Source organism: Cavia porcellus, unplaced genomic scaffold, assembly GCF_034190915.1.
Source record: "Cavia porcellus strain 051 isolate PalLab524CR breed Dunkin Hartley unplaced genomic scaffold, mCavPor4.1 scaffold_6, whole genome shotgun sequence".
Lineage (NCBI taxonomy): Eukaryota > Metazoa > Chordata > Mammalia > Rodentia > Caviidae > Cavia > Cavia porcellus.
The window spans coordinates 61,406,589-62,560,021 of NW_026947489.1; the positions used below are offsets into that span (position 1 = coordinate 61,406,589).

General features: G+C 45.4%; 5 protein-coding genes, 3 long non-coding RNA genes and 5 pseudogenes across 26 annotated transcripts; 7 read left to right on the forward strand and 6 right to left on the reverse strand.

The window, feature by feature from the left end:
- Positions 1 to 4,991: 4,991 nt before the first annotated feature.
- On the reverse strand, positions 4,992 to 547,076 carry Ptprn2 (protein tyrosine phosphatase receptor type N2). Of its 6 annotated transcripts, none has more exons than XM_063250847.1 (23): positions 546,812 to 547,073; positions 482,645 to 482,695; positions 400,301 to 400,414; positions 352,272 to 352,374; positions 345,961 to 346,123; positions 333,254 to 333,614; positions 317,702 to 317,916; positions 316,615 to 316,650; positions 314,277 to 314,656; positions 307,220 to 307,306; positions 298,144 to 298,223; positions 199,864 to 199,928; positions 91,213 to 91,419; positions 76,334 to 76,528; positions 54,723 to 54,870; positions 46,361 to 46,434; positions 41,003 to 41,080; positions 32,446 to 32,565; positions 31,419 to 31,585; positions 26,712 to 26,765; positions 24,577 to 24,641; positions 13,720 to 13,793; positions 4,992 to 6,420 (listed from the first exon to the last, which is right to left on the reverse strand). In XM_063250847.1, the coding sequence occupies exons 1-23, from the start codon at positions 546,918 to 546,920 to the stop codon at positions 6,349 to 6,351; spliced, it is 3,018 nt and encodes a 1,005-aa protein (XP_063106917.1). In that variant the 5' UTR covers positions 546,921 to 547,073; the 3' UTR covers positions 4,992 to 6,348. The 6 variants fall into 6 exon arrangements, with proteins under 6 accessions (XP_063106917.1, XP_063106919.1, XP_063106921.1 ...); XM_063250849.1 differs by lacking the exon at positions 546,812 to 547,073 and adding an exon at positions 489,074 to 489,125; XM_063250851.1 differs by lacking the exon at positions 76,334 to 76,528 and having other exon boundaries at positions 546,812 to 547,076.
- On the forward strand, positions 98,530 to 108,978 carry LOC106027656 (uncharacterized). Of its 4 annotated transcripts, none has more exons than XR_002791160.2 (9): positions 98,556 to 99,278; positions 100,084 to 100,247; positions 100,412 to 100,561; positions 101,123 to 101,314; positions 101,641 to 101,765; positions 104,077 to 104,183; positions 104,277 to 104,590; positions 107,146 to 107,270; positions 107,535 to 108,978. It is a non-coding gene; the product is annotated as an uncharacterized LOC106027656 (long non-coding RNA). The 4 variants fall into 4 exon arrangements; XR_010048145.1 differs by lacking the exon at positions 104,277 to 104,590 and having other exon boundaries at positions 98,569 to 99,278; positions 107,535 to 107,775; positions 108,523 to 108,978; XR_010048144.1 differs by having other exon boundaries at positions 98,530 to 99,278; positions 104,277 to 107,270.
- LOC100716364 (histone-binding protein RBBP4-like) lies at positions 489,466 to 491,598 on the reverse strand (annotated as a pseudogene).
- Positions 494,197 to 497,741, forward strand: LOC106027626 (high mobility group protein B2-like; annotated as a pseudogene).
- Positions 547,077 to 555,031: 7,955 nt separating the features above from the next.
- Positions 555,032 to 616,175, reverse strand: Ncapg2 (non-SMC condensin II complex subunit G2). Of its 4 annotated transcripts, none has more exons than XM_013152315.3 (29): positions 616,036 to 616,175; positions 614,463 to 614,629; positions 614,075 to 614,189; positions 610,435 to 610,623; positions 609,924 to 610,038; positions 607,205 to 607,359; positions 605,529 to 605,663; positions 603,747 to 603,841; positions 602,251 to 602,320; positions 599,076 to 599,162; positions 597,230 to 597,325; positions 596,111 to 596,236; positions 594,043 to 594,222; positions 591,312 to 591,464; positions 587,937 to 588,159; positions 587,413 to 587,516; positions 584,594 to 584,767; positions 582,619 to 582,689; positions 581,539 to 581,692; positions 581,264 to 581,419; positions 579,498 to 579,614; positions 579,273 to 579,413; positions 578,834 to 578,933; positions 574,650 to 574,837; positions 572,434 to 572,574; positions 564,726 to 564,829; positions 563,649 to 563,749; positions 562,624 to 562,723; positions 555,032 to 555,408 (listed from the first exon to the last, which is right to left on the reverse strand). In XM_013152315.3, exons 3-29 carry the CDS (start codon positions 614,150 to 614,152, stop codon positions 555,357 to 555,359), a joined length of 3,405 nt encoding a protein of 1,134 aa, XP_013007769.1. In that variant the 5' UTR covers positions 614,153 to 614,189; positions 614,463 to 614,629; positions 616,036 to 616,175; the 3' UTR covers positions 555,032 to 555,356. The 4 variants fall into 4 exon arrangements, 3 of the variants coding, with proteins under 3 accessions (XP_013007769.1, XP_063106924.1, XP_063106923.1); XM_063250854.1 differs by lacking the exon at positions 616,036 to 616,175 and adding an exon at positions 615,764 to 616,012; XM_063250853.1 differs by lacking the exon at positions 616,036 to 616,175 and adding an exon at positions 615,758 to 616,012.
- Positions 616,176 to 629,698: 13,523 nt separating this feature from the next.
- Esyt2 (extended synaptotagmin 2) lies at positions 629,699 to 708,555 on the reverse strand. 4 transcript variants are annotated; one of them, XM_063250861.1, is made up of 24 exons: positions 708,144 to 708,282; positions 703,422 to 703,503; positions 681,945 to 681,986; positions 680,938 to 681,072; positions 679,612 to 679,688; positions 675,538 to 675,610; positions 675,249 to 675,338; positions 669,401 to 669,456; positions 664,675 to 664,795; positions 661,695 to 661,871; positions 659,665 to 659,747; positions 658,368 to 658,416; positions 657,167 to 657,256; positions 656,279 to 656,374; positions 654,281 to 654,382; positions 647,512 to 647,586; positions 646,105 to 646,191; positions 639,971 to 640,120; positions 638,509 to 638,882; positions 636,742 to 636,840; positions 634,199 to 634,330; positions 633,327 to 633,432; positions 632,493 to 632,542; positions 629,699 to 632,387 (listed from the first exon to the last, which is right to left on the reverse strand). In XM_063250861.1, exons 4-24 carry the CDS (start codon positions 681,058 to 681,060, stop codon positions 632,342 to 632,344), a joined length of 2,256 nt encoding a protein of 751 aa, XP_063106931.1. In that variant the 5' UTR covers positions 681,061 to 681,072; positions 681,945 to 681,986; positions 703,422 to 703,503; positions 708,144 to 708,282; the 3' UTR covers positions 629,699 to 632,341. The 4 variants fall into 4 exon arrangements, with proteins under 4 accessions (XP_063106931.1, XP_063106929.1, XP_063106928.1 ...); XM_063250859.1 differs by lacking the exons at positions 654,281 to 654,382; positions 703,422 to 703,503 and adding an exon at positions 651,329 to 651,391 and having other exon boundaries at positions 708,144 to 708,555; XM_063250858.1 differs by lacking the exon at positions 703,422 to 703,503 and having other exon boundaries at positions 708,144 to 708,555.
- A 4,620-nt stretch (positions 708,556 to 713,175) lies between these two features.
- Positions 713,176 to 770,492, forward strand: Dync2i1 (dynein 2 intermediate chain 1). Of its 5 annotated transcripts, none has more exons than XM_003469442.4 (24): positions 713,176 to 713,519; positions 718,770 to 718,823; positions 719,491 to 719,875; positions 722,069 to 722,160; positions 724,060 to 724,344; positions 730,395 to 730,450; positions 732,460 to 732,511; positions 741,105 to 741,182; positions 741,779 to 741,998; positions 745,997 to 746,099; positions 748,663 to 748,792; positions 751,100 to 751,211; positions 752,843 to 752,931; positions 755,447 to 755,576; positions 757,580 to 757,752; positions 758,673 to 758,835; positions 761,473 to 761,586; positions 761,684 to 761,745; positions 762,238 to 762,289; positions 764,081 to 764,141; positions 766,018 to 766,117; positions 766,390 to 766,521; positions 767,525 to 767,748; positions 769,973 to 770,492. In XM_003469442.4, the coding sequence occupies exons 1-24, from the start codon at positions 713,505 to 713,507 to the stop codon at positions 770,157 to 770,159; spliced, it is 3,069 nt and encodes a 1,022-aa protein (XP_003469490.2). In that variant the 5' UTR covers positions 713,176 to 713,504; the 3' UTR covers positions 770,160 to 770,492. The 5 variants fall into 5 exon arrangements, with proteins under 5 accessions (XP_003469490.2, XP_005003558.1, XP_063106925.1 ...); XM_063250855.1 differs by lacking the exon at positions 713,176 to 713,519 and adding an exon at positions 713,554 to 713,718; XM_005003501.3 differs by lacking the exons at positions 730,395 to 730,450; positions 732,460 to 732,511 and having other exon boundaries at positions 713,178 to 713,519.
- Positions 770,493 to 812,785: 42,293 nt separating this feature from the next.
- Positions 812,786 to 821,018, forward strand: LOC134476464 (uncharacterized). Its single transcript, XR_010048148.1, has 2 exons — positions 812,786 to 813,152; positions 818,457 to 821,018. It is a non-coding gene; the product is annotated as an uncharacterized LOC134476464 (long non-coding RNA).
- An 8,521-nt stretch (positions 821,019 to 829,539) lies between these two features.
- On the reverse strand, positions 829,540 to 881,656 carry Vipr2 (vasoactive intestinal peptide receptor 2; the record flags this gene model as incomplete). Its single annotated transcript, NM_001173121.1, is given in 12 exon segments — positions 829,540 to 829,713; positions 830,391 to 830,432; positions 830,498 to 830,627; positions 832,810 to 832,901; positions 833,213 to 833,282; positions 834,350 to 834,410; positions 835,429 to 835,579; positions 838,390 to 838,531; positions 847,693 to 847,790; positions 868,376 to 868,473; positions 870,719 to 870,826; positions 881,564 to 881,656. Coding segments are annotated over 12 exon segments (1,259 nt in total), but the record flags the coding sequence as incomplete, so codon positions are not given.
- LOC134476463 (uncharacterized) lies at positions 840,553 to 843,808 on the forward strand. Its single transcript, XR_010048147.1, has 2 exons — positions 840,553 to 841,089; positions 842,499 to 843,808. It is a non-coding gene; the product is annotated as an uncharacterized LOC134476463 (long non-coding RNA).
- Positions 881,657 to 1,031,531: 149,875 nt separating the features above from the next.
- Positions 1,031,532 to 1,033,493, reverse strand: LOC100725385 (lysine--tRNA ligase-like; annotated as a pseudogene).
- An 81,116-nt stretch (positions 1,033,494 to 1,114,609) lies between these two features.
- On the forward strand, positions 1,114,610 to 1,115,541 carry LOC100725921 (olfactory receptor 8U1-like; annotated as a pseudogene).
- Positions 1,115,542 to 1,124,024: 8,483 nt separating this feature from the next.
- LOC134476314 (olfactory receptor 5T7-like) lies at positions 1,124,025 to 1,127,843 on the forward strand (annotated as a pseudogene).
- Positions 1,127,844 to 1,153,433: the final 25,590 nt, after the last annotated feature.

Sequence of the window (1,153,433 nt, forward strand, 5' to 3'; positions counted from 1 at the left end):
ATAGCAGTATGTGGCTCTCCTGATCCCTCATGGGTGCTACCTTTCGGAGACCTCCCTGATCCACCCACAATGGCTGCAAGTGAGCAGGGGGCTCTCAAGCAACCAGACCACAGGATTTCACTGGAAGTGGCTTCCTTTGAAGCCACCCAGGGGATGGGTAGGGTGTGGTGGGGGGAGAGAGGGAGCAGAGGGAGGCTGTTGTGTACAAGGTCTCCCTTTAAAATAGAAGCAGGACAAGTGGGAGAATGAGGTAACAGTCTGTGACTGTGACTGTCACATCAGGCAGATGTGTGGCAGCAGCTGTCTGCTGTCTCTGGATCCTGAGGCTGTATCTTGCTCTGCCCGTGTATCCCCTGAGGCCCCTCCACCTCCAGCTTCCAGTGCTGGTGCTGTGAGTCCTGGGAGCCACCAAGTCCCCTGAGCCACCACCAGCCACTACTATCCTACACCAGCAGCTGTGACAGCACAGGAGAGGACAGGAAGGGTTATGTCCCCACACAGACTTGAAGGACACATGAAGTCAGGCTATGCCACAGCCACATATTCCACAACTATCCCAAGACCCCTACTTACCCTGGAGAGCAGAGCGCGGAACTTCTTGTCCAGAAAACTCCCATGAGATCTATCAACTGCATACAATCAAGAAAAGCAGGTATCTGATTTGTCTAATAAGCGGAGCAACATGAATGGCTGAGACCAGTTTCTAAATGAATACCCAGATGCAGTAAAAAGTGGCTATTGTTCAGGAACAGAGGTATAATCAAATTCTTAATTTTCTATTTCAATAAACATCTTTGAATTAATGCCTATTCCACTAATTATGAAGGTTTTTATTAGTGTTCTACTTGATTGATAAAGCACAAACACAGATTACACATAATAATGTCGTCATTTCCCTGCGGGTGAGCACCTGGGTGGCTCCGTGCATGCCCTGAAACCCGGAAGGGAGAGAAGGGAAGAGGCAAGGAAGCCAGCAGTGGGTGCAGAGGAGGGTAAAGCCCGGCATGTGGCAGGCAGAGCGGTGCTTGGTGCAGTGTCTCGGTCGGCACAGCCCAGGAGATACTTGAACAGGAACAGCTTCAACTCGCCCTCGACAGGGCAGCCCTGAGCCCAGAGCCCTGGCGTGGCCTCAGGAGGCTTTGGAAGGAGCAGCTGCCCCACAGCCTCACTGCAGGTCTCTTGGGCAGACCACCCACCACCCAGTCTCTGGAGGACACACAGGGCACCACACAGGAGGCTGCACTCTCGGGCCTGAGGCGTTGTTTTGGGCCTTCAGGAAGGCTGGAAACTGTGAGCCTGAGTGGAGGGGAGGGGATGGGCTGGGGAGGGGCCATCATCGCAGAGCTGGGCCAGGGACTGTTGATAGCCAGCACTCACATGAGGCTTAGAACCTGCAGGATGGTGGCACCTTTGGGTGTGTGTGGGCACAAGTGGACATGTCACAGGAAGTCTAGTCCATCCCACCCCAACCCCTGAGATTTGTGGGTCTCACTGTTATTTTCTCCTGAAATTGGGATTAAATCTAAGGCTTTTGGGGTGAGCTTCAGCTCCAGCCCTTTAATTATTATTATTTTTTTAATTTTGAGTCTGGCTCTTGGCTACTCCTTGTTACCCAGGCTGGGTTTGTACTGGGTCCTCCTGCCTCAGCCCCCTGGAGGGCTGGAATGAGAGGCACATACTGCTATGTGAGGCAGCAGGTCTCCTGGCACATTCTCCTTTTATTGTTGGGTAAGATCACATCCTTTCCCCACAGTCTTAAACAACATTCCACAGAAGACATCGCTGATTGCTGGGATTAGCCTCGTGGTGTTGGAATGGTGAGCACTTGGAAACCAGGCAGGAGGTCCTGGGCTTCTCACCAGGCACAGGCTGAGCCAGAGCGCTGTGCTCAGGGCTCCCCTTCAGGGATGGTAGGGTGGGTTAGGCAGGTCCACATCTCCACCTTGTTCACTGTGACCTTGGGAAAATTCAGGTCTCAGGGAGTTCACCTGGTCTTTTCCAAGAACCGTGTCTTGCTGTCCTCTGCAGGCTGTCCCAAGTGGAGGGAGCAAAACCCACTTTGGCCAGGGTCTTGACCCCTGGCACATGTCACCGTTTTCTGTCATTCTAACGGTGCCCAAGGGCAGTGCTTATACAGAACCGACTTCTTGAGCCCAGGCTGTGGGCACTTGGCCTGATGGGGCTCTGACAATGTCCTCATAAGGGGAGCACACAGTGAGGGCTGGGCTGGTTCTCAGACACATTCAGGGTCCCACAGGGCCTCGGGCACCATACCTGACATGCCACAGCACCTCCCAGGCAGGAGTGGTTGTCCCTGGCTGCCTGAGCTGGGACCCCAGTGGGATGGGGCTGAGGCGGGGCTTCCTTTTCCCTTACAGAGCCGCTGTGCTCCCCTCCTGCCTCTCCCCTCATGGTTGCCTTCCCTGCGGGGCTGTCTCAGTGCAGCCTCTCCATTTCCCCTTGGAGTTCTCAGGGGGCCCATCTTCTGTTCAGCCTCATGCTTTGTTTCAGCTCCTGCCGTGTCACCTGGACCTGTGATCCTTGAATTTCATGTCTTTGCTCTCTTGGGTGTATGTCCAGAGGACCTGTCCAGCTCTCTTCCTGGGCTGAACATTCTCACAGCATCTATGGGCATCGAGGGATCACTGCCTGTCTGCATCCTGGTGTGTGCCGTGCTGGCTTTTAGGCTTGGGGACTCTCATGGAGTCCCCAGGGTCCACCACGGCAGTTTTACCTTCTCCAGCCGATCTTGGGAACCCATGGGGCTCACTGAGCTGAGTTGGTGTGGATCTCTTGCCCTGCAGTGGGACCAACTCCACACCACATCTTCCTGTAAGATGGGCTTTCTCTTTTCTTTTCTCTCTGTTTCTCACTCTCCTTGTTTTTTCTTTTTTCTTTTGTCTTTTTTAGACAGAGTTTCACTATGTAGTTTAGGCTGGCCTCAAACTCATAGCAATCCTCTTCTCTCTGTGCTGGGATTGCAGGCATGTGCCTGTGGGTTACAGGCATGCACCGCCACACCTGGTCTCTTTTCTTCTTTTTGTTTTCTTTAGGTGCTGGGGGTTGAAACCTAGGCTTTGCACTGAGCTACCTCCCCAGCCCTTCTTTATTTTTCATTTAGAGGCAGGGTCTTCCTAAGTTGCCCAACTTGGGCTAGAATTTGCGATCCTGATCTTCCTGCCTCAGTCTCCCAGAGTACTGGAGTCACAGGCATGTGCCCCCACCCCTGGCTGGGGCTCCTCCTTCTGCAAACTCCTTCCTTTGAGGTCACAAGGCATCTGTTCCCCACAGCCTTCTTCAGATGTGCACACTACTGTTTGGAGGAATTTCACAGGTGGTTGTTTGATATAACCATTAAAATTAAAGGCTATTAACTTACAGCTTACATGAGACAGTAAATACTCAAATATTATGGAGCAAGGGCTTGCTGTTCCCCCAGCCCCCAGGGAAAGCAGCAGCAACCAGTTTTTGCAAGACAAAAAGCTTTACTGTGTGGGCAGTACCACCAGCCAGGATGAAGAGCTCAGGTAGGGGTTTTCTGGGAGGGAAGGGGATTGATTGGGGGTTCCTAGGCTGGAAAGCAGCTGCCAAACTTTGACAGAGGTTAGGGAAAGGCCTGGGCTTCCGGGGGACAACTTCAGCTCTTGGATACTGAGGGACTGGTGTCCAGCCTTGGCTCATGTCACTGCATGGTCCTTTCCTAATCAATCTGACTGTGTTTTTTCACCTCTGGTCACTTGTACTTCCTTTACCCACTGCTTCCCTTCCAAATTCTGCCTCAGTACTGTCATGTGGGCACTGTTCACCACCGGGGTGTCAGCACACAGGGCACCCTGCTTGTGTCTTCGGTTAGTTGTGTAGATGTCACACGTACAGTGAAGACAGGATGGTGTTTAAATTCTCAGGGGTCTAGGGCTTCCCGTCAAGAATGCATATGGAAGTTGAGGACACAGCCCTCCAGAATTGGAAATCGTCCCTCATTATGTCACTGTGGAGTAGGTGACATTCTGGTCTCTGTCTCAGGGCCACTGTCAAGTGTGTTCATGTGGGATACCTGTTCCCCAGTCACCACTGTAGGCTGGCCCCGGCCCAGGATGCAGAGCTCTGGATGACTAGGACGCATGTCCTGTGAGCATGCTCAGGACTGCAGCTGAGGGTGGGGACACCTGTGTCCCTCTGTTTTCCTGCCCCTTGAGGGCAGCATCTTGGATTTTCTCAGGGCTGGGGTTAAGCATTCCCAGTGTGCCCAGCCTGGCATTCAGACTGAGCTCTGCCCTCTCTGCTGGTTCAGCGCTGTACTGAGGCTGACCACTCTCTGTCCAGCCTGGCTAGATGTCAGCATAGCCCTGGCTCTGACACAGTAACCATGCTGTGCGCTGACTGGAAGCCTGGTGACAGTGAAACAGAAACATGACATGATAAGGGAAGTGGGCTCTCAGAGACACTGGCAGGATGTATTGAAAGAGGAGGTTCCCAGGGGGTCAAGCTGACAAGGACATGCTGGGAGCCCCCATGCCTGGTTCTGGGAAACATATACTGACACACTAGTATCACTCAGAAGTGACCTGGTGTATGACAGCCTGACCACCCTGGCCATTGCTTCTCACTGTTGCCAGATGGAAGAGCCATAGAGGAGAAGTTGGAAAGTGACACTGCAAGGGTGCTGTCCCTTCCCCATGGCCCAAGACATCCCAAGTGCATTTCCCATGAGGTGAGACGTGCTACACTTGGGTTGACACAGTCCCCAGGTCAGACCTTGGGTGACACATGCTGTGAGGCTCACTGCAGGCACAGCATAGTCCAGGCCCTCACCACCTTTCTGGGGCCACCCTGGGACACCCAGTATACAGCTGCCATGTCTTGGGCCTGGTCATGATCTGATTGAGCCACTGACACTCAAGAGCTTCAGGAAACAAACAGACATGAAACAGACATGAAAATAAAGTCTGTCATATGCAAAATCATCTCCTCTCCAAATAAAGACCAGCAAATGTGAAATCAGAAGTTTAATATGACACCATTAAATAGATTTATGTATCTCACACGGGAGGATTTTTTTTAAAACATAAGAAGTTAGAAATTACAAGTAGGTCTATGCTTCCTATATTCAGATAAATTCATTTCTATTAATTATTATTTAAATTCCAGGTAGGGAAACAATCTGGGGAGAGAAGGACAGATACCCAGTTGGGCCCACCATGTCATTTCTGACAGAGCATTCAGCACCCTCTCTGCACTCCTGCCCCTTCCCATCACGCCTGGCCACAGCCGTCACATGAAGGCAGAAGGGATGGCGTGGTACTGGGCAGGACAGGTCTTCTCCATGCTCAGCCCTGCAGGGGTGTCTGTGGCTCTCAGTGATCCCACTGTGCCACCCAGGATGTTGTCCCTGCATCAATGGAAGGGGCTTTTCCTATTGGAGTGAGGCAGTAAACCCAATGTTCCAATGTGATCTTGGCAACTGAATCCCACAGACCCAGGAGGCAGGAGGACCCGATTCTCTCCTGGGCTGGGGTGTAGGTAACAGCAGAGTCAAGGTGTCTATACCCCTCTCCTCCCAGGACTGGATCTCCAAGTATCCCCTGGGTCACTTGGGGCTTGCTGACCCCCCACACCTGGTCTGATTTGGTCACCTCACAGGAGAGTGTGTTGGGGCATCTGGTTCTGTTGTGCAGACATCGGTGTTCTCACATTAATAGTTAATAACCTCACGTGAGGTCCTGACCTTGGAAACAGTGGTGGGGAGGGGTCCACCCCAGGAAATCCCTCTTTCTGTCCTGGGGGATCTGTGTGGCTGACCCCACCCTGCAGTGCTCGGGGGAGCATTTAGGAGCTGGCAGCTACACCCCAGAGAGGGTGTTCCTTCCCTGCACAAGCTGTGTGTGCTGACAGTCCTGCCTGAGCCTTCCCCTGTGATGACAGCCTCATGGCCGATGCCACAGTCATTCCCACACCTGGTGGCCCTCATTCAGGGCTCTCTGGCTTTCTGGATTCCTCCCTGCCCTACTCACCCTCTTTGACAAGCTACATCCACAGCTCAGGCCTTCTGGGACCACACTGAAGGTGCTAACTACCATGCCACCAGCCTAACAGGATTTGCAGTGAAGAATGCAAACATGTGCTTCAGGAAAAATAATCGCCTCCAGAATGTGAAAACGGATGAGCTGATCCTCCCCCACCTTCCAGCCAGATGTTGCTGCAAGCGCCTTTCTTTCAGTGAAACAAAAGTACACATTTTCAGGGGTGAATGGTGCTGACTACGGCAGCCTAAGGACCCTATCACTATGCGGTCACGATGGGAGACACACGGGCAGAGTCACGGCCTGGTCCTGGAGGCTGTGGTGGCGTCTACTGGGGCAGGGCCCTCAGGATGGCGTTGACCTCCTCAGCCACAGCTGTCAGTGCAAACTCAAACTGCTCCTGCCAGGGACACAAAGGGAGGAGACATGGGTGAGGCTTTAGCTTGCTCTGCAGAGAAGCTGGGAAGGAAGGGGAGCCAGGGCTTCCTTTTTGGCCCGGATTGGCTGGGCATGGAGGGCACGGACTTCTGGGTAGGACATGTTGTACCCATAGCTGGGCGGGGAGCAGTGGGTCCAGGACTACCAGAACAACCTCCCCCCCCCCCGCCCATGCCCTTACCCCAGATCCCTTCCTGGGATGGAAGGTGAGTTGGAGCAGACAGTGGGAGGTGTGCTCATTAAAACTGTCACCATTCTCGCTACACTGGGCCTGTTCTACACAAGTGTGTAGACTTACGGTGTTGTCAGAGTTTGGAAAGTCACTTGCCCCTGTGGCCTTCCTCAGTGATGACGTGTGGCAGCCACACCTGCTTGGGGAAATGCACGGGCACTCGCATGTGACCTGTTCAGCACAGGGCAAGCCTGGTCATGCTGGCATCAGGACTGCGGGCTTCTTGAAAGGACAAGTGCTAAGTAGGCACCCTCTCCTCACAAAATTGAGATGGATGTCACCACTCCTGGCTCCAGTCTCCACCTGGGCACCTCCGGGCTGTGGCACAGAATTCCAGGGAGATACCAGGCACTTGCTTGGAGGAGTCACAGGCCCCAGGGCCTTGTACGCCATTGCTTGGTCAGCCGACATGGACATCCCCATCAGTGGCCTGAACTGTTTCTCTGTCATCTCAATGGGCTGGTGCCAGCCTCTGCCACACTATGTCATTGTAGTGACCTTTAGGGTCCGTGGCCATGTTTGGAGTACTGTCCTTTGAGCTTGTCACCTGGATGGGCCCCTAGGAACTGGGGAGAGGGTGCAGTGTTCGAGTGGGAAGCATGCTTGTGAGAGGATTCGTGCCCAGGGAAACATGAAAATGACGGCAGGAGTGGCACCTGAGGAACTGGCCCCTGCTGTGGTGGGTGACAGAGGCCCTGGTGTCCACGGGGACTGGGCCTCAGAACCTGCACTGCCAGGTCTCATGACTTGAGGACTCCTGGTGACAGGTGCTGCCTCAGTGAGGCGGTGGTCAGAAGCAGCACGGAGATTGCTGGGCCAGGAGGCCCAGTGGGTGGATGTCCAGCTGCTACCCATGTCTACACTGGGCAGGGAGCAAACCATTAATGGACACGCATGTGGACCCAGCCACCAGGGAGCAGCCACAGAGCTCACCAGGGAGTGAGCCACACTCACCCACATGCACACATGTACTCACATGCACGCTCACACTCATTTTCTACCCGGGCCAATGCGGCATCCTTCCTCCCTCATGGGAGCGAGCTAGCTCTTGGTATTACTTCCAGAGTGACAAGTGTCCTGGAGGAGTGGTGGGTACAGTGAGTGTACCCATGCCTTCCCAGCAGTGGCTTCATGGTGACAGCTCCTGGGGCATCTGGTCTCTGGCTGTGGCACTGCCCTCAATCTTCCAGGTCCAGCTCACTGTTAGAGGTGACTGGGTCTTACACTGTCAGGGGACATCTGTTAGATGTTCACAGCTCTGAGACCTATCCTACTAATGCAGTGTCACACCAAGAGGTGGTGTAGCCCACGATTCATGGTCACACGCTCCCTGCATCAAGAGGTGTTGGCTCCTGGGCAGACCAAGACTCTGGGATGCTAGGCTGCTGTATTGTCTACTGTCTGTCCCCAGGATTAGGTTGACCTGCAGTTCTGCAGCTTCATGGTGGCGCTGGCATGGTGGTCACCAGTGAAGAGTGGCAGTGACTCAGGTCCTAGGAGTCCATGCCCAGGATGACAGTAGGTGGGCGAGGCTCCTTTCCCCTTGATATGTCCCACAACACTTCACTCGGTGGGGCCAGAGCATGTGCGGCCCCTGTGGTTATGTGCACTGAGGCTGGTCTGAGGGGTGCTGCCCTTGCAGGGGTCAGGAAGCTTTTTGTTAGTAGCTGGTTCTTGCCTGGAGTGAGGTGCATGCCCACACTAAGTGCAGAGGTGCAGGCAGGCAGAGGTGCCACTGGCTTCAATTTCCTACAGTCACCATGGAGTAGGGGCCAGTGCATACCCGGCCTCATGGACATCAGAGCTCACCACTTCCTCCTGAGTGTAAAGTGTCTCTGTCCACTGATGTCACTGGCCTCTGCTGCCTATCCCAGTTACCTGAAGCTCAGGGCCACAGACAAACAGGATGATCCATGGCCTGACCTCTTGTGGCAGGATGGATCTTCCACGGGGTATTCCATGGGGTGTGGAGCCCAAGGGTCATCTGAAAAGGCACTGTGGTGCTGCACCCCTACAGGGTGGCTTGGCTGGTCTCTCTCGTGTGATGCTGGATTGCTAGAGGGAGGGGTTGTTACTCCACGTCTGCACACAAGTGCTAGGAGGCCAGGTGAATGCCAGGCTGAGATGTGCTGTCTGCTCCCTGCCTTGGCATCTGTGGCAGGCACCAGTTCTGTGCCCAAGTTTATGCGGCCCGGCTCACCCTGAGTGTACACATGGTGTTGACAGTGTTTAACTTTCATTCTAAAATCTGCACAGCGGGCGGGGGGGGGGGGACATCTCCCAGAGGGAGCAACTTGGCCTGGATGTCCAGCCAAGGACTCCAGGGCGTGGCTCCAGGAACCAAGGCCAGATCTGAGATGTGTTGGTGAGCTTGGCTCTAGGGGCAGCTTGGCTCCAGGGCAGCTGGGCAGTGAGGGATTTTGTTATGATGCAGGGATTGATCCCAGGGCCTCGCAAGTGCTCAGCATCTGCTGAACCACTGGATGTGTCCTCAGCTTCTGAAAGGCTTTTGCAACTTTAAAGCCTTCTTAAGGTACGGGGTATTTTGCAAGGGTGTCATATAGCAGTCTCACATCTGTACACACTAACAGCATCCAGTGTACTCGGACCTGACTGCCGGCAGGGAACAGCCACATTTGCGACTTCAGGAGCATGTCAGTCTCAGGCTGCCCAAGTTCATGAGATCAGTCACAGCCCATTGTTACATCCTGACATCCCTGCCTGAGCCTGGGGACATTGCTGACTCGCCAGGACACAATACACTTGTCCCACTTACTAGGTCACAGCGCCCCATTGTGATCGCCACAAACTCAGCCATTCCAGTCCTCCTAGTCTCACACCCTTCTTTACCTCATTCCTCCTAAGCCTGTCCTACTGACCCTCTGTCATCCACAAAAGATGCAGTTCAATAAGCTGGACTCAGACTCCCCTTTGGAGTAACTCCAGGAGGTCCCCCTTGGAGCCCCACAGTCAGGCTGGCTGTGTTTCTTACTGGGTCAACCTCAGTTACCTAACATCTGGTGTTGAAACCCAGGAGGTGGCACCTATAGCAATGTGGCTCCCCCACCTTACCCTCGGGGCAGTAAGAACCGGTGGCCTCCAGCTCACCAGAGACCTCTCCTCAGCATCGTCTGCCTCAATCCCTCTGCTCAAGACTGGGGTGAGCCTTTCTGGAGAACATTCAAAGGTATTCACCCCCCAGTCAGTCTTTCTGGTCCTAATTAGGCCTTACCTTTGGATGTGGCCCGGACACAACGGACCTACTTGATGTGAGTTGCCGTTTATCCTTTGTTCTAGCTTTTGGTCTTTGTCTGGGGGATGTTCCTTTCGATCTCATTTGGCCTTTTCCTGTTGGACATGCTCATCCCGGATCATGGAGGAACTGCCCTTGTCCCTCCTAAAGATACCACCCTGTGGTGTCTCCTCCATAGCCCATCTCAACTCAGCCTCCAGGTTTATCTCAAGCCAAGATACCCCATCTCTTTCTGCAATATGGCTGGGCCACATTACAAGGCTCTCTTTGCCCATAATGTGGTTTGTCAGTTTTCCTTTTTTCTTTCTTTTCTTCCTTCCTCCCTCCCTTCCTTCCTTCCTTCCTTCCTTCCTTCCTTCCTCTCTCTCTCTCTCCCTTTTTCTTTTTTCTTTTTGGTTTTTTGTGAGACAGGGTTTCACTGGTTCACTCTGGCCTTGAACTCACTTTGTAGCCCAGCCTGACCTTGAACTTGCAGTGATCCTCTTGCCTCCGTCTCCCGAGTGCTGGGATTATAGGCATGTGCCACTACGCCCTGTTGGTTTGTCAATTTTCAGTTCCTCTCTGCCTGGACTGCTTTCTCCAGTGCAGACGAGGGGGGTGAGGGCCCCATGATCAGGCTCTGCTCTCGGCTCTCCCTACGCTTTCTGCTCTACCTCCCAGCAGATAATAACTCATCCCCTCCCCAAGGCCAGCCTTCACCCCAGTCTGCCTCAGGAAAAAACTTGCATTCCACAAACCTCTCCCTCTGCACCGTAACTACACCCCTTTCTCACTGCCCACTCCCTCTGAGTTTGGAGAGGGCTTTTATCTGTGACCCAGCCCCGCGGAGTTCACTGTGCCCCTCTGCTCTTTGCACCTTAGTTAGTTCCCCCGACACGGTGGAACTCACTCTTCTCCCTGCTATATTCATATCATTCTCACCACCACTCTCCTCTCTGACAGGGACAATGAGTTTGGACAGCAGGTGCCCATGTACCCAAAATAATCACCAAGACCCTGGGCAGTTGCTATTCCTTGACAAGACCCTCGGTAGAGCCTGAGGTGCTGTGCAGAGATTGGGGAAGGTGCCAGTACATCCTCACCAGCCGAAACAGGACCCCCATGGAGTCCACTGACTTCAACAAAATCCGAAAAAATCTATCAAGAGCCCACCCAATGCTGGATCACTTTACAGCCCTATTCATGTAGACACTAAAAGCCAAGTCTGATTTTTCTTAAGATGACTTCATTTCCCAGGCAGCCCCTGACATCAGGACAAAGCTCAAAAAGTTTAAGGATGGTCCTCAGATCCTGTGACTGACCTCAGGATTGCTGCTTTGAAACTGAGAACTTGACAGACAGAGATCCAGAAAAGACACCAAGAAATCCGCTCTCAGCTTCTCGTTTCAACACTCTGGCCAGGACAACTACCTAAGCAAAACCTAGACCTCTGGACCTCACTTTAGATGGGGCAAAGCAGGGCACTTGGCAAAGCATTGCCCAAATCCACAGCCCCCCACCTGGAAAACCCTGTCCCCTGTGCAGCTTAGCAGGCCATCAGAAGCTGCTCCCCAGTACCTCTCCAACACAGGTACTGGGCCGTCCACTCTCTCTCCTGTCGCCCGGGTGACTGATGGGGCTTGTATCTCTTACACCCTAGCTACAAACTCAAGAGACAAGCGTGACTCTTCTGGTCCATCCCTCAGGCAGCCAATACCTGGTTCACAGATAAAAGCCTCTCCAAATGCCCACACTAGGCAACATGTGCTATGGTCTCCGACTCTGACATTTAAACAAGACCCACCGACTCCCCCAAACCACCTCCCAGCAATCTAACCCAACACTTATCCTGGCTTCGCCAGCTTTCTCCCTCTCCCTGAAAAGACTCCAAAAGGACCTGATTTACTTCTTTCCTTGTTGTCAGATCACAGCCATTAAATCCCACTGTCCCCGGTCAGAATTCCTGCCCCTGGAGCCCTCCATATGTGAGCTCTGCCAAAACAACCCCCAGCCCTGAATCCTTCTGAGCCTGTGGGCAGTCACCCCTTTCATTGGTCCCCACACCCCTACTCCCAGTCCACTCAGGCCCTCGAACCCTTATTCCTAGGAGGCTTCCCCAGCTCCAAGCTCACTATTCGCCTCCCTCTCCCGGCCAGCAGGCCCTGCTCCAAACCCGAAGACACCGCATGATCCTCGGGTGCCTCATTTCTGCCACCCCGCCTCGATATCTTGAAACCCAGGAACACCAGGCTGTTCCGCTCGCTCCCTCCTCCTCCCCGCAGGCTTCTCCCTGAAAGCCACCTGTCATCCTCAGGACTCCTGCTCCCTGACCTTGATTGCGTTATCTCTACCTCGTACAAAATTTCTTTCCTTCAGCCCCAACTTTGCTCCAACAATAATCACTGACCTCTGGCTCTGGAGAACCATCCTTGAGCGCACTCCAGCCCACGTCAGCTTCTTAGTAACTGCCTCCACTTCTTTCCTAATCAGCCCTCATGCGACCTGTTCAGTTAATTCCCCTTCTGGCAGGAGCTCCACGGAGAACAAATCCGGACTAAACTGCCCTGTGCTCCACCTTTCCTCTATGCTCTCCAAACAGGTACAGCAGATCTCTAATAAACTCATTGGCATGCAAGATCATATGGACTCACAGGCTGCTACTGAGTTCCAAAACCATCACCGTGGCAGGTGTGTGTGTGTGTGTGTATGTATATATGTGTGTGTGTGCATGCCTTTCTCCTGGAGACCTGCTCTTTCTTCACGAAGTCTGGACTTGCATAAGATGGCATCAAAGAGCAGTGCAATCAAGCCTCCACCCTGCCAAATCGGGCCTGGTCCTGGCTCCTTCCGGACTGGCTGACTACTTCCTGGAGCTCCTGGCTCGTGCCCCTCCTTGGGCCCATTGTCTCGATCCTCTTCCTGGTCACATTTGCCCTGGCTCTTTCAGCCCCTGTTCAGTTTTTGTCAGCATGCAGATGTCTCAATTTGTCCCTGAAGTGCTCCCCAGTCAGCCCTCCGAGCCCCACAACTCCCCCATCTCACATCTCCTCTTCACGTTACCCGACCTAAGCCCACCCTACTATCCCCTACCCTATCTGTGAAAGACCCAGCTCAGCAAACTGGACTTGGATTTCCTTTGGAGTTTCTCAAGGGGTCCTGCTAAGAACCCCAAATTCACGCTGGTTGTGCTCTTTACTGAGTTGTCACTGTTTACATAACAGTGGACCTCTGAGAGCGCTGGCGTTCTCCCTGAGTAATGCTCAGGGAAGAGGGAATTGGAGTGACCTCCATTCTAAGTCTGGTTAAGCAGAAAGCTTTGTGCTTGCTCCTACTGTTGCAATCTGGCTTTTAGTGAGCTGACCTACTCTGGGGGCACCAGGAATCCCTATATCCTGTGGAAAACCTGATGCCTTCACCTCAAAGGCTAGTATGTGGCACAGGTTGGACTGGAGGGCAAGAGACAGAGGGCGTCAGGCATATGTTTGGTGAGCTGCGGACACCCCCTGGGACTCTGGCTTTGCCTTTTCCTTCTTTCTTTGAGAATCCAGTTTTCTTCCCCCAGCTCCAAAGGGAAACTTCCCGTTAACTGAGTTTCCTACTTGAGCTCTGCCTGCATCTGCATAGACTGGTAGTTCACAGTCTTGGGAAGGCCTGGGAGGCCCTGACTGCAGAGGATGGGGTGGACAGCAGCAGGCGGCCTGTGTCTGATCAGCCTGATCCCTGCTCTGCTCTTAGGAAGCAGCTGCAGATATACACCTCTAATACACTGGAAGTCCCACAGGACTGATTGACAGTACCTTTGTCTGGACCATGCCTGGTCTCTGGTCCCTCAAGTGCTCCAGGGTCGCTGCGATATCAATCTCTTTAGCACCTGCAACAAACCACAAATTGGGCTGAGTTCAGCGCACAAGATAATCCATGCTGCATCTGTCAATCTTGTGCTATCGGGCTCCCTCTGGGCAAAGAGGCCAATTGAAAATTATTACACTCGTCCCTCAGCAGGCTTGGCAGGCAGCTGCAATTTCAGTGTTCATATAGAAAATAAGGCAAGGGCAGCTTTCATTAGCATTAATTCGAGGAAGCCGGGCTGAGAAGTAGTCCTGAGATGCCTGTGAAGATACTGCACTCAGTGCCAGCAGCTGCTGCCATTAGAAATGAAAGCTGATTGGGTTGTTCTTGGTGGCATCTTCTCTGGTTTAGGTCAGAGGAAGCAGTGTATGTTTTCATTTTGATTGCATAGAATTATTTCTTATTTTATGAAAGGAAGGTTAGAGAAATCTCTTGCACTTAATGCTGGCTTTTGAATGTAGAGTTCTCTGGTTTCTACAGCTGAGCACTGCAGATATGAAGAAAGGGCACTGCTGGGATGAGGAAATGAGACTCGGCCAAGGCCATGCACAGGGGACCAAACCAGATGTTGCCAGGCACAGCAGGGCAAGTGCGGAGGGCCCAGGAGAGCGGCTGCAGGGGGACAATGGTGCTGTGTGGTGTCCTCCCTACTATGCTGCTGTGGGGCCTTGACATGTCCATGTCCAGCCCTGTGCTGCTATGGCCTTGTGAGTGGCTGAGCAATCACAGCCAGTATTGCCTTGGGAGCCCACGTGCTGTGACCTGCAGGACCAGAGGTGGAGGAGCCAAGGGAGCTGAGGAGAGGCAGCAGGGTAGGTGGCACCGGAGGGGACACACTGGAACCAAATATCACATCTGCATACAGGAAAACAGCGAGAAGCAGAGGAAATCTGCAGGAAGACTACCTAGAGCTCAGCATTGACCACCCCAGCCTGGGGTCCACAGGGTACTGGGGCCTCCAGCCCCTCTGAGTGCAGGTGAAGTGCTTGCCATCACCTTAAGAGCCCATCCATGGTCTCCCTGGCTTCTGACCATGGGCAACACCCAACCATAGGTCTAGGACACCAATGCCTATTGCCTCTGCCCTGAGCACCCCACTCCAAGAGCTGGACAAGAGGTGCACTCGAGCTGAGGACAAGGTCAGGTCTTGCTCTGCTGAGGTACTGCTCTTCAGGGCTTCAGATACTAAGGATGCCCATCTCATTTTAAAGAGAATGCATGAATTTTAAACAGTGTGGAACAGAAGGGTGAGTTTTAGTGGGTTAGGAAGAAAGGAAGTGGTAGCTAGTCAGGCCCCCCTTGGGGACCATCAATCCCTGGCAATGGAGCCCACACTGCTGAGTGACAGTGACAGCCATGCTGAGAACCTGGCTTCTCTCAGAACAGACTGGGAATGAGAGGTGGCTCTAGAACACAACCCTCATGGTAGCTGTGATTGGCCCTCTGGCAGGGCTGCATCTGCTGGCCACGCAGCACATTCTGGGGCAAGTGAATTTCAAGTGTGTAGAGTGCTACCCTGCAGACAGCATGGTGCCTGAGATGCCCAGCACACTGTTCTCTCCCTGCATCCCAAACCCAGTGAGGTCTCCCAGGGACATGGACCTCAGGCTGGGCCTGACCTCACCCAGAGAATGCCAAACCTTGCAATGTTTGACAACAGTGGCTGAAAAATAGCTTCATGATGAAATCTGGCAGCCACAAATACCCTAAAATTCCATGGAAGTACTTCTAGTCCCAAGAGAGTAGTGTGCCAGTGCCCCTGCCCTCTCACTGAGGGGGGCGGCTTCTGCAGCACTAGTGATGACTTCATCTGGGGATGTGTGTGTGGCCTTAGGACGTCTCAGGAGCATCCTAATGATCCAGTCAGAAGCTTTGAGGACTGTGTCACATGGCGTGTGCTGTGCTTGGATGCAGAAACCAAGGATGGAAGTCCTGGCCTTGGGTTTGTGGTCACCATGCAGTGTACTTGGGTTGAGGGTCTTTGGCGGTATTCTGGGACTGGGGAGGGGTTCATCAGGACTGGCCTAGGGTATTAAACATATGTCCATTGGTTTTAAAGGAAATTTTCTGAAACAGAAAAAGAGCAGTTCCAAGTAGAAATGCTGAGCTGGAACCTGACATGGTTTACTGGGCTCTGCAGAATGAGTATGGCTCTGCCCTGGGGTCCAGGTGCTGCTGTGGTTGTGGGCCTGGGCTATCACTCTGTCCTGCAGCAGGGGCTGCATCAGGGCCCTGGGAGATGAGGCCGATGACTCTGTGGCCTTCAGGGTACAGTGAAGCTCACCCTGGTGACACTCTGGACAGATGCAGCTCTGTTTGGACTGCTTAGTCCTCCAAACCTGGGCCTCCATGGACTCACAGAGGACAGTTTTAGTCCTGCAAGGCTGTAAGGGTCCATCTGGGACCCTCACACACTCAAAGCTTACAGCCACGATTTAACCCCAAGGGCTGTCTGTGCCACAAGTCTGGATGTATTGTCAGCACCAGGAGCTGCTGGCTGTAGACTGTGTCCTAGAACTCCACCAGGGACAGCAGAGCTGGGGCCAGTGTGGCTAGAAAAGCAGCCCCATGTGGGCAGCGACCTGGACAGTTTTTGCTGAGCACAGAATCCAGGGCTGGGCAGCGCTGTGCCGATGTGAAACATCACAACTGAAACCTTCTGCTTCTTGGCTCTGGGATGCACTTTCACGTGACTGCTCTCAAAAGAAAGTGGGACAAGGAAGCAGAGTGCCCTGAGGCTGCCTCAATGGGGCACAGACTAGAGAGAAATGTCGGGGAGATGCTCATATTTTGCCTGGCTGACACCAGACTGAAGAGCAGAGGAAATTAAATTAACACTGAAAAAAACTGAGAGCACTACAGTTAGGTAAGTAATGGATTTGTTAAGTAAAATCAATTGTCTAAGGTGGATGGCTAATACCTTCCTGCACGCTAGAATTAAGAATAATTAGTTATTTGAAGTGTGTGTGGAGACAGCTCTAACAGAGCTCACTGCACAATCCCTTCCGAGGGACAGAAAGGCAAGGCAAGCAGCTCCGTGTAGCCTGTACTCTCTTTGTCATCCCAGCACCAGGTGACTCTTTGCGGGAGAGGCAGTGGACTGAGGGGTGAGCACTGTCCCCTCCATGTGTGGATGGGTCATTGAGCTGTTGGGTGAGTCTGAGCCCTGGTCCAGAAGCTCCTCTGGCATCTGTGGTAGTTTCCCCAAGAATGTGATGCCATTGCTGACAGACGTCACATTCCAGGGGCCAGTCATGCTCAAGTCAAATAGCTGTGGACAGCCAAGAGATCTGATCACATGTAAGAATTCAGGTGGAGGAGATGGGATGTAGGGCCACTGTGGGAGGCCTGGTGCTCTGTCCAGCTCGATAGTGGCATGGGACTGCAGAGCTCACCTGGCTCCTGGAAAGTCTACCGTGAGGCTGTGTGTGTCCTCCTGAGTGCCACAGCACCAGCTTGTCATGCGCATCTTGCCCTCAGGGCTACCCCAGAGCCATCCAGTGTGGCTCAGTGACTCTGACTATGTCATTCCACCTCATGTCTCAGTGGCTTAGGAGTCTACATATTGGAAAATACGTTTTCAAGACAGCGGAGGCTTTTTGAATGCTTTAGATAAGAAGTATTATCCAATAAACATTTAAAGAACATTAGCATTAAAGTATTAAAACTATTTTTTACAATGAAAGAATCAATTTGAAGCTGAAGAAAACCAGGCAAAGGAGCCCCTGGCGTCTCTTTATGACGTTTGCTTTGATTTCTCTGGGAGTTGATTCCTGGCTGCTTGGTGCTAATGTCATTACCTTTCTCCTTCAGGTGGACAGGGCCCTAGAGGGCTCATTTGGGGGACCTGCATTGCAAGCTGCCCAGCTTCCTACACTGCTCAGGAGTGAAAGTTTAATAAGCACAAGGGAGGTTCCTCACCCAGGGGGTTCTCGGGCTGCAGGAACACAGCATGTGCTATATTGAAGCAAAAGATGGTGTGTATCAAATGTCCAGGAGTGAAAGGCGTCCTGCACTGAGAATTTTTAAATTTTACCCTCTGGAAGGTCCATCTCCTCCAGGGCGGAAGCTGCCATTTGCACCAAGCTTGGGGATGCCTTGGTTTGAGCCTTTCGTTAGGAAGGGATTGTTGTGAAGGCCGAGGTTGCCCCATCCCCTGGCCCTTCATGGGCATGGAGCTGGGTGCAGAGGGCACAGCCTGAACTCTGCACATTCAACAAGAGCGGACCTGGCTTAAGAGTGTAGGGCTGCCTGGGTGCTAGAGCTGAGCACATCTGCCTGCACCACAGCTGGGCACCTGCTGCCTGTTGGCACTGACCATTATTGCATGCATGCAGGCACACACATGTATGTGCCCACACCACACACCTTACACATACACACACTGCCCTGCCACATCACTGCATGCATACACAAAAATCATACAGGCAAAACACCTCGCCACACACACACACACACACACACACACACACACACACACACACGAGACATCATACATCCACAGTGGTCCATCACACAATCACAGGAGACATTATACATGCAGAACAGCCCACTTCACACCCGCGTGTGCACACACACCCCTCTGTGGGTCTTTTGCACTGAATTTTTACTTCATACTCTAATGTGTGAACATAAAGACTTAAAAAAATTGAGCCGGGGGCAGTGGCATACCCTTGTAATCCCAGCAGTCAGGAGGCTGAGGCATGGGGACTGCTGAGTCTGAGGCCAGCCTGGACTATGCAGTGATATTAGGATAGCCTAAATGATATAGTGAGACTCTGTCTTACCCTCCACCCCAAAAAGTCAGAAAAATTATAATCAGGAAGTTGTTTTGCTGACCTAAACCACAAGCTCCTTTTTCAACATTTCAGTGGGATTAAAGGAGAGAAATCTGCACCATATTCTTTGGAAAGTGAGAGTCTCACAGTCAAGACAAACTAGGCATTATGTTTCTCTTTTGAACAGATTTGAAATCGTTTGTGTGAAGAAACTGAAGTGTCTCCAAATCTTCAGAGAAGAAAACTGAACAGAACGTAGGGCTCCTAAGTGCGAGCTGTTTGTCTCACAGTCTTTTCCTCTACTGCTCCTAGAAAACTGGGAGCTACGCAGAACACCTGCCAGCTCCCACCAACCTCCCAATGGCAGCCAACACTGCACAGCTGTGGGCTGTGTTACCCCCTCACAGGTGACCCTGTCTGACTGCCTTCACGAGAACATGGGGGATCTTAATTCAGGGTGGCAGAGGTGTCCCCAACTGTGGCCTCAGCATTCTACTGAGCAGTGTGCTGCCTGCCATACCCCAGTGACCTGGGTGCTGTGCACAGGACCTCCTGACACAGGGACATGCTAGCCAGGAGATACCCATTTCAGGCTGGGAAGAAGGTTCTGGGCAGGAGGGGGGTGAGGCTCTGGCAGCTGCCCAGGTACAGGGCACCTGGCAGATGGAGAAATCCTCCAGGCTCTGCATAGGGGCCCTGGAGTCATGGAGAGACAGCACTGGGCCAGGGAGGCCATCCTTGCAGGGGCTGGTCAAGCAGGAGGAGAGAGGAGAGAAGCGATCAGAGAGACCAAACAAGCAGTTCCTTTCCTGTAAGCTGGATTACAGGACTAGGTACAGACACAGGCTGAGTGCCACAGGCCGGGAAGGCCCGGGACATGGTGTCTTGGGATGGTGCCTATCCACCCAAGCCTGCTCCTCCTGTGTATGCACAGTCCATCTGATTCTGAGTCCTGATGTGGCTTGGAAGTTAGATATATGAATTCAAGACCGTGCTCACAACTCTGGACAGCAACATCCTTTGCCAGGACCATGCTGTTTCTCCCATGATGTTCCCAGGTTCCGCTGAGGCAAACTCCCTGAGAGCTCTGCTCTCCATGGCTTCTACTCTCCTGTGGCTCCATTTCTGGGTGCCAAAGTTGGTGGGGCTGGGGTGGAAGGAGGTGGGGAGCCTAGGCAGTGTGGTTCTGCAGGGTACAGGCAGCTGCTTCTGTGCTTGCGGCTTGGGGATGGCAGCTGTGGGTGCAGTGGAGGCTGCAGAGGCCCAGAGGGCTCGTGCTCATTGTGGTTTCCAAAGCCTAGGCATCACCAGGTCCCAGGTCCCCATCTGTGTCTGTAAGTCTAGCACCTGGTGCACCCTGCAGTGCACCTGCTCCCAGCCATATCTGTCTTACATAGTGAGAGCTACATCTGTCCCTTATGCAATGCCTGCTGCCATCCAGCCTGGGGACACGCCCGGTTCCACGTACCCATGTGCCTGTCACCACTACTGGGCACCTGACACTCAGGGGCAGGAAACACAAGGAGAACATGCAGATGTGGGAGGTGTCCATGGAAAGCCAGGGATGCTTCCTCCAAGGACAGGCACCCAAAACTGCTTGCTCCCTCGGCTGAGCATGCAGTGGGCTGTGCAGAGTCTGGACACTCCTGCCAGTGCCTTCCGCCACCTTACAAGTCATCAACACAGCAGACTCCAGCAGGCTGTACCCTGTCTTCCTGTCTCTCCCTTGTGCCTGGGAGCTTTCCTGGTCAACAGTAGTTGCTGAACCATCGGATGGCCTATGTGAGGCTATGCCTGTCCCTGTGGCCCCAAGTGGCACCTTCATAGTGGAGCTCATGTTTCTGAAAGAATGGTGACCATGACGATGATCACGAACCACAGGAGAGGCCTGGGAGGCCCTGCATTCCATTGTCCTGCTGCAGGAGTGTGGCTGAGAGAGAGGCAGTGACAGTGGCAACCAGTCTCAGGTCCTGGAGACATGTCATGAGATTGGAAGGGGTGGATATAGGTCACCTCCACGGCAGGCAGAAGGTGCCATCTTGAGTCACTGCGGAGGACTCTCTGTCCCGATGGATGGCTTTCTTGCTGCTCTGCCCACCATGGTGAGTGTCCCCAGTCCCCCTGAGGATGGGTCCTTTTGGATTTTATTCAGTCTTAATTAAAGCAGCCACACCTGTGTGTTGAACAATGCAGATATGAAGGGCACTGGTCTGAAGGAGTTGTAAACATTGAGAAAGATCCTCCAACTCCCTGTGCAATGGCGCCCCAAGCCAGGCACCCTGTGCAGTAGAGCCTTGCTGGTCTCAACCTTCGTTTCCTTTCCAGCTGCCTCCCACGTTCCCCTCTTGTGAGGAGCGGGGTCTGAGGCCTCAGATGCAGCATAAACAGTGAAAGACGTGAGTCTAGGAAAGTCTGTAGGTGGCAGCCTGGGTGCTGCCTGGTGCTTTCCTGCTGCAGAGGCCATGTTGGACACTGCGCCTGCCAAGGGGCCACATGCAGAGCAAGGGGGGGACTCTGCAGTAAGGCCATGATCCGTGCAGAGGGCAGGGATGAACCCACACCATCCTACAGCAGCCAGGGGAACGGCCACAAGCACACAGGACGATGCTTGGCATCATGTATGATACAGGCTGAGGCCGTTTAGGACGCTGCCTCACACCCTCAATACAGCAGCACTGAAAAGACCAGGGCTGGCCAGGAGAGACCAGGGGAGAAGCCAGAACTCCTGAGCTTTGTGGGAACTATGAGTAAAACAGACTTGCTTCTTGATCTAACAGTTCCACTCCTAGGAATTCACCCCAAGAACTCAAGGCTAGGATTCAAGCAGGTGCTGGAACAGCCAGGTTTGTAGTATCACCGATCACAATAGCTAAAGGGGAACACCACTGATGTCCATCAACACTAGGCTCTACCAGATGGGGGAGTATTATTCAGTCATGAAAAGGAAGAATCCTGACCCATGTGGTCAGCCCTGGGGAGCCATGCTCAGGTTCACTAGCTGGTCACCGAAGGACAAATACTGCCTCATTCGACTTATATGGGAGGCTGAATCTAGGTTCCTGAACAGAAGAAACAAAACAGCAGGGAGGTCCCTGTCCCCTACTCAAGCATACGGTGTGTAGAGGAAAACAGCAACATGAACCACACGTGGCCAGGGTCACAGGTCCCACTGTCTGCTCACAGGTGTGTGCTCAGCTGGCTCAGAAGAGTGCCCCCAACAGGCTGGGCGTTCATAGGAGTTTGGCACCTGTGGTCCGGCAGGGCTTACACTCTGCATGACAGCAATGTGAGAGACTGGGCCATGCCATCCACAGCAGGGCTCCTCAATTATCTGGTGGGTATGTTCTGGGGTACAGACATGAGGCCAGGCACCAGGTTCTGCACCACCCTAGCTGTGCCGCCTGCCACGCCTCACCTCTGCTGGGCCGTAGTGGGCCTGCCAGCTAAAACGTGAGGAGACAGGAAAACTCTGGGCTTGGAGGGGTGAGGACACACAGAGGGCAACCTGGCTGGAATCAGCTTCTGCTGAGAGTGAGCTGAGCCCCCCAGCAGGAGGGGGCCGAGCTGCCTGGACCCCATTTGTCCCAAAAGCAGCAACATTGGCAGGCTCCACTTCCCGCAGCCACGTACTCCCAGAGTGTGAGCCGTCTGCTTTGGTTTCCAAGTGTGTCTTTGTCTGCTTGCTAATAAACTCAACAGTGGAGAGAGTGCTGAAATGATTCTGTGGTTGTTCTTCAAGCCTCACGCTCACCCTGGCCTTAATCCCTGAAAGGCTGAGTGAGCCCTGCCCGACGCCGCACAGCTGGGCCCTGGACGTGCCCAGCCCGAGCAGAGCCTCGGATGCTGGTGGGGCCTGCGAAGGAGCGCTTTGCAAAGCATTCTTTGGGGGCTCACACAATTCATTCCTTTCAAGAAAGGGAAACAGGAAGAAAGGCTTCGTGTCCAGGGCTTTGGGCCTTTGATCATTTGATGAACGCTGGGCTGCAACGTGGGCCTCCAGCTTCTCAGGCCAGACAAAGACAGGCCCGGCAACACTGGACAAAACCCCAGCAGCCTTTCGGGGGCGGCCTGGGAAAGGCCGCTCGCCCTTTGATCTCTCCCGAGACCACGGGGCCAGGTCAGGGGATTTCATACCGGGAAGGTCAGGAGCAGAGAGAGGGCGAGCAGTCTCAGAGAAAGCCGCAGCCAGCCCTCGGCCTGCTCCACACGGTTAGGCTTGCCCTGCGGGATGCCGAGCCCACACTTTGAATAGAATCTGATGCTGCATGGTTGCATGGTGTGGTGAGCCAGCACACCGGACAATAGCAGGCCTTCTGGGTCAGCCAGAAAGCATCTCCCTGTGCTTGCTCCTGTGGGAGGGAACCTATACCCCAGAAACTCCACCTGGCATCACAGAGGGGCTCCCTGCAGGGCCCTGAGTCGGTAGAACCTACTTGGTGCCCTTCCCTGCAGAGGAGCAAGTATCCCTTCTCATAGGTTGTATGTGTTGTTAGTGACACCACCTCGATATGCCTATCAAGGCAATGCATGGGTGAAACGGTCCACATTATTCTGGGGTATTTTGAGCAATAGAAGGAAAATATATTTGAGAGAGACAGAGGGTGGGTGATAAAGGAAGAACTGGTAAACTGTCCATACCTCTGAGCTCCAATTTGCAAAAGAAAGGGTGTTAAAGGAAGAGACAGCAGTACTAACAAAGACAAAATTACTTTGAATCAGAAGTTGGGATCTTGTTATATTCTGAAACCAAAAGCTACCGAGAACGGCAATCACAGAGCACTGTATCTGTCTGGGCTTGGCCTGTGCCCATCTTTAACATTTAGCTAATTCAGGTTAGCACAGAAACCAGCTTCCCATGTCCAGGCTGTAGCAGAGAAGGGTGGTGCGACCTGGCCCTAGCCACCAGGAACCTCACGTGACTCAGCCCAGCCGCAGGACTGTGTAAGTCACGGGCTTCTGTTACCCATTCCCACACCTGCACCATCAGCTAAAGAAGGGCTCTGGATTTTATTGTTGTTACCAGAAGAAAATGGAACAAGAAAGATGCCTACTGTGCACCTGTGTACAGTGTGAGGAAACCCATGTCCACACCCCAGGCCTGTGGAGGGAGTGTGACCCGCCCAGAGGGGTGATGTCTCCAGGGCCTGTGTGTTCAGAACCAGGGGAGACTGCAACACAAAGCACCACCTATCTCTGTGTTTCCCATGACCCTGGATTCCAGCATGTACTATGGGAAAGGCCTGGGTGGGGAAGCCAGGTGTACTCACGGCAACTCAATGCCTGGGACCGGAGGGCAGGTCCTCAGGAACCTTGCTCCAGACACCACCTGTAGTTCCGGCTCTTGTCCCATTTTCCTGGGGATACTGGAAGCCCTGCCCCTCACTTCCTTGCAGGGTCCTTGGCCCTGGGCTGAACACCTTCCAGAGGGGGCAGAAGTGGCTGCAGTGCGTGCTGAGCCACTGCCATGGCCCTGCACTCCCTAACATCCCTGATGCAGAATGCCTCGCTCCCCGAACACTCTATTCTGAGAGGAGGAATTTGGGGTCTTGGTAGAGGGCTTGAGTAGCATGCACAAGACCCTAGGTTCCACCCCAGCACTGCAGTTAAGAACATTCCTTTGAGACAAGGGAGTTTATGCTGGATGACAGGAGCACCAGAGATTTTTTAGGAAACCAAGTTCAGTCAGCAAACACAGCTTTAACAGCAGCGAAGACAGTAAGGATGTCTGAGCCTGCTGAGGTCTGTTAAGATTCAAGCTATGCTCTCCTGGGCTCTGATGGAATCTCAGAGTGAATGTGGTGCATTCTTATCAAGGCCCTACTATGTTCCCAGCATACGCAGGCTGCTAACAAAGGCCCAACTGGAAACATAAACGTGCTTGCTGTAAACAGCCTTCAAATGATTCAGAAAAGGGACAACAATCCGCAGATTTTCTCTAAGGACTCCAGTGAGTATCGTGCCCTGCGTTGCCGTGGCAACACTTCCCATTTCTGAGCCACAGCAAAGCAGCCAGTTGTGCGTTCTCACCTTTGGCCATCTTATTGAGAACCATGTCGATCAGGATGTAGGTTCCACTCCTGCCGGCGCCGTCGCTGTCAACAGAAGGAGAGACAGTGTGAATACATCCCACAGGCCAGCAGCAGTGGAGCCTTTGTGGGGATGGCGAGGGAGAGGGGAGGGCACAAGGGCCTTGGGGACTGGCCATTGTGTGTGGTGTATTTGTTTTCTTTTCCTCCACCCTCTGGCCAAAGATGGGCTAAATCTTGTCAGGAAACAAAGGAAATAAAGAAACATATGGCTGGGTCGGAAGTGATGGCGTCAGATTACAAATGCCTACGACTGCACTGTCCTGCACCCAGAGGGTACCTGGCCCTGGTGGATGCCGTCCCTCCACTCAGTGGTACAAACGGATTGTTCCTGAGCTGCGGTCCTGCAAGGAGCCCTCACTGTCTCCTTCATTCTACCAGCCAGAACAGGGATATTATTTACCATTTGGGTTGGTTTTCAATTGTCATAACAGCTAACTGAAGGGCTCGCGTGGACCACTCCTTCTCTGTGGTACTGAGATAGGCACAAGACCAAGCGCGGTCTGACCATGTGCTCATGGCAGTGTTGATTGGCATGTGGAGGCCATCCAGACTGCACTGTTGTTCCTACCAGAACCAAGGTGACTTTGAGGAAAGCAAGAATGTTCCCATTTCAAGACTTTAAGAAGTTGGCAGGGCACAGTGGCACACGCCTGTAACCTCACTTGGGAGGCTGAGGCAAGAGGGCGACTGTGAATTGAAGGCCATTTTAGGCTACAGAATGAGTTCAAGGCCAGTCTGAGCTACATAGTGAGACCTTGTCTCAAAAAACAAATAAAATGAAACAAAACAAATAAGACGTACATAACTGGGGCCAGGTGTGGTGGTGGAGTTCTAGAGTCTGAGGCTGAGGAAAAATTAAAGGGGTGGGATCGGAATCTTCCCAAACTGAGGCCCAGCCTGGGCAACTTGTGATTTGCAAGATTCTGCCTTAAAATAAAAATTAAACAAAGACTGAGGGTGTAGCTCAGTGCAAAGATCCTGTGTCCCATCCTCAGGGACATCTTAAAAAAAGAAGCACACGACTGGCAAACAGCTGTGCCCTCAGTTTCTGGTCAGCATGCTGGCTGGGGTGCCCTGGGAGTCGGGGTGAGCCCCCAGCTAGTCTTTCACAGTGACAAGCCCCTGAGTTTGGCTTTCACACTGAGAAGCTGCTGCTGGAAAGAGAAATAACTCACACTTTGTGCTTCTGTCCACAGCCATCTCGCTACGTGGTCATGGAAGACACACTCACCCTCCCTCACTGTGTGACCCAACACTTGTCCTAAGAGGTCACATCATATGCATGTGCCAGTACCATGTGCCACATGACTGTTGCGAGATGCTGCGCGAGCTTCTAGAGAAGGCCCTAGCTTGGTGTCTATGGGCAAAGGAGGCACAGCCACTTGGGAGTGCAGGGGACAGAGGTATAAGCGCACAAATGTGTATTCCTACAGAGATCTGGGCCTTGACCGCTGGAGACAGGCTTCCTTTTTATTCCAGGCAGAAAGCTTCATTCCGTGACGCATTCTGTAAAGTGGAGTCTCACACCAGGAACAGCTGAGCGCTGAGTCTGGTGGACGCATGCAAAGTCCTCTTTTCCTGGTGTGTGTGACAGGCGTTGGTCTCTGGAGTTCCCCCCGCGGGCCCAGATCCTGCACTCAGATCTACAGGTGGGTGTGTCTCCTTGGTGACAGATGCTGTCCCTCTTTGAAGCTAGCCTGGCCAGCCTTGCCGTTTACCCAGCCCCACACCTCGCTGAGCCACCTCCGGGGCTGATTGGACTAGTCTCTCAGCTTTGTGGTACCAAGAGGGCTCAAGAGAAAGTAAGAGGAGGGGATAGAGATCTTTGAAAATAGATGGTGAAACAGGACATGGTGCTGGCAGAAAGAAAACACCAGTCCAGGGATGGCAAGGGGGGCGAGCAGCTCTGTTTAGCTGGGTGGCAGAGCTGATTGTGTCTACACCTTTGGTTCCCCATGGAGATGCCAGGGAGACTGTTCCCTAAGCAGTAAGGAAGTCCAGCTTTTATGTTAACTATACCGGTCACTTCAGACATCACGGAAACTACTTAATACACATTAAAGTTGTACTTGCCTGCAGTGAACGATTATTGGACAAGAACGGCCCCTGTAGCACTTGTTTACTTTTCTGAAATAAAAAGAGATAAAAATTACAGAGATGCACTAAGACTCTATTCTCCCCACTCCTATGCCACTGCAGCAGTTATGTGCCCCCAAATCAATTTGCAACCAACTTGTTTGCACGGAGAATAACAGTTACACATATAAATTCAGAGACTCTTTCTTTTCAATATTATTCAACAGAGCTTTAAAAACAGTTCTCACGCTTGCACAGAATATTTTCCCCCTCTGCAAGTACGAATTCTGGGGTTCTAGCGTTGACCCTGGGGACCCAGAGCCCCACACTTGTGCCTGTCCTTACCACGCCTCATCCTGCCCCTCTGGCTTTGAGGTGTCTCCATGCTTCCCTGAACTTCCAGGTTAGGCAACGTGTGCTGAGGACTCTGTGTGTCCCGTGCATCACGCTGGGAGAGGATATTACTACGTCATCTAGAGACACCATCCCAGAACCCTGTGCCTCCCGTCGGTCTCGGGGAAGGAAATTCAAGTTACAGAGAAAAGCCACGAAGTCCAAGATGCTTTTCCATCTTTATAAATCCACATCTTTAACAACAGGCCCCTCATGCAGCTTTCAGTGCAGAGGTTGTGAAAGTTAACAATAAAAATACACTGATGACTTCACTAACCAGCACCTACCCAAATAAGTGGGCTGCCTTTACATTTGCTGTACAAGCTTCAAGTGGTTTTTCTAACAAATTTAGTGAGAGAATAAAACACATTTACAAAGCACATCAAAGTTCTCAGTGAAATGTTTCTTAATAAACAAAACTGAAGGCAGAATCTCAGTTTATGGACAATGAGAATGGGTGACAAGCATTGTCTAGAGGTGCTGCAGGAGTTCCTCCAACCAGAGACTCAAATTTAAAAAGATGATGCTATAGAAAAAATCCTTTACCCCTCGAACTACAAACAATAGTCATTATATTTCCTTGCACAGCTTTGCTACTCAACACTGTGACCATCAGGTGACAGTCACCAGAGGTGTCTGGTGCAGGCACAAGTGGAGAGAGGGTGGGCATCCCTCACCCTCAGTGGGAGCAGGTTCTTTTCTCACGCAGGCCTGCGTCAGAGGGGCTTGTTCCCTTTCCCCTCATCCTCTGTGGAGTTAGCCGCACAAGGCACTTCTGAGGGGATTCTGAGCCCTCAGCTGGGCCACGCGCGGAGGAGGGTGGCCGCAGAGTAGATGAGACGCGCCCACCTGCAGACAGGTTGCGTTCAAAGCCGCACTTGATGTGTGCGACAGGCGGCATCTTATGAGCTTCTGGACTACCCAGCAATGCTTTCAAAGGGTACACGGGTAAAACAAGCCCGTCTCACCCGAGCCCATCCTGGCTCTCAGCACGCACTGTGTGAGGAACGGGGAAGACGGCTCCACTGCTGCGTACTGTTAAACTCCCCCATTCCTGACTCTGTGGTACCAAATATTTAGACCCTGTGGTACCAAACATTTAGTTCCTGGAGCAGGAAAGGGCAAAGCCCTTCACTGGCTAAAGACCACACAGGGTGGCGGTGCTGCTCAGTGGTAAGCGCCTACACAGGGTGTGCAAGGTCCAGGCTCCAGCCCCAGCACCACCGAAAAGAAAAAAAGCAAATAAAAGGACCGAGTGTGTGTACAGAACAGGGGCTCTGGCGGTAGACCTCATCTTCTTTCAAAGAGAAATTCTCACCATTGGGCTGTGCTATCGTGGATGACCTTGGGGACTTCCTGGGTGTCTCATGCCAAGTCCCCCTGTCTGTAAAGATGGCATGTTCCCATGCCTGCCCAGCACTGGGACCAAGCAGAAAGGAAGGCACAGGAAAAACCATTAGCCCAACAACCAGATGCCTTCTGAACCGCACAAGTCATGAAGACAGTGTCTGAGATGGCAAGGCTGTGCCTATTTGTGTTGCTCAGTGTCACCCTGGGTGGGGAAAGTTGATAAAAGCAAGACTGCTGGTTGTGATGGCTGCACCCTTGGGTCCCTGCTCTGGCCCTGTCTCCACCCACATAGTGTCTAGGATGTCACCGTCTTCAGGCCCTGCGAGGCCCTCTCAGCATGCCAGCCCCCACCCCATACCAGTCTTACTTACAAAGAATGAATGAGCAGTCAAGGGCACCGTGGGAATGGGCCGCAGGGATGTTTGAGAACTTTATTTATATAGAATCATGCACTTCGATCATCACACCAAGAGACATTGCAGATAGAAAAGCGAAACCATCGCACAGGGAGCCAAGCTGCTCATCGAGGCTGCAGGTTATTCATGGAGGTGAGCGGCTTGAAGCGTCCCAGGACTCTCAGACGCTCGCCAGCGAGCCAGGTGGCTCCAGCGCCGAGAGCAGGCGGTACAGGAGGAATCACCGGAAGGACCAGCCCTCGGTCCCCGAGTGAGGAGGGCCAGCCATGCACCACAGCAAGCAAAGGTGAGGTCGTTAGCAGTTCGGGGTCCCCCACATGTCCCTGCAGCAGTCACAGTTTCCAATGATCACTTTTGTGACTATGCAACTGGGCTCATATTACTAGCTGCAACATCACAAAAATGACACTGGCCACCGCTAATTAGCTGGCAAAGTAAGGGTTTGTCCAGTTTTACAGTGAGCAGCATTAGTGGATGCTGTGGCACACAGTAAGAGGTGAGAGAGAGGTGGAGATGGGTAGATGTGGGTGGAGGGGAGAGAAAGAGATGAGAGAGAGAGAGAGAGAGAGACAGAGAGAGAGAGAGAGAGAGAGAGAGAAAGAGAGAGAGAGAGAGAGAGGTGGAGAGAGGGAAAGAGGTTTCTGAAGCAAAGCCCTCACATGTGATGCTAATTATCTCTTAGCAGTTTCTCTTTACAGTGTAAATGTGCTCCCTCCAGGCTCCAGAAACATTTAATTACACCTTGTGGGCGCGGAGCACACCCAGGGCAGTGCCTGTGTTCAGAAGGAGGAACCCTGGCATCTGTCAGTGCAGAGTCTCCGGCGGGGCCTCACCTCACTGCTGCAATGTGGGTCCTGAGGGTGCCATGTGTGGGGGAGCGTGTGGCCAATGCCCAGGTTCCTAGCTGAGACTGATAGGGGTCATAGTAGGAAACTGCTGGGTCTGATGAATGTAATAAGAGGCCAGAAAAGCTCCGTGCCCCGCCCCACAGCCCATCCAGCTAGGCCTGGGAGTTTTCTCTTTCATAGAAACCGGAAACCTCCATACACATCTCACACCCTGGAGCACGGGCCTTTGGGGATCCCCGCCTTGCTTCCTGACGCCTGAACCTGAGTCTGGCATGGCTCTGCCCCGCCCGTACATGGATGCAGACAGAAGCCTGCATGCATAGATGCTCAAAGAGGCAAAGAGAGGTTTCTGAGTGGTGCCAGTCTTTGTCACTGCACCCATCTTGCCAGTAATGACTATTTTTAGTTTGTTTTTTTTTTTAATCGGTTCCAGGGATTGAACTCATGACTATGTGCTTGCAAGGCAGGCGCTTATGCCGCTGAGCTAAATCCCCAGCCCCAGTAATTACTATTTTTGAAGACTACTTCCAGAAATGATGTAAGACTGTCACATCTTTAGAAATAAATCTGCATGGAGGAAACATCTCGAGTGGCCAGGGCCCTGGGATGAGCAGGCCAGGTGTGTGTGGCTGTCGTGTCCCATGCTTGAGCATTCTAGGGAGTGGGACGGGCATGACAAATGACACCATACTCTTGTCTGTCCTTGGGCTCTGTCATATGCTATCTGCTCCATAGAACAATTCAGATAAAAATTTTTGTTTTTCAAAGTGGACTAGAAGGCAAAAGAAATATTATCATGAAAAGCTTAGGAATCTGTTAGACACAATCAAGAAACCCAGAGCTGAGCCCAAAGCCCATCTTCACAGCACCCTTTTGTCCCCACTGCTCTCGGGGATTGGGGCTCACTCGCAGCTGGGTGAGTGCCAGGTGTCATGGGGACATTGCAGGCTGGGGCACCTTGGTTCTTTGTGCCCTTGCTAGGTGGTACAAGCAGCCTGGTCACTGTGCCCCTGGGCAAAGGTGCCTACTTCCAGGTTTTTGTTACCCCGCCCCCCAGGAGGCTAGTGCTGCCCTCGCCGGCCACCACAGAGTGACTGGCAGACAAAGCTTCTGTCCCATGTCTGCTGTGGTTTTGCACTGTTCACATCCTTCTACAGGACAGAGTCCAGCTCACAACCATTCGGTAAACACACTTTAAAGTGAGAAAATGTGTTGTTGACTGGCTGACTAGAGCCACAAAGGGAAAAGAAGGCATCTTTAAAAACTGTCAGTCTTGAAATCACACCGGAATCCCTACAGTCCCAGGCTGACTGTGAGGGCTTCCCTGAGGTAGACTCCAGCCCTCCCCTGACTAAATCCCTTCCTATACAACCAGATGAGTGGCCAAACTAAAATCTCAGGTCTGTCCACCAGTGTCCTGCAAAATATGAACTTCAGGACTCTCCATCAGCTGAAGGATCTTATCAAAAACAACGGCCATATTTCCACAGTTCTAAGATGCCTCCCCTCGGGCATCACTGCCACCACAGCTGTGCCCACTCCCACCCCCACTGTCCCTTCCTCCCTCCTTGTCGCTCCTCACACTGGAGTGACCCCATGCGGGAGGTCGCATCTTAGAAGCAGGAAGCCTAGTCTCCAACCCCTTCCTCCTGGCCTCCAGCTCTAGCTGTACCCCTTAGGGTGGTTCCGGGTTTTACCTGCGGAAATCCAGAAGCGACCTTGTGGAGGAAGGGACGCCCTGGTCATACCAGCTCAGGAAGTGGAACTGGGTCACCGTGCGAGTCTCATGGGTCTGAAGGTTCTTCAGGTAGAAGCTTCGCACCAGAAAGTCCTCACACCAGATGTGCTCGGAGACCAGGTTGACCTGGGTGGGGTGGGTTGGGACAGGCACAGGAGGGCGTCATGAGTCCAGGGTGTGCTAAGCACTGCTCTTAAGATGAGAAGGGGAAACGCGTGTGTCTTGTCTGTCACCAGGAAGCTGGCCCGAGGCCTCCCCATTGTTTTCCAGGGTTACACAGGACAGGTTCTGTGTGTGTGTGTGTGTGTGTGTGTGTGTGTGCACGTGCGCGCGTGCAATACCATTTATCAGCTTGAAAGTTTTAGGAAGATGTTCTAATGCAGAATCCAGGAAGCTGGCGAGACAGCACCCTGGGGCAGACTGTGTGGTGCCAGTTGCAGTCTCTCCAAGGCCAGAGAGGGTGAAGTGTGAGGACTGCCAGTCACAGGGGTGTGACCGTGGGTTCTGGTGAGCTCAGAGCGCACTGCCACTGTGTACCCCTTGCTTTCTAACTTCAGGGCACAGCAGGACCAAAGGGTGCTCACAGGCAATGGTGGCCTAGATGAGTGAGTTCATGCTTGATATGGGCAGAGAAAACAACCTCTTGGAGCAGGTTCTCTTAGGCAAAAGGCCCAGTGCCAGGGCACCCACTGCTGACAGAGCCATGGGGAAGCTTCTGCAGTGGGATGTGCCAGACACAAGCCTGGGCTGCTAGGTCACCAGGATGGCCCAGTCACACACATTGGGTTCTCTTGGCTGGGTGGCACTGGGATCCCTCCATGGTGGGATGTGCTGATCCCCCCACCCCCTGCGCAGAGCTGTCCTAGGCTTGTGGGGAGCATGGTCAGGGCTAGTGGCCTTGCCCATATCTGCTGAGGACAAGGATGCCAGCTCCTCGCTCAGGGACAGCAGGCCCAGTGCCCAGTGGGCAGGTCCCTCTCCAGTACCTCATAGATGTGGTAGAGGTTGGAGCCCTCATCAGGCCAGTAGTGGTGGCACTGCCGGATGCCATTTTCTGTGAGTGGGGTCAGCATGACGATCACAGCGCAGCCACTCTCCCACACCATCTGCAGACAGAAGCAGGTATGGCCATCGAATCAGTGTCCCTGTCCCCTCACCATGTGACACTGATAATTACCACACAGAGACTGAATCCCAATTTGTGCCACCTCTAGGAAATGTATTTTACACTCACTGGCCATGTTTACCCTGCAGCTGCTTCACATCTCCCAGTATGCTTGCCTCAGATTTTGCCATGAAATATTAAAAAGAAAAAGACCAGGGCGTCTTTCCCCATCACCCAGCACCTCCGTCCAATCCAGGCTCTGCTATCCAACTCAACTTCTGGGGACAAAGGGAAGTTCAGATAGTGTAACACGGACAGCACGCGGGCAGGCCGTGGGAACTCTCAATCCCCTGGATGCAGTGGAAGTCAGTCACCACATCCCGGCTCTGACCCAGGGAAACCACTCCGTGGCTGCCCAAGAGGCGCCACACAAAGTGAGCATTTGAGCTTCCATGGAAACACCTCCCCGTATTTAAAGTAAATCCAAAACCAACTTAATAAGTCACAGCTATCATGCAACAGCAGGTCACAAGAAACACGAGAACATTTAGCACGCAGAGAGGACACAAGCGAAATCGCTCAACTCACCCTCAATCTAAGCACAACAGGCCACTCTGGGCAGGGACCCCGCATGCTCAGCAGGGCATTTTGTGTACTACACAGAAATATTTATAAGCAGACTCATTCAGATGTTAGTTTGGTGTGAGAAAGAACTTCTGTTTACAGGTGTAACATCGAATTATGGTCCTGTTATTCTAAAACTTCTCATATCTCACATATAAAACACTTTCTTATCGGAGTTTATGTTATTGAATTTTCCCACTAAATTACATTTTCTTTTTTTTTTTTTGGTACCGGGGATCGAACTCATGACCTTGTGCTTGTCAGGCAGTCGCATATGCCACTGAGCTAAATCCCCCTAAATTACATTTTCAAAATTAAATTTGAGGGCAGTATTTTCCTCCTTTACTATGGATTTATCTTCCCGCAGGGGTATATAGCCAATACCCTTTGGGTACCATGCTGTGTACTGTGTGTACCAGAATTCAACGCAACCTCCTGGGGTATTCATAAAAAAGCCCGAGAATAAATATGAACTGTGCTCAGACCTGCACACGCTCCCCCACCCCCAGCTTGGTGCCGGTCCAGCGGGAAGAGAATCCAGCATCTGCTTCTCACAGTAAGACCTCAAACCTGCTCTGCCAAATTGGTGCTGGTCGCATCATGATTTAATGGCCTCCAGAAAGTAGAGGAGCACGTTGAAGCCATTATGAAAATGTGGAGAAATGCAGATTTTATGAGCGCAATAAAAATACAATGATCTAGATCATAAACCAATCATCGAGCACTCTGCTGGGGCCATCTGAGTGTGACACTGTGGAGCCTCTGTCTGAGGAGGGGTCCTCCAGTGTGGTGAGCTCTCATTGGCTTCCACATACAGTGCCTCGACCGGGGGAGCCTGCTGGCCTCTGAGGGTTTGGTTAACATGAAATCCAAATAAAACTTAGTTTAAACAAACAATCCAAAGGCACCCCGAGGGGAACGTTTCTCTTTAGGTCACTGGTATGAAAGCATGGAGGGTGTTTCCAAACATCATGACTCAGAAAGGCATGGAGTTTACTAAATGGTAGCTTAACTGGGTACCACCTGCATGAGCTGCTTGGTGATCCGGCCGTACATCCTGTGTCTCCACAAGGAGGGAGAACAGGGGCCTTCCTGTGTCCTCCTCTCCCTGTGACATTGTGCAGTGGAACTCCAGAATATATTGCAAAAGTCAAATTGAGACTTTGGTAGGAGCACAGATGACCACTATGGCTTAGCCTGCTAAGTGTCCAGGTCTGCAGGTCTCAGATGTTTTTCTTCTGGGCTTGGTCACCCAGGTGGAGCACAGTGCTGCAAACGAGGACTCATCCTGAGACAGGGTCTCTGAGCTCCTATGTGGAAGGTTCTGACCCCCTACCTCTTACAGGAAGAGGAAGCACAGGGTGGGCCGACACGGAAGAGTGGAGACCACATGCCGACAGGCAGGACTGAGCAAGGCTGCCAAAACCAAAGGGTGGTAGGCCAGCAGTGCCTGGAGTGGCAGGTCCTCCCCTGGAGCTCTGGATGGCAGAAGTCTTGCTGCCCCTGAGTCAGGATTTCTGGCTGCCAGGATGGAGGCTACATTTCAGTTGTCCTGAGTCAACCAGCTGGTGGCACTGTCACAGCGGCAGTGACACACGACTATGCTCCTGGGCATGTCGCCCATCCTGCAAATCACTGCAGCTGTTGAAAAATTCTAATTTCATCTAAGTTCTATGTCCAAGTTAATTAAACAGGTAAAAAGAAGCATCAGTTCTTCTCATTTGAAGACCTTCTTGAGTATTAAGGATTTAACCAAATGTAACCCATCTAAAAGCCAGGCAAAGGACCTGACAACATTTTCCCAAAGGAGGCAAATGACCAGCAGGGTATGCGAACATGCTCTACACTGCTGAGCTGGTACTAAGGAAGTGCAAACTGAGATCACAGAGACGTGTCCTCCCTCCAGTCGGGTGACCCTTGCTAGAAAGATGAGAGGATGCAATGTTAGCGACGATGTGCAGAAGGGGGCCTCGCACATGGCTAGAGGGATGTGAACTGGCAGAGCCAGAATGGGAAGAATGAAACTCGGACAGGACTCTGTAATCCCGGTTCTGCATGTGTAGCCAAGGAACTGAAATCTGTGTCGAACAGATGTCTGCACTCCCAGGACACTGCAGCACCTGTCGGAATGAACAAGACCTGGAAGCCAGGCAAGTGAGTGCCAGTGCACAAGCAGACGGAGCTCATGGTGTCTGCCTTTGCCAGAACACTACTCAGTCCCAAAGAGGAGAAAGCCTCTTGTTTTTGATACCCCATGAGCCTGCAGGAGGTTACACCACGTGCAGTCAGCCCCTCACTTGTGCATGGGGCAGGGTAAAGGTGGTATAGGCAGAGGGTGCCAAGACCACCACAAGCATGGACCTTTGTCCTGTGGACTTCGGGCCCAGCACAGTGGCTGTGGTGACTGGCGCTACATCATGTCCTCCATGGTCGCTGAGCAGATTTCTGGGTTCTCTGTAAGGGGAGGGTGTGTTCTTCTGCTCGAGATGATGGCAGTGCTCATGACCCCGTGCTGCACCCCTTGGATGTTCATAGTTTAATAAGCCCAGCTTCCGGAGGCCACATCAGACCTCATACAGGCTTCACCCAGGTCCTCATGTCTTCCTTCTGCCATGTCCCCACTGCCTCAAGACGAGATCCTGGCTGGTTACTGTTTCTATTCTCAGAGGCATTGAGCAGAGTGAATTATTTTGTTGATTTGAATATTTATGTAAAAAGAGAGAACTCAAAGACACCCCTAACAGAGGCCTCTTAAATGCACAGAAGAGTGTTTCTGAAAAGCAAGCATAAAGTCTGCACACAAGTAGAAACCTCTGGGGCCTTCAGGAAAGGTGGCATCACCGTAACCCTGGTCTTCTTCTGTGTGACTCAGTTTCCAGGGGGAGCTGAGGTAAGCAGAAGTTTGGAGGTGAAGCTTCTGTTTGAATGCTGGCATCAGGTCCAGCTGGGCCTTGTATGTTACTCCTGTGAGCTTCCGGGAGCTGTGATGTCATTGTCTAAAATAATTGGAAGAAAACTGGCTCTCTTTGCTGGAGGAAAAAACCCTGCTCTTGTTGCCAAAGGACAGCTGTGCCTCTTAGCTGAGCCTCGATGTGCTGGTCACTGATGGAGCTGCTGACCGAGGGTGACTATGGCGCTGTCCTGTCTCCCACACAGAGCTTGGGATGCACCCACACTATCTCTTAAAAGTCAACAAATCTGTGGGTGTGGGACTCACTTGGATAGAGCACAAGAGGGAACACAGGTCAGAGGAGGGGTGCTGCACTGATGACAGGGTGCTGATCTGAGGTAGGTGCCCAGGGTGATTGGGGTGGAGTTGCCTGGTAGCTGTTAGCGTGCACACCTGTGCCCACTGTGCACCTCTGCTCTGACTTGCCCACGTGGGGGTGGGAAAGTGTCTCCTAACAGGCTCCTCCAGGTCCTGGGTGGAGCAGCGGCAGTGGGACGTCCCATGTGTAGTTCGTGGCTGGCTTCCTCCATCCAGCCTGTGCAGTCATGCTGGGCGCCCTGTTACTAGCTGTCCCCACCTGGCCTGAGGACACGAGTGAGCCACATGGAATCTGGAGTCTTAGCCCCTCTACTGCAGGGCCTGAGGTAAATATGTCCAACCTGGCAGCGAAGAGGAGGAGGAGGATGACAAGGAGACTAAATTTCTGCATAAAGGCAGGGCGGCCGGCTTGTTTTCATCTGTGGCTCATAAAAATCACCTTGAGGCAGTCTCTTCATATCTGGCCTAACTCGAATACCCTCTGGGTCATTTATTCCTGCAGTGGCTCCAGCAGGATCACAGAGACAGCTCTCTGTCTTCAAACCTCAGGTCCTGAAGAGTCACATGGCAAGAGTAACTGTTCACTTGTAAAGATTTGTGAGTTTAGGCACAGAAAGTCCAACAAGGCTTCATCTCTGAATAAGGTATCCCGGAACACCTACGTTGAAGCACATGTGAGCCAGCATTTCCCGTAAGCCAACTGAGCAGTGTGCTCTTAGCCACTGGCTTGTGCCATGCCCTGATTCCCCACACACAGGCCAGGAGATACAGAGCTTCTGCTGGCACCCACGGCTGAGCAGACAGGGTTGAGGAACTAACTAATAGAAAGCTGGGCTTGTGGTAGGCCAGCAGCCTGGCCTCGTGCTGGATGCTGGACACTGATCTGTCCGGGCAGCTTGAGGATGCCGGGGCTGCCGCAGACAGGGACCCACGAGGCCTTGGACCAGCTCTGGCCAGCTGGGCACAGTACTCTGGGGTTGGAACATGTTTGTAACTGGGAGGTGCTGGGGCCTCTGTCCACCGAGGCAGGCAGTCTCTCTGGAGGCCCCAAGGGGTTCCTGGAGATGTTGTTGGTTGTGGGATCCTGTCGCCTCATCCTGCCTCAGGGCTCTCAGCACCTCCACCTTACGTCCTCCTCCATGGTCTGCATATGGATGGAAAGTTGTGACCTTGCTGGATGTCCTGGTGCTGCTCATGCTGAAGGCTGGTGTCAGACTACCTGAGAGTTACTCAGAAGTCTTGAATAAGACAATAAACCCTCACAAGGCCACACAAATGCTCCAGACTGAAATTTCCTATATGCTTGGGGTGGTGGCACAGACCAGAAATCTCAGCACTCTGAGAAGCTGAAGCAGGAGGATCTCAGGTTCAAGATCTTGTCTAGATACCTTTTGACTCAGTGAGACACTGTCTCATAATAAAAAGGGCTGGGGTGGGGGGTAGCTCACTAGGAAGGTGCTGGGATCAGTCCCCAGTAGCAAGTGTACACATGCACTACACAGTTCCTCCTTGGGGCCCAGGGAGTGCAGAGCCTGACAGCTCCGGCAGGCTGTGATGCCACCATCTGGGAGAGGCCACCAAGCCAGGTGGACCCCCACTGAAGATCACTCTGCTCGCCCAGCTGTCCCCAGGAACTCTGGTTGGCCTGTGTGTGATCACCACAAGTCGCAGTGGGTTTGAAGCCATTATGGCAGAACGGAGCAGCACCTTCCAAATGTGGACCGAGCCACCTCGAGGACAAGGATGAGGTCCAGATGGAAGTTTCAAGTGGTGCAGCCCAGGACAGCGTTATACTGTAGAAAAAGTGCTCATGTGACAAAATGACCCCACCGCCCCAAACTAGGTATTTTTCCTTTAAAACAGGGATGATTTCTAAGTTTGGTCCTCTCTGCAAAAGCTGACCTCTGAACCCTCCACCCTGGAAGGTCATCCATGGCTGGGGGCAGCAGAGGGGGAGGGACTTGGTGTCCTTGTGGGTGAGACGGTTGAAGTTTTCCTTCCCTAAGTACGAGTGAGGCCTCTGCACCCATGTGCTCCATGGTCACGGATTCAATTCACATGGATTGAAAATATTTCAAGAAAACTATTGGCACAGAACATGCACAAAATCTTCCTTCCTATCATTTCCAACCAACATGACTAGCAATATGTGCACACACGCACTCATGGACTCTGTGTTATAACCAGAGCCACTTGGACACACAGGAGGACAAGCATGGCCACGTGACTGGCACATTATCTTCCACCAGCACCAGAGCAGCTTGGTCAGGTATCTGTATGTGGGGTGGTCCTGGAGCCAATCCTCTTCTGTATGGGGACAACTGTATACTTAGCTTTGACATTTTAAAATATAAATCAGGTTTTTGGAAATAAAAATCTTAAGAAGCATGCAGTATTTGTCAGGGCAGAGTTCTATCGCTAGGGATGAATTATTCTGTTAGGAGGACAGGACTGTCCTGGCTTTGCTCTGGCTGTGCCCAGCAGGCCAGCGGCTGGTGCAGGGATCCCAGTCCCTGAGCTCAGAGGGCATGCAGCCAGGAACTGCAAGGGTGGAGATGCCTTGAGGTCTGGGAGTGCAAAGCCTTGGAGTCACATGTGGCTCTTTCCCATTCTCACTGTCTTTGTCACAGTCATGCTGTCCTGCTGAAGAACCGTGACACCTGGCTCTTCTTCCCCAGCCTTCTTCCTGCTCTCTCTCTGGACAGTACAATGGCGTCAGGATGCTGTGGTGGGACCCAGCGAGCTGCTCAGTAAGAGCTTGCTACTTGTGACATGGTGTGAGGAGGAATGGTGTCCCCATCTGTGCCTAGTCAGCATGTAGGGACGTGGCCACTGCACTGGGAGGAACAGCATCCCTGTCAACCTCCAGTCTGAACCTGACCTCATGGTCACTGTATTGGTAAGGATGGTGTTCCTCCCACATCCATCAGAATCTGAGCACATGGTCCTTATACTGCGTAGAAATAGTGTCTCTGGCACATCCAGCTATGTCAGGGTGGTCACTGTAAGGGGGAGGACAATGATACCCCCACTCATGTCTAGTAACAATTTGGGGGCATGACTTTACTCAGGAAAACCATCTTTGCTGATGTTGCCAGGGCAGATGAGGTTGCAGCAGTTAAGAGGAGGACCCTATGACTAGTGACCTGTGTATTTAAGGGGAGAAATCTTGATACAGAAGCAGACACTGGGGAGGAGGCCATGTGATCACAATGGTGGCAGAGACCAGAGAGACGCAGAGAGACTCAGCCTAGGACACTGGGGACCATGACATCACTGGAGCTGGGCAGATTGGGCAGGTTTTCTTTCCAGCATCCCGGGGAACCTGCTGTCCACCCTCGCTGAGGATTACTGGCCACCCAGCCTCCTGAGCTGAGTGAGCACAAATCCTGTTGCTCAAGTCACCTGCTGTGTCACTGTTATAGTCTTGGCCTTTCTCTACCAGCCCTGCATTATAGTTGCCCTAAGGCAATTTCACTCTTTGCTGACAAAGCACACCTGTTTGCTGCACGAGCAGGGTGCTCAGATCAACATCTCAAAGTTGGGAGCTGCGCAGGTCATTTCTGCGATGCATCTCAAGGTCTGTGGTCAAAGTTGGTTAAAGGCCACAAATCCCGAGCTTCAGCTTCCTCCCCAGCCAGGGGATCTGCTGGGTCTCATCTGGGAAATCCTGGCCCTTCCTGACTCCCAGAAAGCTCAGCATGATGGGCCTCCAGAGAGACCGACAACTGCCCTTCTAGGAGGGGCAGAGGAAGGCAGACTGGAGGGAAATACACTCCATCGAACTGATCAACCTTTACAGTCTATTTACTGTCATGAATTTCTAAACGGGAAGATGGGACACCTCTAGGATCTACACTGCCCAGCCACAGTGTGACCTCGGCCCTCAGCCACAGCCCCTCCACCCACTACACCCAGGGTGTCTTCCCTGGGCCGCAGCATGCCTGGAGCAAGGCAGAGGTCACACCCACCACAGAGAAAGCACACGCACTGCTGAGGATACACAATCACGCCAGGAAGCTGCCCCTGTTTAGCTTTGTCAGGAGGTTGCTAGGGAGAAATGCAGAGTTTGGCTCCAATTTAAGCAATGTTGACTTTCACTCAGTGTCCATGACTGCATCTGGGGACCCAGACTGTGCTGGTTGGGAGACTTGTCAGAGGACGAGAAGCTACTTTAGCACCATCTTAACCTGCCTAAGACTGAAGTGACAGGCGAGAGGCACATTCGAATAAAACACAACCATGTAAACACAAGTTAACTTCATATCCTTTCACCATGTAAAATGAAATTGTAAACTGGATGAAAAGCAAAGATCTCTAAAGCATTAAACATCTCAAAGGGAGTTTTTCATATTTAAACTTGAAAACAGAAAGAAGAAAGATCAACAGTGAAAATCTTAATGGACATCTAAGTTCTGGAATCCTGTAACATTTGATGTGTACCTGTAAACAAGTTTGAACTGGCTTAATGGAATTCAAGGAGCAATTCTGGCCAAATTATTAAGATTTTACATTTAGAAAAAAGTAGTAATTAAAGAAGACTCACCTGCCAGAAGTCGGCCACAGTGGCAGGCAGCGGTCCTTGGGTGGTGATGTACGCAGGATTCCTCGGGTCATGGTCCATCTGCAGAGATAAGACAGCCGTGATGGAGTCAGCTGTGCAGCTGGGAACACCAGAGAGAAGCCCAGCTGAGGAGGACAGGGGAGCAGGGCACCATGGTCACATGCAGGAACCCAGTGTAGACACCATGCCCATATGCTAGGCTCTGAGCCGGGACCACAGGCAGGATGCTTCCCAAGGCCTGACACTGAGGCTCTAACAGGGCATCAGCAGAAACAGAGCCACCAGGACTCCTGGGTATGTTGCAGGCTGGTGGCCCTGGTCATACAGCAGCACTGTCAAGGGGGCCAGGGCTCAGTGCAGCACAGCCCTGGTGGCCTAGGCTTTGGGCCCATCCATTAAAGTGGGCACCCTCAAAGAGGTTCCACAGATGGTGTGGGTACCTGGTGCCCAGGGAGAAGCTTGTCTTGTCTGAAGAGCTCAGTAGGGTATCCTGCCCGGGCCATACTTGGGGTGGGAGCTCATGCTGTCCATGGGCCAGCCTCTGTCCAGCCCTGCCCAGAGACCCAGGATTGGGAATAAGCAGAGGCCCTGGAACCTTTCCAGTAGCTGATGTGCCCCACGTGCCCTGCTAGCTCCAGTGGGGACTCAGGGCTGGAAGACCTCATTTGCAATGTGATAGTCAAAGATTGATGACACAGGGACAAAACACAAAGAACACAAAGACAAATCCTTGAGAGGCCAGTGGGACGGAAGCCACTGCAGAGAGCGGTCATGCCTGGAGCTGCCTGGCCACCCTGCAAAGGACAGGGCACCTTTCTCTCTGACCCGGCGTCAGCCACAGGGAAGCTGTGTTCCCTCCAGCACAGGCCCTGTGGCACGCTGCAGAGCAGGGGTCTGGGGCAACCTGGCTGGGGCAGATGGCACCTGCTTAGACCTCTACCCTCCACAGCCAGGGCTGAGCACACCAGGATAACGAGGGACACGGGAAGCTCTGAGGCTAAAGATTTTCCAGTGGTGAGGAACGAGAGCATTTTACACCTATGTAAAATCCCTTGTGCCTTTAAAACACTTGGCTGCCCTCAACCTGGAGGCTGTCGGTATGCCCACAGTGAGGCATGCCCTGATGAGGTATGGGTGCAGGTGTAGTGATCCCTGCTGAACACGGCATGTGTGAGCAGGGGCAGCTGGAAAGCTTTGTGCACCCAATTTAGGAGTATGTGATTAAAACTGGAAATTCACCTTCACGCACACAATAGGGGTAAAATTATATTCCCTTGAAAGCTCCAATTAAAATACTGCAGTAGACAAATACTTGGCAGGAATAAGGAGTTTGTTTGGAACATGCACTTGCTGGGGGACAGCTATTTTGGGGGACCCTGTCTCCTCCCTGCAGATGGATGCACTAAGAAGTGGGTATACCCTCCTGCAGGTGCTCTGCTGCCCTAAGCAACATGATTAGAAACTTGTGTTCACTCTGGCAGGTTGAGTGCCTTCCAAATGAGAAATAAGTGATTCGGAATGAGAAATGAGAATTGGGACAGGGTTTCTGGAGGCAAATATGCCAGCTTCCGGGCGGGGTCTCAGTTGCTGAGATGTCCCCCACATCCTAACACCCCAGAGACAAGCAAAAGAAGCAAGGTCTCAGGAGGGACAGTGGGCAGGGGACTTGGGCAGCATTCGGCTCCCCACGCCCTCCTCCTACTCCTCAGACGCCCTCTCTGTGCATGGCATCCATCTCTGTCACACTCTTTGGACAGCAGGAGATGTCTTGCACTGACAGAGGGCTCCTAGCAGTCAGATGTCCTGCAAGATCACAGTGCAGAGGACATGGCCAGTCCATAGCACTGCCATCGCCAGGGCGGTCTCCAGCAGGCTCTCAATCGCAGGCCTGGCTCCACTGTCTTCCTGTGCCTCTGAGGACCCTGACCTTCCTGCTTCACCTTCCTGTTCCTCTGCTGCCTTCCATCTCTCTGTGTTGGGCTTTCCAGCTGGGTGATGCTGTGGGCCTGGATCCCTGTAAAACAGGAACGTCAGGGAGGGACGTCACCTCTGGGTGCCTGGCAGTTCTGGGCTCGTGTCTCCACATTCCTGTGTGCTTGCAGTAGAATCCTCGGACTCTGTGCTCCTGGGCACCAGGCCTGTGTGCTGAGCCTGTCTCTCCCTGTGAACCGCTGTGCAGCAAAGGACCAGCCCCAGGACCAGTCCTTATTAAGCGCTTGCTCCCCAGCAGGGGCTTGTGCATGGATGGTCCAGGATGACTTAAGATACACTAGGAACAGCTTCAACCGGCAGTAAAATTTTGCTTGGACAATTTTTTTTGAAAAAGAAAATCATTTTCCTGTGCTGACTTAATGTTTCTGGTGGGCCGACCACACAAAGGGTTCATTCTGAATGCAGGGCTGACTCTGTAGTCCTCTGTGAGGTGACAGTCATTACATGAGGTGATTGACTGTTCAGCCTATGTGACAGGCCCCAGTACCAGTGTCTCCAGTCTTCCAAACCTAGAAACAGCATCCAACCTTTCCAGACCACAGATCTTGTCCCAAAGCCCAGGGCTTATGGGAACTGAGGCCCCCACTTGTGGCCCCTGGAGGTACCCTGGAGGGGTATGCGTTTCCACACCTGCAAATTGCACCAAAGCTTTCTTCAAAACAGCCTCGAGCTGGGTTAACAGATCAGGTGCCAACAGTGGCATCTGCTGGGGTATTAGCTCCAGAAGCCAGTGGGAGAGATAGATCCACAAGCAAGAGTCATTTCATAGTTGTTCTTGTGTTGAGGTTTTGTGAGTACAGTGCTGAAAGTAAACCATCATTGTGCACGCAGATGCTTGGCTGCAAATATTCCCGAGAACCAAGGGTTGGCCTTTGCATTGGCAGGATCTCAGGGGCCTCAGGCCACCTTGCTGTCATCTTTTGCAAAGGAAGGAGCTCTCTGTCCCTGCTCAGCTCAGGAATGCGCATTTGAATGGAAACTGCGAGAAATCTCTAGCTTCAGTAAGCTGAGGGGAAGAAGTAAGCTTGTTTTCAGGGCCATTAGGACCCTCTGGCCTGGGCCTGTTCATCAGCTCTTGTGCTACTGATGCCTCTATGGGTGGGTGACGACCCTGGCTGAGCGACCTCCTCAGGAACAGCTCAGCTGCGTCCTGAGAGAAGCCGATGGGTTTCTCTTTGGGACGCCTCAGCAAAGGAGCAGAAGTCCCATCTGCTTTCATGACCTCTGATTTAAAAGCAAAGATTGCACATTATTTACTACTGGGTGGCTTCCCTGAAATTTAATGAGGACTAAGTACAAATATGACAGATGTAATTATCATAGCTTCATTCCGCACAGCCAGGGCCTCGGACTGTAATTGCAAGCTTTCCATTCTGCAGCGGCTGGAAGGTCGTTATCACTTGGCCTCCAGTCATTTCAGGGGAAAGAGGCACTGTGGGTTTTTTAATTCATTCCTACAGCTCAAATTTGACAACAACAGCAGCAGCAGCAGCAACAACAACACAGTATTGTGGTATGAAGTAAAGGAGAAACAGAAAAAGCACCGTAAATGACTCATCTCTCTTGTACTGGCCTCTCCGCTCCAAGTCTGGGCAGGGAGGCTGCTCTGGACATGCACCAGGGGAGGAGATTGCTGCACAGACACCAGGCAGGGATTCGTCTCCCCGTGCCCACCCAGCACTGAGGGTGCAGCGCTGCACCCAGTGTGTGCCTTGGAGCCTGTGTGGCAGGGGCACCTCAGCAACTGCAGCCTGGGACCCACACGCTGGGGAGTGGGGCTCAGTGTGCCTGCCACTTGGACTCGAAGCTGACAGCTTGCTTCTCACTCTGGCCTTAGCGCCCGGCGCTTTCCAGGAAAAGGGACAGCTGCTGTAGGAAGAAAATGGCTTTTCTTTTCCTTCAGTTTTGTCATTCCTTTGGTGTTGGCAGTTGAACCTGAGGCTTTGTTTATGCTAGAAACGTGCTCTCCCACTGAGATACAACCCAGCCCCTTCAGACAGTGCCGAGTGGCCCTTATAGTCACCTGCCAGTCAGAGACAAGTCCAAGGACTTATAGGCCTTGTTCCCAAGGAACGGTGCTGTTTGTGAATTGTGAGCCGGGTCAGTGCACGAGCGCCAGAGGCATTTCCAAATCAGTCTTGTGGAGGAGGACTGGTGACCAGCGGCCAGGTGAGACTGTTCAGGGCAGAGGGACTCTGCATGGGCGCCTCTGTGGGGTGAGGAAATTATCCCCATGACCCAGGTTGGGAGCAGGTAGTCTAGACAGAGTGCTCCCCATTCTGAGTTTGCTTTCCTAGGTGTGTGTGCTCCCTATGCCGGCTGTGACTCTTCAGGGGGCAGCACTGGGACCTCCATGAAAATATGATGGTGCTTAAGTGGGGGTTGAAGCCCAGTTCTCACCAACAGCAGCTGACCCAAAGGCAAGAGGGCTGGGGATCCCAAGGGCGTGTTGCGGCCCCAGAGATGAGCTGAGTGCTCTCAACCTCTGTGGTACAGCACATCATGTGGCCAGAATTCCAGGGATCTCCCTGATGCCCACTGCGGGCTGAGTCAGAGGAGCTGGGAAACACTGCAGCCCAGTCACACACCCACACCGAATCATGACTCTCCTGGCTGGTCTCACCAACAGCTGCCTTGGCTCTGGACACCCCAATTCCTCTCTTCCCACCTGCCCTTGCTCTAGCTCACCTGGGAGAACAGCCTGGTGTCTGCCAAGGAGACCCCACACATCGACTCCTCCGCCAAGGAGACTGAATCCCTGCCCCTCTCTGCTTACCCTAGTGGCCCCGATGTTTCCTCCTCAGCTGCCTGCTGTCCCTGAGCTCAGGACAGGGCAAGCACTTAGGTGGTTCCCACAATCACAGGTTCCCTGAGGGTCAGTGAGGGAAACTGGACACCAGGGATGACTGAATTGGGGAAGCCATGTTGCCACTGTCTCCAGAGGTAGCACTGCTTCACCCACATGTGTGGTCCTTGAAGCCACCGCCAAACACTGGCTCATGTTCTATTGAAGAGTTGTGGAGCAGGAGACCTTGCAGCTTTGAGGTCATGAAACTCACGGGGGTGGGTTTGGGGCTGGGTTTTTATATCCTTGGAACACAAGAATAAGTAAGGAGCTCCAGGGTAAGGCCTGCCACCCAGCATGAATGTCCGCTGGCCAGGAGTTCCTCACCATCATGGACACTCAGGCCTGGATCTTCTGTCCACTCTGAGCACCAGGTCCACTCAGCCCATGCAGCCTGTCTGACAGAGGGTAGGAAGCCTGGGATACCACAACTATCTTCTGCAGAAATCTCCTAATGACCGCTGCTCCCGAAGGAGAGCAGGCTGGGACTTGGTGGTACTCACGATGGGGCTGGCATTGATGTAGTCCGAGTTGCCATGGCTGTTCTCAGCCTTCAGCAGGATCCGTGAGTGGTCATCTGTAAGCAACACAAGAGCAGGTCACTGGGGCTCGGGCAGCTCTACACCCATAGAGAGGGTGTGCAAGCCTCAGGCTCAGGCCCAGCCCTGTCCTGTGTCCTGTCTAATGATGTCTTTTCCAACCTTCAACTCAAGAGGCACACTTAGGGCTTGAAGGGTGTGGCCCAGAGGCTGAGAGGTCCTAGCATCTCTCTCTTACAAAGCTCAAACACCAAGGCTGTGGTGTGGTACTCTGTATGCTGCTGCCTTTACATCACAGACACACTTGTCAACATACAACAGACACAAATGTGAACAGTGATCAATAGACCCTATTTGAAAGACAGACATGGTTACATTCCTAAGGTTACTGTAAGGTCTAGAGAGACTGCAGATCAAAAGGGAGCCAGGAGGTAGACCCAGAGGAGACTCAGGAGCACGAGAGCTTGAACTGGGAGACACCATAGTGAGTATTGACATGAGACCCCTGTGGCACTGAGCCCAATGCATGGGCTCCCAGCTTGGCGTGGAACGAGCCTTCTGCTTGCTGTGACCCTGTCTTCCACCCAGGACCCTGCAGGTGGCTTTGGCAGGAAGCCAGGAGGGGTGGGGTGAGAGGGTGTGATGCCACCCCATGAATGTTATGTGGAACTTGGCACTGCTCCTCCCCAGAGATGACGATGCCTGTACTGGGCCTTTGGAGACCAGTGTGGAAACCTTTCTCTAACTCACCTGACCCCCATTTCCCACACGCCTGGCCACATGTGGCAGAAAGGGCCCCGGCCACCAGAGTGGCTTGGTAGTGAAGGCTTGGAAACAGGGCTTTGACTTGGACTCTCATTTCTTTTGGGAGTTTCACTTTTTTTTTTTTTTTTTAAAGATATTCTTGGGAAATGGTGAGTCTTATAACATGTGAGGTGTAGAAAGTTCATTTGTGGGTGACATGATGGGACCAGAGGTCATCCTGGGAGCTCTCCCTGCAGAGACAATGTTGGGCAAGACACAACAATTGATCCCTGGTGTGTGTATGGGGGGGGTTCATCTTAGAGGTGGTTGAGGGGCTTCCAAGTCACCATCACATCTTTTATTGCCCTGTTACTTGGGCCCAGGGCCTCATGTGAGCTGGAGAAGTGCTCACTCACACCCGAGCCCACAGGCTTTCAGCAATGGCATGAATAAAAATCCCAAAGTCCCAGGGGCTCAAGAGCTTCTTCCTGCATGCATTTATTCCTAAGAGAGTACGCCAAAGCAGCAGTGAGAGGAAATTGAAATAAAATTTACAGGAAAAAATTTGGTCGACTCTAACTTTCCAGCATGCTACTCATACTGGCCCCAAAATGAGAGCCCAGAGGCACCATTTCTTAGGCTGCACACCAATCCTGAAAAGGAGACGCCTCTGTGTGCAGAGGTAGTCTATGGGTCTCAGATCACAGCTGCCCTGAAATCTGGAACGAAGAACTGGATGCCAGCTGGGCCCTGAGGGCTGAAGTATTTCCAAAATGGGCAGTTTTAGATACTCGTGCTATGGCAACTGGGGAAACTGTGACACAAAGCAAGTTGGTTGTAAATAGGGTCAGGGAAAGAAAAGCTGCAGCCAGTGAGATGCAGCAAGTGTACCCTAGAAAGGCCACGTTCAGCGGGGGTGGCCACAGCAGAACCAGCCTCTCACAGGGGATGGTGTTACCCAGCTCCCCCCGGACTCTGTGCCACAGCTGGCTATACTGTCTCACTGGGAAGCTGGGAGGGTCCTAAGCTCTGTGAGACACAGATGGGGTGTCCTAGGCTCCCACCTGCACTAGGGCTGGAGGGACAGTCTGCTGGAGCCCGTGGTGTCCTGGTGTGGTGACAGCCACACCACAGAGCTGCCGCAGCATGTGGTTTAGACTGGGCATGGGGGCCAGGAAAGTGTTAGAGCCCTGCTCCGTCAGAAGGCATCTGTGGTTCTGCATCAACGCATCTCTTTTAAAATTAAACATGATGCATTGGGTAATCCTGAGGCCCCGGTAGAAACACATTGAGCCATCCTGGAAGGACCAACTGTGGTGGACGGTGCTAAGCACACCTCTGGAATACTCTGTGGTTCATTTTTCTTTCTTTTTTTTTTTTTTAATCAGTACTGGGGATCGAACTCACGACCGCCTGCTTGCAAGGCAAGTGCTTATGCCTCTGAGCTAAATCCCCAGCATGTCATTCATTTTTCTAAAAGCAATGCCTGCCTCCAGTGGCCCAGATGGGAGCCACTGGTGTTTACTGGGACCCGCACCATGCTGGGACCTGGAGCCCTGGGAAACAAAGCAACCTTCCCCTCCTCCCTGTTTTGTTTTGTTGAACTTCAAAATACATGAAAGTATGGACAACTATTTTCAAGAGAACAAGAGACTCTACAACAGCCATTGGTGACTTCCCTGTTGTCTGGTTTTGAAGACCTAAAACGCCTTCCTCAATCAGTTCGGATCAGTTTTATATTATGTTGTTTTGTATGAATTCTCTGTATTCAAAGACATGGACAACTATTTGGAAGAAAACAAGAGACAATATGATAGACAGTGAAGATCTCAGGTCGTCTAGCTTTGAAATTTATATCTCTTACATTGCTTTCTTATGTCCTATTTTGTTCTGTCTTATTGTGTTTAATTTTACCCCCTTTAAAAAAAAAGCGATGCCTGCACCAAGCTGAGTTTCCTGAGGACAGGCTCTGGCACTTCCAGGGTTGATAAGCTTGCCCGTGTCTGTTAGGATGCGGGACTGGGAGGATGGTGACCTAGTGGGAACTGGGTGCTCTCCCAGGGCCCAGTGCAAGCTGCAGAAGCAAGCTGGGAGGCTGCTCTCCAAACACCTGACTTCCTGGGCCCCTGCTCCCAGAGCACGTACCCCAACCCCTACCTCACTGTGGTCACAGTGATTTCAGAGAGGTCTCTTTAGAAACTCAAGAGCCAGGGCAATAGGAAGTTCATCCAGCTCCTTCTTCTTCCCCTAACAAGACCCACAGGTCTAAGCCTTCCCAGGAAGAGAGGAAGAAGCCAGTGTGGAGAGAATGCCTGTTGAATGAGCTCCTTCCTGAGGGCCTGAAATACTTGTTGGCATCGGCCCCTGATCACAGACACTGCAGGTTTCTCTGATGCTTTGCATTTTCACATTTGTCACCTCTGACCCACTGGAACTGAGTCGTGGATCAGGTAGACAGAGAATTTGTCCATTTAGTTGGGGAAAATGAGGCCTGGGAGGGTTGGCAGGGTCCTTGGCAGCAGCAGACATGGCTCAAGTCCCAGCCCCATCACGCACTCTCCAGATGATGCTGAGGTAGATGACTCGTGTGTCACACATCAGATTCCTCTTCCAGAACATAGTCGTGGTGCTGAGTCACAGGCTGCGGAGACAACAGTGTCTGAGATAGGCATTGAGGAGCTCAGGAGAAAGCTCCAGGCCACAGAGGACACATCTCTGGGAGCACAGGCCTTTGAGAGGGTACCACATACCAGGGCACACAGTCTCTGCAGTAAATGCATGATGATCTTCTTGAGCAGCTAAGAGAAGCAAGTGCCCGATGTATCCAGTGGACAGTGGCCATGCTGGAGCCCTGCATCCCTCCACACCATGGGTCAGTGGATTCAGGACTGGAGGTACCTGGAGGCTTCCTGTGACTAGTGTCCCCTGCAGTGTGGCTCTCTAAAGATTTTTCCCAGCTCTGCTCTTCCTCTCACCCAAGGGAGCCCATGAGTGCTTCCCTAGGTACTTCAGTCAGAGCATTGGAGTAGTGGTCCCTATGTGTTGGCTCCATGGTGTTCAAAATGGAGCCGCCCCATTCAGGCAGGACTGCATCAGCCAGCTCTCCTGTCCCCGAACAAACACGGGCACCCAAAAAGAGGAGGCACAGGACCGTGACCCATGTAGACATATCCAAGACTGTCTCTCACTCTGATCAAATCAGCATCAGGATTGATGGCTGAAGGGCCTCCAGCTGTCTGCATTTTCTGTCGAGATTTAGATGCAATCATTTATGCTGTGGGCACCATGTTTTTGCCTCAGTGGTGTGGCTGATGGTGATGTGGACACTTTTGGCAATGGTGGCAGTTTGCCCTGGAGGATCAGGGCTGTGCAATTTCAGTCCACAAGGGGATTTGTGGCCTGGGATGGCATCAGTGACCACAGCTCCTCTCTGTTTTCATGGATCCACTTGGGATGTGACATACTGTGAGGTCTCCACCTGAGGTCACCCACCACTGTCCTACACTGGCCATGGATGCTGGCCTTGCCTCTCTAGCCACTGCACACAAATGACTATGATCTGACTTGTCACAATCAAGACAAAGAAACACATCATCTGAGCTGCTAAACAGATGAGTCTCTCTATAGATCTGAAGACAATGGCAGAGTGCCTCTGGGACACCATGTGTGGGGTGCATCCTCTGTGGATGCAGGCTCCTCCTCACTTTTTATGCTCCCTGCAGTGATGCCTGTGACCCCGGCTAGGAGACTAGGTCAGTGTGCACAGAAGAAGGCCATGGAGTGCTATTCATAGCCTCTGTGGACAGTGACATGACCTTTCATCTGGGAAGAGAGGGATGGCTATAGTGTCCCATCAGAAAACCCTTCTGCCTCCTACAAGAATGCCCTGTGCTGGGCCTCCCCAGCCTGAGTCTACCAGCCGAGCTCCAGTGTGCTGGTCGTGACTTAAGGGGGAAGCCTCGCTTTGAGTTCCTGGCTGCATGCCAGGAAAGCAAGGGCTGTATCCAAACCCCCCTACGACCTAAGCTGAATGCCTCCAAAATGACATATGTGCCCAGAAACAATCTCCACACAGAGGTCAAGTTAGACCAGTCACTGGGGTGGTGTCTTTAGCAAGGGCGATTTGCACACAGATGGGAGACACTGTCTGGGCTGAGGAAGGAGCTCAGGCTGCACTAGTCCAGCCCTCACAGGACATCAGCGCAGACCCACAAAGAATGGACCTCTGGTGCTGGATCATTCACTCGCTATTAGGGTGGGCAGCGTAAGGAAGGGGATATGACTAGATACAGAGCGATGCAGGGAGCTACTGCAGCCTTCCTTAGTCATAATGATGGCTGCAGGTGTGTAGGAGAAGGGCCTTTTCTGCAGGAGATGTGGGCTGGGGTGCTTTGATGTCTGCTGCCTGAAACTTACTCTGAAATAGTGCAGCCAAGAATAAACAAAGCCCACACACACGTTACACAGATGCAGCATGACACGTGGAAGCAGTGGCATGTAGGTGGCAGGTGACCACTGACTTGCTGTCCAATCCAGCAGGGGGCCAGGCCAAATCACAGAACGGGGGGGCCCTTGGGGAGTAGTGTGTGAGATGCACCTGGCCAACGGGTGAGTGGTCAATGCAGGGTGGAGGCTGGACACTGTTTGGGGACATCAGCTGTGAGCACCTCACTAGCTGGCCCAGCCCTGGCTCCTGTGCTTGCACAGGGGAGATGCACTGAGGACTGCAAAGGCATTGGGAGGACACTGCGGGACATGTGACTGGTACTGGATTCACGAGCTCACAGCTGGGAGGCTTTGAGGGCTGTAGGAAATGTGGGGGTACTGCAGGCCCAGACTCCACTGGGGATCTGGCTCACAGGTGCTGAGCAGTGTGGCGAGGCTGGGTGTGAGATGCTTTTCCTGCACTCTGTTCTGTCACGACGTGGAGACAGGAGGAAAGTTTACAGAATGAGAGTTGGCAGCACAGGTGGGACCCAGGGCAATCAGGTCCCTGGATCCCCATGGCCTTGGACAGGGTTCTACCCCAGAGACAACCCAAGATCCAGGTCTTTGTCACACACACAGGCTGTGGAAGGGTACGTGGTAGCTAGGGCATCCCAGCTCAGCAATAGTCCTCATGGGAAAGACCTGCGTTTCTGAGTGTGACAGACACTGACTGTCAACATAGCCAAGGGCACCTGTGGAAATGCTGACTCCACTGTCCTGGTGGAGCACCAGATGGAGGACTCTGGACCCTTGGGGGCTCCTATCCTCGCTCTATTTGGAAACCTAGGACTGAGAGAGAAGGCTATGTGGCCCAGTTAACCTGCCTCTGGGGCTGTGAGCTGGCTGGCACTGCCCTGTCTGACCATGATTGCTTTCAGGATATGAGACCAGAACCTTCCCATCTGTCCTGTGTCCTTAATCTATAGCTCTCCATCCTTTCTCAAAATACTCCCATCACAGTTTGTGTCTGCAGCTTTCTCTATTCATTTTAATACACAACCAAAGTTTTTTTTTTCTGTTTAAGACACTGCACCAAAATAGCTTCAGAGTCCTGTTCTTGATTTGAGAGGCAGACAACAAACTGTTCTTTAACCACGTAAAACACTGGCCAAACATGAGCACATTCAGTGCCTTGAACTTTGGAGGTAACAGAATGAAGATCTACTGGTGCTGGCCAGCACCTCATGAATGTCAACAGCCTTCCCTCTCAAGAGCGCTCCATGGAGCAGATCTCCAGGATGGAGGGACCCAGAATCCCCAGTAACTCACTGTGGGTGTCCTGCAGCCTCAGCCCCAGGAGATGCATGCAGACAGGACTGCATGGGCTGAGGCATGGAGGTGGGGAGGATGGGCAGGGGCTCCCCAGGGGGAGTGGAAGAACACACTCAGTGGCCACACTGAGCTGGATGGGGCAGGGATGAGGTGTGGCTTTGCTCCTGGGGATAGGTGACAGGAACCTGCTGCACTTGACCAGTGGGAGGCAGCGGCATCAATAGGGAATGAGCAGCTGGAGGGTGCACAAGGAAGACCTTTCTAGGGGAACTGTGGGAACCAAGAATGTTATGCACTGGACCAGGTCACAGGAGCAAATGCAGAGCCCAGGTCCTCCTGGAGACACCAAGATACCACTGTTGGGAACACATAGCCTGCGGGGGACCCACATCTACTGCCTAACTACGTCAACCCCAACACTCCTAGGCCTTACACTGACCACATCCCTGGCCATTTTTAAACTTTGAGACTAGGTTTGGCTAAGTTGTCCAGGATGGGCTCAAATATGCAGTCCTCCTGCCTCAGCCTCCCAGAGTGCTAGGATTACAGGCATGTGTGACTATGCCAAACACATCTCACCACACCGAGCCAAGGTGAGCTGAAAGCCTCTTCTGACCCTGCTTCCCCTCTCACCATCCCTCTGCCCTTTCCTGCCTCGCCCAAGGTCCTCCTTGGGGACACAGTAGCCTGGCATGGCTCATTAGACATCCAAAGTCATATGTGGCTGCTGACACATAATAGGTGCTCAACAAGCATCAGTTAGTCCATCAGTTAGAGCACGACCCTTCCCTTTAGTTGACTTCTGAATGTAAACCCCATGAACAATCACTGCTAGTTAGTGCTGTCCAGTGAAGACCCCAGGCCCACGGCTCCAGGGCTTCCATGGCTCACACACTTGTGTGACAGCTTCTGAAGCTTATAGCTCTTTGGGGGCAGCTTCTGTGTTCAGGGGTGACTGGAGCCCTTTCCAGGCCAGCTGGCAGGGTTGTGAGGCCCTGGGCCAAGTGGTGCCTATGATAGCCACAGAGGCTGGGGCAGGGGCAGTGGCCATGATAGGGCCTCTCAGCACCACTGTGATGTGCTGGAGCTGTGGGTCGATTGTGGTCTCAGAAGTGTGACAGGAAGTTCCTCTCATCACATGGGCACCATACAGGGCACCTTGCCCACAGCTGCTAAGGCTGTGGCCAAGGGACTTTCACACAACCACTTGTCTCTCCTGAGGTGACCATAGCGAGGGTCCACAGAGAGCATTTGGGGGTCCCCCCATAGATAAAAATCCTGGTGGACATATGGGGCCAGAGTGGAAGAGGGTACTGGGCACAAGAAGGATGCACCCAGTCTCCTGACCCTGGCTCTGCACCCTGGCATGACCTAGCACATCCTGGTCTTGTGTGTGTGGGGGTTTACTATTTTAGAGCAATATCTGGCTAGAGTGGGTCCTTACAGTGTTTGTAGAGACTGTCATAAAATTAGGATATGCTGTAGTGGCCGCCACCACCTTCACATACCCAAGATGAAGGTGTAAGGCTGGGTACTGGATCTGCTCACATGTGGTCCAGGTCAGCAGTACACGCTGGACCACGTGGAGACTAGCGGGAGCCTGGCGCTTGCCTCTGCTGCATCTCATGGAGCCCAGTCATGGCTGCAGGTCTCAGCTGCTGGCCAGAGGGGCACTGGTTGGAATGCTAGCCAGACGGGATGTGGCCTTCCCTCGGGGGGGGGGGGGGGAGTCTGCCACAGGGCAGAAGGGTCTCCATCGGCCAAGACTGGGTGCCCACCCCTGCTTCCACCACCACCCATGTAGCTACTCGCAGGTACATACAGGTCAGCACGGCTGGGCAGCGGTTCTTGGCCAAGTTCTCTTCCCTCTGGGCAGCAAGTGAGCTGCTGGGCTCTGCTTGGTAGGCGCACAAAGCCTCCCACTCCTTCTCCAGCCGGTTCTTGTTCTGCAGGTGGTCCTCCATGTAGGCCTGCAAGGGAGCGGCAGTGAGGAGGGTGCACAGGGCACGGAGCATGGCATTCCTGATCCTGTGGTTCTCTCTGGACTGTGAATCCTGGCACATCCAGTTTAGAGCACACAGCTGAGCCAGACAAAGCTGGAACAGAAAATGCACAAGGCTGAGAGAGAGTGGCTCTGGGCTGGAGTAGATGGGGAGGGCGCTGGCACAGGATGATGGTCAGGCCAGGGTGCTGCACCAGGGGATGTGGGGACAGTGCATGGGGAAGTGGCATTGAGCCAGGGCTGCAAGGGCAGTGGCGCTGGTGCCTGGAAACATCCTGTGGACACTGCTGCCCACATGAGCAGGCACGGTCCACGGAGAGGAATGGCCCTGGATGGACTGAAATGCGTGTGTGAAGCTCCACAAGGTGAGATCTCCCAGTGAACTGAGTTCACTAATGGACGTCTCACGCTCTAGTCACTTGATTTTTCCTCTTTCTGAACATGAGCTGCAAACAGACGTGACCTGGTAGGAATCCCTCCAAATTTTCTATTTGACAGACAGGAAGTACAGCACTGGCCAGCAGTTGGGAGTTGCACTAGAGCCTGGGGTGGGGACTCAGTCTCTAGGATGCCTGTGGCCCAGAGAAGGTGGTGGTGATACACTGGGCACAGCCACAAGGCTCCTGCACTCCAGATGACCAGTGTGGCCATGTCCTGAAGTTTCCCAGGACACCCATTTCATAAGAAGCCATCTCTCAGGGAAAGTGCCCACATACATCCTGTGCATGCCGAGACGGGCCAGCGTGCGAGACGCCTGCATGCACACACACTGTCTGTGTGAGAGCACAGGGATAAGACAGGGGTTTGGGAACTGGTTTACCTCAGAGACAGCGAGAGTCACCAACCATTGAATGTGGCGCATCCCTCATTTGCCCCTTGTCCTATTGGTATCTACACCAGCATGCTTTCTTGAAAATGGGCATGCTTCTCTGACCCTGCCGGGCATGCTGCTCCTAAGGCCCCTCGTACATAGAGCTGTGCCTGTGTTAAGAGGTTGTAGCACCAAGAGACAGAGATTCAACCCTCGCTGTTCTGATCCTAACTGTCCTGGCTCTTGCTGCAAACCTTGAGTGCTAAAAGCATGTAGGACACTGAGGCTCTAAACTCCCCACCACGGACTTCATGTAGCCAGCATGATAGCTCATTCCTTAATGAGCCGTTTGGTCGATACTCAGTTGGGACTCAGGAAGCTTCTCAAAGACCATGCCACTCTGGTATCTGCATGGGAACAGCCTGTCTCTCCATGCTCTTGGGGTTTTGGGTGTGCCCCCACAGGACAGGAAAACACAGGTGCATGTGTGTGCCTGCATGGGTATGTACAGGCAGCACCCAGAGGCCACCTGGAGTCTACACCTCCTCCCCTGTTGCCTCCCCATCCCCTGACATCCCCACTGTCCAGGGAACCAGATAGATCCTTGAAGCCTCTCTGCCCCTGGTGCCCAGAGCAGGAAGACTGAGCAGCTGTGTTGGGACAGGACAGAAAGGGTCCTCATTCAGACCTCACCCACCCCCCTTAGCAAGCATCCTCTCCCCTCTGGTCTACAGTGCCAGTTCCTGGCAGGTATGGCCCAGGAATCAGACTACAGATGGCATATGGAGCCCTTGCTTGGGAGAGTTTTGGAGCTTTGGTGAGACACATGGCAGGACAAATTTGGGACACTGAGGCGTCTGCTTGAAGGCTTGGCTGTCACCACCTGTGGCCCTGCATGAGCCACTCTCCACATCCACTGCTCCTGCATCCCGCTGTGCTCCAGTACGCCCAGGGTGGAGCAGGCTCCCATGGAGATGGTCTATGTGGAGAAATCAAGCAAAATTCAAGGCAAAATTCTAGTGGCCCCATCTAGAGAATGGAGGTCACATACTGTTTTCACCCAAGCCAATCATTATGGAATATCAAATGCTCCTTCTCGTGTCTTCACATAGGAAGTCCTATGGCTGGCTGCACTGTCTAAATTCTGCGACAACAACAACCAGCTCAAACCTGAAGCTGTGTAGCTCCTGAGGCTTTGGAGTTCCTGAGGTGGCGCAGTCCAGGCAGGTGTGCAGCCACTTTCCTCGGCCTGTGGTGGAAGATCCTGTCCTGCTGTGCTTTGGAAATTGCTCTTTTCACCAAAGTCACATTCATACCTGAGTCTCCCAGCAAACTCCAGGGATCAGCAGGTCTGGGTCCTCCCAGCTGTCACCTGCAGGGGGGCCAGGGGCATCTAAGTGTCTCTGCACTGTGCTGCTTAAATGCCCACATTTATCTTCCCTAGGAAAAGTGCAATCATGCACATTTGTATGAATTTCGAAAATCATGGCAAGAAATCTAAAGTGAGCATCGGGTCAGAAAGCTCAGCAATGGGAAGGAAGCCATGGATGTTGATATTATTCTTCCTGAGAAGTCAGGCATCCACAGGTGAATTTGATTATATTAAACAGAGCCAAGATCTTCACTCATACTCACTGCTCTGCCAGACTGCTGGCACTGCTCCGTATGCCCCAATTCACTATGTTCTGTGTTTTTCTATTAACAGTCTTAGAAACCATCATTCATTATAAGAAACTGCTATGATTGCGCAAGCCACATCCGAATCCCCCCCCCCCTTCTGTGGTTTGTGGGTAAGACGCCTCTCATCTGCCAATCTGTGGTGAAGCTGGCCTTTGTGGTGAAATAACACATTTTAATCAATAAAGCAAAACTAGAAAATGCCACAGTCACTCAGCGTTCTTCCAGGATGCAAGCAGCCAGAGCCAGCATGGAGTCAGCCTTGCTGGCCGGGCATCAGTGGGACGTCAGTGACGTGCAGCCCCTGCACGTGAGCATCAGCTGGAGGTGCTGGGATGCAGACACCCAAATGCTTTTACTTCATGGAGGACTATGCGTGGTGGGGGCACGGGGCAGGAGAGCTTACCTTCTAAAAGCCTGCAACGTCTTTGTCATATAAATAGGACATGTGGCAGAGAATAGAAAACCAAGACAAGAATGAAAACAGAAGCCTCCAATAACGTGAGCACCCAGAGCAGTCTCCTGGGCTTTCAGGCCCAGCCCTTCTGTGTGCTTGGCCTGGCTTGCTTTCTGTTCAGAGCTGAATACTAACCATTGTTGATGGTTGGGGTATCCTCAGTATTACAGATTTCTCTTATTTGAGATGAAAATATGTGGATAAGAGGCTGACAGTTTACGCACGGAGGAATCAGAGAAAGCAAATAGTTGATCCTTGGCCCTTGCAGCAGTGGTAACTGTGGCTTGAGCCTGGATTCAGAACACACAGAAGGCTTTGCCCTGGCTGGGCTCCTGATGTCATGTCAGCCTCTCATTTCCTGCATCACAGAGCAGCAGGTTAGCACGGCGGCTTCTCTGTGCAGAGCACAGGGTACCTGCACCAGGGGCAGCGCTGAGCTCAGAACACATGAGTTCTCGCACACAGTACCTGCAGCAAGTATGACTGGGGTCAAGCAGAGGGACAGAGCAATGACAGCCCCTGCAGCCCTGGCTGCCCCTTCCCCTGTTAAGCCAAGAGCTTTTGTCTTTCCAATTTACAGCAAATCCTCTCTAGCTTCTGCTCTGCACACACAGGTGACCAGCATTTGTGACCCTTGTGCTTTGGAGCCATCACTAAGTGAAGGTTCCCAAACACCAGCCCACAACACCACGCATTCAACCTGAAAACTGCAGCGGGTGGCGCGTACTGTGTGGAGATACTAGAACGAGGCACAGTCCTGCCCTGGGCAGGACGGGTGGGAAGGCTGGAGAGTCTACCCTGCTCCTCAGAGTGGCTGCGATTTGAAACTCAGAAACTGATTTCTGGAGTTTTCCAGATATTTTCAGATCATAGTTGACCATAGGTGGTTGGAATCTCAGAAAGTGAGGCTGGGAGTGAGGGGAGATGCCGTGTTCCTGTGAAAAGTATGACTTTTGACAACCAGCAAGGGCCAGGTGTGGTGTGTACGCCAGGTAACCTCAGCCACCCTGGAGGCTGAGATGCGATGATAAAGGTTCAAGCCCAGTTTGGGCAACTTAGTGTGACCCTGTCTCAGAAAAAAGTAACAAACAAAAAAGCCTGGGTATATTGCTTAGAGGTAGAGCATCCCTGGGCTCCTGTACCCCTGCAGGAAAACACACAACACACAGACAGAAAACCCCAAGCCAACCCATCATGCGTGCACACGCTAGCACTGTGCTCTGTCCAGACTATTCACTGACTTGCTGCTTTGTGTCCCAGCGCGGCCCGTCCCCACTGCCTGCTCCCTCACCCTCAGCTCTGGCCTTGCTCCTGGTGATGCTGCCACCTCGAATCCTCCCTGAATTCCAGCCCACTCTTCAGCCCTGCCCCATGGCATACCTTCTTAACAACTGCCTCTCCCACTCCGTCACCATAGCCTCAAGCTCTTTGACGTTCATTGTTTTCTAGGGTGTGGACTGCATTTCAGTCCTTCGCCCGGCTTCCGGGTGGCCTGTGAGTAACCTGCACTGCAGATTAATGTCTCATATTGGTGATGGGTACCAAGAAACAAGGACTCCAAGTCCTCTGAAACTCCAAGTCCTAAAACCAATACCTCAGGAATGTTGATGTCTTATGACACAATTCCTGCGGTGTTCTTCCTTCCTGGGTTATTCAGAGCCATCTTTAAACCCACGCAAAGGGTGGCTCCCACCCTGGGCCCCAGTCATAGCCTCAAAGTCCATCCAGGCCCAGTTGGGGCCGTGTCCTTTAAGGCTTGCCCTCCTGTGCACATGGCAGGACCCTCCTTTGGCTGGGGTGGAGCGGCCCTGTGTGGAAGGGCTAAGATGAAGAATGTGAGGTTGCCAGGCCTGGGTGAGCAGCCAGGATGCCCCACCAGGACTGACGTGCCTGGGACTAGAAATGAAGAACTGGAGCTCGAACTCAGGTCTGCAAGAAGCACTAGGGGCTGTGTGGTGGTACACCTTGATCTCAGAGTGCCACGACCCACTGGCGCTTGTGAGTTCTGAAGGGCTCTGGCACTCTTAAATGGGATGCTGCAACTGCTCTGCCCTCTGGCTGCACCTCAGGGGACAGGGCCTGCCTCTCTCTTGACCTCTGCTGCTTCGTGAGGCTGATATTTCACTTGCCTATGTGACACACCAGTCCAAGGGAAAACTGTGGGGGAAGCAGAACAGGGGAGCACACAGCCCCCAGGGTGGCAGCTGACTCTAGGCCATGAGAGAGGCTGTGGCATCTTCAGTGGCTGAATAGGAACTTGCATTTCCTGCCATTCTTTTCCTTCAAGGACGGCATTGTCAGCTTTCCAAAGAATATTTCACAAGAGCCCTGGAGACTCAATCTGTGGTGCTTCAATTTAACTTTTCCTTCTCACCCCAATACCCCAGCTGCCCGCCTCAGATCTTCTATAAATGGCACTCTCAGGCCATTAATAGAAGACTCAGGGCAGGTTCAGGTGGTGAGGACCATGGGCTACTAGATGTCCGGGACAGGAAGCTATGTCAGACAGACCGCTAGCACCCACATTTAATGGGAGCATTTTATACAGAACTTCAAACTGTGTATAACTAAAGGGTTACAGCAGCGCAAGGCGGAGGATGGGTGCATGGGAGTCAACAGAGCCCATGTGTATCCCGTACCACTTTTTGGCCAATCAGCCAGCACCAGGAGGGCAGAGGAGAGAGTCTGGGGCCTCAAAGCTGTGATGCTCTGCCACACTGCAGGCTGTGGAAGCTTTGACCTCAGGTGAGCGCACCTGTCATGCATGGCCCTTGCTGACACGGAGGAGTTTTGACTGCACGGAGGGGGCTCTGGGAAAGTGGGGAGGTGCTGGCTTGGGCAGATGTGGTATAGAAAGAGCTGTTCTTCTGCTGTCCACCTGTGGGCAGCTCCCTGACTTTATGGATCCTTAATTTGCTCCTACAGAAAACAGGAATCCTGGTGCACAGAGTGGGGATTGAGCACATATTTCTAAAGGTGGTTTTGAAGGTCAACGAAATGGACATTCGTCCTGCGTTCTGTGGGTGTGGAGTGCACACTTGTGAGAACATGGAGTGGCCTCAGTTTCCCATCAGAGTCACGGAGTCGGGCGCTCTCTGAGGCTCTTTCCTGCCATGACTGACTGGTCCTGGGGGGCTTGGACATAGGATATGTGAGTGCCGGCAAGTATCAGCCACCGGCAACATGTTCAGAAACAGTGGTCATGCTGTCCTGGGCCAGGCTGTCAGTGAGGTCGGGACTCCACTGATAGGACACATAACCAGCAGAGTTTCTGTGTTTTACGAGGTGAGCAGGGACAGTGGTGCTTCTGACAATCTGCCGTCTCCTCAACGCTGTTCATCAGGACTCTGAGCAAAGCCTCTTGCCATGGCTCATGTTCTTCACCAGGAGAGCAGTGCCCAAAGGACAGCGACTCTGGGATGCCTCCCCACCCTGCGAGGTGGCCCTCTCCTGTGTGGTGCTGAGAGGAAGGTCCTCCCTGGGATCTTGAGAGGAGGCAGCACCAGGAGATGCTTGGTTCAGCGATAACTGCTCAGCAAGGAAATCCCAGTGGAGTGGTGGGACGCTGCCTGGGCTGGGCCAGCATGAGTTTGGGTCCACGCAAGGTCACAAAGATCGTGTTGCTGTACCATCTTTTAGCCTTCAGCAGGACAGGTGCAAAAAATTTCATTATTAGTATCAAAGAGAATGGTGAAAATGAACTCCTCCAGGCAGTACTAACACTCAGGGGGAGGGACAGCTGTTTACAAAGAAGCAGAGCCCACTGGCACATCAGCAGTGTTTCAGTCCAGTCAAATGTGCCAAGACCACCGAGGTCAGCAGGAAGTCCTCAGGGATCATTAGAGACCCCGTTACTCCATGGTCTGTAGATGCGGAAGATGCAGACGTGGTTACAAGGAAATGTCATTCCTGTGATGGTGAGTTTACCGTCACAGAAAAGAACATTTAGCCAAGCATTGGGGATTGACTGTATGTCACTTTGGGAGGCTGAGGCAGGAGGACTTTCAGTTAAAACCCAGCCTGGCAACTCAGCAAGACCTTGTCTCAAAATGAAAAATAAAAAAGGAGCTTGTCTGTAGCTCTGTTTGGAGGCTCTAGATTCAGTCCCCAGTATCTCTTCAAAAGAAAAGATACACATCTGTCCACTGCAGAGAGGTTATTATATAAAGCAGAGTTTTGTGGACATAGTTAATAATAGGATAGCCCTGATTCTCTTTCTTCCTTACCCTGGTGCTTACTGTAGCACAAGTCTCTTTAATTTCGTGATGGTAAATCAAACCCTCTGCTAAAGTGAAGAACACCACCCATGTCAAGGCCACTTTAGGACCTGTGTTTAAATCTCTGCTTTCTCTGAAATAAGCAGGAAGTAAGCTGCTCTAAGGCTCTCTGGGAGAAAGGATAACTTGTTTATCTTTAAAAATAAACCACTTACCTTCATGGATGCATTAAGGGAAATGGTTATGCTAAATGCTTGAGTTCTAAAGTGAGGCATCTGAATTTCTAGCAAAAATAGGAAGAGGTGAGAGGAGGCCGGGCTGGTGCCACCTGTCACACACAGGATACCCCAGAGCAGAGCACGGCCTGCTGCTTGCTGGGAGGGCACTTTGGCTGTCCACAGGTTGCTGCATCAGGCACATTTTAAACATTACTTATTAACGTCATGCATTGGGCATGTTAAAATGTGTGAAATTAGAAATCCAAAGTAGTGTTGCAAACTCAAAGGTCAGAGGTAGTTAAGTGACTGGGGAGAGCCCCACAGTTCCCAGCCTGGGGAAGACCCACAGAAACAGAAACTGCAAACCCAAGGATTGCCCGAGTCCCCTTCTCACCTCCCAACTGGTACACAACGCGGTGTGCAAGCACCTTTGTCCTGAGCTCGGCTGCCACCTGCTCCACTCTTGCCCTGGGACAGGGTCGGTGAGCCCCGCTAGATACTGCAACATGGACTGCGTGGGCTCCTCAGCCTCGATGTCAGGCACACAGCAGGCATCCATGTGTCATGACAGACCAGCACCCAGCTGCCATGTGAGGCAGCTCAGATGCCCATGTGGAGTGGGTCTGGGAAGAGCAAATCATGCACCAGGAGCCACCCCTGGGCTCTCTCTGTCAAGCCTGAGAAGAAGGGACAGGGCCAGAGGAACCAGAGGAACCAAGGCCACTCATGGGGTCATTTAGGTATTGCATTTAAAAAATTGCTTTTGCGGACTTTTTTGAAGGATGAGGAGCTCCTGGTGAGGAAGGGGTCCCTCATCCAGTTATCTGGAGGTGCAGAGGCAGGTGTGACTGGCAGGCAGTGAGGCTAGATGCACCGGTGCACATGGCTGGAGTAACTGCTCCATCCAGGGCCACTGTGGGCACCCACTGCTCTGCTCTCAGGACCCTGCCGGCCTTTAGCCCCTGAAACATATCAAGGAGGCCATTTCTGTGTGACTAAGAAAGGACTCCCCCTCCTGACACTGTAGTCAGTCTAATGGAGAGAGGGTAGAAGGTTCTAAACTATTTGAGTAGAGGAGAAAAACCAAATTCTTTCAAATGGGAAGCATTCAGGGAAGTCCCCGAGGGCACGCAAGTCCAGGGAGAAGAGGGTCAGCGAGCAACAGTGACAAACAGTCTTAAGGAGGCCCAAAGGCAAGATGCCCTGGGATTGGGGCCCAGAACACTACCGAGTTACCCAATTTGTTTAAAACCCTTTTCACAAATGAAAAACAAAACACATGCAAGAACTAAAGAGCGCCTTTCCCTCACACACAGCTTGTGATGGCGGTACGCAGATTTTGGAGAACCACGAGGGGGATGAGGGAGGACAAGACCGAGACATCATCACCAGGTTCTCCTGTGCTTCTGGAAGACTGAAGATGAAGAAGGTGATTAAGTCTTTGCAAAGCAATGAGCTAGGAGGACACAGAGACTGGTTAAAGCCCATTGTGCAGGACTCAATTACCTGGAAGCTTAATTAATGTATTGGGATGACTATAATTTTAGCTTTTGGTAGCCTTGATCTAGAAATCTAGAATCCCAGTGGTCCAGCACTGGGCCGTCACGTCAGTTCGGGGGAGTTCTGAATGCTCCATGGCTGCAGGATGTCCCCGGGGGTCATGAGGATGGGCCTATCTCTGGGACTCCAAGTTTCTGTTTTGTGTTTTAAGGAGCAGAGGTTCATGAGTGCTGGGCTGCTGCCCCAGAAGCCTGTGGGGTCACCTTGGGAGGGCACTGCTCATGGTTCTCTAAAGGAAGAGTGACCGTGAGAAGTGGTGACTCCCTCTAACCTTAATGTTATAGATTTATAGAGAAAGAAAATTACAGTTTTACAGATACGCAGTGGGCGCCTGGTGAAAATGTTAATGAACACATTCTGTGCCAGAAATGTTCCAATAAACCTTAAACCTTAAAAAATCAGCTCCTTTGTCCTGCCACCTGCACGCGGTGGGGGCGGGGGCACCCTCCTTTCTCCATAGGATGTATTGTCTCACGTTAGTGTCTTCCAGCGTCGTGTGGCACTGGTGTGTGTGTGTGTGTGTGTGTGTGTGTGTGTGCACGCGTATGTGTATGTGTGCGCGCGCGTGCGTGTGTGTGTATGTGTGTGTGTGTGTGTGTGTGTGTGTGTGTGTGTCTGTGTGTCTGTGTGTGTGAGAGAGAGAGAGTGACAGAGGTCTCCTGTGGGAAAGAGAGGAGCTGAGCAGCCCTGGTGATGGTGACAGTGACACCCCTGCATGCTCAGGCTGTCACTCTTCAAGGAGCTCAAAGAATTTCAAATGAACAATTTTATGAATCTTATTATCTTATTTAAACATCTTAAAAATTAAGGTTACCTGAGCATTGGTAAAACACGAAGGATACTGCTTGTAAGAAATGGAAAATAATTAAGGGAATCACACCACCTTGCCTATGAAAGAATAACTACATTTAAGTCTAGAGTGAACCTGAATGCTGTGTCTAGTTAAGAGAGAGAAAGTGGAGAGCAGAGCTATTTTTTTTTTTTTTTGTCTTTTTGAGACAAGGTCTTCCTACGTAGTTCAAGCTGGCCTTGGGCTCACATTGTAGCCCAGGCTGGTCTCGAACTTGTAATAATCTTCCTGCCTCAGCCTCCCGAGCGCTAGGATTACAGGTGTGTGCCACGACCTCCAATTGAGAGAAGAGCTATTCTTTAAGCCAGAATTTTGCCCACCTGTAGGCTGGTCAGTCATGGGCTTAAATGGTTTTACTCAGTACCTCCTCAGTCTAGGCTGTCTCTGTGGGTTGATCTCCTTAGCTGGAGGAGTGTCCAGGACACATCATACCTGACAGAATTAACATAATAGCTTCAGATGACAGGACAAGGCACAGATACACAACCCTGGAGAGACAGAGGCCTGGGCTGGGAGACCCCAGACCTGTGTTGCGGGAGTGACTATGAATCCCTTCCTGAAAAACAGGAGGAGCCTGATCTGTCGGGACCTGGTGGGCTGTCAAAGAGGGGCAGGAGGGTTGGGGTCAGGGTGGCCGCAGACCTGGAGCCCCCCAGGAAGAGGGTAGGGCAGGGTAGGTGGAGGAAAGGGAGGGGGAGGCATAGGGAAGCTCCGGCCCAAGCCTGTGGTGTGTGGGTGGGGTAGGACCAAGAGTTACCTAACAGAAAGGGCAAGAGGCAGGGGCCAGCGATGAAGCTGGGCAGCACAGCAGAATTCCCAGTGCAAAAAACAAAGCAAACAAACAAAAACAACATCGACAACAACAGAAAGAGTAAGGGGAAGGTGCTGAGGAGCTTGGAGCAAAGTAAGTGCCCTGGGCCCTGATTAAGCAGCTTGTTTCCACTGCGGGTTATGAAGATGGGGCAGAGCTGTGAGGATTCACCCAGGAGCAAATGAGACGTTAGACTATTTCATCACCAGCTGTTCTTTCCTTACACTCCTAAAATCTCTGTGACCTTTGCTTTCTTGAAATATTTTGTAATTAGCTTAGACTCTATCTGTCATATAATCACAGCAAGAAATGACATCTGTGACTCAACCTGAGAAAGCAGACCTTGGTTTACTGGACAGAAACCTGAACAGAAGTCAGAATGACCCTGGTATTTCTAATGACCTCTATGCTTGGGTTACAGGGAGGAAACATTCAGACCCTTGATGGCACCAGTTGGCTTCCACGTGACCTGCTGTACGCAGCCTCAGGTTGCACACTGAGCAGTATGGCAAATGAACAGCCCGTGGCTCAACTTAAGATCTTCACCGTAAAAGGTTGAACAACTAGAGTGACCCACAATGTCCTGATACTCTTTTCTACAGATAGGGCAATTTTCGAAATGCAGACAAGGGTGCTTGAGGGCTTGTCCCAAGCCCACACATGGTTCTGTCACAGATGTGTGATGACCAACCCCCCTGGCAGGTGGGGAACACTGCACCACTTTTTGATAGACTGGGCTCCAGGACTCCTGCAACCTCGAGCTGATTGCCTGATGAGCCGAAGACCTACGGTGGACTTCTGAGTCAGAGGAGATCGATGAGGCTCTGGTCCTTCCAGACACATTTGGATGGAAACCAAGAAGCAACTGGATTTTGAGTAAAGAATTTATCTCTGCACAGCACACGGTCACCTTTGCACAACTTCTCGGGAAAGGGCTCAGAACTTCCTGAAGCACTCACTGGAACTCTGGCGCTGACATGCTTACCCTCAAGGAGTCTGTAGCAAGGTGTCCATGCTGAGACACCAAGAGTGTCCACTGTAGACTCCAGGAGCTGTGGCAGCCTGGCTTCCTGAGCTCCTCATGTGAGAATGGTGTCTCTCTTTTACCCATTGCTGTCTGAGCAGCTCCATAAACTTAGCATTTTAGTCAGTGTCACAGTTCAGGGGAAAAATCAGAAGCACAGATTCATGGAGCGCGTGTACTAGGCCCTCCCATAAGCTAACCTTGCACCTGTGTGCTGGGATAGTGTGTTGCACACTGTGGCACACAGCCTGGTGTGGTAAACACTGCAGAGTGGGTGAAGGATCCAGACACAGCTGGGTCTGGGGATGCAGAAGAGACCCCCAGATTCTGCCCAACCCCATTGTGGTCAATGGATGATCTCATGTGATGGGAACATGGACACGAGGTCTTGTCACATGCACTCTGAAGAGGCTGGTGGTGATGCAAGCCCAGTGGAGCTGCCCACTGTACAGTTCTGGGCCATTGGGCAGCACTGTTCTGTTAGGTAACTTTCTCTGAGCACACCTATCTCCATTACCTACACTGAGGAGTTGTGAGAGGGGAAGAGGCAGATGCCCATGGCATTAAAGAGTCAAGGAAGTTTTCATTCTTGCAGGACATTCTCCTGTCTTTTCCCTTTCCAGCTCTGGCTCAGGTCCTGGCTGTCTAAACCAGTCCCTGGCCAGGTATGGGGGGACAATGATAGCAATTCCCCGGGTACACAATCAGTTCCAGACCCCATAAAATATTCATTCACTTTAAAAAATACTTTCATCCTGCTGTCAGATGTAGACAAATGCACATGAAGTGTCAGAAAATGGCTATTTCAATGGCAGATGCTTTCCACGAGCCTCCCTTCCCAATAAAACATTTTCTTTAAAATTATTTTCATAAGAAAGATTAACAATTTCAACATTAACTGCTAATCCCTTTTCATTTAAAACTCTGCTGATAAAATTCTTTGCTTGTCATTCAAAGAGTAAGTAATAATTATAGATTGGAGGCTTCCATCTCGGGCTTCATTAATGGCAAATTGTATGGAAGTGTGGCGCGTAAGTCAGCTTTGATATATCACAAAATGCAATTTCCATGCCTTCCCTTGGCTGTGTGCAATTAATTACACAGTTAATAAGGGAAATATGTTAATGAAAGGAACATTATTTATCCAGACCACCTGCCTTTACCAAATATCTTTTGTGTGTTTCTTTTATTGTAATTTTGGTCTGCAGACATTAAAAAAAACTGACAATGTGCTTTTAAATACCAGTCTGCAACTACTCCAATTCAAACAAGCCTAAAGAAAATCTAAGTCCATTTTATAATATTATTACTGATATCTGCTTTTTAAAAATTTAAAAAACATCTACCCATGGAATCCTGAATTCCCAAAATAGCCCTCTATCAAATACTTACAAATAACGTATCTTATTTCAATTGATGATTCTATTTATCTTCATAGATAAATAGAAAACACTGAAAATCTCAGAAGAGACTATGCAGAAGACCAAAAGATAAATCTCAGTCACTCTAAATAGATTAGGGTTTCCTAATCCTTTTCTCATCCTTTTAAATCTTTCTGCTTAGCAATAATTAAATCCCCTCTTTTCATTTGGATAATCAAAGTTTGAATGTGGCTAGTTTAACATGGAAACCAACGTTGGCCTTTACAAAGAAAGTTAGTGCCTTCTAAGGTTTCAGGGAGGAATGGAAATCAGAGTTGTGGCACTACAAAAGGGCAGTTTTTGTAATTTACTTGGACAGTATGACAAGATCTATTTGCAAATATTTGGTTTACAACAAATCTTTACTAATGTCAATCACTACACATTTTTTATCAAGTAGAAAAATAAGGATTTGAGTCCCAGCTCAATCACGTCCCTTTGACATCAGAAATGTACTCCTCATTGTGAGTTACTTAGAAATCTCCCTTATGTATAAAATGCACTAGGAAGCCAGCTTTGGGTTCCAAAGAGTTAATGGAAAGCCAGGGGATAAGAGATAAAGGGCGCTCATGAAAATGCAATTCTAAGATGACCCAGGATGGAGAGATCCTCTAGCAGATAACAAGGGAGGAAAGCAGCCTCCAGGAGAGATTGCGTCCCCTGTGGGGGCTGTGGCAGCAGGACCACGGTGCTTGTGGGTATGTTCATGCTGGCATTAGGGGATGCAGGCAGCACTGGTGCCTTTTGAGGCCTCTTTCCAAGCTGCTGTGCGGTCTCTGTGTGCCACGGCACAGCAGAGTTGCTCGTTTCAATGGCCGTCCACCTACCTTCCCTGACTTAACTGTCATCTATAAAATCTAGGTGACCAAAGTCCAGCCACCATTACAGGACATGATCCTCTCAGAGACCAGCACCTCTGTGTCACCCACCTGCAGGAGGAGGGCTGCAGGAGACATTTTTACTCTTCAGATGACGACAGTGGTTATAACAGGGAAGCCTGGGGGGGGGGGCAGAGGAAGGTGGTTGCCTAGCAACACAGGCAGCGCCATCGGTCACAGAGCAGCAGGTCTTTTCTTAGCAGCAGCCTTTTATGTTCTGTACCAGTGATGCACTCGTTACGATTTTCTGATGAAGTTTTTTGGAAGAATAAAGAATTCCAGTGAGTGCAGTCCAGACAGTGACACAGGCAGATTTGTTTCTCCCATAATTAGATGAGAAACACTGGATTCTATAACACATTATTAGAAAATATTTGTGGAAATTCTAAAAGTAGTCATTAAAAGTAGAATGCTTTGATTTTACCTTCCTGAAACAAGCTCTGTGCTCATGAGGAGTAGCAGGAATGAAGAGACACGAATAGGCCTGAGAACCCAAGTCCAGCTCTCCGAGATGGCTCAGCTCCTACCCAACCGGACCTGCCCAGATGGATGCAGCTCAAGCCACCATCCCTTCTCCTCCTCAGCTTTGAGGAGAGCAGAACGGCCAGCCCGGGTGGAGCAGAAGCAGGGCCAGATCAGGGTCAAGCCCTGTAGCCAGGAGCTGGCAAGGTCAGGCCTTGCACAGGAGTATGAGGAAGAGCAAAGACAGAGAACATCAAGAGCACTGTCCCATCGTGGGGTGATGTCAGAGCGAATATCACGGCACAGATTCATCTTCGCTCAGCTCGATGCCAACCCCACCGCGGACTGCTCAGACCACAGCCCCCTGTGCCTGCACCACAGCGGCCGTGGTGAAAGACAGTGCGCTGTCAGGTGTCATTGCTCTCTGGAGAGAGCCTACCCCTGCCAGCAGCTGCCTTTACTACTGCAAGTGCATCCTGCTATCAGGGGCCCACAGGGCATACCCAGACCACTATGTGGGCTCACTGTAAGTCAGGTGAGAAGGGTGAGTCTGGGAGCCAGGCCACCCACAGGGCTCTGTGAGTTACAGAGGACATAGGTTAGCTCTTGGATGCCACTGCCCACTGCTGAGAGATTAAAGGCAGCACAGCCTCTGCACTGCTGCTCCTTTGTTTAATGCACAACCCGTTTCCCAGTGAGAGAAGGCAATGCCACGGGCAGCCTTTCCCAGAGGCTGGGGAAGTCACTGGAGAGTGACACGAGAAATACGGTAGGGATGGGTGGCAAAGTGCCTGAGCAGGGCAAGGTGGTTTCTGGGACTTAAAACAGAGTTCCGTGCTCTGCTGGACTTGCACCAGGGCCCTCCAACCACCAGGCTCTTGGGGTGAGAGTATGCTGGGCCACAGGAGGCTCATCCATCTCCACTGGGCTCCAAAGGGGAGACAAGAATATTGTCCTCAGCAAGGATGGAGGCTCCAATCAACCTCATGTGAGTGACCCAAGCTGTAGCAAAGGAGCTGGGGAGAAGGGGTCTGTTGTAATGATGCTCAAGTGTCTAGCTCTCCAGAAGTACTTTCCAAAGCTCCTAAGTCAATGTGCCTAGAACAGGGCTACAGGAGAAGCAGACCTCTGGAGCCCATGGATGAGGCAGTCCGGCTGGAATACAAGCAGACCCACATTACTAGGAACAAGTCAGCTCAAGAGCAAAGATCAGGATGAGCTCAGCACACCACAGATACAGGGGGTAGAAACCTCTGATAGATCTGTAATGAGCGCAGGGAGTAAGGTGGAAACCAACGACACAGCAGAACAATCCAGCAGGCTGGCTTGATACCTACAGTGAGGTACTGTCAATGCCACACAGGCAGTGAATGACAATAGTTACCAAAACAAACCATGAGGTCATCTTCTAGAAGACAGATTTGTCTGTCCTCACATAGTATTGTCTGAAGGGCAAGATTCTGAAAATTGCTGGAACTATCCTTAGTGGGAGACACTGAGCTGCTGTACCTGGAGCAACGGGCAATGTGGCCACTGGGACAGGGAGGTGTGCAGGGCATTGTGCTTGCTGCTATCCAAAATCTTCCTCTTGCACAGGAGGCCTCACCCTGGTGCCTTAGGTGTCCCTGTGTCTCCAGCACAGGAGCATCATACAGGTGGCCTTCGGATGGGGCTCCAGGTCTAGGCCAGAAAGCCAGGCAGCCACTGAATTTGTGTGTCTGGCTCTGAACTGCTCCTGAGGGTCCCAGTGCAGAAGAAACATCAGGACCCTCGGGGTTCCAGAGGTGGTGGCTCTCCTGGTTGGACGGTCTCTTTCTCCCTCTGCCTTCAGCCAGGGTGGGATAGTTAACATGGTTGCAGGATGTATAACCTGGGGACATGTAACACTGGGAAAGACCCCAACAAGAGTCTTCCCTGGGATGGGTGATACCCTCATCTTGTGAATGCCACTGGCTACAACTGGCCTGGGAAACTGTTGTTCCTAATGTGCACTGCGAAAGATGGTGCTGTGGAGCCTGAGGCAGCGAACTGCTCATGGAGATCAAAGGAAGGCGAGGGAGGAAGATATCTCAGCCCAGCTGAGAGCAGTGGAGAGAGCGTGAGCAGTTGCCAAAGCAGCCTTGCTGCAGAGATGATCCCACCAGCACTGCATCCACAACCCACCAGTGATGGGGACAGGCCACCCCAGGGCTGCTTGGACAGAGGAAGACTGAGGTGGGAGCCTGCTAAGGCCCAGGGCCAGTGGCTCCTCCTGCTTCACAAGGGGTCTGAAAGTTTCCAGACACCTTCTTGTGAGAGACAAGCAGGTGCTGCCATGCACAGCCAGTGGGTGCTGCAGGATTGGGGACGAAGAACTGGGCTTTCGGGAGACTTGATGCTCGGGAGGGGCATGTAACTGCCCTGGGCTCTGTCTCCATGTGGATGCGTCGCACACATCCCCTGTACCTGTCATGAGGTTCTCCGTGGTGAAGCTCAGTGCCACGAGAGCCCCACACTGGTTACCAGGTCACCTACTGCCTTGTGTCATCTATGACATGGACTCCTTAGGCTACAATGGTGGAACTTCTCATTTCTTTGGGGTTTACACCTCTGCCCCGTGTCCTGCGGGTGTCTGGGCACAGCTTCTGTGGTGTGGCTTCTGGGGACAGCATCTTCTCTGTGACATCACCATGCCACATGCTGGGAGTGAAGGCAAGTAAAGACCACCCACTCGACACTGAGGCAGACGTCTTCCTGAAAAGTTCATTCAGTGCCATTTTTCTGAATTCAGTTCTGTAAGTCTAGTGGAGGTTTTTAAACAAACTTTGTTTTTCTAACTAGTGGTGCTGGGGGTTGAATCTGGGGCTTCCACATGCTGCATCCCAACCCTTTTTTATAATTTTGAGACAGGGTCTCACTGAGTAGCCCAAGTCAAGCTTGTGATCCTCCTGCCTCAGCCTCCCAAGTACAGGCATGCACCATCTCCAGCCCAGCTTGCCTTCCACATTTCTTTCCCCAGGAGCTTCCTGCTAATGCTGGCTGTGAGGGACACGCATGCGACATGCTGATGACTAACATGCAATTAGAAATCAGGACAGTCATAGTTCCTGTCACCCTCACATGGAGCCCAATGTACAGAAGCTTCATGCCCTAAGAGCACATGTGATACAGGAATAGGACTCTTAAACAATACACCCCTTACAAAAGATGCCAGAATATCTTAGGAAGGTATATCCCTTGCTTCTTTACAACCCGGTGACAGATTTTATAGCAGTTTGAAAGTTGACATTATTGAATCACTTGCTTCCCAGAGCGCCGGACTGGATCAAGGAACCAGCACTGCACTGCCTTGAAACAGCCCCAGACAGGAGCCAGTGTCCTGGTGCGAGGGTCTGCCCTGGTTGCCCTCCCCTGGGGCCCCACCCACTGCAAATGCCTTCTGTAAGATGGCACTAGGTGCCAGACCCTCCTATTGGCAGGCTGGTGACACTGCAGTGATGGTTTCCTGTAGATAACGCCCCTCTCCTGAGTTCCACACAGGACAGCTGGGCTTTTTAAAAGATGCTTTCACCGGCGAGAAGGAGCACTGAGTGTGCGGACATCTGTCCCCGGCTCATTTCACTCCACATGGTGTTCTCCATCCCTCCACAGCAACAACAGGGGTCAGTCTTCCTCGTGACTAACACTGCACCGTGTAAACACACACGCGCACACGCGTATACATCCATGCACACATACGGGCTTTCCTTATTCTCTCATCTGCTTGGGGACACCTAGGCTGGTTCCATTTTGCCCCAAATGCAGAACAGCAAATCCTGGAGGCTGGGGCCGAGGGAAGCAGATTTGATCAGTGCAAACTCAACACGTGTTGGGACATTACACTGAGCTTCACTGACATGTACAACGAATCCAGGAGAATCAAACATCATATATTTAAAAAGCACTGTCTGAGCAAAGGAAAACAAATGTGACAAAAACCAGAATCAAGGTCAGAATCAGAATGGGTGCAGCTTATAGGACCCAGCCCTGAGCTAAGGGTTCCATGGGGAGCAACTGGAGCCCCCACCTGTCTGGCCAGGTTCACAGGATCGAGCAGCAGATCTGCCCAGGGATGCTGCACCGCTAGCTCGTTGGATCCTGGAACCTGGTCCAGTTCCTGTATGTGAGCATACAGCACCCAGGCTGGGGAGCACGCTAATTACATGCCACCCTGTCCACTCACAGCCTGCTGGCCCTGCCCATGAACGTCCACGCGCCCTGTACCTCCCCAGCCCTCATTCTGTGTGGCCAGTTCCACCACAGAGATGCCTTGACTAGGGGGACAGGTGCTTGATGTGCCAGGGATGTGCCTTGTCCTGGAGAGCTGGGTCCCCAGCAGCTCCACAGTCTGTGTGGTTGGTTTCGTTGTGTCACCAATGAGATCCTGCCTCCTCCACAAGCAGCCCCCCACCCTAGCTCCTTCAGCACCACTGTCTTTGGGAGGACGTGCACCCTGAGTTGTTTGCATGATTTCCAGTACAGAAGTCAGCATGCGGCAGAACATGGCCATCCACAGAGCAGAAGTCTTCCCGTGGGCTGAGGCCCGACCAGCCTGGAGGGCCCAGTGTCCCAGGAAGGACTCAGCCCAGCACTCCTGGGGGGCTGGAGAACAGTGCTCCTAAAGACTTGGCACTCCTCCTAGTACTGGGGTGCACCTTCTCCCTGCGCCACACTGAATATAAATAACCCTGCTCCTTATTCTTCAGATCTGCATTAAAATGCCACATACTGCAACTGCTCCAGTGGAGTGCTGAGTGTAGCCAAGTATCTAGAACTCTCACCTGGACTCTGTATAATCTACCTGACAGCCCTGAGCCCATGCCATACAGCAGGGACAACCAGCCTGTGTGCTGTCTGACAAAAGTGAGCCATCCTTACCAAGGGCCAGGCCAAATGACCTTCATGGAATTCTTGGTGATGGAATTCTTCTTGTAGCTTTAGTGAGCCCCAATGTCAGTTTCTCCAGTACGTTACAGGCAGGTTTTCCCTGTGGGTCACATGGGTACCACTTCTGGTAGCTCTCAACCCCACCCTGAGAATGGCTGGGCACCCCAGAGCTAAAGAGTGAGCCAGGTTGCCTTGCCTGCTGAGGGAATGAGCTAAGTTTAGGAGACGTGCAGATGAGGGTTCTCCATGCAGGAAGTGCCCAGATGACAGCACATGCGGCCCGAGTCTGGTGGAAGTGAAGCTGGGGGAAAGCCAGGACTTCTTTCTCGAAAGGATAAGGATCCCAGGTACTACCCAGCTCTCCTGGGCTGCAGTGTGACCATATTCCTTGCCTTTCTCCATGTCAGCCTGTGTCTTGCAGTTGGGGAAATGCACCTGATTGTTTCCCTTTCACACACAGCACTGGTGGCATGGAAGCCTTGGCCTCCTTGAGTTTACAAGCTCCACGTACAGAGTCCCCAGGGCTGATGGAGCTCATGGGTCGATGCTGAAGTTGAACAGATGCTTGTGACAGGGTCTTGTAGCACTAACCGAGCTCCCAGAGGACCTTATTTTAGGTCAGATGAGACAAGGTCACCCTCATGGCTTAGGTATTACAGTTGAACATTAACCATGTGCTGTGCTCAGATTCACCATCACACATACCACCATCAAAGCTATTCTCCTGCAAAACACATGGGATTCTCATGCTCCCTGTGCTCCCAAGATATCACCAGGTCCTGCTTGGTGCCTGAGATTTGAGGAACCCCACAGCACTGGCAGCAAGGGCTTGCTGGCGGGTTCAGCCGCAGTGCCAATTCCCGCCGGGTCCCAGTTTCTAGCTTTTCTCTTGAAAGTAACAAACCCTGAAATCTCTGAAAGTCCCACCCAAGTGATGTGATCACTATTCCTGAAGAGAAGCAGTTCTGTTGACAGCAGCCACCTCAGGCACAGAGCAGGAGTGTGGTGCTGGTTTGATACATGGACAAGGAGCTGTTTTCAACGCCTGGATTCAGTGTCTCCACCAGTTACGGGAGCCACTGCAGGGTCTGATGGAGGGGTGATGGCCACAGGCTAAGGACAGGCCATTGTCTGCTCACTGACCAGGAAGTCAGACTTCTCCTTCGCTTTGTCTTGTATTATCTTGAAGCCAGCCGTGATGTGCCTGTTTCCTTGACTGTCCCATCCACACAACTCCAGACTTGAACATCCAGGGACTACTTGACCAGTAAAGCCTGGGCTCACTGGCAGCCTCTAGGTTTCACCTCCAGGCTCTGTCTCAAGTTTTAGTTAAAACACGCACTTTTCTGGCTTTTCCAGGTCCAATTTCAGCAGTCCAAATTATTGTTAGGTAATTCAGTGAGGACAGTTCTCCAAAGCCTGTGCTGCGTGCCAACACCTCCAGGTGGCCCTGGCCTCATTTTACAGCTGTGAGCACTTCCACACCCCAAACACAGCAGCTGCTGCAGCTGGGAGAGAAAGTGAGCTCGGCTTTGCCTACAGAGAGTACAACTCCAGTGAGAAAGTCACCGCACCAGCTTGGCACTCTGCTTTCATGGTGCCTACAAGGGAAAGCGCGGGTGGTGTGAGATCGGGAGAGAGCACGTGAGGAAGGGCAGAACTGTGAGCGTCTCTAAAGCAAACCTGCGCATTCGTTAGCAGCAAACACCACTGCGCTGCCATCCTGCGTGTGGTCACTATGGACAGCTGGAGTGGGCTGTGTCTCCATGCAAGAGGCTCCCCCTGGCTCACCTTAATGACAATGCATGGTGGGGGCACTTATTTACCCAGTGGTGTCAGTGGCCTGGGGACTGAGGGTGAAGGAGGCGACCGCTACTCCTCTGCTAGGGATCACAGGAGCGGTGCACGCAGTGGGCGCTCTTCAATGTCTGCCCCACTGTTGAGAGTGAGCCTGTGGCAAACACCTGACATAGCCCATGTGCACCAGGCATAAACGCCTTTGCCTGGAACGCAAGGGCAGCGGTGGGGACAGTGGCTGCAGGATCTCGAGAGGGATGTCGTTGCCCAGGGAAGCAGGACAGCAGAGGACAGGAATCAGTTTGTGACAGGGTTGTTCTGCCTGCCACAAGTATGGCCTTACCAGGATCATGTGGCCGGTGGAGATGTCCATGTTGGACTGCACAGGCTCCTCAGACCAGGATGAGGTGCTGCTACGTGCTGAGGGGCTGGGCATGGGGCCATCACTGAACTGGGAGGAGACGCTGCTGATTCGGGAGGTGTGTGGGCCCTCAGGCCGATCGGGTGGGCGCACGGCCATGCGCTGGCGGCACAGCTCCTGCAAGACAGTGAGAGGCATCAAGGGCAGGTGGCCTCAGGGTTCTGGTGCTAAGACCTGGGCCCTCTGCACCCCACTAAGAACCACACAGTTCACACAGACCAAAGGTCACTGAATGGCCTGGGGTCATCTTGACATAGCAGTTCCCGGGCACCATGTCACTGGTGTTCCCAAACTCACACAGGGATGAGGCAGACTCACAGGGCTGGCTGGCTCTGAGCACAAATGTCTGTGTGCATGTGCACACACACAGGTGTGGAACACACTTGTGCACACACTTGCAGACTCACAAGGGCCTCAGCCTCCTGCATGGGGTGGGCAGACTGAGTTCATGACCCTCCTGCTCAGGAGATCAGCAGCCATGGAGTGAGGAGGTTCCCATATGGGGGAACACAGAACCTTGCTCTCCAACTGAGGGCAGCCTTTCGGGGGCCCAGGGCCTGGCAGCACCACACCAGCTGCCCCTGACCATGTCCTTGGTGTCTGGCTGGCAGCTGCTGCCCCTCTGGCCAAGGAAGCAACACTGGAAGGTTGCAGGATGACCCACCACAGAGAGCAGGCTCAGCTCACCATGGTGAGACAGGCCAGTCTTCAGCCCTGGGGCCATAAAAGGCACTGCCCTACCCCAGCCCAGCCCTGGCACCAGTGGTGAAGATCATTACAGGTGCTGAGGAGACAAGGACAGTGACCTTAAAAGAAAGGGCTGCTGTGAGGACAAAGGGAACCGAGAGAAAACAGCAAGCCATGGTTGCATCTCTGCTTGTTCCCTGCCGTGGATTTTCCAGTGCTTGTTGGGCTATAAGAACCTTTCAACAAGGAATCTATTTTAAAAACCTCTATTCTAGTGCTAATGCCCAAATGCAAAACAAAAGAAAGGCCATCAGAAAATTGTGGAAGGGAAGCAATGCCCATACCCAGCCTGGGGGAATGCAGTCTCACCTGCTTCCCACCTGCACCGTGGAGTGACCAGAGAGGGTCAGGATATGGGGACATGGGGACATGGGGCTGCCCCACCTCTGTGGGTGCATGCACTGCACCTAAACCAGCAAGTCCAGCTGAGGTACAGAGCCAGCCACTGCCCACATGAGGAGGCTGAAGGAGTCTTCCTGGAAGCAGGCTGAGGGAGGAGGTGAAAAGTTTGGGTGAAAGTGGGAGCAGTGGGGCTGTAGGCGTGTCCACCTGTGATCACAACACAGCCCAGCACTGTGAGACCATGTGGGGAGGAAGCTCTGGCCTAGGGTCTCCACCTTTTCACCTTGGAGATAGGTATCAGTATAGCTATGAAGACAGGAAGCTCACTTTAATATGCTTGCCACTGTGCCTGTCACAATAGGAACTCCGGACTTTGGCCAGTGACCCCGTGTGGGATCAGTGCAACGAAAACCAACAGAATGAAGATGAAGCAGGATGAAACTTTTTGGGCTGGACAAGCTCAAAGCCATCTAGAAAGCATCGGGATGCAAGTGCTGGGACTTCTGGGGTTGGGTTCTTACCCCTGCCTTGCATGGGACTGTGGTCACGTGGGTGACACAGCATCAAGTGGCCCTGGACCCCTGGTGGGGACAGCTGGCACTGCTCTGTGAGGACTGACTGGTTTCTCCAGCAGCCTTTATGTTCTGCATGATTTTTAGAGCACACATTGGCTGTGCAGACAAGGGGCTTCATTTGGACAGAATTGTCCCTGTGCATAGCATAATTTAGCCACCAACCATTGAGTTTTTATTGATTTTAAAAGGGAAAGGGAAAGCTGAGGGGAGCCCCCAGGAAAGCACCCATAGGAGCAGGGAGCCCCACACAGTGCTGTGCAGCCTCCCAGCTGAGGACTCTGAGGAGGGGACCCTGCCCCTGCGGGTTCAGGCACAGCTGCTGAAGGGCAAGTCCTAGACTGACTGTGCCAGGTCTTAGTCCTGGCGTGACAGACCGAGGAAAGTAGGGTTGGGGCTGTGCTGATGGATCCCTCAGGTCCTGCTTTCCACTCTACAGGCTCAGCAGCCTTGAATGGCAGACAAGATGGTCACACACCATGGCCTCTGGGAGGACGGCATCTTCACACAGCTGCCCGAGACTGAGTGCCTAGGTCATCCATGATGACAAGCAGCCTGGAGCCTCATGCCTGCCTCTGCACCCTTGGCATTGGCAGTGCTGGCTGCGTGACCTGGGCAAGCTGCCCACCCTCTCTGTCTGTCTCTTCACCTGTGGAAAGATGGTACCAAGCGAAGCAGAGTGCGACAGTAGCCTCAGAGGGCTCCGGTCATGAGTCCACACTGACTCCAGCAGCAGCTGATGTGAGAGGCAAACTCAGCTGCCAATCACTGCCAAACACTTGGGTGTGGGCACAACCAGGCTCCTGCCAGCCGTGTTTTCCCTTGAGATCCTCACAGGCTTGAGGCTCCACAGCAGAACTTGGCAGCTCCTACAGTGGGCCAGGTGGACAGCTCAGCTCAAGGATGGGTGTGGGAGTGGGGCCCTTCTCCTGCTCCCTACACACTCGGCTCACAGAGGGGTCACTGCAGGGGAGCTAATCTCATCTGTGCTTTCTGCGCATCCCAGTGCCTGCTTCTCGGTGACAGGGGAGAGGCCAATCTGAGTGAAAACAACAGTTCCAGATGGCGAGGGTTGTGCTCTTCAGTCTGTATCTTGCTGCCTGGAACCTGGACCTTGAAGAGGCCCACTTGACCTGCAGTATCTGGCTCTGGCCTGTTGACTGTGTGGCCTCTCTCATGTGTTGGGAGGAAAACAGATGCAAATCATGTCACGCTCCCAGAGAGGACAGAGTACAATACGGAAGGGGGCATGCAGGTAGTCACCATAGCCACTGGCATCTTAAAAATTCACCCCTAACAGACAATGAAATCCACTGTTGGGAAAGGTCAGGCCCAGGACAGATCCAGGACATGCACAAGGCAGTCAGGGAGGACTCTCTGACCACATCATCCCTTCTGAACCCCAGCTCTGCCACTCACAGCAGGGATGTTGGAAAGGCCCCTAGCTTGATGATTTAGTTTTATGAAGTAGTTGATGTGCATGGATCCTGGGAGACCTGCCCCTTCCCCACACTGCCCAGCCAGGTCTCAAGCCCCTCATAGCTTCCCACTGCCAGATGGGAATCATGACTTTAGATGTTCTCCTTCCAGACACTGTCACCACCAGGTCAGACCTGTGCAGGTCCCAAGACCATAGCACACCCGGTGTTACACCCAACCACTCACCAAGGAGATGCCCTCTTCATTCCCAGGCACTCAGAGTGACTGGGGCTTTGAGAAGATGAGAGCAAGCTTTCCAACAGTGCCCCCATGTAAATGCTCTGTTACCAAACAAACACAGGAAGCCTGGGCCACACTGTGCAAAACATCCTCAGAGCATATCGTCTGCCAAGCAAGGCAAGACAAAGCAGACCTGACCCAGGGGTCAAACTCTCCACCAGGAACACAGGAGAGGCCAATCTCTGATGGCCTGGTGCAGCCTCCAGGGCCAGCATCCAGGGTGTGTGGAACCAGAGCCATTGAGCACCCCCCCCCCCGCCCCACCTCCAGGACCGGAGCAGAGGCCTCACACCAAAGCACAGGGTGGCTTGAACTGGGAAGCCATACACCTTCCACACAAATCCTCAGGGCACAGGCATGAGAATTAAACAAACAGAGGTGCGTGCATGTTGGGTGCCACAGTCATCACTTTCTGCATGACCGCCTGCCTCTGCTGCATGCTGAGCCGAGCCCTGGGAGGCTTCTGCAGTGCCCTTTAAGTATTTTAGGCTGCTTTATAGCACAATTTGCAAAATAAGTTGAATAGGATTCTGGGGGCAGAAATTCATCCATACACACAATAATGCAAATGTCTCATTTCTCAACTCTGCATCTGATGGGGGAAAATTACAGAGAACAGGATCACTCCGAGAGAAAAGACCTGTCATTCTCCAATTCTGCTAAAAGAAAGACCAAGACTACAAAGGCTCAAGAAAAGCTCTCCGCACCTTTTGAGGAACAATTGGAACAAAGCTGCACGTTGCCTAAGTATGCACACAAAGGAGGCCTGGAATTTTTAGGGTTATTTGTGGAGCATAATTAGGAGTAACAGGACAAAACTAAGGAACAGACACACAAAGCCACAGAGTAAAAACGGTTCATTAGGATGTGCTGGGCGGGATAAAGGCCAATTACTTCCAGGCTGGATGAAACACAGAGGAACACGTTGCCCCACCCCGGGGATCGGCTCCATGGCACAGTGCACTCGCCCTGCAAATGGCTGCAGGAGGGTCCTTTTGGGCTGTGGGGCATGTGACTGCAGGGATGTCTGCATCACAAAAAGTCAGACTGTAAGAGCAAGCAAGGGCGAGTGGGCAGGACCCTGGCACGGCAGGAGCCAGTTACTCATGGAGCACTTGATTGCGGAATTAAGGCTGGTTTTTATTTTGCTTTTGGGGGCAGCTATGACTTCTGTAATAAGAAAACAAAACAAAACAAGGTCCATATAAAAATTCAGTCCGACATTCAGTGTCATTAGTACAGAGTGCAGTGTTTGGAAGAGTGGACGGGGAGGACAGGGTAGGGGTGTCTGTGCCATGACAGGAGAGGCTCCTTGCATAACTGCTGTCCCATTCATACAGTTCCATTCAAGTGGCTTCACGTCACCGCAAGCCACACGTAATAGGGACAATGCCACTTTGTGATCCAGCCAGCAAGGCTGCTGGGTACACAGCCATGGCCGTGACGGCTTCTGCTTTCTGTGTGTGACCCCGCTGTAAACATCTGTGAGTGGCTAGGGTCATGCCACTGGGGGCACACCAAGAGAGGCGTCAGGACACTGGGCCATGCTCCTCCCTGCAGGGCATGTGGCCAGGCCAGAACAGCACATGGGCCATTGCAGGCTGCTACTCCATGGGGACCCCTTTACACTATCTCTGTGGGGCTTCTCCATGGTGCCTGGACAGTTGGGACATGTGGACCAAGGGGCACATACAGGTACACACCCCATGCCCATGTGCACAGATATACCACACACCTGGGGCAATGCTGCTTGGAGGCACTCTGGGTCAGCTGCAGAGACTGAAGGCATGGCCCTACCTGCTGTCCCCTTATCCTGCTGCCCTTTCCCTACCATGCTGACCCTCTTCACCCCACAGTTCCCTCCCCCAGACCCTAAGGACCCAGTGAGTGGCACCCATCCACCAGAACACGCAGCTGCTTTATTGGAACAACTGACTCCACCTCAGCAAACCAACCAAAACAGCTCCAGGATAAACAGTGTTTACCAAGCATCACTGAGTAATTTTTCTCATCTTGCAAGATGCTCTCTCAAAATAAAATTTAAAGGCACAGACATGTCCTGAGCCATATGAGGAGCCTGAGCACCCTGATTACTAGCCTGTCCCAGAGCAGCTTGCCCTTGGAGGGAGGAATGCAACCCTCCTCCCCACAGCCCTCCTCCTGTGCGCCTCTTTCCACACATCCCTGTCCCTCCACAGCTTCTCTCAGGGGGCACAACTGGGCACCGAATACACATGCGCCCCTGAAATGTGCTGTGACACCAGTCGCTTATCGGCATGCCTGATACGTGTCTGTGAGTCTTTTGTTGCCCCCTGGCTGGTGGCAGAAAGAGGTGACATGCACAGATCTGGGGACTCCATGCTCTGCAGCTTGCCTGCTGCCCATGATGAAGCCTGGGCTGCGGGTGACTCGAATGTGTGGACATGGCTGGGTGTCCACTGGGCCCATCTGTCTCCCCGTGACTTCCACCTTCACTCTGTTTGGTGAGCATCCAACAGCATCCAGTAAGAGTTGTGAAAATAGAACAGGGGAAACACAGCTCCAGGCAGCCTCTTCATGCTCACCTAACCTGTGCGGTAATCTTAAATGCTCTAACTGGAGGCTGAAGTTTTAGGTGTTGGAGAGCATGTCCAATGAAGGACATTGGTCACACTTCTGGTTGTGACAGGGACCTGACCACTCCTTAACAGGCAGCTAAAGCAATCCACATCTTGACTGCAGCTTAGGCAGGTGACAATTCACTCCCCGTGTGGGGGTTCAGGGCTCCCCAAAAACCCAACAATGGCTTCCACATGAACAGAGCCACATTCAGACACTGGGAACAGCCAGGCCAGGGAGGGAGAAACACCACCTTCTTGCAGCCTGGCCAGCACAGCCTGTCCAAGGGCAGCTGTTTTCGTGAAGAAACTTCTGCCATTTTCCTGATACACTTTTTGATCAAAAGTAGAGAATGACGGTTGTTTGCCACCCTTATCTCTGGTCCCTGGCAAGATCTATAGCTCAGAGCATCTAGGGACAGCTTCATGAGCACCGGTGCTGGTCTGATGCTGGGAGTTTTAGGCTGGCTTTCCAGAGAGTTCTAAGTGCGCCCCCCAGTACCTCGTATGTCAATATCTCCGTTCAATCCAGTGATCAGTGTTATTGAGCACTGAAGGTCCTTGCTAGGGGCTGTGAGTTACAGGATGTGACGTGAAGAAAGCAAGGCAGAGAGGGAGCAAGTGGCTGTAGACATCCAGGAATGATAGAGGGTCACTAAGAACATGCAGGGGACACTGGGTAAAGTGATGGGTGTTGGTGTTTAGGACATAGCCTGGTCATCTCGCCGGGCGCAGGTCCCACACTAGGGGCTAACAGATGGCAGTGGTCAGGATGTGGGAGAGTGGAACAAAGCCTCAAAGCAGGCAGCATGGGACATTGCTGGAAGGAGTGGCCAGGATACAAAGGGTATTCAGGGCTTTCTCCTGTACACTCTTCATTAAGCCAAAGGGCAGGGCTGGGAGTGAGTAGGGGGAGCAGCTGCGCAGTCTATGTTCCCCAAGGCTGCCCATCATTCTGGGCCCAATTATCCCACTCCACACCATTTGGAGGGGTGACCTGACTTATGGGCCGGGAGCAGCCCCGGCCAGGACTGGGGACCATAGGTAAGTGTCTCTAATGTCCAGCCGTGGGTTCCAAGCTCCATAGACTATTTGTTTCCAAATGTGTCCTCTGCCCCTCAGGCGCAGGTCATTCATACTGGGGGTGGGGGTGATGCCAGGGTGCTGCAGGGCCACTTCTCCAACATGGCCTCACTTCTGCATGAACATTTGTGGCTGGCCAGGGACAAGACAATAGGGTTGTCAGGGACACCCTGGCCATGGTCCAAGGGAGACACTGTGGAAACAAATGACAACCTTTCCCCTCAAATTTCAGTTTCACATTTGAGGGCCCCTTTACTCTTGGTGGTTTCATTCTTGCATCTGGCAGAGAAGATCCCGAAGCAGGTAGAAATAATGCCCAAACCTCTAAATCCTGGTGTAACTTCCACAGCAATTAATTATTTTGTTTTACAAGTAAATCTGTATTTTATTTCCTCCCACTCATACATATCTTTTTTTTTCTTTTGGTGTTGGCATTGAACCCAGGGCCTTGTGATCCCAGACAAATGTCTACTACTGACTGCGCCCCAAGCTCCAGCAGCCTAGTTCTGGTTTAAGCGTGTTTTAGGGACCAACAAAAGATGTGATTCTGCTCCTCCCTGCAGGATTATTCTTCTGCATGTTACCTTTTCAGAAAAAAAAAGTGGCGGGGGATGATGTGATGCTGTGAAGGAAACCAGATTTAAGCAGAGGACTTGAGTTGGTTACACGCTGGTGTCAATGTCACCTGCCATGCTTGTCACCTCCAAACACTTCTAACTGGCTGGTCAGCAAGCATCACAGGGTCAACCCAAGTTGAGGTCCATGATTTGGGCCCGTGTCCCTCAAATACCACACACAGTATGCAGTATCTAGTAGCCGGCCTTGCTTGCTAATGTGGTCACAATGATCACAAAGAGGCACACACCTGGACACTGAATGTGCCGGTTCCCTTACCTTCTAGGTTAACAGATCTTCAAAGGGTACTCACTCACTCCTACTCCTGTCCTGCAGGGTTCTTTTGTACACTTGTGACTGAAAAATAAGCATCCACGCTTTACTCCTGACCACTGCGTCCTCCAGAGTAGACACTCAGGTGAGGATATCACATTTAGAGCAGACCAGTCTAAGGAGAGGGGACTGATGGCCTGGACAGACCCTGTCTCAGGGCCCCTGCAGGGACATGCAGTGTGATTTCCAGATGCTAGAATCTGTGTTGTGTCACACTCTGCCCACTGACCTGTCTGGGGAAGAATCCTGACCAGGCCCAGGAAGATGTCTTTCTCTGATGTCCCGCTTGCCCTGGGCTCTCTGTGCCATCAGTCAATCTCACGGTGCTACAGGTCTCACTGGGCTGCCCTCTGGGCTTTTATCAATGTGGTTAGGTCCTGCTCACACACAGAACCAAGTTCAACAAGTTCCTGTTGGTTCAGAAAATGTGGAGTCCCCAGGCGCCCCAGGCTCTCACATGGGTGACACCCATGGGAGAGGCCCAGAACAGAAACCAGCAACCTGCAGTGCCAGCTAGGGGTGGACAGGGAGGAGAGCTCACCCGGGTATGTTCCCCTGGACCCAGAGAGGTCCATCTGCATGTGGGCTAAGAGGTAAGCAGGGCCTCGGTAGGGAGGCGCAGGACAGGAACCCAAGCAAGTCACAGCTGGCACCTTCAGGTGCCATAGCCACTTTCTTCTGAGAGTTTAAATAACAGGAAAGGAATTTACAAAATAAAAGCACAGCAAGAGAGAAACAAGACAGAATAGAGCAGGAAAACAGAAAGAATGTGGGACTCCTCCCTCCCCTGGTGTGGGCTGGGGTAGGGAACATAGCCTCCCTTGGGGAATGGTGGGCATGGCATCTTCACCGCAGGTCTAGGCTATTCAAGTAAGTTTCTTTCTATAAGCCCTGATGGACCCCCACTCCTGCCTCCAGGCTGAATGCTAGCCTGTCCCAGGGACCCCTGCTCAGCAGCCCTCAGTGTCCTGCTGCTGTCATCCACCATGGGGTTGCTTAGGGCCCTGCTCTATGCCCATCTGGTAGCCTCTACCCACCCCAATCTATGGATGCAGCCTTTTGGGAGGCACCTCACTCCACAGCTGGCTCACGCTCCTCTGTCACCTAATGTCATACAGGTCCCTCCTGTCAGTCACCATGATTGGTCTGGCCACGGGCTAATGACTCACTGGGTCATGGACACCCACATCTCTAAGAAACTGCACACTGGAGACATGGAAGTATGCTCCTGAGCCCCACAGGGCCCTGCTCCACAGGAAGCTTCGAAGCAGCAGCTCCCATGTGGGTGCAGATGAGAGTTTGTCTCATGCGTGCTCTGTGGGGAGACTGCAGCCCAAGCTCTGACCCAGTGGGTAGGGTGAGGTTGCTTGCCAATTTGTGTGCTGTGAAGTGATAACTCAGGGACCTTACGGGCACTGCTGGAAAGGCACCCCTGGCAGCCTAGGACAGGTGCCTGGGGACAGGCTCCGAGCAGCATCCTGGGATCTCAACCACAAAATGGTCTCACACTCCCTGAAGACACCCCACATCACCCTCTTACTGCTGAGCTTCTTCCCCTGCTGGCCTGGAGACCCTTCTGCCTCTGGGCCAGAGAGCAAAATCAGGTGGTCCAGAACACTGTCCAGCATGAAGCAGAGGCCAAGTCAGTAGGCCTTCTGCCTTTCCTCTCCTTGTCCTCATTCCTGGGAACAGTGGTTCCGGAAGTCTCCAGGCTTGCTGATTAACCAACAAGATTAGAGCAACAAAAGGAGCCGCTGAACTCAGGGCGCAGGACGCTCAGCGTTTAACATCCAGTCTCCTGTTTCCACACGTCTTGCCGAGTGCTCTGCTATTTTTAATCATGCTGATCTAATTACTCCTGTCTGACCAGAGCGGCAAGTAGGTTTACTTTATTCTCAGCTGTTCGCTGCGCATGGGCCATGCTGCAGAACAGGCCTCGACACACTGATCGGAAAGCACATACCTGAAAGTTTGGAGTGTTTGAGAACAGGTGCTGGCCTTCTGGAAGAACAGTTTGACCTTCAGTGAGAAGGCAGCGAGCAGATTCACCCAATTTACAAAAGCATGTTGGTCACCTGAAAGTATTGGGGATGAAGCAGGCTCCTTTACCCTCAGCAGGGAAAATTTTTGCAAGTTTTCCTTAGATGGTCATATTTCTGCCTCAGAAACCAAGGAATCTAGCACCAACTGAACTACCCTGGCTTTATTTGCAACTATGCCCTGGAGCATTCCGGGGCATGTTGGGTCCAAGAAGAGCCGGAGGCCTCCCTTCCAGCCCCCGGAGCCACTGGGGAAGGTGGAACGCAGGCCTGTGAACCACACCAGTACTGAGAAGGCAGGCAGTTTTTACCTACAGGCTGCTAGTTCCCCTTGCAAAGGGAAAATTAGAAAACTTGCAATTCTTGAGTTTGACCATCTTGTAATAAGAGGATGCTCTTTAATAACACATTTGCAGGGACACTCCCAGTTCTGAAGCAGGATATTGCTTCTTGAATATCTGTTTAAAAAAAAAACTGTAATTTCAACCTGAAAGCTTAAATATAAGGACAGAACAGTTATCATAAGATACACGGCTGATTGAGTAGAGAGGCCTTTTAAAAAGTTGTGGTAGAGTCAAGTAAAGCTTGGGAAAACTCGGTTTCCTGACTTAATTGGAAACATCCTATCCTTTCTCCATCTCCCTGACTAGTGATTACACTAATTACAGAATATTAAACTCACCTAGAAAAAGTGGGATCCCTTAATGCAAAAGAGAAGGAGCCAGCAGGTGACAACCTGCACCTCACTTAAGAGCTGGCTTTCTCTGGCAGAGGTGAAAAGTCAGGGCTCTTCTGAGCCGGCAGAGCTATCAGTCCAAGTCTGCTGAGCACCCCGAATAGAAGCAGCCACATGCATGCTGCCATTCCATGATAATCACTTGCTAATGGGCGCCACAGCAGCCTGGGTGTGCACTTAGCGGCTCTGCTTATGGGGCCTGTGCAGCCCCATATATGCCTTCCTCTGAGTTTGGCTCCAAAGGCCTCAAGTACACAAGAAAACCTGCTGGGTATTGTGAAACATCCATCAAAAGAGAACTTGCTGAAAATTCTGCAGGAGTCTTTGCCTTGCTGTTGGGGTGGGGGAGTGGGCAGGCAGAATACTAAACTTGCTGTTCCGAGATGATCAAAGCCTCAAAGAAATGGATGCAACATTCAAAGAGACTCGGAGAGAAAAAGGGGAGAATGTCTCTAATCATCTAACAACTTATTTTTTGCACAGTTTTATCCAACCATCTTCCTTAGAAATGGGACATCCACATGAGATAATGCATAAGATATCCGGATAACAAACATGACGATTCTCACCCTCAGTGTGGGTGTGTCCCACAAGAATACACAGGGACCCATATGACATACATATATATGACATGCTGTCCTCATTTGAAAGAAAGAATAGAAATAAGCAAATCTGTTTTCAGATAATGAAGTACAAACATAATATTACTTTGTATGTACTTTGACAAAAAATTTCACTGAAACATTAAGGGGAAAGTTTAGTGGTAACATCCTATTGAAAATGACATTTAAAAATATACTTCAGTTAATTCAGAAAGCTAGTCTATCCAGTTTTTAAAATGTGAGCAAATTAAACTTTGCTGGATTATCATATGGGACTGATATCATGGAAAAGTATCAAAGGTAAGTCCGTCAAAAAAGATATGGTTTTATCAATAAATAAAGCAAAAACAAATACTACACACACCCCCTCACATAACTCAGAAAGTGATGAATCCTAATGGTCTTGGGACCAGGCTTCCTGCAGGAAGGAGATATAGATGTTAACACTAGAGTCTCATCATCTGAGGCTGCAGGGAGCGATCTTGAGGGAACCTGCTAGGACCCACAGCCTGAGTTCTGTGGTCGCGGGCATCAGGGCTGCAAGGCTGTCCTCACCATGTTCAGCAGAGGGCTGCCAGGCACCACTGAGGGCCTGCTTGGCTCCCGCTATAAGTGTTCTCAATGATACTAACACCAGTGCTAAGTGGGGACACAGGGATTCTCCATTTGGAACATCAACCAGCCATCCTAGAACCTCTACGCCCCTTGAATGCCCCTGAAGGCACTCAGTGCCTTCCTTCCCTGTGTATGAACACCCAGCTCTCTCCTTGCCAGACCTTTGAGATCTGACATTAACAGAACTTTGTATATTGTTACCAATTGTCCTGTTGTCCCCAGGCTACTTATACAGAATCTTTATGGTTTGCAAAAACTTCAAAATAACGTAGGGAGTCTGTACACCATGCCTCATGAGATGAAGTATAGTACTGAATTGTTCAACTTTCCCTGTAACCCAGCAATGGAAATTAAGGTGAGGCTGCCTATAGCCTTATATTTACTACAGGAGTTCAATGATTTAAAGGTAAGTACACTGAGGCAACTAGCTAGGTGCCTTCCCTGAAATGCACAGTTTTATGCTTGCAATATTTTGAAAAACTTTTTATAAGGTTTTTAAACTTGAAGGGTATCTCAATGCCAGCTACAGAAAAATGGAGGAGCTACGGATACAGTCATGAGTTAACATCTGCTTCATTCACCAGGGTGCCCGCTTGGTAACCTAAGTGGTTTCAGTTCTTAGTACATCAACCAGCTAAATGCAAAGCCAAAGCCATGAGGTCTCTGTCTTATGGAAGGCATCCTGCCCTGTGGTGCTCAGAGTCTCTCCAGAGGGGTGAGAGCACACCCTGTTAACCCAGCTGGTTCCCCAAGGGTGTCTGGTAGTGATTTCAGAACTAAGCTCAACAGAAACTCTTCACTCTCATTTCCAAATTTCTAGATCATATTTTTTTAAAAAAAAGTTTTCTTCCTTCTGTCTTTTCTCCTTTTTATTAATCTGGATTGAAGAAAAGCACACATTTCATTTATTGTCTGGATTACAGATTCTTATTAAACAAACCAGAGCTCATTATAAAATCAATATCAACTTACCCACCATGTCCCCAGGAGGAACACAAAAGGTCACTCTAAGAAATTCAAACAATTTTCCTGCTGGAAGGGCATGATTTTAATTACAGATACTATTAATTAGAGCTGTCACAGGGAAGACTTTTTTTCTGTTAATTATCACAAACTCAGTTCTAAGTATGCAATTTCAACCTGCGTTTTTGTAAAAATTAGTCATTTTGGCATGCAAGTCTAACCTTTCCATTCTATCAATATTTTATATTTGAATTTCAAAGTATATCAAAGGATGCCATGCTTTCTAGAAATCTACGCCTGTATGATCTCCTGTCTCTCACACTTGGAACAGAATGAGGTGATAATTTATTTATGTTTCGACACAAGGTTGGCCCTGAAGACCTGGCATCCTATATTGATGGCCCTGCTCAATAGAACTTCTGGGTAAATTCTTACTAGTTTATGTGGCATTTTTTTTCAGGCTGCTTCTTCAAACGTGGTTTTTCTTTTGCTTTGAAGCAAAGCTACGCACTATGCCTGAAATGCCATCTCCTACCCATTTGAAGTTGCCATTTCTTTATAAGAAAAGGATCATCCTGACCGGGCTTGTGACCCCTCCAGGAGACTAGAGGTTTTCACCATTCAGTGACAATACTAACCATTTTGAAATTGGAGGAGAAGCTATGGGGTGTTCTCTCTCTCTCTCTCTCTCTCTCTCTCTCTCTCTCTCTCTCTCTGTCTCTCTCTCTCTCTCCCTGTTCTCTTTTAAGCCCAGAAATTTTATGAATTTGTCTCAACTTCTGCCATGGGGAAGGGATAGGGTGGCCTATGGGGCTAAATCTAGCCAGCTCCATGCCAGCTGGGGCAGCAGGCATCTCCTAGAAGGAGCTGGAAAGTCTACCTTGGTAATGCAGATGACAGAACAACGGTACTGACGTCTGTTGTGAAACATATCAATTATTTACACACTGTTACATACCATGGTCACATGACCACAGAAGACAAAGATCCAGTCCAATGGGAGAAAACCTTGACAATGCATATTGCTTAAACTTTTAAAATGGCAATTAAGTAAATTATTTTACCTTCCCAATTAGGGATACTGGATATACATGAAATTAACTTATATTTTATATTGCAGAAACCAAACACCCTGACTTGTAGATAGCCCAGCTTGCACTGTTGTGTGAAGTCTTATTTTATTACATAATGTTATTAAGTATGAAATACTACAGAATGTCCCAGAAGCCTGAGGCTTTGTGTCTACCATCAGCTCTGGTCGCCTTTTTTCTCCAGGTGCATCTGCTGGCACTCAACACATCCCCACACAGCGCTCACCACCTACTGCAGGCATCTGGGTTCATCTCCCATTTATCAGCATTAGATTCACTTGATCTGAGTCCCAGCACAGGGTAGCAACAGATCAGGTCAAAGGGGCTTTTCCTCTAGGACCCTCAGGAAGTTGGTGATTGAAGAGCTATCGCCAAACAGCTACACAACCAGTTCATCCTGAAATTCTGGCAGTTCATAAATAGTGGCCAAACTAAGAAAGATAACAGATAATACATAATTCATGTATTGTACCCTTTCCATATCTCTAATTAGCAACCCACTTTCACAGCTAACATGAAACTATCCAAGAACACTGTAAGATTAATACAGAGCCATAAAGCTGTGGTTGCAAGGTATTTACATGAATGCTAATGAGAAACTTCAAATTGTCATCATAAAAGAACCCAAACTATGAATAAACGAACAAGTGCTGGTGGTGGGGGAGGGACCAGGAACAAGTAAAAGAGAAAAAAGATCTGGCCAGTGCGTGAGGCCAGCCAAGTACTTCAAAAGCAGTCTTTTCTTACCTGGTAGGCAGCAGTGGCGTCTGCACTGGTGTCACCCCCCAGGCCCGACAGCTTCTTCTTTAGCTTGTGGTGGGAGCTGTGGCGGAGGCAGTAGATCAGGCTGGAAGCCAGAAGGACCCCCACGATGCAAGCCAGGGACAGGAACGTGAGCACGATGAACTTTGTGGAGTCCTCTTGCTCTCTCCCATGAGGCAGGAGCTTGCTGCTCTGCAGGACAAAGAGAGAGCCCACGTTAGCACTTTGGGAATCACCACTTCCCAGAAAGCCCATTTCTGCTGCAACCTCAATACTGGTGACATGGGACAAGCCAGGGTGCAGCACCCACAAACAGTGCTGGAGCCCCTCAAAGGGAGCCAACATAACAGCACCAGGGACGATGCACCCTGATGACAAGGGGTCTGTGTCTCTCTCCTCACCAGTGGATATTTTTCACACTGAACAATGTAAAGTGCCCAGCAGGTAATTTGTTGCCCCAGGTAATACTAAGTGTGTGCCCCTTCCACAGCACACAAGGTGAGTGTCTTCAGGAGAGGCGGACTCATGCACAGGGTAAAGCCCGCGGACCCAGGTCCCCGCGCCCCACAATCTGGGACGCTCCAGGGGCGTTACAAAGTTGGCAGTTCTGCAGGGAAGGTGTCACCTCTTTGCTGCCCCCGTATCATTCCTAATGTTTGGGGAATTTGCTATCCTGGAAAGGCCCACCTGCTTTGGGGAGCACCCAGCATCTGGCTATACCTGATACCTTGGTGTGGCCCAGAATCAGCTGGGGTGGGGATGGGAGTGAGTAGCCCAGAAGTGCACCCCTCATCCCTGAGTTGAGGCCCCCAAGGCCTCAGCCTGCCTGCATCCTCGTGGGGTGGGGACAAAACACAAGAATACCTTTTGGTGCCAGTCACTGGTCTCCAGGGCGAGGAGCCCTGGTGCCCCTCATTAGCTTCATTAGGAGGTGTATTAGCGACAATTAAAAGCGCCACAAGAGAATGGATGGCTGCGGGCGCATCGCCCACAGCTCCCGGCCAGCGAGCCCCCACAATTACCCGGGAAATGAATGGGAAAGCACGCTCTGCCTCAGTCCTGGTTGCTACAAGATGAGAACAATTAGCAAACTCCTTTCCACCACCTAATTTCGCGTGGTAACAAAATGGATTTTTCCCCATGAATGCCTGGCCGGCCTATTCATTATCTCTCTTCTATTAGTAATTTTCTGCTCCGCATTCAGCCTCCCAACTCTTCATTTCCTCCTGCCTCCGAGTGTACACAGTGCCTCTTATGTCAGGCCGGGCCCATTTTTATCTTGTAATCATAAAGGCCACCAAAGCAATTATCGCCGGTCTTGACTGGAAAAGCTGGTCATTAATTAGCCTCCTTTTGCCTTCCGCGCGCGGATTAACGGGCGCCTGGACCGAGTTAATGGAAACGCGGGTTAAATGAGAAGGGACGCCCGGATTTTCCTGCCTGGATGCGCGCTCGCTCGAGAAGACTGCGAGGTTCGGGGTGCTGAGCTGCCGGCGAGAGGAAAGGAGGGGGCGCTGAGCAAGCGGAGAGGACGGGGACCAGGTCGGGCCGAGGACAAGAGGGGTGGCGCAGAGCCAGCCGAGTGGGCGTAGCGCAGCCGCCTCTGGTGGAGAGGGCGGCGGAGACCCCTCCCTTTTGCCTCCTCCCCTCCCCCTTCTCCGGGCCTGGCCCACGCAACCACTTCCAGGAAGAATTCCCTGGGAACCACGGCGACCCAGAGCCACGCGGAGCAGCGCGAGCGCAGTTCGCCCGCCGACCCCGGTCCCCGCGCCGCGCGATCTGGGACGCTCCAGGAGCCGCAACTGGGGTCCGGCTCACGGGGTCACCTGGGGCCCGGGCTGGTCCTGCAGAGAGAGGCCCCACTGACCCCGCGTGGGAGCGTTTCCTGAGTGGCCCGTGCCACCCTGGGTCGCTCCCTAGCCGGGCACACAGCTGGGCGACAAAGGCGAGGGCCGGCGCGCCACGTGGCCGACTGCGCCCGGGAACCGAGACTTCGCAAACCCATCAGAGCAAAGCAGGTGGCGGGGGCTCGCCTTTACTAGCCAGGCGCGCGCGGGCAGGGACAACCCGGGAAGGGTTTGCCCCAAGCATCGCGCCGGGCTCTTCCGGCAGCTGCTGCCAGCCCACGAAATTCACAGTTGATGTGGTCTCGTGTGGACTCATGGGGCCCCAGCAGGAAGCGGGACGGGCGCGGGGCGCCTGGAATTTACTCAAAGGTCAAAGACAAATGTCAAGGAGAGATGGTGAAGGTCTAGGGTTCCTCTCCCTAAGGCTCCGCTGGATCTCAGCCTTGGGCAGAGGAGGGGATCCCACCTCCCTGAGTCACGCATCTCCTCCTTCCCCTCTTCCCGGGTCTGCGCTGCGCCTGGGAAGGGGTGATTGCGTCCCCGGGCTGGTACCACCGACTCCTCCTGGAGGCTCTTCCTGCAGCCCGCGGAGAGGGCCGTGGTCACCAGAGGGGCCGCTGCGGTTCGGTGTGTGACCTAGAGGGTTTGACCCTAGGGGCCACTGGGGGTGGAACCCCAAAAGTCGCTCCTCCTTCCCTCCTGCCCCCCACAGCAGCCCACACACCCCACCTAGCGTTGGGCTGCGGGTGGATGGCCACGGAAACTGGGGTGCAGGTCTTGCTTTAAGAATCCCGGGCTAAACGAAAATTAAAGAAAATTTAAAAGGCAGCGCAAATGCCCTTTCTGGGTACCGAGTTTGAGTTTAAATAACTTTACAATTACTTTACCTCATCGCTTTTTGTGGAGTTAAAAACAAACTTAAAGCCCTGATAACTAGGAAACTTTGAGAAAGGCGGTTCGAGGGGAGTTTGTGTTCCAGGATGCACCTGAGCCCGGTGTGGCCCTAGCGCTAAGAGCCAAGAGAGGAAGGAAGCCCCTCTTCCCCCTGCTCCGGCTCCCCAGACTGAGGGGCTGGTGGGGATCAGGTGCTTTCCTGGGGCTGGGCCGGAAGACAGCCCAGACTAATTAGAAGAATCTTATCAGTCTTGACTTGAAATGGAAAGAAAACGATGTTTAAATATTTATGACTTTGACATTTACAGTCAGCCGTCTTTTAAAAGCAGACACCTCCTTCTGTACTCTGCAGTGCTCTTTCTGAAGTTTGGAGCAGGAGAGCGTGGAGAAGCAGCAACCCTCAGAAGCAGGTCACAAGGCTGGGTGATGAGCATCCCGTGTAAGAGGCACACTCACCAGCACTTTGGCACAGAGGTGTTGGGGTGGGAACGCTACAATGGTTTTTAAGTAGTTGGAATGAATAATCAAACTGACTACATCCGTTTAGATGCATCTTGAGAGGTGAGGTGAAGTACAACGTTGCAGATTTCCTCTCCTGTCTCCACCTGCAACTCCTCAAAGGTGGAATCTATAGCACTGCAAAAGTTGTGATTCAAAATAAGTGTGTTGGCTTAGCGGCATTTGTGGAACTGCTCTTAGAAGCCAGTGTCTGCAGGCATGGCCCCGATTGCTTGCGCATTCTGATCTGTGCTGACAGGCCAAGGTGCCTGACTCAGGAGAGGGCTGAGAGCCCTTTCTGGCCAGTGCCCTTAGAACTATCCCCTGTCTGAGCGGAAGGTTAAAAGAAAAGAAAAAGAAAAAAAGAAATATTCTATACCCAGACTTGATTGTGAGACCTGAGACAGCCACAATGCAGAACTTTATGGTAAATATTTGTTGACATGTAGCAAATCTAGCATTGTTTTTTGCAAGGTTGTATAATGTAACCAGTTTACAAGGCCATCATTATCTGAGTCACAGAGTTGCAATTTTAAAAGATGCTTGTTCTAAAAGCAGGTAGGAACATGGACATTCAATTTTACCAATATTAAACTTCTAGTATTTTTGTTGCATTTGTTTGTGTCATTTTTATGGAATTTGATTTGCAACCAGTGCAAGCCTATGCTTTGTCTGAATGTTTTTTAAGGGTAGCAGAGCCCTTCACTAAAAATGAGAGGAGGGAGGCACCCCTTCTCCTCTTTGGTGAGGGTCATGACCTGTGAGGATGGGTATTACTCTAATTACAAAGACCTTTTCCCCTGTAAAATTCAGAAATTAGTTTTAGAGACGATAATGAGTTATTACAAGTTTGTCTTTGGTTCTGTATGTCAGCATCCTAGAAGTATTTGGAAATTTAATTCTAAAAGTATTAAAATATGTTTACTAAAATATAGTAACTACTACTTTGTTTACTAAAATATAGTAACTATTACTTTAAAGCTGGTCACAATTTTTCACAGTTTTCAGGCCAGGACAAGTGACCATATTTAAAAATCTGGAGGAGGGGTGTCTTACAATATTTTAAAAGTATTTTTTAAAGCTGTTAAGTGAACTATTTTTAATTTGGAATTTGCCACAGAATTCTAATAAATGAGAGAAGTCAGGCAGAAATAATCATGTATTAATTCTCTGCATTACAAAATCTTTTCAGAAGCTATTATCAGAGCAAGAGGCATTGCGGTCTGAATTCAGGGTGGGAGAAGTCCTTTGTGCTACTGAAAGCTATTGTTCCTCTGTGCAGATGAAATTGTACTTGCAAATCTGCCATTCAAGTAGCCAAAAAAAGGGGAGGGAGAGATGGGCAAAAGAAAAGAATTTTCAAGAAATAATTATTCTTAAATGCAAACTTTAATGAAAATAAGTTGGAATGTGCTGTTTTAAAATGGGCTATTTGTCAAGGCTTTTCAGGCATATGCAAAGAAGTGGCCAAAGAAAAGATAAATTGTTTATTTGCCATTTTTAAACACTCCTAAAAATATTAGTTTTAGAAAAATACTGTTTTAAGACATTGGGGAAGATTTACGATACTGACGATAAAGGGAGGAAAACACTAGTATGTACTGATTTTTAGCAGGGCTTCCTAGCCACAGATTGTCCAGCGTTGAGGAGAGAGGACCAGCCAGTGAAAACAGGCCGGAATGGAGCGGCCCCTGGAGGAAGCCTATTCCCTCCCGCCTTTCGGAGTCTCTAACAACAGTATTTTTACTACTTCAGAGCTCAAGCTCGCTGAGCTCATCAGAGGCCTGGTGTGTCCTCCAGTGCCTTGGTGGACGATGTTGCCTAGGGTAACGTCTCCATGTGGATGAAGAACACCCATCCCGTTCCACTCCAGCAAGGACGAAACCCACTTCAGGCCCGGAACTTCATGCTCTGCCTGCCATATGCAGGCCAGGAAGCCTGTGCTAGCACCGCAGGCCTGGTCAGTTGTGGTCCAGGGAAGCCATGGTGGGCTTCCAGCCCCCTCCCCCACCCAGGGAGGCGGACCTCAGCAGGCCTGCGACTTTTTCACCCCTTCCCCCCTCAATTCAGGAGATCCCTACAGAGGTTGGAAAGATCAGACCATAGCACAGGACACAAAGGGTTGAGAGCTCCTGGGAGCTGGGGTATTCACAGCCTGAGAGAGTCCCCTTCCCAGCAGGGACAATGCCTTGGCCCAGCCTTCCAGGCCACAAAGCATAGTATGCTGGGGGGAATTCACATCCCCAACAGCGTCTGTGCCCATCCAGGAATCTCGGAGCTTCACAGTTCTGCTACTGCATACTTTGACCACTGTGCTCTGGGCTGAGCCGGGTGCACCTGCTGGGTGGGTGGGCATTTCTTCACGTGTGGGTGGGAAGGGAAGCGCTTCCATCTCCCTCTTCTGCACAAACCTCCACTTCTTCCCATATTTGCCTGGCCCTGTAGCAGGGGATTTCGGCCAGTTTAGAGGAACTCTCAGACACTCCACAGCCAGGAGACTCCCACAACCCAGCAGGAACCAGTGAACTTAGGTTGGCAAAGGATGCCTGTGGGGGTTGAGGGGTTGGGGATGTGACCGAAGGACAGCAGAACCATGTGCAACTCAGCCTTCTCCGGGAGCCTTCAGGTTGTCCTTTGCGGGATGTGCTGGACACAACCACCCCGACAGCAACCCATCTTGCTTGCCCCGAGGCCAGCCTGGAGCACTATAAGCTTATTGCAGAGGACCCAGAAAGTTGGGAATCTTAGGCTCCAGGTCAATGCTGTCCAGATTTTCACCCCTAAATCTGGGGTTTGAAGGCTACCTAGGGAGCCAAGAAGCAGAGCAGTGTTCCAACTACATCACACTGTAGGCACGGAAAAATGAAGCCTTCCTCCAAACTGCCCGACTCAGAAGTTTCTCTGGTTCCACTGGTCAGGCACACCTCGTGGGGGGCGGACACAGGGTCCCTCAGTGGGAGGGGACCCGATTGCTCCCAGGTGCTCCCCCACGCTGGAAGTTCGGAGCCCCCCCTTACTTCCTCAAAGCCCACTCATTCTCTAACTCCCTGCCCGAGATTCCTGGATGGGGGAGGTGCTCCCGGACCCTGCTAAGAGAGTGAAGAGCGCCCCAAAATGCATGGGAAGGAAAATGCCCCATGCTGCTCCTCTCCACGCAGGCTGCTCCTCCATCCTTGGTGTCCACCTCCTTTCCCACGCCTCTCCCCATATCCCTGCCGAACCACCACTGGCCCATCACCCTTTTATCTCTGGTCCAAACTGCTCCAGTGGCCAGCAAAGCGGGACATAGGCTGGGAGCGGCGCGCGGAGAAGCGGGCAGGCCGCGGTCCAGCCTCCTCGGACTGGAGGGCAAGAGGTCTTGCCGCGCAGGCGGGGGCCACCCCCTCCCACTCTGTGTGCAGAAGGGCTGCCTCTGCGGGCTCAGCCTCGACACTTATCCCAGCCCCACTTGAAGAAGCCTGTGGACTCGGATCTTCCGTTCACCGAGCCTTTGACAGGTGTTCCTCGCGAGTCAGTTTACCCCTGAACCGGGTGCGATGCTCGCCCGGGTCGCCCATCTGAGCCGCCACGCACAATCTCCACCCTCTTTCCAGTTCCACGCCCTTCCATCTCGTGCCCGGTGATCCTGGGGGGTCCCCCTCCTGCTTCCTCCAGCTCCCATCCCCGCCCTAGAGCCTCTCCCCTCTCCGAGGGCTCACGGGCCGCTCCACCCAGTGTCCATGGGGGTGGGCACCCCTGGTTACCTGCAGCTCGGTGGGAGCCGGGAGACCCAGCGGGAGGAAGTGGGGGCGAGTGCCCGAGCGAACGGCCTCGGGGCGCAGTGGCCGCTGGCCACAGCGGCGCCATCATCACAGCTAGCCGCTTCCCTGTGCTGGAGCCACCGATGAGCCAGCCCATCCTGCTTCTGACCACAAACTTCTCGGAGGCCGGTGGAGACAAAGGTGCCGTGAGTCGCAGCTCTAGCGGCGGCGGCACCGCTCGGAGCCCGCGGGCGCACGCAGCTCTGGCGCGGCCTCTCCGCGCGGCTCTGCGTGCTCCGCCTCAGCCCGGCCCCCCGGCTAGGCGCGTGGGACCGGACGCGGCGGGCGCGAGAGGGCGCAGGCCGGGCGCGGGACAGTCCCCTTAGGGCTGCCGGTCGCGCGCAGTTCCAACCTGCGCGGCCGGCGCGCCCCGCCTTATATCCGGCCCGGCGCGCACCCGGCCGGCGGTGGCGCGGCTCGCAGCCCAGCCACCGGTTGCTATAGCGATGTCCCCCCCCCCCACATGTTGCTGACAGCAATTGGCTAAGGGGCTGCGGCTCTCCGAATACCCTCTCCCGCCCGAGACTATGAATGGACATCGGTGTTGTCAGTCACGGGTACCGCGCCGCATCCAGGTCCTTGCAGGGCTTTCTTTCTACTTTCATTCTTGATTCCTACTTCATCCTGGGCAAGTTCAGGGTAACATCTGGGAGCCATGGAGGAGGGCTCTGGCAAGAAAAGTCAGCTAGAATGGCCCTACTGTGACCTTCGGTTATGTGAGGGGTAGGTGGGGGTGTTGAAAGTTGCAGGAGAAAAATTCGCGGCCAATCTTTCAAGCCGTTTTAATTTTGCGGTGGGAGTCTTTATGCTCCCTTTCCAAATTGAAGCAGGTCAGTTCCTCGGGGAACCCCTCCCCTGGTTGCAGGCCTCGGATGTGCATAGAAAGTGCATGGAGTCCGGGAACTGAGGCTTTGCAGACGGTCTGCGAGCTGCCAACTCAAAAGCTGGAAGTAGTCGGTGGCGAAAACCTAGGAATCCGAGCCATGTCCTTACTCTGTTCTCCTCAGCCCAGGTAATAACCCGGGCCTGAACCACTGCTCTCGTGGGACGGGCAGAAAGCGTCACAAGACCTCTTTTCTAGTCGCTCTAGCCTCCAGCGGCGCCTTGGCGCGGGTCACACAGCACCCTGTAACAGGGCTTCTCAGGTCTTCTCCAGGGAGCCGCGCTCCCCTGCCCTCCCCATCTCCCTCCTCAAGCCCCTGGTCACAGCTACAGGTTGCTGCACCCCCGCGCGCGGAACCCCCGCGGACCCCCGTGGTGCGGCCCAAGCCAGGAGTTGGAACCCAACATCTGTGCGCACAATGCGCTCTCCAAGGCCCACAGCTGCAGGAACAAGGGGAAGAAAGGAAGGAGCGGGGGAGCAGATCCTGTCACATGCAGATGACAGTTTGTGGAGGGCTCTTTAGTGACTCCTTTTCTGGAAGCCCTGGCGCCCTCCTCCCAGTCCCCTCTCTTGCCGCCTCCCCTTTGTTCCTCGCGTTCGGGACAGCTGGAGACGATGGCCGAACCACCCCTCGGTCTCCTGGTCGCGCCCCTCCCGCACTTGCCGGCCGTCCCCTCGGGCAACACGCTGCCCCCACCGGGCTGTTCCGGGAGGGGCTGCACTGCCTGGTCCTCCACTCCAGCTCCGCCCAGGACCTGCCTGCGCCAAAGCCTGGGCTTCGAGCCCCTCTCCTGGAAACCGCATCCACCCAGCGGAGCCGGCGAGCATGGCCCGGGCAGGGTTGCAGGCACGGACCAGTCTTGCCGAGCCCGCCTCTCGGCAGCGCAGCGCATTCCGGGGACTCCACTTTCACTTTTATTTCTCTTATTTATAGGGCTGGGAGTGCAGTCTCATAGTCCAAGGGCACGCGGTGGTGCACGGGCCACGGTCCGCAGAGGTAGGAGGAGAAGGCCTAAGGTGCCAACCTCAGACCTACTGGGGCTGGAAGAGGCCAAGGGGAGAAGGAAGCCTTGCCCTTACATCTAGAGGCCCGTAGAGGTAAGTCACCTAGGCCTTGTAGTCCTCCCAAGGACAGGCCCTGCAGATCCGCGGCGAGGCAACCCAGGTGGACAGAGGGACGCAGATGTGCCCACACGCCCTTGCGCTCTGAGCATCCCGGCTGGCAGAGTCTAGCGGCAGCGGTCCCTGTCCCTTCCTGCCAGGATCCTCATCACGGCTGTGGCCAACCAGTGCTCTGAGCCTTGGAGACCCCCCGCCAGCCTCTCGCTGCAGGCCCGGCCCAGGACAGAGGACAGGGAGGGGAGAGGAGGTGGCGTGCAAGGGGAGCCCGGGCAGGAGGAGAGGCAGATTGGGTAAGTACTGGGCGGGGAGCTAGGCCTGCAGGAGCAGACCTGCGCCCTCAGCCTGGCTGGCAACGGGCCCTCCATAGCAACGGCTTGCGTGTGCCAGTGTGCGCGTGTTTGTGTGTGCGCCAGAGAATGCGTGTGGTGAGGAACCTGACCCTTCCTGTCTCCTGGGGTGTAGAGGCTGAAAAGGTTCGCACAATCCTTGGTTTGTGAGGCTGAAAAGGATCGCATAGTCCTGAGACCGAGGATTCTCCTCCAGCATGGGAGCCTCAGCTTTCCAGGCCAGCGGATGGCGCCCTAGGGTCCGGGATCCCTTGTTGACCTGGGGTGGGGACTTGCCCAGCTCAAGCTTAGTTTCAGGGTTCCTGGCCTCTCTCCAGGCCCTCTTGCTGCATCTGTGGATCTGGGGCACGTGGAGTGGTGTGGCCTGAGAGCTTGAGGTCAGGCCAGGAATGTGCATAGCCTGGAGGCTCCCCAGGCCGTAGAGTGGCTGAGCTGAAACAGCCTGGAGGAGGTCCCCAGAGGAGGGTGGCTGCAGGTCGCTTAGTCTGTTCCCTCCTCCTCCAGTGGAAGAGACCTTCATAACGACATGGGATGACCTGTGTCCTGCCCTTCAGTCTCAGAGGACCCTCTCTGGGAATACCTGGCTGTCATCTCTAGAGTCCTAGAGCCACTGAACACAGGCTGAAGTCCAGAGTAGAGCCTGCAGCTCCAGGCCAGATGGCCAGCTTTGTCTTCTTTACAGACGTGATGTGACAAGTAAGGAAAGAATTATTTCAGGTAGTTTTCCGTAATCCCAAGGTACCCTGCTTCCAATGCCAAAGCTCCACATGCCAGATTGGCTCTGAACTGAAAACCCCAGTCTTTCCAACAGGTGGAGGAAGGATGGGTGTGGAGATGGCTCAGTGTAAGCTGGATTTTAGTCACTTTCAAAAAAATGAGATGGCTTTAAAGGCACCATATAGGCATTCATAGAAAAGTACATTTTCCCCCATGGACACTCTGGCATTCCCTGTGATGGGCAGTGACCTCTCTTGGACAGCCCTGATCCAAAACCCCCAATTTTCCATGGACTCCACCTCCAGGATTCTGCTTGACCCACCCCATGCTGGTCAGTTCCCAAGGCAAAAGATATGCTTCAAGGAATTCAGGAAAAGAAGCATTTGTACATTTCAGTGTGGATCCTTTTAGCCTGCTGCTCCAGACACAGGTAAGCTAAGCCACCAGATTCTCATTCTGTTTAACTTTAAATTCCTTTCTCATTTTTGGGACAGGAAAAATATTTCTTTTAATTCAAGAAAAATACTCTGGAAAAGTTTCTTGGCCATCATGATTTAGCTATCTTGAAGAATTTTTAAATGTTTTGGCCAGGAGGCCCTAGACTTCATTTAATAATAAATATGAATCTACAACATTTTGATAACATTTCTGAAAAATTTCAACATGATACAAAAGATTTCTGAAGCATGTTGATTGAAATCATTTATATATGACAAACAAGCACATAATTCATGCAGAAGTTAGGGTTGCTTGGCTGATGAATAAAAAAAATCTGGTATTTGTAGAATTTCCCAAGACTCATAAAATGCCTAAACAATGTAAGTAGTTTAAAATGATTTGCTGATTCCTGCTAATTCTTCTTTTAAAGTGTATTTCACATTTGTCATGTGTAAAAACTAATGTGCTGTGATAAGAATCTCATTTTCAATTTAGGGAACAATGGACTGGTTGGTAGAGATTACACATTTCAGTGATTAAAATAAATCTCCAGTGTTCTCAATTATCAAAGAAAACCTATTTTTAAGCAAAATAGAGATCAGCTGTCATGGGAAATATGATTATTATAAAGCAAAATACTTTCAGGAACTTAAAATGATATGGCAAGGTAGCAAATAGTTTTAAAAATCTTTGAAAATGCTTGATTTGATGAAATCCTAAGCCAGTTTTGTTTTTAAAATAACAGTAATGTATATAACTACAGTTCACCAACTGTATTTCAAATACTTTGGATTTAGAAATCCATTTATAAAATGATGTAAAATTACAATTTAAAAATAGAACTAGATCTTTGTAAACATTATAGCATTCTTCAAATTTCTACTAAGCAGAATAACAGTTGGTAGTAACGAGGAGCGAGTGTTGGAAAGCAAGGTGTTCCAATCGGTCACCCTTCTAGGGACATCAGTAATTGGCGCTGAGAATACTTAAGAAGATATTGGCATAGTTATTTCGGAGGACTCTAAACTGAAATTCATCAGCTGTCAGTAAATAGCTATTTCTTACGGCCTCTTCCCGGGTGAATATGAGGTGGCTGTGAGAAGCCAGCCCCCCGCAGTTGGACTGAAGGAGAGGATGCATGTCTTGTGGAGCCTTGCGGCCACCCTGCAGGCCCTGACCCAAGTTTGTCCCTTGTGCACTTGGCTTGCAGCCAGGGCAGAGTCCCAGCATAAAGATTTCTGCAGCCAGAACATACTGCTATTAAATCAAGGTCTTAGTATTAAAGTTCACTGGAATTGAAAAATACTGAATTTATTTGCTCAAATATTTTTCTTCATTAAAAATGTGAATTCTTCATCCAAAACAAAAATGCAAGCCCCCTTTTTTTGTTTTGAGAAGAATGATAAGTGTAACCCAGCTTTTGTCATTAGCACGCAAGTTGGCTCATATTCTGAAAGATCTAAAGTTTTTTTTTTAAATCCAAAAATAGAAACTCTATTATGAGATATAGTTGCTGTTCCCCCAGTGACTTAACGTGATTACGTGAAACCACATCCTTAAAAACCAAAAATCTGCTTTAGCATTTTTACCAACATTTTTATGCATGATTTATGCTTGATAGGTTGGTTAACAAACATTCTGGACTTTTTTAGACTTTCTTTTTTTAAACTTCAACCGTGTAATTCAAAGGACAAGAGAAGTCTCGATGTCTTGTTATTACTAGCTTTGTCCATTCACCGTAGTATTCTAAAAAACAAAACAAAACAAAACAAAATTCTCCGGGAGGCTGAGGCAGGAGAACTGCAAGTTCTAGCCCATCTTGGGCAACTTAGAGACTCTGAGATCTTGTCCCAAAATAAAAATAAACAAACAAATAAAAATGGGCTGGGGATGCAGCTTAGTGCAAAGGCCCTGGGTTCAATCACCAGCACCACAAAACTATACAAAGCAACAACAGAAAACTAGGCTTTTCTAAGCAGAACTGTTTTCCTGGAGTTCATCTATCTTTCAGTCTACCTCTTTGTAAAGATCTAGCCTGTATTATTCACAAACAGTGCTCTAAAGCATGTGCTTCAGAGTCGGTGTTCAGGTTAGTGTATATGTTTTGTGTTCATGACCAGACTGTATCCCTTACAAAGTTTAGCTAAGACTCCTTGATTGAACATTGGCAGAAAGACTCTCCTTGCTGGGGCAGGAAGCTGACTTTTTTGAAAGTGGTTAAGTGATGCCATTGTGTTTCAGTGAAGGGAAACAAGATGCGGCGTGAAATAGTATTTCCACTTATCTCTGTTTTTTGGTTAAAGGCTCTTTGGATGCATCTTGTCACTTACAAGCTACTGGCCTACTATAATTGTCTGAAAACAGTCTTTCCCCTGAATTGCACTGGAATTAACAGTAGAGCGACAAGCAGGTAAATGTTTGTTTCATGATTACATTGCTTGGCGATGCGCTGTTCCCATCGCCCCTCAGGTAGGGCTGATGTACATTTTAATGCACGAAATAGGCTCTGAATGAAAGGACAGCGGCTGCCCCCAGAGCTCAACTCGGTACTAGGCTCCGAGCGAAGGTGTCACAGGAAGTGCTGCTCCTGCCCGTGTTGTGAGTGATTGTGTAAGCGTTTAGGGGGATGTGAACGAAGACTCAGGGGCAGTCGGTTGGCCTGTGTGCAGAGGACAGATTTGCCATAGCTCTACACAGTCAATCACGGTTATTCAGAGTACCACACAAATTCACACACAATGCGACAGCAGCCAGATGGAAACAGCAGCTTTTCGTCCTCGGAAGCAGCCTGATGTGTGCTGGTGTCTACAAGGGAAGGTGGGTGTGGCCATAGCCTGACCTGGGCGCCTCTGTGTCCTGGGCCCTCCGGACACCTGGTGGGTCATCTCATTGGGGCACATACCCTGCAGCTTTGCCCCAGCATTTCTGAGATGCCCACTTGGAATTATCTTCACAGGGACTCAAACTATACTCTATTCTTTTGCTTCTGATTCCTCCAAACTGGATAATTTAATCAGCCATTGATTTCTCTTTTTCCCAGTGATTTAAAAAAAAAAAACAAACCTCTGGTTGAGAATATGTTTTTAAAGGGCCATTTTAACAGCCCGAGGCTGGTGTGTTGTGTAGTGTGGCAGTAGGGTATGCCCTTTTGGGGTACGTGCAGGATGCCAACACCTGTAGTCTACCATCATCAGAATGGAATCGTGACTTCCTCCACTGGGTTCCCAGTTTCCATGGTTACAGTCTCTCTGTCTTCTGTGTCTCTGGGGTGAGGCTTGAGACTTTCCTGTCCTTTGTCCTCTCTCCTACTAGATCCTGCCACTTTCTCAGGGTGCCACTGTCCTCATTCCGAGCCCTGCCAGTGTTGAGGCATTGGCCAGGTGGCCCCGGTGTCTCCTTCCACATCCATTTGACCAGCATCCTCCCTCCTTGAGATTTTGGCACCTCTCTCCAGACCCTTAGAGTGTCCCCACTCCTGGTCCCCTTTCCCTCAGCCTGGGGAAGGCTATGTAACTTTCCCTCCCTGTCACTTGCAGAGCTGGTCACTGAGCTTCCTGCTAGTGTTATTGTCCTAGAGGGACCCATGAGAATCTGACTGCTAACGACATGTTGTTTCCCCTGTATGCAATGAAGTTTTCATCCATACTTGCTTTCTGCCCTCAATCTCCCTGATCAACTGCTCCACAGATATCAAATATAAAATGCTAGCAATAAACAGTCACAAGTCTTCAGTTATGCACTTGCCTGCTACCGAGCCCTGTCCTGCCCTGGGTGGGAATCATGCCTGGTCCACACAGGCGGGATGTCTACATTGTGTGCCCATGGGTCACTCTGAGCTGTCTCTTAACAGATCAGCTGCTGCAGAGCCTTAGGGCTTGTACTTTGTGACAGCCCCCAACACACAAGGGCAGCAATTCAGGAAAGCTTCTCTTCAATGCAATACGATTGGTTATAAGATCTATGTTTCTGAAAATGTTTGATGTACTTCACTTATCAATAATTAGAGATGTTTTCAAATCCCCTATCATGATAAATATTTTGACTTCCTGTAATCTTATCAATTTTTACTTTATACACTTTAAAGTTATGTTAGAAGAGGGGGGAAGGAAGGAGAGGTGGGAAGGGGAAGTAAGAGGAACTGAGATGCATCACACACACGCACCACCTCTTCACAGTGACTGTGATCATTCATTACGGTCTGCAAAGGCGGACTGATGAAAAAAAACTTTAAAGTTCAAAACAGCAGCAACAACAAAAGCCAAAGAGAAGCCATACAGTGTGTTCTCCAGGTGAAAAGGCGGAGGTGCTCAAGTATGGGCGAGGAAAAAATCATACAAGGTCACCACGATCCCTGGTAAGCACGACACAGGAGGATGTTCAGTTGAGGCAGCGCCCTTGGCAGGTGAGGGGGCCACTGTGCAGGACCCCTGCCCACACATGTGCAGAACCCACACGCCTGTGTCCCCGCACTGCGCACACCTCCTTGGCATGGAGGAGTTGGACTGGAACATGCATCCCTGTACTTTTTTTGTTTCTGTCTCTCAAAGGCCAGGGATCTGTGTACTGAGAAACTGAAAAGAAAACGAAATCTTTTTTTTTGTCTTTTTCTTTTTTATCGGTACCGGGGATTGAACTCATGACTGCCTGCTTTCAAGGCAGGCGCTTATGCCGCTGAGCTAAACTTCCAGCCCCATGAAAACAAAATCTTTCAAGCTGGTCAGTGCTGGAGCCACAGCAACCACACACACAGATACCTGTGCAAACACATGCATGACACACACATTTCTTACTGGCAAGGACTCTGCTTTCAGCCGCAGGTTCAGGCCAGCACAGGGTGGTGTGGGCTCCCTGGTGTCCAGTGGGTCCTCCAGGCAATCTCAGAACTGGCATTATTATTTCAGTGATAATTCAGTGTAGTAACTGACTTTGAGCAAGGTGAGGGCTTTGATCCTTGGTCTTCTATGTGATGTGTCCTGGGTGTCTCTCCTTTCCCTTGCTCAGCTGCTGGCCCTTCCTGTGCAGATCCTGGAGTCACACAGTACAGACCTGTCTCACACCCTGGCCTCCCCATAGGAGCACGGGATCTCCAGGACAGCACAAGCTCTGCCTGGCTGGGTGGCACTGGAAAGTTCCCAGCTGTTCCCTTCAGCGTGTTCTGCGTGATAACGACAGAGCAAAGCCACACTGCTCTCAGCCCCATCTCACCTTTTTATCAGCTCCTGTATTTATCCCAAGGCACCCTGGCCTCTGCCTCTTGCTGGCCTACAGGAGCCCAGACAGTGGCTTCTGCCCCACCTGACCCTCAGCTGTGGGTGGGTGCTGGTGTCTGCCTTGCAAATAGCTTTCCCTTCCTCTGTAATCTCCATCCACAGTGCAGCAAGTACTCTAAAGCATCACTACGGTGGGGCACAAGTGCCTCTGAAGGTCCCTTCTGTCTGCATTGGGCACGATGGCCTCTGTTGCTCCCATCACTGTCAGCCCTGGGCTAGTGTGGCTGGTGAGTTCTTCTGTCTTCTTTCTGTTGCCACTCATATACTAGGGTACCCAGGCAGCCCCTTGTGGAGTTTGCAGAAGGTTCAGCTCTTGTCTGTCCTTTGTCAACTGTGGGCCTGTGCCTCAGTTTCTTTATCTGCAAAAGGGGCTTGTTGTGAACAGGAAGTGGCAGGTAGAATGTCCAGAAGAGCATGTGGCTGTGGTCAAACCAGAGTATGGCTGCTACTAATGGCTATGGTCACCTGCATCTGCTGCATCTCACGTTTAGGATCAACGCTGAAGCTCTGATGATGATGGCACCAGTCGACAAAGAGCAGAAGTCACCAGAGCAGAAGATGGTCCCAGCGGGGATGTCCACTAGCCTGGGGTGGCTGGAGCCAGGTCTCCTGTGTTCCCCTTAGGCATGCCTCGTCTCCTCAGGGCCTGAGGGAGGAGCTCCAGTTCCCTTGAGAAAGGGCAGGACAGCTGGAGACAGACTCCAGCTCATGAGTTTGTTGTGGTCGACAGAGGTGATTCCACTGCTTGCCTGAACATGTGTTTCTTCTCAGCACTGACATGTGCTAAACTCTTGCATGTCCTCTCTGTGTGTGTGTGTGTGTGTGTGTGTGTGTGTGTGTGTGTGTGTGCATGTGTGCAGTTGAGAACAACTTTCACATCAGAAGCCCTCTTGCAATGATTTGGCCCTGATCACATAATCTGTGTAGAGTGCTGGGCTCCACATTTATCTGTATGCATGGGGATCTCCCCAAATCCATGTGAGCCCAAGAGGATTGAGGTGTTGGGGAACCTGCTGGAGGCTGTGCAGGCCGCAGTACAGGTGCTCCCTGGGATCACTCTGACCAGTGTTTTCCACTGAAGAGAACTGTGTCAACCCAAAACCACCGTGGCTCCTGCTATGGGACCTGAGCTCTGTTAGGTCAGCCCCAGCATGCATCGTTGTCCTACACACACATGTGCACACACACACACACACACACATCCTGTGCCACACTCAGAGACTGGACCGTCACTGTACTGATTCCACTGAGGAATGCTGCAGAGCACTCTTAATGTGTGCTCACCAAGCACTGTCCACAGTGGAATCACCAACTATCCTGCACCAGGACGGCCTGGAGAGGCAAACTCCTTGTGGGTCTTGTCTGATAGTGGCAGATGTCCCCCCAGAGGTGGTGACCTATGTGGCAGAGCAGGGACACCACAAGAAGAAAGACTGCATGCGGGGCTGGTGGCAAAAGCCTTGCCTCTCATCCTCTTAGCACAAGGCCTGGCCCCTGAAGCTGAGCTTCCAGCTGCAGAGCAAGTGGCCAGCGCATCCAGAATGCTAGAGACAGAGCCGGATGAGCAGCCACCCAGCACCCTGGCCGAGAGCGGGAGTAATAACAACTCCTGTATTCCCACTGGAGTCACCGTGGCTGGCCCAGCTTCACGTGCCTGAACTTCTACAGAATCATGTAAGATCGTTGGAAGCGATCTCTTCCTTTCTGTGTTTTAAGGCAGTTTAGTGTTCCACGTGTAAGGCCCAGCACTGACGGCGCCTGTGATTGATAATTCTCTCCGTGGGACTTATAGGTTCATAAAGCAAAGAATGTAATCTAATCACCCATAGGTACATGATTTCTTTATCCCTCCTATCAGACGTAATATGGGTCATAGTCACAATTTAATAACAGCCCAAGTAGGGCTCAATAAAATTTACCATTAAGAGCTGAAAATGTTCTCCCATTTATTTCCCTGCCAGAGCCTGGCTGCCACACAGGGTTTGGATGGAGATTAATGTCACCTGAGAACTGACGCGCTGCCAGGGTGACAGGAGCCACGTGGGCTCAATGCTGGGATCTGGATGTACAAACAGAGGAGGGTGTTGGGGGCTGTGCTCTCCATCTAGGGGTGCAGCTGGCTGGGATAGGCTACCCATAACTGAGGCTGCTTGGCTGTCATCATGTCTGCTGGGGGCAGCGGTGCTCCCTAGCCTCCAGCAGGAGAGGACATGTGTGTCACGGCTAACTATGATCCTTCTTGCAACCTGTGTGCAGCAACCCCTACGGGCTGTACTGTTTGAGATGAATTGTCTAATTTTATTTCCAAGGAGGTCACAAAGGTGATTTGACCTCTCACAGCCCTTTAGCCCCTCTTTTGTGGAAATCACCAAGAGCAGCACAAGTTGCACAAAGTGACCATCCTTGTGCACATCTACAGCTGGTGACTGGAGATACAGACAGCACAGGACAAAAGAGGGGCTCCCTCACCTCCAGGGGGGTCTGAGAGACTCCAGCCTGGAGATGGCACTATGCCAACACTCCTCAGGTGAGGAGAGCCAGGCTTTTTAGATGTGGCCCCTGGTGGTGCAGGCCCAGGGGTTGCAGAGGATAAGACGCATGTGTGGAAATAGCCGGGCAAGACACATGAGGGCGATGAGCTAAGACTGCAACCCATGGAGACACAGGGAGCACAGGAGGAAAGGAACACGCATGAAAACAGGATTCGGCAGGACCCGGGGTTCTACCTCAGTCAGCACTGTGGAGGGAAAACTCGTGTGAGACAGGAATGCCTGCAAAGCATGGTGCTGGAGGACGAAGGAGTGCAAAGTGTGATGCTTGAGAGGAGTGTGTGTAAAGAGTGATTTGGGGGCTGGGGATTTAGCTCAGCGGCATAAGCGCCTGCCTTGCAAGCAGGCAGTCGTGAGTTCGATCCCCGGTACCAATAAAAAGGAAAAACTCAAAAAAAAAAAAAAAAAAAAGTGATTCAGGGAGGGGTGTGTGCGAAGCATGATTCTGGGGGAGGAGTGTGTGTGAAGTGTGATGTAATGCTGGGAGTTGAGCTGTGCGAAGTGTGATGCTGGGGCAGCAGAGTGTGCAAAGTGTGATGCTGGGGGAGCAGAGTGTGCAAAGCCTGATGTTGGAGACAGGAAGAGCATCCTGGCCCCAGACAGCTCTGGTGTAAGGGTGAAGGTGCACAGGTGTCTGTCAAAATGGTGCTCATTGGTGCATGTGGACTCTGTGGCCTGTGTCACCCTCCCAGCACTGAGAGTCTAGCACATTGGCCATGTGATGCTGTTCTATGGTGGCTGCACTCAAGCCTCTGTGGACCTTGGCTTGGAGGAGGCGGCTATGTCTGAGATGAGGCCACTCTGGGATGTCAGAGGGAACAGGACATGAGAAGGGAGTGAGACTACTGTCAAGACAGAGGACTTGGGCCCCACCCTGAGGTCATTTCAGCAGTATCCACAGGCCAGGGACCCTAGGGCTGCAGGACGCAGTCTGAGGATGACCTTCCCCACTTGCCCACCCAGTCTACACCTGCTTGCTGGAACCTTCTGGACAAATGTGCCATAGCTCTCATGTGGGAACAGTGTCTCAAGCTTACTGAAGTCTCTCCTCACAGCCCACAGGGTCATGCTGGTGCAGACTGCAGCTATCAGCCCAGCATTCCTGTCTTTCTGTCAGGGCTTGGACTTCGTCTCTATCTCCCAGCTCGCTGCAGCAGCCGGAGCTTCCTACTGGAACCCAGGCTGGGCCCTAAGTAGTGCGGGAACTTGAGTGCAGGGCTCGAGCAGTGGCCTTGGGGAGATGAAACGTGCTGATGAGAGGAGTCTGGATGCAAAGCCTGGTGCCACACCCTAGCCTGTAGGGATGAGGGGACATCCCTAGACCCTGAGGCGGTCAGTTTGGTGGCGGAGCACTCTGTCCAGAGGGCAGGGCCCTCTGGGAGCTGGACAGTGGCTTCAAGGGGACCTTTTCACCCTAAAGGACATCAGGCACTTCAGAAATAGTGAGCTGCTGCCTTATCCGAGAGCATTTCTACCTCACTTGACTTCTCATCACTTTGGCGGGCCTCTTGCCTATGTTTTTTTCTCAGGTAAGGAAAATATCCAGTGTGTCCAGCAAGTCCACAGTGACAGCTTACATGCATTTCTTTGGCTGCCGCAGTGCACTAAGGGGACACAGGTCCTGTGCACATGAAGCCAGGCCTGACTGAGAGGTGGCTGTATGGAAAGCGTGGCATGAGGTGTGTGTGGGGTGTGTGATGTGCGAGTCATGTGTGTGGATGTAAGCCTGAGGTGTGCATGGAATTCATCGTGTGTGATGTGTGCATGTGGACACGTACCTTGGAATGTGGGTGTGAGGTATGTGTAATATGTGTGTAATATGAGGGGTGTGAGGTGTATGTGTGGTGTATTTGTGGTGTGTGTACCGCATGGTGTGGTGTACATGGAACATGCAGTACATGGCATGTGTGTGTAATACGTGGTATGTTTGGTATGGAGCTTGAGTTTTGTGTTTTAAAGAAGTCAGATGTGTGGGTTACTCATGGAAGTCCCTCAAGTCTGAGAACACCCATGGAGCTTTTGGATGGAACTGCGTCTGCTCATGGTGCTGTGATAGGCCTCTCCCCCAGGTCTGCAGATGGTGACCCTCTTTGGGGACAGGGCCTTCAAGAAGTGATCTAGCACTTGTGTGCTAGATCCTATGTGACCATGTCATTGTGAGAAGGGAACACAGTGGTCCTAGCCCCATGTGCGACTGTTTGCTACTCTGTTCTAATTTCTGTCCCTACCCATGGTCTCAGTCCAAGCTCAATAGTGGCCATGAAGTGTCACACCAGGAGTGCTCAAGAGCAGAGCACATGGTGGGACTGAGTTTTGACCTCCCAGCATAATGGGCTGCACACAGCTGCTCTCCGGACTGTGACTGCCATTCATGGCCCTAGCCCTGCACACCAGCCCATGGAGAAGACACAAGACCAAAGCCACCACGTTCAGTCATTGCTGTGACCGGGTGTCCTCATGCTGCCTGCTGGCAGTTGCATCTTGGACGAAGAGATGAAGGAAGGGGCTTCACACTCTATGACTTACAGCTGTCACTGATTCCTGTCCCCTCCTTTCTGCTCTGATGGTTTTGAGGTGACAAATGTTGTTGTGTGAGCTCAGCCCGCTGTGCACCTCCAGCCCTGCCAAACCAAACTGTGCTATGGAAATCAGAACCCATGGGTGCTTCTCAATGAGGTGGCTGCAGTGCCATGGCTGCCTGCCTCATTTAAGTGAGTCTGTGGTATGGGGCGAGGGTGGGGGCTGCAAGAGTGGTGACTCCAGTAAACTCAGAAGCTGCTCCATATAACTTCCATGGAGCAAATCATTCCAGCGGTTTTCTCCCTTGGAAGATCCATACCCTAACCCTTCCTGAGGTCAGGGCCTGCAGGCAGGGTGGGCACACAGCCTCGTCAGGACCCAGCCATGGTGAGACTGCCCAGGACACAGCATTCCCACAGTCCATCTGGGCTCCCACCTGTCCCCTTTGCTTTGAGCAGATGAAGGTCTGCTGTGTCAGATGACCTTTCCCTAAGAGCATGCACCTGAAGGCTGGGAGAGAAATGTGAGGGGGCAGGGTAGGTCACCCTGGAACATGTGATGCCTAGGCAGGCCACTCCATGTGACTCAAGGACACCAGGATGTTGGCCTTCCTCCTGTGGTGATCCTGTGAGTGCTATGAAAGGAGGGTGCAGAGACAGGCAGCTGCTGTGCTCCTAGCAGGGGGACAAGGCTGTGTTAGCCTTGTGCATACCCAAGTGCTGCCAAAAGGCTGGTCTGACCTTAACTGCCAGGTGATCAGCATTGCCTAGGGCAAGATCACAATGTTCCTGTCATCGCTGTCAACAACCCTCCAGAAGCAGATGACAGGGATTCTAGGATACCTCACCTACGCTAGACCCAGCAGGAGGAAATACCCTGCAATCTATGTGGAGTCAGAGGCCCAGTGTCCTCCACCAGAGGTGCCTATGTGTTCACATACTCCTCCGAGACAAAGAGCAGAGGCCATCTGTCCTAGGAGGCACCAGATGCTTGGGGTGGTGACAACTGACAGGTTATGTCTTTCAGGGGTGTTATTAGTGCTATGATCTAACTTAGCTCTTTCTCCTTTTCCCCCAACTCAGCCCTTGTTTGCGATACCCACTGTATCTAAACTGGAAGTGAAAACCAAGACTTCTGGGATCCTAAAGGAGTCATGGGACTTGAAACTCTGGCTGTCCTTTTAGGTGATGCCCATAGGATAAGGAGAGATGCTAGCACCCTGAGAGAACCTCTGTCTGGCAGGATATCTCTGGGTGTCCACTTATGGATGAGACATGGATGAAGACACAGACAGGAAGTGATCATCTACACATATCCCTCACTTCCACCAGAGGATGCATATTGGCGGCCGTACCTGGCTGCTTGATAGGCACCTGCATTCAGTCCTGAGCCCCAAGGCGGAAGCAGGGTTGCCAGGGAGTAAGCAAGTGATAGCCCAGCCCCTAGGGTTGGTGCCCCAGCACTACCAATATCCTTCTGCAGGAGAGGTGAGCCTAGAAGGGCTGGGGACACATTGGAGGTCCTAAGCATGATGTCTTTGAGCTGACCCTGGCTTGGCCCTCTCTCTGACTGCCATGCTGTCTTCTAAACCCAGGCCTTTTCCTGCAGCTGGTACCTCCTCATGGGTCATCTGCCATCGACACACAGCTGTGCATCACTTTACCCCAGTGAACCCCAGCCTGACTTCTCCAGTGGAATGGCAGCCAGGTGGCTGGAAAGTTGAGCAGCCCACATCTTGCAGGTATCTGCCCACCTTCCCTCTGCAGCTCAGGAGCACTGCTGTCAGGAGCAAGGGCCTGGGCTACTGAACGAAGACAGTGCCTGCCCTCATGCCACCCTGAGGTGCTGGTGTGGAGCCGTATGCAGTGTCCTTCCGGCAGCGGTGGTGCACGTGGCCACCTGCTTACATCCCTGCTCTGTGGGCCGTAGGCCCCAAGCTGCCTCCCCCAACTCCACAGCTCAGATCTGAGGAGGGAAGGCTTTGTCCTTAGAATTTCTGTGGGTGGCCTTGCCATGGTGATGGCTTTTTTTTACCCTATTATAAATGACTTTTTGCAATTTTGCATAAGCCATTAGACAGGGGGGAGGAGGCTACAGGCAATAAATAAATACGCAATAAATGTTGGATTTGCAAAGATGATAAAATCTGACTAATTTGGATGAATGTGGCAAATGCATGTAGAGTTTCTCAACTACCAGCTAATTCTACAAATAATCGCTCGTAGGAGAGGCTATTTTTAAAACAATTCATTTTCTCCTCTTTCATGTCAATGAAATAAAACAAGGGATTAATGAATGCATCCTTTAAGCACAAACTTCTCTGGGACACATGGCAGGAACAGACTGGGCTGGATTCGGTGATTATTGCAAGGTGGCTCTGAAGGGCTCAGGTGGCAAATGCCCTGCCCTGTGCCTCCCAGCTTCTCTGGGCTACTTGTTCCAAGCAGGAACAAGGCTGCCCTGCATGAATGCTGGGCTGCTCTGTGACGTGCAGAGTGCTAAGGTCACAGACACTCGTCCCGGGCCACAGCTGCTCCCGCTGGCCTCTACTGTGTGGTAGGTGCAGACCCTGATAACCATAGACCCCAGGTCTGCTCGATCCCGTGAGTGCCCTCCTGTTGCAGGGCACCCCTTGTCTCTGCTCAGGCCTTGCCCTGTAGGGTCTTGGAAAAGGGTCACATCAGTGCCTCTGCTGGACCGGCGGTTCAGTTCTGCAGCCTGAGCCAGATCTGTGCTCCGTGGCATGAGATTGTTCTCCCTGAGCTGGACATACCTTTGATCCCCCCTGGTAGCTTTGAGTCCTGGGGTCCCTTGTGGCTTGGGGTCACAAGTGCCCACTTGCTACCTGTTGGTCAAGTTGCCAGTGCCTCAGTCCTTCCAGGCTACTATGCCAGGTGTCTGCGGGTGTGATGGCCTTAGTCTCCAGCCCATCAACAGGGACCAGAATTGGGGACAGCAGGTGCCCTGGAGCCCCCCTCTTCAGGCCTCAGAAATGCCACAGGCCTCTGCTCTGGAACCCCAAGAAATGGTACTCCCTGCTTTCCCCATATAAGCCTTCCTCCACACTGGAGGTGGGCTCAGGCAAGGCTGGTTGGGGGTGCACCACCCCTTTCTTAGAAGTGTAGAAGCCCCTTCCAGCTGCTCTTGGGCGTCAGCATTTAGGAGCTTTTGCTACTACAAAAGCTGAAATGACATCATCCTGTAGTCCTCAGGAGCAGCCAGAGTGAGCCTTTCCCAGAGAGAGAGAGGGTCTGATCCAAAAGAGCTACTTCAGGAGGAGCAGGCAGGGCCAGAAGAAGAGGGAAGGCCTTCAAAATCTCTCTCCAAGATACCTTCAGTCCTTTACCTCCTGAGAGTACTCTATTTGCCTCCTTCTTTCCCTAAAGGCTGCAGGAGTTTACACCTAACTGGACCAAGAGAGTGTGACCAGAAAGGCTACACATCAGCTAATGAAGTCATCAAACTCCTTTTGGGTCCTTACTATTTACATGGCCCTGTGATCACTACAGTAGGGACCATAAACCCACTTGTGGTGGAATCTATGACCCTAGCACTCGGGAGGCTGAGGCAGGGGATCATTGATTTCTAGGCCAGGCTGGACTGTATGATGAGCTCAAGACCAGCCTGAGTAAGGACTTCACCCAAAAAACAGACAAACAGAAAGGTGAGTGAAAATGGCCCACTGTCAGGATCTCCTTGTCATAATTCCAGGCAGCCTCGTCACAACTCCAGGGGTGAGACAGGGAGTAGACGCTGTGAGAGAGAAGTGTAGCTGAGTCCTGCCTGGAAGTCCCCTCAGTCTGCTTGCAGCCACAGCACAGGCACCACCCATGTCCCAAGCCAACCTCCACCGCGTCCTCTGTGCCTCTTATCTTAGCCCATCCGGTCCCTTGTATCTCTTTATGTTGGTACCGGAAACCAAACGCAGGACCCTGAGCTTGCCACTCAGGCACTTGGGCTGCTGAGCTACCTCCTGATTTATCCTTATGCATCTCCCTCCTCAGCAGCTCACTGGCTCCCCACGGAGGAGGCTGCCAGCCCCCTGGAAATTCCACGTTTTATAGATACCGATCTAAGGTTACCTGGCACAGGGCACACAGTAACCGGTCCTCAGAGGGGGCTCTGACTAAAGGCGAGATGCGAAGAAGCTGCAGGCGCAAAAGGGCTTGAGAGACTGAGTTCCTGGTTACGGATGCAGCAAATGTCCTCCACTCAGTCACAGACTTCAGAGCTTTGCTCAAGCTGAAAATCTTCAGGATGGATGTATCCAGACTGGCTATAGTTTACTAAGACCAGGCTGCCCACACCCGCACTGTACTTACAGCGCTCAGTCATACATGGCCTGAAAACCTTCACTTTATCTTGTTATCGATAAGTGAGACATGGCAATTATAGGGTATTTTAAGAAATCTGAAGGGTGGGAATATTAACCATCAGGGTGGAGCATCTTCTGACTACTGTTGGAGCCAGAGCCCTTGGTTCCATTTCTGTTTCCAAACTAAATATGGTATATTACAGATGAATTTACCTTTCGTGAGTGATGACTTTTTTTATACATAATTATTTTATAGTAAATTAAAAGGTATGCTTTGCATGCTAAAACAAACAGTTGATATTTGGTTTTATTCGCTATAAATATTTCAAAGATCATATTAAATAAATTTTGTAATGTTTAAAAATGTACAAATCTGAAGTAAAACTCCCTTTTATTAAACATGACCTGCTTGTTTTCCATATACTATAAAAAATTAGCTGACTTTAAAAATATCTGTTCAGAAAAGACAAAGTGAAGACTCCATGCAGAACGGTGCAGGAGAGGGTGGGCATCTGCCTGCAGGGCTGCAAGGCTGGCCAGCATGCAGGAGACAGCGCAGACTCTCGGAAGCACACATAGGGAAGAGCTTCCTAGCCCTGGGGTCTGGTGACGATGTAGAAATGCACTCAAAGCACAGGCACCGCAAGAAACAAGCAGATAAACCTGGTTTTGTCAAACTGCATCCAAGGACACGAGGAAAGAGTCAAAAGGCAAAAGTCTCCCAGGACAGGAGAAGTTACTTTCAAATCACACATCTGACAAGGAGTGAACATCCACGACTTACACAGAATTCCTAAAACTCCAAAGGCACAACATTCGACCCCACCCAAAGTGGGGCAAGGGTGTGAATCAACATTTCTTCAAAAATAGACACAGCTGGCCACTAAACATGTGCAAAGATGCTCAGATCACTTCTTGTAAGGGAAACGTACATCAATTAGAGTGAGCCCTGCCTCACACCCATGAGGACAGGATCCACGGAAATACGGAACGTAGCCAAGTGCTTGAGAGGCTGTGGGAAGCTGGAAGCGTTGGGCACTATTGCTGGGAGGTGCAGTGGTACAGACACCATGGAAAACAGCGAGACTTTCTCAAAAGCACTGACCATGGGATTACCATGGGCCCTAGCAATTGCACCTCTATACATCTCCACAAGCATTGAAAGCAGGGACCCCAACAGATTCCTGCACACTGAGTTCACAGCAGCACAACTCCCAACAGTCAAGAGGTGGAAGTCATTCAACTGCTCCCGTGTAGATGAACAGAGAAATGAGGTGTGGCCCATCTGCACTGTGGAAGTCCATTTGGCCCCCAAAAGGAAGCACGCTCTGATACCAGCCACAACACAGTGCTTAGTAAGATTCGCTGGCCATAAATAGCTGCCAAATTCAAAGCAGCAGGAGGCAGCACAGGGGTTGACAGGCGCCAGGGTGGAAGTAGGGTATTGGTATTTCATGGGGAAAGAGCTCTAGTTCAGGAAGATGATGAAATTTTGGTGATTGGTAGTGGCAATGGCTGAACAGCATGTGAATCTGCTTATGCCACCAAACTATACACTGAAAAGTGGCCAGGCTGGTTCAGCTTATTTTGTGCAGTTCACTGTCATTAACCAAGGGGATGCAGGGCACTGGGTGGCACTTAGAAAAGGACTCGACGGCCGCAAATGTTGTGAGACTGGGAAGTAAGGGAGCAGTGAGTCCAGAGCAGTGACTCCCATGGCCAGGTTTGGCCTGGGACTGCAGCAAGTGGGGTCTGCCCTGGCCTAGGCCCAGAAGCTCCCCTGTTTCTCCTTACTGCATCCTCAGCCTGTGGAGCTCTGGCAGGGTTCTGATTCCTCTGTCTGCACCTGGAGATCCCACATGCTTGGAGGGCCTGGGCGCTCTGCATGGAGGCTGGGGAGGGACAGAAGGTGCCCATCTGCCAGTGTGATGAACAATCATAACACCACCCCTGTGACAGCATTTAGAGACCTTCCTGGTAGAGTCACCTGGCCTCTTGCCCTGGGGAGCAGGTCTGCCACACAGCCAGAGGACCCCTGTGGTCAGTGGGGACAGGGGCTGTGGGAGCCTTTGTTGGAAAGCAACCAGCTCTACAACTAGGAATGCAAGGACACTTCCCTGGTGTGAGGGTTGGGAACCAGAGAAGCCTATAGTCCCCACTATGGGGTCACGTGGTGCCTTTTAGTTCGGCAGACAAAACAGCTTTAAAGTTCAAGGCTCATTCAAATTGGATTTCAGAAACACAAAGTCTTAAACATTTGTACCCAACTAAGGGATTATACTCTTATCTGTCCGCAGAAAGGCTTTTGAAGAGGTGGGGAAAAAAGGTAGCTCAAATTTTAAATTGGGTCCTCAAAACTTGCTTGTCTGTGGCTCTTTCCTAGGGCTGGCTGCCTATTATCAAAAGGTAAAATGTCTCAGACTATTGAAAAAGGGATTTGCATAAATTGCTTTCACCTGCTTCTTATATGAGGTTAATGAAATTGGAACAGAAAGGAGTGGATTCCAAGCCAGAGCAGCCTCAGTCCCCCAGAAGGCACCGTTGTGAGCCACAGGCTCTGTTAGGAGGCCCCTCCTTTAGGGGGCAGAGGCCACACCCCAAATCCTCTCCTGGGCCCAGGATCTACGTGGTTACTGGTCCCTATCCTCTGGTCCCCTTGCCACAACTAAGCCCCAACATGAAGAGGCCTTGAAGATACAGGACTCTAGGTGTCACCTGGACTCTGACTCTGGGCAGAAAGAACAGAGTCAATGACTACCTTGATGCACGAACTTTTTTGGACAGAGCCTTATTAAATACAGTAGAGTATGTAATGTATCCATGGGTCCTCTTAGAATTTTCACATGTTTAAAGGAAGAAGAAATGTAAAACATACTCACTTTGCTGTGTATCTGGGAGGTGCCCAGAGCCCTGCTGGGCCTTATAAAACCCACAAGTGGGTTTGTTGGGTGCAGCTCTGGCTCTGATGCTTTGGGTTTCTTGGGGAAAAATTCTCTGATGTCAAACTGGGGTGAGAGGGCTGAGGGTATCTTCACACCTCCCTTCCACACATGGATGGAGCACTGGAAGGCAGCCTGGGCTTTGCAGGTCCAGAGTCCAGTCTAACTCCCAAGATGCAAGCGCAGCTGCAGCTCACTGTCCTGTGGCCCTTGGCTCGCATGCCACCTCGCTGTTCTGCCTCTCCCAGCTTCTCTATCCCTACCTCCCCTGTCTTTGACCTGTGCCCTGCTCAAAGAGAAGATGGTCCATGGGGCTCTGGGCTGCTCCAGCCCTGGTGAGGTCTGATGTCTACCTGGCCTGCCCCACCCCCAACACTGGCAGTGCCCTCTGCTGTTCTCCACCCCTGTGTTCCCACATCCTGTGTTCCTTAGCTCTGTTCTGCTTGGTGGCCCACAGCAGGCAAACTCACTGGGTTATGTGCGATGCCACGTAACACACGCAGCACCCAAGAGCAAACCTATATAAACTTCTTCATTCTCTTGAAAATATCCAAAGACAGTGACCTATATGCTGGAGGCCGAGGCAGAAAGATCAAGATTTCAAGCCCAGCTGGAAGAGCTTGTTTCAAACTAAAAACTCAAACATAAAAAGGGCCAGCAATGCAGCTCAGTGCTAAGACCCTGGGTTCAATCCCCAGAGCAGTGTAGAATCAATATGAGACTCATCTGTAAACTTTGATCACCTCCTATTTTGCAGGGGAGAACGTCCAAAACCCAGCAGGGGTCTGAAGCCATAGGTAGCACCAAAACCCTGCATACATCATGTTTTGTCCTATTCATGCATTCCTACAACAAAGTTTAGTCGATAAATCAGGCATTGAAAGAGAGTCACAGTAAAACAATACAGAACAGGCATGATGCACTGTCTTGTGATGGTTCGTCTTGACTGTCACTTCCTGGGCTTGTGAGGCACCATGCAGGTTAGTAAAGTGCTGTTCTGGGTAGGTATGGACAGTTGTAGGGTGGAACCTTGGGGACTATGTCGAGTCTCCAGTGGTCCTTTCCCCTCTAACCTTTTCTTTTCCTGATTCCTGTTTGCCATGAGGAGAAGAGCTGTTTTTCCCCACGCCCTTCCGCCATGTTGTCCTTCTGCCATTTTGCCCTTCTGCCTTGATTCTTGGCCTGGCCATAGGCCTAAAGCAATGGACTGAAACTATGACCAGAATAAGCTTTTCCTTCTTTAAGTTGTTTATGTCAAGTATTTGGTCACAATAGCAAAAGTTGACTAAAGCAGTCACAAAGGTCCTCGAAGTTTAAGGAGCATATTTCTGGAATTTTCCATTTAATTCTGGTCCATGGTTGACCAAAGTAACTGGAGCCTGAGAATGCAAATGGCAGGCAGGCGAGGTCACTGCTCTGACAGCTGCCAGTGGGCCTTGCTGTGTCTCTAGATGACACCCACTGTGGGAAGGTCACTCCTCCCCTTGGTGGGCTCTCAGCTGGATGCTCCCAGGCCTGGCTCACTGGTATCATTCACTCTGGCTATGAATGATCTACCTCCTGTGTTCCTCTCCACTTTGCTTTCTGTCCTGTCAGGCAGATAACACTCGCCTCCAGGCTGGTCCTGCCATCTCCCCATGCATGTGCATTCCTCTCAGTGAATGTCAGCCACACACCTTCCCCCAGATGGGCTGCCCACGCACACACACATGCGTCATACACCACACACTGCCACCACTGTTCCCACTCTCGGGTTAATCCCATGACTCCTGTCTTGCCAGCTGGTCTCAGCCTTCCCTATTCCTGCCAGGTTATTGTGTGAAGCAATGCCCTCAGGGGAGACAAGTTTTCTTAGGACAGCATTGTCAAGTGAGGCTGGTCTGAGAATCCCTCTGCCACTTCTGGGGGGCCCTGTGTCCCTGTCACAGGGACCCCTGGAGTCGCCAGCCCCTTACCACACCGTGCATGTCTGTGACTGCACTGCTGCAATGGCTTCGTTTGCATCTCCCCATCTTAGACAGCGCTGGCCGACCTTGCCTACTGTCAGAGCACCCTGCCCTCATGTCACTGCCTCTGCCAAACCTGCTCTGAGCTCTCCAGAGAGGAATGGCCTGCCTCTTTAGCACCTGTGACAGTGTGACCGTATTGCATCACAGCTACCTGCTTGCAGTGGGGACTGTGCAGCTGCTGGAGCAGCACCTGGGGTCACAGACACGCAGTAAAGAGTCCCTGAAAGGATGATAAATGAGCTAAGGATCCTCCTCCAGGACAGGGACCACCTTCCCACAAGTGGAACCCCTAACCCATGCTCACACCAGTCACACAATGGGCAAGTAGTCAACACCCCATAAACACTGGCTCCATGAGAATGCAATCTGGTCTTTTTTTGAAAAAGATTCACACACCACTTCAGTGCCATGCACACTTCCCTAAGTGTGCTAAAACACTGTGGTGAATCTCAGCTTTTTGCTTTTGTACAAGACAGAAAGGGGAAGGCAAACTTTCAACATCTCCCCTTCCCAGAGATGTACAAATATTTTAACAACATCCAGTGACTAACCAGTGATTCAGCCAAGATTCCCAGAATAAACAAAATTCTATTCTTAACTCTGCTCTGATCTTACTCAAGTGTTACCAAGCTATGCTTACATCTGGCACGAAGCTGTGTTGCCTGGGCTTTGCAACGATGATGACCCAGAGCCCATGCCAGAGATCACAGTTCAGTCCCTCAGCTGCAGACAAAGCACCCAGGGCAGCAAGGCAGCTAGATAGAGGCCACTCGAGCTAAGGCTGGGCAGTAGACTTGGAAATCAGTCTTCTCTGTGCTCTGGCCTCTTTCAGGGTGAATGTTAGCAAGGGGGTCAGCTGAGCAGCTGCTTGGGAATGGACATGTCTGAGGTTTGTCAAGCAGCTCCTACTCCTGACATTAGGAAAAGGGTCACCACCTGACAGAAACTGTAGTCATGGCACCGAAGCACAGTTCAAGTTGGTGCCTTGGATTCACAGGGTTGGGGTTGGTGGAGTTTGGGCAGAGCCTGTTTGGCTGTGGCACCGAGGTGACCTGGGCCCTGCTCTTGCAGATGGGTCACTTTCAGTGGTTCCAGCAGGCTGGGCCCTGACTCTCCCTTACCAATGCCCCTCCCAGTGACCACCTTGTCTTGACTGGGTCATGACCATGTCTACACTGGCCATCTCTGCCAAAGAGGTGATCTGTGATGGAATTTGGCCAGGAAATCCATGACACTGGTTCTTACTGTACTAAACAATGGATCATTTCGAGAAAAGCAATCCCCTTTACACTGCATGTGGATGTACGTGGGTGGCAGCACAGCCTTGCCTGGCAGTGGTACGATCAGGGCCCAGGCAACAGCAAGGTGTGGTAGTGGGGAGTGCAATTTCCCCAGCCTTCAGTGCCTTACTGGGGGCTCAGGCTTTCTCTGAAGCCCAGGAGCTTAAGATCTGGCTGTGTGTGAGCTGGGTCTGAACATGAGGTTTAAGTCTGCGCTTGGAAATCACCAGGTTTCTCTGAGCTCAGTGAGCGTTTTTACAAAGCATTTGGGACCAGCCTACATGGGAGTCACATTTTAAAGTGTGAGAGTGTTGAAGGGCCTTGAAACTCTTGAAACTGCAGGACTTGACCCAGCTCCTGGACTTGGCTGCAAACCAAGGGCTGGGTATGTATCTGTCCTACATGTAGCACATGCTCCATGGAAGACTGATAGCAGGACGGGGTGGAACACACTCCTCTGTCCACTGGCTGCCCAACACACAGCTGCTCGCTATCTTCTTGGAAACTATGGATCACAGAGACTCAGGGAGACATGAGTTGGCAGTTCCTGGTCACCTGGGATGACTTGGGACAGTGGGTTGTGGTCATTTGGGATGACTTGGGGTGGTGGGTCAATCTAGGTCAATTTGGGACAGCAGGTTATCGTATGGGATGGAGTGGGATGGTGGATTACGGTCATCTGTGATAGTCTGAGATGGCCCTGCAGGGCTGGCCACATAGCTCAAGATGGCCAGCCTGATCGCACCTCAGTGGCTGTTGAGAACAAAGCCTGCCATCAGTCCCCAACACATCATGGTGCTCTGTGACACTCTGGATGCCCTGCATGGCTGCGGGGGTAGAGGCAGCTCTGGGACTCTGGTGTGCACATGCTTGAGGAAGAAGCCCTGGTCCGTGGCCCGGCACACCACCACCCCAGTCCCTGGCTTGTGCACGGAGTGCCCTGTTTGCCTTGCACATAGTCCCATCCATTTTCAGAGCACAGAAAAGGAAACAGTTCTGCGGGTGGCATGGGAGCACCCTGGTGTCGGCTCAGGGGCAGCACTTCCCTTCGTGGCCAGAAACCCCTCTGTTCTGTGTATGGGATGACATTTTAAAAGGGTAGAATAAATTTGCTCCTTAGCAGTGCCCTTTGTAGAGGCTTCGTGGCACTCCTGGGAGATGTGGCTTCTTAGCAGGAATCAACTCTGGTGGGGACCCCAAAGGGTACCCTGTACAAACAAGGGAGCAGAGCCACAGTTCAGCTGTATTTATTTCACTTGTTCTTTCAGGCGATTTTATGCATGTTTTTGGGAGCCTTAGCCTGTGTACCGCCTTGCCCACCCATTTTATCTTGTATGTCCATTCACCAAGATGCCTTTTTGTGGACAGCTAAGACCCTGGGCTGTCCTGAGATGTGGCCAGATGTGCATGTGACCCCAGGGCATCTTAGCCTGAATGATTCAGAGGCTGTGTTTTCTGTGCCTTGGACCTTCTCCAGTGCGGTCCTGGAGCCATGGTATCTTTAGACATGGCCACTGTGTGTGTGAGCTGTATGCAACCTGTGGTGGGGTATACCGGGATGGGCTGCCTTTCTTCCTGGTGGAGCTGAGCTGTCTGCCCTGGCAATGACTTCAGGGGAGGGCTTCCCATGCCAGAGACCAAGTACCTTTGCTTTTTTTCCATGTGTTCAGCTACACTGGGGCATTGCTGTGTCCTGGGAAGAGCTGAGGTCACCATTCCCAGGGCACAAACACATGTTGAGTCCTTGCAGCCTGGGATGTCTGGACAGAGCTGACTGAACCAAGGACATTGAGCCTCAGCTGAGACATACCTGCACTGTGTGGGTGATGCAGGTACCTGCAGTTTGGGGCACGGGCTTGGGTGGATATAGAGAACACAAGTACCTTTGCTTTTTTTCCATGTGTTCAGCTACACTGGGGCATTGCTGTCTCCTGGGAAGAGCTGAGGTCACTGTTCCCAGGGCACAAACACATGTTGAGTCCTTGCAGCCTAGGATGTCTGGACAGAGCTGACTGAACCAAGGACATTGAGCCTCAGCTGAGACGTACCTGCACTGTGTGGGTGATGTAGGTACCTGCAGTTTGGGGCACGGGCTTGGGTGGATATAGAGAACACAAGTACCTTTGCTTTTTTTCCATGTGTTCAGCTACACTGGGGCATTGCTGTCTCCTGGGAAGAGCTGAGGTCACCGTTCCCAGGGCACAAACACATGTTGAGTCCTTGCAGCCTAGGATGTCTGGACAGAGCTGACTGAACCAAGGACATTGAGCCTCAGCTGAGACATACCTGCACTGTGTGGGTGATGCAGGTACCTGCAGTTTGGGGCATGGGCTTGGGTGGATATAGAGAACACAAGTACCTTTGCTTTTTTTCCATGTGTTCAGCTACACTGGGGCATTGCTGTGTCCTGGGAAGAGCTGAGGTCACCGTTCCCAGGGCACAAACACATGTTGAGTCCTTGCAGCCTGGGATGTCTGGACAGAGCTGACTGAACCAAGGACATTGAGCCTCAGCTGAGACATACCTGCACTGTGTGGGTGATGTAGGTACCTGCAGTTTGGGGCACGGGCTTGGGTGGATATAGAGAACACAAGTACCTTTGCTTTTTTTCCATGTGTTCAGCTACACTGGGGCATTGCTGTGTCCTGGGAAGAGCTGAGGTCACCGTTCCCAGGGCACAAACACATGTTGAGTCCTTGCAGCCTGGGATGTCTGGACAGAGCTGACTGAACCAAGGACATTGAGCCTCAGCTGAGACATACCTGCACTGTGTGGGTGATGTAGGTACCTGCAGTTTGGGGCACGGGCTTGGGTGGATATAGAGAACACAAGTACCTTTGCTTTTTTTCCATGTGTTCAGCTACACTGGGGCATTGCTGTGTCCTGGGAAGAGCTGAGGTCACCGTTCCCAGGGCACAAACACATGTTGAGTCCTTGCAGCCTGGGATGTCTGGACAGAGCTGACTGAACAAAGGACATTGAGCCTCAGCTGAGACATACCTGCACTGTGTGGGTGATGCAGGTACCTGCAGTTTGGGGCACGGGCTTGGGTGGATATAGAGAACACAAGTACCTTTGCTTTTTTTCCATGTGTTCAGCTACACTGGGGCATTGCTGTGTCCTGGGAAGAGCTGAGGTCACTGTTCCCAGGGCACAAACACATGTTGAGTCCTTGCAGCCTAGGATGTCTGGACAGAGCTGACTGAACCAAGGACATTGAGCCTCAGCTGAGACGTACCTGCACTGTGTGGGTGATGCAGGTACCTGCAGTTTGGGGCACGGGCTTGGGTGGATATAGAGAACACAAGTACCTTTGCTTTTTTTCCATGTGTTCAGCTACACTGGGGCATTGCTGTGTCCTGGGAAGAGCTGAGGTCACCGTTCCCAGGGCACAAACACATGTTGAGTCCTTGCAGCCTAGGATGTCTGGACAGAGCTGACTGAACCAAGGACATTGAGCCTCAGCTGAGACATACCTGCACTGTGTGGGTGATGCAGGTACCTGCAGTTTGGGGCACGGGCTTGGGTGGATATAGAGAACACAAGTACCTTTGCTTTTTTTCCATGTGTTCAGCTACACTGGGGCATTGCTGTGTCCTGGGAAGAGCTGAGGTCACTGTTCCCAGGGCACAAACACATGTTGAGTCCTTGCAGCCTAGGATGTCTGGACAGAGCTGACTGAACCAAGGACATTGAGCCTCAGCTGAGACGTACCTGCACTGTGTGGGTGATGCAGGTACCTGCAGTTTGGGGCACGGGCTTGGGTGGATATAGAGAACACAAGTACCTTTGCTTTTTTTCCATGTGTTCAGCTACACTGGGGCATTGCTGTGTCCTGGGAAGAGCTGAGGTCACCGTTCCCAGGGCACAAACACATGTTGAGTCCTTGCAGCCTAGGATGTCTGGACAGAGCTGACTGAACCAAGGACATTGAGCCTCAGCTGAGACGTACCTGCACTGTGTGGGTGATGTAGGTACCTGCAGTTTGGGGCACGGGCTCTATAGAGAACACAAGATGTGGTGCCTCTGAGTTCTCTAAAGAGCATCACCATTTCAGTGAGTGCTGTTAAAGAAATTTTATTTTACCATGAAAGCTTCTATTTTTAAAGATTATGAAATCCTCTTGGTGTCATATTTCTTTTAAAAAATCTATTAGGATAGAATGTCACAGTGTACTAATGGATCAATAAGATGCTGGGTGTGTCCAGGGGGCTACTCTGACACTTCAGAACTGTTGTCTTCCAACACTACACTCTTCCAGCATCAGGAGGGAACCACTGGAGCAGAGGGGGTTCCAGAGGGGGAAGGAGTCGACCTTGGTGGAATGTGTGTCAGCAGGACACAACGGCAGGAGAACAGATCTCAGACTAGGGATCCACAGATGCTACATGTGACTTCCTGGTTCATGATGAAACCCACAAGGACAGAAGAGCAGGAGGGAGGAATGGAAGGCTACGGTTCTGTCGTCAGTTGACTCTAGGTTTTCAGCACTGGTCACTTGTGAGCAGACTAAGTTTGTACCTAGGACACCCACTTTGCCAGACTTCATGCATACCCTGCTGACTGCTGATTTCTCATGGATCACAGTTCTCACAGTGTCTTGTCGTGGGAACAAGCAGAATTTTGTAGATATGTTTTATCTTGTGTCCGTTCCTGCCATGGTGTGCAGGCCTGGTGTGTTCTTAGGACATAGGTCAGGCTGTGGGCTGTCCCAATTCCCTGGACATGTCAGGGAGGGAAGAGGAACCAGGTGAGCAGGCAAAGGGTGTGCTCCAGAGATAGCTATTTCAAGACATAATTTTCATGCACTTATTTCTCATAGGCCTTCCAACTTAGCATCTTTTCCTCCAGAAGCTCAGAATACTTTCTGCATATCCTTGTATTTGTTGTCCCCAGATCTGCATGAAGCAGGACCATGCTGCACAGACAGACTCTTCTCAAGATGAACAGCTGGAGCAGGGGGCAGGTGGCTTGCTAGAAGTCACAGGGCTAATCCAGACTTTTTAAGATCAGGGTTACTTTAGTTCTTCTGTGGGTGGGAGGTCCACTCACCAGGGTCCCATGGGATGGCTCCACACAGAACCCTTTCCTCTGTGCCATCACCCCACCCAAGGCCCGAATTGCCTTTGCAGCAATCTCCCAGTAACCTCTGTGTGCTGGTGCAGGGATTCCCTGGCATGTTCTGAGCGATGAAATGGATCAGGTTCCAGGTAGTGATCAAAGCCTTCTCCTCACTGTCACCAGTGTGACTGAGGCACCAAAACATCATCTGAAAACACATGCATCGTCTTGTTCTCTCTCTGTGGGAGGCTGAAGCAATATTCACTTTGTCAGAGAAGAAAGATACCAAATTAACTCACCATTTCAGAAATCGCTGAAGAGCCACCACAAAGATGACAGAGAAAATGGCACCTAACATTGGCAGCTGCTGACAAATGAGCAATGGAAAGTAGACTCAGATAATTCTCTTCCTACTCTCTCTCCAGACCACAGTCTCCAAGCTTTCATCTTGCTTGGGCTACACTGAGCAAAGAGCAATTGAGGTGGAAAAATCAAAAGCTTCCCAGCTGAATTTTATGAAATGGGAGCAGCAGAAGTAAAAAAGCAGATGAATAAGTCCCCAGACAAAACAAAACAGAAATAATCACACAGATAATGGAACAGATGATCGTAATGAAGGAAATGTTTGTGAATCGAGAATAGATACAGATAAAAAACAAAGGAGTTTAGGGAAACCCTGAATACCCAACATATGAAAGAACTGGATGTCATAAAGCAGATATTAAAAATTCTACTACAAGCATAGGCAGCAGAATCAACCAATATGAAATAGATTATCAGATCTAGAGGACAGGATTGTGATTCGTTGTCATCAGATGAAAGACTTCTTAAAAACAGCAAGGGACCATGAAAAATCAATCCAATGCCTGCTAGACAATGTGAAGAAGAATAATATAAGACTAATTGGAATCAATGAAAAAAATCAGAAGACAACACAAAGGACATTAAAAAAAACCTGTTCACGAAAGTAATAGCAGAGACCTTCACAAGCATGGAAAAAATATTTGACATACAGATAACTGACTCAAACAGATCCCCAATTAGCCATGATTAGAAAAAATCCATACCAAGGCATATAATATTCAAGGTCCCTGAAGTTCAACGTAAGAGAAGAATATTAAAAGCTGTTAAGGAAAAGAAACAAATCATCTCCAGAGCAAAATCCATCAGAATCACAGAAGATTTCTCAATTTAAACTGTTAAGTCGGGGCTGGGGATTTAGCTCAGCAGCTTAAGAACTTGCCTTGCAAGCAGGCAATTGTGAGTTCAATTCCCAGTATTGATAAAAAGAGAGAGAGAGAAAAAAAATAAACTGTTAAGTCAAGGAGAGCTTACAGTGAAGCAGTTCAAGCCCTAGAAGGAAACAACCTCCAACTCAGATGTTGTATCTTGCAAAATTATCTTCCAAAATTGATGGAGAAATAAGATATTTTTATTAAGGAACACCTGAAGAAATTCATCACCACCAAACCAGCACTCCAAAAAGTTCTGAAGATATTCTAGAAAGAGACAGTGAAGACACCAATTCCAACAATCCCAATAGAATGAATACAGCCGGTAAGGCAAACAATTAAATAGAAGGGAAAGAAAGGGAACCAGCAACAGGGAAATAACACAATGACAAGGATAAGTCAACACCTACCAGTCACATTCATCAATTGTTAGTGGTCTCAATTCATATGTTGCATATGAGAAGCACATTTAACTCAAAAAGAAATTTATACACTGAAAGTCAGAGGATAGAAAACAACACTCTATGCAACAGAATCTGGAAAAAATCCGGAGCTACTCTACTTAACAATAAATTTAAAATCACAACCGATCAGAAGACACAAAGAAGGTCACTGTGTACTTAATCCAAGAGGAAGAGACAAGAACCATAATACTGGTACACTCAGCTACATAAAACAAATGCTAATGTATATGCAAAACCAGATAAACACTAATACAATTATAATGGGGGACCTCAACACCTCACTGTTACAAATAGATTTACTAGACCAAAAAAAAAAAAAAAATCAAAGCAGAAATATCAGAGCTGAACCTAACCTTTGAACAAATGGATTTAGTAGATATCTACAGAGTGTTCCACTCCACAATAACAGAATACACATTTTTCTCAACTGCACATGGAATATGTTCCAATATTTAGACCACATACTAGCTCATAGAACATACTTAAGTAAATGCAGAAGAACTGAAATTATCTCATGCATATTATCAGATCATAGTGCAATAAAATTGGGAATAAATGTCAAAAGAAACAACAAAGACTATATAAACTCATGGAAATGAAACAGTACCCTGCCAACAAATGGTTCACAGAAGGAAGGAAGGAATTATACAGTTTTTAAAAATTAAATGATAATGCCAATGCCATATACTGGGACTTATGGAATGCTGTGAACTGTCCTAAGAGGGAAGTTTATAGTGGTGAATTCTCACATCAAAAACCAAGCCAGATGTTTGAACCTCAAACTTGTAGGAAAAGAACTTAAGCCTAAAGCTTGTATGAGGAAGGAAATTATAAAGATCAGAGCAGAAATTAATGCAACTGAGACTAAGAAAACAATGTGAAGAATCAGTGAATCACAGAGTTGGTTCTTGGAAAGATTATATGAAATAAAAAGACATTAGCCAAACTTATCAAAGAAAGAAATAAAAGACCCAAACCCATGCAATTAGAAAAGGTAGAGAGATCACAAGAGACCCTGTAGAAATCCAGAAGATCATCAGTACTTACTTCGAAAACCTGTACCCAAATAAGATGGAAAATTCAGAAGAAGTGAGTAGATTCTTAGATACATGAATTACCAAAGCTGAATTAAGCAAATATAAAAATTCTAATCAATTCAACATCAGTCAATGAAAAAGAAGAAGTAATTAAAAAACTAACAACAACAACAAAAAGCCCAGGCAAGGAAGAATTCACTGCTGAATTCTACAAAAAACTTAGAGAAGATCTAATGCCACTCCTCAAACTTCTTAATGAAATTGAAAGGGAAGCAATACACTCTAACTCATTCTTGGAAGTAAGAATTACACTGATACCAAAACCAGAAAAGGATCCAACCAAAAAAGAGAACTCTAGGCCAATCTCCTTAATGAACATAGATGCAAAAATCTCCAGTAAGATGCTGGCAAACAGTATGGAGCAAATTATCAAGCAGATTAAACAGCATGAACAAGTAGGATTCGCCCCAGTGATGCAGGGATGGTTCAACATAATACACCTCATTAATATGATTGTCTCATCAGATGCAGAAAAAATATTTTACAAAGTATAACACCCATTTATGACAACACCGCCAGAGAAAATTGGGGTAGAAAGTCTTTATCTCAGCCTGATAAAAGTCATCTATGGTGAACCAGCAGCCAACGTCATACTAAATGTTCAAAAGTTGGAAAGTTCAGGAACAAAACAAGGATGCCTACTGTCATCACTGCTATAGTTCTAGAAATATTACCCAGAACAATTAGATAAGAGAAATAAAAGAATAAGGATAGGAAAGGAAGAAGTTAAATGATCATTACTTGAAGATCCCAGAAACTCCACCAAAAGACTCCTAGGTTTAATAATCTAATTCAGTAGTTTAGCAGGATACCAAATCAACACGTAAAAGCGAGTAACATTCCTGTACACAAATAAACTCACTGAGAGAAAAATTCAGGAAACAATACCTTTTATAATAGCATTACAAAAGAAATACTTAGGAATCAATCTAACAAAGGAAGTAAAAGACCTTTACATAGAAAACTACAATATTCCAAAAAGGAGATTGAAGAATGTATCAGTAAATGGAAAGGTATCCCTCATTCATGGGGGAGGAGGAATCAGTATAGTGGCAATGGCCCTACTCCCAAAACAGTTATACAGATTTAATGCAATCCTGATCAAAATACCAACAGCATACTTCACAGAACTAGAGAAAACAATCCTAAACTTCATTTGGAACCAGAAGAGACCCAGAAGATCAAAAGCTATTCTGAGCAACAAAGGCAAGGCAGGGGGCATCACAATTCCTGACTTGAAATTATACTACAAGTTAACATGAGAAGACAGCACGGTACTGGCAAAAAACAGACCTGAGGATCAATGGGACAGAAAAGAAGATGCAGACACAGTTACCAATACATTCAGCCACCTTAACTTTGACTAAGAAGCCAAACACCTTCGCTGGAAGATAGCCTCTTTAATAAATGATGCTGGAAAACTGGCTTTCCACATGCTAGAGAGTAGACCTAGACTCACATTTCTCACCATGCACTAAACTAAAATCAAAACGGAAGTCAAAGAGCTAAGCATTAAAACAGAAACAATCTTCTGGAAGATAGAATAAGTAAAACTCTTCAAGGCATAGGTATAGGCAAAGACTTTATGAACAAAACTCTGATTGCACAGAAATTATTAAGAATCAACAATTGGGATCGTATCATATTAGAAAGCTTCTTCACAACAAAAGAAACCACCAACAGCGTGAAGAGACATGTCACAGAATGGAAAAAACATTTTTACCAGCTATTCCTCAAAGGATAAATATCTAAAATATAGAAAGCTGAAAAAAATTAGACCACTTCCACAAATTTAAAGACCATATAAAATGAGCATCTGAAATGAATATATGTTTCTCAGATGAAGTATAAACAGCAAACAAATATATGCAGAAATGTTCAATATCATTTGAGAAATGCAAATTAAAACAACACTGAGATTCCACCTTACTCCAGAAAAAATGCCTATCATCAAGAAATCAACCAATGACGAATGCTTGGGCGGCTGTGGGGAAAAAGGAACTCTTCCACACTGTTGGTGGGATTGTAGACTGGTACAACCACAGGTGAAATTAGTATGGAAATTCCTCCAAAACCAAACCTAGAAGTTCAATTTGACCCAGCTATTCCCTTTCTAGGTATCTTCTTTAAAGAGTTAAAAGCACAATACCACAGTGATATATTGTAGAAGCACAATCTATAATAGCTAAATCTTGGAAACATCCATCAATGGATGAATGGATTCAGAAAAGGTGGTTTTTTAAGTACAAGGGAGTACTACCTTGCCATAAAGAAGGATACACTTGAAACATTTTTAAGTAAATGGATGCATCTTGAGAACACAATTTTAAGCAAAATAAACCAGACACATTTAAACATCACATTGTTTCTCTTGTGTGAGAAATCCAAAGAGTAAATAAGGACAAAAATGGAGGATCAATATTGGAAGTAGGAAGAAATTGTTCAACTAGGAAGGGAAACAAGGAAGGGAGGAGGGGAAAGGGAAGGAGAGGAGGATGGATAAAAAATTTAAAAAGAATGGAAGGCAAACAATTAAACAAAATTTTGTAAATGAAGGGGGACAGAAGGGTTGAAGGGAAGAGAGAAAAAAAATTAAGGTATACTATGTGCCTGTACAATTTCCCTGTGATGAATACAACAATTATGTACCAATGAAATTAATTTTAAAATTTAATTTAAATGGAATATGCAATGTAGTTAATGCACAGAAGTAAAAACATTTTTAACAAATATCTTAACTTCTTTAAAAAATGAAATTTTTAAATTAATTTTCTTTAAAAAGAAAATTAATTTCTTTAAAAAAATAACACAACAAACCTAAATTTGATAAATGAGCTTACATGTCTGTTTCTAACAGGAAGCACCTGTCTTCACAGACACACATAGGAATAGGTGACAATCCCTGAATTTTATGCACCAAGTCGCACAAGTGTGTGTCACACCTAATCCATGCAGGTTGAAACTTCACCAACACTGTGTGGCCAGCACAGGAAACTGAGGCAGTGCTCCACTGCCCCCTATGCAGTCCACACGTGAGCCCCGTGCCTTCAGACTGTGGACACATTGTTAGAGATCACATGACGGTGTTAAAAGCGCACGCTGTAGTACAGTCATATCCCTTTGCTGTCTAGGACCACCGGGCACAGGCTGGATATGTGCACTCCAGGCATTTGAGACTCCTTGTAGGGAAGGGCAGGGATGTCTGCATGACTGGAGCAGAGAGATGGGGTCTCCTCTCTGCAGTAGCAGCTCCATTAGTGTCTCGGAGAGCTGAGGTGGGAACACAGCTGAGCTTTGAGCCATCTCTCTGGGTGGACCCTGGTGCCCTGGTCCGAGGAGTAAGGACACTGCCCACAGTCCTGTGCCCTGCATGTCCTGAGCTCCCCAGGGCTTCCTCAGTGGTTCACAGCTACCAGCCCTTCACTCCTCCCACCTTTCGGTCACCCACCTGCTTCTCCTTCCTGGTGCACTGGGCTCCTCAGGCCAGAGTCTGTGTCTGATGGCCTCTGGTTTGTTCTTTACCAGGTCCTAGATCTTGAGTAGACAATAGCTCAGCCATCTGCATGGCTGGATGTGGGCAGGCCAAATCCCTGTAGGCTCATTCTGCACGATTACTGCAGCCCAGTGTCATAGAACATGAAGACCATGCAGTGTGTTCCCCCAGACAGCTTTCCCGAGCAAGCTGACCGCCCTGCTTGCTTGGAGGTAAGGTTTTGCCCTCATGGGTAGCACCTGGAATCACTCAGGTGGTAAGCATTGTTGCTTTTGCCTATGTTGATGGAAACCATGGATTCGGGGTCCTGGCCACATGCTGCTCTTGCCTTGTGAAGAGGAGGAATACAGCTTCTTGGTTTGGAAATCTCAAGGATCCTGCTCATCTGGCAGCTGCAGAGGTGCAGAAAGGGGACCCCTACTCTCTCCAGAGGTGGGCTTCTAGTGTGCTGACTGATGGGGTCACTGACCACCCAGGAGCCAGGGCAGATGGGGAGCTTTGGCAGCCTAAGGCAGCAATGTGGGGGCTGGGGACACTCACAAGCCTGAGCACACCCCAAGCTCACCCTGATCCTGGGCAAAGGGCTGTGGACCTGCACCATGGCGCCAGCTGTTCTTGAAGTGTGGGCTGCTTTTCCTGCCATTTGGAGTCTGCACCTCTTACTACCCCAGAGATGCCCAAACATTGTCATCTCTGATAGCTACTTTGATCATTACCTGCAACAGCCACCTGACAACCTGACCAGACACGAGACCATGCTAGTGTGGACCTGGATTCTTCCTAAGAGCTTCTGCTCGCAGTTCCTGGATCCTAATGCTCCCATCTCAGAAGGGGCCAAGGAAAGGATGCTGCTGCTCCTCCATTAAACTTGCCTTAACCAGGCTTCGGGGTGGCACTGGGCTTGATTCACCTGGCTGGTTGCCCCACACTGCAGTGGATTCAACATCTGATGAGAGGGAACTTAAGGACCTGATCACTGGTCCCCTTGAGCTGTGCCTCTGGCTTTGGGGGAGTATCTGAGAGGTGCTGCCTTGATAACCACATCTCTAACAGTTCTTGCCCATGCAGAGTCCCTGTGGCCTGTCACCTCTATAGGTCCTCCATGTACCTTACTGTAGGATGTGAGGACTAAATTCCCAGTCCATGTCTACTTTTGGGGACCATGTTCAACCCAGCTGCCTCCCAGACAGTGTTGTTGCTTGCCCGAGCCAGGCCTCCAGGTGCCAGTAACTATGGCCCCTGAGAGTCCACCCTGTTCCCAGCACACCACCCGCTTCTGTGCTTGCATGAGATAAGCTTTCCCGCTTGGGATACATGCATGTCCCTGGGACACTGAGCTGAGAGCTGCTCCACTTGTCTTCCCACAGCACTGAAGTGAAAACTGATTGGCTCCTGTCATGCTGCGGGTCTCCGTGGAAACTGGGAGCCAGTGATAGCATATTGGACCCTTCCTCTGCAGACTGCCCTCTGCAACACCATCCAGACAAAGCTCCATCACGTCCGTGCCGGATGTCACCTGCCCATTCTAAGCTTTGGTCTTTATGTAAAGTCCCAGATTCAGTGAGTGTTTACTGAATAGCTGTGGCGTGTTCAGGTGACAGGGATGTCCTAGTCCAATGGGTCATAGAAACATAACAACAGAGCAGGCATGGGCAGAGGGGACAGGCTGTCTAGGTAAAGTAGACAGAATTGTCTCCTGGACTCTGAATCTGTTTCAGAGTTTGTAATTCAAATACACAGCAGACCCTGGGATTCCCCAACTGTGCCAGGGACAGGCAGGATCCTCTGGTGCCAGTGTGGTAGTCTGTTGAGGACAAGTGGACCCACTCTAGAAATAACGCATGGCTTTTTGTGAACACACACAGGCTTTCATTTTAATAATGAAAAATTAAAAGTAATTCTACTTAAGAACATAGTTATGATACAGTGGCCTTGATTTGAGGTGAGAGTTGGGCCTGCTTTGAGGCTGAGAGAAAATAAGGAGAACCCATGGTTTTCAAACATAAATGTGTGCAGCACTGGCGCTGTCCAAATACACCTATCATAGGAAGGGCAGGCTGCTGGGGGCACTGAGACACTGTGTTCACGCATTCCCTGGATATAGCCAAGCTGATACTCAGGAAGGGAAACTTGGCCACCAGAATCCCCAGCCCCACCCTCTGTCCAGGCGCCAGACTCATGGTCCTGCTCCCCACCTTTATCCATGCTGAGGTTCCCCTTTGTCCTTCCCTGAAACTGTGCATCTGGACATCAGGCCCTGCCTGGTCAGGGAGAAGTAATTAAGGCTTAGAGGTTGTGTTGGCATCTTAAGGGACCTAGCCCCAGGCGCTGGAAGAAGTGAGTCTGGGGGAGGTGGACCCTTTACCACCAGGTCAGTCTTCGTGCCAGCAGCAGACCCTGGTTCCTGGCCTCAGCTGCCTCCTACACAGCTGTCTGGCTCAGTCTGTCCCTTGCTCTGTGGGGTATCTGCCCAGTGGGTGTCACATAGTCTAGTGTCCAAACCTCAGCACAGTTGAGTCCCAGGAGCTGGTACCATGGAGCCCTTTGGGGAGAGGTACCCCCAGCAATGGGAAGTGTGGCAGAGGCCTCTTCTTGCCTAGGGCAGCCCAAAAGCCTTACCACTGTGGCCCTGCTGGCACCTGGTGATGGGTTCGTCACACCAGATCAGGGCAGGGATATTGCTGGCTTCTTTTGAAGGCAGGTTTGGTAGCTAGAATCAAATTGCGAAATCTCACTCTCCTCTGGTCCTCAGTTTTTCTCCCTTTCCTGGGTCCACTATGGCCAGGCAACCCCCTTGTCCATTTCTGTTGCTCTCACAGAACACCTGAGGCTGGACAGCCTATTTGTAAAGAGGTCCACTCCACTTACAATTCTAGTTGCTGGAGGTCCACAGAGCACAGTGCTGACCTCCTGCTTGGAGAAGAACTGAAAGGGGAATCAGCCTTTCTGAATGAGGTGAGAGATCAGGGAGGGGCCAGGCTGGCTCTTCCTGAGCAATCAGCCCTGTGGAACTAGTCCTTGCCCAACAGCTCCAACCTGTCCCACGACCCATGACCTCCCTCCAGACCCTGCTTTCAAAGACTCCTTCATTGCTACTCAGGAACACTATGGTCCTCTGGGCCCACATCCAACTGCAGCATGTGCCCAGTGACCTAGTCAGGGAGACTGGAAATGTCCTGGGCCCTGAGATCCTTGGTTCTTTTGCAAGTTGCGCTGCCAGCCTCTGAGAAGCCTGCACCAAGCAGTGGGCAGCTTCCCTGGGTCCAGTAGCTGCCACTTTGGAGCAAGGTGGTTTGGGGAACCTCCCGCCAGGCTGTCCTGTATCTGTAAGAAAAGACACTAGACTGCAGGCTCCCAGGAGCACCCCCACCCCGCAGGTGTGCTTTACTAACTGTGGTGAGCCTTGGTGTCTGAGTGCATATTAATGGACTGTGGTTTTCACTGGCCACAGTACTAAGGAATTGATTTCTTTCTCAGTTACAAATTGCAAATAGAGGCATCCTGACGTGCTAAGGGAAGCCCAGGGATTGGGGTGCATGGAGCAATATCCAGACTAAAGAGATGGGCTAAATTCTAGCTCATGAGAGTTGGAAAGGTGAGGATGGGTCAGGGAGGGAGGGGGCAATGTGAAGAAAATCCATACAGTGAATACCCCGATGGCGGTGGTGGGTTTACTTTTGAATGAGAGCGCCATGCATTTAAATTAAACGTCAGATGCAATTTAGCATCCAGGCATCAGGAAGCGGAGGGTGTGCAGAGGGATCCAACAGTCCTCAGGGTGGTTAATTGCAGCCCCTCCAGTACCCTGCAGAAGGGTCCCTTTCGGGAGGTGAGCTGCACCTGCATCTATGAGGGCTTCGCCAAGGTGATAAGCAGAAGCGGCAGCTGGAACGCTGAGGTTGTCGCCTGAAATACAGCTGGGCCCCAGCCGGGGCCCCAGTGACTCTTAATTGAGGTTGCTCCCTGACTGGTAGGTACAGTGGAAGCCCGACCTCACTCCGAGAACTTAATCAAGGCTGATGGTGGAGCCTCGCGTTCCCTATGGCCCCTGTCCTTTGTTTCCAACATTAAACAAGGCAGAGGGATGCTTTCCCAAGGAAGGGGAGGCATGGTGAAGGCATTCCTCCAAAAGACAGGAAAAGAGGGAGGAAGGAGGAAGAGGGAGAAGGAGAGCAGGAGGGAGGATGGAGAAGAGCCAGAAGATGCCCTGCTCTGACATGGAGGGACGCCTTGAGACACAGATTCTGCAGCTTGAGTGTGGCTCACAGCAAGCCATCAAACCTGGCTTTGTGTGACTCCCAATCCCAAAGAGCCCCTATGTGCTTAGACACACCTCCTCCTGCAGCAGAGGGTGAGATCTGTGTCTCGCTGCCCTGGTTCAAGGGTCCTTGGTCCTCTCCCTCCAGTTTTTGCCAGGCAAGCTGGGCTGTTTGCAGGGCAGAAGACACAGCCACAGAGGCTGGCCGTTCCAGCGGGGGCACACCCAGGTGGGCCGCACCCAGGACCCCTCAAATCTGATAGCACGGGGAGGATTGCACACAGGGCCGGCCCACCCCTCCAAGGACCTCCTCCAGTGGGTCTGAAGTCTCTGTCCTTCTGTCCACAGTGGGCGTGGCAGCACCAGGCAACCTTCCTCCCTGTTGCTCTGGTCAGGGCTGCCCCTGCTGCAGACCCAGGTCCCATACTTTCCTCCCTGTGCTTCCACGCACTCTCAATCTGGACTCTCCGGATCCTGCCTCACCCTGTCCAGCCCTGCCTGCTCTACCTGGTCCTCATCTCCTCTCCCTGGTCTTCATCTTTCATTTTCTCTTCCTCCCCACCATCAGCAAGAGACAGATCCACCTCATTGGAGACTAAGACTGGCACTCACAGGTGTCCAGACACTGACACTGGAAACCACGCTCAGACAGGGTATCCACATAAGAAGGCTGGCTGGGGGAGACACTGCAGCAGTGGGGTGGCCCTGGCCACCAGCCACCACTTGACACAGTGGCACCTCAATGCCCATCTGTGACAAGCCCGTCATTGCCCCTCTCCATCACTGAGACCACACAGCTGAGTCTCAGGTTTTTTGCTATGGGCACTGGGGCTGGCAAGAGAGATGACCACTGTGTGGCCTGCCTGCTCGGAGTGGCTCTGCCTCTGCAGGAGATGTGGACATGTGCAGATGCACCTCTGTCCTCTGTTTCAGCCCAGGGTGGGGACACAAAGCCATGCTTAGGGATCCGCAGCTCACTAATCAACACCCACTTTTGCCTGGCCAAGGCCATGCCTACCAACACAGCATCCCCTCTGCTGCTGCATGCAGCACACACATCTTCCTCCCTGGGGGCGCAGCTGCTGCCCTGTGAACTCCTGTGCTAGATGGGCCAGCCACTTTTAAAAGAAATATTAACAACTTGTAAGTATAGAGTCAAGTCCGATGCATTATTTGTCTGCAATCAGACTCTTCCTGGTGCCATCAGAACAGAGCCTGCAATTAAAACAATCACTATAGAAATGATCAGTTCCCTGATCCTACTTGAGCTCTGGCTCTACCACCTCATCTGTCACCAATCCTGCAGCGATCCCTTGGGGCGCTCAGCTGGAAGCGGGACACTTCCTCCAGTCTCCATTTCTGAAGTGCCTCCACCTCTGAGTCTCACACACACTTGCTGTCTGCTGTGTGGGACCCGCACTGTCTGAGCCTGGCCCTGGTGCCCTCTGAGCCTCTCCCAGGCCCTTGGCTAGGTGTCACTGCTCACATCTTTTCTTGGCAGCTTCCTGTGACACTAGAATTGAATTTTCTTGGAGACCATCACCTCTGGGTCCTGGCTGGGCTCACACTGCCTGCCTAGGCCAGGGTTAGCCAAGATGGCTTCATCCTCCCTGAGTGACCCCTGAGAGAGAGGCTCATTCTGTGGCCCCTCCCATGGTGGGCTCCAGGGACCTGGGAAGGAGGCCTGCAGTCTGAGGAAGCAGGTAATGGAAGTTTACTGTCTCTAGGTCACACCAATAGGCATGTGAAGAACAGAGCCCCGATGACTGTGGAGCCTGTGCTGTAGTACCAGGTCCTGGATGTGGGTGACCTGGGAACATGCACTCCCTTCCTAAGGACCCTAGGGTCACCCAGGTGCCTAATGCCTTCTTCTACCTGCACCTGTTTAAGTGACTCTGTCTTCACCTGAGGACATGGGCAAGGGTGGCCACAAGCGCACATCAAAGTGTAAGCCTCAGAGAGAGAGAAGAGAGAGAGAGAGAGAGAGAGAGAGAGAGAGAGAGAGAGAGAGAGAGAGGATCTGGGGAAGCAGAGCAGAGGGGTCAGGGAACACTGGCCCAGCCATAGGAGGAGTAGTAGCAGTTCTCTACTAGTGCAACCGCCCCACCCTGCAGCCCAGGGACAGGTGTCGTCATTGTCCCTGAGGAAGCCTGGGCCTGGATGGACTGTAACCACCCATCTCAGGCCCTTCCCAGAGGACTCTCTGTGCCACATGAGAGGGTGATGTCCTGATGAACAGTGAGCAGTTTTTTCCATGGCATTATGGGGTGGCACGTGAAGTTGGGGTTTCAGGTCCCATTAGAGAATTGTGCACGGTGCAAAGACTCAGCATTGTGGGGCGACATCTGTAACTTGCTGCCCAGATGGAGTGAGGTAGAAATAAGGTTTTATTTTTAAAATCTTTATGAAACATACAAATACTGGGATGTTAGATTGGGATGCTGGCAAAGGAACAGGAGCCTCGTGTGCTGCCATGTGAGGATGGCAGGCGTGGCCCAGATGGTGTTTGCCAGGTTAAGAGGCTTTCCAGGAAGAGGGTGCACACTCGGGTGCTTTCCTGAGTGTGACAGACTGTGGCCTCGTGACAGAGCTCCTTCCTTGAGTGTGACAGAGCACCTTCCTTAAGTGTCACGCATTCTCTTACCAAATGGGACCTGGTGCCTCCCCAGATTAGCTTATTCCCGGAGCTGCACACCCCTGCCTGTCTTCACGGATGTGCTGTGACTGTCCATCTCTGGCCCTGGGAATTATCTTCTGGAACAGGAACAACTTTATCAGACATCTTAGTTTTCCTGGAATCCTTGCTGTATTCCAGGGAAAACCCAAGGCCTGTGGGCTAGGAGGGCTGAGTTCCACCCACGTCAAACATAGAACCAGGATTTGGGATTTGCTGGTTTGACAGCTTTCACGCAGGAATTGTGTCACCATAGGTGTGAAGATGATACGAAATGGCATTGACAATACCAGAACCAAATGTCTTGTGTCTTTACGTGGCTTTTCTAGTAAAGGGTTTCCCCCAGCAACTATGGCCTTGGAAATGGATGTCCCCAGTCCTGGCTCTCGTTCACCTTAACTAGGGCGGTTCCTCCATTTCACCATGATGTGGCTGTAACTCTTCGCAGGACGAGCACAGTGTGCTGTGGAGACCAGACAGGGCGAGTGGGAGAGCAATCAACGCCGAGGCCCGATGGACACTAGCTTTGTGCTGTCCTTTTCAGGAACTGAGGCACAGCCATGTGGAGATAAGAGTGTCACCAGGAGGAGACCAAAATAAGTCAGATCCCACGCTCCTGCGGGTGAGGAGCGTTCAGGAGGAACCGATTTTCTGCTCTATTACTCCTGGGCTGGTGCCTGAGGCTTGGAAATGATGTTCCATACCTTGCCAAAGGAGAGAATGTCTGCAGACACAGCGGCACTCTGGGGATGGTCACGTGCAGGCTGCACTGTGGCTCTGAGTTCGGGAGGCACGGGGCCCTGGCACGAAGGGTCTGGCAGGATGCACAGACCTTTGCCAGCAAAGCAAGCTTCAACAACAAGAGAGCAAGTGTGTCCCCAAGCAATAGGGAGATGAAATTCCACTGTCCAGGCAGGACTGCCAGGCACCACTGCCACCAGCACACCAGAAGGGAAGCAGAGTGACCGCTGCAAGGAGGGGATTTCACCATGGCCAGTGCAGGAATCCAGGCCAGAGGCAGAGGTCAGAGCACTGGCATCCAACACGAGCCCATGGGACAAGGTGGGATCTCTAGACAGTGCTGGAAACATGAGATGGAGCCTTGGGACACAGGAGGACCTGAGAGCTATGCACACTGGTTATGGTGTTAGCAAGTTATGCTGGTTAGCAGTTTATGGATTATTAGCTTGCTAGAAGTGGTTAGCAGGTTATGGAGATCAGTGAGTTGTGGAAGTCAGTGGGTTGTGAGTTGTTAGCTGGTGAAGGGGATTAGCTGGTTATGGAGGGTTTAGGTGACTTGGAGGTGGGCTGGTTATGGGTAGTTGGTAGGTTATGCATAGTTAGTTGGATATGGGTAGTCAGTGGGTTATGGAGATCAGTGAGCTACAAGTGGTTGTTCATTATGGTAGTTGGCTGGTTATGAGGACACTTTGATCTCTGAGCCTTACCTTTCCCACTTTGCACCTGGCCATCTAGATAGGCCACAGAAGTATACACTGAGAACTTTGCTCAACTGGTAGAAAAGATGTTTGAAAGAAAACACCTCTTACCCTGAAAACAAAGTGCCTCATTAAGATACACAGTATAAAAGTCTATGCTTGCAAACGGAGTTCTCAGTGAGCAAGAGAAATAATTGCCCAGGCCCCTGGCTGTCCAGGCAGGTCATTGAGGTCTTTGAGGAGTGTGCCGTGCATGGGACATCACAGAGTGCTCTGTCCTGGCCACTGGGACACTGGGAACAGGGAGGCAGCATGGGTTTCCCCAGTGGGCCCCATGTTCTTTGCAATTCATTTAAAGTTTGGCTTGGATTGAGGGTCAGTCGGCCAGTCAAGACCTGGGCTATGCAGAAAGCCAGGCTGTAGAACCTCACACTTGGAGGGCAGGAGGCAGCAGTCGGCAGTAGGAAGCCCAGGGCTCTGGGGGCCAAGAATAGGGGAGGTGGTAGGACACAGAGATCCAGACAGAACGAGCCATCCACAAAGCCTGCTTCTTGCAGAGACCGAGAAACAGAAACAGAATTGCTACCACAAATCTCAAACTCCGTAAGGTGTCTCACGTGCCAGCAGATCCTGTTCTTCTGAAAACAAAAACAAAACCCAACAAAATTCAGGCGAAACAGGACTCCTCCTTGAATCTGAGCACTGCTTATACTTCTTTGTTTAGCAAAACCAGTGACCGAAAGATTGGTTGGCACCACTGCAACCTGTGTCTGTGATCCCCCATGCTTCCCCAAAATTTCTGGAACTTCAAAGCAGTTGTAGGAGATGGATGCAGAGAGAACAGCCCACTTAGGAATCACACTGAATCCTTAAAATTCAAAAAGCCCTCTCATTCACTGCGACCTCATTCGCTCTGCAGGAGGTGTGGCTTGCGCTCTCCTGGCAGTCTCTCTCTCCAGAGAACGATGACAAATGCCTGGCGATGCGTTGGCACCACCTCCTGCTGCCACCCATGAGGAGAGCTCAGGGAGGAAAGCGCTCAGCCAGGCGGGTTCATGACGCCTCTGAGTCACCCATCTCCTCAGCATCTCTGCCCCATTTATCAACACACAATTACTGTCACCACTGTGTGTGCTGCTGGGTGTGAGGTTACGTGTGCCAGTCAGCATAAAAAAATGGCTGTAATGTTGGCATAATTTTTCATTATCGTCTTCATTAACCACAGTGAGTAGGAGGAAGAGCTTGCCCATGCCCTGCCATCACCATGACAACACTTCTAAAGCCCGCCTGCCCAGTGTCCACCAGAGAGGAGTGGCTCAATGTCCCTATTATTCTGTCCCTTGCCCGCCTTGCCAGTGCCAAGGGAGGGACGGCCGCATGGGTGGGTGATTTATCCCGCATTCTCCCTGACAGCCTGGCATGGTGTTGGGGCATAAGGTGCTGCTCTGATTTCACAGTTTAATTACTGCTAATCTGAGGGGGGCAGAGCTAATGAGCCGCCAGTTGCTCAGCAGAGCACCATGGAGCGCCCTGTTGGAGTCCCTGCCACCCACGCCTCCAGCAGCGCCCCCTCCCTGGCCCTGGCCATTGCGGCCTGCATCGAGGCTCGGGCTGGTTTTCAGGTGTAACAGATGATAGGCAAACACAGAAGCGCAATGGCTGAAAAACCATGACTCTTAATAATTGAAATACAGCACTGTGGGTGTCCGGAAGTTTTGCCACCCTGAGCCCAGCATGGCTGAGCTGCAGCACTAGCTCCCCCAGATCCAGGTCTCCAGGAGGCAGTGGGTGAAGGGAGATCTGAGACTCATCCCGGCTCCCTCAATGTGTGCACAGCCTCTCCCCATCTGAGCCTCACTAGGCTCTTGTTGGCACCCAGCCTGGGTCTGTCCCTGTGGTTTTGGGTTCTGCTGAGCCTTCCTGTTGGGGCGCCTGCCCTGTCTTTCCCAGTGCCCCTCTGCTTCCGCAGCTTGCTCTATACACTCCCCTTCCAGCCACCTTTTCCTCCCCGACCCAAGGGGGACCAGAGAACTCCATGCAGGGTGGGGTACGATTCCTACAGGAGACGGGAGACTGCCTGGTGCTGCCAGGTGAGGAGAGCAGGAGAGCACTTGACTCTGCTGGCCACCATCATTGAGCTCAGGTAAAACATTAAAAACTATGTACACCTGCTTTCTCCAGAAATGCCCACTTTCAGAACCTCCTTATCCATTCGTTTGTACATTATCTCTCCTCTTTTTACCCATGGAAGCTTACAAGATTATATCCACTAAGATGGAAAAGCATTTAAAAAACAGGCAAAGGGAAAACAATAATAAAATATGCACGAAAAGGCTCTCATTAATGAAATATGCAAGAAAAAGCTCTTAGTGGATGATAACTGTGCCACAGGGCACTGGGCAGCTGCTGCAACAGCCAAGGGCTTGACCCTGTGCTTGGGGCATCAAGTAGAACAGAAAAGCAGGCCCAGGTTCAGACCAGCCATGAGAAGAGTGCTAATGTTCACTCTGATTTAGTGGATTCATTGGACATGGAGTCAACTGTGGTCTCACACCAGGCCACATGGCTGTCTTCTGGAAGGTTCCTCCAAATCAGCCTGGGGCACAGCGGAGGCTCTGCTTAAGACCTTGCCCTGACACTGTTTTGCATAGGGACCAAGGGACCCAGGCTCATGACACATAAGTCCCTAGCAATCCAAAGTTTGCACTACTGCCCTCATGACACTTACTGCATGACACTTAAGTGTGAAAATCCATTTGTTTAATTCAGTGAATTTCATTTCAGAAACATACTGGCTGGGTGTGGTGGCCCAGTCTGTAATCTCAGCATTTTGGGAGGATGAGACAATTTAGCAAGATCTTACCTCAAAATAAAAAATAAAAAGAGTCGCCGTTAATTATAGCAGTCACAGAACGGTTAGTACTGAGCAATAAACTAACTGAGTTTCTCAACAACCCAGCAGGTTTCAGTGTTCAACTTCTAGGCAGCTTCACTCAGCGGTCCTCTGTTTTCATCAGCCCTGGGTCTGCACCCCAGCTGCAACTCATGGACAGGGAAGAGGGCCAGTGACAGAGCAGAGGCCAGCCCTGCCCATCTGGAGGTCCTTACCTATTTCTTGCCTATTACAGAGTTGGCCTTGGGTTCCAGTGAAAATATTTCCTTGAAGGTGATGTAAGCTGAGAACAAAACCCAAGGACATTGGCTCAGCTGGGCACAGGCAGGTGGACACCAGTAGCCAAGGGAGGACCCAGGCAGGACCTTCCAGTTCAGCATAGTGGGGAGCTGTCATGGGATCTCTCTCCTCCACTTCCACCAGCACAGGTCCCTGCTGATGGAGCCCCTCAGAGATGAGGTTGGGTCCCAGCAGAAGGCTAGGCATCTTTGGCACTGACAGAGAGGGGAAGGGCTGCAGCCAGCTGCCAGAGCTGAGAGCTTACTCCCAACACAGTGAGCAAAGAGCACAGGCCACTGACCTAGAGGGCGAGGACAGAGCTGGAAACGGGCTGGCACTGCTGTCATAGCCTTGTCACGGTATGGGGTACGTCAAGCCCCATTGCTGTCCCAGGCCCTGGCAGCTCTCCATCTCCAAATGGTGTTCTGTTCTCTGAAAAAACCTGGTATGTGGAAACTGTGCTTTTTGCACTGAGCAGTTTCCATTTATAATGGGTACAACGTAGCTGCCACCTTTTGTGATGCTAAAGGGACAGTTGGTGAGGTAACCACGGTCAAACTGTGCAGACCAAACACCAAGGGTTATATGGGCAGAGACGCTGAGGGACAGTGACACCGACAGGCTCCAGTCCCCCCTCAGTCCTGTGTCTGCCTTGCTGGAGGCCGTGGAGCAGTGGGGCTCTCAGCCAGTTTCTTGAGGCCAGAGGCCCTGTCCCTTGGGAGAAGGGAGAGAGCCCAGGCAGAAGCCACCAGTCCCACCGCAGGCCTGGAGGAGGCAGAGCTGCTGGTCCTTTATGGGGGCGGCTTCTCTGACTGCTGGGTGTGGGAGTCCTGGGAGCAGTGCCCTATGTCCTTCTTCCCCTCCAGGTCCTCTGGCTGTAGAGGCAAACCCTTCAGGGTACCCCAGGCGGCAGCCATGGGTCTCATCCAGTCCTGGCCACTCTGAGAAGTCTGTGGTGATGGATCACTCTCTAAACAAGAGTGTGGTGATGTCTTTGTGACAGGAACAAGGTTTCCTCTGGCCTGAAGCTGGCCCTCCTCACACCTTCCTTACATTGCTTACTTGTGGCCACATGCCCCTCCCAGCTGATGCTAAGTGCTTTCTTACTGCAATTCCACCCTTAGAGACCTTGTCCTTTGCAAGTTCCCCTCATGCACAGCTTCCTGGGGAGTCTAACACATGTGCCTTGAGCTTTCGGCCTGTGACAGGAATGACCTCTTAGTACTCACAGCATTCCTTGCAAAAATGGAGAGGAAGGCACATTCTGGAAGTAGGGCAAGTGGGTTAGAGAGAGGCCTGGTTTGAAAGCCCAAGACCTGCCTTTGTGCCACAAGTCAACTGCTGGCTGGTTCTCTGGGGGTTTCTCTGTAACTGTGTCAGGTGTCTGCTCTGCTGCTGTCACCACAGCGCCTAGAGCAGGGCTCCCCTTCTCTAGTTGCACGCACAGGGAAGCATGGTGTGGGGCTGACCCAAGACTTCCACTGCTTCCGGGGTGCAGCACACAGCTCAGTCTGCAGTCTGCACACAGCTCAGCTGCCTGGGGCCTTAACTTCCATGACCAAAGGAACTTTTCTGTTTGGGTCACCGGGGATGCATGGACAGTGCTCTGCCTCAACCACTGCCCCACACTCAGCCCCAGGCCTGCAGCTCCCTACACAGCTCTCCAGGACCCACTCACACTTTTGCACTGCGTCCACCCATCTAGGGTACTCAGCTCCCAGCTGACCTCTGTTCCCTAGGTCACAACCCATGGGAAGAGATGGACTAGGACTAGAAGGAGCTGTGGTGTGGGAGGTGTGGGGCCTGGGTGGGTGTGGAGAGGTTCCCAGGGTCCCACGGAGGCTGTAAGCAATGCAGTGGGCAGCAGTGGCCCTATGACCAAGCAGCTCGGGGTGTGACACTCTGTCTTATGGATGTCTCCCACCAAAAAGCCTGATGTGGGCTGGAGCCTTCCATGTGTGCAGGGGAGGCTGGGCTGTGGGTACCACCAGGGAAGGGGCTAAGGGTGAGGCATGAGCCATGTGGGGTTTAGAGTAAAGCTGTATGCCTTTTGGCCCAGCCCATCACCTACTCCAGCAAAGTACCGAGGTTCTGTACCACACTGCTCAACTATACAGACCCCACCAAAACCGCTCCCCCTATGAGTGTCCTGGTCAGTGAAGCCCCTCATCCCTGCCATTTCCTCTGTCATCAAAGGGACCTGTGACACCACAGAACTCACAATGCAGCATGTGGGCTTTGTGCTTGGCGTGGGCACTCCTTATGCATCATGACACTTCTCACAGGAGGGACACTGAGATGACATCCCTGGCACCAGAGGAAGGATAGGTTGCAGGCTCACACAAAGGCCAGGGAGAAAGATGATGGAGGGTTGTGAGGCGAGAAGGAGTCCAGGGCACAGGTAGTGTGAGTGACGGGGCACTGGAGAAGGACGCTGGCATGGTACTCCTGCCACTGCTGCCATAGCAGGCCAGTAGGGACCATGGATGCCACAGGCTATGACTGGCCTCCAGGGGCCCCAGGTAGGATGTCCACCCAAGCCTGTCCTTCTATCCTGGGTCGCAGAATGTGGGCTCAGATGGCCATGGCTGTGTGCCCAGCAGGTGCAACAGCTCCAGGCACTCAGGGTCACCAGAGAAAAGGGTCTGGGGAAAGGCTCAGACTGACAGTAGGATACAACAGAGCCCTGCTGCCACCTGTGGTGCTCCTGGGTATCTCTGTAGCCCATGATAGGAACCTTTCAGGGCTTTCAGTGATAGCAAATAGCCACAGGGTTAGCACCGCTGCTCTAGCTCTTTCCTCTTTCCCTGTGTCTTTCTCTCATGCCCACATTCTTCCTCTCCAGGACGCACTTGCACCCATTTACAAGAAACATCCATGCCTATAATGAAGGCTGCCTGTGAGCTCCTCAGTGCTGCCCCCAGCTCCGAGTCTGCCATATCATGCTAGAGTCCCAACATGTTGGGGTGTTTCTCAAACTCAAAACCACAAGTTACCTGTTCGATCTACCAGATAGACAGATCATGTTGGCATCCATGGTCTGGTGTTCAGAGGCACGAGTTAATTGCTCATGGCCCTGGTTGCATGGGTCTGTGGGTTCCAGACTGCAGGTCATGTCCCAGATTCATGAATGAGGACACAGAGTGGCTCAGGACACAGAGGACACAGAGTGGCATCTTCCAGGGCCAGGCACCACCCATGGGGGTAGGTATCACCCTCTGTGCACAGATGAGTCTGGTATGGTCTGTGTTGTGATTTAGACCTAATTGTGGCCCACAAAACCTCATGCACTTGTAGGTGGAACTTTGGGAGGTGATTGGATCCCAGGGGGATGACACTCATCAATGGATTAGTCAATGGATGAACTCTTAGCCAAATGCTATTTGGGGAGGCGAGGCCTGGTGGGAGGAGGTGGTTACTGGAGCATGGTCCAGGAAGCTCTGACTCCTTCCTCTTCCCTTGCTCTCTCTCTGCTTCCTGCTGCCTTGCCATGCTGCCTGCTTTGAAGCCTGCTGGATAGGGCCTGAAACCTCTACAAACTGTGAGCCAAAATAAACCTCTCTTCCTTACTGTTGTGGGTGTCCCAGAGATGAGAAAGTAACAAGGACAGCCTTGCTCAAGGCCCCTAGAGTAGCTGATGGATCTTGAGAAGCACAAGCTTCACCATGACCCAGAAGGACCCCCTGATGATCTGCCATATGCCATGGTTAATGCCAGGCCCTGACATGGGAGAGGGTGTTTGGCTGGTTTTTGCTTCTGCTCTGTAAGTTGAAGATCTCACAGAATAAGCTGCCCACCTGCAAGGTCATCTGTCTCAGCCACTCAGGAAACCCCAGCCCCCTTCAAGGACAGTGAAACATGACTGACTTGGAGAACATTTTCCAACAAATCTTTGCACTACAGCAGAGGAAAATCAGTCCAGGCCAGAGCGACAAAAGACACTAGGAGTCACAGAGCCAGAGTTTGAAGGCCGCATGAAGATGGAGTGCTGTCCCTGCAGTCCTCAGCACAGGCAGAGAAGTTGGCACTGCCATGGCACCACACTGCATGTGGTGAAGATCACACATCTGGACATACATGTCAAATCCCCAACATGAAGCTACAACTCTGCATCCTTGTGACACAGCTGTCCCCAGTGTGGCCACAGTGTATCCTTCCCTGGAGTGTGCAAATGATCACATCCTCAACCGAAACAAGACAGAGACGGGGTCCCTTGACCCCCTTTGAGGGCATGTTGAAGTGCTCTCAGGACCTCCTAGCAGCCCCACTCTGAAAGTTCCATAGCCTCTGGTGCCACCAGCTCCATTCATCTCTGGTCCAGGACACTGACCTGCTGGCCAACACACACCCCTTGGGCAACATGGTCCCACAAAACCCTGGCTCTGCCATCTCTTCTGATGTCTGGGTTACCTGTCACCTTTTATAAGCACCAGTTCATCATATGATCAAGGTAGACTAACAGTGCCATTACTGCACAGACCTGCCTGGACTTGAAACATTCTGAATGACAGACGATTCACCTTGCCATACTGAGGCTGTTGAGGTCAAGTCTCTGAGGAAGTCCTTGTCCCAGAGAGCATAACAGATGCTACCTGGACAGGTGACACTTGGCATCATAGCTAATTCTGCTGCTGCAGGAGGTTGGAGGCACTGGTGTGCAGGGATCTGCCAAGCCCCCGTGCCCTCTTGAACCCTACCACTCAGAGGAGTCAGGACCCAGGCCGCAAACAGGGGCCCCAGGTGGACCAGGATAGGGGACTTGCTGTTGACTCAGCTTTCTCCTGGATTTTTTCCTACCCTTGATTAAGTCACACTTTCCATTGTGTTTATCAACTCATGTGACTTTGCAGCATCCAGGTCTTTCAACCTCGGGTTCACCTGCCAGCCACAGCCTCCTGGCTAGCTCTAACCACATGTGTACATACTCCCTGGAAAAATCACCCTGGCTTTCTGGATGACAAGGACAGACCTAATCCTCACATGCTCCTGTGACTCCAGCAGCTCTGACGTTTTCAGCCATATCTTTTCTCCTAGGCTGGTCACAGGTGGTACTGGTTTCTGCTGCAGAAGAGACACAGCCTTGGCTGTGCTGGGTTCACTCAGCTGCACCCCACTCAGCCCACAAAGGACCAGGTGCACATTGACGAACAGTCATGGAGGAAGCCAGGCTGGAGCCCTGGAAACAATCTCTGGGCCTTGTGCAGGGCAATTGCCAAGCTATATGGATGTGGACGCAGCAGCCAGGAACTGGCAATGCAGGGTTGGAGTGTGTGTGGTGGCAGTAGAATCACCCAGTGGGGAGCTGGGACCAGCACTTGAAAGGGGTCAGTACCAAGAGGATGGGGCCACAGTCTCCATCTCCTTGAATGGGTGCCGCCTCTTACTGATCACCCACGCATGGAAGTGCCCTGAGGTCAACCTGGGAAATCAAACAGCCAGCTTTGCTATCTTTCATCTTAGCAGCAATAATCGGAGAGGGAGAGAGAAGTCATCTAGAAACTCATCCATGTGTAATGCGTGGCCGCTCTCCCAGGTGTCCCTCGCAGGGGTGCTAGGAGAGATCATTTGGAAAATGACTGCCCAAGTGATGGCCACATGCTCATCAGCATTCGGCTCTGCTTCCAGCATGAGTGACCATGCAGAGGGCGTTAGCGGGGAGCAGACGCTGAATAGGGAGGCCTGTTTCCTCAGCTTAGATGCTAGACTATGTTCTTCAGTGTGCAACACAGTGCTTCCTGTGGTGCTCTGCTGGGATGTGTGCCACCGCTGCTGCTAGTCAGGTGCCCCAGGTGCTCAGAGGCCTCACACAGAGACTAGGTCACCCATCCCCAGTGCCACGATGGGTCCAGCTGACTTTGAGCTCTGGGGTGGGCAAAGATGAGCTGATAGCCACAGCCCAGGATATCACACTGTGTTTTTGTAATGCAGTAAGGGTGATTTCTTAATGAGTCTCCATCCTCTTAGACCTGGAACACAGCAGACTCCAGCCACAGCTGACCAATCTGCCTCTAACTGCACAGAAACACCAGAGTCATAAATGAGATTCTGGAAGCCAAGGTCAAAGACTGAGAGGATCCCCTCTGAGGATGCCTTTTCCAGCTGTGACATAGGATAGCTTTGTGCACTGTGTCAGGATGGGGTCCCATATTTGTGTGTTCATATCACAGGATGGCTTCGCGCACTTGTGTGTGACACGGGCTGGCCTCATGCACTTATGTGTCTGTGACTTAGCCCCTGCTCCCCTCCGCCCAACTCTGAAAGGGAGACCTTTTCTCGCCTGGACTGCTGGATGACCAGGGATGGTCCTGCTTTGGAATGGCCTCCTTCTGAGGCTGTACACATCTCATCCTCACTGTGGGGCCACTGCCCTATGTTGTTCAGGGGACGTGACCTCAAGAGCCCCCATGATTTCCTGAGGGCCAGCCCTCAGGCCTGCCACATGGCAGGACAGGTCTGACCTCTGGTTGCTATCTGTGGAGGGGAGGCCATGAGCCCAGAGTGGGCACATGTCAGGGTCCCAGGTGGCTGGACCAGGGAGCAGGTGGGAAATTCACAACACTGAGCAGAGGAAACAGTGGACACATCTCAGAGGAGATGCTTCCACCTCCCCAGAATTAGCAGATGAAGGGTGAGGGGAGGACAGAGCAGAGGCTGCTCCAGCCTGGGTGCTTCTGTCTCCAAGGTTATAACGGCAATTATAATAGTTACTTCATACTGTCATTGTATGAATTAAATAGAATTATACTCGCGTGTATGTATAATCTTGACACAGTGCCAGGTACTGTTGATTAAACATTTAAAAAGTGGCAATCGCAGGCATCTTGCCAAATGGGGGCCTGGCACGAGTGGAAACAAGAGGTTTATTAAGTTAAACTGAACGAGCGTTTGAGGAAATTCTCCAAACCCTACTTGATTACCCTGTGCATCCACAACCATTCTTATACAGACCTGCATCCCTGTGGGCACCGGGATGCAGCTGAACCCAAGCCCCATGTGGGCTGCCAGGGCAGGTGAGCAGCTCCAGAGCCCCAGGAGCAGGTCTAGGGTAGCGGCTGGGACGTGGTGGGTACAGTCCTCACCAGCTCCCGTCTCAGGAAATTCCCAGTTTGTCATGGGACAAGCACAGCTTGGATCTGGGGCACTGGGGCTGTAGACACCGGCCCTGTCTCTGTGGGAGGTGGACCAGGAGGACAGAGGGATTTAGCAGCCCTTCTGAGGGAGTCAGAGGAAGGCACTGCTTTAGAGATGGGTGGAAGTGGCTGAGAATGAAGGGAGTAGAATGCATTTTTGTTTTTGCAGAGCTAGGGTTTGCACCCAGGGCACTGAGCTACATCTTCTGCCCACTCCCTACTTAGGTCACTCAGTTGCCCAGTGCTCCTGCCTCAGCCTCCCAGAGTACTCTGATCACAGGTGCGTGCCATCACGCCTGGCTAAGAATGGGCTTCTTTTCAGATGGTTGGGCCGAGAGGCGGGAGCCCTGCTGCAGTCCGTCTTGCCTCCTGTTCAGAGGTTGGTTCTCCTGAGTTATAGGAATTGCCTTTTGAGAATTTGCCAGGTTTGTCTGGCATGGTGAGTACTGGTGGGGAAGGCACAGGGTGAGGCCCCGAGGCCTTCTATGCTTCAGGGTGCCTCAGGGCCAGGCCAGTCCTGTGCAGAGCCACCTCCCCAAGACTCACAACACCCATCAATGCTAGTGCCCATGCTGACAACCCAAGTCCAAACCTGGCTTCCCTTGTTTCAGGCTTGTCTCACTGATTTAAATAGCCCAACGCTATTTAAACCTACAGGTTTCTGAAAAGCCATCCAAGTGCCCAACCTGAAAAGTCTAAGTAAGTGGTGATCAGAGGGCAGCATCTCTGAGGCAGTGGCCATCCATTTGCATGGCGTGTGAGGTGCTAAGGGATCAAGAGTGCAGATGGTGGCTCAGTGTCTTGACTGCAGAGATAGCCCTGCATGGAGCCGCAGAGAGCCCATGGAGCGCTGGCCTCAGGACCTCATCCTGCACTGGAGTAAAGCCTGGGGAAGCGCTGGGCTTGTGCCTGGAAACGTCCCCTGCTGCATGGCCCTGCCTGGCCGTAGGTCGTGGCCCTTTCAGGCTTTATCTGTCCTTTGGTTGCTGCATCTCTCCCGATCATCTGCAGTGTCAGTGAGGGTGTCACTGAGGGTAGTCACCCTGGTGCCAGTGCACCACATCCAGCGTCACCTTGGGAGACTGTGGATGTTCAGGGTCATGGTTTTTGATGGTGGAGTTGGCTACAGGGTCACCTGGAGATGTGACACCAGACATGGGCCAGGGAAGCTGCCCAGCTGAGACCTGATGCCAGCCACCTTCCCACTGCCAAGCAAGCAGGCATGGGGTGTCCGGACTGGACTCCTCCCAGAGCAGGGGCTCCTTCTGTGGTCCCCACTGCATCCCACCAGCCCAAATCACGGGGAGAGCCACCATTCAAGGTTGCCAGGAAACATTCCCAGCTCAAACATCAAAGTACGGCTTCTCTAAACACAGGTCCATAATGCCATGGTGATGTGGAAGAATCACCCCTGCGTGGGACTGTCAAGTCTGCAAAGACCAGCAAGCTACTGTCACTCTTGTCCTAGGGATCTTAGCTGCCACGATAATGACTGTGTCCAGGGTCTCACTCCATACTGGACGGCGACAACAACGCAGCAAGGTCATACCAGGGGCCCAAGCAGGGCAACTACAGGGAGGAAGGAGCTCACACCTCTGCCTCAGGGTGGCATCTGTCTCCTCCATCTCCTGGGAGCTCTGGTCAGGGCCCTGCTCAGCCAGTCATTAAGGAGTGTGGGCGACACCATGGTTATTAACTCGAAACATACTTCGCTCCCCTTGTCCCTCTCCAAGCTAGAAGACACCAGGATCTGCTGGGATGTCCAGTTCCGGCCCCTGAAGCAATGCCTGAAGTCTCTAGTTGTCATCCTACACCAGTAGTTACCTCAACTACAAGAAGAACAGGGCCTCGCAGACCACCCCATGGTACAGTCACCCCTCGAGTGGGGCAATCTCTGTGATGGGGAATGACCCCGCAGCTCTCATCTCATGATGGCACTACCTCACCCCTCAAGTGAAAAAAGCTTCAGGACCAGTGCTGAGATGAGGATCAATCAGATCATACTTGACCAGGACTCCCGACCCCGCCAGCTACACTGGCCCCACCTTGTGCCTTTGTCCCTCACAGCTCCAGAGCTTCCACTGTCCTGCGAAGACAGACCCTGGCCCACCTGACCATGATGGTGGAGCGCCTCTCCTGCCTTTCCCCACAGCCCTGCTCTTCCATCAGCTTCGGGGGCAGGTGGTCAAGTTTGGTCTGTTGGGACTCTGCGGCTGCAGCTTTTGGCCTAAAACCTTAGCAACAAAACAGCTGGAAAAGGGGGTGCCCGGGAGCCAAGCTTTCCTTTTGTCAGTTCTGTTCAGATAAAAAGTGAAATGGACACAGCCACGTCACAAGGGTAACAGTGCACACAGATGTCCGGGAATTGGTTTAACTAGAGAAGTGGGTGCCTCTGAAGAAAATGATGCCCTTGCTGAAAGGAAAAGAGTTCTCAGTAAATGGAGGGATTAGTTACACTTTGGAACTGAAAGACTTTCAATTGCGAAGGCCAGGCCATTATAAAGTAATATACAGTGTTAATACATTTCTAATGGGAGCCCTGATGAGGCCCTCTGTGTGTGCGTGTGTGCGCGTGTGTGCATGTAGTGGTGTGTGTCCAGTTGTGCTGGCTCTGGAGACCATATGGATGCAAGTCTTGGACAGACAAGAACCTTGGGAGAGTGGGGGAGGTGAGAGGTGGGAATGGCTGCTCCCTGAGCAGAAGCTCAGCAGGTGGCATCCAGATGGCACCACCTGGGAGAGCAGACAGCCCTGAGGGTTGAGAGCCCAGAGATGGCACCAGACACACCTGGGAGCTTAGCATGTGCTAGCAGGGACATCCCATACCTGTGGGGAAGAGTATAATAAGTAAATACCACTGGGAAATGACTGTCGACGGTGAAAGGAATTTGAGATAGAACCTGGATTACATCCGCCCAGACACAGAGCATCCTTTTGGGGGCTTCTGGGAATGACTGCCTCTCCTTCTGCAGGGAAGATTGGCAAGACCTTAAAAGTTTGATAACCCTTATTTCTTCATATACTGCTCCCGCACATTTAAATTGGTAAAGCCCTCTCAGAGGGTAATTTGGCAATAAAAATGCACATACTCTATGAGTGAAAAATTCCATTTCTTGTAATCTAATTTGCAAAAATTATAGCATAAGTGCATATGTTTGTGCAAGAAGAAAAACTACAGCACTTCCTGCCACAGCAAATAAATAGGCAGAAAGCAAGCTGTCAGTGAGACATGTCAGTACTTCTTGCGGCCAGCAGTACGAGGTAAATCTGTATGATGCACTAACAGGCTTCACTTTCTGCTGTTGGGCATTTTCAGCAAAATGTGGACAATGTCTAACCCAGGTGGGTCAGAATTCAGCCGGAGATGATGACCCAAAGGCCCGTGTTGGAGCATGGGCTGCATTTCGTGCTGGAGGAGTGGAGGTGCCTGTACCTTTGCATGTGCCCTTGGGGCTACAGTGGGGCTGAGTTGGCTGGATGACACCCTACTGCTTTACACCATTTTCAGTGTGAGACAGTGAGGTTGTGGGATGTGTGGATTTGCTCTTATGTTTGTGCTCTTCCAAATTTTTCCAGTGAACAAAAATCCTACAGAAGGCAGAGGTGGCTCGGCTGGGACCATGCAGAGGCCAGAGGGTACTGGTTGCAGTCTTGTGAGGGGCTTGGTGCCAGGACCTATGTGGACAGAGGCCATCTGTGCCCCTTGTACTGACACCTCAGGGTGACAAGATGAGCAATATCCTAGGGAGTTAGGGGTCCCCTGCCCAAACAGGCTTTCTCCCATCCATGCATAGCTTGTTGACAATAGTATTTAGATGGAATCTGAACCTTAGCATGGCTTGTGCTGTTGAGTGCCTTTCAGAGGACTTGCTCCTGTGATACAGATCCCCCAAAGACTGTATCAGGGGACCTCAGGTCCCGTGTCCTGACTGCCAGGTAGCCACAGCACTAATAGGGAAAGTGAGGACCTGAGAAGGGAAGGATTGCAGGGCTTGAAGCCACAGTGTGACCCTACCCCATGTCATCACACTGTGTGTACTGAGGTGCACAGTTGAGGATCAGAGCAGGTGTGCTTCCAAGTGTCCCTTTCCCTGCTCAGTCACTCTTCCCCTGCACTGCCCTGCTGGTCACCATGCTGTGTTCACCTGAGCTAGGCAGAGTGGCAGCTTTCCCTCTCCACTGAGCCAGGTATCGGCTCCTTCCAGACACACGAGGTCTTGCATCTCCACATGCCCTCACAGGCTGGTGCAGGGGTACTATTGGTCATGCATGTGGGCAGCAGCCTTTGGTACCCACTTGCTGTGAGGAGGTTGCATGGGCCAGGAGCAGAGCTCTGCCCTGGGGGCCTGGCAGGGCACATGCTCAGGGCCCCTTCCTCAAAAACGCTCACTCGCAGGTGCACTGTCTGTGCACTGCCAGTGTATGACCTCAGGGACCCCCTGCCCAAGCAACAGCCTTCAGGCTGGAGTCAGCCCAGGTGCTCTGGGCCTCTGCCCACTTCGGCTCTTGTATCTGTGCATGGTTGGGGCTCCAGACCTGGTGTTTTGGGCTTGGCACATCTTATTCATGGGCTCATATTTTAAAGCCCAGCTGACGATCTCACAGGAGCAATCGATGAATGCTGTGTTTTAACTTCAAAGCATGAAGGGCCTGATTGATCTCTCTGTCATGCTCTCGCAGCCACAGGCAGGCACAGGTTTAAATCCTATCTTTTTTCCCCAAAGTCAAGGCTGGGACCTTGGTCTAGGGTTAATCAGCAGTGATGGGTTTAAATGAATGAGATGAATTTTCTATATATTGCCTGGGTTTCCCCAACATACATGGGGCCCCTTTACAAGGTGTGTGTGTGGGGGTGTGTGGTACAATCTCCTTGCTTGAGGCTGCTGCTCAGAGAAGTTTCTAGAACAGAGCTGTAATGGCTCAGGCTCCACCACTGCCAGCCCTTGCAACCACGTTTTGCAGCAAGGGTATGTACAGGTGAGACATGCCAAGATGAGTAGAGAGGCAAAGACCTGGGTGTCAGGAGACCTGTATAGGTCCCTGTCAATACTGCAGGCAAGAGTCCAGGCTGGCCTTGGGTGCTCCCACTGCCCCATCCACAGGTGCTTGTGAATCTAGCATGGCCAGACTCTGGAACTGCTCAAGTCATAAATGAGCAATGGGTCTGTGGGGCCAGGAGATAATCTGGCCCCATACCTTCATGCAGGGCTTCCTGTGCCTCAGCTGTCCTGTCAACATGAGTACTGTGTGGATCCTGTCACGCTCGGAAACAGACACATGGAGCCCCAGAGGGCCATTGGCCATCTCAAGCAGCCCTATACCAGCAGGCTGAATGCAGCTGGGTGTGAGTTAGATGGGCTGCTAGGAGTCCCTGGGACCCTGTCCTGGAAGCACAGAAGCAGCTAGTGCAGGCTGGGCCCCAGCACACACCAGGTCTTCTTGCAGAGCAGTGTGGGGACTCCAAGTTGCCTCACTGGTCCCGGTCCCCATCCCTGTGCCACAGTGGCCTCAGCCTCGGGTTCACTTGTTACTCTCAGCTTCTGGAGCCCAGCTCTGAGCTGGGCCTCACAAGGCTTCAGGAGACAAAAGAAGTACGTAGCTACCGCTCTGTGTCCTGGCCTTAGCTGGGCCACTGGGCACCAGGGACAGTATAGTGGACATGGCCTGAACTCCAGGGCTGGACTGAGGGGGGATAAAAGAAATAAAGGTAGGTAGAAAGGAGATAAAGGAAATTAGAATTTTAAAATTTCACTTTTCAGAAGAACTGCAGCTTCAGGGCACAAAAGTTATACTAGCCCTGTTTAAATTTTTTTGTCTCTTCTCCTACAGCAGCAAGCCCAGGCAATTCACCTCCACCTGCAAACAGACTACACCGGCCACCATTGAACTGACTCTAGCTATCCTTGAAGAAGCGGTTCTGTGGGGCAGTGAACCTCAGCTTCAGACCCCTGCAACGGCTGCATCTGACACAGCCCAGACGGCCACTCGACAGGAGGAACCCACATCCTGGACACCTGTCTTGCAGTGCATGAGAGCAGCTCCCATAAGAGGTCAGGGAAGCTTTTGCTCTTCTTGCCCTCCATTCCCAATGACTGAGGGTACGTGTCTCTCTTTCACCTGTGCCCAAAGAAGCCAGAGCCCAGGGATGGGTATGCAGGGCCAGGGATGGAGTGTGGCCAGGGATAGGCTCCCTGGGGCCCTTCAGACAGCTGGACTGAACCCAGCATTTTGGAGCTGGGTTGTGTGCCTGGGCGCCTCCAGAGTGGAGGGTCTCCTCTATTGCAGTGCACAACCTGCAGCAATACACACACACACACACACACACACACATACACACATGCACACACACACGCATGCACACACATACACATGGATATACACAGTGACACACACACATACACATGAATATATACAGTGACACACACACATACACATGGATATACACAGTGACACACACATGCACGCATGCACACACACATACACATGGATATACACAGTGACACACACATGCACGCATGCACACACACATACACATGGATATACAGTGACACACACACAGCAGTACACATATACACATGGATACACACACAGTGACATACACACAGATACACATACCCACACAGTACACACACAGATATATATGGAAATACACAGAGAGACACACAGATATACACACAGATACACATAGACATAGAGACACAGAGAAATGTAGACATACACAGATACACAGAGAAATATAGAGACACAGACACATACAGCAATACACACAAATATACACACAGATACACAAAGACTTAGACACTTGGGTACATATAGAAATATAGATATACATACAGACACACAAATATATACACAGTTGCACAGAGACATATATATGGATACACACAGAAATAGAGCTATACATACCAATGCGCGCACACACACACACAAATATACACAGATAGAGACACAGATACACAAAGACACACACAGATGCAGAGATACATAGATACATATAGTCACACATAGACATAGACACTGATGTAGACACAAATATATACACCCAGATATATACAAGAGATGTGCAGATACAGACAGACACGGGCGCACAGGCACACATCACGCCCTCTGAGGATGTCTTTCCATTCTGTACAGTCTTACCCAGATGTCCCCACAGCCCTCATGCACTCCTTGGGCAGTGACTGGGCCGAGATACTCAGGGGTAGATTAGTGCTCTGATAGTCTGAGAGTGAGGCCTGGCTGGAAACCAGTCATGGGGCGTGGCCTGGAAGGTGCTATCTCCCTCCTCCCCCTTGAACTCTGCCGGCTTCCCCGCCCCTCTCCAGGAGCAGTTTCCCCACTGCTGAGCTGCCCTGCCTTGGAGGCACTCTAAACTTTGAGCCCAAATCAACCTTTCTCCCTTTAGTTTGCAAGTGTTGGCTACTGAACCAAGAAAGTGACCAAGACGCATTCCCTCAAATGGGTCATTTCTTTCTAATCATAAACCAAGCTTCCTCATTATGGTCCTGTAATTGGAGCTTTGTTTTATTATTCTCCTTTCCGCTCTTGATATGAGACTGATCAAGGCCAAGGGTATCACAGACTCTCCTGGGCCTGGGCTTTCGAGACCAGACCTCCTGCCTCCTGCCACATCCCACGATGTCCTCTTGGCCCCATTGGTTATCTCACAGACACATTTTCCTAACACCTCTTAGGAAGTGGCCTCAGGACAGGACCTCACATGTCTGCAAAGCTGCCTGCACAGTGAGAGTGTCTCCTTGTGCTCTTTCCTCCGAGTTCCAGGTTTGGTCTGAGGAAGTGAACTAACAAGCCCCAGCCTCCTGTCCCATCCTGGTCAGCACAAGCTTCCACCACGCCGGGGCTCCCCACAAGAAACACCTCAGTCCTGAGCCCCTGGAGGCCCTTTTCAGCTGCTCACTTGCAGGCCCCATGCATCTAGTCTTCCCAACAGTCCTGGCCTCACAGAGCCTGGCTCTGTGCTCTAGTACATCTGTCCTCTTCAGTGGGACATCCAGGGTTGGCTCAGAGCCCTACTAAGTTTGTGCAGCCAGAGAGCCTGTATCTGATCACACCTGTACCTCATCTCCTTTGCATCTGATCACCCCTGCCCAGTCACCCACATAGTTGATCTCCTCATATCTGATTGCCCCTGTATCTCACCTTCCCCATACCCATATCTGATCAGGACTGTCCTGCACTGTGCTCAGCAATGCCAGTCACCCTGGTCCATCCTCAGCAGGACCTGCTAGGGCAGTCTGTGCAGAAACCTTCACCACAGAGCCCCTCTTAGCAGCTGTCCTCCTGAACCTTGCTCCTAGCTGCAGACCTCTGCAGTGCCTGCTGGGCTGTGACCAAGCCCCACAGCTCCTGCTGAATGGCCCCAGCCCCACCAGACATCCTGAATGAGCCTTAACCCTGCGCTTTCACTAGCATCACCGGGCCATTGTTCTCTAACACCACTGTGCCACAGCTGCCAGGGGAGGCAGGCAGGTCCATCCTCGGCGTCCCTGTGGCTCCGTCCTTTCCTCATTCCTTGCGTTCCATTTCCACTCGATTTTGTCCACACCCCAAAGCCTTTGGCTCCATCCACGTGGCAGAAAGGAGACTGGTTCCTGACCCCTGCTTGCGTGCCTCGGTGGAGGGTGGATCCTATCCCGGCCTCAGTTCCAGCCCCAAGGAGACTCATTTTCAAGACCAGCAATGGCCCCAGGGCTTGGGCCATGCTGTCATCCTGAGTGTGGAGTTGTCCCTTTCTGGTCATTCCCTTTTATATGGTTCATAGAGAACAGCATTGCCAAACATCTGCAGCTACCTGTCACATCACACTGCCACATCTCAGGCACAGACTGGCAGACTTCACTCCTGGAACTTCTGCGACATGCCCTCCAGGTGACAGCTGTCACTCAATTTTGCATGGGAGGAAGCTGTTGGCAGAAAGTATGTAGAGATGACCAGAGAGCTGACTAAACATCTCCTTGGTCTCTGTCACCTGAACTCAGGGGTGTGGGCGTCCATATTGTGCCATTCCTCACAGCCACGCCCACCTCCAGCTGGTGCCTGGATGGCCTCTTCATCCTGGATATGCACAGGTGCTGACACCCAGCAAGGCACAGAGAACCCAATGCCTGCCCCCTGGCTTCAGCTGCCCTACTGTGAGCCCAGGACATAGGCACAGGACAGCACCGTGGTGGCCATGTGCTGAGAGGAGGTTGGAGTGTGCATGTGTGGTGTGCATATGCATGTCTGACCCCTGAGCCTGGACACAAGGGAAAGGAGCACATGGTCTGCAGGAGGGGCGCCTCTGTGCTGGGCTCTTGTTCTCAGATTCCCTTCCATCAGAACAGTGCATCTGGGCAATGGGCTGGCCAGGGGCCTGCAGGGTCAGTCAGGGTCCAGCTGCTCATAGACAAGTTCGAAAGACAATGGGGTTGGTCCTGAGGGTCAAGAGCAGGGAGCTCGGGACAACAGGAAGCTGGATGTGGCTCGGGCCTCAGTGTCTGGGAGCAGCCAGGTGCTCTCATTTGAGGTGCTGACCTCTGATACCCCAAAGCCCTCAAAAAGAGAAGCAGTAGGGAAGTGGCCCTGGGTTCACCTAAGGCTCGAGGTGGAATCAGCGAGGTCACAGGGTGGCAATGCTCTGAGGCAAGGAGGCTGAGTCCAGGTGGGAGGGAAGGGCCCAACCCTGTGGCCATGACACAGTATAGATGGGCCCTCACTTTCAGGCCTCAGGCCGAGTCCAGCTGCCAGCCGTACTGGATTCAAACCACTCCCAGACGCCCACCTTGATGCCTTTGCTGGGGGTCTACCCCATCTCTAGCTGCAAACCTCGACAGCTTCAGAGTTACAGGAGAACCCATCCTGGGATCCTCTCCAAGCCCTTCTTGCTTCTGCCCTGCTCTGAGGCCATCCAGTACCATGACACTGGTCACTCCACACGCCCTGTGGCCACTTGCCACTCCCTTATCTACAAGGGCCCTGTCCCGTGTCTCATTTCTTGATCCTGTGGCCCCTGCTCTGGACACCTGGACCTGGGAGAGCTTGCCCTGGACCAGGGTCATCTGGATTGTTCTTTCCTGGCTTCCGACCTGCAGAGCATCCTAAGTCCTCCTCATCCTGGACTGCTGACTCCTGGTGGTCTGGTCACTGCTGACCTAGGCTGTCCCACCAGGGCCTCTGAGTCTTCCTCACACATCTTCTCAGGGTGGGATCCTCATCCCCGGTCACCTCTGCCCTTCAGCTCAGTGTTTGTTCACTCACTGGCCCTATGTCTGCCGGGTCACTTGGCACTGCACTTGCTGACCGACCCTCCCAGGTTGGGCACTCTGCAACACTGTGGCCTCTGATACAAGGCCTTCCTTGCAAGTAGGATGGCTTGGGTTGCTGCTGACCCCAGAGCCAGCGTGCCCTTGGCCAGGTGCCTGGTGGAGATGCTCGATGGAAGTGGATTTGTTTTCTCACCTCTTATACCTGGTTCATTAAAAGGTAAGCAGGGTCTCACTAGAGAGATATGCTTTCTGTTCTTTTTTAACTTTTCAAGTGTGAACACCTGACGCACAGTTTGCTTCACTGTGAGATTTGCACTTGTGATCCAAAGGCAACACAGAGCTAAGTCACCCAATGTGTGCATTGAAACAAGGCCAGGGCAGAGCTGCCCACTGCCCTGAAGGCCAGTCTGCAGGACGGTCTGCAGTGGCAGTGGTCAAGCCCCTGCCCTGTGGACTGGGAAGCCTTCTGGGCTCTGTGGTGATGCCCACAGGCTCGGTGTCCACAGTTGGTCACCAGAGCTCCCTGTTAGCCCATGTCAAGGAGATGTGATTCTCCCTGGTAGGGACAACCACACAGGTTTCATTAAAAAGCTGAACTCCACATAACAACAGCACAAATCACCATTTCTGCCCCACTGGGTTGGGAAATCTGAGGGTGACAGGGTACAGTAAAAACACATCTTTTTAGCCTGCATGAAAACAAACATTATCTTGGAAGAAGGAAAAGGCAAATGTTTTAGAGGAATAAAAACAATTATTTACGCTAGGGGAATGTGAGGGACATGACATGATTTATTGCCAAATAGTATTTAAATGCAATTCACAGGAGGGATTGCTGGGACCTTTACTGTCTGGTCTGTGGGGGACGCTGCTTGAGTCAGGCATGGCCTCTCGAGGAGGGCTGGGTTCCCAGGCTTCACCTGCTCCCTCCACAACAAAGGTAGCTTAGTGCAAGCCTACAAGATTGTTTTGATCTGGCTTGGGGCTTTTTAGTGGCTGAAAAAATACAAACAGCCTCTCGTAATGGTTTTGGAGGCCAGAAGCTCTAAAGGGTTTTCCTGAGCTGAGGTAGAGGCGCCCAGAGTCCCATGGTCTCCTGTGCCACCCACGGCCACACAGCGCTTCCCACCTTCCCGCCTTGTCGTGTCCTCTTCATGGTGGGGACGCTCAGCCACAAACTGCCGGGTGTGTGGCACATGCTTGCAGAAGGCAGGTAAGGTGCACAGCAGTCCCTGGGCAGGGTCTAAGCGAAGCTCCAGAGAGGCTGCCAGTTGTCTCGTTCATCCTGGGAATTGCAATTTCGTGACCACCACCTGCCCACTTGGTCCAAGCCTGGCCTTTAAGCCACCGCCTGCTGTCTGCCTCCACGGGTTCCATACGTGAGGAGGTGTGGGTCAGCTCACTGCCCGACTTATTCCATACAAATGGCAGCATCGCCAGTCCCATGCACATCCTTGGCAGGATTTCCCTGTTTTGTGAAGCTGAACAGATCCGCAGAGTCTCCTGGTCTCATCAGGGTGGGGAACAGTGCTGCACCGAACACGGGTGGGATGGGGTGTCTCTGAACACACTGACTTACTTCCTCTGGTTGTGCACCAATAGTACAGTTGCTGGGTTCTAGGGCGGCTTGGGGGCCTTCCGCACTGTTTTCCGTGACGGTGGGTGCCAGCTTATATTCCCATTTCCTCTACTAATTTGCCAACATTTGCCTCTTGTAATTTTGCTAACGAACGTCCCAGCAATGTGAGGTGGTTCGGTTTATGTCTCACGATGATGAGACACCTTTTCACATAGTTTTTGCCCTCTCCTTTGGAAACAGTCATCTGGCTCTGTCCATTTTTCTGGCTATTTATTTATTTTTTGTTTTTGTTTTCCTTTGTCTGTTGCTGTTTAGGTGTGGGATGCCTGGGGTACCTTAGGTGTTAAACCCAACCTCAAAGCTATGGTTTGCAAATATTTTAGCCCCATGGGTGCCTGTGAATGTGCTGCTGGTCTTCTTTGCCAATCAGCTTTGTAGCTTGCTGTGATTCCACTCATTTGCTTTTGCTTTTATGTCATAGCCAAGAAATCCTTCCCTAGACTAATGTCATGAGGGTTTCCTCTGCTTCCTTCATATAATTTTGTGATTTTAGGCCTTAAAGTTTCAGCGCTTGGTCCATTCTGAGTAGCTATGTGTAAGAAAAGGGTCCACATCCATTCTTGGGCACACAGCTCTCTAGCTTCCCTGCGTTGCTGACTGAACGCACTGTCCCTTCCCCTACGTGTTTCTGGCTCTCTTATCAGAGACCAGTCAACCATGTATGTGGGGCTTTATTTTGGGGATTTTTATTCTGCTCCTTTGGTCTGTATGTCTATTTTTTATAACAATATCATACTGTTTTAATAACTGTAGCATTGTAACATATTTTGAAGTAATATTGAATAAAGTTTAAATTGCAATTCTGGGATAGTTTTTCATGACAAAAAAAGAATGTCAGTTTAGAGGGGGTATAATTTCTTTATTTGCAACTAACATTTTCCCTAGACAATGAAGTGAAAGCATTTTCTAAAGTCCCCGATAGAAACTATTGGAGTTATTTAGGAGGAGCATGGGAAAGAGTGGATGATATTGGTGCATCTTTATTGTGCTTAGGAGGTTAGAATGAAGAAGTTGCTCTTGGGACTTTAGGGATTGTACTGCCAGGGCTACTAAAGAAGCTGCCGCAGCTCCTCCTGCCACACCCCTGAGGTGTCTCCTGGCGAGGGATTGTTTGGCATGGTAGCCCAGCAGCACCTGGCTGTCAGCAATGTTTAACTCTCAGTATCAGAGGAGACTGGGTTCTAATTCAGGTGACAGTGTGGCAGGTTGGAAAACTTCCTGTCGGCTTTGTGTGAGCACCCATCTTTCCCCTCTCTCCTTCCCTCCTTCTCCACGCATGGCGTCACTCACTAAGTGCCTGCCCAGTGTTCGGGTGCTGTCTGAGAGGTACTGGGTGCAGGGTGACCCCAGGGGGAGGAGGTGTGGTTGCTGTGCTCAGTCAGAGCTCAGCGCTGGGCTCGTGTCCTGAGACCCCCAGGTAGAAGCTTTCAGTTCTCATTTGAAATGGCTGTGGATAAGGCTGTGCTATGCTGCTCACATGCTGGTGGTATACACATGTGACTCCTTCTGACCCTTCCTCCATGTCAGGTAGCTACTCTCTGGTGATGTGGAGACCAAGGACCATCACTCAGTATGAACCTGAGCTGCAGTTAGATGGCTCTACAGACACCAGGTCCCCGCCCCTCTACACTGCCTGCTCCACCAGCTCTGGGACTTACTCATTCAGGGGTGAGGACCTGGTGCTGCCAACACCCCCTGGGGCGTCCTGAGGCATCACTGGGAGGCAACTGCAAGCGCAGGCTCTGCCGCACTGCCCAGGTGCCTTTGCCTGTGCATTTTCCCACAAACCCGGAGGACGCAAGTCCCGTGGGGAGGAGGGGCTCCACCCCCTCTGCTGTCAGTCTTTTCCCCATGGTCCTTTGCCCATTTTGCTATTCAGAAGGTCTGTTAAGTCCCTGTTGTTTCTTTAAGAAGCAATGAAAAAATACACATCTCAGCAAGTGAAGATTTAAATGAAGGAAGAGGATGTCAGCTTATTGAGAGTGAAGGAGGCGCGTTCTCCAGATCCTCGTTAAAAGTTCAAAGCACATTTTTCTTATAAATTAGGCAGAAGCAAAATTCAGAGAGACAGGAAGGAAAGAAAAATAAGGTTTTAAAACATGCAAAGCATCTAAATGAGCATCAGGGAGAAAAATCAGATGCATGGAACATGCAACAGACACAAAACCCCAGGCACTTAACGTATGCTTAAGTGTTAGTGTCAGCCACTGTTTGCCAAAGCTGCAGCCTCCGGGTAAGGGGCACAGGGCAGGGGTGGTTCATATTTCAGAGTGGGCTCTCTGCTAACTAGCTCAGTGGCACATGGGTGTACATGTGCATGTGCACATGCATGTGTACATGGATGGGTGCATCTGTGCATGTGCGTACATGTAGATGGGTATGCATATTGTGTGTGCATAGTATGGGTATAGGTACACATAGATGCGTATATACATGTACACGTATGTGTGGGATGTAAGTTATACAGTGCCTGCATGTTGATGTGCAGGTGTGCATGTGAATGTGTGCACATGTGGATGGGTATGGATGTGGGTATATGTATTGTGCAATGGGTTAGTGTATATGTTGTTGTGTGCATTTACATTTGTGCATGTGTACACATATGTAATGCATGTCGACCAAGAAGCTGGCGGTTGTCCCAACCTGACCCTCAGCTCTCTGCTGGCTTGGAGGTGAACTGGGAGGAGTAGCAGAATACAGCCCCTGATGTTCCTGGGCACAGCCCTAGGTGGATAGTGTATGCCCCCAGGAGCCAGAGAGCACCATCTATGGTGACCAGGTCCCTGGAATGTGAACCCCTGGGTGAGCCCTGGGGGCCCCAAGATCCAACTTCCTTATCTGCACAGTGAGGTTAGAACCTGATTTACTCCTCGCTGGACACTGATGCTGACTTTAGTGATACATGCATACATCACATGCATTCTCTTGATTAGCTCATGCATCCTCCGTGTGCTGAGGCACTTGTGCCCATGTCACAATCTACACTGCACAGCAGGACTACCCTGCTTCCTCGGGCACCTGCCATGTCCCATGCCCCTCTGGGAGCCTGTGTGGCCTTGAGCTTGTCAGGAACCTGCACCTTGTCCCACCCCACCAGGGGATGGGTGTGGGGGAGGGCAGGTGACCTTGTGGGTGCCTGGCCTCTGGGACCTCTCCTGGTCCTCAGAGCAGCAGCTATGGGTGCTAGGGTGGCATGCAGCCCCCGAGGGGTGGGGTGGGCCACCTGTCCTGAGTGCTGCTGCTCTGACACGGCCCCCAACGAGTGCTTCATTAGCATCAGCCTGACAGGCTGTGGAGCCAGGGGAGGATTTGGGTTAATAAGGGAGGTTTTTACTGGCTCCAGCTTTGCCTCTAAGAGCCTCGTCCATCAGGCAGCTCAATTAGGACACTGGCTGGTCCCTCTCACAGCTGCTTGGAATTCGCATGGAATCTGTTGGAGGGAGAGCCAGGAGGAGGCCCCTGCGGCGCTCTCTGAGGACAGATGCACACTCTTCCCACACGTCATGGTGGGGTGAGCACGTCATGGGGTCTGCCAGCCAGGCAGGGAGGGATACAGCCAGGGCTCCCCATTGCCGGTTCCTGGACAGATGGGTTCCCCTTTGCACACGTTCCCATGCACATCATGTAGCACACATGCACACACACACACTCTGAGCTGGGGCCATGCTGCAACAAAGGAAAAGGATGTGGGATATGGTCTGGCAGGAGGGTGGTGGGGTACTTGAGACTGTGATGCCACAGAAGATGAAGCACAGAGGAACAGATCAGCAACTGGCAGCAGGGAATGGTGTCAGCCTGGGGTCCCCTGAGAGAACCAGTGTTGGCTGAGCAGCAGCAGGGTTTGCCTCTGCGATCCCCAGGAGCACCACCAATTGCAGTAGGTGGAAAAGACCAGTGGGGACACTGGGAGGCTCACCAGGCCACGCAAGGTGCTGGCACTGCAGCCTTAGGCCCCGCAGCCTGACAGACACCCTTGCACCTTGCTCTCTGGCTAAGTAGAAAGGCCAGGGTGACAGAATGGAGCACAGGGCTGTCCTTGTTGGGAAGAACCAAGGCCCCAGCAAGTGTGCAGCAAGTGCCAGGAGCTCAGTGTGCACCCCAAGAGGCAACGAGGCCCTGAGTGGAGAGGAAACCTGCAGTCCAGGAAGAGCTCTGATCAGAGCTACAAAACAACCTATGGTGGCACCGAATTATAGGAACAAACAGGACCAGGAAGGGGACAGTCCTTGGGCAAAAGGAGGCCTGCAATACTAAGAGGACGTGTGGTGTTGATGTTACTGTGGCCTGAGGCGCTGCAGGTGAAGGAGCCCAGGACAGCATCTTGGGAAGAGACAGCGCATCCTCTCTCAAATGCCCTGGAGAGGCCACTGTCGATGAGATGGAAAACGTGGTCGGGCTTCGGCGCCCTGATGGTCACAGGTGGTGTGGTAATGGTAGTGCTGATCCCAAGGCGGGCTGAAGGTGCACTTTTGGGCAGAGCACAGAGGCAACAAGCTGAGGGACAGAGGACTGAGGGAAACAAGAGAACCAGGAGAGGCCAGGGAGCCAGATGGCTGCTGGTCACAGAGAACAACAGGAGTTGTGACGGCAGTTGTGAGAGACATAACTAAGGGGCCGGGATCTGAGAGAAACCCATGCATCCTCTCATTCACCCTTCCAACACCCCTCATCCATCTACCATCCAATCACCCACTCATGCATCATCTACCCATCCTTCCATTATCCATCCATCCACTCATCTATTATCGATAGCCACCTGTGCATCTACCAACACATCCAACACCACCACCATCATCCATCTATCCATCTATCCATCCAACCATTCATCCATCCCTCTATCTACCCATCCACCTACTATCTGTTATTTACCTACTAGCCATCATCCATCTACCTATTTATGCATGTATGCACTCATTATCAGTTCCTTTATTCATCTGCCCATTCACCATCCATCCATTTATTCATCTACTGTTCTTTTACACACTATCCATCCATTTGTCCTTGATTCATCCACTCATCTATCTATTCCTTATTCATGTTATTTATCCATCCGTCACCCTATCCATTATCCATCCATTCGTCTACTATGCATCATCCATGCATCCCTCCCTCCCTCCATCCCTCCATCCATCCATGCATCTCTCCCTCCCTGCATCTTCCTTCTATCCATCCATCCTCCATCCATCCATCCATCCATCCATCCATCCATGCAGCCCTCCATCCTTCCATCCCTCTATGCACCTGCCACTGAATCACCTTCCGCCTATCCATGTGTCCATCTGTGCATTCACATACTCTCTACTCCAACAATGGTGAACCTTGCCTGTGTTGCTGCCACAGTAGGTGTTGGTGGAAAGGATATCACTCCTCACACAGTAATCAGACAAAACTGCCAACAAGAGGATGCGCGGAGACTCAGACCCTCCATTCTGGTCAGCTTCCATGTCCACTAACAGGACAGTCCTCTTTCCCGGGTCATTTTCATGTAACTTTAAATGTTGTATTGGGGTTTCAGTGAGACTTAGGTGGGGTCCATTCCCCTCCACTCTGCCCCACACACGACGACTCTGAAAAGCTCCCCCTAAAGAAACCCCAAATTAGCCTTAAAAATACACACAACTCTATGGGGGCAGGGAGCTGCCCATCTCGAGGGATAATTACTGAGCGAGGGAGGGGCAGTGGCCTTTGTGCACTGCACTGACAGCCTCGCCTCATGCATTATTCAGGAACATGGGGACAATACAGGAAGCGGAATTGAAAAGGGGAGAAAGGGTGGTGCAAAGCAAAGCCAGGAATAAATACAGATGGCTCTGGGAACCCTACTATTTTTCTTTAGCTTATAAAAAATGGCCACTTTTAGGGTGCTGGGGTGGTGTTCTCGCCAGGCCATCTCAGGGACACCCTGGTTGGTTTTGCACTGTCCCCTGCTGCTCCCAGCCTGCAGGGCCACAGGACGGCATATGGTTCCAAGTGACATTCTCTCTCCTTTCCCCTCCTCTCCCTTTCTCTGCACCATAATGCACAGCTTTGTCAAGCTAATACTTCAAGGATCAACATCAGAATTGGAACTTTCTCTTTCTATAGCCACATCCAATTAAAAGTATCTTAGACCTCCCAGCGGCGTCCCCATCGGGGCAGCCTGGCTGTCAGGGTGCTGGAGCTACACATCCATTTCAAATCAAGCTCTGGCTGCAGCCACACAGGGCACTGTAAGCAGCATTATCTGCAGCCCCTTTGTGTGTAGGGCTGCGCTGTGGGGCCGCGGGAAACCCTGCCGCCTACACGTCTCTGCACGGGGTCACTGCAGTGACCCCATCCCACATTGTGTCGCCTGACCCTCTGCTGATCACACACCCATTCACTTCTGCTTTTCCTGGAGGAAAAGGGGAATTTGGAGCTTGAGAAGTGCAGCCAGGGCTTGCAGGCCATTTCTGAGTGGTCCGGAGCTCAATGTTTACCTTCTTGTTCAAGCTCCCAAGAGCATTAAACAGCCCCGAGGCACCATGCTCTGTAATGCCTGTGCCTCCGTCCCTGCCGCTGTTGGACCTGGGGCTGGCAGGTCTGCATCGAGTGGGAAGACCACACTGAGCACGTGTAAATGAAAGGCATTAACGAGCCAGAGGAGAGAGTGACGAGAGATGTGTGGCTGGGACGCAGAGTTGCCGGACGTGGTCTTCGTGCCGCTCTCAAATCACGCTCTGTGAACATTGCTATGACAATGAAAAACAAGATTTTCCCCCTGCAAAATGAAATGTCACTTCTGATAGCATAAAATCTGAAACATCATCTTCCCAGGTCACACCAATACTTTGCGCAGAAGATTAAACTCTCTGTTTATTGAGTGGATAATGTAGCCTTCCAATGTGCAAGGACCCCTGCTAAGTGAGAAATTAAAAACGCTGACTGTAAAGTCTAATGGTATGTATGAAATAAAGAACGGTAACTTAATTGGTAATCAGAAGAAATCATAAAACTAATCATGCAATTAATGCGTTTGACAGCAAGCGTGTGAGGTGTGTGTAATTACAAGGAGACAATGTGACAGTGGCCTCCGGTGTGACAGGGTCAGGGCTAGGAGGGCTTGCCTGCCTGGACCACGGCCAGCCGGCTTTGGATGGGAGCACACAATGTGGTGTCCCCACGGTCCTCCACGGAGCTCTCTGCTCAGGAAGGGCTGCTCTGAGTTCTGTGTGCAAGAGGGGCTGGCCCTTTTCCACACCTCCCTCCTCCCTGCAGATGTGCAGTGTTGGGGAAGGGAGTTGGGGATCCCCTGGCAAAACTTGGAAGGCTGACAGCTCCCCGAGGGCAGGTGCTGGAGTCTTCTTTGGAGCTGATTATGCCCGGATGCAGCAAACGTGAGATATTAATTTGTTGATAAAAGGAAAGGGAGGCCGGGTCTGCATCCGATGTCCCTGTGTCCCTTCTGCAGCTCCCTGTGAGTTTTCCCTGGACAGGCTGTGGCAGGAAGGTAGCTGGGCCCTTCTTGCTGCAGTAAAGACAGTCTCCCTCCAAGGACATAGCCTGAAGGAGGCTCCATGGCCAGCGGCTGCAGCCACACTCCTCTGAGGAGGACACAAGCCCGCCTCCTCACACAGACTGGCATGACGTCCCCCCGCCCCCCCGCCCAACTCTAGCTTGTCACTGTCTGCCAAGGCATCTGACCTGCAGGGGAACAGAGGATCCCAAGCTGAATTCCAGGGGGAGACAAGATGTGGGCAAAAGCCCAGGAAGTGCAGGACACAGGGTACTGGGCATGCGGGGACTCTTGGAACCCGACACAGTGTTTCTCACTCCATTGGACAGAGGGTAAGGCAGGCTTTTGGAAATGAATAACACTATTAATTTCATTTTCTAAGCAGTTGAGAGAGGGCCTTTGCCTCTTGGTTGAGCTGTGTTCTGACACTGAGTGACAGCTCCTGTGAGTTCTACTCTGTAGGGGTACGGAGGACAGAATTGGGGGACCCCAGGGCACAGGTGGGCACACTGTTCATCTGATGGCTCCTGTGAGGGGAGGGGACTCGTGTCTGTCACCTGGAAGCCCTTTGCTTTCTCAGGTTGGCAGCCATTCTTAGCAGTGCTGTGGGCACTCACTGCGCCTGGCTGAGTAGACCGGGAGACGCAGGTCTCGAGACTCCCAGGATGGCAGCATCTTAAGGTCCAGCTGGTGATGCCCACTTTCCCTTTAGGGTTTGCATTTGTCAAAAACAGAGACAAATGACTGAGACACAAGGACGAGACACAAACACTCCATCCTGACCTCCTTGTCTAAGAATGGCAAGAAGGACACAGGCTTTTTTTTTTTTTTTTTGCTACTTGTCAAATGAACTATTTTATATCTGTAAAAAGGTGCACAAATCAACAGATACAGTGGTGAGAGAACATACAGGACGGGTACGCGGTGGCCCTGGGCCATCAAGTCCAGACAGACCTTCTCTAGTCCCCATGTCAATGGGAGGTGACGAGAGAACGGAGTCCCCTGGCTCCTTCCGGTTACTCTCCCTGCCCCTAGGGTTTCTTATGCTGCTGTCTGCATCCTTGATGTGCTATGCCCCATGCTGGGGCCCTCCTAATGTGAAGGTCACCATACAGCCAGGGGATACCATGGTGTCACAGGCCGGACAGAGCCTCCAGAGGAGGACAGGAGGACTCAGGTCTCACGGGAAGAGGAAGGCCCATGTCATTTGGGTCCACCCAGGCAGAAAGAAGGTAAACATGGACCTTGGCTTCCTGAGATAGGGCAGATGGAAACACAAGTGCAACTAAGTTATAAATATTTCAAGGAAAAATCTCTCTGAACTCAGGGTAGCAAAGTATGTCCTCAATTCCTCCCTCAGAAAACACTAACTACAGAGAAGAGGTAGACAGGTGGGGCTTTGCTGCCAGACCAGGCCCCAGGATCCTCCTGACTTTGATACCAGCTCAGGACAAACCTAGGCTGTCCCAGCCAGTACAAGCCCCTCTGGTCCTTGGCCTTGCAGGGCGGGGCCTGTCTGGCCCGGCTGCCTACAGGACTGCACTCCAGGGACACCTTCAGGAGCTGAATGTCCCGAGTCTGTCTGGCGTCAGTTTACACCACTTTCTCTGAGGATGCTCTCATCTAAAGAGACTTCCAGGTTCAGGCTGCTTGAGGCCACTCCCTGGGCAAGCAGGGAGCTGTACTGTTCTCTCCACCTAGATCAGGCATGTGGGGTTAGGCTTCCAGGAGGTTTCAGAGATGCAGCCATGTCTGCCCTTTCCCACAGGGCGCGTCAGTCTATCTACAGGCCCCATGGCCAGGGCTGGTGTATGGACAACGCACCACACCTGCTGCTGCTCACTGTCTCCCACAGCATGCAGACCAGATGATCCCTTCGCAGCCTAGAGTCCCCAACTCCGAGATTCCCTGTCACTAGAGCCTCCAGTGGACCCACGGTGCATGTGCCTAGCTTGGGGGAAATGGACTAGGGAGCACTGGACCCTTCTCTGTCCAAGAAGAGTTGAGGGGAGACGGAGCCCATACACTCCCTGCAGTGTACACGCTGATTTCTATGGTCAGGGAAGCGAGCGGGAACCTGTGTCTGTGCCGCAGGAGCATGTTCACTGCTCCTAGAGATGGTGCTGGAAGGAGGATTCAAGCAAAGGGAAGTGGCTGGGGCAAGGTGGGGCAGGTGGCCACCAGGCCAGGCTGGCTTCTGGGGCTTCCTGCCGTACACCACTGTGTTTCCAGCTCACCTCTGCACCCGCCCTCTCCTGGCCTTCTGGCCTAAAAGGATTCTGTGGTAATCAGTGGCCTGGGAAGGGATCACCAGGGGGGGTGCTTCATCTTTCCCTAATGAGGTGTTTTGGGTGCCCGCCTCCTGGAGGGTGGCAGTTAATGCTTAATAAGCATATGCACTATTTAAATAATAGAATATCAGCGAGAATCTAAATTATCCCTTAACTTCTCAAAGTAATCATAACAAGCATTTGAAAATTTGCAGGAATATGTCTCATGAATAGAAATGTACTTTTGATTTTTTGATACAAATATGTATAACAGGAAGCTGGATGCCCAGAATATCCTGAGTTCCTGGCTATTGTCAGCAAGCAGCTGTCCAGCAGGTCCTCAGGAATGGGACCTGGGTGTCCCTGTCTGGTCAGATCCCCTAACCACCAGGTCTTCTGGGCAGGAGAAGGATGGGAATGTGGTCTGTGCTGGGGTGCTTGTTGGGTGGTGCCTGTGCCATCTCTGCCCATCACCACAGGTGTCGATCACCCTGAGGGGCTCTGGTCATGTGCCTCCAGGATCTTCTCTTTCCATCTGTGCCCCAACCCTGACCAAGTCCAGCAAACTATGCAGGAGTATGGACCAGGAGCTGCTCTTAAGATTCCCGAAAAATGCTCACTTCCTTTCGGAGCCTCAGTGTAACTGAGCAAAATCTGTCCTAAGGTTCCCAGGGAGAATCCTACGTGCCCAGCTACGGGTCCCCAAAGCCAGAGAGGTGGAATCTATCAATGTGCAGTAGAGGAAGATCAGGAATATTTCATCTCAAGCTTTCTGAACAAGCCTCTTCTTTTACCAAATGATCATTTTAAATTTTAAGTAAGTTGACCTTAGAAACAAATTCAGTGGGAAAGGTGGTATTACAGGGGACAGTTCCTATTTCTCAATGTTTTCCTCCTGGCATTGAGGGTGTCTTTCAGAGACTAAAGAGCTGTTCCAAACAAGCCCCTGACAGTGTGGACGCAGAGCAGCTCCTATGAATGAAATTTCCAAGTGCAAATGCCATCCCTGCCTGTCTCCTTTTTCTCTGGAAGACAGTGACTTGGGCAGCTCGGGTCTGTCACAGGGGCCTCAGAGCCCATCCCCAGATGAGGGGCTCTGTCTGTGGTGGTGAGCGGCAAACACCTCAAAGTCACCTCTAATGAGTTACTGGGGCGTGGGGAGCCACTCTGCTCCTCGCCATTCCAAGAGTGATTTATTCACAAGCAACAACAAGATGGACTCAAATTAGTGTGATGATGAGCAGCGGGCACGCCCGAGCCCTCCTACGCCGTTGTCGAGGTAGCCTAGGAACTGTGGGAGGCAGGAATCTGCTTAGGGTACAAAGCCCCCAGCTAATACAAGCCTGCGGAGCACACTTTTCTTGGCTTCCTCTCCATCCCCAAATCCCTCAATTCAAAATGTTCTTCGTGTTTGACCTTTGTTTAAATGCAGAAGTAGGAGATCCTTGCAATCAACAACCTAACCGCTTCCCAGCCGGATAGGCCGTGTGCCCCTCATTCTCTATCAGAATCACCGAAATGCTGTTCCTTCTGGGATGGGGTGACATCTTGAGGCCCTGAGAGCCACAGGCCCTGGAGTGGGGGTGGAGCTGTCAACTCCCAACTGGGCTGTAAAGGAGGAGAGGGGCAGGAGATAGCCCACAAGGACTCCATTTCCCTAATGGGGGCGTGCCAGGGCTCCAGGTCCCACTGTTGCCCAGATGTCTGAGATCCGGTCAGAGCACTGGAAAGAAGGAAGTGACAGGCGATGCCTGAGATATGAAGTTGAATGAGAAAAAATGCTGGCCCGAAAAAACTGCATATCGTCTATCTTCATGTAAAAATGTCCCTTATCACTTGGACCTACTGACTTATCAATACCGTATCCATGTGTGTCAAAGTGGTGTATACACAATAGAACCTTTAAAAGATAAGAAAAAGGTGAACTAAACATTTAGGAACTATGTAATTTACAGCATGAGAGAATTTTGCTCTCTCTAGAAAATAATTGTGTTAGCAACAGGCATGATTGTGAGCACTTGGTTATTTTTGCGGAGTCCAGCGCTGTCATCATGCGTGTCACACAGATCTTGCAGCTGGGGTGCTGCGGTGCGAGGTGTGTTGGTTCACGTGGAAACAGCCAGGTGTGCTCGGCAGATCCCAGTGCTCATCTCGGTTCCCCCAGCAGATGTGTGAAGGTGTCTTCATCCTTGCCTGGTGCTCTTTTCTTAAAAAGCAATCCAATTTTATATTTTGTTATAGTTTTAATTTCTATTCAGTGGCTGGAAGTATTTTTATTTGGAAAGATGCTGCGAAATTTAGACAGTTTCAAGCTTTTGTGAAACAGAGCTACACCTGATCTTACAGGAGACGCAAACTCTCATTCCTCATGTTGCAAAGGGACAGAAACATTTCCCAGTATGCATTTTCAATCTGTCCTGCTTTTAAAGTAGACTCTTTCTTGCACATTGCCCAGCTGTCTCTTTTGCCCTGAAGGTTTACTCTATTTTGAAGTATTTCCAGGACACGTCCACTCACACTGCAGGCCTGCACTTTTGAGGCACTGGCCCTGGATGCCTCCTCTGCACACTCCTCCCAGATACCCACAAACCTCTCTACCGCACACGGGGTTTGGGTTTCTTCCTGTGGTATTTAAAATTTTCTTACGAGGTATAATGAACAGTTCAAATTTTATAAAATTTATAAAATGTAAAGCATGCTCAAGACATAAGACTACTAGGCTGGACCATGAGCACAAGGTTCTCGCCAGGTGCCTGCAGGGATGGAGGGGGCTGGTGCTGTGGGCTCCTGGAATCTTTTCAGGTGTCCTAGTCAGGATAGACACTTCCTCCCGGGTGATCCTGTGAAGTGCTGCTTTTATCACAGAAGTCGTTCATTGTTTCGGACACACCTTGTTCTTCACATCTTCCCTTTAATGGTTTGCAACCAAGAACTTCAGGAAAAATTGTTGACACAGGTTCAGCAGCTGTCACAGAAGGTGGAAGGTTTGAAATAGGAGCTGTTCACTCACCCACTCTGCAGCAAACCTCCTTGGATCACAGTGCACCCTTTGCCTATCTTCCCAGCAAGTGCCGGCTGGCTGTGCTGCTCAAGCTGCTAGCTGGTGGTGCTACCTATCAGCAGTGGGGAGGAGACCCTGCTGCCTTTGGCTCAGCCCACCCAGCCCAGTGCCGGGAAGAGTATGGAATGGAGGAGGAGGAGGGATCCCTCAGCCTGCTCAAGCCCTCTGTGGTGGTGATACTGAGTTCACTGCCCTCTCCCCATGCCGGCCCAGTCATCCAGGGAGGAAAGAGCAGGAGCCACTACCCCTTTCAGTACAAATGGTCATGCGTCTTTGTGTCCTCTTCCCCTCCTGCTTGTCAGGGTCTCTGCCATGCAGCTCTGTGCCAATGTGTCTTCTCTATCTGACGGAGTCTCTCCCTCTGTTAGTTGGCTGGACAATACCAGAGCTGTCCCTGAGGTCTGAGTCAGAGGACCAAAGGCATGGACACAGCCTACTATCAGACGGTTGTTATCCTTCAGATCCACCAACGAATGTCTCAGGGTCTCTGTGGTGCCAGACCACTGTGGGTGATGAAGCTATGTGCGGGAGTAGGCAGGCTGTGGCCGCCTGTTGGGAGTGTTCGGGACATGGCTGGAAGTGAAAGTGTCCCCTGTAACACATGGGTGCCTACAACAGGCTGGCTCCCACAGGCTCCAGGCACCAGAGTGGGTGGCCAGCCAGAGGTGGAGAGAAAGGGACACTTGTCAGGGTGGGGCTTTCTCTGAGGGCTGGAGGCAAACAGTTTTTCCCAGGTCTCAGTATTCACATCATCAGCCACCAAACATGAGAGGCGTCGCTGATATCCCATAGGTAGAGCCTTCAAAGTCCCAGACACTGGACTATGGTCTTCCCCAAAGATCATGCTGGCCCACAGTGCACACATCCTGCCAAGTGACCCCGTGGTGAGGACAAGCATGAGAAGCAATCAGCCGGAGTCTCTGTCTGGTTGCAGCCCAGCCAGGTCCTGGGAGAGCCAGGGTCGAGGACAGTGTCCTTTCAGAAGAGACCTCCACAAGCTGGTCACAGCTCCTAGAGGAGTGCAACAGAGCTCATGCCTGCTGACCTTCCAGTGCTTTCCGGGGACCCCCCCCCCCCACCGGCTGCATTTTTCAATGGCAGAGCTTATGTTTCAGACACAATATTGAGGGCTCATCTTTGTTCTATGTGGATGCTTTGGAGTCAGATCTGCAGGGTAACTGTGCACCCCACGAATGTATTTCCTCTTTGGAATTGGATGCGATTCTATGCAAATTCCATTTTTGTTCTCTAACGATGTCTTTTAATATCTAATCTTCTGCTTTAATATCGTGCTCACTAAACGTGTTGAGATAATTAGGTGATAGAGCTAGACAATTACTCCACAGGAAGAGAGCAGACGAGTTCCTATATTTATATAAATAGGCATGGTTTAAGTAAAACACACACTGACTACAGTTGCAGCCCATGGGAACCAGACAGCATGAAAGCCCATGTGATGGCATTGCCTGGCTCTCTCCAGCAGTGGCTGGCTGGATGGGCTTTTTTGTGGAACTGGCCAATAGTGGACTAGAGTCTGAATGGGCTGGCTCAGTTTGAAGGTCACTGCTAACCAAGAGGAGGATGAGGGAATGTGGCAGAATGTGCTTTTTCCTCAGAGGCTGCAGCAAGGGACAGGAAGTGCTGTGGAGGGAGCGTGTCAGTGCGGACACTGGATGGAGAATTCAGTGCACCTATGTGTGGAAGCAGGCGGTGGCTGGAGAAGCCCCTTGTATGTGGCTCACAGCAATGCACAAATTCTTAGTTCTCATGGGTTTTAAATAAGAGAAATCTATGAAATCTCATCTCAAGGACTCTGGATAGCAAGAGGTCTGGAAGATGCAGGAAGCAAGTCCAGCTGGCCAGATGGCTGGCTAGGCCCAATTGTTTGATGTGGTCACTAGTTGCCACTGACCACACTGCTTGTGGATGCAGGCCCAGTGCATCTTTGGGTTCAGTGTGTGTTGATCTGAGGCCCCTAGAAAGCTGATTTCTCACCGTGCCCATGCCCCTAAGCCACCAGCCGCATTCTTCTGGGCAATCTGACATCTTACAGGGCTGAGGGTCCCACTGTGCTAGGTCTCCTGGCCCTGCAACACAGCCCACAGATTGTGGCTCAAGACAGTAGACATCACAGGACGGGGGGGGGGGGGGCGGGAATTATCACGCTGTGAGTGTCCTGTGCAGTGTTCTTGCCTGTGTTGTTGCCGTCCCCAGTGGGCACAGTCTTGCTTCCAACTCTGTCCCATCACCATGTGGCAGCATCTTCCCGGCACCTCTGTATCCTGTCCTTTTCATGGTGACCTGGCTCTAACTTAGGAATGATATCTGCTATGGTCCCATCTCCAAATGTGGTTGGTTAAGGCTTTTATGCAGGTCTCAGGGGTGCAAGAGGCTGGCAAGGGACCTTGGCCAGGGAATGTCCTCCTATCCTAGAGCCCACTGCAGTGCATCCTCTTCCAGAATCAAATTTCATGTTTATTTCAAGTTAATTTGTCTTAAACCCCCAATTAACTTAATTTTAATGTATTTTTTGAGTTTTCCTATTAGGGTGCTAAGTAATTGAGGGCAGGACCCATGACCTTTTCACTTTGTATTTGTCTTGTTTTAAGAGCAGAAAACATGTCACATGATGGTCAATAAACACCAGTGGCCTTGCTCTGGACTGCTGGAGGAAGAAATGCTGGTGAGTGTTCTGCTGGCAAGAGTTGCATCACGGTCATGACACCCAGAGCCAGCACCATTTCAGGATGAGGAAGCACTTTTGGGTGAACAAGAATTTAGTACTCATACACTAGCAACCAATCAATCAATCAGTCAGTCAGCTGATAAACAAGGGAGCCTCTCAGGACCTCTTATCCAGTATGAAACATCATTTTTCATTACTGGGGCTCAAACAACAGGCTTCTCACTGAGCTCCCTTCCTACCCCTTTTAAAACTTGGGACAGGGTGTTGCTAAGTGACTATGTTGCTCAGGCTGGGATTGAATTTATACTCTTCCTGCCTTGGCTTCCTACCTGCTGGAATTCCAGGCGTGGAGGTAGGAACCACATAGCACTCTTGGCAGCTGGCTGCAGAGGCACAGCCCCTGGTGGGCCTGGGGCTGAGCGCAGTTTGGCAGCACCAGGATGTTCAGGGAGCCTGGTGGGTAGAGGATCACCCATGGCAGCTCCTCCCTCTCATCTCTGCCTCTGGGTGTCATCCGCACAGCTCTAGCCCCTGGTGCCATCATAGCCCGTCTTCTCTGCTGGTGACAGCCAGCATCTGCACATAACTCCAGACTATGCCTCCAGCAGCTACCGTGGGTCTCCATTCCTTGCAGCTTGGGCGGGGTCTTGGCTGCAGACACCTGTGCCTAGTCAGCATCCTGCTCTTCAGAGTCACAAGACACAGTGAACCTGGGCATCCTGGCCAGCAGGTGTCCATGCCTATGCCCATGTGGGTGCCAGTGTGTGGGGAACCAGCAAGGTGAGCAGCCATGCCTCTACCCAGCCTCCAAGGCTCCTCTCACTGCCCAGCAGCTATGCTGCAAGGTGTGATTCTTGGCTAGAGGCCCCAGCTAGACAGAGTGTCCCAAATGTCTAGGTTGGGACCTGCTAGGTACTCACTCTTGCCTACATTACTGGGGACGAGGAACTGACTGCTGGGACATAGCCTGTGTTTGAGGCCACATAGGAAAACCACCCTTTTCCCAGGAGCCTGAAGATTACAGGGCCTCAGAGTTATCACTGGAAGAAGGGACAACTCTGGGTCCAGCTGGCTCTAGGACAGCTGGCCAGAGGCACCATGCTGCTCAGATGACTGGACGGCTGCAGAGACCCCAGTAGAGGCCTGGGAGTGTCTGACCTCCCAGTCTGGCTGCTTTTCTGGTGGATGAGATGAATTTATGCAGCTTGATCCGCATCTGCCAGCAGCCCCCACGGTAGACAGGCCACGGGTTCCAGCCGCATTGTCTGGGAGCCAGAGCTGGTGAGCTGACCAGCTGGGGCTGCGACCCCAGCTGATGTCACCAATGCCAGGCTGGCCATGGTGTGGCCTGGAGGATCCTTTGTGGGGGAAGACGGTTAACATAACAAAGGCCTCCCCCAGCAGAGGAGCTGCACTCCCTTCCTGTACCCCTCCCCTGTTGCCCTGACAGATGCTCCTCCTGGGCTGCCTCCCTCCTTACCTCCTGCACCTCACCATGCAGTTCCCCCTCTGCATGAATACACTCGCAGCAGATGCTAGTAAGTGGGTGTCCAGGCACCTTTTTATCATCTCTCCTCCTTTCATAGGAACATCACATGCGCAACATGAGGTTATGACTACAGGGGAAGTGTCAATCATGTGTAGCCTGGTGGTGAGCTGGGCTGGAGCCTCCACAGGCCCTGTGCCCTTTGGCCTTGGTAAATTACGAACCAATAAATAGAAAGTGCTGTTGTAGTACATGTGTGCACACATGCACATATACATGCACACACGTGTCCTCATGCATACCCATACACACAGAACACACATACACACGCACACATGTGCAGCACATGCAGTGTTCCCACCACACTGCTTTAGACACTGCATGCCTCTCGATCAAATTCAATGCTTAGGTTCATGTGGACCTCATGAGGAAATTTGATTAGAATCTTGTCCAACTTAGTTTGCAATTAGAATTGTGGAAAGAATGCTTGTCTATACTATTATAAGCTCGATTCGTGTAAACCAGTTTAGATAAGCCTCAGCATGTGAAACAGATGGGAAGACCATGGCCTGGGCCTCTGCACTCAGGCAGGAAGACTGTGGCCTGTCCAAGATCCCTGCAGCCCACACTGCACATGTGAGCAAAGAGGCATGGGGGTGTATTGACGTCAGAGTGTCTGGCCCTGAGGAAGGCCCACGAAGTTCACAGAGCAGGAAGAGCACGGTACCTCTGGCACCTGGCTGGTTACTGAACAGTGGTACAGATTTGTGACAGAGCTCAGGGATACAAGTTCACTCCATGGTCCCCTGGGAAGGGCGGCCAGGCACGTGCATCCTGTGTGGACACCGCAGGAGGCAGGCACTGTGCCTAGGAAGCAGGGTCTGCACTGCTGAACTTTGCAAGCTTGTCTGCCAACTCAGCTGTGGGCAGCCTGGTGTTTGTACAAGGGGCCCTGTCCTGAGGGCCCCAGGATGCTGCATCTGTAGGCACTCATATCCACGGTGAAGGATGGCACAGGACAGGTTACAGCCAGCCAAAGCTTGCTCCTGACAGCTCCTGGGGGGTGTGGGAAGCTATGACACTGGGTCGTTGCAGGGTGATGTCTATAGACCTGGGCTCTGAGAGGAAACCTCTGCTGCAGGATCAAGGTGTGCCTGGAGGAAACCAGCCTGTGAACCTCAGTGCTGCCTGGCCCATCCTCTGTCTCCTCCCTGGTTCAACACAACGAAGCCGCCAGCTTCAGGAACTTGTTACATTTGCAAAGGGAGAAAATGTGTGGTGTGTGAAGAACCACTTCATTCACACAGGACTGTCAGAAAGAGTTCTGAGACCTAGACATGAACTGTGAACTTATCCACTCAACCATCAGCCATCCATTTACGTCCATCCACTCCTCTGTGGTCCTCCGACCACCCATCTGCTCATCACCCCTCCGTTCATCTATCGCTCAAGCATCACCTGATCGATCTACTCAGCATTCCCATCTGTTCATCCACTCATGCATCTGTCCACATATCCATCCACTCATCTACTTATTTATTCATCTATACAACCAATACAGATTCCATTCCATCATCATCCACCCATCATCCACCCACCTGACAGAGGATGACTGAGGCTGGATTCAGAGCATATTCTGACCTGGCTGTTCCAGGTAGATGTTCTAGGTAGCTCTGTAACTGACCTGGCCAAGTTTGCAAGGCTGTCACCCACATTTGCTGTCTCAGATTTGAAGAAACTGAGGCCAGCAGAAGTCACATGACTAGTTCAGCATCACCAGGGCATGTACAACACAGCCAGGCCTCCCCCATCCTCACTTCCACATTGGTATTTTCCTGTGAGGCTCACACAGTACTACAGGAAGTTATGAGATGAAAACCGTAGGACTCTCCACACCCAGCAACACTTTGCCTCAATTTCTCCTTATCCAAGACTTCATTTCTTGGTTTCAGTCACCCGCAGACCATCATGGTCCAGAAATATTAAATGGAAAATTCCAGAAATGAAGTCATGAATTCAAAAGTGTGCATTGCTTAGAGCAGCATGATGAAATTGTGCACCATCCAGCCCTGGGCCCACTGGGCCATGAGTCATCCCAGTCCAGTGTATCTGCACTGTCCTCACTATCTGCCCTCCCATAACCCAGAAGCAGTCTCGGTTGTCAGACTGACCATTGCAGTACTGCAGGGCTTGTGTTCCAGTGACCCTTACTGTACTTAATGATGTCCTCAAAGCACAAGAGTGGTGCCAGCGGCAGTGCAGATGGACAAAGAGAAGCCTTAAAGTGCTTCCTTCACAAGAAAAGGCTTAAAGGAGAAAGCAGAATGCTGTACGTGGAGGTTGCTAAGGTTCGCGGTAAGAAGGGGTCTGCTGTCCATGAAATAATGAAGAAGGAGAAAGAAACCGGCGCTAGTTTTGCTGTCACACCTCAAACTGCAAAATTATGGCCACTGTGTGTGGTAAGTACTCTGTTAAGACGGAAACGATGTTAAATTATAGGCTTCAGGGCTCTCGGAGGTTTCAGGCGTCTCCTGGGGCTCTGGGAACAGACTCCCTGCAGGTAAAGGGGAGCAACTATAATTCCCAATGTTAAGTACCAAGTTTTCAAACAAGTGTGAAAAGGCAAAGATTTCATATTTCTTTCAGTGCCAAGATAGTTTTCATTTAAAACATCAGGATCTTTCTACCAACCTCTCATGGTGCTAGTCCTCTACTGAGCCAAGGCCTGCGCTCACTAGACCTCCCAGCCTGGGCCTGCAGTGGCACAGACCTGGAGTGAAGGGCTGGAGCCTAGGCCAGGATGCTGGCCTGGGTCTGCAGACTGCATATCTCCTTTGCCCAGGCTCTCAGGGGCAGCACACCTCATTTAAGGGAATGCAGCGCTGCCTAGCACTGTGCCCGAGAGAAGGAAACGTATGAGTTAGGAGACAACATCCTCATGAGGCCCAAGGCCGCTCCACGGGTTGGACAACCTCAAAAAGGCATCTAGAGTGAGGGGACAGCTCTTAAGAGTGAGGGCCACAGCCAGCAGCTACCTCCCTCCTGTACTAACCCTGCAGAGGTGCAGCCCAGGCGGAGCTGAGAGCCTTACAGACTGTGCAGATGGATGGATGCATCCTTGGTTGGGTCCAGATGGACAGGATGGCCAGGCTCCCACACAGGGAGATTCTTGTGGAGACTGCTGCATGCCGAAACTAAGCTCCCTTTGGGGGAGTCAATGCTGGGGATCTTGTGTCCCAAGGATGCTGTGCGGGAAACCTAGGGGAGGGGTAGGCATGGAGCCTGCACCATGACTCGGCCTGTTGGGCACTGACTTGTGCTGCAGCCTCTCCTTGAAGACGCTGGAAGTGGACTGGACAGTGCGGTCAGGGAGCCCAGGCTGGTTTTTAAAACAAAACAAAACAAACAAAACAAAACCAGTCAATCTTCAGTGGGGACTGAGGTGCTATAGTGGATTTCTCCATTGAAGTTCAGTGCTCATGGCAGCAAGCAGAATTGTGTGCCAGTGATGCTAATGACCTTGCTCAAGGTCATGCATTGTCTTTCTGATGTGGTGGCAACAGAGAATTGCAATTCAAATGCCAGTTGTGGGGGAAAATAGTCTGTTTCTCCCAGGGTCTTTTATTGCATGGTCTCAGCAGTCTTAATTCTGGAAGGCAGAGTGACTTCAAATAGATCTTTCAGAGCCTTCCAATTTGTCTATTTTTACAACTATTCTTCACATCTTTTTTTCCTACCTTATCCTTTAAGTCCCGGTAAATTCCTGGCAACCTTAGAGGATTAAGTCATCCTAATTTTGGGATCCCATTAGTGCGGGAGAAGAGGTGTGTAAGTGCGGCCCCTAGTGGCGATGTAGGATGCAGCAGCGCAGGCACCAGGGGCTGTCCAGAGACGTGAAGTCCCGCCCCATCCCCAGGCTCCTCCCTGGGCTGGCAGGTGGCTGGTTCTTGCCTGTGGAGCCAGTGAAACTCACCGGAGGGAATTCTCTGGTCGTTTTCCTTTCTGGCCATCCTCCGACAGCACTTCGAAAGAGAACTGGGATGATGGTCTCATTCTTAACTCTTTCGTCCACTTTCACCCCATACTGACTCGGCCACCCCGGGGCCTCCTTTATTTATGGTAGCATCTCCTAAAGAAGCTTGTGTGTATCCTCAGGAAGTCTGTGTTGGTCTCCACTGTGGTGATCAGCTATCTTCTGCAGCAGACTCGGATGGCACATAGGCTGACATGGATGCTGTGTGTCTAAATCCTGCACTGTTTATTCCCCCTTTCTTGAATAAGGGAAGTTGGGCATTCACGACACTATCCATAGCCCCAGTTGTTTAAAGTTCCTGTGGTGGACAGAGGACCCACGGGACATTTCTCCAGAGAGGACATGATGGCCAGCAGGCATGAGAGGGGTTCCATACTGTCAGCAAACCGAGACTCTGCTCTTGAGAATGCAGACTTCCTCCCCTCTCCAGAGAATAGGCTTTCCCAGAGGACAAGGCCAGGCCTGGACATGTGTGGTGGCCACATGCCTGGGGAGGGCTGAGATTGGCATGGATTTGGCTAGGGGCAGTCTGGGAGCCTGGGAGGGGCAGTGGCTGGGCAGGGGCACTAGGGATGCACATCAACTTCTGTCTGGGAGGATAGGGCTCTGAGGAGCAGAGATGCCCATGTAGTCTCTTAACTCCTTACCTCCATGCTTGGGAGATGCTGAGGATGCAGATGTCCTAGGAAAAGCTGTGGCCTGTGTGTGTGTGCAGCAGTGACGAGGGGCCCTTTGTCTCTTGTTGGATGTGTCCTTTGTCTGAAGGGAGCAGCATCCCTGTGATCTCAGTTGGCCAGGTGCTAAGTGGGAAGCCATAGTCCTCAACAAGGACTGCCTGTCCTCTGAGCCAGCATTGCTGCCCAGCCCAGCAGAGCTGGGAGAGAAGAACTCTGTCCAGAAACTGCAGTTCTACGCTGTCCCCAAGACAGTCAGGACCACTGCCTGGCTCAGGGTGGATGGAATGGTGCTCTGACATGCACATTAATATAAACATTTTGCTCTAGCATATTTAATAGTGGTGACCTGTTTTGTTCCTATAAACAGATCACTTTATATAAACTGTGACCCATGACAGAGGCTACTTCAAGGGTTCCAAAATTTATCCAGCAAATGTGAACTGGCTTCCAGCTGCAGTGGAAACAAGCTAGTCCCCAAGTAACATGTAAATGTGAGCTACAACAGCTGTCACCCTAGGGACTGTCCCTGGGGGCCTGAACAGATCTCTGAGCACGGGAGACTCAGAATTGGGAGGCAGGATCCTGGAGGATGCACATGACCGGCGCGTACCTGTGCCTCCTACTGACGCGGAGCACCAGCTCTAATCCCTGTCAATGTGCAGGGAAAGCACTGGCCCAAGCAGACAGCGGGGACCCACACCCCTGCACGCACATACGTCAGCACACAAGCCTATGCGCATGCGTACAGTCACATCCGGCAGTTAGGTTCTTTTTTTTTTTTTTTTTCAATCATACATATTTTATTAAGCTTCGTGCAGTGTCTTCTGATTTGTGGTAGTTGTCAACAAAAGCAAAAACAGACGATTTTAACTTTATAGTCACTAGGAAGTAACTGGAATGAAATTATGGTTTTCTTTCTTTTAATATAAAAGAGCGGTCCTACAGTCTCTGCAGCCCATGCGGAGGGAGGGGCCTTGTTCACGGCCCCTGGCCCCGCCTGCTAACCCAGGGCCCGCCCTGTATGATCCTGCAGCCACGGCCTGGAGGACTCCAAGTGAAACTCATTTCCATATCAAACCCAATTCAGATGAAACGTCTTGGTTTAAAAAAAAAAAAAAAAAACAAAGCATCAATAGCCCCCTGATTAGATTTTCATCTCCTGAACAGATAAATATGAATATTTATTACCATGAATGCAGATTTTTCTCTTTGCATTGCTCTGATCTTGAATATTATCCATTGCTAATTTTTATGAAAATTTGGGCAACATGATGTTTTCACATAAACTGACAGTTCTTGAGATAATCCTGTTATTGTCTGGTTGAAAATGACAGCTTCCGCTCATTCATGTGTTAAGGAGGGATTAAATATTGTTTTTCATTCCCATAATCTAAGATGGACTGGAAATTAAAAACTGAACGTTGTGTATTAGCAGGGCTTTGAGGACCAGAATTTGTTTGCCTTCACTTAGAGAAGGTCTGTAAATTAGCAGCCGTACAACTAGTCCCTTGATGTTGTGGAAAGCAGTGTCGTGAAATACCAGGGGCATTCCTCAATAAGCTTGTCACCATATCTGCTCCCCTCCAGCCCAGGGATCAAACAAATAATCCTTTGCCAAAAGAGTGAAGCACAATTCCCATCTGGTCACAGTCAGATCTTTTCCAGGCTCTCCTGCAGGGTGCAGCGCCGGCTCCAGGGAGCTGGCACGAGTCTGCAGTCTGACACCTCTGCTGATGCTGCCCAGGACGGGACTTGTGGTGCTGTGGGCCCAGCTGTGGATTTGATGGGATTTTAGATAAAACTTTCCCATCATGCTTCTAAAGTCACAATAGATTTCCTTTACCAGTTTGTTCATCCCTTCACCTATTCGTCCACTCTTCCTGATTGCCTAGGTAGAAGCTGTGTTTTTTAATGTCTTATTGACAAGGTACAGGAGAACAACACAGACCCAATTCTGGGAAGGCGGCTTGCCCAAACACTGTGTTTTGGAATGAATGAGTAAAAGAAGTCCAAAGTCCTATGAGACACTAATGGGTTAGATTCAACTCTGGGCCAGTAGGATGGCTAATTGAGACCCTCCAGAATTACCCAGGGAGTCCCTGCCCCGGGGCTTCAGAGGGTGCCTGCCTGGGAAAGAAGCTCTTTCCAGAGGAAATCCCTTAAAGTACATTGAGGTCACTGGGGGCTCAGTGACACACAGGGACAGTCATGTGAGGACACAGGGAGAAGGGGCATCTGTAAGCCAAGGGCAGAGGCCTTGGGGGAGCCAGCCTGCCACACCTGGGCCTGGAAGGCCGCCGTGTGGTGGTCCTGGACATTGCTTCGATTCGGACACCTGTGCACGCACACGGTGATACACTAGTACCTCTCCACTCCCTTGTCCCTTGCCCATCCGCCACTTGCTATAGGATCTGTCCAACCTAAGATCCCCAATGGGCAGAGGGGAGATTCTTTGCCCTCCCCTCCATTGGTAATTCAGGCCACCTACTCCGATGAGAGGGAACTCATTGTATAAGATGTGTGATGGTGACCACTGGGGGGCGGGGAGAGGTAGTCTTGGTGCTGAAACAGTGAGATCTGTCCCCACGAGGTCCTGTGGGAGCAAGACTGTCATCTATACTTCTGTCCCTCACTCAAGTGCTGCAATCAAAGCATCACCCCAGTGCCCTCGCAGGGAAGGGCAGGGAGCGCTCCCATGCGGACACCTGTGTGAGCCCCAGCTACCCCTCAGGGCTGGGCCCTTGAGTGACATTAGGGATGGGAAAATTAGGGGTTTCCACTTATCTCATGAACATTGCCAGATCAAAATTTTATACCACTGAGTTTTAAAAATACTTTATATTCATGGAATATACCAGATACCTGAGGCACCTAGAGAGGGAAGTAGAAGGTTTAAGTGTTTAGGAATCTTAATGAGGAAAGTTAACTTGAGAACCGGTAACCCCAGGACTCTGAAACTCTAAGGCAGGAGGATCACAAGTTCCAACCTCACCTGGGCAATTTAGCAACTCAGCAAGATCCTATCTGTAAATAATAAATCAAAATGGCTGAGAATGCAGCTCAGTGTAGAAGCCCTGAGTTCAATCCCCTGTGTCACAAAAGACTTATTTATTTTTCACATTTACTTGAGACTAGAAAACTGTCAAGGAGTCAGGAAGCCTCTCTCCTCACTGCTGCTTTACAGGGAGCGGTCAGCAATCACTGGGCCTCTGCATTTTCAGTGGCTTTGCTCCCCACCAGTCCAACAGGCGATGGGGCTGCCAGAGGGTGTGTGAGTGAGGGCAGGAGATACAACCTGGCTTTGGAGTAGGTGCACACCTATAATCTCAGCACTCAGGAGGCTGAGGCAGGAGGATTGCTGAGAGTTCAAGGTCAGTCTGAACTACATAGTGAGGCCCTGTCATTCACAAACAAACAAAAAATACAAATAAAATCCCCCAAATCATTCTTAATTATTATGGGAAAATAGCTGTGGCTGAGAGGGTGCTGATGCAACATCTAGGGGGGCCTGTGTTCCCAGAAGGAGAGATGTACTGTCTTAGGGCAGTCTGTCACTGATACCATCATCCAGAGGGAGTGGGGCACACCTGTGGGCCACTCGGGTCTCTCCACCTGTGGTGGCAGACCCCTCTGTAAATGGGTTGTTTCCAATATAATCAGGTGACAATGTGGTCATGGGGACAGGGCTGTGTGCTTAGAAGAAGACAGCATGGGACAACGGGAACACTGCTCAGGCCAAGGAGCACAGGATCATAAGTGGCACCAAAGCTGGGGCAGCTGGAAAGACCTGGAGCCTACAGAGGCACTGAGGGCCCTTGGCACAGGCCATCTAGCTTCAGAACCGCACAAAACTCTGTGGCAGGCAGCACCTCGCTGTAGTATCTCCAGTGCGCTGCTGCCCAGGGCCTCAGCAGTTGCGGGGCGCTGGGGACACATTGGGTGCAGTCCTGTTTAAATACCAGGAGCCAGTCTAATATCCAATTCTGCAGAAGGGACAGGAGAGCTGCTGGGGCCACCTGACTTTCCCAGGGTCACTGGTAAGGTCTTGGGCTCCAGAGGGGCCTGGTGAGGACCCTCTGTGGCATAAGGACAGGGTCAAGAGTCTGGGGGTTGAAGTGGGTGGTGACTCTGTGCCCCAGGGTGTCCAAGATGGGAAAAATAGAAGGGATTTTGTGTTCCCACAGGCTGACAGGGAAGAGCCTAAGGGCTGTCATTTTGTCCAGCTGTGCCACCTGCAGGCTCTTCCGTGTTGGCGCTGCTAGGCTCTGGGGCTCCGCGATGCCTCAGGCTACGTTTGAGGACATTTCTGTATATAGCTTCCTTCTCTCACACAGGAGATGTGTTCACAAGAAAGCACATCAAAGTTACAGCTGTACCTGCTGCCTCTGCTGTGTTATATGTGTTTCCATGACATAAACTTAAATTTAGCATTAGGTTACATTTTGTGTTACGAGGACGACTACTTATTTCAGGAGAGTTAGAGCAGCCTGGCATCCTCATGCCTGTGGCATCGGGCACAGGGTGGGCTCTGTGTCAGGGACCTTGGTGATAAGAAGCCACAGCTGTCTCCAGCTGCTGCTGTCAAAGAAGGTCCGGTGTCAGAGACAAGGCAGGAACTGTGGCTGGGCATAAATGAGGGGAGAGGAGCCCCATCTTTCATGGGACCGCAGGCCCTGGAAAGGCAGTCTGCATATCTGCCAGCACTGCAGGAGACAGTGAATGCCACCAAGGGTGTCCACCTGCAGGCAGTGTCACAGCCCCACCCACTCAGACTCCCTAGTTCTTGACAGGCGTTGGCACTGTGATGTACACCAGAGGCACACAGGGATCACCACGTACGGTGCCTGAACTGATGGGTTCCCAGGGAGATGGACATGACATCACATGGGCAGCAGGCACTGTGAAGAGAGCTCTGCAGGAGGTGCGCAGGATGACCAGGCAGGTTCTGCAAGGCATCCACTCTGTCATGCCTGCCCCAACATGGGCCCAGGTAGAACAGGCAACATGTGCTGGGCCAGGTTCAGAGTGTCACCGCACCTGCCCCAGTATAGCCACCATACAGACCCTGCTCTGGGGTGGTTGGGATGGGAGGTGCTCTGATGCAGAGGTCTCGGTTATTCTTAGACCTAGGGCATCCCTGACCACCAGCCGCTGTGGGGTGCTAGGTGGATGCTGCCCCATGGGCCCAGGCAGACCCTCCAGGTATGCTTTTTCAGCTGACAGACAACATAAGGTCGCTTCACCCAAAGGCAGAATTGAAGCCCTTCCTGCCATCAGAGCTATTGAGGTATAGCTTAAGGGGCAGGAGGTAGGCTCTGAACTGGACTGCTTGGGATTGATCCTGGCTGCTGCTTCTGCTGTTACTTGCCTGTGCCTCAGTTTCTCCATCTGTACTACATGTCACATGGTGTTTGGAACAGACCCTGGCAAGGAAGAGGTGTCAAGCAGCGGTGAGCAGCTACTGGGCCATCATCCCTCAAGAGGACGGGGTTGGCACCCTGAGGGTTCTCTTTAACCTCCCCTGAAGGTGGTTTAGAGCTCCCCTGCCATGGTTTAGAGCTAGCTACATGGCCTCCAAAGGGCCCTGTGTCTGGAAGGGTGGGCACCATGGCTGAGTGCTATAAGAGGTGGGCCCTGGTGAGAGGCAGCCACTTGGGCGTGGCCTGGAAGGGTGCGTCTTCTTCCAGGCTCCTTTCTTCTCCCTCTGCTTCCTGCCCACCCAGCTCCCCACTCCCTGCCCCCAGTCCTTCCACTGTGCTTTTGCCTGGAGCAGGCTATGGACGGAAATCTCCAAAAACTGTGAGCCAAGATAAATCTTTCCTCCTCAAGGTGGAGGGTATTTGGTGTTTTGTTCCAGTGAGGAAGACCAAGCCTTATAGGGAAGATCAAAAAGGGTCCCTGAACACTACCTGTTGTTGCTTCTGGGACTCTCCAGGGCTCAGGTTTTCAATGAACACAGACTCCAATGCCGCACTCACCAGGCTACGGGAGCATCTGTGCCCATGGGCCTGTGTTTCCCAAGGAGATTCGAAGGACATCACCTCAGTCCAGCCTTGGACAGTGTGCATGTCCTGGCAGCTGGAATCTCCCTGATAGGCATTTTTTAAACAGAAATTAGCTGCAATGCTAGAGAGGGGCAAGGAAGCGTCAGGGGCAGGGTAGGAAGTGGAGCTGCTGGTGCCCTCCACGGGCACAATGGATCCCACGCTATGTGACTGTTTACTTGGATTGTGAGGTTGTCACTACAGCAACTGCCACTTCAGGAGACACTTCCTGTCTGCTATAAGTCATGGGAATGAACTGCAAAGGGCCTGGAGAGTCGAGGGGACACTGGTTTTCAGAAAAGGGGTGCTTCACACGAGACCCTGCTTGCCAATGCAGCAAGTCTGGTTAATTACATCAGATGCACCTTCCGTCACTTTCTCTCCTGGGGGAAACAGGAAGAGCACAAGGAGCAATGGGAGCCGATGTGGGGACAACATGGGCCTCCTAGGCCTACTGTCACAGGGGCTGAGCCCAGGCAGGGCACCAGGGCCCTTGCCCATCCAGTGCCTGCTCACTTGGTGACCTGGGTCCACCCGACCCACGTGGGCACCCAGGGTTGAATATAGAGCTGTGGTTGATGCTGTCACAGTTAACACAATGCTACGCAGGTGTTCTTCTCAGACACAGGCAGGAGCATGTGCCACCAGCAGGCTTTCCTTGGACCGATGCACTTTTGCATTTAAGAGAAAAATTCTGTCCTCTGTCAGGAAATGTAGATTAGCTGGACAGGAGGGAGGTGAGAGGCATGGGGCAACAAGGTGTACAGTGGGGCTGACTGGAACACAGCCTCCTGCAGGGAGCTTGGGGGGCGCTGGGGACGCTCAGGGTCCATGCACAAACACAGGTGTGGAGTCTCACACGCTCTGTGCTGTGTTGCTTTGGGTGTATGGAGGGTGCGACCTGGGCCCTCTGACAGCTGGCGGAGCAAGCTGGTGCTTAGTTGGGCAAGAACGGGACTTGTTGTGGGCTGAGATGGAACGTGGGGTGGTCTACCCAAGCAACCTGGCCTCAGCTCTCTGTGCCTAGGCCATCACATCGTCACCCAACTTGATGCCCAGTATCCCTGTCCTGCCAGCATGACCGCAGAGCCTGCCCTCCTGTGAGGCACAGTGTTCCCTCCCTCACGTTCTCCAGCAGGTGGCGTCTTCTGTCCCAAGGCCAAGGCAGGAGCAGGCGGAGAGTGGACAGAGGGTTTACAGAGCTCAGGAGGCTGCACCCTGGGCAAACATAGATTTCACGCCCGAAACAATGCCCAAAGAATCAGGGTTTGTAGACGGAAAATGAAAGGACAAGAAAGTGGGCACCGTCAATCACTATCATGACTGTACCAAGGGCTCGAGCCTGTCACCTGTCCCAGGTGGGAACTGCAGTCCCTCGGCAGAATAGGCATCTCTGAGTGGCTTGTCACCAACTGGCATAATCACTGATTGGCATCATTCCTGTGTCTGTAATTCCAGCACTCAAAAGGCTGAGGCAGGAGGATTGCCATGAACTCAAGGCTACTCTAGTCCTAGTGAGACCATGGTTCAAGAAACCAAATACACAGAACAATACAGTTTTTTTAAAAAAGCACATGGTGACTGTGGTTGTCATGGATGGGCTCAGTGGCCTTCCCGGCCCCACCAAGCACACCCACACTGCTGGTGTTTCCTCCCTGGCTTTGTATGCACATCCACGTGAGTGTGCCCTCGCTCGCAATGCCGTGTTCTTTACTGTTTTTCTTTATTTTTCAGTGGTGTGGGGATGGCACCGGAGCCTGTGCAGTCTGAGTACGTGATCTGACAGGGATCTGCACCCCAGCCTGCATGCTCCTTGTGCGAGTGCAGAGCAGAGCAGAGGGAGGAACCGCTTAGAGCTGCACATGGCAGCCATGGCAAGGCCCCAGCTTTGCCAATGTCCTGTCAGTGTGCAGACCTGACCATGGGACCTCATCAGGCGACAAGGGTAAGGGGCCACCCTGTCCAGCTTGGTGGCATCCTGCAAGTCTATCATGATTTAAAGGAGGAAGGCAAAAGATGGTTTGAGAGAAAAGTTTGCAGAAAGGGGGACACCACACCCGTGACCCCCTCTGTGCATGCACCTGTGCTGTGCCAGGTTCTTCCCACATATGGTGCCCCCACCACCATGCTGGAGGGCAGACTGCCTGCGGCAACTTCTACAGAAGCCGTGGCTTTGAGTATGCAGCACAGTGATTCCTTCCTGTGATCTTACATTGTAAGTCAATTTTATTTTTGTCGCAAGTTTAAAAAAAATTTTATGTGCTGAATGGCCTCCTTAACATAGGTTTCTGAGTGTTTGACTCCTGATCTAAAGGCAAGGTTCTGTTTTTTAGCAATCTCCCTACTTTCCTCCCTCCTTCCCTCTCTTCTTTTATCTTTAGTTTTTGCAATACGGGGAACTGAACCCAGAACCTTTGCACTGAACTACATCCCCAGACTTTTTAATTTTTATTTCGGGTCAAGGTTTTGCTAAATTGTCTGGGCTAGACTCAATTTGTGATTCTGCTGCCTTGGTCTCCCAGAATGCTGGGGTTATGGTATGCAGCTCTGTGCTCAGCTCATACTGTTTTTTAAAAGTTAAACTGGCTTATGTCACCTCCAGCTGAGTAGGTATATGCATGTTTTAGCATATTTGGTCTTTATTTAAAAGCAAAACTATCCGTAAACAACCTATGACTTTGTTGAGATAAGCCTCAGTGGCACTCATGTGTCGCCACCTCCCTGGCACTGTGGGCAATGGGCTCCCTGTGTGTCTCACTGCCAGCAGCAGTCCTCTTACCTGTCTGTATCCTGACACGTGCTGACCCAAAGCCTCCCCACCAGCCTGTCTCTCATGAGCCCCCTGGACACAACAAAGTACCTGGCAAGAAGAGCGGAGCTGCTTGTCACCCTGTCAACAGCTGCAGCCTTCTCTTTCTGGGATGCTCATTGTGGGAAGAAGTCCCTCTGTACTGACCGTTTCTGGTCTAACCTGACCTATCACTCTGGCATGTGCAGTGGGCAGGTGTGTACTCTCCCAGGTCTCCTGTGATGCAGGTGCCTGGTCTGCTGGACCATCATTTTCCTGCCCATTCATTTGGCCTAAATCTGCATTCAGTATCCAAGTTTCTCCCAGAAATCCCTGAGCAACCAAAGTAGAATTTTGAGGAAGTTATTTAAAGTAGCAGTATCTCTTTCATCAGCTAGGAAGGGACTGAACAGTGTTCAGGGGAAGAGAATGAAGCTGTTTCCCCTCACCTCCATTGTGCAGTCTCACCCCAGCCATGTCTGCAGAGGCTACCAGGTACCCACACCTACTCCAGTTAGCGTGCTCCATGCTCAAGGAGCCCAGCCATGCTCATCAGACAGGACGCTGGTCACAGGCTCATGGGCTAAGGGCTTGGACATGGTCATCCTCTTTGTCTTTGAACAAAATTGTACCTGGAACCAGGAAGTAGCAGAAGCGGCAAAGGCACAGAGCTGGTGGATATGGTGGTGAGGATGGTAAGATGTCAGACTGGTACCCACCCACGATGGTTGCTGAGCAGAGCTTTCTAAGGTCCAGAGGTTCCGGAGAAACACTTAGAAACTATGCCTGCTCCCAGTGGGGAGAGCTCCCCCATGGCCAGTCTGCTCAGGACAGGGATCCAGGACTAGCCTCTCTGGAGTGCTTCTCGCTGAGGCCTGGGTGGCCTCATCTCCGATTTGGAGGCCAGCAGGGAAGCCCAGCAGCACTGTTGTAAGGGTGGGCCAAATTTGCTTGTTCAGCCACACTTCCAGTAACTGGGCCCCAGAAGTGCCCTGGAAACCTCATTGAGATTGGTTTTCTTCCTAATTTTTGAGCTTTTCTTTGGGATAATAATAATTTTCCCTTGCAAGAGATGTGACTACTAACTTGGATAAAGTATGAAAACTTCTCAAGACACCAGATTAGATTTGAAACATATCAAAATGCCACCCATCTATTAGGATGTGTATATGCACCATAATCTGTTTTGTTTCCTTTAAATGTTGTTTTGAGAGATTTCTACTTTCTTTAAGAGGTTTTAATTCCACTATCTGTCATCACATGTGTGAGTCACAGTGCTGCGAGGAGAGTCTATAAATGCTGTTAGATTTCTAGTAATCAAACTCCACTTTACATTCTAGAGTCAGGAATTAGAAGAATGTGAAATACATTTAAAAAATCAGAATCATCAAGATCAGGCTTCTGAATGAGGAAGTTAAAATTGGGGAAAAATATCACTAGTTTCTTGAAAATTTCTCAACTCTACTCTTCTTTCCTGTTTTTTCTACTTTAAATTTGCTCCGAATACATAAACTTCCCTTCTTCAGGTCAAGAACAGCTTCCCAACCGGGATTTCTGGGTGCTGGGCTCCTGCCTCCTCCTACACCAGTAACTGGGAGCCACGGACCCATGGAGAACCACTTAGGAGAAAGTGGACAGAGGGACATTCCTTTTAGCTTACACAATCTGCTTCACAGATAATCAGTGATTCACACTTCCATGAATCAGATCAACTCAGTCCCTCCAGAGCTTCATAACTATTTGTGATGAGAGGAGAACACTGTGGGCCAGAAACACGTGTGGGCAGCAAAGTCCTCTTGCTTTGTCCTAACTTGGAGTGTGAGCCACCCCTACATGTCCAAGCAGGGAACATGATGGTTAGGTGTGAGACACCTGAACAGACATCTGGGAGAAGTCTAGGATACTGGGGACTGGGTACATTTGTGGCTTAACACCTGAGACTGATGCTGGGGGACATCACAAGAAAGAAAGATAGTGTAACAACCCCTGGCCTGGGTGAGACGCTAGGGCAGACAGCACGCAGAGGTACGGGAAGGCACAGTGTCTTGGATTTTCAGAAGGATGGCAGTGGACAAAGGTGGAGCAAGCCATGAAAGGACTGCAATGACATTCATGCAACTAGTGTTCCAAGATGGGTGAGAGAAGCTGCTGCTGAGACGCACGAGAAGCAAAGTCCAGCTGTGCAGCTCTGAGGCTCAGGCCACCCTGGCAGTGGACAGTGCCACTGCTCATGGGAGCAGATCCTGACAGGAACATGTGGGGAAGGGAGGATTCCGGGGACACAGACTCATTCTGGATAAGCTTTGCTAGGAAGGACACAGAGAAGCTGAGGTGGGGTTTCTGTCAGGAGCCTGGTATCAAGGGCGGCTTAGATAATTTTCATCAGATGGGAACATGACAGAATATGTGTCTTCTGACAGCAATAATTCAGTGAGGAAGGCGTCCAACCATGACAGAAGGGGGTGGCTGACTGGTGCCCCATTCACTGCTGAGGAGGAGGAGGAGGGGGAGGAGGGGAGGGAGTGTGTTCTTCCTGTGTAGCTGGTGGAGGTAGCAAACAGGTTTTTCCTGCCATAAAATGCCACCAAGGTCACAGGCTAGGAGGGAGGCAGGTGAAGACACATGTCTGCAATAAAGCACAGTGGTTCCTGAGAGCGCTGAGTCGGCTCGGTGCTCACTGACAAAGGATAAAAGGTAGCAATTGGAAGGAGAGGTTGTACAGAGTGCACAGACAAGTGGTCATGGTCAGGGCTTCAAGACAGAAGATGAGACCCAAGAGACGTGGGTCTCAAAGACCGGAGAGAAAGTCCACACAGGTAGGGACCCACAAGATGTCAAGTGGGCTCAAAGCAGGTTCACGGGGGTGGACACTCCCTGAGTTCAGGAGTCTGCTCCGTTGCTCTCAGTTGTGGCTTTAATATTTCACAGCTGCCACAGTGAGGATTGACGGAATGAAACAATGAATGGGGTGGTAAACTGATGAGAGTGGGACCCCCTCTCAAACTGTGTGGAGACAAAGGAGGAAACACAGTGCATCTCCAAGAGCACAGGCCCAGCTGAAGAGAGATGGAGAGTGAGGACCTGGGGCTCGGGTCCCTGGATGCACATGTGGACGGTGCCTATAGTTGTGGGGGTGGAGGGGGGAGTTGACACCGAGACCCCACATTAAGCCTCGGACCTTACAAGCTGCCTCACTGCTTCACCTGAAAATGGGGACTGGGACTAAAGCCCTTGCCTGTGCGGAGGGCAGAGGAGATGAACCAGACCTGCAGCTCATGCTAGGTTGTGCAGAAACTTCAAGGTGGGAAGCTAATGCAGGGGTGGGTGCTGAGACATGGGGAGAAAATACAAAGCTTCTTACTTGTTAACTCAGGACCACACCTCCCTACAGAAGACATCAGGACTAAAAAGAAACCACGAGTCTAGTCCCTCCTAGAGAGCACACTTCCTGAGAGGTCCTGATGCACCCATGGTTTTGGCCTTTCCCAAACAGGGTGACACTGATAAAATCAGCCCATTTTCACCTGAGTTTGCCCCCAATCTTGGGGTACACTACTCTTGAACCCAGAAGTTTTTCTGCTGGGCCAGCAAGCAAAGGGGGAAATGGGCAAAAATCCTGTCCACGATGATGGCAACGGAACCGGCCCTTCCCCTGTTGACCAGCTGCAAGGTGGCCCTTGCTGCCATCAGTCACCACCCTTCCTATGGATAAGGATGATACTCTTGACCCCTAAGATGCTTAGACCCTCCCTCTCCCCGTGCTAGTGCTGAAGACAGCAAGCTAACAGGCACACCAGGACGCACAGCGGTGAAACGTTCCATTAACCTGGGCTGGCGCTATGGATTCTGGCATCTCTCAGACTCTCAGGAGTCTTTGCAAAGTTCTCACCAGTCACTGGTGCTGTCCTCATCCCGTCAGTCTCAACGCGCATCCTCTCCAGCTGCTGCTCTCAACGAGTGCACCCAACATGCACGCTCATTTGAGTACAGTGACTGATTTAGCAAGTTCTCCTCTCAAGCTCTAAAGACCAGAACTGAGGGAAGGAGACAGCCCCAAAGCAGCGGTTCATCTTTAAGTGGCTCAGCAAGAACATTGCTGCCACACAGAGAGGCGCCCACATAATAAGCCTTCCTCAATAGCTAATTATCTTGAATGGTGTGTACAGTGAAATTTCAAGCACGGTGGCACATTGCTTTGGTCCATGCTGACTTACAAGTGACCACATGCTTCTTCCAAGAGGAGTCATCTCAGTTCTAAGGACAGGTCATTCAGTTATCACACAACTGGGGGTATGGTCTCAATGGCGGCTGCAGCTGTGTACTGGTGGCCTCGATGGTGGTAGCGTGTGGTCAAGAACACGTGGACATGACCGGGCTGAGGACGGGCAACTGCATCATGGGGGCACTGTTTCTTTTCTACCTTTGTCTGCCCTCTCCCACCCAGGAGAAAGGGAGCATTTCCCTGGACCTCTCCCATCAACTCAGCACCTGCAAAACAGCTGACTGAGTAGCGTGTGTCTTCCAAACACATCTCTACACTGCTTCGTTGCTATTCATCTTTCAAGGGGAGACACCAGATCCGAATCTCAAAGACCACCTAAAGCATCAAATCTGCAGCACCCTTAGCCAGAATCCACAGCAACAGGAGTATGCACCACATCAACCACTGCTCCTGAAGTCAGCCGCGAGCCACCTGACACTGAGATGCCACCTGAATAGGACGCCGTCATGGACACACACGTGAGGCCTCCCTCACACTACTCACCGGCCCGGTCCCGCTCTGAAGGATCCTCAGTCCAGAAGCCTCCTCCAGTTGGTTCCTGTGGTCAGCTGTTGGGAAAATGAAGAAGCAAGGGTCATTGTGGGGAGGGTGTGGATCTCCAGGCACAAGTGCACAAGCACCCCAAACAGGAAGTCATTGCCCACATGGCTGCTTCAGCAAGGCCATCCTGGTGACAAGAGCCTGGTGTCCTGCCTAGCCCCGTCCTGTGCGCCAGTGGTCTCAGTCACAGCATGACGCCACACCAGGGCTGCTGAGGAAGTATAGGCGACTGCGCTTTGAAAACCGTGAATGATGTAGTGATGGTCATTACCCAGTCCCTGGGAAGCAGCGGCTGATTAATTAACATTCCATGTTGACGAAGGATGCCCCTGGAGGCAGAGCTGGAATTCTGCTATCAGCGCTGGAGTTTTGATTCCCCTTCCTCCTGCCCCTTCAGGAAGCAGCCTCACTCACTCTGGTAAAAGCCTCATTCCAGTTTTCTACCAACGTCGAATGAAGAAGACTCCAGAAGATGACTTGCGAGAGTGAGCCTTACAAATGATGGGTGGTGTCAGTGACACTGCAGGGTCCTGTGTGGAGCGACTTCATAGACAGGAGTGTGTCACCAGGCAACTGACTCTAGCTTATAATTCTGTGGGAATATCCTTTTGGATAAATTCCATATTGGATAAAGCCACTTTGGAAATGAAAACCAGGAAAAATAGAATTGTATTGCAAACCCCATGAAGAGTGCATTGTGATTGTGATTAATGTGGAAGGAAAAAGCGAGAAAGCAGCAATCACTTCAGCTCTTACTGTCTTACTCCTACATTAATCCCTGGTAATGAAATATCTTTCAGAGAGACACACATGAGCCCCCGACCCAGGCTGGCATCCCACCTTCCAGACTTTCCATTATCTCCTGGAAGTTTCCCCTTTGAACTACAGGCGTTATTTTTACACAAGGAAGTAAGGCTTCTCCGAAAGTGAGGCAACCGAAAGTCGAGCCGGCTGCAGCGAAGGGCTGGAGACGCCTCGAGAGGGCAGGGAGAGTGGCCCAGGCGCAGACTGTGGTGAAGACACAGAACATAAAGCAATCCTTTCAGTGGTCTCCTGTAAACTTTACTGAGTGGCAAGCTGCCTGGGGCTGGGAGAACAGTGAACCTGTTCGAGCAGGTTGAGGAACACGTGCATAAAAATGGAATTAAAACTGTGGCAGTCTTTGTAACCGAGCAGTGAGATTTCAGGGTCAGGAATAGTAAAAAACCTTCCAATTGATAACCAAGTAGACCAGCCCAGCTTAGGGGCCAGCAATCTTTTCTAGAAAGGGTCAGACAGTGAGTGGCTCAGGTGTGGCAGTCCCTGCTCCCTGGCTCCTCTGCCTTGTCCCATAGGTGGTCCAAGGCACACACTGAACAGCGTGGCACACCCGGGGGATGCATTTTATGTTCTGTAAAACTATTCCCAGAAGGAGACTGCATCTTCCAACAAGGCCATGGAGGCTGGCCAGCTCTGGAAGGTGCCCTGGCCACTGGACACAGCTGCTGGGAGCTGATCTTGTAGACTAGTGATGAGGACTATAAGGAACACCATTTTGTCACCGCTGTGCTCCAGGGACCTGTTGTAGGAAATGCGTTGGCATGGTGCTCCGGAGCAGTGAGGAGAGAGCTCTGAATGCGAGTGTGTGCTAGGAATCCGTTCACCTGCTATTTTAGTTCCTTTCCTCTGGTCCCTGAGACAGAACACCCAACACCCAAAGTTAGAGGAGGAAAGAAAGGTTTATTTAGATCACAGTTTGTTTTAGTCCATAATTGGCTGGCTTCAAGGCAGGGTGACTTTGCAGAGAACAATTCATGGTACCCACAAGATAGCAAAAGCAACTAGGGAGAGACAAGACTCTTTGTGTCCCGTGTATTGCATGGAGGCTATGCACCCTAGCGGGGGTATAGTGCGTACATCCTTAATCGTGGCCAGAACTATGCCAAATCAATCAGTGGACTGATTTACTAACTATACACCCCTAACCCCAGTGTCACACACTCTAGATCTTGCCACCTCTGAAAAAGCAGTAAGACTGCATGAAGCTTTGAGGGGACAGCTAGACACAAGCCATAGCACCTGTTTATTCCCAAAGTGTCTTGACATGCCCGAAGAGTGATCTGTGTTGAGTCTGAGAGAGCTTAACCCAGGCAACACATGTTATCCCAAGCAACCACAAAGCAAGTGCCCTGGAGTGAATGGCAGGATGCACCTGTCTCCATGCCATGGCTCCTCGGAACCTGGAGACAGGGCTGCCCCTGGTAAGGTCCTGCCGTGCATGTCCCAGGCTGGCCAGGAAGTGCCCGGTCACTTCCCTTCTGTTTGTCAATCCAGGACAATATCACCGGTGCTAGGTCTCTGCTGACACACACTTAGAAGTAGAAAAAGAAAAATCTTGTCCAGTAAATGTTCAAATTTCAGTTCCAAGTTATTTTTTAGGCAAGTTCTGGACGTTAGGTTAGAGTATGAGTAGAGACCAGCAGCCCAGGCTGGGACAGCAGGACACTGCTTCAAGGAAGGCAGAGAACAATGTGGGAAGCCCATTGTTACTTTCCCGGGAGACAAAAAGGCCTCTAAACACAAAAAAGAAGTCTTTTAAAATTAAATTCACTAGATGAAGGATATGCAAATTACCTGAAGAAGCGGAACCCTGTAATGTTCTCAAAATTCTGCAATAGCCTATTTAATTAGTATTTTAATTTATCAGAATAATTCTTTGCACTTGACAATTTATGCAGCATTCCATATAATTAAGCACGCAGCTCAGTGGAATGGTTTTGCCTCCCCTCTCTGGCCCTACTATTCTAACCTGAAGGAGTGTGCAGAGGTCTCCTCTGTGACCTAAATGACAATGGAACAACTTAATGGCTTTGCTGCTTCGGAGTTGCAGTGTGCAGGGAGGGCCCGAGGCTGGCCCTGTCGCCTGGTGGGCCCCTGCTCAGTTGGTCACCCCATGCACCCTGCGCATCTCCATACCAAGTCTGGCCAGCAGAGTCAGTCATTACTTGGGTGAGGTGGGTATCAGCATGGCCCCTGCCCTGTGCCTTGACTTGACCTTGCAGGAGGTGGCTCGGGTCAATCTCCTTTTTCCTTGGTGTGCAGAGGGTGCCCGTAGCCTGGAAAGGCAGCCTTGCTAAGGGGAGAGGGACCAAGGTGGAGGCTAACTCATCACCTAGGGCCCCAGTCTCTTTCCACTCTTCCTTTTCTTTTTGCTTGCTTTCATTTTTTGAGATAGGGTCTTACTATGCAGTTCAGGCTGGCCTTGAACTCACCATGGAGCCCAGGATGGCCTCAAATTCTTGGTGATCCTCCCAAAAGGCTCTCTATCATCACATCTGGTCCCGCTCTTCCTTTTCTACATTAGGACACAAGGTGGTCACAGAGAGGTGACCAGGAGAGGCAGCATACCTAGGGCCTAGGTAAGCACACCTACCTGCAGGAGGAGACCTATGTGGCTCCTGAGACCCCAGTGCCTTTGGGTCCTCCCTTTTGCAGCCGTTCATCACACCTTCCTCTTGAGCCCCAGGGACCGACCACATCTGGTGGTGGCCACATTTCCCCAGGATCTGCCCCAGTTTCTCACTTTGATGGCCAGAATTGAATCTAAAACTCACTTTAGAACCTGGCACTTAGAACACATTGTGGAATGAGGTACGATGGGGTGGTTCTGGAAGTTTCACGTGTGAGCCGGTGAGCCTCTGGCGCCTGTGACCCCCTGGCATGGGGGTGCAGGCCCAGACACCAGACTGATCCCAGAAACTGCTGGTAGTGTTGGGCACCGTGCACTGTGTGTTGTCCCTTCATGCATGCACCTATAAAGAGGTTCCACTATAAATGGACACAGTAAGAGATGGACAACGATGACCACAATGAAACAGCAGTTACAGCAAACATTACCGTGGAACCTCTGTACTCACTGGTATTTATTCCAGGAAGCACGACAAGCACCTAACATAGCAAGGACCACATGAGCTGTTTATGACATCAGGCCATTGATAATGAGTTCTAGTTTGAGCATCAAGTAGCAAAGAAGCTATGAGTATCAAGACAAAACTTTTGTGTCAAGTGCCAAATTCAATGCGTTTCAAAGCAGTTGAGTACCAGGCTCTGAGTATATAGCAAAAGCTACAGAGCTCAATGTCTCTCTTTGCTGTATTGCAGATGCCAGCAACTTGAGTGCCTGATGCTCTCCTCAGTGAGTGGGGAAGTTGATTTCACTTAAAGAAAGCACTTTATGGCTCATCTGAGTTGCTGGGTCACGGCGCCATGCCCAAAAGCCAAGGATACTGTGACAGTCCACACCCACCAGACTGGATTCACAGGACAGAGCCTTCCCCTGGCTGAAGTCCTAGCTGCAGCTGCAAAAAGCTCCTTAGGATCTGGACCCTAATGCCATCTAATGTCACCATCACTGCCCTCTTTCAGGCCTCCAGTCCAGTTCCTTCCACTGGAGCCCTAGGCATGCTCCTGCCCCAGAGCCTTTGCTCTGCCCCTGCCCAGCACTCACAGGATCATTGTTTCCTGCCTGGTATGAAGTATGGCTCACCCTGTTAGCTGTCCATCTCTCCTCCTGCCTGATTTTGTTGAGAGATGTTAAAGATCTAAACAAATGCACAGGTACACAGGTTCTGAGAACAATGCCAATTCTTCCAAACCTGAAACAAAAGTTTAGCAACAATCCCAGGAAAGAGATAGACAGACAGATAGATAGACTGAGGGAGGAAGGAGAAAAGATAGACAACAGGTAGGTGGGTGGATGGATGTCTTGATCATCTTCTGTCAGGACATGTGCTGTGATGAATTTAGCAGAGGCAGGATTTGCACTGCTTCTTGGGATACTCTTGGTGATTTCTAGAGGAGGGACAGCTCAGTCCCCTGGTGGCACTATTGAACCATAACCATTACACCATCGCCACTGGCCTGCACCCTTCACAGGAAGGTGGGCACACGTTGCCTTCCTTAGGTACAGTCTAGCCCTGTGCTAGCTGACGAAGCTTGTCAATCTATCTGTCCATCTGTCTTCTTGTCTATTAGCTGTCTGTCTGTCTCTCTCCCTCTCTGTGTCCCTCAGTCTGCTCCCGCAACTAACCATCCATCCTTCTATCCACCTATCTACTATCTCTTCATCCCTCATTCAGTCTATCTATACCTGTCTGTTTGCCTCTTTCCTTTTGCTGAGGTTTGGAAGAATTAACAATATTATTCTCAGAATTTGTGTATCTGTGCATTTATTTAGATCTTTAACATCTCTTGATAAAGCTATGTGATTTTTTCCCATAAAAGTTTTGCATATTTAAAACATATATGTGCCTGGCACTTCGTCTTTCTTGTAAATGGTCATTTTGTTTTTATTTTTTAGTTTTTGTGAGGGGGCCTGGGAATCAGACTAAGGATTTCATGCTTGCCAGGCAGGCGCTGTGCTACTGAGTTAAATCCCTGGCTCATAATTGATTATTTTTAAACTGCATTTTCTAAGCTTTTTCCTAAATATAGAAACACAACCGATTTTTGCATGTGGTGTCACATACAGCCTCCTCAACCATCTACTTTTGCTGATTTATCCTGTGGGTGGCTTTCAACATTCTCACAGGCTCATTTGCTGGAAGCTTGTTCCCAGTGTGGGGGCAATGCTGGTGGGGCTTTTCTTAGCAGAACATCACTGGACACACTGGTGTCCTGAGAGGTGCATATGACTGTTCTGGGACCTGGTTGGTTCCCCAGAAAAGATTGTTTCACATGTGGGAGCCCTACTCAGAATTGCTCTCTGTTCCTGCTTTGCATGTGATCTCTGTCTCCCTCAGTGCCCCACAGTGGTGCCATCTGCCCTGAGGTCCCCCAGAGCCTGCACAGTGCTGTTTAGTCTTTCAGTCTCTGATGCCTCTTTTTCTGAGGTTACCCAGCCTTTGGTACTTTATAACAGCAATGGAAAACAGGCAGATACAATGCTCCCAGAGATTCCCTTGTGTTTGCAGAATAAATGACCAAATTTCCTTTACATGGACACAGGACTGCTTCTTCCTTTCTCCTCATGTGCTGGGAGCCTTAAGAGTGTGTGCCACCCCCAGGGAACCCTGGTTAGCAACCACCACAGTGAGTGGCATGGAGAGGCCAAGGCAGTCCCACTGCCTCCTCCGCACCCCTAACCACTGCCCTGAAGAATGTACACTTTGCTGCTATCTACCGGAGCCAAACAGGTGGGGGCCATGGACTTTCAGCTGCCAAACCTATCAGCACAATGAACCTCTTTTCTTTACAAATCCCCCAAGTTTGTGCACTCTGCTACAGTAACAAGAAACAAACACCGTATCCAGGTCTAGGTGAATGACTGTCACCCTCAGAAACACCCTGACCTCATCCTGTCTTCCAGCTTCATTTTGGCTGCCAGGAAGTCAGGCAGGAGTCGCACCATCCATGTCTTCTGGTGTCTGTTGTCCCTCCGTCCCTAGCCCCCAGCCATAGGATCCTCTGGGATGCAAATGATGTCTCTGTGGGACACAGAATCAGTGTCACCCCAACCCCAACTGCTGCCTCTAAGAGCTGAGGTCCATATCAGTGATGGAGAGTTTTCAGCCTATCTTCAAACCTTACCTTCACTTTCCTCCTGGAGCTCCTATTAAAGGAACTGAAGACGCTTCTATTCTGTCCTCTAGGATTCTTAGCCTGTTTTAGTATTTTATATGTGTTCATCTGTCTGTGGGTTGCATCCTGGAAAATTCCCTTCTCTACTTCATTAATTTCAACTATATCCAGGCCTCTATCCCCACCCCCCATTGCTTTTTCCAGGGGCTTTACACTAAGCTACATCCCAGATCTTCTTTAATTTTTTAATCTTTGTGAAAGGGCCTCACTAAGTGGCTAAGTTGTCCAGACAGGATTCAAATCAGTCTCCCAGAGTATTGCAAAATCATTTTTTGAGTAAAACCTTACTATTACTTCATGTATATTATCTGTCTGATAGTTATGGCTCCTGAGATTCTGATTGTTCCTTCTTTTGATTGGCTTTTGATAAAGACTTATTCAAAGGACATTTTTGCCTTATTTTACTTTAATTTTTTTGTCCTTTTTTTTTTTTTTTTGAGACAGGGTCTCTACACAGTTCAGGATGGTCTTCAGTTCACTTTATAGCCCAGGCTGGTCTCAATCTCCCAGCAATCCTTTTGCCTCAGCCTCCTGAGTGCTGGGATTACAGGAGTATGTTAACATGCTTGCATATTTTATTGTGGACTCAAATTTCTTGGAATTTTACATCTGGGAATCCTCAAGGTCAGAGGAGAATCCTTTAGAGAGGTTGGCACCAAGGCCCTGCCGATTGGGAACATTTTGCCCCAAATTCTGTGGCTGAGGTTTTGTGGGTACAGTGGTGTGGCTGGGCTTCCTCTTCCTGAGGCTGACTGGGGCAGCTCCCCTTTGGGTCAGATGGGACCTGAGGAGTCTGCCATCCATCCACATCACTCTGAGGCCCAGCCCTTGGACACAGGCCTCAGAGCACAGGCCCTGTTGTCTTGGCCATGTTGTGGTCACCCTCACTCTGGGATCCTGCTCCATATCAGCTACCAGGTCTTGGATGTTGGGGTTCAAGTTTGCCCGGTGCTGGGAAATATCACAGGTAAAGGTCAACATGACTAGTCCTCTTATGTCCATGGACTCTGCTTTTCCTTGGCTTAGGGTCACCTAGATTTACATTTGCATTTGCAATCATGTCTCTCTGTCCTCACACTCAGCATTCTGGGCTGTGCAGAAGGAGTCGCCTAGCAGCCACTTCCTTCCATGCACAGATGGAGACAGAATCTCCAGCCTGCACATCACTGCGCTGCTCAGGGCTGGAGAGAAAGAGCGGTGAGTTCTGGTTGGAAAGAGCCTTGGGGGTGAAGCCAGACATGTGGCTACATGGCCACACTATGGATTGATGTGTGTGGGAGTCCCGCTTGTTAATGCTCCTGTGTGAACTGCAGCTGGGAAGGGCAGCAGGGCCCTCCCTGCATTGGGTTCCTGACCTCATGACTGCATGTCCCTTCTAGAGCAGGGCTCACCTGGTGCCACTCTGAATTGGTGCCATTCTGGAAAGGGCTCAGTCCCAGACCTGTGGGCCACTTCCACAGTGCCATCCATCCTAACACTGCAGTTGGGGTATCCGGCTGGCTCTTCCCAGCCTTGGCTTGGTAATAGGTGATGAGGAAGAGGTGTTTTCAGGTGACAGATGGCTGTCCTTCTGTTACTTCTGTTCATAGCACACGTCACACATAAGGTGATGTCGTGTAGCAGGAGGCCCCTCAGCGATGCCACACATAAGCTAAGAGGTCCAAGTACTGTTTGCAGAGCCCTGGATCCTGCTCTGAAGCCCCAGTGGGGATTTCTGCAGGGACATCACAGGCACCTGTGGGACTCTGGAGCCTTTCATTCTCATGCACTCTACCTTCATTCAACCCTGCAACAGCGAGCCACTGGCCAAGGGGATGCTGCAGCTGCTAGACTGAGCCCTCTCCAGAACAGGACAAGCCTGAATGGTTGGTTTTAACAGTCCTATGCGAGAACACGCTCTGGCATCCACCGTAAATGTGCACATTGCCACAGAGACATGGCGGCCTTTCTCTTTGGAAACTGAAAGGTCAACCTGCTAGCCTGTGCCTCAGTCCCTAGGAAGGCTCCTCGGCCCTGCTCTGCAGCCATTATCGGTAAATAAATGAGGCTGTGCAAGGGTCCCCTGTGACTCCTGAGGGTGCCCAGTGTTGGTGAGCAGGGCTGGGTGGTGATAATGGTGACAGGCTGGGAAGAGCCGATGTCAGCTTCAATTTCCAAGTCATTTTTCAAATTATTTTAATTAGATATTGTTTCAATCTCACTTATATTAATTTAATATCTGATATCAACATTTCAGTTTTCAATTTGTTCAAATGATTTTTTTCCAGTCTGCTTGGTTGCCTGGATTAATTTAAAATACAATGTTTATCTTCAGCAATTTTCAGTTCCTAAGTCCGGGGCAAACTGCTACGTTCAATAAAAGTGATGGAAGGGAGGCCCAAGGTCCTGCGTGGTGCTTAGGAAAATGGAAATTTGTCTCCTTATCATTTATCTCTAGACATTAAAGTAAGCAGGTGGTGCAAGGGCTGCAGCTCATAATAATAAGATTTTCCACCAATTTCTCTATGTAATTGGCTTCTCCCATGCAAATTCCAGTGGAATTTGATGAGGGTTTTGTGTATTAAGGGGCATCTGGATGAGCAGGCACAGTCCCTCAATGTGTTTTTTGACAGTTTTCGTGTACAAGCCCTGGAACCTGCACCCCAGCATCCTTCCTGGCCACTGGAGGAGCTGTAGGTGTGGAGCTTCCTTGCGCTTTGTCTCTCCTCCAGGTGTTAGCACAGAGCCTGGGAAAATGGGAACAGGAAGCTACAGCAGGTGCCAGGAAGTGGGTTCCTGACTGCTCTACTAGGACACAGGACAGGAAGTAGGAACATGCAGATTCTGACTGGCTATGAAGCCTAGAGAGCGTAACACAGTAGGTAGATGCTACCAACTCCAGCAGAGCATGTGACTGCAAAGCAGAGTATAATCGCCAGGGCAAAAGCCAATCTATGGGAAGGGAGCATAAATCAAGAGGATAAATGAAAAACATAGATCAATGACCATAAATATAAACAGGTTAAATTGTCCTGCTAGACCAACTTCCTCCCTTTGATCGGCTGATGCAGAATCTACAAGCAACGTCTAAAATAAAGAAGTTCAGAAAGTTTAAAAGTTGAAAAAAACCCACCAGGTATATAAACAGGAATAAAGGAAGGGTCATGATATTAAGATGATGAACAATTTTTTAAAAATTTAATCAAGTGGAATAAATAGGGTCATATTATATTAATCTTTAAAGTTCAAAATGAAGGCATAGTATTCACCAGCTGGTGTGTCCTCAGAAATAGACAGCAGCCCAGGACAGGAGACATTGCACTTCCCTTGCCTGGGTCCCCACTGCTGTCCTCTGCCTGACAGGGTGCACCCCAAACCAGAGCCCACACAGATGCCTTAAGCTGCTCTGCTGCGCTACCCAGAAAGCATGGCTTAGAGGTTAGGTGACTGCCTGGAGGACCAGACTGGTCAAGACACCCACAGCAGAACACATCCTGCCCCCTACAGGCAACACAGAGAGGGCTGAGGACTTCAGTGCTGAAGTTGATTCACAGTGGCTGGCCAGACTGACACCATGGTTTAGATGCAAAACGGTAACAGACAGGTGTCGGGCCTTGGAGGAGGCAGTCATGGTGTCCTGTAGCAGAAACTGTCCAAGGCATGTTCTCTAACCACCATCTAGTGAAATTAGAAATTAGTAACAAAACTCCCCAATTAGTGGGGCACTGACAATATGTCCTTCAACAATTCTTACCTTAAAAAAAGGAAACAGAAATCTTAATTGCAGAATATTTAGAAGACATAGTACTAAGGATTGTGTAAGTCCAAACTGTGGGTAGAACTTGGGGCTCAGCAGGTGGTGAGAACCCCTGAGTGTTTTCTTAGGAAAGATGCAGACGGGCAGACTACTAGCAGATCAGTTCTAGGAGCCCCAGCAAAGCAGATCAGAAAAAGAAAAAAAACTTGAGCAGGGGGATCAGAAACTAAGCAATGAGCATGCAAATGAATAAATGAATAAATAATAAAAGGGAAACAGGATTGGAGAAATCCAGGACCGAGGTCAGGGAAAAAGACAGAAGCGCAGAGTACAAATTGGATAATCAGGATAGGAGGTCATTCCACACCCTAAGGTTCCCAAGCACTGAGGAGGGAAAGAAGACACAACCACAGAGCCAACGGAGCTGAGAGTTGAGCCAGAGCACTACCGATGCATCCAGTTATGAGAAGCAGGAGCGCTGAGGTAAATGGAAACTACCAGCCAGCCATGGGTGGAGGAAGGAGTTGAAGCAGACAACTGTGAGGAAACAGAAGGTTCCTACGGAAACCTCCCTCAGGAGAGGTAGCCAGAACGTGCTGTAGTGAGATACAGAACCACACTGCACCTGGGAGGTCAGCTGCTCGTCACACAGTGCCAGTCCAGGAGCTGCCAGGGTCTGCTATGTAGTGACCTGGAACCCACTTATGTAGCCTAGGCCAGCCTTGGAATTTTGGGGATCTTCCTGCCTCAATCTTTGGAGTGCTGGGATTTGGGGCACTCCCCACCAAACCTGGCCTGAGGTTGTTACTTTGAGACAGGGTCTCATTAAATTGCCCAGGCTGGGTTTGAATTTGTGATCTTCTTGCCCCAGCTTCCCAGAAGACTGGGGTTACAGACACATGCCATGTGCCCAGCTTCAATCAGTGCAATCTGACAGCACAGGGTGGGACCTGAACCTGGCACCAACGCCCTGGTTGGGCTGATCTTCCTGTCCTGCTGATTCCCTCTTAAGGATGTTCAGTTCAGATATTGAGGTGTCTGAAGCCACCTGAACTTTGGAGCTGAAGAAGTTTTGTCCTTACATTTTTAGGTTAAAAATTCAGAGGCAGCCACAAAGACAGCCTGGGTCTGGGCACAGGAGCAAAGATTCACTCAGGGCATGGTTTCACACATTGCATGAGTCTGCACACATGGTGTACTCTGCACAATGCTAGCTCCTAGCAGAGCCAAGCAAGAAATGCAAACTACAACCTCAGGAGACCCATGCAGAAAGCCCAGGTGATGCTGGGCCTGGCGACAACCATTTAGACCACCAAAAGCACAGTCCACAAAGGATATTTGTGCACTGAGCCTTGGTCAGGTGAAAACTTCAGACTAGTGAAAGGCACAGTTAAGAGAACAACAGGACAAGTCACAGCTTGGGAGGAAACACCTAAAGATTAATATCTAAATAATAATAATAATAAAATAATAATACTTTATCCAAAATGCACACAGCACTCTTACAACTCAGAAATAAGAAACAATTAGTCCAATTAAAATAGGCAAGAGGTGAATAGAGACATTGTCAAAAACATGACAAACAAGCAGGTTCTCAGTGTCATCAGGGAATGCAGATTAAAACATCCGAGCCATTAGTGCATGCTTGCCAAGATGACTGAGACCAGAAGTGACCCTGAACTTTGAAGAGGATGTGGGCTATAGGATGCATCTTTTGCAGGTTGGGCCACAGGCTGGTCCTGCATCCTGGGAGTTTGGAGGCTCCTAAAAAGCCAGACATGCTCTTGTCAAACAATCCAGCAGCACAGCCAGGGGAGCTGAGGACCAGGCCAAGGACAGCCCTGCTCATAGTGTAAGCAGCAGCAGCCGCAGCCACTCTTGCCAACATCCAAGAGTCCTCTAAGGGGCAGGGATTCACTGTGGGCGCATGGCGGGACATGCTCAGGCTTGCAGCAATGAGCTGCTGAGCTCAGAAAAGATGGGGAAACCAGAGTGCCTGTCACTGAGGGGCAGGAGCCAGTCTGAGATGGACAAGGCCACCTTGAGAAGGAGAAGGATCAGCGGCACCCAGGCAGAGGGCAGAACAGAAGACAAAGCAGAGCCCAGAAGATCTGGGGGTCAGTGGAGCAACTCTGTGGGAGGACGTGTATCATTTCTGTAATGGGGGACATGTGTTGTGGTGGGCCTGTCCACTCCCTAGCAAGTACATTTCCAGGAGGGAGCACGGTGTGCACTGTGGGCTGCATGAGGACACTGTAACAAATGCAACCACACTTAACAGAGAGGTTCACAGCAGGAGAAGCCTGGCAAGGGTTTGTGGAACACTGCCATTTCTGCTCAATTTTTCTGTCAACTTTAAACTGTTCTAAAAATAGAATCTATTAAATCCAAATAAAACATAAAGGTTAAGAGTCACTTGTTTTTATTTGAAGTGAGAGGTCCCTGGGCAGATGTTCAAACACCTTACAGACTTCGGGTAAAGGGCACGCAGATTATTACTGCCACAGAATGGTCAGGAGGGTTCCGAAGAGAGATTATTATTTCCCAGCTCAACCGCCTGTGGTTCTGAGTTCAACATCTCAGCATGAGATTCTTAATTTTTAAAACCTGGGGGCTAGGGACAAAGAAGGAGAGGTGAGAGCCGGCAGGGCACAGCTCTGGCTCCTTCGTGCTGTGCTTTGGGGCCTGGCACTGCCTCTTGGGTGGAACAGAGTTGGGGAGAGAAGGTGGAAAGCTGGGCCTTTGTGCCTCAGGTCCGTGCTTTACCAACACTGCAAATCTGGGGTCACACTGAAAATTCAAGGTGGGACACAAAGGGGACCAAGTATCGTGGTGAGCACCAGTTCAAACAATGGAAACATCACTCCCTGTAGTTGGACGCAGACTGGCAAGTGGGACTTGCTTCCCTGAGCTCTGTCATGTCTACTCCGGAGGCAGCACAGGCTGCATCTGACCTCGAGGGGGCATCCTGTCGCTCACAGAGCCTCATCAGAAACGCTTTCCATATTTCCACTGACTGCTTCACTAAGTTGCAAATAACACAGCTAATCCTTAAGGTCAGTCGCTTACAAAAATCTATTTGCTCTGCTTCAGAGCAAAATGAAAACATATTACAAATGATACCACCAGGAACAGGCGGCACTGGGCCCAGCCACCCCACTGTTCCCTCTCAGCAGTTAAAACAATTCTTCCCTTGCCTTGAAGCCATTTTAACAGTGACTCCAGGGATTGCTCACTCAGGGGAATGTGCTATGTAACCAGTGTTTAAAGTAAGATGTGGCCTAAACTGTGTGTGTTTCAGTGAAGGTCTATAAATAAAACATGGTGCAGAGGTTTCCAGCCTCAGCCTAGCACCCTGATCCATCTACATGGGGCTGCAGCTGCATGGAGCATTTTTCAATTCTGTCCTCATGCCTGGTGAATGTGCCCCTGCCAGTGTTAGGATGGGTAGGGTGGGACATCAAGGAGCCCGAATGCCACTGTGCAGATGAAAAAGCTGAGGCCCGAGAGACCTTCTGAAGGCTGTGAGGTGAATGCGGTCCCCTCCTCCAGCTCCAGGTTTCCCTGCAGCCACTGGACCAGTGTCCGCGAGCTGGTGACACCTGCCGAGCTCACATTGAAGGGCCAGGGTCCCTTCCCAGCCCCACAGCTGCTCTGCTCCAGCTCATCGCCCAGAACCCCAGGTCTCTCCTGCTTTTCCAGCTGTCTCAGTGACCCAGTGCTTCAGGTGGAAACCACGGATGGCAGCCAGGAGGCCCTGAGTCTCCTGAGCACAAGGGTCTCAGATGGTCATAGTGAGGGCATCTGGCAGAGCAGAAGGCCGGGCTGGGCCAGGCATGGCAGACACTGGCATTGGGGCTTTCTCTCCCCACACTGGCCCTTCCAGTCGCATCTTGCCAGGGGGAGGCCACCCTGGTTGACAAAACCCCCACCTTCTGCTGTCCTGGAAGCCTGCTCAGAGCGTGTTCTCCAAGACCTCATCAGTCCTGCAGGGCTGCCCCTCACAGGAAGTGGGGTGGCCAGTGCCCAGAGTGTTCCCATCACCCTGCCCCAGAGCAGACAGAGCATGTGTTCTTATGTGGGCCCCAATGGCCAAGCCTACTGGACTCATGATGGGGTGAGAGCTCTCTCTAGCTGAATCTATGTGAGGGCTCATTTTGACTGGTACATGCGTAGACTGACAGATACTCAGAGGATAGTAGGGAATGCACTTGGGTCTGTCTGTGGGGTGTCTCCAGGAAGATGGGCACATGGGACAATGGAACAGCACAGGGACCAGGAAGTCCCACCTTGAGTGTGGAGGCACCAACCAACAGCAACCCAGTGAGATGACGGCTGGAGAACCGGAAGCCAGCCAGTGCAGTGCACTGGCTTCTGCAGCAGGTGGACGGGGTCACCTGTGAACACTGGGCTCCTCATTGCCAGCCTAAGACAGAGACTCACAGCAATGATAGTCCAGGGGCTTCCAGGCCTTCAGTATCCACCTGTGGCCATGTGGGGTCCCTCAGCTTCATGGACTGACTGGACACTGGATCCCATGGCCATTGTAGATTCTCCTATCAGCCAATCTAAAAAGCCTCTGTTACAATCATATATATATGTTTTATTGCTTGTGTTTCTTGATGGAACTCTGACCAGCGTCTCACCCCAGGACTGCATCTATGTTGGCCTCCAGCTATTTCTCTGGACCTTCCTGCAGAGAAATCCTGAGGCCACTGGGGCATGGGGCAGATCCAGCCCAGAGTTCAAACCTTCTTGCAAGTCAGAAGTCCTATTTTTCACTGGTCAGGTCCCCCAACCCCATTCTGAAATGTTAACAGCACACAACACAGTAAACAATAGCAACCAACATACAGCCTGCTCTGTCAGTATCTGGCAAGGTGCCACAAGCTGAGATATCCTGTGGCTCCCTGGCCCCGAGCTCCATGGTTGGTGGCTTCTCTGGTGGGTCCCTCTGCTGCCACCACTCCTCTGGGGTTCACTTCTTTCCAGTCTCTATGTGGGTGGGGTCTGGCACCATAACCAACTGAAGTGTTCTTCATTTCACCTCCTGCAGTCATGGTGATGCCTTCCTTGTGAATCTAGAGGTATCTGCAGGTGCTCTTTGCTGCTCTGCAGTGACTCATGTGGTACTGAAACATCTGGCAGCACTGTCCTTTAGTTGGGGTTCCTGAGTGCAGCTGGAGGGAGGGCAAGTGGACCAGGGCCAATGTTGGTGCAGTGGCCAGCACACCCTGGAGATGTAGCAAATTGGACAACATTGCATCCATCTCCATGGCTCTTCATAGGCTAAGATTATTTTTATGGGTATGTTAAGAATTCTTTTGGCTGCCCGAAATACCTGAGTTGCCTTCCTATGTTTGGAGATTTATTTTTCCTGTGGGGCAGAATGGACTTCCCACTACCCTAGCCGAGATGCCAGCCAAGATCCAGCCTTTTCCCTTTTCAGACAGCAAAGCTGCAGACCTGCGACGGTGAATGTCCTGCCTGGGTCCTGCACTTGGTCAAAGGGGAAGCAGATGTAGAGAAGCTTTCATAGCAGCCATGGGGCTGTCAGAGTCAGGTCCCAGAGGTCCTAGGCCCGTCAGTAGCATGGGCAGTGGCGGCCGGCTCTGAGCGGGTGTAGTACTGGTCTGAGGCCTGGGCTAAGGTCTTTTGGGCTACTTGAGCTGCCTGGGATGTTTTCTGTGCTATGAGCCAGCTGGGTTTCTTTTCAGCACATCTGCCATTCACACACGGGTAATCAGTGACACTTCTTCCTATGGTGTCCAGTCTTTGCCCAATTTCCTGGACTGAAAAGAGAAGCCAGGCTGCTGAGGCCCATGCTGGGCATCCAGGTGTGGGGGCAAGACCTGGAGTTCCTTCCTGCTGGGGGCTCGAGGGGCAAAATAAAAATGTTTTTTTTATTTTTATGGTTAATTTACAAACACTCATTTTTATGCCTGGCACAGCACTTTTAGCAAGTTACTGAGACTATTAAAAGCATGTCTTTGCCAAGCCACATTTAGTAGCGGCCACAGCTCCCTGGAGACAGAGTCCTTGCTCCATAGCATCCACTCTGCTGTGGGCTCCATGACGCCATCCCATGGCCATGCTGGGCTCCTCTTCTGGTCTTCTGCTGCTATTCTGAATTATTTTTCCCTTTTATTTTTAAAAGTAATTTTGATATTTATAAAAAAAGTTTTAAGAGTGTCATGCCAGAATCTCCTACACGCCTCCCTGTTCTTCAAACACCAATGCCTCAGTGCTCCTTAATCTGTTTCTCAAATGCTCTCTGAATTTATTTTTAAACACATTTTTATTATGCTGAGCCACGTGAGACAAAGTTGCAGTGATGATATCCTGTAATCCTAGATACTTCAGTGTTGACTTCATTCAACAGCGAAAAAAGACTTTCTCCTATGAATCACAGGCAAATAACAAAATTGGGAGATAAACACTGACATAGCACTGATATTAAATCAATAGAATTTATGCAATTCTTTTCATTGTTCCAATAACATTTTTATAACAAAGCAAAGAAAGTTCGTGGCATGATGGGTACGTTTGGTTGTCATTTTTCAGGTTAGAAGAATTTCTCAGCCTTCTTTGGTCCTTCACAGCCCTGGTCTCTTTAGGGCATCCTGGTCAGTTTCCTACACATGTGCCTCTGCTGGGCTTGCATGGTGCTGTCCATGATGAGCTTCAGCTTTTGTTTTGGTGAGGCCAACAAAGCTGCCCACTCTGCAGGAGATGTTAACTTTGGTCACCTAAAGGGGCGTGTCTCATGTCCCCCTGAGGGCATGCTGCTTCCCTATTGAAATTACTAGGTGTTTGGAGGAGAGGCCTCCATAATTGGTCCTCAGAATTTCATACCTTCACTGTGGGATACCACTCCTTTTTCGAGTCCAGTATCCTTAAGATTTGATCTTGGTACAAGGACCATCAACAGTGAGATTTTGTCTCGGCAGCTTTGCATGGCAAACATGAGTAATTGATCTCCTGGTCTTACTTCAAAGACAGATGTGGGATAAGAGGGAGAGGGATTCGGACAGACAGGTCAGTGGCACAGCAGTTGACTGGACATCACTTTAACGTAACAGGCTGAGAAGCTGGGCATGTGGAACTTTTCCTCACATAAGCAGACTTTGTTTTCATTTTCACTCTCTTTAGAAGCAGAAACTGAGCTCCATGCCCCTCTCCCACCTGCCCTTTCCCTTTGGGAGCTCCCTCCCTGAAGACCCATCAGCCCTGTATCTTTGCTTGGTGGTTGGGCTTCATGCCTCGCTGATCTACGGGACTCTTGTGCCCTCTTGGGTCCCATCCAGAATGTCCTCTACTCGCCACACCATGTGGGCCCTTTGTAGGCTCTCTGTCCTTGGAAGGTGGGGGTCCAGCTGCTTGTCTCTTGTCAGGAAAGTGTCTTCTGGAGTCTGTGTGGAGCAGATTCTCTTGCGATGGGCTGATATAAAAATGGGTTTTTCCACTCTTATCTTGAAGATCTTTTTTCTAACACTGAGGATTGAAGCCAGGGCCTTTGCAAGGATCTACAGCCTCATCATTGTTTTATTTTGAGCCAAGATCTCTTTAAATCGCTTAATTGCCCAGGCAGGGCTTGAAGTTGTGACTTTTTCTACCTCAGCTTCTCAGAGCATTTGGAAGCATATCTTTGATAGATGTGTATGACCTTTTACTTCTTAGAGAACTTTAAAATGCTGTTAAAGTGACCAGGGGAGAAGGAGCCTTGTGCCCCTACACAGCTTACCAGGCCCTTAGAGAGGCTTTGGTGGGGAGAACTAAGAGAGAGCCAGACTCCACCTCCGGAGAATCACACCAGTGGGGAGAATCACACCAGCATCCTCAGAGGATGCTGATGCTTGATGAGCAGTGACCAGTCAGTGAGTTATTGGCTCAGCCTGAGAGGTGGACATCAGTGGGCCCTTCCTGGACCTGTGGCTGCGGGTCAGGAATGCAGCCCCACAGAGAGGCAAGGATGTCAGCAGGGCCTGGCTGGTCCCCAAGGATCTGCTTCCACTTGCATCTCCCAGCCCGAGCACCTTCTGAGGCTGAGGCCATGGAGGGAAGATTTTTACATGGCTCCTGACAACCTGGGCAAACTCCCAGCTTCTCACCACTCTCCCTGCCCAGCCCATCCTGAGAGGCAAAAGCAGCTGAGGAGACATTCCTGGAGAAGATAAATATGCAAGACCTCCATTTTCTTTCTGCTCAGACCTTTGGGCTGATTGTGGTCTCCCTGTGTACAAGGGCCCTTCTGCCTCTGCAGACTCCGGCAGGAAGAGGCCTTACTCAGAGGCATCCGTTGTCCCACATTGCAGCACTTTTGCCCTTGGGTTCCCAGATGGGTTCTGGTGAGGAGTGGGTACTGAGCCCTCTGGGCAAGGACTGAGGCTGAGCGAGTGTCCAGCAGAGAGAGCAACTGCCTGGATGGACAAGGCTGGGAATGAGCAGCAGTGCTCTTGCAGAGCCATCACTACTTGAGGTCACACTGCTGCAAATGTTAAACCTGCACCTCCTCAGGCTACTCCCCAGTGCATGAGGGCACAGCACTGACCCTCATGCCAGATAGGCCAGAGCATTCGGCTCCCTGAACCCAGGCCACGATGTGAACAGGAAACACTCGAAGCATCTTACTGCAAATGAGTTGCCTCACGAGGTGCCACTGCCTCCCTTGCAGGCCCTTGTTGCTCCTGGGATCCTTGCTGGCAGCAACAGCCTGCTCTCCTGCCCATGAAAAGCCAGAGCCCAGCTCTCCAGCAGGGCCAGTGGCCGGGTTGGTGGACAGCAGGAGAGGATGAGGGAAAGGTTCTTATCCTCCAAGAAGCCACCACAGGCAGCTGTTCCCAGCTTCCAGTACACTTTATGGGTGTGGAGGAAAAAAACCAACTTTTTTCCTCTTGTGAAATAACCAAAGCAACTATCTGAAGTCCCCTTAGCGGGCTTACGTCTCTGAGAGCTCTTGCCGATCTTGTTTGAGAAGTCTACACACACACACACACACACACAACCTTGGAGGGAGTGGCTTCTTTGTCCTTGCAGCCCAGCAGGGGATGCATTGCTGTGTACTGAATGAAGTCACTGAGACAAGAATACGCAAGCTACTTCTTCACAGTATTTCACTCAATCACTTTTTCCCAGAGGCAAGGATTCTGCATTTCACCATCTACGTACCTGTACCAGCCTTTAATTACTATCTCGTGACCTGACATGAAAGCCTATGGCAGGAGCCAAGGCATTAACTCCAGAAGGCCCTGATGACAGCCCTCCAAGATGCCCAGGCCACTCTGTGTCATTTGGCTGATAAGTGACCCTAGATGGCCACCCAGCAGGATTAGGGATAGGGACAGGGACCAGGTATTTTTAAGAATGAATGCAGAGGTTACTTTAGTTTGGGATTCCACAAAACAGCCCTCGGAATGAGCCTGTGGTTTACTTGTCCTATTCCAGTGTGGGTCCTGAGCCAGTGCCCAGCCTGCAGGATCCTCTGCAGAATGTATGGAATGGGTCTCAGGTCAACTGGGGACCAAGAGGCAGAGAACACCATCTCACATTCTCCAGGGACCTCTCTGAAGAGGGTGACCCCATGTAGCCCTGGCCTGGCCTGGCAGAGGTGGACACACCACAAAGCTCAGGCAGAGACTTGGGGTTTTGGGGCTGAGGCTGTGGGCTGTGAAGAGTTGTCCTACAGAATGGACCCACAGAGGGGAGGCCCTGAAACTTGTGCTTCCGTGAAAGAAACCACAGCTTGCAATTCCTGTAAGGATCAGCTTCTTCAGATCTCTACAATCTCATTTTAAAAGTATCTTGCTGCATCCAGGGGTGTGGCTGCTGAACTGTGGTGAGACAGTATTTTAGGGTTCCTTTTCTTGGTCACACATTATCCCCACTCCCAGATCCCTGAAGCCTAAGGGTGGTTGCCCACATTCCTGGAGATTCACAGAACCAGGGGCTTCCAGTGATATCACCTGCTGGGGCCTGTCTAGCTCTCTGCAGGACTGGTGCCAACAGTATCCTTGAGTGGCCCCTGTCAGGCTGGATCAGAGTCCAGGAGGCATCTGCTGAAATCACTTCTCACTCATACTGACCAGCTGTGCCTTCAACTGACCAGCACATGAATGTGATGGTGAGATGCTCAGCTTCTCCGCATAGCATGAATTTGGGGCCCATCTAAACACCATATCAATAAAGCCAAAAGTAAGACTCACATGATCATTTCTATAGATGCAGAAAAAGCTTTCAATAAGGCCCAACATTCATTCATGATAAGAACTTTACAGAAAATTGGAATAGATTGTCTTTACCTCAATATGATAAAGGTCATCTATGACAAATTGACAGCCAGCATCATATTAAATGGCCAAAAGCTGAAGGCCTTTACCTTAAAATCAGGCACAAGACAAGGATGTCCCTTATCACTACTCCTATTCAACATAGTACTGGAAATACTAGCCAGAGCAATTAGACAAGAGAGAGAAATAAAAGGGGTAAAGATAGGAAAAGGGGAAGTTAAATTATTATTATTTGCAAATGACATGATACTCAACATAGAAAACCCTCAAAGCTCCATTGAAAGACTCCTAGATATAATAAATAAATTCAGCAATGTAGCTGGATACAAAGTCAATACTCAAAAATCAATAGCATTCCTATACACTAACAACAAAATACTGAGAGAGAAATAAGAGAAGCCACACCCTTCACACTAGCAACCAAAAAAAAAAGTAATATGTAGGAATTAATATCACGAAATATGTAAAAGACATACAAGGAAAATTATAATACCTTGAAAAAGAAATCAAAGAGGATCTCAGAAAATAGAAATACAGGCCTTGTTCATGGATAGGAAGAATAAATATTGTGAAAATGGCCATTCCCCCAAAACTGTTATACAAATTCAATGCAATCCCAGTGAAAAAACCATCAACATACTTCCTAAATCTAGAGAAATCACTCCTAAAATTCATCTGGAATGAGAAGAGACCTAGAATAGCAAAGGCAATTCTAAGCAGCAAAGGTAAGGCAGGAGGCATCATAATCCCTGACTTGAAGTTATACTACAAAGCTACTGTAATAAAATCAGCATGGTACTGGAATCAAAATATAGCCGAAGATCAATGGAATAGATTAGAAGATATAACCACAACTACAAACACACTCAACCATCTTATCTTTGATAAAGTGGCCAAACATGTTCACTGGAAGAACAACAGTCTCTTTAATAAACGGTGTAGGAAAAACTGGCTCTCCATATGCTGAAAACTAAAACTAGACCCATGCCTATCACCATGTACTAAACTAAAATCTAAATGTATCAAAGATCTGAATATTAAAACAGAAACATTAAATCTGTTGGAAGACAAATTAGGTAAACATCTTGAAGACATAGAGGTAGGTAAAGAATTAATGAACAGGGATCAAACTGCACGGGAAATACTTCCCAGAATCAATAACTGGGATCACATCATATTAAGAAGTTTCTGCATGTCAAAAGAAATCTCCAGCATAGTGAAAAGAAAACCTGCAAACTGGGAAAAAATCTTAGTGAACTGTTTCTCAGACAAATGACTTCTGTCTAAAAAATATAAAGAATTAAAAAAAATCAAACCCCTTAAATTCAAAGACCCAATCCAAAAATGGGCATCTCAGATGAATACATGCTTCTCAGATGAAGAAATACAAATGGCAAATAAATACATGAAAAAATGTTCATCATCACTACTTATTAGAGAAAGGCAAATTAAAACCACACTGAGATTCCATCTCACTCCAGAAAGAATGGCCAGGATCAAGAAAACTACCAACAACAAATGCTGGAGAGGCTGTTGGGAAAAAGGAACTCTCCTGCATTGTTGGTGGGAGTGTAGACTGGTGCAACCACTGTGGAGGTCAGTCTGGAGATTTCTCAAAAGGCTGGGATTGGAAGTCCCATTTGATCCAGCTATTCCACTTCTAGGTATATTCCTACAAGAACTGAAAACATCATACTATAGTGATATATGTGCACCCATATTTATAGCACCACAATTTATAATAGCCAGATCTTGGAAGCAACCCAAGTGTTCAACAAATGAGGAATGGATAAAAAAGTTGTGGTATTTTTATACAATGGAGTACTACTCAGCTATAAAGAACGATCACCTTGAGGTGTGAGATATTTATAAATAAATGGATGTAACTTGAGACCATACTCATAAGCGAAATAAATCAAACTCACATGTATAAATAGACTACCTAGTGTAAGAAATAGCAAGAGTACATAAAAGTCTATGGTAATCATGATTCTCCATTACATTGCTTTGAAGCCTTATAATGTTTCCATTCATTAGTTGGAATGGTTTTTATCCTGGGTTGTTTGATTTTATTATCTGTGATGGTATGAACAGGTATTTTGAAGAAAACAAGACATTATGATAGCCAGTGCTGATTTAATATCATCTTGTTTGAAGTCCTACCATACTTTTGTTCTTCTGTTTCCATAGATTCTACCATGTTGTATCTTATTGGATTTTACCATGTGTGGTAGTATAAACAAATTTTTTATAGACAAGGATATAATATAGTAACCATTGTTTGTTTTCTGTTATTTGGTTCTGAATGCCCTGAAATACTTTCATTCTGTTTAATGGTTTTATATTATTTTGTTATGTTTGATACTATTGTGTATGAAGGTATACTCAACTATTTCAAGGAAAGAGACATTATGGTAGCTACTGATATATTGGGTTGTCTTGTAGGAAATACTGTGTTGCTTACATTGTTCTGTTCTGCTTTGTTATGTCCTTTTTTATCTTAATCTCTTTAAAATAAAAAATTTTAAAAAATAAACACATCATCAAACTCCAGAGCAAGGAAAGAGTGCTCTGAAAGCACTGAGAGGAAAGTTACTTGTCACATCTAAGGGACCTCAGAAGATCATCTGCCCTCTCCTCTGAAGCCTGAAGCCCCAAGGGTGATGGAAGGATATATCTGATGTCCCAAAAGGAAAATCACTGTCACCCAGTCTATATCTGGCAGAAATCTCTCTCAAAATGCAATCTAAAGTAAGATGATCATAGGTAACTAAAAAATGAAGGAGTTTGTCACTGGTTGGTTTAAAACATACATGCGGGGCTGGGGAGTTAGCTCAGTGGCATAAGTGCCTGCCTTGCAAGCGCACAGTCATGAGTTTGATTCCTAGTACTGATAAAAAATAAAATAAAAATAAAAACACACATGAAAGAATGCTAAACTGTTCTGATGTCATGGAGAAGAGGAGGAAGAAGAGCCCTTCACCGAAGATAACCACACAGGAAAACATAAAAGCAGTATTATTGTATTTTTTATATCTCCTCTTTGTTTCTCCTATGATTTAAAATACAGGTGAATAAATAACAAAAATATACCTGTGTTAACGGGCACAAAGGAATGAAAAGCAATTTGAGAAAGTAACAGCATGAAACTGGGGGCAGAGCTATGCAGGAAGGGTGTATGTGCTTCTGAAGCTAAACAGATACTGATTCAAAACAGATTGTTAGAAGTGTGGGATGTTAATGGAAGTCCCCAGAGTAACCACTAAGAAAATTACTAAAAAGATGCAGACAAGGAAGTGAGGAGATTGGAATATTACTTTAAAAAAACCAAGCAAAACCAAGAGAAGGTAATATTGGTTGAATTGAGGGGAAAACAGGCCTAAGACATACAGATGTGAAAAGCAAGGTGGCAGCAGGAAGTCCTTCCTCATTAGAAATTACTTTAAATGTAAAGGGACTAGACTTACCAAAGAGAGGACAGAGACTCTTGGCACAATAGATTTTAAAACTCAAAATTTAACCAGTGAGTCTATCAGAGACTCACTTTAGATTCTGGACACAGAAGGCTGGAAGCAGAAGGATGTTCGTGGGGTGACTAGAGCGTGTGCACAGGGCAGTGCCTGTGCCTGCACTACCCATATGGAACCCTTCCGTTCTCAGCATCTCCTGCTGCGTAAACTTCTGTCATCTTCTTTACCAAGGCTGTACCCATGCAGCTCTGCTGTGTTGGTCAGTTCTCAGTTTCTGCACCTCTGCTTTGCAGGTATTTGGGAGCAGAGAGAGGCCCTTCTTCCTCTTCCCATGGTTCTTCCCAGGGCAGTAACCAGGCATGGCAAGTATGAGCTATTAGTCACACAGAATACACACCTGAGTGACACGGCATTTACAGGACAGCCGTGCACTGGAGCAAGCTCTCCAGTCTTTTTCGAGGAGGCTCAGTCCAGCCCAGCCACATTGTTTTTCTTCCCTTCCTCTCTCTCCTTCTCCAGGGATGATATGGGTTTCTGATTCTGAGGGCAGCACAGGAACACCATCCCAGGAGACGAGGGTGGTCCTCTGGACAGATATACAGGTAGATCCAAAGATCAACTTCACCTCTGGCAATTCAGTTTCGCTGAGGCCCAGAACTGGCTTCAGGTTCTTCCCAAATCTTCCCAAAGACCAACTACTGTGTGTGCACCACCCATAACTTCCCCTGAGGCAGAACATTTGAAGATGATATCTGTGCTGTAATGTTCACCCTCTGTGCTGGAAATGGGGACCCACCTGAAGAAATCACAATCTGGCCTCCAGAGGACAACACTTTGTTCCCTGCAGCCACACAAGACTCACTCAGAGGCTGCAGAGCCAGCATTTCCTCAGGACCTGGACACTGGCTCTGACTTGTTCCATTTACCTTGGGCATCAAGCTCCATAAATGTCCCCTACCTGACTCACTGATGAGAATGCCACTTTCTGTAAGAGCTCTGGGAACAAACTTCTCCATTCTAGAAAGTCACTCAGCCATGGATGCTCCATGTGACCACACAAACCAGGGCTGTCTCTACCCTAGGCTGAAGGTGGCCGTGTGTACTCAGAACAATATCAACTAGCAGAGTGCACCCTCTCTCATCTGTTCCCCCTGTCCACATTCCTCTTTCCTGTGGCTTCCCTTCCTGGATTCTGAGCCACTCACCACTGCCTCCTGTCTCTGTCAGCATGGTGTCCCACTGATCAGATGGATGCTTGTGCTCTGGGGAGAGTAAGTGTCATCAATCCAGGCAGCAAGGAGGTATTTGCATTTTAAGCCTTTTATTTTTTGCAGAAGTAAGAGAGCCTATTCTGTGCTAAAAAGATTTCTTCAAGAAGACTGAGGAATCATCTTTGTTGGTGCTGTGGGAGACTTTCCACCCTCCTGAAAGTTCCCGTGTCCTCTGCCAGCCCTGGAGTGTGCAGACAAGGTGAGACATCTGGTCCTCTGGGCCCCTGGTGGGACCTGGACTGCTGAGGAGTCTCCTTCCTGGATGTCACCTCCTAGTGACCCAGGATGCTGACCTGGCACATCCCTGGGGACTCCTTTGCATTTCCCCGTCTGACCAGCCCAGGTGTCCATCTGTCTGTCCAAGATTTCCTTCTCTACACCTGCTGTCTGACCTGAGCTGACTTCCTTACAGACCTTTGAACCATTCTTGCTGACAGATCCAGAAAGAGAGTCCCCTACTCTTTAAACCATCAAGAAAAATTGATTAGAATCAACAACCAAATGACTGGGACCAATCTGAGAGGGGTCAGGCAGGCTTATTCTGGGAAGGCAGTTGATGCTCCCAGCATGACCAATGATATCATCACGGCCCACTTTGGGTCCCTCTGCCCCACTTCTAGCACTACAAAGTAAAGCAGATGCCCTGACATTTCAACTCAGGACAAAATCCATGGCTTCACTCTCTGACTCTTGTTTAGCCTGCATCATCATTGGTCTCTTCTCTGACTTATGCCTCAAGTTAGCAGGTCCAGTGACTTCTCAGGTCATGAGAACTTTGTACCCACTGTCCTGCTTGATCAGGATGACTGTGGTGCCTGCCTTCTGTGGTCACCCTCTGCATGTCACCTGCACTGTCTTGAATCCCTAAACCCTGTCCAATCTGCACATCTGCCTTCCAATGCAGTTGGATCCAGTCCAGCTAGGGATGCTATAAGTGGCCCTGAGCACACAATATGTGTGAGAGGACAGGAGAGTGAGACCTGGTGGCCCTTCCTGGGAACCTACCAGCATGGGAAGAATGGCTAGAGAAACCATGCTAGTAGAACAGTGCCCTGGACTGGGTAGAACAGGACAACAGAACTCTGTCCCTGAGGAGCTTTTCCTTAGGGCAGCCTGGTCCTGCAGCTATAACTCTGCACTGAGCAGAGGGTCACCCCACCAGTTGTCATCAGGGATTGTGAGGATAATTTCAATCGGGGCACAGAATTTATATTATTTTATGATGGTAATCCAGAGTTAAACACAAGAATAGTACAGGGAATCTGTCCAAAATGCTAAGATTCGGAATATTCAGTCAGGGCCTGGATCCCACAGCAATGTCCTGCATGAGTCCAGATGAAAACCTAGAGCCCATGACAATGCCTTTCACAAGTCAAGAGAGCCCATGAGAAGGACTCACACCAGTCTGCTTTATGGATCCACACTGGGAAGGCCAAAGGTTAGTGACAGAAGCTGGAAAGTCTATGCCAGCAGGGTGAAGGAGCTGTGCCAGTAGGTTGAGGGTTCTACACTGGAGCCAAGAAGTCATGCTCATAACAAGGAGCAGGGCTGCCCTGAAAAGCACCACAGCCATCATCAACAACGCAGAGGTCCCAAGCTCCTCCAACAATAAGCACAGTGGAGTACATGCCAGAAAGCCAGTGTGAGGAGCTTCTCCTGGAGATTAAATAGCACATCATCTTACCCTCTGGAGCCAGGAAGCGATGCTCAATGTAAGGATGAATGCTCCCCCAAAGTAAGCCACAGCTACTCTCACCAACAAGGTCCTGGGCTCCTCTGATGACAGTGGTCGAACTCACACTGGGGAAGTTAGTCATGACGAGCTCCTCCAGGAGAACCAACAGCTCAAACAGCAACACTTAGAGAAACCCACAACACCCAGCTCTTCTTTTCCACATCTCTATTTATGCTGGTGACTTTCCTCAGGTGGACCATCTACACTCAGCACAGTGCTGATTTAATTCAGCTGGCGTTAAGTTGGCCACCAGCCTTTAATCCATAACACACTTCAGTCCCACCTGGGCTTCCAGTCTACAGAAACTGCCACTTCCTTGTCCCACTGACCTGTGAGCCCAGAGGCTGGGCAAGGTGGCTCAGCAGGAGAACCACAGAGGGCATGAGGTAGTGGGAAAAAAACAGGGTGGTGGTGGAAGAAAGTCATGCTTGAGAAAGAGAAAAGGGACATTTTAAAGCAGAAATAGTGGGTGTAGGATTTTCCCCTTTTCCTCAGCCTCAAACATGCATGCACTTTGAGCGCACGCACACACACACATTAAGCAGCTGTGCCCAGAGAACCCTTTTAAAAGACATTCAGAAAGTGTCTTCAAATGTCACATTAGCAGAGGTCCTGCAAGCACAGCATGGATCATTTTCTGGGCTAAAGAGTGAATGTTATGCTCTTGACCTTAAGCTGTCTCATCCTTAATTGCCTGGGAGACCTTCAGATGCTGCATGTGTTAGGGATGTGTGTGCCCGTGTGTGCATTGTAGCACGTGTTCTGTATGTGTGTGTGTATGCGTGTGCATGGTGTGTGAGTGAGGCTGCCGTCAGGCTGAGTGGGGAGAAGCTGCTGCCCACTCCATTGCAGGAGGCACAAGACAGCTTTGGAATGAAGTCTGGTGGGGCGTGTAGATATTTTGTAGGTTTTTCAGGCATTGTTTCTATTTATTTCTGGTAAGTCATCTCTTAAAATACATTTTAAAAACAATAGATTTGAAATGTGAAAGTCTGGAAGTTCCCAGCTTTTCCTGTCTCCTCTGTATCCCTCTTATCTTTTTTGCAAGGTGGGCAGGCTGTGAGCTGGGCCAGGTAGCCCCGTGGCCTCAAAAGGAGCAGCCCAGAAGAAATAGTCGGAAGAGGCTGCCTTTCCCAGGCTGTTCCTGCCCATGTGTGCCTGCCACTTAGTGTCTGAGCACTGGAGATGAGCCAGGAGAGCTCGGGGACGCTGGGGTTTCCTAGCCTGCGCTCCTCGACACTGTTGATTGTTTCTATAAACGTGCTGAATGTACGCCAGATCACAAGTGCCTGGTGAGGCGAGCACTCTGAGTGCTCTTGGCAGAGATGAAGTCCTGTCTTCTCTGTGGGGAGCCATTTCTAGACCTACTCAGCTGACCAGGGCAAGGCCCTGCCAGTTAGGTCATCTTTCAACCATTTCCACTTCTCATAGGCAAACCCAAGACATGAGCACTGGCTGTCCTGCCCCTTGAGACTGGCCCCTGGAGTTCCCTGCCCCGGAGTGCCCCAGACAGTGCCAGAGGAGTGACGATCAGTCAAAATCTGGAGCAGTGCCCCAGGAGGCTGTCTTCCTCTCACTGGCTCCTAATCATTCTGGTTTAAGGCAGCAGAACAGTGCATGAGGAATGAAGGCCAGCACTGCAGTTCAGCTGTGAGGGGCACCAGGGCAGAGCCATAAACACTTGGGCCAGAGTTGATCCCCATGTCATTGTCAGCAGAGGACCAGAGCCTCAGCAAGCACCCAAATCCTTGGTCTTGTTAGACAGAGGTTGAAAGGTTCCCAAATAGTATCTCTGAGTAAGTCCAAAAATTGGTGTAATTTTCAGCAACAAAAAGTGCCCTTTGCGAATTTCCAAAGGTGAACAGGAACCGGGAGATCAAGAAATAAAGATGCAGATTTCGACACATGCATTCTCCAGTGCAACATCAGCACGGGCACCACCCTTCCTCTGAAGCCAGGCCCAGGGGCGCATGTGTTCTGCCCTCTTGCTGGCCCTGTTCTCTACAGTCGTCTCATGGGAAACATTGAAGGAAGTGCTTGTTTCGAGCTAAGAATATTTCACTGTGAGCTCTCTGCAAGCCCTCGACAGTGCTGGACAGCAGGAAGAGTGGAGAGCCAGAGATCAGACCTGCTTTGGTGACACACCAAACACAGAAGGCAGAGGAGATAGTGAGGCTCACACAAAATTCAACTCAGATGCCAAAAAGAGGACCACACAGGAGCTGGAGCAAAGAAGCCCACTGATACCCAGTCCTGCACTGCATTGCCCTCAGAACACTGAGGTCTCCACATGCAACCCATATGAAGACTGTGCACAGCCAAGATTCAAAGGGCAGAAGCACAGACAGGGTCCCTGTGAGCCTTTAGCCACCACTCCTGGTGCAGTCTGGGTGTTCTGCTCAGCCTTCAGCCACCATATGCATATGAAAAATTGAAGAAGCTGTGGCTGCCTGAGGTATGGTACCACCTTTCTCCTAGATGTCCCATGGGCAGCCAGGGAGATAGAGCCCAACAGAGGCAATCAGGTGTCAGGACAATTGGTTCAGTTCCTGTTAAAAACTCAGATTCTCAGTTTTAGAAACAGGGTCTAGTTTCTTTTGGATCCCCAGTCTGTGAGTTGGAATTAATTTGCATGACTAATTCATACTAACAATTTGAAAAAGGAATTTGTTTCAATTACCACCAACCAGTGACGCTGCATAAACCTGGACTCAGGCTGGAATTTGAGCCTGTGTGGTGCTCATTCTACCCTGAATGTGGGACCATGGGGAAGAGGAAAGAAGATGAGGGATGTCCTGCTCCAGGGAAGAAGACTAGAAAGGCACAAAGGTATGAAGAGAAGACTCTGTTGAAACACAGCTTAGAGGGATGCAGAGGCCATGAGGCAGTGAACAAACTTCTCAGGCATGAGCATCCTTCCATGCCCACCATGAGGCTGGTGTGGGACAAGAGCGATGTGAGGTCACCCAGTCCCAACACACTGCCTATGTGCATGTCCCAGCCCAGTCTTCCTCTCGTGCCTGCTAGTACATCGCATCCACGAACTCATCAAATCTGATCTTGGCAGCCCAGACTCATTCATACGGTGAATTCCACAAAAAGACAGTGCAGTACATAGTCAGAGGCTTATAGGGAAGTAGGTCAGAGTATGGGAGACTTTTCTCTAGAGAAACCCAGACAGCACACATGGCAGATAAAAGATTAAAATAACCAAATGTACCAATACTTTAAAGTAATATTTTATTACTATGCTTTGTCTATTAGTAATTTATTGGCAGTTATTTGATGCTTTCCAAAGTATTAGAACAAGTTGAAACGATTATAATGAAGTAGTATGAGCTGCTCCACAAACTGGAAAACTGGCATGAAATGGCAAAGACCTTGGAGCATTCAGTCCACCAGGGTTAAAGCTCAAAGGAGCAGAAACATGACTGGCCAGTGGACTGGCACAGAGGTAGACTCAAACCCCAACACAGAACAGCTTTGGGGCAGATGGGTCCAGGTGAATTGGACCAAACACTCAAGAAGATGAACACTAATCCTCCCCAAACTTCTCAAAAATCTTGAGGTGGGAACACTTTCTGAATCATTGCATGAAATCAATTGTATTTATGCCAAAGCCAAACAAAGATACCACAAGGGAAAAACACATCCCACATGAATATCAGTGCAAAAACCCTGAACAAAGTCCTAGCAGAGCAAAACTGATAGCAGATTAAAATGATTATAATCACAACTCAGTGATTTTATATGTACTCTACTTACATGTAGAATTCAAGGATGGTTCAATATGTGAAAATTAGTTGAGGTAATACATTATATTAGTAGGATACAGGAAAATGCACATGATCTTTTCACTTGATGCAGGAAAAGCATTTGACAGAATTCAACACCCTTTCATGGTAAAAACACACTAAACAAATTAGAAATTAAAGGAAACTGTCTTCACATAATAAAGTTCATATATGAAAACCCATAGCAAATGTAGCACATGGTGGAAGATTAAAAACTATTCAAGATCAAGAGCAATTACAAGCACACCTACCTTCACCACTAATCTAACATACCACTGAAAGTTCTAGTCAGCCATTTAGGCAAGAAAAATAAATGAAAAGGCATCTGTTATGCTTATATCTGAAAATGCCCCCCCCCCAAGTCTCATGTATGTGGAAGGTGATTGGATCATGGGGTGCTATACTTATCAGAGGATTTATACATTGATGAGTTGACAGCTGAATGTGCTGTTTGGAAGTGAGGTCTGGGGATTGGAGCTGGATCCAGGGCTGTGACCTAGATGGGTATATTCTTGCCCTAGCTTTTTCTTCCTCTCTCTCTTCCTGGCTATCATGTGGCAAGCAGCTCTCTTCCACCACGATGTTTCTGCTTTGGAGACAGCTGACCATGGACTGGAGCCACTGAAACCAAGAGCCAAAATAAATTTCTCCTATCATTTGAGTGTTGAATATTTTGTCCCACTGGTGGAAAAGTGACTAATACAGCACCCAAAGCAGAAAGACAGAAGTTAGTTTCTCTTCACCAATGATATGATCTTAAGTGTAAAAGCCCTGAAAATCTCATACACAACCCTGATAGAATAAAAAATGAAGTAAAGCTGCAGGTTACACAATCAACACACAGAAATCAAACAAAACTCTGTATACTAGTGATGAAGAACCTGAAAGGAAATTAAGAAAGCAATAGTGTTAAAAAGAATAAAATACTTGGAAATAAACTATACTAAGGAAAAATAGGATTTATCACTGAAAATTATGAAATGTTATAGAAATAAATCAAATATGACACAGACAAATGGAAAGACAGTTTCTGCTCATGAATTGTATGTTATAGCATTGCCAAGACATTAATATTACCCAAAGTGGTCTATAGATTCAGTGCAATGTTTATATAGATATCTTGATTTTTTTGCAGAAATAGAAAACTTTAGCCAAAAACTTAAAAGGAAACTGAAAGAAACACAAATAACCAAAATAATCTTAGAAAAGCATAAACCTGAAACACTTGTGCTTCCTGATTTCAAGACCTACTTCAGAGCTAAGTATCAAAGCAGTGTTGTGCCAGCACAAGACAAGGGCACAGACCAGTGGGACAGAGAAGGGAGAAGGAGCCAGTCGGCTCTAACCGGTCAGATGCTTGCAGCAAGATGCCAGCACCGTACAGCGGGGAAAGGACCGTCCTCTCATCCAGCAGTCCTGGGACACATTGATCCTACATGTGAAGAAACCAAGTCAACTCTCAGATTACACTATATAAACTACTCAAGTGGATCTTTAAACATAAAAGCTAAAACTACAAAATTCTAACAAAATGAGGAGAGCTTCATGACATAGATTTGACAATGACTTCTTAGATATGACACGAAGGCACAGGCGACAAAAGAAAAAAATGAGGAAATCAGACTTCAAAATTAAAAACTTTGATATGGTAAAGAACATGATCAAAAAGTGAAATAGTAAGCCAAAGTATGGAGGAAAGTACTTGCAAATCACACATCTGAAGTAACATCTAGATATATGACAAACTCCTGCCATTTAACAGCACAAACTTGAACAGCCCAGTGGGCAGAGAGTGTGCAGAGACGATTCCCTCAGTTAGACACACAGATGGCCGCCTCCCCTGTCACCACAGTGATGCTCACTACCCATGCAGTTAGGAGGGCTGTGCTCTGAGGAACAGGGCTTGGTGTTGATTCGGTGTGAAGACACCAGAGCTCCGGTGTGCAGCACTGAAATGGCACCACCGTTAGCGAATGACTTGGGCGCTCCTCCTACAACTGGGTGTAAAATCACCATGGGAGCCAGCTCTTGGGCACAGACTCAGATTTGGAGGCAGTGACTCAGACAGGTGTCTGCACCCCCTGTCTAGAGCAGCATTAGACAAAAAAGGCCAAAGGGGAACAATCAAGTGTCCACAGGTGGACAATGGCACAAACAGAGCCCTCCCTTCTCTACTGCGGAATAGTACTCAGTCTTTAATATGAAGTAAATTCCAACCCACGCCACAGTGCAGGTGAGCCTTAGGGACATTGTGCTATATGAACTAATCCTGACACAAAAGGACAAATACTGTGTGATGCCATTTATGCAAGGTACCTGGAGTGCTCAAGCCCACAGCAACAGTGGAATGGTGGGATTCAGGGGCTGGAGGGAACAGGGCTCATGTTTACAGGGACAGAGCGGTAGCTGGGAACATAGAAAAGTGCTGGGCAATGTCCCAGTGCCACAGAGCTGTACACTTAAAATGGTTAAAATGATCAATTTTATGGTATGTATATTGACCACCACAACACAAAATTGTGCAAATAAAGAATGGGGAATGTACCCGCCCTTACTGCTCCAAACTACAGATCAGCAAGTCCAGTCTGAAAACCAGCTGGGCAGCACTTACCAAGAGACTGTAAAATGCAGGCAGATTACAATGGAACAATTTCAAAATTCTATCAATGCTTTTAAAAATATAGCAAATATTAGTTGTTGAAATCACAGCCGACAATAGGACGCAAGCCGATTCAATTATATTTGCTCTCCATGAAAGCTTATTCGGTCTTTCGAATAGCTGCTGGACATGCTTTTGAAAAAAAAATACTGTAAGCAGATTGCATAAAATTCTGCTCTTGATTACAGTAAATTACATACATATAAGATTCTGGGAAGGAACATACTAGATATCAGCTGTAGTTACACCTGATTAGAGAGCTGTGAAAGAATATTTTTCTTTCTCCTTTGATTTTCCTTTAAGCCTTCACAATGGGGCACATCACACCCTTTTAAGACATTAAGTCAAACAACAGTAAGGAACAGAAAGCAGTGGGCTGCTCCCGTCACCACAGCCATGATCACCATTTCTCAACACCAGCAGTACCAACGAGACCTAGACAGTCCCCTCACGGTCGGTCGCAGGTGTTTGGAGGTGGGGCTTTTGGAAGGTGACTGGATCTGGCAACACTCTGCTAATCAGTAGATCAATCCATTATAGCTGAATGTGCTGGCAGGCAGTTTGGCCTGCTTGGAAAAGGCAGGTCCTGGGCGTGACCTGGAAGACATATTGTTTCTGGCTCTTCCCTTTCTCTTGTTGCTTCCTGACTGCCATAGGTACAGCAACTGTCCTCCTCCGAGCCCTTCTACCATGCATTGCTGCTTGGGGCCACCTGACTTTGGCTTGAACTCATTGGAAACCTATTCTCCTTTCAGTTGTGTGGGGGAGGGCCATTTTGTCCCAGCATCAGGAGTTTGACTAATACAGCCAGCACCATGGTGTCATCACCGTAGTCACCACCATCATCCAACCCTAATCAGCTCTGAGTTTGGATGTGATTGGGTACCCTATGGCTGCGCTCTCCTTTGCTCCTGTGGCCTTTCTCCACAGTCACCTCTCCCTCGGAGTCTCTGCAGCTGCCCCCTTTCTGCTCCTGTGGAACCTGCAATCCCATTGGACCTCCACAATCACCTGGTCTCCCAAATGTAATTCCAGCTGCCACATAAAGGAGCATATTCACAGGCTCCAGGGATGAGAGTGAGGCAGCACCCTGCTGCTCTGCTGGTCGCAGAGGGAGTAAGGCAGCTTCACAGGTACAAACAGCCTGGGAGCTCAGTGTGCATTACCAGAGGCTGCTTTGTCCCTATGTGGTCACAACCTGATTCCTTGCCACACTGAAACTGGGGCAGTAACACAGCATCCTCTTATTAACCTGTCATCGAGGAATGGAGAGTATTAGCTACATATTTTAATCTGCAAAATACTATCCAGTCGAGTCACCTTTCAAGGCATGGTGAGAATACACCTAACTGCACATGTCTAAAACAATGAGTGTTCTGAAAGGCACTGTCCTTCCCTATCTGTGGTTGTGCAGTAGACCACCAGGCTCCCAGGAACATGGATATCCGTGCACAACAATGCACACGACTGTCTATGTGTGGCAGAGGGCAGCTCCGATGGGGCTGACTTGTGCTATGTGAGAAACTCAGGAAATGCAGGAGTGTTGGGACCTGGCCCTGGGTGAGGCGGGCAGCTGCAGGGCTCACACAAGGCAGCTGCCATGTGTCCGGCTGCAAAGTAAGTGGTGGGACCTTCCGGTTTCCTGGGCTTCTGGTATGACGGATGGCATCATTCCGCACTCAGGAGAGTGAATTTCATCATTCCTTGTTCCGGAAGGGGACTGCAGGGATCTGTGTCCCGGCAAGGGTGACTGAGCATAGGTAAAGAGCTGTTCCGGACCGGGGGTCTAACATGTCCCAGGCACCAGCCCAGGGGTCCTCAGCAAATGAAGAACATGGCCAGACCTTTTCTTGAGCTGTGTTAGGGCCTGGTAGGTTTTCATTTTGTCTTTTTCAGTGAATTTCTGAAATCACTTTACTTATTTTACTGCTGTATGTATTGTAAAGTGGATGAAGCAAAAAAGAGAAAACGGTTCAGCTGGTGCTTGCAGTTTGGGTACCTGGGAACTAAGTCTATTTCTAGGGGTTGGAAGGAAAGGGAGGCGGATCCCCAACCCTGGGGTTCACTGAGCTTCTGTGTGGAAATGTCCTTTGTCTGCTGTTCAGTGGAAGCTACCAGAAAAATAGCAGGTAGCCTTCCTGTCTAAGTCACAAAATAATTTCCTTATTACATCCGTACTTAAATTTTGAAACCAGGAAAGACCATGAGAGTCTGCATCCCCCTACAAGAAGCAGGGGGTGAAAGTGTAACCCCACTGCTGTCAGGCAGCAACATTTCCACCTTCCCGTGTCCTGGCTTGTCTGTGAGTCTCACAGCGAGCTTATGAAAAGGAATCACAATAAGGAAGGCTGGGGCAGGAGGCAGGAGAATCTGGTTTCATCAGACCTCCTGGGGAGAGAGGAAGATGGTGACCATGGAAACCAGGAAGCCCCAAGGGAGCTGCTGCAGGGAGGTGGGGGAGGGGTCCTGAAGGCTGCCGGCACAGCCACGAACATGGATGGGGCAGTAAGTCTGATCTTAGACAAATGGTTGTGGGTGGCAGGAAGGCACCCAAATGGAAGTGTTCACGAAGGGTCTGGGGTCAGAGGTGACTGGAGATCCAGGCCTGGCAGGAAAGGAGAAAGGGCTAGGCCTTCCTACATGCTGGGATGTTAGGAAAAGGAAGAGAGCACAGTTTGCACAGCTACCAAGTCAGGGAAAATGGAGTTAGAACAGCTAATGGGACAAGTGTCCCTGACAGGCCCAAAGAGACAATAGCCTAGAAGAACTGGACCCTGGGAATTCCAGCAGAGGCCACACACTGGGCTGGTGGTCCTTTCCACCTGACAGGCATGCAGGCCCACTCAGGAAGCAGATGCCTGCCACAGTGGCTGGTCTGGGAAGCCTTGTTGCTGGGATTCAGCCAACTAACCCAATCTGGTGGTGGCAGGGCCCCCTTGTCCTGCACGGCGGTACCCTAAGACCCCAGAAGGCATCCAAAGTTTGGAAAGTAAGTGGCAAATTCTAAGTATGGCTTGCCTGTGCATATGTACTTGTGACCAAATCTGGCTGATGAATTAGGCACAGGAAGATGAACAACAATAACTGATGATAAAATGGAATGTTGACACCAATGTCCCCTAATGCAAGTTTGTGAGTGTGGGCTCTGTCTCTCCAAAGATCAAGACAAAGGTTAGTATTTTTGGACTGTGGCTGACCTTAGGTAGCAAACTGTGGATGAGAGGAGATGTCTGTCTAGGAGTGGGCAGGGATGGCACTGCTCACAGAGTGTCTTCCTATGTGTACTCACAATGCCCACCCTGCTCTCTGCCCAGACTGCTCCTGTCTGCCTGGCCACACTTTGGCACTTTCAGAAGCAGCTGACAACACCTCACAGACCTCTGTTGCAGCTGCCATTTGTCTAGTGATGGATGTCCCTGGACCAGTTCAAGAAAAGAACCCCACATATGCTCTCTGGTCCTGCCCTTGAGTTTGCCATACAGAACCTGCACATGGCAAATGTCTGAACTTGGTTTAGTACTTTTTCAGTGAATCAATAAATGAATATTTAAAGTTTCAGCCACTCAAACAGAAAAAAAAGATTAAATTTTCCCCTCTAACCATCATGAATCCAGATGTCAAGGCTTTTGGAAGAAAGTCAAACTGTAAAGTTTAAACACCAGTAAGGAGCCCAGGTCCCTTGTACCCGGTGGGCCGCGCACAGGAATCAGAAGCCGTGCTGCGGCGTTTGGGTGCTGTTGCTGTAATGATCTCTGCATCTCCAGTGCACTTGGAAGCAGCGGGCTAATCACTGTTAATTCCTTTGGTATTTCTGTGATAACATTAATCACAGCAAAGGCACCTGAAGTAAATGGAAAATCAGGAGCACTCCTGGAACATCCCACAGCACGCAGCATTAATTAACTGGAGCTTCGAGTAGAACTGCCAGTCTGTTTCACAATTAAGTGAATCTCTTGCACACTGATTAAGACATGAACCCCAAGCTAGTGAAGGAGGAGGTGGGCAAAGGCTCACTCGGCTGGAAGGCAGTCACCAAGGTGCGACTTCTGCAGAACATGGGAGAAGAGCAGCGCAGAAGCTGCCGACTGAAAAACCTTCTCTGTGTGTTAACATACTAGATGCCAGTGCATAGGAGTGATTTCAAATCTATAGGTGGCATTCCATGGAAGGAAAGAGGATGTTTTGCAAAGATGCATGCTCAGTACACATGCAGGAGAAACGTGGAGACTCCCACAGAAGCTTGTGTCCACGGACAGACAGCATCCCACTTTAACACCAAGGTGAATCATCCATTTGGTTCAATTGTCTGCTGCCTCACCTGCAGCACAGTGTCTCGGAAATGACCAGCACTTGGAAATCCAGGAGGAGGAAGAAGAGAGAGTACACTATTGGGTTGTTTGCATGTTCCAGAGTGCCTTGACATCTGGATTTATGATGGTTAGAGGGGAAAATTTAATCTTTTTTTTCTGTTTGAAACATGCAAACTAGGCCCTACTAGGCAAGGGCTTGGCAAATCAGGTCCGGGAGTCACAGCAAGAGCCATGTGGCCGTGCAGGCCATGTGGGTGTTTCTCTGCCAGTCAAACACATGTCTTCCAGCCTGCCAGAGGTGGGCACTGGACACCTCAGATCTCAGAGGAGGGAGCGAGGAGCACCTCCTCAAACATGGGAATTGACCAACCCCATCTACAGGGCAGGAATGCCCACAAACTTTAGGGAAAATGACTGCAGCTGTGGAGAAGACACCTGTGCTGCCCACCAAGTCGGCCCTGCAGGGCTTCATTGAGGCCCAGGCAACAGTGCACACCAGTGTGCCAAAGCCCACAGCCCTCAGTGTGCAGAGTGAGGCTGGACTCAGTGGCCAGGCAGGGAAGGGGGCTACTATCCGAAGAGAGAAGACAGGGCTGCCCTCCTCCCTTTCTTGGCTGACAAGCTGATAGTGCAGTTAATGGTTCAAAGGTTAAGCACAGAAAGTCACAGAAAACCTAAGGAGGTGGGACAAACTGCGCTGAGAGGAGAAAGGGAGGGACAGAGTGAAAAACTGCAATGTTTCGAAGTTCCATATACCCACACACTGCTTATGTCACTTTCTCAACTGGAGGGAAATTGATTTCCAATAACCGCAGATACCAGGTAGGGTAATTCCATCAACTCCTCAGAGGCTTGCGGGGGACCCATGCGCAGGCTCTAGGGTGCAGTGGAGGTGAGTGAGCACTATTGCATGGCTCACCCGGTAAGGAACAGCTGTCCACTGCATGACAAGGGCCTCCGTGTGCAGCCTCTAGTCCATGCTCTGCAGAGGAGCTGCCCACTCCTAGCAATGGGTCAGGCTGACCTTACCATATGATCTTAAAATTTGTATTTGTGGTTTAAAAATGGCGAGGTACAGTAAAGAAAGAAAAAACAATAAAGTAAGCAACATGTGATAGAAAGACAGCATTGACATAACCCCGGCGCTCACACTGCCATTCGTCTCTGCAGGCTGAGGGGCCTCATCTGCTCGGGGTCAGCCCAGCTGCACCTGCGGTGAGTTTCCTCCCGGAATCAACCCTGATGACACATTCGGGGTTAGAGCTCGAGCTCGATAGACACTGCTTCTGACAGGGGGAGGGGTGGCAAGTGTGCCACATCTGTGCTCAGGGAGGGGGTCAGACTCCCACTGCTGGAAATGGCTGAAGGACTTGAGCCCTGGACCAGCCACACCAGTGTGTGAGGGCCACTGCTCTCCCCAGGAAGAAAGGCAGCAGTGTGAGGGACACGTGGGTTGATGGACTGGCTCTGCTCTGTGTCTGCTGCATGTCATCTAGGCCATGAAGGTGGCACACAGAGGAGTTGGTCCTACCCTGGGGGTCCACAGAGTCTCATATCCAACCACAAAGTCCCCTACTTCATGGGGGCCTCACCGGTCCACAGTGGATATGAGAGGAGCCTCCCCACTAATTCTGGAGATCACAAGGCTGGGCAATAGGTTCTTAGTTTCCCATGGGCCCTGTTGTCCGATGATATCTATCATATTAGGATTATGGAGACAATGGCCTAGGTTACTTCCTGGGGACCTGATGGCTGCTTTTTCTGAGAACAATGAGTCTTCACTTGAGCTTTAGTCCAACAGTGATTAAGAGGAATAAGGTCTGTCTTCATCTTGTGTCTGTCCCCTGTTGTCTTAACCCTTGAGTCAGATTCTGCTCAGCTCTGCATGTGGACATGTGTGTCTGCCCAAGACTTAGAGGCAACTCGGCCTACACCCATGGAACTGGGGTGCTTTTTGGCCCTTTCTTTCTCTCTCCCTGTGCTGTTTCAGCAGCCACCACAGCTGCAGCACCTGTGTCCTTCAGCCCCGTCCTAAGGCTGGTACTGGATCACAGGCAAAGCATCTGCACAAGACAGTGATGAAAGCTGGAAGGGTAGCTCTGTGGGTCCCACCATAGGACGAGTTCACTCTGTCTGGTGGTCACATCATAGCAAAAGAGTATATCTCTCATAACCACAGCTCTGGCCAGCAGGAAATTCCTGGGCTTTAAGCCAACCCCAGTGCATCACTGCAAGCTCACTGCTTTCTTCTGACTGGGAATAGCCAAGGCTCCTCTTCTTGGCCAGTGCAGGCTCCCTTCTGTGGAGCCCCACACCCAGCTAGGTCTGGCCTGGTTCTGTTCACAGCACTTGGACTCACTTCTGTCTCCCAGTCAAGACCCTACCCAGGATCAGAGTGGCGGTGGATGGGTTCAGGGCTGCAGTAGGATTGGGATGCTCTTCCATCCCTTGCACTGGGTGTTTCTGAGCTGTCAGAGATGTAATTTATTTGGATGTAATCTTAGGCCCGACAGGGGATGGGGTGGCAAAAGCACAAAGGATATGGGTTGGGTGGGCACAGCTTTGCAGGAAGAGCCTGGTGCTGGTGGGCAAAATGGGCTGGGCAGGGCAAAAAAGGTCACTGAATGAGTTGCTGGCAGGAGACAGAGCCATCTAGGTCCAGGCAGCAGGTACTAGAGGCCTGGGAACAGGCACTGGACATGCTTCCAACTGCCCTGTGATTCTACAGTGGCTCTAGCATCTGTACCCCTTGCACTTCCTCCACCCCAGTTCTATCTGAGGCTTATGCTTGTGCTTTCTGGTTATGGCTCAGATGTCCCCAGCTGCAGCCCTTCAACCTCCCTGAGCCTGTAATACTGGAGCAACTATGCTGTGTCCCCGTCATCATGGCATGACCTTGGAGCCCCTTCACAGCCACTGGGGTCATGCTTCAGCCCACTCACATGCTCACAGTCCACATGGAAGGATGGCTTCCCTGCACACCACAACACTACAGAAACATGCTTGCCTTCCCCTGTGTACAACATGGTGCCTGATCCAATATCTTGGTGACAGCGTTCCCGGGAGCCAGGCTAGGGGACAAGTCACTTCCCTTATCCTCCATTCAGTTTCACCTTGAGGAGTCAAGCATTGGCATGGTTTCATGTGGGTTTGCCTTGGTTCCCACCACATGCATTTCAAGGGGCCCTGGAGACCCAGGGGTGTAATGTGTCCAAGGAAGCCAAGACTTTAAGACACTCTTGTCTGCAGTGGCTCACCCAGAGATAAGGGCCCAAGGGGGCAGGCACAGGTGTAGCAAAGGGAGAAGAGACACTCAGGGGAGTGTCCACCTGGTGTGGCCCCCTGGTCCCTCCTCAGTCTTGTGCAGCTGAGCAATCAGCTGCAGGTCTTTGAGGTTGGAAGGGGCGGAAGCTAATGCCATGGTGCTGACAGCTTCGAAGGGAGCTGTGAACACACGCATTGCCTTCCCAGTTATAGTCTTCCTACAGCAGGTCCTGACCTCGTGTGCCCTGCGAACATGATTGTACTCCTCCCACCACCATCCAAGGCTTGACCTCTTGGTACCTATGCTCCTCCACCCTTTCCTCTACTCCTCTGGCTGCTGCCTGGCACTGGTCATTGCTGATTCCTTGTGACCATTGGGCTCTTCTCACTTTGTTCTGCAACTTGGTCCTCAGCTCCAAGTGTTCAGGTCCACTTGAGGGCCCTGTCCAGAACCATCATCCCAGCCTGGCCTTGGTGGCTCCTCTGGGCATCAGCTCCTGGTCCCTAAAAGACTCTCAGACTGTGCCCAACATGTCTACTCTAGAACTCACTGCCCAACCCTTATCATGATTCAGAATTATCCAGATAGACTCGTCCCACCATGGAGGGGCTAAGGAGCTCTGCAGGCCACCTTCCCTGGCACAGGCAGAGGTTTCCAGGAAATGGTGACTGCATCCTCCCCTATGGGCACACTTCACTAAAACTCCTTTCTCTACCCTGTGCCCCACAGGGTAAGCCCATCTTGTGCTGGCCACACCCACAGAACTGGCAGACACCTGGCACCATCCATGTGACACCCATTGGCCCACGCAGATGGCAGTGCTCATTCTGCGCCCCGTGCCCCAGTGCTTCCAGCTTCAGCCTGATCCCCAGCTTCCAGTCATCCTCACCCTAGCTTGGGGACTGCACTGCTCAGCCTGCTCTCTTCCCTGGACTCTAGCCCTCCCTGAAGGAGCAGCACCCCAACTCTTTGTCCATCTGCCACACACAGAATTTGTCATACCCTCCCTTCTAAGGAGCCTCTGTCATGCCTAGTGTCACCTCCTCTCTCTTCATGACCCCGAACCATCAGTCCCCTTGGCTGCAAACCTCCTGCCCTGTGTTACCCTCCTTGGCCGTGGTGCTCTGTGCTAAGGTTCCTCACATCCCCCCATATTCTCCACACCATCACTCCCTAGCCCCCACCTTGGGTCCCACAGACCAATTCAACCAACATCAAACAAGAGTATTAGAAAACATGTCTAAATTGAGCCCATGCAGGGATTTATCTTGTCCTTATTCTTACAGCACCATGTGACGACCTTCTGTGCAGGGCTTTCCCTCTAACCAGCTGTCATAAGCCATCCAGAGATAAGTGTGGATAGTGGGGCAAGTTACATGCCGGCGCTGTGCCAGTTACATCAACAGCCTCACCCAGGGAGCATCCCAGGATCCCAGGGGCCTTGGAAGCAACCTCAACTATAGTGCTGCCTTCACTTCTCCACAGCCTGCCTGTCCCCAAGGCCTCCACCACCTCCCTTTGCTCCATAACCTTTCTAGGCAACATCCCCCGCAGTTCTGGCTGCACCAGTGCTCTTGCCAAGCCTTCGCATCAGAGAGCAGCAGCAGGACACTCAGCCCCATTAATGCAGAAACCACTCAGCGCACTCTGTATCCGGAGCTGGCATTGAAGGGGAACAGGGCCAGTCACAGCCAATCACTCCTTCCTTGCCACTAACGCAGGGGCTGTCTCATTACTGACCAATTTGCGGTCTAACTAGCGCTTCTCTCTGGCAAGTTTTAACATATTTGCTGTCAACACCCACCCTCAGTGAGGGGATGCGGTTCCAAGCACGTGGTATGTGTTCACAAATAATTTCTATGGAGAGCAGCAGCCAGATATGAGACGGGCCCAAGGTGACCTCATTACCAGGATTTGTTGCAGCTGTCATTAGAGATATCACACCGTGTCACTCAGTGAGGGAAGGGATCGAGGCTCTGACACCAGCACTGAGGAGAAACCCACAGTGCTGGGGCTGCAGTGGGTGAGAACCCATGTGGGTTTGAGGTTCTTCCCCCAACACCCCACCACTGCGGACCTGTGGCTTAATCTTCCTAGAGTCCTCACATTTAGGGGACCGTCTACATGACAGTCCCCTGGCTGATGAGTGCATAGAAAGACACACAGTAGTCACACAGAGAGCAAGACACAGGGCCCTCCCTGCACCACAGAGCGAGAACCCCGGTCAGCCCAACAGCTCCTATGGAAAGCACCTCAGTACACAGGCTCTAGAAGCACACAAGGAAGCATGTGACAGATGGATCCTGCCCTGACAAGAAACAGGAGACACACAGACACACGGGACAGCAGGAGGAGGCTAGGGGTCCTGACCCTCACTGGGTCTCCTTCCAGGCGCCACAAGATATGAGAATGTGCCACCCTCAGCTGGGCTGCAAGGGGGACGGCAAGGAGAGGTTTATGATGGCAGATCCTGGCCTGGGGCCTGTGTTGGTGTCACCATGCTGTGTGGACGTCTCAGGGCTGGTTGACAGATGGCAAACCACTTTCCTCATTTCAAAGATCTGATCACTCCAACACAGAGTGGGAGCCCTTCTTGGTGATCACTGAGGACTTATGGCAGAGATGGGACACCATTCAGGATAGGTCCTCCTCTCACCTAAGGGAGCTGTGTCACAGCTGGCCTTGCACGGACCCAGTCACTCACTCACTCATACACACCCTCATCAGCAGGTGGTACCCATAGCTGTCCTGAGATCACCTGAGTGCTCTCCTCTGAGTGTCCTCCTCACTACCTTAGCACCCCAGGCCTCGATGTGACTTGGGGCTCTTTGCCCTTGTCCACAGAACAACACTCAGCCACTCAAGCAAGCCTGTTACAGGCCACGGCCACACATCTCCGTCCCTCAGACCACAGGGTATATATGACCTCCGTGCTGGGTGGCCAACATTCTTCCATGCCTGGCTCCTTGCAAACAGCTGTCCATCCTGATGTTCTTTGCCAGCTTGAAGATCACAGGCAGGTGTCGCATAATGAGGGCAAAGTCAGACACTATGCCAGGAGCCCCCTGGCCTTGTGGGCAGACCATACTGAAAACAAGACATGTAGGAGGCCTTGTAACCCAATGCCATGGACTGTGATGGCCGGGTTGAGGCACAGGGACCTGGAACACTAATCTGGCCCAGAAGCCACCTCAGTCAGTGTCCTTGCAAAAGAGCAGAGCCCAGGAGAAGGGCACCAATCTAGGTTCTGACAGCACACATATCCTCTTTCATGCTAAATAGCCTCATAATTAACCCATGCTCCTCATGGATGGGAGAGGGTGTGGCATGGTGAACCTGTGATCTGTGGCACAGTCTACTCTGGGCCATGCTGGGCTGCCTGTGACCCAGAGGAACTCAGCTCCTTCAACACAAAGCTCATTGACAACGTATCCAGATGTGCACACGTGGGATTCAACATGAACATAACAAGTTTGTCTATGTTACGGTTCGTGTGTGGATGTCCCCCACCAAAGCCTTAGGTGGTCATGGGGGCAGGCATTTAGAGTTTATGATTCATTCATGGCCCAATGCTGGGATTAAGGGTATGAATGCTACACCAGCCCTAGAGCTGGTAGCTTGCAATGCAATATAAGCAACAGAAAGAGGCTTGTCCCCTTTCTGGTCTCTCTCTTGCTGCTTTTACTGTCTTGTGCCACCACGAACTGTTGCCCCTCAGCCATGTGCCACCCTGCCTTCCAGCCAGCTAGTTATGGGCTGAAACCTCTACAAACTGTGAGCTAAATAAACTTTTCCACCCTTAACTTTGGGTGCCAGGTATTTTGTCTCAGCAAAAAGAAAAGTAACTAAGACAGTCTGTTTGGAGCTCAGTGAACATGGCTTTAGAATGAACATGGCTTTGAGATGGAGCCATTTTAGGTTTCTGATTCCCAGTCTGAGGCACGTTGGGCTGGATGCCATCCTTGCATTTTGTGGACAGGCCGATTTCCATGGCACCAGGGTCTTGGGTAAGTCCCAGTCACAGAACCTGTGGTCCCTGACAGACAGAGGGTGAGCCACATCTGAGGAGCACACAGGTTTGGACTTATGTGGGGGCCACACCACTGCCGTTGACTGCCATCCATGCCCCTGCTGTCTCCACATGTGATGTCCTCTTATATCTCCTGACAGATCTAGCCTCAGACCTCGAAGACCCATGACAGACACTCAAGCCACTATGCAAGCAGGCTGTGACCCAGGCCGGAGGGAAGCAGCGTAGCTACCAAGCACAAGTACCCCTTGCACAAGCCTGCAGCTGCTCTGGTCAGCCTGTCCCCTCCTACCTGTTTTCAAAGCAGACCACAGCTATTTCCCAACTCATCTCCTGGTGACGTGAGTGTCGCGGTTACAGAGCATGTGCTGCCTAGGTATCCTCCAAACCCTACAACCCCATTTTCAGAAGCTCCAGTGCCACAAAGGATAAAAGCATCAAATAGGACCATCAGATATGCTCCCTCTTGCTCCTGGGCCAGAGGGCATGAATTGGGACAAATCCCCTGGGTCTTCCATGTCCACCTGGACTGAGAGGCCATGAGATTCAGGGGCTCAGGAAGCCCCCAGTCTGTCCTCCATCAGCCCAAGTCAAGGTTCATTAACCTGAAGCACCAGGGAGATCCTGTCCCTTGAGGCCCAGAGCCTTCACTCCTGGCCACCTTCCTGAAGGTGGGAAGGCGGCGGGGGAGTTAGGGGCGCTCATACCCACCACTGACTTTTGTGCTTACCTGCCAAACTCAGCCTCTGGTCAGGTTTTTAATTAACTATTTGTCTCACTAATAAAACTGTTTTCTTTTGCCCAAGGATAAATCTCAGGCTGCAGTCAGGGGAATAAGCAAGGAATTAAAACAAAGGTTAACATCGCTTCAGAAATGATCACAGTGGCGGCAGAGTTGGGTGTGAGGCTTGCCGCAGCTTCCTGTGCAGTGAGGAGCGGGCCCTGGGTGCAGCACTTGACACAGCGCACCCCACACACCCGTGGAGACACACTTTAGAAATGCTGTGCCCTGTGCCTTTGCTCCTGGCTTGCTAACTGGCAGCAATCCTGACTTCCGCATGGCTTCCACAGAAGAGTGTGGCTGAGGCTGGGGTTAAGGCCCTGAATGTCATGAAGGTGGGGCGGGGTGCATGTGCCACGCTGTTCCAAGTTGCCTGCAACCCTGAGAAGTGGGCACAGGGTCTTTGTATACAAGAAATTGGAAGCTCAGAGACTGAAATATTGTGTCTAAATGCACACAGCCATGAAAACCTGAGCCAGATCTGGAAATTGGTGCTGCTGATTCCAAAGCTACATCCTTTCTGTACCCTACCCAGATTTGTGGTACCCTCCAATACAGAGATCCAGTGGCTTTGGCAGCAGACTGGGTTCTGAGCTTTACCTGGGAAAGAACCCTCAGTCCCATCTCCCTCCATCTCACCCCAGGGATGCTGAGCCCACAGTCAGCACCACCAGCCCTATCTAGATTTGCCCTCCACATCTTCCCCTGGGAAATGTAAAGAGCATGTCCACAGGAAGAACTGGTCTGTGAGCATAGAGTGAAGGCTGTCCTGCTGTTAAATGACCTCCCACTGCAGAGACCACTGCCCGGTGCTGTGAGACCCACAGGGTCATTGGTCCTGCACTGTACAGGAGGAGGCTGCATCCCAGGATGAGAGTGAGGGTGCGAGTGCTCCAGGAAGGCTGCACAGGTGGCAGCGTCGGGCTCTCCCCTTAAGATGTTCACTGACTTGACTTGTTACGTTTGTTCTTCAGTGCCAGGCAGATGCTCCACCCTGCTGAGGTGCAATGGTGGGGAGGGAATATGGAAATGGGAATACGGAAACCAAACCAAACCAAACTCCTCATGCAATACACAGTCTTCAAGGAAGGGATTAGGTCAAGTGAAGTCTCTGGGACAGACCTGAATCCACAGGACTGGCGTTTTCAGAGGGGCACGAGAAGCAAGCTGTAGATATGAAGGCTGTGGTCACAGGGTGACAGGCTAAGCAATGATATGTCTCATACACTTTCTGAATGTACCAGACAGAGGCCCAGGAGGAGCAAAACTGTCCACTCCTGGACTGCTGGAAGCCACGGAAGCTGGAAATTGACCACATATGCAGGGCTGGGGCATGGTCTTCCAAAGAACAAAGGGAGCCTGGGGCAAGCCACGTGAAGAAGCTGCTTCAGCCTAGAAAACACCTAGCCCCAACAGTGGGTTGCTAGGACAACAGGGTGTCATGTGACATTGCGTTGCTAAAAGGTTTAAATAAACACCCCTACTGCGGAAGGGCAGCTCCTTTCCTCTCATCAGAGAGGAAGGACTCTGGCTTTGTCTCCTTTATTTTCTTATCCTCTCTCAGTCCTTCACCCCAAGAACCTTGAGAGCTTGGGTATCCTGGCCTCCGATGAGAGAGGATATAGTCCTGCTGCTCCACTCTGTCTAATCGTGTGTCCTAGCAACTGGCCAGGCAGAGTGGAGAAGATCAAAGGGGTGCTCCTGTCAGCCCTTGTGGGTCCCCTTTCCTGGCAGCAGGCAGCTTCTCATCAGGGCTCACTGCTTCTCCACCAAGGGTATGAAGCCTCTCCAGCTGCACCCTTTTAGAGCGGCTTGTCTAACTGCCTTTGAGAACATCGTTAATTTCATCATGGTTGCTGACTTAATCAGCAAACTTCATTTACAATTCTACAAACTGTAAAAGCACTGCTTGCTGCTGTCACATCATCGTGGGAACTGTCAGCGCCTGTGAACCTGGCTGAGGTTTCCCTCCTCACCCATGTTGGAAAACCTGCGTTGAGCAGAGTGTGTGCTGGGTCTGAGCCGGTCGCTGCCTCTACCACACTGAGTTCCCCAGCTGGCAAGGCTTGGAGACGCCAAACCGTGGGTCACGCAGAACGGCTCTGTCTGTGCAATCAGTAGTGAAGATGTCTTCACAGGCAAAGCAGACAGCAGCAGGGTATTGCAGAGAAGTGTGTGCAGGATTTTGGCCCTCCAAGAACCACTCTGTGCACTGTCAAGGGATGAGAAGGAAAGTGGCCCGCTGCCCTGTCAGTCCAGACAAACTGTACAGTCTGAGGCCCACGCACACCATGCTGCTGTACCTCAGGGACCCCCCTGCTCATGGCTTCTCCCTAGGACTCCACCTGCATGTGGTGGGTGGTCTCCTATATCTGCAGCAGATATGAAGTTAAATAATATGTATTTTAAACAGTTGCATAAATTCCCTTACTGCAAATAATGCCTGTGTGATCCAGAAAAATTTTAAAAACTGAACTTGCCTTTCACTGTGTTTCTGCTGCTTGTTTATGTTCCACTTCTCTGTGATAAGTGGAATGGCAGATCTTATCGACAGCTTCCTTTCCAGGGATTTGGGGCACTACACAATTGCAGGGGGAAATGTGATCACATTGCATTTGGCTCTCCCTAATCCACTATTGTCATGAATTTTTAGAAAATGGGTTGTTCTAAAAATTCATGATAATAGTGGATTCCCAGAGATTTTAGAAATGACATCCTTCAAGCAAATAAATGTAAATTTCACTTCTATGACTCTGAATTCATTTTTAAAAAAATTATAGAATTATCATTGTCAACTCTACCAATTTTTCTTTGACACACTCATCTCTGCTCTTCTTACACGATGATATTTATGAAGCAGGATTTGAAGCCTCTCGGGTGATGGATATGTTGCGGGAATGTTCACTGCTAATGGTTGCCTGGGCAGAGAGGAACCTGTGTGTGAGAAGCAGAGGCTGCCCCATCCCTTAATAGCCAAGGAACCAGCACCATGGGTGTCCACTTGCCTGATCTGAGCTGCTTTGGCAGTGAATTTGGAAAAGTTGTGACTGTGTCTATTGTGGAATTCTTCTAGAAGTGCAAAGAAGAGAAAGGTCACTAAGCAGTGTGCCCAAGCTAGTGGGGACTTCACTGATCTAAGAGTGACTGAAACTTTAGAAGTATGGTCTAATAAATCCCACCCAGATGCAGCAAGCCAGACCAGAAGTGGCAACATGGGTCTTAAGGCTCTCAGGACTCGAGACGGGGAGGAGAGGGGGGAAGCCATCCAGAGCTCGGCACTGAGGAACTGTGTTAAGCTGAAGACAACTGGGCGGGGACTTGGCCTAGGCCAAGAGTCTGCAGGGGATGCATCCACCCTGCAACTCTATCCTGGACGCTGACATTGTTAGACTCCAGTGCCCTTGTCCTACACACATCCAGGTGCAGGCAGGTGTGGCTGGGACACCAGATGCTTTGTGCTTCCTGTCATTCTGCAGGTGTGAAGAGGCAGCATGAGCGGCTGCGCTGTTCCCACCCTGGCCCAGTCTGAAGCTCCTCACATGCTCATGTCACACACCCGTCAGCACATGTATGGCTTGGCCAGCAGCCGTCTGGGCCAAGGTTGTAGCCTCAGCCGGTATGTCCCAGCCTCCTGTCCTTCTGTGCCTTTCATGGACATTCCCTCCTTACTAGCTCTACTGAGCGCCTCAGGTCTGATGTTTCCTGCATCTTCGTGGCTCACACCATAAGCCCCAAGAGCAGGGCCTGTTCTGCACGCCCAGAATTCCAGATGCTTTCCAATCCCCTCTCCAGATGGACTCGAAAAACCCTCACTAATGGCCAAGTCTGTGTCCACCCCTGTGTCTATAGCTGCTCTGAAGCACAGACCCACACCCTGCACTCTACCTGTCACCACAAATGTGAGTTCTTTCCAAGAAGGGATTTCCCCAAGGAAGCCGCACTCAGGGACCTCTTACGCATGGTGAGGGAAAGGTGGTGTTTTATCTTAAACGCAAGTGAGATCAGCTCAGTGTTAGAGCCAGAAGCATCAAGAGAAATGGTGGATACAAGGTCTGAAACCCCCAGCATATTAAGAATATGGTAGGTAAGGAGACTTTGTTATGCTGGGCAGAGTCTCTTATTAAAAGTCATCATTTATATTTCTACTGCCTCAAGCATGATCGCGTGAGCACGGCTAACTCATTCTGGACACCCGGACTTGCTGATTTCTGGGGTCTGTAGGGGGAGGTCTCTCTTCACAGCGAGGCCTGGTGGTTGGGCTGTTTATCCCTGCTCAGAGGTCCCCACTCACTCTGCCAGGGAAGATCTTCTACTCTGAGCACACAGAGGCTGCGGAAATCGACAGCTGCCATTAAGACTCATCAGTGTGACATGTACTAGGGGATCTCCTCAGTGACACCACCGATGCAGATTTGTGTCCTCAGACCATCATTTAAGGGAACCAACCCTGTCTATCTGTCCCTGTGAAAGTCACAGAAATCATCTCTCAGGGTTGGCAGAAAGCCCTCCTCTGTCCTCTGGTTTGTGAACTCCTCATCATGAATGACTGTAACAGCTCCGATCCTAAATCAAAGACATGTGGTGTTCAACCAAGAAAGGGCATGAGTTAAATTAGAGAAAACCCAAGCCCACAGCCTCCATAGACCACAGCCCAGGCATGAGAAATCACAGGGTGCTGTGGACAAAGCCCTCACTTGGCACTGAGACCTGAGCAAAGCCAGACACGGACTAAGCACTGACTGCGCACACAAATCAGGGGCCATGCTGCTGTGTGCCCTAGACTCCCGGGTCCTACCACAGCACAGGCCGAGGACCAGGGCTTCGACTGACCTCTGCCTGCCACCTGGTCCTAGCTCCTGATGAGATGAGGGGAAAGTGCTGAAAGACATCCTTGCATCCAGGAGAGAGGGCATCTTTGAGAAAAAGTGTCTGGCTTGGGAAGCCACTGATTTAGTGGCTGCAAGTGACTACTCGGCAGCCGGCCACTGTTCTTTCTCAGCTCTCCTCCCAATCTGATGCACACCTCAGCCAGGCTTGCACGGCCGTCGGCGCCCACACCACCCTGGACAAGGAGCTCCTTCCTGCACATGACGGGGCTGCCGGGACTCCTACTATGCAGAAGGCCAGTTTGTCCTGCAGTTGTCCGCTGATGTGCCTTTCCAGAACCTTCTAGAGTAGATTTCAAGTGTGTGGAGAGGGTCACCAAGTCCTTTCTGAGTGCTTGTGACAGTGTTTGTGATTCTGCTTCCCAGAGAGGATGTTTAGCATACCTGCCAGGTACTCTCTTCAGCAGCACATATACTAAAATAAGAATACTTGCCAAGGCTGGGGATTTAGCTCAGTGGTCTAAGTGCCTGGCTGGCAAGTGAGAGGTCATGAGTTCGATCCCAGGTACAAAAAAAAAGAAAAAACAAAATATACCTGCCAGAGAAGTGAGTGGCTTATGAAATGGTGGAGAAAAAAGATTCTTGGAGATCTCTTTTTCTCCTTACTGCATCCATCCATCATCTATTCACTTGTTCATTTACCTATCCATCCATCCATCATCCATCCCTCTACCTGTACACCCATCCTGTATCCATCCCCCATCTATTCATTTGTTCATCTGTCTGTCCATTCAACTACCTGTTCACCCATCCTGCATCCATCTGTAATATATCCATTCATCATCCGTCCATCTGCCTGTTAATGCATCATCCATCCATCCATCCACACTTTATCCATCCATTTCCCCCATATCTCTATTTATCTTTCTGCTTATTAAACAATATTTAAGCTATTGTTCCCTATGGGATATAAAATACAAAGCTTGTTTTCATTCCTTAAATTTTTAGAGAATATGAATTTCTCCAGGAAGTCTTTCTTCTTTTCTCTCATCTCCATCTTTCCATTTTTGTCTTTCAAATCCCTCAGAAAAAAGTGGGTTGCTGAAATAGGAGGCTTGGAAAGAAGAGAGGAAAACAACTGCAGCTCCCCAGCTCCCAGTGACAGGGGTCTGGGCATCAGCTGGCCTGTCTTCGTGAGCAGAGCCAAGGGCCAGTCTGGGCCTCATTTGTCCTCTACACTGAATCTAATGATTCAATTATCTTTCTCGAACTTCTCGAACCCACAGTATTTTCATCTACTTTTTCTCCACCTGCTCTCATGTTTGTTCATTTTGTTCATAGCCTAAAATAAGTAAATTCACAGTCGACTGACGGAGGAGGTTTGAGGTCCTTGGAATTAATTTGTGCAGAAGGAGCCTGAGAGAAGGATGATTAAGGAGAGAGGCAGAGCAGGCTGTGGGAGAGGGAGTGGGGGATGGGGCGGAGTAGGGCACAAGGGCTGTCCTGGTTGGCAGAGGCGTGGATGCAGGGCCTTGCTTGTACTCTGTGCAAATCCTGCCAGGGCTCCACACTTCCCTTTCTCCCTCCCTGGGCATCCTCAGTCACCCCCAGATCTGTACTCCCCTTCCAGAGGAAGGGCTGATATTTCCTCCTTAGTCACCAGTCGTTAGTTTTACTAATTTTTAACAAATCTTTACAAAGAATTGATTTTTGCCACTAGCAGAGAACAGTGAAGTTTTCCTTCCTGCTGCAATTAAGCAACTAGCTATTTGCGAGAGTTCAAAACAAATAATAAACATGTCTGTCTATTACAGTCTGGCAGCCCATGTTCAGCACTAAGGGAGACATCCATTCATCAGAGCCAGCTAATTAGGACAAAATTACACACAAACGTGGGATGGGGTAAAGAAAAGCCTTTGGCAAATATTTCTCAGCCATGGCACCTAGAAGTTTCACATGGTACTTCCTGAGATGGGGGACACTGGGAACTGGGGGAGTAACCGTGTGGCCTTTGGGCTCTTTAGCCTCAGCCAGGGCACAAATTTCAAAGTCCCCTCAGGCATTCCCCCCAGAATAAGAGCACATCCCTTTGGCCTGGACAAGCAGACAGGACACACTCCTCCCACAGGGACCCTGGCTCTCTGAAACTCTTCCTGGGAAGGGTGACTGGAAGGTCTGTGCACATTTCAACACAGCCTGGGCAATACCACCTCTCTTCATAAAGTCCTCCTGTGTGTGGATGTCACCCCTGACACTCAGGGCCGCGTGTGGAACCAGGTCAACAGGCTCAGCTGAGCTTCAGACAGACGGAGGGGTGCCCTAGACACCTGGGAGGTGAAAGGTCAACCTAAGGCTCGGGACACTGGTACCGGTGTCACCTCGGCTGGGGCACAGAGGGTCACATGTGGACTTCCTCTCTAAAGGTCATCATACCCCCCATCAGATCAGCAGGCAAAATGGTTTCCATGGCAACACTTGGACAAGAGCCGTCGCCTGCAATTGGCATTAATTTAAAATATTTTCCTGAGTCTCCTTGGAGTCGGTTCTATGAAACACAAGTGCTTGCCAGCTCTCTAATCTGCGGCCCCCTTTGAAATTCCATCCAGTATGTGCTGGAGCTGAGCCAATTAGCAGGAAGAGAATTGGGTGGATCGCAGAGAAGCTGGCAAAACTGTGTTTACCAATTAGCTTTTTTTATGATGCAAATGTTGCACACCATGCGGCAGGAATAAAAGCTAGCTACGCTGAATATGAAACTGTTAATTGCATTTTCAGAGCCGCGGCTACAAGGTGAAACTAATCATACAGATGATAACTGAGTTTCACCACCTACAGCGCTCTGCTACAGCACTTCCACTAATCTGTATTAAAGCAGCCCCCATAAGTCTGCGCAGGAGAGGAAAACACAGCATTTGGTGTAACCTCCCAATTTTAAAGAGAAAGCACGTCTGTGTGTGTGAAGCAATATAAAGGATAATTTTCATTTAAATGAGATTAATAATATTAACAAACACTGTGGCAAAGGGCAGGGTGGCATTTCTTGAAGTATGGTTTTCGCTCTAAAATTACAGATAGGTGCATCTGCAGACGAGCACAGCACAGCTGACAAGTGTGACCCAATACAAGTGAGTTTGTGATGGAGAAAGGGTGTGGTGATCAGGGGCATCAAAGAGGCCTTATGGAGTCAACGGGGCGGGGGTGGGGGAGGAATGTCCCTGGCCAGCTAGTGTCGGAGTGTCCTGGCCACCAGGCAGGGCCCTGTGCAGAGGTGAAGGGTCTCTGCCCAGGCTCTGTCCTGTACTCAGAGGCCATGATGGTTGGAGCACTCAGTGCTACACCCGGAGATCTCATTATGGCGTAGTGTACAATGGGAAGCAGCCACATCATGGGGTCAGGTTTGGGTTTCAAATGCCCTATGTGAACTGATGTTTCTGTTCACATTTCTGGATTAACCAACCTAGTTCTGGGAACTCTAATGTCTAAATGCCTTGGTGTCCACGCAGGAATCGGGTGAGTATGAGTGGGAAGCCTTTGCCTCTGCCCCAGAAGACAGGTCCTCCAGCCTCCCGAGAGGAGCTCAGAACACTGGCTCCAGCCCATCCCCACCCTCCAGTCCCTCTCTAAGTGTCTAGCAGAGGCTGGAGGACCCAAAGCCCCACAGGCAGGGCAGCTCAGTCTCAGAGGATCCGGATGTGCACTGTGGCCTTTGACAAGGGTGCACCTGAGTCCCAAGCTGGGGCCGAGGTAGATATGCCCTTCATGCTCTCGTACAGGTATGGGGTGGACAGAGCAGCCTCGCTTCTCTGCAGGTGACACAGAGCTGAGTACAGTGCTCACAGGGAGGAACCAGAGTAGCTGTGATCAGCACCAAAACCAAGGGCCACAGGAAGGACCGCAGTAGAGCTCCCTACAGTCAGCACAGAGAAGCCATCCAAGGGTACGACACCATGTCTCTAATGTAGCACCAAGTGACAGAGAGCTGGGGTGCTGCCGTTAGGGGATTCTGCTGTGTGGATGTGGGCATCTGGCCCATGGAAGGCTTTGGTGTTTACAGGAGTTTGTATGGTTTAAGCTCTGTGGTTTGGGCCTAGAAATATTTTTCAGAAAAATAATCCGCCTCTGTGTAAAAGCATCTGGCCTAGGTGTTATGACACCTGAGTTCACGTCTACAGAGGTGGTAGAGGTTGTCTCTCCCTGACATCTGATCTGTCTCTGTGTAATGCAGGGGCATTATTAAGAAAGGGAGGCACCTCATTAACACCCCAAAGTAGAATTCTGATGGGTTCCCCGAGAGCCTGGGAAGCTGTGGGACTGACCTGCTGCATGTGGGTCCCCAGGGCTCCACACTGAGTGGTTCTGTCTCCAGGATAGGCCACCACTTGGGGCCTCCAGATGTGCTAGAACACACTTGGTCACCCAGTAATGTCTGCTTTGTCTCAACCACTATTTCTAACGTGCAGATAGATATCCCCTAAGTTGATCAGAATCACAGCAGTGTCTTGTTGGACACAGGAGAGAAGGAGGCAGGGAGATGACGGAAGGCTTCACGCTGTCCCTTCCACAGCAGACACAGGAGCGGGGTGACACCATGGAGATTGTAGGGCTTGGGGCCACACAGTGATCACTGTGTTCCTACTGGTTAACTTGTTTGATTTAAGCATTTTTTTTCCTTTTCCCTCCTCAGAAAAGATTCAGGAAATGAGAGAGGGAGTTTAAATTAAGTAGAAAAACAGACCATTTTGGGTCCCTTAATACCAAAAACTCATACTTAATCAACCAAACTGGGGACTCTGTGCCCAAGGAAAAGCAGATACAACTGTGCTCCTTGTCTCTAATCTTGTTGCTCTGTGCAATGGCAGGCCCTGTGGCCAGTCCCGCCCCTGGGCCTCAGCCTCCAAGCCTCAGCTTCCAACTGCCTGGCACTGCCCAGCCCAGCTATGTCCCCTGAGACCACAGGTCTGCCATGCAGGGTCTCTGGTCCAGGTGGCTGGCCCGATGCCGTCATGGTCTCTTCTGCAGGCTTTGGTATGGCATCTCACTGCCTTGGGGGCATCAAGAGCTGAGGGTCCCTCTGCTGCATGCCCTAGAGTCATAGGTAACACACTCCAGCCCCACTTCAGCCTCCCTGCACTTGTCACTGTCACTGTCACTGTCACGGTCCTGGTCAGCGCTCACCGCAACCCCGACTGCCCCCATTTTAATTCCTCCACTGACTCTGTGCCCAGGGATCTGCATTTTTGGTTTCAGCCAAACATGGATAAAAACTATTATTTAAAACCTGCATCCATTCTGAACACAGACAGATGTGAGTTTTTTTGTTATTATTCTCTAAACAACACAGTAAATGACAATTTGCACAGCACTGTGCTGTGTTAGGATTACATGGGACCAGAGGTTACTGAGTGTCTGGAAGGACCTGCGTGGTGTTGTGCATCTGAGGATCTCACTGCTTGCAGGACCCTGGAACCGCTCCCTTCAGGCACTGGGGCAACTGCATATGCAGAGCAGAAGGGGGGCCCTATGAGCCACCTCCTGTGATGCTTGCTTGCCTGGAGCAGGGCTTCCAGAGGCCAGGCAAAGGAACATGGGGGGAAGACACCTGGGGTGCAGGGCCAGGGTACCCAGCTACAGCCAGGGCTGACAGGAACCCAAAGGCAAGGCAGGATGTTGGGACAAGAGGAGGGAGGTAGTGAAGGACAGCTGCCTTGCTAGGAAAGGCCACTGCTGGTCAGAGTTGTGTAAGAAGAGGAGGGAGGGGACAGCTGGTCAGATGGCTTCTGACATGGATGATGAGGTTCCTGAAGCTGCCCACTAGTGCCCAAGATTATACATAGGCAGAAACATATGGGGGTTGAGTATTAAAGGACTAGGCAATGGCTCAGGGCTGAGTCCGGTGGAGGATGTGGAGGGGCATGTCTGCCAACACAGGTCTCCCTACTCCCCAACCCCATCTGTGTCTGGAGCAGCAGATCTGCCCTGGTCACGGCCCATTCCTCTCTGCGGGGAAGATTCCCACACCCTGATCCAAGGACAATGCTCACACAGTAAACTCCCTCTGCCACCATGAAAGTAACTTCTATTCTTGGGATTCCTGTATCTAAAATCCTCAGGGAAGCTTCTGGGCTTCTCCACTGGTGGTGCCTGCTTTGTCACATAGCTTGGGTCAGAAGGTCTCCTTCAGGTGGAGCTTTGTCCAAAGTTTAAACATCTTCCAGGACCCTCTTGCAGCGAAACATTCTCCTCCCGGTCTTTCGGGGAAAGAGATGAGGACTTTGTTCTCAGCATCAGGAAGCTGAGCTACACCTGAGGCCTATGCACCTGAACAGCAGCCATTCTGGGACGCATTGCTGACTGATCACTTTTAAACAAATTTCTCTCAGTTGTCTAACAATTTATCATGGACAGCCAAACTGAAACTGCCACCTCTCCCCTTTTCCCATTACTGATGACCAGAAAGTGGCACTAGCCCACTTCTCGGCCATCTCCGTTTGCAGTGGCTGGGGCAGGAATCATCAGCCTGTGTCCCAGATGCTGCACCCTGGGGACCTGCTCTGAGCCACTCCCCTTGTCTCTTTCTTACCTGGGAGGCAAGGTAAGCTTGTTGTTGTGTTTTGGTTTGTGCTGACTGACCATCCTTTTTAATTTTACTTTTTTCTATCCCTTGCTATGAACTAAATTGAGTAGAGCTTTTGGAGAGCACGACCCTATGGGACATCGATGCCCCTATGCAGCAAGGAGAGAGTGTCCCAGCTCTTCTTCCAGGAGGGCTGGATCCCTTCTCTGTGACCTGCTCTCTATGTGGGCGAGGAGACCAGCCTGCATCCCCAGAGGGCAGCATCTTTGAGAAAAGTCCACCTCCAGACCAGGACTGTCAGGTTCCAATATTTCATCTCTCTCTGGCTCTTCCCTCCCCAAGTGTTTGGCCTCCCTTCTCTTCATCCATATGCACATGTGCACTCACATGTGTGTGTACACACAGGTACACACTCAGTGCACAGACACAAACAACAGTCTCCACCCTTCCAGCTGGCAGCAGTGTGCAGCCCCAGCCAATTCTGGAGCTCCTGTAGCTGGGTCACCTTCTCAAAGGAGACAGCTCTGACTCAGATGGAAACGTGAGTGTCCACAGCCTTGTGTGAGCTATACATGGCCCAGAAAGATCCTCTGCTCAGCCATTAGCTGAATACTGACAGCTAAGATTTGGAAGCAGAAGCACAAAACATTGTACAAAGCTGTAATACTTACAGAAAGGGACTGTTGGGCAGACAGTCACCGACGAAGGATCAGCGAGCAAACCCATGGGAAGTGGCAGAGAGCATTTCCCCCAGGCCTACAGATTAATGCACTGTCAGGTGACTCAAATCCAGGATGAAACTTGCTCCTTGGTTTATTCCTATTGAATAGGACTTATTTTTCTTTTCAAATCTTTTTGTAATGGAGGCAGCCATTGTTACTGGCAATCAACAGGAGGCTTCAAAGGCAGTCATGCTGGGAGGAGGCAGTGCTCTGTGCCAGATGCTCTAAGCTCTGTGTGTTACCATCATGGCCAGAGTGTGGCTCAGGTGGGCCCAGGCTGGGAGCGCAGCCAGGCACTCAGGCTGGGGTCCTGCTCAGGCTTGTAGCAGTTCCTACAGAGTGAGTATCTAAGAGAGAAGGCTGTGGAATCTGCACCCCTGCTACAAATCTATGAATTCACAGGAGAAACACCAGTGACAGCTCTGCCCCACTGGGGGTGGCTGTCCCAAGGGGACCATGTGCAGCAAGAAGAAGGTGGCAACCAGGAAGCCCTCTGGCAGGTGGCCTGGAGCCTGGGCACAAATGCCACCTGTGGCCAGCAGGACTGTGTCTTGCTGGATGGGTTCTATCCAGGGGCAAAGACCCTCACTATCACAGGAATTATTTCACTGTTATTTTGCTAAGTTTCTCATAAGCATAAGCCCAGGAAACTCCTAAGCTCACATCTGGTTAGAGACAGAACCAAGACTGAGTGGCCACCCAGAGCAGCAGACCCACTTGGCAGAAGTGATCAGGAGGACACCTACCCTGGGGACTTTACTACACACATCTTAGCCAGTGTGGATTCTCTGATCTAGACCATGGGTGCTGAGCTGTGCTCAGAGGTGCAGGGACCAGAGCTTCTCACCAGAGTCTGCCCCTCAGCTTCCAAGCTGCATGCTGGACCTGAGTCCAGCTCCACCCTGTGGCCACATGACCCTCTTTACTGTCATGTCTACTTCACCATCCAAACCACCTGCTTTACCACCAGGCTCCTGAGCACTTGTGTGGGCACCACAGGGTGCCGCCAGCAGGGAAAGTCCAAGCTCAAATCCAAGCCTGGTCCCATGGGTCCCACTGGAAGTTATCACTGTCACATCATCATAAAGTCAAGAGCGTCACTGATGCTTCATTAAGTGACGCTAAGCATCATTAAGCAAGATGTTGACTGCACCATGGTAACATCAGGACTGCATGTCCGTGAGTCTGGCCACGTGGGCAGCTGAACATCAACTAGAGCGCCAAGCTCCCAGTGCAGATCACCAGGCTGATCTCAGCCTTAGGGCCCCAGACACCCAGCAAGGTAGACTAGGGATGGAAGATGGGGTGCCTGGCCCTCCCATCCCACAACCTCCCCTGACTGAGGTGAGGCCTCTGCTATCCCCACTTGGCATGCAGGGCCCCTCTGGTGATTCTTCGACCCCACTCTGTTTCTCAACAGGCCTTAAACACTGACGGCCTCTAAACAGAGAGAGACAAGAGACACATGACCCTGTTCTTTGAAATGAAAAAGTACTTACCATCTGTCCCTGCACAACTCACAGCTCAGAGGCCGTGAGTTGTGGCTGCCCGTGTCCATGGCAGGCAGAAAGAAGGACCCGTCCAATGCATCTCCCAGTCCCCATCTCATAGGACACATCTGCCCTAAGGGAACACTGTGTGCCAACAGCAGCAAAGCTCAGGTTCTGACACTATCAGAGACCACGGGGTGGAAACAGACACAGACAATGATGATGATCATCCTGACAATAGCACTTGTTAGAAGAAACGTGTCCTGAACAGAAGCAACACTAGCTGAAGCCACATAATGACAAATTCCCATCAATCCACTCAGGGCCCACATCAAGCCTGTCTACCATATTTCACCCTGAGGTCTGCTTTACTCGAGGAGATTGGCCACACATGGAAATGCACCTGCATGGCCCATAAACAGGAAAGGGCCGTGAGGATGTCCCAATCCTGAGAGACGTTGGCAAGGAAACAGTTGTGCTTGTGTCCTGTGCCCACAGCCTGGGCTTGGGATGGGATTTGGGTATGCTTTTCACAGAGGTGATCTAGTTCAAGTGGGTACTGACCCTGTGTGACTGGGGACATCTGGACACCAGCTCGTCTAAACCCTGCACTGTGGTCACCAGAGCCCGGTGTTTGTGGCCCTTTCCTGAGTCTCTCTGCTTATCAGTCCTCTCCTGCGTGACTGTTACCAAATGCCAGGTAGGTAGGACAGAAGGAATCATATTATATTATATCATCAGGCAGTGTTTTTACTATCTGCTAAAGACAATGTTTAATGCAACATGAGGGGAGAGAATGCTGAGAAGTTAGACTACTGCTGCCTTTGATATTTTCCTAGTCCACCCAAGTTTTGTGAAACTTACAGCCAGGACCAGTGTCTGCTCTGGAGCCTCTATTCTGCTCTGCCTTGGCCTTGTAATGAGGCCAGTTGGATTTGATGTCACCCCTGCCCCACTGTCCCTACTCCTGGGTCCCTGTTCTCTGCTCCCTGGCTGTCTGCAGTGAAGGAAGCACGGTTCTTCCAAGATGGGGAAGACGCAGCGAAGACACTACCCCCACTCCCCACCCCCCACCCCGCCTAGCAGGATCGAAGCTTGCCCAGTGAGTCTGTGCCAGCTTGTGATGCCGTAGTGCACACCAATGAGTGCGCGGAAAAAGTCCTTTCTGCTGCTTCATGTTTATTTTTTAGACAGAAAAATACAATACTAATGCATATTCAGGAACTGGTAAATTAATGCTTTCTCTAGCTTCAGAAAAACATAAATGAAGGGCAAACAAAGGACATTTTCCAGGCATGGCACCTTCATAAGCGCCTTTCAAAAGGTGTTTTAATCTTCAATGGATGTTATTATTCATTTGTTAAAGACAGAGAGAGAAAGAGAAGAAAAAAGGTTAAGAGCCACTAAATAAAGTGACAGAGAAAGCCAGGAAAGCGATTTAAATCACCTAGTGAAGAAAGTGCAGGAGTGGGGAAGAGGCACTTGCAGGACCGCGTTTGAACACATTAATTATGGTTGGAAGGCTGTGCAGGGCCTTTGAAGCACCTGGCTCCTTCTTGTGACCCAGGACACAGGCAGTGACAGGCTTCTAAGGGCCCTGGCTGTGCTGTCCCTGTGTGTGCCACGGGACATCCCCTTGGGCTGTGGCATCCTGGCCTGTGTGCAGCCCTGCTTCCCTTCTACACCAGCCGGGTCCCAGTGAGCAAGGAGTTCTGGGGTTTGGGGAGTACATCTTGCCAGTGCACAGACGGCAGGAGAGCTCAGTGCTTACTCGCTGGTCTGTGAGGGTCCTCTCATGCCTGCTGACTTCATGGAAGATTCCTTGCTCTCCCCCTCCCCAGGCAGAGGCCCCACCCTGGGGGACATCCTGCTCCTAGTCAGTTCGGTGCAGGGAGTGTGACACCCACAACTGCTCCCTGGCTGGGCAAGTCCCTGTAGACCAGCAGGAGACCTGAGGGAACCCAGAGGCTACATGAAGGGTGCTGCAGGCTGAGCGTGCAAACCTGCACATCCTAGGTTCAGATAGATGTTCATTAAGCTATGGAGCTGTGTGATTGCAACTGTCCCCAGCTCCCAAGGGGACAAAATTCTAGGCAACTGATCAGCCTACATCTCTACTTATTGACACAAACATGACTCAACCCAAAGTATTTCTTAAACAAGGCTCTAATGTGACTGTAGTTTCAAATATTTACCACCATGATCCTCTTTAAACATCATTTGCTTATCTGCACACAAGTGTCACACAGGTGAGGCTGTCTCAGATCTTAATGGCAACTACCTGGAAGCCCTGTCTGTCCCCATGGTGGTCACTGCATCTCCAAGGACCAGTACCACTTCCACTTCACTTCTGAGGGGCTACACACTTTCTATAGGGAAACAGTGACGGGAAATAATTTCACTGAGGAGATGCTGTGGAAAAGAAGGCATCAAGCAACCAAGCTAATGTGTTCACAAAACTATCACATACCATCTCAGTCCCATAGGAACATCTCAGACTGAAGTGAAGCCCAGAGGCAGACAGAGACAAACCAAGTTATAGAAAGGGGGAAGTCTATAGTTAGTACATTCTCAGTCCAAGAGATGAGCCAAAGTAGGAAGGACCAAGCATGCATCTGTGAACCTGAGGGCCAATGTGCTGGTTCTGAGTTCAGTTGCACCTGTGTGGCTCAGACCAGGTAAATTCAGTGCAAAGTGCACAGAATACGGAAGGAATTTATTTGCACAAGTAGATGCTGAATGTCTGGCTGCTGGCAGTGGCCTTTACATCCTGGGGACTTCTGAGTGCGGGCATGACATGCCATGTTGATAATGAATGACATAGGAAGGGTTGGCCCCTCCAGATGAACAGCTGTGGGGCTGTAGACGGAGGCCCTGGGCCCTGACGCAGGGTAGGCTGAGACTGGGTCAACCTCACTGTGGTGACTCAATCAGTCCCCCTGCATGGTGAGTGGGGGTTCCTGGCTAGCAATGTTGTGTTGTCGTGTATTGTTATACACTGAGGGGCCAGCAGAGATGACCCCAACTGATTCACCTCAAGTGTTTCCAGCCAACTGGTCCTGATGGGCCCCTCTTTTTATCTTTTGCTATAATGAAGCTCCCATGAAAAATACAGTGCTTTCCTGTGCTCAGGGAGCCATTGTAGGGAGGGACTGCAAGAGAGTGTGGTAGGGTCCCCAGTTCACAGCCAGCTGGTCAGAGTGGGGTGGCATGCAACCAAACTGGACTAGGGGAAAACAAGAAAGGAAAATAAGCAAATTTCACTTCTCAAAAAATGTTAGCAAACTGAACCCCACAGAGGAGCATCAGGCAGAAGGATATTATGTCCACACACACAGGCTGTCGCAACAGCAGAATAGCTCTCCATCAGGAAGCCAATCAGCTCCGGAGCCAGAGAATCACATCCAGAGACCCATGAAGTCTCTTGGGCCATCACCAAATTTGACCTTTGAAGAAACTAGGAATAAAACTTCTTTCATCTCAAAATATGATCTACTAAAATATTCCAGTGAAGATTATCCTTTACCCAAATTAAATGTTGAAAGATTATCTTTAAAGTGTGAAAAAGATCACACCTATGTGACTCTTTCCATGTGCTACTACCCCTGGGGCTCCAGATCATTTAATAAAACAGAACTAAGAAGAATTGGAAGGAAAGAAAACAGCTATTCATAGCTCAGATGATACGCTTGTCCACACAGAAAATCCTAGAGAACTGACAATCAAGCATTGTAACTAATACAGTATTTCTTCAAGCATCCCAGATACAAGGGCAAAATACAGAACAACATGCTCCAACAAAGTACTTTAAACTACTGGAGACTCCTGGTGGAGGTTGGGAGTGGAGTGGTGGTTTCCCAGCAGAAGTTCCTGGGGCAGATTTGGGAGAGGTGAGGGGTGGGCACTGCACCGCAGTGGACAGGAGAGACAAGTTTGGGTGCTCCTGCAGAAAGGACAGCTGCAGAGAACCACAAAGTACTACATCTTAGACCTTGGGAATAAGGGATTTTGAATGCTTTCACCATAGGGAAAATTATGAACAAAGTGACAGATGTGCATTTAAACAGCACTCAATACACTGTGGGGTGGGCACGCAGCACAGGAAGCACCTGGGACATGGTAACCAGCATTTCCTCCCAATTTTCTTTTCTTTTTTCTCTCTTTTGTCTTTTCTTATTCTTTTTCCTTTTTCCCTTTCTTTTTATTTATTTATTATTATTTTTTCTCTTTTCTAAATGGCTAGGGGGAACTCCAGCTGCAGAAAACTAAATCCATCCCCCAAACCCAAACACCAAGTTCAAATAATCCCTCAAATACTTTCTCATTTTTTTCTACCCCTTGCTTGAGTTTCTCAAACCTTGTGTGACCATTTTTGTCTTCCTGCCTTGCTTCTACATCCTTCTCAGTAATCTTTGTTTTATACACCAAATTTCTCCACTACACGGTAAAACCACTTGGGGAAACACTGAATACAAACTCCTAATTTATGATAGGTTCTGTTCTAGGACAATAAACTTTACTTCTATGGTCTTAGGTACAAAATCAATAGTTACCACAGTTTGTCAGTTTCTAAATTGTGCCTGATGTTACAGTTAGTGCCAATGTACCTACTTTAGTGAGGATGTCACATCTGTTGTAATTAGTTGTTTCCCTTTTGGTAACAATACTGGGAAGCTCTGGGGTAATAACCTCACCAAGGCCTACCCAAAAGAACTGTGGACAGAGCCAACAGATACCAGTGTCTCATTCTTACTTAGTTGGGAAGGTAGGATCTTGGGATAGACACAAACTGAAAATTTCTTACACAGAGAAGACATCCCTGAGAAACAGACTTCCTAGAGAGGCCTTGATATTAGTGATATAGTTACCTACTGCAAAAACTCACAAGGATCATTACAGAAAATTTTAAAAAATTGAAATAGAAAATGACAAAATGAAAAAGCAAAATGCAATCTCAGACCTCCTGCCTACCCAGAACAAGTCCAGGAGACACTAACACAGAATAAATTGGAAGAAACACACCTGAAACTTCTGAAATGATAGAAACCAAAGTAAAGAAAAAAATCTATGAGGTTATAAAGAAAATCAGATTAGAAATAATCTCCCAGGAAAAAAAAGAAATGTCAACATTTATGAAGAAATTGCTCAGCAAATCTAGAGTAGAGATAGAAACAAAGATGATGGTAGGAAGAGAATGGAAACAATGAATGATCAATATAGGAAAGAAATAAGATGTATGAAATGGAGTCAAACAGATGTTTAGACAGTTAAAAATTCCCCTAAAAGCTGCTTGAATGAAAAACTCAAGACAGACTTTCAGACCTTGAAGACAGAATTGTGGCTAGCAATAATGAAAAGGATTTCTTGAAAATAACAAAAGATCAGGAAATAACAATTCAACAGCTACAACATAAAGTAAAATAATATAAGAATAATTGGTATCGGACTTCCAGGAGAACATGGCGGACAAATAACAGCAGCCACAGAGGCTCTCTGAGATTACCAGTTTAGAATCCAGGAGCAGTGCCGTGTGAGGAGTCCTACGTGAGGGGAGATGTACCCTGCCAACCCAGGAACGAACTAAGCTGAGAGAAACAAACTGGAAATGCAATCCTGGTGTTATAACAGGAACAGATAAAATCTCAGTGCAGAAGCTGGATCCTGTGCCATTGGAAGCCGTGATTTGAATTTCCTGCTGCCGATACTGCGTCCTAATCCGCACGGCAGGGAGAGAGACACATGACAGCTCTGAGAGCTGGAATTGGCGAACCAAGGCGTTGAGAGCGGGACTGGCAGGGAACCCTGCATCGACCTGCGATGAGTGAAAGAAATGGGGACCCTTTCATAGACTAGGAGGCTCCAACAGAGGACATTCTGGGAACGAGCAGACTAGCCGGAACAGGGCCCTGTAGTGACTTTAGTCACATATTCCCCTCTCAATCAAGAGTGGTGGGGAGCACTTGGCCTGGTGATGCCACAGACTAAGATCCAGTAGGCTAGCCCAAATCAGGTCCCTGCATCTGGCGGTGCACCCTAGCAGTGAAGCATTTAGTAGGTTGACCTGGAGGGGCGGGCCCAGCAGAGGCTGCCCAGGTCTGTATCTCCCTAGTACCCTGCAGTGGGCAGGAACACCTAGCCGGCGGATTCAAACAAACTGTAACAGAAAAAGAGAAAAAAAAAAAAAACAAAAAAAAAACTGGGCCACCTACATACGCTTGTATGGAAGGAACAAAAAGTATGGGAAAAGGGAGCAACAAGAAAGGATCCTCAGTCCCCAATCCTGAGAACACTGATCCAGGAAAGGAAAATGCAAAAGAGAATGAAGACAGAAAACATGCAATATCAGACACGGCACCTACAGACATAAAGCCTCATAGACGAGTTCAAAAATGAAGTATTTAATGAAATAAAGCAAGAAATAAGTAGAATAGTTAGAGAAATGCTAAGCACTGCCCAAGAAAAAACAGATGGTGGAATGGAAGAACAGAAAAAAAGGGGAGAATTGTTTGATGGAGAAAATAGAGAAAACATAGAATACGTGAAGCAGGCTCAATGAGATTACCAGAAAACTAAAAACTCTATTGAAAGCTGGCATAACAGCTTGAAAGAAACTAAGGATAGATTATCGGAACTGGAGGACAGATTTGTAAGGTGGGAGCATGAAATGAAAAACTTCTTAAAAATAACAAGAAAACAAACAGCAATAATACAAAGACTAGAAGATGATAAGAGGATCTATAACTTAAGAATTAAGAACATAAAAGATGAAGTAGGGACTCAAACAAATGAACTACAAAAGCTATTCACAGAAATAATCCAGGAGAATTTCCCTAATTTAGCAAAAGGCAAAGATACTTAGTTGTATGAAACATACAGGACCCCAGCCACCTACAACCCAAACAGAGCAACACCCAGGCATATAATAATCAAAATTCCAGAAATCCAATATAAGAACAGAATATTAAAAGCTGTCAAAGACAAGAAACAGATCACTTACAAGGGAACACTCATCAGAATTACAGCAGACTTCTCGGCACAAACCATCAAATCACGAAGAGCGTGGGGGGAAATAATTCAAGCTTTGAAAGATAATAACCTCCAGCCAAGATTGATATATCCTGCACAACTGTCCCTAGAAATTGATTGAAAAACAAGATGCTTCCAGGATAAAGAGGAACTAGGGGAATTTGCAACCACCAATTCAACTCTACAGAGATTACTGCAGGATATTCTAAAAAGGAAAAATACCAAGATTCCAGAAACAGTAGCAGAGCAGCCACATGAATGGAGCAGAAAGCGAAATGAAGAGGACAAACTGACAACTAATGACAGAAAAAGAGCTCAACAGAAATGAGGCAGAGAAGGTTGGATGGTAGGAACAGCCATTTTGGAGAAAACAAGACATCATAATAGGTAGTGCTGATTTAATATCCTCTTGTTTTGAAGTCCCACCAAGCTTTTGTTCTTCTGTCTCCATTGGTTTTAATGTGTTGTAACTTATTGGATTTTATTATATGTGATAATATAAACAAAAACTTTTATAGACAAGGAGATTATACAGAAACCATTGTTCATTTTCTGTTAGTTGATTCTAAATACCCTGTAATACTGTCATTCTCTTGAACAGTTTTACATTGTCTTGATATGTTTGATGCTACAGTATACGAAGTTATACCCAAAGATTTTAAGGAAAGAGACACTATGGTAACTACTATTATGTCGAGATTATCTTGTGATGAAACACTATTTTGCTTAAATGGCTATGTTTTGATCTGCGCTGTTTTGTTGTTATGCCTCTTTTTTATCTCAATCTCCTTTTTATTATCTACTTTTTCATTTTTATCCTTTTAATTAAGGGAAAAATAAATAAAAAATAGCAGGATATATTATAGTAACCCACTTTGATTTTCTATTAACTTGATTTGAAACTCTGTATTGCTCTCACCATCTTGTTTTGACTGATTTTCCTCTATTCTGTTATGCTTGATAGTACCAAGTTTGAAAATTTAGGCAACAACTATGAAGACAATAAGATTCATTGTGACGTCCATTCTGGTTGACTATTATCTTCTTTTGAAGTCCTCTAATGTCTCCAGTGTTTTGGTTTTATTGGTCTTATTCTTTACTGTTTTGTTCAATTTTATTATAACTGATGATATAGGCAATTCTTAAGATAACAAGAGGCAGTATGGTAACCATTGTTGATCACCTTGTATTTTGTTTTTACATTATGTATTATGTCCATCCTTTTGATTTGACTGACTCTGTCCTGGTATGTCACATTTGGTTTTACTTTCTTCAAAAAAAAAAAAAGTAATAAGAACTGTGGGAGTAATAAAACCCAAAATGTGTAATTGTCATTGTACAAAAGAAAGGAAAAGAAAGTTCTCTAAAAGATATAACTGCATATATATTTATATATATAAGATAGATAACCATATTACTGAGTTTTGTTGGATCATTGAACAAAACTGTTTGCATTCTCACTGAAAGTCCCCTCTATATGCTTTAATTTTGTAACTTCAACAACTATTTCTAAGATGACAATATGTAATTAACTAGTGATTTCCTACTGTTTATTTTTTCTGAAATTCTGTATAACTTGTACCCTTTTTTTCTTTTTTCTCCTTAAATAAAATTAAAAAAAGAATAATTGGTATGAAAAGACAGGAGTCAATACAAATGACATAAAAAACTATTTGCAGAAGTAATAGCAGAAAATTTCCCAAGCATGAGAAAAGGACATGACATACAGAGAAGTGAGGCATAAAGAACTCCAATTATCCATAACCTGAATAAATCTACTCACAGACATATAATAATCAAGATCCCAGAAATTCAGCACAAGTACAGAATATTAAAAGCTGTTAGGGAAAATAAACAGATCACCTATAAGGAAAGCCCATTAGAATCATGGCAGATGTCTCCACAAACCCTCAACTCAAAAAGAGCTTGGAGTGAAATATTTCAAATCTTGAAATAAAACAACTTCCATCCCAGACTGATGCACCCTGAAAGACTATCTTTCAAAACTAACAGAGAAGTAAGATACTTCTATAAAAAGGGACAGCTGAAGAAATTCATGTCAACCAAACCAACACTACAACCACTACTGAAGGACAGTCTAGACAAAGATGAAAATGAACACAAGGGAACAATGACAGAAAGAAACCACTAAGCAGGGCAAGAAGTTAAACAGAGGAGGAAAGTAGGGAACCAACACCATGAAAATAACATGACAAAGACAAGCCAGTGCATCTCAGTTACACCCATCAATATAAACAACCTCAATTCACCAATAAAAAGACATAAACTGGCAAAATAGATAGAAAACCAAAATCCAACAATATACTATATACAAGAAACACATTTAACTCAAAAAGAAACTCATAGACTAAAAATCAAAAGATGGAAAACAATACTCCATGCAATCGGAACCCAGAAAAAAGCAAGGGTAGCAATCCTGTTTTGCAGACAATGTGGACTTCAAATCAAGAATGACCAAAAGAGATAAAGAATGTCAGCACATATTCATTAGGGATGAAGTTTAAGAGGAAGCAAAAACAATCATAAATGTATATGCACCAAATATGGGAGCAGCCAACTGTATGAGGCAAATATTAAGACCTGAAAAATTGAATAAGCACTAACACAATTGTAATGGAGAACCTTAATACCCCTGTCACAAAGAGATAGATAAACTAGACAAAAAATCAGCAAAGAAATAACAGAACTGAACCAAACTTGTGAACAAATGGATTTAGTAGATGTTTACAGTGTTCTACCCAGCAATATGAGAATACACATTCTTCTCAGCTGCATTTTGGGACATTCTCTAAAATAGACCATATTCTAACCCATAGAACATGCTTAAGTAAATGCAAAAGAATTGAAATTATTCCATGAATATTATCTGACCATAGAGCAATGAAATTGGAAATGAATGACAAAAGAAACTGCAAAAACTCTATAAACACATGGAAATTAAATAATACCCCCTTGAACAACCAATGGGCCACTGAAAAAATTGAAGAAATTAAACAATACCTATAATCAAATGAAAATGCAAATACTGGACTTTGTGGGATACAATGAAAGCAGTTCAAAGAAGGAAATTTATAGTGGTAAGTTCTAATGTCAGTAGAACAGAACAAGCACAAATAATCTAATGTTGTACCTCAAGCTTCTAGAAAAAGAAGAGCAAGACAAACTCAAAGTTCACAAGAAGAAGGAAATTATAAAGATCAGAGCAGAAATTAACACAATTGAGACTCAGAAAACAATACAAAGAATTAATGAACTAAGAACTGGTTCTTTGAAACAATAAATAAAATTGATAAGGCCCTAGTCAACCTTATAAAAAAAAGGAAAGAAAAAACTCAAATTCATGCAACAAGGAATGAGAAAGGTGAAATCACTACAGATCCTGTGGAAAATCAGAAGATTATCAATACTTACTTTTACTTGCATGAGATAGAGAACACAGAAGAAATGGAGAGGATCTTAGAAACATATGAATTGTCAGAACTGAATCAAGCAGGAATAAAAATTCTGAATAACCTGATATTAGTTAATGAAATTGAAAATATAATGAAAAACTTACCAACAAAGAAAAGACCAGGTCCTGATGGATTCACAGCTGACTTCTACAAAAAAGCTTAGAGAGGATGTAACACCAACGCTCCATAAACTCTTTAATAAATTGAAAAGGATACAATTTTCCCTAACTCATTCCTGGAGGCAAGTATTACCCTGATACCAAAATCAGAGAAAAACCAAAAAGGAATTACAGGCCAATCTCACTAATTAACATAGATGCAAAAATGCTCAATAAAATACTAGCAAACAGAATGCAGAAAATCATCAAGCCATGACCAAGTGTGATTCATACCTGGAGTGCAAGTATGTTTCAACATATGCAAGTCAATAAATATAACATACCATATCAACAAAGCCAAAGACAAAAATCACTAGCATCCCTGTACACCGACAACAAGCTCACTGAGAGAGAAATTAGGGAAACCACACCCTTCATAATAGCATCCAAAAATATGAAATACTTAGGAATGAATCTAACAAAGGCATTAAAAGCTCTATATATTGAAAATTACAGCACTTTGAAAAAAGAGATCAAAGTGGGCATCAGAAAATGGAATGATATCTTTTGTTCATGGGTAGGAAAAACCAACATTGTGAAAATGGCCATATTACCAAAACTGTTATAGAGTGGTAGTGCAACTTCAATCCAAATACCATTAGCATATCTCACAGATCTAGAGAAAACATTTGTAAAATTCATTTGGAAACAGAAGAGACCTAAAATAACAAAAGCAGTCCTGGACAGCAAAGACAAGACAGGAGGCATCACAATTCCTGACTTGAGATTATACTACAAAGCCATGATAATAAAATCAGCATGGTAATGGCAAAAACATAAACAAAACAGTACCATGAAGATAAGTGGAATAGATTAGAAGATGCAGACATAACTAAAAACAAACTCATCCACCTTATCTTTAACAAAGGTGCTAAACATGTTCACTGGAAGGACAGCCTCTTTAAAAATTGGTGCTAGAAAAACTGTCTTTCTATATTCCAAAGATTAAAATTAAACTCATGTCTATTGCCATGCACTAAACTAAAGACAAAATGGATCAAAGATGTTAAATATTAAAACAGAAAAACTCAATCTACTGGAAGAGAAAGTAGGTAGACATTTTAAAGACATAAGTGTATGCAGAGTTCCTGAACAAAAACCAAATTGCATGGGAACTACTTCAAAGAACCAACAAATTGGATCTGATTTTTTAAAAAAAGTTTTTGCACTTCAAAAGAAATCATCAACATGATGAAAAGAAAACCCACAGATTGGGAAGAAGTTTTATCAAACTGTCCCTCATACAAAGGACTCCTATTTACAACATACAAAGAATTGAAAAAAATCAGGCCCCTCAAATTCAAAGACCCAATCCAAAAATCTGGGATAAATACTCACTTCTCAGATGAAGAAATACAAGTGGCAAATAAATACATAAAGAAATGTTCAACATCACTGGCCATTTGAGAAATGCAAATTAAGACAACACTAAGATTCCATCTCACTCCAGAAAGAATGACTGCCATTAAGATATGTTGGCGGGGCCACTGTTGCTGGGCGTGTAGGCTCGTACAAACACTGTAGAAATCAGTGTCAAGATTCCTTAAAAACCCAGGATGAGAGATCCTGTTTGACCCAGCTATCCACCTTCTGGCTATTTTCCCAGAAGAATTAAAAATATCGTGCCACAGTGATAAATGTGCACCCATGTTTATAGCAGCACAATTTGTAACAGCCAGATCTTGGAAATAACCCAAATGCCCATCAGCTGAGAAATGGATAAAAAAAAGATGTGGTATTTTTATACAATGGAGTACTACTCAGCTATAAAAAGGATAAACTGGAGGCCTTTATAGGTAAAAAGGTGTAACTAGAAACCATACTCATAAATGACATAAATTAGATTCACATGCATAAACATTGTCTCCCTAGTGTAAGGAACTGAAAGAGGAAATGAGATCCTAAATGATATCTATCTCTCTAAAATAATAATTTAAAATGCTCACAAATTATTGCTGTCTTAAAATCTCCCACAGCACTTCATAAATATGCATAATTTTTGTTTTTATGCCACTAATTAAAATAAATGTAATCAAATTTAAAAATAAAAACTTAGAAATTATTTTTAAAATACTCTAACCATGATGAGCTTTTCAAAACCCACACATTAAATAACTTTATGGTAAAAATAATGAAACTTCACAGAATGAGAAGGCCCACCTACACACCCAGGGGTCCGAGGGAAGGCTCGCTGATGCAACATGGATTCTGTCTACACATAGCCACATGTCCAAAGGTCCCACCAGGATTTGCATGAATCTGAGAAACTGTCCTGGAAAATGACCCTGGAATAAGGGACGTGTTAGTACTTCTGAAGAAGGGCGAAGAGGGGTGAAGTCCACCTCAGCCACTGCAGAGTCACCCTGACACAGCAAAATGCCGCGTCCACCTCAGGCTGCGTCAGAGCAGCAAGAAGAGCCAGGGCCCGGGGAGGTGTCCACCCAGTGTCCTCTCAAGGCAGCAGCTGGCCACAGGGAGGCTGTAGGTGTCCCGGCCAGTGGCTGAGAGTGAGCCCAGGCACAGCTGCTTTGCAAATAGTGGATAAATGCTACACCTCGCACAGGTCCAGCAGACACACGCCACAGGAAGCCACCAAGCTGAGGGACAGAGCGACTGCGGGCCCTGCCGGTTGACCGCGGAGGTGGAGGGATAAAGCTGCAGTACTGGAGACAGCCTGGCTGGGAACTGGATCTCAGCCCTCACGGGACAAGCATAGTTCAACTGTTCCGCACAGGCGCAGGGCAAGACTAAACAGAGAGGGATCGAGCAGTTCTTTGCCCGCAGTGCCCAAGGGACGGACTGTCTTCACGTGCAGAGAAAGGATATGGGCAAATATTTCTGTGACGCTGCTACAGAGATGGACGCTGGGCCTGGACACACATGTCACCCTGCACAGGAAGATACTGAGGAACCGAGTGCAAGTGAGGTGTTTTAATTCTATGCAGTAAAAGATAGCAATTTAGAAGACAAAAGGCAAGCTAGATTTTATGGTTGTATATCCTGACCAAAGAATAGCATTGAAATCTAAATGTTACATGCTATATAATAAAAACTGCACTTTATATATATTTTATAGCATTTATATATAAATATTTGAATGAGATACTTTTACATATCTAAATGTTTCATATATCTAAACTTATATAAAATCTGTGGTATTTGTTACATTTAATATATTTATACAAATGTGAACAATTATCATATAGGATATATAAAATATGTAAATGTCCATAAAATAATAATAAAATGGCCAAAAAGCCCTACAGTGAAAAGTGTCCACACAGTGGTTACTTCACACAGGGACTCTGAGTGGCTAATCTGCACAAAGCCACTTAGCCGCCATGGACAGAGGAAAGTCACCCTTGTAACATGACAGATCAAAACGTGTGATAAGGCCTTAAACTATCGTAAGGAATTGGAAAAATGTAAAATCCACCTAAATGTCCCTCAGAGGAAAGATGATGTATAACGTTAACCTCACACCACCATTAAAATCCAAAGTATCCACAGGAGGAGTCCTTGGCGTCCCCTGGAGTTGAAGCATCTGCTCAGGAGAGGGCCACCAGGTCCTCCTGGGACACGGGCAACATGAACCAGTTCTCCCCAGGGCTTGCCCTCAGAGACTCCTGAGCCCAGCTGGCCAGGGGTGGGGGATCCCATTCCAGCCCTCCAGTCTTCCTGTCCATCTACACAGAAAGGAGAAGGTCAGAGGGCCAAAGATGGTGCCCCACGCCCCACTGGTGCAGACACAGACAGAGATATGGCCGTGAGGGTACAGAGTGCCACTGGCCCTCAGTGCTTTCGGTCCCATCACAGGCTCCTATGGACCACAGAGGCTCAACTCAAAGAGCCTCCAGGGAATCCCAGTGAGAGTAGCAGGAAGCCATGGGCCTGGAAGAAGGGTGGGTTCCTGCCAACCTCACCACAGCGGCACACAGCCCTACCACAGCCTCAGCTTCTCCAGGCATTTCTGGCTTTTGGCAGTTCCTGGATTTGCTAAACACAACTGGGGAGACCAAACCACAGACCCAGAGACAGCAGCAATTCTGCAGTGTCTGACCATGAGTCCATAGCAACTTGATTAATATGCAGCCACTCTAACAGAAAGAGGGGACTCTTGCAAAAACAGATGCATGATTTAAGCAGAGAGATGGAAACTAAGGAAAAATCAAAAGGCAACATTAGAATTCAAAAGAGTGGAGCAGAAATGAGCCATGCCTTTGATGGACTGCTCGGTAGACCACACAGGGCTGGGAAAGAATCAGTGTGAATGCAGATATGTTAATAGAGACTCTCCAAACTGGAAAGCAAAGAGAAAAGGAAATGAAAAAGACACAACAGAATACTCAAGAACTCTGGGATGTCACCAAGGTGTAACACACACTTAATGAGAATCCCAGAAGGAGAGGAAAGATGGGAAAGAACAAAAGAAATATGTGAAGTAATAACAGCTGAACATTTTCAAAATTAATACCAGACACCAAAGCAAAGATTCAGGAAGTTCATAAAAGCAAGATACGTACAAAAAAGAAAGGGTTCACCTATACGCATTGCAATATTGCATTCAAATTCAAAGACATTCTTTTAAAAATATATTATCTACCTAATAATGGCTTATTGCTTTCTTCCAACTTGTTCTTAATAGTATAATAAAAGACAAAAGCTATAAATTATTGGTTTAATCTCTTGAAAATCTATGACCCAAAAGGTATCTAGGTACTTAGGTCCAAAAAGAGGAGCTGATTTGTGGCTGCATTAAGTGCAACCCAGTGACTTTGCTAACTACTGTCTGTCATGTGACCTTGCCAGCCACACTTCCTTTCCTGCCATGATTAAGTACAGGCTGAAAGGACAGACTTCCTCTAAGCCTTGGTTTGCTCCTTTATAACTTTTGAGCTCTTATTAATGACATGGTTTCAGATTTTCTTATATAGATATCACCTAGGTTAAGCCTTAGCAAAGATCAGTGTCAAGACAAACCCACATGTTTTATTTCATTTATTTTATGTTTGAAACACATATGTTTTAAAGATGCAACTGAAGACACCAAGGTTCTGAGGCTGGACATACAGTGTCGCCCTCACTCTGCAAGGTCCCCATCAAGTAATGACATGCCACAAAGAAGCCACACACACTGAAACAGCACTGTGTGTGCAGACTTTATACCCAAAGGACCAGTAAGTAGATTTCCACTGCATGGGAAAGACTCCCTGAGAAACGCACAGGAAAGCCAGGAGCTCAGCACACAGCACCTCTGTGGTCAGCACCACTCAGCACAAATGACAACAGGCAGTTCCAGTTAAATTTCCTGGTCAAGCCACACCAAGCAGCCTGGACAGAACACACATTCTGTGCAGCATGCGGGAGCATTGGAGGCAGCCCCCTACCAAATATTCAAACTGTTGATTTAGACAAAAGGAAAAGATAAGTGCATCTGGAAAGTGACACTGAGCACAGCCCTTCTGTGTATTTGCTCTACACTTAACACCCTTAGCAGCCCACTCTGCAGTTGATAAAGTGGTGTGACTTTACTTTTTTGAAGTGTGTTGCTCTTGTCTCCCCTGAGAAAACTTGTGCAGGGCAGGGTCATCCCAGGCTCGTGGTGTCTGCAGACTGGCTGACCTGGGCACATGGTAGGTTCTCTACCATGCAAGTGCTGGTTGTTCAAGTTCCCACTGGTCTTAACTGAATTGTCTGGGGCCTGGGCTGGCGAGCACCTGCTTCTACCAGCTGGGGAGGAGATTATGGCTGACAGTTTTTACAAGAAAGCAGGTTTTATGAGTTATCTATGAATTGATTTATATTGTGCTGAACTTAGTATTAACAGGAAATATTGTCACAGCTTTCTTCTTATAAATTCCACATTTCTATGCAAAATGAAACATTAATAAAGGCGCTGGAGTTCTTCAGTATGCAGACACCTGGACATTCTAAGACAGAGACTGAACAGAGGGAGTGAGGGCTCTGCTCTAGAAAGGAGAATTGCTTCTCTAGCCCCAGGAACACATGCAGGGCAGGGGTGTCCTGTGCAGAAGGGCGACACTCTTTCCTGTGGAGCCAGAGAGGGTCCTGAGTGAAAATGCCCTGGGCCCCAAGTGACAGCAACTCAAGAGACAGGGTGAAGGTCAGGTATCAGAGGACTTCTGTTCCTGTCGCCTGCCTTTTAAGTGGCTAAATTTTCACAAAAGCGCCCATCTCTACTCAGCGCTTCCTGACTCCCAAGCCCTATGTAGGAGGGGAGGGGGTAGCTTTGGGGTTGCAGAGCTGGAGGGAAGGGAGGCCCACAGGCCTCAGGGGTCCTAGGTCCAGAAACACCCAGGGCTTCTCAGCAGGTCACTGGGCCTTCACACGTCTGCTCCTGAGCTCCATCCTCTACCTCAGGCACACACAGCAGGACTTCTGGAACTACAGCTTCACTGAACACCCAGGATTAGCTCAGACAGGAACCTTTCTGTGAGACAGAGTGAAAAGCACAGACCACCGCATGATTTGACCCTCCCCATTTACACAAAGGCAGGAAATTAACTCTCTGTCACTCACTCAAAGAAACTTGTTGCTCCAGGACGCATAGACTACTTGCCAGCACAACAGAGGGCTCAGAGTGTGAGGAAGGGGGCACACTACCACCTACATTGCCAGATGGTAAGACCTGAGGTCTTCTGCTCAGGCGGCACATCGCGGCACACCCATTTTCAAAAGATAACCCTCAGAGCAACCCTGGGGAGCGCTCAGGGCAAGGAAATTTAAAATAGCTTTATCTGAGCTGTATGATTTTATATGCCAACAACAGAGGAAACATCCAAAGCCAGTTGGGTTACATAAAAAATGAGTTAGTGGCACAGAATACAGGAGAAGTTATGGAGCGGGTATGTCCAGGAAAGCCCTTCCTGTGAAGGCGAAACTGCATGACAAGATGAAGGGGGCATGAGGGAAGGAGGTGGCGGTCCTTCCTATTGGCCATGTGGTGCTGCATGATCCTTGGCCTCTTCTGTGGCAGAAGGTGCTGCTCTGCAGAAATCTGTAGACACACAGAGAATGCTCCACTGTGTGTCCTTCTCAGCCCTCTGGACCTGTGTCCCCAAAGAGAGAACAGCCTTCTGCATCTGGGGGAGGACTGGCCACGATTGGGCAGCAAAGAATTGATAGAGCAGAGCAGGAGAAGGTGGGGGGTGTCCAACTCAGGGGGTACATAGGTTGTGAGGGACCCCTTAAACCCAAGAGCAGTGGCGCAGAAACACCTAAGGGAGCAGTGCTGGGAAGAAGCACCCCAGCTCCTAAGGACCTGGGAGAGACCGTCCTGACAATAGGGAGTCTCCAGCAGACCCAGCACCCCAGGTGCTGCTTGGAAAAGACACCCTTCCCTGGACCACTTACGTTCTGCAGCAGTGAGTGACATCTTCTCCCTACAGTAGCTCCCCGAATTTGCCATGAGCACCTCATTGATGGGAGAAATCGTGAACCAGGAAGTGAAGCCAAGGCAATGCGAGGGAAAGTACTCCCTTAGCACATGCTTGAGATTTACATCAATAATCCTTGGTCATGTTTAAAAATCAAGACCTCATGCTTGCCAGGCAGGCACTTCTGCCACTGAGCTAAACCCCAGCTAAACCTTTGTAGATGAAAACAACAACAAAACAGTGTGATATGCTTTTTTTTTTTTTTTTTTTTTACCGGTACCAGGGATCGAACTCATGACCACACGCTTGTAAGGCAGGCGCTTATGTCGCTGAGCTAAATCCCCAGGCCCCAGTGTGATATGCTTAACACCTCCTGGGCCGAGGCCTTGCTGGAGCCCGGAGTCTGGGGACCTGGCATGGCCATCAAGGCTCCCACAGGGAGACACAGCTCACTTCACCTCTGGCTAAGACAGGGACCTACCAGTGAGGCTGGGCAGTCCTATTGCAGGCTGCCCCAGATGGCTGGAGAAATAAGTTTTCATTAAAAATGTAAACTGGAAACATGTTTACATTCATGGGAGTTTCAGTCTCCCAGTTTTCAGTGGTAAAGACCCCAGGTACATGCCATGTGAAGCATCTGCCTCCTCTGTCAGCCCGGAGAACTGGAGTAATAGAGAGGACATAGGACGTGTAACTGCATGCAGGAGATGAATGTTCTGTGATGGAGTAGACTCCGTGGCATGTTTGGACTCAGTGACCTCAGGGACAGAGAGCTAGTGAAAAGCACAGCCAGCAAGTGAGAGACCAAAGAGAAACCCCAGACGTCAGCACCCATTTTCCAGTATGTTCATCTTTTTCACTTCTTTTTTTTGTCTTTTTCATTTTTATCGGTACCGGGGACCGAACTCACGACTGCCTGCTTGCAAGGCAGGTGCTTATGCCGCTGAGCTAAATCCCCAGCCCCATCTTTTTCACTTCTTACATAGAGGGGTTTGATTGCAGGGCCTCACACATGTGGGACAAGCACTTTACCACTGAACCACAATTCCAGACTTTTCTTTTGAGACAGGGTCTGCAAACCTCAGTGATACATTTGTAAGCAAGTGAAGCATACTGGCATAGTGTGAGTGCCCACATCCCTATCATCACCCTCACCATCTGCAGTCTATAACCATCCTCGCCACTGCTGTCACCATCCCTTCACTGTCCCCATCATCACCTATTGTTCTTATTCCTCTGCCATCATCAGCATCATCACCGTAATCATCACTCTCACTGTCCTTACCAATTATCCGTCACCATCACTCACTGGGTTATTAGCACGGTCACCACATCATCGTCATCTTCCCACACCCTCTCCAGCATCAGCACCATCATCAGTAGGCATTATGTCACTGTCATCATCAGCACCATCTTTACCTCCCTCCTGTGACCCTCACCACCAGAGCTCCTGAGGGGAAGCCTGTTTACTTGGGCTATATAATTTTGTTTCGCTTCCTGTCTGGATAAGTTTACGTGGCTTGGTGATTCGTCTATTCACACTCAACTCATTAGAAAATACAAACACTGGCAGTCAACGTGTACTGAGCAGCTATTGTTTGTCAAGCCCTATTCAAAGTACACGAAGTCCTCTAGACAGTCCCGGAGGTCGGCATTCTCACGACTGTTTCACGGAGCGGAAGCTAACATTATGCAGATTCAGTGAGCTGCCATAATGTCGCCCACCCGGGTCTGGGAGCCAACCCCCTTGCTCTCCATACCCGTTCTTTGCCTGAGTCCTTGCCTGTCACATCTTCCCTCCACTCCCTCCCTCAGGAGCCTTCGTACCCTAGGGAATGGCCTGTAGCACTGAGCAGGGCCCTGGTCTCAGCCAGGTATCTGTCTCATCCCGCAGCCAGCACACCCATCTCTCCCTTCAGGCTCCTTCCCCTGCACTCTCAACCTCGCCCACTTGGTCTCCTTGGACCGTGGGCATCTGTACTCCAGCTGTACATCAGCCATAAGTACTGCCAGCCCGAAGCCAGGGCTCGTGCACCTGGGCTCTCAGCTGACCTGAGGGATGTAGCCCCAACTTCAGTTTCAACTGCCGAGTCAGGGGGTCCCCACAGGAAGCTACCTGTGGGTATTCGGTGCTCAGTAATTGCCTGAAGCAACACGGCTGCTGCCTTCACTGCCCACTGAAGGTGGAAGGAGAGAAGAGTGGTCTGGAAACATATGAATTCATTGCTAAGTGACCCCCACTTATTAAGACAGAAACAAAGTAGATGTGGGGTAATGGGCACACCTTGACATAGATAGCAAGTATGTTTCCGAAAAGAAGTCCATGCTTTTATTTTTGTCCAGTACTGGGGATTGAAGCAAGGGCCCTCACACTGAGCTGTATCTCCAGCCTACTATTAGTTTTCATGTGGGAGCCGGGTCTCACAAAATTGCTCAGGCTGGACTCAAACTCGTAGTCCTTCTGCCTTAGCCTCCAGGAGTGCTGAGATCACCATGCCTGGCTAGAATACTTTTTAAATGGCCCACACATGGCTGCTGTTTAAAACGCTGTGGATCAAATTACTTCGAAAAGAGTGGAAACATTCGTTGAATGTAGATTTTTCAGACTGTTCATGTTTTAAAGCAATTACCCTTACATTTCTATTTTCCATTAGAATCAAAGAAAAACACAATCCTTAGGATGAAATCTCTACTAAATCACACACTGTGAGTACCTGTGTGTCCAGTTCCCTTTTGTGCCACTTTGATTGGGTATGTTCTTTTCCCTGTCTCCTGCTACAAAGCCTCTGTGGACTCCTCCAGAAACATCTCCAGCTACCCCAGGGTCTTGGGAGCTCACCCTGGTCTTTCTGCTGAGGCTTCTATGAGATCACAGCCTTGGGCCTTGCGCATAGTGGTCCTGCTCTCCAGAAGCGTCACATGTTCTGCCAGGAGCAGTAGACATTCTCCCTTCCTGCAGAAGTTCAGGTGGCCTCAGGCCCCAGGTCCTTCTGTTCCTTTCACTCCTCCTGCCCTGCCCATTCCCAGGGCAGCACTTGCCTTGGCAGAGGAGCAGCGCCTTCCTCCCATGAATGCACCACCCATCCCCTAGCACCCCTGCTGGATGTCCACTGTAAGGGTGCTGTCCCCATTTGTGGCTACCTCCAGGCTTCTTCCTCTCCTGCTGAGTTTCCAGGTTTCACTCCCTCCACGTGGACACAGGAGGCCCATGGCCTGGACTGTGAGCATCTCAGGACAAGCTGCCTCTTCAGAAAACCCCAAGCATATTCAGTGGACTTCCCTGAGCATCTGCATCTCCTTTGCTAGTGTCTGACCAACATCCAGAGGCTTGGCAAGCATGGCAGAGGAACCACGGACACTAGCAGTGCCATGGGGACAGCAGTACTGCACCGCAAGGGCCCCGCCTGGAAGAGCTCTGCAGCCAACTCCAGACAGCCTGAATGTACCGAAGACACCAGGATCAGCGTTGCACGCAGTGGGAGAAGGTTCACCCTATCACAGCTCAATTCTTATACCATGTCACTCTTGGGGCAGAAAAGGCAGCCCCCACTCAAGAATCAGAACTTTCTGTGACCTCCCGTGAAATGCAGGCCTTGTCCCTACACACACCTGCCATGTGCACCTGCAACAGGCCACATCCCATCCATACGAGGGCACAAGAAGGGTGAGAGCCACCTTTCCGCAGCAGCTACAGGTGAAATCATGCCCAGCGCAGCTAGCAGACCTGCTTAGCACGATTTTACCCTCAGGCCTTTCCTAGAAAATACCTGCAATGGCGCCAATGGCACCGTTCTCCCTGAGAGCCATGGCACAGGCTGCTGATCACAAAGCAGCCCAGCTGGTAATAAGTTCACTTCATTTTTCTTCAAGTGCCTTTTTTATTCAGTTCACAAATGAATCCAATTAGCATATCATTGTGACTGATTAAATATGCCTCATGTAAATTTACATGTCAAAATACACACTGTACTTAAACAAGCAGCCAGGCTGCTGGCATGGCAAGCCCAAAGCACAAAAGGTAAAATTTAAATGTGTCTGGCTACCTGGTGGAGAGGAAAGGAGCCCTGCTCTTGCTGGAGAAACAGCGTGAATATAGACATTTCTCTCTCTTTGTTTGGGACGCGAAGCTATTGACAAAAGAGTCCCATCTGCACAGGAGGCTGCCACGTCCAATTAGCTCATCAGGTGATGAAAATTTGGCCTCTGCTCCAGAAGAGTCCCACTGCACCCAAATCAAGACTGTTTCAAAGAGATTATATTATCCTAGGTGGCAGGATTAAATTAATATGGCAACGACTTCCACTGGAGGAAATTTTTTTGGTGAACATGTGCTAATGTTTATTACGCGTAGCATTGCCCGTCATAAGTGATCTTCTCCAATATTCCATTCAATTCTTCATTTTCCAAACTGTCTCTGGAGCAAAGAGCAAGAAACCCACCCATGAAAATTGGATTGGGGAAGCTAAAGAAAAATAGGAAGAGCAGTGACTGCAGCTTCATGGGGATATTCTTAAAGTGATAAAGTGCTAACAAGTGTGGTCTAGGCATGCCTCACCCAGAACTCTCAGCCTCCTGGGGTGCGGGAGGCCCCTGCACCCTGCCCTCTCCTCCACAGGACTCTCTAGGTGCATCACCTTTCTGAGGCCAGGCCAGGCCAGGCTGAACCTCCATCACTGGCTTTTGCATCCAGGAGGACTGGGCCTGTTGGGGAGCCCAGAGCGAGTGCGTCCCTGTGACCACATGTTCCTTCCACTGTCTTAGCAGCCTCAGAAAAGGGTTCTCTCTCCACCTGAGTAATGCCAATAAAAGTCAGTGCCATCAACTCTCCTAGGTCAGTTTCCCATCTAGTCGCCTTGGAAGGAAGTTCAGTGTCAGATCCCTCACTCTGGGGTCTCGGCGCCCAGGTTGCAAGGGTGGCTGAAATGACATCTTAGAAATCACACATTTGGAATGAGTAATTGATAAGAAATATCAATGAGGTTCTTAAAGGAGCCTCTGTCCCCTGGCCTGACTGATTCCGGATGCAGTGTCAAGGTTGAGGCTCAAATGTCCACCCAGTGTGCAAACAGAATGCAGAAAAGAGGAAAATGGAATATTCACAAAAGAGAAAATGTATTCAGGACTAATGTGACCATCTCATCCCAAATATGGGGAATTCTGAAAAAAGATGAATATTATGACAACAGGGAAAAAAACGTATTTTCCTGGTATATTTTATTAAACACTCTTAAAGGGATTAAGCTTGTTTAATGTGGAAAGAAAAAAGCATTTAAACATAACAGGCATGTTCTGGAGAGCTGCATGTAAACGTGCTTCTTTTCATTTAAATAATGCTTAAACCTACTGTGGAAGATTTAGAGAACCCCAGGGAGTGCAGAGCCCTATAAGGAGAAATCACTTCCAAATATATTCTGGGAGGCAATTAGCATTCAGGTCTGGGGTTATGTGCAGGGGTGGGCCTGGTGGGGGGCCTCCCTCCCAGAATCTGATGTGTGCTGGGGGCTGGGTCTGCTTCTGAGGCTGACAAGAAAACTGCCGAGCCCAGACATAGGACTGAGGAAAGGGACAGCAGGGTTTGTACCCACAGAGGCAGGCAGCATCCCTGCCAATGGCGAGCATTTCCTGTGACCTCACAGAATCCCACTCGGGAGCCTGGAGCTGTGCTCTTTCCCCACTGCAGATCCTGCAGTCCATTTTTCACCAAACACTGCTTACTGATGGCTCTGCTAGACAAAGCTGACTGCTTTGCACCCCTGAGTCCAGCGAAGCCGTTGTCTCCCTGGCGCCAGGCCCTTGCCTTGCTCCAGCCAGCTCTTTCTGGTCAAAGGATGCTTCTGATGGCCCTAGCTCATACCCTGGCCATTGGTTAACAGCTGCTATTGGGCTCCACCTTCCTCTTGCTGCTTCTTGGAGTAAGAAGTTAGCTCATCCCTTCAAAGGAGTTCCTGCACTTCCTGACCCTGAGCCCCCCCACCTGGCCTGCTGTACCAGTGTCCCCAAATCATAAGGATCTGAACTGACTGGTCACCTCCACTAAGGAATGGAGATTTCCCCATGGATGCTCCTCGGAGCACAGCCATCCCATGGATCACCAGGCCCTCACAGGAACAAGATCACATCTGCCCCACACCTGCCCGTTCTCTGTGGTGTCCCTGGGTTGGATCCTGACTCAGGCTCTAACAGGCTCCAGTGCATCCTCGGGGAGGTATTGGGTACCACACTTAAAGGCTGCTTTATGTGTGTTTCCCAACAGAACTGAGTTAAAATCGTGTACCCAGGGCTGGATCAGGGGTTCAAATCCTGTCAGAGACCCACAGCTTGGGTCCACACCCTAGAACTCGAATTCAGTTGCTGGAGCAGGACTTGGCCAGGTTATGTTTTCTGCTTTTTGGTTTTCAAAAAGGTTTACTTCTTTCAGTTATGTTCTGCTATTTTTAGCTCAAGTGATGCTTTTGAGTGTGTCATCTGTCTAAAGAACAGAGGATTTAGCTGGCAGCAGAACTTCCATGGGGCTTTGGAGTCAGCTCACTCCTCTGGAGATTCCACTCATCCTTCATGCTAAGAGGTCAGGAGCAGCTGCTGTTTGTCGGGGGAAACAAAGCTAGTCAGCTGGGCTCGCTTTGAGCAGGACCCCTGCTCTGCTCCCCTACAGCAGCGCTCACAGCAGTGCCCGAACCTGATGACACTGCTGCCGTGGGATGTGCCAGGAGTGGGTGACCCTCAGCCACAGAAACGTAAACAAGTACACAAGTGAACAGAGCATAGATGAAAGCACCCCCCCCAGAGCCCCTCCCTGGGGCTGCAGCCCCTGTCTGTGTTTGGCACAGGGATGTCAAGTTCCTTCACCTGCAATTCTAATCTATGACCTATGAAAAGGACCCTGAGTCCTTCTCTGTGTCACACGCGCTTTGCTCTTTAAGGTCCTCCCCACGTCCTCTGAAAGGGAATGGCAGGCACTTCCACTGGGTTTGCAGGTCTGCTCTGTTTCTGTTTCCTGGTGACACTGTATTAGAAGCATCAAACTCTGAGAAGTGTAATTAATTTCCACCTCACATGCAGTAGGGCCCAATGCATTCATCCCTTTTTAATGAAAGCTCTTGGATAGACAACAGACCAAATAAACTCCCAACGTTGTTACAAATCTGAGGAGACTTAAAAATATTACAGTACGCTTATAAAATAATAGAGTTTTCCAGTTCTACAATAATAAATTCTAGAGTTTTTCCTGGTCTGTGTGTCTGAGAAAAATAAAACAGACTTCTGATTACTCACTGCAGGCTGGTGTGGGTAAGAAAAGCTTCAAGATTACTGACAAAGGCAAGGCTTGACAGAGAACCAAGACTCGGGTTTTCCAATGTCAAGGGCTTGTGGGCCATGGTGAAGACCTGTATGTCCTTAGCTGAAGGGACCACGTGCCCCTGGCATGAGGACACAGGTAGTCCCTCAGAACTGTGCTTGCCTCTCTGCCTCCTCTCATACACTTTAAGGACACTAAGACCAAGACAAACCTTGCCAGGGAAGTCTCCTCATCAGCCTCTGTGCCATAATGGCAACCTAACTTGGTACTGAAGGAACAGAGGATCTAACAATGTGTAACAAACTGTGAATCTGACCCACTCATGGCAGCTAAGCTCTTGCCAATTACCATGGCATCTGAGCTCCAGCCAATCACAGAGCCAGGCTCTAGCCATCACTCACAAGTAGTGCCCATTCAAACCACCTTGGGATAGGGCAGGATTCTAGCTCTGTTTGCCCCATGTCCCTTTCCACAACCATTTTCGTGGGCTACAAATGTACCCTGCACCTGTGGAGTGGAGCATTCTGAGTTACTTCTGTCCAGATGGCTGCTTAATTCAAGTGAAAGCCAATTACCAGCTGCAAAAATAGATTTGTTACAATTTTGTCTTTGGTAGTACTCAAAAAAGAAAAAGTTACTGAGGTAACCATCTCAAGCTGCACAGGGAATAGTGGGCCTGTTACAGTTACCTAGTTTTAAGTGGGATTTCCATGACTGAGCAGTGTGCTAACCCTGCCCATCATGAAAACCCTGTGGAGAGGTGTATATGTGGGAAGGGGGTGGCACAGTGCTGATTTGGCCTCAGTCTGCTGTGTGATCAGTGGATTGGACATGCAGGGAATTCTAAGAAGATAATTTCAACTGGCCAACAGTACCCGTGGGCCTCTGATGCGAGCATTTATTGCTTTTAAACAGAGACATGTTTCCTTACATATTTAACTTAGTTTATGCTGTTTCATGAAATAATTTACATGCTATAATACAGAGGTTTTGCTATTTGTATGTATTAACTGCATGTGATCCACAGCAGTTTCTCTCCACTCAATTCTGCCCAGGCAGGTCAAGAATGTGGACAAAAGGAAGTTAAATTCTTTGGGTCTCAGAATGAAATGGTATCCTTATCCCTTTGTTTCCTCCTAATTTGTTTAAATCTCTGCATCAAATTCCCCATTCTTTGAAGCATAGTTTCCTTCAGACCCCCTGTAAGGAAATGTTTTACAAGAGATTGCCTTTATAAGTAATTGTCTAAAAATAACTAAGTACAACGATTTACCACAGGAAGAATATCAATTACCTGAAATGCTTGAGCACAGAAATGTTTGATTTCAGAGTTGTTCAGGTTTTAGAGTATTTATGAAGAATTTACCAATTGATCTGACAACCTAAAATCCCAAAGTGGAAATGTTTCATGGGCTGTTGATCTGACTCTCAAGAAGTTCTAGATTCGGGAGTTTAAGCACAGGGTTTACAGATGAGGAGTCCACTGTCTGCATGAGTAAACCTGTACTGGTTTCCTTTTCTTTGTGAAGACTATGACTGCAGAGGACACCATGGTAGGTTGGAAACATCCCTCCTGCCCAGGCAGTGTCGCTGTGGACAGGTCCTGGTGTTGAAGCAGCCTCCTCTGAGCCCTGAGGTCTCAGCCCAGAGTCTCCATGTGGCTGATACCGGAGAGTCTCCATGCACCTCCTGCTCATCGGGGTCAAAAAGAATAAACGCTGAGCTAGCTGCAATCTCCCCTACCTCAAATGCCAGGCAGAAGCCCACTGGCGTCACCAGAAACTGGGCTGCTCCCCAGCCCTGCCTTTCTCCACTCTTCCAGCCAGTCTGCCATTGGTTGCCTTCTCAGGCCTGCTGGCTGCTCCCTCCTCCTGCTGCATCCTTCTCACACTGGGCAGCCCCCTTACCAATCACTGCTCTCCTCTCATGGCCCGAGAGTCCACTACCTGCACCGCAGCCAACTATCTGTAAATAACTTGGAGGGTGGTGCTTCAAAGCCTTTGTATCACCATGGGAAAACTTATGAGAGCCCCCTGAGGCCCGTGGACCCATTGGACACTACCCACTGCTGCCCCTGACTGTGCCTCTTGTGCCCCGAACTGGCCACTTCCTCCCCACATTGGGACCACAGGGACGGATGTCTCCTGTCCCTCTGAACTGGATGAGGCTGAACTTACTCACTTCTCCTTCTAGTCTTTGTCTAGATGTTGCCTCTCCAGAGTCCTCCAGCCTCCGGCCTCCTCTTTCTTTGCCAACAGCTCATCTGCTGCTCTGGCAGCTGAGAGTGTGTCCACTTCCTTTGTGTCCCGGGCCCATCATCCTCTGAGAGGACAGAAAGAGCATCCTCTTGGTTCCCTGGCGGCTTGCACAGTGCCCACCCCTGTGTTTGGTAGATGTTTGCTAGATGCATGAGGAGTTGGGGGCAGAGGGCATGGTGCCAAGACTTGGGCAACAAGAAACATGCTGGCAGGCTGGCGTCCTAAAGGGGAAATGAGGAGGTATGAGGTAAAGGACATAGACACTGTTGTCTTTGCCACTACCATGCTAAGCACAGCAGTTCTCTAATCCAGTTACTCTTCCCACATCCAGGAGTCTCACTCACCTGCCAGGAGGAGAGACCAAGCTCAGAGTACCTGAGGCTCTGCCTGGGGTCACAAAGTGAGTGGCGCAGCTAGGTCTTCTTGGGCTTCATTGTCCTCGCAGGGCAGGGCCCCTGCTGTGGTTACAGCAGATGAGAGGGAAGCATCAGGACCAAGCACCTGTGTTTGCCTGTCCACAGACAGTCTCTCCATGCCAGCCTCTGCAGGAGCTGCAGCCTGCCCTTCTTCACATGGTCCCTGGCAGAGTGCACTGGGACCAGTGCCGGCCTTTTGCTTGGCTGCATCACACCAGAGAAACCCTCTTTCCAAACGAGGTCGTGTCCACAGGTACCAGGGGTATGGGCTGGAAGGCCTCTTGAGGACACGTCTATCACCAGCTATTGTCAAGGGGCATCTCCCGCCTCTGCTACACCAGTTGCCATTTTTGTCTGCTTATAACAAATGAAAGGTTTTGCAAAGCAAGGAGCAGTATGGGAAGAGGCTTTGTTAAGAAGAAAGGCCTAAAAAGAAGAGAAAGAAGCTATTGCAGGGCCTGTGTTACAATAAGAAGCTCCACTTATTAGTTACTTCTGGAGCATACTTTGATCAAGGCTGAGCTCAGCATCGTGTTTATAAACTGCATTCCTTTCAAAATATTCTGTCAATCTGACATGTCCTTAAATCAAACTGACCTTCTACGATATGGAGCAAATCAGGGTGGTTTAACTGTACTGACTGAAGAGTGTTCCCACCCTGAGACAAGAAGATGGCAGGCATCCGAGTCCCTCAGCGTCACCCACTGTAGAGTGATTGTGGCAGGTGGGCGGAAGCCAGCGATCATTTCCCGCACCATGGCACAAATTACAGGGATGGAAGCAGCCGAGTGCCCTGCTCAGAGAACAAGTGCCTGCCTCCCTCTGCATTACTGATGTCCACACACAGCCCAGACCAGTGGACACAAGCACAAAGCCAAGGACTTAGATAGGTAGGTGTGCACACACATACCTAGCTAGGGACAGAGCACGCACACACACACTCACACAGCTTGCAGAGTCTTTGGACTGGGCTGGATGGAATGAAAGCCTATCCTATACCTGCTCCTGCCCAATGGCATGAACCAAGGGAGAGACCACCAGGTGGCATCCATACAGATGCTAGGCAGGGCTGGGCTGGCTTACCGTGGAGTGCCCTGGCCACTCCCAGGGTGGCACATCCTTGCTGCATCTCAGCTTTTGTGGCCTGTGCTCCGCAGGGGCCAGCTGCCTGTGTCTGCCAGAGAGCAGGATCTCAGTGCCTGTGAGGCCCCAGCCTCCTGCTGAGCATAGACCCTCCCACCATGAAGGAGGGAGACACCAAAGAGCCCTTGACCCCACACCAGGAACCAGACAGCTGCGCCGGGCAAGAGGCTGTGCCTCATTGAATGCAACTGGTCTGAAAATCACCAAAGCGCTCTCATAGCTCTCGTGGAAGCTGAGGACACAGTATCCTGACATCACCTGACCAAGGTCCATGGAGACCAGCACAGCATAGCACACAGCTGGTAGGGATGTGTCTGACTGGGGAATAAAGGCCAGGGTGCCTCCTGTAGGCAAGTGGGGGTTCCTCAACACATGCCCCATGATGTAGAAATGGGGTCCCAGACCATGTTCTTCCAGCAAGTAGATGAGCTGAGCCACTTGCTGCAGTGATGCTCAGCCTGGAACAGTGAGATCAAAAATCCACAAGGCCCTTCAACAAATAACGTATTCTAGATTTAATTACAGATAAAAGAAGTCTGACTTCTATGAAAAGATGAGAAATCGCATCCAAAAATGGAAACCACCCCCAGAGCATGGAAAACTGAGTGACCGTGGGGCTCTTGAAAGAGATTCCTTGCAAATGGGCTGTAAGGTGAACAAGGAGAAAGCACATAAGAGACGTTTTCTGACTAAGCCAAGCTGGGCTCGGGTATGGGCTCCAGGCCTTGGCATAAGGTGATGTTTCTATTTTCCTGCCTGGGGAATCCCAACTACCTTTCACTTCTCAGTAAGCATTTGCTGTGAATTGTGGCAGCAGTGTTGGCAGAACCTCATCCACAGGGCCCCGGCCCTCTAGCCAGCTCCACCCCATCCTGACCGGCCAGGCAGGGACAGTCCCTGCCTCATGCACCCTTGCTGCTGCCCTTCTACACATGGAACCCACACTTCCAGCTCCAGGGGTGACTTGAAACCTGACCTGAGTCCCATGAAGTGACAAGGTAGAACTCAGGCAGCCTGCGCTTTCCCCACTGCTGGGACATGCTGCTCCCCTGGAAAGTGCCCCTGAAGGACCACTCATCACTGGGTACTCTAAAGGATACCAGGTGACAGGCATCCCACTTTCTGAGCCCCCTGTGTCCCTCTGAGACAGAAGCTTTCCTTCTGTCAATGAATTCTTCCCACTCTTAGAAAAAGAACATCAACTCCCATGGACGTCAGGAAACCCTTCCAGAATGCCACAGGGAATACAATGACAACAAGCACTGTACGAGGAGGCTGCCCCTACAGAAAGACACCCCAGTAGCCATCGTGTCCACCTGAATTGACCAAGTGCTAGCCCACTGGGCTCCTGACCTGCCTTTGCTTAGACCTCACTCCTAGGGAACCTGGCCACACAGGGGAGATACTGAGGAAGACGCCTGTGTCTGCACTGTGGGTAGACACAAAAGTCAGGGTCACTGGGACATGAATGTGTTCCCACGACAGGGCAGGGCTCTGCAGTGAGGGACACTATCTGATCACCAAGTGAAGCAGGAAATAAACATCTCAATGAAGTTCGATCATTTTTCCCCCAATATCAGTGAGTCCTTCAAACATCACAGGGAAAATAGGAACAGCTGTGGATTTTCATCTAAAAACTAAGGTGGGAGAGCAGCTGTTAGCAGGGCCTTGCAGAACTCTTTCTCCTGGCCCCAGGGGAGGGGAATCTACAGTGGCCCTGGCTAGACAGAACAGCCCGAGGAGGAGTGTGCCACTGGAGGCCACAGCGGCTCTTTCTGCACTAAGGGAATTTCATGAAAGAGCAAGGTGCTCTCTCCACACCTTGGCGCTAGTCCTCAAGCACTTCTTGAGCACCAGCACGGCCAGGCCCTGGATGTATGAAGGGTATTTCAGTCCTTCCCACCCCTCCAGTGGGAGGCCTGCCAGAGCAGAACATGCCTGCCACAGCATCCTTGCTTCTGCCACCAGAGGAGTCACAGCTCAGCAGGTCGGTGGGACTGGGTGACTCAAAGAGGCTAAAGCTCAAGCCAAACACTGCCAGTCAACAAAGTTGTCCACGGGTGCTTTTTCCACAGGGAGCCACAAATGGATGTTTGTACCACAGTGGCCTTGCAAACCAGCAGTGTGGGCAGGAGGGGTGTGACATGGGGAGTGCCTGTCTGCACATTTTATACATGGGAGAAACTGTATGGTTGCTCCTGCAGAAGACTTCACTCTGAATTGCTTTCTTGTGCTTTGCAATTATAATAAGACAAGGTGCAAAATGCCTTCAGACCCAAAGGAACACGTGGACACCACCTTAATCAGCGCTGGCAGCCAGCCAAGACCAGAATTGCACTTCTGAGCTGCTCATGGACACTACACTAACTCTGGAGCCAACATGTCTTCAAGGGACCATGAGCGGCCACAGGCTGCGTGAGCCCCAGCCACAGGCCACTTGGCGCAGAGGCTCCTAGTGCCCAGACACAGGGAAGCAGTAAGAGGGCCCCTGCCTGGGCTGCTTCTTCTGCGCTTGAGGCCTGGGTCCCTCATCTCCACCCTCACTCTCCAGTGCATTAGTCTCTCCTAACTCCTGAGACGCCACCGCCTGGGCAAACACACTCTTCCTGTGTGACTTGGCACAGTATCTGTGGTCTGTACAACCAGGGCAATGCCCAGACACACAACACCAAATGACACTGACAATGTGTTAGTCCTTTAGCGTTCACTTTTCCTCTTATGTCAAATTCTTCTGTTTCATTTGGTCCTAAAGTAACCTCGTGGAGATCGTTCCTCATCCTGTCTGACAAGGAAGCTGAAAGGTGCACAAGAGTTGTCAAAGTCACAAGACGAAAAGTAGCAGCGGGCTATGAACAGAGGTCCTGACCCAAATTTCTCTTCTTCTACCCTTCTGTATTTGCAGCCTTGCTGCTGTGAAACAGCAGGCAAGATCCCAGCCATGGAGCCAGGTGTCATGGTCTCCTGACTTGTGAGGTTTAGGAAGGCCCCCAGCTGCACTGTGGTGGATGGGACACGTGGCATTCTCTGGGCAGATGTTCAGAGGTGGCCGTCCAGAGCCAGGGGGGAAGCCTGGGATCCACAGGTCCTCTCTGCCCATATAGAGGGATTTCCACATTACCATGACCGTGGCAGTGCACTCAGGACATACCCGGGGGCTCTGGCGCAGACATAGCTAGGGAACCCAAGCACAGTGTCAGACAGTGGGCCAAGGTCCATGGGCCTCATGCAGATGCTTTGTGTGGGGATGCAAGCACAAGCTAGTGCTGAGCAACACAGAGCCTGGTGCTTTGCTCCCCCAGTCCAACCTCTCCCACCCCTGGTCACACAGTCTAGCAGGTGGCCTGAAGACGGTGACAAAGGAACCACTCCATTGCATTCACTCACATTCGGTCATAGCCTGATGAGCACTGGCTTTTGTAACTCCTGATTACAGAGTTGTAGCCACCTGAGTGCCCGCCTGGTCCTGGGATGGATCCTGGATGCCAACGGTGCTGACCTCCATGCTGGCCACGTTTTTACAACACCAAGCTGTGTCCTGGCTGTGTGGCTGGGAGTAATGGCTGTCGCTTTCACCTGCTCTGACTGCTCACACATAGCCAGGCTCACAGGTCACTCGCATGTGGCAAGGACGGCCAGCAACCAGCTGGCCCTCAAAGGGTCAAAGCTGCAAGACCAGTACTACTATAAGGGGGCAGGAGGTGGAAGAGATAATGATCCTGACAACCGAGGATCTCCCTCCACTGATGAGCAGGTTGTCTCTGAGTGGGGACAGGGTCGCTCTGCCCTGCAGGAGACCCCCACAGATTGTGGAGGAGTTCCCTAGATAAAGAAGCAGAGTCCTACCGACCAGGGAGGAAGCTCTCCCTGATTGGGGTTGAGGGCCCCCCTGCCTGGGGGGCAGGATCCCCCTGACGGGTGTCCTCCAAGAGCACCCCTGCAGACTCCATAGTGTCTTGTCCTCATCCACCCTGGAGCCTCTCCAGTCCCCATATGGCATCCAGTTTGGTTCCTCTGCACCCAGGCCTGTCACTCTAGTCATACACTCAGGTTTCTCTCACAAGAAAAGAGATCCCTCCAAACCTTTAGGACCTGCCCCTTTACCTCTTCACGCCCTGTGCCAGCCAAAGGGTCCGCAGCATGGCCTCTTTGCATCTAAGTCTCCTGATCTATCCCATCTTGGGTCTGCCCTAGCGAGACCTCCTAGAGCCCATATCTGGCTCTTGCCCCCAACTCCATGGCCCTTCTGATTTTTTCCACAGCACTTGGCTCTTCCTGAGGATTATGTCTCACTGCATACATAAAGTCAGGAGAAAACCAAAGTGGAGTCACGTGAAGTGCCCAGGCTGGATCTCCAGCCGGGAACCAGCTCCCAGGCAGCCATGTGCTAGGACAGGCAGCAGATTCCACTTTCTCAGTAGCAGGCACCTCTTTGCCCATGGGTACTGCACCACTGGGTCGTCAGCCAGCCTGGGATTCCCCTCACAGTCTTCTAAGTAGCAACGAGGGATGCAGCTCTGTCTTTGTATTTTCTTTTGTCATCATCAGAAAATGAAAAGGCATACATTACAAGCAGAATGCTCATGCACAGAAACCCCTCTGTGGGAAACACACTGTGTATCACTGCATGGATGCCTTTGAGAGCCCATTTCATATTCCTTAGATGTTTACAGTGATGAGAGGACTCTTCTATACTTTGTTTTTGAAATGTATAATCTGTCAATTCATTCAAGAAAGAAAGTAAACTCTGCTTCCAAATAATACAGAAGTCAGAAAAAAAAATAGTTGTGTTTGCTTCCCATGTGGGCATCTCAGTGTCCTGGGCCCCATCTGGAGCCTGGCTGCCACCCTCTGGTTGCTCCCTGGGGCCCCTCTGTGGGCGTCTTCCCTCTCCCTCTGCCACTCTATGCCCCTCATGGTTCTCCTTCCCATTATTCATGACTCTGCTCGGCATTCAGAGGTGGACGGGTGCCCAGGCACATGCTCTGCTTCCAGCACTGGCCTTGCTGTCACTCTCATTTCTGGACTTGGGTCAGTGTCTCTGCAGGATCCCAACCCATGCCTGCTCTGAGCTGGAGGGCTGACAGGTGCCCTGAAACACAGTGCTGAGGCTGGAGGCAGGGAAGCCTTGGTGTGGACCCTTTGCAAAGTTGTCACAGTCTCTGTAGCAGCATACATGCCCAACTGTCCTGGCCAGGGCTTCTGCTTCTGTGTCTCAGAGGAGAGTGCAGGCCCTGGGGTTTTGTGCTAACTTCTGTGAACATAAATATTCTTGGCCAGCGACTTCTTGTGAGCTCTTCTAAGGAAGCCTCTCATTTCCATTCAAAAGTACAGCTGCCTTGCCATGGCCATGGCTCACCATGTTCTCCAGCTACTCCTTCTCTGGATGGCAGTGGAGACGTTTTGGAGACATGGTGGTCAGTGGTGCCACACACCTCCACAAGGGAGCAGCTGACACAGTCACAGTAAGGACCCACAGTGAGCTGGCCATGTGAGAACAGAGGGTGAACCCATGCCACTCACAGACCCACCCATGCCAGACAGACACCAGTGTAGGCTCTGGTCCTAGCCTCCTGATTCTGCCAGCCACAGCAATGGCAGCCTGAGTCTTCATGGGTACTGAACAGAATTCCCATGCTGCAAAGCCCTGGTGGACTGGATCCTGGTGAGCCTGTCCCTGCATGCCCTGTCATGTTGGGCTCCTCCTCACCAGCAGCCCCCTGAGACCTGTTCTGGTCATATAGTCTTCCCAAGTCAGCATCTCTGGAGATGCCTGGCCCTCCATTCCCTGTCCTTCCTGCAGCCCTGTCTGATCTGGGTTCCCCAAGCGCAGTCTGTGTTCTGGGTTGTGCTACCAGAGAGCTGCATGATGCTCTGTCCAAAGAGTCTCTGAAGGCAGTCTGTGAAGGCAACATATGAGAGCCACGAAGAATGATACACACTGCAATCAGCAGTGAAGATGGGCTGCACCCGAGTGCAGTTCAGGGCAGGGCTCAGTTCACTCTCCTTTCAAACACTCAGGGCTGGGCAAGTGTGAACTAAACTCTCAGCATGGGTGTACAGAGCCGTGGGATCCAGGTGACTTGGCCGGAGCCCAGTGCTGGGCCAGCATTTGAAGGAAACTCTAAAGGGAAGAGGCCTCTTTTCTCTTAGAGAGCATGGCAAGAACCACCACACCACCCAGGAAAAACAAACTAAGGATTTGCTCACCTCACTGGGTTGCTTAGCTGCATGGACTGAGAGCCAGAGAAGCCAGATCCACTGTGCCAAGCTGTCAGACCCTAGAGAGGAGATGACTGCTACTGAAATGTAAAGCAACTCCACAAGCCAGCTCTCAGGGACTTCCATTGCTTAGGTCAGGTGGGCCCCACTGAAACCAGACAGAAGGGACAGATGCTTGGGGACAGGCAGCTCCTGGAGTCAAACACACACCAAACAAGCACTGTACACTGTAAGCCCAGCTCTGCAGAGCCAGGAGTGGTGTGTCTTTAGGAAGGGGCTGGTCTTGGGACGTGCGGGGGATGCAAGGCCATTCCTGGCAGGGATCAAAGGGTTATCCAGTGGTGGCTCCTGGAGAAGGAGGGTAGTAACCACAAGCATCTGTTTCTAAAAGATGATTGGCTACATTTTCTTTAAAAAGAAATGCAAAATTCAATGGGAAATTTGCTGTTTAAGAATAACCCTCAAGTGTTTGTTGTCTAGAGAAAGAAAGAAAGATTTCTCTTCTGGCCTCTGTGACTGAGTGGTGTGGGCCACAGGACCAAAGTCACTGTTAGCCACGCCTGTGAGCCCTGCAGCTGCTCCTCTGTGTAGGAGACCTTCTTGTCTTAATATCTGCTTATTCCTTCTGTCCACAGCCAAGTTCAGAAATCAGGCAGAATTCCCAGGAAAGAATCACCGAGGATGAGGAAGAATTCACACAGTGACACCCAGCTGCCCTTACTGTTCAGCATAAACTCACATGGTGCTTGATGGGGCTGGAGGTGGCATCAGCAATGTGCCATTAAGCTTCCTACCATTCGGTATAAATTTGCAAAGTAAATGCTCTTTAAATTCTGTTGCCAGGGTTTCCGATCCTTCGTTAATAACAAAAGATGCTCCAGGTGTTGTGTCACCCAGCACCAAACACTCACAGCTTTTTGGGCAGTCCAGGCCTCCCCCGTCATTCAGCAGAAGCCCTGACAGGTTTTGCGTGCTGCTGGCTCAGGTAGCGAGACCCCACTGCCTTTCCAGCTTGTAGTGCTTCCGGCAAAAGCCAGTGCTGTGTTTTAAACTTGGACTCCACAAGAAATCCTTTTGGGATTTGAACTCCTTTCTTGCCACTTTGCACGTGGGATTGCCACTTGGTGAGGTGTTGCCGTGCTCCACGGCACCAGTGTCCTCTGGCAGACAGGGACAGAGTGCCTACTATTCTTGGCATTTCTGCTGGTTGCCTGACTCTAAGATTCTTTTGCTTTCACACTCATGCTTTATGATCTTTTCCCCATGCAGCATCCACTACACTCATAATAGTATGACATTACTTGAAATCTGAAAGGAGTGTGTGTTTTTATAAATTATGCATGGATGTTAACAACTTCGCACATGTACAACAAGCAAGAAACATTGTGGCTTGCACATCCACCGCTGTTAATATAAACGCAATGGAGTAAGTTGGGAAATCGAGCATTCGGAGAGTTGTTGATATGAAACTCAACATCCATTTGATATGTAATTTCCCCCTTGGTACAACACATTAGTGCATGACATGAACACATTTGAAACGACCCAGAAACTAGATTTCAAATAATCAAACTCATTTTCCCTTGAAAGCAATAAAATAAATGAAAGGATATTATCTGTGAGTATATTGTCATGATTTAAAAAAAAAAAAAAGATAAGAAGACTGCATCGCATTCCATTTTATTCCCCTCACAGCCTCCTTAAATTCCAGCAAATCCAATTTCAGACGAATCACTTCCCAGTCCGGGGTGAACTGTCAAGTGTGGAACAGCCAAGCGTGTGTTTCTGCGCGCAGACTGGCAATGGCCAGTCTTGTGCGTGTCCGTCACCACTTCTGATGGCGACCATGCACAGGTGCACCCCGCAGCTCTGAGAACAGGGGGCTGCAGTGCTCACGGCTTAGTTCCTGCCTCCAGGGGGCCACATGTTCAGAACGACATCTCTGGGTTCCCCCTTCCCGGGCCACAGAAAGCTGCTCTGCTGCACGAGGACATTTTACCCTGCTTGTCCAAACACCTCCCAATGAGGCACGGAGATGGAGGGAGGCCCGGCACCCAGCTCTCCACACCCTATATCCCTCAGACCTCCGGATGTAGCACAACTTTGCAAAGGACCTCTCTCTCTCTCTCTCTCTCTCTCTGTTGGTTTGCTTTGTTTTTTGAGATAGGTCTTGCTATGTAGCCCAGGGTGGCCCCAAACTCATGATAACCCTCTTGCTTTGACCTCCCAAGTGCTAGGATGACAGGCATGCCTCACCACACTCAGCAGGACCTTCTTCTAATCAAAAGCTATCAGTGCCTCAATCACAACCTTCAGCAAGTGAGTGCTGCTAAGGGCATAAAGACACTATGAGCAAACCCAACAGCAACCAGGGCAGAGGAACAGGCAGGTTGCTCCATTGCGGTATGGAAGCTCCTGCGTGCTTGTTGTTCACCACCAATGAAGGAAGTGCATCAATAAGATGTTCTTGCAGTGAGGCCTTAGATATGTACAGAGAACTTGAACGCAGCTCTTTATATCAGCTGGAACACTGTGCTGCATTTGTCATTGGAAAAAAAACACATTTCAGGAACTTTCAGTAAAGAATAACTCCCATATTTCACTTACATATTGAGGGCTGACTGAAACAGAATTGTGTTTGGTCCTACTTGGGCAGCACCCTCAGCCTGGTGCCTCATAAATGACCACATGTGTCTCCTGCAAAGTCAGCCTAGAGCACCAGAGCTAAGCCTCTCCTGGCCTGATCTTCTTAGAAAGTTGTGTAACATGCTTTACAAGATTGCTCCCTCCACTCAAAAATGTAATTGGGAAATGCAAAAGGTATGTCCTCTGCCCTGTTTGCTCTTCAAGGTGCTAGTGAGTGATTTGTGATTTTCTACTCCATGATCATATGACCAATGCCACTACTGCTCCACCAGGGCCCAGGTCTCAGAAACTCCAGGAACTTGGGATCTGTCAGGATCACAGTCACTCAGACTACCCGACTCGCATTCAGCCCCTGTCTACAGGGACAGAAACATAGAGGGACCTCTGCATATGCAACCCTACAGCCTCAGGACAAGCCACACAGCTCTATTCACACTGAGTGCTGAGCATATCGACTCTCATGTCTCCAAACTTCTCAAATGCAACACAAATGCTGTCAGAAGGTTGGTGAGTCACTCATGGCAGAAACCCAAATAATGGTGCCCAGGTGACACTGGCTCTGATGGCCACATCTCTGCCTTGACTGTGTGGCCATGCACACATGCGTGTAGAAACAGCCTTACCTGTGGCCTTCACAACGTCTGCAGTTGTCATATTTCGGGCATTGGCACCCACTTTGAAAGTAACTGCTGGCCCCACGACCCTAGAAGAGAACATTCAGTAACAGATCATTACCAAGACACCACAGGGACTTCCCCAGAAAACCCCCACAGGTAAAAGCACGCGTCCAGTGTGCCGTGTGCTGGATGTGTGACCTCCAGCCCAGCCCATGGCTGCTTAGCTGTGAACTGTGACTCTGTTTCCCTCTCCAGCAATTCTGTCATCAGATTTGTTTTTCTAAAACACCCCTGCAGTGGTATATCCTTTTATAAAAGTGTTCAGATCCACCAAAGGACCCAGCACTCCCCAAGGAACCAGGTGGGCAAGCAGACATTCCCTCAAGGGAACAGAAGCACCATATGGACCCAGGCTTTGTCCAGGCTCCCAAAGGGGCATCAAGTGCTAGAGCAGGAGGGACACAAGGTTTTCAACTGCTCATGAAAGGAGCCATTTACAAAATCACCAGTGCTCTGTGTAAAAGTACCTGGCAGGGAATAGTTTGACAAGAATTACCAGAATCGCCTGAGCTTTTGTGGACACCACATCCAACATGATTTTGAGAAATGACTCATCTGAGTCCCGTGTGCCTGAGGGGCCGCATGCTGGGCGCATACCAGGCTGGCCAGACAGGGAGTCCAATCTGACTTTGGAAGCTGGAGCCATCTCCACTGTGACCATCCTCAGAATGACCCTCAAACACTTCCAACCCACATGAGGAAAAGTGGGAAAGCAGCCACTGGGATGGAAAGGCAGGAAGAAATCTCTGACTTCCTAAAGCTCCCACAGTGCCCACCAGGGTCCACAGAGCCCAAAGTTCCTCCGCACCCCACCCTAGTCCCCACCAAAGTGTAGGAGCCCGACTGAAACCCTTCCTGCCCACCTCCCCCCTGCCCTTGACACTGGGTCATCCACGGCTGCCAGTCTGCATCTCCTTCAAGCTTTGCAGAGTTTATGGGCTCCACTATTTTCTCTGCCTGTGAGTCTTTCATGTCCTGCTCTGGGGGCTCAGGTTCACTTTTGCGGCAGCCCATCAGGCATAAGCCTCTGCCCGAGAGGATCTCACCATCGCAGGCAATACGACTCATCTCCGTCACTATAGAGTCTGCCTGGAAGTCCAACATCACTCATGCCCAGGATCCACCCTAGAACCCTCCTCTGAGAAGTAGAAGATGGTGCCTACTGGGCACTTAGGCCAAGCTGCATCCAGAGGGCTCCCCAGGGTTGCTGGCACACCAGGAACACCATTGCACTCAGTGTCCTTCTCTGTCACAAGCCACATTCCATCCAATCTGTGCTACCCACAGCAGACATGAGTTGCTTCCTTGTTCAGCTCTTCCGCTGCAGTAACTTGGGGGGGTCTCTCTCAGTCCTCACCATGGGGCAGGAGGCCAGTGGGCTCACATCTTCCCAGGGGTGGGCATCATGTCAGGAAGGAGGTCATCCATCCCAGTGTGGTCATGTCCTTCACATCATCTCCTGTCTGATTGTTTTTGTTCCCTTCCCCCTGCTTTCCACATCTGGGCCCAGAGCTGGTTCTGAATATGAGGTGGCTCTGGCACGATACTCGTTAGCCCATCCTCATTAGCTACTACAGTCCAGAGCCCTGGAGATTTGATACTATGTCACAGGGCTGGCTGGGCCTGGAGCTGGGAGCCCAGTGGGATTCTATGCCCCAGCCATCCTGAGGACCAAGTACTGGGGGCTTCTCATCTCCCCAGGCCTCTGTAGGAGGCAATAGGCAGAGAGACCACCTCACTTCCCCAGAAGCCTCTGAGCATCTCAGGGAGTCCAGGAGAGAAGCTGAAGCCCGATTCTGCAGAGAGGCACTGGCTAGGTTCTGTGCAGTGATGTTAAGCATATCAGGAACAGGTTACTAAGGCATCTTCAAAATGTGTCTCTGTAGCCAGAGGCACACTGGAGAGAAGGTGAGGTGAATAGCAGGCACTGTGCCTCCTGCCCAGCCAGCACCTGGAATGCCTTTAGGCTGCAGGTGTTTGACACCTTTGTGTGTGAGGGTGGACATCCACAAAGGTTCCGCTTTTTACCTGGGACTGAGAAAGTAAATCCTTAAGGGAGATGATCCACTATGAGGTCTCAGTAAGTAGCCACTGGTTGGGATTGGAGCTCAGGAGATTTTTAGGTCCTCCGAAGTATTGTGGGACACAGAGATATTGGCACCATTGGGCCCAGAAACTCTGCTGGCTCAGAAGTGCTCTGTAAGGGCCTCACTGAGGAGTGCATGGCCTCAGGTCTCAGAAAAATCTTGCCATCTTCCTGAAGACTTGCTGAGGAAGGAGAGGCGCCACGCTAGATGCTGTCATTGCCTTGGGGCTAGGACAGACAGTGCCTCTCCTGGTCTGCAGGGTTCCAGGTGTTAGGTGAGGGTGACAAATCTTCAGGGGAGAAAGACCAGTGGAGCAGAAAGGCTTGATAACCAAGGGACAGCTCTGCAGGCGCAGGAAGGTGAGATCCACCTGGAGACATCGCCAGCCCTGAGAGCTGCTGCTGCTGCTATGTGCACCAAAGTTGTGACAGCCTCAGGGCTCTGGCTCCAGGACCCCCTCATGCAGCCTCCACCATGGCTCAGCCTTCTCAAGGAAGCAAAATCATTCTACCTAACTAAGCACAAACATCCATGTTCACAGCGTGGGCTCCTATGCCTCTACGGCAGCCTCTGTGGACACAGAGTGGACTCCTGTGCCCTTGGAAACGTGACGATGAGCCTCATCTTGGACACCACCAAGCCTGCATGGTGTTCAGCACTCAACCTCAACACTTTCTCACCAACTAGCCAATATCTAACTTTGTCCTGTGTGGGTCTCCACTTGGGGAGGTCTAATCTAATGCACTCTGTAGAGTGATTGATGCTAAACTCACAGGCTACAGCCTGCAAGCCCCACCTGCAGGATACTCCTGTGACATCTGCATGTCCTCTGCAGCAGCCCAGGCTCCAGCATGCAGATGGACCAGGTGGCACTTCAGTATGCACTGGGGCCAGGTGATCAGTGAATTGCTAGCAAGACGCACAAAAAACATAAAGAGTATGGCATCAAACCAACTCTAGAAGCCACCCTTGCTCACAGTGTGAGCAGAACAGGGAAGGCAGTATCTAGGTCAGCTGCAGCTGTGAGTGTGCGTGTTGGCAGCCTGGGGCTTCTAGAACTCTGCTCATGTCCAAAACAGCTGTGAAAGTACTGAAAGAATTGCCATGAATTTCCAGATAAGAGCCTCAGTGATGAGTGTGGATGATTTCTTGCCATCTGTGTTATGCCATTTCCCTGTATGTCACTGATTTTGCTATTTTCTTCATGTTACAAGTTAATATTGTAGGAAACAAGGGTGCTTGCTTCTAGGAGGCTTGTGTGACTGCTCCTTGTGGGTGATTTTGGCCCACCATAGTCCTTAACTACGCAAATGAGGCTAAGAAGGCTCCTCTTGGAGGGTGTCTGGGTGACTGATGGGTGCTGGCACACCTGAGCACAGTGATGGTGACCCTTTCAGAGCTTTCAGTGTTACGGACAGACTGCTGCAGTAATCCTGCCAAAGGCTTGCCACCTCTCTCTAAGGATTCCCTCTAACTGGAAGCTCCTGCTGTGCCCCAGCAGTCAGGTGACTGATGGCCTGGGAACTCTGACACCAGCTTTCTGGATGGAGACCCTGCTTAGCACACACCACTCTACAGACTGCAACACTGTTAGTGGCCTAGTTAACATGAGGGACGGACATGATCATCCTTCTCTTCTCTGGTCCTCTGCCTGGGGGATGTAGGTCCTAATCCCTGTGGGGACGACCTCCTGGGGCTCCTGGGAGGTCCAGTCACACCAGTCCTATCCCTCAGGAGAGTGCTCTTGGTGGGGACACACAGGCAGTTTTGAGTCGTGGTTCCTGCAGGGCCACTGCATTACTGGAGGCCATTTTCAGTTGTGAGAAGCGACTGCTGCTGATATGGAAGAAATGCACGAGGATCTCACAAACCCAGACTCACGTCCTCTACGCCCTGGAATGAAAGGGTCTTCATGTAGCCCAGGGGCTTGTGAGGCTTCCAGCGCACTTTTACCCAGCTCCAAGGTGGAACAGATATATCAGGGAAACAAAGCTCAGCATTACCATGACGGTTCCACTCCATGTCAGGCTGGACACAGCAGGAAAAGCTATGTCCCTGAGAGTCTACCAAATCCCTGATTTAAGGCTACCTTTAGCAGCCTCCGCAAACCTATGAGCACCTGTCCACCTGGAATAAGAGCCTGCTCCATCCCTGCAGCCCCAGCTGCAGTTACTTCCCTGTAAACTCGAGTCCAGTTGTCCCAAGCTCTTCGTCACTCAGTGGTGACACTTGACACTTTACCACATCGATAATCACTTGTTTTCTTTTTAATGTCATGGGTCACATTAACAAAGAATGGAAATAACTTCTAGGATTTTAACACTATTGTATTGCACATTTTCTAGAAACTTCCCCTGCTATCAGTTGAGACAAAGCAAAATAAATAAGTCAGCCCAGCATTAACCCGAATGTTGGCATAAGAACTCCACTTAACCAAGGGCTGCTTAGAAACCGATATTGCCTACTTTATCATTAAACTAATTTAAAATGTATACAATGTCCTGCCATCATAACATCAGCACATGGTCTTGGAGTCTTTTCAAAGGTGGCAGGTCTTGGGTCTTCTGATTGTGGCATTCATAGCCTGACTCACAGGAGCCTGGGGTGCTGAACTCAGCCCACACTCTGACTACAGGTCCATGAGGGTGTAGGGCGGACCAGTACACCTGGGTGTCAGCCTCTTATTTAAGACATTCGCAGAACACAGGAGCCTGCAGAGCCCTGCAGGGCAGCAAAGCTCTCACTTAGCATGGTTCATCCTGGAGTCATCACATTGTGTAATGAGTGATTTACACACACGACTACTGTATCAAGTCGGCCTTTTTAAACTGGGGATTGAAGTTAGGACCTCACACTGCTCTACATCCCCCAATGTTTTATTTATTTAATCTTGAGATAGGGTCTCACTGTTTCGACGTTGCCCAGGCTGGGCTCAAACTTGTGATCCTCTTGCATCAGCCTCCCAGAGTGTGAGGATGACAGGCATGCACTCTGGCACTAATTCTCTTGAGCTTTGTAGATTAGAAAGAAGATAGCAAATATATATTTGGCAATAATGGATAATTGTAAGCTTAATTGTTTAATTGCCTTACAACTAACGTAAATGTAAATGCTGCTCTTTTTAATGAATAAACTTCCTTCAATGTTGTTTAGAAACAAGGTGAACTTCTGATAGGCTATTTTCCTTAAAACTTGTTTGCTAGCTTATTCCCTTTTGTCTGGTAGACTGACCTATGCTGTTTCTGTTTGATACCTGAATTTTGGGTGCAGTTCATAATATATGTGGATGTGTGGGTGGGTGGGTGCATGAGTGGATGATGAATGATAGACGGACAGATGGATGATGAATGATAGACAGATAAAGAATGATAGACGGATGTATGGGTGCAAGGGGCCATCCCTTGTTCAGTAGTGGGTCAGTCTAAAGTGCTCACAGAAAGCCAGTGGGAAGTGGGGGCTGCCACAGATGCCCTGTGTGTGCCTCATTTCCTCTAGAACATGGATCAGAGGTCAGGCCCTGGCCATGATATCTGAAGTGTCTCATAGATGGCAAAACAGTGCAGACATGCTCCTCAAGCAGACTTTCCCTGATCGTGATTTCTGCCCACTTGGGTAATCCTACCTCTCAACATTAGGCAATAACTTTTCAAAATATCCAGAAGAGCTTATAAAGGGAGAGGGAAGGAGACAGTCAATTCCTATTTGAATGTGTGAGGACACAAAGACTCAGTAAGACATTTATTTCAAGATAATTTTGGCAGCCCAAGGCTTAACCAAAATCATGGTGACTGATGATGCCATGCCTTCCTGGGCTGAGCAGCTGCGTCACAGGCACACTGCACCTCCTCCACAGTCCCGCCATGATCTCTGTGATTCAGGGCTCCCTTCCTCAGCTGTGGGACACCCTACCTTGCCCTTGAGACCTTGCTCCAAGCCCCAAGTTACTGTACCGAGCAGGGCTGGCCCAGTCTGTGGCCCAAGAAGTTTATACTTTGCTCTCACGGATCATCATCACCTGAAATCATGGCCTCCCTGGGAACTGCTAATTCCTGGGCTTCTACAAAAGTCCATTTTCCAGTGTTTCAGGCTGGGCCTAGGAAAGAGCCAAAGTCCAAGAAAAAAGAGCTGACCAGGATGCTCTAGCACAGACATGCATGGTAGGAGAAGTAAAGTCATTCTTCCTAACAATGACAAGAATGAGTGTCACTGCACAAAGCCACCATGTACCATGAGTCCACGCCAGGTGCATCCCAAATCCTTGAGCAGGTCCCCATGAGGGGTCCTACCAAGCCACATCAGCCATCTGCAAGGTCCTTCACAAAGATTGGTGAGGATTTAGAGAGGGTGACAGAGATATGTGCTCCTGCAAGAGGCTCCTGAGTGGGGACCCAGACCACAACAGGTCACACGCAGGTTCCCCCCTACTGTGCAGGAGAGAAACTGAGGCTTAGACGGTATGTGACTGACTCTAGCCTGGCTTTCTCAGGCTATCGAGGGGCTCATCCAGCATGTAACAGGCTCGCACTACTACCCAGAAAACGGATCTGGCTCCCAGGGAGCCGTGGACACCTCTGGCAGGAAGAGTCAGTTACCTCTCTGGAATTATTTGCAAATACACAGTGGCTCTGCCCCGCTGCTCATCTCTGGTCTGAAGATGGCAGTCTGACATCTTTACTGTCACTGTCCTTATTCCAAGGACCATGTGTCCCTGTCTCTGGCACTAGATCACCCCCTTGCAGCATCTGCGGCACAGATGGGATGCTGAGGACAGCACTCCCCTCCCGGAAGAAGGGCTCTGGAATGCCACGCCCATCCTCGTGCCTCTCAGTGCCCTCGCTGAGCAGACCTTAACCACAGGTGCGTGGGTGCAGACAGTTCCAAGTCATGGACATAGCACAATTTACCCTTCCTGTCACCAGACCATTAGAGGCCTTCACAAACCTCCCCCACACACAATCCTGCACCCATCAGCACATGGCCTTGGAGTAATCCAGGGCCTTATCGCGGGGTCACAGAGAAAGCTGGAAGTGTAGCCTCCTACTGCTTCCTGCATCCAGATTCATAGGTGGAGAGGCAAGTATAGTTGTATTTCACAACTCTCCCAGCAGACAAAAGTGTAATTTCCAGAAACTTCCAGCACCCACTGCCACCTCCCTCTTGGAGGGTGGCGTGAGGGGTGAGGCAGGGAGAAGGGTGGGCAGGGCTGGTGGGATGCAGGCATCTCCCCAGCCCCGTGCACACCAGAGCTCTGAATGTAAGTGCCAGGGTGGAGGATTCCCAGCGCTGCGCCCTCAAAGCTCTCTTAAGAACAAGAGCACTGTCGCCGTCAGCCCAGTAAATCAATCACATAGAGGAGAAACTCTGCTGTTTCTAGCAAACAAGAACTGTAAAGATGGATCACAGGGTAAGCTGGCCTCCCCAGCACGCTGGGCTGACCCAGGAGCTGGGCTCGTCTAAGGAGATTGATGCCTGGCATGTCCCTGCGGCTCTGGGTTTTGGATGACATCTTTCCCTGGCACTGCTCACCCTGCTGCTGCCCACCTGACCACAGACCGTGGGAGGCAGCCCAGCATCCATCAGCCCACCCGGGACAGCTCGACTAGATTGTAAACTCGTAACTGCGGTCGTTGTGCGTCTGCTGGCATAATTACATCAGCATGCTAATGCCATTTTAATGGTCTCTAATGATGTAATAAGAAATAATGGAATTTATTTGACAGCTACATAACCATTAACAAAACATATTAAGCATAACTAGTCCTTCCATAAAAATGCAAACAATGTCTGCCGGCACCAGTTCACATGTCCCCTGTGCCTTGCTCCCTTAGCCTTCCCTCCCAGGCCCTTGGGAGCAGGGGGGCCTCAGCAGGACCGAGAAGTGCATGTCCACTGGCATGGAGGGGTGTTCAGGATTGTTGGGGTATGTGGGTACAGCTAGAGTGCCCAGATGGCTGAACTGCCACTGTACACATGCAAATGCATGCACACGCATGTGCCCAAGCACATGATGCCCAGGGTGGCACAGAGTCCATAGGGCCAGGCCTGGGAGCTTTGGAGGAGGCTCTGGGAACAGTGAGGACTCCTCCTCAGTAGATGAGGAGGATAAGTATAGGGCAGAGCTGGGCAGGAGGAGGGCACTGCAGAGGGGAGGGTACCAGCTAGGACTTGTGGTTGTCAGACTCTGCGGCCACAGGTGGATGGCGCTCACTTCCCTGAGGAAGGGTCCCTGATCCAACAGGGAACATGCCAGACCTGTGACACTCAGGGTGGGTTTGGCTGGCTCACTTTAGGCCCACTTCTCAGAGAGGCCAGGGTGCCTGAGCTCGAAGTTGGGCCTCAACCAAAGAGCCCAAGGGTTGGGGCTGTGCAACTGGCGGAGGGCTGTGTCAGGCCCCATGCCAGGCTCAGCATGAGGGATGGGGGACGGGCACTGTGCCTGCTGCTCCGCTCTCGAATCCTGACGTCTGCTTGCTTTCCCACTGTCTATATGCAGAGTATACCCCTCCTGCCTGCCAGCCTATGCTAGTCACAGGCACACACGACTCCTGGAGTGCTATTTGCTCCAGGAACGGAGAGGCAATGCCCTGACATGTCTCCTAGAGGTAACAAGAGGGCGCTGTGTGTTGCAGACACTGGTGAGTGCTGGCCGAGCATTCCTGGCAGGGCAACAGGGCCCTCCTTGTTGGCAGTGGAGTGGGCGCTGGCTGCCCAGGCGCCCAGGTGAGGCCAGTGTACCACATCCAGGAGGTCAGGACTCTCATCATCGAACTAGCTCCCACTGTATTCACACAACTCCCAGAGCCACCACAAGGTCAGGTCCTCTCCCCTCTTCCCTGCCCAGCTCCACTTGGGCTTGATTAACAAGGCTCTGCTGCACCGCTCACCACCCGCAGGCTGATCTCTGAGAGGACAGGCCCACACCCCGCGGCACTCACTCAATGTCTTCAAAGATGCTGGGTGGCACCTGCAGGAGGTGGGCGACATCACTCATCAGCTGCTTCCCTTTCTCTGGGCTCAGGAGGCTGTGGAGAGAGGAGGGGCAGCATCACTAAGCAGTGGGACCAGGGAACTGAGGGAGCAGAAGGAGCTGGGAGTTGGGTCACTGGGCCACGTCACACACGAGAAGGAAACAGCTACTTGCATAATAGATTCCTTTGTAGAGTGAAGCACAGTCCAGGAGATGGGTGCTTACATGTCACTCATGCAAGTATTAATGGTGGGATGAGGTGGGCACACCCACTGGCAGCACCCTGTCAGAGGGGCACAGCTGTCCCAGGCAGATGCTGTGAGCGTGACTGCCCAGCAAGGCCTCACCACAGGGACAGAGGTGAGCAGTAACTCAGAGCTCTGCTTAGCAATCCTGATCCCAGTGTTCTGCTGCTCACAAACCTCAGTGCCTGTGAGGTCCCATCAGCGCTGCATCACAGAAGTGCTAATTTACATTATCATGACAGTAAAGCTGAGAGCTCTTTGAGCATGCCTTCCTCACCACTCAGCAAACACCAAGGAAGGAGAACAGCCTTGGGCAGGAGAGGCTAGGCTGCCCTTCACAGGATGTGTGCTGGTGTGGCGAAGAGGAGACACAGATGCTAACAGCGAGACAAGTCCTGCCCTTGGGGTTGAGCTGCCACCCAGAAACTCACCTGTTGAAAATCCTAACCCCAGAAAATGTGAACATCTCTGGAAACACGTCACGGGGTTTACTCAATCAAGGTGATGTCATTACAGGGCCCTGAGTCTATAGTCATCACCACTGTCCTTGTCAAAGGGAAACATGGGTATGTGCAGTGGGGGACACTGTGAGGACACAGGGAGGAAATCCACCCACATGCCAAGGTTATCGAGGCTACTAGTGGCTGCAGAGTGGCCTAGAATACTCCCTAGGTATGCACATTCCTTGTGTGCACTAATACACTCCTCAGGAGTGCACACACTTCCACATATACAAGATATTCCCAGGTGTGGGGACATTAACCCATGTGCACCAAGAAAGCCTTGCCCATGCATATCCCTCCAGAGGCAGTAAACCACGCATTAAAGTGCGCATCTATCCTCGTGCCCTCAAACTACAGGAACTTTGTCATCTGCAAAGCAATGTCATTCTTGGACCTGCACATAGGGGTCATCGCAGCGGCCCTCACTCCCCTTCTTCAGTGACCCCTTGAGTGCAGTGGCCCAGCTCCTCAGCTGCCCACACAGACCCCGGTCCACTTCTGTTCCCAGATCCAGGTCCACGGGTTTCCCTCTGCTTCAGTGCCCTGCTCCTTCCTAAACCCAAAATGGATTGTGTTCTTAATCCAGCCAGCTGGGCCTCTCAGGATACTTTTTCCTAAAATCCCTCCAGACACTGACAGAATCACTAGGCTGATCACTCATTCTGAAAGGACTCAGTGATTTCATGTATTTTAATGCTGTTTCCCTCTACAAACAGAAAACTTATCAGGAAAAGGAGCTGGGTGGGCATGAGTGCATGTGTGCATGTCTCCAGAGTCCCAGGAGACATCTGCTTCTAAGCTTCAGATACCTCATAAGCACCAAAACACTATAAGGCACATGTAAAAGAGTACACACACACCTCCATGTGCACAAAGACACTCCCAGGCACACACACATAATTTCACGTGCACCAAGATACTCTCAGGAGAGCACACACACCTCCACTATGTGCACCAAGACTCTCCAAGGTGCACACACACCTGCACATGTGCTAGAACACTACCAGGAGTGCACACATAATTCCATGTATACCAAGCACTCCCAGGAGTACACAAACACCTCCATCTGCACCAAGACACTGCCAGGAGCACACACACACCTCCATGTGCACCAAGACACTCCCAGGAGCACATACACACCTCCAAGTGCGCCAAGACATTCCTAGGCACACACACACACCTCCATGTGCACCAAGACATTCCTAGGTACCCATACTCACTTCCATATTCACCAAGACATTCCTAGGCACACACACACACACACACACCTCCATGTACACCAAGACTCTCTTAGGAACACAAACACACACCTCCATGTGCACCAAGACCCTCCTAGGAGCATACACACACCTCATGTGCACCAAAACACTCCCAGGAGCACACACACACCTCCATGTGCACCAAGGCACTCCTAGGAGCACACACACACCTCCATGTGCACCAAGACATTCCTAGGCACACACACACACACACACACACACACACACACACACACACACACCCCTCCATGTGCACCAGGACACTCCCAGATACACAAACACCTCAGGTTACCAATCCATTCCCAGTAGTTTTCCGCCAGAGGACAGTAGGACCAAGTGGAGCGTGGCATCATTGTGAACCCACCTGCAGTGGCCCCAGGACTCTTTGGGCCCCACACAGGATCTAAACATCACCGCAGCAAGATGAGTTAAAATGGCCTCAAGGGTTACCATGGCATTTACAGTCAGAAGTATTTCCTGGCCTCCTATGCACAGACAGGGTATCCAACTGCCCCAACCATGCAGTGGGACAATGAGTCCTTTCCAGTCTCTCCATGGCTACTTGTCATGGGCGCCAGCAGGAGGAACAGCAGGTACTTCGAGTTTATGATGTGGCACCTGGTGTGCTCTTCATTTTTAGTGGGTGCTGTTATCTGTTCTGCCACCGTCTGAGCTTTGGTAGGAAGCAAGGTTTACCTCAGAAATCAATGGGAGGACTCAGCATACACAGACCCATCTGTCTGTTTGTGACAGCTGTCACCCAGCCCCTGAACATGATGCTATCCCTGGAAACAGGTGCCATGCTCTCCTGGACCAGGATATGAGCTGTGAGGGTTGAGGACCTCGCACTGCACTGGACAGTAAGCAACCAAGAGTCTCAGAGTGAAAGATGTATCTGCTCTCTACTGCATTTAACTTCTGAGGAGGAAAGTGTGCTGAGATATTTCAAAGCTCCTGTTCAACATTTTTGAATAAGGTACTTCCAGGATCTACTAAGAATTTAAAGCATCTGTAACAATCCATTCACTGGGAAGCTCACAGTGGGAGAGGACACCCTCCTCCCCATGACGCCCATGCAACACCAAGCCTGCAGGGTGGACATCCACCTGGCACCTGGAATGCAAACCCAGCCGCACAAGTAGTGAGAAAGATGTGTGGAGAGCACCGTGGGTGCAGAGACCACGGAGCAAAAAGTACGGGTCAGAAGTACCAGGAGCAGAGAACTGCTGGAAGGCTCCCTTGGGCTGGCTATGTGCTCAGATGCCCCAGGGCTTCTCCCCATGACACTCAACACCTGCATGGAAAGCACTAGCGCTGAGGTGTTTATTTATTTTTATTTATTTTCAGACATGGCATCTCACTATGTTGTCCTGGGTGGCCCTGACTCCAGGGATCCTTTGCCAAGTGTTGCTCCACCTCTCTCTCCAGTGGTTGGGACCACAGGTGAGCAGCACCATGCCTAGCTACTCTCATTCTAAAGAAGAGAGACTGAACTGGAGAAATTGCCCTCCTTGTCCAGGATCCTTGTAGCAGCAAACTTCCAAGAGAGACCCAGCCAGCCATTCAGCTCACAGGAGGCTGGCACTCAGGGCAAGTGGGAGCAGGGGCAACTTGTGCCTGTGGACTCTCTTGCAGGTTCTTCCTGCACAAGGATGAGTCTGCACCTACAATCTCTCCATCATGCATCTCTGCAGTTCCTCGTACATCAATGCTATCACCTATTTCCTGAGATCAGGCTGAGAGTTGCAGGCTGTGGGCACCGCTCCCACTGACCTGCTTCACGTCTGTGTTCAGGAGCCGAAGCTCCATGAGTCTGCCATGTTACTTGCTCAGTTGCAGACAGTTTACAATGTATCTGAAATTTCACTAAGAGTTAAAGAACCACAATGAAGATGCACTCAACTTGGAGATAAACTCCAGATGAGATGTTATCAGAAACCAATGGATGAAATGAGGTTTCCTTGGGATCCACTCCTTATCCCAGCCCTCCCACCTGCCATCCCAGCTGGCTAACCCGTGGGCATCCTCCTGTGGTAAGCAGTGTGGAAGAAGGCGCTCAGAAGGGGCAGCCACTGCCTGCATCTGCTTCCTCCACTTCCTCCTCAGAGCATCAGGGAAGAGCCCGTGACCACCTGTGCCCAGAGCCAGTTCCCCGGAGACTGACAGCATTGCCACAGCTCTTGTGAGCAATGAACAACCACCAGCTCCTACAGTAGGTGCGGAACTCCACAGTCTAACAACTCAGTTTCTCAACACCAAGATGACCATAAGCTCATTCATTTCTCTAACTTTAAAAAAATGCAGAGAGTTTAATAAAAATCTAAGTGGCTGTTTTTACAGAATGCGGCCTCAAGGGACCATGATCCTGAGTGCACATGAGGCTGGTTTGTACCTGCATGCTAAGTCAGGTAGCCGCTGTGTGAGGTGATCCCACCATAGCTTCCTTCCAGTCCTCCAGATGTCTGTGAAGGGCTCTTCCCTGGACAGCTCCTAAGCCTGGGCTCCAGGCCCACTTACTGCCACCTGGGGGGCCTTGATGACCACAGAGGGGCTCTGTGCATTGTTGCTGCTCCACCTCTCAAGACCAGGAGGCCCTCAGAGAGAAGCCCTCAGCACCAAGCCCATGACCAGGCTCTGAAGATGCCCAGGATGGTGGTCAGTGTGCTGTGGATGGGGATAGGGCAGGTTTGGGGGCACTGAGCTGAGGACAGCCCCAGGCTGGGCTGCAGTGCAAGGGCCCAAGGAGTGACTCTTCCAAGAGAGCTCCAACAGAAGGGCAGCCTCAGGGAAAATAGGTAGCCTCAGGCCCCATACATTGATGGGATCTCCTGGACTACACTCTGCAGTCAGACTGGACATGAATGCCCAGTGTGGGTACTGCAAGCTCTGACATCACAGCTGCCACCCAGCACCCAGGACCCACAGGTAACCTCATCTCACTCACATTTACATATGCACACATGTGTGTACACAAATAGACACACTACACACATATACACATACATGTGTGCAAACAAAACAGACATCACACACACTACACATAGATATAACACATATAATACACATAGACACACCACATGCACACCACAGAGATACTTCTTGCACACATACAGGCACACCTGTATAAGCAATCACCATATAAACATGCATCATCCGCCATGTACCCATGCCTGCTTGTAGGCCACACACACCATCTATTAAGAATACAGCCTCCAAAATCAGCAGCTGTCCCATGTGGAGACCCGTGAACTCCACATGTGCGTGCCCTGAACTTCTGCAGGCTGTGCTCCCCTTGTCCTGCCTGTGCCCATCTCTGGGGAGCAGCCCTGGTTCTTCTCTCCCTCTTCCCCTCTTTCTCCAGGAACAGCCCAGCTCCTTAGGACTAGAGCAACAGTGATCCCGTGTGTGTGCCCTCTCTACACAGGACAGGGAGGACCTCTACCCCTGGGGCTTCTGTCTCACTCGGACAGAGTGTGAGCAGAGACAGGGACAAAGACAGCAATGTGTGAGTCCTCTTCTAGGCTAGTAAGAGAGAATCCTCAGGAAATGGGGTTAGAAGGCATTCCTGGGAAAGCCAGCCTTGTGTCTGCCAACCATCATTTAAAATCACGTGGCCACTGGCCTGAAACCAGTCTGAAATTCCAATTTGGTTTTGGTGACCATCTAAGGTTTGAGCTCACCTATAAAAGTCTCTCTGCTGAGTGTAAGTAAGGACTAAAATGTATAATAGGTATTGCAAAATAGAAAGACAATGTTCAAATGGGAAGAGGAGGAGGGCTGAATGGAGGGTAGAGAAATGGAGGAGAAAAGAATCAAGTTAGGGCCTGGGGGTTTAGCTCAGTGGCACAAGCACCTGCCTGGCAAGTGCAAAGTTGTGAGTTTGATCCCTGGTATCAAAAAAAAATTAAAAAGATAAAAAAGAATCAAGTTACATCATGTACATGTACAAATTTTCTATGATGAATGTGATCATTATGTACCAGTGAAATCTGATTGTTAAAAAAAGAAGTCAAACTCCCTCAGCCTCAGAGTGACATGCGTCCCTCTCGGATGAGCATGGTACCATGCACAGCGGGTCTTCCAGGGCCAAGCCCTGAGCCAGAGTCTGAGCCGCCATAGGTGACAGCTGAAATACAACAGTTTTCTTCCTACAGAGATACAGCTGAGCAGGCTCACGCAAGTTCCATACACACAAGTGCACATGTGCACACTTACACGCACACACCCTCAGGACACCACTTGTGGATGACCAGACTCTCAGACACAGCACTAGGCATCAGCTCACCAGCAGGGAACCAAGGAAGTGGAGCTGGCCAGCTTCTGTGATCACACTCGCTGCACCCAGCCCTCCTTCTCGAGCATAGGCTGAGATGAGAGGAAGAGCACCACGTTTCGGTGGGGTGCACTGCCCTCTGAAACGCCACTCGGGCCCTGCTATTTGGGTCATGGGAGTGAAACAGACAAAGATTTGGAGGGGTTTTTTTCCCCCTGGTTCTGGGGATTGAACCCAAAACCTTGACATTGAGCAACATCCCTAGCCCTATTTTAATTGCTTATTTGAGAGAGGACTTCTTTAAATCGCTAAATTCCCTGGACTGGGTTTGAATTTGAGATCCTCCCTCCCCAGCCTCCCAGAGTGATAGGATTGTAGGTGTGTTCCACCATACCCCACGGCTTCAGCAGTTTCAATCAGCAAGGAGCTGGCACCAATCTTAGCTCTCCGGGCACCTGCCACGAGTTACACCAGTGCCCAGCCTTTGCCCAGTCCCAAAGGTTCTTGTGCGGCAGTTTTGGGCCAGAACCAGGGAACCAGAAAGGGCTGTGAAGCTCTGGTTTGGTTCACTGTACTCTGAACACCATTGTAGAGCTGTCGGCACCGGGGTCCGAAGCACCTGGCTGCTGCCCATGCCTGAGATTTTGGACACAGCAGACATTTAAAATAAGATCATCTCCAGTCTCTACGGGGCGCCCTCCCAGTAGCATCCTGGAGCACCAGGAGATGAGAGCCCTATACTTACTCGCTGCCTGTCACGATGTAGCCAGGCTCCTCGACCTCAGAAGGCCTGGCTTCCAACTGCAGGCCTTCACCTAGCGGGCCCCACTGTCCTGTCTGGGGGCTCTGAGCCTCCTGAGGTGCCTCTGGATCCCAGTTCTGGAGTCTCCCAAGCCCAGCGACCCTGGGTTCTGCCTTCAGATTCTCTGATAGGTCTTTGGAGTATGTTTGGCTCTTCACGTTCTCTACCCCAACATCTTCTTCCTCTGAAGACAAGGAGGCCACAGATTCCTCCGATTTCTTGATCTCTGTTGGGAAGGCCTGCTCCGGGGGGAGCTCTCCAGGCAGGAGTGGGGACCTATGGTCCTGCAGGATATCTCCAAGTCGGACACTCAGGTGACTGGCCTGGCAGAAAGAAAGCTCTCATGAGTCACTGTGCATTAGCGAGGATGGCCCAAGCTGAGAAAGAGGGGGAAATTTGCATTAAAGTTATACCTGTGGGGTCACAACAGACCACTTGAAAGAAAACCCCGGGACTCTCTCCCTGAACTCTCTCTAGGAGAGTCACTGCAGCCTGATGCGGAGTGGGGGGGACTATGCTTAAGAACCACCTATCCATGCCCCACCCTTCCTGAAGAACCTGACTGTGCAGTTGGTTTGGCTCTACAGAATCACCAGGTGTGATCTCGAGGCCCCGCCTGACCCTCAGACAGACAGCAGTCATAACTGATTGTAGTGATGTGGGCAACAGGGAGCATCTGTGTGCAAGCCAGTTCCCATGGCTACGTGCTGACCATGGACAGAGCCTCACCCGAGGACTGTGCCTCACAGGACCCAGCTGTCATATGGCTTTCAGAGAAGCACGGAGGTGACTGGCAGACAGAACCTGCACTCAGGCCTCACTGGTGTCGAGGCTGCAGTCTCCCACACCGGGGGGATCTGGGGTGCCTCTTCGGGCAGTGATAGCCAGAGTCTTCTGCTATTGCCAGGATGTGGTCCTGAGCACGAAATCATGTCACTAAGGTTCCATTAGCCAGAATGGGGGTCAGATTTGCCTGTAGGACTGCTTTACCAAGTGTATTTGCCTAGGAAATTGAGAAGGGCCATGAAGGCATTCAGCCTTTTTTGACTAAAGACCATATGTGACTCCTTGTGTTTTCTTTTTCTGAATATTTAAACAGAATAGCGGTCACTGACAGTGTCCACTCATATTTGCATCCTAACCACGTGGGTCTGTAGCATTTAAGTTGCTGACCAGACCAGCCAATGTTGCTAAACCAAAGGAGAAAACAATCTCCAGGGCTGGGGTTTCCCCAGGAGGAGTGGAGGGGCCACTGAACCTCCAACACCCAGTACCTGCTGTGAGGTAGCTGTGCTGGGTCTTGGCCACTCCATGGTGGAGCTCGGACAGGGAGCAGCGCTCTCTGAGGCTGTGGCTTTGGAGCCACCAGCCTGAGGTGCTGCCCTCAGCCACTGCCAAGCTCTCTGTCCCTTCCCACATTTAGAAACAGTTTCCTGCTCTCTTCTTCTTAATCACTCTAGTAGAGTCTGCCACTGCTGTGGGGCTTAAAATGCTTCTAGTCCTTGCCAGCAGGCACTGAGCCATGAACCACTAAGACAATCTGTTGAGAGGCTTAGCCATGATTCTTTTCTCCACTCCAAAAACAGTATCACAGAACCACATAATATCATTGTCATTGTGTGTGATCTGGCTGGGGCAATCGTAAGGCTTGGTAAGTGAGAAAAGTCTCTAACATAGGAAAAACAAATGCATTAACAAAGTGATGGGCGAAGCTGATGACATGAGTTGCTATCCTGATGGTGTGTCCAGGGCCCCCTCATAATGCTGGGACAACCCCAAGCTTGGCTGTACTGGTGGTCTTGGCCACACATGGTGACCAGCACTTGACCAGTGACCAGTGCCACTGAGGAGCTGCTGGATTCCATTTTAACTCATTGACATTTGGGCTGACACCGCCATTTGGGAGGCTGCTATGCTCATAACTGCAGGCCTCTGCAGGACATGCCCTGATCCTACCCCAGGCACGTAGGCTGCATCATGACTGTGACATATGTGTGCAGAGAAACTGAGAGAATATTGGAGTACTTGTTTGCATTACCTGTATTTCTTATGTTTCTACAGTGTGTAAAAATTAGTTTATAATCTGAAAGTGGCCATTATTATGTACTGATTACATACATTTTGCATGTACTCTTTCCATCTTTCTAGGTTAGGGACCATGAAGTCTTCTTCCCTGCTTTTCCTAGGGGTGAACTCTATGTTTCACAACTGTTCTAAACCTTGAATAAGAGGATCACAACACAGCTGAAAGTGAGCCCAGCACACAGGGGCTTTGTCTTACCTCACTGGAGCCTGGGCTGCTGTCCTCCCATGCTCTGTCACCTGGAACAGACAGAAGTGTCACCACAACCTTGTCAGCATGAACAGTCTCACCAAAGACAGGTGTGATGGTCAGGGCCCAGTCTCATCCATGAAGTGAACCGTTCTGTCCACAGCCCCGGACAGCATCTTGTAAACCAGGAGCGAGGGACTCACAGCTGAGCAGGCCAGAAGTTAGCCAAGGAGTGTGCTTCCTAGGGCCCAGGGCCAAAGTCACCTTCACATTGGCCCCCACAGAGCCTGCTATACCACTCCAGGCACGTCAGGGAAATGTACAGTGAAGCATCCAACTCAACTGCCTCACAGTTTGGAGGACCCCACTACCCTGATTTGGGTGACCCCTCTGCAGCTGATGTTTCTCTAGGTGAATGCCCTGCCTTCAACACTCAGGGATGTGCGACCTGCTGCACACCTGCCAGCCCCTATTCTGCCACCCTTTAATAGCATAGCTGCCTGGTGCAGCACCTTGCCATGTGGCATCTGCTGGCTTCTCTTGTGCCCTCCACCACCACCAGGCAAGATACCCACTCTGGGAAGGCCCACCCCACTAGCAGGGAAGGGGCCTTGCCGTATCTCCTAGGCACTAGCCATGTGCGGGCACTGAGTGGGCTACACCCTTGACCAGATAGGCCTGAGGGCCCTGTATCAATGTGGGCGAGTGGCTGCCCCCAGCAGCATGGAGTGGCTGTGGAGGGGGTGAGCTCTGTGAGCCAGAGGAGCTTTGTTATTCAAATATCTGGCAGTATCCACTCATAGCAGGATCCAAACTAAAACCCTCTAGTCCTTCCTGCTTTCCTAATCCCGAGCCTCAGCACAGAGGAACAAAAGCTGCTCACAGAAGGCAATCTGCCCTTCAACCTCGCTGGTCCAGCAGGCTTAGTCTGTTAGGAAAGCTTTTAGAGGCAAGAGTTCCAACAAATGAAAATCATCACTACAAATCCCCTCTTCCCGGCAGAGACCGTGCCGCGGCTGGGAGCAGCATCTCTCCAAGCTGCCCCAGCCTCCTGCCCTCCCCACACCATCCCAACTGCAGATACTATGGGAATGAGGTCACCTTGGAGTGCAGCTTCCCGGCCTCCCAGCAGCTCCTGTGGCTGTCCCTCAGCTCCTTGCCTGGTGATGGCCTGGCCTTCTGCTGGACGTTCATCTTGCCTCGCAGAACTGGCCATCATATCTGCCATCCCCTCCATCCCAGCTGGGGCCTCCTGCTCTGCACCAGCCTGCTGCCTCCTCAGATCCTTCAGAAGACTCTGGACAAGCACTTCTGGACACAGAAGGCACAAAGACACAGTGGGTTGAGCTGTCCTAAGGACACGAGGGCAACTGGACCACAGGGTGTTGGTGTCATTGATGGTGAAACCCAGGGTGCTCTGGACAGGGTCAGGGCAAGCAGCAACCCAGAGTAGGACAAGCTTTTTGTCCTGGCTGGGAACAAAGGGTGGCCTCTGGGGAACCACCTTCAAGACTGGGCAGGAACAAGCCATAAGAAGCTGCTTCCTTCTCATCTGGAGAGTATATCACAGGCCTGAAGGAGAGCACAGAGCTCAGCACCCCACTGGCCTGTGCCACTGTGGACAGAGTCAGCTGCCATTTCCCCTTAGCACATTAGGAGAGAGCTCAATGGAAGCCTTGGGCAACATGGCTGACCCACCCCATGTATAGACGGCAGCCCAAGAGTCAGTAAGAGAGGGGAAGCTCAGGGTGTTCCCCATGGCAGTGGCACAGACCAGGCCCCCATGACAGCAGGGGGATGTAGTTCCCCTCACGCAGCAGCTGGAGTTCAGTAATGGAACTACAGAAGTCATTTGTCTAATCAAGAGACCCACTCCTCATTGAGAGCTGGGAACTGGAGGTGGGAGGCCTACAGCCATGGAACATCCAGACCCTTCATTGGCGTCCTGTCTGTGTCCAAGCCTCTGCCCTCCACCCCTGGCAAGGCTGGATGGTGTGACTGAGGATCTTCACTGGCCATGTGGCCGAGTGAGAAGCCTACTGGAGAGGAGACAAGCCTGGGCCGCTGAACTCATGAGGCTCGCAGTTGGGCTGCTGCAAGGAGGAGCCCAGGAGGAGGTGGCCACTGGGGCCTTTGGAGGCTGCAGCTTCCAGGCCAGCCTCTTCCCTTAGGCTCTGCTTCTTGTCCACCACCAAATGGGCAGCTTTGCCCCACCAGGCACTTCCACCATAACACTTCTGTCTTGGATCCAGACAACAATGGACTCAAATCTTTAAACCATGAGCTGCATAAGTTGGGGTATAGGGTATTTTTCCCAGCAATGGGAGAAATGACCAACCCTGACAACTCTAGCCATTCACCCTGTGTTCAGATCGTGTCATGTTTATGTCCAGGGGCCTCCACAAGCCTCATGCAATCATGGATGCTGGTTTGTTGTCTAGCACTTGTACTGGTGGTGTGAGTGCTACACCTGCCCAAGGGTGGAGCCAGCATACAGTGTAGGTGGGAAGAAGGTGTGTTTCTCTTTTGCCAGTTTGCAACTTGCTGTTTGCAGCTAGCCGAGAATAGCAGCCCGCCATGCCACCCTGCCTTGCAGCCAGCTGAGTATGGACTGAAACCTAAACTTGTAAGACATAAACCTTTCCTTCCCTAACTTTGGGAGTCAGGTATTTTGTCTCAGCAATGAGAACAAAGGAACCATGACAGACGGGAAGGAAAGAAGAATACCCAACATGAGGTAGGAGGTGCTGAGTTTGAGACCCTTTCCATCCAAGCTGTGTCTGACTGAACGGTGGAAAGGTCGTCACCCCTCCTGGGCCCTTCTCTCTTCCACACTGCCCTCTAGCCCCTTCCCCAGGCAGAGTGGGAATATGTCTGTTGGTCTCGTTTCAATACGGCCCAGGATCCAGTCACCTCTCCGTGTTCTTCACTGGCTTTCTGCCTGCTTATGCACCTGACAATGCTGGTGGATCACTTTACAGCCAGAGAAGACATGAAGAAACAGTGTCCTGAGAGGTCTGCACCCCAGCTTTTCCCTTGGGTGTCTCCTTCAGTAGTGGGGCTGAATGAGCATCACACAATGAATGGGAGCAGCCCTGTGGCAGGCAGATGGGCATCACTGGAAGACAGGGGTGTTCCTGGGGCTGGGGGCAGGTGCAGGGGTTGGCACAGGTGTTAGAAAGGAGCTCACCTGCTCCTGCTGTTTTGATCCCTCCCATGTGGGGGTATAGATGCTATAGTCCTCACCTCAGACAGCAGGACTAGGGCCACACGTGGGAACTGCTTTTAGACCAGGAGCCACAGCACAATAGCTAGGCAAAGTGAGCCCAGCACCACGTCTGAGGGGGCTCTGTCCCAGGTGGGAGGTGCAGGAACAGGACAGGCCCGTACTGAGAGGTCAGGGGTCAGAGGTGGGCGGGGTAGCTGCGATGCAAGGCACCTAGAAGCCTGGCCTCAGTAAAGGAACAACTTGGTGCCCCTCTTTGCCTCCCAACATTTGAGCTTCCCTGGTGGCCCCTGGAAGTATGGATGCCAAGCTCTCCATCTGAGGGTGGTCACCACTGACCTCACCCTACATGAATCCCAATAGAACCCAGCATAAAAGCAGCCTCTTTTCTGGGGTGGAAACTCAGGTGTGGGCTTTGGCCACTTCCTTCTGGTCCCAGGGAACCTCTGCCCCAGTAGCCCCAGCCAAGTGCCCACAGCTGAATGCTTGCCATTGAGGGGACAGTAGTGAGGGACAAGGCAACACCCTGGCCTTGTCATCCTGTGCAAGGGCCGAGCTGATGCTTTTCTTCCACATGGAGGGCAGCACAAGCACTTGAATGGCTATCTGGAAAACCATACTTGTGTCCTTCAGACCAGAAGAGGCATCTCAGACCCACACCCACACACAGAACTGCAGCCGGGCGTTGCCTTCTCAGCTCTGCTCTGTGATCCGAGCCCCCCACGTTCTCTCCTGTTTGTGCTGCAAAATCATCCGTGGGTCCAGTGCCAACAACAAAGGAGGCAAAAGAAAGTGGAAATCAGGCAGGAGGAGCAGAGGGAGCTATGAGGAGAGTATGGCTTGCCCTCCAGCAGAGGCCTGGTCCATTGGGTGAGACCACACCACTGCCCACAGGCCGCTCTTCCGAGCACCCAACCACAGAAATCAACAGGAATCACCTTGAGGCCTCCACCAGGGAGGAGGACCTTGGGGAGAAGCGTCCCTCACATGGCACCACTATCCCCGAGCCCCTGCCTCCTGTCATAGACAGGCAAGAACAGTGGCCTCCATGGCCAAACACAGAGGCAGCACTGTCACAGAGGTGGTGGCCAGGCCAGACACTTTGAGAACCTCAGATTCTGTATGATTCTCACATGAGGGACAGGTCTAGGGTTCACAGGGAAGAGGTCTTTCTGTGGGACCCCAACTGACCAGCACCACCTGCATTCAGCTAACCAACCTCACTGCTCGGGAGGGGCCCAGAAATGATGGCATGGCTGAGACCACCTCTTGGACAACCAGATACTTTAAATATGGACACAAGCCATGGTGGGGAGCCACACAGACCACTCAGATCTTTCTGTCAACCTTCACAACCAACCCAGGATGAGGGAGTGCCGGGCCCCGGAGTTGGCCTGAGGCTGCAGGTGCTTGGGCCAAAGCCACAGATACAGACCTCGATGAGCCAGTACCACTGGGGCAGCAGCCTCAGTCGGGATCACAGGGCCAGAGTCCGGTGAGTAAGGTGGAATCAGGGGCACCGCTGTGCCCTCTTTGAAGCCACATAGCTCGAGGGGGCCAAGGAGGCGACCAGTGAGCAGAAGTTCTCAAAGTTAGAATTTCTTGCACTGATAGGTACCTGCTATCAAGACATGGGTGTTTCTGAACCTGGAAAGGTTTACATAGGTGGTGTTGTGCACATGCATGTCTGCCTGTGTGTATATCCATGTGCAGTGTGTGTATCTGCATGGATGTGGTTGGGTGTGTGTCTGGGTGTGTGTCTGTGTGTGTGTTGGGGAGACACAGCTCAGACTAGAAAGGAAGGCCAGCTAGGAAGGAAGTCAAGAGGAAAATGACACTGCAAAGCACGCCCCTCTCAGCACCTTTCTTCAAAACATCTGAAGTCCAGGAGCCCTCTGCCTTCATCCAAGAATGGGACAAGAATGGTGGGTGTCAATTGGGGGACACTCCATAGTGGAGGATGCTCCAAGGGAAAGGGAAGCAGAGCCTGGGTCCAGAGAGTGTGGCCACACAAGTGGAGGTGTTCTGCCATGGTTGCTCCTTATAGAGGGCAGCCGACACAGAGCCACACACCCACCCTGAGCGTGTCTTCAGGACAAGAATGCACAGCGACTGTTTTCGCCATGCCATCATGGTGGGGAGAACTGGTCACAAAGTCACTTGCATCCCAGAAGACAGCATGCTTGGCCACATGGAGACACCCTAGACTGTCTTAGACACTGAAAAGTACAAGCAAACTTAGAATGGGCCAACCATTAAGGCATGCACGGAGGATGAATGACAATATCTTCAGTCATTTGTCCTTTCTCCTAAAACAGACAAGCATTTTGAAAGAGTTTTGCCCTAGTATAAATTACTGTACAGTTAGTCTGGCAGTGGTCTAACATGGTGGAAGGCCAAAGTGGAAACGCTTACCACTTCCTGCTTCCTCTTCAGTCCTAATTGCAACTCCCCTCCCTGTTTGCACACACAGAGAATTCCAATCGGTTCCTCACACGTCATCAATATCTGCCCCATGTGCCAGTTCCGATCAGAAGACATATAACCCTCTGCCTCTCTGTATCCGGTCAAAGTAGACAGCCAGCCGCCATGGGTTGTGTGCTCCTTTCCACGTCCTCAACTCAATAAACCTGTTCATTTTGTACTTTTGCTTCCCTATTGTGCCAAAATACTCTTAACACATTTGTGCTTATGACCCCGGCAAACTGTCACTTATTAAAGTACTTGAAAGTTTCTTCCCTGAATTTCAACTAAACAGTTTTCAAGCTATCATAATTTATTTATAAACCACTCCCTGTATTTTATTCCCCCAAAATTAATAATTAAATTTGACATAACTACCAGAGTACAGAGAACCAAGAAGGCGGCTGAGCCTGCTGGTGTAAGCTGACCAGTGTGCAGGCTGAGGAGTAGCCCTCTGTGCCCCCAAACCCCATGGGCAACTAGGTGATTCGGATGAACTCTACTTTTCAATTAACTTTGAAGCCTAAAGCCAAGAAACTAGAGGACAACAATATGCAGTATAGTACCCATTACAGATTTCCTACTGTCTTATCACTGTTTGGATTCATTTTTCTGTTTTATTCCCTTTAAAATTAAATTTAAAAATTTGATATAACTATGATGTCTTTTTGTTATAAATCTTTAAAATATAAAAACCATAAAATATTATTTTTTAAAAAGTATAAAATATTATTTATTTTTAATTTCTGAATAAATGTAACCCATTTAATTTACTGATTTTTAAGAGATAAACATAAATTACATCTTTTGAAAAGAAAAAAACTTATAGTTTTTGAATATTGAGTTACTTTGAGCAAAAAGTGTTAAGAATATATTTCAAAAAGAAAATTAATAAAATATGGGGAAAATGAGATAGGATAAAAAGTAAGCAAAATACTTTTCAGTGCAGTAAAGCCTCATGAAGATGTGGAATTTAAGTGATCAGTATTGTGGTAACACAGCACAAAGATGAGAAAACACTATCATCTGAGCCAAGGGGCTGCCGCTGCCAGCCTCTGCCCACAGAGGCCTGCTGGGGACCATGTTGCTCCTTCAGGCACTGGGCTTCTGGAGTCCTCATGTGAGACCTGCCATGGGTTCCCAAAACACTTTCCAAGGCAGGGAAGTAGATCAAAATCTTGCTGAGAAGTGGTGGATGCCAACAACTAGAAAATCCAGCCAGCAAGCTGCTGCCCTTTGAGTCTCTCGTTAGCTGAGTGAGAGCTCTGGGTTTCTGGAATCATCCTTGATTTGCTAAGGAGTCTAACGATACCACCACTAATCCTAAGGAGCCTAACGATACCACCACTACCCACTATATTTAGTGCCAACAGCCACCAGCCAGTGTGCAGAAAGGAAAGAAACTAGGTGGATGGTGGCCTGGTGGCCTTGCTGTGAGATGGCAGAAGAGTGAGTCTGGTATCGGGACCAGAGCCAGGCTGAGAACTCACAGCAGCCCCAAAGCTCCCTCTCAGACACTGCCACACACCACCTGGGCGGGATAAACCAAAGGCACTGGCACTGGTCAGAAGAGCTCAGTCAGACCAGAAATACCACAAATCCACAGCAAACATGGCCTACTGTCTCCTGGAGACAGACACTATGGAAACTCCGCATGTCCTAGAGTCAGATTTGTGTTCATAGCCCATCCTGTCAACCCAGTGCCGGAGGTGTAAGGCAGTCTGTCCAGCCTCCTGCCCCATCTAGGATCTCATCTGTGCCAAGTGGAGTGAAACATTTCTGTGCACATGGTTAGCAAGGATGAAATGCGGTAGATAGGTCACCCTGCACATGGGCCATGATCTCAAAGGGTCCCAGCAATCTGTCCAGTGCTCATGGTTCAGAAACATTGTCTCTTGTGGTCAGCACATGGCTTTCCTTGGTCTGTCTTCATCAACCTCCCATCAGACAGAGGGCAGAGGACAAGTGCCCCATGGTCCCCAGGGCAGGCACATGCGTCTTGTGAAGGGATCCCTCCTTATCCAGAAGGTCTAGAAGAAAGGGGCACACTTAACAGGGCTCCCACACTGACTGTGACAGAAGCCAGGTGCAGTCCACTTCAGGAGAGCATGACAAAACAGCCCCTAAAATCACCTCCTGCCACCCACAAAGCACCCTCTGAGGTTACTGTTGGTGACCAGCTGCCAAGGGAGACTATAATAGATTATATATTCCTTTGCACACACACACCCCAGGCCTCACATAATATGGAGGCAACTCAGTCTAGCGTTTGTGATTGGTTTGTTGTCTAGCGCTCAGATTGATGTTGGGGAAAAGGCGGGTCTTTCTCTTTTGCTTTAGCTATTTGCAGTAGCCATGAATGGCAACTTGCAGTGCCACCCTGCCACTTGGAGCCAGCTGAGTATGGACTGAAACCTCCAACCTGTAAGTAATAAACCTTCCCTTCCCTAACTTTGGGCATCAGATATTTTGTCTCAACAATGAGTAAAAAGTAACTAAGACAGAGACAGTGGCACCCCTCAGTGGCTGCTGCACATGTGCCACAGGGACCCTGTTCCACAGCTGCCTTCACACACCTCAGCACTGCAAGGGCACTGTTGTCAGTCATGAGGACGAACTGAATGAAGAAAGACTGAAAGTCCAGCCATCCCAGCGGACCAAAGGATTAGGCACAGACAGTAGTCAGAAACCATGAGCATCAAAGTCACTGATATTTTTGTTCCATCCACTGATTGTACAATTCTACAATCTGGCCAGCTGATAATGACATTTTAAGTAGCTCTCAGTGCCTCAAGAGGGCTCTGGTAGGTCAATTACATGAAATGTCAGGAAATCAACTAGGGAGGGCTGGAGAGGAGATCAAGTCACAATGGCTCTGCACACATTCCCACTGAAGATCTAACCCACTGAAATTATGTGCCTGTGCGAGTCTCTCAAGCTAAGTGCCACATGCTCTCAAAGGCAGTCTGCAGAACTGCTGTCAGCAAGCTGTAAGGCACACAAAACAGCTCTTGCTCCTGAATGGCTTCATTAGTGTATGTATAGGACAGGACACAGTCTAGCCACACCTGAGCAATGGACACCAATGTCCTCAGTGTCCTCAGCATCCTCACGATCACCACCACCATCACCATGACCTTCACCACCACATCATCACCTTTACCACACCACCATCACATCATCACCACCATTACCACTATCTTTTCACCACCACTATTGCTACCTTTGCCACCACCACCACACCATCTTCACTCTCACCACCATCACCATCACCACCGCTATCTCAGCCATCCCCACCATCACCACTACCATCCACACCACTATCACTATACTCATCACTACCATCATCCTTGTGATTGTGAGGAGTTGGTTGTGTCCCTTTTGTTTGAAGAGCACACAGCATAATTTTTGGAGTTCAGTCCTTGGATGTTTGCAGAGGATTCAGATAAATTCAGTAGGAGCCTATTATTTTGCTGCTTTGGGTTTCTAGCAGGAGACATGGATATAATTATGTCAGCTCGTCTATTCTCACTGGAAACACGATGGTGACAAAAAGTGTTCTCCTTCCAATTTGAGGACTACCATGTCAAATTGAAAGGAGATCCCTCCTTGGTGAATTCTAACAGCCCTGATTGCAGGCACCCGTTGCTCAGCCAGGCCACGTGAGTTCACATTCACAGGACTCTTGTGTTTTTCTACTGCGTGCAATAGCAAGGCAGAGAGAGCACTGCTTACGTAATGGCAGTGAGTGCAGGGATGGAGGTAAGATTTCTCTGTCCCTTGTTTTCCTTCTTTTCTCCCTCCATTTTTCCTTTTTCTGAGCTGAGCAGTGATTCAGGGGCCTCACATGTGCCAGGCCAGTGCTCCAGCACTGAGCTGTCCTGAGCCTCAAACTGCTTCCTACAGCAGCTTTACTCAGCTTCCCATTAGCGGGGGTTTGTATGCTCAAGCATTACCTGGTTTACAGCAGAGAAGGCGGCTGAGCCTGTGCTGGTGGCCAGGCCAGGCCAGAATGTAACACTTTCCAGAGATGGCCACTAACAAGTACGCAGTCACTAAGTGACATAAGCCTGCACTCTGAGAAATTCTCTGAACGGTAAGATTACCCGGTGAGGTCCGCAATGTCAGGTGGGATGGTTTCGAGTAGGCATGTGGCTAACACACCTTTGCCATTAGCCACACAGTGCAGGATAGGCCAAACCAACGACTGCCCAGCACCCAGTGGCCTTAGGACTCAGTTCCTTGCACAGTGCCCTGCCTGCCCTCACTGGAATGGAAGGACTCCCCCTCTTTCCTCACAAGCTGGTGTCTTCCGTCAGAGGTCACTGCCCAGCTGGAATGTTCAGGCTAGAGGAGGGAAGATGTGGATGGGGACAGGAAGGGTGACATGTGGGGCCTACATTGTGGGCACATACTTGTCCTGCATTCCGGAGTCTGCTCATTAGAGCCAACCACAAAAGGTGACAGAAGATGGTGTGAGTGGCTGAGCACGTTGCTTGTGGATGCCCTGCGAGCCTCAGCCTCTAGAAGCAAATTTCTACTCAGTGCAGTCACCATGAGAAGTAAAGCTTGGTCAGTGCTCTGTGAGGGCAGGATGGGGGGTGCCTTGGCTTCCCAAGGCCCGCAGGCTGTGTTCCTACCATCAGTACCAACGGGGAGGGACAGCACCACCAGACCCAGGCCTGCCTGAAGGGAAGTCAAGCAAGAGTGCCCAGAAGAGGAATGTACTCAGTGCCCTGCACTGTGCACTTGAGCATAGTTAACAGACAGGCTCTACGCACCTGTAGTCCCAGCACTCTCGGAGATCAGTCTGAGCAGTTTATTGATTTTGTAAGACCCTGTCACAAAATACAAAATGACTGGAAAGTCCCTCAGTGCACAGGCCCCAGTCCAAAGACCCCAGTTCTTTAGAACGATTTTTAAAAAATTTAAGGTAGCATAGTTATAAGGTTTCTTAAATTTGATGTAATTTTTATAAATTTAAAGAGAAAAGTGCAAAAAGAACAAAGAAGCATGTGGCCATGGGCACAGTCCTGTGGTTGTTTTGCAGGCAGGGGCTACAAGGGTGAACGGAGCATGAGGCAGCAAACTCTCAATGCTGACAGCTCTGGGCTCTGGGAGGAAATGTCCAGTGGTCCTCTCTGCATAGCTATCTGTCAATTGTGTACCGGTCACTTATTTTCCCAGCTAGCAAAGAGAGCAGCCAATCATCTTGTACAAATGCTGATGCACACGATGGACTGATGGTGAATTGGCTGGCTGCATGTTTATAGAGACTGGAATGTGAGAGGGTGGGGCACAGAGTCCCTCTCTGTACCCCACAGCTCACTTGCAGTCCTTCCAGTGACCCCATCACACACGGGGCTCCTAGTTTCAAGTGCTTTTAAAGCTTTTGAAGAGGAAGAGAGTTGCAAACAATGAATAAAGAAAGGGAGAGGAACTGTTTTCTAAGTTTTACCCAGTGAACCTCTGCTGTCTGTGGCAGGTCAGGACCATCCTGTGTTTGACATGAACCAGGAAGGGGGTATGTATAGGTTCCCTCCTGCTGTCTGGGAACACAGACACCACGGTCACACCTGGGACTGAGTGGTGCTGCAGAGCTGTGCCTCCAAGTTGGCAAATGTCCTCCTCGGGGCCTTGAGGACATCCACCTCCCTGGGGCCTTGAGGACATCCACCTCCCTTCACAAATCTATGAAAATGCACACCCTGAAAATGTGGCAAACAAGTGAGAAGGCAGTGGACACTGGACCTGTCCACCCACCTTGTCACCTTCTAGGTGAAAAGGGGCTTTTTGGAGGGGCTGCAGTGCCCCCATCCTCCCAGCAATTCTGTCTCGTGGGTGCCTTCGTGCCACCTGAGCCTCTCATAGGAGTCACCATTGCCCCAGTATTCCCGCCCATTGTCCAGGGCAAAGCATGACCCACACCTGCCTGGTGTCTGCTGCGGCCATTCAGCATCCGCTGAGTTGAAGCTGGCTATTTGGGAAGTGTAGACTCAACTCTGAGGCAGCTTCCCTTTCCCTCCCGTCTTAGAATGCAGATCTTCTCCCGTACCAGGATTGACACTGCTGCCTGGTGGCTGCTCCTCCCTCTCAGACATTCAGGAGCAATCTCAGCCTCCTGCTGCAGGGTCAGTACAGAGTGACCTCATTGTTCTCTGCATGAGAGCTCAGCAAACCACAAACCATGCAGAAGACAGGCCAAGAAAGCTTGGTGCTGGAGCTGAATAGTCATTTTAAACCTCAAAGCCCAGGACCAATTCACCATGATTTAACTGTGTTTTAATCTGCATCTCAGGGAGTAGGTTCAGGCTCCAGCTCTCTCTGAGGGACCTAAATGTTTGATCAAGTCACAATGTTAACCTCCCAGGCTTGTTTCTTCCTCTGGAAAGTGAGGTTGTAAGAAAGAGAGACTGACAACAAAGCCACCCCTCGGGGTGACAGGCAGCGCTAGGAGCAGCTGAGAGGAAGCGTCGGCCCCTCTACAAACAGCATTTTCGACACAAGCAGGCCTGGTGCACACATTGAAAGGAGGCACTGTTCACTGCCATCGTGAAGAGGAAATCATTTGCCACAGTCACACAGATGTACAATGGACAGCTGTCCTCAGCAGGACACAGATTGAAAGAGCACCTCTTGGTGGAGCCTATCCAGGTGGGGGTCGGGAAGGCTTCCCTGAACAGTGTGTGAATCACAAAGCTGGAATATGCCAGGCAGGCTTTGTGACCTGCAGCTACTGGCCAGCCCAGAGGGGACAGGGGACACCAAGCACTTCCCCGAAGTATGCTCCCGAAATTCTCTGGCCAAATGCTGAGTGCTCCTGCAATTCCTTTACAGGAAACAGAGCAGGGGAACATGTCACACACCTCCAGGATATAACCCGACAGTCCAAAATGTGAGCAACGCATAGAGGTTAGTGAAATGGTTTCTGAAAACAAAACCTGCTGTGAAAGAAAAGAAGGGTGAAGAACCTGTCCACCGGCTCAGTGAGCCTCTACAGACCCTGCTTCAGAAGAGTCAGCTGTGGAAACCGCGGGAGCACCGAACAGCTCCCATGGTGATGTCACCATCTTTATTCATCTTTGGGGTCACACAGCTATCTTGGTTCATTTGCAGAGGATCTTACTGCTCAGCAGTACTGAAACACTGACAGCTGAAGCAGTTTGATGACTGAGTTTGCTTTGAAATCATGTAGGGGCTGGCAGGTAGCAAGAGGAGGAGGCGCACTGGAAGCAGAAGTGGGGCAGGTGTGCAGGGGCTCCTGGAGCCAGGACTCCACTCACTGTGCCTGATGCTTTGCACCAGGCCATGATAGCGTGCGGCACAGCTGGGGGACAGCAAGGAGAATGGGCCACCAGTACTGAAAGGCAGCACAGGAAACGGCCAACAAATCACACACACAAGAGTGAAGAGGGTTCTTTCAAAAGCAAATTCCAAAGATCGGCACTGGCCTGTGTCCAGGAGCCCAGAGGTGGGAGCCTGCAGGGGCAGTGGCAGGAACTCAGGCACTGTGTGCAGTGTTCTGCTCTCCAGTGGTGCCCAGCTGGATTTTGTCCCTTAGCAGAGGCAGTGGTATTGGCCCCTTCCTATTTCCATTAACTAGGACCGAGATCACCAACAGGTGGGATCTGTTTCACTTTGTGAGACCAAGCAGGAGACAGAGGAGGGCCAGAGAGAGGTGGATGGCCAGCAATGGATGTGGCAACAGGGAGAAGCAACAGAGGAGCGTGTGAGGGTGCCTGGGGTGCACTTAGAAGGCAGCAAGAGGGAGGGGCAGGGGGCTTTGCCGTGGAGCAGGGACAAGTAAGAGGCCATACTGGGTGTTATGGTTGATCCACTGTGTCAGCTTGAGAAGTTCAGAAGTTTAACTGAGACTCAGCAGGGAGTCAGGATCCTGACTTTGTAAATATCCTCAGCCTGTGCAAGAGGAGAGCCCAGAGATTTTGTGCGCTACCTCACCCTGGATGGGGGGTGGCCTGCATACACTACAAGGGAGGAAAATAGGCTTGCTCTTCCCTCCTTTTTGCGCTGGCTGCTTTTGCTGTCTGCTGCCTTGAAGAGTTTCCCCAGTGCCATGACACTCTGTCTTGGACCCAGCTGATTATGGATGAAACCTCCAGAAACTGTAAGCTAAATAAATAATTCCTTCTTTCATTTTGGATGTCAGGTGTTTTGTCCCAGCAATAAGAGAAAGGTAAAGGAGACACTGGGCCAGGGGACCAGGATGCTGGATGACAGCACAACCACACTGGCAGGGAAAGGCTGCCTGCCAGAGTCTAGTAATAAGGGTAGGGCAGAAGCCACAGAGTCAGAGAGACGGGCAGCCAGGGCTTTTAACAGGAGAAGGCCCACAAGGGTAGCACACTGCGGGGGCCAGCAGCCTCCCAGATGCCAAGCCCAGGAAACAGGGGCCAGTGCAAGCTATGCTGACTCCTCTGGCACCTTCCACACATGGCAGTCCATGGCAGTGCTAGTGACAGTTACACACCCTCCTCTCTAACTCTCATTCCATATTCCTCCCATGTAAGATCTGCTGTTGATGGCTGTGCAGACAGAGAGAGTAACAGAGGCACACAGCTGCAAAGCAGCAAGGAGCAGAAAACATGACTTTCACAGTAACTACAGTTAGGCTTCCCTTATGGAAAACAGTGGCACCTCACGTTAATGTGAGTTTCCGTCAATAATTTTAAAAGCTGTCATCAGCTTGGCTTCAGGCTGCATGTGTGTTCCCAGAAGACTTGTCTCATCCAAATCCCACTTCAGGCCAGGCTGAGGAAAAGGCTGCCAGAAACAGCCGGGCCAGGACCTTCCACACATGCTATCGGAGCAGGACAGGAAGCACCTGCCTTACAATGGTTGCAGTTCACACAAAACAGTGCCAGCTGCACCACCCGGAGTGGTGAGGTGAGGGATGCTGACGTCACTCCTGCTCCATTCTCCACAGCTCAAGCAGATGCACAACTGGGGCCAGACTTGTCGTGTGTGGAAGCTCCCCACACTGCATCCTTTCACACTGGGGGCCAAACTAGATCCCTGTCTCTCTAACCCTGCATAAACTCAACTCAAAATAGACCAAGACCTGAAATTTCAACACTACTAAAAGAAAACATACGGCAAACTTTTGAAACCATAGGCACAGGCAGAAACTTCCCAAGTAGGATCCAATAGCACAGGAAATAGTAGCAAGTGTCAACAAATAGACTATGTCAAATTAAAATGTGTGTACAGTAAAGGAAATGACTAACCAAGTAGGAAATCCCTAAAGAAATGGGGGAAAACCTTTGCCCGCTACTTTTCTACCAGATTAGTATCTAAAATACATGAAAAGAACAGGAAACACTTGGCAACAAAGCACAATCAAATGGCTCTGTAAAGAGCTGGGCATAGACATTTCTCAGAAGTACAAATGGTCAATAAGTGTATTTAAAAGATGTGTAGCATCTTTTGCACTGGGAAGCACAAATGAAAGCTATACTGAGGGGCTGCCTGGCAAGCATGAGGCCCTGAATTTGATTTCCAATACCAAAAACAAAACAAAACAAAACAAAACAAAACTACACTGAGGTTCCATCTCACCCCAGTCAGAATCGCTGCCACCAAAGTTTATAAAAAAGCAACAAATGCTGGCAAAATCAAGAGAAGAAGGAACTCTTCTACACCGCTAGTAGGAGCATAAATTAGTAGAACCCCTGTTTTTACAAAAAAAAAAAATAATAAAAAGTAGAGCTGTCCTGTGATCCAGCTACAACACTCGTTGGTATGCACCCAAAGAAACCAAAGTGAGCATGATATAAATCAGTAATAGCGAATCTTTTAGACACCAAGTGCTCAAACGGCAACTCATTGCTCACTTACTTTATCACAAAGTGCCAACACCGCAATTAAAACTGGATGGTGAGATTTTAGTTTAGAAAAAACAACTGTTATCCAATGTTTGGCTGCTTGGGCAACTCAGCTCCCATGCTGACAGGGAGGCACAGTGTGCCACAGGTTCTCCACCATGAATACACGGACACCTGTTTGTCCACGTTTACTGTAGCGCATCTCACAACAGCCAAGACGAAGGACCAGCCAAGGTGTCCACCAACAGATGAACAGATGAGGAAAATGTGATACACATACTCAGGGGAGTATTATTTGGTCAGAAAGAACTTAATTCTCTAACTTGAAAATGGATGGATCTGGAGATCACCACATTGATTGAAAAAAGCGAGACTCAGAAAGGCGTCTTGTGTTCTTCCTGATGTGAGGAATCCAAAACAGATGATGAAAGTAGAAGTGGAGGGGACTAGAAAGAGGAAGGGAACACGGGGGAGGGCAGTAGGGGAGTGGATGTGATCAAGTATATTATGCTTATTGAACTCCAATATGCCGTAAAATCAATAAGCACTGGTAATAAAAAACTGAAGTCTTTTTCAGTGTCAGCTCCATGTTTTGAGGTAATACCTTGCACCATCTGATAAAGGAGCTGTTAGCCACAGATAGCTCTGGAAGTGCTCGCAATATGACCAATTTGAATCAAGGCGTGATTGATACATGTGTAAAACACTTCCTGCCTTTCTAACCCTGAAAAATAATGTATGATGTATAATAATCTTAACCATTGATTATATGTTGAAATGATAATTTGAACTATTAACATAAAATCATTGCTAAAATTCTTTAAATGTGTGCATTCAGGACATTGAGGGAAGGCTTAGTAGTGGTGAGGATCCACGCAGATGGGGTGTTTCTCCCCTCTCTACCGGCCTCCGCATCTAGGGGAGCCAGGACCACCACCTGCCCATTATCTGTAGGGAATGGCCGGAGGACCAAGGGTCCCTCCTTCACACCGTGGCCTCCCTGCCACCCCCTCCTTCCATGCAGGACAAGCACCCAGCAGGTAGGAAAACAACAAAACCAGCACCAGGGATGTCAGGCCACCAGATGCATAGGACCCAGGGTGGCAGGCCGACTCACCATCGCCTGTGCTCAGGGGATCCTGAGGGTGTCCTGGAGGTGAAAGCCATTTCTGGGGGGCTACCAGCACAGAAGAAGGCCTTGGCGCTCTTGAGGGGTTACGCAGAATGTACCGTGACCCCAGGTCACTCTCTCCGGCCAGCACGGGAGGCCTTGGAGCAGTGTAGGCAACACGGGCTGCCATTGGGCGTAGTCTGTCCGCACTGCTGTCTGCCTGCGGGCTGAGCTCGTCTGGCTGGAGCCGGCCGAGGGTGCGCAGTGGCAAGGCTTCGGGGGACTGCACCTGGCTCACAGGAGGGTAGCTCAGTGAAGACGTGCGAGTCACGTAGGTCAGGATGTTCTCGGGGAAGGGTTCTTCACCCTGCAGGACACAAGAACACAACAGTACAAGCTGGATCACCAGTCACCACGACCAGCACCCACACAAGATGGGCCTGGGCTTTGGTGTTCAAGGCCCAGAATAGTACCAGATATCACCGAGCCATGAGCCCACAGCCTCCACTGGACTGGCCAAGTCCCTCTGCACTGGCTCTACTAACAGCTTATTGGCAGAAGTCACATGCCAGTCACTGGGTTTCTTGTACTCACAGAGTTGTGTGCAACTCACACTGAACACCTCCACCCCATTCTCGCTGCCCCCCAATAAACCCTGCTCACCAGTTCCCACTTCCTGCCCCAGTGCTGGCAACTCTAGTTTGCTTCTTATCTCTCTGGCTGTGCCTGTGCTGTGGATATTTCACGTTCCAGTGGTCTTCTGTGTCTGGCCTCTCCCATAGCACATTCTCAGGGTGCACACACATAGCAGCATGTGTCGGGATGCCCTTTCTGTCTAAGGCTGAACGCTACGCCTTTGTGTGTAGATGTCATATTCTATTTATTTATCAGTTGGTGGACACTTGAATCATCTCTAGTCTGGGACTATTCTGAATAATGCTGTTATGAACATCTGTGAGCCAGTTTTGGTGTGTACCTATCTTTAGTTCTCTTGGGTATCTACCTAGATGTAAAGTAGCTGAGTCAGTTGATAACCACATTAAAATTCTGCAAAGCTGCCCACTGTCATCCGGCACAGCTGCACCATTTACAGCCCCACCAGCAAGGTACAGGGGACATGAACACGCGAAACTCCTCTACTCCTTGCAGCCTGGTGACGAGGAAGGGCTCCACTGTGGGTGTGCTTGGAGAGGCACCCTGTCCTGTGCTCACTGGTTGTTTGTGTCTTCTTTGGAGAAATGCATGCTCCAGTCCTCTGCCTGCATGATGACACCCAGCACAGTGCCCCAGAACCACTGGTCAAATCAGTCCAGCTCTGTAATTTGTCCTCTGAAGTAGCACTGTTTCCCAGGTGTTGGGTAGCAGTATTCTACAAGGGAGGTCGCCAGGTTGTCTTGTTTAACAGACATCTGTGGTACTGCTTACCAGATGTTGCCCTGCCAACATGGTCTCTCACTGTGTCCTGTCTACATTTTCTCCTCACTCATGTGGTGGGTGTTCCCAAAAGCACAAGTCCCTGCTACACTTTGTGTCTGCCATTGGACTAATCAAGGCCTGGCGGTCACCCTCATATCAGCATAGTGGTGAAAATCGTAGGTGTCAGTGTTCTGCTCTAAGGCTCCACCAAGACTTCACAGATGTGGTGATTTCCAACTTACAGACCTTCACAAGGTGAAGGCTGACCTGGAAGTGTACCAGAGTAGTCCTTAGGCTGTGCATCTGCCTGTCGTGCCTGGGTCAATGGGCACATCCCTTCATCCAAATGAGGCTGTGGCCACAGTGGGCATTAGGGTAGTGCTCAGGCTGTTTTCTGGGAGAGACTCTTGTGCGGGAGGCAGGAGGTTGGCAACCTGGTTGGCAGGACCTGGTTTCAGCCCTCACATGTGAACTTGGGGGAATCACTTCACTCTCTGAGACCTGCTGCTTTTCTCAAAGGAGAGGTTTTTTTGTGATCACTTTTAAAATGATGTAACTTCAGCTACCATCCAAATTGTTTAATTTTGTCTGAGAACTTGCTGAAGTCAACTGATTTTTCTGAGGAAAAGAGAAACTAAGCTGAGAGACACAGACACAGACTTGAGAGCACAGACCAGCCTGCATCCTCAGCAAACAGCCCTGCAGCAATTTCCCGCAAATTGGGTGTGAGTGTCAGCCAGGGCCCCGCTGCACTCTCCTCAGCACAGCTGTTTTTGAACACCTGGTCAGGTCACCATGCTGGAGGCTAGGGATCCTCATCCTAACGCCTCATTAATGTGCCATGGTATCTCCCCTCTCTCTGCGAGGATGCGGCCCAGGTTGAAACTTCCACTCGCAGGGCTCTAATTAAAGTCGAGATGGACAGCTCCAGGCTGAGGCCATGCCAGGCTTAGCACAAGCATTACAAGATCACAGCCACTGTGCAACGGGCCAAGATGAGCAATCTGCTGTTGGTTTGTTTATGCTCTCAATCAAATTAAGGTGAAGAGGAGAAAAGAAACACCAGTAGGCACAAACGACAGTAGAATAACAGAAAACACTGCTCTCACACTTCCACCAAGTCCTCCGCAGTGGTGCAAACTCTGTGTACCCTCAAGGAGTGACCGCAGCCTCAAGGTGACCGTCCCTCCTGGTGAGGCGCATGAGTTCCCCTCCCAAGTGGCTTGCACTTCAAACCTCGAGTGAGAGGGTAGCTGGCTCCAAGTGCCAGAGTGCAACCAAGCTCTGACACGACCATCTGAGAGCCTGTGGTCCCTCTACCTTCTGTGAGTGATGACAACGGCACTGCCACTGCCATTGTGTTGCTTCTCTGTTGTCACAGCTCTTCACATCTGCCAGACCAGTCAGGGCATCCGGAGAACACCCAGGAGGAGCCGCCCCTTGTGCTTTCTCTTCCGCTTTCAGTTGCAAGGTTAAAATTATGTGACTTATCTTCATGGCCTCTATTTCACAGACGTTTTACGTTCCAACACAACCATCTTAAAGTTTCCTCAGATAGTGCTGGATAGATTTTAATACTGAAGCTGCCCGAGCCCGGAAATTAACAACCTAGAAGCAAGAATGTTTCTGGCTTCTGAGGACCTCAACAGTGCATGAGAAAGTTGAGTCAGGCACCTAGGCGGGGACTGCTGCCATGTGCTGAGACAAGCGGAAATGACTTCCTCTATCACCCACGGTGTCCCAATACCACCAGCATCATCCCTACCCTCACCAGCAACACGGTGCAACCATCGCTCTCAGCAGCATCCTCACCGCTGCCATCGGCACCACCCAAAGTCACCGGTGGCCACATTCTGCCATCAGCACTGTCCCCACCAACAACCTCACCGGCACCTCACTGCTTCCAGTGCTGTGTGCCACGCTCTCAATTCCAGTCTTGGGGTTAATAACTCAGATGTGGCCCTTCCTCAGAGAACCTGCAAGCTGATGTGAGAGTTAAGCCGGAGTAATCCACAGCCAAACTAATTTGGAAGCAGCATCAGAAGATTGAAGAAAGCAATACTAGTTTGGAAGGAAGGCATTACTTTCTGTGGGTGCCCAGCAGTGAGGGTGCTCCAGTTTGACTGGCTGTGTGGCCCCAGAAATGATCACTGGGACTCCTGTCACCAACCAGCACACCTCCGTCTGGTGCACACATAAACTCCAGCTGGCAGGGAGAAGGCTGCCCCAGAGTCACACAGGACAGGGAGTGAGGTTTGTGTCTGTGCGCTGGCTGCTCATGCCTGTCAGATACTCTCCTGTGCCCACGTCTGGAAACAAATTAGGAAACTCACATCAGGACAACTTTTGACCACATGACACGTTTCCTCCTGCCTGCCTCACAGCCTGGGGCAGAGCTGACAGGCATGGTGATCAAGAAGAGGTTGCTGCTGGTCTGACAGAACACGCAGCGCTTGGTCTGTCCACAGGCTCCTAATGAGCCAGCACCACAGTGCCACTGGGTCACTGAGGGCCACAGGTGTGGGAGTATGGAGCAAGGCCACCGGAGAGGGGGGTCTTGGACCCCTGTCATCTCCTGCTTGTTAGTGTCAGGCTGTGTGGGCACGGAAAGCATGAGGAGCTCCTGGTTTCTCTCTTCATGGTTATTTATCTCCACTCTCTGCACTCCTCCTCTATCTCTCTCTCAACACTTGCCCTTGGTGTGGGCTCCGCAGAGGCCCACCATATGCAGGTGAGAGGCCAGGGGCCAGCCTTTCTGGCCAGCAGTGCTGCTGCTCTCTAGGAACCAGAGGAGGCCACCATGTAAGTCATAGTAACACCCTAACCCAGCCCCCTGCAGCTCTCAGAGCCCCTCAGATCCAGGAAGCTGGAGAAGCCTATGACCCAAAGCACAGGAACAGGAGCCAAGCAGAACATCAATGGTACCAAGCACCACAGTGTCAGCTCAGGTGCCTTTGGTGCGCTACATTTGGGAGTATTCTGAGGCCCAGGTGGATGGGGCTGGGGAGCTCTCTTCCATCTGCTCTGGCCTGACCACTCCTACCCCACTGCTTACTGCTGGCTTCCTGGCCGCTTCCCCTGCAGCCCATACCCAGCAAGTAGGGGTAAATGGAGACTAAGTTGTCAGTCCGTTTCCTGTTCATTTGGCCATTAAATCACACAGGCACAGGACGCTGGCTTTGGTCTCATTCTCTGTGGTGCTTTCAACTCCAAGGTGTAGACATGATTGCCCCCATGATTACCCCATGGAGTAGATGAAGGGCCAGTATCCTCCAGCATCCCCCTGGCAGAAAATGATGGAACTTGATCAGCTGAGTTTGGAGAGGAACATTGGTGAATGTCTGTTTCTTGCATAAAGAAAGAAAAAACCCCAAGAAGCTCGGTATGGTGGCAAATGCCTGTTATTTCAGTTACTTGGGAGGTTGACACAAGAGGATGGCAAATTCAAGGCCACTCTGAGCAAGCCATTATGACTCATAAAGTAAAATTAAAAAGGGCTGGGAAGTAGCTCAGTGGTGGCATGTCTGTCAAGCATGTGCCATCCCTGCGTTTCCTCCTCAGCACTAGTAAAAAAAAAAAAATCAAGAAAAAAATTCAACAAGAATTCTAGGATCCTGATTTCATCACTCGCACCAGTAACTGTTTGAAAGTGGCCATTCTATTCCTCTCCTGGCCTCAGTTTCCTTTTCTGTAAGGTGACGAGAATGCACCACACTTCTAGGGCCTTCTCTGCTATCGTGATGGTACCATAGGCAGGTAGGCAGTCCTGTTCCTGAGCCCACCACTCCACCCTCAGAGTCCTGCTGGGGTCAGTGCGCCAGTGCCCAAGACAGAAGCTAAATCGGGTTAAAGGAAGAAAGAGGCTTCACTCAGGCCACACTAACACAGAATGTGACAGACATAGGAGGCTTTGTGCCTACTGAACTTGTTCACCCAGCAGGTCACCCCTTGGCCAGCAAAGGTCCTTCCTCGGAACCATGGTGTCTGAGGGAAAAGCACAGAGTGCGAAGTCTCAGTAGTGATTACAAGTAGCTGGGCCGCAGAGGGCAGAGCTCCCCTGGGTCAGGCGGCAGGTCCTCCCTGCTCCGTCCCTGCCAGCAGGGAAGTTGAGTGACACTTAGCAACTGAATCACAGAGCCCACCGAGCACACTACTATGTGTGCAGAGCACAGAACACTGGGCCCATAGACCCCCACCAGGGCTCAGCTTCTCTCCTCTCAGGCTCACCGGTCCGAGCAGGGCTGTGTGGTCTAGAAACCCGGTGAGTGTCCTGGATGAGGCACACAAGTCCTTGGGAGCCCCTCTCGGCTCTGTGCCCTCGCACACGCCATTTCCAGGACATGCTCAGTAAGGGCAGCGATGTGGCAGGCCAGAAAACAATCGTGCCATCTCAGGCCACATGAGGAAGGAACCATAAACAATAAGGACAAACTCATGAACATACACTGGTCTTCCCTTGGGCAGTGGCCCAGAGTGTAACCACAGTCCATGGCAGACTGTCTGACCTTAAAGAATCGCCGAACACAGCTCCGTCAGCTGGTGTTCCCAGTGTGAGGTGGTGTCATACTCTGCATCCTCACTAAGCATCAGTATGGTTGATTTTTTTAATCTGAGCCAGTGTAGCTGATATGAATTGGCAACTCTTTGTGGCTTTGTGCTGCATTTCTTTAATGGACAGTGTGGTGCCCATCTGGCCATTTATGTATTGCTTATGAAGAATTTGTTCAAATCTCATCGTTTTTGGGGTGGTTTTTGTCTTCTTCTCATTTGCAGTTTTGTTAATGTAACTGGAAGATGACAACAGTGCACGCTGCCTTCCATGTGGGCTTTGCCCATGGAACTGTCACCAGTGCCAAGGCACGAGCACAGCAGCCCCTGAAGGTGTTGCCCTACCTGGTGCAGCTCTGCAACCCACCTGCCCGTGTCTCACGTGGCAGCGATCTGTCCCTTAAACACTAGTTGGCATGTTCTCGGATTCCACACATATGGAATTAGGTGTGCTCTCTCTCTCTCTCTCTCTCTCTCTCTCTCTGAGGACTTATTCTGAGATTCATCCAGACTGCATCAATAGTTCCCTTCTCTTTATTGGTGAGCAGCATTCCAGATCATGGGTCAAACAAAATTCATCTGTTACTTACTTGCTGAGAGATAGTTGGGTTGACTCGACTTGTGAGCATTTTCTACTAAAGCCACTAGAAGACTCACGTATAAATCTCTGAAGTGACATTTGCTTTCCCTGGTCTTGGGTAGAGGTAGGGTGACTGGATCACAGGCAGACGTAGGTTCAGCCTTAATAGAACATTTCACACCTCTACCAGAAGTGTACGAGAATCCCGCTCCTCCATCACCACACCAACACTTGGGCCAGTCCCTCCCTCCCTCCCTTCCTTCCTTCCTTCCTTCCATCCTTCCATCCTTCCTGCCTTCCTTCCTTTCATTTTTTCTTTCTTTCTCTCTTTCTATTCTTCCTTCCTTTGTTCTTTCCCTTTCTTTCATTCATTTTTTCTTTCACTCTTTCTTTTCTTTCTTCCTTTTTTCTTTCTTTCTCTTTCTTTCCTTCTTTCTTTCTTTCAAGAAATATTTCACAAAGTCACAAAATTCCCGAGGCTAGTCTCAAACTTGTAACTTCCCTGCCTCGGCCTCCCAGGGTGCTGGGATTACAGGTGTGCATAGTGTTAGGAGCTCGGTCATTCTACTAGGCTACTGGCAGTCTCTCAGGGTAGTCTAATTTTCATTTCCTTAGTGAGTGAGCAGTGATGCCAGACATTCTGTAGAAGCCTCTTGGCAAAGTGTCTCTTCAATTTTTTATTTGTATCCTTTTTCTTTTGAATGAGTTTAAAAAGTTCTTGATACATTCTGAAAAGAAGTACTTTTTCAGAAGCATTATTTGCAAATTTCATTACAGTCTGTGAGTTGTCTTTTCATTCTCTCAGCAGTGACATTTGAAGGAGAAAGTTTTTAAATTTTGACCAAGTCCAATGAACCGATTTCTGTGTCTCGGTGTGAGCGGTGGGAGTCATGTGCACTGATCAGTTTGAAGGACTCAACATTCTTGAGTCCTTTCATACTTGATCACAGATTTCCATTAACTTTCTTCTATAATTATTGTCACCAGTGTTTTGTAATTTTCATTACAAAACTGTGCAAGTACTTATATCTATGTTTAGATTTATCTGTAATTATGTCATAACTTTGATGGCATTTTAAGGAATATCTTTATGTTTTTGATAGCTAATTGCTTCTAGGCAATTAATAACAGCCTTGTTATACTTAGTAGTCGTTTCCTACAGAAGTAACTATGCAGTCTGGACAGTCTGTACTTCTCTCTCTTATAGAAGTGCACGGTCTAGGACATCCACAGCCTGAGGGCAGGTTCCAGGTAGTGCCGGTCCATCTCCCTCAGCAGAGATGGACACAGGTGCTATGAGGTTCTGGTGACCTCTTGGTATTTTACAGTCAGGTGCCAGGATATGTGAGGGCGTGGGCTTGCTGAGCACGTGTCTCCGTCCCTCCTGCTCCCTGCACACTCCCTGGCACAGCATTCAGTCCTCCACTGTCCGGTGCTGTTAGAAGCAGGGCATCATCAGGAAGTGTCAGCTTCTGTCAAGTGCTTTTTCTGCATAAATGGAGATTATCATATGGTTTTCCTTTTCCTGTTAAGATAGTGAGTTATGCTGGTTGACTTTCAAATGTAAAATTAACCCTGCATGTCTGGAATAAATTTCCCTTTCATCTTGATGTGTTGTCCTTTTTATATATTGTCGGATTAGATTTGTTAAAAATTATTTAGATGTTTGCTCCTCTATATCTGAAGGATAAGGAGGTGTAGTTTTCTTTCAGTGTTTTTGTATAGTTTTGAGCCACTGAACTTTATCAAGACTTAGTTTATGGTCCAGCAAATGATCTACCTTGGGAAGTAATCTGAGTACTTAAAGAACACATACTTGGTAGTTTTGGGGTGTATCATTCGGCGAATACCAATGAGATCAGGCTGATGGATAGTGCTGATCAAATCTTTTATATCTTCACTGACATTTTATCTACTTGTTTGAACAGTTACTTAGAGGAAGGTTAAAATCTTTAATATTGATTGTAGACTTGGACACTTCTCTCCTTAGTGTTTTCATGTTTTGCTTTTGTCTGAAGTGCAAACAATAGGTCCATAAAAAGATCTCTGTGTCATTGTAATGAATTCACCATAATGAACTCAGAGTCACTGTGGAGTGTGTCTCTGGCAATGTCCTCCTACTTGAGGTGGCTTCGTCTACCTGGCCCAGCACTCCTGTCTGGCAGGCTCCCACTCTGCCATGACCTTTCCCTGCACTCCATCTTTTGGAAGGAGTGGCAGGTGCAGGTGGTGCCGGTCCACCTCCCTCAGCAGAGATGGACACAGGTGCTATGAGGTTCTGGTGACCTCTTGGTATTTTACAGTCAGGTGCCAGGATACGTGAGGGCATGGGCTTGCTGAGCACGTGTCTCCGTCCCTCCTGCTCCCTGACGCTCCCTGGAAGCCCTCTCCCCATCCGCTTCCTCGTCCCAAGCCCTGCAGGCCCTTGTGCTGCCCTCAGGAAGGCTGCAGCTCCTGGGAAGCTCCCCTTCCCCCTCCTACCCTTGGGGTTCTGACCCCTAGCAGAGTCCCCTCTCACTCTGTGTAGCCAGCCTGCCCTCAAGCTGGCCTCCACACCAGCACCCTGACCCTTGTCCCCCATCCTTGGCCTGGTTGGGTTCTCAGCCACACAACTCAGCAGCTCCTCCGGCTTGCTTATGGAGTCAGAGTGGCCTGGGGAGGTCTCTAAATGTATTGCACTCTGAGTCCACCAGCATCTTCCTTGAGGACTTCAGGTTGTCCTTTCAGTGTCATCCTCCACAAGATCTCTGAACGCCTGGCTCGTCTGTTGTCTCTATTCGCACCAAAACTATAAAATTCCACAAGACAAGTTCTTTTATCTTTCTGGTCCCATCACAGTTTTTTGTAAATTAAATGCATTTTTACAATGTTTCCAAAACAAATCAGTTGATGGTTTTGCCAAGAATTTTGGCTTCTACCCCCTTGGTGATGTGGTCAGCTTGCAGCTTGCCTGTGCTCTCTGTGACTGGAAGGCCTTGAACCAGTGCTGAGGTAACCAACAAACAAGAAGTCGGGTCCCCCACTCACCATACAGAAATAATGATAACACTCATTTTTAGCAATCAATAAGAGCTCAATTAGCATTTCAGAGCTGTGAGCTGGGCGGTTTGATTTAAGAGGAGTTGTGCAATTTTATTCCCTATGGCTTCTGTTATGAAGTAATCAGTGCGAGAGCATCGAAGATAATAAATTCAGAAGGTGTCTCTGACTATCTATGCTAGAGTCAGATTTCTGATGACACATACATAGAAAAACATGATTTGTAAATAATTCATTGGAAATTGGATGTACCTTGAAAGACGATCAGCAGATCAAACTTAAATTCCCTACTGAAATATTTCATCACCTGAGCAGAGGGGGGCTTGGGAATGCTGCCCAAATCCCCAGCTGGTCCCAGACCTCACAGCAGCGTGATGGCTCCCACACAGGCTTCTTGCACTTTATCTTGGCCCTGCTCATTAGGAGATGACTCAGTTTTCTCCTTGTTCCAACACTGGACAGAGAAAATAATGACTTCTGGGTTTTCATACGTATTTTTTTTAAACAGTGAAGAAGCATCTATCTTAACACAGAAGAAAAACTGCCTATGACAGAAATGCCACCCATGGCTCAGCTTCCAGATGACCTGTGACCAATGTTTTTAGCAGACAACTGACTGGACAGCCTCCGGCTTTGTTAGCTCACCCCCAGCCACATCAAGAGGGGCAGTGGAGGTTACTGAGAATTACTCTCCGGGCAGTGGCATGAGGTGGCCCTGTCACAGCACAGTCAGTCATGGCATGGGTCACTCTGCCTAGGAGGAGTCCTACAGACCACGTGATCAAATTTAGGGCAAGGTACAAGCCACTGCTGATGGGTACTGGCTGTGCCCTGAACCAGTGCCCTCCCAGCACTGGTTCTTGGCAGAAAAGCAGGTGGGAACCCAGGCCAAAGGGAAGGACCTGAGCCAGCAGAGGTTCCATAGACGCCCACTGTGGACGCTCTCAGGCCCCTTAAGGCACAGGTGTCCAGAGCAGAGCCAGTACAATCATCCTGCATCGGAAGTGTTTTACTTCTAAGGCCTGGGTCTTAATGCCTGTGGGTTCCTGCCTGTCTGGTTGCTAAGAGCAACAAACAGGCAAATGTGAAGACTCATCAAATATCACTCCAGCAACTCAGGCCACAGCATGTCTTGGGGGCGAATTCTAGTGGAGATCTAATGTTTTCACTGTGGCTGGAGGGCTAACTTAATAACAACTAAGCTGAAGGAGAAGCATGAACAAGGTCCAAAACTGAGCCATAGGAAGTCACTACAGTGAGACCTCAGGTCAGCAGTGGCCACAAGAGAGGAGTCAGTTCCCAGTCTCATCCCCTTGCTTCAGTGCTGTAGTCGATGCAGGTGTAGACATCATCATTATGCTGCAGGAAAGACATGAAGCCTTCACAGAAAACTCTAGGTGCTTCTTCTTGTTGGACCTTGTGCTGAGTCTCTGGCGCTTCCCATCCTCTCCTCCTTTCCCTTGCTTTTTCTACCCCTGGGTCATGTTCTGATGATTCACTTCACTCTCTGGGGCAGGATGTGAGGTCTCAGGCAGCCTGGGTGGCTGTGCCAGGGCGCGGTGATCACGGGACACAGATGAGGGAGGAAGTCAGGAAAGCACAGGGAAAAGATGGTCTCCACCTTGCTGTGAACAGCGGAGGCTGGCCCCATGTGGCAGAGCAACCACATTTGCTCTGGGAGCCTGGAGCCCTCACACTCCTCAGAGAACTGCAGAGCTCCACAGGCATCCAGACTCTTGAGCTGACTTTCACCTTATTTTTGAAAGATAGTTGTGTTAGCAGTAATGATATCAATGCTACCATTGACAGTACACTGCACAAACAGCTCTATGTGGGTTTTCTTGCGTGGTCCCCATAGCCAGTTTGTGACCAGAGATGGAAGAGCAGCTGGGAAACTTCTCCAAGGCCAAGATTCATGGAAGGAAGTGGGGAGGAGGGCCCGAGCTGCTCCAGCATCACAGGTATCTCTCCCTTCACCGATTCCCGAGGAAAAGGGACCTTTTGAAATCAATTTTATCCCAGAACATGTTGCCAGGTGTCTAGCATTTCAAGAGCACACACAATCAGTAAAAGAATAAAAGCTCAAAGTTCCACATGCTTAAATCAACAGTAACCAGACTAGGCCAATACACGCACACAGACAGCTTCTCCAGGTCGCCAAAGGCTTAGTATGGAATTTCCGCTCAGCACTGTCTGCGAGGAGGGCAGCTTACTGGCATGCTAGATGTCCCTGCATCATCTGCTTCGCACCTCAGAGCTCCACAGCTCTGTCACCTGCTGTCTGAGTGCTGAAGACGCCACTCTGGGCCACCGGGAGTGACTCTATTAGAGACTTAGGCCGACACAGACATGACAGAGGCCCTGGAGTGGCCCCCAGGCTTGGGCCTCTGCATGCTCCTGGGGCAGTGCTGGGACTCTCCCTGGTGGCCATGCCCAGGCTGCTACAAAAGCACACTGTGACAACACTCAATAGTGGGTGGTGGAGGGACAAGGAGGGGTGGGGCAGGAGCTCCTTCTGCTCTGCCCTGTTCCGGGATCCTACATGGGCTCTGCAGGCCTCATTCAAGAGAGGTCTTTCAAGGTGCTTGACTTTCAGTGCAGAGTTTGTCCTCTGCTTATCTCAGACACCTGTGTTGCCTCTGGTGCCCAGGCCCCAGTAGTCTCAGCAGGCAGAGTCCCCTGCAGTCCTGGCCACCTATCCAGGCTTCTCTTTCTTGGAATGAGGGACTCAACTGATGAGTTGATACAGCATCAAGACTAAGACCCCAGGCACCAACCTCTAACTGCAGTGATGCCAGGGACCCACAGTACCCATCCATGTTGATGCCCACTGCCACCTTGGACCCTTTTCTACAGGACTCTGGTGTCCTGCCTGTGCTCACAGCAGGCTGCCTGAGTGGCGCTTGTACAAAAGGATTGTTCCTGAGGCCCCTGCCCAAGGCTGCTGGGACACTACTGTGGCACAGAAGCCTCAGCACCAAGGAGCATGTACAGCCCTCACCCGGGCACAGCCCCTCCCTGCATTGCCCCCCATCTGGGACCCAGGAGAGCAGGTAAAAGCAGCACAGTCATGAACCACCTGGACACCCCAGTCTGAGAGGAGCGAAGGCCACAGCAGGTGTAGGCTTACCTTGGCTGGTGGCTTTTCATGCTCCCTCCTGTGGTGCGCACTCGTGCCTGTGGCATGGGACAGAGCCTCCAAGTAGAGCAAGTAGTGCTGTAGGGCCTTGGCCAGGGCCACATCGTCCTCCAAGCTGTACTGCCTTTCAGCGCCCACATTCTGCTGCGAGGTCCTGAGAAGCAAAGCAAACCACGAATCAGCTGTGCATGTAGTCTGTGGATGAGCTGTGGTACGTGGACAGAAGTGTGGGATGAGCACTGCACAGCTCTGCAGCTCACCCAGGAATGTAGCCGTGAGGTCCACCTACACCCGGTCCACACTCCATCTCTCCCTGACAGCAGGTTGATTTCTCAGGAAACTTAGGCCTCCTGGGGAACTGACAAATGACCCAAAAGAGCATTCCCCCAGTGGGAGAGGCAGAGGGTGAGGCTCCACAGTGAAGGAGGGAGGCAGGGCTGAGTGTGGGCACCACCGCCATGGGCTCTGAAGTCAGGAGGGAACAGGCACCTGCAGAAGCTAGAAACGGCCAGTCACTCATCCTCATGGGCTTGCAGAAGACTCGTGTCTGAGCCTAGAGAAGGCTGATGCTTGGCAGCCAGTTTTCATTGTTCTGCATCTGTGTGTCGTGTTAGTTGTGCAGGACAGGAAACCAACATGGTAGCCTGTGCCCCTAGGTCCTGACCACTGCTTTGTTGAAGCATGCCAATGCCTCCTACCTGCACACACACTAGGCAGAGAAGTCTGAGCCCAGGATGCCCGGTTGGGTGCACCTGTGGATGTGATGGGCAGGGCTAACTCTGGGTCAGAGTTAGAGGCATGGAGGTAAAACTGAGGCCACCTCCACAACAAGCCATCAAGGCCCACACCACCAGGCCCCTGGGGCCAGGGAGCAGTGCCTTGTGCCCAAACATGAGTGTTGGTACTGTGCCCACGCTGTCCTATGGATTACTTGTGCTTAACAAATGCTTCAGGGTTTCAGGTGAATGTGCTTCATCATAACTCCCCAGGTAAAGTAACGGGAATTCAGGTGGAACGTCTGGTCCTCAGGAATGAGCCAGCAAAGGAGTGTGGTATCTTGATGTGTTAAAATGGTCACCACCACTAGCCAGCAAAAAAATACAAGCAAAATCACAATCAGATCTCAAACAGTGGAATGGCTGTTACAAAAAAAAAGACAAGCAATGTCCAGTACTGGTAGGATGTTGGAGACCCTGAACTCTGTGTTAACACTGGAGGGAATGTTAGTGAATACAGTCACTGTGGAGAAGCGTGGAGACTCCTCCAAAACTTGAGTATACTTCTATTATATGCTCAGTTGCCCCACTTCTGGGTGTATATCCTCAGGAGATCCAATCAGCATAGTAGAGGGACACCTGCACGCCCACATTTATTACAGCACTGCTCGTGAGAGATGAGATGTGGAGTCAACCTAAGTTCCCATCAACAGGTGAGTGGAGAAAGGGAATGTGGTATTTACACGCAGTGGAATATTATTCAGCCACAAAGAAGAATGAAATCCGTCATCTGCATAAAGACGGATAGAGCTAGAGAATACTGTGTCAGGTGAAATAATCCAGACACAGAAAGACAAGTACTGCACATTCTCTTACATGTAGAAGCTAAAGAAAGCCACCTAGGATGGCGAATAGTGAAAACTGGAGGTTAGAAAGCAAAGAAGAAGATAGAGTGGGTCAGAAAATGGGCAGCAAAGTGCAGACAGAGGAATAAGTTCCAGTGCTCCAAAGCGGAGGAGTGGTAATAGCCCACAGCGGCCCCTGCAGACTTCAGGAAAAGCAGAAGACAGGAGCTTGGAGACTCCAAGCAAAGAAACGGTAAGGACATGGAAACGCTGACTACCTGACTGGATCAACGCATGCTGTATATACACGCTGAAATATCACATATGAACCCACCATGTGTGCAGTTAATACCTGGTAATGAAGAGTTCTAGGGTGAGATTTTCCCAGAACCTTCCTATTGGTGTTTAATTATCTTGGCAGATTAATCCATTCTTTTTATTCTAGTGCTCTTCGAAGTCATTGTTTCAGGCTTAGATGGTCATGTAATTTATCAGGTGATTCAGGTTTTTACATTTCAAATAGTGACGCCAGTTTCCTTGACCGTTTTTAATGGAGGAGATCTTGTGTTCTGTGCTGTCAGAGTATAAATCAACTGAACTCAGTTTACTTGTCTGGCATTTTGTCTACGTTTCTCTCCCTTACTAACTGGTGCAGACAGAGCCAGCTTATAAACGGGCCTCCATATTGCTTTATCTGCATTTCCTGTGCTCATCCCCACACGAGGACTCCTGGGTGACACTGCAGTGTGTCCCAGTGAGGGGTGGCTCCTTGCTGCTCTGCGCAGTGTTGCAGTAGTCGATTTGCAGACTGGCTTCTGACTTTTCACCCTGCGTGAAGTGGTACTCGGTAAGAAATTTCCCCTGCAGAGAGCCAGGAGGGTTTCACACCAGCACTCCCCGCATTCTTCCTGCCTTTATCTGCAGGGCTCTCCCAAACAAGGAACGAGGGGGAGGCCAGCTGGGGCCAGCTGCTGCCTCTGTGAGTCAGCCTGGGACGGGAAAGGACTCTGAAACCTCATCTCACCTTTGCTGCAGAAGGAATCCTCAGGCCCCAGGGAATTATGGGGGGTTGCTAAGGACTAGTGGCCGGGTATGAAGAAGGCCAATCGTCCACGCCTGATTTGGACACACGTTAAGGCTGCCAATGCAGAATGTTCTGGAAACACTCAAGAAATGAAGAAAGCCAGAGGTCCTAGGCCAGTTACCTATGCAATAGCTCAGTGATCAGCAGACTGTTCCTTCTATCCTTCCCTCATTTACTCAGCAAGCGTTGACCCAATGTCAACCTCATCAAGGGTGTGTGTGAGGAGCTAGGGTGACGTGGCCAGGAGCAGCATGTGAAGGAGCTGGGAGGAGGGTAGAGTGTAACCATCCCCTTGCTCTCCAGGTAGTCCCAAAGCATGTGGATTACTTTGATTAGCAGCAAAACAAATTTTGTAATAATGTGAAAACTCAAGAGTGACAACCACAGACAAACTTCAAATACCAGAGCAGATAAAGTCAAGCGCACCGCAGTCCACAGATTAAACAAGGAAAGGAGAGGATGGGAACCTGTGAGGGTCCCTGCCCACAGGGCCCCAGTCACCAGGGAAAGAGGCAAGGAGAGGATGGTCACCCGCAGGTGGAGGCCCCCATGGAACCCCAAAGAGCATTTAGGAAGCCGCTGGTTGTTCTTCACAATGCTGCCCTTCAAACACAGAGTTAGCGGATCAGGTTACCCAGCCACAGAAAGGCAGAGAGAAAGAGGAAAAGCCAATCATGCATTAGAACAGCGGAATCCGAGATTGAGCAGCCAGGGGAGAGGCAGTATCTTGCAGCAGGCACCTAGAGGGACTGGGTGGTGCCCACAGAGAGCAGCCCACAGCAGGAGGATCACGAACCCAAGAGGGCCGACAGCAAGGGGAAACTCACAGGAACACAGATTTCGCCTGAGAAACCTCAGTAAGTAAAGTAGAAATCAGGGCATATGGACTTAATTGATATTTATAATTACCACATATCATACATGTATCAAAGTTATAAACTACACATAAAATTCTGTGTACTGTCAACAGTGAATGATATAAATATATTTTTGAATCACCCATTGAAAATACTAAGTGTGGCATAAGCTAGGACACAAAGTGAAAGCTGAACTTTTGACTAACATGCAATAAAAATTACTCACATACATAGAATAGAGCACTACCCTTCCATAAAGAAGGAGAAACTGAGTCATTCATAGGAAAATGAGTGCACAGGGAGACCACAGCGTTAACGAAGTAAATCAGACATCCAAGCTTAAATATCACAGGGTTCCTTTTATGTGAAAAGCTCGGTATAAAACTGAAGTGTGAAAAGACAGACAATAGGAAGAGAGAGAGAGAGAGAAAAGTTATTGGAGTCCCGAATGGACATGTACCTTGGTTTGGTAGAATTTGTTTTATATGTTTTGCCTATTAGTCTAGTGGTTAATCTGTACATACAATAACTAAGTTTATAAGGACTTATAAATGAATCTGATGTTGGCAAAATAAAAGGGAGAGGGGAGGAATGGGGAATAATTGAGATGCGTTCCATGCTTGTGCCAATCTCTTACGATGAATGCAGTAATTTTGTACCGTAAACACAAAGTAATAAAAATTTAAAATCTTTATAAATAAAAATAAAAATAATAACAATGATATCAAGATATGGAAAATCTTATACATACTTATTACTTCAAAGGTCTGTAAAATGACAATTTCAGAAAATTTGGAAATAAGTGAGAATACATCGGAGCTATCGAAGGATATCAAAACTGTTCAAAAAGGAAGACAGACTTAAGAGATTTCATAATTTTAAAAAATGAACAAATAAAAATGTGCATATAATGTTCAATCCAAGAAGTTTTATAAAGAGACAATAAAGCTGAGAATAGCAAAAAGAAAAAAGTCCAACATACTATTTTTTAAATTGTGTTAAGTTGTTGAAAGGAAAATTAAAATGGCAAAGAGATTTTTAACTATACATACACGGAACAATTTTAAATTATAATAGTATTAATACTGTGACAAATATGTATTAATAAAAATAATGCCGAAAACTTTTTTAAATTTTTAATTAAATTGTAACAGCAAGTATCATACTAATTTAACAACCTTAGAAATCTCTACAGAAGGGCAGCTTCCTGCACAGATTTGCACCTCAAATTCATAGGATAAAAATTGGGAGTGTATTTTACAGATAATCTCTGATGAAAGACTTACCTATAATGAAAGGTTATTTTTAAACATGTACCAGGAAGCAGATAATTTCAGTGATTAAAAATGTTTCCAGAGGCTTCAGGAAAAGAATGAGGTCTTATCACCTGACACCGTGGCAGTGATGCAGGAGCAGCAGCCTGCAGGAAGAGAGCAGCTGCGGGGTCCTTCTGGGGCAAGGCGACTGGACACCTGGGCGACTCTGACCCAGATGACCACCCCAAAGCAGGACATCAGGCCACAGTGGCCCAGAGGGAGCCAAGAGAAGAAAGTGACTTTTCTGACCTTGGGAGAACGCGGCCCTATAGCTGGTTTGAGGAGCCAGTGGAAGAAGCCCATTAGCCAGCCCTAGGGGAGCCAGTCAGAGAGACTTTGTGGTCATTCGGGCCGTGGAGCCCAAGCTCAGGTCGGGAAGGGGATAGGGTACACGCAGCCCATCTGCCAGCTCCTCAAAAAGAGGCCCTGTCCCTGGAGCTCTTCCAGGGTCCATCCTCACACTTGACCCTGGCAGAGCAGAGAGCTCCGAGCTTCCACTTGTAGCGACAGCATCCCACACACAGACAGCCAAAAGCACTTCACATGATGCCACAAATGAATCACTAGTCTTAAATCCTGAGGGAAACAAACAGAAAAATATGTGATATGGTTTTCACAGGGACAGGGACATGCCCAGTGCGTACGGAAATCATGCACAAGACACTCACCAAGGACAGACCAATCTGGGTTCAGGAAGTCATACGCTTCACCTCACTTGTAATGAAAATAGAAGCAAAGCTAAACTACAACATTCATAGCAAAACCTTAAAAAGTGCCCGCGCTCTAATCTGTGACAGTGCCTGGCCCAGAGCCTCACCTGTGTCCCCTGGTGGGACTGGAGACAGCCCTCCGGAGCCCCTCTGGTGTCTGGGTCCCCTCTTGCTTCTGAAAACACCAGGAGCCCTTCGTGGCTACTCCCCAATCTTCCAATCTCTTGGTCCCTACCTTTCCCAGGTGGCCCAGCTCACCCTGGCCCTGCTGGGGCTGCAGGTTATTATCCATTTCCATGATTCACTCTCCACTCAGCTCCCCCCCTGCAGGCCGAGGAGATCCTGTCATCACCTCACAGTGGCAAGGTGGGGACAGGATAGGATGGAACAGTGCCTGTGCTCAGCCCAGGCTGTGCAGCTATAGGAGAGGGTGCAGGATTTCACAGCTCAGTCCTATACTTCATGTACTCGGACTCCTTTTCTTAGTGAGCACCAAGAGTTCCTGACTTCTGCATTTGAGTGATGCAAGATTCTTTCAAAGGACTCAGAAAATAGGGGTGGTGAGACCCCTGGGCCTGTCTGTCAAAGGCAGCAGCAGCACAGTGCTGCAGGGCCACTGTGCAACGCCTTGGGCTGGTGGTAAGGTTGCCGCTTAGCCAGTGTGGATCTTTCATGAAGACCCAGAGGACAGTGAGTCCCCACATCCCAGAGAGCCACCAACCCCGATGTACAGTTGGGTGGGAGTAGGGAGAGGTCACTCACATCCACACGTACCTGGCTGGGCCGAAAGTTCCCATGTGCTGGGGAGGGGCTCTGGGGAGGCCTGCAAGCTCCTGGGCCATGGTTCGCTGGATGTAGTCATCCTGCCACGTGAAACCTGCAGGGAGAGGGCACAGTCATGTTATGTTTGAGAGTTCGACCAAAATCTTGCTTCAGTCTCACATTTAGGGTGTTTTCCTGCACACTGGTGCTGCCACCCACGAGCCAAAGCAACCACATTGCCAATCACTGCAGAGATTTCTCAGAAAATCTAGCTTCCTTTACTTCAAGACCAAAAAAGACACTCAGTGCTTTGCTATACTGCTTTTAGAAACAAATTCTGCCTGCTGTTGTCACTGGCAGCAAGGAGCCTTAAACCAAATGGGATTCAAGTCAGAGATGAGATTCCGCCCAGCGCAGAGGCCAGCAGGGTGTGCCACAGCAGAGACTCCTCAGTCACACACGCACGCCTTTGCCTGGCTCACCCTAAACCACTTCTTGGTGCTGCAGCCCGGTAACTGACTCTCCCAACCCTGTGCTGCCAGAGAGCCCAGAACTCAGATGGAATAAGAGGTGTTGTTCCTGGGGAACAATTATTGTGGGGCTTAATGTACTGAATCTGGGAGCCAATTACATTATATTTACACTCAAATGTTATGACAAAGAGCTCGAGAACAAGGGTGAAGCAGTTATGAAGGCAAAATCCATGTGATTATGCATTAATTACATGCACTGTGGATCACATGATAATTATGCTCAGAATTACCAAATAACTCCCAAGAATAATTATTATGCAATTTGTACATTTTAGATCTTATGGTAACACTTTCGCACTTAGAACTACCCCATGCAATTATCCACAATTATCTAATCACTAAATATCATGTAATTACAGAGGTATATTTTTATGCCCTGTACAAAAACACATTACCAAAATCTTCAAATCAGAATAGCCCCATGCATGTGTGTGTGTGTGTGTGGTGTGTAAAGGAGATCCAGAATATTCTAGATGGAATTAAAGGAGGTGCTCTGTAGATAGAAGTGGCCTTCATGAGCTCACCTAAATTTTTTCAAATGCAAATCTAAATGTTTCTAAGCTCATAGATGAAAGGATTCATATAGCAACCACACACTCGAGTCCCTCAGGCCCAGATGTGTAATTGCAAAGGAAGACGGCCTCAGCCCAGCCTGACCTCTGCTCATCCTGAATGGCCCCTTTGAAATGTGGCATGTGAAGAGTCACTCACTAAGAGGGGACAGTGTCCCAGTCACTGCTACCCCGACTTAGGCACTTCCAGATGAGCAAGTCTACCTCGCCCCACTTGTAAAAAACACACTCTCTCGAACGCATGCTCTCTGGCTGTTCCCAGCCTGTCTCACAAGCATTCTCAATGGAAAGCACTTTTGCAGTGTTAACACAGTGGCTAGCATTTCGGATTGAGAAAATAAGCCTACTTTAAGCACGCCATTCCCCAATGATAGCCTTACATTAATATTTATCAGGAAACAGAAAATCAAGGGCACAGAGGGAACTTTCCATGCAAACATTTTCATTTGTAAAATTTAGATAACTGAAATTCAATAACATTTTCTACCTGAAGAGCACAAAAGCCTGAGCTATGTCAATCCTGGGGTCTGAGATAAGGGCTCTGTCCTCCCGGACCACAGTTGACTGGCAAGGAGGGGCTGCCCAGGTAAGTGGACTGCAAAGGACTGCTGACCAACCCCAAGGCCCCAATTGCTGAACTGTCCAAGGAACAGTGGAGAACAAAGATCTGGGGATCCGAATTCCTGTGAATGACTTGCGAGGTGTGTCTCAGAGGAGATAAGGCCCTAAGGAGCGGACTTGCTCTGGAAAGATGGAAAGTCATGCTTTTCCCTGTTCCTCTACTCCAGGCAATTAGAGGCCCTTTAACCCAACAGAGGAGAGAAGGTGGGAGACAGAGCCTAGGGAATAATCTGGGCTTCCCTTGACCTCATGGCTGGCCTTGGAGCCAGTGAAGCCAGCCATGCAGAAACACCAGACTTGGCAGACACAAAGCCCAGACCCAGGCACCTCTCAACCAGAGGGCCCGGAAGGCATGCAAGGTCCAACAATGGCAGGCGCTGCAGAAAGGGCAGGGGCTCCCCCGACCAGCAAGGCCGGGAAGCAATCTAGGCCTCCTCCCTTCTGCAATGCAAAGAGGTGCTAAAGATGGCTGAGCAGGGACTCAGGATCTCACCACCATGGTACCATGGGCTGAACCTCCTGTCCTTCTCCTGTCCTCAGATATGGGAAGAGGACGGGGGGCAGAGGGACTTCTGCCCTATGTGTCACACAAGAAGCACCCTGCCCCAGCAGAACAGTACAGATAAGCCAGGTCAAGCACAAGATTTAAACAAAATCTGGGCTGGGCATGGTGCCTCATGCCTGCAATTCCAGCACCCAGGAGACAGAGGCAGGATAGTATGAAAGAGAACACCACCACAGGACTTCCCAAAGTAGGGCACCTTCCATTCTAAAAAATTCATTTTTGTTCTTTTTGACCTTTTTAAAGGACTAATGCATGCTTTTAAAAAGAAAAATACAAAGGATTAATGCAGGAAGTGACTGCAACCAAAATAAGATGGATTTGTTAGTAATCCAACCCCGCAGAGCTAACATATAACCTCAAAATCACAAGTTGGTGAGTCATGATAACAAGATAAAGAACAACAGATTCGTGACAGTTCAGATGTGTTCTCCCAAGAATGTGGAAAACATTTTAAGACACAGGAGGGGAGTGAAGCTTCAGGGGAGAGCCACAGCTGAGAGCCACCTGCCAGGCGGTCATGGGGTGGTGAGTGGCAGAAACCCTTGCTGGGCACTGAACAACACAGGCAAGCCACCTTCTAGTTTGATTAGCATGGTGCTCTGATACTGCTCAGGACCCCTGGCCAGCAGGAGAGGCTGGAGAGAGGCCAACATCGAACAGTGGGGACGAAAGCAGCCAAGGTCTAAGCTGTGCCTGGCCAGTGGGTCACCACGGTAGAAGGTGTGTAAATCTGGAGGTTCCCACATGTAGTGGAGTATCTCTATGGGAGAAGGCTGCAAAGGGCAGGGACAGAGAAAAAGTACCTCAAACTGTCAGTGGCTCCAAGATCTGTCTCTCTCATGGTTATGGCAGTGCGTGCTCCCCTGAGCACCAGATGCCCCTCTGGACACCTCATAGAGACAACAGAAATGTGCCCACATTTCCTTATAGGAAACTGAGGCACAGAGACAGTGCACAGAGGGTCGAGCATGCTGTGCAGTGGACAGTCCTGGATCCAGCAGGGGTTGGGATGGGCTACAGAGGACTGTGTGTATTCTCAACTGCATGCTCATGGGCCACCGCTCTAGAGGATACAGAAGGTACGAGAAAACACCCGTATCACCACAGTTGTGATTGCTACTGAGATGACCAAACTTTAATAAAACTACAACTTTTTGCTTCCAACGGTGAAGAACTAGACATTTCCTTGAAAATAAGAGAAAATGAGTTAGTATCTAATGTGCTTTTGAGGTAGAAACCTAAAGCAAGTGCTATGTCCAGGTGCTGCAGGTATGACCAAGGGGGGACCATGGGGGGAGGGGAGCACATGGCTCTCCTGCCACGTGTGGTCTCTAAGTGAGGAACTACTCTTCTCCAGCAAGTGCCCCCACTCCTGGGCTCCACACTCAAGGCTTGCCAGGGACCATCGCCACCTTCCTGTGGGCTCTTCTTAAAGACACAAATCAAGCCCCCAGCTCCCTGATGGTGAGAGCCTGAGCTTCAGGTCAGAGGAAGTAGCCAGATCCACCCCATGGGCAGCAAGGGCTTCCAAAAGGAAGCTGGTGGGAGCGGAACTCTCTCCTGATACTCCAAAGAAAGTTTTTTTATCAGAACACAGATTTTAAAATGCTCACAATGAATTCAAAATTTTCAAAGTGCTGTTTAAGACTGAACAAACAAAACAAGCATGAAAACACACTGTACAGCCACAAACATGTACATACAACACGCACACCCCACACAGGCATGGGTCACAGTCACATGTGCCACCACAGAAAGAACAAAAGTGTCTGAGAGAGAAAACAGCAGTTTCAGAAAGAGCTATGTTCTATGTTGAATCAAATTTAGGTCAAATTCTTCTGGTTTCTACTCTTTTGTGTTATTTGAAATGATGCAAAGTATGTTCATGTTACAGTCTTAGTATTTTCTTTCAAATTGATGTCAATTGATGTTTAGCACTGTATCATTTTCAACCAGTTATAAATTTGCCCCAATAACTATGTTTACATAAAGGACAATTCAGTAGCGTTCCTACCTGTAGGGAAAATACCAACAATTCATTTATTCTCAAGTACTTGGGAAAAATTTTTCTCAAAGGCAAATCATTGATAGGGAATCGAATACATGTTTAACTTGATTCTAAGAAGTGTGGAGATTAAAGCTCTTTGAAACCACAGTGGAAATGGTATGAGAATGGAATGTGGGAGACAGCTCTATTGCAGCTGAATGGCAAACCCTAAGCACAGACAGGAATGTGGAGTGTGCAGAGCCTGGTGTGGCCTACAGCCACCAAGGGTTAGGAAGCATAGTGGAGATCATGCACTTATCTTTGAGAGCAAAAATGACAGCACGAGGAAACAAGAGAGAAACTCAGTGTCCTGCCAGGATCCCTGGACTCGTAGGCATCGGTGACTGGACTGATAAAATTGTAGCCTTCCTCCCAGCATAGACAACACATCTCCCTGGTGGCTCCAACCTGGCTATGGGGGCCAAGCACTCACACCCACGGGGCCCAAGGATCAGTAAGGAAAGTGAGTCTGTGAACAACTCAAAAACCAGAATGATGGCCAAAACCTTTGTTTCCTTGTTTGAAATGCATAAACAGGACCTCAAGACTTGTGCCCAAAACTAGCTCCCGGGACAGGTGAGCACATATGTGCCTCAGTAGCAAATCAGAGCTGGGCTTGGGACAGCTCACAGCCGAACCCTCTCCCTCCCCGTCTCACAGGGCACTCCCACCTCCCTGAAAATAATAGGTCTGTGGGCAGAGAAGGTCTCCTCATCAGCCTGAGTGCTGCCTCTCCGTTGCCATAGTGACTCCAGGTAACCCCCAGCTGCTGTGCAGGTGGATTCAGCCAGCAGAGCACTGTGGCCTGACAGGTTCTCACTGTCATCGCTACAGCGAGAAATCAGAGCAGTAACAGCAGCTCATGCCACACCACTCAGGTAAACCTCCTGGTACCAATTACTTGGAGGAAAAACAAAATATCATCCACTGCCTCCGGGTGGAAAGTGGTGTTGCTGTTCAAACAGCTCAGACAAAAGCTGCAGGCCAGTGCAGGGGAGGGCTTTGCTGGCAGGCAGCCCTGGGCACATCCTACTAAATTATCTGTGTGTCACTGGACAGTGTGCACTCCAGGGAGACCCGTGGCCTGGAGCCTCGTCTCTCTGTTCTCAGTCTCATGTCTACCCTGGTTTTGATGGAAAAACCAGAGACATGTTTCTCCAAAGGACTGTAGGATTGACAGGCAACCTCATCCCTGTGTGGCAGGTGCTCAGCTCCTGGGTCAGCCTGGAGTAAGATGGGAATGGTAGGGACCAAGGGAGAGCTGGACCAGGGTAGCTGGTTAGGCTGAGTGCTGAGCAGTTACACAAATCCTCAACACAGCGCAGCGCAGTGCAGAATCAGGATGTCAAGCCCACTGAACTCAGATCCAAATCACCCCGCACCCAATGTTCCGATGGGTAGGGTGGGGAAACATGCCAGGAAAATGGACCCACATCATAAATCAGATGCATTCTACTGGGGAGATCTGACGATTCTTTCCTACCCACTGGGCTAAGTAAAAGCCAACTTGATCCCAAATTCTTTATCTCCTCATGAAACCAGGACCTGAAGGTAACATGGAAGAAATGGGATTCCATAAACTGGATTTAGTTGTCAGAACTAAACCAGAATTATATGATCAGTATTTTAACTGTGTGCAAAAGTATGCATTGAGCCTTAATATTGAGAGAATTTAAAATAATACTGGAGGATTTTCTTGTAGTAGATGGAAACCTCAGACTTGTCCAGGGCCACTGGTCTATGAGTAGCTGCCTGGGCTGAGCAGGAGCCTGAGTTGGAACCAGGAGCCCACTGCCAACAGTTTGTCTTTCACTTGTTTTAGGTCAGTTCCCTTCACCGGGTAGTAGAGCTACAGGGCTCAGGACTTGTCTCGGGCAGTGTATTTCAGAAGAGAGAGGAGGAACACATCAGGTGAACACCTTCTAGGTGACTGGCCCTAGCTGCACCTGTGGAGGGACCCAGTGGTGAGATCATAATGTGATGGCACTTTGGGGAGGTGGTGGAAAGGAGGGTGCTAGTTCAAGAGTAGGTCTGGCCGGGTGACTCTGGGGTTACCTGTGGTCTCCAGCCCTCCTCATTGTCCTCCCTTTTTCTGTCTCTCTCTCTCTCTCTCTCTCTCTCTCTCTCTCTCTCTCTCTCTCTCTCTCTCAGACACGTCCCTCTGCCCTGGTATTTCTGCCTGGACACAGATCTAAAAGCAAGTGCAGCCAGCTGACCGTGGACAGAAACCCCTCAAACCATGAGCCATAATAAACCTTTTGCCTTCAAATTGATTTTTTTAACGTATTTTATCACACATCAGACAGGAGAGTGACATACACCTAAAAACACATTCAGTGTTGCGCTACGGGAAAATATGTGAGGCGTGCAGCAGTCTGAGGAAAGCGGAGAGGAGGTGAAATGAACTCCCCCCTTCTTGCCTCCTTACCAGCCACCCACAGGCGACGCTGTGCAGGATGCTCATCCCCTGAAGCTCAGTGTCCATGAGGAAAACATACTCGATGGCAGCTTTTACTTCCTCTTAGGACTCAGGCAAGCCATAATTTTCCCCTAAAAGCACAACTAATTAAAGCTTCTCTCAGAAAAGGTGTTGGGGACACAGCTGTTCCTTCTTGCAAGCACCCTAGAAGAGGCCTATATCAGGTGGTCAGGCCTGTAATGGACCCTGGACCAACTTCCCAGGGCCACACCAGTGCATAGAGGGAGACCAAGGGACTCAGTATGAGACTGTCGCCTGGGCCACTGAATGCGGCCTTCTGTTCCCTTCCAGGAAGAAAAGCACTGAGGACTTCAGCTGTACAGAGTCCTCTAGGACTCTCACCCTAGAGAGCCCACTGAGCAGATGGCTGGAGATGAAGGTGTTCTTCAGCATGGTAGCATCAGGGGTGCGGAAAGCTGATGCCCACATGGCTCTGGGAGGGTTGAAGGAATTCCACATCCCCTCTTCCATTTCAAGGTGTCTCTGACAAGTGTCCCACCAGCACAGGATCCCAGCTGTGATGCCTCCATTCTCACCCCAGCTGTGCTGACTAGTCAGTTCTCCACAAGACACTATCAGGGACTCTGGGCCCTCTACTTCCCATCCCCTCACTAAGAGGCTCAGCTGCTCCTTCCCTGGGGAGCCTGGGCTCAAAATGTCCCCTGTACCCCTTGTCCGGGAACACCCGTGCCAGTCTCATTTCCTCATTACCTCTGTCTGTCCAGTCCTCAGCCATGTCCACCACCTGAGGCTCTACAACTTGACACTCTCAGAAGTACTCAGCCTTGGACTGTGTCTCCACACTGAAAAGGAAGTGGTTTGCTAGCACCTCTCACATGGACTCCATTTTCTTAGTGGATTTAATTTGTGGTGCTGCATCTCAAACCCTGAAGATGCCAGCAGTGTCTCTGAGGGACTTCCCAAGCCCCTGAGGGAGGAAGACTGCATCCAGAGTGCCAGAGAGAGGATTTCTGTAGAAGGCGCTTCAATGGTCCCTGTCTGCCCACCGCAGGGAACATCTGTGAGCAAGCTCTGCCCCTTCTGAGGCCAACCTGCTTGGGATCAGATCAGAGTCTCACACAGCGCCTCCCATCCAGGAGGGCACATGACAACAGGAATCAGCATCTGCATCGCTGATGAGGCAAGACTGCTCCATTGGAAGTGCCCTTCTTGCCCACTCCTGTCCACCACATGTGACACTATCTGGCAAAGAAATCATCTGAAAGCCAGATCATTGAGCATTTGGGCACAAAATGCAGAGACCGACTCCCCCCACCTACCCCCTAGGTCTGGTCCTTTTAACCTGGTGCCACCTCAAGGGTTAACTGTGCTCACCACAGCCCCTCTGGCCTCACAGTTCTAGTGTTTGGCTGTCTCTCCTTAAAAGCAAGACCGTCTAGAAACACTCAAGAAGACTGAAGAGAGGGAGAGTCAGGAACAACTTTGCTGGGCTGATGGTGTGGGCTGGGAGAGGGGTGCCACGGATCCCTGGAACTCCATGGGGCAGCATCCTGGACATACAGCACTGGCACAGTGAGCCAGCCACCTGGGTTGTGTGGGTCACATATGACAAAGGGATGGGGCACTTGCAGTAGTATCAGGTGAGAGGCTGGCCATGTCCTCAGCACCGTCCAGTGGTGTAGCAAGGAGGGCATGATTCATACAGAAAGAGGAGTGCGTGTCACAAGGGTACAGCAGCGAGAACACCTCAGTCCCCAGCATACTGGGCTCACAGGCAGCGGAAACCCATCTGGCACTGGGTGTCATGGCAAGCACACTCCAGAGAGCAAAGGTGGTGGCACAGCTCTAGCCAGCCTCTGGTTTCCAGTCATCACTTCCTCGTGGAGGAGCATTGGCAGGGTAAGTGTCTTCAGAAGGCCTTTAGAACAAAAGTCCTGACGATTGTCTTTCTGAGACATTACCTTGATTAAGCACAAGGAATCCAGGGTGGAGGCAACTCTTTCTTTCACGAGGGCTCTCTAAGAACATCCTTTCAGATAGAAACCCAGGAAGAAAATGCATTTGGGGCTACACCTGCATCTGGACACAGACTTTCCAAGCCAATGACCCATTTGATCAATGGGCCAGCAACCAAAAACCCCAGTTGCCAGCACCTGGATTCTCCACCCTTACTGTGTCCAGCCCTGGGGGTAGGAGGATATCAAATCACTGCCCAGCACAGCTTAGCCAGCCCTTTGCTGACACTCATAAACCACCATAATTGAAGCCTCAGATGCACCTGCACACATCCTGGAGCCCCAGTTGGGAAAAGCCAGCTGTAAGGTGGGGTTATATTTCAACATCCAAAACAACTGTGGCTCCTTACTGTGCAGACATTCAGGCATTCAGAATAAGGTTAAAGTCCTTGCACATATAACACAGTCACATGCAAACACAGACTAGATTAGCTTTTGCTGCTCAGGGGCTGAGAGTATGGGCCTACCTGGTGAACGACTTTTTCCTGACAGAAGACACAGCTCCTAAACTCCAAGAAGAGTGGCCTAACGCTCTATATATCTAAAAGCCAGTCATCCACATGCACAGGGACACCAGCCTCTTCCCTGTGCCTGGGTAGGGCATCCCCAGAAGAGACCAGCCTTCAGAAAACATAGAGGCCCTTGGTCTACGGACAACAGACACGAACTATATCTCAAATAAGATCTGCCATGAATGAGGGTCTAGGTATCCATCTAGGACCTGGGTCTTCCAGGACTGAATTCAAATCCAGTCCGGCATAGCGAAGGGAGAGCTTGCTACAGGCAACTCAGCAGGCAGGTAGGGAGCAGACTGGCAAGCAGATGCATGGAGGGCCAGCAAAGGCAAAGCAAGGCCAGCGGACATGCAGGAAGACAGAAAGGAGATGCACAGATGAGCCAGCAGGCACAAAACGGGGCCAGTAGGTGACAAATAGGCACTGGGCCTGTGGTCAGGCCAGCAGGCAACAGGAAAAGGCTACCGGGAGGGCACCACAGGCTGAGCGTGGATATGGCAGGGAAGCCATGGAATTGAGGCCATGGCTTCACCCGGAAATACTGGCATCTGGAGCTGGAGAAGGATCCCTAGCCTGTCCTCCTCATCCTTGTGATCCTTGTGAGGACACAAGTCCAGACTCTGAGTGACAGTCTCAACTCTCTGACAGGGATGGGCAGAGCCGATTCACAGGGACTCCAGGCAACAGTCCCCTGTGAACTATGCCCTGTCCTCGGTGGCCCCAGTCCTGCCTCCTGTTGTGGGAAGGAGACAGTCAGAGCCCTCCTCAAGTCCCAGACTGGAACTCCGCCAGCCTGGCCTGAGCCAGGACATGGAGGTCTTCTCTGCAAGACTTCTCTTTAAAATCTCGATTTCCTTTAACCTCTGCACGCTGAATAACTGGTTTAGAGAGTCTGAGTTCCAGTTGAATTTTAAACCCATCTGCACCAGATGGCCACCGGGCTATCAAGAAATTCCATGCTCTGCTCATCCATGGAAAGGTCTGGACCAAGGAACTGCCTGGCACCCCACTTCCTAGGACTCCCCCCGTTACTGGGAGCCTTTCTCTTCTTTTATTTCCAATAAACACTTCCCCTTTAACCTCCTTTCTGTTGATGAATTTATTCTTTGACTTCCTATGGCGAGGAGCTCAGTTTATTCGATGACAGGTGTTTTAAAGGCATCAGGGCCAGGACTCTTGACACTTCCTACCCTCACACAGGGCAGCTTCTATAGCCGTGTCACTGGTGTCATCATAGCTCACGGGGCAGTTCTTCCTCCTGCCCGTACTGGAGAAGGCTTAGCTGACAAGGAGAGGAAAAGCCAGAAAGAATGCTTAGATTCTGCAGATCAAATCCAGGACCCAGAGCCCTGTGGGCACAGGCAAGAGTCCTAGGATAGCATCCATCCTGAGGTGACGCTCAGTAAAAGGAGATCCCAGGATACTGGCTGGAAGCAGATACTGCTGCGGGGGCTGAGGGGGATGAGGGGGGCTGAGGGGTTCTGCAGTGTGGTCTCGATGGACACAGCTGTGAGGCCACAAGCAATCAAAGACAGTGAAAGCTCTGTTCCTTTAGAAGATTGAGCTCACCGTCTGCTTAATAGCTCAGAGTGCATTGTCTGACACCATTAAAGGACTCCGTTCAAATATGCCAGATTAAAAAGTCTTCATTCATCGGTCACACAAAAGGCAAAATAAGCCCCATTGTTCTGAAGAGTGGTGGCTTGATTTAAATGTCGCTGCTGATCAGGTGCTAGGCAGCACTGGGACCTGCCCTGCACATTGGCCAGCCTGCCCCATGCCCCCAGCTGCCTCTGCACCCGGGAGGCTGGTATTTGCCATGTCTTTGCTGCTAAAGGGCAGAGGAGCTGAGGGGGGAAAGCCTGGCTCCCTCCCCTGTGATGATTTATGCACGGCTCACTGTTGCATCTACGTGCTTCTGCCCAGCATGCAGGAAGCTTTTTAACCTAAGGGGTGCAGAAAGGCTTGGACAGTAAGGGAAGCAGGACCTGTCTCAGTCTGCCAGCAAGCACCCAGGCAGGTCCAAGGGACTGGACAGTGGTACTGTAGTCCATACACACATGGCAGGACAGCTGAGGCACAGAGGGATTCAACAGAAGGGTTCTCTCTTTACAGAGCTGGGATCCCTGGTGTAGGTGGGAACACAGCCAGCCTCAGCCTGGAGGATGCAGGACTCTGTCTCAGGACTTAGGATACAGCTCATCTCCCATCAAGAGAAAGAGAGGCCCTGGGGAAGACTGGTGTCCATGGGCCATGGAGGCTGCTCTTGCAAAGCTGACCCCACATTGTCCTCAGTGGGAAAGAGGCACTTCAGCTCTTGAGTCCCTCACTCCTTCAATGAGCAAAGCAAAGCACACTTTAAATCATTCTCTAAGCACGAGTTTATTTCTGGGCAGCAAGAAGATCCAGTGACCTCGGAGCCTGCAGCCTCTGCATCGTTATCTCTGTGGTGGGGACTCTGGGATCTGCGCGGGGTGTGGGAATATCTTCACAATAAGGGTGACTCAGACTCTTCCCAGCCCATGGAGCTGCAGAACATGTGGGGCTGGCCCAGTGGGTCATAGTCATGGTGCAAGGGACACATGGTCTCTCCAGGCCAGGCTGGTCTCTCCACAGCTATCAGAGCTCATCTGGCCAATGGCTAATAGGAGAAAATTTTCAATGGATCTGAGACACTATCCAGCCTTGAGTGTCAGGGTCACCACTGCAGACACAGCCAAGCATGCAGCATCCACATGACACTGCCCTCAAAGGCAGTGGCCACCCTGGGATCTGCAGTCCCTGTAGGTCTGTCCCTCATACTGAACTGTACCTTGAAGAAGGCCCTGCAGCCGCTCCTCACTGCATCTGTTGATTTGAGGGACACAGTGTCATCACTACTGCCCCCAGGCCACTCCACTTTCTTTATCTAAGCTCACCAAAGAGACCTCCTCCTACAGGGCTTCCCAGGAGGGAAAACACACAGTGCCCATCTCAGGAAGGAGTGCAGGGAAGTGCTAGTGGAGGGGGCCACAATCCATGCCAGCACCAATCTTCTTGTGCCTGTGTGGTCCTGTAAGAACACCTTTCCACCGGGCATTGCTAGAAGAAATAACTTGGGGGAAGGGGTTGAGGGTCTCTGCTCATGTCCCCTTCAGACTATGCACCAGTGAAAGCCAGTTGCCCTTGGCTCTGGAGCCCAAGAATGTCAGCTCGACGGGTCCTCATTATGCCAATTGGGAAACTGTTCTTCCTGATCATGAAGGTGGCCAGGGTGGTCACTAGCTGACCACAGCACATTTCACTCTGAGCTGCAGAGGCAGAGAAGAGAAGGTCATGTCGGTGAAATCAGTGGTCACGGGCATCTGTGCACAGCCTTGACCAGGGCCAGTTTCACTGCAGGCGGGCTGAGAGGAGTGAGCTGCAGGGTCTGGGACCCAACCCCTTCCTGTCTGCAGGCCTACAGCAGGGCCAGGTGCACGACTGTTGTAGTCAGCATCACTGATGAACACAAAACGCCCAGATTCCCCACCATCCAAGGAAGACTTGGCGAGTGTGCTGCCCTTTCCAGTGCATTAGGACCCACCCTGGCCTTTTCTATCTTATGTTTAGAGCAAAGATTGGTCTCTAATCTTCAGACTTCCACCTGAATTCCCTGGTTAAATATGCACAAGGGGCTTACGCATAGCCACCCTTCCTGAGGACCAGTTGGCAGCTTCAGCTGCTGTTTCCAGTCAGAGACCAAATTGGCACATGCTGAAAAGGTCCACACTCCCCGGGGCCCCCTGCTGCCTGTGCAGAAGCTCTGTGCAGGGTGGGGTGGGTGTACTCAGGCCTCTCTTAGGTGGTTTCTACACACTGGGGCTCATTGAGCCACCCTGAGGAGCCTGCTACCTCCAGACCACACCTCTGCAGGGACCCAGAGCTGGCCAAGATCCACTGGTTCCTCCATATTACCCTCAAACTGCACTGGCTCCCCTGGAATGAAGGTCCCTGGCCATGGGGTGCCACATGCTCCACAAAGTGACACCTATCTGGAAATACCAGGCCAGCCTGGGATGTGGGTGCGGTACATGCTGACTCAGGACTGCCTGTGCCTATATGCTGGACCTTCTCTGTCTTGAAAATGCCCAAGAGCCCATCACAGTCTGCATTTGCCAACCACTACTCCCAGCCAGACCCCCAGGCCCTACAAGGTGTGTCTTGCATCCTCCATGCAGACAAGAACATTTCACAGCTGGCACATTTCCAAGTTCCATTGCTTGGATGTCTGCTGTGCTCAGAACCCCACTGTGGATGGAACATTTTGGAAATGTGTGGTAGGGCCACATGGGAGAGAGTCCAGGTTGGCTGCCTCCTGTGTTTGGCACTCAGTGCATGTGGAATCCAGACGGACTAAGGAGCCCATCATGACTGAGACAGCCCTGAGACTGAGGACACTGCTGGCCATCTGGAGGGAGAAACTGTTTGTAACTCTCTAAATATCTCAGCTGGACACAAAGCAGACTTTCACACAGTTTTGTCACATGATTAATTTCCAGGGCCTAATTATAACAGAAAGAAGGTAAGGCTGTACTTCATTCCTCAAAATGTACAAGCAGAGGAAAGGATTTCATAAAGCCATGGCAGAGACAACAAGGTCAGCAGTACATCAGCATTCAGGCCATTGCTGGGATTGTGTGCCTATTTGGTAGCAACTATCATTACATCCCCACTGTGCGTCACATGAGCAGGCCCATGTCCACAGGTGTGTCACCCTTACTCAGTGTTCTTATCCTTCCTGTGACAGCTGGGGCATTAGACTACGTGGTAAAGACTGTGTGTGGGAGGACTCACCATTTATTGTTTCATTTCTGGCCAGTGAGAGAAAGATTCAAAATATTGGCCCTAATGAAGCCCCCAGGTTTGCAGTGACCCAATCTATCCAGGCGAAGACTGGTCCTGCAGGGGCTGCTGACTCTGCTGCAAGGCAGGTCGGGTCTTCAAACCCAGGAGGCAGAGTGGAAACCACAGGAGTCCACACTAGCAAAAGAGGCCCTGCCTCTGGCACCATGTCAAATCCCTGGGGACAGTGCCACAGACAGCACACTCCTGGCCTGGTGCCCATGCATCAAGAGTGGCCTGGTTCCAACAGGAGGGCAGGAGCATGCAGTTCACACTGCGAAGCTCCAGACTGCATCAACCACTCAACAGAAAGCAAATGCAGAAAGGCAGTGACTAAAGTTTCGCTTTTAACTCCAGGCAATGTGGAGAAGTCATGCAAAGTTAAAATGAAAAACCTGTAAGGGGAATAAAGTGCATTCCCAGGCAAACCTGTGTGGTTTCTTTTCTGAAGCTTAGTCAGAATATTTACTTGTGAGGACAAAAGAGAGTGCAGCCCTGATCAGAGACAGGTCTCCATCCCTGGTCAGACAGAACCTGCTGCTGCTTTTCAGTCTCAGTGCTGCCCACAGGGACCTGGATGTGGGTTGTGGTGGTCATAACAGTTGCTTCCTCAGGGCCAGGGCTGCTCCGGTCCTCAATGGAGAGTTAGTAACTGCACCCCATGATTCCTCACTAAGCGTGGAATCCAGGGACTCTGACTGTCCATGGTTGGCAGCAGTCATCACAGTGCAGGTTAAAACATTGAGTCACAGTTGAGGGAACTCCATAACCAACAGTGGGGTCCTCACTCTCCCACCCCAGCCCTTCCTGGGGAGGTTTCTGCCTTCAGTGTCTACTGCCTTATTCTCCATGTGAGTTTTGAATATTACTCCTATGGTTCCCCTGCACTGGTCTCACGTAGCCAGCTCCACCTAGCCAGACTCCTGCACCTTAATCTTCCTTATCTTTGAGGACAGGAAGCCTCTCCTTCATGATAATCCACCTGCATGCCAATGATACACCCCAGGTCTGTGACCATTAGCAACCCACACAATAATGGCCTAAAAGAACCACGAAAGGAACAGAAAGAGATGGCATCCAGATTCCTGAAAAGACATGATTATTCCTCCTCTTTCCTAGCCAGCCCTTCCCCCTGCTTCTTATACCTAATCTGTAGGTTTGGCCCCTGATGGGTTGTGAAATTGATGTGCAAGTTTATTCTCTACTTTCGCCCTTGGCCAAGATTGAAGTCCCCTCCACTGCCCAGCCATGGTTAGTCCTGGGAGTGCTTCACAGTGGGAAGGACTCATGCTGGGGTCATGGCACATCCCCTGCCCAGCATCTCCCCAGGCCCTGGTCACCACTGTACTCCTCTCCAGGGCTGTGAGAGCCAGCAGTTTAGATTCACAGTGGGAGCTCCTGTGGAGTTCTTAGACCAGAAGAGGGAAACGAGATGCCCAGATTCTGATCCTGGCACAGCCTCAATGAGCTGAGCTGGGCACTGGCAGCTGGAACTGCTCCTTCTCCAGCCCTCAATGCCTAATACTGCCTGGGCCATGTCATGGGAGGACAGTACAGTTGGTGGGCTGCTCCCTGGGTGCTGGTCCAAGGCTACCTCTCCAGCTCCTCACCAGACGGAGCTACAGGAGGTAGAAAGCTTGGTGCCACTCAAGGGATCCTTGCCCGCTCCTGGGCCTCCAGAGTCAGCTGCTCACCCTTTCTTTCCATGCAGCCCTCTCCAAATGTCCTACCTACCGAATCTGTGGAACAAAGTGCCTGGAGAAAAGCTGCCAACAATAAAACTCACAGGCGCCTCCTGAATAAAGGCATCACCCAGAAAATGCACTAAATTAGGCTTTAATTGCTAGAAATTACTTTCAATTACTAAAAATTACAACAAATTACTTGTTGAATAGACACATTCTTTCACTGCCATTAATAATTTAAAATTGCTAATTACATGTAATTGTCAGTAATTTTTGTTCTTTGGTGAAAAGTGAGGTGGGCATTATGTGGACCCCACTTTTGAGGACCGGCCCATGGCACCTCCATGTGGCAGCTGAGCCAGCCCTCCCAGAAGAGTCCTGGTTGCCTGGGCACAGCCGAGGGGTGACAGTCCTGCTCCTATAGCTGTGCTGCTGAGGGCAGGTGGGGCCAGGTTTTCCACAAAGCACCTCCACCCTCCTCCATCCCAGAATCAGGCTAGACAGCTTGTGAGGTACAGCCACAGCCTCTTCAGTCCTGTGCAACAGCCGCTGCTTCCCTGTCCCTGCCTCTTTCTTCCACCAGGGTCTCTCCTTTACCACCTCCAAGGACAACTCCTCCCAGGGTCCCTGACCAACTGGCCTTCACGGGTCCGTGCTCCCATGGTTTGGCTGTCACCCACAGGTCTGCTGTAGGCATGGTGGGGCCTTTCCTGCTGACAGACCTGGTCCCATCACTAACCAGGAGCTAGCCCCTCTAGGTGAAACCAAGTGCCCAAGTTTCCATATCCATTCGGAGCCACACTCATCAGAGCTCCAGGGAGACCCACTCTTGGGGGTGGCCTTGGCCACTGACCAAGAGACAGGAACAAGAAGACTCCCTGTTGGCTTCAGCCCTGCCCATGTCCTGTTTCTGGAATATTCCCTAGCCAGGAGGAGGCAGATATCTCCTTCCAAAAGGCAGTCCTGCAGGACAGAGGGAGAACTAAATGCAAATATCCCCTGCTCGCCCTCGCTGACCTCCATTCCGGGAGAAAGAGCCCAGAGCCACCACTTAATGACACCAATCACAGTGACCCCCCTTCCCCTGTCAGAGGGGCCATGTGAGCCTGATGCCATGACCCTCTCGTCACAGTAAGCACATTTCACCAGCTCCACCAAGAAAACTCACGAGCAGAACCAGTTATACAACAGCTCACTCGGACATCTGGGTGTGACTTACTGGTACTTGAGGTGTAACAGCTTCAAGACACTTTAGCACAATCTCCTCTCAAGGTTTCTGTGCTGTTCAAGGCTTTAACATACCTGTCAGTTCCCTGCTCATCAGCCACAGGACACAGATAGCATCCAGCCCACCTGTACAGAATCATGACCCCTAAGAGGGCAACCCTGAGGGTGCTCGGCTCTCCTGGTCCCACTCTGCTTATAGGCAGCATGCTTTGAGGGCACCATCCCCCAATGCCACAGATGTGGTTCATCACAGGGTAGAGTAAGGACACAGGGTGGCCTGCTGTGAGGGGCAGGGAGGGCAGGGGCCAGCTCTATCCGGGACTTGGATGGTCTCCATGGGCTCCACACACCATGGCTGAGTCTAATTGGCCCTCAACAGGGTGCTTTGAAACCAGGTCTTTGAAGACTTCATGATGTTTCAAGATACAGGGAGAAGAGAGCAGGGATGTAGAGAGAGTAAAAAGAGATGAAAAGAGAGGCTGGAGATGAAAGTGCAAGAGAGAGTCAGGAACGGGAGGGCCAGGTGGTGGACATGGCCTGGGGTCTCTTGGGACCTCCATTCTCCGAGCCAGGTCACCAGTACAGCAAGAGAAAGCCACAACTGCTCCTCAGACAAGAACACATTGCAATGTTCAAGTTTCCCCTGATGCAGAGCAATGGAGGTGCTGTTTGCAGAGACAGGTAACTGGTTAAAATTAGAGAAAGAAAAGTAGATGGGGCTGATCAGAAGAAGGGAAAAGAGAAGAAGGAAGCCCTGGAGGCCCTCAAAGTGTCTGGACACCATGCTGGTAATCACTGTTTACTCCTAGCTGCATTTTTTATCTAAGATTTATGTATGGTTTAGAAGCCCATAGCATATCAGAACAGTAGCACACAACCTTTAAACAACCGAGTACAAGGAACACCTCAGTGCCCACCCAATGTGCTATCACAGAGCACCCAGAAGTCTGGGCATGGCTGTGCAGGAACCACACAGCAAAACACCATCACGCCCACCACCTGCTCTGAGGAAACTGGTCCAGGCGCAGGGTGCAGTGTAAGAGCAGAGCTTCAGCTCAGACTCCAACCCTCAGCTTTGTGCTCCTGGAGTCATGGCAGAGCTCCAGGAACACAGCGACCAGGACATGCCTTTTTGTGTGGAACCAAAATCTTCCGGGAGCTACCCTCTTCTCTGCTCCTGGCAGGAAGTCCCTCTGAAAGCTGCCAATCAATAAGGGAAAAAGAAACAATCTTGCATCCTCCTGAGATGATGGCCATAGTATTCCCTTTTGACAAAGTCTGTTTTGTTAAAGAGGAGCAGGTTTTAGGTTTTAAATGGAGCAAAATTAATTTCTCCCTATGGAGGCTCCCACGAAAGCACACATCAACTCCCAGATTTGCCTTGTAAGGAACCTGGATATTTTGATAGTGTTGTTTTTAAAAGCTGCTAGCACCTTACTTTGAGGTGCTCTGAACCCTATGCAGGTGCCAGGGTCCAGGGCTGGCCTCTATCTCCTTCTCACTTGCAGGAAGGAAAATGTTGGCTTTCCTGTTTGCTTCCTCTGGACATGGAATTGAAGGCAAGGGCAGTGCTAAGAGCCCCTAGTGCATTCCACCTCAGCTGTTCTAAGGCGCATCCAAAGAGAGGCCAGGTGGCCTGGGGGACTCGGGAGGAGGAGAGGGTGCACTAGACACACATGTGAAAATCCATAGTGGGACCTTTTGTGCCATCATCAAGCAGAAAACCAAGGCAGTTTGTTAGCTGGACAACACTATCCCAGGAAAACTGACTCCTACTAAGGATGTTAGTGGAGGGCACAGCCAGGTTGCTCCCAGCTCCAGTTAGGAGAATTTGTCACTCTCGGTCCTCTGCCTCAAAGCTGCCAGCTTTCATAAGATGCTGCAAAACCCACAAAATTGTTTATGCTGCAGATGAGGAGGGCAGCAAAACCACAGAGACCATGGAGGGTCACAATGTCAGGAGGGAACTGGCATCCTGGAGGGAAGAAGAGCCTTGCCCCTGGGAAGGGATCATACAGATTTGCCAAGACACAGGTCATGAGTGGGCTGCCCTGGCCTGCCAGCCACAAGCTACATCCCTGGCACTTAGGCAGAGGTCTATTCTCAGTAACACGAGGATGCCAGTTATCAAAAGCTGCCAATGGACCAGGACTTGCCCCATTTTCTTCCACTGGTGGACACATCTATGAAGACTTCAGCAGACTCACAGTGGGCCACATTGTCCTCCTGGGTCCCCAAAGCAATACAGCCCCTCCCTTGACGCACCTTAGAGAAGACAAGGTGAAACACACCAGGGGCTCCTAGTACTGCCCTTGCCTTTGATTCCATATCCAGAGGAAGCAAACAGGAAAGCCAGTGTGGTGCAGGTGATTTTCCTGCAAAATGTTTGTGTTCTTTATAGAAGCATTAAGTTTAAAGAAACCAAATCTATATCAGCTGTTACTAACATGACTAAGATGTTTCACAGCTAAATTTATGTCACTGCACTTCCATTGTGGTTGACACTCTCCTGTTTCCTTGAGCACACTTATCCACAGTGTGCCTGTGTAAACATGGTGTGTGTTCACCACATGCTACTAATGTGTGCCCAAGGTGCTAAATCTCAAGAAGATCCTGAATAATCATTGCGAAGAGCAAACAAGTATAGGGCACTTGCTGGGTGTGTCCCACCCCACTCCATCCTCGCAGCCCAATGATGCAGGGGCTCGCTCTTGGAGAACCCATGCCTGGAGGAGCGGCAGGAGGCTCTGCCCAGAAGGGAAGGATGAAGACTGAAAGCAGGTGGTGGTGCTGTCCGTGGTGCTGAAAGCAATCACATAGGTCCTTGCACTTCTTAACAATCCCTTAGGAGAATCCACAATTGCAGTCACATTTCCTCAGATCCACCTCTCTGCCTACTCTCCAGGCCCCCACAGAGAGGTCCACTGGCCTGCCCTGGCCCTCGCTCTAGCTCTGCTCCTCCACACTGGTGGAAGGGACTTCCAACTTCTCCTTTGTTGCACTCGCCTCAGTGACAACCTAAAGCTATGAATGTGTGGGAGTGAATAATTCTGAACTTTACTGTGTATGTACACATGTCAAAATCCTGCATAAGTGCACAGATGTGGACTTTCAAGCTAGGAGCACTGAGCATGAAGACTCTCACTGTCACAGACTTCACCTCCCCACACAGCGCTGATTCCTGTGGGCTTCTGCAGCTGTCCAGTTGTGTCACGAAAGCCAGATTGCACCACAGTCTGACATCACCCTTCACTGGGAAGATCAAAAGGAAGATGGCTATGCTCTCCATCCAACGTACCTCTTCTCAACATCTCCCTAGATTTTTCCCTCTGCTTTTTGCACTTGATCTTGCTTGCTTTAAGAGGAAAATGTAAGGTGTTTCTACTGATCCAAATCCTGCGACATGCTGGATTGTTAATCTTAGCTCTACTAAGTGACCTGTATCACACTCCCGCTTAGTAGTGCAGGAGGAAGGCCCAGAGACTTCACAGAGCCAAACAAAGGGAGGTTTGGGGTCCTATGCTGAGAAAGGGCAGAAAAATGTGCCAGGACTCATGGTAAATGAGAAATTCCAAGAGTCATTTTCTAATGAAAGGTCATAAGAGAACCTAGCAAACAACAGGTAGCCAGTGTCCTCATGAACCACAGGGGCCTCCACTGCTGCCTTCTGCTGACTCCCCCACACAACTGCACCACGCTGCAGGTATGAGCACACAGATTCCTCCCTGACCACAGCCCACAGTGGCAGCAAGGTCACCTTGGAGCACGGGCCTGCTCCTGCTCAGTTTGGGTGCTGGCAGGTGGACAGAGCTCCCACATTCACTGTCAGGAAGCAGGGCTCCCTATCTCCATTGTTCCTCCTAATGCTGCCCTGGCTCCCCCAGAGCCACACAGAGCCTCTATCCTGGCAGATATGGTCTTGCGGTGAGGTATTATTCATCTAATTTGTTAATGTTTTTATCATGAAAGGATGTGGAGTTCTGTCACATGTCCTGCTGCATTTACAGAGGTGACCATATGGTCTTTACATTAGTGTAGTGCATCACATTTGGAGATTTGTATATATTGAAATCACACTTGTATCCTTGGTATAAATCCTGCAGTCAGAGTTTCTGACCCGGTTAATGTGCTGTTGAATCTCACTTGTGAATGTTCTGATGAGGAGTTTTGCATCTGTGTTCACCACGAACGCTGAGCTGTAATTTTCCTTCCTTAAAGCTTTGTTGTGCATCACTGGCAAAGAGCAGTGCTGGTCTCCCAGATTGTGTTTGGGAGTGTTCCCTCCACTTCAGTTTTTGGGAAGAGATTAGAGTTGGTATTGATTGTTCCTTAAATATTTGGCAGAGTTGTGCTATGAATTCATCTGGCCCTGGGCTTTTCTTTGATGGGAGAATTTTTATTGCTGATTTAGTCTCCTTCCTTCTTATCGATCTGTTCAAGTTTTCTGTTTCTTCAGGATTCAGGCTTGGTAGACTACATGTGTCTAGGAATTTATCCGTTTCTTCTGGGTTATCCACTATGCTGGCTTTAATTGTTCACAGTGTTCTCTTGTGATCCTTATATTTCAATATCAGCTTGGAACATCTTTTCTTCACTTCTGATTTTTAGTCTCTTTTTAAAACTAGCTAGAGGTTTGTCAATTTTTATTATATTTTTTAAAAGCCATCATTTGGCTTCATTGAACTTTTCTATTACTTTTCCAGTTCCTATGTAAATTATTTTTGCCCTAGTCTTTTTTATTTTTCCCTTCTACTAACTTTGATTTAGTTTGTTGTTTTTAGCTCCTTGAAGTGTAATGTTTAGCTTTTTATTTAGGATCTTTCTTCTGTTTTGGATATCAGTATTTATAACTATAAATGTCCTTCTCAGAGCTGTTTTTGCTGCATTCCCTACATTTTGGTGTTTTCATTTTCATTTGTTTTGAGACATTTTTAATTCCCTTTTTAATTTCCTCTTTGACCCACTGGGGCTCCAGATCATGCTTCTTGGTCTCCACATATTTGTGAATTTTTTTAGGTTCCTCACTTTATTGCTATCTAGCTTAGGTTATTGTGGGCATTAGAGATACTTGATATGATATCTGTCTCTTGAAATTTGTTGAAATTTGTTTGTGGCCTAAAATATCTATCCTAGAGAATGCTCCATAAGCACATGAAAAGAATGTTGTCTTAGTTACTTTTCACTCATCACTGAGACAAAATACCTGAGTTGGGAAAGGAAAGGTTTATTTCTTACAGTTTTTGGAGGTTTCAGTCCACACTTAGTTGGCTCCAAAGCAGGGTGGCATGGCAGGGCCGCAGTTCGTGGTAGCTGCAAACAGCTAGGTGGAAACTAGCAAGAGAGAGTGTCACAGGCCTTCTTCCTGCCATTATACCACATCCTAGCTCCACCCCTAGGCTGGTGTAGCACTCACACCACCAGTCTGAGCGCTAGACAATGAATCAATCACAGATGTATAATGCAAAAACATGAGGCTTGGGGGCTACCAACATAAACCATGACAAATGTGTATTCTACTGCTGCTGATGAAATGTTCTCCGTGTGGTTGTTAAATCTATTTAGTCTGTAGAGTAATTTAAGCCTGGTAGTTCCTTATTGATCTTCTGTCTGGATGAGCTATCTATTGCTGAATCAAGTGTTGAAGTTTCCTACTACTATTGGATTACCGTCATCTCTCCCGTTGTGGTTACTAATTGTAATCTGTCAACTTGACTTGGCTAAGAACCAGGCCGATTAGTAAGCTCAAGGTGTGTCTGTGGCTGATTGATAGGTAGGCTACAAACAGAGAGGGGAAGTCCCACCCTGAACGTGTGCGGCACCTGTTAATAGGCTGGTAGCATCCACGGAATAAAAAAGGGAAGAGGAAGGAAGTCTGCCCTTTTCCTTTAGAGGAGCTCTGGTCTTTGCTGTGCCTAGGACGTTCATCTCCAGTCTCTTCAGGCTTCCGGTGCAGACTCTTCTGCCTTCCAGCACAGACTCACACAGGCGTCTTCTAGCCTTCTGACTTCCGATGATACTGGGTCCTCTATTCTCCTGTGCACAGATGGACACTTTGGATTCCTCCACCTTGATTCTGCAGTCAGCCATGAGACTCTGGTCCTTCTGATCCTGTAAGCCTATCTCATAAACACTTGTTTAACTTCAAATGTATTTTATATTGATTCTGTTTCTCTAATGAACCCTAATATACCTTTATACCCATGGATATTTATTTTATGTATTTAGGGTAGCCAATATTGGATGCACATATTCTTATAATTATTTTTTACTCTTAATGAATTGACTCCTTTATCATTATGTAATGATACTCTGTCTTTCATTACTTTTACTTAAGCTCTATTGTGTTTAATGCAAGTAAACTAGTTCTGCTCTTGGTTTCCAGTTGCTTGAAGTATCTTTTTTGATTCCTTCATTTTCAATCTATGTTTTTACTTTAGAGATAAGATGAGTATATTGTAGAGACTAAAGTTGATGGAGTTGGCCCTATTTTGTTAAATCCATTCATTAGGGAATTTAATTCATTTGTATTGAAGGTAATTATTGATAGATGATAAATGATTACTATTTTGTTCATTGTTTTCTAGTTGTTCTGTAGATCTTTTGTTCCTTTCTTTGGTTGCTGTCTCCTTTTGTAATTAGGTGATTTTTTCTTAAATGGTATCTTTGGATTCTTTCCTTTTTATATTTTATGTATCTATTGCCGGTTTTTGTTTTGTGGTTACCATCAGGCTTACAAAAACATCCCATAGTAGGTCATTTTAAGCTGATAACAACTTAATTATTATCCCATAAATGTTCACTGTTATTCCCTCTCCCACACATTTAAGTGTTTGATGTTACATTTTATGTATTTTACATCATATGTCCTTTACGAAGTATTGGAGTTGTTATCATTTTATCATTTAACCTCACACTAAAGATAAAAATGACTCATATACCACATTACGGGATTATTTATAATTTGAATATTTACTGCTTCCAGTGAATTTGACATTGCCGTATGTTACCGGTGAGTTTTTTGCTTTCACATGTTTTTGTGGTACTAACTAGTACCATTTATATCAGCTTGTAGAAACTCCCTCCAGCTCTTGTAAGACAACTTAGAAGAGCTGGTGAATTAGTTTAACCTTGTTTGTCTTGGCAAGTACTTATCCATCTGAAGGTAAGTTCTCCAGTTATGATATTCCTGGCTTTTCTGGTTTTTAATCATCCTCTAGCACTGTGAATACTGTGTTAATTAGCTTTCTAGTTATGGAGGCACACAGCTGACATCCAAACTTTAGGAGAAAAAGGTTAACTTGGCTCAGAGTTTCCGGGAATTCGGTCCATAGGTAGCTGGCCCATGGAAGAAGTATCATGGCCGAAGGACACGGTAGAGCAAAGACACTTAGGTCACGGTGACGGGGAAGCAGAGCAGGGCAAGAGTGCCAGAGAAGTGTGCTGTAATAATGCCCTTAGCAGCTTCCAAACCAAACAAGTTAAAAATTCACCTTACCAACCCACCATTACAAATACGTCATCCCGTTCTCTCCTGTCCTGTACCTTTCTTGTCACAGTCAGCAATTTCAAGTGGTACAGAGAATGTAAAAGATTACTTGCAGAGGAGATTTAGTTTAATCGACCAAGAGACCCAAAAGGGTCATTTCTCACCTGAGATCACTGAGCCATTAGGGACACTCTGGGAGAAGAAAAAGCCACCAAGCCAAGAACTGTCTGGCTTTTATTTAGAATATTAGTGTAAGGGGGAAAAGCAAGAAATAAAGCAGATTGGGCCAGAGCGCAAGCGTAGGCAGTTGTTCTTGGGGAAGGAAAAGGATGCATGCACACAACACTGCTCACTTACTCTAAACTTCTTGTTTAGCCATTTGGCTCTCACACAGCCTGTTTGATTTTCGCCCCACGGTGAATTTTTTACTTCCTCACCAAGCCTACGTGCTTTTTGTCTCAGTTTAAATGTGCATGCGCTTTTGCCCCTCATTTTAGTCACTCATTTCTGATAGAGTCTACGCACTTTTGTTCCACAATTTAGTCATTTACTCCTGGCCAGGTCCTTCCCAATTTCTGATGAGAAATCAGAAGCTAGCTGTACGGGGCCATCCTTACATGAAACTGCTTCTCTTCTTATGTTTCTTTCAGGAACCTCTTCGATTTATTTTTGAAAGTTTGATTACAAAATGTCTTGGTCAACCTTGTTTGGATTGAATCTTATTACAGATTTTTGACCTTTACATATCCAGATATGTGTACTTTTCCACAGAGCTGAAATTTTTTCTTCTGTTATTTCTTCAAATAAGCTCTCAACTCTTAGACTCTTCTTAGAGTCTTCTGAAAATGTTTTCTTTCTAATGCTGTCCCTAATCCCTGTAATATTTCATTTTGTCCAGGTTTCTTCTTTGATTGTATGCAGTATTTGCGAATAATCTACCTTCAAGTCATCAGGTTTTTCTTCTGTTCGTTTAATTTTTTGACTGATATTCTTTATCTTATTTTCAGATTAATTCATTGTATTTTTCAATTACAAAATTTGTTTCATTTTTAAAAATAATTTTGATTTTTCTATTACATTTCTCATTTTGGTCATTTCTTGTTTTTCCCATTTCATTAAACTGTTTCTCTGTGTTTTCTCAATGTCCAGCGCTTCCTTAAAACAATGTCTTTAATTCTTTGTTAGGTAATTCAGGTATCTTTAAGTCTTGGGGTTCAGCTACTGGACAATTACTGCGCCTTTTGATGGTGATAAAGTTCCTTGGTATCTCATGTTTCTTTTCTTATATTGAATGCCTGCACTTGAAAAGGTGGCAACTTCTTTCAATCTTTGGATTCTGGCTTTGTGTTAGAAAACCCAGAGGTGGAGCTGGGGATTTAGCTCAGCGGCATTAGCGCCTGTCTTGCAAGCAGGCAGTCATGAGTTCGATCCCCGGTACCGATAAAAAGAAAAAAGACAAAAAAAAAAAAAAAAAAGAAAAGAAAAGAAAACCCAGAGGTGCTGTGAAGACTGCCTGCCATGATACAGGAAGACTTTCTATTGGTGTCCTCTGGCAGGATAGCCTGTTGTCTGGCAGATGTAGAGCCTGGGACAGGGTCTGGGCCAGTCCTGGGCATGCTGCAGAGCCTGGGGCCATTGGGTCAGCTTAGAGGTGTGGCCAGTTGTGGAGCAAATCTGGAGGGCAAGCCTAGAGCCTGGAGCTATGGGATCAGCCTGGAAAATGGGCTCAGGGGTCTTGCCCGAAACTGAGTTTTACAGAGCACTCCTGGCACTGGCATCTGAGGCAGTATCTCTTCACCTTTCACTGCCTAGGTCTGTAGCGGCACAGGTAATATAAAAGTGTGAGTGTTCTTGTTTCTGTTCTGCACCCACCTGCTGAAATCTCCCATCTTGCTTCCTTGGCTCTTCTGAAGGCCCGTCTATGTGTGACTAGGGGTTTGGGTGGAACTTTCTGCCCGAGGTAAGCACCAGCTGTCCTGTGCTGACTTTCTCCTCCCTAAATGTTGACTGAGTAAACAACACGAATATGTTCAAGGAAACGGACATTTGATTCTTTAAGAAGCCAGAGGATAAGTGTGGACTCATAGTCAGTTGATCTTCCAAACAACTTTTGTAATGTGAACGGGTTTTATTTTGTAGTATTTCTGATGTCTGATCATTTTCCTTCTTGAGGATTCTAGGGATTTTTATTATACTGTTTTTTCTTCCCTTGATATAAAAAGCCCTATGATATTGAACTGCATACATTTGTAGATCTGGAGAAATACAGATGGCATCATTTATTGGAGTGTGTTTATATTTCTTTACTTTTTCTCCCCTAAGGTCTAGGAGCTCTGTCTCTCTTGAGTTTTGACAAATAAACTAGATCTTGGCTGGTTTATGATGTCTTGCCAAGTGTTTATTTACCTTTTTCCTAGCTGAAACATTGAGCCACTGAACTGATAAAGTAGAGCTCTATGCCGAGAACACTTCTAGGACAGGAGAGACAGGTGCCGGACAGCACCACTAGGGCCGGCTGCCGATCTCACTGTCTATGGCTGGTAATCATCTTTATAGGCCAAATTCAGTGTTAAAAGACATTGTCTGTCCACACCAATGTTCCTTCACTTTGTAATTCAATTCCTGACTTCGGATAAAAGTGGCTTCTTCATACAGCTCTGCCATTTACTGATATGGGCCGTGAACACCACCAGAACTCTATGAAATCCTGGGAAAGTTTAACTTGAGAAGAGAGAGATGAAAGAGGGAAAGAAAGAAGAAGAGGAGGGTAAAAGCCATTTCCAAGATGAGAAGTCCAGAAATCAATTTGTAATTATCTGCCCACACAAGTCCAAAGGCTTTTATTTGATAAGACAAGTAATACACATGCCTGTAATGTGAATTATTTCAAGGAATAAAAGCCTGATTGTCTCCATGACCTCTATAGCTTTTAGTGAGGTCCAAGGCGAAATTGCATTCCACACAGCCCATAAATGGGTCCCTCCTCTCCCCACCTGCCTGCTCCTTTCAGAAATGCCAGGGTTTTCAGTGCCATCTGGTGAGCTTCCAGGCCTCGATAGGTCTCCATTTCCTCCTATGTTGATACATTTAATTCTCCTGAGTGTGAAATGAAGCTCCTATCAGAAAAAGGCTGTCGCCACTTGGAGTATTCAAAGCAGACACGGCCTATCTCCTGATGAGGCTTTTCCATTAACACTAAATAGTGCCCTAAATCAAGCCTTCAGCTTTTAAAGTTTTAAATGGATATACAGTCTAGCCAGCCTCATCCTTTAAAATTAAAAAGCAAAATCCTGGCTTTGCATGAGAAAAAATGCAAACTTTTAAAGCATACAAAAGTAAGCTGTCTCATTTTAACCATGAGAGTGGGGCAGAGCTATTCAATATTGATTAAACCTACACGAATACCAGAGCACCTTGTGGAAGCCAAAAGCAAGATTCTCCAACATGTAAAAATGAGGGTGACTCTGATTTGCCCCAAAAGCAAGGAAACTCCAGGGGACTTGCTGTTTTCATTTCTGGCTCTGATATGCAGATAATCTTTCAGGGTGAAGATTTTCTCTGGTGTCTACTAACAACCTTCTGGCCTACAATGACAGGAGTCCCTTTGACACATCCTCTTTGCCTTGGGAATGAGCCACAGGACACCCCATGCCCAGCTCCTTGGCTGATGTCCCTGAGTAGCAGCATCAGAAATGTGTGTACATTGCCACTAATGAGCCACCACCACCAAGATGAAAGGACCAGATGGGATGGAGTGGGATGAGGTGGGACAGGATGGGAGAGAAGGGGACTGGACAAGATGGAGAGGGCCAGGGCAGAAGGAACCAGGCAACACAGGTGACAGAGAGGGGCACTGGGAGGGGCAGGTCCAGCACAAGGGAGCCAGCAATGCAGTCAGCAGCAGTACGGGCTGCTCATGTTCCATAGCTGCGGTCCTGGGATCTGCACATATGGACAGACACAGCCGAACATTACTTTCCTTAGCACATCAGTGTCTTAATAGTGACCGAATTCACCTTAGTGTCCAGTGCAAGTCAACAAATTGTCATCTTGTCGACTTGCTTTGTGCATTGTCAGACACCATGCTTGACATGGTTCGTTCCTTAAACGAACAGAGAGACAGGTTTGTATTTTTGATCTCAACCTCTAGGCCTGGTCTTCTGTGAGCACTCTGTCTCTCTGAGGCACCAGACTGGGCACAGCTGATACGCTGTGGTCATCAGGCATATTCTGTGACACTAGGGTCTATCAGAAGCTGCTCCCAGCCATGCCTGCTGCTGTCTCCTGTTCACAGCCACACCAAGCTGCCCTGTCCTAAGGCTCACAAGTGCTGTGTGACGGCAGTAACCTCACTTCTCCTGTGACCACAAAAGTATCCTTCTGAATTGTTAAGGAGAGGCCCTAGACAAATTCAGACTTGGAAAATACAATGAGAAATTTTCTTACCAAACAGGAAAGCACAGTTACTATCTAGATGGGTGACAGTTTGTATAGAGTCTGGATTGCTATAAGCATGCACTGCACATGCCATTGTTAAAATAGCACCCATGCTCTTTAGCCCGTGGCACAGTGCCATGCTTCCCGCACCCTCCCTCAGCCTGGACTACAGGCAAGGATGCAATACAGCTAGGGTGGATTTCCCGCTGTGAGCGCAGGCTATTCTCACAGAATGTTTGACAATAACATTTTGAAACTCTAAATGTATGTGTCTTTAAATGACTATAAGTACATTAAAGTTTTCTATATGTTTTTAAGTCATTTCCATTGGTTTAGTTTTTTTAATTGTGTTTTCAAATTTCCTAGGACAAAGTCATGATAGTACAGTATTCTGTGACATTTGAATGCAACTTACAAAGAATGATGTTCCCCTTTCCCCCAAAAAAACTGTATTTTGTTCCCTTTTTGCTGCTGATCAGAGATATATCTTATAAGTCTTTTCAAAGAGCTGGAGTTTCTGTTGTGTTGTATATGTTTGATCGTTGCCATTTTCTTTTTAGCAACTTCATTATTGTCTGCTTTTGTCTTGTTTCCTCCTCACATCCTCTCACTGTTTTTATTCTTTTTATTCTTTAATGTATTATGAAATGCTTCATCCATACCAAAAGGAACAAAATAAGTGCCCACGCGCCACTGCCCAGCTTTTCTCTGTTGGCAACTCTGAAGAGCCTTTCCTTCCTGGTGGGTTTTATAATTAAAGGGAAAAGGGAGATCGCCAGTGGAAACCCTTCTGAGATGGTTCTTCTTCCTTCCATGTCTAACATAGAAAGTCATTGCACCACACCAAGCATGTGAGCTCTGCCAGCACCTGCTTTTCTGGTCAACATAATGTGGATACCTGTGTGATTTATTTTGGCTGCTTTGTAGAATTAAGCTGCTTTCTGGTTAGTGGATGTTTAGTAGATGTAGCTGTAGAGACACAAGCATGACATACGTTTCCTAGTGCACAGATAATCGTTGTAACTAGATCAGGAAGGACTGTGAGGAAAGTTTCCACTTACCCAGTATTTTTGTCACCAAAATGATTCTGTCAACTGTATCTGAAACGTTCCAATGTGTCCTAGGCTATGGCCAACACTCGGGATTGTCAGATTCTTTCCTTCTCAACGATCTTACAATCTTTGATTATATTTTCACTGCTGGATTTTACGGTGTCCAAGAAATCTGATTTCCTATTGGTCCTTGTGCTCTGGGCACTGAGGTTCTGTTGGTCCTGTGGAACACAATGCCTTCTTCTCCCCGTGCCAGGGGTCTGCTTTTGCATTTCCTTATGGGCACACAAACAGTTTAAACTCTAATGTTTTAGTCTTCAAAGTCTTTTTCTTCTACAGTTTGTATTTTTATAGAACAAAATCTTTCCTAAAATGCATGCTCTAGAAGTTTCTTTCATATGTCTGTTAGCGGGAAATTCATCTTTTTCTGTGTGTCATTCCACCTGTTTCCTTTACTTAGGGTTTCAGCTGTCATATCACTTCCTGGGTAATGATTATTTTTCCTGTCACCTTTCTGAACTCCCTACTGTCTTCGGCCTTCATTTCTCCCATGGGAGGTGGCATCTGTCACTCCTACATGCATGCTGTGTCTCTTCCCTCTGGCTGACCCTCGCCTCTGCTGAGGCTGGCGTCTGATGCCATGATACAGCCACATCCTGCTGTGCACTCACGGCCTCCAACCTGAATGACCAATTTTACTTCCAGGAGTTTCTCAGCCGTGCTTGCAAACATTGCCTCCCCCACATTCTCTTAATCCTTCCTTCCAGAGTTCTCAGCTCACGTCCCTTGCACCATCCAAACTTCTCTCTGGCTCCTGCATGTTTCCGTGCCTTTATCGCGCTGGGTGGCAAGTTTAGTGATCTCTTCAGATCCATCTTTCAGGTCAATAACACACAATCCCCGTGTCTCACCAGCTGCCTCGTCAGCCCACAGGCTTCTTAATTCCCGTGATCATATTTTTCATTGCAAGATGTCTGGTTATTTTGCTTCAGTCTTTCATCCTTTGCATCCTGTTGTACTGTGTTGTGCCTTGCATTGTTTCCTTAGTAATCGTCTTACACAGTTAATGGCCTCTTCCTGACTGTTTCTTTATTTCTAATTCTCGCAGGCTAATTCTGCTAGGTGTTTGTGCCTGTGGTTCCACTTTCTGATGGCTTGAGCTGAGGACACCCTGTGTGCCTGTGTAGAGTGGCCTCCCCCTGCTTTGCCAGGCTCATGGCCCAGGGGCTGTGGAATTCTGTCCCTGCGCCAATCAGTCCTCTGAGGGATGCCACACTCTTCCCTCCACAATGCCACGCTGCAGATCTACTCGAGACAGTCTCTTTCAGGAACTGTCTTCAGAATCTCAGGCAATTGCTTTCTTTAAAGCACAATGCTGCTTCTCACTGAAAATCTTCCTGATTGCTTTATTTATCTGGTTCCAAAATATAGTTAGATGTTAGAAAAATCTCCACATAGACAGTGTCCTACCTTCAAGGAGGGACACAGGTAAGCATAGTACAGCCTGACTGCATCCCCAGAGTGTCCCAAATGTCCCAGCACACAGCTGGCAGGGATGGCACAGTCAGAGCAGTATGAGGACTGCCATCCTGGCTCACACACACGGCTGCAGCTGGTCAGAAGCCTTACTCTTTGTTAACTGAAGATGGACATGCTTAGAGGACAATCTCACTTGTCACGGCTTAAGGGACCTCACCAACCATGTCCGTTCTACCCGGACTCACCCAATACAGTGAGCACACTGCTTGAGCACTGCACCATGTGATTACTTGAAGACTCCTCAAATGCTTCAGGGAAGCCTAACTTAGGGTCCCCAGCGGTGTGAGGAGCCCTCTCCCTAGCCACCAGCTCCAAGCAGTCTGGTCATAGAGTCACCGCAGGACACTGCTGTCTCTGACCCACCCACAAGTCCACAAGTAGGAGGAAGCTGAGGGGGGAGAGGCCATCCTGACCCAGGGCAGTGATTCTCTTCTGTCCCATTCCATGCACAGGGGCTTCTTTTTTTAAAACATTTCTTGAGTGCATATTAATCACAGAGAATACTCAGTTACACGGTGATGCTTTCACAGGTGTAGATACTCACTTGGATCACATCCATTCCTCCACTGCCCTCTCTTCTCCTGCTGGCCTTCCCCTAGGACCCTGTCCTCTCAGTTAAGAGCTTCCTAAAGGGGCTTCTGCCCCTCACTGAGACCTCACATGTCAGGTCCAGCTCACTCTCAGATCCTAATGAAGACCCCTGAGTGTATCCCTTGTCCTCCCATGGCACTCTCCTGGATGAAGGCCTGGGGGGGGGGGCCTCCACTTCCTGCACTGCTGCCTGCAAGAAACACCTTGACTGTGGACTCCTACAGGTAAGATGAAACAGCGAAGACCATTTTATGTAGCATTTCTGTCATTTCAATGAGACACGAGGATGTATGAGCTATGAAATAAGCACTGGTTGTTCTTTGCAATTCTGTGTGAATTAAATGTTCTTATCCCTGCGTTTAAAACCAGCATTGCATGATATAAAGAACAGTGTCTTTTATTCCAGTAATTTAGAATCTTAACTTTTCCTTTTAGAATGATGTTGAACATCAGATAGAAACACTGTGACAAATCCAGGAGGGGGTGGGTATGGGAAAATACCTGGTTCCACTAGCAGCTGCCTGATCTCTGAGGCCTACACGTCCACTTTGCACAGGACACTGCCCACTATGTACGCAGCTGATATTGCAAACACAGGCTGTGGGATTCCTCTGCTGCCCTGCAGCTCTGTGCCAAGGATTCCTGACATGCTGCCACCTCTAATTTTCGGATCTGCTTGCATTAAGTGCGTGCAATGACATACAGCCGAGCAAATGCATTTACTCAGTTAACCAGAGTCCGCACTTCTGCTTCCCGTTGGCTCCTGAGGTAGCGAATGCTGGGTTACCCATGAAACAGCAGAGCCACAATCCAGCCCTGAGTTGTGTGTGCTAGGGAGACCCAACCCTGCTCCCTGGACCTCTCTCAGGCTTGCTGAATCATCCTTTCCTGGAAGTCGAAAGGGAGATGCCACAGGCTTAGTAATGGCAGGAAAAGGTACCTTCACCTGGGGAGTTACGGGGGCTGCCGTGGGACAGCACCACTGTACTCTGTCCACCTAAGTGGCCACACTGTTGCCAGGTGGTTTAATCCTGAAGGGAAAAGTCCTCCGATGTATGCGCACTATGGTCTCGGGGACAGGGAAATGACAGCACCTGGGTTGAGATGAGGTTTACACTGGTGGGCACTGCAGACAGCACCTTGGGAGTCTTCCTGGCCATAGGTTCCCTTGGCTGGGTCCTACCAGGTCACTCCCTGAGCAGTAGAACAGCTTCTCCCAACTCGCCTCCTGTGGGCAGATGGCACCCAGGAAGCCCAAGTGGGGCCCAGAGCCCCAGCCCCAGAACAGCCTCAGAGCACCTCACACGATCAGCTCAGGATCCCAGCTTACATCTGAGCCCGGGCTGTTCTCGGCCAAGTCAGCCCCACTCACACACACAACCAGGACTCTCAGGAAGAATTTCTGCCTCAGGGTCTGGGCTCTGTGTACCTGGCCCAGGACCGATGGGAAATCCTCACTTCACAGGAAATGGAAACCAGGGGCACATGTGGCAGGTCCACAGCGATGCAACTCTCGGGCGCCACCCCTGGGGTTTGACAGACTCCATTCTGACTCCAAGAAGATCTTCCTCCAAACACAAGGCTCTCAGAGTGCAGCCTGGCCCCAGTGTGGCTCCCCAGGACCCCTCACGTGATCCCTGAGGTCAGCATGGTTTCCGCAAGGTTCTGAGACATCCTTTGTCTCCTTACTCCTGCTCCCTCAAGGGCACACTGGTGTGACCCAAGGGCTACATGACCGCAAGCTGCACATTGTGAGATGGACAGAACTTACATAAACACAGAGGACTGCGGAATGTGGGAACAGAAGTGACAGCAGTGGCAGTGGTGATGAGATGGAGTCATAAATACTCACAAGGAAAAGGGAGAAATTCTTCCACTTGTAATCTAACCCTGAACTTTCAGAGATGTAGAAATAAGCATCAGGTAAATCCAAAGCAAGATGAGAAATAAATGTTGCAGGATAAATAAAATAGAGAATACAAAGCAATAGAGAAAACCAGAAATTGGTCCTTTGGGAAGATCTACAAAATGGCAAACCTTTAGCTAGACTGACTGAGAAAAGGGGGAAGAAGATGCAAATTACTAAAATCAAGAATGAAAGAACATCACCAGTGACTTTGCAGAAACAAAAACTACCAGGGTTATACAGAATTCTATAGACAATTCTGTGCCTGGAAATTAGATAACCTAGACAAAGTAGACAAACTTCCATACAACTCAAACTACAGAAACTGATGCGAAATGAAATAGAAATTTTGAATATACTTATAAGAAGTAAAAATTTAATTGAACAATTTAATACCTTCCTATAAAAAATAACCCAGAGCAAGATGTCCTCCTTGGTCACTCTGCTAGTTTCAAATGTTTAAGGAAGAAGTAAAAACATTCTTTTTCTGTTATAAAACAGAAGCAGACAAAGCAACTTGAGTTCAATACTTCCATGATGCTAAAACCAAAGCTATCACAAGAAGAGAAATACCCTTGATGAATGCAGACACAAAAATTCTCAACAAATTACTAGCAAACGGAATCTAGCAACAACAAAAAGGATTATATGCCATGAGCAAGTAAGACTTCTCCCAGGCACATAAGGTTAGCCCAGAATGAAAACTGACCAACTTAGTACAATATACTGCCAGGGTGCTAGCTGACAGAATGGCTCCTGACATCCTCGTGCATTCTCAGTACCATGTGCTACAGTCAGGGCATTTCCAGTACATCATGAAGGAAATCCCTGGTGCAGTGGTGCTGGGATATAGCTCCTCAAATGGGACCCAAATTCTTAGCTCCACGGGACAGTGAGAAGATGACCACACAGAAGCCGAGAAGAAACCCCAGCAGACAGTGAATCTGCTTCAGCCTTGATCTTGGACTTCCAGGTTCCAGAACTCTGAGAAAGTGATGCATGTCTTATAAGCCGCCAGAGCTGTGGGATTTCAGAGAAAGTAGCCTGCACAGGTGAGGTCACATAGTCATCTCAACAGAGGCAGCAGAAACGTTTGACAAAACACAACACCCGTCCACAATGAAAACACTTGGTAAACTCAGAATAGAAGGAAATTACTTCAACTCAAGAAAAGCTCTCTGTCAAAAGAAAACACAGGAATTATTCTTGCCAAAAGACACTGAATGTCCTCTGAAACATTAGCCAGAGCAACTATATAAGAAAAAGAAATAAAAGAATAAGGATAGGAAAAGAAGTTAAACTGACATTATTTGTGGATGACATGATATTCTATGTAGAAGACCCCAAAACTTCCACCAATAGACTCCTAAATTTAATAACCTAATTCAGTAACATAGCTGGATACAAAGTCAACACTCAAAAATCAATAGCACTCTTATACATAAATATCAAACTCAGTGAGAGAGAAATTAGGGAAATCACACCCTTCACAAAGCATCCAAAAAAAATGAAATACTGAGGAATCCATCTAACAAAGGAAGTAAAAAAATCTAAATATTGAAAACTACAGTGCTCTGAAAAAGGAGATTGAAGAGGACAGAAGAAATTGAAGAAGATATCACAAAATGCAAATATATCCCTTGTTCTTGGATAAGAATATAGTGAAAATGGCTGTACTCCCAAAATTGTTACGCAGATTTAATGCAGTCCTGATCAAAAACCAGTAACATGCTGGGAATTTAGCTTAGCAGCATAAGCACCTGCCTTGCAAGCATGTGAGTCATGAGTTTGATCCCCAGTACAAAAAAAAGAAAAAACAGTAACATACCTCACAGAATTAGAGAAAATATTTCAAACTTCACTTGGAACCATAAAAGACCTAGAATATCAAAAACAATTCTGAGCAACAAAAGCAAGGAAGGCATGCATCATAATTAATCTCTGACTTGAAATTATACTACAAAGCAACAGTGATAAAATCAGCATGGTACTGGTAAAAAAGAAACAGACTTGAGGATCAATGGGACAGATTAGAAGATGCAGAAACAAACCCAAGCACACTCAACCACTTTATCTTCAAAAAGGGGCCAGATGTCTTCACTGGAAAAAAGCCTCTTTAGTAAATGGTACTGGAAAAACTGGCTTTTCACATGCTGAAGACTAAAACTAGAGCTATATTTCTCACTATGCACTAAAGTCAGAATCTAAATATTAAAACAGAAACACTAAATCTGCTTAAAGAGAACAGGTGGAATTCTTGAGAGAACAGATAGAGATTAGTGTAGGCAACGACAAAACTGTCACACAGGAAATATTACAAAGAATTGGCAACTTATTAAAAAGTTTTTGCACACAAGGGAAATCACCAACAGTGTGAAAGAGACAATCCACAGAGTGAAAAAAAAAAGTTTTCAAATTGTTCGTCAGACAAAGGACTAATATCTAGAATGTACAAAGAACTGAAAATAATCAGATTCCCCCCAAATTTAAAGACTCAGTACAAAAACATGCATCTGAAATGAATAGATGCTTCTCAGATGAAGAAACAGAAACAGCAAATAAATATATGAAAAAAATGCTTAACATCAGTGGTAATATGAGAGATGCAAATTAAAACACTGTGATTCCATCTCACCCCAGAAGGAATGACTATTAAAAAAATCGACAAATACTGGCATGGCTGAGGAGGAAAAGGAACCCTTCTCCACTGTTGGTGGGAGTATAAACCGGTACAATTACTGTGGAAATCAGTGTAGAAATTCCTCAAAAAATTAAAACTAGAGGTTCCACTTATCATAGTTATTCCCCTTCTTGGTGTCATCCTGAAAGAATTAAAAACATCATACCACAGTGATATATGTGCACCCATGTTTATAGCAATGCAGTTTGTAATAGCTAAATCTTGGAAATAGCCCAAATGCCCACCAATGATGAACAGATTAAAAAGAAAGATACTTCTCAGCCATAAAAAAGAGTAAACTTCGGACATTTTTACATAAATGGATGCACCTTGAGACCATACTCTTAAGTGGAATAAGTTGGATACGTGTAAATATTGCATTGTTTCTCTGTTATGAGAAACCAAAAGTGTAAAGAAAGATCACAGATGCTGTAAAATAGGAAGACTGTTATCATTATGGATACCTAACATGCACCAATAAACCTAATTAACTTAAAAGCTTAACAAAAATTTAATTAATAACTTACATAACTCAATTGTTTTTTAAAAAGACTGAACTTCCCTAAGACCAGGAACAGGGCAGGAAGGTCTGCTCTCACCATGACTGCTCGTGATTGTCCTGAGGTCCTAACTAGGGCAACTGTACAGACAGGAAATAAATGCCATATGAACAAGATGAAAAGGTAAAACCACATCTATGCACAAATGTCATAATCTCATAGGTACAGAGCTCTAAGAGATCCACACATGAAGGAACCAGCTCTAATTAATGTGTTCAGCAGTCTGCAGGACTCAAGACCAAATGCAAAAACCAGTTGCATTCCCATACATTAGGAACATGCCATATGGAAGTGACATTATAAAAATGACCCCATTTACATGACACCAAAAAGAATAAATTATTTAGGAATGAAATCAATAAAATTAGTTAATTCATGTTAAGACTTGAATACTGAAAAATCTGAAAGAAATAAAAGAAGACCTAAATAAAAGACACCAGTATTCAGAAACTGCAAGACTTAACATCAAAAGAACATCACACCCCACATTTGATTTGTGGATTTAACATAATGACAAGCAAAATCCCAACTACTTTTCACGCAGACATTAAAATGCTGATTCTTACGTTTTTATGCAAGTGACCCAGCATAGGCAAAGTAATCTTTATGAAGGAGAACAAGGTTGGTGGGTTCACACCTGATTTCAAATTCACTGCAGAACCATGGCAATCGGGCAGTGAGGTAATGTTATAACAATAGAAGCACAGGCCAGTGAAAGACTGTGAACAGGTCAAAAATGAGCCCACAAGCACACGGTCACCTGATTTCAGACCCAAGTAAGACCAGTCAGTAGGGGAAGAATATTCTTTTCAACAAATGTACAGTGACACCAGTCCATGCACAAGCAGAAGAATAAAAACTGCACCATATGTATACTACTTGGTTAACTACCTACCATTTAATGACTGCTCAGACTTAGGACAGAGTGAGTACATTATTCAGACTTACAACCTGCCGCTCTGACGTATGACCCATCTGTTTTGGTACTGTTCTGTACATCTCACTGATAAAGCCTCAGTGTTCTTTTTTGTATAGTACACTGCGTTCATACAGTACTGTAATTTTTGCTGATGGTACTATACAGTGGTTCTTTGTTCTGTTATGTTATTGTATGTAAGAGTTACCTGAATAAAAGCAAAGTCATCAAGTTGGAGTCTCCTTTGTTCTGAATAGTATAATGTACATTCTATATATCTCTCCTCGGTTAGTGACCCATGCAGTTAACCTAAGCAGAGGACTAGAGCTCAGTTATTAAACAAGGAGTATTTTAGGCACGTTCACTAACCGTGTGGTGCAAATAAACACAGCATTCATGAAAAGATAAATACCTTCAAAATACGTATTATTTCTGAAATGCTTGAGACTGGGGGAAAATAAGCTATCTAACATTTTTTGGATATTGGACTGAAACAAGCGACCTAACACGAATGCATCTGTTGGCAGTCATGATTACTGATGAGCACGTCCTTTGTCACTGCCATATCACAAGGTATCCTGCATTTTCTGAATCATTTTCACCCCTGCCTTTCCTGGCATGTGAGGGATCAATACCACCTAACCCAGCTGATGTGACCGTTTGGTGGTGGCTGCTGTAATCCATTTTAAAGGTTATCCCAGAGCACCCTTAAGAAAAGCAAGCTGTTTCCACCGAATTATTTGGGTACTATGATGTCTAACACAGATATTCCTCTTTTAACAACCTACCTCTCTGACAACAGTTTGGACTTATGACAGAAGCACGCTCTTCAGACTTCTGAGCCATCCTATTTTTGGTAGTTCTGTGCATCATGCTGGTGCAGCCTCAGTGTCCTTCTTTTGCACCGTGTATCTTGCTTACAAAGCACCATACTTTTTGCTGGTTGTACTGTATAGTACAGTGCTTCGTTCTTTATTCTGCTATACATAACAGCATTGCATGTAATAGCTATGCAAACAAAGGAAAGTCATCAAGTTGGAGTGTCCATGACCATTTCTTTGTTCTAAACATTGTAATGTACATACTGTACATGATTCCTCATTTAGTGACCAGTTTACTTACAGACCTACTTGCAATAAAAGAAAGCAGTAGTTAAGGAGCGTCTGTACAAAAAGAAAGACGTCGAGACCTATAAAACATGCATAGGATCATACAAGAAAAAGCACGGGTCATAATTCCGAGTGGCAGAACATGGGTCTGAACAGCACGTTTCAGTCCTGAGTCTGAATAGTGTGCCTCACTTGTAAGTCTGAACCATCTTTAAACAGGTCATTAAGCAAGAGATGTCTTCATTTAAAATTCAAACGCTGCCTTCCTGGTCTAATAAGAAATATTTATATTAATTCATGAGGACATACACAGCCTCAGACACACATCCATTTTATGTGATTTTTCCATAGCTGTGTTTCAGTTTTCAGTCTGAAGGTTAAAAGGTGTACGGAAAAAGTAAGGCAAAGGTCCTAGTGCTATGATCTCAGGTAGGAGAGCAAACCAAGGTGTACAGCATCACACTCATGGCGGGCTCTGGCCCAGCGTGCCTGTACCCTCTATTATACAAACTTCCTCCCAAGCCCCGCACTCACTGCTTCAGCCTCTGGGGGCCCGCCCCCTGCTCGGGGCCAGGGGCCAGGGCCCAAACAGCAGAGACATGGGCAGCAGGCCGTGGCCCCAGGGCCACGTCTCCACTATGTGGCCTGATACAAATCACTCGTGTGACTCTCACCTTCCCACCCATCACGGGTCGCAGAGGGCAGGCGGCCACCTGGGCTAGACCTCAGCGAGAAAGGGTGGCTCCTATTTCCTGGGCAGCAGGTGCCATTGCAGAGGAGGAGACCAGTGGCAGTGGAGCTGAGAGCCTGCAGCGGGCAATCGGGGTGCAGCAGAATGCATGTTCAGGGCATGGCCAGTACCCCTGGACAGCAGCGTGACCCGCAGCCGCTGGGGCCAAAGCTAAGTCATGTTCCACTCTACACAAAGAGAGTGAAGTTCTTTTCACTCTCTTTTAAGGAACGATGATACTGTTTTCTTTATGATTTTCCTCTGCTGCTTTTTGCTGTTGACATACAGCTCAATACAAGGGGAGAGTCCTGCCAGGAAATAAATCCATATTTTCATGACAGAAAATTGCATGCCAACAAATGACACGTAAATGCTGCCTTTAATGACTTGTCAGAAGAACTAAAATACATGTGAGACAATGGTGTTTCTGTCCATGTCCTAGACAAGATCGGCAACAGCCACGGGAACACGCTTTGCCCCTTGGTGCGTTCGCTCATGAGGAGGAAGAGCGTTGCACAGCTACCCAGGGCATCCTTCCTCCATCTCCACCCACCCCTCCATCCACATCCATGTCCAGCTGTACACCTATACCTCATCTGCACCTCCGTCTACACCTGCTCTCGTGCCTCCACCTGCCCTGCATTCACATCCACATCCACACCTATATCTGTGTCTACACTGCGTCTGCAACTAGGTCTCTACCTGCTTCTCCACCCAGCCCTGCATCTGCATCCAGTTCTCCGTCCACATCTCCATCTGCACCCACCTCCCCTTGGACATCACCACTCCCCTGCGCTGTGTGCACAGCCATGCCACCGTCTGCACCTGCTTCACACCCACAGCAGCACCCTCATCTACAGCATCCACATCTGCACCCCCATCTGCACCAATGCTGCCTCACCCCCACCGTGTCTACCGCACACCCCTCCCACCATCTGCCCACCTGCTGTCTGTTATCTTTCAGTTATGTCCTTCACCTAATTCCTCTCATGCAGTTTATAATTTTTAAAATGTTGGCACAGCTACAATTTTTAAATTTTTAAACACTTTTTATTAAGACATGTTTGCAGTACATAAAATAATTGCTTTCACTTTGAGGAACCGGTATGTGTACGTAACTTATCAACCCTTTTTTCCCCTTTCCGTCTACCTCCCGCCCTCCCTTTTTTAAAAAAGACTTTTTGGCCAGCATCACATTCATTTATTTGCAAATATTTATAAAACCAAATTAACAGCCATACCTACAGGCCAAAACATTTAAAACACATAAGACAATAATACTAAATCAAGACACAACTTTACATACATTATCCTTCCAGGATTAACTTTTCTCTTTTTTTTCCGATTCTGTCTTTTGTTTTTATGCTTTTTTAAGTGTTGAGTTTCTCATGTAAGAGATACCATGTGGTATTTCTAACCTTGTGCGTGATTTACTAAACATTATGGTCTCAAGGTGCATTGATTTTCCTATATGACTTGAAGCTATCCTTCTTTATGACAGAGTAGTATTCCATTGTGCATAAATACCACATTTCCTTTATTTATTTCTCTATTTATGGAAACATAAGTGTGCTGCTATTAACATGGCTATGAATAGGTCACTGTGGTGTGTCACCTTTAACTCCTTTGAGAAGATACCTAGATGGGGAATAGATGGGTCAAGTGGAATTTCTCATTTTAGTTTTTTGAAGAATCTCCGTAGTGATTATCATGGTAGTTGCACCAGTTTACATGGCCACTAACAATGAAGAAAGGGCCTTTGTTTCCCTGCAGCTTCACTAACATCTGTCATTGGTTGATTTCTCGATGATACCCACTCTTTCTGGGGTGAGATGGAGTCTCAGTGTTGTTTCAATTTGTGCTTCTCGAATGGCCAGCAGTGTTGAACATTTCTTCACTTATTTCTTGGTTCCTATTACTTCATCTGAAGAAATGTCTGCTCATTTCAGATGCCCATTTTTATTAGGTCTTTAAATGTGGGGGATCTAATTTCTTGAGTTCTTTATATATTCTAGATAGTGATCCTCTGAGTTGCAGCTGGCAGAAACTTTTTCCTATTCTGTAGGTTGTCTCTACACTCTGTTGATAGTTTCCTTTGCTGTGCAAAACTTTTTAATTTGATGTGAGCCCATTTGTTGGTTCTTGGTATTATTTCTTGTGCAACTGGGGATCTGTTGAGAAAGTCTTTGCCTGTGCCTATGTCTTCAAGGTTATCTTTCAGCAAATTGTTTCTATTTTAATACTTACATATTTGGTCCATTTTTATTTTATTTTTGTGCACAGTAAGAAGTATGGGTCTAGGTTTAATCTTTAGCATCTGAATAGCCATTTTCCACAGTACTATTTGTTAAAGAAGTTGTCTTTCCTCCAATGCAAGGATTTGGCCCCTTTATCAAAATAAGGTAGCTGAGTGTGCCTGGAGTCATTTCTGCTTCCTCTATTCTGTTCCAGTAATCCATATGTCTGTTTCTCTCCAATGCCATGCTGTTTTTATCACAGTAGCTTTGTAGTATAACGAGGTCAGGGACTGCCTTGCCCTTAATATTTTTGCTATTGTTTTTGCTATTCTGATTCCATATGAATCAGAATTTTAGGATTATGTCCTAAAATATGAATTTTAGGATTGTGTTCTCTAATTCCGTAAGGAATGTTATTGACATTTTTATTGAGACTGTGTCAAAAACTGTATAATAGTTTTGGAAGTACAGATATTCCTTATTTAATGACATAATTATTTAGAGAATGTTTGGACTTACAACCAAGGCATGCTGTTTGGACTTATGACTATTGCTCAGACTTACAATTTGTCTTCTTTTTTTGTATAATTCTCTATGTCTTGTTTAGTTATTAATTCTAGGAATCTTTTGGAGTCCTCTGTGTAGAGGATCCTGTCACCACAAATAATAATTTAACTTCTTCCTTTCCTGTCCGTATCTGTATCAACCAGTGCTCACTAGAGAAATCTATTTACTAGAAGGCATATAAATGCATAAGGACATACAAGGAAGGCTTGCAATGGCTGCCTGCAGAGTCAGATGTGGAAGGGTGCAGAAGAGCTGACTGTGAACCGGACACCCACAGGATCTAGTCAAAGCTCAAAGCCTGGAGCTCACTGAAGCATCCTATGTGAGTCCACGTTGGAAGGCAGAGGTCTCCTCTGGAAGCCAGGAGATGACTTCCAAAGGGGAAGGCAAAGACTGAATCTCTTCTGAAGAAACAAAATGTTTCTTTTTTACTCCATCCATACTACAAACCAATTGGTTGCTGTTACTCACACCCAGGGCAGGTCTTCTGTCTTCATTGAATCCCCTCAGCCATACCCAGAGCTATGCTGAGCCAATCATTTGGTGGCTCTTACTCAAACTGACACAAAAGTTAATATTCACAGTATCCCTTTTATTTCTTCCTCTTGTCGAACTGCTCTGGCTAATGTTTCAAGGACTATATTGAACAGTTGTGGTGATAACAGACATCTTTGTCTCTTTCCTGATTTTAGAGGCAAAGCTTTCAGCTTCTCTCCATTTTAGTATGATGTTATCCATTGGATGGGTACAGATAACTCTTATCAGATTGAGATAAAGACCTTCTAAACCCATTTTATTCAGGATTTTTATCATGAATGGGTGTTGGATCTTGTCAAATGCTTTTTCTGCATCTACTGAGAAGATCGTGTGATTTTTTCCCTTGCTTCTGTTTATGAGACGTATTACATTTATTAATTTGCATGTGTTGAGCCATCCCTGCATTCCTAGAATAAATCTACTTAATCATGATGTATGAACGTTTTGTTGATTTGTTGGATTCTGTTTGCCAGTATCTTTGAGGATTTTTGCATCTATGTTCATTAATATCAGTGGTAGTTCTGTTTGGTTGAGTCCTTCTCTGGTTTTGAATTCAGGGTAATGCTTGCTTTCAGGAATGCCTTTGAGAGTGTTGCTTTATTTCAGTTTTACTGAGGAATTTGAGGAGCATTGGTGTTAGGTTTTCTCTAAAGTTCTTAGAGAATTCAGTAGTTACAGTTTATAATTTTAAGAAGTAAGAGTCATACAAAGAGGCTATTCCTAAAACTATGTGTATTAGTCAGGGTCCTCTAGAGAGATAAGCCATTGGGAGAGATGGAGAGAGGGAGGGAAACAATAAGGGAAGGAAAGAAAGCAGAAAGGAGAGATGGAAGGAGAGATAGGGGAGGCAGAGAGGGGTGGAGAGGGAGGCAGGAGGCAAGGAGGGAAACTGACTCTCTGGATTACGAAGCTGAGAAATCAGCGACAGGCCATCTGAGGCTGGAGCCCTGGGGACGCTGGAGGCCTGCCTCAGTCCAGCTCTAGCAGCTTCAGAACCAAGGCTGATACCATGCTCAGCTAAAGCTAAAGAAGAAGTACTGAGGTCACTGTGAAATCCTGAGTGCCAGTGCCAGTGCCAGTGCCAGTGCCAGAGCTGGCGGTTCTGTGTCCAGAGCAGGAGGAGTGCCCCACACTAAGAGAAAGAAAAAAAGACCACGCCCTGCTTTGTGCTCTAGGGGGCCAGGTCCCCACACACAGCCCTCAGCCTCCCACACCAGCCTCCTCCAGAAACCCCTCACAGACACACACAGCAATGACACCCCACCACCATCCAGGCAGCCCCCAATCACAGTGCCACCTAGGACCAACGATCATGCTGTGAAGGTGGTTCGACTCACAAATGGGTTTACGGTAAAAATAACTGAATAACAGTAACACAAAAAACAGGCTCCCTAACCCTTTAGCCTTGTGTGACTCAATGTAGCTTTGGGTTCCATGCACTTGCAAAGTGTACCTAGTCCCCTCTCAAAGAGGTGTCTTTCTCTGAGAGAAAAGAGACAGTCCTCCCTGTGCCACCTCACCGAGCTGCCCAACACGTGACCTGCTCCATTCCCTTGGGGCTCATGCTACCCTCACTTCCTCCCCAAGTCCTCTTTCTGGAAAGATCTGCAGCCCCCAAGACCTCCCTCTGCACAGGCCTGAAGGAATAGATGATGGGAGCCACAGCGCCACTGACCTGGAAAGTGACCACAGCAGGAAACATGGTCCCTTCGTTCCTGGGGTTTCTCCCTGAGTCTGACTGCTGTTAAGTCCTCAGCGCCCAGACGGTGATGGTGAAAGAACCTTGCATACTCCCAAGCCCAGCCCTGAGTCCTGCCAGATCAGTAAGTGCCTGGGCGTGAGAGGGCTGGTGGCACGTTTTACCCCTATGAAGCAGTTTCATGAGACGAACATCTGTCAGTAAGCCAACTCACAAGAGTGTGCCACCATCCTCCTTGGCACTGTCATCTCAGGGGAGAACTGGAGCATCCCCTTACCCATGCTAACTGATGTTATACACAAAAATAACCAGCGCACAAAACAAAACATTGCTATATCCCACTTAAAATCAGTAAGTGCAAATGATCTGTGTAACAGCTACCATAATTTAGGAGCATCAAAATAAGCAATATTTAATGTTTGAAAATACTGGTATTTATAAAATGTCTTAAATATTCTATTTCATTTGTCTGACAGCAGCTGTTTGATTGACAGCTGACAAGTGTCCAAGAAGTTCAGTGACTCACTGAGCCTAAGTGACTGACCTAGGCCTCCACATCCACCTCAGAAGCCAGAGTGCAGCTTCCTGTGCAGGAAGCAGGCTGCTACCATGTGCACAGGACCTCATACTTACATGAGTGGAAAGCTCGTGTCCTCTCAAATACCTGCACACCAAGGTTATGGCAGCTTTATTCATGGCTGCTGCAACTTGGAAACAAATAAAGTATCCTCCTTCAGTAGGTAAATGAATAATAGACTCTGGAACACCCAAGCCATGGAACTGTGTAAGTCCTAAGCCATGGGAGACATGGAGGAAACTTAGATGCATGTCACCAACTGAAAGAAGCCAGGTTGATGCCAACTATACGACTTCCTGGAAAAGGCAAAACTCTAGAGACAGAAAAAGATTGGTACTGTCAGGGGCTCAGGCAGGGTAGTATGCTAGAAAACTTTCTGTCACTGTGACGTCATTCTGTGACAATGTCTAACTCTCAGCTCACCGGGAGGAAAGGTTTGTGCTGGCTATGGTTTCAGTCCACGCACTGTTATGCTACTCCACGCAGCATGGGCTGCTGGCCATGCACTCAGTTCTGGCCCGAGAAGTGCAAGCACATCGCACGCTTGAGCACCCTGCCCTGCTCCTGCCACCTGAGCCTCTGGTTGACAGGACACCGGGAGGCCTTTGGAAGACACACCTCTCAGCACCTTGCAGGCCCAGGAAACCGGTGTGCTCTGAATGGGCAACCAATGCATGGTACTCTGTCCCCCAGCCAGGATTCACCAGCCCAAGAACCAAGGGGTGGACCCAGTCATCAGTACCCCAAGTTACTTGCTAACAAAATTTCTACTTCCTGTCCCCAAGAATTTAAGCTCAGTGGGCCTAGAAGTTGGTTCCAGAAAGAAGAGTGCTTCCATCAGGGGACAGTACATTGCTACTACCCAGTTGGAGTTAGGAGAATTAAGTCAGATATGCACAATCTCTGTACCCCATGTCCCATGACCACGGGTAATGAAGATGTATAAGCACATGTCCACACAGTCTGGGGATAGCCTTGCACAACTAGGAAGGACAGAGGGTCACCCCTGGGCCCCTGGAGAAGATGGAGATTATGTGTGGCAGGTGGGGAAGAAATGAGTTGACAGCAGCCAGACGAGGCTGGAGCTGGGCTGGCCATCCCTGTGTGGGTCGGAATGCACGCCTGGACATGTTGGGGCATGTTTTCACTTCATCCCTTTCTCTCGCCCCCTTACATCTCAGCTGCAGTGTGTTGATATCATCTTTGTAATATTCATGAAGTTAGCTTCATATTCATGATTTCAGTTACAAGGCATGGAAAGGAAATCAATCAGCCAGCAGGTGACCATCAGCAGAGCAGCCCCAGGGAGGCAGCTGTAGACCCTCGCTGCCCTTACTACCCTGACCCTCTCCACCATGTCAAGGTCACACACAGGGCCACAGCTATCTGTCTGGGTGTCAGCTTGCTGACATCTCCTGCCCAGCCTCTGCCATGGGCTCGTCATGGTCCTGCAACTCTGGACAGACCTGATAGGCTGCACTGTGGGAGAGAGTGAGAGGCCACTAGGAAACTGGATCGGTGAGTGACACACCCCATCAGCAGAGCTCCCCAAGGTTTGGGTAAGCCAGCACCCTGGAAGTGCTGCAGAACGGGTAGAGGGCACCCCCATCCCTCAGGCCACCAGCTTCTCCATGCGGCAGCACACTGCCCCTTGAGTGCAGTGACCCTCAGTGCCAGTTGGAGCTCTGGCTGCGAGTCACAGAGTCACTGGCTCCATGTCTGCCCTGCTACCTCACGTGATCGATGACTAAGTCCTGACCATGAGACACAGGGGTTTGCCCTGTGCCACTCTGAGCATTGGCACTGTGTGTGACCACAGCCTGGCTCTCATCAGGGGTGAGCAGAGACATGACCATCTAGGGAGTAGATCGTGAGGGTGTGATCTCACAGTGGCTGCCCTCTGTGTAAAAATCACACATAGAGTAAGTTAAATCAGGAACAATAGATACTGTGTGTGCAGTGTGATAATGTACATCTTTAAAATGACTGATTTTTAAAACGATCTTAGCACCCTTGTGAAGGAAACGGGACAAGAACTTTCTGCCACCAAGCCACAGAACATGGCACTGCACAGGGCCTTAAGCCAGCACTGACTGTGCCTCATCTGGTCAGTCAGGCGGGGATGTGTCTGGACCCAAATTCCCTGCCAGTCCACTTCTCTGTAGAGGCCTCAGGGCCTGTCCTTCACCTCCTAGGATTCCCACCTATGGTACACAGACAGGAGAACCCAGGGAACCTCCCTGGTGTAGACTCTGGCCTTTCTAGGCACCAGGCCCTGGCTCAGGAGGTCCCCATTTCCTCACCCCTGGGCCTCACGGGTGCTGGTAGGCCCTACCTGAGTGAGAAAGTGCCTGCAAGGTGACCCTCAGATGCTGCAGGGCCGCGGGCGACACTTCATAGCCTGATGTGTCCAGGGGCGGGATCTTCTGGCACCTTCCAAACATGCCATCTGTGGGAAGAGAAAGGCAAGAGAGACAGACTTGATGTTTGGGCTTCAGAGGGCAGAAAGCTCCACGTGCATTCTAACTGCACACCGCACAGTGGTCATGGGACAGCACGCTTCAGAAGCCAAGAGCCACGAGAAAGAACCAAGTATCATGGGAAACACCAGTGTGGAAGTCAGAGGGAAGGTAACTAGTGGCGCCAGCATGGTTTGAAGTTGCCCTGGCCTCCAGTGCCTGGGTTCAGATATTGGGGTGCAGCCCACACCGCTGACCGTTTTCACTCGGCCTTCCCAGCCCCTCCCCACACTGTACACATTTGATGTGAGACTGCGGCTGCCAGCTGGGTCCGAGAAATCACTAACACATGGGGTCCCTCTGCAGAAGGAGCACAGACAGTAAGAAACATGAATACGAACTTGCAGAGGCCTTAAGGAGCAACCGGGACACCCTGAGCCAACAGCCTGCTCTGATGACCAGGAAGCAGGGACACAGAGGTGGCCACAATCACCCTGCTGAGTTAGCTCTCTCCTAGTGTCTGCAGTGACAGCCCCCGCTGTTCACGTCCCCCCAAACCACACCCCCTAACGATGTGGGCCCCAATTAGTCTTCATTCAGGAGCTGTGCACTTTGAGATGAGCTTCGTGGGGGGCTTCAAACATTCAAATTTCCTTCTCTGGCTCACACAAAGGACTAATTCAGGGCCTAGTGCTTCCCATACATGGCAGCCATCTGCAGACCCAGGCCACAAAGGGAAATGGTTTCTTTCATTGTTCACAACAGTTTCACCGCCCGTGTGGCTGAGAAAGCCATTCAAACGCAACAAGTGTAATTAGCAGACTCAGCCTGGCTGCCAGGCTGCTCAGAAAGGCGGTCCGATGATACTGCATACGTGCTCACTACACAGTGTGGTTAGAGGAAAACAGCTCTCAGTGGTGAGCGCCTTGTGATTTCTATGGGACTTTGCAAACCGGAGACACAGAGCGGGCCCAGCTGTGTGGAGCAGGCCACAGAGCCGGGAACACACAGCCTTCTACTGCTGCCCCTCCTCGGCAGGTCTCCACATGGCCCCCAATCCATGCTGTGGCCAGAATGGCTCCCAGCAGGGCAGTTCCTCCTGAGGACACAGGGCCTCACACACCTCCCAGTGCAAGGACCACAGAGAGTATGTCCCACTTTTCCTCATCAAATACTGAGAATGGTATTACTGTGTTGCGGCGTGGGGATAGGAAGGGGCAAGAGAGAAAAAGCCCAGCAGTGCAAAAACACAGCTAAAAAGGGAAAGGTGTGGCAGGATTCAGGAGCACTAAGAAGCAGAAGGCCCAGCCCATTTGCAGATGAGGGCAGAGGCCAGGAAGCCAGGAGAAGAAATGGAATTGGGTTCTGCAATTTCCAGGCTGGGGCCTGGCCAGTGGCTCCCCAAATCCCGGGCCAGCCCCCCATCCAGCATCCCAGCCCTGCTTCAGGACACAAGGGCTCTGAGCAGCCAGCAGGATAGAAGACGTAAAAGCTGGGTAGAAAGGAGACAAGCAGATCAAAACCAAAATCTATGCTTTAAAGGAGACTGGGATTTCCATGACCTGGTGTCCATATCAGCTTCCTTTGATTAAATTAGACTCCTTCCTTCCAGCCAATCAAGCCCCAAATTCCTCAGTAATTCTGTACCGTACTCAGTAATACTGAAATACTGTACTGTACTGAATTAAACTGGCTTTAATGAGAAAGAAGGAATCTGACCCTAAGGTAAAGGGATAGGTTAAGACAATTCAAAGAATGCTTCTATTACCCATCTTAAGAACAGCAACAACCGGACCTATACGTGCAAAATGAGCCAAGATCCTTGTGAAGGATGGGCCACCCTTTTCTGGGGTTTCCACCTCTCAAAACAAGAATAAGTCTGTCTCTCTCTGTCTCTGTGTCCATCTCTCTCTTTCTCCTGTACTCTATCTCTTTCAGTATGTACTTGAAATTTCCGCCGAATAACCCCTTTCTGTCTTGATGAACCCTAAAGATTCCCTTTCTGAGGCTGGAGTCAGGGAATCTGCAGACATTCTACAGGCAGGGCAGCTCAGTCCCTTACCTCGGCTTCTGGCCAGGCCGGCAAACACCTAGCGCTTTGGCATCAGTGTGGCCCAGGCATCTGTGCTCATCCAGCCCAGAAGCGGTGCCAGCTGGGATCCCACAGCTAAAGTGGCCACCAGAGGGGGTGGAGAGGGGCACTTGGCCTCCAGATGCTCCCTGGAAGTGGGCAATTAGAGCTTGGTGGCAAATACAGGAGAATCTGTCTGTGGGGAACTGAACACCCCCAAAGACATAGGGAGGAAGCATCCTATTGAAACTCAAAATTCTTCAGATTTTCATAAGGAAAAAAGGCCAGAGACACTTCCTATCTATTTTAGAATTTTCCAGGTACTTATTTCTTTTCTCAGGTATAATGACATTATTTTTTAAATTTGATTTGTTGTAAACAATGTTGTAAATATATTGTCAGAATAATATCTATTAGATTTCCTTGAAACCTTTCTTTTAAACACATATATAGAATACATTAAATACATATATAATATTGCTTGTGCTTTTAAAAATAGTGTTAGGTAATGATGTGCTTAATGACTTGAAGGTTAAAATAGAAGTAGCCACTGATTTCTTAGTCCCTAGAGTGTATAAGAAAATAGTTAAGCAAGAAAAGACTTCTGAAGTAGGGAACCTGAACCAGGAGCACTTCCACAGTGAGGCGCCAGGAGCTATGAGCTGAGACGTGGGCGGCGCAGGTGTTGGGCCCTGGCAACAGGGGAATCAGAGTCCCCACAAATCCAGGTGAGTCCCCACCCATTGTGTAAGCTGACTCTACCCCTAGTGCCAGCCCAGCATTGTCCCCTGGCCAAGGACTGTGTATTTACCCCAAAACCACCCAGAATGCAGAGCCTTATAGGCTGCCCCATATGGAGCCCATCCCCAGTGCAAGCCTCAGTGCCCAGCCCCCTCCAGGACTGAATCTCCTCATCAGTACTCATCTGCTTTGATTCTCTGATGCTTCTCTATGTCTCTGATTTGCACCGTTCCATGTAACAAGGCAGTGGAGCCTTGGCCAAGGATTCAGGTCTTCTTCAAGAACAGACATCTTGTGAGGGTCCTGGGTCCGAGCCTCCCCCAGAGACATGAAGTTCACAGGATCATGAATGCCATGGGGATGAGAAGAGATTCTCTCTCATCTGAGAGAAGAGGAGTGAGATCGTGCGTTCTCCCATCTGCCCGTCAGGTATCAATATTATCGCCCAACAATCCTTGTGCACCCATGTATCTATAAACACAGATTAGTGTGCACATGTGTAGAGGTACACATATGCACTCACAGGCATACTCATATGTGCACAAAAAAAGGCATAACATGTATACATGTGTGTGCATGCGTAAATGTGGACAGGCATGCCCAAGCACCCCCACAGCCTCTGACCCCGACTGTCTTACTCAGTGGGAAGCCTGAGATGCCACAAACACTGCCACACAGGCCTCCACCCTCAGGCTGCTCTGTAGGAATCTGCCTGCACTGTGGTGACTGGGGTGTCCCTGGGTCCTAGAATTCTAGAAGAGCCCTGCCCCTTACTGGGTAGAGCAGGAGACCCCACAGCCTTAGACAACACTGCAGACAGAAAGGGAAGGGGCACCAGAGTACCACGGGCTGGTACACCTCTGGTTCAGTGACTACAGCATACCTGGAGCAGCACCAGAAGCAGAAGCCTCATTTAAAATGAGAGGTTTCACTGACGGGGTCCAGAACCGGGGGTCAGTTTTTCCTACTTGAAAGGAAAAATACTGACTTCTTAGCTGAATTTTTAAAGAGTGTTGTAAAACAGAATTTATCTTGATCATCCCTTTGCATTAGTTGGCACTCCCCAGTTAGGACGCCATCCCCGTGAGCAGAAGGTGTGTTGCAAACATCACCTCAGATGGCAGCCCACCACATGTGGACAAACAAAGCCCCCATGTGGGACCGATGCTCCAGCCCCTCTCTGCCCTCTGTGGGTCTGCAGGCTGCCCATGGCCCCTCAGCCCCACTCGCAGGCATATGCTCAGTGCATGTACTTCCGCATGCTTCTCACATGCACACCATCCTCCCAAGTGTGAACATGTGGCATGAGCCCATCCATTCCTGCCACGCACAGTGAGCCCATCAGGCCACGGAGGACAAGCACTTAATCCCTTCAGGTAGATTTTGAAACTCCTCCGTCGCACGGGGCCATGAGGACTAAGCAGCAACAGTGACCCCTGGTGGCCACTGCCCCAAAACATCAGGCTCACCACGGAGACAGAGAGCAAAAGTATTCTGGTCCCAAGATCCACCACCAACCCAGTGCTGTGGCCCAGGAGCCATTAGGGTTAGAACCTCAAGAGACACAGACGACAACACCCAAAGGGCAGGAGAAGTAACAAGCACGTGCTCACATATGGTACCTAGATACGCACACGATACATGCACAGCCACACCCAAGCAAGGCATGTATACATGCACTCCACACATGGGCTCACATGTGCAGAGGCGCTCACAACACCCCATCATACATGAGTGCAATGAGCACAAAATTCACACCCACATTCACTTGCACATACATGCACACACTCCTGCAAGTTGCATACTTGATCTGACCCACATACACACACTCTGAGAATAGCTCCCCAGATTTCCTTTACGTGGTATACAAGTGACCCCACATCCAATATCCATTGATGCCTGACCAGAAAACATACCAGCAACCTCTACTGCAGGGTCAGGACCAAGACAGGGGCCCCCTAGTGTTGAGGCAGGACAGGGACCTCACCTGCAGGCAGCTCTCTATCTCCACCCTATGGCTCAGCCTGTGACCACAGCCCTCCAAGTGTCTGTCTTCTGTTTGGAACACAAGCCCTCCCTTCTTTCCCAGTCCCCCGGGATGCCTGACATCCTGTGCTTCTCCCTTCCAGATGGCTCTCTCCTCCCCACCCCCCACCCCCCCCACCCCCGGCTGGCCTGGGACTCTGGAGAACAAGGATGCCAGAAAGCTCCTCTGGTAGGGCTCCTGTGGCTTCTCATGGCTACTTCAGAAAAGACAGAAGTCAGGGCAGCCTGGAGTCTCCGCCCTTCAGCTGGGAAGACCTCTGAGTGCCACCCTCCTCCCTGTGTATCTCGCTACTGAGCTGGACATGGTTCTCCTCCCAGAAACTCTGCAGCAGCCACAGCTCTGAGCACTGCAGATGAGCCCTGGGAGGCAGAAATGCAGAGCCCCTGATGCATTGATCCCAACTGCAACCTAGAGTCCAAAATCACCCCTAAAAACTGCTTCTCTTCCAAGATTCACAGCAGCTCACTGACCTGCTATGGAAGGCAAGGACAGGGAGACAGGGAAATGGTGTTGAGTACCTGCCACACTCAAGTGGATCTGGAAGGGAGTTGTCCCTGGTAGGCTCCTGGACTAGCAGTAGGGGATGGGCAGTTGGAGGCACTGAGCTACCCTGGAGCTGCCCTGACCCTGTGAGGGGTCCATCTCTCCATCACCTGAGGGTTGTAAGGAGACTGGCACAGAAAACTCAGCAATATACACACAACTTCCCTGTGGTCAGGCCTGTAGGTCACCAGGAAGGGGGGACACATGCAGGTGGTTCTGTCTCTAGGGGAAACTGCAGTGTGATCAAAGTTCACTCAGGTCACTCACAGGGTCCTTTGTGTAAGAATCTGCTGAACATTTCACCTCCGATGACAGTGTGAAGAGCTGAGTGAGGAGGTCGTGAGAGTGGGGCTGTGCTGGGTCTGTGCCTGAGGGAGGGGACCTCAGAGAGACCCGCAGCCTTCCCAGGCAAGGACCAATGAGAAGGCCCATCCACGCACCAAGCAGCAGAGTCCACTGGCACAGTCTCCTGTGCCCAGTCCCCTAGACCATAGCCAGGGAGGCCAAAGATGCTGCTGAAGTGTGGTCAGTCCACCTTAAACCAGGTGGGAGCCAGGACAGTGAGCAGGCCCCACCAGACTGACAGCCACCACCCCATAGCAACACCCACACCCGAGACCTTCCATAATTGTCCACTCTGAGTCTTCAGAACTGTCTCCAGCCTGCAATTATGAGCATCCTCACCCAGGCACCTTGCCTTCCATCCAGTCTGTGTCCTGACATTTGCCTTAGGAAAAGACTTATTCTAATGCCAGTTAACAAAATCCTCCCTGGATATCCAGTCTCAAAACAGGAGCTGATCCTCACATATGATTTTCTATGTACCAGGCACTCTATTCACATGTGCACATACACACACAGAGATGCACACACTCAGCTAGTACCCAGCCAGCTTAGAGGGCTCTAAACGACCTCATGCCCCTTTTCTTCTGTCACAAGCCCAGGCCCACAAAAGAGACACTTGCTACGCTACAGTATTGTACATAGCCAGCTGGTGCTCAGCACAGTGAAGGAGTCAAGAAGCCAGAATTGCTGGCTCCAGGTCCTAGGCAGCTCAGGAATCTCCATCACCACCGTTACATGACCTTGGTTCAAGGAGATAAACCTCTTAGGGGCTGAGAGGAAGGAGGTACAGACCTATGGTTCTTCAAGGCGTTCTGAACTGAGGGTACCATGGAAAGAAACCATGGTAGATGGCCAGGAATGGGGCAGACTCTGGCCCTTCATGGGGCCCTGTGGCCAAGCAGCTACAAGTCATCAACCCTCTCAGGAGACGGCATCCCAGAACAGGAGGGGAGCGATTCCCCACCCCAGCAGCTCAGGGAACAGACTCCCATGTCAAGGTCCAAGACTGGGCTTCTTACAGCTGAGAGCCTCGTATGACCACAGTGCTGACCACAAACCTGTGAGTCCCTCTGCACTCAGGTCAGCTGCTGCCAGTCGCAGCTCCATGGTCCACCACTAGGCCCAGCGACAACCAGCTCAGCCTGAGGGCTGGGGACGTGTGCCCTGACCCACCACCCATTCATCTCACAGGGAAACAGAATGGACAATGAGGACCAGCACACCCCTTGACTTGCCCAGCCCTGTTGAGTGCTGAGTGAGAAAGTGAGAGCTCCAGTTGTAATAAGTGACAATCTATGTCAGGCCAAAACAATTAGGGGCTTTTTAAAAAGGGGAACATTTTAAAAAGCATGTCCAGACAAAGATAAAGTAAGGTAACCACCAAAACTGAAAACATGTGCAGTGAAGGACAATGAACAGAATGACAACCCAGGGGTGGAGAGGATGTTGGTACACCCTGCAGTGAGATGGGACAGCCTCCAGAAGACAGAGAATCCTGGCAGACTCCCCTGTCACAGAGATGAGCAGAGGCCTTGGAGAGATACTCTCCAGAGAGGACGAGAGAAGCATCGCAGACCTAGGCAGCAGGTATCAGCAAAGGGTAAGGTGACATTTCCAGCCACCAGCAAGAGCTCGAACTTGGCTTATCCCAGGCCTGGAGGTATACACTGTGTACCCACAGACCACAAGCACAGACCAGCAGTTCTCATTCCAACAAGGCCACCTCTCACTCCTCGGCTAATGCCTGCCCCCAAGGGACAGAGCCTAGGTCCTTCACAGAAACAACCAAAAGCCAAGGACTCAGAATCAGGCTTCTAAAAAACCTATGGCCTCCGAACAGAGGCAGAGCCGCATCCCAGGGAGCATGAATGCACAACTGCACAGCAGGTTAGAGTCCGGCAACCCTGCTCCTGCACGGAAGAGGCCACCACCCCAGCCTCAAACAGGAACAAGCCTCTTAGGGGCAAGCAATCGTGGAAAGGTATGGCCGGGGCTGACCTGCTGCCACGACACTCTATCCCATCTGTGAAGACACTACCAGCACCCTCGAGAAGTACCACTGTCCTCAGGCCCTCTGCCCTGAGCCAGGACTCTGCTCACCTAGCCCCACACCTGATGGAGACTCCTCATCCCAGAATCTCTACCCCAAGTTTCCTGCTGCCTGAGACTGAGACTCCAGAGGAACCGCCTGATGAGTCCCCGTCTGCAGGACCCTGGAGCCCACCTGGTGACCAGCTTTCCACAGTCAGAGCAAGCCCACACAGGAGCAGCCTCCACAGACCCAGCCTGCCATCCTTTCCAGGCCCTGTGTTTGGGTGGGGAGAGCAGGAATCAAGGAGGAACAGAGCCTTACAAGGAGCAAATGGGCCACCACCACCCTCATCAGTGCCCACTTCCCAGGCTGAGTCTGGAAAGTATGACCCCTACACCCGATAGTGCAAGGACAGTACTTGGCTCCTCTCTGCAAGTGAGGACTGGGCACTGGCATTGGCAAGGCTGTGCCCAAACTCCCTGAAGTTGGCAGGTGATGTGCTGGGGTCAGGCCTCATGCTCTGCAGACAGGCAGGGAGGCTGTGCACAGCAGTCAAAGCAAATTGCACCCAAGCCTCAGGTGCAACCCTCCCTGCAAAGGAATCCCTCAGCACCTACAGGACAGCCTTCAGGCGGTGAACCTACTCACCTAGGCAAGAATGCTAATGAATTTCAATGGCTACGCCAATCTTTCTGACCACAGCCAGTGCCTGTGTATCCCTGGTTGCTGCATGTACCAGCACCCACCCTGGACCCTGCCAAGACACGTGTTCTGATGACAAGCACATGCCTCTGTGCAGGGCACCTGCCACACCACCACGGGCTCAAGAACCGGGTTCTAATGAGGGCTGCAAAGAACAGCAGTGTGTGTCTGGGCAGGCTCCTTCCCCATAGGTCCTGAGAGCCGGCACTGCACTACAGAACCGTGGCCCGAGCCCTGCAGGGTGCATGACCCACTCATTTGATTTCTTTGTTTCAGTGGGAACCAAGGGAATCAGACATGATGCCAGAGAAGGAGCAGCACAGCACCGTGGGCTCGCCAGTGAGTCCTTAAAAACAGAGCAGTGGAAGCTACTCACTTTGCTGAGCTGACGCTGAACCAGGGCTCAGCCTTCCCTGTGCTTGCATGAGGCTGTGCTCAGCCAATTGCCTAGAGTCCCTGCTGCCTTGAGTCCTATTAAAGGCCTGGGGCAGGGCAGGGGATGGACACCTCCACAGCCTGTGGGGCCGGGGGTGGTTTCTGGTCCCTACTCCAAACCAGCCTGCTGTGCAGCCTCAGGCAAACAATTTCATTTATTTTCTCTGAGGCCACTGAATTACAAATGTCCTGAGGTGCTTTCCAGACAGATGCTGCTTGCAGTGACAAGCAGGATACAGATGACAGCCCAGAGCCCAGGTTTGCAAGCAACAGCCCTGTCAGCCCTGTCTCCCCAGAGGTATCCATGGCCAGCTCTGGCTGGTGCTCTGCTGCCTAAGGCCCTGTGTCACCTGCCCAGGGTCCAGAGCTGAGGAAACGCTGCTGCAGCCCTGCAGCCTTTGCTGGCCTCACCACCTGCAAAAATGCAACCATGGCCACGGACAGCCACGAGTGAATCAGATGCCAGTCCCCTTACTGCCAGGCTTGGCAGAGCTGCCCTGGCCACATCCAGCGCCCAGGGCTCCCCTCCATGATGGCTACAGGAGCAGGCATGGGGGACTATAGGGAGACCAAGGCAAGCAGAGAGCCAAGCGGGTGGTCCTAAGAACTTTTTTCTTTATTATTATCATAGAAAATTGCAAGCCTTTGTTACACTGGGTTTTCACATGAATATAAACTCATGGAAATGCCTCCCTGATACCTCCTCACAGCATCCCATTCGATGACTGAGATCTCCAGAGCTGAGATCCAAGACTACACTCCAGGGACTGCACTGACCCTTACAGGGTCACACTGAATTTTTCACACTGAATTTTTGTGCATGTATGTTCATGTTTTTACATGTATATTTGGCTCTTTCTCCTTATCCTCAACATTTCAGCTCCAAACACATCAATCTTAATTCTTCATCACCTATTTTTTATTTTTGTAAGAGGAAAGTCAAATATAATCAAAAGCAATAAGTATAAAATGATGTGCTTGGCAGATCATGGGTGCCCAGTACATGCCTTTGAATAACCTGACTCTGAATACACAGCTTTTCCAGGGTCCTGCTGAGCAATGCGCATGAAGAAAAACAAAGACAACATGACAGAATTCTATCTGCAAGGAATTCATGTTTTATTTGAGGAGCCAGTATGTGGATAAACACATCTCAGAGCATCACAAAGCAAAACATAAAAAGAGCTAAAGAAAGCAGGAGCAATTTCTAACAAACAAGTTTGTTCTTTGCATTTTCTATGGGGAAATCAGGAGAAACTCAGTGGGAGGAGGCTTCTGTGGACCAATCCAACCTCAAATAGTCTCCATGGAAACTGTGGACCAACTCAATTGCAGCATGGTCTCTATGGAAACTATGAACCAACCCAAAATCACCTTGGAGACTGAACAAATCCAACCTCATCACGGTCTCCATGGAAACTGTGCACCAACCCAAACTCACCAGGATTTCCATGGAAACTGTGGGCCAACCCAAACTCATCACAGTCACCATGGAAACTTGCTGGGAAAATTGGAGGAATCTAAGACCAAGGGTTTGCGCTGGCTCTGTCAGTAATCAGCTGTGCAAACCTCAAGTGACTGCTTGCCTACTCTGGATTTCTGGGTGTGTTTTTTCTGAAAATAACAGAATGGAACCACATGATCTGGACATCTTTCCAATTCTGAAATTTCATGGTCCTGCATAAGCAATCAAAAGTAGCAACAGAGAGTTGAGAATCATAGGGAGGCTGCAGATGTGAACAGAGGGCTTTTCTGTAGGCAAACCCCAGAGTCACAGCCTGGGAGAAGTGCTGCCTGTAACTAACTCACACTCTGTTAGGGAAGAGAACCAGATTAAGAGATGGAGGAGACAGAGATAGTGCCGCAGTGAGAGCCTGACCAGCCTGGGTGCCATGCAGCAGCAAGTCTGTCGTGGCTTCAGGCTTCACGTGATGACAGAATACGGCCATCGCAGGTGCGCACATGTGGCCTCCTTTCATGTTACTGTGAGATGCAGCCAGCCAGCCTGAGTGCCCTGCTTGCTCATCCGAGGACAGGACCACACATGACCACTAAGGGCAGAGGGCAGAGGGTGTCCCCCTGGGAGCTGTGGTGGGGAAGAGAAGCTCTGCTAAAACCAGACAGCCCCTCCCCATTCAGGTGGGGGCAGAGGGTAGATATCCAAGACAGACGTGGCACTCAGTGTGGAAGAGGCACAAGGGTCAGCCCTGCCACCCTCATAGAGCAGTTACTCAACAGCATCACCAACACCACTCACAGCTGCTCCTGCCACAATAAAAGTGACCTGGCCACCGGGGGAGTGAAGTTCCCAACCAGCTCCGCTGCACAGCTCCCTCTGCCTTCCTTTGTCTTTCTTTCTGTCCCTCCTCTGTCTCTCTGTCTCTGTGTTGGTCTATCCCCATCCCCTGCTATGTCAGTCTCTGACACCTCCAGAGACAGAGGACAATCCTCAGCAGGGCAGGCCTTGCCATCTGGGTCTCCCACTGCCTACAGAAGCCTTAGGAACCCTGGGACCATCCTGAACACAGCCCAAGTTACTTTCCCCACTCCACCCCTCTTCATGGCCTAGAACATGCAGCAGAGAAGCATGGCAGGGGTGAGGGCATCATGGTGGAACAGCCACACTGGTCAGGCCAGGTCAGGCCATCCTCTGAGGCTGCACAAGGAAGGCTTGCTGTCCACGCCTCCTGGATGCAACTAGTACATGCTAGAGTTACAACCTCCCCACCGCTGTGCCATGAGCTGTGGCCATCCACAGACACTGTGAAAGCAGCCCAAACCCAGAGCTGCCACACAAGTGCTCAGGAAACAGTGGCTCTGAGCTACAAAGCCTCTCTGCAATTGTGCACATGAGCTGGGAGACCTGGAGAACCACCATACTCAGGAGGCCAGAGCCAGCCTATGCAGAGCGGAGAGCCCACCTGGGCCTGCAAGCAGGGGCCTCTCCTGAGTGTCAGACCAGCTCTGTGCCCAAGATCAGGTGCCTATATGTCCCCCACATCCAGCAGCCTCCGTGGAGACTGCCAGAGTCCTACAGAGGCCACGCCTTTCACCTCTCATCCCACAGTGGTGCACCTGACACTGCAGCCTGCACTCTGTCCTCCACTCAAGACGTACCCGGCTCCCTCAGACCTCAGTTAGCCCTGAAACTATGGAGACCAGGGAGCCCTGTAGCCCAGCACCTTCTGCCCACCCCTCTGCTCCCTGGAGGGAATCCAGAGCTGGTTCATCTTCACACCCCAGACCCAAGATGTGTGGCCCTCAGAAGCAGTTCTCTAAGGATTTGCCAATAGTAAAAGGCCTCAGTTGTGATCTCAATACCATTATTCCCAAGAGCAAAAAGGCAGAGGCTACTAGGTTCCCACCATGCATGCAAAGAATAAACACAGTGTGGCTCACACCTACATGTGACATCCTACAGCCTCAGGAAGAAGGAAACCCTTACCCACACTACATACAGCACTACAGACCTTGGGAATGTCATGCTCCAGGAAAGACTGTGGTCACCAAAAGGCAAACCTGCTCAATTCTACCCACACCAAGCACTGGAGAGCCCAGCACAGGGACAGAGGTAGAATGGGGGCCCAGAGCTGGGACGGGGACTGAGCATCAGCTTAGGAAGATCAGAACACTCCATGGATGTATAGTAGTAATGCCTCTGAGCTGTGTACTTAAGAACGGTTAGGAAGGTAAATCACACATGATGTGTCTTTTGCCACAATCTCCCTACTCTGTTTAATGAATGAGTGGGAAGCTGACTGGGAAAGATGCCACTCCCACCCCAGGAGCCTGGGGCTCAACCTTCCAGTGAGTCCTCAGCAAAAGAGCTCTCTGGTCACCAAACCCAAAAGGAGCACCTGAAGGCCAGGCCACCAGCTGACCCCTGCCACACCAGGAAGGCCACACCAGCCCACAGGAGCAGAGGCCTCAGACCACCACTAGAAAATTCATGGAACAAACCAGATGGAAGAGTTCATCTACAGCAGGGCAAGTGTTTTATTACGATAGATCATTTCTTAAGGTTGGAAAATCAACTCATACATGGTGGAATTTTAAAGACTTACAGTGGCATCTTGTTGGCAAAAAGATCTTTTGGCCAAGCTCACAAACACTAAGCAAAGAGGCCGTCTCCAAGTGCTCAGCTGGCCAGTGGGTGGGTGCTGCGGGAGATGACCTTATGTGACCAGGCAGTGGCCATTGCCCAGAGCAGAACAGGGACTGTCCCCAGGGCTCCCGCCTCAGGTGTTTCTACCCAGAGAAATAATTTCAGCAACACTCCAGGCTATTTTTCAAAAACCAAAAAGTAATAATTTCTGCAAACCCAGCCTGGATCATCTTTAATTAGTGCACCACAACCAGGGCTGTTTAAGAACCACGCCAGCAAAGCAGCTGACAAACGCTAATGAGCAGCAGCATACACCGCAGATGAGAGGATAATGAAGGCAATTTATCTGAAAATTAATACGTGATTAGGGATGGCAGCCATGCAGAAGCACTAACACCTAAAGAAAGGCTGGACGTGTGACCAGGAACCGGAAGACATGACTCTGTTTCCCCAGTAGCTGTGACAGTGACCTGACCAGCATCAGAGAGGACCCTCAGGATCTGACCAGCACAGCGACAGAAGCAGAGAACCCATGCATGTCTATCCAACCTCCAAGGCACAGCGCACAGCGGTAGCCTCCTGATGGGAACACTGATATGTGCCCACCCTGCAGGCATGACTATGCAGGTATGTGCCACCAGCTCCAGGATGACCACTCAGACATATGCCCCTCCACAGCCCTTTCACTTGCAGAGAAGGGGACCATAAAAGTCACCTGGCTTTGCTGCTTAGACCTGACAGAGCCCTGGCCATTTTGTTCCTAGTAAGCTCTGGGGCTGTGCCCAGAGAGCGGCAGGTACCTAGGAAAGGCAGGAGCAGTGGCCACAGTCACAGTGGAGGCAGGGGCCACATACAGATTAGCAACTGCCACACATGGTTACACTATCCATACATGTGCCCCAGTGTTCTCACCCTGAAAACAGCCCTAGTGGGTGAGTTCTTCCAAACTATTCCAATGAAGAGCCTTCACACTTCAGATATCACCTGAAAAAATTCCACATCCAAAACTAGGTCTCCTAAGTGAGGACTAGATGCTGTGTGGGTGGAGTGACCCTGCCCAGGCACCCAGGGGACCTCAGTCCTGAGTAAAAGGTCCCTATGGCCCTGGGGGCCTGCAGAGCTGAGAAGGTCAGCTGAGCTGTAAGCCAATTTAATTGGCCTTGTGAAAATGGTTCCCTAACCTCATTACAATCAGGGTGGGACTTTTTCTTGCCTCTGCCTCTGTCTCTGCCTCTGCCTCTCCTCTCTTCTCTTCCCCTTTCTTCCCATCACCTCTCCATTTCTCTCAACAAAAGAAGCCGGGTGACATCTGTTCCCTGATACTCAGAGTTCTGACCCATCATCAGCTGAGCATCAGGAAAGCACGTGTGCTCCCCAGAAATGGCACACACTCCAGCAGGGTACACGTGTGCAGGGAACCCATCTGCACAGGAAGCCATGCAGTCAGGTTTGCAGTGAACACAGCACATGTGTGCATGCGTATGTGCCTGCACGCAAAACATTATCAAAAGAAGCTGCAGCACACACGTAAGCTGTCAATCCTGACACCACATCTCTCTGCAGCTCAGAGATAATGAGGAGTCTCCATGGCAACCCCAGGAGCAAACACCCACATCACCTCGTTTTCCTGAATACCCGGGGTAGCCGCTCCTCTGTCTCCCAGAACACAGGCTGTCAGAGGGCAGGAAATTGTGGAGTGGCTCTTTGTCACTTGACTTGTGTCCAACCATACCCCTCCTGGACCCCACCACCATGGATAGCGAGTCTTGGCCTGAATTTCATTTTTGCCACTGGTACCCAGAGGTCTAAAGCTGCTGTCATTCGATTGCATCCTGTTTCCAGAGCCACTGTGAATGGAAATGAACCAGGGGAATCACTGGAAACCACACAGGGAAAGCCAGGAGGACATAGCACAGTAAGGCTGCTCCTGCACTGGACCCAGTTGTTTCTGTCGCTGGGGCTGCTGTCCCTGATGACCCTGCCCCACACTCAAGACTTGCCACAGCTTTAGGGGCACAGGATGAGCACAGATGAGCTCTGGGGAAGCCCTGAAAGGCAGGGCCAGACCCACAAGGGCACAACCTAAAACAGGCTGCAAAGAGGTCTCAGTCTGACGCCTCACCTACATGCAGTCTCCTGGGCCTCACAGCCCACGGAGCCACCCAATGCCAGCACAGGGAAGCCAAGACCCAGGGTGGAAGGTCAGGACCCTGTTTCCCTCTGTGCAGTGCTGGTGGGACAGTCTGACCCTATTGCTGAGTCCTCCAGGCTCAGAAAAATCCAACAGAAACTGAGTTACCAAGGATACTGATTCCAAGGCCACCCCACAACAAAAGCAATAACAAAAAAAACAGATTCTACACCCAAAACAGACAAGAATAAGCTTACTGTAAAAGGAAACAAAAGCAGAGGTGATCAGGGACAGCACTACAGTGCTCAGCACACTGAGTGGTGCAGAGCTCCTCCCCACACTGCCCTGGGGAGCACCTAAGGGGGCCCGGCCCCCGAGGTCCTCTGGCTAGCCTCCTAGACCCTTCTCTTTGATTTTTCTCTGCTTTATTTTTTTCCCAAATCCATTTTAAAAATGGAGAAAAAGAAAAAAAAACTAAAACTAAATTTCAAACACAACAATTGTAACAATGGTACAGACATTGAGCACTGTAACCCCCAAATCATTCTCCCAGAGCACAAGACACCTGCATTCAATAGTCCAACCCATACCAGCACAAATTTTTCTCTTCAGTGAACTCAGAGAAATCAGTAGTATAATTATCTTTAAATACATAATCCTTTCTCATATACATATGTTGCTTCTTTCTACTTCTCACACTATAAGACAATATGATATTCATATGTGAATCTTATTTATTTCACTATTGAGAATGGTCTCAAGTTGCAGCCATTTACCTATAAAAGTCTCTACTTTGTCCTTTTTTGTGATTGAGTATTATTACTCCATTGTATAAAAACACCACATCTTTTTTATCCATTCCTCAGTTGATGGACACTTAGGTTGTTTCCAAGATCTGGCTATTACAAATTGTGCTGCTATAAACATGGATGCACATATATTGCTGTAGTATGATGTTTTTAATTCTTTGGGGAAGATACCCAAAGAGGAATAGCTGGGTCAAATGGGATATCGAGTCCTAGTTTTTTGAGGAATCTCCACACTGATTTCCACAGTGGTTGCACCAGTCTGCATTCCCACCAACAGTAGCAAAGGGTTCCTTTTTCCCCACAGACCCTCCAGCATTTGTTATTGGTTGATTTCTTGGTAACAGCCATTCTTTCTGGAGTGAGGTGGAATCTCAGTGTTGAATCTCTTGAATGACCAGTAATGTTAAATATTTTTAACATATGTATTTTCTGTTTGTATTTCTTCATCCGAAAAGTATATATTCATCGTAGATGCCCATTTTTGGATTGGGTCTTTAAATCTTGGGGGGCTGCTTGTTTGGAGTTATTTATATGTTCTCAATAGTAATCCTTTGTGTAAGAAGCAGCTGGAAAACATTTTCTCTCAAATTGTGGGTTGTCTCTTCACTGTTGATGGTTTCTCTTGCTGTGCAAAAGCTTTTCAATAGGGTGAGACCCTAGTGGTTGATTCTTTGTGACAGTTCCTGTACAATCAGAGTTTTGTTCATAAGGGCTTTGCCTACACCCTTGTCTTCAAGAGTTTTACCTATTCTCTCTTCCAGCAGATTGATGTTCCTGTTTTAATATTCAGATCTTTGATCCATTCTGATTTTAGCTTATGCATGGTGAATGATATGGGTCCAGTTTTAATCTTTGGTATGTGTAGAGCCAGTTTTTCCAGCACCATTTATTAAAGAGGCAATCTTTCTTCCAGTGAATGTGTTTGGCATCTTTGTGGTAAGATAAGGTGGCTTAGTGGGCCTGAAATTGTTTCTGCATCTTCTAATCTGTTCCATTGATCTTTGGGTCTGTTTTTTGCCAGTGCCATATTGTGTTTTGTTTTGTTTTTATCACAGCCAGGAATTGTGATGCCCCTATCTTGTCTTTGTTGCCCAGGATTGCCTTTGCTATCCGAGGTCTCTTCTGGTTCCAGCTGAATTTTAGAATTGTTTTCTCTAATTTTGTGAGACATGATATTGGAATTTTGATTGAGATTCATTCAATCTGTGTAACAGTTTTGGAAGTACGGCATTTTCACTACATTGGTTCTTCCTACCCAGGAACATGGGACACCTCTCCATTTTCTAATATCCTCTTCAATCTCCTTTTTCAGACAACTGTAGTTTTCACTGTAAAGGTCTTTTACATCCTTCATTAGACCGATTCCTAGGTTTCATTCTTTGGATGCTATTGTAAAAGGTATTGTTTCTCTGATTTCTCTCTCAGTGAAATTGTTAATCATATACAGGAAGGTATTGATTTTTGAGGGTTGACTTTGTAACCAGGTAAGTTACCAAATTTGTTTATTAAATCTAGTAGTCTTGTGGTGGAGTTTTTGGTATCTCCCAAGCAGAGTATCATGCCATCTGCAAATAACAATAGTTTAAGTTCTTTTTCTATGTTTATTCCTTTTATTTCTTTCTCTTGTCTAGTTGTTCTGGCTAACGTTATCAGGACTATGTTGAATAAGAGTGGAAACAATGTACATCCTTGGTCTTGTTCCTGATTTTAGAGTGAAAGCTTTCAGTTTTTAACCATTTGGTATGATACTGGCTGTTGGCTCATCATAGATGGTTTTTATCAGACTGAGATAAAGATCATATATTCCAATTTTCTGTAGGGTTTTATCATGAGTGGGTGCTGGACTTTGTCAAAATCTTTTTCTGCATCTATTGAGATGATCCTATGATTTTTGTCCTTGGCTCTGTTAATATGATGTATTACATTTATTGATTTATGTATGTTGAACCATCCCTGCATCCCTGGGATGAATCCCACTTGATTATGGTGTATAATCTTTTTGATGATTTGCTACAGTCTGTTTGCCAGTATTTTATTAAGGATTTTTGCACCAATGTTCATTAGGGAAATTGGCCTGTAATTCTATTTCTTAGTTGGTTCCTTCTCTGGTTTTGGTATCAGGGTAATGCTTGCTTCCAGGAATGAATTTGGAAATATTGCTTCCCTTTCAATTTCTTTAAAAATTTTGAAAAGTAGTGGTGTTAGGTTTTAAAATTTTGTAGAATTCAGCAATAAATCCATCAGGGCCTGAGCTTCTCTTTGTTGATATATTTCTAATTACATCTTTGGTTTCATATATTGATATTGGGTTATTTAGGATTTTTATATCTTCTTTATTCAGCTTTCATAATTCATATGAACCTAGGAATCTGTCTATTTCTTCTGCATTTTCCATCTTATTAGAATACAAGTGTTGAGGGTTTTTTTTGTTTGTTTGTTTGCTTGTTTGTTTGTTTGATACCAGGATTGAATTCACAACCTCACACTTCCAGACAGGTGCTGGTGCTGCAGGGCTAAATCCCTGGCCCTAGAATACAAGTTTTCAATGTAAGTATAGATGATTTTCTGGACTTCTGGAGGGTCTGTTGTGATTTCACCCTTTTCATTCCTAAATGTGTGTATTTCAGTCTTTTCTTTCCTTTTTCTTTTTTTTTTATAAAGTTGGTTAAAGGTTTGTCAGTTTTCTTCAGTCTTTCAAATAACCAACTTTTGGATTCATTGATTCTTTGTATTGGTTTTTTAGTCCCCAGTGTTTCTGCTCTGATCTTTATAATGTCCTCTCTTATATGAACTTTTGGCTTAGTCTGTTCTTCTTTTTCTAGAAGTTTGAGATTCAATATTTAGTTGTAGGGGCTGAAGATTTAGCTCAATGGCTTAAGTGCCTGCCTGGCAAGCACAAGGTCATGAGTTCAAGCTCTGGTACCAAAAAAAAAAAATAGTTGTTTATATGTATGTATTTGTTTTCCTAAAGTGGGTACCTACTGCTATAAATTTCTTGAGACTCTGGAGACCACTATCATGGGGTCCCACAGATTCTGATATGCTTTATTGTCACATCAGTCAACTTTAAAAATTGTCTAATTTCTTCTTTAATTTCATCTATGACCCATTGGTTGCTCAGTAGGATGATATCTGATTTCCATGTGCTTATGAAGTTCTTGTGGTTTCCTTTCCTTTTCAGTTCCTTTGCATTTACTTAAGCATGTTCTGTGAGCCAGTATATGGTCTGTTTTGGAGAATATCCTGTGTGCAGCTGAGAAGAATGAATATTTTGATATTGTGAGGTAGAACATTCTATAAACATCTACAAAGCCCATTTGTTCAAAAGTTTGATTTAGTTCAAATATTTCATTATCTGTCTCTTTGTGACAGTGGGGTATTGAGGTCTCCCAGTATAATTGTAATAGAGCTTATTTGATTTTTCATGTCTGCTAGTAATTGTTTTATATAGTTTCGGGGTGCACTGGTATTTATTGCATATGTACTTATGATTGTTATCTCTTCCTCTTGAATTGTTCCCTCCATAAAGATGTAGCACCTTGTTTTCTTTATCTCTGTTAAACAGCCTTAGCTTGAAATTCACTTTGTCTGCAAATAGAATAGCTACCCCTGCTTTTTTGTGGAGTCCTGTCACATGGAGTATTGCTTATCATCTTTTGACTTTCGGTCCATTAATTTCTTTTTGAATTAAAAGTGTTTCTTGTATGCAGCATACTGTTGGATCTTGCTTCTTGATTCCTTCCCCCAGTCTGTGTTTTTGGATTGGTGAATTAAGACCATTAACATTGATTGTTATAACTGATACGTATTGACTCATTCTTGTCATGTTATTTTCCTGTTGATGGCTCTGCTCTAGTTTTCCCTTCCCTCTTAAGTGTTTACCTTCCCTGGTGTATTTCTTCTGTTGACGCTCATAGAGCTTTAGTTCTTATTATCTCTTTCGACATTGTTCTTCAGAGAACATTTTGGAGTGCTGATTTGGAGGTTATAAATTTCCTCAGATGTTCTTTGTAGTACAAGTATCTTATTTCTACATCAATTTTGAAAGATGTTTTTGTGGGGTACATCAATCTTGTTTGGAAATTATTTTCCTTTAGAATTTGGAGCACTTCACTCCAAGCTCTTACTTGAGAGTCTGTGCTGAGAAGTCAACTGTAGTTCTGATGGACTTTACTTTATAGGTGATTTGTTTCTTTTCTCTAACAGTTTTCAGGACTCTACTGTTGAATTTCTAGAATCTTAACTATGATATGCCTTGGTACAGATTTTTTGAACATTTCTAATTGGAGTTCTATATGCATCATCTGTCTGCATGTCAAATTCTTTTTTCTATAAGGAAAATTTTCTGTCATGATGTCTGTGAATGTTTTTTAATGTCATTTGAGATATCTCCTGCTTGTACACTGATTCCAATTAATCTTAAGTTATTCTTCTTTGTCTCATTTAGCAGCTTTTGGATTTATTTCTCATGGTCCCTTACTATTTTTGAGAAATCTTTCTTTTCCTGGTCACTAACTGCAAGCCTATCATCAATATCTAAGGTCTTGTCCTCACATTGGCCTAATCTGCTTCAAATACTTTCGATGGCGTTTTATTCTCTTGAATATTTACTTGAACCTGCTTTATGGATTCCATTTCTTTCCTATCTGATCTTCCATATTTCTTAAGCTTGTCTATTTTTTAAAAATCTGTGTCTGCTCTAACATCGCTAAGCAGGGTATATATTTTGGGCACCATCTCTGTAGTTATCTGAGAGATTATTTATGATTAGATTTTTCCCACATTCAATTACTTCATTGTTAATACTTCAGAGAGACCTGGTGGGGGGTTTTCAGATTGTTCCATCCCTTTGCTCCCTGGACTTGCCTTTGGTGAACTGGATGTCTGGAGTTGCATTTTGTTTGAGTTATATTCTCATTTTATTTTCTCTCTTTTTTTAGTTTAATCCCTGGGGTGAGGGGTAATGCTTATAACTTGCCTTTGGTAGAGTGCTTTTTTGGTAGTATTTAGGACACTTAGGTGATGACTATTTTCCAGGTGTAGCTGGTTTTGAAGTTTTGAGTCTGTTGGAAGATCTTACCTCCTTAGTTTGTCGGAGATGAGAAGTTGTTGCTAGTTTGGCCCAGTCCGTGGTTCTTTGACATGGACTATATATTCTGTGCCACTATATTTTCTGTAACTCTTAGTTAATCTCAGTCATGGGCTACCAGGACCAATAGATGTTTGAACAATTATGTTAATTTTGACAATAGCGGTACCAATAGCATCTAACACAACTTAGAAAACAACAAACTAAGCTAACCCTTAATCGGCAATTTTTAACCTTTATAAACCAGATTTTGTGATTACTTAATATGTAAAACAAACCAGATAATTATACGCAATATGTAAGTCTATAATGTGTGAATTTGGTCCTCAAGAGTTAAAATTTAAAATGGGTTAAGGAGAAAATAGAGATGTGGAAGAAGAGAAAGAGGTTAGGAATAAGGTTGGAGGACAAAGAGGGATCACGCCAGCTTGAGGAAACTGGTGCAGAAGACTGAAGAAAAAGAGAGATGGAAGAGATAAAGGAAGAACAGAATAGAACCACACCCACAAAGAGGTTAGGAACCACTTTCACATTCATATAAAAACAATGAAGGAGAAAGAGAAAGAAAAAAAAACAAAAAAGAAAAAGAAAACCGAACAGTCCACTTCAGAGATTTTCTCTGGTTTCACTAGCAGACAGCCTGTGGAGTGAGTCCTGAATCGTGCCGATCTGTCCCAGCAGGCCAGCAGTTGCTTTATGGTTCAGTGGTAGATAAACTCAGCAGGCCCGTCCTGAGATCAGACTCACTAGGCTTGCCATCATCCAAGCAATTTCCACTGGTCTGTACCTAGCTAGAAGCTACCAAATGAAGCTGGTGGCAGTTCTGGGTTCTGGGCTTATTCAGTCCATCTCTGAAATGACTCCTGGCTAATCGCTTTCTCCCCATGGGAGCATTAGGTCTTCTGTGTTCACTGCCAGCCAGTTCAGTCCTCCACATCTGCTGCTACCCTCCACTGCCACGTCTTTCAGGAGGGGCCTCCGGAGTCCCTAGCCATCTTCATCATGTGACCATGTGTCCCCAGACTTGAACACCTCCTCTGGCTCAGTGAGTCCCATCTCAGGGAGAAGACACCCCTAGTTACTGCCTTCTTCTTCCTTAAAGTTTTTCTTTTCACTCTCTTTGGGCTTCGATTCGCACTTCAGCTTCCTCCTGGGTCCAGGGGACCCACTTCCTTTCTTCTTTTCCTCTCGATGCTATATTCCAGTGTCTGGACGGTGACTCTCAGAAAGGCTGTTTTCTCTCTGCCAGCCAGAAAGGCTGCTTACTGCTCTGACATCTTCCTGGCAGTCTCTCTTTCTGCTTTCATGTAACTTAAACCATTGTAGGTGCTTAAAAATATCATTGAACAAATGAGCCAAAAGGAAAGGGAGCAGTGTAGCCCTCACTGGGCACTCTCCAAGTTCCTTGCTGGGTGGTGCCGACACTATGTCTGCTGCTCAGATCCTGACCTGACAGCTTCTCACTGCCATGCCTGTGACTCAGGCCATCTATAGTCACCCTGAATACCCTGCAGAAAACCAAAGCTAGCACTGTCTGGAAAGGAGCACTGGCATTGTCATGCATAAAACTAGTAGGGAGAAGCAGCCCTTTCTTATCACCCCAAGCTACTGAAAATGAGTCCCAACAGACATTTGATCACGGCCTGACCCCTGCGACTCTGAAATGCAGTTTTGCCATGAGCCCATCTTGCTTTTGCTAAAAGGTCAGAGACTTTTCTATACCAACTGAGTATGAATAGTACGTATTTCACAACATGACTCAGCATGTTCTAAACACATTACCTCCTGCAAGTTAAACTGTGGCCCCAGAGGCCAAAAGACCATTTCTGCAAAACACAGAGCTATCAAGAGTCCTTTTGCTTAACCTCTTTGGAGGAAAAAATATACCAGCTACCATGGGAGCAGGTCTCCCACCCGCACAGATGCTTGGTTGCTTGAGGTCTGAAAGTGGCCATTTTCTGGTGACTTTGTGTGTTTTACCTATCTTTGAAATGAAGAATTATACTGCAGCATAACCAGCTGCTAACACAGGAGTACTGAGGAGGCTCAGGATGCAGAAACATGTAAATTAAAGGTGACTGTGTGAGCCGGGAAATTAGGACTACTTCTGGATAAACACCTTGAAAAAGGTAAAAACCAACCTCATAAAATTCAAAGAATAATCTGAGTGTACAGAGACCTGAACCAAGGGCTTTATGAAAAGTCATGGTGTTGGGGGCCTGACCAAGAAAACAATGAGCCAGCCTTCCTGACAAGTGGCACAAGCCACAGGTGCACCAAGGAGAGGACAGGACAGTGTCTCCCATGATCCTCCCGGCATGGGGGCTGAGAATCAACATCCAGTGCCCCCTCCTAGCAACCAGACGGTTTCAAGATCAGTGGGAGTTGATAGCAACTAAGGCACATAAAGCAACTAAATGTTGTATTGTTGGGTTGATTATGCTGACCTGAGGTCAGAGGTCTGAGTATCTCTTGGGAGGATGACAGTGTGCAGTATAGCAAACATGGAGGGTTTCCTTGCATCTTCTCTTTGAAGGTCAATATCATTTTTACTGTTTTGCTTTTGTCTGATTGTTTTTGCTCTAGTCAACATTTTGTTTTAACTGATTTTATAGTGTTCTGTTTTTGGTTTGATTTTGCTACACCTGATGGAATGGACAACTATTGTGAAGATAACAAGATACACTATGGAACCTGTAGCTGTTATCCCGGTATCCTGCTCTGAAGTTCTGTATCAATTTCACTGCACTGTCTTGGTTGCCTTTTTTCTGTCTTGTTTTATTGTATTTTACTATCTTTAAAATTAAAAATTAAAAGAAGAAAAGTCATGGTTAGGATCACTTCTAAAAACATTAAAGATCTGGCTATGGTCGTGATGAAGCTGAATTTGTTTGTATATTAATTATTCTTGTTTGCACCTACAGACCTTGACTATGTAACAAACATCCACAAATCTCTGCTGGACTTCAAGTCATGCTCCTCTTCTACAGACTTCTAAGCTTCTGGTCAACTCCCAACTGACCCCAGTGCACATGTCCCCTTTAGACCAGTTAGGGTGAGCGCTGCGTGATTCCCACACAGGAAGGACTATGTCCATTTTCAACCGGAAGTAGTTCCGAAAGAACTGAGACCGTCCACGTTCAACAAGCGTAATGAATACGGGAATTGCATCTCTCAGGGAAAAGTGAGGTAGGAGACAGAGCAAGGATGAGTAAACAATAGGAAGCCAAGGGAAAAAACAGAAACCAGGTAGAGCAAGGATAATTCTGTCCAAACAGCAGAAAACCAACAGATGAAGGTCACCCTATCCTGCTACAACTCCAGGAATGTGTCTGAGGGGCCGAAGTGGCCAAGAGAGTAGGGTACTTCTACCTCCATCCCCAAGGATAGCCAATTGATGTGGACTATGGGCCAACAGTTTCTTCAGGATGGAGTGATCACCCAAATAATATCATATTTGCAACAAAGTAGAAAGGAACAAGGACTCAGAGGTTACAGTAGTCTTCACCGGGACAAAAGGCCCTCATCCCTCTGTATTTACCTACTTAAAATGTAGAGCTCTAAGTCTGGGAACCAGAACCACATGTGGGCCACCGCCAGACTGGAACAGACAGACTCTAGCCTCTCCCAGGAGGTCAGCACCATTCACAGATGGGGGGAGGGGGGTTAGAGAGAAGAAAGCCACACCAGCAAGCAAGCCCAGTCTGGGATCTGGTACCATATGTGGGCTGCTACCAGACTGGAACAAACAGACCCCAGCCTCTTCTGGCACACAGGCTCACAAACAGGAAGTACCAACCAACGCCCCCCACCACCTCCACCATAAGTGACAGGCTTAGCCAAAGAAACACAGGCTGTGATGATAGCAATGGAGGTGAAATGCAATTGGATGCCTGTGGTACTTTCACTAACACTGCAGGGCTAGGGCCAGTGGTCTGATCATGGGTTCAGAGGACAGTGGTACACAGTGTGGCATCTAGGGAGGTCTCCTCCTGAGGGTTGCAGCCATTGTTGATTCCCTATGGTCTTTTTTTGGAAAACCTATATAATTTTTATTGTTTTGTTGGGTTGGGTTTTGTTCTCTTATTTGTTTGATTATGTCAAATCTGATGGCAGGAGCAACTCTCCCAAGGATAGCAAGATATACTATGGTAGCAACTTTGGATTTACTATTGGCTCGTTTGAATTCCTTCATTGCATTTATTGTTTTGTTTTTATTGTTTCTATTCTATTCTGTTCTGTTTGATTTTTACTGTGTCTAAAGTTATCTGCAGCTATTTTGAAGATATCAAAAGGCATTATGGTAACTATTGTTGATTATTGTTGATTTTGTAATATTTTGAACTTCTGTAATCTTTACACTGGTTTCTTTTGGTTAATTTTATTCTATGTTATCCTCTTTAAAATAAAAAGTAATACAATAAAATGTAGAGCTCGGCCAATGAATGCATTCTTGCTTTCTTATTAATTTCATAGAATCAAGCACTTCACATGTTCTACGCAGATTCTAAGAAGTGATTTTTAAAACATAACCAGCTGGAGTGCCCAGACATTGATATGACCTCCAAAAGTTGGGATAGCACTGAGTGAAGTCGAAAGAATGGAAGAACAAAAGGGAAAGAGGTGCAGATGATTGTGCGGCACTGGCAGAGCTCAGCCCTAAGCCAGGTTGTGCAGAGCCCCAGGAGGGTGGGCAGCGTGGGTCTCATAGGCCTGTGACGTCTTAGTAAGCTTTGCCTCAGAAAGAGATGCAGAGGCCACAGAACAAAGGGCAAATGTGGCTTTATTGACTGCCACACAGAATTATGAAGCAATACAGTGATGTCAAATTCATGGTGATCTTCCTGCCTCAGTTTCCCCAGTGCTGGGATTACAGACATATGCCATGTTGAGAACTGCCTCTCAACTGCCTGTTGAGAACTCTTGATAATTTTCTAGAATTGGTGCGCTGAACTTGGGGAATAGGGGTGGGGATTTAGCTCAGCAGCATAAGCACCTGCCTTGCAAGCAGGCAGTCATGAGTTGGAGTCCCAACAGTGAAAGAGGCTTTTAACCCGATGGAGGAAGTAACTCCTATACTAGTACCGAGATGTGGGGAGGCAGCTGAGCCCAGACATTGACAAGCAAGTAAAGAGAAGAGTCAGGCAGGGATGGAGGCTTGGCCAGAAGAGGGGACATGACCAGGGTGTCACAACCTTCCAGTGAAGAAAAGATGACAAAGCAATTGCCTACTTCCCCAACACTGTTTCCTACACCACTGCTGCATAAGGGCTCACGTGAATGCAGGTACATCATCAACTGCATGGTGTAGAAACTTCAGCTGCAAAATTCTAGATTTGCGCTCCGAAAGAACAAGTTCATCAGAGAGGAGGCACGTGGAACCCCTGGGATGCCCTGTCTTCAATCGGTTCTCTGGACACTGAAGAATGAAAACACCACCCCATGGGTCCCTTCCTATGGAGATAAGTGTTAACTGTGACAACCCAGTGGAGAACACAGCCACCTCAATCTAGGGTTTCAGGTGGGACCTCCTAGAGTAACTGCTGCAAGGAGTCTAAGCCCAGTTTATTGAGCTGGGGCTTCTATAGATCGGGTAGGAGATTAGGGGTATAGGATTAAGTGGTGTGAGGCAACAGGGATCAGAAGGCTGGGGGAGCAGGAATGGCTGAGAATGTGCTAATGTTCTGTTGTGGGTGTACTGTCACCTAGCAGGCGGAACAATGTGCCATATCCTGGGAGAGTGGCATTATTCTCCAGGCTCTGGTGGCCAGAAATGGCTATTCTGGGAATTCTGGTGACTGGGAGAAAAATTGGGGGTCAGACCTATCAATAAGAGCCCCAGTGGAGAAGGTGCTGGCTGTGGCTGGGCTTCCAGGTGTGTGGCCACAGCAGCCTCCTGCCACAAAATCTCCCTCCTCACCACAGTGCAGAAGCACGAGTCCCCCAAGGTGAGGTGAGGAGAGTGCATGTGACAATAGGAAGTGCCCTGGGCATTGACAGGAGTGAGAAGATGGCCCTGCCAGTAGCTCCCTGCACCTGGAGACCACTCTGTCACACTCCCTGATTTGGGTTGAAAAGGACAGGGCAGGAAGAGGGCAGTCAGGAACCTGGCAACAATTTGCACTTGTTGGCTTTCCATCCCTGTGGCCATATACCCGGGGAAACAGCGTCAAGGAGGGAAGGCTTACTCTGGGTGGCAGTTTCAGAGGGTCCTGTCCATGGCTGACTGGCACCACTGCTTTAGGCCAGAGGCAAAGGTAAATGCATCGGTACCCCAGTTTATAACTTAATTTGTTTTACGCACTGGGGAAAGATGGCTGCTTTTGTGTTTGTGGAGGGAAGGTGGCTGTGATCATGTTTATCACCCAAGGCAGAGTAGCAAATAGTGGCAAAATTTTGAACACTTTTTTATTTGTGAGTTGATTTGTTTGCAAACGGAAGCATTTGTGAACCAAGGGATTACTGTAATCATGGTGCAAGGGTGATGTGAAGGACAGTCGCTGACCCTGTGGTGAACAGAAGAGGAAGAGACCAAGTGGAAAGGGCTGGATGTCAGATGCAGCCCTCTGGGCGTGTCCCCATTACCCCCCACACCAAGCCCTACCCCCCACTTCTGGTACCCCCATAGTTCCATCAAATTATGATCCCATCAACAATTTGCCCATTAATGGAGTCAGAGGCCTCACTAGCTGATGACCTTTCCAGAGTCCCACACTCCACACAGCAGGGGCTCTCTGGGGTTGTCCTGGGCCCCCAGCACCTACCCACCCCACAGTCATTGGTACCACTCCCATGACCCTCTTCCTTAGCGCCAGTGGCTTCCTTTCACCAAACACCCAAGTTTGAGGAAGCTAAAACCTGTGCTGTTACATTTAGAAAGGTCAAGGAGGATCAGCACACTCACCTATGAGCACCACAGAGGATTAAATTTCAGCCGGCTTCCTCAAACATCACTGTGAGCAGGCAGTCCCATCCTCCCCAGGAGCAGCTGCACAAAACCTCCCCGGCTGCATCCACATTAATGATGCAGAAAGGGCTCCCAGTGTGAATGGTGACATTTGCAGCACAGAAGTGAGGCCAACACTTCCCTCAGATGAGCCCAGTCCCTGCCCAGTTGCCTGCTGGGGCCATGACTGCAGGCAGGTTTCTTGTGTGAATTTGTATCTGGAAACTGAAATTCTCTAGATACCATTCTTGGATAAAGTTTTTTGTTTCTCAAAGCAGTTTCTCTGGGCTTCTCGGGTGCATTACTCTAATGGCAGTCATTATAACCTAGTTTACCTGACACTGTGAAGACAGAACCCCTCACAGCCATACCTCAGTGAAACTGGACATCCAGAGGACAGCAGCTCGGAAGGCTCAAGCCTGTGTGTGCACCACCCAGTCTGGCCCCTTCCATGGAGAGCAGGCCCAGTGCCACAAGAGGGCATGTGGGACAATGCAGCCCGGCCAGGGCCAGGAAGACTTCCTGGCACAGCCCCGAGAGCTGGGAGCCAAGATAGAGCCCCACGAAACAGAGGTCCTCAGAGATAATGTCCTGAGTTCTCAGCCTCATTTTGTATCCCCAAAGCACAAGAGGAGGAAAAGACAGAAATGCCAGTCAAGCAAAAGGAGGACACACTCTATCACCTCAGGGATGGAGCAAAAAAATAAGTTTCAAAGCATCTGGTTCCCAGAACAGGCAGAGGGACCTTAGAAAAGTGACAAAATTGGTGGGGATAGCAGGGACTACTTGGCTACCTGGCCTGCAGGTCCACATCCCTGACCCAACCCTCTGTGCCCATCCTCAGAACACCAGCACTCAGCCAATAGCAGATCTGTCCATGCTCGAAACTCAGGACCACACAGAGAAAGCCATGTAGGCCCCACTGAGTCATACAGGAGGCTCTATCTCCAATGAGCAGCCTCAGACTTCCCAGAGAAGCCACTGTTGCTCCGGCTTCTCTGCCAAGACCCAACCCCCCCCCCAAGCAATTGATCCCCTGACTCCAGTAGGCATCAATGACAGGTCTGTTCCCGGCCCCCCACCCGGGGGGTGTTCCTTCACTCCCCACTTGGGGAGCTGGGGGAACCCTCCTCTGTGACTGGGAGGCTGCAATTCCAAAAGATGGCCACTAGATGGCATGAGGGACAATCCGTGAGAGATCCAGATACCAGCACCTGGGGTGGGGACACACTGGGTCAAGAGCCAGGATTCTCAGGAGGCTCAGAGTCTAGGGCATCCAACCTCCTCTTTCATTAACTTATCACCCCAAGCCCAGAGACCCAGAGGCAGAATCAGGCAACATCAGGCATGGACTGTTTCTGCAGCTGCCGGTGGTTTTGAGGAGTCCAGATGGGTGCTGCTGTGGGTCCCATGTAGGCTCCTGCAGCCCAGTGTAGCTCATCTGTCCTCAGGACTGAGCGGGCTGGATTCCCTACAGGAGGAGAAGCCAAAGGCCTGCCTGGGAAACACACAGTCACATGCAGCCAGTTGCAGGGCCACTCCCTGAGGAGAGGCTGAGCCACCAGCACTGGCTGTCAACATCACACGAAGCTCTGGAGCCCTTTCACCTCAGGGAGACTGGAATAGAGCAGAAGAGTGTTGGGAAAATGGTTTTTACAAGTGGGATTTTTTTCAAACACAGAAAATGAACCTTTCTTGTTGCTGGGACAAAACACCAGACCCATGGAACTGAAATGAGGATAGGCTGATTCTGGCTCACGTGTCAGAGTTTCAGTGCATCGTGTTGGCAGACATCAGGGGAAAACAGCATGGTGGAAGAGCCTGGCACTGAGGAATGCAGCTCGACTCACATTACTAGGGCAGCCGGAGCAGAAAGAGAAGGGAGGAGCTAGGGGGGGAGGTGCACCCTTCCAGGTCAGGACCACAGTGACACCTCCAGCCCTACCTCACACTTCACAGAAGGTCAGTTGCAAAGCTCCCATAATTTCCAAAAGCCCTATGGCTGAGTGCATGGTGGACAGTCCAGTTAAAACCACAAAATTCTGCCTCTGCCCCGACCAAGGATCTGTGTACCTCTTTATGCAAAATTCATTTAGTCCATCTCTTAGGGTCACCAGAGTTCTAACAGCTTCAGCATTGATCAAAAACCTGAAAGAAAAATCTCTTTACATCACTGCAATAAATTCACCTCTGTAAAAATCAGTGGGATCACTTTACAATAGCTCCTGCCAATTTCTCTGAGACTCAGAGCCATTTACTATTAGTACTTACAGAGTCCAGTAGATGCAAATCAAATGAAAACAATGCCAAGCCTTAGCCTATAGCCTCTGGTTTCAATTCAGACCGAAGCAGAAATCCTGGGGCTCAACCAGCATCTGTGAGACAGTCAAACACTTCCCTAAAGGCAGAGAGTGATTGTGCCCCTGGCTTTGGGCCTTAGGGAAGCAGGATTTGTACATTGCTGATCCCTCCTAGCTCCCAAGGCCTGTGCTTAGCACTCAGGATTTGGGCCATAGGATGAATGGACAGCTCCAGCAGAGGCTGCAGAGGGACAGGCAAGAGAGGAGGCTTACTTCTGGACCATAGCTGTCCATCCCTTCTTGCTCTGCCCAACCACAAACACAGGTCCAAGGAGAGGTACGTGGTGGTGGACGGGGCAGAGAGAGGCCAAGTGCCGGTTACAGGAGAGGAAACCAAGTCAAGCTGTGTGAGAGAGAGTGGACTATAGGCTAGAGCACTTGGGGTGCCAGGGCCTTGAAGAGCTCACACAGGAAACAGACACATCTTTTGACATCAGAACAGCAGGTTCTCACACATCAAAATGCAGTGTGATGGAGGCAGCGCACTTTCCCTCCCAATCAACATCCCTTCACCCACACCCTCTTCCTCTCTTGGCAGGATTACACCCTGGAGGCACTAGGAAGGAGGCATCTCTGCCATCCAGAGTCCATTACCCCAGGAACCACGTGGCAGGGGCAGAGCCCAGCAGACCTGTCACAGGGCGGTCATTGCACATGGGTGCTGTGTGCATGGGGACGTTGTGCTGCCCGGCGTCTCCTCCACCTTGAAAGGCAAAGCAGAGACAGCCCAGCAGCACCTGAGGAGCTGCCCCACCACAGGCATCCCAGCCTGGAACACTGCCCGTAATTAAAATGCGGGATTCTTCACAAGGACAAGTGGTCCCCAGAAGAGACTCAGGACAGGACTTGAGGCCTGTGCCAGCCCAGTCCCCACAAACATACTGCTCAATTCCAAGAAACTACAAACAGCCCCAGACAAAGATCTGTCCTTTCCAAGCCTCACTGAGAGAACTGCTGCTCCCCTCCGCAGGCTCAGGTGAAGCAGCTGGAGCTCTTGGGTCACCCGGCTGAGTTTAGGCTCCTCCTCATCACCTCTCAAGTCTGGAATTCAGGCTTTCTCTTGCAAAGATGGCAGATAGATAACAACTGGCTACAGAAGCTCCCTGAGATAGTCAACTTAGAATTCAATATAATACAGAGTGGGGGGAGCCCCAAACAGAGGGAGATGAATTCTCTCGTCCCAAAAAAATTAAGGTGACTTGCCGATCATCCGAGGTCCCACCGTGACTGGCCAATGCTAGGACTTGCCGAGGTCCCGCTGCGACTTGCCAGGGTCCTGCCACAACTGGCTGGGGTCCCACCACGACTTGCCGAGCCATCGGAGGTCCCGCTGCTTTGACTCACTAGAGGCGCAGTTACACTGAGTTCGGGAGTCGGCGAGCAGAGCAGAGGGCTGAGTTGGCAGAGTGCCTACATCAACTTGTGGTGAGTGACGGGAGTGAAGTCAGGATCCAGCGGAAGACATTCTGGGACTAGGCAGGACTGGCAAGTACAAGGGGGCAGCAGTGATTTCAGTCAATTGTTCCCTTCCCAAATGGGATTGGTGGAGTGAGCCAGGCATGGGTCACGTGACCTGGTTGAGACCCAATAGGTTATCCAGGGTCAAGTCCCTGCAGCGGTGGTGCACACTAACCCACATTGCTCGGAGGTTTGGCTGGTCCGGAGGGGAGGCAACACAAAGTAATACTGTAGTGCAGGCCACAGCAGCTTGACTGATCTGGAGAGGAGGGGCCAACATACATTGTCCCTGTCTGCAACTCACTAGCACACTGCAGTGTGAAGGGTCATCTAGCCAGCGCACTCAGAAGAATTGTAACCAACAAAGAAAGAAACTGGGGCCTCCTAGAAGAAGCAAAAAAGATGGGAAGAGGAAGCAACAACAAAAAGTCCCAAGGTCCCAACCCTGAGAACATGGACCCAGTACAGGTAAATACAAAGGAGAATGAGAACAGCAAACATGCAATATTAGACACAGCACCAGTGGACATAAAGAGATATATTCGGAACCTCATAGACGAGTTCAAAAATGAAATATTTAGCCAAATAAAGCAAGATATAAGAAGATTAATAAAAGAGATACTAAGCACCCCTCAAGCAGACACAGATAGAAGAAGGGAGAAACTCAAACAAAGCAGAGAACCACTTGGTGAAGAAAATAAAAAATATATATATAGAATACATGAAGCAGATTCAAAGAGATCACCAGCAAATTAAAAACTCTATGGAAAGATGGAAAATCAGCTTGAAAGAAACTAAGGATAGATTATCCAAACTGGGGGACAATTTTTCAATGTGGGAGAATGAAAGGGAAAACTTTTAAAAATAACAAGGAAACAAGCAGTAACAATACAAAGGCTAGAAGATGACAAAAGGATCTATAACTTGAGAATAAAGAATGGAAAAGAAGAAGCTGGGATACAAACAAAGGAATTACAAAGGTTATTCATAGAAATAATTAAGGAAAACTTCCCAAACATAGGAAAAGGAAATGATATTCTGATATATGAGGCATACAGAACTCCAGCCACCTACAACCAAAACAGAGCTACACCCAGGCATATAATAATCAAGATCCCAGAAATTCAATATAAGAGTAGAATATTAAAAGCTGTTAGAGACAAGAAACAGATAACCTACAGAGGAAGGCCCATCAGAATAACAGCAGACTTCTCGACACAAACTATCAAGTCAAAAAGAGCCTGAAGTATTCCAAGCCCTAAAAGAAAATAATCTCCATCCCAGATTGATATACCCTGCTAAACTGTCTCTAGAAATTAATGGAGAAACAAGATGCTTCCAAGACAAAGAGGAACTTGGGAAATTTGCAACCACCAATCTAACTCTACAGAGAATACTCCAGGGCATTCTAGAGAGAGAGAAAAGTAATGGGATTCCAGGAACAGTGGCAGAGAGGCCTCAATGAATGGAGCAGAAAACAGAAGGAAGAAGATAAGCAGACAACTGATGGCAAAAAAAAGAGCATAACAGAAATGAGGCAGAGAAGATTTTATTCAAAATTGATATGATTGATAGTATCAAGTCTGAGAGTATAGGCAACTACACTGAAGATGACAAGACTCTTCGATACACATTCTGGTTTGATAACTGCCAGTTTTTGAAGTTCTATACTATATACAAAGTTGTGCTTTTATTAATACTGTTATGTACTGATATATTCAATTATACTATGCCCGATGATATAGTCATTTCTATTGAAGATAACAAGAGACAACACAGGAACCGTGGTAGAATTCTTGGTCAATGGACTTATATGTTTATTTTGTTTCATGTGTTTATAGGAATATGTTTTGTTTTGCCTTGCTTTGTTTTGTTTCTCCCTCTAATATAGAAAGGATAGAAATACATGTTAAGACTCATGCATGTGTAGAATCTATAAACAGTTAATGAGAATTGATCTTATGACAAATGATGAAATGAACAGATACTCTGAAGAAAAAGAGACCCTAAAATACTCAGTGCTGATCCTGGAGTGTCATAATGTGAAACCCAGCAATAGTATTATTCTTTGTTCAGAGTGATCTTAGCCTGCTTGGGTTTATTCAATCTCAACATAATTGAAGATATGGATAACTGCATGTATGTTTAAGTGCATAGGATTGATAACTATATTTCTAAGTTTTTGTTGGATAGTTGAACAGAATTGGTTGCAAAATCACTGTTTGAATCCCCACTTTGTAAGCTCCACTTTAATATCTTGACTATTTATAAGAAGACAATCTTTAATCAACTAGTGATTTCTTACTGTTTATTTTTTTCTTTGAAATTATATATTATTTCTACCCTTTTGCTGTTTTGTTTAGTCCTTCTTTAAATTAATTTTTAAAAAAAGACACTACAGTAGCCAGTGCTGATCACAAAATGTCATGATGTGAAATCCAGCAATCAGAATGATTTTAACCTGATTTAGTTTGTTTAAACATAAATGAAAATATGGATAACTGCATGCGTGTTTAAGTGTATAGGATTGACAATCATGTTACTAAGTTTGTGTTGTACAGTTGAACAGAACTGTTTGCAGTCTCACTGTTTGAATACCCACTTTACAAGTTCCATTTTTGTATCTTGAACAACTATTTGTAAAATGACAATATGTAAACATCAACTAGTGATTTCTTACTGTTTATTTTTTTTCTCTGAATGTATGTATTATTTCTACCTATTTTCTGTTTTGTTTAGTCTTTCTTTAAATAAAATTTTTAAAAAAAGAGAAAAAAGGTCTGGAATTCAGGTGTGGGCACTGATCCTGCCCACAAAACCACCTCTGCGGTCACTGCAGTAGGCAGCCACAGCATCTCCTCCAGCCACGGCTCTGGGAGATTGTCAGAACAGGCTACCCATTCCTTTTAGACCAACCTTCCATGCATGTTCAGTTCTTCCCCTGTCCTGGTGGGTGCAGGGTCACAGGAGCCTTGGGGACACCTGGAGACTCTGCCAGCCTCTCCTGTGGGCCAGCTGGGCATGTGTCCCATGGGAGCTGGAATCCTACCACAGCCACTTGCTGGCCGGTGGCATCTCCCGAGCTCCAGTGCTCTGTGTTGTCACACTCCACAGAAAGCACCTCTCACCAGCCCACCCCTCAGCCCCCTCAGCAGCAGACTCCATCCTGAATGCCGCTCGTTCAGACCTAGGCTTAGGGAGACCCCTGATGCAGCCTCTATGTTCCAGCTGGTTCTGTTTCTGCAGACTGTCACTAGTGCCTCAGCAGAGACTAACAAAGGATAGCTTCCCTCCCTGGGGATGAAGACTATGTCACAAACTGGATGAAGGCTGCACTGCACAGGCCTAGGCAGCACCAGAAATGAGGGGACCTTGGATAGACTCACCCTCAGGGCCTGGCCAGACAGACACCAGTGAGATCCAACAGGAGCCTGTGATGCAGTACAGTGAGGGCTGGCACGATGCAGAGCCCAGAGCTCTGACGATGAAGTGGGACTCGGGCCTCAAAGGAAGGCACCGAGAGTGCATGTGTGTTACCTCTGACTCCTCTTCAGACTCAGCCCACCTCCAGACTCAACAGCCAAATCCCAGCATGACAGGCGAGACTTCAGCACATTACAGTGACCTCCGGGGTCTTAGGGCTGCACGGAGCATGCCTCAGAGGAGCAGGCTGCTGTGTTTCCTTCGGACTGGTAGCACCACCAGAGACCTCATAAAACCTTAAGGTAACCAGCACGGTTGAGAACAGCACTGCATATTCCAACCTCATCAACCCAGAATGAGGAGCAGGATCTTCCTCTTCCTTCCTGGGCCAAATCTCAGGGCAGATACAGCAGCCCTCTCAGCAGGGAGGGAGGGAGGAGGGGGAGGGAGGGGAGAGGAAGAGCAGCCTCAGCCCCCGCACATCCTTCCAGCGGGGATGGCAAACACCCGAGTGCTGCCTTCACGCTTCCCAGAAGTACACGCTTACCTGAAAACCCACTCTAATTTCTAAGTGTGCCACAAAACCCAACGAATAACAGGTGCTGGTCTGGGGTACATTAGTACACACCTGTAGTCCCAGCTACACAAAAGGCTGAGGCAGGAACATCGGAAGTTTGAGTCCAGCTTGGGAAACTTAGTAAGACCCTGTCTTGAAATGAAATGCCAGGGTGGTGGCCACAGCTCAGTGCTAGAGCCCCTCACTAGTGTGCGGGAGGCCAGAGGTTCAAGCTCAGCCCCACAAAAATAATAAACAAAAATAAAAATTCAAAAAAGTCCCTGTGTTAAGAAAGGTGCATTGCATTCTATATGTACATATAGGGGTACTCTACTTGCCAGTACACTGAGTCATAGGGCTCTAGTGGGAGGAAGTCAGGTCCAAATCTCCTATTTTATCAAAGGTCAAAGACATCTGACAGGAAGCACTGCATCCCAACACTCGCTGAGTGATTTTTGGGTCTGTTTGTAGTCACTGCCTCGCTGGGACAGTTGATCGTGGTGTAAGAACCACCCCGGCTTGGGCTAGTGGAGCCAGTTCTGGGTGTGCTTGGATGATTGACAGGCAGGCCGCCAGCTGCCCCAGAAACAGGTGGCCCTGACCAGTGGGCCCGTAGCCTGGATGGAGAAGGGAAAGAAGAAGGAAGTCTGCTTTTTTTGCTTCTTCAGAGGAGATGTGATCTTCACCATCGCCTTTGGACACCTCCAATTCTTCCAGCCTTCCAGGGCAAAGTCTTCAGCTTTCCAGCACAGACCCACGCCAGACCCTGGAGGGAGCTCCAGGTCCTGGACTTGGGACTTGATCTGCCACTCTCCTTCAGTGGATACACAGCCATTCCACACTCTTCCACCCTGACTCTGCAGGTGACCACTGTGAGCCTGCTTAGTAAATCCTTTGTGCATTATCTTAATCTGTTTCCCTCTTGTGACTTGTATCTAGATGTTCCCCCAAATCGTGCACTCACAGGTGGGGTTTTTGGGGTTAATTGAACGTGGGTGTGTGGAATTGTGTTCATCCACTGTTGATTTAGCGTCCCCTCTGGGTATGGATAATGGGAAGACCCGCCCTTGGGTAGGAGGGGCACCAGCTAATAGGCCAGTGGATGGGGTAAAAAGGGAAAGGGGGAGAGCTGTCTGCCTCCTGCCTGCCAGCCTGTGTGGAATCAACTGACGGCGGACTGAAACCTCTACAAACTGTGAATCAAAATAAATCTTTACTCCGTTAGCTTCAGGGGCCAGGTATTTTGTCCCAGCAATAAGAAGGTAACTGAGACCCAATCCTGATATATATCAGTATGAATACAACTTGAAACACTGTTGCTGAAAACAATTCAGGAAGACATAAAATTCTCTATAACTACCACCGTTCTAACGATCACTTTATTATTCATTAAAAGAAAAAAAGCTTCAAAAGATGTCTTCAAGATAACAATATACATTAACTAGTGTTAATGTCCTATTTTGTGGAAATTCTATACTGTTTTTATCTTTTTTTGTTTGCTTTTAAAATAAAAAGAAATTTTTTTAAAGGTAAATGTTTCTGACCAGACCAAAACTAAATGCTTTGCCTACACACATTCCAACCGAATTTTCACACTATCCTAGAAGTTGCACATTTTTACTCATGATTCCCGCTCAGAGATGAGCAGTTGTGTCTCCAGGAGATAAGTGGGCATCTAGGGTTCACTTCTGGCCCTGGGGACTGTGGCCTACAGACCAGCATCTGGCCTGGCTGTCTTCTCTTCCCAAAGCTCTGCCCTTGGCCTCAATTTCCATGACCGATTTAGCAGCTCCTCTTCAGGATGAAATTCACTGCTTCTTCCAAGCAGTCTCCCCACACCTGTTCTGCAGGTGAGCTGGGCCAGGCCCTCTGTGGTCATCAATTCTGCCCAGTCTAGTCCCCAGCAGTTCCCACTGCACAGTGATGAGCAGGCCCTTGAAGAGGCCCAGCTGTGTAGCACCCTCAGACACGGAGGAGCAATCAGCTCTGCAGATTCCAAACCAGAGACTTGGTCTCCTTGCCTCCTCCTGGGACCCATCATTAACATGTCCTACTGCTGGGATTAAACTGACTGAAAATTTGATTTTAATCCACCAAGTACTCTCCTGCCAGGCCTCTTGGAGGACATAGAAATGCTAGGAAATACAGGTACAAGAGGCCAAAAGTTTGTGAGAAAGGAGACCTAGAGCTTAGAGCTGGACGCCCAGCCTCAAGACTTATGTGCAGATTGCATTGACGATGGTGCACCCTATACTTATAAAAGGGGGTGGGCCACCAGGGATGGGCCTTCCTGCCCTGATGTGGGCATCACAGCTGCTGTGTGCTCTAAAGAGAGATATGGACAGTCAGTGGCCTCTGAGTGGCTTCTCACTTGCTGAAGATACCCAGAGAAGATTCGGTCACAGCCTGACACTTCGGCTGAGCACAGGAAGAGTTTTGGAGGCACCCAGGACCAGGGAGGTGAGAATGGGGGATTGACAAGGACAGCACTGCTGGCCACTCCAGATGCCCCAGGTTTTGCAAGCACACAGGTGTGTGTCTACACAGCAGACACATGGCTACATGGCCTGCCTGGACTGGGAGGATGACCTGGAGCTTCAGACCTGCAGGTGTAAATGTGTGATGACAGCTTGGGGCACATTGTCATCCAGCGGCCAGGAAATATCATGGACTGGCTGTGCCAAGACTGCCAGGAGCATCAGGGTACAATTATCCCTGAACACGTCCAAAGAGACCTATTCAAAGACTTAGGAGCTGGGCCTCATTAGCATTCACCTGTAAGGAGACCTCCTCTGTTCGGTAGTGGACAGTTCATTGTTTTTAAAAATGCAGTCCATTTCTCAGTCCAGACTGGCCAGTGCTGGGTGTCCTTCTACGGAAGATCACAGGGCACAGGGCTATATCCAGGCCTCTGGAATTGGCCCTACTTCTGACATGGGCATGCTTGAAGCCTGTCACAGGACACAGCCACATCTCCACACCCACCAGGGTCCAGACACGGGTGCTGGGCTACCAGCTCCCAGGATGCCCAGACAACCCCATCGAAGCACATGGCATTCCCAGCAGCAGCAGGGCTACTTCAGTTGCCATCAAGTGCCATCCTCTCTTGTCCAGGACAAAGTCTGTAGATGCTGAAAGACACAGTCCTGTGGTCCCTTTGCATCCTAAGAGGTGATTTCCCCAGAGGATGTGTCTGTCCCTCAGAGGGCAGGGCTGGAGCACTCTGTTAGCTATGACCTGCCCAGAGTGCCTTTCACATGGAACTCGGGGTACCAGTGGGCCCCCTGCCTCCTCATAAGGCCCTTCCCAGCCTTCCCAGCCAGGGCCACCTGAGAGGGTAGGTAGCTCCAGATGCTCCTGAGAGCCACCCTTCTTCCATGGCCCAGCAGGCAGCTTGTGGAGGCTGTGAGGGTACTGTGAGGTCCTGCCTGCCATGGTCACCGTCCCCCACTGTGGAGCAGGGCTCATTTTCAGTCCTAGAGACAGAGGCTGATGAGAGACACGTGGGAAAATCTACAATAAGAAAAACAAATGTGGAGCCAAAGTTTTGTTCAGGATCAAAATGACTCTTTATATTTTGCTCATAATGAGTCATAGTGTTAGAGAAAAAAGAAAGATGATTCTATTTCCAGAATGGGTTAAATTCCCTGTACAACCCCCTGGCATCTAAACCCAAACATAGACAAAAGCAGGACAATATCTTTAAAGGGTTAAGATGCACATGGGTGACACTAATCCCAGCTGAGCAGAGTCATGCCTATCTGTGCTGGGCAAGGGTGAGGGGTCCTCAGGCACAGCTGGACTCCAGAGCTCTCCTAGAAACAAAGCATGTTGCCATGGCAACCGCAGCAGCCATCTCACTGAAGTGTAAGCACAGGACCTCTGCAGGATGTGATGAATTCCAGCCCAGGGCTCAGGGAGTGCACTGATACCTTAGCTGAGTTATCTAAAGCCTCTGCCTATCCTGTAGCTCCTGGGTGGCTAAGTGATGTCCCCAGCCACCACACGCAGGACATCTGGGCACTATGACCCCAGCCCAGCCCAGCAGTTCTAGACCTGGGCTTCTCCTATGTACTGATGCCAGGGTCACCCAGGCCATCCCCACACTGGGGCAGGCATGAGCCACCGAAGAGCAGATGCTATGCAGAGAACAATGCCAAGACCACTCAAAAGATGGGCGAAAAGATGGTAAATCCCACGCACCCCACCCAAAGCTGGCTGTGCAGCTGCTTCCTGTCACCAGCATCACAGAGTGAACAGCCACGGGCCAGGACCGCCGCACACACACCCAGTTCAGACCAAGAAGCTGACCTGCGAGCACAAACACATGAGGTCAGTGGGCTGCAGGCTGGCCCTGCACGGGCTGGGAGAGTGCCCGGGCAGTTAGCACCACCACTCCCTCCTCACCGTGAAGCCAAAACACAGCCTCAAAATAGAATCTCATCGCCTCCTCCCAGACCAAATGTCACTACAGTAATTGCATCTGTGGAAGGAACTGCAAGAAAAATTAGGCCTCCACGGGCTCAGCAGTAAGTAACACATCAGAACCACCCCTGAGACTACCACTAGGAGCCAGAGCTCACAGCGCTTAGTCAAACAGACGCAAAGCCTGAGTCCAGTGGAACTGGCCACACTGCACCACCCCGGTCAAGACCATGGCACTGTGGGCTGCGCCAGTAGTGTCAGAGGGGCTTTGCCAGCACCACCCTCCCAAACCCATTGCGCTAACTGAATGCAGCAACATGTTGGTGGAAAGTGCTATTAGTCACCCTGGTGAGCAGAGAAGGGGCTCTCCACTGACTGAAAGCACCAGATGAAATTAATGGGGTGCTCCTGCTGTAATTCTGTTTAACAGGAGCTTAGCAGCACGGCAGCGATAAGCCAGTTACTTCTCCTACAGCCACGCATTGTGCCTTCAGCCTCCTGTTCCAAATTCACTTTTATGATTCAATTTCCACCATGACCTCGTACTTCCTGGGAAATGGCTGGAAATCTGATGAATGAAAGCTGAGCAAACAGAAACAACCCGGAAGAGGGTACCCCGAGGAGTGCTCCTGCAGGGCTGGATAGGGGCACTGTGTCAGGCCCTAGCCTCTCCCAAGCATGGCGGGGCATTAGATTGCTCTGGGTTCTGCAGAGATGCACAGATGCCCACAGGGGACAGAACTTGGGTCTCCAGGACAGAACTTAGGCTGGGTCCTGCTGAGACCTCCATCCCCGTGGCTCCTTGGTATAGCAGCAGGGAACTCATCTCTCTCTTCTCATCAGTTGATCAATGAGAAAGTTTTCTGAGGAAAACTTAAATACATCAGGACTGGCACTAAGAAAGAATCTCAGTGGCTTTTGCAGAGCTACATCTGAAGGTTCTTCTGGTGAGGAGGAGCCTGGACAGAGGAGCTGGACTCCTGGCACTTAGGTCCTCAACTGGACTCTGGACACTCCCACTTGAAACACCTATCCTGTCTCCTCTAGCTTTCTTCTGTTCCACACCCCACTCCTGTAGCAATTTCTGGAAGGTAAGTTCTATATATACTCAGTTTCCCTGTGGCACATCAGAATCCCTGAAATGCCACCTACATACTGCTGCCCCCACAAGTTGCAGGAAGTCTTATTTGAAGGTCTGGGCCCAGGAATCCAAATTTGGTGGGACTCACTAAGTGACGTTTGCTTAGTCAGTGATGTGATGTATCCTTGTTTCATTGGATCCAACCCTACAGCTAACTGACAAAGTTCAGTGAAGCCTCCAGGCCCCAGCCATACTGCCTGAATGCCAGCTATCACCACCTACTGACGGGGTGATTTCAGATAAAGTACAAAGTTTGCTGTGAGTTCCTCAGTCTGAAAACCACTACCTGGGTGATAGCAGTGCCCAGCATGAGTGGCATGGGCACTGCTGGGCAGGCACCTCCCCTTCACCTCGGAGACAGCAAGCATAGACAGGCAGGTCTCCATCTGCCAGTGATGGGACACAGACCTTTCCAGAAAGACGGAAGTGATGTGATGGGGACCAAAAGTGGTGCAGCAGGAAGTGACATTCACGTTGAAGGTTGTCTGGTTACAAGAGGTCTCTAACCCCAGCAAGTAGACATGGCCACCGTGCAGGAGACCAAGGTATACAGCCCACAGGAGCCAAGAGAAAGTGACTTAGCCACATGAATAGGGCAGCATTTCTCCACGTTGAGGGCTGGGATGCTGGGAGCTGATCCAGACCTGGAAGGTCTGAAGCTGCTCCCATGATGTCCTGCTAATGAGAGGGAAGCCCATCACGTGTGTGCACTGTGACTCCAAGTCCCACCTTTAAGGTACAATGCACTAACACAGTGTACACTTACGAAGGACAAGAAGAGCATTCTCGGTGGTTTCACAAAGATGCAAAGGTCAGGAACCATCACATCCTTCTGTGGGTTATGACCCCGATTCTGCTCATGCTCTTGCTGAGCATTTCCCTGCCCAGGGCAAGCAGGCCTGGTGTGGGTCCTGAATTGGTCCCAGCCTCCTCCTGACAGTGCAGCTTCCTGTGCCTGACTGTCTCAGTCAGTCTCTACACAGCCAGCCTGCGTATCACTCCTCAGTCTGAGGATGGTCCTAGTCCCCAGTCTGACCAGTAACACTCTTCCCTGCACATCCTCACTTGCTGAACTAGACTGAGAGGGCAGCACAAATCTGAAAATCATTGTTCAACACAAAGCATTCTTTCCAAGAAAGCACTGCTTTAGGACACAGTGTCTTGCCAACATCCTATATGCTGTAACAAGCGAGAATCCCTCCTTTACCTTCACTGCAAATCACAGGCTCTGGAACCTTTGTGGGCTGTTGGGAGCCCGCAGGACTCAGAAGTGCACGGCTTCACACAAGGTTATCAACGTGGAGGTTGGCACTTTCCTTCCCACCTCAGCTCCCAAGGGGCGAACCTGACCTGCGTTAGCACAGAGCTGCCAACCTGGAACCAAAAGATATACCCATACTGTACCAGCATCCTCACAGACATCCAGGACCACGCACAGTGGGACACCATGTGACAGCACTCCATGCCACCCTGTTCCAGCACCCAGGAAGGCACCATCTCTCCCCACAAAGCCACATGGAGAGTGAGGTGAGAGACACTGGGCCAGTTTATCCCCGTTTCTCCATTAGACACCTGCTGGAGGTCCCTGAGCGGCGACAGCCACACTTCCTGGCCTCGACTGGATCCTGAACCCCTCGAGAATGAGTCTCTGCCATGTGTGGCCTGACGCTCTGTGCGCAAGTGAAGCTGGGTTGTGTTTACCCATCCTGCTGTGTTTTCCTGCCCTGTGTGGCGGTGGGACACTGTTTCCTGGGACCAGCAGCTGAGGAGGCCTGAAAGACAAAAGACTGCCCAACCAGAAAAAACCCTCGGCTCTCCTTGGCTCACTGGGGTCCAGGCACGGCCTGTTGACCTCACTGTTGTACTGGTCAGCTTGCTGTGTGGGTAAAAAATGCTGACATGCACAATTTATAGGGAGGAGGAGGGCTGTTTCGGTTCACATTCGTGGAGGTTTCAGTCTCTCTACAAAAGGGCGCAGCTGAGAACAGTAACTTACTTTGTGGCAGCCAGGAAGCTCAGCAAGCAAAAAAGAGCCAGGAGGAAGGACCTGGGGACCAGGTGTTGTACCACCTCACGGGCTGACCAGCCCACCCAGAGCATGTGTCCAAGCCCATCATGTTGGCAATCACAATAATCATCATACTCACAGTCACCTTGGATCTCCGCCCCCTCGGAGGTCCCAGAGTCATTTCTGGCTCTTATCAGACCTCAAATCTTGGTTCTATGTTTGTCTAGGATGGGGTCAGGACTGCTTCAAGCAATCCTCCCCACCATCAAAAGCCACAGAGAGCAGTATTTGCTGAGCTTGCCTCTGCCTTTGACATTATTTTGAGAATGTACATGACCAATTCACACACTTATGCATTCTTTCTGAGTGCATTTTCCTGCCCAAAGACCTGACCTGGAATGATGTTCACCATGAAAGCTAAGCCCTCACTGTGAGCAGATCAATAGGCCCCCTGTGGAGGCTGCTGCTGTACCCTCTCTGAGCCGCCATCGGCCAGGTGTCCTGTGCAGAAGGTGCTCAGGCCCGACTGTGGGAAGAGGAGGTCACTGTGAGCCTGAGCTTCCTCTGAATCCAGTCCTTAGTGATGAGACCTATATTGCTCACTATGGCTGTGACACCACAGGGGCTGTGTCACACACACACACACACACACACACACACACACACACACACACATACACACACAAGGCCTGGCTCCAGCGGGCCCAACTGCCACTAATTCCAACCCCTATCCTGCTAAGTGGTGCTGCCTTTCAGAAAGCACAGTGTGCCCAACTTCACAGTGTCAGCCCATGGTACAAACAGTGCTGGGGAAAGATCAGCTCACTTCTCCCTAGAGAATTCTCATAGCTCAGGAAGCAATGTGGCTTCTGAATAAAAACAAACCAACTATATGGTGCAGCTGGAAAAATACGGTGAATGTATAGTTTTTAAAAATGCATTGCATTAAGAGACACATTGTCATGAAAGCCCCTCAATACCCGCTTTACTTCAGACACACCCAGCCCATCATTCTGGCCACTTTCTGAAGCAGTTCTAGAAGGCTCTTTCCTGAGTGTCTTTAGTTGTGCTGTCATGGCAGCCTCGATGACCTGAATCAATCAAAACCTTGACTTTTCATGGTGATTGTGACTTTGGGGACCAGCCAGAAGTCCCAGGGTGCAGATCTGGTGAACAAAGGAGTTGAGGATACAGTGTCACGCTTCTATAAGTGTATGGGGGCACCCAGCAGTGGTGTTCACCATAATTCTGATCACACCTTCTGAGGACATTCAGGCAGTAAACAGAATTACAGAGCTGCTTCACAGAGTACCAAGAACAACATGGTAGCAAGAGGAAGGATTTTGACGGGGACTCGTGGTAATGCACCTGTTATGGTTTGTGTCTAGATGGCACCTCGAAGCTTCATGCAGACATGGGGACAGGCTTTTTCCAAGGTGGCTGAATCCAGAATGTGTGACTGACTGGTGATACAGTGCTGCGATTGAGGGTGCTGGGATTTAGGCTGGGTGATTGCTGGATTGGCACCGCTTTAATCCCAGAAAACCAGATAAGAGGGGCAGAAAGAGGTTTGTTCCCCCTTTTCTGCACTCTCCCATTGTTTTTGCTCCTCTGCCATGTGTCACCCTCTTTTGGAGCTAGCCAATTATCGATCTCTACAAATTGTGAGCTAAATAAACCTTTCTCCCTCTATCTTTGGGTGTCAGGTATTTTGTGTCAAGTATTTTGCCTCAGCAATGAGAGAAAAGTCACTGAGACATTGTAATAAAAGTTAGTTTATTATATAATTCAACCACCCTGTGGATGAGGAATGTCCTCCAATGGCCCCAGCCTACAGTGCCACTAGGAGGTGGCAGAACCTTTGAGAAAGGAGCCCCATGAGAGGTCACTGCATCAGAGGAGAGGAGGTTCCCTTGTATCCCCTACTCTGTCTCTTTTGTTTCTTGGACACAAGGAGAGCAGTTTTGTGTCACTTGCCACATGCTCCTGCCCTCATGTGCTGTCTCTCCACTGGCCCAGAGCCAAAGCTGGGGACCAGTCATAGCTCCACTCTTCATGAGGTGATGATCCTGGGGTCCCATTACAGTAAGGACGGGGTCTCTCACACGCAGCATGCATTTGTCAGTCACACTGGCAGGCAGCACTGTGGTTACCTGTACACCTTACAGCATTGCTTACCCTCAACTTCCAGACAAGACAGTGACCAGAACCGCATTTACAAAGAATATAACCTGGTGGACACCGCTGAGGGTCACACCTTTAAACTATAAGAATATAAGACTTGGTTTTTTCCTGGGTTTTCAAATTTATTTTTAAGTTGGGGTAATAAGCACTGGCTTTTGGCTGCTAACTGGAGTATAACATTGAATTATTTATGTGAAGTGCGTTGACAGAGTGGCATCTAAAGTTTCTGACATACTTTCCTTCTTCCTTTTTTGTACTTTCTCCAAGTGAGATATGTCAAGAAGCAGCTTTCCTGTAATGTGCTTCAAAAATAAATGGAAAGAAAGAAAGAACTGTAGCAGATGGCTTGGGCGGAATTTGAACAACGATAGCAGTGTCTTGGAGGACAGCTGGGTAATGCACTCAGCTCAGAATCACACTTTTCCCAATATAGGAACTGCCTCTCAGCTTCCAGGGTGGACTGGGCCAAAGTGGTGAGCTACTGACCCTCTCCCTTCACCGTGGGGAGCTCCAGAGCCGCATGCTCAGTTTGCTGGAAACAGCGCAGGACTGAGGGTTAGAATTTTGCATTTGAAAGCAGCAATGAAGCATTTAAGCCACATATTCATCTGTACTTGTGGGGAAATGAGTCCTTATTACCCCTAAGTCAAAGTCCATCTTAAAGCTAGGGACTTTAGATCATCTTGGATCTGCAAAACATCCTCTGACCAGCATTGGAAGCCAGAGATGGAGCTTCCAATCAGCAGGAAGAAGTCCTGTCATTCATTACAGGTCAAGATTCCATGCCAGCAACCATGTTTCAGCACAGAAATACAGCCACAAAATCCACCACTCAAAGACCATCCACAGAAATGTATCATTTCAGTGCATTTTTTTCTGGAACTGGTTAATCTTGCTGGCTCAGTAAACCTTCCTTGGGGCGCATGCTGCACAGAGACAGAGCAAAGCCCACAGGCTCTGGGCCGCTTCTAGGAGGGCAGCTTTCTGCCATGGACGGGCAGGGGAAGCTGGAAGCAACAACAATGGTACCTTTCCAACAACCTCCAGTGTGTCCAATGAAGGGTACATGAAAAGAGGATAGAAATGCAGAGAAAGAACAAGAAAAGCTCTGCTCCATGTGATACATGAAAACTAGGAGACGACCCAGGAGCCACCCTGGAGAGTAGCCAGCCTCAGTCATAGCCCCAAGCCTGCCTGCTCAACAGGGCGACACCTTCCGCTCAGTCAGGAGGAGAACGAGGAAGTCCCTGAGGCCCAGTGCCAAAGACGGGCGAGAAAAGGCCACAGCAGGGCCAGATGGGCAGCATCCCCAGAGAGCAAGATGTCTTTTTTCTGCTAGCCAACCTAAAGCAGAAAGAAACACCAAGGGTGCCCAAGAACCCTCAGAATAGTTACCTCAAACACGGTAGCTTTGTGGGTTTGCTTTAAACTCTGCATTGTTCTGTCGAGGAGTCTCATATATCACCCAGACTTGTTTTGAATTCCTAGGATCACGTGATTCACCCAGCTCAGCCTCCCAAGTGCTGTGACTCCAGGTGCAGGTCACCATGCCTGGCTGACACCGAAGTAGCTTGGCCTGAGAGTAAACTGTATCAATGGAATCTTTGTGGAGAGAATTAAGGGGACCAGGGGTGCCCAGTGAGGAGGTACCTGTAAGCTACCTGTAGCTGTCAAGGAGGAGCAGCGCCTGTGTGCAGATGCCCTCTGCCTCCACACCTCCCTGTGGTGGAAGACATGGGCTGTCCTACCGGGGCGGGGGCACAGGACTTGGGACTGTAGCAGAACCGTGGGGATGCAGAGGGCCCTCAAAATGTGCTCTGATCTTGGGGACCTGCCCTGAATCCTCCCGATGACCCCAGCAGTCCCATCTGTCATCCAGTGTGCCCACCACTCCAAATGGAAGAGCTATAGAATCAACCCCTCTGCCGCACGGCCTAGACACAGAACGGAGCTGTCCTGGGGCCTTCCCACAGCAGCCTAGCCAAAACACATTTATTCACAAAAACGGCCATGAGCACTGGGTTCTCCTACTCGGCAGTCTGCGTTCTCTCTTTCAGTACTCCGGTTCCCTCCTCAGGGAAATCATCTCATTTCCACTTCACTCAGGGGAGGAGGAGGCAAGAAAGACCAGCAGCTTCTGAAGTCCTTGGAGCAGCTGCTCACACTTCCTAGCCCTGGGTGCTGCAGGGTCACAAGAGGACACTGACAGAAGGCCCAGGTGTGCCCGATGACGGGGGCAGAGGGGCTGGGTCAGTGGTAGGTGGCACCACACGCTCCATCACATAGGGTCCACCCTGCCCTTGGTCTCAGTAAGCCTCTGCCAGCAGAAGAAAGGCCACAGTCAGCGGGAAATCACTCTGATGCTCTGGGCTGTGACCCAGTCAGTCAAGGGGGAAACAAGGTGGCACTTGCAAAAACTCTCCTTAGAACACAGGGGTGGGAGAAGAGTGATGCGTCCTGACCTGACTTGAAGAACATGCATGAACATAGAGGACCTTGGCCAGCGTGACATGGCCAAAAAGAAACACTGACAGGAGGGCGGAGCAGCCAGTGAGAAAATGACCTCCACAGCTAAGGACACGGGACCCAGCCATCTCGGTGGCCAAGAGTAAGCAGACCTGGCCGATGCCATGGTGACAAATGTCATGGCCAGCCCAACCCAGTCTCAATCCCCAGCTGCCTGGTGGAGCCCAGGGTCTCTGTGTGGTTCCCTCATGACCATGACCACCACCCTGTCCAGGAGAGTATCCTACTAGATCCGCCACAGAAACCCATGTCACGCCCTGAGAAAGGGCTACCTGCTTGCCCACAGCCCCCGCCTCATCCAGGTGCTGTGCTGATGGTGACTGTGGCCTCGGCTGGAGACATACCTACCACCTGGGTTCTCACCAGAGCCCAGGGTACCCAGCAGCTGCTCTAAGATCTTCAAACTGAGGCTGCTCAGGAAACCCCTCCTTGAAAGGGAAGACGGAACCTAGCACCTTCTTCCCTGTCAAAATGGGGAAAAGGAGATTTAAAACCAGGGAAACTGAGGCAGTATGTTCATACCAGAAGTAAGTCTGATGCCTAGAGCATCCAGAAATCTCTGTCCACTCAGAGGGACAGTGTAGCTGGGACCCTCAGGGGAAAAAAAAAATTTTTTTTTTTTTTGGTACTGGATATCAAACTCACAACCTCATGCTTGCCAGACAGGCACTTACACTGCTGAGCCAAGTCCCCGGCCAGGAAACCTTTCCTAAAATCACTTCAGCTGTCCTTCTAAAGAATTTTGGGACATTGGATGCAGTGGCACACGCCTAAATCACAGCAACTCAGGAGGCTGAGGCAGAAGAATGGCAAGTTTGAGGTCAGCCTGAACAACATAGCAAGATCCTGTCTCAAAAAAAATTTTTTTTAATTTTTTATACACACAGAAAGCTGCAAAGCAGAAAACTAAACGTATTCACCACCCACCAGTCTGAGGAGAGCACTGCCTGGGCTCTGGCACTTCTGCTTGTCTGGTTGAGATCACATCACAGGTGCAGCTTCCTTCTCATTTAACATTGCTCCACCAGGACCCGCGTCCAAGGAAACTCTCAAGAATGTCATCCAGTGACCTGGACTACCACAATGACATCACCACCTCTGCTCAGTACAGCGCACACCTCAGCTGCCCCTGCTCCAAGCATCAGGCTGCATGCCAGGCTGAGCACAAAAACCCACGAATGGCGGCACGGCCCCGTAAAAGTTCACTCCCAGGGTCCTCAGCGCGCGCATGGTGCTGGGCCGCCCTTTTAGAATCTTTTCTCTTAGATACCACCACTTTTACAGGAATAAAAAAAAAGAGCAACGACGCCCTGACTGCAGGAGCGCCACCTGGTGTCAGGACAGGATCCCTGCGGGGAAACAGGCTGGACAGAGAGGAATGGGCAGTGTCACAAATTCCAGCCCTGGGCTGAAGTGCTCTCTGAGTCATTGTGCCATGAGCTGGCTGGCCACAGAGTCCAGGCGTGGCTGAGGCTGCCAGCTCCTCATGCTGTCTCACTATATTGCCACATTCTTCCAGTTGTCACAGTCTGACCAACCAGGGTACTCAGCCGTGCCACCTACACCAGGCTGGGATGCAGGGTGTGAGAGACTAGAAAGTGCTGGAATGTTGCAGTTGTAATGTCTCCCAGCAGCACAAGCATCCCGGTATCTCCAGGGAGGATGTTCAGTCCAGTACCAAAGCACATTCCAGCAGGCCCAGGAGAACAAGAGTTGGGGGAAGGCCTGACTGCTCAACCCCGTGCAGTCCTGGAGGCCGTCCTGAGGGAACATCCCTCTGAACCTGGAGCTAACCCCACTTTTGACTTTCCTCTGAACTCACAACTTTCCTCCTTAAGTGTGGTTTGAGTTCAAGGATGCAAGACTGGGCTTCTGTAATGCGCCATGGATGGTGAGCTTATAGGATTTGAATGCTGAGTCCAAATCTCCAAACCACAGTGACACATGCAAAGGAAAGTGACTGAGGAAATGAAACATGGACCCATGTCATGCAGTAACCCCCAAAGCTGACCAATCGTACTTCCAAAGTGAAGAAGCTCCCTCATGCCACATGCAGATGCCCTAGATATTTGTGCAGAATCCACCGGAACTGCCCTGCAGCACACACAGGTTCGGAGACGAGACCAGAGGGACTGTGCCTGCTTGGTGTCAGTGGCAGAGTGGGACTGAGACAGAGAAGAGGATGCAAGTCTGTGTTCCTTAGGACCTGGTGATGATGAGAAGGGTCCCGAGAGGGCCACCAGGAGGCTGAATGGCAGGGAAGCCACACAGCTCGATGTGGGCTGGGCTCTTGAGACAGCCACACCCAAAGCTTGGTCCCTGGGACTTAGGAGTCCTATGCTCAGGACACATCAGAAATGATGGGACTGTGAGAGCAACAGCCTCCATAACCCCACACAAGCATCACAAGCATCACTCAGGATCCTGTGGGTCATGTGGCAGTGTGGCCAGCCTGGTCTGAGATTTATATCCTTGGCCAAGGTTTCCTAAGAGAGACACCTCCCATTCCCAGCACTGCTGCAGCTGGCTCCCAAGTCAGGAATAAAGGCCCTCTACAATGGAAATCCCTGGTGCCTGGCCCAACTGAGTGCAGGAACCAGAAAGGAAAGAACACCAGAGACCCTCCCAGCAAGGTGGCATCTGTCCCAGGACACTGTCCTGCTGTCCTTCAGCTGCTGGACACCACAATAAGATACTCAAGTATCCAACAGCATCTGACCTGCTTCAAAGGAGAGAAGTCACCCTGGGATGCTGAACGCAGATCCCTAGACCAGTGGAGAGAGAGTGGACAGGAGTAGCTGGCTCTGCTATGGGCTAACCGTGTGACTCTTGAGCTTTTTAATCAGCCATATGTGCACCTGTCCTAGGGTGTTTTCAGTCACTAATTCGTCAAGCACAAAGGGACTGCCTGCTCTGCGAAGCAGTGTGGAGAGCAGAGCTGCTCACTTCACAGGCAGGAAGAGAAGGAGAGGAGCTGAGGCCCAGTGTCCTCACCAAGCGTCCCCACCCACCTGGGAGCTCCTGCTACGCTGCACCACCTCCCAACAGCACTGTGACCTGGGAACTAAGCCTTGAGCACATCAGTTATCCCAAATCTAGACTGCAGCAGAGAGGGAACTGGGTGCGCTGGTATACACCTATAATCCCAGCACTCGGGAGGCTGAGGCAAGAGGACTGCAGTGAGTTCAAGGCCAGGCTCAGCTACATAGTGAGACCCTGCCTCAATCAGTCAATCAATAAACAAGCAACTGTAGTAGGGATAATGCCGAGCTATGGACCCAGTTCTATCTGCTGAAGTAAAAGTCAGTTATATTCAGGGAGTTTACCCCTCAAAGATATTCTGAAAGTGTCAACAAAAACGAGGCATTTAAGTCCCCTGGAATATGTTCAGTGATAGGCAAGCAAGCCACATCTATTACAAATAATATTTCATAAACATTTTCTTGAAATAGTGTGCATTCTTGAAATACTGTGCTTTTTCATGCATGCTAGGCAAGCACTTTACCTCTAATTCGTGGCCGCAGGCCCATGCATTTCAAAGTGCAAGGATGAGGAGCAGCCAGCTTGACTTTTCTCTTTTGAGACAGTTTCACTATGTTACCCAGCCTGGTCTCAAACTCATGAGCTCAAGTGATCCTCCTGTTTCAGCCTTCCAAATAACTGTGATTACAGGCATGCCTAGCTTCAGCTTGCTGAATATCTACAAAATGAACGCACCTTCCCAGACGTATCTTTGTAACCCAGAAGCACCGCCATCCCATTCAGACACCCTTATTCTAAACTCCAGGATGGAAACGACTTTGAACGTTTTGAATTTAATGTGTATCACACGGTGTGTCCTTTGTGACTCTGGCTTCTTACCTCAGCGTCATGTGCCTGGGACTCAGCCAGGCTTTTCTGTGTAACGGGCAGGAGCTGGTAATGTCCTCTGCTGCGTTTGTTTGTGCTGCTCTACAGTTGTTTCCCATTTGGGGCTGTTGATCAAGTCCCTTTGCACACTCTTATGACACATCCTTTGTACACCTACATCTGCACTCTAGGGGGAATATATACCAGAGAGGATGCTGCTGGGTTGTAGGATAAAATTCTACATACCTAAGCTTCTGACTTTATCTGAATTTGGCAATTTGTAGGCAGGAGGTATTTATAATTTTTAAATTATCTTATAAATGTTTGTGTGACTTATAGTGATGCCCACTTTTTATTCCTGTTACTGGTAATTTGAGACTTCCTCCTCTTTTTTTGATAACAAATTCATGGGATCCAACTAAAGCTCTGATTAAAAGGAAATTATAATCTAAGTCCTATTATTAAAAAAGAAATCAAGGGGCTGGGGATTTAGCTCAGCAGCATAAGCACCTGCCTTGCAAGCAGGCGGTCATGAGTTCGATCTCCGGTATCAATTAAAAAAAAAATTCAAAAGTAATCTATGTATCCACCTCAAAAATTTAGAAAAGTTTAAGAAACAGACCTCAAAGAAGCAGAAGAATGATACAGTTGAGGTTGGCTTACAGTCCTAGTGAATGCCTTAGTTCCTTCTCTCTGCTGTTTCTCATTACACTAGTCTTTGCTCCATGTCTGTGTGGCACACACAGTGTGCTGTGCTGGGGACCAAACCCAGGTTTTCGTACATGCTATGAAAATGCCCTGCCATCAGTCCACAGCACCAGTTCCATTTCTTCTTTTCATTATATACTTCTACTTCTGGGAGGTCTATTTGCTCAGCTTTGTCTAAATTCTTGAGATAAGACTTAGATCACTTTCAGCTTCTTTTTTAAGGAAAGCATCTAGATTATAATCTCCTTATCATAGCTAATCTCCTTCTAATCATAGCTTTATTTGAATTCCACAGGCTATCAATACTGTCTTTCCATTATCATTTAATTCAAAGTATGTTCTGATTTCCATCCAACTTCTCTGATGCATTCAGGAGAGCATCGCCTAACCTCTGCATGGTCACAAATTCTGTTTGTCCCATTGGTATTTGGCTTAATTCTTCTCATCACAGAAATACTCTGAATGATTTCAATTCTTAGAAATCTGTTAAGATTTGCTTCATCTTATGGAATTGCTTTTGCCCCATATAATCATGGTTGGAGTCTTAGTTACTTTTCTCTCATTGCTGAAAAGAAATTTCCAACACTAAAAGTTAAGGAAGGAAAGGTTTAGTTAGCTCACAGTTTGTGGAGGTTTCAGTCCATAATCAGCTGGTTCCAAGACAGGGTGGCATGGTGAGGGTCAACAGTTTATGGCCACAGAAGACAGCAAAAACAACAAGAGCAAAAAAGGGAGGGATGCAAGGAAAGACTCTTTCTGTCCCAGAAAGAGTACAATATAAATTGTACTGGCTACCCATAGTCCCAGCACTAGACAATGAATCACAAAGTCTAGATTCATGAGCACATGAGGCTTTGGGGGGACATCCAGACACAAACCATAACCGCTGGTAAATTGGATTCCACACCTACATGGAGAGAACACACATCCTATCCAAAGGGCACAGTGTGCCCTGCTGTCTATCAGGTTGTGCTTGCCAGTTCTGATCTTTGCTGTTCTACAAGCCTCATTGTTCTCTCCTGATTGCTCATGGTTCTCTCTCTGTTATACCCTCTGCTTTCTGTAGTATCGGTCTGTCCTTCCCACCACTTCAAGAAAAGTACTAAATCTTCAGTAATGACTGCACATTTTTCTTTGTCTTTAGTTCTTCTATTTGTGCTCAGACACTTCGAAATCCTAACCTGAGGTGCATGGGATCCAGGACTGCAATATGTTCCTGATGCCTGACCTTCTTACCTCTGAGAACTCCTGCCTCGGGCGCTGCTGTGCACCCCCTCCCCAGGTCCCTGTCTCCCTCTCCCAGCCCCGTAGTCTCTTTCATATCCCAGCATTGACAGTGCTGCAAGAAAAGCAGCGTGGATCATTGCTTTATTTTTCAATGACAACCCTAATCTTGGGACATTTAGCTTATTATTTTCAGTGCAATTACTATTATATTGCTTTTTAGTTTGTTTCCCCATTTTATGTTTCTTTATTACTCTCTTATTATGTTCTTCTATTCTCTTATTTAGTAGATATTCTCATTTGCAGTTACCCTAGAAATTGTAGCGGGGTGCCCAGACTCACTGCCACATGACAACATCATTTCCTGCCTGCTAGGAGGAGGAGAAAAGATCATACACCTGATTCAAAGAGTGAAACCAGACACTTACCAACACACAGAAACAGCTCAAAATGAATTAAACACATAAACCTAAGACCTGGAACTGTAGCATTATGTGACACTGATCCTAGCAATGCCACCAAAAACAAAAACAAACTTGTGGTATTACCTCAAACTAAGACATCACAAAGGAAATAATCAGGAAATGAAAAGGAAACCTATACAATCAGAGTAGATGTTTGCAAAACATATATCTCATTAAAAGGTTCCTATGTAAAACACATAGGAATTCCTACGATTGATATCAAGAGATACTGACTCATCTGTCAGGATAGCTGTTACCAAATCCAATCAACAAAGGACAGAGGGATATGGAGCCTTTGTACACTGTTGGTGGGAATGAAAATAGTGCAGCCACTAAGAAAAACAGCATGAAGATTCCTCAAGAAATTAACAATAGAACTATCAGATGATCCAGCAATCCCAATTCCAGATATTTATTCAAAAACAACTGAAAATGGAGTCTCAAGGAGAGCATTCCTGTGGCCACACTGTGAAATAAGCCAGCCACAGAAGTACAGGCCACAGGTTCTCATGGGAGAATGGTGGTTGTTGAGGGGATGGTGGCTAAGCGATGGGCATGGCGCTTCTTTCTAGACATCTGCTGGGCAGTAGTGTGTCTATGGTCAGCAGTACTACATCATGTGCTTAAAATACCTCAGGAGAGTAGATCTCGTGTTAACACAAGTTCTTAGCTTATGAAAGAATGCACTTGTGACCAGTGGAAAGCCCATCATCACATACCAGATGATGTGGGGAGCTCAAGACGCTGACCCCTCCTCCTATGCAGCTGGCACATGCAGTGTCCCCCGCCTGCCCACATCTCCACCAAATTCATGCTTGCTCTTCCACTTCCATCAGGGTTACCTTCCTTGGGCAGCAAGACTTCTGCTACTGTTTCAGTGGTGGAGTCGAGTAAGGGCTGTGCATCTGGACATGGCTTTATTTTACCTTTATGTTTGAAAGACCCCTGTGGTGAGCCCAGGCCTCTGGCTGACAAATACTTTGCTCTACCACATCAGGTGTGGCATCATCCTGTCTTGTGGGTCCTGTGGTCTCTGTGATGACCATCTTATTGGTGAATTTCATGTGCCCTTCCTCTTGCTGCTTTTCAGATTTCTCTACCACTTTGGTTTTGCTAATTTTATCATTATGTTCAGAGGCATGGTCATCTCTGTATTCATTCAATGAATTGCACCATACAAAACTGCCAAAAGTCAAACATTTTTAACTTACAAAGAGGCCCTGCAATAGATCTTTTAAAATTCAAAGCTTGGTGTCTAGCTTCAAATTTGAGAAGAAATCTCAGACACCATCTCCTCCGGTGCCGCTCCCCCGCAGTCCTGTTCTGAGACTGTGGCCACTGAGCGCCCTTTCAGGTGTGTGGGCCACAGTTTTGGTGCCAGGCTCCACTCCTCCACTGGTGATCTCTTGCTGCCCGCTCTCAGCTCTCGCCATCTCCATCCTCCATGCCCAGTATTTTGTTATATGCATCTACTGAGCTCTTAAACTCAGTCCTACTGTTTCTATTCGATGGTTCTGCTTATAGAACCCATTCCTCAGATAAAATTTCCTATCTTTCCATGTATTTTCTTCAACATACCAATCATAGTGACTTTGAAATTTGCATGTGACAGATACAACCATCTGTGGGCCTGCCTCTGTCACCTGTTCCTAGGTCTTGGTTAGTTTCTTGATGACAAGAAGCCAGGTGTTGTAGTGCACAAGGCTGCAGGGGTTCTGGGTTTTCATCTCCCCCACCTCCTTGTTCAGCAACCACAAGAGGAGAGATCACCCTGATCCAGGAGGGAGCAGAGCTTCCAGAGAGGCTTGTCATTTGCACAATCCGATCAGGCTCCATCACCCAGGATGTAATTCAACTGAAATGGAGACCTGGGTTGTTCCTTGAGCCCCACCTCTACAGGGTCTTGAGTTGCAGCTCATCTTGTCAGTGTGATACTGACCACCACAGACCTGTTCGACTATCCCTGGCTTCCTGGTTAGCAGCTGGTTGGGCATCCTAAGAACCACGTAGATACTCAGGAGAGAAGCTGCAGGTGCTGGCCCCCTTCTTCATGTCTACTTCCTCTTCATCTTCTTACATCTTGGCAGCTTCACCCCACACTTCCATGTCTGTCTCTCACCCAACCCTGTCCAGTGCCATGCCAGATCTCCAGCTTTTCCTCATGACCCAGCTGCACCCCAAACCCTCTACAAGGACCAGGTGCGGAGGAAACAGCAGCCCATGGGTGTCCTCTGTGAGGGTTCCAGTGTGATTTTGGCCTTTCTGGTCCCAGGGGCTTTGAGGTACTGATGTCCTCACATGGACATCTGTACACTCCAGTCAGGAAGCTGCCTGACTGCAAGACAGACCAGGAGGAACCAGAAGCCTAACTGGGACAGGAAGCTGGGCCCCTCCAAGACTCCGTACCAGATGCGCTCTTAGGGAGGCAACAGATCACAGCCCAGGGGTGCAAGGGACAGGCACCCAGTCCACACCAATGTGTATTCTTCCCTCAAACCACAAGCTGGCATTTTATTTGGAGAATTTATGTCTGCCTAGGGTTTGGGGGCCTGAGGAGAAGCTGGGTCTCTGAGTCCCAGCCAACACACAGGTGGCGAAGCTTTGAGCCTGCCTTGAGCCAGGTGAACCTGCAGTGCAAACCTGGACAAAGACTCTTCCTGTACCCAGGCTGCATTGCTTCTGTTGACCATTTTCACTCTGGGTGGGCTGCAGATGTCACAGGCAGGGTCAAAGATCCTAGAGCAGAGGCATCTTGGACTCAACTCTCTGTCAGTCTGTCTTCATGAGGATCTGACCTCTGCCCCATAACCCACCCCACCCCAGATTACCTACTGACCTTACCAATCTGGATGGGAGAAGCATGGGCCAGTCCCAGTTGTATACATGATGGGAGTGACCATGCAAATTAGTTTCCAGCTCTAGACTTTTCCAGAGTAAAACAAAACTTAGGGCTCTGCAGAGGGCACAGTGGCAGGCAGAAGAGGTAGGATTGGACAAGATGACATTGGACCCAATGGGGAGGTCACCATCTACAAGCATATATGCAAGCCTGCAGGTTGCATTTATGTGCCCACCTCATCCCTAAAACTACTTCATACAGAGGCACATTCTTCCCAGGGCCCGGTGCAACTGACGAAAGTGGGCTCTGGGACCCAGAGACTCCTCATGGGATGGCAGCGGAAATCTCTCACTATCCACAGCAGGGCATGTATAGGGCACCACTAGTGCCTGGGCCCCTGAGGCAGTGAGATTTGCCTTAATGTGGCCATTGTGGTCACAGCTGCCCTCATGGCCCAAGTGCAACATGCATGATCCAAAGGGAAACCCTCTCTCTCTCTCTCTCTCTCTCTCTCTCTCTCTCTCTCTCTCTCTCGCAGCTGTTCTGGGACACCAAGAATACATCTATGCTAGGAGAGGACCACTCTCTGGTCATCAGGGAGGCAAGAGGCTGCAACCTACGCCATGACAGTGAGACCACAGATGTCACAGAGCCAGAGTGCATGTGTAGACCTGCTCTTCATGCCGTCAGAGGGGGACTGAAACCTGTGACCCAGTGAGGAGATGCTGTCAGCTGTGCCTGGACTTTGGGGGACTCATTCTCTGGCCCCAGTGGCCCCACCACTTGGAAAACAGTCCTTCCAGAACTTCCACGCTGAGCACAAGCCCTTTCTTTCACTTTAGGCTGTACCACATTCCACAGAGAAACCTTAGCACACCCTGAAGTCAGTAGATTTTGAACAAGAAAGGAACTTAGTTACAACCTACTTTTCATTGTAAAAACATTCATCACAGGCAATTTTAAACAAATGGCTTCATTTGATTAAAACAAGCAAAAGCAACTCTGTATATGGCTGCAGGTGTCAAAATGGCAGATGCAGCCAGTCCAGTATCCCAAGCACTTCATGCTGGAGGCCATGTACAACAGCTGCACGTGATGCTCCTGCCACAGGCCTCAGTTGGGGAGTCTTGTGGCCCACGCCCAGAGCTGGGGTCCAACCAGCCACCACAGGAACATGCTAGTGTTTATCTATGCCCATGTCTCACACTTCTCAAAGTGCCACTGACAGGAATAATGCCTTGAGCAAAGTGACTCCGGGTCCAGAGTGATAATTGTAGTCTGCCTCTGCCTTCTGTCCATGAGGATTTTCCAGTGACTCTCAGCACACATGCACACAGCAAGAACACACAATCGAACTGGCCATACACATGGGGAACTTGCTTAGACATCATGTGTTTGAAAACTGTGTGCTTTACACCCACATCTTAGAAGCTTATTTTTTTTAAAGCAGTAAATAGAAAACTGACTATAAAAAGTAAACGTTACCCTCTACCAGCCTGCCAGTCCCCAAATGGCTACTAGCCAGTCCATGGCACTTCTGGATCAACCCAGGCTGGTGACAAAACACCATGTGTACAGAGGCTCAACAGAAATGCCTCACAGTTCCAGAGCTGGAAATCTGCAATCAGGAACCAGCCCAGCCAGGTTGGGGACAGCCCTTCCTGGTAGCAGATGATGCCTTCCTGCCATGTCCTCAGTGAGGGCTCTGGGCTCTTCCTCTTCTTACAGACTGAGTTCTACCCTAGAGACTTCATCTCACTCTGATGCCTCCAGTCCGGTTAGGGCTTCCGTGCAGGAATCTGGGAGGCCGGACACACAGGTCAGCACACCTGGTTCAGAGGGTGTCTTCTCACAAGGATGTGGGATTCACTTGCTTCTTCTTGACCTTCTTGAGAAATGTAGTGAATATGCAGAAATGCACACAAACATGCCTAGTATACAGCCACTAAGTGAATGCACACATGATCCCTGCCTTGGCCAGAAGCACCATTCTGACAGCCACCAGCGCCTGTCGTCACAGCTCTGGGCCATCCGCTCCCTGCTACCAGCCCAGCTGGGACCCAGTTCACAGAGCACGACATGATGCTCTGTGCCTCACCTCTCCTCGAGGCTTTACGTTGGTAAGACTGATTCCTGCCCAAGAGACAATTCATCCCTCCCCACAGTGTGCACCTGGGCTGCTTCCAGATGGCGAAGTGGACCATGCTGCTCCTGGGCTCTCCATGGCACCTAACACATGCACTGCTTCTGTGAGAACAAGCCCAGGCTCTCGGTTGGAAAAGTTTACACCCTGGCACCCAACACCGCCACGCTGCAGCTGGGACACTGCATCTACCACCTGAGCAAGCACCATCTCTGCATCCCCAGAGATGGCAGCCACTCGCCAGCTCGCACGCGCCCAACCAGTGGGCAACTTGCCGATTCAATGTGGCTTCCCCTTTTATTTCTCTGACTTCATAATGAGCTCAAGAGTCATTTCATAAAGTTCTCAGTCTATTTGGATCTCCCCTGAGCATCTCCTGGCCAAATGTACTGCAAATGTCCTCTTGCATGTCACTCTCAGTGATTGGCCAGGGCTCTGGATGTTTTCAGTGTGACATCTTCGCTGGTGATGGGCTTGGAAATGGTTTCTCCTGTTCCGTGGTCTGTCTTTCAATTCTCTTTCTATATAACATTTTTTTTAATTAAGAGAGTCCGATACTAGAGTAGCTGGTTTATTGGTCATTTCCCTGTGGAGGGAGCTTCCCAGTCCCACCTCAATAGCTCCCTCAGCGTGAAAGGCATGAAACTGTGGTCTCACCTTTCGTTGAGGGGCAGGAGAACCAGCTCAGTTCTCTGATGTGGGTCTTGGCTGCTCTGCACCTACTTATCCTGTCCCCTGTCCCAAGGCTCCTGTCCCAGGGCAGGAGGTACTGCTGGAGGACGGTGGGGCCTCTCTTGTATTCTTAGATGAGGTTTCAAAACCCATATCACACTGGATCCTTTAATATATGCTTAAACATATTCATCAATTTCCTAGGAGTGGGGCTGCTGAGTTAGAGTCATGTGAATTTTACATTTTCCTAGATATCTGGTTTTCTGTTTTGATTAAAAAATTAATTCCAGGGCTGAGAATTTAGCTCAGTGGCACAAGCGCCTGCCTGGCAAGTGTGAGATTTGTGAGTTCAATTCCCCGTACCAAAAAAAAAAAAAAAATCCTTACCCAGAATTATTAAAATTCCAAGTTTTCCTCTAGTACTTATAAAATTCCTTTATATTTTTAAGTCTTTGAACCATCTGGACTTTATTTTGGGGGAAGGCGCTGGGTGAGATCTGGCTATATACTTTCCAAGTGCCCGGCTAGTCATCCCCAAGTCACTACCCAACAGCACATCTTCCCCCACTGAATTAAAATGCCATCATTACCATATACCAAGTACCCATGTGCACTGAGGTCTATTTCTGGGCTTTCTATTTTCCATAGGGCCTGTCTGTCTCTCCTGTCCTGGTCCACATAGGCTCTGTCTCCTTTCTCCTGGCCTGTCTGTCTGTCTGCCACCACCCCCCACCTCAATTCCCCTTTTTCTTCTCAGGATTCATGGTGTTCCCTGAATTTTCCTTTGACTATTGCACACATGTTAGATTCCTCCTAGTCTTGAACCTCTTGAATGCTTCTCCTCTGTTCTCTCCTCCCCTCTGCGGACTGCAGGCCACACATGCCCAGCCCTCGCATGCCCCGGGGCTCCTCCCTCATCCTGTCTTCTCCCCGTGTTGCTCGTCCAGCTCCCCTCCTGCTCACTGTCTTTCACTCTGCTGCCTGCCCTGCTATCAGACCCACTGATCACATCCTAAGTCCAGGCAGGCATATTCAGTACAAAGTACCCCTCTGGTTCAGCCATAGATGGCTCTTCTCTGGCAGCCTCCATTTACCAGCTCACATTGGAAGGTACTGAGCACACATGTGCTGGGCCTAGGATCCTCTAGCTAGCTACACACGGGCTTTCCCAACAACTCTCAGCTCCCTGACCCTGTCCTTTGGCCCATCTTTCCACTTTCATGGTGATGTTGGAATGAACATCACCAATGGGTACCAGAAAAAGAGGAAGAGGCTCTGCCCACCTGATCCCTAAGGGTTTATCCTTGGCTCTGGCAGCTGGAAGTACAGGAGCAGAACCTTGGGACTCAGGACTGAGCTGGTCTGAAACTGACTTCACCTCCCCTACCCTCTGTCGGGGTTCTGTCCTCTCAGTTTCTAACTGGAAGCCAGGATATGAACAGGGCCTGGAGGGTGGTTTCTGTGTCCCTCTGCTCTGTTCCTGGGTCCCAGCAGCTGCCTCCTGCTGGGTTCTGCTCTAGCTCTAGGGAACCCCATGAGGCAGTAACAGCCAGGCAGCCTACTCCTTGCCTGCCCTGAACTCATCTCTGAAAATGTACTTGTTTCCCTCACTCACGCATGGACACCCTCTGGACCATGGCTGAGTGACACAGCCCGCAGGAGTGGCAGGCAACCCGGCTTCTGGGTTGGTGCTGCACAAGCTGCTCAGCCGCAGGTGTGGACAGGGAGGGTGACACAAGGTGCTCAGCAGAGCAACCCTGCTGCTTCCCCAGCCCACCACACTGAGGGACCAGGAGGGCAGGTCAGCCAGGAACAGACGAGTCCTGAACACAGATTCATACTGGAGGGTGAAACCTGACAACTCTGCCCCTGACCTTGCTTCCTCCCTCTCTGGTCTCCTACCCACCCTGAAACCAGAGCCTGGGTACCCCTCCCCCCAGTATATGCAGTGCCTCATCTCCTATGGAGCTGTCTGTCCCCCACCTGCATCCTCAGGTCACACCAAGACTCCTACACTGACCAGTGTCTGGCACTGACATTTGTTCAGCCAAGATCTCAGAAATAGGTGAGTGGACAGAGAAATGGATGGATGGAGTCTTCCAGGTGGTCTGGGAGGATTGCAATTTTGGTAATATCATTAAGTCCCAAAACTAACCTATTTTGTATTTGGAAAGAGCATGAAATATCATGGGATCCCTTCTCAGACTCTTGACTAAGTATGAAATAACATGGGGAAATATTTATTCCATCATTTAAAGAGGGAATTATAATAAAAATATGTTTATAAGCGTATAAAAGTCATCCAACTATAGGAAAAATATTAGAAAAGGGTTGGAAGTAGTGACAGTTGTGTCAGATAATAAAACAACAGGTCGAGGATTTAGCTCAGTGGCTTAAGTGCCTGCCTGGCAAGTGCAGAGTCATGAGTCTGACCTCCCCCCCAAAAAAACAGGACAACAGGTCACTCCAGCATGGCTAAGCGTGAACCCCTCAGGCCACTTCCTCCAGAGCTAAGAGCCCCTTCCAGGAGCCCAGGAGTCAGGGCTCCCCTAGGTGCTGTTCTGGCCTCATCTTCCCTTTGCTGAATCCCTGCAGCCCGCCCCTCCACGCTCCTCCAAACCACCATCACCATGGCCCGGCCTCAGTTCCAGGTCCAGAGAGGCCATCCCTACAGCCAACCCTGCCCAGTAGTGGTCCAAAGATCTGGACCAGACTACCTCACCACTGGCCACAGCGGCCAGGTGGCAGGGACAGCCCCGCTGCTATCAGAAGTGTATCCGGGCTCCATACTTGCAAGTTCTACTTCCGTCAAGCAAGCCCTGGAGTCTGTGGCTCCACCTCAGTAGGAGAGGTGCCTGGATGCCCTCTCCCCTGCAGTACAGCAGGCCAGAAGGTCCCCCACCCCAGCTTCCCCACCCTGGCCTGCAGGTTCCCACTTTATATGCTGTCCCAACCCCATGTCAAGCTGCAGACAGAGACACAGAAGCAGGAAGCTGGGTCTTGGCAGCCACACACACCTAGCCCTCTGTGGCTCATGCGGGTCCTGACCAAATCTCCTTTGTGATCCACAGACAGTGACAACCAGCATCACCATGGAGAAAGGTCCACATGACCATGGGCAGAGAAAACCCACTTTGAGCATGGGGGCTCGATGAGCTGGAGGCTGGATGAGATCCAGCAGACATGAAAGTCATTGAGGGAGGAAAAGAAGTAACCAGAAAGGCCCCACCCACAGGGCCCCACACCCAGCAGCTGCAGCCCGGGCGAACCCCCGGGCTAACACACGAGGCATCGCATCAGGCACAGTTTGTGCAGATGCCTGTACCACATTGGTCACACGAGGACTCCCTTCTCCGGGGTTAGATCTGGAATTATGGAAAATTTTGAGAGAATTGTTCTAGGGTTCATGGTTCACATCCTGAATCTTCCTGTACAGGCTTCCCAGGTCTGACTATACCCCTTCCACCCGGGCAGGCTCTGGTTCTCCAGGCAGCTTCCACAGCCAGGTATTGTATCTCTTCTTCGGCTGCACAACCCAGGAGCACAAAGAAGTAGTTGGAAAAGATACCCAAGGGAAAGCTGATTTCTGTCTCCCAGAAATGTCAGAGACCTCCTGATGCCAGGTTTGTATCCTGCAGCCCTCAACATGCAGCAAACAGACCTCATCAAATGTTCTCCCAGTGATGTCTCCCTGTGCTCCATGCTCAACCTGCACAGCGTCCTGTAGGGAGCCATTGAGGCTGGAGATTGATCACATGTGTGGGGCTAAAGCAAGGCCAGCCCCCCCCCCAAAAAAAAACAGAAAGACCAAAATAAGCTGTGTAAACAAGTTGTTCCAGCACCAAGAAGGCAAGGGGTCCAGGCCTGCCAAGCAATGGGTTGCTAGGCAGAGGGACTGAAATTGACTTCATCTTTCCCAGCGTACAAATAAAGGTGCTACAGTGGTTGAGCAGTTCTTTTCCTCCCATCAGAAGGATAAGGGCTCCCCCTGAACCCAGCTTTGTCTCTTCTTTATTTTTCTCATCCTCTCTCTGTCCTTAACCCCAACAACCTCAGAAGCTGCACTGGGTCACAGCAGTGTACTTCCTTGACCCGAGCACCACAGCATGGCTCTCCCCGACTCATGGAGCCACTCAAGCCTAAGCCAAGGAACTGCACTGAGCCTGGAGGTTGGCGGTCTGTCAGGAGCTCCAGGTGGTCTGACACAAGCTGAGGAGCATGGTGCCGCACTAAGGATGCTTACTAGGGCTGCATGTGGGGATGCCTGGCTTCACCACACACTCTGATTTAATGACAGCCTCTGCAACCTGAGCACAGGGATTTGCAAAATCTCTCTGTTAGCAAGGCAGCTTGCTCAAAGTGCACACACAAATTGCAGGAAGCACCGGGACATAGCAGCTGGACAGGCATGCACACGTGTGCACGCACAGGTTGCAGCAAGCATCGGGAAGGGACAACTGCAAAAGAGGTACAGACACATGCACACACATGATCCATAGCAAGCATGGGCAAGAGGCCACAGTCCATACTGCCCCAGGATCTGTAGCATTGATGGTGAACCTTCTAGAGCTTTCAATGTACCACAGACTCACCATCACTGGTGTGGAGGCTGCAGGGCTCACAGGAGATCCAGCCCTGGTCTATCCCTGCCTCTTTATCCCACCCAGAACTGCCAACACTGTCATTCAGCCTATCAGTGTGTCTTTGCCCCATCATCCTCCCAGGATCACAAACAAACAGCATAGAAAGCAGCCAAGGCTAGGAAATCACAGGGTCAAAATAGATGAGGTCCAAGCAACCTGCTGCCCACCATATACCACCCACCCCACTTCACAGTGCTGGACCTCCTGTTTTCTCCACCATAGAACCACTTGTAAGAAAGTGAGAGCAGGAGCAGGAGACTGCCTCTGGGGTCCCAGGAGGAACTCTCATCCTAGACTGCTGGCCCACGTCGTCCTCCTCTGTGCCTATTTCCTCCTGGGCATGAGGGTCACTGAGTATCAAACTATCTGGAAAGGAGGCTCATGAGTTGCCATGCGGTTTGCTGAGAATGTCTGATTCTGTCCTGGAAGGTCCTTTGAGTCAGTCCAGGTATGCCCAGCTTCCTTCCCGAAATGCTCTTGGTCAAGCAGAATCCAATGTTGAGGAAAGCAATGCTTCACTCACCTCAAGCCAAAACAATTGGCTACAAACATTTAGGAACAGCAAGCAACTCCCAGAGCAGCTCTGAGAGCAGATTTCCAAGCAGGGGGTTTCAAAGAGGAATGTCCTACCTGCATGGCCTCCATTCCTCTCCTAAAGCCTACTGATGGATGACCCAGGGCATTTTCACACACAGGAAGGATGTGCAGCTCAAGGCTGGACAGCTATGACCTGCCTGCCACTGCACACAGGACCCAGGAAGGACCCTGCAAGTGAGTTCAAGGCTGGGACTGAGTTCCTCGAGGCAAACCCCCCCACTTCTCAGTTTGACTGAAGAGATGTCAAGGTAAGAGCAACCTGAAATGATGCTCCAGCAACATGGATGTGATTTATCCTGCTATGCATGAAGGACCAGCTCCATGCGGGGACAGTGGTCAGGACTTGGACTCTCCAGCTATGAATCAAAGCTAAGAGCTAAGGATTTTAGAGATTATCTGCTTCCACAACCTGACCACAGCTGAAATCATGTCCTTGTGGGCCAACTGGTGACACATGTGTTTCATCTGGGGTAAGTCTGGACCCCAGGGGATCTGTTCACAAGGGTGTCACCAACAGACCAGGTCCTTCAACATGCAGGTCCTTCAGAGCTGGATGTCCAAGGGCCATGCAGACTATGGCCCCAACTCCATCTATCCCTACCATCTCCTTTCTCCCCATCACCACCACCATCATCATCATCATTGCCACTACTCCCATTGCTGTTATCACTGTTATCATCCTCATGTCATCCCTCACCGTCACTATCCTTGTAACTATCAGCATGGTCACTGTTGTTATAGGAACACCACTGTCAACCTCATCACCATCATCACTGTCTTGATCGTCATTATCATCATTGTCACCATCACCCACGCCACCACCATCAGCCCCACTGCCACTGTCATCACCATCACATTGCGTAGTGAGCATCCCCTGAGCGCCAGCTTCTGTGCAGACCCTTCATGGTCACTTTCACCCACTTCAGAAAAGTGCCACCATTCACATTCTAGTAACAAGTGAAAGACTTAGATTATCTGAAGGGAACCAGAGCATTATTGCACACATTTTAGAGAAACTGAGGTTTAGAAAGGCTAAGATAGCACAGCAGCTAGAGAGGTCAGCTCATACTACAGACTGAGCTAGGGAGGAATCCTATTCCAGCACCAACTAGTTGTGGACCATGGACAGCTCAGAATCTGCCTTGCCTTCCTCTTCTGTTGCATGGAGACACCACACATGCCGCAGTGCAGAGCTGATGTGAGACAATGCCACTGTCACAAGCCAGGCTTATCTAGGTCCATCCCAAGTCCATCTGCTGCGTGAGCACCAGAGGGTGCAACCAGAGTTTTACGGCCTGGGTGACCAGTGTGTTTGAATGTCCCATGGACAGTAAGATATCAAGCAGTATTGGTAAGAATTTGTAGTATTTTTACTGTCTTCCCATGTCTTGATGTAACATCCTTAATAACAAAACCCAGAACACTGTTGCTCAATTAGACCAAGGTTATTTACCTAAGACACGTTTGCATTGCAATTTGCAAATTCTCAAATGGCAAATTAGTCATTTGCATTGATTTGCATGCCCACAGAGAAATATCTTCCAAACTAATGGTGTTCTTGCTAACAGACCATAGACATGATAATGAGGAATTTGAGCTCCCTCCCATAACTCTGGCTTTGTTTCACGAAGTACAGCTGGCATTTAGTGCAGACATCATGGAGCTTCTCAGGCGGGAGGGTTTCCTCAGGTTCATCTGGCCTGGGGTCCTCAGCTCTGACTGCTCATTAGCGTCACCTCAGAGAGCTCACAAAAGGAAGAAAAGAAGAGCAAGCAAGAAAAGGCTGCCTGGCCCCACCCTCCAGAGACCCTGAGCCAGCCATGCCAGGTGGAGCCTGGGTGCCCAAGCTTCTTAAAGCTTCCAGGTGTTTCTAGTTAGCGGCCAGGAATAACCCTCCTCACAGGTGAGAACCATGGCTCTAGAGGAGAAGTAACTCACAGACACAGATGGGGTCAAGCCAGCCGCTGGAGGCAGGTGGTGCCCAGGTTCCCTGATTTCCAGCCTACTTTGAGCTCTCCAGTGACCACAGCCCCATGCCATGAACCCCAGTGCTCACAGCACTGCGTCTCTGATGAGGAAGGGAGCACATTGTTCTGTAAAGAGCAGACCCAAAACTCCATAAAGTTGGGCTCTCATTGTTTTGTTTGCTTCTTTTGAAAGTGTGAAGAAGCGAAACACAAATTGTTGACCACGTCATCGCCTGCAGTACAGGCGCCTGCCCAGCCCTGTCCAGCTCTGCTTCAGGGCCTCTCTCCAGCACAGAAACAAATCTGAATATCGCAAAGCCCCCTGACTGGGAAGGCTGCAGGGGGCACTCGTGTGCACCACAGAGTACACAAGAGAGGAGCCCAGTTCAAGAAGGGCACAAGGAATTGGACGCTGGGAATCTGCCCTACATCGGTCCAGGGGCCTGCAAAGATAACAAAGCAGAAATAGGAGCAGCAAGAAGGGACGAATCTGCAGGGAACATGGGGAAAGAAGGGCCTCGAAAGGACAACGCATGCACAGAGGTAACGGCCAGCTCGACAGGAGCTGGAGCCTGAAGATGACTCTGGAGGTCTGCTGAGGACGCATGGGCTGCTGCCTCTGACAGCACGAATGCCCCACTCGAGCCAGTGCATCTCTGTTCTCCACAGCCCTGCTGGAGTTGAGCTCTCTGATTTCTAGCATCTTAGCACATGCACAGCAGAGCTCTAGTCCCTGGGGCCTCCCATTCTAAGAACAAGTCTCAATCCAGGTTAACACAGTAACCTCAAGCCAGTGAATAAAGGAGGCATGCAAGCTTCCGCAGATCATTTTCTCTCTTTGTAACGCTCCTCCCAATGTGGGCACCCTGGGCACAGGGTCTCTCTCAAGTGGGTGTGATGACTCTTCATTCTTTCTGCTGAAATTCACTTTCAGGGCAAAGGAAGGCACGTGGCATCTTGAGGTGTGACACCCAATCCATTCACGGCTCCTGCAGATGTGGCTGGCATGTGATGCAGCTGCAAAATGACTGCTTCCCTCTCTGCTGGCATTACAATGGCATTTTTCTTAAGGGCAGACAACATGAATCCTGTGGCCTTGAGAAAAACATGGAGACCCTGGGTGGCTGGGTCCTAGTCCAGACCCTGCCACACATCACCAGAACTGAGCATCTAAGGGGCCGGGTTTGCACCTGCTCAGTGAGAATGAGAAGTCCTGCTACCACTCAAACATAAGTACAATACAATGCCCTTTTGGTTCCCAAGCTACGTACTGGGTGTTGGTCCTGTTCAATACAACACACGAGCTCAAAGCTGACCAATCAGGCGCTAGCATCACCCCAAACCCTGTTCTCTTCACACTGCCTCAGGCTGCAGGTCTCATGGGTCACTGCTCTGCCAGAGCCACCCAGTGTCCACTGCCAAACCCAGGGAAACTTCACCTCATTAGAGACCACAGGCAAATATCCTGCAGTGGGTACTGTACATCTGAAACAAGTGCCACCACTGTGTGTGACAGTCCACACCTCTTCCAGGCTCCAGTGATATCAGGCTGACGGGGAAGAGTGACTCCATGGGACATATGGTGGCAGCCCTGAGAGCCAGACACTGGACCCTGGCCAACACTCCACTAGGTACGTTGCTGGAGCCCAGTCCAACACAAGCAACCAGTCAGCCACATCGAAAGGAAAATGCTAAGCATGACCTTTAGATCCAAGTTCAATTTAATATTCTGCTTTAACAACAAAAACTTTGTGCACTGCATTGAATCTCTAGGTCAGGGCTGAAAATACAAACAGCTCTGAGATCCTCCAGCCCCCATTTCCATCACTTCTAATCCCCTATCAAAATGAATCACAGTCACCTTAAGACTCAGTGACTCTCTCTCTCTCTCTCTCTCTCTCTCTCTTTCTCTCTCTCTCTCTCTGTCTCTCTCTCTGTCTCTCTCTCTGTCTCTCTCTCTCTCTCTCTCTCTCTCTCTCTTTCTCTCTCTCTCTCTCTGTCTCTCTCTCTGTCTCTCTCTCTGTCTCTCTCTCTCTCTCTCTCTCTCTCTCTATCTCTATCTCTATCTCTCTCTCTCTCTCCCTCTCTGATGTTACAGCAAACTTGGACCCAAAATTCTCTGAACAAAAGCAGTTGCCAACATCTGTGAAAGCCTGAAATTCTTCCTGTCACAGCCACTTGGTTTTCTGAGCAAACTGTCCCCAAAGAGCTATTCCATCCAGGGGTCAGTCCCCATGGGCCCACAGCTGAGCATGCACCAAGGCAGAACTATGATACCCCATGCCTGGCCAACTGAAGCGCTGCAGATGAGACACCTGCATGTACCCTGCGAGCCTCGCCCTCCTCCATAATTTATACAATCTCCATGGCAACCAGGCTCCAACAGGAAAAGAGAATGTTTCCCGATTCCTGCAGCAGCCACTGCTTCCTAGGCTACAGCAATCCTTCGCCCAGGCAGAGGGCCCAAAGGAGTACTGTCAGGCTCAGGAGTCTGGGAAGACCTGAAGTGAGCTCATTCAAACCCCACCTTGACGTCAAAAAACGGTGCAGACCACTGAACTGTGCCACAGCAGTAGATGATACGCTGTAAATTAAATACTAATTTTCACAAAACAAGTTAGCTATAAATATCTTAAGAACCAAATGTCTTAAGCATCCAAAAAAAACTCCAAAACATTCACAAGGCAAAAACTAGCATAAACCTCAAATACAGCATTTCTTGGCTTTGCTGTAATCTAATTTGCTTGATTTGTTTGACCCAAGTCCAGGACCCCTTTCCACAGAAGGGTTCTTCTCTTCACCTCAGTGACACTCAAGTGCCATCTTATGCACAGAAGACCACATGCAGACCCAGACATGGGCAACCGGGAAAGACTCAGCAGAGGGAGACCCCGAGGGGCATGAGGCCAACAGGGGCCCTGCCAACCTGTCGAAACAGATGCCACAGGGCTACACACCTGTCTACCCAACTGCAGCAAACCACACGAGACCAAAAGGGTACAGTGAACTACACAGATGCCATAAGTAGAATTTCTGAAACCTGCATCAAAACTTGAATTGCAGCACCAATTTGATATGTGGGTAAATCAAGCCAAAGCTGGAGTAAAGGTGAGAAATCCTGCTTATAAACAGTGACAGGTCTGGAGCAGCGGCTCCTCCACCAGCCTGCAGACAAGTGGGAAGAGGGGTCCTCCTGTGGGAAGGGGGCGTCCATCCAAGGTGAGGTTGGTGACAGACCCTCAGGCAGGTGAAAACTATCTCAGGAAAGTTAGGAGAGCCAGGCTGAGAGCAGTGTTGGGGAGACTGTGCCACTTGGCAGGAGGAAGTGTTCCTTGGGGTGCAGCAGGGAGAAGCTGGGCAAGATAGGGATGCCAGACAAGCTCAACCAGATTCTAGGCTGCATGTACCCTGCGAGCTCAGGGTGGCTTGGAACAGGGCAAAGACAGCACACTACGGAATTTGGTCAGCTCCTTGTACCCCTGGAGACAGGCCCTGGTTCAACTCCTAGGCAGAGTCAAGGAAAGAGGACTTAATAAGGACCAGTATGGGTAGGTTCTTCAACTGGTCAAGCCTAGGAGCCATGGGGCACACTCCTCCAAGGTCCCACTGTGGAGGACAAGAGGTTCAGGCGCTGCAGGTTCACAGCAAGCTCCCTGGGGTGTGGGGGTGAACAACTGTAGGAGCACACTCTTCGAGGCTTACCCCCACGGCCTGGCCTTGGGCAGCCCCCAGTCAAGCTCTACTCATCCTGAGCTGTAGACTCCAGAGGTCTAAGTGTCCCCTTCATTCACGCAGGCCAGTCTTCAGGTGTGACCATGGGAAAGGGATCCTGTGAACTGGTGAAGATCGAGGAGACCTGTGATTCTCTCTGCCCCAACTTAGCAGCATAGCATCAACCCAGGACCATCATCAGGGGAGTCTCAAGATATGAGGCTCTCTCAGCAAAGCCCTGAGCAATGCGCCCCACCCTGGAGGCCAGCTGACAAGTCTCAGGCGACAGGACACCAACAGAAGGAGGGTCATTGCCACACTCTGTCCTTTCTAATCATCTCCACACTGAATTCCCAGTTTCCAGGACACACCTGGTCCAGGTGAGGTCACCTCCTCACCAACCTCTTTCACTCCTAGGACACACCTGGCCCGGGTCAGATCACCTCTATGTTGATTTCCCCTCCTCCTGGGACACAATCAGCCTAGGCACAGTCATGACTACAGATTTGTATGTTCTCTGGGCTTTTTAGGGCTGGCTTTCCATGTCCCCATTCCCTGATCTGTGCAACCACCTCCTCTCAGCCTCTTGTGTCACTTAGCTGTCCCTGACACTACTTTGCAATTCCAAGCTCTTGAACTCAGTTCTCTGGAGACTGGTTTCCTGCACCAATTCAGGGGTGAGTATCTCAATATGTTCTATGTTCAGGCTGCCTCCAGAAGAGGTCTGGCACTCAGACTCTGAAGCTGCACTATGAGACACTCAGAGTTGTCTTTGCAGGCTAGACTCAGGTGATCACAGTCTTAGGACAGGGCTTGGAGGCTGGAAGCCTACACACTCCTTCCTGTGTTTCACATAGCACCAGATGCAGTATCCCCAGTGTTAATCCTCCTGGTTACAGCGCCACACCAGACAGAGCCAATTAGCCTCACATTCCTGACACCAGCATGGCACAGCAGTACTAGTGCATTAAGCAGAGTCTTCTGCTCCTGGCACAGGATGACCTCAACCCCTCAGAATGCAGGGAGGATTGGCCACACCTTCATGAAAGCCTGCAGCACAGAAGTGGTGTCTTGGTTACTTTTCTCTCATTGAGACAAAATACCCAATGCTCAAAGTGAAGTAAGGGAAAGCTTATTTCTTACAGTTTGGGAGGTTTTAGTCCATACTCAGCTGGCAGGAGGCATTGCAGGGCAGCTGTTCACGGCCACCGCAAACAGCAAGAGCGAACAGAGCAAAAGAGAAAGACATGCCTTCTTCCTGCCCTTATACTGAACACCAGCTCCTCCCCAGGCAGGTGCAGCACTCACATCATCAATCCCAACGCCAGACAACAAACCAACCACAAATGCTAGATTCAGGATTGCATGAGGCTTGGGGGTACTTTTTGAACACAAACCAGACAACGTGATCAGGCAGGGAAGTGCAAAAGGAGGGTACATGCAGGGAGACGAGGGGCCCCTCACAGGGCAAAGGTGACTCCCATGCCCATGCACATTGTCCACTGCTCTCTGCTTGAGGAGTCTGTGGTCAAGCACGGGGAGGCTAGGAGAGGACAGAAACTGTCCTGCTCTGCAAGGACAGCATCCCCAGTTAGTGCTGTGAATACAGCCAGGTCAAGCAGAGGCAGAAAAACACCATGCTCACCCTGCTTCTGCTTCCAACAGCTCCTGATGAACCCTGAGGAAGGGAGAGCTCAGGAAGGGAGGCACCAGCTTGAACCTGCTCACCATGTGGGATGCAAGCAGAGGTCAATCCATCATGACTCACTATTAATAGTCATTAACGTTACGGCTCAAAACCACATCACTCTTCCCATTAAAATGCCAAATTAGACGTCGTGTCACACAGTTTGAATCTGTAATTAATTTTCTTTCCTTTTTACATTGAATTAATTGGAATTTGAAAGTGGAACAGGCTCCCTTCACACCAGTGATATACAAGGCTGATCAAAATCTACAGTGAATGTCTAAATTTTTAAAAAATTTATTACAGTAAAAGGTGCATTGCCATGAATCTTCCGCAAAATACACCTCCTCCCTGCATGGGGCACATTATCCCATCATTCTCCCCAGTTTCCAAAGGAGTTCTGGGAGTCCCCTTTCCTAATAATCCTTACAAGATGTGATCAAAAACACAGTGCCTGCTGCTGCAGGTGCCATCTAAGAGCAAGAGTCCCCCAAAACAGCACAGTGCATCTTTCCCACCTTATCTGCCAGATCGGGCCCTGCACAACTTCTGGCTCTCCCCAGAGTCAGAGTGACCTTGGGAGGTCAGCATTGTGAATTGATTCAGGACGTTGTAGCAGCCACAACACCACAACTAAAGGCATTGGCAAGGACAGTGGGATAAGCACATTCAAGGTGAGGGAGAAGCTGGGAGGGGCTAATGGCTCTGTGCCTTTCACTGTAGTAATGTTCAAAAGTTAAACATCCACCATATTCATCTATCACAGCTCCTTTACCCATGTATTTATATAAGTTTGGGGTATTTTTGTTTTTGTTTTTTTGGTAACAGGGATCAAACTTACAACCTTGCGCTTGCCAGGCAGATGCTTATGCCGCTGAGCTAAATCCGTGGGCCTATATAAGTTATTTTTAAGCAACCCGTAATAAACCTGAGAGAAAAGCAGACACATGTCTAACGACTGGTATACTCTGTCTCATCAGTCAGACTCCACTGCTGTCTCCCACCATTAACAGAACGCAGGAGAGTAATGGAACCCACAAAGTTGGTTTCAAAAAATGTGCAAGTTCTCTCTTGAGGAAAAAACAAACCAAACTCTTAAAATCCTAAGTGTGAAACTCTCCATCTTTCGGACGAGCTGAGCCTGCAATCAGCCTTGTAAACCGGCCCCAGGCAGGCTGCAGAGCACCTTTCTAAAGAAAGGGGCAAAAGATCAAAACCGAGTCTGGAGTCAGCCACTGTTGTGTCATGACCCCATAGGCAGACAGGGTGAGATGTCCCCACACCCACCACCACCTGTCTCTCTGCATCCTTGGCTGATGGGGTAAGCACTTAGGATAGGGTAGGGGGCATGGAGGGCTGATGGAGGCACCGAAGTGGGTGGAAGACCTCCTAGGGTGTGCACCAGGTGGCCACTGTCTTGGGTCAGAGAGCTTGGTGTAACTGCAGTCACTATCAGGGGACTGATTACACAATCGAGATAATAGCACAGCTTGTTAATTAGCATAAACCAAGTGTTAAATTTATCATTATTCAGTGCTCTCAATTCATCGTCACATCTTGGAGACTAATTTACTCCGATGCTATGGTCCTAGATTCACACACGCTGCCTGGTAGGCAGTGCATGCAGGCTGTGGTGTCTTCGGGGGACTGAGACTGCCCTGCCTGAGCCAGCCAATGTCATCCCACATCCAGGAGGCACATGATAGCATGCACAGGAACACACTGCTGGCAGGAAGCGCAGGCGGCCCTTGCTCTCCACCTCTTCTCTTGGAGTCTGTTGTGCAACACAGGGAATGTTTCTTGACCTGGGACTTCAGGGAGTCAGGGGCATTGGTCTTGGTGGATCCTTTCCATCAATCTTCATTAATCCACATTTGCAGCTCATGGTGATTCCACCCAGCTGGGGGAGCAGATACGTGAGCAAGACACATCTTGGTTCTGCTTAGATCACCTCCATCACTTAGTCCTTTTCCCAGGGCAACACCCAGAGCTACAGTCCGCCCGATGCCTAATTTCAAGGGAGGGCTGTTGGCCCTGAACAGCTCACCCAGTGCAGGAGCTGCTTTTCCAGAGATGTGGCAGATGCGTGAGGTGCCCACTCTTGCCACACTTGAGGTAGAGCTGCAGGTGAGCACACTGGGTGTCAAGCAGAGGACCACAGGTCTCACATAAGACCACCAGATGCACACCACAGCCTCAAGCACAGCGAGGCTTTCACCTTTGCAAACCCCAGCTTCTCCATGTAGGGCAGTGAGGAGCAGGTTCCATAGCTGAGTCCCTTGGTGCAGCCAGGCAAGAACTCTGAGGAAAATGGGCTACCTGGAATGCTTACAAATGATAGTGTCCATGGCTGTTGCCATGGTAACTCAGGCTTCAAATGTGCATCCAGCAAGGACAGGTCCACCCCTCCCTACTTCTGTTCTTTCAAAAGCTTCCTTGGGGGTCTGAGGATGCAGAGCAAATAGACACTTGCGTTGGAGGTCCTCTGAATGCTTTTTTCTTCACATTTGCACATTCAGTGACCACACGCTGGGTCTCTCACTCGCCTGTGTGATTTAGAGGGCTGCCCTGCATGCTGCAGCAATTTGATAAACAGAGCTATTCTGTTTTATTGCACTGGAAAAATAAAATAATAAGAAGTTTTAATTTGACACCTGGGAGACTGTGAAAAAGCACAGTTGACTTGAAAAAGAGATTAGGTAGCAGCAATAAAATCCATGCTAGATGAATCATGGGCCACTAAAGAGCAGAAGCCAAGAAACCTGGGAATTCCGGGGTCGCCCTGCTGAGATATGGCCTGGGGCTGGACATCCCACATCATATTACAGAAAGTATGGACCTGTTCTCAGGACACCTATCTGGGGTGATTCCCAAAGAGCTCAGTGGCAGCCCACAAAGGCAAGAGGGCCCAAGGCTCCAAGGCCGGCCTCAACACCACAGTGAGATTCCTTCCAGAAAACAGTCTGACTTAATGGAATGCGGGCTGCTCCCTCACTGTTCTAGGCGCTGCCACTGAGATTGCAAAAGCAGCACCATAGAATCCCTGAGTTAGGAGCTCTTTACTCGGCAGTAAGATCCCCGTGGGCTGTGTAGACTTCAAGGAAATAGAGGGTACAACCACTTCCTTGCCCGATACTGTGAGTCCACTGCTTTGTGGGACCTGGCTGAAGAGGCAAAGAATGTGGCTTCCTAAGAGCCAGTGTCAGACAAGGAGGCCAGGTTGGCTGCTTTTGATGTTCATAAGCAATTCCATTCACAAGCTTTTCTCAGGCCATTTATGAAACATGCTTTTGGGACTGGACATGCTATCCCGGTGCAGACCACTGCAATGGTTAGCACCTTGCACTGGAGCAGAGAGCAGGAACAGAACTTAGAAGCTCGAGCCCCTTGCCCTGCCCACAGCCAGCATAGGGCCCCCTCCTCAGTACCCTAAGCCCCTGTGCCATTTTCCACCGCTGCCTCAGCTTCTCTGACCCCAGGACCTGCAGGATGCCTGTAAAACACAGGTTTCCGTTCTCTCTGTCTTCACTTCTGAAGGTTCCTGGGTGAGGTAAAGTTAATGCGAAGTAAACTGGATACATCTCATGTCCATCTGTCTTTCATCATAGGGGTCTCAGCTGTGGGCCTAGGGTGGGTGAATAAAGACACCACCCTTCGGTCCAGGGCTGGGATGATTCTCTTGTGTTGTGAAATGATGATCTATTCACTCTTCTCCCCTTTCTTCCTTCCTTACTTCCTTCACACCCCTGCAGCCTTCCTTCCTTCCAACACCTTCACCCTGCGCAGCCCCTGTGCCGCAGTAATCCCCTGAGAGGCAACTTTCCTTAACAGGGCCTGAGTCTCAGGACAGAGGCAGCCACTGGCCTGACTTTGTGCCCAGAGAGTTGAGCTGAGAATTTTCGTCCACTCAGTTCTTTCAGTGCCCTGGAGCACGTGCACGTGTGCGGGTCCGGTGGTGATTCCATCAAGAAAGCACGGTTCTCTTGTCAACAGCTCAGGTCTAACCTCCTCACTGAATGGACCCTGGATTCTTGTTTTGTTTTGTAAAAAACAAGTTCATGCAACTGAATTCTCATACAGCACATCCCTCATCCCTTATGGAGTGTGTGATGTGCCTGCATTCGGAGCCCTGCTCCCGCAGAGGTCTCCTCCCCGCACAAGGACGCGGGAAACCAGTGCTGCCACCATACCTGTGGCTGCTGGGTGTCTCCTGCTTGAGGGTGTGAGGATGCCTCTCTGCACAGTCATGCATCGCATGCTTGGGGCCTGCTTTTTTCTGCAGGCCCCAAGTAACTGTGAGGCTGCTTATGTCGTAGTGCAATCTGGGGCTCTATCTGTGCCTCTGCACTTGCTTCCCCTGGGGACCAGACATCTGTGGGTCCCTCTTCAGTCTGATCAGCTGACACTAGTCCAATCTAAGGTGTTAATGAAGTGATGCCATACCACCCAGCCTTCAACCTCTGTGTGCCCCACAAGGCCCCTCAGCACCAAACTATTGCTGTGACAATGGCCGGGGTGAAGCACAAAAGGAGGGAGAGGTGGATCTGACGTGGCCTGCACGCTGAGGCAGAGCCAGCTGGCTGTGAGCTGTACCGCTGCCAACCAGGACAATGCAACTAAAGACACACAGGGTATCTTTAAAAAGGTCAGAAGAGGCCTTCCAGATCTGCTTTGGAAAGTATTCAAAGCAACGGGCAATATTCTGGTGGTATTCATGGCAACAGATCTTTATTGTAATAAGTTTTTCAGTTTAAACTTCCTGGACTTCTTTTTTTTTTGGAGTCATGAACCGAGCTCTGGACCTTGAGCTTGGCAGGCAGGTACTGTGGTGATGAAATACATCCCTGGCCCCTGTTATTTTTTGTTTTTTTTTTTTTTTTAATCAGACCATGTATGGTGTGACTAACTAATTACCATATCTTTGGGACTTCTTCCTAGGACCTGCCATCTATCTCTGGGTCTGTGCCCCATGGAGTTATTAAATGTTATGATTGGTATCCAAAATCTCCCCGCAAAAGACTCACGAGTGTGGAAGGTGTGGCTGCTTTGGGGAGTGACTGAATCACAAGGGTTCCAACTTTGTCAGTGGATTAAGCCATTTATGAGTTGAGCAACTGAATACGTTGGCTAGGAGGCAAAGCCTGATAGGATGAAGCAGATTATCTGGTCACTGCTTGGAAGGGTAAATTTATCCCCAGCCCCTTTCTCTCTGTTTCCATCCCAACTTCCCAGCTGCCAGGAGGTAAGTAGCCTGCTCCACCAGGCCCTCCCACCACGTTTCTGCCTCCGCTCAGCCTACAGCAATGGTGCCAGCTCTGTCTGAAACCAGGGACTGAAACTGAGAGTCAAAATACAGTCAATGCTTCCTCTTTTAAACCGTGATCCTCAGAGATTTTGTCACAGAAATATACACCTAATCCACTGATCAGGACTCAAATCTACTTAAATTATTTTAGGACCTGTTTTCCTAATGCTTAGGATGCACACGTGGCATCCAAACTCTCTTCTTTGCGGCCTGTTCTAGGGTGCTATGATCACTGTACCCTCACCGCACATTGAGAACACCTACAAGTTTTTCTCTAAGAACCAAAATTATGTCAGTTTACTTTTTGCAAAATTTTATTGTGATTAATAAACATATAACACAAATTTATCAACTTAACTGTTTCTAAGTGTACAATTTGCTGGTGCTAAACATATTGATATTATTATACAACCATCAACACTGCATTTCTGGAACCTTTTCATCTCCCCAAAATGAAACTTCATAGCAATTCATAGCTCCTTGCTTCCCCTCCCCAAACTCTGGCACCCACCACTCTACTCTCTGTCTCTCTGAATATGGCAAATGTACGCAAGGAGCCTCATAAAAATGAACACTGTCGCTGGATCACTTCACGTAGTGTTTTCAGGTTCAGGTATGTTCAGCATGTGTCAGAATGTCCTCCCTTTGTAAGGGTGAGCAATAGTTCATGGTGTACCTGGACACCTGCACTGTGTCCACTTTGTGGATTTTGTGACTCATGCTACAGTGCTAACAGGTGTTAGAGAACCCCTTCAGGTCCTTGCTGCTCACTCTTCTGGGGACATATACAGAAGCAGGATTGGTGGATCATGTCTGTCTTTAACTTTCCGAGGAACAGTCATGCTGTTCTTCACAGCACTGAACCTTTAACATCCCCACTTACTTCCCCAGATGCTTGCTGGTGCTTAGTTTTTTCTTACAGTAGTGTCATAGTTTACAGCCAAGTTTCCCCCAAAAGCCTCATACACTTAGAGAGAGGGCTCTTGGAATGCACTCTGATCCCAAGGCACTCTGTTAATCAGTGGGTTCACCCACTGCTGTGTTCCCCAGCTGAGCATGCTGTAGTAAGTGGGGCCTGATTCACTGGGTTTGACCCGGAGGAGTTTAGTCTCCCTCCCCAGTTCTTCCTTTCTTTCTCTACTTCCTTTCCTCCATGACATGAGTCACTTTCTTCCACCAAGCCTTTCGACCATGCCATGTCTGTATTTGAAGCAACCGACAACCATGAACTGAAACTTCTGAAACTGCAAACCAAAATAATACTGTCCTCCTTTAAATTGTTGGTGTGAGATTTTTTTGTCCCAATGAGGAGAAAGTGATTAAAACAGATAGTAATCCTAATAGGTGAGGGTTGGTAAGCAGATTTATCTTTTGACCTTATGAAATGTTATGTCTTGTGTCTAGACGTTCCCCCAAAGCCTCACGCAGTCATGGGGGAGCAGCTTTTTTAGAGGTAGCTGGATCTCACGTGTGTGACTCTAGGATTGATTCATGGTGCAATTCTGCTATTAAGGGCAGTAGAATTAAGGGTGTAAGTGATGCCCACTCAAAGTAACCTGGATAAGGAGAGTTTAAGATCATTCCTCCCAGTGGTCAAGAAACCTCCCAACTTCCTGCTACACCCAACCAGCTCTGCAGGTTTCAGGCCTGCCTGGGCCACGCAGTGAACTTCTCTCAATCCAGGGAACTGGGCGGTCGGAGTCCCAGGAGCTGAGGGCGTAAAAGATGATTTCCAACAGGCCCAGGGGAAGCCTTGGAACAACACTTGAAACAGGGAAATATAGGAAAATGACAAAACGAATGACCAAAATGCAATCTCAAACCTCCCATAGAAGAAAATATATGCCATACACCTAAAATACCTGAAATAATAGCAAATGAAATGAAGAAGCAACTCCAGGAAGCTTTAAAGGAATTCAAACTAGAAATAATCTTCCAAGTAAAAGAAGAAATGATAAAAGTAATGAAAGAGATGCTGAACACATCTAAAGAAGACACAGTTAAAAAATTAGAGGAACAAAACAAAAAGATAGAATCCCTGGATGAACAATATAAGAAACAGAATACACGAAGCAGATTCAAAGAGATATACAGGAAATCAAAAATTTCATTGAAAGTTGTCAAAACCGCCTCAACCAAAGTGAAGATAGAATTTCAGACCTCGAAGGCAAGATTGCAGCTAGTGAGCAGGAAAGGAAAGATCTTTTTAAAAAGTAGCCTGGATAAGATACAAGGGATAGTAAGAGCTGTGGCCACCGCTTGCTTCCTATAATACCTTCTGCCCGCCATATACTATTCCTCCTCTGTGATACCTGTCTGCGATGCGACCCTACCTTAGAGTCAGTCAATTATGAACTAAAATCTCTACAACTTTGAGATAAATAATCCTTTCCTCCCTTAGCTTGTAAGAATTGGGCACAGTGGGCCCTTGGCTTACAAACTCGATTCATTTCTGAGGGCTGTTTGTAGCTCACATTTTCAATTGAAGGCCCAGGCTCCTCTACAGTCTTCAAAGCCTCTCTCCTCCTGCACAGAGGCAGATCTCAGTGTTCTCAGAGAGACATTGTCCCAGGATTCCTCAATTAACCCCCACACAGGAAGAATGCTATAATGTTCCTTCCAGAACACTTTAAGATTTAAATCTTTATCTAAAACCATTTAGAAGCATAAGCAGCTGGCATTTCGGTCATATAAGTTAAAACTAAAATTCTGGTCATAACCTACATTGTCCATAAATCAGGCTGGCTGCATTTTGTCTCAGCAGCAAGAAAAGTAACTAAGACAGAAAGTACCTTATTTGATCCATGCATTTCCATTTTTACTAACAAAGGCCTGTCAGGCTTTTAGAAAATATGTATAAGCTCATGGGATTATGCATTTCTACTTTCATCACAGGAAAAAAGAGCCGGGGAGAAAGAGAAAGATTGAAGTCTGCATATTCTGGAACACTACGGACTTCCTGTGCTCAGTGTGGCTGCCACACCCCGTGGCCAACCAGCTATCTGCTCCACTATAGGGTCACCATGACAACCGTAAATCTAGGCTGCAGCAAAAGCAGCAGGATGTGCTGTTTCTCACTGCTTCCTACCAGAGCCTGGGACGCGGTTGGAGAAGTGAGGAGGTCTGCTTGCTGCCCCTAGACTGAACTGTACTACAAAAGACGCCAAATACCGCCTGTTGCTGTGAACCAAGGCCTGAAGATTTCTCCTTCCATTTAACTCGCTTTTTCTTTTCTAAAGAATGCAAGGCCATTATCTTAACATAACTGCATGCGAGGAAGGCAGGAGGAGTTTAGAGAAAGGAAAACCTTAAACAGTCATGGCATGCTGTCCAGAGCTGCCTTCTGTCAAAGGTAGGTACAGAGTTTCGGGTTTTATTGTGCTGGTGCTGCACACATTTCCAGTCAGCTCGAACACACGCTTGCTTTCTTTACCTGCAAAGTCTGCTGAGTTTGGGAAGATAACATTTTAATTTTATTTTTTAAATTTTCCTTCCAAAGGAAAGCTGTTCAAAGTATATTCCAAGGAACCTAGGGTTCAGCTGGGCAGAGACCACACAGCCAATGTAGTGACATCCATCTCCAAGCTGCCAGGAGCCACCTGACAAACTTCTCTTCTCCTTGTCCTGCATCCAGGCCACTTGTTATACGCTGTGTGGAAACTTACCTGAGAAGGAACAAGACAAGGGAGAACGCTCCCGACTGCCAAGTGCACCCTCTCCCCAGGAGAGAGACGAGCACAGCTCTGCCACCCTGAGACTCCTGCTCTCCCTGCTTTTGCCTTCCAGACCAAAGCAAGTAGTGTGCACCAGAAGGAAGGCCACCTGCACCTGACTTGGGCTTTAGTGACGAGGGTCTCCCACTGCACACCAGGCACCCTCCGGCGCGGAAGGGTTCCCATCACCACCTCTGTGCAGAGAAGTCGGGCACACAGAGGCAGCTTTGCCAATGTACATACTGTGAGGCAGAGCTGGTGGGCAGCAGACCAAGACCAGAGGGCATGTACCCCACACACAGGCCCCACTTCACTTTGGGGAAAGTGGCTTTGTGCGTATCTTTGTCCCTTCGCTGATTTCAGATTTATTTTCTGAGTTCAAACTGTAAATTGCCCCAGGGTGGACAAGGCATGACTCCCTGGACCTCCCTACTAGGAGTCCACCCCAGAGCCTCTCTGTATCTAGCTGCAAAGCCCCTCATGACCCACCTTAAGACACAAAGGACACAGATGAGACACTGGTCCACCCCTCTGCATGTGAGAGAGAGAGAGAGAGAGAGAGAGAAACAAAAAGACCACCTGGCAGGAGAGACAGACCCAGCCTGGCCACTACACACTCACCGTTTACGCAGGCCTCCGTCGGTCCGCAAAGGCCATCCTCTAGCAGGCAGCCTGGGGGGAGACAAGGAGACAGCAGTCAGCGACAGGACAGAGATTGGTGACCCCATCACCCACATGCTGTTGCAAAGGATCCTTGTGGATCCACTTCTTTGAGATGGAGCTGGTTTTTGTTTTGTAGTGCTGTGGATCAGAGTCAGGGTCCTGGGCATCCCGGGCAAGCATGCCATGGAGAGCCACACCAGGTGTAATGCAGCATAGCCCTACGCACACTGGGCCACTCCTGAAGGGAGGCCTCTGCACCACCTTCATCCATACGAGGCGGCAACACCTCTCTGCCTGTGGCCCCAGCCTCTCTGCTCCTCCTGCTCCTCAGGGGCACAGACCCCAGGGCTCCTCCTAGGAAAGGAGCAGGCTCACAGCATCAGGACAGACAAGGACCTCCAGGAGCCCTCATGTACCACAAACCAGCATCAGCACATAACACCGGGAAGGACAAGGACAGAGCACCTGGGGAACAAGAGGTGACCATGGCCACCAATGGGGAAGAAAGAAGTCAGCAGGGCCTAGGAAGGAGGAAAGGAACATGAAGTCAGACAGGAGACAGAAGAGGAGACAGCCACCCTTGGAGAGGGCACAGAACACTGGCTCCTCACTCTGGGGTTCCATCCTCCAGAAAGGAGGCCTGGGAACCCCACATTGGACTGGAATAGGAGCAGGCTGGGGAGGCCACATGTGCTCTGTGCAGCACTCACCTTGGACACAGACAAAGGACACAAGACACCCCCACTCTGCATAAGGAGCCAGGAACTAGGGTGAGGCCAATGTCCTAGGGCCAACACTATAATCACATTCACCCCAGGGCCACCAAAATCCGGTATGTTTGGAACACACAGTGCCTTTCAACACCCTGAGGATGTGTCCTTGCCAAAGCCTCATTCTTTACTCCTGTTCCTTCAACTGACAGACTCCTACACATCCACCAAGAACCACACAGAAAGTCGGAGTCCCCGGCTGGCCTGCTGGTTACTCTGTCCAAGTATCAGACAGGACTTTCCACACTGCACTGGGGCTGTTGTCCCAGGACACACTCTCCCCCTTGACTATGGGGACTCCATTCTTTTGTGCCTCTCCAGGCTGGGCTCCAGTGTAAGTGAAAGAACGGGAACCCAGTAATTAGGAGATAGCTGACAACTACAAAGGGATCCACCTTCGGAGAAATTTCAAAGTGGAACTGTTAACTTCTTGCCCTAAAATCCTCAGAGCTAGAGCATTCGACTACATCAAACATAATCAGTTTGAACATGGCCCAAAACCACGATCCACAAGGACCCAAACATAAACGTCACACAGGAAACAAGGTCAGAGGCACCGCAAATCCACATCAGCAGCCTCCTGAACTTACAGCATTTCGAGCCCCCCAGAGGGAAGGGCAGCAGTTCCAGGGGCACCTCCACCTACAAGGAGCCCAGGTCCATGCCCAGTCAAGGGCTGCACTGCCGGCCCTGTGCCCACCCCCTGCTCACCCCATGCCCACTGGAGCCTGCACCCAACACCAGCAGCCTATTTTTTCCAGAGAGAATTGCACACACTCGCAGACAGCCACGTTCTTCCAGCACATCTGCATGTGTGGCTCCCCTGGAGCTCACAGCTCCTTAGTCCGCCTGGCCTGCCCCGCACTCCCCGTCATCTGCATCCACAGGTGTGGAGCAGTAGGGTGTGAGGGAAGGTGGCAGGTGGCAGTGGCAAAGCATCCTCAGGGTTGCCCTTCAGCAGACATGAAGGTGCGGGTTTGCAGGACATGGTGCCAGACTGGTCCCCGCAAAGGCAGTGACCCAAGGTCACTGCATGAAATCAGCCCTGCTGGGCCATCGCTGGGTGCCCCTGTATGACCTCCCTGCAGGGCAATGGCCTGGCTCTGGGGCATCTTCTGAAGGCTTGATCTTAGCTGGTGAGATGGCAAGAAGGAGCCCCAGGAGATGAGACCTGGCTGAAGAGGAGAGACCAGATATATCCTGAAGGGCATGCTGGTCCCTGGCCTCCTCTGCCCTCACTCTTGCTGTCTGTCCCTGGCTACCACTTCCTGTGCCACACACTCCCTGGCCCTGGTGCTCAGTATCACCTCAGTCCTAGAGTAATGGAGTAAGATCGTAGAGGGAAAACAATGGGCCATGAGCCGAAATAAACCTTTCTCTGGTTTTTTTCAGGTGCTATGCCACCACAATGGGGAGCAGACTGGCACAGAAGCCTACAGGGATGCTAAGCAGTGGGGACTCAGCCACCCACCAGGCCACCTGCCTCTCTTCACGGCCTGGGAGGGCAGAAGCTGGATGGCACTGCAGGAAGGATAGAACAGAAAGTGCCCAAGGTGTGACCACATTGGAAATTTTAGTTGAGTCTTGGTACTGCAGGATCTTTGCATGTCTTGTCATGGTAATGGTCATAGGCCCCAGTACACACAATCATAATATGTGCCCAGCACTCACAGGGACACTGGGACCCTGCAGACACATGGTCCAGGCAGTGACTCACACTCAGAGTTGGTATCTGGCCCAGGAAACAGCAGGTGACTGAACTCTGCTAGAAAGGAACAAGACAAAAGCCTGTTTAGTGCTTCCAGGCTCTGCCTTGATCAATGAACCAGGTCCCAACTTTAGGGCAATTGTCACCAGTGCTGACCTATCAGGGTCTCCCAGGGCCAGCAGCCCCATACTCCCGGGAGGCAAAGTGGCAGCAATATTGCAAGGGATTTATTGCCAGAGCTGCAGGCATGATGCACATTTTACCCTGGCACTCGATATGCTAACCTGATTTATGTGTGTTGTTATTTGCTCTAAAAATAAGGAAGAGATATTTCACTGTGAATATCAGCCACCAGCTAAGAGTAATTATGACCATAAATCAGAGCAAAAAGACACATTGCCAGCAGACACAGGTCTCCTGCTCCACAGCCTGTGACATCCTCCTGAAGGAGCTCCGGCCCCAGTCTACCCAGTACACCACCACCTGCTCCTGCCCACGGGCAACTTGGTGTGGTCCACACCTACACCAGATGATGGGCCATGGCCAAGCAGGCAAATTCATGGGGAAACTGACAGTGGCCAGCCTGCCTTTAACATGCATCACTTGACCTTCAAAACCCAGCGTATCTCAAGTTAGCGCACTGCCCACCTTCTCAGGAAACACATGCAAACTCCAAAAGTCTCCTCCAGCCTCAGTACACCCTGAGCACACATGCACACACATCACACCCTGCAGAGACACACATGACACTCACGCTCCACACGTATACCCACATCTCATGCACACACACACACACACACTGGACTTCGGAGTTCTAATCCTCTTCCCTTTTGTTTCCTCGGTAAGTGAAGCAGTATTTGCCACCATCCACAAGCCTCATTTTTGTTTGCAAAATAAAAATGGATCCAGTTCTGAAGGGAGCCAAACCAACTGCTTCTCTCCTCTGTCTCTCACAGGGGACTCTTCAGAGGTGTCTCATAGGAAAGCGTCAGTGTGAAGAGTTATAGCCCCTACACTAGCCAAAGCTCTGCCCTCCCCTCCCCTGCCTGACCCCCATCACTCTACTCAGCTCTCTTTCTCTCCATTCTTGGGCCTCCTGGCCTTCCCGGACCATCTTCTGCCTATGTAGGAGGAACTGAATGATTGCCCTCCAGCCACCTGTCATGGAGAAAGCCCTGAGACGAATGCAGACACAAACGAAAGGACACGAGTGATTTTGCTACCTAATGACATAAGAAAAGATCGTGTAAAAACTAATTTTATTGCCAAAAAATATTTCCCTCTCAGCCAGACTACATGGACAGCAGTGATGGTTTTGGACGCCTACAGAGCACGTGGAAGATGTTTCCACGCCAAGAGCATTCTCACCAAAGTCTCAAAACTGGAGCTGATAATGACTTGAAACCCAGATTGATTCAGTATTGTAGCCAAGACATCTATGACAAAAATCCATCTGGCATGTGGACCATGTGGCATATGCTAATCGAAGTCTATTATTGTTTTTCCAATGGCAATTGTCCACAAATTACAATGCGTCTGATACACTGATTTAGTATGAGACAGTTTCTCCTCATCCACGTCTCCACGTGGTATGCAGCCACACCTCGTAACAACTCCTCCCTGTCCCAACCAAGTGCCACTCCCACCTGTGGTCGGACCTGGCTTTGACTGTGCACGTGTCCTGAATTCTCTCTGGTCTGGCCATGCCCTGCAGCACACTCCACCAGCACCCAGAACAGACTCAGAGGTCAGCTGCACCCTCAGTCAGAGGCTGGCACATGGTGGAGCCACACTTAGGGCCCGTGTTCCCAGAGCACACGTTCCTCACTGTCCTAGAGAAGAGGTTGTGCACCTTTCCACACGTGTGTCACATGAATGTTCATTCACAGGTCATACTTGAGAGTCACAGCAGGGGTAGACTGCAGACATGTTCCTTCAGTCGAGTTCTTCCCCTGTCTGCAACCCGTGGGCCTCATGACCACCTGTAGCCCCTCGTCCTGTGTGATGTGAGAAGGAAACCAGGTGGCTTCAGTGCCTCTGTCCGGCAGGTGGTAGCACATGTGAGCGCTACAGGGGGTGTCTCCCTTCTCCCAGTGCACACCCTGTCTTGTGGGAGGACCCGCTTGGCTTCTATACGATGCCGCTGGGGTTGGCCCCACACCCTGCTTCCCCTTCCCTCTCCTGGCAGCAGACTCTCCCTGAGCACCCACAGAGGAGGGAAGGGTGTGGGTAGGAACATGTCTCACCTGCGGGTTCACCCATTCTGCCCCTGGAGTGGCCAGCTTTAGGTAGCCTTCACAGCAGGCTCTGCAAACACGAGAATCCACGCAGGAGCAGGGCCCTGCTGGGTGTGGACATTGCTTTTCTCTTCAAGTTTGGTCTTAATTCAATATACATTTCCCTTGGTATCTGTTAACCTTCAAAGGATGTTTTCCTGTCTCGTGTGGACATGAGTAACACATCTATGTGGAGCACCTGATGCAGGAGTCACAGGGGAGCCAGCAGTTCTGTCCCGTGGCATTGAGGTTTCCCCACCAGGTGGATGGCAGGCTCCTCTCATGAATGTGTGTGGTGGGGGGGGGCAGCCTGGACACCTCTGTGATAGTCAGAGTTACCCCTCACCTTCAGATCCTCAGCCCCCGCCTGTAAAGCTCCTATAAACCTTCCCAGCTTCTGTCCCCTCTTCTTGTCCCCTTCCCAAGGCTAGGGTTCCAACCTGCCTGCCCGCCTCCAAGCAGTGGGTACTTCCTAGCTCAGGCAGTGAGCAGATGCTCGGTGAACTAGATAACTTGAGGCCCAAGGAAATGGTCTCTAAAGTGACATGGGTGAATGGGAGGTCCCTGGGGACTCCCAGGGCTGAAGAATGACGATTCTGGGCCCCTATGTCACCACCCATTGGCCCAATGAGCCTTACTCCTGACAGAGTACTCAAAGCCCACAGTTAACAGCTCTGGGCATTCTTTCTGCCTCCCTCATTGGGTGATGGTGACTGCAACAAGGCAGGGTCCCCCCAGCCTGGTCTCAGAGTCCCAGGGGCTGACGTCATGGCAGCAAGAGGGTCTTGGCTGGGCCTGAAGCCTGTGACAACAGGTGTCCAGTCTGGGAGCTAGCGAGGAGGAGACTGAGAAGCTCTGGGACAGGATAACAGAGGCCATGGCCAACTGGCTCTATCCTTGATAGCCCCAGGGCACAAGAGGCATCTTGAATCGCTGGCTGAGCATTTCAAAGGCTGAAACACACAGCTTTTGGGAGCTGGCATGTGACAGCATGAACCATCTGTGAGGCCGCCGTGCCCTATGTGGCACCCAGCCACATATCTCCTCTGAAACTCCAGCCCCTGGACCCCTCCCTTCCTGTCCCTGGGCACCTGGTCATGACCAGGGTCTCAGGGACACTGAGGAGCTTCGATGCCCAAGAAGCAAGTCTTTTGGGAAATGCCCTGTACCTGGGCTTGCTGGCACAAGAATGGATGGCACCGTCAAGCACCCTGATCTTGTGCTACAAGACCTTGGCTCCTGTAAAAGGAACACACAACTCACAACCTGAAAAACCGGGCTCGAGGAGAACAGCACTAGCCTGACCTGTCCTCCTCTGCCTCAGCACCCCTGGACCCACCAGGCCTCACTCCAGGGCCACCTGCAGGGACACAGTGGCCACAGTTCCCCACTGCACACAGCCTGTGCCACTCACTGCCCTACTTTGCCAGCCACTGTGGCAGAAGCAGCTCTGCTGAGTCCCCCTGTCCCCTATAAACCACAGAGCAGTTGCCCCCCGCCCGGACTCCTCTGGTGACCATGCATCATTTCAGCATCCCTCTTGGGAAATTTAAATTATTTTGCCACCATCACAGTGGAACACAGTGTCTCTCAAATTTTGAAGGAACCAACTGGAGACCTGTTAAATACGTACTGGAACCCTCGGCCTGGGAGGACCTGACGCCCCGCATTTCCAGTGAGCTTTCAGTGAGCCCAGCCTGGCCTCCACACATCACCCTGAGAAGCAAGCACAGAGAGCACAGAAGTAATGTTTAACTTACAGCCTTACATTTAAACTGGGATCCAGGCACATTATTCAAGATTGAACCATAAAGTAAATTTAACAAACTTTAATATTTACTCTCTGGATCCAAATTCTTTTTTTTTTTAATGTAGAAAAGCAATTTATTCCATTATAAGCACTTACACAGTTAGTCATGGAGAGTAACAGGCCTGCTGGTGAAACAGGTCACCTGAAATAGAGATGGTATCAAACTAGTGGTCAAGGACTAATTTACTCCTTTAAAAAAAAAAAAAAAAAGCAACTCTTATCAAGGATTAATTTAATTTTAAAAACAAATACAAGCTATCATATCACCCTTCTCAACTTGACAGTCCACCTGAGGCATAACTGTCAGGTAAAAACATACATCTTTACAACTTGGTGGTCCCAAGTTAAAACAACATAAAACCAACAAAAACCATTTCACAGAAAGGAAAGGAATAATATGAAAACAGCTCAAGAAATACACTAACAAGCAAAAATATATGGGAAAAAAGGAACATGTAGCTTTGACTTAACTGAAGAAACCAAGAGGAGACTGGTCTACATAAGAAAATATGCATCCTGGAAAGTCAGGTATGACTTAGAATATGAATCTATGACTTGATTCTCCCCTAATTCCTGAATAAAAATGACGTCCTGCAGTACTTATACTTCATGGCTCAGACACCTACCCTCACTTGGCTCTATTCCTTATTCACTCTAACCTTTACTGAAACAAGTCTGAAAAACTTGGGGATATAGCTTTAAAAGAAAAATAACCACACATTATATTCCCCTTTTCAAAGCTACTTTAGACCTGGGTTTGTTGCTAGAAAATTCCTAAAGAAAATTTAAATAAGTTTGTGGCTTTGCTGAATCAAGTACCCCAGTTAATATTTAGAAAACACCCACTTTTGGGGCTAATAGTATTATTGGTGGTATCTATTATGGAGGGATAGCTGAATAAAGTCTGTATGTCTCAAAACCAGTGTTAAATCAATCTCAGGGTTGAGAGGAAAAAAGGGGAGTCTAAAATCATGAGTGCAGAAATATCTAGGATCCTTGTCCTTCTGGATCCACACTTCCTTCAGGGTCTTCATCATTATAAATGTTCTCTGCCATCTGCCACACTTGCATGATATTGTCTTCTGATAGAGAACAAATCACCCAAGGTTCATTGGGATTCCAAGAAAAATCAGATATCTTAGCAGTGTGACCACCATGAATAAACAACAATTCAGGTGGTCCATCTTCTGCATCTTCTGGAGACTGCTCTTCTCCAATTTTACTTAAATCCCAGACATTCAGTTTGCGATCAGTACCACTGGAAGCCAGGATAGTCTCACTGTGAGGTGACCACTGAACCTGAAATATTTCATCCTTATGTGATTCAAAGGAATGCAACTTAAGTTTCAGATTTCTTAGATCCCACAAAGCAACAGTCTTGTCAGCTGACCCTGTGGCAAGAATGAATTCACTGTAAGGATTGAAAGACAGGCAGTTCACTTCTGCAGTGTGAGCATCAACTGAATGGCTTGGTTTGGAAGTGTTGTTTGATCGAGTATCCCAAATCATAAGTTTCTGGTCATCAGCAACTGACCCAAACAGAGACTCATGGAGCAGATGCCAGGAAACATCTTCTACTACTGCTGTATGCCCTGTAAAGATGGTCTTCGCATCCACCACTTTTCCTTCCTTTGGAACAGCACTGATGTCCCATAGGCAGATGGTATGGTCATCTGAAGCACTCAGTAAGTGCCCACTAAGATTTGGGTTCCAAGAAAGCCCGTAGCCTTCTTTCTGATGTCCACGGAGACGCAAGTCTGGGTTGCACTCTCCAGAGGGGTCTGGTTTAGAAGGATGCTTTGTATAGTCAAAAACAAGAACATCACTGGATGGAGTCTTTGTGGCAATAATGCAAGGGTTCTGGGGCATATAACGGGCCCTGTTTACTTCTCCTTCGTGGTTGATCTTGATTTCTATTTCAATCTTTCCACTAACAGAGCCAAAACCTCCAAATTCTCCTTTCTCACTGTCGTAGTGTGATGCATCAAACTGGGCATCATCATTAGGGAGCTGTACGCTGGCTATCACAAGGTGGTTTTGTTCATCTGATGTGTGTGTCCCCAGGACAAGTCGATGAATACTGAAATCCTTCCCTTCTGGTCTGGTTACATCTGGAAGCCACTGTGCTGTTAGGCTGGGCCACTCAGAGCATGGGTCATCACCAAATCATAAAGAAAAGGCGTGTTCTTTTTCCATATCTTGTACTCCTCGTTGATCACACGTTCTTCCACTGCGTCGTCAAAGGCTGCTTCCTTGTCAGCCATGGCGGCAGGAAAGCCGGGAGGACCCCGAGGCCGAGCGACGCGGGAGGGGCAGGGAGGCTGCGGGCTCTGGATCCAAATTCTTTACAAACCTTAGTAACAAATGACATGCCTTACTCAAATTATTTTAATTATTTAAATTATGTGGGATAGGAGAACCAGCAGCAGCTCCTGAGAGCCACACCATGTTGGAACTTAGGACACTGGGAAGCCAAGCAAGCACCTCCCCTCTCCAGCAAGCGGTGGCAGTGTGTCAGACTGCAGCCCTTCCAGGGGGAGAACCAGCAGTGTCTCCTGAGATCCACGCCACGTTGGAACTTAGGACACTGGGAAGCCAAGCAAGCACCTCCCCTCTCCAGCAAGCGGTGGCAGTGTGTCAGACTGCAGCCCTTCCAGGGGGAGAACCAGCAGTGTCTCCTGAGATCCACGCCACGTTGGAACTTAGGACACTGGGAAGCCAAGCAAGCACCTCCCCTCTCCAGCAAGCGGTGGCAGTGTGTCAGACTGCAGCCCTTCCAGGGGGAGAACCAGCAGTGTCTCCTGAGATCCATGCCATGTTGGAACTTAGGACACTGGGAAGCCAAGCAAGCACCTCCCCTCTCCAGCAAGCGGTGGCAGTGTGTCAGACTGCAGCCCTTCCAGGGGGAGAACCAGCAGTGTCTCCTGAGATCCACGCCATGTTGGAACTTAGGACACTGGGAAGCCAAGCAAGCACCTCCCCTCCCTGGTAAGCGGTGGTGGTCTGGCAAACTACAGCCCTTCCAGGGGGAGAACCAGCAGCAACTCTTGAGATCCACACCATGTTGGAACTTAGAATGATATGAAACCAAACAACCAGCCCGCCTCCTTGCTAAGCAATAGTGAACCTACTGATGCTGATGCACGGCCTAGAGCCAAATTCCCATTCCCCTATCTCCCTCCTCCCCCCCCCGCCCCCACCACCCATTAGCAAATGGGACCAGAAATCTGAGCATCTCCTGGGAGGTTGACATAGCAAATAAGGGGACTTCTTTCTACCATCTCTTTGAAGGCAAATATTTTTATTACTGTTTTGCTCTTTTTTGATTAATGGTACTGCTCTATTCAATATTCTGTTTTAATGTTCTATAATGTTCTATAGTGTTCTATATTTCATCTCATTTTGATATACATGACTGAAAGATCAACTATTATAAAGATAACAAAATATACTGTGATACCTATTACTGTTATCCCAGTAACCTTCTGTGAAGTTCTGTACCAATTTCACTGTACGATCTAATTTGGCTTTATTCTGTGTTGTTCTGTTATATACTTTCAAAATAAAATTTTAAAAATTATGTGGGATAAATAATATATCACCTAATTTTTATAACTCTATTAGGTCTCAACCTCTTGCCCACCTAAATCTCCAGAAGGATGTAGTGCCAGTCCTTCTCTGGCATCTTACTGTGGCAATCCCTACAGCAGAATGGGTAATCTGAAAGAAGATAGTGAGTGTGGTCAGTAACTACTTTTCAGACAAAAAAAAAATGGCAGTGTATAAAACTGCTTGTTATGGATTAAGTCCTGGTGGTCAATTTAATGCCAGCTGGATTACATCAGCATGGCACTGAGCTTAGATGGTCCAGCTGAGGAAAGCTGCCAGCATAAATAGAGACATGGAGAAGGGAGGCATTGAGGTGTTGTGGGTTCTCCTAAGAGTTGCTCTTTGAGCTTTGAGCCGTTGGTTCTCCTGGAGAAGCTTTGGTCCTCACACTGAGCATTGTTTCCTGGCTCTGGAGGGGAAGACGTATGCCGCTTCATCTGCACAATGAACTAGTCACGCTGGCTTCCTGGCATGTACCTGACTGTGCTTGTTGTCAGAGGAGCTCGGAGCCTCTGTGTCACTGAGAATGGCTGTGGTACCTTTCAGGACAGCCCTGGTCTTTGTTGTGAGTGTGACTTCTCGGCTCCAGCGTAGAACCCTCATCCCACCACAGCTCCTTCACCCTGCTGGCATAGTCTTTCTGGCCTCCACTCCTGACCTTTGGGCCTTCGCAGCACGGATCCATAAGAAACTGGTGTGAGTCCTTCTTGTGGGCTCTGGACCTCCAGTTAGACTCATGGGAGGCATTGTCATGGGCTCTGCGTGGGACATTGCTGTGGGATTCAGGCCCTTGACTAAATATTCTATGTTTTTGGTGTTACAGACAGATTTCCTGCATTTTCTTGTTAACTCCGGATGACCATTATAAAAATAATATTATGAACTCCATGTCCTGATTCGAATTGTTCTCTGCACAACCCCTGAATACAACACTACCCTCATTTCTCCTTTCCAGCACTAAGGTAAGTCTGCCTCCCTGCTTCATTACTTTTCTGTGTCACTGTAAAAGTGAGTTTTATACACCTTTGAAAAATAAATAAATAAATAAATAAATAAGGTTCAGTTTTAAGACCGGATGTATAAATACACACTGCAATTTAATTAGGATGAAAGAGGTAAAAACTCTTCCTTAGGCTGATGTTTAGAATTCGTACATTTGCAGGTCAAAAATGAGTCAACAGGTTTGTTTTGATAATTCACTGGTTTTGTTTTTAAGGATAAGAATGTTTCTATCTGCTCTCTCTGAGCCCTGCCCACATATAACCGCCAGTGAGAGATATCTTCAATGCCAGAAGGAAAAGCCAACTTAGATCAAATGTTTTGCTTTCTCCTGTAACATGGGTCTTTGCAATGATGGCAGCTGGATAGAAGAGATTTCACCAGAGGATGAGGACAGATGCAAGAAGCTGGTCTGGATAAATTTAAAAGGCAATTTGTTTTATCCTCCTGTTAAAAGTTACTACACTTCTGGTGTGTCCAGTGTTCCCTCCTGTCCACTCAGGATATAAATTCACTTACTCTCTACTACAGTAAAAGTCCACCCCAGTACTTATCAATGCTCAACAGATGATACAGTTTGGCAATGTAAAGATGTGGTGCTGAGTTAATAAGTGTTACTCAGGAAGGGTTTAGCATAAATACATTTGAAATGCATGAGTTGAAATTAAAGTTCTCTACAGGGCTTCTCGGAATCTGCAGCTCACCCTCTGAAAGAAAGTGACAGTGTTTGCCAAACCCTTTGACCATACAAACTTATCTCATGGCCTCTCATCAGGGTAAGGAAAACTAGACAAGAGAACTACAGTAAGAAAGAGATGACTGTGACCCCCCCCCCCAAGTTTCTACCTGGAGGTCTTATTAAACTCATCTGGGGCAGGGCCAGAGGATGTGCACCTCTAACACATGGAGGCCTGGGGGCCCTTCCCTCCACATAGCCTGGCAGGGAGAAGTCCTCTTGCCAAGTCCACCTAGATCCTTCACATCCTCAGAACTGACAGGGAGATTAGATACCAAAGATTCAGCAAGTCCTCCTATGCTGAGAATTTTATCACCCTTGTGAAATCTGGGATATTTTTGTTCTGCTGTTTAATTTTTATGAACCATTGTATCTTGGTGCCTGCCTATGTACAGAACAACCCAACTGCTGAGCCCACGTGGGGGAAGTACTAGCTGATCTCTCCCTGAAAGGAACTCTTTATAAACTCTTATGTTTCTGTGTAAGTTGGTCTCAAAGCCCTTCTTGCCCCAAGTCCCAGCCTATTTTTTTTTAATTTTTTTAAATTTATTTAAGGAGAAAAAAAAAACAGAAAAAGGGTACAAGTAGTACAAAATTTAAAAAATAAACAGTAATAAATCATTAGTTAATAGATTACATATTCTCATCTTAGAAACAGTTGTTCAAGTTACAAAATTGAAGCATATAAAGTGGACTTTCAAACAATGAGAGTGCCAACAGTTTTGTTCAATGATCCAAAAAAACTCGGTAATATGGTTATCTGTCTTATACACTTAAACATACATGCAGTTAATACCTTTAGAGCACTTTCTTTTCTTTTGTACAATGACACACATTTTGGGTTTTATTACTCCCCCATTCTTATTACTTTTTTTGAAGAGTAAAACCAAATGTGACATATCAGAACAGAGTCAGTCAAATCAAAAGGATGGACATAATAGATAATGTAAAAACAAAATACAAGGTGATCAACAATGGTTACCATACTGTCTCATGCTATTTTAAGAAGAATTGCCAGTTATAATAAAATTGAACCAAACAGTAAAGGATAAAACCAAAGCATTGTAGACATTACAGGCAAGTCCCAGCCTATTATACAGGGCCTGCTCAGTGTCCTGGCTAGGACAGAACCTCTATCCTCCTCACCATATGAACCCCCCCCCAACCAGGATGGGACAGCATGCCTCCAGCTGAACAATCCTGCAGACACCTCAGATCCCCCCACATCCCAGGCCAGGGAGGCAGAAACCCAGATTTGTCAGCAACACTGGGCTCTTGCCTCCAAAACACATGAAAAGGAGGAATAATATGGGGGCCCTGGCCACATGGGTCTCCTGGATCTGACACACAACTGTGGGCTTTGGAGAGAGACGACAGCAGGTATGGGGTGGGAGCAGGCATCATCATGTGGCCCCGGAGGACATTGCATTGCCACCCCCAGGCTGTCCACAGCCACAGAGAAATCTCTCATTACCAAGACAGTGTCTGTGTTCAGACAGCTGGGAGATTTTCAGGGACTTACTGTGTGGGAGATACCTGTATCCGATGGCAGCTCTCAGTGCCAGTCCTTCCACTGCCAGGCACTACACAGAGTGCAGCTTCTCTGCCTTCCAAAAGACAATGAATCTCAGCCCCAGCCCGGGGCTGCACATACAGCCTGCTTCCACAGACCCACTTCCATTCTTCCTTCCTCCCAACAGCCCTCAGTGCCTGCATTTGGCTTATCTTAATTTAAGTGTCTTCAGTCCCAGCACCTGACCTGGTTTCCAGCCTCTTCACCAAGCCAGTCTGGCCCTGAAGCTGCCCATGTGTTAGGACGAGGCACATTTGTGAGCACTAAACACAAAACTTCACAAGTGGCAAAGCCACTGTGGACTAAAACAGCCCCCTCCTTGTTTTCACTGCTCCCATTGGGGAGCGCAATTCCATCCTGTTCCCTGGAGGTTAGCAAGGGAATGGGTCAGCACTTGTGAGGCTTTGGAACACCAGCGCCCACCATAAGCCCTGGCCTGGCCCCAGTGCTGCAGCCGGGCTCTTTGTAAATGAAGTAGCATCAGAAGTAGCCATGCCCACTGGCCAACATGGGCACTTACCTATGGCTGTAATAATACCACCTGTCATCCCACACTCAGACAACTTCCCTGCTAGGGTTTTGGTTTTTGATCTTTTTTTATTTTTTTTTTTTTGGATATTTAGGGATTGTAATGTATATGCATTTTCATAACCTGGCCTTTTATGGAACACACTGTAAACATTTTTCTGTCTTAATATTTGTCACCATTGGGGGCTGGGGATTTAGCTTAGCGGCATAAGCGCCTGCCTTGCAAGCAGGCAGTGGTGAGTTCGATCCCTGGTACCGATAAAAAGGAAAAAGACCAAAAAAAAAAAATATTTGTCACCATCATTATTTTTAATCATTGCTTAATAATTGTGCCTACAAAACCAGTTCAAGCCAGAGCCCTAGGAAAAAAGCATCTCAGTCAGACTATGCACTGCGGGACTCTGAGGAAAAGCCTGCACCAGGCCACATCGCCATGGCAAGGGAGACCCCAACAAGCCCAGGGCAAGATGTCCTCATACGCCTTCTTTGTGCCCACCTGCTTGCAAGAGCACCTGACTTCTCAGTCAACCTTGTCGAGTTCTCCAAGAAGTGCTCAGAGAGATGGAAGACCATGGCTGCCAAGGAAAAGTCGAAGTTTGAAGATATGGCAGAGAGTGATAAAGTTCTCCATGACAGGGAGATGAAAATCATGTTCCTCCCAAGGGTGGTGATAAGAGAGGAAAGAAGAAAGATTGTAACGCTCCTGAAAGACCACCATCTGCCTTCTTCCTGTTTCACTCTGAACATCGCCCAAAAATCAAAAGTGAACACCCAGGCCTGTCCATTGGAGATACTGCAAAAAAACTGGGTGGAATGCGGTCTGAGGCGTCAGCCAAAGATAAACAACCATATGAACAAAAAGCAGCCAAATTAAGGAGAAACAGGAAAAGGATATTGCAGTACACCAGGCCAAGGGTCCTGGTAGGCCCCAGGCTCAAAGAAGGAGGATGAACCAGAAGAGGAGGAGGAGGAGGAGGAGGAGCAAGAGAAAGAAAAGGAAGAGGGGGGAAGAAGATGAAGATGAAGAGCAGGTGGCTGCCCTGTAATGGCTGTGGAGTCTGTGTGCTCAGGCAATTGTTCTGCTCAGAATGTGAATTCAAGTGCCGCTCAACCCTAGCTTCAGTTTAAAAACTGCACAGATTTTAGTGCAGCTGATAAAATTCTTTGCAGAAAAAATACTTTTTTAAAAATACTCAGGCTATAGCTTTTTGAGGGCTACTACAGTTAGATTTTAAAGCTTTAATGTTGAATATTTAGTGCTTTCTTTTATGTGTATGGTAGCACAGCAAATTTGCAGGGACTAGTACCAATAGTATGTTTTATTTTTTCATTATATGCACTTTTTTAAAATTTGTAATAAAATTATTTATATTAAAAGTGTTTCTACACATGCACATCATCTATTTATCAGTCCCATCTTCGAGTAATGTTACATTGCTTATTCACTATTAAATATAAGGTTGTGCCAGGGATATAGTTCAGTGGTATAAGTGCCTACCTGGCAAGCACAAGGTCCTGAGTTCGATTCCTGGTACCAAATAAAATTTAATGTAAAAACATATATATATAAGTTGTAGTCAGCAATCTTGATTGCTGTCTTGGAAATATCTGATTCTTTCCCCTTAAATTTCTATAAAAGAATTCCAGGCATTTTTAAGGCATATGTGAATGGCTGTAGAAAAATATTGCCAAACTGCCCTCTTGTCCATAGACTGCAAGTGAGCTTGGAACTTCAGCCTCTTAATTTATTAAAAGACAAAAATTCTACCTTTTTTTTTTTTTAACCATATAGAGCTGCTGGGAGAACCCAAGGCCATACAAAGTTAAAACATCCTCTAACTCAGAGAAACAGAAAATTGCTAAACATAAAACCACATTCTTGAAGGACACACTTGCTCTGGTCTGGCACTGCCCCTCTGCCACACCACAGAACAAGCCTCAGGTCCCAAGGGGAAGTTCAAAGGTGCCTATGCAGAGATACCCACAGGAAGCCCAATCTTGAGCAACCAGACCCCTGCTGACCTGGATCCCAAAATAAGTGAACACCACCTTGTGTTTTGGGTGGTCTGTCACTACTCAAATAAAGCAGTCCAACTCTGACATGAAGGCACCTGGGAAAATCCCTCGCACACACGCTAGCTGAGGAATCTCAGAGGGTTCCAGAAGGACTCAGCATCAGGCTGGGTTAAATGGAGAGGAAGTAGAGTCGCCATGGTCAAGAAGGAGTGCTACAAAGAGGAGTCCATGTGACACAGGAAGCAGAGAGTGGCAGGGCACTCGGGAGGGACATCCGGGAGGTGACCTCAAGCACATAGGATGCAGAGGCTCCTGAGGGAGGATGGTGGAGACTTGCTCATTGTCACATGAGAGCGAGGCCAGGCAGGCAGATAAAGTTCCTAGAGAGGGCAACGGAGGAGGTGGGCATGAAGGGAAATGTCATGGCAGCCTCCTCACCTCGTGGCACCCAGAAGGCAGAGAGAAGGAAGAGCTAGAGATAAAGAAACACCCTCCAAGGGCCTGGCCCTGGCCCCACCCCGCCCTTCCACCCAGCCTGGCCTCCTGACTGCACAGGGTGAATAGTGTCTCCAGCATCCAACCATCTTCCAAAGCCCCGCCTCCAGCATGAGAGTTCAGGGGTCATTTTAAGCCATAACCGGTGTACTTGTACACAGCCGAGCTGCCCTTTACAGCCTTGAGGGCAGCAGAGCAGGGGACAGGGAACCCTCTTGGCCGACCACTAACTGCAGAGGACCTACCTGTCCACACTGCTACACTGCGGGTCAAGGAGCCAGAGGGAAATTCCTGAATGCAGCCTCCTGCCTGACTCCCTCCCACCTCCCAGTCTTACTGGTTCTTTCTTTGGGGCAGTTCTAAAGCAGTCCAGGGCCACCACTTCTAACCTGAGTCTCTGTTCTAAGTCAGCAGGTCCTGCTGCTCCAGACTTGCTCCTTCCCAATCAGTTCCATGCACCAGTCAGACTAATCTTTGTACAATGCCAAAAGAATCACACATCAGTGAGCTGAAAGACCTTCAGTGGGCCCTGTTGCCTTGTGAACTGCGACTCCAGATGCGTCTCCTACAAAAGCAGGTAACACTTCATCCAGTCCACAAACACACTGTGTTCACACCCACGCTTTCACAACACTCTGCTGTATGAACATCTTCCCTCCCCTCTTGGTCCTGCAAAGTTCCACTCATGTCTTAGGTGCCAGGTACAGTGTGCCCCCCCCAGGGGCTCTCCAAGTCCTGCCCAGGTGAGCTGCTACAGTGTCTATACCACAGTTAGTGCTCCATCAGTGCCTCCTGAAAATAAGCCAGTTAATTGGGATGATGGAAATTTAACTGGGTGGGAGATGGAACATGAATGCATGATAAACCAGAGCTGGTGCCATATTTTATTCCTGTGTTCAAAGGCAAAGTTCTGCTTACCAGGAAGTAGGGTAACAAGGGCAAAATCATTAAGGATTCATCCTTCTCAGAAGCTACAGTGAAGGAGACTTCCAGGCCCTGGAGTCATCAACAGGACAGATCCTTATATATCTGCGACCGACATCGCCTTTTCCAGAGGGACATCTGCCATCCAACCCACAGGTCCTGCTCTGCGTGGATCAGGCAGTGCTCTATCTACAGTGCTCAATAAGAAGAGCACATGAAGACCTGACATGCATCTGCGACATGGGGAGTGGAAAGCATGCGGCAAGACAAGAATGGCAGGAACATGAGACTCTCCATGCCGAGACCAGTGTTGTAGCTCATACCCAGATACGGTAGGAATTGAGAAAGTGACAGACCAGGCTAGCCAGAACTTTCCCCAGAAACTTTAAATATTCAAAATTTACCTTTAAAGGAGGATGCATTTAGATCCACAGAGAAGTGGAAATAAAACTGCACATCAGAAAGAGAGAGAGAGAGAGAGAGAGAGAGAGAGAGAGAGAAGACAGACAGACAGAGAGACAGAGAGAGAGAGAGAGAGAGAGAGAGAGAACCGACAGCCCCGGAGAACCCCTGGGCCTGTGGCACAGGACAGCAGCGTCCTCCAGACTGTGAGGACCGAAGTCAGTCTGAAGCTGACTTAGGATGCCGGGACCTGGTCGTCCCCAGCAATGCTGAAGGACTCCTCTGCACAAACAGCCTCAGTACCTCAACCACTGCGGGAATAAGGGGGTGGAGGCTCAGGCCGGTGGTGCCTGGGCCCTTCCCATCCCAGGGCTTCCTGGGATTTGAATCCCTTTATCCTCAGGGCTGTTTCAGCTGTTGAGTGGGAAGGAGAGAAAATATTAAAAGAAGTCCCTGAACACAGCCTCTGCTCGCTGCCAGCTCATGACCTCCCTGCTGCATGAGTTTCAGTCATCCCAGCTGCCTCTGCTGGGTGCTCGGTTAGCCGCGACAGCTGAATTACTTTTTCACACTGAGACCAGAATTAGTCTATAAATAAATAAAGAGGAGCTAGGGTTGAGCCATCTAAGCTTCCTACTTTCAGCTCTTCTCAGGCCAGATCTGTTGGGGTTCACAAGGCTGTAGAGGGGGCTTCAAGGTTAAGGTGGGGGTCATAAGGATATGGAGGAGACAGGGTTGGGGCTCACAGAGTGTTGGAGGTGCTGTGCTGTGTTCAGGTTCTTCTCTGCACTGAAACCAGTATTCTCTCCACTCCTCTGAAGGCTTCTGACTGAGTTCCTCAGACATTCAGCAATCGAGCAACCATATGCTGTCACTGGTGTCATCCACACCACTAATACAGCTTCCCAGAAGTGCAAGGACTTTCCCATCACCAGTTGCCAAGTGAAGAAGTGAGTCAGTTTAGAAAGAGGAAGATGATGACCCGAATTCCTCCTCTCTCTAATTCTCCAGTTCTCTGCCACCAGCACAGCCACGCGCTGTGAATTAAACCCATCTGCTCACATTGTTTTCCAGCTTTACTTATCATTAGATTAAAACCAATTTCTCCTGTTCAGAGTAATTACTATTCTGCCACATGCACATATTCTGGATAGGACATGTGCCACGGGAAGCATTTCACAGCAGTGAGCTTTCTAAATCAACACAGCGTGATTTTTAGGACTCCTGGCTAAGGCCCTGACTGATTCATTGCTGAATTCTACAAAAAATTTAGAGAAGACCTAACACCACTATTGCTCAAACTCGCTAATGAAATTGAAAGGGAAGCAATACTCTTAAATTCATTGTTGCAAGCAAGATTTACCCTAATATCAAAACCAGAGAAGGATTGAACTAAGAGAATTATAGGCCAGTGTCTCCAATGAACATAGAAGCAAAATTCCTCAGCAAGACACTGGCAAACAGAATACAGCAAAGAATCAAGGAGATTGTATACCACGACCAAGTGAAGTGCATCTCAAGGGTACAGGGATGGTTCAACATACGTAAATCAAAAACTGTAATCCACCATATTAACAGATCAATAGATGGCAGAAAAAGTTTTTGACAAAGTCCAGCACCTATTCATGATAAAAACCCTATAGAAAATTGGAATAGATGGTCTTTATCTTAGTCTGATAAAAGCTATCTATGAAAAACCAATAGCCAACAGCATACTAGATAGACAAAAACTGAAAGCTTTCACTCTAAAATCAGGAACTAGACAAGGATGTCCACTGCCTCCATCTTTATTCAATACAGTCCTGGAAACTTTAGCTAGGGCAATTAGACAAGAGAAAGAAATAAAAGTAATAAAGTAGGAAAGAAAGAAGTTAAATTACCATTATTTGCAGATGGCATGATACTTTATAGAGAAGATCTCAAAAACACCACTTAAAAACTGCTAGATTTAAAAAACAAATTCAGCAGTGTAGCTGGATACAAAGTCAACACTCAAAAATCAATAGCCTTCCGGTACACAAATAACAATCTAACTGAGAAAGGAATTAGGGAAACAACACCTTTCTCAATAGCACCCCCAAAAATGAAATACCTAAGGATCAATCTAACGAAGGATATAAAAGACCTCTACAGTGAAAACTACAGTACTCTGAAAAAGGAGACTGAAGAGAATATCAGAATATGGAGAGATGTTCCATCTTCCTGGGTAGGAAGAACCAATATAGTGAAAATGATCATACTTCCAAAACTGTTGCACAGATTGAATGCAATCCCAATCAAAATTCCAATAGTGTATCTCACAAAATTAGAAAAAAACAACCTTAAAATTCAGCTGGAACCAGAAGAGACCTGGAATACCAAAAGCAATCTTGGTCAACAAAGAAAGGCAGGGGGCATCACAATCCCTAACTTGAAATTATACCATAAAGCTACTGTGATTAAAACAGAGTAGTCCTGGAAAAAAAAGACCCAAAGAGCAATGGAACAGATTATAAGATGCAGAAACAACTCCAGACACACTAAGCCAATATATCTTAGACAAAAGTGCCAAATATATTCACTGTAAGAAAGAGAGCCTGTTTAATAAATGATGCTGGAGAACTGATTCTGCCAGAGATTAAAATTTTACCATGCACTAAACTAAATTTGAAATGGATTGAAAATGTAAATATTCAAACAGAAACATTAAGTCTGTTGGAAGTTAGAATAGGTGTAACTCTTGAAGATACTGATGTAGGCAAAGACTTTATGAATAAAACCCAATCACACAGGAACTATCACAGTGACTCAATAACTGAGATCTTATTGTATTAAAAATCTTTCATATGGTAAGAGTAACCACCAACAGAGTGAGGAGACAACCCACAATGTGGGAAAAAATGTTTTCCATCTGTTCTTCAGATGAAAGATTACTATAAGGACATATAAAGAACTCAAAAATGTCCGACTTCCCAAATTTAAAGACCCAATCCTAAAATGGGCATCTGAGATGAATATACACTTCTGGGACAAAGAAATACCAACAGCAAATATATTTTAAAATGTTCAACATCACTGGTCATTTGAGAAATACAAATTAAAACAACCCTGAGATTTTACCTCTCCAGAAAGAATGGTTATTATCAAGAAATCAACCAACAACAAATGCTGGAGGGGCTGTGGGGAAAAAGGAACTCTTCTCCACTGTTAGTTGGAGTATAGACTGGTACAACCATTGTGGAAATCATTGTGACAATTACTCAGAAAACTAGGATTGGAGGTTCCATTTGACCCAGCTATTCCCCTTCTGAGTATCTTCCCAGAAGAATTAAAGACATCATACCACAGTGATATATGCACACCCATGTTTACAGCAACACAGTTTGTAATAGCTAGATCTTGGAAACAACCCAAATGCCCACTAACTGAAGAATAAATAAAAAAGATGTAGTATTTTTATACTATGCAGTACTAATCAGCCATACACAAGGATAAACTCAAGGCTTTTATAGGTAAATGGATGCAACTAGCGACCATACTCATAAGTGAAATAAATCAGACTAGTATGTGTAAATATCATATTGTTTCCCTAGTGTGAAAGCTAAAAGTGTAAATAGAATCCAAAATGTACCATAGATATTGTAAAATGGGAAGAAGCTTTGAAAGGAAAGAGAAACTGAGATGGGGGAATAGAGAAAAGAAGGAAGGGAAAAGCAAAATATACATATACATATATATATATATTATAGTTAAGATAATCATACTAATAATTTCTCTTAGTTCACTGAAAAGAAAGACTTGAATTCCCTTCCCATGAGCTGGCAGAAACCATGCAGGTCCCAGGAGGAGAAACAAGAAACCAGTTCACCCTTTCTGTGAACCAACCAGCACACGGACTGGGAGACAAGAACATACATACACATGCACACGCACACACACACACACACACGTGTGCACGCGCACGCGCGCACATACACACCTGTAAACAACTGGCTGATCTGGAGAAAGACAGGCTAAATTGTTAGCAACTGAGGTACAAAAACAATTTAATGCTTGTGTTGTTTGATTGACTTTGCAGGCCTAGAGCAGATAATCTATTGAGAGGATAACATGCAATATAGCAAAGATAGGGGATCTCCTTCTGTCTTGTCTTTCAAACTCAAAATTATTTTCACTATTTTGTCTCATTCTGTTTATTGTTCTGTTTTATTCAATGTTCTGTTTTGATTGGTTTTATTCTGTTCCATTTTGTTTGATTTTATTATGTCTGATGGTATGGGCAGCGATTCTCAAGCTAACAAGAGGCATTATGGTAGCCATTGTTGATTTCTTATTATCCTGTTTGAAATTCTGTATCACTTTCACTGTTTTGTTTTGATTGGTTTTATTCTGCTTTATTTTGTTTGGTTTTATTCTCGGTAAAGAAAAATAAATAGTAAATGCCCAAGACACACCAGCACCTGCTTGTAAGCTACTCGTGAAATGCACCAATGTTAACGTCGAGACAGGTTTAGTGAAAACTAATGGTCACACTGCAGAAAACCAGTCTCTTTCTTTACCTTTCCCTCCATGTCCTCGAGCTAATGTTTTTGCTCTGTGACACATTAATACACATTACTGATTCTGTGTTCAAATTTTGAAAATCGAAAGCTGTAAGTCACATCCCTTCAAAATGTTTTAAAAGCAATAAATGTTTCTTGTGTAGTGAAAAAAGAAAACAAAGATTTGTGCTAATATTGTTTAGACGATTAAATGTGGTGTCTTCTGAATAACTAACTTAAATGCTATGCAATGTATTAATCATGGTTACCCTCTTATTATCTCCTTTTGAAATTTTTTTCTCTTTAAAAGAAAAACAAACAAAAAAGAACCCTTGGGCTGTTCCCAACTCAACCTTACCACTTGTTTTCACAAAACAGTTCCAAGGAAGGAAAGTATTTTCCAGTTTAGAGAGGAGCTATGCATCTAATCTTCCAGGAAGAAGACAATAACACAGAGATCAAAGAGAGGATTTCAGTCCCCGAAGGAGGAAAGGTTTATTTCTGCTCACGGTTTCAGAAATTTCAGTCCAAACACAAACACATCACAGCGAAGGGCCTAGCACCGGGGAAACTTCTCAGGCCATGGTGGGCAAGAAGCAAAGAGAGTGGAAGGAGCTGAGGGCAAGAATATCCCCTTCCAAGTCACAGCTCCAATGGCCGCCTCCTCAGGGCATGTTCTGCTAAGAATCATCCGTAGACAGATCCACCCAGGTGGATCCCATTATGCAGTCACCTTCCACACACATAGACTCTGGGAGACAGCCATGGTCCTCTCATCTCTCCCACAGCAGAATACCTGCTGTGGTAGCCACTGCCCTATCATAGGACTTCTCCCCAAGAACGCCTTTCAGAACTGTGGCTGCAGAGCTTTCCTGCCCAGTGAGGCCTCAGGGTGTGAGCTGGGAGATGTCGGGTCATGGTTGGATATGAAACGTTCCCCAAAATTTATGTGTTCCAAGATGGGGCTTCTGGAAGGTGATTTGATCTTGGGGTGCCAATAACTGAATGTGCTTTCAGAAGGCAGAGCCTGGTCAGAAGAGGCATGACCTGGGAAGGTACAGTGGTACCTCAGATCATGAATTCTTTTGTTCGCAACTTGGTTCACAAACACAAGCGTTTGGCAAAAGTTTTGTTTGCAAACTCTGCATCAAGTGATGAACATGACCACAGCAATCGTTCCCACATGAACACAAACTGGCCATCTGTTCCAGAACTGTGGAAAGAATTAAGTTTGTGAACCAAGGTATCACTGTATATCTTATCCCCTTCTCCTTCCCTCTCTCTCTCTTTCTCTTTCTCTCCCTCTCTCTCGCTGTTTCCTGGCTACCATAGGTTGAGCACCTTTCCTCTTCCAAGACCTTCCATCGTGCTCTTTCTGCCTTGGTTTCAGAAAACCCCAGACTGAACCCACTGAAACCGTGAACCAAACAAACCTCTCCATTAAGTTATGGGTATTTGGCGTATTGTCCCAGTGGCAGGAAAGTGAGACAACCAGGGATGTGGCATTGGGCATCCAGGTGGTGATCATGCCCAGTGCCTAATCACTACATAATGTAGATGGAGGACCTGAGCTTCCTAGACCTGGAGTTCTCAGCTGTAGAACAGTGCATGGTTTCTAAAGTCTCCTCTATTTATTTATCAAGTTATGTGGGTCCCTGAACCACTCGAGTCTACATGTGCTCTCACACATCAGTCTCAAAGCACAACCTGCAGGGCAACACATGCTGTGTGAAGTCAGAGCATGAGCCACCAGAGTGCCCAGCACCTCTGCTCGGGTTCAGATGCAGTTCCCAGACACAGACGGCTCACACAGCCACACGGTCCCTTTGAAGATGGAGCTGCGCTATTGCCACACTGAGTGGAGGTTCCCCAGGCAGGCAGATAATCACAGGCCTCCCTCTCTGTTCCTTGCTCAGTAAAAGGACCTCCTGGGCATCCCTGCACTATCCTGTCTGTATTAGCATTTGTCACCTCCTCCCTTTAAGTAGGAAATAATTTATTAGCTGATTCAGCTACAAAACTGGTGTTTATTGAGCACCTACTCTACCCCCAAGTATTGCCTCCCTACCAAGCATTCACACCTATGAGGTAAAAAACATGATTTCGACAAAGTACATCTTCTGCTAGAGCCACTAGACAGGTGCAACAAAAGCTGAAAGCAGAAAGTAAAACCAAATGTGACATACCAGGACAGAGTCAGTCAAATCAAAAGGATGGACATAATAGATAATGTAAAAAGTAATAAGAACTGTGGGAGTAATAAAACCCAAAATGTGTAATTGTCATTGTATAAAAGAAAGGAAAAGAAAGCTCTCTAAAAGATATAACTGCATATATATTTAAATATATAAGATAGATAACCATATTACTGAGTTTCGTTGGATTATTGAACAAAACTGTTTGCAGTCTCACTGTTTGAAAGTCCCCTCTACATGCTTTAATTTTGTAACTTCAACAACTATTTCTAAGATGACAATATGTAATTAACTAGTGATTTCCTACTGTTTATTTTTTCTGAAATTCTGTATAACTTGTACCTTTTTTCTGCTTTTTTTTTTCTTTTTTCTCCTTAAATAAAATTAAAGAAAAAAAAAAAGCTGAAAGCATCCTGAGACTATCTAGATCCATCTTGATTTCAGGCGATTTACCCAAGGCCACCTACTTGTTGAACTGGCTACAAAGCCACGTCCCCCACTGCCCAGCCACGGCACTACTTCTGCACATCATGTTACCCCTCCATGTCTGAATTTAATAAGGAGCAGAAAATGGCCAGATACCGCAGCAACAACAACCCCAGACGGAGTTTACAAGCAGTCTGTGAAGAATAGCACGGCGGGCCGGGTGCAGGGGCAGGTGCTGCTCCGAGTTGGAGCCCGGAGTATCACGAGCTCTAGGCTGGCCCAGCACAAGTGAGTGAAACCTCATCTCAGAAACAAGACAACAGGAAATCAAATTTCAAAAGCAAAACATGCACAGGCAAACAAAGCCAATACAGAGTACCCTGAGGGACTGCGGCTTGGAGAGGCCGGTCAGCATCAGAATTCCTCTTTGCCCAGCTGGAGCTAGTGCCACATGTGCCTCTGCGAAGGCCATGACCATAACAGTCAGGACTCTACAAAGAGTGCAGGAGCGTGAACCCTGCCAAGCAGGTCCAGGGACCTTCCCATCACCTCAAGATGCCACCTGCTCTTCGCTCTGACGCTGCTCGCACCTTCAGTCCCTCAAGCCTGGTTACTCACTCCCCCACGTCCCGTTTGTGGTGTCGTGAGCAGGCACTGCTGAGAGGGGAGAGGGTGAGATGCACTTCAATGAGCTGGAGTTGACATGCTCAGATGAGGCCCATAAATGGAAATATCCAAGAATAGGCCACAGCTTAAACAGAGGATGGGACAACCTGAGACTTGAGTCGTCAATATCATGATAGACGCTAACACCCTGAAACTGCCAAAGGAGGTCTCAGAAGGTCAGTGATGAGAGCACAGGCAGCCAGGGCATGAGTTTCAGGGTCAGGAAGAGACATCAGGCCAGGGACATAGCGCAGCAGTACAGCTCCTGCCTGGCAACTGCAAGGTCCTGAGTTTGATTTCTGGCACCAAAACAACCAAAAAATTGACATCACAGGAAAAGCCAAAGGATGGCCCAGGGGCAAGCAGCACTGAGAGTGGTGTCCAGGGCAGGAACGGAGCCTTAGAGACAGGGGCAGACGAGGATGGGTCAGGAGGAACCACACAGCCTCCAACAGCAGGGCCTCCAGAGCGGTGAGAAGCAGCCTGCTGGGGAGCCGCAGGGAGGAAGCTGGGAGCTGGTCCAGGTAGAATCGTGTCCCTCTCAAATTCTCAGGCCAGAATCCTACCCCAGCCTCTCAGGAGGTGACTCAGCTTGGGAATGGGGTGGTTGTAGATAGGACCATTTAAGTAAAGCCTCAGTCATCATGACAGGCCCTACTCCAGGGTAACCAGTGTCCTCATCCAAAGGGGACATTTGGACACAGACACAGGAAGAAGGCTGTCTGAAGAGGACGGCAGAGATCAGGACAAAGTGTCTCAAGCCCAGGAACAGCAAAGCTCTCTGGCAGGCAGGGAAAGTGGGACAAATCCCTCTGCAGCTCAGGAGAAGCCAGCCCTCCCCAAACCTCAGTCTTAGGCTTTGGGCCTCTAGGAGAGAGACAATAAATTCCCCACATCAAGCCATCCCTTCTGTGGAAACTTTCACAGAATTGAGGAATCAGGTCAATGGGGACTGTACCAACATGTTCTCTGAGAAGCTGGGGCTGGAGCAGGACCGGGGTCTGACCCAGTCTCCCTTCTGGGGAGGTATAAGAGCAGCAAGAGACTCAGCAGGGGCCCAAGAGAAATGCTACTACCCCTCAAGTCTGAGGGGGACGTTTGCACCAGCAGAGAGGGCCACAGCTGTCTTCTGCAGCCTCCTCCAAGATGCCTATGTGGACAAGGACGTGTGACCCACAGGGCTTCCAAGTGACTTCCACACTGACCTAACAGGCTGTAAAATCCTGGCTTAGGGCCTAACAGGGAGGCCAGCGACAGGCTCTGGAGTGAGGACAGAGCACTTGCTTAACAGAGAAGAACCTGCTTCTGGGAGGTGGGCCAGAGGCCATGACTTCCACGTTTTGGAGGCTGGGCACCAGCCACCCCAGCGAAACAGCAGCAGATCCAGCAGCAATGGTGCAGAAAGCTCGGCAGGTGGTATGTTGTCAGTTCCTAGCAGCCTGATCCTGGCGGCACTTCCTGGATTCAGAGCAAGGAACAGAGGCAGAGATGGAGGCCCAGAGGAGCCCCTAGCCTCACCTTGGCTACTGTCTGCAGCTGCATGGGAGTCTCCTGGGAAACCTGGAGCCATGTCCACACTTCCACCCCTCCCTGTCTGTAGGACAGGCACTTCCTGGCCCTCCCTCCCCACCATGAGGGACAGCAGCCCAGGTCCCTGCGGTCCTTCAAGTGTCACCATTAGTGGGTACAGTGTCAACTGTTTCTTGGTATGGTAACATCTGTGTCAGGGATTTGTTTTATATTAAAGAGAATAAAACAAAACAAAACACAGCAAATCATAACAGAACAATGTAAGCAACACAGGACTTCAAAACAAGACAACAGGAAATCAACATAATGTCTCTTGTTTTCTTTGAAATAATTGTCCACACTTTCACATACAATAAATTCAAACAAAACAAAAGTAGTAAAAAACCAATCAAAGCAAAAGAATGAAAGCATTACAGGACCTCAAAACAAGATAACAGGAAATGACCAATGGTTACTATAATGCCTCATTTTCTTCAAAACAGTCATCCATACCCTCCTCAAACATAATAAAATCAAACAAAACAGAATAAAACCAATTTAAAAAAAGAATGAAAGCATTATAGGACTTCAAAACAATATAATACGAAACCAACAATGGTTACCTCAATACATCCTGTTATTTTCAAAATAGCTGCCCATGCCATCAGACACAGTAAAATCTAACAAAACAAGATAGAACAAAACCAAATATAACAAAATTGTGAAAATGATATGAGTTAAAGACAAAATAAGAAATTATTGCCACATTTCCCTCCTAAAATGTTTCCTCCCCATCACTTTCATAATCTCTATTGTGCTTTTTGGATCCCACTAACTCCTGTTTTTTATGCTAGGATTCACCTGTATGAATTCAAACCATTTCACCCATGAGCATGATCTCCAGTTGCATCCATGTACCTACAAAAGCCTCAAGATTATCCTACTTTATAGCTGGGCAGCTTTTCATTGTATGGAAATACCATATCTTTTTTATCCATTCTGCAATTGATGGGCAAGTTATCCTTGCTTTTTCTGGTCTCCTGTGGCATGGAACAATTGTTTCTCTCCTTTGACTTTCAGTCTATGACTTTCCTTTTGAATTAAATGTGTTTCTGATATACAGTATATTGGTGGATCTTGTTTCTTGATCCACTCTCCCGGTGTTTCTTTTTACTGCTGACCTGAGGCCATCTACATTACTGGTTACAACCAACATACATTGGTTCATCTCTGCCATGCTATCCTCCTCCTTTTGGCCCTCCTCTTTTCCCCCTCATTCAATTGCCTGTCCTGTTTGGAGATCCTCCTCTACTGCTATTCTTGGAACAATGGTCATCTTTATCTCTCTCGAGAATATCCTTCAGCATTCTCTGTAGGGTTGGATTAGTGGTCATGAATTCCTTCAGTTGTTCTTTATCAAAAAAGCATCTTATTTTTCATTAATTTTGAAAGATAGTTTTACAGGGTACCTCTACCTGGGTTGGAAGTTGTTTTCTTCCAGGATTTGAAACATTTCAACCAAACTCTTCTTGACTTGATGGTTTGTGTTGACAAGTCTGCCATGATTCTGATTGGTTTTCCTTTATAGGTGTTCTGTTTCTTTTCTCTAATATTCTGTTGTTGTGCTGAATTTCTGGGATCTTGATTATTATATGTGTGGATGTGGGTTTGTTTTGGCTAGTTGGAGTGTTGCAGTCCTTTATGCCTCGTTTATCTGCATGCCAGATCCTTTCCCCATGTTTGGGAAGTTTTCTGCTATTACTTCACTAAACAGCCTTTTAATTTCATTGGTGATGATTCCTGCTTCTTCACTGATACCAATCATTCTTATTTTATTTTATTTTATTTTATTTTATTTTATTTTTGCGTCATCTTGCAGCTATTGAATTGTTATTTCCTGGTTCCTTGTTATTTTTAGGAGTTATTCCCTTTCAGGACTGCTAGCTGCGACCCTGTCTTCAAGGTGTGAGGGTGATGCAGGGAGCAAAAGCACTGGGGAGCAGTGACTACCACACGCACAAGGTATTTAAGATCAAGTCTACAATCATCACTATTTCTTCAGGTAGTGCCAACAGAAGGTCGCTTCCCTTCGCTCACTGGGAGACGTGGTGACTGAGCTGGTGCTTGTGATAATGGCAGCATCCCCACTAAGGACACATCCACCAGTGGAAAACTCACACTTGCCATGGCCTAAAACAAGACTGTAAACGAGAGAACTAAGCAGCACACAGGCCTCAGTGCTGATGCTGAATTAACCTCCCACGTTACAGCTGTGCCAAAGGTAACGCACTAACAGACTTAGCCCACTTCCGTTAGGCTCAGCTCCACCCTGCAGGAGGAATGCATGGGAGAGACAGCACAGCACTCTCACGCATAGGCCCCAGCCGCAGCTGCCACCACGGCCCATCCTGGGACCAGGGAAAATCCCAATGCCACCAGACACCCCAGACCATAAGCTAGGGCACAGCAGCTGGGACTGTCACCCATCAGATTCCCCCCTGGATCCCAAATTTCAGGTTCTGCCTTTCTTTAAAGAGCAGAGGTGTGGACCCATACCTCCCCCTGTCGCCATCCCAAATGCTGAGTGCACGTTTTTCTGTCTGTTGCTTACACAGACAGAAACCTAGGTTTCCTGTGGCAAGGCAGATTTTATTCTTTCCACAATCTTGTCAAAGAAAAAAGCACCTTTAATCTGGCACCTTTAGCACCTTGTGCAGGGAAGTCACGGGCATTGAGCCAACATGCCCAGGGAAAGTGAGCTCTGTCCCCCACCTCATGCTCCAAAGCTACTTTTCCTTTCTGTGAAGCTGGCAGCTCCCACCTCGCCGGGCCATTGGGAGTCCAGTTCCAGCTCATGAGTGAGCTGGGGGACAGTGCCTGGCATGTGACCTGTACTGCGGCCCCCCTCCTGGCCGTCACCTTCTGATACTCCACTGCTGATGGGACCATGCATCCACAGTGTCAGTCCATGAGTGAGACCTGCCTTGGAGACCAGTACAGAGACCCTCATTTCAGCCAAGGATCATTTGTTTAGAACACAGGGCTGGGGATTTAGTTCAGTGGCATAAGTTCCTGACCGGCAAGCTTGAGGCTGTGAGTTTGATTCCCAGTACCATTAAAAAAAAAAAAGTATAGCATTTAGAACACAGAAAAGGGTCACTCAGTGGCCACTTAAAATGAGATTGTGAAGATTGTTTTCAGTTACTTGGAGAACAGCTATAACAATGCAAAGTTTAAAAAAAAAAAAGGCACAGGGGCTGGGGATTTAGCTCAGTGGCATAAGCACCTGCCTTGCAAGCAGGCAGTCGTGAGTTCAATCCCCGGTACTGATAAAAAGGAAAAAGACAAAAAAAAAAAAAAAAAAAAAAGGCAGCATAGAAAGTATATGAGGGGTATGGTATGTTTCCATCCATTTTTTAAATCATTCACTTTAAAAAGCACTGGAAAAAACTACAAATCTTAATATAGTGGCCAAACTTAGTGCTGTTTTTGATTCATTTTTTAACAAAATGTCTGAATTTTCTGAGCCTATGTCATTTTTATAAACAGAAAAAAAAAACTTCAAAAGCAAATAACCTACACTTTAATTCCACAGCAGACAAGATACAAAAGGAAAATAAAACTTCAGTTCCATCTAGTAGGCTGGGCCCTTCCAAACCGGTCACCAGTGATGCAATGGCGCAAACTTCATTAATCCAACCAGTCAAAATAATAAGGATGTTATGGATTACAAAGATGGTCTGAAAGACCTCCATGGTCTGCTGGCCACCCTCCCTAGGTGCCAGGCCATCGGGACCTGACAGAGGCTGGAAGAGACTGAAACTCACTGGGTCCCTGAAGCTGAGAAAAATTTAAGAAAACAAGAAAATAAGAAAAGGCAACATGCAGTTAGTGGAGGGTTAGTGGAGAGACAGGGGCACACGTGTGGTGCTGCCTGGACTCTGGACACGTGGGCTGTGTCAGAGCACAGCAGAGTTAACCTGAGCAAACATCTTGTGGTTAGGTGGAGAGAGACGGCCATGAGCTGACAGCCTGTGACCTCAGGAATCCAGAGTGACAGCACCACTGTGGATGGCGCCAGGGCCTTCGGGCAACCACAGATGATGAGAGGAGTCCTTGACAGCGAGGATACCCTTGTAAGGAGCTCGGGCACTCCCCACTCCTCCGATGAAGCCCCTGCGATGAGGCACACTGGGAGGCACCATTTGCAGACAAGGAAGCAGCACTCCAGGCCCTAATGTGCTGGTGCCGGTGGTCTCAGGCCTGCAACCACTGAAGCTGTTAGTAATAAATGTCCATGGCTTGAGTATTTGTACAGCAGCCTGAACTCAGACAGAGGGCAGTGTCCAATTAAGGCAACATGCAGTTAGTGGAGGGTTAGTGGAGAGACAGTGGACCCAGGAGTGCCCAGGTGTGGGACCCAAGCCCACAGCAACAAGCAGGAGCCCTGATGCATCAAATAGAAGGCCAGTCATGAAGAAAGAGACAGAAACCTGCAGTGAAGCTACGCAAGCACCCATCTGCCCTATCCCTGCCCAGAAGTTTCTGCCAATCAACAGGCAGAGCCTGCTGAGGAAGGACACAGGATTCAGGCCACTACAGGACATGGACAGGTTGGGGCAGTGAGCAGACAGTCCCAGTCCCAGACTCACTCCTTACCCCAGGTGTTTGCCCATGCTGGCTCCATTGCCAGCCCCACTTGCTTCAGAGATGCAAGCATCAGACTATGTTGCCCCTCAGTCTTGTCATTCTCGGCTGGGTCACCCTCTGGTCACTGGATGCCTTGCCAGAGCTTATAGGCTTGTTTTAGGGCTCATTACTAAGACAAAATACTGGACAGCCATAAATTAGGGGAGGCAAGGTTTATTTAGCTCACAGTTTGTGGAAGTTTCAGTCCATAATTGACTGGCTCCAAGGCAGAGTGGCATGGCTCAGGGGCAACAGTTCATGATAGTGGAAGACAGCAGAAGAAATAAGCAAGGAGAGAGAGAGGACAACTCTTTTCCTGCCCCTCATATTGTCACAGGGTACCCATGCTAGGATGGGTGTAGCACTCCCACCCTCAATCACAGCACTGCACCATGAATCAATCACAGCTCTGGATTCAGCTACCTCCCAAAAAGCCCCAGCTAAAGGTGTATGAGGCTTTGGAAGAACATCTAGGCACAGACCATTCCAAGGTCTTTGATCAATGTCTCCTCTTTTTTAGTTATAAATGTTCCTTTCCATGCAATATTGGCTGGTTTCACCTTGACCTCACAAATTTAATTTACTGTTTTAAATTCTAACATCAGGACTGCACTTCAAAATGACAGGAGGCCATCATTCTTCCTGTGGGGAAAAGTACTGATTTTGTTCACTGTTTCTTTCTTTCAGCTCTATGAGCCAAATCCAGATTTCCAAGTGCTAAACCCAGCTGAAGACCTCAAAGGCTGCACAACTCCCAGGGCTGAGCGGAGGGGCTACCAACCACACCATGGCATCTCCACACAGGTGGTTGCATTCTCAGAGCCCTTCTGCAAATTTCCATAGTATCTGAAAAACTTCCAGACACTTTCCTGCTCTGCAGAGTGCACGGTCCAATTGAGGATCCCTCTAACAAGGGAAGTGTTTCCAACTCTGCTCTTTTGCTCACCAAATAACTGAAGAGTGCCATGGCAAATGTCTGTTTTCATCACCTCCCTCCAAGAAACCGGACTCCTTCCTGGGATAGCATCCTCGTGTGGGTGCCAGGAGTGCTGACCGGTAGTGTGGGCCCTGTGTTTCCTGTTCCTGCATGGCCACTGAAGGAACGAGAGCACATGCTCACAGAGAATGATAGTGTGTCCTGTCCTGTGCCTCTTGGGGCTGCTGGGTATGTAGCACAATTCATGTCTTTTTGACAGCTGAGCCATTTCTCTGATGGTTTTTGATGAACTGTAGGGATCCTCCACCCCCATCCTGGACAAGAAAGGGCTCCCACGTGCCAGGTCACAACGCAGGGTTCGCAGGCAGAGGTTGAGTTGACCCTAGAAGGAGGCAGCATTCACACCACAATGCCTGCCATGTGCTCCACGTCCTCACCTCATGACCATGGAAGCTAACACAGAGGTGGCTCCCCCAGGCCCACACTGCAGAGGCAGTAAGCCCAGCCTGGCCCCGGTGGGCTCTGCACCTGCTGGGACAGAGGCAGGTCCAGGATGTGCTTCACGCTGCTGAAGCGCAAATGGGAAGAACCACCTACACCTTTCCGGGTCCAAAGGAAACTAAAGCTGCAGATTCAAGCATTCTGGGAAAACAGTTCTCCCTGATGTTACCTGTGCTCCCCCTGGTTGGAGACTGCAGAGATCCACCCTGGTCATGAACAAGAAAAGGCATGTCCTCCCCTGCAGTACTTTTCCAAATTTCCACTACATGTGTGACTGTGGATTCAGATGAGCCTAAGGATCTGTGGAAGTTTACACTCAAAAGTGCAAGTACTATGCACCATGAATGGTTGGCTTTGCTGTTCACCCTGTCCCTGGTTTAACAGCCACAGCACACAAACTGTAAAAACATGGCTGCAAGTGTTCAACACAGATTTACCCCCATACTGGCTGCTGGTCTTTATGCGTCCTCGGAGTTGCTGCCTATGCAAACAAGTGTTTTATTTCCACAAAGGCCATACACAGAAGCTCCTCCCTATGGATGGAACATCCAAACCCAGCTCCAGATCTCCTCCCAGTCCCACCTGCTCCCCAGAGCCTAGATCTGCAGTGGGATCTGGTATAGACCAAGCTTAGACCTCAGGACAAAGGAGGGAAGGTGTTTCTTCTTTTCTTTAATTTTTTTTTTTTTTTGGTATATTTGAGATAGAACCTTTCGATACAGTCCAGACTGGCCTTGAACTCACTATGTAGCCTAGACTGGCCTCTAACTCATGGTGATATTCCTGCCTCAGCCTCTCAAGTACTGGCATTACAGTACAGGCTACCACATTCAGCAGAAAAGGTGCTGTGGAGAGCTTTCTATGGGTAGACTGATACTTGACACCCACAGTTTAAAGCAGGAGAGGGTTGTTTAGCTTTATCATGCCATTTCTCCAAGGTCAGCACAGAGACAGGGATGTGGAGAGAGCTGTGCAGAAGGGGAGGGACCTGCGCCTGCTCAGAGCCTGCTAGGAGAAGTGGGGGAGCCCCAAAGTTCAGGCAGGAGGACACAGTGTGGGCTCTCCTTTGCCTCTCCAAGCATCTCCACATGGGTCAAGTCCTTCTGCAGGCTAATTGGAGTCTGGGTCCATTGCTGGGGTAGGATGAGGAAAGCACACCCTTCTGTGAGTTTGACTCCACTGTGTCAGTCCCACCAGGACCTAAGTTTCAGGCCCACTGCAAAGACACAACGTGGGGATCGTTAGATTGGTCAACTAAGCACTGCAGCCTTCTGCCCTCTCCAAAAGAGTCCAGAAGCAGGACAGCTGCAGGCAAGAGACTGTGCTCACTCCCTGTGCCGCGTGACCATCGAAGCCCCGCTCGGCGACACCAGAGGTTAGGCCTGCCTAAACCTCAGCCAGTGTCCAGTAAGGACTCATCACACCCAAGCGTGAGCTCTGGGACATCCTTGGGTGCAGGTACACTGCTTCTCTAAGTGTCGGCTTTCTGCCCAGGTTCTGCACCCTGGACTTTGGTTCCTGTGTGACCCAGAAGGTTGGCATGGAATATGAGAAAGCAGCTCAGTTAAGGAGAACAGAGTCTGTCTCTAGCACCCTGTCACCTTGCCCCCGAGCAGAGCTCTGAATTCTTCTGCACCTCACACCACCGTCTCCTCCCTTTCTGTGGCCAGAGGTCCATGGGTAAGTAGGGGCTCTCCAGCCTGGAGTTTACGCAGGGTCCTGTCCTCTCAGCTCCCTTGGAGCTGCAGCCACTCCCCACCATGGAACGGGGTGTCTCCTGGTGCCAGGAGAGCCACAGCCACGCACCTAGCCTTGCACAAATTCTACTGTTCTAGCTTCCATGCCCTGATTTTCACTGTTTCTTTTCTTCAGAAGAGGGTTGTTTTTGTTTTTATTTTTGGTTTCTGCTAATAAGGGAATTGATCATTATGTTCTTGAGCCTCTCCCCATCCAGATTCTTCCCTCACCATCTCTCTGACCTTGGGGCTCTTTGCACTTCCCTTATAAGCCAACACACAGGCAGGGTCCAGCGGCCCTGCAAACAGTCATGGCGTGAAGGTCATGCGCATCTCCCGGCACACACATCACCTACTTTTAATTTCTACTTCTAATTTCCTACTTCTAATTGCCTGCCTGGCAAGTACAAGGTCCTGAGTTTGATTCCTGGTACAAAAAAAATCATACTTCCTATTTCTAATTCCTTCTCACCATTTATCATATTTTCATAAGTACGTTACTGCGTGTTTCTCCCTTTCCTATCCCCTTCCCAGGAAGTAATCATTAATCAGCAGTCAGGGATACTCTGCAGAGGTTCTGTCATGACCTTCAATAGATAGCGGCATTTTTATCCTGGTAGGTGTACAACATAAGTCTGGAGGATACAAAGGAAAAGAAACAATTAAGTATGCATGGGCCAAATAATACAATTAATAGGCTAATTATGAGTACAGTTATCAAAGATTTTCATCAAGAGGTGCTACTGATGGCTTCCTATAGGGAGGATAAGGATAAGGCCCAGGTAATTTTAGAGTCTGATGTGTCATTGATTTGTCAAACAGCTATCAAGATATTTGCAGAAGGATCAGGACTGTGAGGTTAGGAAGCCCCCAGGCCACCTCTAATGGGATAATTTAATTTGCCCCTGTGGCAGGGCATTGCGGGTTCACCAGTGCACTTGGTTCTGAACAAGGTGTGCTACCTCCCGTCCAGCCCAGGATGTGGGCAGCACTGTATGTTTCACACGTGGGGAGCAGATGCAGAAACCCAGAGTTCTCAGCAGCTGAGCCACCACCCCTCAGGAGCCCTGATCCTTTGCCAGTGTCCAGTGACCTCTGGGAACTCATATCAGTCACGCACCTGCCCCTCACCCTGAACTGAGCGACAAGACCCAGCCAGGCCCAAAGCCCACATGTACAGGGTTCTGGATGGCTGCATCAGAGGCAAGGAGTCCTGGAGCTGGGCATCCTCGGGGACCACAGCACCCAGCCACACCCATGCCAGCAGTGCAGGCACTGCCTCCTTCTACGTAAGGCCTCAGTCACAGCATGAGGTGCCGCCTGCCTGCACCAGGCCCCAGGTGTCAGCTGTAGACACAGTGCTGTGTTAGGGACTCTGCACTCCACACAGTGGCTGGGGTGTGGCAGCACTCCTGGCAGCTCCACAGGGGACATGGGAAGTGCTCTGCATGGAGAACAGGGTGATGCTTCAGGAGAGAGGAGGGGGAAGATCCTGGCTGCACCCCTTAGGTCCCTCTGTAGCAGAAGACTCTTCAGGGACACTGTTGGCCATAGCCTCTGAACAGCTCTTGTCAGGACCAGACCAGCTCTGAGCACCATTTTGCAGCAACTGTCTCGGAGGCTCCCAGGAAGGTGGTGGCTCCCATGAGACACACCTGGCTACTCCTGGGTGTCCCACTGTGACTAGCAGCTGGTCGCCAGGCCCAGCTTTCAAGGCCATGGCCATCACCTTAACAGGTATCCTAGAAACTTGAGCAGGACACTGTAAAGACTGAGCTCAAGCCAGGGGCACACGTCTGAATCCCAGCACTCTGGGAGGCTGAAACAGGAGGATCACAAGTTCCAGTCCAGGCTCAGCATACCATCTTATCTCAAAAAAAAAAAGACTGATCTCAGATGCAGGTGCCCACTCTGCATCACCCACGTTCTGGTGGGTGACAGTCAGGGTCTTGCTGTGGATAAGGCTGGCCTCGTGGGACAGGCTTGCCTGCTCCAGAGCTCCAGCACCCCTGACTCTGTCTTTGGTCACTTGGAAATACTAGAAAAATCACTTACTATGCTGCCCCAGCTCCTGTGTCCCTGATCTCTTGTGAGGCATTGGTCAAACTCTGTTTTCTGGACCTTCCTAGGTGCAGTTGAGCACATCGGCTCATGGCTCCGGTTCTGATCCTGCCTATGGCATCTTCTACAGGACCAGAGGGGTGCTGGGCATTCACAGAACCCCTCCAGGGTCACATCTCCAGAGTGGGTGGAGTAGCTAGGCCCTCCTATGGCTCCTCTCATTTATACCACACCCTGGAGCCACCAACAAAAGCAGGATATTTCTTCAAACACTTTCTTCCTGTAGAAAAGAGTGAATTTTACATTCTTGTGACACATGCCTGCATGTCTTTTATCAAAAACGTACTTCCCATGCCAGGCCTGATGGTGCAGGCCTGTAATCCCAGCACTTTGAAGGCTGAGGCATGATGATAGTCATGAGTTGGAAACAATCCTGGGCTGCATAGTGAATTCAAAGCCACCCTGAACTACACAGCAAGACCCTGTCTCAATTTAAAAAAAAAATAGTGTTTCCCTCCTCTCACCAGTTAGACAGGCTGTTCTGTGGGAGAGAGAGCAGGTGAATGACCTACTGGCCTCTCTCATGCTTACCACAGAGGGCAATGAGGGCCAGGCGAGTGGCACAGGAGGCTGTCATGTGCTCATGCTCACAGGGGCTCAGGCGAGAAGGGCACGGCTCGCCAGTTCCTCCTGCCACAAGACCAGGTCAAGGAAGGGCAGCTGCACTAGGGCAGGCTACAGTCTCTGCTGCAGGGCTGCTTTGGAAGCACCAAGCACAACCAGCCAGAACGTGTGTGTGTGTGTGTGTGTGTGTGTGTGTGTGTGTGTGTGTGTGTGTGCGTGTGTGTGTGTGTGTGCGCACGCACGCAGTAACACTTGGGGAGTGACCCAGCTGCCTTCTTCATGATGAGGAATTCTATTTGAGAACAGAGCAAAAGCAAATCTGCAGATATGAGATGGGTAAGGCCTGTCCACATCAGCTCTAAGGAGCAGTCTCCACAGGAGGTGTCGTGCTTGCCAGCAGGCACTTATGCCGCTGAGCTAAATCCCCAGCCCCAAGCAAAAGTGTTTTTAACCAGGCGAGAGGCAGAGGATACTGCCCCCTTTCTTCCTGAGACCTCATTGGCGGATTCCTGCCAGGCTTCCCCTCAGAGCCCAAGGCAGGGTGGCATGGTCAGACCCCCTCATGCCACCCAGGTCCTAACCCAAAGACAGTACCATGAAGCAGAAATGCATATAAAGGAAGGATTCCCAAAGGGGCTGCTGCTGCTCACTGAGGCCTGCGCCTGCCTCTTGCCCTTTCTTCTTCCCAGCCATCTGCCTTGAGGAGTGCCATGCACATGGCCAGGGTGGCGGTGCACACTTGTAATCCCAGCACTATGAGAGGCTAAGGCAGCAGGATTGCAAGTTCAAGCCCAACCTGGGCATGTAGTGGCTTAGAAGACCCTGTCTTAAAAGCAAAACATTTTAAAAAGAAATAGAGATGCACCCCAGTGAGAAGGCCTTGGGTTCAACCTTAGTAGGAGTTTAAGCCCTACTTGTCAGTGATCTCACAAGGGTCCCCTTGCCTTCTTCCTGCCCCACCACAGCAGTCCCAAGACTTCCCCCGGAGTTCAGGCTGCCAGCAGTGCTGGATGCGAGGCCCCGAAAGCATATCCTGGCACCTCCCCTTGCAGGACATGTTCTCCACACTCTCTTTTCTTGTTCCTCCCCTGTTTCTGGCCATTGCCCAAGTCATCTGGATGGGCTGAAGTCCTCAAGCCCCATGGACCCTGAATGAGGCAGGGGTCACAAGTCACAGCCGCTCATCCCAGATTCCAGGACCAATCCTGGGGGCCTTGTGGAGATCACACACCACAGCCACACACTGCTGCTGCCTCTGCCCTGGGCTAGGAGGGGGTCTGCTCTGCTCTTCATGGGTTACTGACCAGTGGCTCAAGGAGGAAGCTGGGGCTGAGACGGGCCCCTCCAGCTTTGTTCTTGTTTCTAGATGCCTCATTTACTCACAGATGTGTGTGCTGGGCAGGACAGAACTGTGTCCAAGGGCTGGCTGGCCACCACCCAGGCTGAAAGATCCCTAGTAGCTTCTGTCCCAGTGTCCACCCTCTCCATCAAGAAAAGGAAGTAAAAGCCATGAATGGCAGGTGGTTCCTTTTTAAGGTTGTACATTTCTCAAATATTCCTGAACCTCACAGGCATGGACCAGACAGAGATCTATGGAATAATAAAAATTCCCAAACCAAGACTCTGCCCTCAGAGACAACCATGGTGCTAGATGGCAAGGACACATACAGCACTGTATGTGACAGATGACAGATGATGGATAGTTATGGATGGCAGGTGCATAGGCAGGTGATAGCTCTATAAGTAGATAAAAAGGTAGCAGGTGACAGATGATAGCTCTAGATGATAAACAGCTAGTGATAGGTGACAAATAGATGATAGCTAAATAGGTAAATGGTAGCATGGTAGCTAAATAGGTAAATGTTAGAGAAGAGATATAAATGGTAGATAAGTAATAGGTGTATAAATTAGAGATAAACAGGCATATAAATGATAGAGATAGGTAGATAGATAGATAGTAGTTACAGATAGTATATATATTATATATATATATATATATGTGTGTGTGTGTATGTGTGTGTGTGTAGATGGATATACAGATGGTAGATGGATAGATGGACAGACAGCAAGTACAGATGAGAGGCAGAGATAGAGACTAGGTGACAGAGAGATAAACAGTTGAGAGAAACACATGTCAGATGAGTATTCTTACACATTTTTCCCCTCCTGTAGCAATCAGCCTTTTTGCACACTGATATAAATTCACTAAGCACTGTAAACCAACATCCTCTCGGGTCTCAGGACCAAGGACAAACAGCAAATTCCCATCGTGCCTCTCTGGTTTCTCTCGGTGTAACAGATTCTTAGAAGAACAAGTACACTGGGAAAACGTGAGCTGAAGGAAATGCAGTTGTACCAAGGAACATCTAAAACAAGTCTCGAGATCGTCTTACAACCTGGGCACGATTAGTGCATGCCTGTAACCCCAGTTACTCACAGGCTGGGGTAGCGAGACTCGAAGTTCTAGGTCAGGCTGCTCCACTTGGCAAGACTCTGTCACAAAACAAAATTTAAAAGGGCTGGTTCGTGTCTCAGTGCCCCGCATAGTAGGGAGTTTTATCTGAGGTGACAGATGTGCCAGTTCCCTGATCTGATCTTTACATACTACACACCAATATGCCTCCCCTGATATTTAAATATATACAATTACTGCACCAATTAAAAATAAAGACTACATTTTTTAAAAAATGGTATCAATTTTCAAAAAATTGCAGTGCAGCACCATAAAGCACAGAGATGTTCTGCAATGAGACAAGGCCACACCCTGGATGCCAAGATGGAGACAGCCCTTGGGGAGATGGCCTGATCCAGGGATCACTGGACACCCTCCCTGGAAGGTGGCCAAGGTGAGCTATTTGGCACCTTTGGCCACAGTGGTCCACTGGCTCTGACCTGCACAGAGGACAAACTCCATGCAGCCTACTGCCCTGTCCCCCACTGCTTCTCTCCCAGGTGGCACAGCGGTAGCTCCACACCACCCCAAGCTCGGACCTATGTTTGCACCTACTGACCTTTCCTGAGGCCCAGCCTGGGAGGAGTGGGGTCTCACTCCCAATGAGGGGACCAGAAGTACAGCTCCACCTGCACCCCAGTGAAAGCTGTAAGCCTCCCTGTAAGGATGGCCAGGCAGGAGCAGAGGCTGCCTCAGCCAGCAGCCACCAAGACACTGCCCGATCTATCCAGATCTGTGGCAGTGTGCTGAGGTGGAAGGTGGGAGCCCTCTGAGGCTAAGCACATACCCTGCAAGGCTGCACCCCGACTCCCAGCCTGCTGCAGGCACCCACATGGGGTGTCATGTCACATAGTGACAGAAAATGCACCCTACTGCTGCTGCCCACTATCCCTCCTTCCCTCCTGACCCTTTAGAGCAGAGGCCAGAACAGTCCCCAGAGGTGTCCTAATGCCCCATTGACAGGTGGGCTTTCACACATGTACTTGGAAGCTGTCAGCACTTGTGATGAAGAAGAGCCCAGACAACTGGGTTACACACACCTATAATCATAGCACTCTGGAGCCTGAGGCAGAAAGGTTTCAAGTTCAATCCCAGTTTCTAAGTAACTGGGCAACTAAGCAACTCAGAGGGATCCTAGTTAAAAAGTAAAGGTGGGGGCTGGGGATTTAGCTCAGCAGCATAAGCACCTGCCTTGCAAGCAGGCAGTCATGAGTTCGATCCCCAGTACCGATTAAAAACAAAAAAAAAAAAAGGTAAAGGTGGACTGGGAGTGAAGCTCAGTGCAAAAGCCCTGTGTCCAATCACCATAGCAGGGAACAAAAAGTGGAGGGGGCAGAGAAGGGTGGGAAGACATGGCCCTTCCAGGCAGAGTACAGAGCAGCTAATCTAACATCCCGTGTGTCCAGGGGAGGGCACAGAGGGGTTGGGCACAGAGAATCAGCCATTGGCTGCTAGGTCTGAAACCAACCAGTACCTGAGGGCCGGGGTCTCTTCCCAGACAAGGCAGGCACCTGCAACAACCTGAGCCTAGGAGGGGGCTCTGCATCCATCTGCTCCTGCAGTGCTGTCATGGGCTCTGATCTGGGCTTCTAAAAGGACCTGGCAGAGGCAAGATCAGGGCTGTCTCCCCACCACTTACATCAGGAGAGTAACTCTGGGACCTTTCAGTCTGGGCAGGTTCCCTGGGCTCTGGGACGTCGGTCCAGGCTCTGAGTATCTGTGGAAATCTGACCCAACATCCTCTAGCCATAATCATGTCAGAGTTAAGGCTCAAAGGCCAGCCTTGGGCGGCCCAGCAGCACAGGAAACCCAAGGGGCAGGGAGCCACCGCTGGGCCAGCACAGATTCATACTCAGACACTCTGTTTAGCCCTGGACAAGAGTCCGGCTCCACCTCACAGCCCGGCAGGGAGGACCAGGAACCTATACAAGTGGACACTTTCCTTCAGAGTGTGGGAACCAGAGAGCACGTTAAAGACTGTAAAATGTCTAAAGGCTTCAGAACATGGAAAGAGAGGATTTAAACAAAGAAAAGGCAGGACAGTAAAACAGAGCAGGGCTGGGAAAATCAGAGTCCCAGGAGGTTGGGGCTGTGTGTTGTTCTCTTCCTCACAAACACAGCGCACCTGCAATAGCGAGTCAGGGCCACAAATGTGGCCAGGTGCAAATACAAGCACACAGAAGGCTCTTCCTAAAACTGCTCCAGGGAAAGCTGGTTTTCTTCCTCTGAGTCTAGGACTGAAGGAAACAGACCTTTTGTATCTAGTACTGCTGTTCCCACCACCCCAGGGACGATTCACCTGCCCCTCCCCACACACCACCAACCATGAGAGGTGCCAGTGCCACCAAGCCCAAGAGGATTGGGGTCTCTGAAAGTATGCAGGAAAGAGGCTCAGACCCCACAGAGTGCTGTTCTGTGCTCTAGGGTAGATCAAGATGGTGCCTCTAGGCCAAGATGGTCCTGTGTCCAAGCAGCAGCCCACAGCAACAGGTCGGGGAGGGTGCTGAAACACAGGCCCGCCTCCTGCCCCAGCTCCAGGAGCACTGCCTCAGGCCTGGATCCTCTGGCACCAAGCCAGGTGTTTGAACATGCTGCTCCTCGCCTCAGGGAAGGTGCTGGCCTTTCCTGTGATTAAGACAGCAACTTCCCCAGAGCCCTGTCCTCCTTTGTGGGTGGCACCACGGGCCAGGTGGCTGCAGAGGAGGGACTCCAGAGAAGGGGCTGGGCCCACGGACTGTGCCTCTCAACCCTGGGTGGCTCTGGCAGGTCGACCACTTTTCTGGGCTTTGTTCCCAGGGTGCTGAAGAGAACAATGGAGATTTGAGGCATGTGACAGACCTGCACAGCCAGCCCAGCTACCTGTCACACAGTGTGTGAGCGGAGCGTGTTAACTCGCTCCTCACTCAGCTTCCTAGGGTCCTGAGCCTGGGTAGGGGGTGTGGGGGTCAGGGTCTCGAACCCACCTGAGGGTTCGGCTGCCAGGACTCCCTCCCCACAGACAGCGGGGGCACTGAGCATGGCTCTTTCACATCCAAGACATCAAAATTGGGACACAGCCACCACCCCCACCAGGGCTCAGGATAGCTGGGCTAGGACTTGCCCCTGGGGGCATGCCTGCAGAATGACAATATGACGGCTGTCAAGGAAGCCTGGTGTGCCCTGCGGCAGACAGCTGGGCCAGGAGTCAATCACACCTTACCTGCCACTTAGGCTTGACTTCTTCCTCTCACAATGTGATGCCACCTTCCCAGGCCAGGAAACAGGGCAGAGGGCTCCGAGGAGCAGGCAGAGCCATTTATTCACTACCTGTCTTCCATAATGATAACGATCCACCACCCTCTCTGTGAAGCACATACAGTAGACCAGTGCTCATGCAGGAGAGACTGCCTTGTTCGTCCTCAGTCTGACCCTCAGCTCCAGGGGTCACTGCACCCAGACACAGGGAGCCTGGAGGCCTGGAGCAAAGACGGGTGTCTGAGAGGCCACAAAAAATACTCTGCTGCTATCTGCAGTCTTCCCACTTATGTTTACTGTGGCACAAAAAAAAAGTGACAAAATTTACACCAACCATTTTTAGTGCAGAACACGCAGCATTAATTAGGTGCACGCTGCACACAGCGGACCTCTAGGACTTTCTCGTCCTCCCAAACTGAAGCTTTGTCCTCAGTCAATACTGACCCAATCTCCTCCCTAGCCCTGGAACTGACATTCCCCTTCCCATCCCTGTGAGTCTGACCACTCAAGCACTGAATCCTACAATGTTTTTCCTTCTGCGACAGACATCTTTCCCTGTGCACAATGTCCTTGCAACTGACCCGCAGTGCAGCTGTGTCAGAATCTTCCTCAGGACTGAACGATGCTCCATCATAAGGATGAGCCTCACTGTGGTCAAACATGCATCTTCTGGGGGACACTCAGATTGCTCTCATGCCTGGCCACTGTGAATGGTGTCACTATGGTCATGGCAGGCACTCACCCACCCTTAGCACAGGGAGGAGCCTGGCCACCCCTGTGGGCTCCAAAAAGAGGCTGCCCCCAGAAAAACAAATCCAGTCTTCAGATGATCCCACCACATAGCCGTCATCTGCTGCGTCTTTCCACAAGGAAGCCTACTGTGTGCAGAGGGACACAGGTCAGAAAGCAACCTTACAGATGTTACCCTGATGTTACAGCATGAAGTACCTGGCTTGCTGAAGAAGAGAGTGGAAGCCTGCATCTCAGGGGCAGGTGCCCAAGTCCACATCAGAGCATTTGGTGTTTGCTGGCTCTGTGCCATTCTGGAAGTCCTGGGCCTCCCTTATTTGACCCCATTCCTAAGGTGCATCCCTGCCAAGAAGACTTACAGAGATCCAGGTTAGCAAATCCCCAGACAGAAAGGCCACACCTGCTCATGGGCAAAGGGTCTGGGAATCAAAGGCACTGGATTCAGGTTTACCAAACTTTGTCACTCTTGTAAACTTGATTGAGTCAGTGAGTCTTAGAAATTTGGGAAGATTAAGCAGAACAGATCAGGTTAAATGATAGAATCAGAATGTTCTAATGATTCTAAACATTCTAACACTAACAATTCTGATTGCTATTTCAGGACATTTTTCAAATTTACAAATTTGTAACACCTTTTACCATAGAGGTCCAAAAATAAATTCACCTATCTTTTAATGAACAGTTTCATTCAAGAATCTGCAGTCTTAGAATCCAACAAGTCAGTTTTCTCCACTTTGCTTTATGGCCTAATGGTTTGTGAGGGTCCCCCACCCCGCCCCGGGCAACCATATGTGCACACACACGATTCAGAAGCCTTCTGGCCATTCACCCCCAGCTGGAAGCTCTGCACCTTGGAGCCAGTCCTTTCACACGCTAGTAGACAGAGCAGGCAATCATCCCACAGAGCTTTGTGCTGGTGTAGACAGGGGGAGGATCAAGTTGATTTCTGGATTTAACGTTAGCACTTTTATACCCAGCTGTCTTTGCAGATCACACTCTCTGGGCCTAACTTTGAATCACAGGGGCTTGCCAGCCTGAGCTTAAACTCCTCAGGGGTCTCTATCAAGCCCATGCCCTGTGGCAGTCTCTTACGGCTCTGTCTCACCTGGTCACTGTGTTAATGTACACTGGAGACCATGAAGTGGAGTTGTCTTGTGACTCAGTTTTACATAATCAATCCTGTCCCACAGTGGCCCCTGATGAAACTCTCTCAAATATGATGAATGCAGCACTGGATTTCTTCTTAATTTCTAGGCTGCTGTGTAGAACAAATCACTTTTGAGGTAAAATCCCACCTGCTTCGCAGTCTACAACAGCCACAGCTTCTTCTGGAGCTAGTGTCCCTGGGCCAGTAGGTTGTCTCTTTCTGGAACCGCCACGCTTCTGGGCTCACCTTCTCTCCCAAGACATCCTCGATCCGTGATCATGTCGGTAGGTTGAGCGGTGCCTCTGCTGTGCCGTGCCAAGGGGAAACAATATGCAGAACAGACTTGGGGTTTGCCAGGATGCAGAATTCATAGGTGAAGATTTGGCTGACGGTAAACTAGCATTCAGACTCCAGGTTTCCTCCAGCTGTAGATCCACTGCACAGGGCTTGAGAGAACTCACAAATGTCTGAGAACACATGCTTGACAAGTTTGATCCATTATGGCCTTTGGAATCCCAGCAAAAACATATATATTGACCTTTAAAAGTTCCCTGTTTTTATTCAACTAAAAAAAAAAAAAAAAAAAAAAAAAGGCAGCATGGGTAACTCAGCTCCAGGCAGGTAAGTGCTTCTCAAGGGCAGTGGCCCCTGCGAGACCCCGGATCAACTGCCCGGGTCCACACATCATCCAGCTGCTCATTCTCAGCTGGGACACTGAGCTCCAGGAAAAGTGAGGATCATGAGACATGTGGCCGAAGGTCCTCCTGGTGCTGAAGGGCAATACTGAGGCAGTGGGCATGCCTCCTCTGTGGAGAAGGGGCACCCCCAGGGAAGTTTCCTGGGTGCAGTGTGTGGGTGGGATGTCACAGCTCAAATCCCACAGCCAGGGAGCCTGTAAGCAGCAGACATCTGTTTCCTTTGGTCCAGAGGCTGCTGGTCAACCAAGATGCCAGCAGGATCAGTGTCCAGAGAGGCAGTGTCTGCTCACTGCATCCTAGTAACAGAAGAGGCAGGCAGCTCTCTGGGGGCACAGTATAACCCATGAAGGGCACACATCCCATGATGGGGCTCATCATCACCCAACAGCAACTTTCCAACACCATTGCCTCGGGGACAAAACTCCATGTACGTCGGGGGGTGGGGGTCACATTTGGACCATGACATGGATGGGCCCACACAGTCAGTCTCCCCTCTTCTCTTCAGATGAGAAACAATCCAAAAATCAATGGTGACAACAAATTGCAGATCAGTGCAGCCACACACTGGGCCTGTCTGCATTAACACACCTACTCCATCTCCACAGATAAACAGTCATGTTAAGGCTGCCCATTATTAATAGTCCATTTAGCCTTAAAAGCAGCAGCGCCGATCCTCACACAAGGCCTGCAGGCTGCTGGGAAGCTGAGAAGCATGTGTCAACAGCATGAGAGGAAAGTCCTGCTCCACAGCGTCAGCCTTAACAATATTTGTAAGGCCCCACACACCTCACCTCACTGTAGCCTCAGAACTGGAGGCTCATGGAAGTGGTGAGAGATTGATGACCACTGCCAGACTGTGAGACAAAACCAGCGGACCCCACTCCAAGCCTCATGCATGGACAGAGAATCAGCAGGATACACTGGAACAGGTCCTGCAGAGACCAGGTGTCCCCACTCAAATGGCATCTGCTGAGATCCCCAGCAGGGCAGCTAAAAGGGCAGGTGCAAGCTTCCCAGCTGTACCATGGCCAACTCTTGTCCTCACAAAGCCCTCCTCCTCCTGCAGGAAGGAAGTCATCCAACCCAGAGTGGCTGAGGAGGACCCGCCTGAAACTCACCTGCAAACATGCCAACTCCAGCAAAGGATGGAAGGCTCCTGTGAGAACCTTGAGGTGTGGAAACAGCTTCTTGGGAAAGGCAGAGTTATTGCCACCCACATCTACTAGTGCCTCCTGCTTAGAGTTCAAGGCTGGATGTGGCCACAGGAACCCAGGTGCAGCATAGCCATGGGAGCCCAGAGCACCCCAAAGCACAGGCCTTGTTCACTGGCAGTTTGCAAATTGACCATGATGTTTCACAACCTGAAGTTTAGAGGAAGCAGTGCCAACACCAGCTGGAGCAAACTGAAAACTCAGCTGGGCTGTTGGGCCTTAAAAATGTGACCTGATTACAACAAACACTTCTCTCCATGGAGCTAACCACACAGCTTTAGCTGCTCCACCGATGATATGCTCAACCAGACATCCTAACACAAAGGCAGCACCGAACACACACCCATGTGCAAGCACCCATCTTTCCACATATGCATCAACCCCATGTGTTATGTGCTCCAGGTGAGAGATACCAGTGGCAGCAAAGGCAGAGAGTGATCAGCTGGGCCCAGCAAGCTGCAGCTCTTCCCACAGTCCAGAAAATGCTCCGAGCCCCAGTGTACCAGGAAAAGAAAGGAGAGGAAAGACCTTGCTGGGAACCAGGGAAAACATGCAAATCCAAGAAGAAGGCAAGCAGACAAGCAGAGCGCAGGTCCTCTGCTGTGCAAACTTGCTTTAAATGGGATTTGTGCTCACAAAACCACAGGGAGAACTATATCCAGGCCCTGCCCGATATGCCATCTTTGCTCAAATGATGAAATGTGTTCCCCAGGCATGCACAGTCCAGGAAGGCTGCTGCCATTTGGAAAATTGTATTGTAGGAAGAGAGGCAAGGACTGGACAGAGGACTGGACCTTTATGAAATTATGAGCAGTCCTTGCTGTCTCCGGAGCCGAATGTCCATTTTTGTGGCCAGCGTTCCCTCTGGACCTTCAGTCTACACAGACATATTTGTGGCTACATAAATGCACACCATCAGCATGGCAGTAACTGAGCAGCTCTCAAACACAATCACTCCAAAAGAGACTCTGCAAAGCAACAGAACCCATCCTGAGGAGTGAGACAGGGACATCTTTGGGCAGTAGCGGTCACCTCAACCAAAGTCACTGGGCACCACCCCAGCAGAGCACGAAGGTAGTGTGTCCCCAACAGGAGTTTCCCTTAGAATCCAAAGAGAGAGCCTGGTGTCAACAGTGAGAATCCCAGACTTGAACCTCAAACTTCCAGTGGGGGTCTGCAAACCTCGTCAACAAAGCTTTTGGGTCACCCGTCAGAAGTGGAGTCAAAACCCTGGGACACACTGGACATGGACTGGGGCCTGCTTGACTTTCTCCATTTGAAAAACAGAAACAACTTCACACCACTCCCCAGCAACCCCCAGGGCAGGTGCTGATACCACCCTATTCACAGATGAGGAAACTGAGGCACAGGGTGCTTGACAGTTCCCCTCAGGCTGCCCGATTCTGAATACAGTTGTTAACCTCAGCACTGTCCTCTAAATACTTAGGGCAGCTCTATTTTTCTGTGACTTAGCTATTTTCCTTACTTTTTAAAGTATTCCTCTCAGATCATAAATACTTTTTATAACATTGAAGATTAATACAATTACTGTTTTGTCCAGTGGCATGGGAAGGCTCTGCTGGCCAAGCTTCAGCTTCCACACAACCAGAAGCAGTCAGAGAGGAGGCTGTGGTAACTGTGGACCTTGGCCAGACACCTTGACCACAGCCCCTGAACAGCTTAATACCGTGACCTTTACAAGCTGGGCTGTGGAGCAAAGATGTCCCTGTTACACTCCCCAGGATGGGCCCTGTCGATTTGCAGACCTGTCTCTCGGGATGACTGCTTCTGAGAGCAACTCCTGCTGCTCTTCTGCTGGAGCATGTCTATGTGGAGCAGGATTCCTGAGTTTCTGAGCTTCCTCCTTCACAGATCCAAAGAGCAGAGGGTTTTGTTCTTTTCCTTCACATTTTATTCCTGCGGAGAGGTGCAGTCACTGTTCCTTTCTTTGGCTTTGGGTTTTACAAGGGGCTGTTGCCACATCTGCTTCTTAACAAACACCAGCACCGTGGCCTGACCAGCGAGGCAAAGGAAGGCATGTGGCTCTGCGGGGCCCGGTGCTGCACCCCACAGTGGTAATGGGTTGCGCCAAGATCCCTGGGGCTGGAAAATCCCTGCCCCTGTCCAGTTGCTGTTCAAAGGGGAATGATGACGCTGTTTTTGACTGCACTTTGCACCATGCACACAGACTGCACTGGACACTGCACAGCCGTGTTTATTTTTAGGAAGGCTTTTCATTATTGCCATGCAAAATGTCAAGGCTGAGCTAAGGCAGGCTCTGTCCAGGTCTCCGACTCCAGCTCACTAACACAGTCAGGAGAGTTCCTGCCATGAGCTGAGCATGCACACATCCCAGGGGTACCCAAGTTAATTAACTGATTGGAGACACAGAGGAAGGAAGCCCTGGCGAGGACACACTCCTGGGGAGACAGGGCCTCATGCAAAGGTCAGAGGCGGAGAAGGACAGGGCTCAGGGACAGCAGATGGGGGAGAGGGCAGGGCATCACTCCCCCAACAAGCCTGATCTGGACAAAGAAACGAGTGCTGAGGAGTCCGCAGGAAAGGAAGGTTTTCAAACACACACGTAAATCCCAGGCCCAGCGCAAACTGCAGAAAACCGGGAGGCTAAAGGAATATTCCTGTGGCAAACATCATTCGCATTCAGAGAACTATGAACTGCTTCACAGAACTAGAGCAGTAATTTCTCTCTGTCTGTCTGTCTGTCTCTCTCTGTCTGCATGTGTATTAATGGCCCCGAACTCAGAACCCTTTTTTAAAACTTGGAGTAATCTACATTTGAGGTTGTTGAATGTTTTGTATTTAAAATATTTTTTTTAAAAATCACAATCATTTTATAAGATTTAAAAATCACCAACACTAAAAATGTGCACACACAAAATCTCAGAATGTTAAGAAGCCCCGTGAGTTGGATGTGTCTAACCTGGCACTCTGTGGTGCTTGGTGCTGGCCTTAAGAGGCTCAGCTCGAGCTGGAGAGGATGACATCTCCACAGGGGACCTCCCAGCTGCGAGCAGGCCAGCAGAGAAGCTGTGCATGAGCCCCAGACCATTTCTATCCTTGACCACCAGCTGCTTGAACCTCACAAAGCTGAGGGCCAGAGCAAGGCCAGACCATAGCCTCTTGGCTTTCCCAGCAGCACAGAGACCTGTCCAGATTAATCATAGGAAGTCACGGATGTGTGAGGAGGGCCAGACCTGGCCCATGAAGGAAATGTAATAGCAGGGTCAGGAGGAGCCAAGAGACCTCGGGGATACTGCACATAAGGCTAGTTTGAACAACAAAAAGCCAGGGAACATCATGTCAGATCCTTTCTGAAGCTTCTTAGACCTTCCTCAGTCAGGAGGGGGCATGCTTCTGCTGCTGAGGACAGTACAGATGCCAACCATTAACCACGACCACACTGACTCTGCAGCATGCCAGAAACTGTCAACCACATCATACAGTCTCACTTCATAACCACCACTCACATTACCACTGTGTCCAGGAGAAAACATCCATCTTCTCAGGCCCAGTAGCCTTTAGCTCACAACTGGCCCCAGAAAGAATCTGGTCTGATCCAACAGTACTTTCCCCTCGCATGAAGACCTTCTCCAAGTCATGTGCAGACCACAGATTCAAAAGACACAAAGTGTCGGCTCAACAAGATGCTTCCTTCAAGTACATACTGCAGCCTGCTCCACCGGCCAGTCTAGGGTCCTCCCCACTCCACTCCACTAGCTGAGCGAAACAGGGAGCATGGCCAGTGGTGCAGAGGGCTCTGCCTGAGGAAGAGGTCAGGGGCTGTGCATCGGGGAAACCCTCACCTTCCAGGGGAGGAATGTGACCCACTGGCATCCCCTCAGGCATGTGGGAGTTGGCCAGGATCTTAGTGCCCTTGGTGCCATAGCGTCCAGCCAACTCTTCCTGCCAAGTCACTTTTCCCTGTCACACAGGCTTCGTTTGCACCTTTCTTCCATGATTATGCAGATTACAAGGCCAACAGCACTCAAGGCCCCACTGTGGACACCCAGGATTCTGCCCCAACCCATGGTGCTCAAGACTGAGGACAGGAAGCTCATACTAAGCCAGTAAATCGGCCACCTCTAAGATGGGCTCCAGAGGGACCACTAGACAGCTTCTAACTTCTTCAGAGTCTAATTTCCATACTCAGGAGCCACAGCAGGGGCCAGCCCAGAAAAAGCACAGAAGGAGCAAGTCCAGAGCTAGGGCCAGCCCCAGTGGAGCAGAAGGGGTGGGGTCTGTCCCTCAACCTCCCTCTACCTGAACCTGACCTATCCCTTGCCTCGGTTCCTCTCCTCTGGATCTGTGACCTTCCTACCCAAACAGGCCCAGGTTTCTAACTGAGAGCCTGAGCTTCCCGCCTCAGTTCTTGAGTCACTGAAAAAGCTTGTGCTGTTGGCACTGTGCTTTTGATCTCTTTTAGGGAACCAGTGATGTTAGGTAACAGTCACACTGGACTTAATCCTCCTCTCAGGAGCAAGGTGTGGCCTATTTTGGTTTTGTCTCAGTGTTTATTTCCCTTTGTTTGCAGTCTGATGAAATCGTGTGCCTCTAGTCCATCCCTTGGAAGTTAGTGCCCATTTGTAGTCCAGAATTAAAAAACAATAAATAAGTATCTATGGAGTTAAAGTGGCCTATATACTGACCAAAGTCTTCTCACTGCTGGAAATAAGAGTGGCCCATACCAAGCAGTGTGTGTGTGTCATGGAAAGTCCTCCAGCCTTATTTGAATTAGCCAAACAAATACAAACAAAGTACAAGGATTGGGAATGCTCTGGAAAGACAGAAGTCCTCAATGAGCTTATGGGGAGCCAAGGAAGCTTCTAGAAGTTTCTGGAAGGTGGTAGGGAAGACACTGGGAAGGGGCAATGGGAAGGGTTGGAGGACAGGAGTCCTTCCCTGTTGAGCTTGCTTCCTGATGCTCTGCACAGTTCTTAGCACATGATAGGTATCCAATTGTTTTTAAAAACATGCTTACACTTGGCTAATGGTTTAGTTCATGGGAAATGGAATTTCTTGGTTCTCTGTGAGAGCAGAAGAACTTGACAGAGGAAAACTTCTACATTTCCTCCAGCATAATCTGCCTGGTGCTGATGTCTGTCATTTCCCCGTGGTGCTACCTGCAGCTCCAACAATGCACCCTTCCTCCAGAGACCTGCCTCTGTTCTGCCTGCTCTGTGGACTTTTGCATGCCTGTGTTCCCCAGTCCTCAGGATGGAGCCACCACCACTGGGGTCTGACCCAGGAGGATCACCCTTGTGTGTGCTGTGCTCTTTCTCAGTTTGGGCCTCAGCACACCAGGACCCCTCCCCAGTACAGAGGTTTCTGACCCTGACCCTGACCAGGACTGGAAGTGCCTCCAGGAACAAGTGACCCCTGCCCCTCACCGCCCACTCCTGTGATGCTGGTGATTTCTAACTGTAGATTCTCTCCTGTCTGTGGGAGCACCACTGCTGCACTGAGAGCTCTGTTTGAATCTTGGGCATTGAAATTGCTTTACGTCTTTTTCTTCAGTAGAAAGTGTCTACCTAATACCAGAAAGGCAACTTCTAAATAAAGACGCAAGCGTGATGCCGCTCATGCTGCCCACCTGTGTTGCCAGCAGGAAGCTCCACCCCATGAGTTTATTTTCCCGAACAGTTCACACTGTATCTCAGCTGAATGAGTACACACCACTCCTGAAGTGCTCCAGCTGAAGGAGGGCGGGTAACTCGTTGGAGGTTTTTACAGTAAGAATCAGATTCAAAAGGGATGAGCTGTGGGCAAGAAGAACATCACTAGGCTGGGCTTCCAGTGCCTACTGTGCAGGAAGAGGCTTCTCACTCCCATTTACTGTCATAAAGTACATGAAGAACTATGGAATGGCTGGGGAACAGTGCCTTCTCTGACAGCTGGAGTTCCTTGGAACCCTAGGACCATACTAACCAACTCAGGTCTGTGTGTTGAAAGAATACTGTCTCCTGAAAACCAATGCCAGGATTCTTTCCAGATATAGCCAAGTGATTTTTCAATGTAAGACTATTATTATAAAAATTGTCATCCCACAGTTTTATTTTGTTTTTGTTTTTGTTTTGGAACTGGGAGGAACCTAGGGAGCACTGATCTACATCCCAACCCTTTTGTTTTGAGATAGTTTTTGCTAATTTGCCCAGATTGGCCTTGAATTTGTGATTCTCCTGCCTCAGCCTCCTAGGTTGCTAAAATTATGGGCATGCATCACCACAAAAAAGCTGTGGTATCTTTTTTTTTTTTCTTTTTTTTTTTTTTTTTTTTTTTTTTTTTTTTTTTGGTACCAAGTATTGAACTCACAACCTTTTGCTGGCCAGGAAGGTGTTTATACCTCTGAGCTAGATCCCTAGCCTATGATAGCTTTCTTTATAAAATAAATAAATAAAGCATATATAAGGAGCTCAACTCTAACCCTAGAGGAATCAGCAGAGGCTGCCCCAACTCCTGACTGGAGCAAGAGCTACACAAGCCTCACAGTTTCTCTCCATGGAGTCTGAGCAGGACAGACTCAGAGATGCAGCAGCCTGGGAGGCCTCTGTCCCAGTGGATCCCCAGAAAGTCACTCATAGGCCTCCATCTGCATCTCTCCAAGAAGAAGCTACTTACAAATTGGCAAAACTTAACCAGGACTCTTTCTCAGGGCCCAGAGATGGCAACTGAGGTCTTGATTTTCTCAGCAAAGTTAACAAAGCAGGCCCCACCCAGCCACAAGCCAAAATGCAAGGCATATTTGACACATGGGCTCAGGCGCTGTGGCGTGGGCTGTGATGTTAGCGAGCGCAGGACCACGTGGGCTCGACCCACCATTGCAGGGCCTGGAGAGACCCACAGGTGAGGGGCACCTGAACTAGCACAGAAGCTGCTGTGGCTGGCACAAACACAGACCTTCTAGGCTGCTCTTCAGACACTGGCAGGGACTCACGAGAAGGCTGCCACCCTGCAAACACTCCCAGATGTGACCTGCACACAAGGCCATTGTAGCCAGCACTGTGCTAAGTGTGCACTGTTCGTGGAGGTGACACACACACCCAGAGCTCAAGCAGTGGAGGCAATAGACATTTGAAAAGGAAGCATTTGATGGGGCAGGGTATGCAGGGAAGCACACATGCTTAGCACGTGGAAGGCCTGGGTTCAGCCCCAGCACCCAAAACTCAGTAAGTAACACTAAGTGTCATTAGTAACAACTTTAGTGAGCACAGAAGTATTTGTACTTTCAACAAAATACTTTAATCATGAGCCAGGTGTGGTGGTAAGCGTCTGTTATCCCAGCATTCAGGAGGCTGAGGATATTCCATGAGTTCAAGGCCAGCCTATGGTACATAAGTGAGTTCAAGGCCAGCTGGCATTAGACAGTGAGACCCTGTCTCAAAAAATAATAATAATAGAAGTAACAATTAATCATGAATAATATTTAATCTCTCATCCTTTTAAATCACTACTGAGCTTGCTTTATAATAAATATGTATCCAGTAGAGCACCCACACTATGCGAGGGTGTCTATGAATACCCGGACAAGTGTGCGTTGTCCTCAGGGTGCCTTGGGCCTCTGCGCTGCCTGTGAGAGATGGAAGAGAAGGCAGCTCCAAGGGTCTCACGGGCCACAGGCAAGCCACCTCCTTCCTGAGGTTGGACAAAGTTTCCGGTTGCAGTGGCCGCTCTGGCCCGAACTGAATGAGGACAAGGTTTTGTTCTGTCTTTCAAAGTTTGTTCTGCTACAACGCAATTTATTATATAGCTAAATCTTGGAAGCCCATAGGCCCATCACCAATTGAATGGATAAAAAATGTGGTATTTATATATAATGAAGCACTATTGTGCCATAAAGAAAGGTAAACTTGAGATATAGTTAGTTCAGTTCCCATTATAAATTTCTTTCCTCAATTCAACCCTGCTCCCAAGCAGAGTTTTTGCTTTTTTTTTTTTTAGCACATCCCAGGGCATAGGTGTGAGACAGACTAAGGGTGAGGACATGGGTGCCCAGCCGGGTGGGCCCTGAGTCTCTGTAGGAAGGAGCTGCTGGGAAGTAGCAGGAACAGAGGCTGATCTGGAAAAAAGAGCTTCTCAGGAACCTGATTCAGCCCCACATGGATGGGATTCCCAGAAAACTCTGCTTCCCTGGCTACCCTTAAGCTCCACCCCACAGCAGGAAATCATGGCCACCCTCCCTGCATCCCAGAGAAGAGAGTTGGCCCAGGCTCCCTGCCTGACTTCAGAGGGCAGAGCTGCTCCAAAGGCTGCCAGGCTGAGAAGCCCTGCACCTCCCATCTGCGGGCTTCCTGAAAGCTGTCCTCAAACACTGTGATAACACTGAGAAACAGTGCCATCCAGACTCACAAAATTTATTTTAAAAATTCAGTGTTCTGAATTTTGCATTTATCAAATTTTATATAATAAATATTTGAAAAGAGGGCAACCCATTTGGAGCCCTCCTCTCTCTCAGGAGTTATTCCTACTCCTCCATTTCTTTTTGTCTTTTTCTTATCGGTACCAGGGATCAAACTCATGACTGCCTGCTTGCAAGTCAGGCGCTTATGCCGCTGAGCTAAATCCCCAGCCCCTACTCTTCCATTTCTTAAAAAAATGTCTTAAAAAATTTTACAAGACAGTAGTATGTCTGAAAGAGTATCTACTTTCTTTTTATTATATGTTCAAAACAAACTTGTAAGAAATGTGTACTATTAGGGACTGGGGATTTAGCTCAGCGGCATAAGCAACTGCCTTGCAAGCAGGCAGTTGTGAATTTGATCCCCAGTACCGGGGGGGGGGGGAGATGTGTACTATTATCATTTAAGTCATATTCCATAAGTTTTGTGAGAGAATGATGTCAAGTAAATTTCAGAAGGTGCTGTCATTACTTATTATAACAACATAACCATGCCTGCTCTCAAGTTGTAGGTGACTGTTTTCAGAATGTATATTTAAAAATGTGAGTGATGCTGCTATTCATATATAATAATAATGCTTTTGCAAAAAATGTCAAGTCATCTGAAACTTGGACTCTCTAAAGTGACATTATTTTCATTAATAATATTCCATTTCATCTGGCCACCAAACTCCAATAGTAACTGGAGAAATTCAGAGCTTCCAAGAGTAGCAATTAGAACTTGCTAGAAACTACAGTTATCAAGGCTTCTCCCATCTACCTCAGGTAATTCTCTCAAAAAAGGAAGATTGAAGCCATACGTGGTGATGCAGTCCTGTGATCTGAGCACTCTGGAGGCTGAGGTAGGAGTATCGTTGCAAGTTCAAGGCTAGCTTGGGCTACAAAGTGAGCCCAAGGACAGCCTGAACTGCATAGAGGGACCCTTCTCAAAAAGACAAAAAAAAAAAAAAAAAAAAAGGAGGAGGGGAATAAATTCTTAGATTACAGTTGACCTCCTTTTATGTCTCCAGACTTCTAAATACTAGTCAAGCTGCTAATCTTATCAGACTGGGAAGAGAAGGTCAACTTCTCAGAAAGTCACCATCACGAGTCACTTTCCTTTAATTTGTGCCCTTTATCCATATACACACTACCCACCATTTTAGATCACCTGCAGTTTCACTCTGTAGGAATCTTCCATTTTGAAAAAATTCTTAGTTCTTGTCACCATAATTTCCCAATTTCATGTTGGCTATGTCATGGAAGCAAGGGTCAGAATCCATGGCAAAGTAGGTGTGAGGGTGCTGAAAGATAATGAAGCAGGTGCAAGGATGCAGGAAGGAGAGCATGGACAGGAGAGGATGCTGGGAGAAGAGGATGTAGGAGGAGAGGGTCTTACAGGAGAGAATAGAGGGAAGAGAGGATGCTGGAAGGAGAGGATGAAGCGTAGAGGATGCTAAGAGAAAAGCATGCTGGGAGGAGAGGATGCTGGGAGTAGAGGGTCTTATGGAGAGGATGTAAGGAGGAGATGATGTAGGAGGAGAGGGTCTTACAGGAGAAGATGCTGGGAGGAGAGGATGTTACAGGAGAGGGTACAGGGAGAAGAGGATGAAGCGTAGAGGATGCTAAGAGAAGAGCATGCTGGGAGGAGAGGATGCTGGGAGTAGAGGGTCTTATGGAGAGGATGTAAGGAGGAGATGATGTAGGAGGAGAGGGTCTTACAGGAGAGGATGCAAGGAGGAGAGGATGTAGGAGGAGAGGGTCTTACAGGAGAGGATGCAAGGAGGAGAGGATGTAGGAGGAGAGGGTCTTACAGGAGAAGATGCTAGGAGGAGAGGGTGTTACAGGAGAGGATACAGGAGAAGAGGATGAAGCGTAGAGGATGCAGGGAGGAGAGGATGTTACAGGAGAGGGTACAGGGAGAAGAGGATGAAGCGTAGAGGATGCTAAGAGAAGAGCATGCTGGGAGGAGAGGATGCTGGGAGGAGAGGGTATTACAGGACAGGATGCAGAGAGGAGAAGATGTAGGAAGAGAAGATGCTGGAAATAGAGGCTACAAACAGCAGAAAATGCTGGGAGGCAAGGGTACAGGAGGCCTCTGTGCTCTTCCCTGGGATTCAGGAATTGTACTTGAGCAGAGTCTCAGACTCAGTCTATTTTCAGGCAGAGGGTTTCAAGGGCTTCTGGTGGAGGACCCTGAGCGGGAAGGCCACTGGCCACACCTCATACTGATCCTCCCATGCCACATTCCCCTGACCACCAATTGCTCCACAGACACTGGCTGTCTCAGAGAACATGCAGGTTGCTAAGCTCCCTGCAGTTCCACCTCAGGAAATGCTGTTGGCACCTCCCTCCAAAGGGACGGCTCCATCCATCTGCAGCTGAACACATCTTGCTGTAGAAACCAGGGCTGACCGCACCGCTCATGCAAAGTCCTTTTCTTCTAGAAACCAGGTCAGCAACCAGAATGGGTTTTCAGAACCAGGCAGGACATAGGATGCCCACACCGCAGGGTGGAACTATCCAGTCTTCCCTCCACAACTACTTCAGAGAAAGATGGGTTGCTGAGGGGGGCTGTCCAGGCCTGCCTTCATCCAAGGGTCAGGCTCACAGGAAGCCACTCTTAGATTTGTCTCATGGAAGTTTTCCCTCACTCATCCTTGTACTTATTCTGAAGTGGACTTTCTGTTATGCGTCCAGGATGAGTTTGTACTGCCAGCTCTTTAAGTCCGATTCTTTAAGTCTGATGGACGCTTAGCGAGTGTTTGGAAAAGTTTTCACCAAGACAATATGGAGAAAATGCTATGGGGCATTCACACTCCTGCTCACACAGAAGCCTAATGGGTGCAAAATAAGCCCTCGTCTTCCAACATCAAAGATCCTCAGAATAGACCAAATATTTCAGTCTGACCCCCAAACAAAGCCCAACCAGAAAATGACATCCCTGGCTCGGTGATGGCAAGCATTTTAAGTCCTCCTGGAAGAGGTCCAGCAGACCCCTTGCAGATTCTTAGCTCCCGAGAGAACAGCAGCGGCTGGAGTGGAGACATTCCTGGTTCTGTGGGGGGAAGTGAGGACTAATTCTTGCAGTCTCAGAGCACAGTGCCCTCACAGCACTCTGCCCCTCAGGAGCCACCCTGCTGCACTGGAATCATCCACTGGGAAAGAAAGAGGCTCTGGAGGCCACAGATACTTCCGTAAACCATTTGAGTGAGTCTCCGCCTTCTCACCTATAAGTGGAGCTAGAAATGGCTCCCTGTTTGGGCTGTCCTGGGCACATCATGAGAACACACAGAAAACTCAGCTCAGGACAGGGCCCCAGGGCAAAGGCAGTGGTGGGCTGTCATGGCAGAGGGACGAGCTGTTCTGTGACCCAACAGTGAAGGCACCTGAACTCATACATAGAATGTAGCATGAAAAGAAAATTCAGTACTATTTTAAAGTAAAATTCAGTCTGTCTTGCAACAATGAGTTCCTCCTCGTGCCTGCCATGTGCCTGAATCACCCTAAACTGACTGGTCAGCACAGGCTCCGTGGGCTCGTCCTCTGCTTTCTGAGTCACTGTCACTATTCCTGGAGGGAACAGAGAAAGCAAGCTAAATGCTCTCTTCTCCACCTCCACAGCAACAGTGCACACCAGGCGCCCAAGAATCCGCCACTGGTCAGTGCTCTTCTGGTTTCCTTCTGTCATCTGCATTGGCCTGGCCTCCAAAGGCAAAGGCAGTGCTAAACTCAAAGTCCAGCAAGAGCTGCTGCTTATCAGCTGGGCAAGGCAGACTACCAAACAAAAGGTGCTTAATGTGTGGAGGAGGAGGTGTCCCGGGAGCCACACCCGCATCTACTTCCTGTCCTAGATATTTGAAGAGTGGGTTGGTACAGTAGCCAGAGATAGCACGAATTAAAAGAAAAAAATGTCCTTCCTTCAGCAAACTGTTTCTACTCTGTTTCCAGGCATCAGAAAAGTAGACTGACTATTTTATGCTTCTCGAGTTTTCTGGCCTTCTATCAATCAAGATTAGGAAAAATAAGCCCAGCTGGGTCTACATTTATGAAGGTCAATTTGGACTAATGTGGAAACAGCTGCCAGGTGCATTTATGTGGAACGGAGGGCTATCTTCTGTGAGTTCAGCTGTTTGCTTTCTCTGGGAAATGGAACATCTCATCAGAAAAGATAAGACAGGCTTTGAGCTAGCTTTAGCACACCAGCCTTCATCTCTGAGATGCATCTGGACAGAACTCTTTCTGCCCATTTCTTAAGTCTTTTCTTCACCCCTCCACATACAAAGGATCCTTCAACAAGTAGTGTCTGCACACATCCGGGGAGATCTTAAGTACCTGCCACCCAAAGCCAAGAGCTGTTTTTAGTTTGGGCCATACTGAGTTGCAAAAGGAACAGAGTCACCCAGGGGAGATGGGGACCTGTGCTCAGATACATCAGTGTGAGGCACAAGACAGATTTCTCAGGCAGAGTTAGACAGCAAGAGGAACAGAAAGGAAAAGGAACAGAAAGGAAAAGCAACAGGAGGGGCCTCGAATTTAAGGATTAGCTGAGGTGGATCAGGGCCTAAGGCTCATTCTCAGATTTGGTTCCCACTTGGAGGGCCAACTTTGTTTCCAGGATTGTCCTTGTTTGAGGGTGTGGGGTCTCAGTTCTCATCATGGGGTAGCTGCTCCCACTCTGAAGAGGTGAGCTCATCGTGGGGCTGTCACCAAGGTTCTGCTTCCAGGATCCAAAGTGACTGGAGGTTTAAGAACTTCTAGGCATCCCTCTAGGAGGCTCTTGGAATGGATATTGTGGAAGAGGGCAACTGAGGGTAACAGGGAATTGGTTTCTCTTATCATGAAGCACTTAGTCTTGAAGGGCTGAGGTGGCTGGGGAAACTCAAGGCTAACAGCTAACACTCCTGGAGGTCAGAGGAGCAGGCATGTGACCCATAGTCTTAAAACTACATTCCTTGCTTCCCAGAACCCAGAGAACAGTGGGTACATAACTGCATTCTTGAAGCAGAGTGTGTACAAAATAGAACAAAACAACCCAGAATGTAGAAGCCATCATCACATGGAAGAATCAATAATTACAACAGAATTAGAACCCAAGGCCAGGTTGGGGGTGGGGAGCCACACACTACCTGATCTCCACCCACAGCTCTACTGCCACAGCCATGCTGTTTCTGGGCCAGGACCCCTCAAAGCTGAATATTTCTTGGCACAAGGACACCCTGGCATGTGTGCTGGGAGGAGCCACACTGGGGCAGGCAAGGCAGCCCCTCCTTGGGGGCCACTGAATGGTGACCTTGACAAGTGTGAAACCAGACTGGCTTTGAAAGGAGAGCTAGGATGCACAGCTAAGCCTAGAACACGGAGGAGGCCATTTAAAACCTTCTACTCCCTGCTGACACCTGGAGGTCGACACACTTGACAGCCACCTCTGGACACAGGCACAGCCCCCACACTTACACTCAAGGCATCTCATTTTGAACCCACTGCCTGGCACCCCCTCTCCACACACCCTTGACCTGTCCACGTACGCCGGCCCCAGAGGCTGATGGAGGAGTAACTGACAGACAGGCAACAGCTTACAGATGCAGAGAGAACCAGGCTTCTGTTCATTAACACAGAACCAAACACGATAAAAGGCTCTGGACCCCAGGAAACAAAGATGAGTTTGTGCTGTGGTGAGAGGAAGGATCCTTTGATTTAAAATTAAACAATCAGGCCAACCGGTTCACAAAGCAGCCACTCCTGTCGCGGACAGCTCTGCTTCTCAGCTCCATGTGGGCTCGTGGTTGAATGAAGAATACGTGTGGGTAAACGGGGAGAAAACAAAGGGGCAGAATGAATAGTCACCAGTCTGCACAGCCAGTACCTGGCAAGGTGTGAATCTGGACTCTGAGCAAACTCTGATGGAAGGTTGGCTCAAGGAAAGGCACATTCTTTAGCAAAAGGAGAGAGGGACTTTAGATACCTTCAGTTATGGAGCTATCAAGCAGGTTCACAAACTGACTTCCACAAAACTGCAGAATGGTTGGTTGCTTATGCTCAGATTCAGGGAAAAATACTGAGGACCTGATCAAAAGAGGCCCTGAAATCCCAGAGAAGGGCAGAGAGGGAGGCAGCGAAGAAAGAAAGGAATGAAAGAAATCCAAGACAGAAATACACACAAAGTCACTAAGCTGTCCTGGACAATACTGCCTAGTGCAGGAGATTGGTCTTGGTGAGTTGAATCAAATCATTAAAAAGAGATGCTGTTGACTATAATCCAGCTACTCCAGAGGCTGAGGCAGGACAATTACAAACTTGAGGCCAGCCTGGGCAACTTAGCTATACCCTGTTTCAAACTAAAAAATAAAATAAAATAAAAAGGGCTGGAGATGTAGCTTAGCACTCCCTGAGTTCAATCCCCAGTGCTAGAAAAAAAAAGTGGAGGAGGGCTCAGCCCTGACCCCAGCCTCACTGATCATTAATGCCATGAAGGAACCTTTTCCCATCAGAGAGATCTCTGAATGGGAGATGCCAAGACAGAAAGCTGATGTGGCTAAGAGAAAGTGTGTCCTCCCAGGAGAGGAAATAAGATGGTGGGAGCAGCACCCCATGGTGTACCACAGTGTTCTTTCCTGGGGTCAGCACCCTAGAGATGGCCCAAAGCCCTGAGGATAAGTGCAGATGCACAGTTATTAGCTAGAGGATTTCATCCAAGCAAGAATAACCCCACCGGTAGAACCAGCCTGGTTCTAACCTACAAGGCTGTTTGATGTAACAAAGGCACAAAGACAAGAGTCTTTTCGGCCATCTGTTCTATAGGCCTCAACTTGAGAGGCAACTGATGGCTAGGCCAGATTCAAGGTGTGTGTCTTCAAACTATGTATTCTTATTTGGAATAATGCAGCTCGTGTGACCATTACCAAGATCTAGATGGCAGACAGAGAGAAAGGCAGCACCTGCGTCTCCTGGTGGACCTGCCCCTGCTGTGTCTTCTGCAGACAGGTCCTGAGCATACGCAGCAGCAACTGAGCAGAGATAGTGCAGGGTCAGGCCAAGGGGCACAGACTGGGACCTGCTGTTTTCTATTGCACAGGGAAAATGATGTTGCTCCTGTCCCTCGTATCCTTAGTGCAGACCTTGGGTCCTTTATGGTGTTCCATAAAGACTGCAGGACACAGCCCCTTCAAGCTGAATGGAGGGGAACAGGGCACCCTAGCACCCATGATTCCCTGTGGTCTCTGACCTGCTTGATTCCCAGACTGGCGAGACCGGCAGTGTGGCTGCAGAGGGCACACCTTTTACACAGCATGATTCCACTTTCTGTTGCCAAGACAACATCACTGTGTTCAGCAAGATGGTCCAGGACAGCACAGTGTCTTCATTCGCTTCCATCTTTGGGCTTCCTCCACTCCCCCTCAGCTGCCTCCCCTTTCTCTGTGGTTTTAGTAAAACACTGTGAACTGGCAATCACAAAGGAAAAGGGGCCACTGAGGCCCAGCAGGAAGCTCATTCCATGATGCCCCACCTTCCCCAGGCATGGAGGGTGGCACCTGGCTAGCTGGGCAAACACAGCTCCCATGAGTTCAGGCCAGCTCAAGCCCATGAGGAAGGTGCCACCCCTTCCTGAGAGCCAGGACACAGGAGGGCTGATTGGGCGGGCTGGGGTGAGGGAGGGGAGGACAGGCAGCAGTGAGATCCCAGCTTCCCAAAGCAGGGAAACGCCTGTGCACCGTCCTGGAGCACACACAGTCTGTGCTCTGTCTGTGCAAGATGCCAGCTGCGTGGAGTGACAGAGAGCTGGAAGAGTCCAGGATCACTGTGCTGGCCTGGAGGTCTGGGGGGGGGGGGCTCTGGCTGCCTCCTTTCCTAAGGTTTTTGTTTGTTTGGGAGTTAAGATGGGTGAAGCAACACTGGGACCAAAAGGGGTACCAGCAGGAAGAAGGTACAGGGTTCCTGGCCAGCTTCGAGGCTACATTTGAAACCCGCCCAGGTCTGCTCACTGTCCTTGAACCCCAGGGTTCCCATCCATGGCCAGCAGCTGTCCTGGCCCCACGCTTCCTGCACACATGGCCTCTATGGCGAATCTCCTTAGACAAGACCGGGAGGGAGGTGCCATGTCGGGAAAGACGCCAGTGCCACCCTCCTCTCCGTCGCCTCCCTTTCCTTCTCTAGCAGGGAGGAAAATGTCCTCGGCCCCATTTCCGATCTCAGCGGGGTCGCGGGGCACGGGAGGCCACAGAGCGCCTGCGTCCACGCGGCCCTTTCCTCCACAGTCGCTATCCCGGGCCTGCCCGGGCCTGGAAACTGAGGCAGGGGAGCAAAACACGCCTGTTTCGCGGTGAGGACAGCCAAAGGTCTGAGCCTAGGGTAGCCCTGGGCCCGCGACCTCCTCGCCTCCTCCAACCCCAGCCTCCGCGACCCCTCCCTGCAGGCGCTCCTCCTCCTCGAGGCGCCCTCTTCCAGTCCAGGCACCTCCCCAGCCCGACAGGCACCCCTCCCCCAGCACTGCCTCTCCTCCGTGCCCCTTCTCCCTGTAGCCCCTCACTCACCCAGGCGCCCCGGGAGCTGCCGGCCGCGGGGCGCGGGGGCGGGGGCGGCGGACAGTGGCAGCAGCAGCAGCAGCAGCAGGAGCAGGAGTGGCGGGAGTGGTGGCCCCATCCCCGCGGCCCACCCGACGCTCAGTCCATGGCCGCGCGGGAGCGAGGACAGAGCGGGACTGAGCAGGCGGCGCCAGCTCCCGCGGCCGCGCCTCTCCGCGCTCCTGCGGCGGCGCCGGGCAGAGCTTCAGCACCGGACAGCGCCGAGGGCCCCGCCCACCAAGAGGACACGCCCTGCACACGCCCCCGGCCGCGCGCCCTTCCCAGGAGAGCCTCCTGAGACACGCCCCCGATACGCCCCACCCTCAAGACACGCCCACCTCAGGGGAGGGCCCAGCGGCGCCCGCCTTGTACCCTGCCCTTCTCCCTCACCCCTCCTCCAGTGGGCCTCCCGGGCTTCAGGGGCCCGGTTCATTGCCACACAGACTCGGTGGCCTAGGGGTGAAGTTAAACTGCTCCCCGGTGCTGGCTCCCCTGAAAAACCGAATTCCTACTTACTCGGTTTGAATCGAGTTGACCGCCCACGGGCCCAGCTGTACCTGTGCCTGGGGTTGCAAAGCAGTCAGGGCACTGGCCCAGACTGCACAGGAGGGAGAGCCTCATGCTGGGTTCCACGAGGGGCGGTGAGGTGGCATTTGGGGAGCGGGAAAAATGGCTGTGTGCTTTCTGTTGGGCCTGAGTGGATGTGGGGGGAAGGGTGTGTAGATGTGAGGGGTGTGTAAGTGGGTGGGGTTGAGTATGGATGTGAGGGATGTGAGTGTCGGTATCAGAGCATGTGTGTGCACTTCAGGGAGCCTGTTCCCTCCAACTCATGACCCCTTGGTCCCCAGCCTCCCCATCTGCTGGACATACCCTGCAGGTGCATCACTTTCTTGTCCCCCCCCCCCATGCCCCCTGCATCCTGGGCTGGGGCATAGGGTGGCCACTCACAGTCCAGCCAACTTGAGCATCAAAGTCGATGCTAGGCCTCACCTGGGTGCCCAGCCCAGAATGCTGTAGCTCTGTCTCCATTTTCTCCCTGCTGTGTTGTCTGAGTGATCGCGATAGATTGTTTCTCCTGTGCCTTGTTTCTTTTCATAGCTAGACTGTGGATCAACACACAGCTGGACTGTGGATAAGCGCTGTCACAGGGATAGATAAGACTCCTTGAGCAGAATGTAACTGAGTTGATTCACCTACAGACCTGCTACCCATGGCAGGTGCACACAGGCCACACCCCACCAGCTTATGGAGAGTGTGTCTGGGAAGCTGAGAAGACAGACAGAAGCCCTCTGAGGTCCTGTGAACCAGCTTGTAAACTTGGTGACCTGAAAGACGGGAAAAGCCAGAGACAGACTGGTAGAAGGCTCAGCTCTTTGTGAGCCACAATGACTAGAAGTCCATGAGTAGGGCTGAGCTGTGCCACTGGCTATCTTAGCACTGCCCCGGTACAGAGGAGGTCACTGCCAATGGCCACTTCCCACAGCAGCCAGGCCATTGGCACTGCAGTAACTCAGAGGCTACTGCCAGGGCATATAAGAGGACGCTGGGGGCTGGAGGAGCTTAACTCACCAGTCTGAGCCTACATCCTGGATGACTGTTTGCTTTGGGCTATGGTGTCCCTGGTTCCTTGTTTATTGTTGGACAGGCCCCAGGATGGAACTATTTGTCCTCTCTTTGTTTGAAGACTGCTTAAATTAAAAGTAGTTTCCTCAACAAGGTCCTGTTTCACCCAAGGGCCCTGACCTTGGGATTATGTGTTAAGGCAAAGTTAAAAGGAAAATATCCCAAGAATGGAGAAATGGAGAAACACAGAAGGAGGAATCACAAAGTTATCAGTAACAAAAGCAGGTGGCAGAGGGTATGGCCAGTGTCCCAACACTCCTGGCCTTAGCATTGCACACTCAGCTCTCTGACCTAGGCAGATCAACCCTGGTTCTGCAAAAATGACAGGAGAAACTAAAGGCAGAGAAATGCAGAGGAGTCTGAGGGAAGAAAACATTAGGAATAAAGGCAGGTTATAGGCTAGCTGGCCAGACCGGTGGTCACAGTGACCATGCAGGGTGTAAGATGCAGCTTTGTTGGCACACTCTTCACAGTTGCCTAATGTGCATGCAGCTTTCAAACATACTCTTATTCTCCCAGCCTTTAGATGGTGAGGGTCTATGTCTAGATGTCTCCCTCAAAGCCTGCATGCTCACCAGCTAGGCTGTGGGAAGTGCTTGGATCATGGAAGCTGATACTCCCAAGTGGATTACTCTTAGGAGCACAGGACTGGGAAAGGCCAGGTCCCTGTGGGGCATTCAGGGTGATAGGTGTCTCCACACTGTTTTGAAGTGGTTTCCAGACACATGAAGCTAAAAACAACAAAAGTATGGTCTATCTGGGACACCACCATTTATCTGAGAAAGAGGACTAGTAAGCCACAGATCCACTTACTTTTTAACACAATAAGCCATACACTTAGAAAACGAATTACCTATTTTGGAAATGAGCAAAAACATTTTCATTAAATATATCTTTTCTGAAAATCTAATTTTGGCACCATGTAAATATGATTATAGGTCTAAATATGAGTTTAAAAACCCCAACAAATTGATGCCAAAAGTAAAGAAATACCCGACCATGTACCCAGGTGGGGCAAAATAGCCACATGGAAAGGACTTTGTATTTCCCTGTGGGTTAGCCCAAGAGTGGAAGACAGCATGACCTTGAGCTGCTCAAGGGAACCATGGCATGATAGGCTGTCCTGTCAACACAGATTTCTGGCTGCCGAAGGACATCACCTGTGTCCTCTGAACCTGACAGCCTGGGATGAGCCTGGACTCATCATCCAGTGTTACGCATAACAAAAGCAACTAAGACTACAGTCCTTTCCAGGATCCTCTCCTGACAGTGCTGAGAAAGCTAAAGCCAGCTACTACTGGCCCATCTGGAGCCCATCTCCAGACCAGGAGTCCTTGGCAGATTGCAGGTCCACCACAGGAAACGGAAGGGCCAGGTTGTGAGGCCTTGTGCCACCTGTAGCCCAGCCCTGGTGTAACAAAGCACACCAGCGACACTGCTTCTGGAAGATGGTCATTATTTTGAATACTAATAAATAAAGGGGGAAACCCAGCATCTTTTCTCTTTTCCCAGACAGACCATACAGTGATCATCCAACAAATATCCCAGCTGCTGGCAGAGAAAGGATAGAACCCATCAGCAGCAGGAGTCACCACAGGGGGAAGCAGTCACAGAAGCAAGTGCAGTATGCTGCGGAAGGCAGGATAACCAAGAGGTACATGAAACAAGAAAGAGACTTCTAGGAAGACAGAGGGATCCAAAAGAGACACAGGACATCAATGCAAAATCCTTACTGGGATCCCAATTTAAGGAGGTATGTAATAACCAATTTGAGATACAAAATATACAATCCTCATAACTGTCTTCTAATATAATTTTTTGAGATTGCTTCATAATTCTTTTTATTTTTAAATTTTACTTAGGATTACATCTCTCATGGAGAGCTGGCAGATACTTTTTTATCCCTTTCAACCCTCTCTCAACTCCCTCCACCTCTTGCTCCCCTTCCTTCATAACATGATAAACCTCACTTGCATAATTATTTGGATATAATAGTATTATGATTGTTTTTATGTGATATTTGGGATATGCTTCAAAGTCATCCAGGGGAGCCACGCTGGGTCTGGGAGAAGTACATCAGAAAGCCAGTTCCCCCTTCCTGTGAGCTGACCAGCATGTGGGCTGAGAATCAAGAACTCTACCCCCCACCCCACCCCACCCCAGCCTCCCATATGCAACCAGCTGGTTCGGAGGACAGGCTGAACTGATAGCAACTGAGGTACAAAAACAACTAGATGCTTGTACTGTTTGATTGACTTTGCAGACCTATGGCTGGTAGTCTGAGCATCTATTAGGATAACAGTATGCAACAGAGAAAATATGGGGGATTTCCTTCTGTCTTGTTTTTGAAATCCTATTATTCTGTTTTGATTTTACTATGTCAGATGGAATGGACAACTATTGTGAAGATAACAAGACATGTTATGGTAGCCATTGTTGATTCCCTATTATCCTGCTTCAAAGTTCTGTACCACTTTCACTGCTTTGTGTTGGTTGGCTTTACTGTTTCGTTTGTTGGGTCTTATTCTCTTAAAAACTAAATAAAAGTCATCCAGGGTTGGGGAGGTGAAAAAGGGTAGGCATGAAACAGACATTGCCTTAGAAGGAAGGAGGGCGCAGACAGCAGGGCCTCAGGTCGCCAGGTCACAGGCACTGACACTTCCTCCCCTGCTCAGCATCTGGATGTCCTTCAGGTAGGGGTGGAGTACAGACTGACCAGTCAGAGGTGACAAATCCTGAGACACTGCCACGAAGGTTCCTGATGGAAAAACCTCCATTCAGCTGATACTTGCTCAGTAGCCAGACTGCCAGTCTCCCTTTCTATACCTGCTCTTAGGGTGACAAGAATGACTGGGGCCTTCAGCTGACATTGCCCCAACTCCTGGGGTCTCCAGGCAACAGACCAAGAGGGCTTCACATCAGGACTGAAGTGTTATCCCACAACAGAAACGGGACAGGCTTGGAGAAGATGAGAACTTAACAAAAATCTCCTGGGGTCCTCTGGGAGGCATGGGATCAGACCAGAAGGATCACAGCATCTATATTCTTCTGTAGGAGGCCAGACTTGCAAGGTATGATCATCACAGGCTCCAGGCTAGAAAGTACAAGGGTGCAGAGGTCACAATACACTTCAGCTCTGGTACTGCTGTCTACATCTAGAAGGCCTTTACATGCATGGCCTAAGCTGTCTTTGCTAAAATCGTAATTTCTCGTTGTTCCATAAGGGCTGTTTATGAGGATTTCTTAATGTCCAATTGACATCTAATGTGATTGTTGCTGCCTAATTTACTACTACAGCCAAGGTAACACAGTAGTTAGTAGCTGACATTTGGTTTTCCTTTTATGCCAATATTCAGATTGCTTGGGAGTCGTAATGATAAAAACAAATATATACACATACACCAGGATCATGGGAAAGCAAGGCAACAGAAGACCCTCAAGGTCCCCCAACTCTCCTAAGACAGATCACAGACACACAAATGGAAAGGAAAGCAAATACCAGGTAGCACAACTCTATGAAAAGGTTATATTAAGTGATGAAAAAAACTAAACCACCTAAAATAAAAGACCTAATCAAGAAATGGGCAAGTGAAATGACCAGACCTTTTTCAGAGGAAGAAGTACAACTGGCAAATGAATGTATGAAAAATATTCAGTATCTTTGGCTATTAGAGAAATGCAAATTAAAACAAGGCTAAGATTCCCTCTTTGGCTGGGAATGTAGCTTAGTGGCACAACACCTACCTGGCAAGCACATGGCCCTGAGTTCAATTCTTGGTACCAAAAAAAAAGATTCCCTCTTATACCAGAGAATGGCCCTGATCAAGAAGTCAGACAATAACAGATACTAGTATGAATACAGTAGAAAAGGAACTCTCCTACATTGTTGATGGAAATGCAAACTACTATAACCCACTCTGGAAATCAGTATGGAAATTTCTCAAAAAGCTAAACTCCATATAATCCCTTCTATGTATCTTTCCCAAAAAGCTAAAGAAATCATGCTAAGCTATACATGCATACCGATGCTTATAGCAACACAATTCGTAACAGTTAAATCCTGGAAACAGTTTGCATACCCATCCACAAACCCTCTGATAAAGAAAATGTGGTGGGGCTGGGGATTTAGCTCAGCGCCATAAACGCCTGCCTTGCAAGCAGGCAGTCGCGAGTTCGATCCCTGGTACCGATTAAAAAAAAAAAAAGTAAAAGAAAAAAGAAAATGTGGCATTTGGTATAATGGAATACTACTCAGCTATAAAGAAGAAAAACCTGAGACATTTGTAGGAAAATAGATGCACCTGGAAAATATAGTGGTAAGTGAAACAAATTAGACACAAAAGCATAAACACCATATAGTATTTTTCAACTAAGACAAATACAAACAAAGAGCACAATACAGGATGGCCAGAAGGAGACAAAGATACATATCTTACATATAAATGGGTAAGAGCCCGAAGAACTCTAAGGAGAGGGGAGGGGAAATAAGTAGAATAAAGGTATACCATGTGCGAGAAACTAGTAACTTCAATGAATGGAAACATTTTATGCCACAAATAGGAGTGAAGGTTAATACCAAGAATGAAAATGGGAAAAGGATATTCTGAGGAAGATGAGGGAAGGGGGGGACTGAAAAAAGAATCAAGCTGGATCATGTACTCACATCCCCTCCCCAAGATGATTATACACTGCATGTACCGCAAACACATACTAATAAAACTTAAACATTTAATTTTCAAAAAAGCAGAACTAGACATGCACAGGAAGCCCCTGACAAAACCGCCCAGACCACGCAGTCTGGGAGGGGCTAGAAGAACAGGACGTGGGCAGGGAAGAAACAAAGGCAAGAAAGGCCACAAGAGACCAGTGGGTGGTGGACAGAGCATCCGCATACAAAGGGCCCTCGACTCAAGTCGGAGAGATGGCAGGACAGCACAGCAGGAACAGAGGAGGGCCCAGCCCAAGCCGCAGCTCACCAGCGCAGACCCATACATACTCGTGCCCAGCGCTGGACATACACAGTGCACATGAAGTCACAGCGAGTCACCCTACAATCGGAACACGCAGAACTGAGAGCCTGAGACAGCTGTGGAGCAATCGCTGGGGAATAAAACGTCACAAGCAGTATGGAAATGGGGTACACTTCACACCCTGCCCTACACCTCCAACCCAGGATGCAGTCCCATGCTGTGAACACCATCTATCGACAGGCAAACACAGGAAACCCACCAGCACCGTGCCTGTAGGCTGTCATGTTTGGTGGGGCCCATCGCCTGTCTCCAGGCAAGTTACAGCTTGAAAACTATCGATTTAGATAGCAGAATCTCTTTTTTTTTTTTTTTTTTTTTTTTTTTTTTTTTTTTTGTCTTTTCGAGATATATAGCTTAGGCTGGGTTTGGATTCATTTTGTAGCCCAGGCGTGCCTTGAATTCAGAGGTCCTCCTGCCTCAGCCTCCCAAGTGCTGGGATTACAGGTGTATACAATCATGCCTGGTCCATTTAAACTTTGCTTATTGGATTTTGTGTTCCAACACCTCTCCATTGCAGGGTTTAAAAACATGTACTCATCCTCTGGCATGCAGTCAGGTCCTGCCCCTCTGATGTTAGTGCCTCACTTCCACCCCACCCCCAGGAGCCTGGGACAGACAGGACTTCGGTGCTACAAGTGGGCACTCAACAAGTAACTGAGCAGTTGAAACATCTGTGCCTGGCAGGGGTGATGGGATGTTCATCCTCAGTATGACTGTGAGGTGTGGCTCTGCTCAGTTCCCTACCTGGGTCTCTAGGTCTCCTGAAGGTACCAGGGCCTGGACCACAGCACAATCTATTACCCCATCCCTAACCCCACAGAGCAGCATGGCTGTCTGAGCTCCGCCCTCCACATTCCACTCTGCTCCAGGTGGAGCAGAGTGCTGCAAAGACCTTGGACATGTTCACTACCATAGGACACTGGCTGCAGAGGGGCAAGCCAACTGGCAAATGTGGTCTCTGCTCATGGCGGGCATGCAGCTACAGAAGCACAGATGGCATCTGTGTGGGAAGAGGGAGGGGTATCCAACCCTTCCTCAGTGAACTGCATGATGAATTAGCACCCAACCAGCAGACTCCGATGTATCGAGTGAAATATTCCTGGAACATCAACTCACCAGTAGAGAACAAGTTCAAACAGACAAATTACAATCCCAAAACTCGTGTTTCCAACATGAACCAAGCGGAGCTGCAGCAGTACTCCGTGCACACTTCCTGCTTCTCAGGTGCACCTCGGTGAAACCCTAAATGCTAAGTACAGCAAGTCCACTTCTCATGTCTTCCAGGGATGGACAGGCTGGGCACACTGACACTTCTTAGTCATCTTGCGTGGAGGCCGAGGAAGGCGAAATGAACATCAAAGTCATGCAGCACTAACCCCAGTCTGTTCTGAGGTGTCTGGTGCCTGCAGGGTCAGGGAGAAGAGGCCACGGGACAATGGCCAGCAGCATCAGCTGTGACGGCACTCAGGGTCCTCTGGTTCAGTCCAGGCCCTGGAAGTGGGCTTGGCCCCACAGGAAAACCTCACTAACATTTAAATGCATCACACAAACAGGTTGTCACTTTATTACTCACTGCAAGAAATAGTGTATATAAAAAGTCATTTTTAAAATAACCAAGTTTGTTGGAAAAGTGTCCTTTTATTCTCGGCACCATGGATTTTGGCACCACTGGCACCTGGAATCCTCTATATTAAATATATTATCTAGGCAGGCGCCAGGCAAACCTTTGGGAACTTCTGAGTTCTTGGCTCATGCCCACTTCCCATCCTACCCTATTATCAATATTAATAGCCAGAAAAACACACACATTTCACTTCTGTGAGTCCTTTTCCCACTTCAATATATCCAAAGATGGGACTTGGTCAGGAATTCAGAAATTCTCCCAAAGTCCTCATGGAAGACTCATAGAGAAACCTGAAACACAAAGGAGAAAAAAAGACTCAGCAAAAGGAAAAATGGCAAATGTACATTTTTCAAAAGTACAGTGTAAAATCGGTGTGCAACCAGACACATTTAAAAACAAAGCTAAAGTGAGTTATGCCTGCCGTGTGCTAGGCAGATCAGAACCCCATCTGAGAGGGGTCTGGCAGACACCAACTCTGCTGGGCCTTCTACCTGGTGGTGCCAAGCCAATGAGCACTCTCCTTAGAAGACCCACAGAGTGACACACACTCATCCCTCCTTCCCTCCACTCTATCCTGGGCTGCCCTACTGCCCTCAGAGAAAACAAGAAGCATAAGCCTCAATATGACAGTTTCTCTTATAAGAGAAACACAAAACACAAATAATTACAGAGCAAAAGACAAATACAGGAAACAAGGAGACATCTTTTATAAATGGGATGGAACCAGGAGATTGAGGGGAACAGAGAACAGGCATGTAAAAAGAACTAAGTTGTGCATAACTTACGAAAGTTATGTACTGCAAAGGTGTACAAATGAAAATAAAGTTTTAAAAAATAAAATGAGGTAAATGAGACTTAGGTCACCCACCAGCAGACAAGACCTTGCTGGTTCACACCTTTGACAACCTGTCCCTCCTCCCTACCCACCAAGCCAGGATGGGCTCTGCATTCCCTTGCAGTATCTGTCTATTTCACTTCACTGAGGACAGCTTGTGTGCAGAGTCAGTGCTGTGTTGCTGTTATGGGTCTAAACACTAATTTACAAAGTGCATGATTCACTATTGTTCCTTTTTCTTTACAGTCTAATGACTTCAGGGTGATTCAAGGCGTGTGTCATGGTGAGTCCACTTCCAGGTACTCTTCTCAGAGATAATCTCCACATCTGTCTTCCACTTCAGCCACTTACTGCTGGCTCTGATACCCTTTGTCTGACTTTGCCCCCGCAGATGACAGGCCAGCATCCAGCTCAGCGCTCTGCCATTTCAGATGGTTGTTATCAGACAAGAGAAACATGAAATGTACTTCACAACGCTTGTGGTTACACAGCCCATGTCCACATATACCCACCTGCAGTCAACAGAAGGTAACCACTAACATCTTCTACCTTCCACTGTGCTTCCTTCCCAGCCCTACCCACAACTGTCCACTCCTCGGCAGCATCTGTACTGCCCAGTAGTCCAGAAATCCCTCAGGATCCTCTTGCCAACTCTGAAATTCCTAATCTTATCCAGAGCTATTTAGATGTGTGTATGTGCGTGCGTGCGCAGGTGCACATATATGTATGTGTTTAAATCAATCTCATGCAAACTTCAGTGAAAGGAATCCATAAGATCACAAGTGTCCTAGCATCAAGTCTCAGGACCACTGCCCACATCCTCTGCCATCAGCATGACTGCCCTGCAACAGTGCTTGCATGACCACTGGACACAGCATCTGATCCTCACAACAACCTCTGCTCTGGATATCCTTCTCGTGAGTAACTTGCTTCTAATATAATCTTAGTTAATTTGCAAAGTGGGAAAAATTGATGAGGTAACGCAAGTCTGAAAAAAAATAGTTATCCTTTGTAACTTCGAATTACAAACTTAACACAGTCTTCATACTATTAAAGTAATAAATATACTTGACATTTAAATGCAGCAGGGTGTTGGAAAATGCAAGTTGTTTCTCCTGGGGAAACATGTCCAATTTACAACAGCATATACTGAATGAGGAATCAAACCACAACGAGAAGCACTTTTTATCCAGCACTCAGTAGACCACAGCTAAAACATCAACTCTGCTGGGGAGGAAACAGACTAGTCCCTCCAGAAATGTTCCCCTCTACATGAATGTCCACTGCCTGGAGCAAGGGTTGCCAGTATCTAAAGATGCTTATTGGCTTTGGTGTCTCTAATCTAAACAGTAAATCACTGTTATTTAAAAATAGTCTTGGCCTGGGACATAGCTCAGTGGTAGAACACTTGTCTAATACTGAGAGGCCCTAGATTCAATCCCCAGCACCAAAAAATGAGTAAAAATGTACCCTAAAATCTCAGTTGTTCACCTTCCACTAGATGGATTTTGTGTCATGTATCTTTCAGGTTGATTCTTTTGAGCACTGGTCCCATCACAGACTGCTTCATGTATATGAAGACTCCTGTTTTCTCGACCTTTCTTTTCACCATTTATTTCCTGAGGACTCTCCTTTGAGAACTCTTCCTTCCATCTGCAGGTCACCTGAGTAGGGAGGACAGCAGGTCCTGGTACAAACAGTAGGGAAACAAAGTGCTGCACTCTATGTTAGGTCCCCCACTGCCCTGTTTTCCTTGGTTAAGTTGTGAGCTCTTTTCTCAGTTGAAATTCACTCTGAAAGTATGTGCAGATGGAAATGAAAGACACCCTAACAACGAGCAAGCATTCTTCCTCATCTTCAGCACACTATCAACACTCCATCCTTGTCAATACTATTTCCAATAAGGAAATACTGGAGAATACCTGGACTTCAGAGAATGCTGCTATGTCCTGTGAAAAAATTCTGACATTCTTACATGGCGATTCTCACTGTCCTATTTAGTCTTGTCTCTGGAACATGCATCTGTTCTTCGGTGTGTATTCTGAAATGAACACGTGCTCCTGTCATCTTTAGACTCAATCATTGCTCCCTTCCCAAATTCCTAAAACTGATAGTTTGCTGAGTTTCTTCTTAAAACACAGAGTAACAAACAAAGTCTAACTACATTAAAAGCAAATAAGGTAAGTAGTCAACAGTTTGAGAATAAAGTACAGAATGCATTTCCTTTGTTTATACCGGCTCCCCTGCACTCTAACCTCCTCAAGGTCTCCTCCTAGGGGGCAAGGTTGGACTGACCTGATGCAGACTCGTGGGCAGCTGGGTCCCAGCTCTGGCTACCCTCTTGACTTTATAGAAGGAGCCAGGTCCCAGGGCCAGGGCTCCTCCTGGGGACTCTTACCTTCCCCTGGGTAACCTTTAAAATTCTCTTAAGATCCATCACACCAATCCTGTTAAGAATTCCTGACCAAGCTTTCTTGTCCAAATCACTGTGTGGCTGGTTGCTGCCTCCTCCTATAAGCTGACTCACACAGTACACTGTGGTTCTGATACCCAACACAACAGACCTAAAGGGAGAAGCAGCACTGGAGACATGGAGGAGGGGCCTCCATGAGAACAGGTCAGGTCAACAAGACATGGTGGGGGCTGGGGATTTAGCTCAGCGGCATAAGCACCTGCCTTGCAAGTAGGCAGTCGTGAGTTCGATCCCTGGTACCAATAAAAACGAAAAAGACCAAAAAAAAAAAAAGAAGACATAGTGGCTGTAAACTCAGGAATCAGAAAAGAAGGTCTGTCATTAGTCACTCAAACTGCTTCCTCAGGAAGAGAAAAGGAGCATATGAAATGCAAAATAAGCAGGTGAACAGAAATAATAAAAATCAGAACAACTAAACAGGAGATCAGTAGAGAAAAATCAACAAGGGGCTGGGAATTTAGCTCAGTGGCATAAGCGCCTGCCTTGCAAGCACGCAGTCTTGAGTTCGATCCCTGGTACAAAAAAAAAAAAAAAGACTAAGGAGAAAAATCAACAAAACCAAAAGCCAGTTATTTGAAAATACAAATAAAACTGATGAGCCTCTAAACTGGTGATGATCAATCTTTTAGAGACCAAGGACCCAAACCGCAACCCAAAACCCCTTATTCATCACTGAGTGTCAACACTGCAATTAAACCTGGACAGTGAGGTTTTAGTTTAGAAAAAACAACTCATACAACTCATGTCATCATCACAGAGCAGGCTCTGCGTGCTTGCTGCAGCATGCATGGCCTAGGCTCATTATTGCACTCTCCAGTCAGGCTAATTAAGGGAAGTGTAGATTCCACACGTCAGGAACGAAGAGGACATCACAAACCTTACAGGCACCGAAAGACCAACCATCAGTCTGATAACCTATATGACATAAAACGTCTTCTTTCTTTCTTGAGTCAGGGTCGTGCTATATACCCAAGTTGACATCAAACTTGCAACACTCCTACTTCAGGCCCCCAAGCACTTAAACAAATTTCCTGAAAGTGTGCACCACCATGCTCAGCTTAAACTAATTTCTTCTTTTCTGGGGATGGAACTCAGAGCCTTGCACGTATTGAGCAAGCACTTTACTACTGAGTTACATCCCCAGCCCTCTTTCAATTTTAGTTTGAGATAGGATTTCAGTAGTTTGCTTGTTTTGGTCTCAAACCTGCAATCCTCCTACCTGACCTTTTCACATAGTTAAACCAATGCTTCATTTTTTGGTACCAGGAATTGAACTCAGGACCTTGTGCTTCTCAGGCAGACACTTATGCCACTGAGCTATATCCCTGGCCCTTAAAAGAGCTCTTGAAAAACACAGTCTAACAAAACAATTAGACAATGTAGTAACTATTGCTCTTTTTTTTTTTAGTATCGGTACCAGGGATTGAACTCACGACCCTGTGCTTGCAAAGCAGGCGCTTAATGCCACTGAGCTAAATCCCCAGGCCCTACAGTGTAGTAACTATTGTTAGTCTGATTATGAAATTCTGGGGTGTTTTTTACATAAAATAAAACAATTTTTAAAAAAGACCTAGTAGGGGCTGGAGATTTAGCTCAGCGGCATAAGCGCCTGCCTTGAAAGCAGGCAGTTGTGAGTTCATCCCCGGTACCGGTAAAAACGAAAAAGACAAAAAAAAAAAAAAAAAAAAGACCTAGTAATGCTCAGAATAGCCAATTGAATAAGTCTAAATCTATGAAAGAGATTGAATCAATAATTAATAACCTTCCAAAACAGAAAGTACCAAATCTAATAGGTCCACTGGTGAATTTTGTCAAATATTTAAGGAAAAAAAAAAACTATCCATATTCTTTACAATTTCTTTCAGAAGATAAAAAGAGGGAATTTCTTCTTCTTCTTCTTCTTCTTTTTTTTTTTTTTTTTTTTGTCTTTTTCCTTTTTATCGGTACCGGGGATCGAACTCACGACTGCCTGCTTGCAAGACAGGTGCTTATGCCGCTGAGCTAAATCCCCAGCCTGGAATTTCTTCGTTTTATGAGCCAGCATTACTTTAATACCAAACCAGACAAATATTACACAAAATGAAAATTACAGACTAGTATCTCTCATAAATACAGAGAGGACTGTTGCCAGCATAGAAAGGCGACCTGGAAAAGGAGAATAGTGCTGTGGATTTTCCTAAGTGTTGTTGTTGTTTGCAGCCCCTGGTTCTAAAGAAGCTTGTCATGCTGGCCTCCCAGATATGAACCTGGCTGTTACCATCAGAGGAACTTGGGACCTTGTTGCTGAGGATGGCTGCAGTTTTCTTTGGTCTTCACTTTGAGCATTGCTTTCTGGCTCTGGAGGGAAAGATGTGTGCTGTTTAACTTCCAGGACAAGTTTGTCACATTGGCTTCCCGATATGCGCTCAGCTGTTCTCATCTTCAGAGGAGCCTGGAACCTCCCTGCTGCTGAGGATGGCTGTGGTACTTTTCAGGTGAGCCCTTGGTCCTTACTTTGAGTGTCGCTTCTTGGTGCCAGTATAGAACCTTCAATCTGCTGGCATGGACCTTTTAGCTTCCACTGCTGATCTTTGGGCCTTCCCAGCACAGATTTGTGCAATAGATTTATATGGGTCACTGTCATGGGTTTTCAGTGGAACTCATGCAGGTTATTGCCATGGGATCCAGGCCCTCAGCTGGATTTTCTAGGTCTTTAGTGTTGTGGACAGCTTTCCTGCATTTTTTCTTGGTACTTAACTCCTTGGATGATCGTCATAAAATAGTACCATAAGTTATGTATCCTGTATGTAATTGTTCTCCTTGCAAACCCTTACAACAACACTATCCTACATGCCAGGGACAAACAAATGCAATGTGAAATTAAAAGTGTAACACCATTTTCATTGAAACCCATAAGAATAAAATATTGAAGTATAAATCTAGCAAAATATGTATAAAATGTACATGGTGGTAACTGTCAAACTCTGATAAAAAGATATCAATGAGTCAAACGAATGGAGAGCAATCCCACATTCATGGACAGGAAGACTCAACATTGTCACTATGTCAGTTACTCTCAACTTGGTCTACCGATTTACGGAATTCCAGTCAAAATCCCAGCAGATTATTATGGGGATACTGACAAATTTCTAAAGTTTATGTAAAGAGGCAAAGATTCTAAATAGCCAACTCAACACTGAAGTACAAATGTAGAAGACTAACACTACCCAATTTCAAGACTAACCATAATGTCATAGTAACCAAGACAGTATGGTACAGGCAAAAGAATGACAAGGAAGTCAGTGGAAAAGGATAGACAGCCTAGAATTAGACCAACATGAATACAGCCAACTATTACTCACTGAGAAAGCAACAAAGGGAACACAAGCAATGATAGGCTTTTCAACAAAGAATGCTGAAACAACTGTAAAACTCCTGAAGACAACACAGGTGCAAATCCTGACCTCTGACTCTTAGCCTTGGCTTGGTCACACTACTGCCTTCCTTGGTTCTCAGTACCCTGACTGAGACTTCCCTGATTCTGAAGCTTCCACAGTAGCATATGGTATGACTTTTTAGGAACCAACACTCTCTCTCTCTCTCTCTCTCTCTCTCTCTCTCTCTCTCTCTCTCTGTCTCTCACACAAACAAACACACACACACACACACACACACACACACACACACACACGCATCGGTTCTAGGGGTTTAAGGGATGAGCAGACAGGATTACTGGGCCAGGGGAACCACTCTGCATGGTGCTACAGAGGTGGATACAGGTCACTGTACATTTGCACAGATCCTCACAATATATGAACCCAAGTGTGAACTCTAATATAAACAATATACTTCGGGGGATGACAATGTGTACCTGTCAGCTTCTCAGTGCTAATGTCACTTTGATTTAGGGTATCATAGTAGGGGGTATGGACATGCACAAGGGAAAGAATGCAGGGAAAACGTCCATCTTCAGTCCTGCTGTGAAGCTAAACTGCTCTTACTGAAAAAACAAAAAACTTAAGACTGCAATGTGTGGTGCCTGAGCTGTATCCCAAGACTAAAAACAGTGTTGCTCTTTGTGAAACTGTAATGAATAAGGAAATTAAATAGAGGTGTTTCTCCCCTTACACCCTAAGACTTTAGGAGCAGGAATGAAATCACAATGCCAAACACACGCAGTTTCCATGCAGCCACAGCTGGAGGCATCTTGCACTGTACCTTTCGAGACTATCCTCTTCCAAAGTAATCTCCATGAACAGCTTCAGCTTTCTGTGGACCATGGCTGCAGCCTCCTTCACGTTTGAACTTCTGTGTTTACCTAGAAGATTGTATTGAACACAGAGAAAACATCACCACATGCAGAAACAGATACACTCTGTGGTGCACGAAGGTCAATTTCCCCTTCCCTGTAAGGTGACCCCTAAAGCTGTGGGCAAGAGCTGTCCCTCACAGGGAGCTGTGAAGGCCAAATGCTTATAAAAGCATATCAGTTTTCTAAGCTTTTGTAGAATCCACAAGGAACTCACCGGGATGTTTATGGGAAGTATTCAGTCCATGACAATCAACAAAAACAACTAGCATAATTCTGAGTCATTCATCAGTTTAAATATCATGGACTACTAAATGCTTTTGAAATGCAGCAGACAACACCCTGAGGGTCAGGCCCACACTGCTGGGAGGGAACACAACTTGTTCTGGGCGGCTCAGCTCAAATTGCGGGGCAGGCTTCCCTAAGAAGTCTTCTCTGTGACAAAACTAGGTCCAGCAAGCTGGAAACTATTACAGACAGAGCTTTCCTAATCTGGAAATCCATAATCTAAATCAGGTTCCAAATTCTGAAACTGTTTTTTCAAAGGATGCTCTAAGAGTTTTCTTTTTCTTTCTCTTTTTTGTTGAGACAGAGTCTTGCTACGTAGCCCAGGCTGGCCTCAGAGGCACAGTGATCCTCCTGTCTCAGTCTCCTGAATAGCTGCGTCTACAAATCAACAAATATCCAATTCTGAGCATACAGGGATGCTTATATGTGGCCCACAGTGGACAGTGAGAGGGAGACAAGAACTGAGTGGTAGAAAAGCAGGACGCTCATGCATACAGAACCAGGCTGGCAAAGGAGAGGGAAGTCCGGTAGGCAGTACTGTCTTCAGAGAGCACCAGGAGCCAGGCTGGAAAGGGAAGCCTGTGGGAAGCCTGTCCTGGTGGGCAGAAGTCAACACAGGGGATAAAGCACAGAAAATATGACCAACCTTTGTTAATAACCAAAATAATGTGCAGAACTGCAGTAAGGCACACAATGCCCTCAATATCTCCAGACGTCACAGATGCCTTTAACTCCCTCAGAAATGACCTGTGGAAACCAACAAGCAGGAACAGTTACTCCACAGTACATGCCTAAGATAAGCACGCTTACCAGCAACAGAATGGTATTGTCCAAGTAACACAAGAAGTGGACCCAACAGACCCTCTGCTTTTCACTTTCAGCAGGTCATGCTATGCCAGTGAGTTTTAAAATCAAATGATGAGTTGTGTGTGTACTCCCACTAAAGGTAGGAGGGTCACGGGTTTGGGCGCAGGTGGGCGACTCAGCGGGAGCCTCCTCTCGACACAGAAAACACAAACACTGCAGCAAGTGATGAAGAGCTCCTGTCCATCCTCACTGCACACACACAGAGATTAGTTTCATAAAAAGGTGGCTGAAAAGCAACCCAGAGCTGCCGGAGTTCTGAGTTTTCACACACGCGCCCTCTAGAAAGCTCGAGGGGTATGGGATCGCCAGCTACTTCCTGTGAGTCTTCACCCTTGGGGGCCTTAGCAGACCCTCAAGTCAATGCAGGTGACACAGGAGGAAACAAGTCACAGTTGTACAAGGAATAAAACTAAGCTGGCACTTAACTTGGTGAAGTATTCTCAAAGTAAACAGTAGTCAATATGATACCACATTCACATTTTCCCCTTTTCCCAGGTACAGTAACCAGGGACTAGATAAAAACATTTTACAGAAAATTAGAGGTCTTTTTTATGTGATTTTAATGTAAATATTTTCTATCACTGGTAAGATGGAGGAAAACATTCTATGGAATATTTTTCTCAAAGAAAAAGATGTACATTTAAGAATTTGAGAACAGGGCTGGGGATTTAGCTCAGCAGCATAAGCACCTGCCTTGCAAGCAGGCAGTCGTGAGTTCGATCCCCGGTACTGATAAAAAGGAAAAAGACGGGAAAAAAAAAAAAAAAAAGAATTTGAGAATAAAAGGGAATCTGATGAGACAAAAAGTTTGGAACTCAAAAAAAAAAAGTTTGGAACCCATAAAAGAGATGATTACCTGACCACGTTCAACGACTTCATTATTATTCCTATTAAACACCTCGAAAACGGCGGAAGGTCAGAAAGACACTCTGGTGGGGTTAACTCTTCTACATCAGTAACCTAAAACAAGTATCAAATCAGTAAATTATTAATTGAGGCTGAGCTAACTGCTTATTTTACATTGGTCTGAGTTTTCTTCTATACCTGGTAAAAGCATTACAGAAACTGAAATGAATGATTTTACTAAGTGCTGAAATATCTGTAACAATTATGAATCATCTACAGAGAAGTCTCACTCAGTGTGACAGAAATGAAAGACATGTCCCTCACAAGCCTTTGTCCAAGTCCAGTAGTCTTTGCTCTCTGCATCATCTTCTGTAAAGAGCATCTGGGCTCAACGAATTTCGCTGTTTCTCCCTCTGTCGATGAGGACTTTTCATCTCTGCAGTACACTGTGCCATGCCAGCTTGGGAGCACTGAGCGCCCACAACACCCCTTGCTTGCTGCCCAGAGCAGTGGAGCAGCTGTCCAGGCCTTCAAAAGTGCCCAGTTGGATGGTTCTTTTTACCACTGGCCACACAAGGATACAGAAGCTGTCCAACACTGATAAATGAGCTCCTCAGCAAATGGCTCCTATCTAAATCCAGAACTTCCAGTTCTTCCAGGGAGAACATGGTGGACAGATAGCAGCAGCTACGGAGGCTCTCTGAAAGACCCAGCTTAGAATTCAGGAATGGTGCGGAGTAAGGAATCATAAGCAAGTGGAGATATGCCCTGCTGACCGAAGAACGAACTGGCCTGAGAGAAACCAACTTGGAATGCAATCCTGGCGCTATAACAGGAACAGAAAAGCCTCAGTGTGGAAGCTGGAGCCCACGGCATTGGAAGCTGTGATTTGGGTTTCCCGCCGCGTGGCGGCTAGGTCTACATCGGCTCGGCAGGGAGAGAGACGCGTGGAAGCTCTGAGAACGGGAATCGGTGAACGGAGTTGAAAGCAGGACGGGCGGGGAGCTGTGCATTGACTTGCGGTGAGGTAAGTGAGAGAAACTGAGACTCTTCCACAGTTTAGGAGACTCCAACAGAGGACATTCTGGGACTGGGCAGACTTGCGGGAACAGGGCGCTGCAGTGACTTCAGCCACGTATCCCCCTCTCAAGCGGGATTGGTGAGAAGTGCCTAGCCTATGTGACGCTGCTGGCTGAGACCCAGTAGGCTAGCACAACCCAGATCCCAGCACCTGAGGGTGACCTGGAGGGGTGGGCCCCACATAGGCTGCCTGGTCTGCAACTTCCTGGTGTGCTGCAGTGGGCAGGAACACCTAGCTGGCGCAATTCAATCAGACTGTGGCTGACAGGGAAGGAAGCTGGGCCTGCTGTATACGCTTGCATATATAAGGAACAAAGAATATGGGAAGAGGGAGCAACAAGAAAGGCCTTTCGGCCCCCAATCCTGAGAAACAAGCAATAGCAAACACCGCACCAATAGACACAAAGCGTCATCTCCAGAGCCTCATAGATGAGTTCAGGAATGAAGTTATTGATGACCTGAAGCTAGAAATAAGCAGAATAGTTAGAGAAATGCTAAGCACCACCCGAGAAAAAACAGATGGTGGAATGGAAGAACAGAAAAAGAGGGGAGAATTGTTTGATGGAGAAAATAGAGAAAGCATAGAATACGTGAAGCAGGTTCAAAGAGACTACCAGGAAACTAAAAACTCTATCGAAAACTGGCATAACAGCTTAAAAGAAACTAAGGACAGACTATCTGAACTGGAGAGCAGATTTGTAATATGGGAGAATGAAATGAAAAACTTCTTAAAAGTAACAAAGAATCAAACAGCAATAATACAAAGACTAGAAGATGATAAGAGGATCCATAACTTAAGAATTAAGAACATAAAAGAAGAAGTAGGGACACAAACAAATGAACTACAAAAGCTACTCACAGAAATAATCCAGGAGAATTTTCCTAATTTAGCAAAAGGTAAAGATACTCAGTTGTATGAAGCATACAGGACCCCAGCCACCTACAACCCAAACAGAGCAACACCCAGGCATATAATAATTAAAATTCTAGAAATTCAATACAAGAACAGAATATTAAAAGCCGTCAGAGACAAGAAACAGATCACTTACAAGGGAACACCCATCAGAATTACAGCAGATTTCTCTGCACAAACCATCAAATCACGAAGAGCATGGGGGGAAATAATTCAAGCTTTGAAAGATAATAATCTCCAGCCAAGATTGATATATCCTGCACAACTATCCCTGGAAATTGATGGAAAAACAAGGTGCTTCCAGGATAAAGAGGAACTAGGGGAATATGCAACAACCAATTCAACTCTACAGAGAATACTGCAGGATATTCTAAAAAAGTAAAATACGAAGAATTCAGAAATAGTGGCAGAGAGGCCACAATGAATGGAGCAGAAAACAAAATGAAGAAGACAAACTGACAACTAATGACAGAAAAAGAGCTCAACAGAAATGAGGCAGAGAAGATTGGATGATAGGAACATCTTATTTTGGAGAAAATGACATCTTAATAGGTAATACTGATTTAGTATCATCTTGTTTTGAAGTCTCATCAAGCTTTTATTCTTCCGTCTCCATTGGTCTAAACAGGTTGTATCTTATTGGATTTTATTATGTATGATAGTATAAGCAAAAACTTTTAAAGACAAGGAGATTATACAGAAACCATTGTTCGTTTTCTGTTAGTGGATTCTAAATACCCTGTAATGCTGTCATTCTCTTAAATGGTTTTACATTGTTTTGATATATTTGATGCTACAGTATACGAAGTTATACTCAAAGATTTCAAGGAAAGAGACAATATGGTAACTACTTTTATGTCAGGATTATCTTGTGGTGAAACACTATTCTGCTTAAATGGTTATGTTTTGATCTGCGCTGTTTTGCTGTTATGCCCTCTTTTATCTCAATCTCCACTTCATTATTTACTTTTTTATTTTTATCCTTTTAATTAAGGGAAAAATAAAAAATAGCAGGATATATTATGGTAACCCACTTTGACTTTCCATTATCTTGATTTAAAGCCCTGTATTACTCTCACCATCTTGTTTTTGACTGATGTCCCCCTATTCTGTTTTGCTTGATAGTACCAGGTTCGAAAGTTTAGGCAACAGCTGTGAAGATAGTGGGATTCATTATAACGCCCATTCTCGTTGACTATTATCTACTTTTGAAGACCTATAATGTCTCCAATGTTTTGGTTTTGTCGGTTTTGTTCTTTACTGTTTTGTTCAATTTTATTATAACTGATGATATAGGCAATTCTATTACAGATAGCGGGAGGCATTATGGTAACCATTGTTGATCACCTTGTATTATGCTTTTACATTATCTATTATGTCCACCCTTTTGATTTGATTGACTCTGTTCTGTTATGTCACATTTGGTTCTACTCCCTTCCAAAAAAGTAATAAGAACTGTGGGAGCAACAAAACCCAAAATGGGTAATTGTCATTGTACAAAAGAGAGGAAAAGAAAGTGCTCTAAACGATATAACTGCATGTATATTTAAGTGTATAAGACAGATAATGATATCACTGAGTTTTGTTGAACCATTGAACAGAACTGTTTGCAGTCTCACTGTTGGAATGTCCACTTTACAAGCTTTAATTTTGTAACTTGAACAATTATTTCTAAGATGACAATATGTAATCCATTAACTAGTGATTTCCTACTGTTTATTTTTTTCTGTAAATCTGTATAACTTGTACCCTTTCTCTGCTTTTTTTTTCCTCCTTAAATTAAAAAAAAAAAAAAAAGTCCAGAACTTCCCTCCCAGCCCAGGGTTTTGCCACTGTTCTCCACCCATAGTCACTGGGGTGTGAAGAGTCGCTCTCTTTCTCTAGCTCTCCCAGTTTTTTGCCTTACTCTTGGCTATGTTTGAGATCTCCTGTCAGAGGGACACTACTTTAACAAGCCTTCCAGTGCTTCCTCTGCTGGAGTTATCACACATATCTGCATGTTAAAGATAGCCATTAGTAGCTAGGAAACAGCACCATTTATCATCACACTGTGCTGACCTTAAAGTACTGGTACACCATGCAGAGCTCTTGCCTCTAACCCCAGCACTCTAGGAGGGTGCAGTGGAGGATCAAAGTGCAAGCCCAACCTGGGGAACTTGTCTCATAACTTAACAAAAAATTTAACAGGGCTGGGGATATAGCTCTGTGTCAAGGTCTAAATTAAATTACAAAATAAAAACATAAAAAATTCAAAATAAAGTATAGTAAATGATTTCTGTACAGTGAGACAACACTACTGACTAGTTAAAAAATTAATAAAAATGTATCTTGGTATTTTAGGCCAGTATAGATGTGAAACATGATTACAGGAAGACAGGCGGAAGGCTGTAGTGGGAAGAATGCTGTCACTACATTCCTGTGAGCTATGTGGTGGTGCTGATTTCTGAAGGTAGATGTGACAAGTATAACATGCATATAACTAAAATCTCTAAGGAAGCCCCCAAAAGTACACTAAGAGTAATATAAAAACAGCAGTAAAAACATCTGACTCATCCAAAATGGCAAGAAACAACAAAAAGAGCAGAGAAACTGATAGAGCAGATGGAACCAAAGGAAACAAATGCCAATGTAATTGGCTTAAGTCTAAACACATCAATAACGTCACTAAATCAAATGGGTTACAAGTACCCCAAATAAAGGCAGCAACTGTCAGATTGGAGTTTTTTAAAACCACTCATATGGTATTTAGAAAATAAATTAAATAAAGAGACAAGTAGAAGTAAAAAGATCAAAATAGACTTGCTAAGCAATCTTAAAGCATAAGAAAGCTTGTGTGGCTATGAAAATATCAAGCTGGACTTGACAATGAAATCATTACAGGGCCTAGGGATACAGCTCAGTGGTACAAGTGCCTGCCTGGGCAAGTGCAAGGTCCTGAATTGGATTCCCAGGACCAAAAAAAGAAGAAAGAGAAAGAAAGGAAGGGGGGGCGGCAAACAGAAAATATGACAAGACACAGAGGGAGGGATATCACAACCATAACCAAGGACAGTCAATTTACCCTGCACCTGGTAACAAAGCTCCCAAACACAGGAGAGGAAAGCAAGAAGAACAAACAAAAAGAGCCGGAACCAGGGCTGTAGACCTAGCATACCGATGGCAGCAGGCACCCTCCTCAGAAGGATGGAAGCACCCCAGCTACACACGAACACAGGCTCTACCACACCGCCAGCTCTGTGGCACAGCACGAGGCAGTGCGGAAGATGCAGAGCAAACACCACGCGTGCTCCATGGGGCTCCAAGAGCTAGGGCACTGCAGGTTTTGGCAGAGACTTTAATGACTTACAACTTCAGCTACACAGTTCAACAGAGTAAGTCACGCCTAATTTTACTCTACGTCACTTAGCAATTACTTTCCTAAATCAGAAGACCTCCCTTCAAGCTTGATAGAGGGCTTTGAATTTTATTTAATGATTCAGAGTTTAGTAAACATCGTTTTAGTTCCAGTTTTATGTTATAAAGTTCATATATTTTTAAGGACAACAAGCCCTGTGCTGTGTATCAATGTCTAAGTCAAAATGCACGACAGGTAAGTGTCCAGAGCCTGCTCCACCTGCACACTCGTGTCAGCAGCTAAGGACACAGCATTGCACAGTCACCCAGCGATATACCCCTGGACCACGTGCACTGGCCACATGGCACAGGACCACAGCAAACATAGAACTTGGGCATCCGCAGCGGCTCAGCATCCCCTTCTCTCTGGCATGACTTACACCTCTTCTCCAAGAGGGAACACACCCTGACTTGTCATCTGGCCGTGCCCTTTTTCACCAAACAGATCCATAATTTCTGTATTAACAACTTTCCTTCATCAACTACAGTTACTTCTTTTTTTTCTCTCTCATCGGGAGTATTTATTTACATGAACAGCTTTAAAAGTCAGAGCACTCAATTTGTTTAGTACATACTCATGTACAGCTGGCTCTCAGTGGTACACTGTCACATATTTAATTTTTTTATTATTTATTTTTTGGCTTTCTGAGACAGGGTCTCACTATGCAGTTTAGGCTGACCTTAAGCTCACTTTGTAGCCTATACTGGTCTCAAACTTGCAAGGATATCTTCCTGCCTCAGCCTCCCAAGTGCTGGGACTACAGGCGTACGCCAGTATGCCTGGCTGCTGTTACATATTTTATATGACTCCTTTAAGAACACAGGGAATCTGGAAACTTAATGAAAATTAACTTTACATACTAAAATCCTAGTCACCTCTGCTTACTAAAACGTTGATTTTGTGTTATAGCTGGTCTTTTACCGTTACATAATCATCACTGTTCATATCAGAAATGTGGCTCAGGTGATCAAAACACCCATGTCACCCTGGGATCCAGTACCCAGTCAGCCAACGGGAGGTCCTGCTATTCCCCGCTTTCTCACCAGGCCCCAACTCACAGGCCCACAGCTCAACAAAAGGGACAACTTTCTCCTCACATTTTAGATGAACACAGCACAAACAGGTTTTTTCCTTTTTGGTATTTTGAGACAGGGTCTTCTGTGTCAACTACAGTTACTTTTAAGAGAATGAGCCAGTATGCAGGAAAAAATGATTTACTGAAATTGAGGCCAAAAACTTAAATCTCCTATGCTTAGAAATGAAAAAGGTAATAAATACAGCAGGAAGAGAGAAGAACTACATTCTGCTCACACCTGACCATCCCCCCTTGCATCTCCAGGAAATAATCTTCAGAAATGAACTGACCTAGTTAGGTGTCATGGCACACACTTACAATCCAGCACTTTGGGAGGCTAAGGCAGGATTGAGAATCCAAGCCCGGCCTGGGTAACTTAGTAATACCCTGTCTCAAAATAAAAGTCCAGAAAAGGAATGGGGATGTAGCTCAGTGTGAAGGCCCTAGGTTCAAGGCACAGTACCAAAAAAATGACCAATTCATCAACCCTCTCAGTGTCCACCTTTGAGGCTGTGTGGGCCACACTGAGCAGTGTACTAATTAATGAAGAAAGCTTCAGGTCCGCTTAATGTCCATGAAAGCTGCCTTCACGGGCATCTGCATAGGTAGACTGAAATACTACCATCCATGATTACTGCATTTTACTCGCCAGGTCACACAGGCACAATCTGCACTTGAGTACCATGCAACTAAGTCATGAAAAATAATGCTAAGAATCACACATTCGCACATACCTGTCAGTCTGAAGCACTGGTGGCACCACGATCCCAACTGGCAGCTTGCACAGCTGGTAATACAAAGGGATCTAACCTAATAAAATTAATAAAAGTCACCTGATAGGACAGTCATGCATGTACCATTGGTGGTTCAAGCCAGCAAGAACATAACATATTCAAATGAGATCCACCTGACAGTGAGACATGAATTATGGGCCCACTGTAGTGTGCTAACCTTAAGTTTACATCTTATGACCTTATGGGACCCTTTGGCAGCTGTCCAGCGCTCTAGGCTGGACATGTGTACCCTGGAACACAACCAATACAAGTGCCCTGACGTGAATCTGGCCCTATCTTAGACCCTGGTACATATCTCACCATCACATGACTCCCAAATGCCCCTGGGCTGAGCAGAGTGCAATACTGAAAAGCAGGCCCCTCTGAGGTTTAGGGCTGAAAACCTGAACTCATGCTCCTGGTGGAAATGGCACCCTATAAGCCGAAAGAAAGGCAGGGCAGTTTCAGAATCAGACACCTCACCTTCCGCAGCTGGTGGCTGATCTCCACCACAGGTGCAGCGATTAGTGTGGAAAGCACGCCTTGGTGGACGGGGCTGTGCTCATGCCAGGTCTGCACGGCGGTTATGAATTCATGAAGCGGGGTCTGCACAGAGTACAGGAGCTGCAGGGATACACATGAGTCAGTGTAGGTAGCGCTGCATTATCCTGATTAAAGAAACAAGACTTGCAAATGAGCATTCCCAGCTGGTGCTGGTGCATCCCAGGAATCACAGTATTCTAGGGCAGTGAAGCAGGAGGATCAAAAGTTTGAACCTAGCTATGGCAACTGAATGATTTACCAAGATCCTGTCTCAAAATAAAATGTTAAAAGGCCTGGGGTTGTAGCTAAATGAGAAAGCCCTGGGTTCAATGCCTAGTGCTACAAAAATAAGTCTCGCTGGGTGTTGTGGCACTTGGGAGGCTGAGGCAGGAGGACTGTCACAAGTTTGAGGCCAAGGAGGACTATATAGTGAGTTTGAAGCCAGCCTCAATTACAGAGGAAGACCCTGCCCGCCCCAAGAAATGTAAAAATCAGTAAATCAATAAGTGAACACATTAAAAAATTAGCACTCCTCCTACCCCTGCCCCTTCCAAGAGCTATGAGGCTCATCTGCCAGTCACCAGGTCTATATTTTCCTCTCAGCAGCTCACTCAAGTCTCCAGGGCACCACTGCTCACAGAGAACAGCTGTGGCCAAAGCCTTTACCAGAAGCAAAATAAAAATCCTCAAAAACACAAGTGCTAGGGCCATGAAGGAAGGAAGGAAGGAAGGAAGGAAGGAAGGAAGGAAGGAAGAAGATGAAAGAGGGAGATAGAAAGGAAAGGAGGGGGCTAAGGATTTAGCTCAGCAGCATAAGTGCCTGCCTTGCAAGCAGGCAGTCGTGAGTTTGATCCCTGGTACCAATAAAAAAAGGAAAAAGACAAAAAAAAAAAAAAAAAAAAAAAGAAAGGAAAGGAGAAACCTCAATGACATTAAAATAGCAATTTCTGGCAGAAAAATTAAAGGTCTTGGCATAAATGATATTAAATAAACAGATTACAGACACTAAAATAATGCATAAAAAACAGACATTTCAAATTCAGGTATGAATGAGGTTAGGAAAACATGGCAAATAAACTTCAGTTCCTTCCATCAGTCAAGGCTAGAATAAAATTGAAAATCTTTAATATTTTATAAAAACTGTCACCCATTTAAACATTTTTTAGACTCATTAAAAAAATAACAGCTCACTGACAGAAAAAGTAATGGTTCTCTCCCATAACATGAATTTGTTCACAAATTGGCTTTATTGACTTTTAGGAGTGAAGTAAATCTGGCCCAGTTTTCTGTTGTTTGTTTTCTGTTTTACAGTACTAAGCCCTTAATCCAGGGCTTTCACACTGAGTTATATCCCTAGCCCTTTGATTCTTTTTTAAAATTTTCAGACAGGTTCTCACTTGAGCTCTCCACCCTCCTGCCTCAGCCTCCTGAGAGGTTAGGATCACAGACATGCACTACACCCCTGGTACTGACTGTCCTTCTACAAACTGGCTTCTCAAGCTCGGCATGGTGGCACATGTCTGTAATCCTAGCACGTAAGAGGCTGCGGGAGGAGGATCCTTGCAAGTTTGAGACCAGCCTGGGCTACAAATGGAGCCCAAGGCCAGTCTGAACTGCATAGCAAGTCCCTGTCTCAAAACAAACAAAACAAAAAAAACCCAAATTGGCTTCTTGACACTCTGCACATTGGCCTTCCATCATCAAGAGACTGTGGTGCTCCAATGTTGGTGACTGCTTCCAACCAGGGAGGACCACAGGCAGTGGAAGAATGCCTAAATGAACAGTAGCATTCTTCCCAGCCAAGGTCTCTGTCACCCCACAAACAATCAAAATCAGCCTCTTCAAGTCCATTTAGTCTGGAAAAGTCCAGAAGTAACTGTGTGCATGCATGGGCTACAGTGATCAGCTTCCTGTGCTGTAGCTAGTGATCTTGGACTTCTGAAATCCTGTTCTGGGACTGCAGGCCACCTGGGACTCAGGGTCCAGACTCTGCCCATCTCCCTGGTACAGAGATCCCTTTGAGTGAGCCCACAGAAGACAGCGTGCACTACAAGGTGCCTGCAGCACTGCTCAGGCAGCCACAACCCCCACATAGCTCAGTGTGGGGAGCCCATGGGTAAACTCCCTCAGCCTACACCCGCTAGAGGCATCAGTACCCGCAGGCCTTCTGCCGGTTGCCTCTTGAAACTCTGTGCCATGCATTCCAACATTTTCTGAAACACTTTCTGGACCATGTCAAACAGCACTGTAACTTCTTCATCTGAATCTCTTTTCTGAATCAAGGAAATTCCAGTGATCTCTTTCAGAATGCCAAGAAGTAATGACATGTAAAAAGATCCTTTTACTAGAAAGAAAATGGGAAAAATCAGTTAAAATTAGGCATAATCAGGCATAATTAGTAGAAATATCTAACTACATGTAAATAATGGCAAGTGAAAGACATTTATTACCATGAGTCAATATTAACACCAGGTTAATTGGACTGCTCTACATTCTAATTGTTTTGATTGGTTTTATTTGATTTTACTACGTCAGATGGTATGGACAACTATTTTGAAGATAATAAGATAGGGCCAGAGATTTATCTCAGTGACACAAATGCTTGCCTGGCAAGTGTGAGGTCGTGAATTCGATTCCTGGCTCCAAATAAATAAATAAATCTTAAAAACAAAGATAATAAGATATATAACAAAATATATAACAGCCATTGTTGGTTTCCTATTATCCTATTTTGAAGTTCTGTACCACTTTCACTGTTTTGTTTTGATTGGCTTTAATCTGTTTTGTTAGGTTTTATTCTCTTTAGAATTAATTAATTCTAACCTGAATGGAAATGGCTTGCCCCACTTAAGCATAACACTGTATCGGTACTTTGTTCACTGCCGTGGTAAACAGTGCAATTTGGTTGTAACGCCAGACTACCTAAATTATTACTGTCTCTTCTGCTGCAATAGGCACAACCAAGCGGGCTGGAGAACTCCCAAAACATGATGTGAGTATCCCATGGATAGACTAAAATTTCTAACACATGGGAGTAGCTTACAGGTTGTTTCCCTTTTCCAAATAATCAACTTTACTATGCACCAATAATCTCATAAAATCAACTCTAACTAACTTTCTCCTATGATTGATCCTCAGATCTTGACTTTTCCCTTTTCTTTATAAACAACCCTGTGGGTAAACTGATCTACAAAAGCAGTGACTTGTGCTCAGTGAGCTGTCAATGTGTCTAAAGAGATTCCGTTCCTTCTGACACACAGCCACATGGGTTACAGCTGGCCTGAGGGAAGGACTGACACTTTGAGACGCCCTGTTAGACTCCCATGTAATTAGAGTGAAACAACCATGCAATGAAGTGCAGGAATGAGACCACACTCAGGTGGCGAAGAATGCCTGAAACACAGGCCCGGAGACGAGCAAGCGCCACAGCCTACAGAGTAAAAGATACAGTAGGCTCCTCCTGAGACCCAGGAGCAGCCCACAGCCCAAATTCACCAATAAAGACAGCCCTGTTTGTGCCACTTTCTACAATCTTTTTTTTTTTTTTTTTTTAATCGGTACCAGGGATCGAACTCACGACTGCGTGCTTTCAAGGTAGGCACTTATGTTGCTGAGCTAAATCCCCAGCCCCCTACTTTCTACAATCTTATACCCTAGTTTACTCTCTAAAAGGACTTGTGGTCTGGCAGAATTAAAACAAATAAAAAAACTTTGTCATACCTCTAAAAGAACAACAGAAACTTTCATAGAACTCTTCCTACTCAAAAGAGAGGGAAGGACACCCTCCTCACACCTGTTCTCTGCTAGAACCAGTGTGTGGAGGTAAAGAGATGTCACAGAGCTCTTCTACCATGCCCTGCAGACTAAACATCTGACAGACAAGAGTGGCCATCCTCCTGCACCTGTCCTCAGAATAAGTACACTCTAATGTTGACAAACCACAATGAGCTCTAGCTCAACTGGAAAGTTGTTTCATTATATTCAAGCATATGTACTTTATAGACCAAATAGATAACAGGTACTGGTTAGTGCAATGGCTAGAACTCATCCTAAACCCAACAACCACATGCAGGAAGCACTGACCTGGGAGGCCTCACAGTCCCTGGGTTCTACCTCTCAAGGCTGTGAGAGCTTATAGCCCATCACTAAGCAAAGGATGCTGTCATTCTAGTAGGAGTCTGGGTTCCCACAGCTCTTCCAACATGGGATCTGTCAGTGAACAAGCAGCTCAATATGAAGTAGGATGCCCTGCAAACTGAGGGCCATCTTGTGCTGTCCATGGTTGGCAATGGCCTCTGCCTGCCTGACAATGCTCTATATCAATTTTCTTCATCTTTTCATTGAGAAAATGTCCTACATCTAGTGTAATCATATTTTTTAGGAACTTAACATTTATTTTTATTTGTGCTGATACTTTTTATTAGGAAGTCGTCTTTTTCCATGGTCCTGGTTATTTTTAGTGCCTGATACTGTAGAATGCGCAATATTTTTCAAAACATACACGTGTGTGGTTTTTGTTGTTCCTTTGTTGTTTTGTTTTGTGTTTTTTTGGATGATGTTGAGAACTGAACCCAGGACCTCAAGAATCCTAGATCAAGTACCATACCACTGAAATACACCCAGGCCAACACTGTTATAGCAGGAACACCCACATGTTCATGAGCTGGGCTTCTAGCATCTGGACTGTGCGCTGGGCCACCCCTGCCGTGTTACAGGACACATTTCAGCATGAGGGATGTTCCAGTAGAAAGAATACAAGGTACCTAATTTCTTAAATGAAAATGGTTTCCATATTGAAACTCTTTCACGCAGGACAGTAAGTCCAGCAAATAAGTAGATTCTGGGTCTACCTGACTAAACTATTAATTATGTCTGTGGTATATCTGTGGCAGCTATGAAGAGGTGACCCAGTGCTTTCACCCTGGAAATGCCGATTACTATAATGTGTAAATATAAAGGTCACATTGTTTGGTCATAAGACAAGGGAATAGTTTTGGGCCTTATTTGGAGAGAACATAGCACTAAATGACAAAACTGGCTAATGGGAGACCTCCAGTTCTAGCTAACTACAGAAGTAAATTCTATTTACTTTAGAGAAGTAAATTTTATAGGGCTGGGGGTTTAGTTCAGCGGCACAAGCGCCTGCCTGGCAAGTGTGAGCTCGTGAGTTCAATCCCTGGTACCAAACAAACTAACAAGTAAATTGTATAAATACCAAAAGTAGAAAAATAATTCCTAGTAAATTTAAAAATTATTTTGACTGTTCATCATTAAGCTCAAGTATAAAGTGCAATTTTCATAATAAAAAATGTAAACAAAGAAAAGTTAGACCCTGAAACAGACACTGGTTCCACTTAACGCTTACTCTTCAACTTTGGATATTTTAACATGAACGGATAATCTTACTTGTAATCAAAGACTAACTTAAGGTTGCTGACCAAGTTCCCAGGGACGGTGCTCCCAAAGCATCAGCTCCAGGAGTCAAGCTGGAAGAAGACAAGACCCACAGGGTCTACAGAGAGATGTTCACACCATGCGAACAAGACTACAGATGAACTACCACCCAAACACAGACTACAAAACCTAGCTTACTTGGGATGTCACTCTCAGTCTCCTCTAGCAACCTCTGAGGCATAAAGAAATATAAATCTCAGATGCTGCTGCTTCCCTAGGTCTCAGTGACAAGGACATGTAATGAAAACTACTTACAAACAGCCCACATTAGAGGACTGGGCTGGAGGTTGATAGTCAGGAGCAGGACTGGAGGCTAAGAATTAGTGGGTGCTAAGGGTTCAAGGTGGGGGTCACAGCCAGAGACTGATCAGAATGTGAAGGATACTTGGCACCAGCACCAGATGAGGTGCCCCTTCCTCCAGGACCCTAAGCAGTTGCCCTTTCACTACCTCACTGAGCACCAAGAAGCCACTGTGACAGCATGTTACTAGTTGCCATGGGTGACCCGTGCTACCTCTTTTCTTTGGTCTAGGGAGCATTATCTAACAACCCACAACTCATTCCACCCTCTCAGCAGCACAGGCCACACTTCTCTCTGTGGTTTATTACTCAATGCCAGGTGGGAAAATCAGCCTGGCAATGAAACAGATCCCAGGGACAAGCAGAATCCCAAGGATCTGGTCAGAAACTAGATGGTCACGCGTAACATCAGGAATACGAGTGCACAGACTATCTGTACTAGCCAATGCTCTTTTAGCATAAGTTGGTTTGTACCACATACCTGACACCAGTCAGTCAGTCCTAACCCACAAAGTAAGAGAAGGAGACAGGGAGGCTTTGACTTAGTACTCTAAAAGAGCACTTTAATAGATGGTGTATACTGTGCCTGTTTGCATGATCATAATACTCCGCTGCAGAAGCTGTATCTGAAACTTCGGGTCTCCAAGGCCAACCATAACAACATCTTTACACACACTCAGGTAGGTCTGTAGGAGAAAGGAGCCAGGAGAAACCATAAGAAAGGAGGCATGCAATTTTGACAAAGCTTCTCCTACGTGGTACATTAGTTACCCCAGACCAGAAACTTACATTTTCATTTTTGTCTCCCTAAGAAATTTAGATATATTTTATGTAATACTTCCAATCAAACACTTACCACATGCAATGCATAAAATTATACTAAAACCATGCAGTTTACACTTTGTGAAAAAATAAACTCTAGATACTTAAAGGCCACAATGATTATTTTAGAAAGACTAACACTAAGGTGTAAAATACACTCTGAAAGAGAAAAGGACCAACGACCTGCAGCCCATGGTACTGACCTGGATGATTTGCTGATAGACTACTCTGTGGAGCTTTAGGTATTCTTCTTCTTGGTCTTGAATTAAAGCCAAAACCTTACTTTCCAACCAAAGCCCAGTGTCTTTCAAGACAGACAGATGGACTTTCCCTTCACAGCAGAACTGTGCAACACAACCACAAAGAGATGGATCAGTGAGAAAATCGCCCTGATATGAACTGCCCACACTAGGAGGGATGCCACACACCTTGTGCTCAAGATGGATGCTCAGCCGGCAGTGGAGGCTGAAGGCTTGCAGGGCAAGAGACTCACTGAAGTTCGGGGGCTTCCCATCTGGTGATCGCAGAAGTGATTCCAGGTCTGCCTGCAGTAATGTCACAACCTCAGAGCCATATTCTGAGCCCACATAACCAAAACAGGAGGCACCTGACTGCAGACACAGGTGAACCAGCGCACCTGCTCAGATGATACCCACCCTGCTGTTTCTGCACTTGACACCAGCCCGGGGTGGCAGCAGACACACAGCCTGGAAGCAAGTTGCCAGGCACCAGTGCTTTTCTGCAGACCTCTCTTTTTTTAAAAAATAATTTCTCCAAAATATGGAACATACAAATACAAGCACTTTATTCTAAAAAGCAAACAAAAAAGACTGTTTCCATTTTGGGTAAGTCAATTAAGAACTTATGCAAGTTTGTTCCCAGGAGCTATCATATCACTTGTCTCTATGGAGGAAAATGAACTCTAAAAATTAACATGGTTTATCAGTATTTTATAACTATTATTTAAAAACCTAGAGAATGGACATGGTGGTGCATGTCTGTATCCCAGCACTGAGGAGACTGAGGCAGGAGGATCATTGTGAGCTCGAGACCAGCCTAAGCTCAAGGCCAGCCAGAACTGCATAGTGAGACCCTGCCTCAAAAAGACAAAAAACAAATAACAAACAAACAAAAAAACACCTAGAAAGACCCATGATATCCAATAACTTTAAAAGATAAGCTAAAAGACTGCTGTAAAGTCCTTCTCTTTGGTAATGTTCACTTCAGAATCATCAAAAAGTAACCACTTCCCCTCATACTCTTTTTAACTTACACTGCACAGGAAATTTTGTTCTCAAATCCTCTCATGTAAATGCCCATTTGGTCAATGGAATCTTCATTTCTATTGGCTTCCTGGGCCCCATTAGTACTATTAATCTCAGAACTTTTACTTTCAGCAAATGTGGTACTGGCAGGCTTATCAAGACTAGATACTTTGTTATAGGCTCATAATTTGCTTTGCTCTTTTGCCCTCCAAGAAGTCTAATAGTGTCTACATTATTTTGTTGTTGTTTGAAACTTCGCTTGGCTCTGTATTTCCACAAACATTCTCCAGTATTTCATCATCTTAATTTTCAGCTGCACCCCTTGCTTCCTCCTCATTCAGTGGCTCAGGCTCCCCTACTTCACATATCTGGTCAAAGATAAAATTCTCCATGTCTAGTTCTAAGCTGTTGAGGTCAGTGACCTTAACATAAGCAGTGTATGCCCACTGCTAATTGTAATTCCACTATGCATCACAACTACAAACAACCCACAGCTGTAATTAGTAGGCAGCATGATCCACTCTACCAGCAAGAGCTTCAGGGATGTACATACAGACTGTACCTTGCACCTGCTTTGCAGCACAATCATACAGGTGACAGTAGTGACAGTGCTACAGGGAGAAAACACAACCCCATGGGGTCCTGGGGCCCCTGAATTCACACCAAACACTCTCTGAGACCTGAATGGAGCTGGCGCTTCCCCCTTGGTGGGCCACACTGTGTGTGAGTCTTCCCAAAGGTGGTGCACTGAGAAGCGGGAGACCAGCCGGGTCCCACACAGGTCTGCCCCTGGTGAGAAGACCAGGGCTGGGAAGTAGCTGGGCTCCCAGGCTCACCAGCTGGCTCAAGAAGCTGTGGACTGTTTTGCTCTCACCTCTTTTCCAACTCAGAACTTGTTACAGACCTCGATTTTCAGGGCAGAAAGTTACCTTTGACACCTCTAGTGCTTTCAGAAGTTGACGGAGTTTCCTCTGTGGTGCAGAGAGCAGACACTCTCTGTTCTTTGGATGGGTTAGCAAGTATTCCATGTAGACCAAGGCCAACTCGGGCTTCACTGGGCGTGTATCCTGGATCTGTACTTTACGCTTATTTAAGGAGGGCAAAGGGACAGGCAGATGAATGGAAACTGCAAACTCAAGAGAGGATAGAATTTCCAGCATACACTGCCCCTCCTTGCCAGACTCCACAGAAAGTGCACACACACCTTGGCCTGGGGCTGCTCCCGTGGCAGCCAGTCCTCAATGAGCTCCAGGACATGGCCCACCTGTCCCCAGGAGCACAGGCAGTCCAACAAAGTACAGTAGCTCTTGTCTGCAGCACCTTCCTCCTGGCTCCTCAAGGTAGAGATCACCCCACAGCTGACAACATAAAGCCAAGATCACATTTCAACAGCAAGGTCCCACTTTCCCAAAGTGAGGGAAGAGGAAAAAGCTGAAGTATACAGACTCTTTTTACGACATTAAAGGAATATGCGTGCCTCCTGGAACAATGCATGGACAGCAGTTTTTGAAAGCCCTAGATGATCAGGAACCCCAAACATGTAGCCCTCCATTCTTATGTCTCTCTTATGTCTCCAAACATGTAGCCCTCCATTCTTATGTCTCTCAGATTCTACAGCAAGAGTTCATAACACAAGGGGTTAATTTTTGTTTGGCATCAAAAGACTTTGGTTTTTTGGTTTTGTTTTGTTTTGTTTTGAACAGAGGTAACCAAATCACTAAAGCCTCTAGAACCACAGTGTCCAACAGAAAATAGTATGCAAAAGAAGACGGGTGTGGCTCAGTGGCAGGATACTAGCTCAGCAAGCATGGGCCGTGAGCACTAAAAAAAAGAAAAAAACAGTATCAAACCTGGTGTGTAATTTAAAATTTTAGCAACATGTTTTAAAATGTAAAGAAAAGTGAAAGGAATCTCAGCAGCATACCTATTTAATCCAATCTATCCAAATCATTTTAGCACATAATATTTAACATTCTTCCTTTCACACCAGGACTCTGATTCCATATGTATTTTGTGTTCTGCATATTTCGAGCCACAGGCCATGAGTGCTCATAGCTGTCGGAGGCCAGCAGCAGCCTTGGCCTCTAAGCTCACCTCACCAGGGGTCACAAAATCTCTTTTAAGCCTTAGATCCTTAGGGCCTCTCTCACTGCTCAACAGTCCCAGAGCTCACCACGAGCACATCCTGCCACCCGCAGAGGAGGAGGGCTCCGAAGTAAAGCTGAACACAGGCAATCAGTGGCTTGACTGGTGCCACAGCTAAGGTCCACACACTGCAGCATACCTGAACGGAGGGACAGCAGATGCTGGCAGAAAGGACATCAGCATAAACAAAGGGATCTTGCAGCGGTCATCCTAGGAAGATAGGGAGGGAAACAGAACAAACATAGGGTCTGTGACACTCAGACATTCTGGGAGCTTCACCTATGACTTTCAATCATCCATTCCCCAAGTCCCTCAGTCAGCATTCTTACAATTTTTTTGATGCATAAAGGGAAAGTTAAATCTCGATATTGCAATAATGAAACAACTTACGCAGACTTTAATTGCTGAGACTCCTTCAAAAACAACCCACAAGAAACATTGTTAGCTGGCAGAATGAAGGCATGGTAAATTCTAAAGGAAAAAGACATACTATTCCTGAAAATATATGTGAAACAGAAACAGGAGCAATCATTTGCATTTAGTTAACCTCTGGCCCCCAACTCCCAGTAGAGACTCACTCTTAATACTACAAGGAGACTGAGGGGTAGCTCAGGTCTGCTGCTTCGAGGGAGGGGACACAGCCTATTTCAGCTCCTGGCAACAGAAAAACCACTCACAAACACCAGGATTAACTGACCACTGTGCTCTCTGGTCACAGAAACCTCATACTTTGGCTCATCTGCTGTCCTTGCCCCATGCTATAGGCTTTTGGTGACCTTCTGGATTTCTGACCTAACACTGGTTTCTTAATCCACAGTAATGAGCTGTGCTTTAAAATTTACTAGTGAATTTGGCAACTGAGATGATCTGCCTGTGTGGCGGCCATGTTTCCCTTTCAGGAACAGATTGAAGGTCAGAGACTTAACTATCGCAGAAACAAGGATCCATAGTCAAAGCTAAGTGGTCCAAAAGTCACACACAGTTTAGCAGAAGACCACAGAATAACATTTGGGAAGGGTGGTTCAAAAGACACATATTTTTGGATTTAAATTATGCTTTTTAATAGCTGGGAATAACTGTGCACTTTTAATAATCTTTTTTAAAAATTTGGTTTTGAAATATGAACTTTCTGCAGGATTCAGATATAGCTCAGTAATTCAACCCTTGTCTAGTGTGCTCGAAGCCCTGTGTTTCATTTCCAGTACCAAAGACATAAAATACCTGAACTTGTTCAGAAATAAATCAAGGAATGAGAGGGTTGCCTTCAACCAGATAGAAACCAGACATGGAAAGATGATGGCTAATAGGACTAAGGCAGGGTGGGGAAGGAGTGAACTGTCCACCAAAGAACACATGTTCCAACGGGACAGGAAAAAGAGACCTTCTATACAGCAAGATGACCACAGTTGGCAACAACAGATCTTACAGCATTCTCAGGAATCCCTAATAACACATCTTAATAGTTTTTACCACAGAAATTGCTAAGTATGTGGGTAATGCATGTGTTATATAGCTTGGTTAGCTATTCCACAAAGTATACATATTTCAAAACATGTCAAATACAATAAACACACACAAGCTTTGTCAATTAAGAAAAAAATAATTTAAAAAAAATGAGCCAGGAGTGGTGGTGCCAACCTATAATCCCAGCGTTAGGGAGGCTATGGAAAGAGGAACACCATAAGTTCAAGACCAGCCTGGGCTACAAAATGAGTTCAAGGCCAGCCTGCACTACACAGCAAGACCTTGCCTCAAAAAAAAAGGCATAGACAGTTCTGTGTGTCCTTTGGACAAACATGATCCTAGTACCATGGGGCATCTACTCCAAGTGCCTCCAGGCTATAGAGGGGACTGGGGTTGGTGCAAGTGCAGCTCCTGCTCACTAAGCCTCCTTCTCCTGTCTTGCACACTCCTGGATCCTGGAATATGTCTGGTCCTTAGGGCACAAAGGCAGGCGTTCACAGATACGCTGCTCTACGTCAAAGGATATGAAGCAGAAGCCAAGCAACATGAATCCTATGGCAAGGCAAGAGTGAGTTCAGTCTTCCGGCGGCAGAAATAACAAATTCACATAGGAGTAAGCATGCTCATCATCCCCCAATTCTAAGACTTACCTTAAATACTTTCAGATACTCTGGAAGCACAGAGGCAAACTTGTTAACAGTGTAAACTTTGACCTCCTTATTATTTTCCAGACTTCTATGGATGCTCTTCCAGAGAATCACAATGATTTCTAGTAAACCTGCCATGGACCCAGTATCATTTACCGACAGTGTTTTGTCCAGAACCTAAGACACAAACAGTGTTATTGTGAAGAATGTAATGACAAGTACTAAGAGAAAAGAGTACTATAGAATTATGGACCTAAGGCAGAAATGTAAAGAGCATCAAGTCTACAGTTTATATCCTAATATGACTTGATTCTCTATTATAGAGTCTCAACTAGGGAGGTAAATATTTTTTCAAATCCTACCCAAGAAATAAATTCTAAGTTAATTCTATGTCCTCCACGCCCAGCAGGACCCAGCACCACCACTTCAGTCTGAGCCAGTGGAACCCAGACGTGAGCTGGGAATAACAAGGGCTCAGGACAAACACCCACTACAAGGCAGGTGTCTTATTTTTGTCATCTAGCTTTTCCTGAACATACGCTATTGGTGCACAACGATCATAGACTTAAGTATGCTGGGTTAACCACAAGTACACTCTAGTAAAGCCCTTCTGCCCACAGAGCTGGCAGCACAGCCAGCACTGCCAAACATCCTCATCTGTCCCGGTGACCAGCACTACCCCAGTAATGCAGACACAGACTCGCTCCCTGGAGGCCCTGTGTCAAAGGCCTGTGGGATGGTCACACAGGGCAGTTAGCACCTGGCTCCGAGTCAAGGTCATAAAGACTGTCTTGACACAGGTAGCATGATTCAGCTCAGGTCTGGTATTTTTTTTTGTTGCTTGCACAAGTGTGACACTAGGAAAAATTAAATGTGACTAACCAAGGTACAGAAAACCAAATATGGTTTCTATATAAAGTTAGCAATTTCAACTTGCACTTAATAGGGGTAAACACATTGAAGACATTCAAATTTACAAAGCAAAGAAACTCCTAAGGGTATAAAAGCTAGCAAAAGAACAATCTAAAAAGCAGACTGACAGTTTCCACACAGCATTTGATTTTACTTTTTCCCATCACAGCTGTGAGTTTAAGAGGATTGTCACAGTGTCTTTGTGGTTTACACCAAGCATTCAGGTATGTGGTCCCCTCGCACTATCAAGGACACGCTCAGGAAAACACAAGCACACAGTTTTTCAACAAACTAAAAATTCCCATGATTTAGTGCAGCAGGCTCATCCATAAAGTTTCATAAGAAAAACAATATAATCCTTTCAAGAACATCACTTTAGTAGTAGTTCATTAAATATGAGGTCTCTTTTTTATTTTTTTATCTCTATATATATATATATATGTATTTTTGGTACCAGAGCTCAAACTCACAACCGCACGCTTGCAAGGCAGGCGCTTGTGCAACTGAGCTAAATCCCCAGCCCCTGCTTTTTTATTTTATGAGAAAACATCTTCGGTTTTTAGCAAATGTCAAGAAAGGCATAAAGGGACACTCCAAAGAATTCTGCCTCTAGCCAGGTAGACATTCTTACAATGAGAATAGCTATACACATATGATGTACTATATTTTTCTAACACAGGTTACAATGCAGCTATGCAATTTTAAACCTCTTTTTAAAATGCAAATGCCTATATGACAAGTTATGTAAACTTTTTTATACAGGATGCAACAAGAGTACTTATTTCTAAACTCTTGTCTTTTCTAGTGACCAAAAGGTTACAATGCAAGCTTTCTCAATAATGTCTAAGTATGAACAATGAAGTGAGGAATTCCTTCAGTATTTAGAAAATAGAAAAGCTTCTCAACTAAGGTAATACACACATCTTTCCCTTTGAAAAAGCATTTCCAGTCCCAGTGCCAGTGCACTGTGGCCCAGAAGTGCCAGTGCACTGTGGCCCAGAGACAGTTTGTCTGTCCCACACCTGGGTACCTTCACTCTCTGCCCATCACACAGCTAGGCTCTGAGTGCTCAGTGGGGACTTCATTGGGTGGTGATGGAAGCTACTTAAGGCAGTGGTGGTTTAAGGATCTCCTTATGTTACTCCTCCTCTACTGCACACCTGTTTCCCCATACTTTTCTAGTAAAATTCCTCCTGAATAATTTTAGCCTAGAGTAAGTGTCTGTGGGGCAAAAAGAAAAGGGAAAAATGGCTGGCGGGGGTATGGCTAGTGGTCTGCTAGGATGTAACAGGGAATATGCTGGCGTTGGCTAAGAAGACACTATGTGGAAGAGGCAGAGTCTGGACATACCTGACTGCCTCTCCAGAGGGGACAGGGCAGGGTTAGCAGCAGCAAAGACGCACCATGGGCCCAGGACCTGCCATGCAGTAAGCACACCAGCACCAGTTTCAGCAGAGAGAAACTGCTTTTGACATTCTGCAGGTCAGCTTCCTATCTAGCCAGGTGCTTCAAAAAACAACCCTGAAGTTTTACTTTAGATGCCACAGCTTAATATTGGTAACCAGCATGTCCAAGTCTTAAATACTGTTTTCTTCTGCTATAATTGGACATTTTGGAATCTTAAAAAACAGCAAAGAGTTCCTCTGATAAATCACATGTAAAAAGACAATTCTACAAATGGTTCATGTGCAGAAATTCAGCCCCAAAATGTTTTTAGTAGAACCTTGTGTCATGTGGTATGAAAGACACCACCTTTAGTATCAGTACTACAGAATCAGTACCGTATCTGTATCTAGATCCAGAGCTATCTCCAATATTTTACTATCACTACTAAACAAGTAAAAAATAAAGACAACCCTAATGGTATAGCCTGAAAAGGAATCCCATCAAGTTAATGCTTGAGCACTCACGCTCACGTTCTCCTTCTCCCGCTCCTCTTGGTCCTCCTGAAGCTCTTGTAATGCCCTTCGGATACAGGCATTCAAGCAGTGGCGAATAACATGGATCAGCTTTGCTAAAACATTTAATAACAGTTAACTTCGACGTTTCTTTTACAGAATTAACTTTTTTTTTTTTAATTGGTACTGGGGATCGAACTCACGACCACACGCTTGCAAGGCAGACACCTATGCCACTGAGCTGAATCCCCAGCCCCCAGAATTAAGTTCTTTTTTTTTTTTTTTGGTCTTCTTCATTTTTATCAGTACCAGGGATCAAACTCACGACTGCTTGCTTGCAGGGCAGGAGCTTATGCCGCTGAGCTAAATCCCCAGCCCCCAGAATTAATTTCTAACAGGGAACTTATAATCCCAGCTACTTCAGTTATTTAAAGGGAACCACTACGAACTTTATTAATGCATGAAGTTTCTTAAAGGGACAAAGCCTGGCAACTAGGAACCATGTACCAGGCCAGGGCGGGAAGGCAGAGGCAGACCTATGTTGGTGCAGGCGGTATGCTCATGAGCATACTGATAGAACCTCCGGGCGGCTGCAGGGTTCATCTGGATCAACGTGACACAGCGCTCACACCAGATCTCCTCCGGCTGGTTTACAGGCAGGAAGGAATTGAAGATAAGGCTCACCAGGCGCCTGGACACAGGCCGAGACTCTGATTCCAGCCGAACCAAAATGTGCTCCATGGGGCATATTTTCCAAAACTGTAAAGAGTACATGTTAGAAGGAAACCAGCAGTTACCCACGTAATCTCCAAAACTGCTTTGGGACATTTCTGGAACACAAAGACTGAGGCAAGAAGATCACAGGTTCAAGTCCTGCCTGGACAACTTAGTGACTGAGACTTTGACTAAAAATGTTTAAAAACAGCTAGAGATATAGCTCAATGTGAAGGCTCTGGGTTCCATCCTCAACACCGCAAAAAAAGAAAAATAAAGAAAAGAAAATTCTTTTAGAATAACTATATTAGAAAGTCATTTTTCTGTGAAGGGTAGAATTAATAAGGCTACACTTTAAGGGGATGAAAATGGAATTAAAATGTATTATATACATGTACCAACTTCAAACAAAGAAAACAAAGAGTGTACACATGGAGTAACAAAAATAAAACTGGCATGGTGGCACACACCTGTGATCCCAGCACTTCAGAGGCTGAGGCAGAAAGCTTACAAGTTTAAGGCAAGTCCGGGCTACACAGTGAGTTCAAAGACAGCCTGAACTACTGAATGAGAGCCTGTCGAAAGAGAGAGAAGAGAAGAAGAGAAGAGAAGAGAAGAGAAGAGAAGAGAAGAGAAGAGAAGAGAAGAGAAGAGAAGAGAGAAGAGAGAAGAGAGAAGAGAGAAAGAGAAAGAAAAAGAGAGAAAGAGAAAGAGAGAAAGAGAGAGAACAGACAGATAATGAAAATGGAAAAAGGAAGGAAGGAAGGAAGGAAGGAAGGAAGGAAGGAAGAAGAGAAGGAAGGAAAGAAGGAAGAAAGGAAGGAAGGAAGGAAGGAAGGAAGGAAGGAAGGAAGGAAGGAAGAAAAAGAAAAAATACCAACATATAAATCACCCAAGTATAAGGTAGTAGGGAAAGTTAATTATGATTAATATACAGTAAAGTGCCAAACAATAGCCATGATTATTAACCTAACCATTTTTTAAATTTCTTAAAATGTCATAATTTGCACAATATAAAAAGTATTTCAAAACTGTGCAACTAGAATAGGAGATGCAGTTCAGTGGTAGAACACTTGCCTGCTGAGCATGCATGAGGCTGTGGGTTCCACCACCAGCACAAAAAAATAAAAAATAAAACCCAAAATGCAAAACACAACACCAAAAACAAAAATAGAAAGTAAAGAGGTACTAGTTTTGATACGTACACCCTACTCGCTTCTCAGAGGGTACTCCTCTTGGATCCCCATCACCATAGCAGACAGCACCTCTCAACACGAGCCCCTCATTACCCCACACTCAATAGCCAGGTATTTTCCTCCATCTCTTCCATACTGCAGTCCACCTTGCACACTTGTAACATGCCAAATCAGGACAGATCACACTCTACTTCACTGTGAGATCCAGAGTCTCCAGACACTTTCTCCAGTTCTCTTGAGATCCCAGTAAGAAACTGAAAAGGAATGTTACCTACATTTCTCTACCAACCATTACCTCACAAATCACCAGCAAAAACATTTTATACTTCAAACAAAATACTACACTAAAAATATTCAGTTCAGAGTGAGAATTAAAGTTTTAATAGGCTGTTTAAAAAAAAAAGGCAAGCCAGGTACGCTGGCACACTCTGTAATGCCAGCAAGAAAGGCTGAGGCATGAGGGTCACTAACTGTAAGATTGAGGCCAGTCTGGTCTACAATGTAAGTTCGTTAGTCTAAACTATATTGTAACACCTTGTCTCAAAACACAACACAACACAGAAACCAAAAACACGCATTGAAAATTATAGCAGGTTTTGTTGAAACTGATATGCCGTCTTTTTCCAAATGAAATGCAGAATCCAAAATAGCCAGAGAATTTTGAAAGAAAGTGAAACTGGAGAGCTTACAATATGTGAGACTGGAACAAACTAGGTAGCACAGTATTCAGACACTAACACATATAGACAGACAGACCAGCTAATGAATAGAGGCCAGAAACAGAGCATAGGATCTGTGATTTCCAACAAAAGCTCCAAGTAACTCAACTGGGCGTGACATCACTCTAAATCTTGGTTTCTTCTAACACATGTGTACTCCTGGAAACAAAGCCCCACCCTGGCCCTGGACACCTGCCTTATCTCAGGCAGTGGTCACTAGTATCTCGTCTCCTCTGGAGGTCCCTTACTATACCTCAGCAGATGCCTACATATACATAACTCCCTGTCTGTGCTACTGGCCACACACCACGAGCACTCTGCACTCAGCATTTTACTGATATATCTTTCTTTGTTCTTTTGTAGCCACATAGAATCATTTCTCCTATGAACACACTCCAATGACCCTATATGGATGGACCTGTTAGGGTGTTTCAAATCCTGTGGCACAACAAAACAGAACTTAAAGGAAATTTCTCAGGATGCGAAATAGAGAAATTACAGTGTTACCGTGTAACATGGAGGTCAACCTAACATGTTAAGCAAGAAATTAAACAGAATGAGCACTGCAGGGGACAATCATATCAGCAGCTTATACAATGCCTAAGTGTCCACTTATTACCAGGTAAGTATCTTCTTGCTTCCCTTGTGAAGACAGGGCACATAGCCAATCTTCCCAAGTAACACTTCCATGCCTACCAGATATCTAGTATTTAAATACTATAACAAACATTTCAATAAACACTGTCACATATGATTTTAAAAAAACATGTAGGGGCTGGGGATTTAGCCCAGCAGCATAAGCGCCTGCTTTGCAAGCAGGCAGTCGTGAGTTCGATCTCTGATACTGATAAAAAGGGAAAAGACAAAAAAAAAAGTTAAAAAAAAAAAAAAACATGTAATAGGGACAGTTTATATTAATGTATTTCAAAAAGGAAACAAACATTTGAATTTTTGGAACCTTCAATGGAAAACACAAGACAGAATTTTATGACACAAACATGATCAAATATATCAGCTATCAATCTGTTTAAAATGCAGTTATTAAGACCCTTACAGCTGGTGTGGTAGTATATGCCTGTAATTCAGCACTTGGGAGGCTGAGGCAGGAGGATCACTGTTGAGTTCAAGGCCAACCTGGCTGGGCTACATAGTGAGTTCAAGGACAGCCTGAACTATCTAGTGAAACCCAAAACAAAAAAAAAATTACTTTGCTTCCTTTTAGATGAAAACAAATGCACTTGTTTATCTCATGTCTCCAATAAGAACACTCCTGGTTACCTACCTTTGCAGCACGCACAGCTTTGATTTTCAGCAGCATATCCACAAAAGCCACACGCACTTTCTCTGATTTGTCATGGAGACTGTATCTGAGTGCTGGCAACAGCTGCTCCAATAAAGGATGGCTCAGTTTGTTATCCAATACTATCGGCAGGCACTGTGTCAAAGGAAAAACCATTCAAAAATCATAACATGCCAATAAGTTCAGGTTAAAAAAAAAAGTTCAGGTATGAAACATTCATTCAGAAGACATGAAGTTAGGTGTTTATTAGAGTCACTAGAGAGATAATATACATACAGAAAATAATTTCCTCAAAATTTCATATCCAAAGCATATTTTTAGTGAACTGATGTGGTTTCAAAACCAATAATCATCACATCCTTTGCTGCACTCAAACAAGACTGAAGCAGTTATAAAAGAAATCTTCAGAACTTCCTCTTGGCTAAACAGTGGAGGGTTTTGGTGGAAAGAATGAGAACATGCAGGCCAAATGGAGCACTTCTAAAGCAGAATCAAGAATCAATTTATCTTTTAACAGTCCATGAACTCTGTATTTCCTGACTGATGTTGATCCATGCTTGTTTAACCCACAGAACTGACCAGCACACAATCAGACCCTAACAGTGATGGGAAGCCAGCACCTGCAGGAGCCCATGAGTGCCAGCTCAGGATCTAAGTGCCCACATCCCCAGTGCTCTTCTACTTTGTGTTACTATTAAAAACACTTTTGCAAGTTCTTACCAAAAGAGCCTATGCTGATATGCTGTTCAAGTACACAGAGCCACTTTTCTAAAGTACCACACCCAAAGACAGGCTGACTCATCCATCTATCCATCCATCCATCCATCCACCCATCTCTATGTCTGCCTGGCTGCCAAGGCCTTTGGCAGCCTCGCTTCGGTCCAGACCCTCTATGACGGTCAAACTTACCAGCACGACTTCTGCAAAGGTGACTGTATCATGTGAGAGCTGGACTCGTCAGTGGATTAGCTCTGACATTCACAGCTCAATGCGCTATTAGGGGGTAGGATCCAGCTGGAGGTGGTCACAGGGGGCTGACTTGGAAGGGTGCATCTATTACTGGCACTGTTATTGGCACTGTTGCCCTGCTCTGCTTCCCAGTCATCATGAACTAAACAGCTTTGCTTTGCTATAGCCCTTCCCAGTGCTGCTCCTGCCTTGGAGCAAGTGACCATGGACTGAATGCTTTGAAATAATGCATAAAAGGAAACCCCTCTTTATTTAAATTGTGGGTATGGAGTATATGACTCCAGTGGATCTGGGAAAAAGGAAAAGAGAACTGAACACTTAGGGACTCTTTAAGAGTAAAAGGGTGCACTAACAAAGACCACAGAGCAAAAGAGCAATCACTAACACACCCAACAGCAGCATCTAGAAACTCCTCTGCAGAGGAAGAGGTGGGGTCCTTTCTTGGGGGTGACCAAGGAAGAGCTGCTGTCCTTCAGGATACTTGAGCAGAAACAAAGGAGAGAACAGATCCCACAGCAAGGATACAGAAGAGAACCAGGCAGACAGGTTACAAAGGGGCACCAGACAAAGACAGCACAGCCAAAGACCATCTCTCAGCCTATCAGTCTCTTTGAAAGGAAAGAGAAAATCTCTAGCACTGAGCTAAGTGTCAGGAGCCAGCAGCTGCCAACAGCTATCACCAGGGTGGGAAAGTGAGGTTACTTAGCTCCTCTCAGCTGCCACTCTGACAGTGTCACACTCTCTAAACCCAGTGCCTACAACACCTGTGGCACAGTCTAGGTACTTGCCCTGGCTTGCCACCACATCTTCCCTCTTTCATTCTATCACCAACAGGAGAAGAGAAAACAAATCAGTGACCACCACCTAACATCCATGTCACAATTTCCACAAACCCCAGGCACTGTGTCCTGGTGGCTCAGGAAGCAAGGTGTGAGTTGTCTTCGGACATGATGAGCCAGTGAAGGGCTGGCAGGTAGAGTGCAAAAATGCCTAACATTTTAGTCCTTGTATGTGGACATACAAAGCTTTGTACAAATCAAAGTCAATCCCTTTGTAAGAAAGATCTATACACTGGTCAGTTGTGAAGGTGCCAGACACCTCAGAGGGGCTGAGGATCAGCAGGGGGCAGAAACATCACGGCCATGCTCACGTGACAAGACTGTTGGGCCACACACACGCACTGGATTCGGAGAGCATTCAGCCTCCCACACCATGAAAATCAGGCCACATCACCTCACTGGTCCTGCAGACCATGTTCCATGCCTGTTTACACATGTGTATCTTTTCTCTAAGACGCACCACAGGGTGCCAGGAGCATCCTTGTGAAACACTAAACTAACTACTAGTATTTTTTTAAAAACAATCTATTTATTTCCTTATTCACTTGTTTGTGTTTTTTGATCCAGGGCCTCACTACATAGTCCAGGCTAGCATTGGATTTGCAGCAGTTCTCCTGCCTTGGTCTCCAGGGTGCTAGGGTTAGAGGCATGCGCCACCATGCCCAACAACTAACTAGTGTTATGTCAAGAGCCACGTCTGTAAAAAACAGTTCTGGTTTCTTTTAAATTTTACTTCAGAAACACAACCAAAGTATTGATAGGATTATCTCTATGGAGGAGAATAATGGTTGATTTTTTTTCTTTTCTCTTTTCTGTACTTTACAACTATTCTACAATAAATGTTAGTTTCACACTGTAAAATCTTTTCTTTTCTTTTTTTTTTTTTAACAACTGTAAAATCTTACCTTAAAGACAGAGCAACGCACATCTGCTGAGCTGGTATCAAAGGCCAGCTCCCCAGTTACTTTCTTCAGGAGGTCAATGAGAATGGTGGGTGGCATCATTTCCCAATATTTGGACGTTATTTTACAAACACCAAGGATTCCTGCTGAACGGACCATCGGGTAAGGATCTTCTAGAAGGCTCTATAAGCAGGAGGGGGAAAAGGCTTAAAAATCTTAAATGAGCTCCCTTACTATTAATATCTCTTTATGTATTTAGCACTTTGGGAATTTAGAACTTAATAACAGACTTTTAAAGTTATAAAAATACTGGTCATATACCCATTCTCTCTCAGTACCCAAGAAAGATGGCATCCAGGATCAGGGTACCAATCCAGTTGTTTGAAATCCTACATTAACACAGTACAGCATCTGCACATAAGCTATACACATCCTCTTGTGTATTTTCAATCATCCCTCAATCACACATAATACCTGAAACAATGCTATGTATATAGCTACTGTTCTATATCATTTATAGTTCAGTACTGATACTGTACTGTATCATTTAGGGAACATGGACAAGAAAGGTCTGTACATACCCAGTACAGGCACAATTTTTCAAATCTCAAAGTGCAGTGGGCAAAATCTAGATAGAGAACCCACAGGTAAGGAAAACCACTGTGATTCACTGTGTGAATTCCTGCATTTAACAGCCACCTTGAACATGAGGTGCTATGTGCCACCTCCATCTACAGGTCTCTCAGTGGCAGCCTCAAACATCAGCTCCTATACCTTGGTGAGATCTGTCAACTTCTGGAAGCATTCTGGCAGACGCTACTTATAGAGACACCTATCTGGAATCCCAAAATGCTGTGGGGCACAGGGTCCACAGTAAAACAACTCTGCTGTAATGCACTAATGCAGGCCAGCACTGTCTACAGCAGTTAACAATTTTAAAGGAGAAAATAAGACAGTCTGGTCACATACCCTCCAAGGAAGCACAGAATACCACCAGGGCAAATTCTCACACACAAACATAGATGCACCATGTGAATCCCCTCAACGGTATGTAAACTACCGATTCCCAGGAAACGTAAGAGAGGGCCCAGTGCCATGTTAAAGGCACCATGGAAATGAGTTCTACAAAACAAGCTCTAGGAAACCTAGTAGCTAAACTTCTCCAACAAGCTCAAAGGAGCACGTTAAAAAGAAAAGGAAGCCTAGCGTGACGGTGAACACTTGTAATCCCAGCATTCAGGGAGGCTGAGGCAAGAGGACCACAAGTTGAAGTCCAGCCTGGGCAACTTAACTTAGCAAGATCCTGTCTCAAAAAAATGTAAAAAGGAATGGGAATATAGTTCAGTTGAAAGGCTTAAGGTTCAAACCCAGTGCCAGGAAAACAACAAACAAACAAAAAACAGAAAAAGAAAAAGAGAATGGAAACTTGTAATTTAGGAATATCTGATTCTTTAGCTAGATACAAGTTCACATGAACCCAGGAAAATGGGGACAATGACTTGGGAGTTTGATGAGATCAAATGGGATGATTATGTTTAGAAACAAACAAACCAACAAACAAACACGAGATTAAAAACGAAAAAATTAAAATCCAGGAGCTTCTAAATGGATTAAGCACTTATCTAGCTCTTTCCCCACTAAGTAAAATGTTTAGTGATGACACAAATGAAAGGACTGAGGAACTTCTCTAAAACAGAGTTAGGGTCAGACTCAGAGGAAGAAGCAGAGACAGTATGACTGTAACCCTCCACAAGGGGTCACTGAAGCAAGGCCAGAATCAGGGTTGCAGAGACAGGGCACTGGCTCCCAGCAGAAGACACAGAGCAACGCCTGCAGCAAGAAGGTACATGAGGACCAGTAAACACACTGAGCAAGTCCAGGTCTGTGGGGAGGATCCTGCAATAAACACTGGGAAGACAGACTGAGCCACAAGGGAGGAGCAGGCAGAACGTGTCAAGGAGGGCTCCTTGGTTGGTAGAAGGCAACCAGAGCCAGCTCTAATCCAGAACTGAGGAGTGGCCTTCACATAACAGCAGTGCCCATCAGCACCTCCATCACATAAGATACATACATACAATTCTTCAAACTGCTTCTGAATTTCACTATCCATCTCCATCTCATGGAAGTTAGGATCTCGAACAGGAAATGCCTCAACAAACAACAATGCAGCATTTGACCGAACTTCAGAGTTTCTGGCCTATAAAAACAAGAGAATAGTTTTAGAATCCCAGAGATAGCAAAGACTTAAGTCTAGTGTTTCCAAAGCAACACTTCAGTTATCTCAAACCAGACTTAGAATTATAACATTTAAATTGGTTAAACTGGGCTGAAGGGTAGCTCAATGGTAATATGTGTGTGCTCAGTATCTGTGAGGCCCTGGGTTCCAATATCAATCAATCAGCAAATCTGTTAAGACTGCCATAAACTAAGCCAAAACCCAGTTCAGTGCCAACAGATGTTAAAAGATCAGCTTCCTTACTTCAGTGCATTCTTAATGTCAATCAGAGATGGCCGTCTGTAGAAGAGACTCCCACATTCACCAGAATGCCAGGCCTCTGGCCAGTCACTGGCTGGGTGGCTAGAGGATGGGTACGGGGACAGCTCTGCAGCCCAACCAGCCTTGGCGGCACTCAAACACACCCTCTTTCTACTTGGCAACTTCAAAACAGCCCCTTACTTGGCATTCAACTGCTCGAGTTTTCTAGGTAGGCACATCCAAGAAGTGCTTTTTTTTTTTTTTTTTTTTTTTTTTTTTTTTTTAAAGAAGTGCTTTTAACAAAAAAAAACCCCACATTTTGAGAGCCAGACATGGTCTTGCATTTCCAGGTGCTCAAGAGGCTGCGTCTAGGAGTTCAAGGCCAAGTTGGACAAAACAGTGAAACCCTATCTCAAAACAATAAACAGAAAGAAAGAAAGAGAACATTTCTCTCTATATAATACCACAAAGCACTCAGCTGCCTATCGTCTTTTTACTGACTCACTGGACTCTGTTAGCAATGGTCAATTCAAAGTGAATTATGACACCCAAATGTGGATACACTATGTTTAATTTTTAATTCTTATTAGTACATGTTAGTAGTACATAATGATTACATTTATCATGGGGAATCTGTACATATACATAACACATTCCAACTGTTCCCCTTTGGCCAGCATCAGATTCATTGGATCTACTGTTTAAAATGTATACCTTTAGTCCTCTCCAAAGAATGGGCTTATATAATCTATACAGCATCTCTTCCACTCCTTGCCGGACATTCTTTTGATGCTGAAAGTAACTCAGCACCTATAGTTAAAAAAAAGAAAAACACAAAAATGAAAAGACAGTATTATTCCTTTTTGAAACTATTATTTGAAAAGAGCAATAAGAGGGCCTGTTCTCTCCATCCTATGACTGCTTTCCTTGGTGAGAAGCAGGACAGCACTGGAAGCAATGAAGCATGAGACAGAAATAAGCACCAGAGGTTTGCTAGTATAGCATAGGTTGGGTTCTAATTTCTACTATCCAAACCAGGCATGATGACACAACTACTGGGGAGGTTGAGGCAGGAGGATCACCTGAGCTGACCTGGGCAACATAGCAAGATCCTGTCTCAGAAAACAATAAACAAAAATTTTTAAAAATAAATAATTTCTACCGGCCTACTAATAGCCACATAACCTCAATAAAACTGACATTTAACCTCTGACCTTCAGGGTACAAAGGAAATGGTTCTTCTAAGTTCCAAAATGCTCACAACACTGGCTGCTGCTGACTAGTGAGACACACTGGCTCTGGACACGACTTCCTGATGAACAGGGGTCACTACTTGTGACCCTTCATAGGACAAGTTAATTTAGGTACCAAGTTTATGAATAATCAGAAAACATGTCACCCCAGAGGTTCCATTCCTCTCTAGCCAGAATCTTCCCAAAACTGTACAGATGTACAACCCCATCAACAATCACCTTCGCCTTAGTTCTGTAATTAACTCCTCTAGAAGTTAAAATTCATTAGTGAAACAGAAAACTTTAAGCAAGCTCTTAGCCAACAGCCTACATTTGAACTTGTACTATTAGAACCCTAAGAGAACTGTTGGATGAGGATTACTTTTTCACATTGTTAATTCATTTCAGGACATTTTTGTTTTTGTTTTTTTGGTACTTGGAATCAAACTCACAGCCTCACGCTTGCCAGGCAAGCATTGTGCCCTGAAGTACATCCCTGGCCTTTATTTCAGTTTTGTTGATGGCGATAAAAGGCTTTGTATATCCCTGGCCCCTATTTCAGTTTTGTTGATGGAGATAAAAGGCTTTAATCTGCAACTTCCTTTTTGTGTCCATACTATTGAATTTTGGTATCAACAGCATAGTCATGTCATAGAAAGATGGTTTAAATGACTGTGTTGAGATATAACTTACATGCGTTAGAACTCACTCTTGCATTTTTTGTTTATTTACTCATATTTATTTATTTTTGGTCTTTTTGAGACACAGTCTCACTACACAATTCAGGCTGGCCTTCAACTCACTTTGTAGCCTGGGCTGGCCTTCAACTGGCAGTAATTCTCCTGCCTCAGCCTCCTTGGTGCTAGGATTACAGGAGTGCACTACCACGCCCAGCTCTCAAAACTCTTTCATAGCACAGTTCTGACTGTCTCAACAACAGCGTACCTTTTCTTTCCTCATTACAATGTTGATGGCAAGAATAAAACTGCCAAATACTAAGATTCTGAGAAAACCCTCTAAATGACAGTGTGCAAATATAACGTAATTTTTAAAGTTAACCAAAGTGACATAAAAACACTATGCTATCAGCCTGGTCTCTTCTCAAGTAATGCTGAAGACACTTCCTTTAGCACCACTAATTGTGGACACAATCTTAATGATGTACTACAACTGACGGGATTGAAAATGCACACTTGGGGCTGGGGGTTTAGCTCAGCGGCATAAGCACCTACCTGCCTTGCAAGCAGGCAGTCGTGAGTTCGATCCCTGGTACCGATAAAAAGGAGAAAGACACAAAAAAAAAAAAAGAAAAGAAAATGCACGCTCACCTCCCGCACTCTGGAGTGCACTGGGGACCTCCTGGGAAGGTGGATGCCATGGAACATCAAATCCTGGATGCAATCATTTTCGATAGTCTGAAACACAAATGCAACCTGGCACTCAGTGCCTGAGTCCCACAGGTGGAAGGGTGGTGGTCCTGCAGCATGCAGTAGGGTCTGACCTTCCTGAAACCTGGGCCCATCCTTTCCTGGAGCTTTGTGAAGGTTTCTCCACACCTCCTTTCCTCCTCACATACCGAGAGGAATGCTTAGCAAAACTAGCACTAGAGGCTAGCTCACAGGGGAGTGTAGGGACTAGGGGTGAGGTGCATACCCCCAGGTGGGAGCTACCCCAAGCCAGGAAGACCTGGACCTATTCTTCCTGGCTGCCCAGAACTAAGCAGAAGTCCCCCTCCACGGAGGGTGGAACTCTGAAGTGACTGAAATAAGATCACTTGAGGTTGCCACTGAGAAAGGCTTGGGCAAGACAAAATGTGAGAGCTCTGTACAGCCCACTGCACTGACAGTCCCAAAAGAAGCCAGCCTGTAGGAGCAGCCAAAACTCCACAGCCCCGTAAGCAACCTATTGGGGCCTGCAAGTTCCAGGAAAGACACAAGATAGTTTTGCTGTCAGCATGGCCTCTTCTCAAGTAATGCTAAAGACACTCCCTTCAGCATCACTAATTGTGCAAAGTGTCCTGCTGCATGTGTGATGGGATATGAGACAGGTCACACCACCTGCAAACCTACTGTGCCACGAGGGCGGGACCCAAACTAATTACCAGAAGATGGAGTCCTAGGCACCATGGTACAGATCCATAAAGGAAGCAAGGGACAAACGTCTGGAGTAAGTGGTTGAGCAGTCAAGACCATGGGAGCAACCTTTTGGATCTTGAGCAAAGACTGAGAAAGACACCTTCAGAAAGTAAAAGGTTAAAATAAGATTTTTTTTTCTGGTTTTTTATTTTGTCTGAGGCAGGGTCTCACTATGTGGTGCAGGCTGGCCTTGAACTCACATACATCTTCCTGGCTAAGCCTCTCAAGTGCTAGGATTATAGGCATGTACCACCACACCCAGCCCTAAAAGGTTTAAATATGGATATGTCTGATTATTTCCAAAATGACAGACTTACTGATAACTTTTAAAGGTATTATAATGGCACTGAATAACATTTTGGAGATGCACAATAAAGTAGGTAGAAATGAAATATCACATCTGGAATTTGCATTGAAAACTTAAGGAGAAAAGGAAGGAAAGGAAATAAGGCTGAGAAGCACATACTGTTGGTGCAAATTTTGTACATGTCCAGTTACCCTAAGGTACTCATTACAAACTCCTGTTCTCTGAAACACTATTGGAGAAAGGGAAGGGGGACACTTTGAGGACAAATATTATTCTTGAGAACTTATTTTGTGCAGCAACAAAACACAATGAATGTGTGGATCGCTGCCAGAGTGGGGACAGCCAGGCCCAAGCCTCCCTCAGTGAGTCAGCACATTCATGGACTGCAGGGGGAGAGAACCCAGCCTCACTAGGAGGTGATCCTCGCCTAGAAACTAGCGCATGAGTGGGCCACTGCCGGAGTGGGAACAGCCACTCAAGCCTCCCTCCGTGAGTCAGCACCATTAGTAGACTATAAAGGGAGAGAACAAGGCCTCATCAAGAAGCAGCCCCTGCCTGGAAATTAGATCATCTTCATTGTTTTGTTGGGTTATGTTTTATTCTCTTTTATGTTAAATCTGATGGCATGAGCAGCTATTTAAAAGATAACAAGACATATTATGGTAGCTGTTTTGGATGTACTTTTGGCTTGTTTTGAAGTCCTTTATTACATTCATTGTTTTGTTTTTATTGTTTCTATTCTGTTCTGTTTGATTTTTACTATGTCTGAAGGTATCTGCAGCTATTTTGAAGACAACTAATGGCATTATGGTAACTATAGTTTTATTTTCCTTGGTTTTGTCCTCTTTAAAATTAAAAAAAAAAAAAAAAACACAATGAAAAAATGCATAATGACACCCTGGCTTTGCCACTTTGCTCAAGAAATTACACAACCTGCCAGTGATTTAGCTCAGCGGCTTAAGCGCCTGCCTGGCAAGCGTGAGGTCATGAGTTTGATCCCCAGTACCAAAAAATAAATTACACATTCTAAAACTATTTTAAACACTGTCCATGTAGAAATATAACAGATAATTTTTGTTTTCTAGAAGCAGAAGTCACTGGTTAGCCCTCCCAGTGGAAACCAAACTTCATGTGGGCAGAAACAAACTACACCCTGCTTATCCTGCCACAACCACAGCCTGCTCCCCAGAGCGGCACCAGGGTGGAGGTGGCTCTCCAAGGACACTTTTGCACTCAGAGCAGAATTTTACTTTCACATTTGATTACCCTGAATTTTGTCCAACACTTGATTTTTGTCCAAATGAGTCCCAGAATGCTTAACTGGAATTCTAAACTATATCACCACATCTTCATAACGTAATTATTACACTTGCTAAAGGCCGACCATCCATATTTAAAATGAAGATCTCTACATTCTCAAAACAATGTTACCTCAGGCACTGAAGGTGCTGAATGGCACTAGCTACAAAAACAACAGGCTGTGTACCCAGCTTTACCCTTTCTAGAGGTAACATTAAAAACACATAGGTATTTGTTATGTGAAGAATGCATTTGGTTAATATCTTAATAGTATTTTTGTATAGACATATTTTACACATGTATATGTTTATGTATAATACACTTTAGTGTTTTAATATTACACTATACATAAATGTACACTGTACATCCAATTACTATTATTTCAACCTATAACTGGAATCTGTAGAAAGTACTGTAAGAGATATTCTTTGTACAAAGCTTTTGAAATCTGACATGTATCTTCCATGTATAGCACATCTCAACTCAGAATGGTTATCACCCGAGTACCCAATAACTACACATGGCTCTACAGACCCAGAGCAACCAAAATTGGGGCAAAATCCCAAAAGAAGTCCAGCTGCATATCTCAGAAAGGGACACAGGCAAGTGCAGGGAGAGTGCAGACTACCCACATCCATCACACAGAGATTTGTTATTTGGCTTCTTTTCACAGGTAACATGAAGAAGGGTTTTAAAGTAGATCTCCCTGAACTGTGTGCTTAGTAACTAGAATACAATAAACATTTAATAAAATCAAAATACCTCTAATATCTTCCCCGAAGCCTTTTTCCAAGCTCTGAAATAAATTTCTGCAATGTGCACCATCAATGATCTATTAAAAAAATAAAAATGTTAATGCGAACTTAAAGAAATACACCTTCAGCACATATAGTCTCAGGTATGCTACTGTCCTCGGGAGAGGAGACTCAGGTTAGGCAAGGCCTTAACTTGCTGTTCAAAGCTGCCACTTCCCTGTAGTGGAAAGCAGAAAAAGGACACGTACGGTGAGTGGAAATCAAAGTGACTGGCACCTCCTGTGCCTCAGCACAGGCTTCACCACAACTTTCCCACTTTCAGAGAAACTGAGACATAAGCCCAAACCCAATCTGAAAGTCAAAACTCTAAATATAAGTAAATGATTGACTTGAACTCACTTTGGACAATTCAGGCTCTAATTCCTCAACCACAGGAAGCTATAGCGTACCAGAGTTCACATTACAATCATAGAAATTTAGAAATGTATTATTAAACCTATTAGTCTGCAGAGGCTGGGGATTTAGCTCAGTGGCATAAGCGCTTTCCTTGTAAGTGTGCGGTCGTGAGTTCGATCCCTGGTACTGATAAAAACGAAAAAGACAAAAAAAAAAAAAAACCTATTAGTCTGCAAATGAGGAAGTAAGAGAAAGCAATGCGAATCCAGTAGGAGCTTTGCAATCAAGAGATCCAATAATTACAGGGCTGGGGCTGGGGATTTAGCTCAGCGGCATAAGCGCCTACCTTGCAAGCAGGCAGTCGTGAGTTCGATCCCTGGTACCGATAAAAAATACGAAAAAGACCAAAAAAAAAAAAAAAAAAAGAAAAAGACAAAAAAATAGTAATAATAATAATTACACGGCTGCCTGAAACTGGGAAATTCAGTCACCAAAGCCAACCTCAAAGGAGAGTCGTGGAAACTGACACTTAAAATGCAGACCAAGTGCTCAGCACCAGCACAGGAAAAATGAAAGTTCTTGACTCCTGCCTTGCAAGAGGCAGTGTTGAGGCCAGAAGCTCCACGCTGGCTTCTCCCCATTCTTAACATGCAGCACTCTTTTCAGCAACCACACAGCTCCTATACTCACCTGAGAGGTGTAGTTTATAGTCTAAATGCTACCAAAATGACACAGGCTTGTAGTGAGGCTGAGGTCTGATGGGCCACATAATCTATTTAAACAATTATCACATATTAAAATCTTAATCTAAATGATCACTTTAAAGGATTATTTCCTATAGAAGAAAAGCAAAAGCCAGGCACGGTGGTGTACATCTGTAATTCCAGCATTCAGGAGGGTAAGGGAGGAGATCACAAATTTGAAGACAGCCTAGGCTACGTAGTGAGACCCTGACCCAAAAATTCAGAAAAAGGAAAAAAAAAAAATGCCTAGTGATACAGTAGTATAAGTTATAATTTTTAAAGTTTTCGACATATTAATAACCCCTAAAAGTCAGATAACTCTTTCAAAATCAATTAAGATAGAAGAAACTTTTGAAATACTTACTTTTGTAATCCCTGTAACTGGTTTTTAATGGTTCCATGAATCATTTTAATAAAGTTTATATTCCAATTGAAGAGAGAACTAAGAAATCTTCTTCCCTACAAATAAGAAATAGGATAAAACTATCCAAATAGAAAGTTTCCATTAACAAACAGGCCTTTACCTAATATTATCAAAACTAGCCATTCCAAACAGGAGGTATACATTGTTCTAACTTGGAAGAGCACTGGCGGTTCCTGTCTGCAGAAACTGCTTCTGGGGCACAGAGGCCTCTACCACCCATCAAGTGGCTACACTAGGCATCTCCATCCCTACAGAAAGTAGATATAACATAGAACCAGCAACATTCTCATGGACAGCTAAGCTAAAAACCAGAGAATGCTTGAAATCTAGCACTTAGAAAGTGAGAACTGAACTAAGAGTACATTTTCCTTTTAACAAATAAAAAAACTGAGACTCGTTTTGTTAAGAGGCTGATTGCCAGACAAAAATTTTCAAATACATAGAGCCTTCGGTTCACAAGTAACATTAATCATATATAATAATTTGCATATAGGCTACTGGACTATATACACAAGTCTGAAATACAGTATTTACACTCTGAAGACTGCGTCAACTCCAAATTGTCAGTGATAGCACAATGTGTCCCCACTGCTCTCCAGCATCCACTGAGAGCTCTGCGTCTTAGAGATATAGCATGCTGCAGTGATGCCAATGCAGCAACGGCAGCAGCCCTTCACAAGAACTTGCCAAGAGAGTACAGGAAAATGACTAGTACGTCATTAAAATCTGACTGGGAAACTGAGTGCAGACACTTTAAACGCCAAAGGAGCACATCAATTTTTTTTATTTTTTGGTGCTGAAGACTGAACCCAGAGACTTCACAACGAGTTACACGTTAGGATCTTTTTCTCTTTTTGAGGCAGGGCACCCAGCACATCAATCTTTTTATAAAGGATGTTTTAGCCAAGTACTGTGGTGCATGCCTTGTAATCCTAGCACTCAGGAGGCTGAGCCGAATTATCAGCACAAGTTCGAGGCCAGCCAGGGCTATAAAGTGAGTTCAAGGCCAGCCTGAACCATATAGTGAAACCCTGCCTCAGAAAAGCCTCAAAAAATAAAAATAAAATGAAAAGGACATTTTAACACACATATGGGATAAACAAGTACAACTCATCACTGCCTGTGTATAGACCAACACAAAAGATTTATCTGCCTGATTCCATTAGTAACTTCTTCCCTCATAAGCCTGGAGACGCTGTAAGCACAGGCCAGTGTCTGTCATCTTTCCAGTAATGAAGAGGACAACAGCAATGACCTCCTGTGCTCCTCACCTGTGGGTGGTCCCAAATGCCTGCCTTATCTGCTTCTCACAGGGTGTTGGGGAAGAGTCACTGCTGTTCGAGGTTAGGGAAGAAAACTGAGACTCACACGGCCCACCTATCACCTTCTATTTCACGATAAAATACACGAGGACCTGCGAAGTGTCTGTCTCAACACTGCTGTGCCACAGAAACGACACGCGGTAAACACACGGCTCTCAGTGGTCCTGCTGGCTCTTGCGCAGAGACAGTAGGCACAGTGCAGACAGCATTAAGGGCAGCTCAGCAGGATCTGGGTACAGGCACATACTTACAAATTCCAGCTACTCAGAGGCTAAGGCAGAAGGGCCACATTTACTAAAGAAAATGTGCTAGGGATTTATCTCAGTGGTATCCAGTTTCAATTCCCAGTACTTAAAAAAAAAAAGCAGCTTACAAACATCAAAAGAGACAGACTCATTACCTCTTCTTTCCTGATGTAACTAACATTTATGAAGCACTCAAGCAGCATATCTTTAATTTCTCTACTCTCCTCTGAGTCATAATCAAAGCAATACAAAGCTTGATGAACCCGCCAGAGCCGACACACATCTGCACCCTAGGAATAACACAGGAAAGAATGTTACACCTAGCACATAGAGTTTTTTTTAAATGAATAGTAAGGTCTATTTCAAATTATGTATATTTTATATCTATAATAATAATAACTGTAGATGAATCACCAAAGCAGGAAACAGTGACAAGTAAAATCTTAAAATCTGGAAATGTTACTTGTAGTTCTAGAAAGCAATTTTTTTTAAACACAGGAAAAAGCTTTCAGAACTCTGGCACTGTTGAATGCAACCTCCACCATGCCAAGACACTTTTCCTATTCACGCAGCAGACACCAGGCACATCTGGCTCCTGAGATCCCAATGATTGAGATCCCAGGACTACTGCAACCAAGAACCCAAATTTTTCCATTTTTTAGCATTAAATGAAATAGTTGCATGTGGTTAGGGGTTACTGTACTGAATAGCACAGGTTTATATTACTAGGAAAACACTGAAGATGGAATCTTGATTTAAAAGTAGAATAATATTGGCAGGGATGATGAATTGGGGGGCAGGGAACAAGGGGTACTGGGAATCGAACTCCGGACCTTTAGCTTGCCAGGCATTGATCACTGAATTATATCCCCAGCAGAACAATAAATTTTAAAAAGATAAATCAGTGATGGCATGAAAATAACTCCAATACAAATAGATTTCTCAGTCCCTCTTTGCCAGCAGAGAAAATCACAGCGCTGGTCAATGAGCAGCCAGACAGGGCTTTTCTATCCTAACAGCGGCTGTTCCTGGGGGAAGCTGTAAGACCCTCAGATATGAGTGGCAGGAATGTAAGGAGGTACCAGCTTTCTAAGAAGTCACTGGAGTCTTCATGCTCCTCCTTACAAAGTGAAGGTCCTAAGTGGGAAGGTCAAAAAGAAATAAATACCCTTGATATACCTTGGGTGAAAGAATTATGGATGATTTTTATTTTCATCTGTCCAACTTCCTAAGATTAACACACGAATTACTGTTTTGGTCAGGGGAACAGTTGTTCTTTTTCTAGATTTCTGAACTATTTACTGGAGAATAAAGTTCGAGAAATCTTCAAAAGCGCCCTCCATAGCCTAGACACAACTTCCCTGGGACTGCGCCTGAAGTGACATAATCCCCATCACAGTCCGCACTGCACCTGAATCCAGCTCAACACGCCCTCTACCTCCTGGCCCAGGCCCTGTGCAGAGGCCCTACCTCTCAGAGGAACCCTAAGATGCATGGACACCACCATGCCCTGCCTCTCTCTTTTCCTCCAGCAAACAGAGGTGCTCAGTGTCTGAGACAGGCTGGCCTCCCTGCTCCCCTGCTCTGTCTACCTGCTTCAGCTGTTATGAGGTAGAGGGGGAGCAGGTGCAATGCCGTGGAAAAGTGACAAGGCAGAAGCCCCTGGAAGGAAGGAGGAAGGGAAAGCTAGGTTTTTCCATCTCAGTGTGGAATTACCCCAGCCACTCAACCTCTCCATAACTGAGAGCTGACAGCCACCACACCCAGGAAGCTACCCCAGGTACCTCCTAGCCAAACATTCTGAACTTTTAAGTAAAGGAAGTAAACACACGGTTTTGGTCTCCAGACTCCTTCTCAGCAGCATGATGAAAGCTGTCTTCCCCATGTCTTCCTTGGCAGGCAGGCCCTTCTCCCACCACCTGACACACAGGGCCTGTATGGAACTCCGGAGCTTCTTCTCGGACTCTGGCAACGCATACAAAATGCCTACAGTGGAGCACAGGGTTTTTCATCAGATTCCACACACAGAGCGCCTTAACTGCACTGCAGAGCACGGCAAGCAAAACCAGCCAAGTTTTTTTTTAATAGTTGAAGTATCTCTCAGTTACCAGCAAAGTTTAATGTGCCAAAGACTTATGTACATTATTTACAGAATGCAGTGTTTAGCAGGATAAACTGACTTACTACCATTATAAAAAGACAAGAACAGAGAACTTCAGACCTGGGCACCAAAGAAAACACGGGGCTCACACCATAACATTCACTGCAACCCCAATGAACGTTAGCCCATCACAATCTTCCCTCAGTGTGCTGGACTCAGATTTGCCTCGGAGGTAAAAAACAGAAAATATCATAATGAATATAAAAACTCAGGTTCAGCTACATACATACAGCTGTGCATGCTGGAGACCAGGAATATGGTTCAGTTTTAACACTCTTGCCTTGTATGCACACTTGCCTTGTATGCACAAAAACCTGGGTTCAATCCCCAGCACCACAAACAAAAAAAAAATTTCAGTGTGCATGCCTGTAATCTCAGCACTGAGGGAGGCTGAGGCAGGACAGTCACATATTAAGGTCCCACCTGGACAACTTAATGACACTCAAAAAATAAATAAATAAATAAATAAAGCTGCAGAGTTTTCAAGAACAAAAAAGCTTCAAACAATTAATAGTAGTGTGCTCACAATTATGCATAATAGCTGAATGTCACTATGTAAACACAGAACTCCTAACTACCTGGGAATGTGGGAGCAACCACATTACCTCTAATTATCTCATCAAACAGGCGTCTAGAGACTGTAAATAAAACTGGTCATAAAATTTACAAAGTAGGGGGCTGGAGATTTAGCTCAGCGGCATAAGCACCTGCCTTGCAAGCAGACGGTCGTGAGTTCAATCCCTGGTACCGATAAAAATGGAAAAAAAAAAAAAATTACAAAGTACTTGGGAACCATTTTTTTTATCTTGATTAGGAGTGACTTTTTAGTAAGAAACTGTATTTCAAGAATCCAGAGAAAAATAACCTACTGAATCTAAGTTATGCCAAGAATAAAAAGTTTATAGAGATGCCAGCATGGTTGTACGCACTTATAATCTCAGAATTTGGCAGGCTGAGGCGACAGGATCACCAATTCAAACCCAGCCTATATAATTAGAGACCCAGTCTCTCTAAAAATTACCCTGGGAGTAGTAGTGCACGCCTGGAATCCCAACTCTTGGTGGATATGGTCAGAGGCTCACTGTGAGTTTAAGGTCAGCCTGAACTATGTCATAGACCAAAAAACAAAAACAAAACAAACAAATAGACAAAACTTTTTAAAAAATAAAATAATTTTTTAAAAAAGTCTGGTGATGAAACTCAACACAAAGACCCTGGGTTCACTCTCCACTGTCAGATTAAAAATAAAGCTCAATGAGACAATTTGTGCCAAGAGAGCTAAGGGTACTTGGAGAAAATTCTTAAAAATCATTCCTTAAAACAAAATTTCTTTTATAGCTATAAAATAACTTCATGTTATAATCACACTTTTCATTAATTCAGACTACTACATCTCTTAATTATCCATTCACTCCCCACTTAAAGCATGACAAATACAGTCAGGGGCACAGACACCCACAGAATTGCAGCACTCAGGAGGCTGGGCAGCAGGACTATCATGAGTTCAAGGCCAGTCTGGGCTCCACAGTGAGTTCAAGGGAATCTAGACCACAGAGCAAGACTCTGTCTCACAAAAAACAAACAAAAAGAATACCAAAATCTGACAAGTTCCATGGGAATCACTAATTACTCCTCAAATCATGTCATAAGCATTAAAAAATAAAAAAACAAAAACAAATAAATAAATAAATAAATAAAAATAAAAAACAACCACAGATTCTTGGTTAAACTGCCACTATCAGGTATAATACAAACTGGAAAACTGACACTCAGATACTGTCCTTCTGAGCTGGCTGTGGTGGTACACACCTATAATCCCAGCACTCGGGAGGCTGGGGCAGGAGGATCGTTGCAAGTTTGAGAACAGCCGGGGCTACAAAGTAAACTCAAGACCAACCTGAACTGCAGAGTGAGATCTTGTCTCAAAAAGACATTAAAGGGGCTGGGGATTTAGCTCAGCGGCATAAGTACCTGCCTTGCAAGCAGGCGGTCGTGAGTTCGATCCCTGGTACCGATAAAAATGAAAAAAAAGACAAACAAAAAAAAAAAAGACATTTAAAAAAAAGACATTAAAAAAAAAAAAAAAAAAAGAACACAGACACTGTCTTTCAAGTCAGCTCTTGCTCATGCCTTGGACTTGAAGAACCTGAAAATATGGCAGTCACGGCTCGCAACTGCATGTCCTCCCACTGCAAACACTGAGGTGGAGGTGCAGTTCACTGAGTGTCCACAAGCCTCACCTGGGCTCCTCCTGTCGCTGAAGTTCCAGACCTGAGAGCCGAGCTGCATCTTTCCCCACCTTGATGCCTACCTGCGGTACTACTCTAACAGCAGGGCTCCTTTCCAGGCACCCCACTGCTACACATGCTCTAACAGGAAAGGCACTCACCATTCAAGATGACAGCACATTCCAGCAGGGCCTCATAGTTTTCTTTTTCATTGATAACAGAGATAGAAGCCAAAATCACAGATGAAATTGCATTGATTATTTCTAAATTTTTCGTCTATAAGTGAAACAGCATAATGTCAATTAAAATCAACTTAAAACTCAATTTTTAAAAGAAATTGAAATTATTAAACTTCTAAATTCAACCCAATTCTAGATTATTCTAAATAATAAACATACACCCGTAATTCCATCACTTGGGAGAATAAAGCAGGATTACTATGAGTTCCTGGGCTACACAAGTGAGTTCAAGGACAGCCTGTACTACTTAGTGAGACCCTGCCTCAAAAACACCAAACAAACAAAATCACTTTTTTAACACAGAAAAGGGGAAATCTGGCCGGGGATTTAGCTCAGCAGCATAAACACCTGCCTGGCAAGTGCAAGGTTGTGAGTTCGAGCTCTGCTACAAAAAAAGAGGGGGGCAGATTTTTTATTTCTGAAAGATAAATACCACTTTTAGATTTTGCTCTGTTTCCATATTTTCTTCACCCTGGACTTCTTCTATATGCCACCCATCCACTGGGCTTTCTAGTAACATTTCTGTTAACAAATTCTTCAGTCTTTGCCATAATTCTTCTTTTTGTTTCCTTGACAATTCATCTAATAACTCATTTAGGCTGAAAGGATCAGAGGCATCTTTCTGTGAAATAAATACAAAAAATTAGTTGAATCCTTTGCAGAATGACATCAAATGGAAAACTGAAGTACTAGTTATAAGTTTGTTTGGCTGTAGTTTTCAAAATCTATTCATAAAAGTGGAAAAGCTGATTATCATATATAAAATAAGAATTAAAAAACTTCACCCACTGTAAAACCAACTCAAGTATTTACAATCTCCAGGGCTAATTAGGTTATAAAAGTTCTCTAGTCAAACAGTGATAGCAACAATAAAAACACATGGCCACGCCCATGGATACTTCAGCTTTCAGTATTCAACCCACATAGTCCTCAGCTTTCCTTCCTGCTCTTCCCTAGAGAGTTGTCTGTCCCATACCCTAACAAACTTTTCAGATGGCCCCAGCTATTCCCTGTACCCACTGGGCAGAGAACTTCACATACTCTCAATTACAGGTCATTATCAAATGGTACAGAATCCAGTTTAAAAAACTTGCCTTAGCCACTCTGGGACCATCTGAGCACTTACCATTGTGGTGACGGTACAGGACTGTAACTTATGGAATAAAATAATCAATGACAAGGGGTGGGGGTTTAGCTCAGTGGCACAAGTGCCTGCTTGGCAAATGCAGGGTCGTGAGTTCAATCCGTGGCACCTCCCCAAAAATAAATAAATAAATAATCAATGAGGCCTTACCAATAATAAATGAACAATAAAAAGCAAATTATTCATTAACAGTACTGGCATGCTATAGAACGGCAATGAATAAATATGGAAGACACATGGAGTTCAAATACCATAGTTTTATAGCCATCATAATGACAACGTACTTGGGCAAGAATTATCAATGGATGCTAAAATAAGCAGGTGGAAGTCTGCTGAGGAGCAGGACACTTACAGTACAAACAGACTTCCCCACAGACTGCTCAGGATTTCAGAGGTTTCCAGTGGAGACTGTCAGCATCTCTGGCCAGGCACCAATACTGACTGGCATGCTCCCATTTGACAGAGCTGCACTTAGAGCCCTAGAACCACAATGCTCTTGCCAAAGTGCAGATACTGGGTCTAATCAGATCACTAAGCAGACGCAAATGCAGGAACCCACATAAGAACAGCCAAGATTCTTGAACCATAGGTGTCCCGAAAAGGACCAGGAGGAGAGTCCCTCCTTGGTTGGACAGCACTAAGATAACGTGGGATACTGGACTGCATCCTAGGTCAGGAAAGAGCACTGATAAGAAGGACGTTATAGGAGCAGCGTGGAGATGCGAATATGCTCTGCAAGTAATCATCATCTGCAGGTTTCAGAGAAAAACACACTGAAGTATTCAGGGACAGAGCCACAGTCATGCAACCGACTCCTGGAAGTGCAAAGAATATGTGGCGCTATCCCTGGTAAATCTGAGTGTCTGTGTTCTTCTTGCACCTGTTCTTTAACACTGCAATCATTTCAACAGGAAAGAGAATAAAGAGAGAGGGGAAAGAATCAGGAGCCACTGGACTGGGTCCCTCAACATCCAGCACAGAGTTCTTCGTCCTCTGCTCTACGTATGAAGGTTCAGCCTGTCCAGGAGCATGTGGTCAGGCCCCACCATGCCGGCCCTGATGGGACCTATAGTCCTTTCTCTTTCTGCTGCCCTTATCACTCCCTTACTAGTGGATACTGCCTCATGGCACCACCAACTATTCTTACCAACATCCATGACTGACAGCCAGCAGCCATTTCTTGTTCCTCACTCGAGTGTCCTCACTCTGCTCATGACAGCCCCTCTCAGTTCTCCTCCCACCTGATGGGGTTCCAGGGAATGCAGCTGCCAAGGCCTGCAAGGTCCTTAGGACCAGGCCTGGCCACTCCTGCTCACCCTTCTCCTTCCTGGTGATGCCCTGCCTCAGCATCCTGCCTTCCTATATGCCCCGTTCGGACCTCTGTGCAGAATCCAGTAGACCTCTGTGTACACGCTACCCCTTGGAGGTGTCCACTTGACACACTTAGCACTCCTGTCCTTTTTCCTGCCTTACTATTTCCATACTTGCCATATATTTCGCTCCTTCCACACGAGAATAGTGACTCTACAGTGTATGCTCTGCGCATCTACTCTGCAGCATCAGCACTCTGAAGGCATATGAAATGCTTGTCAGGGGGCTGGGGATTTAGCTCAGCGGCATAAGCGCTTGCCTTGCAAGCAGGCAGTCGTGAGTTTGATCCCTGGTACCGATAAAAACGAAAAAGACAAAAAAGAAAATGAAAAAAAGAAAAAAAAGAAATGCTTGTCAGAACACTGAGCCTTCCTCAGGGCTGCAATCTCCTGTCACTGACTCTTTACATGGGATTTGGTACATGGTATATCCAGTTCTGTTCTTATAACACTTCTTTGGAAAAGATTTGTTCCAATGCTATGAATTCATTAAGGAACACAAGGTCGCCCCAAATGCAATGGATTCCTGGCAGCTCAGCCCATATACTCAGGGCCATAAACTGTGTACATCCCACTCAGTGCCACCATAACTGATCCTCCTAACAGATCCCAGAACCCATGTTACCCTCAGCTTCAGTTTTTTCTTCTCTGCTCTCTCGTTCTCTTCTCTTGCTCACAGAGAACAGATACACCATGTAAACATATACTCTTTTTTTTTTTTGGTCTTTTTCATTTTTATCAGTCCCAGGGATCGAACTCACAACTGCCTGCTTGCAAGGCAGGCGCTTATGCCGCTGAGCTAAATCCCTAGCCCCACATATACTCTTTCTACGTACACACGTCCATCTCCTACTCAGACTTCTTCCCTGGGACTCAGACACACCTGTGCATCTGTTTACCGGCCTCGGCCTTCAGCATCTCCCACTGGCAGTCATCCAGCACCCCCAAAACTGAACCATCTTCTCCCTGGAACACTCCTAGACCCAATCCCCTGTATTACCCAGTGAAACAGTGCCACCAATTCTCCACCAGAGATCTTCAGCTCCAATCCACACCCAGCCACCCATGAAGAGTTCACCCCAGGGGCTCGTGGTCGCTTTACACTGGTTTTCACATGCAGCCTTTCATCTCCTTTCTGCTCCAGTTGTCTCCCCACTCTTTGGTTCCCCTTCTCTTTGGATGCAGGTCATTCTTTCTGGACATCCTTCACTCCCCTCAGGACAAAGGGTGAATTTCTTAAAAAGGCAAAGAAGGCCTCCCTTTTCACCTTGTCCATACGTGGGCCCTGCAGAACCTCTTCAGGTGCAAACACAACCTGCCTTCTCCTAGCTGGGGGTCCCCTCAGCTACTCGGTCCTCTGACTGATTTACTTCTGGTACCTTCGGTGTTTTAGCTCAACCCACCTGCAGGTCTAATTGGGTCTGCAGAAGTTTCATTATCTTTTTTTAAAAACAAACACTGGTCCTTATGGTTTCAGTAAAATAACTGCATTTCATTTGGAGCATAATGATGTTAGAACATGATTTTATATTAACCATCAGATGAAACACAGAACTTACATCAAGTTGAACAAATTGCAAAAACTGTCCAACCAGTTCCTTACACACCGCCTGTACAAATGTCTCCCGTTTCTCCATGACAGATGAAGTTGTTCAAATGGCATGTCTTGTAAACCTAGTAAAAAAACGGGCATACTGGAACTTATACTTGGAAATATATTTTTTTTCTACAGATTTAATTTGGTAAAATGTCAAGGAACTGGAAAAAAATCCTGTACCACTTTCAGTGGTGTGTTCCTAACAATATTCTAATTTATAGTAAATTATAATCTAAAATATAATTTCATTACTGAAGATATTATCAACATACCAGTAATACAACATAAGTGATTGTTAATAAAGTTACCAACTAAAGAAAGAAAAATCCGAATAGTCTCAGGAAACTCACCTTCTGTTCTTCTTCACTAGCTAGATGCTAGCTCAGGCAGATCTGAGTTAATTTCGCAGGAAAACAGGCTGATCCCCATCCCTGCTGCTGAATTCTAAAATTCTCCCTTCCTACAGTCTTCCTTCCTAGATGTCACCTTGAGTCCTCTTGTTATTCAATCTGAGAACCTGTTATTCAAAGTAAACACCAGACAGAGGCCTTATGGTCACAAGGGAGCTTGTTAGCTTGTGCAGAAGGCCTGCCAACTTCACCCTCCCTGCCCCTGAAGAATAATGAGTGCTCAGGGACTGTGTACACCGTACTCCTAGCCAGAGTTCCCCCAGGAAATACTACTTTATAGTTACACCACCTGATGCTAGTCCTTCCTTGCTCAAAAGACAAAAATCCAAAGACACAGAAGTAGCAAATGAGGGAACATATTTATACTAGGATTCCCTGTGAAAAGAAAAACAAAGCTTTATGGAAACTTACTGACAGTAACTTTGGAGCTAGGGAGTCATCTTAAAGATACAGCCCTAGATTTTAATTTCTAAATTGAAAAAAAAAAGGTAGAAAATAAATGTATGGGGCTGGAGATTTAGCTCAGCGGCATAAGCGCCTGCCTTGTAAGCAGGCAGTCGTGAGTTCGATCCCCAGTATCGATAAAAAGGAAAAAGACAAACAAAAAAAGAAAGAAAAAGAAAATAAATGTATGACTCCTTCATAAGTAAGCGTGAAGCACAGTCCCATCATCCCTCAACTCAGCCAGCTGAACTATAACTTCTCTCACCAAGAAAGAGGGAAGTGAGAATGGGCAGCAAGTGTGGAATTATGGTGGCTAGTACCAATTTGTGCCTTTATGTTTTTTTTTTTTTTTTTTTTTTATCGGTACTGGGGATCGAACTCACGACAGCTTGTGCCTTTAGAAAAATAAAAGCTAGTTCAACAAGGTGCAACAAGTCCACAGATTCACACGTATGCTGGCAAATCTGTGGCCAGCTCCCTTCTCCAACTCCGGTCACTTTTCTTATTGCACATATCCCAAGAGCACCCTTGTGGCATCTTAGTTGAACACATAATAATCTGTTTCTGCCACACTAACAAACTTGTACACTTCTGACTTCTTCCTTACAGCAGTAACCAGTTTTTAATGGTCAACTTTTCTCGAAGCGGTAACGCTAGGTGTCTCGCATCACGGGCGCCTCCCCCTCCACTGATCCACCACGCAACCCGGTGTTCCTCACACAGGACCCGCGCTCCCACGGGAGACCCCTGTCACTCTCGTCACCCGTGAGTCCCCATGGGCCACGTTCTACCCTCACAAGCAACCCGCGGCGGGTGAGTTCCCGGTTCTGGAACAAGCTCCAGCCGTGTCCAATCCCAGGTCCCTCGCTGGGCTCCAGTCCCAGTCCTTCCCGGGCACTGGGTCCGGCCTCCGGTGATGCAGTCCGCCGCCACGACCCGCGCAGTCAGGACGACCGGGGTCGCAGGGCGGCCCAAGAGCAGAGGCCCGAGGGCCCCGCTGTCTCAGGAGCGTCCTGCCCGCCTCCCTGCCGCGTTCCGACCCCAAACCGAAGCCACCCTCGGCACTCACCTGCTTAGGGACCCGTCGTTTCCCGCGCTCAGACCAGATTCAAACACGCCCGCCCGCGCCCTCACTACGCCCGCCCTCCTGCGCGTCAGCCGCTCAGGCTCTCGCGAGAGCTGGGACACACAGCTCCACCTCGCCCGCACGCCCACCCGCGCCGCGCCCAAACACCAAGCCCCGCCCCCGGGCGTGGTCTCCGGGTCCTGGCTTTGTCCTCCTTGGCGTCTTTTCTGGCCTCGCAAGCGCTAATTTAACCCGGGAAAGAGGAGCTGAGAGCCAAGGAGTGGGAGGAAGAGGAGGAGGGAGAAAGAGAGGACGTGGGGAAGAGGAGGAGGAGCGAGAGAGGGAAGACAGAAAGGAGGAAGGACAGGAGCCAAGAGTGAGTGCGGGCAGGAGAGAAAGAAAGGCGAGAACTGTTGAAGCCGCCGCGGGAGGAGGGCGGGGAGGAGGGAGAGGAGCTGTAGCTGGAGGAAGGTGGAGTGTGGCCAAAGCAGAGCCGGGAATACCAGTCAGGCGCCCGGGGCCGCGGGCGGAGCTGTGTACTTAATACCCAGGTATTTTACTTAAATGCCCAAAATCGTTCTGCGCTGTCATTGGTTTTTTTGTTTTGTTTGTCTTTTTCCTTTTTATCGGTACCGGGGATCGAACTCACGACTGCCTGCTTGCAAGGCAGGTGTTTATGCCGCTGAGCTAAATCTCCAGCCCCTTTGTTTTGTTTTTTACCTTTTGTCAACAAATAACTTGGTTGGGTTGTCTCCGTTTTTGTTAAAAGTACAGCCTTAGAGACTAGTCACTCAGGAGCCTTCACTTTTTTTTTTTTTTTTTTTTTTTTTTTTTGTCTTTTTCATTTTTATCAATACCAGGGATCAAACTCACGACTGCCTGCTTGCCAGGCAGGCGCTTATGCCGCTGAGCTAAATCCCCAGCCCCGGATCCTTCACTTTTTAACCTATGGGCCAGGGGTTTAGCTCAGTGACATAAGCGCCTGCCTGGCAAGCATGAGGTTGTGAGTTCGATTCCTGGTACCAAAAAAAAAAAAAAAAAAGAAAAAGAAACCTCTACCTAGATACATCTGTGACACGTGTTTTTCCATTTGAAAGTTCCTATGATAACACAGCCTTTTAAAATAAAAGTTTTAGGGGCTGGGGATTTAGCTGCTGACCCCTGAGGAGCCCAGAGATGAATAACCAGCCCAGCATGAATCATGATTCCAAAGATGGCTCAAAATGCAGGCCTGATCAAGAGCCATTTGTATGAACATTTGTTTCCTTTTTGTTCAGCACTGTCTGTAAAAAGAAATTTGAAATTGGAAAATGTGAGTGTGGAAGGCCAATCCCTAAAGTATAAGAACTAAAGAAAAAAATGGGTTGCAGCTGGGGATTTAGCTCAGGGACATAGCGCCTGCCTTGCAAGCATACCGTCCTGAGTTCAATCCCTGGTACCAATAAAAAAAGAAAAAAATGGGTGAAAATAATTAAGGCAGGCAACTCACTCAGGACCCCTTCTGTTTCTCTTCAGACAGAAGCTGACTTTTTCTCAATAAATATTCTATTCTTCTCCTCCATTGTTCCTAAAATTCATTCATTCTTCAATTTTAGAGAACACATGTTCAGAGAAAAAAATAAACAGTGAGAAATCACTAATTGATGATTACAGATTGTCTTCTTACAAAGTTATTCAAGATACTAAAGTGGAGCTTATAAAGTGGGGATTCAAACAGTGATATTGCAACCAGTTCTGTTCAACTATCCAACAAAAACTTAGAAATATGGTTATCAATCCTATACACTTAAACATGCATGCAGTTATCCATATCTTCAATTATGTTGAGGTTGAATAAACCCAAGCAAGCTAATATCACTCTGAACAAAGAATAATACTATTGCTGGGTTTCACATTATGACACTCCAGGATCAGCACTCAGTATTTTAGTGTCTCTTTTTCTTCAAAGTATCTGTTCATTTCATCATGTGTCATAAGATCAGTTCTCATAAACTGTTTATAGATTCTACACATGCATGAGTCTTAACATGTATTTCTATCCTTTCTATATTAGAGGGAAAAACAAAACAAAGCAAGGCAAAACAAAACATATTCCTATAAACACATGAAATGAAATAAACATATAAAACCATTGTACAAATCAGTCTACCATAGTTCCTGTGTTGTCTCTTGTTATCTCCAATGGTACTGGCTATATCATCAGACATAGTATAATTGAATATATCAGTACACAACAGTATTAAAAACACAACTTTGTGTATAGTATAGAACTTCAAAAACTGGCAGTTATCAAACCAGAATGTGTATTGCTGAGTCTTGTCATCTTCAGTGTAGTTGCCTATCCTTTCAGACTTGATGTTATCAATCATACCAGTTTTGAATAAAATCTTCTCTGCCTCATTTCTGTTATGCTCTTTTTTTGCCATCAGTTGTTTGCTTATCTTGTTCATTCTGTTTTCTGCTCCATTCATTGAGGCTTCTGCCACTATTCCTGGAATCCTAGTACTCTTCTCTCTCTCTAGAATGCCCTGGAGTATTCTCTGTAGTGTTGGATTGGTGGTTACAAATTTCCCAAGTTCTTCTTTGTCTTGGAAACATCTTTTTTCTCCATTAATTTCTAAAGACAGTTTATCAAGGTATAGCAATCTGGGCTGGAGGTTATTTTCTTTCAGGGCTTGGACTATTTCGCTCCAGGCTTTTCTTGACTTGATGGTTTATGCCGAGAAGTCTGCCGTTATTCTGATGGGCCTTCCTCTGTATGTTATCTATTTCTTGTCTCTAACAGCTTTTAATATTCTGTTTTTATATTGAATTTCTGGGATCCTGATTATTATATGCCTGGGTGTAGCTCTGTTTTGGTTGTAGGTGGCTGGAGTTCTATATGCCTCATATATCAGAATAGCATTTCCTTTTCCTATGTTTGGGAAGTTTTCCTTAATTATTTCTGTGAATAACCTTTGTAGTTCCTTTGTTTGTATCCCAGCTTCTTCATTTATATTCTTTGTTCTCAAGTCGTAGATCCTTTTGTCATCTTCTAGCCTTTGTATTGTTACTGCTTGTTCCTTGTTATTTTTAAAAAGTTTTCCCTTTCATACTCCCACATTGTAAAATTGTCCTCCAGTTTGGATAATCTATCCTTAGTTTCTTTCAAGCTGATTTGCCATTTTTCCATAGAGTTTTTAATTTTCTGGTGATCTCTTTGAATCTGCTTCATGTATTCTATTTTTTTTATATTCTTCACCAAATGGTTCTCTCCTATGTTTGAGTTCCTCCCTTCTTCTTTCTGTGTCTGCTTGAGGGGTGCTTAGTATCTCTTTTATTAGTCTTCTTATATCTTGCTTTATTTGGCTAAATATTTCACTTTTGAACTCGTCTATGAGGTCCTGAAGATATCTCTTTATGTCCACTGGCACTGTGTCTGATATTGCATGTTTGTTGTTCTCATTCTCCTTTGTATTTACCTGTCCTGGGTCAATGTTCTCAGGGTTGGAGCCTGGGAACTTTTTGTTGTTGCTTCCTCTTCCCATCTTTTTTGCTTCTTCTAGGAAGCCCCAGTTTCTTTCTTTGTTGGTTACAATTCTTCTGAAGTGCGCTGGCTAGATGACCCTTCACACTGCAGTGTGCTAGTGAGTTGCAGACAGGGACAGCCGGCCCCTCCCCTCCAGATCAGTCAAGCTGCTGTGGCCTGCACTACTATATTACTTTGGGCCACCTCCTCTCTGGACCAGCTGTTATAACTTGGGCCCTGGTATAAAATCCAAGGAGGCAAGAGACCGAAAATTTAGGTGGCAAAGGCTTTATTTCCAGGCCTGGCGACCAGTCTCCGGGAGCCAATCTGGAGACTGTGTCCCAGAGATTGAAGGGAGGACTTTAAAAAGAGGCTGGAGGAAAAGTGGGGGGAAACAAAGAAACCTGCAGAGCCATCAAACTTGTTGACCCAAGTCTGGAAACTGTATTGCTGTCCACTTAGTGCTGACAATCTCGGGAGTTCCTGGTGTTTCTCAAATTACTCCCATCCTACAGACTGACATTATCTCGGAGTGGCACATCTGCAGCAATATTTGGAGAAGAAAGTGGGGAAGTTAATTATCCCAGGACAGCTCGTTCTCGCTAGTGGGTGTGAAGGGGTCAAGAGTTACAAGAAGCTGAAACTTAAAGTTTTACAAAGATCTGATATCTAACTCATTTGATGCATACAGAACAAAAGGAAAGCACCGATTGGGGTTTGGGCCATAGTATTTCCCGGTAATTTCTTTGAAGCTAAACAGTTCTTAAAATTGGGGCAGGCTCATTTTCTGACAGATCATCACTGGGTCGGGAAGAGGTCACCAGAAACCCAAATTCTTTATGGGCTAGATAGATAGGTGAGGGGAGAGGGAGGCAATAAGGCGCCATACAGAACAGAAAACGGCGGTTATGTGTCAAGGTCAGGTAAAGGGTTAAATTCATACGCAAATCTCTCTGCACACAAGCAGGTTACTTTAAACAAGTATAAATTAATGGGCCATTCTAGTTTTCTTTAGCTCTTTAGCAGAGAATAGAGGTGCCTAACAGTGATTAACAACCCTTGTTAGCTTGTTTTAGCACAACTTCTGTTGTTTGTAGAGGGCAACAATGGTTAACATATCAATTAGGTGAGATTCTTGCAATTCTTTACAGAGGAGAGTGTTGCTCAACATATCAATTAGGTCACTTAACATATCAGTTAGGGAAAAAGGATAAAAAAACATTTAGTAAGCCACGTTTGCAGGGTTGCTATAATACACGTATAACGAAGCTATTTTCTTAGAGTACAACACCAGCCAAACCTCCAAGGTCCCACTGGGCCAGTGTGGTTAGTGTGCTCCACCACTGCAGGGACGCAACCTCAGATAACCTAGTGGGTCTCAGCTGGGTCACATGACCCAGGCCTCACTCACTCCACCAATCCCCTTTGGGAAGGGAAAAATTGACAGAAGTCACTGCTGCCCTTGTACTTGCCAGTCCTGCCAGGTCCCAGAATGTCATCCGCCAGAGCCCCCCTATTTATGGAATGGTTCTACTGCCGTCACTCACCACAGGTCAATGTAGGCTCCCCACCAACTCAGCTCTCTTTCAGCTTGCTGACCCTTGAACTCAATGTAACTGCGCCTTCAGTGAGTCAAAGCATCGGGACCTCAGATAGCTCAGCAAGTCACCTTAATTTCTTCTTGGGATGAGAGAATTCATCTCCTTCTGTTTGAGGCTCCCCATTCTGTATTATGTTGAATTCTAAGTTGACTATCTCAGAGAGCTTCTGTAGCCATTTGTTGTCTATTCACCATCTTTGCTCGTATCATATAGTTTTACTAAAATAATGTGAATCTAAGTTAAAACGTGAAATTTATAATGATATTTCTTTAATGGTATATTATTATTTTGTTCTTTTACAAGTTAAATTTAAATTGGTTGCTAAAGTCACTGGTATTCTTTGCTTGACTATATTTAGACAATAGCATTAGAATACCTCTGACAGGCTCTCATGTAAACTTCCGTAAGATGATTCTCTTAAACGGAAATCTAGCTCAGACTTAGAAAATATACATGCCTGGGGCTGGGGATTTAGCTCAGCGGCATAAGCGCCTGCCTTGCAAGCAGGCAGTCATGAGTTTGATCCCCGGTATCGATAAAAAAGAAAAGGACAAAAAAAAAAAAAAAAAGAAAATATACATGCCTACAAAAAATGGGGACTCCTTTCACCATTTAAGCAGCACTAGGCTGGTGGCCAATCTTAAGTCTTTGAGGACAGGTTTCACTGAGACAGACTGGTTCTGATCCTCCTCTATATTTTAGAGGAAATGTAAGGCCTTTTCTGCTTCAGTTTCTCACCTTTGACTTTACCTCTACTCATTTCCCACTTTGCACTTTCCTTATAGAGGCATATGAGATTAGAAAAAATAGATTATTTCAACCTCTTCCTTCTTAGTTAAGCCCACAGAAAATGAGCATTTGATGTCACAGACAGCGAAGTCATCTTAGATAAAGGACACATACCCAGTCTCTGGGTCAGGTGAGACACTGATCAGAATTGTGTCCATCCAGAACACACATGAGAGCCATGTCATGGCTCAGTGTTCTGGGCAAATCTCCTTTTTCCAGTCAATTGTTCTACCTATCTCTAGAGGAAAGGAGAAAAAGCATCCTACTTCCAACTCACCTTTAAATGTATGCTCTCTTCCAATAAGCAAAGTAGTTTATTACGGAGTTATACTTCCTTCTTTAAGCATTCCTTATGGAAACAAAGCTGGGTTGTGCGTAAGGCCAAGGGTGCATAGGCTGGCCGAATCTGTCTTCTGTTCTCTCCAGATTACCTCCACCAGCTCTGGAGCAGTGTCAACCCAGGGACGCCTAGGGACTAGTTAGGGAATAGGAATAAAAAGGGATGCCAGGGGCTGGAGATTTAGCTCAGTGGCATAAGCACCTGCCTTGCAAGCAGGCGGTCGTTAGTTTGATCCCTGGTACCCATAAAAAAAAATTCAAAAAAAAAAAAAGGGATGCCTTGTTTATCTCCTTTATTTGCATAGTTAGATAGCTCAGTATCATTTATAGCTCAGCGGAAAGGTCCTGAGTTCAATTCTCAGGTACAAAAAGTTTCATACTTATGCCTTGCTTTTACATTACAGACATGGGCAACATGATGCCAAAGCCCCTTCCTCCTTTGGAATGCATTCTTCAACATTAGAAGATGTTCCTTCAATCCTTCCATGTTGAAAAAGAGACAATTGGCATTTCTCTGCAGGAGTGCGTGGCCTACCTACCCCCAGAGCCAGAGTGGAATACAGAGGGAAACATTAATTATGATGCTCTTTTTTTTTTTCTTTTCTTTCTTTACCGGTACCAGGGATCGAACACACGACTGCCTGCTTGCAAGGCAGGCACTTATGCCTCTGAGCAAATCCCCAGCCCCTAGGAGACATTTTCAAGTATGTTTTCTTAAAGGTCTAAGAAGGACAAAAACCAAGCCTTCTAGTTATTTTAAATTGTCAGCTGTTTCTCAAAAAAGAGGTGAAAATCCCTCTGAGTTCTTAGTTCGTTTATCAGAGGCAATGATAAAACATATGTCTATAGGAGCTGGGGATTTAGCTCAGCGGCATAAACACCTGCCTTGCAAGCAGGTGGTTGTGAGTTCAATCCCCAGTACTGATAAAAAACAACAACAACAACAACAAAAAACATATGTGTATAGATCCTGATTCCACAGAGGGACAGATTTTTCTTAAAGACATGTTTATTACTCAGTCAACTCCAGACATTAGAAAAAAGCTACAATGTCATGAGTCTGATCCCCAACCAAAAAAAAAAAAAAAAAAAAAAAATACAAAAGATAGCCTTTGCTCCAGATAGTTCATTTGATACTTTAGTAAAAGTTGCCTCCTCCGTATTTTATAACAGTAATGAGGAGGAAAAACAAAGAGACCAAGAACAAGCAGCTGCCTTACTTGCAGCATTAAGACAAACAGACCCTAAGTCTGTTCTCGGGGCTCCAAGAATTCAAAGACAACACAGACCTGCTATCACTGCCACAGGCCACCTTAAGAGGAACTGTACTCAGAAGCCCCCGGGCCATGCCCCAACTGCAAAGGTGACCACTGCAGGTCGGACTGCCCTCTGAGGCCAAGGCCCCAGGGTTAGACCCATCCTATCAGTTGGTCCAGCAGGACTGAAGGGCTCCAGGACACTCGCTGCCCTCTCCCTCTGGCCGGCCCTGGGTAATTACTACTATAGAGGAAAAAGAAACCAGCCTATTGCTGGATACTAGCGCAAGCCTCTCGGTCCTTCTTTCCAATCCTGGCCTTCCTTCTAGTCACCACACCTCAGTGAAAGGACCTTACCATACCTCACTAGTGAGGAGGTAATTTGTCAATTTTCACAACCCTTAGGCTGTAACTGGGATGGTTTTCTTTTTACACATTCATTTTTGATTATGCCTAAAAGTCTAGTTCCTCTCTTAGGAAGAGATATTTTATCATATTTAAATACTCTGATATATATGCACCCAGGTCAGGTATGCTGCCTTCCCCTCATGGAGACAGAAATCCAAAACTATGGGCACCTAAAGGTAGGATAAGATAATAAATCCATAGGACCAAGCATCTCAATTAACATGGACTGTGCTCTCCAAGGGTTCAGAGATAGTCTACATCTTTTTTAGACAAGTGCTTTCCCATGACTTGGCATGTTTTGAGTTTTCCTAGGTCACAATCTTGCAATATGTAGATAACATACTGTTATGTGCCCCCTCGGAAGAGCTCTAAAGCCAGAACACTTGTGCTTTGCTATATTTTCTAGCAGACAAAGGTTATAAGGTCTCTAAATCTAAGGCACAACTTTGCTGTCTTGAGATATATTTAGGTCTCATTATATCCAAAGGGATCTGAAGGCTAGGAAAAAAATTAAACCCATTTGCTCCTTCCCACAGCCCAAAACTCTTAAATAGTTAAAGGGGATTCCTAGGAGTTACGGGTTTTTGCCACCTTTAGATACCCAGCTATGGGAAGATTATACAACCCTTCTATCAACTTATAAAAGACTCAGAGGGCTGGGGATTTAGCTCAGTTGCAAGCAGGCAGTCGTGAGTTCTATCCCTGTTACCGATAAAAACGAAAAAGACAAAAAAAAAAAAAAATTAAAAAAAAAAAAAAAGATCCAGGACCTGCTCAACAGCCTATAGGGTACCTGAGCCATGAATTAGATATTATAGCTAAGGGATGGCCTGCTTGCTTCAGAGCCATGGCAGCCATGGCTCTCATATTGCCAGAGGCAGCCAAATTGACTTTAGGCAAGGATTTCATTGTATGTACACTTCACCATGTGGCAGGACTCCTTTCTTCTAAGGGAAGTCTGGCTGTCTGGCAACTGATTTCTTAAATACCAGACTCTACTAATAGAAGGGCCAGCCATTCAAATAAAGTCATACTCTTATTAAATCCCTCCACCTTCTTGCTAGAACAGGAGGAAAAAATTGAGATTGATATACACGACTGTGAACAGGTAATTCTTCATACAGATGCCGCCAGAAAAGACTTTTTAGACACCCTGCTTACTGACACAGATTTAACCCTCTTCTGTGATGACAGTGGAAAGTAAAAAAAAGACAGGATATGCAATGGTAACTTTACACCATACTCTTAAAAGCACCTCACTTGCACCTGGAACTAGTGTTCAGCTAGCAGAGCTCATAGCTTTGACCAGAGCCTTACAACTTAGGAAGGGACAAAAGGTCAATATTTATACTGACTCTATGTATGCTCTCCTAGTATTACATGCTCATGCAGCCATATGAGAAGAAAGAAATTACCTAACAGTCAATGAATCGCCTATAAAATATAAGGAGATAGATGATCTTTTATTACAGGCTAGCCTTCAAAATTGGATGGCATTAGATGTTCTAACAGCAGCAGCACAGAGGGTCACTTGTGCAATTGTAAAAAGTGAATGCTGTGTATACATTCTTGATTCTTCTGCTAATGTCTCAGTAGCTATTCAAGATATTAGATAACAAATCAATGACATGTCAGATTCTTAAATTTCCTGGACTTTATTCTTATCAGAATTAATTCTAGTTCCTCTTGTAGAAATTTGTTAACTATACTCCTAATTGTCTTACTGATTTTGCTCTTTGGCCCATACATGCTTAACTATTTCTTTGGCTTTGTCTCCTCCAGACTTAAAAGTTGTGCACATATCTAAGATGAAAATGCCTGGTGTTTATTGAGGGCCTCTAGAAAGGATTTCTGCAGAAGTACCTCGGACTGTCATTCAAAAATTGTGACCCTGTTTAGCCTGAAGAAGTTTGTGATCGGTCATTGCTCGTTATCCCCTCATGGCAGTTCTGGTTACTGCCTCAGAGTGGGGGATTGTTGCAGGCAGCTGAGCTAGTTAAAAATATTATAGGCAGTGAGATAGGGCTAAGGTCCTCAATAGAGCCAGTGCAAACACCCGGCAGCTGCTGGGGAAGCTGATGCCTCCTGCTATGGACCATGCCTCAAGACAAAAGACCATACAAATACACCAATATCCTGGGATTGATACCCAAAATAGGTAGAATCCCCCAGGAGAGTCACAGCTCTGTAAGAATGCCTGCTTTCTATGTGATTCCCTTCCCCATTTGTCCCTAATGTAACCAATTTTACCTGAACTATTGATCTTATTGGCTAACTGGTTATGCCCCACCTTATGCCCATCTGCTTGTGAGTTCCCAGTCTTCCCCCACCTTGAAGTCATGGTTTTTTAAGTCCCTGGAAAAGACAGAGTCCTTGGTAACCCGCTTAGGACCACTTCTGTCTCACTTCAGACAGAAGCTTTCTTTCTCTCAATAAGTATATTCCGGGGCTGGGGATTTAGCTCAGCAGCATAAGCACCTGAGTGAGCATATGATCGTGAGTTCGATCCCTGGTACCGGTAAAAATACAAAAAAAAAAAAAAAATTCTACTCTTCCCCCCCACCAAAAAGAAAATAACCAAAGTATGCTATATGCATGTAGCAATGTGCCAGAACAAAACCAATTATTCTTAGTACCATAAGTAGGAACTAACAAAATTTTAAGAAAAAAGAAGTAATGATAAGCCTGAGGCCCATTTTTCTTTCCTTTTTTGTCTTTTTGAGGCAAGGTTTCACTATGCAGTTCAGGTTGGCCTTAAACTTACTTTCTAGCCCAGACTGGCCTCGAACTCACAGTAATCTTCCTGCTTAGTCTCTTGAGTGCTAGGATTACAAGTGTGTAATATCTTGATGGGCCAGTGGCTCTGCAGGCCTCCTGACTCAAGGGCCTGGCAATGCAGAGGTAAAGGGCATTCCAGACCTGGGATCCCCTGACAGCTGGGTAGTGACTAGAGTGCTTAGGCTATGGGGCTGAATCCCTCTTCATTCCTGAGTTCTCTAGAAAAAAAGAAAAAAAAAAAAAAAAAGGAAGCAGAAATGAGTAGTGGGAGTATAGGCACTGCTGACATCCCTATGTCCCTGGAGACACTCCCATCCCTATGGGCTGGAGTTTGAGATGAGGGATCTGCTCAGCATAGTCCCAACCAGCCAAGACAGGAAAGACCACGCTCATCAGTGTGACCAAAAGTATAGACAACCAAAAGTCCATCAACAGACAATAGACTATTCAAGGAAATAGTTGTAAAAGCAAGGACTTATGAAGATAAGTCCAACATGCTAAGTGAGAGGAGCTTTCTTTGAAGGCCACAGGGTTTGGGATCCCAAACGTGCTTTGGAGCAACTAGCAGATAGGCATGACCAGGAAGGAGGGAGGGAGAAAGGAGAGTGACTGGCAATGGTTATATGTTGGGAGCCACAAATTATAAACTGAGTCTCGGGGATGCTAAGCTTGTCCTTGTCCTTTTCCTGCCTTTTGAGCCAGACTGCAACATGGAAACTCTCCATTCTTCCCTGGTCACAGCTCAAGCCCTCGGGCTAGTGACTGCTCTGGAGCTCAGAAGAGGAAGGCGAGACCTGCTGGACACAATGGGAAAATTTTGGTTTCCTCCTGAACTCCCTGTCTCATCCTATCCTTGCAAGAATGCTTTGTTCTTCTTCCTAGTCCGTAGTAGTGCCCATTACTATTCCCAGAAACACTACCGTCACTTGGCTCCTATTTTCAAATAGCAGACATGACACAGGGATTTATCTAGTGCTGTCTAGTTGCCTTATTAAACACTTGTTCAATACAAGTTTTCAGATTTTGTTTTCTTCAGGTAGACCACCTTATATCAGAAAATGATTTTCCCTGCCAGTAAAATTTATAATCTATTTCTTTTCATATTCAATCACCCAGGAGTTCCAGAACACCACCAAATACATGCAGACTTCTTGGCCTATGTTCCACTTTTATACTCCATTTTTTTTCTCATAATTTTGCTACAGATAGTTGTGCTGTTTCAATAGTATTATTTATTATAATTTTCAGGACACTATTCTTTAGTCTGTACTGGGACTTGACATAGGTATTTAGCCTTCCTTAGGTGGAAACTTATTAAAACTAATGGATGTATACTCTCAAACTTTTTTTTTTTACCGGTACCGGGGATTGAACTCACGACCACCTGCTTGCAAGGCAGGTGCTTATGCTGCTGAGCTAAGCCCCCAGTCCCCTCTCTCAAACTTTTAATCTTTATTTACTTCTGAAACAGGGTGTTGTTAGGCAGCTGAGGCAAGGCTTGAACTCACTATCCTCCTGCTTCAGCCTCCCAAATGCTGGGATCATAGGTGTAAGTCTCTTTCCCCAGCTTGGTCGCTTAAACTTTATGCACCGTATAGTCAGTTTGCTTTGACAATCACACATCAGGAACAACCATCAGGAAAACTTTTTTCTTTTTGATCATCAGGTAAACATTTAAACAATACAGAATCTCTGTCCCTGGGTGTTCACAATCCAGGCAGGAAAATTCTAACTTGTAACTGTGTAAAGCAAGCATAATGATAAGGTACCTGCAGGAAGACCACTCGAGAATGAAGCTGGTAGAACTCAGGAGAGGGTGACTTCATGGTGGAAAGTGCAGGGAGGGCAGGACAGGTGGGGTTGTGAAGCTGCTGCAATGGCCATGTGGGGAGTCTGACAGTAAGGGACTAATAAAGAGATCTGCTTGGCCAGTCTCAGGGCCTTGTGAGCTGTAGTGTGCTGCTGGTCTTTATTCTAAGAGAAGTGGACAACAGCAGAGTGACAGGTTAGACCCCCCTGGCTGCTGGTGGAAAACAGGAATAAAAGAGCAGGGCGAAATGCCAAAACTGGGCTTAACGGTGTTGAGAGGCTGGATCATGGTTCAGGCTCCACAGACGGTGGTGGAAGTGGAGGCCCTCTCAGTGGGTGTCCACTTACTCATTATCTGTGCAGGGACTGAGTGGCAGCAAGGTCTCTAGCTCTAGCACTTCAAAAGACAGCAAACGACAGAGCATGGACACCGACATACCCAGATAGCCAGGTGTCACAGAGACTGGGAGCTCAGAGGAGGGTGTGTACAGGAGAGCAAGTTCATAGCATACCAATGGCATGAAGAACCAGAATAAAACGGAACAGAAACATTGTACTGCTCCAGTAGTTAGTCTGGATACAAAAAAAGCCAATAAAAGATGTTCTTGAGACATGGCTAGTAACACATAAGAATATTTAAAAAGGACTGGGGTGAAGTGTGTGTAGAGCATTTGTCTAGCATGTGCAGGCCCTGGGTTCCAGCCCCAGAATCACAAAACAGAGAGGAAAGAGTAAGGCATAAAGGTCAAGGAAGTCTGGGTTTGAGTAGGAGTGAAGAAGCGGTTTCACGTGCTGAGCTGCTAAGGAAAGACTGTGAAGTGTCCACTCGCGGGTGTGGTGGGTATCAGCAGTGTAACACCCTGGCACTCACGCCCCTCTGTGGGCTCCAGTCTTCAGATGCCGGCCTCCACTGCAGGGTTGATCATGGCTCTGATACACCAGAGCTTTACTGCTTGCTCATCCCAACCTTGCAGAAGAGCTGCTTTCAAAACCCAAAGTCTGCTACGCTAAGCAGGAGAGTCAAACTAAGATGGAAATGAGCAAAGACAGAAAATGCACTGCAAACAAATGCATTTCAGGCAGTGAATACACATGGCAAACGATAACAACTTTCCAAAACTATTTGGTCCACATGGAAAATTTCATGTCAAAAGTAAGAAAGAAAAACACATCACAAGTTAACCAATGTAAAATCTTTATTGAATAAATACATGCACTTCCATGTAAAGTTAGTTAAGCAAAAGAACATTCTGGGGCTGAAATGCTCTGCTTCCCCGCTTTGCAGTGGGCAAGCGGCTTGCACTGCAGTGCACACAGCACAGACACCAAACACACACTGTCCACGTCTGCCCAGGATCTTGACAGGACTAGCATCCAGACCAGAATGCAGCCCCCAGGCTGCATCTGTTCAGTCTGGAATTCAAAACCACCACCTTTGGACTGTAAGGCACAGGGTAAACAAACCGCATGTGCAAGCCAACAACAGCTTCACTTCAGATTCATCTAAGGTAATTTTCTCTCCATTGGTTTTGGCTCAAAGTAGAAATGTAAGTTCCCTTTTCCTAGACAAGCCATTATTAAAACTAAAAGCCACATTCTGAGGACAAAACAAGACGTCTTCTTCACCAGGCCCCTGAAATGCTGAGCACACCCTGAAGGTAATATGCAGTCTTCCCCACATAGTTCACACAGGGCTGGCCGGCTCTTTTAGAGAGGATTGAGCGTTTGCGGGTAGGAACCTTGTGCCCAGATCCTTGGGGACAATCTGCTGGTCTCACTGCACCCCAGGTTAGTTTACTATGTGCTCAGCTGCTTTCTGTGGGCTCTGCATCCTGAACTATGTCCACCATGCCTAACTGTTTAACTTATAAAGTACTGCACTACATGAAGTATGCACTGAGCAGACCAGGCCATCTGGGTGCCAACCCTAGATATTTAGGGCATTGGAAAAATTATTGGCATCATAAAATTTCAATGAGTGTTCTTTTTTATAGACTTTGAGAGAAACCTTTCAATATACCTATTTTTAAAAAAAAAATTTATAAAAAGCTATTAGGATGAACACCTGAATTTGATAAAATACTATCCTTCTGCTACTAAAATGCCATAGGTAAATACTTTATGTGCATATATGTTCACATGTGCATGTGCATGGCACACTCATAAACTACTCGCAGAATAAACAATCTTGTATACTTACTGGAAATGACTTCTAGAGAGGCCTCAGAGAAAAATGTCCGTAAAAGGGGACAGTGAGATTGTACTGGTCCTTATGACTATGTACAATGTGTTATGAAGCTACAGACATCACTATAAATAAATCCATGGCACATAAAACAATTTTGAATGAAATGTAATATGCTTGATGGAGGGAGTGTGTGGAAGTAACAATCAGTGCTCGCCACAGGCACTTTGGTATGTTTGGTCACAGGAGCTACCCAATGTTGTTCAGCTTTAGTTACAAAGCTGTATTTCCCTGTATGTGTGTACACGTCATATAAGTTCTCACAGCTAAGGAAGCCCTTTCTCTTACTGCAGCTTAAAAAGCATAATGAAGCCTCTTTCTGTGCATACTTTGCTTATAGAGATGCACAGCTTATAATACTGCTACACAGCCTCACCTCATACGCAGTTTTGGGGACACTTAAATATATAACACATGCGTTTAATAACCTATAAAGACGACATCAAAATGAAAACTGTAGAACAATACACTGATAATAAGGTCAGTCATGGCATAAAATGAAGCAATACAGGAAGGCCCAGCAGGCACCACAGGCAGCAGGACAGAGCCAGGTCCCAGCAGGCCTGCCACAGCAGCAGTGTGTGGTTTTATGTATAGGACATGACACCTGGCAAGTGAACAGCTACCAGTTTTTAGTGCAATATTCTCCCTAGTCACCTCAATGTCAGGATGCTCCACCTAAAATGACACCGTGCACCTTTGCTGTTAGCAGCGGGGGAAATGCTGGTAACCAAGCAGGCTGGACCTGCTGTGCCAAATGCTTGCCTGAGAAGGTGGAGGGGCTGTCCCTGCCTTTGGAGGCATCACAGGTGCCTCTCTTACTACTTCACTGACTGTTACCACAATCAGTGAAATAAGCTGAAGATACTTCTTTTTAGGTAAGAAACTCCAATCAGTACACATGACTTGTGAACCATGACAATCCCCTGGATGTTTTATACCACTCAGTCACACAGCGTGTTTCCTCGTAAGCCCTTTACTTGACTTCCCAATAATACACCTTTACATTTATGAAAACGTTAAGTTTGAATACTTTTCCTAATAGGCAGAAATATACTAATGTCTACTGATCTTTCTACTTTTTCCTTTTAAAAAGAAACATCACAAAATAGGTCACTGAGAATGTTTTGCTGTAAAGACGAAAATGAGTATTTGCCGTAAGAATTCAATTAAGTTTAAGAAGAAAATATGTATTTCTTTGATCCACTTTCTTCTGAGTCCAAATTAGCATGTAAAGATTATTAAAAAAATAGTCTATTTACATGGCACGGTGTACCACAGTGCTGTACAAACAAGGCAGCAATGCAGAGTCCAGACATAGGCTTCCCAATGGGCACAGCTGACCACACGGTGCTGCACACACAGAAGCTGGCCAAGCCTGGAGGAAATCCAACATAAGAAGCCAACAATAATATTGGCCAAATTTGCCTAAAATGCCAAGAGTTTTTATAAAATTAAGGTATATATTTTATATATATATAGCTAAATACACAAAATTATAAAAATAACATTGGTACATCTGCGAGTGGAGGTGGGTAGGGTGGTCACTGAGGAGGGCACTTCACATCCAGCATGGCTACGTCACCACTTGGGGTCTCGTCCCATCCTCCGTGAGATCATACCTGAGAAGCACAGAGAACACAGCAGAAGGGTCAGGTTTATAGCACGGTGTTGGACACACACCCAGCACCTAGCCCTGCCACTCCCTGGAGTACAGACATACTCACCACTGGGTCCAGCCCTTGGCGAGCTCTTCAGATGCCAGAGCCACCAGCACCTGAGGAAAGAGAGGGGCTCACTGCAATGGGCTGAGGAGCTTCTTTTAGGTCTGCTGCCCGCCTAACCATGTCCTGTCTTAACTAGCAATATGCAGTTCCCTTTTCTCTGAGACTCAGTGTTTATTCTTTTCTACCTTTAGGATTCATTTGTGGTAGCAGCGGGGGAAATGCTGGTAACCAAGCATCTCTTGACTGTAATCAAGAGATTCTGCCTGTCTTCAGCAGTTATAAAATTAAGTCATCATGAACATCAGTGGATACAGTCCCTGGGTGTGGCCTGACACTGTCAAGGGCAGTGCTGCTGAGATGGTTTGCGCCTGGTGCTGCTGACAACACACGCAGGGCTACTGTGCAGCACTCTTCTCCCTGGCTGGACACTGATCTGCATGGCTAAGGAAGACAGAATCTTACTGAAAAGGTAGTGGTGAACATGGACAGAGGCAAGCTGAGCACCTGCTGGAGAGAGCAGTAGAACCAGTGGGGGAAGTGGGCTGTGTGAAACGTTTTTCCTTAGTGTTTTTACAGTGTAATATTGAATGAAAATGTAAAAGCTTGAAAATCAATCTTTTTCCAACTCAAGGTTCCTAGCATCAGAATAATGAATAAGCCAATAATATGAATACATAAAAATCAACAAGAGCAACTTACAATATCTCCAGAGTGAACCACCAAGTCTTGGCACATTATGTTACTAACAAGCCCTAACCGCAGAGTAAGCCCACCCTTTCTGCTAATGTAGGGAGTGCAAGGTGCAGTAGGGTGTGAGGATTTCTTCATGCTTACTTTGCCAAGAAGCCCTTTATCTTTGGACAGGAAGCCGCCACTGTTCTTCACAGCTACATCCAGCGTTCTCCTCTGCACCTCAGGGAGTGATACGTTGAAATCAAAGCTGAAAGGAACCAAGGAACTTTCTCTGTAATACTGTATTGTGTCTTCTTTTAACTAAGAATGGCATTTCTACCGATAAGATAATTTCAAAGATTCAGTGTTTTTCCTTATAAAGTCAGGTCCTCCTTTTATGTGGGTAGAGGTTTGCTCTTAAAGTTACTGGAGTGGAAACACAGTGGGCAGCACCTTTATAGGCAAGACGGAGCTGAACCAACAAACTCTCATTTACTGTTTGCAAAATGCTGTCAAAGAAAACAACGTACACATCTTTTTTTTTGGTATTGGGGATTGAACTTATGACCTCGTGCTTGCCAAGCATGCCCCTGTGCCACTGAACTAAACCCTCAGCCTGAGGACAACATCTGAACAGACCATGGTCTGAGGATGGTTGGAGTCATCACACTGACCCTACCAGAAGTTCCAGCCTCTACCAAGCTGGAACACTCAAGAGAGTTACAAAATGTAGTATCATAACTTTTGCACTGATTATTTGTGTAAAATATAGTCATTTTTGACAAGCTATATTTGATACACTATGGGTCTGTATTTGAGATATTATGTTACTGTGAAACAGATCCCCTCCACAGTTTGTAACCTGGATTTATTATGTTCAGCATTCTCGAGAGAAGTTCAAAATGGTTACTTATTTTAGTAAGTATACATGCCCAACACTGGCTGTGGCTCTGCCATCTGTACTTCTTGGCAGAGCAGTGGTACTGTGCTGGCCTCTGAGGACAGGCTTCTCAGCCAGGGAGTATCTGTTATACCTCTGGTCGAACACAGGGTTTAATGTCTTCTTTGACACGTGAGTTTTCCTCCTTCCTGACCTCCTCTTGTCTGGTAATAAATACATGCGGACATATGGATCAGAACCGTCTTCTGAGAAAGCGATGAGATTTCTTGTAACACAGACCAGAAAAGACTAGGTATCAGAATTTAGGAAAATAAGAGCACTGTCACGTTCAAATTTGCTGTATTAAGTTTTGATTTCAAATATGTCTGCACACAAGGAAGCAACAACAGAGCTGGGGTCTAGCTCAGTGGTGGAGCTCTTGTCTGTCATACACGAGTCCCTGGGTTCCTAGCATCTGTGTGTTTGTGTGTGTATGCTTGGAGGTGACAAGGGCCAGTGAGGAATAACTGATATCAAGTTCTGCGAGGTCTTCCCCATTTCTGCCTATTGGTCTTTCTCCCAAGAGACGATCTGACTCCATTTCCAGAGTCCAGAGTTCAGGGGAGAGTCCAGGTCCTTGCTCTTCTTCTAACATGTCTTTCCATCATATTTCAACTGGTTTCTTCCAATGATGAAACAGGAGTCAGGCTTTGGCCAAGCAAACTATCCCCCTGTGTGGCATCCTGTTCCTTTGATGCCTGCCTGGCTCTTCACCTTCACCCATTCTGCACAAGACCTACCTCCACCAAGCCTGCCCTGCTCTCTTCCTAGGACGCCAGGAACGTGCCAGACAAGGTCCAGGACTCATTCCTACGGGCGCTCTAGGCTCTGCACTGACTGGTGACCAGCAGGCCTGGTGGGTATGTGTTGCTGGGCACTCTTCAAGGCCTCTCAGAGCAATCGTCTCAAAGGCAAGAACACACGAGGAGTGCCACGATCACTAAATTGAACTCTTATGTTTACTAATTTTATTTTCCTATGTTTTCTAGAGTTTTATCTTTTTTTTTTTTTAAGTCAGGGTCTCACTGTGTAGTTCAGGTTGGGCTTCAATTCACTATGTAGCCCTGGTAACCTTCACCTTGTGGTGTGATATCTTCCTACCTCAGCCTGCCAAGTGCTGTGATTATGGCGTGCACTACCATGCCTGGATCCTACAGGTTTTTAATAAACTCTAAATATTTATATGATATATTAAGCAATTGCTAAAACAGAGAAGGAACACAGCCCATACCATCATCCTTAATATAAATTAAATTAATATAAATTAAATTTATATAAATTAAATATAAATTAAAGCAACACAGTCATCCCACTTAAGACTAAAATTACAAATCAGCATACCAGAGTAGCTAAATTGTTTCTTGTGACTGTGAGAGAAAACGTATACTCATACCCTTGCAGTATCTATATTAACTCCTATGCTCTTTGTTGAAAGACTAGTATAATAAATATAATAAACCCCAAAACCTTTTGATCTAAATTTTCTTTCTTTTTTTTTTTTGTCTTTTTTCTTTTTATCGGTATCAGGGATCGAACTCATGACTGCCTGCTTGCAAGGCAGGTGCTTATGACGCTGAGCTAAATCCCCAGCCTTGATTCAAATTTTCCTACTTCTGGAAATTAAATCACAAAAATACTTCAAAAAAAGTTCAACACCATATTACATTAATACAGATAATCTAAACATCCAACAATAAAGTATATTATACACTTGGTTAAATTACATTATAACAATTCAAGGGAGCATTATAACATGGTTAGGAATACAATAGAAATGTTCATGAAGTAATAAGAACAAAAAAGGAGTAAGTTATTTACTAAGATTTTATAGTGGAAAACATAAGATTTTAAAGGGTAGTAGAGAAAGGCCAGAATCTAGACTCTAACACAAGACGTGAATATGGTACACACGCATGTGTCTGTGGGTACCACAGGGAGACGCATGTGTTTGTGAGAGGGCGGAAAGAGTGGTGATTTTCTCAGAACTCTCTTTAACACTGCTGCCCTTAAAAAAAAAAAAAAATTTGAATAGCTCATGTTAGGTTTTCCAGCTTCACCATAGACTGGGGAAACCTTTATTTTCTTTAACAACTTCAAACTGTTTTTCCATACATTTCTGTGTACTAAAAATAACCTAGTAAATGCATTATTAATGCTGGGCATGGTGGCACATGTCTGTAATCCCAGAAATTGGGAGGCTGAGGCAGGACTGTTGTGATTTCATGGCAAACCTAGTCTACTCAGAGTGACCTTGTCTCAAAAAAAAAAAAGTATTATTAATAAGAGCAAAAATGTTCTTTACTTTGCTACTTCTTTTGAGAAGATATAATATTCTAATGTAAGTCAAGAAGGCAGAGATTCTTCCCCTAAAACTGCCACATGATAAAACTAACTCTCCAGACACAAAGGGGAAACATGTGACACCCTGAAGTACACTACTTTTATCCGTCTGCTCTGCACGGCAGTTGGAGAGACTTGGTGTGAAGGAGCAGCACACGGGCTCCCAGCGCTGTGGGAAGCAGGCCGAGCTGCTCTGCTCTTCCAGGGAAGCCCCACATGGGAAGCCTGGCTGGCCTGGGATCAGGGCAGCACTGAGCGATGCGCTGCAATTCTGAGGCAGAGGCTGCGCCTGCTCACCTGCAGGAGTGCACCACCACGATGAGCTTGTTTCTCTGCGAGCTGTGCCGGATGGTGAGCTGGACCTGCCCCAGTGGGGACTGCCCGAGCATCGTGCCACTGTGGGAGACAGACAGAGCAGAAGTCACCAGGCAAGTCTGGACACAACACACACAGCGGGGTAACACACACCAATCTCGGCAGAAAGGAGTGAGATTACCCACGGACTTAACCATAATGTGAAACTCTCGTCTAAGTAGAACTGAAGTTGAATTTCACTCAAGGATTCAATACAACTTAATTCTTCAAAACTAAGAGTTCTTTAGTAAGAACCCAAAGTAAAAGGAGACAGGGCTCTCCCTGGACACTGCTCTGTGGCCTTAGCTCAGCAGTGTCCACATTGGCCATCATCAGCCCTGTCCCCCTCTACGAGCCCCAGTGCACCCTCCCTCTACCCTCTGCTTGGGAAGCAGGTTCTGGGACAGTGACTATGCTCAGTATCCCCCACGGTAGTTCAGCTAATCCCCAAACTGTGCTCCTGACAAAAGGTGGTTTCACACTGAAAACTGTGTCCTTTCAAGAGAAGAGACCAAATTTCCCCAAAAACTTGGATATGAAAAAGAACTAAAGAAAAACTGTACACAATCAGAGAGGGCCTCACAGACACGAGCACAGCCACTCTGCCTCCTGGTGTTCCCCTGACCACCAGGCACCTTAGCCTCCAATTCCATTTTTACTTCTTCACCATGCAACACACTTCTTCTAACAACAAGCACGAATAACAGTTTCAAAGACCATTTTACCTCTACCTACAGCAAGTGTCAGCATCTGTGGCTTGTGATCACTACACGCCATTATCAAGGAAACCATAAACAAATCTACGGATCATGGAGCTCAACTAAGAAACCATCACTGACACCTGAAGACAGACAAACAGGGACCCTAATCCACATGAAAGAAGAGGGCCAGTCCTCCTACTGCCAAGAAGAGTCATGCCTTCTGCCAGCCCTTCTTTGTCCCACACACAGAGTGGACAGTCACCCTTTGTGCCTATCTTCCTGGCATGAGGGGAGGTCCTTAGCAGCTTCACAGCTCTAAGCCTCTTGCCATTTTCATGTGTGATACCTCTTGCTCCAGATGTTTTTTCCTTTATTTAAAATTTTTTTAAACAGTGGCAAAGTTTATTCAAGAAAATGAAGTGAAGAGTAGGAGAGAAACTGGCTATGCAGAGCAGGCTTGGGCTGAGTAAAAATAGGATAAAAGAAGAAATAAAAGCACACGCTACATCTGGGAAACACACCATGGCTATTATGGAAAACTATAATAGCCCTTTTTAGGTTTTTGAGACAGGATCTTGCTGTGTGATTCAGACTGGCCTTGAACTTGCAGTGATGCTCTTGCCACAGCTTCCTAAGTATTGGAGTTAACTGTGTACACCACCATACCTGGTGACGGGTTTTATTTTGAAAGCCAAAGACTCAGAAAAACAGTAACACAACCTGAAGGTTTTCTAGCTAACTTAAAGTGGTATCTTCTTCCCCTCAAAGGTCAGAGATGAACTCTGCCCATGTTAACAACAACCCTCAAGGGTATGGGGTTAACAACAGCCCTGTGGCACGTAGGATCTGAATTCTGTGTTAACCACAGCTCCTGGCTTATGTCACAAATTCTGTGTTAACAGCCCCTGCAGTATGTGGAAGATGACTTCTATTGGTGTTCACAGCAACCCCTGCAGCATGTTGGTCATCTCCCTGACTGTGACAAATAAAACAGAGAGCATGCAATTACTTCTCGAGCTGTCGCAGTCTTTGTCGCAGCTCCTGGGTAGCAATAGGCAGAGATATATCTGAAGCAATGCTAGGTGTGGGTTCTTTGATGGAGGCATGGGTTGGCGAGGCCAGGAGGCTGGAGGTGCTTCTGCCCAGGTCACGCTGGGCTGGAGGGCTGGCCTCAGGGGGCTGGGCCTTTTCTTCTGTACCAGGCTTATCTGCAGCTCCAATGACAGGTGTGGAGGGAGCTGTGCTGCTGCTACTGGCGGCTGAAGATGCAGACACTTGAGACTTGACAAGCATTTTCCTCCCATCTTTGGAAATGGAGGGTCGCTTTACTTGAGCTGAATGTTGGTGGTCTGCAGGCCTTTCTTGCTTTTGGAGATGGAGCACCTAGGGGTGGAGATAAACAAGCACTGAAATCAGCGACAGACACTGGCAACACCCTGACACTGGATTATCTCCAAGGATTTCTTTAAAACTGGGCTCCAAACATTAAAAAAAGTCTCATCTATTCAGCTATTTAATTATTAAAATAATATTGTTGTTGTGTTGTTTTTGTCTTTTTCCTTTTTATTGGTACCGAGGATCGAACTCACGACTGCCTGCTTGCAAGGCAGGCGCTTATGCCGCTGAGCTAAATCCCCAGCACTATTAAAGTAATATTATAGTAAAAAAGTTTAGAAAAATTTTAAATCCTTTTAAAGGACTCAACACCTTCTCAATATGAGCACTACTTCGTGTTGCTCTATGCTCCTCTATTCACATATATTCCTACTCAGTTGTGAGACAATGTTTTCCCCACAGAAGCCTGCTGATCACAAAGTCCTCACAGAAGGGTAAATCCCTTGCTCTACACAAGAGTGTGCTAGGAACTCTAGAGCAAGGAAGAATGTCTAGAAACCCTCTTCTCCAGCAGGGTTACCTCCATTAGCAAAGTGGTGCGGGACAAGCAGGACAGCCACACTGTGGAGCCCCAGGCTGAAGTGGCAGGCAGTGCATCTGGGGTTATGACTGTGAGCAGAGTCTATGCTCGGCCAGCGAAGATGGCCTGAGGACCTTTTCTGCTTCATAACATAAAGCAGCAATAAACATCTTTTCATTCTGTGGCCTCCTCACATTTTGCATTATTAGCAAAAATCAGACATTAGGAAAAAGGAATATTAGTGCAAAGGCCAGCAGGGTCTGTGGCTTGGGGATACTGCAGTCCTTTAGGTTGTGCCAGTAACTAGAGCCCTAGCAAGGTGCAAGGACACCACTTCCACTGCACACTCAGCAGACTGAGTCCATCTAGGTTCTACCCTTGTAGGCTCTTAGTAAACCCTCTCCTCTGAACAACCTTGCTTCCGTACAGTCTGCTCGCACACCACTGCCCATGTCTATGCATCACATGGCACGCTGACTGGGTTAGAACAGCAAGCCAGCCTCCCTTCTCATCCCACCCTGACCAGTGCACTGGGATGGGGAGAGCCAGATGGTACCCGGAGGGCGATCTTCATCTTCAAGGTGCTGTTGGGCCCTGAGTTGCTGAGGTGGAAGCGCTGGTTCACAGTCATGTCCTCACTCGCCAGTAGCTGACTGAGCGGGATCCTCAGGGTTCCTAGACTGCACTGGTGCTGCTCATCTTTGACCTGCCGAATCCAGCCAGGGTGGAAAACATATTTAGCTCAGAGACTACAGAAAATGTAGAAAAGTACAAAAATTGTCTTTTACAAAGTATTTTTAAAAGAACCTAAAGATATTTTAGCTATATTCCTTATCCCCAACTGGGGACTAAACCCAGGGAGCACAGAGCTACATTTTAAGAAATTTAAGACACGGTCCTGCTAAGCTGCCCAAGCTGGCCTGGAATGTCACCATTTTCCGACTCAGCCTCTAGAGTAGCTGGCATAGGTATGTGCCATCACAACTGGCCCCAGCCATATTTTTTAAAATACTGTTTTCATAAATGACCACTCATCAGGAAACTTCCTCAGCAAGATAAAACAGTGTCACAAGCAGAATGTCTCTGACACACATGTCTTCATTTGCTCATGACAAAGCTACGATGAACACAACAAAGAATATTATGTTTTATCCTTCTGTTATAAGCAACCTAAGCTAGGAGGTAAAAGACATGTGTAGTGATGTGTGCTACTGGTGACATTTACGTATGGATAAAATACATTTCTAAGTATCTTTTAAGCCTTCTCTGTTCAAAGTCTATATGGTTGCTTCAAACATTTATAGTATCTTCTTTAAATGCATGGTAATTTCTTTATCATGAGTAATAGTAACCTTCAGCATTGGCTTTGTTTTCACAGACTTGCAAACAAGTACCACCCTCACCCCATCCCTTTAGGGGATCAACTTATCTGGAGAAACACAGGCTGTGATGGTAGCTATGGAAGTGAAGTGCAACTGGATGCCTGTGGTGCTTTGGTGTTTCACTAACAATGCAGGGGTAGGGTCAGTGGTCATGGGTTCAGAGGATAGCAGTATGCAGTAAGGCATCTGGGGGGAGCTCCTTCTGAGGGTTGCAGCCATTGTTGATTCCCTATAGTCTTGTTTTGAGGTCCTATATCATTTACATTGTTTTGTAGGGTTGGGTTTTATTCTCTTTTGTTTATGTCAAATCTGATGGCAGGAGAAGCTATCTCAAGGCTAGCAAGATACATTATGGTAGCAATTTTGAATTTACTATTGGCTTGTTTAAAGTCCTTTATTGCATTCACTGTTTTGTTTTTATTGTTTCTATTCTATCCTGTTTCATTTGATTTTTACTATGTATGAAGTCATCTGTAGCTATTTTGAAGACATCAAGAGGCATTATGGTAACTATTGTTGATTTCATAATCTTTTGAAATACTATATCTCTTATACAGTTTTGATTGGTTTTATTGTTTTATCCTCATTTAGAAAATGAATAAAAGATCCTGTCTCAAAAATAAAGCAAAGCAAAACAAAAAAACCCTATAATCATATAAGCAATTTTAAATGAAATAATTATGATGATATTCATAATTCTCAAAAGTTATTTTTGAAATTCAAGATCCAGTAAGTACAGACTATTTTAAGTATTTATGGAAGAGGCCCAGTATGTGGTGCACGCTTATAATCTCAGCACTCGGGAGGCTGAGGCAGAGGGTCACCAAGTTGGAGGCCAGCCTGGGATTTATGGTGAGTTTAAGGTCAGTCTAAATATAAACTAATTAATGAGACTGTCTCAAAAACAAAACAAAGCAAAACAAAACAAAATAATTTAAGAAGAAAAAATTAGCTAGGTAAAATCAAATGATTTTGTACAAAATAAGACATTATAATATAAAGCAACAAACAGGAACAAGGACACAGGGTGTGGCTGCCAGCAGCTGGGTATTCAGCACTCTTTGCTCACATTTGTTTAAAGGTATTCTGGATACATGAGGTAAAAACATACTGAAAGGAATAACAGACAGAGTCACAGACACCAGCACAGATTCACGTTCCATGCTTTCAATCCCTGACACAGAAGATAGCTGGGAAAACCACAAGGAGACAGAGGACCCAGGCAGTACTGCCACCACCCACCATGCCTGTGTCCAGCAGCAGGAGGCACTTTCTGGATATGTTCAGGAGGGACCAAGAGGGACAACACCAGGTCCCCAAACCAGTCTCATGTCAAGTGTGTACTCTGAATACTACACTGGAATTAGAACCAGGGACCTAAAAAGTCCCCAAACACTGGGAAGGGAAATAACAGGCCTTTAAGTCAGTAACTTATGAATCAAGAAAAATCAAAAAAGAAATTTTTAAAGAAATAATAATCAAAAGGAACACAAATGAAACTCAGAAGTAAAAATGTAACTGAAGCAGAACTTAAAGAGAATTCTGTCTAGCTGGGTGTGGTGGCACATCACTTGAGAGGCTGACACATGATGGCTACGAGTTCAAGGCCAGCCTAGACTAAACGAGACCCTGCCAAAAAAGGCCAACTGCTTAACAGACTGAGTAGGAAGAAAAGGAGAAAATACCAACATCACTGTGCTGCTAGGAGGGGAAGCGAGCCTCCTCAGTAGCACATCTCTGGTGCTAAAGGGTCGTCCGACTAGATAAAAGTCAGCAACTTACAGGAAATGAATGAATTCCTTGGATGGCAAAACAACAAAATCCATCAGGAAGAAACAGATAAACTAAAGCTCTGTATATGTATTGATGAATGTGAAACACCTTACAATGAAAACTACAGGCTATCAAGTAAGAAGGACACACTACTCAGATTTTAAACAAGTCTTCCCAAAAATGCAAGAGGGGGGTTGCCATGCCAGTATTACCCTGATACCAAGCTACAAAATGACACCATAAGAAAACAGTATTGGGGCTGGGGATTTAGCTCAGCGGCATAAGCACCTGCCTTGCAAGCAGGAAGTCATGAGTTCGATCCCTGGTACCAATAAAAACGAAAAAGACAAAAACAAAAACAGTATCTTTCCTAAGGTCAAAAGATGCTGACAGACTGGATATATATAAGAGGAACACTGTATCACAGCCTGAATAAAAGTTTGCTAGCAAGGTTTTCAAATGCTAACTTGCAAAGGAAAAAGGCTTGAAAGGTTTATTTAACATCTGAGAACCAATGATGCCACCATAGTTACTACAGACTTAAAAAAACTATGTAAAGATCTGCATCACTTTTAGTGAATTTCCACATCCATTCATGACTACAAACAGAAAGATTAGAAACTTTCCAACCAGACAGACGGGGCCATGGTTTTCTGACACTAGCCCTGCCCCTTGTCAGGCTGAGCAGAGTGAACAGGCATGAGAAGTGAGTGAAGGCATCCAGAAGGAACGGCAAATACAAGCCTGGTCACCAGCAGACAGCATGGCTGTCTCTGGAAAATCCTCAGATGCTTTCAGACAGCAACCAGAACTAAGAAACAAGTTTAGCATGGTTTTGAGACCACATCAATACATAAAAATGAGCTTTTTTATAGCTTAGTTAAAAAAAAGGCAAAAATATCATTTTTAAGACTGCTAAAAAAATATGAAATAGGCCAGGAATTTAGCTCAGCGGCATAAGCGTCTGCCTGGCAAGCACTAGGTCATGAGTTCAAGCCCTGGTACCAAAAAAACCCCCAACCAAACCAAACAAACAAATGAAACAAAAATCAAAACAAAACAAAAAGTATAAAATACATAGGTAAACGGATGTGTGAGGTCTATAATGTACACTAAAATGTATAAATCATTGCTGAGAGAAACTAAATATTTGTACAAGTAGAGGAATGCAATGTTTCTATGCATTGAAAGATTCCACATTGTTGACCTATCAATTCTATTCACTTCATCTATGGTTTTAATTTTAGCAGATTTTATGCAGAAACTGACAATCTGACACTAAAATTCTATGGAAATACAGTCTTAGAACAGCCAAGACAACTGTTAAAAATAACAAACTTCCAGCTAACTACTCAAGAGACTGAAGCAGTTGTAAGGCTCCTGGAGCGCAGGTCAGTGCTAGACTATACACCTAGCATTAGTGAGGCCCCAGGTTCCTCTCCCAGCACCACAAGGACACAAACATGAAAACAAAGTTTGAGGTTTGCACCATTTGAGTCTAGGATCTGTGCATAGAGCACAAGTGATGGAGAGCGAGGACTAGGACTTGACACTTCACAGGTGCAGGACAGCAAGGCAGAAAGCACCCCAAAGAGACCCTCACCTGGGGCCCTATGTCCCCATGGTCACCAAGCACATTAAACAGGCACAGAACCAGCTCTTCAGTAAACACTGCTGAACAATGAGACAGCTAGCTATCTGAGAAAGAGAAAAAAAGAAAGAAAGAAAAGACCCATGACCCTCCCCTCATCCTGTAAAGAAACACTCATTGGATGCAGACCTAAGCGTAAAGCTAGAAATACGAGCTCCAGAAGACAGAGAGGATGCAGTCTTAGAAACCAATAGTTTAGCAAATATTTCTGAAATAGGACTCAAAGAGGAAAAGGTATTAAACTGAACTGCATCAAGTTTTAAACATCTGCTTCTCCAAAGCTACTTTTGTTGTTGTTTCTGTGAAGCTGAGGAGTGAACCTGGAGAACACTGAGCTAAAATTCTCAGCCCTTCTAGTTTTATTTTGAGACAGGGTTTTCTTAACCAACCCAGCCTGGCTTTGAACGTGGGATTCCCACTGCCCCAGTCTCCTGAATAGCTGAGACGACAGAGATGTGGTGCCACACTTGACCCCTTAAACACTTGTAAAATGGAAAGTCAAGCCACAGATTGAGAAAATAATTGCAGAAAATACATCCAAAAAAATACTTGCTTCTAGTATGTATTAATCTTACAATTTAGTACTAAGAACATAAATAACCTAATTCCCCAAAACAGGCAAAGGGATTGAAGACATTTTTCTGTTACATAGAAATACAGATGGCAAGTGAGACAATGGAAAAGACACCCAACATCATCAGGCATTGCACCGAAGACCTCAAGATGCTGCTGTTACCCTCACTGCTGAGGACATACGCCACATGGACATCGGAAACAGAAATGTACTGTGTTTCTCTCCTGTGTATGGATGCATGTCTGTGCAGTTTTTTTTTTTTTTTTTTTTTGTCTTTTTCGTTTTTATCGGTACCAGGGATCGAACTCACGACTGCCTGCTTACAAGGCAGGCGCTTATGCCGCTGAGCTAAATCCCCAGCCCTTGGATGCATGTCAATGATGAAGTTAATTTATAAAGTGTACACAGTGAGAGATGAATAAACAACAGAACAGCTTTAACAATAGTGATAAAATAGTAATAAAAGTGATATGTATGTGGTCTCTCCCGTGCGCTCAAAGTTAGTCTCACTGTGCCAGAAGTGGTGGCGTAGGTCTGTCATCCCAGCACTCAGGAGGCTGAGGAAGATTAAAGTTCAAGGCCAGCTGGACCCTGCCACTCTCTCCCCCTCCTTCCCTTTCTCTCTCGCTTTCCCTCTATCACACACACACATCATGTTGTACTGTAGCCCATCTTCTTGTGATAACATGGCCCAAGGTCCAGTGTGTGGCTGACTGTGGGTAACAGATGCTGCAGGGGTGACACACTGGGTTGGGGCTGCTGCACTTTCAGTCCACTGACTGGAAGGTCGACAAGATGTGCAGAGGGCAATGCAGCCACTTCCACTTGGGGACAACTGGTCAGTAAAACTGGAGGGACATGTCCACACAAAGACTGAGTGCTCAGAGCAGATTGATCTTGCATAGGTCTAGGCAGGAAGAACCTAACTTTCATCAAGCTTTTACTGACAGGTGAATAGATAAACCAACTGTGGCCCATGCACTCCATGAAATACTACCCAGCAATAAAAAAGATGAGCTATTCATACTTGCAATAACACAGTCATTCCATGAAACAGTGCACATAAAAAGAGAACAAACTGTATAATGCTATGTATAAAATTTCAGGAACTGAGAACAGTGATTTACAGTGGTGTACTTAGGGAGAGGTAAGGAGTACAGAGGAAACTTTTTTGGAGATGGACATATTATCTTGATTGTGGTGACAGGTCCACAGGTCACAGTCCATTAGGCTGTACACTTTAAATACAGGTAGTTAACTGTAAGGCAATTATATTACATCACAGCAGTAAAAAGATATGAACAACATACCTCAACCTCAAGGTCCTGTCGCTTGGGATTGTGAATGAAGAAGGTGAAGTTTTCTTCCCACACGGGTTCATTGGTTTTATAGCGAATCTGGAAGAAATGTCCCAATATCAGCTCTGTGATATTTTCTGTAGGAGAGGGCTACCAATATTGTGGTCACTAATCGAAAGTGTTCAGAAGCACAGAATGACTTAAACTCTAAGACATATTTACTGACTGTGTGCCACTATATTAGTTCATGGGGGTGGGGAGCGTGCAGAAACATGGGGAGTGGTCCAAAGCTTCTAAGTGTGCCTGGGAAGTTGGTTTGCACAAAACCCAACCAGTGTGCTGACAGAGACATCACCTGCTCAGTGGCTCAGTGGCCTGGGCCATCACCATATGTGGCCTGTTTGGGCTAACAAATATAAACAATGGCTTCTTTTTTTTTTTTTTGTCTTTTTCATTTTTTTTTTTTTGTCTTTTTCCTTTACATCGGTACCAGGGATCAAACTCATGACTACCTGCTTGCAAGGCAGGTGCTTATGCCGCTGAGCTAAATCCCCAGCCCCGTCTTTTTCATTTTTATCGGTACCAGGGATCGAACTCACGACTGCTTGCTTGCAAGGCAGGCACTTATGCCACTGAGCTAAATCTCTAGCCCCTAAACAATGGCTTCTAATGGAATCAGTTCTGAGATGCTTTCTCTTGAATCGGGAATGACAAACATTACATGCTGAAGAGGCAACATCACCTTTCTGTCTGTGTGTGGGTGTGTAGTATTGGTGACTGAACTGCATCTTTCATAGCTAACTATAACCCTAGTGCTTTTAAGGAATATTTTATTTTGCCACTGGGTCTAAGCTACCCAGGCTGGGCTCAAACTTGCAGTCCCTGCCTTTAGCTTCTGCCTCCTAAAATGCTGACATCACAGGCATGCGCCACCATGTCTGGCTCCTTAATTCCTGAAGTTAGCTACATTTGCTGAATTTTATGCACACTTGGTTTTTTAAAATATTTATGCAGTGCTCAAGAGAAACTTAGGGATTTACACTATTCATGATATCAAGGAAAAGCATATTTGCAAGGTATTTTTCTTTTTTTTTCATATTTTTTGTCTTTTTCCTTTTTATCGGTACCAGGGATCGAACTCACTACTGCCTGCTTGCAAGGCAGGCGCTTTATGCCGCTGAGCTAAATCCCCAAACCCTGCAAGGTATTTTTTAATGCTCTTGAAAAGTGAACAATGTATTACCAATTTAGATGGCCACTGATCTATGAAATGACTGTTTTAAGGGGAAAATAAATACAAAGCAAAAATACTGATGCCTAATCCACCACACAGTTGAACACTGTCTCAATGCTGGTGACAGCAACAGACGTGAGTACGTGAAGACAATCCCACAAGACTGGTTAACACTAGCACCTTACCTTACTCTCCTGAGCCTGGTGACCAACCGACATTTGGACAAGCGGATTTGGGTTGCTGTTTGTTTTCTTCCCTAACTATTTGAAAACAAACGCAAAAGACAAAATAAATACATACATTTTGGAAACACATCTTACTAAAAATGACATTTTGGGCCGATATTGACTCATTTCTATTTACCACTAATACTTCAGATATAGAGAATGAGTATCTAGGAACAATTTAACTGGGAATTAACTGATAAGCATTTTGGATCTATAACTCTGTGAAACAAATTAAGAAAACTTCAATTTGACTACAATTTTTTTTTTTTTTTTTTGAGACAGTCTTGCTACGCAGTTCAGGCTGGCCTTGAACTCATTAGGTCACCCAGGCTGGCCTTGAATTTGCAGTGATCCTCCTGCCTCAGCCTTCCAAGGGCTGGGAATACAAGCATGAATTACCATATCCAGCTTTTTGTTGTTGGAGATGAAAGTTTCCCTGGTGCCCAGGCTGATCACAAACTCCTGGATTCAATCACTCTTTCTGTCTCAGCCTCCCAGGTAGCCAGAACTACAGACATGCTGCCACTGTGGTGAGCTGAATGTTTTGTTGTTTCTGTGCTTGAAACTGAATCAAAGGCTTGTACACTGCGTTACATTTCCAGCCCTTTTAGAATTTTTTTGAGACACAGCCTTGCTAAATTGGTAGAATGGGCTCAGACTTGCCATCCTCCTGCCTCAGCCTCCTACGGTACTGGGATTATAGGCATGCACCACTATGCCTGGCTTGCATTACATTTTTAAAAGTTATAGTATGTTGTTTTTAAGAAAGTTACTTTGGGAAAACTGAATGTCTTAGAACTCTTTAATATTACTTAAGGGTTTTCAGAAGTTATTCACTAGAATAACAAAATGTATAAAGTGTAGTAAATGGAAACCAAATACACAGGGAAAGATAGGTAAAAGAACAGTAATTCAGAATACTTCTCAAGTTGGAGTCATAAAATGCTATAAAGTTCCCGATGAGTGGTTCACATTTTTAATCCAGCACCCTCCTTTCAAACATAAGCAGCTATCAGACATCAAATCTTTCTTAACAGCTGCTAAGTAATTTCGACTGTAAGAACAGACTTCTGTTTGGAATTGCATTAAAGTAAGCCAATAAAAAGGAAATTTTCAGAATAAGAATAAATAGCAAGAAGCATTCTTTAGCACAAATAGCTGATAGAAGAAAACATAGTAAAACACAACAGATACGTGACATGAGGTTTATTTACAACTTAGCCCCACAAGAAGGTGTAGTTAAAAATCTGTTAGTGAAAATTAATTGGAAAATCACAAATTTTTTGTTTTTAGTCAAGTAATTTTAGAGTCAATCCTCGACACTGCAGCAATGACAGAAATAGATGTCAAAATCATGGCTATTGGAAAATATTACTAGCCCAAACCTACTGTGATAATCTATTTCTGGTTCATCTTTTTGAAGTGAATGAGTTCTGCAAAATGAAATAAATACTGTTAAAAGAATATTCAAGGCCATAGACTACTGTGGCAAAACACTAATGTTTCTCTTGAATACATTTACTCTCCTTTGATGGCAGAGCCCCCAGTTTAGCTGAGCGTAATCCCCTATATGCTGAAGCCCCTCTATCACCACGATCCCCTGGATGACTAACAGAGTAACTAACTCTGACCCTGGAGGAGGACGTGGGCCCTGCTGCTCCCGTCCAAAGCATGAGTGACACGGATGGTGCTGCAGAGCCGTAGCACGGATGCCTGTCTTCCCTCAGTCACTGCAGCTGCGAGTGTGACCCAGCTCTGGGTATTCTGTAGTCATGAGAGATGGTTCTCACGTTTCAGTCATTCACTGCGCTTCTTCTTCCTCTCATGTATACATGTGCAAGGTAAAAAAATTGTGTTCATCTTAACTCTAAAAATTTCCTCGGCTGGGGATACAGCTCAGCAGTACAGTGCCTGCCTGGCAAGCTTGAGGTCGAGTTCAATCCTTGGTACTGAGGGAGGGAGAGAGGGAGAGAAGGGGAGAGATAGAAGGAGAGAGAGAAAGAGCGCATAATGGCCCACAGAGGAGGAGGCAATATTAGCAATACACGACCTAGGAAGGGTTTCTACAGTCAATAAAAAAATTAAATAAAATTTTCTCAGTAAATATTAAGTAAATGCTATCAAAATTTAACTGACACTTTATAATCTTTCTCCATCCTTTCTTGCTTTCTTTTTTCTCCCTTTGTGGTGCCAGGGATTAGAACTCAGGGCTTTTACACTGAGCTACCTCCTCGGCCTGCCCAGCCTCCAGCCCTGCTCTTAATTTTTTATTTTGAGGTAGTGTCTCACTATGTCACTGAACTTGTGCTTCTCTTGTCTCAGACTCCAAAAATGTTGGGGGTACAGACATGTGGCACCATACCTGGCTTTACAGTCTGTCTAAGTGGTACCATAAAGGTTATCCTAAAATGGGTGACTTTTAGACTACATGAAGTCAGCTTCAATCACTGTTTCCTACCATGATATAATGTTCAAATGCATCCATACCAATCAAAGGCACAAATTATAATGAAAATAGAAACTTTTAAGTCAGGTTGTCCTGAATTTTTTTTTTCTTTTTTTGAAGTACCGGGGATCAAACTCAGGACCTTGTGCTTGCCAGGCAGGCGCTTATGCCACTGAGCTAAATTCCCAGCCCTAGGTTGTCCTGAATTTAAATTTCAGCTCTTTACCTCTCCATCACCAGGACCTATGTGTTCTGTTATCTGTACTTGCATTTCCATGTCTATAAAAGGGAAGTGACATAATTTCCAGAATCTTAGTGTTAGGCTTCAGTGATCCAATGTAGCGATGTGACAATTATATCTGTTTTCCTGCCTAAAACACTTTTAATGTGCTCAGTAATCCCATGGAAATGACAGACCTCCTCTATAAAGGGAACAGACTGAACGAGGTGTAGGAAGAGGGCATGCGCTGAGAGGCCTGACTGCAGAGCCTTCCTTCCCAATGCTGCTCTGCATGGCAGCGATCACAGGGCAGACAATGGTGAGGGCTGAGCACAGCCAAGGCCGCTGGCCCGGGCAGCACAGTGTGGGCTCTATGCCTGCTGACAAGTGCTCACAGGTGCAGTCACAGACTGGACATCAGTGAGGACCAAGACACAGCACAGGAGGAAGCAGTCCTTCCCAGCTTCCCTCACTGTTTTGGGATACTAGTTAAAAGGCATTCCTGTTTGATTCACTGGGAGTTTTCTCAACAGAATTACATTTGAAACCCCTCTCCCAAATATTTAATTCTAAAATGTTCAGAGAAATTAGAGGAAAAGAATGCAAGACATTGTAAGTTGTGGAAAACTTTTGACAGTTTAACCATAGAATGCACACTAATGTTGTATTTTAGAGAGTGGAGCTGAGTTTTCAATATACCTCATTTAATCAGATTTAAAATTCTGGAATGATCCATTACCCGAACCCGCAGCACCAAAGCTGTGAGGCTGATTCAGGTCGCTACTCAACATATTGGAAGAGGTGATTTCTTACACGTGTATTTGTGGTTTGCAAGGTGTATCTCTGAATCACAGATCACCATTTCACAAACTCAGATCCAAATAAAATACAGGTATTTAAACTCAGGCCAAGAGGATTTATCAACTTTACAAAATTTACCTTTAGAGTTGATGCAGATTCTATCAATTGGATAAGTAAGTGGGAGGTCTCCCACTGAACCACCAGTTACTGTGTCTGTGTGGGAGGGTCCGCCACACGCATGCTGTTTAGACACCACTCTTTCAATATGTCTCGACTGACGCTGTAACCTCGGGGAGCACTGCGTTTACCTTTAATGCTTTCTTAACCGCAGCCTTCTTCAAGACACCGGGGTTAAAGTCTAATGGGTTACTCTTTCAGATCAGAAGAAAATGAATACACCAAGGGTTAATAAAACATGCAATGAGGAGTTTATGTAAGGTTAATGACATGAAAACTTATAAAGATAAATCCAAAAAATTAAACAAAATTTCTAAGAACTACACAAGTAACTATTAAATTCTTCTTTATGCCAAAGATCTTATCTTAGAGTAAAGCTTAATCTAGAAACATCAAAATATACTTCCTTACACTTAATAACACTTTTCTCCCCACCACCCTTATCCTTTGGGAGCTGAAAAATGCAGGAGTGAGACTTTAGGAAAGGGCTCCACTCATTATCCTTTGCTGAATAACTCCCCTAAATAGTACCATATGTAGGGGTCTTACATGCTGCCTAGTTCTGGCCTCAGGGGTCAGATATCACAGGGGCCTCTTCCTGAAGTTCACCCTGGGCAGGTAGAGTGAGCCAAGTGTTCTAACATGCATCAAATACAGGGAAGCAAGTGGGGAGTGTAGTGTGGGGACAAGTATGTGCAGGGAACCATGTGAGGCACAGCCTGGGATGAGAGAGACTGGACCTGAAATGCTTTGGGCTGACGTCCAGGCGAGAGGCTCAGAAGGCAGGCACCCTGCACCTTGGCCTTTCACCACCAGTGGCACAGCAACAGCACCTGCTCTTTTTGTTTAAATGGCAGTCAAAAGAACTTGCACAAAGCATCCCCATCCCTAACGGTCTGCACAACAGTTGCTATTACACAGTTGCGCTGCTACCTTTAAGGCAGGTACTACAAATACTTCTCCTCTCAGGTAAATTCCACATGCAGCATTATGAACCCGTGAGCCTGATAAGGCGACAGCTCTGCTGTTCACTGACCTTGTGGTGGACTAATCCGAGTCACTACGTGCTCGGCTCTGTGCTGTCCGTGTCTCGTGGTCTGGAGGAGTCAATGAGGGAGGGGCTTGTGTGGGGCTCTCAGAGCCTGGCCTGGGTACTGCGAAGTGCTTTCTCAACATGAGTTACTACACAAATCCAATGTTCTAGCGCTGCCATCATAGCCAGAAGACATCTTCCCTGCTCATGCCTAAGGTCCAGTATAGACTTGATCAAAAGAGGAGTGAGGGCAACGATCTAAGCATCTATAGTCTAAAGAGGTCATTTCTACATACCGGGGCAAGTCCTGCTACTTTGCTTTTTCACTCGGGGGTCTCAATGCAGTGGAAATTGAAGGGCTCTGTGCAAGTGGACAGGAGCCATGAGCAGGCAGCCACCTAAAAATTTACGGGTCCAGCCAGGCCGCTGCCTGTCAGCAAGAGCTGAGAAGTTGGATCTGATTTCATACTGGAAACTGGTCGGTGACAAGAAAGTGCTCACATCTATTTCACAGAACACTTTACATGGTTCATACATTTCAATCACAAAGTGCAATGTGATTTTGATAATGCAGGAGAGAAGTTAATTTGAGAACCCATCAGTATCATAGGCTACATACATCAAAGTAATTTAAACATCTGATGCAAAGTCAGAACTGTTTCCTTTCCCCAGAGGAAGCAGCTGTAAATTAGGGAATGTGATTTAGAAAACCTACTAAGAAGAGACTAACAATTTATACAGCGTAGCTATCTTGCATTTATCCTAGTTTATATGACATTTTCCACTAAGAACATCAGAAGCAGAAAATTATTTTCTTAAAAGTGTTAGGATATGTTGTATTACACACCACTGCCTTCCTTAAACATGTGCACAGAATCCAGGAGCCTGGTCTCTACTCACTAGTAGTGTGACTGATAGTTCCTATCTTCCTGGGTCTTGAACCTCTCCATCTATAAAATGGGGCAAAGCATCTATTCCATTCCCTCTTTTCAGAAATACTGTATAAACAGACTGAGAATGCCTACAGAAAGCCTCTGGAAACAAAAATAAAAACTCCAAAATTGCTGAGTGTGGTGGTACACACCTGTAATTCTGACACTCCGGAGACTGAGGCAGTTGATTACTGTAAGTACAAGGCCAGCCTGAGCTACAGAGTGAGTTTAAGGCCAGCTTGCACTATACAGTAAGTCCCTGCCTCAAAAAACCAAAGAAAAGAAAAGAAAAGTCTAAAACTGCAGAATACCTTTATTGGTACATTCAAGAGAAAATAGACTTTGAGAATCTAAGTAATTACTGAAACTAAATCTGAAGAGCAACTTTCTAGACTAATGAGTAAGGCTAGGGTTCCTAGAACCCCAGAGCAAGTGAGACCAGTCACCAGCACCAGTCCCAGAGTGAAGGTCCTAGACATGGCTAGCGGGAACAAAATATCTTTCTCCTGAAATCAGAATCAAAAGTGCTCATAATCTCTCCGGGAAGTGCAGTTCCCTATAGCGAGCTGGATCACAAATGCAATGTGGCTTCTATTGCTCTAGGGTTCTGAGTAAGTCACCTGGGAGAAGGAAGGCTCTCGCCAGGATGGTGACTCCTGTCCTCCCACGACTGTGCCTCAGTGACTTCGAGAGCACTGGGTGGTGTGGGCTGAAAGACAGTGAGTTCTAACACTGCTGTGCTTGCTCAGGAAGAAAATGCAGAATCAAGAAAGTTTTAGGACAACTAACAAAAAGATATTTACATCTCACACTGAGATGAACTACCAGAAAATCAAAGTGAGCACTATGTGTCCTTGTTTTCCTCAGAGAGTTTTACTTTTTTCTGGGCCTGCAGCAGCGGAGGAATCTCCAGTTAGCTCACCTCAGGTCAGATGCACTCACCAATGTTACAGCAGTGTTATATTTTACACAACCAGCAGAGTGAACACATGTAACTGACACCATGCAAGAAAATGTGCACAGCATGCACACCATGCCAGAGGCGCAGACTACATGGAGGTTCAGGCCACACTCTCGCAGTTTCCACTCAAGAAAAGAAGGAATGCTGGAGGACTCACAAATAGTGCTCTATAGACTGAGGTAGTATTTTCACAAAACACTAGTCCAGACGCTCGCCTCTCTTTTAAGTAGCCACACCCAAAGTTTCCCTCGTAGATACTCTTAAGAAAGTGGAAATGGGAGGAGAAAGCAAACAATGGTGGACAGTGGTCAATGTGCACGCAGGAAGTCGGGTGCAGAGGCAGAATCAAGGGACCCCAGTGCAGGGCTAACACCCTGCCCAACAGGGCAGCAGCTCTGCCAGATCCTTTGCCTCTGATGGCCACAGCACACTTCATGCACAAAATGCCCTTGTAACAGAGGATCAGCACATTCACCATGCTTCTTACTGCTATGCAATGTCACTCAAATTTCAACTCAGTCTGACAAAACATTCTAAATCCTGCCCTGCAAGTTCACCAATTCTACTCTCTATCTGCTAAAACAGACAACAAATTCACTCCCACCAGGCACTGTAAAACATCATACCATCACACTGTGAAACAAACATTACTGTGGTCAAAAGGAGAAACTCCTGCTGTACAAGAAATTCTACAGAATGGTTAAATAATGATTAGGTAACTTTTCCCAATTTGAAATTAAGCAAATAAAGAGTTTAGATTAAAGTCAAAGGTTAAGGAAAATTCTTTAAGAGAGATGTAAGAATTTGAGAAATCAGTCAAGAAACCTTTATTGAAAGAAAGAATACAATTATAGGCAACAAAACAAAAAGTTTAATTATATCCTCCTAGCATTAAAAAAAATGCTGTTGTATTTTAATTATTAGCTTTAAGTAAAACTTATTGATGCACAAAGTATGGTTGTTTCATTTTGGAACAAAATCCAAATAAATGAATAATTTTCAAAACTTGAAAGGTGCCAAATGAAACAATTTTGTGACTCATAAAGAAATGGTTTATCAAAAATAAAAGAAAGAAAGAATGGTTTATCCATGGTAAGCAGAACTACAATGGGTGAAGTAACTATCATTCAAGACTAAGATGCAGCATTGAAAAGGCAAAGTGATTCATGGCTTTCTGTCTGGAGAATTATTCATTCACAAATGCATGTATGTGAATGGGTATGTGCATGCAAAAGAACTGTGCAATGGATCACCTTGAGGAAAGAACTCTGTACTAGCAGCAATATTCTTTTTATATACATAATTTGGTTTTTCCAGACAAGGTCTTGCTATAGTTCAGGCTGGCCTTGAACACACACGTGGCCCAAGACGGCCTTCAACTCACAGCAATCCTCCTGTCTTAGCCTCCCCAGTGCTGGGAAACAGGTGTGCATCATCATGCCTAGCTTGGTAGCAGTATTCTTTTTTTCAACAAAAGTGACCATTAACACAGTGAAATAAAGAATCATTACTTGGTAAACAAGAATATGAGCACTCAAAAAAATGATCAAATAGTGTAATAGTGATGACATTAACATGCAGAGGGGGTTTAAAGTACCATAGCAGAAGATCACACTATGCTGGGAAGACAGAAATAACAGTTTTCTTCTCCAAGATTTGCAGCTATTACCTACAAAACTGTACTTTATGGTTTTTTTCCTTAAGAGCAAAATAATTTTAATGGAAACAAACAAAAGCATATATTTTTAGGTTGTAAAACAACATTTTGACAGTGGATTATTCATCTAATGTCTTTTGTTCTGCTAGAGTACCCTGACACCTGAAGGCCTGTGACACCTGCTCAGTGGCACTGTCGTGCCACTTCATGTAGTGGGGATTGCTGGACACAGCAGCTTGTATGACATCCAGACACATCCCAGCTACAATGTGTAATCAGAAATGCTTCATTTTATTTCCAAGTAGAGAAAACTGCCACCTTTAGGCAACAAAATTTTTATAACTAAGATAATCATATGCAAAGCAAGTGCTGACATGTCTTTCTGCTGCTGCACTTGCAGCAGACAAGACTCATCAATGGTTTAAGGAGACTGGCCAGAGCAGTGGTTCCCAGCAAGATCTGCTGCCAGGTGAAACGACCAGGCATGGTGTTACCTACCGGGAGATTTCTTGCTGAATCCAGGTACAAGATCAGCAGAGCAGAAGAAAGACCATCATTGGCTTGATTTTTGTCAGCTCTGATGTCTGTCAGCACCTAGGGGAAGAAAAAGCCTTAGTGGGTACATGTTCACATGACAGTACACCATTTCTGTCTCACTGTCTGATTTCCATTATGTTCAAGGAACTAAAAAGGTAATGAATGAACCATCTAATCCATGCAATAGACTGAGAACTGGAACCATAAATGTCTTTTAGGCAACAACAGTACTGCTGGGGATTTAGCTCAGTGGCATAAGTGCCTGCGTGGCAAACAGGAGGTCAAGAATTCAATCCCTGAAACCAAAAAAAGAAAAGAAAAAGAAAACAAAATAACAGCAGTATTGTAAATCAATTAAAGGGAACACTCAGGTGACTTTTGGCTCTTCAAATCCCTACACTGAGCAAGCATAAAGTCTGAAGTTCTTGTAAAATTGGTATAATGACCTCTATATTTCACTGTTTAAAATTCCATGTAATAGCTAGGAATATAGCTGCATATCTGGAATTCCAACATTTTGGGAGCCTGAGGCAATTGGATCCTAAGTTTGAGACCAGACTAGGCAACTTAGTGACACTTAGCCTCAAAGTAAAATATCAAAACTAAAAGGGATGGGGATATAGCTCAGTATGAAGGACCTAGATGCGACCTCCAGCACTGGGAAAAAAATAAACAAAACACCCCAAATCAAAAACCCATTCTATTATCTTTAGTTTACCCACACATGACACTAAGGTGACAGCACAATAATCAAGATTATTGGCATAATTTTAAATTGAATAGCAACACAATTTGAGACAGACGCCAAGGGCAGGAGAGCTGGCCACTGTGTGCAGACACTGCGCGCACCTTGTCGAGGTGGGAGGCATCCGGCAGCAGGGAGAGCCACTCAAGCTTCAGGTGTAGCTTTCCTCTGGAAACCTCATCTAGACTGAACCACTGAAGAGAAAGTGCAGAAGCTCAGAAGTTCTGAAGCGAAACTTCACATGAAACCTCTTCTCTACACACCACAAGTTCTCAGTGACTACAAGGCAGCAAAGAGTTCTCAGCACTGGCTGGCATGAACATGATAGGTGAGCTCTGTATCCTGCACGCTTGTGATATGTTGCTTTATGACAGGGAGGGCTGGGGCTGGCCAGAGAGGACTCTTAGGCTTTGCATGCAATGCACCGAAATGAATGAAGTCTTGGAAAAGCAATGAATGCAAACTCCACCCCATGAATACAGGATTCCAATAGCCTTCTGCAGATGGATGCACATGGGATTTATAAGCTGAGATACACAACACTGATTCCTCAACACTGAGTATCAGTACTGAGCAAGTTAACATATTTGTTTTGTTCATCACTATATGCCAATTAGTAAAATAACATAAGTTAGTTTCAGCTCCAAAACAATCAAAGGAGGTGCCCAAACACTCAGTGGTGAAAAGGAAAATACAACAGTCCAGGCTCTATCTATTCTATCCAATACTGTGTTCCGTGCCTGGAACCCAACCGATGCACAAGAAACACCTGTCACATGGGTGCTGGGCACAGAACACAGTGATTAGGCCAGTAGGCTTCCCTTAGTTAAATTTATCTGTCTTTTAGAAGCCTCTACACATTTCTCTTTTCTGATACCAGTATCCCTGCTTGAGGTTATGTCTTCTTGCTGTAAATCCCCATTTATTTACAGGTGTCTTTTAGAGTCTGACTGTACTATGCCTTCTCTCTAAGAACTCCAACTACCATGGAAACTACCTTGTGTGGGCTCCTCACAGTCTATGTGCATTTCCTTCTTGTAGGAGCACATTGTCTGAAATGACATCTGTCTTGTGACCAAGAGAACTGCTAGCATATGGTAGCTGGACTCCCAAATTTCTTTTCACTTTGCTATTACTAAAGGCCTCTGTTCTTCTTAATATTTGTGAAGAAAATGCTATCCCTATAGTTCTAGCTAGGACCCCTGAACTGGATGGGTGGGTGACAGTAGTAAACTTCAACTCCCTTGGCACATCGTAGGCACTCAGGCAATGTTTATTAAATAAACCAAAATAAAGAGAACTTACTTCATCTAACAGGCGCTCCTTTTCAACTTCAGTGAGATCAATCATAAGACTACAGGAGTAACAACACAAAGTTTAAAACAGACTCATTTCTTACAATAGAAAGAAAAAGTACTCCAGAAATGTAACAAAATGCTATGCAATTTATCACAAAATAGGCTGTTTCCCCAAAATCTCATTCTAGCTATTGCTCCAGAGTCAGGAGAAGCAGGTACAAGAGCAGGGTTGGGTTTCTGGGGAGTCAGAGTACCCAGTTTGGCCCAGCTAAAGTCAGAGCTATAGTAAACTAATCTTCTGCACAGTGAATTTCACAGCAAAAATGTACAACTTATCTTCCACACTCTTGTTGGCACTGCCACTCTTCACTGTGGACTCAGATCACCACATCCTGAATCAGGACTCTGACCTCTTCTACAGCCGTACTCAAGCCTCACACTGGAAGGCCCATGAGGAAGCCTGCTCTGGGTCTCCTATTCTTAAGGCAGAGAGGATGGCACCAGTCCCCAGGATGCAAGATTATACCTGTGTTCTCCTTCAGCATATCCTGCGCTCTGCCTAGCTACCTGGATCTTGTTGGATCAGGAGCTATTATTATATTGTGGGTTGCAGGCCCCAGCTGGTCTGCAGCCTGCAACCCACAAGCTGATTGTATTACAATGCAAGTTCTTCTGCCCTCATTCCTGTTCAAACAGCTCCTAGCTGTGCTGCTGCATTTACAGTCATGGACTTTGTGGTGAAAACATGTAACATCACTCTGGACAAGGCACAAACCTTTGCAAAGTTATGTTTTCTTACGTTCTTTTTACTGCAGTAAATTCAGTTAAATAATAAAGATCAGGTTTAGGTGTACTTTTCATTTTCCCCAAGCTATATTAGTTGTTCAACTGAAATCAATATTTATTTTCCCAATGTGCAGGCACAGTGTAAATTACTGTACCGCAACAAACTGAAAAAACCCATTTTTATAATCTAGAAGGACATGTCTGTGAACTCCCCTGCAACGGGGGCAGGCTCTGCACACAGCAACTGAGGGCTGAGCTGGACTGCTTCTGGTAACTCAGTGTGAAGCCCATGGGTACTGGTCACTGTGACAGCCATGCTGGAAACTTGTCTTCTCTTCAGTAGGATGTTTTAGTAATAAAAACATCATAAGAAATCAAAGTGAAACAAATGTTATATCTAAGAGCCATTTAAAAATGTATGCTTATAAATAAACACATTTTAAAACTCATATTTGTTACAGTGTGATCAACAGCAGAGTGCTCCTAAACTTTCCCAGCAACAGGAGGGCTGTCTTCACCTTCCTAAGAAGTCATCTTTGTCTGGATCTTCATCAAAAAGTTCAATTTCCAATTCTTGTCCAGGGTGCTCATAGACTAAAGCCTGAAAAACAACAACAACACTCAATGGTGAGTAGGTACTTAATTTTTATGAATACAATAATATATTAACTAAGATGATTGTAGCAAATGTACATACTTCTTTTATACGTATTTTTCTCTATCAATAAGCATTATAAAGAATTCAAAACTTTTATTGTCAAACCACACTCAATAACTGGGCCACTTGAAGTTTCTGCCATATAGAAACAGTCTAGTCTAGGCATCTGTTCTTTTTTTTTTTTTTTCTGGTGGTACTGGGGATTGAACTCATGACCTCGTACTTGCCAGGCAGGCACTTATGCTGCTGAGCTAAATCCCCAGCCCCTAGTCTAGACATCTGAATTACATAGCAATGGGCTGAGGACAATTCCCCTCAAACCAGATCAGTCACATTAGTGAAGATCGAGGATGCATCACTTGAGCCACAAGGTGGCTCCACTCAGATACCAGCCCCAAGTAACTGCCAATTTACCCAGTTACCACTCAGAGCACAAGGCATTTGCAAAACCCTGGTGCTGTACATGGATGGAAGACAGAAGCTGAAGGGGCAAGCACTTTCCTGAAGGACAGCTGTGTCCTGTAAAAGTGCATACCTTGGAAAAGACCCTTTTTACACTACTGTTGGGAGTATAAACTAGTATAACCACTGTGGAAAGATTCCTCTTAGGACTAAAATTAGAAATTCTGGGCCAAGGATTTAGCTCAGTGGCACAAGCACCTGCCTGGAAAGCATGAGGGTGTGAGTTCAATCCCTGGTAACAACAACAACAAAAAATTCGACTCAGCTATTCCCTTTCTGGCCATCTTCCCAAAAGAATTAAGGACATCATATTCCAGTGATACCTGCATGCCCATGTTTACAGTAGCATAATTCATAATAGCTAAATGTGGAAATGCCCTATATGTCCACGAACAGATGAATGCATAGAGGAAATCTGGTATTTACACACAATGGAACACTCCTTTGCCATAAAGGAAGATAAACAAGTCATTTGTAGGCAAGTGCATACGCCTTGAAGCCATAATGCCAAATGAAATAAATCAGACACATAAGCCTAAATACTGCCTGGTTTTCCTCGTATGAGAAATTCAAAGCATAAATAAAGAGCAAAATAAAAGACATAATACGAAGCATGGAGACAGCTTTCTCAAAGAGGAAGAGGATCAAGAGAGGGAAGGAGGAGGGAGTGGAAAAGTGGATGAAAAAAAAAAAGGAATTAGGATATGTTGTGTACATGCACTAACTCCCTAGAAGCAATGTAAACATTATGTACTACAAACATATACCAATAAAGAAAATGATCTGAAAAAATCCAATACTCATGCATTTTGATCCAGCAGTTTTACGCTGAGGAGCTATATACGGGGAAAACTGAACCAAGCGAAGAAAAGCGCGTATCACACGTGTATGCTGCACTGCACACTGGGCCTCCCAGCAGGTCTCCTCAGCAAGGAGCTCACCAAATATCCCGTGGGTCTCTGTCCACTGATGTGTAAAGATGTGCAGTCAATGTGAAGCTCACAAAGCAATGCAATCTCAGTTCTGCACGCATTTCTGGATTAGTGACCACGCAGAACGCTTCACAATAGGAAAGGCTATTCACGTTTTAAAAAATATTTTCCCAACTATTCATCTTGATCACAGTATGAAATGAAGGTTTACAAATCTCATGTGTTCATAGGACAATAAAGTTACATGGTAGAGAGAAAAGGCATAGTATTTTTTGGTCTTTTTCCTTTTTATCGGTACCGGAGATTGAACTCATGACTGCCTGCTTGCAAGGCAGGCGCTTATACCGCTGAGCTAAATCCCCAGCCCCGGCATAGTATTTTTTAAAAAATAGGAAATTAAAGGCAAGAAAGCTTAAATGATGACCTAAGCTTGTGGCACTCCTGTGGGACATGCCTGGAACCGATGCTGACATCTTCACTCAGTGAACCCACCTACCTCATACACTTCGTTCCACTTTGGGTTGAGGTTCTCCTTGATAACCTTACTTTGGAAGATCTGGTTGCCGACACGGATAATTCCATAGGGGTCTGACTTTCCCTTGACCAGCCCCTTGAGAAAAGTATCTTTACCCTGAAGATCCTGAGCTTCAATGAAATGTATCCTCAGAACACCCTGAAAGAAAAGCAAACGTTGAGATCATTCAGAGGCTCATTTATGGAGGATGGGAGATGGCTGTGCACCCAACCCTGTCCTAAGAACTGGGCAAGTTGAGGGAGTAAAACAAAGACCTTCCTCCCAAGCAGGATGTGTCCCAGCAGGGACAGCAATAGTGAGACAGATCAGGTGACAAGTGTTAAGGAAAGACCACAGCATCTGTGTGATGCTGGCTAGACAGGAGGATAGATACCCCAGCAAAAACAGGCAGCCATGTGGATACCCACGGAGCCCATGGCAGGCGACAGGCAGGGAATGAGTCCTGTGATTTCTCCAGAGCCTGTAACACATGGAACACTGAGCACAGAGGTCCTAGCATGGCAATGCGCTCGGCTCCAGAAGCAAGGATGTCCAAACAGTCCCACAACCTGATAGTGGTAACTAGCATGATATGATATGTCAGGTCTGCTGCTAAGTGCTTAATATGCGGTTAGTGTAGATGCTACTCAATTTTTGGAACACTTCTATGAAAGTGTCATTAAATCTGCTGTACAGAGGAGAAAACTGAAACATTACTTATCAACCTTATTATTATTATTATTATTTCCTTTTTTCGAGACACAGTCTCGCCATGCAGTTCAGGCTGGCCTCGAACTTGCAACGATCCTCCTGCCTCAGCCTCCTGAATGCTGGGATTACAGGTGTGCTCCACCACACCTGGCTACTCATCAACTTTAAATGTAAGTCCTTTTCCTCAAATAAAAGAAAATTCACTTCTACTTCTTTTGAGGCAAACAAAGGTGGCAGAGTTCAGGAGGGTAGGGCCTACCCTCAAACTATTAAAACATGAGCATAGGAAGAAAGCACCCTTATGGGCAAACATGCTCAAACATTAAAGCTGGGCACACTGGGTCACACTTGTAATCTCAGCTACTTAAGACTCTGAGGCAGGAGAACTGCAAAACTGAGGCTATCCTAACCAGTGGGGTAAGCCCTTGCCCTGAAATTATTTATATTGTGTGTGTGTGTGTGTGTATGCATGCATGTAAGAAAGATACCTGGGGATACTGCTCCACGGTAGAAAGGTTACTGAGCATGTGTGAAGTCACAGGTTCAATCCCTAGCAGTAAGGCCATGTCTGTAATCCTAGCACTCTGGGAAGCTGGTTGAGGTAGGAGGATCTCAAATTTGAGCCCAACCCAAGCAACCTAGCAACTCAGCAAGACCTTGCCTGGGGGCTGTGAATATAGCTCAGTGGCAGTGCCTGCCTAGCAAGCGCAAAGTTGTGAGTTTGATTCTGGTACCAAAAAATAAAGACAAGATCTTATCCAGAGAAAACACTTTTTAAAAACTGTTTTTAAGGGGGCTGGGGATTTAACTCAGCGGCATAAGCGCCTGCCTTGCAAGCAGGCAGTCGTGAGTTCGATCCCTGGTACCGATACAAAGGAAAAAGACAAAAAACAAAAAAACCCTGTTTTTAAAAGGGCTGGGTATATAGCTCAGTATGAAGGCCCTAGGTTCAATCTTCAATACTAAATAAAAAATGCTTTTCTTATTTATATTTTTGTATAAATAAAGCTTAGATGATCTGGCTGTATCTTTCAACAGCACTGGCTTTTAAGCCCCCAGAATTATAGGTGGCTGAATCTAGTGTTCTTTGTACTTAGGTTACAGATGGCCCTTATGACAAAGAGAGATGAAGATTCCTACTGAGAGCAGCCTTGCATCTTCAGGATGAGACCCCTGAGTTAAGGAAAAAAGACATTCTCTTCTAGTAAGTAATACCACATTAAATCTGTCTATTGCCAACAATATAAGTAATTTGGGCATCAAATTAACTGGACATGTTACTCTTTAAAAACTATGAAGATACAGCTTATGTGTGTTTGTTCATCTGTGTTGTGAGACCCGATTTAACCATAAAAAGTAAAAAGCATCAAGGAAGAGCTACCTCCACTTCAGGAGTGCTGAAACAGCACTGACCTGGCTCCCATCTCAGTGTGCTTCACACTCCAGCTGGCGGCTACAGTGCAGGCAGACGTGTAGTAGACCCCAGTGATGACACCAGCCTGCACAGGCCTCACTTGGCCAGAGGCAGCTCCTCCTGGGGGCAAGCCTCACACGCTGTCCACATAGGGAGGGACTCCACTATCTGTAAACTTACAGATGCAGAAGCTAAGGCCCAGTTTTATGAGTGCCTGCTCTATCACTTTGCCAGTTAAATGACTCCGGAGGTGACTGAGAGAAAACCTACACAAATCATCATACCAAAATTCTCATCATGCTGGCCCTGGTGGCTTACACCTGTAATGCCAGCACTCAGGAGGCTGAGGCAGGAGCATCGTTGAGAGTTCAAGACCAGCCTGGGCTACAAAGTAAGCTCATGGCCAGCCTGAACTGCATAGCGAGACCCTGTCTCAAAAAGACAAAAAAAAAAAAAAAAAGACAAAAAACCCCTCATCATATCAGCAGTCTCACCTAGCTTGTTGCTAAGAGCTGCCATGTTTTGATAAAAACACAAGCAAGCATGTGCCTTCTGAAATCACCAGGATGTCTCCTCAGTTTTCATTACAACCTGGAAGAGCATTTGGAGAATCAGCACCATCAGAATCTAGAGGAACGTAGCTGCGGTTTAAGAGCTACCCTGAGATCTCTGATGTGGTGGTGGGCAGAGTACATGAGCACACCTCTGGAGCAGGGCAGCAGGGTGGCCAATACTGCACTGAGATGCTGTCAGGGGACGTTACACAAGACGTCACAGCACCCTGCATAAAGCCCACACAGTTCAAACGGGGCTCAGTGAATGCCATAGCACACTTACCTTTGGTATAGGAAACCGCAACTGAGCTATCTGAACTTCACTGACAAGAGGAACAGTGATTCGATTGGGAAGCACCAGGTAGTTTGATATTATATCCAAAATGATAGTATCGGATAAGCCACTGTTAGTTGGGAAGTAGAGAAACAGAAAACAAAAAATAGACATTAATACCTGCTATCTGTTTTAACAACACACATACCACAAACAAGATACCCACTTACAGAATACTTCTAAATTCTCCAAAACCGTATTTAAAGCCTATGTGTGTCTTCTTTTTTTTCTGACATTGGGGATTGAACCCAGGGCCTTCATACTAAGTTACATTCCCAGTCAGTCCTTTTTTTTGAGACAGGTTTGAATTTGCCATCCTCCTGCCTCTCTCTCCCAGAGTAACGGAATTAGAGGCATATATTTCACCTTTCACTTGCAATACTACTAAGGCTGGAGGTAGAATTTATTCTTAGAACACAAAGTAAGTTTCTAGCTACGTTTAATAATTTCCTAAATAAATGAAAATTATTTCACCATAAATACTGAAGAATTAAGATATTTCATTAAATTTTTAAAATACATGTTTCAAACATATACACAAATGTAGGGAACAGAACATCCATTAGTGCATTCCATGTTCATACAAATTTCTCTCTACTGTTCTATGGTAGCTTCCAATGAAATAATTTAGTTTGCTTTCTTTGTATTAACATTAATAATTTGGTGCTGCCATAAAAGCCACTGGACATCTACTTTAGAACATGAATAAAAATACTTAAAAGAAATTGTTCAACTCAAAGTAAATGTGAGAATTACATATTGTTCATGTGTTAACTTTTAAAAGCATAAAATCAAAGTTTCATTGCTATGAAACAGCTTTGCCTGAACAGTGAAGTTTAAAAGAACCACAGTTCTTGCTAGTTGGGTGCTAAATCACCAACATACACATGCAGCTGCATGCCTGACAACGCTCACTTACAGAGTAACCACTGTTCACCAAATAGTAACAGCACCTGCTGGTGGACAGCATTCACCTGTGCTGTCACAGACCACCTTATGGACCTATTTACCTGGGAAAAGGACTCTAAAACTCCCCAAGCCCGGAGCCGCTTCCTACTGTGTTCCATATGTAGGAGAACCTAGGTCTGTGCTCCCCGAGGGGGTTCACTGCCAACTGCCTTTTCACTTGTGGACTTTTCTCCAGGCTTGTCTTTCCACACCCCTGCACGCTCCCAACCACTGGGTGCAGTGCTGCTCCTGGCCTTCTGCATGGTGTCACCCGGCACAGTGACTTTCCTGAGACACACTTTTCCTGCTCCTCACCTTCCTTCTGCCTCTCAGAGCCCTCCACTCTGTACCTTGTACCACAGCCTAGAGCCCTTCACTGAGACAGAGTCAGCTGGCATCTTTTTAACCAGGAAGCACAGTAGACAGATGCCCATTTCACACAGCCTAGGACAAAATGTCATGGTATTGGCTCATGGCTACTGAACATGTACCTCTTTGTGGGATATTTGACACATGAGGCTTGCTATGGCTCTGATTTACTTGATCGACTGTAAATGAGAACCTGGAGCCTGAATTTTAATACACAAAATTTACACAATTATATGTATATTTATGTATAAATTACATATAACATTATATTTATGTTATAAATTACATATAACATATATTTATGTATAAATTACATATAACATTTATGTCTATAATTTTGTTTTAAAGGGGTATTTCTATAGAACCCTTTTATACCACAGATATCCTTTTAAGTAATGTATTTTTAATCTCTGTGTATGTAATACATTAGCTAGAAATCACTACTGTATGAAAAGAACCTAATACAACAATTAACTAAAATGAGGCTACTGTGAGCGTGGATATAATGACATGAACGTTTGTTGTGCTAGCACACATACCTTTCTTCAATACAGCTGTATGGGCTGACCCCACCCTTGCCAGGACACAGCATGTCCTGCTCAAGGGACCCTTGCAGGTGGCTAACAGTCTGAGTAGCAAAGCAGATGCTGAACGGACTATTTCAGTTCTCCTGTAACACTGAAGGAAGCCAAGAAGAGTCCTGTCTGCACCAGAATCCTATTGAGTTGCTTGGGTCCCCCCCCCCCCCCGCCAGCTTACTTTTATCACCTCCACCACGCCCACTGGGAGTTTTACCTTCAGGGATCCCCAGTCTGGGGTTTTCTTTGTTTTCTCCAGGGCTACATGTAAGATCAAAACCTAGTCATCAGAATCATGCACATCTGTCCAGACAGGTAGACATGCATGAGCTAGCTCCAGCACTTGCTGGAAGGAATGGGGAAAGGTTCTTTTCCAATGGAGGATGCAGTCTGCCAAGTGGAAGCTGGCAGGCACTGCTGAGCAAGGACACCACCTGCCTGAAGACAAGCTCTATGGATTCATCTTACCTGAGGTAATCGCTACACAGTATTTCTGGGCATGAATACCGTCTGTGCGTCTCACTGAGAGACCAGGCTGGTGTAGCTCAGAGCAAGCACTCAGTCAGTGCCATGTGTCTCCTGAAGAATTTGCCTTAAAAATATATCTTACTGGACTGAGAATGTAGCTTCATGGTAGAGCATGTGCCTACCATGTGCATGGTTCTGGGTTCAATCCCCAGTAGTGAAAAGAAAATAATGTACTTACCTCTTTAAGACCATCTGAGTTGGTATAATGGCTAAATATTAAGCATACCCCCAAGACTCAGGTATTAAGGGCTTGATTCCCAAGGAAGCAATGTTCAGGGATGGGGTCTGAAGAGGACCTGAACCATGACAGTGAACCCTCAGGAGATGAGTCCCTTGTTGAGGCTGTCAGGAGGTGGGCTCAACTGGAGGAAGTGGGTCACTGGGCAGGTACATTCTTATCCCCTGCTCCTTTCTGTCTCTTTCTTTCCTCTCACTTTGCTTTCTGGCTGCAAGAAGGTCAGATACTTACCTCCACTCTGATGTTCTGCCTTATCACAGGCCTAACACAACGGGGCCAGTCAACCATGGACTGTAACTCCTAAACCCTAAACACCATGAAAACCCTTTTCTTCTTTAAATTGTATTTGCCAGGCATTTGATCACAGTGATCAAAAGCTGACTAACATGGCTGGGTTTGTTGTTGTAAGCACAAATCCTAACAGACATTTATTTACACAAATCTTTTATTTATTTAAGACAAAGTCTCGCTGTGTAGTTTGGGGTGGTCTTGGACTCACTGTATGGCCCAGCCTGGCTCAATCTCACTGCAACCATCCGGCTTCAGTTTCTTAAGTGCTGAGATTATAGGTATACTCTGGCATGCCTGGCTTAGCAAATCTTTTAAATCTTTACATTTCTTCTGCATATCTCTTAAAGAAAACAGTACTTTTCTATACTAAACAGTACTTTTCTATACTAAACCACAGGACCTAACATACACTTTTATTTATGACTGTGCCTCAGACTGCTGAAGTTATAATTTCTCCTATAATGAAACAAAATAAAATTTTTTCATATGGCTACTTCAGAGGCAGAAACAAACATATAGGAGCAGAAAAATTAGTTTGCAATAAAACTTTCATAACCTAATTTCTAAACTGTTTCAGGAAAAAATATCCATAGGTAAGCAAAATACTCACTACTCACTAGAAACATGTAACTATAGCCAACAGGCAAAGCATGTTAGTCTTTGATTAAAACCAGCAAACATAAGTTAAAAGGTTATCATTTCAACACTTGCTGCATGGCAGCAGCCTGTCCAGGTCTGTGTATTTCAGGCAGATGGGCTGTGATGCGTGGACATGCCTGTCACTGCAGCAGGCAACTGCTGTGGGCATTTTTCTTGGTTTTCAACACTAAGTTGTAAAGAATGCAGGAGGCATTGCCAGTAGGATGGCATAGACTTCACTTGGTCTCCATTCTCACACCATTCCTTTCAAAAGGGGGTAGATGATGGAAGGAGTAGCTGCAGCTTTGGAAGAAGGCAGGGTGAGACTTTACTACTTATTTATTTTGAGACAAAGTCAGGCTGGCTTTGAACTCACTTTATAGACCAGGCTGGCCTCAAATTCACAGCAACCCTCTTGCCTCAACCTCCTGAGTGCTGGGATTATGGATGTGCAACATCACACCCCGACAGGGTTAGGTTTTTTTTTTTGGGGGGGGTGCCGGGATCAAACTCATAACCTCGCATTTGCCAAGCAGGGACTTAAGCCACTGAGCTAAACCCCCGGCCCCTAGGTTTAGATTTTAAGTACAAGATTCATTTTTCAAGCTTTCTCTATTGTTTACAAGAAAACAATGAAAACCAAATTAAAATTTTAATTTAAAGAACATGAAAAGGCTGATGTATTTTTTTAAACACCATCACTAAGAAGGTACTTTGAGAGGAACAAAAGGCAAAGGCAAAACACAATGCCCTAAGACCCTCTTGGGAGCCGTTCTGCGCCTGCTTATTTGAATGAGGAAGCTCTACACATGGCTGGGGGGAAACCTCAGCTCTGCTCTTTGCTAGTTTTTCAGGAGAACCTGATGGAGGTACCAGCTCTACTTGGTAGATATAAGTCTTGTCCCTCACCTTTCTCATGTTATTTTTTAACTCTTTTTTTTTTTTTTCGTTTTTATCGGTACCAGGGATTGAACTCACAACTGCCTGCTTCAAGGCAGGTGCTTATGCCACTGAGCTAAATCCCCAGCCTCTCTCATGTTATTTTTAAGACTCTTATAAAAAGACACGGCCCAGTAGCACTCACTTCAATCCAGGGATGTCCAGAAGATTGGTCAGTCCCGTCCAGTTAATCTCTAAAAGCTGGTTTTTAAAAAGAACAAGAATAAGTATCTAAGCTGTTTCCAGTTGTCAATCCAATCCACACAGGTTCTCTTTTTGTATGAACACAATGAGTAGTACATAATGTTGTCCTTTATCCTTTTTCTTTGCAATATATCAAGGCTGTCTCTCCTTACAGGTACATGGAGATCTGCTTCTGCTTTCGTTTTCTGATAACACTGCAGTTTTCACTAGTAAACACATTCAATAATTTATTTACCCATCTACTGTGGACAATTACAGTGTCTGCAATGTCTCTCTCATTATAAGTCAGTGATCATTGTTTACACACACGTTCTTGCATACATATGCAGACTAACATTCAAAAAGTTGGATTTAACGCATTTACAATATGGCCCTACAATGTGCATGCTTCACTGCTGGGTGGCTTACACCACTGGAAATACAGGCATGACTGTCCTGCTGCATGACATGCACTACCTGATAGGGCTGTCCCACGCCACCCAATGGGACAGTCATGCATGGAAAACATCATTGGTTCACGCCAGTGGGAACTCTGAGGCCAAGATTTATATTTTTTTTTAGTGTTAAAAAATGGTACCTGTCTCCCAAAAACACTGCACAAATTTTACATTTTCACCAAAAGTATATGAAAATGTCTTTTTCCCAAACCTCACCAAAACAGGCATTACTGAAATCCCATCTTACCCCAGAAAGAATGGCCAACATCAAGGAATCAAATAGTAAGAAATGCTAGTAAGCCTGTGAGGCAAAAAGGAAGCCTTCTATATTTTGATAGGAATGTAAACTAGTAAAGGCACTATGCAAATTAGTATGTAGAGTTCTCAATGAAACATGAAATTTCCATTCAACCCAGGTATTCAGCTACTAGGGATCTTCCCAAAACAGTTAACAATATCATTGTAGTGATACATGCACACTCATGTTTACAATGACATGATTCAAAATAGCCAAATCTTGGTGCTTGATATTCACAAACAGATGGCTGGATAAAGATAATGCAATATTTACATACAGTGGAGGACTACTCTGTCATAAAGAAAGATAAACCAGTTGTTAAAAAAAATAGATGTCTCTTGAGATCATAATGCATAACATCAAGTGAAATAAATCAGACACACAGCCTAATATTACACGGTTTCTCTTACCTTAGATACCCAAAACAGAAACAAAGAGCAAAATAAAAAGGGAAGAAGGAAGACAAAACTTTCTCAGATGAAAAGAGGATCAAGAGATGGAGACAGGGAGAGGAGGAGAGAATTAAAGTAAGGAACTGAGATGTGTTATGTCCATGAGCCAACTCCCCACAAGGAATGTAAATATGTTGGACTACAAATATGTACTAAGAAACATTTTTTAAAAACACTAAAAATCAGCCCATGTGGTAGCTAAAAAATGAGATTTTACCAATGCATTTTCCTATGAGTGGAACATGCTGCATTCACTTATTTCACATTTGTACTTATTTATCTCAGAGCAATAATCTACTAAGTGGACAACAACCAGTTGAAAATGTTGATTACAAATACTGCTTTCTGGGAAAAAAAAAGGCTGCTCTTCCTAGTTTTCAAAAATAGACACTGTACATAATAGAATTACTTGTGTTTTATACTTGTAGAAGAAATGCTAAATGAAACTGCAGGATTGCAGTTGCCAGTTAGGAAAACAAAACTGTTCTAATCACTCCTGGAACTTAAACATAAATGTAAACTAGAAAGGTGGAGTCTACTGAAGAGACCAAAAGTAAGAAAAAGCAACATATTTAAAAATTCCTTCAGGACTCAGAGTTTTCAGCATGTGAATGAGATCTAAAACACAAGAAGGGCCAGGTGTAGTGTACGCCTACAGTTCCAGCACTAAGGAGGCTAAGGCAGAAGGGTTGCCATGAGTTTGACACCAGCTTGGGCTATGTGTAGTGAATTCAGAGCTGAACTATACATGGAGACCCTGTATCATAAAACACAAGAACAAAAAATAAAACAAACAGGGCCAGGGATTTAGCTCAGTGGCAAAAGCACCTGCCTGGAAAACACAAGGTCATGAGTTCAATCCCTGGTACCAATAAAAAGTAAACTTTGCCAAAATAAATAAATAAAATAAAACAAACAAACAAACAAAAAAAACCCCAAAACAACTATCCTCCCCTACCAAAAACCTCAGGAGAGAAAAAAATAAGTACTTAATTTTAAATCTGGACTTTCCATGTTACAGAGCATCCATGTATCTCCCAGGACCCCGCTGCCGCAAATCAGGCCCAAATGTGAGGGCAAACTAGAAAGAGCACCCCGAAACCTTATCAGGATCTTTAGAGCATCCACACGAAGGAACCAGGGCTTTAACAAAGCCGGTACAGTGTGGGGGTGTTTCTGCTCATCAGAGAGAGTCTATAAGGAACATAACGAGGACCCCGTGACTAAGGGTACACAGCTGTGAGAATGGGTCTTCAAACCACCTGGTGGGACCAGAAGGTAAAGTTAGAGCACTGCCACATAGGCTCATTGTCGTTTTTCTTTCCTCCTACGGCAACAGGTCAGAAAAATCTCTTATAAAGGAACAGGCAGTCCTCAAAAACCAAAACACACACACACCTGTAATTCTAGCACTCAAGAGACTGAGGCAGAAAGATCACTGTGAGTTTGCGATCAGCTTGAGCTACCAAGAGCTCAAGGCCAGCCTAAACTGGTTTTGAACTAAGTAGCCACAGGTTGGCTCTGAACTTGTGGCAATCCTTTTGCCTCAAGTTCTCAAAGCTCAGATTATAGAATTGTGCCACAAACTTTTAGCTAAAAAACCCAAAATCTAATCTTCCAAGAATATCTATATATCAGGACATTGAGACATAAGAGGACATTGCACATGTGTAAATCCCATTGTGTGGAAGGTTGAGGTAAGAGGATTGCTATGAATTCTAGGCTAGTCTGGGCTATATAGTGAATACCAAGCCAGCCTGAATGACATCAGACCCTGTCACAAAATAACAACAGGTAAATGAGACCTAGCTTCACCCTCACAGCTCAGTAATAAGACAGAAAGAAATCCTCATGCTTGGTTTTCAAGGTGGTTTTGTGCTAAGCCAGACTCCCACGTCTCCAACATGCCGAGCTTCCTTACCCCAAAGCCCTTCCAGATGGGGCAGCCCTAAGCTTCACTGCACCTACTTCTAGGCCTTGCTACCTTGGTGCAGGTGACGCTGCTCAGATGATGCACAGAACTGCTTCTTCCCTGGACAGCCTTGCTAAAATGACTGAGGTGGGGTCCCCCTAAGTGTGACTGAAATTAAGGGAACTCAATCATAGGAAGGCAGGATTCATGGCAGGGTAGGACCCAGCTGGGCTCTGAAAAAAAAAAAGAGAGAGATCTGAGTGCAACAAGGAAGCCCCAGACAAGGGTCCCAGGTCCAAGGTGCTGAAAGCTCTCACAACTTAATCTGAACACAGCGGAGGGCTTTGGGCTGGAGTCTGAGGTTCAGGGAGTACAAGGAGAGAAAGAATGGGTGTGAGTGAAAACATGGAATGTGAGGGTGAGTGTGAGGTAACTGCCTATGAGAACAGGTGTGAAAGAGAATGTGTCTGAGATTTGAGTACTATGAAAAAGCAATCAAGTGTGAGAGTGAGTGAGAATGAGTATGTGGTAATAAGTGTGAGGGCCTAAGAGCTGAAGATGAATGTGGGGAATGCAAGCGACAGAAAAAGTGTGATAATATGTGCCTAAAAAGACAGCATGAGTGTGCGAGTGAGATATTAAAGCTCAGTCTGAAAAACCTGCACACAGACACCAGGAGGCGCCTTGCAGCAGTGCAAGGGAGTGCCCGGCCTTGGAAAGGAAGAGCTACTGAAATGAGCCTCCCTACCCCACCTGGGCTTCCCAAAGACTGTTGGGGACCCTGGGCACCAGGGCCTCCTCTGGGTGACCAATAGCTCTGTTCAGAAAATGAGGAGTGAGGGCAACATGTGTTCCCAAGCACAGGAAACCACCTTGGAGCAGTGGCAGCTCCTGGTTACAGAAGGATGCTGGCTTCACCAGGGCAACCAATGTATCCACGAATTTCATTAAGACTGCGCTGTTCAGGGCAAGAGTCACCTGCAACCTCTGTAAAAAATACAACTTGACACTATTTTTTATTTTGGCTAGCTGTAAAGTTCAAGAATGATTTCTTTGTTTTAAAATAGGATTTTTGGTTTTTCATTTGGGGTATATAAAACTGGAAGAGCAACTTGATTGGTTTTGGGAATTTTTAGTTCCTCCTCCCAACAAGTACTACATCATCAAAACTAATTTAAATAAATCTTTGGGTGAGACTGTGCACCATGTAACCCAGAACTATGGGATGAGGAAGCAGGAGGGTTGCAAATCTGAGTACAGCCTGGCCACTGAGTCAGACCGTCTTACAATTTAAAAAAAAAAAAGGTGTGTGTAAGGTAAGGACATAGCTCAGGTGCAAAGGGCCTGTGCTCAATTCCCAACCCAAAAAACAAAACTAAAACTAAAGTCAACGAGCAGAAAAATGTGTAAATGTTTTTGTACGAGATCTGGCACTACACTTTTGAATCTGAAAAGTGAGTCATTAAGTAATAAAAAAAAAATTTAAGCTATATTTTTTTAAGCATAGTTTGGCAACTAGTGGTAAATCTGTTTTCGTATTTTCCGGTTGAAAGTAACTGAAAAAATTCCCTTCCCGCTAAAGTATGTTCCAAGACTTTACTCACCATATAAGGAAAAGAGTGATTCTGAACTTTTTGGCCTCATTCTTTTTTTCTGGCATTAAATTTCATTGGGAAGTTAACACTCTACATTATTTATCTGCTGAAGACCCAAACTATAGAAGAATAGCAAGTTTTGGAAAGGATTAACAGATCTGAATTTTGTTTCATTTTGGGAGATGAGAGGGTGAACTTTCCTTAGATTGTTAAGAGTGCCCAGCTGCATTTCTCAGCACACTGGGAGACTAAGGCAGGAGGACTGAAAGTTGAGCTCAGCCTGGGTAACTTAGCAAGATCCTATTTCAAAAAATTTAAACGGAGCAGGAAATGTAACTTGACATGAAGGTCCTGTTTCAGTCCTCAATATTACAAAAAGCAAAGCAAAGCAAACCCACAAAACTGTATGTACAGTACATTCAACATACTCTCCTCAAAAGGGAAGGGTGTTCACCCAAACAAAGGCAGCCCTCATCTCAGGAGGAGTCAGAGAGGCCCAGCTGGGGGACATCACTGCAAAGTGCTCAAGAGCATAAGCTCTGTGTCAGACTACTCTGTGGTTTTGTGCCAGCTTCAGTGTTGTTAGCTGTGTGTCAAGGACAGATAAGACTCAGCTTCAGGTTCTGATCCAAAAAAGGAAACATATTTAGCTTCAGAGGTATTAGGATTAAATAAGCAAATCTCGACTATACAGTGACTGGTGCTAAATGAAATTTAGCTGCACCTTATTCTTTTTTAAAAAATAATTATTTTCTAATTTTCTACAACAAACTATTTTTATAATCATGAAAGAACACTGTTTATTAAGAGATGAAACCAGGTGGGGAGTCACACACCTATCATCCCAGCACTCAGTAGGCTGAGCTAGGAGGATTCCTGCAAAATCGAGGTCAGCCTGGGCTACACAGCAATACCATGTCTCAAAAAAAAAGAAAAAGATGAATCTTTCAGTTAATGAATACAGAAGTACAAAACACTCCGAGGATTCACCTATCAGAAGGAGAAAAAAGTGATGGACAGAATTTTGTTTTGCCACTTTACACCATCCAAATTGTCACTAAAAAGCAGGTGAAAGTTACATAAATGTTGACTTACTGGTTTCCTAAGGAAGAAGATGGACAAAGCTCCAACTAAAGGCATGTCTCCAATCAAGGGCTCCAGGATCACCCGCATTGTCCCATGGATCTAAACTCACAGGAAGCCAAACATATAAAAGAACATAGCACGGAAGGGCTGCTTAGTGACTTTCAAACATCTGACTTCTCTTTCTCCCAACTATGACACAAATAAAAATGTACTTTTAAAACATTCTGCCTTAGTAAACATTTTGTAATTTTCTTTTTGACTATAGCAAGCTTTAGAAATGAAAATTTAAAAAGCTTACCTGTATACTTTTCACGCCAGCTCTACAAAAATAACGTTTGATCTCTAAATCGATCTCACAATTTCCTACAAAACTGGCAAAGAAAAAATTTTCCGTTACATAAAGTGAGTTAAATTAATTGTTCTTTTAGTTGCTACAGAACTGCAAAGCATATAATCTGAGTAAAACAATAGTTAAGCAACCAAAATCAGACTGTAAGCAAAAACCGAAAACACGTGACCGCATTATACTATTTTGCTGCTCCAACTTGCAGGTTCAGACAATCCTCACAAAATCTGTGAAAACTACTGTGTGTGTGTACCCGCATGTACGGAAATACATATATGTGTACGTATACATACAAAAATCTCAGGGGCAGGGGATTTGGCTCAGTGGGATAAACGCCTGCCTTGCAAGTGCATGGTTGTGAGTTTGATCCCCAGTACTGAAAAAAAAAAAAATCTTATTGACTGAATGTAAATGTACATTTTCAAAGGGAAATGCAAGTAATGATGCACAACTTCTAAGTTTTGATGGCAGATAGTTACAAATCCCATGTTATTTAAAACATAAAGAGGTTTTCAGTACCAGTAAATTTCATATTCTTTCTTTTTGATTGTAAAATTCTTCCTGAGCCACTACAAGACTCTGTGACATCAAAGGTCAGAGAAAACATGTCCCTTCAGGGTCTCAGCTTTACATGAGAATTAAGTCATTTTATTATAACACTGAATCCAGAGTCTGTGTCTACTTTTAAAGTAAGCATAAGATGTCACACAGGTTTGCATGGTATGGTGTATGTTTGACCCTTACCCTCGGTTCCTGAAAGCAGGGCATCAGATTTCTGCCTGGCACGTTTGTGGAGTTTGATAAACACTGGTCAGGGAGTGTCCAGGCAGATGAGCAAAAACAGTAACAAAAGGGATCTGGGATGAAATTCTTCTAGTATTTATTGACCTAGTGTCAAAGCCAAACCTACAGATTCTTTTCACTGAGAATTATTCTATGCCTAATGATAAACTTGCCAATAACCTGTTGTAAAACTTTCCGTTTTTTCAACTAAGACTTGGTCACTTTATTTCTAAATCTTTAAAATTTCTCCTTTCCCATCCCCACAGCCAATGTAGTAAAGATCCTTCTCTGGAACACACACACACACACACACACACACACACACACACACACACACAAACATACACCCCGAATGCAAAAGTTGTTATGACAGCATCTTCCACCTGACATCAGTTAACTGTATTATTCAAATATTTACTTAGACAACGTGTATGGAATACTCATTTGGTGCCAGGGGCACCAAAGATAAAACAATTTCAATCCTAATGCATTTATCAGCTTTGAGGACAGGCTTTGGGGACATGGCTTGACCAAGACATGAGTGGGCTTCCTCTCTCCTCTCTCTACTGAGAACAGTGGGTTGATTCCTGGTACTATGGAGAGGTAGTGGAACACTTAAGATGAAGGCTTAGTGGCAGAAGTTCGGTCACTGAGGTTGTGCCTTGAAGAGGGCGCGGGGAACCTGGCCCTTTCTTCTCCCTGCTTCCTGCCTGCCCCGAAGTGAGCAGTTTTCTCCTGCACACGCTGCTGGCAGATGCACTGCCTCACCACAGGTTCAAGGCAAGGGGCAAGCAACTATAGACTGAACTTCTGAAACTGGGACCAAATGAACCTTTTCTCCTTCAGGGGCGTTTATCTCAGGTATTATTTACAGTGACGAAAACTAACAGGCCTCATATGGCATACAGGAAGGCATGAATGAGTTCAAACAGCAATGAGGACAAAAAATGAACTACTATGCTAGGCATACCCTCATCTCCTTTTCCCTCAACTTAAAAAGTTACATTCAAATATGTAACACAAGATTTACAATTTAACTATTTTTAAGAACACAAAGCAGTAGCATTAAATCACCGTAATGTTCTGCAATGTTGTCACCATTTACCTCTGGAATTTTTTCATCTTGCTAACGGAAGCTCTGTACCTACTAAACACTAACTCCTCATCCTTCCTCCCTAGAACTCACCATTCTCCTCTGTCTCTATGGGTTTGATTACGTCAGGGACATCACGTAAGTGAAATCATGTGGTAGTTGCTTTTCAGTGTTTTGCTTATTTGATGCATGGTGGCAGGTGCAGGTGTGTGCAGAGAAGCATGAACACGAGGGACGGGTTTGTTTTCTAACTGCACTCACAGGTGCTCAGCAGCAACAAGCCATGTGGATGAGAAGGGCATTCATCTATCGGTGAGGCTGTGACCGCTGCAGGTATGCAGCCCATCACTGACAGAAACGCTACAGAATGTGACTGTAGTGGTGTTAATATGGGTGTGCAAATATTTGCTCAAGCCCTTGCTTTAATTCTTCCAGGCATCCATGTGATATGTCTGAGTGTGTCCTGTGAGCACTCTTTTGTTAAGACATTCATCTCCCAGTGCAGTGCTGCACTGGAAGGAGGAACCCAGCAGGAGGTGTCTGGGTCACGGGAACCTCCTCACGCATGTGGGCACTCGCTCCTGGAGGCTCTGAGAGCACAGGGTCAGGAAGCAAGCCTACTGCACTTGCTGTTCCACTTCCCCCATGAGGCAGCACGGGGCCTAATTCAAAACCACCCATCGTCAGGCAGTGCCAAAATAAAGCTCTGTTCTATGTGAGCCACTCAGTCTTAGATCCCCTGCTGCAGAGACAGCAGATGGACTAAAACAACATGGTAATTACATTTCTAAGGTTTTCAAAAAGTGCCAAACTTTCCACAATAGCTACACCACTTTTCCTTCCTGTTGGCAGTGCTCAGTTCCAGTTTCTTCCCATCCTCCCCAGCACCTGTTAATCTTTTAAATAGTAGCTATCCTCACGCACGTGAGACGGTATCTATCTGTAGCTTTATTTTCATTTTCCCAATAAGTAGGGTGCTGAATGTCTGTTCATGTGCTTATGGGTCATTTGTGTAACTTCCTTAGAAAAATGTCTTATTCAAGGCCTTTGCTCAATTTTGAAGAGGGTTTTGTTACTACTGAGTTTCCAAAGTTTTCTACATGTTCTGAATATTCATCCCTTATCAGATTTATGATTATAGCTTGTATTAAGTCTGCAGACTGCTTTAGGTAGTATTTCTATTTCAACAGTATTAAGTTTTCAATTCATAAATATAGAGTATCATTCCATTTATATGTCCTGTTCTTTAACTTCTTTGAGCAATTTTTAAAAGTTTTTATTGCACAAATCTTTCATCTGCTGAGTTGTTTATTTCTAAATATTTTATTCTTTTTGATTCTATTGTAAAAGAATTTTTTCTTAACTTCTTCTTTACAAAAAAAATCATGTCATTTATGAACAGAGACAATTTTACTTCTTCCTTTCCAATTTGGATACATTTTATTTCCTGTTCTTGTCTAATTGTTTTGCCTGTATTGAAGATATATGGTGAAAGACATCCCTGCCTTGTTCCTGATCTTAGAGGAAAGAATTTCTTTTTTTTTTTTAATTTTAATTTTTATTTTTTTAGAGGAAAGAATTTCAATTCTCCTCTGTTGTCATAGGATTTTTTCATATGTAGTTTTTATTATTTTGAAATGAGCTTCCTTCTCAGATTTTTTAGTGCTTTTATTATGAAAGAGGATTGAGCTTTGTCAAATGCCTTTTCTGTATCAACTGAGATAATCATGTAGGCTTTTCTTCCCCTTTCCTTCTGTTAACGTGTATATGACACTGACTGACTTTCACATGCTAAATCATGCTTGCACTCTGGGGATAAACCCTACTTGGTAGTGGTGTACAGTTATTTCAACATGCTGCTGAATTAGGTTCACTGTATTTTACTGAAGATTCTTGCATCAGTAGTCAGCTAATGACTGGCCTGTAGCTTTCTAGCTTTCAATTTCTTTTTCGGAACATATTTTCTCAATGGCAGTTAAGAACTGAGAGCTTGAAGATGTATAATATCTGGGTCTCCAGGAAGAATTTAGTCAAATTATAACAGCCAGTAGGTAAGTATGCTTATTACATCCTTTACCTTATGGGTACAGCTAAGTGGCACTACATATCACTAACCATGACACAAATATAACACAAATAAAAAAACTTACCTAACCTGAAGGTCCAGAATAATTTGTCTTTTGTCTACATTTTCGGTATATACCTTAACACCGTTGACCCTAAGGGGCTGAAATAAGAAGTAGCTTATTTTAAAATACAGAGATGTTAAGAAACTAATCAACCAGCCAGTCAAGTAACCAACCACCGTACCTTATAACATATAGCATAGAGGTGATAAGCACAGACTACAGGAATTAAAATTCTGCTTTTACAACACACTAGCTGTTTAACTCAATGCTAAGCCTAACCCTTTTTCTCAGTTTCTTTACCTGTAAGATATAAATAACACACACATCTCTTTCTGACATTACATGGAGGCATGAACACAGAGAAGCAGCATAGCCTCTGCTCGCCGCTTATTTAGAGGCCTCCCAGCTAAGGGAGCTGCCAGCACGTCCCATGGTGCACAGGAGCCTGTACCTGGAACAACTACAGAAGAGACAGCGTGTTCTCTCCTTGGGGAGAATCAGCATAGACAGAGGAAGGTGGCCCACAGTCTGGAGAGCACAGGATGGGCACTGACACGGCCAGCAGCCCACATTACCACCATTACTTGATACTCCCTCGGGCATACTACCACACCCAAACTACATTGCACAGGATGCCTAAGTGCTGTCTGTGCCCAGGGCTGTATGAAATGGGTACAGATTCTGAGTTTTTATTAGTCATGTAACACAGTGCTACCCTGAACTGTCACCAACTTTTGTAAAAACTGAGTTAAAAATAAAAAAATGGGAACTTACTACCCCCAAGTCATAAAACCCTGAGGCTTTCATTATAAATGATATAGCAACCCATAGTTTCCTTTTTATATACAATGTGATTCCATTAACAAAAATCTATCTTTCATCAACATGATCCCACAACCCAGCATCAGGGTCCTTGGTTGTTTTTATCATCTGGAGAGGTAAACATATCAAGCCCCCTGTCAACTACTGGACTTAAGTGATGTCACATCTCATACTCTAGCAGGACAGACTGGAAAAGGTCACTCCAGTAGAATACAGGGTAGCAGGACACACTACAGGAGATCCAGGAAATGTTAAAAAGAAGGCAGGCCATGAAGACAGAGCTGGCCAAAATGGCTCAACGAAAGGAGGCAACCTAGGACCTTGAAGCATAAAAAAGCTTCATCCCAGGGCAGATCCTGAGCTGCACACACCACAGACACATCAGGCGGCCCTCACAGCAGTGGCTTCCTCCAGAACGTGTGGCTTCCTCCAGAACGTGTGGCTTAAGGTGTTTTTATATTCTGACAGCATCCTACTGTACAAGAAGTCCTGGACACAAGGAAGGGGACAAAAGGAGGAGCTGACCTGCTGGCCCATATCCACTTTTGTGAAGCTGAAGGTGCTTAGATGTGTGTTTGCTCCCCGCACAGCTGGCTCTATGGTTTCTCGAAACAGCTTCTCTATGAATTGGCAAATAAAAGGCCACATGTGCTTTACAGTCTAGAAAAAAAAAGAATTCATAGTAAGCAGTTATAATGCATAATATACTTGAGTCATTGTGAAAATCAGAATCACGTAGTTCACCAGAATTTGGTTTTGAAAATGTATGCAGAAATGGTCTTACAGGAAATCAGCACTTCAAAGTTCAATGTAAGCTTTAAAAGGATATTACAACTTGTTATTGATTAACCAATATACTACAAGAATCAGTTATTTTACGTAAATATTCTGTTTAACAATCACTAAATATTCTGTGGTTTCAGCTCATTGCTGGAAACCTTAAAACTTTATAAAACTCAGTAATTATCCGTTATTCCCTCTACCCCCGTGGTACAAACAGAACCCCGCAGGGGCTTTGTACACAATAAACATGTACTCTTCCACTAAGTTACATCCTTACCCCCATGAATTTTTTCAAAGCCAGACTGCTATCTTCCCAGGTTTGTAGGGTGATCTCTAGGTGAGTATTCACTACAGTAAATGCACACAGTACAGTGATGCACAAAATAAAAGGTAAAGAGCCCAGGTAAAGAGCTGTACTGGTCCAAAAAGTATTTTAAAAATACTATAGATATTGCTAGGCTTTTGGGAGTTATCTCCCTCTTCATAATGTTTTCAGAATTTCCACTTGTGACTGCTATAAAATAGATCTGAGTGCACTTCGCTCAGGAAGCGAGATATAAGGCCACACAGCAATGTCAGCCACCCAGCTCTCTTCAGAAAGCTACGCTTATGACTGCACTCTCTGGAGAGCAGAAGCCAGCCTTACTGGACTGCAACACTGCCAGCTTTCAAACTCCCAAATATGGAAAGATGCTATCTCATCCTTTAATTCCCACTGGTCTCTGGTATTTGGAATATTCTAATCTTACCTTATTTAGCCATTCTGCTCTTTCAGTGTCTGGAAAATGAACCTAAGGAAAAAACACACACATGACTTACTGATTCCCAACAACGGTAAATGTCCTACAGATTATTTCATATTCTTACTGTGTGCCCTGCATTTACATAGCACTTTTTAAAAACATTGTGTTCTAATAGTCTCTAAGGAAGAAGCAGAGATGTACAGCATCTAGCCTGCCTCATTCTCAGAACCTGAAGGCAAAAGAGCCAAGTGCCAGCAAAGGTCACGGAAGCCTTCTGTTTCTGTCTCAGGAGTGTCTCTGGGACCCGAAATATCACAGAACACACAAAGCTGATCTCTTTACTCTAAAAACAATTGTCATTAGTATGGCGTTCCGTATGCTCTAGAAATCCAGACTCAGAGCTTTCAGCCCATCCATCCTCTTTTCATCTCCTCTTTCAGTCGAACAGCCAGCACCTTTCCATAAGAAGCTCTTCTCCATAGAGACTCCCACTCTACCCAAGTGCCTGCTGTAGCTACTCTACCGGTAGTGTTCAAATACTGGAGAAGTGTTTAGAAAAGCAAAATAGTTCTTCTGCTGCTGGAGCTAAAATAAAACATCCTTGCAGAGGAAGGCTAGTACTCGTTCTGGGCACTGACAGGTCTCCAAGGAAGGACAGGGCTGGGGCCACACGGACGCTATGATCACACACTTGGTTCAGAGGTACAAGTTTGTACTGGTGCCTGAGAAAAGGGCAGAAAAGGCTCTGATGCTTAGATTTTCCTAAGTTACAGAGAACTTGAACCAACCGAAGCCCCCAGTCCTGTGCTCTGAGACCCTGGGCCAGGCACAGGACCAGGAGGTGGAGTTCAAAGACGTTTCTTTGAGATCTATTCCACTCTCATGTTTGAATGTGAGAACTGAAAATGGAATCAGCGGAGCTGGGGATTTAGCTCAGTGGCATAAACTCCTGCCTTGCAAGCAGGCAGTCGTGAGTTTGATCTCCGGTACCGATAAAAAAGAAAAAGACAAAAAAAAAAAAAAAAAAAAAAAAAAAAAGAAATGGAATCAGCAGACAATCCTTGGTCCCAGAGAGGCCACTGTAAAGATTCAAGGAGGCAGCCACATCAATCCCAGAAGCCGTGGAGTGACGATTCACCTGGGGCTGGTCAGGAAGAGAGCAATGACAACGGCCACTGCCAGCCCAAGAAGGCCTCATTCTTTATACTTCACTTTCTTTTTTTTTTTTTTTTAATCGGTATCAGAGATCAAAGTCGCAACCGCGTGCTTGTAAGGCAGGCACTTAAGCCGCTGAGCTAAGTCCCCAGCCCAAAACCTCATTCGTCACAAATGATGGGTGCAGGGTGGGGGCGGTGATAGGCCACGCCACTGAGCCTTTGTGAGGCTGGCTGGTGGGAGCACAGAGGAATTGAACCAGTGACCTCCCGTTTGTGCAGGCGCACAGACTGCTGAGCCAGACGCCCGTCTGGGCCTCATTCTTTATGCTACAAGGCAGGAAATGCCTTTTTTTTTTTTTTTTTTTTTTGGTCTTTTTCCTTTTTATCGGTATCGGGGATCGAACTCATGACTTCCGGCTTGCAAGGCAGGCGCTTATGCCGCTGAACTAAATCCTCAGCCCCGGAAATGCTTGATTTACTTCAATCATGAAGTGGACTAGAAGGAGGGGGAAGAAACTGTTTCTAGATTAAATTAGCCTGGATCCTCCTGGAAAAAGAAAAGAACCAAAACCAAAGGGCAGGAATCTCCCAGAATTAAGGAAATAGCTGAGAAGCTGAGACAAAATGTATTCAAAAAGCTAAACAACAGGGAAAAGAGAACTTCTAGTGACTGTAGTCCAGAGGATGTGTTCCCATCACTGCCGAGAGGGACTCTGACCCTGGTGGAAATGGATACAGCAGTGGACTGCACTTTCCCCAGAACAGGGGGATAGTTTGGGTATCACAGTGAGGAAAGCTGCAGGGCCTGCTGGACTCATCTAGATCACACATTAATATTGTGCAGTTCACTCCCAACTGTACTCTGCCTCTTCTCAACACTACTGTAAAGTATCTCAGCACACTGAAAGTCAGATCAGGAATTGGATAGATGGCTGCCACTCAAGGTATGCTAAGCATTAATAGAGACATTCAGCTGCGTTGTCTATCAAATGTATTGTAAGGCTGTATTCCTCTCTGCCCCTTCCCTCTGCATCCATCTAATCACGATGACACACAAAGAGCAAAAAGCAAACCCTACACATCTCCTAGTTGGCGACAGTCACAATGTCTTCACTGTATGTGCTCCTCCTTTTGTAAATTCAGAGTAAACACATCAAACATTTCTGCAGATATCTACCTAAACGCTTGATATACTTGCTCTCTCTTTATGTCTGCCTCCTTTACCACCAAATGGCTTCCCAACTGCGATTAATTTAGCCACCAGAACAAGTATTCTAGAAAACAAGAATTTCATTTTAACTTATTCAAGACCTTAAGCTTGTGCTCCTACTCATTTATCAAATAGTTCAACTTTCTCAGGCTGATCTTCAAAGAGAGCACAAATCACATTTTCTTGGGTTTACAAATCAGCAATCTCACTGCTAGCACGTTCCCATGGCTGTCTTCATATAATGGAGTACTACTCAACCATATAGGTGAATGGATGCAACTCGAGAGCATCCTCCCAAGTGAAATAAATCAGACTCACATATGTAAACACCGTATTGTCTCACTAGTGTGAGAAACTAAGTGAGTAAATAAGATCCAAAATGTACAAGAGATATTGTGAATTGGGAAGAAATTGTTCAAAAGCAGAGAGAAACTGTGATGGGAGAAAGAAGAAAGAAAGAAAGGGAAAAGGAAAAAAAATATATACATGAGACAGCTAAGACAGTTAGTTATACAGCCAGTTTCTCTTAGTTCATTGAAAACAAAGGTTTGAATCAACATTGTTTGGGCATTATTTCATGCCCATAACTTATACTCTGAGTAACTACTATGAAGATAACAATATGTAATATATTAATTATTGTTACTCTCCTATTAGTCTGTTTTAAAACTATTTTTATATAACAATTCTAGTAGGTGCTCCATAGCAGCAGCTTCTTCCTGTGCAGTATTATTCTCTACGTTCACTGACATTTCTTGGCCCCTTTTGGGGGTCAACCAGTGTGCAAGTGACTTCCTGTCCTGTCATGGTTAATGCTAGTGACACCCAAGGTCGGATTCCCACCAGTGTCAGGGATAGGGACAATTGAACTCATGTAGTAACAAAGCTTCCCTACTCAACAGTCATGTATTGGAACACAAATGGCTTTTGACACCAGCAAACTGAACTTTTCCTCACTAGCTACTCTGTAACCAACAACACACCTCTTGGCAGTTCTTTCTGAAGATCATACATATTACTCACTTAGGAACCTGCTCCTATCTGAGGAAAGAGCAACAGGAACATGGGAGGGGTCTGATGCTGCCTGAAAGGGTTATTAACTTTTAGGAAGAAGTAGGATGTACATGTTTGATCTCCATCTCCGATTCTTGACATGCAACTCCTAGAATTCTTCTATTTTAGGGTCTTTTCTAAATTTGGTCTTGTCCTTCAGTTTCTGACACAGACTTCCTAAATCACTTGGAATTTCTTGGTTCTAATCAGATGACTTCCCATGGGTTCCTGGAGAACCTCAGGATGGAAGCTGGATGCAACTCAGGGTTGGAGCTTCCAGCCCATCACCCCTCTTTCCCTCCAGAGAGAGAGGACAGGGATCAAGGTCTAGTACCCAGTTACTTACCAGGCCTCCATCAAAATCAAAAGGACTGGATATGCAGGGCATTTAGATGGTTGAACCTGTGTAGGTGTCTAGAGAAGTGCACTTCTTGAGCATGTGCAGTAGGCAGCAGCTCTGTGACCCTTCTTGACACCCTGCCCTATGCATCTTTTCATCTGGTTGGTCACTTGTGTCCTTTGTAATACCTATTATAATAAACCAGTAAACACTGGTGTTTCCCTGGGTTCTACAGCCATCCTAGTACATTAATAACATTCGAGGTGTGTGTTGTGGGAACTGATTTATAACTGGTCAGAAGCACAGTTGACAACTACTATCTCAAGTGTGTATGTGTGTGTGTGGGGGTGCTGGAATTCTTTTTTTTTTTTTTTGGTCTTTTTGAGACAGGGTCTTGCTATGCAATTCAGGCCAGCCTTGAGCTCACTTTGTAGCAGAATTCTTTTTTTTTTTTTTTAATGTTATTTAAAGAAAGACTAAACAAAACAGAAAATGGGTAGAAATAGTACATACTTTCAAAGAAAAAATAAACAGTAAGAAATCATTAGTTGATGATTACATATTGTCCTCTTACAAATAGTTGTTCAAGATACAAAAGTGAAACATACAAAGTGGGGATTCAAACAGCAAGACTGCAATTGGTTCTGTTCAACTATCCAACAAAAAGTTAGCAATATGGTTATCAATCCTATACACTTCAACATATATGCAGTTATCCATAACTTCATTTATGTTGAGATTAAACAAACCATAGCAGGCTAAAATCACTCTAAACAAAGAATAATAGTATTGGTGGATTTCACATCATGACACTACAATATCAGCACTGGATACTGTAGTGTCTCTTTTTCTTCAAAGTATTTGTTCATCACCCGTTATAAGATCAGTTCTTGTAAACTGTTTATAGGTTCTACACATGCATGAGTCTTTTTTAATTTTAAAGAGGGTAAGATTAACCATAACAAAACAGAGCTGGGCATGGTGGCTCAAACCTGTAATCCCAGCACTTGGGAGGCTGAGGTGGGAGGATCATTGTGAGTTCAAAACTAGCCTGGGCTACAAAGTGAGCTCAAGGCCAGTCTGAACTGTATAGTGAGACAAAACAAAAACAAAAGCATAACAAAACGGATCATAAAGAAACAATTTTAAGAAACATCGATTTCAAAGCAAGTCCACTGGAGATCTTCACTGTCTATCTTATTGTCTCTAGTTTTCTTCCAAGTAGTTGTCCCCATCTTCACACACATTGAATACATACTGAACTAATCTAATCGTAACAGGATGATGAAGGCTTTTAGGTCTTCAAGACCTGACATTGGGGAAGTCAATAATGACTGCCATAATGTCCCTCATTCTCTTCATTATAGCTATCCTTATCTTTATGTATGCTGAAATTGAACGTAAGAGACTAGACTAATATCACTCTGAACAGTAAATAATAGTATTGCTAGATTTTATATCATAATGCTACAGAATTAGGTGCTGGAATTCTTACGGGACCAACTCCTTAATCTGTGGGATCTGATACCAACTTCAGGTGAATAGTGTCAGAATAGAGCTGAGTTGTACGATGTCAGCTGCGTCTGCTGGAGAACTGCTTGGTGTGTGAGGACACATGCCAAGAGATAATAGATGAGGCAACCAAGGAAGGGAAATAAATGCCTAGATCCAGACCTTTTTAGTACCATAAGTGAAGTGCTGTGTTGAATGTGTAGCAAAGTCTTGATTTTTCCTATCCCTGTTATGAGGCAAAGAGAAACCAAGATTCTAAGCCATATGGGGTCCACTGTGGCTGCAGTGGAGATGGAGGAAGGGCAGAGAAGCTGGAAATGTGTTCTGGTCTCACTGAGAAGGGCTGGTTTTATTCTGCAAGCCATAGCCACTCAGGCTTCCAATGGAGATGTGTGATCTTAGAGCTCAAGGAGACGACGTGCAGAACCCAGGCTACTCTGGAAGGAACAGAGAACCACTTGCACAAACATGCCAGAGTTGTGTGAAAGATGATTTTGAGCATCCTATCTCCTAAGGTCTTCAGTAGTTCTGAGGTTTTCAATTTGTAAGTGGTTCTTCAAAGAACCAAAGAAAGTAAGAATATATCAGATTTGAAGGAAGTAAACCTATTACTAAGTTTTAAATTCTGCTCACAAAGTGAAAATCTGCTTCCAATACATATCCATAAACATTTGTTTAGGTTGGACAAAATGGAATTTAAAGTAGCAAAAGCATGATGGAGAAAGAAGGAACTATAGGAAAAGCACAAAACATATTCTCAAGCCATACAGAAATGCATGAACACATATTGTTTAGTTTTAAACCTTATCCTCCAACTGAGAAAAAGAACCTACTCAAATTCCTTTAAGTTCCAATTATAAAAGCTTTTATACTTATTATTTAGATTATCTCTGTGAATCAGGAACAATCATTGCAAGATCATTCAAGTTTATATTAAAACCCAGTTTCCTCACAATCTTTAAAAAGAACAAAAGTCTATTTTTAATATGTTGATACTATCAGTCATATTATTTAGAAAAATTAAACCAAATATACAAAGACCATTTAAGGTGCGCCAAGAACTCTACACGCAGTATCTCGCTCAGTGCTTGCAGGAACCCTTTGAAGGATCAATGGCTCTACCTAATAGAGGCAGAGCCAGCACAAGGAACCCAGGTGGGGTCCAGGTTCCTTCCTGTTACAACCTGACGTGGAAAGAATAAACAGATTTATAAAATGGTCTAAATATTCTAATTTTCATTAAACATTTTCTCATTTCTAAGCATTAAAAATATAATTTGGAATATTTAAAATTAAATGAAAGGAATGAACGCCTTCGAACAACGCTCCCATGAAGAACAGCTTAGCACTTGTCCAGGGTGTTACCCTCCACAGTTCTATGCCCTCAGCATCTGACACAATCAGGGTAACTACCAGCAGCACACCAGACTGACCACAGGGTCAGATGGTGCTTTAAAATGCCACCAGCATCAGCGGCACTGAAGAAAGCAGCATAGTCTTGTTGACTCCTTGTTAAGAGACAAATTTATATTAAGTTTAACTAGGTAATATCTGGGAAATGTGATGTCATGTCTAACTCTATTACACCTGAGGCATTACTATGGCATTTAATATTTTCCCATAAAATTTAAAAGATTAGCAACCCATCAAATAATAAACTGGCTAATCAAAATCATTTATTTATGCTCTTATTTCAAGAAAGAGTAATCTTTGCTCAGTTCTACATACATTCAGGCACTATCTCAAAAGAGAACAAAAATACCACAAACTTCTTGCAGCAATGACTGATTATAGATGATACATTCTTTCACTGTCTGAGCCCACAACCAGGAAGGACAGAGGAATCTCAGTCATTTGGCCCAGCAGCTCTGGAACGTGACACACCAAAAAGAACACTAGGATCGGGTGACATTGATGCAAATCCTGCTCCTTTAAGGCTGCTCTCACAGGAAGCGTAATCAAAATCACCCCAGTGCCATAGGTTCAGCACAGGCACTTTCTAAGCTGAAGGGAAAGTCTGTCAGGGAGTGTGTAAAAACACTGATAGCTGTGAAGCTTTCTGAAACTAAGGCCAGGACTGTGACTGCTCGTGTGTGTGCTCACCACAGATCAAATGGAGACCTGCCAGGCAGGGTAAAACGGTTTCCCTGTTTCCTCAGACTCCGTGGTATAAATCAGGGCTCCTGCTGACAGAGATAGCTGGCTGGGCCAGTGGAGCCATGGGCTTGGCGCCACTGTCACGGTGGCACAAGGCTAGGTCCAGCCAGAGGAGAGGCAGTGAAGCAGAGGCCAATGTCTGCTTACTGCTGTCTACAGGGGGTGCTTTAAAGGAGTGCTTATCTATGCTAATCCATTGTATTTCTTTATTATATGAATGATCATTAACTATTTTTGTAGATTAAGAAAAAAGTCTTTAAAAAAATCTAAAAACTAAATTGATTTCCATACCTTCTGTGACAAAGTTGTCTGAGTTATTTGAAAACCAATTATTTCTAATTCACTAAAAGAATATTATTGGAATTTCACATTATATCTGACACATATTATTCACTCATTCATTTATTATTAAGGGGAGCTTACTTTCTAAGGTATGTGTAGAATGATAGCAGAATTTAAGCTAGAACTAACATTCAGTGGCAGTCAAAATAGAGACATCAAGAGAGTTATCTACTGCCTCACAGCATGTGTCCATAGGTGAAATTTTTTAAAGAGTCATGTTCTAACAGAATCCTAACTCCTTGCTATTGCTGACAGAAAAAAAGTCACGCAGATTATCAAATAATCTTGATTTAAAACAAGGTTTTGGTTTGTGTTACATTAATCTACAAATTAAAATCAGACCAAAGTAGAAAGCCTCTCATCTCACCTTCACTAAAACACATAAGACAGTCTGTTTGGCTTTTATTTTAAGTTCAAACATTGCTACTCAAACTGACATGCCTATGTTTTGACTTGAATTACATATCCACTGATATGTAATTATAGTATTGGATTAATTGCATATGTGTCTATCTGGAATCAATTCAGCCTCACTCTACTACATGTATGTAAAAAGAAACTCTCTGAGACTACACTCTTAGAATTCAGAAGTGACAGAAATATCTGCTATCTTACATGGCTTGAGAAGGCAATCAGATTTTTTTACTGGAAAGTTCCCTCCCCCGCCCACCTCTCTCTGTCAGAGACAAGGTCTCACTATGCAACCCAAGCTGGCCTCAAACTCTCAGTGATCCTTCTGCTTCAGATTCTTGAGTGCTAGCATTTTCAAGAAAGATTTATGTCTTTCCTAAGGACTTACACAGACAGCAAACATTTCAAGAGTTGTGAGAAATGTGCTATCCTAAAAGCCTACTGTATCAATCTTTTTAATTATTTATATTTCTTGAATAAAACCATTTATCTTAATAAATGGATGTTTAATATTAAGATTTCAGTGGATCTATCCCAATTATAACTTGTTTGGTACACTACTATCATTAACTGTGATGTCAATATGCAAACAACTTTTCTTAATCCACAGTTTTGGTACTAGGGTTACATTCTAGAGACAGCATGATTTACACTATCATTTCTTTTGTTCTATACAATATACTGAAGGAACCTCAGGGGGAAACTTTCAGAAGTATATATAGCTCTTGATCAAATTTCTTTCTTCAATTTTTCTGAGAAAATTCATTAATTTAATCATTAGGTATGCATAACTACCCATAGAAATGAATAACTAAGATCATAAGATCACTATGATAAAATAAAAAATACATACTGCATCTTTGTCCCTGGCTCCTGGCACACCGTTCCTAAGTACCTTGGGATCTATGGAGTGGTAAGCACGGGATCTGTGGAGTGCCAGGTGTGGGATCTGTACAGTGGCAGGTGTCTTTTGTACACTAACTAGATGACTAGTGGCTGGATCCCTGCAAGCCTCAGGAGGCCAGCCACAGTGCCACCAGCAAGGGATGTAATTGACCCTGCCTACCCAATGGAATCTGCATAGACGAACCCAAGAATGGGTTCAGTGTCCTCCTGGGTTGGTGGACTTATGGGTGCCAGGATGGTGGTGTGCTAAGAACTCAAGGATGCCTTACCTGCAGCACACATCCCCAGGCTGCACCTCAATACCTATTCCTATGCATCTTTCCCTGATATTCCTGTGTAATAAACCAGTGACAGCAAGTGACCTGCTACCTAAGTTCTGTGAGCCATTCTAGAGAATGATTAAACCTATGGGAGTAGGACAGGCATAAACCTATAGTTGGCTGACAAGAAGTATGGAGAGCAGAGGCACCCTATTTGCAGACAGTCTCTATAGTGGGGACAGTCCTGTGAGTCGGATGCTAACTCTGGGTAACACGGAATAGAAGTGAACTGCAGGATACCTGGCTGATGTCCACAGAGTTTCACAACTGACTAAAAAGAAACACATATGTGGTATCATAAGAAACAACAGTTCAAAATTACAGAACAGTAACACAAGCCTCAAAAAGCACAGAAAGACTTTGTGTACTTGTCACCCAATTTCCCCAGTGGTTATACCTTTCTTATACCACCACAGCACAGTATCAAAACCAGGAGATGGATCCTACCCTTCCTCCATCCATCTCATGAACCTGTGTAACCACCACCTGAATCAAGATATGGAAACCAGGAGGTGGATACCCATCCCTCCTCTCCCCATCAAGTGGACCTGTGTAACTGCAACTATAATCAAGACACATTACTGCTCTATATGGTGGCACAAGCCTATGGGAAAATAAGGCTGGAGAATATCAAGCTCCAGGCCAGTCTGGGATACATGGCAAGTTCAAAGCTGGTCTGGACTCTGTACCGTCACTAAACCAGGCAACTCACCAACCACGGAACTGTGCCATCACCAAAATGGGTGATGGGATTCCCTGCCTGCCACTTCATACTTCATTCCCCTTCCTCTGGTCTCTGCAATCCCTAACTCTGGTAACAACTAATATCTTCTCCATCTATGTAATTCTAAGAATAATACACACAGGGAGCCACAAGCCACGTGACTTGTTTGAAACTGGCTTTTCATCCAGCATAGCGCCCCTGAGGTCTGTCCAGTGCGCTCCATGTAGCAGTAGTTGGGCATTTTGCTTATTTCAGTTGTATTATAAATCAAGCCATTATGACCATTTGTGTAAAAGTAAGTTTCATTTCTCCAGAATAAATGTCTAAGCGTGTTGGCTGAACTACATGCTGACGATGTGCTTCAGTTTACCACAAGCTAGTCTCCAGCGTCTTTCCTACTTTGTCCTTCTTCCACAGTGTACAAGAGAAAGATTTCCTCTCCTATTTTTAAGGTATTCTATAGGTACGTAGTGCTATTTCACCAGTCTTTCACATTTTTTATAATTTAGAATTTTATAGCAAAATATAGCAAAATGTATCACTTCAGCCATCCTTAAGTATAAGATTAAGTGGCATTAAACACATTTACAGTGTTATGTAAGTATTACCATGATCTAACTCCAGAACTTTTCCATATTCCCACTAAAATAATCTTTTATCACAGTTTACTCTAATAAAATACTTTCCCAAACAATAACAAAACCAAGTAAATAACTCTAGGGGCCTAGAAACTGGAAGCTTAGTTCACAGCGCCCTGTTAGCAGATTAACCAATAACCATGACACCCTCCTTAAAGAGCACTCAGTCAGTCTCCCTGAGTGGGAGACTCGCCACGGACACACACTCAGAATTCAGTGCAGTGAGACCAGAGACGGCATACACATGTGTGTACATGGCATGCACACGCACACCCTGGAAACACGAAACAGTTGTCCAGTCAAGAAGAGTTCACGGGACTGAAACTCGAAAACTAGAGTAGCATGGTGACACTATGCAGTTCTTCCTTTCAGGAGGTGGCAGCAAAGGGTGGACAATCCATAAAAATGCATCTGAAAACAGAGAAGTCAGCAGGGTTCAGGATGTCTCCAAAAGCAGGAGGTGGGAACTAGAGTCTGGGAGAGCTAAAAGACAAGAACCCCAGAGGAAGCGGCCTAAGAAGGCACTTGCCCCCAGAGGCCTCTCTCAAGAGATACCCAGGGCAAGAAGCCAGCTGGTGGATAGGAAAGTAGGCTTTTGGCTGGCTCTTCACGTTAAAAAAAGCCAGGCTCTGGGAGAGAGGGGCTCAGGACACGGTGCACCCTACAGCACAGAACCAGAAGCAGCACAGCCTCTTCTACAGCCCAGTGTAGACCCTTCCTGGGTGAGCAGCCCAGGCCCATCTGCCTTTCAGAGGACAGCTGAGCCTCTCTGGGGAGGACAGCACTGGCACAGCAGAGAAAGGCTGGCATCTGCTCACTGCTGCTTCTCTGGGATGACTGACTTCACCACACTGTAAGAATCTCCCTTCACACTAAATGCAGGGTTGGGAAAGAAATGCACAGTCATGTGATGATGGTATTAGTCATTAGGGAAATGCAAATCAAATCACAATGAGATGTCATTCCACATCCACTAGGATAGCTATATTTAAAAAACCAAAGACAAAAATAAGTGTTAACAAGGAGCTGAAGGAACTAGAGCCTTATACACTGCTAGTGAGAATCTGGAATAGCAGAGACACTATGGAAAATAGTTTAGCATTTCTCAAAAAGTTTAACATAGACCCAACAATTCCATTCCGAGGTAGATATCCAAGAGAACTGAAAACAGACATTCAAACAAAAATCTGGATAAGAATATTCATTACACTATTTATAAGGTGGAAACAACCAAATGGCCACAAATGAATAAATGGAGAAATTGTGGTATATCTAGGTAATGGAATATTATTCAGCCTTAAAAGAAATTAAATAACAATGCTGTGTGAATCACAAAAATATGCTTAGTGAAATAAGAAACCAAAAGTCACATACTGTATGATTTCATTATTGTATGAAATATTCAAAACAGGCAAATCTGTCAGGTGAAGCAGTTCACACCTGTATCTCAGCACTGGGGAAGCTGAAGCAGGAGGATCATCATGAGGCAGAGGTCAGTGTAGACTACATATTTGAGTTTAAGGGCAATCTAAACTACATAGCAAGATGCTGTCTCAAAAAAGAAAAGAGAAGGTGCTGGGGATTTAGCTCAGCGGCACAAGCGCCTGCTTGCAAGCAGGCAGTCATGAGTTCGATCCTTGGTACCGATAAAAAGGAAAAAGGCAAAAAAGAAAAAAAAAAAAAAAAAGAGAGAGAGAAAAAGGGTAAATACACAGAGACAGTAAGCAGGCTAGACTTCTCAAACTCAACAGGCAAAAACTGAGTCATTGTAACATTCTGTCCATGTGTCTGCAAACTGCTTTTCTTGGAGGCAGCACCAGCCCTTTTGCATCTGGAGTCTGTTACTTTCTCATTCCTGTTCTCCTTTATTTCCGAGGATTCAGAAGCCCCTGCTTCCTCAGACCATCTGGGTATCACTGCCAACTCTGTCTTGCTAAAGCTCCTTTTGAATGGAGACCTAACATTCTTGCCTGTGTTTGATGTTTGCTCAGTATCCAGCAGATAAAAGCCAAATCCCTCCCTCCATCTGTGAACTGACCTGGAGCTATGCCTACAGGGTAGACCACCCAAGACACTTCCCAAAGAGAACCTCAATCCAAATGGGTTTCTCCTTAGGATGTCTGTGTCCAGGAAAGATACAGGAAGTATGGCACATGCATTTTGGAGAAAACAGTTTTAAGTAGTTATTCTGTGCTTTACTCTCACATAAAATACTAGCAAGCCAGGAAAATCAATCTTTTAACTAAAGTCACTTGGGCTCTGTGGAAAAATAATTTAAATATTTTATGCATTTAAAATATAGAAAGGGATAGGTGTGGTGGAGCATGCCTGTGATCCTAGCACTTTGTGCTCAGCTCCTTATTCCACATGGATCTGTGTATTCCAGCCCCAGAAGACCACACACAAATCTCAGGTGGAAAGTGGAAATAACCATGGATGGAATCCAAGATGAGATCAATTATAAGCTATGGTATCATTTTATATGCCACTAAGAATAGGCACTGTGGGTTAAACAGTGCATGCCATCGTGGGATGAGCCTGGTTTCAGAGACATCAAGGGGGCAAACGTGCCTGGAAACAAGTGAGATATGGTGAGGTGAGATTTCTGCTGCTGCCGATCTTCACTGGTTCCTGGAGAGTGCAACACGGGGGCAGGATGCTAGGTAGAACCATGTCCCCACAAAAGACAGCTACATCTTATCTCCAGAATCTGGGAGTACTGCCTTACGTAGCAAAAAGAGACATTTACATATCTGATTTAAGGATTTTTTTTTCAAATCCATATTATTTCGGGGGGGGACCCCCAAATTTCAAAATACTTCATTAGGGGACAATAATGTTATACACATCGTGCACTGTCATTCCCAAATTATTCACCCACAGCACAAGACAGCTGCATTCAATTGTCCAACAACACCAGCACAAATCCTTCTCAGAAAAATCAGCAGTGTAACTATCTTCACTATTTTTATATACATGTATATCCATATATACATGTTTTTTCAGCTCACTAGTGAGACAATACGATGTTTACATGTGTCTAATTTATTTTACTTACAAGTATAGTCTCAAATTACATCCATTTACCTATGGAAGTCTTCAGTTTAGCCTTCTTTATGGCTGAATGGTACTCGATTGTATAAAAACACATCTTCTTTATCCATTCTTTACTGAATGGGCATTTAGGTTGTTTCCAAGATCTAACTGTTACAAATTGTGCTGCTATAAACAGAGGTGCACATATATCACTGTGGTATAACGTTCTTGAAATTTTTTTCTCTTTCTCTGAAATAAAACAGATTAAAAAAAGAAAAACAACAAAAAAGAAAACAGAAGGTCTCTGGACCTTGGGATTGTAATTTTAGAAATTTGTACTGGTATCTCAGAAGCCACATAACCAAAAGCTAGCGTGAACCACGTTTCCAATGTAATAATTACGGCATGAAATGAGCTAAATAATGTTTGCCCACCACATCACTGAATTTATCCTCCACATATCTTATCTTACTCCAGGAAAGATAAATCATAGAACTTCTGCAGATGTAAATGGAAGGAAACAACCCCACATGTAACACGGGTTAGAAGTAAACTACTGAACTAACTCAGATATAAGATGTGCATTTGCAAATCTCCACTTCAGTCACTAACCAGTACTATTCCAAATGACAAATAAGTAGGGCCCTGGATTTACTTTAGGGAGACAGGGAGAAAGAGAAAGCAAAATTTTAAGTCACACCTTCAGTGTTAAAAATAGCCAAGTATTATGGTAGATAAATCCTCAGCAACAACACAAAATAAAAAACTGCAGTGAAACAGAAACAGAAATACTCCAAGGCTTACTTGTTCGGTTCCATGGAGTAGGGGCGGGAGGTGGCAAAGGGCAACTCTGGTGAGAGGCACGGCTCAGGCTGTGCCAGGGCCATCAGCAAGGGGACATCAGTCTCAGGGGTGCATGCCTATCTGTGACTCAGTGGCAACCCAAGGACACAGCCAACCTACCTGCATTTCACTGGGCCTCTCCCCTTTCCAGGTTCACAGGCCCATTTCAGCCCATCTTCCTGACAGGAAAGGGCAGCGGGCAGGGATAGCAGAGGAGAATCACCTCCACCAGAGCTGGGACTCGGGATGTGACTTCTGCAGCGGGAGTCTCACCATTAGTAACGCAACCAGATGACACTAATCTGGCCATGTGGGCACTGCGTCCAGGGAAACACTGGACAATTCGGGAAGTCTCCTCAGAAGTCTCAAAAGTAGCTATCACTCTGTGCTACGGGAAACCACTACTTCACTCAAGAATATTCCTATTAACAAATTTCAATATTCTACACAGGAAGGAAAGCAACCAAAGGCTCTGACTCACTGTAGAGGGAATGCTTCTCTGCCAAAGGTCACTTCCATGAGCGCTGTGGATGAAACTCCTGGTTTGTAACATCTTACATCTGAAACAGACACTGGCTTCCACAGCTAGCCGCCTGCTTTCAGAACTACCATTCTATTTCAACGAGTTCAAATTCATACTAACCTCTAGACACAGATCTAAATAACTCAAGCAAATACACTTTTGTAACCTAAGAAGAAATTAAAACATTCTAACTTTATCTTTTTCTTACCATATATCTAACAATCCTGCTTTTCAAATGTGCTCACTGGACAGCACTTAAATAAAGGGTCCAGTACCACAGATAACACTGCAATAATTGTGGGGATTTTTAGTACTGGGGATCAAGCTCAGGACCTCATGCCTTCCAGGCAGGTGTGGTGCTGCTGAGCTCTATATATCCCCAGCCCCACTGCTGTATTTCTGAATGTGAACCTTAGAAAAACTATCAAAATCAGTTTATCTATAGTTATCACTACTTAGGGATCCAGGTGACTTCCTGTTTATTCTGCTCCAAAGCTTGAAATGTTCCATAGTGAACATGCATTCTTCTCTCGTCAGAAAAAGTGTATTTTAAAAACCTGTCTACACATAGGGAGTTAAAAAAAATACAACTGCCTGTTCATTAAAAATAGACAAAGGGGCTTTACTACATGATTAAACAAAAACCTTCAAGCTCAAGTTTATTTATTTACATTTGAAGTACCAGGGTTTAACCAAGGCCTCACACATCCCAAGCAAGTCCTTTGCCACACAGCCACATGCCCAGCCCTTACCAGTTCTCTTCAATAACTCTACATGAACAATTCTAACGAATTCTAAATGAAGGACAAAAACAATACAAACACCACTCCATTCCACCCCTGTGTTGGCATGGCTGTCCTGTCACACAGGCACAAGGATACTACTACAGCTGACCCCACGGCATGGCAGACAGCCTACTCCTGGGCACTGACATTTTCATGTTTGCCCTGCTGTGATCCACCAAGAAGAGACCCACTGAGCCACGAATTTCCAGAGGCATCCAACAGAAGAGTGACTGTAAAACTCTCCATCAGTTGGGCGCAGTGGTACAACCTGGTTATCTCAGCACTTGGAAGGCTGAGGAAGGATTGCAAGGCCAAGGCCAGTCTGGGCAACATACCAAGACCCTGTCTCAAAATTGAAAATGAAAATTAAAAATGCCTAAGGGATAGAACTAAAACTAGCCTCCGTTCAATTTTTTGTGCAGCACCACAAAAACAAAAACAAAAACAAAAAACTGCCAGTCAGAAAAGTAATAACGTAGCATAAAATTAGATTGAGTTCCTCAATCAATAAACCCTAGAATTGTCAATTCTCATTTTAAAAAGTCTGAAAAATAGATTTTAATTGAGTCCACAAAGTTTAAAAATGTTAACCATACTTTCCAGAACAAATGATTTTTAGTACAGTTGATCAGTGCAAACAGAAAAATCCACAACTCCATTCAGTTTTTCCACCTACTACCATCATGAGTGGTTTGGCATTATGGTTGTTTTCAGTGTATTTTTCTAGTTACTAAAAATGACTTGTCTGTTATTACTTTTGTTAAACCCAAGGGACATAACACTGAATTACAACAACCATCCCACACTTTACTGTAAATTTGTAATTTAATGTAACAGTTACTGGCTCTGTATCTCAGTAGCTGTGCCTGGGGGACACAGAAAGCGATCCTCTTTGTGTCTGCCCACTTGGTATGACCAATGGCAAAGTGTCAAACTGGGATTTTTACTGACATGAAGCTCCAACACTAACAGTTTTGCATATGTTTACCTGAGCATCAGAGTAGAAAAAACACCCACATCTGTAAACATGTATTTTATAAATGCAATGCAATATATTTTATAAATGCATAAATATAATATGGGTATATCATACAGTAGCTGCACCTGGGGAAAGCAAAAATCCACTTGTACAGAAAATCCAAAGCAGTGTCAGATGAGTTTTACAATCATTGCTGAATTTCTGTGCATTTAGGATTTATTTATTTTTTAGGATTTCTTTTTTTCTTTTTTTTGGTATCGGGGATCGAACTCACAACCGCCTGCTTGCACAGCAGGTGCTTATGAGGATTTATTTTTTTAAAAAGAATTCTTTTGATTTTTTTGGTAACTGGAGCTCAATGCAACATGAAAAACCAGATTTGCAAATTTTGGTGAAGGTTGAAAGTGAAACATCAGATTGTTCATGCATGGATGATAAGGATAATGATTCCGACACTGGACACATGAGCCAGACTTCCTGTAACAGTGAAATGGAGTAAGAAGTGACCAGTGAGGGCACCGAATGCAGACTTTCTTAATTGAGATGATGAAGAAAACAGTAATGTGATTATTTATTTGATTAGTAGAAACGGTCAAGTAACCAAATAGAACAATCCTATGTTAGAACTGTGTGGAAGGATAGTGAGGAGTTTGGAGGGGTGAAACTTACTGTGTGGAATGCTAACACTGCCCTTCAGTGTTGGAAACTGTAACAGACAAAATGCAACAACATATTGTGAAATACACAAATGCTAAAATATAAGTAAGATGCTCTGTATGCACCAATAGCCATATTCAAAAACGTATTTAATGCCAGGCATGGTGCACTCTTGCACTTGGGAGGCTGAGGCAGGAGGATTGTTCCAAGTTTGAGACCAGCCTGGGCTACAAAGTGAGCACAAGGCCAGCCTGAATTACATAGTGAGACCCTGTCTCAAACAAACACACACATACACACACACACCCCAGTATTAACTATGACACCTCATTAGCTGAATTGAAAACATTCATAGGTCTGCAGTACTTACCAGGGTTTTCCATTGGCAATTGCAAGAATGTAAAAGACACCGAGAAAACATGAGTGCAGGCTTGAGGTCTGCAGAAGAACAGTGACACTGACTAGATTTGGTTTCCTTCAAAATTGCCTGAGGTTTGATAATAAAACCAACCAGAATGAAAGAAAAAGAAAAAGAACTGATAATCTGACTGCTATGTGCTCACGGCTGGAGAGATTTGTGGGTAACTGCCAGCAATTTACACACCACCTAAATATATGACTACTGACGAACACCTTGCAGCATTTTACGGTCACCAGAGCTTCAAGCAGTATATTTCCAAAAAACCTTTAAAATAAGGCATGAACACTTATGCCCTTATAGATGTGAATACTTACTATGCATTCAATTTAGAAATTTATCCTAGAACTCAACCTCCAGAGCCTTATTCATAAAGCAAAAAACAGAGTGACACTGTGCACGGACTTCCTCTTCTCATCCCCAAACTAACTGGAATACGACATCTGACAACTGGTTTACCAGTTTCCAGCTGATGGTACATTTATTTGGTAACAGAGCACAAGCTGACCAGCAGGAATAAAGAAAAATTCCAAATGAAATGCTGCAATTTCAAAACAGAAAGTTGTAAAGTACAATTTGGATTTCAGAAACATATATGGCTCTGACATGGCCAAGAAAAATAAACTGGTAGTGCTAATGTCAACAATGACTAGGATGGAAACACCTTGATAAGGAAATCTTCACAAAAGGGAAGCCTGAATGATAACTTTTCAAAGGTGGAAGAAAGAAACATTGTTGATGAGCTAGGCAGCAATTATCCTGTCATCCGAAACACAAAGTGTTGGCCGATGGTTTTAGTTTACTGGATTCTAAACATGTGAGGCATAGTTTGATAGTTTAGAAAGAAAACAAGTGTAAAATATCACAGAGAAACTTTCTTCCGAGATTGAGACTTTAGCCAGGAATACAGCTCCTGGCATAACAGCCTGCCTGGCAAGTACAAGGACATGAGTATGATTCCCAGCACCAAAACAAACAAACAAACAAACACCCAAAAAACCAAGATCAGGATGTTAGCTCACAAGAGATCATTTACACTAAAGGAAAAACAATGTTCTGCCCAGGAAACTACTCAAAAAAACTGCGGAGCACTCTGGTGAGTGGACAGGTGAACAGACAGGTGCACAGTCACAAAGCCTTACTATGACAAAAGGAAAACCAAAAAGACGTAAACTGTGCCCTGCAGGAACGTCAGGTAAACACACTTTACGTGCTGTCAGTGTAAGGGATACTTGTGTATGGAATATGCAGTTTTCACATGTGAAGATTGCCATAAGTGTGACAGTTAAAGTGAAGATTATTTCTGTGGTTGACTTTGGTTTCTATTTACATTATAGCTCACAATGGTCTTTATTCTTTCTTCCTTTAGATTCTGTCATCAAGTACACAACTGATGTGAAAATGTTGATTTCTACTGTAAGCACTCATTACACATTTGGAATTTTATTTTACTGATATCTTATTTTCCTAATAGTAGGGAGGTCCTGACAGAATACGAAGACAAGAGAGGTGACAAGAATGCCTGGCACATAGAAAGGGAAGCTAAGCATATGCGCTATCAGTGGTGTGTAAATCGGGCCTGCAGTTGTGTGTTAAGACTGCCTTGGATGTGGAAGGAAAGATTATTTTTGTCATAAAGCCATTTAAATTTTGTCAGCAAGTACACAGCTGATGTGATTTTTCTAAACACACAATACAAATGAAGAATGTTTTATTGATATTTTATGCTCCTATTAACTCCACATTGTATGATGAAGCTCTTGACAAAACAGCAAGATCAGCAAGATGTTAAGTGTGTCCTACAAAAAGGCCAGGAAGGCAAAACGCACGTGCGTCAGTCTGAATGGCACGCACGTATGAAACATGGTGTTACTATGTGCAAACACTTCCTTGGGTGTGACAGCTGAAGTTAAAAGGGGCTTTCATTGAGTTCAATTGGTATTTTTATTGTAGTTTATATAAGAATTTATTTCTGTTGTTATTTTTTAGACTTCATACCTCAAAATGTTAAATTTTAGAGCCAATGTTAAATTTTTAAAACTTTTATTTATTTATTTATTTTGGCTTTTTGAGACAGGGTCTCACTAAACAATTCAAGTTGACCTTGAACTCACTGTGTAGCCTAGGCTGGCCTTAAACTTATGGCAACCCTCCTGCCTCAGCCTCCCCAATGCTGGGATTACAGGCATGCACTACCACATCTAGCTCAATGTTGAAAATTTTGATGCTTTTTAATAAAAGATAAAAATATTAAAAATTCAACTTTATTTTTTGATATTTTTCTCTTAAGTACTCATTGTTTAATAAACTCATAAAATTAAAATTAATAATTCATCAATAGGAATATTTTAAAGAATGCATGTGAGTATTATAATAATAAGACGCCTTTATGATAAAATTGGTATTATGCCCTGCAGGACAAGCCAGAGGTGGGAGGATAAAAAGAGATACTAATCAATGATACAATGTTTCACTTTGGAGGAGTAAGTTCAAGAGATGTACAACATGGTAACTACAGTTAATAACAATGTTATATATTGTTGAATTGCTAAGGAAAATTTTAAGTATTTTCATCACAAAAATAAGTATGTGAGGCAATAATTCAACCATCCAGCAATTAATTGGTCAAGTTCCTTAAAATGTAAATTACCTCAGGAAAAATTCACCAAAATAAAGGGTTTAAGAAAAGTAGAAAAAAAAAAAAAAAAAAAAAAAAAACCAGTGACAGGAAGAAAGGTCATCAAAAAACTTCTGTAAATGTGTTTAAAGGAAAAGATGATGACGTGCAAAAGACAACCAGGGGACGTATTAATTTCTTCCATAAGAGCTATGCCCCACTCAATTCCAAAGAACAAAAAGCACTTGGACTTAAAGATGCAGTAGGATCACAGAAACTAAGAGCTGTCTAAGTGGTGGTGGCTGGGGACTGTCAGCCACAATGATGCTGAATACCACAATCCAGTTGGTATTACCTGTAAGCCCTCTGGTAGATAACAGCAAAAGCACATTCCACCACACAATAGGCCTCCTTTCTGGAATTCACAAGAACTGAGTACACTACACTTTCACCAGTTCCCACTCTAAGTCTAAGAACTGTTGAGCACTGACTGCTTATGAATTTGGAGAATTTTTATGGGAACTCCAGTAGGGTCAGTGGGACATTTCTGTTCCTCACCAGGCAATGCAGGGTAGGACCAATGGAAACACTTCTGCTGCTCAGGAGAGGGGTGTCCTGAATGGCATCCCTGGGAGCACTTCTGCTTATCATTGCTGGACCCTGCTCAGTTCCACCTTTTACCATGTGATAGATTACATCCCCAACAGACCTTCCACAGAGTTCCAGAAAACTACCTCCCATTATCCCCACACACGGGTGCCCTCCTGAGCTCTGGGGCTCCTGTCTCACACAACATGCCATGATTATGCTGCTGTCCACTGGATTCTGTTATGTGTGTATTGATGCATCCCTCACCTAAGTCCTCCTGATCCCTTCTTCAAAGCACATGACACTGGGGTCATCACCATAGCCGGCCTCAGGAGTGCGTCTCATTTTCCTGATGAGAGTATAAATATGAAGACAGGATGATCGCTTAAAACTTTGTCAGAACTGTCCTCAGACTTTAACAAAATTTCTCAGAGACTGAATTGTCATGGAAACTGAAAAAGACAATGATCTGACAAGCCATAACAAAATGCAAAAGACCACAGTAAATTTTAAAATGACAGAGCATACTGTTAAGAGTGCCTGGTATAAAATAAGCCAATCTATAGGCAAACCTTAAATCTAAGACTTAAACACCAATACCTTGAATCAGAGTTAAAAGTTTAAAACACTGACAACACTGATTCAAGTTTGTATCTTTGAAGTATGGATTTCAGTAGTTATGCAATTAGAGGTATATACGGATGCGAGGGGTGTAGTTCAGTGATATAGTACATGCTTAACATATCCCTGTGTCCAGTCAGCAGCAGCAGGTTTATATACACATATAAATGTAAATAAATATTGCATAAATATGTATATAAAAACCTGTTTCAGCCAACACTACATCAGTGTAAAAATGTTAGGTTAAAAAAATACTTACCTACTTAGTTTTTTGCACTCATTCATAAACTCACCTTTTTTATTAAGTATTTTTAAAAATGCAAATACTTCCAAATTTTAAGTTAACCTAGAATACCATATGCAAAGGCATATTGCTCACTTCGCACATGCAAAAGAGCACAGTAAATTTTAAAATGACGGAGCATACTGTTAGACTGCTTGGTATAAAATAAACCAACCTATAGGCAAACCTTAAATCTAAGACTTAAACACCAATACCTTGAATCAGAGTTAAAAGTTTAAAAAACTGACAACACCTTTTCACTTTTACTTTTGAAAGAAATTCAATGTCTATTTAACAACTCTATTAAGATATAATTTACATAATACTATTCAACTCACTCATTTATGCAATGCAGTGGTTAAATGCTGACCAATGTAGAAGTCATGAACTCATAGCAAAGATCAGAGAGTCACTAGAGCTAATGACAATACTAAATTACATCAGTTTTCTGTAGCTAGTTCTTCAGAGGACTGAGATTTATAAATATGTTTTAAAGTACAAACATATGCCTTAATATAAATGTATTTATAGCCTAAATCATTTTTTCTCTTTATTTTAAACAACAAAATCCCAGGTATTTACTGCTCTATTTTTAGCACACTTGGAGTATCACATGCTAACTTACTGAAACATTCAAACCACATAACACAATGCAATGTGACTGTCAAAGTCCTTTCCCCTTTTTATCAGCCACAGGGATATAAACAAGGAACCCAGCAACATTTACAACCCAATCACAGCTTCTCAAACCACAGAATCACTCTGGGATGTAAAGGCTAAGGAAGTACTCAGCTGAAGTAATTCTGAATTCTCAGATGACTATTTTCTTTTATAAAGCTTCACAAAATTTTATAGAAGTATTAAGTCAATGATTAACACTGAAAGAAAAAGCAAATATTTGCCTTCTTTTTATATGAGGCCATAGCATATTTAAAAAAATTTTGTTCTTAGACTAAATGTCTTATATTTTGACTATACTTGAACAAGACAGTTTCCCAAAGAAAGGTTGTGTGCAAGTGTCCAAGAAAACTAACTTCTGTTTTAACTCTCAATAGTCCAAACATTTGAGTAATAAAAGACCAACTAATTTATTTATTTATTTATTTTTGGAGGTGAGGATCAAACTCAGAACCTCATGCTTCCCGGGCAGGTGCTTACACCGAAAGCTAAATCCCCAGCCTAACTGTTAAACAAGCTGACTAATAAAAATGTCAGGTGTAGGTTTCCATATATTTGTAGCCACAACATCAGGAATGTGGACAATAGTAAAAGCAGGAAAAAGTCACAGCTTATCCTGCTGAGTTCTAATTTTTTAAATAAATACAAAAAGCAGTGGGTTCATCCACTTCTGCAGAAACTCTTCAAAAAAATCATTCAGAGTCTAACTTTTCACGTCCCCACTAAAACAAGGCAGATATTTGTACAACAAAATGCTTCATCACGAATCCATCAAGCCTGCCAGGGCTTCTCCTTGCTTACAGAAAAAAAGAGTGGAAGGATGAATTCAGCACTGTTTACATTAAAACCCTATGGCCACACCCTTCAAGAGTTATCACACGTTAAATGGGAGTCATTTATTCATATTCTAATAGTCTGAATCTAGGAACCATAAATATTTCTTCTCAAAGTATTAGTATTTTTATTTATGTCATTCCTAAATTTTTCTGTAATTATATCATACCTAAATTTTTATTAAACAAAGTGGGGAAAAGTTGCCAGTGAGTACATCCAAAATACAATCTTCATTAATGGCTTCACACACTTCCATCCTGCTCAGCCTCTAAACCTTGAAACATGCCTTGAAAACACCCAATCTTGCTCAGCCTCTAAACCTTGAAACGTGCCTTGAAAACTCCCAATCTTGTTCAAAGCACAATAGCAGCTCCAATTTTTTAATCTCAAAAATTACAGAAAAATCCAAGTACCAGTAATACTTTATCTTCTCTTTTTTTAAAAAATCGGTACCGGGGATCGAACTCACGACCACGTGCTTGCAAAGCAGGCGCTCACGATGCTGAGCTAAATCACCAGCCCCTATCATAACTTCTCTTAATCAAAGATTTGTATTGTTGATCTTGTCCCTGCCAACTCCAGGGGCAGAACTTAAGCCACAATGCTAGACCATGCAGTTTATTGATTTTATTATGACAATAACTCATGAGAATGAAAACTAACAAAAACTACACCCAAATCTTTCCTGGATACAATAGCTGTCATAAACCCTTCAGGAAGCTTTCAAGCAATATATATTTAAGTATGGGCGTTTGAGTTATAAGCACAAATAAAAATTCAGAATAACAAAGTGAAAATTTCTGGTGAAAATATAAATTCTTTTGTAAGGGTAATATTATGGTTCATAAGTTTAAGTCCAGCAGATACAAAAATCCATGAAAAGACACTGTCTAATCACTTTTTAATTCCACTAAAAATGCTTAGTTTTTCAAAATAGTGACATTTAATTTACTATGCGAAAATAGCCTGTTTCACAGACTTGCTTACAAGCATATTAATTTGATTATCACCCTATTGCTCAATAACCATTTGTGAAAGTCATCACCACTCTCTTCCCACAAATTTCAGCCCTACATTGTTTTAGTAATTTTACATGATGTTTTTAGCTACTTTGTAAAACCATCTGATTTACTATAAACACAAGATGTCCAGTTAAAGTCCTTTTGCTTTTCAAAGTATACCCTGGCAAGGAGTGGTGGCAAAGAACTGTAATCCCTGCATACAAGAGTCAAAAGAAGGAGGATCACAGGAAATGTGAGGCCAGCGTAGGCTACATAGTGAGCTCTGGGCCAGCCTGAACTACAGAGATCTTGTCTGAAAACACAAAAACTAAAAGCACACCTCTGTTGTTTTTCCTCACCTTGGTTACCCTAACTTCCTGTTTTCTACTGCTGCTAGCTAAAAGCTTTACTAACACTCTGATTCTCCAATATACTCTTGTCCCACGCATCTATCATGTGTCAGCAGACTTTTTAAAGTTCCTGAAAACCCTTATATTCTTATCCCAATGGTTATTTGTCATCACAAGGTGCTATTATGTTTCTTTTGGTTTTGGGTGTTCCTGCTTTCTAATTTTTGTTAGTTGGCCATTTGTATCTTACATCCCATGCCTTCCACACGTTGCCTAGTTGGAAATAGGGAGCATCTACTCTCCACTGCAGAAAATGACTCTCTGAAAGTCACGGCAGCCACTGTCTCACAGAAGTTTACATCAGGTCTATTCTAACGTGAGCATCATTTATCTTTTTGAAAAAGCACTATTTTCATAGTCTGAAATTATGACACCAATTCATCGCTAAGAAAAAATTAGGACAAAACAATGAAGCTAACTTCATTCCTTTCTATCCTGTATAAACATGTTGACAATTGCTCAAGGTAAAAATCCATATTGTAACTCTAGGGACTAGCGAAACTCTTCTAAAACTTCCCGCCATTTGATCTTACATAGAAAAGCTCACTCTCACAACGGGGCAGTGACAAAGTAAAGCACGATTTAATTATTGTTTTGATCATCAGCAAATCTTTCAGGGGACATCCACTGGTCTTCATTTGTGTGAAGACTAAGAAAAGGTAAATCCTCACAGGGCCGGAGTCCCATCTTTTAGATGGGCAAGAAGGAAACTCCGGCCGTTGCCGAAGGGCCTCAGAGTCTCCGGCGGCTCCAAGCAGCAGGAACCCCGCTGACCCCTGCCCGCCAAGGTCCTTCCGGACACCGCCCTCCCTACCTCGCGACCGGCAGGGTGGAAGCAGTGGCCCGGACACCTCATAGGAGCGGGAGGGGGATGGGGACACCGGGCCTGGGTGGAGATCCAGGACGCGCAGGCGGGCAGAAGCTCGGAGGCCCACAGGGCTGGTAGGCTGCCGCGGGGGCGGCAGCCAGAACACACGACAGGGCGGTGTGCTCGAGACTGACCACGGCACGGCGAGGACGCTAGGCGCGAAGGGAGCTCCTTGCAGGGCTGGGAGGCCGGGTACGGACCTGACCAGGCCAGCGAACGGGCCCGGGGCTTGGGAAGTGGTCCCAACGCTGAGCACCCAGCTCAGGATAGGGAAGCGGTTTCCCGCGTACTCACCCACGCCGGCAGGTCGCAGGCGTGCACCCCCAGGCGCACTGCGCGCTCCTCATCCTCCAGCAACGCCAGGGCACGGCACAGGCGGCTGGCCTTGAGGCCGCGGCTGCGACGGCACCAGGCGAGAAGCCCGAGCGCTAGGAGCACCCAGCTGAAACTCAACCCTAGGTAGCCGAGAGCGTACACAGGGAGCAGCAGTGCAAAGCTGCGTGCCAGCTGCGCCAGGAGCCCCGGGACGTCCACGCTCAGCACGCCGCCAGCGCCCTCGGGCGCCGCGCGCTCCCTGGTTTGGGCCGCGCTGGCCCGCGGGGCCTCGTCCCCGGCGCCGCTCATAGCCTGCCGAGGCGGGCGCGGCGCTCAATCCGGGGAGCCCCGCGCGCCAGCACCGCTCGGAACTAACCGCCCGCCCAGGAGCCACGCCCGCCGACCCCACCCGCCAGCCCCGCCCAGCGCGGCCCAGCTCCGCCCAGCGCCGCCAGTAGGGTTCGCCAGCGGCGTCTGGGGTGGGCGCTGAGTGGCGTCAGCACGCCGAGTCCGCCCCGCCTAGTCCCAGAGCTACTCTGAGGTGGAGGGGAGGTAATCTGCAACACTGCCCGGAGTGCGTAGCGCGTGACATCATCACGCACGCCCGGCGGCACCCCGTGGGTTCAGTCTGGCCCGCCCAAGGGTGGGCTGCGTGACGTCATCACCCCAAGGCCACCACGCCCTGGCGCCTCTGAGCTAAGGCCCTGCGCTCCTGGAGGGGGGCGGTGGGCACAGCGTGACGTCATCGCCCCGGAGCGGAGCAAAGTTCGGCGGGAAGAAGAGGTCGACTAGCGTGCGCTGGCGGCTTGTTCTTCGGCTAGGTTGAACGGGCAGAACCGGCGCGCAGTGGCAGGCCGCGGGAGAGCCTGAATGCGTTCCAAGTGCTCCTTTGGGCTGCCGTGGCTGCCAGAGACCCTTGTTCGCTCAGGCGGGGCTGCTGGCCCCCTACTCCGACTCCTTCCCGGGAACCAGCGGGTGGTTGTGTTGGTTCGCGTTTCCTTAAAGCTAAGCACTAGGGAGAGCGTGCCACTTGGGTGTTTCTGAATCTGTTCAGTGATTCCGAGGGACGTTTCCGTCCGTTTGCTAGGCTTGGCAGTGGGAATGAGTAAATACATTCGCCTTTCCGGGCGCGCCTGTCGGTCCGCGCGTGGGGTGGGCATCGCCCAGTCCTTGTCTTGTGAGGAAACCTTTACGTGGTCGTAGCGTTGCGAGTGCGCTGAGCACCAAGTTGTAATAGCGTGTAAACTGTAAATATGTAAAATGGTGCTTTAAACCTATTCCTTGTATATCAGCTTAATGCTTTTAATGTTTTCATTCAAGGCAGTTTTAATAACATCAAAGTAAGACATTTCCTTGTTAACACAGGAAGGGGGAAGAGTCTTGAAGTCTGCTCTATAGATGTATTATTTGGATCTTGTGAAGCCTTGTAGGAACATACCTCACAAAAAATCCTACGCTGTTTGCTCTCCAGCAACCTAGGGATGTAAGATAGTAGAGAAGCAAAATGTCCCCACATAACATTAATCAGCCTTCTTTGGGGCCCCCACTGAGCTTTGGACCCCTGTTCAGTTACTAGAGTTTTGCAGTTTGCTCTTTGTAATCCTCAGTCTCCTATAGGGTGTTCATGTTCCCACTACTCTTCAGCATTAACAGTTCCCTAAGGAAAGGCCCTGCAATTCTTGGAGGACAGAGTCATTGGTGAGAATTCCTGTACTCAGCTGTTAAGTGTAGCCTTTCTGCTTACAGAGACAAGTGCTAGTTTCGGAGGTCAATCCTTCCTGCTTTGAGATCCCTTCCCCCAAACCCCAAAACATATTATATTTTAGAGCCTGAGGCACACAATCTGTATCTCTCCCTCCAAGCCTGTCTCCTGCCACCTTCTCCCCTAGGCTATAGAAACTAGAATTTCTCTTCCCCAAGACAAGCCATAAAAACTACATTTTTCCACAAAGCGAGCATAAAACATAGAAATGTTCATCTTTCCATCTTTCTCCCAGCTACCCTTTAAAACAATTCTCTTACCTACTTTGTCTGACAAAGATCACATGACCCCCAAATTCCAGAAAGGGTCCTGTCCCTTACCAGAGAGAAAGAGATGCACAAAGAGGCCAAATTGACTCAGGACAGACAGGCCTTGCTGCTTTCTCCCTTCATGTGATAACTATTAGGACACCCTCTGTCACATTTCTACATGGCTGTCCATGCCTCTTTAAACCTAAGGATAAAAATTGATGGTTCACAGTGGGTCTTTCATCTTTACACAGCTTTTGCATCATGTGAAGCTTTGATGAAATGAATATGCTATCTTTCTTCCTATTAGTATCTACTGGGTGTTAACAGTGAACAGGAAGCTGATCAGTCCCTTAGCAAAGGAGCTATTCAGAGAATAAATGTTTTAGGTTATTCTATAGCCCAAACTCCATTTATTCTGCAAATATAATGGGACCTGGTGAGAAAGCAGAAATAGCTTCTGCAAAGCTCTGTGGCTGTGCTATATTTGGTGAGCTCTGAGTTAATTCTGTTTGGTGATAAAATCAGGTGTCCAGGAGGTAGGGAGTGATGAGCAATTTGTTTTAGTTTTGTCTGCAATGGAAGATGGGCTAGTAAGGATTTGGAGAAAAATGGACATGTTCATACTCAAGAGATAAGTCTGACAAGAGTTTGTGACTGCAGGTGTCTGGTGGCTTTGTCATTCATTGTCACAGTGAATAAGATATAAAGCCTGCCATATCAGCTGTTTGGTACCTAGCAGTTATGCTACAGCAAACAGAAACACCAAAACTACTGTGGACTGATCAGGCCCATAATCTCCTAAACGAGTGGATGGTGAAGGCTTAAATAAATAAGACAAATGGTGTGATTTTAGGGCTCCAGGAGGACCAAAACCCTTCTGGGGGCTTAGACAACTTCTCTGGAAGAACCATATTTATTTGGTTTTCTTTTCTTTCTTTTTTTTTTTTTTTTTTTGGTCTTTTTCATTTTTATTGGTACCAGGGATCGAACTCACGACTGCCTGCTTGCAAGGCAGGCGCTTATGCCGCTGAGCTAAATTCCCAGCCCCCATTTGGTTTTCAAATAAAGAGAGGGGATACTGAGCAAGACCTTGGGGATCCGTTCAAAGACTTATCCACATAGTAAATTATGCTAATTGAGACCTTTCTTGTCTCCAGATTGATATTTATGGCAGGACTGAGACAGTAGGAGTGAAACACCTATAGCTACAGTCTCTAATTAATTGGGGTTGGACCCAGTGTCCTCAACTGTGGCCTTATCTTGCCCTTTGAGGTGTCACTGGCATCACAGGCCACCATAGACCTCATCCAGGATCAGTGATTCAAAGAGGTTCACTTACTATGAATCCACTGCCCATCTCCAAACGGGGTTTAGGCCTGGGACAGACTTACAAGGAAACATGAGAAAGCCAATTGGTTAATTTTAAATCCTGCTCATAGCTGCTTTGTGGTGGTCTCCATCACAAAACACTCGGGATTTGGAGGCTGATTTATTTTGAGAACACTAATTGGGATCATTCCCAAAATATCAGGCCCTGATCTCTAGGGCTTACATGGGATAAACAAGCAGGAAGTACAGTGGCAGAATGGCTTGTCAATTGGGGATTGGTTTATACAGTGTGCATCATGCATTACAGTGACCTGCTGTTTCTTTTTTTTTTTTTCCCCGATACTGGAGATTGCACTCATGACTCTACACTTGCAAGGCAGGCGCTTATGCGGCTGAGCCAAATCCCCAGCCCATGCTGTTTCTAAGAAACAAAAGTAACAGGAACTGTAATCAGCACTATTACCTGTGCAAGTAACAAGCTGAAGTATACTGGTGGTGGATTGCAAGGTGGGATAATCTGCTGCAGTTAAGAGATGGCACTTTGTTATCAAAGTGAGCCTCACAGAGCAACTCATGCAAGTGAATCATCCTTTGTGGCTGAGGTCTCACCTGACATGAACATAAGACGCTATGGAAGTGCATTACCAAATGACTACCATTTAGTTTGGTGCCTTGCTAGGGGCAATCACTAAATTACAGTTGTCACAGAAATTACCTTTCCTGACTCAATTCCAGTCAGCAGTGAAGACAAGAACAGAGCACAAGCAAATGTGAAAGGTTAATTGGCGCTGTTAATGCTAAGACAAGGAGCCGGGTTTGTAGCCTTGTGCCTGCCCACATTGTAAACACGCGCCTTAAAACAGCGTGCACAGGGGGCTGAGGATTTAGCTCAGCGGCATAAGCGCCTGCCTTGTAAAGCAGGCAGTCGTGAGTTCGATCCCCGGTACTGATAAAAAAAAGACAAAACCAAACAAACAACAACAACAACAAAAAAAACAGCGTGAACAAAATAAATTTCTCTTCTGCAAGAAGACATTGGCCAGGGCTGGGAGCACTCCTGGCACAGGCACAGAGGCTCCACTGTGAGAATGTGGCAGGAGACTGAGGACCACTACAGCTCCTGCCTTGCTGAAGACTGGCTTTATGGTTTTTTTTTTTTTTTTTTTTTTTTTTTTTTTTTTTTTTTTTTTTTGTGTGTGTGTGTGTGTGTCTTTTTCATTTTTATCGGTACCAGGAATCGAACTCACGACCGCCTGCTTGCAAGGCAGGTGCTTATGCCGCTGAGCTAAATCCCCAGCCCTTGGCTTTATGTTTTTAAGCTCTAAACAGAATAAGGCCCAGCCACAGGATATTTGTTTCCTTTCTTTCATGCCTCGTATAAAGTCTCTTAACAACTACTTTGATTCCCATCTATCTTACACAAAGCAGCAGTGACGACAGAATTCCTGAGCGAACGCCTCAACTAATCGCAAAGCGCTTCTTTCTCCCTCATTCCTGAGCACCGCATCTGGGAAATACCGAGGCAGCAATACAGTTCCCCAAAGATGCCGAACGACAGGCGAAGACCAGCGACCACTCGGTGTTCTGCTGCTCCTGCCTGCCGGTGCGAGGGGTAGCGGTTCCGCAGGCAAACGGGACTGTCCCCGTAGTGGGAGACAAGTTTGGGCAAAGAATCGGGGATGCGCCGGCGCACTGGGAGCGGACGCAAGTCGGGAGGCAGGCCGGACTGGGGCCGTTCGGCCCTCTGCTGCTCTTGCCTGCCAGTTGCTAGGAGTCCTGGCAAAGCGCAGACGCACTGAGGGCAGAGCTCTCTCGGCCTTCTGCTGCCCTTGCCTGCCGGTTGCTAGGAGTTGTTGACGCCGCGAGTTGGCAACAACCCTGCAGCGGGCCGGGGCCAGCCGGGGGAGTCAGTGCAGACAGGCTTGGCTCTTTCCAGGGTCTGCACTTGACCGGAAACGAGGGCACTGTGGCCCCCCCCCCCAAGGCCCGTGAGGACAGATGGAGCCTGGGAAGGTCGGTGCGTGGCGGAGTCGTGGGAAGGGGAGTGCAGTGCGTCCTTGGCCGCGTGATGCCGCCTGCGCCTGGCTTCGGATGGCTGAGCTTCTCAGACTCCCGTGCAGGATTCGAGGGAGCCTGGCCTGGGCTGCGGGCCGGCGCTTGTGGGCGTGATGAGCAAGCCAAGTCCTTTCCTTGGAGCAGCTTTTCCCCAAGGGTTGGGGCTGGAAATCCCGGGGCGAGGGAGTGGGATGTGTTCCAGGGGCGAGGCGCGAGGGGCGTAGCTGGGGGCGGATTGTGAGTGGCGGGCAGAGGTTAGGGCGCGCCTGGGGGCGGGCGCGTCTGAGAAGTAAGGTCTAGAGGCGTGTCTAGGGCAAATGTGACTGGACAGAGTCTAAGAGAGAGTCTGCGGTGCTGAGCCCAAGGCCTGGTGTGAGGCTGTGGTGAGCGGCAGGGTTGGTTGTGAGGCTTACGGTATAGAGACATCTTTGAGGGGCGGGATCAATGATCTGAGGACCTTCGTGAGTGGCCGGTTCTAGGAACAGATCCGAGATCGTGTCCGAGGCACAGGGTTTTAAACTTGTGTCTGAGTGCTGGGGTCCAAAGATGGGCTGAGAGGCACGTCTTAGAAGGGAGTGTGAGGGATGGGGTGCAAGCCCAGGGTGTGCAGTGAGTTCTCCACTCAGCACCAGCTCTGGGCTCACTTATCTTCTTTGCCTGTCCAAAGGCAGGAAGGAAAACTGAGGCAAGGCTGAGCATTTCTTGGGGAAAGCACAGAACGCCTGCCTTTCAGGCTCTCAAAGTCCAAACAATATTGAACAGTACACTGTTTGAAAGCCTCCTTTTCCACTGCTTAAGGTGAATGAATCTTGACTACTTTTGTTTTCGTTTTTGCAATACTGAAGATCAGACCCAGGGGCTCTCTACCCTTGAGCTGAGCTGAGCTACATCACCAGCACCAGCTCCCCCTGCCCTCTATGCATTTTCAGGCAGGGCCTCCCTAATTTACACCAGCAGTGCTCGAACTTGCAATCCTCCTGCTTCAGCCTGCTTTTGTGCTAGGAATGCAGCAGTGCACCGTCACTCTTGGCTTCATACGAATTTTTTTTTTTTAATCAGTACGGGGATCGAACTCACAACCGCTCACGACCCCCTGCTTGCAAGGCAGGTGCTTATGCTGCTGAGCTAAATCCCCAGCCCCCGACTCTTTTGTTTAGTTCTCCAGTGGTTGCCTCTGTTACTGTAGTGTATGCTGACACCTTTGTTTCTTCAAGCACTGAGTTCAGCCAGAATGCATCCTGGAGCATGCAGTGAAGCTGGGCTCTGTCTGGTGCAGAGATCCCTGTGGAGGCCCAGTGTCTCCTGGTGCAGTTTGGTAGCTCCAGGCTGTGGCCTCATGCTCAGCACCAGGAAGGGGGCTGCTGCAACTTTGGAACGGATGGTAAATTTAATTCCACTTTAAATGTAAATGGTGAGGTGCCACGACTCCTGGAGGCTGAGAACACAGACTAGATGCTTGGGCTTGAACTCTGGCTCCTGTGTTTTCTTGTGTGGCTGTGGGAAAGTCTCCTCATCGGTGAAATGAACAGGGTAGCACGAGCAATGCCAGAGTGTTGAGGAGTGGAGTTTAGTGAGATGAAATTTAAAAGTGCTTATGACAGTACCTACTGATTTATTACTCAGCAGGTGTTAACTAATGTTACTTTTGTCTAGTTATTAACCACTAAAAGACGAGAAATTTAGTTTGTGCACATTTCTTCCTTCTTTCCCTCTTTTCTTTTTGTGTGCAACTGGGAATTGGATCTAGGAGAAGTATTCTACCGAGCTGCATCCCTAGCCTTTTAATATGTATTGTTAAAATTTTGAGACAGGGACTTATTAAGTTGCCCAAATTGGTTTCAAACTTGTGCTTTTCTTTCGTCAGCCTCATGAGTAGCTGGCCACCATTCCTGGCCCTATTTTCTTATTTTTGTTTAAAAACTCTTTTATTCACCTAATTTGTGTTACATCAAACTTAGTATAACTTTTTTCAAAGATTAGGAAGTTGCTGCCTTAAATTATCCTCTATTTCTCCTTAAATCTACTTCTGTCACTTTGTATTATTCCTTTTACATCCCCACAAGTTATTCTGTACCTTAAGTTGGCGATGATTTGTTTATAGGTTGACACATCATTAGTCCATTGGTAGAATTCACTGTAGACCCAATCTGTGATTGGTTCTATAGAGAAAACCCAGTCCTGGATCCCTAAACTCCTTTTCCAAGAAAAATGTTCCTGGAGGGCCCATTAGATAATCTTTTTCTATATAAAATTAATGTACCACAGAATAGTTTTAGACATCTGCACACTTCAACATAGCGTCTGCATACATCAGACTCCCATCTGTAAAAGCAGGTGCTCACTGTGACAGCTTTCTCTAATTTTCCATATTCAAGAAGTTTTTTAGTGACTTAACTATGATAAGTTTTTATTTTTCATTTGTACTACTTCTGTTTTTTATTTGGATACACTCATTTAAGCCTGTCTGTCATTTGTACTTGTATGGCAGTAGTATTTCTTAGAAGAAAACTGACATCAGGATAATGTTGTCTCATTTCAGCAGGAAGCTGAACTCGACTGATTGATTTGCTCCCCTGAGGTTACCATCATCATTAAGCTGAGGCTTACATGGGGCAGGAACCTGTGTCCTGGGTGCACAATGTTTGCAGTCATATCCCAGAATGAAAAGCTGTGGATTCACAGGCAAAGGGCCTGTGCTCATGCTAGGGAGACAAACACCCCTGGAGGTGACAGTGAGTTGACTGACAGGAAGGTGAAGGTGGAAAAGGGGTAGCCTTAATCTGTGTCACTGATTATCCTTTGGGGTTCTGGGGTGAAGGGTTTGGGATGCCTTGAGAGCATGGTTTGCAGTCACAGTGTCATCCAAAGGCTTAATTGGGCCATGGGTTCCCTTTTACTGCAGCTGTGGGGCTAGTGCTTCTGTGTCTTCATAGCATGGCAGCTGCTTCTCCCTGAGTGAAGAATTGCACATGAACCCCAGCACCAGAGGCAGGCAGTTGTCATCCCGCTCTCATCATTTGGGGTGAGCCTCATTTATGGGAAGGGAATTGGAGATATGCAAAGAGGTGTTGTTGGGGAATTAGCAGACCGTTTTCAGAACACCACACTATGTTTAGCATTTTCCTTCCACTCTTAGAACAGCTCAGATGGCTGATGAGTTATTGGCTCTAGGTGCTCCTTCACAGGGACCCATAGCTTGTATTTTTCATGGCTGGCCTTGGTGAGATGCTGAACAGACCCATCCTGAAGGCTGGAGACTGAAAGAGATGTGATCTGTGCTTAGTGAATAATGCTAGGAGATCAGCAGGAGACATGTATTCCTGCCTTAGAGAGATGTACAGACTTGATCATATTGGAGGGAAGTTGGAGAAAAAAGCTTGACAGACAGCTTATCAGACCAGGTACAGACACTGCGATCCTAGCAAATGTTAGAAGGGTGCAATGCAGGCGTCTGCAGGCATCAATGGAGCTTCTGTCCTCACAGAGCTTGTATGTGCTAGGAGCCTATGTGTGTTTGGTAAGGAGTGTGAGTGTTCACATGGGATGGGGACATGGTTGAGTTTGTAAGCTCCCGGGTGCGAGACAAGATTGTTGAGCCATTCAGTGGGGACCTGCAGGTTTTTTTCACGTTGACCATCATTTGTTCATTCATTCCACAACTGTTTTTCCAGTTGCTATCTTGTGCTTAGCAATGTGTCGGTCTCTGGAGAGGAAGCTGTTTAGCTCCTCTAGGCCTCAGTATCCTTGTGGAAAATGGAACCCATGACCTTCTTAAATTAACAAGGGCCATGTGACTCAGAGGGTTTGTCTGCTCTTCCTAGGCACTGTTTCTACATGGAAAGTCATCCAAAACTTTGTTGTCAGCAGCCCCTGTAATTTGCTTGTTCATCTGTGAGTCTGGACATGCAGAGAAGACAGCAGGGACATTGTGGTTCTGCTCGCTGACCTCTGGATCAAAGCTGCAGGACATGGGCTTGGGGAAGTTGTACTGATTCACAAGTGGGATCCACATGTGGGCTCCTGCATGCTCGTTTCTGGCCTTTGGAGCTGACTCGGCTGCTCTAATGGGGCTCAGCAGAGATGTTACACGTGGCCTCCACCCCTCGGCTTCCTTTCTCCATCTGAGCCGGCCAGCAGTAGCGTAGCTTCTCTGTCCTGATGACCGCACTGTAGCGGGAACACAGATCCCTACCACCACCCAGTGGGCACAGCAGAAGGGACAGATGCCTTGTGGCCATTGAGGGAAACAGTCTGACACAACGTGTATTTTTCATTGTTATTTTTATTGGTATATATTTGCAGTGTAGAATGGCTACATTCCTACATGTATACATCTTAATTCTTTTTGCATTTCCTTCTTCTCTCCTTTCCCCTTCCCTTAATCTCTTGGTCCCCTTCCCTACTTCTATTATCTATCTTTTATTTTGATTTTTATGTACATCTTGAATTTCTCATGTAAGAGAAACCATGGAATATTAAGTTTGTATGTCTGATTTTATTTAGGATTATGGTCTTAGGGTGGCACAATTATTCTAAAACCACAAAATATTTGTTCCTGACTTGTTCAGCTGCTAACATAATGTTTTCTTTTTAATTTGTGACATTTACTGGTTTTGAAGTAGTCAAAGGGTCCATTCTATAGTAGTTTGGATAAGTTTAGGCTAGTTAATTACTTTTTTGCCCCCGTCTCCTGGTACTGGGGATTGAACCTAGGGCCTATGCATTGAACTACATCCCCAGCCCTTTTTAAGGTTTTTTTTTTTTTTTAATTTTGAGACAGGGTTGGGGGTTTAGTTCAGCAGTCCAGGTGCCTGCCTGGCAAGCACGAGGTCATGAGTTCAATCTCTGGTACCAAAAAAAAAAAAAAAAAAAAAAAAAAAATTAAGACTACACTGCAAAAATTAAGACAAGATCCCTAAACTGATAAGTTGCCTGGGTTGGTACCAAATTTGCCATCTTCCTGCATCAGCCTCCCTGAATGCTGAGATTATAAGCATGTACAACCACATCCAGTTTAATTTTTTTAAATCTGTATTTACCATCTTTTAGTCAGTAAAAAAAGTATTTTCTTGCATATCAATAGTCAATTACCATCAGTTTAAGTGTAATGAATAGCAACTTATGAGAGCAAACAACATTAGTTATTATTTTGTACTTTAAAAAATTCTGATTTTATGCTTTTTTTTTTTTTTTTTTTTTTTTTTTTAGAGGCGAACCAAAGATGATACTTGGAAAGCAGAAGACCTCAGGAGACACCTCTGGGTAGTGTATCTTAGAGTTCAGTTGGGGTCTAGAGGAGACTTCTTGCCTGCCTCCTCTTGCACATGGCATGTTTAGAGTGTGTGTGGATCCAAGAAGGAGCTGTGCTACGCCCGTAGAGGATGGGACGAGGGCACTCTTGTCACTGTGCCTGCTGCTCATGGTTCCCTACTCCTACAGGCAGCAGGCGGGACGGAGCAAAGCAGAGGTGCAGCCAGAGTTCTCAAGTGTGAAGGACCCTGGTTTTAATGACACCTGCTGGCTCTTGCCTCAGCCGCGTTAGAACAACTTCACTGTCTCCTGTGCTTTCTAATCTTGTTCTATTTTGGGTTCGAGTGGCCAGTAAATCCAAATGCCTTTAGCATGGGATTCTATTCAGCAGTTTCAAAAATGTTAAGAATGATTGTAATTACTTTACGATTCTAAGAATATACATTTGGGGCCCTTTGCATCTTGCTGGATTTGAAAGCAGTTGAATCAAACCATTTTCAATGTGAGTCTCACATTCAGCTATTAACAGTCAGTGAGGGCTCGTGTGTGGCTGGGTAGGACAGTGCTTGCTCAACACGTGCCAGGCCTTGGGTCACATTGTCAGCTTGAAAGAAAGAAGGGTCATCAATAGAAATGTACCCTTCTATCACAGAGACCCCTTCTTCTTGTGTCATCTTAGGCTGTGCAGTCAGGTGGTGCCAAGGAAGAGAAGAAGCACAGGGAAAGGGAGCTGTACAAGGAGCTGGAAATTGACATCCCTGACTACAAAGAGCACAGGGATCCAGGCCGAGATGTTCAGAGGCACAGGGTCAGGGGCGCCAGCAGAGATGCCCGCACCTCTGAGGAAAGGGATGGTGAAAGACGTGGGGAAAGGAGAAAGGATGCAAGAGACAGGGAGAAAGAGAGGTCGAGAGAGAAACATCGAGAACAAGATACAGAGAGGTCTCACGGCAAAGCCAAGGAAAGAGAAAAGGAAAAAGACAGAAGGCTGAGGAGAGAGGTGCGCCGGGAGACCACCGCCCACCATGACCTCCTGGACAGGGCGGAGAAGAAGGTGCGCTCAGGTGCGTCCCTGTGCCCATGGCTCAGGAGCTGAACCCTCCCCAGTGTGGTCCTGCTGCCTGTTATGGTGTTTCCTGAGCTGCATTTCCTGTAGACCTTACATTTTCCTCTTTAGATAAGTTCTATTCACCATTTTATTTTGTGCCATAGCTGAAGCTTTGGGTTTTCTCTCTCTGTGTGTGTGTGTGTGTGTGTGTGTGTGTTACTTTGATATTTTTATTTTATTTTGGTACCAGGGATCAAACTCACGACCTCGTGCTTGCCAGGCAGTTGCTTACACTGCCGAGCTAAATCCCTGGCTACTTTGATGTTTGTAATACGTATGTAGTGAAGAAACAGGTTTATCATTAGTTAGCATTTTACTATTGAAACATACAAGGGGTGATCAAAATATACGGTGGTATAGAGTTTACATTAAAAAAATTATTGCAGTAAAGGTCACATTGCCATAAAGCTTCCTCAACATATAGGCCTCCACTAGCTTTGAACATACTCATCCTGTCATTCCTGCCATTGTCTGAAGCAGCTCTGGAAGTCCTCTTTCCTGAGCATCTTCATGAGGTGTGGTAAAGCAGGCAGTGAATGTTGGTGCTGATTACCACAGAGAGGCAGGCTGTAAAAACGCAACGTTGTGTCCTCATTCACCGCATTCACCAGATCTGGCATTGAGTGACTTCCGGCTCTCCCCAAAGTTAAAGTGGCCGTAAAAGGGAAGTGATTTGAATGGATTCTGGACATTGAAGCCACGTTGAGACAACCAGGACAGCACAACCAAAGACCCCCGGGAAAAATGACTTCTGGAACTGCTTTAAAAGGTAGCAAGAATATCAGAATAAGGGCTGGGGATGTAGCTCAGTGGTAGAGCGCTTGCTTAGCTTCATGAGGCTATGGGTTTAATCCCCAGTACTGAAAAGAAAAGAAAAAAGAAAAAGAATAATGTGACAAGTGTGTTCAAAGGAAAGGTGATTTGTGTGTGTGTGTGTGTGTGTGTGTGTGTGTGTGTGTGATGGTCTTGCTTGGTAGCCCAGGCTGGCCTTGAACTCACTATGTAGCCCAGGCTGGCCTGGAACTCGTTTCAGTCCTCCTGCCTCAGCCTATTAAAGTGCTGAGATTACAGGTGGACACCACCATGCCCTGCCAGGCTCGTGGTTTTAAGCTACACTTAACTGTTCCTGATTTCCAAGTTTTGATCCCCAGCTGGTCTCCTTCTTGTACCCCAGCTATGTGTCCACTTGTGTTTTGAGGTCTAATGGACATTGCAAACCTAATGGCCCCAAACTGACCCCTGAGGGCCTCACCTATCAGAGATGATGGCAGCAGCATCCTTCCATTCCTGAGGCTAGAGCCAGCTACCATCCACTCCTTGCCTTCTCATCATGAAGTGTCCATAGGTTTCGTGTTCAGGATAGACCCAGAACCCAGCCCCTTCCCTCTGTCTCAGCTCCTAGGAGAGCAGTCAGTGCTTGGTGAGTATTTTTGAAAGAATGAACTTGTTTTCATGATTCCTTGAAGTTTGATTTTGCTCCCATCTTTTAAAGTGTTTGTTTTCTTTTTAAAAAATAATACACTTTAACCATTTTTGATTTTTGATTATAATATGAACAGGATTTGGTGTGCTATCTCAACACACGTGTACAGCATGGTGAAATGTCAAATTTCCTTCATTATAAGTGTGATGAATTTTTGTCTGCAGATTCAGAAATGAAACCCCCACCCTATGGTTCCTTGTTGGATACTTCCAAGTACCTCAGTGACAGGGTGCCTCTTCTGGGTAACCCTGCACATCACTGTATACGCCTCAGCCTCACACTCGGTGGGCTGTGTCCAGCTGCCTGCCTCTGTGTGCTTTGGTAGTGGGTGCCCAGGGTTAGGCTGGGGATTTTTTTTTATGGTTTCCTATTGGCACCCATAGAATTTCAGGGGCACCCAGACATTTGCTAGGTGCCTCAGCAAACTGGGAGGGAGAAGAGTTTTTTCTGTTCCTTAGTTTGGCATTTTGATCTCCCACTTTGTTCCATCTTGAGTTGAGATTCTAGAACTCCTCACTCCTGAGTTTGACAAACATGCTTCAGGTGAAGAATATTTTTAGAAACCTATTAATAACATCATGTGATTAGAGTCTTCAGCAAGTTGGTAGAAGGGCTTTTGGATATACTAAATTTTGGGAATATTAATACTATGTTATATTTTTATAGGAAGTAAAGTAAGAACTGAAGAGAAAGAAAGGAGAGCTGAAGACCCTGAAAGAGGAGATGAAGATAGAGAAAGAAGATACCGGGAGAGAAAGGTTCGCAGATGGGAGGCTGAGGAGGGTGTGGCAGGAGAGCCTGGTCAGGGCAGATTCCAGGGGCAGGCATTCTTCTCGGATTCCGGTGGCTGTGGCAGCCTGGATGTTTGTGGAAAATTTTTAGATACAGATTAATAGCACAAAAATATATCTGCCTTTTTCCTCCCAGAGACCATTATTGATCATACGTAAATGTGTGTGTGTGTGTGTGTGTGTGTGTGTTTAATTTTTTGAGACGGGATCTTAGAATTAGCTCAGGCTGGACTTGAACCTACTTTGGAACTCAGGCTGGCCTTGAAGTCACAGTAATTCTCCTGCTTTAGCCTCTCAAGTGCTGGTATTACAGGCATGTTCATGTATTTTTTTTCTTAAATTGGAATTTTATTGTTTTGTGTGTTGTTTAGACTTACTACATCTTGAACATTTTTGTCAATTGCCATATATTTTTATGGTGTTTAATGGACACATAAATTAACATTCAGTGATATAGCTATCTCATTTCTCTTGACACATCTGATGCTTTTGAATTCATAAGTTGCTTCTTAATTTTTGTCCACAATCCTGATGAGACCTCTTTCCCTCCCGGAGGCACAGAAGTGCTGCGTGCCTGGGTCTTCAGAGTTTTTGATAAAGACTTTCTAACTGATAAACTGAAGGAGTGTGGTCAGAGCCATCTGTTTTCTGTTGGAAGGCTCTGCTAGTGGAGATGAGCACTTGGACTGAGATGGGGAGTGTGGAGGGAAGGAGACACAGGCCCACAGATGGTACGGGGACCTCTGCATGTAAAGATGAGGAAGTAGTGTGGACCAAGTCCTGTGAGTCCATGGGAAAGCTTGGGACGGGTTGTCGGTGCTCCCAGAAATGGGTCTGAGTTCAAATCTCAACACCCATTATCCATTACCAACTGCTGGTGGATGCCACCCATCCTCAAGTGTCCACAGTGTCTCCTGAGGGTACTGGGGTGGCTAAATGATGGCACCCCCTTTTGAAACTGCCCATTTGTGTGGAACTAGTTGAGAAAAAATGGTGCACGTTGTTGTAGGACGTGGGATAGCCTCAGGTTTGGTGCTCAAGGAAGGGACCGCCCTCCTGGGAAGTGATGGTTGGCTGAGGAGATCAGGTACAGTGCAGAGTGAAAATGCTGTAGAGTTAAAAAGGGGTCTGGATTGCTTGGCTAAGTGCAGGAGTCAACTTCTTGTTCCTGTAAAAAAAAATACCTCAGAGAATTGACTAATAAAGAGAAAAGAGTCAAGTGTAGTACAGTTCTAGCTATTTAGGAAGATGGGGCAGGAGGATCACAATTTTGAGTCTAGCCTGGACAACCTAGGGAGCAGTGTCTCAGAAAATAAAATGGGCTGGGGATGTAGCCAGTGGTAGGGCACTCCTGAGTTCCAGGACCAGTACTGGGAAGAAGAACAAAGGTTTCCTGTGGCTCCCAGTTTTGTACGGTCTGGTGTGTGACCATTAGTCCATCTCATTCAGGTTGGTGGTAGGGCTCCCCGTCTTGGTGGAGCAGCAGGCTTATAGCATATGCCTGGGGGAGGAGATCTGGGTCTCTGACCCCTTCCCAGGCTGCTCTAGTGGTGTGAGAACATCACCCAAGACCCTACCTCCCCAAGACACACCTCTTCTCACAGTGCCACCCTGCAGGTCAAGTCTCAGTCCTGCACCCCAGGGCACAGTCAGCATCCAAACCATCACACTGCGGTCCACACACTGAGGGCTGTCGGGCTTCATTAAGTCAGCAGGTAGGTTTTGAGGAAGGAATTTAACAGCAGGAGAGTGGAGGGAGGAAGAGTGGCAGCAGCCATTCTGAAATCCTGCCCGCATCCTCGTCATCACGTGTGTGGAAGCCAGTGCCAGTGTGAGCTTTCATGTGTCTTCCTGTCGTCCCCACAGCTGCAGTATGGAGACAGCAAAGACAACCCCCTCAAATACTGGCTCTATAAAGAAGAAGGGGAGAGACGACAGCGGAAGAAACATCAAGATAAAAGCAGTATCAAGGAAAAGAGAGAAAAGTACTCCAAAGAGAAGAGCAGCTCGTTCTCTGACAAAGAAGGGGAAGAAAAACGCAAAGAGAAGCGACATAAACAAGGCTTTCATGTCGATGAGGAGAGGCACCGAAGCACCTTGGAGCGGAAAGAGAGATCGTTGAAGGAGGAGCACAGGAAGAGGGAGCCCGAGGTACGGTGTGGGTGCTTAGTTGCTGTTGCATGGTTGCTCTGCAGGGTTGGCTCACAGAAAGGGCACAATGCAGGTGGAGCCCAGTGATGGTAACGTGCGCGGCCCAACAGCAGTAACTGAGATGAGAGATGCCCAGGTCCCGCTGTGTCTGTAGTCAGCAGAGGAGGCAGTGCTCTTCTTTTTTTTAATTTTATTTAAGGAGAAAAAAAAAAGCAGAGAAAGGGTAAAGTTATACAGATTTACAGAAAAAAATAAACAGTAGGAAATCACTAGTTAATGGATTACATATTGTCATCTTAGAAATAATTGTTCAAGTCACAAAATTAAAGCTTGTAAAGTGGACATTCCAACAGTGAGACTGCAAACAGTTCTGTTCAATGATCCAACAAAACTCAGTGATAATCATTATCTATCTTATACACTTATATATACATGCAGTTATATCGTTTAGAGCACTTTCTTTTCCTCTCTTTTGTACAATGACAATTACCCATTTTGGGTTTTGTTGCTCCCACAGTTCTTATTACTTTTTTGGAAGGGAGTAGAACCAAATGTGACATAACAGAACAGAGTCAATCAAATCAAAAGGGTGGACATAATAGATAATGTAAAAGCATAATACAAGGTGATCAACAATGGTTACCATAATGCCTCCCGCTATCTCTAATAGAATTGCCTATATCATCAGTTATAATAAAATTGAACAAAACAGTAAAGAACAAAACCGACAAAACTAAAACATTGGAGACATTATAGGTCTTCAAAAGTAGATAATAGTTAACGAGAATGGGCGTTATAATGAATCTCACTATCTTCACAGCTGTTGCTTAAACTTTCGAACCTGGTACTATCAAGCAAAACAGAATAGGGGGACATCAGTCAAAAGCAAGATGGTGAGAGTAATACAGGGCTTTAAATCAAGATAATGGAAAGTCGAAGTGGGTTACCATAATATATCCTGCTATTTTTTATTTATTTTTCCCTTAATTAAAAAATAAAAATAAAAAAGTAAATAATGAAGTGGAGATTGAGATAAAAGAGGGCATAACAGCAAAACAGCACAGATCAAAACATAACCATTTAAGCAGAATAGTGTTTTACCACAAGATAATCCTGACATAAAAGTAGTTACCATATTGTCTCTTTCCTTGAAATCTTTGAGTATAACTTCGTATATTGTAGCATCAAATATATCAAAACAATGTGAAACCGTTTAAGAGAATGACAGCATTACAGGGTATTTAGAATCAACCCACAGAAAACGAACAGTGGTTTCTGTATAATCTCCTTGTCTTTAAAAGTTTTTGCTTATACTATCGTACATAATAAAATCCAGTAAGATACAACCTGTTTAGACCAATGGAGACAGAAGAACAAAAGCTTGATGAGACTTCAAAACAAGATGATACTAAATCAGTATTACCTATTAAGATGTCATTTTCTCCAAAATAAGATGTTCCTATCATCCAATCTTCTCTGCCTCATTTCTGTTGAGCTCTTTTTCTGTCATTTATTGTCAGTTTGTCTTCTTCATTTTGTTTTCTGTTCCATTCATTGTGGCCTCTCTGCCACTATTTCTGGATTCTTTGTATTTTTCTTTTTTAGAATATCCTGTAGTATTCTCTGTAGAGTTGAATTGGTGGTTGCATATTCCCCTAGTTCCTCTTTATCCTGGAAGCACCTTGTTTTTCCATCAATTTCCAGGGATAGTTGTGCAGGATATATCAATCTTGGCTGGAGGTTATTATCTTTCAAAGCTTGAATTATTTCCCCCCACACTTCGTGATTTGATGGTTTGTACAGAGAAATCTGCTGTAATTCTGATGGGTGTTCCCTTGTAAGTGATCTGTTTCTTGTCTCTGACGGCTTTTAATATTCTGTTCTTGTATTGAATTTCTGGAATTTTAATTATTATATGCCTGGGTGTTGCTCTGTTTGCGTTGTAGGTGGCTGGGGTCCTGTATGCTTCATACAACTGAGTATCTTTACCTTTTGCTAAATTAGGAAAATTCTCCTGGATTATTTCTGTGAGTAGCTTTTGTAGTTCATTTGTTTGTGTCCCTACTTCTTCTTTTATGTTCTTAATTCTTAAGTTATGGATCCTCTTATCATCTTCTAGTCTTTGTATTATTGCTGTTTGTTTCTTTGTTACTTTTAAGAAGTTTTTCATTTCATTCTCCCATATTACAAATCTGCCCTCCAGTTCAGATAGTCTGTCCTTAGTTTCTTTCAAGCTGTTATGCCAGTTTTCGATAGAGTTTTTAGTTTCCTGGTAGTCTCTTTGAACCTGCTTCACGTATTCTATGCTTTCTCTATTTTCTCCATCAAACAATTCTCCCCTCTTTTTCTGATCTTCCATTCCACCATCTGTTTTTTCTTGGGTGGTGCTTAGCATTTCTCTAACTATTCTGCTTATTTCTAGCTTCAGGTCATTAATAACTTCATTCCTGAACTGATCTATGAGGCTCTCTAGATGACGCTTTATGTCTATTGGTGCGGTGTCCGCTATTGCCTGTTTCTCAGGATTGGGGGCCGAGGACCCTTTCTTGTTGCTGCCTCTTCCCATATTCTTTGTTCCTTATATATGCAAGCGTATATAGGAGGCCCAGCTTCCTTTCCTGTCAGCCACAGTCTGATTGAATTGCGCCAGCTAGGTGTTCCCGCCCACCGCAACACACCAAGAATTGCAGATCAGGCAGCCTATGTGGGGCCCGCCCCTCCAGGTCACCCTCACGCTCTGGGATCTGGGTTGTGGTAGCCCACGGTCTCAGCCAGCAGCGTCACGTAGGGTAGGCACTTCTCACCAATCCCGCTTGAGAGGGGGATACATGGCTGAAGTCGCCGCAGCGCCCTGCTCCCGCAAGTCTGCCCAGTCCCAGAATGTCCTTTGTTGGAGTCTCCCAAACCGTGGGAAGAGTGTCAGTTTCTCTCACTCACCTCACCGCAAGTCAATGCACAGCTCCCCGCCCGTCCTGTTTTCAACTCCGTTCGCCGATTCCCATTCTCAGAGCTTCCGCGTGTCCTCTCTCCCTGCCGAGCCGATGTAGACGCAGCCTCCATGCGGTGGGAAACCCAAATCGCGGCTTCCAATGCCGCGGGCTCCAGCTTCCACACTGAGGCTTTTGTGTTCCTGTTATAGCACCAGGAGTGCACTCCAAGTTGGTTTCTCTCAGCCCAGTTCGTTCTTGGGTCAGCAGGGCGTATCTCCACCTGCTCATGACTCCTTACTCCGCACCATTGCTGAATTCCAAGCTGGTTCTTTCAGAGAGCCTCCATAGCTGCTGCTATCTGTCCGCCATGTTCTGGCAGTGCTCTTCTGATGAATGTGGCCTTAAATCTTTTGGTTACATTGTGCATGCACCTTTGGTTTGGTTTGCTTGTTTTTTGGTGTACTGGGGTTAAATCCCTTCAAACCGAACTATTCCCTTGGCTCTTTTTATTTTTTTTTATTTATTTTTTTTGTCTTTTTCCTTTTTTATTGTGGTATCAGGGATCAAACTCATGACTGCCTGCTTGCAAGGCAGGCACTTATGCCGCTGAGCTAAATCCCCAGCCCCTTATTTTTTGTTTTAAAATAGGGTCTTACTAAATTGCCAGATTTCTAGGCTGGGTTCAAACTTGTGATCATCTTGCCTTAGCCTCATAGATTATAGGCTACAGCTCTATACCTAGCTTGCAGAGATTTGGAAATCTATTACAAAATTTTGAAATTTAACTTTTAAAAAGAAGCTTTTTTAAACAAACAAAAAAACAGATCTTGTTTCATTGTCCAGACAAGCCTTAAACTCATTGTGTAGCCCCCACGCTGGCCCCAAACTCATGGGGCCTGCCTCAGCCTCCTGAGCAATAGGATTATATGTGTGTACCAACATGCTATGTGGAAACTGATATTTTTATTTTTATTTATTTTATTTTATTTTAAAGAGGGTAAAACAAAACATAAAAAAGCAGAACAAAGCAAATCAGAAGAAAACAATGTTAAGTGACACAGATTTCAAAGAAAGACAATAGGAGGTCTATAGTGGCTGCCATAATGTCTCGTTTTCTTCTAAATAGTTGTGCATATCTTCACACACAATAAATTCATACAAAACAAAATAGTATTAAACTGATCAGAACAGAGTGATGAAGTCATTATAGGCCTTCAAAACCAGACAATAGGAAAAGCAACAATGGCTGCCATAATATCTCTTGTTCTCTTCAAAACAGCTGTCTATACCTTCATGTATGTTGAAATTAAACAATACAAAACAGAGTAAAACCACTCTGAACAAAGAATAGAAGCATTACAAGATTTTGCAGCATGACGACATGGAATTGAAGCTGATATTTTTAAATTAGAAATTAAGCAAATAACTTATAAAATAATGACTTTTAGCAAGGATTGATAGTATAATAGTATCAATGTGGAAAAAACAAAACAAAAATGTGAAACTATTGGATTGCAAAGAATCTAGTGTATATGACTTTGACCTATGATTAGTATTTTCTTGGACTCAGTTTGGTATCTTTTGTTCTCATGTATGTACTCCTCGCTGCTCGGTTTTTATTTATGCTGAAGCTAGTGTGTGGTTTTATTCTGTTTCTTTTTTTTTTTTTATTCTGTTTCTTGATAGCACTTCCTTAAAGTGCAATCAGAGTCTTTCCAGGAGGCTGGGAGGTACCTGAGGCCGGGACAGGTCTTGGCCTAAGCCAGGATTAGGGTTCAGGGCCCCTGAAGGTGCTGTGAGTTTATCGTTCCCATGAGAACAGCCAATGGTGGGGAAAGGCTGCTGCCCTCTGTGCTGTCAAGGTCATGGATCAAAGTCCCAGGGCACCAGACCCTGCTCTCACAGCCCTGTTGACCCGTGCTCTCTCACCTGCAGTTCACAGCCCTCCTGTTGGGTCAGAAGGTTAGAGATGTTAATCACGTTTTTTTGGGGGGGACCCACCAGGGATTGAACCCAGAGGCTGCCCACACTAGGGAATGCTCTGTCCTTGAGCCGTATCCCCAGCTGTCTGAAGGCTGAGGCAGGAGGTTCACTGCGAATTCAAGGCCCAGGCCAAAAGTGAGTTAAAGCCCATTCTGAACCATATAGTGAGACCCTGTTTCAAAACAAACAGTAAGTCAAAAATTTTAAGCACTTGACATTGTACCCTGAGCATCACTTGGGTAACACGTTTGTTTGTGTACTGATTCTCCCAGGTGTCATTCTGGCAGGTCGGGTCAGTTCAACCAGTCGATTCTTGTATTGAATCCATGTGACAGAATTGTTGTTCTTGTATTTCCTGTTATCTTATAAAATTATTGAAAAACATGCAATTTTTGGTCATCCTGTATTTAAATAATTGGACTGGTAAGTAGTTCACAGAGAGGTAGGAGTGTAGCTCAGTGTGAAGATCCTGGGTCAATTCCTAGCCCTCTGTGCCCTGAGGAGCACAATTAAGCTATCTGTCTCCACACAGAACAGCCAAAGTGTGTTCCTGTGGGTCAGAGTGACTGATGCTCTTCGTGTGTGAACCCGTGTACACTCTGCTCTGAGTCTCTGCCTGTGTGTGCTCATTTTTTTTTGTACAGGAATCAAACTCGGGACTTTGTGCTTGTCACGCAGGTGCTGTTCCTCTAAGCTATACCCACAGCCCTGTGTGTACTCATCTGTAACCTCATAGTTTTAGCTTAGACAGTTCACTAATTTGAGAGAAGACTGTTTATATTTTTTCTGTTGGTACACGGTTCTGTGAAGTAACTATATTCTGTGTTGGAAAATTCATAATTTTAAGAAATATGAGGAACTTGTTAGATTTTATCAGTAAAATAATGTGTTGCTTTATGTGAAATGAATGCTATCAAAATAATTTATATGCTGAGCTAATTTATAATCATATTTCCTTATATTTTAGTTACTGATTTATTATAAATAACTAGTAAATAAAATAGTTATTAAAATGTACTATGGGGTAGGTTGTATTGTTAAAATTTGAGTCTAGGTCTGTTTCATAGAGTTTACTAATTATACTTAATTCATATAACATACAACTTAGTGGTGATGGAATTTTTTTCTTTATTATAGAGCGGTGAACACAGAAATCGAGGTGCACATTTGAGAAGAGATGGGACTGGCAGCCAGTAAGGAATACACATTCAGTTAACTATTACTCTCCCACAGTTCTCATAGAATGCTCTAAAAAGGAGCTGTTCTTATTGGGCCTCATTATAGTCAGTAAATGGAAATAAATTATAGTTATTGATTTTTTTCTGGATTTAACCCCTCCAGATTATCCTTTAGGCATACTAAAAGAGACTGGAAACATCCTGTCATAGTTACTTTTTTGTTGCTGGGACAAAATATCTGGTACTCAGAAGTTAAAGGAGAGGTTTATTTTGTCTCACGGTTTGTAGAGACTGCAGTCCATGGTTGCCTGGCTCCAAAGCAGGACAGCACAGCAAAGGGGCACTGCAGAGGAGAGATAGTCCCAGGCAGGTAGGAAGGAAGCAACAGTGTCTTCCTTCTTTCCCTGTGTATTCCACCCAGGCTGCAAACCTATTGGTTGGTTCCTCTTCAGTTATTCCTTAACCCACCCCCAAAACTATGCTAAACCAATCAGTGGAGTAATCCAGTATCACACACCCATGGTCTAGTATCATACACTCATGATCTAGTCATTCCCAAAAAGCCACACCTATGAGCACATACGGTTTTTGGGGGGACATCTGGATATAAGCCATAATACTTGCTATAAATTATTATTTTCAACCTTTGCTCATGTGAATTTAGAGAACCAGTATGCACTTTGAAGAAACTAGTTCATTTGGCTGTCTCTGCCTCTTCATAAAGCTACAGCCACTGCCGTGGGTTGAATCTCTCTTGTAGGTGCAAGCAAATGTGAGGTGCCCCCAAATCCACACTGTTGAGCATTGTAGTTTGTGAACCGCAAAGAAAAACTCACAACTTTAGGTAGCTGTAGACACAGCGCACACAGATGCTGTCAACCTGGGCTAGATTCCATGTCTGCCTTTCAGTAAAATAATGATGCAGCACCTGCTTTTGAAGATTACCTATTACAGTTGTGTATAAATTCATTTTCATGTAAGCTCCAGAATTTATTTTCAGCTTTGGATTGCTGGGGGCAGAAGCCAGGTGCTCTACCACGCAGCTACATCCCCAGCCCTAGCTCTGGAGTTTAATTTGTTATGACACCTATACTTTTGTAGTTCTTTTTTACACATTGGGAAAACTCACATTAAAGTTGCAAATATTTTAAAGTCTTTTTTTTTTTTTTTTTCCGGTACCAGGGATCAAACTAATGACCACGCGCTTGCAAGGCAGGCGCTTATGCCACTGAACTAAATCCCCAGCATGTCTTTTGCTAATGTTTACCAGTTTGAATGAAGCTAGGCTTATACCTAGAGAGCCAAATTCTGGATTGTAAGCGTAAACCTGCTAGAATGAACAGGCGGCTTTGCTGTATTCTGTATATCTGGTAACCCTGAAGTGCTGTGAATATAAATTGTAAAAATTGAGAATCAATTGAAACATGAAAATCTTCATTTTTAAGTCCCAACTAACATATAAATATGATTAAAAATAGAAAATACTTTAGCATAAGTATTTCTTTTGAAAATATGAATATTATATATTAGATATAAAATAGAATTTATGATTGATTAACATTAGAAAAACTTTAAAATCCTTAAAGGACATAGACATATACATAAAGGTTTGTGAAAACACATACATTCTTCTTTCTTTTAATTAATTAATTTTTTTAGTCATGTTTACAGTGCATAATGATTATATTCATCATGGGGAGTTGAAATTCTTTTTTCTAGTAAAGATATTTTTATTTTTTTTCTTTTTTGTACTGCAAATTGAAGTCAGGACCTTGTGCTTACCAAGCAGGTGCTGTGCACTGAGCTGTACCCCTGGCCCCATAAAGATATTTTCCATGTTGAATTACTGCTGAAATAATAAAAATGTTAGGGAGGCTTTGTCATTCAATGCTGTAGTAAAACATGAATTACCAGCCTACAGCCATTCTTAGTTGCAACAAAATATTGATAAGAGCCTTGGCTAAGATCGAACATGTTTTCCTTTTAAACAGTCAGTGTTGATCTTGATCCCATTTCCTTTCTAGGCATGCTGAGAATTTAGTGAGAAGTAGTGGGAAGGATAAAGACTTGAGGAAGGTAAGGCACCATGCAGTGGGATAGGTGTATCCACATGAGAGTGGCCATGTGCTGGCCCTGGCTGCTTGACAGTAGGGCCTGGGAAGAGCGTTTTCCAGTAGCTTGTTTAAGTGGGAATTTCCAGAGCCATGCTAAAGACTCAGTTGAGATTAGGAGACTCAGGTGGATTGAAAGTAAAAAGATGAACAAAGATAAACCAACAAATGCGATTAGATCGGAGCTGGAGTGGTTGTCCCTGTGTCAGGTGAGCTAGAGACTGGAAATATTGCTGGAGACAGACATTCCACAATGACCAGGCAGCGCAGCAGGAAATGTGGCACTTTAAATGAGTATGTACCCCACGAGAGCCCAACATACAAGAAGAATTGGCAAAATCAAAGGGAAAAATAGACGATTCCAATAATAGATTTTAGTGTCCCATTTTGAGCTGTGGCTAGAATACCTTTGTTTACTAACACAGTTTGGACAAGTTGTAGGAAAAGGAATTTTCCTAGATGTTAATTACCAAAATTGTTTCAAGAAAAAATAGGTTTAATAGACCTATGGTTGAGAGTACAGTTTTTATTTCTATCTTTTGGATTTTAGTAGTGTTTATTGCAATTTTGCCTCTTTCTCTTTCTTTTTCCCAAATCTGTTTTATTTCCAGGATAAAAGGAAAAAAAACCTACAGCAAACCTTTAAAACATGTCAATCGGGGGCAACAATGATACATATATTGTGCATTGTCATCCCCAAGTCTGAATAGACCTATAGTGGGCAAAGAAATCATGTTCGTGTTAGGAATCCCCACCAGGAAGCCAGCGTGAGAGGGCTTCTCTTGCACAATGCGCCCAACACTTGTGACTGTGCTAATGTGACCTGACATCCCACTCTCACATGCCTACCTTCACATTTAGATATCTTGCCTCAGAATCTACCATGTTTTCTTCAGTATATCAACATTTTTCTGTGACCTTCATATTTTTATATCATTTCATAATTATAAGAATCACTTTCATAATGGTTATATAATAACTATAAAATAGCACACTGTGGAGTTATGGATATCAAACAATTTTTCTAGTTTTTGGTTGTGTTATTACAAAATGTGGCAAGTGTGCTTTGACTTCTTTCAAGTTATTTCTGAAGATTAATTTTTCTTCCTGCGATTTTTTTTTGTTTTTTTCATCTTTTTGAGACTCTGCAGTTCAGGCTGTACTTGAGTTCACTTGGTAGGCCAGGCTGGTCTCAGACTTGCAATGATCCTCCTGCCTCAGCCTCCAGAGTGCTGGGATTATAGGCATGTGCCACCACGCCCAGCTCTTCCTGTGATTTTTCATTGGAACGCCTGTCTTCGTGATAATCATGTGCAGTGATTTTGGTGCCATGTTTCTGCATGTCTGTGTGCTGTGCACGAACACAAGGTGGGTGGCTGCACAGAGGTGGGCGAGGGAGCCTGGGTCTCATTCATCCATGTAGGGCTGGCAGTTGAGTCTTTTTTTTTTTTTTTTTTTCTTTTTGAGACAAGGTCTCTCTATGCAGTTCAGGCTGGGCTTGAGCTCACTTTGTATTCCAGTGGTCTTGAACTTGCAGCAATTCTCTTACCTTAGACTCCTGAATTCTGGGATTACAAGCATGCACCCCATACCGGCCAATGACTAGATTTCTTGAAGTAGAATTATGGCATTATTTTTATGAAGCGAAATAGTTTTTGTTTGTTTATTTGTTTAATTGTTTTGTTTTCTTAATGTCTCCTAATTTTTTCTATAAGCTCCAGACTGGAATTACTCACTAGAATTATAATGTGAACCATATTCCTGTTCTAGAAGTCAGATTAATGAAGTAAAAAAAGGCATTAATTTTAACACCATTTATAATACAATGAATGTAAAACAGTGTTTTTAAACATCTAATCCATATAAAATTTATCTAGATTTTTCTGATTCTGTTTTTCACCATGTTTTTTTTTTTTTTTTTTTTCTTGGTAGAGGTAAGGATTGAACCTAGGGCCTCATGCATGCTAGGCAAGTGCTTTTCCACTGAGCTACACTCCCAGTCCCCCTGATTCTTTGTTTTCCCACAGGAGTAAAAAGCATGGCACGTTTTTCCCAAGACAGAATCTAATGGGACCTTGATCTCTAGCAGCTTGCTATTGCTTGTGTTGTGATTAGGGCCCCTATCATATGGCATCTGCACTGAATTTATCTTGGTTCAGTTCTTAGCATGCATGGAAAGCCTGCTTGATGCCACGTACTGTCTGCACCCATGGAGAATTATGATTTCCTCATGAGCCTGCTCTGTGCTCCCATCAGTTTCTGCCCTGCCTGGTGTCGGGCAGTGGTCCCTCAGTATCAGACCACCCTAGTGCCAGTGGCAGCAGTATGTGATGATTGTCAGTGCTTGAAGCACATCATTTTATCCAGTCATCTTGCTGGCACTGTGAAGTATGTGTTGTAATTGTCATTTTCCGGAGAAGACGGCTGAGGCATGGAGAGGTTTAGTCACTTGCCCTGAGTCACACAGCTCATCAGCCACGGAGTGAGGCCCCAAGCCCCAGGTGTCACAGTCTACTCCGAGTGCTGAGGGCTAGCACCTCATGGGGAATAGGGATGGCCTCCTGTGGTCCTAGGGCACCGCCCAGTACTTGCACTGATGATGGCCATCCTCTGTCCTTCAGTACAGCTATGAGGAAGGCCTGGCTGTGGGGAAGTCAGCTCTGAGGCAGGGAGCTGAAGAAGCCATTGTAAGGAGTGCCCGTCTTTCCACCTGTTCACAGTCCCATCCCAGTACATCTTACTTATGGTTTTATTGGTATCATTATTATTTCCTGTAGACAGCAGATCAAATATGCAGGGCAAGACAAAATCTCAATATAAATTTCATCTGTACCTGTTTGAATATCTTTCTTGGGTTGAAGGTGCACCTCGTGGTAGGGTGGGAGGAGGCACAGATCCGACTGCAGACTTGAATGTGCAGCCTACGTTCCCTGAAAATAAGACCTAACCAGGTAATGGACTTTGGCTGTAATTAATACCTTTTCATTACCATGGTGACGGCCAGGGTCGTACTGAAGATTTTTACCCCATTATTCTCTTGCTCAGTGGCTCCTCTGTAATGCCAGGTAAGGCAAGGGAGGCTTCTTGGAGATAGTATTCTTGATTTCTAATTAGGGTTTATTTTGGGGGAAACAGGGTATCACAGGAGGGGTGATGGGTGCCAGGCCTCTCCTGGGTTAGGAGGTAGCATTTTTTATTTGTTTGTTTGTTTTGAAATGGGATCTTGCCATGTAGTTCAGGAGGCTGGCCTTGAACTCACTATGTAGCCCAGGCTGGCCTTGAACTCCGCAGCATTCTTCCTGCCTCAGCCTTCCAAGTGCTGGGATTATAGGTTTGCACCACCATGCACAGTGTGGGCTAGGAGTCGTCTGTGGACATGCACAGCCTTCTCAGCCCTGGTTGGCTTCTGAATGGAAGGAAAGTAGGGGGTTTGCAGAGGTTAAACAGTGCAATCTCAAGTGACACTTCAGGCTAATGATAGTAAATAATAATTTTCAGATATTTATGTGAAACCAAAGAAGGAAAGGAGCACAAGCGTCCTCATCTGTGAGGGGAAAGTTGACTTTGGGTGACTGTCTTGTGGGTCAGTGACAGTAGGCAGAAGTGGCCATCTCTGTGGCAGTGACTTCCTAGGGTGCTGTGGGCTAGAATCACACATGTGAGCCTTTTCAGTTAGTAGTAAATGGGTCAGTTTCCACATTTCTTTTTTATGCTGAATATATTCCCTTGTCTGGATACCCCACTTCCTGAAGGGCCCTTGATTGGTAGCTTTGGATTTGGGCAATTGTGAATAAAGCTGCTATTGACATCTGCATGGAGGTGTTTTCTCTTCCTTTAAGCAAGCACCAAGGAGCATACTTGCTAGATTGTTTGGTAAATGTATGTTTGGTTTTGTAAGGAGCTGCCTGATTGTCTTTCAGAGTGGCTGTTTTGCCTTCTTCCTGCAGCCTTTCTGCTCCACAGTCTCTCCAGCACTGGTGCAATCAGTATCATATATTCTGGTTGTCGTAGTAGACACGTCCTGGTTATCTCCCCGTTTTCACTTGCATTCCCCATGATAGCTGATGTAGGGCATCTTTTCCTGTGCTTAGCCTTTGTCTCTGATCACATTTGTTGAGAGGTATGTGAAGGTTGTTGGCCCATGTTTAAATTAAGCTGTTTACTCTTGCTGTTGAGTTTTGAGAGTTATTTGGATATTTGGATAACCACCTTTCATCAGATATCTCTTTCACAAATGTTTTCTTCCAGTCTGTGACTTGTCTCCTCTTTGTCTTGACTGTGTCTTCCACAAGGCAGAAGGTTTTTACTGTCATGAAGTCCAGCTTTTTATTCTTTTCTTTCATGAACTGGGTTGTGTTCTAAGAAGCCATCACCACATTAGAAGTCATCTGAGTTTTTTCCTGTCATATCTGTTAGGAGCTTGGCCATGTCTTTTACACTAGGCTGTGGCCCATGCTGTGTTGTTTTCTAAAGGGAAGGTCTGTGTCCAGATCTCTTCTAATTTATTATTTTGCTCCCTGAGATTGCTTTTGCTCCTTTGTGAATGATTGGCTGACTATAGTGATGTGAGTGTGTTTCCGGGCTCTCTTGTTTTGTTCCATAGTGTATCTGTCTGTCCGTCCTTTGGCAGCACCATGCTGCATTGATTGCTGTGGCTTTGCACTAAGTCTTGATGTCAGGCAGTGTCAGCCCTCCAGCGGTCATTCTTCATAGCAGGTTGGCTTCCAACATCCTATGGAGTCTGTTTGCTGATATCTACAAATTTACTCCCTGGGGTTTTGATTGGGACTCATTGAATCTGTAGAATGAAGTTGGTTAGAATTGTCGTCTTGACAGTCTTGCCTTTTCTTATCAATGAACACAAATATCTCTCTACTTATCTAGTTCTTTGATTTTCTTCAGCAAAGTTATAGTTTTCCTCATAGAGATCATGCACATATTTTGTTAGATTGTCACCCAAATATTTGATCTGGTGATATTAACATAAATGGTAATCTATTTTAAATTTCAGATTTCACTTGTTCATTGACAGCATATTGGAAAGCAATTGACTTTTTTTTTGGTACAAGGAATTGAACTCAAAATCTTGCAGTTGCCAAGCAGATGCTGCGCTGCTGAGATATATCCCTGCCCAGCAATTGACTTATTTATAAACTTTGTCCTGTAAACTTGCTATAATCACGTACTAGTTGTTGTACTCTACTCAAAAAACGGGGCCCCATGATGAAAAACAGGGCAAGACCCCAAGATGACAAACGGGGCAAGACGTCTTTTTTAAAAGAAGCGCTTTTATTTTAGCTGGCCCAGCGACACAGTGCAGATGGAATTTGCAAAGCGGTGCAACTGAGTTAGAGTTTTGACTGATTTTTATAGTTCATTTATGATTAGCTCATTGATCATTAAGTACATAGTGATGAGAAACAGAAATAAGGTGGGCCTTTGTTCCCCTTTGCTTGAGGTAAGAGGCATTTCACAGTGGGTGGTTAGCCAATTCATAGCCCTTGGTCTGCCAATTCCAGGAACATTTGTCCTCATAAAAGGAACAATGGTTGACACAGCATCATTTGTCTCTTACAAGGGGAACAAAAGTTGACATTGCACACAGGTCACTAAGGTAGGGGGGGATGACGCATTACAGAACAGCAGAACGACGCGGTCAGTTAATTTATAACTATGTGGTTGGTGCTTGGTTACTAGGGTAATGAGCTCAGTACAGAATGACAATATTACTAATAACTATCTTTTTAAGTAACTATTTTTGTTAATTATCTTTTAATCAATTATTTTAATTTTTAGCATCTTAGTATAACACTAGTTCCAGGAGTTCTTTTTTTGGGGGGCGGCAATTCTTTTTGATTTTCCACACATACATCATATCATCCGGAAACAAAGTACTGTTCTTTCCTTTTCAATTACCATTACTATGACTTCAGTTCCTTTTCTTGTTCTGTTGCATTAGCTCGAACTCCCAGTGTGATGTGTTGAAAAAGATCAGTGACAAGGGATATCTTGGTTTTGTTCTGGTCTTTTAAAGAAAACTTTTGAGTTTCTCACCAATAAGTGACATTAATTTCAGATTTCTTTTGTTGCTATTTATCAAGTTGAGGGAGTTTCCTTTTACGTTTAGTTTGCTGAGAATTTTATCATGGATGGATTCTGAGTATTGCTGGATGCTTTTTCTGCAGCTATTTATATGATTATGTGATTTTTAAAAACTTGTTGATTTAACAGATTATATAGAATTTTGAATGTTGAACCAGACTTGCCTGCCTGGGATAAATCACAACTGGTTATGATACATAGTTCTTTTTATATATTGTTGGGTTTTATTTGGTACAGTTTCTTAAAAATGAGCTTTGCATCTTCATTCATGAGACCTATTGGTCTGTGCTTTTCTATCTGTAATATCTTGGTCTGCTTTTGGTGTCAGGCTAGGGCTGGCCTCCCTGAATGAGGAAGTTACCTCTGCTTCTCTCTTTTGGCAGAGATTGTTGGGAGTTGTAGGATATCTCCCTGAACATTTTGTGAGTGTCACAGTGCCAGTACCTTCTGGTACCAGCTGTGTGACGCTTTCTATCCTGGAAGGTTTTTGACCGTGGAGTCACTTTTTCCACAGATGTAGGGCTGTTCAAATTGTTTATTCTGGGATGAGCTCTGGAAGCTTGTTTCTTTAAAAAAGTTGGTCCAGTTCATCTAGTCTATCACTTTGTGGGTGGGTAGTTCATTGTATTCCTTCACCATCCTTTATGTCTGTAGGGTCCATAGTGCTGCCCCCCTCTTTCCTTTTAGATACTAATAACGTGGTTCTTTTTTCCATAGGAAACTTCACTAGAGTCTTATTGGTTTATTAGTATTAAAGTCACGGGTGTATTAGGCACGAGGGTACCTTATTAATCCCTCAGTCTAATGGCACATGTGAGCAGAGTGAAACATGTTGATGTCTGGAAGGTCGGAAATGAAGGTATAGGAGGCTTTTTGTAGCATAACTAATTGATTTTGTGGTATTGTTTCTGTGCAGCATTTTGCTAGGTGCTAAAGATGAAAGATTACACTCTTCAATGGTGAAAGACACACTTGAGCAGTGAACTGGCTTCTTTCTGAGCTCTGAGTGTGTACCTCTGTCTTCTGGATGTTCTGCTCATCCTCGTTACTCTTTCTGTACCTGAACCACACTGGTGAATCTCTTTCCCACCCTTTCCTAAGTTTTCTGTCTCTCCTGCTCTCATTTATTGGTTGATAACAAAGATATCTGCTGAGTTTTTAGAACTTGGGGCCTACTTTTCTTTCTACCCTCACCCCAGGTCACTGTTGCTTTCCTGATCACGGATGGTTGGTGGCTTCTCTACTAGGCCTGTGGTTCTTGTCTTGCCTCATTTCTACCCTATGCCTGTCCTTCCTCAGTCACCAGAGTGACACTGTTGCAGGTTGCCTGCCACATCCATGATAAAAGCATAGCTTCATCGAGTTGTGCGTGGTGTATTTCACTATCTGCTGCTGGTGACAGGAGCTACTTGTGCTCTGTGGATGTGTGTGGCATGTTTCACCACATGCTTTAGATATTCTAGATGATGGGGAATATTTCGGCTGTGAGAACCTGTGTGTTCTGTTGTCTGACTGTCTGCTGTAGGGGATGGGAAACCATCTTGGTTTTGAATATGAGTATGGCATGGTCAGATAGGTTTTCTAGAAAAGCACCTCTGTGCTCAGCAAGAATCAAGACACAGTAGGAACCGTGAGTGCTGCATGGAGGTTGAGCATCCAGATGGAAAGGGGGAGAATGGAATGCTGGATCCCATGTTAGGTGGGATGCGTTGGAAGAGTGGGAATATCTTGGAGAGTGGGGGTGTGGGGAAGGTAGAGCAGGACTGTCAGTAAGCAACAGGTAAAGGGCAGATGCAGAAAAAGGAGGAGGGGTTGTTCACGTGAGAAGGGATGGCTGCACATTTGACTTTGTTTTGTAGGACATTTTCTCCCTTAGTGTTAAAGAGTTTTTTTCCAAAGGGCCATGTTTATTAATCATTGTTCCTTGGCCCCACCAGTAACTTAACAAAAGGTCTTTTGTTTTTTATTTATTTTCTTTTTGTATACTTAAAATTATTTTTGGAAAAATCTTCTTTCTAGATTGTTTTAAATTTTTTTTTCTAAATTTATTTATAAGTGACAGAAAGATAAAATTTGTATATATTAATATGGTGCCATAGGTTGTATGTGCAGTATATTTATATACTGTGTAATGTTTGCATCTGGTTGAAGACATGTCTCTTTGGCATTTATTATTTATTTATATTTATTTTATGTTTATATGTATTATATATTTATTATTTTATATTTATATTTTAACTTAAAATGCTTTCTTTTTTCTCTTCATAGTGTTCAGTATATTTTTATTAAGAGTATTTTTATAGCATTTCAAAGATAGACTATGTTATTTGTATTAATATATTTGAAAATTAGTGTGATTACATCAGAGGAGTATCAGGAAACATGTACTTTCCTAAATATTTGCAGCATTCAAGTTTACAATTTATCTCTGTCATGTTTTATTTTGTTACCATTAGGAAATTGAGAAAGAAGACACTGATTTAGAGAATGCTGGGGTTGATGAATACTCTGCGACTTTTGAAGATGATTTTGAAGCAAGTATAAAAGTTAAATTTATCTCAAGTGTATTTATTCTGAGTAATCAGCTTATGTAATTTAATTGCTCTTTTCTCTCTTCTAATACTGTTAACACTGCCTGCTAAGTTTACTGCCTGGAAGCTTACTATACTTCTGTTAGTGTTTGTTGATATGATGTGATTAAATAATTTTATAATTAACTTATCTTTAATTCTGCTGCATTTATATGTATGTGGGTAACTATGCATTTTAGGTAGGGTTGTTTATATACTATTGTTATTAGTAGCTTGGAGTGTCTTTATTGTATATTTTGTGGCACCTTTTTACAGAAGCAAATGCTGCAGTCCACACAAATTTATAATTCAGTAGTGTTAACATCCATGAACTCTAATATCTTCTTTATCCTTAATGAGGGCTTTGCCGGTGCTACAGATTTTAGTGATTCAATCTGTTTTTTTTTTTTTTTTTTTTTATTGGTACCGGGGATCGAACTCATGACTGCCTGCTTGCAAAGCAGGTGCTTATGCTGCTGAGCTAAATCCCCAGCCCTAGCCCTGATTCAATCTGTTGTTGAACGTTTTTGTCTTAGAGGTGTGAAAACATTTGTTCATAGGACTATGAAGATGATTTTGAAGTTTGTGATGGAGATGATGATGATAGCAACAATGAACCTGAATCAAAAGAAAAAACTGAAGAACTTCCTCTAGCTCACAAAAGGGAAATCCAAGAAATTCAAAAAGCCATTCATGCAGAAAATCAAAGGATTGACGAGTTGTCTGCACAGAGGTTTCAGAAGCAGGGTTGGATGGAGAGTAACAAGGACTTCCGGGCAGGTGTGTGGTCAGTGCTGGTCACAGGGTGTGTGCTCTGGTGAACCTGAGTAGCATCTGCTGTAGTTGATCACTGCAGCAAGGTGGGGAGATAGCTAGGGCCTTGTGTGTCTCGATGGTGCCATACCTCTTGTCTGTGACATGGATAGCTACTCTACTCAGGATGGGAGTCCTGCGAAAACAGGTTTGGTCACTTTTCAGTGCAGCAGTGAGGCTAAGAGTGGCTGCAAGCACTGCTGTCACCTCCAGAGTGCATTGGTGCTCGCTGCCTGTGACCATGTGCTTTGTTATTCTGATGGTACTCACCCTGAGTGTGCACAGAAAGCAGTCATGGTGATGGCAGCAGGCCCAGAGCCCCAGCAGGGAGGCCCTGGCCAGCAGGCCTAGGTCTGCTTTCTCTCTCTTTTTTTTTTTTTTAATGCCGCTGAGCTAAACCCCCAGCCCCTTAGGTCTGCTTTCTCAGGAAGCAGACTTCTCACTGGGCCTCTTCCTGGGATCTCTTTAGGGATTTGAGACTGTTTTTCCCCCAAATTCTTAGCATTGGGCCATGATAGGTTACTGATAAGAATAGGAGAAAATATTTTAAAATTGCTTAATGATAAAATATTTGCATTAAAAGTAGCACTAGAGGATGTGAGGGCGATCTGGCTGTGACATCTGTCACCCCATTGATTGCCAGGGTTGATTTGGTTGATCTGGCTGGCTAGGTGGGTGTCCCCTTCCTCCCTCAATGGTCCATGGGCGTCCCTTCCGAAGCTGCGTGTCTGTCGAAGAGGATGACCACCCTGATAGAGGAGGACCGTTCCTCAGTCAAGGGTGTGTAAGTAGCTGCACTTTCCTGCTAGAACTTCCAAACAAGTTCTCAAAGTAGCACTAGAAGTGAAACAAGGCATTACAAATAGCATTTGGTGATATTCTCCCTTAAATCACCTTGTAATTAGCAATGAATTAATTACAGTGAGTAATTAGTACTGTAAGAATACAAATACAAGTCTGGAAGAAGAACCATTGTTCTGGTATTTTGCGCCTGCTATAGAGGTGGCGAAACTGGTGGTCAGTTGCTGGAATGAGTGAGATTTTATTCTTGGAGTGTTTGCTTTTCTCAGCAGATCTGTAATGACCTTTTTTGGTACCCATTTCCTGTGTTGATGCTTAGCATCCTAGCTGCTTAAGTCTGACTTACGGAATCAGCCTGACCACCCTCAGCAGAAGGCTGGCAACATTCGCTTTCTGCTGCCCAGTTGGTGCCCTCGGTACTGAGCTGGTGTACATGGATGGAGGGGAAGGAGCACCCTTCTTGTGGGCCCTACACAGAGGAAGTAGTGCCTGACACTTAGTCCTCATTCTGGAGCTTCAAGTCCTGGCATTGTTGCTTGCTGGCTAGTAGGCAGTTCTTTAAGACTGTTGTTAATTAAATAAGCTAATACACACAAAGTGCTTAGAAGGGTGCCAGATACACACTAAGCTCTGGGGATGTTGCCCACGACTGCAGTTTCATTTCTACCATCAAGTTGCTGATTGTGTTTATGTCCTGTGTCCTGCTTGGGCATCTCCAGCTGTCATGGTGCTATTTTGTGTGAATGCCCTGCTACATCCTGGGGTTAATCTAGTCATAAATGCACATCACGTCTTTTTTTTAAGAGAGTAGAAACCACTTGACAAATAGCTTTCTGCAGTGCACCAGGGTTTTAAAGCATTGATGCATTTACCTCTAGAAGTAAGTGGTCTACGTGGTTGATGAGTGAGGATTGACAAAGTGCTAGCTTTCGGCACAGAGGTGTTCACTCTGCCCCAGGGATTTCATTATTAGAATCTTAATCCTGTGACTTTAGACTTGTCTGCCATATTTCTGTTCTTTAAATCTGGAGCGTACTTCTCTTAAGGCACTTTGAGGTTGGCACTCTGTTCTTCTGAAGCACAGCCTGCTCCCATCCCTCACAGTGGTCTGCATGGCAGGTGTTCTGATCTTGGGAGACAGGTGTGGGGGTAAAGCGACCTCTCACATCATGATGCAGGCCTCGCCATGCTGGGATCTGAACTCAGGTCTCCCATCCCGGATGGCTGTGCTCTCTTGGTACCACTGGCCTTAGGAAGTGAGATACTGTGTGTGTGGGAAGGGGCTCTAAGAAATTGTGACACTGTAAGACGGTACAGTTGCTTATTCTGCCCTTGGTAAGTTCAGATACAAATCCACAAGAGATGAGAGAAGGTTAAGATATAATCGAAGTACCTGTATAAAAGTCTGGACAAATACAAACTGCAGCAGTCCTTTGGAGGAGAGGGGAGGGCTGGCTTGTTCCATGAGAAAGGTGGTAGGATTGGGGTGCTGTCAGCAGCACCTGTGATGTAGTCAGTGATTGACTGAGTAGTGATTTACTTTGTTTCTACTCTTTATCGGGTTTGTATTTCCTTTCCATCTGTGTGGCGCACCCTGAGACCCTCAGTGGATGCCCAAACCTGAAGATAGTACTGAGCCCTACAGATTCAAAGTGGCTGTTACCTGCCCTTTGTGAAGGTGTGTGAATTCTCTGCTCCATACACCATATCTGCCTTCATCCCAGGCTCTGGGGCATTGCCGTGTGGAGCTCATCTGTCCTTCTAGCTCCTGAGTCTCGCTGCTCCTGTGCATTTTCGTAATTTATATTTTCCATGCAGCATCACCCGAAGAGCCCCGTTTCATTACAGCTGAAGACTTGTGTTGAATGCTGTCCTTCCTCTTTGGAAACTTCCTCAGTTCTGCTGGAAATGTGGCAGTGTCTTCCTCAGCAGAGATGGCTTGTCCAGCAGTTTTTGTGTTTTTTAGTCCAGACCGGGCCCTGATTAACCACCTCTCCCTTCAGGAGTGGCAGACGCCCTCGTGTTGGGATGTCTTGTGGGAGTCTTCACACAGGCTCCATGCTTTCTAGTGCCACGTTACCATTGTTGCCATCAGCTGGGACATGTTTTTTGTCTGTGTTTTCTATCCATAAGGCTGTTTTCTAAGCCTTCTCCTCCTTAACTAGACCCCTGTTGTGCACAGAGGCTCTAAGTGCAGCTTCTTGATATATAGCAACAAAAGAAGCTGGAGTTTATTTTTCCTCTTGTTTTAGGATGGAAGATTCTTTGTTATCATAGCTCTTAGCACCTCAGCATAGATTCTTTTTTTTTTTTCCTTAAATAATTGTCACCTTTTTTACTTAGAGAAAGCACTCTATAGCTTCTCTTTGGCACAACTGGATGGCCAGCCTCAGTATGGGGCCATTATTAAGTAAAAGAAGGGTCACTTGAACCCAAGCCTTGCAGGACTGCAACAGTGGATCTGATACCCTAGATGGTTGTTGAGTGACTAATGGGTGGGTAGTCAATACACTGAACAGGGGGACAGTGGGACTTGCATTTTGCTACTCAGAATAGCATGCAATATAGAACTGATGAATCATTTATTTCTTGAATTTTCCACTCAATACCTTCAGACTCTGGTTGACTGTGAGTAACTAAAACTTCAGAAAGTGAAACCATGGTTAAGGGAGATGCTGTATAATCAATGTTCACTTATTTTGTAGGATAGATGGGCACAGAGGACTGTATCCAACATATATTCTTAAATATTTCTTAAACTATGTTTTTTTTTTTTTTTTTTGAGACAAGGCCTCACAGTGTAGCTCAGGCTTACCTCAGACTTGCTGGGTATCCTAGGCTGGCCTCAAATTCACAACTCTTTTGCCTCCGCCTCCAAAGTGCTAGGATGTACCACCTTGCCTGGCTTCAAATTCTTAGTGGTGTGATTGGGACATACAACAGATGGTCAGTAAATTTTGCCTGGTTGCCTGAAGGTTTTTGATTAGTTAGCAAGAGCCAGCCCTTCAATGTTCACGAAAGATGTTTATTGTTATCAGTTTCAAATAGTTTATTGAACATGCTTGCTATACATGCTTGTAATGGTTTTACTGTGAATTTTTTTTTTGCTTGTAGTATTTCATTATAACAAATATTTTTAAAAACAATTTTGTTATCTTGTGTAGATCCAAACCATTCCCCTTCCAGAGCACCTGTCTGTGGGATTTTTGTGGATTTTGCAACAGCCTCACGTCGACAAAAGAGTCGAACTCAGGCCCTTAAACAAAAGTAAGTATTTTGGAAAATTTGCCAAAGATACAGAGGGATTTTTAATATACTTTTCTTCAACACCTTTTTAAAGATAGAGCTTTTCCTATTGCCTGTTTAGGTGTATTCCTCAATTTGTGCTGCGTTTCTGTTGGAGTTTGGATATTATGCTAGTAGTGCCTGCACTGTTTTACCCTGGGATGCTTGGTGCCCACATTCCTGGTTAAATTCGTAGCTGGATGTTGAGGACTGGGGGTCCATTTCTGTTTGGAGCCAGGTCAGGAGCCCCAGTTGCACGTTCACAAATCTGGAGACTGCAAGGTCCCCGATAGAGCAAGCCTGGCTGGTGTTGCACTGCATGTTGGTGTCTCCACCACAGGAAGCCCTGATAGCTTCGGACTGTAGGGATGGGGGAGGCTGAATATAATGGTGGAAAGTGTGTGATAGAGCAGTGGCTCACCAGAGGCAGAGAGAGATGGGAAGGATCAGGGCCAAGCTACCTTCTTCAAGGTCAGACCCCCTGTGACCCGCTTGCTGTGGCTGGGCACTGCCTAGCGGCCCACTGAACTGGGAATTCATCCATTGACAGGTTCATAATTTGATGGCTGTTGGGAGGTGATGGAAGCTGAGGGGTGAGACCCAGTTGAAAGAGCATGTCCTTGATGGCTTGTGTTTGGGTGCTGTGCCTTGTCCTGGTCCCACCTTTCCTGCTCTGTCTGCTTCCTGTCTGCCGTGAGGTGAGCAGTCTCTTCTGCTACATGCTCTCCACTATGGTGCACCAGCTCCTCCCACCGGCCATAGGATGAGATCTCAGTAACTATGAGCCAAAATAATTCTTCTACCTTAAGTTTTTTGTTGTTGTTGTTTTCAAAGATGGAAAGCTAAATCAGATGCCATAAACTATTCGTGCATCAAAAGTCTTAATATGGCAGGACATCAGTTTCTGATAAAATAATTATAGTGTGAAGGCCATTCCAATTTTTAAGTCACAGCAGGTGTGTGTATGTGTGAATTCACATATTTTGGAATGCTGATTCTAAATTGTTAAGGTTACAAGAGATGAAGACAGTATTGATGAGGAAAACAAAGATAGAAGCCTTAAATCAGAGAATGAGTTTTAAAGTTACAGTAGCTGAATTGTGTCTTGGCATGAGGATAGGCAGGCTGGCCCCATTGGAGCTGGAGTCCAGGAGCATTCTTAGATCCCTCTGGTCCCTGACTACATTGTCACTGCATGTAGCAGGTGGAGTGAGCTCCCATAAATGACTCTGGAGTAGTTAATACATGGATGCCAAAAAAGGACCCCATATCTCATACTCAGGAAGGTGTGATAGGCCCAGGAAAGTGAAGGTAGTAGGTGCTGAAGGCTTGAAAGGTTTTGGAAGCCAAACCTGGAACAGTTAGAAGATGGAACAGTTAGAGATTAAGATACAGAAGCCACAGTTTTTGGTAAATCAAAACTGCAGATGATGAGCAGAGGGAAGCAGAGGAAGGGACAGGTGAGTGCAAGTCAGGCTGTGGATGTCGGAGATCATTCATTCATTTGTTCACTGGTTCACTGTGTGTTATTGGGCACCACCTGAATGAAAGAACACAAATGAAAAAATAAAGGTCTCTGCCTTCACCTAGCTTGTGCTCAGGGAGGGGTGGCAGATGGTTGAACTTGGGCTCATCAATGTTAGGGTATCTGGAAGAAAAGGAGAATGCAGCCCAAGCCAAGGGGCAGTCTTTGAGGAAGAGGAAGCCAACAGATGCAGCTGTTTCTGAGGCTGTGGGTAATTTACATTGTCAGGAGCCACCTAGACACCGGAGTCTTGTGGAGCAGTGGTCTGCAGTGGCCTCCAGGGCAGTAAATTCTGGACACCTGCCCAGCTGTGCAGCCCACCACTGCCTGACTGTCTTAGTTACTTTGCTTGTTGCTGAGATGAAATAGCTGACACCCAAAGTTAAAGGGGGAAAGATTTATTTAACTAGCAGTTTGTGCAGGTTTTAGTCCATAATTGCCTGGCTCTGGGAGGAGGGGATAGCACATGGCAAAGGAGCAACAGTACACGTTTGCAAAAGATAGAAAAAGCAACAGTGAAGAGAGGGGACAAGCCTCTTTCTGTCCCTTATATTGTATGCAGGCTACCTGCCCCTAGGGCATGTGTAGCACTCACCTTGGCATTGGACCTTCAATCAATTACAAACTTCAGATCCAGCCATTTCTGAAAAGCAACCTCTCATTCCATTACTGTGTGAAGCTTTCAAACCATAACACTGGCTGATACAACAAATATGCCATCCTTCTAGCCAGAGAGCAATTCCTGTAGCAAAGCAATCACCAGGCAAATGTACATCTTAACTATTTGTGTTGACCTCAGGTGTGCTGCACTGGCTTGTCACATGTTTGATTCATGATATACTCTTTTCCTTGGTCCTTGTGTGACTGTCTTTTACTTAGCTATTTTTAACAAATGTTAATTACCTCTTGTTCACCCCCACAAAAGTCTTTGCTAATAACCTCTGTATGATTCCTCTGTCTTGTACCTTCCCGGGTGTGCTGCTTAATTTAACTTTTTTTTCTTTCTGACTTATTTTAAAGGTCAAGAAGTACAAAATTACTTCGGCTTATTGACTTGGATTTTTCATTCACGTTCTCTCTCTTGGATCTACCACCAGTTAATGAATATGACATGTATATCAGAAACTTCGGGAAGAAAAATACGAAGCAGGTTAGTTTAAGGCGATTTCACTCATTGACAAAATGCATGTAGAGTATCAGTTGTGTCTCCCAGGCTCTTGTTGTGGAGTTTCTGATTGACTTGGGAATGGTCTGCAGAGGCAGTGGTGTAGGAAAAGGCAGTCCTTCATTGCGTAGTGCTCTTCAGCTGTGGAGATGGTACAGACAGTCCGAGGGTTTCCCATAAGCCATGAGGAGTATAGATCGGTGATTCCTGTGCAGCAAGTTACAGTGTGGCAGAAGTTCTGTTGTAGTCAGGGGTTGTACACAGAGAACAACTAGGATTAGGACATGGAGTTTATAATATTTTTATAATGGTCACTGGAAGTTAACACAGGAAAATGCAGGAAATCTATCTGCAATACCAAAAACATAGATTATTTAGTCAAGAGCCTAAACCCCATGTTAGTGTCCCACATGAGTCCAGATAAAAACCCAGAGCTCAGGACAATGCCTCCCACGAGTCCAACAGGAGGTCCAGAGCCCACAAGAAGGACTCACACCAGTCTCTTTTACGGATCCGTGCCGGGAAGACTCAAGGGTCAGCGGTGGAAGCCAGAAAGTCTATGCCAGCAGGATGAAGGAACTGTGCTAGTGGGATGAGGGTTCTACGCTGGAGCCGAGAAGTCACACTCACAACAAAGACCAGGGCTATCCTGAAAGGCACCACAGCCATCCTCAGCGACATGGAGGCCCCGAGCTCCTCCGACGACAAGCACAGATGGGTACGTGCCAGGAAGCAGCGTGACGAGTTCATCCTGGAGACCAAGCAGCACATGTCTTCCCCTCTGGAGCCAGGAAGCAATGCTCGATGTGAGGACCAGAGCTTTTCCAGGAAAACCAACAGCTCAGACAGCAACTCATAGGAGAACCCACAATGTCTCCTTAACACCTCAACCCTCAACACCTCCCTTCTCCATCTATTTATCCTAGCAACTCTCCTCAGGTGGAGCATCTTCGCTCAATGCATGCCGATGTAATCCAGCTGGTGGTAAGTTGACCACCAGTTCTCAATCCATAACAAGTTCCCACTCTGAGTACAGCTTTGTGTGGTGCAGGTGTCTTGTCCAGGTTGGATTTGGTTTTCAGGTGCCAGATGAATAAATAGGAGTGAGTAATACTTGTTTGTATGAAATATTTACAAGCCAAGGACCTTGGAGGTGGTAGTTGCTGTGCATTCAGTGTGGTACCCTGTCCTCTCTGATTCTACAGAGATTTCAAGCCTGGTCTGTCACTGGGCCAGGCTACGCCATGTCTTGTTCATGCTTCCTCCTTCCCTCTGCCCTATCTGCCTGATAACTTCTGTGTCCAAGGCCTATTCTGAAGCACCAAGACCCTTTGCCCCATAACTTATGGTGAATTTTTTTCTCCTCTTTCAAAGTTGCTATTCTATCTCATGAAATTTTGTACTTCCTAATAATACTACTAATCTATAGTCATGAGATAGTCTAAATTCATAACAAAAGTATGATGCCTTTTTATTTTAAAGGCTGAGCATTTAAGCCAGCGCCTTGTGTATGTGAGGCAAGAACACCACAGAGGTTTCTCCAGCCTGGTATAAAGCGTTTGAAGTCAGATAGCATATCTTCTGTTTTCCTATGTTCCTGATAGTGAGGTCGTAAATCTCATGTCTACTTTAGTCTCCTCAGCAATCCTGGTTAATAGAAGGAGGGTCACAGCATGGACCCAGGGAAGCTGGCAGGTTTAACCCAAGTGTGCATGAGACTTACTGATCCTGAGTAGATTGTCTAACTTTTTGCTTGTTTTCCACATCTCACCAGTTATTAATAATAAAACTATCTTCATTGAAGTATGTAGGTAAATTATGTTGGTTTTACAATGCCAATATGTTTGTGAGAACAGCACTTGGGTAGGCTAGGTGGCAGTGTTTTCAAACCAAAGCTAAATTGTCCAATGTGATTTTTGGAAACTTTTTAGAAATTAGGCCTGTAAAGCCAGGTGTGGTGGCTCACACTTGTAATCCCAGCATTCGGGAGGCTGAGGTGGGAGGATTGTTGTGAGTTCGAGACCAGCCTGGGCTACAAAGTGAGCTCAAGGCCAGCCTCAACTGCAAAGTGAAACGCTGTCTCAAAAAAAAGACCAAAAAAAAAAAAAAAAAAAAAAAAGAAGAAATTAGGCCTGTATTTATCAAATATTTGAGACAAAAGCAATCTTTGTATGATCATTATTTATGCATTAATTCTTACTTTGACATTAAGAAAAAGACTTATGTTAACCTTTTAAAACTTGTAATTGTTTTTATTGCCAAATGTTAATTCTCCATACCTTTGTTCTTAAGGCATATGTTCAGTATAATGAAGATAATGTTGAACGAGACATTCAGACTGAAGACATAGAGACCAGAGAAGTGTGGACCCAACATCCTGGAGAAGGCGCCATTGTTTCTGGAGGTGCTACTTTGGTCTTGAATATCGCCTGTCTTTACAGTTTTGTTTTATTTTTATTTCCTTTCTTGTTTTTTCCCATTATGTCTTTCTCTGGTGTGGTTATAAGGCTATGAAAATACCTAGTATTGTTTGAGAGAAACAAACTCGCTTTTGTCAATGATTGCCCATGAGAGCTACAAGCAGGCTTTAAGAGTTCGGGAGAGGGCCTGGCCCTACCAGGATCGATAACCTGTGCTATGAGTCCCCATTCCAGACAACCTCCTGGACGTGAGGAACATACTGTGCTTCCAAGATGGGGACAGTCTGTTCTTACCCATATGGGGGATTTTCAGTTTTTAAAGTGTGGTTTACGGGGCTGGGGATTTAGCTCAGCGGCATAAGCGCCTGCCTTGCAAGCAGGCAGTTGTGAGTTCGATCCCTGGTACCGATAAAAATAAAAAGACCAAAAAATAAATAAATAAATAAATAAATAAAGTGTGGTTTACAAGTAAAGTCCATCAATACAGATTGAAGGTACCAACCAGGTATTCTGCAGCTATTTGTACATTAAATGCTTTTTAATTATTTTTCTTGAGCAATTGTCTCTATCTAGGCAGGAATTATTTCCTTTCCTCAGGTAAGTCTCATGTTAGGAGAGTAATATAGTTTGAGTATCCCTTATTCAAAATGGTTGAGACTAATATGTATTTCAGATTTTGGATTTTTGGATTAGGAATGCTTAATCTGTATGCCTAAATTTGTTACTTAAATAATGAATTGGTTGCCTTTTGTTTTGTTTTGCTTCTGTTTTTGTTTTTGTTTTTGAGATAGAGTCTTGCAGTACAGTTCATTGTGGTCTTGAATTCACTATGTAGCTCAGCCTGGCCTTGAACTTAAAGTGACTTTCCTGTCAGCATCCTGAGAATGAATTGATTCCTTTAACTACTTTCTACACTTAAATAAGATTCAACTTAGAGACTTTCACTAAAATGATATGCAATTGTTTTGGAAAAAAAAATTACTCGTAGATCTAGAAGACAGCTACATGTGGTGGCGCATGCCTGTAATCCCAGCACTGGGGAAATTGAGGAAGGAGAGTTGCCACATGTTTGAGGCCAGCCTGGGTTACATAATGAGTTCAAAAAACAAAACAAAACAAACTAAAAAAACCACCCCCCCCCAGGAAAACTAAAACAAACAAAAAAAACCAACAGCAACAAAAAATCTAGAGAATTTCTGTTTTTCTGGTTTTTCTTTTAGAACTCTTAATTTTCTTTTTCTTTTTCTTTCTTTTTTTTGAGACAGGGTCTCTCTTTATAATGCAGGCTAGCCGTGAACTCACTGTGTAGTCTAGGCTGGCCTTAAACTCAAGGCATCCCTTCCTGCCTCTGGCTCCTCAGTGCTGGAATCACAGGCATGCACCACCACGCCTGACTTTAATTTTCATTTGTAACATCTCTTTGAACTCTGAGATGTGTACAGTACAACTACTATAAAGTCCACTTTGGGGGTTGGGGGTTTAGCTCAGTGGCATAAGCGCCTGCCTTGCAAGCAGGCAGTCGTGAGTTCGATACCTAGTACTGATAAAAACGAAAAAAAGACAAAAAAAAAAAATAAGTCCACTTTGTTGACTTTATGTACTCTCTTTTTGCTAGGTAGTAAAGAAGGAGAAACATCTACTGCTACATTTGTACCAAAGATTAATACTCCGAGGTTATCTAACTTTCTCCGAGCAGCCTGTCAGGTATATGTTGTGTTATATAGTCTCTTCTGTGTGTGAATACTTAAAGATTTCAATGTATGTAGAAGCATAAGGACTATTGAAATCTTGGAGAATTTACAGCTTAGATAAATTAGAGTCAATTATTCATTTTCAGTTACTATTTTTTTTTACAAATCATCAATAGTACATTCATAAACCCTTATGTGAAAAGTGACCCTGGGAACTGTGTATTGCTGGAAGTACTGCCTGTGCCTCTGGGTTCTATAATCTATTTTTTTTTTTTTTTGTCTTTTTTTTCATTTTTATCGGTACCAGGGATCGAACTCACGACCGCCTGCTTGCAAGGCAGGTGCTTATGCCGCTGAGCTAAACCCTCAGCTCCTTTTTTTTTTTTTTTTTTGGTCTATAATCTATTTTTTAAAAAAATTTTTGTTACTGGGAATAAAACTTGGGACCTCATGCTTACCAGGAAGGTGCTGTGCCATTGAGCTATATCCCTGGTCCAGTTCTACAGTTTAATATTAATTTCTTATATTTAAAAATAATTATAAAACATAATTATAGACATATTAAGTTCACACATAAGCATAATGTAGGTATTTGAAAATAATAAATTCATGATTTTAAAAATTAATGATAGAAACTTCCAGATACATACAAAGATAAAGGAAATAGTCTTGTGATTCCTTGTGTGCTTCAGTAATATCACCTCATGGCCAGTTTGTCTTGTTTGACACCTTCACCACATCCCCCCAGCCACCCGTCCATGTGATCAACTTTTCCTTCATAAGTATACAGTGTAAATCTCTAAATAAATCCATGGAAGCATTATTACTAATAATTTTTAATATATTAAAATATAAAGTTGATGTTCAAATTTATTGTTATCTCAAACACTTTTCTATATAAGTTCCAAATTTAAATATAGAGCTGAAATAAACAGCTAAACATTGTTAAATCTTGACATGCCTTGTGTTAAGCCTACTTATCGGAGTTAGGCTTGTGTGAAGCCTGTGTATCAGAGTAAACTCTGAATACCTGGTAGTTACTTTGTCTGAATGCCATTTTTATATAGGAATCTGTGATTTAGAAACCTGTACATCTCACATAATTTTTTGCCCTCCGATTATGTTTTAGTGTAAAGTTCTTGGGGACTATAACAACATACCAGTTGGGTACAATGGCATGGGAAGAGGGAACATGGGGGCAAATGAAATGTAGACAGAGATTGGTCACCATGGGGCTGTGCCCAGTTCACAGCTGTGCATTCATAGTATCCTTGAGTCTTCCTTAGCACTCTTCCTGTCAGTGCTCACTGAGTGTGCCCACCCACTGCACACCATTCCAGTTTGTTCTTAGTGAGTGTGCCCCGAACACAGTCCTCACTGAATGTGCCCACCCTCGACACACCATTCCAGTTTGTTCTTACTGAGTGTGCCCCGTGCCCTCACACCCTCCCTGTCAGTCCTCACTGAGTGTGCCCGCCCACCGCACACCACTCCTGTCCTCACATCCTGTCTGTTTCTCCTGTACACCCTAAGGAGATGAGCCCTTTATTATAGTTGTAGGGATTCAGCACTGTCTTCTGTCTCATTGCTGGGACAGAATAGCTAGTGACCACAGGTGAAGGGAGGAGAGGCTTATTTCAGGTTACAGTTTGTACAAGTTTCAGCCTACGTCAGCTGACTCTAAGGTAGAGCAGGAGGCAGGCGGGCAGGCTGAGGCGAAACCACCCCAGGCAGTGAAGGGGAGGCAACAGCTGCACTTTGCACCCTGGCTACAAGTAGCCTGTTGGTGGCCTTCTCAGTTCCCACACCTAAACCAGGCCAAATCAGTAAGTTACCACGTGTCCATAATCCAGCCACATCCCCACCTCTGAGTGCATGTGGTTTTGGGGGGACATCTAGTTACAGTAAAAGCCATAACGAACACTGCCCCTGTCCAGGGAGAAAGAGTGTAATGGTTTTCCAGTGTTTGTCTGTTATACTGTGTTCATTTAATGGTGTTTGGTAATCAGCCCTTTCTCTTCCTCTGTGATTTCCAGCAGAATATCTGGTGGAAAAAAATCTCCTAGCATTTATCTTAATTGACCTTTTTTCTGTTTTTGTCATCATCATCATCATCATCATCATTATCATCATCTTTTTTTGTTTTGGTTCTGGGGATCAAACTTATGACCTGGAACTTGCCGGGCAGGTTTGTGCTGCTGAGCTAAATACTCAGCTTATCATCACCGTCATTATTATTTTGAGACAGGGTCTCACAATGTAGTTCATGCTGGTCTTGAACTCACTTTGTACCCCAGGCTGGCCTTGAACTTATGTTGATTCGCCTGCCTCAGTCTCCCCAGTGTTTGGGTAACAGGCATGCACCACCACACTTGGCTTAGTTTCTATTATTATTCAGAAAGGAGCATACATTTTTTAAGTTTGTCTGATATGGTGGAGCCAACATTTATTTGTAGAAGTGGATACGATGAAAAGTTGACAGATTGTAATTTACTGAGTGTAAAAGAATACTCACTTGTCTTTGAAAGGTGATTGCTGTTTTGCTTGAAGAGGACCATTTGGCCACTGAACCTACCTGCAATCCCAGGACGCAGGACAGCACCTTGTCTATCAGTGACAGTGCCTCCCGGTTGAATACCAGCCTGCCATTCCTTCAGAGTAAGAGGCCTTTCTGGAACATGGCTTGAATTTTGATTCCTAGACATTTATATTGAAACAATAACTGTAATATTGCATTCTATTTTAATGTGATGTAGTTTATTATATGTAAAACAGAGAGACAGTTTCTGCAGAACTGAAAAGTGAGTAGTTTTTCTTAATATATGTGTTAAATTTTTGATTAGAAATTTTAATAAGTTGATTAGAAGAGGTGTTACAGTAATTTAAATTAGTGAAATTATTTAAAAGCTGAAGACTGAGGTCATCTGTATTTGTTTTAGGTTATCTTTTTCCTCACAGTTGCTCAGCTGCTTCAATCTCTTGGAATAAAATAGAGGAACTGGAGCAGCACTGTGTTCAGGTCAGGCAGGGCTATGCCACCGAAGATCATAGTGGTTTCACTGGTTAGACCTGCGAAGTGGACGCTTCCTGTTTATCATATATATACTTAGATTTTTAAGTTTATCCATGATTACAGAGCAGAAAATGATAAATGCAGATATGACATTGAATGTAAAGAACACTTGCATGTAATTCTGTTAAGTTAGTTTAAAAACTGTGTTTATAAGACTAAAGTTTCTTTAGCTGAAAATGACATGTTGGCCTTTGAGAAATGCCACTAGCAGAGTAGGTTGTGGCCATCATGGCCCTGGTGTGTGTGTGTGTGTGTGTGTGTGTGTGTGTGTGTGTGTGAAAACACAGCAAGAAGGGGCCAATCCAGAAACTGACCTCTCTTCTACAGGTGAGGGCACAGGTGTGCTCCAGGAGAGAAGCCAGAGCCCTCTGTACTTCTGGTTCCAGGCGTTTCTTCCTTCCTGCCTGTATTTAGAGACAGATTAATGCGGGTTCCTCACCTTTTAACATTCACAAAAATCTCATTGTTAACTTAAATCTTTACACTGTTTAAAACTATTTTATTTTAAACCAAAGAGTTGTCTCACTAGAAAAATAGTAAGCCATCATGTGTGTAATATTTAACACCCTGACCACACCCACACCCTCACCCAAAGAAACAGAAGAGAAGGTGCAGAGTGGAGTGGCAGCAGATATCAAAAAACCTCCTTCAAATATTAATACACATTCTGAAGAGACCAACCATATATGAAAGGAGTAGAGATTTTTCTTCTTGCTTACTCTTGTGTTTTAGTAAAATAACTATTGGAGTAACAGAAGAAAAATGAGGTCAGGGCAGAGCGTAAATTGACACAGTAAACTGTCTCATTGTTGTGAACCTAGCATTTGACTCTCATAACGTCCGGGTCTTTGGTCAGACACAGTGATGCCTCAGCCTTCATAGAGAATTCTAATCTTCTGTATCCTACGCTCCACTGAATAGGACAGTCAGAAACCTCCGTCACTTAGGACTAGGAAGGCAGCACACGTGGTAGCTTTTCCTCATGTTAGGTGGTCAAGAAGCACAAACTATCATGGCCCTTCCCTGAGGGGGTGCAATGTGCTGGGGAGGAGCCCTGGGGCTGTGGTGTGCATGTGGAAGGAGGAGACACCCGTGAGTGAGTTGAGGACCTGGTGGGTGGGTGTGGACCTGAGTCATGTGTAGACGAAGTGAATCCATTCCTAGCACAGGGTTGCCACGTGGTACCAGGAGTCTAAAGTGTTGAAGTTCCCAGTAGTAGCGTCCTAACACGTTGCTGAGCAGAGGGGCTGCTTCTGGCTGTCCTTGGTGTTGCCTGCCCTGAGTTCTGCCCTGGGCATGACTGCCTGCTTCTCTGGGAATTGCTGGCAGACAGGAGGAGGCACCCTGCTCAAGCTGTGTTCCATCAAAGCTGATTGTTCCTCAGCAAACCGCAGTGTTGCTTGGACAGAGTCCTCAGGTACGGGCTATGGCCTTCACTGAAACCCAGATTTCATAATGTTTCAGTTTTGGAAGGATCAGGTTTGTCTCTACATTAGTTTGAAATGTATTTGAGTATTCTGACATGTTAATCATATGGCATCTGGCAGATTGCTAAAATGCAAAAACATTTTTTTTATCTTGTCCCCAGACCGCAAGGTGTCCTACTTGCATGCCTCTCAGGTTCAGAGACAAATGGTGGTCTCAGTCCATGATTTACCTGGAAAGGTATTCACCCAGCCGCTGGACTACAGATACATCCTCTGTGTTTGGGATATTTGGCAGCCGTCAGAGCCCCAGAAGGTGCTGATATGTGAGTCCAAGGTACACTCAAGGAGAGAAGTATGAGTTTTCTGAAAGGAGGTGAGTGGAGAGCAGAGGCACAGAAAGAACAGGGGGAGAGCGGAGGACAGCAAAACGGTAAAGGCCAGGGTTTGTCTCATAGCCACTTTACCTGTGCTGCAGGGGTATATTTGCCTTGACTCTAGAAATCCTTAGTTCAGAGGCTCAGTGTGGACTGAGATTATCCTGGGCCAGTAGAGAATAGAAAGTGGGTGTAGTTATAGGCCTAATATAAACTGTGGTCTACTCTGAGCACAGCTCTTATATCCTAGAGGTGATCTTTCTGGGTCCTGGGTATTTTGAAGATTTCTGGAAAGCCGTGCAATTTCCTGGAATGGTTTGAATTGCTCTACAGCTTACTCCAAGCACCCCCACCCCACCACCTCTCCATGTCTCTGGCCTGGCAGGTCCCCTGGGAGGGCTACCCTTTGTGTTTTTGCCACTTGATTTGTAAAACATCTTGTTTACATATTCTTCACCTCAGCACCACTGGTTCCCTCAAAGTCACAGAGTAGAACTTGGACAGGTGCTAGGGGCTTGGAAATAAAGACTTTTTCCAATACAAGATGTAAATAAAATGACAAAGGATGCAGTTTTCATCCTGGAGATAAACAGGAAGGATAATGCAGCGATTTGTGTACTGGGATGTGTGGTTTGTGATGGCAGCGATCCTGCAGGGTAGATTTGTAATCTCTCCTTTCCATCTGTGGAAACTAACACTCAGTCAAGTTAATGGGTTTGTTTTATGGATTTTCTACCCCTTACCCACAGCTTCCTGGAGTGAAGGTTTATAGGGCGTCCATGGGGTAAAGTGAGAAGTGCTGCGTGCTGTGGGGTGAACTTAGCCTCGGTGAACACAGCCTCACACACCCCTGTCGTCTGCTCCCTGTTTCTCTTTTCAGGTCACGTGTTGCAGCTTTAGCCCTTTTAAAGCATTTCTGCTGTTTGCTGGCACTGCGCACGGCTCTGTTGTTGTGTGGGATTTGAGAGAAGACTCCAGGATACATCAGTATGTGAAGTTGAGTGGTGGCCCTTGGACTTTCAGGATACCCACGTTTTCCACTGGTCAGTGTCACTGGTCTGCCAGTCATGCGTCCCTAGAAAAGTATGACAGATTTGAGGTTGAAATCTCAAATTTATTTGTATTTGTTCATTAAGATTATCCAGAGCATAGGATCCACGCCATGGACAAAAGAGGCGTTTCATAAATAGAACAAAAGCAAAGTTCACTGAGTCACCCTTACCCAGTAGCCAGCAACAATGGAAATTTTGTATTAAATTTGTGGATTCCAAAACATTTCAACCAAAGAATTGTGAGATTTAAATTAGCTTAAGGTATATTAGTATGTGGATGGTTCTGTGGTATAGTTACTAATGCTTGAAGTAGTAAAATCAGTCACTCTGTTGGGGATGAAAAGAGAACAACCTGACTTCTTGGGACCCTTAATTGTACTCAGGTGAGCAAATTCCACGGTGAGACACCACATCAAGTAATGAATACTTCCTGTGTCTAGGACCTTGTCGGGGGCTTTGTATATGTCTGCGCACTTAACTCTCCTAAAAGCCCTGGGTCCCAGCACTCAGAATTGTGGGATGTTTGTTTGAAGCCAGGCTGGCTGTACTCACCTGGAATTACCCGACACCATGCACCTTCCCAGGGCGCTGGTGTCTTGTCAATTGAAGGCCCAGGTAGAAGTCTCTCTTAGGTTCTTTTTTTGTCTGCATGTGTCTGCTCGCTCTATGGGCACACCCACACCACACTGTGCCAGTATGCGGTGTTTGTATCACTTCTTTCCCACCAACCATTGACCTGTTTTCTACCCTACAGTCATTCTTTTTCCAGATGTCATAAGAATGGAGTTGTAAGTAACTCAGCACATGTGGGGTTCCTCGGTACCACTGGACATTGCTGAAGACTCTGTCTCCTCTGCTGAGTGGTGTTCTGTGGTACAGATGTCACAGGCGTGTCGCTTAGGTCCCCAGTGGCTATGTGGTTGGTTCATCTCTGTTGTTGATGATTATGGATAGTTTGTACCTGAGTGCCTGTGTCTGTATGCCTGTCCCACTTTGCATTCTCTGCAAAACATGAGTTTCCATTTCTCTACATCCTCACAGAACTTGGTAGTATCACTTTTTGGGGAAGTGTTGGAGTTCTGCAAGCAAAGGGAAAATAAAGGGTCGAACACACTAAAGCTGCCGCCCGGCCAGCCTAAGCAAGTAGCTTTTATTGAGATAAAGAACAAAGAACTCAAATTACACATGCTTAGATTATATAACTTGTTTGCTTCTTGTCCTTACAGGTCCTCGAGTTTTTACCTTGGGGTAGAGGCAGTGTTTCAAGGCCTGCATTTTTTCCTATAACATTGTTGATGCATCCTGGACAAAATAGAGTCAGTTGTGGCTTCTCTACAGGGAAGAAAACTTTTCAGCTTTTGTAGTAATTGTGTGATGACTTCTTATTGTGGATTTGACTTTTATTCCCTAAACCTAGTGATGTTGTACCCCTGTATCTTTGTGGGTACATCTGTTTCAGTGTTTTGCCCATCTTTTATTGAATTGCTTTCCTCCTAAGGTGTTTTGTTTTATTGTTTCTGCTGGGGTTGAACCTGGAGCCTCGTACATGTTAGATACTCACTCACCACTAACCACTCACCACACCCTAGCTGTCATCTTACTTTTTGCCTTTTTTCTTTTCTTTTTTTTTGATCTATTGATTTTGTATCAGATATGTTTATTTGGTTTGATTTTTGAAGAGATTTGGTTGGACTCAGCATATTGAGCTTTGGGCTTCTGTTTCATGCTTGTATTTGTGGAACAGTGAGAAGTTTCCTCAGCTAAGTCCTTTGATTTGTATCTCAGTAGCCTGTATGGAGCCTGACTCCCATTCCTTGATGCTCTGTGATGGGTGTTCTAGGTCAGAGAGCTCGGCTGTGTTAACTGGTAGTTGCCTTCTGTAATGGAGAACGTTGCTTGCGTGGTAGTGGCTGCTGAGGTGGTATGTCCTTTAGCCTTGATTTTTTGTTTTTTGTGGTCCTGAGGGTCCAACTTGGGCCTTTCCCACTGAGCTACATCGCTAACGATTCTGTATTTCTTATTTTGAAATAGGGTTTCTCTGCGTCAGTGAGTTGCTGAGGTAGGAGTCAGATTTGAGAGTCTTCTGCCTCAGCCTCTCGTACAGACATGTGTACCAGCTGCCACACTCAGCTCTGTTAGCTGTGGTTTTGACGACACCTGGTTTCACTCCTCTTCTAGGCTAATGCCATCCAGAGACATGCCCTGGCATTCCTTCACTCTCCAAACCTTCCCCCAGTAGAGGACTTGGGACTCTGGCCTCAGAGTGAGGTCTCCCTTTCTGAGGTGGTTTTGCAGGAGCTTCCTCAGTCTCAAACATACTCTCTTGGTTGGCCTGTTTTGGCCTTTCTTCCCTGCCTTTGAACCATGGTCAGTGTTGATGGCAGCAGCTGTAGGACATAAACACAAGCTTTCGTGCCTGTTTCTCCTTTCCCAAGTATTTGAGGTATGTAGTTCCCATTCCCAGTAGTGCTGAAAGCAAGCTCCTGGGTCAGGTATGTGTGCTTCAGGGAGATGTGAGGAGACGCTTGGGTCTTTCAGACCTGCGGCCCTCTGTGTTTGTCTGCAGAGTATGAGTTGCGTTTCTGGACTGTGTTACTCACATTTGGGTGCATGGGTTTTAATCTCTAGATGGAATCCTGATCTCGGTGAGCCACCAGAGTCCTCTTCAGGCAGTAGAACCCATCTCCATGTCTCCAAGCAGGAAGCAGAACTTTGTGCTTTCGCCCTTTTCTGCTCAGGAAGGTACAGTGTCCTCCTTCCTTGAACCTTGCTCTGGAGTCATGAGATGTGATTTCCTTGTTTAATGCCACTTCTCTTCTTTCATTTCTGTTTTCATTAGGAGCATCAGGATTATCATTCCACATCGCTTCCTTGGATGAGAGCGGGGTTCTTAATGTGTGGGTGAGTCAGGTGTCCAGGCTGGGTAGGAAAGCACCTACATCTTGGGTGGGGCTCAGGGAAGGAATCTGATAGTGGTGCAGGACTAACATGGGAAATCAGAGCAGGCTCGGTAGCTGGTTCTGGGGAGACATGATACAGAGCTTCACCCGTAGCAGCAAGTACAGGGTCCTGCTGCAGGCTCTGGGCCTGCCTTAAAATCGAAACATGGTACCAGTACCAGGGCGGGGGCTGAGAAGAGGACTCTTCCCGTGGGGCAGAAGATCTGGCTGTTGATGAGGCCATGAGTGAGGCCAGGAGTGAGGAGTGAAGAGACACTGAAAGAAAGAATTAGTAAGATTTAACACATTAGCCCGAAAGTTAATGGCTGGTGTTTTTTCTGGAGCAACTGAATTTTATGACTTAATACTTTCTCTTGTCTTAACCTAAGCTATTCTTTGCTTAAATGATTTCATAATTATAAGTGATGTCATTTATTTCATATTCCATTTTTAGGTGGTGGTTGAATTGCCAAAGGCAGATATTGCAGGTTCAATAAGTGATTTAGGTAACTATTAAATTAAAAAATTAATTTTAATATTTACTAAAATGAATAGAGATGAAAGATAACAATTCCTTCTTTGAGAAATGAACACACAGTCACCTCAGCTCTTGAGCCTGTGCCATCCCTCACTGCCTTCATATGCTGTTCTGGATGAGCTCTGGCTGTCTGTGCCCACATACCCTTTCCAGAGCACTCAGTGTCAGGGTCTCTGCGTCCTGCTTACCCTGCAGGATCCTTCCTGGTGTTGGGCCAGCATTCACCCAGGCATGCCTGTATCCCGAGCGTGAGCACTGTGTGCCTGGGCTTTGTCTGGGTGGGTCAGATGGACTGAGATGAAGCACAAATGGGTGTAGAAGTTTGTTTATTTTTTCCTTTTTTTTTTCTTTTTATCCTTGACTACAATGGATTTGAAAGAGTTAGTTTATTCTGTATAAAATGTATTTGCATCACAGTGTTTTATAGTCCCGAAGATGCACAGCAGTGTGTTTCTCTGTTAGAAACTACTGTTTGAAAGCACTGTTTATCCACATTACTCTCAAGGGGGAAGGGACAGTGTCCCCAGACACTGCAGCCACCAGGTGCCTCCAGGCTCCATCACACAGGCCTGAGGTGCAGGCTGAGCCTCGCCTTTCCTTCACTGTGAGTGCAGCACGGTGTCAGGCAGACCATCGCAGAAAAACACAGATTGTGGTTGTAACATGATTTCTAGAGCACAGGGTCTGCCTAGGCCAGGTCGAAGAGGAGGGGTTACAGGCTGCCTCGCCTCTGTGGACAGCAGCTTGAACTTTATTGTGTGGCAGCTGTGACTGTCCTTTTCAGTACACACAGTTTAGTCTTTATGTACAGAGGTAGGCAGCTCTTCAGCCAGAGTTTTAATTTCAAGGTATTGAAATCTGTTCTTGCCTTTGCAGTAATTAAAGGGAGGACCACACTGGGACATACTAGGAGGCAAAGTCAGTGTATGGTCCAGCCATCAAAGCCAGGGAAAATGAGGAAGAAACAGCAGAGCAATCAGGACTGAGAAATCAGCTCTGTGTCATGTGTGTGGGGAGGAAGCTAGGGACCCAGCAGGACAGTTGATGAGGCTGACGGAGCTGGGAGATGCCTGTGCTTGCTGGCAAAGCCTGGGGTCTCAAGGTCATCTGTAAGGTGGGGAGCTCTGTGTGCTCCTGTGGATCATCACTGCTGTGAACTTGGGATGTGATAGGTGTGTGTACTGCCGTCTGGACTGAGACCAGTGGGTCTGGACCCTACCCCTTTCACCTCAGGACACGCACGGGTGCCTCTCAGAAGGAAAGCTGCTCGTCAGTGTACTTTGGTATCATTTCTCAACATAGGAGTGAATAAGCAGTGAATTTCTTAGTTACTTTTCTTATTGCTGAGACAAAACACCCAACACCCAAAGTTAAAGGAGGAAAGGTTTATTTAGCTCATGGTTTGTAGAGGTTTCAGCCCATAGTCAGCTGGCTCTAAGGCAGGGTAGCATGGCAGAGAGGCAGTCGCAGAGGCAAAATGGTTCATGGTAGGCAGAATGTAGCAAAGCAAGCAAAGAACCTTAGCAGTTTTTTTTCTGCCCCTTTTATAATCTGTTTGGGCTACCAGGATTAGTAGGGCAGTACCAAGTCAATCAGTGAACTGATTTAGGCCATTCTTGATCTTAGACCCAGCCAGCTCTATAAAAGCCTCACCTATGACTCCATGAGGCTTTGGGGGGACATTAGATACAAGCCATAATATGAACAGTGCTGGTTTTACTCACCAAGAGGAACTTTTGTTCTGCATGTCTGTTTCCAGGCCTCATCCCTGGAGGGAGGATTAAGTTGGTGCATAGTGCTGTGATCCAGTTGGGTGGCAGGTGAGAGCCCTTCCCACCCTCAAAGCCTGTTTCCTGCAGAAACAGCAGGACCTGAGTGATGGCAAGTGTGGTGAATAGTGTCAGTGTGAGACCAAGACATATTCCTTTATTTTCCATTTTGCTATTTAATTTATTTATTAGTAATGAGTCAGTTTAATAGATACCTCTTCTCATGTGCAAACACCAATTTTTGATAAAAAAGAATGCTTCCTATCTTTTCAATTGATACTCTCTGTTTTCCACCTTGTTCTAATGCAATCCTGAAATTAAAATTAGACGAAGTTTCAGGAACCAGAAATATTGATAGAAAGTTTTATTTAGAAGTTGACGCATACAACTTAACATGACATAGAAATTCTTAGTAAATGGGTAAATATTATTTGTACTATTTTTATGTTCCATATAGACTTGTTCCCAAAGATACAGTTCTTTCTCCTTTACCCAGGGCTATTAATGTAAGAATTACCCTTCAAAAACTCAGTCTCTCAGCCCAGTTCTTTCTCCTCCTCACACAGAATACCTCTATTTTGTGTTAATGAATTTGCATCTGTTTAGAGATTTTAAGCCAACTTTACTTGATTTATATATAATTCAGAAAGCAAATCATTTGTTTTTAAAAGTCATCTAATGTATCTGAGCCCAGGGCATCAGATTTCCACAATCACAGACCCATGGGCCATGCTGTTCCCTGGCTGAGCTTCTTTAGGACTATTTTTATCTGCACTGTGACCCTTCTCACTCAGGCCATGCATTATATTTACTTTATAAATTTCTGCAGGGTGTAAATGTGTACTCAAAGAAGGAATGCATCTCAAGTATCTGATGCTGCATCTTTCCCAGGCTCTCAGTGGTGTCTCCTTTCTGCAGAGGGAGAAGGGACGGGCTGGTTAGCTTAGGATGGGCTCAGCTTTGGAGCCAAGGTGTCCTGGAGGTATTTGTTACCACAGCAGGACCTCAGAAAGGTACAGACTCCCTCATCTGCTGATGGGATACTGTGGTCCCAGAGTTGGCCAGAGCAGAGAAGCCAGCAGAGAAGCTGAGAGTGGCCAGACCCTGACTCTGACTGGGCATCAGGGATTGGGAGGCACCGGGGTGCCTCTCTGGGCAAGGATGTATACTGCATGACAGAAAAACTACACACAAGCCGAATGTGATTGCTACAAAGAAGGGAAAACTGCTAAATGCCAGGAACAAGGAGGGGACTCAGGGACATAAGCTCCAGAGCTGAGGTGTGACAGGCTGGAGGTGGGTGGGGGCCTAGGCCAGCGCAGGCCTTCTCCTTGTGCCTGTGGCTGCAGGTCCAGACAGGAGCAGGAAGTGCTGGCCTTGCTGGGGTCCAGGAGACGGAACTGGGTGTTCCTCAGAGTGAGAGCAACAGAGAGCTCACTGCAAAGGAGGGAGGTGGGAGCTAGGGACTGTGACCTCCCCACTGCCTGTGGACCTGCACATGGCAGCAGAGAGACGCAGAGTCCCAGACAGCAGTGGGCACAGGGATACTGCCTGTAGGGAGGAAGACTTCACAAGCTGGGGCTCACAGGATTCCCACAAGCAGTCTGCAGAGATGTGTTCGTGCATAAAGAAACACCTGACACACAAATAACTTGGAGTGCAATCTAAAATCCCTTCAGAAATGAAGCTATCATTTATGAAAGTCAAATAGCAGATTAGACACAGCTGAGGAAAGAATTAGTGACTAGAATTATCTGCAACAGTTATCAAGCCCACAGTAGCAGAGCAAAAAGGAAGTGGCAAACAGAGTTAAACCTTAGGGTGTCTATGTGGCCCAGTCTGTTATAGGTTGGGGCCAAGTGAGTGTTCAGGGTCTTTACCTCGAGCTTTCACAGTTAACATGTGTTCACTCTGCTGTCTTTTTCAGTTCTTGTCGTAAGGATAGTGAGTTCTGGGGCACCACACAAACCCTAAACATCAAATTTTTGCCTTCGGACCCTACTCACTTCGTTGTTGGTACAGATGTGGTGAGTCAAGTTTTACATTTCATTATATTACTCATCCTGTTCTTTCCCAGAGTAATCTGACACACATGTTTATCTAAGGTTAATTTACTGTTGCTTGGGTTATAGTGTTATTTACATTGTTTCAAGAGTAACATCTTTGGGCCAGGGATTTAGCTCAGCAGCTCAAGTGCTTGCCTGGTGAGTGTGAAGTCCAGTACCAAAAAAAAAAATCTTTGCCCAACTCATACCTGATACTTCTCTTTGCTCTTCGTTGGTCTTTCTGTTTTTACTAGGGTCTTATAACTCATGGCACAAGGCAGGATTTGAAAGTATCTCCCAAATCATTCAAACCTCAAGAGTGTGGGTTAAGAGCAGTGAAGGTTAATGTGATCGACTTCTCACCTTTTGGAGAACCAATATTCCTGGTAAGAAAGTGTTTCCTACAGCACCGGTTCTTTTCTGTGGCATTATTGCCAGTGGGCAGGACATGCTGGTCCATCGGAAAGTCTTGGAAGTTGATTATTTAATCATAGATTAGGTTTCAGGGGTCTAAAAAGAAAAAATGTGAGGTTAAAATAACAAAGTAAAACCAGTTAGTGCAGGAATTTGATTCTCTTAAGAAATACTCTGCTGATTATTTATCATTTAACATACAAAGATTAAATGTCAGCCAGCCCTGCAGTCCCTAATCAGTGTGGCAGCTTTCCCCTTCCATGTGATGGCCATCAACCGTTTAAGGGCATGCAAGGCTGTGACGTTTGTTTCTAGTGGGGTATGGTGCTGCACACCCAGCATAGTCTCAGCACTCAGGAGGCTCAGCAGGAACACTGTCTGAAATTCAAGGCCAGCCTGGACTACTTAGTGAGTTCAAGGCTGTCCTGAACCACATAGCCAGACCTTGTCTCAAGAAACGAATAAAAGTTTATTTTTATATTTCATTTTTACTCCCATTCTCATTGATTTTCTCTCTTTTTTCTTTTGAGTATATGAAAGATTATTTTTCTCTTTATAAGCTAAACAATTGGTCTTTTGTTAAATCCACTAAGTTTTTTTTCTGAAAATTTCAGTCCAACAGGAATATATAGCCACATTATCAATGCAATTTTTTAAAAGGTGACTTGTTTATACCCATGGAGCCATGCTTCATGACCTGTGCTTGCATTGGTGAGGCTTGATACTGTTAAGACACTCACGGTTCATGGTTTCACCACTGTGTTGATTCTCAGGGTGGGGAGCGCCTCCTTGGCAGAGCTGGACAGGTGCTCACCTTTCCAACTCATGGGGTTGGTTTTAGTTTACAATTTTGTATCAGAAAAAAATAAACAGTCTGTGTGTTGTGCAAATTGAAGAAGCAGATTTTCAGGAAACACACCTGGCCGCTATGCTTAGGTCCGGAGAGAGCAGTTCACAGTTGTCCCTGTCACACAGGCCGGCTGCTCAGATGGAAGCCTCCGGCTGCACCAGATGAGCTCCGAGTGGCCACTGGCACAGTGGAACAGCAGCACCGGGGGGCATGCCATCACTGGCCTGCAGTGGTCGCCCACACGGCCAGCCGTGTTCCTGGTCCAGGATGCTGCATCTACCATTTATGTCTGGGACCTCCTGCAGAGTGACCTGGGCCCTGTGGCCACACAGCCCATCTCTCCAGACAGGTGAGTGAAGCAAGGACAGGTCTGGAAAGCAAATGGTCCAATCACCTTGCTTTTTCTTGAAATTCTACATTTTGTTAAATTCTCCAGTTTGTGTAGCTGGGGAAGGAATCTCATTATCCTTTTGTAAAGAGGAAGGTAAAAGTGGCCAAAGTCAGGTGACAGCTTGAAAGAATATCAGGGGTATACTGATAATAGCTGGCAAAAAGTTAGGATTTGAATTTATTTCGTTTGAGTACTAGGTATACTGACATTATCCTAATTATTAAAAAATTAATCAAGAGCTGGATACGGTGACACATGCCTATAATTCAGCTACTCAAGAGATTGAGTCAGAAGGATGGCAAGTTTCAGGAAGCCTCAGCAACTTAGCAAGACCCTGTCTAAAAAAGAAATCAAGAATCATAAAGAATCCAGAGTATGGGTCACATATGAACACATAATATACCCACAGATTGTTGATCTAGAAAGTCTATAAGTATGTCATTTGTTAAACAGTATAGTATTTATTGAGCACTGACTGTGTGCCTGAAGCTGGTCCATGATGGGCATGTGTGTGGTGATCAGGATGCGAGAGCTTAGGGTGAGTGTGAGTTAGAGCACATGCATGGTAAGAATATCACAGGGCAGCTGTGGGCCTATCTAACCACTGCTGCCCCAGAACTCCTCCCGTGTAAGTGCATGAGTTAAACAAATGATGTTTATGCTCAGTTATTTTTCCATAGCTGTAAAGAACAGAAAGAAATGAATAGGAAGGCAGGAGTACAGGGAAGATTCAAGCAAGGGCTGACAGCTCACCTAACCAGCCTCACACATGCTGTGGTGCCCAGGACCTGTCTCCTGGGGTCTGAACATAGGCCAGCAGCCCTGCCTGGAGGATGCCCAGGAGCTGGTAGTACCTGTGTGGTGGTCATAGGTTTTCTGCTTCCCTTGCCTGATTCTGTCCACCATGCCCTTTGTCCAGGAACAGTTCTTTTTTGTTCTTGAGACAGGGTCCCACTATGCAGTGCAGACTAGCCTCGAACTCATGGTAATCCTCCTGCCTCAGCCTCCTGAGTGCTGGAACTACAGGCACGAACTGTCATGCCCAGCTTGTCTAGAGACGGTTCTACCCAGGCTGTGCACATTTGTTTGAAATGATGCCACATCCGTGAACTGCATCTTGTCCATACCCAACAGTCCCGATGCCAGGGAAACCTTCAGGGTTTGCACCATGGGTGGCCTGCAAGGCGGCAGCAGTTGGACATGCCGCCTCAGAGGTGCTCAGTGCTGAGTGGTCAGGGAGGCTGTGTTTCATGACCTGCTCCTTTAGAGGCTCCCCTTCCCTGAAGCCCTGTGGTTCTTTCTGACTGCTGGTACCCTGAGTGGCCCTGTCTCAGGCTGTGTCACCAGCAGATCCCTGTAGCTCTGCCTGCATCACTGTGTGGGGACCCACATGGTCCCATGGTGCCAGTGCCACTCAGGTGCAGGCTGCATCTATGGACATTTGCTGGCTCCCCAAGAAGTTCCCTGGATGCCAGGATCTACCTGAGGAATTGGAGTCCTGGGCAGGGGTTTTGGGGCCTGAGTTCCCAGCTGAGTCTCACAGGACAGGTAACAAACAAGCTGGGCTGGGCCAGTCTGGGAGTGGGCAGGTGGGACCAAGGAGACCCAGGAGGCCAGTCAGGTGGTCTGGAAGCCTCTGGCTGGGGACAGGCTGGAGTGTGGTGAGGTGAGATGAAGGCTGGGTGGAAGAGGGTGGTTGGATGGGGGAGTGTAGTCTGTGTGGCTTGGCCTGGAGTGGGGTGTAGGAGAGGGTTGGGGGCCATGGCAGGGCCATTTACTCCTGAGTAGATGGGAGGGAGAGCAGTCTGTAGATGCAGCACTGACCACTGTGTGACAGTATGTTCTTCTCAGCTTCTTCACAAGCAGTTGGTCTGCATACCTCTAAGATGTAGAAATAGGTTGTGAAGCACTTCCTATCAATTTCCATATATTTGTTTCTGGTGTGACTTTTCTGTTTTGGGGGGTGTTGTTTTGGTGTTTTTTGGTACTGGGGATTGAACTCACAACTGCATGCTTGCAAGGCAGGCACTTATGCCTCTAAACTAAATCCCCTCTAGTCTGACTTTTCATGTCGACATCAATGCTTTTAGAAATCCTCTTCTGGATTTTTCCTCCCTTGGAGGAGACAACTTGGAAGACAGAGACCTAGGGAAGTCTCATGCATGTCCCTTCTTGCCTACAGGCTGGTGGCCATGACTGTCCTGGGGGAGCCGGAGAGGCCCAGCGGCAGCTTCCTGGCTCTGGTGCTGGCCAGGGCCTCAGGCACAGTGGACGTGCAGTACCTGAAAAGGCAGTGGGCATCCAGGCAGGCGGAGGAGGGCCAGTGGCTGTGCCTGTTCCTGCAGGAGGCCCTGGTAGAGCGTGGCTGAGGCAGCTGTGGGCGTGTTGGGAGGACTTCACTGGTATAGCACCCAGAGTCACTCTTGTACCTGTGTGCACTTTACAGAAGATTACTTCAGTGTTCCCACGCATCATTTTTGAATGGAAATAACATTTTTATACATATTAAACTTTGGGGGAAATACTGAGTCATGTCCAGTAGGCTCTTTTCTGAGAGTGTTTCTGGTTATTTTTGGAAGGGCTTTAAAATATTGTCACATTTATTATTAGATTTTAAACAGTCCACCTTGAAAATGTATTTTAATGGGATGTTTTCTTATTCATGCATACAGTAATAATTAAAGGGAATTACTCCACTGAAATGACTTTGTGGTCGTGCTTACTTGACTTTCCTTGAGCACTGAATATCTGAGTGTCACCCACAGGGCTGAGTTTAATGCACTTATCGTTACGTTTATGAGTAATACAAGGAAGTACTCTTGAATCACCCACCTCAGGTGTAGGGCTAGACAGTGCCTTGGGCCACGTGTGCTGCTGTAGAAATGCCTTAGGCAGGTGAATTATAAAGGCCAGAGATGGTTGCTGACATGGAGACTGAAGCCCAAGACTGGGGTTCTGTGAGGCTGCCGTCTGACCGGGGACAGCAGTGCGCTACTGGGTCCCCATGAGTGGGAGGTGGAACACAGTGGGCCAAGGCACTCTGTCCGCCTCTTCCACAGGGCATGGTAACATCCACAAGGGCTCTGCCTTCCAAAAGGCCCGTCTGACAACACTCCTGCCTCAGGGTTCTCATTCCAACTAGTGACTTTTGGGGACACAGACACACAAAGCTCAGCAGGAGCTTTGACGGCAGTTCCTACGCCGTCTCCCTGCCGGAAGATCCTCAAGGAGCACGGGGCTATGCTTATGTCTGGGTAGTCATAGAAGGGCTTCTTTTGTCTAGATGCAGTTGGAGCATCTCTGCACTTTGGGAAGCTCCAGCCAGGCCTCATCTGACACTGAGGCTGACTCGGGGAAGCAGCTCTCACCCCGGGACCACATGCTATGGCTCCTACAGTGTATCTTACCACCCCAGCAGCCGACAGTCTGCTTCTGTTTTCTTTATGTTGGTTTAAAGCTATCAAAACCCAGGTGTTTCTATGAAAACTACTGAACCAGAATGGCACAGACAGTGACCTCTCTCGCTAGTCTCACCCCCCCAAGGCGTGGTCCCTGTCTCTGTGTGTTGCATGCAGATACATGTACAGCACACACAGTCATCTGCTGAGGTCCTGGCTGAAGACCAGCATGTGGTGGTGGCAGCTGGTTTGCTTCTGTCCACCAGGAAAGTCGGAGTTTCATCCTGTCCTGCTGGATTCCAAAAGGCAGGGACAACCCTGGTGTTCTGTGGGGTGAAGAAACCTGAAAAATGAAGCATGTGATCAGCAGGGTGGTGCTGGACTTGCCACAGGCCTAGTGTGTTCACCTGGACTTGCCACAGGCCTAGTGTGGAGCAGTTGCTTCAGCACCTGTCTCAGAGGCCCCGGGTTCTCATCCTCCTCCTGTACCTCCTGCTGATGCCATCTGTTAGTCTCTTTCCAGTTTGTAAGACACATTACCCAGTACCTGCAAAGGAAAGAAGGAGAGGTTTACCCATGGTTTCAGAGAATTCAGCCCCTGGTCAGCTGGCTCCATAGCGGAAGGCTGGTAGAAAGGCCTGTGTGCAAGCTGCCCACATCATGGCAGCCAGGAAGCAGAGAGGCAGGGAGGAATGGGAGAGGGAGGTGCATCTTCCTAGATCACGGCCCAGTGACTTGCCTCCAACCCATGGCAAATTAGCTGTAAAATGGTCTAGTGATGAGTCTCATGACCCCATGATCAGTCACCTTCAAACACAGGGGCTTGGGGACACCCCAGATCTCACCCAATCCACCAACCTTGGTTTTTCCTTTGCTTCCTACTCAGTTACTTGTCTGGAATAGTAAAGATTGATGTTACTTGCAGGCTTTTAGCTTTCAGATTCCATTTTAGAATTCATATTCATCTCTCTTCTTCTTTGGCCCTCTTCTATAGCATGTGATTAAAAAAATACAGTGAGTACTTAAAAGAAATGTATCCCGGTAAAAGACATATTGCCATGAATTCCCCTCAGAATCCTCTGATCCCATTATTGCCACTTTCTTTTTTTGTGTGTGTGTCTTTTTTGAGACAGGGTCTCTCTATGCAGTTCAGGCTTGCCTTGAGCTCACTTTGTAGCCCAGGCTGGTCTCGAACTTGCAACGATCCTCCCACCTCAGCCTCCCACCTCAGCTGGGATTACAGGCGTGAGCCATCACGCCCGGCCCATTATTGCCACTTTCTACAGTAGTTCTGGAAATCCTCTTTCATAAGTGTCTTTAGTTGCACAGTTGGTATTGCCTTGATGTCCCGAATCAAATTTATTAGTTTTTTAAAATCAGATTTTATTGGTGCATTTAGATATACATAATGATCACGTTCATCATAGAGAATTTGTACCTGTTCACGATATAACTTTTTTCCCGTTCCCCTACTCTCCTTTGAATCTTTCCCATTTATAAAAGTTTTGTTTCTGCTTCACTTTTCTTTTTCTTTTTATACTTTTTCCTTCTTTCCTTTCCCCTTCCTCTTTTGTTTCCTTCCCCATTTGAAAAGTTTCTTCCAATTTTACAATACCTATGGCACATTTTGGTCTTCAATCAATTGTATTTTATTTTTTGTCTTTTTGATACAGGGTTTCACTATGCAGCTCAGGCTACCCATGAACTCATTTTGTAGCCTAGGCTGGCTTCAAACTCAGTGATCCTCCTACCTTAGCCTCCCAAGTGCTGGGATTATAGGCAAGCACCACCCCCACGAGCTCCTTAATCAATTTTATTTCTATTTTTATTTATTTTGTCTTTTTGAGCCAGGGTCTCACTGTGCAGTTCAGGCTGGCCTTAGGCTCACTTTGAAGCCCAGGCTGGTCTTGAACTTGCCACAATCTGCCTGCCTCAGCCTCCCAAGTGCTGGGGTTTACAGGAGTGCGTCACCAAGCCCAGCTTTAATTTTAAATATTTACCTTTAGTTACCATTTTGAATCTGGGGAAGTGCCAGTGCTGGATCTGGTGAATAAAGAGGCTGAGGTTCATGGTCACTATCCACTAAGATATTTAACTGTTAGGGCCATTCAGAGGAGAATGGCAGAGGGGCAATGACCTCATGAGTTCTAAACTCAAACCAGTCCAAGTATTGTGACCAAAGATGACTGCACCATTTGAAGTTAGTTTTTTCCCTTGAAGACCTTGGACTCCTAGAGCCTGAGCAGCCCTAGTTCTGGTGCTGGTTCTGGTGCTGGTGCGGGTGTTGGTGTAGCTCCTGGTTCCAGTTCTGCTTTCTGGTATTCAGAACCGAATACCTGTCTGCCAGGCTGCACTCTGCAGGAGACATGGCCCTCCCAGTCATCGTGTGGTCCTTGCGGAGGTGACACAGCAGCATAAACGCAAATCTGCCTGACGTGGGCTCGTGCTGGCGCCCTGGACCAGGGGTGACATTTTGGGGAGGATTTATTGGGAATATTAGAGACAAAGCACTGTGGAGGACCCATGTTAGCCCACTGGCCAGTGCAAGATAAGCTCTGCCTCCCCTGAGGTGTGTCTCCTACTCAGGGTCTGCAGGAGAGGGGTATTTCAGGGGCCCTCCTGGAGGGGTGACACTAACAAAGATGAAAACTCCAGGTAACCTGTGCCGCACGTGGAGATGTTTCTTCTGAAGACTCGGATGGAAACTTCCTGGGGGTCTTCACTGTCCAGCTTCTTGGGGAGGTGCAGAGCCTCAGAGGACCAGGCTGCACCTACAAAACAGGAAAGGCAAGGCTTTAGTTTGCCTGTCTAGTCTTCCTGTGACTAAACTGAACATTGCTGTGGTTCCATTTTAGGTCTTCTATGGACTCATGACTTAGAAAACTCTTTTAAAAAGTTTTTAGTAATACCCTAGCATTGACAGTATCTTTGTCTTTTTTAATTTTTAAAAATTTTAAAACATTTAAATTTTATTTTAAAGGGGTAAAACTAAACAAAACATAAAAAAGCTGATCAGAAGAAAACAATGTAAATGACACAGATTTCAAAGCCAGACAATAGGAGATCTACAGTGGCTACCATAATATGTCTTGTTTTCTTCTAAATGGTTGTCTATATCTTCACATACAATGGAATCATACAAAACAAAATAGTATAGAATTGATCAAAACAGAGTGATGAAGGCATTACAGGCCTTCAAAACCAGACTATAGGGAACTGAACAATGGCTGCCATAAGTCTCTCGTTCTCTTCAAAATAGTTGTCTATACTTTCATGTATGTTGAAATTAAACAATACAAAACAGACTAAAACCACTCTGAACAAAGAATAATAGCATTAATAGATTTTACAGTATGACAATACGGAATCAGCAATAAAAACCATAATGCCTCTTTTTCTTCAAAGTAGCTGCTCATTTTATCATGCATACTATAATCGATTATCGTAAACTGTTTAGGAGAAGTTCTACACGTGTATGAGTGTCTACATGTATACCTGTCCTTTCTGTATTAGGGAGAAAAACAAAACAAGACAAAACAAATTACTAGAAGAACACGAAACAAAAAAAACAAATAGTAAAGAGTCCAAAACACTGACAATATAGGCCTTAAGAAAACAAGGCAGTAGGAGCATAACTTGGGGGGGTTATTTTACATAGTGATCTTCAAGATTTCCTCAGAGCACACACACTAACATGGACAATTGTTCCAATCTTATGGATGTTGACTGTTTTGTTCCAAGAATTTACAGAATTTGTAGCACAATCATCTGAGCTATCCTAAGTGTGTTTATAGAATAGTAGATATTTTTTCTTTTCCCTTCCTTTTCTTTTTCCTCCTTTTCCATGACATTATTTTTCCCCTCAAGCAGATTCTTATCCTCTTCCTGTATTTATTGAGGTTTTTGTATCTTATGTACTCTTACCGTTTCTTACACTAGAGAGACTATACAGTATTTACACATGGGAGTTTGATTTATTTCACTAATGAGTATGGACTCAAGTTGCATCCATTTATTTTAAATATCTCAATGTGATCATTTTTTATAGCTGAGTAGTACTCCATTGCATAAAAATACCACATCTTTTTAATCTATTCCTCAGTTGATGGACACTTAGGTAGTTTCCAAGATCTGGCTATTACAAATTGTGCTGCTATAAACATGGGTGCACATATATCACTGTGGTATGATGTTTTCAGTTCTTCTGGGAATATGCCCAGAAGTGGAATAGCTGGGTCATGTGGGAATTCCAATCCCAGCTTTTTGAGGAACATCCAGACTGACCTCCACAATGGTTGCACCAGTCTATACTCCCACCAACAGTGCAGGAGAGTTCCTTTTTCCCCACAGCCTCTCCAGCATTTGTTGTTGGTAGTTTTCTTGATCCTGGCCATTCTTTCTGGAGTGAGATGGAACCTCAGTGTGGTTTTAATTTGTATTTCTCTAATGAGTAATGATGCTGAACATTTTTTCATGTATTTATTTGCCATTTGTATTTCTTCATCTGAGAACTGTGTATTCATCTCAGATGTCCATTTTTGAATTGGGTCTTTGAATTTCAGGGGTCTAATTTTTAAAAATTCTTTATATGTTCTGGACAGAAGTCCTTTATTTGAGGGATAGTTCACTAAGATTTTTTTCCCAATTTGTGGGTTTTCTTTTCACTATGCTAGAAATTTCTTTTGACATGTAGAAACTCTTTAATAAGATATGATCCCAGTTATTGATTCTGTGAAGTATTTCCCATGTGGTTTGATTCCTGTTTTTGGATTCTCTACCTACCCCTATGTCTTCAAGATTTCTACCTAATATGTCTTCCAACAGATTCAGTGTTTTTGTTTTAATATTTAGATCTTTGATCCATTTAGACTTTACACTAGTACATGGTGATAAGTATGGGTCTAGTTTTAGTTTTCAGCATATGGAGAGCCAATTTTCCAGCACCACTTTTTAAAGAGACTATCTTTTTAAAGAGACAGTGAATGTGTTTGGCCCCTTTATCAAAGATAAGGTGGCTAAGTGTGTTTGTAGTTGTGATTGTATCTTCTAATCTATTCCATTGATCTTCAGGTCTGTTTCTATTCCAGTACCATGTTGATTTTATTACAGTAGCTTTGTAGTATAACTTCAAGTCAGGGATTGTGATGCCTCCTGCCTTGTCTTTGTTGCTTAGAATTGCCTTTGCCATTCTAGGTCTCTTCTGGTCCCAGATGAATTTTAGTAGTGATTTCTCTAGATCTGTGAGGTATTTTAGCGGTATTTTGATTGAAATTACATTAAATCTGTATAACAATTTTTCTAGATGTTTGAGGAGTAGCATCAGATTGTTTATTTGCATTTGTTCTGTTTTCTGGATGTGGGAACTCAGTGCAATAAATTTTCCTGTGAGGACTGCTTTCTTTGCATCCCACAGATTCTGATAAGTTGTATTTGTATTTTTGTTTTCTTGTAGGTATTGTTTAATTTCCTCTTACCCAATGATTGCTCAGGAGTGTATTATTAAATTTCCATGTGTTTGTAGGGGTTTTGCAGTTTCTTTTATCATTAATTTCTAGTTTCATGGTGCTATGATCGGATAACATGCAAGGGACAAATTCAACTCTTTTGCATTTATTTAAATATGTTCTCTGGCCTAATAGATGGTCTGTTTTAGAGAATGTCCCATGTACTGCTGAGAAGAATGTGTATTCTGATGTTGTTGAATGGAACACTCTGTATATGTCTCTCAAGTCCATTTGTTCACAGGTATGATTCAGTTCTGTTATTTCTTTGTTGATTTTCTGTCTGGTTGATCTGTCCTTTGGTGTCAATGGTGTATTAAGATCTTCTGCTATAATTGTGTTATTGCTTATTTGATTTTTCATTTCTATTAATAGTTGCTTTGTATAACTGGGTGCTCTGGAATTTGATGAATATATATTTAAGATTGTTATCTCTTCCTCTTGAAGTTTTCCTCTAACCAGTTTGTAATGACTTTCGTTATCTCTTCTGATCATTCTTGGTTTGAAGTTCACATTGTCTGAAAATAAAATAGCTACCTCCCCCCCTTTTTTTTTTGCATTCCTGTTGCATGAAGTATTGTTTTACATCCTTTGACTTTCAGTCTGTGAGTTTTCTTTTGGGTTAAATGGGTTTCTTGCAGACAGTATATGGTTGGGTGTTGTTTCTTGATCCATTCTGCTAGTCTGTTTCTTTTAATTGGTGGATTGAGACCATTTACATTAATGGTTATAACTGTTATATATTGGTTTATTGTTGACATGTTGTCTTTCTGCTGTTGCATCTTTATCCACCCTGTTTAATTGTCTGCCTTGTTTGGTGGTTTTTTCCTATGTCTATCTAGAATGTCTCTCAGTATTCTTTGCAGGGTTGATTTGGTGGTCATGAAGTTCTTCAGCTGTTCTTTGTTGTGTAAGTATCTTATTTCTCCATCCATTTTGAAGGACAGTTTTCCAGGAGTTTATCAGTCTGGGTTGGAAGTTGTTTTCCTTCAGGATCTGAAATACCTCACTCCATGCTCTTCTTGACTTCATTCTTGTGTTCAGAAGTCTGCTGTGATTCTGATAGGTTTTCCTTTATAGGTGATCTGTCTTTTGTCTCTAAACAGCTTTTAATATTCTATTCTTATGTTGGATTTATCGGATGGTGATTTTTATATATCTGAGTGTAGTTTTATTTTGGTTATGGCTATTTGGAGTTCTATGTGCTTCAGTGATCTGCATGTCAGTTTCCATTCTCATGTTTGGGAAATTTTCTGTAAATAGCCTCTTGATATCATTTATGTTGTCCCCTTCTTTTTCATTTATCCCTATCAATCTTATATTATTTTTGTTTGCATCATCTTCCAGCTGCTGAATTGTTATTTCTTGATTCCTTTTTATTTTCAAAAGATCTTTCCTTTCTTATTCACTAGCTGCAATCTTGTCTTCGACGTCTGAAACTCTATCTTCACTTTCATTGAGGCAGTTTTGACAACTTTTGATGGAAGTTTTGATTTCCTGTATATCTCTTTGAATCTGCTTCATGCATTCTGTTTGTTTCCTATATTGTTCACTCAGGATTTCCATCTCTTTGCACTGTTCCTCTAATTTTTAAACTATGTCTTCTTTAGATATGTTCAGCATTTCTTTCATTACATTTATTATTTGTTCTTTTACTTGGGAGATTATTTCTGATTTGAGTTCTTTTATAGCTTCCTGGAGTTGTTTTTTTACTTCAGTTGTTATCATTTCAGGAATTTTAGGTGTATGGCTTACATTTTCTTCTATGTCCATGTTTGCTAGGCTTGCTTGGGATGGGCTGGAAATTTGAGATTGCATTTTGCTCTTTCATTTTGTCATTTTACTCTATTCCTGGGTTTTGAGCATTGTCCCAAAGCTTCCCCGTGAGCTGGGAGTCACCTCATGCACTTTTGTTTCCTGGGCAGGATGCAGTTGACTGCTAGCTGCTTGGACATTGCTAGGCATGGACCAGTTTGGCCTGCAAGGACCTACCATGCATCCTCCCATGCTTTAGGATGCTGGGTGCGGTCTTACTGGCTCTGAGCAATGAATGTTCCAAAGCTTCCTCATGTGCTGGGAATCATCTTGTGTACCTTCAGATCCCAGGGCACTAAATTTTGTTTTAAAGACAAAAAAAAAAAAAAAAAAAAAAAGACAAAGATTGTTAGGAGAGTAACAAGGACTAGTACAGATTTACAGACTTCAGAGGAAGAAAATGAAAAGTTACCCAGAAGCAAGCCCTCCCTGAAAATTGGTGTCATATGTGGGCTACTGGGTGAGGGGGGATAGCCAGATGCCAGACCCCTCTGGCAAGCAGGCTGGGAAACAAGAAGAGCCAAGCACCCTCCCCACTGCCATAACCAACTGCTGATCTGGAGAAACACAGGCTGCAATGGCTGTTGAAGTGGAATACAATTCAATGCTTGTAGTGTTTAGTGTTTCACTGACTTTGCAGGTCTAAAACCAGTGCTCTGATCATCTATTCAGAGGATAGTAGTATGTAGTTTAGCATCTATAGTGAGTCTCCTTCTGAGGGTGATGGTGATTGTTAATTCCCTATTACCTTGTATTGAAGTCCTGTATTATTTTCATAGTTTTGTTAGGTTGGGTTTTATTTTGTTTTATTTTGCTTGATTTTATTGTATCTCATGGTATGGGCAGCTATTTCAAAGATACTGAGATATATTATGTTAGCCATTTTAGATTTACTATTAGCTTATTTTGAAGTCCTTTATTGCATTCATTGTTTTGTTTTTATTGGTTCTATTTGGCCTTTTTTCTTGATTTTTACTATATCTGAAGGTATCTACAGGCATTTTGAAGACATCAAAGGACATTAGAGTAACTATTATTGATTTCATAATGTTTTGAAGTCCTGTGTAACTTATACTGGTCTGTTTTGATTGGCTTTGTCCTATTTTGTTTTGCTTGGTTTTATTCTCTTTACTATAAAAACTTTAAAAATTTTAAAAAACAATGGTTATTACTTTATGCATTGTGATTTTCAAAGTCACTCATTACAAACTATAAGCATGAAAAATTGATCAAACAATATGGACACATACTTTTCCTTTCAGTGAACTAATGTCAATTAGTAGTATAACTATCTCAGCTGGTTTTGTATATATATATATTTTTTTTTTTCTTTTTCCTTTCTTTTCTCCTTTCCCTCATCCCAGTCTCTCATTCCTTTTGAACATCTTCCTTCCACTTCACGATATCTATTGTACATTCTGGATTCTATTTAATTTTTCAGTTTCTTGCACTAGGAAGACAAAATGATGTTTACACATACAAGTCTGATTTATTTCACCTATGAGTATGGTCTCATATTGCAACCATTTACCAATAAATGTGTCAGGTTTATCCATTATAGCTTAGTACTTCAGTGCATAAAAATACCACATCTTTTAACCATTCCTTGGCCAATGGACATTTGGGTTCTTTCTAAGATTTAGCTATTACAGATTTTGCTGCTATAAACATGGGTGTACATATATCACTGTTGTATGATGTTTTTCATTTTTGTAGGAAAGTACCCAGAAGGGGAATAGCTAGGTTGAATGATACTTCTAATCCTAGATTTTTGATGAATCTCCATGCTGATTTCCACAGTATTTTCACCAGTCTACATTTCTACCAACAGTGGAGAGGGATTCCTTTTTCCCCAAAGTCTTTCCAGCATTTGTTATTGGTTGATTTCTGGATGATAGACATTCTTGCTGGGGTGAGATGGAATCTCAGTGTTTTTTAAAATTTGTATCTCTTGGATGTTGAACATTTTTTCATACATATTTATTTGTCATTCATATTTCTTCATCTTAAAAGTGTGTATTAAAACAGATGCCCATTTTTTGGATTGGGTTTTTGAATTTGTGGGGAGGTCTTATTTTTTATAATTCTTTTTATGTTCTAGAGAGAAGTCCTTTGTTGCCTAAAATTATTTCCCAGGTCGTGGGTTTTCTTTCCACTCTGTTGATTTCTTTTGATGTGCAAAAGATTTTTAATAAAATGGGGTCCCAGTTGTCGATTCCTTGAAGTGTTTCCCATGCTATTTGGGTTTTGTTCATGAAGTCTCTGCCTACCCTTATGTCATTGAGACTTTTACCTACTTCTCTTCCAGTGTGTTTAGTGCTTCTGTTTAATATTTAGATCTTTGATCCATTTTGGCATCAGTTTAGTGCATGATGATTGAGGCTTATTTTAGTCTTTAGCATGTAGAGAGCCAGTTTTTCCAACACCATTTGTTAAAGAAGCTATCTTTCTTCCAATGAACATGTTTGACCCCTTCGTCAAAGATAAGTTGGCTAAGTGTATTTGTAGTTGTGTCTGCATCTTCTAATATGTTCCATTGGCCCTTAGGTCTTTTTTTACTCGTACCATGTTGGTTTTATCATAGTAGCTTTGTAGTATAAATTCAAGCCAGAGATTGTGATGTCTCCTGACTCGCCTTTGTTGCCCAGAATCGCCTTTGCTATTCTAGGTCTCTTTTGTTTCCAAATGAATTTTAGGAATATTTTCTCCAGTTCCATGAGGTATGTTAATGGTATTTTTGAACCAAATTGCATTAAATATGTATAACAATTTTGGCAGTATGGCCCTTTTCAGAATGCTGGTTCTTCCTATCCATGAGCAAGAGATATCTTTTCCATTTTGTGATATCCTCTCCAATCTCCTTTTCCAAAGTACTGTAATTTTCTTTTTTCTTTCTTTCCTTTTTTTTTTTTAGGTACCGGGGATCGAACTCACGACCTTGCATTTGCCAGGCAGACACTTATGCCACTGAGCTAAACCTCTGACCCTGTACTGTAATTTTCAATACATAAACCTTTTACTCCTTTTTTAGATTGATCCCCAAGTATTTCTCTTTTTTTGGAGGCTACTCTGAAGGATGTGATTCCCTAATTTTTCTCAGTGAGTTCCTTATTTGTGTACAGAAATGCTATTGATTTTTGAGTGTAGACTTTGTACCTAGCTACACTACTGAATTTAGTTATTAGCTGTAGGATTTTTTTTTTAATTTTATTTAAGGAGAAAAAGAAAAAAATAGAAAAGGGGTACAAATTATACAGAATTTCAGAAAAAATAAACAGTAGGAAATCACTAGTTAATAGATTACATATTGTCATCTTATAAATAGTTGTTCAAGGTACAAAATTAAAGCATATAAAGTGGACTTTCAAACAGTGAGACTGCAAACAGTTCTGTTCAGTGATCCAGCAACTCAGTAATAATGGTTATCTATCTTATACACTTAAATATCATGCAGTTATATCCTTTACAGCACTTTCTTTTCCTCTCTTTTGTACATTGACAATTACACATTTTGGGTTTTATTATTCCTACAGTTCTTATTATTTTTTTTTGAAGAGAGTAAAACCAAATGTGACATAACAGAACAGAGTCAGTCAAATCAAAAGGATGGACATAATACATAATGTAAAAACAAAATACAAGGTGATGAACAATGGTTACCATACTGCCTCTTGCTATCTTAAAAAGAATTGCCTATATCATCAGTTATAATAAAATTGAACAAAATGGTAAAGAATAAAACCAAAACATTTAAGACATTACAGGACTTCAAAAGAAGATAATAGTCAACCAGAATGGATGTCATAACGAATCTTACTGTCTTCACAGTTGTTGCCTATACTTTCGAACTTGGTACTATCAAGCAAAACAGAATAGAGAAAAATCAGTCAAAACAAGATGGTGAGAGCAATACAGGGTTTCAAATCAAGTTAATAGGAAATCAAAGTGGGTTACTATAATATATCCTACTATTATTTATTTATTTTTCCCTTAATTAAAAAGATAAAAATAAAAAAGTAAATAATAAAAAAAGGAGATTGAGATAAAAGAGGGCATAACAACAAAACAGCACAGGTCAAAACATAACCATTTAAGCAAAATAGTGTTTCACCACAAGATATTCTGACATAAAAGTAGTTACCATAGTGTCTCTTTCCTTGAAATCCTTGAGTATAACTTCGTATACTGTAGCACCAAACATATCAAGACAATGTAAAACCATTCAAGAGAATGACAGAATTACAGGGTATTTAGAACCAGCAGAAAATGAAAAATGGTTTCTGTATAATCTCCTTGTCTACAAAAGTTTTTGTTTATATTATCATATATAATAAAATCCAATAAGATTCAACCTGTTAAGACCGATGGAGACAGAAGAACAAAAGCTTGATGGGACTTCAAAGCAAGATGATACTAAATCAGCACTAGCTATTATGATGTCTTGTTTTCTCCAAAATAGCTGTTCCTACCATCCAACCTTCTCTGCCTCATTTCTGTTGAGTTCTTTTTCTGTCATTTTTTGTCAGTTTGTCTTCTTAATTTCACTTTCTGCTCCATTCATTGTGGCCTCTCTGCCACTGTTTCTGGAATCTTGGTATTTTTCATTTTTAGAATATCGTGCAGTATTCTCTGTAGAGTTGAATTGGTGGTTGCAAATTCCCCTAGTTCCTCTTTACCCTGGAAGCACCTTGTTTTTGCATCAATTTCTAGGGACAGTTGTGCAGGATATATCAATCTTGGCTGGAGGTTACTATCTTTCAAAGCTTGAATTATTCCCCCCCACGCTCTTCATGATTTGATGGTTTGTACCGAGAAGTCTGCTGTAATTCTGAGGGGTATTCCCTTGTAAGTGATCTGTTTCTTGTCTTTGATGGCTTTTAATATTCTGTTCTTATATTGGATTTCTGGAATTTTGATTATTATATGCCTGGGTGTAGCTCTGTTTGGGTTGTAGGTGGCTGGGGTCCTGTATGATTCATACAACTGAGTATCTTTACCTTTTGCTAAATTAGGGGAATTCTCCTGGATTATTTCTGTGAATAGCTTTTGTAGTTCATTTGTTTGAGTCCCTACTTCTTCTTTTATGTTCTTAATTCTTAAGTTATAGATCCTCTTATCATCTTCTAGTCTTTGTATTATTGCTGTTTGTTTTCTTGTTATTTTTAAGTTTTTCATTTCATGGTTCCACATTACAAATCTGCCCTCCAGTTCTGATAATCTATCCTTAGTTTCTTTCAAGCTGTTATGCCAGCTTTCGATAGAGTTTTTAGTTTCCTGGTAATCCCTTTGAACCTGCTTCATGAATTCTATGTTTCTCTATTTTCTCCATCAAACAATTCTCCCCTTTGTTTCTGTTCTTCCATTCCACTATCTATTTTTTCTTGGGCGGTGCTTAACTTTTCTCTAACTATTTTACTTATATCTTGCTTTATTTCATTAAATACTTCACTTTTGAACTCGTATATGAGGCTCTGCAGATAATGCTTTATGTCTGTTGGTGCTGTGTCTGATATTGCATGTTTTCTGTCCTCATTCTCCTTTGCATTTGCCTTTCCTGGATCAGTTCTCAGGATTGGGGACTGAGGACCCTTTCTTGTTGCTTCCTTTTCCCATACTTTTTGTTCCTTCCATACAAGCATATGTAGGAGGCCCAGTTTTTTTCTTTGTTGGTTACAGTTTGTTTGAATCTGCCAGCTAGATGTTCCCGCCCAATGCAGTGTACTAGGGAGACACAGACCTGGGCAACCTCTGCTGAGCCTGCCCCTCCAGGTCAGTCAACTACTGAAGGCTTCACTGCTAGGGTGCACCACCAGGTGCTAGGACCTAGTTTGGGCTAGCCTACTGGGTCTTAGTCTGTGGCATCACCCAGGCCAAATGCTCCACACCAATCCCGCTTGAGAGGGGAATATGTGACTAAAGTCACTGCAGCGTCCTGTTCTGGCAAGTCTGCCCGGTCCCAGAATGCCCTTTGTTGTAGCCTCCTAGTCTATGGAAGGGTTCCTGTTCCTCTCACTCACCACAGGTGGATGCAGGGCTCCTCGCCAGTCCCCCTCTCAACTCCGTTCGCTGATTCCTACTCTCAGAGGTTTCATGTCTCTCTCCCTGCTGTGCTGATTCAGACACAGCAGCGGCAGTAGGAAATTCAAATCATGGTTTCCAGAGGCGCGGGTTCCAGTTTCCATGCTGAGATTTTATCTGTTCTTGTTATAGCACTGGGATTGCATTTCCAGTTTGTTTTTCTCAGCTTAGTTCGTTCCTGGGTCAGCAGAGTATATCTTCCCTTGCTTAGGACTCCTCATACCACACCATTCCTGAATTTTAAACTGGGTATCTCAGAGAGCCTCTGTAGCTGCTGTTATCTATCCACCATGTTCTCCCAGAAGTCTCAGCTGTAGGACTCTTTTGGTGGGGTTTTTGGGGTCTTCTATGCAGAATATCATGCCATCTGTGAGTAGTGATACTTTATCTTCTTTTTTTTTTTGAAGGTAATAAAATAGCAAGACAGAACAAAACCAATCAAAACAATGCAGTGAAATTGGTACAGAACTTCCAAACAGGATATTGGGATAACAGTAATAGGTTCCATAGTATATCTTATCATCTTCAAAATAGTTGTCCTTTCAATCAGGTATAGCAAAATCAAACTAAAAACAGAATATTATGAAACCTACCAAAACAGAATATTGAATAGAACAATACAATTAATCAGAACAAACATAAGAGTGAAAACAATATTTGCTTTCAAAGAGATGGTAGAAGGAAATCACCCATATTTGCTATATTGCATATGGTCTTCCACCCAAGAGATACTCAGACCTCTGCCTCCCAGTTGGTAATGGAGGTGGGAATGGGATGTTTGATTCTCAGCCCACACCCTGGTAGGCTCACGGGAGACACTGATTGACTCTCTTCCAGGCTTGCCCACAGCTCACTCAAGTGATGGCTGCTTACCAGGAAGGCAAGTGAATTGCTTTCTTGTTCAGTGCCCTAAGTCCCAACATAGCTGCATCTTGGGAGATGCTGACTGGTTCTCTTCCAGGCTCACCCACAGCTTGCTCAAGCCACAGTTGCTTACTAGCAAGGTGGGTGGGTTGCTTTCTTGCTCAGCATCCTAAGTCCCAACATGGCTGGATCTTGGGACTGGTTCTCTTCCAGGCTTGCCTGCAGCTCGGTTGAGCCACTGCTTACCAAGAAGGCAGGCAGGTTGCTTTCTTGCTCAGAGCCCTAAGTTCCAACATGGCCAGATTTCAGGAGTTGCTGACTGGTTCTCTTCCAGGCTCACCCTGATATTTTAACTTCTATCCTTATTTCTTATCCTTATCTTTCCTATCCTTATTCCTTTATTTCTCTCTCTAACTGATGTCTAACTGATGTCTAACTGATGTGGCTAATGTTTCCAGAATTATACTGAATAGGATTGATGGTAGTAGGCATCCTTGTCTTGCTTGTGATTTTATGTTGAAAGTTTTGAGTTTTTGTCCATTTATTATGATGTTGGCTGTTGATTTGTCATAGATGCCTTTTATCAAATTGAGTTAGAGACCATATATTCCAATTTTCTCTATGGTTTTTAACCATGAATGAGTGTTGGACATTTTCAAAAGTTTTTCTCCATTTATTGAGATGATCATGTGATTTTTGTCTTTTGCCCTGTTATTATGATGTATGACGTTTTTGATTTATGTATGTTAAACAATCCTTGTATTCCTGGAACAAATCCCCTTCTTCATGATATATAATCTTCTTTATGATTTGCTGCATTCTGTTTGCTGTTATCTTATTGAGAATTTTTTGCATCTATGTTCATTAGGGAGATTGGCCTATAGTTCTCTTTTTTTGCTTGGGTCTTTCTCTGGTTTTGGTATCTGCAATACTTGCTTCCAGGAATTGGTTAGGGAGAATTGTTTTCCTTTCAAATTCATTAAAGAGTTTAAGGAGTATTGGCATTAAATCTTCTCTAAATTTCTTGTAGAATTCAGCAGTAAATCCATCAGGATGTAGATTTTGTTGATAAGTTTTAATTGCATTTTTAATATCATTAACTGATATTGGGTTATTTAGAATTTTCATATCTTTTTGGTTCAGCTTTGGCAATTCATGTATATCTAGGGATCTATCTATTTCTTCTGTGTTTTCCATCCTATGAGAATAAAGGTTTTTGAAGTAGGTACTGATGGTCTTCTGAATTTTAACAGGGTCTGTAGTGATTTCACCCTTTTCATTTCTCGCTGCCTGAGTCTAATCTGAGCCTTTTCTTTCCTTTTTTTGATCAGGTTGGCTAAGAGTTTCTCAATTTTATTTGTTCTTTCACTCTTTGATTCATTAATTCTTTGGATTATTATTTTGGTCTCCAGTGCATTAATTTCTACTCTGATTTTTATAATTTCCTTCCTTCCACGGGCTTTGGGTTTGTCTTGCTCTTGTTTTTCTAGATGCTTAAGGTGTAACATTAGGTTGTTTATTTGTGCTCATTCTGTTTTCTAGATGTGAGAATTCACCACTATAAGTTTCCCTCTTAGGACTGCCCTCACTGTGTCCCATAAGTTCTGATATGTTGTATCTGCATTCTAATTTAGTTGTAGATATTGTTTAATTTATTCCTTTATTTCATCTGTGACACCATGGTTGTTTAGGAGGGCATTACTTAATTTCCATGTGTTTATGGAGTTTTCGTGTTTCTTTTGTCATTAATTTCCAATTTCATTGCAGTATGGTCAGATAATATGTGTCTTAATTACTTTTTACTCATCACTGGGACAAAATACCTCATGTACCAAGTTGGGAAAGGAAAGGTTTATTTCTTACAGTTTTGGAGGTTTCAGTCCATACTCAGTTGGCTCCAAGGCAGGGTGGCATGGCAGAGCCGCAGTTCATGGTGGCTACAAACAGCAAGCAGAAACCAGCAAAAGAGTGAGACACACCTTCTTCCTGCCATTACATCACATCCTGGCTCCACCCCGAGGTGGGTGTAGCACTGACACCATCAATCCAAGCACTAGACAATGAAACAATCACGAATGCATAATGCAAATGCATGAGGCCATGGGGCCACCAACGTAAACCATGACATTATGCATGGGATAATTTCACTTCCTTTGCATTTACTTAAGCATGTTTTGTGGGCAAGTATGTGGTCTATTTTAGAGAATGTCCCATGGGCAGCTGAGAAAAATGTGTATTCTCATAATGTTGGATGGAATACGCTGAAACACTCCATTAAGTCCATTTGTTTACAGGTTTCATTCAGTTCTGACATTTCTTTGCTGCTTTTTTGTCTAGTTGATATCTCTTTGCGACAGTAGTGTATTGAAGTCTCCTATTATAATTGTGTTGTTGCTTATTTGATTTTTCTTGTCTATTTATAATTGTCTTATATAGTTGGGTGCTCCTGTATTAGGTTCATACATATTTATGGTTGCTATTTCTTCCTCTTGAATTTTTTTCCTTAACAGTTATGTAGTGACCTTCTTTATCTCTTTCTATCATTCTTGGATTGAAGTTCACATTGTCTGCAAGCAGAATAGCTACCCCTGATTTTTCCTGTGTTCTTGTTGCATGGTTGATTTTTTTTACATTCTTTTGACTTTCAGTCTTTGAGTTTCTTTTTGAGTTAAATGCATTTTGTTTTGTATACAACATATTGTTGTGTCTTGTTTCTTGATCCACTCTGCCAGTTAATAAACTTTAGAGTGGTTAATTGAGGCCATTTACATTATGTTTATAATTGATATGTAGAGGCTTATCTTTGTTATGAAATTTTCCCACTGTTGGTTCCCTGCCTTTGCCCTCTGTTTAATTGCTTGCCCTTCTTGGTGTTTTCTTTTCTTTTTTTTAAAATTTTATTTAAGGAGAAAAAAGAAAAAAAACAGAAAAAGGGTACAAGTTATACAGAATTTCAGAAAAAGTAAACAGTAGAAAATCACTAATTAATTACATCTTAGAAATAGTTGTTGAAGTTACAAAATTAAAGCATATAGAGGGGACTTTCAAACAGTGAGACTGCAAACAGTTTTGTTCAGTGATCCAACAAAATTCAGTAATATGGTTATCTATCTTATATATTTAAATATATATGCAGTTATATATTTTAGAGAACTTTCTTTTCCTTTCTTTTGTACAATGAAAATTACACATTTTGGGTTTTATTACTCCCACAGTTCTTACTACTTTTTTTTTTGAAGAAAGTAAAACCAAATGTGACATACCAGGACAGAGTCAGTCAAATCAAAAGGATGGACATAATACATATTGTAAAAACAAAATACAAGTGATTAACAATGGTTACGATAATGCCTCTTGTTATCTTAAAAAGAATTGCCTATATCATCAGTTATAATAAAATTGTACAAAACAGTAAAGAATAAAACCAATAAAACCAAAACATTGGAGACACTAGAGGACTTCAAAAGAAGATAATAGTCAACCAGAATGGGCATCACAATGAATCTTATTGTCTTCATAGTTGTTGCCTATACTTTCAAACTTGGTACTATCAAGCATAACAGAATAGAGGAAAATCAGTCAAAACAAGATGGTGAGAGCGATACAGAGTTTCAAATCAAGTTAATAGGAAATCAAAGTGGGTTACTATAATATATCCTGCTATTTTTTATTTATTTTTCCCTTAATTAAAAGGATAAAAATGAAAAAGTAGATAATAAAAAGGAGATTGAGATAAAAAAGAGGGCATAACAACAAAACAGCACAGGTCAAAACATAGCCATTTAAGCAAAATAGTGTTTTACCACAGGATAATCTCGACATAATAGTAGTTACCATAGTGTCTCTTTCCTTAAAATCTTTGGGTATAACTTCGGATACCGCAGCATCAAACATATCAAGACAATGTAAAACCGTTCAGAGAATGACAGAATTACAGGGTATTTAGAATCAACTAACAGACAATGAACAATGGTTTCTGTATAATCTCCTTGTCTATAAAAGTTTTTGTTTATATTATCACATATAATAAAATCCAATAAGATACAACACGTTAAAACCAATGGAGACAGAAGAACAAAAGCTTGATGGGACTTCAAAACAAGAGAATATTAAATCAGCACTACCTATTATGATGTCTTGTTTTCTCCAAAATGGCTGTTCCTACCATCCAACCTTCTCTGCCTCATTTCTGTTGAGCTCTTTTTCTGTCATTAGTTGTCAGTTTGTCCTCTTCATTTTGCTTTCTGCTCCATTCATTGTGGCTGCTCTGCCACTGTTTCTGGAATCTTGGTATTTTTCATTTTTAGAATATCGTGCAGTAATCTCTGTAGAGTTGAATTGGTGGTTGCAAATTCCCCTAGTTCCTCTTTATCCTGGAAGCACCTTGTTTTTGCATCAATTTCTAGGGACAGTTGTGCAGGATATATCAATCTTGGCTGGAGGTTACTATCTTTCAAAGCTTGAATTATTTCCCCCCATGCTCTTCGTGGTTTGATGATTTGTACCGAGAAGTCTGCTGTAATTCTGAGGGGTGTTCCCTTGTAAGTGATCTGTTTCTTGTCTTTGATGGCTTTTAATATTCTGTTCTTATATTGGATTTCTGGAATTTTGATTATTATATGCCTGGGTGTAGCTCTGTTTGGGTTGTAGGTGGCTGGGGTCCTGTATGATTCATACAACTGAGTATCTTTACCTTTTGCTAAATTAGGGGAATTCTCCTGGATTATTTCTGTGAATAGCTTTTGTAGTTCATTTGTTTGAGTCCCTACTTCTTCTTTTATGTTCTTAATTCTTAAGTTATAGATCCTCTTATCATCTTCTAGCCTTTGTATTATTGCTGTTTGGTTTCTTGTTATTTTTTAGAAGTTTTTCATTTCATGCTCCCACCTTACAAATCTGCCCTCCAGTTCTGATAATCTATCCTTAGTTTCTTTCAAGCTGTTATGCCAGCTTTCAATAGAGTTTTTAGTTTCCTGGTAATCTCTTTGAACCTGCTTCACGTATTCTGTGTTTTCTCTATTTTCTCCATCAAACAATTCTCCCCTTTTTTTCTGTTCTTCCATTCTACCATCTGTTTTTTCTTGGGTGGTGCTTAGCATTTCTCTAACTATTCTACTTATTTCTTACTTTATTTCATTAAATACTTCATTTTTGAACTCGTCTATGAGGCTCTGGAGATAACGTTTTATGTCTGTTGGTGCCGTGTCTGATATTGCATGTTTTCTGTCTTCATTCTCTTTTGCACTTACCTTTCCTGGATCAGTGTTCTCAGGATTGGGGACTGAGGACCCTTTCTTGTTACTCCCTTTTCCCATACTTTTTGTTCCTTCCATACAAGCGTATGTAGGAGGCCCAGTTTTTGTTTTCTCTTTGTCTGTTACAGTTTTTTTAATCCGCCGGCTAGGTGTTCCCACCCACTGCAGTGTACTAGGGAGACACAGACCTGGGCAGCCTCTGCTGGGCCCACCCCTCCAGGTCAACCTACTGAATGCTTCACTGCTAGGGTGCACTGCCAGGTGCAGGGACCTGATTTGGGCTAGCCTACTGGATCTTAGTCCACGGTGTCACCAGGCCAAGCGCTCCCTACCACTCCCACTTGAGAGAGGAACATGTGACTAAAGTCATTGCAGGGCCCTGTTCTGGCTAGTCTGCTTGTTCCCAGAATGTCCTCTGTTGGAGCCTCCTAGTCTTTGAAAGGGTCCCCATTTCTCTCACTCACCGCAGGTCAATGCAGGGCTCCCTGCCAGTCCTGCTCTCAATGCCGTTTGGTTCGCCGATTCCAGCTCTCAGAGGTTTCTTGCGTCTCTCTCCCTGCCGTGCAGATTGAGATGCAATCGCGGCAGCAGGAAATTCAAATCACGGCTTCCAATGGCACGGGATCCAGCTTCCGCACTGAGATTTTATCTGTTCCTGTTATAGCATCAGGATTGCATTTCCAGTTGGTTTCTCTCAGCTTAGTTCATTCCTGGGTCTGCAGAGTACATCTCCCCTCGCGTAGGACTCCTCACATGGCATCGCTCCTAGATTCTAAACTGGTAATGTCAGAGAGCCTCCGTGGCTACTGTTATTTGTCTGCCATGTTCTCCCGGAAGTCCCTTTTTGGTGTTTTCTTTCTGTTGTTGTTCTTGGAATTGTGGTCATTTTTATCTCCCTTTAGAATGTCCTTCAGTATTCTTTGTAGGGTTGGTTTGGTGGTCATGAATTCCTCCAGTTGTTCTTTGTCATGGAAATATCTTGACTCTCCATTAATTTTGAAAGATAGTTTTTCAGGGTACATCAATCTGGCTTGGAAGTTGATTTCTTTCAGAACTTGAAATATTTCACTAAAACCCTTTCTTGACGTCAAGATTTGTGTTGAGAAGTCTGTTGTGATTGTGATGGGTTTTCCTTTATAGATGACCTATTTATTTTTCCTAATAGCTTTTCATATTCTATTCTTGTGCTATATTTCTGGAATCTTGATTATTGGATGTCTTGGGGTAGGTTCATTGTGGTTATGGCTGTTTGGATTTCTATATGCTTCATTTATTTGCATATCAAATTCTTTATCCATGCTTGGGAAGTTTCCCACCATTATTTCTGTGAAAAGTATTTTTTATAGCATTTGTACTGTCTCCAACTTTCTCATTGACCCCGATCAATCTTATGTCAATCTTTTTTGCTTCATCTCATAGCTGTTGGATTAATTTCTCATGGTCTCTTGCTTTTTTTTTTGGCACTGGGGATCAAACTCATGACCTCATATTTGGCAGGTAGGTTCATATACCACTGAGCTAAATCCTCAGCCCACTCTTGCTATTTTTAGGATATCTTTCTTTTCATAATCACTAGCTGCAATTCTGTCTTCAAGATCTGAAATTCTGAGCCACCACTGGGAATGCTTCCCACAGGTAACCAGCTTGGTCTGGGAGGCAGGAACCAGCCCTGCCCACATGCACACACCAGTTGCCTTTGGGATGCTTCCCTCCAATAACCAGTTGCATGCACACTGGCTACCACCTGGGATGCTTCTCACCAGTAACCAGCATGGGCTGGGAAAAGTAGCAGCCAGCCCCACACCAGCACACATGGCCACCATCAGATACCTATAACCAGCACTAACCAGGAGAACCAGTCAGTCATGCTTTGGAAAAATTGTAGCCAATGAGGGAAATGCTTGGGACACTATTACCTTCTTGTCCATAATACAGGAAAATGTCAAGATGAAGAAATAAAAGGATTTCAACACATGCAGAGCAAGTCCAGGAGGTGTAAACATGGAAGAGATTGGGAATTACACATGTGAAGTTTCTGAAGTGATGGCAACTGAAGTAAAGAAACAACTTCATGAGATTATAAAAGAAATTAGAACAGAAATACTATCTCAGGTATAAAAAGAAATGGAAAACATAATAAAAAGAATTACTATGCCTCTCTAAAGAAGATATAGATCAAAAACTAGAGGTGCATAGGAAAATGAGGGAAACCTTGAAAGAACAATATAAGTAAGACTTAAAATGCATGAAATAGATTCAAAGAGCTATCCAGGAAATTAAAAACTATTGAAATCTGGCAGAACCACTTGAAAGAAACTGCTTTCAGACCTGGAAGACAGGTTTGTATCTAAAGATCAAGAAAGGAAAGCTCTCTTAAAAATAACAAGGAACCAGGAAATAACAATTCAACAACTGCAAGACAGTGAAAAGAAAAGTAATTTAAGACTGATTGGTGTCAGCAAAAAAACAGGGAGGGGGGTAAACACAAATGACATAAAAAGCCTGTTTACAGAATAGCAGAAACCTTCCCAAGCATGGAAAAAGGACATGACACACAGATAAGTGAGGCATATAGAACTCCAGCTAGCCATAACAAAAATGAATCTACACCCTAGACATATAATAACCAAGATCCCAGAAATTCAGCACAAGAACAGAATATTAAAAGCTGATAGAGAAAAGAAATATCCATAAGAATCATGACAGACTTCTCAGAACAAACCATCAAGTCAAGAAGAGGTTAGAGTGAAGTATTTCAAGTTCTGAAAGAAAACAGCTCCCAACCCAGATTGATGTACCCTGAAAAACTATTTTTCAAAATTAATGGAGAATCAAGATACTTCCATGACAAAGAACAACTGAAGGAATTCATGACCACCAAACCAACCCTACAAAGAATACTGAAGGGCATTCTAAAGAGATAAAAATGACCATGGTTCCAGGAACAGTGGCAGAGGGGGATCACTAAGTGGGGCAAGCAACTGAATGTAGGGGAAAAGTAGGCAATAGGTGGCAGGAAAATAGCAAGACAGAGTTGAGCCAGTCTATGTTGGCCATAACCATTAATGTAGATGGCCTCAATTCACCAATACAAAGACACATAGGCAGGGTAAATCAGGATATAGGATCCATCAAGATGTTTTATACAACAAACACCTTTAAATCATAAACTAAAGAAATTCATAAACTAAAGGTCAAAGGAGAGAAAATGCTTTATGTGACAGGGAACCAGAAAAAAGTAGGGGTAGCTTGCCCATCAACTGCAGAATAGATAAGAAAGATACAGCATTTTTATACAATGAAAAGCTACTGAGCTATAAAGAAAGATAACCTTGCGGCTTTTATAGGTCAGTGGGTACAACTTGAGATGATACTTGTGGGTGAAATGCCTCAGAATCATGTGGGTGAGCATTGTATTGTCTCCCTAGTATAAAATACTAAAGGAGTTAGTGGGATCCAAAATGCACAATAGATATTGTGAAAATGAAAGGAGCAGAAATGCCTAAAAAGGAAAGACAATGGCCATTGTTAATCTAGTATCTTGTTTTGAACCCTGAATTGCTTTCATTGTTCTGTTTGGTTTCATTCTGTTTTTTTTTTTTTTTTAAATTATATTTGGTGGCATAGGCAGCTATTTCGAAGACAGCAAAGTATATTATGGTAGCCATTGTGGATTTATGATTTTTTTGTTTTAAAGCTCTGTATTGTTTTCATTATTTTGTTTTGATTGATTTTATTCTATTTTGTTTTGTTTGATTTTATTATGTCTGATGGTATAGGCAGCTACTTTGAAGACAACAAGAAGCATTATGGTAGCCATTGTTGATTTCCTACTATCTTGTTTTGAAGACTCATATTGCTTTCATTATTTTTTTTTGGTTGGTCTTACTCTGTTCTGTTTTGCTTGATTTTATTAAGTCTGATGGTATGGGCACTTATTTCGAAGATAACAAGAGGCATTGTGGTAGCCATTGTTGATTTCCTTTTATCTTGTTTTGAAGTCCTATGTCACATTCATTGTTTTGTTTTAATTGACTCTGTTCTGTTTTCAAAATAAAAAAATAATCAAGATCTGAAATTCTATCCTCTCTGTTGTTTAATCTATTGTGCATACTTTCAGTGAAAGTTTTAATCTCTTAAATTTGTTTGGATCTGTTTCTTCCTGGATTCTGTTTCTTTCCTATGTTGAACATTTTTCGTTTCCATCATTTTTCTAAGCTCATCTATTCTTTTACTTGTGTCTTCTCTAATATCTTTGATGTTCAGCATCATTTCTTTTCGAACCTGAGAGGTTCTATTTTCTATAGCCTTTTCTGCTTGTTTTTCACTTCTGTTGTACTCATTTCAGAAAGTTCCAGTGTTTGACTTCCAATTTCCTCTGTCTCATTCAGTTTTGGCTTGTCTTGGGTGGGCTGGGAGCCTGGGGCTGCATTTTGCTTCTGCATCTTGTTATTTTCTATTTTGTCTTTTTAAAATTTTGATTTCTATATTTATGCTTGCCAAATTCTTATGAAATATAGCTTTATTATTATTATTGAGTCTTCCCTCAAGGAGGGAAGGTGTCTGTTCTCCATGGATGTCTTCTAGATGTAGTTGGTTCTTCATAGCTATCTCAAGAATCCACCTTCCTAATTTGTAAAAGATGCAAAATTGCTTTGGCTTAACTCCCAATCCTTTGGTGCTGGACTGCAGAGCTTATTATGACCCCATAAAATCACAGTGTTATCATACGTGGGAGAAAAACTGTTTATAATATGTATGACATCTTGGCTAAAATACTACAGTTATTAATAACAATATTTTCAAGTGCAGCTCAACTGCTGGCTAACTGTGCTAACCATAAACCTGCTATCTCCATTCATAGGAGCAAACACTGATTATATAGCAAAATGAAACATATACTGTGCACTTGAATGTAGTGACTTTCCACTTAGTGGAATGACTTTACCCTTCAGGGGACATGGGGTTAAAATGGTTAGGGGGGGTACAATGATGAATAAGGTCAGATATAGTAAGTTGGAGGTCAAAGGATGAGCACCCATGTTTTGGGAAACTAGAGGACACAGAATAGAGTGTGAGGGAATAATCAGAAACGGAGTGACAATGATATAACTCACTTGAAAGTTTAAATTGAAGAAGTATCTGAGGAATAAGAGAAAGAGGATTAATAGAAGGAAACAAAAAAAGAAAGATAAGAAACCTAAACAATGAAAACAAGGAAGTAAGAGAAACAGAATGAAAAAGAAAGAAAAAAGACAAGAAAGAAAGAAAAGGGAGACCTGGGAAAGGAAAGGAAAGGAAAGGAAAGGAAAGAAAAGAAAAGAAAAGAAAAGAAAAGAAAAGAAAAGAAAGAAAATCTCTCAAATACAAAAATAACCACGTAATACCAAGCAAAACAAGATGACATCCAACCAGACAAGAAAGGGATAGCCATTCAGACAAACAAGGGAGAACAGAAGTTGTAGAAGATCGCTGGTGTTCTGTGTTAATGTCTATGTTACGTCCCAGAGGTACGCCGGGATGGAGCCTATCTTGGCCTCTGGGTGTGGGGACTGAGCCTGTTCTTCTGTGGGTGGAGTTCTCCAGTGTGCAGCAGCTGTCTCCTCACTGTTGCTTCAGAGGCTTCCACCTTACTGGTCTCACTGATCATTTCACCCTCCAAAGGTGTGTGCATGTTTATGTGCTGGACTGTTGTCCGGGCCCTGGGGTTCCATTGGTCTTACACCCTTCCAGCGGGCTCTCCCCTCCAGGGGGTGATAGAGGAAACCTGGCTGCCAAACTCACTGTTTTCTGGCTGACCCCACCCTCTGGGATGTAGTGGAGGGCACAGAGTGCCATCTCACTGTTTTCCAGCCAGGCCCCGCCCAGGAGGGTGAAGGAAGAGGCCCTGGGTGCGAACTCACTGTCTCCCAGCAGGCCCACCTTGGGATGTCTGTCTAGATTCTTATCTCACTGTCTTATCACTGTTAAGTTTGATTGTATTTTGTTCCAGTCTGTCTACTCATACTAGATGTGAAGGAACAGACAGCTATCCCCAAAATAGCAGAATATACTACAGTAAATATCCTTAATTCCCTATTAACTTAAGCTGAAGCCCAGTATTACTACATTGTCTTACTATGACTGCTCTTATTTGAAGCTGGTTTGTTAGACCTCTTGACTGATTTTATTCGAATTTGGTATGCTTGATAGTATCAAGTCTAACAGAGGCAACTACTCTGAAGATGATAAGATGTATATATAATACCCATTCCGGTTTAATTATTAACTGCTTTTGAAGTCTTAAAATGTCTCCAATGTTGTGTTTTTATTAAAATTGCTATGTAAAGCTATGTTCAATTATATTATGTCTGATGATGTAGACAATTCTATTGAGAATAGCAAGAGAAAGCATAGTAACTACTGTAGATCACCTAATACTGTGGTTTTATATGTCTTTTTCATTTTATGTTTTTCTAGGAATTTGTTTTGTTGTCTTCTTTTGATCTGTTTTTCCCTATAATACAGAAATGATAGGTATACATGTAGAGATTCACACATGTGTAGAATTTCTAAACAGTTTACAGGAACAGATTATATAATGCATGATGCAATGAACAGATACTCTGAAAAAAAAGAGACACTAAGATACCCAGTGCTAATTCTGTAGCATTACGATATAAAATCTAGCAATACTATTATTCATTGTTCAGAGTGATATTAGTCTAGACTCTTATGTTTAATTTCAGCATACGTAAAGATATGGACAGCTACTTTGAAGAGCCATTGTTGACTTCCCTAATGTCAGGTCTTGAAGACCTAAAATGCCTTCATCATCCTGTTCTGATCAGTTTAGTACTATATTGTTCAGTATGTATTCACTGTGTGTGAAGATGGGGACAACTATTTGGAAGAAAACAAGAGACAATATGATAAACAGTGAAGATCTCCAGTGGACTTACTTTGAAATCTGTGTTCTTAAAATATGTTTTGTTCTGTTTAATCTTACCCTCTGTAAAATAAAAAAATGATTCTTATCTCAAACGATGATGTGCTCCTTTGTGGTGTGAGAAACAGCATGGTGTTTCCAGTTCCTCCCTCCTAGCCATATGCTTGCCCATGTAGTATATTTCCATATGTGCTGCAGACAGTACCTTGTTACTTTTTTTTTTTCCTTTTTCTCTTTTTATCGGTACTGGGGACCGAACTCATGACCGTCTGCTTGCAAGGCAGGTGCTTATGCCGCTGAATTAAATCCCCAGCCCCTACCTTGTTACTTTTGCTTTGGATTGTTATCATTTTTTAAAAATTTTATTTAAAAGGAAAAAGAGAAAAAACAAAACAAAGCGGTGTAAGGGTACAAGTAATACAGAACTACAAAAAAAAAAAACAAAACAGTAAGAAATCACCAGTTAATAGATTACATATTATCATCTTAGAAATAGTTGCTCAAATCACAGTATCAAAGAATACAAGGTGGACATTCAAACAGTGAGACTACAAACAGTTGTGTTCAATGATCCAACCAAAAACATTGATATAGTCAGCTATTTAACACCCTTAAACACACTTCCTGTTGTATCCTTTAGAGCTCTTTTTTCCCTCTCTTTTTTACAACAAAATTTACACATTTTGGGTTTTATTACTCCTTAGTTCTTATGACTTTTTTTTGGAAGAGAATAAAGTCAAATATGGCAAAACAAAGCTGTCAGTCAAAACCAAGGATAGACATAGTACATGATGTAAGAACAGAGTACAAGGTTATCAACAATGGTTACCATAATGTCTGTTGTTTCCTTAAAAAGAATTGTCTATCTCATTAGGTATTATAAAGTTGAACAAAACAGTAGAATTGTTATCATTCTTGAATTGCTTGACAATGAAAAGTAGAAAAGTAGAAAAATTAACTTCATTTTACCTCCATGTCTTCCAATTTCTATGCTTTTACTTTCCTTGTGTAGATACAGGTTTTCTAGTACAGTCCTTTTCCCTGAAAAACTTAAGCACTTAGATAAAGTAGATATGCTGGCAATCAGTTCCTGCCATGTTTGTTCATTAAGGAAGTCTATTTCTTCAGGGAGACTGACCTCTCTCAGACAAGAAGGGAATCTCAGGATGGAGGGAGAAGGGAGGCAAGGAGAGAAAGAAAATGGAACGAGGATATGATATGTAAGATGAATATATTCATTATGTGTTAGAAGCTTATACTAATAAAAAGGAGGGAAATCCATCCCTTTATTTTCTTTGTCTTTTTCCTTTTTATCGGTACTGGGGATCGAACTCACGACTGCCTGCTTGCAAGGCAGGCGCTTATGCCGCTGAGCTAAATCCCCAGCCCCCATCCCTTCATTTTCAAAAGCCATTTTTACAGGCTGTCAGATTCTGGTTGGTTTTCACTGAGGCACCAGCTCCTGAGGTATAGCTTTGGCCCTGGTGCCACATATTTGTCCCTCTGGTTCCTTGGGATTTCTCTTGGGCTTTTGTTAGCAGCTTGAGATGTCTCATGGGCTTTGTTAGCAAAGTCTTGGAAGACACAAATTTAGCAGGTGGATTTTGTTCTGTTTGGTTGTGGTGCTTATTCTGCTTGGTGCTCTCTACACTGCACTGACCTGGGGTTTGGTGCCACTGGTTTTGGAAGATTCTAGGTCATTGTTGCCTCAATGATCTCCTCTTTCTTGTTCCCTCTATTCCTCTGGGAATCCAGACATGGATTTATTATGTTTCCTGGCCTAGCTATGGTCTGCTCTTTGTCTTTTCTCTTTTTAACCCAGTCTGGACCATGGCTGTTGACTATCTCCTTCCTCGGCTGTGTGGAGACCACAGCTGTTACCACCTGAGGCACTCTGTGCTTCTGTTTCTCCTTTTCTGTTTTTAAAAAAATTTATTGCACTTACAAATAATTTTTTGTTAGTTTTTGTCTCACTACTGAAAGTACTTATCTAAGCTGTGGGTTGTTTACTTTTACCTCTATAGTATAGTCTCTAATGCACCAATCAGAATGATCTCAAATTCACTGATGAATGGTGCCAATATATTTCATATTGTTGGCTGTATGGGGAACATGTTGTTTATGCTTTTTTCTATGCTTGAGCCACTGCCTCACCCCAGAAATGGCTGTGCTTTCCTCCCACTGGGCCTCTCCTGGGGGAGGAGAAGTGGGTTTCATGGGTCCTGGCCCATATGTGGGTGTTGCTGCTCTGGACCCTGTGGCAAAGCCTTGGATCTGGGTGAGGACAGCTACAGGTTATCTCTTCTATGTCTGCTTGGCCTCAGCCTCTGCATCCCTGTGCTGGACCTTGGAGGGTCTGTGAAGTGCTATACTGTCGTGGTCAGCTAGTGAGGTCCATCTCGGGGCCTATCCTTGCCCCGCACCCCTCCCAGAGCCCAAATCTCCACTGTCCCCCGCCTCCAGCTGTGCAGGGGTCACCTTGTCCTGGGAAGATGTGGGACCTTGTGTGGCCCCAGCTCTGTGCCTGGAGGGGTCTGTGAGAGCCGGTAGGAGGGCTGCTGCATCGGGCACCAGAGTGGTTACTCCACCATCTTGCACACCCTGTCTCTGTGAGACCTGGCTGGCCACAATGCGCTGATGTGGTTCAGGCAGGTGTGTGCCTAGCCTTTGAGAGCCCGCCACCCACCGGGTGGAGCCAGATCACTGCTTCGTTGGAAAGACGCTGCGGTGTGTGTCTGTTTCAGTGAACCTGTATGAAGTGTGCCATGCCGGCCTCCAGAGGGCAGCAGTGCGCAGTGGCCCAGGCCGAGCCCAGGTCTGTATGTTTGTATGCACTAGGATTCTACTCACCTGACTTGTGAGCAGTAAGATGGTTAAAAACACTTTCTAAGAAATATTATTTAAAAAGAAAACACCCACAGAAATCATCTTTTTCAGATTCATGGGAAAGTTAATTTTTAAAAGATGTAGCTTGAGAGGTATGGTGGTGAAATGCTTTAGGCAAAACTTCAGAGAGGTTCTCAGGGAGCTCCCCTGCACATTTGCAGAGAGTGTCAAACCAGCTCTCTAGGCATGGTCACACTTGGGACTGGGGACAGGCCCTGAGGACGTCTCCACTTCCGCTGGGGCCCCTGGCACCAGCACTTTGCACTCATGTGTCTTCTGCCACGTGGGAATGAGCAACAGTGGCTGCCTGCTAGTTCTGTGTTGATGTGTGGAACTGTGTTGATGTCCCTGCTCTGTGTTGATGTGTGGAACTGGATGTGTAAGCGCAGGCATAGGAGTACAACTTGGGAAGCTTTTGGTGACAGCCACAGGGCTTGCTGGTTCTGGAACCAGACTCAGACACAGGGACTCTGGGCTGCTCTGGACCTTGGAGCCCTGGGCGGAACCTGTGTGCTCAGAAACGTGGGAGAGTACGTTGTGCTCACAGGGGCTAAGGAAGAGGGGACAGGCCCTGCCACCCAGGTCCTGTGCAGAGCTCACTCTGCCTGCCATGCCTTTGCTGGGAGGGCCAAGGAGGAGACCCATCCACCAGTCCTGTAGATGCTAGCAGGTGCCAGCTGGGACAAGTCTTTATGTTACACTGCAGCTGCAAACCAAAGTCCTGGGAGCATTTATAGTGCCATCCCAGGCTCACCCCAGACCCTTTCCTCTGTGCCTCTGTGTCTGGCACACAAGTTTTAAAAGTGCTGTGGATTGTTCAACTTTGCAACTAGGACTGAAAACCACTGTCTCTCTATTGATGACCTATCATCTATTTCTATCATCTATCTATGAGATGTGATAAAAATACAATGACTGTTTAAATTTGAAAACATTATTGCAGTAAAAGTCATATTGCCATTAACACACTCAGAATTTTCCTCCTCACTTTGAACATACTTATCCCACCATTCTGGCCACTGTCTGAAGTAGCACTTGAAGTCTTCTTTCACCGGCGTCCTTAGTGGTGCTGTTCTGGCTGCCTCAGTATCCCAGATCCATTCGGAACATTTACCTTTCACGGTCACTGTGACTTTGGGAAGAGCTGAGTTTCACAGTGCAGATCCAGAGACTGAGGTGGATGAGGACACATGTTTTTATGAGCCTTCCTTCCCACTGGACAGCAGCCAGCAGCTGTTTTCCTTGTAGTTTTGATCCCACCTCATAAAGACACTTGGGAAGGGTTCCAGGATTGCTTCAGAAATTGGCAAGAATAATGGGGTAAGTGTGCTTGAAGAGAGTGGGAGGATTTGCAGAGGAATTAATGGCAATGTGTCTTTTACTGTAATAAAACTTTTTATTTAAACATACAGTGTTTATTTTGATCACCTCTTGTATCTATCTGTCTAATCCTGTCTAATCTCTTTCCATCCTCTCTGATTCAGGGACATTTTAATCTTTTCTATCCCGCACTATCCCAGGAAGCCCTGTGACACTTGCCAGGCCTGGGCCTGTGCCTCTTACCCAGTGGAGGGATTTCCATGCGCAGGATTCCAGGTCACAATTTCCTGTCTGCTGTCTGATGTTAGAGGACAGAAGCTCGACCCAGCTGGGCAGTAAGTGTTGATTTGTCTTTGTGAGAAAATAATCTTTGTCTCAAATTTCTCTGATAACTCTAGTGATCAGTTCTATGGTCTCTGGACCTTGGTAATAACTTCTTGGGAGATCGAGGGACTCCCGCTTTCCTGTCTCAGGTGACTGTCCATGTGTGGGAGGCAATGTGGCTGCCCTATTCCTCATGGTACAAGTCTGCTGGGTTTCTGAGTATGGTGTGGGTGTCATGTCCAGCCTGACACTGTGGAGCCCTAAGTCTGGACCATACCCCACCTTCCTGGTGCCTGCAGAAATCCTGTCCTTCCCAGCAGAACACATCTGAGAACATCTCTATTTCTTGCAGCTTGAGTGTTGTGGAGAGGATGTTTCTTATCATTTGCAATTCAGGGTGGATGTCAGCAGGGATGGGATAGCATGTACCAGGCAGGACCACGCAGGTAGGGAGCAGTGGCGATGTCTTCCAGACCCTCAGCTTCTTACAGTTCCCAGGTCCTCACATTTCTATCATATTTTCTTCTAGTCCTGTTTCCTTAATATCTGGGCCAACAGTTAAGTTTTTAATGCATTTTGAGTTGATTTTTGTTAGATGCTTAAAATTTTTATCAAGGAGTTTAGAAAAGAGACTCAAACTACTAAAAACTAGTAGAAGAGGGGATGCAGACCAAAGCCACCTTCTAAGGGTACTGCTTACACCTCTGTAACATCCAGTGTGGTCCAGCAAGAGACAGGATTCACCTGTGGGCTTCCCAAACACAGCACGTCCCCTCTGGGCCCTCTTCTCAGTGCCAGGGACAGGCAGAGTATCCTCCACTCAGTCCCTGCTCCCACCCCAGCTCTGCAGGCCCCTCCCACAGCTCAGAGTCTCAGCTCCACGGGTGCCACCAGCTTTGCATGGAACTTCAGGCAACATTGTGGAGGCATCTTGGCGTCTTCACCAGTTACATCCGCAGGAAGGGTTCTTTACACTGAGGCAGATGGAACTTACCCACATCTCCGAATTTGTCTGTGTGGTTTTCTTCAATGAAAACTATAAACACAGACTACAAGTCTCTTGCTTACATTCTTACTTGGATAAAGAGAGAAATTTTCATGTGTGTGGTGGTCAACGAAACACTAGCTGAACTGAATCAGCATAGTGCTCAGTGTGGATGGTCTGCCTAAGAACTGCTGCCAGCATGAAAAGGAGAAGTGGAGGGGAAGAGAGCAGCATTGTGGGTTCTCCTAAGTGTTATTGTTGTGTAAAGCTGTTGGTTCTTTTGGAGCTGTTGGTTCTCCTAGAGGAGCTTGTCATGCTGGTTTCCCTGATATAAACTTGGTGGTTACCATTGGAGGAGCCTGAGACTTTGTCACTGAGAGTGGTTCTGGTTCACTTTGGGGAGCTCCTTATATTGAGAATCGCTTCCAGGCTCTGGAGGGTAAGTTGTGTGCTATTCAATCTCCAGGAGAAGCTTGTCACGCTGGCTTCCTGATATGAATTCCACTATTCTCATTGTTAGAGGAGCTCAGGACCTAATTGTCACTGAGGGTGGCTGTGGGGAGCCCTGGCTCTTATTTTGAGCATCAGGTCTTCACTGTAGTGTAGAACCTTCAAACCACTGGCACAACCCACTAGCATAGACTTTCTAGTTTCCACCACTGATTTTTGGGTCTTCCCAGTGCAGATCCATGAAATAATTGTGTGAATCATTGTCATGAACTCTAGGCCTCCAGTTGGACTCATACAAGCCATTGTTGTGGTTTTCAGCTAAATCATGCAGGTTATTGCTATAGGATCCAGGCTCTCAGCTGGATTTTCTAGGTCTTTGGTGTTGTGGACGAATTTCCTGCACTTGCTTTGTATTTACTCCTTGGGTGACCATTATAAATAATAGTATAAATTATGTGTCCTGTATATAATTGTTCTCCTTGTAACCCCTGAGTACAATAGGATACTTTGCATATATTCTTTTAATGTTATGTTTAATTAGAAAGTAGTATTTGTACAGTGAGAACTGTCTGGGGGCAGGAAACCACTTGTGGGTGCTGGTGAGCTGGGAAGGTGCATCCCATCTTGCAGCTGCGTATGTCCTGTCACTCACCTCTTTTCTTGTGCACAGGTGTTGTGCTGAGTAGAGCAGGAGATGGTGAGATGTGGCCCTGGCCTTGGGGGTGTGGGCGGGGACACTAGCTCCAGCATAAATCACAGCCCCCACCACACAGGGTTTTGTTTGACCTTTGTAATGTTTAATAAACGTTTGAATAGTTTCCACAGCCGGGCTGGAGTCCCTACTGGTCTCCATCCCTGCTGTTCCTGTCAGTGCAGAGCTGGTGACCTCTGAGCAATGTGGGATCCGTCTAAACACAGGCCTGGACACAGGCTGCAGAAGTGGCGATAAACACTGCCGTCATGAGCGTGGCATTCTCTCAGCCCTTGCCCTGTCTTTGGATAATTGTCCACCTCCGGAGAGACCTGGAAGGGGTCTGCACATGTCCGTGTGTTTAGCTCACCTCCATCTCGGTTGCTGGCAACCTCTGTGAAGCCTTTTTTCTTTCCCTGAAACTCATCTTTCTGGTGTTGGATTTTCAGTGGGCTGAGCTTCTGAATCTGCATTAGGAGACCATGGCTCTTCCCGGTATGTGGTTTTACCTGACCTTACTGTCTGTCTGTCTGCATGGGAAGCCTGGTATGGGGATCCTCCCTGTTAGACTGGACACCATGCCCACTTTTTCCTGCATGCAGGGCAGTCTTGTTTCCCCAGCTTTGCTTCTCTGTGCTTTGAAGTGTCTCAAACTCAAGTGGGTCCTGATCCAGGGCCTCTCCATTTGCCCCAAATCCATCCATGCCAGGTACTCAGTGATTCTGAAGCTGTCCTGAGACTTGTGGGGTCCCTGGAACATTGGCTCCCTGCAGCTCCACTCACCACCTGCCTTATCCTGCCTTCTATCCAGAGCCCTGGACACCAACAGCCCCCTCAGGGTTCCCTCCAGGAGAATACAGTCCTCTCCTTTCTTGTTCCTTGGTCATCTCCAGCTTCTCTCAGCATCTTGTGCAGCACAGTGAGTGTCAGGGTTCTTGGTTTCCATTCCCTATGGCCTCTGGGTTTCTGTGGCTGAGTAGCTAGACACTCACGTGGCCCTCATCAGATCAGCAGCCAGTTCTGACAGCTGCCAAGACGTGGTGTCATGGTTTATGTTTGTGTCCCCCAGGCCTCATGAGTTTGCATTGTTCATTTGTGATGGTTCATTGTATAGTGCTTGGATTGATGGTGTCAGTGCTCCACCCACATAGGGGTGGAGCCAGGATGTGATGTAATAGCAGCAAGAAGGTGTGTCTTTCTCTTTGCTGGTTCAAACTTGCTGTTTGCGGCTGCCATGAACTGCGGCCCAGCCATGCCCGCCTGCCTGGGAACTGACTGAGTGTGGACTGAAACCTCCAAAAACTGTAAGAAATAAACCTTTCCTTTCCCAACTTGGGCATCAGGTATTTTGTATCAGCAACGAGCATAAAGTAACTAAGACACGTGGTCTGTGTGCTACAGCTCTTTTCAGCTTGAAAATTTTGTGACGTAATTTAAGACACCTAGAAATGTCTCCTTCTTATCATTTTATTGTGTGGCCCAGAGGAACCAGCCAATTGTATAACTGATGCTGTTCCATTTCAGTGCATTAGAATGAAGAGGTTTTGAAGGCATTTAAGGCCCTAATCAGTGATGAAGTTGACATTTGAAGTACACTGTGTGGGACCCCGATGCCAGGATTCAGGTGATGACAAGCTGATGACTGGGACCCATGCCCACAGCTTCACACCTGGCCTGTCAATGACCACTGTGTCCTTATGTGACTTCTACTGAATTGATCATGGGAGACACTTAGTGCTGGGAATGGCAAGGTGAGAGCGGCACAGGATGTGGGCTATGCAGACCCCACCGTGGCACTAGCCCCAGCTTCTCCCTGACGTCTGCACCCAGTGCTTGCTGCCTGCGTGTCTGCAGTGTGAATACTTACCTCCTTACCCTCCTTTCTATTTCATGAAGACTCCCGATCCCACTGCTGCTCTGTGCCTTGATGCTGGCTGAGCTCTGCAGGGACAGTCATAGATCCTCTTCCATTTTGTGACTTCCTATCCTGTCCTGTCCCTATCATGTTTGACTCCACACACTGAAAATCCCAGAACGATGAGAAACAAAGACTGGGGTTTAAATGCAGTGCAGTAACTGAACAGAGTGGATTTTACCTCCTCTGCTGATTATTTACACATTTACACATAAAATTCTTCCCACAAATGTGCTCCGAATCCAGTCTATGCTCAGTAAGGGCAGGTTTCATCTCCTTGAATAGGGCTAATTAGTTTGTATAAAGAAATATTTCCTGCATGTCTGAAGAATCCTGTGGAGAGCCCCTCAGAATGGTGCTGGGCAGACAGCAGGGTCTACGTGCCAGGGCCTGGAGAGCAGCAGGGGACAATGCAGCAGGGATGTCCCTGCAGGGCACTATCCCAGGAACACATGGAGATTGTGCAGTTTCTTTGTTTTTCAACTGTAATGTCTGAGGCAGCAGGCAAAGAGCAGGAACCTCCGTTCTGCTTGGCACAGAGAACTGAACATTAAATCTGCCAGGAGCAATGAAGTCATGAGTCTGTGGACTCTGCTTGTAGTCCCTCCTCACAGAGGCCAGGTCATCTGTGTCTAGAGGGACCTTGAAGCATATCTATCAGCTTGTCTTGGTAGATCTCCCATTACCGAGGAAGTGGTCATTCTTGAATTCTGAAAGAAAGTATGTCATCTGGTGCCACATTGAGGGGTTGCCTGTTCCAAACCCTTCAGCTCTCCGATGACCCTGAGTGAAGCCTGATTCTCCTTTGAGACACAGTTCTTTCATGTTCTCCCCAAGACTGGGGTTCAGCATGGGGAGCACAGCACTTTCCCAGTTGCTGCTTGTGACTAGGTGCCCTGGTCTCTCCCTGGTCCTAGGTGTGGATGCAGCCGTCCTTCACCACCAGAGGGCTCAGCTGCATCCTTTTCTATGTCCCCTGGCTGGGTGTCTGTGGAGATTCAGTAGCTCATATTACCTGCATCTACATGGCCTGGAGACCTGAAGGGGGGCCGTGTGTACATGGTGAGTTGCTTCTGGTGAGACCTTAAATTTGGGTGACTCTGTATCCACCCTGAGATCATTCTGGAGGGAAAGTGAAGCTGAGACAATGAAATAGAATTAAATGGGGTGGAGGTCTGACAGGTGCATTCTTTGTGAACCCCTCACTCACATCACAGCAGGCAGCCTCATCTGTATTCATTTTGCTTCCATTTTATATGCAAAAGTGCTTGGATTAAACTAAACCTCTGAAGACCTTACAGATGGTGACTTGGCATCCTGGGTGCTTTGGTGCAGAAAAAGTCTCAGGTTGCATCCAGAACTGTCATGGTTTATGTCTATGGCCCCCAGGCCTCATGAGTTTGCATTGTCTGTGATGGTTCATTGTATAGTGCTTGGATTGATGCTGTCAGTGCTCCACCCACATAGGGGTAGAGCCAGGATGTGATGTAATGGCAGGAAGAAGGTGTGTCTTGCTCTTTTTGCTGGTTCCTGCTTGCTGTTGGTGGCCGCCATGAACTGTGGCCCAGCCATGCCCACCTGCCTTGGAGCCAACTGAGTGTGGACTGAAACCTCCAAAACCTGTAAGAAATAAACCTTTTCATTCTCAACTTTGGGCTTCAGGTATTTTGTCTCAGCGACGAGCTTAAAGTAACTAAGACAAGAACCTTGGCTTGGCCCTGCGAGATTCCAGCAGGGACTGAGGGTGCTGACCTCTTGCCCTTGACCCTTTCTGCTCAGAGAGTCTACGTGGATAGCCACAGACCTAGCTAAAGGGCTGGCTTGGCTGTGGTGTGGTGCAGTGAGTTTCAGACCCACTGCTGGTCACTGGGAAGTTACTTAGTCATACTCTTGGCTGTGTCACAGTAGCCTGAGGCCCTCACTGTCAGTTTTCTACTCAGGAAGTGCCAGTAATTCCATCCCCAGGTACTAAGTAGTCAGGGTTATTTTTGAGAAGTGCTCTATTCCTTGAGAGAAGGTGATGTGTGAGTGTGCACATGTGTAGTGTTTGTGTGTACATATATTCTGGTGTATAGTCTGCATGTGTGTGTGTATATGTGTCCCTCTCTGAGTTTTTCTGAAGCCCTCTGTCCCTGTTCTTGGGTAGAGTTGGGTCTTCCTGGGTTCCCCAAATTCCCCTAGTGCTTATGACTTGGTATTCTCAGCCATCCTTTGGGCTGATTCCCATTGGCAGTGATCTCCTGGCATCGTGGCTTTGCTTATTGGTGAGCACTGTTAAGGCATGTGGCTGTCACAGTGTGTCCTTCTGTGTGGACCACCTTCTGTGTGGCTAGGGTGTGCACATGTGTGTGGGTCATATTCCAGCCTGGCTCTTGGAAAAGTCTGCAGTTCATTGTGGGTGTCTGACAGGTTTTCCTCCATCTAGGGCACAGCTCTAGGGAATGATAAGCCCTCCCTGTCCGTCTTTCTTTCTTCCTGACATCAATGAGCAGGTGAGCTGCCCCTCTGTCACCCTTCCTGAAAGCAGGACAGACTTTGTTTCTCCTGAATCACAGGGACTGACACTCGGGGAATGTGTAAAGATGGCCTGCTCTGGCCTGCTTTCTGTCTCACTCCAGCTCTTTATTATCCTAAAGACAGAGGTACAGTGTTTTCGGAGGTCACGTTTAGGGTCTTAGCCCTGATGTGTGTGGCTGTGCAGTGCAGGGTGAGGTAGCTGAGCTCTCTGTGTTTGTGCCTCCCTCTCTCTACGTTCCAGAGGTGCTGCGACGATCTCTTCTAAGAAGCCAGGGGGCTGCTACGCAGGGAGAATGAAGTAACCCACACCAGATGTTTAGTACAATTTAGCACTGGTAAAAGCCCGATAAACACAGGCTCTAGTCTGTGTTAGTTGTAAAGAACACTAAGTGTGTGGTTGATTGTGGTTATTTAACTTGAGAAAATGAGACCAAATGCATTAGCATGTTTGGCCCGTGGTCATGCATGGAAATCTGGGACTCCAGGGTTGTAGTGTCTCTGTAGCAACAGAGCAACAAACACTGACTGAAAAGTAGGGCATAAATCGGGAATCAGCCTGCAGTAAGACGGTCCTTTACAGGCTCTTTGGTTGCCTCTCCAGGGCCAGAGACACAAGGCAACCCCCCAAGTCCTGGTCACTGGCCCCCGTGGTTCACTGCCAACACCATGTCTTTGTCACCTACAGTTGCTTGCTGGTTTCTGTCTGTTTTGGTTTGGTTTGGCCTTGCCTAGGTCTGGAGCATTCCAGCACTCAGGGAGTAGCTGGTGAGCAGATGGGCCATTTGGCTGCTGGCCGGAGACTGTTGGTCCTTGTGAGGCCAAGCTGATGCATTTAGACTCTGCATGGCTGGTGGGAGCCAAGGCAGGGAAAGAGCGTGGGCCTCTGGTGTCTGCATCAAAGGGAGGGTTGTCATCGGCAGTCTCCAGTTCTGTAGGAACACCTTAGTTACTTGGTGTAAGAATTAATGAGGCACCCAGATTTCCCCCTTAAACTGCAATATTAAGATGCATTACTTTGGGGATGAAAAGTAACTATTTTTCCTGAGAGGAGAGCTTGAGTTTCTAGCCAAGTGGTAAAAATAGGTGTTTATGGTCTTTCTGAGTAGGTTCTGGTGTATCATGATGGCATCTCACAACAGTAACCAAGTATGTCACATAGAGTGACCTGGTCCCTAGATTACCTGGTCCATATCTCTTTGTTGCCAGATTTGGTGTTTTGTGTCTGGTGGCCTAGCCGCATAGGGTGGTTCCCTGGGGGTGCTCATGTGACCTGGAGAACCCTGATGGGAGATTCTTCCAGGGATCCCAGTGTCCCCATTTAACATCTGTGATGGCTTGATTTTTGGGTGGTGAATCAAGGCCACCTTGTAACATGGCTTCCTGTGGTAGTGGTGAGGCATATGGCTGTGTCTGAGGATCAGAGTCTACATGATGCTTGTGGTCTCTGATGTGGGGAAAACTGAGTTCTTTTACAGCTTTCCCAGTCCTAGAGGCGGCCTTTTGTGGCTCACAGATCTCACTGGGCTGGTGAAGGAATGGAGAGCTGTTGCTGTGCATAGAGCTTGGTGTTCTCTGTCTGTCTCTTCCTTCCTGCTTCCTTCTCTTTCCTTCTCTCTCTCTCTCTCTCCCTTTTGCTCTCGCTCTTTCTTTCTCTCTCCTCCTTATCCATTATCTTGTTTTGGCTTTTATTTTCTCAAGAACTCTAAACCTTTGTGACTGAAATGGAGCGTTGTCTAAGGGGTAGCTAGCTGTAGGGACCCTGGTTTGGGGTGACATACCACAGGTGTTTCGAATGTAATGCAGGAGCACAAGCTGAAGATGTCCTTTAATAGACTTGTTATCACTCTCACAACTGAAGTGTGGTTATGTTTTTAGGCTGTTTTTTTGAGATAGGGTCTCACTATGCAGTTCAGGCTAGCCTTGAGCTCACTTTGTAGCCCAGGCTGGTCTGGAGCTCTCAACAATCCTCCTGCTTTAGCCTCCTGAGTGCTGGGATTGCAGGCATGCACCTCCATGCCCAGCTGTTTCTGTGGAGTTTTAAAATAAAAAAGCCATTCCAAAAAGATGCCTTTTCACTAGTGCTGTCTGGAACCACATAGCACTGGATCAGAAGGTGGTGCCATGTCCTGACCTGGCTGGCTTCTACTTGTCGTGCACACTGTGGGAAGAAGAAAGGAAGAGGCTGTTTTGCCTGTGGTGCCCTGTAGAGGACCACCTGGATGACTCTGCTTGAATAAAGAGCAACCCATTTTGGCTAACCCTGGCCCTGTCCCCATGTGCTGATATGTACAGAGTTGGCTAGGCCACTTCTTTATCCCTTCAATTGCTGTAAGCAACAGGGCTAGTTGAGGTGCTGATGCATAATCTTTAAAGCTAGGTGACAGTCACCGCTTCTCTGCCTCATGATTCCCCCAAAACATGGTTGAGCTGGATGGGATGACTCCAGGGCTGTCAACTGGGATGGAACCTTGATATAAGAGGCTATAACTTCCTGGGGCAGAAAAGTTTACACATCAAAGCTGAAGCACCGACTCCCAAACATTAGATATTACCTCAGTAATGTTATACAGATTGGTCTTTCTGCACATCCTTTTTCCTGCATACTGCAGAGGGGCTTTCAGGCCTCCTACCAGCCCAGCTCACAGGACTCACATATTTCCCGCCATTCTCACAATCACTCATCCTCAAGCCACTCCTTTTTCCATGAATTAATAAAACCCAGGTTTGAGAATGGGTTGAAGGCTTTTGCTCCAACGAACCTTCATACCGATTGGACTTAGGATCCCTTGGCTCCTCGTAACTATAAGACTATATATGTCTTATTACCTTTATTCTTGGCATAGGTTGCACTGGAAGTGGTAGATTGGAATTAATTTATTGGAGTTCCAATAACTTTTCCATGGGATTACAAATATAAACTTCTCAGACCAAAACATGGACTGGGATGGCTTTCTTATAATGCCCTTTCTGCTCCTATGGTGTGCTAGGACTTGGCCATATTAATTTGGCACCAGATTGTGCAAGCTATGTCTGAGGTTGTGTTACCTTCATCCTGGAATGGGGTTTTGTTTAGAAGCTGAACTCTGATTGATGTCTTCCAGTCCCTCACAGGTCCTTCTGGGGTCTTTTGATTTATCATTTCTGGTTAAGAATAATTTGCTGTTTTGTCCTTTCCATCTATGCTGTGAGTTTTCCCTTCTGTACTTGGCTTTTCTTTGATTTTCAGCAGTTTGACAATAATGTGGTTAAGTGCTTTATTTGTATTGATTTACCCTTGCTTGGAATTTTTTGAGTTTCCTGGATTCATGGACTCCTTCATGGGATAAACTTAGGAAATATTGTGGATTATTTTTCTGTTTATACTTTGAGGCCTCTGTCTCTGGTTCTGTGACTAATGATGCTTGGTACTATCCATAGATCAGGGGAGTTCTCTTTGTTTAAAAACATTTTTGTTGGTGTTTCAATGAGCATAATCTGTGTTGACCTGTTTACGCTCACCAATACTTTGCTTTGATGTGTTTAATCTGCTATCAACCCTGCAGAGTCGAGAAAGATTCTTCAGAGAACAGTGGTACTTATCTGAGCAGCAGAGCATCATGGTAGGACCATGCAGCATATAAATATTGGTGTTTTGAGGAGGGCAAGGCTAAGGGAGCTTTGAAACGATGACTAAAAAGCAGGGTTCGTCAGTCTGCTACTGCAGGGAGTTGCAAGGGCAGAAGTCTTTGGTGCTGTGTCTTCTGTATGAAGCCGTGGTGGCTTCTGCACAAGATGGTGGTGAGAGCAGTCTTCTGTGATAGCTTCTACCTCCAGTCATATGTAAAAACTCCCTTTACCTTTCTTTCTCAATCTGTCTGTCTGTCTGTCTGCTTATCTCTCTCCTTCTTTCTCCCTCTCTCTCTCAATCTCTCTCTCACTTTTTCTTTCCCCTTCCTTTCAACCAACAAATTTTTTATTTCAGTCACTGCATTTTTCATTTCTACTATAGCCCTTTTAAAAAGGTATCTAAATTCTTACCCATTATATCCATCTTGTAGAAACTTCAACCTATATAAAGACAAAGTTATTTTAGAGTTCTTTAAAGCTCTATTTAGAGTTTATAGTTAGAACATTTTGTTTATTGATATGTCTCCTATGCCTTATTTTTCTCTTAATTATAAGTTGTATTTCCTGTTCCCTCAAAAACATTTTTTATCGGGACTAATATGTCATGGAGACTGGATTCTGTTGTCTTCCTCTGAAGAGTGCTGTGTTCTAAGAGGCAGTTATGTTCCTGGTGGGTCACCTTGAGCTTGTGGAACTTGGATTTATAATTTTTTAGGGTGAGTATCTCTTACAGTTTTGTCCTTGGTTCTGGAACAGTCTCCTTGGGGCTGATTTGCTGTCCTGCTTTCTCTAGGTTTCCAGAGTGAATGTTCAGCAAACCTCAGACCTGGTGAGTTTGAAGCTGATTCTTCAGTCTTCCAGCTCCTACAGTCATGGTGCCGCTCCAAACATAGTACAGGGTGGGAGTGAGGTTAAAGCAGAGCTTGGGCTCCTGCTGACTTTGCCTTCCAGAACTTCCCTGTTGTCCACACAGAAGTGGTTACTCTCATTCTGTTTCCCTCAGGGGAGAGGCAGCACAAATAAGCAGATTGCCTGGACTGTTCCTTGTTCAAGATAGTCTCTAGCAATTTTCTGGCCTTGTCGTGGAGAGCCTGGCATCCAGCTCTCATGGTGCATCGGGAGGAAGCTGTTTGGCTTCAACTCAGGGCAGAGGCTGCAGCCCTGACTTACACTGCTGAGCATGCTGAGCATATGCTCCAGGTGCTGCATGGAGGACATACAAGGAGTGTCCCGTGAGCTCCTTTCCTGATTCATATCAGGTGGCCTCTGCAGCCTTCCTATCCAGGAGCGATCACTGTTTCCTAGCATCTGGCTTTTTTTCTGGCTGTGACCTCTGGTTCCTGGGGAAGGCTGCCTGCCTAGCCCCCCAGCTGGGCTTTGAGGCTAGTGCTGCCCTCAAGCATCTGTGGGTCTCACCTGGACCCTGCAATTACAGCACCTCTTGCCCATCCCCACTGTGGCTTTGGACACCACTTTTGGTTTTCTTAAGATTTCTTTTATTCTTACACAGTGTCTTAGTTACTTTCTTTGTTGATGGAACAAAATACTCAACATCCCCCACTCCACACCATTTACTGGAGGAGAGGCTTATTTAACTTGTATTTCAGTCCATGGTTAGTTGACTCCAAGATAGGACAGCATGGTAGAGAGGCATTGTGAAGGACAGTTGCTTATACCATGGTGGACAGGAAGTAGAGCAGGAAAGAAGACACGGAAGGAGACCGAGCCTTCTAGGTCATGCCATCAGTGACCTATCTCAAGTCAACTGTAGCACCCCCATAATGCAATCACTCGAAATCCCTGCCTCTGAGTTCATGAGGCTCCTGGGAGACATCGTAAGAACTTTGTCTCTTTGTGATGTGGCCTGATTTATAAAGACATTTTTATACTAATGAACCAAGAAGTTCCTGTTCCCAAGGTTTGACCTTATCTTGAGCTGTCCCTGCATGTGATCTCCTCACATGGTAATCCAGGGAGGAGAGACACCTGCCACATGTCGTAGAGAGAAGTGCACTAATTTCCAGGAAAGCATTCCATGCTTGCCTTTTAGGTTGTTTCACTATGTTCTTGGCATAAAAATATTGTATCAAAATGCTAAATATCCATTTTAAAAAGCTTTCTCATGATCCCAAATATCCCCAGGGCTAATTTAAACCAAAGGGGAACTGCAATGTGAAATTGGGTAGGTGACCAAGTCAACAGGTGAGAGAAGCCAGATGTGGACAAACATGGCCAGGACTAGCGGCCTGGTTCAGAGACAGCTTGGCCAGAGCCTTGCTGCCTATAGCATGTTTTCAGACATCTGTTTCTATCAGGACTCTGGGTGCTGACAAACTACTGGGTTCTGGGCACCAGCTAGGTGTGTGAAAGCTCAGCACCCCTCTGCTGTCTCCCAGATGTATTCAAAAGATGGAGCCCATCACAGGTCAGCCCCTGACCAAGAGGACAGAGAAGGGCCATTTGGCCCCTTTGCCTGCCCTAGCCCTGTAGTGGAGAGGATCTGACACCCTATCTCTCATGCTGCCTATCCTGGAATCTGTAGCACATAGATGTGCCAAGGACCCAGGATCAAACTACTCTTCACTGGGCCATTTCCTGGTTTCAGGGGCTGGTTTCAGAGGCAGGGGAGCAGCCTTGGGGCAGAGGTAGGGTTCCTCAACAGTGGATGGGCTGCTCCCTGCTTACCACCTCTGTGGTACCCTCACCTCTGCCCAGAGTTTAGGTGCTGGCTGTGGTGGGTGAAGGAGAAGGTGCTGGCATTCGCTGGTCTCCCATGTCCACAGCATCTTCTGACACCGCTATCAGGTCTGTGCTTAGTCCATGGGCTCATCCTTTTGGGGATTTTCCAAAGCCATAATTCTGACGTGTTACAAGGGCTCCCAGGAGAGGTGAAGGAGGGCTTATATAGGGGAAGGAGGAAGGAGGAGCAAGCCACATAAGTAAGAGCCCTTCCCATCCTGGCAGATGGCAATGACTCTACTTTCTGTCCCTAGGGACACTTTGGACGGGTGGAATCACATGGTTGCCATCTTTAGAGACACTCCATCTTATGTCACCTGGTATAGTGACGCCTTCAGCACCTGTTCCCAGTATAACAATGGCAGGGTTTCATTCCTTCTAAAAGCTGCATAATTTCTCCTCATGTGAGGCTATTTGAATGTGAATGTACATGCATTTCTCTGAATGTCTGCTTTCAATTCTCTGGTGTACTTACTTAAGGGTAGGACTGCTGGTCATGTCGGTGACTTGCTGTGTTCTCTGCTGCTATTGGGGAATACCTGAGACCAGGTCATTTATAGAGGAGAGAGGTTTACTGTGACTCACAGTTCTCCAGGCAAGAATTTCAAGGCTGGGCAGCTGCATGATGTGAGGGTCTTTTGCAGCTTCAATTCACTCAGAAGAGGAAGGGCCAGCAAGCCATGTGAGGGAAAAGAGCCAACTCCTGGCAGCCACCCCATTCCCCAAAGACTTCAGCCCCTCCTGAGGCTCCACCACGACCCAAGTACCTCCCACCATGGTGGCACTGAGGAATGAACACAAACCTGCAGGGCAGCACACACAATCTGGCTTAGAGATTTCATTTTTAAGATTTGAATGTTCTCCTGGCTACTGCACTGTACACATTCCCGCTGGCCGTGCATGAAGCCTCATTTCTCCACGGCCTTTCTATTTTCTGAGCACCTGTCATCCCAGTGAGTATAGTGTGAGAAATCTCACTGTGGTTTACATTTTTGTTTTCCTGACAGTTCATGACATCAAGCCTCGTCTGCATGTTGATTGGCTCTGAGAGACGTCCCTCCCTCCCTTCTGCCCTCAGAGCCGGGCTGTTGGTCTCCCTGTCAAGTGCCCAGAGCTTCTCCTTGCCAGTGTTTGTGCCCACTGTGTCACTGCAGCCCTGTGTCTGGGCCAACTTGACTGTGCCATTTTCCTTTTCTTTTTATTGCTTTAAGAGTAGAATGAATATGCCTTTCCTAGGGATTGTTATAGAACAAAACCACAAGATAAGACAGGTCTAAGGTGAAGTAAAATAAGAAATCATGAGGTGGGCATGAGGTGTGACAAAACTATGGTCACCTAGTAAAATTATGAGCATTCGTTGCTCTTATAATGTTGATTAAACAAAAAAAAATTTTTTTATTGGTACCAGAGATCGAACTCACAACTGCCTGCTTGCAAGGCAGGCGCTTATGCCGCTGAGCTAAATCCCCAGCCCCGATTAAACAAAATTTGAAAGCATAAAATATTTTGGATATTTAAATGAGTTCCAATCCAAAATCTATGAAACAAGGGCAAACTCTTACCTCCTCACATCAGAAGACCTACAAGTGATATAGGGGAAAGAAACTCCCAACCTGCTAAATGTCCAGTACCAGTTTGTATCCTCTAAAATTGAAGAATGAATTCTAGGAACAACAAAGGTTAAGAGTAGAATGTATTTGCTGGGAGCACTTTTCATGGCTTCATCCTATTTCTAGGGCATTAACTTGAATCATCATTTAGAGTGACAGATGTATTGTGCTCTTTAGAATTGAAGGTTAGAAATCTATCAGTGCTCTGGCTTTCACCTGGTGTTGCTGGGAGTGAGTGAGAAATCCTGGCTGTGCCGAAGTGTTCCTTCAAGCCCAGCCCCCTCACAATGGCAGAGCAATGGTGTCACTAATGGCAGCACTAATGCCTTATACAGTGCATAAGCCCAGTAAATATTTGCTGGAAGCTAGGAAAATCCCACAGCAAAAGCACACAAATGGAGTTCATCAAAATGGCAGTGTTTACTCCAGTGCTCAGCGGCATGGGCCAGGGCATTGGGGTCTGAACCTCTCTCCAGGCAATAGGCCGGCAGAGAAGGCTGTGTGCAAATGTGAATCCTGATATGGGACCGTGTGAATCTGTGGAGGATTAGTCATCGGCCTGGATCAAGAGCTTGGGGAGCTTCGGAAGCTTGGGGAGTGTCATGGCCGCCAGCACTAGCATCAGCACTGAGGACTCTGGGTGCAGTGTCCTGTTTTACACTTGCTTCCGTGTTTGGGGGAGCTCTCCACTTATGGCCTGCACACCTCAGACGCGCACTTTCTAGACAGGGAGCAGCTCAGACAGCATGGCCTTCAAATGAGGATTTTGCTAACACACAGTGTTCGCGATGGTCCCCTGGAATCCTAAGGGACAGCTCCCTGCCTCAGCCTCCTGTGATGTTGTTAACATCTCTGCTTGGTCCCTGGAACCCCATGACTCACTGCTCTGGGCCCATGAGCCTTATACTGGCCTCCAGGAGCCTTATACTGTTGGTGGCCCTGGAAGGTATATATTTCCCCACAGCTCTTAAACTCTCATAAAAAATGCAAGCCTTAAATCTTGGATTTTTATGCTAATATCCCAGTGGGCAGATTTCATAGGGATTTTAAGGCATAGCCAAGACAGCTTGATAGTTACCCTGAAATTCTTTCAAACATATACATGGTGGAAATTCTTCTTTGACCTAGAATCTCAGTGCAATTAAGCTTGCTGATGTGTTGGGCGGGCAGGCAAGCGTGAGAAGTTGGGTCTGGCGCTGCTCCTGCCCCATCTTTTCGTGTACATTGTTCATGCTTCTTCCTGAGGTCTTCACAGTGCAGGCCTTCTTGGAGTCTGAAACCCATTCCCATGCATGTGTGGGAGAGGAGGAGGGTGCTGTGTGCTTTAGGGTCTCCCGAATGAGCTACAAAGCTCCTCCAGGCGCCAGACCTTATGTCCCCAACCTGCCCCTGCCACCTTGGCCATCCCCTCCCACCACGGGCTGCAGTGCAAGATCTGAGGGATGAGGCCTCTGGCAACATCTCTGACCCCAAAATGGGAAAATGATATCAGAACATGACAACAGGGGATGCTGTCCAGCCCCTCTTATTGACCACCAATCCTCCTGCTCAGATTCTCTCGAGGCACTTTGCTGTATGGGTCCCCAGAGAGTTCATGATTTAGGTGGCATCTGGGGACTTCACTTTCCTGCCTGAAAATCTCATTTGTTGGCAGATTTTTAAACGGGCTCTTAGGGGACACAACTCCTGGGAATGTTTCAGAGGCCTCACTTAGGTTCTTGTTAGTTCTGCTTTACATTTTGGAGTATTTTCTCATTTATGTGGTTAATTCCTTTGTTTTACAGATGTTTGTTCTCAGGGGACTGGCCCTGTGGCTGGGAAACAGGAAGCCCAGACCCCTACAAGTGTTCAAGGTGATGGAACCGAAGGCAGCTGTGGCTCTCTTGGCACTTGGGGGTGGAAGCTGGCTGGTGACACTGCCCCTGGAGGCAGTTGGGGCTCTCATTCTCCACAGATGTCTGCAGAGGTGGCAGAAGGGATGCTGGGTCCATCTGGAGACATCATGAAAAGAGCAGTTACCTGGTCTGGAATTCATTCCTTTTCCATGCTGTACCCCTGGTGGAGCCCTCTGTTGGCGAGCTCGGTAGGTCCGCACTGATAGGGCTGTCCTCCCCAGGTGAGACCTGAGGCTGCAGCAAAGCTCCTCTCCATTATACTTGGTGTCCTTGCCCTACAGCTGGAGCTTCCTCATCCTTGGAGAGCATGTGGGGTGTGCTCGGGAGGCCACCCACTTTGCCTGCAGCAGAGGTTTCAGTGAGCATTTTTTCTAGAGTTTACATTTTTCTCCTAAATATTTGAGACTAAGCCTATATAGTGCGCACAATAAAACAAATTTCCATTTTAACTTTATAAGCCCTTCTGTTTACAAAAATACCAATCAGAACATGCTGGGCCTGTGAGAGCCCACAACAGGGAGCTCATAGTCAGGCAGACTCAAGGACCTAGGGTGAGGCTGCACCCCAGGAGTTCCTGAGTCATCTGGGGTTTGCCCTGCTTGACCACGAGGGGTTGCTGGGCCTGGGGACAGCAGTTGTGAGGCTGCTCTCCTGTGTGTGTTTGCCACTGTGTCCTGCACGGTTGCTTCTTGCCTTGTTTTGTTCACCTTGGGGCTCCCCAGGTTTCTTCTTCCAAGCCTGGGTGTGCACAGCATCCATGGAACCTTCTCCTGGCCACAGCCCAAACCTCACCCCAGCAACCTCTCCTAAGCAGCAGTAAACTTCAGACCTCAAGATGATATGTTTTTTTTTTTAAGATGATATTTTTTGGAGTGGAGATTTAAAAAAACCAATTAGAAACCAAGTGATTTCAGTTTCTAGCTTTACCCACGTTCTCACCACAACACTCACCAGCGGATTCTATGGTTCTGGTGGTTGCTGGAGGAAAACCAGAAATTTTCAAGGAAAGAGAAATCCTCCCGCTGCTTTGTGGAACCCTGGTCAAGTTTATGTCTTGCGAAAAACATTTCTCACTCCTAAGTGTTGCCATACCACAAGGGGGGGCCCTCTGTGCTGGCTCTCCTAGGCACCCAGCTAGGTGTGGGAGGGGCTGGGTCTCAATGTGCGGCTCTTCTCCCCTCAACCCCTGAGACAGTGAGGCTCTCCCACTAGGTGACTGCAGCTTGCTAGGCTAAAATTCTGGAGTCTCTTTTCTTCATTCTTCCTATCACACAGCCTGCAATGAAAAGCCAAGGGAAGAGCCATGCTTGTTTCTTTTTACTGAGCAGACAAAGAGCAACAGCTTCCTAGAGCCCTTGGCAACAGTTTCTGCCAACTTCCTATCTGTGGGACTTTGGTCAACAGCAGGCTAAGGTTAGACCAATAAAGAGCCAGAGTTAGATCCACAATGGGTCAGGGTTAGACCAGGAGCTGGCTAGGGATAGAGCGATACCTGGCCAAAGTTAGAGGAATAACTCAAGTACTGGATCTGGGTCAGACTGGCTTGCAAGAGCCAATGTTCAAGTTCCAATCTTGAAAGTCAGTTTGTAAACAGTGGTTATGTTTAGATCTCACTTGTTCCCAAAGGCCGTGTGTAGGCAGGTGGCGGGCTGTGCCGTCAAGGGGATGCTGAGGTGATGGCTCTTCTCTCACCCCGTCACTGCCTTGAGGTGGGTGGGTTTCACTGCCACATGCTCCACCATGAGGCACTGCCTCATCAGTACCAGCGGTACCACAAGCTCAGAAGACAGAATCTCTGCAATCATGAGCAGAGACAAGGCTTTATTCCTGTTAGCTGTTTCCCTCAGGTACAGAATGCTAGCACAATAGTCACTATTAAGGATTCAGTTATGGTAACTTACCCATGGAAAGTCATAGATTAATATCATTATATAAGCAAACACATTATATTGAACACAGAAGTGAGAAACACCAAGAACTTGCCCCTTGTGTTTTGCTGTCATTGGTGCTCTGGAGGGTTCTGCATCTTCGATGCCTGTGTGGTGCAAGTGCCAAGAAAGCAAGGAAGACCCAAGGGCCCTGTGTTTGGTTGTTGGCGGAACGGCCTGTCCCCCTGTGACAGGTGAGATGCTGTCATCCATGGTTTATGCCCAGAAGGGACCAAGCAGAGCGTGTGGCTGTTGGCTGGTCATGCCAGGAGACTAGAGGGCTGGGGCTTAGGGCCCAGGGAGTCCAGCAGGGAGGGAGCTGCATTCAACATGAGACCAGTGGTCCTCAGCTAATGAAAGTCCTGGACACCCGGCTCAGGTGGGAACACGGGCTCTGTGTCACTACAGGTTGATGTCCCCCCGAGTTCTGGGGCACACATGTGAGTGGTGCCAGCAGCGCCCCCATCATCCTCTAATGTAGCAGCTGGCTGGGTGCAGACAGGAGTTTGGCAAAATCAAGAAAGCTGCCATGTGAATAAGACTCTAAAGTGTTGGCAATAAGAAGTATTGAACACTATTTTCTGTGTTCTGGGCTATGCATCCCCAGGAAAGCCTGTGACGGCTCTGGTGTGTATGTAACAGGAGCTTTGAGGAGGCCACCGTAGATACGCGGCATCTACTTGCTGAAGGCCACCACTATAGCACCTCTGAGATCTGAATGAAGTGTTTCCTCACTGCCAGCCCATTCCATGGATTTGGGTCTTGTCAGCTCCATCTCTGGTCTCCTCCTACACCTGTGTCCATGTGTCTATGGCTCCCTGCCGCTCTCTGTATCATTTCTCCTGCTGTGCTTCCCAGGAGGGTCTCAGCAAACACACAGTGAATTGGGAAAAGGAGGAAGTATGAAATTTGTGACTTGGCGGGTGAGGAGACAGGAAGGACTGTGCTCATTGCTTCAAACTGTATGGGTAAAACTGAAGGATCAGCATAGATGTTGTTTCACCTTGATTCATGCAGCACAGGGTAGGCGGCACTGCGTGCAGAGCCCTGCCTGAGACCGGCGACACTCAGCTGGAATGTGGCTGTCTCCTAGGCTGGGGCCAGGCCTTGTCTTCCCACCTGTGTGCATCCGCCTCCTGGAGCAGGTGTGGCTGGTCTACCCTAGGATGGCAGCCCGAGTCTGCATGGGGCTGGAGACAGCACTGCTCTGCAGGAGTGAGGGTCTGGGCTGTCCTATAACCCATGCCCTGTGGAGACTTGGACAACCAGAACTGTGAGACAGGGCAAGTGCGCTCTGAACTGGGTCTCTGGCATCTGCTTTATGATATGGATGGCAGGGCTCATGTGTAGTGATCACCCAGCCAACAGTGCAGGCCAAATCCCACATTAGCAAGTTATTTTACAAATAATTTCTGAAAAATCAGAAATGCTCAGTAATCCCTAAGCTAGGACATATTCATCCAAAAATCAGTACCACAAAATTCTAGGAAAGTGTTCAAGTACAGTTTGAACAGAACAGAAATTAGTTGCTCTGAGGGCCAAGAATTCTGAAGATAAGACGAAAACGGGTTTGGATTGGGCTGGGTTGGGAAGCACACCATCCCCCACCTCCCAGTGAGACACCTCAAGGGCAGCAGAGTCATTTAGCTGCTTCCCATGCTGGGTGCTGGGCGGCTCCAGAGCTTTGTGGTGGTAAGACACCCTCTTGGGGTGGCCTTTGATGTGGTTAGGTAAGCACTAAGCAGAGGACAGAGGCACCCTGGGATTTCTTGGAAGCAGTCAGGGCACAGAACCTGTCCTAGTGGTGGAGCCCAGTCCTGGGGTACACAGGCCACCAGCACGTGATGCTGGAGTGGTCCCTGGAAAGCCATGTCCTGCAGGCAGGCTTGTCCTGCTGAGTCTCCTTGGGAATGCAGCAGCTGTATCCCAAGAAGCAGAGCCCCTCATACCTCCTCCTCCACACAGCTTTCCCACCAGTGTTTATGTCCTGTGGTAGGTGGAAGAGCATGGCTCCTCCTCTCACAGCCAAGGCGGCCTTCAAGGTCTGTCCTTGAGCCAGGGAGGGCAGCTTGCTGGGGCCCCTTTAGTGTCGTCTTTGTGGGAGCCTCTGGGGCCCTTTGACCTTTCCCATTCTTCTCGGACTTGGCTCCCAGTTGGTCTGGCAATGACTCAGAGGAAAGTCGTTCTTTGTCTGCTTTGGCAGCAGATGCCTGAGAGGTTGAATTTATAGTTTTCCAGCAAAGATTAATAACCATTCAATGATTAAATGGAAAGATGGCGGATGGTAAACTAACCTCCTGTTCAGAGGTCTCCTTGCCCCTTGGTGTTTGAGGAGGCCTGCAGAAGGCCAGGCGTGGTGGTGCCCTCTGCCCTCTGCGTACTGTGCACAGCTGCATTTGGCCGTGCACGGCTTGTGGATATTCCCTGGTGGTGCTGGCTGAGGGGCAGGAGCCCAGCAATGAGAGGGGCCAGCAGTGCAGCCAGGGCGGCGGGGACATTCTGTGACTTGGTCACCCAACTCTCCTCATTTTTGATTTTTTCTGTGATGTGCACTCTTGTGTCTATTTACATTTTTATTATTTATTTAAGTGGAAGCTTTTGGTTTGTTTTACACAGGAGTTTAGATCCCTGAGTTCTCTTTTTCTAAAATTCATATTTGAAGCTATAAATATCTTCTTGGTAGTACTTGGTTGTAGTCTCACATTTTGGTGCATTTTCTTATTCAGTTCAAACTATTCTGAAATTCCCTTATTTCTTCTTTGATCTGTTTACCAGTAGACAAGTTGCTCAATTTTCAAATATTTGATTTTTAACAATCTTTTGTTGTGAAGTTCTAGTTCTACTTTTGTGTGGCCAGACAATCCACTTTCCATGAGTTTATTCATGCAAAATTCCTCAGTTTCTGCTGTTTGGCCAACATATGGGCTGCTGGGCAGCTGAACAAATCCTCGCCCCAGGACCTTGACCTATGGCTGTTTGGAGGGGGCCTTTTCCGGAGTCACTGGGCTGCTGGCCACTGAGTGGGCACTTGAGAAAACACACATTTTGAAGCTGCTGGGGTCCTACGTATCCCTACATAATCAGGTCGAGTTGACTAATATTCCTGCTCAAATCTGCTCTGTATTTTTGATTTTTTTTTTTTTTTTTTGGAAGCAGAGTCTTGCAATGTAGTTTAGGCTGGATTTGAACTCAAGATGATCCTCCTACCTCAGTCTCCTGAGTGCTGGGATTACAGGTGTGTACCACCATGTCCTGCGTTATTGACTTTTTAATAGGTTCATTTTATCAATTAGAGACATGCATTAAAATGTCCAATTATGGCTGTACATGGGGACACATGCCTATAATCCCAACACTTGGGAGGCTGAGGCAGGAGGATTGCCATAAGCTTGAGTTCAGCGTAGGCTACACTACATATTAAGACCCTGTGTCAAAAACAACAACAACATAGCAACAAACTATGATTGTGAATTTATGTTTCTTCTTAAATTCTGTCAGTCTGGTATCATATATCTTTAATCTTGCTGTGTGCACATTTAGGATGACATTTTCCTGATAAATTGACCCTATATCGTCATGAAGGGGACAAGGGTGAGACTAGGAGAGCGTGTTAAGCAAAGGTGTGGTATTCAGAAGGCAGCAGGCCCCTGTGTGGGACCAGTGGGCTCTGTCGTCCACCTGCTCCTGCATCAAGAGTGGCTGCCCAGAATTTCCCTCTTACATCCTTTCTAGGTGAGTAATTGGATCATGGAATTTGTGCTGCATTATTAACGGTTTACTTGGCAGAGTTAATTACTTGGAGGAATGTGGAGTAGCAGGAGCTCCAAGCCAGAGTTTCCCGCTTTAACGGCTGTTCGGCTGTTCATCCGGTTGCCCTGGGCAGAACCAGCTCCTCCCACAGTGCAGGCATCCCTGGAGGAGGCAGGTGTGCAGACTACCGAGCAGCGGTCCATGGCATGCAGTCCTACGGGCCTCCTAGGCCAGAATCTTTACTTTATATTCATTTCTTAGCCATTGTTATTGATTGAACACTTACCTTATCTTTAATTCTTGTTCATTAGTATTATAAATATCAAATCATAATTCCTCTACATAATTATTTTGCATAACTCTGAACATTAAAGTAGGAAATAAAATTGCAGGGTAAACTGGAATGAACACTTGAGAAGTATTCATTTAAAATATACTTTAAAGTTCAGAGAGTAAATAAGAATGATAAATAATATGCTATGAAATTAACGTTACATAGTGTTGTGAGAATACCTTCACCTAACAAAGCCACACACTGTGGAAGTGACACTTGGCCTGATGCATGCTCACAAGACCTGTGACAATGTTACTGGCAATTAAGGATCCAGATTTAACTGACTTTTCTTACAAAGAGATGTAAGAGTTTGTTAATTCCTTTTTCCTTTTACAGTTGTTGGCTCAATGGTTACCAAAAGCCCACTTTCAGGATGTGGGGTGGCCCTGGGACAAGATGACAGGCCTCTGGGTCCTCATGGAGCCCAGCTCCAGGACACAGGGTGCCTCTGGGACAGCACAGGTATCCTGGTGGTCACCAGACCTAGGTTGCATGGTGGCCTGAGTGTGGGTCTCTGTGGCATCCAATCCCTGTGTCTCAGTGTCATTGGGTGATCCCAAAAGAGACCAGTGAGCCTGGCCCACCATGTCTTGGTTGTGGCCCGATGCACCCCATCATCTTGTAGAGATGTCCATAATCCTGCTTTGGTTTCCATGGGTCAGAACTGAGTAAGTGGGGAGCAGATGCTGCCACATACCCTATTTCCTCCTCTGGGATCACCCTCCATGTGGAGTCCCCTCTGCCCCAATGTCTCAACACCCCAGCTCCTTATGGTACTGAGCCTGGATGGGATCTGGGATTGTTGAACACAGAAGTCCCAGGCACTTGGGCAGAGCAGCAGAGGGCTTAGGCCTCTGTTCTGACCCAGTCCCCAGGCAGCTCTGTGAACCTTAGGAGGTGCTATAGGGTCCTGATCATTCCCTCTTGTCTCTGTCTCTGCTGCCATTCTAGACCTTCTCTGCTGTTCCCCACGTCATCCTGATTGGGCCTTGATCCTGACCTATACCCTCATTCATGGTCACTGACTGGTTTCCCCCAAAGTCCCACAGAGCCCTAGGAGTCCTCCCCATGCTTCTGGAGAACAGAACTGAGCTCACGTTTGCCTGACTGGGTCTCTGTCCAGCTGTCCTGCTGAGAGCCACACCTCTGTGCCAGGCTGCTCTGGCTGACCCAGGCTGTTTCTTGTTCCCACATTCTCTCCACTCCTTCACAGGGGCTTTGGTGCAGCCATCTTTCATGAGCATCGCTGTGCGATCCAGAGCTCCAGTGCACAAACTTGGGCCTGGAACCCCCAGCTCCCGTGAAATGAGGGGGATTCTTGGGGCCTGGGAGGAAGAATAACCTCAGGCTGCGCTGACTCCCGCATCTCAGGGCTTGCTCTGACTGGACTGTGGGAATTTACTTTATGATTTAAAAGTCACAACTCCTCACATTCTGAACTACATTATTTAAACCACAACTGTGTGTGGTTTTCAGGTGCACTGAATCTCTGTGCTGCTTTCCTAGACTGTCAGATGTGGCCTTCACACATGAGGCTGCAGAACCCTGAGTTCAGAGCGAGTCTGGCCCTGGTCCATGTGGCTTGCTGACTATATCCCAAAGGTTTATTTCTCTGATGTTCCTCCAGTTCCAGGTGCTGAATATACAAAGCTCCAACCAAGGTCCCAGGGACAGCCTGGGGGCATCTAGCCAAGGATGGCCCTGCAGGGCAGAAGATGAGGGACAGTGGGGGCTGCTGCCAACTGGAGGCTGCCTGCCCCACTTCCCTCATCAGGGTGTAGAAGACACAAAGGAAGCAAGACACCCTTTTCTTTTCTCCCTCAATGAGCACTTTTTGGGTATAAAAGATGCCCTGGATCCTTTGTGACACCGGCGGCCCCACACAGCAGCTCCCAGGCTCCTGCTGATCTGCAAGCAGCGCTGACATGGACAGCAGGGACACGTGAGCTCCGCTGCAGTGGGAGGCTGGCACTGGTCCACTTCGTTAGTGGGTCAGGTGAAGCTTGGCTTTCAACACAGCTGAAGAGAAGCTCTCTAGAGACAAGATGCTCACCACTCTTTATATTAAAGACAAGCAGTTCAGAACCAGTGGGGCCCTTTTAGGGTTCCCTGGAAAAGACAAAGCTCCCATTGAAGTGTGCGAGGCTTCTCAGAGTGGCTGGAGTGTGACCGGGTCCCACCATCCCCAGGGCATACACTCACCTTAAGGACTTATTCCATGAGAACACTCAGGCAAACATAAATACATGTAAATAGCAGCTCAAACAGAGACGGGGAACTAACCAAATAAACCAAGTTATGTCTAGGCTGTAGAGTGATACACAGCTGTGGAAAATAATGCAGATCTGAGCTGGGCATGCTGGCACACACCTAGAATCCCAGGTATGTGAGAAGCTGAAGCAGGAGGATCTGACGTTTGAATCCATCCTGGTCCACTTAGTGAGACTGTCTCAAAAAAATGGGAATCTGTATGCTCAGATGGGAAGGATCTCTGCTCCATCTTAATTGGAAAAAGCAGGCTGCAGAACCTCTCTTCAAGATGACCTAATTTCCATGAGTAAACAGAGGAGGAAGGAAGATCTGTTTGGTAGACAGGAAATCCTGGACCCACATTAGTGCTCACAATCACTACCTCTGTGGAGCAAGAGGGAGGAGAGCACAGTGTCACTGCACCTGAAACCTGAAGTTGTGTCCCCAACACTTTTTACCTGACAGAGCGCACTGAGCTTTCTCGTCAGACAGGACCAGCACTAGCCCTCATCTACTGCCAGTCGGCTTTGTTCTGAGGAACTCACCAGATGCTGGTCTACTTGACCATTTCTTAGTTTGGCATCCTGAGAGTTTGATTTTTAGCCCTGTGTTATATTCCTCTTGACAATACAGCGGTGTGCTTGAGTGTGGAGTACAGATATATTTTCTCTGTGGCACAGTTGTGGTTAAAGGACACATGCATATATTTCCCTGTGGCACAGTTGTGGTTAAAGGTAGGCACACATATGCATACTCCAGCACACACACGCATACCTGCACACCCTCTTCTGTGTAGTCATATGCCCTCTCGTGCACACTGTACACACACGTGCACCAAGTCCCACTCTGGTTCTGGCTGATGGGTCTTCAGGTTATGGGAGCTGAGGAGCCAAGGACAGGGAAGGTGGTGAGGCTGCACCCACTCCTTGGCCACTTGAGACCTGCCTTTTCCCTTGAGGACTTGAAAGGTCAGGGATAGCTTCCAGGGAAACTTCCTCAAAGAAGTCAGGTGGCCAGTGGGATTCTGTCTGCACCAGTGGATTGAGCATCACAGTAAGTCTGTACTCATGACAAATGTGACACCAGGTTACAGCAGGATCATGACATCACACATACCCTTGGGACACAAAAGAGCATATAATGAGCTGAGCCACCACTCTGCACTAGTCAGCTCCCTTGGCCCTGTATACAGTCTTCTTCCTGTCCCCAACATGAACATGCTGGCTTCAGCACCTGCTTAGACAGCAAGTACATTCCATCTGCGGCTGATGTTCACACCGGTGATTGAGGACCACAGTGCCCACTGGCCCTCAGCCCTGCTCAGGGCGACAGCACTCATCCACACCTGGACATCAGCAGCATCTCACTTCCTTGCAATGGCGGAGAGGCAGACTGAGCTAGGGCTGTCTCTGTTCACTGTGCTCCTCTTTGTATCTGTAGCCCCCTACCTGGTCCCAGGTCGTCCTGTCCTCCATCCCTTAAGTAGGTTAGTGTTTGGGCCTCTGGCTCCCCTGAGCCACCCACCCCACTGCAACTGCAGACATGGGGCCTCTCTGCAGTGCTGTGGAAGCATCCAGAGATGCCCTCCTGGACAAGCAGTGTGGCCACCCCCGGGATGCGCAGACCTGGGCTGGCTCCATCATTTTATTTCCAGGGACATGGGCGTGGGGTCTTGTTCTTTGCTGCCTCTTGGACCCCCTGGTTTCTGGCCTGGGCACATCCATATTGACCACCAGCCCCTGTGTGACCAGGGTCCACATGGCCACTGAAGCCTCCAGGTGGACTCTGAAGGCCTCAGTTGAAGGCACAGGTTGTGTAACCTGTGCTGAGACCCCTGGCAGGGGCTGGCAGGGTCAGCCACTGGGATGACCTGGCCCCTCCCTTTATGTCTGCCTCTAGGCCATGCTGGACATTTCCTTGGGGTCTGTAGACACTTGAAGAAGTGGAAAGCAAGAGCTACTGTTTGCAAATACTGGACAGGAGGGTTCATATCATTTTATAATTTGTTAAAACAATTTCCATTGAAACAGAAATAACTTTAATATTCTCATCAAAAAGAGAATGGTTTACTGTTGCCCCCAGGTAACAACTGTCCCTTGGGCCTATCACCAGGCCAGATAGAGCATTCTCCTGCCAACACAGAATCAGGGTTGTGCCAGGCCCTCCTTGAGACAGCCTACTATCCCCTGGTGGCTGGGGCTGAGGAATTGGGGTGCAGAGGCCTTTAGGGACATAGCCATAGGCCAGGAGAGAAGCAGAGGAGGGCACTGCTCTTGCAGACCCCATCTGGTCTGTTGTGGTTTGAAGATCCAGCTTCTGTCCAGCAGCCTGAGGGCCAAGGGCGTGATGCCCAGTCCGGTTCAGGCCTGGCTCCCAGCACAGGATTTGTGCTGCGTGGACTCAGCAACCTAAGAATGCTTTTGTTTCCTCTGTGTCTCCTGGCCACAGATGTAGTTCTGACATTTAGAGTTGGTCCCCTGTTCACGTTGAAAGTGGATTCACCTAAGTGGTTGAGCAGCATCATGAATGAAATGATCTAAATGCTACCATTTAACAATAATGAGTACTGAATCAAACCCATTACATTGTGGCCTGTCCCACACACAGGGATGAGCTGAGGAGGGGATTTCATGAAGGGTGGGCAAATCTCAGACCAGCTGGGTGGTGGCAAGTCGAACAGCAGGAGGAAGCTGCACACTGCAGGACACGGCTACATGACCGAGGTCTCCGTCTGCAGGAAGGACTGGGTACGGGAGCCCCGGTGAATCTGCAGGGCACTCTCTGAGCCATGCTGAGAGATGGACCAGCTGTGCAGCCGGTAGTTTCGGCCCCCAGGCTGCGTCAGGCACAGGCCTCGCCACCTTCTCTTCAGCTCACACTGCACCTGGGCGAGGGCACTGCAGATGTTAGCTGTTTGCTCTGGGTGGAGGGCCTGCAGCCGTCTCCAAGGCTGAGCAGAAGGATGAAAATGGCCTGGAGCAGAAGGGACGGGGATGCCCAGCCAGAGCAAGAGGAACTCCCTGGGCACCCCAGTGTCCCTAGGGCATGGACCACTCTTGATGGGTTGAAGTGTGGCTGCTCCTGACAGAGGTCAGGAGACGTGGTCTGTTCTAGGCACAGTCCTGGCCACATAGGGATCTCGCCAGGAATCTGAGCAAGGGGTGCTGTTACCTGTGGAAGCTGGAGGGGGGTGATGTGAGGGACTGAAGCTCAGGGAAGAAGGGTGGGCTCTGGAAAAATGTCCTTAACAATGGAGGAGGGAGCCAGGCTGTCAGTCATGGAAGGCTGAGGAGGACCCAGACCTCAGATTCATCTTGGGATGCGGGGGTTTCCTGGAGGTCCTAGCCCCTCCCACCAAAAACCTGCTTTTATGGCCTGAGCCATGGTCAAGGGGCAGGACACTGACAACAGTGGTGCTGGGCTCTGAATTCTACTGTGTGGAGGGAAAAAACTATTGTACTAAGGGGAGCTGGGCCAAAATGTGCAGGGAAGGGTTCTGGCCTGGTCATGAGGGGTGGGAACACAGCACAGAGTAGGGAGGAAACTGGGACCAGGACTCACCTCACTGTTCAGGAAGCAGTAGAGCACTGCCACCACCAGGCCCTGCAATGGGAGAGTGTCAGTGTGGTTCGAGGCTGCCCGCACCCACGTGCAACCCCTGCACCCACCTGGAAGGACCCGACACACAGTTCGAACAGGATCTGGTACTGGGCGGAGATGCCTTTGGGGAAAACTGCAAACACCATGTAGTGGATGCCAAACAACGGGATGAGCAGCAGTGTGGACTTGGCCAGCCTCCTGGGCCAGAAGGAGAGGGGACACAATGATGGTGAGTGAGGGCCGCAAGCCAGGGTGTGTTGGGAATGGGGCATGCATGGCCTCATCTCTTCTTGCACCTTCTATCTGTGACCCTGGCCCTGGTGCTGCTTTCCCTGTGCATGTGGGAAGCAGGTGACAAAGCTTTGTCTCCCAAGGGGGATGCTGTCCCAGGTGTCCTGTGGGGCTCATGCATGCTGTGGCTGTCAGGGGATAGACTGGCCTTATCATTGCTGCCATCATCAGTTACTGGGCTGACCAAAGGGCTGACCCAGCACAGTGTCCTTGGTGCACAGTGGTCTGACAGCTGTTGATGAAGGCACGGTGATGGGGTGGGGTTGGCTGTGGGTTGGTATCAGCTCTGCCAGAGAGTGGCTGTACATTCTGAACGTTACCCTCAAAGCAGGACCTTACCTTCTACCCTGCTTCTCCAATTGTCTTAGCTAGAAGGCCTGGAATTTCAGCTCCTGGGAATCCTGGCATGGAAGCCTAGTGACAGCACAGACCCTTTGGGGCCTACTGACCCCATCCAGTTTTCAGAGGTGACAGGATTCACTCTAAGAGCCCAGCTCTGGGCTGTGGCTCTGTGGCTACTCTTTGGAGTCGTGGGTCTGACCACGTGTCTGCTAACATTGCCCAGGGGCAATGTGCTTCAGACTCTTGGGGCTCAGGGTGAGCCTCCTGCTTGCCTGGACATTGAGCTGAACGAGTGTTCCCTCAGCTGGCCCCCAACACTCAGGAAAGCACCACCACCTTCAACAACAACTTCTCCTTTTCTCCTTCACCATATTTGTCTTCTCCTTCTTGTACTATTTATGCTACATTCCAGTAATTTTAAAATGTTTTCTCTTGAGACAGGCTCTTGCTAAAGTTGCTCAGGCTGGGTTTGAACTCTCAATCCTCTTGCCTCAGATTCCCAAAGAACTGCATTACAACTGCTAACACCAACTTCTTTAACTCATTTTTGTAGTACCTCCCTTAAGTCCACACCTCGTTAGGTAAGGCTAATCCTGGAGGTGTGTTCCTTCCCCTGCACCCAGGATTTCTCCCGCCATGGGTGGGGGCCTGCAGTCAAGGCCCATCCTGGGAACTGTGATGGTCAAGAGAGCCTGCTCACAGCCCTTATTGGCATGTCCACATGGTCACTGTGGACTTGAGCTGGCGTGGCCACCTCTTGCAGAGCCCAGGAGGCACAGCACAGCACCTTGTCCTCCCCATTTCATAGAGAGGTTTCATCAGTCATATAACTCTGTTTCAAAATAAAAGCATCTCTCTCAAGACTGACTTCACACCAAGGAGCCTGCGGGAGGCCAGCACAGATGCTTAGGTCTGCAGAAGGTCAAGTTCCAAGAGTTGCCTGGGCAAGGCAGATCTTAGATTTCCTATGTGACACATGGCTGGATACAAGTGTTCTACAAGTCCTCTCACAGTGCTTCCTTCAGGTACTGTGTCTTCTGGGTGACTTCCAGGGACTCTCAGACCTTGGTGACAGATAGTGCTTTCATTTCACAGATGTAGAAACCAAGGACCAAGTGTGAGTCACTTTTCTTAGCCCCTTACTGGGCTGTGGCCCCATAGCAGGGTTCTTTCCCGGTGGCCACCCTGAGCCCCACATAAGCAGATAGGCAGCCTCCCAGAGGACACAGCTCTGAGCTGTGCAGCACTGTAGATCCATGTGCCAGTCTTCTCCTGAGATGAATCAGCTCTTCACCTTAGACTCAGGATTACTCAGACCTGAGACAGGAACTCAAGCTTTTGCTTATGAACCATGGATAGAAAAGTATAGAATTTCCACGTTTCCTCATGGAGTCCTCAGATCATCACTGATTGGCCAGCCCTCCACTGAGGGATGATGGGGGCATTCACCTAACTTGTGAATGACCACTGGGCTATCACCAAGAAAGGACATCAGGTGCTAGCTGTATTCTCAAGGCTGTGGGCCATGGGGTTTGACAGAGAAGACAGAATTAACCTAAGAGTGATGCATCATCCAGGGGACAGTTTACCTCACAGGATGTGGTTACTGCCTAACAGCATGATCACGCCAGGGACCTGGTATGCTACCTATGCTCACACAGGAACTGGCAGGCCTAGGGGTTGGCATTAGCCATGCCTATGGCTGACATGCCACATGGACACAGGAGCTGGGCAGAAGTACACTCACTTGTACTGGGATTGGTCATTGCCACCCACATCCGGGGATGTCAGCTTTTGCAGTAGAATCCTTATGATGCTGATGAAGAGCGCAAAGTTGACCTGTGCAGAGACACATGGGGACCTGATTTCTCTGTGCACAGCAGGAGTGCCTGGGGCACCGAGAGGCCAACACCCCGTCACCACAAAAGCCACTACCACATGCCTCGGAGAAGTGTGGGGATGCCAATGGGACAGACCCAAGCCCAGCCTCATTGCAAAGTCTAGCTAGGAGGGGCTGGGACCTCCTTCCTACTGGGAACCACATCCCCGAGGCCTCTTCAGTCCTGAAGTCCTCATGGCCTTTTTCAGGACGACTGAGCAGATGGTCATCATATCCAGGGGAGTCCACATGTCCCCAGAAAGTTACTCACCAGGATGGAGACCAGAATGGGTATCCGGATCACCCACCAGGGGATGCTGTGGTCATTTGTGTCCCAGCAACTGCGGAGAAGGAGAGCTGAGTCAGGCCGAGCTCAGCATGAGCACCTGTGCAAGGAATATACCTATGCCTGCAGGGTCCCACACTTTTCTGCCACCACCCTCTCAGATACCAGGCTCTGCCTGGAGGCAGCGCAAGGTGGTATCCCAGTGAGGGAGGCTCTTCCCTTCCAATCTCAGTCCTATGGTCCATAGTATATATATGGGACCAGTGTGGCCCACGGCAGCCCTGAGAAGCTGAGCAGTCATCTCTCACGGGCTAGCGAGGCCCAGCCTCACACTTTTTTCTGCTAACAATATGAACAGGACTTTTTGTTCTGCAGACCAATTTCCTTTCACGCCTCAAATGGAGCTGAGGCAGGTCTGGCTAGGACTTACACCTATTCTGTCTGGCAATAATTTGGATTTTGGTTATCAGTGTGTGGGTTGTCTACTGAGAAGCATGATCCATGCTATAAACAGCCTATCAAACTCCCTCCTAGACCCACATCCCTCCAGGGCCCACAGGATGGGGACAGCAGGGGGCTTAGTCCACTCTCTGGGACCTCCAGAACAGGGGTCTGAGGAGGAATCACTGCAGGATCCCCCAAGTTGTCAATGTGCTGAATCACACACTAGAGCAGGGATTGTGTTAGGCCACCGACCTCTAGGGGCTCTGCTGCTGAGAAGAGCACACACACCAGGCCTTCACAAGGCATGCTTGTGCGGCAATGCCTGCCTATGAGTTTAGGGGCAGAGTCTGGTTCTCCACACACAGAGCATAAGCCATGGGAACTGGTTAGCCAATGCCAGCCATAGAGGTCACTAGGCCCAGTCTCAATCCTCTGCTCTGTAGATACACTTGCCTCCCTGTGGTTTTCATTTGTAAACCTGCTGTGCCACATGAGGTGCCATTCACTTTTGCCTTGGTTTCTCCACAGCCAGACCTGGCCTCGTGCTCTAAGTGTCTGAGGCTTCCCCACTTACAGGACCTAAAATACTCCTTTCCTTACCAGGAACAAGCTTCTCGAGCTCCCACATGACCAGCATGGCCAGACCCATTTTGAAGGCCAGGAGTGGGCACGACTCACCCTGTGTCTTCTAAAGAGAGCCGGGCAGCCGTCCACACTCCAATGCAAATGGTGGGGATGCCTGCCGGAGACACTGGGTCAGACCACTCCGTTCAGACAGCCATCAGGCCCAGCCCACTTAGTACTGGGCCAGACTTCCAGGAAAGAGCTTCCCGCCCAAGGGTTAAGCCTTCACCAATATGGCTGCACCTGGAGCCCAGCTTTCCCAGGCAGCAAGGCAGTCAGAGCATCTGAAAGGCGAGGATCTGACTGAGGCTAGAACAAGGCTTCTGGTGCAAGAAGGACAGCTGCAAACTCAGAGGCTCAACTGATGAGGCACCCTGCCTTCAGGGCCTGACACAGATCCTATGTGGGTGACGTCTGTCCTGCTGCTTCTTCCTGCTTCTGATTTCTGAACACCAAGAGCTGGCTGGCAAGAAGGAAGAGTCATAAAGAACTTCCCTCTTTGTTTGCAGATCAGTTTGAATCTGGAGCAAAAGTGCCAGGAATGGGTTTTTGACTTCTAAATGAAACATTTTAAGCCAGTTCTCTGATTTCCAGAAATGCCCAAGTGTTATGACTTGTGTCTGGATGCCCCCCAAAGCCTCATTGGGCTTTTTCAGAGGTGGCTGCATCCATAATGTGTAACTGACTCATGGTGCAATGCTAGGATTGAGGGCATTATGGTGAAGGGTGTGAGTGCTGCCCACTCTGAGAAGCCTGGGTAAGATATAAAGGGTAGAAAGTTCTGTGGTCCTCCCTCCCTTGTTGCTTTGTTACCTTCTGTCTGCCATGAACTGTTTCTCCTCTGTGATGCCTGTTTGTCACACCATCTTGCATTGGAGCCAGCCAGTTATGAACTAAAACCTCTACAAACTTTGACCTAAATAAAATTTCCCATTTAACTTTGAGTGTTGGGTATTTTGTCTCAGCAACGAGAGAAAAGTAACTAAGGCACCAAGTACTGTCTGCCAGGATCTCCTGTCCCCTACATGATCCTGAGGTACGCATAAAAGAGTGAAAGGTTTTCTAGGCTGAAGAAGTCTGTTTCCTGGGGGGGATGGAGTCAGGGGAGTGAGTCAGGGTAGAGAGGTCCTCACCCCATCCAATCAGCAGGTAGGCTAGGAAGCATCTGCTGGGGGAGAAGATGGCCACCAGGAGAGTGTGAAGGTACAGCCCCTCTACCAGCAGCCAGTAGAAGTTTGCCATGATGCAGTACTGGAAGAATACCAGGCTGAGCTTGCAGCCAACCTGGAACAGAGAAAGTGGAGAATGTGTCCTCAGCAAATACTTACGGCAGATTACTGTTGCCATGTTTGTCTACAGGGTGAAGGATGCGCCTGGGCTCGAGGACTGTGATGCACAGGGATCTCCTTGAGGGGTAACATGGCCAAGAGGGTGGGGAAATCACACCCAGGACAGAGCGCTGTGACAGCTCCAGCTGTGGGTACACTCCTGGGTGCCATGCTCTGCTCAGCTCCCTTGACCTTTGTGGCCTTCTTCCCCACCCCTCTGACATGTGGGCTCTGTTCTTTCTCCATGGTCCACTTGTGTTGTGCTCCCTTGGGACAGGAAGTGGCGTGTGCAGTGTTCCGGGGCTGCACTGCTGCCTGACAGGCTGGGCTGGGAGCTTTGAGCTCTGCTGTGGCTGTGGCTTCTGACCTCTGTGCCCACATCTGAGCAGGATGCCTAGGAAAAGCTCAACTGGGGAGGCCACTTCCCTATCAACATTTCAGGAAGTTTAGGAAGAGAAAACAACTGGTACAGCGAGGTTCCCGATGCATCTTTACAAATTCTGACCCTGTAATTTCTCTGGTAGTAAGATTAATTTTGATTTTCAGAGATGAAATCAAGATAAAGCAAAGGTAAAAGTGAGAAATCTAAAAAATGAATTACTTTCCCCAGGGATCTAAAACTATTGTCCCTAGACAAAAATGCTACATTCTATACAATAAATTCATTCCCATATCCTAGATGTCCTTTCATGCAATTTAACTTACACCTGAACACTGACAGATGGGTGGATACACTGCAGCATGTTCATGTAGTAGATGTGGTTATACACATACACAAGCACATGCTTACACACGTGCACATGCGTGCACACACACACACGAGGGGTCTTCCCAGGGCCTGCTTCCTTTCTCTGTGCACACAACATCCTGCATCCATAGGTGTATAGTCCCTGAGAAAATGAGGGTATTTAGCACCATGTCCCGAAACTTCCCTCTGTGTCCCCAAGATGTGACAAGTCAGGAAACACTAAGTGGATAGGACTGGATGCCACAGAAAGTGTTATGTGGAGGACACTGGGATCTGGGCAAGCTGACACCACCAGCGGAACCACCTCCCTGTGCTGTGTGATCAATCATACCTGGCAGCACTGGTCATGCAATGGGACAAGGACAGCTAAGGATGTTGTCGGGATGTTTTTGCTCTACAAATCTCCCTGAATACCTGCTGCGAGTGACCCATCTAACCAGCCATGGAGCCTGCCAAGTGGTGGTGGTGTTAGGTTCCTGCTGTCCCTCATGGAGTTGCTGGGCGGTGCTGTTGCTGAGTACATACAGAGTCCACGGGATGTGCCAGGAAGTGCTGCTGTTAATTGAGTGTGCATCTAGTGGGATTTGTCAGGTGCTGTCACTGAGTGTGCACTGGGTGGGATTTGCTGAGTGGCACTGTCACGGAAGGACCTGGCTTCTTGTGGACCTTTTGGGGACCTGCCAGGAAGTGTTGTTGGACCCTTATGCATTTCATGGGATTCTCCCTTTCTATTAAGTGGAATTAACCTTTCTCTATTAGTCTTAAACTCATCTCCAGGCATTTTCTTCTGTCCTTCAGGTACAGATAAAGGAGTGAAGCATGTTTTGGACTGAAGGAGTCTGTTGCCTGGGGGAGATGGAGTCAGGGGAGAGAGGCTGGACAGATGCTGCCCTAACCCTAATCAGCTCCCTCAGTTGGGAGGCAGGGGAAAGGCTCTTTTATCACAGTTTCCTTAAATAAGATCTAAAGAAAGACAACTCCTCGGAGCAGGGTTAGAGTCCACCTCAGCACAGAGTGCACACCTCAGGGTCCCTGTCTCAGGAACAGAGCTGCCAGCTGGGGGATCTGCCAGGCAAGGGTTCCTTATCTCTATTATCACAACAGACTCCACATATAACCTAGTCCTGTATCACGAGCAAGGCTGTCCCGGACATGCCTTTATTTACAGGGTGTGTTAATGGCTTCAAGTCACCAAGGGTCTTCCAGCTCAGAATGAAATGAATTCACACCTACTCAGGCCAACCATGTGCCAGCAGATGATTCTGCCACCTGGGGTGTAGGAGGTGACAGTTTCCAACCTCAGAGCTAGATCCCAGGTCAGGGACACATCAGAATCTCAAATACAGAGAGAAATTCAGTACCTTGCAAGTAGGAGCTGCTCATTAAATATTTCTCAATTTGACTTGACTTGATTAGGTACTAAGTAACCACTAATAACAAGGACAAATAGCATCAGGGGAGAAAGACGGCGCCAGCATCAGAAAGAGGGAAACAGTCTTACTGCATTTGTAGAAACTAATAACACAGATCATTTATTCTTGTGACCAAGAGTTGGACCAGACACAATCACAGACATGTAGCTGGCTTCCAACTGAGTTTGCATGGAGTTTACTGATGGTAAAGGCCAGCTTCCTCCAGCAATCTGTATGGAAGCACTGAGTGTTTGGAATCTGGAATGTTAGATAGAAAACACGGGCTGGTTGACATCAGGCTTTTCCAGTTTGCAGCTGCTTGCTCACTTACTGTGGCTGCTGCCCTCATCTTGTTTGGGCTGGGCTTGCTGGGCTCAGGGATGCATTCTTCACTCTCAGCCTGGGGTGTGGCCTGGACCCTGGCACTCCCTGCCTGTGGGGCCTCTCTGGGGCACAGCTGCTGTTCTGCTCTCTTTGTCAAGTTCTCTTCATTACTCAGTCTGACCTGGACAGTGGGCCCACACTGAACATCACTGTCTCACCAGGGAGGCACTGGGTACTGGAGTGTTGAGTCCTGGAGGACTCCGTAGTTGGGGACAGCCTTACCCAAGAGGATGGCTGGTTGAGGCAGTGCAGTGTGCCGGAGCTGGAATACAGGATATCATCCTTGACCAGCACGGAGACGGCTCTCAGAATGAAGGAGAGGAACAGGTTCAGGTGGATGTAGTTTCTGGTACAGTGCAGCTTCCTGAGGAGGACAGGGGAAGGGTAGGACAGATGATCAGATACTGAGGTGCAGAGTGGCTTTCTGTTTTCGGTGGAGTTGGTAATGAAATGCTTATTCTAATATTATTCTAATACTGACATCTTAATATTCATCCTTGTGCCTTAATCTTATGGTTTTCATTTATGAAAAGCAAGCACTTACTCATGTATTCTATTATCATTTTATAGTTAGGTGTTTTTCCTGTTGTGCATTGTGATATGTATTTCTGCAATATGTCTTTCTGATCATTGCCTGAGGTTAGATTTCAGGATACAACTATGAAAGAAAGTCCTACACAAGTGGGCTTGGAGAGTGTGGATATGGAACAAGCCTAGCTGGACTGGGGCTGCCTCTTTTCCTCTGGGTTCTCCTGCTGCATTGAAGGATTCAGGCTGATACGACTGGGCATGGGCTGCATCTTCCCTTCTTCTTCTGTCTTTCCAAGCTTTTTTCTAGAGAGGGAGACTCTCAGTTGCATATGAAAAAGTTGGTTTCTGTCCTGATAGACACTGCTGCAGCTAGAGGAGGTCAAAAATCTGAGCTCACTGGTTTCATCTGGAATTCAAAGCAAGGGGCTAGTATTCCCAGTAGTGCCTCATTGCACTGTATGACACACTTGAAAATATTTGCTCAGTTTTCTCAAGCAGATTCTAAAATACTACCACAATGGTGGTTGATAAAACTCTTCAATACATATAAGGTATGATTAAAATCAATGACGAATGTTTAATTTTTAAAAATACAAGTGATACATTGCCACTAATCCCCCTCAGAATATCCAAGATGCTCTCATCCCTTCAAACACACATCCCACCAATGTGTCTTTTACTGTAAAAAGGTTTTTAAAAAATGTAAGCATTGGCTCTTTTGATCATCCCTTGTATGAGCAAAAGCCACCGATGAGAGAGTTCATGGGGCAGTTTGTGGCAGCAGGAGACAGTTTGTGGCCAGATGATCCTGACCTGGCCAGAACCTACTGAGAGTTTGGAGATTTCACAGGATTGCTCCCACTGTCAAACTGGCACACAGGCTCCTGGAAACAGCATGGCTCTCACGGACCCTCAGCGAGCAGTCAGTGACAGTGTCACTCACAGTTCCCCTGGACATTGTGTTGAATTCGATGCCCCAGGAGTCAGGCAGTCTATTTAATGTAGGTGGAAAGATTGTAAATAACATGCTTTTTCTTTAAAATTAAATCGAATCCAAAAAAGAGACCTGGTTTTGACAATGTTTGACAATTGCGAATATTAACGAAAATGATACTGGGTGCCTGGTTCACTTGCTAAAACTTTAAAGTCTGGACAACTGACCTATGCTTGAGCAACTTTTTCAGTTGCAAATTTTAAAGTCTAAATGTAGACAACTATTCCCACTACAAACCTAGTGGCTATGTTCAGTGATGCTGTGCAAACGACGACCTGAAGATTTATTGTAAACATAGGAATGATACAGAGTACCCTAATGTTCTTGACAGTTGATCACAGATTGAACCAACAATTGTCTGGATCTAATGATTTAAATAAAATGCATTATGACATTTAATTTTACTTGTTTCTTTCTAAATTTAAGATGTAAAGCTTAGGACATTTAAATTATCCAAGTAGTTGGTCTCTGCATCTGCATGACCACCACATGGGAAGGTGCTGGCCCAGGCTCCTCTGTCCCAGATGTCTGTCAAAGCCCTTGACAGCCAATGCAATGGCTCCAGTCCTGAGGGTGTCTCACAGGCTCTAGCATATTCTGTATCCGTCTGTAAGCTTTGCAGGGCCCATGTGTCTGGGGCATTGATAATTTGCCTTTTTCACTCAAGAAATTCTCAAATTAGCTTTCCATTAGCTTTCCCATTATTTGGCTTTAGTGTTTTCCTAGCCCCATTTTCTTTTATTTTGGGTTACTGTATTTTATTTTATTTTTAAATATTTATCAGTACACATTTGCACTACAGTGTGTATTCTCATTGTAGGTATATTTCCATGTACATGACATAGTATTCAACTCTTTTGTACCTCCCCTTCCACTCTCCTTTCCTACTCACTCCCTCTCCTCATCCCCCTCCCATTCTGTGGGAAGCCGCCTATGATGGCGCCCATTTCCTGCTTCCGGGTTCTTCCCGGCCTGAACAAGCCCGCCAAATTGTCATATCTGCCCAGTTACCCGTGACGCTAGCCTATCAGCTTGTTAGGCGCGCTTCTCTGTGATTGGATACTGCTTCCCCTTATAAGAGGTTGTTCCTGCCCCCAACGGCGGAAGAGGAACCAACGTTGAGGGTGGCGGACCTTGTTAGGTCCGGTTCGCTGTACGTAATAAAGTTTGAGAGCTGATCCTGCTCGAGTTTGGCCTCCTGTCTTCCGCGGCTCCGGTCATCTGGTGGCCCCCGTACGGGGAATAAAAGACTCAGCAACGTGCCTCTTCGGCCGGGAGGTGCGATTGCTGTCGCCTGCGGTACGACGGAGGACCTGGCCCAATAACAGCGGAAGGCCGCGAGCACCTCTTCTCTTCACCCTGATCAGCTACGTGAGATACAGCGGTTCCCGGGACAGGTGAGTACTGGGTCACCTGGGTTGGGTGGACGCACCTAACAGATTTTGAGCGCCACACGAGTGGACGCCGGTTTTTTTTTTTTTTTCTTTTCTTTTCCCTTTGCATCTGTTTTGCTTTCGCTTCGCTAATACAGCCCGACAGGCTTTTGATAGAGCTCGATCGGAATGCTCAGAGGAGCCCGGAGCCACTGCCGATTGTGGGTCTCCGGAGGACCCTCAGGGCTCTAATTCTGATTCGGATTTGGAAGGCTCAGAAGAGGAGGTCGTCTTTGCTAAGCATGACCCTCCTACACCGTTAAAAGAGGAACTTAGGGCTCGGGAAGATAAAAAGGGGAACCAAACACCACCCTGCCCGAGCTACTCCGCCTTACGGGAAGACCTTAAGCCCTTCCGCCCTTTGGCAAGTTCGCGACCCACGATCACCCCCTTCAGGGCGCCAGGCCCCACTAAGCCCTTCCGCCCTTTGGCAAGTTCGCGAATTCAGGGCTCGGGAAGATAGCACCGCCGTGGCCGGAAGAGGAGTTGCTCCCTGGGCTGCCACCACAACCTATGGCACCGCCCTGGTTAGAGGGAGAGCTACTTCCTGGGTTGCCTTCTGCGCCCCCATCTGGGGAGGGAGGAGGACGTTCCTTCCACCAGAGGGTATGGTTGCGGCTTCCCTTTGAGTGTTCCGGTCTCCATGCATTCCCGGTACAAGTAGGAGGCAGGGGAGGAGGAGGATATTATGAGCCCTTAGAAATTAAACAACTTAAAACTATCAAGGACGCAGTTTCAGCTTACAATATTTAGATTGGAAGTCCTGGAATGAGGAATTCTGTGTAGAGCAGGCGGCAGCCAACAGGGAAAATAACCAGAGAGAGTGGAACAGGGATATGCTATTAGGGCGAGGAGCCTTTGAGGAAGATCAAACTCAATACCCTCGCCAGGTTTATGAACAAATTAGCCGCTGTGGCCTCCAGGCCTGGAGACGGCTGGCTGGAAAGGGAGAACATACGGGTCACCTTACAAAAATTATACAAGGGCAGGGAGAGCCATTTTCAGACTTTGTGGCCCGCATGCTTGAGGCCGCTAACAGGATTTTTCCAGATGCTGAGGCGGCTCACCCTCTCATAAAACAATTGATTTTTGAACAGTGCACTAAGGAGTGCCGTGATGTCCTAAGAACTAACAAAAATAGGTCCTTAAGAGTGGACACGCCTGTGCCGTGAATTGGGTGGCCACGGCCTAACGCCCAAAGGAAGAATATCATTGGCACTCTTTACCATAATCATTCCCCTGCCATGGAACATAGCAATCCGTCCCCAACCGACAAAGGGCTGGTGAGATGGAAAGATGTCCTTACAGGACAATGGATGGGCCCGGATCCAGTGGTTAGCTGGACCCGAGGTGCGGTTTGTGTCTTCCCACAGGAACCAGGCTGCGAACCGCTGTGGGTCCCGGAAAGATTGACGCGAGCAGTAAACTCCCCACCAATTCCTGATAAAGCACAGGAGGATAAGCCCGCGGACACAAGTCAACTCGACCCTTCTGGGACCGACGCTCAGCGCCCGAGACCATCTACAAACTAAAATGTCTGGTTTGGAGCTTTTTCTATTCTGTGGGTTCCTATTAATCACCCCTGTGATATGCTCAGATTCCACAGAACCACCACAATATCTTTGGGGTCCTTGGCACCACCCGCCCACATTGGCACCTTTTTCGGCGGCCTCGCCCGCCTCACCCAGGGTTTACACCATCAATCAAACAGTCCTTGATTATGACCCACCCGCTTAACTCCGGTCGACCCTCCATTTCTCTTCCTTCTGTCCCACGATTACCTCTTTTTGGATCCTAATTGCCATGGCTATCCTAGTAGGGCTTGTGGTTATTAAATGCTTGTTAGATCGCCTCATACAAACTCAGCAGCAGGTTAAGATCACAGCTATGGCAGCCATGCAAATGGCAGCAGGTGGCCCATCAGGCCAGCAGGCCGCCGCATATCTCCTTCACATTGCAGAACATCAGCTATAAGAGCTGAGTGGGCAAGCCAATGACGGGTAAGACGGGAAAAGCCCTCCCGGTCAACCTAAGACAGGCTCCACTCAGATATACATGGCCTATAAGGCCAGGGGTCCCTTCTGGAGTCAAATTATTGGCATTGAGATGCGAGACCAAGGGTACTGCAGTGCCATCCGCCCCAAAGGTTGGGGGGAAGGCAGGAATGAATGTCTATATGCATCCAGGTTCGGTTCACAAAAGCCTGGCCCTGCGAAAAAATGAACCACTCACCTTGAGCATGGTCCTGGCGCAAGGATATGCACAAAACAGGGTGATGCACAGCAGGGTATAGACCTCTACATTCTCTCATGCCTCGGCCTACAAGGTAGGCCCACTCCTAGGTGTCTAACAGCAACAAGGTCATAGACACCTTGGAGGGACCCACAGACCATCCTATTTTAATAAATAAAAAAAGGGGGAGATGTGGGAAGCCGCCTATGATGGCGCCCATTTCCTGCTTCCGGGTTCTTCCCGGCCTGAACAAGCCCGCCAAATTGTCATATCTGCCCAGTTACCCGTGACGCTAGCCTATCAGCTTGTTAGGCACGCTTCTCTGTGATTGGATACTGCTTCCCCTTATAAGAGGTTGTTCCTGCCCCCAATGGCGGAAGAGGAACCAACGTTGCGGGTGGCGGACCTTGTTAGGTCCGGTTCGCTGTACGTAATAAAGTTTGAGAGCTGATCCTGCTCGAGTTTGGCCTCCTGTCTTCCGCGGCTCTGGTCACCATTCATCTACCTGTCTAATTCCTTTTATCTATCTTCATTTTGCACTTTATCTTATTTGTATTTTGGCTTTCTCATATGATAGAAACCATACTGTATTTACATTTGTGTGTCTGATGTATTTCACTTAACAGTTTGGTCTTAAGATGCATCCATTTTCCTATAATGACTCAGATTTGTAGCAGAGGGGCAGTCCACCATGCGTCAATACTGCATTTACTTTTATCCATTTGTAAATGGCCTATTTATCTATACTGTGCTGCTATAAATGTGGGTATACATGACTCATGGTTGTATGATGCCTTTAACTCTTCTGGAAGATACCTAGAAGAGGAATAGCTAGGTAAAATGGAATTTCTAATTTTAGATTTTTTTAAAGGAATCTTCATACTGATTTCTATAGTGCTTGTACTAATTACATTCTCTCCAAAAATGTGGGAGAATTTCTTTTTCTCCCCAGTCTTGCTGGTATTTGTTATCGATATCTTGATAAATCTATTCTTTCTGGAGTAACAAGGAATCTTGGTGTTGTCTTAGTTGCATTTCTTTAATGGCCAGCAATGCTTAATATTTTGATGTGTTTATAGGCCATTTGTCTTTCTTTTTCTGAGAAGTGTCTATGTATTTCAGTTGTCTATTTTTTGACTGGCTCTTTTATTTGGGAGGTTCTAACATTTTTTGAGTTGTTTATATATTCTATATATTAGTCTTCTTTCCAAAGTATAGATAGAAAACTTTTCTTATTCTGTAAGTTGTCTCTTCACGCTGATGGTTGTTTTTTCTTTTGCTGTGCAGAAGCTTTTAAATGTAACATAATTTTGTTTGTTGACTTTTGGTGTTATTCTTTTGTAACTGGGGTTCTGCTCAGAAAGTCCTTGCCTAATGCCCATGACTTCAAGAGTTTTATCTATGTTTCTTTCCAGAGAGTTTAAGTGTTTCTGTTTTCATGTTGGATCCATTTTGTTCCTACATTAGCACATGGTGAGAGATACGTGTCTAGCTTTACTCTTCTGCATGTAGACAGTTAATTTTCCAGCACCATTTGCCAAAGAGCTATCTTTCCTCCATTGCATGCTTTTGGCTCTTTGTCAAAGGTCAGGTGGCTGAATGTGTTTGGGTTGTCCTCTGTTCTGCTCACAGATGCACATGTCTACACCATGCCAATATCATGCTGTTGTTATCAGGGTAGCTTTGTAACATAACTGTAAACCTGGGATGGCAATTCTTCTGCTTTGCTCTTGTTACCCAGGATTGCTTTTGCTATCCTGGATCTCTTCTGGTTTCATATGAATTTTAGGATTGTTTTTTCTAGTTCTGTGAAGAATTCTGTCAGTATTTTGGCTGAGATTACGTTAAATCTGTATATAAGAATTAGAAACATGTCTGTTTTGACAATGGTTGCCTATCCAGAAACAGCTTTAAATTTTTCTGATGTCCCTTAATCTCCTTTTTTAGAGCTCTATAGTTTTCACTGTAGTGCCCTTTTACTTCCTTGGTTAGGCTAGGTCATAATTATTTAGTTTTTCTTGATGCTAATGCTTGTCTACACTTCTCACCATGTAGGGGAGTTAATTTATTTGGTTCTCTGCCTGCCTGCACTCCCAGTAAAACTTCTCGTGTGATTCTAGTTCTTTAAAAACCACCAAATGTCAGTGTCAAGTTTTGAGTTTAACTTTATGTGCATATTCAAAAAATGCTCAGGAGTTTTACTTTATAACTCTTGTGTTGCACAAATTCTGCCTTGAGGAAGGCTTAATCTCAATTTACTCTGACTTTGAGGGCACAGGCTGCATCTGACACTGTTCATATCCTTTTTATCTCCACCTGACTGCTCCTTTCTGTGACCCAAAAGAGTAGATACTCATTAAATGCTTGTTGAGCTTTTCTTTCCATGTATGAAGAAGGTTTTGGTGGTTATCCTATACCTTTTACACTTTGGTGTCTAGAATGGAATTGGTTTAGAAAATCAAATAGAAAATTTGAAAATTAAATTGCTAAGTTTTTGAAACTGACAAAAACAATAACAAATCAAAAAACTCCATAAACACTATAAAAAATAAATGTATAGAAAACCACATTAAGTCTCCTGAGCATTTAGCTGCTGAAAAGCAAAGACAGAGAAAAAAATTTTCTGAACATCAAGAGAGAAAAGACTAACCACAAGGAACAATGGTGAGACTGGCAGCTGACTTTACAAAAAAAACAATGACATACATTCTCAGTATGATAAGAAAAAATAAATCTAACTAAAGATTTGGTATTCTCAAAAATAACTTCAAAGATGAGGGCAAAATTATGACAATTCTAGGCAAGCAAAACTCATGCCTGTGTCTTGCACAACAACTTTGAAGATAACTATGCAATATTTTAACTAGTGTTAATTGTCTATGGTTTTGTTTTGAAATTCTGTCACTGTTTTTATTCTTTTTTTGTTTAAAACAACTCATAAGTCTTCATGCAGCAGGATGAAGATTCTGGGTGGAAACAGGGACCAGGAAGAAGGGAGCTCCAGCAGTAAACCTGTAGACACCCTAATGAGCAGCAACTTAAACAACCACAGTACAGTAGCTGTCAGACCTGATGTACACACAGAGTCAAAATACGTGAAAAAACACAAAAGACCTAAGAGGGTAAATGGAATTAAAATGTTGCAATGTTCTTGAAATCAGGGAAAGTGGTCTGGGAGCTGCTATGTGTGTTGTGAATGAAAGTGCTAACTAGAGGAATAAAACCAGGATTACATAGTTAACAGTGCAATGGATAAACCAAAGCAAAGAAAATACTTGACCAACTCAAAGGGAACAAGAAGAGAGTGCAAAAGCAACAAAGCACAGCTGAGACAACTAGAAAGCAAGGACACAAAAGCTAGGTTAAAACTCAGCATTGCCAAAAAGTAGATTATGTGGTTGTAAAAATACTGCATTTTAAAGTAAAGATTGCTAGGGTGGAGATAAACAGTAAATTTCAATTAATGAAGCTTATAAGATATCCAAATTAATAAAATATAAAATTGAAAATAAAAGCATAGAACACAATATACTTTGCAAACACGAAATAAGACGATGAATACAACTATGTAGCAGAGAAAGTAAACTTTTAAGGCAAGGGGCATTATTAAACTTGGTCAGTTTATGCTGGTATATTCCTAAAAACACAACCTCAAAACACATAGAGCAAATAGTGAAAGAAATAAAAAGTGGAATGGATAATCCCACAATCGTAGTTGGCAATGTGATACATTTACTTTTAGAATAAGCAGTTAAAACAGTGATGTAAGTCAACAGCTGTAGAATTAACACTGTTGTCACATGAAAGTGAAACAGCACAGTTGGACCACAAGGCAAGTCCCAAGATGATTGACAGTGCATCCTTAGAAAGAACTGCGCAGACTACAAGGCCTTGCTCACAGTCACGCAGTCTTCTCTACCAGCACTATCCAACAGCAGCCTCTGATGTGGCTGCATTGGCCTCTGCACTCTACAGCTGCATGAGGGGTTGGGTCAGTTGTCCAACGGCAACTGAGAGAGCTCAGCATTTTCTCTCAGGAGGGTACTCAAGACCTAAGTGGTGAGGGAAGGCCACATTGCTCTTGTATTTTCACACATTTGTGTGATGCCTAAGAATTTAATAACTGATAGCTTGAGTGGATTTTACTCAAAGTCAGCACCATATCATTTGTTCACATGGGAAATGCAGACTCCATGCTCACACGCTCCAAGAGCTTGGCACACAGTGGCTCCAGACTGGGGGTCCCCATCTTCTTCCCCTCACTGGTGCCAAAAACTATATAGAAACCTTGCTTGGTTCATACTTTCTGCAGAATTGCTTATTTCTGCTCCTTACCTGAAGAGGCAAAGAATTATGCTTCCGGTTGCAAGTGACATCAGAGAGACACTGTAGCCCAGAGTGTAAATGGCCTTCACCAGAATATAAAACGTGACCTACAAAGAAAGAATATGGATCTGTAAGCCACTGGTGATCTGCATAAAACAGCAGGATGTTCTGAGGTCTGGCCATGTGGTGCTGATTTTCAGAGGGCAGGAAATAGGGTCATTTTGTACCTGTACCTCTCCATCTTGATCCCAAAGGATCCCTTTGAATATATACCCTGTCATACAACCTACTAGGAATGATTTGGGGGTGGCTTCTATAAAGAGATCTGTCTGAGGGAACTAGGAACTAACAGGGCCCACAAAAACACAAAGCTGAGCTGTACCCAGCAGGATGAGAGTCCTTGTGCCATGCAATGTGAATATGTCACTTCCAAGTGACACTTTCCTGACCACATATCAAAGCACCCTGACCACATATCAAAGCACCCTATGAACCATGTGGCTTTGCAGGTCTCAGCAAGGCACTTGGAGTGGCCTTGGGGATTTTATCATCTAGTATTTCTTCAGTTAGCAGCTTCATGGCTCAATATTTTTAACCTTCACAAAGTCAGCAGGCACAGGAAAGATAGTGATAATCACAGTCACAGAAGCCAATCACTTTCTTGCACATGTTCTGCCTGCTGACAGCCTGAGGGTGGGCCAGGAAGGACCTCTGCTGCAGCCTCCCTGGATGCGGTTAGAGATCTACCGTATGTGAGAGCGCAGAGAAATCATCTCAACAACAGCGGTTTCTTTTATGAATTTAACAAAAGCTTAAACACTGGTTATCAGTGTGGGTAACAGGAGGTGAGCTCAGTGCACTGCCCCCAAGTTCAAGAAGTCACCAACTCCCAGAAATGTTCCAGAAGGCCAGAATGTCACTGTCACTAAGTCAACAACTGCTTCCTGGACTCCACCAGGGTTCCAGGGAGGAGTGTGAAGTCTGGACAAATACACCTGCAAAAAGACAAACCCTTCATTATGTAGAAACAGGAGCAGCCTAAAACCTGTACAGGGAGAGGTGGTTAGCTGCAGTGCCAGCACACAGCTATATCCACTGTTTTCCTCATGTATTTACCAGGTGCTTCCTGGGAAGCAAACAGACCAGATCAGCTGCCTCAGGGATCTTATGCTTTAGGAGGAGGAGAACAAACACTACCCCCAGAACTGACAGATGAACCACAGGTTGAGTATGAGGTGGTTTTGGGAGAAATGCACATGGCACAAGGTCCAGGCTGGCTGTGTGCGCAGAGATGAGGTACACTCATGAGAAGTGTGGTTGGAATCTGTCTCGGGGTGAAGAGGAACAGTCAAAAGATGGAATGGCCAATGCAAATGCCTATGGTGATGAGGCCTATGAAGACTGTCAGGGAGGGGGCAGGTCGTAACATTCTGTAGCTATGAGAATGGGACTTGCAAAAGCAGGGTCCATGGGGCAACATGACCTACCAGTGCCTTGGGCTGCTGGGTTGGATGGACGCACAAGGGCCAGCAATGAGTGTGGATCTTCCTGGTGCTGGGTGCATGTTCCAGCTAGGTACCATGGGAACAGAGTGAAAAGAAGTGGACTCCTAACAGCAGTGGCTTGAAGTAGGGCCAAAAGGGCTTCCCAGTAGAAAACTAGAGGGTCAGAGAGAAAATGGAGGCACAGTGGATCTAGTGAGGAACTGGTGAGAAGCTGTGTGCTCCGAGACAGGAAAGGGCAGGAAGGGCATTTTTGATGAACTCCAATCCACATAGCAAAGAGCATCAGATTGATCAAGAAGGATTTCATCAGAAATCAGAGGAAAGAGAGGTAGCTAAAAATGAGAAGGAAAACTTAAGTAGTTCTGCTCTTGCACTTGGAAGCCATTACTCCTGTTCAAGTCCTCCACCCTCAGTTCTTCCCTGATGTCCATCTCACCCTGCATATCTCTCCCTGTGGACTCACTCAGGGCCTCTGACTATGGCATACCTGCTTCCTCTTGGTGTTTCCAGGACACCTGTCACTATTGTGACCACAGTGTCCACTACATAGCATTGGGCCCAGCACGGTGCCCAGCCAGCACTGTACACTATTTAACAACAAAGGAAGACAGAATGAGTACGTATGTGTGCAGTGTGGGCTCTTCTGGAACAGCAGGAACCTGTTTTGAAGCAGTCATCTAGCCTGATATGTCATTTACCCTGTCTCTACAGGTACAGGTACAGGAAATAGCCTTTCCTTCAAGGCCTCTGCTCTCCATCTAGCCTAGAGGGCTTGATGCCAACCAGCACAGGCAGGTGGCTGGTGTCTAAGGCCAGCAAGCCTCACTTTCCTGCTCTACTCTCCACATCCTGCTGTGATAGGGTCATAGCACCAAGGGACATTCCTGGGCAGTCCTCTTGCACCTGTCCAGCCTGGGACTGGGCCTCAGGCTGATCGAACTGACCAGTGCAGCCCTTCACTTAGTGCAGGGAGAACACGTGTTTGATCTAGCAAATGAATGTATTAATAAAACATTAGAAGGAATTTTTTCCTGCCTTTTGAAACCTTAATGGTCAACCACAATCCCATTATATGGAACTCTGGTACTTTCCAAAATGCCTCTTGCCATCTATTACTCTTCAAAGTAATCAAAATTAATGCAATTTTAAACCCCAGTTATTTGGTTGTACTGACCATGTTTCCATGGTCCATGTCCCATGTGGCTAGCAGCCTCACCCCAACAAGGCAGATGGAAAGGATTTCCATTCCAGGAAGAGGCCCTATGGGATCAGCACTCAGCAACACCTATCTGCATTTATCTGCCCTTGGGCTGTTAATTCCCAGTCACTTTTAACTTCCATCCTACTTGCAGGAGGAGCCAGCAGATACTTTGAAGACTCTTGGAGGTCACCACCTCCACTCTGTTGTAAGAGGTAAGGTTTATTCCCAGTGCAGAGCCCGTGCAGAGTAGAGTGTGGGAATCACACATAGATACAACCACAGTCACACCAGGCTCTTCCCATTGCACAAAATGAGCCCTGCTCACACTCAGTTTTTCTGTAGAAAGGACTCAGTGTAGGGGAAGGGCCACACCATCTTGGTACCACAGTGATGCTCATCTTCCCATCTCAACCCTTTTGCTGTCCTCTCAACAAAGAAGTTTATACACAACTCAGTGTATAAATCTGGAGAAAGAATATGGGCCCCAAACACCACAGGGTTCTAAAAATGTATGATTTCAGACTAAAAAGAAAGCAGCCCAGGAGGAAATGTGCATTCTTGGTAAGAAAGGGCACAGTCCCATAGCTGTGAATTCAGTAGTTAATTCTAGTACTGATTTTGATGGAAACACCTGTAGGCCTTGCAGTTCTTTCTGTAAATTTAAGGTCCCTCTGGAGCCAAGGAGAAGACAAAAGACAGTTTCTACAGAGCAGGTCCCCAGCTGCAGCCAGCTCACCACAGTTGTCCACTAGGCAGGTCCAGGCTACCTCTCTGTGCCTACCATGGGGGGTTAGACAACAGTGCACATCCACAGAACATAACACCGAAATCAGTGGTGTACCCTGAAAACAAGGAACGTCTATCTGAGTGTCTGCTTTGGGTGTGCAGCTGTCCTGCTCACAATCCTGTAAAAGACTCACATGTAAACCTGAGGAGAGGAAGGAAACAACCTAAGTGTCGATCAACTGAGGAATGGATAAAAAAGCTGTGGTATTTTTATACAGTGGAGTACTACTCAGCTGGAAAGAATGATCACATTGAGATATTTATAAATAAATGGATGCAGCTTAGACCATACTCATAAGCAAAATAAATCAAACTCACACATATAAATACTGAATAGTCTCCCTAGTGTAAGAAATGGTAAGAGTACATAAGAATTTATAGTAATCATGATTCCCATTACATTGCTCTGAAGCCTTATAATGTCTACACTCATTAGTTGGAATGGTTTTATCCTGGTTTGTTTGATTTTATTATCTGTGATAGTATAAACAGCTATTTTAAAGAAAACAAGACATTAGACTAGCCAGTGCTGATTTAGTATCATCTTACTCTGAAGTCCTACTATGCTTTTGTTTTTCTGCTGCCTTTGGTTCTGTTCTGTTATGTCTTATTGGATATTATTATGTGTGCTAGTATAAACAAATTTTCTATGGAAAATGAGATAATATAGTAGCCATTGTTCATTCTCTGCTATTTGGTTCTGAAAGCCCTGTAATGCTTTCATTCTCTTGAATGGTTTTATACTGTTTTGTTCTGCTTGATACTATCCTATATGAAGCTATGCTCGACTATTTCAAAGAAAGAGACACTATGGTAGTTACTGTTAATTATGGGTTGTCTTGTGGTAAAATGCTATTACTTGCATTGTTCTGATCTGATCTGCTTTGTTACATCCTCTTTTGTCTTAATCTCTTTAAAATTAAAAAAAAACTGGCCTTTTAAAATTCAGGCTCAGTCTTTCCCCTGCCCTCTCTTTTTTTTTCCTTTAAAGTACTAGGCCTGATAAATGTGTCAGGGAAATGCTACATGTTTAGTGTGACAGCAAAGCCATCCACTCCAAGCCTAAGGTTCTCTTTCCCTAACTGTCAGCTTCTGAAACAATGCATTTCTCTGCTTCTGCAGGAAGAGAGACCTCCTCCTCGGTGTGGCGTCTGTGTCCCAGGGCAACCCTGGCTGGGCCACAGTGGGCTGAGGAGCAGTGTCCTGCCCTGGAAGGAAAACCTCTGGCTCTTTGGAGGGAGAGTATTTTTCACTCCCAATTTTGTGTGTGAAATTTGTATTCTTTGCTGAACATGTTTGGTATCACTGGTTAATTTGATTTATACAATACATTACAGGAAGCTTAACTTAATCCAGACACTGCAAAGTGTTCTGGGAAGTACAGCAACTGATAAGCCAAACTACAGGCTTTTCTTCACCATAAGAACTTTATTCTGAGGATTATCCCAGGACACATGAGCTAGAAATTGATGTAGGTATGAGTTAAAATTTGCAAAACTCAAATTTTTGCATCCACTAAAAAAATAGGAACATCCACATTTCAAATATTAGTTCCTCAAGGCTGGCTTAGAGTGTATACATTGTTATGGTTTGGAACAAAAATGTGCCTCAGAAGGCTCATATGTTTAGCAGTGGTACTTTTGGAAGGTGATTAGTTCCTGGGGATACTAACTTTACCAAGAGATGAATCAACTGACGAGGTCAGAGCTGAGTGCACTCTTGGGAGGTAAGGCCTGGCGCAGGTAGTTGGTCACTGGGGGCTTACTCTGGAAAGGATATTCTTGACACTGGTGCCTCTGGTCTTTTCCTACTGTCTGCTTCTGGCTGCCATAGGCTGAGTAGCCTTTCTCTATGAGGCCCTTCTGCTATGATTTTGCTTTGAAGCCAGCCCACCAAGGCTGAAACCTTTGAAACAAACCTCTCCTTTACTTATGTGTATCAGGTGTTTGGTCACAGGACTAAAAAGCTGAGATACACATTCTGGTGTCAGGCATTTAAGAAAGCTTCATTTGATTACTTACAACCACCCTACCAGAACCTTGTGGAGTAGAGCAAGCTGGAGACCTGAGCCCGGCGCAGCCTGGGGAAACCTCTACTTCAGAATGCTCTATGGCAGAACCCAAGGAGCCACCAAGCACTGCTGAACACACCCAAGTGGACAGAAGTCTTTTCTGAATCAGCTTTCAAGAGAACAAGATGAATCACAACGGACTGGGGTAAGCAAGTAGGAGGAGCAGACTCCAGATCCTTGGTCTCCAGGACAGAGGAGGATGAGCCAGGCCAACCTATGGCGGCCTTCTTGAGGATGTGGGCCAGGGAACTGCCAAAGGGCAAGGGCCACAAGAGGTCAGGCTCCCAGGAGGCAGGTGTAGCACTGCAGGAGGTCTCTTGGTCTCTGGGGCCGGCTAAGTCCTCTGTCTGGCACTCCTGAGGCAAGGATGGGTTCCCAGGGACCCGCCTGGGTACAGTTCATTCCTGAAGACCAGGGTACCAACACCAAGCCTCGACGAGGCCCCGCCCAGACCACGCCCTCCACCTGGTGCTGGGTGTGTGTGTGTGTGTGTGTGTGTGTGTGTGTGTGTGTGTGTGTGTGTTTGGGGGGTGGGGGGCGGAGCCAGGCTCCTTCTGTCCACAGGACCTTCCCAGGTACGAACTCAATGCTAAATATCACTAAACAGATAGGAAAAGTTTTCTCTTTAATTTAGATCCAAAGACTACAGAAGAAAGGCTTTCAGAGCCAAGTCTTCGGGTAGCTGTTAATCAATAATATGTAAGGTATCCTGAAACTCGGTGACACCCCCACGCCTTGTTGGTGAGTGGGCAGCTTGCAAGAGGAGGGGTGTAGGCAGAAGTGCCACAGGAGCCAGAGCTGAAGTACTGAGTCCTTAAAGCAGGTAGGGTGCAATATATACAGTGCGAAGTGTGAGATTAGTTAAAACTTGACACACAGTCAACCTGTTTCTGACTAAAATAAAAAATGAAATTTAAATTTAAAAAAATCTGAAAAATGAAAACTTTAACATTACCATCCATTTCAAAACTGTTATCGGCAACATGATTAAAGCCTTAAATGCCTCTATTAACAAATAAGAAAATTAAGCAGTATGACATAAAATTACAAAACAAGCCAAACAGAGCATGAAGAAAGGAATAACTGCTGAAGAACATGAACATGAAAGAATTAGGCTAGTTGCTTCTTGGGGGTGAGCTCCACGAGGACATGGGTTTGCTTAGATTTACTTGGGTTAATCAGGAATTTTCCAAACATAGCCAGCACATAGCAAGACTGCATACCTACTAGTGGGTAACCTGGAGAATCGCCAGATTTACATGCATGTGTGTGGAGGCCAATAGAGATGTAGATATGTATATGAAATATCAAAACAAGAAAAATAGCAGGAAACCAACACCTAAAGCTGTTTATTCATATTCACACATTTTAACTAACGAGCGTGATGCATAATAAAGTGCTAAAGTCAAAACTTTAAGGAAACAAGTCATTATGCCAAGACAGAGTTAAAGAAAGCCTCCATAGACTGCAGCCCTTCAAGGGGGAGAACTAGCAGCAGCTCCTGAGATCTGTGCCATGTTGGAACTTAGGACACTGGGAAACCAAGCAAGCACCTCCCCTCCCTGGTAAGCGGTGGCAGTGTGGCAGATTGCAGCCCTTCCAGGGGGAGAACCAGGAGCAGCTCCTGAGATGCACACCATGTTGGAACTTAGGACACTGTGAAACCAAACAACCAGCCTGCCTCCCTGCTAAGAGTCAAATGTCCCACTCCCCACCCCCCCCGCCCACCGCCTATTAGTAAATGGGAACCAGAAATCTGAGTGTCTCCTGGGAGGTTGACATAGCAAATAAGGGAGACTTCCTTCTAACATCTCTTTGAAGGCAAATATTTTTATTACTATTTTGCTCTTTTCTGATTAATGGTACTGCTCTATTCAATATTCTGTTTTGATAAGTTCTATAGTGTTCTATATTTCATCTCAATTTGATACATGTGATGGAAAGAACAACTATTATAAAGATAACAAAATATACTGTGATACCTATTACTGCTATCCCGATAACCTGCTGTGAAGTTCTGTACTAATTTCACTGTATGATCTTAGTTGGCTTTATTCTGTCTTGTTCTGTTGTATACTTTCAAAATAAAATTAAAAAAAAAGAAAGCCTCCATATACCAATGAAAGAGAAGACATTTTTAAAAGTTGGTGAAATATAACGTGCAACACTGTTACTGAACCCAGGTAGGCTCTACAATCTTCTAAGGAACAAATGTAAAAATTATTCCAGAACAAAACAAAAAATTAAGGAAATGCATGACATTTTATTTATGAAGTCCTGTAAGTCAGCTATCAAAAGTACACAATAAACATATAAGGCAAATAAAAAACTGGAGCTAATACCACTTTCAATGCAGAAGAAAAAAAATCTCAAAAAATCTAGGCTACAACAAAATCAAGTGAGAATTATGTTTTAAAAACCAAAACTACACACACATACCTGAATTAAGTGGATCTCCCAATGTGTAGAAGTGACACTCTTACGGGTGTGCAACATGTCTGTGACATGGAGATGGCACTGTCTCCAAACACCGTGGCCATCTTTGTCCATCTCTGCAGTCAGCAAGGTTATAATTTCTGAGGACTCCACAATCAGCACTAGGACTTCAAGGCACCAGCAGTGCCACTGGAGGGTGAACCCTTGGTGGTGCTCGAATGTTTTGGGTTTTGGGGCTTTGTGATTGTCTAAAGATAGCATGGAACTTCTTCAGAAAAAAATACCCACAGCCGTGTGTGCAAGGACCCGTGTGTGCAAGGCCCCGTGATGCTGCATATAGAGCCTGCCCCGAGATTCTCCTTCAGAGTCAGGGATGTGCACTGCTGCTTCTACTAGAAAATGCTTTCCAAATCTTCACCCGCAAAATAAAACATAAAGAATAATGGCTTTTTACACACTGGCAAAGAACAAGCAAAACTGCCGTTTGCAGATGGGCAGGTACACACCCAGAAAAGAAAAGGCAGTAAAAATGATACAACTACCAAGCAGGCTTAGCCAGGTATTGTCCAAACTACACAGATGCAAAATACTTAGCAGTAAACTTTAAAAATGTTCAACCCTCAAGTAAGGAAACTGAGCTTGTCCCTGAGCCAGACCTGGTTTCTTGCAGGAAGACTCAGCTGTCAGGACAGAGCTTTTCTTCCTACACATAGATGAAGTTCACACCAACACTGCTACGTCGCAGGCTCTAAGGAGGTGGGGGTGAACTTCTCATACATGTGCAGCAGTGGGCTGCTTGTATCACTGAAAGCTCTAAAAGGTTTGCCAGCACTGGGTTAAGGGCTTGGGGTGGGGGGTAGAAATCTTGAGGAGGTTTATTTGGTAGAGTGAACAGCTAAAACAGGCAAAAAGTTCTGGCTGGGGCAGAGGCAGATGGGACAGCTTAGAGAGCGGTCTTGGGGTGAACCAGTGGGTGTGGGCTTGGCCATGCTAGACAGTGGTTTCCAGAGAGGGAAGGACAGGGGACAAGGGGACCCTGTGACAACTGATTGAATTCCTACGAAAAAAATCAGTTATTCTTTGTCAGAGTTAATACAAATACATTCCAAATGTGTTAGAAGATTAATGTAAAAATTTTATAAAATAAAAGGGGAAAAATACAGGTATATGGGTATCTGCTTTTAAAGAAAGCCCTTTATACTAAAGCAAAGGAATTATTCATAAAACAAGAGACAAGTGGATTTTTATTTGTACTATCAAAGCAAACTTTGAGACCAAGGTAGGGAAATAAGTGCAAGAGAAAGGATAGTTCTTTTTTTTTTTTTTGTACCAGGGATTGAACTCCCAACCTCACACTTGCCAGGGCAGGTGTTTATGACCCTTAAGCTAAAGCCTGGCCCTAAGGATAGTGTTCTTACTGGGTAAAACAGTCTCACAATGAATGAGAGAGAGGAAAGCATTCCCATGGGAAAATAGGCAAAGGAAACAGATCAAAACGAAGCAAAAAATAAATCAACAGTAAACCACAAAAAACTTTTAGCTTCACTACTAATCAGCCAAATATAATAGCATATGTTTTTTGGTTCATGAAATTGGTGACAATTGGAGATACGTTAGACATGGTGTGGAGGTGCTATGGTCTGGAGGTGAGGCCTCCCGTGCTGGCATGCTGAGCCCTGCACCCTGTGGTGCTGGCATGAGGGGCAAACTTTGGGAGGTGGCTGGCTGAGGTCCTCATAGAGAGGCCTTGAGAGATCTTTGCCCTCTGCCATGCAGGAAGGAGACAGCTGTCCGTGAGGAGAGTCCTCACCAGACCTGGAGTCTGCCAGTACCCTGGTTCTAGATTTTCAGCCTCCAGAACTGTACGGAATGAATCCTGCCTGGGAGACAGATCCCAGCAAAGTCAATTCTTTTAATAATTAAAGGTCATCACTGTAAATTTACTGTCAGCCACTCGTCAGGAGGCCCTGTGTTCACCAAGCAGTACACACAGCAGAACACCAAGGCTGCTTCCAGAAATGGGCAGGCACCCAGCCAGCCACCGCACTACCAACTCTTTTTTTTTTTTTTGTATCAGGGATTAAACTCACAACCTGGTGCTTGCCAGGCAGGCACTTATGCCACTGAGTAACTCCCCAGCCCTCTTTTAACCTGCTCTTTATTTGAAGGAATCTGGCAGGTGCAGATACCCCTCTGCTCCATTGATTACATGATAACTGGCTCACTGTCAGGCAGGGAAGTCTTTCTGGCTTCTAGTTGTTTCTAGTCTAGTACAAATTCCTGATTCCAAATGAATCTGATTCCAGGTTGATGAATAGACAGAGAATATTTTGGAACTGCTGCATGTAGTCTTCAAAAACATTGTGTTACTCAGGCAGATTTCATTGTAGCAGTGTTAATGGACTAAGATAAATATCTCTTACGATGAGATTTCCAGGAGAACTTCTTTTCCTTAAACCATCACCACCAAGATGATGACAAGTAGGGAAAGCTGAAGTTTGCATTGCTTTTGATTCCGTAAACATTCAGGTACCCACTAGGCCTGAAAGGCAGGGCAGGGGCAGGAGCTTCTACAGCATTCAAGTGATCTCTGGTAGTTCCACTTTTGGAGAAGTTTCGATGAATCCAGGTTCCAGTAATAAACATTTACTCCCACATATGCCATTTGTAGATTCTTGCATCCCTGCTCCTAACCCATTAAACAACAGTAAAGCTGAGGCTAGGACTGACCTTCATCATTAAAGCATTGGCTTCCTTCAGGCTCAGCCAAACTCAGAGAGTCCCTGAGCTGATGGGATTGCAGGTGAAGCTTGCTCTTTGCTCCTGTGGCTTCCATCCAGCCTCTGGTTGCTGTCTGAAAGTGGGAGAAGTGTCCATTCTCCATGCGCTGACAGATTGTCGAGAGGCAGGACCCTCACAGCTGGTGTCTTAGGGAAATGACAGTTAAGTCCTAGCTGGCCTAATGTTCACTATGAACCAGGTTCTTGTGCCTTTCTGGAAAATTGAGTGAGTTTCAAGTAGGATAACTTGCAACTGCTTGAGGCTCTCAGTTTTGATATGAGGTCCACCAAGGTGTGGGGGCATCCTGAACCTCTCTGGGACAGAAAAGGACAAAAACTTTAAAGAAATAAAAGACCAAAAGAATCCTGACAGTGTGCAGGTGGGGAGCCCTGGCAGAGAGCTGGAGCCATGGAAACGGATGACAGGATGACATTTTCCAGGGTGAGCCTAGATGTTCCTTACACAGCAGTACCTCTGTTCACAGACTTCTTTCCACAGTTCTGGTCATGAACTGAGTTAGATGAAAGCCAAATCAAATTCCACAATCAGGTTTAGTGTTGGTGTTATGGGGAAAGTTGATTGTGTTCTCGACTTTGCGAACTCAGGCACCTCTGTAAAGTGTGCAATTAGACCTGTGCTTCTCACATGGCTCGGAGTGAGAGCTATTAGACCTCTGCATGCATGATGTTAAGCATGCATGATATTTCCACCTCTGTATGGTATTGCCAAGATTTACTTTTAACAGTTCTATTTAGTTGACTAAAAGAAAAAAGGCACTTCTGTAAATAAAGTATTCCTGAAACTCTTGGAAAAACAGGAATTAACAAATGTTTCTCACATTTTTGTGACTTAGGGAATCTTGGGTAAATAAGAATATTGTTAATTAACTTCAAAAAAGTTTATACCTTTATTGTTGTTAACAGTCACTTTTCAGCAATAAAAATGAACAACAAATGGATTAAACAATGTAAGTTCAAATAAGGTGAAATACCAAAATGCTAGTTGCTAAATGTAAGTGTCTCTCTTTTTGCACAGAGGCTGAGGAGACCTGGCCTGTCCCACTGCTCTGGGTCACACGGAAACACTGTGTGGTGGGTGTGCGGATGTGGGACACCCATGTGACCGCGGACAGTACCTATGGACTGCTGGTGAGAGAGACAGCAAGACACTGCTGCATGCTCAAGCTGGCCTAAACTGAATTATTAGGGCTTTAAAATGAGGATTAACATAAAAAATAACACACAATTTGTTCTCTCTGTTAACAAGGCACAGTTTTGGTCTGATCCTGATGAGAGATTTTGAAACGTTTTCCTTGGTCCTTTAAGTAGTCTGAGTAGGAAGTAAAAATTCTATGTTTTATCAAAATAATTTCCTGTGCCCCATGTTGGTTTATCAGGGCTTTGATTATTTATATCTCTCTATTAATGAGCTAGGGTTTTGTGGCGGGGGTGGAGGGCGGCAACTTTGTGGCCTCTTATATTTGCCTTTAAAGCTTTGTCACTTTAAGGCAGATAACTGCCTATAATTCTAAGCAATTGAATGTTTTACATATTTTGATATTTTTAAAAATACTTTTAGCCTTGGGTTTAGCTCACTGGGCTACACACCTGCCTGGCAAGCATGAAGTTGTGTGTTCGATTCCTGGTATGAAACAAAACAAAACAAAACTCCAAATTTAATACTAAATGAGACTTTTAAAAAAATTTTAAGCTAAGTTGGAATTTTCCAGAGGGTTCTAGAAAACCTCAAAAGAATTTGTTTTCTCTCTTTATAAAACAGAGAAATGTCAGGCTAAGTAGGCTATTGCAGGGGAAGCCTTGAGCCATGGAGGTGGGTCTGATCTTCATGTTATATCTGGTATATGTTATTAATGCCAGAAATGGAAGAAATTCCTAGAAAGCTGATATTTCCCGTATAGTGTTGTCGGATACAATTATAGTTATTATCTTAAAATGTTATTAATAAAACCTTTAGCCATAGTTCTTTTTAAGTCTTTGGTCATCCAATTTTATTTTTTTTGTTTTTGTACTGGAAATCAAACTCAGGACCTTATGCTTGCCAGGCAGGTGCTTATGCTGCTGAGCTGTATCTCCAGCCCAGGCCATCCCATTTTCATTTTACTCTGATGCTTTCCTGAATGTTTTCTCAAGTAGCTAAAATCCTAGAGGACACAAAGAATGCTTGCAAGTACAGGTCTCTGAGTGTGTCAGGAGATACCACTGGACAGGGCAACAGATTCCTGAGCACCACAGGACTGGACAGAGTGAGGAGACCACTGCCTGGGAGCAGCCAAAGAAGAATTAACTGCATGGGGCCAAGTGGCCAAGTAGGGCGATTAGGACTGTCATGACTTTTTGTCTGAAACATTGCTGGGGTTTGATGTTTTGTTTTCTAGATTTACAGAACACTTCTCTTTTGACTTAAGACATCTATAACTCATGGTAGCTTTGTAAAGGACACTTTTGTAAACAAAGAAGAATAGCTATGCTTTCCCCTTACTGGTCCCTCCTTATTGTGCATTCTCATTTTAAGGAATTATGAAATGTAGGAATTTACATAAAATTGTGTAACATTGTGTAAAACAGGAAACAACTGGGTAGATTCTCAGTCAAAAGGCTTTTGAAAGTCTGAGCTTTCTTATTAGTGGGACAGTTTTAAGATGGCAGGATGGGTTCCTTTCCTGTCTTCCTGCCTTCCTCTCTCCTATGGAGAAACATGTTATAAACTGTTTGTTGACTGGTTTCAGGTTTCCTCACTGGCAAACATCATGAACATCTGTTGGACATCGAAAAAGTATTAATAACTTGTAATAATGGCAATAGTCCTCATTGCCAGAGTACCTTGGTGGTTAGTATCTTAAAATGATAGGTTCAAGTCCTCTGCTGACTGATAGGACTGTGATAAGCATTTTGCAACAGAAGGGCTGCTAATAGCTGTCTAACCTGGCAGTCTTCCTCCCTCTCACAAACAGCCTCGAAAACTTCTGTTGCACATGGCAGGATTCACAAAGCAGCCCAAGAGACCCTTCCCCCTGCATGCATTCCTTATACAGCATCAGCAGTGAGGGTGGAGGCCTGTGGGACCCTGCCTGGATCAGTGTGGGGATGATCTGGGGATTAGCACAGAAAAGAAAACTCCTCACCCAATGGACAAGCCAGGCTGCCTGTCCAGGCAAGAAAGCAGACTCCTTGCCTGGGCCATAGTCAGTCCTGCAGGAAACGGACATACAAGTGCTGACCTTCTTTGTCTCCCCCTGTCTAGCCCACTCCCATGACTGTGCTGAGCCTGTGGGTGGACTGTTTTTAAGTAAAAGGCCTCAGCAGCAGTCTGCTGGGTCCCAGGGCCACAGAGGCAAATTTGAGATCTGTGACTCATGGGCCTCTGCTGACAGGGGTGCAACTCAAGGGCAGGAGGAGGGATGGTGCTGAGTATGCTAGTTTTCTCTTCAGAGCAGCAGAGGGAGGAGCGTTTCTGGATCCTGATCCATCACTGCTCTTTGAGACACTTCTGTGCAAGTGTCTACCCTCCTTTTACTCAAGACTCCTGTAACATCAAGGGACAGCACCCACCATAGCTCTCCGACCAGATCCCTACAGCACACAGCAAACTACTCTCTGCAAGGCAAGTAAGAGGGAGATGTTCACATCTGGCTCTCAGCCTGAGGCTGGGGGCCCTCGGTGCTCTGATGGCCTGGGGCAGCCTCAAGGACTGTATGTCAGATCAAACTGCCCACCTGCCCCCAACTGTGGTGCCAACAGCAGCTGCCTTCTCTCAGTTCACAAATGTGCATAGGGTTGAGGTGGAGGTTGGGACTGGAGTCGGGGCAGCCTCTCCAGGGCTCCTGGCCAAGGGAACTGAGGGGGCTAAGAGAATTTGAGACTCCACCCATCATGACTCACTCCAACCCTTGGGAGGTGTGGTCAGGTCGGGTGAGGCCGTGAGCGGCAGGAAAGAAGTAGAAAGTATTTCTTCTCAAAATCCTGGAAGTTCCTGGAGTCAGCAAGAGGTAAACACAACTATGTATATTTAATAAGCAGCAAAGTGGAATCTGGGCAGCCTTCTTGCACTCCCTCGCTTCTCCTGTCCAGATGGGCAACGCCCTCACGGGAGGTGGATTTGTTGATCCAACCCATCTGCTCAGTCATCTTCCAGGAAAATTCTTTTGGACAGATCATGTGTAAGGAGAAGCACCCTTTAGTAAAAAGCTCACAGCTGCTGAGGTTTGAGGATGTCTTCAAGGTGCTGGGGATTCAAGATTCATTTATTCCCACCTGGAACTGTCTCTGTGGCTCAAGGGAGGAGCCAAGAAAGTCTCTAGGATATACCTAGATATCTAGGGTTGGTCCCCGGACCCTCAGGACACAGGAATCATGGTGTACTGGTCCCCAGAGTAATGGTGCAGTATCTGCGTAGAACTGGCACACGTCTTCCTGTGCACTTTACATCACCTCTGGATCCCTCACAATACTCAACACAGCGCAAACACTGTAGGAGTTGTCATACTGTAGTCTTGATCCGATGCAGGGCAGTTAGCACTGCATTCCTATCGGAGATGGGCTGAATTCTGGGTAGCCTCTCATAGGGACTCCCACCACCCATTGAGGGCTGAGGGGAGCGTAACAGAGCTCAGCCAGCTCCAGTGACCACAAGCCAGCACTGAGGCATACACAGGATCCTGGCATTACTGGCGACTACCTCACCTCAAAATAGGTTTTCCGAAAGACAAGAGAGATGCAGGTGATGAATGAGTTCCCCACTGTCCAACAAAGACCACAGTCAAAAAAAGAAATTGCTATGAATGCATTATTTTTGAAAGGCTTAAAATTTGATTGCATGCAAACACAAAAACAATGCCTGCTTACCACGGAGGGTGTTACAGAGAATACCAACACAGAAAGGCTACAGCTTCCTCCGTCCCCACTGATGGCTTGTCACTGGCTGCCAATTTCCCCTGCCCCAATTATCTGTTCCCCAAATCACAGGACATAACGGGCCCAGGCAGTCAGAACCCCTTGTCCTGGTCCCTAGGCCTTTCAAAGATCACCTGGCGCCCAGACAGGCAACAGTGTAGGTCTGAACTTTCTTTGTCCCCAGCGCTTTGAACTCCTGCCCTGCATCAGTCATGTGAAAAGTGATGATCCAGTGAGCAATATGGTGGCTTTCACGGTGTCCTGGTCACATTGGCTGAGATGACCACTCCTCATGGTTCACAGCAGGGCAGCCAGGGTGCTCGGTACAAATACCTTTTGTAACCTTGAAGCCACATGTGAAAGGCCTGGCATGGCCATGGAGCTACCTACTGATGGCCACACACCTCCAAGCACAAAGCCCTTTACAGTGGCTCCTCAGCCTTACCAAGGCTTCCTGCACATCATCTCATCCAAGCAATCTTTTACTTCCTAGATTACACAGTTCCTAACTCTAGCACTTCCTCCCCCTGATTTTTAGGACAGTCTTTCCTAATTTTTTCAGGACTTAGGGACTCTGGAGACCCATCACCTGTGCCTGGCCATGGGACATCTGCAAGACTTCCTTAGCCTCCTCCCATTCTGCTTTTCCTTTGGACTTGAAAAACCTCTTCTTGTACTTGCAGAGTTCCAGGTGCATGGCCTCAGTTACAAGCTCAAACATGGTCCTCATCTTGATCACAGTTTGCGTGGCAAATATTAAAGAGTGTTACTGTGGATGCTTCCTTACAACTCCAGGACAAATGTGTTCCCCCTACCCCTGGGGCAGTTGGGGGTCAGGCTGGTTCTGAGGCTGAGCCATCAAGGTGAAATGCCTTGGAGATGCAAAACAGCAGCCAGAGGGTAAGAGTGGCTATGGTGGCCAGGACATCGAGAGGAAATGGTGTACATATTTTTAGGAATATGGCATAATATGGAAGAAATGTGTCCACTTGACACAGAGAAGGCTGAAATACCAAACAGCTCATGGCTAAATTTAGTAGAAGTGCTTTTACTAGAGAACTGCGTAGGCAAAGGCTTCATAATACAGAAGATGTGCCCAGGGGAACCTGCTGGGCCTCCACCACTGCTATGCTATGTTCTGGCAGGGCTGAGTCTGGGGCTACCTGACCACGGGGGTGGATTGTGGTTACACAGTGCTGGAGATAAGAGGTTCAACTGCTGTGTCCCCACCAACCACAACTCAAGGCTCCCAATTATCTGCTCTCTTAACTGTGTCCAAGGTGACTCTTTAATTCCCCAAAGCAGAACTGTGCTCCTTGAAGGTAGGAGAATGTTTATATGTTCTTTCCAATACCTCAGTGCAGAACATGGGTGCAAGGAGGATCTCTGGAGAACTTGAGTAGGACCCCGAGCCATGGGCAGGGGCTTTCTAGTGTCTAGGTTTGACCTGCAGTTTTTCCAGACTTCCTTGGTTATTAGACACTCAGCCTTGATGGCCAAGATTCAGGCTTCCCAACTGTCAGTATCTTGTGGTGGGACATGAGTCTTCCCTCCCACTGGCTGAAACGCAGAACTGTCCCAGTGGCTAGATGGTTTGTGTATGGAGCCTGAGCCCTGCCTGGCAGAAGGAGAAATTTCTACCTTGCACCAGTCATGGCTTCTATCTTCTCCCATCATGCCTGCGGTCACCTGTGGTGGTTCTTGATCTGTTTTCTATGCCTATTTCCAGCTCCAAATGTGGGCACCACCTAGCAGGGCAGTGCAATGGCACTGAGGACTTTCTCTACATGCGACACTGGGCAGCTCCAGGTTGGGAACATGCAGAACAGGACAGCTGGGCATGGAAGCTGATTACAGAGCCCAACTAACTGGGTGGGTCAGAATCTGATATAGGCTGTGGGATCCACAGGTCAGGGCCTAGACCTTGATGACTTTAGCTCCCTGTGCCCTCTCTCAGGGTTGTGGGGACTCTGGACATTCACTATCTTTGCCTTTTGACTCCTTTGTATGCAGCTAAGCCAATAGCTTTAGTGGAGACCACTTTTTCCCCTCAAATGAATTAATTTTGAAGCCAGTAAGAATGGCATGTAAGGGAGAGTATGGCTGTTGGTGAGCAGGAAATTCAATTAAATCCTGGGAGCAAGCTGAGGGGCTGACAGATGGAATGGAGGGAATCTTGGACAGTGTGTGCTCACCCTAAGGTAAGTGGCATCACTGGGTCTAGTTCCAGCTCCTGAAACATTCAAGGGTCCAAAGTTTGCAGCAGAAAGTGCCTTTGGAAAGAAAAATTACTGTTTGGGTTTTGTGCCACATTTTTTATTGCTCTTTCAGCTTAAAATATTTTGACTTTCTAATCCATTATTATGGAATATGTATTTATGGTATTTACAGGGCCTCTGAAATGTTTAATTAAGACGAGAAACAGTTCTTCAAGAGAATCAGTGCCAGAGACTTACCCTCGCAGGCTGCAGGGAGGTCCACAAGGGACCTTGCTCCTGGGCCAGAGGACTCCTGCCTCAGCCCTGTGTACTATGCAGGGTGCTCAGAAGCCTCTGTGCCTTGCTCCTGCCTCAGCCCTGTGGACTACTCAGGGTGTTCAGAAGCTTCTGTGCAGGAATAAGCACGAGCATGTGCACAAGCCTGCCAGGCCTGCCTGGTTCAGAAGCAGCACATACTCTTGCTGCCCACCAGAGAATGTGCATATGTGAATAAGACCCACACCTCTCAAGGCTGCACATAGCCCTGAGTACTCTAGTTGCTTATCACAGGTCACAGGCATGGCCATAGGACTTCTTGGTACCGGAGTCTTGCCATTTCTCAAGAACAACAGCAGACCAGGGTCAAACGTGAGGTGAAGCTCAGATGGGGCGCCTAAAATGGCAGGTGGTCCCTCCTGGACATGCAGTCTTCTTCCTGAAGCCCAGAAGCCCTAGGACTCCTGTCACTGTGTGGGAATCCATACCTCCTAAGATAATCTGTTGAGTCCAGGTGGGTCAGCACAGGAGGGTCAGCAACCCAGCGACCCAGGTCTCTGGTTACCATCTCCCTTGGGTCAAAATCCAGGAGCCTCAGAACAGGGCCTACTGATCTTTTTTTCTAAAGAATTAGCCACTGAACCAAGTCAAAGCCTTCTCAGAGATGCCATAGGATGGTCTCCTGGTGTGAAAATAATACTACAGAGCAGTGGGCCAGCCTGGAAGCCTGGAATCCACTCACATCTCCCATGGAAATATGATCTGAATTCAAAATCAATGTGAACAGGGCTAACCTGGGTCCTGAGCTGGGTTCTCCTCCATCTGCCCACATTTCCCTGGTTCAGTGGTAGAGTGTGACTACACTAATTCCAGGTGCTCCTATAATCACCAAGTGGAGATCACACAATGGCTGTATGTGCTTTCTGTGCTCCATGGCACAGGGTCACTCACGCTCTTTGCATAACCAGTGGGTGACAACCTTTAGAAACATTGAACACTTGACACAGAAAGGTCAACACAAGAGGCTCACAACACCTACTGAGGCTATTCCTTCCTTCAGGTCCCTGAGGAGAAAAGCAAGGCGCCTTCCCAAGGGAGTCATCTTCACTGAGTAGCATCACATACAGCAAAGCCAGGTCACCAGCCATTTGCAATGTGGGGACAGGAAGGCCATGAGACTCTTCCTCATCCTGGGGCTCTGGAAAGAGTCGCCTGCAGGGTGAAGTGAGCCCCATCCATTCCCTGAGCACATGCGGTGCTGTGAGGATCCCAGCTCCGACATTCAGCTGATCTCTCAGCTATGCTAGACCTACTGTGTCCTGCTGTGTGGAGGACACTACTGTCCCTGTGGGCCTGTGCCCTTTTCAGCAGAAAACTCACAACAAGTACGGGCAGCCACGAGTGACAAGGCTTCTCTAAGCCTGTTTCTCTGGATGGAGGGCGCTCTCTGGCCTGACTGGGATAATGGTGCTAACAACATCTGGCTCCCCCTGTGCACTCAGTACTGTTGCTGGCAATCTTATCGTCCTCACAACTGTGGCCTACAGCAGGAAGCACTGCCTGCTATCTAGCAGCACATTGACTAAAATGGAGTGTTTTCTTTCCTAGGGCTTCGTAATTGTTAGGAAAATAATTGGCTTTGAATTGTAAATTTCAGTGAAGGCAAGCTTGAAGGAAGAGGTTGAGGAGGCAGAGTGATTCCCAAAAGCTCCAGTGGGGAAGGGCGCCATGCCAGGGCGGTGTGACCTGCTGCAGGCCAAGGGGTGGGCTGAGCATCCTCCCATGCTCTGCAGCTGAGGAGCAGTGTGAGAGAGGCTGGTACTTCCCAGTGTCTGGAACCACTTGACTGCCCTGCACTTGTGCAGAAGTGTGTCCACACACTCTGACTGCACTGTGTGAGACGACTAAGACGGGATTGTGGTCTGTCTGGCAGTAAGAGGACCAGTCTGACAGTGGTGTAGGCCGGGAGAAGCAGTGCTCACAAAGCTGGGCAGAGGCACAGGCCGAGGGTGGACCTGTTCCACACAGGAACGTCCTTGATTGTTAAGAGCGTGTTCCCTCAGGAAAGCCGCTGTGGGAAGCCAGGCTGGCAGTGCTATAGCTCTACTGAGAGTCTCTGATTAGTTGTCAGCCGGACCTGCCCAGATGCCTCTCTCCAAGGACGGACCCAGGCTGAATGAAAGGTGCTCACCCTGGGTCAAGTCTACCATGGGCTCAGGGCTTCTCATCGCCCAGACTGTGGCGGAGTCTTAACTGGAATGAGGAAACCCACATGGCAGGAAGGTGGTCTGCTCAGAACCAGACATGGAGCCTACTGCCAGGGCCTCCTTACCCAGAAGGGTGCAGAAGAAGACTGGCTCTCAAGGCCTCTGAATTGTGTAGTGGTCAGCAGCTCCCACATGCTGGGCCACAGGGCAGAGACAGAGACCCTGACAGCACCAGTCACATGCTGCTCAGAAAAGGAAAGCTTCATGTTCTCACAGGGACAGGAACACTGCTGGGCCTGTGGTGTCAAGGACGGAACCTACCTTACTTTCATCCTCGGGGTCACTGTAGCCACATGCATCTATGAAATCTGGGAATGTCTCTGACCATCCATCACTTGTACAGTTTTTGCTTATGTTTCCTGGAAAGCAAAGTTTAAATATTTTATCTGCGAGTCTGTGGAACTCAACTCAGGACCAATGACACAGCAGGGCCGAGGCCTGACCATCCTGTAGCAGCGAGTATCTGCTCTGCCTACTCAGAAGCTCTTTCTTGGCTTTCCCACTCATACCATCTGTCCACTTCTGCTTCAAGGGCTTAGTAGAGACCTGCGGACATACCCCGTCGTAAGTCAATAAAAAGAAGTTGTAATTCTAACTTCTGTAACTTTGAATGCTTTTATTTTGAAGCAGAGTAATTTTGAATTTTTTCACCATGAATCACTGTGGCCAAGTTGGACCCTGCCACCCACTATGGCTACTAGTCCTCCTCTGCTCACTGGACCTGCTCTGAGCACTGTCCCATGCTCTCCTATTATGCCACAGCTCCTGGTACTTGTTTTTCTCTCTTCAGCCCAACTCTGATCCTTCTCTGCCCAAGAAGCAACAGCTCCTGCCAACTGGAATTGTGGGGTTAAGGTTTATCTGCAAGAAATAAAGGCAGCTGTGATTTCATAATCTGCCTGTTTGTACCTAAATCTAAAGTTCCACATTAAGCTCAGAAATGCAGTGTCCTCTTTGTCTCCAAAGAATGTGTCCTCACCAGTAGCCACACAATCAGACAAAGAAAGAAAGGCTTGAGCCCTCCTGAGCCTACCAGGCCTAAGAACCTGCCCAAGCAGAGTCTCTGTGCCCTCCCCAGAGTTTCTGCTTCCTCTGGGCAGTGCCCACAGGACCCAGAGCATCAGATTTAGCAAATTATCTTCACTTATATCACCTCTTTATTTTTGGGGCAACCTCAGGAGCTAGAGTTGGTGGGTGCTGCTGATCCCACTTTACTGATGGAAGAATAAGGTCCTGAAGGTTAGATGACTACTGAGTAGGAGACAGATTTTCTGACTCCATAGTCCTGATACTTCTTTACAGTGTGGTTGCTTCCCTGCCCATGGCTTTGAGTAATCAGACAAAACTGAGAGCAAGCTCATTCTACTGCAGCGGCAACTCACCACCAACTCCTGTCAGGCAAGGTGGTGAGTGGGGCAAGACCAAGGCCTGATTCCATAGGCTGCAGAGTTTCTCTGGGGACCACTTTTTTGATGGTCCTCCAGAGGTGTCTCATTCTCAAGCCACATTTGACAGCTGTTCACAGGGCCAGGCTGCTTCCTGGCCCTGTGCTAATAGCATTGGAACTTTTCAGAATATTTACGACCCAGTCATTGACTGAGTGGGAGTTTTAAAGTTCAGATTCTCTCAAGTGATAGGTCACTCAACACTGTAGATGACTCATACACAGGTGTGACATCATCTTTGAGCTGCTGCAAGTAAGGAGCAAGGGTCCTTCCCCCATCCCAGTCTGTTCCTAGAACTTTAAAGTTCAGCATTATCAAGCTTCAAAGTTTCCACCCTCTAGCACTCACGCAGAAAAAAATAAAGTTCTCCACAGTTCTGCAAGCATCAGGCTTTCCTGTTTCCTGTTTCTAGATGCATCTTCTATTCTCCAGTTTTACAGATAGATGTCTCCATGATAGGAAAATCTGGACTACTCACAAAAACTAAACCCTCATCTCAGAAACAAGTGGCGTGTGTGCCTTGTGCAGAGCAAGCCAGGCACAGAAGAGGGGTCTGGGCGATGTCTGAGACTGCAGACTCAGAAGATGCAAACTTGAGGTAACATCCAAAGATCTGGGGAAGTGGGGCAGAGGACAGTAGGGTCAGTGCCGCAACCTGGCCACCACCCAAAAGAGGAAAGCTCAGCCTAGAGATTCTCCTGCCAGTGTCAGAGCTTCAGGAGCTGATTCTTCCCTCTTCCCTCACAACCCAGGGCACAGGGCTGGGAGGTAGCTTGGCACAGTGCCTGCCTGGCAAGCATATGGTACTGAATTCAATCATCCCCCCCCCCCCAAAAAAAAAAAGAAGATCCAGGGAACATTCTCTCAGGTTTATGGCAGTTCTTCTCTGCAGAGGCCACTGGAATCTTTGCCACTTTTCCCACTACCCCGAAAGCAGTTTTGATGGTGACTCTCTAAGTGCATCTCAGGTTGTATCTCAGGCTGCATCAAGTGGATGGTGTCCTCCTGCTCTCCAAAGTCAGTGCTCATCCCAGCACAGCCATGCTGTTCTCTGGCTGCACTTCGTAGCAGAAGGGGCCAGAAGTGGCCACAGGAAGAGAGGGAAAAACCGACCCTCAGATGCAAACTCCGGGGGCAGGAGTCAGCACACATGACATACCTGGCTTGGTGTAGAAGTTGCTGAACACCGTAGGGCAGGGCACGGTGACTGTCTCCCCCAGGTCCGCAGCGTGCCAGCATGTGAGGTTGTCCCAGATGCCAGGGCAGGCTGGAAGGAGAAGCAGAGTGTGAGGGCATATAGCCCACGCGGCTCACAGAGGCAGTGGCTGTGGTCAGACATTAGCAGGGAGGAAATCCACAATCAGACAACTATCCTGCAGGCTACTTCTGAGAAGCGCAAACAGCAGTGTCTCCAACAGCAGCCTGGGCACTCATTTAATTAATTTTGGTGAAACAACAAGGTCTGTGCTAGAAAATATTTGAATAATTCAAGTGCTGTGCACTTTTAAAAGCTTTATTTCAATTAAGTGACAAAAATAACTTTATGTATTTTTGGGGTAAAAGTGGTGTCACTGTACACACTAATGAGCATATCCACCACCTCAAGTATTTACCACTTCTTTGGGATGAGATTAGTTAAGTTTTACTCCTGTAGTATTTTGAAATACACATTATTAAGTACAGATGCCTGGCTGTGTGATAGCTCCCTGGGACATACTCCTCCCTTCCAACCAAAAGTTCACATCCTCTCCTCCCCAGCTGCTGGCCGCCACCTCCCTCCTCTTTGCTTTTGTGATCAACTCATAGATTCCAGTTCCCCAGGAAGTGACCCTGACGCACCTGTCTTTCTAAGCCTGTTTCAGTGATGTTTTGCTTCAGAACCATCTATGTTGCTGCAAATGATGTGATCACCAGCTCTTTAATGACTGAATAGTGTTCCACTGTGTATCCAGACCATTTTTTTTTTTTTGTATTTTTGATACCAGGTATCAAACTCAGTGCTTTAGGCTTGCCAGGCAGGTGCTGCACTTCTGAGCTACATCCCTACCCCATCACATTTTTAATAAAAAAATCTGAATTTAAAAATTCAAAATTATGTTTCCATTTCAAAAGAATCACTGCTTACTTCTTATTGATTTGCACCATGCTGTGGCAGAAGGGGCATCTTTTGGGTAATAGTGTTGGAGACTTAATTAATGGGGTAGAGACAGTCAGGAGCCCAGCGAGCCAATCCTAGGTAAAGTGGAAGTCATAAAACTCAGTTCCTCATTGTTCTAATTAAAAACATGAGTATGTGCATTATGTTGGCTTAGCGTTCAGAGCTGAAGGCCTTCTTCCAGCTTGAGCCGACCCTAAATGCAGGGTGGAAAACCCAGCTCTCGTGGGGTCTCCTGGAAGGGCTGGCCCTTTGCTGTGAGAGAAGCCATGGTGAGAGCCACGCAGCAGTGTGAAGGCTCGAGTGCCTGCCAGCTGGATGTGCTGGAGAAGTGACCCAGCTGCCATGGATAGTGCCACAGGCACCCTCCACCCGCCACCCAAGAGGCTCCTCCACAGAGCTCCTGAGACCCCAAGGCTGTGCAGGAAGGCCCAGTAGTGTCAGGGAGCTGAGCTGGATGGAATCACAGCATCTCCCACCAGCAGCAGGGCCAGAACAACTTTCTTCCTACCCGACCAGGCTGAAAACCTTACCATTCATACTTGCTCCTTTCCTGTTGCTGGGGTGCAGGCACAACACCCACAATTTGAGGGAGGAGGGGCTTACTTTCCTGCGTGAGTTCCGTCTATGGTGGGCTCCAAGGCAGAAGCAGCATGATGGAAGGGGCCTGGCTGAGGGCTCCAGGTTAGGAAGCAGAGAGCAAAGGGAGGCACAGGGACAAGAACCCTCCTTCAGATCCTGACCCACTGACCCATCTCCAATCAGGTCCTACCTCTGACCAGCACACTCAGCTACTGAGCTCATGAGTGGACAGATCCACTGGTGACTATGATACTCCATGATCCAATCACTTTGCAACTGCAAGAGACTTCTAGGGGACATTTTACTATGCTCTTTGTTGTTTGTTTTATTTTTTGGTACTGAGGATTGAATTCACGACTGTGTGCTTACAAGGGAGGCACTTACGCTGCTGAGCTAAATCTTCAGCCCCTAGGGGACATTTTAGATCTAAATGATGACACTGTTCCATGGGGATTTAAATACCTCCAACCACCATGTCCTCTGGGACTGTGCCGTCTGCACATGAGCAGCCAGGCTCCTCCCAAGGACACCATTTGAGTAAGACATCTTCCCAGAGGCCTACTACTGGAATGGGTACACCACTGGGTATCATATGGTGTGTGTGAGAAAAGCCATGGTGAACAAGATGGGAATCATTTCATTGCCCAGATGGAGGGAGAACATGGCCTGAACATCACTTCACCATCCCCTGGTTGTGTCTCCTCTGTGTGCTGGGTATTGAAGGCACAGAAGGATGTTAAAATGTTAGCAAGAAGATGAGAGACAAGGAGAGAGGAATTAGAGAGGGGCCCTATTTGAGTGTGGGAAGAAAAGTGGCTCAGGCCTCTGTCTGGACCAGCTGAGGTGAGCCAACTACAGTGGGGACCTCACAGTCAGGTCCAAGATCATTTATTATAGAGGGTGATTCTTTTCCTTCCTAGGAGAAACCGCAGAAAAGTACTCTCTGTACCCTGGCCACTTCTAGTATTGCATTTGCTGTGGCCAGAAGAGAATGGCCATCTGGCAGGATATGGAGCTACACAGAGCTCCTCTCCAAGGCTGTGGTTCTCTCAGGTTTACCTGAGTCATACTCTAGGAAGAAGAGCCAGGAGTGGGCCAGGCTTACTGTCCAGCACCCTGAGCTCCTGAGGACAGAGCTCTGAAGAAAGTCAACTGTGAGGCCCCATGCTCCAGATGCTACACCAGAGCTATAGCAGAGCTGAGGGGAGCTGGACTTGGCCTGTGAACTCCTTGGCTTGGTGCTGCCTCCTTGGCCCATGCTATCAGCTTTTTCCAAGGTCCCTTCACTGGAGCACTGCACCCATTCTACATTTTCCAGACTTGCTGCTGCATGGCCCTCCAGGCCAGCTGGCTTCATGGGGTGACACTGTGAGGAGGCTCCAAGTAGCGCTCCCTGCCCAGCAGCACCCAGTGTCCAGCTGCTGTTTGTAACCATTGCTTTCTCCCAGTGCATCCTTCCTGCAGGTCTCCTCAGGTGGGGTTTCCCCTTCACAGGGGACGGCAACTCACAAGCTCCATCACCAAGCCTGCAGAGGGTCCTGTAAGGTCCACTTACGAGTTCTGCTCAGGGCACCTGGTCCCCATGAAATAGACCTGTCCCCAACACAAGTTCTTTTTACAGAAGCAGGAGGTCATTCACACTGACACCTTCCTTCCTTCTTTTTCATTTAACAATGTATCTCTTACATTTTCATGTGATTTGGGTAGAGTGTTATCAGTTTAATGGCTGCATAGTGTTCCAGTCTATGAAGTGTGATCAAAATATTCCATGAATGTTTACATTAAAATTTATTGCAAAGCACATTGCCATTGGTTCTCTTTAAAAATACTTTGAACCTCACACTTTGAACACATTTATCCTGTCATTCTCATTTAGCACACTTTTGATCACACTGCATGTAACAGTTAAATCTTCATCTGTAAGCCCTTAAATATGCACTATACTTATGATGAAATAATTGTCTCACAGGATACATAGTTATTAAGTACTGAACAAGGTAAAATATGCTTGATTTTTGGTTTTTTAGGAAGAATTTTTGTTTTTTTTTCAATTGATGAGGAAACTATGAGACTTTGAGAATGCTGATTAGTGAATATGTAAAGAGCAATTAGAATTAGAGAATCCAACACATTCCTGCTTCCAAACATAACTAGTTTGGATGAAAATCAATAGATTACAAGATACTGATACTATTTCTGAATTATTGAAATGAAAACGCAGGTAGCCACTGACAGGTTTAGGAATAGCAGAGGCTTCATGATGACAACACAGCCATCGGTTCTGAGGTGTGCTTATCTTGGTGGACCTGAAGCTGTGTGGAGATCACCTGTGTGGGGCTGCACCTGTGCAGGGTTTGCTGTGTGCCTCACCTGTGTGTTCCTGGGTCTGTGCAAAGCACACCTGTTCTGGGCTGCCCTGTGAGTGTTTGTGCCTGTTGTCCCTGTACCTGTGTAGAGATCAGTCACATTGGGCTGCACCTCATGGGGTTCACCTTTGTGAGGCTGTCTTGAGTGGGCCTATACCTGTGTGGGGTTGCACTGGTGCAGGGCTCACCTATGCAGGCTCACCTGTATGGGGATCACTCATGCAGGCAGGTTTCTGTCTCCTCCAATAAGGTGTGGGCTGGGCAAAGAGTTTTCTGGGATTCCTCTGAGTTCTACATTTTGAAGTCCTTTAGAAAAACTTATAGTCTTCATTTTGGCCTAAAGCCACTGATCCTCTATGCATGCTGTCACGGAGCTAAAAGCTGGATGGAACTGGGAACAGAAATTGTTTGCAGGTTCTTTGTCCTCTGAACTATAGCCATCTGTTCTGACCTGGATTGGCCCCTGTAAGTAACTCTTTCCCGCCAGCCTCATATAGCCGTGGCATCACTCAGGCTCACAAAGGACACTGTCTTCTCTTAGGCTCTTGCAGGACCTGAGCCAGCATCTCTTGTAGAGTTGCCCTGCTTGGGGGGCCAGCATACTGAAGATCTTTCTCATAACCTGGAGCCTAGATCCAGCTGTGTACAACCTCTGTCCCAGCCCACAGGGGCCTCCGAGGTGAGATGTCAGTATTTTGGCAGTATTTCCATCACTACCTCACTGTGGGTTTCTGCTCAGAGACCTCTCACAGCGACACCATTCCGAATACCTGGTGTCACTTGGACACTTGGTATAATCACTTCACAGCCATATAAGCTGACCATGAAGAGCATGACAGACTCTGTGGAGTCTATTTTCTGAGCTTGGGCCCATGGTAGAGATGCAGATAGTGGTCTTTGGGAAGTTGCTTATCAGGGAACCATGGCACAAGAGGTCCCTGTGGGAACATGGAGGAAGCAAAGTATGACTGCCCCAGGTCCAGATCTCATGGTCCTGAGGGGGAGAGCATGGTGACAGGGCAGTGAACCCTCACCTGCAGATGGCCACACTGCCAGTGCCCTTGGACCTGGGCTCCTCTGCAGACCTCACTGGAGACTGCCTGCTCAGGTGGTCGACAATCAAATACCCTGTTGCTCTGAGTCGCAGTAAGTCCTGGCACGCTGAGTGGAACAATGACTATACGAATTCTGCCACATGAAGGATGTATTTTCTTTTTGTTCTAAGGATGCAAATTTACATTATTTGTCCTTAAACTATTTCCAAATAAGACAAGGAGAAATACATTTATAGATTAGCAAAGGTGGGTACGGTGCCAAATGCCAATTTACAAAAGCTGCAATTAGGAATGACAATAATTGCTACTGGCAGAAGCAGAGAAGAGGAAGCCTTTTGAGGGAAATCCCCAAAGTGACTGTCAGAACGATGAGAGGAACATACTCTGAAATAGGTGGAGGGCAAAATGTGGTGTATTCTTCTCGAAGACAATCAGGATAGCTGTAAGATTACCCCATGCTGTGGGGCTAGAGATTACTTAGGAGACAAAGACACAGCTCAGGGTGTAATGATAACCTGTCCGGGACAGATCCTAAGCAGTGGGTTGCTCCTTCCCACTGATTTCACATGGCTTTCTAGATGAGCTCCAGCCAAGTGTCTTATGATTTTCAGTACTGAGCACTTACTAATGCTCGCTGACATCTGTGGGCAATTTCATGAGCCAGTGTAGACAGAGTGACCCTGACCTTACTGCGGTTTTACAAGCTATGATGTGGGCCAAGCGACCTTCACTGTGTTGAGCTCTCATGAGCCACAGTGTGGACAGAGTGGCTGTTATCTGATGGCTGTCTCATGAGTCACAGCGTAGACAGAGCGGCTGTCACCTTATGGCACTCCCAGGAGCCACGGGGTGGATGGAGCGGCTATCACCTTACTGCGCTGGCATGAGTCACAGTGTACACTGAGTGGCTGTCTCCTTATGAAACTCCTTCCAGCTCTGGGACAAAGCCCTTCCCAGCAGAAGGACAGCAGCATCTAAGTGGCCAACACAGCTGTCAACGTGTGGATTGCTGGTTGACATGCCGGGCTACAGTCAGGTGCACATGTCACTGAGGAACATAGAGGAAATAGGGAAAGGAGGGAACTGAGCCCCCACACAGCTGGGATGCCACGTATGTTTTGAGTGCTTCCAAGACACTGTGAAGACAGCTCTGCAGACCCTGGGGAGACCTGGTTGTCTATCTAGTTCAGGGATGTCATCAAATAGATCTGATGTGACCTCTAACACATAAGAGATGAGAATGTGGCTTAAAGAGAAGCTACTGGACCACCAGAGGCCATTCCAATACTATGATCTTGAAGTCACTCTTCAAATGGTGGTGAAATATTTCATTCCTAGCAACTAGGACACCATCTGTAGCAAAATAACATCAGCTGCCCAGGAGCCTGAGAGAAACCAAAGGAACACGCCAGAGTCTTATACAGCTCTTACACAGAATTTATGAATGAATCCAGAACAGTCTGAAGATGGACTACTAAAAGCTACAACATAAAAAGAAGAGAATGACAATCAGAATAAATGGACACATTGTGTGTCAGCAGTGTGCATGCAAAGGACAGAAGGTGCTGTGTGCGGGGTCACAAGGGGGGCTGGGAGGTGCTGGCTGCAGTGAGGTCTGGTGAGGATGCTTCTCACCGTATATATTTTTAAACAGTATTTTCCCATGTGAACAAATTGCTCTTTTTTATTGATGGGTTCACTGAATGCAGCTCTTGAGCTCAAACATAAGGCAAGTGCTCTACAACTAAGGTTAATTCCTAGCCTCTCACTTAACTTCTAATGTAAGAATGTTCACTAATTCCTTAAACAAAAGCTTCTAAAATACGTTTCTAAAGCCTGTAGGACTTGGGGTGCAAGCCAAGTTTGGTGACACACACGTGTAACCCCAGCACTCTGGTGGGGATCGTAAGTTTGAGGCCAGCCCGAACCACCTAGTGAGGGCCCTGTCTCACAAAACCAAAAGGGAAAAAATGATAAATGAAAGATTTGGGGGATACAGCAGGAAACAAGATCCTACCTCTCTTTGAGGATGATGTGGTAGAAGGTGTAGCAATCACAGTGAGTGGTGGCCAGTACGGTGACCATGTAATATCCCTGGGCAGTAAAGGTTATCCAGCTTCCTGTGGAGTCACCTGGCCTGTGGAGCTGTCCCCACGGGCACCTCATCTTTCTGATGCGTAATCTTGACCTTCCCCTGGCTGTTCAATGGTACAGGCACCCATTCTGGAGCACAGAGGGTACGGTGGCCAGTAGCCCCCAGTAGATGTAGTGGTTTCCTGAGCTGTGATACAAATGTCTTTATGAACACAGCCACCTGAATGGATGTCATGAGACCCTGAGGACACGAACTCATGCTGTGTGTAAAACCACAAGTAGTAAATCTCTGGTCTCTGGTTCCTGGCCCCAGATCTTGTGTTTTCTTTTGGCATCTATGAAACCATGGTTGACAGCTACTTTGTTAACTTGCAAGTGGGAGCCCCTCCCAGTTCCTAACACGTAGACCTTGGTCCATTTAGTACCTTCTATTTAAAACAAATTAAGCCCAACTGTTCAGACTAGCACCTTTTGTGGCCTGGTCCTGAGTCAGTATTTGCCATGCATGCTTCAACACTATGCCATGCAGGAAAGGAACTGCCTAGAAAATGCAGCTGTCCCCACTGTTCTGCCAAACACTGCTGCAGCCCATGGTAGGCAGGAGATGACATGAAGTCACAGGAGGGTACTGCAGGCCCTGGGGGAGGCACAGACAGTGTTGGCAAGTCTCTAGGCATCTATGGCCTTGAGCACTGCACCCACAAGGTGGCAAGTCTAAGATGGGCTTGGTGACGAATCTGTAATCTACTCCTCCAGGGACAGAGCAGCTCAATTCTGCACCTCTAAAAGCATTCAGCACTGAAACTGGTCTTTGTTCTAATTTGTTACGAGTTTTGTTGATTCATTATTGTTATGATTTGGGTCTAAAATGTTCTCCAAAAGTCTCTATGTGTTCAGAGGATGCGCTTTTGGAAGTTTACTGGATCATGAGGGTCTATTCACATGTGGATTCATCTATAACTTGAGGGCATTATCACAGGCAATAGAAGCAGGAGCATGGGGCCTGGTGGGAGGGAGGGCTTGGGGGTGTGGCTTGGGGGGCTGTATCTGGTTCCGGACTTTCTTCTTTGATTCTTTCTTACCTGCCATGAGGTGAGGTGAGCAGCTTTTCCCACCCAGGTTTCCACCATGATGCTCTGCCTCATCTCAGGCCTACGGCAAAGAAGCCAGCTGATGGAAACCTCTAAAATTGGAGCCAAAAACAAACCTCTCCTCTTTTAAGGTTTTCTTCTCAGGTATTCTGTCACAGGGACAGAAAGCTGACTAACACAATCATGTAACGAGACATAGAAATTTCCTCACTAGAACTGAAAACTAGCAGCTGTGAGCTGTGGCACAGGTTTGTAATTCGAGCACTCCAGGAGACTGAGGCAGGAGAATTGGAAATATGAGCATGGTTTGGGCAACATAGTGAGACCCCATCTCAAAATACAAAAATGAAAAGGGACTGGGGATATAGCTTAGTGAGAAGGCCCTGAGGTTTAAGCCCCAATACCACAGAAAACCAACAAACAAAAAAGGAATTGAAGCCAGGTGTGGTGGTGTACCCCTGTAATCTCAGTACTTGGGAGGCTGAGGCAGAAGGATCACCATGAGTTCAAGGCCAACCTGGGCTACAAAGTGAGCTCAAGGCTACCAGAACTGCATAGTGCAACCCTGTATCAAAAAGACAAAAAATAAAAAAGAAAGAAAGAAAGAAAAGAAAATCAGTTTTTCTCATTTCTGTTGCTCTTTCACACTTATTTATTGTCACTATGGAATCTCAAAGTGATTCCCACAGAAAAATACTTCTTTTGACTTTGTGAAGCAAAAGCTTGCTCACAAATGTCTGCTCACATGGTGTGGTCTTGCTCAGAGCTGGCTTGGGGTCATGTGCTGTGGACTCTGGTTCCTATCACCTGCAGTATCTCCATCCCGGTAGCTCACCACTATTTATATCCCTGGCATTTGAGCCATGCATATTTCAAAGAGTAAGAAGAAGCACTGTGGACACAGTCTGTCTTTGAGCTGAGGACAGTGGCCCGGTCAGCTCCGCTTTTCCACAGTGGGCCGCTGGCCAGAGCACATCCTGCCAGTCAGAGAGGTGGAACAAATCAGATGCACACATTACATATCTTTGCTACAAGGTGATATTGAACTTAAGAGCAAACACTTCCTATCACAAGAAAACGGAGTGAGATTTCTGCTGCATCCAGGAAAGGCAGCATTCTGCGGCCTGGGTCTCACTCACTCTACTCAGCCACACTGGTGCAAGAATTCTGCACCTCAGGAACAAAGGCCCAGGTCCCTGCTGATGCTCACAGATGCTCTCTGAAGAGTACTTTTCAGTGCGCTGACTTATCTTCGGAGAGGACACCCAGCAGAAGTCACTGCCATCACCCTTGAAGCAGGCAGTGCTGGCCACAGAGGTCTGCCTGCTCCTGCAGAACTTGTTTTGAATGCACTGTTTGCAAAGTTTTTAAAAAACTGAAATATTTTACATAAAGTTTGTATTTCTGGTAAGCACTCTGAAAATAGGGAGCCAGACCATTTGGAACCTCCTTTTCCTCAGGGAGTAGTGAGCGAAGGGACAGAGGGCTGTCCCTCAAGACCCCAACAGCACATGATCTCAAGCCCTGTCTTCTAGGGTTATCTGGATTTTCACTGAAAACAGCAGATCACACAGCCATAAGCTCACTCACCCAGTTTGGTCCCCAGAGCCATCCCTCAGCACGCACTGTCTCTGAAGCTGGAAAAGGCCCTGGAGCCAGATCGCTATTTTCCACATGAGGACATGGGGGTCGAGGAGGGCAGAGATGCCTGTCTCTAACAGTTAGAGCCACTATATTCAGCATGGGAGTACTGGCTGCCTGGCCCAAATGGCAGTGTACTGTTAGGTGCAAAAGCACACCAGGCTTCTGAGACTTCTAAGCAGGAAAAATGTAAAAGTAATAATTTTAATGTTAAGTGTTATAGATAAAAATGATAAACAGACATCTTTGGGCAGATATAATGCACTATTAAAGTAATCTCACATTTCTTTTTACTATTTTAATGTGGCTGCTAGAAAAACCCAGTTACCTACATGGCTCCTATTCTGCTCTACCAGGCAGGGTATCAGGCTGTCATGACAGTCTCAATTTCATTTCAATTTCATTTTGAAGAAGATAAACAAGGGCATGAGTACAGAAAAGAAGCTTACAGGCAGAAGTCTTTCACTATCAGTGAACGGCAAACCGGACCCAGAGTCTCCCCAGCATGAGCCTGTGCTGTGGAACCCACAGCAGCCCTCTGCACATCTCAGAGCATGCCTGCAGGTCCACAGTACTCACAATAGGTCTTCTGCATGAAAACAGAAGTCCATGTCCCTGTTCACTTTCTGATAAGTTTCTACTGTCTTTCACTGGACAAGAATCATTGTGACCCGACTAAGATTTTAAAGTTCAAGAATGTGGATTAATGTTCCTCCTATGGCAAAGTAAAGCCGTGCCTGCAAAGCGTAACAAATCCATGAAATTATGTCACTGTTGCTGTTGTTCTTAAATCACCGAAGCCATCAAAGGATTAAGGTTTTGTTTTAAAAGGTTGGTGTGGTAATCTCACTGACACAGTCCTGCATGAGTTTTGCCACTGTTTTAATAAACCTCTGGAAAGTGGACCTGCCATTAAGAGGTAGACACCTCACCACTGGCAGGAGAGGGGCTCCGAACTGTGGTAGTCAGACATTCTCCACATACCACGAGCACAGCCTACCTCCTCCCGTTACCACCTACCTTTGTACTTTTCGGTTTGAGTGCTGAGAAGCTCTGAACATTTTGTTTCTTCCTTTTGTATTTCCAGATGAAATCGGCATTCTGGGTGAATGCCATACACCTGTCCAAGGTTATAAGAAAGAGAAGTAACTACAAATTGCCTAAGCAGAAGTTCTACAAGAAGAATCTAAAATCTCACAGTTCTAAGCTGCTCCACAAAAGAAATTCATTTAGAAGCCATCACCGTCATTTTTCTGGCATGGTTATTTACAAAACCCTTACCATTTATTTTGTAAATGTTTCATAAAACAGATATAATACCTAGTGGAGTTTTTTTCTGAGTAGGAAAATAAACTAACAGAATACATATATGTCATTAGAACTCATTTTGGGACCACAGAGCCCTTTAAGCCACTCCTCTCAATACTCAACCTTTCACTTCACATTGATTTGATTAAATCAAACGCACATTTCCTTGTAGGACCACTCTTGGAGATGCCAGTTTGCTTTCTCCGAGGGCTTCTCCATGTCTGCTGCAGACAGCCATAATAGGATAGCTACATTTTTAAAAGCCTCAGGACACGTCCAAAACTTAACCCTATGAACGCAGATAAAATTGCAATCAGTTTTTTACTCTAGAATTTGGTGTGAAAGAGCTTTCAGAAGGATTAAAAAGATGAGAGGGGGCAGCAGGAAGAGAATCCACTACTATGACTTCAGGGAAAATGGTAATTTCCAGTCAGAACCATTGTGGGGTCTACCGATGTAGCAAAACTTGTCACTGATGGTGTTTACAGACATATGAAAGACAGTGCCACATGAGGTTCCAGTATCAGAGGATATCACACTCTGATTGCTCGTTTTCTTAGCCTCTGCCAACCTCAGTAAGGGCCTACACTACTGGCCCAGGGCCCTGTTGCTCATTAGGTTCTATCTCTGCCTTCTGCCTGCCTATCTCAGTCTCTCTCTGTCTCTCTTTACTCTCTTTCTCTCGGTCTGTCTTAATCTATCCTCCTCTCCTTACCAAAATTTTACTAAAATAGCAACCAAGGAGCATCACACTCTTGGCAATATCATGGTCATCTATGTTTAGTTATCCTACTATTGACACAGCCAAGAATTCCAATCAGGAATCTATTTCCCTAGCAGAACTAAAAGAAACTTAATGCTCTATCATTCTGTCACATTTATCCCCTTACAAAAAACTCTGCGTTTTCTTTAGTTTTACTAGCTCCTTATTTATTACACAACCATTAAAGGTAGACTCCTGATTCAAGCATACTGTGTTTTTCATATTTAAACACGTCTAGGTCTAAATCTCAGACGTGGGGAAGTTATGTCGATTTAAAAGGCAAAAACATTAGGATAATACCCAAGACTACCTGAGTGTGCAGACCCCACTGACTAATGAGGATCCCACAGGTTAGAGACCGTCACCCCAGATTTCTCATACTGCCTCAGCCAGGCTTGGCTCTGCTCTCATAGCATAGAGGATCGAGAAGCCCGGGACAACCGGCCCGCAGCTGTTCCCACATGCACGCGCTCCCCGTGAGTGGGCAAGAGAAGGTTGCCATCCTCCCAAAAAGGTTTTTAAACTAAGGGAAGAATTCGTGAGAACGACACAGCAAACTTGTATTCAGTTTGTTATTCCACCGGCGCTCTTGAGACAGGCAGAACGGTTTCCTACAGAAAACTTCCCTGCCGGCCACGTCCCCTCGGCATCCGCGGTGACAAGGACCAGGTGGCGGAGCGCTCGACGACCGGCCGCCGCAGGGCCGGTGTGGCGGCAGGAACCCGAACCTGGGCCGACTCACCCCAATTCAAGCCCGGACTGGACCCTACTCGAACTCTAACCAGAGCCTGAACTCGAATCCGAAGGAACCCGACCAGAGCGCGAACCGACCCAAATCCGATTAGATCCGAACCCAACCCGAACGCGATCTTCCCGGGAGCTCCACACAAGTCCAAACCGAGCTGGATCCCAACCCTGCGGCGCGGACCGCAAGTCTGGGGCCCAGACCCTTGGCGTGTTCGGGGCGCACCCCTCGGGCATCGCACCGGCACAGAGGTCGTGGTACTCACGGGGACCAGAAGCCAGCAGCAGCAGCAACAGCAGCAGGTCAGCAGCTCCGGCGCCCTCATCCCGCGCGCGGTGCCACCTAGTCCCGCGCGCCGGCGGCTGCGCCCCCAGCTACCAGAGCTCCGAGGCTGGGCGCGGGCCGGGCAGGGGACCGCCGCCCCGCCCACAGCCCCACCGAGGGACGCCCCGCCCAGTCCCCGCCCACAGCCCCCACCACAGGACGCCCCGCCCAGTCCCCGCCCACAGCTCACGACACGACGCCCCGCCCACACCCCCGCCCACACCCGGGTCTCGACACTCCCCTCCCCTCGCTCCTCCTCTCCCCTCCCACCCTTTCCAGGCTCCGGACCCCGTCTGCACCTAGCTCCTCGCCTACCCGCGTCCCGCACCCTGGGCCCAGCGCCGTCCCCGCGGCCCCTTCCCCTGCTATCTTCGTCTCTAGGTCGCTTCTCGCCCGCCGCCTGGAATGCGCGCGCCTCCCGGCCCTCAGCCGTCGGCGAACAGCGCGGGGACTGAAGGCGGCAGGACCGGCCGGCGCGAGGTTGGCGAAGGAAACTGCAGCGGTTCTAGGGGATCTACGGCCTCTGCAGAGGAAGTGGGGTGCGCTGAAGGGGACTCCCGCGGCCGCGGGCCACCTCGGCCACCGGGGACAGCGCCGCCTCACCAGAGCGGACGCGGCGCCAGGCTGTGCGGCTTTGGGAGTAATTCCCAGCGCGTAGCTGAGTGAGTGGGAACCGCTCGAAGCGCACCCGCGTTCCGCCAGCAAGGCTTCTGGTCGCTGAGCTGGGCGTACTGGAGCTTATGCAGCGCCCTCCACCCTAAAACCATCCATCCTGTCTTCTGTGCCCTCCACCTGTTCCCATGACCTGTGATCCACCACTCGGCTGCCATTTATCTGTCATCTAGTAGACCTCCGCACTCTCTGCGCCTCCAAGGAGAGTTACAACTTGCACCTTCGAATAAATGCAGTATTTACCAATTCGTTAATGTTTCACAAACCTGGAGATTAGGCTTTAATTACAAACAAATAAAACTTCCCCTCCCCGAAGCCTGAAGTGTTGGAGAACCTGGTCCTTGTTGGTCCAGTTCCTTCCCCACTCCTAGCTTTGGAATCCCCCAGCTTTGGAATTCCCTGTAAGAGGTCAGGCAGTGAGTGGGCGGTGGGATCTCTTTCTGAGCCTGGGCCCTGCTGGTTCTATGCTTCCGGGATACTCCAAGCAATCATGGCGCGCGGTTTTCTGCGATGACCATACAGTGTCCAGTTCCCAAAGGCAGGTGGCATGGCATCTCTCACTGTCCATGCTGGGAACATGTTGCCCATGTGAGCTGTGTTAGCTGTGTTAGTGTAGCGTCCCTAAGAGAATCTGGCAAGTTCTTAAGATGAGTCGGGCCGGCATGGAACCTCCATGCACACAGAATGAGTATTCGGTGTGTCTCTGTCGGTCTGTTTCTGGGCTCTCTCATATGCCTCTTCCCTGTTTGTCTGTTCTTTGGTTAGCACCACACTGTCCTAACCACTGTCGCTTTCAAGCATGTCTTGAAGTCAGATGATGTCAGTGTTCCAATTTTGTTTTCCTACAATATTGTGTTGAGCCTTTTGCTTTGCCACATAAACCTTAGAATAAGTTTGGCATATCCACAGAACAAGGTGCTGAGATTTTGTTAGAGTTTGTGTTTAATCTACAGATTGAGTTGAACAGAACTGACACCTTAATAAATTTGAGTCTTCCTGTCTTATCTTCTGTCTGTGCAGATCTTTGATTTCTTGTGCATTTAACATTTTGGTGCTGAGGTAAATGGCATAGTATTTTAAACGTTGAATTGTAATTGTTCACTTATGGTAAGAAAGCAATTGAGCTGGGTTCAGTGCCACTCACTTGTAATCCTAATCACTCTGAGTGGCTGGGGCAGGAGGATTGGAAATTTGAGTCTTGCCTGGGCAACTTAGTGAGATTTTGTCTCAAAAATGAAAATTTAATAAGGTCTGGGTATGTAGTTCACTGTGACTTTCAGGCTCTGGATTCAATCCCCATACCACTGAAAAGAAAAAAAAAATGCAACTGACTTTGTACTATAACATTAACTATTAGTCAGTTTTCTGTTACCAAAACAAATAACCTGATCCCCAACAATTTAAAGGAGGAGAGGTTTATCTGGTTCACAGATTCACAGAATTTAGAGCATGGTGTGCTTGTTCCAAGGCAGGAGCATTGTGGCAGAGGGATTTGGTGGAGCAAAGCTGCCTTGTTCATGGCAGCTGGAAAGCAGAGCAGGAAATAAGCACCAAAGAAGAAGGGATGAAGCACTGGGTATTGAACCCAAATCTCACCTCTGTAACTCCACCAAGGTACATTCAGAAATACGCTTTACTAATCCACTAGGGGCGCTCCTAAACCAACCTATTTGACAATCTGGCCTAACCGGCACCTCCTACCCCTCGTCAGTGGCTACCCAAACAGTGTCCTTAAGCCATACTTAATTTCTAAATAAACACAAGGTCACAGTTCTATCTAGCTTCATACAGCTATCCCACATAAGACCAAATATGATAATCTGTTTCCCAAAGTCTTAGTAGTTTTAGCATTGCTAAAATGTCCAAGTCGGGGCTGGGGATTTAGCTCAGCGGTATAAGCGCCTGCCTTGCAAGCAGGCAGTCGTGAGTTTGATCCCTGGTACCGATAAAAACGAAAAAAAAAAAAAAAAAAAAAAAAAAAGACAAATAAAATAAAATAAAATAAAATGTCCAAGTCAGTCTCCTCTAAAATTCAAGATAAACTCTTGGCTATGAGCCTCTAAAAATAAAGAAATAATGTACTCCCAATGTACAATGGCAAAGGATAAACATTACCTCTTTAAAAGGGAGGAATAGGAGGATACCAGAACCAAAGAAAGACTGAAACCCAACAGGGCAAATATTAAACCCTTGTACCTCTCTACAGGTAGCCCCCCCCCCCCATGCTCTTTGTACTTGCCTTTCTCTTGATCTGGCTCCACTTAACTACTGTGACTTTCCTTGGCAGATGTTCTACACTCCTGGTATCTCCTACTTCCTGGGGTACCCACTGCAATTTTGGCTTCATTCTCTCACATTCATGAACTGCTCCCTTAAAGACTCCTCACCTAGACTCCCAGGCTTCATTTGAAATTTGGGTCAAAGCCTCTATGACCCCATAACCCTTGCATTCCACATGATCATAAAGCCAGTATCAACTGGATAATGCCAAGGCCTGCTGCTAGCATGAGCAGGAGCCAGGACCCCTTGGGCCATGGTGCCATGGCCTCTCAGTGCCTGGATAGCTAAATATGGTGAAATAACACCCGGAAACCAGTCCTCTAGACAGCCCTTCTCAAGCAGGGCATGAGCCCAGGGGATCTTTTCTCAAATGAAAGGTTTCTGCTTTTACAGTCTTAAATCTGCAGTGCCTGGGGGTTTTGCTGATTCATATAATTCCCTTAAGTTATCTTTTTTCTTGTTCTTGTTGAAAGTATTTAGTGTTTTTTAATGATGCTTGTCTCTCCAGCAACCACAATTACTTTGGATCCAATTTTGCACGTTTTTCTTTTTGTGCCCAAATTTGTGTTTTTCAAATGGTTTTGCCCTGCTCTTTGCTCCCAGTTTTTACTACAAGTCTAGTTTAGAGTGGCCATCAGCATCCATGCCACAGCCTGAATGCTTGGCTGCCTTGAAATTCCTCTACCAGATCTATTTATCCACCCCCCACCCTTAAACTCAACTTTTTACAGTCTCAGGACATGGGCAAATATAAACCAAAAAAATTTGTTTGCAAGAGCATAACATTGTAGCTTTTAGTTTGCTTGGTAATAGAGCCCTTATTTCCAGCTGGAACCTCCTGAGCCTGGCCTTGACTGTCTGCATTCCTGACAGCAATCCAGTCTTCTAGCTCTTACCTGTTAGGCTTGATTTATAGCATTTTAGGCTTTGCTTTTCCAAAGTCCTTCTGCAAACTAGTTCTAAAGGCTTCTGAACCACATGGTCAGGTGTAGTCTTTTTAGGTATGATTAAAAAACACAGTGAGTGCTGCTACCAAGCCCCATCTAATAGAAAAGTGAGTTTTTAAAAATGTTACCATGTGTCCTTATCCACCTGTTCAGTGGATCTGGCACCATGCAACTTTGGGCTATTACCCAAAGTCAAGATGACCATGCAAAGGAAACATTTTGAGTTAAATAAGGGCACTGAGGCAGCCAGGGAAGTATAACTGAAGACATTCATAAGACAAGACTACCAAAACAACTTCAAATGTGGCAAGGAAAAAGTGACATACATCTGAAGTGAAAGAGAGTATTTTGAGGAGGATTAATGGCAATGTGTCTTTCAGCATAACTTTTTAAATTAAATTCACTGTATTTTTAAAATCAGTTCTCATATGCATTCAATGCTGAAAATTTCCATCAGTCCTGAAAATTTTGATAAGTTATATTTTCATATGCTTTTATTTTAAAATATCTTTAAATTTTTAAACATTCTTTGATCAGTGTTGTATTTAGAATTGGGTTGTTTAATCTTTCAGTGTTGTAAGAGTTGTAAACTGTCTTTCTGTGATTGATTTCTATTTTAATCCTAATGTGGGCACAAATTGTGCCCAAATTTGTGTTTTTCAAATGGTTTTGCCCTGCTCTTTGCTCCCTATTTGCTCTTTGCTAATCCTATTGTAGCCTTTTTCCCTTTTATGTCACTTGATGTGTGTTTTATTGTGCTAATGTGGCCCTTCTTGGTGAAAGTTCCATCTGAGATTCAGAGGAATGTGTATTCTGCTGCTGTTGAATGGGATATTCTATGACTGTTAATTAGACCCACTTGGTGATGTAGGGCTCAGTTCCACTGTGTTCTTGTTACCTTTCTGCCTGGGAGACGTCCCTTTCTGATAGAGGATTTTAGAATATACAGCAGTGACAGTGGATTCTTCTACTTTTTGTCTTTGCTTTGCTTTGTGTGTTTTCATGCAGTATAATTAGACAAACACACATTAAATATTGTGTGTGAAACCGACCTTTGATTGTGTAATGCCCCTTCTTATCCCTGACAACTGTTCTTACTTTGAAGTCTGTTTTCTGCTAAGGTTATGTAAGTACTTCTGCCTTCTTTTGTTTATATCTTTTTCAACAATTTTACTTTTAATGTAGCTGTGTCTTTCCATTGAAGGTGGGTTTGCTATAAGCATCCGATAGTTGGCTTTGGATTTTTCCATGCTAACAGCCTCACTATTTAATTGTTTTACTTGAACCATTTGTATTTGAAGTGATTTGATACAACTGGATTTGTGTCATATATAACATTTGTTATTGTATTGTAGTCTTTAATCTTTTGTTTTGCTTTTTGAGAAAGAGTCTCAATAAGTAGTTCAGGCTGGTTTTGAACCCACTATGTAGCCCAGGCTAAACTTGAACTCAGTGATCCTCCTGCCTCAGCCTCCAGAATGCTGGGATTATAGGCATGTACCATCATGCCCAACTTCTATTTATTTTCTTACTCTTTTCTTCTTTATTTTTATACTCCATTCCCTCCTGCTTCCTCTGGTTTTAATGGAGGATTTTATTTTTCTTGCCTCTTATCCTTTTGTTTTTTACTTTTTTTTTTTTTAGTACAGAATGATTATCCTTGAGTTTTCAAGGATAATCCAAGCCTGTTGCTCACTGCAGCACTTTCTGGGAGAAGCCTAGGCCCTGTGAATATTTACATAATTCCTTCTGTTCCTTATAATTTCTCATATCACTTACTTATCTACAAGTTATGATTACTAAATATTGCTGCTATTATTATTTTGAACAGGCTATTTGTTTTATCAATTAGGAGTAGAAATCAAGGCATGTTATTTGCTTTAATTCCTGCCTTCTTTTTCTCTCCCTTTACATATGTCTGAGTCTCTGAACTCTTGCATTTACCTTTTCTTTGAGTAATTTTTAAAAAAGCATTTCTTGCAGAGCAGGACTACTGATAACAAATTCTCTTAATTTTTGTTTGTCAGAAAGTCTATATGTCTTTTTCACTTTTGAAGATTAATTTTGCTGGACACAGAATTCTAGGTTGGTAAGATTTTCTTTCAATATTTTATACACTTCACTATACACTTTTTAAATTTTATTTTAAAAAGAGAAAACAATAAAAACAATGATAGAAAATTTCAAAAACAATGATAATAGGAGATTAATCATGGTCAATATCTTAGATATTGTTATCTTTTAAGTAGTTGTTCAGTTGTTCAACTACTTAGAATATACAAGCATGAAAAATTGATCAAGCAATATAAGCACAAACTGTTCTTTTCAATGAACTAACAGCAATTAGTAGTGTAATTATTGGGTTATATATACATGTATATATATATTTCCCTTTTTTCCCTTTCTTGTTCCTTTTACTCATCCCAGTTTTTCTTTCCTTTTGAGTGTTGCTTCCCCTTTTACAATATCTATGTATATTTTGGATCTTATTTACTTTTTCAGTTTCTTACACTAGGGAGACAATATGATGTTTACACATGAAAGTCTGATTTATTCATTTATGAGTATGGTCTTGAGTTGCATCCAGTTACCTATAAAAGCCTCGTTTGCCCTTTTTTTAATAGCTGAGTAGTACTCCATTATATAAAAACACCACATCTTTTTATTTGTCCCATAGTTGGTATTTGGGTTGCTTCCATGATTTAGTTATTATAAAATATGTTACTATAAACATGGGTGCATATATATCTCTGTGGTATGATATTTTTAATTCTTACGGGAAGATACCCAAAAGAAAACACCTGGATTGAATGAATCTCTAATCCTAGATTTTGAGGAATCTCCACATTGATTTCCACAGTGGTTGTACCAGCCTACACTTCTACCAACAGTGGGGAAAGGTTACTTTCTCCCCACAGCCCCGCCAGCATTTGTTAATGGTTGATTTCTTGATGATAGCCATTCTTCATGAGATGGAATCTCAGTGTTGTTTTAATTTGTATCTCTCAGATGATCAGTGATGCTGAATATTTTTTCATGTATTTATTTACCATTTGTGTTTCTTCATCTGATAAGTGTATTCATCTCAGATACCCATTTTTGGATTGAGTCTTTGAAGTTAGGGTGTCTTATTTTTTTCAGTTCTTATATGTTCTAGATAGAAGTTGTTAGTCTGAGGAACAGTTGGCTAAAATATTTTCCCACTGTATGGGTTTTCTTTTCATTCTGTTGGTAATTTCTTTTGATGTGCAAATACTTTTTAATAAGATGCATTTGTGTTCATGCTGTTTGAGTTTTGTTTATGAAGTCTCTGCCTACCCCTTCAAGACTTCCAAGATTTCTACTATTTTGTCTTCTAGTAGATTTAGTGTTTCTTTTTTAATATTTAGATCTTTGATCCATTTTGCCTTTAGTTGCATGCAAGGTGATAGATATGGGTCCAGTTTTTGTCTTCAGCATGTGGAAAGTCAGTTTTTCCAGCACTATATATTAATTTTTATTCATATAATTATTATTCCAACACGATTTTTAAAATAGACTTTCTAGGGGCTGGGAATTTAGCTCAGTGGCATAAACACCTGCCTTGCAAGTGTGTGGTCATGAGTTTGATTCCCGGTACTGATAAAAAAGAAAAAGAAAAAAAAATAGACTTTCTTCCAGTGAGCATGTTTGGTACCTTTGTCAAAGATAAGGTGGCCAAGTGTGTTTTTAGTCATGTCTGCATCTTTTTAAACTGTTCCACGTATCCTCAGATCTTTACTTCCTTCCTTTCTTTCTTCCTTTCTTCCTTTCTTTCCTTTCCTTCTTTCCTTTTCTTTTTCCCTCTCTTTCTTTTGTGAGTACTATGCTAATATTATGACAGTAGCTTTGTAGTATAATTTCAAGTCAGGGCTCCTTGCCTTACCTTTGTTGCCCAGGATTGCCTTTGCTATTCTAGGTTTCTTCTGTTTCCAAATAAACTTTAGGAGTGTTTTCTCTAAATCTGTGAGGTGTACTAATGATTACTGGGGACCATGAATTCACAGTGGCCGAATGGAGGCTTGGGATTATGAGACTTTCCATTAACTCTTGGGTTGGCTATTCTTCCCCACCGAGACTAAAATAAGACTACTACCATGAACACTCTTGTGCAAGATTCTTCTATGCACAAGATCATCTCTACCCTTTTGGGTTAAACCAAGATTATCTACTGCCTGCATGTCATGGGCCTCTGAATCTTTTGCTAGATCCTCCTATCATTGTTTATACCTATTGCATTGTACACACCCAATAAATAGTGGCTGGTTTGGAGTATCTGGGTCTTTGACATTCCTGAGGTATTGACTTCCAAGCCCCCTATCATGCATAACTAAATTTGCCTCTGTGTCTTATTTTTTTCCAGTCACCACCTTGTTTCTTATTTTATCTTTTATCGTACCCCTCATACAGGCCAGGTCCTCCATAAATAGTATTTTGATTGGGATTGCATTAAATCTGTATAACAGTTTTGGGAGTATGGACATTTCCACAGTGTTGGTTCTTCCTATCCATGATCAGGGGTTATCCTTTTTGACACCCTCTTTGAACATTTTCCAGAGTTCTATACTTTTCAATGTGTATATCTTTTACTTCCTCTCTTACATTGATTCCTAAGTATTTCTTTTATTTATTTATTTTTTGCATGCTATTGTGGAGGGTGTTCTTTCCCTAAGTTCTCTCTCAGTGAGTTTGTTGTCTGTACACAGGAATGCTATTGATTTTTGAGTGTTGATTTTATAACCAGAGATGCTACTGAATTTGGTTATTACATCTAGAATCTTTTGGTGAAGTTTTTGGGGTATTCTATGTAGAGTAACATGTCATCAGTGAATAACAATTATTTAACTTCTTCCTTTCCTATCCTTATTCCTTTTATTTCTCTCTCTTGTCTAATTGCTCTGGCTAATGTTTCCAGAACTACACTGAATTAGTGGTGTTAATGGACATCCTTGTCTTGTTCCTGATTTTAGATTGAAAGCTTTGAGTTTTTTTTCATTTAGTATGATGTTAGTTATTGGTATGTCATAGATAGGTTTTATCAGATTGAGGTAAATCTATTCCGATTTTCTATAGGTTTTTTTAAATCATGAATGAGTGTTGAACTTTATCAAGAGCTTTTGCTGCATTTATTGAGATGATCATGTGATTTTTGTTTCTGGTTCAGTTGACATGGTGTGTTACGTTTATTGATTTGCACATGTAGAACCATCCCTGCATTCCTGGAATGAATCTCACTTGGCCATGGTGTATAATCTTCCTGGTGGTTTGTTGCATTTGCTACTATGTTTGCTACTATGTTATTGAGAATTTTTGCATCTATGTTCATTAAGGAGATTGGCCTGCAGCTCTCTCTTTTGGTTGGGTTTTTCTGTAGTTTTGATATATGGGTACTATTTGCCTCCAGGAATGAGTTAGTGAGTATTGCTTCCCTTTCAATTTCATTAAAGTTTGAGGAGTATTGGCATTAAATCTTTTCCTAATGTCTTGTAGAATTCAACCATGAATCCATCAGCACCTAGGCTCTTTTTGGTAAGTTTTAAATTATGTTTTCAATTTCATTAACTGATATTGGATTATTCAGAATTTTTAAATTATCATGATTCAGCTTTAATAGTTTATATGTTTCTAGGAATTTGTCCAGGTGTTGTTTTCCAGTCCTCGTGAATGAAGATTTTCAAGTAGATATTGATTTTCTGAATTTCCACATGATCTGTAGTGATTCCACCCTTTTCATTCTTCATTGCATGAATTTGAGTTCTTTCCTTTTTTTCCATAATGTTACTAGGGGTTTATCAATTTTATTTATTCTCTCAAAGAACCAACCTTTTGATTCATTAATTTGTTGTATTATTTTCATAGTCTCAATTGATTAATATCTGCTCTGATCTTTATAATTTTCTTCCTTGCATAGACTTTGGGCTTAACTTGCTCTTCTTTTATTGAAGCTTGAGGTATAACATGAGATTGTTTATTTGCACTCATTCTGTTTTCCTGCTATGAGAATACAGCACTGTAAGTTTCTCTTTTAGGACTGTTTTCATTATGTCTCACAGGTTCTGATAAACTGAATTTGTATTTGTCTTGTCACTTGATTATAGATATTGTTTAATTTCATCTTTAATTTTATCTGTGACCCATTGGTTTTTCAGGAAGGTGTTATTTAATTACATTTATTTATGGAGTTTTTGCAATTTCCTTCATCACTAATTTCCTATTTCATTGCACTATGGTTCGATAATATGCACGGGATAGTTTCAATCCCTTTGCATTGACTGAAGCATGTTCTATGGGCAGCACGTGATCTATTTTAGAGAATGTCCCATGTGCAATTGAGAAGAATGTATATTTTGATGTTGTTGTATGGACCATTCTGTACATGTCTACTGAGTTCATTTGTTTACAGGTGTGGTTCAGTTCTGTTATTTCTTTGGTCATGTTTATGTAGTTGATCTATCTCTTTATGACAATGGGATATTAAGTTCCCCCATTACACTTATGTTATTACTTATTTCATTTTTCATGTCTATTAATGTTTGTCTTAGTTTGGGTGCTCCTGTATCTGTAGCATACATGTTTATGATTATTATCTCTTCTTCTTGAAGTTTCCCCCTAGTAAATATCTACTGACCTTCTTTATTGCTTTTGATCATTCTTGGTTTGAAATCCCCATTATCTTCCAGCAGAAGAGCTAGCCCTGCTTTTTTTCTGGGTTCCTGTGGCAAGGAGCATTGTTTTCCATCCACTGACTTTCAGTCTATGAGTTTCTTTTTTGTTTAAATGTGTTTGTTGTATACAGCATATTGTTGGATCTTGCTTCTTGATCCATTCTGCCAATTTGTTTCTTTTGATTGGTGAATTGAGGCTACTTACATTGATGGTTAAATGGATATCTATTGGCTTATCTTTGTCATGTTATTTTGCCACTGTTGGTTCCCTGTTTGTTCACCCTGCTTAATTGCTTGTCCTGCCTGGTAGTTTCTTCCTGTTGTTGTTGTTAAAATTGTAATTTTTAGCTCTGTCTAAAATATCTTTTAATACTCTTTATAGGGTTGATTTGGTGGTCATGAATTTCTTCAGTTGTTCTTTGTCATAGAAATATCTTATTTCTCAATTAATTTTGAAAAACAGGTTTGCAGGACACATCAATCTGGGTTTGCAGTTGTTATCCTCAGGACTTGAAAAACTTCTCTCTATGCTCTTCTTCCTGTATTGATTATTCACATTTTCCATCCTTTCCCTGTCATTATCTATTTCTTTTTGGCCTATGTCTACTCTAAATTTGCTGAGCAATTCCTTCATGAATTTTCACATTTCCTTTTTTTACTTGAGAGATTATTTCTGCTTTTTAAAATTTCTTTAGAGTCATAGATTTGTTGCTTCACTTTGGTTGCTATTATTTGAGGAATTTCAGATGTGCGTTTTCCTCTATGTCCTTGTCTCCTGGACTTTTTCTGGGTGGGCAGGGATAGAAGTGTGAGACTGCATCTTGCTTCTGTGTCTTGTCATTTTCTGTTTCATAATTTTTTAATTGTTTTCTGTGTTGATCCTTGTAAGTTTTGTAGAAGATAGCTGTATCACTAGTATCAAGTCCTCTCTAGGAAAATTGTGTTCCTCAGGATGTCTTCCGTGTGTAGGAGGCTCTTGGCTTGTGCATTTTCCAAGATCGTACTTTCATAGTTAATTAACAGTGAGATGCTGGTATCTGTTTGGAACAGTCCTCAGTTCTTTGATGTTGGGCTGTGGTGAAGTTATTACTCCAGAGCTTCCCAGTATTCCTACAGAAGGGAGAATAACTAATTACAACAGACAAGGCATCCTAGCTAAAGTACTATAATTATCAAAACAACGGCATTAGACACAACTAAGAAACTGTGGTAACTATTAACTTTGTACTTTAAACCATAGGAGCAAAATATACAATTATATAACAGAACAATTATATAACATTTGTAAATTGGGAGCTTGTATTCAAAGTGTTTCCACTTGGTAGAGCGGCTTTACCCTGTGGTGGGGGAATTTAATAAGATAGTGGATAAAACAAAGATAACTTAAAGAAAGTAGAAGCAAGGCTGGAAGACACACAATGATCACATAAACCTTGGGAAACTAGAGGAGAGGCAGAAGAGAAAGAATGAGGGAGTAAGCAAGGGATTGTCTGAATTTGGTCTCTGGGTTTGGGGGATAAGGTTAGTTCTGTGGCTAGAGTTCTCCCCAGCCATTTACAAAAAGGGAAAAAGGACAAGTGAAATGAAAAGAAAAAGAAAGAAAAAAAAGAATAGAAAAGAAAAGCAGCAACAATAAGAGAAAACGAGACAGGCCCACTCTCCTGAGTCTCTTCTGTGTGTCTTTGTCTCCAAGCACAATGCTGCTTCACCTAACATCACCATATGTTGCATTGTCATTGTTATTTTTGCTTGAGATTTTTCACATCACTTATGAAAAGTAGGAGGTTCTTGGCTTGTGTCCCTAGTTGGGACCCTACTTGGTTGTGGGCATTTTCTTTTATCTCTGGGCCATCCAGAGCAGTTCACACCAGTCATGGTGGCCACAAGGGGAAGGGATGTTCTCTGGGCCTTCCAGCACAGTTCACCTGGATTGAGGCAGTGTCAGTGGTGACATAGTAGGAGCTCACTTTTCTTCTCTGTGTGATTTTTGGAGATAAGTCTGGTAAAGTTCTTAGGTAGGCTCCTGGTAAGTAAGATTCCTGCCTCTGTGTTTTGTCTCAGGATTTTCTGTGTTTTTGACTTCCTTCAGTTTCAATGTAGTCTGCACAGGTCTGGTTTTACATTTATTCTGTTAGGTTTACTCTGAGTGTCCTTAATCTGTGGTGCCTACCGTTAATTTGGAAAAAATATCAATCACTGTTGCTTCAAGAATTTTCTGTTATTTCTCTCTTTCTTCTGCTATTCTCATGTGAATGTTTCACATTCTGGAATTGTCTCACTGTTCTAGAACATTCTGATAGAAAAACAAATAAAATAGTCTGTTCCAATGTTTTTGTTCTTTCTTCTCTTTGAATTTCAGCTGTGAACATTTTTGTTAGCATTTCTTGAAGCTCAGTGACTGTTCTCTAGCCATGTCTAGATGAATTCATCAAAGCATTCTTCGTTTCTTCCTCCCACCCCCATTTCCTTTTGATTCTTGGCATTTCTACATCTCTGCTTTTTGGCTTGCACTTCTCTGTGTCCTTCCATGTTTCCTATTTTACTCATCATCATCTTTATTGTACCATTCATATTTGTTCAGTTCTTGATCTGATAATTCCAGCATTATTCCCAGGTATGGCTTGACCTCTGCTGTCTCTTTAAGCAGTTTTACCTTTTAGTAAACCTTGTCAATTTTTGTTGAAAGTCTGATGTAACTTTCTGCACAGAAGGAACTGACCTAAATAAGCCTTTATTTTTTTTAATTTTTTTTATTTAAAGAAAGACTAAACAAAACAGAAAATCGGTAGAAATCATACATACTTTCAAAGAAAAAATAAACAATAATAAATCACCAGTTGATGTTTACATATTGTCCTCTTACAAATAATTGTTCAAGATACACAAGTGGAACATGTAAGTGGGAATTCAAACAGTGAGGTTGCAAATAGTTCTATTCAACAAAAATTTAGTAACATGGTTATCAATCCTATGCACTTAAACATACATGCAATTATCCATATCTTCATTTATGTTGAATTTAAACAAACCAAAGCAGACTAAAATAACTCTAGACATAGAATAATAGTATTGCTGGATTTCACACCATGACACACAGGGATCAGCACTGGGTACTCTAGTGTTTTTTTTCCTTCAAAATATTTGTTCATTTCATCATGTGTCATAAGATCAGTTCTTGTAAACTGTTTATAGGTTCTATGCACACATGAGTCTTAACATGTATTTCTATCCTTTCTATATTAGAAGGGGAAACAAAACAAAGCAGGACAAAACAAGACATATTCCTATAGACACATAAAATGAAAAGACATATAAAACCACTGTTAAAGGAGTTCTACTATGGTTACTGTGTTGTCTCTTGTTATCTTCAATAGAATTGGCTATATCATCAAATATAGTATAACTGAATATATCAGTACATAACAGTATTTATAAAAATACAACTTTGTAGATAGTGTAAAACTATAAAAACAGGTAGTAATCAAACCAGAATGGGTATCGTAGTGAATCTTGTCATTTTCAGTATAGTTGTCTATACTCTCAGATTTGATACTATCAATCATAACAATTTTGAGTAAAATCTGTCGATAACAAACAGCAATCAAACAAACCAGATTTAACTAAGATAAGTCATGATATAACAGTATAAGTCACAAAGGCTCCAGATTAAGTTAATAGGAAATTAAAGATGATTACTGTGCTATATCCTGGTATTTTTGGGATAGCTGTCTGTGCCCTCAGATCTAGGGCTTGTAGACAAACTGGGACAGAATAAGTTTTATCTAAGCAGAGCAGTGTGAGTAATATGGGTTTTAATTCCTGATACACTATTAATAATATCTTCTGCTGCCTCTTTAAAGACTATTCCTCCCCTTTCACTCCCCCAGGGTATACATTTTTGGGTCCCACCAACACCCTCGGTTTTAAATTGGGAGGGCAACCTGCTATTTACCTAAGTGGTTCTGAACCTTCTCCCTCCTGGACTTGATCTCTAGTTGTTTTTCTTTACTTATTAAAGCCTGTCTTTCCAATCTATCCACAAATACTGGTCTAGTTGCCCCTATTCCTCTCTGGTTCCCTGTCACAGAGAGCATTGTTTTCTCATATTTGAATTTTGGTCCATAAACCATTTTTCAGGTTAATTATATTTCCTATAAAGAGCATCTTGGTGGACCTTACCTCCTGATCTATTCTGCCTGTGAGTCTCTCTTTTTTTAAAAAAAAATTATTGTAGGCCATGTATATTAGAGATTATAGCTAACCTTCTCTGCCTCATTTTTGTAGTGCTCTTTTTCTGTCATTAGTTGTCTGTTTGTCATTTTCACTTTGCTTTCATTGAGGCCTCTCTGCCACTGTTCCTGGAATCCTGGTACTTTTCTCTTTCTTTAGAACGTCCTGCAGTATTCTCTGTAGAATTGGATTGGTGGTTGTGAATTTCCCCAGCTCCTTTTTGTCTTGGATGGATCTTGTTTCTACATTAATTTCTAGAGACAGTTTTGCAGGTTATATCAGTCTGGGATGGAGGTTATTTTCTTTCAGGGCTTGGAATATTTCACTCTAGGCTCTTTCTCGATTTAATGGTATGTGTTGAGAAGTCTGCTGATATTCTGATGGGCCTTCCTTTATAGGTTATCTGTTTCTTGTCTCTAACAGCCTTTAATATTCTGTTCTTATATTGAATTTCTGGGATCTTGATTATTATATGCCTGGGTGTAGCTCTGTTTTGGTTGTAGGTGGCTAGAGTTCTGTATGCCTCATGTATCAGAATATCATTTCCTTTTCCTATGTTTGGGAAGTTTTCCTTAATTATTTCTGTAAATAGCCTTTGTAGTTCCTTTATTTGTACCCCTGCTTCTTCATTCACATTCCTCATTCTTAAGTTATAGATCCTCTTGTCATCTAGCCTTTGAATTTTTACTGCTTGTTTCCTTGATACTTTTAAGAAATTTTTCCTTTCATATTCCACATTGCAAACCTGTCTTCCAGTTTGGATAATCTATCTTTAATTACTTTCAAGCAGTTTTGCCAGCTTTCAATGGAGTTTTTAATTTCCTGGTAATCTCTTTGAACCTGCTTCATGTATTCTATGTTTTCTTTATATTCTTCATCAAACAATTCTCCATTTTTTTTTTTGTGTTCCTCTATTCTTCCATCTGCGTCTTCCTGAGAGGTACTTAGCATTTCTTTTATTAATCTATTTATATCTTGCTTTACTTGGTTAAATATTTCACTTTTGAACTTGTTTATGAGGTCCTAAAGATATCTCTTTATGTCTGCTGGTGTCTGATATTGCATGTTTGCTGTCCTCAATTTCCTTTGTATTTATCTTTCCTGGATCAGTGTTCTCAGGGTTGGGGGCTGGGGACTTTTTCTTGTTGCTTCCTCTTCTCATATTTTTTGTTTCTTCCATACAGGTGTATATATAGGAAGCCCCAGTTTCTTTCTTTGTTGGTTACAATTCTTCTGAAGCATGCTGGCTAGGTGCTCCTGCCCACTGCAGTGTGCTATTAAGATGCAAACAGGGGCAGCATATGCTGGTCCCTCCCTTCCGGGTCAGTCAACCTGCTGAGGGCTTCACTGTGTTAGTGTGCGCCACCGGCATAGATAATTGATTTCGGATAACCTATTGGGTCTCAGCCAGGGGTGTGACCCAGGCCAAGCACACCCCACCAATCCTGCTTGGGAAGGGAGCAACTGACTGAAGTCACTGCTGCCCCTTGTTCTTGCCAGTCCTGCCCAGTCCCAGAATGTCTGTTGGAGCCCCTTTTCTGGAGCACTCACCGCAGGTCGAAACAGGCTCCCCACCAGCTCAGCTCTCCATTCAGCTCACTCTCCTTTGACCTCAGTGTGACTGAGTTTCCAGTGAGTCAAAGCGGTGGGATTTCCAGCAGCTCTGTAAGTCATAGCTGTGAGAATTCAGGTGCTGCGGCAGGAGCACTGAGCCTTTAGCTGTTCTAATAGTAGCACCAGGACTGTATGTTTGATTGGTTCTTCTCACCTTAGCTTCTTTCTGAGTGAAGACGACCCATTTCCCTCTGGTCAGGACTCCCCATGCTGTATTATTCTAAGTTGACTATCTCAGGGAGCCTCTGTAGCCTGCTGTTATCTATCCACCATCTTTACCAGAACTTAAATAGAACTGTAACGTGAGCTTTATGTTTGTCTGTGCAAAGTTATAATTTCTTACTGTCTGTGGAGGCTTTAGGCAGATCAGAGATGGAACTTCCTTGGTGGGTTGTTTGATTCTGCCCGGCTGTAGGTCTAGTGAGATGAGACCTTCATCTCAGAAAGCCCAAGGCTGCATCCTCTGCACTGCATTTCCCTGTTTGTTGGTGAAGCCTGAGGCAGGAAGAGTCCTAAAGTCCTGGCTGTGACTGTCACAAGTGCTGCTCACCTTCTGCTCCTGGTGGGACAGGAAGGCTAGCGAGGTGGCCTCTCCTCAGGTTACCTCAGCACAAGTGGCTGCCTTATGCTGATGTACCCACTGATCCTAAGATAGGTGCTCCAGCTACCCAGCCCTCACTGTCTTTTCCTGCGTCTGCCTCCAGGTTACTGTCAAGTAGTCTGGCACCTCCACTCTCCCTCATTTTTTTCAGGAACCACACCATGGCCATGTCACTCGTGTTTTTGTACTAAGGGCCTGGGTAGCTACCCAGGTGCTGTGCTGGCTTCTATACTTCTGCTCAGGGTGGCAGGTCGAGGTGACACCTGCCCTAGGGACATCCTTGCAAGTGACACTTGCAGGTACATAATCTGGGGTAGGCACAGATGTGGAGAGGCAGAGGTGTGATGCCCTCACTGGCTCTTATCTAGGGATAGCAGGACACAGGCAGATCTGAGAAGCATGCAAGCACACAGAGCTACTTTAGTTGCATATTAAGTAGAACGAGAATCTAATTGAGAAGTAAATTGGTAAATGGGACCAAGTTTAAACGTTTGCTTCAAAGTGAACAGGGAAGGATAATTAATTACTCATTGGTCCTTACATAATTAATAGTCTTTTCCTGCTAGTAATTAAAATGAAGGTTTTCTGAACCAAATTGTTCTCAAGAAGGATTTTACACAAACCCAGAGCTTCTGAAATGTCAAGAAGTTTTGTTCTCATCTTTTCACTGAAGTATTTCTGTTTTCTCTGTTCTTCAGCCTTTTTTCCTGCCCTTCAGCCTAGTTTATTAGGCCCTGTTCCTACTTCCAAATGCACTTTGAAGTTGGAAGGGGAGAGGCTCAGGAGGATGGGGCATCTTGATTTACAAGTGAGGGTGCAATTTTCCACAGTGCCTGCACCACAGTTACTCAGTGGTGCCGGTAGAGAGCTGAAGCCCACAGTGGTGACTGGAGCTGTGAGCTGAGGGCTGCAGTGCTATGGTGGTGCTGGGCACTCACTGCACAGCCCTCTCTGAGTCAGTGGCATGGACATCAAGGCACTGGGCTGTGTGTGGCTCTGCCACATGGTACTGGCCTCCTCACTTCTCGGAATACAGCCTGCTCCCTGAGGTGAGTGAACATGGCTGCTGGTTATGAAATCATTAAGCAAACTGGAGTCCTACTTAATAATTAGACTCAGGTGATTTTTCTGGTTGTTTGGAGCCAAAATGAATTTAATTTTGTGAGGGATTTTATCTTCTGTGCTGTCATGCTGGGAGAAATACCTTATCATGAACTTTATATACAAATGTGAAAGGTTGAATATAAGGCCTGTTTGCACACCTACAACTAGACACAACTCACAGTATGGTCCACAGCTCTGATCTTCAGGGATAGGAGGGAGCATCAGGAGAAAACCTGCTCACCAGAAGGAGACTAAGACACCAGTACTGGAACTCATGTAATTGCCTCTGGGGTGCACAGCTGGACACCTCTCCCACGATAGTGGCTTACACATGGTGTTGTTGGACTCAACTGTCAGTTCCTGTTATGGTTTGTGTCTGCGTGTCCCCCCAAAGCCTCCTGCAGTCATTGAGAGGTAGACTTTGCAGAGGTGGCCGAATCTGGAGTTGGTGACTGATTCATTTTCTAGTGCTGGGACTAAGGGTGTGAGTGCTATATCTGACCCAGGACAGGCAGCCTGCATACAGTACAAGGAAGAGAAAGAGGCGTGTTCCTTCCTCCCCTTGTTGCTTTTGTTGTCTTGTCCCACCATGAACTGCTGTCCTCTGTGAAATCTCCCTGCCTTTGAGCCAGCTGATTATGGCTGAACCCTCTACAAACTATGAGCTAAATAAATTTTTCCTCCTTTAATTCTGTGTGTCTTTTGTGTTTTTTCTCACCAACCAGAGAAAAGTAAGACAGCTCCTGATGGTAGGAGGTGGCTGGGAGACTCTCAGGCTCATGGACAACCACAAAAACCTGAAGAGTCAATGTCAAATCACAACAGATACAGGAACCCCAAAACAATGCCTGTGTGGTGTCACTGACATAAATGGACCTGATTAGCATCTCTGAAGAAACAAGACAGCAACTGTGCCTGGGGTATTTGGAAAGCTGAGGCCTGAGAATGTTGAGATCGTGGTCACAGTGGCCTTGAGGTGCCAGTTCCAGCCTGTGTAGTCTTCCCTATGGGGCAGCAGATCCTGGTTCTAGCCCAGGGAAGTTGGGGTAAGGTGGTCTCTGGTCCTCTTCCTGAAAGAATGGGTAGTCCACACAGCTCAGACCAAGGTCCTGAGGTTACCAGGAGTCAGGCCCTGCCTTGGTACCCATAGCATGCTGGTGCCTTCCATGTACAGTGCCAGCTTTCAGTGTCACTGTAGGAAGGACAGTGACCAGGGGAGGGTTGGACACACAGTCAGTGCTCTCTGCTTGCCATACTTATTGAGAAAGTTACTTGTGGTCACTTCTGGCAGAAGGAAATGCCTTCCCAGGGCCAAGATGAGACAAGAATATGTGGAGAGGCTCACTGATGGTGGTTGCCAGGGGCCTGAGGTACAGAAACCACTGCATTGCTCGACTAGCAAACTCCTCATGGCTCAGTGTCCTTAAACATGAGTGGAGGACCCACAAGATCCCAGGGCTGGCTTGGGATCTGGGAGAGCAGTGCCAGCTCAGATAGCAGTGTGAGTCTCTGATGTCTGCCAGTGTCACGGCTTTCACTGGGCACTGGCTGAAACAGACCTCACTCACTACTGGACAACCACTGTCTTCTGGCCTAAGCTACTGCTGACCATAACTGAGTCCCTGACACTAGGAGGTGGCCAGTGGAGGTCTTCTGGATCCACAGCACTGCATCCAAAGGCAGCCTTCGGGGTTCACACCTGTGACAGCACTCTGCAAGGCTGGGGTAGGAAGCTTGTAAGTTTGAGTCAAACTTGAACAACTTAGATGTTTGGGGGCCTCTCAGTGCAAAGGTGGCTACAGGTGCCATTGCCTTGCTTGAGTCTCATCTGCTGTGTGTCCACCTCCTCCACTGTTCACAGCTGCACTACTGTTAACTTGGAAGTTGCAACCAGCCAGGACTTGGCAAACTGACCGTCTTGTCTGTCACTGGCTAAGCCAAGTCCCAATGTGGTTGACTCTAAATATGATGCATATGACAGCAGCTGGTGACTATGTGTGGATGTCTTCCAGGCCCTGAGTTTAAAAACTGAGGCCCCATAATGGCTCGGACTGACCTCTCCCTTGGGCCCAAGCATGAATCAGAGGGAACACAGAACTAACATACTATGCCCCAAAGCCAGGTCCTCCTCACATCCTCTACAACCGCAAAGGCAGAGCCACAGACCTCACCACTAAACCTGTGCTGAGACCAGGTCCCTAAGACCCCAATCCTCACACCAAATGTGATGCAGGAGGTGGATAGATATTCTCAAAACCCTGTCCTTGATATGGGCTGGCACTCTGAGGACACATCTGTCTTTTCAGTTCTGACCCCTTGGGGGTTACTGAGTGCCTTGGTGCAGGACTGCTGGCAGCTCCTCGGGGATCTTGCTGTCTTGGCCAAGCCTGTGCTAAGGAGTGGCCATTCCTGTATCAGATGCTTGGTGGCATTGCTGGCATGTTGGGGTGGCATTCAGAAAGAGAAGGCTGGGATGATCATTTTTGCTTTGGAGAAAGAACATGATGATGTTGTTTGGGATGCTAGCTTGCATCAATCAATACGTCTCTACCTTCTCCTGATGACCACACAGGACAGAAACCCTCCTGTGTCTAGCCGGACATTCAACAGGCTTAGTGCTCATGCATACCAGGGGCTTGCTGGGCTACTGGGACCAGGATAGCATACTCCTAGGACATCATGTAGTTGGTGGGAAAGATGAGTGTCACCCATATCAGCAGGTACTATGTCCTCTCCTCGACCAGCCAAATGACTCAGATGGACCACAAGGAAGGGAATATTGAGCTGTTGCCCATGTGCCTCCCTGAGAGGATGAGCAGCCAGAAATCACCACGGATATTTTGTGCTGCAGATGGGAACCATCTCTTATGCCCATGGCCTGGGGTCTTTGTGCTAATGGAGAGCATTTCACCTGATGGCTTTAGTGTCCCTTTCCTCAGATCATGTTTGCTTTAATTTCTTCATGAGGGTGCTCCCCATCTAGAGTGGGGAGAGGTTAATGAAAATGTTGAGAGCAGGAAGTGAGGAAAACTGGAAGGGGGACTGAACAGCAAAGTGCAGAAGCCACAGTCTCATGACCTTGCCAGTTTCCTCCACACCATTGCCCCGAAGGGGACCTGTGGAAGGGCCATTTGTGTCACCTTCTGATGGTACTGTGTGGGTGACTGCCCTCAAGCTCCCTGAGTCTGCTTGAGTCCCATGTCACTGGCACAGATTTCCTGAAAATGCAGGAGCAGTGACCTATATGCTCCTCAGTACATTTCTAGCCCATAGAGGTTATGGTGCACAGGACACTGGTGACCACTCAGCGCTTCTGTGCCTCCGACCACAGGGTCAGACACTTGCTGAAAGACACATGGGTATCTGGGCTGGCCAGATGCAGCTTCTGTTATTCTCTTCAGTGTGCGAGATCCCATTAATCCATCAGGGTCCCTCATTGGCACACCCATGGCTAGTCAGGGTGGCAGGACCCAGGGCCACCCTGGGAGATTTGGGAACCCTGCTCTTGTTATAGCTGAATTCTAATGGGGAGGTGATGGTCAGTGTGGGGCCAGGTACTTGTGCTCAGGAGATGCAGGGAAGTGAGCTAGGGAGTTCTTGTCCTGTCCACTTTGTCCTGAGAATGTTTACTAAATGCACAATAATCCCACAGTCCCTGTGGGATGGATGTCACTATCATGTTTGTTTTAGTGACAGGGAGTGAGAGTTGGTGGGGTGTGATGTGGAGCTCAGTAGTCTAATGTGGCCAGGAGCCAACCTTTTCCTGGGCCTCCCTCATCCCATAGCCCTGGCAGGGGAGTCACACTGATGTCCATGAGTCTTTGCTTGCCTACACCCTCCATCCAGGTACACAGCCTCCATCTGCATCTCACCCCATGCCTGCCACAAGGAGACAGATGTGAGAGCCCCAGGAACTTGACAACACCAACTTCACATTCTCATTCCTAGAGAAAAAAACCTCAGTCACAGGAATGGTTGTCACACTGAACAAAACATCCTTTGTTCACTCAGGGATGAGGTCCAGGCCAGCCTTTGCCATGAGACTGTGGACATCCTCCTGGTCTTAGACGGGTCTAAGACTACATTCTAATATTCATTTATTTCTCTACCAATGTGTCTGGGACTTAAAGAATAAAGCAGCTTGCGGCAAACCCTTCATTCCAGGCCAAGTCATTGGTGGCTCTTGGTCGTGTCCCGTCAAGCCTAGGGTGGTGGGAGGTGCTTGAGGCGCCCTGTACTGGGTATCCTTGGACACTGCTGCTGACATTGGCCTGTTCTCTTGGTCTAGCACCCAGGCTATATCTGAGCTACATAGATAGTTGAGACAACTCCCCTTTTGTTTAATCCTTTTTCTTGGGTCACAAATTTAGCGTTTAAAATGAAATTTAGTTACTCGAGTATTTCAGACAAAATCTCCCTGCTCCCTGCTGCAAAAAAATTTAGAGTTTTTGGTACAAAAGGAAAATCTATAATACAGCAAAAAATTCATCCACAAATTAGAAAATTCTTTCGAACCATACATCATCTGAGGGATTAATTATCCAAAATATATAGAGATGAAATGACTGAATAGTGAAAAAACAAATTATCTGATTAAAAAATGAGCAAAGGACCTGAACAGATATTTCTCCAAAGACAACAAACGGCCAGCAGTTTAACAGAAAAAGGCTCCAGCTCACTGATCATCAGGGGAGTGCAAAGTATAGGCACAGTGACAGCCATCTCACACAGGTGAAAATGGCTTTGTTTGAAAGATGAAAGACAACAAATGCTGGCTGGAGAGGATTGTGCTGTCAATGGCACGGCTACTGTGGAAACAGGGACTCCTTAGAACACTAAATATAGAGCTACCACGTGATCCAGCAACCATCCCACTGGTGTACATCCAAAGACATTGGAACTGGGAAGTTGAAGGGAAATCTGCACTCCCATGTTCACTACAGACTTATTCTCCATAACCTATATGTGGAAACAGCCTGAGTGTCCATTGGCAGAAAAATGGACACTGAAGAGTGAGGCATATAGACTGCAGCTCTTGCCTCATGATCAGGAGTCCTGGGCCCACCCCCAGAACCACTCTTTATCTATCTATCTATCTATCTATCTATCTATCTATCTATCTATAAATGCTTCTGTTAGCAGTTTGCAAAAGCGGCAAAATTTTGCTTCTGTTTGCAAATACAACTATGGCCATCTTCCCCACACAAACAAAGTCACAGCCATCTACCCCCAAATAGTAAAACGAACTAAGTTTTTAAGATTTTAAAAAATCAGGAACTCCTGTCATTTGTGAGAATGGACAGAGCTGGAGAGCACTGCGCTAAGTGACGTAACCAAGTTACTGAGAGGCAAGTGCAGGGGGAGTTCCTTGTTCATAAGAGAATTTGAAAAAGCCCCAGAAGCAAGGACATCATTGATGGAGGAGGCAGACAGGGGCTGGGGGAGCCAGTGAGGGCACCCTGTTGAGGATGTGAAGAATCTTGAAAAGGGTGAAGCAGGGTGACTGGACTTCAAAGTAATACATATTTTAAAATTGATGATTGATGATTTTAAGAGATGATTTTCTTAATTTTAAATGCTCTTATCACAAAAAAATGTAAGTGGTATTGGTATGGATATGCAAATTAGCCCCAGGGGAGTCATTCCATAGTATATACATGTCTGAAAGGTCTCCTGGCAATGTGCACAGTTAGGATCTGTCAGTTAAGAATAAGGGAAAATAAAAAAAAAAGGGGAGTAAAGGAAGAATCCTCCTCTGAAGGGCTCTGGGACAGTGGCATCTTCCTGCCTTTCTGGTAGAGAGCAACAGAGAGTTGCAACTTTTCTATTTGCACTCACAATGCAGACAAAGCTGGTACTCCAAACACTCACCCCAGGTGAGTGGGGCTTCTGTGGGCCTGTGGTGTGGAGCATGGGGCCAAGGCAGCAAACTGACCCTGGATTTGCTGCTCATGGCTCTCAGGTGTGGATCTCAAAGGTTTGCAGGCTGCAGAAACCCATGTGGCTGCTGTTCTCATGCTGGCCTTGACCCATCTTGAGTAATCCTGGGGCTGAATCCAGCCCTGGCCCACACTGAGTGACATGTCTAGTGTGGGGCCTGACATGAGCTTAGACATCGGTCATGACAGACATTCACAAGACCTTTGTCAAGCTCTCCTCTGGAGACAGTGGGTACCTCACAATGACAGGGAGCCACTATGCTGAGTTAGTACCACACCAGCCTCTCCAGGGCCTTTCTGCCTTAGCCTTATCCCTCATTGCCACATGACCCAAAGCCCTGGGAGATAATGGTACCATCCACACAGGTGCCACCCATGCAGGTACAGTGAAGGGGAATGTGTGTTCTGGACAGCTGAGCTAGAAAGAAGTCAGTGGGCTGCCAGGCAGGGATGGGACCTCGTGGGAGTCAGTGTAGAGAAGGCCATGTCAAAAGCATGGCAGGAAGGTACACCTGAAGAAGGCCAGGCCTGAGGATGAAGACTCAGTGGCCAGGCCTGCATGCCCCTCTTAGGGATAAACAGTAACTTGCAGTTATTCTTGGTTTGTGAACTTAGTTCTTTTCACAATTCTGATTTCAAACCAAGTTGGTTGAGAACCAAATCAAATTCAATGGTTAGGTTCAATGTTGATCTTATGGGGAAATTTGATTTGGTTCTCATCCTATTTGGTTTGTGATCAGAATCGTGGAAAGAATTAAGTTCATGAACCCAGGTACCACCATACTATAATTAGCACCACCCAGTCCAGTAAGTCCAGATAGGTATCAGATGCCCAGATGGGTGACCAGAGCATCATAGCCCATCTCTTCTCAGAAACACTTTTGTTCTATGTTAGAATTTATAAGTAAGCTAAAGTTAATGATGCTTGCCATATATATATAAAATCTCCTTACTTTGTGCCTTGCTTCATTATTGGATAAATATTAGCTAAATGACTGCAGATGTAATCCTACTGGTTGATTATAATCCTATTGGTCGACCCACATTATTCTTACCTCATGATTTGGCTCTATAATGAGTTCTCAGAGAACTAGCCTCTGTGCTAACCCCTTTTGTGACCCCTCCTGTCTCTCAGAGGCTTTCTCTTAATAAAATTTTCCTACTTTTAACTCTTTCATTCCTTAGAATTCATTCTTCGATATTGGGGGGACACCAGTTTGACACCTCTGGCATCTAGCAAGTTGGTGGTTAGTTTTCCTGTATTGCACATGGATGCCCTGGCACAGTCAGCAGTGTGAACACCTTTTGGCCCTCACAGCCTGGCTTGACCTCACCAGGCACCGGGCCTGGGAGAAACTGACCATCTTTCCTCTTGCCAGGCAGTCTCCACAGAGCAGCATGCAGTCTGGCCCCTGGCTTCTTTTTGTTGGCTGCAGTGCTGTATGATAAATGACAGAAGAGACGAATGAGGAAAATACTCAGGACAGCAGAGGCCTGCAAGGCTGCTTAGTTGTTGGGAGCCGCAGCCCCGAGCCCGGTCGCCTCACTTGGCGGACGTGAGGCCTGTAGTAAAGAGTGAGGCCTGAGGTAGATTACCCCTCCCATCGAATATGCTAGTTTCCTGCTTACCGCGTAAACAACCCGCTCAACAATATAGTCTGCCTAGCAACTGATGATGTTAGCCAACCAGCTTGCCTTGCTTACTTTAACATGATTGGACACTGTATCCGTATATATACCGGTGCCACCCCTGGGAGGAAGAAGAAGCCAGATAGAAGCCCGGAAGTAAAAGCCCAAAAGGAGCCGCGGAGAGCGGACCGATAGAGGCTTCGGGGCAGACTGAAGCACAAGAGGAGCCGCGGAGAGCGGACCAAAGGAGGCTTCAGCTGGGAGAACCCAGGGCAGGCTGTACGGAGAAGAAGAATAAAAAGAAAAGGTTGTCCACTACCAGACTATGTCGTGTGTCCTTCCTGCCGGCCGGGAGCGGACATCGACATTTGGAGGCCCGCCCGGGGACTGATCACCCCCGCGACGTGGAAGTGGACAACGCTCCAGTACAGAGCTGCGAGACAGGTGAGTTGGGGATAAGCCTGGGCTCTGGGTGGCGCGCACCTACAGGGCTTTTAGACTCCCCTCAGGCTCACGCGTAAGTGGCGGATTCCTTGGGCCTCACGCGGTGAGTAACATATTAAAAAATGGGAAACATGCTAGGTAGCGGCACTAAGAGCGAGGGTGGTTGTGGAGAAAGCTCTCAAGAGCTTACAAAAGTATGCAGGGTATCTGAGCAGGCCCAGTCAGGGAGCTCCCGAGAGGTGTCTGTCAAGGGGAACAAGGATGCTAAGGAGGAGGACGGGGCTCTAGCCTCGGAGTCGTCTGACTCCGAGGACGAGGGAAAGTTGAATGGCAGGGAGGCCAAAGAGACTAGCTGTCAGGAGCCTAAGTCGCTCCATAAGGAGTCGGGTCTGCGGAAGAGTAGAGAGCTCCTGAGTGCGCCCCGGCGCGAGAGGGAGGCGAAGCCTTCCGCCCCACCTTGGGGGCCGTTTCCGGAGGCGATCCCTCGCCGCGGGGCGGCCGCCCGGGAGCTCCCTTCCTCTTCGCCAGAACAGGAAGTGATGCACGGGCCCCCATTTTCCGCCCAATCACGGCCGCTGTCTTATGCTCCGCCGCCGGCAGGTCGGTATTTTCACAGGTGGCTTTGGCAGGGGAGACGCTTGTTTCATGAGGTACATCCACCACCTGGGATGGATAGTGACCCCTACGAGATATTTCCTGTACAAGTAGCTATGGGCCAGGGACGCAATGTATGGGAGCCTTTTGAGATAAAGCAGATTAGAGAACTTAAAAATACAGTTACAACCTTTGGGCCGACTGCGCCTTACACCATTGCCATGCTGGAGAATCTGTCTTCTGGGCCCCTCACCCCCGCGGACTGGATTCAGCTGGCGGGGGCGTGTCTGCCCTCGGGTGGTTACCTGGATTGGCGAGCCTGGTATGCAGAGTCCTCTGCAGAGCAGGCTGAGAGAAACGCCAATCGGGGAGACCGGGGGTGGAACAAGAAAATGCTTGTGGGAGAGGGTCGGCGCGCTGATGGTCAGACTCGGTTCCCCGGCGCTCTCTGGCGGGGAGGAGATAGAGAGCCATCCGCTCCGCCCTGGAGCTCTTTTCTAAAAGCGGCTCCCCGCCGAGAGGCCGCCACAGGAAACCCTCCCTTCCCTCAGCCGGCACAGGAAGTGACGCCCCGTTTCACTCTGTCGCGACCGCAGTCTTATGACGTCGCGCCGCTGGGCAGACGGTATTTTCATGGGCGGCTACTCTGCCGAGCAGGCTGAAAAAAACGCCGGTCGAGGAAAAAGGGGGCTGGGGATTTAGCTCAGCGGCATAAGCGCCTGCCTTGCAAGCAGACAGTTGTTAGTTCGATCCCTGGTACCAATAAAAAAAAAAAAAAAAAAAAAAAAAAAAAAAAAAAAAAACGAAAAAGATAAAAATAAAAAATAAAAAACAAAAAGGGGGAGTAAACCCTCGAGGTTTGATCCCTGGTGATGTTTGGCAGATGGACATCACACATATACAGGAGTTTGGGACTCTTAAATATGTTCATGTTTCCACAGACACCTGTTCTCACGTCATATTTGCAACAGCAGAAACAGGTGAAAAAGTGTCTAATGTGATCAATCATTGCCTGGCGGCTTGGGCCGCATGGGGCAAACCAAAGATATTAAAAACTGATAATGGACCAGCCTATATAGACAAAGCTTTCAATGAGTTCTGCAAAATGATGGAGGTTCAATTAAAACATGGTATCCCATACAATCCCCAAGGTCAAGGAATCATTGAGAGGGCTCATAGAAGCCTCAAAGAAATTTTACAAAAACAAAAAGGGGGAGTAGGCCAAGGCCTGGCCCCAAAGGCACGATTATCCATGGCACTATTCACACACAATTTTTTAAATTTAAATAATGATAATCGCTCCCCAGCTGTGGAGCACTGCAACCCTTCCCCCAACCATAAAGGGTGGGTGAAGTGGAAAGATGTCCTGACAGGACAGTGGATGGGCCCGGATCCAGTGGTCAGCTGGAACCGAGGCGCGATTTGTGTTTTCCCACAGGAACCGGGACGAGAACCACTGTGGATACCGGAGAGACTGACACGGGCAACAAAGCCCTCGACTGAAGATCAGACCTGCCCTACTGGAGATCCATCACAGACCAACCAACAAGATGAATAGAAATAGCGGTAGCCCGAAATGGACAAAAAGATCCTCAGGCATATGCATGGCTTGCTCGATTGGCCCACGACCGAGTCTAGATATGGCGGGCATCCTTCATTCTCCTCCATAAGGTGACAATACACAGCAGGGTAGATGAGTCAATGACGGGTAAGAGCGTGCCTCCCCAGCATGACTCGACCTAAGCCAGGCCCTACCCCATCCTGCACGTAAGCCGCTGGACTGTTAGATGCTGCCCAGGTCTAAATTTCTCTCCGAGGAGATTTCTTTACGGAGAGGAAATGAGTGCAAGCTTGTGTGCATCCAGGTTCCGTCCAGTTTGTGCCTGGCCCTAGAAAAAGGACGAGGGCCTCAGGGCCTTGGCAGACCATGGGACGGCCGACCAGGGTCTAAGCCAAGGACCTACGGTGGGCCTACGCATAGGGCATAAGCCTCTGCACCCAGTCCAGGAAGGGCTACGATGCACACATTTATAAAAAAAAAATAAAATAAAAAAGGGGGAGATGTTGGGAGCCGCAGCCCCGAGCCCGGTCGCCTCACTTGGCGGACGTGAGGCCTGTAGTAAAGAGTGAGGCCTGAGGTAGATTACCCCTCCCATCGAATATGCTAGTTTCCTGCTTACCGCGTAAACAACCCGCTCAACAATATAGTCTGCCTAGCAACTGATGATGTTAGCCAACCAGCTTGCCTTGCTTACTTTAACATGATTGGACACTGTATCCGTATATATACCGGTGCCACCCCTGGGAGGAAGAAGAAGCCAGATAGAAGCCCGGAAGTAAAAGCCCAAAAGGAGCCGCGGAGAGCGGACCGATAGAGGCTTCGGGGCAGACTGAAGCACAAGAGGAGCCGCGGAGAGCGGACCAAAGGAGGCTTCAGCTGGGAGAACCCAGGGCAGGCTGTACGGAGAAGGAAAATAAAAAGAAAAGGTTGTCCACTACCAGACTATGTCGTGTGTCCTTCCTGCCGGCCGGGAGCGGACATCGACACTTAGTGACTGCCTTTCCCCACATAACCCCAGTCTGAGATCCACTAGCTGACCAGCTCAGTATTGTACCATCTCACTTCACAGCCTCCAGCCAGGTAGACTGCTCAGCTGGATCTGGAATCCTCCATCTCCCTAGCTTTCCAGGGGGCAGACTGGACAGGGCTGGTGGAGTGTTTAAGCCCTCACCTCCTCACAATCCCAGTGAACAAATCACTTCTCCCTGGGCCCCATTGATAGAACTGCCCTCCTTGAATAACTGAGGTCCCTGAAAAGCAATGTTTTCTTGGAACTCTCAGTAGGACTGAGCTCTTATGCCAGGCCAAGAGAACACAATTCCAAGTTTCCTGTGGTTGGATGAACCATAGACCCAGGATTTATGATTTTATTTTGCAGACAGAAGGAATTCTGGTTTCTTAACATTTTCAAATTTCTAGTCCAAGATTTTAGGGATACTAATTTATTTCTGAGTTCATGACAGGCACAATTTCTAGGTCATTGTGACTTCCAGCTCTTTTTTTGTTCCCAGCTGCCATTACCTGCCCTTCCTGACCCTCTCTTTCTTTGGGTGTCCTGCCAACACTTACCTGTTTGTATCTTATTTTCCTAGAAATTATGTTATTTGTTAAATCTCTGCTGAAATAGTCATTCCTCAGGTTCAAATGTTTATGATTTAAATGCTAAATTCTGATTGAGGTCACATTGCTATTGGTCATCATGATTTAGAATTTCCCGCCCCCATTCTCTATGTAAAGGCAACAGATACTAGATGACTCTCCAAGGACCCACTATTAAGCCAGTATCTCCATATATGCAGGACCCACATGATGTGGGGTTGGAAATGTGTGCACCTGGTGAGGACAGAGGCCGAACACCATGGAGAGTGTTAGCTCAAGTCCACAGACAGGCTGGCTGCACCACAGGAGCAGGGCCTGGGCCACATAGCCCTCTGGGGACTGGGACCTGCTGGTCTCCTTGCAGACTGAATTGGGAAGAAAGCAGGGAAGTTCTAGCTGTCCTTGAAGGTTCTGCTTCCATGTACCAGGGTCTCACCTTTGTGACTCATTTTCCTTCAAAGACTTCCTTTCAAAATCCAAAGCAGCCAGAGAGAATTAACATGGAAAACTGGAACACAGTCCATAGCTAACAGCATGTAATTCATGAGGTGGTGAAGCAATTATATGTGTTCTAGGTTCTTTTCATTTTGAAGAAGTAAAATACTAATTTATTTTCTAAGTAAAATATGTGTGTACTAATCTCAAATATAACCAGAAAAAGTATAGTAATAGAACATATAATTATCAAGGATGTAGTGAAAAGGAAAAAAACAAGAGACAAAAATTAATACAGTAGAATTTTCACAGAGAAAATAGGAATGTAAATAGATGAAACAAGTAGAAAGTAATTAATAAGTGGGTAAATGTTAACCTAAATATGTCAATAACTATTTTACATAAAATGCAATGAATAATTATAAGACAAAGTTTAGACCCAAAAACTACATTTTGAATCTAAGAGTCATGTATGAAATATGTTTTAAAAAGTTGAAAGCCATAGGATGAAAATACCATGAAAACAAAAACAATTTGTTGGAGGCAATAGATATTCTACAAATATATGCTCTAAATAATGGCTTCAGAATGTTTAAAGAAAAAATCTACAGAGCTAAATAATAATAAAAACAACAATAATAGTAATGAAAAATTTTGGTATATCTCTTATAGTACCTGATAGAACAGTAATTTTATTTTATTTTTTATTTTAGGGAGAGTAAAATAAAACATAACAAAACAGAACAAAGCAGATCAGACGAAACCAATTTACGTGACATAGGATTCAAAGCAAGAGAAGAGGAGATCAACAGTGGATGCCATAATGTCTCTGGTTTTCCTCAGAATAGTTGTCCATATCTTCGCACACAATGAATTCAAACAAAACAAAATAGTATTAAACAAACTGATCAGAACAGGATAATGAAAGCATTACATGCCTTCGAAACCAGACAATAGGAAAATCAACAATGACTACTGTAATTTCTCTTGTTCTCTTCAAAATAGCTGTCCATACCTTCATATATGTTGAAATTAAATAATAAAAAACAGACTAAAAGCACTCTGAACAAAGAATAAAAGCATTACTGGATTTCACAGCATAGGGAATCAGCTATGGCTACCGTCACGTTTCTTTTTCTTCAAAGTAGCTGTTCATATCATAATGTATAATACAGTTAATTCTCATAAACTGTTTAGAAGTTCTAGGAATGTGTAAGCCTCTATATGTACATCTATCCTTGTGCATGAGAAGGAAAACCAAATAAAACAAAATGAATTACTAGAAGAGCAAGAAACAAAACAAAATGAATTACTAGAAGAGCAAGAAACAAAAAGACAAATAACAATAGCAAAGAGCCCAAACAACGACAACATAGGCCTTCAAAACAATCTTCAAAAGAGTTCCTCAGATTTGAACAGTAACTTTAAAGTATAAGAATATAGATGAATAAAGTAAGCCTAATGTATGGAAAATATTCCCCAAAACATCAGAATATACTTGTGTACCCATAAAACATCAACCAAAAATTCGCTGTAAAATACATCAGAATAGATTCTGAAGTCCTGAAATAATATGAAATATTGTTCCCATCACAATTCTATTGTTAGATAAAATAAAGAAAGGGATGATACAACTAGAAAATTCCTTTGTATTTAGAAACTTCAAAATACGTTTCTGGGCCAAGTGTGGTGGCCCATCCCTATAATTCTAGCACTTGGAGGCTGAGGTAGGAGGATGGCCACATGTTCAAGGCTACCCTAGACTGAATAGCAAGATTCTGTCTAAGAAAATGTTTTTGTACTAACTGGATATTTGCTCCTGTTTAATGAATTATTTTAGATTTTAATATGTGGGTATGTAATTATGGTTATATTTGTTAAAGCATTCTTATCTTTTAGTGGTATGTATTGATATAATTATTTGGCTACTAGAATCTATTTTAAAACCATCCAGTGGAATAAGTGGGATAGACAAGAAATCAGCCCAAGCCTATAGTTTCTGATATAAGCTGTGGGTGTTTGAGTTTCTCAGTTTCCCTGTCTCATTTTGTGTATTTCTGAAAGTGTCTGTAGTAACAGGTTAAATGCATACAGTTTTAAGTAAATGATTCAAGGAGAAATTAGAAAGTATTTGGAACTTAGCAGAAGTAGCATAAATCAAGACTTCTTACATGCACACCTAAAAATATATCAAAATCTTTGATAATCGAACCAATATTCAATTGCTATCTATTTAGCCGGATGGAAGTTTTGGTCTGAGCTTAATAGGGCTGATTGCAGAATGAAATAAGTATCAAAGTCTTTGGAGGATTTTACCAGAACTCACACCTCAACACAACAGGCTAGAGCTGAGGATAGTTTCCAAAATTATACACACACCAAGAACTGGAACTCACTTCATACAGAGAGATAGAAACTGAAAGGAAGCACCAACTGGACTGTTTAGAAGTGTAAAAATGTATTTTGAAATAACAAGGATGAAAGTGATGATGATAAAGGACCTCCTGGGCAGGCTCGGCAGCAGAGGACAACTGTCTCCCATTCCTTGCTGGTGTGAGCCACAGAGTGGGCACCTGGCCAGGCAGAGACCTAGCTATACTGCCAGTCTGTGGTCTGCACCCACAGGGAGGAGGAACGGGGGAGGGGGGAGCAAATGGGAGCCAGACACATTTGCTGACCCTGGGGAGCTCTCAATGGTCCTAATTTGGCCTTTTTCTCCACTTGGTTTGGGTGGTGGGTGGGGACAATATGTGGTCATGGCACAGGAGTTCCCTCTGCTGACAATAGGAACTGGAGCTGGCGGGATGGGAGAGAGCGTCTGAGGACGGGTCCACATGCACTGCTTGTCCTGTGACTCTGCTCTACCCTGTTTCGCAAAGAGCAAAGCCAGGCAGGGACAAGAACAGGGCTGCAGCCAGCACCTGCTGTCCCCGGCCTGGCAGCACATGTGGGGGTCGTGCACTGGTGTTGTATGTGCTCTTCTCATGTGTATTTTTCTTCAGAAGATAGGAGGTGTCTGGGATGGTAAACATGGCGGGGCTTGGGGAAGCTTGAACTCTGGCACACCTTGCAAATGCCGGCCACCGGGAATGTCCTGGTTTCTCAGGGAGGAATTTTTTTTCCAGAGGCAGTCCATCTGTTTTTTTTTTCTAGTCAGTAAACTGGACTTTTTCCTTATTTTTTTCTGGTTGAAGTGACCTAACTGCTGTGTGTGCTGTTTTTATACCAAAAGTTTTGAGTGACTGAGCCCAAAATATTTTCTTTTAAATCATTGTGCAAGTTGCCTCCATTCTGTGGAATCTGGGGTGTGCAGTGACTGTATAGTCATCTGCTGTGAAGACAAATCAAGAGAATGCCCATATCCAGCAGTTTTGAAAAATCATTCATAGCAGGATGGTATTTTAATACCTTTGAATTGGGAGAACTGAGTAGGATGATCCCAAATCACGTCTTTCCAGTTCCTCTTAAGAAGATCCATGGAGGGTGTACTATAATTATTCTAGTGACCTTGTGGATGTCCCCATACTCAGGAACTTGTTCTCAAGAATCAGGCTCTTCTACAAGTGGGCAGAAAAATGTATATTTTTCACTTAAATCAAAAGGACCCAGAATTCTTTTTTTTTTTTTTTTTTTGTTTTTCGTTTTTAGCAGTACCAGGGATCGAACTCACGACTGCCTGCTTGTAAGGCAGGTGCTTATGCCGCTGAGCAAATCCCCAGCCCTAGGACCCAGAATTCTTGTTTGCATTTGGGAAAGGAGCTTTAAAGGCAAGGGACCCTGTTGGGAGCCGCCGACACCGGTCGCCTTACTTGGCGGACGTAGGGCCTGTGGGTGGGAGCGGAGCCTGAGCTAGATTGCCCCTCCCATCGAGTGAGTCAAGTTGGCGCCTGCTTCCTGCCCCCTGATTGCGCTGGCGACTTAAACAACCCGCTCTGTAAGATAGTCTGCCTAGCAACAACTGATGTTAGCCAATCAGCCCGCATCGCGCGCTTTGAACTGATTGGCCACTGTCACCCTATAAAAGTGAATGCCTCTCCCGCCACGAGACAGGAAGCACAGAGAGAGATAGAGAAAGTCCACCGGCGAGAAAGGGCTGGTGGCAGAGAGGAGGCCTCGCGGGGCCCACGCGGAGACAAATAAAGGCAAGGTTGCACACCGCCAGACTTTGTCGTGTGTCTTTCCTGCCGGCCGGGAGCGACCCTGACAGGACCCCAGCCCAGCTAGTTTATAGCTAACTCTGAACTGTAGCCATGCAGTTAGGGAAGGTAAAGGTGGTAGAGAGCCATGCAGTTAGGGAAGGTGAAGGTGGTAGAGAGCATGGTTATAAAGAGCTGGTGCACACCCAGAGAAACATGGGCAAAGTCTTCCAGCCCTTGCTGTGATTGACAGTGATTTTGGAAGAGATGAACGGAGGGTGGGATGGAGGGGTCCAGAGACTGACATCAGCCCTGTTGCCCAGATGGCCAACCTGTTCTGGAGCCTAGTTGTGTCCAAAGAACCAGCATGAAGTCATCTTTGTGGGCAGGAAGGAGGAGCTGGCATGCTTGCCCCTGGGCCATGTGACTCCCATAGGGCTGCTGTGTCGCCTTGTGGACCTCTGCACGGATAGGGGCACTCCCCCTCTGCAACCACTGAGAGGTCATGACCTGAAGTTGGCAATGGTGACAGGTGCTCCAAAGCAAAGACAGGGCAGACCATGAGTCTGAATGACAGGAGGGGTATGCAGATTGTTGTCCAAAACCACCAACTTTGCTTTCCAGTTCCCAGCATCAGGAAGCCCAATGTTTGCAATTGGTTTGAGTTTAACTTGCAGCATCTGCCAAAGTTTCCTAACTGTTACCTTGGTTGGCCTTTGTGCCTTTGCACCAGGCCATTTCCTTTACAGGCTCACAGCTTCCTATGAGTGTGAAGCTATTATTGCCTTCAGTTATGAGCCTGGCCTCTCTCCACGCTGTCCTTGAACCCACAGACCATGTAGCAAAGATCCATTTGGCTGAGTGTTCCACTGCGTTGCTGAGGGAACTCTGGACACAGAAAGTTCATATCCACATTTAGTAAAGGCTTCTTGTGTCTCTGGGAACTCACAAATTCTTTCCGATTTCCTAACAAAGCCAATCCAGATATCCAAAGTGTCAGATAATAAGTTGCCCTGACCTCTGTAGTAAGCACTGTTATGCTGGTTTCTCTCAGCCTGGTCCCTGAGTCTTCTTCCCCAGACCTGTCCCCTGCCTTCCAAAGCTGAGCATGAGGTATTCCTGCTGTGCCACTGTATGGCTTGTGTCTAGATGTCCCCCGAAGCCTCCTGTGGTCATAGATGGGGCTTTTCAGACACGGCTGAATTTAGAGTGTATAATACTAGAATTAAATGTATGCAGTACCAAATTAGTCCACTAACTGAAATTAGCAAAATTCTGGGTGTAGATAATGGGAAGGTTGGTGTGGGTAGCACAAATCAAAAGGGTTGTAGCCTGGGTAAGAAGCCTGGGAGAGAGGGCAAGTAGGCTTTTAATTCTGCTTTTCCTGTGGGAGAAATTAGAATATTTCCCACAAAGTCAATTTCAAAGCACTAAAGGGATAGTTTGAGTAGTCATAATTGCCATGAAGAAACAACAGCCACAAATCTGTTAGTGCCGCACTGGAAGTAAATTTTCAGTCTTTAAAATCTGTTAGTAAGAAATAGCATGGATTTGCTATGCCTCGTACACAGAAAAATACTTTTCCCTGCAACCACTTTCTTGAGACTTTCCAGAGTCTGCACTGGCCTTGCTGTGCACAGGAGGGCTTCCTGGTACCTCCTGGAGCACTTTCAGCCTCTGTCAGTGAAACCACCTAATCCTAGATGTCCAGTCACTGATGTCAGATGCCTTTCTGGAAATGCATCAACAGCCCGGGCCTGAAAGGGCCGTCACAGAGGAACAGGGTGTCTGTGTTGGACAGCTCCTGTCCTGGGAAGGTGGGGCCTGTGTCAGGATTGTCCAGAGAAGCCACGCTGGGAGATTCAGGCACCTGCATGTTTCTGTGGAGAGGGATTAATAAGGACACAGGGGACAAGTCCTGACCTGGGGGCTGATGCAGCTGCAGTATTTGGGGGTTAGTGCAGAATTCCTTCCTTCTCAGGAGAGCTTCATATATTTTTTTGAAGTCCTTTAATCTCGAGAATCTCAGTGTCCTCACAATTCAGGCTCTTCCCTGCAGCCCACACTACATGATGGTGTGACATCTGTTCACTATTGTGTATCTAAAGATTCCAAGTGTTCATAGAGACCTGTGATGTGCCAAGCGCTGTCCAAGTTGCCGACAGTCACCTCTAACCATGACCTTCCTATCATGCAACATATATACACTCTGAATTTTCCATAAATGGTCAAGATTGTGGGAGAGTTATTGGCTAAAATCTCTGTTCCCTAGAAGCCTTAACTCGTTAGTCTTTTCACCTTTCTGAAATTTTTAAAAATTTTATTTAAAAGGAAAAAGAGAAAAAACAAAACAAAACAAAGCAGTGTAAGGGTACAAGTAATATAGAACTACAAAAAAAAGTAAGAGATCACCAGTTAATAGATTACTTATTATCATCTTAGAGATAGTTGCTCAAGTCACAGTATCAAAGCATACGAAGTGTACATTCAAACAGTGAGACTGCAAACAGTTGTGTTCAATGATCCAACCAAAAACATTAATATGGTCAGCTATTTAACACCCCTAAACACACTTGCTGTTATATCTTTTAGAGCACTTTTTTTCCTTCTCTTTTTTACAACAAAATTTACACATTTTGGGTTTTATTACTCCTAGGTTCTTATTACTTTTTTTTTTTTTTGGAGAGAATAAAGTCAAATATGGCAAAACAAAGCTGTCAGTCAAAACCAAGGATAGACATGGCACATGATGTAAAAACAGAGTACAAGGTTATCAACAATGCTTACAATAATGTCTTTTGTTTCCTTAAAAAGAATTGTCTATCTCATTAGGTATTATAAAGTTGAACAAAACAGTAGAGAACAAGACCAATAAAACTTAAGTGTTGTAAACATTATAGGACTTCCAAAGGAGACAATAGTCAAACCAGAATGGGCATCTTAGTGAATCTTATTGCCTTCAAAGTAGTTGCCTATACCCTCAAACTTGATACTATCATACAGAATGGAACAGAGTCTAATCAGTCAAAACAAGATAGTGGGAGTATTACAGGACTTCAAAACAAGTTAATAGGAAATAAAAAGTTACTATTATATATCCTGCTAATTTAAAAAAATTTTTCCCCTTGATTAAAAAAACCATAAAAAATAACTAAATAATTTTTGTAATGAATAAGGAGAGATTGAGATAAAATACAACATAACAATATAACAATACAGATCAAAGCATGACTGTTTAAGCAACCTAGTGCTTCACCACCAAATAACCCGACTTAATAGTAGTTACCATAGTGTCTGTCTTTTTCCTTGAAATATTTGAATAAAACTTCATATACTATAGCTTCAAATATTTCCATATCAAGAAGCCCAGAATAAAGCCTTTCCAATTAATAAATGAAAACTTTATAAGGCTTCAAGGCCACATAATGGGGAATCATGATTACCACATATTTTATATATTTGAATCGTTACATACATTAGGGAAACAATTTGGTATTCACACATGCGAGATTGATTTATTTCACTTATGAGTATGGTCTCAAGCTGCGCCCATTTATTGATAAATATCTCAATGTGATCCTTCTTTATAGCTGAGTAATACTCCATTGTATAGAAATACCACAACTTTTTTATCCATTCCTCAGTTGATGGACACTTGGGTTGTTTCCAAGATCTGGCGATTACAAATTGTGCTGCTATAAACATAGGTGCACATATATCATTGTGGTATGATGCTTTTAGTTCTGCGACTATGCCTAGACGTGGAATAGCTGGAATAAATGGGACTTCCAATCCTAGCTTTTTGAGAAATCTCCAGACTGACCTCCACAAAGATTGTACCAGTCTACACTCCCACCAACAGTGGAGGAGAGTTCCTTTTTTCCCACAGCCTCTCCAGCATTTGTTGTTGTTGGTTTTCTTGATCCTGGCCATTCTTTCAGGAGTGAGATGGTATCTCAGTGTGGTTTTAATTTGCATTTCTCTAATGACCAATGATGATGAACATTTTTTCATGTATTTATTTGCCATTTGTATTTCTTCATCTGACAAGTGCGTATTCATCTCAGATGCCCATTTTTGGATTGGATCTTTGAATTTTGGGGGTCTGAGTTTTTTTAATTCTTTGTATGTTTTAGACAAGAGTCCCTTGTCTGAGAGAGAGTTCACTAAAATCTTTTCCCAGTTTATGAGTTTTCTTTTCACTATGCTGAAGATTTCTTTTGACATGCAGAAACTTTTTAATAAGAAGTGGTCCCAGTTATTAATTCTGGGAAGTATTTCCCGTGCGGTTTGAGTCTTGTTCATGAATTTTCTACCTACTCCTATGTCTTCAAGGTTTCTACCCAATTTGTCTTCCAATAGATTTAGTGTTTCTGTTTTAATATTCAGATCTTTGACCCATTTAGATTTTAATTTAGTACATGGTGATAGACATGGGTCTAGCTTTAGTTTTCGGCAAATGGAGAGCCAGTTTTTCCAGCACCATTTATTAAAGAGACTGTTGTTCTTCCAGTGAACCTGTTTGGCTCCTTTATCAAAGATAAGGTGGTTGAGTGTGTTTGTAGTTGTGGTTGTATCTTCTAATCTATTCCATTGATCTTCGGCTCTGTTTTGATTCCAATACCATGTTGATTTTATACTGTTGCTTTGTAGTATAACTTCAAGTCAGGGATTGTGATGCCTCCTGCTTTGTCTTTGCTGCTTAGAATTGCCTTTGCTATTCTAGGTCTCTTCTGGTTCCAGATGAATTTTAGGAGTGATTTCTCTAGATCTATAAGGTATGTTGATGGTATTTTTATTGGGATTGCATTGAATCTGTGTAACAGTTTTGGGAGAATGGCCATTTTCACAATGTTTGTTCTTCTTATCCATGAGCAAGGGATGTCTTTCCATTTTCTGAGATCATCTTCAATTTCTTTTTTCAGTGTACTATAATTTTCCTTGTATAGGTCTTTCACTTCTTTCATAAGAGTAATTCCTAAATATTTCATTTTTTTGCTTGCTAATGTGAATAGTCCAGTTTCTCTTATTTCCCTCTCTGTGATTTTGTTGTTCGTGATAGGAATGCTATTGATTTCTGAGTTTTGATTTTGTATCCAGCTACATTACTGAATTTATTTATTGTATCTAAGAGTCTCTCAATGGAGTTTAGGGAGTCTTCTGTGTAGAGTATCATGTCATCTGCAAACAATGATAATTTAACTTCTTCTTTTCCTATTTTTACCCCTTTTATTTCTCTCTCTTGCCTAATTGCTCTGGCTAGTACTTCCAGTACAATAGTAAATAGGAGTGGTGATAAAGGACATCCTTGTCTTGTGCCTGATTTTAAAGTAAAGGCTTTCAGTTTTTGGCCATTTAGTATGATGCTGGCTGTTGGTTTGTCATAAATGGCCTTTATTATATTGAGGTAAAAACCATCTATTCCAATTTTCTGTAAAGTTCTTATCATGAAGAAATGTTGGACCTTATTGAAGGCTTTTTCTGCATCTATAGAAATGATCATGTGATTGTTACTTTTGGCTTTATTGATATGGTGGATTACATTTATTGATTTACATATGTTGAACCATCCTTGCATTCCTGGGATGAATCCCACTTGGTCATGGTGTATAATCTTCTTGATGATTTGCTGCATCCTATTTGCCAATATTTTATTGAGGATTTTTGCATCTGTGTTCATTAGGGAGATCGGTCTATAGTTCTCTTTTTTAGTTGGGTCTTTCTCAGGTTTTGGTACTAGAGTAATATTTGCTTCCAGGAATGACTTAGGAAGGATTGCTTCCCTTTCATTTTCATTGAATAGTTTGAGGAGTGTCGGCATTAGGTCTTCTTTGTATTTCTTGTAGAATTCTGCAGTGAATCCATCTGGGCCTGGGCTCTTATTTGTAGATAAGGACTTAATTACATTTTCAATTTCATTAACATAGATTGGGTTATTCAACAGTTTTACATCCTCTTGATCTAGTTTTGGTGCTTCATATGTTTCTAAGAATCTGTCTATTTCCTCTGTGTTATCAAACCTTTGAGAGTAGAGGTTTTCGAAATAGGTGTTGATGGTCTTCTGCATTTCTGTAGAGTATGTAGTGATTTCACCTTTTTCATTTCTTATTGCATGAATTTGAGCTTTTTCTTCCCTTTTTTAAATAAGGTTGGCTAGGGTTAGAATTTCAGATGATAGAATTTCAGATGATAAAAGAAATGAAAGAAATTCAGAATATATAAATAAGGTTGGCTAGGGTTAGAATTTCAGATGATAGAATTTCAGATGATAAAAGAAATGAAAGAAATTCTGAATATATCTAAAGAAAATACAGCTAAAAAATTGGAGGAACTAAACAAAAAAGATAGAATCCCTAGATGATTTTATTTATTCTTTCAAAGAACCAACACTTTGATTCATTGATTCTTTGGATTGTTTTCTTAGTCTCTATTGCATTGATTTCTGCTCTGATTTTTATAATTTCCTCTCTTCTTTTGGCTTTGGGCTTGACTTGCTCTTCTTTTTCTAGCTGTTTGAGGTGTAGCATCAAGTTATTTATTTGTATTCGTTCTGTTTTCCTGATGTGGGAACTCAGTGCAATAAATTTTCCTCTGAGGACGGCTTTCATTGCATCCCACAAATTCCAGTAAGTTGTATCTGCATTTTCATTTTCTTTTAGGTATTGTTTAATTTCTTCTTTAATTTCTTCTGTGACCCACTGATTACTCAAGAGTGTGTTATTCAGTTTCCATGTGTTTTCGGGATTTTTGCAGTATCTTTTATCATTAATTTCTAATTTCTGAGCGCTATGATCTGATAACATGCAAGGGATGATTTCAACTCTTTTACATTTGTTTAAATATGTTCTGTGAGCTAATATATGGTCTATTGTAGAGAATGATCCATGTACTGCTGAGAAGAATGTGTATTCTGATGTTTTTGGGTGGAACATTCTGTAAATGTCTATCAAATTCATTTGTTCACAGGTGTGATTCAGTTCTGTTATTCCTTTGCTCATTTTCTGTCTGGTTGATCTGTCTCTTGGTGTCAATGGCGTATTAAGGTCTCCTGTGTATTAAGGACAATTGTGTTACTGATAATTTGAGTTTTCATTTCTGTTAATAGTTGTTTTATATAACTGGGTGCTCTGGAGTTTGGTGCATATATATTTAAGATAGTTATGTCTTCCTCTTGGAGTTTTCCCCTAACGAGTATGTAGTGACCTTCTTTGTCCTTTATGGTCATTGTTGGTTTAAAGTTCATGTTGTCTGCAAACAGAATGGCTACTCCTGCTTTTTTTTTGGATTCCTGCTGCAGGAAGTATTGTTTTCCATCCTTTGACTTTCAGTCTGTGAGTATCCTTCTGGGGTTAGATGGGTTTCCTGTAAACAGCATATGGTTGGATTTTGTTTCTTGATCCATTCTGCTAGTCTGTTTCTTTTGATTGGTGCATTGAGACCATTTACATTAATGGTTATTACTGTTAAATGCTGGTTTATTGTTGACATGTTATCTTTCTGCTGTTGCTTCTTTATCTTTCTGTTCTGTTTAATTATCTGCTTTGCTTAGTGGTTTTTTCCTTTGTGTATCTAAACTGTCTTTCAATATTTTTTGCAGGGTTGATTTGGTGTTCATGAAGTTCTTCAGCTGTTCTTTGTCATGGAAGTATCGTATTTCACCATCAATTTTGAATGATAGTTTTTCAAGATACATCAGTCTAGGCTGGAAATCATTTTGCTTTAGGATCTGGAATACTTCACTCCATGCTCTTCTTGACTTTATTGTTTGTGCTGAGAAGTCTGCTGTGATTCTGATAGGTTTTCCTTTATAAGTGATCTGTCTTTTTTCTCTGACAGCTTTTAATAATCTATTCTTGTGTTGGATTTCTGGGATGGTGATTATTATATGTCTGGGTGTAGTTTTATTTTGGTTATGACTATTTGGAGTTCTATATGCTTCACTGATCCTGATGTTGGTTTCTGATCTCATGCTTGGGAAATTTTCAGCTATTACTTCTCTAAATATCCTCTTGACATCCTTTATGTTGTCTCCTTCTTTTTCATTAATCCCTATGATTTTTATGTTATTTTTCTTTGCATCGTCTTGCAGTTGTTGAATTGTTGTTTCCTGATTCCTTGTTATTTTTAAAAGATCTTTCCTTTCCTGTTCACTAGCTGCAATCCTGTCTTCAAGGTCTGAAATTCTATCTTCACTTTCATTGAGGCAGTTTTTACAACTTACAGAGGAGTTTTTTATTTCCTGTATATCTCTGTGCATCTGCATCATGTATTCTGTTTGTTTCTTATATTGCCCATCTAGGGATTCTATCTTTTTTGTTTAGTTCCTCCAATTTTTTAGCTGTATTTTCTTTAGATATATTCAGAATTTATTTCATTTCTTTTATCATTTCTTCTTTTACCTGGGAGATTATTTCGAGTTTGAATTTCTTGAAAGCTTCCTGGAGTTGCTTGTTAATTTCCGTAGCTATTGTGGGCGATATTTGAGGTGAATGGCATATATTTTCTTCTATATACATTGCTCCTAGGGTTTCTTGAGATGGGCTAGAGGTTTGAAGTTGTAATTTGGTTTTTCGTTTTGTCATTTTCCTATATTTCTGTGTTTCAAGTGTTATTTGAAAGCTTCCTCAGGGTCTGTTGGAAATCCCCTTCTATGTTCGCAGCTCCTGAGACTCTGGCACCCCGTTACCCCAAGCCACTGGGCCTGTAGAACCAATGGCCCTCTTCTGCCTGTTTAGAGCTCCATAGTGCCAGATAAGCTGGGCTTCAGGGACACTGTGCACCCACCTGCTTGTTGGAAGCTCCACAGTTCTCCAATCGCAGCCGGGATGGGGAGGTGGATGTAGATGCCTCAAACCCACTTATCCACTTCACTGCACCCGGAAGCCTGGAGGGTCCTGAACAGTCTGGGCTTTGGGCACAGTGCCCTGAGCACTTACCACAGGCTGCTGGGCCTCTGGAACCCGCAATACTCCTCTGCTTGCTGAGATATCCACAGTCCTCCAGACACCCCTTTCTGAAATTTTGACCCTGAGTTTCAACACAGCAAGGTTTAACCCGGCAACCTAAAGAATCAGTATCAGTTCCATCCTTCACTAACCTGAGATGAATGATACTGATGGGGACTTGGGGCTGAGTGAAAATCGGGAGAAGAAGAAAGAGGTGAGCAGGGCTCGGGATTTAGCTCAGTGGAGTAAGCTCCTGCCTGGCAAGTGTTGGATCATGATGTTGATCCCCGGTATCAAAAACAAACAAATAAACAAACAAGCACAAACAAAGAAAGAAAGCAGGAGAGGAGATCAGCCCACGAGATTCCTGAGTAAGGGAAAAGCACCCATCAAGGGGAGACAATACAGGATGGGCTGGAGAGGATCCATGGCCTGCATAGCAAAGCTCCATCAGGGCAGAAGACTAGCACTGACTGACTTCTGTAGGAAACACCCAAAGCTTACCCTGGGTTCTTGCTTGGTGTGGTTTGGGGAAGGTCATGGCTGTGGTCCTCAGAGCAGGATCAAGGAGATTGCATGTCAGAAGTAGAACCAGTAAATGTGTGGTCAGTGGGAATGAAGAGAGGTCAGATAAGACTCTCAGATTCTGCAAGAATGGCTGAGTCCTAGAATGATTTACTGTGATGAAAAACAGTGTAGAGAACAGAGTTGCTTTCTGCATAGAGAAAAAGCAGTAGAGCCCAGAGCCTCAGCCAAAGGTCAGGATATCCCTGTTCACAGAAATACCACAGGCATGGAGGTCAGTTTTGTCCAGAAATAGGTCTTTATTGCTGTTGCTTTGTGAATTCAAACTTTCTGAGTCCCATTGTGGTTAACATCAGATATTATGGGTCAACCAAGTGAAAACTCAGTGACTCATGTGATTGGCTGGTGGCAGAGATCTGGACCAAGGCCTTGGCCACAGCCAGCACAAAACAAAAAACCCCAGTAATTTCCTGTCTCTCCCCTCTCATTGTTTTAGAGCAAAAGTTATAGTTAAATCATCTAATGCTAAAACAAATGTTTTACCTAGCCCAGCCATTTCTGTCTCCAGCTGGTGCTACCGATGATTTTATGATGAGTAAACTGCTTTGCAGGAAACTTCAGCTGACAGAGGAGAGCAGAGCTGGCATGAGGAGCAGCTGGAGGCTGTGCTAAGATCTACCTGACTGTTACAGGACTGGGGAGCGGAGAGCAGAAGCAAATTAGTTCTGCATCATATATAAAAAGGAAAAATACTTGAATGACAGGAATTCTCAAAGCTCACTTGGGAAGAAATGGATAGCCTGAGCACTGCTGAGTCATACATTAATTAAAGTGAACAAAATCTTAAAAATGTTCTCCTCAGGAAACACCAGGCTCAGATGGCTTTGCTGGTGAATTTTATCAAACAATTTCAGTAGGAAAATGGTCTAGAATATTTAATAGGGGGGAATGTTTTTCAACTCTTTTAATGAGGCCACATCATGACTTGAAAACCAGGTAGCAGGTTTACAAAAATAAAACTATGTACAGTACCAACATGACTCACAAACATAGATGAAGAGTTTATAAATAAAAATTTAGCAAGTTAAATAAAAATCTACTTAAATAGATAACAACAATGACCAAATAGATTTTGTCACAGTGGCACAAAATTGGTCTAACATTAAAAAATAACTAACATTCATACTATTAACAAATTACAAAAGAGGAGATCTTGTTATGGTTTAGGTCTAAAGTATCCCCCAAAAGTTTCATGTGTTCAAAGGGGGAACCTTTGAGAGATGAGTGGATCATGAAGGCATTATTCTTACCAATGGAGAAACTGGGGCTTTGTGGAAGGGGGTGGGTCATTGGATGCGACTTGGAAGGGTGAGTTCTTATTTCTCTTTCTATCCCTCCTCTCTTCCCCTTCTTCCTGGCTGACAAGATGTGAGCAATTTTCCTCCACTGTGCCCTGATGCTATGTGATTTGTGCCTTGCCAGAAAACTACAGACTAAACTCTCTCAAACCCTGAGCCAATAAACCTATAAGTTTTGGGTGTTAGATGTTTTGTCTCAGTGACGGGAAAATGACTAATACAGATCCTCTCAATGTGGAAGAAATGCATTTGAAAAGCCACTATCATTGTTAATAAAAATTCTCAAAAAATTAGGAATAGAAGCAAACTTCTATGTAGTAAAGGGCATCTATGAAAATACTTCTGAGCCATTCACATACCAGGGGTAAAGAGAAGGCCACAGTAGGAATCAAGTCCAGTCTGGGAACCAGTGCCATGTGTGGCGGCCTCCAGACTGGAACAGACAGACCCTATCTTCTCTGAGTCAGCACCATTCGCAGACTAGGGGTAGAGAGAACAAAGCCCCACCAGCAAGCAAGCCCAGTCTGGGAAGCAGTGCCTTGCACAGCTGCTGGCAGACTCAAACAAACAGACTCAGCCTGTGGGCTACAAACAAGAAGCATCCCCCCCCCCAGCAACCAGATTATCCAGAGAAATACAGGCTGTGATGATAGCTAGCAAGGTGAAATGCAATTGGATGTCTGTGGTGATGTGGTGTTTCACTAACATTGAAGGTCTAGGGCCAGTGGTCTGATCATCGGTTCAGAGGATAGAGGTATGCAGTGTGGCATCTGGGGGGGTCTCCTTCTGAAGGCTGCAGCCATTGTTGATTCCTTATTGTCTTGGTTTAGAAGTCCTATATTATTTCCATTTCTTTGTTGGGTTGAGTTTTCTTTTCTTTCTTTCTTTTTTTTTTTTTTTTTTGATTATGTCAAATCTGATGGCAGGAGCAGCTATTTCAAAGATAGCAAGAAATATTATGGTAGCAATTTTGGGTTTAGTATTGATTTGTTTTGAAGTCTGTTATTGTATTCATTATTTGTTTTTATTGTTTATATTCTGTCCAGTTTGATTTTTATTATATTCGCAGCTATTCTGAAGACATCAAGAGGCATTATGGTAATGATTGTTGATTTCATAGTGAAGTCCTGTATCTCTTACACTGGTTTCTTTTTGCTTGGTTTTATTCTGTTTTATTCACTTTAAAATAAAATAAAAAAGAAAAGAAAAACATTCTGCTAGCTTTACAGTTAAGAGCCAAAGTCAGAACACTTTCCAACTAAGACTAGGAACAGAGCAAGGACATCCAATCTCAGCATTTTTATTTTAGATTGGACTGGATGTCCTCACCAGAGCAGAAAAGGAAAGTCAAATTCTCACCTGATGAGAAGGAAGTAAGTCATTATATTTGTGGGTAGTATAGTCATCTGTATAGAAAATTCTATGGAATGTAAAGTAAGTTACAGCTATATGGCTAATAACCAGAAGGCTTTTTAAAATTTTTGTAGAAATGGACAACTGATTCTAAAACGCATACACAAATGTGCAGAATTAGAAGAACCAAAGCAATTTTGAAAGAGAAGGATATGGTTGGTGGACTAACATGATTTCATTTTAAGGTATATTGTAAAGCTATAGTAATTAAAACAGTGTGATACTGGACTCATAGACAAATTGATCAGTGGAACATAACACTGACTTATGCAATATATATGTAATTTTCACAAAGCATAGACAATTTAGTAGAGATAAATATAGCCTTTCAACAGTGGCTTGGACAACTATACATGCATAAGTAAAACACATTAATAATCTTCAATCCTTGCCTCATACCATATACAAATATTAGTCAAAATGGATCTAAAAATTACACAACTTCCAGAAAAAGGTGAGAAAAATCCCTTTTGATCCTGGTTTGATAGCTACAATATAAAAGCTCAGTCTATAGTAGAAAAAACATAAAGTATATTAACATTAAGAGTTTCTGCTTTTGAAAGATATTAAGAGAACAAAATATAAACAATCAATAAGGGGAAATATTTTCAAATTGGTTATGTGATAAAACTTTGTATATTAAGACTGAAATCTCATTGATATGAAAGCAAATCAGCCCAACACAAAGTGGGCAAAAGATTTGAATAGGTAATTCATTAAGGAGATAGAAGAGAGGCAAGTAAACAAATGGCAAGATGGTCAGTATCACTATCCATCTGTGAGATGCAAAGCAAAATCACAAGATACCATTACCTATCTATTCGAAAGGCTTAATGAAAAGACTGGTAATACTATGTGCTGGTGAGGACATAGGGCCACTTCCTCCTCCACTGAGAACATAAAGTGGTGCAATTATGTTAGAAAAGAACTTGCTAGTTTCTTAAAAAGTAAAGCACACATTTATATTATCTGACTATTTCAATGCTAGCTGCTTATTTAAGAAAAAATGAAGTGTGAACCCACACAAATTCTTGTGCTCATTTGTAAGAGCTAGGAGCAAGAAACAGCTATGTCCACTACTAGTGGGTAGATGGATTATTATTCAATAATAAAGGGGAATAAATTATTGATATACACTAGTAAAAGGACGAATCCCTGCATATTATATTGGTGAAAGTAACCAGATAAAAAGTAATATGTACTATATGGTTCTGCTTACATGAAATTCAAATGCAAGTGAAGCTACTGTTATAGAAAGAAGATCTACAGTTTAGTGAGTCTAGGAGAGAAGGGAGGAGGGGATAGGCAGAAATTAAAAGGTGAGCTGGTGATGGGGTGTTTCTTATACAGTGGGTGGTGAGGTTATGGATACATCAACATTCACCAGATTGTACATTTTAATGTGCATTTATTGCATGTCAGTGGTACTGAAACTTTTTAAAACTCACGAGACATGATAGCTGTTACTCTTCATGACTGGTAACAACCAGGGTGTTGAAAACAGGACCATTGTTTAGCACTGTTGAGTAATGGCTAGAACCACAGCATCTTATGGTAAAAATTGACCCATGAACTTATTGAGGTCAATTTCTCCTGGGTCCAGGAATTCTTTACACCTTATTTTGATTGTAGGCACCTATTTTTTGAGTTTGTCATAAGTTTGGCATTAAGTCATAGGAAAATAATCTGACCCCTGGCACAGTGGTTTTACTGGGATGGGGCTAGATATGAACTTGTAAACAACCAGTTCTGCCTCTTCTTTCATATTTATGTCATTCCTCAGGGCTAGAGCTTGGTTCTTGAGGCCTGTAGCCCATCCTTCCTACATCCTGTGGCTGTGCCCTGTGCAGGAGCTCTGCCCTGGGCAGGAATGGAAAGTTCCATGAGCGCAGTCCCCAGGATGATCTGGCCAATCCATGCCCACTTCCCTGTCCTGGATTTGGCTTGGGCTGGGCAGTCTCAGCCTGCAACTTTGCCATCACCCATTGTGTTCTCTTCCAATACACATTGTGTGTGAGAGAGTTCGGCGGTCATTATGCCACACAATGAATTTTATATCCTCCATCATTTAAAATAATCATAGAAATAAAAACAAGTCTTATAAATTAAACATTATTATGAATGTAACTTCCAAGGATGCTCAACTAATTTTAAGTGTAAGATTTTTATTTCTTTCAAGATATTCTCTCATTCATATAGTGAGTTCATTAACAGATTATAGTTACCCAAATTTAAAATGAAACCATCCACATGCAGGGAATTACTCAAAATTCAGAGTATCACAGTATCATTGTGGAAGATAACACTTCCTAACATGGAACCATGTCATTTGAACATTTCAGTTTGCATTGCTTTCTGAGTAGTTTCTGGCATTCAAATGCAGAGCTCTTCTGAATGGTTTTAGAACTGTCAGAAGTTTGTGCCAATAGAGCTACGATATTTCAGAAGAGATCTCACATGATTTCTTTAAAAGTCATCTGCATCAGAGAAGCTCATATAGTTATAATTCAGTAGAAATACATTTACAGTTCTCAGGGACTTAACTTGGAGAAATAATAACCAACATGTAAACCATCAAGGCCTGAGTTTTCACTGTGGCCAGCTCAGCTTAGGCAGCAGCTGACTGGGGAGCTGCCGCCGGGCTTGGAAGTTCTAGGTTGTACAGAACTGGCTCAGAGCGTGAGGGTAATAAACTCTTCTTCCTGTTACAAAACACTCCAACAAGTCAGTGTGTTTGGGCAGCCTAATGGCCTAGTAAATGCAAATATAATAAACTCCTTTAACTTAGCCAAACTTGGTAGGAATGTTTTTTCAGAGAAATCATTTGAATCCAAAATTATCTAATATTCAAGGTCTTTCCTTTTGATAACCCTCCAAACTCACTGGACATAATGTGAGTCCACTTGAAGGGGTGTCCCAGTGTCTCAGAGCAGCACATGCTCTGAGAAGCCTTGGGGGACCACAGCAGAGGTCAGGGTGGGGACACGGCAGCCTGGATCTCAGGTTGCCCTCCAAGACCTCTGTGGCTACATCAAGTCATTTCAGGATGCAAGGTCATTTCTGTCCAGGCTAACCATGCTCTGCTAACTTCCAGGGACATCACTCAACCCGTAACCTGGATCCAGCAGCCACCCCACTTTTCCAGGCTCTTCCTGTACCCAGAGCAACTCACCTGGTGCACAGAGAGGTGCTGCCCTGAGCAGATGATACCAAAGGGAAGTGAAAATTCTGAAATTTCAACTTTTTAAAATTCTATCAGCAAGAGGCTCAACTGCAAGCTTTTTTGTTAAATCAGCCCTGCATATTTCACTAGCCACTTAAAATACTGAAAGCCTTTTAGAGAATATAAAGTCCTACTCTGACATAACAAGGAAAGGTCCTAAGGGTTTATTTCATTTTCTGTTCTTTTCAAATCAATTTTGTTTCAAAAAGAGAAAAAGGAAAAAACTCCAAAATTTCAAGCACAACAGTCAGGGGACTTTTTTTCAATGTACCAAATTTCCTTCATTCATCGGTTGATGGACACTGGCTTATTTCCACCTTTTGGTTATTATGGTTAACACTGCTATGAACGTTTGTGTATACGTTTTTGTGTAAGCAAGGGACTGCCACCATGTTAAGCTCTGTCATTTTGTGTCACAGGGTAGATACGATATCCTGCAGCTCTAAGACATTTACTCTCAAACCAGACCCAAACTGGCTCATGTCCCACTGCCACCGTGTACAATGATCAATCAAAGTAACAGATATTTTCCAACTCAGACATATCACATTCAGATTGGTCAAAAGAAACTCTCAATTTTATTTTCCTATTTTGAAAATTCCTCTGTGATATTGAAGTAATTATTAAATGTAAGTACAGAAATAGAAATTAAATTTTAAAATACATAGTAGATTTTGATTTGGGAATATCTATTCACAATAATTTAAATACAGTGATGCATTTTTATACTGATCAGGGGATGTATTGCTAATCTAGGGAATGTTGAACTTATACTTTAAGTTCATGAATGCCTTGGAGAGTTAATGCCTGCATCTTTCCTCCTCCTGTTTTAACAAGATTAGCTCATAGGTACTGGGAGTTTGCTGGGAGACCAAGGAATTGGAGCAGAGAAAGTCTGTCAGTGTAGGTCTCAGGAAAGCAACAGTCCAGAGAAATATCCCTGGCTTCCATGATAGACAAGAATGTCCCTTACTGTAAGACCTCAGGAGAATCAGATTGTAGGACCACAGTTGTACCATCTGGGCCTGCAACGTGCTCCAGACCTTCCTCTTTCCTCATGGAGTTCCAGGGCATCTCTCCAGCCTGCCTGGCATTCTCTTCTAGAACTTTGCCAGGTGTTCCTTGCTGGGCCGTGTGGACCTCATTCCTTACTGTGGCCCAAGTCCTATGCCTGGAATATGGTATAGTGATGAGAGGAGGTGAACACAGGGCAACAGCACAACCCTCTCCAACTGCTGTCCCCTCAAGTAAGTAACCCCTCCGTTACATCCTGATGCCTTCCTTTTACCCTCACCTACTTGGATCTTCAAAAAGCCACTTAGGATCAAGGCGAACCATGTGTCTGCAAGGAATGGCACCTTTTTTCCTGAGGATGAGATGACTGTGACAGCAGTCTCCCTGCTAACACTGAGCTAGTCCCCTGCTGCAGCCCGGTGACAGCTCACCATCTTCAGTGGCTCTTGTAACTCCCAGAATAGCTAGAATGGAGCTGGCTATGAGCCCTGCCTATCCTCTCTGCCTACCCTACAGCCCACCAGGTGAGCTGATCCTGTCTCCTCTCTCAGAATCTGTCTCTCCCCTTCTTTACTCATCCTCTTGGAGTAGGATCATCTGTCCTCTGCAGAAGGGCCGCTTCTTCTCGAATTCCAGCTCCCAGTCTGAACTGTCTGCTGAGCACCATGAAACAGCCATTACCTCATGGTGCATACTGCACGTTGTGGGTCCACTGCCCTACCTCTGAGCTTCTCTGGGATTGCCTCATTCTTTCACTCCCTCACTGTGCTCTTTGGCTTCTGTTGAGAGGCCTTTTGAGCACATTCTGAAACTGTGTCCAAGTAGCTGCATGCACACGTGCATACAAGTGCAGGAAGTCAGAACCTGTGGTCAGTGTCTGTGTCTGTTTTGTGACTGTCCTCCCTCGAGGATGGGTTGTTTGTTCAGTAGTGAGTCCCCATGGTCTTGTCCATAGTATTGTGCAGGGTGGCACTCAGGAAAGCTTTGTGAGGGGGTGGGATGGGAGGCTGTTGGTGGCAGGCAGCTCTCTTACACTTGAGAACCCAGGGCTGTTTCATTGCTGAGTATTTCCCTGGGGGTCCTGGTCTTCTCACAATGTCCACTGCTCTGCAGATGGCCTCTTGGCAATGGTTGTGCTTTGCTCTGACAGTGACAGTTTCCCTCAGAGCCTGTCACCTATGCAGCAAGCACAGAGTAAAGAACGTGGTGGCTGTGTTTCCAGGTTCTACACAGAGGAGAGGCCTGAATTGCTCCTAATATCTGGATAAGTTCCCTGAGGTTGAATTTTCCTGACCAGGATGGGTGGAGGTCCCAGCCATTTAAGAGCAGGTGGCCCACTTGTGGAGATCCAACCCTCACAGATGTGCCCCACTGCACCCTGGGTTTCAGCTCCACATCCACAGTGAGCTGAACTGGGAGTTCCCCCAAAACCTGCTCTGGGATTTTGCTGAGCCCTGGGTGGTACCTAATGTTTACTTTCATGAGAATTTGTAAAGACTACAGCTACTTTTAATTAGCACCTGTGAAGTGAATTTTAACTAAAATTATATCATTTTCCTCATTAGAAATTTAGACATAATTTATTATATTTCTCCCTAGATTATACTCCTGTTGCTATCGTAAGTGCATTTTTTGTACTTACATTCTAACATTCTGGTTTCCAGAAAGAGTGCTTCGGGCTGATGTGTTTGAGCCTCAGATTCCACAGCATGTCTTTTACCCCTGATGTAGACACAAGAGCCCTCTGTCCTAAAGGAGCAGTGGGAACGATGGTCAGGCCAATGGATCATCCTTTGCCTCTGGGCTTCTCTTTGCAGCTCCATGGAGGCAACGCTGCAGGACATTCAAAAAACACAGAAAAGATGACTAGGGAGCAGCTCGCAGCTATTCTCCCTTCACGCAGACCCCACCTCCCACCCCACTGTATCACTTGGTACAGCAGTCACCTGCCTCTCAAGTGTAGTGTCAGAAGCAATTTATACAATTCTTCAGTGATGGAGTTGGGCCAGGTCTTCCGGGCAAGGAAGGAATGAGCAACCTGAGGCCCATCTGGACTCATGGTGTAGACTGATTGTGGTCACAAGGCTGCTTGGGGTCAGAGATAGGAATGCGGTGCTGTGAAGATGTTTGGGACCTGGAGCCAGGCCACCACGGGTGCTGGTGCTTCCTCTCAGGAGAGGCAGTGCTTTCAGAGATTATTGCTCTCAGCACAGTCTCCATGCCCACAGAATCATGCTGTGAGTGTTTCACTAACAGAGAGGGGCAGGAACGTATATGCATCTAAAGATTTTCACCTGGTTGAGGAAGGAACTGAATTGCCAGACCCTACAGAAGCCTTGGGACATGGAGAACCCATGTGTGTATGTGAGAGTGCTGGAGGCAGGAGGCCCAGTGTGCATCCTCACACCCAGTGCATTGTCCAGTGTTATATCTGAATCCATCCTTCTGGTCCTAGAAACTTGAAGACATTCACAACAAATATTTCAACACAGAGAACTTGACCTCTGAGTGACTCAAGTAGCTCCCAGGTGCTGAGGTCCCTGTGGAAAAGGACTTGGCTGGGTCCTGCCCCCTGATCTTGTCTGAGAAAGGCCACTTTCGGGACCATGTGGCCAGTGTTTAGGCCAAGTTCAGGAAGTAGGGTAAACAATGCTGGGTTCCTGGTTGAGGATGAGTGCAGTGGAGACGGCCCAGCCTTGGCCTCCCTGTCCTGGCTGGGAGAGGCACTGAGTTCCCAGGGTGCATCTGAACCAGGGGTGGTCAGTCTGGTGACACCCCACCTCTCTATGACAGTAAGAGCAGCGGGGTAATGCAAAATGCTGGGAGGGCTGATGTGACCTCTCACTGCTGAGAAGACAGCAGATCTATAACTGTCAAAGGGGAAAGAGCAGAGCCCTGTGGCCAGGTGACTCTATGCCAGCTCCAGGGGACAATGGAACCTGACGATGTCATTCAGCAATGGATAAACCACAGTGACTCTGACAGAGCCAGGCTGGGGTAGAAAAGTTGCCAACTTGGAGGAGAATTGGGCCTCACAATGTCCTATAGAGAAGAAATGTTAAAAGCAATCTTGGAAAATACTGAAGAGTGAAGCAACTGTTTATTCCCTTGAAAATCTTGCCCAGTCTTTGCTTCAGGGCAGAGCCTCTGTGACAGGGATGAAGGCCTGTTAGGATGAAGGGAGAAGGGAGGGAGAACAGAAGCAGAAAGAGCTCTGATGTTGCTGAGACCATGGCCAAGAGCAGAGAGGGTGTTGCTGATCCTTGTGCCAAGTCTCTCAGCTGAAGTTCTTTTAAAAAATTGTATCACTCACTAACCTGTGAGCTGTCTTGGTATCCGAGCTTCACTGGGGCCCAGGGTACAATTCAGCAGCCCGAGCACCTGCTTAGCAAGCATAAAGGCCTGAGTTCAATTCCTGGCAAAAACAAAACAAAACAAAACAAAACAAAACAACAAACCACTCATTTTGGTCAATTTTGTATTCTCTGGCTTGGCAGCATTCTTGCAATAGAGTAGATGCTTAGTAAATATATCTAAAAATGAGAAACTGTATAAATATGAGGACCCCCCAGAGGACCACATTCCATGAGATTTTAGGGCAGGCAGATTCCTACATGAAGGAACTCTCTGAAGGCCATGCCCAGAACAGTTGGGGGATGAAGGAGGGAGATGTGGGGACTGAGAAGAGTTTGGGGTTCAGCAGAGCAGGAGAGTAAGGTCCTTCGTACTCTCCCAGCCTCCTTTCAGCTATTCTTTGCTGAGGAGTCTGGACTAGGCCAGGGTCCTGCCAATCCAATTACAATGAGTAGAGATGGAAGCTCTCCCTGTGAAGGTGGGATAGATGTCTAGAAAGCTGGAATTGATGAGAGGCAAAGGAGGTCCCATCTTGGGAGTGAGTGAGCCTTCTGACCCTCACTGTGATCCTTAGTCAGTGTCACTGTCACCTGTATGACACCAGGATGCCAGGATTCAGGGCACCACATGTTTACAGCAGTGCCAGCCAGAGCCATAAGGCCTGAATGTCTTGGCACCTGGGCTGGGTCCAGTTCTGAATGCCCAGGTGGCACTTTTATTTTTCAGTTTTTAGAATGGTTCCCAGGGCTGTGCATGTGCTGGGCAAGGACTCTCTGCTGAACTATGTCTGTCTAGTGTCTGCTAAGTGAAGACCATGCAAAGGATGGTCCTTGACTCCAGTGAGGGTTTCATAGGCTCCTTTGTGCTGCAACAACTCTGAGCCTTCACTGAGAGTTCAGGGCTCGTAGGGCCCATTGTCACCTGGGGCCATCATGACCTAGGCTTCCTATTCTCAAATACTATTTGTTTGACCGACCAACATTCCCAAGCTTTCTCATGTGCTCCATGCAGAAAATAATTTTTGCACTCCTAGGTAGAAGGTTCTAGAACTTTCTGAGCCTTCTTCTCAGGCATGCATAATTTGAGGAAGGTTAGTATCTGGGTTTGCCCATTCAAAGCCCATAACTCTATAAAACTTTGATGAGTTCTTCAAGAGAGCTGACTACCTAAGCAATCTCAGCTCCACCTGGGCTGTACAGAGAATGCTTTACAGACTGTAATTTAATTTGTAACGCTGACAATTTTAGTAATATAAGACTACTTATTTGGAAGCATGGGCCTTGGCTTTCTTTCTTTCTTTTATTTTTTTAGACAGGGTTTCACTATGTAAGCCTTGCCTTGAACTTGCTTACATAGCTCAGGTTGTCCTGAACTCATGGTGATCCCCCTGCCTCAGCCTCCTGAGTACTAGGATTACAGGCATGTGCTATTACACTCAGCAAGGTATTGGCCCCTCTCTTTGTGTGCTTGGGTATTAGAACCTCAACCTCAATAGTGAGGTTTAGGGTGCTAAACAGGTCAGACTTCCAGATCACCATTCACAAGAATGTTTTGCTCATGACAGACAAATGCAGAGACTCAGCAGCTCTATGGTTCTCGGGATACAAGCTTACAGCACTGTTCCCAGGAGAACTAAGGCTGGGTGAGAAGGTCATCATCAACTTCTGAAGGAGGACATCTCACACAACCATGTCCCCAACTCACAGCATCGCCACTACTTTCAAAATGACATCAGCATGACCACTTAGCCACTTTGCTGTGCATCTGGTGACATATCTGTGTCCCCTCCTGTCTTTTAGTTACTTTTCTCTCATTGCTGAAGCAAAATACCTGACATTCAAAATGAGAGTAGGAAAGATTCATTTAGGTTTCATTCTATAATCTGTTGGCTTCAAGTCAGGGTGGCATGGCTGAGGGGCAATATGGCAGCTGTGGCAAATACCAGAAGTGACCCGAGCAAAAGGACAAAAGTGAAAAGCACACCTCCTTCCCTCCCCTATATAGTGTGCTGGCTACCCACATCTGGACTGGTGCAGCACTCACACCACCAATCCCAGGGCTAGACAACAAACCAATTGCAAATGTTAGAAATCAGCCATCTTTGAAAGACCCACCCCCATGGCCATATGAGGTTTCAGGGTGACATTTAAATACAAACCATAACATCTCCCCAATCTCAGCTGCCAGGATCCAGTAGTAGCCAAATTGGGCAAAGCAATTTTCAGTTTTTCCAAATAGTTATTAAAAAGTTTATGCACCCCTATATTTTTACAAGCTTATAATTTATAAATGCTGACACATGTGTTGGACATTACTATTTTGAGCTCCCACTTAACATTCTAGTTTTAGAACCTTTTTTCTCTTCCATCAAGAGTATATCCTGAACATTTCCTGCCTTGGAGGTAGGAAAACACCATCTGGGCTCCAGGGCCTGGCAGGTGGGAAGGAGGTGATAGGAAGTAAGAGGTGATGCTTCTACATTTGTGTCCATAGGGAAAGGCCAGGGCCTGGGTTTGTTGGGCAGCTGAGGATAAAGTCAGGGTTATGGGAGGTAATTCAAGAATGCCCTCTGTTACCAATGTGACAGACCTCCAGTCAAAAAGAAACAATTTGTGCAAATTCCCTGGAAGACCCAAATGACTAACACACATTCAAGAAGAAATGTAAAAGTTTGATAACTCACACCTTTTAGGGAAAATTAAACCCATAGAAAAAAAAGAAATATCTAAAAGGAAAGAAATCCACTTCTGTCCACCAAACATTCAAACAAAATGAAATGAATAACTCACTTCTAGGCAAATCCTTTGTAAGCCAAAAAGAAGGAACACCTCACTCCCAATTTTATGAGATTATCGTTTTCCTGATAGCAAAACCAGATGAAAACAGTACAAGAAAATTAAACTATAAAAACCAGTATTCTTAGCAAACATGGAAAAATCCTTAAAAGAATTAGCAGAGTATAGCATTTTATCAATAAGTAATCATCACTACCAAGTGGTTCTCTAGACCATACACTGGCTTTGACTTTCAAATATCAATATAATTCATCATATTAAGAGACTAGAACTAAGAAAAACAAAACTATCTACTCAAACCAAGAGATACAGAACACGTTTGATAAAATTCAGGATTGTGTGATTCCCATAGTGTAGTGGTTATCACGTTCGCCTCACACAAAATTCAGTATCAATACAGCTGACAAGAAATAGCAGGCAATTCTGGAACACCCACACCCAGTGGCCTTCGGGTAGACAGAATCTAAAGCCTTCCACTGAGGTTTGAAGCAGCACTAACCATCTGCCCTTGTTGCTCCTGAGTCACGTTGCACTGGAGTTCCCACCTGGGCAAGAAGAAAAGAAATGAGAGTAAAACCAAGAGATAATGGAGAGAAATTGATTGAATTATTTTTCTTCACCTATTGTATATATTCTTAAAGAATGTATTGTAAAAGTCACCAGAATCTGAAAGTGAATTCAGCAATGTCTTGGGACACAAAGTAAAATGATGTGGTATTTTATGCAATGGAGCTATAAAGAAGGATAATCTTGAGGCTTTTATAGGTAAATGGATGCAATCTGAGACCATACTCATAAGTGAAATAAATTAGACTTGCATGTGTAAATATTGTATTGTCTCCCTAGTGTAAAAGAAAACTGAAAGAGTTTATAAGATCCAAAATGTACAATAAATATTGTGAAAATGAAAGGGAAAGAAATTTCTCAAAAGGAAAAAACAATTGGGACAAGGAAAAGGAGAAAAGAAAGAAAGAAAAAGTGTGTGTGTGTGTGTGTGTGTGTGTATGTAATAGACAACTATACTACTAATCTGTTAGTTCATCAAAAAGAACAGTTTGTGTTTTCATTGTTTGATCATTTTTTTCATGCTTAAATCTTGTAATCTGAACTACTTTGAAGATAACAATATGCAATATATTAACTAATGTTAATTTCCTACTATTTTATTTTGAAATTCTGTATCATGATTTTTATTCGTTTTTGTTGTTTTTAAAATTAAAAAGTCAAATTTCAAAAATAAATTGTATTGCAACATATTAGCAATAAAAATTAGAAATTTAAATTATAAAAATATACATTTATATTACAAAACACACAGCACTTCAAGGACAAGTTAATAAAGTGTTGCAGTATCTGTATGCTGAAAATAGTAGGAATTGCTAATTAACTTAGGGAGTCACCAATGTTTGGTGTGTCAGTTCATTGGAAGGGTTGATAAAAATGTTGCCTCTCTTCAAAGTGATTTAAAGATTCACCAAAACCTCAGTTTTTCAACAATTTTTGTAAAATTTTACAAGATGATTATAAAATTGCATGTTTAATTCAAAAGCTGCAGAATCCCAAAAATAATTGTGAAAAATCAATAATTTAGAGGATATGTAATGTGTGATTTAAAAATAAAGCTGCACAAATTAAGACAATGGGCTATTAGTGTGACTACAGATATTTAAACGCGTGTAACTAGTGAGAGATTAAGACTATTTATTTATTTATTTATTTATTTATTTATTTTTGGTACCAAGAATCAACTCATAGTTTATTTTTGACAAAAGAGCTAAGGTAATTAATGGATAAAGGATAATCTTTGCAATATATGTAATTGAAACAAATTATATATATACATGAATAAAAGATCATTTATCCTTAGCTTCATGCCATATACAGTAATTCACTGGTGATACACCATAGATCTAAATGTAAAAATTTAAACTATAAACCTTCTGGAAGAAAAAGTGGGAGATCTTTGTGGCTTGGATTTAGCAAAGATAAACTGGTATGAAGGCAAAAGTATGAACAGAAACAACTGATGAAAATTGGATTTCTCTATGATTTCCACAGCACCATATAGAAAACCCCTGAAGAACCAGCTTCAGACTGGAAAGAAAATACATTTTGTAAGGGAAATGTGCTCACACTGTATAAGAAGTGCAGGAGAGAGACTGAATGGGTGCTGCACTAAATTGAGAGATACGACTTTGTCAGTGAAGAGAAACACACTTGAGAAGATGCTCAAAGCCTTGGTCAGTAGGAAGATAAAAGTAAAACCATTCTGAATTTCTGTTTCACAATAGCTGGAAAGGGTAATATCTAAGAATGGACAAATCCTAGTGTTGAAGATGTGGGAAGGAACTTTTGTCCCTTGCTAGTGGGAAGGCAAAACGGTGCAGCTGCTGTGGAAAACAATGTAGCAGTTTCCCACAGGACAACGTACAGATAATGTTTAACCCAGAGATTCTGAAATAGCTGCATGTGCCTCTGCAGTAAGTGGGTAACCCAACGGTAGTGAACCCACTGCAGTGTGTGCAATTTGTCCTGAATGGAGGGCACAGCTCTGGCACAGGGCAGCAGGAAAGAGCCTCAGCAGCATCAGATGACCTGAAGATGGAAAAAGCAGGCATGTCACTGCATAGTGTGTCATTCTCTTTGCATGAAGCTCAGGAAAGGAAAGCTGCCAAAGCAGAAAGCAGGTTTTGGTTGCCTGGAGTTGGAGGGAAGCAGAGGGAAGGCATGAGGTGATGGGATGCTCCCTGTCCTGGTTGACACTGCAGACACATAGTACAGTTTAAAACCTCAGTTAGCCAAATACATGAGTGGCCTGTAGTGTATGCAACTCGCAAGACAATATAGTTGATTATAAAAGAAAGAGCACATCTAGTAAAAACAAACTGGTAAAACTTTTCTAAAAGCTAGTTGTGCAATTTTTCAGGTTGTTTCTATGCAATGAGGGATACCAATCAGACTGCAGAACCATGACTGCCAGTGGAGGGAAATGCTGGAATGGTTACTTCTGGGCAGACAGGCGTAGCCATCTCTTTGATCCAGGATTGTGGAAAAATCCAAGACCTCCACAAACCTTGTGCCAACATCCATTTTCTGGTCTTGATGTTAGGTGGTAGACACAGAATTCTCTGTGGTACTTTTGTCACTTACTAAGTATAGTTATTTCAAAATAGTGTTTAAAATACTTAAAATGGGCAAAGGCCCTCAATAGATATTTCTCCAAAGAAAACATATGAATGTCCAGTAGCTGTGTGAAAAGTGTTCAGATTAAAACTATAGTGAAGTTTTGTCTCCCATCATGGCTATTATCAGAAAGATAAAAGATAATATTGGTAAGGATATGAAGAAAAAGGAACCCTGTATACTATTGGTGGGAATGCTGCAAGACATTATAAAAACTGTATGGAGATTCCTTAACATACTAAAATTAGAGCTTCCATAAGATGCAACAATCTTATCTCTGGGTGTATGGTCAAAAGAATTTGAAATCAGCATTTCAAAAAGACATCTGCTTTCCATGTTCATTGCAACATTATTTGCAATAGCCAAAATATGGAATCAAACTAGTTATTCAAAAGGCAAATGGATAAAGAGTAAGTCCTGTATTCCATAAAGGAACACTAGTCCCCCTTTAAAGAAAAAGACATCGTGAAATATTTGACAACAGGATGACCCTGCAGAACATCATATTAAGTAAAATAAGCCAGGCACAGAAAGACAAGTGCCATCTTACTTTGTTGTGTGACGTGAAGTAGTTAGGACCACAGGGGTGAAGGTTAGAATTCTGTGGATGGAGGCTGGAGACAAGCCAGTGTATTGGCTGATACACTGTCAACTTGAGAAGTCTACAAACTTTACTAAGTAACTGAGCAGTTCTACATCTTAGGGTGTAGATGACATGCCCTTAGCACTCTACCATGTATGTTGTTCATAGTGTCAATATGAGAAGTTCAAAAGTTTAACTAAGTGACTCAGCAGGGAGCCAGGGTCCTCACTTTGTAAACATCCTCATCTTGTGCAAGGCATGGAAGGCATGGAGATGGGGTGAATGCTATACCTGCCCTAGTTTGCAGGGAGACAACAACCCGCTTACAATATAAGACAGGAAAAGAGATTTGTTCTCCACCTTCTTGCTTTTGTTGATATTGCTGTTTTTTTCCACCTTCAAGTATTGCCCTTGTGCCATGCTACCTTGCCTTGGAGCCAGCTGATTTTGGACTGAAACCTCCACAGATTGTAAGCAAAATAAATCTTTCCCTCTTTAACTTTGAATGTTGAATGTCATACCTTAGCAAGAAGAGAAAAGTAACCAAGATATTGGTCAAAGGAGATGAATTTTCAGCTAGAAAGGAGAAATAAGCTTTGTAGTAGATCACACAGCATGGAGACTATACTAATAGCGCATTGTATATTTCAAAATGGCTCTTGATCTAATCATTTTGCATTATGTACATATACCATAATACCACAGTGTACAGTCATAACTTGTCAATCAAAAATAAATGATACAACTTAAAAGTAACTAATTATATTTCAAGAAAACTTACAAAAGAGGGGGAGGAGCAAAGATGGTGAATAGATAACAACTGGCTACAGAGGCTCCCTGAGATAGTCAACTTAGAATTCAACATAATACAGAGTGAGGAGCCCCAAACAGAGGGAGGTGAATTCTCTCATCCCAAGAAGAAATTAAGGTGAGAAGAACCAACTGAACATACAGTCCTGGTGCTATTATTGGAACAGCTAAAGGTTCAGTGTTTCCACTGCAGCGGGTGACTTGCCGACCATCCGAGGTCCTGCCATGAATTGCCGAGATCCCACCGTGACCTGCTAAGCTGTTCGAGGTCCTGCCACTTCAACTCACTGGAGGCGCAGTTACATTGAGTTCATGGGTTGGTGAGCTGAATGGAGAGCTGAGTTGGCAGGGTGCCTACATCGACCTGTGGTGAGTGACGGGAGTAGAGCCATTCCATAGAAAGGGGGGCTCTGGCAGATGACGTTCTGGGACTGGCCAGGACTGGCAAGTACGAGGGGCAGCAGTGACTTCAGTCAGTTGTTCCCTTCCTGAACAGGATTAGTGGAGGGAGCTAGGCCTGGGCCACTTAACCTGGCTGAGACCCAATAGGTTTTCTGAAATCAAGTCCCTACAGTGTGGTGCACACTAACCACACTAACCCAGTGAAGCTTCAGAAGTTTGACTGACCTGGAGGGGAGGTGGTGCAAAGTAATATAGTGCAGGCCTCAGCAGCTTGACTGACCCAGAGGGGAGGGGCCAGCATATGCTGTCCCTGCCTGCAACTCACTAGCACACAGCAGTGTGAAGGGTCATCTAGCCAGCATGCTTCAGAAGAATTGTAACCAACAAAGAAAGAAACTGGGGCCTCCTAGAAGAAGCAAAAAAGATAGGAAGAGGAAGCAACACCAAAAAGTCCCCAGGTCTCAACCCTGAGAACATTGACCCAGGACAGGTAAATACAAAGGAGAATGAGAACAGCAAACATGCAATATCAGACACAGCACCAGTGGACATAAGGAGATATCTTTGGGACCTCATAGCCAAGTTCAAAAGTGAAATATTTAGCCAAGTAAAGCAAGATATAAGAAGATTAATAAAAGAGATACTAAACATCCCTTGAGCAGACACAGATGGAAGAAGGGAGGAACTCAAACAAAGGAGAGAACCATTTGATGAAGAATATAAAAAAATATAGAATACATGAAGCAGATTCAAAGAGATTGCCAGGAAATCAAAAACTCTATGGAAAGGTGGCAAATCAGCTTGAAAGAAACTAAGGATAGATCCAAACTGGAGGACAATTTTGCAATGTGGGATTATGAAAGGGAAAACTTTTTAAAAATAACAAGGAAACAAGCAGTAGCAATTCAAATGCTAGAAGATGACAAGAGGATCTATAACTATTCACAGAAATAATTAAGCTATTCACAGAAATAATTAAGGAAAATTTCCCAAACATAAGGAAAATGAAATACTATTCTGATATATGAGGCATACATAACTCCAGCCACCTACAACCAAAACAGAGCTACACCCAGGCATATAATAATCAAGATCCCAGAAATTCAATATAAGAACAGAATATTAAAAGCTGTTAGAGACGAGAAACGGATAACCTATAAAGGAAGGCCCATCAGAATAATGGCAGACTTCTCGACACAAACCATCAAGTCAAGAAGAGTCTGGAGCAAAATATTCCAAGCCCTGAAAGAAAATAACCTCCACCCCAGATTGATATACCTTGATAAACTGTCTCTAGAAATTAATGGAGAAACAAGATGCTTTCAAGATGCTTCAAGAATACTCCAGGGCATTCTAGAGAGAGAGAAAAGTACTAGGATTCCAGGAACAGGGGCAGAGAGGCCTCAATGAATGGAGCAGAAAACAGAATTAAGAAGATAAGCAGACAACTGATGGCAAAAAAACAGCATAAAAGAAATGAGGCAGAGAAGATTTTATTCAAAACTGATATGATTGATAGTATCAAGTCTGAGAGTATAGGCAACTGCACTGAAGAAGACAAGACTCTGTGATACACATTCTGGTTTGATAACTGCTGGTTCTTGAAGTTCTGTACTATATACAAGGTTGTGTTTTTATTAATACTGTTATGTACTAATATTTTCAATTATACTATGTCTGATGATATAGCCAATTCTATTGGAGATAACAAGAGACAGCACAGGAACCATGGTAGGACTCTGTACAACTGTCTTACATGCTTTTTTCATTTCATGTGTTTATAGGAATATGTTTTGTTTTGTCTTGCTTTGTTTTGTTTCTCACTTTAATATAGAAAGAATAGAAATACATGTTAAGACTCATGCATGTGTAGAATCTATAAACAGTTTATGAGAACTGATCTTATGACACATGATGGAATGAGCAGATACTTTGAAGAAAAAAAAAGACACTAAAATACCCAGTGCTGATCGTGGAGTGTCATAATGTGAAACCCAGCAATAGTATTATTCTTTGTTCAGAGTGATATTAGACTGCTTGGGTTTGTTCAATCTCAACATAATTGAAGATATGGATAACTACATGTATGCTTAAAAGTATAGGATTGACATCCATATTTCTAAGTTTTTGTTGGATGGTTGAACAGAACTGGTTGCAATCTCACTGTTTGAATCTCCACTTTATGTGCTCCACTTCAGCATCTTGAATAACTATTTGTAAGAAGACAATCTGTAACCATCAACTAGTGATTTCTTACTGTTTATTTTTTCTTTGAAGTTATGTATTATTTCTACTTGTTTTCTGTTTTATTTAGTCTTTCTTTAAATTAAATTTTAAAAAAAGCACTACAGTACCCAGTGCTGATCATGGAGTGTCATGATGTGAAATCCAGCAATACTATTATTTTTTGATCAGAATAATCTTAATCTGCTTTAGTTTGTTTAATCTAAATATAAATGAAGATATGGATAACTGCATGTATGTTTAAGAGTATAGTATTGCAACCATGTTACTAAGTTTTTGTTGAACAATTGAACAGAACTGTTTGCAGTTTTGCTGTTTGAATTCCCACTTTACATGTTCCATTTTTGTATCTTGAACAACTATTTGTAAAATGACAATATGTAAACATCAACTAGTGATTTCTAACTGTTTATTTTTTTCTCTGAACATATGTATTATTTCTACCTATTTTCTGTTTTGTTTAGTCTTTCTTTAAATAAAATTTTAAAAAGTTATAGAAGAAAAATAGGAAATCAAATCTCTAAAAATCCCTAACCATCTTATACTCACATTAGGCCTCTGAAAACCCTGCTCACAGTTCTTAATTTTGCTGAAATTTGTTGAACACTGAAGGAGTCCTATTCAAGTAAAATTACCTGCTGATTGGCATTTTGTTTTAAGATGGTCCCCTTACACCCAGGGTTGCTTTGGTGTAGGTTGCTTTAGACGCAGATTAAGTTAGCTTGTTGGAATTGTTAGGGAGCAACATATGTGTCTTGTCTTAGCCTCAGGTGGATTGGGGAAGTCATTTTTACCACCAGGTTGCAGGGGAAGAATCATTTATCTGCCAAAAAAAAAAAAAATCCACATCATTCCTTTTCTACACAAATCTGGGATGCTATTCTACTATTTCTAGCCTAACTTTATTCAAGGCTTATGTTGCCTTTTAGGGAGCTCACTCAGGCAGCCTCATTTCTGCTGAGGATGAAGGATTCAGTCTGTTTTGCATTGTCCTGGCTCTCTGCAGGGCCTCTGCTTCACGCTTCCTCACATATATTTGGAGCAGCACTGCAATCAGAGCGAGGCTGCTCTATTTCCCAAGGGAACAATTATGAACTTGCCTTAAAGCATGGGGCACAGACAGACAAGCTCTTAGCTGGCCTTAGATCATTTTGTTCAGCAAGTTCCAGGAAGCAAGGACTTTCTGGTGCTAAACAAAGATAAATCGGAAAGTTGCACATAATCCTACAGTTCAGTTAACTTCTCAGAGAACAGAAATGGAAAACTTTTGGACAGCCAACCAAAAGATTCTGAGACTATGGATCCTGGATCTCAAATCTTGGGATGATATCTGTCCTTATCACAAGAAAGAACATGTGGCCCACACTCAAGGTTCCCAGACTTTCAGTTTTTTTGCCAGTGATGACTGGCCATTTCCCCCAAGGGATCTATTCATTTCATGTGTTTTCTCCATGAAGTTAATCACAGCTTGTGTTCAAACCATAGGAGCCTTGCAACCTCCATACTTAGGTAATATTCAGGGAGTAAACCTAGAATGGGTGATTTGACACATAATCAGACTGGAAAGGCTTAATCCCGAGAAGACCATGAAATATTTTTTAGTTCTTCAATTTATTGTCTCTTACCCTGATAAGGGGAATTAGGGCCTAAAAATTAACTGAGCCCATCATCTGGTAGGAAAATTAAGATTTGGGCAATGTAGATTCTTCCCTTATTTACAAAAGCCAGAATTTTACTTAAACAGGTTACTAGGGTTGGCAATAAAATATGAAGTAAAAGTGATGAATTTTCTGACTCCAGGTCACTACTGTAGACGTCAATTTCAGTGAAAGTCATGGTTGGCAAATATGAGAGGAAAGTATTCCAGCAAAGTGGTAAAGGAATAAAAACTTAGCCCTGGACTCTCTGATGACCTTGACATCAGCAACGATTTTAAAGTAAGACAACAGAAAATTCCCTTCCAGGACGTGAAGTCCGTGGCTCAGAGACACAAAATGTAGCTAATGCTCAAAGTGGATGGGTCTGTTCTGGACAGTGATCATCGTCTTGAGATGACAGCTTGCTCTGCAGAGGACCAGTCAGTGGGAAGACTTCAGGCAAGTGTGATCAGATGGACCTGGACAGCCTGAGGTGAACCCAATTTCACTTATTTCTTGCAAGATATAGAATATTTTAAGCTCTTTTAGCATCATTTCCTTACAGTTTAAATAGCACGAACAAAATTCCCTATGTCTGAATCATCTTTGGACTGTTAAGTGCTCATGCTGGCCACAGTAAGGTTGGGTGATGACTCCTGACTGTCTGCCCTTCAAAGTCTTACAAGTCACAATGGTGACAGGGCTATGGATAAATTTCTCTAAGTGAGTTGATCTGAACATGCAGCTTCATTGACATGTGCGTTATTTTCTTTCCCTGAACTCCTGATTAGCAGATACTTACATCCTCATGGGACATTTGTCTGTATTCCATGTTTCCATGTCATGCTCTGAGCTCTGAACGTATTGCACAGAGAATATCTGTGGCTGAAGCATGGCACATAAACTGTGTCTACACTTTGGTGTAGAATATATGATCCATGCACATGTGTTTTGTCTTACACAAATATAAATTTTTGTAGCATGCTTGTATAGCTTTTATTGTATTTTCAAAATTAAATACTAAAAGTAAAAATGAATTAAAATATCCCAGTGTTCAAGTGATTTGCTCTCACCACCAAATGCATTAAGTTCTGTCAAATCCAACCTTTCTCTTACCCCCATGGCAGCAACAGAACATTGTCTTGGCTTCAGCTCCATCTCTTGCTTCTATTCTGGGACACTTGTGCTGTTTTCCACTTTTTTTTCTCCTTCAGACCCACAGATGATTTGTGTATCTTTATCACCTTTCTGAATTTCCATTCTCAGAGTAGAGATGGCCTCAGCCTGCGGATGCCCTGGGCATTCTGTCTCAGACAGTGCCCATGTTGCCCAGTCTTCCCTCAGGCCACACATCTGGAATATAGGAAAGCCAGACTAGATTTGGTGCTCCCAAGCCTGTCTGCAGAGCAGAGTCACCTTGCTGTTCCTAAAGTCCCATGTACTCCTGCTTCTGAAGCTTCAAGTTGTGATGTGCTGGTCTGAAGGTTGGGAGCCCTGTGGACGTGCTGCTCCTTTCTGCAACTTGGTGACTTGTGTGTCTGTTGCATATATCATGAGCGAAAAGACCTTTCAAGAGGATGGTAGCCTGATGAGGACGAGCTTGCTAGATGAGATTTACAGACAGCAAGCTGTGTCTGTCATGGGTGGGAGTGTAGCCAACACTGCACTCACATGCTGGGCAGCGTGTTTTGTTTTTCCTCTAATGATCAAACCATTCATTTCTTCATTGTTTTATAGACATTTTAATGAATACATATTAAACATATATCCAATACTTAGGTAGTATCTGTTAGATATTGGCTGGTACTATGAGGGGCACCAAGATAAATAAACAGTATCTGGCAGTACATGCTAGGAAAGCAAGGAAATAAAGATGGAAATCTGTGGGAGAGACCAAAGTCTGTAAGTCCTGAGAAGAAAGAAGTCACTTTGGGTGAAGCAAACAATGCTAAGGGTTTGGTATAGTTTATTAATATCTTCAGGTTTGCTCAACAGCTGAGGACAGAAGAAAGACAGTCAGATTCTGGGAAGGTGACACATGCTCCGGAGCTGCTAGGGATATAGGGGTATGAAGCTCCTGACATACATATGTCTATTATGAGTTCATGCTCCCTAAAATCAAAGAATGAATTTTAGGAACAATGGAACATAATGGGTTTATTGAGAGAAAGAAAGCTTCGGTATGAAAGAGACAGGAGGGGTCCTGAGCAGGTTGCCAGAGTCGGTCTTTTCTAGGGACTTTTATAGAGTAAAATCATGGGGTGAGATGGGTTCAAGGTGAGGAAAACTGGGAACTCACAAGGCAGATGGGCATAAGGTGGGACAGAACTATGGTTAGCCAATAAGATTAACTGTTCAGGTAAAATTGATTAAATTGAGGACAAATGGGGAAGCGAGTCACGCAGAATGTGGGCATTCTTAGAGAGCAACGACTCTTCCCTAGGGAGTTGGGATGGTGACCCCTGGCTTCCTCAGGATGATAGGGAGCTGTTTAGTATATCAGTCCTTAGGACGTGGATGTTTTGTTTGATTTTTTGTCTTGGAGGCCTGGCCCACAGCAGGAGGTCTCTCTATAATTGCAAAGTATCTGGGCTTCTTCACCACCTTTCTATAATATTTCACCTATAATATTTATAATTAACTCAGCTGCCTGTAACACTAGGACTCTGAGAGACAGAGAGAATAACAAGCAGAGACAGCAGGATCAGCACAATGTACAAATCCGGGTCCCACAGATTCAGAGTTGTATGCAGAACTCTGGGGGCAGCTCCTCCATCTTGTCCTATGGACCTCACATTAACACCAGAACTCACACTTCAGGGGAGACATTCTACCCTTCCTCATCCTGCCTGTGTACTGAGCTACTGTCCAGGAGCCTGAAAATCATTGACCGTCTCTGTCACTTATAACAGCTTAGTGGTTTCTAAAAATTTTCAACAACAGAAACATGAACTCATTATAGAGTAAAACTCATTTCTCTGTGCCACTCAACTGAGATTCTTGTAAACCACACTTGGTCTTCCTGGTACTGATGCCGCACTTGTCTAGGTTCAGACACATCAGAGCCCTAATCCTGCAGATCTGATTAACCTTCCCCACTCTGACTGGATATGACCCCTGCAGGCCTACAGTGAGGCAATGCAGTAGGGAATTGTGCCTGGTCACACATGCTTGGCATTCATGTTAAATTGGCAAGTCTGAGGAGCCCTAAAAAGTGTTTGCATCACTGGCCCAGATGTTGACTGAAAGCAGAGGCGACCTGCTATTTTGGAAGCCAGGCCTTGGCCTAGGGCAGCTGCAGCTAAAGACCACTGTGTGCAGGTGTGGACAGCCTGCTCACCCGTCCTGGGAGTGATTCTCTCATGCTGGTGTTGCTCTTCCCCATTGTGAGTTTTCCCAGAAAAAACAAGACCCATAAGGAGGAACAGATGAAAGAAAACAGTATGAAAGAGAAACAAAACCAAAATGAACAAAATTCTTCCAGTTAAAGGAGGGGAACATAGAATTCTAGTAGCCCCTAAAAGATAACGTGATTATCTTTTACTCCTTTTCTTGACATTTCTGTTGCAAAAACACTTTTATCATCCGTGTGAAATTGGTCTGTAAAAATTTCCATAGAATGATAGCTACTTCCTGAGGACATGTGGGTGTTGCCTTCCTTGAGGCAAAAGAGATTATCACGAAAATTGCTAAGCTTTCTGTGACTCTCAAAGTAAATGCTGAGAAAAGTCTCTGAAGTCACAGAGATACTATCAAGAAGATAAGAATCATTATGTGATCATCCAAATAACAGCTTATCTTTTGCTAAGAGTTAGTATAATACTCTCTGTTTATTCTATCACTAGCACAAATGCACTGTTCTGATGTTTAGTGCCACATGCAGAACTGTTTTCCCTTGATGCAGACAGAGAAAGAGCTCCACACATGGAAGTGAACTGAATAAAAAATGAGATCAGACTGCTTCCTGAAAAGGTAGATGTTTGTGAATTTAAAAACATTAGTCCTCTATCCTTTGTTTTCTTTTTAAAATTAAAAACAAAAATTAATCCTCTAGTAAGATGTGGTGGTTTATACCTCTAATCTTAGCTCCCTGGGAGGCCGAGACAGGAAGATTGACAGTCATAACACAACAGGGCAATTTAGCAAAGCTCTATCTCAAAACAGAAAATAAAAAGGTCTGGGGGTGTAGCTCAGTGTGAAGCCCCCAGGCTCAATCTCTAGTGAATGAATGAATGAAGTAAAATACTAAATAAAGTACATTTTAAAGTGAAATTTGAAAATTAGTCCTAAATAAATTTTTAGACTCGTATTTGTCATATTTTCTGCATTATAAACTTAAGATTTAACCCCTATAACACCCACTGTAAAGGAAATTTATTAGTAAGAGGAATAAAATCATGCAAAGAACTTAAAATAAGTAGGATGGATGATTGTAAATTAGATTTCAGCTGAGTTTATCTGTTTAGAAAGGTCATGTTTTCTTCACTCAAACCACTCTACTGAGGTGAAGGTGTTATAACCTAAGCCCCCCTAACTATCCTAAGGTCTGTTCTAAGGTATAAGCCCACCTGCTGCTTCCCCTCCCCTTCTCCCTTCAAATCTAACTAGGTTAAGTTTTAACTTCCTAAAGGCCATAAAACAAAGGCCTGAGGTAATAGCTCCTGACAACCTGGGTCTTCCCTACCCAAAAAGACCCGGTACCCCGTCACACATTGTGTTAATTGCATTAGATTGTATTAGATTGTACATTCTTCACTAAAATAGCTTCGTTTGTATCGTAACAATAACTGTAACTTGGCCTTACTGTAAATGTGTGTTTTCCTTTCCCTGTGGGCAAAGGATTGATATGTTAATCAATGTTCTCCTCTGTAAAGAATTGTAAAATCTTACCTAATTGATATGTTAACCATTGTTGCCCTCTACAAATAGAACAGTTGTGGTGCTAAAGTAAGGTGACTAAGGTTGTTAATTGCTGTTAGACTTCTCTATTCTTTGTTAAGAAAACCAAGATTTCTTCTTATCTAAACTTGCTAGTATGCAGGGAGACTTGGAATTGCCATTTCTGCTTTGTAGTGCGTCACACCCCCACCCCCCTCCTTACATTGTGTGACCAACAGCTGTTTGTGGATTTACAAGATAAAAAGTCCTGACTTTTAGCTGTGAGGTGCGCAGTCTCCAAATTGGCTCCCGGAGACTCGTCACCAGGCCTGGATTTTACCTAATAAAGCCTTTGCTTCTCAAATTTTAATTTCTTGCTTTCTTGGATTTTATACCGGGGTCTGAGTTATCACAAAGGAAGGCTTCTAATGCTGTTTTAAAGAACATTTATGCCCAAACATTGTTACAGGCAGCTGAGTTAATTAAAATGTTACAGGCAGTCAGACAGGCTAGGCCCTCAAAGGAGCCAGTGCAGAATACCAGGTATCTTGCAATCTTGGGGCAAGGCAACAGACATCTTTCTCTGTGGGCCAGATCTCAGAATAAAAGATCAAACCAGTATATCCACATCCTAAGGACTGATATACTAAATAGGTCTCTATCCCTGGAGGAAGCCAAAAGCCACTAACCTAACCCCCTCGAGCCAAAGGCCCTGGTCTGAATTCATTTCCACTTGCTAATGACTTGCCTCCCCATTGGATCTCAATTTAATCAATTTTACCCGAGTAATTACACTCATAATCTTATTGGTCGACCACAGTTCTGTCCTACCTCATGCCAGCCTGCTTTGTGAGTTTCCATTTTTTCCCACCTTGGACTGCCTCACTTCATGGTTTTGTACTATAAAATTCCTAGAGAAGGCAAGGTCTTTGGCAACCCACTTGGGACCCCTTTCTCTCTCTCAGACAGAAGATTTCTTTCTGCCAGTAAATACTTTCTGCTTTTAACCTCTGTGGTTCCTACAATTCATTCTTTGATTTTAGAGAACATAAACTTGCATTGGATATCTAGTAGGTTAGGAGTTTCTTTCCCCTATATTAACATCACACAAGAAAACCAAGAAGGAAGTATCCAGAAGGACTCTGAGCACTTATAACATGTCCTTTACATATAAATACAGTTGTTTACAGATAATGTGACCAATGTGTAAAAGTGACAAAAGAGATTAAAGATAAGAGCCACAGCCAGTTAAGGCAGAAGCAGAAACAGGAGGATTTTCAAGCAAAATATATAGCTCTGAGCTCCTTGGAGCCTCTGGCTCAGGAACTTGAATCATGCTGTCTCTCTTGTAAGGTTTGTTTCAGACACTAGGCAGCTTCCAATTTTGCCCTGCTCTAATTCATTATATGATGTGTTTTTTTCACATCTTCAAGTAATAATAACTTTAAAATAGTTCAGAGAACCAGTTGTTGAACATTACACTGTGCTTCTTATTTACCTCTCATTTATTCTATCAGCAACCTCTCAGTCAGTTTCAGAGGAGGAGAACAAAGGCTGAGAGGCCCTACCATTTCCCAAAGGCAAGCAGCAAAGTCAGTGATGGGCCTGAGATTTGCACTCCACTCCTGCTGCTCCAAAGACTGCAATTGCTATATTCAGATAAACCACTGCTCTGCTGGGACACGCGGCTGCCAGGATCTTCTGGGATCATAAACTCAGCACTAGTGATGAATTAAAGAGCAAAGTTTAAAATAAAGGAAGATGGTTTATTTGGAAAAGGGCAGGGAAAAGAAAAAGACAAGCATGGCAGTTACTCTGGAAAAATAGGGGCATCAGAAAACAAATACCCCATAGGCTTTTGTCCTGAACTCTTTTTATTAAGACTGGGGCCCCTGCCCCACTTTGGGGCAACCTGATTGGCTTGTAACAGTCTGACTCTCTGGCTGTCTTTGACCCCAGCATGGGCACCTTTTCTACATCCTTTGGCCATTTGATTCTTTCCTGCCCCTTGTGATGGATAAGTGTAGGGACGGGGAACATCGTAAAAGGGAAGCTTAGAGTCAGAAATGAAGTCAGGAGGACCTGTGTGTCCCTGGTGCTACAATGAGAACATACCTGTAAGTATTTATGGATAGGTGTGTGTATTTTCTATATTAAATGTCCTTGGCTGGCTGCCCCTCATCCCCTTTATATTTTATGGGGTGTGTGTTTGGGGGGTACTGGTTGTCCTGTACTTTTGTGTTCTTGGCTGTACCCTTGTTTCGCCTGTTGACTCTTTCTATTAAATTCTTACGTTACTTGTGTCACTTGGTACCTTCCCAAGTCTAGTTTTTCTCTCTTTTTTTAATCTTTGTTTTTCTAATTAGTGGAGTCTAAGTATAGAGGCAAATGCTGCTTTAGTAAGATTTCCTGTTAGTTCTTTAAATAAAGCTTAATGGGATCCTGTTTTATTCTTTGTCCTTGCTGTGATTCATGTCCCTGCAGTTGTACTTCTACTCACAGCGAAACATGGTTATTCACATGCTTATAACTGCTTACAGTGGAATCTGCACAAAATATCAACAACACAATTCTTAAAAGTAAAACTTCACAGCAGAAAATGTACGCTTTCTGTAGAAATTTTAATAATACCAGATTCATCCTATTGATAAGGGAAATGAAATGCCCAACCTACTATGTCTGTGAGTTCATGTTCTATTAAAGTGAAGAATGAATTTTAGGAACAACAGAGGTGAAGAGTAGAATATATTTATTGAGAGAAAGGAAGCTTCTGTCTAAAGAGAGACAGAAGGGGTCCCGAGCAGGTTGTCAAGGACTCTGTCTTTTCCAGAGACTCTTATAGAGTAAAGCCGTGGGTTCAAGGTGGGGGAAGACTGGGAACTCACAAGGCAGATGGGCGTAAGATGGAACATAACTATAGTTAGCCAATAAGATCAATAGTTCAGGTAAAATTGATTACATTAGGGAAAATGGGAAGCGAGTCCCGTAGAAAGCAGGCATTCTTATAGAGCTGTGACTCTCTCCCAGGGGGATGGGAACTATTTAGGGTATCAATCCCAGGATATGGGTGCATGTGTATGGTCTCTGTCTTGGAGTCTGGCCCACAGCAGGAGGCATCAGCTTCCCAGGCAGCTGCCAGGTGTCTACACTGGCTCCATTGGGGACCTAGGCCTGTCTCATTGCCCATAATATTTTAACCAGGTCAGCTGCCTGCAACATTATTAATAAAGTAACAGTGGAAAGTTGGAGGTGGCAGACATTATCTTTCTGGGCTTTTCTCTTGGCCAGGCTCTTATGCTCATGCTTACCAATGTCACTAGCACCTCTCAGAGCCCCTCCCTTGTTGTCATGTTAGCTCAGCACTGTTCAGAACTGTCGGGGGGGAGGGGTGCAGGCAGATTTAAGACCTCAGTGCAGTTTTTTTTTTTTTTTTTTGGATAAACTCTGCAGGAGGATTTCTGCTGCCTACTTCCATCCCTTACAGCATCCATCTCCTCGACTGATACCGTTGGATTATGACTCTATCAATTGGTTAATCTACTCGATGAAGTTAGAGTTCTCATGACCCAATCACTTCCTAAAAGGCCAGAAGCCCATAATCTGATGGTTATGCCTTCCACACACACGAGATGTTTGGGAGGACATTTTAGATTCCAACCGTAACAACAGGTCAATGAAACATGATAGGGTTTAAAGTCGTAAGTACTTAACTTTCAGACTGATAGCAGTTAGTGCCACGAGGCTAGAAGCTGTTTGCTAGTAATCCAGCCCTGTGCCCTGCGTGATTCTCTCCCACCAAGTGTGGGCTGGAGATAGAGATTTGTGTCTAAGAAAAGATTATGGCAAAAGGGCTGAGATGTCATTTCCAAAATTCAGCTACAAGGGATTGTGACTTCATTCCGAGAGAAGCCAGGCATGGTGTAGGCGCCTGAGGAGAGGTGCTCAGGAAGCACCCAGCGCCCCCAGCTCCACGGCCTGCATCTGCATGGCTGCATTGCCCTCCTCCTGACCTTCCATGGGCCACTGCTCAGCCAGGGTGCCAGCTGCAGCTCTGTGAGCACTCATTGAGTTGTGAGAGAAGGGACTGCTGTTTTGAACAGCTAAGTTTGTTGTGCAACAATACGTAACTGATACAGGAAGGTAACAAAAGCATAAATTCCTATGTTGGTGATTTATTAATTCACTTTACTAAGGCAGACAATTTACTAAGAAATGAATGCTTATATCCCTAAACTGCAGTTATCAAAATATGGTCAAATGCCACGCGTGAGTCTCTGATGGAGATTGTTTTAGAAGTTGTTTTCCTGGAGCCTCAAGTGTGCTGGTTAACAATCTTTCAGGATAGGCTTGGGAATCTGCATTTGAGCAAGCTTGCCTTTCCAGTAGGCACTCTAAGGAGGACAAACATAAGGACAAAAGACAAATGATCAGGATGAGAACTAGAAGGAGGGCCATTTCCCAGACCTAGTGGGCCCCTATCTTATCTTTTCCTCTACAGCGTCTGCTCTGAGAAAGCTTTCTTCTCTTGAAACCATGTGGCAGCATGTGTGACAGATCCAGGCTGGCTTTGGCTAGGGTACTTGGATTTAAAAGTCACGAGAGGCTGAGGATTTAGCTAAGGCACAAGCAACTGCCTGGCAAGTGCAAGGCCTTGAGTTTGGCTCCCAGCACCAAAAAAAAAAAAAAAAAAAAAAAAAAAAGGAAAAGCCATGTAGAGCAGAGAAGGCTTTGAATCGGGGCACATACCAACCTTATCACGTTATAGAAAGACATATTTTTTCCTTTTGTGGGTCATCTCAGTGTGAGAATGATCAGAATTCAAAATAACGCTCAGCCTGTCTCTCCTTCAAGTAGAAGCAACCCCCCAGGTTCCAAGCAGGGCCAAGTAGGATGTCATAAGTCCCTCTGGAGGAGAGAAGACAGATCTTGCTTGAGGGATGTTAGAGAAACGGGGTGGCAGTGGCTGAGCTGAGTCTGTACTAGGCTTCCTTTCACTGTGATAGAATGTTCAACCCCTTGGTGCCCCTTGTTCTTGTGTGTGGATGGGAATACTTTTCTAATGGAGAGTGAGAGAGTGCATTTATTTTTCTTGAAATTAATCTTTACTAATCAGTGGTGTTTATCTTCCTACTTTAACTGAAGATATTGCTACAACAAAAGGCACTTCCTGTATTGTTTTGCTTTGTTTACAGATTTGTATAATCTAATGTCTTAAAAACTGTACCCCATAATTCCTGTAGAATATCTTAAAACATTAAAAGAGTGAGAGCAATAGCTTTAATACCATTGTTTCCTCTCATCAGTAAATGTGAAACTCTAGCAAATGTGATTTTTAAAAGAATATTCTTTGAGAGGGTTTACCTGACATCAGGGTAACAAAATATGAGCTCTAACTAATTTTATGATTTATGAAACAAAGCCTCAGGGGAATTTAGATTGTTCCCTTAGATTCAGTTTCTATCTACATTTAGTAAGTAGTGTGTGTTTGTGACTTTAGTGAATTCCGAGGTGCTGTCAGTTCAGGTTGGCCTTGAGCTTACCGTGAGGCTGGCTATGAACTAGAGGAGATCTTCTGCCTCAGCCTCCTGAGTGCTGGGGTTGCAGGCATGTGCCATCATGCTGGGGTGGTTGCTTTTTTTACTCAACTAAACAGGAGGCTTTTTATCAGTGCAGAAATCTTTAGAGGGCATGCATATAAATAAAGCAGAATTGCATTTTAAATAGCTCTACTACTCAGTTGCGAAAGTTAAATGACATCATCTTTCTTGTGTATATGTAAATTCATCAGCAGTCAGTGCTGGAAGTTAATCTCAAGAGCGAAAAGTACGTGGTTTTGTTTGCAGGACAAAACAAGTGTCCGGGCAGGCAGGGTCCTGTTTGCCGTCCAGCAGAACATGGTTTGGAAATAGGGGAGTGACTGCTCTCACAACAGGCGGTTTCAGTTTCCCTTGTTAAACGTGTTTAACAATCTGAGTGGTTCTAAATATTGACTCTATCTGGATTTATCTGCTGAAAAGATGTTTGCAAAAGTTTAAAGAAATGTCAACACTTCTTCCTCAGTGAGTTTGCCATTCTGGGCAGAGAACACGGTGGTGGTAAAAACCCGCTCGGCTCCAGGACAGCACAGTGTGCTGAAAAGTCACCACTATGCTTGCCTGGACAGAGGCTTCCTCTCAGGCCTGGTAGTGTGTGCCTGCAATCCCAGCACTGGCTGAGTCAAGGAGACCACGAGTTCCAGCCCAGCCTGGTCAGTTTAGCGGCTTAGCAAGACCCTGTCCCAGAAAAAGAAAAGCTCTGGGGATGTAGCTCAGTAGGAAGGCCCTGGGTTCAATCCCCAACATGGAAAATGCAAAGGACCTACTCTCTCTGTACCTCAAAGTTTGATTAGTTTATTTCATGAGTATTTGTCAAGGATTTATAATGTACTACATGAAGACAGCTGTTCTAAGAAATGGTTTATATATTGCTATTTTTTCTGGAACATATTTAATACTTAATTAGCATTTTTATTTTCTGATTGGATTCATTAATTAAATATCATATTTAAGAGAAAAAACAACTAGAAAGAGAATATGAGGTATGATACAAAAATAGGGTGAATGCTTGATGTTTAAAAATTTACTACACTAAAAGACACATTGCCTTGGATTCCTCCCCACAATTCTTTTCTCTCTTCCCCTTCATATATACTTATTCCATCATTATTTCTACTTTCCAAAGCCTGGTGGAAGTCCTCTTTCATGAGTGTCTGTTTTAGCGCTGTTGTGGTTTCATTGATATCTTGAATCCATTCAAAATGTTGACCTTTTAAGATCATTTTGACTTTGGGGAAAACCAGAGGTCACACAGTATTGGAATCTGGTAAGTAAGATAGATAAAGACATATTGTTTTTCTGTTGGATGATCCTCAGCAAAATAATTCACTGAATTTTTGTTTTTTCTTTCTTTCTTTTTTTTTTTTTTTTTTGTCTTTTTCATTTTTATTGGTACCAGGGATCGAACTCACGACTGCCTGCTTGCAAGGCAGGCGCTTATGCTGCTGAGCTAAATCCCCAGCCCCAATTCACTGAATTTTTGATCATAACTCTAAAGATACCCAGAAAGAGAATCAGAAAGTGGCAAGAACAGTGGAATAAGTGTGTTCTGAAAGAGGGATTAATGACAATATGTCTTTTACTGTAATATATTTTAAAATTTAAACATTCACTTTATATTTTGATCACCCCTTGTATAGTCTAAGAAAAGAGGAGGGAGGCTAATATAAAACTATATTCATGAACAAGAAGTCAATAAAGCAAAAACTTTTAAAAAGATGGTTAGGAATGAAAGGGAAGAGAAGGGCAAAGCGGGAGGGGACAGAGCTGGATACTAGAAATCAGCCTTCTCTTCCTATACTTGGGCCTGTCAATAGCTTAGAATTATGTAATATTCTTAGATAATTTTAAAGCAAAAAGTTAAAAATCAATGAGTAAAAAGCAAAATAAAAAGAATTTAAATGTGCATTGCATTGGTAACAAACTACTCAGAAATTATTTCACAATTACCTTAAAACATAAAAGCTGGTTATATGTCTTCACAAGATGTACTGTAAGGACAGAAGCATGCAGAAAACCCTGAACTGTTTACAGAAATAGAATTGCTGGTGTTTGTGTTAATATTGAAGTAGTGAGACCATTATTTGTATATTATGAGTTAAAGAAAATTGTTGTCATGGCTATCTCATTGGAAATGTGTATTTTTCAACAAGGGGAGAATTTAAAATATTAGAGGACTTAGCATCCTACAGTGTTGAATTTAAACTGCAGCATCAGTATGCACTCATAAAGTAATTTATTTTGCCTATATGGATATGCATGCCCACTGCAAAAGCTGAGGAACTAGAATTAATGCAGGAGTGGCCATGAGTAGCCCTGGTGCCTGGATCATGGCTTGTAAGTACCATTTCCACAGAAGAAATCAGATTTCACTGAGAAATGACTTCAGTTTTGAACCCACAGTATCAGCAAGTAAACATTTCAACTGTGTGGAGCGCACGTCGCACGCCCCCTAGTGTAGCAGCTGCATGTGACAGCTGAGAGTGCTTGACCCGTAACGCTTAAGTTTGTATGTGAAGTACCGCCAGGCTGGCCCACAACTTGGCAGCACCTGGAGAAGCATGTCCTGTTAGTGGGCGTGGTATCTTTGCACGTGAATTCCTGGAGAAGCAAGCACTTTCATGGTGCTTGATATCTTTCTATGGCCCTCCATCAAGCTGGGAACAGCCTCTGTTTAGCATCTTTGCCAACACCGAGAAAAGGAAATCACCTTTAGATGCTGCAGTCTTTTTGCTGAGCTAAGGAAGATGCGTCACTTGGAAACCAGGGTTGAACAATTTCAAGACAAGGTGTTTCTTTCTTTTCTTTTTTTTGAAAATCTCAGAAAGGAGAATTTCTAAGGGTTAGCACATTTCCAGATTTCTTGGACACCCACTTTCTTACAAAAGTGAAGAATAAGGTATAAAGATAACAAAGATTATCATAGTTAAAGTTTCTGGATATATGTAATCAGTATCTTCCTCCAGTTATTTAAAACTTATTGTTTCTAGGAGTTAATTTGGTTTCTTCCCTAGCATTCAGTCTTCTCATTCTAAAATGCTAACACCAATTGCATATTTGAAGACTGAAATGTTTTCATAACTACCTTATATGTGTGAAGAATGTGCCTTTTCCTTAGATAAGTTTAGTGATTTTGAAAAATGAAATAGTGGTCTGGGGCTGTGACTCAGCGGTAGAGTGCTTGTCTAGCACGTGTGAAGTCCTGAGTTCAATCTTAGTAAGGGAAAAATGCTAAAAGCATTCAGAATAAAAACTGCAAAAATCTGTCACTGCTTCTTGTGAAGTAAAAGAGCATTAATATGCAGCATTTTGAAACAAGGCCAAAGTAGGTAAAACTTTGCAGCTCCGTGAATCAGAAAGCAATTCTAAAACTTAGAAGTATTGATCTCAACTTGATATTTGGAATGTCTATATAAATAAAAATAGCTATTATGCATTGGAAGTTCTTGAATAAATATGAATCATTTTTCTTGTCATTGTACTGATGAAAGGACACAAGCTTAAAACCTAATGTATTTCAAAGTGCCTGAATTCTTGCTGTGTACCTCAATTTTTTTGTTATGCTACTTCTGCTTTGTTGTTGAAAATGAAGCTATTAAAAATGTTAGAATAAATGTCTCTGTCTTTTAAATTGGTTCTTTCTTTTTAGGGCAAGAGTGAACACTAATACATTTGTGCAATCTTTTTGCAGGTGTTTGTCAGAACACAGCAAAAGCTTAGGAAATATTAGATTCTTTGATCAAGAGACATTTTTTCAGACATATAAACAAGGGAAACAACTAAAAAAATACAGTTTAAATAATGCCTTGGTTATCATTGTCTTGGTTACTTTTCTCTCATTGCTAAGACAAAATGCCTGACATCCAAAATCAAAGAAGGAAAGGTTTATTTAGCTCACAGTTTGTGGAGGTTTCAGTCCATAATCAGCTGGCTCCAAAGAAGGATGGCATGGCACAGGAGCAACACTTCAAGGTAACAGAAGACAGCAAAAGCAACAAGAACAAGAAGAAGGGGAAGAACTCTCTTTTTATCATTTATACTGTAAGCAGACTATGCCCCTTGGGTGGGTATAGCACTCACATCATCTCTGTGCCCTCTTCTTGCACAGGACGAGGTTGTTTACAAAGTAAGGATTTTGGCCCCCTACTGAATCACTTGGTTGAACTTCTGACCTTTTCAAATTGACACAATGGACAATATCCTAGAGAGTTACTTTACACCTGTCCTTTACATCCAAGATGCAGAGTTACTTAGGTAAGCTTGTAGACTCTCAAGCTGACACAGTGTATCAACAATAACAATCATGCAACCTAGACATAATGTTCTAGAACTGTGCTTACTAGCGTGCTTTTTACTATGGGCTGATTCCCTCAACATCCATACAGCCTGTTGACTTGCATTATTTATTCTAGAAGTTGGAAAGCTGCAGAGATATTTTCCAAATTCCCTTGCAGCTAGGAGGTGACATGTGCCTTGTGCAAAACCTGGACATGGAAGAAGTGATGGGAAGATGTTCAATAAAATGTAACTGTGCTTCCTTTTAGTGGTAGAATTGTGTATGATTTTCTAATTTTCATTCTTTTGACTTTTTAATTTTTCCTCAACAAACATGTATTAAATGCTAATTACATAAAAGTCTGTCCCAAAGCGCTACATTGAGACTGACATTCCTGGGTCATAGTCCTTGCTCTGTAGTGACATGGGGTCTAGGATGGGACAGGCATGTCTGCCCACAGTACTATCAGTTATGGAGTGTTTATGAGGCCATGTCTTCTGCTAGTGTACTTTTCCTGCATGAGAGGTGGGATAACAAGTTTTACATCCTTTGCAATATAACCTGCTATTCCTGTGTTCATATTCAGGGGCAGAGTTCACTAGCGCAAGTGGAACAGCTTTGAAAGCTGGTTCTGAGAAGCCAGTAGATGGTAAAATTCCCCACATTGCTTTCAATGTTGTCAGGGTTGCAGTTGTTTCCTGAACTCCTCAGCACCCATCTCTTCCCTGCCTTTAAAATGAAAACTTTTTAGAACCTCACTATGACTAAAACCCTCTATATTTTGCCCCAATTTTAGAGCCCACAGAATTCTTAGACCATGGAGCCTCCATCCTTTCTTCATGGTCCCCACCTGCCTCATGTCCTCATTTCCCGCTTGTCTCAGCCCACTTTCCAAGACCCCAGGAACAGCTCCCAGCTCCTGACCCTCTCTTCTCTGCCTTTACCTGTGGGACTTGCAACCTGGATGAAATCTTGCTCTTCTCTGATCCTTTAGTGTCTTGGTGGGAGAGCCCCAAACTTGCTGTGTGATTTTATTCTGACCCTTCTCTGACCTTGACTTGCTCGTGGGGTGCCTGGGAGCTCTCCTGGGCCCTGAAAAACTTGCTTCCCCACCTCCAAAACCAAAGACAGGTCTCTAATACTCTCCCAATGTGCTTTCACATCCTTCCCTACTGTCTTGCTCCAGTAGTTTTATTTAATTTAATAAAACTGGAGCATGAGACAAAGATCCGTTTTTCAGGTTCGAGTGGGTACCCAAAGATTTGGCCATCCTGTCTGGGGATGGACTCTCAGTGCATCAAAGCAGTCCCGCCTTTTCTCAGTGGCTTTGTTCTGGAGGGATCCTGGCTCATCCACCCTCCACTTGATTCTCCCTTACTGGAAGGACCTGGACACTCAGGTCAAGCATAAGACTATAAATTTCCTCTTCCTTGCTCACCCCAGCTTCCAAGCTGGTGGGTCCTGAAGGTGGTATCTGTAAAACATAACTTTCCCCTGCTTCTTGGCTCCCATACCTCTGCCACAGCATCTCCCTGCCTGTCCAGAAAGTCCAGAGGCTATCTGGCTCATCTTTCTACTCCATCTTCCTTTCATTCCTCTCTGCTCTGAGAGCAGGAAGAACACAGATTAACTGTGTCTCCATGCAACAGCTTCTCACAGGATCTCTCTGCCTGCAGAATAACCTCAGTTTCCCTCAGAGATGCATCCACTCTCTTCTACACTCTCACTGTTTTCTACTGGCAAGTCAGTTACTGGGCTGTGGTGGGGACACACGACCATTTGTGGGCCTCCTGCAGCTGCCTGGGCTTCCAGAACCAGGGGCCTATCTTAGTCACTGGATTTTCTCGGTTGGGGCCTCTCACAATCTTCTATCTCTCAGTCAAGAGCCTTCTTCAGTCACTTGGGTTTGCTTAAGTTGGGAGACTCCCTGGGTTATGTTTTCCTCAGTCCTCGTGCCTGCCTCAGTCATGAACCTGCCTCTGTCAGGTGTTTCCCTCTGTTGTGTGCCTTTCTCAACCACATACCTGCCTCAGTCATGAATCTCTGTCAGTCAGGAGATGTCCTCAGCATCTAGCCTGTCATTCAGGGCTTCTCTCAGTCACATGTCTCTTCCATCAGTGGACTCCCTCAGTGACAGAGCTCTCTGAGTCATGAGTAACTCCTTCTGTCAGGGGCCTCCTTCTCTAACCCTCTTACTTCAGTCAGGATCCTGTTCAGCCCTGTGGGCCTCCCTAGTCAGAGAACACCCTCAGCAATGTGGGCCATCCTCAGTGAATGATCTTCCTCCATCAGGAGCCTCTGTCAGCCAGGGACCACCCTTAGTCATGGGCCACTCTCATTCAGGACCCTTTTCAGTCAGCGGCCTCCTTTACATGCCTGAAGCCCGCTGTGAAACCAGCCATATCCTCCATCTCATGGCCTCCCCAAGGTTTTCACAGTCACTCTCTCTGCAGGTCATCCTCAGCCAGCCCACCTTCTCAGTGTTGTCCTTCCAAAGTGTATTCTCTCTTGTCATATAAATGCATAGGCCTCTCTTTTGACCTCTATTGTATGTATTTGTGCTTGAAATATAATAGTGTATTGTCATCTCTGCTTGTTCCTTTCATTGAAATGAAGCTTTCATAGGCAGGGGCCTCTGGTGCTTTCCATGCTGTGTGCACTGCACATGGCAGGCACAGTGAATGTGTGTGAACTCACGCTGGCTCTGAGGCCTGCTCCTCACCCTCACGCTGCTTGCTGTGGGGTGTTATCCTCAGGGAGAACCTGGATGGGTGTTTCCAGAGCAAGATCTGTGAAGCAATCGCACATCAACTATGAATGCCAAGCAGCTCTGTTCCTCCATCAGAAGGCAAGGTCAAAGTACAAAACAATCACTGCAATTTGTTTATTTCTAAAGTTACAGAGCTTAGGATAATTTTTTTCCCTTTTGACACACACACAGCTAGTTTGGCAGCTGATGTGGGCTGTGAAATGAGTTTGACGCTGTTATTGTTCTGGCATTAATCTTTTAACTTGCTTAATAAAAATATTTATATTTTAAAATTTCCATCGTTTTGGATTGAAACTCAACAAAGAGGATCATCAAATTAGATTTCTTATGTATTAGCTTTTGCAGAACCATTCTGTATTAGAGCATGTAGTGCCCTTGCCAGGGCACTGCTAGTGGGAAAAGGGCTTGAGTGAGGGAACAAGTTCCTTGGGGCTTTATTTACAGTACCCAGAAGTGTTATTGGGCTTAGTAAGATTAAATCTTAGTAATTCAATGTTCATTGTTTTATGAACATTAAAACATTAGTGTTATTTGTTTTGGGGGAAATGACAGTTGCATCATTTTTATTCAATAAGAATTTATTTCTTTAGCATACGACGATATGATTCTTTTACATAAATGAATTTCTAGAAAGCCAATGTATATTAGCACTCATTACATAAATGTACATATTAACCAGAGAATCCTCAGCACACTTTTAGCCTTTTTCTTATGACTCAGTCACTGTAATAAAATTCAGTGTTGTACTGAGCTAATAATGAAGTAGCCAGCTATCTGGACCACTGAAAGGATTGGGTGGGACTTTAGGTGAAGGGAACTGCCCAGCGCTGGGACCATTTTAGTGTTGTGAACTTCCCACCTGTGTGGACACAAATACTTGAGATCATCAATTGGTAAGAGTGGAGTTTACTTTATTCTGGAGGCTCTGGTCCATAATTGACTGGCTCCATTGTTGTAGGCCTGTGACAAGGCAGCGCTCTTTTGCAAAACCCTAGGAGTGAACTAAGTGAGGAAGAGGGCAGAGAGATGAGTCCTTTCAAGGCATCCCTCAGTGGCTCACAGGCCTCCTGCTAGTCTCCACCTCTCAAAGGTTCTTCCACCTCCCAGCAGCACCACCCTGGCAACCACGCCCTAATAGATGGGCCTTGCTGGAAGCATTTTAGATCCAAGGTACATCACTACCCTGAGTTTAACTTGTTGTCTGCTTGCTGCTTATCTTCCTTGCTGCTGATCCAAAAACCCAACACTGTAGAATTGAGTTTTAGGTCTAATCCTGAGGTTACCTGCAAAACTCCCAAATAGCATAGAGCTTCCATTTCATTATATGTGTGTGATGGGAATGTGAGGCTTCCAGCTTTCCTCCATGTATCTCAGCTGGTTGTTCACCAGGTTACACCCCAACACAGCTGACTTTGCTCCATGCATGGCCTGGATAACAGTCCCCTTTACCTATAGCAGAGGTCCCCGCTGTCTTAAGGGCATATGTGCCTGGCATATGTGCCTAGATATGGAACTGCAGCCTTTCCTGCCCACCCAGGACCAGGAACATCTGTTTCCAGAACCTTTGTGAACCCTGAAGCTTGTTCCCATGGGCGTTTTCACCACACCCATGATAGGAACCTCAAGAAGTCTCATGAGTGGTTGTGGGGTGATAAATGTAAGCTTTAAACTTCTTACCAGTACCTCAGAGAGGTGTGAGGGAGAAGGTACTGTGTTGTGGAAGTTGCCAACTTGAGGAAGATGGAGAAGCATCATAAAAGTGGAGACTCCGTCTAACCTCTAGGTCACTGGAAGGGGACTCGTTCATTGTGCAGAGGGCTACTCAAGGCTGCAGCTGTTTGCCTTTAATAGGGAATAATTCCAAACTCTCTTCATGAGGCTGGCATACATTTGATACAAAGCAAAACAGCAATATTACTGGAAATAATGAGGTATGAGAGTGTGTGCTTTGAAACTCAAGCATGTCTTTTAGGGCAAGAGACATGTCTGAGGATGCAGAAATAGCAGGGATTTTGAATTGAACATGGACTTTAAATATACTGGTGATGGATTATGTGCTCTTTCCATGCCAGTCTTCACAGTGGTGAAGAAAGAGACTGTCAGTTGGGTGCCAGGAGCCCCTGGAATCCAGGCAGTGTCTCTGCAATCTACCTTTCAGCCAACACAGTGGCTGCAGCAGAGACTTGGGGTGTTTTGCTGAAGAGCCTGGACTCCTCACTGTGTCTTCAGGTGCTCACTGTGTTACAGAAAGCAGGATGGAAGCCTGGCTGTCTTCATTTTTTTTACTATCCGCTTTGTCACATTAAACTTGAGATCAGTTTTCTGCTCAGTTCTGTGTGAATTGCACAGAACCAGACCCGAGATGTGACCACCTCCACAGTTTGGCCAATACTATTGTCTCCATTGTTGTTCCTTCTACACAGTCCTGGAGTTCAGGACAGATCCCAAAGACAGGGCTTAAGACGCTGGCCACTTGCTTCCTAGGGTGGCCACATACATGCTATACCTCTGACTTCAACATTATTTTCCCTGTGAATTTTGGGCTGAGTGACTGGAGCTGGTCTTTGGAACACCAAAGTCAGGGCCCCTATGGTTTAGGGATGCAGTAACACTTCTGTGACCTCGATTAGCAAATGGGCCCTCATTTCCTCATTTGTTTGTATGTTGAAATATGTATTTTCTTCCTCACATTACTGCAACGACAACAAGGAAAAGTCACTTCTAGAGTGTCTTAAGGGATATTTTGGAATCTGATCAAGAATCATGAATTTGATAAGGTCCAGGTCCTGTTTCCTGTTGCTGCCTCTTGGTGGTGCTGGATGGACTTGCTGCAAACCCGTCAGCCCACTAACTCAAACAGGCATGGATGGCCAAGTCTTTTGGCTGTACTGCAAACTGGAATCTGCCAGATTCTCACTCAGGGCTCCTGCGCCAGGGCAGCTGTGTGATAAATGGGCCCCATCGGGACAGGCATAGGTGCCAGGGCACAGATGAAGGAGGGGATAAAATTAGGTCAGAGTTAAGGTTAAAGTTAGGTTTAGGATGCAGGTGAGGACTAGGATGAAGACTATATCTTCTGGTAAGGTTTAGGGTGAGAGTGAGGATGAAGTTAGGGTTAAGGATTAAGGTAAGGGTCAAGGTTACAGCTACTTTTAAGGCTAGGGTCAGAGTGAAGGTTGAGCTAGGGTTAGGATTTAGGGTGGGGTGAGGGTGTGGGTTAGTATTTGTGTGCAAATGATGGTGAGGATCACTTTTAGGGTTAAAATTAGAGTCAGGTTCAGGTTTCAGGGCCATTGTTAAGGTCCGGCTCAAGGTTTGAGTTAGTTGATTATGGATAGGAATGGAGTCAGGGGTAAGATGAAGGTGAGGTTTAGGGTTAAGGTGAAGGTATGGGTTAAGATTAGCATTAGAGCTAGGGTTATAGTAAGGGTGAAAGTTACAGTTAATTCATTAGTAGTAGCAACAGAGTCAGGGTTAAGTTTAGGGTAAGGTTTAGAGTAGGTGTTAGGCTATGATTTGGATCAAATCTAGGATTATGGGAAAGTGATGGAGAGAACTAAGCTTAAGGTTAATAGTTAAATAAGGACTTAGGATCAGAATTAGGGTCAAATTCAGTGTTAGTGTCATGGTTAGGGCTAGTTGACTAGGGGTAAGGACAGAATCAAGGGCAAGATTTGGGCGAGGTTTAGTGTTAGGTTTATAGTCGGGTGAGGCTAAGTGTTAAATTTAGAAGCAGAGCTGGAGAGAGGGAAAGAGTGAGAGGGAGGGTGAGGTTAGGGTCAATGCTAGGGCTAGTTCATTAGGGTTCACAACAGAGTCAGGGTTAGGATTAAGGTCAGGTTTAGTGCAAGGATTAGATTAGGGTTAGGGTTAGAACTTGTGTAAGAGCAATGGTGAGAATTAGAGGGGTATGGTTATGGTTATGGTTATGGTTAAATTCTAGGCCACATCTACCTGCTGTGTTCTTAGCACATGTCAGGTATTTGGTGGGGTTAAGCGTGTGGTGGGGTTTTGTTTAAGGCTTTTAGATGAAGAGGGAGATTTCAGGCCTGCAGCCTCTTGGCTCCTTTTTTTGGACCCTGAGTGGCCACTGTGAGCAGGTCCTGTGCTGGTGGGCTTGTGCTCAGGAAGTACCAACACCAACAGTTTTCATATCACCTCGTTCCTGTAACCTTGGCTTGTCAGCCTCTGCATTACCATTGTTCTGACAGGGTCATCCATGTGGTGATGTTGCTGAGCAATGTCCCTGATCTACCCATCTGCAATGCCCTGCGTTTTGCATACTTGAATATTTTGAAAACACAGCATCAGTCCAGTAAATGTCCCCACTCAGCGTCTGCTTCCTCTCCTCAAGAAAGGCCAGAGGCTCCCTCTACCATCCTTAAAATCTCTGTCTCTCCTGGTGTGCAGACTGTTTCTACTTGAGTGGCCTGGAAGAGAAAATTCCCTAATATAACATCTGAGGCTAACCAAACCAGTAAGAAAAAGAAAATGACCCCATGTGTCTTTCATGATTATACATGTAAATCTTGTTAGCAAACCATCAGCCAACCCAAGCTAACAAAGTATAAAATTACAATTAGAAGACTAGTCCAGGTCATGTTTATCCCTGTAAGACATACTGGGTTTATCTTCACAAAATCTATTCATGTAATTCACCACATTATTAGATTAAAGGAGAGAAGGCTTATGGTTACCTCCACACATGCAGACAGGCACTTAATAAAAAACATCCATTTACAATTAAGCTCCAGGATTTGTCTTATCTGGTACAGCATGCTACCAAGCCACAGGCCTCAGGCCAAGTGTGTGATACTCTTCAGGCAAGACCAGGCATTGAGCCCACTTGGGAACTGGGAAGATAGGAGCCAGAAGGAAAGAAAAGACCTCGGGTCTTTCATCACACCTGTTCTCTTACTGCTTCAGCATAAGAATTTAAAATGCCTGGGGATGCAGCTATAACTTCATGCCCTGGATGATCAGGAGACACCTTAATGTCTCTGAGGAGGGTGACTGGGGCCACCTTTCTTGGAGGAGGGGAAGCTCAGGGGCAGATTGCCAACACAAGTGGAGAGATCTGACTCTAGGTGAATCTCTATTCAAGTGACCCAGAATGTGCCCTAGAGACCCTCTCATAATTCTTCCCATAATACCAGTGGTGTTAACCCCAGACCAGGGCAAATATTATAATTACTAGTGAGAAATAAGAAGTAAACCATTATCGCAATAATAAGATAATCTTGCAATGGAACTTCCAGTTATCATAGTAGAATTTTTTCTGTATTTGCAGAACATATGATTATTTACATAGAAAATTCAAAACAATCTCAAATTGTTAGAATTGATAAAAATATTTTACAAGATGCCTGGTTATAAGTTGTGTGTTTGTGCTTATCTATGTGTATTACAACAGTTAGAAAGGCATTGTAAAAGTAACATTTCCAAAGCAACAAAATATAAAACATTAAACATCTAGGAATAATCTCTTCAAAGATGGGTCAAATTATTAAAGCCTATTATGCAGATAATGATAAAACATTGAAAGAGAATAAAGATACTTAAAGTAAGAGCTATACAAACATTGTTGGTTGAAAAAACTCAATTATAAATACTTCAATATTCAATGTAGATGAATATTATTTGAAACTGATTCCATGCACTTTTGAACTTGTGTACATTTGTGAGAGCATGCATATGTTTAAGATAAAATATTGGTTATAGATTTTATATGAAGAACAAAGGACCATAAATGGCTCAGGAAGTGACTTATCTTCTCAGTTTTCAAGATTGGTTTTAACATCACAGTTACCAGGTAGTATAATATTTCCAAAAACAGACTGATGCTTAGTTTCACTGGTATTATGAAATGCAAGTTAAAATCACTAGATACTCACTGATTAGTGAAAATTAGATGTCTGATAATAACAAGACTTGGGAAGTGTGTGAGGCAACAGGTACTCTCACACTGTCAGTGGATATTTAAGTAGAGAACCCAAGAAAAGATAAATTACTGTGCAGACTTTCAAGTTACTTTAAAAGGTAGAAAAATATGTTAGAATAATGTTGGCACAGCATATTCATAGAGAAATATCTATTGTTTAATAAAAGATTCCAGGACCATTTATTTACCTATGTAGAAAATGGAATTGGATTCTAACTCTATACCATTTATGAAAGTGAATTCCAAGCAGATTTAAGAAAAATGTAAGAGATAAAACTTTAAGAAGAAAATGTAAGAGACTATGTTTATGACTTCACAGTTCTTAAAGGTTCTTAAGCAAGACACAAGGGCCAATCATAAAAAAACAGATAAACTTGACTTTATAAATTGATTACTTATTTACTAAAAATCAACAATGACAAAAACACTTTAAAGAAAGAAAAATGACATGCCTCAGATTGGGGGAAAATGTTAGCTATGATTTTTACGACAAAGTATAATGATAAAAATAATAAAAAGATAAAGAGTCAAGTTAGAAATATGAGCAAAGGATTTATAGAAACATTCATAGAGACTTCCGGGAGAACATGGCGGACAGATAACAGCAACTACCGGAGGCTCTCTGAAAGACTCGGCTCAGAAGCCAGGAATGGTGCGGACTAAGGAGACATAAGCAGGTGGAGTTATGCTCTGCTGACTCAGGAACGAACTGGGCTGAGAGAAACCAACTTGGAATGCAGTCCTGCTGCTAAAACAGGAACAGAAAAGTCTCGCTGCTGAGGCTGGACCCCGCGCCATTGTAAGCCGCGATTTGGGTTTCCCGCCGCGCGGCGGATGGCTGCCTCTATAGTGGCTCGGCAAGGAGAGAGACACGCAGAAGCTCTGAGAACGGCAATCTGCGAACGGCAGGGAGGCGTGCACTGACTTGTGGTGAGGTGAGTGAGAGAAGCTGACACTCTACCACAGTTTGACTCCAGCGGAGGACTTTCTGGGCCCGAGCAGTCCTGCGGGAGCAGGGCGCAGTGGCGACTCCAGCCACACATCCCCCTCTCGGGCGGGATTGGTGAAAAGTGCCTGGCCTGCGTGACGCTGCCGGTGGACCTGGTAGGCTGTCCCAACCCAGATCCCAGAGCCTGACGGTGGCCGGGAGGGGAGACGCGTAGGCTGCCTGGTCCGTAACTCCCTGGTGCACAGCGGTGAGCGGGAACACCTAACTGGCGCAATTCGATCAGGCTGTGGCTGACTGGGAGAGAAGCTGGGCCTCTTATATAAGCTTGCATATATAAGGAACAGAGAAGAAGAGGCAGCATGGGAAGAGGCAGCAACAAGAAAGGCTCCTCGGCCCCCAATTCTGAGAAACAGGCAATAGCAGACACCGCACCAATATACATAAGGCACCATATAGAGAGCCTCATAGACCAATTCAGGAACGAAGTTATCAACGACCTGAAGCTAGAAGTATGCAGAATAGTTAGAGAAATGCTAAGTACCACCCAAGAAAAAACAGGCGGTGGAATGGAAGAACAGAAAAAAAGGGGAGAATTGTTTGATGGAGAAAACAGAGAAAGCATAGAATACGTGAAGCAGGTTCAAAGGGACTACCAAGATACTAAGAAGTCTATAGAAGACTGGCATAACAGCTTGAAAGAAACTAAGGACAGACTATCTGAACTGGAGGGCAGACTTGTAATATGGGAGAATGAAATGAAAAACTTCTTAAAAATAACAAAGAAACAAACAGCAATAATACAAAGACAAGAAGATGATAAGAGGATCCACAACTTAAGGATTAAGAACATAAAAGAAGAAGTAGGGACACAAACAAGTGAACTACAAAAGCTACTCACAGAAATAATCCAGGAGAATTTTCCTAATTTAGCAAAAGGTAAAGATACTCAGATGTATGAGGCATACAGGACCCCAGCTACCTACAACCCAAACAGAGCAACACCCAGGCATATAATAATAAAAATTCCAGAAATTCAATACAAGAACAGAATATTAAAAGCTGTAAGAGACAAGAAACAGACCACTTACAAGGGAACACCCATCAGAATTACAGCAGATTTCTCGGCACAAACCATCAAATCACGAAGAGCGTGGGGGGAAATAATTCAAGCTTTGAAAGATAATAATCTCCAGCCAAGATTGAGATATCCTGCACAACTGTCCCTGGAAATTGATGGAAAAACAAGGTGCTTCCAGGATAAAGAGGAACTGGGGGAATTTGCAACCACCAATTCAACTCTACAGAGAGTATTGCAGGATATTCTAAAAAAAGAAAAATACAAAGAATCCAGAAATAATGGCAGAGAGGCCACAACGAATGGAGCAGAGAACAAAATGAAGAAGACAAACTGACAGCTACTGACAGAAAAAGAGCTCAACAGAAATGAGGCAGAGAAGATTGGATGATAGGAACAGCTATTTTGGAGAAAATGACATCTTAATAGGTAATACTGATTTAGTATCATCTTGTTTTGAAGTCTCATCTAGCTTTTGTCCTTCTGTCTCCAATGGTCTAAATAGGTTGTATCTTACTGGATTTTATTATGTACAATAGTATAAGCAAAAACCTTGTAAAGACAAGGAGATTATACAGAAACCATTATTCATTTTCTGTTAGTCGATTCTAAATACTCTGTAATGCTGTCATTCTCTTGAATGGTTTTACATTGTTTTGATATACTTAATGCTACAGTATACGAAGTTGTACTCAAGGATTTCAAGGAAAGAGACAATATGGTAACTACCTTTAGGTTAGGATTATGTGGTGGTGAAACACTATTCTGCTTTAATGGTTATGTTTTGATCTGCGCTGTTTTGTTGTTATGCCCTCTTTTATCTCAATCTCCACTCCATTATTTACTTTTTTATCTTTATCCTTTTAATTAAAGGAAAAAAATAGCAGGATATATTATAGTAACCCACTTTGACTTTTCATTACCTTGATTTAAAGCCCTGTATTACTCTCACCATCTGGTTTTTAACTGATGTTCCCCTATTCTGTTTTGCTGGATAGTATCAGGTTCGAAAGTTTAGGCATCAGCTGTGAAGATAATGAGATTCATTATGACGCCCATTCTTGTAGACTTTTATCTACTTTTGAAGAACTACAATGTCTCCAATGTTTTGGTTTTGTCGGTTTTATTCTTTACTGTTTTGTTCAATTGTATTATAACTAACGATATAGGCAATTCTATTAGAGATAGCGGGAGGCATTATAGTAACCATTGTTGATCACCTTGTATTATGTTTTTACATTATCTATTATGTCCACCCTTTTGACTTGACCGATTCTGTTCTGTTATGTCACATTTGGTTTTACTCTCTTCCAAAAAAGTAATAAGAACCGTGGGAGCAATGAAACCCAAAATGTGTAATAGTCATGGTACAAAAGAGAGGAAAAGAAAGTGCTCCAAACTATATAACTGCATGTATATTTAAGTGTATAAGATAGAAAATGATATCACAGAGTTTTATTGGATCAATGAACAGAACTGTTTGCAGTATCATTGATGGAATGTCCACTTTACAAGCTTTAATTTTGTGACTTGAACAATTATTTCTAAGATGACAATATGTAATCCATTAACTAGTGATTTCCTACTGTTCATTTTTTTTTCTGTAAATCTGTATAACTTGTACCCTTTCCCTGCTTTTTTTTCTTTTCTCCTTAAATAAAATTAAAAAAAAAATAAAAAAAAAATAAAAAAAAAAAAAAAGAAACATTCATAGAAGAGCAGATTTACAGGGGTAAGAAATGAGAAATATGCTTAGTTTCATTAGCATTGTAAAATGTAAATTAAAACCACTGGATACCCACTGATTAATGAAAATTAGGTGTCTGACAATGCCAAGATTGGGGGAGTATGTGAGGCAATAGGTACTCTCACACTGCTAGTAGCTATCTAAGTTCCTTCTATTTCAGAAAATAGTGTATAGCACTATTCAGTATCCAGTCCTAGCATTATAACCAGAGAAAACTGCATATCACACCAGGAGTGTGGTGTCAGAAAGTTTTAAGCAACTTGGTTTGCAACAGCAAATGTTGGAAGTTATCAGTCAACAGAAGGAAGGACAAAGAAATCAGACATTTTTTCATTAATATGTCAGGGCAAACAAATAAATCATAGATATTCACATCTATAATAATGAATCTCTGAAATATAGCACTGAGTAAAAAAGCAAGTCATATGAATACATAAAGAGAAGAATGACAACATTCAAAGCATGTAATAAAGGATATACATACTGGGAATCCATCAAGGAAAGCATGGAGTTAGACACAGTTCTGTCTGGAGTTATTGTCAGCAGATCTGGAAAGTACCGCCTTCCCTATCCCCTGAATTAAGTGGCAGCTCATACCAGGAAAAAGAGAAGGCTGAGGGTACAAACCATATACCTGCATTGAATCCTGCTGTTTTCACTCTACTTCATACTGATATCAGGGAACAAGTACAAGTTCACGTTCTCTAAAATCAAACAATGCATTTTATGAACAATGGAGGTTAAGGGCAGAATATATTTATTGAGAGAAAGAAAGTTTCTGTCTGAGAGACAGAGACAGAAGGGGTCCCTAGTGAACTGCCAAAGATTGTCTTTTCTAGAGAATGTTATAGAGTAAAACCACAAGGTGAGATGGATGCAAGGTGGGGAAACATGGGAACTCACAAGGCAGATAGACATAAGATGGGACAGAGCTCTGGTCAATCAATAAGATTAATTGATCAGGTAAAATTGATTAAATTGGGAACAAGTGGGAAGAAAATCACATAGCAAGCAGGCATGCATAAAGACCAGCAATTCTTCCTGTAGGAGGTTGAGATAGTAACTCCTGGCTTCCTTAAGGTAATAGAGAACAGTTTAGAATATTAATACTTAGGATGTGGATGTATTTGTTCGATCCTTTGTCTTGAGGTCTCGTCCACAATGTGAGGTGTCTGTTTCCTTCCTCCAAGGTTGCAAAGTATCTAGTCTTGTGTACTGTCTCTTCTGAGGGCCTAGAACTGTCAGTCTGGGTGTAATATTTGTATCTAACTCAATTGCCTGTAACAATCCCATTTCTGAAGTAAGCTGAACTGCCATGAGGGAGTAATGGGTGATGCCTGAGTTGGTTTCCTCAGGCTGAAGGGAATCATAGATGTTGATCAGCAGTCAGGGATACTCTGCAGAGGTTTTATCTAATGATCCTCAGTAGATACCAGACATTTTTATCCTGGGTAGGCTTACAGATTTAGGTCTGGAGAGACAAAAGAAAAGAAACAATTAAGTATACATGGGCCAAATAATATGATTAACAGGATAGTTATCAAAGATTTTCATCAAGAGGAGCTACTGATGGCATCCTATAGGGAGGATAAGGATAAAGTCCAGGGAATTTTAGAGTCTGATGTGTCACTGATTTTTTTTTCTTTTATTTAAGGAAAAGAAGGAAAAAAAGCAGAAAAAGGGTACAAGTAATACAAAATTTAAAAAATAAACAGTAAGAAATCACTAGTTAATAGATTACATATTCTCATCTTAGAAATAGCATATAAAGTGGACTTTCAAACAGTGAGAGTGCAAACAGTTTTGTTCAATGATCCAAAAAACACTCAGTAATACGGTTATATCTTATACACTTAAACATATATGCAGTTATAACCTTTAGAGCACTTCCCTTTTTTTCTTTTGTACAATGACAATTACACATTTTGGGTTTTATTACTCCCACAGTTCTTATTACTTTTTTTGAAGAAAGTAAAACCAAATGCGACATATCAGAACAGAGTCAGTCAAATCAAAAGGATGGACATAATAGATAATGTAAAAACAAAATATAAGGTGATCAACAATAGTTACCATACTGCCTCTTGCTATTTTAAGAAGAATTGGCAGTATAATAAAATTGAACTAAATAGTAAAGAATAAAACCAAAGCATTGGAGACATTACAGGATTTTAAAAGAAAATAATAGTCGACCGGAATGGGCATCATAATGATTCTTATTGTCTTCACAGTTATGCCTATACTTTTGAACTTGGTACTATCAAGCAAAGCAGAATAGAGGAAAATCAGTCAAAACAAGATGGTGAGGGCAATACAGGATTTCAAATCAAATTAATAGGAAATCAAAGTAGGTTACTATAATGTATCCCGCTATTTTTTAATTTATTTTCCCTTAATTAAAAAAATAAAAATAAAAAAGTAAATAATTCATAAAAAGGGGATTGAGATAAAAGAGGGCATAACAACAGAACAGTGCAGTTCAAATCATAACCATTTGAGCAAAATAGTGTTTTACCACAAGATATCCTGACATAAAAATAGTCACCATAGTGTCTCTTTCCTTGAAATCTTTGAGTATAACTTCATATACTGTAGCACCAAACATATCAAGACACTATAAAACCATTCAAGAGAATGACATTATTACAGGGTATTTAGGACCAATTAATGGAAAATGAACAATGGTTTCTATATAAACTCTTTGTCTATAAAAGTTTTTGCTTATATTATCATATATAATAAAATCCAACCTTTTAAGACCAATGGAGACAGAAGAATAAAAGCTTGATGGGACTTCAAAATAAGATGATACTAAATCAGCACTAGCTATTATGATGTTGTGTTTTGTCCAAAATAGCTGTTCCTACCTTCCAATCTTCTCTGCCTCATTTCTGTCGAGCTCTTCTTCTGTCGTTTGTTGTCAGTCTGTCTTCTTCATTTCATTTTCTGCTCCATTCATTGTGGCCTCTCTGCCACTATTTCTGGAATCTTGGTATTTTCCTTTTTTAGACTATCCTGCAGTATTCTCTGTAGAGTTGAATTAGTGGTTGCAAATTCCCCTAGTTCCTCTTTATCCTGGAAGCACCTTGTTTTTCCATCAATTTCTAGGGACAGGATATATCAATCTTGGCTGGAGGTTATTATCTTTCTTTCTTTTTTTTTAGATAAGGATTTTTTATAGTGAATTCTTTTTTATACAAAAAAGCTACTACTATAGCTAAAATACATCACAAATTGCTTACATCAGTGGAAAGGGTTTATTTTCAGCACTTCTGCGTACTGAATGTTTTGGCATGTTGGTTGTACCATAGAGGTTCTACGCAGTGTGATACTTTCATTAATAATAAGGTGACTGTTTTACAGAAAGATTTCCCACATTGTTTACATACAGAGGGTTTCTCCCTAGTGAGAGTTCAATCGTGTGCATTAAAACAATAGGCTGTATGGGATGCGTTCCCACATTTGTTGCACACATAGGGTTTCTCCCCAGTGTGAATTCTTTCATGAATAATAAGGGTACCATTTTGACTGAAAGATTTTCCACATTGCTTACATACATACGGTTTCTCCCCAGTGTAAAATCTATCATGTGCTTTACAACCCGAGTACGTCCTAAATGCTTTCCCACATTTGATGCATACATAGGGTTTCTCCCCAGTGTGTATTCTTTCATGTGTAATGAGGTTATTATTTTGACTGAAAGATTTTCCACATTGTTTGCATAAGTAGGGTTTCTCCCCAGTGTGAATTCTATCATGTATGTTACACTCTGAGGCTCTCCTGAATCTTTTTCCATGTCTGTTTGTATACATAAGGTTTCTCCCCAGTGTGAATACTTTTAGTCTTTGACAGCTACTGTGTGTGCTGAATGCTTTCCCACATTGATTGCATTCATGTTTGCTTTCCAGCATGATGTTTTTTAAAGGTTTTTAAAGCAATTATTGTGAGATAATGTTTTTGCACATTTCTCAGTTATATAATGTTTCTCTCCACCATATTTTCTAACATCTTTTTCAAAATGTTATGAAGAAATAAAACTATTCTCATAGTGGTTTTGTACATATGAGTTCCCCAAACTGTGATTTCTCTCATGGATTTGAACACTGTTAGGTGTTGCACAGATGCCAGGTGCCGCGGCCAGCTTGGGGAAGGAGTCAGGCGAGAGACTGAAGACGCAGGGAGACCAGTTGCTCAGGAGGCAAAAGGCGATTTATTAAAGGACTCCAGAGTTTTTATAGTGTTTCAAAACAAAAAGCAGTACAAGTCACTTCAGGACACTTTCTTGTGCATACAGCAAAGGTAAACATGTTCCTGGGCCCATGAGAAACTTCTTTGTTGTGCATCCCAGGAGATAAACATGCTCCTGGGTCCATGAGAAACTTCTTTGCTTATGTTATGAAGCTATTCCTAGGTTAATATCAGCGCGATGCTTTGTCTAGAAGGCTGAGGTTACTGCAGGATAAGGAATTGGTTGAGGTCCAGCTTCAGTGTGTGGTTTTCCACACCCGTTCACTGCCGGACCCCTGGTTCCTGCTCCCAACACACAGACTTTCAAACTTTTCTTACTTAGAAAGGTTTTCTGCCCAGGGTGAGTTTGTTCACTAAAGTCAGAGCTGTCCTCCCTACATTGCCCATATTGACAGGGTCTCTCTCCAGTCTTCTTTATTTCATGCTTCTGAAAGGATTCAAAATTATTGCAGATCATTATACCTTCATTATATTTATATTGCTGTTCTTCAACTGTCAAATATTTGTCTTCATCATATCTTAGATTTCTTGAAAAAATTTGTCCTCTTCTTTAATTTGCTGATTATGCCATATTCTACCTGTTACCATAATATTCATATATTTTCCCCACATCACATCTATGTAGAGCTTCTTTTGGAATGGAGTAAGCAAATCCCAGTCTTCTGTGGTAAAGTTCACCGCTACATCCTCAAAGGTCACTGTCTCCATTGTGATGCTTGAGGATTTCCGAGGATCCTTTGCAGGCCTCAGTAAGAAGTCACAGAAACTAGAAGAGCTCTCAGCTCCAGGCACTCAGCACTGACGAGGTTATTATCTTCCAAAGTTTGAATTATTTTCCCCCATGCTCTTCATGATTTGATGGTTTGTGCTGAGAAGTCTGCTGAAATTCTGAGGGGTGTTCCCTTGTAAGTGATCTGTTTCTTGTCTCTGACAGCTTTTAATATTCTGTTCTTATATTGGATTTCTGGTATTTTGATTATTATATGTCTAGGTGTAGCTCTGTTTGGGTTGTAGGTGGCTGGGGTCCTCTATGCCTCATACATCTGAGTATCTCTACCTTTTGCTAAATTAGAGGAATTCTTCTGGGTTATTTCTGTGAATAGCTTTTGTAGTTCATTTGTTTGTGTCCCTACTTCTTCTTTTATGTTCTTAATTCTTAAGTTATAGATCCTCTTATCATCTTCTAGCCTTTGTATTATTGCTGTTCGTTTTCTTGTTATTTTTAAGTTTTTCATTTCATGGTCCCACATTACAAATCTGCCCTCCAGTTCAGATAATCTATCCTTAGTTTCTTTCAAGCTGTTATGCCAACTTTTGATAGAGTTTTTAGTTTCCTGGTAATCTCTTTGAACCTGCTTCATGAATTCTATGTTTTCTCTATTTTCTCCATCAAACAATTCTCCCCTTTTTTTCTGTTCTTCCATTCCACCATCTGTTTTTTCTTGGGCGGTGCTTAACATTTCTCTAACTATTCTACTTATATCTTGCTTTATTTCATTAATTACTTCACTTTTGAACTCATCTATGAGGCTCTGGAGATAATTCTTTATGTCTATTGGTGCCGTGTCTGATATTGCATGTTTCTCAGGATTGGGGGCTGAGAGCCCTTTCTTGTTGCTCCCTCTTCCCATATTCTTTGTTCCTTATATATAAGTGTATAATGGAGCCCCAGCTTCCTTCCCTGTTGGCCACAGTCTGTTGGAATTGTGCCGGCTAGGTGTTCCTGCCCACCGCAGTGCACCAGGGAGACACAGATCTGGGCAACCTATGCCAGGCCCGCCCCTCCAGGTCAACCTACCAAAGGCTTCACCGCTAGGGTGCACCTCCAGACACTGGGATCTGGGTTGGGCTAGCCTACTGGATCTCAGCCAGCGGCGTCTCTCAGGCCAGGCACTCCCCACCGATCCCACTTGAGAGGGGGGATGTGACTGAAGTCACTACAGCATCTTGTTCCGGGAAGTCTGCCCGGTCCGAGTATGTCCTCCGCTGAAGCCTCCTTCTCTATGGAAGGGTCCCAATCCACTCACTCACCGCAGGTCAATGCAGGGCACCTAGCCAACCCCGCTCTCAACTCAATTCAATGCTTCCCACTCTCTGAGCTTTTGCACCTCTCTCCCCGTTGTGCCGACTGGATGCAACAGTGGCTACAGGAAATTGAGATCTCAGTTTCCAGTGGCGCAAGGTTCAGCTTCCATGCTGAGACCTTATCTGTTCCTGCTGTATCACCGGGATTGCATTTCTAGTTGGTTTCTCTTAATTTAGTTTGTTCCTGGGTCAGCAAAGAATATCTCTCCTTGCCTAGGACTTCCTGCCTGGCATGATTCCTGGATTTCAAGTGTGGTTTCTCAGAGAGCCTCCAAGGCTGCTGCTATCTATCCACCATGTTCTTCTGGACTGATGATGTGTCATTGATTTGTCATTTAACATCTTGAGCAGCTATAGAGATACTTGCAGAAGGATCAGGAATGATTACATGTGCAGTTTTTACAATTGTATAAGTACCTCCTCTGTTGCTGTTAGAATGTTTAATGCCATATGATTTTGGAGGATAGTCTGTTTTATTAATTTTTTTATTTAGGAGAGAGAGACCAGCTGTGATATCATTGAAGGTCTGCTGGTATAGTTAAAGCCTCAACATGTGTTATTCAACCTTTTTTCTGGACAAGATCTAGTGGGTCCCAGTAAAAGGAATCTAATATATTTGTTACTGGTTTTGTCTGTATGATTTCTTGGGGTTTGGCACATTTTAGACAACAACAAATTTTAATCAAAACATATATAATCAAAGTACATATACAAAGGCATGCATAATTGAAGCATTAACATAAGAACTAACTGGTAAGTTTAGAAACTGTTTCTAAGAAATAGCAATTGTAACCCATTGCTTAGGTCCCTTTATTGATGAGTATGACATTTTGTCATAAATTCCTCTATCCTTGGTTATAATTATCTTTAATTTTTTTATTTTAAAGATAGTAAAATACAACAAAATAAGACAGAACAAAGCCAATCAAGACAATGCAGTGAAATTGGCACAGAACTTCAGAGCAAGATATAGAAATAACAATAACAGGTGCCATAGTATATCTTGTTATCTTCTCAATTGTCCATTCAATCAGGTATAGCAAAAACAGAACATCATAAGACCAATCAAAAGAGAATATGAATAGAGCAAAGTAATTAATCAGAACAAAGCAAACCAGTGAAAACAATATTGGCCTTCAAATACAAGATAGAAGGAAATCCCCCATATTTGTTATACTGTACACTGTCATCCTCTCAAGAGATGCTTCAAACTTTGGTCCCAGGTCAGCATAATCAACCAAACAATACAAGCATTTAGTTGTTTTATGTACCTTACTACATACTGTAGTTGCTATCAACTGCAGATGTCCTTGAAACCATCTAGTTGCTAACAGGGGTGGGGAGTGGTCACAGGACTTTTGATTCTCAGCCCATGTGCTGGAAGACCCATGGGAGACACTCTCCCTGGTGCACCCACAGCTCATGACACTTACCAGGAAGGCTGGCTCATTTGTTTCTCTGTCAGTCCCCCAAGTTTCAGCGTAGCTGATTTTTTGGAAACACTGACTGGTTTTCTCCTTGGTGTGCCTGGGACTTGCTTGCTAAATTTTTGATAACCTATGAGAACTAGATTGATATGTTACTTTTTTATTTTGAGGAGAATAAAATCAAATGAGAAAAAAAACCAAAATGGGATCAGTCAAAACAAAAGGATAGACATAGCACATGAAATAAAAGGTGATGTCTACATGGTTACCATAGTATCTTTTTTATCTTCAATAGAGTTGCTCATATCATTGGGCACAATAAAATTGAACATAGCAGTACAGAACAAAATCAATAAAAACGAAACACTAGAGACATTATGTAACTTCAAAAGAAGGTAATAGTCAAACCAGAATGGGTATCATAGTGAATCTTATTGTCTTTAGAGTTTTTGCCTATACTCTCAGACTTCATACTATCAAATATAACAGATTTGAATAAAATCAGTCAAGACAAGATAGCAATCAAATAAAACAGATTCAAATATAATCAATCAAAAGAAGACAGTGAAAGCAATACAGGGCTTCAGATTAAGCTAATAGGAAATTAAAAATGGTTACTATAGTATCTCCTGCAACCTTTAGAACAACTGTCCATGACATCTAGTGTAGTACCAGTAGACAAACTGGAACAGAAGATAACCCAACTAAACAGAGTGATGAAAACAATGTGGGTTTCAAATAATGATACAAGATTAACAATGTCCTCTGCCTTCCCTTTTTAGATAATTCCTCCCCTTTCACTTTTATAGGGCACATTATACATTTTGTGTCCCACTAACTCCTTTAGTTTTTTATTTTTTGTTTTCTAGATTAGAGAGGCAACCCACCATTTTACCTAAGTGAACCTTTTTACTCCTGAGCTTGATCTCAAGGTGCATCCATTTACCTACAAGAGCCTCAATATTTTCCTTCCTTAAAGCTGAGTAGTTCTCCATTGCATAAAAGTGTTATGCCTTTCTAACCAATCTGTAGCTGATAAGTGAGTTACCCCCACATTTTTTTTTCTGGTTCCCTGTCACATAGAACTTTATTTTCTCATCTTTAACTTTCAGTCCATAAACTCTTTCAGGTTAATTATATTTCTTATATAAAGCATCTTGATGGACCCTATCTCCTGATCCACTCCACCTATGTTTCTTTTTATTAGTGCATCAAGGCTATCCATGTTACCAATTATGACCAACCTACTCTGCATCATCTCTGCCATGCTATTTTTCTGTCATTGTCTACTTCATTCCAATGTCTGTCCCATTCAGTGAGCTCCCTCTGTCACTGTTCCTGAAGCCATGGTCTTTTCTCTCTCTCTCTCTAGAATGTCCTTTAGTATTTTTTGTAGGGTTGGATTTGTGGTCACAAACTCTCCCAGTTCCTCATTGTCATGGAAGCATTTTGTTTCTCAATTAATTTTGAGAGACAGTTTTTCAGGGTACATCAATCTGGGTTGGAGGTTATTTTCTTTCAGGGCTTGGAATACTGCACTCCAAACTCTTCTTGATTTGATGGTTTTTGTCGAGAAGACTGTTGTGGTTATGATGGTTTTCCTTTATAGACGATTTGTTTTTTTTCTCTGACAGCTGTTAATATTCTGTTCTTGGACTGTGAGTTCAGTGCTAGGTGCCTGGAGCTGAGTTCACGTGAAGTTTCTGTGAATTCTTCTTACTGAGGACTTGAAAGGATCCTTGGAAATCCTCAAGCATAACAATGGAGAGAGTGACCTTTGAGGATGTAACTGTGAACTTCAGCCCAGCAGAGTGGGAATTGCTGACTCAATCCCAAAAGAATCTCTACAGAGGAATGATGTGGGAAACATATATGAATATTACTGCAACAGAAAGAATATGGGATAATCAGCAAATTAAAGAAGAGGACAAAAATTGCTCAGGAAATCTAAGATGTGATGAAGAAAATTATTTCAGAATTAAAGAGCAGCAGTATAAAGGTAGTGAAGATTTAGAGTCCTGCAGTGATTTCCAGTCCTTTCAGAAGCATGAAATATGGAAAATTAGAGGGAGAGCCTGTCATTATGGGCAATGCAGAGAGGACAGTTCTGATCATAGTGAACGAACTCATGCTGGGCAGAAAACCATGATAGGTAAGAAAAGTGAGAAAGCCTACAAAACACCTAACAGTGTTCAAATCCATGAGGGAAATTGCAGTTCATCGAGCTCATATGTAAACAAATACTATGAGAGTAGTTCTGTTTCTTCAGATCATATTGAAAATGATGTTAGTAAATATAATGGAAAGAAACATGATATAACTGAGAAAAGTGCAAAAGCATTATCTTGCAGTAATTCTTTCAAAAAACATTAAAAAATTCACACTGGGAAGCAACCATATGGATGCAAACAATTTGGGAAAACACTACCCACAGTAGCTCTCAAAGACGTGAAAGGATTCACACTGAGATGAAAAAGTATGTATACAACAAATGTGGGAAAGCATTCATCAGAGCCTCTAGATGTAAAGCACATGATAGAACTCCTACTGGGGAGAAACCCTTTCTTTGCAAGCAGTGTGGGAAATCTTTCAGTCAAAATGGTAACCTTATTATACATGAAAGAATTCACACTGGGGAGAAACCCTTTGTTTGTAAGCAATGTGGGAAATCCTTCAGTCATAGCAGTAGCCTTAACAAACATGAAAGAATTCACACTGGGGAGAAACCCTTTGTTTGTAAGCAATGTGGGAAATCCTTCAGTCATAGTGGTAGCCTTACTATACATGAAAGAATTCACACTGGAGAGAAACACTTTGTGTGTAAGCAATGTGGGAAATCTTGCAGTCAAAGTGGTAACCTTATTATACATGAAAGAATTCACACTGGGGAGAAACCCTTTGTATGTAAGCAGTGTGGGAAATCATTTGGTCGAAATGGTCAACTCATTATACATGAAAGAATTCACACTGGGGAGAAACCATATACATGTAAGCAATGTGGAAAATCTTTCCATCAAAGGAGTAACCTTATTATTCATGAAAGAAACTCACACAGGTTATAACCTCTATGGATACCACCAATATGCCAAAGTATTCAGTATGCAGCTGAAAATAAGCCCTTTCCATCCATGTAAGCAATTTGTGATATCTTTCAGCTACAGTAATATCTTTTTTGTGTATGAAAGAATTCACTCTACAGAAAAATTCGATCCATATGAAAAATGAGTAAATGGATTTGTCGATACATTCTTACTTTATAAACATAAAAGATCCCACACTGGGAAAAAACTCTTATGAACATACTGAATGTAGGAAAATTTTCCATATCATAGAGATTGGCACTGCATTTAAGAACATTCTCTGTGTAGTAATTCTATGCATTGGAAAATGGTGGATAATATGTAGCACACGAAAATGACATCAATAGAGAAATTATGCACACAAGGAAGAAACACTGTGTATGTAGGCAGTGTGGCAAAGATTTGCTGCAGTGTTTCCCTTTTGCAAACATAAGATGCTCCTCACATTGGGGAGTAACTGCATGTAAGAAATATTTGGTAAAATTTCAGCTGACAGAGCTGCTAACTTTCTGGCTGATGTCATATTGTGTTCTGAGACTATGTATGCAATGTGGGAAAGCACTAAATATTCATGGTTATTGTCAGAAGTGTGAAAGTAATCATAATTAAGTGAAGTGATACATATGTAATTGATTATTTTGAAAATACTTTCAAAATTACTCCTGTAGAGGAGACCTGCCAAAATATTATAAATTATTGCTGTCAATATATGTTCATACATTTTTTGAAGACAAACTGAAACACAGAATTATCCTAAAATGTTGTGTTTTTATAAATCACACATACATATTTGATCTATTTAATATAGTCTTAATAAAAATGTTGCACTTTTTAAAGAAAAAATATTCTGTTCTTGTGTTGAATTATTATATGTGATCTTGATTATTATATGTCTGGGTATAGAATATGTTGGTTATAGCTAGCTAGAGTTCTGTATGCCTCACATATCTGAATATCATTTCCTTTTCTTATGCTCAAGTTTTCTTTAATTATTTCTGTAAATAGCCTTTGTATTTCATTTGTGTTTGCCCCTGCATATTCACTCACATTTTTTATTCTTAAGTTATAGATCCTTTTGTCATCTTCTAGCCTTTGTATTGTTTCTTCCTGGTTCCTTGTTACTTTTAAGAGATCTCTCCTTTCATGATCACACATTGCAAGCCTGTCTTCAAGGTTTGACAGTCTATCTTTAGTTTTTTTCAAGCAGTTTTGCCAGCTTTCAATGGAGTTTTTAATTTCCTGGTAATCTCTTTGAATCTGTTTCATGTATTCTAGATTTTAAAAAATATTCTTCATTGAAGGTTTCCCTCCTTTTTCTATGCTCCTCATTCTTTCAACTGTGACTTCTTGAGAGGTGCTTAGCATTTCTTTTATTATTTTTCTTATATCTTCTTTTACTTATATTAGCATTTCTGGGTTTTTTTGGTCTTTTCCTTTTTTTTTTATCAGTACTGGGGATCAAACTCATGACTGCCTGCTTGCAAGGCAGGTGCTTTTGCTGCTGAGCTAAATCCCCAGCCCCCTAGCAGTTCTGTTTTGAGTTCTTTTGTAATTCCTGAAGATATTTCTTTATGTCAAATGCTGTTTCTTCAGAAACTGCAAGTGTGCGATCCCTCATCTCTTCTGTGTTTACCTCTCCTGGGCCAGTACTGCTTGAGTTGAAGGCTGGAGATTTCCTTTTGTTTCTTCCTCTTGTCATCTTTCTGGTTTCTTCCAGACAAGTGGGCAGTGGGGGCCCCAGGTACTTTCTGTATTGGTTACAATTACTCTAAAGTGTGCTGGCTAGGGATTGCAGCTTGTTGACCACTGGAATACAAGCAGGTGGCCTCTCCATTTTGAGCTGGTCAACCACTAGGAGTCTTCACCACATTAGTGTGTGCTGTGTGAATGGTGCCGGTTAGAGATAACTTCAGGGAAATCTCGGTCTTGGGTATTGGATCACACACAGGGGTGGAACTCGTCCAAGCAATTCTCACCAATCTGCTCTGTGTTAGGAGTGCAAGAATGAAGCCAACTGCAGTTTTGATTCTGGACTTATCCTGCCCAACTCCAAAATGTCACCTGGTCAATCACCCACTCCTGTGGGAGGACTGAGTTCCCTACACTCACCATGAGCTGGTGCTGTTCTCTGCCCTGCCATTCCCCTCCACAACTGCACCCTCCCACTTGAATCCCCCTGGCTTGCCAACTCCCAACTTCACTGTGACTGTATGTCTTTGGAATTCAGTGATGTTTTGCACACAGTGGGACTAGCTCCAGTGAGAGTGCACCTGGCTACAGCCTTCTGTCCACATTTTTCTTCTTTTTCTTTCTTTCTTTCTTTCTTTCTTTCTTTCTTTCTTTCTTTCTTTCTTTCTTTCCTTCTTTCTTTCACTTTAGTTTCTTCCTGGTAGAGACAATATTTCTCCTTCTGTCTGGTCTTTTCCAGAATGCTACATTCCAGCATCTGAACAGTTTCCCCACTGCACCGTCCCATTCACGCAGGCCCATTCCCCGCCGGGGTAGAGGGTGAGCCCAGACAGTGTTGAGAGATATGCACGGGACTGTTTTAAGCTGCTTTTGGGCAGCTTTGGGCTCTTGCGCGCTGCGGCTCCCAGCTCCGCACATGGTGTTTCAGCTCTCACATGGCCAGGTCCAGACACAGTTTGGCTTTAACACTGCGTCCTGGTCCATGCCGTGGATTCAGCTTTTTGTGCCATGCCTCCCAACTTTGCGCATGGCATTTCAGCTCTCATGCCGAGATTCAGGTCCAGGCGTGATTCTGCTTTAATGCTGCACACTAATCTGCGCTGCAAGTTTGACTTTTAACACCACACCCTGGGCCGAGCGCCCCCCGAGCGGCTCCTGCAGGTGACGGTTTGCCGGCTTCTGGCCGTGTGCCTCTGGGAGTGACACCCGGTTTCACGCTGTGTCGCAGCATCTCCCAACCCCACTGCCGCCGCTGCTGTGCCCCCCTCCCACACCGTCACCACTGCTGCCCTTTGCCCCACATGCTGCCAGCTCCATCACTAACAACAAGTCAGCCCCTGTGCCGCAAGCCCACCACCGCAGCCACCGTGAGCCTGCCGGCCGTTGCAGCCAACGCTGCCCCCCCCCCCACCGTGGCAGCTACATTGCATGTTTCCGGGCACCATCGTCTTGCTGTCTTACACATTTCCAGGTGTGATCTCAGCCCGCCCCTGCGCGCTGTGTCACAGCACTCACCCCACCCACTCTTCATGTTCCACCTACACACTGCGTGCCCCAAGCTCAAATATGCTCTTTCTATAGCCGCACTCTGTCAAAACCACTAGCTCTGTTCCAAGACAAGGGTTTTGTTAAAAATTCTAATGTTGTCCACCACCAGTAATGTTCTCTGTTAAACTTATTGCCTCTACTGTACTATGTTGTCACCAATCTCCTGTTTAACAACTAAGGTTATAATAACTTGAGAGTATATACTAAGTTATACTAACTTGAGGGTATATTTGGCTTGGTTAAGACTTGAGGGTATGTAGAAATTTATGTACGGCTCAAAAAGATGTAAGTTGTAAGCTTGAGAGGCTGGTAACTTGAGAGTATATAGTAAGTTAATAGATTTATTCATAAGATTGGTAAATCTTTACTGAAAAATGTTTCCATTAAGATTTTACTCCAAAACGCAAAAGACTAAAGCCTTTTTTGTTAATTCCATGTGGCACCATATAAAAAAGCGGTATGCCATCCAGATAAAGCCTGCTCTCTGACCTAAAATGTCAATATTATACTCCTACATACTTACTTAATTCTACAGATACCTTTTATTGAAGTCCAGATCTCAAACAACAAGGCAAAACTTGTCCTTCAAGCTCCACAGAGATCTTGATATGGTTTTTCATATTTTAACACTTATAACACTTGCAGTTCTGAGACAGACAAACCTACACAAGGTGGAGCTACCTGCCCGCCTCCCCACCATGGACCACACTCAAATGTAGCAGAAGACATCAGGCAAAAAAGTGCCTCATCCTGGCGTTCTTTGAGACATTACTCCAGGGCTACGGGGCTGTCCTGGCCACCAGAGAGTGGGTGGGCCATCCTAACTTCTAGCCCTCACAGGACACCACCAGATTCGTCGCCAACAAAAATTGCTGCCAAAGACTGAGGGGCTCAGGGCCAACAAAGTCCCTTTGTGGGTGTCCGTCTCAGAGTCCAGGTCACACTAAAACTCTCAGGTAAGACATTCTCTATATTTGTGGACATAGAGGCCATATAGACAGAGTTCTTCCTGAGTTTTCAGGCTACTATAATAAGTCCTCAATCTCTGATGGGGTATTGATGGTCAACCTATGCCATTTATAAACAGGGCCTATCTTGTGCAGGTCCCAGTCCTAAATCTTAAAATGCTTTTATTCCTTTTTATAGGCTGACAGATACATTTTGTCTTCTCACTTTGTTTATACTTTTTCAGGATACATAAAGCCTTTCCCACAACCAGGTAAACTGCTGATATACTTGCTAAAGTTCTGTTACACCAAATCATTCCAAGGACTAATTTGCTAGACTGCCATTCTGGTTTCATATCACTTAGGCCCTAGATCTGACCATCCTTTTCATACTCATCTCTGCCTTACTAAAGCCTCATGGCCACGGCTCACAGGTTGGCATGTGTTGCTATCCACTTTGGTTCCTAATTTCTTACGTTCTACTAATGATCATTTTTACAGCAGGACTCTTTAACACTATTGCCTACAGACTCCAATGTCATACATACCAGAGACAAGCCTTACCAATCTACCTTTCAACTTTTATGCTTTCAGATGGGGGAGTAAACATGTCTCATAATTTCACTCCTCATAATCCCACGTTTAATTTTCAGAATTCCGCCTTACCATGGAAATGTTTCTACCACAACATGGTCCTAATAAAATGACATGTCTAAATCAAAGTCACCTTTTCTTCTATCTCACCTGGGTCCTTAAATATGACAGTACCATGTGTCTTCATAACATCTTGTCTCTTTGTTTTTCCAGTCTAACATACGTGCATTCACCAGTGAAGTTGTCCTGGCTAAAACACCTGACACCAGCTTCTACCTGGACATCAACTGTCATCCTGTCAACTGCGCTAGACCCCAGTACAGAGCCCTCAGCCAGCAGGAAGTAGTTAAAGAGAGAAATCTTTGCCCCTTTCATAATAATCATAAGACAGGATATGAAAGGGTTTTGGCCCAGGCCGGACACTGCAGCCAGTAAAGCCAAGGAGCTCCTATCTCCCCCACTCTTAGGAATCTACCTCTGGCACCAAACTAAGACCAATGGGCTACCTGTGCATCCCTAATGCCCCGCTTAGGTTCCACCCCAAGCCGAAGCTACTTATGTGTCTCACTCCACGTGTTCCATGGAGAGATCACCGGCCCCAGGGTGGAGATGCCACGCCCCAGGGGGTTGGGGGTATCTCTCCCCAAATTCCCAAAATAAAGGTTATTTATATTTTATACTTCTTATCTTTTCAGCCGCCGCCGGTCCTCCCTCCACAGTTCTATCAACCAACCTCCATTCCCCATAGGATTTCTGAATTCCTAAGATTGGAATATTGCATGACTATTCAGGGCTCAAGTAAACCTTGTGTCCTTAGGTTATCAATTATAGGTGTTAATCTTCTCTTAACTTCGGATTTTAAAGGATACTGTCTCTGATGAGGAAAAATGGTACAATCTCTGAGATGTATCTGTACTCGAGCAGCTCTTATTGCCCTATCTATTCTACATTAATTGCTCATACTTAGGCTCCATGAGGAGAAGGCAGTATACCTGACCTGGGTGTACATACATAACAGTATTTAAACATGATAAAATACTTCTTCCTAAGGGGGATCTAGACTTTAAGGCAAAATAAAAAATGAATGTGTAACATGACCAAGTGGGATTCATTGAAGGAATGTGGGGATGGTTTAACATATGAAAATCAATAAATGTAATACATTACATCAATAGAGCCAAAACCAAAAATCACACGGTCATCTCAATTGGTGCAGAAAAAGCTTTTGATAAAGTCCAACACGTGTTTATGATAAAAACCCTTCAGAAACTCAGAATACATGTTGTCTACCTCAATCTTATAAAGGCCATCTAGTGACAAACCAACAGTCAACATTATACCAAATGGACAAAAACTGAAAGCCTTCACTCTAAAATCAGGAGCAAGACAAGGATGCCCACTATCACCATTCCCATTCAATATAGTTCTGGAAATGCTAGATAGGGCGATCAGACAAGAGAGAGAAATAAAAGGAATAAACACAGGAAAGGAAGAAGTTAAATTATCACTATTTGCAGGTGACATGATACTCTATATAGAAGATCCAAAAAACTCCATTAAAAGACTATTAGAGGTAATAAATTCAGCAATGTAGCTGGATACAAAGTCAATGCTCAAATATCAATAGTATTCCTGTACACAAACAAAAAACTCACTGATAAACAAATTATGGAAATATCATCTTTCGAGCTGGGTGTGGTGGCTCACGCCTGTAATCCCAGCACTCGGGAGGCTGAGGCAGGAGGATCATTGTGAGTTTGAGACCAGCCTAGGCTACAAAGTGAGCTCGAGGCTAGCCTGAACTGCACAGTGAGACCCTGTCTCAAACACACACACACACACACACACACACACACACACACACACACACAGAAATATCCTCTTTCACAATAGCATCTAAAAAATGAAATAGTTAAGAATCAAACTAACTAAGAATGTAAAAGCCCTATATGTTGAAAATTATGCTATGCTAAAAAAAATTGAAGAGGATGTTAGAAAATGGAAGGATTTCTTTCCTTCTTTGCTCTTCGCTAGGAAGAACCATTGTGAAAATGGACCATACTCCCCAACTGTTATATAGATTTAATGCAATTCCAATCAAAATACCAATAACATACCCTACAGATCTAGTGAAAACATTCCTAAAATTCATTTGGAAACAGAGTAAACCTAAAATAACAAAGGTGATTCTGGACAACAAAGGCAAAGCAGGAGGCATCTCAATTCCTGACTTAAAATTATACTACAAAGCCACACAGTGATAAAATCAGCATGGTATTGACAAAGAAATAGACCTGAGGATCAATGGAACAGATTAGAAGATGCAAGCACCACTGCAATGACACTCAGCCACCTAATATTTGACAAAGGAGCTAAACATGTTCACTGGAAGAAAGATAGCCTTTTTACTAAATGGTGTTGGAAAAACTGACTTTCCACATGCTGAAGACTGAAACTAGATGCATGCCTACCACCCTGCACAAAATTACAGTCAAAATGGATCAAAACTCTAAATATTAAAACAGAAGCACTAAATCTACTGGAAGACAAGATAGATAAAAAACTTGGAGACATAGGGGTAGGCAGATAATTCATGAACAAAATGCAAACTACACAGGAAACACTTCAAAGTATCTGGGATCTCATATTATTGAAAAGTTTCTGCACTTCAAAAGAAATCACCAACAAAGTGAAAAAGAAAACCCACAGAATGGGACAGAATTGTAGCCAACAATCCCACAGACAAAGGACTTGTATCCTGGATATATAAAGAACGGAAAAACATCAAGCCCCCAAATTCAAAGACCCTCTCCAAAAATGGGCATCTGAGATGAACACACATTTCTCAGATGAAGATATACAAATGGCAAATAAATACATGAAGAAATTTCACCATCATTGGTCATTCAAGAAATGCAAATTAAAACAGCATTAAGATTTCATCTTACTCTAGAAAGAATGGCTGCCATCAAGAAAACAACTGATAACAAATATTGGCAAGGCTGTGGGGGAAAAGGAACCCTTCTCTACTGTTGATGGGAGTGCAGACTGGTGCAGCCACTATGGAAATCAATATGGAGATTCCTCAACAAACTAGGATTGGAAGTTCCATTCAATCCAGCTATTCGCCTCCTGGGTATTTTCCCAGAAAAACTGAAAATGTCATTTCATAGTGATATATGTGCACCCTTGTTCATAGCAGCACAATTTGTCATAGCTAAATCTTGGAAACAATCAAGATGCCCATCAACTGCCTAATGGATGAAAAAGATGTGTTATTTTATACAGTGGAATATTACTCAACTATAAAAAGGATAATCTTTAGACTTTTATAGGTAAATGCTGGTAACTCAACATAATAGTAGTTACCATAGTGTCTCTTCCCTTAAAATCTTTGGGTATAACTTTGTATACTGTAGCATCAAACGTATTAAGACAATGTAAAACCATTCAAGAGAATGACAGTATTACAGGGTATTTAGAATCAACTAACAGAAAATGAACAATGGTTTTGTATAATCTCCTTGTCTATAAATATATAAAATCCAATAAGATATAACACGTTAAAACCGATGGAGACAGAACAACAAAAGCTTGATGGGACAAGAGGATATTAAATCAGCACTACCTATTATGATGTCTTGTTTTCTCCAAAATGGCTGTTCTTACCATCCAACCTTCTCTGCCTCATTTCTGCTGAGCTTTTTTTCTGTCACTAGTTGTCAGTTTGTCCTCTTCATTTCGCTTTCTGCTCCATTCACTGTGGCTGCTCTGCCACTGTTTCTGGAATCTTGGTATTTTTCATTTTTAGAATATCTTGCAGTAATCTCTGTATAGTTGAATTGGTGGTTGCAAATTCCCCTAGTTCCTCTTTATCCTGGAAGCACCTTGTTTTTGCATCAATTTCTAGAGACAGTTGTGCAGGATATATCAATCTTGGCTGGAGGTTATTATCTTTCAAAGCTTGAATTATTTCCTCCCACGCTCTTCGTGATTTGATGGTTTGTGCCAAGAAATCTGCTGTAATTCTGATGGGTGTTCCCTTGTAAGTGATCTGTTTCTTGTTTCTGATGGCTTTTAATATTCTGTTCTTATATTGGATTTCTGGAATTTTGATTATTATATGCCTGGTGGTAGCTCTGTTTGGGTTGTAGGTGGCTGGGGTCATGTATGCCTCATACATCTGAATATCTTTACCTTTTGCTAAATTAGGGAAATTCTCCTGGATTATTTCTGTGAATAGCTTTTGTAGTTCATTTGTTTGAGTCCCTAATTCTTCTTTTATGTTCTTAACTCTTAAGTTATAGATCCCCTTGTCATCTTCTAGTCTTTGTATTATTGCTGTTTGTTTTCTTGTTATTTTTAAGAAGTTTTTCATTTCATGCTCCCACCTTACAAATCTGTCCTCCAGTTCTGATAATCTATCCTTAGTTTCTTTCAATCTGTTATGCCAGCTTTCAATAGAGTTTTTGGTTTCCTGGTAATCTCTGTGAACCTGCTTCACGTATTCTATGTTTTCTCTATTTTCTCCATCAAACAATTCTCCCTTTTTTTCTGTTCTTCCATTACACCATCTGTTTTTTCTTGGGTGGTGCTTAGCATTTCTCTAACTATTCTACTTATTTCTTGCTTTATTTCATTAAATACTTCATTTTTGAACTTGTCTATGAGGCTCCGGAGATACTGTTTTGTATCTATAGATGCCGTGTCTGATATTGCATGTTTTCTGTCTTCATTCTCTTTTGCTTTTACCTTTCCTGGATCAGTGTTCTCAGAATTGGGGACTGAGGAGCCTTTCTTGTTGCTCCCTTTTCCCATACTTTTTGTTCCTTCCATACAAGTGTATGTAGGAGGCTCAGTTTTTTTTTTTTCTCTTTGTCTGTGGCAGTTTGTTTGAATCCGCAGCTAAGTGTTCCCACCCACTGCAGTGTACTAGGGAGACACAGACTTGGGCAGCCTCTGCTGGGCCCGCCCCTCCAGGTCAACCTACTGAATGCTTCACTGCTAGAGTGCACCGCCAGGCACAGGGACCTGATTTGGCCTAGCCTACAGGATCTTAGTCCGCGGAGTCACCAGGCCAAGCGCTCCCCACCACTCCTGCTTGAGAGGGGAATATGCAACTAAAGTTACTGCAGGGCTGTGTTCCGTCTAGTCTGCCCGTTCCCAGAATGTCCTCTGTTGGAGCCTCCTAGTCTATGAAAGGGTCCCCATTTAACTCACTGCAGGTTGAGCTAGTCCTGCTCTCAATGCAGTTTGGGCCAATTCCCACTCTCAGAGCTTTGGCGCACCTTTCTCCCTGCCATGTGGATTGGGATGCAGTATCGGCAGCAGGAAATTCAAATCGCGGCTTCCAATGGCGCGGGATCCAGCTTCCGCACTGAGATTTTATCTGTTCCTGTTATAGCATCAGGATTGCATTTCCAGTTGGTTTCTCTCAGCTTACTTTGTTCCTGGGTTGGCAAGGTACATCTCCCCTTGCGTGGGACTCCTCACATGGCACTGCTCCTGGATTCTAAGCTGGTAATCTCAGATAGCCTCCGTGGCTGCTGTTATTTGTCCGCCATGTTCTCCTGGAAGTCCCGATGTTTTCAATTCTTCTGGGATACTGGGATAGCTGGATTGAATGGGAGCTCCAATTCTAGTTTTTTGAGGAATCTCCATACTAATTTCCAGAGTAGTTGTACCAGTGTACACTCCACCAACAGCGGAAAAATGTTCATTTTTCCTCACAACTACTCCAGCATTTCTATTGGTTGATTTATTGATGACAGCCATTCTGTTTTTATTTTAAAGAGGGTAAAACAAAACAGAACAAAGCAGATCAGAAGGAAATAATGTGACACAGGATTCAAAGCAAGACAACAGGCAATCAACAGTGACTATCATAATATCTTTTGTTTTCTTCTAAATAGTTGTGTATATCTTCACACACAATGAACTCATACAAAACAAAATAGTATAAAACTGATCAAAACAGAATAATGAAGGCATTACATGACTTCAAAACCAGACATTAGGAAAATCAACAATGGCTACCATAATGTCTCTTGTTCTCTTCAAAATAGTTATGACAGCCATTCTTTCTGGGGTGAGATGCAGTCTTAACGTTGTCTTAATTTTCATAATCTCTAGCTGTGATCCTGTCTTCAAGGTCTGACAACCCATCATCAGTCTTATTCAAGCAGTTTTGCCAGCTTTGAATAGAATTTTTAAATTCCTGCATATTTCTTTGAATTTGTTTCATGCATTCTATTTCTTTCCTATATTGCTCATTCAAAATTTCTATCATTTCCCCATGTTCCTGTACTTTTTTGTCTTCTCTAACTATGCTGAGCAACTCCTTTATTAAGGTTGTCATTTCTTTGTTTACCTGAGAGATTACTTCTCTATTTCTATAGAGATTTCCTCTGTAGCCTCATAGATTTGTTTCTTTATTTCACTTGCTATCTTTTCAGAAATTTCAGTTGTGTGACTTCCAATAACCACTATTTTGATGTCTCCCATACTTGTTCCTGGTGGGCTGGATCTTTGAGATTACATTTTGCTTTTTCATTTTGTCATTGTTACCTCTTGAGTTAATATTTTGGTCTTTTCAATCCTGCTAGTCTTGACTATTTATCATATGTGTCTTAGGGTCCCTACTGTGTGGCTGATGTTCACCCTGTTGTTGAGTCCCACAGTGTAGAGGAGGGGCCAGTCACCTAAATTATTCCTGTGGGTCAGCTGTGTGAGTGCTATATTCTTCCCAGGCTGACCAGCCTAGGAGAATTGGTGTGAGCCAATCCTTAGCTTGTTATTATTAACGTGGCATCAGGGTGTTCCAGGCTGCCAAACCAACCTGCTATAGTGTGTCCCCCCATCTGGGACCCTATTGTATCACTGGGAGTCTCACAGGCCCATTTAGATTTCTTCAGGTGGGGAAGGGACTTCCTGGAACTCTTGCCAGCCCAACCAGGTTCTCTATATGGCAGAAGGCTCACCCCTGCTCTCGCCAGCTTGCCAAGGTCCTCCCAGTGAGAGGAGGATTGTTTGAGGCTCCAGTTGACCCACTGAGGTCCTCTGCTTGGTGGAGACTCACCACAGTCTCACTGGCTGGCCAATGTACTATGCATGGTAGAAGGGGTCACTGATGCGCCCATGGACTGCTGAGATATTCTGAGTAAGGGGGTGGCATGGTTGAGGCTTCCCTCAGCTGCTGAGGTCATCAGGGTGTGGGTGAGGGATCCACAGTAGAAAAATTTTGAAGAAAATAAAGTATTATTTATAAAAATTAATTGTGAAACCAAGCAGGAGAGGAAAATATGAAATGTGTAAGCAACTGAAAGTAAATGGTAAATCTAACTGTATGAACAATAACATTAATTGTAAGCAAATTAAAATATGCAATAAAAACAACAGATTTCCTAGCATGGTGGCACATGTCTATAATCCCTCCACTTTGGAGGCAAATTGAAGGCCAACCTGATTGATTTAGTGAAAGCCTGTCTCAAAATAAAAATTGAAAAAGGGTTGGAGATGTAGCTCAATGCAAAGGCCCTGGGTTCATTCACCAGAACCACAAAGATAAAAGTGACAGATTGTCAGATTTTATTTAAACTCTTGATTAAAAAATATGCTGTCTTCAAAAAAGATATTTTATATTCAAAAATACAAGTAGACAAAGTAAAGGGAAAGAAAGATGTATTATGTAAACAACAACCATAAGAAAACTGGGTGACATACTAATATCAGTAAATAATTACTTTAAACAAATTGTACTACAGATAAAAGATATGTCATAATGAGATAGTCAATCCATCAGGAATATGTAAGAATTATAAATATACATGCATCTAATAACAAAGCATCAAAAATCTGACAGATATAAAGGAAAAATAAACAATTAAATACCTATGTTAGTCATCTTTCTGTTACTACAATGAACACTTGAGACAAACAGCTTGTAAAGAGAAAAGGCTTGTTTCAGTTTTGGAGGTCCATGATTAGAGTCTGTCTATGGTCAGCTGACTCTTACTTTTGGGCCTGTGGTAATGCAGCACATAATAGAGGAGTGTGGGACAGAGGAAAGCCACTTACCTCACGGTAACTGAGAAGAAAAAATAAAGGTAGGAGTTGGGGTGAGTTACACAATCTCCATTGAAGTCACAGCCCCAGTGACCTAAAGATCTCTACTAGTTCCAGCTTCTGAAGACTTCACCAACTCTCAACAGTACCACTCTATAACACATGGGCTTTGCAGTACAGTAAAGATCCAACCCATAACAAATGCCCCACTTTCTGTATTATACAGAAACTGGAGAGAAGTTGAACAAAGTAAGAGTACAACCAATGAAATCAAATAGACATTATGCAACTCTCCATCCAATAACAAGAATGTACTTTCAAATGCATATGAAACATTATCTGAGATAGACCATGAAATACACTTGATGAGTGTAAGTATAAAATATGTTCTCTAGCCACAGAAATAAAATTAGAAGTCACTAATAAAAAATTGGGGATCTCACAAATATGTTAAAATTAAGCAATCAGATTTCTACCTAATCAAAGAGTCAAAGAACTCAAAAGGCAAATCATAAAATATCTTCACTTGAATAAAAATGAACATGAAACACACCATCACTTACAGGATGAAGGTAAAATTGTGCTCAGAGGAACAGTTGTAGCTCTAAAGCCCTATATTAAGAAAAAAGAGAAAGATCTGAAAGCAATAATCTAATCTTCCACTTGTAGAGATTGAAAAAAGAACATTGAAGTAAACCAAAAGCAATCAGAAAGAAGGAAATGGTAAATATTGAAATAGAATTAGTGAAATAGAAAGAATTAAAAATATAATTGAGAAAATCAGTGAAAACAAAATTGATTCTTTGAAAAAATCAACAAAATCAACAAACCTTCAACTAGATTCTAGACAATTCAGTGAAAATGAGAGATATCTCAAATTACTAGTATCAAAAGTGAAAAAAAGGGAGCCAAGGATATAACTCAGTGGTGCAGTACCTGCCTGGCAAGTGTGAGGTCCTGAGTTTGATTACTGGTATTCAAACTGCCTCCAAAATGGAAAAGAAGGTAAAGTTTACATTACAGAAATAAAAAGAATTGCAGAAATATATCATAAATAATTGTACACCAAAAATTAGACAACTTGGACCAGGGATATAGCTTTGCAGCACAGTACCTGCCTAGCAAGCACAAAGTGCTAAGTTTGATTCTCGATACCAAACAAAAATACACAAACAAAAAATTGCACAACTTAGAGAAACAGGAAAACCCCTAGAAAGACAAAAATTATGAAAACTTACTATGAAACTTAAAAAATAGATAATATGAGTAACCAATAACAGGTAAAGAAATTGAATTGGTAGTAAAAAAACTATACACATGATAGAATACCTAGCTAAATCTCAAGTGCTGCATGTATGCCCCCCCCACTACACAGAGAGAAACAAAGGTCCACATGCTTCACTTCTGACATCTACCAAGCATTTAAAGAACATCTAGCATCAATATTCACAAACTGAACATATAGAAGAGGAGGAAACGCATTCCTCTCATTTTATAAGGTCAATATTATCCTAGTGCAAACACCAAAGACATCAAAAGCAAAAAAAGAGATACATTTTATTTATACATATGGATATAAAATCCTGAAAAAATACTGACAAGCCACAAATTAAATTCCACAAAGTACTGAAATTATCCCTGAAAAGCAAAGCTAGTTAACGTCCAAAACAAAACAAAACAAAACGGAAAAAGAAAATAGAAAATCAACTAGCTACTGAAATAAATTCTTCCTGTAGCTACATAAAATAAGATTTACTCATGTAATAGGTAAGAATGAGGAGGTAATGTAATAGGTAAGAGGAGGAATGTAAAGGGGTCACAAGGTGAGGAAAAGAAAAAGACTACTTAACAATTAACCCTATCAGAACCAGGCCTAATGTGATGGAGGATAGCTCTTCTGAAGACATCCAGTTCTAAATCCCACCTTGAGAGGAGGCATGCAGCTGTCATCACCAGGACTACATTAAAATCACAGAGTGTGGCCATGGCCTTGTTTGTTTCTGTTTTGAGACAGAATCTTGCCATGGCATCCAGGCTGGGCTCGGACTCATGGCTATTCTCCTGCTTCAGGGTGCTAGGATTATTGGTGTGCACACTGCATCCTGCTTTTGTCATAGTCAACTGAAATTTGACCAACGGCACATTTTTCTTGTCTTACTAGCACACTCTGAGGGAATACTTGCCCCTCAGCTCCTCACCTGGCTACTCCTCTATGAAGGAGAGAAAGCATCTTGTTACAGCACACAGGCACAGAGAGAGAGATAGGGAATTAGAGGAAGGGGCAGCTGGGAAGGAGAAGAGTGTATGTTAGGAGAAACCAGGGAAGCTTTGGCTTGCACAGTTTGACTGAACAGAAAACAGCAGCCAACAACAAACCCAAACATTTTAGACCAGATGATTTAACATCTCAATATGTAAGTATATTTTGTAACTAGAAAATGGCCTTGACCACCATACTAGACAGAATAGTGTGAGAAAAACTAAGTTTTACTCCTGTTTTCACATGCAGTTTTCATGGCTCTATCTCTAGAATTTTCTCCTTTGTGTACTAACGAATGGACCTGTTACTAGGTTAGGAGACGCTTTATTATGTGCAGTAGTGTTTGTCTGATTTTAAAATACCTGAAGAGTATGGTATTTTCTTTCTGTTTTCCTGTTAATTAATTTCTTGTTTTCAAAATTATCTTCATGTTTATCTGACAGCTTCACATTCTCAAAAGATGAGCAAATCTCCAACTACACCAAATCCCAAGGGAACAGAGCAATCTTAACTTTTTTTTACATTGCTGAAATGTTACACAAAATATTATTGGAATCATAACCTTTAGGAATTCTTTGGTCAGATGTTTCACTTCGCAGAGGAGGAAGCTACACCACTAGTGTTTGCCAGCACCCAGTTAGAGGTAGGGGTGGAACTTGAACCTGGCCTTCCTCACTCCTGCCTGGAGCTGTTGTGTAATTATAAAAAATAAATGACTCAGAAACTGGAGTATAAAATCTTTGAGGTATTTTTGTGCTTTAATATGTAACATTTTTGTGTATTCATGAGTAACAGCTCTCTTCTACAAATTTATTATAATGACTGGAATAGATATTCAAGAATATCTGAAAAATTCCCAGAAAATTGCTTATGGCAGGCACAACCCAGACACGATCACAGTGTTTAGGGATGAAAGGAATATATCTGACCACTGGGCTGAACTCAGACACCCTACATAAATAGCAGGCCATAGAAAGGAGAATAATGAGCTTGCTGCTTCTGCCTGTCTCTGCTCAGCACCTCAAATTCCTACTTCCCAAAACCCTTCAGCCACATTTTGGGTTTGACACCTCTACTCCTCTAAGCCCTGGGTCTAACATAACATTAGTCCTGATGCCAGCACTGGACTTTCTGGTTCAAGCAGGAGATACGTTCTGTGGTAGTATCCAACTATGGGGTCATTCTAGACTTGTGTCTGTGTGCCCGTGGGTCAGTTACTAAACTGTTTGGGCCATTTATGCTCCTCTTTTTTGAAACAAGGCATTGAATAACTCAGCAAGTATTGACTGGCATCTACACCTGTCATCCCTGCAGGAGAGCCTGCTTTATAAGATAGCAAATGTTCCAAGGAAAACTTACCATGGTTAATACTCCTCGGAAACATTTGTTAAAACTTAAGTGAAAGAGACATCACTGTGACAAAACATCTCAAGGCTTTTGACACAAATGTGCCACCCTGGAGTTATGACAGAGCAGCCAAAAACTGGCCAAAAAGACTGGGGATTTACTGAATGTACCCACTGAATTCTCACTTACATGATGAATGGTTTGAAAGTCCTTTCCAGAGCCATTTTGTCTCAGCTCTAAAAGAAATATTCAGTTGGCTCAAGAGTAGAATTAAAACATTAAGTTGTGGAAGGTGATGGCAGCAGCTGAATATGGGGTATTTCCCTTCTATCAGCTGCTGCACTGAGGACCTCACTTGAAGAAGTTGGGCTTGATACATGCTCATGTCCAGCATACATTTTTTTAAAAATGTTTTTTATTTTAAAGAGATTAAGATAAAAAAGGAAATAACAAAGCAGATCAGAACAGAACAGTTTAATCAACACAGTATTTCACAACAAGACAGCCCGATATAACAGTAGCTACCATAATGTCTCTTTCGTTGAAACAATTGAGCACATCTTCACATACAATAGTATCAAACACAACAAAATAGTATAAAACCATTCAAGAGAATGAGAGTGTTACAGGGCATTCAGAACCAAATAACAGAAAATCAACAATGGTTATAAAATTATCTTATTTTCCATAAAAGATTTGTTTATACTATCACCCATAGTAAAATCCAATAAGATACTACATGATAGAACCAATGGAAACAGAAGAACAAAAGTGTGGTAGGACTTCAAAACAAGATGATATTAAATCAGCACTGGCTATTATAATGTCTTGTTTTCTTCAAAATAGCTGTTCATACCATCACAGACAATCAAATCAAACAACCCAGGATAAAACCATTCCAACTAGTGAATGGAAACATTATAAGGCTTCAAAGCAATTTAATGGGGAATCCTAATTACCATAAACTTTTATGTACTCTTACCATTTCTTACACAAGGGAGACTATATGGTATTTATACATGTGAGTGTGATTTTTTTTTATTTAAGGAGAAAAAGAAAAAAAGACAGAAAAAGGGTACAAGTTATACAGAATCTCAGAAAACATAATCTATTAACATAGTTAATAGTTTACATATTGTTATCTTAGAAATAGTTGTTCAAGTTACAAAATTAAAGCATATAAAGTGGACTTTCAAACAGTGAGACTGGAAATAGTTTTGTTCAATGATCTAACAAAACTCAGTAATATGGCTATCCATCTTATACATTTAAACATATATGCAGTTATATTCTTTAGAGCACTTTCTTTTCCTCTCTTCTGTACAATGACAATTATACATTTTGGGTTTTATTACTCCCAAAGTTTTTATTACTTTTTTTTGAAGAGAGTAAAACCAAATGCGACATATCAGAACAGAGTCAGTCAAATTGAAAGGATGGGCATAATAGATAATGCAAAAACAAAATACTAGGTGATCAACAATGGTTACCATACTGCCTCTTGCTATCTTAAAAAGATTTGCCTATATTTTCAGTTATAATAAAATTGAACAAAACAGTAAAGAATAAAACTAAAACATTGGAGACATTATAGGACTTTAAAAGAAGATAATAGTCAACCAGAATGGGCGTCATAATGAACCTTATGGTCTTCACAGTTTTGCCTATACTTTCGAACTTGGTACTATCAATCAAAGCAGAATACAGGAAAATCAGTGAAAGCAAGATGGTGAGGGCTATACAGGGTTTCAAATCAAGTTAATAGGAAATCAAAGTGGGTTACTATAATGTACCCTGCTTTTTTTTTATTTTTCCCTTAATTAAAAAGATAAAAATTGACAGTATTACAGGGTATTTAGAACCAACTATCAGAAAATGAACAATGGTTTCTGTATAATCTCCTTGTCTATAAAAGTTTTTGCTTATATTATCACATATAATAAAATCCAATAAGATACAACCTGTTAAGACTGATGGAGACAGAAGAATAAAAGCTTGATGGGACTTCAAAGCAAGATGATACTAAATCAGCACTAGCTATTCTGATGTCTTGTTTTCTCCAAAATAGCTGTTCCTACCATCCAGTCTTCTTTGCCTCATTTCTGTTGAGCTCTTTTTCTGTCATTTGTTGTCAGTTTGTCTTCTTCATTTTGCTTTCTGCTCCATTCATTGTGGCCTCTTTGCCACTGTTTCTGAAGTCTTGGTATTTTCCTTTTTTAGAATATCCTGCAGTATTCTCTGTAGAGTCGAATTGGTGGTTACAAATTCCCCTAGTTCCTCTTTATCCTGGAAGCACCTTGTTTTTCCATCAATTTCTAGGGATAGTTGTGCAGGATATATCAATCTTGGCTGGAGGTTGTTATCTTTCAAAGCTTGAATTATTTCCCCCCACACTCTTCATGATTTGATGGTTTGTGCTGAGAAGTCTGCTGTAATTCTGATGGGTGTTCCCTTGTAAGTGATCTGTTTCTTGTCCCTGACGACTTTTAGTATTCTGTTCTTATATTGGATTTCTGGAATTTTGATTATTATATGCCTGGGCATAGCTGTGTTTGGGTTGTAGGTGGCTGGGGTCCTGTATGCCTCATACATCTGAGTATCTTTACCTTTTGCTAAATTAGGGAAATTCTCTTGGATTATTTCTGTGAATAGCTTTTGTAGTCCTTTTGTTTGTGTCCATACTTCTTCTTTTATGTTCTTAATTCTTAAGTTATAGATCCTCTTATCATCTTCTAGCCTTTGTATTATTGCTTTTTGTTTTCTTGTTATTTTTAAGAAGTTTTTCATTTCATGGTCCCACATTACAAATCTGCCCTCCAGTTCAGATAATCTATCCTTAGTTTCTTTCAAGCTGTTATGCCAGCTTTCGATAGAGTTTTTAGTTTCTTGGTAATCTCTTTGAACCTGCTTCATGTATTCTATGTTTTCTCTATTTTCTCCATCATACAATTCTCCCCCTTTTTTTTTGTTCTTCCATTCCACCATCTGTTTTTTCTTGGGCGGTGCTTAGCATTTTTCCAACTATTATACTTATATCTTGCTTTATTTCGTTAAATACTTCATTTTTAAACTCATCTATGAGGCTCTGGAGATGTCGCTTTATGTCTATTGGTGCCATGTCTGATATTGCATGTTTTCTGTCTTCCTTTGCATTTCCCTTTCCTGGATCAGTGTTCTCAGGATCGTGGACTGAGGACCCTTTCTTATTGCTTCCTCTTCCCAAACTTTTTGTTCCTTCCATACAAGTGAATGTGGGAGGCCCAATTTTTTTCTCCTTGTCAGTTACAGTTTGTTTGAATTGCACCAGCTAGGTGTTCCCGCCCACTGCAGTGTACTAGGGAGACACAGACCTGGGCAGCCTCCCCTGGGCACCCCCCCAGGTCAACCTACTGAAGGCTTCACCACTAGGGTGCACCTCCAGGTGCTGGGACCTGGTTTGGGCTAGTCAACTGGGTCTTAGTCACGCATCACGCAGGCCAGGCACTCTCCACCAATGCCACTTGAGAGGGGAATATGCGACTAATGTCATTGCAGCATCCTATTCTGGCAAGTCTGCCCAGTCCCAGTATGTCCTTTGCTGAAGCCTCCTACTCTATGGAAGGGTTCCCATTCTGCTCACTCACTGCAAGTCGATGTAGGGCTCCCTGCTAGTCCTGCTCTCAACTCTGTTCACAGATTCCCACTCTCAGAACTTTTGCATGTCTCTCTCCCTGCCCTGCAGATTTGAACGCAGCAGCGGCTGCAGGAAATTCAAATTGTGGCTTCCAGTGGTGTGGGTTCTAGCTTCGGTGCTGATTTTTATCTGATCCTGTTATAGCACTAGGATTGGATTTCCAGTTGGTTTCTCTTAGCTTAGTTCATTCCTGGGTCGGCAGGGTGTATCTCCCCTTGTTTAGGACTCCTTGTACTGCACCATTCCTGGATTTTAAGTGGGGTATCTCAGAGAGCCTCTGTAGCTGCTGCTATCTACCCACCAGGTTCTCCTGGAAGTCCACGTGAGTATGATTTATTTCGCTTATGAGTATGGTCTCAAGTTGTGTCCATTTATTTATAAATATGTCAATGTGGTCATTCTTTATAGCTGAGTAGTACTCCATTGTATAAAAATACCACAACTTTTTATCCATTACTCAGTTGATGGACACTTAGGTTGTTTCCAAGATCTGGCTATAACAAATTGTGCTGCTATAAACAAGGGTGCACATAATATCACTGTGGTATGATGTTTTCGGTTCCTGTGGGAATATGCTTAGAAGTGAAATAGCTGGATCAAATGGGACTTCCAATCCCAGCCTTTTAAGAAATCTTCAGACTGACCTCCACAATGGTTGCTTCAGTCTACACTCCCACCAACAGTGCAGGAGAGTTCCTGTTTCCTCACATCTTCTTCAGCATTTGTTGTTGGTAGTTTTCTTGATCCTGGCCATTCTTTCAGAAGTATGGAATCTCAATGTGGTTGTAATTTGCATTTCTCTAATGAGTAATGATGATGACCATTTTTTCATGTATTTATTTGCCATTTGTATTTCTTCATCTGAGAACTGTATATCCATCTCAGATGCCCATTTTTGGACTGCATCTTTGAAATATGGGGGTCTGATTTTTTAAATTATGTAAATGTTTTGGACATAAGTCCTTTGTCTGAGGGAGAGTTCACTAAGATTTTTTTCTCAGTTTGTGGCTTTTCTTTTCACTATGCTGGTGATTTTTGTGACATGCAGAAACTTTTTAATAAAAGGTGATCCCAGTTACTGATTCTGGGAAGTATTTCCCATGCAGTTTGGTTCCTGTTCATGAATTTTCTACCTACACCCGCAATTTGGTAAAAATCTTCAAGATTTTTACCAAAAATCCAACAGATTTAATGTTTCTGTTTTAATATTCAGATCTTTGATCCATTTAGATTTTAATTTAGTACCTGGTGATAGGCATGGGTCTAATTTTAGTTTTCAGCATATAGAGAGCAAGTATTTCCAGCACCATTTATTAAAGAGACTATCCTTCCAACGAACATGTTTGGCCCCTTTATCAAGGATGAGGTTGTTGAGTGTGTTTGTAGTTGTGGCTGTATCTTCTAATCTATTCCATCGATCTTCATATCTGTTTTTACTCCAGTACCATGTTGATTTTACTACAGTTGCTTTGTAGTATAATTTCAAATCAAGGATTGTGATGCCTCCTGCCTTGTCTTTGCTGCTTAGAATTGTCTTTGCTATTCTAGGTATTTTCTGGCTCCAGATGAATTTTAGGAGTGATTTCTCTAGATCTATGAGGTATGTTGATGGTATTTTTAATTGCATTGAATCTGTATACCAGTTTTGGGAGAATGGCCATTTTCACAATATTTATTATTCCTATCCATGAACATGGGATGTCTTTCCATTTTCTGAGATCCTCTTTGACTTTTTCCAGGATATTATAATCTTCCCTGTATAGATCTTTTACTTCTTTTGTGAGATTAATTCCTAAGTATTTCATTTTTTTGGATGCCAATGTGAAGGGTGTAACTTCTCTTAGTTTTCTCTCAGTGAATTTGTTGTTAGTGCATAGGAATGCTATTGACTTTTGAGTATTGATTTTGTATTCAGCTACATTGCTGAATTTAGTTATATCTAGGAGACTTTCAATGGAGTTTTGGGGGTCTTCTGTGTAGAGTATCATGTCATCTGCTAATAATGATAATTTAACTTCCTCTTTTCCTTTCTTTACCCTTTTTATTTCTCTCTCTTGTTTAATTTCTCTGGCTACTATTTCCAGTACTATGTTGAATAGGAGTGGTGATAAGGGACATTGTTGTCTTCTGATGATTTTAAGGTAAAGACTTTCAGGTTTGGCCATTTAATATGATGCTGGCTGTTGGTTTGTCATAGATGGCCTTTATCATATTGAGATAAAGACCATCTATTGCAATTTTCTGTAAGGTTGTTATCATGAATTAATGTTGGACATTATCAAAAGCTTTTTATGCATCTATAGAAATGATAATGTGATTCTTATTTTTGTCTTCATTGATATAGTGGATTACATTTATTGATTTACATATGTTGAACCATCCCTGGAGCTGCAAACCTGGAATGAATACCACTTGGTGGTGGTGTATAACCTTCTTGATAATTTCCTGCATCCTGTTTGTCAATATTTTATTGGGGATTTTTGCATCTGTGTTCATTAGGGAGGTTGGCCTGTAGTTCTTATTTTTAGTTGAGTCTTTCTCAGATTTTGTTACTAGAGTAATATTTGCTTCCAGGAATGTTTTAGGAAGAATTGCTTCCCTTTCAATTTCATTGAATAGTTTGAGGAGTGCCGGTATTAGGTCTTCTTGTATTTCTTGTAGAATTCCACAGTGAATTGGTCTGGGTCTGGGCTCTTCCTTGTAGGTAGGGACTTAATTACATTTTCAATTTCATTAATAGAAATTGGGTTATTCAGCAGTTTTACATCATCAGCTTTGGTAGTTCATATGTTTCTAGGAAACTGTCCATTTCTTCTCTGTTATTGAACCTATGGGAGTAGAGATTTTTGAAATAGCTGTTGATGATCTTTTGTATTTCCATAGAGTGTAGTGATTTTGCCTTTTTCATTCCTTATTGCATGAATTTGAGCTTTTACTTTACCTTTTAAATTAAGATTGGCTAGGGGCTTATTAATTTTATTTATTCTCTCAAAGAACCAACTCTTCAATTCATTGATTCTTTGGATTGTTTTCTTCATCTGTATTGCATTAATTTCTGCTCTGATTTTTTAAATTTCCTCCCTTCTTTTTGCTTTGGGCTAGACTTGCTCTTATTTTTCTAGATGTTTGAGGAGTAGCATCAGATTGTTTATTTGCATTTGTTCTGTTTTCTGGATGTGGGAACTCAGTGCGATAAATTTTCCTGTGAGGACTGCTTTCTTTGCATCCCACAGATTCTGATAAGTTGTATTTGTATTTTTGTTTTCTTGTAGGTGTTGTTTAATTTCCTCTTACCCAATGATTGCTCAGGAGTGTATTATTAAATTTCCATGTGTTTGTAGGGGTTTTGCAGTTTCTTTTATCATTAATTTCTAGTTTCATGGTGCTATGATTGGATAACGTGCAAGGGACAAATTCAACTCTTTTGTATTTATTTAAATATGTTCTGTGGCCTAATATATGGTCTATTTTAGAGAATGTGCCATGTACTCCTGAGAAGAATGTGTATTGTGATGTTGTTGGATGGAACACTCTGTATATGTCTATCAAGTCTGTCGATGTCGCTCCTGGCCGGCAGGAAAGACACACGACAAGGTCTGGTGGTGGTCAGGCTTTTCTTTATTCTCTCCTTATACAGTCTGCCCCGAAGCCTCTACCGTCCGCTCTCCGCGGCTCCTTCCGTGCTTCAGTCTGCCCCGAAGCCTCTACCGGTCCGCTCCCCGCGGCTCCTTCCGTGCTTCAGTCTCTCTCTCGGGGGTGGAGGCACTGGCTATATATAGGATTAATAGCTAGGCAGACTACCCTGTGAGGTGGGAACTTAGTGGGGTGATAAGAAACAGGTGCCACACAGGCGGGCTCGATGAGAGGGGTAATCCAGCCCAGGCTTTTGTACTTTCCCACAGGCCTCGCAATCACCGCGTCTGATGACTTGACAGTGCCACGGCTCCCAACACAAGTCCATTTGTTCACATGTGTGATTCAGTTCTGTTATTTCTTTGTTGATTTTCTGTCTGGTTGATCTGTCCCTTGGTGTCAATGGTATGTTAAGGTCTCCTCTTATAATTGTGCTACTGCTTATTTGATTTTTTCATTTCTATTAATACTTGCTTTGTATAACTGCATACTCTGGAATTTGGTGCATATATATTTAAGATTTTTATCTCTTCCTCTTGAAGTTTTCCCTTAACCAGTATGTAGTGAACTTGTTTATCTCTTTGGATCATTCTTGGTTTGAAGTTCACATTGTCTGGAAACACAATAGCTACCCTCACTTTTTTTTTTTTTTTTTGGTTCCTGTTGAATGATGTATTGTTTCTATCCTCTGACTTTCAGTCTATGAATTTCCTTTTGCATTAGATCAGTTTCTTATAGACAGTATATGGTAAGGTGTTGTTTCTTGACCCATTATGCTGGTCTATTTCTTTTTTTTGGTGAATTGAGACCATTTACATTAATGGTTATACCTGGTATATACTCGCTTATTGTTGACATGTTATCTTTTGGCTGTTGCATCTTTATCTTTCCATTCTGTTTAGTTGTCTACCTTGCATAGTGGTTTTTTTCCTATGTGTATCTAGACTGTCTTTCAGTATTCTTTGCAGGGTTGGCTTGGTGTTTGTGAAATTCTTCAGGTGTTCTTTGTCATCAAAATATCTTATTTCTCCATTCATTTTGAAGGACAGTTTTCAGGGTACATCAATCTAGGTTGAAAATCATTTTCCTTTGGGATCTGAAATACTTCACTCCATGCTCTTCTTGACTTCATTGTTTGGGTTGAGAAGTCTGCTGTAATTCTGATAGGCTTTCCTTTATAGGTGATCTGTCTTTTCTCTCTGACAGCTTTTAATATTCTATTCTTATGTTGGATTTCTGGGATGGTGATTATTACATGCCTTTGTGTAGTTTTGTTTTGGTTATGGCTATATGGAGTTGTATATGCTTCAGTGATCTGTATGTCAGTTTCCATTCTTATGTTTGGGAACTTATCAGCTATTACTTCTCTAAATAGCCTCTTGATATCATTTGTGTTGTTCCCTTCTTTTTCATTTATCTTTATCAATCTTATGTTGTTTTTCTTTGAGTCATCTTGCAGCTGTTAAATTGTTATTTCCTGTTTCCTTGGTATTTTTAAAAGATGTTTGATTTCCTGTTCACTAGCTACAATCTTGTCTTTAAAGTCTGATATTCTATCTTCACTTTCCTTGAGGCAGTTTTGACAACTTTCAATGGAATATTTGATTTCCTGTATATCTCTTTGAATTTGCTTCATGTATTCTATTTGTTTCTTATATTGTTCATCCAGGGATTCTATCTTTTTGTTTTGTTTCTCTAATTTTTTTAGCTGTGTCTTCTTTAGATGTGTTCAGCAGGTGTTTCATTACTTTTATTATTTTTTCTTTTACCTTGGAGATTATTTCTAGTTTGAATTCCTTTAAAGCTTTATTTCAGTTCCTATTATATCAGGTATTTCAGATGTATGGCATATATTTCCTTCTATCTGCATGGCTCCTAGGAATTTTGGGATGGACTGGAGGTTTGAGATTGCATTGTGATCTTTTGTTTTGTCATTTTGCTATATTTCTATGTTTTAAGTGATGTTCCAAGGCTTTCCCTGGGAGTGTTGGAAATTGTCTCCTATGCCCTGGACTCCAGATTGAAACAATGTTACTGGGCATGGCCCAGGCAGGCCCCAAACCTGCAGATCCCAGTATAGTGTGGCTGGAAGCTCAGCGGGTCCTTGATCACTGGGAGTGATGATCTTAAACTCTCTTGGGGCTCAGGATAGTGTGCAGGGACTCACCTCCTCTGGCAGCCCAGTTCCCTGGATTCATGTCCAGCATCCTTACACCCAGGCCTTATCAAGAGTCAGTTATACCTGGTCTGTTGTCTGCTTGAAGAGTTTTGAGACTATTTCAGTATTTAATGTTGCAATAGTTTTAAATTATGATAAAAAATTAACAAATGAAAATCATTGTGTGTTTTTATGCTCCATTTTTATGCTTCTTAGCCTATGACACTGCTATGGTAAGAGTCCCCCGGCATAACAGAGGGAGCAAACAGCCTCTCTTCAAACTACTGAGAACATGTTTCATCTTAGACTGATCAGAAAACACAAATTCTTTCACTTAAGTCAATAATAAGGGTTTTTCTTAAGCCACTGATGTAGATCATAGTCTTCATTATTTTTTGAAGGCCATTCTTACTAACCATGATGAATTCTTCATAATGTCATTGTGACTATGTTAAATGATCTGACGTCCCAGAAGTTTAGAATGAGCAACAGCAGTTCTCTACATGAATCTTACTATATGCAATTGACTTAGAACTAAAATTCCCAGTTGATTACTTATTTGTGTTTTTTTTTATTTAAAGAGAAAAAAAGAAAGGAAATAAAATTTAAAAAAACAAAGCAGTACAAGGGTACAAATAATACAGAATTTCAAGGAAAAAATACAGTAAGATATCACTGGTTAATAGGTTACATATTGTCATCTTTGAAATAGTTGTCCAAATTATAAAATTAAAGCATGCAAAGTGAACATTCATACAATGAGATTGCAGACAATGCTGATCAATGATCCAACAAAAGTTCAGTAATATGGATTTCCATCATACACACTCAAACATACATGCAGTTATATCCCTTAGACCACTTTCCTTTCCTCTCTTTTTAATAACAATTACACATTTTGGTTTTTTTTATGCCCACAATTCTCATTATTTTTTGGAGAGAATAAAACTTAATGTGGCTAAACAAAACAGAGTCGGTTAGAACAAAAGGATGAGCATAGTACATGATGTCAAAATAGAATATCAGGTGATCTAAAATGATTACCATTTTGCCTCTTGCTATTTTTTTAAAAAGTTGCCTATATTATCAGGTATAATAGAATTGATCAAAACAGTACAGAACAGGACCAATAAAACTTACACTGGAGACCTTACAGGATTTGAAAAGAAGATAAGAGCCAAACCATAATGGGCATCTTAGTGAATCTTATTGCCTTCAAAGTGGTTGCCTATACCCTCAAACTTGATACTATCAAACAAAATAGAATACAGTAAAATCTGACAGAACATGATTGGGAGAGCAATACTGGGGATTATATCAGGTTAATAGGAAAACAAAAAAGTTACTATAATATATTCCGCTATTTTTAAATTTAGTTTTCCCTTAATTGAAAAAAAATGTAAGAAAAAATAGATTAATTTTAAAAAAGGGTGGGATTGAGGTAAAAGAGGACATTGTATTAGAACAACACAGGTCAGAGCCGAACAATTTAAGCATCATTGTGTTTCACCCCCAGATAATCTAACATAATAGTAGTCACTATAGTGCCTCCTTCATTGAATTATTTGAGTACAACTTTATATACTATAGCATCAAACATATCAAGTCAGTCTGAAGCTATTCAAGAGAATGAAGAAATTACAGGGTATTTAGAACCAGTTAACAGAAAATGAACAATGGTTTCTATATTATCTCTTTGTCTATAAAAAATTTTGTTTATACTATCGCATGTAGTAAAATATAGTAAGATACCACATGTTAAAACCAGTGGAAACAGGTATAAAACAGCTTGATGTGATTTCAAAACAAGATGATATTAAACCAGCACTAGCTTTTATGATGTGTTGTTTTCTTCAAAATAGCTATTTATACTATCACCGATACTAAAATCGAACAACCCAAGTTAAAACCATTGCAATTAATGAGTGATAACATTATATGGATTCAAACCAATATGACTGGGAATCATGATTACCACATACTTTTATGTATTCTTATTGTTTCTTACACTAGGGAAACTATTCAGTATTTATACATGTGAGTTTGATTTATTTCACTCATGAGTATGGTCTCAAGCTGCGTCCATTTATTTATAAATGTCTCAATGTGATCATTCTTTATAGCTGAGTAGTACTCCATTGTATAAAAATACCACAACTTTTTTATCCATTCTTCAGTTGATGGACACTGAGGTTGTTTCCCAGATCTGGCTATTATAAATTGTGCTGTTATAAATGGGTGCACATATATCACTGTGGTATGATGCTTTCAGTTCTTCTGGGAAAATGCCTAGAAGTGGAATAGCTGGGTCAAATGGGGCTTCCAGTCCCAGCTTTTTGAGAAATCTCCAGACTGACCTCCACAATGGTTGTACTAGTCTATACTCCCACCAACAGTGTAGGAGAGTTCCTTTTTCCCCACAGCCTCTCCAGCATTTGTTGTTGGTGGTTTTCTTGATCTTGGCCATTCTTTCAGGAATGAGATGAAATCTCAGTGTGGGTTTAATTTGCATTTCTCTAATGACCAGTGATGCTGAACATTTTTTCATGTATTTATTTGCCATTTGAATTTCATCTGAAAATTGTTTATTCATCTCAGATACCGTTTTTGGATTGGGTCTTTGAATTCTAGGGGTCTGATTTTTTAAAATTATTTGTATGTTTAAGATAGAAGTCCCTTGTCTGAGGGGCAGTTCACTAAGATTTTTTCCCAGTGTGTAGGTTTTCTTTTCGTTGTGCTGGAGATTTCTTTTGACATGCAGAAACTTTTTAATAAGAGGTGATCCCAGTTATTGACTCTGGGAAGTATTTCCCATGTGGTTTGAATCCTGTTCATGAATTCTTTACCTACTCCTATGTCTTCAAGGTTTTTACCCAATTTGTCTTCCAATAGATTTAGTGTTTCTGTGGTAAATTAAGATCTTTGATCCATTTAGATTTTATTTTAGTACATGGTGATAGGCATGGGTCTAGTTTTAGTTTTCGGCATATGGAGAGCCAGTTTTTCCAACACCATTTATTAAAGAGACTGTCATTCTTCCAGTGAACATGTTTGGCCCCTTTATCAAAGATAAGATGGTTGAGTGTGTTTGTAGTTCTGGTTGTATCTTCTAATCTATTCCACTGATCTTCGGCTCTGTTTTGGTTCCAGTACCGTGTTGATTTTACTACATTTGCCTTACAGTATAACTTCAAATCAGGGATTGTGATACCTCCTGTCTTGCCTTTACTGCTTAGAACTGTCCTTGCTATTCTAGGTGTTTTCTCACTCCAGATGAATTTTAGGAGTGGTTTCTCGATTTCTATAAGGTACATTGATAGAATTTTTATTGGGATTGCATTAAATCTGTATAAAAGTTTTGGGAGAATGGCCATTTTCACAATATTTATTCTTCCTATCCATGAGCAAGGGATGTCTTTCCATTTTCTGAGATCATCTTCAATTTCATTTTCAGTGTATTATAATTTTCCCTGTATAGGTCTTTCACTTTATGTTGTTCCGCTTTGCATTGTCTTGCAGGTGTTGGATTGTTATTTCTTGATTTCTTGCTATTTTTAAAAGATCTTTCCTTTCCTGTTCGCTAGCTGCAATCTTGTCTTTGAGGTCTGAGATTCTATCTCCACATTTATTGAGGCGGTTTTTACAACTTTCAATGGAGTTTTTGATTTCCTGTATATCTCTTTGCATCTGCTTTATGTATTCTGTTTTTTCTTATATTGTTCATCCAGGGATTCTATCTTTCTGTTTAGGTCCTCCAATTTTTTAACTGTGTCTTCTTTAGATATGTTCAGCATCTCCTTCCTTTCTTTTATCATTTCTTCTTTTACCTGAGAAATTATTTCTAGTTGGAATTCCTTTAAGGTTTCCCAGAGTTGCTTCTTTATTTCAGTTACTATTATTTCAGGTATTTCAGGTATGTGGAATGTGTTTTCCTCTATGCGTGTGGTTCCTAGGCTTTCTTCAGATGGGCTGGATGTTTGATGTTGCATTTTGGTCTTTTGTTTGGTCATTCTCCTATATTTTTGAGCTTCAAGTGTTCCGAGTGAGGGAGAGAGTTCCCCCAGACTGTGTCTAGGCCCAACTGGCCTGGCCTGGCAGGAAACCATGCACTGGTCCCCAGGTGACAAAGTGAGTTCCCTCAGACTGGGGTGGGATTCCAGGGGCAGGATTCTGTGCGTAGGCCCCACTCGCTGGTCCTTGCAGCAAACCATGTGCTGGTCCCCAGGCGACAAAGAGAATTCCCCTAGACTGGGGCGGGATTCCTGGGGCAGGATTCCTTGCCTAGGCCCCACTCACTGGTCCTGGCAGGAAACCATGTGCTGGTCCCCAGGTGACAAAGAGAGTTCCCCTAACCTGGGGCGTGATTCCGTGCCTACCCGACTCGCTGGTCCTGGCAGGAAACTGCAGGCAGATCCCCAGGCAATGAAGAGAGCTCCCCCAGATGGGGGCAGGATTCCTGGGGCAGGATTCCTTGCCTAGGCCCCACTCCATGGTCCCGGCAGGAAACCACATGCTGGTCCCCAGGCGACAAAGAGAATTCTCCTAGACTGGGTGGGATTCCGTGCCTATCCAACTGGCTGGTTCCAGCAGGAACTTGTGTTTTTATTCTGAATATTCTGAACAGCTTCAACTATGAAAAACTGTAATAGGAAAGTTTGATAATCTTGTTGAGTACTCTTATTCATATATCTGACACTTCAAAAGAGGAAAATTTCTGTCAGTATATTTTGCTTTTCAAATCTTCCCCATGCCAGTTATAAATTTAACAATTTATTTCTGCTTCATTTCCTTCTAACAATGATGACCCTGCTACTAAATCTGAAAATCCTTCTAACTGTGTGCCCCTCCCCTAACAAGTCATAATCCAATATGGATAGACAATTCAGCAGGCATCCAGGCTCAGCAGCCTCCTGATATCCAAACTCTGCGTTGTCTGAAAGACTTTGGTTATGTGCTCAAAGTTTTTCCATATTTACAGAAAATGTGATCATTATTTATGAACATTTCAATTGCATTTACAGTAGACACAGCCCCCACAACCATTTGTTACTACAGAAATGAGTAAGGGCTAAAAGCTACTGGGAGGATCTGAGACAAGCTGCAAGATGCTTCACCTGGATCTGAGGACAAGGGTCTGAGTCTTTCAGAACAAATGTACCCCTCTTTGCTTTTCATGGCAGCGAAAGGAAGTTGAAATGACTGAGTATAAGAAAACAGAAACAGCATAACTGAAACAACTGATCAAAATGATCAGCTGATACTTAGTCACCAAGCCAAACCAAGTGTCAGATCACTAAATTAGTTTTCATTTGATTTTGGAAACTCAATTTTAAATGACATCTTTAATTGCATTCTACTATTAGATTATGGGAGATTATTAGAGATATAAGATATTTTTATATCTTTTTGATTCAGTTTCAGTAATTTATATGTATCAAAAATCTGTCCATTTCTTCTGCATTTTTATCTTACTAGAACATAGATTCTTTTTTATTATAAAAAGAGAAAAATAAAACAGACATTCAAAAAATAGGACAGTAATAATAACCAATGCATAGCACATTGTTATCTTCAGAGTAGTTACTCAAGGTATAAGATATAGGCATGAGATATTGTGCAAATAATATTAACACAAACTTTGCAATGAAGAGAAATTATCATTAGAACTATGTTAGCTATTGTATACATAGTGTTTTCCTTTTTTCCTTCCATTCCCATTTTTCCCAGCATAGTTTCTCTTTTCTGTTTATTTTTTAGAGAGATTAAAAGAAAAAAACAATAAAAACAAAATAATAGAAACAATATAGGACTTCAATACAAGCAGATAGGAAATTAACAATAGTCACTATACTGCATATTGCTCAAAAGGAAAAAATAACTGAGTTGGGGAAAAAGAGAAAACAAGAAAGGGATATATATACACAAGATAGCTAAGATGATTGTGACCTCTTTACATTTCTTCTCTGGTCTCATTCTTACCTATTACCTGAGTAAATCTTATTTTATGTAGCCACAAGAAGAACTTATTTTAGTAGTTAGTTGATTTTCCATTTTCTTTTTCCTTTTTGTATTTTTTGGATCTTATTTAATCTTTCAGCTTCTTACATGAGGGAGACAATATGTGAGTCTGATTTATTTCACTTATGACTATGGTCTCTAGTTGCATCCATTTACCTATAAAAGTCTTGAGTTTATCTTTCTTTATAGGTGAGTATCACTTTTAAAAAAATCCATTCCTTAACTGATGGGCATTTGTGCTGTTTCCAAGATGTAGCTATTATACATTGTGCTGCTATGTACACGGGTGCACTTATATCACTGTGATATGATGCTTTTAATTCTGGGAAAATATTCAGAAGAGGAATACCTGGGTCTATTGGGACCTTTAATTCTATTTTTTTGAGGAATATCCACATTGATTTCCACAGTGGATTCACCAGTCTGCACTCCCACCAACAATGGAGAAGAGTTCCCTTTCCCCCATAGCCTCACCAGTGTTTGTTATTCATTGATTTCTTGATGACAGCCATTGTTTTTGGGGTGAGACCGAATCTGTGTAGTTTTAATTTGCATTTTTCAAATGACCAATGCTGTTGAACAGTGTTTCATATATTTATTTGCCATTCATTTTTCTTCATCTGAGAAGTGTGTACTCATCTCAGATGCCCATTTTTGAACTGGGTCTTTGAATTTTAGGGGCCTGATTTTTAAAAAATTCTTTATATGTTGTACATAGGAGTCCTTTGTCTGAGGGATAGTTAGCTAAGATTTTTTTCCAATTCATGGGTTTTCTTTTCACTGTGTTGGAGATTTCTTTGACATGTCAAAACATGTTAGTAAGCTGAGATCCCAATTGTTGATTTTGGAGTATTTTCTGTGCAGTTTGATTTTTGTTCATGAAATTGCTGCCTGCTCTTATGTCTTCTACCTATTTTGTTTTCTAGCAGATTCAGTGTCTCTGTTTTAATTTTTAGATTTTTGATCCATTTTGACTTTGATTTAGTTCATGGTGATAGAAATGGGTCTAGTATTAGTTTTCTGCATACAGAAAGCAAGTTTATCCAGCACTACTTTTAGAGAGTCTCTTTCTTCCAGGGAACAAACTTGGCCTTTTTGTTGAAAATAAGGTGACTGAATGTGTTTGTAGTTGTGGTTGTATCTTCTAATCTATTTCACTGATCTTTAGGTCTGATTTTTGCCATTTTCATGCTGATTTTACCACAAAAGCATTGTACTATAATTTCAAGTCAGAGATTATGATATTCCTTGCCTTAACTTTGTTGCCCAAGATTGCCTTTGCTATTCTAGGTCTCTTCTGTTTCCAAATGAATTTTAGGAATCATTTCTCTAGACCTGCGATGTATTAATGATATTTTGATAGGAATTGCATTAAATCTTCAAGACAATGTTGGGAGAATGGCCATTTTCACCATGTTTGTTCTTTCTATTCATGAACAAGAATTTTTCTGAAATCCTCTTTGATTTCCCTTTTCAGAGTATTGTAATTTTCAATGTATAAATATTTTACATGCTTTGTTAGACTGATTCCTGTTTCATTATTGAGAATGATACGGTGAAGGGTGTGGTTTCTCTTATTTCTCTCAGTGATTTTGTTTGTGTACAAGAATGTTATTCAGTGTTGGCTTTGCATCCATCTATACTGTTGAATTTGCTTATTAATTCTCATAGTCTTTTGGTTGAGTTTTTGGGGTCTTCTCTGTAGAGTTTTATTCCATCTGCAAATAATGATAGTTTAATTTCTTCCCTCCCTGCCCTTATTCCTTTTATTTCTCTCTCTTGTCTAATTGCTCTTGCTAATGTTATCTATTGAATAGAAGTGTTGATAGTGGATATCTTTGTCTTGTTCCTGATTTTAGGTTGAAAGCTTTTAGCTTTTGTTCATTTAATATGATGTTGGCTATTAGTATATTATATGTGGCTTTTATCAGATTGAAGTAAAGATCATCTATTCTGATTTTCCATAGGACTTCTTTATTTTTTACATGAATGTTAGGTATTACCAAAAGACTTTTCTTCATCTATTGAGGTGATCGTATGATTCTTGTCTTTGGCTCTGTTGATATGGTGTATTATGTTTACTGATTTGCATATGTTGAACCAGCCCTACATTCCTGGAATGAATCCCACTTCCTCATGGTGTATAATCTTCTTGATGATTTACTGCATTCTGTTTGCCAGTATTTTATTGAGAAATTTTGCATATATATTCATTAGGGAGATTGACCTGTAGTTCTCTTTTTTGGTTGGGTGCTTCTCTGGTTTTGGTATTAGGGTAATACTTGCTTCCAGAAATGAGTTAGGGAGAATTGCTTCCCTTTCAAATTGATTAAAGAGTTTGATGAGAGTTGGTACTAAGTCTTTTCTAAATGTGTTGTAGAATTCAGCTGTGACTCCTTCAGGATCTGAGCTTTTCTGTGTTGGTAAGCTTCAATTACACTTTCGGTTTCATTAATTGAAATTAGTTATTTAGAAGTTTTATATCTTCTTGATACAGCTTTGTTAATACATATGTTTCTAGGAATCTGTCCATTTTTTCTGAGTTTTCCATCCTACGAGACTAAAGTTTTTCAAAGTAGTTATTGATGTTCTTCAGTATTTCCACAGCATCTGTAGTGATTTCAGCATTTTCATTCTTTATTGCACGAATTTAAGTATTTTCTTTCCTTTTTTTGATAAGAATGGCTGTTTATCAATTTGATTTATTCTTTCAAAGATCCAACTCTTTGATTCCTTAATTCTTTGTATTGTTTTCTTAGTCTCAACTGTGCTAATTTTTGCTCTCATTTTTATAATTTCCTCTCTTTTTTTGGGTTTTAGGGCTTGACATGCTCTTCTTTTTCTAGAAGTTTGAGGTGTAACATCAGGCCATTTATTTGTGTTCATTATTTTTTCCAGATGTGAAAATTCAGCACAATAAATTTTCCTCTGAGAATTGCTTTCATTGCATCCCATAGGTTTTGGTATGTTGTATTTGCATTTTTGTTTGTTTGTAGGCATTGTTTAATTTCTTCTTTTTTTTTTTATTTAAAAAAAAGGAAACGAAAAAAATACATGGAGATTAAAAAAAAGGGTAGAAATAATACAAAATTACAGACAAACAAAAGGTAAGAAATTGCCGGTTGATAAGTTACACATTGTCATCTTCGAAATAGGGGTTCAGGTTATAGAATTAAAGTATTTAGAATGACATTCAAAAAATGACCCTACAAATCATTCTGCTCTATGATCGAACAAAAGCTCAGTAATATGATTATCAGTCCTACACATTTGTTTTACATCTCAAAGAGGGTAAGATTAAACATATCAAAACAGAACAGAACATTAAAAAAAACAATTTAAAGAAATACAGATTTCAAAGCAAGTCCACTGGAGATCTTCATTATCTAACTGTCTCTAGCTTCTTACAAATAGTTGTCCCTATCTTCACCCACTTTATATACTTATTGCATATTATAGAACTAATCAAATCATTACAGGATGATGAAGTCTTTTTAGGTCCTCAAGTTCCAAATTAGGGAAGACGTTAGCAACTACCATCGCATCTCTCATTCTCTTTGTGATAGCTGTCCCCATCTCTGCATATGCTGAAGTTGAACTGAAGAAACCAGTCTAATGTCATTCTAATCAGCAAACAATAGATTGCTAGAATTTATATTATAATGCTACAAAATAAGCCTCGGGTTTCTCAGCGTCTCTTCCTCAGAGTATCTGTTCCTTACATCTTGCATTATATAATCTGTTCCCATAAATAATTAAAAAAAATCCATGTGTGAATTTCTACCTATATATCTATCCTCTCTGTATTATAGGGAAAACCAAGTCATAGCAAGACAGCAAAACAATTTCCTAAAAAAAACATGCAATGGATAAGACATATAAGACTACAATATAAATGATCTTCCGTAGCTACTATGTTTTCTCTTGTTATTTTCAATAGATTTGTCCACAACACTGGCTTATTATAGTTAAACATACTATCACCTATTTTTATAAAAACTTAACTTTGACAGCATTGTAGGATTTGAGAGCTGTTACTGATTCATACCAGTATGGATATCCTTTACATCTTGTCATGCTCAGAGTAGTTTCCTCTACTTTTAGGGTTGATACTAACAAGCATACCAATTTCAAATAGAATCAGTCAAGGCCAACCAATAGTCTTATGATTCAGATACAATTAAGATCAGTCATAGTAAGACAATGCAAGTAATACAGGATTTCAGTCTAAGTCAATAGGAAAGTAAGGATAGTTACCATGGTATAACTTGCTATTTTTGGTTCTAGAGGTCTGTGTCCTCAAATCTGACATGAGTGGACAGACCAGAACAAATTAAATTCAATCTAAATATGGCACTAGGACTACTATGTCTTTTAAATCATTATACACCATTAGCAATGACCTCTGCTTTTTTTAAAAATATAGTTTCAGAGCTGTCTATACTAAAGACTATAGCTTACCGTCTCTGCCTCATGTCTGCTACTCCACTTTTCTGCTATAATTTGTCCACCTTATTCCCTCATTCCATTGTCTGCCCCGTTCACTGAGGCCTCTCTGCCACTGTTGCTGGAATCCTGGTATCTCTTCCTCTCTTTCTCTGTAATGTCCTTCAGTGCTCTCTGTAGGGTTGGATTGGTGGCCACGAACTCCCACAGTTCCTCATTGTCTTGAAAGTATCTTATTTCTTCATTAATTTTTAGAGAGAGTTTTGATGGGTATATGAACTTTGGTTGCATATTTTTTTCTTTCAGGACTTGGAATATTTCTCCCCACTCCCTTCTTGACTTAAGAGTTTGTGTTGATAAGTCTGCTGTTATTTTGATAGTTTTCCCATTATAGGTAAACTGCATCTTTTCTCTGGCTGCTTTTAATATTCTGTTCTTTTGGTGGATTTCTGGGATCTCGATTATTATATGTCTAGGCGTAGATCTGTTTTGGTTGTAAGGAGCTGGTGTTCTGTATGCTTCTTTTATCTGGATATCATTTCTTTTTGCTATACATGGGAAATTTTGCTTTAATATATCTGTGAATATTTTTTGTATTTCATTTTTGGATGCTCCTGCTTCCTCACTCACATTCTTTATTCTTAGGTTATGTATTTTTTTGTCATCTTCCAGTTTTAGAATTGCTTCTTTCTGGTTTCTTGTTATTTTTAAGAGGCTTTTTCTTTCACATTCATATGCCCTAAATCTCTCTTCAAGTTTCAGAAGGCTGTCTTTAGTTTCTGTCAAGGCATTTTGCCAGTGTTCAATGGAGTTTTTAATTTCTTGATATTCTCTTTGGATCTGTTTCATGTATTCTAAGTTATGTTTAAATTCTTCTTCAGATGCTTCTCTTTCTTTTCTGATTTCCTCAGTTCTTCCATCTGTGTTCTCTTGGGCGGGGCTTGTCATTTCTTTAATTAATCTCTTTATATCTTGCCTCACTTTGATCAGGAGTACAGCTTTAGATTCCTCTATGAGATCATGTAGGTACTTTTTAATTTTGGCTGATGCTGTGTCGAGTAGTGGATGGTTACTGTGCTTGTTCTCTTCAGTGTTTAGTTCTCCTGGGCTTATTTTCTCCTGTTGGGCAGCTGGAGATTTTTTAAAAATTTTTATCTCTTGTCATGTTTCTGGTTTCTTTCAGACTGTCCTGGAGTTCTCTGGCCCTCTCTGAATTGCTTAGGGCCTTTCAGAAGCGTGCTGGCTTGAGTTTTTTGCTGTCCTCCCCAATTTACTGTTATCTGGGGTAGGCTGGGATGCAGGGGTGGTACAGGCTAGTCTCTAGCCTCTGTGCCAGTTAATTCATAAATTAGGCTGTACTTTCTGGTTGTCACTGAGTTGTGACTATTTTGTATCCGCTTATTGGGCCCCAAGCAGAGGCTTGGTTTAGCCCCAGTAGCTCCTGCCAGTTCTCTTTGTACCAGAAGCAGCTGAGTAATGTCACTATGGCACAGGGTTCTGCCCAAATCCCAGCCGTTCTCTTCCAAACCTTCTGTGACAGAAGCACCAGAATAGCAGATCTGCCCAAAATCAAGATGTCTCCCACTAAGTTCTCTGTGTGGAGCTGAAGCCAGCACGTAATCAGGCTCTGCCAGAATTCAAGATGTCTTCCACCAGCCCTCCCTACAGGGGGACCTGGTGATGTCACCAAGCTGCAGTTTCTGCTGCCAGACTAAGATGTCTGCCACCAGACTCTGTGTTATTGATTTCCCCGTGGTGGCAGGCCAGCTGCTCTCTGGCCAACCCCAGCAGCCGCAGGGTTCCCAGTACTCACCAGAGTCCGGCGCAGGTCCTCATTCCGGGACCACCGCACACCAAGCTGCCCACCTTTCCTGCACTCCCAGCACAGCGCACAACGGTGCACAGCGTGCACTCCTGGCACAGCGCAGAACATTCAGATATCTGTGTACCGTTTAGATTTGAAACGCCAGAGCCTTGTGCATCTCCTCTGGTGCAGCGGTGCAGTCCTGGCTGCAACTCGGAGTCCCGGGTCTCAGTTTCCCGCAGTCACCGAAAGCAACTCAGCTTTTCCTGCTGGGTCCATGGGTCAGTTTGTTGTTTTAAAGGCGCGGGATTTGCAGCCTCCCGTTATCAGCGTTCACGGTCTCAGCATGACTTTAAATCCTCCAGCTGTACTGTCTTGGTTAATAAGAATCGCTATCGATTTGTCTGGCCCTCTCCATGTTATCATTTTTTAGCTTCTAATATAATTTCTCCGGAGAGACTCTTCGCTCGATCCCCTAGCAAGCCACCATTTTTTCCTCCCCGAGACCTGCGCTGAGAGGTGGCACTCAATCTGCCACTTTTTCGTCAACTTCTGGAATGGTTGAGGGGCTGCGGGCCCAGGGAGGGAGCGGGCGGCCCCAAGGAGGAGGGGTCGGCGCGGCCGGTGGGCTAATTTCTTCTTTAATTTTCTCTGTGGCCCACTGGATTTTCAGGAGGGTATAATTTTTATGTGTTTATGGAGCTTTTTCTTTTGCCATTAATTTCCAATTTCATTGCATTATGGGCAGATAAAAAGCATGAGATAATTTTGATTCTTTTGCATTTATTTAAGTATGTTCTATGGACTAGTACATGGTCTAGTTTAGAGAATATCCTGTGTGCAGCGGAGAAGAATGTGTATTCTGATGTACTGGGGTAGCATAGTCTGTACATTTCTACTAAACCCATTCTTTCACAAGTTTGATTCAATTTTGTTATTTCTTTGCTGGTTTTTGTCTAGTTGATGTGTCTCTTTGTGACAATGGAGTGTTAAACTTTCCCATTATAATTGTGTTGTTGCCTGTTTGATTTTTCATGTCTATTAATATTTGTCTTTATAAAACAAATACTTATAAACTGGATACTCCCATATTGGGCACATATATATTTAGGATTGTTATCCTCTTGAAGTTTTCCCTTAGCCAGTATATAGTGACTTTACCTCTTTTGATGATTCTTGGTTTGAAGTTCACATTATCTGCAAACAGAATAGCTACTATTTGTTGTTTTCTGATTTCCTTTCACATGGAGTATTGTTTTCCAACACTTGACCTTCAGTCTGTGAATTTTTTTTGTGTGTTAACTAAGTTCCTTATATACAGCAAATGGTTGGATTTTGTTACTTGACCTACTCTGCCAATCATTTCTTTTAAATGGTGAATTGAGGCCATGTACATTAATGGTTATAACTGATGTGTACTGGCTTATTCCTATCATGTTATCTTTCTGATTCTGTTTAATTGGTTGCCCTGCTTGATGGTTTCTTTCTGTTCATTTTCTTGAAACTGTTGTATTTTTATCTCTATTTAGAATATCTTTCAATACTCTTTGTAGGGTTGGTTTTGGCATCATGAATTTCTTCAGTTCTTTGCTGTGGAAGTATCTCACTCTCCATCAATTTTTAAATGTATCTTATGTATTTAATTTTAAATGGAATAAAACAACAATAAAACAGAATGAAACACTGATAAGGAAGTTGGAAATCTACAATAGTTACTATATTGCATGCTGTTGTCCTTTAAGTAGTTGCTCAGACTTCTGGCTTTTGCTGGCACATAGTTGGGGGCTTAGCTTCCTTTCTGGTTCTCCATTAATTTGCAAGGTGGTTTTGCAGGGTACATAAGTATGTGTTGGAAGTTGTTTTCTTTTAGTACTTTAAATACTTCACTCCAATCTCTTCTTGACTTGATTGTTCTGTGAATTCTGCTGTGATTCTGATGGGCTTTCTTTTCTCTAACAGATTCTTATCTGTTTCTTTTCTCTAATAGCCTCTAAGATTATGTTCTTATACTAAATTTCTGGGATCTTGATTATTACATGCCTTGGTATAGATTTATTTTGGTTATGGCTAGTTGGAGCCCTATGTGCCTCACTTATCTGTATGTCAATTTGTTTTCCCATGCTTGGGAAATTTTCTATTACTATTTTTCTTTTTTTTTTTCTTCAATGCAAGAAACAGTCTTATTATCATCTGCATCCTATGATAATTTAAGTTCAGGATTATCATGCAGAATCATAATTTCTAGTTAAAAGGTTCAGATGGTCTCTTATGTAACCACTATTGTTAAAAGGGAGAAGATATTTGAACAAACTGCATGTAATCAAAAGAACTCATTCAATGACACATTCTTCCCTTCTCCACTCCATATGTCATTCCCTGTATTATGCAAGAAACATCGGTATAAGGCTCCTGCAGGTTAAGATGACTCTTCCGACTTTTAAAATTACCATTCATACTGAAATACAGAGCTGAATATATGGAATGAAGATCAGTTTGCCCTAACCCCAATGCTCTAGATAAAATTAGATAAGCAAGATCATGCAGTTGAATTAAACATTGAAATTTGCTACCAAAAATCTAGCCTGAGACTTAGATATATACAGGCACAATAGAAAAATATGAATTTAACTTCAAGAGAGTACTTTATGAACTCTGAGATGTAGTAATGCTTCAAATATAAAACAAAAATAGGCATCACCAGTCAGACACACCCTTGCTAAAGTATGCCTCACAAGGAGAGATAAACGAATGCATCCTGGTCATTGACTTTTTCATTATGCAGCTGAATAAGACAACTCTCTCCTGTGTGTATGGTCTCCCAACCCACCGAGCCACTGGGGAGAGGCATGCTTTCCTCTCTTTCCCGGGACTTCCGTAAAACCATGCCAGAAATCACCCGCTCTCTTACTGATGGCAGCACTTTCTCTTTATGCAAGATGGTGTACTGGTCCTGTTCTTCTGTGAGGCCCCCTACATAATGGGTAACAGCTAGGGCTTTCTGCTCATCCTCCTCCAGATCAACACCAGTCACCAACATCATTTGGCACTAGAACTCTCTTTTGCACTCTGCTGCGCAGGTCTGTTCCTACAGGTAATTATATTTACAAACATAATACCACTTTGTGGCATCACACAGGAAGAATGGGTACATTTAACTAAGTAATAAGTTGGAAAGAATTTTTCACTGTCAGTGCAGGCACATCTGGTTCTGTTTTAGGAAAGCAATGAGAAAGCCCTATCCTTTGGAATTTAGTACCACCTTTTTACCAATACCTTGGTTTCCATACCTTTGCAGCTGCTGATGAGTTGGGCTTCTTCAGCAAGTCCCAAAGTTTCTTCCGTTTCTCAGGGCAGCAAGTATTATCAAACTCCTCTCTCTCGCTCACGCATGGTCTCTGCCTTTCGCCTCAGTTCTTTGTTCATCTGTTCTTTCTTCTGATGGTATCTGGGTTGGCAGCAGGATCTCATCAATCCCCCTTTCTTCATCATACGCAGCTTCCCTGTCCGGTAGAAAGTTATGCACGTGAAGGCTCCGGGATGTGGATCAAAGAAACACTCATTCTCTTTGAGATTATAGTTATCACACACCTCCAGAAGGCTCTTGTGCATGCTGCAATCCCGCAGCTTCCCCAGGTGCGTCCTGGGCAGCTTGTCCAGCGTTCTCCATAGCACCTCGTGATTGAGGCCTCCACGTTGATCTTCACTCTCCGTGAGCATGTTTTGCTTCTGATAATGTCCACAGGTAGAGAAAACGTCGACCTTGAAGTCTTCCTATTTAAATGCTTGGAAACCTCTTCTGCCATTTTGCACCGTACAAAGCTGCACAGCCAGGGTCTTTTAAAAACAGCGAGGTCAGCTGCAGCTGTGTTTCTCTGAGGCAGGCGTGTCCACCGACCCCCAGCTCCCAGAGACCCCGCCCAGCGGGTGGCACTGGCTAGGGCGCCAGGGAGGGTTGTGGAATCCCCGCTCCCTCCAAGGCCGCTCTCCCTGTGGCTAGAGATCCCCCACCCCTCACCTATCATGGAGAGGAGCGTCTCCCCTGCTGGCTAGAGCTCCTGGTTCATTTCTCGCTCTCCTCACATCCCTGACTTTGGCGCACAGTCTCTAGTAGCAAGGTTCCAAGGAGAGGCGACAGGAAGAAGCTAAGAGATCCTTTAAAGAACATCAGTCTTCACTGATCTTCACCCGCTTCTCCGTCCAGGGCCCCCATCCCCTGAGGTCACTACCACTCAGACAGGAGAGCGTTGGAAGAGAGAAGGAAAAATCCAGCGGGGCTGAGCTCTCCGCGGGGAAGGAGCCAGAGAGTAGAGCCACGTCTGCCCGGAAGTTGCCGCTTGGGGGCGGGGTGTCTGTCTCTCTGTGGAGGAGCAGGAGAGGCTGCGCGCATGAGGCAAGGCGGGCGCTAGGGGGCGCAGTCCTCGCCCCGGCTCACCATCCCAACAGCGCACACCTGCCTGTTTTACTTTTCAAGTAGTCTTGTATGTCATCAGTGATGATTCCTTTTTTTGCTTATATCTACCAGCTTTATAGTTTTTCTTTACATCATCTTGCAACTGCTGAACTTTTACTTCTTTGTCCCTTGTTATTTTTAAGAGATCTTTCCTTTCTTGATTGCTAGCTGCAGTCTTGTCTTCAAGATCTGAAAGTCTACTTTCACATTTGTTCAAGCAGTTTTGCCAACTTTCAATGGAATTTTTGACTTCCTGAATATCTCTTTGAACCTGTTTCATGCATTCTAATTTTTCCTATTTTTTTCATTGTAGGTTTCCATTATTTCCCAATGCTCCTCTATATTTTTATATCTATATCTTCTTTAGATATGATCAGCTTTCTTTCATTATGTTTATGATTTCTTGTTTTACCTGGGAAATTATTTCTGATCTGATTTCCTTTACAGCTTTGTGGAGTTGTTTCTTTACTCAGTTGGTATCATTTCAGAAATTTCACTTTATTCTATGCCCATGTCTCCTGGACTTGTTTGAGATGATCTAGAAGTTTGAGATTGCATTTTGCTCCTTTGTGTTGTCATTTTCTTGTATTCTTCTGGTACAGCTGGAAGCAAAGCCCAGTTGCTTCCTGTGTTGGCATTGGCTGTGCATCCAGGGGCAGGCCTATTTGGCTGGACATAGGCCACTTGGTGGGCCTTTCCCAGGCCCCACGTGGTGCGCCAAGTCTCCCCAGCTGGCTTTGGGTCATGGGCAGCCCTTTCTTGGGACCTTTAAAGCTTTCCAGCTGGCTAGACTCACTGACTGGGCAGACTAGACAGGGCTAGACTCATAGCCCTGTGCAGCACATCAATGTTCCCTGGCTAGCTTGGGGTCACTTGGCAGCCTTTCCCGGCTCCATGTGTCTCACTGAGGCTTCCTGTCTTGAAAGAGTTTGCTGGGCAAGCCTTTCCAGGGTCCTGTTTGGTGCACCAATGCTCCCTAGCTGGTTGGTGCTGCTGGGCTTTTCTTTTTTATTTTAAAGGGATAAATGATTTATTTGGTAACGTGGAGTATAAGAAATTTTTGTTCCTCTTCTCTCTTCTGGTGGCTGAACTGAATTGTGGTGGTCAAATGGATGACTACACATAAATATTCCTTTACAGACTTGATTTTTTTGCACAAATGCAGATACCTGGGTCAGAGTTGGAATTATTTTCTACACTGCAGTACCAATCATTGTGCTTTGCACTGGGTCAGTGACTGCTACAGTCTTCTTGTCTTCTGGCTTCATGGCAGGAAACAGGAGTACTTTCTTTCTTTTTTTTTAAATTTTATTTAAGAGGAAAAAGAGAAAAAAACAAAACAAAGTGGTGTAAGGGTATACGTAATACAGAACTACAAAAAAAAAACATAACAGTAAGAAATCACCTGTTAATAGATTACATATTATCATCTTGAAAATAGTTGCTCAAATCACAGTATCAAAGAATACAAAGTGGACATTCAAACAGGGAGACTGCAAACTCTTGATGTTATTGAAGTCTGTGAGGAACATGGTGATGATGCAGTCAATGCCCATGTCCCAAACAGCTATGGGAGGCCACCCTATTCCAGGGTACTGCAGAAATTTTCATTTATAAAGAAGATCTCATCATCACCTGCATCCTTGGCCTTGGCCTGTTCTTCAAACAGCCACCTCTGTTATATAGGATCTTTCAGCTCAGTGTAAGCATTGCATACCTCCATCTTCAAGTCCAAGAGCTCAAAGTGCTTGGTCAGAACCTATTCAGAGTAGTCACATTTTGCTAATAGGCTCGTGATGTGTGAATGATCACAGAGAAATGTAGGACTGAGGCATGTCACTTCCAGGAACTCACTAAGAAGCTTATCAAGGAGCCTGGTTGTGGTCTGAGATTGAGCAATAGCTTTTGCTACACAGATATCATCAAAAATTTTGTGAGTTTCTTCCATTTCAAATGTTGGTTTTAGGCAGCTTCATTTCTAGGGCTTTCTCCAGCTCTTCCACCATGCTGATTCTCTGGAACGGAGGGGTGAAGTCAATCAACAGGTTTTGGTCTTTGGGTGGTAGCTGATCTGGTAGCTGCCTGTAATGCTCTTCACCATTCCTGAACCAAATTCTCTGCGATTTCCATAAGACTGTGATAGTCTACATAGGCCATGCACTCACAGGTGATGAACTCAGGATTGTGAGTTAAATTGATTCCTTCATTCTAGAACTAACATCTGATTTCATAAGCCTAGTCAGTGTCTCCAACCAGTAGCATCTCATGGTAGAATTCTGGAGCAATTCTCACATATAAGCTCATATCTAGTTCATTGTGACATGTGATGAAAGGCTTGGCCACAGTTACCCTTGGATGATGTTCATCATAGGAGTTTTGATCTCTAGGAATCCCAGCTCATCCAAGAAACTTCTTATATATGTGATGATCTTGGAGCAGATGATAAATTTTTGCCTCGCAAAGTCATTCAACATCAGGTCCAAGCATGTCTGTTGATACTCTGTTTCCTTGTCTTTGAGGCCAAAGTGCTGATGAGGCAGTGTATGCAGGCTTGGAGACAATAGTGTGATCTCATAGAGAACCATGCTCAATTCGTCCTTTTTGGTTTCCCCAGGAGTCTGCTGAGCTCCAATTATGTCTCCCCTGTGCAGTTCGTTGTTAATATGAATAAATTATTTCCTCTGATATATAATTTCTGTAATTGGCTATGACTTGCAACTTAACTTCTTCTCCTTGGAGGTAATAGAAGACAGGCTTTCTCAAAAGCTCTTTTGACATGGATTCTACTTGTCATCTTCAGTGGGCTGTTGGTTAGGTGGTACCCAGGCTGCAGGTGACTGTATTATTGGATAAAGTGAGTAAGTGAGTCTACATGGAACTTGTGTGGCTACAGATCCTCTCCATTGACCTGTAGCTGGCAGACTGACTGCGGATCTTGTAGCCTGAGTTTTGGTCCAGGCTCTTTTCCTTGGCACTCATAACCATTGTCAGTGGTGTCATTGGTGTCACTAGGAGTAGCCTGTATTAGCTATTTCTCACTGAGCTCTTTTTGCTTGGTCTCCTTCTCTACTACTTTCTTTTAGCTTTCAGGCTGCTTTTTAGTTAATTTTTGGCTCACCATCCACCTTCACCTCAGCCCCCTGCACAGTGGCCATCTTTTAAACAACCCAATTTAAAAGTGACCTCTAATTTCTTTTGAACAGTTTCTGCTGAATTCACAATATATAGTGAACATTTTGTGTCTCATTTACTTGTTCAGCTTCTCACACAGTGAGACTATATGATAATTACATGTGTGGGTTGGATTTATTTCACTCATGTGTATGGTCTCAAGTTGCATCCATTTATTTATAAAAGTCTTAAATGTATCCTTTATGGATGAATAGTACTACACTATAGAGAAAAAAAAACAAACCTTCTTTATCCATTTCTCAGTTGGTGGACATTTGGGTTGTTTCCAAGATTTAGCTTTTATAAATTGTGCTGCTATATCTATTATCATCACTTCTACTTAATAAAATCTTGGATACTTAAGCCAGAGCAATTAGACAAGAGAGAGGGAAATAAAGGAATAAAGATAGGAAAGGAAGAAGCTAACTTATCACTATTAGCAGATTATGTAGTACTCTACACAGAAGATCCTAAAAACTCCACCAAAACACCTTGTAGATTTAATATCCAAATTCAGTAATGTAGCAGAATACAAAGTCAACATCAAAAAATCAATAACAACAAACACACAGAGAGAACTTAGAAAAAGCATGTGTTTCATGATAATATTTTAAAAAATGAAATAGGATGTAAAAAACCTGTAGAGTGAAAATTAAAATATCCTTAAAAAGAAGACTGAAGAGGTTATCAGAAAATGGGAAAATATCTCTTGCTCTAGGATAGGAAGAACCAACATATAGAAAATGGCCTACTCCCAAAATTGTTATATGGATTTAATGCAATCCAGTCAAAACACCAATAACATACTTCACAGATCTAGAGAAAACATTCCTGAAATTTACTTGGAAACAGAAAATACCTAAAATAGCCAAATCAATTCTGAACAACAAAGCAAGTCAGAGGACATCACAACCTTAGACTTGAAATTGTACTACAAAGCTGCTATAATAAAATCAACATGGTACTGTTGATTTTAAACCAGACCTGAGAGTCAATGGAACATAACAGGAGATAAAGACACAACTACAAACACACTCAGGCACCTTATCTTTGATAAACAAGTCAAACATGTTCACTGGAAGAAAGATAATCTCTTTAATGAGTGATGCTAGAAAAACTGGATTTTAACATGCTGAAGACTAAAACTAGACCCTTCCATATACTAAAGTCAAAATGGATCAAAGATGTAAATATTAAAACAAACACTAAATTTACTGAGAGATAAAATAGGCAGAAATCTCAAAGATACAGGTGTAGGCATAGGTTTCATGAACAAAATCCAGAAATGCTGGGGAAAAAATAGTACCAAGAATCAATAAATGGGATTTTACCTTATTAAAAAGCTTTTGCACAACAGAGTGAAAAGACAACTCTCAGAATGGGAAAAATTTACAGACAGTTGTCTGAGAAAGGACTTATATCTAAATCATATAATGAGTTGAAAAAACCAGATCTGCTCAAATTCAAAGACCCTGTACATAAATAGGTATCTCAGAGGGGAATACATACTTCTCAGATGAAGAAATACAAATGGCAAATAAATACATGAAGCAATGTTCAGTGTCGCTGGTCATTTTATAGATGCAGATTAAAACAGCACTGAGATTCTATCTCACCCTAGAAACAATAGTTATCATAAAAAATCAACTTATAAAAAGTGCTGAAGGGCCTGAGGAGAAAGGAGCTCTGTTGATCAGAAAGTAGAGTAGTGCAACCAATTTGGAAGTCACTGTGGAGATTTCTTTTTTAAAAACTAGGATTAGAAGTCCCATTTGAACTAGCTATTTCCCTTTTGGGTATTTTCCAATAAGAATTAAAAGCACCATACCACAGTGATATAGGTGCACCCATGTTCACAGAAGCATAATTTGTAATAGCTAAATGTTGGAAACAACCCAGGGGCCCATCAACTGAGGAATAGATTAAAAGATATGGGTTTTAATATAATGGGGACTACTCAGACATAAAGAAGTATAAACTTGAGGTTTTTGTAGGTAAATAGATGTAACTAGAGACCATAATCATAAGTGAAATCAATTGGACCCATGTATAAACATCATATTGTCTCACTAATGTAAAAAACTGAACAAGTAAATAGGATGAAAATGTATATTAGATATTGTGAAGTGAGAAGAAGTTGTTCACAAGAAAGAACAAACTGTGATGGGAGAAAGAGGAAAGGAAGGAAGTGATAAGAAAAAATACATATACACACAAGATAGTTAAGATGACTATACAGCTAGCTTTTCTTAGTTCCTTTAAAAGAAAGTTTTGTGCTAACATTGCTTGGAAAGTTACCATGCTTATAACTTGTACTTTGAACAACAACTACAAAGAAAACATACAGTGTATCTACTATTGTAATGGTCTTACTAAACCTGTTTTGAAATTCAGTTTCATTGTTATGTTTACATTTTTTCTTTAAAATAAAATACAATACATTAAAATACAAATTGTGCTGCTATAACAATGTATGCACATGCGTCTGGAGGAGGGAGCTGAGCTCGGCTGTGTGGGCCTGCACCAGCCTTGCTGGTGACCTTTTCTGAGCCTGGAGAGCACTGCCACTGCTGCTGCCACCTCGAGGAGGGAGTAGCACTATGGAGGAGGTTTGAGACCTATCTAGAGCATGGGAGGGGGGGACCTTCTTTCAGCCCAAGGAGCCTTGCCACCCAAGGAGGTGGATGCCTGCAAAACATTCGATCCCCAGGAGAGTTTCAGATCTTGCTCTGAGCAGTTGGGGGCCCACTTGGCTTGCAGCCACACCAGATTGGGCTTGGCAGGATTCGGGCCTGCTGAACCAAGCCTGGTGGTCTTCTTTCAGTCCAGAGGAGCTTTGCTGCTAGAGTGGGGAACTGTGCAGCTTGAGGGAGGCCTTAAGCCTACCTGAGCCACACTTGGTAACCTTATTTTAATCTAGGGGGCCTCTCTGCCCAAGGAAGGAGCTACGCTACCAGAGGAGGCCCAGGAGCCCAGGACATAGCAGACAATTTCCAACACACCCAGGGGAAACTTTGGAATAACACTTGAAACACAGAAATATAGGAAAATGACAAAACAAAAGACCAAAATGCAATTTCAAACATCCAGGCCATCCCAAGAAACCCTAAAAGCCATATACATAGAAGAAAATATATACCATATACCTGAAATACCTGAAATAATAGTAACTGAAATAAAGAAGCAACTCCAGGAGGCTTTAAAGGAATCATACTAGAAATAATCTCCCAGGTAAAAGAAGAAATGATAAAAGTAATGACAGAGATGCTGAAAACATCTAAAGAGACATGGTTAAAAAATCAGAGGAACAAACAAAAGGATAGAGTCCCTGGAGGAACAATATAAGATACAAACAAAATACATGAAGCAGATTCAAAGAGATATACAGGAAATCAAAAATTCCATTGAAATTGTCAAAACTACCTCAACAAAAGTGAAGATAAAATTTCAGATCTCAAAGACAAGCTTGTAGCTAGTGAACAAGAATGGAAAGATCTCGTAAAAATAACAAGGAATCAGGAAATAACAATCCAACAGCTGCAAGATGATGCAAAGAAAAACAACATAAGATTGATAGGGATAGATGAAAAAGAAGGGGACAACACAAATGATATCAAGAGACTATGGAAGTAATAGCTGATACTTTCTCAAACATGAGAACAGAAACTGACATACAGATCGCTGAAGCATATAGAACTCCAAATAGCCATAACTAAAACAAAACTACACTCAGACATATAATAATTACCATCCCAGAAATCCAACATAAGAATAGAATATTAAAAGCTGTTAGAGAGAAGAGACAGATAGCTATAAAGGAAAGCCTATCAGAATAACAGCAGACTTCTGAATACAAACAATGAAGTCAAGAAGAGCATGGAGTGAAGTATTTCAGAACCTAAAGGAAAATGATTTCCAAACCTAGACTGATGTACCCTGCAAAACTGTCTTTCAAAATGGATGGAGAAATAAGATAGTTCCATGACAAAGAACAGCTGAAGAACTTCATGATCACTAAGCCAAGCCTGCAAAGAATACTGAAGGACAGTTTAGATACACTTAGGAAAAACCCACTAAACAAGATCGACAATTAAACAGAATGGAAAGATAAAGATTCAACAGCAGAAACATAACATGTCAACAGTAAACCAATATATAACAGTACAACCATTAATGTAAATGGTCTCAATTCACCAGTTAAAAGAAACAGATTGGCAGACTGGATCAAGAAACAATATCCAACCATATGCTGTCTACAAGAAACCCATCAAACCCAAAAGGAAACTCATAGCCTAAAAGTCAAAAGATGGAAAAAAAAAATACTACATGCAACAGGAACACCCACTCACCCCCCAAAAAGTGGGGGTAGATATTCTGTTTGCAGATAATGTGAATTTCAAATGAAGAATGGTCAGAAGAGATAAAGAAGGTCAGTAAAATACTGGTAAACAAGATGCAGCAAATCATCAAGAAGATTATACACCACAACCAAGTGGGATTCATCCCAGGCAGGCAGAGATGGTTCAACATAAGTAAGTCAATAGATTCGCCTCCCCATGTGTCTGGAGGACTGTGGATTTCTCAGCAAGCAGGCGAGCATCACCAGTTCCAGAAGTCCCGCAGCCTTCTGTAAGTGCCCAGTGCACTCTTCCCCGAGACCAGACTGTTCGGGACCCTCGAGCCTTCTGGGTGCAGTGAAGTGGCTAAGTGCGTCGAAGGCGCCTATATCCGCCTCCCCATTCCAGCTGCACTCGGAGAACTGTGGAGTTTCCAGCAACAGGCGGGCGCACACTATCCTCGGAGCCCAGCCTATTTGGGACTCTAGCACCTTCTGTGTGCAGAGTAAGGGCTGGGTGGATCTGGGGTGCCTGCATCTGCCTCCCTGTGTGTCTAGAGGATTGTGGATTTCTCTGCAAGCAGGCGGGCATCACAAGTTCCAGAGGTCCCGCAGCCTGCGGTAAGTGCCCAGTGCACTCTGCCCCAAGCCAAGAATGTTCGGGACCCTCAAGCCTTCCGGGTGCAGTGAAGTGGCTAAGTGGGCCCCAGGGGCCTACATCCGCCTCCCCATTCTGGCTGTTCTTGGAGAACTGTGGAGTTTCGAGCAAGCAGGCAGGTGCACAGTGTCTCTGGGGCCCAGCTTATCTGGAACTACGGAGTTCTAAACAGGCAGAAGAGGGCCACTGGTTCCAGAGGGCCAGCAGCCTGGGGGAACTGGGTGCCAGAGTCCCAGGAGCTGCAAGCATAAAAGTGGATTTCCAACAGACCCTGAGGAAGCTTTCAAATAACACTTGAAACACAGAAATATAGGAAAATGACAAAATTAAAGACCAAATTACAACCTCAAACCTCCAGCCCATCTCAAGAAACCCTAGGAGCGATGTATATAGAAGAAAATATATGCCATACACCTCAAATATCAGACATAATAGCTACTGAAATAAACAAGCCACTCCAGGAAGCTTTAAAGGAATTCAAACTTGAAATAATCTCCCAGGTAAAAGAAGAAATGATAAAAGAAATGAAAGAGATTCTGAATATATCTAAAGAAAATGCAGTTAAAAGTTGGAGGAAATAAACAAAAAGATAGAATACCTACATGAGCAATATAAGAAACAAACAGAATACATAAAACAGATACACAGAGATATACAGGAAATCAAAAAATCCACTGAAAGCTATAAAAACTGCATCAATGAAAGTGAAGATAGAATTTCAGACCTTGAAAACAGGATTGCAGCTAGTGAACAGGAAAGGAAAGATCTTTTAAAAATAACAAGGAATCGGGAAATAACAATTCAACAACTGCAAGATGATGCAAAGAAAAACAATGTAAGATTTATAGGGATTAATGGAAAAGAAGGGGACAACATAAAGGATGTCAAGAGGATATTTAGAGAAGTAATAGCTGAAAATTTCCCAAGCATGAAATCAGAAACCGACATCAGGTTCAGTGAAGCCTATAGAACTCCAAATAGTCATAACCAAAATAAAACCACACTCAGACACATAAATAATCACCATCCCAGAAATCCAACACAAGAATAGATTATTAAAAGCTGTGAGAGAGAAAGATACATCACTTATAGAGGAAAAACTATCAGAATCACAGCAGACTTCTCAGCACAAACAATAAAGTCAAGAAGAACATGGAGTGAAGTATTCCAGATCCTAAAGCAAAATGATTGATAACCTAGAATAATGTACCCTGCAAAACTATCATTCAAAATCAATGGTGAAATATGATAATTCCATGACAAACAACAGCTGAAGAACTTCATGAACACCAAGCCAACCCTGCCAAAAATATTGAGAGACAGTTTAGATACACAAAGGAAAAAACCACTAAGCAAAGCAGATAATTAAACAGAACAGAAAGATAAAGATGCAACAGCAGAGAGATGACATGTCAACAATAAACCAGCATATAACAGTTATAACCATTAATGTAAATGGTCTCAATGCACCAATCAAAAGAAACACACTAGCAGAATGGATCAAGAAACAAAATCCAACCATATGCTGTTTACAGGAAAGCCATCTAACCCAGAAGGATACTTACAGACTGAAAGTCAAAGGATGGAAAATAATACTTCATGTAACAGGAACCCAAAAAAAAGGCACGAGTAGCCATTCTGTTTGCAGACAATGTGAACTTTAAACCAACAATGATCAGAAAGGACAAAGAAGGTCACTACATACTCGTTAGGGGAAAACTCCAAGAGGAAGAGATAACTATCTTAAATATATATGCACCAAACTCCAGAATACCCAGTTAAATAAAACAACTATTAACAGAAATGAAAACTCAAATTATCAATAACACAATTTTAACAGGAGACCTTAACACGCCATTGACATCAAGGGACAGATCAACCACAGAAAATGAGCAAAGAAATAACAGAACTGAATCACACCTGTAAACGAATGGACTTGATAGACATATACAGAATATTCCACCCAAAAACATCAGAATACACATTCTTCTCAGCAGTACATGGGTCATTCTCTAAAATAGACCATATATTAGCTCACAGAACATATTTAAACAAATGCAAAAGAGTTGAAATCGTCCCTTGCATGTTATCAGATTATAGCGCTTTGAAATTAGAAATTAATGATAAAAGATACTGCAAAAATCCCGCAAACATATGGAAACTAAATAACACACTCAAGTAATCAGTGGGTCACAGAGGAAATTAAAGAAGAAATTAAAAAATACCTACAAGAAAATGAAAATGCAGATACAACTTACCGGAATCTGTGGGATGCAATGAAAGCTGTCCTCAGAGGAAAATTTATTGCACTGAGTTCCCACATCAGGAAAACAGAATGAATATAAATAAATAACCTGATGCAACATCTCAAACAGCTAGAAAAAGAAGAGAGAGTCAAGCACAAAGCCAAAAGAAGAGAGGAAATTATAAAGACAAGAGCAGAAATCAACGCAATAGAGACTAAGAAAACAATCCAAAGAATCAGCGAATCAAATAATTGGTTCTTTGAAAGAATAAATAAAATCGATAAGCCCCTAGCCAAACTTATTAAAAAAGGGAATAAAAAGCTCAAATTCATGCAATAAGAAATGAAAAAGGTGAAATCACTACAGACTCTACAGAAATGCAGAAGATCATCAACACCTATTTCGAATACCTCTACTCTCACAGGTTTGATAACACAGAAGAAATAGACAGATTCCTAGAAACATATGAAGTACCAAAGCTAGATCAAGAGGATGTAAAACTGCTGAATAACCCAATCTATACTAATGAAATTGAAAATGTAATTAAGTCCTTACCTACAAAGAAGAGCCCAGGTCCAGATGGATTCACTGCAGAATTCTACAAGAAATACAAAGAAGATCTAATGCTGACACTCCTCAAAATATTCAATGAAATTGAAAGGGAAGCAATCTTTCCTAAGTCATTCCTGGAAGCAAATATTATTACTCTAGTACCAAAACCAGAGAAGGACCCAACTACAGAAAAAGAGAACTACAGACCAATCTCCCTAATGAATACAGATGCAAAAATCCTCAATAAAATATTGGCAAATAGGATGCAGCAAATCATCAAGAAAATTATACACCAAGACCAAGTGGGATTCATCCCAGGAATGCAGGGATGGTTCAACATACGTAAATCAATAAATGTAATCCACCATATCAATAAAGCCAAAAGTAAGAATGACATGATCATTTCTATAGATGCAGAAAAAGCCTTTGATAAGGTCCAACATTTATTCATGATAAGAACGTTACAGAAAATTGGAATAGATGGCCTTTACCTCAATATAATAAAGGCCATGTATGACAAACCAACAGCCGGCATTATACTAAATGGCCAAAAATTGAAAACCTTTACTTTAAAATCAGGCACAAGACAAGGATGTCCTTTATCACCACTCCTATTTAATATAGTACTGGAAATACTAGCCAGAGCAGTTAAACAAGAGAGAGAAATAAAAGGCACAAAGATAGGAAAAGAAGAAGTTAAATTATCATTGTTTGCAGATGACATGATACTTTACATAGAAGACCCCCAAAACTCCATTGAAAGACTCTTACATATCATAAATAAATTTAGTACTGTAACTTGATACAAAATCAATACTCAGAAATCAATAGTATTTCTATACACTAACAACAAAATCACAGAGAGGGAAATAAGCGAAACCACCCCCTTCACACTGGTAAGCAAAAAATTGAAATATTTAGGAATTACTCTTATGAAAGTAGTGAAAGACCAATATAGGGAAAATTATAATATACTGAAAAAAGAAATTGAAGATGATCTCAGAAAATTGAAAGACATCCCTTGCTCATGGATAGGAAGAACAAATATTGTGAAAATGGCCATTATTCCAAAACTGTTATAAGGATTCAATGCAATCCAAATAAAAATACCATCAACATACCTTATAAATCTAGAGAAATCACTCCTAAAATTCTGCAACCAGAAGAGACTTAGAATAGCAAAGGCAATTCTGAGCAGCAAAGGCAAGGCAGGAGGCATCACAATCCCTGACTTGAAGTTTAACTACAAAGCAACAGTAGTAAAATCAAAATGCTACTTGGGATCAAAACAGAGCCAAAGATCAATGGAATAGATTAGAAGATACAACCACAACTACAAACACACTCAACCACCTTATCTTTGATAAAGGAGCCAAGCAGGTTCACTGGAAGAATGACAGTCTCTTTAATAAATAGTGTTGGAAAAACTGGCTCTCTATTTGCCGAAAACTAAAACTAGACCCAAGCGTATCACCATGTACTAAATTAAAATCTAAATGGATCAAAGATCTGAATATTAAAACAGAAACACTAAATCTATTGAAAGACAAATTGAGTAGAAACCTTGAAGACATATGGGTAGATAGAGAATTCATGAACAGGACTCAAACCGCATGGGAAATACTTCCCAGAATCAATAACTGGGACCACCTCTAATTAAAAAGTTTCTGCATGTCCAAAGAAATCCCCAGCATAGTGAAAAGAAAACTCACAAACTGGGAAAAGATCTTAGTGAACTCCCCCCAGACTTTGTCTAAAACATACAAAGAATTAAAAAAACTCAGACCCCCAAAATTCCAAGATCCAATGAATATGCACTTCTCAGATGAAGAAATACAAATGGCAAATAAATGCATGAAAAAAATGTTCATTATCATTGTTCCCTAGAGAAATGCTAATTAAACCCACACTGAGATTTCATCTCACTCCTGAAAGAATGGCCAGGATCAAGAAAACCACCAACAGGGGCTAGGGGTTTAGCTCAGCGGCATAAGCGCCTGCCTTGAAAGCAGGCAGTCGTGAGTTCGATCCCCAGTACCGATAAAAAGGAAAAAGACAAAAAAAAAAAAAAAAAAGAAAGAAAGAAAAAAGAAAGAAAACCACCAACAACATGCTGGAGAGGCTGTGGGGAAAAAGGAACTCTCCCACGCTGTTGGTGGGAGTGTAGACTGGTACAACATTTGTGGAGGTCAGCCTGGAGATTTCTCAAAAAGCTGGAATTGGAAGTCCCATTTGTTCCAGCTATTCCACTTCTAGGCATTTTCCCAGAAGAACTGAAAGCATCATACCACAGTGATATATTTGCACCTATGTTTATAGCAGCACAATTTGTAATTGCCAGGTCTTGGAAACAACCCAAGTGTCCATCAACTGAGGAATGGATAAAAAATGTGGTATTTCTATACAATGGAGTATTACTCAGCTATAAAGAGGGATCACATTGAGATATTTATCAATAAATGGGCACAGCTTGAGACCATATTCATAAGTGAAATAAATCAATCTCTCATGTATGAATTCTGAATAGTTTCCCTAATGTAAGAAATGATTCAAATATATAAAAGTATGTGGTAATCTTCATTCCCCATTATGTGGCCTTGAAGCCCTATAAGGTTTTCACTTATTAATTAGAATGGCTTTATTTTGGGCTGCTTGTTATTATTGCCTGTGATGAAATGAACAGCTATTTTGAAGAAAACAAGTCATCATAATAGCTAGTGCTGATTTACTATCATCTTGTTTTGAAGCCCCACCAAACTATGGCTCTTCTATCTCCATTGTTTTTATCATGATGTATCTTCCTGGATTTTATTATATGTGATAGTATAAACAAAAATTGTTATAGGCAAAGAGATAATATAGAAACCATTGTTCGTTTTCTGTTAGCTGGTTCTAAATACCTTACAATGCTTTTATCCACTTGAACGGTTTTACACTGACTTGATATGTTTGAAGCTATAGTATATGAAGTTATATTCAAATATTTCAAGGAAAAAGACCCTACGGTAACTACTATTAAGTTGGGTTATTTGGTGGTGAAGCACTAGGCTGCTGAAACTGTCATGCTTTGACCTGTACTGTTATGTTGTTATGTCTCTCCCTTATTCATTAAAAAATTATTTAGTTATTTTTTATGATTTTTTTAATTAAGGGGAAAATGAAAAAAAAATAGCAGGATATATTATAGTAACTTTTTTGATTTCCTATTAACTTTATTTGAAGTCCTGTAATACTCCCACTATCTTGTTTTGACTGATTAGACTGTTCCGTTCTGCATGATAGTATCAAGTTTGAGGGTATAGGCAACTGCTTTGAAGGCAATAAGATTCACTAAGATGCCCATTCTGGTTTGACTGTTGTGTCCTTTGGAAGTCCTGTAATGTTTACAATGCTTAAGTTTTATTGGTCTTGTTCTCTACTGTTTTGTTCAACTTTATAATATCTAATGAGATAGACAATTCCTTTTAAGGAAACAAGAGACATTGTTGATAACCATTGTTGATAACCTTGTACTCTGTTTTACATCATGTGCTATGTCTATCCTTGGTTTTGACTGACAGCTTTGTTTTGTTTTGCCATATTTGACTTTATTCTCTCTCCCCCCAAAAAGTAATAAGAACTAAGGAGTAATAAAACCCAAAATGTGTGGATTTTGTTGTAAAAAAGAGAGGGAGAAAAAGAGCTCTAAAGAATACAACAGCAAGTGTGTTTAGGAGTGTTAAATAGCTGACCATATTAATGTTTTTGGTTGGATCATTGAACACAACTGTTTGCAGTCTCACTGTTTGAATGTCCACTTTGTATGCTTTGATACTGTGATTTGAGCAACTATCTCTAAGATGATAATATGTAATCTATTAACTGGTGATTTCTTACTGTTTTTTTTTTTTTTTTGTAGTTCCGTATTACTTGTACCCTTACACTGCTTTGTTTTGTTTTGTGTTTTTCTCTTTTTCCTTTTAAATAAAAATAAAAAAATTTTAAAAACTGTTATACTACAAAGCTACTGTAATAAAATCAACATGGTACTGGAATAAAAGCAGATCTGAAGATCGATGGAACAGATTAGAAGATACCACCACAACTACAAATACACTCAACCACCTTACCTTTGATAAAGGGGCCAAACATTTTCACTGGAAGAATGACAGTCTCTTTAATAAATGGTGCTGGAAAAACTGGCTCTCTTGGGGGTCTTCTATGTAGAGTATCATGTCATCTGCAAATAATGATAATTTAAATTCCTCTTTTCCTATCTTTACCCCTTTGATTTGTCTCTCTTGTCTAATTCCTCTGGCTAGTATTTCCAGTACTATATAGAAAAGAAGTGGTTATAAGAGACATCCTTGTCTTGTGCTGATTTTAAGGTAAAGGCCTTCCATTTTTGGCCATTTAATATGATGCTGGCTGTTGGTTTGTCTGTCATATATGGCCTTTATCATATTGAAGTAAAGATCATCTATTTCAATTTTTTGTAAGGTTCTTAACATGAATGAATGTTGGACCTTATCAAAGGCTTTTTCTGCATCTATAGAAATGATCATGTGCTTCTTACTTTTGGATCTATTGATATGGTGGATAATGTTATTGATTTACTTATTTTTTAATATTAATTAAAAGGAAATTATACTACAAAGGTACTGTAATAAAATCAGTATGGTACTGGAAAACAGAGCTGAAGAGCAATGGAATAGACTAGAAGATACAACCACATCTACCAACAAACTCAATCACCATATTGTTGATAAAGGGTCCTAATATGTTCACTGGAAGAATGACAGTCTCTTTAATAAGTGGTGCTGGAAAAACTGGCTCTCCATATGGTGGAAACTAAAACTAGACCCATGCCTGTCACCATATACTAAACTAAAATCTAAATGGATGAAGGTATGAATATTAAAACAGAGACACTAAAGCTGTTGGAAGACAAAGCAGGTAAACATCTTGAAGATATAGGGGTAGGTAGAGAATTCGTGATAGGAATCAAACCACACGTGAACTACTTCCCAGAATGAATAATTGGGATCACATCTTATTAAAAAGTTTCTGCATGTCAAAAGAAATCTCCAGCATAGTGAAATGAAAACCCACAAACTGGGAAAAGATCTTAGTGAACTCCCCCTCAGGCAAGGGACTTCTGTCTAAAACATATAAAGATTTTTAAAAAATCAGATCCCCAATTAAAAAAAGGCACCTGTGATGAATACACAGTTCTCAGATGAAGAAATAAAAGTGGCAAATTAATACATGAAAAAATGTTCATCGTCATTAGTCAATAGAGAAATGCAAATTAAAACCACACTGAGATTCCATCTCCCTCGAGAAAGAATGGCCAGGATCAAGAAAAGTACCAACAACAAACACTGAAGAAGCTGTGGAGAAAAAAGAACTCTCTTGCATTGTTGGTGGGAGTGTAGACTGATGCAAACATTGTGGAGGTCAGTCTTGAGATTCCTCAAAAAGCTGGAATTGAGGACCCATTCGACCCAGGTATTCCATTTCTGGGCATATTCCCAGAAGAACTGAAAACATCATAGCACTGTGATATATGTGCACCCATGTTTGTAGCAGCACAATTTGTAATAACCAGATGTTGGAAAACACCTAAATGTCCATCAACTGAGGAATAGATAAAAAGTTGTGATATTTTATTTCAAAATGGAGTACTACTCAACTATAAAAAAGATCACATTGAGATATTTTCTGGGCACAACTTGAGACCATACTCATCAGCGAGATAAATCAAGTCAACATACATAAATATCGTATAGTCTCCCTAGTGTAAGAAACAATAAATGTACATAAGAGTTTATGGTAATCATGAGTCCCCATTACATTGTTTTGAAGCCTTATAATGATCACAATTATAATCAGTTTGTCCTGATTTTTTGATTTTATTATCTGTAATAGTATGAACAGATAATTTGAGGGAAATAAGTCATTATAATAGCCAGTGCTGATTTAGTATCATCTTACTCTGAAGTCCTACCATAGTCTTGCTCTTCTGTTTCCATTGGCTCTATCATGCTATATCTTATTGGATTGTATTACGTGTAAAAGTATAAAAAAATTTTCTATGGAAAATGAGATAATATAGTAACCATTGTTTGTTTTCTGTTATTTGGCTCTGAATGCCTGGTAATACTCTCATTCTCTGGAGTGTTTTTATACTCTTTTGTTATATTTGATACTATTGTATATGAAGCTATACTCAACTATTTCAAAGAAAGAAACATCGTGGTAGTTACCATTAATTATGGGTTGTCTTGTGGTGAAATACCGTGTTGCTTACATTGTTTTGTTCTGATCTACTCTGTTATGTCCTGTTTTGTCTTAATGTCTTTAAAATTAAAAAATGTGTGCACATATGTCACTGTGACATGATTTTTTACAATAATGCTTTTATCTTTGATCCTCACATGATTTTTTATATTACTTTTCACATATGTTTATATATTGCTTGTGTCAGAAAAAGACAGATAACCAAATATTAATGATACCCCAAACTGAAAGAGTGAAACCTTACACAATGGCCAGCAGTAAACATCCCAGTATAAACATATCACGTATGCATACACGTGTATGTGTGCACAGGTTGATGGATGGTAGAGGGCACACAGCATGGCTTCATCCAGTGTTATGGTGAAAAATCTATAAAATGCAAGTATACTTTTCATGCCTTCAAACAACAGTCACAATAAAATGCATACAAATAATTTGTTTGTGACATCCTCTATTAGAATTAATAACATATTCTGGATGAATAGATATTAGGAAAGATGGAAGAGGGAATAAGAAAGAAAAAACCCATGAGTATTACTCTAATTGCTGCCCATGGGGATGTAACCACATTTTATGGCCACACTCCAATCTTCATCAATCTATGTATAGATCATCTTTGGGAATACCAGCAGATCTTGTATAATGCTACACATTCTTTTATGTTAAAGAGAAAAAAACTATAAAAATCAAGAAGCAAACAAATAATTAAAAAACAACAAAAGCAAAATGATGACAGCAACAACATAGTGGTAACATAGGATTTCAAAACAAGATGATAGGAATTTAACACTAGTTTTTACATTGCATATTTTTATCCTCAAAGTAATTGCTTAGGCTGCCACATACAGGTATGCAAGATTGACCAAACAATAAAATTTTCATTTGGACAGTTTCTTTCCTTTTTACTATATCTGTTGACATTTTTGAATCTTATTTACACTTTCAGTTTTTGACACTAGTAAGACAATACAGTGTTTACAAGTTTGGTATACTTCACTTATGTGTATGGTTTCTAATTGCATACACTAATCTACAAAAATCTTGAGTTTATCATTCTTTATGTCTGAGTAGTATTCCATTGTACAAAAGTACTACATGTTTTTTTTGTCCATTGCTGAGTTGATGAGCATTTGGATTGTTTCCAAGATTTAGTTCTAACAAATTGTGTAGCTATAAACATATCTCACTGTGATACAATGTTTTTAATTCTTCTGGGAAAATATCCTGAAGGGGAATAGCTGGGTCAAATGGGACCCCAAATACTACTTTATTGAGGAATTTCCACACTGACTCCTACAGTGGTTGTGCCAGTGTACACTCAATAACAATGCAGACGGGTTCCTTTTCCCCCATGGCCCTACCAGCATTTGCTTTGGTTAATTTCTTGATGTTAACTATTCTTCCTGGAGTTAGATGATGTTTCAATGTAGTTTTTAATTTGCATTTCTTGATTCACCAATGATGTTGAATTTTTTTTTGTATATTTGTTTGCATTTGTGTTTCTCTATCTGAGAATTGTATAATCATCTCAGATGCCCATTTTTGGATTGGATGTTTAAATTTGGGGGAGCCTGATATTTTTCAGTTTTTTCATACATTCTAGATCAAATTCCTTTGTCTGAGGGAGAGTTGAAAGAAATATTTTCCCAATCTGTGAATTTTTTTTCACTCTGTTGGTGATTTCTTTTCTTTTAAAATTTTATTTTAAAGAAGGTAAAATTAATCAGAACAAAACAGATCATTAGAAAACAATTTAAGAGACACAGATTTCAAAGCAGGACAAGTGGAGATCTTCACTGAATATCACATTGTCTCTTGTTTTCTCCCAAATAGTTGCCCATATCTTCACACATAATCAATTCATACAAAAGAAATTAGTATAAAACTGATCAGAACAGGATGATGAACGCATTTTAGGTCAACAATGGCTGCTATAATGTCTCTCATTCTCTTCAAAAATAGCTGTCCATACCTTCACATATGTTGAAATTAAACAAAACAAAACAGACAAAAATCACCCTGAACAAAGAATAATAGTATTGCTGGATTTCACATTACGGGGCTATGGAATCAGCACTGGGTACCTTAGTGTCTTTCTTTCTTCAAAGTAGCTGTTCATTTCATTGTGTATTATATAATTGATTCTCATAAACTGTTTAGAAGTTCTATGCATGCATGAGTCTCTATGTGTATACCTATTCTTTCTGTATTGGGGGAAAAACAAAACAAAACACATTCCTAGAAAAACATGAAATGAAAAAGACATATAAATAATATTAGCAAAGAGCCCAGAACACTGACAATATAGGCCTTCAAAACAAGGTGGTATGAGTGTAACTAGGGTTGTTATATTACATAATGATCTTCAACATTTACACAGATCACCCTACATTAATATGCCCAATTGTTCTAATCCGATGAATGTTAACTATATTGTTCCAAAAACTTACAGAGTTTGTAGCACAATCATCTTAGTCATACTGTGTGTTTATATAATTTTATATTTTTTCTTTCCCCTTCCATTTTCTTTTTCTTCATTTTCCCTGATATATTATTTTTTCTCTTTAAGCAGGTTCTTCTCCTTTCACTGTGTTTATTGAGTTTTTGTATCTTATGTACTCTTACCATTTCTTACACTAGGGAGACTATATGGTATTTATACAGGAGAGTTTGATTTATTTCACTTATGAGTATGGTCTCAAGATATATACACTTACTTACAAATATCTCAATGTGATCATTCTTTATAGCTGAGTAGTACTCCATTGTGTAAAAATATCACATCTTTTATCCACCCCTCAGTTGATGGGCATTTAGGTTGCTTCCAAGATATGGTTATTGCAAATTGTGCTCCTATAAACATGAGTGCACATAATTCACTGTGGTATGACATTTTCAGCTCTCCTTGGAATATGCCTAGAAGTAGAATAGCTGGGTCAAATGGGATCTCCAATCACAGCTTTTTAAGGAATGTCCGGAATGACCTCCATAGTGCCTGCACCAGTCTGCTCTCCCACCAGAAATGCAGAAGAGTTTTATATGCTTCACTAATCCTTTTTAAAAAAATTTTATTTAAAAGGAAAAAGAGAACAAAACAAAACAAAACAATGTAAGGGTACAAGTAATACAGAACTTAAAAAAAAGGCAGAAATCACCAGTTAATAGATTACACATTATCATCTTAGATACAGTTGCTCGAGTCACAGGATCAAAGCATACAAAGTGGACATTCAAACAGTGAGACTGCAAACAGTTGTGTTCAATGATCCAACCAAAAACATTAATATGGTCATCTATTTAACACCCCTAAACACACTTGCAGTTGTATCCTTTAGAGCACTTTTTTTCCTCTCTTTTTAACAACAAAATTTACACATTTTGGGTTTTGTTACTCCATGGTTCTTATTACTTTTTGTTGGAAGAGAATAAAGTCAAATATGGCAAAACACAGCTTTCAGTCAAAACCAAGGATAGACATAGCACATGATGTAAAAATAGAGTACAAGGTTATCAACAATGGTTACCATAATGCCTCTTGCTTCCGTAAAAAGAATTGTTTATCTCATTAGGTATTATAAAGTTGAACAAAACAGTAGAGAACAAGACCAATAAAACCTAAACCTTGTAAACATTACAGGACTTCAAAAGAAGATAATAGTCAAACCAGAATGGGCATCATAGTGGAACTTATTGCCTTCAAAGTAGCTGCCTATACCCTCAAACTTGATACTATCCTACAGAATGGAAGAGTCTAATCAGTCAAAACAAAAGAGTGGGAGTATTACAAGACTTCAAATAAAGTTAATAGGAAATCAAAAAAGTTACTATAATATATCCTGCTATTTTTTGATTTTTCCCATTAATTAAAAATCATAAAAAATAACTAAATAATATTTTAATGAATAATGGAGAGATTGAGATAAAAGAGGACATAACAACATAACAATACAAGTTAAAGTATGACAGTTTCAGCAACCTAATGCTTCACCACCAAATAACCCGACTTAATAGTAGTTACCATAGGGTCTTTTTCCTTGAAATATTTGAATATAACTTCGTATACTATAGCATCAAACATATCAAGTCAATGTAAAACCATTCAAGTGGATGAAAGCATTGTAAGGCATTTAGAAACAGCTAACAGAAAATGAACAATGGTTTCTACATTATCTCTTTGCCTATAACAATTTTTTGTTTATACTATCACATATAATAAAATCCAGCAAGATACATCATGATAAAACCAATGGAGACAGAAGAGCCATAGTTTGGTGGAGCTTCAAAACAAGATGATAGTAAATCAGCACTAGCTATTATGATGACTTGTTTTCTTCAAAATAGCTGCTCATTTCATCACAGGCAACAATATCAAGCAGGCCAGAATAAAGCCATTCCAATTAATAAGTGAAAACTTTATAAGGCTTCAAGGCCACATAATGGGGAATCATGATTACCACATACTTTTATGTAGTTGAATCATTTCTTACATTAGGGAAACTATTCGGTTTCCCTAATGCAAGATTGATTTATTACACTTATGAGTATGGTCTCAAGCTGTGCCCATTTATTGATAAATATCTCAATGTGATCCTTCTTTATAGCTGAGCAGTCCCCAATTGTATAGAAATGCCACAACTTTTTTATCCATTCCTCAGTTAAAGAACACGGGTTGTTTCCAAGATCTGGCGATTACAAATTTTGCTGCTATAAACATAGGTGCACATATATCACTGTGGTATGATGCTTTCAGTTCTTCTGGGAATATGCCTGGAAGTGGAATAGCTGGAACAAATGGGACTTCCAATTCCAGCTTTTTGAGAAATCTCCAGACAGACCTCCACAAAGGTTGTACCAGTCTACACTCCCACCAACAGTGTAGGAGAGTTCCTTTTCCCTCACAGCCTCTCCAGCATTTGTTGTTGGTGGGTTTCTTGATTCTGGCCATTCTTTCAGAAGTGAGATGAAATCTTAGTGTGGTTTTAATTTGCATTTCTCTAATGACCAATGATGCTGAACATTTTTTCATGTATTTATTTGCCATTTGTATTTCTTTGTCTGAGAAGTGTGTATTCATCTCAGATGCCCATTTTTGGATTGAATCTTTGAATTTTGGGGGTCTGAGTTTTTTTAATTCTTTGTATGTTTTAGACAAAAGTCCCTTGTCTGAGGGGGAGTTCACTAAGATCTTTTCCCAGTTTGTGGGTTTTCTTTTCACTATGCTGGAGATTTCTTTTGACATGCAGAAACTTTTTAATAAGAGGTGGTCCCAGTTATTGATTTGGGAAGTATTTCCCATGCAGTTTGAGTCCTGTTCATGAATTCTCTACCTACCCCTATGTCTTCAAGGTTTCTACCCAAGGTTTCTACGCAAGGTTTTCTACCCAATGTTAGACCTTATCAAAGGCTTTTTTGCATCTATAGAAATGATCATGTGATTCTTACTTTTGGCTTTATTGATATGGTGGATTACATTTACTGATTTATGTATGTTGAACCATCCCTGCATTCCTGGGATGAATCCCACTTGGTCATGGTGTATGATCTTCTTGATGATTTGCTGCATCCTTATTTGCCAATATTTTATTGAGGATTTTTGCATCTGTGTTCATTAGGGAGACTGGTCCATAGTTCTCTTTTTTAGTTGGGTCTTTCTCAGGTTGGTACTAGAGTAATATTTGCTTCCAGGAATGACTTAGGAAGGATTACTTCCCTTTCAATTTCATTGAATAGTTTGAAGAGTGTTGGCGTTAGGTCTTCTATGTATTTCTTGTAGAATTCTGCAGTGAATCCATCTGGGCCTGGGCTCTTCTTCGTAGGTAAGGAGTTAATTACATTTTCAGTTTCATTAATAGAGGTTGGGTTATTCAGCAGTTTTACATCCTTTTGATTTAGCTTTGGCACTTCATATGTTTCTAAGAATTTGTCTATTTCTTCTGTGTAATCAAACATTTGAGAGTAGCGGTTTTCAAAATAGGTGTTGATGATCTTCTGTATTTCTGTAGAGTCTGTAGTGATTTCACCATTTTCATTTCTTATTGCATGAATTTGAGCTTTTTCTTCCCTTTTTTTTAATAAGGTTGGCTGGAACTTTATTGATTTTATTTATTCTTTCAAAGAACCAATTCTTTGATTCGTTGATTCTTTGGATTGTTTTCTTAGTCTCTAGTGCATTGATTTCTGCTCTGATTTTTATAACTTCCTCCCATCTTTTGGCTTTGGGCTTGACTTGCTCTTCTTTTTCTAGCCGTTTGAGGTGTAGCATCAAGTTATTTATTTGTATTCATTCTATTTCCTGATGTGGGAACTCAGTGCAATAAATTTTCCTCTGAGGACGGCTTTCATTGCATCCCTCAGATTCCGGTAAGTTGTATGTGTATTTTCATTTTCTTGTAGGTATTGTTTAATTTCTTCTTTAATTTCCTCTGTGACCCACTGATTACTTGAGTGTGTTATTCAGTTTCCATGTGTTTGCGGGATTTTTGCAATATCTTTTATCATTAATTTCTAATTTCAAAGCACTATGATCCTATAACATGCAAGGGATGATTTCAACTCTTTTGCATTTGTTTAAATATGTTCTGTGAGCTAATATATGGTCTATTTTAGAGAATGACCCATGTACTGTTGAGAAGAATGTGTATTCTGATGTTGTTGGGTGGAACATTCTGTATATGTCTATCAAGTCCATTTGTTCACAGGTGTGATTCAGTTCTGTTATTTCTTTGCTCATTGTCTGTCTGGTTGACCTGTCCCTTGGTGTCAATGGTGTGTTAATGTCTCCTGTTACAATTGTGTTATTGATAATTTGATTTTTCATTTCTTTTAATAGTTCTTTTATATAACTGGGTGCTCTGGAGTTTGGTGCACATCTATTTAAGATAGTTATCTCTTAGTGACCTTCTTTGTCCTTTCTGATCTTTGTTCGTTTAAAATTCATGTTGTCTGCAAACAGAATGGCTACTCCTGCTTTTTTTTTTTTTTGGATTCTTGTTGCTTGAAGTATTGTTTTCCACCCTTTGACTTTCAGTCTGTGAGTATCCTTCTGGGTTAGATGGGTTTCCTGTAAACAGCATATTGTTGGATTTTGTTTCTTGATCTGTTTTGCTAGTCTGTGTTTTTGATTGGTGCATTGAGACCATTTACATTAATGGTTATAACTGTTATATGCTGGTTTATTGTTGACATGTTATCTTTCTACTGTTGTGTCTTTATCTTTCTGTTCTGTTTAATTACCTGCTTTGCTTAGTGGTTTTTTCCTTTGTGTATCTAAACTGTCTCTCGATATGTTTTGCAGGGTTGGCTTGGTGTTCATGAAGTTCTTCAGTTGTTCTTTGTCATGGAAGCATTGTATTTCACCATCGATTTTGTATGATAGTTTTGCAAGGTACATCAGTCTAGGTTGGAAATCATTTTGCTTTTGGATCTGGAATACTTCATTCCATGCTCTTCTTGACTTTATTGTTTGTGCTGAGAAGTCTGCTGTGATTCTGATAGGTTTTCCTTTATAAGTGATCTGTCCCTTCCCTCGTGAAGCCTATAGAACTCCAAATAGTCATAACCAAAATAAAACCACACCCAGACATATAACAATCTTCATCCCAGAAATCCAAAACAAGAATAGAGGGATGGTGATTTTTATATGTCTGGGTGTGGTTTTATTTTGGTTATGACTATTTAGAGTTCTATAGGCTTCACTGAACCTGATGTCGGTTTCTGATCTCATGCTTGGGAAATTTTCAGCTATTACTTCTCTAAATATCCTCTTGACCTCCTTTATGTTGTCCCTGTCTTTTTCATTAATCCCTATCAATCTTATGTTGTTTTTCTTTGCATAATCTTGCAGTTGTTGAATTATTATTTCCTGATTCCTTGTTATTTTTCAAAGATCTTTCCTTTCCTGTTCACTAGCTGCAATCCTGTATTCAAGGTCTGAAATTCTATCTTCAGATTCATTGAGGCAGTTTTTATAGCTTTCAGTGGAGTTTTTGATTTCCTGTATATCTCTGTGCATCTGTTTTATGTATTCTGTTTGTTTCTTATATTGCTCACGTAGGTATTCTATCTTTTTATTTCCTCCAAGTTTTTAACTGTGTTTCCTTTACTTATATTCAGCATCTCTTTCATTTCTTTTATCATTTCTTCTTTTATGTGGGAGATTATTTTGAGTTTGAATTCCTTTAAAGCTTCCCAGAGTTGCTTGTTTATTTCAGTAGCTATTATGTCCAATATTTGAGGTGTAAGGCATATATTTTCTTCTATATACATCCCACTTAGGGTTTCTTGAGATGGGCTGGAGGTTTGAGGTTGTAATTTGGTCTTTCATTTTGTCATTTTCCTATATTTCTGTGTTTCAAGGAGCTGCAAACATAGAAGTGGATTTCCAACGGACTCTGGGGAAGCTTTTGTAATTTGATCAGTATTGCATTAAATCTGTATAACAGTCTTGGAATTATGGCTATTTTTACAGTGTTGATTCTTCCTATCTGCAAGCAAGGAATATCTTTCCATTTTCTGAATTCTTCAATTTATTTTTTAGAGTAATGTAATTTTTAATGTATAAATCTTTTACTTCCTTTGTTGGATTTATTCCTAAGTAGTTTTTGTATGTTATCATGAAGGGTGTAATTTCCCTAATTTCTCTCTCAGTGAGTTTGGTGTTTGTGTACAGGAATGCTACTGACTTTTGAGTATTGATCTTGTACCCAACTATGCTGTTGAATTTGTTTATTAAGTCTAGAAGACTGTTGGTGGAGTTTTTAGTGGTCTTCTATGTAGAGTATTATGTCATCTGTGAATAATGATAATTTAAATTCTTCCTTCCCTATATTCATTCCTTTTATTTCTCTCTGTTGTCTAATTTCTCTGGCTAATGTTTCCAGAACTATATTCTATAGGAGTGGTGATAGTGGACAACCGTATCTTGTTCCTAATTTTACAGTTTTTGACCATTTGGTATGATGTTGGTTGTTGGTTTGTCATAGATAGCTTTTATCAAATTGAGGTAGAGATCATATATTCTGATTTTCTGTATGGTTTTTAACATGAATGAGTGTTAGAATTTCTCAAAAAATCTCTCTCCATCTATTGCAATGGTCATGTGACTTTTGTCTTTCACTCTGTTAATATGATGTATTACATTTATTGATTTGAATGTGTTGAACCTTTCTTGAATTCCTGGATGGACTCCCACTTGTTCATTTTGTATAATTTTCTTGCTGACTTGATGTATTATGCTTGCTAGTATTTTACTGAGGAATTTACTGAGATTACATGCATCTGTGTTCATTAGAGAGATTGGTCTTAATTTTCTTTTGGGGGGTCTTTCCCTAGTTTTTGTGTCAATGTAATATTTGTCTTCCAGAATGAATTAGGAAGACCTGGTTCCCTTTCAATCCCATTAAAGTGTTTGAGGAGTATTGGCATTAAATCATCCCTAAATTTCTTGTAGAATTAAGCTGTGAGTCCATTAGGACCTGAGATTTTTTGCTGTTAAGTTTTTTTTTGGTCTTTTTCCTTTTTATTGGTATCAGGGATCAAACTCATGACTGCCTGCTTGCAAGACAGGCGCTTATGCCACTGAGCTAAATTCCCAGCCCCCTGCTGTTAAGTTTTTAATTATGTTTTCAATTTCATTAACTGATATTGGGTTATTCAAAAGTGTTAGATCTTCTTGATCCAGCTTCATTAATTCATGTTTCTAGGAATCTGTCCATTTCTTTTGTGTTTCCTATGCTATGAGACTAACGTTTTTTTGAAGTAGGTATTGATGATCTGTATTTCCACAGGATATGTAGTGACTTCAGCATTTTCATTACTTATTGCATGAGTTTGAGTTTTTTCTTTCCTTCTTTTGGATAAGATTGGCTAGGTGTATCAATTTTATTTATTATTTCAAAGAACAAACTTTTCAATTCCTTAATTTTTTGCATTGTTTTCTTAGTCTCAATGACATTAATTTTTGATCTGATATTTATAATTCATGATCTTATTTGGGCTTTGGGTTAGACTTGTTATTCTTTTTCTAGAAGTATGAGGTGCAGCATTAGATGGTTTATTTGTGCTCATTCTGTTTTTCTGACATGAGATATCACTGCTATCAATTTCCTACTGAGAACTCCTTTCATTGCATCCCACAGGTTCTGGTAAGTTGTATTTGCATTGTCATTTGATTATATATATTGCTTATTTTCCCCTTTAATTTCCTCTGTGACTCTTTGGTTGTTCGGGAGGGTGTTATTTAATTTACACGTGTTTATGGAATTTTTGCTGTTTTTTGTCATTAATTTCCAATTTTATTGCACTATTATAAGATAATATGTATGGGATAATTTTGACTCCTTTGTGTTTACTTAAGCATGTTCTATGTATACGGTCTCATGTGCAGCAAAGAAGAATGTGTATTCTCATGTTGTGTGGAATGTTCTGTGCATGTCTTCTGAATCCATTTGTTCACAAGCTTGATTCAGTTCTGTTATTTCTTTGCTATTTTGCCTAGTTGACCTTTGTCTTTGAGTCAATGTATGTTAAGGTCCCCTATTATAATTTTATTATTGCTTATGTGATATTTTATAATATTTGTGTACATAGTTGGTTGCTCCCATATTTGGTGCACATATATTCATGATTGTTATTTCTTCTTTTTGAATTTTCCCCTAAATGGTATGTAGTGACCTTTTAAAAAAATCTCTTTTTGATGATTCTGTTGTAGTCAGGGTTTGTACAGAGAACAATTAGAATCAGGACATGGAGTTTATAATATTATTTTTATGATGGTCACCAGGAGTTAACACAAGAAAATTCAGGAAATCTGCCCATAACACTAAAGACATAGAATATTTAGCCAAGGACCTGAATCCCACAGCAATGTCCCACATCAGTCCAGATGAAGACCCAGAGCTCATGACAATGCTGCCCACAAGTTCAACTTGTTTGAAGCCCACAAAAAAGACTCACGCCAGTCTCTTTTATGAATCCATGCTGGGAAGGCCATAGGTAAGTGGTGGAAACTAGAAAGTCTATGCCAGCAGGATGAAGGAGCTGTGCTGGCAGGCTGAAGGTTCTACACTGGAGCTGAGAAGTCATACTCACAACAAAGACCAGGGCTGTTCTTTAAAGCACCACAGTCATCATCAGTGACACGGAGGCCCTAGGCTCCTCTGATTACAAGCACAGTTGAGTATATGCCAGGAAGCCAGCATGACGAGTTCATCCTGGAGACCAAGTGGCACATGCCTCCCCCCCCCCCGCCTCCAAACCAGGAAGCAATGCTTGATGTGAAGACCAGAGCTTCTCCAGGAGAACCAATGGCTCAAACAGCAACATGTAGGAGAACCCAAAATGCCTGAATAGCTCAATGCACCAGTGCCTTCCTTCTCTTTCTCTATGTCTCTATTTATGCTAGCAATCTTTCTCAGGTGGAACCTCTATGCTCAGTGCCCTGTTGATTTAATTCAGCTGGCATTAAGTTGACCATCAGTTCTTAATCTATAACAGATTCTTTGTTTGAAGTTCACATTATCTGCAAATAGAATAGCTATCCCTGTCTTTTTTCTGGTTTCCTTTCACATGGAGTATTGTTTTCCATCATTTGACTTTCAGTCTATAATTTTTCCTTTGAATTAAATGTGTTTCTTGTATACAGCATATGGTTGGACTTTGCTTCTTGATCCTTCTGCCACTGTGTTTCTTTTGATTGGTTAATTGGTTAACTGAAACCATTTATTTTAATGATTGTAGCTGATATGTATTGGCTTATCTCTGTCATGTTAGCTTTCTGCTGTTGGTTCCCCACTTTTCCCCTCTATTTAATTGCTTGCCCTGCCTTGTGGTTTCTTTGTGATGTTGTTCTTGGAATTGTGATTAACTTTATCTCTTTCTAGAATGCTTTTCAGTACTACTTTAAAGCTGATTTTATGGTCATGAAGTTCTTCATTTGCTTTTGTCATAAAAGTATCTTATTCTTCTATTTATTTTGAAAGATAGTTTTGCGGGGTATATCAAGCTGGATTGGAAGTTGTTTTCTTTGAGGATTTGAAATGCTTCACTCCAGGCTCTTTTTGAGTTGATGGTTTGTGTTGAGAAGTCTGATGTGACTCTGATGGGCTTTCCTTTATAATAATTTTTTTCTTTTCTCTAGCAGCTTTCAAAATTCTGTTCTTAAGCTGAATTTCTGGGATCTTGATTAGTATATGTTGAAGTGTAGATTTATTTTGGTTTTGGCTAATTGGAGCCTAAGTGCCTTGCTTATATGTCTGGTTCTTTTCACATGTTTGGCAGATTTCCTGCTATTACTTCTACAAACAGTCTTTTTGTGTCATTTGTGTTGTCTCCTTTTTCTGTTGACACCTATCAGCCTTACAATTGGTTCTCTTTGCATCACCTTGCAGCTGTTGAATTTTTATTTCCTGATTCCTTACTATTTTTGACAGATCTTTCTTTTTATGATCACTATCTATGATCCTGTCCTAAAGGTCAGACAGTCTGTCTTCAATTTCATTTACTTAGTTTTGCCAGTTTTCAATAGAATTTTTGATTTCCTGGATATCTCCTTGAATCTATTTCATTTGTTCTAATTTTTTCCTGAATTGTTCATTCGAGTTTTCCATTTTCTATGTGCCTCTATTTTTAAACTATGTATGCTTTGGATATACTCATCAATTCTTTTATTATGTTTATCATTTCTGCTTTTACCTGAGAGATTATTTCTGATCTGATTTCCTTTACAGCTTCCTGGAGTTATTTGTTTATTTTAGTTACTACCATTTTAGAAATTTCAGGTGTGTGATTTCTATCTTTCATCCATGTCTATGTCTCCTGTGCTAGATCTAGATGTGCTGGTATTTTGAGATTGCATTTTATTATTTCATTTTGGCATTTTTTCTGTGTTCCTTCAAGTCATTTGTCTACCATGTCCTATTTGCTTCCTGTGCTGGCAGCCTATCTAGCAGCCTATCTAGCAGATAAGGTGAAATCTCATTGCTATTTTAATCTGCATTTCTCAAATGACCAGTGATAGTGAACATTTTATCATATATTTATTTGCTGTTTGTATTTCTTTCTCTGAAGACTGTTGATGGCTGTGATTTTCTGGGTGCAGACTTCCAGTCCCTGTGGGCTTCAAAGATGGCTTCTTGTGTGCAAGGTTCACTGCAGGCAGACTTTTAGTCCCTGTAGGCCTCACTGAGGATTCTTGGGTGACTTTGGGTTGCTTGGCATGTACTCCCAGTCCCAATGGGCCTCACCAAGGGTTTCTGCATCACTGCAGGTCACTGAGTGTGGACCCCCAGTCCCCACAGTCCTCAGTGAGTTTTCCTGGATGAATGCAAGTTAATGGATGCAGCTTCCCTGGAGCCTCACTTATGGTTCCTGGTTGTGGGTGGGAAACTGGGTGCAGCTTCCCAGTCCCTGTGTGCCTTATTGTGTCATCTCAAATAACTGTAGACCTCAGGCCACAAACTCACCATCTCTATGGGCCTCAGAGATGGTTCTTATACCTGGGAAGATCACTGGGTGCAGCTTCTCAGTCCCTGTAGACCTTACTGTGGGTTCCTGAATGAGCATGGGTCTCTTGGCACAGACTCCTTGTCCCTGTAGGCCTCAGAATTGGTTACTGTGTGTGGGAAGATTGCTGAGAATAGCTTCCCAGTTCCCAGGAACCTCACCTACAGTTTCTGGGTATGGGTGGATCACTGCTTGCAGCTTCCCAGTCCCTGCATGCCTCACTGTGGGTTGCTGGATAACCACAGGTTGCTAGGTATAGAAAACAAAATTTTAAAACAAGGTAAGTAGAGGGTAACAATGTTTAATACATTGTGTATTGTTATATTTAGTTACTCAGAGTACAAGATAACTGTATTTAATTGTCCAATTTAATAAAATAAAAGAAATTAGTAGTATAATTATCTCAACTATCATATATATATATATATATATATATATATTTATATTTATAAATTTCTTTCAGCTCCTCACACTAGGGAGACAGTTCAATGCTTATACATATGAGACTGACTTATTTCACTTATGAGTATGGTCTCTAGTTGCATCCATTTACCTATAAAAGGCTCAAAGTTTGTCCTTTATGGTGGAGTAGTGCTCCATTATCCAAAAGTACCATATCTTTTATCCACTCATTGTTCAATGGGTATATCGGTTGTTTACAAGATATTATGAATTGTGCTGCTGAAAACATTTGCACACATCACTCTGACATGATGTTTTTTAACTTCTCTGGAAAGATACAACAGAAGGGGAATAAATGCATCAAATAGGATTACCAATTCCAGTTTTTTGAGGACTATCCCTAGTGATTTCCAGAGTGGTTGCCCAAGTCCACACCCCCACAAACAGTGGAGAAGCATTCCTTTTTCCCACAGCCCTGCCAGCATTTTTCATTGGTTAATTTTTTGAGAAAAGCCATTCTTTCCAGGATAAGGTGAAATCTCATTGCTATTTTAATCTGCATTTCTCAAATGACCAGTGATAGTGAACATTTTCTCATATATTTATTTGCTGTTTGTATTTCTTTCTCTGAAAAGTATATTTGTCTCAGATGACCACTTACAGATTGGGTCTTAGATTTGAAAGGGATTAATTTCATTTTTTTTCTTTAAAATGAAAAATAATTTAAAAATAGATACAGAATTTTAAAACAAAATAATGGGAAATTAACAATGTCTGTCTGTGTGTGTGTCTGTCTATCTTGGCTTGACATCACCAATGGATTCCATCTTGAGCTATCCCTGAACATGTATAACTAGTGTCTGTGCTGTATCTCACTTGGGGAACAGAAAACTACTCCGCAGGGGTACCAGTCCCCCTGCCATGAGAAAAGGACAAAGAGCTGTCCCCATATGCACACAGGAGAAAAAGCAATGCATTCACTCACTCCCTTGCTTGCTCACCCAAAGAAGCAGGAGATGGATGAATGTACTTGTCTGCTGACCAAAATGCAATGTCACATTCTAGCTAGCTGCAGTGTTCCCCACGGGATGTCTGTGTGTCTGTCTGTCTATTTGTATTCCAAAGCTTTGTGAAACACTGAAAAATCACTCAGGGAGAGATGGTTTGAGTGCCATTATCCTCAACCTCACCCTAACAACACACACACATGCCCTGATCCTCACCTTAACCCTAACCCAACACACACATGTGCCCTGCTACTCACCCTCACCATATCAGTACACACACATGCCCTGAATCTCATCCTCGTCCTAAAAAGACACACACATTACCTGATCCTCACCCCAAACCTAACAACACACACACACACACACACACACACACACACACACACACACACATGTCTGTCTGTCCTTTTCTGGTGGTTCTGTGTTCCAAAGCTTGGTGAAACATGGAAAATCACTCAGAGAGAGAGTGTCTAAGTCCCACAATCCTCATCCTGACCCTAGCAACACACTCACATGCCTTGTCCTTACCCTAAAGCTAGCCCTAAAACCACACCAAAAATCAGTACAGGATTGTCCTTCAATCATTCCTGAAGGGATGTCTGCCTGTCTTTTCCTGGCTGTTCTGGGTTCCAAAGTTTTGTGAAACATGGAAAATCACTCAGGGAGACAGGGTCTAAGTTCCATGATCCTCACTCCAACACACACACTCACATGCCCTGATCCTCACCCTAACCCTAACATACACCTGTCCTGATCCTCACCCTACCAGCACACACATGCCCTGATCCTCAACCTCATCTTAACACTGCAAAAGCATCCACCTGGCTGCTTGGATTCCTTTGTGTGTTATTCACAAACCCACTTCAGCCCTTTTGCCTCTTTTTGCTCTCTGGTTTGTTAGTAGCTTGGCATAACTGATGCCATTGTGAGCCCTGCATTTCATTAGTGCCCTGTATTTGAATTACTCAGAGTATAAGTCCCATGAAAAAAGCAGAATGAGCTGTAAGTAGCATCTACAGGAGAAAAATGAAAACCTACTCGACCAAAGAAGCAGAATACAGGTGTCAGTCAACTGAAAATGAATGAAAGATTTGAGCTAAATTGTGTCCAACAGGATGTCTTTTGTGATTTTCTCTTTTAAAACTCTGTCACTTTCCAGTTCAGGGCCACTTGTTTGGAACCCTGAACCATGGGGGGGGGGGGTTCTGTATGTGAGTGGTCCTGAGCTCAGTTAATTAAATTCCAAATTTATCAATGTGGTTACCTGGATTCCTATATTGTTGTTCACAAATCCACTTCAGGCTCTGCTTTGTTTTGAGTCCTTTGCCTCTTTTTTGCTCTCTCTCAATTTCTGCTTTTTGGTGTTTGTCTGTCTAACCAAAAATCGGTGAATGTGAGAGTCTACCTAAATCATTCCCAGAGGGAAGGAAGTCTCTTTTCTGTGGTTGTTCTCTGTCTGAAATATTTACACTTTTCCAGTTCAGGGGCAGCCACTCTGAAAGAAGGTCCACATGAGTGGTGGTCATCCAGCTCAGTTCAGCTCAGCTCAGCTCAGCTCACTAAACTCCAAATGCATCTCTCCATTTGGCCACTGCTTGGACTCCAAGATCATTCAAAAACCTACTTCAGTCCCATTTGCCTCTTTTTGTTCTCTCTCTTTCTCTGTCTCTGCTTTCCTCGGGCCCTTTGCCTATCTTTGATTCTCTCTCTGCTCTTGTTTCCAGGGCCCCATTCCTCTTTTCACTCTCTCTCTGCTTTTCTCCATTCCCTCTGCCTCTTTTTGCTTTCTCTGTGCTTTTTTTTTTTTTTTTTTTTGGCTATCTTTCAGTTGTTTTTCTGGCCCTGTGCCTCTTTTCACTCTCTCCCTGCTTTTTCTCAGACCTTAACAACACACACACACACACACACACACACACACACACACACACACACAAGCCCTGATCCGCATCCTAACCCTAACAACACACGCAGAGGCTGTGGGGGAGAGGCCACTTCGCTCTTGAGCAAACTGGGTAGCAGTAGCCAGACCTAGGCCAGCACAGGCTGAGCTCTGGCCTCCTAGTGTAGATGTGCAGCATGAGCTCATCTGTACTCTGCATGGATGATTTAATGCTCTGGGAAGCCATCTGCTTCTGCTTATGTCCACACAGCCAGGAAGGAGCCCACCCTATTCATTTGGGGAATGAGCCCTGACCCCACTGGGAACCTATTCCATGGCCCACATTCCCCTCTGGCTAGCTAGGCTAGGCAAACCTCATGGGCACACTGGGCTTGAATGAAGATGAGCAAAATCTGTCAGGGTGGAGCAAGTGGGCTGTGGAAGTTAGGAAAGGTGCTCTGACTCTGGCTTTTCTGGGGACTGGAATATTCCTGGGGTTAGCTGTGGTCTTGCATCTGAGCCCAGTGTTTGTTCCCTGTCTCTATTTTTAGCCATAAGAGGCTGGAGCTAGCTGCTCAGAATGTCATCTACTCCAAGGATCACACCACGTTTCCTCTGGTGCCCACGGCTTGTCATCTCATAGGCAACAGTGAGTGCCATGAGATGCTAACCACTGCCCTGCAAACAAGAGCCTTGAGCCCTCCCTCCACTGCAGAGGCCGTCTTCCCTAGCTATTGTCCTGCCCTGGGAGTCAGCAGGCAGGGAGGGGCTTCTTGGTGTTGTCAGAGAACCTGGATCCTGGCAGTGCCTCTGGGAATGATGTGCGTGTCCCCTTTAGCCACCAGGGGGCACTGTCTCATCATGCAGAAGAGTGGCAGGCAGGAAAGCCAATGGCAGGGCAGTGATGGTTCTCTCTTTCTTGCAGGCGACCACATAGCATGGCATTCGGTTGGTGTGGACTGTGAGTATCTGTCGGCTCACATCGAGGAGTATATCCTTTGTGCAGGACTTCCCGTGTGGGGCCGAGGCTTCAGTTGGTGTCTGGAGGCCACTAGGTTCGATCCCCCTCTGGGTATTTTCCCAAAAGAATAAAAAATATCATACCACAGTGATATATATATATATATCTCCATGTTTATAGCTGCACAATTTGTAATGGCCAGATCTTGGAAATGACCTAAGTGTCCATCAACTGAGGAACAGATAAAAAAGATGTGGAGACTTTTATAGGTAAGTGGATGCAACCTGAAACCATATTCATAAGTGAAATAAATCAGACACATATTGTTTCACTAGTGTAAGAAGCTGAAACATCATACATACATGTATATAGGCATATAGAAAATATTATTGATTTCTCTGATTCATGGAAGAGAAAAATGTAGGCACGTATTGTTCAAACAATTGAATGCAGAAGTCTTATGTTCTGGGTGACCGGGGGATGACAATAATAAATGAAAACAAGAAAACCAAAAAACAAATGAAGAACTTCCTTCAGTCAAAAGTCAATCAATCAATCAATCAATCAATCAATCTAGCCCTCAGGATTTAACAACCAGAGTCCTTAAGGCATCACCAAATCACTGCCCTCCTTATCCTACATTCCCTCTTCCTAGTTCCAGGCTTTAGTACCCAGGGCCTGGAACCCTAGACTGCCCTCCTGGCTTGGGCCTGCCTGGGGGGTTTTTGTCTGGATTGGGTTAAGCTGGGCTGGGTTTTGTGGCCCTGCGGATTGAAGCCAGGCCCTTTGCACTGAGCTACATCTCCAGCCCCTTTTTATTTATTTTGAGACAGAGCCTCCCTAAATCTCTAGGTTGCCTAAGCTGGGGGCAAACTTGTGATCCTCCTGCTTCAGCCTGCCACAGTGCTTGTAAACTCCTGGTTGGGAGGAACTGCTGTTACCCATCGCTGCTAGAAGGACAGTACCTCCCTCTCCCAGCACAGCCACCTAGTGAGCAGGCCTGTGACCACTATCCTCCAGGGACTCTGAACCCAAGGCTGTCACTATGTGAGTGTGGCCCAGCTTTCTGGCATCTCCTGAGGACCTAGCTATTTTCTGTCTTCCTGCCAGCCTCAAGCCTTGGTCCCTCAGTTGGCTGAGCCTATGCCCTCAGGCTGCCACCAAGCACCCAGGGTGGTGACACTAAGACATGTGTCCCTGAGCTCACAGGGCCTGACTGCATGCTCCATGCACTGCATCTCCACCCCTGCCCATGTGGCAGGCTCCTCAGAGCAGGAACCATGCATTTCTTTACCCTCATGTTGTTAGTTTCTGGCTATGGTTTGGACCTAAAGTGTTCCCTAAGTCTCCTGTGTGTGCACGGCTCTGCCTAATCACTGTTATTACCCAGATTCGCTTTATTAGAAGGTGTCAGCAAGACCTGTCCCTGCATAGGGCTCCATGAGAAAGATCAATGTTATCAGCGTGGTTCTCACAATTGGGAGTTTTTCCAAGCAGGAAAAAAAAGATGTTGCCCAATTTTAAAGACAAATCAACAACTACCATTTTTACACACACACACACACACACACACACACACACACACACACACATACACACACACAAAACTATGAACGGCTGGGCATCTGTCATCCCAGTGCCCAGAAGGCTGAGGCAGGAGAACTGCCACCAGTACATGAGACCTTATCTCAAAAAAATAAATAAAGCCTATTAGCTTTTTGTCTTATAGAAGCATCTGATGACCAAAGATAATTATTAGGTTGTAATGCTGGCCTGGGCGGTGTTGTGACATGACTGCTGGGTATCCAGAGTCCCTGGAACTTAGGGTTCTGTACTTCCACGTCTCCTTTTCTTCTAAGATCAGGAAGCACTAGCTCCAGCCAGCACCTGGAACCCAGCCTTCCACGTCTCACGTCCAGGAGCCATGTTTTATTTTTAGGATCCAGGGGCTCCAGCATTGGGCTACACCCCAGCCTGGCCCTCTGGGTGAGAACAAAGGACACAGGCGGCACCTCTGATGCTCCAGAGGTTCAAGGACACAGAATCTTAATCAGTGTTTTAATGTAGCAAGGTATCAACCAAGAGATACATAGGGGAAGCAGCACACAAAATAGTAAAATAGCCAGTGATTGTTTCATTATGTTAAATCACTCATGGGTATAAGTCAGCAAAAAGAAAAAAAGTAACAGAAAAAAATCACTTTTTGTTTTGGCTTTCTGAGACAGAGTCTCACTGTGTAGCCTAGGTTGGCCTCAAGCTCCTGCAATCCTCCTGCCTCAGCCTCCCAAGCACTGGGGGGACAGGCATGTGCCACTGTGCCTGGTTCTGGAAAATCATGTTTTTAAAGACAAGATTTTCAGCCGGGCATGGTGGCGCATGCCTGTAATCACAACACCTGGGAGGCTGAAGCAAGGAAATCATTGTAAGTTTGAGTCCATTCATTTGTAAGGGGATTTTTTTTTATTTCCTCAGCAATTAGAATATAAAAGTGTTCATTAAGAACTTTCTTTTTTGGCTTAAAAAATTATATTTCAAGCTCTTGCATCTGTTAAGATTTGTGGCAAGAAATTTGCCATCATTCTGATAGGCTTGCATTTTAAGTTATTTGATGTTTTTCTAATATGTTTTGTATTTTTATTTGTTCTGAATTTCTAGAATTTTGAGTATGATATGTCATGGAATTCTTTTCTGGTCATGGCATTTGAAGTTTTATAGGATGGAAGATTGAGTTATTTCCCTATATTTGGAAATATCTGCTATAATTTTGGTGAATAATTGCCTTATATATTTTGAGTCCTTTGTAATCTTTTAGTACAATAATTTTTCTTTTTTCATCCAATTGATGTTGAATCCAGCTTTCATGGTGTCTTTTTCCCTTTAGGTTACTGTTGAGCACAATAACTTTTGAGAGTGATTTATTATCTCAAATTTTAGGGTTTCATCTTCTTTTTGTTGTTCTTCTTGTTCTTGTCCTCCTCTTCCTCCTTCTACTCCTCTGCTTCCTTTTTCCCTTCCTCCTCCTCCTCCTGCTCCTCCTCCTCCTCTTTCTTCTTCTTCTTGTTCTTCTTCTTGTTCTTCTTGTTCTTCTTGTTCTTGTTCTTCTTGTTCTTGTTCTTCTTCTTGTTCTTCTTCTTGTTCTTCTTCTTCTTCTTCTTCTTCTTCTTCTTCTTCTTCTTCTCCTCCTCCTTCTTCTTCTTCTTCTCCTTCTTCTCCTTTTCCTCCTCCTCATCCTCCTCCTCTTCCTTCTCCTCCTCTTCCTCCTCCTTCTTCTCAGACTAACTGTGTATTTGTACGGGGTCTTAAACTTACCATGTAGCCCATTATGACCTTGACCTCATGTAAATCCTCAGGCATCAGTCTTCCAAGTGCTGGTATTACAGGTGTGTTCCACTATACCCAGACACATTGGTTGTATCTTCTCCCCATATTTTCAATTGAATTTTTTATAATTTAAATTAAAACACTAGGTAATTCTTACAGTTCATTTCCCAAATACAGTCAAGTTTCATATATATATATCAAATGAAAAGTGAAAAGAAAAAGAAAGCCAGAAAATCTCACAAAGGTACAAAAATAAATGGTCTTCTCCAGGAGAATCACTAAGCAGGTTAGTGGTTCTTTCTTCAGGCAGAGCTCTGTTATGTTTCAGGTGCATTTATGATATATGATCACGAAAGAAAAGACGTCTTAAAAATAACAAGGAACCAGAAAGAAACAATTCAAAGGCTAGAAGACAAAAAAAGGATACATAACTTAAGAATAAGGCATGTGAGTGAGGAAGCAGGAGTAACCAAAAATGAACTACAAAGAATATTCACAGATATATTAAAGGAAAACTTCCCAAGCATAGGAAAAAGAAATGATATTCAGATAAATGAGGCATACAGAACTCCAGCCACCTACAACCAAAACAGATCTACGCCCAGACATAATAATAATCAAGATTCCAGAAATCTACCAAAAGAACAGAATACTAAAAGCAGCCAGGGAAAAGAAGCAGATTACCTACAATGGGAAAATTATCAAAAAAACAACAGACTTATCAACACAAACTCTCAAATTGAGAAGAGCCTGGGGAGAAATTTCTCACCTTAGTTTCTTGTTGGGACGAGAGAATTCCTCTCCCTCTGTTTGGGGCTCCCCATGTTGTATCATGTTGAGTTCTAAGTTGACTATCTCATGGAGCCACTGTTTCTGGCTGTTGTCTATCCTCCATCTTAGCTCCGCACACTGGGATGTATTGTCTATTTGAAATAGCCCTAGGTTCTTTGGCACTGGCTGATAGCATTGTTTGTGACCCATAGGGAATTTTAGTCTTGGAATAGCAAGAAAAACCAGTAATTAGAACAACTATGTCACTTTGGCCAAAGTACTACATAACCATCAAAATCAATAGCAACAATTGCAATTTAGAAAACTACAAGCTTAGTAATTCTAAATTTCCTACCATTAACCATGTGAACTGGATTTGTGGCTATACCACAAAATCTAAAATGAACCAGAAATTTTATAGGGTAAATACGCCTTTAATAGAGTGATGCTAACCTGGGGAAGAAATTTTAAAAGGGATTTGTGGGGACAGTAGAGAATTTGAAGAAACAAGGCTGCAGGAATGAAAGATCACACAAACTTTGGGCAACAAGTGCATAAGACATGAAGGAAATAGAAAAGCAAAAACTCAAACAAGAACTAAACAGAATGACTACAACAAAAACCTAGTTATTCTGTTCACACACATATAAAAACAAAAACAAACCTCCAAGAAAATCAAGACAAAAACAATAAAATAAAATAGAAAAAAGATCCACTTCACGACATGCTTATGCTATCACTGGTAGGCAATATGGGGAGGTAGAGTCCATGTCTAATTTGATTAATCCCATTGTACAGCAAGCCTGCTGTACATTTATGATACAGTAGTGAATAATCCTAGTAAGACTGTACATTTGGTTCTCCAGAAATTCCAACTGGCTCTTTTGGTGAGTCTGAAACTCAATTTGATTTTCTGTACACTCCATGCGCCTCCTGACAGCTTGAAGATGAGTCTCTGACATCCTGCTGAGGCAGCTTCACCCTGACACAGGGAGCCACTAGATGGAACCACTACACATCTGTTCTAAATTCTGAGTTCAATTGGCCCTTTTCCGAGATTGGTTCTGGTCAAGTGATCTCTCCTGTTCTGTTCCACTGGAGCATTTCTCCATGGATGCCTCTGGGGTGGCCAATTGTCTATAGGTTTGAGCTGCCCCTCCTATGCAATGAGTCCAGGTTCAGAAAGAAAGCACTGCCTGCCACTTCCTCCTTCATTGGAATCTCTTTTCAATCTTCCCATGGATTTCCATTCTTATTTATTTTTCTTGGTCCCTGGGACACACTTCTCTCCTTCTTCTTTTACTCACATTGCTATATTCCAGCATCTCCTAGTTACTGTTTTCATGTCACAAATTCTTTTGTACTTGTGGTTATTGATTTTATACTATATTGTTTTATTTGATGAGTAAGAACTTTTATGACTTGATATACACATATACATATATACAGGGAGGGGAGAGAAAGGAGGAGATAGGGGGAGAGAGAGAATTAGTTAATGATCTGTCCCACAGATCAGTCCTTGGGCCTTTGCCTGGAGAAGGGACGGGGATGAAGGGCAGGGCAAGAGAAAAGAGAGATGAAGATTTGGTGGGATTCCATTCAAGTCTCATTTATTTTTAAAATGGCTACAACTTATATAGGGTGGAGGCGGGCCAATGGGGCAGGAAGAGGGCATGAAGTGTTATCTGATAGGTCATCGTCACATCCAGATATATGACGTAAGCAGGAGAGGATTATGGGTAATGTAGGCAGACATGAAGATCATGGAAAATGTAGGCTGAAGCAGGAAGTTGCTTATGTCATGCGCATTGTAGGCAAGGGGAGGATCATGGGAAATGTAGGCTGACACACAAAATGCCCTCAAGTGGGAGGGGCAGGGCAGCAGCTGCCATTCTGAACCACTCCCTACATCTCCTCCCTTATTATTTTATATATTTTTTAGGAACATGGCAGGCCCTGGGAGGACAGCACCTGTCTTGTGTTAAGGACTCCTCATATGAACCCAATCGAGCCTTACCCATCATGGGCCTGCAGGACAGCTGTTGGTCCTGGACCTGTCTTAGGTGGCCAATTGGCACTACATATGTGTCCTAGTTGCCTGTCTCTAGCTGCCTGTCCAGTGCCTCAGGGCATTTGGGCCACAGTATCATGTGGGCCGTCGGTGGGTGTTCTTTCTCGATAAGTTTGTTGTTCTGCCATTTCCAACTGGTGGTAATGTACCTGAATGGGCTTTGCCATAAATGTGTCAATCCTGTTATTAATGTTATTAATGAGCATCATGATCCTCTGAAAAATACAAGGTCCTACAGTAAGCAGTAACAGCAAGGCGGCTAGGGGTCCCAAGAGGGGGGCAATGTAAGGGAAGAGACCCCCCCCACATGGAGGAGAAGGTGGTTTCTCTGAGGCGCTCTTTTTCTCTCTCTTTGAAGTGCTCTCTTAGTTTACTCATGGACTCTTTGACGACTCCCAAGTGGTCAGCATAAAAACAACACTCTTCCTTGAGGGCAGCACATAAGCCACCCTCCTTCATAAATAGGAGGTCTAGCCCTCTTCTATTCTGTAGGACTACCTCAGATAGAGATGTCAGGGACACCTGTAGAGCCGTCACAGATGTTTCTATTTCTTTTAAATCCTGATCTACTGCTGCATGTAATTGAGCTAGATGCTGATTTCCCAACACTAGAGCTGTAGTCCCTGTTCCTATTCCCGTTGCAACTCCTAACCCCAGTAATACAGCTAAGGTGAGTGTCGCAGGTTCTCTCTTAAATATATAGCCGGTCTGTGATGCCTGGAGGTAGTAGTCTCCTGGGTGGAAGGTTATGCAAGGAAGAACCTATACAAGAACACAAAAATCTGTAGACTTGTTAAAAACAATAGTTGCTATACAGGGTGAGAGGCCAAAATTGCAGGCCCAAGATGTTCCTGGGGGTGGAATGAGGTAATTATTTGGCTTGAACTCTGAATGAAGCTGGGCACAGAGTCGTGCTGCCAGTGCTGGTGGACAGCTGGAATCCCCAAGACAAGTCCTTCTACCTGAGACATCAGGGAGAGTCAGCTTGTGGTGATTGCCCCAGTCACAGGCAGATGAGCTAGAAGAACTCTTAAAGGTTAAATTGAGGGCCTTTCCTTTATAATATGGGGGAGGAGCAGCCAAGCATAACCAACAGGATTGGGTGAGATCGGGTTGGGTATGATTTAAAGCTATGTATGCCCTTTAATCAAACTGAATAGGTTAGAATGTTAATATTGAGGGGAAAGTAAATGATCTGCCTGGTGTGGCAGGACTTGAGAAACCCTTATGGTTGGGTGACTTACTGTGGTTGTTTGAACAGCAGTAACAGGATCTGTATTGGACTGATTGTATTTTGGATTTGGATTATATTTTGGCTTTAGAGCAAGATTTGGGCCTATGGGCATGGATGAAATCTGTAGGGGAACCTTTTTTATGAGAATAAGATTTCCCCTGTCTTTGCCTGACTCATAAACTCGAAGTCCCCAGGTGCGTCCTGTCAGCCAGCCAGGGTCTTCAGGAGTGGTGACAGTGACGTTTAGTACCTGACAGGGTCTTTGATTGGCTGGTAGGTAGTCATCTAGGCTGCATCCCAGCGGCCCCCATGTCAGTTTAAGGTGTTTATCGGGGAAGGCGGGTTGCCACCCTGTTGCAACTGTTTTGCAGCCCCAACGAGCACAAAAATATTCTCCCAGGGAATTACAATATGATCTGCCCCCTGTTGCTGTGGGACAAAGGTAGAATTGACTTTGCCTGGGACACTGGAGCCCCGGAAAGAACCAACCCCAGAAAGTCCAACCATGGACTTCCTGATCCTACCCAAGTCCAAACCGTCTCTTGGTCGTTCCAGAGGCTAAGCTCCCATTTCCAGGGTTGATGGGGGTTGCTGTCCATTAGGTATAGTTTTGTCAAAAGTCCAACGATGGTCCATAAGGTTTTGAGAAGTTGCACCATCTGTAGGAGAACACAGGGGATTGTGCCTCAGGAGAGGATATTACTCCTGGGCATCACATTGGGTCCTCGATGAGGGACTGTCTACTTGTTTTATAAGCCATTCAGGGAGCCATCTAGCTCCCTTTTCCTGCTTGGAATAAATGCATACAGAGCCTCATCCCCAGAGGAGGACTGGGTCTGGGCCATTCCATGTGTTGGTCAGGGGATCTCTCCAGAGAACAGATGCATATTGTGTGACTGTCTGTGTATGCCAGAAGCGAGATGCTGCTGAGTAGCCTAAGGCATCCAGGGATAGAAAATTTAAAATAAAAAGAGCATGTGAAAGAATATTTTTAGGAGACTCTCGGGTTGGATACCAGGTTTCTCCCTTTATTTTATCTATGGTAGATTTGAGGGAGTGATGTGCATGTTCAACAATACCTTGTCCTTGAGGATTGTAAGGTATACCCGTGGTGTGGAGAATATTAAGGCACTTGAAAAATTTGGCAAAAGAGGTACTAGTATAGCCTGGGCCATTGTCAGTTTTGAGCTGTTGGGGACATCCTAGAACTGAAAGAGCTGATAGCATATGGGCTATAATATGTTTAGTAGCCTCTCCAGTCTGGAGTGTGGTAAAGATGAAACCACTGTATGTATCAACAATTACATGTCTATATTTTAGGTTGCCAAATTCATTAAAATGAGTGACATCCATCTGCCACAAGGCATTGGGGACTAAACCTCTTGGGTTGACTCCCAGATATTGAACAGGCAAATGAACAGCAGAAGAGGGGCAATTTTTTACAATTTGCCTGGCTTGTTCCTGAGTAATTTTGTGGAGGAGGCGAAGGGTCTGGGCATTGAGATGGTGTAGCTGATGAGCCTGTTGGGCCTCAGATATCTTGGAGTCATCTATAGGCCCAGAGTGGGCCATGAATACCTGTGTCCATGTGGCAATATCAGCCAAATGATTTCCCTGAGCAAGGGGACCTGGGAGGCCAGAATGAGCTCGCAAGTGGCCAATGAAAAACTTATAACTGTGAAGCCGAATCACGTCTTGCAATTGTTTGAATAGGTTTGCAGCTGGGCAGGCGTGGCTTATGGTTGCAACAGTTTCTAGTAATGGAACAGACTGGGCGAGGTAGGCACTATCAGTGAACAAATTGAAGGGTTGATTGAGGTAAGCCGTGAAAACTGCCAGGATGGCCTGTAATTCAGCCAGCTGTGCAGAAGAGGTGTCTGTCTGGAGGGTGAAAACATTGTCTTGAGCTACATAGGCAGCCTTGCTGGAGGAGGAGCCGTCAGTAAAAAACACTGGGGCACCAGAAAGGGGCTATGAAGCTGTAATTTTGGGGAATACAAATGGGTGACAGTTAGCAAAATCAACTAACTTATTTGGAGGGTAATGGTTATCAATGGTCCCTGAGAAGGAGGCTATAGCAATAGGCCATGCCTCAGTGGTCTGGAGTAGCCAGTCCACTTGATCTTTGGTGAAGCGTTGAATGATAATATCTGGTTCCTTTCCAAAATAACATTTTTCTAGCCTTCTGCCTTGAATTATCAGATCAGAGACTGCTTGGTAGTAAGGCAATAATACTCTCTTTGGGGAGACTGGCAGATGAAGCCACATAAGAGGAGCTTGTTGCCAAAATACTGCCATGGGAGAAAGTTTTGTATTAAAAATGAGATATTGTAGTGGCCTATGAAGGAGACAGTTTGTCGAGCGATAGCCTCTTCTACTGTATGGAGTGTTTTTCTAGCATTGGATGTAAGCTCTCGAGGGGAAGTTGGGTCAGTGTCTCCTCGGAGGATCTCATAAAGGGGTTGTAGGTCATGTTTGGTCAATTTTAAATAGGGTAAAAGCCAATTAATATCACCTAGAAGCTTTTGAAAATCATTAAGTGTCTTAAGGCCGTTAAGCCTTAGCTGAGGCTTTGGAGAAAACACCTGAGTGCCTTATAACTGAAAACCCAAATATGTATATGGGTCAGTAAGCTGGACCTTGTCAGGGGCTATTTGAAGCCCAGCCTTTTGTAAGGCAGCTTGTAGTGCCTGGTAACACTGTAAAGTCTGGTCTTGACTCTCTCCCACCAAGAGGATATCATCCATATAATGGGAGATATATATATTTGGCCAATGATCTCTAACTGGCTGTATTGCGGCAGTGACAAAAGACTGGCATAGCGTTGGGGAGTTAGCCATTCCTTGTGGTAAGACTCACCATTGAAATCTCTGCATAGGGGCTCTAAAATTAATTGATGGGAGACTGAAGGTAAAACGCTTTTGGTCATTTGGATGTAAGGGAATAGGAAAAAAGCAATCTTTAAGATCTATGACAATTTTAAAAAATCCCAGGGGAATGGCACTGGGTGAAGGGAGGCCTGGCTGTAGGTGTCCCATTAAGACCATGGTCTTATTTATTGCCCTAAGATCTTGTAGCAGCCTCCATTTCCCAGACTTTTTCCAAATAACAAAGATAGGTGTGTTCCAAGGGGAATCACTAGGGATAATGTGGCCTGCATCTAACTGGTCCTGCACCAGCTGTTGTGTGTCTGCAAGCTTTTCAGAGGTAAGGGCCATTGATCGACCCAAACAGGTTTTTCTGACAACCAGGTAATCTCTTTGCATGGGATGCAGGAATGTCAATGACCCCTATTGAAAATGGCCTAGGCCTGTTTTAGAGGGGTTTGGGGTTGGGGAGATAGGAACTTTAATGCCTGAGCCCTGTTTACCTAAACCTTGATTAGGAAGGAATCCCTGAGTGAGCATTTGTTTGGTGACTATAGTATTGGGGCTGCCCATCATCATTCCCATTTGAGTTAGCAAATCTCTGCCCCACAAGTTAAGGGGTAGCCCTTCTCCAATAAAGGGTTGTATGGGCCCCTTATTGTTCTCTCTATCTTTCCAGGTAAGTAGACTGGCACTACATTGTGGATTTTTAGATTGTCCAATTCCTTGTAAATGTGTCATAGTGGTTTCCAAGGGCCATGTGGGAGGCCAGTCCTCCTTTCTAATGACTGTTACATCAGCACCTATATCTATGAGCCCTGAGAAACTTTTCCCATTAAGCAATAAAGCTATAAGGGGTTTATCTTTGGAAATGCATTGAGCCCAATATATATCTGAGGATCCAAGGGAAGAATTTCCCCTGTACGAAGCCACAGCTGCATTAGGAGTTTGGACTAAAGGCAACATCACCAATTGAGCAATACGTTGTCCTTGGCCAATGGAAACCAGGCCAGAAATAGAGGATGCCATGACAGTAATCTCACCAGTATAGTCATTGTCTATGACTCCTGGGACAACTTGTAATCCTTTTAAGATTGTACTACCATGTCCAAGAATTAATCCATATGTGTCATTGGGAAGAGGGCCATAAATCCCGGTACGGATGGCTTGTATTCCCATGTCAGGAGCTAATACTGTATTGGAGGTGGAACAGAGGTCCAGTCCTGCACTTCCTGGTGTGGTGCGGAGGAGGTTTGAAATGGATCGTTTTGTGCCAGGTTGTGTTGTGTCAGGTTGTTTTGTTGTGGGACAAACCTTATAGCCCCGGAGGTCTGCCTGAGGTTGGGGGTCCTGGGGCTGACCCTGATTCCCATTTCCCTGCTGGGGGAGGGGATTGCCATCTGCATCTGTCTTTGACCTGCATTCATTAGCCCAATGATATCCATTTTGCATTTTGGGCATAGACTTGTGGGTTTTGACCTTGAGTTATTGTACTGAGACTTTTGGGCCACAGGGCAGTCTCTGGCAAAATGGCCTGTCTGATCACATTTAAAGCATTTGCCATTATTTGTTTTCCCTCCTTGCTTGTGTGCAAGGAAGATTTCTTTTACAGCTGTAGCTATAGCTAAGCCTTGATGATAGGCAGGGCCTATGTCAGCACACAAGCGAATATAACCCAAAAGATCCTCTTTTTTTTCTATAGGGTTTGATAGTAGCTTGGCAGGCAGGAGTAGCATTTTCACAAGCCAGTTGCCTAACAAGGCCAGTGTTATCCTCGGCGGTGCCGAAGAGACACTCAGTTGCCTGTAAGATGATCAACAAAATCAGAGAAGTGTTCCTTGGGTTTTTGTTTTATTTTTGTCAGGGAAGAAGTGGCTCCACCAGAGGGGAGCCTTTGCCACGCTCTGCTTGCTGCCAGGGTGATCTGAGCAAAAAGGCCTGCCTCATATCGCATTTGGGCTTGTTGTGTAGCATATCGGCCTGTTCCCATCAGCATGGGAAGGGTGTAATGATTTTTCCTGTTAGTATTGTCTTTAGCTAAAAGTTCACATTGGTCTTGGAATTCCACCTTCCAGAGCAGATAGTTGCCCCCTGAAAGTGTAGCTCTGGCTAAATCCCTCCAATCATTAGGTGTAATCCAGCCTTGGGTTAAGGACCCTAAGACCGCAAGGGTGAAGGCTGCCATGGGACCATATTGGGATACTGCTGTTTTTAATTCTTTTAGGGAAGTTACTGGGAATGGTGTATGGGCACTATTAGCTCTCAGTGCTAGGGGCAGTGGGTCTGTGTCTGTATCACTGCCATGCAAGTCAGAGTCATTTTCTTCCTTGCTATTATCAGTGTCTATATCTTGTCTCTGTAGACATGGTGGCTGTCTTTTTTTATTTCCCCTTGTTGTTGTAGTGGCCTGTATTTTATCCCTTCCATGTTCCTGACTTGGGGATTGATTCCCACGTCTAGTTCGCCTCTTTTGTCTTCCCCTTTCCCTAATTGTTTCACTGTTGCTGTCTTGTGGACTGGCGCCACTTTGGGTGGGTCGAGTCGTCTCCCCACCATCGTGTGAGTCATCCCCACACACTCAAGTTTGGGCAATTTCCATTACAGGAAACAATAAGGGATGTGCTACTCTTAAGGCCTCTGTTTTGGGAGGGCAGATAGTCTCTGTTACCGGAAACATCATTGTGGGCAGACCACGTGGCAGACCTGAGATAGGTGCCATCTTAAGGAGTGGCAGACCGGTGACAGCCGCCATTTTAGGGGGGTTTGCATGCAATGCTTGGAGCTCTAAGGAAAGCCTTTGTATATCCTTAGTCAGCTGAACTTGCTATTGTAGATCATGAAATTGTTCCTCTAATGAGAGAAGGGCAAGAGATGGGCCGGGCGGTCGCTGAAGACCGGGGGTAGTTCTGCAGCAATGGGAGCTACAATCCAGGGGGAATGGTATTGGGCAGCCTCTTCTGCTAATTGTGACCAATCAACATCCTGGCAATTGGAAAGGTCAGGGTAAATATGGTGGTATGGAAGAGGGAGCGTGGCAATGCCATTTTGAGTATCAGGGTGGTGCGTGCCATTTTGAGTACCCTCGTGGTCTCCAGACAAAGGGAGTGGTGGCACATCGCCATCTTGAAAAGGCTCCGGGATATCAAGGACCACAGAGCCGGGAGGGCTGGGTGTTTTAGATAGGTCCGGTGATGGCAGAGTACAATTGCGGGAGGCAGCTAACACAGCCTCACCCTGGGCGAGCGTCTCTGCGACCGGAGGATCTGCATGACATTGTGCCAGGAGCTCAGAGATTAAAATCCAGTATGAAAAAGCAGTTATGGCAATCTTTTTTGGGCCAAAAACTTCATAATAGTCTTTAAGAGTGTCTCCTACTCTTTTTCACCTGTTTAAATTAATGGTACCCTCTAGGGGGAACCATGGACACACTGAATGTATAAACTGAAAGTACTTTATCAATTCTTTTGTCTTAACCTTAATCCCTCTAGTCTTGAGTGCCTCCCTGAGGCCAGTCACGAACAATTTGTGCTCACTGAGTGTTTGCCCCGTGCTAATTCTGTTCACTTACCGTGATTCAGGGGAGACGTAAGGTGGCTGCCTGCACAGATCACAGGAACGAAGTCCCGAAACAGTCATGCTGGCCAGCGCTTTACTTCCATGAACGGTCCTGCGTCATTATCCCTCATGTCAGATATGACTCCAAATAGTCATAACTAAAATAAAACTACACCCAGACATATAATAATCACCATCCCAGAAATCCAACACAAGAATAGATTATTAAAAGCCATCAGAGAGAAAAGACAGATCACTTATAAAGGAAAACCTATCAGAATCACAGCAGACTTCTCTGCACAAACAATAAAGTCAAGAAGAGCATGGAGTGAAGTATTCCAGATCCTAAAGCAAAATGATTTCCAACCTAGACTGATGTATCCTGCAAAACTATCATTCAAAATTGATTGTGAAATACGATACTTCCATGACAAAGAACAGCTAAAGAACTTCATGAACAGCAAGCCAATCTTGCCAAAAATAATGAAAGACACATTATTTTTTTTTTTTTTTTGGTGAAAGACACTTTAGATACACAAAGGAAAAAACCACTAAGCAAAGCAAATAATTAAACAGAACAGAAACATAAAGATGCAACAGCAGAGAGATAACATGTCAACAATAAACCAGCATTTAACAGTTATAACCATTAATGTAAATGGTCTCAATGCACCAATCAAAAGAAACAGACTAGCAGAATGGATCCAGAAACAAAATCGAACCATATGCTGTTTACAGGAAACCCAGCAAACCCAGAAGGATACTCACAGACTGAAAGTCAAAGGATGGAAAACAATACTTCATGCAGCAGGAATCCAAAAAAAGGCAGGAGTAGCCATTCAGTTTGCAGACAATGTGAACTATAAACCAACAATGACCATAAAGGACAAAGAAGGTCACTACATACTTGTAAGGGGAAAACTCCAAGAGGAAGAGATAACTGTCTTAAATATATATGCACCAAACTCCAGAGCACCCAGTTATATAAAACAACTATTAACAGAAATGAAAAGTCAAATTATCAGTAACACAATTGTAACAGGGGACCTAATACACCATTGACACCAAGGGACAGATCAACCAGACAGAAAATGAGCAAAGAAATGACAGAACTGAATCACACCTGCGAACAAATGGATTTGACAGACATATACAGAATGTTCCACCCAACAACATCAAAATACACATTTTTTCAGCAGTACATGGATCATTTTCTAAGATAGACCATATATTAGCTCACAGAACATATTTAAACAAATGCAAAAGAGTTGAAATCATCCCTTGCATGTTATCGGATCATAGCGCTCTGAAATTAGAAATTAATGATAAAAGATACTGCAAAAATCCCGCAAATAAATGGAAAGTGAATAACACACTCTTCAGTAATTAGTGGGTCACAGAAGAAATTAAACAATACCTAAAAGAAAATGAAAATGCAGATACAACTTACTGGAATTTGTGGGAAAGCCATCCTCAGAGGAAAATTTATTGCCCTGAATTCCCACATCAGGAAAACAGAATAAATACAAATAAATAACTTGATGCTACACCTCAAACAGCTAGAAAAAGAAGAGCAAGTCAAGCCCAAAGCCAAAAGAAGAGAGGAAATTATAAAAATCAGAGCAGAAATCAATGCAATAGAGACTAAGCAAACAATCTAAAGAATCAACGAATCAAAAAGTTGGTTCTTTGAAAGAATGAATAAAATCGATAAGCCCCTAGCCAACCTTATTAAAAAAAGGGAAGAAAAAGCTCAAATTCATGCAATAAGAAATGAAAAAGGTGAAATCACTACAGACTCTATAGAAATACAGAAGACCATCAACACCTATTTCGAAATCCTCTACTCTCAAAGGTTTGATAACACAGAAGAAATAGACAGATTCTTAGAAACATATGAAGTACCAAAGCTAGATCAAGAGGATGTAAAACTGTTGAATAACCCAATCTCTGTTAATGAAATTGAAAATGTAATTAGGTCCTGACCCACCAACAAGAGCCCCGGCCCAGATGGATTCACTGCAGAATACTACAAGAAATACAAAGAAGACCTAATGCCGACACTCCTCAAACTATTCAAAGAAATTGAAAGGGAAGCAATCCTTCCTAAGTCATTCCTGGAAGCAAACATTACTCTAGTACCAAAACCTGAGAAAGACCCAACTAAAAAAGAGAACTATAGACCCATTTCCCTAATGATCACAGATGCAAAAATCCTCAATAAAATATTGGCAAATAGGATGCAGCAATCATCAAGAAGATTATACACCATGACCAAGTGGGATTCATCCCAGGAATGCAAGGATGGATTAACATACGTAAATCAATAAATGTAATCCACCATATCCATAAAGCCAAAAATAAGAATCACATGATCATTTCTATAGATGCAGAAAAAGCCTTCGATAAGGTCCAACACTTATTCATGATAAGAACTTTACAGAAAATTGGAATAAATGGTCTTTACCTCAATATAATAAAGGCCATTTATGACAAACCAACAGCCAGCATCACACTAAATTGCCAAAAATTGAAAGCTTTTACTTTAAAATCAGGCACAAGACAAGGATGTCCTTTATCACCACTCCTATTTAATATAGTACTGGAAGTACTAGCCAGAGCAATTAGGCAAGAGAGAGAAATAAAAGGGGTACAGATAGGAAAAGAAGAAATTAAATTATCATTGTTTGCAGATGACATGATACTCTACATAGAAGACCCCCTAAACTCCATTGAAAGACTCTTAGATACAATAAATAAATTCAGTAATGTGGCTGGATACAAAATCAATACTCAGAAATCAATAGCATTCCTATACACGAACAACAAAATCACAGAGAGGGAAATAAGAGAAACTGCACTCTTCACATTAGCAAGCAAAAAAATGAAATATTTAGGAATTACTCTTACGAAAGAAGTGAAAGACTTATACAGTGAAAATTATAATACACTGAAAAAAGAAATTGAAGATGATCTCAGAAGATGGAAAGACGTCCCTTGCTCATGGATAGGAAGAACAAACATTGTGAAAATGGCCATTCTCCCAAAACTGTTATATAGATTCAATGCAATCCCAATAAAAATACCGTCAACATACCTTATAGATCTAGAGAAATCACTCCTAAATTACATCTGGAACCAGAAGAGACCTAGAATAGCAAAGGCAATTCTAAGCAGCAAAGCCAAGGCAGAAGGCATCACAATCCCTGACTTGAAGTTATACTACAAAGCAACAGTAGTAAAATCAACATGCTATTGGAATCAAAACAGAGCTGAAGATCAGTGGAATAGATTAGAAGATACAACCACAACTACAAACACATTCAACCACCTTATCTTTGATAAAGGAGCCAAGCAGGTTCACTGGAAGAACGACAGCCTCTTTAATAAATGGTGCTGGAAAAACTGGCTCTCCATTTGCCGAAAACTAAAGCTAGACCCATGTCTATCACCATGTACTAAATTAAAATCTAAATGGGTCAAAGATCTGAATATTAAAACAGAAACACTAAATCTATTGGAAGACAAATTGGGTAGAAACCTTGAAGACATAGGAGTAGGTAGAGAATTCATGAACAGGACTCAAACCGCACAGGAAGTACTTCCCAGAATCAATAACTGGGACTACTTCTTATTAAAGTTTCTGCATGTCAAAAGAAATCTCCAGCATAGTGAAAAGAAAACCCACAAACTGGGAAAAGATTTTAGTGAACTCTCTCTCAGACAAGGGACTCTTGTCTAAAACATATAAAGAATTAAAAAACTCAGACCCCCAAAATTCAAAGATCCAATCCAAAAATGGGCATCTGAAATGAATACGCACTTCTGAGATGAAGAAATGCAAATGGCAAATAAATACATGAAAAAATGTTCATCATCATTGGTCATTAGAAAAATGCAAATTAAAGCCACACTGAGATACCATCTCACTCCTGAAAGAATGGCCAGGTGAAGAAAACCAACAACAACAAATGCTGAAGAGGCTGTGGGGAAAATGGAACTCTCCTGCACTGTTGGTGGGAGTGTCGACTGGTGCAGCCTTTGTGGAGGTCAGTCTGGAGATTTCTCAAAAAGCTGGGATTGGAAGTCCCATTTATTCCAGCTATTCCACTTCTAGGCATATTCCCAGAAGAAATGAAAGTATCATACCACAGTGATATATGTGCACCTATGTTTATAGCAGCACAATTTGTAAATGCCAGATCTTGGAAACAACCCAAGTGTCCATCAATTGAGGAATGGATAAAAAAGTTGTGGTATTTCTATACAATGGAGTATTATTCAGCTATAAAAAAGGATCACGTTGAGATATTTATCAATAAATGGGTGCAGCTTGAGACCATACTCATAAGTGAAATAAATCAATCTCGCATGTGTGAATACCGAATAGTTTCCCTAATGTAATAATGATTCAAATATATAAAAATATGTGGTAATCATGATTCCCCATTAGGTGGCCTTGAAGCCTTATAAAGTTTTCACTTATTAATTGGAAAGGCTTTATTCTGGGCTTCTTGATATGGAAATATTTGAAGCTATAGTATATGATGTTTTATTCAAATATTTCAAGGAAAAAGACAGACACTATGGTAACTACTATTAAGTCGGGTTATTTGGTGGTGAAGCACTAGGTTGCTGAAACAGTCATGCTTTGACCTGTATTATTATATTGTTATGTCCTCTTTTATCTCAATCTCCCCCTTATTCTTTAAAAAATTATTTAGTTATTTCTTATGTTTGTTTTAATTAAGGGAAAAATTTAAAAAAATTAGCAGGATGTATAATAGTAACTTTTTTTGATTTCCTATTAACTTGTTTTGAAGTGCTGTAATAGTCCCATGATCTTGTTTTGACTGATTAGACTCTGTTCCATTCTGTATGATAGTATCAAGTTTGAGGGTATAGGCAACTACTTTGAAGGCAATAAGATTCACTAAAATGCCCATTCTGGTTTGACTATTGTCTCCTTTGGAAGTCCTGTAATGTTTACAATGCTTAAGTTTTATTGGTCTTGTTCTCTACTGTTTTGTTCAACTTTATAATATCTAATGAGATAGACAATTCTTTTTAAGGAAACAAGAGACAACGTTGATAACCATGGTTGATAACCTTGTACTCTGTTTTACATCATGTGCTATGTTTATCCTTGGTTTTGACTGACAGTTTTGTTTTGCCATATTTGACTTTTTTCTCCCCCCCAAAAGTAATAAGAACTAAGGAGTAATAAAACCCAAAATGTGTAAATTTTGTTGTAAAAAATAGAGGGAAAAAAGAGCTCTAAAGGATACAACAGCAAGTGTGTTTAGGGGTGTTAAATAGCTGACCATAGTAATGTTTTTGCTGGATCATTGAACACAACTGTTTGCAGTCTCACTGTTCGAATGTCCACTTTGTATTCTTTGATACTGTGATTTGAGCAACTATTTCTATGATGATAATATGTAATCTATTAACTGGTGATTTCTTACTTTTTTTTTTGTAGTTCTGTATTACTTGTACCCTTACACTGCTTTGTTTTGTTTTGTGTTTTTCTCTTTTTCCTTTTAAATAAAATTTTAAAAAAAGAAAGTTGTATAATGACTGAGGTGTCTTCATGCTTAGGATTCCTGATAGTAACAACTCATCAGCATAACGAGCTTTTTCCCTGTTAGTTAAATGGTAAAGTTTCTGATGTACAGATATTAAATAAACTCTATCTATAAAAAAAAGAAGTGAGACTTATCAATGTTTTATTAATTCAAAATATTTAATGAATTTCTTTAAGTGTTTGACATTATAAAATATTGCTCATATTTCTGAATTAGTGACAAAATCATGCTTTATCTTACCTCAATGTTACGTTAAATTATTTTATTATTCATTTTATATGTATATTTTGTAGACTCTGTATTTGTAAATATTAGTGGTTGTTTGCATTTGAAACATAAAAGTATAAAAGCCTTTATTCTTTCATATGTTTACCAGTTATTTCTTTTTTCAGTTATGTTTATTAAATGTGATTTTTTTTCCTTACATTAATTTTTATGTAGGCACATGTGTTGGAAAACTTTTGCTATCTGTTTTTGTTGTCAACCTTACAAACAGAATCTGAATTTGTACACATATAAATTAGGAAAATTCTTATATTTGAGTTAATTAGGGCTATTTTATTTTCTTTATCACATAGGGTATAAAGTGTTTATACCATATTATTAACTAAGCATAACATAATCTACTGGCTAGAAGAAAAATTTGAACTATTTGCTTTTGCCCTGTCATTTCTTATATAACTATACAGCCCATATAATGAAAGTTGTTTCTCAGAAATAATTGAAGATATCATGCTCTCTTTCTTGGTAGCAGGTCAATTAGCTGTGTAATACAAATTTTTTTTAAAAAAGCATAATACAGCATAGCAAACTGTGAACACCTGTTTTAACTTCCTACTAATTAATGAATAAGACAGTAATACTGCTGTTATATTTATTAAAACAAAAGTCAGTTCGTGGCTGATGACAGGCAGAGTAATCATATGAGGAAACAGTTTTCTTAGTGAAATAAAAATTCAGGAATAGACTTACTCAACAAAAAGTGGTATTCTTGGTTATCATATGGGTTTACTGCTGTTTCACATTTATCTTACTGATCAAATTGCTCGGGTTTGGTTGTTTTGAGCAAGTAATTTAGTGCCCAGGATGTCCTATGTTTCTGCTTTTATTTCCCACAGTTACCTTCTTTCACATGAACAGAGTTCATCCACCCTGCCACCCATCAATCCAGTGGGAAGGATAGATGAGAAAACCATTACCAAGATTTCATTCATGTGAATGTTTCCCATAAAATTATTTCATTTATTAAGTAAATAATTACACTCATTACCTTTTTCTCCACCCATGCCTTTAAATCTAATTCATTAACAGGATATATTTATAATATATTTTGGTTTCTGTTTTAATTTTTGGGAGGACTTGCTGATATCCTTATTTTATTCTTGATTTCTCTACATATGCAAGTCTCCTTCATAGTTATCCCTCCCAAGATGCTTTGAACTTTATAGTCAATGGCTTCTTATGCTTCTTATTGTTAACAAAGTATTAGCTATTATTTCCTCACATTTTTCCTGTTCTATTGTTCATTTATACTAAACTATTTGACAGTGGCCTGTAGCTATTTTATACTTTTACTCATTCTGTTTTCTTAACATTATTTTTGTGTAGATTTCATTTTTCTTGTCATAATTTCTTCTTACTCTGCAGTAGCTCTAGTGATGATCCTCTTGTAGGACTCTAAGTACTTGAGTTTGTATGTAAATGCAAGTGTATTTCGGTACTATTCAGAACACTTTTCATAAGTTCCTTTGCTTAGTGCAAATTCTCTCATAGTCATGCATGGTGTTTACTATATCAACTAGAACCCTCATTCAAATGACAGTCAATACCATAGACAGATCCTATCAGAAATGCATATATTTGAACAAGATGTTTATATTACTTATTCACATATGTGTTTGATAATGACAACAAGAGAAGACTTTAAGAATAAACTGAGCTCTTTCAATTACAAGGTTCCTGGTTTCTGCATCAGCCCATATTTGACTTTAAGTATGGTTGTATGTGTGGCTGAGATTCCTGCGTGCTCCTGGAGTTTGATCAACTCCTGTACTTTGCACACAGTGAGCAATATTACGGGTTTCACATCTTCTTGGTAGGGACTTGCCTTTGAAGTTTAGATTACTTGAATGAATGTGAATTCAAATTTGGGAAAGTTTAAAAGAAAATTAGTATTTTACTTTTAAATGGATATTTTAAAAACAAATACAAATTTTTTTTCTTGTAGGTTCTTACAGCCTTAGTGTAAATGCAAATTCTCTTATCTTTCATTATGGCTTCTAGAATCTTTTGTACTTATAACACCATGTTTACCAGTGTATTATCAACTTCCAAATCTTGACAATGTAAGGACCTTCACTCATCCTTTTTGGGGGGGGGGAGAGAATACAGTCAAATATGGCAAAACAAAGCTGTCAGTCAAAACCAAGGATAGATATAGCACATGGTGTAGAACAGAGTACAAGGTTATCAACAATGGTTATCAACGTTGTCTCTTGTTTCCTTAAAAAGAATTGTCTATCTCATTAGATACTATAAAGTTGGACAAAACAGTAGAGAACAAGACCAATAAAACTTAGGCATTGTAAACATTACAGGACTTCCAAAGAAGACAATAGTCAAACCAGAACGGGTATCTTAGTGAATCTTATTGCCTTCAAAGTAGTTGCCTATGTCTTCAAACTTGATACTATCATATAGAATGGAACAGAGTCTAATCAGTCAAAACAAGATCGTGGGAGTATTACAGGACTTCAAAACAAGTTAATAGGAAATCAAAAAGAGTTACTATTTATATATCCTAATTTTTAAAATTTTTTCTTTAATTAAGACAAACATAAGAAATGACTAAATAATTTTTTTAAAAGAATAAGGGGGAGATTGAGATAAAACAGGACATAACAATATAACAATAGAGGTCAAAGCATGACTGTTTCAGCAACCTAGTACTTCACCACCATATAACCCGATTTAATAGTAGTTACCATAGTGTCTGTCTTTTTCCTTGAAATATTTGGATAAAACTTCATATACTCTAGCTTCAAATATTTCCATATCAAGAAGCCCAGAATAAAGACTTTCTGATTAGTGAGTGAAAACTTTATAAGGCTTCAAGGCCACCTAATGGGGAATCATGATTACCACATATTTTTATATATTTGAATCATTACTTACATTAGGGAAACTATTCGGTATTCACACATGCGAGATTGATTTATTTCACTTATGAGTATGGTCTCAAGCTGCGCCCATTTATTGATAAATATCTCAATGTGATCCTTCTTTATAGCTGAATAATACTCCATTGTATAGAAATACCACAACTTTTTTATCCATTCCTCAGTTGATGGACACTTGGGTTGTTTCCAAGATCTGGCAATTACAAATTGTGCTGCTATAAACATAGGTGCACATATATCACTGTGGTATGATGCTTTCAGTTCTTCTGGGAATATGCCTAGAAGTGGAATAGCTGGAATAAATGGGATTTCCAGTCCCAACTTTTTGAGAAATCTCCAGACAGATCTCTACAAAGGCTGTACCAGTCTACACTCCCACCAGCAGTGTAGGAGAGTTCCTTTTTCCCCACAGCCTCTCCAGAATTTGTTGTTGGTTTTCTTGATCATGACCATTCTTTGAGGAGTGAGATGGTATCTCAGTGTGGTTTTAATTTGCATTTCTCTAATGACCAATGATGATGAGCATTTTTTCATGTATTTATTTGCCATTTGCATTTCTTCATCTGAGAATTGCGTATTCATCTCAGATGCCCATTTTTGGATTGGATCTTTGAATTTTAGAGGTCTGAGTTTCTTTAATTCTTTATATGTTTTAGACAAGAGGCCCTTGTCTGAGAGAGAGTTCACTAAAATCTTTTCCCAGTTTGTGGGTTTTCTTTTCACTATGCTGGAGATTTCTTTTGACATGCAGAAACTTTTTAATAAGAAGTGGTCCCAGTTATTGATTCTGGGAAGTATTTCCCGTGCGGTTTGAGTCATGTTCATGAATTCTTTACCTACTCCTATGTCTCCAAGGTTTCTACCCAATTTGTCTTCCAATAGATTTAGTGTTTCTGTTTAAATATTCAGATCTTTGACCCATTTAGATTTTAATTTAGTACATGGTGATAGACATGGGTCTAGCTTTAGTTTTCGGCAAATGGAGAGCCAATTTTTCCAGCACCATTTATTAAAGAGGCTGTCATTCTTCCAGTGAACCTGCTTGGCTCCTTTATCAAAGATAAGGTGGTTGAGTGTGTTTGTAGTTGTGGTTGTATCTTCTAATCTATTCCACTGATCTTCAGCTCTGTTTTGATTCCAATAGCATGTTGATTTTACTACTGTTGCTTTGTAGTATAACTTCAAGTCAGGGATTGTGATGCCTCCTGCTTTGTCTTTGCTGCTTAGAATTGCCTTTGTGATTCTAGGTCTCTTCTGGTTCCAGATGAAATTTAGGAGTGATTTCTCTAAATCTATAAGGTATTTGATGGTATATCTATTGGGATTGCATTGAATCTGTATAACAGTTTTGGGAGAATGGCCATTTTCACAATGTTTGTTCTTCCTATCCATGAGGAAGGGATGTCTTTCCATTTTCTGAGATCATCTTCAATTTCCTTTTTCAGTGTATTATAATTTTCACTGTATAAGTCTTTCACTTCTTTCGTAAGAGTAATTCCTAAATATTTCATTTTTTTGCTTGCTAATGTGAAGAGTGCAGTTTCTCTTATTTCCCTCTCTGTGATTTTGTTGTTCGTGTATAGGAATGCTATTGATTTCTGAGTATTGATTTTGTATCCAGCCACAATACTGAATTTATTTATTGTATCTAAGAGTATTTCAATGGAGTTTAGGGGGTCTTCTATGTAGAGTATCATGTCATCTGCAAACAATGATAATTTAACTTCTTCTTTTCCTATTTTTACCCCTTTTATTTCTCTTTCTTGCCTAATTGCTCTGGCTAGTACTTCCAGTACTATATTAAATAGGAGTGGTGATAAAGGACATCCTTGTCTTGTGCCCGATTTTAAAGTAAAAGCTTTCAATTTTTGGCCATTTACTATGATGCTGGCTGTTGGTTTGTCATAAATAGCCTTTATTATATTGAGGTAAAGACCATTTATTCCAATTTTCTGTAAAGTTCTTATCATGAATAAGTGTTGGACCTTATCGAAGGCTTTTTCTGCATCTATAGAAATGATCATGTGATTCTTATTTTTGGCTTTATGGATATGGTGGATTACATTTATTGATTTGCATATGTTGAACCATCCTTGCATTCCTGGGATGAATCCCACTTGGTCATGGTGTATAATCTTCTTGATGATTTGCTGGAACCTATTTGCCAATATTTTATTGAGGATTTTTGCATCTGTGATCATTAGGGAAATGGGTCTATAGTTCTCTTTTATAGTTGGGTCTTTCTCAGGTTTTGGTACTAGAGTAATATTTGCTTCCAGGAATGACTTAGGAAGGATTGCTTCCCTTTCAATTTCATTGAATAGTTTGAGGAGTGTCGGCATTAGATCTTCTTTATATTTCTTGTAGAATTCTGCAGTGAATCCATCTGGGCCTGGGCTCTTCTTGGTGGGTAAGGACTTAATTACATTTTCAATTTCATTAGCAGTGATTGGGTTATTCAACAGTTTTATATCCTCTTGATCTAGCTTTGGTACTTCATATGTTTCTAAGAATCTGTCTATTTCTTCTGTGTTATCAAACTTTTGAGAGTAGAGGTTTTCGAAATAGGTGTTGATGATCCTCTGTATTTTATTGGGTCTGTAGTAATTTATCCTTTTTCATTTCTTATTGCATGAATTTGAGCTTTTTCTTCATTTTTTAAAATAAGGTTGGCTAGGAGCTTATCGATTTTATTTATTCTTTCAAAGAACCAACTCTTTGATTCATTGATTCTTTGGATTGTTTTCTTAGTCTCTATTGCATTGATTTCTGCTCTGATTTTTATAATTTCCTCTCTTCTTTTGGCTTTGGGCTTGACTTGCTCTTCTTTTTCTAGCTGTTTGAGGTGTAGCATCAAGTTATTTATTTGTATTTATTCTGTTTTCCTGATGTGGGAACTCAGTGCAATAAATTTTCCTCTCAGGACGGCTTTCATTGCATCCCACAGATTCCAGTAAGTTGTATCTGCATTTTCATTTTCTTTTAGGTATTGTTTAATTTCTTCTTTAATTTCTTCTGTGACCCATTGATTACTCAAGAGTGTGTTATTCAGTTTCCATGTGTTTGTGGGATTTTTGCAGTATCTTTTATCATTAATTTCTAATTTCAGAGCGCTATGATCCGATAATATGCAAGGGATGATTTCAACTCTTTTGCAATTGCTTAAATATGTTCTGTGAGCTAATATATGGTCTATCTTAGAAAATGATCCATGTACTGCTGAGAAGAATGTGTATTCTGATGTTGTTGGGTGGAACATTCTGTATATGTCTATCAAACCCATTTGTTCACAGATGTGATTCATTTCTGTTATTTCTTTGCTCATTTTGTGTCTGGTTGATCTGTCCCTTGGTGTCAGTGGTGTATTAAGGTCTCCTGTTACAATTGTGTTACTGATAATTTAAGATTTCGTTTCTGTTAATAGTTGTTTTATATAACTGGGTGCTCTGGAGTTTGGTGCGTATGTATTTAAGATAGTTATCTCTTCCTCTTGGAGTTTTCCCCTTACGAGTATGTAGTGACCTTCTTTGTCCTTTATGGTCATTGTTGGTTTAAAGTTCACGTTGTCTGCAAACAGAATGGCTACTCCTGCTTTTTTTTTGGATTCCTGCTGCATGAAGTATTGTTTTCCATCCTTTGACTTTCAGTCTGTGAGTATCCTTCTGGGTTAGATGGGTTTCCTGTAAACAGCATATGGTTGGATTTTGTTTCTTGATCCATTCTGCTAGTCTGTTTCTTTTGATTGGTGCATTGAGACCGTTTACATTAATGGTTATTACTGTTAAATGCTGGTTAATTGTAGGAATGTTATCTCTCTGCTGTTGCATCTTTATCTTTCTGTTCTGTTTAATTATTTGCTTTGCTTAGTGGTTTTTTCCTTTGTGTATCAAAACTGTCTTTCAATATTTTTTGCAGGGTTGGTTTGGTGTTCATGAAGTTCTTCAGCTGTTCTCTGTCATGGAAGTATCATATTGCACCATCTATTTTGAATGATAGTTTTGCAGGATATATCAGTCTTGGTTGGAAATCATTTTGCTTTAGGATCTGGAATACTTCACTCCATGCTCTTTTTGACTTTATCGTTTGTGCTGAGAAGTCTGCTGTGATTCTGATAGGTTTTCCTTTATAAGTGATCTGTCTTTTCTCTCTGACAGCTTTTAATAACCTATTCTTGTGTTGGATTTCTGGGGTGGTGATTATTATATGTCTGGGTGTAGTTTTATTTTGGTTATGACTGTTTGGAGTTCTATATGCTTCACTGATCCTGATGTCAGTTTCTGATCTCATGCTTGGGAAATTTTCAGCTATTACTTCTCTAAATATCCTCCTGACATCCTTCATGTTGTCTCCCTCTCTTTCATTAATCCCTATCATTCTTATGTTATTCTTCTTTGCATCATCTTGCAGTTGTTGAATTGTTGTTTCCTGATTCCTTGTTATTTTCAAAAGATCTTTCCTTTCCTGTTCACTAGCTGCAATCATGTCTTCAAGGTCTGAAATTCTATCTTCACTTTCATTAAGGTGGTTTTTACAACTTTCAGTGGAGTTTTTTATTTCCTGTATATCTCTGTGCATCTGCATTATGTATTCTATTTGTTTCTTATATTGCTCGTCTAGGGATTCTATCTTTTTGTTTAGTTCCTCCAATTTTTTATCTGTGTTTTCTTTAGATATATTTAGAATCTCTTTCATTTCTTTTATCATTTCTTCTTTTATCTGGGAGATTATTTCGAGTTTGAATTTCTTTAAAGCTTCCTGGAGTTGCTTGTCAATTTCAGTAGCTATTGTGTCCGATATATGAGGTGGATGGGATATATTTTCTTCTATATACATCGCTCCTAGGGTTTCTTGAGATGGGCTGGAGGTTTGAGGTTGTAATTTGGTCTTTCATTTTGTCATTTTCCTATATTTCTGTGTTTCAAGTGTTATTTGAAAGCTTCCTCAGGATCTGTTGAAAATCCCCTTCTATGTTTGGAGCTACTGAGACTCTGGCACCGCGCTACCCCAAGCCATTGGGCCTGCAGAACCAGTGGCCCTCCTCTGCCTGCTCAGAACTCTGCAGTTCCAGACAAGCTGGGCCTCAGGGACACTGTGCGCCCACCTGCCCCTTGGAAGCTCCACAGTTCTTCAATCGCAGCCGGGTTAGGGTACTCACCACAGGCCGCGGTTCCTCAGGAACCTGTGGACCCTCCCTGGTTGCAAAGATATCCACAGTCCTCCAGAAACACAGAGAGGCCGGTGAGGGCACCCCAGATCTGCCCAGCTCCTCCTCTGTACACTGATGGCTAGGCGTGGCCGCAAAACAGGCTGGGCTCGGCTGATAGTGTGGGCCGGCCCACCCGTCGGGAGCTCAGCAATTCTCCAAGTGTAACTGGAATGGGGAGGCTGATGTGGAAGCCTCAAACCCACCTCTCCCCTTCACTGCACCTGGAAGCCTGGGGGGACTCCAGCAGTCTGGGTGGAGATATCCAGAGTCCTCCAGACACGCAGGGAGGCCGGTGAGGGCACCCCAGATCTGCCCAGCTCTTCCTCTGCAGACGGATGGCCAGGAGTAGCAGCTAAACAGGCTGGGCTAGGCTGATAGTGTGGGCCCGCCCACCCGTCGGGAGCTCAGCAGTTCTCCAAGTGTAACCAGAATGGGGAGGCTGATGTGGAAGCCTCAAACCCACGTCTCCCCTTCACTGCACCTGGACGCCTGGGGGGACTCCAGCAGTCTGGGTGGAGATATCCAGAGTCCTCCAGACATGCAGAGAGGCCGGTGAGGGCACCCCAGATCTGCCCAGCTCCTCCTCTGCAGACCGATGGCCAGGAGCGGCAGCTAAACAGGCTGGGCTAGGCTGATAGTGTGGGCCCACCCACCCATCGGGAGCTCAGCAGTTCTCCAAGTGTAACCGGAATGGGAGGCTGATGTGGAAGCCTCAAACCCACCTCTCCCCTTCACTGCATCTGGAAGCCTGGGGGGACTCCAGCAGTCTGGGCGGAGATATCCAGAGTCCTCCAGACATGCAGAGAGGCCAGTGAGGGCACCCCAGATCTGCCGATCATGCACTTTCCAGGCCTGCTCTTATGTCACTGAACTATATTCCCGGCCCTTTATTCTTTCTTTTATGTTTTCTCCATCCTTCCTCCCTCTCTATCTCCCTCTTACTCTGTTCCTTGGTATCTACCTTCCTTCTTCCCTTCTATCATTCCTTTCTTCTATTATTGATAGTATTCCTTTATAGTTTACAAATGTCTTTACTTAATTCAATTTAATTTAATTTATAAACAAATAATCAAAAAATAAGGCAGCCATTCCTGGTTTTGTATTTTAATTAAGGTAATATTTTGAAATAGAATTAAGTTATAGGAAAGTGATATAGCTTAAGGTTGCAGATAATTTGGAAAATAAGTATTAAAGAAAAGACAATCAGTCACAGTTTTGTGCAAGTTTGTCTAGATCCATTGTTATGAACATAGGCTTATACATAAACACAATTCCTGTGATTCCTTGTGTAACTTTTCAACTTAATTCACTTTAAAGTTTAACATCTAATAATTTTTTTAAATATACACCTGAAAGATTAAAATATATTCAGCACATGAGCAATTCTGACTTTCATTGTGTAAAGATTTGAACCTGAGATGTGTGAATTTTTGAATTCAGAAATGGGTGAGCAGTACCAGCTTCTAGGTGCATTCCTCGGAGCCATGCTGCAGCCTCTCCTTTCTGCTACATGATGAAGAGCCCCTGATTCTTTGCCTATCTCCTGATATCTTCAGGTTTGCAATGTTCTCTAAAAATAAATTAAGGACTATAGATTTGTGTTACTTATTGTACTTTTAAAAATAAAAGTTTGGCAAATGAAAATTTTGACAATGAATGTAGAATATATGGAATTCCCTAAATTTAGATCAGAAAGACGCTACAAATCTTATCTTTAAATGAATATCGGTGTATTTACATTGCCAATTTAAAATTTCTCATTAGTATTTTAAAGTTATTTTACAATGTACCATTCCAAGTAAGATATTTTATTTACACTTATCTAGCAATTATACTCATTACTTTGCTCCAAACTTGTGAGTATAAAATTTATCTATTTTGAGAAATTTAAGTGTTTTTTCTTGTGACACAAATTTCATTATTTTGGGTGTCTACAGTACAACTGGTCCATTTTAAAAATTGAGTCATTAATGTTCTAATGACATGACAATTCCTTTATTTAAATATTTTAAAATGTAACATATTTCATATATTTCAAAATCAATGACAAAATTTTGCCTTTTATTATATCAATATTATTTCAAATCATAATTTACTCTGCCTTCAATATCTAGAATTTATATTTGTAGATATTCCTGCTTGCATTTCTTTGTGATTAAGGTTAAGAATGTAATAAATATTCATGGCTCAATAGATTATTAGTTGTCTTCTCTCATGCCATAAATGCCTTAGTAATTTATATATTTATGTGCTCCAACTCTCTACTTTCTACTATTTATTTATTAGTATAAGGCATAGTTTTACCTTGTACTTACTTATGTGTATTTTTATATTTTGAAAGTATATTATATCAATTTTTTGACATACCCATCTATAGAGTGTATAACTTTGAAGATAACATTTGGGGCTGGGGATTTAGCTCAGTGGCATAAGCACCTGCCTTGCAAGCAGGCAGTCGTGAGTTCGATCCCTGGTACTGATGAAAACGAAAAAGACAAAAAAAAAAAAAAGTTAAAAAAAAAAGATAACATTTAAGTTGAAGAAGTTCTTTAATTTTAATTAAATTAGGGGTGTATTATTTTCTGTATTTTGTTGGATGGAAAGCATATGGAATCTATTATCTACAGGAGGCATGCTGGTTGAACTGAATTGCACAAAGGCATTGGGCCTCCATGTATCCAGCAGCAAGGGTTGAGTATTTAAGAAACTTTGGTCCATGGTTGGGATCTGAACACATGTTATTCAGATGCTTTGTTTTCTCACTACCCTCATTTCCAAAAGGAGAGGGGACTCAAATATCAGGTGTGCCTCACATGGAAGAATAATTCCTCTGTGTGTGTGTGTGTGTGTGTGTGTGTGTGTGTGTGTGTGAAGAGAGAGAGAGAGAGAGAGAGAGAGAGAGAGAGACTTACAGCTATTCCTTTTGTTGTCATAAGGTATCATCTTGTCCCTGTCATGTTTCTGCATAGCTACAGTGGTTTCATGTGGTTCCCTAACTACTGAGTATAGAGATGTGCACCTCAGTTTCACTGTCCGAGCAGCTCATCAGTATTTAAACTCAGCTGCAAGGAATGAAAGGAATTAAGACTAAAAGTAAGAACAAAATCATCCTATTTGTAAGAAAAGAGAAAAGCTGAGGACAAAATGCTTTCCTGTGAGATGTCCATAGGGAGTTTAGAAAAGGTATTAACTAGGAGCCTTAGTGTTGAACTACCTTTAATCAGCATAATAGTCTCCATCTCAGATCCATACTAGAACCTGTCACATGAATGCTTCTTTGCACTGTCACTGATGGAACCCAGGCCCTAAAATCCTAACCTGAGGTCGCACTGTCCAAGTGCACATTCCTAATTGGGCCAGCTGGTCCTTATTGGGCCTTAATTCTGTAATTCATAGTTTGGTTAGGAGGAAATTACAGAGAAGTTGGACTTAGTGACTGAGCATCCGTTACATTATATATATATATAGTACCCCAAAATCAAGACCCCAAAATGCTGTTCAAAAAGTGGGGCAAGACAACTTTAAAAGAAAACAAGTGCTTTATTTAGGCTGGTACCCAGCAACACAGTGCAATGGAGTTTGCAAAGCTGTGCAACTAGGTTAGAGTTTTGGGAGGCTTATAAAGGAAAAAAACGCAAAGCAGGGGTGGAAGGGGATAAAGGTGGGAAAGGCTTTTGTTCTCTAATTGGGCCTGGGGACAGAGTTCCTTGATTAATCAGTTGCCTTTATGGGAAGTTTTGCAGCTGATGGTCAGCGAGTTCCTCCTTTACAGAACTTGACAACTTGTAGTTGGCTAATTCCAGGAACAATTGTCCATCACAAAGGGGGACAAAGGTTGACACAGAATACAGGATTACCAGGGTAAAAACACATACAGAGCAGAATGGTGGCACTTTTGTCAGAGCACAACATTCCCCACTGATTTTTGTCTGTGAGTCAAATAATTGACCCATGGAAGGGATATCTGTTTATAGCCTTGTGTCTATAAGACCATTAATTTATTGGTTTGAACTCAGTCTTTAACATAGCTTATCAATTTGTTTATAATATCGGGCCTGATAGTTACACAAATGAGAATTAACAAAGGTCTTATGGCTGCCATTATTAAAGTTGTTAACCAAGGGGAAAAAGAAAAACCAACATTTAAACCAGCACTGTTTTGCCTTCCTGGCTCTCTTTCATTCTTGCAATTACTTTTTGAGTTTAGCCAGGTTTTGCCTGATGACTCCAGAATGATTGGCGTACAGACAGCAGTTTTCCTCTAAAGCTAAACAGAGATCTCCTTCTTTTAGGAATAGGAGATCTAGTCCCCATCAGTTTTGTAAAACCATCTCAGCCAGGGAACTCAAAGAATCTTCTAGCTTGGAGACAGAGTGATTGAGTGTGTCTAGTGTTGTACACTAGAAAAAAGAGCTTCGTTATATTTATATTATACCAAAATACCTGTAATGTGTCCATACTGTGTATGTGTTTTCTTTACCCCTCTGGGTGACCTAATTGATATATTAATCAATGCTCTCCTCTGTTAAGAATTGCAAAATTTTACCTAATTGATATTTTAACCATTTTGCCCTCTATAAATAACAGATGTGGTGCTAAAATAAGCTAACAAGTGTTGTTAATTACTGCTAGACTGCTCTGTCCTCTCCTAAGGAAAATAAAGGTCTTCCTCATTAACAGTTTTCCCAATCCACGCCCATGACCCCCTACTTTGTAAATTGTGATATGTACTTAAAGTAGGCAGGTATAGAGGAGCAACACACACACATAGCTTTTGTAATCTCCAACTGCACTGTGTTGCTGGGCCTAGGATAAAATAAATCAGCGATGCTTTTTAAAATATGTTTTTGCTTCATTTTTTGAACTCGAGCTTGGGAGCTCGTTTGTGGATTACATATTTGGGGCTCGCTCAGGATTAATGAGGGACCCTCCCCAAATTATTTTTTCACCAATATATCAGCTAAACATCTGTAAGTATTTGTTTTTTTGTGCCTGTTTATAATCTGAGTGCACACATTTGTAACTGCAGATGAAATGAGACAACTTCTGGGGGCCTTTTTCCCCCTTTTGTATTTTAGGGCTTTTGGGGCCCATTCGTAACTTTGTTTGGGTTTCGGCCCATGTGGGGGTTTTTGCCCATTTGTAATTGGATGTGCGCAATGACTGCAGACGAGCTAGGGCTCCTTCTGCACCACAATCTGGGGGCTATTGCCTGTTTGTAATGTGTGTCGATTTAGCCCATTTGGGGCTTCGGCCCATGTGTGTGGGTTTTTGGCCCATTTGGGGTTTTGGCCCATTTGGGGCTTCAGCCCATGTGTGTGGTTTCGGCCTGTTTGGGGCTTCAGCCCATGTGTGGTTCTTCGGCCCGTGTGTGTGGCTTCAGCCCTTTTGGGGCTTCGGCCCATGTGTGTGGCTTTGGCCTGTTGCTTTGACCCATGTGTGTGGTTTTAGTCCATTTGGGGCTTCAGCCCATGTGTGTGGTTTCAGCCCATTTGGGGCTTCGGCTCATCTATAACTTTGGGGCATTTTGCCAGTGTGTATTTATGTTCAATGTTTTTGTATTTTGGAAATGTCTGCCTGTTTGAATCTGTTACTAACTTTGGGGGTTTTTTTGGTCCATTTGAACTTGTTGAATTTGTTACTAACTTAGGGGCTCATTACCCATTTTTGTTGCAGGATCCATGTGCCTCATTAGACTCAAGGTTCATAGTAAAAATTATTCCCTTTAGCTCACCAAACTGTGCACAAAACAACCTCTGTTTGTGTTTTTAATGTTGGTCTTGTCTTTCGTGGTGCCTTGTTTAATGTTTTAGTCCTCAATTGTTTACTTGCAACCTCGGTATGCCTTTTAAAAAATGTATTTTTCTTTCTGGTTAAAATGTGAATATTTGTGCACATATATATTGTAAGACCGGTGTCGCAAAGGAGACCTCAAGGACTCCGCTCTCATGTAAGAACAAAGGGGTTTTCATTATTCCATGCACACGGGGTCCTCCAAACAAGCGGGAACAGAGGGCCCCGAGTGCAGGTGAGGCAGGTGCTTTTAAGGGGAAAAAACCACAAAGCAAGCGTTTTTTTTTTTTTTTTTTTTTTTTTACAGAAGCCAATCATAGCAGTTAGAGCGGGATAGTTGGCGGTCTGTCTATTTGTGGTTGGTTAGCTCATAAGGGATGACCAGTGGGTCAGAGTTAATTAACTGTCTTGTTCTGCACAACTTATCTTTAGGACAACTGGTTTCTGTATGGTTCGAGTTTGACATGCTTTACAACCCTGATTAGCGTAATCGGCAGGCTTTATCTCTGAATTCCCTGGCACAGTGTAGCCAGAGCACATCACATTTTGCTGGTGTTTCCTTTGATCTTCCTGCAGGGCTGAGTTAGGACTGAGTCATGAGGCCCAGTTCTGTTTCTAGCTGAAAAACAGCATCTTGTTTTTAACCTTTAAATTTCTGGTCCTTCATTCCCCCCTTTTGTTGTATGTTACCTCTAATCCTAGAGGTTAGTCGTAGCTAAGGGAGTATATTGTTGTCTAAGGACCATTATTTTTACCTGAGAGACTTGGGAGTTAATAAACTGAGTTATGTGATTTACAAAGAAACCTGCAGAGCCATCAAACTTGTTGACCCAAATCTGGAAACTGTATTGCTGTCCACTTAGCTCTGACAATCTCGGGAGTTCCTCTGTCAAGGTCAGGTAAAGGGTTAAACTCATACGCAAATCTCTCTGCATACAAGCAGGTTACTTTAAACAAGTGTAAATTAATGGGCCATTCTAGTTTTCTTTAGCTCTTTAGCGAATAGAGGCACCTAACAATGATTAACAACCCTTGTTAGCTTGTTTTAGCACAACTTCTGTAGTTTGTAGAGGGCAACAATGGTTAACATATCAATTAGGTGAGATTCTTGCAATTTTTTACAGAGGAGAGTATTGTTCAACATATCAATTAGGTCACTTAACATATCAGTTAGGGAAAAAGGATTAAAAAAAACACATTTAGTAAGCCACGTTGCAGGTTTGCTATAATACACATATAACGAAGCTATTTTCCTAGAGTACAACATTTCCCACTGATTTTGGTCAGTGAGTCAAATCATTGACTCATTGGCATCTGTTTATAACCTTGCATGTGTCTTTAAAATCATAAGCTTTTAAGATCTTTGACATAGTTTATAAACTTGTTTACAATACAAGGCCCAGTAGGAGGATTAATAAAGGTCTTGCAGCTGTCATTAAAGCTGTTAACCAAAAGGAGAAAGAAAACCAACATTTAAATTTACTCTGTTTTATCATACAAGTAACAATTTTTAAGTCAGACAGAGGACTCCTTGGGGTCTCTACAAAGGAGGAGAACACAAAATTATCAGTTATATTAGACAATCTTAAGCTTTAAAGAGTCCTTGTAAGAAATAACAGTTTACTTATCCGCAGGCTGATGGTCTTTTGAAGTTGGGACCTGCTTGCAGTGGGAATGTTGAATCCAGGCAGGCTTTCAGCTACTTTGACAGTCCATTGCAGCTCAAGAGATTCACGGTGAGGTCGCTTGTCCAGGTGCCTAGGCTCTTTAGCTCGCAGTGGGCAGCAGCGAAATAACCAGTGGATGGAAGTCAGAGCTAGCTGAAAAGTCTGGGGGAGACTTAATAAGATCTTGATTAGTTAAATCAGCTAATTTTTTAGAACCCTTTAAGGATAAGAGGAAGATCTCTCACATAAAACCTCAAAAGAGGAAATATCTGCAACATAGGGGGTGCATCATGCATACAAAAGGGGCAAAAGGAAAAGAGACTCACCCAGTTTTCGTCAGTTTTTAAGGCCAGTAGTAATTATAGTCTTTAAAATCTGACTTATCTTTTATCTCTCCTGAACTCTGAGGCTGGTAAGCCCAATGGAGTTTTTTTTTTTTTTAATCTGCAAAGCTTAGGTTAGTTTGAGTTACTAGGCTATAAAAGCCAGGCCATTGTTGGACCCCATGGATAAAAAGAGGAGACCAAATCAGGGAAACTGCTATCAGAGCTGACTCAGAATAAGTAGAAAACACTTTTACCCATCTAGTGAAAGTATCAACCATTATAAGTAAACACTTATATCCTTGAAGTTCAGGCTTTTTATTTTTGTAAAATCTATTTTCCAGTGTTTTTTTTTTTTAGGCGTAGTCCCACGATAACCAGTGGTTTCTATTTGTTGCAGTACTTTTGGATTTACCAATTGGCACTGAGGGCATCTGAAGCTCACAGACTGGGCTAGCTTGATATTAGCCCCTGGGGATCTCTCGGAAGTTGAGCTGCCAGATTCTGGTCTTTTCAAGTGCAAATGGGCTCTTGATAGATGTAACTGCTTCCATCAGAGAAGTAGGATGGAACTCTAGATAGTAGCTTATCCACTAGATAAGGTCGAAGTCTCGTGAGGTGATCAATGACCTCAGTACAATTGTGGTGAGGCAACGAGGGGCCATCCTCAGGCAGCAAAGTAGCCGAGTTTGAAGCCGCTGTTTCCAGAAATAGTGCCTGGTAATGTATGGCTCGGGAATTAGACATCCATCGGTCTGGTGGGGCTTTGATGAGAGTCTCCAGCGAATAGGAGGAGACAATTAATAGTTTGTGTCCAAAAATCAATTTTTAAGCCTCCTTTATGAGGGGGCCACCGAGGAAATCACCACAGACAGGGTGGCCATCTGGCTGCCACAGAATCAAGTCTCTTGGAAAGATAGGCAACAGGCGTCTGCCAGGGTCCCAAACTCTGGATCAGTCCTGTGGCACCTAGAAATTTTGCACTTGTCTCTTAGTCACAGGGACTGGAATCTGTTAGATGGCTCACAACAACCAGTGTAGTCTTTTTTTGTGTAGACTGGTTCTGACAAGGTCGGGGGGACTAGCATTAGAGCAGTTACTTTTTTGGTTGACCCCTCTGATGTGGTTGTTATTTTTTAAGTGGCTTGATCTGCCATACTGTTTCTTAAGGTGACAGTGTCATCTCCTGTCTGGTGAGCCTTGTAATGAATAATAGCAACCCATTGAGGCAGCCAGACAGCTGCTAGCAAGTCTAGAATCTGTGGAGCATTTTTAATCTTAGTCCCAGCTGAGGTTAAGAGACCTCACTCTTGATAGATGGCTCCACATACATATACAGTAGCAAAGGCATATCTACTGTCAGTAAAAAATGTTTACCCTCTTTCCCATGGCTATTTTTAGCCTCTCAGTCAAAGCAATAAGCTCCACCTTTTGGGCGGAGGTGCCAGGCTCTAACCGATTAACCCAGAGTACCTTCTTTTCGGTGGTCACTGCTGCCCTGGCCACTCATTTGCCGTTCTGGATAAAGCTGCTTTCATCGAATGGTTGTCGGAATTTCCCAAAAGCTGGTCGGTAAGATCAGCCCGTAGGTTCTGCGACAGTTCGAGGATGTCAGCACACTCATGGAGAGAGGTGTCTTTTGTTCCTCTGGATCATCATCAGGCATAAGGGTGGCTGGGTTTAAAGCTGAAGAAGTCTTGAATATCATTGACTCTGGGTCTAGAAGCAGGGCTTGACAGTAGAATTTTGACGTTTGAGAGCCTTTTTTCAGGAGGGGTTTTGATAAGAGTCTCTAAACTGTGAGAGGTTACCACAGAAATCACTTGCCCAAAGCGAGTTTCTTTGCCTCCTTAAGTAGCATTGTCACAGTAGCTAGTATTCTTAGGCAGGGGGGCCATACTCTTGTCATTGGATCAAGTCTTTTGGAGAGGTAGGTTATAGGTCTCTTTCAAGGGCCAATGTCCTGAGTTAGGACTCCTTTGGCAATGTCCCTGAGTTTATCTATGAACAAGGCAAAAGGCTTGGTAACATCAGGAAGTCCCAGGGCTGGGGCCTCTGTCAAGGCCCACTTGAGCTGCTGAAAGGCCTGTTTACATTCATCAGTCCAGTTCAGCGAATTTTGAGTTTCTCCCTTATGGGAGTCATATAGAGGCAAGCTTTTCAGTAAAATTTAGCCTATAGTATCCAATCACCCACAGAAACTCTCATGTGTTTTTTTTTTTTTAAGTTTTCTCTCATAGAGCAATTTTAACACCTTGGTTATCTTTTTGTAAATTTTTTAGTTCTCAAAGACCTTTTTGTGTTATCTCTATTAACTGGCTGAGGGGCATTTTTTAAATCTCTCAAACCTTTGTAATTTTTGTCTAACATGTGGGTCCAACTGAGTTACAAAGAGAACAACTGGCGATACTGGGAAACCCCCTTACCTCTGGATGTCCAATTGGGGTGGCACAAAAAGAGAACATGGTTTTGGCATTCCGGATCAGAGAGCAGGCTTTATCTGGATGGCACACCGCTTTTTGTCCAAGGGTGTCACGTGGCAGGCCATCATTTTATTGAAATTATATTCTTAACAAAAAGGGCTTTTGCATAGGTAACAAAATTGTGCTGTATAATCTCCCAGATGTTTACAGCACATGCAAGAACTTGTATCTTATCTCTATTATCATCTATAATCTCATATTAATGGAAACACTTTGCAGCAAAGGTTTAGAATCTTATAAATAAATCTACCAAAACTGATCTAATACTGTCAAATTTTGAACACATTTACTTCTTGTCAAGCCTGTTGTTTTCAGTACTATAAACCAAGACAAATAAAATTCACATTTTCTTGAGCCTTTTACAACTTATAATATACCTCTCAAGCTAAGCTTTAATCTTTTTTTTACATTCTGGCACAACCAGACATCTTTATTTGAAGACCACTCTCTTTGTCCCTCTTTTTACTATTACCAGTCAATTATCTTTTTTTTTCATTTCTCAGACAACATCAAAACTCTTAACAAAACCCTTGAAGTCACCTTTTAGTAGTCCAAAACATACTTATTTTATGTCTTTTTACCACATAAAAATGCTGTATTTCAAAAACAAACTTGGTAAAGTTGATATGATTTTTAATAACCATAAATATACATATAATGTGCACATGTATATATTTTAACCAGAGAGGAAAATACTCTTTTTAAAAGGCATGCCGAGGTTGTAAGCAATCAGTTGAAGTCTTACATATTAAACAAGGTACCACAACATTAAAGACATAAACGAAGGGTGCTTTCTTGCACAGTTTGGTGAGCTAAAGGAAATAATTTTTCTTATTATGAACCTTGAGTCTAATAAGCCATATGGATCCTAAAACAGAAATGGGCAATCAGCCCCTAAGTTAGTAACAAGTTTAAACAGGCAACCAAGGAGGAAAATGGCCAATACTGTAGGGAGGGCATTTCTCCCTCAGCTGTACCATCATTAATCATGCCCTTCTTAACCTGGAGAGAAAGACTGTGAGCTCGCTCCCGAACCTCGGGCCAATGGTCCAAGGTAAGGGAGAGAGGGGTTGAAGTCGTCTGTCCCATCTTATCCTGAAGGGAAAAGAAGAATTACAACAGACAGAGAAGACACGGACAAACACAAACACCATTCACGAGCCGGCATCACGCATACACACACCAGAGCCACTAGGTGGTGGAAACAGACCGGCGGAGAATCCCGCGGGAACAGACTGGCAGAGAAATCTGCTGCAGACGGTAGGAGTGACCTACCCAACTCGGCAGGAGTGACCTGCCTACGCGAATCGGTGGGGAACCACCGGCAGACGTTCCGCAAGGGAACTTTGGGGCGTCCCCCGAAAGGAACAGACTGCCCTTGAAGTCAGGACCAAAGAAACAACACGAACGGTCCAGGGCAGTAAGAGAAGAGAGAGAAAATAAGCGAACGATCGAAATGAAAGTAAACAAAAAATCGGCCGTACTCACCCCAGAGAGGTGCCGTTGGGGTCTCCTCCTGTGAGGAGGTCTGATCTCAGTCTGATCTCGATGGGGCCTCCAAATGTAAGACCAGTGTCGCAAAGGAGACCTCAAGGACTCCACTCTCATGTAAGAACAAAGGGGTTTTTATTATTCTGTGCGCACGGGGTCCTCCGAACAAGCGGGAACAGAGGGCCCCGAGTGTAGGTGAGGCAGGTGCTTTTAAGGGGAAAAAACCGCAAAGCAAGCATTTTTTTACAGAAGCCAATCATAGCAGTTAGAGCGGGATAGTCGGCGGTCTGTCTATTTATGGTTGGTTAGCTCATAAGGGATGACCAGTGGGTCAGAGTTAATTAACTGTCTTGTTCTGCACAACTTATCTTTAGGACAACTGGTTTCTGTATGGTTCGAGTTTGACATGCTTTACAACCCTGATTAGCGTAATCAGCAGACTTTATCTCTGAATTCCCTGGCACAGTGTAGCCAGAGCACATCACATTTGCAGGTGTTCCCTTTGATCTTCCTGCAGGGCTGAGTTAGGACTGAGTCATGAGGCCCAGTTCTGTTTCTAGCTGAAAAACAGCATCTTGTTTTTAACCTTTAAATTTCTGGTCCTTCAATATGTATATTTATGGTTTTAAAAAATCATATTAACTTTACCAAGTAAAAGCCAGGTCATACTGTAACTGAGCCAGGTTTCAATTTTTTAAAAATGTAGCATTTTAATGTGGTAAAAAGACATAAAATGGTTAAATATGTTTTAGACTGCTAAAAAGGTCACTTCAAGGATTTTGTTAAAGGTTTTAATGTTGTCTAAAAAGCAAGAGAAAAAGTAATTGACTGGTAATAAATAAAAAAGAGGTGGTTTTGTCTTAAAGTATAAATGTAAAAGAGGATATGATTTCTTTTTGTGGCATGGCTATCAAGTGCAAAGAGCCCAACAGGATAATTTGCAATACTGTGAGTTTGGGGGAGGGGAATTTCCAGAAATGCTATAGGTTGCAAAGACAGAGTTGAGATTTTGATTGATAAAAAAAAAAATAATTCGTCTTGTTCTGGAAAAAGCCAATCTAAATTTAAAATATAATAACTATTGTGCTAATGTGATTGGTGATTATAGATATAAAATACAAGTTCTTGCATATGCTGTGGACATCTGAGAGATTATATGGCACAATTACTTTTGTTAACTATAAAAAAGCCCTTTTTTTGTTAAGTATGTAATTTCAGTAAAACAATGGCCTTCCCTGTGGCACCCTGGGACAAAAAGCGGTGTGCCATCCAGATGAAGCCTGCTCTCTGATCCAGAATGCCAGAACCATGTTTTTCCTTTTGTCCCACCCTGACTGAACAACCAGAGGTAAGGAGGTTCCCCAGTATCACCAATTGTTCTCTTTGTAACTCAGTCAGCCCCAGGCATTAGACAAAAATTGCAAAAGTTTGAGAGGTTTGAAAACAATGCACTTAAGTCAGTTATTAGAGGTTGCTTAAAAGAGATTTGACAACCTAGGGGACCCTAAAGACCAGGCTTAAGAGGTTTCTGCTGGGAAGAAAGACTATACTGGTTGTTGGACTCGCCATAAAAAAAAGACTCTTTCCTCCCAGCAGATGCAAGCCCATCCAACAGATTCCAGTCCCTGTTACTAAAAGGCAAGTACAAAAATTTCTAGGAGCCAAAGGCCTGATCCAGAGTTTGGGACCCTGGCAGAAGCCTGTTGCCTATCTTTCCAGGAGACTTGATTATGTGGCAGCCAGATGGCCACCCTGTCTGTGGGTGATTTCATCGGTGGCCCTTCTGGTTAAAAAAAAGTTTAAAAATTTACTTTTGGACAGAAACTCTCAGTTGTTCCATCCTATTCGCTGGGGACTCTCATCAAGTCTCTGCCAGACCGATGGCTGCCCAACTCCCAAGTCATGCACTATCAAGGCACTACTTCTGGATCTGACTACTATCAGTTTCAAGGAAACAACAGCTTTAAATCCAGCTACTCTGCTACCTGATGATGCCCCTCCACGACAGTATTGGGGACCAGACTTGACAGATGAGCCACTACTCAGAGTTCCTTTATATTTCTTGAATGGAAGCAGTTACATCTATTAAGATAAGTGCATTGTGGGAGCTACCGTTACCACCGACTCTCAGATTTTATGGGAATCAACACTGGAGCTGGAAACATGGGCCCAATGGGCTGAACTCATTGCCCTCACTGAGGCCTCAAGTTGTCAAAGTATGCATTTGTTACTGCCCATGATCATGGGGCCATTTATCAAGAATGGTGCTTATTGACTTCTGGAGTCAAAAGATTAAAAATGCTCCCCAAATTTTAAACTTGTTGGCTGTCATCTGGATGCCAAGGAGAGTGGCTATTATCTGCTGTATAGTCCAGTGGGCAGGAGATGACCAAAAAGTAATTTGGCAGATGCCACCACCCAAAAGGCAGCCACAAAATCAGTGGGGATTGAGATAAGCTTGACATTACTGCTGATCCCACCTACTTTGTCAGAGCCTATTTGCACTTATGAAGACTTACATCTGGCAGCTCAACTTCCAAGTGATCTCTGGGTGCTAATATAAAAGCTGGCCCAGTCTGTGAGCCTCAGATGCCCTCAGTGCCAATTGGTAAGCCCAAAACAACTGCAACAAATAGAAACCACTTGCTACGTGGGACTATGCCTAAAAAAATTGAGAAATAGGCTTTACAAAAATGGGAAAGCCTGGACTTCAAAAAAATAAGTACTTCTTAATAATGATATTTTTTACTAGATAGGTAAAAGCTTTTCCTACAAAATCTGAGTCAGCTCTGATAGTAGTCAAAAAGCTCTTATATGAGGTTGTCCCACGATTTGGCCTCTCTTTTTACCCATGGGGTCTGACAATGGCCCAGATAACTTAAAAATTAACCTAAGCTTTGCAGATCAATTGGAAACTCCATTGTGCTTACCAGCCTCAAAGTTCAGGACAAGTAAAAAAGATAATTCAGATTTTAAAGACAATAATTACTAATGGCCTTAAAAACTGGCAAGAACTGGGTGAGTCTCTTTTCTTTTGCTCTTTTGTGTGTGTGATGTACCCCCTATGTTGCAGGTATTTCCCCTTTTGAGGCTTATACAAAGCCCATACAGGGAGACCTCTTCCTCTTATACTTAAGGTTTCTTTAAAAAAATTAGCTGATTTAGCTAATCAAGATCTTATTAAGTACCCCCAGACTTTTCAGCCAACATTCCTCCACCTGCTGTCTACTGCGAGGACAAGCACCCTGTTGTGGAGCCTAGACACTGGTCCTCATCAAGAGGCCTCACTGTAAATCTCTTGAGCTACAATGGACTATCAAAGTAGCTGGAAAGCCTGCCTAGATTCATTATTCCCACTTCAAGCAGATTCCTGCTTCCAAAGGTGATCAACCTATGGATAAGATCAAACTATGGATAAGTGGACTGTCATTCCCTCCAAGGACTCTTTAAAGCTTAAGATTGCCAAATGTAACTGATAATGTTGTGTTCCCCCTTATAGAGACCCCAAGGAGGCCTCTGTCTGACTTTAAGAAAAAAATTGTTGACAGAACAGAGTAAATTTAAATGTTGGTTTTCTTTCTCCTTTTGGTTAACAGCTTTAATAAAGACAGCTACAGACCCTTGTTAATCCTCCTATTGGGCTTTGTATTGTAAACAAGTTGATAAACTAAGTCAAAGATCTTAAAAGCTTATGATTTTAAAGACACACACAGGGTTATAAACAGATACCTATGAGTCAGTGATTTGACTCACTATCTAAAGTCAATGGGGAATGTTGTGCGCTAGAAAAAAAGAGCTTCATTATATTACACCAAAATACTTGTAACATGGCCATACCATGTATGTGTTTTCTTTCCCCCTCTGGGTGACCTAATTAATATGTTAATCAATGATCTCCTCTGTAAAGAACTGGAAAATCTTACCTAATTGATATGTTAACCATTGTTGCCCTCTACAAATAACAGATGTGGTGCTAAAATAAGCTAACAGGGGTTGTTAATTACTGCTAGACTGCTCTGTCCTCTCCTAAGGAAAACAAAGGTCTTCCTCATTAACAGTTTTTGCGACCCATGCCCATGACCCACTTACTTTGTAAATTGTGATATATACTTAAAGGTGGCAAGTATAGAGGAGCAACACACATACTTTTGCAATCACCAACTGCACTGTGTTGCTTGGCCCAGGATAAAATAAATCAGCACTGCTTTTTAAAATATGTTTTTGCCTCGTTTTTTGAACTCGAGCTTGGGGGCTCATTTGTGGATGACAAGAGCTAGACCCTGACCCACAAGACAACTTAAGTGCCTGTAATTCTGGTTTCTGATTACTAGGCTGGATACTCCTAAACCCATTTATCCTGCCATCCAATATCTACAAAAGTGTTTTATTTTTAAGGACTGTGAACACCTCCAGGTATGATAATCTCTAGATACTCCACTATGTGCAAGGTCAGTAGTTGGTTGTTGTCTCTGGGGACAGAGGTACCAGCCAATGGACTGTATTTTTTTTTTACTATTTAGGTCTTTGCAAGGCTTAGTTTGTCTTCCTTTAATCTGCCAGGCATGCTGTATGGCATATTGTCCTACTTTTATCTTCTTTTGTCTAATTTTTACTGGGATTTTATTTAACAGAGGACAAATTTAGTTTAATTATGCTATGGACAGTGGCATTGGTTGCCAACATCTCACCAGTATTGTAATCAGTTATCTTTCAAGTTCCAAATTGAGGACTATGAGACATGCCCCTGAAATCTCCATAAGGGAGTACTCGTAGGAACAAGACTATTAGGTAGAATGGCAATCGTAAGCTTTAAGGGGTCCTTGGATAGGATAACAGTCCACTTATGTGTAGGTCAATTGCTATCAGAGGCTGGGACCGACTTGAAGTGAGAATGATGGATCCAGGCAGGTTTCCTAGGGTTGACTAAGCAATGGGTCACTTAAGGACACTAGTAGTGGTTTTCACCACACTAGACATAAAATATGTAATTTTTATTAAGAGCACCAAGTGTTATATATTCATACCCACTACATAAAGTTTGCAAGCTCCCTAAATAAAATAAAGCAACACATATAATATTTGTAATTCATAATACAGTAATAAGTGCAAAAATACAGTCTCCCAGTTAAACTTCTAGTGCTATAAAAAACAAGATTCTATTCTTCCTTATGACTGAATAATAGTCCACTGTTCATCTGTGCTGTTTTTTTATGTATTCATTTATTTCAGATCACCTGAGCTCATTGTATATGTTGGTTATCTTAATTATTGCTGGGGTAAACCTGAGTCTGAATTGGAAGAAGGCAGATACTGAAAGATAAGTACTTCAACTTCTATTTCATACACCAAACTTAATGTCAAAGTGATATAGGGGAATGAAACTTTTAACTTATTGTGTCTGGTATGAGTTTGTGTTTTTTAAAATCAAAGAATGAATTTGAGGAACAACAGAGATTAAGAACAGATATTTATTGAGAAAAGAAAGCATTTGTCTGAGAGAGGAAGAGAGTGAGAGACAGACAGACAGACAGACAGACAGGCAGATGGAGTTCTGAGGTGGTTTCTAGGGACTCTGTCTTTTCTAGGGACTTTATAGAGTACAATCATGAGATGAAACAGGTTTGTGGTCGAGAAACAGGGAACTTGCAAGGCATAGGGGCATGAGGTGAGACAAAACTATGGTTAATCCATAAGATTAACAGTTTAGGTAAAGCTAATTAAATCGGGACAAATGGGGAAGGGAGTCACCTATAAAGTGGGCATTCTTAGAGAGCAGTGGCTCTTCCATAGGGGTTTGGGGTGGTGACTTCTGCTTTCCTCAAGGTGATAGGGAACTATTTAGAACATCAGTACTTAGGACATGGATGCATTTGTTTGCTCTTTTGTTTTGAGACCTGGCCCAGAGCAGGAAGTGTCTGTCTTCTTCCAGTTGCAAGGCATCTGGGCTTTTGCACTGGCTCCTTTGAGGACCTAGCCCTGTATCACTGCCTATAATGTTTCTAACTCAGCTACCCATAACAAAAGTAAGCATAAAATCAGTAGTACTAGAGGTTGAGGAGAGAGTGGGAGGAGGTTGACTAAAGGGGAAATTAGAATTCATCAGTGAATGCCATAGGCTGTGAATGTAGAAATTTGCCAAGAAACCCATTAACATGTGCCACCAACATATTTTATTCAAGAATGAAATACAACGATTTACAGTACCAAATATGATTACTAGACACAGTGTTTTTCTTTCTTGGTAAATATTAGTTTTATATTCATTAGTACAAAACATCTCCTTCAGGATCGCCTTCATCACTAATGCTCCCAATTTTGCTTTGTGTGTGTGCATGCGTGAGTGTGTGTATTTGAGCACATGCACATGTTTATGTTGTACCACACATAGAGGTGCAGCATCCCAGTACCAGATCACAAGGCATGGCATTTTATCACTAAGCACAAACAAAGATGTTATGCAGTACCAGTGGGTTGATAGCCTATCTCTATCTTACTTGAGGAAAAACTGTACAAAAGTGTGATCTAATGGACTATAGAGTCCCCACCACTGAATTCTGTATTTTTATCATTAGTATAATTATATCTTGAGACAACTTCTAAGCATTTATTCTATTTTCCAATTATACATATTGTGTTCATATGTGAGAGCAAAAAGCATGATTCTTCTTATCACCTTCATCCCTGTATTATAGTCCATGTTCATCTTTACACATTTTTAAAACGCAAAACTAAAGAACATAGTTTAATTTCATGTCCATAATATCATGCATAAATGCACTCCCATACCTACATAAAACATTGACAATATATTTCTCATGTGTCCTGGACCTCAATGTGACTGGCAGGTAAGTGCATGGCCCAACATATCACAAAATACTGGCCCAACAGCATAGCATTCTATCAACATATCACAAAATACTGACAGTAAAAATTCCTAAAATGTAGTTCCTAAAGACTTCAGTACCAAATCTGCAGACTGACACTAACGATTTAAGATACAGATGTACTTAAAACAAATATGCACTTTTATTTTAAGGGTTAGATAAATCAGTGATAATGCACACTACACACATAGAGATACATAGACAGTGATTCAAAACATGGCCTCACAGCAATGGGGCTCTAAGAAGAGCATGGAGTCTAGTTTTCCTCATTACCTTGTTTGTTCAGACTCTGAAGTAAGATCCCATGGGACAGAGATGTAGACAGGACTATGAGCCAACTACCATCTGCACCTACCACATGGAAACACAAAAACACATCTTCCCTGAGTAAATTAAAAGAAATTATTTCAATGTTGGACTTTATATGTTCATGGGTAAAAACGTCACAATAGTATTTTAGAACTTAACTAAAATACAGGTTAGTTCAGTAGGTTAGAGTAAAAACTAGAGTACATTTTCTAAAATTCAGTTAAACAGTATTTTCTAGATTTTACTTACATTTGATACATATATTCAAATAATATATGAATATCCCTGAATAGTTTGAATTGCATAAAACTTCTGCTTTGAAATGATCAAGCTTCTGACTGACTAGATTATATTCCAGGAACACGTTGCTTTCTACTCTTGTAGCAGCTAAGATTTAGCTGTGTTTAGTGCACATACATTAGTGAAGGTCACCACAGCCACTGTAGAGTTATTTTACACAGAAAATAGAAGTTTGAGAGAAAGTGGAGAAACTTTAAAATATCACTGCTAAAGTATTTCTTATATTCTCCAGCCCCTAATAACTGGAAGGAGCCTCATTAACAAACGAAGAACAGCTCTTCTCAGGACCATAAGGCATCTAAAGTCCATCAGAAGAAGGGTGAACACAGATGTGTTAAGTGAGAGAATATAAATGAGATGATATCCAAAGTGTTTCTAAAGCACAATTAGGAAAGATGCTGACTTAATAGAAGGGACAGCAAGTAGGGTTTCATAAAACACATTTGGATTAAAATATGTCTTGAAAGATAGGAAAGTCCCTTTTAATGTACTTTTTTTCCCTTAAAGAGAAAGGAAGCTGAGATGGCAGGAAGCAGAGATGGATCATGTTGACTGGAACAAAACTGAAGGGAGTGGAGATTGTAAGAATATTCTGTACTATGGTGTAAAAAGTCATATTCACATTAAAAAATCAGCATGAACTGTCTCTAATAGTCAACACTCAGAGAAGGGATCTCGTTTGAGAAGCAAAATAAGTGAAAAATTTATCTCACTTTTTTCTTTCCACTTCTTTGCTTTCATTTTTCCTAGGTTTTGGGTCCAAATTGACTTTCATTTTCTTAATATAGTCATTGGAGATTTGGAAGTTGTGGGTTCCTAAGCACTTATTTTCTTACATTTTTGTGATGCTATGATTAGATCTGAATGTGTTTAGTATGTTTTTAGGATTTCTAGTGTACATTTTATTGAGAATTTTTTGAATTTATTACATAGTACTTTTCAATAATTGTGTTAAGAAAAAATGTTAAAAAATGTATTTTTCAATAAAATAAATAATACATGTTAGTACCTGAAAATTTTTAGTATATTTAGAAGACACATGAGGAACTCGAATGCAGTTCTAGATTTCTTTGAGGAGTATTTTTAACATGTACAAAGAAATTTGTCCATTTTAAATAAGATTTCCTTTTCAATTTTCAGATGCAAATGTGACAGAGACTAAGGGTGTAAGGGAAAGAAACAAGGAAATAGGGATTATTGGCATTATTAGGACATTTGCTATTTCAATTATGAAAATTAGTCAATGTGATTAAGAAAAACAGATACACAAATTAAAGCATAGTAGACAAACCAGAATTAATTTACAAAGTGACTTGTAAGTTAATATATAAACAAATTTCCATATCTCTTAGAAACAAAGCATAATTTTTATTCTGATTAAAATTTCAATATAATTTGATATACAATGATGTTATGTTTGAAAATTTGGATAGAAATTAGGCTCTACCAACAGAAGAAATATAGTGTATTATACTGAGTACAGTTAGGACATGCAAGCTCTTTAGTAGATATTATTTGGCTTTAAAGCCCAACTTATCCAAAACACATCTGATGTTTGGATGTTTTTATTTTGCTCTCCCCTTTATAATTTTTAAAATAGGCATAAACATTGGATTTTCCATTAAGGTTTTTGACATAAACATGATATTGTGCCTTTCATATAGTTATGAATATTTGAAGTATTTACATACCATTATGATTATATTGTGATCCAGACTGCTATATGTAATAAATCACTGATATTTGCAACAAATCACTTATGCAAAATAAAAAATACAACATTGTACACCTGGTACCTTTGGGACAATAATCAGTTTGTTTGCGTCTGTCCTAGTGACAGTACTGCAGTAGATTCACTGCATTTTTAGATCTCCTCTACAAATGCACAGCTGAGACAAGGCAACCTCTCCTTCTAAATAGCATATAAATTGTTTGTTCCTACACCAAGATGACATGGTGTATGTCACAGTCTCTATTTATATGTATAAAAATGGAATATAGGGAAAATAAAACACTCTTTTCTCACCAATATCTCTTTCTACCATCCATCCCATTCCCAAAACCAGTGTGATTGTAATCTTTATAGTAGGGGAAAATAAAACACACAAAGAGAAACAGTTTACCCAAAAGTACAAGCTACAGTCATGGATTCTCTGAACAATGTCACAAATACAGACCTTGTAAATTGGTCTCCTCTACTGAGCCACACGGATGTCCTGAGGACATAGGGCTGACATGAACTGCACACAGGTAACAGACTTCACTCTTTCTGGTCTCACAGACCAGCAGGCATTGACTACACCCCTCTTCCTGCACTTCTTATCCACTTACATTTTCACAGCTGTGGGCAACCTGGGTTTGATCCTGGTCACCAGAGCAGATGCAAGACTCAACACTCCCATGTACTTCTTCCTGAACAACCAGGCTTTTGTTGATTTCTGTTACACTTTGGTCATCACACATAAAATGCTGAGGAATTTCCCCTGTCTACGAAATGCTGTCTCCTTATGTCTGCGCTGCTCAGCTGGATTGACTTCTCACCTGAATGGTGTCAGAGTGCTTGCTCCTGGCCTCCATGGCCTATAACAGGTATGTGGCCATTTGCAGCCCTCTGCTCTACATGGTCAGAATGTCCCCGGGCTTCTGCATTCAGCTCATGGCTGTGCCCTACAGCTACAGCTTTTTCATGGCACTGTTTCACACCATGCTGACCTTCCACCTCTGCTACTGTCACTTCAATGTCATCAATCATTTCTACTTGGATGGCATGCTTCTGCTCAGGCTCACATGCTCAGACACTCACTGCAAACAGCTGTGGGTTTTGACCTGGGCTGGGATCACATTCATTGCCTCTGTCCTGATTATGTTGGTCTCCTACATGTTCATTGCCTCTGCCATCCTGAGGATGCTCTTGGCTGAAGAAGGTGCAAAGCCTTCTCCACCTGTGGCTCCCACATACTGGTGGTGGTCCTGATCTTCATGTACCTGCAGCCCAGCTCTACCCATTCCCTGGTCATGGACAAGGTGGCCTCAGACTTCTACACAGTGCTCATCCGGATACTGAACCCCTTGATCTACAGCCTCCAGAATAGAAGGTCAAGGAAGCACTGAGAAAGCTGTGGGTAGCAGCAGCCAGGCTTCCATGCTCCCGAGATTTCAAAACTTAACTCTTTCATGATCTGCTTTTATGCCCCTAATAAATCATTTTCTAGTTTTGTTTTGGTTTGGTTTTTTGTAGGCAAGTTTAACTTAGAAAGATACTTTTATAAGTAGGGGATGAAGGAACATTTTACATTAAATGCTATTTCTTCCACAAAAATGCATTTTAAACTTCTTTCATCTGACAAGCATACAACTAGATTTTGTCCAATGATGACCAAATTTAAGGCTCCCTTAGTTCCCTGTTTAGATTATTATCCTATTATAATAGATTATTAGTATATATTAAGCATAATTAAAGTTTCTAATTAAATTTCGGGCAACTGTAAACTAATGGCTTATACATGGTGTCATTTTGCTCTGCATGATTATTGGGCAATGGAGATAATTATTTATTGTTAGGGCAACAGCATATGTGAATCTTGCTAGCTGGAAAGAGATGGCAGGGATGTTAAAAAGAACCTAAGTTTCACACCAGAGGCCTCTGTACATAAATGTTCCCTGACAAATCGGGGAGATCCCCGGAATTAGGAAGCTCACGGTAAACAGTTATTCACTGACAGCCACTGTGGTGACTTCATTCAGATCAGCAGGCTTCCTGGGGCTATTCTTGTCTTGCCTGCTGGTCTCTCCTTACCTGTTTTATCAATTATTTAGGCTGCTAAATCTTGAGCTAAATACGGTTATCCTTTTGCTATTTGTCAGTTCTTTCTGACATTTTGGTGCTTTTAGTCCAAATAATAATGACAAATTTACCTCTGTTTCTTTCAGTCACCATTATTAAATGTCTCTCTGTTTTAGAGTAACAATTACTGATTTAAATACTTTCTGTAACTTTACTATAATTTCTGCAACTCTCTTTTGGGTTTTGTTTTCATGCAATCATATGTGGTTTATTATCAATATATTTCTGATTTTGTATGTAATTTCTGCCTAAATTTAGATTAATTAATTTTGATTAAATTAAGCTTTAATGGACAACCCATTCAGTATCCCTCCTGTATTCAGGAGCTATTCCTATCCATGCCTGTAATCCCAATACTCAGGAGGGTGAGGCAGGAGGATCATTGCAAGTTCAGATCAGCCTGGGCTACAAAATGAGCTCAAGTCCAGGTTGAACTGCAGAGTGAGACCCTGTCTCAAAATAATTGCTTTCAATTAAAGTTTTAGGCCATCCAATTTCAGATAATTATTAACATTTTTGAATTTATGTATCATTTTCTAACTATGCATTATGTGTCTTGTGCCTTTTATATTTTCTGCTTTCAACTTTCCTCCCTTGTGTTGAAAGTTTTTCCATGTTAATTTATTCCTTTTAGTCATCATATGCCTGTCTCCACTGGCAAATTCCTCAAACCAAAGTGTTAACTTTGTTAATCAACTCTTCCTACAATATTGAACATTTTCTCTAGTATTTTTTGCTGGACTTTTTGAATAAAATTTGTGTTTTCATACTGTGTGATACAATGATATTCCCTAAATGCAAAAGTTTTGAAACTAATGCTAATTTATTTCATCAAGATTCATCAATTATCTTTGAATATACACTTTAAATGAATGCTATGCTTTGATTCCCAATGCTGTGTGAAATTTGATCCATAAATATTTCCCTTACTTTTTTGTTGATATTTATTTTATTTTGCTTTTTAAGAGCAGAAAATTTGTTGGAGGAAAAGAATGGGAAACAGGAATAGGGAATAGGAAATAACTCCTGAGAGACAGGACAGATCTCATATGAAATTGTGTTGATTTTTTTTACAAGAATACATTCATGCAAATCTTGACTGCACTGTTCCATAAATCCTTCATTTTTTATTTTTAAAATACACAATAATCATTTTCATTCCCTTAGTTAATTATAATCTTAAGACTATGTAAATAAAAACATTTTATCATAAAGTTGAGAAACAACTAGAAGAAATGACTTAACATGTCTAGAAGAAATGACTTAACATGTCTTTCACTGAAATAAATCAGTATACGACTACCTATTAATGATGTTTTAAAAGGCCATTTTCTCATCCCTTATGAGACAAAGTTAAAATTTTTCTATCAAAGATGGGTTTCTGCATAGAATCAAGAAGACAGATGCACATTTCTGTGAAGTTGTACATTGTGATCTCTTCCTCTCTATGTAACTATTTCTGAAAATTGACTTAAATGACAATGAAGATCAAAAGTTCCAGGAACTTCTGCTTTAAGAAGAGGAAATAAAATCTGGTGACTTAATTCCAATCAGTATGGAAGACCTATTGTTAACTGGAGCTTTGAAGTTTACCTGTAGTCTGGGCAGAAGACCTGAGAACCAGAACCTAGAGTCAGGAGGCTGAGCACAACACTAGCTCTGGGGGAAAACCTCTGGAGCCAAATTCCTGAGAACAGAGGACAACAAAGACAGATGTTCCAGCAAAAACATGAAAATAAGCTTTTCTTCTACCTTTTGCTTTGCTTTTGTATTCAGTCAATAGTAGTATGCCACTGGCACTGCTTGGGTGGATTTTCCCTTTGCCTATGGACTGAAAGCTTAAGTCATCCAGCAACAAACTCTCAAGAAGACACCTAGATATAAACCTGACCACAGACCTGGATGTCCCTCAACCCAGCTAAGTTGATAGAAACTGAGCCTTCCCAAGAGGCCACAGATTGCATCTGGATCCACAGGTGAAAACAATATCTGTTCCACTGATTGCAGAAATGCCCATGGAGAGAAAGCAGTCTTTCAAAGTAATTCATGTGAGCAACTGAAAATTTGTTTTTTACCTTAGTACTTATAAATTTCTTTAACTGATATATGTTTGTAATATGTAATAATTATGCTAAACAGAAGGTTGGCACAGAAATCCAGAGAGAGTCTTCATCATGTTTAGACCCCTTCCTCTTGATTTCTGTTCTCATTCCTTTTCCAGTCCTCCTCCCATCTCTCTAAAGCCGACCTTTCTGTTTCCTAACAGTTGTCCTGTATTTTGATCTTTAAATTTTTACACTTTTGATCTTTATATTAAGAAACTCTGTGATATGTAACCTTTTGTAGATGACTTATTTCATTCAGTATTACAGTTTCCCAATCCATGTATTTTCCTAAAGATGACTCACATTTATCCCTCCATGCACTATAACTGAACATTGTTCCACTGTGTACACGGTACACTATTTTCTTTATCCTTTGATTTATTGATGGGCATATAGGCCACATTCATGATTTAGCTACTGCAATTTATGCTACAATAAATATATGTATATAATATAATGAATTTAACTCTTTCAGCTAAATAGCTGGGAATGATATTTATGAGTCAAATGAAATTTCTATTCTTACTGTTTGAAAGACTCTCCATACCAAGTTTCATAGTAGTTGCACTAGTTTACAATCTTACTAGCAACATAAAAAGATTTCTTTTTTTTTCTACAATTTTGCTAGCATTTGATGGTTGTTTTAAAAATTTCTAATGAACATTCTTGCTGCAATAAGGTGAAATTTCAGTATCATTTTACTTCGCATGTGTCTTCCCCGAATATTCAAGAAATTTTTAATGTATTTATTTTTCATTAGTATCTCTTCTTCAGATAGAGATAATTACTTTTCTTCAAAATAAAAATCACTTTTTCTCTCTTCTTGCCAGGAGAATATTTTTCAGTTTAAGAAAAAGGAATCCCACATAGTTCAGAACTGTATAAAGTTCATAAAAACTGAAAGATAAGGAGGCCATAATATTAGAAAAATATGTTTTAAAGCAGTAGTTGCCATGTACTGTAGAAATGTGCACAGGATTTTATGCAGGATAAGATTGAACATTTCAAAATCAAATCACCAATGTCTCACTTAAAATATCTGATACATGGAAGAACATAGTTATGAACAACTAGTACAAGTATTGAAAGGTTATTGCAAAAGATAATGTTTAATTTTCCAGCACAAAATATATACAAAGCTATACAATAAAATCAATAGAAACTCATAGTGTAGGGCCGTGAAAGGTCTGTTGAGAGATTAAGGAGGAAAATGGGTAGGTGTCATCAATGGGCACACATTTCCAGAACACAAATAAGAAAGATGCAAATTGAAACCAGAGGGACCCTGATGTGTCTCCTTGAATTCCTAGAAGAGGACTTTTCTTGGGAGCTGATCCCCAGTGGCACTTTCCCCAAGGATGAAGCAGAAAATGTTTGGCTAAGACAACTTGTGACTTGGGCTCTCAACAATTTATAGAGCCATCAGTTCTTACTGCTGTCACAATGTGGACTCTTACTCTGACAACTGGAAGCAGAGTCCGCAGTAGAGGTGGGTAGAGGATGTGTTACTTATTTTTTTGGTAAGGACATTTAAAAATTACAAACCAATTCTCCAAAGGAGACAACCCACTTTCCTTTTGAAAGATAATATGAAATATGTATAATCAAATAAACAATACATATTCTAATATTTATTTATAAAGTTATAATTCCTTTCAGTAATACAGGTATTTATATTTGACAAATAGTAAGATCTCATATATTAACTAATCATACCAGTTCTTAATTTTTTCATCAGTGAGTCTATTTATGTAATAATATTTTCTTTGCTCTATTATATAATCAAAAATTCCATTAGATAAAAACCTTATATTTCATAGTAAAGTATGTCTTCCAATATTTCAATTAGAATATATTAAAATGATTACTTTGGTGCAATGTTAAAAAGACGGACTTCCACTACAGGAGTGGCGGCGGACTAGGAAGGTAGAAGACTTCAGCTGCAGAAGCATGGACTACTGGCTTAATGAGATGAGATCTCTATGATATTTTCAAAGAAAGAATAAACCTGAAATGAAAGTAAACATTTTTTGGTTTGCCCTAGCTCAACTGACTAAAATAGAATGCCTTAAAAGTTTCACATGCCTTTTATTTTTATTTAAGGCATCTCTTCTAAATTGGGAAGATTGGCCTTCCTCTACATTAAGGGGACTAACCTTCAGTGAAAAAGCATGGGAAATCAATGGCGAATAAGCAAAAGGAAAAGAAAATTTGACTTAAAAACAGAAAAACCAAAATACATGCACAAATTCTAATTATTAATACTGAGGTTATTGAAGTATGGATGTGCTTTATAATGTAATATTTAGTTATTTGAATGCTTACAAAATTCTTTGTAGTTGACCAAAGAGTGATGTGTTGAAAACATCAATTCAACTACTCTGTCTTAAACTATAGACCACGGGGATGGCAAGTCTTTGAGAGACTGAGTGCCAAACTGTAACCCAGAAGCCATTTATTTATTACAAAGTGCCAACAGTGTAATTAAATCTGAACACTGAAATTGTAATTTAGAAAAAGCAACTTGCACATTAACATTTTGTCCCTAAAATAAAGGCAAAATAACATGGGTGTCATATGTTCACCACCACTGCTTCAGTGTGCAAAGTAGGTCGTGAGCTATGACTGCACCACCAAAAATCTCATAAAGTCTACCTGTAGTGCACCCCACTTATTTCACATGTATGCCATCTGATTCATCATATGATTTATATAGAATCAACCATTGTTTTCACCTTCAAACCATCAGATTTAACAGAGTTAGCAGATTCTCTGTACATAACTTCTCAAGTTTGGTTTACAAAGCATTCTCTTATTTCAAAACATCCCATAAGATATGAATAAATGATCTGATATTTTTAAAACCTTCAACATATGCCCTGCTGTATCTTTTTCAACTCTTATAAATCTTTGTCTTCCTAACTGTAGGAGTAATGGTTTGAACTTCAAAGGTGAGTATGAATCTCATCTATCTTAATATAGTTCCAGAGTTTAAAATTTACTTTAAATAAATCATTATTGTAAAGATAGTTTGTTCTGGTTGTTCATTATTATTCTATGACATTATTAAGCAAACACTTTCCACATATAATAAACCTAAGTGTTAATTCCCTACCTCTGGGATCACCTAAGAGCCTCAGTGTCTGGAATGCTGCATTCTTCTTGCTAAGATTTACTGAGTAGCTGTTTCCTACTGCTTAGATTTTGCACCAAATATCACCACCTCAGAAAGGATTTTTCAAACATCCCAGGCTAGTTTCATGTATCCTCATGTTTAAATTCAACATTCAACAATACAACTCAGAACTATTTCTATTCAATGTATCCTAACAGATTTTTGTCTGCTCTCCATAAATGGAAAATTATTTTCATGACATGACATGAGGGACAGTAAATTTATTTACAGCTAGAACATCATCAGAGACAGAGTATAAATTCAGTAAATATATTATTAATGAATAAATAATAAATCACTGGAAGAAACCAAAGGAAAAGGACAATGCTTGTTGTCAGAAATAAATACATTATGAATTTAAAATGTTGCTGGTTATTTTAGTCTTTAGTATTATCATTTTGTTTTCTTTTTTCTTCATATAAGATTGGTTTTGTATATTTTGTCCCATGTTGCTATGTTGTATTCACAGAGACAGACAGACAGACTGACAGAGACAGAGAGACACACAGAGACAGAGTCAGGGGGAGGAGAATGTATATCAACAAGTGTATGGTTTTACCACTCACACAGTGAATCAGTCTGGACTCTGGAAGAGCAATCCGAAAGATTTAGAGGAGATATGGTGACCTGAGTTGCTCAGGGGAGTGCCATCAACTGCTAAGACAGAGCCTCTGATTGCTCTTGTAGTGGGCATAAAATCTTCCTGCAATAAACAGAAGAGTGCCAGACTGTATTAAAAAATGTGATCATGCAGCAAATAAATATACAGAAGTTATGTTAGAAACCATACAAATCAAACATATTTCTTAACAGGACTCCATGTATCTTTCTCCCATTTAATTAAAAATAATTAAGGACAAAGCAATTGACAAATGTGGATACTAAAGTAGAGAAATGAAACATTCATTCAGTAGGAATGGTGGGGCAAAATGCTTCCCAGAATGATTAATTCTTGAAAAAAAGCATGAGTTGGGACTGAAAAATTTTCAAAGACAATTGGGCTTTTGTAGGACTGTGAAATTTCTCAAACCTGCTTCATTTTCAATGAGATATAGTGATAATTAATTTATCAGTGCAAGCTAAATCTTCTAAAACTCAGTGAATGCCAAAAATGAGTGTTCACATATTACATACACGTGGGTCATTTACTTTATGCTTAATTCTATTTTCTTCCCAGTGTTACAATTTTACATGCAATCCTTAGAAGACTGAGGTTACAAGTGGGTTACATTAATGCAAGATTCAGGGAAACCTCACCCAAGAGTTGCTTTACCTTCTAAGAGAAGTACTAAAATTGTTCCCTTAACTTTATGGCCACTTCTTTTCTTCCCTGCTTTATTTAGAAGGTTCACCCCCATGTTTTTTCCCATGGCCCCTTCCTCCAAATGACAAAATTCAATTGTTGCAACTGATTTCTCTTGTAATCCAAAAATGAGCCCCTAAACTCGGGTTCAAAAATGAGGCAAAAACATATTTTAAAAAAGCAGTGCTGATTTATTTTATCCTGGGCCCAGCAACACAGTGCAGTTGAAGTTGCAAAAGCTGTGTGTCTCCCTCCAAGCTTGCATCCTTTATGTACATATCACAGTTTACAAAGTAAGGGGTTATGGGCTTGGATCAGGAAATATGCTAATGAGGAAGACCTTTGTTTTTCTTAGCAGAGACAGAGAAATCTAGCAGTAATTAACAATCTTTGTCAGCTTATTTTAGCACCACATCTGTTATTTGTAGAGGGCATCAATGGTTAACATATCAATTAGGTTAGGTTTTCAGGGATTTACAAGTCTTTATAGAGCAGAGCATTGATTAACATATCAATTAGGTCACCCAGAGGGGGAGGAAATGCATACAGAACAGTAGATGGCGTTACAGCTACTTTGGCATACCACAAACATAACTAGCAATAACGAAGCTCTTTTTGCTAGTGTACAGCAATTCCCATCATCTGTTGGTATCCTAACCTCACATAAAGGTGTGCACATGTGTGTGGATGTATAAATGTCTATGTTTATGCTTAAACATGAGATAAATTCCTAAATATAAATGTAAATTGCAAAATGTGACCTATACATGCAGCAGTTTTTAAATCTGCACAATGAAAAGAGTCACAAACGTTATAAAAGAAACAGGCCACAATCTAGGGAAAATAGCTAATTGTGCAAGAATTGTATCACAATTAAAACAACCAAAAGTAAATTCCACAGAATAATGAAGAAAAGTCAGAATATTTAAGATTAGTAGAATCCCTTAGTGGATTAAATTATATTGAGAAATTTTGGCAAGCAGAGAAAGTTCGCAGATGGGGAAAATCTTCAAGGTCCCGTCTTCTCAGAGTCACACTATTTGAAATTAATTCAAGCACCAAATGCACTTTAGAAGAGCTAAGGCAGTCAAGTGACAGACCTGGTCATGGAATAAAAATGTTGAAACAGATGGAAAGAAAAGGCTTCTGTGCAATTTCCTTCCTATAGCGCTAAGCAGACAGCACAGAAAAACCTGTGAAAAAAGAAGCCTCCACCTTGTAAGATGAAGAAACAGTGCAGTTCAGGACTTAAGCCTGAGCTCCAGGACCTTGCCTGCTACAGTGAATCCTACCAGTAAGAAGAGTCCCAGCCCTACATGAAGCTCAGTACCTGCAGGCTGAGTTACTGGCCCTGAGTTACTGAGGCTATACAGGGAACCCCAAACTCTGGGTGCAAAGCAGGAAGTCAGATTCTAATTATGGGGGGAGCAGGGTGGGAGTGTGAAAGGTAGCTCACAGCCTGTTCTAAAGCTTAACACCACTACAGAGAAATCCAGGATGAGGTAAAAAACAAGATGCCCTGGACTCACAATAAGTCCCACAGACCAAACCTCCAGCCTCATGGTGTAGAACTTCATTTGCTAGGGTAGGTGAGGTTACTTAACATGGACATTTAACCCAAAACTCAATTCAGGACAGCAGGGTTCTTTATCGACTCAGTACCCAGTCCTTGCTGTGAGTGGACTCAGTGACATCCTTAGTGTCAGCAGAGACACACAGCTGCAGTGCATCCACTGTCATCATTTGTGGCCAGCTGCAGGATCTGTGGCCATGAGGAGACCTCGGTAGTAGGCAGCACACAGCAATGTGCACTGTGGATTTTCCAGTACTGCACTGGTCTTACAGGCTGTACACTGAGCTGTGACACAACTTAAGTTCTTTGCAGAGAAGAATTGAACACTGGAGTCTAGGTCCAATGGGTATTTAACACAGAATCCCTCAGAATCCTTGATTTTGTGCTAAGGACAGTGGAGGAGACAGTCGTACATAATGGTGTCTGCAATGAAAGGTTTCTACAACATTAACAATATTTTAACATAATTCCCGTTTTAAATAATTTAAATATTACTGAACAGCACAGAAACATACTGTTTTGTACCCAGCTGTGCTTCCATGGTCCTCTAGGAATGAAACAGTGACAAAACATCAGCTGTTATCTTTTGAAATATGGACTTACATTTCCATCTAGTGGTATGGAACAGAAATGGCTACAGGATCAAAAAAAAAAGGAGCATATTGCTTAGCTTTTCTGGAAAGACAAGGCTGTCTCACAAAGATTAGAATAAAAACCCAGTCATTTACTTACTTTATGATATCAATGCTCACAAAAATAAAAAATTCAAGCAAATGATAATCTATAATCAGAATTTCTCCACATAGACCAATAGTTGTCAGAACACAGAATTTTAAAAAGAAGTCAATTCTTGCCAGTAGGTGGTTAAGTGACCTGGTCATTTAAATAATGAATTGCAGATAGTAGGCACATTACAATACTCAGAACAAAGACGATGTCAAAGGTAACCCCAACTTGAAGATTTTGTTTCACTTGCATATCACTTACATGCAGTGCTCTAACGTGTATTATAACAAAAACTGAAGTACTGTTCTCTGCAGTACAAATAGCAAAAATAACAGTGCTATATACATAAGATTCAGTTTACAGAAAGATATCGAAGCATTATGAGCAGAGATGTGCCAAAAACAAAACAAAACAAAAAAACCCAAAATGATGAATTGTAAGTCTGAGCCATGCTTCCTAAGTCCTTTAAAACAGAACACGGATCTCTGAATGTAACACATAATTAGCATCGTAAATCATCAGATAAATGCAAATCTGAAATGTTTTATACACTGCAAGATAAACCATAAATATGTACAGTATTAGTAAAAACTTAAACATTTTAATCAGGGTCAGAAGCCTGCTAATCAACACACAGCAGCAGATTATGCCTTACTCCAAGACTTTACACTTTTTCATTATGGAGTAAATCATTATGTTTCTGTTTTCGAGATAATTGAGCCCTACTCCTCTAGGAAGACAGTGAAAGGACTGGATAAAAACAACTTAATTGAGACATCTTCGCAGTTTGCTGTTCCTTAGGGAAGAGAAATTTTCAGATAATTTGAAACACATTTTTGTGGAGACAGAACCTAAAATTTCAGGAATATCTATGTTATTTTCAGAAAATATTTTAGGTTCAAGGGTTTAGCTCAGCCATATAAGCACCTGCTTGGCAAGCACAGGTCATGAGTTCCATCCCCAGTAACAAAAAAAGTAAATACTTTGCTGCTGACACCATTCAACATTGCTTGTGTATTCCATGTATGAATAATGTGTACTCATTAGGACCTAATTTTAACAGAATTTTCACAAAAATTTGAAAAACACTACTTGGAAAGAAAGAAATCATTAAAAATGTATAGCTTTCAGTTGTATAACTAAAAATAACTACCTTTAGAGTGAGTTCTTTACTTCTAGTGACTCATGATTATAGCTTAAAATAAGAACAAGTCACAGAATCTATTGAGCATTTGACATATTCAACTATAAGTACTATGCTTTGATATTATAAGGAAAACTATCAATAACACTTTAAAATCTGTATTGCGATATCATCTATTCTTCTTTTATCATCTTATGTATTTTGTATTTCTTACCTTTAGTGATTTAAAAATATCAACACTCACCAAAACGTCTTTTCCTTTAATTCCCCAGGGAACATGGATTTTCCAGTAGTGTTCTGAGGCCATTCTGCAGAAAAGGCAGGCAAGAACTGTGGAAAGTGTGATGCGATATGAGGAAGGTTTTGGAGTGAGTCTTGATTCTATAATTATTAACTAGGGAACAGCAACCAACATGTTACTATTTTACAAAGTGTGTTTGCACACACATTTTGCACTTGATTCTGCAGTAAGTGATACAAGCACTCCTCTCAGACCTATATGGATATGTTGTGGGAAATTATACACTGTTTACATACACGCTGTCCTACATGGACCTTATGGAAATATATAGGCTTGGTTCCTGTAGTATTAGGTTACAGTTACATTCACTCTCTCCTAGAAACATAATCTATCACTTACAGGTATCTTTGAGTTTGTCTTGTGACATAGTGGCATAAAGAATCTCACCAAAGTCACCACATTTGCAATAAAGGGATTCACTGACAACCCTGATCTGCAGCTCATCCTCTTCCTTCTGTCCCTAGTAGTTTACATATTTTCACTCTTCTGGGAAATTTAGGGCTGACTGTGCTGCTCACTGGGGATTCCCAGCTGCACAATCCAATGTACTACTTTTTGAGTCTCTTGTCCTCTGTGATTCCTTAGTAATTACCCAAAATATGTTGGTAGATTTCATGTCAAAGGAGAAAGTCATTCCACTCCTGGGATGTGCAGTGCAGATATTTCTGGCTGTACTGCTTGAAATCAGAACACTTTCTCTTGCTAGCAATGGCTTATGAGCACTACGTGGCCATCTGTGACCTGCTCCTTTATTCCATGAGCCTGACACCCAGGGTTTTCGTGCTGCTCATCACCCCTTCCTGCCTTGCAGTGGCGGGGACACTGCATCCCATTGTGCACACAATGGCCACATTCAGTCCATCGTTCTGAGGACCTAATGTAATCCAACATATCTTCTGTGACATCCCTGCTGTGCTCTGCATGCAATTTCTTGCTCTGACACTCACACAAACCAGCTTCTACTCTGTTATTTTGCTGGCTTTATTGAGATGTTTACTGTACTAACCATCCTGATCTCCTATGGCTTTAACCTGTCAGCTGTTCTCAGGATACACTCTGCAGAAGGGAAGTAAAAGGTCTCTACACGTGGATCTCACCTTACTGCAGTGTCCGTTTGCCATGGATTTGTGCTTATCATGTACAGAAGACCAACTTCCAGTGACACCTTACAGCATGACATGGTGATATCTGTAATCTACACCATTGTGATTCCTGTACTGAAGCCCATCATCAGCAGGTTGAGGAACAAAGATGTCAAAGAAGCAATACAAAAAAGATTTGGGAAAAATCGTTTATGAATAAAGTATTGTTTACTTTACAATACTGCTAAAATCACAGTTAATATTTTGTATGCTACTGTGAAAACATTTTGATGAAAATATTCAATATACTATATGTTTCTCTTTTGTGACTACTTAAAGTTTAGGACATGAGTTATATTCTGCTGTGAGGTACTGAAAGCAGAAATAAACTAATATACATTTATTTTCATAATATTCATAACAATATATGTACATGTTCCCATACATAGATACTGGTACCAACCCGCATGCACACACTGCATGCACAGCCCTAAATACCTATAAACTTTAACACACTGTGTATCATATTTTCTTAGCTTCTTTAAATTTTGTCTCAGAGTTTCCTATAATTACATTTATGAATAGTTCTGCAGCTTTAGCTAACTGGCTTGGTCACATGCTGCTATTCACTGGATGTTCACACTGCTCCTGCAATCCCAGAACATTTTCTATAGCGACCTGAATGCTTAATTCCAATTTGCAACAACCTACTTCATTCTTTGCAGCATGCATCATTTGCATCTTTGTTTATTATCTTTCAGATTTCTGGGTTCATCAGGGGTCTGATTTTAAGAGCGAAGTTACATTGCTTTAATTATATGTACTATTGAAACACACGCAGAAATTCCATTTTTAAATTCCACAGCAATAAGGGTCAGCATTTATCAGGACTAATTAAGCTCACCAAAAACCACCATGACAACACAGTGCATTTAATTAAAAAGAAGTTTTTCCTCTTCTGACACTGGAGTCAGCATTACTCCTTAGGAGAATTTTCACAGCCCTGCCCCCTCCTCCACGTTTGTCTCCATTTTCTTTTGACCTCTTCCATGCTCTGAGACCCTCAGAGGCCCCACCTTTCCTCACTACCCAGATCCCAGATGGAAATGACAGAAAATGACCTCGCTGTGCTGATGCCGAGTCCTGCTCCCAACACATCTCAATTTCTCTGCACTTCTCCACCTTCCACAAGGTGAATCTAACTGTAAACTCTTACTACTCCATTCTTCTTAAATTATTACACATAAATCATAATTTTCTGAATTTGTTTACTCTCTCAAGGATTCCCTTTATTCAGTAACTATAGTAACTCTTTTAGCATGTAGAGTACAGCCGCTTGTAATTTACTGAAATGTGATTATACATTTAAATTACACTACCACAGTCAAATACACTGTAATCAGAGAGGTATATTCCAATACATTCCTACATAGTACCTCCAAAATGATTTTATTCTTCTGTTGGACAATTCCAAAAAATGAATAACACAATAGATGTTGTCACATCACAACATTAATTCATTCAAATGTAAAAACTCAGACCTTATCCATGATTAATAGGTAGTCAGAGAATATATATTTGGGCTATTGAGCATATAAGAACTTAAACGTATGTGTTAGGATGTGTATATTACTAAGAATTGAAGAGTTAATTGAACAACCTAACAGAAAAACTGGCAAATTGTATGCATATAACATGTTTGATTTTGAATCAAGGGCTCAATCACAATCATAATGAAAGAATAAAGCATACACTCAAAAATTACACATTTTTTGAATTAATAAACAGTACACTATTAATCCATAGGTCAATATGTAGCAAATACATCAAAATAAAAATTATAAATGAAGAAATCTCTCATGGCACTTAATTTTAAAATCACCTCAAAATTTCAAATATAGAGCCACATTAAATGCAGGTAAATCTTATAAACTTGGTGCAAATTTAAAAGCTGCCAAGTTGAAAGTGGTGGTGGGGGGAGATCCTGTGTTCTGGAAAATTTTAACAGTAACAGATATTTTGCCAAATGTTGTAAAAACTTCTATCAAATTTATGCATTCATCCAAATGAGAGAATAATTTTTAGCTAATGAATTAACAGAAAGGAAGTAAAAACAAAAACAAAATGAAAAACTAAGATATTGGGTAGTATGTTAGAAAGATTTAGATAAATTTCTGCAAATATATAGAATATTTTACTGATGAAAACATAAATGAACAAAAGAATTACATATGATAGTTAGGTATTATATGAGAAAACTGATTGAACTGCATAAAACTAAGATTCATCGAAAAAATGCACACAGTCATTTTCAAAGGTATAAATACAATTTAATGGTAAAAGGAATAAAAGATAGATTAATCTAAATGTATATAAAGTGAGTGGCACTCTATTGAATATCTATAATAATATTTCTAATTCAAGTTAAAAAATAAGATACTATTATTTTTACAAGAACAAGTTGCATAAAATTCCTTTAGTTTTTAAAGTGTCACTAGTTGAGTGAGAACCTGACATAAACAACTTTAAAACCAAAAGGCTCATTTTGTTTCACAATTCACAGGTTGCAGTCCATGGTCTACCGATTTTCTTGGTTTAGGCTTGCAGTAAGTCAGAAAGAGCAGAAAAGGCAAGGAAGAGGAAAGTGGCTCAGCAAGGCAGCCAGGCATCAGAGAGGGTCCAGGAGTCAGAGAGGAAAAATTCTGGGAACAGATACATGCTTCAAGGTCACCTCCATGATCTGCCAAGGCCATTGCCTTTATTCATCACCTGCCTATAATGATATTCAGCTATTCTTGCTGCCTTTATTATCTGATCATTTTCCAAAAGGCCCATCAACTCTCAACTAAACCTTTAGTTTTAGGGAACATTTCACTTCCCTACCATGACACTCCCATAGCTGTAATCACAAATAATACTGCTTGTATCTGAATGTCTTAACCAAACATCACCTATCCAAAGAAAAAAAATGATCAGGCAAATTCAGATCATTTTTGATGGGCTCACAGCTACCTGATTCCAGTTCAAAACAGTCACCTCCTTTTTGGAATGTGTAACAAACTAATCATGCCATATGTTTTAGATACTGTTGTAGTCAGGGGTTGTACACGAGAACAATTCAGATCAGGACATGGAGTTTATAATATTTTTATAATGGTCACCAGAAGTTAACACAGGAGAATGCAGGAAATCCATCCACAACACCAATGACAGATTATTTAGTCAAGAGTCTAAACCCCATGGCAATGTCCCACATGAGTCCAGATAAAAATCCAGAGCTCAGAACAATGCCTCCACGAGTCCAACTGGAAGTCCAGAGCCCACAAGGACTCACGCCAGTCTCTTTTACGGATCCGTGCAGGGAAGACCCAAGGGTCAGCGGTGGAAGCCAGAAAGTCTATGCCAGCAGGATGAAGGAGCTGTGCTAGTGGGATGAGGGTTCTACACTGGAGCTGAGAAGTCACACTCACAACAAAGAGTGGGGCTGTCCTGAAAGGAACCACAGCTGTCCTTGGCGACACGGAGGCCCTGAGCTCCTCCGATGACAAGCACAGTCGGGTATGTGCCAGGAAGCAGCGTGAGGAGTTCATCCTGGAGACCAGGCAGCACATGTCTTCCCCTCCGGAGCCAGGAAGCAATGCTCAATGTGAAGACCAAAGCTTCTCCAGGAGAACCAACAGCTCAGACAGTAACTCATAGGAGAACCAACAGTGCCTCCATAACACCTCCATCCCTCTCCACACCTCTCTTCTTCTCCATCTATTTATCCTGGCAACCCTTCTCAGGTGGAGCATTTTCTCTCAATGCATGCTGATGTAATCCAGCTGGTGTTAAGTTGATCACTAGTTATCAAACCATAACAGATACCAATTATAATGTGCTCAAATTCCTGATGCCATCACCGAGATGGTCATGGGGGTGAATTAATTCCCATTTCATTATGTCCTCCAAAGCACAGACATCAATCACTTTGTTTAAATTCTCACTGATTTTCAGGATTATGCACAATTAATATTATTATTCATTTTAAACCACATATTGATAAACATATTTTATAGTATTGAAATTAGGAACAGACTGAAGATTCTATTTCCTTTACAACTGCTCACTTCTGCCTGGCCCCAGGAGAACAGTCACTGAGAGTGAAGAAGAATACCACAGTGAACAGCCAGGCTTGGTCCATGTGGTGTGCTTTCACCAAACTCTACTTTATTCAATTAAAATTTTTTCAAATAATTTAAGAAATGAAAAATAAATGCCATATATACTATATTTTTGGTTCCAGAAACCAAAAACACTTTTCTTTAAGGGTTGGGATCTGATTTTTCATCCTGAACTGTAAGCATCATCATAAACCTCATCTTCCTGGTACACCTACCCCTTTGTCTACTCCAACAATTATCAATAACCCTAAGCCTCCCCAAATATTCATCCTATTAGAAAAAATAATCATGACTCTAACTTCAACACTAACCCTAACCTTGTAACCCGAAGACTCTGATCATAGCAGGAAAACTAAGCATATATGAACAGTAACCCCAAACCTATTACTCATGTGCACTCTACCCTAACACTAACAATACCTTACACTAACACTAACAATACCCTACACTGACACTGACATCACCAACTCTGATTCCTAATTCCAACCCTCAATCTAACACAAAAGAATTGAACACTAACAATAGTCCTCCACCATTAATCCTATTCCAAACTCTGCTTCTATAAACAAAGATTAAACTCAACCAATGTCAAGACCTAAACACTAAACTTTATCTTAATCCTAACTTGAACCCTAAATATGACCAGCTTTATCTCTGACTCTGATATTAGCTCTAACTGGACCTGTATCCTGTAGTGTTAATTGTAAATGTAACCCTAATCTTAACTCCCAACTAAAAACTCACACTGACCCCTAAGACTAATCACTAAAACTTGCCCTAATTCCTAACCTGAACCTGAACCCTATTTTTGAAATCTAATCCTAACCTCTAACCTCTGCCCCTAACACTATATTTAATATCTTTAACACATACTCTAGCTCTAAAACTGGGTCTAATCTAGCCCTCATTCTAACCCAAAAGCTGACTCTGAACTAAACCCTACCGTTATTTATTCCACCAAACAAAGCTGAAACCTTAAAAAACCATTATGTGGGAAGCCGCCTATGATGGCGCCCATTTCCTGCTTCCGGGTTCTTCCCGGCCTGAACAAGCCCGCCAAATTGTCATATCTGCCCAGTTACCCGTGACGCTAGCCTATCAGCTTGTTAGGCGCGCTTCTCTGTGATTAGATACTGTTTCCCCTTATAAGAGGTTGTTCCTGCCCCCAACAGGCGGAAGAGGAACCAACGTTGAGGGTGGCGGACCTTGTTAGGTCCGGTTCGCTGTACGCAATAAAGTTTGAGAGCTGATCCTGCTCGAGTTTGGCCTCCTGTCTTCCGCGGCTCCGGTCATCTGGTGGCCCGTAAGGGGAAAAAGGTAAAAGACTCAGCGACGTGCCTCTTCGGCCGGGAGGTGCGATTGCTGTCGCCTGCGGTACGACGGAGGACCTGGCTCAATAACAACGGAAGGCCGCGAGCACCTCTTCTCTTCACCCTGATCAGCTACGTGAGATACAGCGGTTCCCGGGACAGGTGAGTACTGGGTCACCTGGGTTGGGTGAACGCACCTAACAGATTTTGAGCGCCACACGAGTGGACGCCGGTTTTTTTTTTTCTTTTCTTTTCCCTTTGCATCTGTTTTGCTTTCGCTTCGCTAATACAGCCCGACAGGCTTTTGATAGAGCTCGATCGGAATGCTCAGAGGAGCCCAGAGCCACTGCCGATTGTGGGTCTCCGGAGGACCCTCAGGGCTCTAATTCTGATTCGGATTCGGAAGGCTCAGAAGAGGAGGTCATCTTTGCTAAGCATGACCCTCCTACACCGTTAAGAGGAACTTAGGGCTCGGGAAGATAAAAAGGGGAACCAAACACCACCCTGCCCGAGCTACTCCGCCTTACGGGAGGAGCTTAAGCCCTTCCGCCCTTTGGCAAGTTCGCGACCCACGATCGCCCCTTTCAGGGCGCCAGGCCCCACTGCACCGCCGTGGCCGAAAGAGGAGTTGCTCCCTGGGCTGCCACCACAACCTATGGCACCGCCCTGGTTAGAGGGAGAGCTACTTCCTGGGTTGCCTTCTGCGCCCCCATCTGGGGAGGGAGGAGGACGTTCCTTCCACCAGAGGGTATGGTCGCGGCTTCCCTTTGAGTGTTCCAGTCTCCATGCATTCCCGGTACAAGTAGGAGGCAGGGGAGGAGGAGGATATTATGAGCCCTTAGAAATTAAACAACTTAAAGCTATCAAGGACGCAGTTTCAGCTTATGGGCCCAATGCACCATTTACCATGGCGCTTTTAGAGGCATTGGCAGGTCTGCTTTTAACTCCTGGAGATTGGACCCAGCTGGCACGCGCCTGCCTCTCCCCCGGACAATATTTAGATTGGAAGTCCTGGAATGAGGAATTCTGTGTAGAGCAGGCGGCAGCCAACAGGGAAAATAACCAGAGAGAGTGGAACAGGGATATGCTATTAGGGCGAGGAGCCTTTGAGGAAGATCAAACTCAATACCCTCGCCAGGTTTATGAACAAATTAGCCGCTGTGGCCTCCAGGCCTGGAGACGGCTGGCTGGAAAGGGAGAACATACGGGTCACCTTACAAAAATTATACAAGGGCAGGGAGAGCCATTTTCAGACTTTGTGGCCCGCATGCTTGAGGCCGCTAACAGGATTTTTCCAGATGCTGAGGCGGCTCACCCTCTCATAAAACAATTGATTTTTGAACAGTGCACTAAGGAGTGCTGTGATGTCCTAAGAACTAACAAAAATAGGTCCTTAAAAGAGTGGACACGCCTGTGCCGTGAATTGGGTGGCCACGGCCTAACGCCCAAAGGAAGAATATCATTGGCACTCTTTACCATAAATTTTTTAAATCTTAATCACAATAATCATTCCCCTGCCATGGAGCACAATAACCCGTCCCCGGCCGACAAAGGGCTGGTGAGATGGAAAGATGTCCTTACAGGACAATGGATGGGCCCGGATCCAGTGGTTAGTTGGACCCGAGGTGCGGTTTGTGTCTTCCCACAGGAACCAGGCTGCGAACCGCTGTGGGTCCCGGAAAGATTGACGCGAGCAGGAAACTCCCCACCAGTTCCTGATAAAGCACAGGAAGATAAGCCCGCGGACACAAGTCAACTCGACCCTTCTGGGACCGACGCTCAGCGCCCGAGACCATCTACAAACTAAAATGTCTGGTTTGGAGTTTTTTCTATTCTGTGGGTTCCTATTAATCATGCTCAGATTCCACAGAACCACCACAATATCTTTGGGGCCCTTGGCACCACCCGCCCACATTGGCACCTTTTTCGGCGGCCTCGCCCGCCTCACCCAGGGTTTACACCATCAATCAAACAGTCCTTGATTATGCTAATTGCCATGGCTATCCTAGTAGGGCTTGTGGTTATTAAATGCTTGTTAGATCGCCTCATACAAACTCAGCAGCAGGTTAAGATCACAGCTATGGCAGCCATGCAAATGGCAGCAGGTGGCCCATCAGGCCAGCAGGCCGCCGCATATCTCCTTCACATTGCAGAACATCAGCTATAAGAGCTGAGTGGGCAAGCCAATGACGGGTAAGACGGGAAAAGCCCTCCCGGTCAACCTAAGACAGGCTCCACTCAGATATACATGGCCTATAAGGCCAGGGGTCCCTCCCGGAGTCAAATTATTGGCATTGAGATGCGAGACCAAGGGTACTACAGTGCCATCCGCCCCAAAGGTTGGGGGGAAGGCAAAAATAAATGTCTATATGCATCCAGGTTCGGTTCACAAAAGCCTGGCCCTGCGAAAAAATAAACCACTCACCTTGAGCATGGTCCTGGCGCAAGGATATACACAAAACAGGGTGATGCACAACAGGGTATAGACCTCTACATTCTCTCATGCCTCGGCCTACAAGGTAGGCCCACTCCTAGGTGTCTAACAGCAACAAGGTCATAGACACCTTGGAGGGACCCACAGACCATCCTATTTTAATAAATAAAAAAGGGGGAGATGTGGGAAGCTGCCTATGATGGCGCCCATTTCCTGCTTCCGGGTTCTTCCCGGCCTGAACAAGCCCGCCAAATTGTCATATCTGCCCAGTTACCCATGACGCTAGCCTATCAGCTTGTTAGGCGCGCTTCTCTGTGATTAGATACTGTTTCCCCTTATAAGAGGTTGTTCCTGCCCCCAACAGGCGGAAGAGGAACCAACGTTGAGGGTGGCGGACCTTGTTAGGTCCGGTTCGCTGTACGCAATAAAGTTTGAGAGCTGATCCTGCTCGAGTTTGGCCTCCTGTCTTCCGCGGCTCCGGTCACCATTACCTCAAATAAACATCTCTTCATAAATTGAGACTATTGCTTCTTTCTTCTCAATAATAAGAAAGTGTCCTATATACCTCTTGAATCTCTCTCTCTCTCCCTAAACCCAAACCCTAAACACAACTACAATGCTAATCCCTACCCAAATCCTGAGCAACAGAATGAGCCAAGGTTTATAGCAGCAAGGTTCTTAATAGCAAAATCATGGAAGCAGTCTGTGTATCCACTAGTGACCATGTAAAGAAAATGTGCTATCTATACATAACAGAAAAAAGTAGAATAAAAACGTGCCATGTACAGGAATTTAATATGCTAAGTGAATGTGAGCACTGTGTGTCTTATGCACAAAATGAGATTAATAGCATTAACAGGGTCAAGCAAAAGGGATTTAGCAGAGGAAGAGGGAAGGGGATTAGAAAACAAATCTACTGTATATGTGTACTCACTCCCCAAACTGTTTGTAACTACAGGTACTGCAACCATGCATGAAGAAAGAAACACTTTTTTAAAACTTTGAACCTAATTTCTAACACTTCATCTCTCACTCTCAGCCATTACACAGTGCTAAATCTCATGTTAAACCTCCACTAAATCCCAACAAAAACCTCAACCCAAACACCATGAAAAGCAGGCAGGAGCAGGAGCGTGAAAAATCCAACAGTGGTCAGTGCTGGTTTAGGGTGCAAGTGAGCACACAAGGGTCTGTTCAGGTGAGAATTCATGCTGACCAGGACTAAGCCCCAAAAAGGTGACTTCCCTGGGTGATGGCTTAGGGCTTGACCATAGAAATGACCTGCAGTCCTGTTGCCAAAGGAATCTGGTCTTGCTTATACCCTCTGATAACTTAAATCAGTGTAAAGTTTCATATCATGCATTTGTAGAATCAGAGCAAATATGTTCTGAATCATTTTCCTCTAAGCCAAGATATGGACAATCTGGTTTGGTGCCACTGCTTATTTAACTGCTCCAAGTATCCCATGTGCAATAAATTCCAACATCTTTTTGGGCCTTCTACACATCCAAACTCTCACCAGGAAGGTTCCACAAAAAGTAAGAGTTCTGTATACTCACAAAAAAATAAACTTTGCTAAACTGCTCTGCACATTTCTCATAGTGTCATATCAAGAACATGTCACTTCAATTCCCAGTACCAAAAAAGAAAAATAAAACCATATATCTACAGCCATATCAGGTAGCAGATATAGCCTCCCATGGCTGCACAATATTCCATTAAGAAAGATAAATTCTGGCAGAAGCTCATTTTTTAGCATGAGTGGATCAGATGGCACTTCTCAGTAATGTACAGTGAGCAGAATGTGAGTCTGTGTGTCCTAACAGGTGGTGTCCAGTGTCCAGTGCTGTCACAACACAATGACACAAGTGGCAGCTGTAACAACAGAAATGTATTTGGCAACAGTTCCAGAGGCTGCATGTTAAGATGCTTCCTGGAAAGATTTATTCTGAGGCCACCCTGCATCTCCCAGTCTCTGTGTCTTTGAGGGAAATAAGGTTGCAGTACTGATCCTCAGGGCTCCCCTTAACCTAACGTAGGGGAAACCAGCTGTGCTGCTTCAGTTAAAAAGTTTTTCCAGCATTTTGTCCCATGCACTGTCCTTATCATGTGGAGGAAAGTAGGTTACTCCAGAACCTTCCAGTCTGTATCAGCAGCAGCCCACATTCCAAGTATTTTAAGGGGAAGTCTACACATTACGAACTACGAGTGATTCTCAGTTCTGAAACATGTGCCACTGAGCAGCCACTTGTCATACAGAAGCTTTTACTTTCTCATCTCTACAGTGGGAATGTTTTGGATAATGCTCTCCATGTAGGTTATTAATAAAGGCAGGTGCTCTGATCCACAGCAAAGACTACCTTAAAGACACCACTTGTTTATCATTCTCTGGTCTTAACTCTGAATTTTGAGTGAAAATATTTGAATCTTTTTCACCATGGGCACACACATCCTCTGCATTCATAAACATAAATAGTTGAGTCTTTCTTGTCCAACCTCTGGATCCCACTCTTCTTGTGGCTCATGCTGTTGCTCCTGACTGTGTGTTTCTCATTGTTTTCTCCAGGCTGACAATGAATCCTTCTTCAAGGAAGTGGAGACATGCAGGATGAAGACTCTCTGTCTAAGACAATGGGAGAAGTTGATTGGGCTTTTGGTACCATCCATCCCAATTAGACCCATCTCATACTTTACCAACTTTCTGTGTTCCTCCTGGGACTTTGACACTGTTCCGTACTCTGTGGACAAGCTCTTGGGGAGGTGAGTGTACCCGCCACGGCACAGTACACAGAACCATCACATACTGTTTCAGCAATGCACCTGCAGCTCTCCTCTGTATGCTCCTCTGAAAACTATGATAGGAAAGGAACAAACCTCACAGGGTTTTTGTAGGGATACATACCATAACATGTGGCAAGCCAGTGCTTTCCATCTTGGTCTACAGAAAGGGGGCTGGAAAAGCTGTCCTCATTCATATTTATATTTTTCTGTGTCTCCAGTGAGGATTGTCTCTGCTTCGGTATCCCATGTCCATCAACATGAATAAAAACTTGTAAGAGCATACAGTATTTCCATGTCTGAAGTACATTCATGATGTCTCCTAGCTTGTTTTTTCTCTTGGTACACAATACACAAGGGACCACTGGGTCCAGAAAGGGGAACCTCCAAGCATGCTTGATATCAGAGAAAGTCATTTAGAGATTTCATTCACTCAACCTGCATCTCTATAACACTTACATTATCCAGTGACTTTTCTGCACACATAGCATAATGCTGGGAGCAAAGAAAACAACAATCACTGGGATCAAATTCTATTTTTTGAGGTAAACAATAATGTAGAGGTCACAAGACACAGCTCAGGACTGAGAAGAATTTCAGAACAGAGTAGTGGTAAGAAATGAGTGATGGATCTCAGGACTTTGATTAAGGAGACAGTGACAGCATCCTGGTGCTGGTGTATTTTTTTGATTCTATGGGAAAGACATGGTCTTGGGGTTTTCCTACCAGAAGTAGGAGTCAGATAGTGCCGTAGGTGGAATTTTTAGAGTCCCTGCAAAGTAGAATGGAGAATGAGCTTCAAAACCAGCACCTGAGTAAACCAGCTCTCATTTCTTGTTGCTCTCCATGTCAATCTACCCATCCCTACTCAGAATGACCAGGGGCCAGGCTGGAGGTAGGATGCACAGACTGCTCTCAAATCTGCTTGGATCCCAAACCTGGGAGATCAAATGCATGGAATTTTGCACCTGCTTCTTTCTGAAAGAATGTTACTATGAAGTGGAGACTCATAGGATTAGAATTTGCCTTTGTAGGCAAAGCCAGGCAATGCTAGGACATTCACAGGAGGCTAGGGGTGGGGGTGGGTTGTCCTCAAGGCAGAGAGAGACAGGACCAGGCAAAACACAAGCTTGTCTTGGAAAGACAAGGTGACAGGCAAGGCTGGGCCTCTGACTTCACTGCTCATTCATCTCTCCCCAGCACGATTGCATCCATTTTTGAAAACTGGCTGGAATGGTACCATCCACCATATATTCTGACACTCACAATTTCAGAGGCCTGCATGCAGGCAAAGTCACATGGAGTACACCTGGAGCCTGCTTTGCAATTTGCCATTTCTGAAGTGGAACATCTAGAGCCCAGCAAGGCCCAAACAGATGGTGAGGCACAAACACCACAATTTGGAAGATTTTCATGGGTTTCAATTGGGCATTTTAATTCCCAAAAGAGTAGCTATGTCTTTTATGCTCTTGACATGTGCCTAGAAAGTGATTAACTTGGTAACCTTTCCCCCTTTTAGCTCCTGCTCCATGTTACCAACAACATGAATCTGCTTTGCAGCCAGAACCAGTAGCAGAGCCAAAGCCTCTGCTGGAGAGAGGAAAGCAGCAGAATCCAGGTGTTGAGCCCTCTTGCCTCTTTTCTGAAACAGAGGATAGGTCCATGCAGGAGGTGCTCTTAGCCTTCTCTCCTAAGCTATTAGCTCAGCAACTGATGCTGATGGATGCAGTGAGCAGCGGAGCTCAGTGGGGCCGGGTAGGGCCAGCCCCTCCTTCCTCACTCTCATCTCAGTCTAACTTTTCCTTGACCAGATTACATGGATCTATGACAGACCACAGTTCCATATCCTATGTATTGTGTCACCATACTTAGCACATAAGCCCTTAGCACATAAGCCAGCCCTGTCCTCATGTGGATGAAGGCAATGGAAATAAAGTAATAATGAGAGCAGCTTCACAAATTGACTGAGAAGTCCGACTAAGATTGGACAAATGGAAGCAGGACAGAGATTAGGCCCACATGACAAAATAGGGTGTTTACAGAGATGTAGGCAGGGGTATGCATCACCTAGCCATCTTCCCAGAACACATGGCCACAATTTCCACTTGGCAGGCATTTGAAGTACACTAGATTCTACATCAGACAGCCAGACACATCTTCTAGTCATAGTTGTCACAGGAAATTTGCATTGAAGTGAACATAGGAGCAGAGGGCAGATGAGCTCAGGAAAAGAAAAAACTAGTCTCAGAACTAACAGGACTGAGAAGTCATCTATTGCTGGAAATTTGAGGATGGTCAAGGAGGAAATCCCACTGACTTTTCACATCAGTGCTGGGTCTTCCTGAGTTGGCCTCAACCAGTGGGGAAAGAACAAAACTCTGTTCCTATCTACAGCTTTTTGATCTCCAACTCAGACTGCAGCCACTTGCCTATCACCAGCTGAGACTGCAGGCTGTAGCTGGAGTTGAGTATGCCCATGTGACATTTGTCCACAGGAGCTGTTCAAGAAAGTGGTACCCTGTGACTGCCTGGCCTCCATCTGGACCCAGAGGAACAAAAAGGGAAATGAGCACCTGGCACCCACTTTTTGGGCCACCATTTCCCAGTTTAACAATGTGGCCCACTGTGTCATCTCCACCTGCCTTGCGGAACCCAGTATGCAGGCCATAGACAGGGCCAAAACAGTGGAGCACTGGATTAAGGTGGCCAGGGTAAGCTGTGAGAGGGCACTGTGAATTTCCTCTGGTGATCTAGGATCTGCCCATCCTTCATCAGCTCTTATGTGTGAAAGATTTTTCTGAGATGTGCAATCCTTTGGTCCTGCCTGTCATAGGCACATTGATCCAGACTCACGTGGTATGTGGCATGGAGGGTGTGGTCAACCTATTTCAGTTTCTTCTTTGACTAACTAAAATTCTTCCCCATGACAGTTGTGTTACTTGAGGCCTAGTGAGTTTTATTGTGGCACTCAGTTAGTTGCTTCTGGGGCTCCCTGGGCATCATCTCATTGAGAAGGGTTAAGGCAGCTGAGGCAGCTGAAACTGCAACAGGCTGGTCTCCAGCTTCCCCAGGCCCACATGAAATGACTGCTTTGTTTCCCTTCCTAGGAGTGTCTGAAGCTCCAGAACTTCTCCTCACTGCATGCCATCATGTATGCTCTACAGACTGCATCCATACATCGGCTAAACAAGACGTGGGGAGAGGTGCCCAGGTGGGCCTGCTTATCTTCATAAGGAAACCACAGTAGATAAGTGGTATATCTGACACAATAGATCTACCTTCTGCCCTCTGCATGGCCCTGGAAAGCCCTGGGTCACTGAGGGTAGGAGTCACATTGTAGGTGGGATCCCTAAGCCTCTCTGTTCTTTTATGACAGGGTTTCCTTCTCAGGATTAAAGTTACTTAATGTAAGGCACAATTATTCATAAAAAGTCTTTCCTCAAGTGATCACTAAACAGCAATAGAACTCTTTATCCAGTTGAAACCATAACTGCAAAAACAGACAAACTCTATGGCCAGCTAAAATGTGAGGGACAGGATGTTCAAATGAGAGCTCCCATCCAGTTCTTGGGCTTGCATAGGTTTTATATGAATTTAGTTAGAAATGCTCATCAGGTAGTTTGTTTCCCTTTGGTTCTCAAATGAAAAGAATTTGAACTCCCATGCCTGCTGTTATTCGGCAGTTCCTCCTTATGGTTTCTCTCTCAAACAGGAAAAAGTTCAAACTTTTCACAGAGCTGTGCACCAAAGACACTGCAGAGAACAGGAATCTGCTTATTAAGGTAAATAGAGATGGGGATCTGTGGTGAAAGTGTTTCAAAGAGAGAAAGGAGCAATTTTGGAAGAAGTTCAAGGGCAGATATGGGTTTTACATTTGTTTTCTCATTTCTTTGTCTTTTCTTCATTGATAATTTGAGAAATTCCAGTTGTATCTTTGGGAATCACAGGAAGGCAGCTGGATTTGTACTTGATTAGGCTGGAGGCTTTGGTACATGAAGCTCTAGTTTTGGTACGCTACTGGGCTCTCAGGAAAGCTCAGTGAAAAGGAAGGGTTGATGGGCTGGGAGAATTAGCAAGTGTCTGGCTGCCATACTAGGAAATGGGTGGACAAAGAAAAGCTTAGCTCATGTCCCAGTGGGTAAACCTGGGACCAATTTGTGGGTGTACAGTCATTTCTCTCTTGGCTCCTGTGCATGCACTGATGGGTCTTCACATTCCTACTTCAGTGCCCAGTTGGCAGCAGTACTGACTCCTGATGACTCTGAGAAATAACTTGAGGTCTCATCAATTCAATAGCGGATCCTTAGTGAGCAGAGCTCAGACCTCACTTCCCAAGGAATTCCTTGCTCTTTCATTCAGAGATAACACCTGAGGAGATCACTTTCTACATGGCAGAGTAGAGGCTGTGTCAAAGAACTGCCTTGGAAGATTCCTAGGACCACAGGAAGTTGGGTGTGGCCTCCAGTCTAGCCGTGGATCTACAAGTTCAGGGGCCTAGGCCAGGAAGGTGCTTCTCTCACATGATGTGTGACTGACCTTTCCACAGTGGATGGGCATGGCAGGGTACCTGGACACACACCAGGAGCTGAGAGATAGGGTGGTGGTTAGGGGTGCTGCTGGAGTATAGGGTAAAAGCAGCTGAGATTTTATTTGAGCTGGCAGGAGCAACTGGTTACCCTCATAGTGTCCTGGGAAAGTCACTGACCTGCTTGAAACATTTCTCATTTGGAGAGAGGAGAGTTGAAAGCTTAGTGCAGGCAGCACAATGTGGCAATGAGTGCAAGTTCAGGTGTTTCTCTTGGATCTTCCTCAGAATAGAATCATCATTAAGAGCAATGAGTCCTTGGGAGAGGCTATGAGGCAGGTGTATGTCAAGAAGGGGAAGTGAGCTCAGGGCTTCCAGGCAATATACACAGGGTGAAATTCAAAGAAGTCATGGGAGCTGGGATTGAATCTAGAAACAGATTCAGAAGGTAACAGATCTTTTACCAGCTGACAAGAGCCAGGCCTATAGGACATTGCTCAGAGGGTCAGTGCTGTGAGGGAAGAAAATCCAGGCAGTAATCCTGCCTGGCCCTGGCAGGTGGGGCTCTCCAAGAAGGCCACCCTGGAAATCAACCCTCAGAGAGCCCAGATGAGGCAGTGGCAGAAGAAGAAGTTGAATGAGGTCTGTTAGGGTGGGTGTGAAGGCTCTGAGTGCAGGAAAGCATCCCGACCATCCAGCCTGAGCCAAGCCCCAGGCAGCCTTCACTTAAAACAGATATAAGGAGATGATGTGTTAGACACCCCACCATGGGATACAAGTTAACTTTTACTATTTAATCTAAGCACGGTAGCATGTGACTATACTCATAGCACTCTGGGAGCCTGGGGTAGAAGGATCACATCTTCAAGCCCCGTCCGGCAATTCAGTGCTTTAGTAAGGCCTTGTCCCAAGGTCAAAAGACAAAAGGCTTGAGAATGTGTCTTTTGCAAATGCCCTAGTTTTGGTATCCAAGAAGAAAAGAAAATGCCATGGAGGTTATTAGGGGTGCTTAATGTCATAAGAAAAGAGGCAAAAGTGAGAGAATTGAGGGAGGGTAGTTTAGTGTCTCAGAGAGGGACAGGAATCAGGTGCATTAAATTTTAGGGGACTTTATAGGCCTTGAGTGGGACCTGGGAGGGGGACTCATCTTCCCTGTTTCCCAATGGCACAGGGCATGGTCCCCTTCCTGGGCACATTCCTCACTGTCCTGGTGATGCTGGACACTGTGATGGAGGAGTATGTGGATGTGAGTGATCCTTGGGGCACCAAATTGCAGAATAGGATCCCTTTGGACCTGAAACAAGTCTCCTGTTGCTAACCCTTAGGTCTCAGTATTTGGCAAGCCTACTCTTGTCAGGTCCTCACAATTCACCCTGTGTGCTGCTGGCACCAAGTCCATCTTGCCCATGAGTGAAGGACCCTCTACAATGACCCTGAATCCTTCTTATCCGAACCCCGAAGCTGCAGAGCTGCCCTGCGACAAAGGTGCATAGTGCCTTGGCTGAGCTGAACTCAGTCTCTCCCTCAGGTGGTGGCCAAGAGAGGGGAGAGAAGTAGGTTTCCCAAGGCCCATGTGGCTAGTACTCTTTCCTTTCCTATGACCTCAGTTTCCCAGTCTGGCATAAACGGGCATTTGGGTTTAAGTCCCTCAGCCTCAGCTCTCAAGTGAGCCCTATCCAGAGCCCAAACCTGACATAGGGCCTCAACCATTTCTCTGCACTCTTGACCACCATGGGCCTTGCCACAATGCACACATGGTAGAGATGGGCTACTCATGTTCCAGTCTTTCTCATGAATATTTGCTGTCTTTTTTGCAGGAGAATTTGATCAACTTTGAGGAAAAAAAAAAAGAAAGTAAGCCACTGTGTTCTGTAGTTCCTGGAGCGAGGGAGGCAGAACTCAGAAACCCCTCTTTGCCCCCAGCTCTCTGCATCTTTGTTTTATTAGGAGAGTTTTTTACACTGAAAACATCAAAACTACCCTAATGGAGGGTGTGCCTAGACATAGACATATATGTAACTACCTGGACATGGTGCTGTTTCAACACACCTCAGAACAGCTTGGGGCTTGGAAGGGATGGAGAGCAGAGGGGACAACTAAGCCAAAAAGTTCGGTACACCAGTCCTTAACTCTCCCTTCTCTGGGCAAGGCCCCCACCTCATTGCCAGTTCAAGTCCTCTCAGTATGGTGTCTGTCCCTTTTGCCCCAGGAAATGAAAGTCCTTCAGGAGTTACAGCTTTGCCAGGTGGCAGTCAGCAAATACAACCTCAAGCCTAAGGAAAATTTTCAAATCTGGTTCCACTTAACAGAGTGGCTGCTTGACAATGAAAGGTGAGAACCAGCTAGGAGTTGTGGGAAAGCCCAGGGTTGGGGGCTCTCCTTGGTTGACAGCTGCACACAGCCAATGCCCATGGCTCCACTGCTGTGCTCAGACCCTGTTGCATGGTGACTGCTGCATGTGGCAATAGGACTTGGGATGCTGGGCAGGCACTACTGGGAAGATTCGAGGCAGGGCTCTCGGGAGACTCAAAAATACCTCTCTGTCCTGCAGCTACAAGGTGTCCCTCCTTCGGGAACCCCGACCCAAGCAGGCCAAGCAACACACTCACTGCCAAGAAACAATCATAAACCTCAGAGGCAACTGACTTCCCAGACCAGCTTGTGCAGGCGGCCTCAGTACTCCATGACATCTGGATATAAAAACCTGGCACTCCAGATTTTGTTAAGTCCCATTTTTCATTCCAATCCCTTTTTCTTTCTTATCTATCTTAATCCCCTGCCTGCATGGGCCACTGCCAGAGAGGGGACAGACAGATCCAAGCGTCTCTTCATGAGTCAGTGCCATTTGGGGACTGCATAGGGAGAGAAACCATTCATCAGGAGGAGGAGATCTCCATCCAAGAAAGTGCCACCCACAGGCCACTGCTGGAGTGGGGACAGAGAGACCCGAGCCTCTCTCTGTGAGTCATCACCCTTCACAGACTGCGGAGGGAGAGAACCAGAAGTCACCAGCAGGTGATGCCCACCTCAGCAGCAGCACCATGTGTGGGCTGCTGCCAGAGTGTGGACAGACAGAGGGCAGGTCTCTCACTTTGACTCATCACCATACCCAGACTTTGGAATGAGAGAACATGGCAGAAGATTGATGTAAAACCTGTAAGACAATAGCACTGGATACTAGCTATTGTCATTAGATGCTTGCTTTCCTATAATATTTAATACATAATAGATATATTTTTGAGTAATATTTCTTCATGTTTTATCACTTGTTAATGTATAAATACAAAACTTAGAAAGTTAAAAAAAAAGACAAGGAAGGAGTCTCCACTTTGCATTCTAAATAAAGCTAAATATTAAATTAGAGTTATAAGAAGGTGATATGTCTTAATATTGAAGACACTTTACATTTGTACTTTGCATATCCAAAGTAAAATACAACAACACTATTTAGACTGAGATTCATCAGTGTTTTATTAATTCAAAACTTTTGATGAATTTATTTATATATTTTACATTGTAATATATTGCTTATATTTGTGAATTAGTGACAAAATCATACACTGTCCTATATCAATGTTATAGAAAATTATCATTTATTATTTGTTTGTGTCTGTATTTATAAATGCTGTATTTGTACATATTTCTAGTTGTTTTTCTTTGCTATATAATTAATTTAATATACATTTATTATTTAAAATGTTAGGCTCATCTCTCAAAATATAAAAGGCTTCAGAGTTTCATATATTTAAACACTGTTGTCAATTTTCAGTTATGTTTTATTACATGTGATTTTCTTTCTTGCATTTATTTTTTTTGGTACTGGGAATCAAACTCAAGATCTGACACTTGCCAGGCAGACACTTGTGCCCCTGAGCTCTATCCCCAGCCCTCTTACATTCATTTTTATGTATGTATATGAGTTTGAAAATTTATACTATTGGTTTTGGTTGTCAAACCCATCAATAGAATCTGACATTGCAAATAATAGATAAATCAGGAAATTTTAAATTCTAAATAAATTAGGGATATATTATGTTCTTTATTACATAGGGTAGAAAGCATTTATATCATGTTATTAAGTAAGAATAATATAATCTGCTGGCTGGAAGAAACATCTGAACTATTTGCTTTTGCCCAATCATTTCTTATATCACTACACATATCACATAATGGAAATTATTTCTCAGAAATAATTGAAGACCTCATGTCCTCTTTCTTGGTGTCAGGTCAATGTGCTGTGCAATACAAATATGATTGTTTTAAAAACTACAATGCTGTGCAACAAACTATGAACAACCTGTTTTTGCATCCTAATACTTAATGGATAGAGAGTAATAGTGCTGTTACAGTTACTAAAGCAGAAGTCAGTGGAAAGAACACTTATCAGATGGTGCCTGATGACAGGCAGGGTAATCACACTAGGAAACAGTTTTCCTAGCACAATATAATTTTCAGGAATAGGCTTGCCCAACATAAAACAGCATTGATGGCTAGCACTGATTTTGCTGCTGCTTCATACTTATCCTATTCCTCAGGTTATTTTCAGTTTGGCTGTATTGGGCAAGTAATTCAGTGCCCAGCATCACCTATTATTTGCTTCTTAAATCCTCCTATTAGCATCTTTCACATGAAAAGAGAATGCATCCAATCTGATGTCCATCATTACAGTGGGAAGGATAGAATTTGTTTTACAAAGGAAAAACCACTACTAATATTTCATTCATATGAAGGCTTCTCATAAAATTACTGCACTTATTAGGTAGGCAGCTACTCTTATTATCTCTTTCTTCTAATGTACCTTTAAAGAATTTTGCTTTTTAATCATCAAATTCATTAACAGAAAACTATATTTTACTTTCCATTTTAAGTTTTTGAGAACTTGATGATATCTTTATTCTATTCTTGATATATTTGTTTTTCTTCATGTAGTAATGACATTTTATTTTAGAATTCATAATATATTAAGATAACCTTAATATATGAAATGATTTCATGCATTTGTAATGATATATGAAATAACTTTTTTTTTTTGGTGTGGAGATTGAACCCAAGTCATGGAAAACAGTAAATATAGACTATATAATTCAACCCTTATTGAACAAATGGCTGCATAAGAAACTTTGCATAATATTGATCAATCTTCCCTAATTCTTTGTTATTTGATTCATAACCATTATTATATGTGGCTGAAAGTTATAATGCAATAGTATGTTTCCTTTAGTACTTTAAAGTAATGAAAATTATTATACAATATGTTTATGCTTTGTATTCCTTCCCTGCACAGACTGAGGTCTCCTCTAGTTTTATCCGTCCCAGGATGCTTTGAGCTGCATTGCCAATGGCTTCTTAAATTTTTTACTGTGAAAACAGTATTAACTGTTCTTGCCTCAGTTTTCCTCTTCCTTTACTTCTTATATCAGATTATTTCATAGTGCCCTGAAGTTACTCTATACTTCTGTTCATTCCATTTTCCTAGTATTTTCTCATTAATTAAGTTTTGTTGTTTCTTTTTCAAGTTCACAATTATTTCTTAATCTTCAGTAACTCTTGTAGGACTGATGATCCTCTTGCAGGATTCTAAGTATCACATTTTATGTGTGAATACATGTGTGTGTGTGTGTATGCAAGTTTATTTCCAGTATTACATAGAACACTTTTAATAACTTCTTCTACCTAGGGAAAATTCTCACATATTCATGGATGGTATTTATTATATCAACTATAGCTCTTATTCAAACGACTGTTGATATTGTTAGATAAACACTACCAGGAGTGTGTGTATTTGAACAAGATGATTATATTATTTATTCTCATATGTATTTGACAGTGACAACAAGAGAAAGCTTTCTGAGTGAGGTGAGCTCTCGTGAAGGCAGGTTGCCTGGTTTCTGCATCTGCACAAGTTTGACTTTAACTACTGCTCTGTATTTCAGCCCCGTCTTGCTCTTACTGTTCCCTCCAGTAAAGCTTTAACTAGCTGCTGTCAGGATTAGCCAGGAAGCCTAAAGAGGCCTTTCTCTGCCTACAGATTCCTTTCTTCTGCCTGACAGTCTGTCAGATACATGCACCTGCTTGCTCATTCACTGGGATAATCTCATTATATTTTTCTCATATTCCATTCATATTTGCTTTCCTTCTTTATTCCTTCTCTTTTTATAGTCTCTCATTTTCTGTTATGCATCAATATTCTCATTAAAACCTATTGTTCCCCTAGCAGATCCCAAATTATTATGTCCTCTGTCAGTTTTTGAGTAATGAAACACTTGGAGAATATTTCAAAGAAGTTTTAAATTACACATGAATTTATGGGTTATTTTTCATATATTGATATACTTGGTGGTTACTCTGTCCTCAGAAACAGTGCTAAGAGCTCAATCTAGTGCCAAATTGGAGTACAAAGTGTTGACTATATTGTTTCTTGCTGGAACCTCAACAGCCTAAGACACATCACAAAGAATAAGCCACTTCCTCAAAAGGTCTATGCACAATAAGTCTTTCACTCTCCAATTCCAGTGATCTTCAAACTTCAACACATTACACTCACACACATACTGTCTCACACACACACTGGATTCATCAGAAAGCAAGGAAAATAGCTTCCCAATATTTGCAGCTCTCTAAAACCAATTTCTACTGATATTGCAATCAAAATTTCAAAGAATTTTAAATCAGGATAGTGAAAATAATCCATTACATCAAAGATGTTGCAAATAAGGAACTAAATTAACCAAACACTTTATTATTTAATGAGGTCAAATAAGATACAATAGGGAACTGAATGATTCCAAGAGGAAATCATGGTGCAATATATGATATACTGCTTCAGTAGAAAAAGAAATTTGGAGAAAAAAATCCTAAGGATTCCTAGAAGTCAATGCACAAATAGTCTTATTAGAAATTCTACTGAAATTCTCAAAAAAATTTAAGATGAATTACAAGTAATGGTATCAGAATTATAGGACAAACTGGATGCGCTTGATTAATGACACAGAAAATAAAAATGAGATGTGATGAGAAGAGGAATAGGCCAGTGAAGAACACGAAATTAACATTTCAGATGTATAAAAGTGTTACCTAATATGTATTTTAAAAATAATTCAGAAAATCACATTGCATTTAGCTATAAAAGTGGAAAACTCACTTTACTGATGCAATATGAAAGAATAAGAGAAAACCAACTAAAATATAAAAGTGAAAAATAAAATGACACCCTCAAAGTAAGTGGAATTGTATTTTAACACTGTGAAGCACACAAAATTTAAGAAAGGAAGCTAGTAAAACTAGACAGTAGAGACAAAAATTCAACCAATAAATTAGAGTAATATTTTAATATGGAATTAAGTACTATTTTTCACATATTCCATATCATTTAGCAAGCAGTGAAAAAGACTAGCAAGTTATTCACTGTGAAGCAATGATAAAGGTGTATTTTGATGGATATGTTATCTCAGCTGAGTTAATAGCTATCCACATGCATGTATCAAATTATCACAATCTGGCAAATTCACACAAATATTGCCACTTCAACTATGTAACCTTTAGTTAATCTTTGAATAATAATTTTTGAACAATAATGGTTTAGATCTAGAACGTCCTTCTAAGGTCTCATGCACTTACAGGCTGGGGTTTTAGAAGGTGAGGAAATCACAGAGCTACCTGTAGCTGGGAGCCTGATCACTGAGCCCATGAACCTGGGGGGATGAATATCTCTTTCTGGCTTCTCCCTCCTCCCCCTGCTTCTGGTCTTCATGAGGAGAGCAGTGTTTGCTCCATGATGCCCTTTCTTACCCTGTTTCTGCCTTGCAGTCAGCCCACCATGGAATGACACTGTGAAACATAGGAAAGTTTTCGTCTTTTGTGTTGTCAACTGTTTTGCCCCAGTCACAAGGAAAGAAAGACATGCATGGGAAGTAAGTACCAACTATCTTCTGGCAAACACAAAGTAGAAAAAATATTGAACTTACATTTGCAGAGGTAGATAAGAGTCTCCTAGTTGTGCATGTGTATTCCTTCTCCTGATGGCGAAGATAACCTGAAGTGAGGACAAGCAGGAATCTAACAATAGAAAATAGATGTTTGCCAGGTTCAACATTTGGTTCATTCTATTTCATGAAAAGGAAAGTAATTTCATAAAATCCATGTGCTAAAGCACACACATGTACACACACCCTGCACACACTCACATATCGTACACACACAAATACACATGTGGACATTGTTCACACCCTTGAGGATCACAGTGGTCATTATTTCATAACAGTATGAGCTGTAAGTTTTGTGTATCTTCCATTTTGTCCTCTGTGATTTCACCATGAAGAGTATCAGTGAAGTTACTGTATTCAGACTGAGGGATTCAAAGAGAATCTTGAACTGTGTATCATTCTCCTCTTCTTTTTACTATCAATTTATCCCTTGAGTCACGGGAATTAAAGACTCATTTCATCCCTCATTGGCAACTTAAAACTGAATATCAAATACAGTTTCGTGTGTGTTTCCTTTTGCTTTTCAGTAGCTACATGCTACTCCTCTGACTGTCAAACATGTTATTGAAACTCATGTCAAACATGAAAGTCATTTCATACCTTCAGTGTAAGAAAAGGGGTAACTGTGGTTGTAATGCCTGGAAAAGCAGAATGCTTGCTCTTTGGAGTGTTAGAATGTGTTCTCCATGTGACGATAGTAAACGCTATCTCTGTTCAGTAGTGTAGCTTCCAGAGTCCATGTGCCATCACCATCATGGCCTGTGTTGGTGGAACTCTGCATGCTGTTACACACAGAATGAGCTCCGTGACTCTATCCTTCTATGGACTAATACAGTCAGACACATCTACTATGACTTTACTATCACTCTGTGCCTGTTTCTTTTCATACACAAATTCCTTTCTTTACCAACACTAATGCTTTTTGAGTTAACGTATTAATAACTCTGGCAACTTAGGCTCTCCTCCTGTAGCTTTTGTGATGATACTATCCAGAAAAGAAAATAAAGTCTCTTATATATGTAGTTCTCACTAACTGGACTGCTCATTTGTCATTGTACAATTCTTTTAGTGTATATGAGAAAAATCGTACCTGTGTGTAGCAGCATGGCATGCTAATTTTAATATTCCACAGCATAATGATTCTAAGATTGAATCTCACTATTTGAGGAACAAAAATGTGAAAGATACAATTAACAATGTGCTTGGATAAAAGTTTATCATTAAAATATATTTTCCAGGTTCCCTGCCTTAATGGTGAGTGGAGCAGCAGCGGCGTGGAATCCCGCCCCAGCCTGGGGGAACTCTCTTCCTGGCTTGGGGGCCAGGCCATGGTTCCCTGCCGGGTCCAGTGAGTGGTGCCACCGCAGGGAACCCCATCCCAGGCTGGCAAAACTCTCTCCCACACTTAGAACAACACTTGAAGCTCAAAAATACAGGAAAACAACAAAATGAAAGACCAAAATGCAATCTCAAACATCCAGCCCATCCCAAGAAAGCCTAGCAGCCATGTGCATAGAAGAAAACACATGCCACATAACTGAAATACCTGAAATAATAGTAACTGAAATAAAGAAGCAACTCCAGGAAGCCTTAAAGGAATTCAAACTAGAAATAATCTCTCAGGTAAAAGAAGAAATGATGAAATGAAGGGGATGCTGAACATAGCTAAAGAAGACACAGTTTAAAAACTGAAGGAATTAAATAAAAGGACAGAATCCCTGGATGAACAATATAAGAAACAAACAGAATACATAAAGCAGATGCAAAGAGATATACAGGAAATCAAAAACTCCACTGAAAGTTGTGAAAACCGCCTCAATGAATGTGAAGACAGAATCTCAGACCTCGAAGACAAGATTGCAGCAAGTGAACAGGAAAGGAAAGATCTTTCAAAAATAACAAGAAATCAGGAAATAACAATTCAACACCTGCAAGACAATGCAAAGCAGAACAACATAAGGTTGATAGGGATAAATGAAAAAGAAGGGGACAACATAAAGGACGTCAAGAGGATATTTAGAGAAGTAATAGCTGCAAATTTCCCAAACACGAGATTGGAAAATGATATCAAGATCAATGAAGCATATAGAACTCCAAATAGCCATAAGCAAAATAAATTTACATCCAGACATATAATAATGAACATCCCAGAAATTGAACAAAAGAATAGAATATTAAAAGCTGTTAGAGAGAAAAGACAGATCACCTATAAAGGAAAACCTATCAGAATCACAGCAGACTTCTCAGCACAAACAAGGACAAGAAGAGCATGGAGTGAAGCACTTCAGATCCCAAAGGAAAATGATTTCCAACCTAGACTGATGTACCCTGCAAAACTGTCCTTCAAAATCGATGGACAAAAAGATACTTCCATGACAAAGATTGGCTGAAAAACTTCATGATCACCAAGCCAACCCTGCAAAGAATACTGAAAGACAGGCTAGATACATTTAGGAAAGAACCACTAAACAAAGCAGACAATTAAACAGAGCAGAAAGATAAAGATGCAACAGCAGAAAGATAACATGTCAACAATAAAACAATATATAACAGTTATAACCATGAATGTAAATGGTCTCAATACACCAATTAAAAAAACCAGACTGGCAGAATG

Bases quoted from the DNA above. Each gene is read 5' to 3' on its own strand.
- Dync2i1 (XM_063250855.1), top strand. From the start codon at position 713,575: ATGCCGCCTGCGCCTGGCTTCGGATGGCTGAGCTTCTCAGACTCCCGT. The intron at 732,512-741,104 runs GTAAGGCACCAT...TGTTACCATTAG, and splicing joins AGGATAAAGACTTGAGGAAG to GAAATTGAGAAAGAAGACAC. The intron at 751,212-752,842 runs GTGCTACTTTGG...TCTTTTTGCTAG, and splicing joins AGGCGCCATTGTTTCTGGAG to GTAGTAAAGAAGGAGAAACA.
- Ncapg2 (XM_013152315.3), bottom strand. From the start codon at position 614,152: ATGGAGAAACGGGAGACATTTGTACAGGCGGTGTGTAAGGAACTGGTT. The intron at 602,321-603,746 runs GTAAGTATTTCA...TTTTTTTAATAG, and splicing joins CAGTTACAGGGATTACAAAA to ATCATTGATGGTGCACATTG. The intron at 599,163-602,250 runs GTATTTTGATTT...TTTGTGTTTCAG, and splicing joins CTTCGGGGAAGATATTAGAG to ACTATCGAAAATGATTGCAT.
- Ptprn2 (XM_063250847.1), bottom strand. From the start codon at position 546,920: ATGGGGCCACCACTCCCGCCACTCCTGCTCCTGCTGCTGCTGCTGCTG. The intron at 307,307-314,276 runs GTAAGTATAGGG...CTCTCTCCACAG, and splicing joins TACATCGTGACAGGCAGCGA to CCTCCTGAGCCCAGAGAAAG. The intron at 199,929-298,143 runs GTAAGGCTGTTT...TTTTCCCAACAG, and splicing joins AGACGTTGTGAAGGCCACAG to CTGACCACAGGAACCAACTG.
- Esyt2 (XM_063250858.1), bottom strand. From the start codon at position 708,473: ATGAGCGGCGCCGGGGACGAGGCCCCGCGGGCCAGCGCGGCCCAAACC. The intron at 679,689-680,937 runs GTCAGCTCCTCC...TTCTTATTTCAG, and splicing joins AAGTGGATATGGGCCAGCAG to CCCCTTAGGGTCAACGGTGT. The intron at 646,192-647,511 runs GTAAGGTGCTAG...CATTTCTTCCAG, and splicing joins ACCAGGCTCAGGAGAGTAAG to ATTCGCTATAAAACCAATGA.